The sequence below is a fragment of the Canis aureus genome, chromosome 13 (assembly GCF_053574225.1).
Source record: "Canis aureus isolate CA01 chromosome 13, VMU_Caureus_v.1.0, whole genome shotgun sequence".
NCBI lineage: Eukaryota > Metazoa > Chordata > Mammalia > Carnivora > Canidae > Canis > Canis aureus.
The window spans coordinates 7,558,621-8,470,292 of NC_135623.1; the positions used below are offsets into that span (position 1 = coordinate 7,558,621).

Below are 911,672 nucleotides of genomic sequence, written 5' to 3' on the forward strand. Positions count from 1 at the left end.
CCCTGGGTGTAAGGCAGGCACCAAACCGCTGAGCCACCCAGTGATCCCTAATTTTTAAGTAATTTCTACACCCAACATGAGGCTTGAACTCACAACCTCGGAGATCAAGAGTCACATGCTCCACTGACTGAGCCAACCAGGTGCCTCACATTAATGGTTCTTTTATTATTTTTTTAAAATATTTTATTTATTTATTCATGAGAGACACACGCACAGAGAGCGAGGCAGAGACACAGGCAGAGGGAGCAGGCTCCATGCAGGGAGCCTGATGTGGGACTGGATCCCGGGCCTCCAGGGTCAGGCCCTGGACTGAAGGTGGCACTAAACTGCTGAGCCACCTGGGCTGCTCTTAACAGCTCTTCTAAAACAGAACAGAGAGGGGTGCTTGGGGGGCTCAGTCAGTTAAATGTCTGCCTTTGGCTCAGGTCATGATCCAGGAGTCATGGGATCAAGCCCTGCATCGGGTTCCCTGCTCCATGAGGATCCTGCTTCTTCTTCTCCCTCCGCCTGCTGCTCCCCCTGCTTGTGTTGTGTCCCTAATTAATAAATAAAATCTTTTAAAATAAATAAAATAAAACAGAATGGAGAGTATCAGTAAAGAAGAAGTCAATTTATTTTATTTTATTTTTAAATATTTTATTTATTTGAGAAAGAGAGATAGAGAGAGTATGGGGGGTGCGGGGCGGGGTGTGGGGAGAGGGAGAAGCATACTACCCGCTGAAGCACCCCAGTGGAAGTCAATTTAAAAGGTGTTCACTGTTTCAGGAAATCAGTGGTTGTGGTGGCAAAGCACATCCTTTATAAGCCAACATGAGTTGTCTCTATTTAACTAAATTCGAGAAATGATTATTGGGAAACTCCATTAGGTACCATGTTAGGCATCACAGTTAAACACAAAGGTGAAACAAATAGTTCCTTGGGGGCCTGGCTGGCTCAGTCAGAAGAGCATGTGGCCCTTAATCTAGGGGTCATGAGCTTAAGCCCCATGTTGGGTATAGAATCTACTTCATAAAACAACAACAACAATGACCACGATGACAACAACCCTAAACCAAATAGTTCCTGCTTACAAATTATTTCCCAACCTAGCAGAGAGGTTAAGACCAAGTACATACATACATAATCATGATACAAAAAGAGTAAGACAGATGTCTAGGATGTATAAAAACTGTCACGGAGGGGAGGTGTAACTGGGGAAAAGGAGTGATCGAGAAAGGAGTCTTAGAGGTAGTTTCTGCAGTAAACTAAGTAAGGTGTTAGCATTGATGTCCATACCAGTCAGCCCCTTTAATTGCTCCATATCTGACAGTGATTGCCTTGAAAGCCAGAGAGCTATCTGCCCTGATTACCATTTCTTTCCTTGCTGGATCACACACAGATTCTCCCTCTCTGCCCAGCCCATTCAGATGAAAAGTCCACACCCTATTCCATGTAACATGTGATGTTACATGGCAAGGGAGAACAAGAATATGGAAATAGATTTGCTAATCAGCTGACCTTTAAATGGGGGAGATGATCCTGGATTCTCCTGATGGGCCCATGGGAATCACAACAGAGCTCAGAAGCAAAAGAGGGAAGCGGGAGAGTTAGTGCCAGAGGAATATGGCCTGAGAAAGACTTGACCAGTCATTGTTGGGTTTGAAGATGGAAGGTGGTCAGGAGCCAAAGAATGATGGCAGCCTCTACAGCTTCTAGGTTCTCCTAGAGCCTCCAGCAGAAAATGCAGCCTGCAGACAACTTGATTTTTGCCTAGTGGGTCCCACTTCAGACTTCATACCTGCAGGACTGTGAGAGAGTAAATAAATCTGTGTGATTTTAAGCCACCGGGTTTGTGGTCATTTGTTACAGCAGCAATGAGAAAATAACACACACACAAAAAATTAAAATAAATAAATAAAAAAGAAAATAACACAAAAGTTTAATAAAGTAAAACAGGAGAAAGAACAGATTTTGAAGGAAAGCTCATGGCTTTGTTATTGCCCAGCTAAGGAGCTGGTGGTTATTTGTGAAAGGGCCAGAAGGCCATTAGAAATATGGGTTTGGATCTCAGAAAAAAGGGCTGGGATTTGGGATCCTAGAATCATCTCATGGAGGAGACACTTGACACCTAAGGCATGGGTGAGATAGCTTAAAAGAGAAAATTTAGAGCAGTGTTGTGCAGTAGAAATAGAACACATTTGAGAAAACTCAAAAAAAAAAAAGAACACAAACCATAAATATGAGCCATATTTGCAATTTAAATTTTTCAGTAACCACATTAAATATATTAAGAAGGAACAGATAAAATTGAATTATAATGTCACATTTAGCTGTACTCAACATATCCAAATCATATCATTTCAACCTATAATGACTATAAACATTATTAATGAGATATTTTATATACTTTTTTGTTGTTATGAAGTCTTTAACATCTGGTATGGATTTTATACTCAGAGCACACTTCCGTTCAGCTTATCAATAATTAATTTCAAGGGCTCTATAACCATCACGTGGTTGGTGGCTTCTCTATCAGACAGTGCTGTCAGAGAAAGTACAGACACAAAGGATGGAGCCTTGAAAGATATCTGCATTTAGGAGACAGGAGGAGGAAAAGGACCCAGTGAATGAATAATCAGAAGTAGGAGGAGAATCCGGAGAGTGCAATGTTTCAAAATCCAAAGGAATTTTACTTAGGGAAATGTAGGGGGTGAGGAGTGGGAAGCATCACATGCTCTTTTGCTTCAGTGCTGTGGCTCATTCAACAATTACATTTTAGAGGGTTTCCTCCCGTCTGTAGTGAAGCTCTTTACTTCCTTTGCTCTGGCTTTAATAGTCTCATATATACATCTAGCCATAAATTTAGGTGCTCAGACATAGGTGGCTGGGGGCAACAGGGTGACTAGGGAAAAAAGAAAGGAGCACTGAGGTGGCATGAGGTTGTTGGAGGATGTGATGATTTGGAACAGGTGCCTGGTGGGAGTAAGATGGAGATCATGTTACCATGACAACTGATTATTTCATTGGTCCAATGACCAGTTGCCATGGTGACAAAATCTTTGTGTCAGTGTGACATGGATCCCAAGGGAGAAGATGCTTGTGCAAAGGACCCTTTGCTCATTGGTAAAGCTTTTATATTTGCAATAATTCCTGCATCGCTTGATGAAACCTCCCTCAGGAACTTCAATCAACATTGATGGCCCCCTCCTCCTTCCTGTTCATTTATAGCAATCAGTGCTTGCAAACTGCACACATTTTCATTGTTCATGTTCTATATAGTTTTTCTTATCTGATGGTCTTTAATTGCTTTAGCGATTTCTCTCTTGCTCCTACATAGATATAATCCTGCTGAAGGCAGGGATCGTTCTTATAATTCTGTTGTGTTTTCAAAGGATTGGGGGTTAGTGGGAAAAAGGAGACCTTTGGGCCTGACAGATCTGCATTTACATGCCACCTCTGCTTCTGCCATTTGCTGTGTGGCCTTAAGAAAGTCATTTTATCTCCTTGAAATTTAGTTTTCTTCTCTAAAATGAGGATAATAAAACTTAACATTGCATAGTGGCTGTGATGACTACATACCCTAAATAAAGTTTGGCTGGCCTGCAGTAGGGACTCAATAAATAGTTTGAATTATTATACTATGATTAGTGATTAGCATACCTGATGAATAATAGGACAATGATGACAGATAATAGGATAACAGTAGGATTAGATTTCATCTTCAGCAGACCTTACAGATCAGTTGTCCTGTGATGGCCCAGCTATACTTCAGCTGTAATTCTTTTTTTTTAAAATTTTTTAAAGATTTTATTTATTTATTTGAGAGAGAGAGCGAGTACAAGCAGGGGGAAGGGCAGAGGGAAAGGGAGAAGCAGACTCCCAGCTAAGCAGGGAACCTGATGCAGGGCTTGATCCCAAGATCTGGGATCAGGACCTGAGCCAAAGGCAGATGCTTAACCAACTGAGCCACCCAGATGCCCCTCAGCTGCAATTCTTAACTTACAATCCAAGTTATGCTGATTGTAACTTCTTGGGAGAAAAATTTTGTTAAGTATTTCATTGGAAAAAGGAAAGGAGAGATAACCAGATAGTTTGTGCCTCGTTAATAGAAGAACATACTACCAAAGAAGTAGTTGTGCTAAAAAAAAAAAAAAGTCACACATGAATATCTGATTCAGCCTAGAGACACAATTACTGATTTATAGGAAACACAAAGGGCAGGGCACATTAAAAAACCACAGAGAAGCAATCAGCAAGATCCAGATTGTGAGAAATACTACAGGAAAAACAGTGTAGTTTCTTCAGCAAACAAATTGGAAGAAAAAAGAGGGAGAAGGAACGTATAAATTAAAAAAGATCTAAGGGACAGATTATCCAATTTCCATTTGTGGATATTACTTGAGTCTTGATTCAAACAAACAAAACCTTAAGAAATTCATAAGGCGTTTGGAAATGTAAATACTGACCAGATGTATCAAAAATATATCTTAATAGGTCTGTATACATTTATTTTCCGACTTCAGAAATTCCCATTAATTTTTAGATGATGTATTAAAATAGCAGTTTTTGTCTTTTGGAGATTCAGTTTTAAGCTATGCATGTATTGAAGTATGGTATCTGGAATTTGCTTTAAAATAACACAGAAGGGGCAATGCGAGGGTGAGGGTGAGATCTAGATTGAAACAAGGGGGTACTACTTGATTACTGTTGAAGCCGGATGATGGGGAGGGTTCAGTGTATTCTTTGTTTGCATATGTTTTGAAGTTTTCCACTGAAAATAGTTTGAGGAGATTAAGGAATCATATTTAAAACATTAAGTGCAGGGGGGCCTGGGTGATGCAGTTGGCTGGGCATCTGACTTTTGGTTTTGGCTCAGGTCGTGATCTCAGGGTGGTGAGACTGAACCCTGTGTCGGGCTCCATGCTCAGTGCAGAGTCTGCTTGAGATTCCCTCTCCTTCTCCCCCTGCCCCTCCCACTCGTGCTCTCTCTCTCTAAAATAAATAAATCTTTAAAAAATAAAACAGTCCCTTTCTCCAAGACTGTATGCACATTAAAATGCTCAGATGTAAAGAAGTACAGAATATTCCTTACTACAGTGTTGGAAAAATGCATTGTGTTGGCTTAACAGATAAATTAATGTGTGCCTCTCCCAGCTGGCTCTCTGTAGTGAGGTTCCTACACTGTGCACATAAATAATATTTTTCTGTTTCAAATTATAATTAGTATCATTCATGATGTGGTAAGTTAAGCTCCTTGAAAAAACAGACTCTGATAGGGAGTTTGTGGGCAAGAAGTTTTTTGGGGGGTGAAGTGTGCTTGGGGAGTGAAGTGTGCTTTTGTGATCAGTTCTAGTGGGGGAGTGAAGTCAAGAGGAATGGGCAGAGGGACACCTGGGTGGCTTAGCGGTTAAAGCGTCTGCCTTCAGCCCAGGGCGTGATCCTGGGGACCCGGGATCAAGTCCCATGTCAGGCTCCTTGCATGGATGTGCTTTTCCCTCTGCCTGTGTCTCTGCCTCTCTCTTTGTCTGTGTCTCTCATGAACAAATAAATAAAATCTTTAAAAAAAAAAAAAGAGGAATGGGCAGAGAAAGGAGTTGACCTGTGATACAGTTGCTGAGCAGATGTCATCTGACCCAGCACCCATGCCCCGAGCTCCTAGGGAGCTCAGATGGAAGGCCCTTCAAATATGTACAGCCTGGAGCACTGGGGCCAGGCCTTTATACCTGGAATCACTCCCCTGCCTCCCTCACCCCAACAAGCTTGAACTAATCCTTCAAGGCCGATCTCAAATGTTTCTGTGTCTGCACACTTTTCTTAAAGCATCCACCCCCAGGTTGCTGTCCAGTTTTCCTAGCACCATTTGTTGAAGAGATATTCTTTTTCTCATTGGATATTCTTTCCTGCTCTGTTGGAGCTTAACTGACCATACAATTATGGATTCGTTTCCAGGTTTTCTATTCTGTTCCATTGATCTGTCTATTTTTGTGCCAGCTCCTTACTGTTTTGACCACTATAGCTTTGTAATATAACTTGGAAGTTCAGAATTGTGATGCCACCAGCTTTTTCTTTCTCAAGGTTGCTTTGGCTATTTGGGGTCTTTTGTGGTTCCATACAAATTTTAGGATTATTTGTTCTAGATCTGTAAAAATGCTATTGCTATTTTGGTAGGGTTTGCATTAAATGGGTAGACTGCTTTGGGTAGTATAGACATTTAAATCAGTTTCTTACACCATACACAAAAATAAATTCAAGATGGATTAAAGAGCTAACTGTGAGATCTAAAACCATGAAAATCCTAGAAGAGAACTCAGGCAGTAATCTCTTGACATCAGCTGTAGCAATTATTTCTAGATGGGTCTCCTTTTTTGTTGTTGTTTTAAGATTTTATTTTTAAGTAATCTCTACACTCAACGTGGGGCTCAAACTCACAACTCTGAGATCAAGGGTTGCACACTTACCAACCAAGCTGGCCAGGCACCCCTTTAGAATGTCTCCTGAGTCATGGGAAACAAAATAAAAAATAAACTATTGGGACTTCATCAAAATAAAAAGCTTCTGCACAGTAAAGGAAACAGTCAACAGCCTACAGAATGGGAGAAAATAATTTGCAAATGACATACCTGATAGAGTCAGTATCTAAAATTTATAAAGAAATTATAAAATTCAAAACTCCAAAAATGAATGATCCAATTTTAAAAATGGGCAGAAGAGGGCAGCCTGGATGGCTCAGCAGTTTGGCGCCTGCCTTCGGCCCAGGGCATGATGCTGGAGACCCAGAATCGAGTCCCACGTCGGGCTCCCTGTATGGAGCCTGCTTCTCCCTCTGCCTGTGTCTCTGCCTCTCTCTCTCTCTCTCTCTGTGTGGCTTTCATGAATGGATGAATGGAGTCTTTGGGGAAAAAAAATAAAAATGGGCAGAAGAAATGGATAGATATTTGTCTAAAGAAGACACAGAAAGGGTCAATAGACACATGAAAAGATGCTCAACATTACTCATCATCAGCGAAATACAAACCAAAACTACAATGAGAATCACCTCACACCTGTCAGAATGGCTAAAATTAACAACACAAGAAACAGCAGGTGTTGTCAAGAATGTGGAGAAAGGGGAACCCTCTTACACTGTTGGTGGGAATGCAAACTGGTGCAGCCACTCTGGAAAACAGTATGGAGGTTCCTCAAAGAGTTAAAGATAGAGCCACCCTACAACCCAGCAATTGCACTACTTGGTATTTACCCAAAGAATACAAAAATATCAAAGGGATACATGCATCCCATGTTTTGTTTTGAGATTTTATTTATTGAATTGGGAGAGAGAGAACAATTGGTGGGGAGGGACAGAGGGGAGAGAGAGGGAGAGAGAAGCAGATTCCCTGTTGAGCAGGAAGCCCGACATAGGCGGGGCCCCATCCCAGGACCTGGAGAGCACAACCTAAGCTGAAGGCAGACGCTCAACCAGCTGAGCCACCCAGGGGCCCCCATGCATCCCATCTTTATAGCAGCATTATTTACAACAGCCAAATGATGGAAACAATCCAAGTGTGCATTGATTGGTGAACGGATGAAGAAGATGTGCTATGTATGTACAATGGAATATTACTCAACCATAAAAAGGAATGAAATCTTGCCATTTTCAACAACATAGATGGAGAATATTATGCTAGAGAATATTACATAGAATACATAGCTAGAGAATACATAGCTAGAGAATATTATGCTAAATGGAATAAGCCAATCAGAGGAGATAAATACCATATGATTTCGCTCATATGTAGAATTTAAGAAATGAAACAAACAGGTAAACGGGAAGAAAAAGTGAGAGAGAGGCAAACCAAGAAATAGACTGAACGATAGAGAACAAACTGGTTACCAGATTGTGTGTGTGGGGGGGAAATGGGGGGAACAGGTGATGGGGATTAAGGAGTGCACTTGCTGCGATGAGCACCAGGTGATGTATGGAAGTGTGGAATCACTAAATTGTACACCTGAAACTAATAGAACACTGTATGCCAACTAATTGGAATTTATATAAAAAGTTAAAAATAAAATCCACCCCTAGTCCGATCAACTTTCTTCCTCCACTCTCCTTCTTCTATGAACCATGCAGGGAACTATGAAGAGCTCACATTTATAACACTTCTTAGGATCTAAGCACCATGCTAACCTCTCTACAAGTGCATTGTTTCAGTTAACTTACAACATAGTTATGCAGTAGGTACTATTATTATACCCATTTACAGATGAAGAAATTGAGGCTCAGAGAGGTTAAGCAATTTGCCCAGTTAAAGTCATTGAGATACTGAGTGGCTGGGCTGGGACTTCCCCCCCAGGCAAGGGAGCCCCTACTCACTTATCACTAGCTGCTCACTTATCACTACCGCATAGTCACTTAATCACTATTATGCTGTACTGCCCCCTAGCTATTGCTTTTATCTTTGTACTTCAATCCCTGAGCTCAGGACACAGCCCAGAAGTCAGCATTTAACAAATGTTTACTGAAGGAGTGGATAGCCATCACATCGGCATTTGAAATTTCATTTGGAAACAGATCAAATCCAGTTATAATTTACAGCACAAGATTGACAAATGTATTTCATAGTAGCAAGGAACAACAAACCCCCCTAGAAGGGATAAGGTTGGCTCTATGTAACATAGCCGAAAAAGCAGTTGGATAGACGTGGGCATAGCAGGTCACTCAGCAACTAAGTAGTTGAAAAGGAAAAACTGTCCTTAAGTACTTAACCATAAACTTTGTGTTTATGGGTGTATATGCATGTGCATGCAGGCATTGTGGCATCTCTTGCTTTGAGAATTATTGCCAAAAAAAAAAAAAAACAAACCCAACTAAACAAACAAGAAAACAAAACATCAAACATTCCAGGGTGCATGGGTGGCTCAGTTGGTTGAGTGGCTGCCTTTGACTTAGGTCATGATCCCAAGGTCCTGAAATCTAGCCCTGCACCACATCTGGCTCCCTGCATGGCGAGGAGTCTGCTTCTCCCTCTCTCTGAGCACCACCCCCAACTCCTGTTCTTCCTCTCTCTCTCAAACAAAATCCTAAAAATAAATAAATAAATAATAAATAAATAAATAAATAAATAAATAAATAAATAAATAAATAAAAATTCATGGGTGGTTGGGTGGCTCAGAGGTTAAGCGTTTGCCTTCAGTTCAGGTCATGATCCCAGAGTCCTGGGATCAGGCCTCACAACTGGCTCCCTGCTCAGCGGGGAGCCTGCTTCTCCCTGTGCTTCTGCCTGCTGCTCCCCCTGCTTGTGTTCTCTCTCTTGCTCACTCTCTCTCAAATAAATAAATAAAATCTTTTTTTTTAAGATTTTATTTATTTATTCATAGAGATGCAGAGAGAGAGAGAGAGGCAGTGACACAGGCAGAGGGAGAAGCAGGCTCCATGCAGAGAGCCGGACGCGGGACTCGATCCTGGGTCTCCAGGATCACGCCCTGGGCTGCAGGCGGCACTAAACCGCTGTGCCACCGGGGCTGCCCAATAAATAGAATCTTAAAAAAATAAAATAAAAGTTCCATATTCATTCTGTGCTGAATAGTGGGAGTCAACCATAGATAGATCATGAATCCAGATTAAATGAGATTAAAACAACTTCATGAGTCAGGAGGTATTTGAAAAAGCTGCTCAAAAGTGGAGATGAGGGAAGTGCCTGGCTGGCTCAGTTGGTAAAGCACCTGACTTTTGATCGTGGAGTCATGGGTTTGAGCCCCACCTTGGGTATAGATACTATTTCAAAAAAAGTGGAGATGAGAACCTATAATGAAAGGTGAAAGATACAGGAATTACAAATAACTTTCCATTATACAGAAAAATAACTCTTCTCCATTTCCAGTAAAATGTCAGAATCTGAGAAAACATATTTAGACAATCAATGTGGGATATTAGCAAAGGAAAGATTTCAAAGTCACAAGACTGAGGATCAAGTTCCTACATTGTCCAATTCAGTAGCAATGTGATCTCAATTTTCTTTGCCTGTAAAGTGGGGACAATGATCTCCAACTTAGCATCATTATAGTGATTTACTAACGCAAAATATTACTTCCTTTTTTCCACTCCTTATTCTTGACAGGGAGCCATCCCTCCTCTGAATTTCTATACGCATTAATATTTTGCCAGTCTTGTTTTATAGATCTCCCACACACATTTTTTTCCTGGAGTATTTAAAAGCAAATCCCAGACATTATTTAAATATTTCAGTTGCAAGAATTTCTGTTATTTTATTTTATTTTTTACCAAAAAAAACTCCAATGTAGTCTCCTGGTTGAAAAAAACAAAAAAACAGAATCTTGGGGCATCTGGGTGTTTCAGTAGGTTAAGGGTCCAACTCTTGATTTTAGCCCAGGTCATAGTCTCAGGCTCCATGTGGAGCCTGCTTAGGATTTCTCTCTCTCTGCCCCTCGCCCCTGCACTCTCTCTCCCTCAGAAAGAAAGAAGGAAGAAAGGAAGGAAGGATAAAAAGCTTCTGCACAGCAAAAGAAACAGTCAACAAAACTCAAAGACAACCTACAGAATGGGAGAAGATATTTGCAAATGACATATCAGATAAAGGGCTAGTTTCCAAGATCTATAAAGAACTTCTTAAACTCAACACCAAAGAAACAAACAATCCAATCATGAAATGGGCAAAAGACATGAAGAGAAATCTCACAGAGGAAGACATAGACATGGCCAACATGCACATGAGAAAATGCTCTGCATCACTTGCCATCAGGGAAATACAAATCAAAACCACAATGAGATCCCACCTCACACCAGTGAGAATGGGGAAAATTAACAAGGCAGGAAACCACAAATGTTGGAGAGGCTGCGGAGAAAAGGGAACCCTCTTGTACTTTTGGTGGGAATGTGAACTGGTGCAGCCACTCTGGAAAACTGTGTGGAGGTTCCTTAAAGAGTTAAAAATAGACCTGCCCTATGACCCAGCAATTGCACTGTTGGGGATTTACCCCAAAGATTCAGATGCAGTGAAACGCCGGGACACCTGCACCCCGATGTTTATAGCAGCAATGTCCACAATAGCCAAACTGTGGAAGGAGCCTCGGTGTCCATCGAGACATGAATGGATAAAGAAGATGTGGTTTATGTATACAATGGAATATTCCTCAGCCATTAGAAACGACAAATACCCACCATTTGCTTCAACGTGGATGGAACTGGAGGGTATTATGCTGAGTGAAGTAAGTCAATCGGAGAAGGACAAACATTATATGTTCTCATTCATTGGGGGAATATAAATAATAGTGAAAGGGAATAAGGGGAAAGGAGAGAAAATGAGTGAAAATATCAGTGAGGGAGACAGAACATGAGAGACTCCTAACTCTGGGAAACGAACAAGGGGTGGTGGAAGGGGAGGAGGGTAGGGGGTGGGGGTGACTGGGTGACGGGCACTGAGGGGGACACTTGACGGGATGAGCACTGGGTGATATGCGATATGTTGGCAAATTGAACTCCAATAAAAAATAAATTAAAGAAAAGGAAGAAAGGAAAAAAAAAGAAGAAAGAAAGAAAGAAAGAAAGAAAGAAAGAAAGAAAGAAAGAAAGAAAGAAAGAACGAACGGAAAGGCACCTGGCTGGCTCAGTGATTGAGTGTCTGCCTTTGGCTCAAGTCCTGATCCTGGGGTCCTGGAATCGAGTTCCGCAACAGGCTCCCCATGGGGAGCCTGCTTCTCCCTGCCTGTGTCTCTGCCTCTTTCTCTGTGCCTCTCACGAATAAATAAATAAAAGAAAGAAAGAATCTTTTTGTACATGTTATTCAATCTGGTTAATCTGCTAAGGTTAACCCAAATAGGTTCACTGGATAACTCTTCATTTCTCTGCTTTAAATTAGTCCTTTGAATATTCTAATTATGCCCAGGCACTGTTATACCTGAGAATTAGATGTATATCATCTTTGCAGTATTTTAACTTTTTAAGTGAATAGTATTAATAACAGATTGAATCTCTTCCTGGTTTTGAAGGACTGATCCACAGATTTGGGCAGTCCTAATTCATTTTCAGGACTTTTTTCAATGCTTTCTTTGAGGATGCTCCATGGAAAGCTTTTCAGTTACCACTCTGTACTCTTTGGAGATGCCTCAGGGCCCTGCACCTTTGTCTGAATTTGACTTTCACCTGCATATTCTCTTAGTCTGGTCCCATTAAAAGATTGATCCACAGTGCACTTCAAGCTAGATTTCTCATTGCCAAGTCCCCAAGTCCCCCGGGCTCTTCAAGGTTTTCTGGTCTTCGTAATTTACTCAGGCAGGTTTGTGTGCCTTTACTGAGGGCCTATGATTCTTCAGCCCTGCAGATGCTAATGTTCTAGACATTTTTTTTTAATTTCTGCAGCATTTCAAATAAAGGCAATGCATATAAATTGTAAGGTATTATACAAAAATTTGCTAATAATATTACCATACATATGACACCTAAAGCACAATCAATAAATAGACCAGTGAGATTACATCAAACTAAAATGCTTCTGCATAGCAAAAGAAACCATATAGGTAGAGGAATTGGAGGAAGATAGCCCAAAGGTACAAATTTCTAATTACATTTTAAATAAGTACCAGGGATATAATGTACAACATGGTAACTACAGTTAACACTGCTATATGATATATAGGATAGATCTTAAAAGAGTAAATCCTGACAGTTCCTATCATAAGGAACTTTTTTCCTTTTTCCTTTCATTGTGGCTATACGAGAAGATGAATGTTAGCTGAACCTATTGTAATAATTTCACAATATATGTAAATCGAACCACCATGCTACATACCTTAAACTTATACAATGATGTAACTGAAAAAAAAATATTACTATAGCCTTCTTTTCCAAGATCCCTTAACCCAGTGGGCAATACACAACATAGGAAGAGCCTTTGTGGAGAGTTAAGAGACATGAGTTATAATTCCAGATCATTCTACAGCATTAGTTCAACAAAAATTTGTAAAAATATATTGAGTGCCTTGTAAGTGCCAGGTTTTTTTTTTTTTTTTTTAAGTGCCAGGTTTAAAAATGAATGTGAGGATGGCCTTTGTCTCAAGTACAAAGACCATATTTTAATCTTTGTAACTTCCTCTGACACATGACATGGTCTATGGAACCTCTTATGAAGGCTTGTCTGGGCCCATAGGTCAAGACCAAGTTTCAAATCCTTTCTTTTATGGGGCACCTGGCTGGCTCAGTTGGTGGAGCAGTCTACTCTTGATCTTGGGGTTGTGAGTTCGAGCCCTGAGTTGGGTGTAGAAATTACCTAAAAAAATTAAAATCTTAAAAAAACCCTTCTATTTTAAAGATTTTATTTATTTGAGGGGGGCGGGGGGTGGAGAAGCAGAGGGAGAGGGAGAGAGAATATGAAGCAGACCCTGCCCTGAGTGCAGAACCTAATGAGGGCCTCAATCACACCACTGGGAGATCACAACCTGAGCCAAAAATAAGAGATCGACACTTAACTGACAGAGCCACCCAGGCCCTCCAAAAATCTTTTATTTAAAACCCTTTCACTACATTACAACAATCATTCCATTTCTTATATTTTCTCACACTTCCCAAGCAACTTTTTATACCTGGGGATGACACCAGAAATTTGGGTCACCAAAGGGAAAAAATTTAGCAGGAGTTTGCATTAGTCAGGATAGGCTCTGTTATACTATGGTAGTAAGTTCCAAAGTTCAGTGACTTAATGAGAAAAAAGTTGTTTTTCTCGTTTATGCTCTGTGTCCTTCCCAGGTCAGCTGTAGATTTGCTGCATGTTACCTTCACTCTGGGATCAGGCCGGTCCACTAGCCTCTGTCCCGAATGCTACTGGTCATCGGGGCAGCAGGAAAGGAAAACACAGTGAAGCACACTGACTCTTAAAGCTTCCATCTGAAAGTGGCTCATACAGCCCCTCACACTTTTCTTTGGCTAATGCAAGTCACGTAATCAAGCCTGCTGTCAAAGGAGTGAGGGAAGTACAACCCATCCCAAAGCTACCCCTGAGAAGCACAGTAAATGTTTTGGGACAATAAAATGGTCTACAACGAGTCTCCTGATCCTTTTGTTGTTATTGTTGTTGTTGTTGTTACAAAACAGATTTTCAGCTACCTGCCCCCTCAGGCAGCAGAAACTATTTGGGTTGTGTGTCTATAGAAAAAATGAAGAGGATTCTTTGGGACTTCGTGTGTTGGTCCCAACCCCAATTGTGTCTCTAACAAGGTTTGAAAGGTTTCCTGAAGTAGTACTTGGATGTAAATACACTGTCTTGCAGTGGCTAGCACCCAGAAGGTTACAATTCTCCTATCACTGTGCGTGGATGGTTTAGAGGGTCTTTGAAGATGAGCCTAGAGCCAGGCAGTTCTGGGTTCAAATTCTAACTACCACTCTCACTACAGAGCCTCTATTTCTCCTTCTGTAAAATGGGCATGACCGGGGTATCTGGCTGGCTCAGTAGGTAGAGTATGTGACTCTTGATCTTGGGATTGTGAGTTCGAGCCCCACGTTGGGTGTAGAGATTACTCAAAAAAAAAAAAAATCTTTAGAAAAATAAATACATAGAATGGGGATGACCATAGTCTTGCTACATGGATTAAATGAAAAAGTATGAAAGGGGCTGTCATGTTCCCAATCATACAAGGAACACTCAATAAATATTAGCCACTCTCTCATCATGCTAGAGTTTCTTGATTGTTCTTATTCAGCTCATTAGGCATGAAATAGGTCAATACTTCACAACTTGAAATCAAACAGTTGTTTCCTAACTGCCATGTTTGTACCTGGAGTTTCAGGCTCCTTTGAGCTGCAAACCTTGGCTTTCTTTTCCTGCTAACCAGGTTTTTCATTCAATCATTCCAAAAGATAGAGCTAACTAACTGGAGAGAGGAGATTTCCTCTAATCCTACTCTATTTGAACATCTCCTGACTCACTCATTCTCGTGCCACCCAAATTTCTTCTACACCATTGCTTACACACAATGTAAATACTTCAGTTAATCTATGTATTTGTTCATATTTGTTCAGCTGTCTCAATGCCCTTGTGTCTTTCGTTATGCTTTTAATTAGCTTGGTCAATCCTGAGTGAAGGCAAGCCAAGGTTTGAGCCAGGTGGTTACAAGGAAGACGGATGGGGGTTACAGAGCAGGGAAGGTAGATGGTGTGAGTGCACTTGTGCAAGTGCATTGCTAGAACTTGGAAAAAGTTTAGGCTGCTGCCTTCTACTAGGAAGAAATATTCTAAGCTATTCCTTTCTTCTGCCGTCCGGATCTAATCTGAAGTTAATACCAAGCTCCTAGAGAGCAGGAACTTAATTTACGGATGGTTAAGGCCATAGAGTGCTATGGCCTAGCTTTATGAGTTTGTTACTCCCATCAGTCACTAGTGTTTAAGGACCACCTACATGACTGTAATTTCCATGGCCTCTATTTTCTCATATTTACCCAACCTCTGACTTTATACAAGCTGTCCTCTGCTACCCCAGATTTTCTTCCTCTACTTCAGCCTTGCTTCTGTCTTTACATGGCAAACTCCTACTCATTTATTCAGACTTAGTCTTAACCTTACCATTAAGGGTGCAGCTTTTTTTGGTGACCCTGTCCCCATCTAATCTGAGTTAAGCCTTGTTTTTTTTTTCTCTGTTTCCGTGGCACAAGTACAAATCTCTACCAAATTGCATTGGGATTGTTTACATGTCTGCATCTCCAGCAGCCTAGGAGTTTGCTGAAAATAGAGAATTTATGTATTCCCTTTTGACTCACTAGTATTTAGCCCAATATACGGTCTAGAGTAGGGTCTCAATAAATGATTATCGAACGCTAGTCAAGTATGCATAGTGTCCAACACCCAACTGCTGAGTATCATCTTTAAATAGCATTTGTGGTGCTGAGAGCTTCCCAGTGGCCTTTGTATATAGGCTTTGTTGTTGTCACTATGCATTGAATATGTGAAATATAAAGTATCATCTAAAGATATCCAGGGAATCTGGAAGGATCCTTCAGGGCTGGGGAATAACAGGAGGGACTCTCTCATGGTTTTCTCTCTTCCTCTTGTAGGTCTTGGCTCATTTTAAATTCATTTCTCATTTTCTGCCTTCCTCTTACAATAAATGCAGAGAGAAAAGGAACAAGTAAAACCTCAAGTGTCTAAGTGGCTGTGGGTCACGTGAAGCACTGAACACCCTGCTGATGTACTGCCGGTGTGGCTGAATCAAGGTTTCTGTAGGGCAATTACAGCCTAGCTCAGGGCTGTTTCTTTCAGAGAATTTATAATCCACACGAGGCTGGGAAAAGATCACAAACAACACAAAACAATAAAATCTCTATCTCATTGCTGTCAGCAATCTATTTCCTCTTAAGGAGTTGCTCTCCTTTTTGAGGGCTCTCCTGCTCACCACAACTGTGAGCCAGCCTACCCCACCTCCCAAGACTGGATGAATTACTCTCTTCTGAGCTGACACTCTATCTTGTACATAATGCCTTTCAGGTCTCTATTTGTATTTATTTATTAATTATTATGATTATTATTTTTAAGATTTTATTTATTTATTCATGAGAGAGAGGGAGCAAGCCAGAGATAACAGGCAGCAGGAGAAGCAGGCTCCCTGTAGGGACCCTGATATGGAACTCGATCCTGGAACTCTGGGATCAGGACCTGAGCTGATGCTCAACTGCTGAGTCACCCAGGCACCCCTTAATTATTATTTTTAAAATAGATTTTTAAAAGATTTATTTATTTATTTGACGGGGTAAGGGGCCGAGGGAGAGGGAGAGAGAGAGAAACCCAAGCCGACTTCCTGCTCAGCACAGAGCTGGATGCTGGGCTTGATCTCATGACCCTGAGATCACAATCTGACCTGAAATCAAATCAGACACTCAACTGACTGTGCCACCCAGGCACCCTGGGGGAGCCTTTATTTTATGGCAGCCTGTACATGGGTCCCTTTTGCTAGGTAGCTATGGGTTCTTGTTTCCATTTAATAGGCAAGAAAATGAGACTAAGTGAAACTAAATTGCTTGATACACAGGCACACAAGAACTAAGCTATGGAACACGAGATTAAACGCAGGTTTACCTTCCCAGGCTGGGTTTAAAGATTTCATGCATTTATTTGAGAGAGAGAGAGCACGCACCAGCACACAAGCAGGGGGAGCTGCAGGCAGGAGGGGTAGCAGCAGGCTCCTGGCTGAGCAGGAAGCCCGATGTGGGGCTTATTCCAGGATACTCTTTCCCTTATCATAGTGTAATGTCATTGTCAGATCTATTTGCATCGAACAGTATACTGTGAATTTTTTTTTTAAGATTTTATTTATTTATTCATGAGAGACACACACAGAGAGAGGCAGAGACACAGGCAGAGGGAGAAGCAGGCTCCATGCGGGGAGCCTGATGTGGGACTCGATCCCGGGTCTCCAGGATCACACCCTGGGCTGAAGGCGGTGATAAACCGCTGAGCCACCTGGGCGTCCCAATACTGTGAGTTCTTATAGAGACTGTATCCTATTTTTCCTACTGATCCAAGTCATCATCTTGAACCAGGACAGTGGAGCCTCTGGCTTCCAATGGCCACTCACCATCTACTCTTAGCACCGTAGCTAGAGTGGTCTTTTGAAAGCATGAGCTGCATATTGCTCCTCTGTTCAAAGCCTGGTGGTGGATTTTTTTAATTTAAGATCCTTACAGCGGCCTACAAGACCCCACTGTGACCTTATCTGTCCATTCCTGCCTCTGTTGCTCACCTTGCTCTAGTTGTTCTGGATTCTTCCTGGTTTCTAACACTTTCAGGAATGCTTTCGCCTCCGGGCCTTTCCACTAGCTAGTCCTTCAGCCTGGGACACTCCCAGACAAAGGCACGGCTCACTCCCTCACCTCTTTCAAGTTTCTCATTAAAGTCACCTCATGAATTGGGCTCTCCCTGATGGCTGTTTAAGATCCCATCCTGTAAAACCAGAATTGGAATACTAATGAATCTCCCTTCATTTCTCTTCCACTAAATCCTCTTTGCTTACCCCTATTACCTTGCTCCACACGTCTAGATGTTTTGATAACTCCTCCCTCTCCTCCTCTAAATATTTTCTTTTTCTCCCTCCCTTTTGCCTCAATACTGGCCTAAGGCCATTCGCCTAGATTAACACATGAGTTTCCATGATGAAAGAAGTGAGGTATAATGAAACAGAAAAATATGAAATGCCTCAGCTGAAGCTAGAAAGGAAGCTGGACTATGAAGATGTCAGGTTTGAATTCCAGCTGGTTTTTCTCTCCTGAGCCTCAATTTCATCAGCTGCAAAGATGAGCATAAGAGTCCTTTCTCACAGACTTGCGAAAGCATTGCATGAGAGGACACGTGAAAGCACCTGGCATGTGGTCTCCACTAGCTGGACAGTCCACCAGGTCGGAGCTTTGGCTTGTTCTCCACTGAGGCCCCAGCACCTAACACATGGTTTGGCTTTGTTGAATAAACCTACTACTACTACTACTACTATTATTATTATTATTATTATTTTAAGATTTCATTTATTCACTAGAGAGAGAGCAGCACATGAGCAGGGGAGGCAGCAGAGGGAGAGGGAGAAGCAGGCTCCCCTCTGAGCAGGGAGCCCAACATGGAACGCAATCCCAGGACCCTGAGATTGTGACCTGAGCGGAATTCAGATGTATAACCAACTGTCTGGCATAACCCAGGTGCCCCAAATAAAACTAATATTGATAAATAAACTGCTATTGTTAAAAAAAAAAAAATCCCAAGCCCTACCGTCCTCCAGTTTTCTTCACATCTCTTACCCTGGTCTCTTTTCAGCCATAGCGCTGAATACCTTTTAACACACCAAATAATTTTCTTGTTAGGTTAATCGCCTTTCTCTCCACAATAAATGAAAGCTCCGAAAGGGAAGGATGCTTCCTCCTCCTCCTCTCTCTCTACTGTTTGCTGATGCATCCAAAGCACTAAAATAGTTTCTGACAACCTTAATAGTAATTGGCAAGTATTTGTTGGACAAATGCGTGAATGAACCTTTTTATTTTCAGAGACTTGCTAGCGTCTTAAATATAGAAAAGGAGGGCAGCCCGGGTGGCTCAGTGGTTTAGCGCCGCCTTCAGCCCGGGGCCTGATCCTGGAGACCCGGGATCGAGTCCCACGTCGGGCTCCCGGTGCATGCAGCCTGCTTCTCCCTCTGCCTGTGTCTCTGCATCTCTCTCTCTCCTGTGTATGCTCATGAATAAAAAATTAATTAATTAATTAAAATGGAATACAGGAGTACTTTGAATGCCCAGCGCCTAGAAATGTTTGGCCAATGGCAGGTGTTCAGTGTTTGCTGAAGGAGCTGGGTACTCAGCTCCTTAACTACCTGAGGTCTTTATCCGATTCCCTACCAGACCATTGTCAAAAAAAGGTTCCTAGGGCCAATTCTCATCGAACACTGAGCACCTACTGTGAGCTCAAATGCATGCTTGGTGCTCGCCTTTTAGAGACGTGACTGACCCAATGATGCAACAACAGCAGATTAGAGGTCTGAACGTAATCAAGCATGAAATTACAGGGCAGATCCGCAGGGCTAATAATCTAGAGAAGGAAACCGTGAAGATTGACGTAGAAGGAGATTCCGAGTTCACGTCTTCCGAGCTACCCTTGTGCAGGTTCCACCTGTTGGGAGCAAGGACCGTAACCGGGACAACAGGTGTCGCATCAGAAGGGCCTCGGTGCTGTGCTCTCAGCAGGAAGCTAAGGCTCGACCGGGGATGGGCTCGGTGGACGGGTCTAGAAGCCTGGGCTCGACGGCGCCAGCTGCCCGCGCCGTGCAAAGGTGGAAACGGGGTCCGGTTTCCCCGCGGAGGCGGAGGCGGAGGCGGAGGCGGAGGCGCTCGTCGCCACCGCGAGGGGGCGGGGGGGGCGGACAAGGTCACAGGGCGCCGTGGCTCCGGGGCCCGAGGAGTCCGGGAGCCGCGGGTCCCTGCCGTCCCCCACTACGGGGCCGCCCCCAGTCCCCAGCCGCCGCTCGGAGGCGCAGGGACCCCCGGAAGCGCTCGGAACCGCCAGACGCGAGCCCCCGGCGCCCCGGGGCACTACTTGTCCCCGCGGAGGGATCCCGCGCGCGCCGATCCCGCGGAGGGGAGGGGACGCCGCCGACGCCGGGCCGGTGACGCGCTGACGCAGCGACGTCGCGGGGGGCGGGGCGGGAGGGGAGCGGGCCGGGAAGTAGTTCCGGGTGCGCGGCCCCGGATGTTGGCTGCTCCCGCCGCCGCCGCCGCCGCCGCCGCCGCCGCCGCCGTCGCCGCCGCCGCCGCCGCCGCCGCAGCCGCTCTCGGCGCTGCTCGGGGCCTCGGCCGCTCGCACCAGGCGCCGTTGGGGCCTTTCCCGGGGGGCGGAGACGCACGCAGCGGCCGGGGGCTCGGCCGGGCCGTCCCGGCCTGCGCAGCCTGAGGTGAGTGCCCGCCGCCCGGGCGGCGGGGCCGAGGCGGCGGGCGGGGAGGCGGGGCTGGGGCATCTCCCGGGACGGAGGCAGGGGCTGCCCTCCGCGAGACGGCGGCTCCCCTCTCGGCCGCGGCCGTGCGGCGGGGCGGCGGCGGCTGGCGGGCGGCGAGCGCTGCGTCCCTCCCTCCCTCGCGGCGCTCGGCCTCAGCTGCTGCTGCCCCTCAGCCGGGAAGCGGCGGCTCCGCGCCTGCCGCCCCTCCCCCAGCGGGGCCCCGGGGCGCCGGACGGGCTTCCCGGGGGCGCCGAGCGCGCGGACAGCGGCCGTCCGCCCCTCCCCGGGGCCTGCCCGCCGCCCCGCCGGCCCCCGACCTCGGCACGAGGCAGCTGCTTCCCCTCCGGCCCGGGGCGGGGCGGGGCGGGGCGGGGGGGGGGGTCGGCCGCCGGGGGTGCCCTGCGGGTGCGGCCCGCGCACCCCGACGCCGCGTCCTCCGCGGGCACCGGGGCGAGCGGCCGCTCCGTGCGGACGTGTTGCTGTCCCGTGTGTGTTGCATCCTGCCCACGTGGTAGGGTGTCTCCCCCCTCCCCCCTCCATTTTTCGCAGCTGGCGAGGAGGGAGGTCTGCGCCGTGCTCCGTCCTCCGAGGCTGGTGGTGGGGTCAGTGCGCGTCGCCCCGGCCGACCTTAGGTTGGGGGGCGGCGGGAGAAGCCGGCGTCGTACTCTCGGAAACTGGAAGCCGCGGGGGACGCGGCAGGGCTTACTTTCCCAGACCTCTTCCCTTCTCCGCTTTTAGCTGTTTTCGTCCCCCCCCCCCCGCCCCATCCGTTGCCTGCGACTCCACCGGAGTGTGCTCTAGCTGCTGATGCACCGAGGTGTGCAGTTTGCACTTCTCCGTTCTACTTTCTGTGTGTCTGGTTGGCAGAGGTTTTTCTTTTTCCTTTTTTTTTTTCTTTTCTTTTTTCCTCCTGTGTCGCGCCAGTTTACGTCTCCGTCTCTAAGCGGATTCCCGAATGAGCGGAGTCGGGCTGGCCAGGGACCGAGCGATCGGTGGGCATCTGTTTTGTTTTTTCCAGACCCTCATTCATTCATTCATTCATTCATTTATTTTTATTTTTTGTATTTTCCTTTTTTGCTTCCCAGCGAGACGAGTGCGTGTTGTGGAAGTACTTACCTGCTTACCTGTATGGCTCTTGGAACGCGGCGCTCCGTAGTGTCCCTGAGTCCCAGAGGTCGTGGGAGCTCCTTTATATCACTTTTCCTGTTTTTTCTTTTTTTTTTTTTTTTCTGTTGAGTATCTTTGCGCTCCTCTGTTTTCTGAAACTGGTTTTGAAACGCGTTTTGGGGGTAGTTTGTTTTCCTTTAATGTCCGCGTCCCAGGTTGAGGGCTCCTTGCATCTTCCCGTGTCTCGCTCCTGTGTGACCACAGATTGCTCCCTTAACAGGGCGCAGGCTGCACTCGCAGTGAGAGAAGCCTTATTCCTCCTAGACCAGAGCAAATATTTATACAAAAGCAGCAGCTCCCTTCACTTTTCTGTTTGGATGGCATATATTCATGAGGTGGGATTGAATTCTTAAAGGTTTTCGTTTTTATGAGACACCTGAGGATTTTTGTTTTCTTTTAGTGTCTCGGAGTTGAGGTGAATCTCGTTACCGATATTTGTGATACTGGGAACTTTTCATGTATTTATGAGGTGTTTGTTGGCTGGGGTCAGGACATGTTTATTTTGGCTCTCTTTGGTTCATTAGTTTGGGCCAAATAAAAAAAATCCTTAATATTACGAAGTCACTTTTTAGATTCCAAGTTGGCTGGCATTCTCTTTCTTGATATATTTTTTTTTTTTTTGCGTTGTGCATTCTTTTTGAGTGTATATATATATTTCCTTTTATGTGGTACAATTGTTAGTGTATTCTATGCAAAATAAAAATATTTAAATACAGATTCTATCTGCTTTCATTATGCTAAGTATGGGTGGGGCAGTGGAAAATAGAGACTGTTTTTCTGATGTATTCTGAAGCATATTTTTTTTTAGCAAGTCAGCATTTGTGTCCTGAAAAATACTGTGCTGTGTGTGAAGTAGTCTGTGTGAAGAGACACGGGAATAAAATATGTCTCTATCTATAAATGCTTCAACTTCTATGGGGAAACAACACGTAACATACGTGTTCATAAACCACCAAGCAACATCAGACGCCTGATTGGGATAACAATGCCCAACCTCAAAAGTATAAGTGAGATTTGCAAAAGATAGGAATTTTCAGAGGGGAGGAGATGTATTCTAGGAGAGTGAAGGAGTATTTACAGAGATAGAGAAGTGACAATGTGTATAAAAGATACAGCAAGCGGTTGACCTGCACAAAGAGTCTGGATTGGTAAGTAGTCATAAATGAATTCAGGATTAGTGAGTGGGTATTGGTTGAGGACCTATCAAGAATGTAATGTTTAGTTTGTTGGGGTACCATATTGGATTCTAGACTAGAAGTAAGATAGTGCATATTGTTCCTGAGGAAGGTTTTGTATTATCGGAGTGTTCTGGAGTGAGGAGACTGACAAGAATGGTCTTGGAGAATTTGGGGAATAAGATGAGGGTCTGATACAAGGTAATGATTATTATGGAAATAAAATAATACCTAACATTTATTATTTCCTGTATGCCAGGGATTGTTCTAAGCTCATTACATGTATTTATCTCAGAATCTTCTTAAAGGTCTTACTATTTTTTTTTTTTTTTAAGATTTTATTTATTCATGAGAGACAGAGAGAGGCAGAGACACAGGCAGAGGGAGAAGCAGGCTCCATGCGGGAAGCCTGACATGGGACTTGATCCTGGGACTCCAGGATCACACACAGTGCTAGACCACTTAGCCACCCAGGCATCCCCGAGATCTTACTATTCTTATGAAGAAATTGAGTTACAGAGAGGTTAAGTAACCTGTCCCAAATCCTTGCAGAGCCAGGATTTGAACCCCGGCAGTCTCATCTTTGAGCTTTTGCACTTAATTGTTAAATGAAACTGTCCTAAGAAAGAAACATAGGATATGTAAGAAGATGTATGTGTGAGTAAAAATTAATTTGAACTTAGTGGTGATTGTGGACGAAGGGAAGATAGCAAATAAAACATTAAAAGATAAAAGCCTAGAGTCCTGGGGGGATGATTGATAATAGGAAATTAGGAAAGTATCACTGTGGGGCAACATTAATTGGGGTAAAATCAGTTTTTCAGTAGCAGGCTAGTTTCTTGCCAGTCCTGATGGTCTTTTCTCCTTGCTGGTCTGACTCTGGAAATGAAGACTAGTTTAAGCAAAACAATTAGAAAAACATCTTTTTTTTTTTTTTTTAAAGATTTTTATTTATTTATTTGTGAGAGGGAGAGAGTAGGAGAGCACAAGTATTGGAGAGAGAGAAGCAGGCTGCCCATCCAGTGAGGAGTCCAGGATTCTGGAATCATGACCTGGGCCAATGGCAGCTGCTTTACCAACTGAGCCACCCTAGCACCCTGAAGAACAGATACCTATTTGGAAGAAAAAAATGTACTCCACATTGCAAAGTCACATAGAAATAGGATAGAAATTATTTTAGTTGAGCCTCAGTACTGCTTCCCAGCCTTAGAAAAGACCATAAAGAATGACTAGAGTAACATTGAAATATTTGTGGTACATTACTATAGGATTAATAGAGATAAAAATATTGATTGTTCACTGACCAGGGCTGTAGATGGTAGTAAAAAACAGGTGAGTAGATGAGTGATAGGAAGTTAGTAGTATGATGGTGAAAGGCCTTTGAGGTTTGGAATTTTGGGTGACGTTATAGACTAACAGGTAAACATTCTGAGGAGAACCAGGAAGTACATCAGTGCTATATGGAAGCCAAGGATAGGAGAAGTAGTATGGTTGATAAGTGTCAGAGATAGTCTGAAAGTTCAAAAACAATCAGCATGGTGAAGACTATTATTCAAGTAGGCCTGGGAAGTAAATTTTAACCTTAGAATTTTGAAAGGAAAGAATAGGTGTTTGATTTGTTTTCCACAGAAGGATTTGTAGAGACATTATGGTCTGGTGTGGTAATTTTTTTAAAAAGATTTATTTATTTTAGGGGGTGGGGAGAGAGGGAGAGTCTAAAGCCGACTTTGTGCTGTGTGTGGAGCCTGACGCAGGGCTCTTCTTACAAGCCTGAGATCACAACCTGAGCCGAAACCAAGAGTCAGACTCTTAAGCTAATGTACCACCCAGGGGGCCCCGGTGTTGTAATTTTAAGGATTTTTTTCCTAATGCTTCCACCAGTCTCTTTCTTGTCCACATGTCAGAGCTACTCAAATATCAGAAAATTCACTTTTTTTTTCCTTAAAAAGAGAAACAAATGTATTCTAAAACCAGTGACTTTATACTTGAATGGTTCTCACAAACTTTTCTTACTCTTTTTTTTTAAAGTTTTATTGAGGTATAATTTACATAGTATATAGTTTGCTCATCCAAATTATACAGTTCAATGGTTTTTAGTATATTTAGTATATTAAGTTGTACGTCCATCACCACAGTCATCTTTAGTCATTTCATCAACCCATAAGAGAAAGTCTGTATTCTGTTCTGGACATTGCATATAAATGGAATCATAACAGCATAAGGTATCTGGGTTCTTTGACTTAGCATAATGTTTCAAGCGTTATCCATCTTGAGGTTTGTATCAGTATCTCATTCCTTTTTATTGCTGAATAATACTCCATTGTATGGCTATACTACCTTTTATTTATCCCTTCATTAGTTGGACATTTGGGTTTCTTATTCTTGTAAAAACCTTTCCCTTTCTTCATCTTAGCCCTTACTTGTCAATCTTATTCCTCCAGTGGCTTTTCTTTTAGATTGTAACCTCTGCTATGCATTCTAATAGGAATTGGGGATATAAAAATGAGTAAGACATGGCCCTTGAACACTTAACATATTTTCTCATACATCATCTCATTTCATATCACAACAGTCCTGTGATGTAGGCAAAGCATTTTTTTAAGATGAGTGATTCAAAGTTTAGGTGACTTGCTCAAGATTGTACATCTAAATCTGTAATAGAGCTGTGGGATCTTCTTAGTCCATGTTCATTGCCATTTCTGCTACTCTGTGCTATTGTCTAAGTTAAAGGATTCCTATGTGAATTTCTGGATAATTACAGGGGCTGGGAAATCTTCTTAGTAAATCAGTAATTTTTAATGATTAATCTTAAGACTTAAAATGAAGAAATCTGTATGTGTGTGTATTTTTTTTTTTAAACCAGATTCTGTCACTTGTTTGCTGTGTGATTTAGAGAAGTCATTTCATATTCCTGTCTTTTCTTCAGATCACCAGTGAGTATTTATGTGATGATAATAATAGTAGAGAACATTTTCTGAAGCCTTAGTATGGGTCCAAAACTTACTATGAGTACTTTACGTTTATTATTAATATAATCCTTATAACAACTCTAAAAGGTAGGTTTTATTTTTATTAATTTTATAGGCACAGAGAAGAAACAGGCACAGAGAGATTAAGTAGCTTGTCTGAGATTCTATAGCCAGGGATGGAAAGAGGCAGGATTTGAACGCCTGCAGTCTATTTTCAGAACTTAGTGGCTGTTAATCACTACATTGTACTGCTTACTGTGTTATGAGTTAATAGAGGGTAATATTTCAAGTAAGGGCATGATGAGAGTATGAAGATTGGATATTGAGTATGTTGGGGAAGCAAACAGCAAAATTAAAGCTGACATTGTGTCCACATTTTTTAAAACTACGAACCTGATTCTAGTGTACAGAGATACATGTTGTTTATGCTTACAGGCACCTTTTTTGTTTGTCCTTCCTAACAGCCTTTCAACTCAGAAATTGCATTATTTTCAGTGCTCTTCACCATTGGCTTTGGTAATCACTTAGCTTTTCACGTTGCAGCTGTTCAGAAACCTTGGCTTGGGACAGCTAAAGCTTACTTTTACCTCTCCTCAGCCTTTCTATAACTGAATTTTCGTTTTCCATTTTCAGCAGTTAGTGTTTCAGTCCTAGATAGAGGTACTCTACCCTCCTTCACTTGAAAACTCAGAAAACATCGCAGTGGCATTTTATAACAACTGTCAAAAAAATTTGATCATCTTAATTGGCATAATTGGATTTTAGTGCACAAATAACAAGAACCAAAGCACAGTGTTTTTGGTTAAAGAGATTGACTTACACTGAAATTGGAAAAGGCATCTGCTATACAGGATTTTGGATTTAATAGAATTTGTTATAACCAGATCAGCAAAGCATTATTACTGTGGGCCATCTGTTGGGATATGGAAATAGCTTTGTTATATGGAACCAGATGTTGTATTTATATTTATAACAATGGCATTCTACTTATTTTAAGTAACCTTTGTAGTTAGGTAGCTTCGGCTTCTATTCTACATGACATACTAACTGATAACCTGAGAATGTGATGTCTTTCAAACTGATTATTACTTTTTTATAGAATTAAGACAAAGCAACTGAAACAGAAAGCAAATGAGACTTATACATGTCAGACTTTTGTACTGTGACAAGGTAAAATATAGGATAAATAAGAATATGATTTTATTAGGACCGTATTCAAGAACTCTTTTTTTTTTTTTTTTTTTTTTTAGATTTTATTTATTTATTCATGAGAGACCAGAGAGAGAGAGAGAGAGAGAGAGAGGGGCAGAGACACAGGCAGAGGGAGAAGCAGGTTCCACGCAGGGAGCCTGATGTGGGACTCGATCCCAGGACTTCAGGATCATACCCTGGACTGAAGGCAGGCGCTAAACCGCTGAGCAACCCAGGGATCCCCAAGAACTCTTACTTTGACACATTTAATAAAGCGTAGAATCTAATAATTACTAAACCACTCTGGTTTCTTAAAAATTTTAGCATAAATGTGAAGTGATTTTGTTTTGGTATAATCAGACCTACATTGCCACTGTCCTGCCTGACTTTATTTCCTATCATCAATGGGTAATGGACTCCCACTTATGGAATGTAATAAGAGGAACTGACTGTTGTTGGAACATAATCTTAGAGGACTCTCTTTTGAGTTGAATGCTAATAGTTTAGGAGTGGGCAAAGTCCTTGTGTGGGAGTTTTTAGAGTCTCTATAAACTTTACATGTTGGCTTTCTTAGTCCATTTGGGCTACTACAACAAAATACCACAGCCTAAGTAGCTTGTAAGTAACAGAAGTTTATTGCTTATGTTCTGGAGGCTATAAAGTCTAAGATCAAAGCACCAGCATTGTTGCCTTTTGGTGAAGGCCCCCTTCCTGGTTCATAGCTGGCACCTTAACATAGTGGAACTCCAAGGGATCCCTCTGGAGTCTCTTACAGGTTTCTAATCTCATTCATGAAGGCTCTACTCTTAAGACCTAAGCACCTCCCAAAGACCTACTTAATATCATTTTGGGGGGTGAGGATTTCAACATGTGAATTTTAGAGGGGACAGAAACATTCAAACTCTAGCATAGCATTAACTATTTTTTCATTATCTTCATCTGTAGAGAGAGGGTCATGAAGAATTGGGTCACATATGGGAGAGGGTCACTGAAGAGTTGATCCATTATTCCAGGATGACCCTATATTTGAAGGATACTACCCAGTAAACTTTCAGCTAAACTTTTCACCTGGAGTACAAAGCTAAAAGCTGTAACTGAATTCACCTACTGGAGAGCATCCTGCCCAGTGGTACAATGATATCAAGGAAATAAGATTGATCTGATTGTTAGAGTGCTGATGTTATCCTATTTAAAGATCTCAGAAATTAGGATTAGAATTTTTCTTAAAGTTGAGACCTGTCTTTACTGTATATTGATACACAGATTTGTGAGGGGAATGGATGAGGGGTCAGACTACTAGAACTCGCTAATAATTTCAAATTCTGTTTGCTTACAGAGAGATGGGAGTACAATATGGTAAAAACAAGTTATTGTTGAGATCCTAGATTTTGGTTGGTGGCCACATGGATGCTTATTAAATTGTTAAAAATGACTAAAGGTTTTGTGCCTTGGCTGTAGAACTTTGGGAAGTACAGACATACAACAGTCAAATATGCTGTAATCAGGAGCAAGTTGACTGTCCTAGCAGGAGATGAATAATATATGGCATCATTTTCTGCTAGTGTGGTTGGGTCTGTGAATTTATAACATGCTTTACCTGTCTACCCTGTGTGTAAGGAGTTCTTAATGGTGTTGTCTCACCGTGTGTGTGTGTGTGTAGTTAGTATCACCATCGGAAAAGGCATTTTGCATATTTGGGGAAGTACTGTTTTATAATCTATATTATAGGGGATGTGTGTTTTGGAAAAATATCCATCTTACATTTGAATAATACTTTCTGAAAAGCATTTTCTCTGATCTGTTGGATTTTGGAACCTTGCAACAGCCCAGTAATAGTGGTAGGGCAAATAATACACCTATTATTGACAAATGGAGAAAATGATACAAGTTAAGACTTAGTGTTACTCAAGTCCTTTAATAGAGCAGAGACAGGAACAAAGATCTTGCATTCTGTTTCTGGTCTTGTACTCTTCATAGAAAACTGGCAAAATTTTTATAAAGAACATACTTTGGATTTTTGAGGTAGAAATTAGAGGTTATGGACCCCAAAGGACCTGGGCTATGTAGAGCAGAATTTGTCTTGTGATAATATCAGACTAGGGACTTAAAACTATTGAGAACAACTTCTTCCCTTGTTAAATTTGGGTCTATTTCCAGTTGTTGGATATATTTTTACTTGAGTCTGCTTTCTTTGTCTTTGTAGAATTTTGGAGGCAAGGAGGGAGATAGAATCAAAAGGGACACTTTCAAGAATTACAAAATAGCAGATTTGGTCTTATGGAAGTACATATCTATAACATGTAGACATTAAGAAAATGTTCCTGGAACATGAATCTGCTGAGGGAACTTAGGTTACTGTCATAATGTGAGTCTATTGTCTCTTGCCTAGGGGGTAGGAAGAGTAATAGTATATAAAGAAGTTACAACTGCATAGAAAAAAAATTTTGAAAGAAAGCATCACAATGAGTAGTCTTTATTTTCTCCTTTAACCTGTTTATATTTTCTCAGTTCTCTACTGTGAGCTTATATCATTTTTATAATCAGAACAATTAAACATGTATGAGAATTTAGAGGATTCAGAGAAATGTGAATCATAACACTTTTGAAAAGCAGTTTAAACACTTGGTGCTATCACAGTATTTTGCTTTCTAGACAGGTTCATAAATCAGTTTGATAATAAATTATTTCATTATAATCTATTGGTTAAGTTGTAGGTGTAATAAGTGTTTTGGGTTTTCTTCACATTAGAATTTGGTCATTTAGCTTTGCTGATTAAGGAATTAATTTTAGTTCCCTAGAAGCAACCAAGACTTTAGGTTTACTTACAGTAATTACTTATCAATAAGTGATCTTAAAATAGCACTGTGGTTTATAATGAAAACTAGACTTAAGATCTGCTTGTATGCTACCATATCACTGGCATGTTTCTAATAAGAAAAACCGCTTGTTAGTGCTTCTTTAAGGTACTGTTTTCTTTCTTTCTTTTTCTTTTTTAAGATTTTATTTATTTAAGAGAGAGAGAGTGAATGAGAGCACAAGCATGGGGGAGGGGGGGATCAGGGCAGAGGGAGAGGGAGAAGCTGGCTCTCTGCGGAGCAAGAAGCCTGATGTGGGGCTCAATCCCACGACTCCGGGATCATGACCTGAGCTGAAGGCAGGCTCTTAACCAACTAAGCCATCCAGGTGCCCCATAAGGTGCTGTTTTCATTCAGGGACATTGGACTCATTAATTTCTCTGACTTGTTGCTCATTTATTCACTGTGCTATGTCCTGGGCATTCTACTAAATGCTGGGGAAACAAGTAGAAGACAGGGTTCTTGCCAGCAAAGACTACAGCTTTTAGTTTGAGAGAGAGACTGCAGAGAAAACCTTTGTTATGTGGAGGTATCTTCTTTAGTTTTTTATTTTGTTTATTTTTTTTTCTCTAGTTTTTAACTAAAAAGCCAGAATGGCTACCTTTGGTTTTTGAAGAACTTAATGTATTTAGTGGTGTCTGTAGAGATCTTTAAGAGGAGCGAATGGCTTCATAGTTATTCCTCTGCCTGCAAAATATTCAGTCATCTGAAGAATTTCCTCATCTAAGGAGTATTTTTTTCCCCCCGCTAAAGAACAGTTTTTATTAAGGTAAATGATCTATGCTTTCAGATTAGCTTTGGGAGCAATGTTTTGCTTTTAGATTCTTTTAGAATAGAGACTGTGTCTCTATACTTAGCACTGTAAATGACATTAACAGGCATTATTATATATTCACTATAGTTGTAAGTGAAAGGGTACTTAATGTTTAAGTTTAATTTTAAGATTTGTTTTGGAAGGATTTTATTTGAGAGAGAAAGAGAGTGAGTGAGCGGGAGGACCAGAAAGCGAGGGAAAAAGAATCTGAAGCAGACTCTGCACTGAGTGGGGAGCTAACTTGGGGCTTGATCCCACAACCGCTATGAGATCGTGACCGGAGTCAAAACTAAGGGTCTGACCCTTTAACTGACTGAGCCACCCAGATGCCCCTGGAATTTTAAAATTGATACAAATCTATTTTATCAAAAGTTTTCTTTTGTCTAAAATAGAAGTAAAGTAGTTCCTAAATTTTAAGAGTTAATCCTTTATTTAGGCCAGTGAGATTTCCCTCTAAAGCTCTTCATACATACTTACTTGGCTACCCTTAGAACACCTATAGTCACTGAACACCTGTAAGGTAGGCTGCATTAGTTCTAATTGAGGCAGCATTTCCTTTAACTTCATCTCTTAGTCCTCTGTGGAACAGTAGAGACCTAGTTTGCGTTCTTTAACAAGATAATCCTTCAAGTATTTCAGTGATTATTCCACAAATATTTCTTGAACACCTGTGCATGCAAGACACTGTCTTGGGCATTATGAGAAATCTGAAGGTAATTAAGAGGCATAGTCTATTTGCAAGGAACTGATACAGAAAAAAAGCCATTGGCTTGTTGAAAAGTGAGTTTTTGCTTATGATCAGAAAAGCTTTGTGGAGGAGATGATATTTGAATTAAGATTAGTGATGGATGTTCTAGGCTGATAGCATAATAAAAAACCTAGAGATATGGGAGCACAATGCAAGTTAGAGGAGTAGCAAGAGGATCACTTGTCTTTTCACAAAGTATCATCCAGAATATTAAAAGTGTTCATTGTATCCCTAGCACTTAGAGAAATGTTTGGCAAATATTTGGGGCTTGGTGAATTTCTGTTGCATGAACAAATGGTTCCAATTGGAAATACTGAATGAATTTCCTTCCTGAAGAATCATAAAGCACTTGAGGATGTTGAACACTATGGTAAGTCTGTTAGAGAAAAAAAAGTTCATCTCAAACTTAACTTACCTGACAATGGAATCCTTATTAACTCTTGAAATCCTCTGGAAAATAATAACCTCAGGGTCTCTATGGTTGAGGTGACAAGGAAAGCAGGGAAATGTTTTCTTCTCCATATTAAACACACCCAGTTTTTTCGGACATTCTGCACTTACATTTGGCTTCTAAACTCCTCACTAGGTTGATATCTCTCCCTGCAAGCGTTCTAGCTTGTAAGTGTTCTTAAAATGTGACGCTCAAAACAGAGTATAATACTCCAGTTGTGAACCAACCAGGGAAGAGTGCTTGGGACCAGGGCCCTTCCTTGATCTGGATACTATTCTTTTAATGAAGTTTAAGATTGTATTTTGTTTCTTTTTAGCAGCTGAGTCACTCTCTTGGCTCATATTCAGTTCTCATATTAATTTACAAGAAGTTCTTTGAGTAGATTCAGAGAGATTTCCTATTAGTAGAGCTAACAAATGAATGCCGGTTTTCTTCTGATTGAGTCTAGGCTGTTTTCTTCAGAAGTACCAGTCATTCTTAAGCTTCCTGAAATCTGAGAAAGAAAAGAAAAAGAATTAATTGTACAGTGCTGGAGTTGACCAAGTAACAGGAAGGTCCACAAGTGCATTGCTGAGTATTTGCAAAAGTAGGTAAAGTATAATGAATCCTCATATACCCATCACAGGTCTGTCATTAAGCTATTTGCCACATATGCCTCAACAGCCTTTCTTTTCTTTTCTTTTCTTTTCTTTTCTTTTCTTTTCTTTTCTTTTCTTTTCTTTTCTTTTCTTTTCTTTTCTTTTTTCTTTTCTTTTCTTTCCTTTTCTTTTCTTTCTTCTTATTTTATTTATTTTTTTAAGTCTTAAAAATATTTTGAGAGAGAGAATGAGCCTGGGGGAAGGGTAGAGGGAGAGGGACAGACAGGTTCTCTGCTGAGCAGGGAGCCCCACTCGGTGCTTGATCCCAAGAACCCTGGGATCATGGTCTGAGCCACAGGCAGACACTTAACTGACTGAGCCACCCAGGTGCCCCCAGAAAGGTTAATTTGACATGTACCTGGACCACTAGTAGCCAGCAATCCAATGTTAGAGATAGATGGATACAAAACAATACAAAGCAGATTATTTGCCTTCCAGTGTCATGCGTTGATTATATATTTTTGTTTTTTTTCCTGGAAAATGCTGCCAGTGGAATCTTAACCATTACTTTAGTCATGTATTGATGAGGAACCCCCAGGTGATTCCCTCTTGAATCTATCTAAATTATACTGTTTTTGCTTGGTACTCAGTGTTCCCACTAGCTCCCACCTTTAACAGATGTGGAACTCAAGGCACAACCTCCTTTTTTTTTTTTTTAAAAACGAAATTTATATAATTGTGCAGAATTTTCATTTTTCAAACAAGATTATTGACATTTTGAGAGCAGAAACCTTGTTATTTTCTGTGTAATATTGGGAAGCTTATATTAATAAGTATTTATGGAGAGTATGGGTACCCATGCTAGTGGTCCTATTCTTGCTTCCTCTTACCCCCCCCCCACACACACACAAGAGTCAGCCAAAGCTTTTGCTAGTTAAAAGTAAATAATCCAGATCTTAGTCTCTTCTCTTAACCCCAGAAGCCTCCTTTAAAAATAAAAGCCCTTTCAGTGGTCTGAATCACAGATGATAGATACGTGGTTTGCATGTGGCCATTTCCCCATCACTTTGTCCATGGCAAACTACTAATTACTGGTTGTTTTTAGACATGACCTCCTCAGAGTAGCACTTCAGGTAGCTATTACCTATTGAACATAATTGGTAAATGATATGAAGCCTTTCTGCTAGCCATGTTGTAAACCAGTAGTTCCTGTGCATCAGAATCAGCTGATATACTTTTATTTAACAAATTCCCTAGGTTTCACCCTAGACTTGAGTCAGGGTTTTTAGTGATGGGATAAAATTTGTTCTTACAATGTTGGCAGTGGTTTGTGGACTGCCTTTGGACCAGACAGGTAATTTTTATTTTGTTAAACAGCTCTAGCAGTGGGAGACTGTAGCTTCCTATCTTTTTGGTTGCAGTACAGTATGACATTCCTCTGGTGATCAGTACATTCTGATGTGTTCAGTTTACTTTTCAGGGATATGGTAGGATCTCTTGCTTTGAATTACACCAGGCAAAGCACATGAATCAAATGCCCAAGATAAAGATACAGGATCCAGAGAGGTGGCATCTTGGCTTTCTAAATATAACTGAGTTTAAATTTAAAGCCTCAAAACCCTTCAGCCTTCTGAAAGCCTATTCTGTTTAGTGAATACCTTTAAAAGTTTAAAGTGGAAGAGTTCAACATTTTTGATTAAGTAAACAATCTTTTGAATTTTTCATATTTCAGTACATTCAATAAAAGTGACTTGAACATAATATTTAATTTCATATACTTTTGTCAGATTTTCCATTAAAAACAAATCTATAAATTGGGAACAAGTTCTTTATTAGACCACATAATAGGATTTTAGGACTGGAAATTGTGGTTAAGTTATTGAGCAGAGTAGAGAGACTGAAGCTTCAGGATTACCCAGTGAGTTAATGACAGACCCAGAAATAGAATCCTGTGTTATTTACTTGGGTTATGATTTAGTTTGAAGAGGGTGGCCTGTGATCTGTTTACATAAATTGCAGGAAGTAAGGTTTGGGGTTTGTAAAAACTATATAGTTCTGTGTTGTTTGGCCAAGAAGCTCCTCTCTCCCCCACATTTACCACCTGTTTGATTGACACCAGACCTAAACTATGGAGTTCAGGAAAGAGGCAGTTAGTTCAGACTCCTTAGTCTTAAAACAGTCTTAAAAAGCTAAAAGCTGATTGTTGCTTGGCATGCACTTTTTTTTTTTTTTTTAATCTTCCGTTATTAGAGAACAACAAGACTTGTCCTTGTTTTAGGAGGAGAGTGGCAGTTAACCTAAGTAGTTGATTTGTAGATACTAGTAGAATTTTCTCTAGAATTTTGTATAAAACTTTTTTTTGTGAACCGTAAGGGTATCTTCATTAAACATGTTTAACATTAATAGATGGTGCAGTTTGGAAATAGTGGAACTCACCAGAAAACAAACTTTCCTGAACCACTAATGATTCAGGGGTTATATATTTGAAAATATTGCTGTGGTAGCATTGCTTTCTGGTGAAGTCATTACTTTTTTACTCTACCTTTCCTGTTCCAGTTTGGGGGTGGGGGTGGGGGTGGCTCCTGTGGCACTAGCGAGGGAAGCAGGAACTTAAGAACATTTGTGTGATGGAGTTCTAAACTTCTCTCATTTTTTGAAGCTTTATTGAGATAGAATTCATATACAGTTCACCTGTTTAAAGTGTGAAATTCAGTGTTTTTAATGTATTCACAGGGTTGTGTAAGCATCACTGCAGTCTAATTTTAGAACATCTTCCTCTCTCTGAAAGAAACTCCATACCCAGTCAGTCCCCTTTAGTCCCCTACTCCTCAGACCCTAAGAAACTACTAATCTTATTAAATGTAACCAGTGATCCACAGTCTAACTACTAATATAAATTTGCCTGTTTTGGACATTTGATGTAAATAGAATCATGTAGTCTTGTGACTGCTTTCTTTCACATAGCATGTTTTCCAGGATCATGTTGTAGCATGTATCATTCCTTTTTATTACCAATTACTATTCCACTGTATGGATATAGCATATCTTACTTATCCATTCATCAACTAATGGGCATTTGGATTTTTACTTTTTTGCTGTTAAGATTTAATGCTGCTATGAACATTTGTGTATAGATTTTTCTATGCATGAATGTTTTCATTTCTTTGGTATATACCCTAGGAGTGGAGTGGCTGTGTCATATGGTAACTGTTTAACTTTTTAGTAAACTGCTCAACTGTTTGTGAAGTGGCTGTGCTCTTTTACATTTCCACTAGCAATATATAAGTTTCAGTTTCTCTACACCTTTGCAACACTTGTTATTGTCTATTTTTTTTTTATTATAGTTATCCTGGTGAGTATGAAGTGGTATCATTGTGGTTTTGATTTGCATTTCCCTGATGATTAATCTTTTCATGTGCTTAATGGACACTTACAGATCTTAGTAACTTTTATCTTTGCCCTTTTATTTTTGCAGTCAGATGCTCTACCCATGAGCTGTATCTCCAAATTTTTGCCCACTTTAAATTGTGTTACTTTTTTATTATTGTGTTTTAAGGGTTTTTCATATATTCTGGATACTTGTTTTTCTAACTGCAGATTGGTCCTAAATTATTTGCCTTGAAGTAGCGAGAGGTAGTTGATGGATGCAGATTTTATTTAAAAGGTCTAGTGAGTTTTCAGTCAGATTTTGTTCTTAGTTTACCTGGACTCTCTTTTTTCACTGCTTGTGGAACCTGTTCTATTCATTTATTGAACAAACATGACAGTTAACTATATACCAGGTTCTGGGGATGTAACAGAATGAAACAAACTTTTTCTCTGCTTTCCAGTGGGAGAGAAACACAGTAAAACAGGTCATATCTGTTGGTGATCAGCTGTAAAGAAAACAGGGTAATGGGGGATGCAGTGTGATGAATGTTGTAACATATTCACCTTCTCTGATTCCTTAATCTGTTCCTCTCTGACTGCTTGACCTTATTGCATTTCCCATTTATTTTCATTTTGTTCAATTTGTAGCTAAACCTGTATTTTAGCTACAAACCCAGTCTTAATTCTTAACCCTTTTGCAGTCTATTTTTTTTTTGTTTTCACTAGGACACAAAATCTACCCTCTTACTATTAATTCTCTTTTAATAAAAGCCAATATTCTGTTTTCAGTATGTGTCCATCTTAACATGTAGCATTATTGCTTTTTCTGTGCATTAAATAACTTGCAGCGATCTCCGGTACAATTTTCTTAAAAAAAAAATTTTTTTTTTTAACTAGTTCCTCTTCTCTTAATTATCAGAGCTCTCCAAAGTTATGTTTGGCCTCTCGTTTTCCTTTAATACTCCCGTGGTGAATTGATCATTCTCACATGATTTTTTTTTTTTTTTTTAAGTTTTATTTATTCATGAGAGACAGAGAGAGAGAGAGAGAGAGAGAGGCAGAGGGAGAAGGCAGGCTCCTTGCAGGGAGCCTGATGTGGGACTCAATCCCTGGACCTGGGATCACGCCCTGAGGTAGAGAGAGAGAGAGAGAGAGAGAGAGAGAGAGAGAGAGAGAGGCAGAGGGAGAAGGCAGGCTCCTTGCAGGGAGCCTGATGTGGGACTCAATCCCTGGACCTGGGATCACGCCCTGAGATGAAGGCAGACGCTCAACTCCTGAGCCACCCAGGCGTCCCAATTCTCACATGATTTTAATTGCTTTCTGGAGCATAGGACTCTGAGATCTCACTTTTTAGCTCAAGCTGCTCCAGTACCTTCAGGTGGAGGTGAGATGGGCAGCTTATGGCTACTCAGCAGGATTCTTTTCCCTTTACTCCATCCTCTGGCAGATTTCTTTTGTTCAGGCTGATTAAGATAGGTAATTTCTTTGACTGCAATAATAATTACCTGTGACTAATGGTATAACAAGTCACAATGCTCAGTTAAGTAATATGAGTCAAAGGGGTTATTCCTTCATGGATGCTAGTGAATTTTATACTTTCAAGTCTTTTATTAGACAGGCCTAAGTTCAGAAGTAGGAAAAAAAAAAAGGAATAGTCTCTTAACCTCTAGTGCTGTAGCATTTATTTTAAACAAACTTGTAGTTCTTTTTTCTAAGGTTACACTGATGCTTTCATTCAAGCTGTAGTCACTGAGAAACTGAGGCATGAATCTTCTCTTTTGTAGAATAGGAAATTAAGCCTTAGAGAAATTAATAGTACCTAAGGTCACTGTTGGTATTCCAATCTATGTCTTGACTCAAGGTCGTGAATGTTGAGTTCTTTGTAAACTTATAAAGCATTACATCTCTGTGTCAGTGGGAGAGGGAAAATTAGATAAGAATTAGGGAGCTTTTTAAAAATACTTCATCCCATTTCACCTCCTGCTCCTAAATAATGCGTTATTATACTACTGTTAGTCTGATAAACCTATTCCTAAATGTAAATACTTTATAACTCATATATATATATATTTTTTTTTTAACTCATATATTTTATTAAAAAATTTAAGTAATCTCTGTGCCTACTGTGGGGCTCAAACTCACAACTCTAAGATCAAGCTCGCATGCTCTACTGAGTTAGCCATGTGCCCCTGTAACTCAATTTAATATACACTTGAAGACTGCTTATCTTAAAAGGAATTCCATAATCTTGTGTTGGTGACGGTATAGAGTACAGTTGCTTCTATTGGAGCATACTCATCAGTGAATGATTCATCTTTACCACTCATTTTCTGGTTGCCATTCTATACAAACCTACTTGTATGTTGGTTTTTAAAGGGTTTGGAGAAAATTCTACTAGGTGCTTTTGATACTAGCTCAAACTGTATAAATTATGGATATAAATGAATGAATGAATATATTCAACTATAGCTGGCTTCAGAAATGTGAGTTTGTAATTCAGAGGACACTGGGACTTTCCTGACCGAACTGTAAACTTTAGCCTTCTTTTCTTTCCATGTTGCTGGTCATTTGCTGGGTAGAGAGAAGATTGGCAGATGTTTGTTCTTTCAGTTAACCAGCCTAGAGTTCACCATTTAGGAGGAGTAATCTAGATTAAAAATGAATTAAAATTCAGATTAAAAACTGAAACTAAGGCATTGAGGCTAAAGCAAATCAGAAAGATACCTGGGAGCTAGAGTTGGTAGTAAATGGTAACTAATTGGGGGTCCTAAGGTTGTTGATGTTTGGGGGACTCAAAATATAAGATCCTTTTCCCTGGCCTGAGGAGGGAATTTTGAACTGAGGAGTTTAACGAGAACCAACAGAAGAAAAAAAGTTATTTTTTATTTTTTTATTATTTTTTAAGATTTTATTTATTCATGAGAGACACAGACAGAGAGGCAGAGACACAGGCAGAGGGAGAAGCAGGCTCCATGCAGGGAGCCTGATGTGGGACTCGATCCTGGGGACTGCAGGATCACGCCCTGTGCCGAAGGCAGGTGCTAAACCACTGAGCCACCCAGGGATCCCAAAATTACTGTTTTTAAATATAGTTTTTTATTGAGCTACAAACTCACATACCATAAAGTTTCCATTTTAAGGCATATAATTGGGTGATTTTATACTGAAGGTTTTTTTTTTTTTTAGAGATTTTTATTTATATTTATTTGAGAGAGAAAAGAGGGAGAGAATTAGCACTAGTGGAGGGAGGAGCAGTGGGAGAGGGACAAGCAGACTGCCACTGAGCGTGGAACCCAATGTGGGGCTTGATCCCATGACTCTGAGATCATGACTGAGCTGAAACTAAGGGTCAGACACTCAGTTGACTGAGCACACAGGTGCCTCTATACTAAAGGTTTTTATTCACAAATTTGTACAATTGTCACTGCTATTGAGTGCCAGAACACTTTCATCATTCCAAAAAAAAAAAAGCCTGATAGAAGTGTCCCCCCCCCCCCCCCCCCCCAGTTCCCTCATCTTCTGGTCACTACTAATCTGTTTTCCAAATATGTGATCTATTGTGTCTGACTTCTTTCACTTAGCATAAGGCTCTCAAGGTCATCCATGTTGTATCTTGTAACAGGTCTTCATTCCTTTTTATGACTGAATAATATTGTATATTATATGAATATTGTATACCACAATATACCAAATGTGGTATACCACATTTCATTTATCCATTCATAAGTTGAACATTTGGTTTATTTCCACTTTTTGGCCATTATAAGTAATAACTGCTATGAAAATTTGTATGCAAGTTTTTGCACATATATGTTTTAAATTCTGTTGGGCATGCACACACATGTACCTGCGTGAGAGTGTCCATCTATCCATCCCCAAGAGGATTTCTTTTCTATAAACACATACATACATATGTGTGTAGGATTGAATTGCTGGGTCATATGGTAACTTTTGGAGGAGTTAACTTTGTTTTTGCTAAAGCTGATGTTGTAGAATATTACAGAATGTGATTTAGATTTTAAAGTCAAGTGGGCTGGCTCACTCTCCATTCTTTTATCCCTACCTACGAATCTAGACCATGGGACAGCCCATCTGATACGTAGATTGTTAGGGTCAACAGATCAGTGCATCCAGATCACTGCCTGTGGAGTCCTGATGTAGAGTCCCGAGTTAGCTCTACCCAGTAATCAAGTTACTTACCTCTTCGGTGGGGAGTGGGTTAAGAGCTCAAGAGTGTTTAGAGAAGTCATTTCTCATAGAAATCAAAAAATGGAAAGAGGTGTTCTGTTTTAACAAAGGCAAAGAAAGGAGTTAGGCTAAAAGGCCATTCTTAAGTAAAAGGACTTATGTCATTTTATGATAGGAACTTTATTAAAGAAAGATGATCATTTTTGCTTTGGAAAGACAGATTTGTTTTTTCCAGGATGGAATGTTGTTAGATATTTATGTTCGGAGATAGGAGATTGATCCCTGTTAGAGATACAGATTTGAGAGTCATACAGGTAATTGAAACAGAGGAGTAGTTAATCACTCATAAAGTAAAACAGAAAAAAAAAAAGGCTTTAGTAGGGTTGCCTGGGTGTCTTAGTGGTTGAGTGTCTGCTTTTAGCTCAGGTTGTGAACCCTGGGTCCTAGGATTGAGTCCGCATCAGGCTCCCTGAAGGGATCCTTCTTCCTGTGCCTTTGTCTCTGCCTCTCTCATTGAATAAGTAAATAAAATCTTTTTTTTTTTTTTTTTAAGGGTCTAGTAATTACCATATCTGGAGATCTTTGAGGTTTTGGTTCTGCAAACTGATACTTCAGCTTTATCTTACTCTAAGGTGGCTTGTTTCCTTTTGTGTTTTTTTTTTTTTTTTAATTTATTTATTCATGAGAGACATAGACAGGGATAAGCAGGCTCCCTGGAAGAGCCGGATGCAGGACTTGATCCCAGACTCTGGGATCACACCCTAAACCGAAGGCAGATGCTCAACTGCTGAGTCACCCAGGTGTCCCTCCTGGGTTTTGTGATACCCCCCTTCTGGGTTTTGTGATTTTTGATTGTGAATTTATTTATTTTGGTACCTTATCTGGGAGTTCTAGGCCTAGATCAAAGGCAGATTCCCCAGAGAGGATTTGCATTTGTTTTTCTCAAGGACAGGTGGGGAATAATACCATTCTAGGACTACTGTAAACAGAATTCTAAGTATGAAGCTTTTTAAACCGTGAGAGGGGAGAGTCAGCTTAGGTGAGAGTCAGCTTATGATTATCAGTATCAGGGGAGATACTGGTTTACTGCAATCATAGGCCCCCATCCCCTGGCTGGCACTCAGTGCCAAGGGTAAGCAAGCAAGTTTTCCTTGCTATCTCTTGGGTAATACCTGGACTTTGCCTCTTGTACCTTGGGCCCCATTAGGCCTTCTAAGTGCAAGCTGAAATTCATAGGGTTTGGCACAATGCCTTGAAGGCGAATGAAAGCTGGTTTCAGTTCCCTGCATACTTCTTTAGTTTCTCTGTTATATTTAGTTTTTAGGCCTTGATCAGATGTTATTTTCCTTCAGGATTATTGATTAATTTTTAAAGATTTTGGAAGATTTTATCCAATGTTTGTAATTTTCAGTGACATGTTGATTAAGCTATCTATTCTGTCATTTTGGCAGGAATAGAAGTGCCTTGTCTCTCTCTAGTGTATGCAAGAACAAATAGATGCAAGGAATTCATTCAGCCTCTAGCTTAAAGGTTATAACCTTGGGACAGAATCTAATGTTTTGTTTGGTCCACATTGTATTTAGAAAAGAAAAATCAGGAGAATGCAAATAAAATTTTGGATATCTTGCTTATCTTGAAAAATTAGTTCTTAGAATATTGGGTTTGCAATTAATTCTCCTTAGCAGCAATTGGCTGGAACTGGGAATAGCAGCTGATCCATCTCCTTCAGTGTGAACATGTTCTCTTTAGTTGTACACACTCTCCACTATTTGTGCAGTGTGTACATATGTTTATGCTTATGCCCATTCCAAGTTCTCTCATTCATGTTACCTGTAGACATTTGTGGATCATCCTTGTGCCCGGTAGTAGTACTAATAGACAATATTACATTTGTTCATTGATTTTAATTCTAACAACAAACCTGGAATTTATCCCTGATGAGTAAATAGAATTATGTAGGCAGTATTTATTCCCAAGTTACAGATGAAGAATCTTAGGTTCAGTGAGGTTACGTAAATTCTTTAAGGTCTTTTAGTGTCATAGTTAATTTTTTTTATAAGATTTTATTTATTCATGAGAGAGAGAGAGAGAGAGAGAGAGGCAGAGACACAGGCATAGGGAGGCAGAGGGAGAAGCAGGCTCCATGCAGGGAGCCCGAGCGGGACTTGATCCTGGGACTCCAGGCCCACTCCTTGGGCCAAAGGCAGGCACTAAACCGCTGAGCCACCCAGGGACCCCCATAGTTGATTTTGAACCTAGAGTTTCTTATTCAAAACTCCTGTTTGAGTGCTATTTTTAACTTTAAGTGATGGAACTGTTCTTTCTTCAGGTGAAGTCTTAAGTCCAGTATAAAAGAAATCAATAAAGATAACACTGTTTTGACTGAAGAGTAGATGGTATAGGGGACAATTATGTGAGGATGGGAACCTGCAATACTCATTATTATACTCTCTGTATAATATTTAGCATAACAAGTTGTTGAATTTTATGTTTTCAGCTCCTTTGGAGTTGGAATTATAGTGTGTTTTTCTTATGCTTCCTGGTATGTCTGTCTTCAGTATAATTCCTCTCATTGTTTAATAGCATTTTTGATTCATGAAAGTATATGTTCAGGTAGAGTTGAATATTTTAGCCTTCTATTTGTTTTCAGAGTGTTTTAATTAGAAATGAATCTTATTTATAGTTTAATATACTTTGGAGCTTCTGATAACTAACTTTTCTTTACTTTTCAGATTCTCTTTGTGGCCAGATGGGTTTGTATGGACAGGCTTGTCCATCTGTAACTTCATTAAGGTGAGTGCTCTTCTTTTCCTTACTGGAATGTGTAATATTTTAAAAGTTCATCTGGTCAGGTCATATTAGAATGAATTTCAAGGTAAGGTTCGTAATAAAATATTGTTTTGTCAGTGCTATTTGATGGGTTGGGAGATATTTTTGTGTATGGAGATATTTGTAGTAATGGGATTTGGATTTTAATTTTCAACTACTTAATTTACGTATGTTCTTATACATGGAATAACAAAATTTTTATACTTTTTTTAAAAAAATTATTCTGCTTTCTACTTGTTTTAATTAGAAAGTATACAGTAGAGTTTGATTGCTTTTGTAGCAGATTAAATAAGACTAGTTTTATCTATTTTTATCTCTTTCTAAATCATGATATAAATATACCGAGATTATCCTCACTTATAGTAAATAAGTAAGGCTTAAAAAGTAGAAACTAAGTTGTATATAATCCAGTAGTCTTAGGTTTTTTGAAGTTGCTAAATCCTTTTTACAAATTAAATCTTACGTGAAATCCTGTGAATAAAAGCATACAGGACTTTTTGTTTGCTTATTAGGTTTTCATGTTCTACCCTCACAATTGCCCCTGAGGTATTGTTGCAGTTCCCAGAGCACAGTTTGAAAAAATAACCTAAATCTAGTCTGTTAATTGAAATCTTTCAGACTAGAATGTGAACTGTTAATGGTAGCATGTCCTGGTTACAAGTAACTGCTGGAGCAGTATCATGTATTTCTTTGGTATATTGAGCACCTGGGTATGTTGTTGGGCACTATTCTAAATGCTGACTATAGCAGTGAACATAACAGATAAAAATCCTATAATCATGGAGCTGCATTCTGGTGAGGGGATAATTAATAAACAAGAAATATCTGTTAGTATATATAGTGCCAGAGCAAGCACAAGAAGCATGTTAGTGACAGTGATGAGGGCTAAGTGAAAAAATAGTGAAGGGGAATGGGAAATAATAGGGTTGTGTGTCATTTTAGTCAAGGAAAGCTTTACTGAAAATGTGATATTTGAAAACCTGAAAGAGTGATGGATTCTTCCATTTGGGGTATATGGAATATGAACATTCCAGGCAGAGGGAATCCAGGAACTGATAGGCTTGAGACTTGCCTTGTGTTTTGGAAGACTAATGAAGAAGTCAGCATGGCTAGAACAGAGTAAGTGATGAAGAGAGTTGGGAATGCCCAGTTTTGGAGGGCAGAAGGAGAGAGAGGAGAGATAAAAAGCTGTTAGAGCTATGAATGTGAAGTTAGGGAATCCTAAGGCTTGAAAGCAATTCTGGTGGTCTAGAATGCCACAGAAGAAAAATGAATTTGCATTTTTAAAAAAGATTTTCTGTATATTTGGCAGAGCAAGTGAGAGAGCAGGGGCCGGGGCAAAGGGAGTGGGAGGAGCAGGCTCCCCACTGAGCAGGGAGCCTGACACGGGGCTTAATCCCAGGACCCTGGGATCATGACCTGAGCTGAAGGCTGACACTTAATCGCTTAGCCTACTGAGCCACTTAGGTGCCCCTGAATTTGCATTTTTATGTACTTGAATTTTCAGCAGGCCAACGCTGGCTATCCTTTGCTTCAGTAGAAAAGCTTTACTCTGCCATTATGGCACTTCTTTCCCTGAGAATGCATCTCCAGCTTATCATGGAAATAGATGGAGAGGTTGCTTTTCTACTTTGCTAGAGTGTATGTGTCCTCTGTCCATACCTCCAGATGAGGGACACCTATATAGCTCTGAAAAGAACCTTTTAAAAAAAGAGACTATCATCATTTCTTTTTTTTTTTTTTTTTTTTTAAGATTTTAAAATTTCTTTATTCATAAGAGTCATAAAGAGAGGCAGAGACATGGCAGAGGGAGAAGCAGGCTCCTCGCAGGGAACCCAATGTGGGACTTGATCCCACGACCCTGGTGTCATGCCCTGAGCCAAAGGCAGACACTCAACCACTGAGCCACCCAGGTGCCCCTATCATCATTTCTTTGATTTCCAAAGCTGCTTTGGAACTAATTGACTTAATAGTGCTCAGAATGATGGGAGGAGTCATTTTACCCCCCTCCCCTTTTTAATATTTAAAACTTTGAATATGGTTATATTGGGATATTTTGGAGACTTTGATCTACTGATTAGACTTCCTAAAAGATATTTTAGTTGTGAGATATGCTGAAATAATCCTATACTAAAGTCATTGAGATTTTAAACCTCTTTGAGTATTTATGTGTAGGCTTAAGCCTATATGTGACATTGGGTTAGGAATAATGTATATCTAACTTCTGTGCTTGGTAGAATTATAGAATTGGAAGGAATGATGAAAGAAAAGAACTGTATGTTATTTGATCATTTGTAATATTGTATTATAATTCTTGTGCATAATATTCTAGAATCAAATTTTTTTTGTGCATATAGCTATACCTTTAGCATTTAATTAGTACTCTGTGGTGTCTGAGTTGGATTATTTAGTATCCTTATATACATCTTTCATTTTTGTAATATTCTGTATGGTCCACCTATGAAGCAGAGAGTTCCTATTCTTAAATGTGTTAGGGTAGAAAACTGTTGCTTGTCGTTGGTTTTTTTTTTTCTTTTTTTTTGGTAACTGGAAGCAAGTATAACTTAATGATATAAAGAAGAGGAGAAAAGAAAGACTATTTTTTTTGATGGTGGCGATAGGGGAGGAATCTGGATTACTGAAACCACAATGAACTTTAGTTTACTTTTGCATAGTCTTCTCCAAACCAGAAATGGCCTCCCTTGTTGCTTAACCAACTGAGCACCCAGGCACCCCTAAACAAGTTACTTTTGACACTTCTTTGCTTGTTATTATGGGTAGCATTGAATTTTAACAGAACTTACTGTAACAGTATTATATTCTATATAATGAGCCTTTTTTTTTCTTTTAAATCAGTCAGGTCCCAGTTAGAGGGCAGAAACCACACCGTTTGTTTGAACAGAGATTTTTCTTTTTGAAGATTTTATTTATTTATTTGACTGAGAGAGAGAGGGAGAGAAAGTGCACAAGTAGGCAGAGCAGCAGCCAGAAGGAAAGAGAGAAGGAGCAGGGAACCCGATGTGGGGCTTGATCCCAGGACTCTGGGATCATGACATGAACCAAAGGCAGACACTTGAGCCACCCAGGTGCCCCTGAATAGAGATATTTTAACAAAATGTTAAACAAAATGATTTAACAAAATCATTTACTAGATATAAAGTTGTTAAGTAGGTAACAAAGGATAAAAATAAAACTATCATGGAGAGAGACACTTCAAGAAGCATCTATCAGCACCAAGGGCTTAGAGACTAAAGGGAAAACCTAGAGACTTAGGAGGAAGGGTTCTGTAGAATCAAAGCTCAGACCTCTGAGGAAAAGACACTACATGGCTGGTGCTGGTGTCTGAGCTCAAAAGAAGGGTCCCACAGGTTTGAGCCTCAGACCTTTGAGGAGTGGGCATTGACTGGACTTGGTGTCTTTCACAAGTCTTGGGAGAACTATAACCTGGATTCACTTCTACTATGGGAGGATATGCTGTTATAGGAATGAGGAAATCTTTGCTGGGGTAAAGCCCAAAGAACAGACAGGAAGGCACCAGTATCTTTTTCCTACTCTGGGGTTTCAGTCCATCTTGAAATACTGGCTCTTGGCAGCCTGAGAGACAACCACCTGGCAAAGTGCAAACATGGTTTGCAGAATCCCAGTTTCAGCATCATTAAGGCAGATTGGAAAGAAGGGTGGGAGTTTGGAGCTGAGAGGCAATAACTTAATAACTTGTTCCAGCTAACTACTGAGAAGTAGGGTATAAAAAGATGCTTTTTCAGATCTGTTTTGCAGCCAGTGTTTATCTGATTTTAGTAGAATACTTACAAGTTGCTAAAAGAAAAAATCCTAATTTTGTAAATCATGTGAAATTATATTAAAATTTGATATAAGATTCACAGTGATTCTTTGCAATCTGAATCTATTGCATTCATATCCTGAGTTTGGATAGTAAGAGTCTAGATAGTGAATAGTGCATCCTCTCCATCTGTTCAATTCCTCAGTTTTGGATAACAAGAATGAGAATTCAGATGATGATTGATATGGTTTCTATTAAACAATAGAATCTTAAAAATTTAGCAGAATCTGCTTGGTTCCTGAGTTTGTATAAGATAGATTTAGGGCAGTCCGGGTGGCTCGGCAGTTTAGCGCTGCCTTCAGCGCAGGGCCTGATCCTGGAGACCTGGGATCGAGTCCCATGTCGGGCTCCCTGCATGGAGCCTGCTTCTCTCTGCCTGTGTCTGTGCCCCTCTCTCTCTCTCTGTGTTTCTCATGAATAAATAAATAAAATCTTTTGAAAAAAAGTATAGATTTGAGTCCTGAGATGTACCTGTATTTTATTTCTAATTACAGAGTAAGAACGAAAGCTTACCAAAAAAGTAGAAACTTTCCTTGACATTTCCTTTATGTAGACAAGTAAACACATATGTGTATATAACCTACTTCTTTTGCATGTTGTAACAATAGATTATTATAATTTGGTTTGATTAAAGCAAAATAAAATTTGATGTTTCTTTAGACTTGTTTAGTTGAGGCCCTTTATGTATTTCTGCATAGAGGATTGATTTTACAGTTCCCATGTATATAAATCTTGGGACACTGGTGGTTATCAGTAGCACTATAAGTAGTTTCTGGTGACACCACCTTCTACATGAGATCTCGTTTTTTCTTTTTTTTTTTTTTCCTATTTTTACCCGAATTTTTGCACTTTTTCCTTTTTGTTAGGCTTCTCCCTTAAAAATTATTTATTTTAGAGAGTGTGTGTGTACTTGCCTTTGTGACCTGGGGGAGGGACAGAGAGGGGGAGGGAATCCTCAGGCAGACTCTCCACTGAACACAGAGCCCAACATTGGGCTCCATCCCACGACCCTGAGATCATGACCCTGTCAAAATCAAGAGTTGGCCATTGAACTAACTGAGCCACCCAGGGTACCCTTTTATGCTTCTCCCTTAAAGATGCCTTTTATTATTGATCCAATCTGTCTGTTTAGGATATACTAGGAAACACATACGGATATTTTAGCACAGGAGAACCTCATGTGTTAGCGTCCCAGATAAATTTCCTGTCCATCTGTTTCCTCATTTCTCTTCTCTTGATATTGATGACCTTACTATTTATTTAGAATGACCAGAAAAGGGTGGATTTATTTTAAGACCTCTTATTGCCTTATTTCTAGTAACAGGCTTGGTATTAATAAGGCAGCTCTGGTATATAGTCTTAGAATTAGGTAAATACAGGCTTAAGTTTCTGCCACGAATTACCCATATGATCTTGGAAAGTTATTTCACTTTTCCCAATTTTGCGGTAACAGGGTTGTTAATGCTTATCTCACTGGTCCGTTAGGATTCGTGGGATTAAATATATACATAAGTCACCTGGCGTATTTTTTCTTTTCTCTTTTTCAATAGTAGAAAGCAAAAGGGATCATCATTTTTAGAATAAAAGAGGGCAGATTTGTATCCTTTGCTGTTAGCTCAAGAACATGGGAGATTTCCTCTATTTGCTCTGAATTCTTAGATTCTAAAGTAACTGCCAGTAGTGTTCAAGTTTGCAGCAGGCCTTCAGGCTAAGGATGTTGCTGACATTGAATATTATATGTTTATTATATTTATAATTTTACGCTATCAGGTCTCTCCCACACAGTGGCAAAAATAGCCATTGTTTATCCTTGTTACCACGTTTATCAAGCTTTTTGGGGGAATTGATAGAATCTATTAATTTGCGTGTTTAGGTGTGGCATATTCCAATTAAATAAAGAGTAATGAGAAACCCTCTCAATTTTGACAATTACAGAGACTTTTCTAAACCATATTTTGAATTTTTCTGGCTTATATTGTAAAGCTTCATTGTCTGATACAGTAGTCCTTAGCCTAATGTGACTATTTAAATTAAATAAAAATAAAAACAAAAAAATCAGTTTTTTAGTTACACTACATTTTAATTACCCAGTAGCTACACATGGCTAGTGGCTATCATACTGGATAGCACACATACATTTTCATTGTTGCAGAAAGTTCTTTTTTTTTTTTTTTTTTTTTTTAAGATTTATTTATTTATTGAGGGGGTGGGGAGAGACACAGGCAGAGGGAGAAGCAGGCTCCATGCAGGGAGCCCGACATGGGACTTGATCCCGGGTCTCCAGGATCACACCCCGAACTGTAGGTGGTGTTAAACCGCTGCTCCGCCGGGGCTGCCCTGTTGCAGAAAGTTCTATTGGACAGTTCTGGCCTTGAGCATCCTAAATGTAATTTTATCTTTGATCTTAGATGACAGAATGCCCCAGGGCTTCCATTTCTGATTATTAGGTATTGAAGAGTATCACTTGACTAGTCATTGACTTAAGGATATTATTAAAAGTTAACTTTTGCAACTAAATATTGACTTTGATATCTAGCATGTATGGTGTTCTCACTACTAGACCAGGCATTATTTAAGCATTTTAAAATATATTAATTATATCCCTCCAACAGCTCTGTTATAAGGCTGATACCATTGTTGTCTTCATTTCCTAAGTGAGGAATTAGAGATATAAAAGTTAAGCTAAATTGAAGGATATGCAGGGAATGAAGGGACAGAGCTGGGATTCTTATGTAGGCTTTGCTCCAGTGCCCATCCTCTTAATCATGAAGTTCTGCCTCTTGGCTGTCAGTATTCATCATAATTTGAGGCTTTTTCTTAAGATGAGGGATGTCAAAAATATTCTGCTTAATTGAGGATACTAGAAAAAATTATAAAAGGGAAATAGGGCAGCCTGGGTGGCTCAGCAGTTTAGCACCACCTTCGGCCCAGGGCGTGATCCTGGAGACCCAGGATTGAGTCCCATGTCAGGCTCCCAGCGTGGAGCCTACTTCTCCCTCTGCCTATGTCTCTGCCTCTTTTTCTCTCTGTGTCTCTCATGAATAAATAAATAAAATCTTTAAAATAAAAAGGAAATATCAATTCAGGAAACTGGAGAGAAAAGTAGAAAACTAGTGAATTTACGTTCTCTAAAATTGAAAAAAAAACTTGTTATGAAAGGCAGCAGGTTTTTTTTATAGGGAGATGGAGAAATTTGAGTTGTCACGAATTCATGTATGTGGGGGAAATGATATCAGAGGTAATAGGGAATAAAAAGCATCACTGGGTATGTTGGCAAAGTAAAAGAGTTAAGTATAAAATCTGTGCCTGTCAACAGTGTATAAGATAAAAAATAGTACTGAAAAATAAAAAAGTTTTATGATTTGATTTAGTAAGCTTAGTTTAGTCAAACTGCTTGGCTGCAAGTAAAGGAAACTGGCACTGGATATGTTAAACAAAATAGAAAAGAAATTTATTTGTGGAGAATATGGGAGTATTTCACAGAACCAAGGGGATAGTTGGATCTCTTGAGGGGCTAGAACTTAGGTTCTTAGGAACCTAGGCAGTATACTCTCTTCTCTCTTGCTTTTCTCAGACTGTAATTTGTTTCCTCATTTCTACAAACCAACTTTCTTTGCCCTTTTTGGCACATGGCCATCCCATACCTCTCAAGTTCATAGCTGCTTCATTCAGGAGGCCATCTCAAACCTAATTTCAGTCCTAATTCTGAGTTCCTAAGGAGGAAAATTCAGGTGAACAACTTAGGTCAGGTGTCAACCCTGGTTCTCCTCCTTTAATTTGTTGGTATAGATATGACTTTCAGGGCCCTGGGGATGCAGATAACTCTGAGAAAGGGCATGGTGAGCTAAGCAAACTACTGCAGGAAATATCTGATACAAAGCAGCACGTATCCAGTGTTGGGTGAGAAGAGTTAGGATTTCAAGAGAGGATTTTTTTTTAGGATTCAGACCCTTTTCTTGTAGTCATACGGGTAGTGAATGGGAGACTAGATTGCCACCTTCCTTTTAGAATTGTGCATTTGGAACTGGAATCTTGTTCCAGTTCTGTTGACTTTGACAGATACGTATTGAATACATACTCATTATGTGCTTACTATCATTCAAGATTCTCATAGAAACAATAAAAGAAAAGGACAACAGAAAGATTATTTTGCCTCATACTGATGCTTACTTGAGAATCTGAGGGATAGGTGCTTATGGACAGGTCCCTGTTAAAGGTTATGGTGCTGATTGGAGATTTTAAGCTGAGGGACCCCTTTCTTTGCAGTTAACCTTCTTTCTTTCCCTTTTTTTTTTTTTTAAAAGGTGTCTAATAGTTGTCATTTGTTGAGTGTCTACTGTGTGCCAGGCATTAACTGTATTCGCGTGTTCCATATATATTTTGTCATTTGCTACTCACAGGAAATCTATGAGACTTACAGGTTTGTTTGACTTATCTAAGGATGCAGTTAATAAGTGGGAGAGTGAGAATTCAATCTTTTTGAGTGACTGGAAAGCCCATACTGGAGGCGCCTATTTGGGTCAGTGGTTGAGCATCTGCCTTTGGCTCAGCGCCTGATCCTAGAGTTCCGGGATCAAGTCCCACACTGGGCTCTCTGCTTCTCCTTTTGCCTATGTCTCTAGCTCTCTCTCTCTCTGCATCCTTCATGAATAAATAAGTAAAATCTTAAAAAAAAAAAAAAAAAAGCCCCATGCTGTTTTCATTACATTGTACTATATTGGAAACTGTGATCTTCATGATGAGTTATAAAATTAAGGTTATATTAGCCATATAACATGGTTCTTAAATTTTTTGGTCTCTCAAAAATTATTTAGCATCCAAAGAGCTTTTGTTTATGTGTTATATCTGTAAAAATTTATTATATTAGGGCTTAAAACTAGGAAAAAATGAAAATACTTATTAATTTACATAAAATAACAGTAAACCCACGATATGCTAATATAGACAACATGTTTTATGAAACATTAACTGTATTTTACAAAACAAAAAAAATGAATAAGATTGGCATTGCTTTACATTTTTGCAAATTTAGAAACTGTTTTAATAGAGACAGCTGGATTCTCATCTCTGCCATTGCGTTCATTCTGATGTGATATCACCCATCACATAGCATCTGAAAAGCTCCATTGTACACTTACGAGAGATGAGAGTGGAAAACACAGATAACATCTCATTATGAAAATTGTTTTGATCCTTCAGATCCCCTGAAAGGGTGTCTGGACAACACTTTTAGGATCACTGAATCAGAGACATGACATATAGAAGTTGAAGCTGTTTCTTAACATTTTCTGTGCAACATATTTAACCCTAAAAGGTAAGATGGGATTACCTTCCACTATGTCAACCTCTGCCAGCACTGATGCCAAACTACTGGTATAATGTATGGTGAGTTGGAACAGTATGGTTGTAAGAGGTTAGGATAAACACTGAGACAGGATGAATTAGTGATATGTGTCACTCAGAGGACTTTTATTATATATACTACATATATATGTGTATATATATACACACACACACACACACACACGTATTTTAAAGTAAGTATAAGGAGTATTAATAGCAGATTCTGTATGGGTTTTTAACTTTTTTTAAGAGAGCTCCTATGCACAAGCTCACGAGTGGGGGAGAGGGAGAGAGAGAATCCTAAGCCAGGCGCCAAGCTCAGCACTGAGCCCTACATGAGGCTCTGTCCCAGGACCCTGAACCAAAATCAAGAATTGGACACTTACTGAGCCACCCAGGTGCTCCTGTGTGGGTTTTTTTTTTTTTAAGATTTTATTTATTTATTCATGATAGTCACAGAGAGAGAGAGAGAGAGGCAGAGACACAGGCAGAGGGAGAAGCAGGCTCCATGCACCGGGAGCCCGATGTGGGATTCGATCCCGGGTCTCCAGGATCTCTCCATCTCGCCAAACCGCTGCGCCACCCAGGGATCCCCTGTGTGGGTTTTTAAATAACAGCTAGAAAGGTGACTTCGAGTGTTCTTGTGTTAAAGGGACTAGTGTTCATCAGTCTTTCCAAACTACTCAGAGATTCTAGTAGGTGAGTGAGATTTAAATGTAAAATACAGTATTTACTTGATGACAATGTAGTTGAGTGGTTAATGTCCAAAAATGTTTATTTTTCCTTCTCACATTGTGGAGCAAAAGATACCTTAGATGATAATTATACATACAGTGTGAAAATATCTTTGACCACATGATCCCTAAGTTTGTACCTTAAATGGAGTTCTAAGAGTATGACTTGTATGAATTCAGAATACAGTTTTTTGAATCTAATATCATATGTGGGGTAACTTGGAGAGAATCTGGAAAAGAGCAATAAATATATTAGGGTTCCAAATTCAGATACTATTCGAGTAATTCTGGACTTTAAACTTAACAGAAAAAGGAACTCCAAGTTGTGTTAATACTGTACAATACGTGAAGTATCGTGAATAGAATTCTGACCAGTTCTCATTTTCCAAGAGAGAATTTAAAGAATTTTACTTCCCATAGCAAAGGGGATATATATTAGCCAGTTAATAATTTTAATTTTTAAAGGAATTTATTTTTAAAGTAGTCTTTATGCCAAGTGTGGGGTCAACTCATGACCCCAAGATCAAGAAATGCGTGCTCTTATCAACTGAGCCAGTAAAAAATTAAAAAAAAAACAACAACACTCATTGAGTTACATACCTTAGAACAGACTGAGTTAAGTTGTGAACTTTTCTTCCCTTGAAGATCTTAAAAGAATATTGTTGGTCTCCAAAATAGATAATAGCAGGATTTTAAAAAATGACCTACTGAGATTCTTTTTCATCTCTGATTTTATGATAATAGCTCTGAAATCATAGTAGTTTTACAAATGACAGTTGCCTGACTAAATCTCCCAGATTTTTGCTTGAGCTGTGTTGTGAAAATTCTTGGAATTTTAGGAGGGGAAATAGAAGTTGTGAAAGTCATGAGGTTTGAAGAGTGACCTTCTACTATTTGTGTATTGGATTCCTTCTCCTAAATTGATTCCTTCACCTCTATTTTCACTTCAAACCAGTGAGGATTTTTCAGCTTATTTTTTTTAAAAAGGTCATTGCTTATAGGAAGTTTAAAGGCTCAGTTATTCATACCTTGGTGGGGATTAGTTTGATGCTGTCCATTTATTTCCTAAATGGAGCAGAGACCAACTGTCTTGAAGAGGTGCGAGTTTTTACTGAAAGAGAAGATCAAGTAATTATGCATTATATGATACCAACATGGTGGCCAATATTAGAGGCTTAGGGCATGTGAGATGAGAGAACCAAGGTATAGAGGGTAATTAGAAGTATGCCAGATATAAACCATATTGAAATTTTGTCAAGAACAAGCTGATCTTGCACCAGGAAAATGGAAAAGCTTCTTTCTTTCTCCCCCGCCCCACATTACTCCTTTGTCTCTCTGCTCCAAGATATCCAACAGGGGCTTTTTTTTTTTTTAATTAATTAATTAATTTATGATAGTCAAAAACAGAGAGAGAGAGAGAGAGAGGCAGAGACACAGGCAGAGGGAGAAGCAGGCTCCATGCACCGGGAGCCCGACGTGGGATTCGATCCCGGGTCTCCAGGATTGCGCCCTGGGCCAAAGGCAGGCGCCAAACCGCTGCGCCACCCAGGGATCCCGAACAGGGGCTTTTATACTCTAAGAACTGTTGAGTTAGAATTCCTTTATGGAATAAATAGGATTTTGTGGTCTGCTTCAGAAATCATCGTCACATCATCTAATTTCTGTGGGGAAGAGTATGTTCTCAATTCTCATATGTAGTCCACAAACAAAAATTTAAAACCTTATCCTTTCTGGGTCAATTTAGTGTAAATAATTGAATGAGGGGCTCATTTCCATTGAGGTGGTTAAATGATTATTTTGTCAGTTAGGGCATGTAAGTCTAAAACTACTGAGTAAGAATGACAATCATTTAAAATTTAGAAAATTCTGGGGCACCTGACTGGTGCGGTAGAGTTCGGTAGAGTTTGCGATTCTTATTCTTGGGGTTGTCAGTTTGAGCCCCACATTGGGTATAGAGATTACTTAAAATCTTATTTAAAAAAATGAAATAAAATTTAGGAAATTCTGAAGAGTATGAATCTGATAATAAAATTGTATGTTAGAAGCTATTCTTAGTACTTTGTATGTATTAACTCATTTAGTCCTCATTTAATCCTCACAGCAATCCTTTGGGTTGGATGCTATTTTTATCCTCATCTTAACAAATGAGAGAACTGAAGACATTTACTTGTGTAAGGTCACATAGCTTAAAGCCAAAGAGTTTGGGTTCTAATCCAGGCAGACTTGCTCAAGAGTCTGTGTTCTTCATTGCTAAGTCATATCTAATGTAGGACGCTGTTACTTTGTTGAAATTAAACTAGGAAACTTTGAGTTTGCTGGTATATGAAAACTAAAGTAACACCAGCTACTTTTGCTTGGAAATAGCTTAAATTTTTACCTTTAAATTAGGTAAAAGTAGCTTTAAATTTTTACCTCATTTATAAGATAAAATTTTATTTTTTGTCTTGACTATAAAACATAAAGTCAATCTGTAGATTATTTTATTTCTTTTTAGATTTCTGCCATAAGCTGCCCCTGTGGGTACACAAATATTCATGTGTACTTTCTCCTATATATTGAACTTATTTGTTCTTTCCAAAGGGGAACAACCCAGAGTTTCATCCAGTTATTATAAATAACAAAATCTAAGCTCTTTAGGTACACAGTCTTTTTTTTTTTTCCTTTGGTACACAGTCTTTTTCATTAGATCGTAGTGTGGGTTTTTGTGGTTCAAAGTTCTGTAAACCAAAGATGAGTTATTGACGTTCTAACTAATACTAGTGGTAGGGAAGGAATTAGGATAACGGTGATTGAAGCTATTATTCAGAAAAGGGGATTATTAAGTGCATTATAAAATCTTACTGGTTAGGAGTGACAGTGACTCCCTGATAGTATAATACTTGATTTTGTTCTTTGATAGGGCCTCCATTGTCTCCTATGCCTTCTGAAAGTCTTAATCTTGTCCAGTGTCTTCCATAACCACACCTGAGATGGGTATTAGTGAAGATGCCCTTTCTGGGAAATGTACGGCTTTTATAGGTCACTTCTTCTTGATGAATTTGGTTATTATTTTGGAAACTTAAGAGGCTTTTGCAGTCTAGTCTCTTTATCTCTCCCCACCTCCCATACAATTATCTCAAAACACTTAGTTTCTAGATTTTTTGCTGCTTTGATCCAAAGTGCCTGCCCAGACAGAATTTTTCAGTGTGAAGATTGTGCCCTTTGTGCTCTGTTTACCCAGGAATTTCCAGTCTTGTTTTGGTGCTGTGGAACCCCTTCAACAGTCTGGTGAAACCTGTGGATCCATCTCAGAATGATGTCTCAAAATTCACAAAATAAAGTACTTAGGATTACAAAGGAAACCAGTTATATTGAAAGACGGTTAGCAAAATATTAACTTTGAAACATAGTAATATGTGCTTTTAACTTACTAAATAAAATATCTTTTGGCAAGTCTAATATAATAGCACAATTTTTAAGTAATTAAGTTTAAATTAAAAGTTGAGATTCTGCAACATTTGCATGTGAGAAGAATATATTGTGATTTTTATTGGTAGCAAAGTCATAAGTACTATGATTTGTCTAATTTCATAATTAAAAGAAATGCTAAATTTCACTTACAAGTTGGTGGAAATAAAGAGTATTTTTTCACCATCCAAGTTCATTGGCCTCTTCTGGCTTCTGAGGGAATGATGATTCTGATGAGGCCATTTGAAACAATGGTGGAAATCATGGGTGGAAAGACAACACCCTTACGACCTTAGTTTTGTGTGGTAAGGTACCAGTCTTCCCTACTGCCAAGGCTGTAGTTTTGTAGCTACCATTCAATTACTTCAGTTTGCTACTTCAGAAGCAGTTGGTGTTTTTTCAGCTATGCAAGACTTTGAATTATAGGACTATTAGCTTGAATTGCAGGCCATAGGCAGGGAGTTACCCCTCCCTTAGGAAATCTGCATTTTCTCCATCTCTGCTTGCAACTCTGAAGTTTATTTCTCTCTCAGGACTTTAAGTGATAAGAAGCCAGCACATGCCAACATTCTGATTTCTTTTTTCTAGATTTCTCTCCTTGCTATAGCATTAGTTGACATATGGTTTGTTCCAGTTTCTGTAGATGACCACAGTTGACCAAATCCTTCACTCTCTTTTAATAAGGTCACCGGTTTTCCAGCTAGCAATATCAGAATTAATGTTTGCTTCATCAACTCCCTTAAGGGTGCCTTATTTTAGTCTCTGTTACTTGTATCACCCCACTTCCATGTCCCAAATTTCATATTTGTTAAGAATTGAATTCATCTGCTGGTAGATATCTTTTTATAGTAGTTAGACACATAAGAAATCTGGAAGGTAGGCAGTTCAGGGTTTGGATGGCAGCTTCACAATTGTTTCTCAAAAAACTCAGGGACCCGGATTCCTTCTCTCTGTTCCCATATCCTCAGTGTTTGGCTTCCATTTTCAAAGATCACCTTATGATCTAAGATGACTGCTGGAGCAATAGCTCTTGTGTTCACATTGCAGAGAGCAGGCATGGCAAAGAGGTGCAATGCCATCCAGAATGAAATTGAGATTATATTCCTAAGGAAGAACATAAAAACAGATATTAGGTGGCAGTTGATGGTTTCTGCCATAGATCTTACTTCTTGTTGCCTTGAGTGCTAGGTTCTGTAATAGGAGTCATATATTTTAAGGTGTGTGTGTGTATATATGTGTGTATGTGTGTGTGTATGCACACATACCTTGATGGGTCAGTCGGTTAAGTGTCGCTTTGTTTTGACACATGTCATGTGAGATCAAGCCTGAGTCCATCGTGGTGCTGGGCATGGAGCCTACTTGATTCTCTCCCTCACTCCTTCCCCTCTTCCCTCTAAAAAAAAAAAGGAAAATATATATATTCCTTGAGATGCATGTGATCAGAATTATTGCTGTGGTAATTACAGAAATTTCTTTTGAGTTTTCAGTTGCTTAGTTTTTCTTAGAAGTTTTATGATAAATGGGTCTTGTGATTGTTCTTAAGTCTTTTTTTTTTTTTTTTAAGATTTTATTTATTTATTCATGAGAGGCAGAGACATAGGCAGAGGGAGAAGCAGGCTCCATGCAGGAAGCCCAATGTGGGACTCGATCCTGGGACTCCGGGATCATGCCCTGAACCAAAAGGCAGATGCTCAACTGCTGAGCCACCCAGGCGTCCCTTTCTTAAGTCTTTCAAGATGAAATGCCAAGTGCTAGGAATAGAGTGGGAGGATTCAAGAATATCTAGGTCATGACATCATTATCCTCATTATTATTATTTTCCTTGTTGTTGTCTTACCTTTATTTAGGAAGCCAACAATATCTCTACCTTTTCCCTCCCTTTTCCCCCCCTCCTTTTTGATACTGTTGAAAGCTTGAAAACTTCCTGAGTAATTATTGATTACTCCTTGGTAGTTAGGGAGGTTGCAGAGGGAGGCCAAGCAATATGTTAAAGTACCCAGAAAGCTTATTTGAGATATCAATGGCAGTGTTTCATAAAGTGGGATTAGAATCCCTTCCTCTCCCCCATCTCATGACTTAATGTTGAGTTGTTATATCTCAGTGCTGTTTACAGTCTCATTTTATGCAGAAAAGATTCCTCATGACTTTTTTTAGCAATAAATATTGTTACAGAGTTAAGAATTTAAGACTTCAATTTTCCATGCCCTGTTTTCTCCTATAAGTAACATTATCTTTTTATCTTTGCTTCCATCTTCCTATTTTTCTCTGCTATTCCAGAACTGTCTCTGTTCCTGTGTGGTGCTACTTGTCAGTCTGAGTCATACTTTTTTCCAATTCATAAAGTTCTTGAATCCTGTGATTATCCTTACCTCATGCTACTGAGTCCTTTTTTCGTTCACTGCTTCCTTTTAGCTTGTCATTGTGTATGATTTCACTTTTTTTGGGAAGGATCACATTCATACCTTCATTGGCTAGTCACTGTTCAATCATTTAACCATTTTTCATTAACCCTTCACTTATTATGTTCTTAGGCATTAGAGAGAGAAAAGAATAAGAAAGTTTCTTCTTCCAAGGAGCTCATGGTCTCTGGGGAGATAGATAAAGATAGTTATAATTCTATGTAAATCCTGGGATAGAGGTGTTGATATGCTACTATGAGAGTAGGTTCTAGTTCAGTTTAGGAGATGGAAGAAGAGTGGATTGACCAGGCTTTTGGGGGGGGGGGTTTAATCTGAGACTTGAAAAGAAGTAGAAACCAGCTAGGCAGTGTTAGAAGGAAAAGACATTCCAGAAAGGAATGTTTTTAATCCAAATTCTGTGTTATTTTTCAGATAACATGTACCTGGCATGGGTTAGTTAGTATCTGAAGTATGGGTACTCTTCTCAATGGGGAGGTAAGAGAAGAGGGAATGAGGGTGTAGTAAGCTTAGGTGTATGACGCAATTATATGTATGAAACAGCATGGTAAATGCCATATTGAGGTTATGATTGCTCTGGGAATTTAGAGAAGGATTAATAAAAGATTAATAAAAACTAAGGTAGTTGAAAATGAGTTTAGATTTAGTATAATAGGAGAAAGGGAACCATTAAAAGTTTTGGGGCACAAGGACGTGAAAATAGTGTTGCCAGATTTCTCTTGGAGTGTATGCATGGACTCTGGAGGTGATTAGCAGAGAGGAGTGGTAAGAAATCAGTCAGGGAGGCCAGCTAGGAAGCTTTTGGAATGAGGTGAGGTAATGAGGGCCTGACATTTCTTAACCAGATTTCCATAACCAGATTCCTCAGAGCCTCTCATGCTGTTTTTAAATTTACCACCATCTGTTCTCTTATACAAGTGGACTTCTGTCATCACCATTCCATTAAGAGGTTTCTTTCTAAAGTTACTGATGATCTGGCTAAATCTAATGGTCATTTTTTGTGTTCTTCATGCTTAATGGAGAACCATTGCGGCAACCAAGTGACACACAGCAGTGGAAGCACTTTTTACCTTACTACCAAGAATATATAAAATTTAAAAATTTGTGGGCGCCTGGGTGGCTCAGTTGGTTGAGCACCTGCCTTCCACTCAGGTTGTGATCCTAGGGTTCTGGGATTGAGCCCCATGTCAGCCTTCCTGTTTGGCGGGGAGCCTGTTTGTCCCTCTCCCATCTACCTGCTGCTCCTCCTGCTTGTGCATGCGCGCGTGCACTCTCTCTCTCTGTCAAATAAATAAATAAAATCTTTTAAAAATTTTAATAATTTGCAAACAGAAACCCCACTTTCTAAATTATCTTGTTTTCTTTATTTCTTAATTTTTATTTTTTTAAATAATTTATTTTTTTTTAAAGATTTTATTTATTTATTCATGAGAAACAGAGAGGTAGAGACACAGGCAGAGGGAGAAGCAGGCTCCATGCAGGGAGCCTGATGTGGGACTTGATCCTGGGACTCCAGGATCACACCCTGGGCCGAAGGCGGTGCTAAACCGCTGAGCTACCCAGGCTGCCCTATTTCTTAATTTTTAAGAAATGATTTTATTTGAGAGAGAGAGAGAGAGAACATGAGTTGGGGGAGGGGTAGAGGGAGAGGGAGAAAGCTCCCAGCTGAGCAAGGAGCCAACACATGGCTTAGTCTCAGGACCCTGGGAGCATGACTTGGGCCGAAGGCAGTCGCTTAACTGACTGAACCGCCCAGGCGCCCTTGCGTTTTCTTTATTCCCTAAGTTCCTATAACTTATTTCATCCTGGCAACGAGCATGTCATATAATGCTGAGATTATAGAGCAGGATGGTAAGTTGTTTTTGTTTTTATTTTTAATCTCTGAAGGTGCTGTGTAGAGAATTTAAAGTTCACATTTTTAGAGGAATATATAGAGTAGAGATGGAGGAAATTTGAGAAAGTGAAAAAGGTAAAACTGTGGATGAAAATATCCAAAGAGCAAGATAATAGGTCTCTACTGGCAGTACAGATAGACTCCTCAAGACTGTCTCTTGATTTATAATTACTGTTGCCTAATCTGGTTTACTTTATACTCCAGTAGTACCCTCGCCAGATAATCCTAGAGTAATATTATTATTAACTAATGCTTAACGGATGTTTCTTCTGTGTATATGCTACCACATTTAATTCTCAAAGTAATATTTTAATTTTTTAAAGATTTGAGAGAGAGAGAGAGAAAGTGCAGGTGAGCGTGCTCCAGCTGGGGCCAGGGTGGGGGACAGGGGTGTGTGACAGGGGAGAAGAAGAGGGAGCAGCAGACTCCCCACTGAGCAGAGAGCCCTGATGCAAGACTCCATCACAAGACTCTGAGATGATGACCTGAGTTGGAAGTCCATGCTTAACTGGGTGCAGGTGCCCCCTCAAAGTAATATTTTAACTGTAGGAACTATTACTGTTTCATTTTACAGATGAGAAAGCTGGAGTTTAGAGATGTTAATTTCCATTTCCTGGACCTAGTAACTAGTAGAATTAGTATGAACTCCGATCTCTCTGACTTGAGAGCCTGCATTCTTTATCAGTTCTGTATTGGCTCCCAGAAGTGCATATCCCAAGCACGTATGCCAGAGTCCCTTTTGCAGCCATTTGGGATGAGGGCCCGTATTGGATTTTATTTGCCACAAAATTTTTCCTTTCGGTGAGGTACTTTGTTTTTTCTTGTTACTTTGATAGCATTTAGAAGTCTGATTCTTCTCTATCACCACAGTCATTATTCCTGTTTCTTTAATCCCATGGTAGACAGGTTTTGTATCTTCTGCTGAAAGTTAGCAATTCCAGTGTGAAGTGTCAAGCTTTGTTTCTATGTTTTTATCCTCAATTCTACAAGCAGCCTTTTCCCTTCTCCGGAATATGTGTTAACCTGGCAGATTTTGTTTTTCTTTTCTTTCTTTGGGTTGTAATGGCCTGAATTTTTCAGCCTTGGAGAGAAATACATTACAGAATCCAGATCATTAGATGTTTGCATTAGACCGCCCTGAGTTTTTAATGCTTCTTGCTATCCATTTATATGATTTTATCTCATCTATCCTACACTCCCAGATCTTTAGTTTTCTTAAGCTTGTTCATTGATTTTTGTGGTGTTTTACTTATTTATTTTTTTTAGCTGCCTTGGTACTGCCTATCCTCCTCTTCTCTTGTTCATCAGTGTCCTTGAGTTTGCATTCCTCTTTTCGGTCAGCTCCCCCAGCTAGCTTGTCTGCTTACTATTCTTGTCTACGCTTCTTGCTTTTCCTACCTCCCACCTGCTCAGCTCTACCTTCTTTTCTCCTTGCAAATTCCTGTGCTTATTTCTCAGTCACTTTTCTGACTTCTTTACTTTGGATAGTCTTTTGTTTGTATGACTCCCCTAAAATTTGTGTAAAAGAAATGCCAAGTGTACAGTCTTAAGATTTTAAAGGGCCTGCGGTATTGGTGAGTAAAGAGCTGGACTGCAGACTTATTTTTCATACTATGATCCTGTTGCCCTATTTAAAGTGACAGTCTTTTTTAGAAACATTGGCATTGGGATCACTTTGTGTGTAGGTATTGTTCTGAATCTTAAACATTTTAAAACCAAATTTATTGTATTTTGGAGAGGAAAAAATTTAAAAAGATTGGAAATGTTGAGCCCTTAAATATTTGTTTTGGTCATTAACATACTCAATCTTTTTCCTCCAGATTTAACTCAGGCTTTCCCTCACTTTGGAACTCCTAGATTTGTGAATATTGGATATTTTGAGAAGCAGGGGTTCTTTCCTTGATATTGACTAAGGAGTCTATTTACCTTCAGGATGACATCTGAACTGGAGAGCAGCCTAACATCTATGGACTGGTTACCACAGCTCACCATGAGAGCAGCCATCCAAAAATCTGATGCTACACAAAATGCACATGGAACAGGAATTTCCAAGAAGAATGCACTCCTTGACCCAAATACAACACTGGACCAAGAAGAAGTCCAACAGCACAAAGATGGGAAACCTCCATACAGTTATGCCAGCCTCATTACATTTGCAATTAATAGCTCACCCAAAAAGAAAATGACTCTAAGTGAGATTTACCAGTGGATCTGTGATAACTTCCCATATTATAGAGAGGCTGGCAGTGGTTGGAAGGTAAGGATTTTATTTAAATTATTATTTTTATGCTATAAACATAAAAATGGCTCTATTGAAGATAAAGCTTTGTAGGGGCTTATATAATTAAAAAGTGAAATTCTGATGATTAGTCATTTTTAAGATGTCAGACAAGTAAAATTTTTTTATTAAGTGATTAATTTTACCTTTGATGGAATACCAATTCGTTAAAACTTTATTATGTTGCATGACTGAGAGAACATAAAGTAAGAACAGAGATAATTAGCATTTACTGGAAAACAATACTTACAGCTCAGGTAAGTGGATAGTGGGTCTTTAGTTTAAAAAAAAAGTATTGTAACTAGTATTGTTTTCCTCATCTAAGGTTTTTTTTTTAACTTTCATTTTGAAAGAGTTTTAGATTTATCGAAGAGTTACATAAATAGTCCAGAGAGTTCCCCTGTGTCCTTCAATCACTTCCTCTATGTTAACATCTTAGGTAATCATAGTACAGTGATAAAAACTGAGAAATTGATGTTAGTTCAGTACTTTCGAGTTTTTTCTTTTCCTTTATTCCTTCTCTATTAATTGGGATTCTTTTGTATTCAAGACTTCTACTTTCTCGTTTTATTTACTTATTCAGTCTTTTATTTTGCATAGTATGCATTCATGGACATTTATTTGTGCTGTCATTATTTGTCAATCAGATAGTTGAAGCTTTGGCCATAAAGAGCTCTTAGAAGTTGGCTCCTGTGCCCTTTTGATTTGGCCCTGTTATTTTGTTTGTTTAGCACTTTTTAACTTTCTGGCACAACAAGATGTTCCAGGCTCATCTTGTATTATTCCTGTCCACTCGTAGAATCAACCAGATTTTAAGAAGCCCTCGTTCCTCATCTAAGCTTTTTGATGAACTGTCAAATTGGTTTCCTACCTAATTTATGTTCTACAACAAATAATTCAATTTAACTTTCTTTTGTGTCTGCACATATTGTTTATATTCCCATATGAGAATTACCCAGTTGTATGCTATGTAGGGTATGTGTATATGCATGTGGAAAAAGGGAGTTTAGAGTTTTAGATGGTAATTACTCTTGTTTCTTTTAAGCCTTCCTGTCTCAACACTTTTGTCTTTTTTGTTTGACTAGATTTATTAAAGATATTTACTGATTTATTATGCATTGATGATGTGCTATGCACCATGTCAGATAATCAGGTGTCTCAAGGGAAGGGATTTTTAACATATCCACTTCTATTCCATGTCCTAGTACAGTGCTTCCATTTAGTAAGCCTAGGAAATGTGGTTCAAATGAAACCTTGAATCTTGGTCCCAGCCTTCTTTCATGGCTTTACTTTTTTCTAGTTCTTTCTCATGCATCTTTTTTCTTTTGCCTATTCCAGCCTGCTAGCTGTCCCTGGAAATAAAAGCTGTGATTTTTTTTTTTCCTTGCTTTCAATTTTCTCTTATTTGTCCTTGGACTTTCTGCCTTTTTTTCTAGTTGGCATTATCCTATTTTGTCTTTCAGCTTGTGTGTTACCTCTCTCCTCCCTATAGAACTAATCTCTTCTGTTTCCATATGCTTGATAAATAACAGCATCATAGACTTTTAGATTTTTGCTTAAATATCTTGTTTCATTAGTTTTTGTTTCTGTACCCAAATACTTAAGTGATAGTTGCTTTTATTTCTATGTGTCAGGTGCTTTACTCCCAAGTGCCTTCTGACATCTTTGTCTTTTTAAGTCACACAACAGTTTTAGGAAGTAAGTATTGTTACTGTCCAAATTTGCAAAGTAAGAAAACTGAGGCTTAGAGAACTAACTTTACAGTTTCTCAAAGAATGCAGGAACCCAAGATTTAGTAACAAACTTGGAGATTTGGAGATTTCAAATCTCATGCCTTAACCATTACACAAGGCCTATAATTTTGTAAACACTGTATAAATATTTATTGAATTTAATTTTCCAAGATGGTCTGTCTCTTAACTGGCCAACTCAGTATGAGCAGCAATTGTTAACAGTATAATATGAATAAGAGTCTACTCTTAACAATATTTCATTGGAGGAAATACATAAAAGTATTTGATCCATGAATAAAAAAAAAAACATCATTTTAACCAAGTAGTAGTGATCCATGTAAACTGTGTGCTCTGGCTTTAGGCACTACTATTCAGTAGAGTCCTTCTGTCAAGATTTCGGATGAGGGAAGGCAGATTTTGATAAACCTCTTTAATATTGGAAAAATATGGTGGCTAGGGAATAGACATGGCAAATTTGAATAAGTGGCTTTGGCTTAGAAAGCCCATCAGGGATTCATGGGTCTCTTTAACTGGTTGTAAACCTAAATATTTGCCGAAACCAGACAGGTGACATAAATGAGTAAAGCAAAAAAGATGCCTAACAGAAGAGTGCATGTCTAATGTAAGGCAGCTGTGCTCTAGGCACTTGTTGCATTTTAGAGAATATGACAGATCTTACATCCCCCCACCCCCTGAAAATTCAGAAATCTGGATTTTGTGTTTTTTCCCAATTCATTTATTTATTTATTTATTTATTTATTTATTTATTTTAATTTTATTTATTCATGAGAGACACAGACACACACACACACGGGGGGCGGGGGGGAGCACAGACACAGGCAGAGGGAGAAGCAGGCTCCATTCCCATGCAGGGAGCCTGACGTGGGACTCGATCCCTGGTCTTCAGGAACACACCCGGGACTGAAGGTGGAGCTAAGCCACTGAGCCACCTGGGCTGCCCTGTTTCCCAATTTTTAAATTTTAATTCCAGTTCTCTTTAATACAGTGCAGGCCAAACATAAGTCTGTTGGCTGAGTTCATTCTGTGGACTCTGGCCTAGATCATATCCTCTTATTTTCAGCTACTTTAGTCTTTAATTTGAAAAGGATTTACTTACTGTATACTCTTGTGAGTATGTTGAGTTTGGCAGTACTAAGAAACTTATTAACACAGGCCCCCTAAGGAAGCTTATAATCTTTATTGGATAAGGGGGATAATCTATAAACAAGTAAGTATGATGTTATGTAAACAGTTCTGTAATAGAGAAATACAGAATACTGTGCTGTGATGAATTGACTAATTGGGCACACCTACTGTGTGTAATACTATCCAGTATATGTGTGGCTTAGTAAAGAGTGTTAAATGAAGATTGAAGTTAAGAAGTGCTGTGAGAATTTAGAAGAGCTTATGGCAAGTGTGATGAGGTTCTTGAGTGGCAAAAAGACTAAGTGCTAGGAGCACACAGGAAGGGTGAATCAATAGAAAACTATTGAGGAAGTGTAATTGAGCATTATTTGGAAGACGAGGAAGATTTGGGTTTTTATTTAAAATATATATAAAAGGGGGATCCCTGGATGGCTCAGCAGTTTGGTGCCTGCCTACGGCCCAGGGCGTGGTCCTGGAGTCCCGGGATCAAGTTCCGCATCGGACTCCCTGCATGGAGCCTGCTTCTCCTTCTACCTGTGTCTCTGCCTCTCTCTCTCTGTGTCTCTCATGGATAAATAAATAAAATCTTAAAAAAAATATATATATATAAAACATTCAGGAAACAGTTGCTTATAGGGGTTCTTGAGAGAAAGCAGTAAGAGTTGGGATAGAGCCAGAATGCAGAGATTCCGTGAATATATGAATGCCAAGCTGAAGAGCTTGGTCCAAATTTTGAAGTGAATAGTACATGAAGATCAATTATGTACCTCATTTACTGTCTGACCTCAGCTTGGCTCAAGTGTAAGTCCACATGAGAGTGCCACATCCATTCTGCTGAATTTTGTGCTGCTGGCCAGCCCAACTCATGCCCTGACACTGGTTTGGAAGTAACTGATAGTTTTAGCTGGAAGATAATGGCTTAGTTATAGTGAGGAAAGAAGGGGAAAAGGAAGAAATGGGAATAGGTGGAGGAGTATGTTCCTCATAGAACCAAAGAGATTGGTCCAATCTCTTGCTTTAGGCAGATCTTTAATATTTCCAGGGATTGCTATCTTATAGTTTTTCTTTTAAAAAGTCTCTTCCCCCAATTTTAGGGTGCTTAGAACTTGCCAGGATTGTTGCCAATTTTATTTCTGTAGACAGAGAAATAATTTAAAATAAACATTGCAAATGGAGACAAATGGAAACTGGTTTACCACCTCCTTTGCTCAGGTCTTAACTCTATTTTCACATTTTACAATTTGCTCTCCTTAGATTTGTTTTGCACACTCCTACAGTCTGGTGCTCAGTATTTCTTGTCACCCAGAGGAGAAAATTGCCATGGTCATTTGAAAGGATTCAGATAGAACTTTAATATTTAGTTAGAATTCCCTTTCATTTCTGTGCTAGGGCATTGAAGGGAGGTTATATACTGAAAATAACTCTTTGAATATTCCAGAAGAGTTTAAAAAACACTATTTTAATTTCTATGATGGAATGATTTTGTAATCTGAACTAGAGTTTTTCCTCTAATTTAATTTTTATTTAAATTTTTGTGCTATTCGTTTACTAAATTTAAATTTTTGTGCTATTCGTTTTACTAAAGAAAACCTTTTAGCTTACTGGAGTTTAGGGTAATAAAAAGAAAAATACAAAAAAATGTTATGTGTATGTGGAGTGTATTCTTTTTATGTGGGCAGAGAAAGAAAAATCTATATTTGTTTATTGTTAAAAAGAAACAAATAATAAACTAGAAATGTAGTGAATATAGTTACTTATAAGGGGTTGGGTGGAACCTGGGTGGAACCTAGGTGGAAGGAGTATAGAAGAGAATAAGATTTTGAGTACACTTTATTTAGTTCTAAACCATGTGTTTTTACACTATATATATATATAGAGAGAGAGAGAGAGAGAGAGAAAGAGAGAGAGAACCAAAAAGGATGGAAAAAGGAAACTTTAGAATTGAATATAAGCAGAAACAGACAAGCCATACGTCTTACCAAATGAATAACACAATCACACAAAAAAAATTCAAGGAACTTTTGAAAAGAGTATTCTATTATTTCCATGGGATATATACTAAGATTGAAAAGAATTGCAAAGAAACTGTGATGTTTACTTAATAGCTCTGTTTAGTGGTTTTTCACTAGGGGCAGTCAGTCTCTACCTCCAGTAACCCCAAGAAGAGAAGTTGGGAGCAATTCTAAAACTATATAATATGCATGGTATGATAGAATACATGAGTACATATATTTGATGTTGGGAAACTAGGGCTCTCACAGTGAGGGGGAAAACGAGATACAGGTAGGAATGTGGTGGTTAATTTGAATTAGAGGTACCAGTTTAAACTTAAGTTTAAAATAAAAATCACTTAGAATGTTTTTAAAATTTAGATTCCTGGGTCACAACTCCAGAGATTTTGAATTAGTCATCTTGAATAGAGCCTAGGAATTGGCATTAAAAACCATTATAAGTGATTTTAGTCCAGATAAATTTTACTTTTGAGAAACCACTTTTGGGGCTGAGATTTTTAAGGCCAAGCAGTATGCTTTGATCAGTTATTTAACCTGGGCCATTTTTCTCCAGGTTAACCTAGACCATTTAAATTATATCTACCTCTATTCTCCTAACTTCTTTTCTTGGAATTATTATAGTTACAGTCTGGCCAAGATGTGAGGATCTTCATTGTGTGTGTGTGTGTGTGTATATATATATATATATATATATATATATATTCATGTCTTGACTTTCGTATCTCTCTGGGTATTTTAAAAACTTTTTTAAGGATTTATTTGAGAGGGGGTGGGGCATGCACATGCAGGGGGAAGGGGAGAGGGAAAGAGAGTCTTTTTTTTTTTTTTTAATTTTTATTTATTTATGATAGTTACAGAGAGAGAGAGGGAGGCAGAGACACAGGCAGAGGGAGAAGCAGGCTCCATGCACCGGGAGCCCGACGTGGGTTTCGATCCCGGGTCTCCGGGATCACGCCCTGGGCCAAAGGCAGGCGCCAAACCGCTGCGCCACCCAGGGATCCCGGGAAAGAGAGTCTTAAGCAGGCTCCACTTGGAGCCCAACTTGGGCCTTGACCCCACAACCCTGACATGATGATCTGAGCTGAAACCACGAGTCAGATGCTTAACCGACTGTGCCACTCAGACACCCCTTTCTCTGGGTATTTTATTTTATTTTATTTTATTTTATTTTATTTTATTTTATTTATTTTATTTTATTTTTTTTTTCTCTGGGTATTTTAACTTTCTAAATATGCTTTTGGTTTTTTTTTTTTTCAACTGATTTGTGATTACCATATGAAAAGCATTATATTCTAGGTTATGAGTTGATAGACAAGGTCCTTACCATCATGGAGCCTACATACATTTTGGTATAGGATGCAGTATGTGGGAAGAAGACCATTAAACAAATAATTATAAGTGTGATGAGAAGTCCAGGGTGAGAAGTTTATTACAGTGAGACCTAAACTATTGAGAAAAGTCAGAGAAGACTTCCCTAAAGAACTGATGTTTAGGGACTTCTGGGTGGCTCAGTGGTTAAGCATCTGCCTTTGGCTCAGGGCATGATCCTAGGGTTTGGGATTGAGTCCCGTACATCAGGCTCCCTGCAGGGAGTATCCTTCTGCCTGTGCCTGTGTCTTTGCCCCCCCACCCCCCTTCTCTCTCTGTCTCTCATGAATAAATAAATCTTTAAAAAAACAAACAACTGATGTTTAAGCCAAGAATGAATTGAAGTTGAATAGACTCAGGTGAAAGGGATAGAGTGAGTAATGCTGGGGGCAGTCCTCTTTGAGGGAGCAACAAATGGAAAGCCTAGAGGTGAGAAGGAACATTAGAGGGGATGAATATAGACAGTTGGGTAAGGAGGGTAGGGTCAGATGAAGGAGTTTGGAGGCTATAAGGTTATTGGATTTTATCCTAAGTGCAGTGGGAAGTCATTGAAAAGTTTTAAGTGAAGGAATAATACTGAATACCTTGTGGAGAACTGCCTGCAGAGTTGAGCATGGTGGGGGAGAGACAAAGAGAGAAAGGTGGAGGACGACACCACTTAGGAAGCCTTTGTACTATTTTTGGTGAGAATGGTGTCCTGGATTGAGATAGTGATGGGAGATGGAATAAAGTAGGTGGATCAAAGGTAGACTTAAGATCTGGTAACAGATTGGGATGCCTGCACGGCTCAGTGGTTGAATGACTGCCTTTGACTCAGGGCATGACTCCGGGGTCCCATATCAGGCTCCTTGCGGGGAGCCTTCTTCTCTCTTTGCCTATGTCTCTGCTTCTCTGTCTCTCTCATGAGTAAATAAATAAAATCTTTAAAAAAGAAAAAAGATCTGGTAACATTTATTTAGATGGTGAAGAAAAGAGAAGGGTTTTAATTTTAAGTATGTCTTAAAGCTTTCTTTTAAAATTTTTTTCAAAGATTTTATTTTTGAGAGAGAACGAACATGAGCTGAGGGGAGGGGCAGAGGGAGTCTGAACAGGGAGTCTGATGTGGGACTCAGATCATGACCTGAGCTTGAAGGCAGATGCTTAACCAGCTGATCCATCTAAGTGCCTATCTTAATGCTTTCTGATTAGAGCTGTTATGTGAATAACTAACTGTCTTTAACCTGAGAAGAGAAAACTGGAAGATCACTGTGGGGATAAAGATTGAGTTTAATTTTAATCATACTGAGTTTAAGGTGTTTCTGGAGATGTCTGGTAGATTGTTGAAAATATATGTTAGGAACTCAGGAGACAGGTGTAGTTTGGAGGTCCAGATCATCACAGATGGTCATTGAAGCCATGGCTGTAGATGAGATTTACGTAGGCAGCAAATGTAGAAATGAAAAAAGGACTTGGGGGGGAGTCTTGATGATTTCCAACATACATCTTAGCTTTTTGTAGAGGAGGAAGCCCTAAGTAGAGATGTGTCCTTCCCCTGAGGCCATATAGAAAAATTTTTTCACCCCCATCTTAAACTTTTAAGGTGGGTAGATGAACTCCAGTTTGTTTAAATTCGTTCCTTTTTTTTCTTGTCTTTTTTTAGATTTGGGCTATTTTTTATGATTCCATTTTATTTCTGCTATTATTTTATCAGTTATACCCCTTCTAAATTTTAGTGACTGTTCTAGTTTTACCATACGCATCTTTATGAAGGTTTGCTTTCAACTATATACCATTTTATGTATAGTGTAAGAACATTATAAACCTTATATTTCTAATTCTTTTGACCCATCCTTTGTGCTATTGTTGTCATACATTTTACTTTTATATTATAAACTTCATAATTGTTATATTTTCTCGAGATAGTTCTATTTTATTTTATTATTTTTTTAAAGATTTTATTTATTTATGAGAAACGGGGAAACATAGGCAGAGAGGGAGAAAAGGACTCCCTGCAGGGAGCCCAATGTAGGACTCCATCCTGGGACTTCGGGACCACACTCTGAGCCGAAGGCAGACGCTAAACCGATGAGCCATCCAGGAGTCCCTGGATAATTAATATTTTTAAAGTGTTATAAATAAGAAAAAGTGTTTTTAAAATTTACCTTCATTTTTACAATTTCTGGAACTTTTTTTTTTTTTTTAAGATTTTATTTATTTGACAAAGAGTGCACATGGGAGAGCACACAAGCAGAGGGAGAGGGAGAAGCAGTCTCCTGGGTGAGCAGGGAGCCTAATATGGCACTTGATTCTAGGACCCTGGGATCATGACCTGAGCCAAAGGCAGCTGCTTAACAAACTGAGCCATCCAGGTGCCCCTGGAACTCTTATTTCTTTTTGTAGATCCAAGTTCCTATTTGTTACATTTTTGCCTGAAGAACTTCCATATAGCATTACCAGCCAACTGGCACTATAAAAAATAAAATCTTTTAGCTTTTGCTTTTCTCAGTCTTTATCTTGTCTTCATTTTTGAGAGACATTTTCAGTGCATACAGAATATGTTTTTTTTTTCTTTTAGTATTTTGGAGATGTCACTCTGTTGCCTTCTAATTTGCAGTTTTTGAGATGTCTCAAAAACTTTGCACAGTTTTGAGATGTTATAATTTTTATCTTTATTCCTCTGTACATAATTTTCCCCCTCTTGCTGCCTTCACAATATTCTCTTCATTTTGATTTTCACCATTTTGACCTCTAATAAAAATAGGTGTGTGAATTTTTAATTTCTTCCGTTTGGCGTTCTCTGAAATTCTGCATCTGTGATTTGATGTCTTGAATTATTTTCAGAAGAGTCTTGTCTGTTCTTCACATTTTTCTTCTCCATACTTTTTTTTTTCCTCCTCTGGGACTCCCATTACATATATTGTTCCACAGTTTTTGAACGATCTTGTGTGTGTGTTTAAAGTTTGTACACGTGTGTGTCAATTTGGGTAATTTCTCTTGATCTAGCCTCAAATATCTGAGCTTTTCCCTGGTTGTGTCCAGTCTGCTGATGAATCTATTTAGGGAGTTCTTTATCTTTGATTATGTCCTTTAATTTTATTATTTACTTTTCACTCTTACAGTTTCCACATCTCTGTTGAAATTCCCCATCTCTCTTTTTTTTTTTTTTTTTTTTAAAGATTTTATTTATTTACTCAGAGACGCAGAGAGAGGCACGCTCCATGCAGGAAACATGATGTGGGACTCAATCGTGGGACTCAGTATCGTGCCTTGGGCCAAAGGCAGGTGCTCAACCGCTGAGCCACCCAGGTGTCCTTGAAATTCCCTATCTCTTTATGCAAGTTACCACCTTTTCTACTTGGTCCTTGAACATATCAGTTAGTTATTTTAAAGTTCTAGTCTGATAGTTCTAACACCTTTCATTTGAATATTGATAGTTTTATGTCTTGACAGTGGAGTTTCTTCCCTTGCATTTCTTACATGTCTTGCAGTGTTTGAGTGCCAGATAATATGTATAGAAGAATGGTCAAGATTGAGATAAATGGTATAGAGAGCAAGTGAGTGTGGTTGGTGGGGGCTGAGGAGAGAGGCAGAGGAAGAAGGGAGAGAGGGGATCTTAAGCAGGCTCCACACCCAGGGTGGATTTCATGACTCTGAGATCATGACCTGAGCCAAAATCAAGAGTCAAAGCTTAATCAGCCAAGCCACCCAGGCAACCCAAGGTAAATAATGTTTATACCTGTAGATGGACAAGTGTCTTTCTCCCCAGGCCATTTGTTTGGAGAGTTGAATCAATTTGTCAATAATTGAGTTGGATTTGGGTTTTGTTGTTGGTATCTTTACCTTCAGTATACCACAGACTTTACATTGCTGTAGCAATAGGCTTTTATTACCTGTGCTTGGAATGAGGTGCCTGGGTACTATAGAATTTTCTCAGTTTTCCTGTTTTCTCTTTAGATTTTTGTTGTCCCTGCCTACCTTGCTACAATTGGGGATCTCTCCATGTTCCTGCCTGTCCTCTATCAATAGGCTGTTCTCACTTGTTATTCACTGCTGGGCTTGGGATAGGGGCTTTGAGTTTTCTCTGCTTTCTTTCCTTCCTCCTTTTCCTTTCCTTTTTATTTTTTATTTAAAAAAATTTTTTTTAAATTTATTTATGATAGTCACACAGAGAGAGAGAGAGAGGCAGAGACATAGGCAGAAGGAGAAGCAGGCTCCATGCACTGGGAGCCCGATGTGGGATTCGATCCCGGGTCTCCAGGATCGTGCCCTGGGCCAAAGGCAGGCGCTAAACTGCTGCGCCACCCAGGGATCCCTCCTTTCCTTTTTAAAATAACTATGCCCAACTTGGGGCCCCTACTGTGACTCCAAGATCAAGAGTCACTTGCTCTACCCACTGAAGGAACCAGGTGTCCCTCTTTTCTTGATTCAGCCTCAGTCATACTTAGGCCCTTGGACTTGAGGTATGGCCTTTCAGTGTTTCTTCCCTTGAGCCATACTAGGGTATCTGTAGTTTCTTTTAATGTAGGGTCTCGGGTCCAAGGCACTTTCTGACAGTTTTCCCAGAGGTAAAGGGGGTTTGCTTCTACTCTTCCTTCCCAGCCATCAGTAGATCTTCGCTTGTGTCTTGAGAGGGTTTTCATTTCCATTCTTCCCTCAGAATCAGTCTTTGCCAGAGTCCTGTCGATGAGTTTTGCTGCTCCTGCCTCATAGTTAAAGTTGCTTTGTGAGATCTCTTGAAGGTGGTAGGGCCTTATTTCCCACTACAACTGTCTATTACCTCCTTCCTGCTTATGAACTACAAGGGAAACGTTCTTTGTTCTCCTTTCTTATTCCCATTCTTTCTTGTGAGCATGTAATAAAGGCTCATGGGGAAAGAGCTTTAAGAGTGAGTAGGAACTTCCCTTATGGTTGGGGCCCTTGCTACTTTAAACTGACACATAGGAGACGCCTGGGTGGCTCAGCAGTTGAGTCTCTGTCTTTGGCTCAGGGAGTGATCCTGGGGTCTGGGATCAAGTTCCGCATCAGGCTCCTTTTGGGGAACCTGTTTCTCCCTCTTCCTGTGTCTCTGCCTCTCTCTCTGTGTCTCATGAATAAATAAATAAAATCTTGAAAAAAAAAAAAAAACTGACACACCAGCCTATGCTTTACCTTACAAATTTTAGCTAGTTTCTTGGATGCTTGGATGGTGGCCACTTCTTTCTCCCATACTCTGCCAAAAGATGAGACAGTTTGTCTGCTTTCTCCTTGAATGGGCTTGTCCTTCTTAGGAATTTAATTTGTTGTGCTGCCTTGCAGCTTCATCTCTCTGATGTGACTCAAAAATAGGATTTTTTTGGTTTTGTTTTTTGGCTTTACCATTAAACGTTTTTTCATTGTTTGGGAGTGATCATTACTCTCTGTAGCTGTTTATATCCCAAGCAGAGGTGGAACTCCCATTCTTAAGTTTGAAATTGATGTTTGGTAATAAGATAGGCTTGAATTTATATTCGGTGGTCATTTTTAAAAGACTTTTGTAATCCTGATATTCCTCTACGAGGGGAAAGTTTTTCTCTCTTTTTTAAAGATTTTATTTATTCATGAGAGACACAGAGAGAGAGGCAGAGACATAGCAGAGGGAGAAGCAGGCTCCCTATGGGAAGCCCGATGTGGGACTCAATCCCAGGATCCTGGTATCACAACCTGAGCTGAAGGTATGTGCTCAACCACTGAGCCACTCAGGTGTCCTGAGAGGAAAGTTTTCATATAGGCATTGTTGTTAGAGTTCTGGATTTTATGTTTAAAATATGCCCTAAATGCTCTCCCCTAAAATTGGCTAAATGCTTTTGGAGCCCCCTCTCTATCTACTAAATACCTGGCCATGTTGGCACAGAAATTATGGAATGGATTTTGGAACACTGTATTAAAAAGAAATGGCCTTTGGGTATTTTTTGTAAAAATTGTGGCACAGTCCTTATTCAAGAGAAGATTTTCTGTTTCACAGATTCTTCAGGTCGCTGAGTGCATTTTCTTGCCATCCAAGATAGTTATTCTTTCTTGCTGCATTGATGGAGCTAGATGTTCTTGCTAGCCCTCTGTAGCCACTGTTTTATGTGTGTGTGTGTGTGTTTTAAGATTTTATTTATTTATTCATGAGAGACATAGGCAGAGGGAGAAGCAGGCTTCATGCAGGGAGCCCGATGTGGGACTCGATCCCGGGCCTCCAGGATCACACCCTGGGCTGTAGGCAGCGCTAAACCGCTGCGCCACCAGGGCTACCCTGTTTTATGTGTTTTCTTACAAATTGAAGTAAGAACCTAATTAGCTTCTATACATTCTTGTAATGGAACAGTGGAATTGTTTTTGCTTACACATTTTTTTAACTCATTAGAAAAATGATAATACTTGTGCATTATAGCTTATTTGAACATTGCAGGAAAGAAAAAAATTATCTCCTATAATTCAGGTAGAATAACTGAGCATTTTGCAATTCTGGGTAATTCTAAGAATGAGTGAATGGGGGTTGCCTGATTGGCTCAGTTGGTAGAACATGTAGCTCTTGATTTCAGGGTCATGGTTCTAGCTGCATGTTGGGCATGGAGCCTACTTTTAAAAAAATGAATGAATGAATACCACAGGTAAAGTCATAGTCATGGGGCAGCCCGGGTGGCTCAGCGGTTTAGCGCTGCCTTCAGCCCAGGCCGTGATCCTGGAGACCCGGGATCGAGTCCCACGTTGGGCTCCCTGCATGGAGCCTGCTTCTCCCTCTGCCTGTGTCTCTGCGCCTCTCTCTCTCTCGGTCTCTCATGAATAAATAAATCTTTAAAAAAAAAAAAAAGTCATAGTCATGATGTAATATACAATTTTATATTTCGTATTTAATATTTAACATTAATCATAGGCGCATCTTCCTATGATTAGATCTTCCTAAAAGGTCTTAATAAACGTTTAAAATGGGATACATATATACATATTTCATCATTTGGAGTTTTATAAAGTTTACTAGAAGCTGTCTTTCCCAGTAGTTACTTTGCAGCACTGATAATTTAAAAATTGGAAAGGTTTACATTTGAAGCTTGGAATTGTATTCTAGTGCACAGAGATATTTAGGCCTCTGATTCTGTTTTTAAGAGTAGATTTTGTCTCTTGGATTCCAATGACCCTGTGGCTTTTCTTTAATTTCAGAATTCCATACGACATAATTTGTCACTGAACAAGTGTTTCCTTAAAGTGCCTCGATCAAAGGATGATCCCGGAAAGGTAGGATTCATTATCTTAAGATAAAATAATTGGATTCTTCATTATTTATCTGTTGTCATGTTTGTATCTGAGTAATCTGTTACACATAGAGAAAGAGAATTGGAATGAGAGCACTCAAGAACCTGTCTAATTCATTGGTCAGGAACCTTCCTGATGCTCCTTCACTTTACCCTACTTCATCCCCATTTAGTTGATAATCTTCAAGGACCAACCAGGCACTTCTCTTTAAGCAGTGGGAAGTAACTTCTAGTGTAGAGCTGGTCCTCTGTAATAGGTTGCTGCTTCTAATCTAGTTTTGTTTATTTTCTTAAGTAGTGTCTATTTGGTTTTTGAATTGCTTGTCAGGAACCACAATTCATTATTTATTGCATATAAGAGGTATATTTGGTAGATCTTGACAGAAGTGCCAATAATTCTTACCCTGAAATAAAATTCTCTGTTTCCTTAATTTCTTAGTTGATGTTTTTTCCTTTTCATTCTATTTATCTCCTGCCACCATTATACTTCTAGTATTTTATCTACAGGGACTTCCCTTCTTTTTGGTTTTAATAGCCATATCAACTGCAGTGTGACCTGAACTTGGTACTAGTTACTTGGTTTCTAAAGCTCAGAGTACTTTCTTGGGCCATAATTTGGTTGTCAGGATGCATTATTAGATGATTTTGAGACAGTGTATTTATCTATTGGCAAATGCACTATTGTTTGGCTGGTTAAAAAGTCTAACCAGCCAAACAGTCTTTTTAAGTTAACTATCCCTGGAAGAATCTTTCTAAAATCTGTCTAAAACCTGGCTATGTTACCACCCCTACTTAAAAGTACTGCCTGGTCAGTATCTTGGAGATGTTTCCTTGTGTTATCAAATACCCTTTATGCTTTTCCTTGATCTACCTTTCTAGCTATGATTCATATTCAAACTGACTGTGAGGAACTGCTTGAAGTTTCCCAAACATGCTTTTCGTATGATTATCTTCTACGGCACAAACTCCCTTTCTCTACTTGTGTGGCCTACTCTTTGGGTCTTTTAAGGTTGATGAGCTACAGCATTTCTTCTCTGAAGCTTTTTTGTTTCCGTATACTTCATCTGAGTCTGTTATTCCCTCTTGATTTTCTGTTACTTGGTCATCACTGTAGTAGCTCCTAACCAGTCAGTCTATCCTTGGGTTTACTACTTCTTTATAGTAACTTTTACATAGTAGCCAATGCTGTCTTTCAAAAATGTTATCCTGTTATATTTTCTTTTCTTTTCTTTTTTTATTTTCTTTGTTTAAAATCTTCATGGACTATCTGCTGTCCTTAGGTTGAAGTCTAAACTTTAAGAGGGTAGGGATCATGTGTGTGTGTGTGTGTGTGTATATATCCACATATGTATGGATACACACACACACACACACACATATACTTTTTAGCTCCTGTTGCTTGCACAGTGGCTGGTTTCACGGATGAGATACTCTTGTTGAATGAATGAATGAATGAATGAATGGTATCCTCTGCTAGATAGATAACTTCTAGAGGTTAGAGATAAAAAGTTAATCATTTCCACTATAAAGAATGCACTCTTAATGTATATTTTATAGTACCTTCTGTGATGTGCCCCATCAAGTTGGTTCTAAGTAAGATCGAATAGATTATTATTATAGTCTTATTTGATTCAGTTATTTTCTGTGTTTATAATTCTCTAAGGTTGTGTTTCTTTTCTTTAAAGCAGGCTTATTATAAAAAAAGAAATGTTATATTTGCTTCATTACAATTTCTGATGGGCAGTGAGTATATATGAATCTGACTGAAAATGTTCCTACAAGAGTTTAGAGATTATTTTAGTAGAGTTCTTTGAGAGCACTGATTTAATACCATAAATAGTTGGTTCAGATATAATTTTTACATGACGTTTAAATCATTAAAAAAGCCCGGTACACCTGATTGCTTTACTGTGTTATGTACTAAGTCTTAACCAATTGGCGATCTATTTAAAAAGAACTTGTGCTGTCAGGTTTTCTTTTGTGCAGAACCTAAAACTTTCTCCACCTTTAATTAAATAGTATCATGGGATAAGGCGTATGTGGAAAACATGTTTTCTCAGAATCCTGATAATTTAACAAATTTCAACTTTTCCCATTAGTTTCCAGTTTTAAAGTCTTGTTTTAATCAAAGCACGTCATTGCTATAATTAATTTTGGTCATAATAGTGAATATCATACATTTAATCTTATAAAGTACATTATATTAATAAAGACATTTTTATTTTCAGTCTCAAGGTGAGATTTAAATATCCATTGTTCTTTCTTTGGTCAGAAGTACATTAAATTGGATCTTAATAAAATGCATTTATAGGAATAAAGTCATTTTAATTTTTGGTACCAAAATACAATTTTTTATTTAAAAATACTATTGCCTAAAAAACATTTTTGAAAAACCTCAGATCTAACCCATTTCATAGAAAAGAAAACTAAGGCTAATATATGAGGAATGACTTGTCCAGATTCAGTGTGGAATTAGAACTCAAGTGTATTGGCCAGACTTACCTGTAGTCACAGAAACCCATTACAGACCAACTAAGGGAGAAAATTTATATAGGAGGAACTGGAGCCTGGTTCTTAAATTGTGTCATTTTAGTCTACTAAAGTCCCTTAGTTCTACCGGCTTCTCTGATGGCTGCTTTTATCAGCCCAGTTAATGGCAATGATGACCATCCGCAGCTTCTGATTTACGTTCCACTAGTTTACTAACCTTTAGCAGGTGGGAGTTTTGGTGTCCTCCCCTACTGGAATGTAACAAACATCTTACTTAGAATGAAGGCTGCACAAGCAGAATACCCTTGGTTTCCTTGGTTCCTAGACTAAAGCTTTTTCTACTACACCAATCTTCCTTGAGAGGGAGGCCAAAATGTTAGTTAAGTTTTGGTACTTATGAATTGTTTTTTCTTTTTGTATTACAGTGTTGCCTGGCATTTGAGGAGCTTTTCCAAAACCACCCTCACCACAGTGGGAGAAAACCATTGAGCCAAGGTGGGGTGGGAGTAGTTTTTGATCTTGGGTATGGGGTGGACTTTAACCCCTTAGGATTTTACTAGTTGCTGCCGTGACTCATAAGGGTCCAAGAAATAGAGGTAGAAGTAGCGCATCCAGTATCATCTTCTTGTATTTTTATCTGTATAGCTTCCTGTTCAGTGTATCACCAGAGAAATATGAAGGCCAGCCTAAACCTAGAAGAGTATTGTTGAATTACAGATGTTTTTATATGGCTATTTATTCCTAACTCAATCCTTCATCTTCTAGAAGTCTTTGCCGTGAAATCCCTGAATATTTGAATCTCCCCCATATACATTAATGGGCTGAAATCAGTCTTCTTATGTTCCTTGAAACTAATTTCAAATAGCCACAATATTGCTTTCTTTAAAAAAGAAACACAAAATGAAATTATGTTTTGCATCAGTAACTCTGCTGCCTGTTTTAAGACAGATGTCTATTTTCTTTTATCTTCATTACAATCCTGTTTCTGCATCTTATAGTCCATCTCCATTTTTAATTATTTTTATCTTTTCTATTTTTATTAGTTTTCTGTTTGTTTTATGATCTAATTGTCTTTAAAGTCTTCTTATCCTGCCTTTTACTTACACATGCCTCTTAATTATCTTAAAGGAAGGTAAATGTTTTCACATTATGGGAAAAGAAATCCTATCTCTTTCTTTGCTTTCTGCCTTCATCTTTTCTCAACCTTTTTTCCTCTTCTCCAACTCAGAAAAATGAATCTTTGATTTTAAAGGAAATAAAAGATTACAGGAAGTGGTTTCAACAGTTGTATAATTAGCGGCAGTGAGTTCTAATAGAACTGAGGTAGTAGCTAAGAAGACACTATGAGGGCCACCTGCCTGTTCTGAGAGAGACTAACTTTAGTGGATTCATGCTAAGAAGAGCTTTTTAGGGCAGGGTGGGGCATGCTTTTCTTGCTTGGAAATAGGAAGGTCATAAAGGCTTGGTGGCTGTGAAAATCAGAGTGGTTTGTGAGGAAACAGCTGCTAGAGAATTTTCTGGAATTCTGAGACTAATTTTTTTCTATTGTCCACTGTCATAGTATGGGGACCATAGCATAGTTGACTGATCTCTTTTTTACAAAGAGTTTTCTTTTTTGGCCATGTTAGTATTGTGTTGTATTTATTTATAAATTATTTCTTATTCATAAGTATCCTATTTTGGTCACTTGATTTGTTAAAAGATGTAGAAGAACTAGAGAGGTTTGAAAGTATGTAAGATATAACATTAAGTGATTAACAGTGTTGTAGAAATCACAGGTATGTGGTATTTACTCTGAGGAAAGAAGATAAGAGTGTAATTTTAATACTAGTCTTAAAGTAGATGCATGATTTTTGTGAAGAGTTTGACCTCTTTGTATAAAACCAAATAGGAAGTGGGATTTAACGATAAAAGCAAAAGTTTGGTTAGACAAAAATAAGGACATGTTATTTATTTGATTGAAAAAACACTGGTAGGGTTCCCAGGAATATTTTAGAGTTTGCCACTTCTGAAGCACTTTAGGGATAGATCAAATTAATAACCTTTGTGGAAAAAAAAAAAAAAACAAAAAAAAACCTTTGTGGCTTTAATTCGTGGTAGGTAAGAGCCCCACTCGAAGGCTGAGAAGAGGACATGATCAAATTGAGCTAAGGGACCAGTGAGTATAAAGTTGAGATAGAATCAGGAATTAAGGGAATTAATGTAAGTACAGTAATCTGCCCTTATCTGCAGAGGATACATTGCAAGAACCCCAGTGGATGCCCAAAACCTTGGAAAGTACCAAACCCTATGCATGTCTTTTTCCTATACATATGTACCTATGATAAAATTTAATTCAGAAGTTAGGCATAGTGTAAGAGATAATAACTTATGATAAAATAGAACAGTGTTAATGTTATTCTGTAGGAAAAATGTGAATGTCATCCCCCCGAAATACATTATACTCTATTCCCACTTTGATGATATGAGATGATAAAGTACCTGCGTGATGAGATGAAGTGAGGTGAGTGATGGAGGATTGTGATGGCTCATTAGGCTACTCTTGACCTTCTGATGATATGTTAGAAGGACCATACTTTGTGACAAACTGCAGGATGTGAAACTGGGGTTAAAGAGGGGGCCACTGTACTCACATGAGATCCAAGAGTGAAGAAAAGGATGAGTACCAGGGAATACATGTTAAGGCAAAGGTGGATTTTGAATGTGAGACAGTTCAGTAGACAAAGCAAGGTTAGAAAGCCTAAAAGTAAATAAGCACTGGCATTTGAAGAGATTTGAAAGACTGAGTTGAATGAGATGAGGATCCTATTCAGAGAGAACATTGCAGAAATAAATGTGCTGCACAGAGCCCTAACAATATACTCAGGAAAGGCAGTTGAGTTAGAGTGGCCTTTTATTTCCACATGCCATATTCTCCATTATCTTTTAAGGATGGGAAGTCACAGTTTGTTCTTGTTGGCCTCCTCTATTTTTTTCCCATCTCTAAACTACTTTAAAAAAAAGTATTTTGTAAAAAAAATATATATATATATATATATTGTCAACAATTTTTTTTTAAGATTTTTATTTTATTTATTTATCCATGAGAGACAGACAGAGGCAGAGACACAGGCAGAGGGAGAAGCAGGATGCTCACAGGGAGCCCGACATGGGACTCGATCCTGTGACCGATATCATGCCCTGAGCTGAAGGCAGACGCTTGAACCACTGAGCCACCCAGGCGTGCCTTGTCAACAAATTAATTTAAAAAACTATATATGGTAAAATTCACTGGTGTATAATTCTATTTTTTTTTTTAAGATTTATTTATTTATGAGAGAGAGAGAGAGAGAGGCAGAGACACAGGAGGAGGGAGAAGCAGGCTCCATGCCGGGAGCCCGACGCGGGACTCAATCCCGGGACTCCAGGATCGCGCCCTGGGCCAAAAGCAGGCACTAAACCGCTGAGCCACCCAGGGACCCCCTGATTCTAGTTGTTTTGACAAAAGCATACAGTGTAACCAACACTGTGATCAAGATATGGAACATATATATATTTTTTAAGATTTTATTTATTCATTATTGAGAGAGAGAGAGAGAGGCAGAGACACAGGCAGAGGGAGAAGCAGGCTCCATGCAGGGAGCTGGATGTGGGACTCGATCCCGAGACTCCAGGATCATGCCCTGGGCTGAAGGCAGGCACTCAACCACTGAGCAACCCAGGGATCCCCAAGATATGGAACATTATTGTCCGTTGGTAGTCAGCCTCTTCCTCCACCCCCAGGCCACTACCGATCTGTTTTCAATCTATATTTTTGCTTTTTCCAGAAGTTCATGTAAGTGGGACTCATACAGTGGGTGGCCTTTTGGATCTGGCTTCTTTCAGTTAGCATAATGTATTTGAGATTCTATCTGTGTTGTTTTAGCAGTTCATTGTTTTTGTTTTATGTATTCTGTTGTATGGATTTACCACATTTAATCACCATTTGAAGAATATGTGGATTGTTGTCAGTTATAATTTCATCTGGCCATCAAAATCTTTTGGTCTTTGGGTCAATAATTAGTTTGACAAAATACTAAGGTACAAGACAGTGTTGAATTAACCTAACCTAATAACATAGTAGCCATACTAAACTGCTTTGTGGGTTATGTTAAACATAGGTGAGAATTCTGTCTCTTGGAAATCAGTTGTGATACATTAAAACTTTATTTTTCTCCAACTTAAAAAAAATTTCTACAAGGACTAAGCTAAGGCAATGGTGATTTAAAAACAAGATACGACCAACTATTGATCACTTAATCGGACATACTGTTTTTAAGTATCTTTAACATTTAAGGAACTGTTTACTATAATCAATATGTTTATTATGTATTATTTTTAATCCAGTGATGAAGAGTAAATTCCTTAACAGTCTTCTTTCCTGAATAACACTTAGCTTATATACAAAAACAAAAAACAAAAAAACCACGTAGCTTAATTTGGTAATCAATATATTTAAAAGTAAAAGTAATAAAAGCCTGTATTTGTTCAAGAAAAATGTTCCAAGGACCTGAGCTATCATTAAGATAGTTTTTGTCCAAACATTCAGCCAGCCAGCTAGCCAACCAAGCTGCCTGCCTTTGAGTATATTTGACTATTTACAGTCTATTTTTGTGGTCTGAGTAGAGTGACTATTTAACTTCTAGTCCAAACTAGAAACTTCTAAGAATGAAAGGGGGTGTTTCTTAATTATGCTTAGGCAATAGGTGTAAATCAAGACAAAAATTGGGAAGTATGTTTACTCTATATAGTACATGCAAATGCTGTACCATGGAGCTCTGGGCAATTACCAGCATCTTAAGATGTTGGAGGGAAAACAAACAGACTTTTAAAACTGGATTGGTAAATTTAAACTGGGAGAAAAATAAAACATTGAGACATGGTATGAAGCCAAAGAAAAAGTCAGGGACAGAAGGGATTCAGTATGTGTCGGAGGCCCTGATGATGGGCATTGAGAGTTAAGGATGAACACAGAATAGTCTCTGGTGATTCACTTTATCAGTGAATGTGTAACTTGTCAATAGGGTTAGTTGAAACCAAAAACATAAAATTCACAGATTTAGCCATTTGGAATGGTTAGTAATTTATGATAGGGACTGCTTTCCCCAGGAATATGAAATAAATAGTAACAACCTCTATTTATATTTAATCAGATAATGGCTTTATTTTTTAAAGATTTTTTTAAGTAGTCTGTGTACCCAACGTGGGGCTCAAATTACAACCCTGAGATTAAAAAACACATGCTTGGGCAGCCTGGGTAGCTCAGCGGTTTAACACCACCTTTAGCTCACGGCATGATCCAGGAGACCCGGGATTGAGTCCCAGGTCGGGCTCCCTGCATGGAGCCTGCTTCTCATTCTGCCTGTGTCTCTGCCTCTCTCTGTCTCCCTCTATGTGTCTTTCATGAATGAATGAATGAATGAATGAATCAAATAAAATCTTAAAAAAAAAAATTACATGCTCCAGCAACTGAGTTAGCAAAGTGTACCAGATAATGGCATTTTTATTAGGCTGCTTTTAATCTGAAGGCTGTTAAAGAAAGGTCAAATTAATGTGTGATAGAGCAGGGTACTTCTTATTGACATAAAATTTCAATCAGAAATAAATTATTAGGATAATTGTACTTTATTTTAAGTGATAAATATTTTGTAATGATGAAGTTAAAGGTATTTAAGTCCATTGTTGGTCTTTGGCACATTTTAATTTTTGATGCATTTTCTAGATTTTGATTACCTTAATTTTCCTGAAATTGATGAATTATCAGTATTGTTTGATCACTTCAGTTTAGGATTCCTACCTGGTTTTTAATTGGGTGCCACTTTCTTCCCCCTCTAAAATCAATTGGGTGCTATTTTTCCCCCCTCTAAAATCCATCTTTGTGTTAGGATGGATATATATAATCTTTTTTAATTGTTAGTATTGTTCTTCAGTAATCTCAACACCCAACATGGGGCTTGAATTCATGACCCCAAGATCAGGAGTTGCATGCTCTTCTAACAGAGCCAGATAAGACAGATAGAGGCACCATATTTTAGGATATCTCGAAGTTGGCAGTTGATTTGTTTTTAGAAGGTGTGTTCAAAGCTGTACAGTTCTTTTTTTTTTTTTTTTTAAGATTTTATTTATTCATGAGTGACACACACATAGGCAGAGACACAGGCACGGGGAGCAGCAGGCTCCCTGAAAGGAGTCTGATGTGGGACTCCAGCCTGGACCCCTGGGATCACGCCCTGAGCCAAAGGCAGATGCTCAACCGCTGAGCTACCCAGGCATCCCCAAAGCTATACAGTTCTAATTTGTGATCTTTGGGGTTTTGCACACTAGGTAGGCTGTTGGAGTCTCTCCTTCAGGAGAACATTAGTGTGCTGTACCAGAATTGTTGATACGAATTAATGTCTACATTTGTATACTGCATTGCAGATTAGGGAGTTATTTTATAGGTATTATCTCAATCTTTACAACAAACCCCAGTTTCAGATTGTGATATTTAAGTCCACAGTAGAGTTTTCCATAGTAGGTTAGTTTGTGTAAAACTCACATAATGTAACTTCACATAAATGGAATCATTCAGCGTACAATTGACCCTTGAATACAAGGTTTCTACTGCACAGGTGCACTTATACATGGAATTTTTCGATAAATACAGTACTTTAAATGTATTTTATAATTTTTTTAAACACTTTTTTCCTCTAGCTTACTCTATTGTAAGAATACAGGTAATAATACATATAAAAGAAAGTATGTGTTAATTGTTAATCAGTCAGGCTTCTGGTCAACAGTAGGCTATTAGTAGTTAAGGTTTGCGGGACTCAAAGGTAACATGTGGATTTTTAACCAGAGGTGGGGGGCTGTTAGTGCCCCCAAGCATGTTCTTGGATTACCTGTACCCTCTGTTTGTGTCTGACTTCTTTCAGCAGGATGTCTGTGATGCTATTGCACATGTCAGTTGTTTGTTTTTTATTATTGCTAAGTAGTATTCCATTTATTCATTGATTTGTTGGCGGACATTTGGGTTGTTTTCATTTTGGGACTATTAGGAACAAGCTACTAAGAAATTCTCATACATATATACCTTCATTTCTCTAACATAGTGTTTACTGTGTCAAAGGGTAGGTGGGAGATTAACTTTATAAGAAACTGCCAAATCTTTTCCCAGAGTAGTTGTGTATTTTAAATTTCCAATAGCAGTGCATGAGAATTCCAGTTGCTCTACATCCTGGTCAACAGGTGGTATCATGTATCTATCTTTGACTAAGTCATTTTAGTGGACATAGAGTGGTATCTCATTGTGTTTTAATATAGAATTTTCCACATTGAGCATTGAGTAAGTACATGGAAATGTACTTACTGGTCATATGTATATCCTCTTTTCTGGAGTTTCTTTTAAAGTCTTTTGGCCTTTTTTTCTTTTTAAAATTTGGTTGTCATTATTGAGTTGTAATTTTTTTTTTATTTTAATGAACCCAACAGGCTTGCTTTTTTTTTTTTTTTAGAGAGTGTGAGAGAGAGAGAGAGCAGAGCGAGAGCGGGGTTGAGGGAGAGGGAGAGAATCTTAAGCAGGCTCAACATTCAGTGTGGAACCTATGTGGCTCAATCTCATGACCCTGAGATCATGACCTGAGCCAAAGTCAAAAAGTCTGACATTTAAACTGACCAAGCCATCCATGCGCTCTGTAGGTTTTTCAAAAATATGTTCTGGATATGTTTTTTCCTAGATTTATTCTATATAAATATTTTTTCAGACTAGTTTGCCTTTTTCTTATTATAATAGTGTCTTTCATATTTTTATATCTTTGTTGCTGAATGTAATGATTTCTATTAATAGGTATTCTGGTTTTTTTTTTTTTTTTTTTTTTAGTTTCAGAAGTAGAATTTAGTGATTCATCAGTTGCATGTAACAGCCAGTGGGTGCTCAGTATTCACAGGCCCTCCTTAGTGCCCATCCCCCAATTATCCCTTCCCTCCAGCAACACTCAGTTTGTTTCCTAGAGTTCAGCGTCTGTTATGGTTTGTCTCCTTGTCAGGTTTCATCTTATTTTAATTTTCTTTCCCTTAGTTCATCTGTTTTGTTTCTTACATTATACAGATGAGTGAAATCATATGGTATTTGTCTTTCTCTGACTTAATTTGCTTAGCAAAATACCCTTTAGTTCCATCCACGTCATTGCAAGTGGCAAGATTTCATTCTTTCTGATGGCTGATTAATATTCCAGTATACATATATATAATATATGTAATATATAAATGTAACATATAGGTAATATACATTATATATATATATGTATATATATATCACATTATCTTTATCCATGCATCTGTTGTTGGACATCTGGGCTCTTTCCATATTTTGGCTCCATTGCTGCTATAAACATTGGGCTGCATGTACCCCATCAAATCACTGTTTATATCCTTTGGGTAAATATCTAGTAGTGCAGTTGCTGGGTTGTAGAGTAGTTTTATTTTAACTTTTTGAGGAACCTCCATTCTGTCTTCCAGAGTGACTGGACCAGTTTGCATTCCCATAAGTGTAAGAAGGTTCCCCTTTCTCTGTATCCTCACCAGCATCTCTTGTTTCCTGAGTTGTTAATTTTAGCCATTCTGACTGTTGTGAGGTGGTATCTCATTGTGGTTTTGATAAAATGGTGTCTTAAAAAGAGTAGACATTTTGGATTTTGATGAAGTCTAATTTACCAATTTTTAGTTTAACGATTAGTGACTTTTGTGTCCTGTCCAAGAAATCAACCAAGGTCATAATGATGTTTCTCCAATGATTTCTTCTGTAGATCTTATAATTTTATTTATTATTAAAAATAATATTTTAAAGTAATCTCTGTGTCCATTTTGGGACTTGAACTCTGGACCCTAAGATCAAGAGTTGCATGATCTACTGACTGAGCCAGCCAGGTGCCACAGATTTTATAGTTTTAAATTTCACATTTAGGTCTGTGACTCATTTAAAATTAATATTTGGGGCAGCCCGGGTGGCTCAGCGGTTTAGCACCACCTTCGGCCCAGGTGTGATCCTGGAAACCCGGGATTGAGTCCCACGTCGGGCTCCCTGCATGGAGCCTACGTCTCCCTCTCCCTCTCCCTCTCCCTCTCCCTCTCCCTCTCCCTCTGCCTCTGCCTCTGCCTCTGCCTCTGCCTCTGCCTCTGCCTGTCTCTGTCTCTCTCTCATGAATAAATAAATAAAAAAACTTAAATAAAATTAATATTTGTGTGTGATGTTTAATCTTCCTGTTTGTTTTTATATTTATGAAATACTCTTAAAATATTCTTTAAAACTTACTTTTTTCTTCTAATATAGCCACTACAGCTTTCTTAAGTAGCTTCACAACATATATCTTCTAGTATTTTGCTTTTAGTCTATATATGCTCTTGTATTTTATAAACAGTATATAGCCATTGGCTCATGCTTTTTAAATTCAATCTAACAGTTTCTGCCTTCTTAGGGTGCTTAGTCCATATTTAAAATGATTGTTCATATGATTACAATTTGTTTTTCTTTTGTTTCTTTGTTGCTTCATTTCTGCAAGTTTTGGGATTAATCAAATAGTTTATTATTTTTAATTTATTCATGAGAGACACAGAGAGAGAGAGAGGCAGAGACCCAGGCAGAGGGAGAAACAGGCTCCACGCAAGGAGCCCGATGTGGTACTTGATCCCGGGACTCTAGGATTACACCCTGAGCCAAAGGCAGACGCTCAACCTCTGAGCCACCCAGGCATCCCTCAAATTGTTTGTTTGTTTGTTTATTTAATAAAGATTTTTATTTATTCATGAGAGACGCAGAGAAGCAGAGACATAAGCAGAGACGTAGGCAGAGAGAGAAGCAGGCTCCATGCAGGGAGCCTGACATGGGACTGGATCCTGCGTCTACAGGATCACACCCTGGCCAAAGGCAGACACTCAACCGCTGAGCCACCCAGGTGTCCCCCTCAAATAGTTTAAAGTACTCTCTTCTTTTTTCTCTTTTGACTTCTTAGCTGTGCTCCTTTTATTTTTTAGTAGTCATGCTAGAGCTTAATATGTAATATTAAAAGTTTATTTAGAAGTAAATAAACCTTTTCACTTCCTATTTCATACTTCCTACTGCTTACCTTTTCCCACCCATTTCACAAATCTAGTAATCTTACAACAGTACAGTTTTATTTATCTGTGCATCCCTTTCTTTGTGCTGTTGTCATATCTTCTACTTGTATCACAAATCTCACTTTAGGATTGTTTTATTTGCTTTAGACAGTTGCGTTTTAAGGAAATTATGTTGGAGAAAGTGTTTTCCTAATTATTTACCTTCCAGTGTTCTTTTCTATAAATCCAAATTTCAGACTGATCTCTTTTTCCTTTAGCCCCTAAAGGATGTTTTCTTTGGCATTTCTTATAGTGTAGGTCTGCAGGCAACAAATTTTGTTGGCTCTTATTTATCTGAAAAGGTCTTTATTTCCTCCTCTTGAGTACTTTTTCTGGATGTGGAATCTTGAGTTTGCAGGGTTTTCCCTACCTTTCAGAATTTTGAAGATGTTCTTTTCCTTGGCCTCCATTATTTCTGGTGAAAAGTCAGCTGTCATTTATATGTGGTGGTGTGTCCTGTTGTGTCTCTCCCCTGCCTTAGAGTAGAACCTGTCTTATCTGTGGATTTATTTTCAGCAGTTTCAGTTACCAGTGGTCAACTGTGGTTGCAAAGCAGATGATCCTCCTTCTAACATACTGTCAGAAGGTCAGTCATAATAGTCTCATATTGTGTCACAATGCTTACGTCATTTACCTCACTTCATTTCATCACATAGGCATTTTATGATCTCACAAGCGTTTTTATCATCTCACATCATTACAGGAAGAAGGGTGAGTACAATAAGATATTTTGAGAGAGACCACATTCGTATAATTTTTTATAGTATGTTACAATTGTTCTGTTTTATTAGTCATTAACTCTTATTAAACCTATTTTTTTTCTTTTTTAAAAGATTTTATTTATTTGGGAGAGGGAGAGGAGGAGCAAGCATGAGTCGGAGGGAGAGGGAGAAACAGACTCCTCACTGAGCAGGGAGCTCGATGCAGGGCTTGATCCAGGAACCCTGTAATCATGATATGAGCCAAAGCCAGATGCTTAATGACTGAGCCACCCAGGCACCCCATGCCTTTTAAATTAAGCTTTATCAAAGGTATCAAAGGTATCAAAGGAAAAAAATAGTATGTATAAGGTTTGATACTATTCACAGTTTCAGGCATCCACTGTGGGGTCTTAGAATGTATGTCCAGTAGATTAGGAGGACTACTGTAATGTGCCTCTTAATCCTTGTCTCTTTTGGTTTTCAAGATTTTTCTCTCAATTTTTAGATTGAAGGTGTTTGTACCTCAGTGTAGTTTTCCTTGTATTCATTCTGCTTGGGATTTGCTAATCTTCTAGGATCTACAGAAGAGGCTTTCATCCAAATTTGGGATATTTTGGTCATTAGTTCTTTTAAAAAACATTAGGGCTTCATTTTCTCTTTTTAGTGTCCATTTAAAATATAGACTGTTTGACATTGTTTCACAGGTCATTGAGGCTTTATTTTCTCTTGTCTTTTTTTTTTTCCCCTTCATATTAGGTAATTTTTACTGATCTGTCTCCAGGATTTCTCTTTCACTCTGTCTTGTCATTAAGCACGAGATGAACTTTTTATTCCATCTATTGGATTTTTTATTTGTAGAATTTCCATTGGTCTTTTTTTCTGTATATTAAGAGATAATTGGTGAAATGAGTTCAACAAAGTGCTCTGATGCTGGAACGTTAGGATGTATAATAAGGTATATAGTATTGTCCCTGATCCATATAAGGTTTTGGAAGCTCATGAACATTATTTAATTTTAATTTTTAATTTTTAAAAAATTTCATTTATTTATTGATGAGAGACACACAGAGAGAGGCAGGCACATAGGCAGAGGGAGAAGCAGGTTCCCCGCAGGAAGCCTGATGCACGGAACTCGATCCCAGGACCCTGGGATCAGGACCTGAGCCAAAGGCAGATGCTCAACCACTGAGCCACCCAGGTGCCCTTCATTTTTTTTTTTTTTTAAGATTTTATTTATTTATTGAGAATGTGAGCATGAGAATGAGTGGGATGGGGAGAGGAGAAGTGAGAGGAAGAAGCAGGCTCCCTGCTAAGGACCCTGGGATCATGACCTGAGCCAAAGGCAAATGCTCAACTGACTGAGCCACCCAAGTGCCCCAAACCTAATTCACTCTTTCATCTGATTCCTTATATCATCACTGATGTTTTGAGATCCTGTGTTTTTACATCTAAAACAAAGTTATTAGAAGAAGTGAGATTTTTAAGAAATAAGTTGATTTTAATTAAGACAAGTTAGATTACTTGTCATCTCTAACTGGTCTCTTTCCTCTAATTTCTCTTTCCCTTTGCTCGATCTTCTTTAGTGTTGCCTTTTTTAGGTATGATAAACAGAACCACAAACCTGTCTCTCTTGCCACATTTTCATTTCTAGCCCGCAGCTTCATGCCCTAAACTGTATATTTAAGTTGTACTGCATTATTTTTCTTGCATTTATGACGCAGTTTTATATCTTCTTATTTTTGAGGATATCTTCATATCTCAAATATTATATCTTAGACTATTTAAGATAGTCTTTCTTTCCATCTTATTCATCCTTTGGTGGTCAGTTCAAATGTCAACATTACTCTGAAAGACAGTAACAGTTCTTTTTCTCTGTTTCACCTTTTTTTTCTTTCTTTTTCCCTGTTTTCACCTCTTTTCTTTTTATGACCATAACCTTTTGAGTGTACAGCTTTTATAGTTCTTAAATGATGTAGGCATCTGTGTTTTGACCTGTTCTAATCTGTTGTGTTTTTTTGTTGACCAAGATTGGATTTTTGAGGGGCATCTGGCTGGCTCAGTTGGAGGAGCATGTGACTTTTGATTTCAGGGTTATGAGTTCAAGCCCCACATTGGGTGTGGAGATTGCTTTAAATAAAACTTAAAAAAAATAAAGATTGGGTCTTTGACATCTTCATATCCCCATAGCACCTAGCATAGTATCTGTACATAATAGATGCTTAAACATTTATTGTAAGAATGATGTTTGTCTTTTCCTAGTTAAGAAGTAGCTGGTTTTATGTTTTGTTTTGTTTTGTTTTTAAGATTTACTTACTTTTGGAAAGAGAGATTGAGAGTGTATTTGAGCAGGGGGAGGGGCAGAGGGAAAGAATCTCAAGCAGATTCTCCACTGATGCAGAGCCTAGTAGTGGGGCTTAATCACACAGCCCTGAGATTGACCTGAGCCAAAAATTAAGAGTTGGACATTTAGCTGACTGAATCACTCAGGTCCCCCAGTGTTGGGTTCTTCTTAAGGAAACTTTTCTAATTATACATTAATTCTTTAGCTATTTTCAATTAAGGCTGGCTTTTAGATGTTTAGAAATTGTCACTTTGCATCTTTTTTACTCTTTTGGTCAGAAAGGCAGGGTCAAGACTATTTATTCCATTTTACACTAATTCACTTATACTTTGAATCCGAGAGAATCTGGAATTCTTAAAGTGGATGAACTACTTGGCTTTTTCTGACATTAATGACTGTTTAGAATATTTATCAAAGATTGACATGGTCCAAAGGAAAGCCAGGAAACAGCTACAAATCAAGGGAGTTGAGTTCTTTTTGGGCAATACCACTGACTTTGTTTTGTGAAAAGTGGCATTTGACTGTGTTGGGCATACCACTGTATTAAATCAGAGCTCCATGACTCCTGTTTTCCTTAATTAAAGTATTTTTAAAATTCACATACCATAAAATTCACCCTTTAAAAACATCATATGATTCAGTGGTTTTTAGCATATTTGCAAAGTTGTGGGACCATCACCACTATCTAATTTCAGGACATTTTTACTTTATCACCCCAAAAGAAACCTTGTCCTCATTAATAGTCATTCCCACTTCATTCTCCATTTCTATGGATTTATTTTGGACATTTTGTATAAATGGAGTCATGTAATTTTTGGCCTTTTGTGTCTTCTTTCAGTTAGCCTAAGTTTTTCAGGGCTACCTATGTTGTAGCATGTATCAGTATTTCATCCATTTTTTGTGACTGAATGATACTCCACCGTATGGATATATCACAATTATTTATCTGTTCATCAGTTGATGGACATTTGGGTTGTTTCTATTTTGGCTATTATGAAAATTCTGTTGTGATCAGTTTTGTACAAGCTTTTGTATAATATTTTCATTTTTGTAGGAGTGGAATTGCTGGGATCATATGTTTAATCTTTTGAGGAACTGCCATACAAAATTTTCCATAGGAGCTACACTATTTTATATTCTCACAATTATGAGGCTTCTAGTTTTTTCGTACCCTTACCAACCCTTTTTATTTATTTATTTATTTATTTATTTATTTATTTTTAATTTATTTATGATAGTCACAGAGAGAGAGAGAGAGGCAGAGACACAGGCAGAGGGAGAAGCAGGCTCCATACACCAGGAACCCGACGTGGGAATCGATCCAGGGTCTCCTGGATCGGGCCCTGGGCCAAAGGCAGGCGCCAAACCGCTGCGCCACCCGGGGACCCCCAACCCTTTTTATCACATCTTTTAAATTATAGCCATCCCAGTGGGTGTGAAGTGGTATCTCATTCTGTGACAAGTTTGATTTGCATTGCTCTATAATGGGACACGATAATGCTTGTTTTTTCATGTGTGTATTTGCTATTTGTGTATCTCTTTTGGAGAAATGTCTCTTTAGGTCCTTTGGCTATTTTTAAAACAGGATGTCTTTTTATTAGTGAATTTTACATGTTCATTATATATTTTAGATACAAATACTGTATTATATGTTTTGTGGATTTCCTTCCATTGTGCAGGCTGTGTTTTCACTTTCTTGATAGTGTCTGTTGATAAATTTATCAATTTTTCTTTGGTTGCTTATACTTTTGGTGTCATATCTAAGAAGTCAATCCAAAATCATGAGGATTTTCACTTCTTTCCCTAGAGTTTTATAGTTTTAGCCCTTACATTTAGATCTCTGATCCATTTTGGAATAATTTTTATGCATGATGGTAAGAGGCCCAAATTCATGCTTTTGCATGTTGATACCCAGTTTTCCCAGGACCATTTGTTGAAAAGACTATTCTTTCCCTGTTGCTTTATCTCATTCTTTGGAAAACCATTTGACCATAAAATACATTTATTTTTTTTCCTAGACTCTTAATTCAAATTACTATAGTTTCATAGTAAGTCATAAAATTAGGAGATATGAATCTTCCCAACTTTGTTTCTTTTCCCCAAGATTGTTTTGCCTGTTTTGGGTCACATACCTATTTATTTTTGGATCAGTTTGTCAGTTTCTGCAAATAAACTGACTGCAATTTTGATACGGATTGTGTTGAATTAGAGATCACTTTGGGGCATATTGCCATCTTAACAATATTAAATCTTTCAGTCTGTGAGCATCTTTTATTCCTCTTAACTTGAGTAAAATGCTGGGTATATATAAAAGCAAGTAGAGCTACAGAATGTAATAAGCCCTGTTTAGCTCCGGGATGTTCTGAATGTTTTAATTATTTTACAAATAAGACATTTTTTGGAGTTAAGTTTGGCAGTCACTTATTAAGTTACAGCTTTTGCTAGTTATTGTTTGGCTCTGGAGATCTAAGGATAAATAAGATCACTACCATTAAAATTTCTGGTCTGGTAAAATTTCTGGTAGGAAAATCACTTATAAACAGAATTTCATACAGTATATTAGATTTAGAGATAAAGATTTTTTTTTTTTAAGATTTTATTTATTTATTCATGAGAGACAGAGAGAGAGGCAGAGACACAGGCAGAGGGAGAAGCAGGCTCCCTACGGGGAGCCTGATGCGGGACTCAATCCCAGGACCCCAGGATCACAACCTGAGCCAAAGGCAGACACTTAACCACTGAGCCACCCAGGTGCCCCTAGAGATAAAGATTTCTTGAAGTTGTTGGCTAGTCTTTACTGTGTAAAGCTTTCACTATATAAAACAGTGAGTATAAATTGTATATTAGCATAACTTTTTAGTGTTGCCTGTTGTGACAGCTTATGGAGAATTTAAAAAGTAAGTACTTTAAAGACTATTAAGACTTAGAATTTTGGATGGGTTAATATAATACATTTTAAATGAAATTTTGGTGTTTATGAATTAGTAATTACAAGAAAACTTAAAATCAACATGCCACATAAATATTGAAGGAAATAAATAGTATTCAAATGGAGCAAAAGAAAAATTAAAAAAAGAACTCAGCTGTCTGGACCCCTCTCTTACTATGTCTTATGATTATTTTAACCTAGCCAAATGAACAGATTCTTTCTTATTCTCTCTCATAGATCTTTGACTTTAGTACCAGAATTCTCTCTACAGTTTATTTCATGGCTTCATTTGGCAGTTCTTTTGAAGCCTTGGAACCCCCTCTCAGAGTATTTTTAAATGCTTAAACTAGAATACAGGATTGAAAAGATAAACAGTTACATTAAAATAGTTATAAAAATATTATAACATTTATGATACAGTAATCTATATGCTCCCTTAGAAACATTAAATAATGAAATTGAATGTGGTAGCACATTGTTATTTTTGGAATATAGCATTAAATAACAAGTAGAAATGAGTAATGAGTAGTAATGACTGACATTTTGAAATAAAAACTATTAATGTGACAGGAATTAAACTGATTTTTAGGTATTTCTAATATTGTTTGTTTGTTTCTTACATTCATAATGGAAGAAAATGCCGAGTTTGTGTTTTCTCCTTACCCAGTTTCATGAAGTCCCTGAATCCTGTGCATAGACTGAGAGTTCATGAATGCCAGGTTAAAAATGCTAATTGAGCTCTTTTCTCTGCCTAAAATTGTTTTTATTCCCTTTTCCTTCTTCCACATATGAGCTTTTGATCATCCCGAGATGTAGCCCAGTTGTCTCATTTAGCACTTGCTGATTATTTATTTGCCTGCTGTGTGCTAGTCATTATTTTAGGTATTTTGAATACGTAAGGAAACAGAACAGACAAAAAATCCATGCCCGTGAGGAACTTACAGCCTTATGGGAGAGTAACAATAAACAAATACATAAATTATATAGAATGATATAGAATGTTAGATAATAAAGGTGCTGTAGATGGCACCTGGCTGGCTCAGTTGGTTAAGCGTCTGCATAGGTCATCATTTCAGGGTCCTGAGTTTGAATCCTCCGTCATTCTCTCTGCTCAATAGGGAGTCTTCTTCTCCCTCTGTGCTCATGCTCTCTCTTATTCTCCCCCTCAAATAAGTAAATAAAATCTTTTTTAAAATGCTGTAGAAAAATATGTAGGATAAAGTGGATTCAGTGTGGATTGCCATTTTCAAAAGAGTAATAAGCAAGCTAAGCCTATTGAGAAAGTGACTTTTGAACAGGGACATGAAAGTGGTGAGAGTTAATTACCCAGGTATCTTTTCTGTCCCTTTCACCACAGATGAGGACTGAGACTTTCTCTGTATTATATTCCTAGTGCTAGCATTGTGACTAGCACATGATCAACCCTTCATGAACTGTCATTAACAGAAAGGTTGTTTACCTTTCTGATATCTGCCCATAGTTTGAGAAGTTTATCCAGTTTGGGTGATTCAGCATGTGTCATTTTCCCAGTAGTGGATTAGATAAATATTTAGGTTTTGTACAGGTATGGCTTGTTCTTACATTTACTTTCTGATATTAAGCTTCACTAAATATATTTTGACTGTTATTATTAATTTGTTTTTCCTTGTGCATGTAGGAATAAAACAAATGTTAAATGAAAAAAGATGAGGGGCACCCCGGTGGTGGCTCAGTACACTGAGCATCCACTCTTGATTTCAGCTCGGGTTATGATTTAAGGGTTGTGTGAGAGATCAAACCCCAGGTCAGGCTTTGAGCTCAGTGGGAATCTGCTTTTCTCTCTCCCTCCCCTTGCTTGTGTGTGTGTGTGCACAAGCGTGTGCTCTCTCTCAAAGTCTTTTTTAAAAAAGAAAAGATAAATTTTTAGAATCATTTAACTTTTGTAGGCACAAGTCTCTTTGGCAATCAAATGAAAGTTGTAATAGTTGTAATAGGTCCTTTTCAGCCCTTAAAATGTAAGATTTGCCAAATATTTTTATGCTTCTACCTTAGAAATTGTAGGAGATGAGAAAAAGTACTAACTGATTAGTGCAAAACTATATGTGATCAAATACTAGAGGAGGAAATGTTTCGTATATATTTAACCCTTTGTATATCATCAGGGTCCATTGGACCCAATTCAGTTTTCAGGTATCTGTTTTGAGCAATTTTAATTTGTAAAGATGATTATTTTATGACTTTTATTCTTTCTTAGAAATCTTCTGAAGAACAAATAGGAAATTTATGTATTTTTTAAAAAGAGGGGCACCTGGGTGGTTCAGTCCATTGGGCATCTGCCCTCAGCTCAAGTCATGATCCTGGGGTTCTGGGATCCAGCCCCACTTCAGGCTTCCTGCTCAGTAGGGGATCTGCTTCTCTCCCTCCCTCTGCCCACCACCACCACTCCGCCCCCACATTTGTGCTCTCTCTTGCAAATAAAACCTTTTTTTAGGTTCTAAAGAATAGAACTTATGCTATCTTGCAATTACCATGTGATTCTTTTATAAATATAACATGCATTATAGATTTATTTATTTATTTATGATTTTATTTATTTATTCATGAGAGACAGGCAGAAACATGGGCAGAGGGAAAAACAGGGTCCCTGCGAGGAGCCCAATGGCGAACTCCATCCCAGGACTGGGATCATGCCCTGGGCTGAAGGCAGGCGCTCAACCACTCAGTTACCCAGGTGTCTCTGTAGAATTTTATTGATCTTAATTTTCCTAAATCTTGAAATGGTTACATCACCTTTATTATTTCATCATTGCCCATCAGTTTTTATCCATATGCCCAAACATTAAAATCAGAAGAATACAAAAGAATGATTGAATGACCTAGGATTCAGGTCATTCTCCTTACCCAGTTTCATGAAGTTTCATGTAGGATGAAACCTTCATGAAAGTTTCATGAAGGATGATGTAATAATGAAATTATCAGTTATACTTCAGTTTTCTTATTGAGTTGCCCAAACACTTTCAAGAATGTATAATAAAAGTCTATAGGTGCCATTTTAAGTTTATTTTTTTTCCCCCTTTTAACTTTTATTGAATATATATTGTGAGAGTTAGGGTTTTTTTTTTTTTTTTGTAAGGACAAAGATGAAAATTGACAAAAGAGGATGGTTTATTTTTATCTGTAGAATGAAAAAAATGAATACAAAGAGAGCAACACTTCAGACTCTAATTGTCATGTTTATAATCACCATCTAATAATATCTTAGATATATCTTCCCAAACTCAAAAGATACTGAGTTATTGATATATTTCTGAGGACAAAAACATAATGTAATATTCTCATCCCTTTAGTCATTCAACAAGAAAATCTTCATGTTGTATTTTGTGACTAGAATCAAAATCATCCTGTTTTTTTTCTATAAAGCAATGTGACAGATTTTTCATCTTTTATGGTATTTCTGCACCAAAACTCGGATAATTCGTAAGAGGACAAATCCTGAAGTTAGATGTGTATACAAAAGTGCTTGGGAGGAAATATATGATACAGGAAAAAATGTTAGAGTTCTCAATCTTTTTGGTGTTTATAAACCAAATAGAATGCTTTTTGTAATTTTGGGACAGATGGCTATCCTTCACCAAAATCCTGGGCCATCAAAAATCTCAAAAGTACTGCATTTTGAAAATATAAGAACAACCAGAAGTAATAATATGTTAAATCTATTCAATATATTTGAAATCTGAAATCAGTATTGCCTTTTGATAGTAAAATATAAGTTAAAGAACCAGAAGTAATAAAAAGTAGAGCGTATATATAGAGATTGGAAATTTGGAATGAGTATTTTTGGGTAGATGTTTTAGTTTTATGCACGACAGTTGATGAACAATTAGTTATATTCAGGACTATTTTGGTATATATATTTCCAAAACCAGAAAAACTTGGATATAATAAATATAGTATTATATGTTACAGAAAATCTGGATTTAGGGACACTTGGGTGGCCCAGTGGTTAAGTTTCTGCCTTTGTCTCAGGGCATAATCCCGGGGTTCTGGGATCAAGTCCCACATCAGGCTCCCTATGGGAAACCTGCTTCTCCCTCTATGTTCCTGCCTATCTCTCTGTGTGTCTCATAATAAATAAATAAAATCTTAAAAAAAAAAATAAAGGAAATCTGGGTTTACTATACTTAAATTTGTATTAAAAATCTCATAAATTTGTTTCCCACTCTCCTTGTTATTTATCTTAGAAGTTATTTCTAAAATGACCTAACTTCTCTGTCCCATGGACACTTCTTGTTCATAGTTAAATAGTAATAACTAGTTTTCCTAGTATATACTTTGGGCTAATTGTCATGATAACTCTATGAAATAGATAAGAGAAAAGTAGATCAAAGGTTTGCCATCTTGTTCAAAATTCTTGAACCACATCTGGGGTTTAAATCCACGTATGTGGATTGATAGATGTTCTCTTCAGGATATCATATGACCTTCTAAATATTATAGTACTTATTTTGGAATCCAGCATGATGCATTCATTATTCAGGGAAAAATTCATAGCCTAAAAGAGACTGGTGTCAGTATGGCACCGGAAAGTGTTGGGAGTTATCTCAGCTGACCTTCTAAATATTATAGTACTTATTTTGGAATCCAGCATGATGCATTCATTATTCAGGGAAAAATTCATAGCCTGAAAGAGACTGGTGTCAGTATGGCACCGGAAAGTGTTGGGAGTTATCTCAGCTCCTGAATCAGGTAAACAAGTGGCCCAGAATATGGATTTAGTAGACACAAATTTCAAAACAGATACTATAAACATGTTGAAAGAATAAAAATAATGTATATTCAAATAATGAATGAGTGAACAGATAGGGAATTTCATTACAAAGATGGAAACTAAAAAAAAAAATAAAAAAAAATAAAAAACAAAGATGGAAACTATGAAAAGAACCAATGAAGAATGTAGAGCTGAAAAGAACTATAACTAAATGGATGTCATTGAGTGACCCTAACAGCATATTATATAGGTAGCAGAAAATAAGACCTCTGCATCAGGAATATATAAGAATTATAAATGTGTGTGCCCCAAAAAACAGCTGCTTGGGGCTCCTGGCTGGGTCCATCGATGGAGCGTGGGCTCTTACTCTCTAGGTTGTGAGTTCAAGCCCTGCACTGGTTGGAGATTACTTAAAGATAATATCTTGGATAAAACAAGCTAGAGCTTCCAAAAACAAAAACAAAAAACCTGTCAGAACTAAAAAGAGAAAACAAAACAAAAAAACAGAACTAAAAAGGGAAACAGACAAATCCACAATTATAGGAAGATATTTTAACATATTTCTCTCAGCAAATAATAGAACAATTAGACAAAGTATTTAAGGCTCTAAATACTATATTCATCAAAAGCAGATTCTAGGGAAGGAAGCCTGGGTGGCTCAGCTGTTTAACACCTGTCTTCTGCCCAGGGTGTGATCCTGGAGCCTCAGGTTAGAATCCCACATCGGGATCCCTATGGGGAGCCAGTTTCTCCCTCTGCCTGTGTCTCTGCCTATGTCTCTCCCTCTCTCTCTCCCTCTCTCTCTCTCTCTCCCTCTCTCCCTCTCTCCCTCTCTCCCTCTCCCTCCCTCTCTCTCTCTCTCCCTCTCTCTCTCTGTCTCATGAATAAATAAAAATCTTGAAAAAAAAAAAAAGGCAGTATATTCTTTTCAAAGGCACAGTAAATATTCACCAAGATAGACCATAGGCTGGGCCAGAAAACAAGTTTTAGTAGATTACTAAGGGGTGAAATTTTAGAGTATGTTTTCTGACTGGTAGAATTAAATTAGAAATCTGTAACAAAAATATATTTAAAAAACCGCAAATGTCTAGAAATGAAATGGTACATTTCTAAAGTACCTCTGGGTTAAAGAAAAAAAATTATAAGAATGTTAGAAGTATTTTGAACGAATGATAATGAGAGCAGAATAAAAAAAAAAAATTTGTGACATGCAGCCAGTGCAGTGTTAAGGAAGAAGTTTATAGCTTTAAATTAGAAAAATCAGGAGGGTGTGAAATCAGTTATGCAAGTTTACCTTAAGAAGGTAGAAAAATAAGAGCAAATTCGAAAAGTAAGTGGAAGGAAACAGGAAAATTAGAAATCAAGAAAATGGAAAATGAACAAATAAAAGCAATGAAACCAGAAGCTAAAATATTTAAGGAAAAACCAATGCCAATCTTCCAGAAACTTTAAAAAAAAAATAGTGAAGGAGCAGTTTACAACTCATTTCATGAGTTTAGCATTACTGTGATACCAAAGTCAGGCAAAGAAATAAAACTACAGACCAATATCCTTTGTGAACACAGACCCAAAATCTTCACAAAATATTAGCGAATTAAATTCATTGATATATAAAAAGGAGAGTATGTCATGATCAAGTGGAATTTGTCCCAGGGATGTGTTGCAGGTTAAAATTAGAAAGCCAATTAATACATAAAACTCACTACATATTAGAAGAAAACAGAAAAATCATATCTCAAATGTAGAAAAAAATTTTGACACTCATTCAGCAAACTAGGAATAAAAAGGAATTTCCTTAATTTGATTAAGAAGGCATCTATCAAAAATTTACAATTTATATCATATTTAATGATAAGAAACTGAATGCTTTCCTTCTGAGATTGAGAACAAACAAGGATGTTTGCGTTCACTGTTATGCAACATTCTATTAGAAGTCCGAGCCAGTGGGCAGCCTGGGTGGCTTCAACAGTTTAGTGCCTGCCTTCAGTCCAGGGCGTGATCCTGGAGACCTGGGATCGAGTCCCACATCGGGCTCCCTGCATGGAGCCTGCTTCTCCCTCTGCCTGTGTCTCTGCCTCTCTGTCTCTCTCTCTGTGTCTCTCATGAATAAATAAATAAATAAAATCTTAAAAAAAAAGTCCAAGCCAGTGGAGTAAGGCAAGAAAAAGACATCCAAATTGTAAAATACTAAGTGAAAGTGTCTTTATTTGCAAGCAACATTATTGCATATGTAAAGAAGCTATGGAAAAACTGCTAGAACTATTAAGTGAATTTAGCAAAGTCACAAGATACAAGGTCAGTATTTTTTTAGATTACCAAGGAACAACGGCAAGTTAACAAAAGCAATTCCGTTTATAGTAGCCTGTAAAATCATGAAATACTTTAGGGATACATTTTAACAAAATAAATGCAGACCTGTTCACTAAACCCTGTAAAACATTATCAAGAGGAATAAAAGAAAACCTAGGTAAATGGAGAGCTATAACATGTTTATGAGTTTGTGGAATAGAGGACTTGTTAGATGTCAGTCTTTCCCCCATTGGTTTATAGAGTTTATGCAATCCCAATAAAAATCCTAATGGAATTTTTTTTTCTTAAACTGACAAACTGGTTCTCATAGTTATGTGGAAATGCGAAGGACCTAGAATAGGCAAAAACAATTTTGGAAAAATGGGAACTTTAGGACTTGCAGTGCCGGATTTCAAGATTTTTTGTACAGCTACAATAATTAAAAGACACAGAGGTATTGGTATAAGGATAGACATGTAGATCAGTGGAACAGGATAGAATTCAGAAATAGACCCATGTATATATTCAGCTGATTTTTGATAGAGGTGCCAATGTAATTCAGTGGGAAAAGGATGTAGTCTTTCCAAGGAGTGGTGTGGGTGGAAGGAAAATTTATATTGATCCTTGCCTCATACAGAGAGTTAACCCTCAGTGGATCAGAGACCTTAACATAAAGGTTAAAATTATCTTATGAAACATGTAGATGAAAACATGGGTGAAAATAGGGGTGCCTGGGTGGCTCAGTCAGTTGGACATCTGCCTTCCACTCAGGTCATGATCCCAGGGTCCTGAGATTGAACCTTACTTACTCCAGGCTCTCTGCTCAGCGGGAAAGTCTGCTGCTCCCATTCCCTCTGCCACTGTTTCAGTGCTCTCTTGCTCACTCTTTCAAATAGATAGATATCTTTATTTAAAAAAAAAAAAAGACATGGGTGCAAATATTTGTATGTTTTAGTAACCAAGTATATTTTTTTAAAAGAAACAATCAGTGCAAACCACAAAATGAAAATTGATAAATTGGACTTTTTTATTTTTAAGATTTTATTTATTCGTGAGAGACACAGGGAGGCAGAGCGATAAGCAGAGGGAGAAGCAGGCTCCCTACAGGGAGCCTGATGTGGGATTTGATCCCTGGACCCTGGGATTGGGACCTGAGCCAAAGGCTGAGCCACCCAGGTGCCCCGGTAAATTGGACTTTTGAACTTGAGATTTTTGTTCCTTAGATGATGCTGTTTCAAAAACGAGGAGACAACCACGGACTGGGAGAAAATATTAGATAGAATATATTATATCTTTTGTTAATCAAAAAGCATTTTAAAAACTCTTATAATGCAAATAATCCAGTCTTAAAACCCAAATAAAATATGGGCAAAATTTGGATGAAAAATGGATGGCAAGCACAAGCAAAGATGCTGCCTACTATCGTTTATTAGGGAAATAACATGAAAATCAGTGAGGTACAATTATAATATTCACTAGATGGGTTATAATTGTAAAAGACTTAAAATGCCAAGTGTGGGCAAGGACATAGAGCAGCTGACCTCATATATTGCTAGTGGGCATTGAAAACCGTTTGACAGGCTAATTTCATTTATGTGAAATTTTAGAAACGGCAAAACTAATTTATAATATTAGAAAACAGGTCATTGGTTGTATGGGATGGAGGTGGGGGCAAAGGAAAGAGAATTGCTTGCCAAGCCACACAAAGGTGCCTTTTAGGGTGATGGGAATGTTCTGTATCTTGCTTTTGGTGTTGCATGAATGTGTACATTTGCCAGAACTCCTTGAACTGTATACTTAAAATAGGTGTGCTCTATTTAAAAGAATACATGCTCCATTAAAGTTGTTTTTAAAAATAAAACCACATGAAAAAAACTGTTGTTTCCTTCTTGTCACACATGGGTCTAGAGTGCAACTTGCTGAGTGCAGGCCTTACTCTGAGAAGAAATTGAGTGGAATGTGTTTGTTGATAGCCTGTATCTGGGCAGTTCAGTTTCTGTGAGAAATATTTAATAAGGAAGAACAAAGGTAACCTTTGTGTGGCTTGGCAGAACATAAAATTTACCATTTAACCTTTTTAATTTTTTTTTAAAGATTTTATTTATTTATTCATAGAGACACACAGGCAGAGACACAGGCAGAGGGACAAGCAGGCTCCATGCCGAGAGCCTGACGTGGGACTCGATCCAGGGTCTCCCGGATCACGCCCTGGGCTGCAGGCGGCGCTAAACTGCTGCGCCACCGGGGCTGCCCCATTTTAACTATTTTTTAAGTATATATAGTACAGTGGAATTAAATATACTACCATTGTTATACAATCATCACCACCATCCATCTCTAAAACATTTTCATCTTTCCAAACTGAAACTATAACCATTAAGTGGTAATTCCTCATCTTCTCATCCCCCACCTAATGGCAGCCACCATTCTACTGTCTGTGTCTGTGGCTTTGTCTATTTTAAGTGAAATTATACAATATTTCTCTCTTTGTGATTGACTTACTTCACTTAGCATGCATGATGTCTTCATGGTTCACTCATGTTACAGCATACATATATCAGACTTTCTTTTTATCTATTTAAAAGACTTATTTTAGAGAATCAAAGGATTTAGAGAGTCAATTAGGAGAGGCAGAGGGGGAGAATCTTCAAGCAGACTCCTCTCTGAGTGCAGAGCTCCACATGGGGCTTGATCTCACAACACATGAAATCATGACTTGAGCTGAAACCAAGAGTTGGGCGTTTTCCCTATTGAGACACTCAGGTGCCCCAGAATTTCTTTCCTTTTAAAGACTGAATAATTTCCCATTGAAAAAAAAAATATATCACATTTTATTTATCCATCTATTGATGGACCTTTGAATTGCTTTACATTTTAGGTATTATGAATAATACTACTATGAACATGAGGATACAAATATCTGTTCAGGTCCTTGCTTTTGGTTCTTTTAGGTATCTACCTAGAAGTAGACTTGATGGATCATATTAATTTTTTGATGAGCTGCCACTTATTTTCCACCGTGGCTGCACCATTTTACATTCCGTTAGTGATGTGTAAGGGGTCCAGGGTGTCCACATCCTTGTCAACACTTGCTGTTTTCTGTTTTTTGTCTTTTTTTTCCTAATAGGCCTTCTAATGGGTGTGAAGTGGTATCTTGTGGTTTTGATCTGTGAAGGGAGATGTTGAGGTTATTTAATGCAAACCTGTGATTTCACAGATGAAATTCAGACAGTGGGTTAGTAAGAGCTACTTAAGGTGGAGGATTTTACAATTTCTTTTTCTCTTTCTTTTAAAGATTTTATTTGAGAGACAGTGAGTGAGAGAGAGCACACGAACAGGGACAGAGGGAGAGGGAGAAGAGTACTCCCTGCCAAGCAGGGAGTCAGTCCAGTGTGGGGCTCTGTCTGACACTCTGGGATCATGACCTGAGCCAAAGGCAAATGCTCAACCAACTGAGCTAAGCAGGTGTCCAGATTGTACAGTTTCTTTTGTGAATAATTTCAATGTTTGTGTTTGCATTTGGGCATTTAGGGTTTTTTAGTATATCCTGAATAGTTCAGATTATGAATAATTTTTTTGATATATTTGTGATAAATTATAGCCAATCATATTTTGTGTGGAAGTATATTTTTTTATGGTTTTATTAAAATGTTTAACAATAAGTCAGTCTGGTGTATGGACACTGAGTGGTTTCCCCAGGTTAATACATAAATCCCATGAAAAACAATACTAAACACTGGTAATTTGTCATTTCCATGAATAGTGGATTTTAAACTATTGTCCGATGAGCATTGGTATTTTTCTTCCTGCTTTATTTATCAACTTATGTAACAACTGAGTATAAAACTTTTTTCCTCCTTTGTTTATTTGGAAACTTGCTAGCTGAACTTAAAATCATTTTCATTTTTGGTGCTTAATTTCTGTAACATGTACATTTTATTTTATTTTATTTATTTATTTTTTTTTAATTTTTATTTATTTATGATAGTCACAGAGAGAGAAAGAGAGAGAGGCAGAGACATAGGCAGAGGGAGAAGCAGGCTCCATGCACCGGGAGCCTGATGTGGGATTCGATCCCGGGTCTCCAGGATCGCGCCCTGGGCCAAAGGCAGGCGCCAAACCGCTGCGCCACCCAGGGATCCCACATGTACATTTTATTACATGGTTGTTAGCAGGCTTATGTCAGGTCTGGTAGACTCATTAGCTGAAACTGCAGTGATTACTTTGAAAAGATATGGAAGAAATCTTCTGGTAATGGCTGGGTGATGAGTGCTAAGTTCAGGTACCAGCTTACGCTAGGATCTGGGAAGGCATAGTATGATGCCCTGTACTCTTAAAATTGTTGACACAGTTTGTTCACATGCTTTTCTTCCCATTTCAGCAAGTGTTTATTGAGTACTTACTATTGTCTGACATTGTGCCTGGCACAGTAGACATAGAAATGAGTTTCCACCATCAGGAACTCAGCCCGGAAAGGATATAAACCTATAAATAAGTTTATAAATGTTAATTGCAATCAGTTGTCTAAATGGTATGGAGATCTTACAGAGGGAGAGAGTCATGAGTTTTTAAGGGTAGTAGGAGGATCAGAGGAAGGATTCCTTTAGATAAGATCTGAGCTAAATTTTGAAGGTAGAATGTGAGGTTGTCGGTGGTAGGGTAGATATTATAGGCCGTGAGATCAGCATGTAGGGCAGGCAGAGCTGTGTGAAAGGACATGGTATGCTTAAAAAACTTTAAGCAGCTAATTGATGTTGGGCACAAAGTTTGAGGATTGGTAGGTGAGCGCTTTATTTCCCCTCATTGTCAAATACTGCCTGTAAAAGGAGCCTGGGAAGCTAAAATGCATCTCTCCCTTCTTTCCTTTTCTTACTCTCTCCTTCATTCCTTGCCCTCCTCCCTTAAGAGTGAGTGAGTGTGTGTGTGTGTGTGTGTGTGTAAACAAGTAACTGAGCAAGAAAGGAAGTTAAGACCTTGATTCTGGTCCTGGTTCTCAATACCCTTGGTTGAACAGACCATTTCTTTTTTTGAGCTTTGGTTTCTTCATCTGTATAATAATGTGCAAATGCTGGGATCCCTGGGTGGCTCAGCAGTTTGGTGCCTGCCTTCAGCCCAGGGCATGACCCTGGAGTCCCAGGATCAAGTCCTACATCGGGCTTCCTGCATGGAGCCTGCTTCTCCCTCTGCCTGTGTCTCTGTGCCTGCCTCTCTCTCTCTCTCTTTCTCTCTCTCTCTCTCTCTCTCTCATAAATAAAATAAAATCTTAAAAAAAAATAATGTGCAAATGGTATACTTTTCAAATATTTTTTTAAAGGAATCACAGTTTCTGAGTGCCTAGAACACAGTAGGTGCTAAATATGTATTTTCAAATGAGTAGTCTAAAAAGTTGTTTCTAAGAGAGGATAAATATTTAAAAAGTTGTGATAGAATAAGCAATAAAAGATTTATGTACAGACCATTGCTTCCCAGGATGCGTTTATTATATAAAATGTGTTCAGGCAGTTTGTCCTTATAAGTTGTTTAACTTACCATTTGGATTTGTGAGGTCCCAGAGTGTAGTCTCTTTATACATAAAACTCTGTTAGACTTGAATGTCATATGTTGTAGTTAACCATATTTGTGTCCAATTAAGAATCCGAATATATTTTAAAAGTGTGTTCATTGCACTGCACTTTGGCTGTGCCAGAAGTTCTCAGACCTTGATACTTCAGATTACGATTTTTTTCTCCTGCAATAATCTAGTTGTAAATGGACTGTTTTTTCTTCATATAACTTTACTTTTCTCGAAGCTAGTTTATCTTCTTATGCTACTTTTCCACTGTTGTATCTGCAGAATGTTTGCTTTTGGAGCAGAGGATTATAAAAATCCATTTTTAATGGTATGGGGTTGCTGTAATATACTGTTAATGTGATTTCTGTCTTTACCTTTAGGGGTCCTACTGGGCAATAGACACCAATCCGAAGGAAGATGCGCTGCCTACTCGGCCAAAGAAGAGAGCACGATCTGTAGAACGGGTAAAAAGCTCTTTATCACAAATTTAGTATGGTAGGGTTTATGTTAGTAGTACAGGTTTTTAAATTCATTTCCAGTATACCAAGTACAACCTTAATGAAGGTAATATGTTATTTGTATAGCAGTTCTGTTGTTTGAAAGCACTTTCAGACTCATTTTATTTGCTTTTAATAGCCCCTTGAGTGAGGTAGGCAGTTTAGGAATTACATAAAAAGTTTGTTTGTTTTTGTAATTAGGGCACAGCTAATGTGAGACTTGAATCCAGGTCTCTTGAATTTTAATTTGGTGTCCTTTCCTCTGTATCTACAACATTGTAGACTGCTTTTATGTAACAAAGTTACTGCCTTTCACTGCAGGCAATCAGTCTGATTATATTGAATTTTCCTGATCGTCTTCAAAATGCTTTTTCCTGCTTCCAACCATGTAGTAGTAATTTTGTGTACCAAATCCTGTTTGTATGTGTTGTTTGTATAAGATCACTCTTGTAAATTTGTGGTGGTTGTTTGTATAAGATCATTCTTGTAAATTTGTGGTTAAAATTAATTTGTAAGAGTAGAAGAGAAAAGGAGCTCTAGTTGATATCCTAAGTTATTTGTTGCAATATACTTTTAGTCCAGTTTGGCTGTCATCAGATACTAACTTTACCTTTCAGCTTTCACCAATCTGTATTTTCATCATCTCAACTAAAACACATATATGCACCATTCTACCTTACTATTCCTTAAGACTCATTTCAGATGTTAACTATCTTGTGAAACTTTTCCTCACTTCTTTGTGTTCTTGTAGAATTTTTACAGTTTTTTTATAGAATTTCCCACACTTTGTAGAAATAATTTGTCTCTGTATTTGTCTCCTTCACTGGACTGTGATCCCTTAAGAGCAGAGAAAATGTATTTGTATCTCCAGTGTTAGTATGGATCAGCTCATAATAAGATCGTAATGTTTGCAGAATAAATCGGGGCAAAGGGAATAAGATGAAGGAAACTGGGTAATAATCGGTCAGATAAATTTGTTTTATCACCATTCCTGGTAGAGAGAACTTCCCAATCTCAAAGATAAGGACCTTACGCTGGGTGTAAGTTGGGATCAGGTAAGCTCGTGAAGTATAGCAGCCGTGGGATATTTGGTAAGGCAGATTTATGGAGCCGGCGGTGGGAATTCAATATTCCAGTACTAATCTGTATTGAATTAGAGGTGAACTCTTAGGCCAGAATGGTTTTTGGTTTTATACATACCAATTTAAGAAATTAAAATTTAGTATTGGTGAGATGGTCTTCTGGTAAGTTTTAAGACTGAGATATTGATGAACCATGTATGTAATGGTTTGAGAAGGAATGAACCTCAGTTCCTGTCCTCCAAATTCTGCCTTTTAAAAGAGACTTAGTTATTTTTTTTTCTTTATTTATTTATGATAGTCACACACACACAGAGAGAGAGAGAGAGAGAGAGAGGCAGAGACACAGGCAGAGGGAGAAGCAGGCTCCATGCACCGGGAGCCCGATGTGGGATTCGATCCCGGGTCTCCAGGATCACGCCCTGGGCCAAAGGCAGGCGCCAAACCACTGCGCCACCCAGGGATCCCTTAAAAGAGACTTAGTACGTGGACTTTAATTGTGTGAGGACATGGGGTAGAAAACATTTAGCATCTATTGTAAGAATTTGAAGGAAGAGGAGAACTATCCACATTGTCAACCCATGGCATCAACAGCATGTGTATCTTGGAAAGCTGAGGAATCATGGTCTTCTCCCATTTGTTCTCTTCTTCTGAAGTTCCTGGAACTTGAATTATTTTTGGAAATTTGAATTGGTAGGTGGATTGACAACTGTGCATTCCTTTTGGATATCAACTCTGAATATTATTAGTTTCATAGTTCTTAGAGCAACCATTCTTTACTTTTGAGAGTAATTTTTTTTCCCCGAAGACCAAATTACCTGTTTTCCAGTGGAAATTCATAGAAATAAAGGATTCAGATTTCAGAAGTATGTTTTATATATACAAAGCATGTATTCTTGAATGTATATTTTGGACCTGTATTTTCTACTGTTTATCTTTTTATCTTCATTTTGAATTGAAAAGCATGTAAAAGTTTCAACAACTTACCTTTGTAGTGTAGTCTCATAAGATAGCCAGTCTTTTGGTTAGTACTATTGATAATTATTTTGGCCTGAGCTCTGTATTGGTTGCTACTGTAGGAGAGGAACTATATTAAAAGATTCTAGCTGTAAACAGACCACATATAATCAGGCAGACAGATATTGTTTAATATTCTGAAAGGCAGCCTTCTTACAAAATATCATTTCTTGCTCTGACAAACTAGTTACATTTGTATTTTTCATTTAGAGGGTTTTTTGGGGGGGAGTTGAAGGAAGGTAGTAGTTTTATTAGAACAGAGATTGTATTTTAAATGACCATTGGGATTTATCTAAGGAAATGCATATGACAGTCAAATAATGATGGTTCTGAATATATTTATAAGTTTAAAGTCTTCTTAAAAACTAAACATGAGCCATCAATTGAAACTTTTTAAAAAAAGATTTTATTTGAGAGAGTGTGTAAAAGAGCCATCACAAGTGGGGCGGGGTGGGGGGAGGAGTAGAGGGAGAAGCAGACTCCCCACTGAGCCAAGAGCCTGATGTAGGACTCTATCAGATCCTGGGATCATGACCTGAGCCAAAGTCAGATGCTTAACCGAGTCACCCAGACACCCCATAAGTTGAAACTTTAAAAAAAATTGCGTTTGTTTTAGAAAGAGCAAGTGAGCAAGGAGGGAGGGGGCAGAGAGAGAATCTTAAGCAGGGTCCTTGCCCAGGTGTGAGCCTGAGGGGGCTTGATTCACGACTCTGAGATCATGACCTGAGCTGAAATCAAGAGTCAGACATTTAATTAGCTGAGCCACACAGGTACCCCTATTTTTATTGTTTTAAGTAATTTCTATACCCAGCGTGCTGCTCAGACTCACAACCCTGAGATCAAGAGTTACAAGCTCTCTTAACCAGTCAGACACCCATAAACTTTTAAAAGTTTTAAAAATGCAGATGGTAAGTATGTTGACATCATTGAAAGTTTATTAAGTTTCTGAAATATTTTTCTCAATTCTATGTGAAAAATCAAAATATTTTACACATTTTTGAAGAGAGATGAGCTTTTAGTGGGACAGAATTGGCCTTCTAAACTGCTAAAGAGAAAGGATTTTTAAAAATGCAAGTAACCATATCTTTATGTCCTAAATGAAAAATAAAGAATGATAGTTATCTCCAACCTAGTATTTGTAATTCAGTTCTCTGGACCACCTCCTTGTCCCTTCCATTTACATGAACATAAGCCCATGTTCTGTCTTAATCATTACATGATTCCTTTCTTTTTTTCTTAATCCTTTCATATATAAATGTCTCTCAGTTTCCTTTTTCTTCTTCTAACTTCTTGCCACTTTTTCTTTACCTTAAAATGGACCTAGAGACCTTAAAAATATTATTGAATAAAATTTAGTTTGGTGACATGAATAGACTCCTTTAGAAGGAGTCCTTTGTTTCTCTTCTGGCTTTATAGTTTACTTGTTCTTGTGACTTTTGGCAAATTGGTTTTTGTTTTGTTTTGTTTTGTTTTTGAGTTTCGGTACTTCCATTTATAAAATAAGATGGAAGTCTCAACAGCTACTTTGAATTGAATGTTTGTGTTCCCCCAGAATTCATGTTTGAAACCCTAATTTTATTGTGATAGTATTTGGAGGTGGGCCCTTTGGGATTAGGTCAGAAGGATGTAGCCTTCATGAATGGGATTAGTGGCTTTATAAAAATGGGTCACAAAGCTAGCTAGCTCTCTTTGCACCATGTGAGAAACCAGTGAGGATACCTACTAACAAGGCTCTCACCAGAACCTGACCGTGTTGGCACCATGATCTTGAATTTTCTGCTTCTGGAACTGTGAGAAATACAGTTCAGTTGTTGATAAGCCACCAAGCTTATAGTTATTTTTTCTAGCAACCTGTGCTAAGACAACATTGTAAAATAATAGATAATTATATTGAGTTTATGTGCCAGATGCTTTTTATTTTTTTAAAGATTTTATTTATTAGAGAGTACGTACGCACATGAGTGGGCAGAGGGACAAGCAGACTCCCTGCTGAGCATAGACCCTGACGTGGATTTGAACCCGGGACTTGATCCCAGGGCTCTGAGATCGTGACCTGAGCCAAAATCAGACACTTAACCGACTGAATCACCCAGACACCCCTCAGATGCTTTTTAAATAATTTTAAATATACGAACTCTTGTAATTTTTAAAAAAATATTTTATTTATTTATTCATGAGAGACACAAAGAAAGAGAGGCAGAGACATAGGCAGAGGGAGAAGCAGGCTCCATGCAGGGAGCCTGACGTGGGACTCGACCCCAGGTCTCCAGGGTCACACCCTGGGCTGAAGGCAGCGCTAAACCTCTTGAGCCACCTGGGCTGCCCTAACTCTTGTAATTTTTATAGTAACTTCAAATAATGAAACTGATAGGTATGGATATTAAGTAAGTTATCAAAAGGTACTAAGGCCAGTAAGTACCAAGGCCAGGATTATGAACCTGGGTAGTCTGCCTTTAGAGTTTATGCTGTTTACAACTGTCCTTTCCTGGTGTTAGTGTTTGCTATGTTGAAGACTACAACAGTGAATCAAATTTCAGATTTCTTTTTATATATGCATATCTTGTGAGCTAATGGTCCATGATTTTAAAAGAGAATCCCTACATTTAACGTACGTATATATAAAATTTATATTATGTACATACATACAGAGACACGCATATACGATTAGGGGGCTTAAATATGATTATAAGTGACGAACAAGTATTAACTAATAAATCTATTAGACCAGGCAAGGATAGCTGAAGTGACTCAAAATAGATAGTGCTGCCCTGGAAAGGCCTCTGGGAAGAGGATTGAAGCTTAGCATGTAACTTTTTTTGCATAGAAATAGTAAAGGATGTTGTTCCACGTGAAGAAAACAGTGTGCATGATTGATGGGCAAGAAGTGCAGGTGGGCATAATTGAGAACCTTTTTAACTATCATGTAAAGTTTAGGCTAGGGTGTGGACATTTAGATAAGGAGTAGAAAGCCTAAAGCCTTGGGATTAAGGAAGTTACTTTGATTTGATAGCCTGTAGTGTTGAGAAATGAATCAAAACACTTAAGAAAGATATATCTCTTTATAAAATACTCTTTTAAGAGGAAGATGCTGTTTTTTCCACTGCCCTTCTAGGTTGCTGGCCCCCCTCCTCCTTATAGAAAAACAAATTTAATTACATAAGTACTTATGGGAGTCCCACAAAAATATGAGACTCAGGGCAGCCAGGCATTTGAGGTTTATAAACCATCCTGAGTTACGGAAAGACATAGGGGTTTGGGCCTTCACAGAAGAAGGCAATTCACAGGAAGATGGGAGAAGAGCAAATGTTTAGTAAATAAATGTTTGCCCTGTCATGCAGATAGGTATAAAAACTTATCTGTGGTAGTGACTTTCTTCCTGATACAGGCCCCTTTCTAATTTCTTTTGGGCAGTTAAGGAGGAGGAAGTAAAAAGTTTTTCCTGAGTCTCCTGGGTCTGGTTTGCCTTAAACTCAAAATAATCCACATTCCGAAATGGCTTGTTCTGAACCCCCTCAGTGCTGAGTAGATATCATTGTAAAATGACAATGGTCTGGGCTAGGGATATATGCATGAGTTAGTAAGTTCTCTAGAAGAGCAGCATAGTATCCAGTCTCTTACTATGTATTCATAATTGTGTGAAATGCTGCCATTTTACCAGTTTCATTTGATACAACTTTGTTTTCTAGATACTGTGTGTCAGGCATTGTGCTAAAATGTTATGTGGTATCCCAAGAACAATGAGACATGATAAGACACAATTCTAGCACAAGAACAAAGTATGTATAAAACATATTAGGAGAAAATACGACACATTGCTATATGCAAAGGAAGGAGACATTTTTTTATTGGGACTATCTGGGATGGCTTCTTACGTGGCTTGGCTTTCAGGTGGAGATTGCAGCAAGGCAGGGGAAAGGAGCATTCACTAGCACACAACTCTTGAGTGTTGAGTGTCTGCTCTGACCAGGCACTGTATTTAGGTGCTGGAGAAACATTATTTAACAAAACAGACATTTTCTGCATTCCTGAAGTTTATATTCTGATTGGAGAGGGTGCAGATAGGGAAATAAGAGATCCGTGATCAAAGAAGATAAGATATAGGGGTGGAATAGTATCAGGTTTGCGAGAGAACAGAGCAGTTCATTTTATCTGGATGAGGTTTTCCTCTTTTAAATTTATTTGCATTGGGGATCCCTGGGTGGCTCAGCACCTGCCTTTGGCCCAGCGTGATCCTGGAGTCCGGGGATTGAGTCCCGTGTCAGGCTCCCAGCATGGAGCCTGCTTCTCCCTCTGCCTGTGCCTCTGCCTCTTTCTCCCTCTCTATGTCTATCATGAATAAATGAATAAAAAAATGTTAAAAAAATAAATTTGCATTATTTTTGCCATTTATTGAGAGAGCACACCTTTTACATTGTAAGCATAGAGCTAAGTGTTGGGGGAATAGTGGTAAGCAAGACAGACTTTCCTTTGAAACTCTTAGTTAAGCAGGAAATCTAAACTGATAATTCATAATATTGCTTGTCTCAGCATAATTAATAGTTCCCTATTCATTCTCAAAATTGCATTTGGATGATAGATTGTGTGGTCACTATAAAAGATAAGGGTCTTGAGAACTTTGGACCTATAAAGCAGAGAACTGGTGTTTCCATGAGGCCTGGTAAATGGACAGAAATAAGGCAGATGAGGGTAGTTGGCAATGTGAAAGAGCAAGGGGAATTACATGTACAAGCCTAGTTGTTTAAAAAAAAAAAAAAAAAGTGCTCAAAGGGGCACCTGGGTAGCTCAGGCAGTTGAGCATCCAACTCTTAGTTTCATCTCAGGTCATGATCTCAGGAATCATGAGATCAAGACCCGCCTTCTGCCCAGGGTAGAATCAGCTTGTACCCCTCCCCCCCTCCCTCCCTCTTTCTTTGTGCCCCTCCCCCGCACCCCCCAATAAATAACTTCAATAAAAGAAGTGCCCAGAGTTTTAAGGAACTGGCTAGTCTGTATGGCTGGAGCATAGAGTCCAACGATAGTAATTTCTTTCATTTTTTCCTGTCCTATTAGTTTCTGTTTTTATATTGATTAACAAATATTCTCTTTAACCATTTGCATTTATTTTGTTTTTTTAATTTGGTTTTGCTTATTCTGTTCAACCAACGGATATATTGATGAAAAGTGCCCTGCCTACTAGAAGCTGCTTTAGGGTAGAAAAAGCAGAAATTGCTGGATATTACCTATGGTGATTTTCTTGAAGACTGGAAAACTGAAACTGTTCCAAGGGAACTGAATGTTAAGGAACAGAAAAGAGAACTCCTGTTCTAAGCAGTTCTTTGTTAAAAAAAAAAAAAGAGAGAGAGAGAGAATGAGTGCTTCAGATGAGTATAGTTCATCTCTTATCATGTTGATAATCACAGAAACATATTCTCTGTTCATTCTTTGATTGCCTTCCCCCCTCCTCAAATTTAAATCATGTGTCTTGGTCATTTGTAGTATTATTCTTTGCTTATAGGAATCTGTTATACTAAAGCTGTGTGAGGCACATTCAGGGGATCCAGGGGGTCAAAGCTGTGTTCATAATATTAGATGTTCTTTGCTTTTTTTACTTACAATTTTTCAGAGGCTGTATGACCTGTGATTTTGTAATAGATTGAATGCAGAAGACTTCTGTTAACCAAAGCATTAAAGCAACTTGTTTAAAAATGTAAGATAATGCCATTTTTCTAAGTTTTTTATTTTCTCACTATATTTTCATACAAAATATTTATGTTAACACGCAGTGTATCACTGTTTTAAATAAATTAATAAATTTTGTTTCAGTTTAAATTTCTAATAGGTAAATACAAATAGATATAAGTCACATAAATAAAAGCTCTTTGGGAACCTCAGTAACTTGTAATAGTGCAAAGGAGTCCTGAGATAAAAAAATTTGAGGACTGTTGTGCTAAAGGAAGATTTCCTGTCTCTCCCAGGAGACATTCCTTTTGAGAAAAGAAGATCCCTGTCAAGATTTGAGTTCTACTGTGAGTAGACAAGGAATTCAGTACAGGTAGTTTGAGGGGTGATACTAGGAAGGTGGGGTGATTAACAAGTCAGGTATCACTGTGAGCACTTAGAGCTCAGTCCAACTGGGAAACACTGGGAGTTCTGGACATTGAGCTGTCAGCTCTTCCACTTCATTGAGTGATGATGTTACTAGAGACATTACCTTTTTTGTACTTCTGGCCTGCCCTGCACAAAGCCAAATCATGTTCCCCAATTGGAAAAAATATGCTCAGGTAGAGAGGTATAGGTGTTTGTAGTAAACAGGCTAGAGATGAACACAGAGGAGAATGTGGTTGCTACATGTCTTCTTTTCTATTGGTTGAATATGTGTGTTTTCAGATCTATGTGCACTTTTGTTTTTCACAGCCTCTTGCATTTTCACAGCCCTTGACTTATTTCTTAAATTGGATCTAATCCAAAAAATCTTTTAAAAATCTTTTGTCTCTTCAAGGTGTATATGGGCACGACTGTTAAATTAGTAGACTGGGGGTGCATTTTTTTTAGTATATTGTTTCTTTTTTTTATTTATTTTAATTTATTTTTTAAAATTTTTTTATTTTTTATTTATTTATTTTTTTGAGTATATTGTTTCTTGTAATTGAAAGAGACTCTTCCTGGTCACTGGTTAGTGTTTGCCTGAGTGCCTCATTCAGGGTTTTAAAATAAGTGGGCATACTTAGTATTGTCATAGAAGAAGCTGAAATGGTTGTATGTAACTTGCTTATGGGTAACGAGGGCACATGTTTACTGTATTTCTGTTGTATGTTTGGCACTGGTAAGGTGCTTTGAGAGTTCTAAATAGGAGATAATGCCCCTGGGGTGCTGCCAGTGGTAGGAAATAGAAATTCTAAAGACAAAAACATCCCCCTCCCACCTCCCGTAGATTGTGTTATATTTTGGCAGCATTTAATCATCCAGAGTTGTTCTGTGTAAAAACATAATAAAATTATAAGTAAAATAAAGTCATGTTACAAAGTCATGGATTACAAGATTTAGGGGAAATAGAACTTAGCTAGAAGGTTAGGAGACCTAGTTTTAAAGTTACTGTATTTATAATTTAGAGGTTTAATTTTTCTGGCCATAGTTTCTTTATATATAAATGTAAATGACAAGCTTGTCAGCTGTCAGAGCCGATAAGCTCTTTGGGCCCTGGAAATCCCACAAGTGCAGAGACTCCAAGGTAGAAACATACCTGGAATCTTGAGAAACAACAAGATCGTCACTGTGGCTGTTCTAGCCTGTGGAGGAGGGAAGAGTAGTAGAACTTGACATCAAAGAAATAAATGGGAGTAGGAGGAAGATTGTGCAGGGCCTTGTATGCCTTTGTAAAGAGTTGGGTTTTAGGCCAAGGGAAGGGTAGGGTAGAAAGCCACTGGAGAGCTATAAGCAAAGTAGTGATATAATGTGACTTACATTGTAACATGAACACTGTTAGCTGCTCTAGGAGAACAGTGGTAGAAGCAGGAAGACAAGGAGGAAATTGCTATGGATAGTTCTGCTAAAATCTTACAATGCATTGTTGTGGAAATTACTTGGGAGTAAAGGCCAGATACATAGAAGTATTGTATAAACTCACTATCTTAAACGTGTTGGCCTCTGGGGTAAAAAAAAACATACAGTCTGCAATTATCCAGCTTTTATTGGAACAAAGATGGGGGCATACACATTACTTATTCTTAAGTTGTGTGTGACAGTTCAAAGGCGATTACAAGTTTAATCAAAAAGATGACTGGAATGGGACACCTGGGTGGCTCAGTGGTTGAAATGTCTGCCTTTGGCTCAGGTCTTGGGGTCCTGGGATTGAGTCCCGCATTGGGCTCCCCACTGGAAGCCTGCTTCTCCTTCTGCCTATGTCTCTGCCTCTCTCTGTCTCTCATGAATAAATAAAATCTTAAAAAAAAAAAAAAAGATGATGATGACTGGAAGATGGATGGATAAATAGAAAAGAGGACATTCTTCTAGGCAGGATATTCTACATTGGCTGCATATCTGAGATTGTTGTCATTTTGTGACTTAGTTTCTGTCATTGTTAGAGTGGTTTTGTTGGTTAGGTGATCCCCTTCTGTGTACCTTTTATCTCTGAGCCTGAGTAAGGGGGGATTCGGTTAAAGGTAGAAGTGAGCAGAAGGAATGCAATCTACATTCCTACTTTTAGAACTCCTAGAACTGAAAAAAAAATTTTTATTTCAATTGGTAAACATGTACTGAGTATACATCATGTGGGAGGAACTACATGTTGCCTCTAAAAGGTAGGTGTGAATAAAAGTTCCTGGGGATTATAAAGCCAAGAAATCCTGTCCAGTTAGAGATTATAGGCTAGAAGTGTTTTCATTAGTTCATTTGGATGAATGGGTAGGATGTAGTTTTCTGCTATTTTACAATACTATTGAGAGATTGTTTATATACAATTCATCAAATAAAGTTTATAGTTTAAGGAATTTGCACATGCGAAATTATCACCAGTGTCAAAAGAACATTTTAGTCACCACCAAAAATTTCCTCATTCCTCTTTGTCATTCATGCCTTCTTCCATTTTCCTTGCCAGGCAGTCCTGATGGTGGCGGGCGTGGGGTAGGGGTACCCTGGGAATTGAAATCTTAAGGATATTAATTATCCAAGTGTTCTGTTTCTTCATTCATTAGTTCTCTATCAGGAATGTTTTTTAAGTTTTCAGCGTAGGGGACCTGGATATTTCCAGTTAGATTTAATCCTGAATATTTTGGTTTTGAAAGCTATATATTTTTTTAGAATCAGTTTTCCAGTTGCTTGCTGCTAGTATATAAAATTAATTTTTAAAAAATATTTTGTTCATTTTTTAATGAGAGGCAGAGAGAGAGAGAGGCAGAGACACAGGCAGAGGGAGAAGCAGGCTCCGTGCAGGGAGCCAGATGTTGGGCTCAATCCCTGGTCTCCAGGATCACTCCCTGGGCTGAAGGTGGCGCTAAACCGCTGAGCCACCCAGACTGCCCATAAAATTAATTTTTATATATTAACTTTGCATCCTATGACCTTGATAGTTTTAGTAGTTATTTTTATGGTGCCTTGGGATTTTCCACTTTAACAGTTTCCTGTCCTTCTTACTCTTGTTCCTTCCCACCTTATTATAGTGACTAGAATCTCCAGTACAGTGTTGAATAGAAGTGATGAAAGTGGGCATCCTTTCCTTATTTCAATTTTTTTGGGGAAAGTGTTCAGTATTTCACCCCCATGTGTGACATATCTGTTGGGATTTTGTAGATACCCTTTATTAAATTGAGGAAGGTCTCCAGTAAGCCTAGTTTCAGAGAGTTTTTAATCATGAATGGGTGTAGGATTTCATCAGATTTTTTCTATACGACTTGAAATGGTATAGATCATACGGCTTTTCTTCATTTTGTTAGCATGTTTAATTACACTGGTTGCATTTTGGATGTGTTAAACCTTGTGTTCCTTGAATAAAGCCTACTGAGTCATGATATATTATTCCTTTCATATATTGTTGGGTTCAGTTTCCTCTACGTTGTTAAAGAATTTTGCATCTGTGTTCATGAAGGATTTGGATTTATAATTTTCTTTTGTAATGTCTTTCAGGTTTTGACGTTAGTATTATATTGGCCTTATATTGGGGATATTCTTTCCTCTATTTTCTAAAAAAAGTTTCTGTAGATTGGTATATCTTTCTTGAATATTGGAGAAAATTCATTAGTGGAAACCATCTGGCCCTGCAGGGTTTCTTGTGGGTAGGTTTTTGATGTTTAATTTATTTGATATGAGACTATTAGTATTTTTTCTTTTTAATGCCGCTTTTGGTAAGTTATATTCTTAAAGGCATTTGTTCCTTTGATCTAAGTTGTTGAATTTGTTGGTATAAAGTGGTTTATGATATTTTCTTTTAATATTTATAGAATCTGTAGTAATAACTCTTCTTTCATTCCTGAATTTGAGGATATGTATTTTCTCTTTTTTTTTTTCCAGGATAGCTCAGTGTTTCTCAATTTTGTTAGTCTTTTCAAAGAACCAGATTTTGTCTTTGTTAAATTTTGTTGTTGTCTGTTTTCTATTTTATTTCTGTATTTATCATTTACTTCCTTCTACTTACTGATATTTCTAGCTGTGTCCAGCTTAGGTTTACCTTTAAGATTGCTTTAACTGCATCTCACAAATTTTGGTATATGGCATCTTTTTTTATCATTTAGTTCAAAGTATTTAAAAAAATTCTCTGGTGAGTCTTACCTGACTCATGAATTACTTACATAAATGTGTTATTTCCAAGTATTCCAAATATTTGGATATTCCTAGATATCTTACTGCTTTATAATAAAGTTTTTTTTTTTCATTTCAGCTTTTACATATTTATTAAGACTTATTTTGTGGCTCAGCATGTGTTATAGTGAAATATCTGTGTGCACTTGAAAAGAATATGTATTCTACAGTTGGATATAGTGTTCTCTAATATCAATTAGATCAAGGCATTTTGCTAATGCATGCCAGTGTTTTTCTTACTGATTTTAATTGGTTTTTGCTTCATGTAATTTGAAGCTCTTTTATTAGTCACATTTACATTTTATTTTATTTTAATTACTTATTCATGAGAGAACACAGAGAGAGAGAGGCAGAGACATAGGCAGAGGGAGAAGCAGGCTCCATGCAGGAAGACCCAAGTGGGACTCCATCCCAGGACCCCGGCATCACACCCTGAGCCAAAGGCAGGCGCTCACCTGCTGAGCCACCCAGGCATACCTATCAAGTGTTTTTTAATCGTTTGGTATACTCTGTCATAAAGTCTGTTTAATCTGCTATTAATACAGTCATTTCATCCTTATGTTTACTGTTTACAGTGTATATATTTTTGAATGTATTACTTTCATCTCCTCTGTGTCTGTATGTTTGAAGTTGTGACTATTGTAGGCTGCAGTTAGCGGATTCTTTTTTAGTATCTTTGATAATCTTTTTAGTGGAGGTTTAGATTATTAACTTAAATGTAATTATTGATATTGTTAGATTTAGGTCTTCATTTTGTTTTCTGTTTGACCTCTATGTTTTTAGTTCCTTTCTTTCCCCCTTTCCTGCCTCCTTTTAGATTACTTAGATGTATTTTAGGTTTCTATTTAAATTTATCTATTGGCTTTTTAGCTATAGATTGGGACTTATATATTTGAATTCCAGTATATGTTCCTAACCTTTTGTAGTCTACTCAGACATAATAATTTACCATTTCATATAAAATGCAGAAATCTCTTCCAACCACATGGGTCCCTTTTGCCCCTATTCTCATCATTCCTTCTAGTTGTAATATGTATGACATCTGCATATATTGTGAGACAATGTTACAAATTTTGCCTTAAATAATCATACTGTTTTTAAAACCTAAGAGGAAAACAAGCTTTTATATTTACCCAGATGTTTACCATTTCTGGTGCTTTATTTAATTCACTTCTCAAGGTTCACATTTCCCTATGCTGTAATTTACCTTTAGCCTAATGAACTATCTTGCAATATATGCAGGTCTCTTGGCACCAGATTCTCTTAGTTTTTGTTTCTCTGAAAATGTCTTTCTTGTGCCTTCTTTCCTAAAGAATATTTTCCTATGATATACAGTCTAGATTGAAAGGTTTTTTCCTTCAGTACTTTAAAGATGTTTACTTTCTAATGACCTCCATCATTTTTAAATAAAAAAAGATTTATTTGAGAGAGAGAGAATGAGCAGGGCAAGGGGCAGTGGGAGAGGAAATCCACAAGCATACTCCGTACTGAGTGCTGAGCCCAACTTGGGGCTCCTTCCTAGGACTCTGAGATAATGACCTGAGCTGAAATAAAGAGCCAGCCACCTAACTGACTGAGCCACCCAAGTGCCCTGACCTCCATCATTTTTATGAGAAATCTGATCATTTCCAATCAGTATTCTTCTATATGTGATACGCCATTTTTCCTTTGCTGCTTTCTGTCTTTAATTTTCAGTAGTTCAGTGATGAAATATCCAAGTGGGATTTTTTTAAAAAAATAGGTCTTATGGAGGTTTACTATGAGATTCTCAAATATATACATTTGTCTCTAAGAGAATTTCTGAAGTGTTCAGTCATCAATCCTTGCATATTTTTTCTTTTTTTCTCTTTCCTCTCCTTCCTGATCTCTAAGTATGTTACACCATTGAGATCATCCCATAGCTTTCTGATGCTCTAATTTTTTTTAATCAATCTTTTTTCTTTTTGTCCTTTAATTTTTGTTGCTTCTGCCTTTGAGTTCACAGATTCTTTACTGTTTTATCTCCATTCTAATATTAAGCCTATCCTTCCTCTGACTGTCAAAATACAGATAATGTAGTTTTCTTTTGTAAATTTTGATTCTGTTCCTTTTTATATTTTTATTTTCTCCACTAAGATTTGCTTTATTATGTTTTCATTCAAGTGTGCTTCGTTTTTGTTTTTTACTTTATCTCATTGAGCATGATTACAATTAGCTAAAGTCTGTGTCTCATAATTTCAATATCTCAGTCTTCTTGTGGTAGGCTACCATAGATCATCTCTTCTCTTGACAGTAAGTTATCTTTTCCTGTTGCTTGTATGTCTTGTAATTTTGGATTGTATCTTGGACATTGTAAGTAATAATGTTTTATAGATTCTGGATTCTGTTACAATCTTCCATAGAATATTGGTATTTCTGTTTTAGCTGGCAGTTAACCATGTTAGTCTCAAACTGTTAAGTTCTCTTTTCTATGGACAGTGGTTCCAATTTCGATCTGATTCTGTAAGTCTGTCTGCTTTATTCTAGTCTGCATTTGCATAGTCACAGGTCAACCTTTTGTGACTTGTGTGGTGTCTCATACATAGTATTAGAGTATCCCTTTTGACATTCTACCCTGTTCAGATTTATTTACCTGGGTTCTTTTCCCTAGTTCCACCTGACAGAAAGACAACTTTAGCTACCTACCTCCACATCTACTGCCCAGCCTTGGGGCAAAGCTGCAAGAAACCAGGAAACTGAGGCTAGTGTCTCCAAGTTTTGACTTTTTTCTATATCTGCCTAATATATTTACTCCTTGGAATCCTCTGCTTGTTGTCATCTTATGCTCTGTGCCTCCTTCCCTCACCCCCCCTAGTTTGTAGTTGTTACCAGCTTGTTCTGTGGGATATCACATCACCATACTGGAAGTAGAACTTGAATGGGTAGGATTTTGATTTTGACAGGGAGTAAGAGGAAACGCCAGAAAGGATCTTTCATAAACTGACTGGTTCCCCCAGATTAGACTCACTGATACTTTCTTTGTCCAGATTTTGAGGTTTGGCTACAATAACAACAGTTATCAAGATACATTTTGGGATACCTAGATCCCCTGGCTTTATTAATCAGACTGTTTATTGTCTGTCAGTGTGCCTGTAAGTAAAAATATATACCACACTATTGAGCATATCAAAGCATGTTGTAAAGAGAGTGTTGTTTATTCTCCTGATTGAACCAGACTGAAGTGTCCATAAATAATATTTAATTAAAAGATTTTTAAAATTTACCATCTGATTTATAATAGCTGAAGCTATGAATCTAGCTTTGTAGGAAAACAGTGTCTCATATCAAATCTGTCCCTTTTCTCATTAATCACTATTAAATATCCCTCTTTCAAAGATCCTCAGCATCAATAGCAGATAGGTTCTAGTAGTCAACAGGCTGGCCCTTACTGTGTTTCAGGTATCATGCTGAGAGCTTTGCATAAATTATTTCATTAATGCTCTTAACAGACTTCTGGAGGAAATGACATAATCCTCCTTTTTATAGATGGGTGAAAGAGCATAAAGGTTGAATAATTTGCATGCCATCATACAGACACATGCTTGCTTCTTCCTACCAGTGGGGAGGAGTGGGGAGGAGTGAGAAATCGTGAACCAATAGTTGGATTGGAGATGACTCAGTTAAGTTAGAGGAACATGAGATACAGTGTTTTAAAGTAATCTTATATGTTAATTCAGGTTTAGCTAAATTGACTGGCACTAGAATTGAGGCATAGACAAAATCGTCTTTGTACTTCTTCCACTTGTATTTCTGAAGCCCTTTGCCACTTTTGCCTCACTCTCAATGTGTACCCATGTACCCAGCACAAAAGTGCTAGATTCTGTCTTCGCGTGGGGGGTGGGGGGGGCGGGGGCTTGCCTTTTATTTTTTTCATTTCAATCAAACTGCGTGTCCCTACCTTTTCTTCAGTTGTCTGAAGAAAAAAATTCATGATGAGGGATTAAGTGATAAGTAGATTAATCTTAGAAATATGTCTTGGTGAAACTGCCCTCTTTTTCATTTAGTGTGGTGTTTTAAAAATGCATCCTCACTTGGGACCATATATGGCTTTTGGGGGGGGGGCAGAAGAGGAATATACATAGAACTAGCATCATAGCCACAAATTGTTTATGTCTATCCTTCTTCAGCTTTGGCATTGACGTTGAACACTCTTGAGTACTCACCAAAGCCATAAATCATCTCTTACGAAAAAAAGAAGTTATCACCATTTATATCCTGGATTCTAAATGTAGAATTTTGACCTCCATGTTAGCTCTATAAACAATGTGTATGAAGTTGTGTTACTCAGATCTGTTCTATTGCACTAACAGGTAAAGGAAGAAAAATTAAGCAACTGAGAACCTTAAGTCAGAGATTTATTTCTTTCACATAATTAGAGCTGATAGATTAGACAGATAACCAACCAGCTGTGTTCTACAAGTTCATTCAGATGTTTTTGTTTCTTCTCATCTTTTCGATGTTCCCTAGGGTATTACCCTTGGCTTTTTGATTAAGCAAGTTTACCACCTCATGTCTGTGTCCCAGCCTACAATAAGAGGGAAAGACAGTGGAAGACAAGCAGGTTCTTCAAAAAGGTAGACAGAAGTTGCACATATCACTGTTGCTCACATCTGCTTTACACAAGTTAGTTACGTGGCCACTTGTACACCTTAGTCACATGGCCACAACTGGTTGCAAATGAGGCCTGGAAAGGTGGTAGTAGCAGAGCTGCCATAAGTCAATAACTATAGGGTTTTATTACTAAAAGGGAGAAGACGGAAAATGGATATTAGATGACCGCAAGCAGTCTCTACTACAGAAGTTTAGGATTTTTGCTCAGCTGTTCCACAGTCAGTTAAAAGAGCTGGTTCAAAGTAGCCAAACCAATGGACTTTGTGATATCAAGTCAGTACCATATTAAAATACAGTACAAGAGATTTCAGTAAGGATTTAAATTCATGTTTTCAGAAACAGCACAAAACTGGATGTTGGAGAATTTGATGAAATACCTTCAAATTGTGTTAAAGTTGCTGGATATATAAGCTAATGATTATTTATTTTGTTCTTGTATTTTAGGCCTCAACTCCATATAGCATAGATTCAGATTCTTTGGGAATGGAGTGTATTATTTCGGGAAGTGCCTCTCCAACTCTGGCAATCAACACTGTGACTAACAAAGTAATTCTGTTTTTTTTTAAACACTTTTGAAATGTCATTGAATAATACGTTTAATTTGCCTTTATAATAACAATAGAGTTCTATATGATTGCATTTAAAGATGATACAAATTTGGCTATCCTATACATGGGAGCTTGAAAGCTTGAATCCACAATGTTCTGAGGTATATGCAGTTAGAAGAAAATATTTCTCTAAAGAAGTTGGAGGATGCTTATTGGGAAGCTCTATTTAATTTAAATTCTTGCCACTGCCAGTTCCTATTGATAGAATTTTTTAGTCAGTAATTTGTTGAATCAATTTGTTTCAAAAACCATTAATTAACCCTCTAAATATGTGCTTGAAGAAAAGATTTTCAGATTCCCAAGGAGTTAACAGAATCCAGTAAAATGAATAATTTAGACAAACTCGTAGAGTTCTTTGAATGGTGGTCAACATGTTTCATGATACTCATATTCAAGTGTAGGTGCATATCCAGAGATAGTATGTAGTAGTCTGCTGTTTTTTCCTTCCTTCCTTTCCTTCTCTTTTTTTCTTTCTCCCTTTCCCTCTCCTCCCTTCCCCTTTCCTCCCCGCCTCTCCCCTCTCCTTCCCTGTCCTTTTGAAGCAAGAGTCAGAACTTCAAAATTTCATGCAAGTCATTAGATACTTAGTGAGATACAAATATCTCTTCTTTACAAAGTAATTTCTTAGGCTCATCTTTTAAAACCTAAAAAGTCTCTGGGAGGTTCATGAAGTAGCTAAGTTTTATGCATGTATTTCCTCCCTTACTAAACCATGAGCATCTTGAAGCCATATATGTCTCACAGTCATGCTCCTTCTCACTTTCATACCTTGCTTTTACCCTCCCTTCCTTTCCCCCTTACTTACACTGGTTTTTGGTTTATCTCTTCCACTTTATCATGCACACACATAAACATACACCTATGTATATACATAACTATACTGATACAGTATACATAGATTCTTTTTATTTGTGGAAGGATAATAAACCAATACAAGCAGATTATCATCTTAGTGGCTGATCGGATTTATAATTCAGAAAGGAAATTGGCAGCTGAGGTATAGAGTATTGATTTTTTCCAAATACCAATTCATGGAATGATTCTATCAGAATCACTTCGGGAAGGCGTGTGTATGTGTGTGTTTGGTGGGGCTGGTGGTAATTCTAAGGTTTTACTGAAGGCCTGCCAACTCATTTATTTTATACTTACGGATAGGGTTTAGAAATCTGTACTTTAAGAAATCATCCCTAATGGTGCCAACTAAACTTGAGAATTTCTGGTGGAGCACATGGGTTAGAATCAGAAATATCCAATACTATTCTTTGCAGTAGTACAAGTAGGAGATACTGAGGCCTAAACATAGATAGTGTGGTTATTAGGAAACAATCAGGAAATAGTAAAGCTCAGACTTCATTATGAAATAATACGGGGGTCAAAGGAGCTGGAGTTTTCAGACTTCTGCTTCTAGATATGATGGAATAGCTACTATTAGATTAGATTAATCCTTCTTTCTATCTACATAAAATACCACCATCCCCACTACCAATAAAAAAGAGGGGAAAGACACTAGAGAACAGAAAAGCCAGGACTTCAGGGGCGAAGATCCCAGGAAAAAGGGAAATACATTGAGATAAGCCATGCATATTTCCCTTGAGACATTTCTCCGTTCTCAATGCATGGCATAGAGGCTGAACAGAAAGCAGACACCTAGAGCAGTCGTTGGGCTAGGAAGATGAAAACTGGAGTTTGAAGCTATCAAACAGCCATGACTTGAGGACTGAGATCCTCGTGAATCTCAGTAGTGAGTTCAACTTCTTGCAAGTAATATTGACTTAAAGCATTTACTAATTCTAACTCATGTATTTGGGCTCAGGCATAGAAAAATGAAGTGGATTTTTCACTAAGATTTAAACAGTCTCAGAAGGAGGGAACAAAATTATTGTTCATGATCTTCAAGGAGGAGGGGATCTATGGTAAACCCTCCAGGCTTTCAAGTCAGTACCTCAAAAGGCTTCTGTGAGTAAGAGTAAACCAAAATAGACCAGCTTCAAATTGTTACTAGGGTGGTGGCTAATATTTTTCAACTTGCCAAAAGAAAACTAAATCCTTTATGGAAGAAATAACATCATCCTGAGTTTTTACAAATTTCCATAAGTAAGATTTCCCTTTCAGTCAAAAATTGTAGACATAATAGAAAACAGGACCAAATAAATAACAAGGGAATGGGTAAGGAAAGACAGCATAAACATATACAAGTGATCTACTAGATACTGATTTTGAAATAACTAAGAAAATAGTTGAATCATGGAAAATTTATCAGCGAATTGGAATCTGTATGGAAGAATCAAGAGGAAACTCTAGAACTGAGAACGATAATAATTGAAATTAAGAATTTGATACGTGGGTCTAATAGCAGATTAGGTACACTAGAGGAGAGAATAGTAAACTGGAAGAACTGTCAGAAAATATGTAGATTGAAACACAAAGAAAAGCAATGTAAACACAGGAAAGCTTAAGAGATCAGTGGGAGAGAGGGGAAAAGGTCTAACAAACTTGTTATTAGGTTCAATGGAGAGGAAAAAGGAATGAAGAAACAATATATTAAAATTTTTAAACTGATGAAAGATAACACAGTACAGATTCTAGAACTTCTGAAAACCTAAAGAAGGATTAATCAAAAGAAAACCTTATCAGTCAAAATCGAGTTGCTGAAAAACAGAGATTAAAAAAAGTCTTAAAATTAGAGGCAAAACCAGGCAACTTCAAACAACAGTAAGCCAGGCACTGATTTCTGAATAGAAATGATTAAATGTTTAATGTTTAAACATTAAACAAAGACATGAGAATGAAATCTGTATAGTGCTGAAAGAAAATACTGCTAACCCAAGTTTCTACAATTAAAATTTCTGTGAAAAATTAAGGTTAAATAGATTTTTACAAAAACAAAATCAGAGAGAATACGTTACTAGTACACTAGTATTAAACAGCTAAAGGGAATTAATTTTTCAGATAGTTGGAAATTATCCTGTGCTGAAAGAATGAAGGACACCAAAAAAGTATGTCTGTTTATAAAGCTAAGTATGTATTGACTGTTTACAATAGCAGTTCTGTTACATAGTACAATACCTTTGAGTCTAAAATAACTGTAGAAGTTAAAATACATGACAGTATTCAGGTAAGGCAGGAAGAAATATGATCGACCTTTGAACAATGTAGAGTTGAAGGATGCCAAGGCGCCCCCCACCCCCCGCACAGTTAAACACTTTCATAAAGCTTTTGACTTCCCCAAAACTTAACTAATAAATAGCCTACTGTTGACCAGAAGCCTTACTAATAACAAAATAGTTGATTAATACCTGTTTTGTATGTTATATACTGTTATTCTTACAATAAAGCTAAAGAAAGTGTTAAAATCTTAAGAGAAAAACATTTTTGCAGTACTGTCCTTTTTATTTATTTATTTTTAAAGATTTTAATTTATTCATTTGAGAGAGAGAGAGATAGCACCAGGATCCCAATCATGACCCAAGCCAAAGTCAGATACTCAACTGACTGAGCCACACAGGTACCCCTATTTATTTATATTTTTAAATCAAAGTCTTCACTCAACATGTGGCTTGAACTCACAACCCCAAGATCAAGAGTCGCGTGGTCTACCTACTGAGCCAGCCAGGTGCCCCAGTAACTGTGCTGTTTATTTTATTTTTATTTTTATTTTTATTTTTATTTTATTTTATTATTTTTTATTTTATTTTATTATTTTATTTTATTTATATATATTTTATTTTAAGGCAGGGAGGAGCAGGGGGAGAGGGAGAAAGAGTCTTAAGCACGCTCCATGTCCAACCCCGAGATCATGACCTGAACTGAAATTAAGAGTCAGACACTTAACCATCTGAGCTACCCAGGTTCCTCTGTACTATATTTATTGAAAAAATTCTGTATATACATGGACCCATGTGGTTCACATCCATGTTGTTAAGGATCAACTGTATACAGTTAAAGTCTCTGCATTGCATGGGAAGTACTAAAAGTATTAAGGCAAGAGCATGTTGTAATGTTTAGGGCAGTGGTTCATCAACATATGTCACAATAACTAGAAGGGCTTGTTAAAACCCAGATTGCTGAGCCTCACCTGAGAATTTTTGGTTTAGTACATTGGATTGGAGTCTGAAAATTTGAATTTATTTCTTTTTTTTTTTTTTTTTTTTTTTTTAATTTTTATTTATTTATCATAGTCACAGAGAGAGAGAGAGGCAGAGACACAGGCAGAGGGAGAAGCAGGCTCCATGCACCGGGAGCCTGATGTGGGATTCAATCCTGGGTCTCTAGGATCGCGCCCTGGGCCAAAGGCAGGCGCCAAACCGCTGCGCTACCCAGGGATCCCCTCTTTTTTTTTTTTTTTTTTAAAGATTTTATTTAAAGTAATCTCCACACCCTGTGTGGGGCTTGAACTCCCAACCCTGAGATTATGTTCCACTAACGAAGCCATCCAGGTGCCTCAAAGATTTTATTTTTTTAAGTAACTCTGCATCCAACATGGGGCTAGAATTCACAACCCTGAGATCAGGAGTCACATGCTTTACCACTTGATCCAGCCAGGTACCCCTGAAAATGTGAATTTCTAACAATACTCAGATATTCGTCATGTTATTGTTTGCTACAAGAATAGTAAGAGAATATAAGGAAAATAATAAATCCAAAAGGAGACAAGAAAGAAAAGAACAAAGAAGAGATAAGAAAACAGGAAAGCAAATATGTATTTAGATTGAACTATGTTAGGAAATAAATGTAAATGTATGAAATATTCCACTTAAAATTCAAAGATTGTCAGACTGTATATATATGTGTGTTTGTATGTGTTTATATATATATATATAGAGAGAGAGAGAGAGAGATAGTGCACACGAGCAAGATTTTATTTATTTATTTTAGAGAGAAAGAGAGTGTGAGTTGGGAGAGGGAGCTAGAAAGAATATCAGGCAGAGTCCACACTGGGCACAGAGCCTGACATGGGTCTCAGTCTCACAAACCTGGAACATGACTTGAGTGGAAACCAAGAGTCAGACACTTAACTGACTAAGCCACCCAGGTGCCTTGCAAGAGATACATCTTTTATTTTATTTTTTTAAGATTTTATTTATTCCTGAAAGATACAGAGAGAGAGAGAGGCAGAGACACAGGCAGAGGGAGAAGCAGGCTCCATGCAGGGAGCCCGATGTGGGACTCGATCCCAGGTCTCCAGGATCACGCCCTGGGCTGAAGGCGGCGCTAAACCACTGAGCCACCAGGGCTGTCCAAGATACGTCTTTTAAAGGACAAGATACACTCCTGAAAACAAAGATACTTTATTATGAAAAAGGATCATTTCAATAAGAATACTAAATTTATATATGCCTCAAAAGCTGACAAAACTAAAAGGAGAAATGGATAAGCCATTATTGACCAAAGAGGAAGATTTTAACATATGTCTCTATAACTTGTAGAAGAAGCAGATCAAAATTAAAACATAAACAAATTCCACTAAAGATATAGAAGATTTGAACCAGGAAATTAGGAAGTTTGACTCATTTGGTGAGTCTCACACACACACACACACACACACACACAATATTACACTTAACAATTGCAGAATATACTTTTTCTTAAAACATTTATTTATTTTAGAGAAAGAGCAAGAAAGTGTGGAGGGGAGGGACAGAGGAGAGTCTCAAGCATACTCTGTGCTGAGTGTGGAGCCTGACTTGGCTTGATCTTACAATCCTGAGATCATGACCTGAGCCGAAACCAAGAGTCAGACACTCAACTGACTGCCCCCAGAATATACATTTTTTTGTGCACATAGAATATATACCAAAATTGATCATGTAATACTGATTTATGCTAGAACATAAAAGCAGTCTCAGCAAGTTTCAGAAGACCAACACCTTATAGTGCATATTTTTCAGCAGAGTGTAATTAAGGTAGAAATAATAGCAAATAGATGATCAGAAAATCCTCCAAAGTTTACAAAATTAAGCAGTATAGTTTATAAATAAACCAAGGACAAAGAAAGAATCCTAATAGAAATTAGTGAATACTTTGAATTGATGACCAACAGAAATATGAAACCCTGTGGAAGGAATGCAGTCAAAAGTATTAGCCTTAAATTTGTGTACCAGAAGAGAAGAAAGATTGAATATTAATGATTTAAGCATCTAGATAAAGAGCAAAACAAATCTGAAGAAGACAAAGATAATAAAAAATAAGTCAACAAACAAGAAGTTGGTTCTTTGTAAAGATTAATAAAGTTTCTGGCCAAAGTGGAATAACAGGGCCTAAATTTACTCCACTACTTGAAACAACTGACAAAATATATGAAACAGTGGATTTTAAGAGATTGGGCCATAGGACAGTGATCTGTGAGAAATTGTAAACAAACAAGGTCAACCCTAAAATTGTCCTAGCTTCCTGTCCGGACAAAGTTTCCAAGGCTCAGAGGTTTCCCTGAGTGGAACAAGTGGAGCTGGGAGATCATGGCATCCCCAAAGTGGCTAAAGTTCCCAGGGCAGGAGGATATTAGAGAGGAGAAAGCTGTACCAAAAGAAAATTGCAGTGATAGACTGAGGGTGCCATCCGATTCTTCAGTTGGATATTTATCAGTGCAAGAGTAAGGAAGACTAGAGAAAGAATCACCTGCAAGTATTAGTGGGGAAAATTACTGCTACTCCTATAGGGCCAGGTATAGTGACTGTTCACACAGGAGTGAAATGCTTCATAATTCACAGGTCATTAAGTAAAGTATTCAAAGATTTTGCTTCAGTAGTAGAATAAAATTAGCCCTAGATTAAAATGCTGCTCTGGTCCTATCTACGTACCTTCAAAGCAAAACCCAGAAAGATTGATCTGTTTTTAGGTAATTCTACTTTTAAATTTTGATTTTAATTTTTTAGATGTAATTTAGAGACCATTGTAAAAAATACCCTTTTAAAGTTTATAATTAGTGGTTTTGTGTATATTCACCAGGGTGTGCAACCATTAACCAGCATATAATTCCAGAACATTTTCATCACCCCAGAAAGAGAAGCCTGTACCCATTACCATTGATCATTGATTCCCTTTTCTCTCCCATTTCCTGTGACTATTAATTTACTTTCTAACTTTGTGAATTTGCCTAATCTGGACATTTCATATAAATGGAATCATATACATAATTTGTTACATCTTCTTTCACTAAACACATTTTCCAGGTTACTTCTTTCACTAAACACTTTTTCCAGGTTCAGCCGTATTATAGCATGTATCAATACTTTATTCCTGTGGTCGGATAGTTTAACTGTGTTCCAGAATAAAGGTCAAGAATGTGGGGTGACTGGGTATCTCAGTTGGTTAAGCATCTGCCTTCGGCCCAGGTCATGATCAGATCAAGCCCCACACTGGGCTCCCTGCTCAGTATGGAGTCTGCTTCTCCCTTTCCCTCAGCCACTACTCTTTGCTTATGCTCTGTCAAATAAATTTACGCCTTAAAAAAAAAAAAAAAAAAAAAGCTCAAGAATGTTTATAGGAACACAAAAATATCCAGTGCTAAGCAATGTAAAATTCTCAGTGTTCTGGCATCCAATAAAAAATTACCAGGCTGGCAAAAAAGTAGTTAAAAAAATACATAATGAGAACATCAAAACTGACCCAGGAATAACACAGATGATAGAATTAGTATAAAACAGCAAACAATTACAAACCAAGATCTAGAAATAACCTATCAATGAATGAATGGGTGAGTAGATCTTAGATGTTCTCATCATAAAAAGGAAATGGCAATTATGTGAGGTGATGGAGGTGTTAAAGCTATGGTGGTATTTATTTTGCAGAATTCAAGTGTATCAAACAAACACATTGTATACCTTAAACTTATATGTTAATTATATCTCATAAAGCTGGAAAAAGCCCAGTTATTATAAATAATTGTGTTCCATGGAGGAGTAAAATGATAGGTTGAACATGTGTATAGACATTTGGAAGATATAATTTTTTAAATCCAAATCAGACTTCTTGGAGATAAAAATTATGTCTATTTGAAAAGTGAACTGGATGGAATTAACAGCAGATTAGACATTGTAGAAGGAAGGATTATTGAAGATTAGAGCAACAAAAGTTAGACAAAATAAAACATATGAAAAGACTAGAAAGTATATAGGATATTAGTATGCTGGGCTAACAACTAAGAAATCTGGATCTACAGAAAGGAATTAAGGACCAGAAATGGTAACTGTGGGCAAATATAAAGCTTTGGGTGTTTTGTTTGTTTGTCTGTTTGTTTTTAATTTAAAATCTCTTCATAAAAGACAATAAACTATTTAAAGCAAAAATACAAAAAATACATTGTGGGTGTAAAACATGTAGAAGTAAAATATAGGACAATAGTATTCAGGCAGGTAGAGGAGAAGGGAAGTGTTATGAAACAAATACTTTTTTTAAAGATTTTTTTTAAATTTATTTATGAGAGACACAGAGAGAGAAAGGCAGAGACACAGGCAGAGGAAGAAGCAGGCTCCACGCGGGGAGCCCAATGTGGGACTCGATCCCGGGTCTCCAGGATCATGCCCTGGGCTGAAGGCGGCACTAAACCGCTGAGCCACCCAGGCTGCCCCTGAAACAAATATTAAATAAACTTTGAAAAAGCAGGAACAAAGCTGTCATTCACAGATGACATGATTGTTTATATGGGAAATTCAAAAGAATATACAGATAAACTCTTAGAATTAATAAATGATTTAAACAAGTTACTAGTTTAACAGCGATTTCCTTGGTGAAGCAGGAAAAATAGTTTAAGTTGTGACCTTTGAGTACATGTCTTAATATTCTGTATGATGAAATGGAAAGTATTCATAAAACACATGCTGAAGTACAGTGTTTGCTTCAAGGAAGAGCAACCTTCTTGTGTGATTGTTTGAGTCGGATGTGGAGCTAGCTGCTTTTGTTCATGGATCATTGTACGTGAAAGAATAATAGACACTGATTATTCAGATTTCGGTATTTGGCAGATTTTTTTGATAATGAACAAAGTGAATTTGTTGCCTCAAGGAAAATAATTGACAGTATCCTTTGGCAATGATAAAATTTGAGCTTTTAAGCAAAAAATGGAAGTTTTAGAAAACTTTTATCCATCATAATGAGTCTAATAGACTTTAAAGACTTCTTTTTTTAAAGAAATCACTGGTAATGTTAGCAAGTGTGTTGTTTTAATGTTGTATAATGTTATATACAATGTATATTGTATATCCAATGTATAATGCATAATGTTATAAATTCATGCTTGGATGAATGATCCATTCAAAGTACAATGTAGAACAGATGATTTTAATGTAACAGGAAAAATTGATGCGTTTTCAGATCCACATTGTAACTAATCTTTAAAAAATTGTGACTTGGCATATTTTGGTGAAGACCATTCACAATAATCTGAAAGCCTGTTAAAATATTCTTCCCTTTTCCAAATATATATATGTGTGATACTGGTTTTTCTTTGTATAGTTCCACCTAAACAGCTCGTTGCAGCAAATGGAATACAAAGTGGATAAGAGAATTTAGCTGATCCTGTTGAAAGCCAGGCATTGAGATTTACAAAAAATGTAAAACAAGGAAACTCTAATATTGTTTATTGAGAGAAAATATTTCTTTCTTTTTTCTTTTTTTTGGTAAGATTTTATTTATTTATTTGAGAGAGAGAGAGAGAGAGAGAGAAAACACGACCACGGGGAGAGACTCAGGGAACCAGATTCCCCACTGAGCAGGGAGTCTGATGTGGGGCTTGATCCCAGGACTCTGGGACCATGATCTGAGCCAAAGCTCAACTGACTGTGAGTCACCCAGGCGCCCCAGAAAATATTTCTCATGTTAACATTTAGTTGGGTTTATAATTGTTATTTTTAATTAATAAATTAAAAATATGTTTTAATATATAATGTGCCAATTATTATTTTGGGGGGTATATAATATGCCAATAATTAATAGATGTAACAGCACAAACAAAAGCTCCTTGACTTCAATTTTTAAGACTGCAAAATGTTCTGGGATCGAAGTTTGAGAACTGTTCCATGCTTTGTTCTAGATGGTGATTGTACAAGTATGCCCATTTTGTAATAAATTAGTCATTTGTGCACTTTATTATGTACATGTTAAATTTTAATAAAGATGTTTATCCTCTTTGCAGATAAAAAATAAGCTATTAAGATTTTGTCCAAGATTTCTTACTTGAGTGGTAGATAACTAAGCATGGATAGGAGAGAGTGTGAGTGGCTAAGAAAATTACCATAGGGTGCTTGTAATTTTTTGAGCTAGGAGCCCATAAGCTTGATTTTTTTTTTTTTTTAATATTCTTTTCCCTAATTAGTTTGTAGGCATGTTATTCTAGCTGATGTGAATGGGGGACAGTTTCGTTTTGCCTTCAGTATAGCGGGATACATGCCTAGTTTTCTACATAGTTGGTCTCTTTTGGCAAATGTGACTCCATTTTTAGCACAAACGGTGATAGCTCAGTTGGTTAAGTCAGTAAATATTTATTAATTGTATACTGAATAGAAAGCACTGGTTGGTTATGATTACTTACTGGGGATTCGAACTAACAGTCTAGTAGTGGATAAAAATTAGTTATACCATAAAGCTAAATATATTGTACCCACGGAAATAGGAACATAGAAAGGAAAGTTGGTTGTACCATCTGAATTGAACCTTGAAGGATAAATAGGCTATCTGTTCTAAACTTTTGTTTGTTTCTAATTTAAGATTCTAATGTTAATACTGATAAAAATCTTCAGGAATGCCCAGCCTGCTTCTGGTTAACCATTGTTAACAGTTTGATTTATAGTTCTTGGCATCTGATATGTATGTTAGAATTTTTTTTTAAGGTTTATTTTAGAGTGAGAGCATGAGGGGGGGAGGGGCAAAGGGAGAGGAAGAGAGAGAATCTCAAGTAGACTCTGCACTGAGTATGGAGCCCGACATGGTGCTCAATCCCACAACCCTGAGATCATGACCTGAGCCCAAACTAAGTCAGATGCTTAACCAATGGAGCCACATTATTATTATCTATCTATGGTTTTGCAGGTATGTTGGATAGTTGAGTGTCCAGTTTTCAGTAATATAACTATAATGCCTATGATTCTTAAAAATTCCTTTTTTGTGTTCTTTTGTCAATGCCTTTTTTTTTTTTTTTAAAGATTTTATTTATTCATAAGACACACAGAGAGGTAGAGACAAGGCAGAGGGAGAAGCAGGCTCTCTGCATGGAGTCTGATGCAGGACTCCATCCCAGGACCCTGGGACCACACCCTGAGCTGAAGGCAGATGCTCAACCACTGAGCCACCCAGGCATCCCTCGATGCCTAAATATTTTAATAAAAGAGAATAACAGTGCTGCTTAATACCTGAGTAAAAATAAGTTTGTACATTGTAGAAATATTTAACAGTGAAAACCTTTAATCCCCTTATTAAATGTTGATGAACTAATTACACCTGGTAGTATATTGAGTTTATGTGCTTCTGGATAAGATATTTTTCAGTTTGAGAGTAATTATTTCATGGCGAACGTGGCATTAGCAGTGAAGGGCATGGAGTTGCAGTAGGTAAGCACCAAAGGAAAGACCACTAACGTTTTGTCTTCTTGCCATATACCATCCTAATTGGGTTTTTTTTGTGGAGTTGCTTAGAAAGAACTCTATACAGTGAGAACTACTTATGCAAATGTTTTTATTTTCTAGGTAACTTTGTACAACACCGATCAGGATGGTAGTGATAGCCCACGCAGTAGCCTTAACAACAGTCTCTCAGACCAGAGTTTGGCATCTGTTAATTTGAACAGTGTTGGCAGTGTGCATAGTTATACACCGGTAAGTCTTGGTGAAGTTAATAACTTCTTTGCTGAGAACTCCTTTAGTGCTTAAAAATAAGCCAAATGTTATTGAAGTATAAATGAAAAAGTGAAGATGTGTGTATTTTTCGCTAATCAGTTTATTTAGGTTGGATAAGTAAAGTAGATTCCTACCTTGATAATATTTTAATTGTACTTATATTTTACCAGATTAGATACAAATATGTGGTTATACTATGTTTTTGTTTTATCATTTTGGTTTACTTTATCTGTTCTGTGAGTGAAACACAGTGTTCTGTGAAAAGTAATTGGAATAGGAGAAAAGTTGTACTTTAGTCTAACAAAGCTATATTTGATGATACGTCATAGTCCTTGGTAAAAGAAATTAGAGAATGTTTATATTACCATGTTTTCCAGCTGTAGATGTGAGAAGGGAATTCTACAAACTTCAGAAGTTAGGACAACTTGGTACTCCATTGTTAACCAGCCGTATATTTTTAATTTTGGTCTGGAAAACAAAGCTATACTATAAAGGGATCTGTGTGTGCTGATTTTGTTACCTATTATAAGAACATGACCCTTGTGTTATCTGATACCTCTTTTCAAATCATCTGGCAACTGTCCTCCCTAGAAGATAGAACAGAGCTCAGGAGCCATACACTGCACTGTTCATTGGTTTCAATTTGATCTCACCAGTTCCCCCCCTGTTCCCGGATGAGTAAATAGATAAAACCTTACACAGGACAAAGATATATAGGGGACGGGAACCTTAAATAAGAAAGTAACACAAGGGAAACCAAAAAATGAGAGGGGAGAATTAAAATTCACATTGAATGTATGAAAAGAAAAGGTGGCTCAGCAAAACTGTTATCAGTGCTCTGGAGGAAAAAAACTAAAATATTCTACATTCTGAAAATATTCAGAATGTAGAAGTTACAGATAAAGGAATAACAGTTATGTACAAGAAGATAATAGATCTGGAGAATTGAGAATTACAGGTGTCCCTGAAGAAGAAGCTAGCTAGAATAGTTGGCGCAGAAGCAGTTTTCAGAAGAAATAGAGATTATAAAAGGGTTACTGAGTTGTAGGAAAAGTTAATGGAGGAAAACCTGTCCCTGGACACATCATGATAAATTTTAAAATTTCCAAAATTATCACCCATATAAATACTTAGATATAAGTTAGATACATTCAGGGAAACACAAATCATGCTTCTATGATGCTAAGTACCGGAGGATTAATGGAATAATACTTTATGTAGAATTTTGAGGGAATAGGTTTGGATTTATAAATATTATGTCCAGCCAAATTTGCATTCATATATGAAGAGAGATATTCTTTGATATGCAGAGCTTAAAAAGCTTCCTGCCTTTGCTTTCATGTGCCCTTCCTGAAAAACATTGCTGATCAGAAGGTAAACTAAATTAAAGCAGTCAGTAATGATGAAATCATAATATCAGAGGACTAGTTGGAGCATTGAAGCAAACTAAGCAAAGATTTAATAATTTTTAAAATGTTTTTTAAATAATATAAATGTGGAGAATCTTGACACCAAGAGTGTCCAGTATTACAAAATATAATAAAAAGAAAAAATTATATTTGTAGAACGAGGTGACACAAGAAAGAACAGGTCTATTATGCCAGTACACATAGGAAGGTTAAACTTTCCTGTGCAAAGCTAGGCATCATATACTGTGCATTTTCCTTTAACAAGACATCAAGTAGTCATCAAACGCTCTGTAAGCAACAGGACAGTGCCAGCTGCTGGTTGGGCTTGCCACATGTTTATGGATTGATCCTTTGAGGACACAGTGACCCCCAAGTGCACAGAGACAGTGTTACTACTTATGTATAAACCAGATTTGTATGGTGCCATCTCCCCACATCCCACAAGATGACACCAAACTGGAGGAACCAGATGACAAACTCCACAAGTGGTGGGTCCCTGTAAAGGAGGAATGGATTCCAAACTGCAGCTAAGCAGTTGTATGACTCACAGCTATACCTAGAAGTAAAGTAGAAAGTTCCCTGCCTCACTGGAAATAGGGAGGCACATGAGAAACTGTCTTTAATAAGAATTTGCTCCTCATAAGACCACTCACATTCCGTGTTCCAGGATAATCACCAAGGCTTAGGTCATCCTGCCATTTGAGCGTTGCTTCCAGTCGCCTCTGTGGAGACGTGTAAGGTCATCAGAATGCCAGTGGTGGAGTCATTCCCCTACTCAAAATTCATATTTTTTTCTGTTATTGCAGACTTCTTATGAGCATCATTTTGAATGGCTGCATAAATTTACAGTGACTGTTCATATTTTAATTTCTCAAAGCACTAAAACAAAACAAAAAAAAAAGGCAGTTTACCACCCCTTGATAAAATCTTTAAGAGATATAGCTGATCTTTTTTTATTTTTAGTTGTGCTACCTTTGGTGATAATTCTTATTTTTTTAGTTGTTAATGATGGTTTTTTTTTTCTTTGCATAGCTCAAAGCCATGCTATATTGTTTTTCTTAGAATCTTCTTTATATGTTACATTTCTCTTTACCTGTTACATTTTTCATTTCCCTTTAATTTCATTTGAAAAATGTTTTTCTCTAGAAATGAAAGTTAGGTGTGTTGAAGCTCCTTGCTGCTTTGGGCAGCACCATACTACCTGACTCACAGTAGTAACAGTATTTGAGCTTAAATACTAAAGATTACTTGAATAAATGAATGAAAATGTTAGTAATATCATAGTAGAGTTTGAGATGAAATTGCTTCAGTAGAAATGAAGATATAGATTGTACAGAAGCTGGAAGGGTTCCAGGCCTAGCCTATTATTTAGTTGTATGGTGTTGGGAAGGTCATTTAAATTCTTTGAACTCTTTCCTTTCTTCTCTGAAATGTGGGGGTTGGATTAGATTTCTGTGGATCTTCAAAATCCAGGGTAACGATTTTGTGGTCTTGTCCTTCATGTGTACCCAGCTTAACAGAGGATGGGAAAGTCAAAGATAGGGACATTATTTCCTTTGGATTCTAGAATCTATTCTGATATTTTCAGTTATTTATTTTATGTAACGGACCAATTCTTATATATATAGCTACTAAATTAGTAGTATTTTCTTTTAATGTTAGGTGACAAACCATCCAGAACCAGTCTCTCAGTCATTAACTCCTCAACAGCAACCACAGTACAACCTTCCAGAACGAGACAAACAACTACTTTTCTCAGAATATAATTTTGAAGATCTCAGTGCCTCATTTCGGAGCCTTTATAAGTCAGTTTTTGAGCAGTCACTTAGTCAACAAGGTGAGTTTTCTTGGGGGTGGGGGTTTTTGTTTTACTAAGGTATAATTGACATACATAACCTATTAATTTCAAGTGGAGTTTTTAAAATACTATTTGGTAAAGTATTTTTATTGAAAAATGTTAAGAATTATTTTCACATAGCAGTTGTTAAATTTCTTGAATCATGAACCGTATCATCATAGTCACAATTGAATATTCTTTGTGCCTTTACTATATCCTGTATATATTTGTACAATAGCACAAAAATGCATACACCTACTTCACTTACTAGTGGTATCCTGGAATAGCGCATGTTGAAGAATTCTGACACTGCATCTGTACCATGGTTAGATTAGTTAGCCTGGAAAGACTGCGATGGTTAATTAGTGATGTCTAGCATGTGAAGTGTTTGAGTGGTAAATGTTGCACCACGGAATAGACGTGCTTTTCTTGTCTTTACTGTTATTAGCACAGACATAGCTGGTGGTATGTGGTAGCACCAAATTTGCAATTTCATGTATGGCACTTACAAGTGAACTTACTGATTAGTGGTAAGCTGTGGGTCACTATTTTATACAACATCCTTAAATTTTATTTTAAAAACAGTTTGGAGGGGTAGCTGAATGGCTCAGTCAGTGAGTTATGTGACTCTTATTTTGGCTCAGGCCTTAATTCTCAGGGTTATGAATGCAGGCCCTGTATTGGCTCCATGTCCAGCATGGAGCCAACTTTAAAAAAAGAAAAAATTGGTATTGAAAATGTTGGTTTAGGTCATTTCTGAGTTCCTTTTTACAATGCTAGGACTTTATTAGACATGGATAATGAAATAACTGCTTTCTTTCATCTGACTTGTAAGAACCCTATAAATTCCCTTCAAATGATAGTTTTCCAGGGCCAAGACAAGAACTTTTATTAACTCTTCTACGTATAAAACCTTAATTTATTAGTTAAGATTATCTTACAATATACTTCAATATAACTTTACTGTTAATGGGCAATGTGAGAATAATATTTTCATTTAAAAGATTTGATTCTTTTATTAATGGTAACTGTGCTATAGGATTTTCTTTTTCATTTAATAAAATCCATTGTTTTGATTCAGTAAAACATTGTATGTGACATCCCTTTGGGATTTGAAAATAGCCTAGTTATGTTGGATCAAATATTCTAATAAGATTTATTAAAATGAGTGTCCACCTGCAAACCAAAAGTACATTTTTAACATTAGTCTCTTCTGGCCTAATCATCAGTATCATCCTAACAGCTAACATTTACTGAACTAATCCTCACCTTCCACTTGCACCATGGCATTTAATCCTCACAATAATTCTGTGAAATAGATATATCCATACCCATCTATAATTAAGGTAATTGTGACTTACAGAGGTTAATAACTTTCCAGCATTAGCAGGTGTGCAGATGGCAGTACAAAGACTTTAATCCTTACTTTCTGGTGTTATAAATTATGCATTCTTAACTCCTAAACTGTATGGTCTAAAGAATATTCCAGCTGAATGAAAAAGCACTGAAGATGGCTGTTTTGTTTTGCTTAGTCTTAAGAATTCTGGCCACCTTTGACTTAAAAGTTTTTGGAGTTGTCCAAGAAGGAGTTCAGAAATAACTGTGCCTTATTTCTCTCCTCTACCTCTCTCAAATTCTTGGTCTTCACTCCTGTAGAGAACTATCCTGAATGTGACCCAACACCTTTCCCACTTTCCCCCTAAATTTACTTAGTCTTTCAAGATTTCAGTTCACATACTGCCTTTGCTTTCTTCCTTTCTTTTCTATCTCTTCTTTCTTTCTTTTTTTCTATTTCTTTTTCTTTTTCGTCTTCTTTCTGAGAGGGAGAAGGAGGGGAGAGTGTCGACTCTTTCTTTCTGTCTTTTCTTTTCTTTTTTCTGATTTTATTTATTCATGATATATATATAGAGGGGGTGGGGTGGGGCAGAGACACAGGCAGAGGGAGAAGCAGGCTCCACACAGGGAGCCCGACGTGGGACTCGATCCCGGGTCTCCAGGATCGCGCCCTGGGCCAAAGCCCAGGCACCAAACCGCTGAGCCACCCAGGGATCCCCAGTGTCGACACTTCTTAAGCTGAGTCAGCATTGCTTCCTGATATGTATATCTTTGCTCTGTAAATAATTTTGTAAATGTCTGCCGTAAAATGTAACTGAAATCTGACTCAGAATGTTTTTGCTTTCTCTGTGTCTAGGTTTGATGACCATCCCTTCTGAATCTTCCCAGCAGTCCCACACCTCGTGTTCGTATCAGCACTCTCCTAGCAGCACAGTGAGCTCTCACCCACACAGCAACCAAAGCAGTCTGTCCAACAATCATGGCGGTGGCCTCAGCACCACGGGCAGTAATTCGGTTGCACAAGTCTCACTGCCCCACTCCCAGATGCACACACAGCCGTCTCCACATCCGTCCCATCGACCGCATGGTTTACCACAGCATCCACAGCGTCCCCAGCACCCAGCATCGCACCCGCAGCAGCACAGCCAGCTCCAGCCCCCTCACCCCCAGCACCCCTCTCCACATCAACACATACAGCACCATCCGAACCATCAGCATCAGACGTTAACACATCAGGCACCCCCAACCCCACAACAGGTATCCTGTAATTCTGGTAAGTTGGTGTCTCCTGACTCGTGTTTGACTGTGAATTAGGATCTGTTCTTTGTTATATGAGGCTTATGTATATTTACTCCTGAAATCCTTCTCATCTGTCTTCTTTTGTGCTTCCTTGTTGTAACCCTATAGTTGTAACTCATTCAGTCCTTACATTGATCTGGAGATTTTCTTGATTAAAATTTACCATGACAACATAGGCAAACTCACCAACCCTTGTAGGTTTTGGTTTAGACTCTCATTTGTCCTTCTGGAAAACCAGTGTTTTAGTGAGCATTTCAAAGAATGGGATACACAGTATATCTGCAATCTAGTATGATTCAGTGTGGTATAGAAGAAAGTATATAGGTTATGTCAGAAAAAACATATCTAAATTCTCATTATGACTCTTATGACCTTTCGTGCATTACCTCTTTTAGTCTCATTATTTCCTCATCTATAAAAATGGAACTAAAATACCACGGTATACAGTGTTGTTATGAGGATTGCATTGAGAATACAAATAGGAAATGCCTCTGCTGGTACCTTGCCTTTAAGTATTCAGAGAATGTTCCCACTCTTCCTTTCTTTGCTTATTGCTGCCAAGTATCTCATTTTAGAGATATAGATTGCAAAGGAAGAAAATATTCTTCATATCCTGGTTTTTAAAAACTCTGTTGCTCCTAAGATAGGTCTTGATGGTTTCTGGTGAGATGCTGAATTCACATTGCTCACAGCCCACGCATCTGCACTGCAGAACTCCCAGGGATGCCCCCGACATAGACTACAAGGTGAATGGGGCCCTTTGGAGTTGTACAGAGTACAGATCCTCCCCATAGCTTGCCTGGCTATCCATTTAGCAACCAAATCACTGATGAGATTTTTTATCTTGGAGGGACAATTTCTATATGCTAGATAGTGCTACTTCTTAACAATTAAAAATTGATCATTATTTCAGGCAATTAAACTACTGTCAGGGAAATGATCTTTAGATAGGGCACACTGTCTCTTATATTCTGACTTTGCTATAAAGCTTAAGTTTTTCTGAAACTGTTGCCCTTTTTTTTTTTTTTATTTTGAGGAAAATCATATAAGGTTCAAAAAATGCGTATCAGGGTACTTCAAATTTAGTAAATTCCTTTTCATAATTTATTTTGTTTTCCCAGTTAATAATTCTAAGGGAGAAAAATAATAATTCTAAGAAGGTTCTAGAATAAAGTTGAAAATTGGGTATAATTCTTGATAATGATGAGTCCCCAAAAACGGCTTGAAATTATTATAGGTCTATGCATAGAGAAAAGTATAAGTAGTGCCCTCTTTTCTTAGTGTTAGTCACTATTGTTGACTTAAAAAATTTTTTTTTTTTTTTTACTGAAGTATAGTTAACGCACAATGTTAGGTTAGTTTCAGATGTACAGCATAGTGATTCGGCAACTCTGTATGTTATGCTGTGTTCACAAGTGTAGCTACTATCTGTCACCATACAATACTATTAAAATACCACTGACTTTATTTCTTACGCTGTACCTTCCACATCTATGACTTACTCATTCCGTTGCTGGAATCCTGTACCTTCCACTCCATTTCACCCATTTTGCTCATCCTCCCTCCCCCCCCATCCACATGTTCTATGTATTTAAAAATGGAGCTGTTTCTTTTGTTTTGTTTTCAGATTCTACATGTAAATGAGATCATATGATACTTGGCTTTTTCTGATTTATTTCAGTTATACTACTGCCTCCTTTTTTAATGTCAGTACACTCTTCAAAAAGTTAAGTTTGTTCTTAATATGATTTTAAGGATTGACTAATGATTGTAAAGATTTGGTGTCAGTAGAAGTCTGTAATGCTCTGGTCATGGCTTCTATTAATTCTACTGATTGCCAGGGGAGAAAAAAGTACTATTACCACTGAAAACAATCCATCATCATGTGTTCTTAGTGGCCTGTTGCTATACCAGAGGTAGCTTGCCAGAGAAGGAAAATAGCCTTTCACCTGGAGGAGTTAGGAATTGTCTTTAATAGGGAAGGAATGGAAGAAACTAACAGTTGTTTGAGTTCCCATTGTGTGATAGGCAATTCAGATACATTATCTCCTATTGTCCTCTCAAAGCAACTATAAATTACCACATTTAATAGATAGGAAAAGTGTAACTCAAAGAAGTTTAACAGCTTGCCTTAAGATCAGAGCTAATAAGCATTAGAATTGGAATTTATATCTTGGCCTATCAGGACTTCAAAGACTATAACACCAGTAATTCCAAAAGGACTAAATCAGTAAACATTTACTGAGTGGGTCTTGCAGAGATTGCTTTGTGTTGCCATGTTAGCATTTATTATAGGTCATGGACATGAAAGTCTCATAGACTTGAATGTGGCATTACTTACTTTTCCCCAACAAAGTTCTAGTTATGAGTTGCCCTGGGGGCAGAGTCATGTTGTCTCTGGTTCATTGTTTATTTGAAAAAAATCCATAATTGGTTATTTTGTAAACCAAATAACCAGTAGTTGATACAGTTATCTGTGATGTAGCAAAAAATCCTTTTTATTAGTTCTTACCTTTATCCATCCAGTGGTGATTCTGATAACAGAATAATTTCTGATGCAGTGACTAAATGGAGGATTTTCTTCATCTACTCAGCACTGTCACTGAGTGCAGCTCTAGCCCCATGCCCCTGAGTGGTGACCACTTTGCTGACATATAGACTGTGGAGTCTTAACCCTCCTGATGATACTACAATCAGAGGATACTATTCCTGACTAGCCTTGGTTTGGATTCATCAACATTTCTTACAGATGTCTCAGTCCTTTCTTTGCTACTTTGCCAGGAAGACTGCTAAGGCATTTCTTTCTGTCAGGGTTGCCTTATAAGAAATTTGTCCTCTTGCTATACAATCTAATTTGCCTCTCTTAAGTCAGTGCTTTAATATACTGTGTGTTACTTCTAAATGTGAACTTGCCTCTGAGTTACAAAGAACATATTTCTTAATGTCATAACAAGACAGGAAAATGGACTTCATATAGTAAGGAGGGAGGATATATTGATTTGCCTGACTTGCCCTGCCTGTCATTCATTTGTACTGTACAAATGTAAAGAGCAGTAATCAAGTTTGACATTATAAGGTGATAGGGCAGTTTGTAAGCTGTCAGACTGGGGCTTAGAAGCACCAGGTTCAAGGTTTAGATTCATCATAGTAACCTTGCTAAGTTATGCCACCTCTCTTGGTTCAGTTTCTTTTTATTTATAAAATAAAGAGAAATAAGACTCCTCTGCCTGTTTCACAGAGATGATTGCCCCAACATATGACATCAACACATGATATGATGGATGTGAATCACTCATAAAACTGGATGGAATAAGCCCAGCTCATTGTCTTCCCCCTACCATATACTTCAGACTTTCACTACCCAAGATTTATGTAGTATTGTCAATATTATTTTTGTAGGTGTTTCAAATGACTGGTATGCAACACTTGACATGCTAAAAGAAAGTTGTCGAATTGCCAGCAGTGTTAATTGGTCAGATGTAGACCTTTCACAGTTCCAAGGTAAGTGTGGGTTCTTTCTGACATAGAACCAAAAATACATGATCCTGTTTACTCTCATAGGGATGGTTCTTTGTAGTAAAGTATCTCCTTATATAGTGTTTCTTTTGCAGTTGATAGTATGCTTAAAAAACAACACTGCAAAATTCATGATTAAGTCAGTCAGTAGATGTAGCAGAGGATCAGAGGTAAGAGTTCTGAAAGAAGTGTGGCCACATTTAGAAGTAATTAAGCTTTGAATAATTTTTAAATGTCATTCTTCATTGCACAGTTAATCATTACCAGTGGAAATTTTGAGGGCTGGAAAAAAAAATTGTGTCTTGTTATATTCCTTGCAATGCTTGCAGAACAAACTGTGCTATTTCTAATACTTTTCTCATAGGTTTGATGGAGAGTATGAGACAGGCAGATCTCAAGAACTGGTCTTTGGATCAGGTTCAATTTGCTGATCTCTGTTCTTCTCTTAATCAATTCTTTACACAAACTGGCCTTATCCACTCACAAAGTAATGTTCAGCAAAATGTTTGTCACGGTGCCATGCATCCAACAAAACCTTCCCAACACATTGGAACAGGTATGGGTTTAATTATCTTCCTGATTGTCTTTCTCATTTGTGTGAAATTTAGTGAGACAGCTTGGTATGTTGTTAGTATGATAGTGATCCATTTACATCTTTTCATTTCTAAGAAATGCAATGAAATAAAATAATTTATATATTAAAGATATGTTTAAAAAGTTGAGATAAGGAGACTTTTGTCATGAACTATATGATTATTGTTTACAGTTGACTGTGATCTTTAACCTTTTAAGTTCAAACAAGAATTAAGTGTTTTAAAGATATATACAATTTTATAAGAACATAGTCTTGAAGTTATATCTATTTAAACTTGTGGAGACTTGCAGTGAAAATCAGCATGTCTTATTTTATATATCTTCTAAGAATGTTAAGATTAAAATTCAAAGCTTCAAGTAAAGAGTACAGTAATGGTAAATTGTCTCGGTGTTTTACTCTGTACTTGAAATTCATGCTTTGTGTTTTTCACCTAACTTTCTTCTTTTTCTCTTTACCCTTGTAGCCATCTATTTTACTCTAATTGCAGCACCTTTTCATTCTGTAGATGTTTAATATTCAAGTGCTTTCTTTGTTTATTTTCTTGCAACCTTTTATCTCCAAGTTGACTTCTGTTCATTATTTTTGGTTTTACATTTGATGCATTTTTAAGTCTCTTTTCTATCCTGTGGCTTTCTTCAACCATTATCCTAGCTTATTTCACATATTTGGTCTTTCCATATTCTCAAGATCCCCAGCCATGCTATAGCATTCTTTTCATGTGAAATCTTTATTTCTGTGTCTTTTTTTTTTTTTTTTTTTTAAGATTTATTTATTCTAGAGAAAGCGAGAGTGCATGTGGGGGCGGGGGGGTGGGAGCAGAAGAAGAGGGAGAATCTGAAGCAGACTCTCTGCTGAGCATGGAGCCCAATCTGGGCCTCGATCCCACAACCCTGAGATCATGCCCTGAGCCGAAATCAAGAGTCGGGCATTGAACTGACGAAGGTACCTAGGCAGCTTTCTGTGTCTTTTGATAGAAATCTTCCATCATCTTTGCTTCTTCCATTTGAATAGTTTGCCTAACTTGAAACTCTCAGTGACTGATTTTGGTGGCTCATTCATTTTCGTAAATTACATCCACCCATGAGCCTCATTCAGTGCTTGGCATATACAAGGTACTTTAGTATTAGCTGAACTTGTTGAGTGCCCTCCAATGTGCCTGACAACTAAACTGTATTTTTTGATGGCTCATTTATCTCCTTTCTCCTTCTCTTTCTCCCTCCCTCTCCCCTCTCTTTTTGTCACTTCCTATTTGGTATCTTTTGGATGTATAAATACTCTTTGAAAAAAAATTTTTATTGTAAAATATAACATAAAATCACCATCCCAATCATCCTTAAGTGTATAGTTCAGTGGCTTTAAATATACTCATAGTGTGCAGTTGTCATCACAATCCATCTCCATAAATTTTCATCTTGTAAAGTGCATATTCTGTACTCATTAAACAGTACAGGCCCCCATTTTAACCCCTGTCCCTCTGACCCTCCACCAAGCCCCTGGCAGCCACCATTCTTTCTGTTTCTGATTTTTTACTATTTCTAAGTATCTAAGGTAAATGAAATCCTATAGATTTATCTTTTTGTGACTGACTTATTTCACTTAGCATTTCTTAATCCATGTTGTGGCATATATTAGGATTTCCTTCCTTTTTTATGGCTGGATTACTAGTCCATTGTATGTATATACCACATTTGCTTATCTACTCACTTGTCGAACACTTGGGATGCTTTCATATTTTAGCTGTTGTGAATAATAATGCTGTGAACAGGAGTGTACCAATATTATTTCAAGGCCCTGCTTTCAGTTCTTTTGGGTATATAGTCAGAAATGGAATTGCTGGATCATATGGTAATTATTTCATTCTTTGAGGAACCACCATACTGTTTTTTATGGGGGCTATACCATTTTACACCCTCCTAACAGTGCACAAGGGTTCCAGTTTTTCTACATCCTTGCCAACATTTGTTATATTTTTTAATCTCTTTTTTAAAAAATAGTAGCTATTTTACTGGGTGTGAGGTGGTATCTCATTGTAGTTTTGGTTTGCATTCTTTGATGATTATTGAATATCTTTTTATCTGCTTATTGGCCATTTTTGTATCTTCTTTGGAGAAGTATCTGTTCAGGTCCTTTGCCCATTTTAAAATCTGGTTTGGTTTATTGCTGAGTTTTAGGAATTCTCTATTCTTTTGGATATTAGCCCTTTATCAAATGATTTGTGATTATTCTTTTAAAAAAAAGATTTTATTTATTTATTTGCAAGAGATATATATAGAGAGAGAGGCAGAAACATAGGCAGAGGGAGGAGAAGCAGGCTCCATGCAGGAAGCCCAATGTGGGACTCGATTCTGGAAATCCAGGATCATGCCCTGAGCCAAAGGCAGATGCTCAACCACTGAGCCACCCAGGTGTCCCATGAATGTTTTCTTTCATTATTTTGTTTTCTTTTTTACTGTGTTGATAGTGTCTTTCAGTGCACAATTTTAAAATTTTTCAGGAGGTCCAACTCATCTTTTTTTTCTTTTATTGTCTATGAGTTTGGTATCCTATATAAGAAATCATCACCAAATCCAGTGTCATGAAGCTCATGCCCTATGTTTTTGTCTAAGAATTTTATGGTTTAGGTCTTAAATGTAAGTCTTTGACCCATCTTGAGTTATTTTTTGCATATGACGTTAGATCCAATTTCGTGCTTTTGCATATGGATATCCAGTTTTCCCAGCACCATTTTCTGAAAAGATGGTCCTTTCCCCCATAGAATGGTCTTGACACCCTTTTAAAAAAATCATTTAACCATATATGCAAGAGATCACGAGTTCATTCCTGGGTTCTCTGTTTGATTCCAGTGTTTGTAGTATATTTGCCTTTGTGCCATGACCACACTGTTTTCAACTATATTTTTGTAGCAGGTTTTAAAATCCGAAAGTATGAGTCCCCCTGCTTTGTTATTTTTGTTCAAGATAGTTTTGGCTATTCAGTGTCTCTTGAAATTCCCTATAATGTTTTAGGATGGGATTTTATATTTTTGTCAAAAAAAAAAAAAAAAAGGAGTTTTTGATACGGGTTACATTGAGTCTATAGATAGCTTTGGATAGCATTGACATCTCAACAATATTGTTTTCCAGTCCATGAACATGAAAAGTGTTTCCGTTTACTTATGTCATCTTAAATTTCTTTCAATGATATTTTTGTAGGTTTTTTTTTTTTTTTAAGATTTTATTTATTACTCATGAGAGACACAGTGAGGCAGAGACACAGGCAGAGGGAGAAACAGGCTCCCTGTGGGGAGCCAGATGCGGAACTTGATCTCAGGAGCGGGGATCACGCCCTGAGCCAAAGGCAGAGACGCTCAACCACTGAGCCACTTGGGTGCCCCTGCTGTTGTAGTTTTAATTGTACAAGTCTTTCATCTCTGATTAATTCCTAAGTATTTTTTATTGCCATTGTAGATGGAATTGTTCTGAAAATTTCCTTTTCAGGTTGTTCATTGTGTAAAAATGGAACTGATTTTTGCATGTTGACTTTGTCCTACTACTATGTTCAATTTACTTATTTTTGGATAGTTTCTACATATAAGATCTTTGGAGGTTTCTACATATAAGATCATATTTGTGAACAGAGATAAACATTTTCCTTTCCGATTTGGATGCCTTTTATTTCTTTCTTACCTAGTTGCTCTGGCTAGAACTTCTAGTAGTATGTTGACTAGAAGTGGACATCCTTGCTTTGTTCATGATCTTAGAAGTAAAGCTTTCAAGTCTTTCACCTTTGAACATGTTTGCCATGGGGTATTCATAGATGGCTTTTATTATGTTTAACTAGTTTTATTCTATTCTTAGTTTGTTAAGTGTTTATTATGAAAGGGTGATGACTTTTGTCAGTTACTTTTTCTACATCAGTTGAGATGAGCATGTAGGTTTTTTCCCTTTCATTCTGTTAATGCAGTGTATTACATTGATCACTTTTCATATGTTGAACTATCCTTTTCTATTCCAGGAATAAATCTCACTTGGTCATCATGTTTAATCCTTTTAATATGGTATTGAATTAATTTTGCTAGTACTTTGTTTAGGATTTTTGGATCAGTGTTCATAAGGGATATTAGTCTGTGGTTTCCTTATAGATGTCTTTGTCTCACTTTGGTATCAGGCTAATTTTGGCCTTATAGGGTGAGTTAGGAAGTGCTCTCTGTCTTTCAGTTTTGGGGAAAAGTTTGAAGTTTGAGAAGGATTGGTGTTATTTAAATGTTTGGTAGAATTCACCAGCAAAGCCGTCAGGTCCTGGGCTTTTGTCTTTATTGGGATATTTTTTATTACTGATTCAGTGTTACTAGTTTTAGGTGTATTCAGATTTTCTATTTTGTTGTAATTTAGTCTTGGTGGTTTTTATGTTTCTAGGAATTTGTTCATTTCATCTAGGTTATTCCAGTATGCTGGTATACAATAGCAAATGATGCTATTTCCTTCCCCCTTTTCTGGATCCTGTTCTCTTTATAATCAGTTGTAGTGTCCCCACTTTCATATCTAATTTTAGTTACTGTTTCATTTATCTCTGTTCTAATCTTTATTATTTCCTCCTTTCTGCTAGCTTTGGGTTTTTTCTGTTCTTCTTTCTGTAGGTCCTTAAGTTGTAAAGTTAGGTTGTTGATTGAGATCTTTCTTGTTTTTTAATGTGTTTGTAGTTACAATTTTCCCCCTTGACACTACTTTTGCTATTCATCCTCTTGTCAGAGAAGATGCTTAGTTATATCTATCATTTATAAACTACTGAGACCTAATTTGCAGCCTGACATATGGTCTATCCTGGGATATGTCCCATGTGCACTTGAGAAGAATGTGCATATTGTTGGGTAGAATGTTCTGTACTTGTTAGATCTAGTTGGTTCATTGTGTTACGTCCTCTGTTTCCTTATTTTCTTCTCTCTGGTTGTTCTTTCCATTTGAGTGTGGGGTATTTATATCACCAGTTATCATTTAGAGTAGTTAATTTCTTCTTTCAGTTTTGTCAGTTTTTGTTTCATTTGTTTTGCTGCAGTCTGTTATTAGGTGTGTAAGTGTTTATAATTTTTCTGTACTGAACCTTTGATACATAATGTCCTTCTTTGTCACCTTTTTGATTTAAAGTCTATTTCGGGGGCTCCTGGTAGCTCATTTGGTTAAGTGTCTGCCTTCGGCTCAGGTCATAAAGTCCTGGGATCGAGCCCCACATCAGGCTCGGTGGGGAGTCTGCTTCTCCTTCTGCCTCTGCCTTTCCCCCTGACTTATGCTCTCTCTCACTCACTCTGTCTTTCTCAAATGAATAAACAAAGTCTTAAAAAAAAAAAGTCTTATTTTGTCTGATATTAGTCTCTATTTCCTTTTGGTTGCCTTTTCCATCCTTTCACTTTTCATTCTATTTGTGTCTTTGGTCCTAAAATGAGGCTCTTATTCTTACTCATTCTGCCAATTTCTCTTGATTGGAGAATTTAACCCATTTATGTTTAAAATAGTTACCAATAAGGAGTGATTTGTCATTTTGCTCTTTATTTTATTTATATATATATATATATATTCTTTCTTGTCCCTTAATTTTTGCACTACTGTAGTCCTCTGTTTTGCTGATTTTTTGTAGTGAAATGTTTGAATTTTTTTGTATTCCTTTTGTGTTTATTGTATATAGCTCTTTGTAGTTACCATGGGGATTGGGGTTTACCATCCTAAAGTCATAACACTCTAATTTGAATTTATATCAGTGTAACTTTTATAACATAAAAAACTCAACTCCTTTATAGCTCCATCTCCATCCCTTTTGGTTGTTGATGTCACAAAGTCACATTTTTTACATAGTGTGCCCCAAAACCTATATTAATAATTCCTTTAAATGCATTAGTCTCTTAAATTATATAAAAAACATGTGGAGTTAACAAATGAAAGTTTTAATAATACTACTTTCTAGACTAACCGTATTTATTTATTTATTTATTTATTTATTTATTTATTTATTTATTTAAGATTTTATTTATTTGAGGAGGCAGTAGCTCCCCTTTAAAGCCTCTGGAAATCAGTTCAGGTGGAGGGGACAAGCTTGCAGCATTGGTGGAAGGTGCAACAGTGGCCACCCTCCTTTGTGTCTGCATCTCTGTGATCAGAGCACAGGTCCCCAGTAGTTGAAGCACAATGGCCTTTTAGCCCACATTGGCTCCTCCTGTAAGCTGTGTTAGTTGTTCCAGGAACATGTATACAGCTGCCTACCATGCGGTAGAGATGGATGGATAGGTGATGGCTGTTGGGCTAAGAGTTGAAATTGACCAAAACTAACTGCAATTTATCCTCTAAGCCATCCTCTACAAATTGTAAACTGTCAGCAGACTTCCAGGGTTCCAAAGTTCCAAAGGCTCTAGGGTTTTCTGTGGTACTGGACAAAGTCTACCAGTGTAGCTTTGTCTAGGTTGGAAGAGAGGTTCCTGGTGCTACCTACTCTACTGTCTTCTCAGAATCCCTATATTTGTTTTTAAGTATCAAGATCTGTATAACTTGCCATATATTTTCACTGATTTGCTTTCTTCCATTTCATCTTTTTATCTCTTCTTGTACATAGACGGCTTATCTTCTTTGATCATCTGATAGGTTTCAAACCTATAGTTTTCCCTTTCAGGATACTTTCACTTTTCCAACTTGTATTAAATCCCAGAGGTGTACCGTCCCTTCTGTCCTTTGTCCCTTGGTTGGTTTTCCTTTCCTCTTTTCTTTCCCTGTTCAACCAAAATAATGAAGTTAGTTCTAAGTGCTGCCATGTTCTCTGCAGATCATCTCAGATCATCTCAGCCAGCCTTAAAATGCTCACGGTGGGGGGTGGGTACCTATGTTGCTTACAGATTATTGCCTCCAGCAGATCAGGAAGTTCTAGGAAAGGATAGAAGGATGTGTGGGTCAGTCTTAAGATTATTTCAAGGGCCATGGTATATGTTAGCCAGTGGCTCCCCCTTTCTGGAATTGTAATGCTTTTCTTCAATTTTGTGACCTAAATTTTTAAGTAAGGTCCAGTGTACCTTTTGGTTTTGGAACTTGGCATTTGTGGTCATGGAAAAAGCACTAACCATCTGCTGTCCCGTGTGCGTGTGGCCAAGCACCTCTTCTGGATTCTTTCTAGACTGAGATATCATAGGTTACTTTTGTTTTGTTTTAAGATTTAAAAAAAATTTTTTTTTTCCTCTAAGAATATACTAGAGCTACAATTTAGTATAACTCTTCTCTCTTCCTAAATCTTATGTAAATTGATCAAAGAGCTTAGTTCTGACTGTAAACTTTACTACAAAAAGGCATGTCATCTTGGGAGGCAGTGGCTAGAATTCAGAAGTGCAGGGTTCTGTTCCTGGTTCTGTCACATTTTCTCTGTAGGTCTTAACGTCCTCATCTGCATGAATAGAGGGAGGCCTGAATTAGGCTGTCTCAGAGGCTATTTTAAGCCTGGACAGTCTGACATTCCACTGACAGGTAAAAACTTGTGAGCAGCCAAATAGAGTGTTCCTACCTTGAGTATCTTTTTACTTGCCTCTGGGAAATGGTTGCTGTTTTCTAGTTTGATTACAGCATTGCTAGAATGCAGTTGTAATATGTAATTCTAGACACAGTAGAATACCTAAGGGAGAAATAGCCTTTCCAGAATTCCAGATGTTCCATACAATGTGAGCCAGTGTTATGGTTCTTCTTCCCCAGGAGTAATGGGGGGCTGGGGGGAGCATATGATGTTTGCTCCCTTCCCTTTCTACTTTGCATTAGGATGCAGCATAATTGACATTTTAGAGCTGTTACACTTAATGGCTCCTGTCGATGAAAATATATTAAGAGCCTTCAGAAATGCCATTCAAATGAGATCTCTGTTTCCCATCTTCACACTTCTAAATAATACATTTTTCATCAGCTTTACTTGATGTAGCTCTTTTAAACTTGTGCAAGCCTTTCCTGTCACTCTGTGCCTCTACTCATTCATTTTGTTAATCAGCTAGGGCACACATATAGGTCTTCTTTGAAAGTGAAAAAGTAAGGAAGAGAGGGACAGTGGTTCTTAGAGCCCATGATCCAGGAGAACTGGATGTTCACGCTAGCCCTGTCAAACTGATGTGCCTTTGGGCATGTCAGCTTAGTCTTTCTTTCTGTGCCTCAGTTGCCTCATCCATAAAATGGGGATATGCCCTGTCTTGCCCTCATTTTGGACTGAATGGAAGGCTCAGATTCAGATGATAACGTAGATATGAAAATGCTTTTGAACTATTATGAAGTGTAACAGCAGCAGTAGAGATGACTTGCCTGCAGGCTTTCAGACACAAAGAGGCAATGCCATAATTAGCATTAGTGTACTAACACTCAGCCTGGCACCGCCTTTGGTATTAGCATCTGAAAGAAGTACTTTTTCTTTCTTCTTCCTTGCCTTACCTGCTTAGTTTAGTTTTAGGTAATAATTTTATTAAGGTCTTAATGCTTGACTTGTTTTATTTATGTAACTCTGTTTTCCTTCATTCTGCCTTTCAATCTGATTAGGAAATTTGTACATAGACTCCAGGCAAAATCTCCCTCCTTCAGTGATGCCGCCCCCTGGCTACCCTCACATCCCACAGGCACTCAGCACTCCAGGAACGACAATTGCAGGTAATTTGGGGTGTGTTGTGTTGCAGTTGGTACTCAGAGTGTAGTATGAAAAAAGATCTTAGCTGTCCCAGTGTGAGGCTGTTCAGGAGGGAGTGAACTCCCTGGTAAGGGAGGATGGGGTGACAGTGCACAGTTACTTGGTTTTAGTGCTGGGTGAGGGGAATTAAGTGACATTTGGTATTTGGACCATATGACCTGAAGTCTCTTTGATGTTATGATTTTAATTATATTGTCTTGCCTTTCTAAAGAGGTCCAGGGGCATAGGGCTTGTCCTGGGGTCTTAGGCATCTTTGAGGCTTTTTGACTTCGACAGGACTTGAACAGGCTTCAAGAACTTGTTTGATTAGCTCCTGTATATTCTGCTCCATTCATTCTCCTCATATCCCCCCCCTCCGCCCCCCCAGCTCTAGTTTCTAAGGATGTCTCTTACAGAGGAGGTAAGTTGCAAGAGTCACTAGTTCATAAGTGTTCCCCTGGGTTCCTGAATGCTGGATAAGTTACATTTATCAGGGCAGCAAAGGCAGGCATGAGGGTGGAGGTGGAAGGGAGCTTAAGGAGGATCTAGATGAGGAAATTAAGGCTCAGGAGTGGAGATAACTTACCCAGAGCCACCAGTTTTGCTAAAGGAACAAACCAGGACTCGAGTCTTGATAACTGGATTTAGAGTTCATTGTTTTCTCCACTTAGGCTGCTTGAGGAACAGAAAGGTCATTTGCAGGTGTGAATTTAAAACACCCTCACCTAAAAAAATAAAACCCCCAACAAGTGTGTGCCAGGCAGTAGTGAAGGAGGAGTTGGGGCCAAGTGACCTGTACTTTGATGAATGTGCAGGAATAAGTGCTCAGCGGGGTGAGCTCTCCTCAGCGCTCACCAGGAACCTGTAGGTGGCAAGATACTGTAGTTAAGACTCTGGAACTGGATTCCCAGAGTTTGTGTTCTGATGCTTTGCTGCTTGGTAGCTGCCTAATCCTCCTAGCTCAACCTCCTGGTCTGTTAAAAGGGAGCTCATAACACTGTCTAACTCCTAGGGTTGTTAAGAGAATTAAATGAGGATTATACATAAATCACTTAAATTAGTGCCTGGCACATAGTAAGAAATTAATAAGTCAAAAAATAAATACAGGCATTTCTGCTACACTGTGATATATTGAAAGTCTTAACATTTTATAAAATGGTGCATTAAAATATACAGGGCTTATAAATAAAATAAGATTAGCAGCAGACTACTTGAAACTTTGTAATCAGATCAAGCAAAATCAAAAACTGCAACAATCCAGTAAAAATTCCACAACATTAACAGCATATGTTTAATTCCTAATAAAATAATGAATTCTGCAAGTAAATAGAAATTACACTTAAGAGAAAAAGTCTGGCTTGGAATCGGGTTTGACAAAGCTGTGGAGACAAGGGCAGAATGCACCAAAATTGGGAGAGGACAAGCTGCACACAGCCACACTAATCTAAGAAGACTGAGTGTGGAGAGGGTGGGCATCCTATTTCTTCACTCTGGTCCACCATGGCTTCCTGCATTCAGCTGTGTTGATATCCTCTATGTTCACCCACTGTTACTTGGTGGCACAAAAGTTAACTTGCTGAGAATTCAGGATGACCCAGTGCGACATCACTGGTATGCTGGCATCATTCCCCTTTTACCATTCTCATGGGAGCCGGTTCATGTTACTGGAACATATATTGATGCAGGACAGACTAAGAGAGAGGGTTGTATCAGCATTTGGACACTCTAGTGTTCTTTTTATGCCCTCCTTGCTACCTCCTGGAGTAACCAAACAGGCATATGTATTTGGAGGTCAAGTGAACAAAGTTCAAATCTATTCGCCTTCCTAGTTGTATGACCTTGGGTAACTTGTTCCATTCTTTTGAATCCAAGCACTGCTATCTATAAAATGATCATAAGAGCCACCTCAGTGAGAGCTTCTGAGTGGACTAGGGAGTTAATGTGCACCAAGTGCCTGGCACAAAGGAAGCGCTCAGCTGACATTCATTAATTCCTTTTATCTCTACCCAAGTCACTACTGACGTTGCCTCCTTCCTTGCAGGCCATCACGGAGCCATGAACCAGCAGCACATGATGCCTTCCCAAGCCTTCCAGATGCGACGTTCTCTGCCTCCAGATGACATCCAGGATGACTTTGATTGGGATTCAATTGTGTAGAGCTTGTTTCTGCAAGGCACCAGACCCCAGCGTCACCTTTCTGTGCAGTGAAGGGAAAGGTTTAAGAGAATCCAGTTGAGAAAACAAAGTTGTTAATCACTTTACCGATGTTATCAAAATTTCTTTTGAAGACAATCAAAAAGATTTTGGCTGGATAACTTACTGCTTTTATCTGACCCAAACAAGTACTACATGTTTGTCTCCCTGCCAGCTGCCCTATGTAGCTCCTAACTGTTGTGTGATTTGAACAGCTTTTGCATATTTGTGTCAGTTTGATGTTGACCACAAGTGCCAGACTGATTTTTCAGACAGAGCCTATTTTGCTGCAAGCAGTTTATAGATACATATGTGTAAATATATGTACAAAAATTACTGAAAGGCTTCAATTTTTCTAATTGGATTATTACGTCTTGAAAAGAAAGTTACTGTGAGTTTTTATTCCTCATTAGGCTATTTTCTGCAGGATGCTTTTAACTGATGTAGGCAACTGAAAGGAAATAGATTTTTTCAAAACCCAATTCCCCTTATTTAATCTTTTTTCAGAGATGTGGGTATTGAGTTCAACTCAGCAAGTCAAAGAACCCAGAGTTTGATACTCTCCAAACAATCCAGAGGGGCATGTTGTTCCTGAGCAGCATAAAGAACTGACCAAATTTGTTTTGATGGTTGGGGGATTACAGAGTTTATGTCGTACCTTGTCAATGTCTGTTTTCTTAAATTTGCATTAGAACAGTTCTAAAATGTATTTGATCAGTTAGCAGCTGAGCATTGCTTGGCTCTTTAACAAAATCATTGCCTCCATAGTCACCCATGTATTTATTATTCAAAAGTGTTATTTTAATATTTATTGCTACCTTCTGTGAATGCTCAGCTCCTCTTGGGTTCATTAAGGAGAAGTGTGGTGTCTGAAAGCACAGAATTGTTTTTCTTAAGAGTTTACAGACAAGACAATCAGAGAGATTGTGTCATTCTCTTTATCATCGCTCATTTTACCATGTGAGTATATTTCTCTATCTTAGCATTCCTGCTGATTGAGACATATTAGCTAAATAGGATTTTTCTGGAATTCAAATCAGAGTTCATTTGGGCAATAGAACAGCAGGGCACTGTGTATAATGCAAGTTTCCTCACTTTCTGTTTAGGAAGCACTGAAAGGAGGATAGAGCCACACACAGATTTTATTTGCCTCAGTCTTCAGTGCAGAAACCCTTAAGTGGTCTGCTGTTTCTCTTGTCCCGTGTGTCTGTGTATGCATGACATTGGGTTACTTTCTTTGAAATGCAGTGTGCCTCATTGGGGTTTTTATTAGTTTTTTGTTTTGTTTCATATTGTATCATAGTTACTTTGCATGGATTGATTGTCTTAGTTTTATAATCAGTTTTATAAAAGTAACAGAAATGAGATTTTTTTTTAAATGAATAGGTTTTGAATTGGTTCTTTAGACCATAAAAAAAGGCAGAATTTCTTTCATTTATAATGGGGGAATGATACGTTCCATCAAATCAAGGAGTAATAACTGCTCACTGGTTGCTTTTTAGCATCTCTAGTCTCTTTATCAGCCATTCTTAAATCACTTTAATTAGCCTTAGTGATAATGTGGTTGAGTGTTCTCTACTTGAACTAAACAGACATCTTTGTTTCTGTATGTGTGTATGTGAGAGTGTTTGTCAACGTGTGTGTGGGTATTTTTTTTTTTTTTTTAATGGAGTGTTGCCTTTAATGAATCACTGGGAAGCCAGCCATAGTAAAGCTGGTGAGGTTGGGGAGAAAGGAAGGGCTTTATGTTCCTGTTGTTTGGACCCTGCTTGGCATGAAAATGGAAGCTCAGTTCCAGCCCCTTGGATCAGTGAAAATCGGAGGATTCTGGCAAGACCACCAACAGGCCCCTCTTACACGGATTAGAGGCCAGATGAGATAGCAGCCTGCAGAGAAAAAAACTTGAAAAAATGGGGTGTGGGGGGGTTCAATAGTCTGCTCAAGTCACTGTTTTCTAGATACCAAAATAGCTGTTTTGAAACTTTAAATTGCTTGGGTAGCAATGTGCACTTTAAACAATTTGGGTATTAGAATGCAGTCTCACATTGAATGATTTGAGTAGAAACCACTGATGAAGATTTTACAAATTCTGTGAAGCTAATTTCCCATTTGGCAATCATTTACTGATTTGCAGTGATCAATATTTTTATGAGAATTTAAACTTAACACAAATGGCCCTGGAGGCAGAGCCTCCACTCAGTCCCATTGCACTCTTGTGATTCAGGTGGCCCAGGAGCCCAGGACAGGCCTTCACAGCGGGCTCCAGCCAGCCAGAGCCACCTGGTGAGGTGCAGAGCATCCCCTCTAGTGGCTGTTTCAGTTGGTAGTTGTTAATACAGAGCAAGTTCTGTCTTGGGCTTAAATTGACTGAAGACTTTTGGGGAAAAGTATAATAAATGCATATAATCAAATGGGGGGGTACTCTGTCCAGGAGAATAATCCGACTGGCATTTGTGGCAGTTTTTGAAATGTAAATGTATTCATGTGTGTTCTTGTAAATACATGTCTCTCAGATGTCCTTTGAAGTGGGAGGGAATCAATCCGGGGATTATTTCAAATGGAATAGAGTATTTTGATATTGTTCATTCAGAGGGTGATGTGTACATATCTATATTGTATATATGTGATGAAAATGCATTGGCTTTTTGTGCAAACACAATCTGCTCTCTGTACTGCTGTTGGACAGTCAGTGTTTTAATGTTTCTACAGTTTTGCTATTGCACGATTTCATATTTTGCCTCTATGATGAACGGCACCCATTCTTTGTAACTGTTTAGTGCTGTAAAGAAATACCCCAAGTGTCATTAGGATTGTTGCTGCCAGAACTGATATGCATGAATGGCACTTAAAATAAATATATTATGTTAACTCTATTCTCAACACCAGTTGGCCTGTGTCATTCGCTATAATCGAGGGAGCAAGACTGGAGCCAGTCCCGATGCAGAAACTTGCAGACAGTCCTTACGGCCTTAGAGATCGTGTCCCATGCGTTGCTGCCTTTAGGAATATCTCACTAGCTCTGTGAATTTGGGGGACTGAGTTTTTCTGAGCCTCATTTTCCTCATTTGGAATGCCTTCAAAATGAGGGGATAGTAATACCTTTCTCCTAGAGTTGTAGTGGGATTAAATTAACTAATGCATTTCAACATTTCGAACAGTACCTGGGCCATGAAAAAGCACTCAGCATGTGCCAAGTGCTGTGCTAAGTAGATACTGTTATCCTCATCTCCCAGGATGGTTCCGACTCAGAAGTACAGTGGCTTACCCAGATCCTTTATTAGAAGTGATAAGAGCTGGGTTTGAATCCGGGTCACCTGATTCTTTTACACCATCCTCTTACTTTCAAGAAATTCCCCTACTCCCTGTGTCCTTGACCCCATTCCTGCCCCCAGATGTGCCTTCCCAGAGGGCTACCACCCAAAAGTGAAAGTGGAGCTTAACATTGGCTGAGCACACACACTCTGTCACCCTTCCCGTGAGAAAGCCACGACTCCTGCCTTTAGTGGGTGCAGACTTAACCCAGGACAGGCGACGGACACCAGCCCAGGGGAACGGCCCGGGGAAGCTGCCCCAAAGGTGCGCCCTGGCAAGGCAAGATTCTGGTGGTGAGGAGTTAGGTTATGGTGAGGGCTGAGGCAGCGGTCCAGGAAGGCCTCAGCCTAGCATGGGCTACTGGAGTTGAGTCCTCAGACGGTCCTGAACAGACAGGAGAAGGTTTTTCTATTTATACCACTGCTCTGAGCCAGGCATGGACGCTAGACTACCATGGGGGGAATGGAAGCTGAAGAAGGGACGGTTTGCTGGTAAAATTTTTTTTACCATTACCAAAAATTACCATTTTTACCATTATGGTCTCATCACCATAATGAGAGCATACCTCTCATATGAGCAGGGCAATCATATGAGATAAGTGGTGAGTTCTCAACTTGATTGATGTGGAAACAGGTTCAGAGGCTAACTCCTGGGCAGACCAACGGTACTGGTGGAAGTGGACCTGAAGCGTCACCCTGCCTAACTCAAGCAGAGGAGGGTTTCCTACCAATCCCATAATCCTGCCCAGGGCCTCTTGCTATCTCTAACTGAACCCATACATCACTGCCAGGAAAAGCTATTTGTTGCAACTTTACAGTTGGGGAAACTGAGGCTCAGAAAGGTTAACTTGCCCTAGTTGTCATAGCTAATAGAGAATCTGGGGTGATTCAGTCTGGGCCTGACTCCAAAGCTCATTTGTTTTTTACCCTATTGCCTTCCAAAAGGAAATTTTCCCAAGGCCAGAGGTAATGCCTACCCACCAGTGCATGTGTCTCTTGCAGTGAGGAACTGTCGTCCCCCCCCCCCCCCCACCTCACATTACAGGTAAATTTTGGTCATTAGCAGTGCCTCTGAAGGGCTGTGGAAGGGTCGACTGCATCTAAACTGCCTAGAATCATGACTATCTCGAAGGCTTCGGGCCAAAAGGGCTCTTTGAAATCCTCTCTTACAGCCCCTGCATCTTCCTGTGGAGAACACAGACCCAGAGAGGGAAGTGACTTGTTCAGTCACATGTCTAGGGGAAGATTTGGGGAAAGGGAGTCGTAGAGAGCATCATACATTTAACAGGAATTTAAAATTCCTTCACACGTTGTCTTACTTGACCTGCGCAGGAATCTTGCTGCAGCACTGTTACTGTCCCATTTTACAGAAGAGAGGCGGGCACATCACAGCTGCATCCGGCGTGCATTCAGAAGAGCTCTCCGGGGCAGTCGTACACACGTGGCCAAAGAGGGAGGACGGAGGTACTGAATAGCCACCTGAGGCCGGATGTCACTGGGGGCTGCCACCCTGTGCCGTGTGTGTGAGCACCTGTGTCACCGGGCGACCCCAGTGGATGAAGACACCCGTGTTCTACATAACATGGCCTTTGGCCCCAAGTCAGCTACTTCAAAGGCAGACTGTAACCCACATTTGGAAAAACTGGCCGTGTTGGCCTTATTGAGACACGGGGTCTTTGTCCCCAGCGTGGTTCCTTCCTAAAGGGTTTTCAAGAGTGATTCTGAACTGACCTCCCTGTGTGTCTCCCTCCCGTTGATGGTGACTAGTCAGCACGTGCAGAGCACACACCTGGCGGGCAGCTGCAGCAGGGCCCTCTCCAGCCTCCCACTCAGAGCAGCGTCCCTACGTGATGCTGACCCCAGAAGTACAGAACACAGCTACCCTTTATTAATATTACTTCTCCCAGCTGCGCCTTGTAGGTCGTATTTACTCTTCAAAACAGCTAGGTGCTAGATGGTATTCTCAAGCTCCGGTTGTAAATGAAGAATCTGAGCCGTACACTTGCCAGGGTCATCCTCCCAGTAGTAGCAATGATGGTGATGGTGGTGATGGTAGTGGTGGTGGTGGTGGTGACGGTGGTGGCAGTAGGGGTGGGGGTGGTGGCGGTGATGGGGGTGGGGGTGGCGGCGGCGGTGGTGGCGGTGGCAGTGCTGATGGCGGTGGCGGTGATGGTGATGGGGGTGGTGATGGTGGTGGCGGCGGTGGTGATGGTGATGATGATGATAGCAGGAGCCGCAGCAGACCTGGGATTTCAAACGGAGGCCGCCCAGCCCGACCGCCCGCCCGGTCACTGGATGTGCCGCCCACGGCTCTGCGCAGAGCCCGGGCCCTGAGACCAGAGCAGCGAGGCTGCAGTGAGCGGCAGCGGCCGGCAGAGGGCGCGTGGCCGCCAGCTGTGTGCCCTTCCAGTTACTGAAGGGCCTTCCCCACCGGGCCTTAGGGAGCCCAGCGGCCAGGCCCCAGAATCTTCTCTCCAATCAGAGCATGCTGGGGGAGCCAAGGAGCCCCCTGGGTGTCGTCAGGAAGCCTCCCGATGGGGCCCGCTCCGGAGCTGCCTCTGCGCCGCTGCCCCCCCTTCCCAGGGCAGGATGGCAGAGGTCACCCCACCAACCCCAACCCCTCCGAGCCCCCGAGGCCACCCGCCTCCCCCGGAGTCGCAGGTGCAGGTGCGGAGGCCCCAGCCCCCAGCGCGCCCTCCAGGCCTTGGTGACCCGCACACCCCCCCCGTAGAGTGACCCTTGCTGTCACTCGCCAGGACCTGCCCAGTGCGGGAGCCCGTGGGTTACCTGACCTAAGCCCCCGCTGCCCGGCAGGTCGCGTCATTGTCCCGCTCATCGCCGACAGTGCCAGTGCCAGGGCCGTGGAGAGGCGTGAGGGCCCCTGCCCGGGTCACAGCCAGCGGGTCACAGCCAGCGAGTGAGGCCGGACGACCCGCCCGGTGCCCTTGGCCTCCGTGGGGCCACCACGCCCGCCCCGCCCGGCCCGGAGCAGCCTGGGCTGACGTCACAGGGCGGGGCGATGCCCCTCTCTGCCCCGGCCCCCAGAGGGCCCCCAGAGGTCGGAGCGGCAACGTCCTGCCGCCGAGGGCGCCTCCCAGCCCTCCTGTGGGAACCGTCCCTGCCCGGACTAGGGGCCTGCAGCCGGCTGTGTGGGGGCAGGTGGCTCCGGCTCCAACTCAGCCTCCCTCCCCTTCCCGAGCCTTCTGGGCCCCCCACCCCCAGGGGCCCACAGCCTGGGGTCACTTGCCTGGGAGACAGCGGGCGTCCGGCCTCCGTTGGGGTCAGGCCTGCGTGGACCAAGGAATTCCTCCCCCTTCTCGTCCGGCCCGGCCCCTGGCCGCTCCTCCCTGCTGGTGTCAGCCCGTCCCACATCTGCCTCCACCTGGCCCGCCCCCCGGGGAGCGCCCCCCCACCGGTGCACCCGCGGCCTCGGCCCCCATCCCTGTGGGTCCAGACCGTGTCCCTCCATCGAGGCCCGGCTCGAGGCCCCGGCGGCGCCCCGCGTCCGGCAGGCATCCTCACCTGGCCCCAGCTCCCGGTGGGCGTCCCGCCGCGGCCTCCCCGGGCCTGGGGCCTCTGGGGTGAGGTCAAGGCCCCGAGCGCCTAGGGCTGCGGGAGGGAGCTCTGGCCACCTGCCCCGGCCGCCAGCCGCCAGCCGCCAGCCCAGCCCCGCCGGGTCAAGCCAATGGCCTTCGAGGTCCAACTCCATCCTCTTCTGGGTAGCGCTGGGCCCTCTCCTCCGAGAAGCTGTTTCCTCTCTGTAAAGTGGGCACCACGGAGCTACTTCATGGGGTGCGACTCAGCAGCTGCTCCCGTCTTCTTCCTTCCCTTCAAGATGCGGGGCCGGGGCCGGGGCCGGGAGGACATGTAGGGGGTATGGACCGAGTAAATGTGTCTTTGGAGTTCGTGAGAACTGGCTGCTTCTTTTTTTTAAAGGATTTTATTCATTTATTCACGAGAGACAGAGAGAGGCAGAGACACAGGCCGAGGAGGAAGCAGGCTCCCCGGGGAGAGCCCGATGCGGGCCTCGATCCCAGGACCCGGGTCACGCCGAGCGGAAGGCAGGCGCTCAACCGCTGAGCCCCCAGGCGTCCCGTGAGACCTGGTTCTGCTCTGGGACTTTCAGCTACTGCCAAGCACACCCGGCCATGAATGGGGAAAGTTGTGTCTTCCCCGAGGCCGGGTAGCCAGCCACCTCTCTGCCGTCCGGGTGCCCCGCGCTGTGCGCTACCAGGACAACCGTACCCGGCGCCCGCGCGTGCGCCGTTGGGAAAGTCCTGGCTTCTGTGAGCTTCCGTTTAGCCACCGATAAAATGGAGCTCTGCAGTTATTCCTCACAGATCCCCAGCTGGCTTGCAAGTCTTCCCCGGACAGTTCTGGGCTCTTGGAGGAACCAGAGCATGTCACACACCCTCCAGGACACGTTTACAAGCAGGATGGGGAGGCTGTGACCTGTGAGCCGCACCCTCCCTCTTCAAGGTCACGCAGATCAGCATGGAAGTCTCTAGACTCGTGCCTGCGTGGGCTCCGTTCTGGGCCTTTTGTCCTGCGGTCACCCGGGGCCTCTGGCCCGCCAGGAAGCAGAGCTGGGCCCGGGCCACTGGGCCACCTGCGATGGACCAGCAGCACCCACTGCAGGTGCCAGGCCCGTCGGAGTCGGGGTCGTGCCCACCGTGAGCCGGGCTCTGCTTTCAGGAGCTCAGAGGCAAGTGGGGAGACAGAGGTTGGGAGGTGCTGCAGCCGGAGGAGCCGGGGTGCTCTCCAGCCACCCTGCCGGCGCTGGGGCCGGAGGGGACGCTCCCTGATGGCCGGAAAGCCGCTCCTTGTCTACAGTTTTCAGACAGTAGAGACGGAGTGTGGGAAAGGCCACGCAGCGTTCCCTGGAGGGGCTGGGACTGTCACCGACACCAGGGGGGCCCTCCTTCCCCGGGCCGCTCCTCGGGGCGCTTCTGGGGATCCCGGTGAAGGAGTGAGCGGGGCCTGACCCTGAAGGGCCTTGAAGGCCAGGCCAGGGAGCCTGGGCTTTCTCCTGGAGGTGTGGGGCGGCCGGCCCCGAGGCGGCACCGCCTGCAAGGCTACAGAGGAGCCAGTTTGCCGGAAGAGGCGGCCGTGGATGTGGGAGGCCCAGCACCCCCACCCCACCTGCTGCCCACAGGGAGTGAAGAGGGGTGTGGAGGGGCTGGGCCAATGCCTCGGGGCTCAGATGTGGACACGGGGTTCTGGAAGGGCCCCAAGATCCAGCACCCAGGAGCGCGGGGAGGCCGCCCAAACTCACACCTGGGCCGGGGCTGGTACGGGAAGGGTAGCTGCTTCCCATTTCCCAGGCCGACGTCGGAGGTGGAGTTAGTAGGGCAGGGCCCAAAGGTGCGAGTCCTAGGAGCCGTTTCCTCTTTCCCACAGCGGGAACCACGTCACTCCCCAGCCCCTCCCCCAGGCTCCGGCTCCAGGTAGGCCTGGCTCCAGGTAGGGCTGGCTCGGGGGCTGCGGGCGCAGGCGTTAGGAGCCCAAGCCCCTCAGCCCCTCAGAGCCGGGGAGGGGAGGGACTGGAAGCCCGGGCAGGCCCCCTCCAGCCCACAGCAGCCGCCAAGCCCCATCCTTAATGTCAGTTATGTTTCAGTTCGCCTGAGCCCCACACCGACCCAACCCTGATCCCAAACCTGACCCTGACCAGCCTCCACAGCGCCTGCAATCCCGACATCAACCCAACCCCAGCAGCTCCCCAATTCCAAACCGAACCCTGACACCCACCAGCCCTTGGCTCCTATGCCCTGGACTCAAACCCCACTTGGAGTCCTGATTTGAACGCCTCCCACTAACTGTTCTTCCATGTTGCCCCGGCCGAGCCCCAACCCCAGCCCAGGACCTCAGGCTGACCCTCCCCAGCTCTCACCCTAACCCGGCTGGACTCCAGCCACCCCAGCTCAGTCCCAGGGCCAACCTCAGCTGTCCCCCAGATCTCTACATAGGGTTCACGTCCACCCCAATGACAGCAAACTCCACCCTTGTGCCAGTGTCTAGTCTCACCTTCCACCGGGCCCCATCCATAACCCTAACAGAGCCCATGCCATCCCCCCCTCCCCTGCTGCGTGCCCCCACCCAGCGCTCAGCTAGCAGAGGCCACCACGTGGCTGCACCCCCGCCCCCCACTTCAGGGTGCACGCGCGTGCGCACACACACACACACACACACACAGGGGAGGGAAGTGCCCCCTCGCTCTGAGCACTGGCCTAGGAGGGCAGATAGAGCAGGTGTTTCCTGCCCCTCCCTTGGACGTGACCCCATTTATCAGCCTCGGCTCCTCCAGCCCCTTCTTCAGTACTGACTCCCTCCACCCTGCCCCGTCCCCCTCCTTCAAGCTGGCCAGGCTTCTGGCCTGGTTTGTTTGCCCATCAGGACACTGGAGCTCCCAGGGCTTTCCTTCTTCTGTATCCTGGGGACCTTGCTCACAACAGAACACAAGGAACACACACTGAGCCCGAGGGTCAGAGTCTAGAGGGGCAGAAATACACAGCCGGGTAATCCTACGCAACAAGATCCCCAGTGGGGGAATGTATCTGGTTCTTCGGGAACGAAGAGATGTTATTTAGCTGGGCATGCAGTGGGGGTTATTTGGCCTGGGCCTTAAAGTTTGAGTAGGAGTTCAGCTAGTGACGAGGGTGGAAAGGACTTCCAGGCAGCTAAGACCGCCCGTTCAAAGGCAGGGAGGCATGTTCAGGAAGGGTGGGCGAGGTGAGCCTGGTAAGAAAGTCAGGGTTGGGGGATTACGCTGCTCTAGTAGGGGAAGAAGGGGAGCAGAAGGGGGAGCACACATGGGACGGGTAGTTGGAAGACAGAAACAAGGGAGGTTAGGGGAGCAGGGGCAAGGGTATTGGGAGGGAGAGGGGAGGAGTTCTTTCTAGGACAATCTGAGGCTGACGGGCAGGCAGGGTCGGCACAGGATGAGGACAGGCTGTGGCTCAGATGAGCAGGTGGTCATCAGCCAGGAGCTGCTGCTGCTAGTGATAAAAATAATAATAACGGGATGACCGTTTACTGAGTGCTTTCTGTGTGCCAGGGACTGAGTGAAGCATTTTTACATCATCTGATCTTCAGAATAAGGCCACAAGGTAGGTGTTATTAGTATTATTGACTAATAATAATTGACTAATACCCCCAAGGGGTGCTGGGGCTCAGAGAGGAGAAACAATTTGCCCAAGTGCACACACATTAAAATCATGCTGCGGGGGACACCTGGGTAGCTCAGTGGTTGAGCATCTGCCTTCGGCTCCGGGTGTGATCCCAGAGTCCCAGGATCGAGTCCCGAAGGCTGTTTGCAGGAGTCTCATGCGGGACTCGATCCTGGATTCTGGGATCACAACCTGAGCCGAAGGCAGCCGCCCAACCACTGAGCCACCCAGGCATCCCTAAATAAATAAAATCTAAAAAAAAAATCATGCAGCAGGTAGGACTTGAACCCAGGCCCACGGGACAGCAGAGCTGAGCCCTTCCTCGAAGTCATAGTGGCCCAACCTGGTAGCTACCTTGGCCTACAGCTCATCTCTCATCATGTGAAACCCTCTTGTAACCCCCTCTCCTCCCAAGGCTGAACTACTCACACTCTCCTGAATAATCCAGACCTGTTTCCCTCCTGGGTGTCCTACGTGGAGCATCCTCTGCAAGAAATGGCCTATCCCCCGCCCCTTTTCTAAGAAAATGCCACCCACTCTCCAGAACTCAGTGCTGACACAACCTCCTTTGGGAAATCATCCTGAACTCCCCAAGCCCTGGGCTGGATGAGGCGGCTCCCGCACCCACCACCACCCCCCTCTCACCTGATCACCCTGCATCGCCACTGTGTGGACCCCTCTCCCTCCTTAAGGGCTGGCCTGGGGCTGCAGGCCCACCCCAGTGCAGGCCTACCCCAGTGCGGGGCCTGGACCCCGGGAGCGGGGGTCAGTGAGTGTGTGTGCTTGGCGAACGAGTGCAGGACCTCGCCTGGCTGTGGGGAAAAGTGGGAGCCCAGGGCGGGGCTGGGACTCTGTCGGCCTCAGGGACTGATCTCTTATCTGCAAGGCTGTCTTAGCCTTATCTGATCAGGCCCCAGTTGATGGGAAAGCCCATGAGGTGCTGACGAGGCTCCCAGGTTACTCAGTAACCCAGCCCTCGTTAAAAAGCCCCACTGTTTCCCTCTGGCATCCAGAACCAACTGCTCCTCCCTCTTGGCCACTGCTGCCATGAACACCTTCCTGCTCTCTGCACTGTGCCTCCTTGGGGCCTGGGCTGTCCTGGCAGAGGGAGTCACCGTGCAGGTACATCCTCTGTCCCTCCCCGGGCCCCGCTGGCTCTCTGCGCCCAGGGCCCAGGGCCTGTCCCCTTGGGGATGGAGCAGAGGGTATGTCTCAAGTGTGGCTCTTTCTCAGGAACCTGTCCCGTCCACACCCCTTTCCCCTTTCACACTTGGAGGAGAGAGGAGAAATACCATTTAGGAAAGGCCGGGGGGGGGGGGGGGGGTGGTGATTAGCCAATTTCTTGAGCGGCTGCCACGAGCCAGGCTGCTCACGGGAAGCCTGATGGTCACCCTGGGAAAATGGGGATGCTCAGTCCCATTTTTCGGAGGAGGAAAACTGAGCCTCGGAGAAGGCCCTCCCTCGGCACACGGCTGGGAAGTGAAGGAGCTAGAACCCATTCTAGCCCTTACTCCCCAGCCCCGTTCTCGGCCAGAGCAGCGGCCTGGGTGTTGGGCGTCGGGCGGGTGCGGACGCCCCGGGGCAGGCTGGCAGGCTGCAGCCCGGCCCCACGCGCCGACACGTGTCTCTCAGGACGGAGACTTCTCCTTCCCTCTGGAGTCAGTGAAGAAGCTCAAGGCCCTCGGGGAGCTCCAGGAGCGCAGCATGCGGAGCGGCAGGAAGCGAGGCGGCCCCGCGCTCCCCGGAGCCTGCAGCCACCTCCAGTTTCCCGAAGAGCTCAGGCCGCTCTGCAAGGAGCCCAACGCCCCGGAGATCCTCGGCCGGCTGGGTGAGCCCGGGCGGGGGGCGGGGCGGAGCTCCCTGATTGGCCGCCCTGAGGGGGGCGCGCTCTGATTGGCGGGCCCGACGGACCTGCCGGAGGCCGTCCCGGGTTGTGATTGGCGGAGCTTACTTTTGCGCTCCTCGCTGCGCCCGGTGATTGGCCGGCTCTGCGCGGCCTCAGCGCTCCGGGCGGGGGGGCGGGCCTGGGTCCTCCCGGGGTCCCGGGGGCGGCCGTCCAGGCCCCGGCGCGCGGGGAGCGGGGCTCTGACCCCCTCGGCGCCGCGTGTCTCCTGCGCAGCGTCCATCGCCCAGGACCCGAGGTCGTGCGAGATCTGTGCCTTCGCCGCCTGCGCCGGGTGCTAGGACGGCCGGCTCGGAGCACCGGAGCACCGGGCCTGGGGAGCGCCCTGGGGAGCCCGGGCCCTGGCCCATCCGAGGAGCTGCCGGTGCCCCCCGAGGATCCCTCCAACCCGCCGCCAATAAACCAGTTCCCAGAGTCCTCCTGGTGTCGCTTCCTTCCTCCTCCGCCGGTGGGCTGGGCGCCGGCGTGGTGGGTGCCTGCCCTGCCCCGGGAGGCCCTGCACACCCCGCCCCCGGAGGCCCCTGCACCCCGCCCCGGGAGGGGGCTGCCACCCCGCGCAGGCCCAGAGGCCCCCAGCCTGCAGACCTTCTTCACTTTTGCATGTCCCGGGGCTGCCCCCCCCCCCCAGGTCAGCAGGTCAGCCCCTCCCGAGGCCCCAAGGCTGGGCTCCCTTGGCCTCATCACATGTCCCTCCCCTCCCAGGAGGGTCTTCTCGCTCCCGCCCTGTCCGGGGTGCTGGGAGGGCACCCTGACCGGCCGTGGCCCCGCAGGCCTCTGCCCTCTGCCCTACGGGGGCTTCGGGGCCTGGGCAAGCCTGTCGTGGGGAAACGCACGGCGCCCGTGGGTGCGGGAGGCTCTCACCCACGCGGGGAAAGCCGCAGCTCCGCAGGCCAGCCTCGGCGCTCCCACACTCCCACATCCCGTGCGGTGCTGGGAAAGCCGCTTGCCCTCTCTGTGCCTCAGTCCCCCCCCCCCCCCCCCCCCGCCGTAAACTCGGGAGTGCAACAGCACCTGCCCCGCGGAGGGGTGGGGTAGCCCGGGATCGGGGATGCTGTGCGGGCGCAGGTCAGGCCGGGGCTGAACAGAGTTCAATAAATGGTGAAAACAAAAAAAGCTGGAAACCAGGCTCAAGCCGAGGCCGTTAAGAGGGCTGCCTGTGAGCAAAGTTAGGGGGACCGGGAAAGAGGCATTTCTCAGGGAGTTGGGTGGTAGGGAAGTGCCTGGTGAGGCTCTTTAGGGTCAGGTCAGGGAGGCTTTGCAGGTGGGAGGGGAGGCGGGCCTTTGCACCACTGCTGTGGGCCTGGCATGGACATCACAAGCCAGTCTGGAGGGCAGGAGGCAGAGGGCGTTCTGGAAGGTGGAGTAGGTGCAGACACAGAGGCAGGAAGGCCCGAGGCCCTGGGGGGTCCGGTCTGGACGGGGTGGTCCCGGGAGGCACACAGGGCTGGGTTTGGACGTGGCCATGTCACTCACAAGTTGTGAAGCCCTCTGTGCCACTTGGTTTCATCTGACAATGGGGATCCTGACAGAGCCCAGCAGCGCCCTGGGCTGCAGGGGGTTTGGGGAGACGCAGGTGGGGCAGGGTCCTTTACTGCTCGCACTCTGGGGCTGGAGTCTGGGTGTGGATCCTGGCTCCGCACAGCCTGTCACCGGCTGCAGCCAGTCCTCAGCCTCCCTGTCTGTAAAACAGGGATGACAACAATCCCCACTTTGCAGGATTGAGCCAAGGTAACACAGGAGAAGCTCCTGGGGCCCTGTAGCGGGCGCTCTGCTGGTGCTGCTCTTACGCGTCCTGTGCCCCTGCTCCCCCTGAGCCTGGCGCCGAGCAGGTGCCCGTCAGAGGCAGTTCCCTTCACCGCCTCCTCCCCAGGCAGGTGGGGACCCAGCGCAGCTGAAGGGGGCAGTGGGAGCCGGGGCTCAATGGTGCGTGGGCTCAGTTTAGACTTGAGAGAAGGGCACTGGGGAGCCACAGAAGGGTAAGGGGCCCCCATCAGAGCAGCACTGTGGTGTTTCTTCGGCATGTTGGGCCTGAGAGACGCAGGAGGGACTGCAAAGGCCTCAGCCAGCCTTGCCTGTGGGGTGAGGGAGAGGAAGGAGCTAGAGCTCTGGGGCTTGTGGCCTGCGGGAGGGGGGTGCTGCAGGGCTCACCAGCAGAGCTGGGCAGTTGTAGGGGGACAGCTGGCCTGGGGGGGGTTCACTGTGGCCTTGGCCCTGGTGAGCTGAGTTCGGGGAGCACGGCCCCTTTGCGCCTGGCTCTCCTCTCTGGCTGCCCGGGACAGGGGCTGTGGACGAGCCCACCTCGCGGACAGGCCCAGGAGCTGGCCGCAGCTTCGAGAACCCGGAGCCCCCTCTGCTAGGCGTCCTCCATGGGGCTGGTGGTTCGGAGCGTGGGGGGCCCTGCCTGGGAGGAAGCCTGCTGTGGCTGAGCCCGTGGTCCTGGTCTAGTCCGTCCTCTCGCTCTCCCTGGGTCTCCTTGTTTGTTTGTGGAGTGGTTATTAGCAACACTTCTTTTTTTAAGATTTTATTTACTTATTCATGAGAATACACAGAGAAGAGAGAGCGAGAGGCAGAGACACAGGCAGAGGGAGAAGCAGGCTCCATGCAGGGAGCCCGACGTGGGACTCGATCCCGGGTCTCCAGGATCAGGCCCTGGGCTGAAGGCGGTGCTAAGCCGCTGAGTCCCCCAGGCTGCCCTATTAGCAACACTTCTAATGTAACTAGTTACTGGTAACTAGTAACTAGTCCCACTTCACCAGCCTGTTTCCAGGACTCCGTGAGCTTAGAACAGTGCCTCAGCTGTAGCCAATGCTCCCTAGATGTGGGCTCTATTATGATGCCCGGGCCTCCAGGCTGGGGGGCAGGGGCTCCCATCTGGAGCTGGACAGACGGTCCTGGGGGGCCTGAGAAGGGGGAGCTGATGAAGGTAAAGGGTGAAGGCCGAGGCCCCCGGGAGCCCCAGGGCAGAGGCAGCAGGCACCCACCCCGGGTTCTTCCCTGCACCCACCCAGCCCCGCGGCCCCACCCTCGGGGCAGCTTCCCGCCCTCCCTCCGCCCTGGGATTGGGGGGGGCTCATTCCACGCCCAGCTCCCCCCTCCTCTAGGAAATAGCCTGGGAAACTCCCGGCAGCCTCAGGGAATCAACCTTTCTCCCAGGCACCTGGGCCTCCCAGGCAGCTGTGCCCACGGCCGCCGGGCGGACAAACGGACGCCAGACTTGGGGCGTAGGTAGGTGGGGGATCTTTATTGGGCAGCAGGGCCTCCTCAGGGGCCAGACGCCCCTCCAGCCACGTGTCCCACGGCTCCGCATCCGGCCGCTCGGGCCTCGGCTGGGTGACGATGACCCCGGGAGCCCCGGGGGCGCGGGGTGCTCGGCTCGGGGCAGCGGCCCCCTCAGAGGCAGCCGGTGCAGGCAACGTTCACGCACAGCTCACAGTCGTCGCTGGCGATGGCCTCTGGGCGGGAGAGAGGAGCCGTCGGGAAGGGGGGCCTGAGGGGAGGCGTCTTCTCAACAGGCAGGGGGTCAGGTCCCGGGCCTCTCCTCCCTGGGGCGGGCAGGCCCGAGTTTTCCCGTGGGTTCTATGGACAGTATCAGCTGACGGGTGGTGAGGAGAGGAGGCACCTGGGGGTGCTCAGTCAGTGGCCACATTCGCTGGCCGGCTCTGCTCCCTCCCTCATGTTTCGGCTCAGATGTCACCTCCTCTTGGGAGCCTCCCAGACCCCGTGCCCCCCCCCGTGCCCCCCACTGTAGTGCAGTCCCTGCTTACAGGTCCGTTGCCCGGCGTCCCCTTCCCTCCCATCTGGGAAGTCTGCCAGGACCACCAAGGGTCTGGGGCGCTGGGGGCTGGGGTGGGGTGCGGTGCCCAAACAGGGCAGGCCAGGGGCTGAGCTTCGTGACCCTCCTTCCCCTGGGGGCTTACTAGAGAGCACGAGAAGTGGAGGAGCTGGAGTGTGGGGAGGACAGAGAGTGAGGGCCAGGACGCTGGTAGGGGTGGGGATACTCACTCAAGGCCTGGAAGATGCTGGCAGCTTCCCTGGTCGTGCAGATGGGCTGGAGGTCCGTTGGCAGGGCCGGGTGGTGACACTCGGGGGGCACGAGGTTCTGGGTCTGGAGGCGGGGGCTGGGCACCCACGTCCCCTGCAGGTCACTCAGCCTCTTCACTGATTCCAGCTGGACCTGGAAGCCTTGGTGCTAGGGGGCCGGAGGGGGGAGGAGATGAGATGGCATCCAGACCCGGGCCAGGACGCCGCGCACCCCACAGAGCCTTCCCTGTTCTTACGGAGGGTCCAGGCCACACTCAAAGGACAGCTGGGAGGTGGGAGCTGGTGCCTGGCACCTCGCACCCCAGTGCACCACAGGCCCCCGCCTGTAAACGAGGTCGCAGCGACGCTGCGGAGAGTGGGTCAAGGTATGGGCTTTGGAGACCCGTGGAACCCCCGTTCACATCCCAGCTCTTCCCAGCTGGCACCTGTATGTCCCACACTCTGAGTCTCATCTGACAAATGATGCCTCCCTAGCGCCTGGCACCCAGGCCACACTGGGTGATCGCCACTGGGTAACTGGGTGCCAGGGCTCCTGCCCGGGATGGCTGTGGTCCTCCTGCTGCTGCTGCTGCTGCAGGGCACACAGTCAGTCTACACTCAGTAACTGGGTGATCCCCCCTGAACTGACATGGTAAAATGCCCAACCCCAAGCTGGCCGGTTCCCAGGCCGGGGCTGCAGGGGAAGCTGACTCTCCTCCACCCCCGGCAGGGAGGCTTCACCCAGAGTCAGGAATAGGACGGACACCCAGGGCCACAGACTTCCCCATCCTCGCTGCCCAGGGGCATCCTGCCACCCTGCAGGCAGGCCCTGCTTCCGTGACTCCTTCCAGCTTCACATCGTCTTGGAAGGAGCCTCGGTACACGCTGTGCCCTCTGCCTGGAGCAGCCCACGTCCTCGGAGGCTGGCTCTCCTGCTCATCCTGCAACGTCAGCTCGGTTACCCGCCAGGGAAACTTTCTGGTGACTATCCCCCATCCACCCGTACATGGGGTGAATATAGAGAGCTGTGGGGAGACCCCTCTCCTTCGGGCTCCTCAAGGGCAGGGACTGCATCTTGTTCCACCTTCTGACCTCTGACCAGGACCTGCCTTCTGAGAGAGCAATGCTGACTAGCGGTGGTTTATTATCACTATCATCACCATCGTCATCACCATCAGCACTCTGGCTGCCCCCACCCACCCACTGTCTTGGTCCCTGGGGTGATTCGGTGTTGGGGTGAGCCCTGGGCCCTTGCTCCCCCATAGCCCATGAATTTCCTAGCATCCCCTCTCCACCCCAGCCTCTCACTTCAGGCAAAGGGCTCAGTGGCCAGAGGGACTCACCTGAATGTAGACTGACTGTGTGTCCTGCAGCAGCAGCAGCAGCAGCAGCAGCAGCAGGTGGACCACAGCCACCCGGGACAGGAGCCCTGACACCATCCTGCTGCGCATCTTGCTCTGTCTGTATCCCACAGCCACCGTCCACGGGCTCCCATCTGCCTTCCTGGTGAGGAGCTCTTTATAGGCCAGGCTCCAGTGCCCTGGTCACTCATTAACTGGCCAGCTGGGGTGGGGTTGATAGCTGACTGTCTCTCTGACAAGCCAGGAGCCCATTCCCAGGAAAGGGGCTGGGGGTGATAAGGGCGGGGAGGCCCAGCGCACCTAGGGATGGGACACTGTGTGGCAGGCACCTGTCGGGGGTGCTCTGTGGGAGGGCCTTGGACACGCCACTGCCCTTAGCTCCATAATACACCCATTCAAGTGGGATGATGGAGAGACCATTCAGACGGGGAAAGTGAGGCTCAAGAAGTGAAGAAACTTGGCCCCGGTCAGGAGAGTCACCCCAGGCTAGTCGGTGGCAGTGCAGGGACCCAAGTGTTGGCCCCTGTTTCACTCAGGCCGGCCCCTGTTCTTTCTCTGGCGGAAGGATGTAGACAGACAGGCTGGTCCGGGGCACGGTGGGCAGGCACAGGGCTGACCTCAGGGCTCTCTGTGTCTCTGGACCCTTGTGTCTCCTCCCCCGCCTCCCAGTTTAAGGCTCATCCCTCTGACGGGGCCCTACCCAGGCCTTCAGCCTGCCTCTCTGCCACTTCCAAATGGTGCTTGGGTACCCTCAGGCCGTGTTTGCCCCATCTCACCTGCCAGTCACCTAACCCAGCAGGCTATCGGCTTGGAGGAAGAGGAAAGCATGCCAGCCTTGGGGACAGATGGACCGAGGCTCAAATCCTGGTCCCACCGCGGCTGTGTGAGTTTGGACAAGTCACACCAACTCTCATGGAGCCTGTTTTGCTCTTCCATCAAATGGGCACAATGACAGCATCTCCCATAATGAGGTCAGTGTGGGGATGGTGGGGCCGGGCCCACTTTAGTTCCTGGGTAATAGGAGCTCCCGCCACTCCTTAACCCCTCTACCCCTTGGGGCCGAGCGTCAGTTAGTCGGAGAGAAGAGGGCAGAGTCCACAAGGGCGTTTCACCACTGCCACCAGGCAGCTGTAAACAGAGCTGGAGCCCGGGCTCACCTCTGCCGGACAGGGGGCCTGCTGTGTGACATCGGATTGAAGCCCAGGTGGCTCAGCTAGGCCCACTATTTGAGGCTCAGTCTCCAATTTGTCGCTAAAATGTGATGTTGTCACACGCCCTGATGCCCTCTTTGCCCATGCTTTTGCTGGGGCATTCCAGCGGCCTGACATGCCCATCTCCCCCTTTTCCGTATCTTAGGTTGGGATGGAAAAGGGCTTGGGTGAGCTCTGGCCTCTCCTGTGTCTTGCTGGAGGTCCAGACTTTAGCCTTTACTCTTTAGGATGTGAAGGAACCAATGGACTCTTACATGGGTTTTTCACTTGTAAACTGAAAATACTCATCAGTAACAATAATAGCTTTCATTTTGGGAACATTCACCAAGAGCCAGGCTCAGGGCTGGTTTGTGCGCGTCATTCCATCTAACCCTATATTGTCTCCCATTTTCCGGATGAGAAACCCAAGGCCTGAAAAGGTCAAGTGCTATATGCATACGAGGGGGCAGCAGGCTTTATCTCTGGAATTCTTGCATCTGCTGGGCTGACTGGGTTCTAGAAAAAGGAACACGGGCCCTGGAGGCAAGAAGATCTCAGCGCTTCTCAACCATGTGACTTTGGGTTCCTTACTCAGCTTCTCTGAGCTTCTGTTTTATCAGTAAGTAGAGGAAATAATGAACATTGTCATAGTGGCTGTTGTGAGGAGAGACTGGCCAGTCCCATCCCAGGGGCACCTGTGACTCTCCCTGGCCCCAAGCTGACCCCTTTCCAGCTGACGTCTGGTCCACGGTGGCCACGTAGTCAGTGGTGGTGCCTCTGCCTCTCCTCCGTGACAGGCCCCATCTCTGAACCCACAGCTGGATCAGTTCTGATCTTTGGCTCCCAAATCCTCGCTCTTTCAACCAGAGCGAGCTCAGCCCCACTCGCCCCACAGGAAGGGCGAGGAACAAATCTGGAGGCCCTTCCAGCTCTTCCAGCCAGGAAGCCATGTGTTACTCTTTTCCTGGGAACAAGTTGTGACTTCCCTATCTGTCTAACATGACTCAAATTCATATTTCAGCCCAGCTCCTCCCAATCGCTCTCTGAATGACCCACCATCCATCAAAACTAACTGGCACAGACGTAAACCCACGCTGCCACCCCCGTTCAGCTGGGGTCCCCTGACATTTCTCAGGGCACTTCCTTCTTCAGGGACATGGGAAGTGACTCTGGTCTCTGTGTAGAAGCTTCAAATGCCACGGCAGAGTGACAGTTCACCTGTGTGTGTGTGTTCGGGCGCTCCTCTCTCCAAACTGGGTTCCCCCGGCACCACTGGTGTCCCAGAACCTGTGACCCTCCCTGCCCCTAAATGGACCACCTCCCTAGCAGTATTTGTCACAGCCGACCACTCTGTCTCTCTGGGAACAAAGCATCTTCTCCACTTGCCTTCTGGGACGCATGCTCCCCGATCTCATTGGCTCATCTCCTGAGGCTCCTTTGTTGGTTGTTCCTTCCCTCTTTGAACTCTAGACTTCAGAATGCTCCAGGGCCTTCAGGGCTCAGTCCTGGGTCTGGTCACCAGAGATCTTATCCCATCTCAGGGACTTCAGTGCCCACTGGTTCTCGATTCTCCCCTTAACCTGACTTGTCTCCTCAGGTCCAGACTCCTTCATTCACCAGCCCAGTATCTCCCATTACAGTCGATGGTACTACCAGTCACCCAGTTGCTCAGGCCAAAAATCCGAGAGTCAACCTTGATGCCTTTTTTTTTTTTTTTAATTTGCCAAATTCAATTCATCAGCAAATCCAATTGGCTCTACCTTAAAAATATTTCTAGACTCTAACCATGACTTATCATTTTCACTGCTACCTATAGGTCCAAGTTCTCATCACTAATCATTAGTCTCACAAATTATTACAATAGCGTATTAGTCAGGATTTTCCAGAGAAACAGAACCAACATCTAATACATATATATATATATATATATATATATATCCTATCCTATTTTATGTATATATGATTCATATCTCATCCTTCCTTTCTTCCTTCTTTCTACCTACCTACCTATCATCTAGTTATCTATCAATCATCTAATCTATGCCTGTCTATCTAGATTTATTTTAATAAACTAGCTTATTTAATTGTGGGGCTGGCAAGCCTGAAGTCTGTGGGGCAGACTGCAGACCGCTGGTCTGGAACTTCAGATGTTGATGTTGGAGTCTTGAGTCGGAGACTGGTAAGGACAGGCCAGCAGGTGGCAAACGCAGACAGGGTCTCTATGTTGCAATCTTTGGGCAGATTTCTCTCTTCTTGGGAAACCTCAGTCTTTGCTCTTAAGGCCTGCACCCAACTGGATGAAGCCCATCCCCATGATTCACCCAAAGTCTGCTGATTGTAAATGTCAATCACATCTGAAAAGCTACCTTCACGGCAACATCCAGACCAAACAACGGGGCGCCATTGCCTGGCCAAGAGAAACTTTGAGCCTCATCTCTCTGTGTCCACTCTTGTCCCCTGTCCAGGCCCTTCTCCACACAGCAGCCAGAGTGATCCTATCACAGCCTAAGCCAGACTATGTCCTTCCTCTGCTCTAGTCTGCTAACAGCTTCCCACTTTACTTAGGGTAAAGCCAAAGGCTTCCACTGTCCTCCAAGGTCCCTTTGGCACCCCTCCAAAGATTTTGACCTAATCTCCAAAGAGTCTGCCCTTTACTTTCTGGGTTCCGGCCACACTAGCTTCCTTGCTGCCACCCAAACATGCCAAAGGTTGCTTATTTTGAGGTCTTTGCTCTTTTCCCACATATTTGTATGGCTCATCTGTCACTTCATTCCAGGTATCTGCTCAAATGCCATTTTCCCAAAGAGCTCTTTCTTTTTTTAAAAAAAATATTTTATTTATCTATTCATGAGAGACCCAGAGAGAGAGAGACAGAGAGAGGCAGAGACACAGGCAGAGCGAGAAGCAGGCTCCATGCAGGGAGCCCGACGTGGGACTCAATCCCAGGTGTCCAGGATCACGCCCTGGGCTGAAGGCAGGTGCTAAACCACTGAGCTACCCAGGGATCCCGCCAAAGATCTCTTTCCTGGCCATCCTACCTCAGAGAGCTTCCCCCATCACCCCTTGTTTCCTTGCTTTCTTGTAGCACTGGTCCTACATGTCCATTTTGTCTCTTGTGTTCCCTCCCTACTAGATTATAAACTCTGTTAGAGTAAGGAATCTGTCTATCTTCTTCTCCCAAAACAATATCTGCCAAATAGCTGGTGCCCAACCAAGAGCTGATGAGTTGAATAAATGAACGTGTTTGAAGTACCTACTCCAGGAACCACTAGATGTTTGGCCTTGGACAGTTTCCTACTTCTCTCATTCCTCGCATCTAGCACCTTCCTGACACATGTAAGGGGCCTGGCCCATGCTGTGTATTCAGAAAATGCTGAATTGTTATTATTATAATATATTTAATAATAATAATGTTATAATAATAATAATGTTATTATTATTCTCATCGTTGTGAAATCATTGGTTTATCAGGAAACACGATTCTTTCTGTGTCTTCAGGGCATAGCAAACTCTAAGGCATCCAATAACTTAATCAACAAATAGGGCAGCCCCAGTGGCTCAGCGGTTTAGCGCCGCCTTTGGCCCAGGGCGTGATCCTGGAGACCCAGGATCGCGTCCCACATGTGGCTCCCTGCATGGAGCCTGCTTCTCCCTCTGCCTGTGTCTCTGCCTCTCTCTTTCTCTGTGTCTCTCATGAATAAATAAATAAAATCTTTGAAAAAAAAATTAATCAACAAATACTTACTGATGGCCTACCATGTGACAAGCGCCATTCTAGGCACAAGAGATACAGCAGCCAACACAATGGACAAAGTCACTGCCCACCGAGCCATGCTGGTTGCTTGGACAAGGAGTTGGGATTAAGATGTGAGCAGGTGTTGGATCTAGACATTCTTTGAGGTTGGAACCACAGGATTATTTTCTGTTACCTTGGATGTCAGGGGTGAATGAAGAGAGGAGTCAAAAACAACTCTAAGTTTGTCCCAGGTCAAGTGGTGCTGCCATCGAGATGGGGAACAGAAGCGAGCAGGTCTAGTGAGGGTATCAGGAGCTCTGATTGGATGTGTTGAGATGCCTGTTTGACATCTGTAAAGATGAGGGCCACAGACATATATCTTGTCGTCATCAAGGAGTATATGATACAGTGAGTTCTGACCCTGGATTGAGGGAGCGTCTGGGAAAGAGGAGAGGTCCCATGACAGAACCGTAATAGGGCACTGCAACATTGGGAGGTAAGGCACAGAGTCAGGAGCCAGCAAAGCAGATGGAGAAGGAGCAGTCCTAGAGCCCAGTCTGAGTGTTGTGTCTTCAAAGCCAAATGAAGGAAGTTTCAGTAACCAGCGCGTGATTCTCTGGGTCAAAGGCTGTAGTTAGCTCTGGTAAGATGAAGACAAGAACTGCTCCTGGGTTTGGCAACGTGGAAGTGGCTGGTGACCTTGAGAAGATCTATTCTGGGAAAGGAGCAGATGTAAAGCTGAGCAGAGTGGGATGGGGAAAGGAGGACAGGGAGTGGACCTGGTGGGGTGCGCTATGGCTCTAGAGCTAGCGTTTTTAGCTATCACTTTAAAGTTATAGGCTAAAATGGAAAGAGGAAAAATTTATTATTTATTTTTAAAGATTTTATTTATTTATTCATGAGAGACACACTGAGAGAAGCAGGGACACAGGCAGAGGGAGAAGCAGGCCCCATGCAGGGAGCCTGACACGGGACTCGATCCCGGGTCTCCAGGGTCACGCCCTGGGCCAAAGGTGGTGCTTAAACCACTGAGCCACCCGGGCTCCCCGAAAGATGACAAATTTAAAGAAGGATCAGCATATTGGGTCCAACGCATGGGCAGAGTTGATCCCGAAGACCCTGAACCGAGAGCTGTATGAACCAAGGTGTGGTAGATTTCCCAGCAGCCCCTCAAATGAAATTTTGGCCTGTCTCTGGAGCAGTGGGTGACCTGGGGGGTGGTTCTGTGTGTGCTATGGCCAACAGGAAACTTAGAACCACATATGTACCCCAATATTAGCAACCACACTGAATCTCATTCAATCTCTGTCTTCCCCTTTGGCTCCTCCCAGCCTAGCCATATCCTACTGATGGTGCTCTCCACGCCCAACCTCCACCCACATAACCCCCTGCCCCCGGCTCCCCACATACACGCCCCCGCCCTCCCACACCCAGACATACAGGCCCACACTCCCCCACACACCCACTGCCCCACCCCAGGGCCTCCCACCTACCCACACCCATGCACACACCCACACATACATACCCACACTCCCACACACCCACACGCACTCACACCACTCCCCCACCCCACTTACGCACAGACACCCACACAGCCTCACATCCCCATCCCCCTCCTCATATCTCCTCTATTCCCTCCACCCCCTTTCTGGTTTGTTCATGTTCTCTCCAGCTTGAGGAAGAAGTGTTTAAACACAAATAAGCGGATCAGGGTTGCCCCCTGGTGTTGGGCAGCTGACACTGCAGGCAGAGAAAGCCAAAGCCCTTAATCCTCAGACTCCATCCATCCTTCTGAGGCAGTGCTTGAAGAGTGGTGGGTGAGCTCATTTACTGTCCCTGATTTGAGCCACAGTCCGGAGCCTCTGTCTCCACGTCTACGCCTGGGTGGGAGGTGGTCCCACCAGAGTGATCATGAGGGTCACCGTTGGTGATACTCCTTGGAGGTGCCAGAAGGGAAAAATGTGTGAGGTTGTTCCGGAAAAGTTCCTGCTAGCTGGCTGATGCCCAGGGCCTGGGCTCTCCAGATAGCGGATGCTGAGGTGAATGAGAAGGTTGAAATGGGGAGGAGAAGAAGGGGAAGTTCAGGCCATGGGGGTGGGGGGACCTGGCACTGGAATCGGGTCTTGGGGGCAGCCAAGGGGCAGCTGAGGCGGCAGGAGAAACAGAGGAGGACACGTGTAGGCTTCCAGAGACCAGAGCTGCTCTGGGAGGAGGAGGTGGTGTGTGCCTGCGACCCTGACTTCTGCTGGCATTTCTGACTTGCTTCCCCTGAGGTCAAAGGCAGGCGTGGCAAGGGGTGTGTGTGTGTGTGTCTGTGTGTGTGTGTGTGTGAGCATGTGTGCACACACCCACATGCCTGTAAGCATGTGTATGGGAACATGTGTGTGTGCATACATGTGAGTGGGTTTGTGTGCATCTGCATGCGTGGGGAGAGTGATGTGAGCGTGTGTGCGCTTGCATATATGAGAATAGTGTGTTGGTATGTGGGTGCTTCATGTGTCTGTATCTTTAGAGGTGAGAGCATGGGTGCATATGAGTGTGTGTGTACGAGCATGTGTAGGCATGTGCACACGACGGGAGGGTGAGCCGGCATGTGCGAGTGGTGCACAGGCGCATGTGCATGTGTGTATTTTTGTGTCGTGTGAGTGTCCCCCTCCTGCTCTCTGTCCCTCCTAGGGCTTAAAGGGAGCCATCGAGGGAGGAACGCGACCTCTCACGCCCCCTGTGAGCACTGCCTCCCTACAGAAGTCCCCGGACTCTTGGAATTCTGGTCGCTTTGAAGAGACCTGAATGTCGGTGGACGTAATGACACCACCGGCAACGTAACAGTCACACCCTGGGCGACAATGCGGTTGGGCGCCGCTCTGCAGTCGACAGGGAGATAGGGACCAGACACGGGACACCCACGAACACTGAATAGGCACCAGCCAGGGTCTGGAAATGCGTGAGACAGTCCCTGCCTGCAAAGGGCACCCGGTCCATTAGGACAGAGGGGGACAAGGCCACGCATCAGAATCAGGGAGCAGGGGCAGGAGCCCCAAGGAGCCTCCAGTGTGGAAGTGGAGTCGGGGAGCTGTCAGGCTCCCCCAGCCCCTTGCTCGCATCTCATGCCCGGGGTACCCCCTGCCCTGTCCCACCTGCCGGGGCACCAGCCCAGACCACGGCCCCCCTACCCTCCTGTCCTGCCCCTGTCCTGCCCTGCAGCCCCTGTGCCCCCACCGTGGAGCTGAGTGTCTGCTGCCTTTATGATCATGTTCTTAGTGCAAGGGACCCATCTCCCCAGTTAGACGGCGTCCCCTCCGGGGCCACAGGCTCGGTTTCACCTCCTCAGACGCCCGCGCCTAGGTGGCCTAGGCTGGGACGCACTGGTCCCTCCTGATGCCCGAGTCTAGGGGTTCTTTGTTTGCGGTCCCCGGGCTGAAGCGCGGAGGAAATCCTAAGTGCTGAGTCAGGGCCCAGCTTTGGCAAGCAGGACTGCGTCTCATTAAGTGGGGACAGGATGCAAAGTCCCCGCAGCATTCATGGGATCGATGTCCAAGGCGCAGCTGCCATCTATGTTTCAAAATTTGCAGTTGGGGATCATTGTGAAACTTGATTGCTCTGTCTTGGGGACTTCTTGAAGTCCAACTCCACAATAAAGCCAATCAGACTCAACCATCAAATGTCAAATAGGAGCTAATGAACCATTCACGGGCTTGGGAGAGAAATCAGGCAATCTCTTATTTCACGATCATCCCTTCCAAATATTGAATCTGAGCCGTAAGCAGAATTTGCTGTAATTGCGTTCCCCTCCTCTCGGGTGTGGGGGATCATTGGCATTCGAGGCATGTCTCGGCTTTCTGGAGAGAGGCTTGACGAGCCGCCCCACTGCTTTCCAGAGGCGTGAGCTCCTGGGCCATGGTTCGGAGAGGGGGCAGGCAGGGGGTGCTGGGATTCCTTCCGGCCCTGTGCTTGAGCCTGTCGCGCTGGATGGTGGCTGGGTGTCCCAAGCAGTCACGTGGCATCCTCTTTGTTGGGGAAGACATCTGTGTGGAGGGAGGGGGACCCCCTCCCAGAAGCCCCACCGGCGGCTTGGATGAACTTCAGGAGGGTAGCCCAGGGACGATGTCCCCTGTCTGGTCCCTTGCTCTCTGTCGGCTGCATTAAGGTCTGCAGATACTAGCATCTAGGCCCGGCTGAGCCCCGGTGCGTACATTGCTCCCTGCGCCCCCTGAAACATCTGGCTTGATGATGTGGGTTTGTCTTCACCTCTACCTGGGACAGTGCGAGGATACAGGACGTTGTTACTCTCATTCCCATTCCCGTAGGAATTTAGGGTAGCACGACGGTGAGTCACTTGCTGGGTCAGAGACGGCTGGTTGTCTGCTGCCATTCCCTCTCCCCTCCTGGACTATGCAGCCACGGCGGGAGAGCACCTGTCGAGCTGGGGACACGCAGCTAGGCTTGGTCACAGAACCAGCCCTCATCACTGGGATGTGTGAGGAAGTGATAGGGGCCGCTTGTTGTTCAAGGCAGCAGGCCTCCCTCCCCCATCCCCATTTTCCTCTTCTCCCTGACCAGTTGCCGATGATGACAAGGCTCTGGAAGACGACAGAGTCACAATACGGAAGGGGCCAGGGTCCTTCAACGGACACGATCGGGACGGGCCGTCGTAGAGTGCATCAGAGAGTTCCTCTTCTCGCTCCTCTGCGCGTCTGTCTTACTGTGATGTGAACGCACAGTTCCTCCCGTGAAGGTGGAGTATTTTGCTCACATCGGTGGAATCAGGCAAACGAGGCAACGATCCAAGCCCCAGCCTCATGAAATCGCGCAGGCTTCCATGTGTTTGCTTGCACCTGTGCCACCTGCGCATGAACACTCCCGCAGGGTCAAAAATCCATGTATAGGGCAGCCCGGGTGGCTCGGTGGTTTAGCGCCGCCTTCAGCCCAGGGCCTGATCCTGGAGACCCAGGATCGAGTCCCACATCGGGCTCCCTGCATGGAGCCTGCTTCTCCCTCTGCCTGTGTCTCTGCCTCTCTCTGTGTGTCTCTCATACATAAGTAAAATCTTGAAAAGAAAGAAGAAATAGAGGAAGAAAAGTCCCATTGACAATAGTATCAAAAACTATAAAATACCGAGGAAGGCCTAAGAATTACATGAAAACTATTAAATTTATGAAACCTTTATGGAAGGACCTAAAACTGAAAAAGGACCTGAATAAATGGAAATTAATCATAAGGAAAAACTAAGATAATTAAAAATATCAGGCCTCTCAAAATTAATATATGAATATAGTGCAATTCCGAACAGTGGGCTTTTTCTGAGGTTTTCTGAACCCAATAGAATTATTTTCAATCAGGCAGCCCGGGTGGCTCAGCAGTTTAGCTCCTTCTTCAGCCCAGGGCGTGATCCTGGAGACCCGGGATGGAGTCCCACCTCGGGCTCCCTGCATGGAGCCTGCTTCTCCCTCTGCCTGTGTCTCTGCCTCTCTCTCTCTCTCTCTGTGTCTCTCATGAATACATAAAATCTTAAAAATAAATAAATAAAAAATAAAATATACGCAATTATAGGAAATGCGAACAAACCCCAATGGACGGGAAGCAGGTGGCCGGGGGATGAGGGGCAAGGAGAGAAGGGGACATGGGGACATTTTAGGGTAGGTTTACCACCTGGCGTGGCAGGGGCTTCACAGGTGTATACGTTTCTCAAAAGTTACCCAGTCGCAGGCTTCAGATATCTTCGGTTTTGTCTGTTATACCTCAATAAAACTGGAAAAATGAGATTCCCATGTGAAGAGTGGAGGGTTTGAGAGTCTTGGAGGCCCTGAGTGGTTCAGCGCTGGCTCCCTCTAGCTTACTACTGCTTATTAAAACGACTTTTTATTTTTTATTTTTTTAATTTATTTTTATTGGTGTTCAATTTGCCAACATATAGAATAACACCCAGTGCTAATCCCTTCAAGTGCCCCCCTCAGTGCCCGTCACCCAGTCACCCCCACCTCCCGCCCACCTCCCCTTCCATCACCCCTAGTTCGTAAAACCATTTTTTATTTTTTTTAATTTTAATTTTAATTTTTTTTTTTTTAAATTTTTATTTATTTATGATAGTTACAGAGAGAGAGAGAGGCAGAGACACAGGCAGAGGGAGAAGCAGGCTCCATGCACCGGGAGCCCGATGTGGGATTCAATCCCGGGTCTCCAGGATCGCGCCCTGGGCCAAAGGCAGGCGCCAAACCGCTGCGCCACCCAGGGATCCCGTAAAACCATTTTTTAAACTTGCATCTCCAGGGGATCCCTGAGTGGCTCAGCGGTTTAGTGCCTGCCTTTGGCCCATGGTGCAATCCTGGAGTCCCGGGATCGAGTCCTGCGTCGGGCTCCCTGAATGGAGCCTGCTTCTCCCTCTGCCTGTGTCTCTGCCTCTCTCTCTCTCTATGTCTATCATAAATAAATAAAATAAATCTTAAAAAAAAACAAAAACCTTGCGTCTCCAGTGGAGGCCAGGCCCTGGACGAGGCACATCCACTTTGTGTTCTCGGGTTCTGAGAGGCTTTCCATTTTTCAGATGTGTTGTCCTGGCTTTTCCAGAAAGGGAGTTCCCTGGAGTGTTTCCCCAAAGCCCCTGCCAGGCACTGGGGGAAGGTGAAGGATCGGTGGGCTTCGGGGAGGCTGGCGGTCGGCCGGCCAGGGAAGGGGCGTCCTGGGGGGCAGGCCCTGGGCCTTGGCTCCGTGTGCTCTCATCTCCCAGCTCCTTGGGGACGTGGGGCTGGCTCGGGCGTATGGCAGCCTGGCTGCTGGGAGGGCGGACTCGGCTGAGACAATGCGTCTGTTCACGGTCTGGTGCTCCTGCCCTCCCTGCACCAACTCAAGTGAAGATTTTTAATGATGCTCAGAAATGGTTTGCAATGGAAATCACCACTGGATTCCACCCCCAGCCTCTTGGGGGGTATGTGTGTGTGTAGGATACAGACCCAAGGCAGATGCTACTTGGCTCCCTACCCTCCTCCGGGGGCAGCTGTGCCATTCCCCCCACCCGGCTTGCCAGTCCTCGGAAGTCCCCGCGGGACTGATGGAGAAAGGAGGGCTCAGCAGGAGCTGAGTTGTGAGTCTCCAGGTGGAACAGCCCATGGTGTAGACAGCAGAAGATCAGGCTCGGAAGGCAGGAGGGAACAATGAGCAGGCAATGAGCGTGCGTGAGTCCCAGAGTCCTTCCTCTAACCCTGCACACCCCTGCCAACCTCGCGTCAGGGGCTGTGCTGCGCAGTGTAGCACTTTTAGCACCTTCCGAAATGACCCCTCCAAAGTCATGACAAGCAAAACTGTCCCCAGGCATTGCCAAATGTCCCCTGGGGGAGAGAGCACCCTGGTTGAGAGCCACTGGACTAACTGCTTTAGACCTTAAGTGCATCACCCGTGAAATGGCCACACTGGACCTCCCTGGGGGCAGGAGCTGGACTAGGCCTCATGTCCAGTACGGCAGCCGCGAGCCACATGAGCCTATTGAGCACTTGAAACACGGCTTGTGTGACAGAGATGTCCTGTGTGTGTAAAGCACAGGCTGCATTTTGAAGACTTAGTAGGATAAAAATAATACAAAACATCTCACTGATAATTTTATATTGCCTACATGTGGAAATGATCTTTTAGGGACATGGTAAAATAAGCTGTTATTCAAATTAATTTCACTGGCTCCTTTTTACCTTTTTTTTTTTTTAAGATTTTATTTATTTATTTATGTGAGACAGAGAGAGAGAGAGAGGCAGACACAGGCAGAGGGAGAAGCAGGCTCCATGCAGGGAGCCCCATGAGGGACTCGATCCCAGGACCCCGGGGTCATGCCCTCAGCCAAAGGCTGATGCTCAACCGCTGAGCCACCCAGGGGCCCCTGATTTGCATTTTATTTATTTATTTATTTATTTATTTATTTATTTATTTAGATTTGCATTTTAAATACACACTCTATCTTTGCTGTTTTATCTCCTCTCCTAAGAGGTCGCAGAGGGTTCTGGAATCAGAGTGCTGCTCTAAATCTGAGCTCCATCGCTTGCTACCTCTGTAGTCTTGGGCAAGTGACTTAAACCCCAAGTGCCTCAGTTTCCACATCTGTAAGATGGGGATGACAATGGTAACATTTACTTCATAAGGTTGTTGGGATGTTTAAATGGATTATTAGATGGAGAAAGTAAGGAACAGGGTGGGAGGGCCACCGTACCTGCTTGCTGTCATTCGATATTAACTTTCTGACAGGGGACCCCTCGACCTTAGAGGTCTTGGCTTTCCTCTTTCTGAGCGTAATACAAATCTGCAGTATATTTTTATGTGTTTCTCTTTTCTATTAAATGTTTTCCTCTCCCAAGAGGAAGTCCCAGCCCCTTTGGGATTTTTGTCTTCTGTTCCATGGAGCTGGAGAACGTAAAGGAAGGAGTTGGGGGCAGACACGGGACACAGGGAGAGAACTCCACCAAAGACCGTGATCCCAAGTTCTCTCCCAGAGCAGGATTCCTTACAGTTCCTCCCGACACTGCTTCCTTTTAAAGCCAGTCTGAATAAGGAAGGAGGTGCCACCCCAGCAGGAAGGAGAAGAAAAATGAGTTTCCCTTGGCTCTTGCCTACTGTAGCGCCCCAGGCTACTGGGCCAAGGCAGGGAGAAGGCACAGCTTTCACCACTCCATGCACATATTTGGAAAATTCCTTCATTGTTAAGTTCTTTGACCACATTCCAAGAACCCAGCAGTACCTCCTCAGAGAGTGACCCCTGGGAGCCAAGACCGGTCTAGGATATGTTGCAAATTGCTCAAGGGTTTATAGCAACTTTGGTGGCATGACATGTATACATAAGAGCTCAAAATCTTGAAAATCTATCTGGGTACTGAGCTGGGTAAATAAAACCCAGTGCCTCTGCAGCTCTGCATGCTAATTCAAGCAGAAGTTTCCTAGCAGTGCTTAGCCGTGAGCCTGACTTGCCATAAGTGGACAGTTTTGGGCAACTCTCCATTAAACTTGTCTCTTGGGAGGATAAAGTTCATGCTGGATGTGCTAGTGGCAAGGGAAGAGGGGCTCCCGTCAGCCTCGACCCAGGGAGACGTGGACTTGTCCATTCATCTTCTTGCTTCCTATACAACCAAGGACTAAATTTGGTCTAGGCTTGCTTAGGAACTCTGCTATCCTTGGGATAGACCTTGGGAGCTGAAGCCTTTGGGGTCCCAAGGGATTCTGGATCAACTTCATGCTATCTAAAGGAGTGTTGTATGATCCAATGTGCTGGGGCAGCTCCAGGCATAGCCCTTCCTGTATGACAGTTTCCCAACCAGAAGGGAAGGGGCTGTGAAAAAGCCTCTTTGCATGCTGTGATACAATAAATATCTTTATCTTTGTCTCTGCTCCCAGTCACAGAGTCCCTAAATCTCTTGGAATTTCCTGAGGGGTAGGGGTGCTAGGTCTTTGACCCTGGGTCCTGACACAAGAGCTTCTAATACTCTTGGAATCTCTGGGGGTGATAAGAGTGTCTTTTTGTATGCTAATGAGATGACTGGTGGCTGGGGGCCCCTAGATGGCACCAGGAGGGGGGCTGGCCACCAGAAAGATCAAGCCCTGATTAGAAGCTGGGAATTTTCAGTTCTACCCCTAACCTCCGGGGAGGGACGAGGGGCTGCTGATTGAGTTAATAATTGGTTATGCCTACGTGTTGAGGGACCCATAAAAATCCCTGACCTATGGAGTTCAGAGAGCACCTGGGCTGGGGAACAGGTGAGGTGCAGGGAGGGCGGTGTGTCTGGACAGCAAATGGAAACTGGTGCCCCCTTCCCACACCTTGTCTTATGCGTCTCTTGGGCTGGCTGATCTCCTATATCCATTGTAATATTCTTCCGAATAGGTCAGCAAACACGGATAAATGCTTCCCTGCATTCTGTGAGCCATTCTAGCAAGTCATCACACCCAAGGAGGGATTCTAGAACTCTCGATTTATAGCCGGCCAGTCAAAAGAACAGGTGACAACCCGAGACTTGCAAGTGAGCCTGAGTGGGGGGCAGGCTTGTGAGACCGAGCTCCTAACCTGTGGTGTCTGCACTAACTCCAGGCAGGAAGTGTCAGATATTTTTTTTTTTTAGGAAGTGTCAGATTTGAGTTAAATTGTAGGATGCCCATCTCAATGCCCACTGAGAATTGCTTGATGCAGAGAAGCCCATGGGTCTGGTGTTGGGAGTGTTCTGAGAGCAGGAGAAAACAGCTTTCTTTTACACATTCTCTCTTATCAGAGAAGAACTTTCCCTAAAGTGCCCAGCAGCCCTCTTCTTGAGTCTGTGGGTCAAAACAGTGTCACCAGCATAACCCACAGCGATCCTGGTGTAGGATTGAGGTGCTGGGTGGGACCAGCCAGGACCCATGCATGCCCTGGGGCCAGCCAGGCTCTGGTGGCAAGGAAGAAGGGGAGAATGGATGCTGGTAGGAACTTCTTGTCCTGTGGAGCCTTTGTCCCAAGAGCAACGGGGAGCCATTGTAAGGCTTGAAGCAGCAGAATGACATGATCAGATTTGTGTTTTTAAAGGACACTTGGGCAAGAGAGTGGAGAATGAGTTGAAAGGAGGCAAGAACAGAAGCAGGGAGATTAGTTCCAAGCTGTCCAGGCTTTTATAACAATGAATAAAGTCAGATGGGATTTCATTCTTATGCTATAAATACTTTTGGTTAAGGCTTTACTGTATCGCAGGATAATGCTTTGAAGAACCTCCTGATAGATTTTCCCTTCTTAGCAATTTACTTTTCGCTCTCTCTCAGCCCTTAAGACTGGGCTAGGAGACCAAGCTCATTGCCCAGGAAAGAGGAAAGAGGCTACTACCTAAAGCAAAGAAATCATTGCTCACCCTAAGTTCCAAACTAGCCTTTCTAAATCCACGGAAAGACAATGGTCTAGAATAAGAGCCAACGATGGCACGCGGGTCAAATCTGGTGGCTGGTTTTGTAATAAAGTTTTATTGGAACACGGCTATGCTCATTCGCCTACAAATTGTGTATGCTGCTTTTGCACTGCCACAGCAGAGTTGAGTCGTGTCATCGGGACTGGGGACTCTATGGCCCGCAGAGCCTAGAAGATTTACCATCTGGCCCTTTATGGAAATGCGTTTGTCAGCCTAGTCTAGAAAGGCCGACTTTGGAGACAGGAGGCATTTTCCTGGAACATCTAAAGCTGACTCTTTCCTATCAAGATCCAACAGCTTGGAAGACTTCCCACACAGCAGGAGGGACAAGGATCTATCTCCAGGGAAGTTTGGCCACACAAGATTGGGGAATGTTCTAGAGCTGAGGCAGGCGAGGCAGGATGGGCTTTAGATGTGAATGTCTGGGCTTCCCCTTCCGAGTCCGAACTCCCAAACGTCCGTGGGCACGTATCTCGGGAAACTTCAAGGCACTCTTTCGCATTTTCATGGCGTGGCTCCAGTGTGGCTTAGAGACAGAGGAGGCAGGTGGCTGGGGGAGACCCCTTGGAAAGGTGGGCCTCACCTGGTCCCACACACTTTGGTCTCTGGACATCTTTGGCATTTCAGGAAGGCCTTGCCCGATCTGCCTTCCTCATTCCATGAAGTTAGCTCCCCCGATATATACTTACAAAGAACCCCAGCCTTCCCCTGTCATAATGCTCATCGCACCTGTAATTATTTAGTATCCATTTAGCCCAGCAGACCTTTATCCTATCAAGCAGGCACTGTAACTTGTTTGTGGCTTTATCCTTTTTCACAGAACTCAGTGATACCACTCACCGAAGTGGTGTGCAATGAATGAATGACTATCTGCAAAGACCACCCCTTAGTTTATCCCTATCTGTTTGGTATTTTATCATCTAATAGCTCTTGGCACTGTCACCAGGAAGGCAGGATCCCCATTTACTAGGGCAGAAGACAAAACCATTAACTGAGGGGCCGCATTTGCAGGCAGCACTCAGAAACCACAGAGGGCCCTAGAGCGAAGATGCATTCTTGACATTTAAGCGTCTACGTTGACAGATGCCCATTACCGGACTCTTCAGTAAGCCGTGGCTGGTATCTGCAGGGAATGAAGACTTTCCCCTGTCACTTCCTAAGTGGAAGAGGTGAAGCCAACTGGCCTTCAAGTAACTGACCCAATTAGCTTGAGGATGACCTCTGGCATGGACGGACAGAAACAATATGTTGTAGGGGGGATCATCTGGAGGAAGGGTCCTTGGACGAAGAGAGATGGGCTGGGGCTGTGGTCAAATAATTCAAATATTGTTGTACTTTTGTGCATGCCTGTTATACTTCAGTTACAAGTTAAAAGATGAAAAGGGAAAAGACAATTCTCTCAAGAAGTTTTTACCCAAAAGACAACATTTATTTCGTGTTTGGCGAAGGCCAGATGCTCTGCCAAACACTTGGCCTGCGTTTTCTTGTTTCATCTTGAGAACAGCCCTGTGAAGTGTTTATCATTGATTGGAAAGCTATTTAATGAACACCTACCTGTAGCAGGCGTTGTCCAGGCCCCGAGATACAGCAGCGAGCGAGGGAAACAACGGTCTGTCCCCAGGCAGCTCACATTCCAGTGGAGAGGTACCAATACCAGCCCCAAACTGTAATAAAAAAAATAAAAAACAAAAATAAAAACCAGAAAATGGAGGTTCCAGTTAAATTCTGTTTCTGGTAAGTGATCAAGCCAGATTCATTTCCAGAAGTCTCTGAGTCCCAAAACTCCTAACCACCCTGCCATGCTGTTTCCTTCGCATTGACTCTCTCAAATGGTTGTGTCGACAACCTTCTAAACCAGCTCAGAAGTTCTTCAGTATCTTGTAAAACGGATTCTTTTAATTTATTTTTAAGGCAGAAAAGTTTCGTGTCACTGAAAAGTGTGAGGGAGCGGGGATTAAGGAGCTCCAGCATTGCTACAAGGCCACCCCTCCGTGCTCCTCCCCTTGGTGTCAGCTTCCTTCTCCTGCAGGAGCTCCCCACGGCGGCCCCAGGCTTGCGTGGCCCCTGCAACTGGCTATCCTGAGATGGCTGTTGTATCTCTCTCCTGGACTCTGGCAAAAATCAACAAGTGTCTGGCTTGGGGCATAGTTCTCTTTCCAAAAACTAACTGCTCATAAGGCCAAGGGTATGGGTACTCTTTTTATAATTTTATTATTCTTTGAATATGTTATATATTCAAGTGGCACAAAATTCAAGGTAAAAAAGGAAAAGGCTATGATGGCAAGGTGCCCCTGCCACTCTTGCCCCTCAGCACCCAGCTTCCCTTCCTGGACTTCCTTGTTCTTTATGTACGTGGGTGGAGGACACTCGAAGACCAAGGGAGTGGAGGCATCGCTGGGTGGCCCTGCTCAATAGATAAAGAAAGATGACCAGGTTTAGCCGGAGGTGCCTAACACTGACCTGCTAAAATGTGATGGGTCCTGAGATACTTCCCCAATTCAGACTGAGGCCAGCCTTTCCATGAGTCACCTTCTATTCCAAGAAGCCTGTGTTCCAGGACCTCTGAGCAGCCAGGCTAGTGATTGGAAAGAGGAGTGTCCACAGGAGACAAATACCCTGGTGTTCTGGGTCAAGTCCTGGGGTCTCGTAATTTGGTTTACTGAGAGCCCACCATGGGGCTGGAGTGTCCCTCAGACAGGAGTGTCTCTAGCAGAGACAAGACCTAGAAATGGAACAGCCACTCTAACGTACCGTGTTCCCTCAGCACCCGTGGGTTATCCCTTACTCTTGGTGCCTGTTTCTCTCTAATGATTTTTCTTTTGCTTTTTTTCCCCAAAGATGTTATTTATTTATTTGAGGCAGAGAGAGAGAGAGCACAATCAAGGAGGAGGGTCCGAGGGAGAGGGAGAAGCAGACTCCCCGCAGGGCAGGGAGCCCGACGTAGGATCTGGCCCCAGGACCCAGAGATCGTGACCTGAGCCCCCAGGTGCCCCTCTGATGACTTTTCAAATGACTTTTCAAAACACCCTGAATCTCTCCTCTCCCGTTCCTGTGCAGGTAAGAGACATTGGAAACACTGAGCTCTTGGTTTTAACAGCCAGAATCTTTGACAATAGGAAACAGATCGATTCTGGTCACCAGGAATAGGCCGTGTTCTGGAGAGCGAGCGTGCTAGCGTGCGTTCCACAAGCTCACTACTAGGGGTTGACTGTAGTGTCATAGTTGGGCCATTTGGCAGGACAAGATAATTATTTCTAATGTCTGCTGAATTAATCTCTTCCCTCAGTTTCCAAAGGACCCAGACTATGTTAGAAATGGACATTCTTGACCATCCTTTGGAAATCATACATAGTATCTTTACTCCGAGGTTTAGTGCCATAAATATTCAAGTTCATAAAGTTGGCATGCTGCTTTGCTTTATCTTTCAGTTAACTGGATGTTTTCCTTTGCAACGAAACATTTTGTTTCCAAAGACCATTTGGCTCTGTTTCCATGCCCCCATCAAGTTCTCCAGACTCTTGCTAACCCAGGACCTATTTAAATAAATCATATGCATATTGGCATTCTGCGGGCACTGGGGTCACAAGAAAAGCTGTCCATTTGTTTTTTGTGTCAATCTTCCAAACACTCTCTAAATTCTCTACCCATGGCTACAAATTGTTGACAAAAGAGCGTGAGAGTTGGCACATAGCAAGAGTAGACGACAGGTCAAATACTGATCTTTCCAGCATTCACCAGGCAAGAACCAATGTCTGAGATCAGAATTCTTCAGAGACTGACCAGAGATCTGGGACTCTCGCAGGGTTGGCCGAAGAGTGCGGACAGTGGATGATAGAAAAAATTCAACATGCTCAGTTAAGAACAGAGCACAGAGGTGATTGAGATGTGGTCCCATTTTGGGGGACCCTGTAGTCTAGGATGGGAGATGGAGGTTCATTCAGGAAATACTTATTGCACATCTACTGTGTGCCAAGTACTGGGGAGACAGGGATAAGATGGGGGCCTGCTTGTTTATAGGGAGACAGAAATGTGAACAGAGATCTGTGACCTCAGATGGGAAGTGAATGCCAAGGGCTCTTGGGAAAATGGATGGGGACGTGAAAGATCAGAGATAGCTTCATGGAGGAGGTGACAGGAGCCTTGAAAGTTGAAAAGGAATTTGTCGGGCACATGAGATAGGAAGGACATTGGGGTAGAAGTCTCTGGAAGGGAAAAGCGTGGAGAAATAGGAAGTGGGACTGTCCAGAAATAGCAGAAATGGTAATAATACTAGCAAACATTGATGTAGCACCGACATCGGGCGCTGCTCTTTGATTTCAGGTACGCTGGCCCCCTTCATCCTTCTACCCAGATGAGATTGCCTATGACCACTTGCCTATGATCAGAGTTGATTAGTGGCGGACTGGGATTCCAACCCCGGCAGGCTGGCTCTGGTGTTCGTGCTCTTCCCCTCTACACTGTCACCATGTGCCCCACGCACATGGCATGGGGTGGAGGGAAGCCGTGGAGATGAGATGGGCACGTGTGTCGGGGCTGGATGGCGGAGAGCGTTGTCTGCCTTTTGCCAGCGCCGAGACTACCCTGTAGCAGAGAAGGATCCTGCGGAAGAGAGCTTGCAGCCAGAGCTGGGCTTTGGAAAAAATCCCCTTGGCGTCTATGATGATGACCTAGAGCAGAAGAACCTGCGGGTTGGCTTAAGGCGGCTGCAGGTGTTCAGGTCGGACCTGGTGACACCTGAAGGGCAGGAGCCGTGGCCTGCGAGGAGGGGAAACACTTAAGAGCTTTTTGAGGAATAATATGGCCAGGCTTAGGGGAACAAGTGGCTCGGCTGGAGGGGGGTGGTGACAGGAGATGTCAGAGACTGAGGCCTATAGCTTGGGTGCCATTTGCAGCTGCCGGCTCTGAGCTGCTTCTCTGGGCTGCTGCAGTGCGGATTCCCTGCCTCCATCAACAGGCTGCACCCTTCCTCCCCCTACTTCCCCAGGCTGCCCCAGTGTGGACTGGTTAACTCCCTTTAGTACCACAGACACCAGGCTGCAGAACTAACAAAGGAGCCAAGACCTACATACAGTGCAGAGGAATCACAGCACAGGATTCACTGTGTCCTCTCAGGGGGTCGAAGCTCTTCCCATTGCAGAGTCTGCTAAACCCAGATCCTCTTTCCCCCAAGTCTTGGGGCCCCAAGTCCTCATTTCCTCCCACCCAAGAAAGCAAAAATGTGGTTGGCATCATTATAACCCCAGCACTCCAGGAACACTGCACATTTTCTGGCAACGCAGGTATCTCCTCACTGTTTTGACCTCCCTTTCCAGACTAATTTCTTCGCCTCACCTCTGCATACTCAAGGGGCTCATTAAAGCATTTCCTAAACAGGAGAGCGAGAATCTCTCCCATAGATGAATTTTGCTGCCACCCCTAGCATGCAAAAACAGCCACAGGCATCTCTGAAAACTGCAATGTTTTCATTCCTCCCATAATATTAAATATTATTTCAAAAAGGCCAAGAATGGAGACCATTTGATTTATCTCATGTCTCAGTGAACAAACACGTACTGAGGGAGAATTTCCACCTTTAGTCAAAGAGGGTCAATCTTCTCGCTAAAGACAATGAGACAAGCTGGACCAAAAAATAGTCTATTGTATTGAGAGCTTAGCCAGCTCCTGTCCAGGCCACAGCCCAGCTTCAAACCGCCTTGGTGGCCTGGAAAATCTCAATTCTTGCAACTGGATTAAGATGGTCCTGGATTGCGGGTGTCCCCATCCCTCCACCTCCCCCTCCGCTGGGCACCCAGCAACAGCAAACATACATCTTCTCCAGAGGAAGGTATCATCATCTGAAGCCTCAGGTTACACCTACAAACAACTTTCCTAATGCAGCATCCACCATTTGCATCAAAGTAAACCAGGCATATCGTGGAGTAAACGTGATGCCATGACTGGCATCCGTCAGAAAAAAAAAGACAATAGATATACAGAAGTTTATATATAAAAATAATCAGACACAAATAAAATAGTTTATGAGGGGCGCCTGGGTGGCACAGCCGGTTAAGCATTCAACCCTTGGTTTCCATGCAGGTTGTGACCTCGGGGTTGTCGAGCTCTGAGCTCGGGATAGAGTCTGCTTGAGACTCTTTCTCCCTCTCCTTCTGCCTCCCTCCTCTCTCAAATAAATAAAAATAAATCTGAAAAAAATTTTAAAAGAAAAGAAAATGGTTTTTAAGTAAATGCAGTGCTAAGTAAATGCGTACTGTTTTTTAAGTATGATATATGAGGCTTTTGTGCTAGGCACTGAGGATAAAATAGGGAGCAAACAAAACATAATTCCCACCCTTCTAGGGCTTTAGAGTCTCCTTGGGGAGACAGACATTACTCAGATAAGTCACCCTGTGGTAGATTGATTGTAAAACTGGGTCCAGTCTTGAATGTACAGTGGTGCATATGGTTACTATGGAAAGCCATATGGAGGCTGCTCAAAAAATTAAAAATAGAAATACTATATGACCCAGCAATTCTACTTCTGGGGATAAACCCCAAATAATTGAAAGCAAAATCTCAAGGCAATATTTCTACAGCCACGTTCCAGCGGCTTTACTCACAATAGCTAAAACGTGGAAGCAATCCAACTGTCCGTCGACTGACCCACAAATAAGCAAAATGGGGTATGTACCCAAAGTGGGACACTATTCAGCCTTACAAAGGAAGGAAACTCTAACATGCTACAACGGGGATGAACCTCGAAGACATTTTGCTGAGTGAAATAAGGCAGTCACAAAAAGACAAACGCCTTATGATCCACTTACACGAGGTGCTCAGAGTCATCTAAAGAGTAAAGACAGAAGGTAGAAGGGTGGTTGCCAGGGGCAGCACGGAAGACGTGAGGACGTGTTGTTTAACAGGCGTAGGGTTTCTGCTTTACAAGATGAAGTGAGTTATGGAGGCAGATGGTAGCAATGGTTGCACAACAATATGAATATATTCAATACCACTGAACTATACAGTTAGAAATGGTTAAGATGGTAAATTTTATTTATATGTGGTTTTTTAAAAAAAGATTTTATTTACTTATTTGAGAGAGAGAAAGAGAATGAGCTGGGGGAGGAGCAGAGGGAGAGAGAGAAGTAGACTCCCCAATGAGCAGGAAGCCGACACGGGGTCCCTCCCAGAACCCTGAGATCATGACCAGAGCTGAAGGCAGATGCTTAACTGACTGAGCCACCCAGGTGCCCCATATGTTGTTATGTATGTTTTAATACACTAAAAAAGAAGAAAGAAGACAATGGACCCAGGTCCCGTTCTTCCCTATATCCATCCCCTCTGTGCTGTGAGTCTGCAGCCCTCCCTACAGGTGAAGGATTTTCCCTTCCTCCAATCGGAGCTAGTGCTGCATTTGCTTCAGCAATAGAACGAGGCAAAAATTCTTAAGAGTTTTCTGATCACTTCAATTCCAGCAGTATTTGTGGGTTTTGTTTTTTTCTAATTTGTGGGTTTTGTTCTGACGTCTGTGGTGTCTGCTGGTTTTACTCACTGATTTTTTTATGTGTGTGCTCTTGTTTTTCTGTGATTATATATTCCTCAATGTCCAAGCCACAGACAGAGATTGGCAAACTTTTTTCTGTAAAGAACAGTAGACTTATTTTAGGCTTTGCAGGCCATATACTGTCTCTGTCACTCCTTTTCCTTCTCTTCCTCCTCCTCCTCCTTCTCCTTGTGACAACCCTTAAACATGTGAAAACAATGTTAGCTTGTGGGTCTTACAAAAACAGGCTGCGGCTCAGATTGGCCTGTGGGCTATAGTTTGCTAATATCTGGCCTAGGATGACTTTCTTCAAAGAGTTTTGTGTTTCTTTCAAGTGTGTAGGGTTATTATCAGTCTGGAACTACTTTAATTAAATGTATGGCTTGTTTTTTTATTGGACCACTTAGGTGGTGTGAATAAGGACTTCCAGTACATGAGGGCAGTTTACCTTTTTTTTTTTTTTTAACCCCAGTATAGTTAATGTACAGTGTTATATTAGTTTTAGTTGTAAAATATAGTGATTCTACAATTCTGTACATTACTCAGTGCTCATCATAAGTGTAGTCTTTTTTTAAATTCTTTTTTTAAGTGTATTTTATTTATTCATTTTATTTTATTTATGTATATATTTATATTTATTCATTTTAGAGAGAGAGAAAGAATGTGAGCAGGAGGAGGAGCAGAGGGGGAGGGAGAGAATCCTAGCAGACTCTGCACTGAGCACAGAGCCCAATGTGGGCCTCGATCCCAGGACCCTGAGATCATAACCTGAGCTGAAACCAAGAGTTGGATGCTTAACCAACTGAGCCACCCAGGTGCCCCATGATAAGTGTACTCTTAATCCCCATCTCCTATTTCACTCATCCTCCCACCTCCCATCTTGTAACCATCAGTTTGTTCTCTGTGTCTAAGAATCTGCTTTGTCGTCTTTATTGTTTTATTTCTTAAATTCCACATATGAGTGAGATCATTCGGTAGTTATCTTTCTCTGTCTGACTTATTTCACTTAAGATTATATTTTCTAGGTCCATCCATGTTGTTGCAAATAGCAAGATCTTGTCCTTTTTTACGGCTGAGTAATATTCTGTCCTATATATGCTACATCTTCCTCATTCATTCATCTATGGACGGAAACTTAGGCTCCTTCCATATCTTAGCTATTGTAAAAATGCTGTAATAAGATAGGGGTGCATATATTTTTTGAATTAGCGTTTTCATTTTCTTTGCGCAAATACCCAGTAGTGGAATTACTGAATCACATGGTAGTTCTATTTTTATTTTTTATTTTATTTATTTTTTATTTTTTAATTAAAAATTTATTTTTAGGGATCCCTGGGTGGCGCAGCGGTTTGGCGCCTGCCTTTGGCCCAGGGCGCGATCCTGGAGACCCAGGATCGAATCCCACATCAGGCTCCCGGTGCATGGAGCCTGCTTCTCCCTCTGCCTATGTCTCTGCCTCTCTCTCTCTCTCTCTCTGTGACTATCATAAATAAATAAAAATTAAAAAAAAAAGATATGATTTAAAAAAAAAATTTATTTTTATTTTTATTTTTTTGAAGAACCTCCACACTGTTCTCCAGAATGGCAGCACCAGCTTGCATTCCCACTAACAGTGCACGAGGGTTCCCCTTTCTCCACATCCTCACCAACACTTGTTTCTGGTGTTTTTTATTTAAGTCATTCTGACAGGTGTGAGGTGATATCTCATTGAGGTTTTGATTTGCATTTCCCTGATGATAAGTGACGTTGAGTAACTTCTCATGTCTGTTGGCCATCTGCAGGTCTTCTTTGGAGAAACATCTATTTAGGTCCTTCAAGGGCAGTTTCCTTTGGCTCAGTCTTACCTTGAGGATGTAGTCCTTTGAGAGTCTTGCCAGGTATGTAAGAGGATCAGATTACCCTGCCCCAAATATGCTTTGGTTTCTGAGCTCTTGCCTACAAAGCCGTCAAAACCAAAGTTGGAGTTTGCCAGGATTTGAAAAAGTCTTTGAGGGACTTAATTACTTTCCTGGGTGCCTGCATTTGCTCTGGTTTTGGCCTGCTAATTCCTCAGTTTTCTTGCTGGCTCTATAATACTTTAAGGAAGTTTTTAGAAATATTTTACACATTACTTCTGTTTTTCTTTTGTTTTGTTTTGTTTTTGTTTTTGTTTTTGGAGTCAGGAGGACAGTCTAATAACCTAGCCTGCTATAATGGAAACAGAATTGTTGGATGAGAGAATTTTATTCTTCTAAAAATTACATCAGATATTCTTTATGTGAGAAGTGACCTAGGAGACTGTTTAAATTTGTTTCATTCAGTTATATTAGTAAGTCTTTTTTTTTTAAGATTTTATTTATTGGAGAGAGAGAGTGAATGAGAGAGAAAGAAAGAGAAACAGAGAGAGAGAGAGGGAGAGAGAGAGAGAGAGAGAGAGAGAGAGAGAGAAGGGACAGGGGAGGCGCAAAAAGAGAGGAAGAAGCAGATTACCCACTGAACAGGAAGTCTGACTTATGGCTCTATCCTGGGACCCGAGATCATGACCCAAGCGGAAGGCAGACACTTACCTGACTGAGCCACCCAGGCACCCCAGTTATGTTAGTAAGTCTTAGTGGTAAATGAAACATGCTGGCAATAGGAGAGGGGTGCACAAGGTTGAATGCCGAAAAAAAAAATCAATGTGAATTTATGACCTTAGAAAGAAATATCTTTCAAGCCCTGTTACTAAAAGTGACCCACCAGTAGCAGAAGCACGGGGCCATGAAATACGGTTTTGCATAGCTTAAAGCTGCTGAGAGAGTAGATTTTAGAAGTTCTCATCCTAAGGAAAAAAATTGTAACTATGAGCAATGGTGGATATGATCCAGACTTGTGATCATCTGGCCATATATCCAAATACCCAATCATTATGTCACATACCTGACACTGACATGCTGGTATATGTTTATCATACCTCAGTAAAACAGATAGACAAAAGAAATCTCAACCTAGGTCCAGATTTTGATAAATGAACATCATTCTCCACTTAAGTGGGAAAGATCAGAGTGATTCTGGAAAATTGTATTGTTTTCCAGAAGCAAGGATAATTTCTGATAATTTCTGAAACTTACAGAGGCTCCTACTCAACAAGTTGTGACAATCTGAGCACAGAGAATACAAGTAATTATGACTGTATTTGGAAAAACTTCGGTACCTGGAAGTCCGCAAGATCCTAATAACACTCAAAAGAGAAAAATTAATATAAAATGTACAAGAGAGTAGTTGTAGTACAACAGAAGGGATGGGTGTAATCAAATATGCTTAATTTTCATTCTTTTAAATGAGCATAGGGATCTTAATATTTAGAGTTTTTGGTGCTTTTTAAATACATGTTGGGCTATTAAACCAACACATTTAGTGTTTTAATCTATGTAAGCAAGAACGAATGAACACAAACATGCAAATGAGCCAAAAATCCTGGAAAAAATCAGAAAGGTACCAAGGACACGAAGGAATGTTTGCAATCATGGGTCAATCAAAAGAATCAAGCTGATGAGGGGTCAGCAATTATTCTGCATCAGCGGTCATTTCCAGTTAGGTCTGAAGAGAGTTCTAGGCTGATAAATTGGCCAAGTTTCCCAAAGAGGAGAAATGATTACACAGACAGACTCTCTCATTTAGATGTTCTTGCTAATTATAATGAGAATCTGACAAGGCCCACTTAAAAATTTCAATAATCCTAACAGACTAGGTCAATAGATCACAATGATAATCAATTAATTAGGTAATTCTGAATTTGTCAAACTTGAGTGCATCACATCTGGGAAAGAGGAAATGTCACAAATCTGAATTTTTCATGAAATCAATTCCCATTGATGTAACGAGTGAAATTTTATTCTGAAAGAAACCCAGGCCAATGACTGAGGACTTGGGTTTGAATTTCCTTGGGCCGTGCAGCCAGGCCTCCTATTTCAAGCAAGAGCTAATAGTTTGACACCCCAGATTGTGCAAATTTAGCTTTCTGAGGCAGTATTTGTTTCTTCGTTTGAGTCTAATAAAAGATAACTACAACCCAAAGAAGGTATAGATCAGCTGTATCCAAGTGAAATGTCTGCAGTGGTGGAAATATTCTACACCAATGCCCCCCACATACTAGCCACCAGCTACGCTGCTTACTGAACACTTGACATGTGGCTAATGAGAACTGAATTTTAAATTAAATTAATTTAAATTTAAATACCATATGCAGCTACTGACCACTATATTGGACAAAGCAGGTATAGATACTATACCTGGCAACATTTTTATAGTCATTGGAGGGAACCCCAGAAAAAGGGGCACATGATTAAAATTTAAATTTAATTATGAAATTTAAATTTGGTATTTTAAAATGCATTTCAATACAACAGCATAAAGTAGATTATGCACATGCTAAATTTGAGGGGTTTAAGATCTTTAAGAAAATCTGATATGAGAGCTACAATCTTCAACAGAAGAAAGATGAAATGAGTCAGTAATCAGATTTTTCATGTTTGTGGAATCTTCATTTTGGCAAATCCATCTGTTGTGATTTGTATCTTGTGCAAGTCCTGTGTGAGGAATGCTAATGTAGTAAACGATACTAAGTGCTCTGCAGAATTATGGATCAATAAGTTGGATATTAAGCAAAGTTCAAGGAGTAGGGAGTGTTTCTCTCAAAAGCTCCTGGACATGCTTCTTCCTTTGGATTCTCCTATCCTGGCTCCTTACGTTTTACATTTCTTTTTTTTTTAAATTTTTATTTATTTATGATAGTCACACAGAGAGAGAGAGAGAGAGAGAGGCAGAGACACAGGCAGAGGGAGAAGCAGGCTCCATGCACCGGGAGCCCGACGTGGGATTCGATTCCGGGTCTCCAGGATCGCGCCCTGGGCCAAAGGCAGGCGCTAAACCACTGCGCCACCCAGGGATCCCCGTTTTACGTTTCTAAATGCAGATGGGCCTCACCCTAGGATGGGGCTCGGTGACTTCCCGCCTGGACCAGTCCTATCCCTGGACTGTAAATGTCTTCAGGAAGGTCCAGTGTTCTTAAGAAGCCGGTGTCCTTCGATCCCTCTGCGTAGCCTTGGTAAGGGTACCTGGGTGGATCTCCCGGATTTGTCCACATGGGGCTCATCCTACTCGTAAATTCTGCCGAAGACTCAATTGCTGGTCCCAAGACGCCTGCTCCCTGTGCGGTTCCCCACTAACAGGCCGGAGGCACGCTCAGGAGCGAGGACTCTGGAGCCAGACAGATGGCAGGTTGCATCCCAGCCTCACCACTTAAATCTATGTGACCTACAGCTAATGATTCTGAGCTTGGTGATAATGATAAAAATAGCTACGTCTTAATGGGTTTTTGTTAGGATTAAATGACCTAGTTAATGTAGAGTGCTTGGCATTATTATTGATTTCTCACGACATATCTGAATTCTGGATACTCAGAGCATCAGCTCAGATCCTCCCTCCACCCACAAGGATCGTAGTTAGAGCCCCTCTTGTCTGACTCACCCGGGACCAGACACCAGGGTTCACGTGCACCAAGAGCATCCAACTCGGCCCTTCTTTTTTGCAAACTGGAAATGGCAAATTCGGACCGTTTCTTAAGCCTCCTATTTTCAGTTAGTGAGATGATTGGTGACTTCTCTGCTCCTTGTCCATGCTTCTTCTTCTGTCCTCCAGCCCCTGCACTGGTAGGTAAACCCACTGTCAGAGAAAACAAACCTCCAGAAGAAACTTCTGGGGACATCCTGCACTGCCGCCAGCACCTGCCAGCACCCGCCAGCACATGCAGCCCTGGCCTCTGCTCTCTCCCCTGCTCCCCATTCTGGGCGTTCAGGCTTGCTCTGCAGCGGGGATGGAGCCCAGCCTCCCCATCCACTTCTGGCTCCTAGGTTTATCCCCCTGTGTCCAGCATCCATCCCCTCTTCCCACTGCATCATTCTCAGGGGCCAGCAGACCACAGGGGCAGGTGTCCCTTCTCTGCCCCCCATTGTAGCAGAAGTCCATAAAGACTAGGATGTTGTCGGGGCACCTGGTTAAGCATCTGACTCTTGGTTTCAGCTCAGGTCATGATCTCAGGGTTGTGAGATTGAGCCCTGCCCAGGGCTCCACACTTGGAAGCGGGTCAGCTTGAGATCCTCTCTCCCTTGGGCCCTGCCCCTGCTGCTGCTCGCTCTTTCTCTCAAATAAATAAACACATAAAGAAAATCTTAAAGAAAAAAAAAGAGTAGGATGTTGTCTCTACTCCCTTTTCTCCCCTGAGCTCTCGAACCCCGAGATCAGGCTTTTGCCCCGAGTGGCTCTACTCTCACCGAGGTCGAGGTTGGCAGTGACCTCCCCGCTGCCCAGCAAAGGTCAATGCTCAGTACTGCCCTGCTTGACCCTTTGGCGGGTGTTGCTAAAGCACCCACCTCCGTTCTCGGCCGTGCTTCTCCCCCTGCCGTCCAGGACACTTGGCCCCCACCCCCACCGCAGCCTCCCTCTCGGGCCCTCTGCAGCTCCCAGCCTCTAAACACTGAGGTGTTCCAGGGCCCAGGCTTGGAGCTTTGCTTTCCTCCCCACTTGCTTGCTGGTCGCACCCAGTGAGGTTTGACATGCCTTCCGCACACGCTCTGGCCTCTCGCCCGGGTCTGTCTTGCGGACTCTGCCTTAGGGGCCCAGCTTCCTTCGAGACGTTTCCACGGGGCTGGCTGTTAGACATCGCAGATGTAGACTCCAGTCCCCAGTGAGCTCATGCTCCTGCCCCACCTGAGCGGGTGCTCGGCCGTCCCCTCGAGCCACGCTGCACACCCAGTGCCTCGGTCAATCCTATGGTCTCCACCTTCACACACCTGGACGTGGCCGCCCCTCTGCACCCACAGCCCCCCAGCCCGTGATCTCCCCTCGTGGCCCGGGTGGGTTCCCGGGTGAGCATCCGTCCAGCCTTGCTCCCTAGGCCAGGGGCGGGGGTCCTGGGGGGACCCGAGCCAGACCTCACGGCCTCTGCTCGGGCCTTGAGGCCTCTGCAGCCCTGCGCCCCGGCAGCTGCCCTCCGACCTCATCCCCTGCCCGACTGCGCCCCACCCTTCCTTCCTTCCTTCCTTCCTTCCTTCCTTTCTTCCTTCCTCCCTTCCTTCCTTTCCTCCTTTCTTCCTTCCTTCCTTCCTTCCTTCCTTCCTTCCTTCCTTCCTTTTTCCTCCTTCCTTCCTTTCCTCTTTCCTCCCTTCCTTCCTTTCTTCCTTCCTTTTTTTCCTCCTTCCTTCCTTTCCTCCTTCCTCCCTTCCTTCCTTTCTTCCTTCCTTTTTTTCCTCCTTCCTTCCTTTCCTCCTTCCTCCCTTCCTTCCTTTCCTCCTTTCTTCCTTCCTTCCTTCCTTCCTTCCTTCCTTCCTTCCTTCCTTCCTTCCTTCCTTTTTTTCCTCCTTCCTTCCTTTCCTCCTTCCTCCCTTCCTTCCTTCCTTCCTTCCTTCCTTCCTTCCTTCCTTCCTTCCTTTCCTTTCTTCCTTTCCTCCTTCCTTCCTTCCTTTCTCTCTCTCTCTCTCTCTCTCTCTCTCTCTCACTCTTTTTTAAGAGAATCACATGGTGGCTTTATTCTTTTTGCTACTTAAAAAAAAGGTGCCGTGCTGATGGTTTGGGTGGTTGCCATCATATGGGGAAGGCCAAGTCCACACTTCCTCCTGCATCGTGAGTTGCCACCTGAGTCTTCGCAGTCATCACTTGCATCCACAGAGACTTTTAGAACAGGCCCCTGGGTACGTGGCTACGTGGAGGCCCTTAGAGGTGTTCTCAGTAGGCTGGGCTGCCTCTAGCATATGCTCAGATGCTTGACAGATGCATCCAAGACCAGGAGTGTGTCTCCATTCTGCGCTTCCCGGTGCCCGAGCCCAAGGGCAGCTCCAGCCTCCCTCTGTGATCACCGTAGATATGGTTGCCCCTCTTTCCTTTCCCCTGGGAGGGTGTGAGGGGCTGGCTGCTGGCCAGGGGAAAGCACCTCCAACGGCCTCTGGCCTCCTTGCGGCTCTTGACTGTGTTGGAGGTGCTCCTTCTCGGGACTTGGCCCTCCGACTCATCACTCCGCTCCCTTCCCTGAGCCTCTGCTCGTCTGCGTTGGTGTGCTTCGTGGCTGTTTCTTCAATATGCCAGGCTCACTCCCACCTCAGGGCCTTTGCACTTACTATCCCACACGACTTGCTCTTGTACATTTGCCGTGTTTTTGGTCTCAGTGAGGCTTTACCTAAGCTCTGTATTTAAAATTAGAACTCCATTTCTGTCTTCCTTTACTGCATTATTTGTTTTTTTTTCCATGTCTCTCAACGCCCATCCTTGTTAGGATGTAAGCTCCACAAGGGTCAAGATTTTCAAAATCCCTGTATGTTTTAAAAGTAATCATCTCAAAAAAAAAAATAATCATCTCCAAAACCAAGGCACATAGCAGGCACTCAGAATACTCATTGAATGCACAAATGAATGAAGTTCACTGAACTTAGTTAGCTTTTGTGATAGGCAAGAAATCTTTGAAATATAATTTTTAAAAGATTTTATTTATTTATTTGAGTGAGAAAAAGCACAGGCTGGGAGTGAGGGGAGAGGGAGAAGCAGGCTCCCCCCTGATCCCAGGACCCCGGCATCATGACCTGAGCTGAAGGCAGGCGCTTAACCGACTGAGCCACCCAGGTGCCCTAAAATATAATTATTTTCAATTAATTGGTTAAAACCAGAGTTTTAAAAGCTGTTTCTTAGCGTTTGGTATAATTAGTGTTCCTTTTTGACAAGACCTTGAATAGTAGAAAAGGATCACATTTTGTGAGATTTAAAAAAGGTTAAAAAGAAACACTTTTAAGTTGATGAAATAAGACTTCTTCCTCTCTTCTCCAGTCCTGTATAGATTGCGAATTGTTTTAAGAGAAGAATCACAAAATTAGCATTTCTTTTGAATTCTTGAAGCCGGGCACATAGCAGCATAAAAAAAATTGCCGTAGCTTGGGTACATAGTGGCAAGTCCAAGCTTTCTCACAGTGGGGAGGTGGGTTGACCGAGGTGGTGCTTTGAGGCAAGACGGCTCAGTGGTGTGCATCACTGAGCCTCAGAGGTGGGCTGAGGGCAGGACAAGGAAACCAGGTTTGCAAAAGCACCCAGGCTGCTCCAGGATGGGGCCAGGCCTTTGGTGGTCTTCTTGAGCACCTTTGAGGTGGGTGCTTGGGGGAGGAGGGGGGGGTTCCCCTTTGACATATGGGAAAAACAAAGTTCAAAGGAGGTCACTGCCAAAGTCATCCGCTAGATGTGAAAGAGTCAGGATTCGAATACAGGCCTGAGCTTTTCCCAGGAGTCTCACACTCGCTTCCGGGCTTGTACAGACGAAGGAACCGAGGCCTGGAGAGGAGGGAAGACTTGTCCAGGGTCTGAGCAGAGAGCGAACCCAGCGATCCCATCCCTGGGGTCACCGTCCTCAGCAGCCTCTCCACCATCTGGCAGGGCTTCTCTGTCTTCCAACTTCCACACAGCCTTAACGTTTATTGCTTTTCATCCCTTTAAGCGCAAGAATACACTACCAGGGAGGCCAGAAATGTATTCCATCCAAAGTGACAGTTCCCCAAAATGTCCCTTCAGCGGTTTAGCGCCTGCCTTTGGCCCAGGGCACGATCCTGGAGACCCGGGATCGAGTCCCACGTCGGGCTCCTGGCATGAGGCCTGCTTCTCCCTCCTCCTGTGTCTCTGCCTCTCTCTCTCTGCCTATTTTAAATAAATAAATAAATAAATAAATAAATAAATCTTTAAAAAAATAAAATAAAAAAATAAAGAAAGCCACCGCCATTGGCTTAAAATTACCCCCCACATGTTCTTGCTTTAGACACACACGGACCCACACAGACATGAGTCACACCACGTATATCATTTGCTACCCTGCTGTTTGCCCTTTCTGGTATCTTCTGGGAATCTCTTCATGTCAATAAATGGTACAATTTCATTCTAACTGTGGCATGATATTCCGCATACGAATGTCCCGTGTGCCATATGCTTTGTGTAACTAACCCCCTCCTAATGGACATTTAGGTTGTATCTTTGGGACATTTCTCTAAACCGCCCTCCAAGGTATGGTCTCAATTTTCTGACCTCACCAACACGTAGACAGAGCCCATTTCCTCACCTTCTCACCAGCAATGTGTTTCAGTATCATTTCTTTCCAGGGGGAAGAGAATCAGGACCCCAGGATCAGTCTGGGGTCATGGACAGAGCACTGGATGATAGAAACACCACCAACTCGGCCCATCATCTAGTGGGCAGCAGGAGGAATCCCAGTTCTAGATTCTTCTCACATGGTAACTCACAGCTGTCCCCTGGGTGAGACCCTCCAGTGGCCTGTCGCTGTCTCTAAGGACACCTTCCTCAGCAAGGTGTACAAGGCCCTCTGGTGTGGCCTCAGCCCCTCCACCCTAAATGTGCACCACATCCCGCCACATGTTCCACATTTCTGTTTCTCAGATGGGTGCACCGGGCAGGTTTTACCGCTTCCCAGTCCCATCTCAGTGCAGTGAAGGGTCCTGCTTTCTCTTCGCCCCCCAGGCCCCTCTGTGAGTCAGGAACACCGCCTCCTGTTTGGAGATTATGCATGACTTGGATTGTTGACCAAGGGGCAGCTCCAATGACCCTCAGCATAACTTTGGGATCCAGAAGACTGTCCTACTTCTGTACATCATGGGCGACCTTCAGGAGCTGTCAGGGAAAGCTCCTTTCCAGAGAGTGGTGATGGCACTGTTTGTGTGGCCCAGGGCTGGCTCGATGACAGTCTAAGAGCGTGGCTCCCACTTGCCTTGCCCTTGCCCAGGACCCACTAGTGTCATCTATGGAGGAGGGCTCCCCCTCCAGCTCCCCTCCCCGCCTCAGTGCCCAGGGAAGCTGTGGACGATCTCTTCTCTCCTCTCTCCATCCCACAGCTAAGGTTTGAGTTCTGCATCCTTTCCTTTTGAAGTCTCAAGAGAGACTCTTTTTTTTTTTTTTTCTCCCAGTAAAACCCAACTCTTGAAAAAAATTTTTTAAAAAGTTGGCTCCCAGAACTGTTGTTTCTTACTGGGGGCTCAACACAGAAACTTATTTTAAGAAGTTGAAAAATAGAGCATTAAATATTTGTCTTTGCATTCTTGATATAAAAATCCTAATCAACTTTGCAGCAACCAGGATGCCTCTGATGGGTTTTTGAAACCTTTCCAGGTAAGGAGATATGGAAAAGAAAAGGACCAAGGTGGTTATGTCTATACATTATCATGTGCCAGACAACTTTGTTCTTACCACAGGGCCTTTGCACATGTTCCAGCCTCTGGCTTGATCACTTCTCTCCTCCCTCTGCATGATGATGCTCCAAAGCTTCCTTCAGATCTCAGTGCAGCAGTCACTGCCCCAGGCAAGCTGACGCTGTCTGTCCTCCCGCTCCAGGACCTCCTAGCACCATAAACTCCCCTTAACACTTCTCAGAGTTACAACTTTACATTTTTTTCATGGTTTTCTGATTGAATCTCACCACTAGACTGATCTGCAAGAGGATGAAGACCAGGTCTCTTTTCCCCTCCCATTTATCTCCAATATTTAGCACAATGCCTGGCTTACTCTTGGTATAAGAAAGAATAAGTGACTAAGAACAGTCACAGACGTACTGGTGCTACACCCAGTGCTGGGCTGGAGCTGGCTCATGCCTGGTGGTGGAGCTGTGGGTGTACGTCTTTCCGCAGCTCCACCTCCTGTGATGTCACAACTGCCAAGGAATCGGCCACAGTGGCAGTATTTACACCACAGAAAGCAGCAAGTGCCATGAGCCAGATCTCCTTTGCTCCTCCTCACCCTCCATCTGTTAAATGCTTACCAGTTCACCCCTGGGTACATCTGATTTCTGAAAGTTTTTCTCCTCAATGTCTATACTCGCTTCCACACTTATTTTTTTTTTAAAGATTTTATTTATTTATTCATGAAAGACACTGAGAGAGAGAGAGGCAGAGGCAGAGGCAGAGGCAGAGGCAGAGGCAGAGGCAGAGGCAGAGGGAGAAGTAGGCTCCATGCTGGGGACTCAATCCTGGATCCTGGGATCAGGACCTGAGCCAAAGGCAGGCGCTTGGCCGTTGAGCCACCCAGGCATCCCTCGCTGCCACACTTCTGATGCAATGTCACATAATCTCAATTTGCCCACAGTCAAGTCTTTGTCATATTTCCTTTGAATTCACACACATTCTTTATTCTATGTAAGCATAGAACAACATACAATCAAACCAGAATTGAAATGTGTGCTATTTGAACGCCCGCCATCCTAGAACCTAAGGACTTTGCTGCGGATCATTTTGCTGAAGTGTGTTAGGATTTCAGGGAGCACAAAGGCAGAAGGCAAATGCACAGTCTTTTTTGCCAAGACACTACAGGCATGCTTATCTGGTGGCAGCTTGATGACACAAGATGGGCAGTGAGCAGGGGGGCAGGAGAGCTCCCCTGCATGCCTCGTTCCATCGCACAAGCTCTGCCGCTCTGGGAAGTCATCTGGTCTCTCTGGTTCTGTTTCCCTACATAGGGTGGAGTTTATTTTTTATTTTATTTTAAAGATTTTATTTATTTATTCATGAGAGACACACACAGAGAGAGAGAGAGAGGCAGAGACACAGGCAGAGGGAGAAGCAGGCTCCATGCAGGGAGCCCGATGCGGGACTCGATCCCAGGTCTCCAGGATCACGCCCTGGGCTGAAGGGGGCACTAAACCGCTGAGTCACCCAGGCTGCCCTAGGGTGGAGTTTAATGATTCAATTAAAGGCTTTATTGAAGAAAGGTGTGGCCAAGGTTAACCATGTAGCCTCCAGGTAGCGGAGACCGTTGAAGTATGTGCTTGGCCCAGATGGATGGACTGGGGGACACTCTGCTTGGGGGAAACCAGAGCACAGGTGAGGAAGACACCCCTTTGCCAGGTTCCTCTGAGTCCCTGGGAGCAGGTGGTGGGGGTGGGGGCACCTGCCATGTGCCAAACTCTGAGCCAGGTGCTTTGCCTCTTAACTCCCCCGGAATGTTCCTACCCCTAAGAGGTCATTACCTCCAGGAGGGGAGTAGGAGAGGCAGGAGGGGGGATTCCAGCTTGATGTGAGGGTGACGGCCTGGTAAATTGGAAATTTAAAGGGATGCACCAAAATACATTTCATGGTGAGGGGTTCGTCCCAGATGCTCATTATCAAAGGTGATATGATAAAACAGGCTCGATGACTCTTACTGCCCTCGCCCATGTCAAGTGTACTAAAAGGCCAGACTGCAACCACTGGTGGAGAGGGCTTTTAGGGAGAGCTGCAGGTGTGCCATAAGGGGCCCCCCAAGACCAACACCAAGGGGAGAAGCGGGGGTAGCGGTGTACCAAGAGGTGTATGGGGAGTGGTCTGCCCCAGTGGGGAGAAGTATGTACAAGTATTGTGTAGCGTTGCCAAATCATGTTGGTGATAAAAATCAGACCAACCTTTGGTTGGTTTTATTATGATTTTGAAATTCTCTGTAATCAGTGCACCTCCTTGTTGACCAGGGTGTCAACACGGAGGAAGAAAGCTCCTACTACCCCTCCGCCTCCGTGTGCTGCTATGTGGGGAGAGGCGATTCCCCATTTTCCTTAAATCAAGAGAGAAGGGCAATTCTGGTAGTTAACTTATGCGCTTGCAGTCTGGGGAGGATGGTCAGCTGGGGTCTGATTCCCATCAGAGAAGTCTTCGGGGAAGGAGGAAGGGTAGGCTGGCCCAATGGGACGAGAGAGGCGCTCAGGGCCAAGGATGGCTGAGTGTTTTATACACACCAGCTTGGGGCCACGTGTGCAAGTGGCCGCAGATGGAGTGTGATACGTCCCATCTGATAGGGCTGCTGGAGGAACAGACACACCAGGGGTGCTTGACCAAGAGAATGGCAGCTGCTAGCCCCACCTTGGTGGGTCGGGGGCCATCCCAGAAGAAATGACAGAAACACTCATAAGAGGAAGGGTCAGCTGTAAACCCTTGGCTACTCCAGAGAGCCCAGAGGCCGCTTGCACAGTTGCCCATCAAATAAGAACTTTCCTGTCTCTTCTTAACCTCCTCCCTTCCCACTCACTGCAGATCTTGGGGGGAGGAGCAAGTGGGGGGCGGAGAAAGAGGAAAGAAGCCTGTCTGGGGCTTTCCACCAGGGGCCTAAGCTGGGCAGAGGGGGAGCAAGTGGTGTTGAATGGATTTGGAAGAGTTGATAACTGGATGCCCTCCTGACTGGACAGGCGATCCTGTGTTACCCAAGAGTGACCAGAACCTGAAAAGACAGTGGAAGACAAGAATACAGTTGCTTTGGGCCATAAGCCCTGCTTTGTTCAACACAATGTTATGTAAAGAACTTTCTAAAAGTGAGAACTCTCTACCCCACTAGGTCCCAAGTGTCAAGAGCATAGGGTTGGCTTTTGTCTTGCTCATCACCGCACCTTCAACCCCATGACACAGTGTCTGGCATAGACCACATACCAGTCCATCAATATCTGCCGAATGAATTGTAAGTATTAATAATGCCGATTGGGCTGCATCGTGAAGGGGTGGGTTTCTGGGGGTGAGCAGAATGGAAACAGGTGGTCCCTGTGGGGGGGGTCTTGCTTTGTTCAGGAGACGGGCCAGATGGTGCCTCCATTCCCTTTCTACATTCTGGTTTCTGGCCTGAGCTCTGGCACAGCTTCCTTACTTTACCAGTAAGGAGTTAACACCTAAACCCAGGATAAGGCCGGGGCTTAGAGACAGTGTGCTTTCTTGTTTCTGCTGTGTTTTTCTTTTTTAAGCAAAAATGAAATTATCGAGCAAAGCGCAAATCTTTGTGTTCACTGTTGATACCTTATCTCTTATCCTTGAAACAAACCTGAAAAGCAGGTATTATTTTTTAATCCTTAACCTCAGGAAGGTTAAGTGACTTACCCAAGGCCACTAACCCCGGCCAGGAAGTTGCCAAGATGGGATTCAAGGAGAGGATGATTCTCTTTAGGGTTTTGTGATAACCTCTCCTTATTAATGGGGTGGGAAACTTTCTCAGGCATGAGGGCCAAACGTTCAGATGGTTTGGGGGAAATCATGTGTGGTTTTTGGATTGGAGGAGGCAGGTTTTGAGAGGAAGGAGGGTATGCATTCAGAGTGCTTTGGGACCAAGGAAAGGAAAGGTGTGCGGGCACTCAAGCCTCTTATCTGCCGTGGCAGGTGGGCACTGGGGCATGCTGGGTGGCAGTAGATTCAGGAACAGGAGCTAAAGCCCAGGGTGTATTAGGTTCTCTGTAAATTTTGAGGAGTGGCCGGTGGGTTTCTCCAGGCCTGAGAATGCATGCCAGCGGATACCAGGGCCGCACCGCTGGGAGCGACTAGGGCTGTGGATGCCATCGCAGTTAAATAGATCTCCCTTTATTTGCCAAGCACATCGCATGAAAGCACAAATCATAAATGCATGGCTCAGTTACAATTGCAAGGTGGGTGCCCCAGTGTGGCTACCATCCAGGCCAAGAAACAGACCAGAATGAGCACTCCGGACCCCCTGTTTCTCCCGGGAGTCACTAATCCCCCCGAAGGTAACCACTATGCTACTTTCCAAGCATAGGTAGCTCTGCCTGGTTTTGAAATGCCAACAAATGGAATCATGCAGAATGTACTTTTTGTGTCTCGGACTTCTTTTGCTCAGCACTGCATCTCTGAGATCCACGGCTGCGGCCGCTTGCAGCCGGCTCGGTTTCATTGCTGTATGTTAGCTCACTGCAGGGCTTCACCACCCTTTATTTTTTCCATTCTACCAATAAACGTATTTTTTCCAGTTTGGTGCTATGACAAATTGCTAGAGACGTTCTTGTGCCCATCTTTCGGGTGCACATATGTTCATTTTCTATTGTATATACCTAGCAATGGAATTATCAGGTCTCAGCACAGGCATATACCCACCTTTACTAGATGCCCCTGAAAAGTTTTCTAAAGTGAGTATACCAATTTACACACCCACCAGGAGGATATGAAGGTTCTGGCTTATTCCCATCTTTGGCAATACTTGGTAATAGTCTATCTATCTATCTATCATCTATCTATCGTCTATCTATCTATTGCGTTCTGAGAGTTTTTACCATAAAGAACATTGGATTTTGTCAAATGCCCTTTCTGTGTCAATTGAGATGATTGTGTGGGTTTTTTCCTCTTTGTTTTATTAATGTTACATTGATTAATTTTCTTAGGTTGCACCATCCTTGCCTTCTTGGGATAAAACCCTCTTGGTCCCAGTTAATAATCCTTTTAATGCTGTTGGAGTGGATCTGCTAATTTGTGTCGAGGATTTTGCATAGTCATAAGTAGCAACGGTCTGTAACTTCCTTTTTTTTTTTTTTTTTTTCATGTTTGGGCTTTGGTATCAGAGTCATGCTCACTTCATCGAATGAGTTAGGAAGTGTTTCCTCCTCTTCAATTTTTTGAAAGAGTTTGAGAAGGAATGGCATTAATTCTTTAAATGTTTGGTGGATTTAACCAGTAAATTATTTTGGGGGCTGTGCTTTTCTCTGTGGGAAGTTGTCTTTTTAAAAAAATATATTATTACTAATTTCATATCTTTACTTGTTACACAATTACTCAGATATATTGTTTCTTTTTAAGTTGATTTTGGTAGTTTGTGTTTTTCTAGGAATTTGCCCATTTTATATGGATTATCCCAAAACTTAGTGTTATTCAGCCATTTAAAATGAGCCTACAAACCAATATTTAATGATAGGGAAAAATGTTCACAGTATATTATTAAGTGAAAAAACTAGGTTTCAAAACATTATTCTGATTTCAGGTTTGTAGAACTCATAGTTTATGTGTATATGCTTAGAAATGAACAGTCCAGAAGAACATGTTTAGGGAGATTAGTAAGGGGTGATGGGATTACTGGTGTTGTGTTTTGCTTTTTTACAGGATGATATTTATAATCTTCTTTAGGCTTCTCTGTATTTTCTAAAATTTCTCAATTAAATACGCCACATCTGTAATATGAAATAAACGACAAAATTTTGTTTTTAAATTTATTTCAACTGAAGTACATTCATTTGGGTTAAGATTCTGTATCTTCAGTGTAACCCATGATTCCAACCCATTTTCAGGCTGTGATCCCTTGGTAGAGCTCTAGTCTGTTAGATAACTAATTTGTTATCTCGGAAAGATGCGAGTGGGGCAACATGGTCCTAAGAGAACCAGACAGGCTAGATTGCGATTGTTGTTTTCTGTTTGTTTGTTTGTTTGTTTAGAGTGGGGAGGGGCAGAGAGAGAGAGAGAGAGAATCTCCAGCAGACACCCCACTGAGCATGGAGCCAGACTTGAGGCTCCATTTCATGACCCTGAGATTATGACCTGAGCTGAAACCAAGAGTCGGTTACTCAGTGACTGAGCCACTCGGGTCCCCCTGTGTTTGTTTGTTTTTGTAAAGTAATCTCTACACCCAATGTAGGACTTGAACTCATGATTCTGAGATAAGGAGTCCCTCTCTCCACCGACTGAGCCAGCACCCCTTGGATTGGTTTTGAGGAGGGAGTTGGAAAGGATGGTGGGGTATAGCTGAAGAGGCAGGGTTGAGCTTGACCTTGGCAAGGCCTGGGAGTTAGAAGCCAGGGCGGGGGAGGGGAGGGTGGAGGAAGGACTTTTCAACGTCATTTACAACCTGTCCTAATATCGGTGCATGTCCAGGATTTGTGGGTCTGAAGATTGTGTAATCCAGGGTGCCTGTTTTCAGAAAAATGACTATGAATATAAAGTTAGGTACTAATGTGTTTTCTTAGAAGGAAAAAAAGGGAAATCACAGCAAATTGCTAGGTCCAGAAGCTCTAGGACCCTTTCTTCTGGGAGTTCTTTCAGCCACCAACCAGAAATGCCTGTTGTTTCTGATTACCACGTGGCTTCCCCTCTCCTTCTGGAACCCTCCATCACTCTCAGCACCTCCAGTGGACACAAGGATTTACCTGCCGGAGGGGCCTTGAAATACTAGTCTCAGTAGCTTCATGGGAACTCTTGCTTCTGATGGGCTTTCTCACCGCCAGCCCTTTGAAGCCTTCTCCCAGTTAACACTTGTAGGTAGTGATACTACAGGACAGCAGCGACTATGAATTCATTCTTTTCTTTCTTTCTTTCTTTCTCTCTCTCTCTTTCTTTCTTTCTTTCTTTCTTTCTTTCTTTCTTTCTTTCTTTCTTCTCTTTCTTTCTTCTCTTTCTTTCTTTCTTTCTCTTTCTTTCTTTCTTTCTCTTTCTTTCTTTCTTTCTGATAGTCACACAGAGAGAGAGAGGCAGAGACACAGGCAGAGGGAGAAGCAGGCTCCATGCACCGGGAGCCCGATGTGGGATTCGATCCCGGGTCTCCAGGATCGCGCCCTGGGCCAAAGGCAGGCGCTAAACCGCTGCGCCACCCAGGGATCCCACGACTATGAATTCTTGTAGGCTTGTCCTGTGAGCTGCTCACACCTCAAGCTGTTCCCTTCTCTTAAAGCAGAGGCTCTTATTTCTTTCCTGTTCTTCCTGGAAGAAGAAGGGAAACTGAAACTAGGATTTGCTGAAGAGGAATTCTATGGTTCGGTCCAAATCAAAGGCTGTGGAAACTATGTAAATGGTTTTAATTCCTTTTTTCTCCCTCTCTGATATGACAGTGGGCGATTCAGAACTTGTTCCAAGTGTCAAATCTCGATTTCTTAAGTGGGGAAATTGTAGGTTGAGGGGTCACACAGATAGGCCCAGATTTCGCTTTAATATTTAGGTAAAATATGCAGCCGAGCCTTCCGAGTGCGTAGGGAAGGTGTTGCTAGAAAATATATTTCCCTGGATGATAGACTTCCAAGTAATACTGAATATCACATGTCTTTTTTTTTTTTTTTTCTGATCTGAGAAATTCAACATGCAGAGCAAACATTTATTACTTAAGCCTCATATCTCTTCTGGGGAGAAGGTTCAGCAAACATTATCTTTGTTGCACGGGTGGGGAAAACTGAAGCATGAGGCGGTTTACAGGGATATATGTCAGGCTTGTACAGCAAAGCTGAGATACCAAAGAGGCTCCATGACTGGCAAGTCATGCCCTCTTCTCCCTTCCCTGTTCAGTTTCTCTGGAGAGAAAGAGTGAGGTTGGTTGTATAACCAGTGATCTTGTCCAGTTAAGTCAAGATGCCTGCAACCTTCTGCTCTTGCTCTGCACAGGCTGGAAAAGTCAGTGGCACTCTTTTGGTTGTGAGGAACAGAAATCCAGTTGAGTAAACATTACCTGGGCAGGGGGACTTTGCTGTAAAGACTTAGGGGTGTCTCCTGGACCTCCAGAGTGGGAACGTAGAATGTGCCCCTCTGTGGTTTCAGGAAGGGCGGAAACCTTTCCCTCCATCCCTCACCTCTGGTTTGGTCTTTATCACTGGTGACAAATGTTCTCTATCTCTTCCATTCATGGGAGAGAACGTGGCTTCTGACTTGTAGCTAAGGCAGGGACTGATTTGCTGGGGTCCTCTGTGCCAGGCAGAGGGAACCTGAGGGCCCCAGGGACAGGTGATCTCCCAGGTCCAATTGTAGGCCATCAAACGGTCCAAATGGGGTTGCTGGCAGCCTGCTCTGGGGGGATCAGAGGCAGTTCCAAGAAGAAGGGGAGGGGTTATTAGGAGCTGGGCCAATCATCCCTAAAATGCTTATTTTAGGTGGTAATTTTATGAAAGCATTGAAGGCCTCCTCAAGGTCTGCCTCAGTGACATCAAAATAGCACAGCAGGATCCTCCCTTGGAAGACTGCCCAGTCCTTATACCACTTTCTAAACACTCACGATGTGTGAATAGCATTGGTGGCAGCTGTACCTTTAAGGTGCTTTGACAGGTGCATGGGGTGGGGGTGGAGAGGTGGGTGGGGGCTCATCAGTTAAGCATCTGCCTTTGGTTCAGGTCCTGGTCCCAGGGTTCTGGGATCGAGCCCCACAGGGGTGGGTGTGGGGTGGGGTTGGGCCTTCCTGCTCAGTGGGGAGACTGCTTCTCCCATTGCTTCTTCCCCTCCCCCTGCTTGTACTCTCTCATGCTTTCAAATAAATAAGTAAATAAATAAATAAATAAATAAATAAATAAATAAATAAATCTTTTCTTTTTTTTTAAAAGATGCTTGGACAGCCTTTAAAGGAGGTTGTTTCAATCCCTCAAAGTGCAAGATGAAACTGCCTTCAGCAGTAGTGGCCTGGAGGGGCTGGGCAAGGTTCTTTGAAGAACTTCTTAAGGAAAGCAGAATTTAATTATTAATTCTTCTAATAAATACTGCTGCGGCATGGGAATGCAATAATGGATAAGATATCATCCCTGCCATCAAGGAACACAGTCAATTGGGGCTAAAACAGATGCACAGACAGGCTATTACCATGCAGTGTGACAGGTGCCAGGACAGAAGGGTGTGCGTAGGGAAGGGGAGGGTGGAAGGGGACCGTGGGAACCACAGAGGGGCACCGCATCAGACTTGGGCTGAGGGACATGACTCGGAGGGGCGGTGGTAGTGGTTATGGGACAGTTTCTGGGAAGTAAGGATATCTGAACTGAGTCTTGAGTCCACGGCAGAGGACTTCCGAGCTATTGAAGAGAGTGAAGAGAATGGCTTGGAGAGTAAGTCAGAGAAATGGGACTAACCCTACAAAAAGGCACATGCAGGTAGCTTTTAGCATAGGTAAGTCCAGCCCGTATGCTCAGGAAATTTGCTAATAGACATACTGTCAAGTGTACACACACACACACACACACACACACACAGAGCCAAGTCGGTGAAGGAAATTAGGATCCAAGCCAGACCTTAAGAACCTTGAATACTGTTTGTGCTCTGATTATATCTTCTAATGTAACTTGAGAGAAAGTGTGATCATCTCATGGAGTTCACTTGAAAATTGTAAGGAAAACGGTCTTGATGTTTCTGAGAGTTTGGTCAGCGTGATGGTTCATTTTGTATGTCAACTTGCCTACTTACCCATGGTATCCGGGTGTTTGGTCCGCTACCAGTCTGGATGTACTGTGAACATTTTCTTTTCTTTTCTTTTTTTTTTTCTTTTCTTTTTTTTTTTTACTGTGAACATTTTCTAGGTGAGATTAACATTTAAGTAGACTTTGAGTCTACTTAAGACTCAAAGAGATTAACACTCAGTAGACTTTGAGTGAAGCAGGCGACCCTCCGTGATGTGGCCTCCAATCAGTTGAAGGCCTTTAGAGAAAAAGACTGAGGTCCCCCAAGGAAGAAGCAACTCTGTCTCTAGGCAGCTTCCAAACTGAAGCTGCAGCATCCACTCTTCCCTTGGCCTCCAGCCTGTTGGCTTGCTCTGCAGAGTTTGCACTTGCCACTCGTCAGTCCCTGTTCCTTAAAATCGGTCTCTATCCTGTTGCTTCTGCTTCTTTAGTGAGCTCTTTTTGTTTGTTTGTTTGTTTCTTGTTTTTTTTTGTTTTTAGTGAGCTCTTGACTCATACATACCGCGTGTCTACCTTTATCCTGTAAGGTTTTATTTTTATTTATGCATCTTAAAGAACTCCATGCTGTTTGCTGTACCATCTTAGGTACAAGGAGAGAAAGAGGCTATAAAGTGGAATTTGATGTCAGTCTCTAACAGGAGTGGCCGGTAAGGGACGTAAGGCCAGGAGTCACTCTGGGGAAGTTTTGAACTGAGCTGCTCACACTTGTTTGAGTGACATTTCTTCTTCTTGCTTCTTTTACTGCTCATTCACAGTTTCACGTAAATGCTTGCTCACCTTTGTCTGTAGGAAAGGAGTCTTTCTTTTCTTGTTCCTTCTTCCCTCTTTCTTCCTCCCTCCTATGCACAGATACCCTATGTTAATGACATGATCCTATACAGTTGTACATACCCACATACTATTTTTGTTTTTATGATGTAATCTTTATTTTTTAAAAAAGACTTTATTTATTTATTCATGAGAGACACACAGAGAGAGGCAGAGACATAGGCAGAGGGAGAAGCAGGCTCCCTGTGGGGAGCCCGATGTGGGACTTGATCCCAGGACCCTGATCACAACCTGAGCCGAAGACAGACGCTCAACCACTGAACCACCCAGGTGTCCCGTGATATAATCTCTAGATCTTGCTTCCCCGCTTAGTAATACTGCCTGGAAATCTCTCCAACGATGTGGGCAGACATGAAGGCTCCATTTTATTTGCTGCATCACATTCCATAACATGCATGTGACAACACTTCTTTAACCAGTTCCCAGTGACAGCCTTTCATTCTGTTTTGAGGTTTTTTTGCCTCCACAGTGCTGCAAAGAACATCCTTGTACATATGTCCCTGCAAGTTTTACCACCACTTAATTACTTCCAAAATATGCCTCAATTAACCTGCTTTGGTAGAAAAAACAAAATGTGCTGTGATTTTAAATTAAATACCATTTAATTAATCACCCTGAGAACAGATTGAGCTTTCAATATCTTTATTTATATTTAATTTTTCATATTTTGGCATCTCTCAATATGTTCTTCTTGTACTTAAGGAAAGATACAAACCCCCCCAGCACAGAGTTTTTAAAAACTCAACTTTCAAGAAGTTTATTTATAACAATTTAGATTAAAAAAATAACATGTTTCTCCTTGCCCCACCCTCCCCATTTTTGAACAGAGTTTTAAGATGTGCAAATTCAAGGGTAGGACTGACACAAGTTATTTCTAATTATATACAAATTATATATTTGATAGGCCATTGTCTCAGATTATCATTTTATTTATTATTTTATTATCTTTATTAAAGCACAGCTGACATATAGCATTATATTAGTTTCAGGTGTATGGCGTATTGATAGAACAATTCTGTACATCACTCAGTGCTCACCATGATGTGTGGTCACCATCCGTCACCATTCAACACTATTACCATATTATCGACTATATTCCTTTTTTTTTAAAAAAGATTTTATTTATTTATTCATGAGAGATACACACAGAGGGAGGCAGAGACACAGGCAGAGGGAGAAGCAAGTTCCCTGCAGGAAGTCTGATGTGGGACTTGATCCTGGGACCCTGGGATCACAACCTGGGCTGAAGGCAGGCGCTCAACTGCTGAGCCCCCCAGGTGTCCCTATTGACTATATTCCTGATGCTATAGTCTCAGGTCATCTTTTAGAAAGTTTTATAAACAGTGCAGAACAGGGACGTGTCAACTGTCTTCTTGCAACAGTCACAAAGATTGTAAAGACAATCTTTTAGAAAAAAAGTAGGATTTGGTGATTATTGCTACAGAATTGCAACTTTGGAGTCCAGAGCCACAGTGAGGCACTCAGTGCTGTCAAACACCGCTGGGGGCAAGGAACAGCAAGGTCAGTTTGGGGAAGCAATTCATGGAAAGATTCGTGTTCCGAAACTAGATATCCTAGCTCTCAAATCATTCAAAATACAAAAAATATATTTTCACAAAGTTTTTGTCTTGGATTTTTATTTCTATGAATGTGGATTGAGAGAAACCTCGCTGTCAAGGGTGACAAAACATGAGAGACACCTAACTCTGGGAAATGAACTAGGGGTAGTGGAAGGGGAGGTGGGGGGGGTTGAGGTGACTGGGTGACGGGCACTGAAGGGGGCACTTGGTGGGATGAGCACTGGGTGTTATGCTATAACACCCAGTTGGCAAATTGAACTCCAATAAAAAAAAATTAAAAAAGAATAAAAATAAATAAAAACAAACTTCATGAAAAAAAAGAAACCTCACTGTCCAATAATAGAAGAAAGGTTAAATAATTGTAGAAAGGTGGGCTGGACTATTACACAGACAGTAAAGAGACATAAGAGAGATGAGGAAGAGCAGGGAGGGGGCACCAGGGGGGCTCAGCGGTTGAGCATCTGCCTTTGGCTCAGGTCATGACCCCAGGGTTCCAGGATTGAGTCCCACATAGGCTCCCTGCAAGAACCCTGCCTCTCTCTCTGCCTGTGTCTCCGCCTCTCTCTGTGTGTCTTTCATGAATAAATAAATATAATCTTAAAAAAAATAGGAAGAGCAAGGAGACCACAGGGCAATACTGACTTAACAAAACAACACAGGCTACAGAGTTAAGTGTGCAAATTGGTTACAAGTGCACTGACCCATACACAAGCATGAGAGGATAGAATAGTTGAGTAAATAGCATTTTGGGGAGAGGAGAATTTTAAGCGATTGCTATTTCCCAAATTTTCTATGATTGTGTTATACACTACTTCTATACTCTGTTTTGCCAATTAGTATCTATGAAGAGCTCAGTAAGTGGTCAGACCCTCTTCGATGTGGCTTCGTCTCCACATTTAGTCCTGGGGTTTATCCCGCCAGTCTTTGGGTCGTTTGCTGGAGTATTTACACTGATGTGAGTGTTCTCTAGTTGTTTCCAAGGGACAAGGAGAGCCTAGGGTCCTCCTACTCTTTCATCTTTCCTGGAAATCTTTTACTTACTTCTGTACTTTTTTTTTAAGATTTTATTTATTTATTTATTTATTTGAGAGACACAGAGAGAGCACGAGTGATGGAGCAGAGGGAGAGGGACAAGCAGACTCCATGCTGAGCTTGTCAGGACACAGGACTCGATCTCATGACCCTGAGACCATGACCAGAGCTAAAATTGAGGGTTGGATGCTGAATGGACTGAACCACCCAGGTGCCCCTATACTTTTTTTTTTTTAAGAGAACCAACTAAAAATATAGATTTCTGATGAGATTACAAATTCACCCTTATGAACCAGTGAGAATTATCTGTACTGGAGTGACATAAATGAGGCAACCATACAGGTTTTCAAAGCAAAAGCATCTATTGAAGACAAAGAATATTTGAGAACCGATAATACAAGAAAGATTTTGCTTGTTTTGTTTAGGTCTTTCAATTTATTAATACAGAAGTAATTCAATCACATGGTATCACAATCCAGAAATAAACAGAAAGTGGAAGAGGATGGGGTTAACACATCTCTGTGCTGAAGAAATTATTATTTTTTTTAAAAGATTTTATTTATTGGGACACTTGAGTGGCTCAGCAGTTGAGCATTTGCCTTCGGCTCAGACTCAGGTCATGATCCTGGAGTCCTGGGATCGAGTCCCACATCGGGCTCCCTGCATGGAGCCTGCTTCTCCTTCTGCCTGTGTCTCTGCCTCTCTCTCTCTCTGTCATGAATAAATAAATAAAATCTTTAAAAAATAGAAGCTATAGATCTTCTATAGAAGATCTAGCTAAGATCATTTTAAAAAGATTTTATTTATTTATTTGAGGGAGAGAGAACATAAGTGGAAAGGAGGGGCAGAGGAAGAGGGAGAAGCAGACTCCCTGCTGAGCAGGAAGCCTGATGTGGGGTTTCACCCCAGGACCTTGGGATCATGACCTGAGGCTGAAGGCAGATGCTTCACCAACTGAGCCACCCAGGCTCCTCTGTGCTGAAGAAATTGTGATGAAATGCAGAAAAACATGGAGAGTGACAGCAAACACCTGTGTACCCTGCACTCAGCTCTGGAAAGACCTTGTATTTCCCTTTTTTTCTCTTATGACAAAAAAATTTAAAGATTGAGTTGAAGCCACTGAGAACTTGTCCTTATCCCATTTCTCCTTTTCCTTGCCCAGAGATAATCAACTATTTTGGTTTTATCATTCCTGTGCCTGTTTTAATATAATTACTACATTTGTGTGTATGCAAATTACGGATGGCATAATTTTCAAGTTTCCAAACTTATTGCCACTATTATTGTCCCAAGCATATTATTATGCAACTTGCTTCTGGATTCAGTGTCATGTCTTAATATTTATGGACATAGGTAGCTTTCGTTGATCTATTTGCCTGTTATGGAGTCATCCACTGAAGAAGCATGCCACAATTCATTTGTCCTTTCTTCTATTTATGGCCATTTAGGTTCTTTCCATTTTATGCTTTCATTACAATGCTGCAGTGAACATTCTTTTTTTAAATTGGGGTTATTATTATTATTACTATTATTATTTTAATTCCAGCATAGTTAACATACAGTGTTATAGTAGTTTCAGGTATACAACATAGTGATTTGACAGTTTCATACAACACCCAGTGCTCATCGTGACAAGTGTACTCTTTTTTTTTTTTTTTAATTTATTCATGAGATACACAGAAAGAGAGGCAGAGACACAGGCAGAGGGAGAAGCAGAGGGAGCCCGACGTGGGACTCGATCCTGAGCCTCCAGGATCACGCCCTGGGCTTAAGCCTGTGCTAAACCACTAAGCCACCAGGGCTGCCCAACAAGTGTGCTCTTAATCCCTGTCACCTATTTCCCCCAACCGCCTGCTCCTCTACCCTTTGGTAACCATCACCTTATTCTCTATAGTTAAGAGTGTTTTTGGTTTGTCTCCTTTTCTCTTCGTTCATTTGTTTTGTTTCTTAAGTTCCACATATGTGTGAAATCATATGGTATTTGTCTTTCTCTGACTAATTTCGCTAAGCAGTACACTCTCTAGAGCCATGCATGTCATTGCAAATGGCAAGAGTTCGTTCTTTTTTATGGCTGAGCATATTCCATTATGTATGTTATATAATAGTATATATTACATATGTTATATCATATGTATTATACATTAGATATATTTTTGTGATATATATATATTTATATATATTTATATATATTTATATATATATATATATTTATTCATGAGAGACACAGAGAGAGAGAGGCAGAGACACAGGCAGAGGGAGAAGCAGGCTCCATGCAGGGAGCCCGATGTGGGACTCGATCCCGGGACTGCAGAATCACACCCTGGGCCGAAGGCAGGCGCTAAACCGCTGAGCCACCCTGTGATCCCCCAACAGTTAATTTTAATGACAAATATACCAGTCTTTCACATTATGGTTGGTCCTTTTTGCTTCTCATTTAAGAAATCTTGTTTTAAATACTTCTTTCCTCACAACCTTAAATGTATTCTATATATTTTTTGAAAATTTAAAGTTCTTTAAAAAAAGATTTTATTTTTTATTTATTCATGAGAGACACAGAGAGAGGCAGAGACATAGGCAGTGGGAGAAGCAGGCTTTCTGCGAGGATCCTGTTGCAGGACTTGATCCCAGGACCCTGGGATCACAACCTGAGTCAAAGGCAGATGCTCGGCCACAGAGCCACCCAGGTGACCCTGAAATTTTAAAGTTTTAATTGTAAATCTTTACCTGGAATTTATCTTATAGAATGTGAATGGATGATTACATCTTAATTTTTTCTTTTGGATGTGTCACAGTGTAAATTCTCAAACAACCCTTCCTTTCTGCATTGATTACAGTGCTACCTCTGCCCTAGGTGGTTTTCATATGTGTGCCAGTCTGTTCCTACATTCTCTCTGGCTGCATTGATATGGTTGTGCATTCTTGAGCCAATTCCACTTGTCTTAGTTGTTATGGCTTCAGATAAATCTAGCTTTCTGGTAGAGAAGCCCCCCATCCTTCTTCTTTTTCAAAATTATCCGAGTTACTCAGATCTTCTTACTCTGCCAAATGAATTTCAGGGTAGATATATTTCTGTTGCAATTTTGATTGGAATTATATTCAATATCAGAGTATTTTAGAGAGAACTGCCACCTTTACCATATGAAATCGTCATCATCCTTAAACATGGTATGCCTCTCCATTTATTCTGGTCTTCCTTTATATCTTTTACAATATTTTTTTTAAATCTTTTTTTTAAAAATTTTATTTATTTATGATAGTCACAGAGAGAGAGAGAGAGAGGCAGAGACACAGGCAGAGGGAGAAGCAGGCTCCATGCACCGGGAGCCCGACGTGGGATTCGATCCCGGGTCTCCAGGATCGCGCCCTGGGCCAAAGGCAGGCGCCAAACCGCTGTGCCACCCAGGGATCCCTATCTTTTACAATATTTTATAGTGTTCTTTATAAGGCCATGCACATCTTTCACCAGATTCATTCCTTGGTGATTTATGTTTTTGTTGCTATTATGAATGGTAACTTTTGTCTATTACATTTAATAATTGATCATTACTGGTATTTAAGAAAATTATTTTTTAAAGATTTGTTGATTTTAGAGAGAGAGAGAGAGAGAGTAGGGGGAGGGCCAAAGGGGAGAGAGAGGGGGAAAGAATCTTAAGCAGACTCCCAACTGAGCATGGAGCCCTATTGTGGGGCTCTGTCTCCTGACCCGGAGATCATGACCTGAGCCAAAATCAGGAGTTGGATGCTTACCCGACTGAGCCACCTGGGTGCCCCTAGGCATTAAATTATTAATGTTTGTTATTCTTGTGTTAACCTTGTTATGTTATCCTTGTGTTAACCTTGTTGACCTCTCTTATTACTACTAAGTTTGTAGATTCTCTTATGTTTTCTACCAGATAATAAAATCAGCTGCAATTTGTCTTACTCAATCTTTCAAACTCATATCCTCTTGATTCCTTCCCCCCCCCATCGTGAATTGACTTTAATCTCCAGTACAATGTAGAATAGAAGTGTTTACAGCAAATATCCTTGCTTGTTCCAGCTTGTATGCTTCTGTGGACTCACCATTGTAGATACTATTTACTGCAGGTTGAAAAGAAGGTTTGTTACTTGTTGGAGGCATAGCTGAATATATTTATAAGATCTGTGTTTTGTAAATTAAAGGTCACAATCCATTCTTGGGTTGTGAAATCATTTTAGTTGGTTGCAACTCACGTTTTTTAACAAATGAAATAGAATGGAACGAAATAAATTGTATCAGAATGTATCACTTGTATTAAAGATGAACATGGTTTATAGAATTATTTATTTGTCATCTATCATCTATCTGTGTATGTGTCCATTTGTATACTAGGTTTTGCTATAAAATATATTTCTTAAAGGGACCACATAAAAAACATTTGGAAAATTCTATATTATACCATGGTTTTACATTTTGTTCTTCATATTTACTATATATAGTCTTACTAATTTTTTTCTTACTTGATCTATGTGTGTTTGATAGAAGTGTTTCAAAAATTTTGAACTCTGATTATGGATTTATCTGTTTCCCTGTAATTCTGTTTTGCTTTATGTATTTGGAAACTACGTTTTAGATGCATGTAAATTGACAATTTTTCTATCTTCCTGGTAGATTGCTTGTTATTGTTATGCAATACCCCCTAATTCCCATTAACTTTGTGCAGTAAATTAACATCATCTTACTAGCTTTATTTGGAGATAGACATATATAAGTTTTTCCATCTCTTTTTTTCAATCCATACAATCCTATATGTTGACCTCTGTTTTGTACTAAATGAATTTAGTGCAGTTGGATTTATGGTGATTTCTGATATACTTTAACTTATTTGTATTTTCTCTTTATTGGCATTTTCCTTGTGTTCCTCCTCACCCCCTCTCTGTTCCTTTTTAATTATTTATTAGGTTGGCAAATTGATTTTTAAATGTTCCTTTTATTTTTCCTCTGTTGATTGTTAATCTTTTAATTTTCCTAAAATTTTAACATATATTATTTGAATAAAAAATATTCTAAAAAACACATTGTTCTTTGGCATTTCTATCCTTCTATTCATAGTGTATGCACATTCGATATTTAATTAGGCATAAAAACATATTTTGTGAATTTTTTCTCACTGTTATTTCATTGTTCTTTCTATCTTCAACTTCTGCTGTAGTTTCACATTTCTTTTGACTGAAATTCATCCTTCACTAAGTATGTAGATGTGGAGCTGTCTGTGGGAGGACTCATTTAGTCTTCATGTTTTTGAAGCATCTTTTTTTGTCTCTAGTCTTAAATAATAATTTAGCGGAATATAAAATTTTAGGCTGACAGCTAGTTTCTTTTAGCATATTAAGGATGTTACTGTATTGTCTTGTGGCCACAATTGTTACTGAAAATAAATCACTGTCAACCTCTTGGTTACTTCTGGGTATTTTTTTTTTTTTGGGGGGGTCTTTTCTCTTTGGTAGCTTTAAGGGTTTTCTTCTTAGCAACAGTGATCTGCACTTTCACTGTCATGTGTCATGCTCTGTCCACAGAGTGTCCTTCCCATCAAAGGACACGTGTCTTTTGCAGTTATGAAAATTCTCAGGTCTAATCTCTTCAAATATTATCTTTCCCTCATTCTCTCCATCCTCTTCTCTTTGAACATCTCTCAGATATAGGGTGGAGCCTCTCAAGGCATCGTTCATATCTGTCAACTACTATAATAAAAAATCAGCTTGTTGTCACTCAGGACGAAGTTCTGTGTGTGTGTGGCTCGCAGCTATTTCTCAATTCAGTACTCTCTGGATCTAACCTAGAGTTTCTCTTTTCTTTTGAAAAAATTTTTTTTTTAAATTTTGGTAACCACATTCTTTTAGCTCCACAAATACATGTTTGTGGTTTCTTAATGCCTGCTTGGATTTATTTCATTCATGTCTCTTGTGTGCTTCAGATTTCTTACTCCTTAGTATTGAATGTATTACCTTGGCTTATGGCTTTGAACATTTTAGACATACTTATTTTATTTTATATTTTAGACATACTTATTTTAAAGCCTTTGTAAGACTGTTGCATAAAAGTAATTTTATCTCTAGACATTTCATGTTTCAGTGAATGATTTTGATGGTTCTGCAGGCTTCCTTCTTTGGTATTAGATTTCTTCATTTGCTATGACAGTCACATTTTGAATGTGTGTCTGAGAGAGAGAGAATGTGTGTGTGTTTCTCTCATCCTGTTTGTCTAGCGGTTTTGGGATTTACAGTTGCCTCCATCTGACCCTCCTGCACGTCCCCAGTACAGCACCAGGTGGAATTTGCTCTGCAGTGATGTTGGGGCTATCACAGATCCAGTCATGGGGCAGCAGGTGGCTGGCTCAGTTCCTGGCCAGGAAGTTGTATCTACAGCCCACTTTTCTAAGCCAAGAATCCTCTATAAAATTGTAGTCTCAGGAAGTAAGTTGATAATTGCTTTTTCTTAACAGACTCCTTTAGAAGGAGGAGCCCAATCTAGCCTCTGGCTTCGAGCAGTGAGCATAGCTCTGTTCCACTGTTGTGCGGGAAGCACTGTTAGTTCCCATTATGCGGTAGAAGCCAAAATTTGAGCTGCCGCTATGTACTTGCAGACTTGGAACATAACAGACTTGTGCCTTCAAACCTACTCACCACTTTGTAATTCACTGCCAGCTCTGCTCAGTGGAGATGTTTATCTTTTTTCCTGCCTTCTTATATTTTATCAATCATTGCATGTGTTTGGAGCAAAGGGGGTGGATCAAAGCATTCATCTTTAGTGCTTCCTCTTGATTGGAAGTCCAGTCTACCTTGTAAAGATAGACATTACAAATATCCACTTTGTTCAAATATCCATTTAATTTTAGTTTCTGAATGCTACATATTATAGCCATATAATACACATGTATATATAGCCATATAATTACACATTGAAAATACTATTTTTATTAAATACTTTTACTTTTGTTTATTATAAGATATTCCCAAAATTTATAAGATTTTTTATGGTTTTTTTTAAAATTTATTTATGATAGTCACAGAGAGAGAGAGAGAGAGAGAGAGAGAGAGAGAGGCAGAGACACAGGCAGAGGGAGAAGCAGGCTCCATGCACCGGGAGCCTGATGTGGGATTCGATCCCGGGTCTCCAGGATCGCACCCTGGGCCAAAGGCAGGCGCCAAACCGCTGCGCCACCCAGGGATCCCGAGTTTTTATGGTTTTAATGAAAATAAGGCAACTTAAAAAATTCTGTTGGTCTTTTTTTAAAAAAGATTTTATTTATTCATGAGAAACATGGAGAGAGAGGCAGAGGCATAGGCAGAGGGAGAAGCAGGGTCCACACAGGGAGCCTGATGTGGGACTCGATTCGGGGACCCTGGGATCACACCTTGATCCGAAGGCAGATGCTCAACCACTAAGCCACCCAGGCATCCCCCAAATCTGTTGTTTTTGATGGGGATTTTTGTGTTCTTCATGTAAGCATGGTACCGCCCCCAGCAAAGCCAACTCAAAAATTCTATAATTCAACTGTAAGACTGGATGGAAAAAGTGCACAATTGATTTGTTGATAGAAGTCAGCCCGCTGTGGTGGCTAAGAGGATTGGGAATCCCTGGGAATCCCTCAGTCTTGGCTTAAAGTCCCAGAAGCCACTGATTACTAGTTGTGTGACTCTGGGCAGTGTACACACCTTTTAAGCATCATTTCCCTCATCTTTGATGTGTTGATAATAATAGAAACAAAGAGGATTGCTTGAGGATCAAAAGGCATAATACATCTGATGTATTTACATGCAGCACCTGGCACATGGTAAGTGCCCAATAAATGTTAAGCATTGTTATCTTCATGATTAAATCATGAGTATATGTGTCAATTAGCCTTGATAGATAAAACAACCAAACCATGAAGTTAGGACAGAGCTAGAAAGCTCATCTGAAAAAAATAATAGCAAAATAAACTCACAACGTATCATGTGTCGTTCAAATGATGAACACATCAGTCTCCTCTACCACAGAACAATATAGTTATATCAAACCACAGCAATGAAGAAAATTTGGTGAAATTGAGTTTTCCAGACTAGTCATTTTAATAAAATTTGCCCCAGCTTCCACTGGTCAAAATATCACCTTCAAATTTTCCATATCACCGTCAAAACTTGCCAGGAGAGAATCTGCCTTTCTCACCACTCACAAGTTAGCATCTCGACATCTTTCCACTCTTCTGTTTTTATCAGTAGTTTCTATTAATGAAATCACAGTTCATTTCTTCCCTCCTGAGTTAAAAAAAAAATCCCAACAAACTGAAGGATGATCTCAAGCTGAGAAGAACAGTTCAACTCTGCAATGATGCAATGCCTATAAATATTGTCCTATTAGACAAGGGCTCAGTGGCTTAAGTGGCCTAGTTAAACAATTAAAGCTAACCTGCTTGGTCCCTTGGGATCACAAAACCAAGAACTTAGGGACTCAATACAATCCCAGAGGACTCAACTTTAAAAGCACCTGATTTAACTTGTTTTTAAAAATAGTGCACTGTGTGTTCGTGTGTTTTACTTAGCAGACTCACTGACGGTGGGTGTAGGGGGTTGGTCTGTCTGCCTGGTTTCACATCAGTGCAACACCTTTCGTTAATGGATGTGGGATGGAAGGGTGCTAAAACAAGGCATTGATGCATGTGCGAAAGCTTGTCACCTGTTCACAGAGTAATGAACAAACCGTAGGAGAAAGGAGAGGTCAAAGCAGGATTTCTGCTGAACAGAGAAAAAGCAGTGTCTCTAGGGCTGAATTCACACCATATTTAGAACAAGTGTCAATGTTGGAACACATGACACCTTTTTCTTTGGAAGCTGGATAGGACCCTTGACATGCTAGGACTTCAAGGACACATTCAAAGGCTTGTAGGTTTACCTTTCACACCAGCTAGCATGGTTACCAGTTCACTGTTGCTTGTGTCTTCCAGGTGAACTCCTTTGAAGAATAGGTATATTTATACTGGAGGACGGAGGAGTTCGCCTCACCCTGCCATCAAGTGGAGAAGGACTGTGCCAGGCACCATGGTAAGCGGGAGACTGGAAGTATCCATGTTCTGGTCTTGTTATTGCCAAGGAAGAACATCAAGAGAAAAATAGAGACACAGACTATGTTTTCAAATACCTGTTGGCATTTGTATGTTGTTTTTGGAGAAATGTCCATCCGAGTCCTCAGTCCGTTTTAAAAATCAAGTTATTGTTTTTGCTACCTAATTGTAGGAGTTCTTTATATACTTTGGAAATTAGCCCCTTATTGGTTCTTTGATCTTCAAATATTTTCTCTTGTTCTGTAGGTTACCTTTTCACACTGTTGGTTGTTTCTTTTCTGAAAAAAAAAAAAAATGCAGATCACTAGTCACCAGGGAAATGTAAATCAAAACCATCAAAACCACAGTAAGAAGTCACTTCACACATGTCAGGATGGCTATTGTATTAAAAAAAGACAGCAAGTGTTGGTGGGTATGTTGAGAACTTGGTACCCTTGTGTACTACTGGTGGGATTGTAAGATGGTGCAACCGCTATGGAAAACACTATACAAATTCCTCAAAAAATTAAATGTAGAATCATCATATGATCCAGCAATACCACTTCCGGATATTTATCAAAACAAAAATCAGAATCTCAGAGATATTAGCATGCCCGTGTTCATTGCAACATGATTCACAATGGCCAAGATGTGGAAAGACCCTAAATGTACACTGACAGGGGATCCCTGGGTGGTTCAACGGTTTAGCACCTGCCTTTGGCCCAGGGCATGATCCTGGGACCCCGGGATCGAGTCCCACGTCGGGCTCCCTGCATGGAGCCTGCTTCTCCCTCTGCCTGTGTCTCTGCCTCTCTCTCTCTCTCTCTCTGTCTCTCACGAGTAAATAAATAAAATCTTAAAAAAAAAAAATGTGCACTGACAGATGAATGGATAAGGAAAATGTGATACATCCTATATACATACATATATATACATGCATACACACATGCGGTCATACACACATGCATTCAATGAAATACCATTCAGCCTTTAGAAAGCAGGAAATTCTGCAACGTGTAACAACATGGATGAACCTTGAGGACATCCTGCCAAGTGCAATAAACCAGTCCACAGAAAAACAACTACTGCATGATTCCCCTTACGTGAGGTATCTAGAATAGTCAAATCCGCTCACTCATAGAATCAAAGAGTGGAGTGGGGTTGCCAGGGGCTGGGCGGGGGAGGGGGATATGGGGAGTCATTAATCAATGAACATAAAGTTCCAGTTAAGCAAGATCAATCAGCCCTAGAGACCTGCTGTACAACATTGTACCCAGAGTCAGCAATACTGATTGTGCACTTAAAAACTTAAGAGGGAAAAAAAAAAAACTTAAGAGGGTAAATCTCATGTTAAATGTTCCTAACATACTACATTAAAACAAAATGAAAAAGAAAATTGAGAAGGCAGCCAAGGAAAGAACCTTGGAGAACGACAGAAGTTTGTAAATGTGCAAACTGAATCTCTCTGTGGTCTGGCATTCCTAATTTTGATGTCTTTGCTCAGACTCTTACCTTATGTTTGGATTCCCTTCCGCCATCTGGGTCTGAACTCTTCCAATGCCTCAAATGGAAGTAATCCCTCTCAATATGATGTCTGCTCCTCTTTACTGGCACCGATCACTCTCTCCTTCATGTCCTAGTTATTTGTATAGACGCATATATATGCTTCAGGGTCTGTGTTTTCAGGAGACCAAGAATCTCGGCTTCCTGATCTTGTGGTCTAGTTCCTCACTGAGCTTCCTGAAGAAGAAGAAAATGAGGATGATGATGATGATGATGATAGTGAGGAGGAAGATGAAGAAGAGCATCGTGATGGCAGCACATTATAGTGGAACAAATATAGCTTTGCAAGCAGGCTGTCCTTCTGTCCTTGGTTTGAACTTAACCCTGCCATTTGCTAATTGTGTAGCAATTGGCAAGTTCCTCAACATAGCTGCGCAAAGTTATTTTGAGGAGTAAATAAATTAACCTACATTTATATGTGCTCTATTCTGGATCACACAACAGATGCTCCAGAAATAGTAAATTCTTTTTTCTTCTCTGTCTGCCCCCTCCCCAGTCCATGATAGTTTATACGGAGCTTCCATCTTCTGTGCACTGGAACAAGCTTAAGGTGCAAGCGACAGGAACCCAGCTTAAGTAAATGTAACAAACGAACATTTGCTCACGTAAGTGCAAAGGCAACACAAGGCTTGGTTCTGGGCTCAAGTGAGATGATTGGAACCCAGATTTTCCCTCTTCCTCTCTTAGCTCTGCTTCCACCGTGATTGGTCACTTCTCAAGCAGGCTCTGTACCTCAAGGCACATGGGCACCAAAACTTCAGGTTATGTCCTCAGCAACATCAGAGGAAGGAAAGCACCTTTTTCCTAGCTGCCCTAGCCAAAGTCTGAGAATTTCATCCAAGTGGTTTTTATTGGCCTGGCTTATATCACATGCTTATCCCTGAACCAACACTGTGGTTTGGGGGAACGTGGTGTACTGAGTGGCAGCGTTGGGTCTCACGTTTCCTCACAGCTGAGGGAGAGAATAGCCCTCCCTAAACCACATGCACCAAGAGCAGGGAAGAGATGGCTCCTCAAGGGAAATCAGGGGGCGGTGACCAGAAGAAGGTGACTAAGGCAAAATCTCTTCATGACTTCCATGAGATTAGCCATGCCTAGGGAAAACTCCTCTTCTGCTTGGTGGAATTTCTAAAAACTCTGTACAGACATAAAGGCACCTCTATACTTCAGTGGTTTTGGGTTTCCTTATCACTTTCCCAGGGCTATGGAACGTGTGCGTGTGTGTGCACGCGTGTGTGTGTGGGGAGGTATCTAGTGAACCAAGTGACGTCCTAGGAATATGGTGGTTCTGTCAGTGTGTTGGAAGGCAAAGGCACACTCAGAAAGGCTGAACATAAAGGCCTATTTATATAGATGTGGGCAGGGTTAGCCCACAGCAGGTAGCGAAGCTTGCAGGGCCTAGCCTGGAGTCGCAAAAGGAAGGAAGGGGGTTCCCAGAGGCCAGTGGGAGCTGGAATTGCAGAAAAAGGTGACCATAGAGGAGCTGTGGCCTAGGAGGAGTACAGCCGCCTTCTGAGCCTTGGCAAACAGGGAGGGAGCAGGGAAGTAAATACCCCAGCCTGCCTCTACTCTCACCTCCATTCCACGCTGCTGACTCCCATTGGCCAAACCCAAGCAGAAGCCAGACAGCAAGGGAGCCCAGGTGAGAGAGTGCACAGAGCAGGGCAGAGAAGGGCAAAGAATAGAGAGTAGCCAGCAAGATCCTACTGTTCTGCAAGGTTTATTCTCCGGGAGGAAAGCACAGCGTGTTAGCCACTTGGCCCGTGATCAGTGCAGTTGGGGGAAGGGGGTGTTTAGTCAGCGTCTGGCTAAATTCTGATTTATTCTCTTTGCTTTTGGAAATGTAATAATCTCTCCATCAAAGCTCCATCTATCTGCCAAAATAATGCATGTCCTTTTGTACAAATGAAAGAATTACTGCTATTATGCAAACACTGAAAGGGGAGCACATTTGCATGCAAAGGGGAAGAAAGAAAAATCCTATTTGCAATAAAATTAATTATACCAGTGTGGCAAAGAGACACATGAGTATCCATTTAACACTTGGACAGGAGCAGAACCAACTTTCCTTGCCAACCCTGATGAAATAATGGAAGCCAAAAAGAAAAGGCCTAGATAGAATAAATAGGAATTGGGAATTTCTGGCCATTTTAAGACTCCCCCCTCCCCGTGCCCACAACAGAAACAAAAGATTGAAATGAAGGTTTTTACAAATATTAACCATGAATATTAATGTTCTACGGCTGATGCCTGAACCAAGTTCCTCATTAACATGGCCTTAGCATGCAGGGTTTGTGACTGGTATCAGGTGCCGTGGAGAATGTGCTTCGCATCTGAAACCAGAAGGAAGGTAGATGCTTTAGGGTTAGAACTTGTCAGGTGTTTCTTATCCTGCTGTATTTGGTCACTAGGAAATAGGAACTTTGAAAGAAAAAAAAAAGCGAAGGAATCACTTCTTTCTGGGGAAGAGAAAGTTGAACTGTCACCAAGGGACATTCAATTTATAAAATGCCCCCTTGCATCCCAGGCCCTCCATGGTAATATAGGTACTGGTGGTTTGCTTGTTGGCCTCCCCAAACCAGATTGAGAGCTTCGAGGGGCAGGGACTGTCTACCTGTCTTATCACCCTGGATCTCCAGTCTTGGCACAGAGGAGGCACTCCATAAATGTGGAATTGAGAAATATATTAATGAATGAACCCCAGAATTTTACTTTGAGCTCCAAGTAGTCTCAGAAATCACTAATTTCAATGGCTCTGAAAGAATAAGTGCACTTGGGATGAGGGGTTGGGCAGTGGTGGGTGGGAGGTGAGGTTAAGAAGATGAGATATGTATGGGAGAGACTTTTTGGAGACACATCCCCCCCGGATCCACCTGCTGCTCCAGCCTCCACATGGATATCAGCATCCAGTGAACACGAGCATTTATTTTGAAAAGCTCCGTTAGGTGACCCCTAACCAGGCTGAGAACCACCGGCCAACACATACCCACCCAGCCACCCCTCCAACCCTCCCTGTTTCCAGGACTCAGCTCTGTGTTTGCCACAGAACAGGTGCCACCATTGGTTTCTGAACAAATGGATGTCGCAGGGGAGACTATTCAGAAGTGGTAATCATTTGCCCAAGACCATGTAGAGTGAAGTCTTGGTGGTCCAGGCACTTGACACAAAGGATCATCGCAGAAGAAATATTGACTGTATTTTTTTTTAAGATTATTCATCTATTTATTTGAGAGAGAGTGAGGGGGAGAGAGAGAAAGAGTGAAGAGCAGAGGGAGAGGGAGAAGCAGCTTCCCCAGTGGGCAGGGAGCCGGATGTAGGACTTGATCCCAGGACCCTGAGATCATGACCTGAACCGAAGGCAGGCACTTAACTGACTGAGCCACCCAGGTGACTCACTGACCATATTTTTTCGACATCTTCCCCACTGCTCCCAAAATAAGGGTTAGAGTTGCAAGCTCTCCTATGTGAAAGAGGATGCACGGCAGGACTTTCTGGAGAAATGGGATCCCATGAAACGGTGGAACCAACCCTCAGGAGAGGAGTGGGATGCCCTTGCTAGATCCTCCACGGAAGTGTTAAAACGTGATAGACACTCACCTTTCTGGGTTGGTGAAGATTAAATGCAGCCTTTGTGGAGGCAAGGAGCGGACTATTCCAGCTATTTAATAGCATGAATCGCACCATAATCCCATCATCCTCACTGGGAAATTACATTGCTACTGCCTTGCTCGGGGGAGTAGACGGGAGACACGAGTGCTCCATGGAATACTGGCTCTGTCACCTACTAGCTATGTGACCTTAGGCAAGTTACCTAACCTCTCTGTGCTTCTGCTTCGTCCTTTGTAACAGGGGATAACAGTAGCACTTCATGGGGTTGTTTACTGGGATTCAATGAACTAGTATGTGCAACACTCTTAGAGCAGCGTCTGGAATGCAGTAAGTGCTCGCCACACAGGAGCTCTCATTAGTAGTGCTACTGCAGATGGCCCACCCCAAGGGGAGAGGACGCTGATATTACCGTTTGTTGCTTGTCTACAAGGCTGTGCATTATTTAATAGATGAAGTAAAGACAATTGAAGTCGTCTTAGTGGCATGACACTGAATCAGAAGGAGCCTCTTTGTGAGGGAGGACAGTTGGTTTTCCTAGGCTCAGTGCTGACATCAATGATTTCCTTTGCATTTCCCGAATCCCAGAACCTTAAGTGGTGGGAAGGGGCTCACAGTTCATCTCAGCCGGAAAGGAGAGGACACTGACTTGCCCAAGGTTGCACAACTAGCGTGGCCCGGTCTTCTAATTGCTAGAACAGTGCTCTTTCTGCCCGTCACCATAGTTACAGTAGGTTGGTCCATGGACATGCAGTTTGTTTTCACATCTGTAATGTTTAAAGTGACACACACACACACACACACACACACACACAAGAATCAAGGTGCAGACAGCACTTCAGTTTTGCAAGGAGCCATCAGCCTTAAGTAGGAAGGCACCATGTTTTCCGTTTTGAAGGGAGGGTGAGGCTGCATCAAAGTGCCAGGGGCCCTAGTTATAAGCAACAGAAAGAAGCCCTGGGTAACTCGAACAGTCAAGGAGTTTATTGGGAGGTTGTCAGGTAGCTTGTGACCCGAAGGGAGGCTGGCAAATCGGGCTCAGAAGATGATCAGAGCAAGAGGCCCAGCGGCTGCCACAGCCAAGGTCACCCCTCAGGGTCTGTGGTGAAGATGCTGCCAGGTGCAGCTGCCCCCAGACACCAAGGCCAAAGCCCCACACTCCACCCTCTGTTGTCGCCAGTGGACACTCATCCTGGGCCTCAACTCTCCCGAGCACTCTCTGGCTGCCTCTGTCGTGGCATCACTCTCTGTGACTCGAAGTCCCAGGAGGAGTACTCTGCTAGCTGAGCCAGATGCTGGCGGCTGGGGGTGCGGGGCCGGGGGAGAGCCTCTGGCCTTCCCACACTCAGTCCTGGGAGGAAGGCCCCTCCTCATCACCAAGGTTTACAAAGGAGGATACCCCCTCACTTGGAATTCTCCCAATAAGAAGGTGATCGAATGCTGAGTAATCACAAACAAACGAACAAAAACAACAGAAAATCCATGATCTCAAAAAAATAAAAAATAAAAAAATCCAGGAAAGATGTGTGGCCCAGACGCCTGCCCTTCTCCTTCTCTGGAGCTAGCATCCTCCACTTGGCCTGCTCTCTCCCTGCTCCTGTTCACCCCATCACTTCCCCAGGCTGAAGGAATCAGATGCTCCGAGAAGGAGTTCAAGGTCACGTGATTCTCCTAGAGCTTCGTTTACTTCAGTCACAGCCAGACTCATGCTGGACACCTTGAGCATCTTGTCTCCTATGAACATAAAACCCAATGACCTGGTTTTTTCTTTTTTTATTATTGTGATAAAATTCTCGTAACATGAGAGTCACCGTTTTAGTCATTTTTAAAATATACAATCTGGTGGCATTGGGTACGTTCACAGGGGTGTGCAACCATCACCAGCAGCTAGTTCCAGGACATTTTCATCACCCTGAAAGGAAGCCTCCTACTCATTAAGCAGGCATTCCTCATCCTGCTTCCCCCGAGTCCCTGGAAACCATCAGTCTGCATTCTGTCTCTATAGATTGGCTTGTTCTGGAAATGTCATATAAATGGGATCATATGCTAGGTAACCGCCTTCCTATTAATCCTCTGCCTCATCCTGCTACAGGTTCTCTGTCTCCTCCCTCCCTCCAAAACCTCATCTCAGCACATAACGGGGAATCATCACTGGCCACTCAACCCTTCCCTGATGAAGCCACAGAAGGGAGAGGAAAGTCGATGCATCTCGGGACCCATCACAGAGATCGTGAGAATCCCTTGGGGAGACAGAGCATAGCTGGCTGTCTCTGTACGATGAACGATGACACAGAACAGAAGAGGGCTGGGTAGGAGGTGGGGGGGTAAGGCCAGGCGAAAGCTGCTGAGTTGAGTCGAAGTCTTTCTCTTTCCCTAGGCTGGTTCATCTCTTCAAGGCAAAGAAACAGCAGGGCCATGTCAGTGCTGGCTGGGATGATGACATATGGCAGGGCAGTGATGGCCTCGATGGGGGCAGGGAGTGGGTCAAAGCAGGTTCAAACAGTCCTACCAGCCTGAGCGTTCCCTCTTCCCCCACTCTCCCATCCATCGTCGAGGGAGAACACCTGAGCAAGAGCAGTCCCTGCAACTGAAATACAGGGTGGGTTTCTGAGGCACAGGTTTGTCCACTGGGGCAGGTGCAATAAATAGGTATTTTTGAGCCCCAGTGATAGGGCTAGAGGCTCTCTTCTCTCTCTGTTCTCCACCCCAACCCCCCTCTTGGCAGCCTCACTGGAAAGAGCATCACTTATGGTTGTGCTAAAAGCCACAATTGCGGTCTTTGGGTAATGTTTACAATCAAAGAGATCCCATTAGAGAATGGCTTAAAGAATACAGGTGTGCATTTCTCTCATATATAACAATTCTGAAATCTACTGGAAGCTCTGCTCTGTGTTGTCATCCAGGGCTAAAGACATTGTTTCTGTGATATTCAACGGGGCTTCTGAGAGGTCTAAGATGAAGGCTCAGTAGGCCAGCTGGGCTACAACACCACGTAAGGCCTGAGCTCACCCGTGGGACAGAGCATCGTGCTCTCATCCAGCTGTCAATATCTTTTTTTTTTTTTTAAGATTTTATTTATTTATTCATGAGAGACAGAGGCAGAGACACAGGCAGAGGGAGAAGCAGGCTCCATGCAGGGAGCCTGATGTGGGACTTAATCCTGGGCCTCCAGGATCACACCCTGGGCAGAAGGCAGACACCAAACCGCTGAGCCACCCAGGCACCCGCCCCTGCCCCCGGCTGTCAATATCTGATGATGTCTCCATAGTGAGAACATGTGGGTAGGAACCAAAGGTAACCTCGGGAGGGGTCCTTCTTTTTTTTTTTTTTTTTTTTTTTGGGGAGGGGTCCTTCTAATTATTGCAATGGCTTAATGCTGTGTTGTGTCCATCACTATGATCTTGGGCCTGACAGATTTGGGGTGTTGATATTCCTGAAGAAGAATGTTCTCCCCCCCCTCTGCCCCCTCAGAGAAACATGGCCATAGTTTTGATGAAATGGAAGCTGAGCTCATCCCTGGCCATTTTGGGACTCCTCATGCCATTGAATGACAGGAAGAGAAGGGGGTCACTGTCCTGGCTGTCAGAGAGAAATGGGGTTGCTGCAGTGCAGTAGTGCTGAGAAGACTCAGCACTCAGCACTACCGAGTCTTCAGGACCAGGGGATTCATGGAGCCACTTAGAACCTCCATTCTAATAATGAGGTTCAGAGGAAGACTTGGCAACCCAACACAGAGAAGATGAGTAAGGTCTCAATTATCCTGACGTGAAGACGTGGGAGGTGCTCCCCACCTGTGGAGGTGCTATAGAGGGTAAGGTAAACACAAACTAGATAATGAAAGAAGGAAGCCGTGGTTATCAGCTTCGGCCCCATGACAGGCTACAGAAGGGGAACTAGCAGCCATACGTATTTTATGGATTCTTTTTTTTTTCTTAAGATTTTATTTATTTATTCATGAGAGACACAGAGAGAGGCAGAGACACAGGCAGAGGGAGAAGCAGGCTCCATGCAGGGAGCCCGACATGGGACTCAATCCCGGGTCTCCAGGATCAGGCCCTGGGCCGAAGGCGGCGCTAAACCACTGAGCCACTGGGGCTGCCCTGGATTCTTCTTTTTTCCCATAATTGATTCCCACCCCCCCACCCCTTTCCTACTACTTGAATGAAGAATACCCAGGTAGCTAACCTCCCACCAGGGAGGACACTTGAAATGACATCACCAGTAATACTAGAGTGCCTTATGACACATTTCTCCTTGTGTTTGAGATGAGATTTTCGTCACTCAAATGAAGGGGAAACTAGAGGCTGGATGGCCAATGGGGTGTAGTGGACCGATTCTCTGTTGATGCTGCTGGATTCATTCTCCACCCTTCTCAGTTCTATTCTTTCCCCGGGAAGCTGTGCCCTCTGGACGACATCATCTGGACCCCCTTCCTTGCTGGCGGGTTTTCTGCTCAGGTCAGCCGATGACAGGCACTTGCAGATTAGAGGATGAGAGGCAGCCAAGAGTTCAAGATGCCTCTTCCCTTCTGGCTCCGTTCTGAAGCCATTCCTCTGGCAGGATCTCTGCCCGACTGTACAGCTCCTGCTCGGCAGCCTCTCCTCCACATTCCCACTCTCCTGTTTCCTCTGCTTGTTCTTCGCTCTCAGGGGTGGTAATGGTTTCCTGCTGTTGTTGGGATCTGGGTGCCTCCCCCGACCCCAAACAGTCCTTTCACTGAAATCTTCACTTGAGCCATCTGGGGCGAGCTCTGTTTCCTGCTGTGACCTGACTGATCCAGTGTCCGTTTCCTCCCCGGGTCCTGAGCTCTTGAAGAATAGGAACATTGTCTTCGTCATCTCTGTATGCAAAGGTTATCTGGTCGTAAAATGTTAAATGAATCAATCAAAGCTGTGCTGAAGATCTGTCTTTTCCCATGAATTTCGCGAAGCCAGAACAAAGAACAAACTTAATCAGCAGCATGTTTTTAACTTCTATTTCCAGGAAAGCAGCCCCGGTTCTGTCCACATCACCTCTTCCTGATGTTCCCAGCGCCTGGTGTCCCAGTGCAATATTGGACAGGGACCCAGGCAGTGCCTTTTCACATCAGGATGTTGATAACAACTGCATGTCCAGATACGTTATTCTAAATGGGCTGCGTATCCCTGCGTGAAGCCTTTGCACATAATTGCTCGTGCAGTAAAACAGACAGTTTGTTCGACCCTTCAGGCTTCTACAGGTGCTTAATCTCTTTTATTAAGTGACTCTCCTTACTGAATAGCCATCCCTGTCTCCTTCCTCTAGGCCTTGTTGCTATGGATAAACGAACCTGTGCTCCAGAGTTGTTGGCTAATAATACATCATCACGTCCAACTGATTGAAGTTGGTCAGTGCTGGGAATGCAGACGTGAGGTGGGGAGTGGGGGGCGGTAGGGGGGTGGCCAGCAAGTAAAATGTATGAATCAGAAATCAGATCCCGGGAGAGAGAGAAGGTACAGAGGAGTGGGGCTCAGGTCAAAGGGTTTGGTAGAAGAGATCAGAATCTGAACAAAGAGTCTAGGCCACAGGCACCATCCTAAGAATCCAGTCTTCTAAAGCAGAGCTTCCTTATATGCTTCCTTCCCAGACCACCCTTCCCTCTCTTACTAATTTCAGAGCCTAGAAACAAGTGGCTGAAGTATGAGGGGGGCGGGTAGAAATCTGGGTAACTCCTGATAGAGGCAAATATTAAGGATTTCTGTTTATCTTTCTAGTTTCAGCTATCTTTTGTTGGGTTATGTTGGAGAGTCTTATTTTCCTTGGTGCTTACTAGCAAATGATAATGTGCTTACATTTTTATGAATACATTTACCCTTCAGAGACTTATAGGATGTGAAAGCTGGCAGGATTCTTCAAGATTATTCATATTATCTTTATTTTATTTATGAGAAGATAGAGGCTTATTTTCATTTGTTTTGTAGGTTGTGAAGTGTTATTATTATTAGGACTACGCATGTTATACATGGAAAACTAAACTCTAACCATGAAGGGAATTTATTGGCTCATGTAACTGGAAAGTATGGAGTAACAGTTTCAGGTGTGGCTTGATCTGGTCACTCACTGCTCAGCAATGTAACCAAGGTTCTGTTTTATTTTCTATTCTCCCATTCTGCCTTCCTCAGGATTCACACAATGTCTGGCATCTGGTATCTATTCTTGTGGTCACATGTGCCTGTATTAAATCTAGACTTTATAGCATTGACAAGAGCTATGGCAGGGACAGCAATCTTTGTCAGAAGTCCAAGAAAATGTTTTTATGGATCTCATTGTCTTGACTGGGCTCCACGTCTTCCTTTGAACCGATTTCTGTAACCAAAGAGATGGGATAGAATGACGGCTTTAAGCCAACTAGGCCTAATTCCTAAAGTTTGGAGTCAGGTTAAGAAAGACAACTTGGGTTAGAGTGGAGTAAAACTGAGTTTCCAAAGAAATGTTGTGGTTCAGATGATGGTGCAAAAAAGGAGTGGGTACTGGGGAGGCTGACTGCAAGGATCCAAGGGCAGGGACTCATCCAAGGTCAAGCAACTGGTCATGGCCAGAGTGGGACTAGAACCCAGCTCTCCTCAGCATTTGCATATGATTGGCTACATAAGCTCACTGGAGGTAGTACGTGCTACACAATAGACATCCAAATGAAACTATGGGTTTGCTTGTTACATGCAGTTTATTCTGTGGCTATGATTATAAGCAAAGACAAAAACATACCTCGCCAGGTAGTCACAATAATGAGTACAATTGTCTGAGTTACTTAATTTTGCATCTCATTAAGCCACGAAGGTTTTCAGGAGACATTGGGTAGATTTTTTTTTTAATTTTTTAATTTATTTATGATAGTTACAGAGAGAGAGAGAGAGGCAGAGACACAGACAGAGGGAGAAGCAGGCTCCATGCACCGGGAGCCCGATGTGGGATTCGATCCCGGGTCTCCAGGATCGCGCCCTGGGCCAAAGGCAGGCGCCAAACCGCTGCGCCACCCAGGGATCCCAACATTGGGTAGATTTTAAAGATGAGAGCCACATCATTTAAATAAGTGCCTCTCAGTATTACTGAGGGTTTAGCCATCTTCTGGAACATTTTTTGGAATTGGAATACAGTTTCGGACGACCTGTATGAGATGCCTTAGGCCTGAATTTCTGCTTCTTATCCTTCTGGGGGAAAAGGCTTGTTAATGTTCCTCAGTGAGATCTCTTTCTCTTATTCAGTAATTATACAAGCAAAGAAGAAGAACGGAAGGTTCTGAGCACTTGCCATGTGCCAGGTGTTAAGCTCTAACAATATAGGAAGGAAGCCCCCAAGGAACTCCAAGTTTAGTGGGAGAGGCAGATAATTAAATGGATAAGTAAGATACCACAGCAGTAAGTGTGGTAACAGGTGGAAGAACAGGGTGCTTTAAGAACACAGAGGAGGACAGAATGTTGGTAGCAGGGAGAGCCAGGAAGGGTTTTCAGGAGGAGAAGTCCTTAAGCGATGGTTGGAGTTAGCTGGGGAGAACAGGGAAGGGCACTCTACACAGAGGGGACTCCTGAACACAGAGGCGTGAAACCTTAGTGTGTTGCCATGAATGCCCAAGTAATTCATAAGGGCAGAAATGCAAGGGCAAGGCAGACAGTGGGGAGGAAAGGCATGGGAGAGGCAGGTGGGAGCTGGGACTCAGCTTGGAGGCTTTCCAATGGGTGATGGGATGCTTCGAAACAATTGTAGTAGGTAAAGACATGGTTGGTGTCTTAGACATATTTCTTTATCGAATAGGTTCTAGGGTTGCAGGCAACTCTGCTTAATTTCCGAAGCAGGAATACTCTGGAGAGAGATAGGGTCATTCAGGAAGGAAAAACTGCAGCACCCAGGCTCTGAATGGAGCTCCCAGGGCACAGGTAGCAGGAATTGACTGGGAGTCTCCTTGGTTGGGAACAATCAGTTCCAACCACTTTCAGTTTTTATGTGGCTCTGCCTGGGATTCAAATTCCGGTTGGAGACTGTCTCATTGCTTCAGCTCGAGGGCACACCGAACCTGGGTCAGGTAAGGTCAGCACCTTTTTTTTTTTTTTTTTTTTTAAGGATTTTATTTACCTATTATTCATGAGACACACACATACACACAGAGGCAGAGACACAGGCAGAAGGAGAAGCAGGCTCCCCACAGGGAGCCCGACGTGGGACTGGATCCCGGGACTCCAGGATCACACCCTGGGCCAAAGGCAGGCATTAAACCGCTGAGCCACCCAGGGATCCCGTAAGGTCAGCATCTTGATGGACAGTCTCACCAAGCCTATATCTCATGGGGGAGGGTGGCTTCCCAAAGCAAGATCTGGGTGTTGCCATCATGAGAAAGAGGAATGCCAGCTATGTCAGCTAAAGCAATGGGTGTCCCCTTCTCAGCTGTTTGGAAGCTGGATTTGAAGGGGGACAAAAGATGAAGGGAATTAGAAGGCAAAAGATGATGGGGGTGTAGATTAGGGCTGGGGTAGTACCACCAATAGAGAAAGATTGTGGGATTTAAGAATACTTATGGGATAAAAATTGGTGGCTGAGTCTAGAAGCAGAAGGAAGGAAGCATCAAGGATAACTTCCAGGTCCCAGCATGCAGCAATAGATATCCCTCCTGCAGAGAAGTTAGAGCAGGGGGACAGAAGATGACAAATTGTTTAGGACACACTACATTTGAGAAACCCGTGGCACATCAGGTGGATGCTGGAATTTGAAGTATAACCGAACTCATAGACATGGACAATAGAACCTAGGAAAGATTTTGGAAGAAGCCACAGGAAACATCAATATTAAAATAGGAAAGCTCAAAAGACAGAAAGAATGGAGAGGAAGAGGAAAACCAGGAATTTTCAGGGTCACAGAAAGCTTCAGGATCCAGGGAGAGAAGAGATTTCAGCTCTGGTACCAGCAGAAGCCACATTCTAGGGAACAAATATATAAATGGGAGATGAGGAGGGAGGGGTGAAAACATGTTGCAAGAATCCTGGATAAGAAGGGCTGAGAAAATGCGAAGTAGCTGGAAAGGGTAGAGCCTCAAGGGAGTTAGCGGATCTTTGTTTTCAAGTATTTGGTAGGTTGATTAAAAAAGAGAGAGAGAGAGAGAGAGAGAGAGAGAGATAATTCACATGCCATACAATCCACTCTTCTAAAGTTTATTATTCAGTGGTTTTGGTGTATTCACAAAAGTTGTACAATCATCACTCGTCTCTAGTTCCAGAACATTTTCATCACCCCAGAAAGAAACCCCATGCCCATTAGCAGTCACTCCCCATTTTCTCTTACTCCCAGCCCCTGGCGACCACTCATCTACTTTCTGTAGATGTGCTGATCCCAGACATGTCACAAAAATGGAACTCCTATGCTATGGGGTCATTCACATCTGCCCTTCCTCATGTAGTTTCCAAAATTTCATCCCTATTACCCCATTCCTTTTTACGGCCCAGTAATGTTCCATCGTATGGAAAAGCCATAGTTTATCCTTTCATCAAATGATGGACCTTCTAATTGTTTCCACTTTGGGCCATTACGAATAGGCGTCCGTGTACAAGTTCTTGCATAGATACGTTTCCAGTTTCCTTGAGTACATGCTCAGGAGTGGAAATTGCTGGGTCTCCATTCTGGCTGGGAGAGGCTCGGTCTGGTTTACAGGCTGAGGGCGCAGGAATCGGCGCAGAGGGGCGCAGGGGGCGGGGGGGGGGGGTAGGTGCTGGGGAAGGCCACCGCCTTCAGCATCACTCGCCACCCTAACGCCCCAACCTCGCTTCTCCACTACTGGGCCCTCTGCACGCACATCCCTCCCGCTGCCCAGGCAGCCAATGTAGCGCGCGGATAAAGCACCCCTGGGACTCGCCGCACGTGCATGGGGCTGGGGGCTGGTTTTCCGCAGCAGGTCACATCTTGGGGTCTCCTCTGGGTAGAGCCTGGCCCACTCCGGTTTGGTTGCCTCCCGTCGACTCGTTTCCAGGTGACTGCGGACCATGCACCCCGTAGTGTGGGCCTGACTCCCGGCTCCTCGGGCCACCCGGGGCTCCCGGCCGCCCCGGACCGGCGAGGACGCCCGGCCGGCGCCCGCCGCGGGGGACCCAGCCCGCCAGCACCGCGCATGCGCCGCTCCGGGCCGCGGAGGGGGCGGGGAGTGGGCGGGGCGGGCGTCCCTCGGGCCAATCGGAAGCGAGCGCCCCCGCCCGCCCGGCTGGTGGACCGAGCCTGACCCCGCGGAGGGCGGAGGGGGCGGGGCCAGCCGCGCGGCCGCGGGGGGCGGGGCCCGGGGCCCGGGGGCGGGGCCTGGGGCTGTCAGTCCCGCGCCCGCCGCCGCCGCCGCCGCCGCCGCCGCCGCCGTTCCGCACCCGCCGTGGCCCGGTGGCCGCCCGCGCTGCCGCCCGCCGCCCGCCGCCCCGGCATCCCGAGCCGCGTCCCGCCGTGCCGGCCCGGGCGCAGGTAAGGCCGGCCGCCTGCCGAGCCCCGGCGCCCCCTCCTCCGCTCGCTCCGCCGCGCGGGCGCCCCCTCCGGGCCGTGTCAGCGCCGCGGCTCCCCGCCGGCCGGGGGCGGTCCCGGGGGGCGGTCCGACGCCCCCCCCGCGGCCCGGGCTGCGCGCTGCAGCGGGTGCCGGGGCCGCGCTCCGCAGCCGGGCGTGGGGCGGGGGCGGGGCCGTGCGCGCCCCCCGGCCGGTTACACAATCGCAGGGGCGGCGGGCGGGGGTCCCCACCTGTCCCCGCGACGCGCCCGCGGGGGCCGGCAAAGTTTCACTCTGTGGCCGGCGCCCGTGCACATCCCCCGGGGCTGCGCGGAGACCGAGGCCGGGCCGCGAGGATGCGCCCGGCGCGCGGCGTCGCCTTTCCCGGGGCGGCTCCGGCCCAGGTCGCCCTCCCCGAAGTCCTGCCGGGAGCCCGGCCCCGGGGCTGCAGCGGCCCGGGCGGCTCAGCCTCCGCTCCCGCTCGGCGCTGCTCCCGTTCCTAATTTAGCATTGACATTCAGACCAGGTAGGCGAACGGCCTTAGCGTTTCCCCGACAGTTGATACCTGGCCAGGTGCTTTGCAAAACAGATCCTGAAGCGCGTGGCTAATGCCTCGGGTCTAGCAACTCTGCAAGAGCCCCCCCCCCCTCCCCGAGAGCTTGAGGCTGCTTGCAGGGGGATGCTCTGGGCCGAGGTGCAGGCGGGAGAGCTGCTCAGGTCCTCTGGTGGCCCGGGAAGGGGTCGCTTTCCTGTGCTTCTCCTCGCTCACGCCGTGTGTTGAGGGTCCCCGATCGTCTTCACGCAGGCAGAGGAGGTTTCAGAAGTGTTGCCGAGGCAGTGGCTCAGGGAAAACCAACCAACCTGAGACTCAGGCAAGTTTGGATACTTGTCTGCTTCACCAGGTGACCCCTCCTGTGCAGGGAACCTTGGCTCTTCCTGTCCCGTCCCCATCTTCCCCGTATAGGACTGTGTCCACCGGGGTTGGCAAGGCGGCTCCTCCTCTAGTCCCTAGACCTCTTGCTACCTGTGGTTTCCACACCTGCCTGGAGACATCCTCCACGAGTGGGCTTAAGAATTAGCACTTTTATCTGCCCATTAAGCAATACAGCCCGAAACTTCTGTAATGAGGCACTGTCCTAGCGTTGAATCTTTAATAATGTCTAATTCATGTTAATAGTGTTCCTACAATGATCATTCTATTAGCATGCCAGTTCTGCAACACCAGTACGTTTAGTATAGAAGCAGCAAGGCACTAGAAATATTATCACGGCAAAAACAGTTCTCCAACAGATTTGCAGCCCACTTTACTTGGATAATGACTGTTAAAGGCTGTTAAGGTTTTTTTTTTTTTTTTTTTTTTTTTTTTTTTTTTTTTTTTAATTCTTCGGTGCAGTAGGTGTTACTGATCTCTGAGGTCATTCCTCCCTGGAGTAGTCACTGGGTTGCAGTCACTGGGTCACTTAGATATTTTTTCGAGTTGTATCATCTGAGTTTCTCCCCCATGCTGATTTCTTTTGGGACAAGGTATGGAGCTAACAAGATGTGGTTTTGATTTGCCGGCCTACATTTTAAGAAGGGTGACATTTATTGTGTTTCGGGGCTTCTGTGAGAGCTGTTGATGCTGATTTTATGAGCACACGTACCAGACACTGTTTTGGGTGCTTTCCCGTTCTCACAGTGACCTTGTAAGGGAAGTACTGTCATGACCTCATGTTTCAGATGCTGAAATTGAGGTCCCGTTGATGGACTCAGGTGGCACAGTGGGGTAGATGACAGCTGGAGTCTAACCTAGACAGCCCGAGTTCAGAGTCCAAGTACTTAACCAACCACTGTGCTATCCTGCCTCCGTAGATTATTCTTTCAACAGGTATTTATTTCTGCCTTCTGTCTGTAGGACATTGCATTCTGTAGCGTGGGTGAAGAGTGCTTTATGGTGCAGCAGCAGACACTGGGTTACGGGTTCTTGTGGTCTTTTTTATTTTTATTTTTATTTATTTTTATTTTTTTGTCTTCTTATTTTTTTTTTTTTTCTTGTTGTGGTCTTAACTCTGCTGCAGCTCATGTGTGATTTCCAGCAGGATGCACACTCTCCTGCTTTGTATTCCCTCATTGGTGGAACAGCAGCAGTCGAAGCAGATGAACTAACTAGACTTAACCTCATGGGGTGCTGGAGAGATGAGTGAGTGCACGTCAGAATTAAATGTCCTCCTCCCTAAGGCACTGTGTAAGATCAAGTTTCAAACTAGTGTTGTGTGTGTGTGTGTGCGCGTGTGATGGGGAAGGAACAGGGGCATACCCAGCACTCTGGGCTGCTAGGGGCTCTTATGGGAGTGTAATGGTTGAGAGATTTCATCTTAAATACTCCTCTATTATTTTATTCTGTTGCCACCAGCATCATTCCTTTTGTAATGAGGAGAATGAAAGCCGACCAGGAAAGAAGTCATCCTGTAGAAGTGAGGTAGCCAGGTCCCGTCCTGTGTGAGGGGCATTTGTGGGGGACAGTGTGGCATTACTTTGCAGGAGGCTTGGGGTCCGATGATGGGAGGCTCTGAGTGGTGGACCCAGGAGTTCTCAGAATCACAAGAAGTCAGGATTGAAAGGGAACTTTAGGGTCATTGAGTATGACACCCTCCTCCCTCCTCTCTTTTCCCCTTCCATCTGCCCATAAATCCAGTAGGTAAATCCCTCCCACTCAGTGCTTATCCTGCTCCTACTCGGACACCTTGTGGGTCAGACATTGGATGGGCTTCACAAATCTGTGCACCAAAGAAGTTGGAATTGTATCCAGTGACAGGGAATGGGAACCCACAGAAGGATTCTGGGCCCTTCTGGCTTGTGCTCTTGATGGATCATCATTGGCATAAAACCTGGATTAGAAGGGAAGTGTGAAACCAGGGAGATAGGTAGGAAGCCTTGGTCAGAATCTAGGATTGGGGTGGTCCAGACTGAGACAGGCAGTGACTTTGGGGTAACAGAGGGAGGAATGGACCCCAAAAGAAGGAATCCACCCCCTCTCCCTCCCAGTGCTTGACTGTCCACAAGCGTCAGAGGGGGAGAACAAGTCAGTGTCTCCCTGGGGTGGGGTGGGGTGGGGGCATTGGAGAACCCCCGAATGGAGCTGGGGAGTGTGATGGGGTGGGCAGGGGAGACAGCTACCTTTGTTCCCCAAAGCTGGATAATAGACTGGGGCTTAATGGGAAGGCCCCTGTAGACTGGAAACAGATTTTCTTTCTTCTCTAGAAGGGAGTGTCCCATTTAAATACAGTGGGAAACTCCCTCTGCCTAATGAAGAAATGTAACAGTATTTCCCTGTGGGGGTTGGAGTCCCTGTGGGAGTTGCAGACTCCTTGGGCTCCGCCAGTGGTGTCTGGTGCTTCTTGGTCACGGTGGGAATCAGGTGTTATCTGGAGTTGTACCTGACCTGTTGGTGATGCTGTCTTTGTCATTTCGTTAGGAAACCTTCTTTGGGGGGATTCTGTTTTCCCATGACACCTGTAAAATAAGTGCTGGAGAGCCAGCCCACCTTGGGGAGTGCTCAGGGTCATTAGAAATTTTTCCTTCTAAGGCAGATGATGGGGCACTTCAGAGGAGGCCTGGGTGAAATGATTACCACATTGACAGGCAAACAGAATAATTTGGAGGAACCAAGATTTACGCAGGAAACCACAAAGACAGGAAAAGTAGTCAGGAGTATTATAAGTTGAATTTTCTCTTGTTAATTTATGTGTTTCCGGCTTAGGATGCAGCATGTCTTGAATATTCATATTTACCAATTTATATGTTGACATATATTATCTAATAGTGCCTGTGGAAATAAATTGTATAACCTCAATTTTTTTTTCCCAGGACAATAATTGGTCTTGGGTTTTCAATATCTTTTAAACCTGTGATTCTCAAACAGGGGCAGTTTTGCTCCCTAGGGAACGTGGGGGCAATGTCTGGGACATTCTGCGTTGTCACAACTGGGGTATGAGCTCCTGGCATTTAGTGGGTGGGGGCTAGGGATGCTGCTGAGCATCCTACAGTGCACAGGATGCCCCGCCCCCCCCCAGACCGGGAATTAGTAACCCCAAATGCCAATCTCAACAGTGTTGAGATTGACAAAATCCACTTTAGATCATAAAAACAATTTCTTATGAGGAGCAAGTTGAAGTTACAGGAAAAGAAGAAGAAGAAAGAGAAGGAGAAGGGAGAAAGAAAGGAGAAAGGAAGGAGAAAGGAAGGAGAAAGGAGAAGAAGGAGGTTATACGAAGTGTTCCTTGACTTCCTGAAAGTGATAATGGTACCCTGGCTTCTGGCCCCCAGGAAGGAGAATCAGCTAAACGAGCTGCTGGAACACAGGCATTTGTCTGCCACCCAGGAGCTATTTCAATAGCTAGATTGCTCAACACACTAGTTTGGAACAGGAAGTAGAGGCCCTTATAGTGGGATGAGGCTGTAGGGGTGATTTCTGGAGGCAGAAGGTTTGCAGGCCAAGAAGGGAAGCTGGGTCGTGCCAGAATCATTTTGAAAAGTTCTAGGGAGTTTTTCAAAGGTGATTTTGTTGAGGACAGCGAGTGTGATGTGTGGTGCTTTAGAAGTTGCTGTCTCTGCCCTGGGAGTGCATGAACCCTCCGGCCTGTGGATCTGAGAGGCTGAGGACTTCCCAGATTTTTCTGTGTTCAAACACAGGGTGGAGAGCAAAGGACACTTGGTTTTGTTTTCAGGTTGTAACTAGTGTCCTCTCGCCACACCCCTTTAACAACTTGTTTATTATGGTACATTTTAAACATAGATGCAAATGGAGAAAAGAGGACCCCTGTTCACCCGATGCCCAGCTTCAAGGATTGTCAGCCCCTGGCAGAGCTTCAATTTTACTCCACCCGTCTTAGACTCCCGACCCCCCCACCTTTTTTTTTTTTTTTTTTTTTATTTAATCTAGAAAATGGCTTATGTAATTCCTGATCACCTGCCTCCTAGGAGAGGCTTGGCAGTGAAGGAGGGAAGTGATTTTCCGGTGCTTGGGTCTCCCTGGAGCACAGTGGATCCTGGACATGTAGGATTCTGAGAGCCCTAGGACCTAGGAATAGGCCTGGGTGCATCTGGGGTGGAAGAGCTCAGCGCCTCTTGGCGGGAGAGTACAGGCGATTAGGGACAAGTTTTTTTTTAAGCCTCATGGGTGGACAAGCCTGCTTTGAGTCTCTGCTGGTAGAAATGTTTCTGGATTTCGCAGTTGAGGCTCCCCTCGGTTCCTGGAGGGCACTTCTTCATAGGATGACCCCTTCTTTCATGACTCACTTGCTGGGTGCTGTGTGGTATGAAGTCAAGTGTTCTGTGTGGGCATCTGGTTCTGGCCTGGGGCAGGGGTGGTCTTCACTGCCTGCCCCCTCCCTGGAAAGCACAGGGCAGGGTAGGGGTGGGAGAAGGAGGCAGGATTGCCAGTGGTTGCAGATCCTTGTTTGCAGTGGCTGCTTCCCCGTGTTTGTTGGTAGATGGAGGGCTGTCCCAGTGTAGTCACTGGCAGTCCACACCAGATGGGGATGGCATTAAGGTTTACCCTTTGCAAACAGGGCTTTCTTTTCTAAGTTGTGTCTCCCAGAGCTATAGAATTAAAGTTTTGATTTTTTAATTAAAAAAAATCTTTTTAGGCCGTTGGAGAAGTGGCATGTGTTTACTTGACTTGGGTGTTGTGTTGAAATATGCATACAAAGAATGACTTTAAAAGTTGAGAGAGTTCTTGGATAATCAGATAATTGATGTCTACGAATTTTAATTAGTGCTGGCTTCTGTAAATGTAGATGCTCTGGACGAGGTTCACAAGCAGCTACTTTAGTGTGAGCTTCTGGAGTCCTGAAGGGCTGTATTTCCCATCCTTATTTGCCTTGCTAAATACATTTTTTTTTTTTTATTCCACATAGAAGTTTAGGTGGCATCAGCTTATTATGAATATCCTGTACCTGCAGTTGTGGATTTTCCCCACCTTTCTGTGGGGAAAGCAGCTCCTAATCTGTTACCAGGGGTCATTTACTCTGTGCCTCTGTTAGGTTGCAGGCACTTTGCTTACATTAACTCTGTTCCTTAGGACCCTGCCATGTGGGACTTAGTATTCCCACTTTGCAGAGGAAGAAACTGAGGCCTAGACAAGGTTAAGGAATGTCAGGAGGTAGCCCCGGCTTTGAATCCAGGTTTGCTTGATTCTGAAGCCGAGTGGTTTCCACTAGACCCTGTCTCTCCCAGTGAGAAGTTGGTGGGAGTTTGTAGGAGCGTTGGTGGAGAGGCCGGGGCAGGTGCTGTGAAGGGGGCTGAGAGGCCTGGTTACTCCAGCTAATGAAATCCTCACTCTGAATCCCCCTGGGAAACATTGCTTTTGAGTGTGATAAATTACTTGTGTCCTATTTTTGAGCTGACTGTATAAAACAGAATCACACACTGGTAGCCCTGAGCCAGATTTGGTCAGCAGATGTGTTTTATTTGGTCTGCACAGTGTTTTATTTTTTAAAAACTGGATTAATTGTCATCATTTAGAAAGTAGTAGATTTCACACTGAGATTCCCCAATTTCTTGGCTTCTCGGGAACCCTCAGAAGACGGGGCACCACCAGGCCTGCATTCCTCCCTGGCAATAGTCAGGAACAGCGGCTGCTCCCAGCTTGCCGTCTTGCCACCCTGCCCTCTTCACTCATTTGTGTTGCTCGCCAGGACTCGGAGGGCATTTGAGTTAGAGGCACCCTTATGGAAGTTAGGCACATGTTCTCTGCTGGTGGCAGGGATGCTTTAGTGGAGGCTTGTTCTGTATGTAAATTAATGATCCCCAGCAATTTTTCCCCTTTGCAGGGTGCCTAGAGAGGGTGGCTCTACTTGGCATGTGAACAGACACATCCACCCTCTCCTTCTGCCCCCCAGCAATGGCTAATTGGATTCTGGATGGGTTCTTGGACTAAGGGGGACCAATTAGATATCTGGGATTTGGACACTGAATCGGTTGAGCTGAGGATCCTCAGGCAGGAAGGACTTCTAGATTCGGGCTGACAGCAGTGACAGCAGAAAGATAGATGAGTGAGCAAAGAAGCTGGATGGCAGGCAGGTGAGAGAGCGCCTGGCAGCAGAGAGGGCGGCGGAGTTGCCTGGTCTCTACTTTCCCTATCCTTCCTGCAGTGGGTTCCTCTGTAGCCACTGCATTCACTCAGTGGTATTTATTGAGTGTTTGCTATAGGGCCAGGCACCATTCTAGATTCTTGTGATAGATCAGTGAATAAAACCAGACAATGGCCTTGTTCTCATAGAGCTTATATTTGGGTGTGGGGAAAAAACAACTCCGAACAAAAAAGGAAGTAACGTAAAGTATATAAGGTGGTGATAAGTGCAAGGAAGAAATATAAACTGAGTAGGGAAACAGAGTGGATGTTGGAGGTAATGCTGTTATGGTAGAGAGGGTGTTCAAGGAAGACCTCTTGATGCAGTGATATTTGAGCAGAGATGTGAATGAGGAGAGGTGTAAGCCATGAGGAGACCCAGGGGTGCTGCGTTCCCTGCGGAGCGTTCAGCAAGTACAAAGGCCCTGAGGTAGGAGTATGCTTGACTTATTTGAAGATTAGCAAGGAGGGTATATTGTGGCTGGAATGCAATGAATACTGGGAGAGAATGTAGGGCCTCATATCTCTATTAAAGACTGATTTTATTCTACTGAGATAGGAAGCCATTGGAAGATTTTTGAGCACAGGTGGCATGATCTGGCTTCTGTCTTGAAAAATGTAAATACTGTATAGACAATAGACAGTAAGGCAGCTAAGGTGAATCCAGGACAACTAATTAGGAGGCAGTGCGATAGTCCAGATAAAATACAATGGTGGTTTCGACTTGGGTGGAGGTGGAGGTGGTGAGAAGTGGACAAGTTCTGAATATATTTTGAAGGTAGAATTGACCGGACTCGAGGACGTATTTGGTATTAGATGTGAGAGAAAGAGAGGAGTCAAGATGAGTCCAACCTTTGAATAAAAACATTGCTGTGTTAGTTGGCATTTCCCCTTCTTTTCCTGAAAAACATTCAAAAGCAACAAAGGAAGGTGAAAAAATAATAATGAAAACCTTGCAAACTATTCTACTTTTGGCAAAATTAGGAGAGAAATTTAATTCATAGGCTTCAAAATGTGTGTGAAGAATATCCTGAATTGATGAGGTCAGGTGGCAGCCATGTGGGAGGAAATGAAGAGAGGCAGCATGGAGATGGTGAGAGAGCCCTGTAGCTACAGATCTCAGAAAGTTCTAGAAAATCATGCTCTTTAAGGTAAAAAGTGCAACCTGATGTGAAAAAGCTATATCCCTTGCTTGTAGCAACTGTTGGGAACTGGGTGTAGCTGAAGGAATATACCTTCCTAGTTTGGGTCAAAGAAGCCAAAGAAATGGGGTTACCTGGAGAACCACACCTGTGAGCTACCATGTTTATGGGGACTGTTCTGTCTCTGTGGGAGGCAGGGAGGAAGACAGCCTTTGGATTGCAAAAAAATAGCTCATTTGAAAGAGTATCGTGGTCATCCTCCCCTCCCCTGGCTAGAGGAACCTCATGCAAATACTGTAACTGCCAAGGAAAACTAACTCCTTCAATGGTAACAAAGAAGGAAATGGTAGCCTTTTTTTTTTTTCTTCTGATAATGGTAGGCAGGGTTATGTGGACCAAAGTTCCCGCTGAAAACTATTAAAATATTTGGGTATATTTTTTAAATTAGAAAAAATTAAATTTCCTTAAAAGCACTAAAGAACTGAGAAGAGAAAAAGGGGCAATCAAGTGGAAATCTATGGTCTGATGGGAACCGAGAGGGATGTGCAGGTCACTAGAAGGCTTCAGTCGCTTTTGCCCTGAGAATGTTTGTTGATTCTAATAAAATAGGGCTTTGGTTTTGGCAGCCTCGCAGGGCAAGGAGGTTAGAAGTCAAAGTCTGTAGCTTGCCCAAGGTGGAGAGTCTCATAGGAGACTATTTCCATATAAAGCTGGAACTACTCAGGGTAAAGGTGAACCAGAAGTAAAACCATCTCTAAGTGGTTTTACTTAGAGATAGTAGAGGTTTCCCAAGACAAAAAGAAGAGCAAGACAAAAAGGAAGAGGTGGGTTGTGATCACTGGCCAGCCTTTGCATAGATTTTGAGGACTGTTTTTTTTTACCACCTTGATTTTACAGAACTGCAGCCATGAATTTGGTTTGAGGTGGTTCCAGATTGCTATTGTGACCCCTCCTCTTGTTGTGGGACCCCCGCCTTGTCATTATTACATGAAACCAACTACAAAGCCACCATGTTGGAAAGCATAGCAGAGAAACTGCATCCAAGTGACACTATTAGAGCCATCCCCGGTTTTTCTTTCATGGCCTAAGCTTATTGGAGTTGGATTGTTTGTTGGAATTGAAGGACTCAAAACTGATACAAGGATTGACAGAAAGATCAGGAAAGAAGAGTATTAAATTCAGAAACACACACATATGGAGATTTCACCTCATTGGATTGGATGCTCCTCAGTCATCTTTGCTGCGGATTCTCTCTTCCCAGTTTTTTTTTTTTTGTTGTTGTTTTTTTTTTTTTATCTTTCCAGTTTTTAAAGTTGGGAGTATTGCAGGCTCAGGCCTTGGACTCTTCTCCATTCTTAGATGAATTTATCCTGTTTTATGGTATCAAATATCTATTTGTACATGACTCCTAAATTTATATCTCCGGTTTTCATCATTCTTCTGAAGTTTAGACCCATGTATTCATTTGCCCACTTTGATTCTATACTGGAGCATTTGACAAGATCTGAAACTTAACATGTCTTATACCAAAGTCCTGATTTTGAACTCCCTACTCCGAACCTTTTCCTTTATTCTCAGGCTTGTAAAAGGGCACCGCCATCTACCCAGTTGTTCAGACCCCAAACCTTGAAGTTATCCTTGAATCTTCTCTTTCCTATGACTCCCACATTTAGGCCAATAGGAAGTCCTGTCACCTCTGCCTTCAAAACATGGACTGCATCTGAGCACTTAGCCTGGCCTCAGCTGTTCCCACCATCATCCAAGTCATGACCATCCTTTGCTTGGATTATTACAATAGCCTCCCTCATTCTATTCTACACACATGGTTAGAGGAGTCTTTTTAGAAAATTTAATAAAATTAAATTTTATACATAAAGTATATTTATATAAAATTTTATAAATTTTATATAAATTTTTTCCCTCTTCCTTTTTTAGAGGGGCAGAAGGGGAGGGAGAGAGATAATCTAAGGCAGGTTCTACACCCAGTGCTGGAGCTCAGTGTGGGGCTGGATCTCACAATCCTGAGGTCATGATCTGGGCTTAAATTAAAAGCTGGATGCTTCACTGATGGAGCCACCTAGGCGCCCCTAGAGAAGTCTTTTAAAACATAAAAGATATCACGTTACATGCCTGCTTAAAACCAGTGTTTTCTCATTACATTTAGAATACCCCAAATCATTATCAGAGTCTATAGGACTGTGTACAATCTGGCTCCTACCTAGGTTTCTAAATTTATCTTATGCTTCTTTCTCTCTCACTTACTCTGCTACGGTTACACTGGCCTCTTTGCTCTTTCTGGACCTTCCCAAGTACATTACTACCATAGGGCCTTTGCCGTTCTTCCTTCTGATCTTGTTATGGCTCATTCCATCATGTCATTCAGGTCTATGACAGATATAACCTCTTCAAAGAGACCTCCTCTGATTCTTGCATGTAAATAGTCCTTGCCTTCCCCCTCCTCACAACCTTATCCTGCTCTGTTCCTCAGAATACTTGTCATGATCTTGTTTGTTGTCTGTTTTCTTCACTAAGTTTAAACTTTGTATAGTAGGAATGTTGTCTTATTTAATGCTTATTCCCAGCACTGGAATAATGTCTGGGTCATGATTTGAGCTGATACATATTTTTGAATGGCTTATTAAATGAAATTCATGAATGATAGAGGTGGCATATCATAGTTTCTAAGAGACATATTATTTAACAAGTGGTTTTGAGAAAGTGATTAGGCATTTAAAGATAAAATAGATTGTTATTACTATTTTCTTAAGTAGGCTCCATGCCCAACATGGGGCTTGAACTCATGACCTTGAGATCGAGAGATGCATGCTCTACCAACTGAGCCAGACAGACACCCCTGAAATAGATTATTAATAAGGGGATGTTATGAACAATTTTATGTGAACATATTTGACAATTTAGATGAAAAAACAAATTTCTTTAAAGCCTGACATATCAAAACCAACACAAGAAGAAATTGAAAATCTGAATGGAACTAGATCTATTAAAGAATTGAATTCGTTATTAAAGACATTACTACCAACCAACCAACCAACCAACCAAAGAGGCTCTGTAGGTCTATATGGTCTCTCTGGTAAAGTCTTCCCAATGTTTAAATGAAGTAATAACACCAATCTTACACATTTCCCCAGAGAATAGAAAAAAAGTGTAACATGTGCTCACTCATTCTTAAGAAAAATCTTTGTATCAAAACCTGATGAAGACATCACAAGAAAAGGAAATTAAAGACTGAACCCTCTCATGGACATTGATACAGAAATCCTAAACAAAATATAATCAAAATGAATTCAATAATGTATAAAAAGGATAATATGCCATAACCAATGGGACAGGTTTCAGGAATTTACAAGTAGTTTAATATTTGAAAATGAGGATAATTCACAATAACAGAATAAGGAGAAAATACATACAGTAATCTCAATAAATGCGGAAAAAGATTAGATAAAATTCAGCATTGATTCATGATAAAAAGAATAAGTCTTAGCAAGGGAAATTCTTTATCTGATAATGAGTGCCTACAAATAACTTAAACATCATACTTAATGGTGGAATGTTGAAAGCCTTCTTTCTCTCTGGGATGTCTGCTAGCATGACTTCTATTTATTATTGCATTAGAACCGCTAGCCGTGGCAGCAAGGGCAGAGAAAGTAATAAAATTGTCACAATTAGGATGTAACATGATTGTGTATCCAGAAAATCCAAAAGAATCTTTAGATAAACTCTTGGAATTAATAAGAAAATTTAGCAAGGCTGATGGATACAAGATCAACATATAAAAATCAGTTGTATTTCTGTATACTAGTAACGAAGAATAGTAAACAAATTTTAAAAAATGATACCATTTACAATAGCCTCAAAAACACCAAATTTATAGGTATAAATGTAATAGAGATGTACAATATCTCTACACTGAAAATAAGAATATATATTGAGAGAAATTAAATAAGACTTTAGTAGATGGGGAGATATACTATGTTCATAGACTGGATGACTCAATGTGGTAAAGATGTCAGTTCCCCCAAATTTATGTAAACCATTCAAAATTATAAAAGACTTTTAAAGGGACATTATCTGAACTGTGAAATTTGTATGGAAAGGAAAAGAGGCAAAATTAGCTAAGACAATCATGAGGAATAAGAACAAAGCTGAGAGAACTTCCACTACCAGACATCTAGACATTTTTTTTTTTAAGATTTCCTTTATTTACTCATGAGAGGAACACAGAGAGAGAGAGGCAGAGAAACAGGCAGAGGGAGAAGCAGGCTCCATGAAGGGAGCTCGACCTGGGACTCGATCCCAGGACCCCAGGATCAGGCCCTGGACTGAAGGCAGCGCTAAACCGCTGAGCCACCCGGGCTGCCCAAGACATCTAGACTTATTATAAAGCTATAGTAATTAAAGCTGTGGTATTTGTGCCAGAATACACAAAGGGCCCAATGGAACATATTAGGAAATTTAGGAAGAGATCCTTATATGATCACCTGATTTGCAACAAAGGTAATCCTGAAATGTAGAAGAGAAAGAGTGTCTTTTCAATAAATGGTGCTGGTTCAATTTAATGTCCATATGGAAAAAGTGAATCTTGATCTCTTCTTCAAACCATTCACAAAATTAATTCCAGCTGCATTGTAGATCTAACTATGACAGGTAAGACAATAAAGGTCTTAGGAGGAAACATAAGAGAATATCTGTGTAACCTTGGGATAGCAAACATCTTTTAAAGAAGACACAAAAGCACTAACTATAGAGGGAAATATTGATAAACTAGATTAGATTGAAATAAAAAATTAATGATCAGGGGCAGCCCGGGTGCCGCCTTCGGCCCGGGGTGTGATCCTGGAGTTCCGGGATCGAGTCCCACATCGGGCTCCCTGCATGGAGCCTGCTTCTCCCTCTGCCTGTGTCTCTGCCTCTCTGTGTGTGTGTCTCTCATGAATAAATAAATAAAATCTTAAAAAAAACCCACACATAACAAAACAAAACAAAAAATCTTCTGATCATCAAAAGACACTGTGAAGAAAGTGAAAGGGCAATCCATAGGGCAGAAATGTTGTAAAGAACTAAAAACCAGTAAGAGAAAAGCAAGTAGCTCAGTACAAAAATAGATAAAAAAGGACAAAGTAAGTAAACAGCTTGCACAGAGGATTTTCATATGGTCAATTAGTACATTAAAAGGTACTCAACTGGGCAGCCCCAATGGCATAGCGGTTTAGCGCCGCCTTCAGCCCAGGGCGTGATCCTGGAGACCCGGGATCGAGTCCCATGTCAGGCTCCTTGTGTGGAGCCTGCTTCTCCCTCTGCCTGTGTCTCTGCCTCTCTCTCTCTGTCTCTAATAAATAAATAAAACCTTAAAAAAAAAAAAGGTACTCAACTTCATTTGTTCTCAGAGAAATGCAAATTAAAGCCACAATAAGTATCTCTACATATCTATTCGAATGGACAAAATGAAAAAGGTAAAATCAAGTATTGACAAGAACATGAAGAATTTGACTCATATATTATTGGTGGGAGTGTACAACTACTTTGGAAAACTGGTAATATCTACTGAAGCTGAACACACATACCCCATACTCCAAATTACACGCCTCAGTATGTACCCGAGAGATGTGTATATATGGTTATAAACAGTCATTTAAGAATGTTCATGGCACTCCTATTATGTTATTAATAGCCTCAAAGTAGAAATAACCCAAATGTCCAAAGGCAGTAGAATGGATAAATAAATCATAGTGTATTCATACATTCCATTGTATGAATTCTTATTCCTGTGTAAGAATAAGTTATCCATAACTACATATGGAGACATGGATGAATTTTACAAGCATGATGCAGAGATAAAAAGAAACCAGATACCAAAACAGACAGAATTACTTTTTGGTGATATAAATCAAGATAGTGCTTGCCTAGGGGGGGTAGTGACTGGAAGGGGAAATTTACGGGGTTTCTTGGATATGGGTTATGTTCAGTTTTCTGCACTGGACGATGTAGCTCAGGGTGTGGCATGCAGGGGTGTGGTGCATGGAACGCATGAAATTTACTTTTGAAAATTCAGCGACCTGGACATTTATGCTCTGTGCACTTCGCTGTATGTATCTTATGCTTCATTAAATTTTTGATTTAAAAAAATTGGATTGGATCCAATTTTAAAGATCCAATATTGGATCTTTACTTCTGTTCTTAAACCCAAGCAAGTTACAGCTAGATTCAATATTTAAATATAAGATGAAAGTTCCACAATTAAATATGGGTCAACATTTTGAAAGTCTTGGTGTACCCTAAATTGTACTGCATAAAACGAAAAATTCATTCAAAAGGCACAATTAAAATTATAATTAAACCAAAGGTAAATGTCAAGCTAAGGGAAATATTTGTAAAATAACATATTATGTCTGCCAGTCATGTCATCAAATATTAAAAACTGGATAATGCCAGGTGTTGCTAAGGTTTTTTAGAAGAGTACTCTCATACCCTGTTGTTGGAACTATTTCTACAGCATTTTTAGAGGTGTTTGGCAATGTCCTTTAAAATTTAAAACATACATCCTATTTGACCTCACAATCAATTTCCAGGAATTTTATCTCAGAAAATATTTGTATAAGTGTGTGAAATTATATATATCAGGATCAAATATTCATTAAAGGAGTTTTTGTGATAAAACTGGAAATATCTTAAGTGTCTATTAATATAGCACTAGTTAAAAGGTATGATAGGTATGATCTATATAATAAAATATTCTATGTCCCATAGAAAGGATGATATTGCTTTGTATCAAGTGAAAAAAATCAGATGGCTAGGAGAGACTGGTGAATAAAAAGAGTAAGTTGATGAGCATTTATTATCTCCTTTAAAGAAATATACATTTTATTGGAAAATATACACCAAACTATTAACCATGGATATTAGGAGAAATACCCTTTCTTGAGGTGTCTGAATTTTTTTTTTTTACAACAATGGGCATATTACTCTAGCAGGCAGAAAAAGTGTCAAAAATTACACAAAAGCAAAATGAAATTTCTTGCACAGAATGATCCCATATAAGTGAAAATATTCATGGGACATGTGTTAAGTTTGGTAAAAAGTAGACCAGAGTGTCCACACTGGCTGTCTCCTGGGGATGAGATTACTCATGATTTTCATTTTTATATTTCGTTGCATTTTCCAAATTTCCTACAAGTTTGTGTTGCTTTATTAATTGAAAGATAACTAATAAGGACTATGAAATTCTGTCTGTATTTTACCAGCTTCATGACATGGATGAAACCCCTAACGAAGGCATTTTTTCCCATCCTTCTTGCCTATTTCCCTGTATCTGCTGGTTCTTTTCCACAGGCACCCTACCTTTCATTTTTCTACAGAACACAGATACGTTTGCTTTGGAAATAATTGAAACAATATAAGGCATAGAGGGAAAAAGGGGGAAGTTCTTTTCCCTGTTTCACTTCTCTCCCACGGTTCTTTCTTTCTTTCTTTTTCTTTCTTTCCTTTTTTTTTTTTTAAAAGATTTTATTTATTTATTCATGAAAGACACACAGAGAGAGGCAGAGACACAGGCAGAGGGAGAAGCAGGCTCCCTGTGGGGAGCCCGACGTGGGACTTGATCCCAGGACTCCGGGGTCATGACCTCAGCTGAAGGCAAATGCTCAACCACTGGGCCACCCAGGTGCCCCCCCCGCCACGATTTTTTTCCTGTACATTTTGCTCAAGTATGTACATCCAGATACAAAGTCTTTTTTTTCAACACAAATGGAATGCTTGCCCAGTACTTCCTATCACATTCTACTGGCTGCTGTTCTTGGACTTTTCATGCGGTTTCACCCCTATGTGCCCAAAGCCCCTTTTGCTCTTTCCTCCAGTCCCTGGGCAAGCAGCAATTACAGCATGTGATCATTTGATGTTTTCACTAAGGGCTTTGGAAGGGGACAGTTCCAAAGGGACAAAGCACAACAGGAAAGCCAACATCACCATAGCTGTGAGGCTGCTGGAGGACGATGGGCAGCATGGCAGGATACCGTTTCCAGTTGCTCACTGGGTTTTCGGCCCTCTGGTTCCATTTACTTATGGCACACCCCCCTGCCTAGGCAGCCAGGGCATTCCACGTTCATTGCCTTGGGGGTGGACAAGTGCCATCGCAGATTCCAGAAATCAATGCCTGGCTTTTGATTTTCCAAAGCCCAGTCCTGAGGGGGGCACCAAAGGGCTCAGTGCATAGACAGTAGATTTAGAAGGATGCCTGCTGAGCAAGAGAAGGCTTTTCTAGCCCCCCTCAATCTCCCTGCCCCTTTCCCAGGGCGGTAATAGTGCCCTTGGAGGGGGAATGGGAGGAGGGCGACAGGACCAGGTCAGTGGCCCCTGACAAGGCTGGCTGCACCTGTGTCTAGGCTGAATCCCCAGGGGCTGTGACCACATAAACCCATAAATCCTCATGAGTCTGGGGATCCAGATATCGGAGGAAGGCTGTGCTCCTGTATTTAGGCAAAGCCCAGGACTATGGTGTGACCCTGCTTCCCAATGCCTGGAGCATCCATGCAGAGGTGGCTTCTTCCTCGGTGGAGGCAGAGAAGCCCCCCACCCCCTACCCCCAGCATTTCCCAGAGTCCTTGAGCAGCAGGGGGCAGGGAACGTGCTCCTGGGAGGTGCAAGGGCCTTGGAGGTTGGCTTAGAGAAGGCTGAGGAGGCCTGTGCTTGGGAGGGCCCTGCGGTCCTCTGAGTGGACCAGTCAGGGATCCAAGGGGAGAGAGGAGGTGTGGGCAGGGGCCAGGGGGGTGGGGGCGGCTTGGGGGACCAGGTGCCCCTCTGCCTCTGGCTCCTTGGCGCTCACTGAGTAAGGCCCAGGAATTTAGATCTAACCCTGTGGAGGTGAGGCTGGGGAGAGACTTGGAATTGGGTGCAATTGCCACATGGAGGGTTTAAGTAAATATTAGCCGATTAGAGAGCAGTGAAGGCGCATGCTTTGCACACCTGAGTTTGAGAACTGAGGATTGTCTCCATTACAATCAGGAAAGGAGGTTCGCTTTTAAAAAATTTTTTTTTAAATTAAAAAAAAATTTTTTTTTTAAAGGAGGTTCGCTTTTATTTCTTTGCCCTGATTGTGGTGCCGTGGGGCTTGGTGTGACGGCCAGGAGCCCAGGGATTTCCTGAAGTATGATCTGCAGGAGGCATCTCACCTTCCCCCCTGCTTGGCTGCTCAGGGTGGGGCAGGTGGGGGTCGCCACGGGCCCTTGGGGACCAGCAGGTCCGGCAGCCACAGCTGTATGGGAGTATGGCTGTATGGCTGTATGTCCGGCAGCCCTTGCAGCTGTATGGGAGTAGAGTAGGGAAGGATGAAAGCAGCAGAGAGGGACCTTTCTGGACAAGGTTATACAGCGCCCTCAGAGCTGATGCCCAACAATCCAAGAGATGCAAATGAAAACCAACAAGGAACCATGTTTGTTTGTTTGTTTGTTTTAAACATAATCTCTGTGCCCACCATGGGGCTCGAACTCACGGCACAGAGATCAAGAGTTGTGTGCTCTGCTGACTCAGCCAACAGGGCACCCCAAGGAATTGTTTTTCAGCTCATTAAATTTGGGGGTGAGGGGAAGATGCTTGTCACTGACTTGCATTAATTCAAGGGTGGGTTAAGTGATTTTCAGACCTATGTTTATCAGTGGTTCATAGAATTTGGAGTTAGTTCTGGAAACCACCTGGCAACTTTAGCTCCATTGGTGCCCAGAAGCTTTGCTTCAGTGGACATCACAAGACAACAAGCTAGTGGCAAGGAGAGGACAGAATGAGAGGACAGCACTGGGCTGTTTGAGAGGAAGTTTCTTTGGAGCCGCTTGAGGGATTCTGTGAAGCTCAGGATGTAGGTCCTTTCGGTGGCCCAGTTTTATTTGTGCTCTGCTGTCTCCCCATTATTTCAGACTTTGCTGATCTTTGCCACAAATCCTAATCTGCTCATCTGCTCTGTCCCCCTTTCTCTTCCTGCCTTCCTGCTCCTGCTTTGCACACTCTGCTAACCTCTTTGCTCTATGCCATTGGCTGTTGGTTTTTCTTCTTCTCCCTGAACTCTGACCCCACTTGCCCCTGGCCTTTTTCTTTCCTGTGATGTGCACATCCTTGCTCAAGTACGGCTCCATTGTTAACTTTGTGGCATGCCTTTTTCTTTTCACCTCGCGGACTCTCCACCAGCTGGGAAGGAACATGTATCTGCTCTTCAGGAAATGCTGTCCTTTGGGTGGAAAAGGACCGGTTTCCTGGCAGTGCCAGAATGAAGATCTTTCTCTACTGGAAACAAACAAAACCCCTTTATCTGTGGAACTTCCTGTTTCCTCCAGTGAAAGCTGTGCTTCTCAAACATGGGGCGTTATGCCAGGGGCACATGAAATCATAGGACAAACTGGGCACATCTTCCTGGATGTGACTTGGAACTTTGGGGGAAAGTCATTTTGAGTTTTTCTTCCTCATCAAAAATGCTGCCACATATGGGCTGAAGAATAAAATTCACATGGCATTTAAAGATTAAACAGGAGGTATAAAAATTTCATGCTTCTAGTAAGCTGCTTTGGGTTATGTCTTCAGAATTCCTGGGGTGTCTTTCTGCTGCTCTGCTGTACTTCAGTGGAGAATTTTGAGAAGCCTATCAAGCATTCCCTGGAAGTGGCAGATGGCTGCAAGTTTGACCCAGTGAATTTAGCACCTTGGGCTGATTTAATGAAGTTGGAAAAAACTTTGAAATATTCATAGAGATTTCTTTCCTCCCCATCCCTTAAAGTTTCCCAGTCCTCCTACTTATTGCTATTAATTCATTGCCTGAGGAGCATTTGGATTGTTAATAGCAGAAATGTAAAGATAATAAAACAGGGTTTCTATCGAGATTTTACATTCAATCGGGATTGTGTGTGTGTGTGTGTGTGTGTGTGTGTGTGCATAGCAGAGACCAGCAAGCTTTCTGACTTGTCAAAGTTGGTTAATGAACATCAAATGTAAATCTCTTGGAAGGAATCAATGTACTCTGAGTTGAAGTGTGTTTTCCCCATGATTTGTATGTTGAAAATCCCCAAAACCTGAGAATGTGACCTTGTTTGGAGGTAGGGAGTACAGAGGTAGTCAACTTAAAATGAGGTCTTTAGGATGGGGTCTAGTCCAGTGTGCCTGGCGTCCTTGTAAAAGAGGAGAAGAAAAATGGACACAGCTATGCATAGAGGAAAGGTTACATGATCCATAGTGCAAGAAGAGGGGCCAGGAATAGATCCTCTGCTAAGCCTTCAGAAGGAACTGACCTTGCCAATACCTTGATCTAGAACTTCCGCCTCCAGATGTGTAGGCAATAAATTTCTGGGTTTTTTAAAGTTTACAGCAGCCTTAGTAAACTAATAGACAAAGGATAAGGTTATGCCATAAACCACAGATTGGAAATATCATGTTTCCTTAAATCTAAGATGTTATGAGTTTTAAGGTACACTCCAATTTAAGAGATATCTATGCGTAAGGAAATGTCTATCTTAGAATCAATAAATATGGCAGTGTAGACGAGAAACAAAAGTACCTTGTTCTGCAAACCAACTAAACATGGTATAAAGCAGGAATGCGGAACAACCAGAGGAGATGTGCTGCAGCTTCTATGGCCATGGATTCATGGAAAGAGATCCAGTGTCCTATCTTTATGCCATGGGCTGATCCTTGCAGGTGGGGCGAGGTGAATCCAAGAGCAGCATCATTACCTCACTCTTATTTCCGCTGTTTCACAGGGTGAAGCCTTGTAGAGAAGTTCTTTGTGTCATCATGGTGCAGCACCAGCAAAAGTGCAAAAGGTCAGGGTGACATGTTTGAGATTGACATTAGAGAGCAGCACAGCATAGTGTCCCAAACTCCTGGTCTTCAAGTTAGTTTTGAAGTAAAAAAGAAAAGTGGGAGAAGACTTTGAGAATGAGTGAGCCAGTGAACCCAAAGGAGTGTGTGGATGAGATTGAAAGGATGCAGATGACCCTTCTAGATCTGATGCTTGAAGGCCAGCATGAGAACCAAGGACCTCAGTGAAGGATTTGGTGGGGGTAGAGACCAATGACCAAAGATTGAATGGGACAAGGACAGTGCGATAGAAGCCAGGGTAGGCACCAGGTGCCCAAATGTCCGAGCCATGTTTGACAGAATCTTGGCAAGAGGGATGATAGTAGTGTGATATTTTTGAATTCACCAATTTTTAACTTGAAATGATTGCTTTCAGTCAGAAGTGACTGTGTTTACCTGGAAATAACCGAGATTGAATTTCTGGCTTTGGAGGGAATTGGGGGCAGGGGCTGTCAGGACAGAAATTAATTCTGGTTAAAGTTAATATGAGAAAAATGTATCTGACTTTGTACCTTTGTTTTGATTTAGTTTTTCTTTCTTTTTTTTTTTTTTTTTTACTTAGTACACCAATTTTTTACTTCTAAGCTGTTGCCCACTTCCCTCCCCCCATGTTTTATGGATTTCACTTGCACCAAGAACATTCAGTTGTTTGTCTTATCCATTTCCCCTTAGTTTCCTAACCTGCTTTGGGTTACAGACCACTTGAGCATGTGATGAAAACTATATTTCTGTAGAAATATGCATGTGGATGCACATACATATCGAATTTGGCATTGAATTTCAGGGAATTCCCAGACACTCCAAAACCCCTCATGTTGTCAAAAATGGAAATAAAAAGTTGGTTTGTGTTAATAGAAATGTATTAAGAATTCTGGTTCAAGATAAAAGAGTTGTGTATATTCACTTGCCTCCCCAGCCTTCCTAGAAACCACTGAAATGAGAGTTGAAGATACGTAGAAAACAACGAATCCATGACAGCTCTGAAAACAAGGAGTGCTATGGGGTAGACAAGAGATTTCATCAACTTTTTGGAAGATGGAGATTAGATGGGCTTGAATTTTATTATTTCAAGTTCAATATATAATTGGAAATATGTTTAATAGTAAACCATGGCCTAGAACTCAAATGGGGGGCAGTTCCAAGGAGCGAAACTTTCTTCAGAGAGGCTCTAAGCTTGGGATTGGTACATATAGAGGATCAAAGTGAGCTCCAAGGCAGCAGTCTGGGTTGTTCAGTGGAAAGATGTCCTCAGGACATTTTGGATTAAGTAACTCCTTCCTTTCTTTGATGTGTATAGAGCAGTTTGAATTCTAAGAACTGTTTTTTGTGAACTTCTGAAAGATTTGCTGAAGGAAAGCTCAGGGTGTGAGTTAGAGCAAGACAGAATAATATTTGAAGCAGACCCAGTGGATAAAATGGAAATCCTAGGAGTTGAGCCAGAGAGTGAAAAGGAAAGCCATCTCAGACTAGGAGGAAAATACTTTTAAGTGCCCCCCCCCCCTTTTGCTTGACAGTGGTGGGAGTTCCAAATCCATTTGCCTGCTTTCCATCCAGGTATTCCAAAGAGAAGGATCTCTCCCACAAACGCTACAGCCTGCTTCCATATTCAGAGCAGATAGATCTCCTTAGTTGCAAAGGAAACTTGCACTGAGCTGCCTATCCTTTCTATGAAGTCCTTCATCAATAAACATAAATGGTCAACTAAGGAGAACCTGACATCCGAGAGAAATCAACATTATGAAAGACAAAGACCAAGGTAAACAAAACAAGAAGTCACCTGAAAGGTTCTGGAAATATTAAAAGCAATTCAGAGATTTTCACCTGACCAAAAGAATGACACATTGCTATGAAAAAGATGTAGTTTTAGAAGAAAGAAGTTCCCCAGAAATTAAAAATATGATTGTTGAAATTTAAAAAAATGATGTAAGATGTTGGGAGGACAGAAAGGACACTGATAAATTACAAATGATCACACAGGAAGATGAAGTTGAAAGAAATCTTTCTGAACCTAGTACAAGAAGATAGTATATAAGAGATATGTAAAAAGACCATAAAAATGGTTTGAGAAGGTCCAGTATCTGTATAATAGATACAAAGGAAATCATCAAAGAAATAGCAGAATTAACTTTCTCTGGGGCAAAGCTTCAAATTCTTGAATTAAAAGGAGTCCATTGTGTGTTAAGCAGAATAAGTGAGAAAAGACCCAAACTAAGTAAGCTCTTATGGAGTCCTGCTATTCTGGAAATGAAGATAGATACTATGAGAGCTCTCAGCAAGAGGAAAAATCAGATTATTCACAAGGAAATGGGGGAATAGATTCACGTCACTTCAGTAATCGACATTAGATGCTAGCAGACAATGGAATAATGCTTTCAAATTTCTAAAGGGCAATGAACCAAGAATTCTATACCCTGCTGTATTAATTAGGGTGCTCTTGATGGAAAGGAACAGAAAACCAACCTCAAATGGCTTATATAAGAAGGAAATGTATTATCTCACACCTATGAAATTCATAGGTAGGGCATCTCAAGGCTTGGTGAATTCACTGGTTTAATAATGAAAAATGACAAAAAAAAAAAAAAACCCTTTCCTGATTCTTCTGCCATTCTGCAGCATCATCCTCAGCGTTTTGGCTTTGTACTCAGGCTGGTTCTTCTCTGGTGACAAGGTATCCACTGTAGTTCCAGGCACCACATCCAGAAACAACAATCTCCAGAGGAAAGACAAGAATGTCTCTTATTCAGAAGCTAACCTGCTTTTCTTCATGTTTTGTTCACTAACATTTTTATAACATGTTTATTCCTCAGCCAATCATTGGAACGATAATAGGGTGACCGTATTGATCTAGACAGGTCAGGAATTAGCCTGCGTGGACACGTGGAGAGGGAAAATACCTGCACCAAACAAGATCCCATAATGAGGTGGGAGCAGATGAATGTTATGACATGTAGCAGTGTCTGCTCTACCAGCCACATGAATAATTAAATGTGAGAGTCAAGGAAATATTTTCATATGTGTAGGGACTCAGGAAACTTGCCTTCCACGTAGTCTCTCCAAAAAAAGAACAATTACTGGAGCCTATTTCCTAGCCAAACAATAAATCAAGAAATGATGAAAATATTGGATCTGGAAACCATAATAATCCAGTAGGGCAATGAAAAGAAATCCTAGTCTAACAACTGGAAGCAGATCTAGAAAGCAACTAGCAATAATCAAAGTCAAGAATATCTTCGAGAAGAGAGTGGATTCCATTACTTGTACTGTAGAATTGAGAACTTTTAGGGACTCAGGCTGGCATATGGTCTCCCCTTTCTTCTTTTTAGAAACTCTGGGCTACAGTGGAGTCTGGAGTGGGAAAAATACTTTTCTGCTTTGCATTTTCTACTCTTTCTTGCTACCTTTTTTTTTTTTATTTTTTAAGTGCACGTATTGCTTTTACAATAAACGTTTTAGTAGAGTACAGGTACTGGCGTCTTGTGGAGTAGGCTGCCTTCTGGTAGCCATCAGCACTAGAAAAGTTGAGAGCCCTGGAATGTGTGGCAGTGCTGTGTAGTGTCTGGTAAGCAATGCCCACTGGCTCCCGCTCTCCTGGCACCCCCCGGGCCTCTGCTCTCGCGGGAAGCATCCTGGTCACCACGATGTTGCTCCTCTGTAAGGAGACTTGCCACTGTGTGAGGGTGAAGTTTCAGAGACGGTAGAAGGTCAGTATCACATAGAAAGTCCTCGAATTGCCCATCAAATACTCTATTTACCTGCAGGGCTGGAGATTGTGCTTTCTCACAAGCTTTTCAATAAAACTGCCTTTTCTCCACACAAGTGCTGTTTTTTGACTAGGCACTCAAAGACGCTCTTGGATTGTGTTTATGAGCCACACTCTACCAAACCACACCACACCACAGACGACACCACACCTCATATCATACCTCACTACACGCCACACATCACACCATACCACACATCACAGCATACCACATACCACACACCACACCACACCACACGTCATACCACATACCACACCACATGTTATATACCACACCACGCCACACACCACACTATACACACCATATATCATGCCACACCACACACCACAGCATACACCCCACACCACACTATACACACCACATCTCGCCACATACCACACCACACACACATCACAGCATACCACACCACACATTACACCATGTATCACACCACACCACACACTTCTCCATATACCACACCATACCACATATCACATCACACCTCACCACACACTATACCACAGTACATGCCGCACCACACCACACCATGCACCACCTCTCCACACACAATGCTACACCATTGATCACATCACACCTCACCACACTCTATACCACACTACATGCCGCACCACACCACACCATGCACCACCTCTCCACACACAATACCACACCATAGATCACATCATACCTCACCACATACCACATTTCACCACACACTGTACTGCATATACACCATACCACACCACACCACGTCACACACTACACCATACCACCCTACACATTGCACCACGGCACACACCACCTCTCCACACGTGACACCGCACCACACCTCACACCACACCTTACCACACACCGTACCACACCACACCAAGCCAAAGTATATTAATCTCCGGAATCCCACTCAAGGTGATGAAGTGCGTTACACTTGGAGAGAACTGCGCTACCTGAGCTGGGAGGAGGAACAGGGATTCACATCCCTACCTCATGACCCTGTGAGGCCACAAGCTTTTGGAAAGAAACGGAGCATGCAGGGGCTCAGGCTCTAAAAATCTGTCTTCTCTCTGTGTTGTGGGGATGGTGAGGAGCGGGGTGCCTGAACTTATGTCCATGTAGGTTGGGTACTTGATGGACTCCACGCCACTATATTTTACAAGTGTACTTACTACTCAGAAAAACTCAGATTCGGCAGAAACTACTGTGCACACCATCTTTTCTAGTGATGAGCTTTCACATACTTTGTGGTGACCTTAAAGCTCTCTGGGTAGAGCCGTTTTATAGAAAAAGAATATTTAAAACTGGAAATTCCCAGGAATATCATAAAAAGAAGCTAGTTATGAAAGACTGGACGGCCTCCTTCCAGATCATTCCTGTTGAAAGATCATAGGCATTTGGCAGTTTCACATTTCCCACTTTAAACTTGATGTGGAAGCATTGAATCTGAGTTGACTCTGATGGTTGTGCAATTTAATTATAGTCTTTATTTTATTTTTTAAGGATTTTATTTATTTGACAGAGAGAGAGAGAGAGAGAAAGAGCACAAGAGGGGGAGTGGGGGAGAGGGAGAACTAGACCCCCCCCCACAACTGCAGGGAGCCTAATGTGGGGCTCAATCCCGGGACCCTGAGATCATGACCTGAGCGGAAGGCAGACGCTTAACCGACTGAGCCACCCGGGTGCTCCTAGGGTTTATTTGGGAAAAGATATTGTCAGATAAATGGAACATTTGATTGATGGCTAAGATTTCCACGCTCAGCACTTTCACTGCTGGTTCCTAGAGTGGTTCTAGCAATGCTCTCTTTCCTTGGTGTTGGTTGCAAAACATTATCTATCAGCCGCTCCCTTATCTTCAGAAGCCTTTGCTGTGGGCACCGACACGGGGTCTTTTTTTTTGTTTTTTAAGATTTTATTTATTCATGAGAGACACACAGAGATAGAGAGAGGCAGAGACACAGGCAGAGGGAGAAGCAGGCTCCATGCAGGGAGCCTGACGTGGGACTCGATCCCGGGTCTCCAGGATCATGCCCTGGGCTGAAGGCGGCGCTAAACCGCTGCGCCACCCGGGCTGCCTCTGACATGGGGTCTTTAGGCGAGGTACATGCTAGATCAATTGTCCACTGGCCTTCCGTGGGAGATGGAAGCTTCTCGAGTTCATCAAGGGAGGCCCTCATTGGCGTCTTTACAGGATAAAGGAAGGCCGTACCCCCTGCTCCCAGACGTTGGTGCTGGAGTTTGTCTGATTCCTTTAATACATTCAACAAATACATATGAGTGCCTACTATGTGCTGGGCGCTATTCCGGGCTCTCTTAACAGGCAAAGCAGCTCACTGTCAGGCACCTTATACTTCCTCCTACAGGGAGACACACAGGGAAACCCCATATATTAATAAGGAAATTGTAGGTTCTTTAGAAGGAGATAAGAACCTTGGGAAAAATAGAGCAGGGTAAGAGGAACCATGGGCAAAGGGTAAGCCTCATTCAGAGGGTGACGTTGGCGCTGGGTCCTGAATGGGATAGGAATGGAAGGGTCAGGGCAAGGGTCCTAAGGAGAGGGTGGCCAGGACAGCGAGGAGGGTTCCCTTCCTCTCTCCTGGAGACACTGACTGTTTGAAGTCAGGTCTCTAGAACCCCGGAAAAGTCATGCATGCAGAGATTTCTGATATTTGGAACAAATACATTAGAAGCTATTTTGTTTATGAAATGAGTCACTAGGGCAGTGCATCAGGGAACCCAGATTGCCGGTGCCCACCCCCAGAGTTTCTGAGTCACTAGATCTGGGTTGGGGCTCGAGAATTTTACCTTCCTAACAAGTTCCCAGGTGATGCTGTTGCCACTTCTTTGATTACCATTATTGGAGAACTGCTGCTCCATAGACAATGAGATTTCTCTCTCTCTCTTTTTTTTTTTTAAATAAAGATTTTATTTATTTGAGAGAGAGAGATAGTGAGAGAGAGTGAGAGAGAGCACAAGTGGGAGGGAGGAGCAGGCTCCCCACTGACCCCAGGACACTGGGATCATGACCTAAGCTGAAGGCAGCTGCTTAACCAACTGAGCCACCTAGGCGCCCTGACAATAGGATTTCTCTGATGGGAAGTCAGTGGTGCATTTTAGATACAATTTAGTGACAACTAGTTTAGGAATGTATCTTTAACATAGATAACTTCTTTTCCTCAGGAGTTTATACAGTCATATGTTGTGAGGCTCAAGTGGCCATCTGGGCCAACCCTTTACCTTTTTACCATTCTAGCCCCATTTTGACTAATGAGAAATTGACACCCAAAGAGGCTGTGGCTGGCCCAAGTCACATACTTAAGGTTTCGAAAAGACACTGGGATTGCAAAAGTAATGCAAGTAAAGCTTCCTCCGCTTCCTTGTTTCCAAACCGCTGGATGTACAAACTTAAATCTGTACTTTTTAATTGGAAGGGCTTCCATTTTAGTTTTAAAAGAGAATTAGAGGGCAGCCTGGGTGGCTCAGCAGTTTAGCGCCACCTTCGGCCCAGGGCCTGATCTGGAGACCCGGGATCGAGTCCCACGTCGGGCTCCCTGCATGGAGCCTGCTTCTCTCTCTGCCTGTGTCTCTGCCTCTCTCTCTCTCTCTCTCTCTCTCTCTCTGTCTCTCTGTGTCTCTCATGAATAAATAAATAAAACCTTAAAAAAATAAAAAAAATATTAAAAAAAATAAAAGAGAATCAGAACTCCCAAGTCCCCTTTATATCTTTGCTACATTTTTAGGCCTGGAATGCCCATTGGGCTCTGCTTGTCTTGAACTAGTGTGCTCCTCATTTCTTCCTCAGGCCCCTGGTGTGCTGCTGTGGTTTGCTTTCCTCTCCTGTCTCCTCACCTGGCGGCCCTCCTGTCCATGAGGGCGGCTTGCCAGGAGGGGCGGTGTGCAGGGGCCTCCAACACGACGTGTCTCATCATTCTGCCAGGGGTTAGTACCTAGCCTGCGACATCTGTATTGACTTGATTCCTTTTTGGTGGCAGGATTTGTGAGAAGAAAAAAAAACTACACGTTTAACAGCAGGCAGCTTCATGTCACTGGTATCTCAAGTTTATGTCTCCCCAAAGGCATGTCTGAGGTTTTTCTCTTTACTGTACCCTTGAGATGATGAAAGTGACATTTTTTTTTTTTTTGCCCTAAAAAGACATTTGCCCATTGAATTGGTCCCTTCACCTCCCCACACCTTAGTTTCCTTGTCAGCAGAGCAGGAAATGTGATCCTTCTTTAGAAAGGAGACCTTTAGAGGTTCTGGGGCTTGAAGGCTTGGTTCCCTGCCAGTCTGAGCAGCCACCTGGGAGGCACAAGATTTCAGGATCTGTGCCAGGAAGGAGTGCCTGAAGGACTTTCTTCCTAAAGCAATTTGTCTTTGGTCATCCCTGCCTTCCCTGTGGCCCCATTGACATTAGTGTGTGTGGACAGGACCCCTTTGCTGAATTAAGGACAGGGTACTTTGCAGAGGGGCTCAGAAGGTAAGAGGGAATCATTTTCATTGTATTTTTGTATGTTATCTTTGAAAAGCCAGGTTTGAAATTGTAATTTCTACATAGGTCACTAATATTTAAGAAAAAAAAAAATTAGCAGTGAGAAAATACCCCAGAAATCCCTGGAAGGCAATAATGAATGATACTGTTAAAATTTGTAACCTCATGTGAGGGTTTGAATCAAGGTCTTCCTTGTTCTCACTGTCTAGTCATCATGTGTAGGCAAAATGCTAGAACAGTTTACCCTCTGGGCCTTGCCCTAGGCAGAAGCGGGACACCACTCATGGCTCAGTCTGCTGTAGAAGCACATGGCAGGGTGGGTGGGAGAGCCTGGAGCCAGAATGACATCCAGACATTCTCCTTCTGGGCTGTAGACTGTATATAGGAAAGTGGAACCTTCCAGTCTGACTGGTCCATGAAGGCAGTTCACAGACCTGGAGCCCCCTACACCATGGCAGGCCCCATGGGATAAGTGGTCAGCACTGCTGGTGCCTGGCTAGGGCCTGGCATCTATATTTAAAAGCACTTGTTGGTGGGCGGGGGAGGCACCTGGGTAGCTCGACTGGTTAAGCATCTGCCTTCGAGCCAGGTGGGTCCTGGAATGGAGGCCCACATGAGGCTCTCTGCTCAGTGGGGAGCCTGCTTCTCCCTCTCCCTCTGCAGCTCCCTCTGCTTGTGCACTCTCACTCTCTCTCTCTCAAATAAATAAATAAAATCTTAAAAAAACACAAAGGCACCCTTGGGTGATTCTCAGGGGTTGAGAACACAGTGTTAACAGGCAACTCGGCTGCTCTGAGCCTGCTTTTGCACATCTGAGCCAGTCTTAATCTCTCCTAGCCCCTGGGCAGGTAGAGAGATTTCCCAGTGAGGAAGGCTGTCATGTGAGTGGGTGGGTGACACTCTGATGGGGGTTATTTGCCACTCCTTCCCGAGTGACAGCCAGCAGGAGCCTGGGCCTGCAAGAGGTCCCTCTGGTTACCGTGGTTGCCCGGCCCTCTGGGTCTGTCTCACTGAGGCCTCTATTCTGAAGGTGCCTGTTGAAAGGCCCTGCAGTGGGTGGCAGGGGAGGAGAAGGTAATTTGGTCCCATCTTGGCAAGATGTCCTCTGCGTCAACGGTTAGTGCTCAGACAGTTGCTGATTGTCACATTGTGTGTCGGATGCTTTTCCTTTTTTATAAAATAAAGACCTACTGTTTCTAAAGAGAACTGGCATCAACCAGAAAAGTGCGAGGCTAAAGCTTGTTTAGAGAGGGAAGACACTTTTTACAATTTGGCTGCATTTAGTGCATATGGAGAGGGGCACAGGCACCCAGCATCAGAACAGATGCAGCCCATGTGGGGTCCTGGAGTGGGGTCCTGGAGACCCCTCCTGCACCTGCATTATCCCTCTAGCTGATGGATGTAGGGACATCCCAGGGGTCCTGGGAGAGGGGCCAGGGCAAGGTGGGCATTGGTCACAGGTCCAATGATCTACAGTCAGGAGACTTAGTCGGTGGCTATTTACTGAACATATTTTACCAACCAATATGCCTGTAGGGGTGCTTACTGTCTAGATACCAGATCTGCTTGTAAAAGATGTAAAAAATTCTGGTTGACTTCCACCAGAGTACGGGACAAGCCAGAGCTGGGTGGACAAGCCATGAGCACTGAGTCGTGTCTGTCTGGTTGGGAATGTCTTCAGGGCCTAGCCACCCACCTAGAAGGTGCTCAGTAAATACTTGATCACTGAACCTAGTCTTTCAAACTTTATGAGTCTCCTAAGAACAGGGAGCCAGAGTTGCCTGAAAATTCAAGAAACACCGTTGCTGATGCTGCATCAGGTCCTGGGTAGAAGGGTTATCCCCAGACACCATGCCTTTGTGCGCCCACCATCTTCAGGAGGGAGAGGATGTTTTCCTACTGTGAGCGTGTGAGGAGCCCTTAGCCTGGATTAGTTAAACTAGGTCACTCATAGCCTAGTTAGCCAGTGTGTTCTGGTGTCCCGGCCAGTGTTGAGGCTACACTGACAGGTGCGTGCCTCTGAGCCGATCATTCAGTGTCTAGATTATGTTATTGTATCTGCTTTTTCTGGTGTTCTCTTGCAGATTACTTTGTTTCAGTGTGGTGTTCATCACTGTCACTTTTTTTCCTGTTTTGTTCTCCATTTTTACACTATGATCTATCTTGAGTGGAGGCACTGAGTCTAACTTTGGGGCTAGGAGCATGGCTCTGGAGCTGGACCACCTGGGTTGTGACCTCTCTGTGCTTTGGCTTTCTCATCCATAGGAGACATAAGAATAGGTGCTGCCTCGTGGGGTTGTTGCGAGTATTACTATATGTGATGTACTTAGAACAGTACCCGGCAAATCCTAACTGCTGTATGAATGGTTGCTCTGCAGACGATTTGATTTCAATGGCCAGATTTCAGATATGCTGACATAAGCCCTGAGAGCTGAACTAGGTGGCTCTTATTCTGGGGGTGTGTGGTTGGGGGAGTGATTGGATTTTCTGATTGTCTGTCTTGGGAATTCAAAATAGAATTTGGTGAAGACTTTTGACCGTGAAGAGAGTCTTTTAGGTGCTAAGTTGAATGTCTTTAGTGTAGTTATCATCAGTGTGTGTTGTAGGAGAATTGTCATCCACTTGCAGGCCTTCCCAGGTGACTGGATAATTGTGATAATGGATCCCCACTGTTGGGGTAGAAGACCCCACCCCCCCCAAATATCTGAAAGATAAATGGTGATGGTTACCATAATCTCCCATCCTCCTCCTCTTCCTGCAGGAAGCTGTTCTCCTACCCCATGTGGTCTTGGTGCTGCTGTTTATCTGTTGTGGTGACTGGTACCACCTTGTGCCCTCAGGTGGACCTGTGACCAATGCCAGGCCAACCCTAGGACTACTACATCCTTCCAGTCACAGTGGTTGATTTACAGATGGGCATTTACCCAATCCAGACCACAGAGATACTACCTGGAGGGTTTTCTACTAGATCTTGTGGGGACAACTGCATTCTTCACTTACGTTGGCGAGTTGCAAGGATGTTGGCCTGGGACTACCAGAAGCTGTCTTCTCGTGATATGAGAAGAATCTGTCTACTGTAGGAAAGAATGAAGCTGACATTCAAAGAGAAGCAGATACGAGTAGACTAGAGAAAGAGAAGCAGAGACAGTAACAAACACATCCTTTGAGCACCTAGATCCAGCTTTACCTGAATTGGTCTATACCAATTCTAAGCTTGTGATTTTAAATAAAATCTTTAAAACAAACAAACAAACAAACAAACAAAGTGATTCCTGCTTATATAGATGGGCTCAAAATAGAAGTAGCAGAATCAGATGAGGGAAGTGCTAAGCCAGCTAGTTTTATCTCTAGCAATCTTCTTGTACTATCAAAGAGGCGAGCAGACCATTTGTTAACTAATGCTTGACCATTTCACATGATTTCGAATGGTTAAGTTTTGAATAATCAGATCTCAACTCAGATTTTATGGTCAGATTTTCAACAATTAGCTTGGGCATCCAACAACTGTCTAGTGTACATGTTTAATTTTACATTTGACGGAACTAAGCTATCCCCAAACCCTCAGGATATTAAATATATGCTGGGTGGTGTACAAACATCCATTGAAGATAGAAGAAAGAGGCCTGTCTGAAATGCTCAGTATTCTTAAAGAATATATAAAATTGAGCAAAAACCATGGCATTGCATGGGTATACATTTCTTAAGCCCCCACCCCCTTCCCCACTTAATAAAATGTGCCAGATACCCAGGATCAGAGGTGGGTAGAAACAAATAACAACGGTCAGTTTAATTGGGCAAAATTCGATGTCCAGTTGCCCGAATGCACGACAGTAAGACAAAAATGGTTTGATGTAAAACTTAATTCAGAGCAAATCAAGACCGAAGACAGACTCTTTTTGACATGAAATGTGAAGTGTTCATTTTTTACAATAGATTGGCTTTACTTTTTGATATTAATCTTATATTTACCCCTTTGCTACTCCTTGTCTTTTTAACAGACAAGCTTTTAACTCTCTAGGGCTGGTTTTGTTCATTGATGTGAAGCCAGAGACCTTGGGATATTTTACCAACACATCTGTTGAAATTGCTGACTTCTCCAGTTTTGACAATTTACTAAACTGATATAACAGGTAGTTCGATTGAGCCGCTGTATGGAGAGCAATTGTTTAGCACAGTTTGATATTTAACACTGCAGCTTAACCATAAAAAATACAATTTATGCTAATATGTTCTATTCAGGCCTGTTTCCAGTGAAGCCTACAATTTAGCCACTTCGAGTTCTTACAACTGCTGTTTACTAATAATGCCTGATTTCAACAGAAGAAACATTCCTTCAATGCCAACAGCATGGGAAACTTGTATTTTGAGGGAAGTTAATCATCTGGTGATTCTTTAATCCTTATGCTAAAAGTTGAATGTGATTTTCACATCTCGCCTGCTTTCTTTCCTTGCGTTGTGTTGTATTTTGGATCCTTACAAAATTCAACCAGGTACAGGGTGGTCGCAGTTTATGCAAGGATGCATTCCTGAAATACTCACATGATTCAAAACTTATACAGTTCATGTCTACTTTTTCCCAAGAACTAAGTAAGAGGTAGGATTTGCTTGACTCAGCTGTGCCTAGTGAGAGGACGTATTGTTTCATACAACTTTATTTATTTATTTTGGAGAGTCGGGGGAAGGGTGGAGGGAGAGGGAGAGAGAGAGAATCTTAAGCAGGCTCCGTGCTGAGTGTGGAGCCTGACACAAGGCTTGATCTCACGACCCTAAGATGATGACCTGAGCTGAAATCAAGAGTCAGACACTTAACCAATTGAGCCAGCCAGGTGCCCTATGTGACATAATTTAAGTTGGCAAGAAAAATGTGACTGCACCATGTATCTTTTGCCTTTAATCATGCCTGTGGAATCATCAGACTGTCTCTTTGTGTCCGCGTGCTGCTGAGTCAAGAGTGAGAGTGGAGCCCCTCCCTGAATAGTAGGCATGGGGCAGCCACGCAGCGATGGTGGTGGGACAGTTTTAACAACATGATCACAAATTCATTGACACTCCTTCCATTGGGAGGTTGGTCTGTGCCCCTTCCTCTGGACTCGGGGCTGGCCGTGATTGTTTTGACCAATAGTGTGCGGTGGAAGTGATGTTGTATGACTTTCACAGTATAGCAGGTGGAATAACATCCTCCCCTTGCCCCTCTATAGATGACCACATCCTAATCTCTAGAATCTGTGAGTATGTTACCTTCCATGGCAAAATGGACTTTGCTGGTGTGATTAAGTTAAGGATCTTGAGATGGAAAGATTATCCAGTGGGCCCAGTGGAACCACAAGGGTCCTTATAGAAAGTAGGCAAGGGTGTTAGAGGAAAAAAGAGATTTGAAGATGCTGTGCTGCTGGCTTTGAGGATGGGGGAAGGGGCCACGGCCAAGGAATGCGGGTGGCCTCTAGAAATTGGAAAAGGTAAGGGAACAAATTCTCTTTTAGAGGCTCCAGAAGAAATGTGACCCTGCTAACACCTCAATTTTAGCCTAGGGAAACCCGTTTGGGGCTTCTGACCTCCACACTGTAAAATAATGAATTTGTATTGTTTGAAAGCACTATGTTTGTGGTACTTGTTATAGCAGCAGGGGGAATCTAATACATAAGGCTAGGAAGGCCTGATTTCTCCTGGAACATCCTCTGCCCTGACGCTCCCTTGCAGGACATGCCACTCTGAGCAACCCAAGCTGCATGGAGAAGCCAGGTGTGAATGCTCTGGTCAGCAGCTGCGAGGGGCCAGTCCTTGGGTCATCCCAACCCGGGCATCAGATTATAAGTGAAAATATCTCCGTATGGTCCTAGCCTGCAGCTTTTCGGGTTACCCCCAGCAGTTTGAATCTTTCCAGGAGAGACCCCAGACATAGTGGCCAGAGACAAGCTATCTCTGTTGCCCTCTGCCCAAATTCCTGACCCACAGAATCCATGAGTTTAATAAAATGGCTCTCATTTATACCAGTAAGTTGGGGGTGATGTGTTGGGGGTGAAGGAGGTCTGGATATGGGAACCAAGGCAAAATATCTCATTTATTGTCTGAATGCCAGCGTGGGTTGGTCTGTGGTCAGAGGTGAATGTTACATGCTGGCTTGCCCTGATGCTGTGATGGGGCTGAAGGAGAAACATGAATCCAAGAAGTCTGAACCCTCAGGTGGTTCGATTAAGGACCTTGTGTCCCAGATGTGAGGCCTTTTTGCTGAGACCGAGGGGGTGGGATACTCAGTCACATGGCATCAGTTAGGATGATCCTGGCAGCAAGCAGGGGACACGCTGGACACCAGCTTTTGAAAATATGAAGATGTTTCCTGTTCACGCACAAGAGGTCAAGAGGGAAAGGAAGCCAAGAGAGGGTGGGTTTAGCAGGTTAACAAGATTCTTCTCCTTTACCATCCCCAGCTTGTTGGTTTGTCCGCAGGCTTGTCCCTGTGTGGCCATATGCCCCAAAGGACAAGGCTGGAGAAGAACATGGAGCCACTTTAAATGTATGACCACGACGCTCAGGTGGACCCTTGTGCTGCCTGGCAGGTGTGCCCTATTTACTCACCATTCACTCACGTGGCCAATGGTGACGGAGCTCCTACATCGGTGCTCATTTCTCAAGTCCTGTCCCTCTGAACATTTCCACAGAACCTCTCTGCCCTCATTCTCCATGATGACCCTGTTTCCTATTTTTTTTTTTTTTTTGAGAGCATGCAAGTGGTCAGAAGAGAAGCCTCTCACCGCCACATCTTAGGGCACCAGCACCCATAGCACCCAGCCACGCCTTCCTGCCCGACTGTGGACAACCCCTGGCCATGTTCTGGCCCGCTCCAGAACATCAGGTCCTTTCCATCCTGCATCCCTAGTTTTACTTCTCCTGCTGGATCATTTTCCTGAGCATGGGAGCATGCTCTCCTCTCTCCCATGGTAGTCTCTCTTCATCTTTCCTTGAGCTCACCTCCCTCCTTACTAGCACCTTTGATGCACTCATGAGAATGAAAATATTTTGTAGGATCTATAGGTAAGTGTGTATATAGTATGCATGTTAGAGATTTATGTCCAGTTCTGACACCTCTGTCAACTTTCTTTTGGCATTTGCGTTATGTACCTTTCCCAGCTTTCTGTAGCTTTCTGTTTTACACGGGTCTTCTGCCAATTGCATATATATACAGCAGGATGGAGGTTTTTTTTTTTAAGATTTTATTTATTTATAAGAGAGAGAGAGAGAGAGAGAGAGAGAGGCAGAGACACAGGCAGAGGGAGAAGCAGGCTCCATTCAGGGAGCCCGACACGGGACTCGATCCTGGGTCTCCAGGATCACACCCTGGGCTGAAGGCGGTGCTAAACCGCTGAGCCACCGGGGCTGCCCTGGATGGAGTTTTCTATTCAGTCCAAAGATCAGACTTTTAGCTGGAATATTTAGTTCATGTTTAATGTTAACTTTTGAGCTCTTTGGGTTTACATTGCCTATTAGGGCTTGTTTTTTTTTTTTTTTTAAGATTTTATTGATTTATTCATGAGAGACACACAGAGAGAGACAGAGACATAGGCAGAAGGAAGAGCAGGCTCCCTGTGAGGAGCCCGATGCGGGACTTGATCCTGGGACTCCAGGATCATGTCGTGGGTGGAAGGCAGACACTCAACTGCTGAGCCACCCAGGCATCCCTATTAGGGCTTGTTATTCATTCTGCTGGTGTCTGTGTTTTCTTTCCTTTCTTGCCTTGTTTGCATTTATCTCCTGCCATCATTTCCCCTTTCCTAGTTCTGAATTTATACATTCTATTTATGTTCTTTTCGTGGTTACTCTGGAAGATAACAACATGCATAGTTTATTCATCAAAGTCTAAAATTAATAAATATTTTTACCCTCCTTCTAATGGTACAGTGACCTCAGAACACTTTCACTCTGTTTACCTCCCTCCAGGTTATGAATTATTGTCATGCCTTTTATTCCTACTTTATATAAAAAATAACTCACAAGGCATTTTTGCTGTTTTATACAAATCATGTTAATTTGGTTCTGTTCACCTGTTGGTTACTTTCTCTGCTCTTTTCCTTTCTTGCAGCTCAGATTTTTTATCTGGGATTACCTTTCTTTTGCCCAAAGAACATTCTTTTAGATTCGCTTTTAATGAGTATCTCCTGATAGCAAATTCTCTGTTTTTTGTTTGAAAATGATTTTATTTTGCTCCCATTTAAAAAAGATATTTTCATGGAGACTATAATTCTAGGCAGTTGTTTTATTACAGTGAAGATATTCCATTGTCTTTGGCTTTCACTGTTGCCTTTGGGAAGACAGCTGCCAGTCTTTGAAGGTAATCTGTAGCCTCTGTCCCCCACCTGGCTGCTTGCGAGATGTTTTCTTGTCTTAATTTTATGAAATTTTACTGCACAATGTGTCTGGAGGTAGGTTTCTTTTCTCTTGTGATTGGGTTTCACTGGGCTTTTTGAATCTGCGATTGGCATCTGGAAAGCTCTCAGTGATGGGGAGTTAGGGGTGCACTTGTGATGAGCACTGGGTGTTGTATGGAAGTGTTGAATCACTATACTGTACACCCGAAACTAATATAACACTGTGTTAACTAACTGGCATTAAACTAAAAACTTAAAAAAAATAGAAATCATCACACATACACATAGGCACAAAATATCACTTCTGTCCCATTCTCTCTCTTTTTGTTCTGGGGCTGAATAAATGTATGTTAGACATCATCTTCTCTGAATCTTAATTTCTCTTTTGTATTTTTTTTCCTAGTATTGTCTCTCTTTGCAATATCTTGGGTAATGTCTTTGGACCTTTTCACTAATTCTCTCTTCAACAACATCTAATCTGTCGTTAAACATAGCTGCTGATCTCTTATGCTTTTTTTTTTTTTTTTTTTTAATTCTGGGGGGTTTTTTGGTGATTTTTTTTTCAAATCTTTGATGTCATTTTCAAATTCTTGTTCCTGGCAAATATTGTCAGGGTGGTACTTTATTTCTTTCAACAAAGTCAGCGTGATTGTTGTATGATTTGCATTTCATATTTTTAATGCTGCACATCTTGTCTGCTTCTGCTCATGCTGTTTCCTAGGGTGCATGGGTATTTTTTTTTTTTTTTGTAATTTGTGGGGAATTCTTTGAGGCCCAAGATGAACATGCTTTGCTCCAGAGAGGATTCCTTTTCCTTCTGCCAGGTGCATAGGGTCTCTGTTATCCTGGCGCTCTCTGTCCTGTGGCTTGCAGTGGACTTTCCACCTAATAGCTACCCATTAGCAAAACCAGGTCTTTCTGTTAGAAGTGAATGTACCCGTTCAGCTTCTCTGCCCTCTGTCCTCCATGCTTTCTCTTTATCCTTCCCTTTGGCCTCCTAGATGACTTCTCCTTCTCCTCTTAAGTCAGGACTCCTTACCATCATAGCTTATGTTTTCTGGAATGTTAATTTTGCTTCTGGACTTTGCTCAGGCGGTTTCCAGTTCTGAGTTGGTGTTGCTTTTCTCCTCATTTCTCCCTTGGCTCTGTTATATCGACTTTGATCAGACAGCTTCAATCTCTTTGTTTTTCTTTTCCATACAGGTGATAGATATTTTTTTTTAAGTTTCCCAAAGAGAACAGAACGTTTGAATTCTTCTGCGCATTTTTTCCTTCTCGTTGTTGAAGAGTCCTTATTTGTTGTCTGCTTGCTCTTTTTTTTTTTTTTTTTGTTTAACCAAGGACAGTTCTCATCTAGGACTATTATTTGATAAAAAGAGCATTAGAAAGAATTTTTCTTGATTCCTCTACTTCTTTATCTGGCTACCCTTGAATCCTCCCCTTTGTGCGTAAGAGTCTGTCCTTTTTTTTTTTTTTTTTTTTTTTTGAGAGTCTGTACTTTTGTTAAGTCCTTCTAGAAGGTGGGCCATGGACTGAGGCTTTCAGTAGGATAGCCATCAGCAGGAAACTTTCTTTTTCTTTTTCTTTCTACTTCAAAATGCAGCTAAACAAAACCTGTAGGAGCTACTTGGCTGCTCAGAGGAAGATGGGTCTGCTGTCCTAAGGAGTCCTTCTGGCTTTGGTGTCCTGTCCTGTCCTGCTTGGGGGTAAGCCAGCCACTTTCGAGTGTAGAACCTGTGGCTCCAGGGGCTGGCTTAGGTGTGACTGTCTTTCTTCACCAGCTGCACCTTTGTTTGCTGTTGCTGTTCTCTGCTAAGACTGTTACTGTTTGGTGCTTATTCTCCTATACTTTTCCTACCTTCTCATTCACAACTGGGGCAGGAGAGGGGGTGAGGGGAATTATCTGCCAACACTCTCTCTCTCTGTCTGACTGTAATTAAGGAAAAGAATTGCAAAGCATGTACTATGGTTTAAACTATTGTGCGTTCCCTCTATAACATTGGCTCTTGCCAGCCAAATTAGATTCATGTGCATTATTGATATGTTGATCTTGCTTTAGGTGAGTTTTGGCTATGTTGTTACAAGAAATTTTAGATTCATTTAAAATTCATAGGAGGCATCAGTGAAAACTTGCTGATGGGTACCTTTTCCTTCTTCAGGGAATCGCGTATGCTGAGCTTCTGTCTTGTTGCCATTTATTTGGTCCAGCCAGCATTTATTGAGCACCTGTTTTGAACCAAGCAGAGCCCTGAAAATACCAAATGGTTTCTCTCCGTCTTCCAGTTTGTCAAGACTTGTTTGTACTTTATTTTTTTTTCTAAATTGGCAGCTTTAATGATACACTACTAATTCTCTCACCTATTCTGTGAGCAAGTAATTAATGAAAATGTTAAATAGTACTGGGCAAGAACTGACCCTGGTGGAACTACATGTATTGAACCCCCCAAATTGACATTTATACTGACCTGTTAATCAATTTTGCATTTACTGGATACATAAATTATGGTTTCCCAGGCTCATGATGGGCAGGTCATGCAAGATAAAACCTGCAGTGTTAAGTAAATTCCTCTTGTTAAAGGATGAGAATTGTCAGATTTATCAAAACCATGTTGCTTTTTACCCTGGCTGTAGCTTGTTTATTAAAATAAGCAAGGGTGGCTTTCATGTTTTCTAGAGGCTTTGAGCTCCACAGTAGGTTGAGGACTTTGCTCCATCAATGCTGTTAGCTGTTTTGTTTGTAAGGTAGAAGAAAAGCAAAGTGTAAGAAGAATCTTGTTATCTTCAAATTCCTTTTTGTATGTCCATTCCTGAAACTCTAGAAGTGGCTGTCGCTCAAGTAGATCCTGACCTTCCTGGTCCCTTTGCTTGAATGACAGGTACGGCACCAGTTTCAATACCGTATGTTTGTTGTTAAATGAAAAGCAAGCAAACCAGGAAAGCCTATCAAATGCCATCGTGAAGAAATCCACTTTGAAAGTAGCATATCCTTCAGCATACGGATAGGGGTACTCACAGGCGGGGTCAGGATACTGCTACCCCCTCATCCTTTCATGCCCTCAGATCCTTGTTTTCAAGAAGAAAGCATTTCTTTATTTTCTTTATTTTTTTAAAGATTTTATTTATTTATGAGAGAGAGAGAGAGAGAGAGAGAGAGAGGCAGAGACACAGGCAGAGGGAGAAGCAGGCTCCAGGCAGGGAGCCCGACGTGGGACTCGATCCCGGACTCCGGGGTCACACCCTCGGCTGAAGGTGGCGCTAAACCACTGAGCCACCCAGGCTGCCCTAAAAGTTTTTTTTTTCTTTCTATATAGTAGATACTTTTTCCCTGTAAAGAAGGGAAGTGGGGCACCTGATGGTTCAGTGGTTGAGCGTCTGTCTGCCTGTCAAAATGCAGATACTGCTAAGCTGTAGAAGGGTGAGCTGAGCCTGGTTAGGCCAGGTGAGATCTGACTGGGCCTAAAAAAGAAAAAAAGAAAGAGAGGGAGAGTAATTGGAAGAGAAAAGGAGACAGTGAGGGTCTGAAGAAGAGCATGCAGTCTGGCCTTCAGTATCTGGATCCTGTGATGAGCAGGACCCTGGGATCATGCCTTGAGCCGAAGACAGACACTCAACCACTGAGCCACCCAGGTGCCCCTTTCTTTTTCTTTTTTTTAAAGAAAAATTTTATTTAAAAAAAAAGAAGAAAGATTTTATTTATTTATGTACTCCCTGAATTTATGATCCGGGAGGTCAGGGTGGGGCCTGAGAATGTGCATTTCTTTTTTTTTTTAATTTTTTAAAAAATTTATTTATGATAGTCATACAGAGAGAGAGAGAGAGAGAGAGAGGCAGAGACATAGGCAGAGGGAGAAGCAGGCTCCATGCACCGGGAGCCTGATGTGGGATTCGATCCCGGGTCTCCAGGATCGCGCCCTGGGCCAAAGGCAGGCGCCAAACCGCTGCGCCACCCAGGGATCCCAGAATGTGCATTTCTAACAAGTTCCTGGTGCCACTTTGAGAGCCGCAGACATAGGAGGGAGGAACTGCTGGGGAGGGCACAGGGGCCAGTGTCCCATGCTTCTAAAATTTTGTGAGGGCTCCCCGCCTCCCCTCCCCATGGTTTTTATTTATTGCTCTATTCTGGGTGACCAGAAGAGTGCCTGGCACAGAGTAGGTGCTCAATAAATATTTGCTGACTGCGTAAAAGCTGAGACAGCATTTCTGTTCATTTGCTAGGGCTGCCACAGTCAAGTATCACAGACTGGGTGGCATAAACAAGTATATTTTCTTTCAGCTCTGGAAGCTGAAAGCTTCCTCTAAGAGCAAGGTGCTAGTAAGTTTGGACTCTCCTGAGGCCAATCTCCTCTGCTTGCAGTCAGCCACCTTCTGGCTGTGTCCTCACGCGGCCTTCCCTCTGCACACATGCATCCTCGGTGTCTGTTCATCATCTTCTTTTTTTTAATAATAAATTTATTTTTTATTGGTGTTCAATTTGCCAACATACAGAATAACACCCAGTGCTCATCCCGTCAAGTGCCCCCCTCAGTGCCTGTCACCCATTCACCCCCACCCCCGCCCTCCTCCCCTTCCACCACCCCTAGATCGTTTCCCAGAGTTAGGAGTCTTCATGTTCTGTCTCCCTTTCTGATATTCCCTACCCATTTCTTCTAGGGATGTCGCTCCTATTGGATTAGGGCCCCAGTCCCTGTGACTTCATTTAACCTTAGGTATCTCTTTCAAAGCGCTGTCTTCTAATACAGTCACATTAAGGCTAGGACATCAGCATATGAGTTTTGGGGGAATACAGTTTAGCCCATAACACCACTGGGATGTATCCTGGCTGCTGACCAGGGAGTGGGGCGGGTCATATTTCTCAGCTTGGGATGCCATAAAGGTTGAGAACCCCCCATCTAATAGACTCCTTTGTGCCTTACTGAAAGGCTGAGTTAAGACATAGCATGAGTCGTAATGGGGAAAAAAAATGGAATTAAAATATCACCAGTTTTTTTTTTAATTAAAATTTTTAAAAATTTAAGTTCAATTTGCCAACATATAGTATAACACCCAGTGCTCATCCCATCAAGTGCCCTCCTCAGTGCCTGCCACCCAGTCACCCCAACCCCCCTGCCCGCCTCCCCTTCCACAACCTTTTGTCTGTTTCCCAGAGTCAGGAGTCTTATGGTTTGTCTCCCTCTCTAATTTTTCCCACTCAGTTCCTCTCCTTTCCCTTATAATCCCTTTTACTTTTTCTTATATTCTTCATGTGAGCAAAACCATATGATGATTGTCCTTCTCTGATTGACTTATTTCACTTAGCATAATACCTCCAGTTCCATCCACGTCGAAGCAAATGGTGGGTATTCATCTCTTCTGATGGCTGAGCCATATCCCATTGTATACAGAGACCACATCTTCTTTATCCATCATCTGTCGAAGGACATCTTGGCTCCTTCCACAGCTTGGCTATTGTGGACATTGCTGCTGTGAACATTGGGGTGCAGGTGCCTCTTTGTGTCACTGCATCCGTATCTTTGGGGTAAATCCCCAGCAGTGCAACTGCTGGGCCATAGGGCAGGTCTATTTTTAAGTCCTTGAGGAACCTCCACACAGTTTTCCAGAGTGGCTGCACCAGTTCACATTCCCACCAACAGTGCAGGAGGGTTCCCCTTTCTCCACATCCTCTCCAACATTTGTGGTTTCCTGCCTTGTTAATTTTCCCCATTCTCACTGGTGTGAGGTGGTATCTCATGGTGGTTTTGATTTGTATTTTCCTGAAGGCGAGTGATGTGGAGCGTTTTTCATGTGCTTGTTGGCCACGTGTAGGTCTTCTTAGGAGAAATGCATCAGACACAGTGTTGAGAAGGAGCTGTTCATCTCCTTTACTACAGAGCCATTCCTACTGATGGTACAATGAGGTTTTTTTTTTTTTTTTCTTCTTGAGTCCCTGGTGTGCTACTGCGTGTGATTATTCATCAGTTACATGTTGCTCATAACCCCAAATCTTCCCATGCTTCTAAAATTTGACTCTAGAGCTAAAGCATCCGCGTGAGATGTCCGGCCCAGAATGGGGTCAGGAAAGCCGGATTGCTGGAGGAAGCAGACAATGGGACAGGCACAGCAGGGCGTCCCACTGTTTTCCCTCACTGGTGGGAGGAATTATGGAATTTGTCCCTTATGCTTTGAGATTGACAGCATCTGGTCCCCCCCACGATGCAGTCTCTGGACATTGTAGGTTCTTAACAAATACATGACCCCAGAGACCTGTCTTTTATTTGCACATGGTATGATGAGTGGGTTGGGTATCACTTGGTTTCCTGAACTGCCTGGTCTGACTCCTCTGTTCCTGCTCAGCCTGGGAGCTGCAGGAGAGCTGTGCTCACCGCCTGGCCTGCGCCTGCTTCCTCCCCCTGCTGGCAGGCAGGGACCACCTGAGGCTGAGAGAGGAAGGCAGGAAGGCAGCCGAAGCGATGGTGGCTTGGCGGGAAGTCACAGCAGGTGGCAGCTCACACAAAGCTGGGAAGACCCAGCTGTAGCCTCTGCCTTGTGGAGTCCCCTGGGAGGGGCTCCTTCTCACTCGGTCCCTGCCTGGTCCTGCCCTGAGCTCCCTGTCTCATTTTCGTGCTCTCTCCCTCTCCCCTCTCCCTCCTCACGCTGCCTAGTTTAACACACCCTATGCCCATCTCCTTCCCACTGCTCAGCTCCCCTATCCCCTGTCCCCTGTGGTTGTGAGCAGATGGGCTGTGAGCAATAAGGGTTCGGAAGCCATGAACTTGGGCGCTATTCGTTTGCTAGGGCTGCTGTAACAAAGCGCCACAATGTGGGTGGCTCAGCTTAGAACGACAACGACAAGACCTTGTCTCTCGGTTCTGGGGTCAGAAGTCCAAAATCGAGGAGTTTGTAGGGTCAGTGCTTCCTCTGAAGGCACTAGGCCTCCCTCCTACTTCCGGCAGTTCCTTGGCTGTGCCAACAAGCTCCTGTCTTCACGTGGCCTTGTCCCTGTGCGACCATCTGTGTTCAGATTTCCCCCTTTTGTAGGGACACCAGTCATACGGGCTCCAGGGCCCACCCTCTGCCGGCATAATCTCATCTTAATTTTACTAATTACATCTTAAGTAAGCCTCTGTCCCTACCAGTAGTTTTGCATTACCGTGAGAAATAACTTAAGATACAGTCTGAATTGGAGTTTCTAAGAAATGCTTGTAAACAAATACTTTCCCGTACATTTTGATGACCTTGCTTACCTGCAAGAGAGCAAGAGGTGGAAATGACACTTGTGGGAGGATGCAAGGAAAGAGGTAGTAACATGCACAGGTGAGAATTCTTAGAATGAGAATGAGAACAAACCAGAGGTTTAGCGGGCCCTTGGCTGCCTGGTTTGGGGGTAGCATTCTGGAACCGGCAGGCCCTGCCAGGCAGGCTGAGGTGGGATTGCCCAGTTGGGTTCCTGGTATCCCTTGGCTTCACTGAAGCCAGTGACTTGCCTTCTTGGGCCTTAGGTTTCTCCATCTGGGGAGGGTGAACTGTCATGCCTTAGAGGGGAGTGGTGGGCATGAATGAATTACGCTGTAAACGTTCAGAGATCCTCAGATGGAAGGTGCGCTTTCAGTCACCACTTGGTCTGGACACACACAAAACATGACCTTCCCCTTCCTTTTCCATTTCTCTCCATGGGTCATAGCTGCGATCACAGGGGTAGAGGTGAGAGCATTATTGATACAGAGGTGAGCATGGCTGACCTCAAAGAGAGAATCAACCAGGTGGCTGAATTCACTGCTCTCGACCTGGAATTCCGAGGGTGGCACCTGCTGATTCCAGCAGGAGGACAGGTCACCCTCCGGTGAGGGCTGGCCAGGTCCGCCTGGGCTTCTGATGGTCTCTGAACCCTTCGCCACTTTGGAAGCCCGCAGTAGGGCCCCTTCCTCTCCGAACACGGCCTTGTGGGTTCATCCACTTCCAACGGGTCAGTTCTTGCCGAAGCATGATTCTCACTGGACATTTGGCATCACAGAGCGTCTGTGTTGGCAGCAGGTCCTGGTCTGCGTGCTCGCTGCTTGGGGACTCTCGGCCTCCAGTTTGGACTCACTTGGTCTAAAGACACATTGTGGGAAAACAAGCCCTGGCAATCCGCTTTCCCTTCTAGCAGTAGCTAGCCGCGGCGTTCACTTACGCTGGCTCGGATGGACGTGTTGTAACGGACCAGCTGGAAAAATGATGAAAATTCTTTAAATCGATTTTTCTCACTTCCAAAGAAATATAGTCATGGGAATCACTCACCAGAGGTGTGGGGAGAGTCACCAGAAGAATTCAAGGACCAAACAACCACATTGATTCATTCAGTCGGTGTCTACCTGTGCCACCGGAGAGGCCTAGAAATACTATAGCAGGAGACTTGTGTTGGGGAGTGGTTCGGCCAAAATTCATTTCTGTTTATCCACTTGTCTCAGGGAGATTCACAGGCATGAGGCATATTTAGGAATGTTTTCTGGGGGATGCCTGGGTGGCTCAGCGGTTGAGCATCTGCCTTTGGCTCAGGTTGTGATCCCGGGGTCCTGGGATCGAGTCCCACATTGGGCTCCTTACAGGGAGCCTGCTTCTCCCTCTACTTGTGTCTCTGTCTCTCTCTGTGTGTCACTCATGAATAAATAAATATTATCTTTAAAAAAAAAAAAAAAGAAATGTTCTCTGGATCCACCGCAGTGGGAGAATGAGGGAGGCAGGACTGGGTGGAGGGGGAATCTGAGCTGGGATGGAGTCCCAACTGAGGCTGTGGCTGATCTCACGGGAAGCTCGGGGACCAGGATGGCCTCTCAGAGTAGAGATAAGGGGACGGGCCTTTATCCCCCTGTATCTACTAGTCAGTGGGCACCAGGACTGCCCCCGGGAATGTGGTGGAGGCAGCCCTTGCAGTCCAGAGCAGTGCCTAGAAGTGGAGTCAGCCGAGAGCCATCAGCAGTGGTGGGAAGGTGGGCCTCAATCCTGTTTGGCAGGCTGTGTGGAGATAATGACAGATGTCCTAGGGCTTCCTTTTAGGGTAGTGATACCAAGTGTCTAATACTGAGGCCATGGTAAATAACACAGGCATGGCCTCTGCTCTCGAAGGACTGCCAATCCTGTAGAAGGGCAACGAGAAAGGAGGCGATTACAGTACAGAGTTTATGGTCCTATGGGATTACATGGGTGCCACGAGGGCATCCTGGAGGAAATCACGTCTCAGCTGAAATCTGAAGAATAAGGAGTTGGTCATGTTAAGACGGGGTGTGAGAAGAGTATTCCAAGCAGAGAACACAGCATACAGGACACCCCAAGGGCCAGAGGGGAGAGCATCATATCTTTGAGGAAAGAACAAGGTTCAGAATGGCCAGAGGGTACAGTACGTGTAGGGGTGAGGTGGGGTGGGGTGGGCTCAGGTGTGACAGCACCCTGAAACCGAGTGTGCAAACTGGCCTAGAGGAGGTTTAGGAAGGGAAGGGGAGGGATGAAGTGGAGCCATTGGTCATGAGATGGGCTTAGAGGAGCAGGTGGCAGTAACTGAGGAGTCGGGAATAGGAAATCCCAATGGTTTCTGTTCCTTCTAGTCTGAAATCCTGTCAGTATGTTTATGTTTGCCTGAGCCCGTGGGAATCTCACACTACAAATGGGCATCGTCCTTTCTTTTCTCTTGTACTTGGACTTTCTTCCAGTGCCCCATCCCCAACCTCATCCCCTGCTGTAGCCTTGCTCAGGGCTGTCCTCTGTCCCCTTCTCCAGTGGTTACCCTAGGCCACTCTTGCCTTTGCTGCCCATTTCCCTGAAGACACTCATTTTTGGTCTGTCCACACCTCACATGCCTTCATTCCTGAGCCGTGATCTAGTTTCCACCCTCTTCTGTGGAGGTTCCTTCAGGTGGCATGGATGATTTTCTCAGTGACCTCCTCTGTCACTGTCTTCCAGGCTCACAACTGCATTTCGTTCTGGTGGCCCACTTTTCCCTTGGAGTCTTCTTTTTCAGGGTTTCCTGAAACTGGGGCTTCTTGATTCTCTTCTTAATCTCCCCACTTTTGCCTCCTGTCCTTCCTACTCTTACTTCTCTAGAAGTAGGAAGTCCCATGACTTTGTCCCTTGCCCTCTCTTCCTTCTCTCTTTTCTAGAAATTCCGTGCACTCTCATGGCTTCAATTGACATTCCCATGTGGACATTCCCCTCACCCCAACTCCGGATTGGCATTTCCAAGGGATGCACCTTTGTCAACCTGGTTGTTTCCTCAGTGCTACAGACTCCCAAGTTCCATTATCCTTCGTCCTGTGTCCATACCGATGCTGCTTCCTGCCTTTTGATTTTGGTGAACCACATTCTTCCTATTTATCCTTGTTGGAAAAGTTGAAGCTTTGACAAGTCCTTCTTTTTCTTCTCCCTCTGCACCCCAACCCTGCCCCACAGCCTGACAGTTGCCAAGCATTAACAGACTCTTCCTTTGCATTCTGGCCTTCTTTTCAATATTGGTTAACAGGTTGTTTAACCTCAAACCCTTAATTTCCTTACCTATGAAATGGGGACAGTTGACAGTAGGTGACTTGATTAGCTCATGAGGTTTTTGTATTTATAACATATGATGTATGTTAAAGGTAGGTAGTGCTTTAGGCCTTCACTATCTAGAGTGTTGGCCTCCTAGTTGGTTTCCCCAACTCCAGTCACACTCTCTGCTTCCAATCCATCATCCACAGCATTGTGTAATCTATGAAAATGATCTTCCTGTGGAGAATCTCTGGTCATGTCACTTCTGTGCCCCTAAACTTTCACTGACATCCTACGACCTGGTAAAATACAAGTTCCCTTCACTGCATTCAAGACCCTACACGGTATGGCACTGTGTTCGACATACTTCTAAGATGACCCCCAATGACCTTCACTCCCTCTTATTCCTTATGCGTGGGCTGGACCTAATGACTCGTTTCCAATGAATGGAATAGGGCAAAAGTGATGGGATATCCCTTCCATTATTAGGTTACAAAAGACTATGGCTTCTGTTTTGTCTGCAATCTCTCTCTCTCTTCTCTCTTCTCTCTCTCTCTCATGGCCTTTGAGGAAGCCAGCTGCCATACTACAGAGGCCCACATGGCAAGGAACTGAGTATGGCCTCTAGCCAACAGTCAGCAGGGAACTGAGTCTTTCAGTCCAACAGTCCATGAGGAAATGAATCCTATGAGTGCTGAAAACCAGCGGATGATCTTGGAAGCAATTCCTGTCTCAGTTGAGCCTTGAGATGACTATGACCCCAGGAGATACCTTGATTGCAGTCTGTGAGAGACCCTGAAACTAGTGAAGAAGACTCAGCTAATAAGCCTTGCCTAGATTCCTGACCCACAGAGCCTGTGACATAATAAATGTGTGTTGTTGTAACCTCTCAGCTTTGGGGATAATTTCTTATTCAGCAATTGATAACAAATACCTCAATCTCTTTATCCCTTACTAAGGCCTCTTGCTTCTTTTGAACTAAGTTCCACATTCTTTCCAGACCACACTGTGGGCTCTCTAGCCTCCATGATTTTCCTGGGGTCTCTACTTTGCTTATAACACTTTCTTCTGGGGGATCCCTGGGTGGCCTAGCGGTTTAGCGCCGCCTTCGTCCCAGGGCCTGATCCTGGAGTCTCGGGATTGAGTCCCACATTGGGCTCCCTACATGGAGCCTGCTTCTCCCTCTGCCTCTGTCTCTGCCTCTCTCTGTGTGTCTCTCATGAATAAATGAATAAAATCTTTAAAAAAAAAAAACAACACAACACTTTCTTCTGTCTCCTTCACCTGGGAAAGTCTTGTTTGTCTTTTTGTCTTGAGTGCTTAGATACTTGCATATAATTATGTTTCAATAAATATATTTGAATTATTGAAAAGGATTTTTAAATTATTATTTGGAGGAATTCATTTAGGAACAAAGTGGTTAAGGTACTCAGAACTTAAAAACAATTTAATTCAATAAACATTTACTTAGGGTCTCCCTGGATGACAGATCCTATGGATGTGATCTCAGACCAGAATGCTTGGTTTGGAACATGGAATGCTCCTTTCCCACACATTTAACCCTTCACTTAGTTGATTCCTATGTATATCTCAGGGCTTATCTGTTATGTGTCATCCCTTGAAGGCAGTTTTCCCTGACTCTCAAAATAGATCAGATCCACTTATTATATGCATTCATTGATGCCTGTACTTTTCTTTTGAGACATGCCCTACCATTGTAATTAAATAATGAATTGTGTGAGTGGTGGTTGAATGTCCATTAATCCCACTGGCCTGTGAGCTCCAGGAGGCCAAAGACCCTCCCTTGTCCTTGGTCACCCTTGGATCCTTACAACTGGTCCAGTGCTTTATCTCTAATAGGAGGCCGATAAATATCTGTTGAATCAGTGTAGACTTATTTTGTTGCTAGTAGTCCCTGGACCCCCCCCCGCCCCCCCCCCCCCCCCCGCCCGGCCGGAAGATCGCATTGTGGGTGGAGCTGCTGCAATGGCAATCCAGCATGATGGCAAGGGCCACGACACAGGGCTGTACTGAGTGCAGCGCGAGTATAGCAGAGGAGAGATGGGAACGAAATCACAGATGACATGGTGAGTGAGCTGGGTTTTGAAGGATAAATAACAGCTTGGGAGGTGGAGGAGTGGTGAACTGGAGAGGCAGGGCTTTGTGGTGTGAAAACAAAGGCAGGAAGGATCGTAGTGAATTAAAGCAGAACTTCCGAATGGAGTAGGGTGCTGTGGTGTCCTGGGGTGCCTTGAATAGGTGCAGGTTTGCCAGTTTGTTGATCTTTGTCTCTTTACCCTGGTGAAGCCTCAAACATGATTATTTTCTCCGTATCCCTGGGAGGCCTTGGATCAGCTCCACATGGAACAGGACAGGTGTGATAGGATTTGGCAAAGATGAGCCTGGGAGAAGGGCTGTGACCAGGTTGTAAAGGGCTTCTGTGCTCTGCTTAAGGGTTTTGGATTTTGCCCTGTGGGAAGTGATGAGCCATTTGTAGTTGGACTACCTTTATATACATTTTTATTGATTCCGAATTAATGTGGTCCAAATGAATGACTTTTATAAGTTCTACCTCTAATTTTTCAGAGATCCAAAGCGGAATATCCTGTGCTGTGGCAGTTTTCACTGTTGTGTTGTGACTCATTGGTGCCTTGGATCAGTTGTGATCACATTATAGGTAATTTACTACAAGTTAGTAGAATGTGGGTGTTTTCAGATTACTATTTTTTTTTTTTAAGAGCACTTTTAGGTTTACAACAAAATTGAGAGGAAGGTATGGAGATTTCTCATATATCCCTGTCCCCATTATCAGTATCCCTCACCAGAGTGGTACATTTGTGACCAAGGATGAACCAACACTGACACATTTTAATCACCCAAACTATAGTAGTTTACCTTAGGGCTCACACTCGGTGTTGTAGTTCTGTGGGTTTGGACAAATGTACAATGACCTACTCATCATTATCGTATCATACAGAGTATTTTCACTGCCCTGAAAATCCTGTGTGCCCCACCTGTTCATCTCCCCTCTCTCCGCTCCAGGTGACCACTGATCTTCTTAATGTCTCCATAGTTTTGCCTTTTCCAGAATGTTGGAATCATACAGTGTATGGCCTTTATAGATTGGCTTCTTTCACCGAGTAATATGCATTTAATGTTCTTCTATGTCTTTTTGTAACGTTTCTTTTTATTTCATTTCTTATTTATTTCCTTTTATTTTTTTATTTAAATTCAACTTGCCAACGTATAGTAGAACACCCAGTGCTCATCCTATCAAGTGCCCTCCTTAGTGCCTGTCACCCAGTTACCCTATCCTCCCACCCACCTCCCCGTCCGCAACCTTTATTTCATTTCTTTTTAATATTTGATTGCATTCTGTTGTCTGGATGTCCCACAGTTTATCCATTTACTTACTGAAGGACATTTTGATGACTTCCATAAGTTTTGGCAGTTATGAATAAAGCTATAAACATCTGTATGCAGATTTTTGTATGGAACTCAGTAGTTTGTTGGTGTCTTTTTTTTTTTTTTTTTTTTTGAGAGAGAGGGAGGGAGGGAGGGAGAGAGAGAGAGAGAGAGAGAGAGAGCTTGACTGGGGAAGTAGGGTAGAGGCAGAGGGAGGAGAGAGGGAAAATCTTAAGCAATCTCCATGCCCAACACAGAGCCTTATGCAGGGCTTAATCTCACGACCCTGAGATCACGACCTGAGTCAAAACCAAGAGTCGGATGCTTAACTGACTGAGCCACGTAGGTGCCCTGGAACTTACTAGTTTTTAAAAATAAAATAAATTTAGTAAGTTTTCCTAGTTTAAATCTATTAATTGCCTAGGGCTGCTGTAGTAAAGGACCACAAACCAGGTGGCCTAGAACAACAGAAATGTATTGTCTCATAGTTCTGGGGGCTAACAGTTCAAAATCAAGTAGTCCAGAGGGCCATGTTCCCTCTAAAGTCTGTAGAAGAGGACACTTCCTTACCTTTTTCAGCCTCTAGTAGTTCCAGATGTTAACTTGGCTTGTGGTAGCACCATTCCACTCTTTCCACAGCCCTCCCTTGGTGCATGTCTCTATGTCCAAATGTCTCCTTTTTAAAAAAAATTTTTAGGAGTGAGAGAGAGCAAAAGAATATGCAAGTGGGGGGAGGGGAGGGGCAGAGTGAGAGGGAGAGAGAGAATCTTAAGAGGTTCCATGCCCACTGTGGAACCTGACATAGGGCTCTATCTCAGGACCCTGAGATTATGACCTGACCTGAAATAAAGAGTTGGATACTTAACCAGTTGAGCTACCCAGGTGCCCCCAATGTCTTCTTTTTATAAAGATGTCAGCCATATTGGATTAGTCTCCACCTTGATGATCTTATCTCAATTTGATGAAATTCCCAAAGACTTTATTTCCAAATAAGGTCACATTATGAGGTACCAGAGGTTAGGCCTTCACCATATCTTTCTTTTTAGGTGGGGAGAGGAGACCACCATTCAGTCCATAACAATAATCCATAATTTTCAGTCATGTGCACTTCAGTATTCTTTCTTGGGTCAGAATAAACTGGTGGAGTTTTGCATTTAACCTATAGTCATATTATGTCAGAATCTGAATATGTCTATGGCAGTGCCATGCTTATGAACTTGAATCTACCAGATAGAAGGAAAATATGAGAACCCTTGATATAATATAACCTTGTCACATTGACTTTTGTTTCTCAAAGACTTTGTTTCTCTTTCATCCTTCAGGAGCTGGCCCTTTAAGACTAGACTGCGATAGTGCATGGTTGTCAACTAAGAGTGATTTTGCCACCCAGGGAACATTTGGCAATGTTTGGAGATGTTTTTGGTTATGACAACTGAGGTGGTGGTGGCAGGATTTTCCTGGCATCTTGATGGTACATGCCAGGAATGCTGCTAAATAAACATCTTGCTGTGCTCAGGACAGGTGCCCACAATGAAGAGCTGTCTGACTCAACATGTCAACTGTGCTGTTGTTGAGAAACCCTGCAACAATGGGTTTTGTGTGCTTCAATGTCTAGGGTGGTAGTAATAAAATACTTGAGTTAGACTGAACTCAAGTTCATCTTTCTCTGAGTAGACTTAAAAAAAAAAAAGATTTTATTTATTTATGAGAGACACACAGAGAGAGGCAGAGACCTAGGCAGAGGGAGAAGCAGGTTCCCTACAGAGGAGGACTCCGGGATCACTACCGGAGCCAAGGGAAGATGCTCAACCATTGAGCCACCCAGGTGCCCCTCTCTTAGAAGATTTTTAATGTTGTCTAAGATGTTTTGATATTCTTAATACCTTTGCCAGTCTGGTTAGTGTGATGAAATAAGTTTGAATATAGACTCATCAGTCTCCCTAATGCCATTCAAAGTTGAATAAGAATTCCAGTATCCCATTTTGGGATACTGGAATACCTTATGGCCCAGAGAAAGATGCATAACTTTCATATACTCAGTGTCTAGTGAAGCCCCAGGGGGTACTTAGTAAGGACAGTTTTCACAAATGACAAGTGTTTTGTGAGATTAACATTAAAATCAAAAGATGATTCATTGAGTAGTTTGGTATGAAATTTCCTTTCCCAATCAAATTAAAAAAGGCACTAGGTAATAATTATTCCTCATATACTGTCAGTTATTTTCAAACATTCTTTTGTATCGTTGGACCCAGGAAAGCCCAGCCCTTTTGGCCAAGAGCAACCCTCAATAAGGCCTGGCCTTGAAGTTTGATTGGATCTGGAGAACTGGGCCTTGGCTCCTCTGTCTTTTTCATGGCTTCTCACTGTGGTCCTGAGTGTCTGTGGGTAAATATCTATTGTTTTTATTCTTTTGGATTAAAGTTTATTTTCTATATTCCTGGCTTAAATGGATCTCTTGATGCCTTTTTACTTATAACCCTAATACACTGTTTGGATGGATTACTACCCATTCCCTTTTTGATAAGATTCTTGATCTCTTATCTCAAGGGACTTATAAACTAATTCTTGGCTTCTGGTGCTTCTCATTCTAGCTGAGAATTGCTGGGAAGATTTTCTATCTATCCATTGTCTTCTTTTTGAGTCATGCAAGGCACGTGACAGCATTTCGTTCTGTAGAGGCTGATTAATTAAAGCCCATGAGGTCATTTGTCATATGTCTTTAGGGCCTCAGAAAAAGGAACAGTATCACTAATTGGGCTTAAGAAAGAAGAGAGAAGAATATTAAAATTTCAGGATAAAGATGTTATTGGATAATGCTGCTGTTTTCATTATTTTTATTGATAATAATCATAAAGCCTCCTTAATTACAAATTATGAAATATCCTATCTTCGGGCACAGGGAATGCTTTCATCTTTCCTCTTGGGTCAGTTATTGCCATAATGCTACATAACAACAACAACAACAACAACAACAACAAAAATCCCACAAAATCTTGGTGACATGCAGCTATAAGCATTTATTTCTCATTCATTCATCTTGAAAGTCAGTTTGACGAAGGTTTGCTGATCTGGGCTGGCCGCAGGTTTTCTTGCTACACACGTCTTTTACTTTTCCTGCATGAGTGGTGTGCTTATACCTAAGACATGCTCTTCTCATGATGATGGCAAACGTACAGGATACAAATTCCATTGGCAAAGCTCAACATCACAGTAGATGTCCTGGTTACCATTGCCATGGCAAAAGTTTTCCTGAAACTTAGTGGCTTAAAACAATAACAATTATTTTATGGTCTCTCACGGTTTCTCTGGGTCAGGTGCTCAGGAAGGGCTCAGATGGGCAGTCGCGCATCAGGTCTTTTGTGAAGTTACAGTCAGGTGAGTGTTGGAGCTGGCATCGCAGGAGGCTGACCAGTGTTTCCAGGACTCCCCACTGTTCTCTCACTTCTCCAGTGGTCACTCTGTGTGGGCTTGTTTGGGCTTTCACTCAGCATGGTGGCTCTAGGGTTGTCAGCATACAAGGTGGTTGAGAACTCTAGTATAGTTGTTTCAGAGAACCAAGTGGAAGCTACATTGTCTTTTATGACCAGCTTTGGAAATTACATAGCATCACTTCACCACTCTTGATTGAAGCAGTCGCAAAAGCCACTTTCAAGGGAAGAGACACAGATCCCAACACTCTATGAGAGGGGTGTTAAGGTCACTTCGAGAGAAGTGCATGAGGGATGGGAAATAGTGTGGTAGCCCTTTTTGAAAAATACAGTTGGTTGCAGTGAGGCATGGAAGGATTTTCTGCTCACAGTGGAAGGGGAGGAGAGTGGGTATTTGCTGAACAAAAACTCAAGCTCTCATACCTTTAGCATATTATATGGGGTTGTAAACACAGTGGATGCATAAAAATGTATCCTGGGTAAGTGGATTAAGTTGGGTATTTAGAAACATGGCCTGGATGTGAGTATATGCAAAATATTCATTGAGGAACTGATTTTATGGAAAACCCCTAATGGAGTAAGAGCAACAACACAGGACAGGGAGAAACTAGGTAAAGGTGTGGTCTTGGAAGTCTGGCTTCAGCCAGTGTTACCCAATGAATGTTTGTTTCCCCTTCAGAATTCGTACGTTGAAATTCTAACCCTTAATGTGATTCTATTAGGAGCTGAGGCCTTTGGGAGGTAATTAAATCATCAGGGTGGAGCCCTCATGAATGAGAATGGCCTTATAAAAGAGGCCCGGAGAGATCTGCAGTCGTCCTCACCATGCAAACCCACCATGCAAGGGTCCAAGAAGACAGCCCTCTGTGATTCAGAAGACAGCTCTCATCAGAACTCAACCATGCTGGCACCCTGCTCTCAAACTTCAGAACTGGGAGCAATAAACTTCTGTTGTTTATAGGCTGTGTGGTCTATGATGTTTTGTTATAGCAGCCTGAGCAGATTAAGACCACTTAATCCCATAAGGAACTGGACAGGGGGGATTGTACCACAAAGGTTTTCCTGCCTGGAGGCAAGGGGGTTGACCTTTTATCCCCCTGCATTAGCAGGTTACAGGTACCCCTGGGGGGAGGTGGAGACACATCTCTAGATTAGACTGCTCTCTTAGGAGGCTAAGAAGAATCCTCCAGAGAGGAGTGCAGGTGTGAGCCACAGCAGCCAACACCTGCAGCAGTTAAGAGGAGGATGGGTACACCTGCCCGGTAAATGGGGACCTGAGTGGAATGCCAATAACATCTGCTGCAGTTCACCCCCTGTACTTCTCAGATCCACTTATTTCTTGCTTTAAACTTCCTCCATCCTCCCACAACTTCTTTAGGATTCTTCTTGGTCAGGATTTCAGTGTTAATGGGACAAACTACAGTCCCACTGTTACAGCTGGTTCCGAGGCCATAACTGCTACACATCATGTCCCTTGTTGGCTGCTGTTTCTAGAATCTCCTTCCTTGGCTCTCACTTCTGTTAGGACTGAGTCAGACTTGCATCCCTGAGGGGTCTGCGTCCCCGGTTACCACGTCCTTACCAGGCTGTGGTTGTTGCATTTGCCAGTTTACAGTTAAAACTGGGCACTGAAATACCAAGACACACCCCAGAGGATCACCTGTCAAATCAGTGACATGTCATCTGTATTCTTTCCTGCCTGTTATATGGCAGGACCCCCACTTCCCCATGATGGTAATGGTCAAACCCACCTGCCCAGAAGACTAGCTCTACTTCTTTGCTTGCTATGAGGATGAGGAACTTACAGTAACTAGGCAGGCAGCAGCTACATCTTTAATTTTAACAAAATCTATGCCCTAAGTTGGAAGCATCTCTAGACCTACAGAGCCTAAGGTATCAAGTGTAAGAAACACAAATTTCTCCAGTGACACTGGGATTAATAGTGAGTGAGGCCACTCCCAGGCCCCCTGCCCGCTTGTTCCCAGACCTATGTATTCTATTTATTGGGAATGAGCCTCATATAAAGCTCTTGATTTTACATCAGGAGTCTATGCTGCTACTCAGAGGACTGCATTGCACCTGTGCGAGGTGTTCTGTCCATACTCACTCCCTAGCTGTGCTTTCAAAAGGTCCTTCCAATGTTTTGTCAAGCCAGCAGCTTCTTCATCCTTTTTTTTTTTTTTAGATTTATTTATTTATTTATTCGTGAGAGACACGGGGGTGGGGAGGGGAGAGGCAGAGACACAGGCAGAGGGAGAAGCAGGCTCCATGCAGGGAGCCCGATGTGGGACTCGATCCTGGGTCTCCAGGATCACGCCCTGGTCTGAAGGCAAAGCCAGCAGCTTCTGAGTGGTCTGTTAAGTCGTAGGACCGCTGGGTTGCACGGTCCTTGCCCATGTGCACCTTCTTTGCTGCAAAATGGATTTCTTAGTCCAAAGTGAATTGATTGGAATTTCAGCAGTAGCAGCCAAGTGAAGACTTTGTGAGTCCTGGTGGCCGAGGCCCACAGGCAAGACAGACAGATCTACACCCCAAATATTTGTCAGTCCTAATCGAGATGAAACACTGCCCTTTATAGGGTGGAAGGGAATCAACTCATGGCCAGCTAGCTCGCCGGTCTCCTCTAAGGATGTATCGTAGCAGGGGCTCAGTAGTGGCCTTTGCAGCCGGCAGCTTGAATGCCCAGCAGGTGCAGAGGCTGGAGAAGCTGTGGATTGCGAGAGCTTATGGGGCCTCCATCCTGCCATTTAGGCTGCTCCATTTATGAACCAGCTGCATTCTTGCTCTGGGCCCCCCTCGAAGCCGGCAGCCTTCTATGCCACCCATTCTCCAGACGAGAGATGTTAAGTTCACAGGGGTTAACATTTTTTTCAAGGGCTCAGAGCTAGTAAGTGGTGGTTGCGGAGTTTGTACCTGCCATTCCCGTGGCACCGTGTTGCCTCCTCTGTGTTTGCAGACCTATTTCTAGGATATCTATGAATAGAAGAAAAATCCACCTGTGGTCGATTGCATGTGGGTGAATTGGCTTGCCCTTGAAATGCCAGATGTAGATCAGTTTTAGCTTTTCAAAATAGGCTCTGACTCAGGTAACGTACCGTTCAAGGACAGGAGCCGGCGTGTTGTCCTGTCCTGACTCAGGGAGTGATTCACACTCAGCTGGCAAAATCTGGGAGGCTTTTGCATTGCATTATAACCTTTTAGGTATTCATCTTATTCCTTAGCTAAGAATAGATCTGGACCATGAACAAACCCTTCTGAAGTCATCCTCCTCCACTGGAGTTCTAAGTTTTCTTTTTGTGTCCAACCTGGACAATAGGGATCATTGCATTTTGAACTTTTGCTCTCCTCTGCCCAATTTGTCCTTGGATGATGGAGCTCTCCCAGATGCCTTTGCGTTGAGTGGGACATCAAGGACGCAGTTAGCTCGAGAAGTTAATTCACTTGCCTAAGCTCTATATGTGGGAGCCAGGACCTGACCCTAAGTGGCTTGGCCCCAGAGCCCACACTCTGTTCGGCTGTCTCTGACTAAGGCTGAATTTGTTTCTATTTATTGACAACTCGTGATGAGAAACTCATACCTACGTATTTAGCAGTGTTTGGGGACTGGGTCAGGACTAACATAGTCACAATTTTAGATTGTATTCCACTTTATTTGACAAAATGTACTTCTACTCATTTGCATAAAGATTATTCTGGCAAAACTAAGTCTTCTTCGGGCACAGGGTGGTTCTTTGAACTTTTGTTTATAGTGGCTTACAGATTAGTGGGAGGTAGATTTTTAGCAAGTATGGTAAAAAACATAAATAATTCTCGTTTTGTTGAGTAAAGATGAAAAATAAATCATTGAATTCTTTTACGCTAATATCATTAATTTCGTATATGAATTTTCCTTTTAAGTTGTACGTGTGTGTGTTTCTTTTATAAAATTAAACATACAGTTTTGACTAGAAGAAAGTTTTAGGTGCCTTCTCCACCGCTTGTAAGACTGCTTAGGCCACCCAAGTGATTCACTCCTCATCAGCCTGCAGCGTGGAGAAAGGAGTTGGGAAAATTTATGTCTGTGAATAAGACCCCAAAGCAGAAGCAGCTTCAGTTCCCTCTTCTTCATGGTTCATGTCGTCACTTCCATGATTTTTTCCAGTGCTGTTCAAAACCTACATATTATATATTCCTATAGTCAACAAAACCCGAAAATGAATTCAAACTCCATACATAATGTTTGGGCCCACACCTCTTTCTGCTTCCATTGGCGGAAATACTTTGGGGTTGTTCGTGTCTCTCCACGTTGCCAAAGTAATTGCCTCTGTATTCTGGGGGGAGAGATAAGATAGCCTTGGCCCTCTTGAAGCAGAAAGCACACTTGTATGGAAACAAGACAGTTGATATTTGGCATAAATTTGTACCGCTGGTCCATTAGCATGGCTGACCCGGAGTGGCTGTAGTTATGGAAACTCCCAGAATGGATTCATTGGCAGAGTGTCCTTACTCTTGCTGTTGTTTTACAGAGATCCCGACCCAGGGAGTATTGTATTTCTTGATTAGGATCAGCCTGCATTTCTCCTAAGAACTCAGAGCCCCCTGGACTGTTTCATTTCTAATTCTGACCACACACAAATGGGTAATCGGCTGCAGGTTGGCGTGTGGACTTCTGTGAACCATAACAGCCCAGCCTTCCTCCCCTGAAGGCCGCACACGCTTGTCTTCCTTACTGCCTCTCCCCAGCCAAGCAAAATATTTCCTGGGTTTGGGCTAAAGAGTGAAAATCCAGCGTGATGCTACCTTTTTTTCACCTTCTCCTGTTATAATCTGCAGGAGACTTATCTCCACCAGGGAGGTTATTGACATTAAAGCCTTGTGGTGTTAGCATTGGAAGGGTAATGAGTCCCTTGATGACTTCAGCCTTAGCTGTTGTTCAGCTTCTGCTGGGAGTGAGTCCTGGCCACCAGTCTAGATCATTCAGGGAGGGAGAGGGAGAGGTCCAGGCAGCCTACCTCTTCTGACTGTGAAAGGATTCCAGAATTTTCCTTCAAGTTCCAGATCACCTCCAGAAATAATTTAAGTCCCAGAGGCCCTTTCCTAAGCACCCGGAGCCCTGAGTCATTCCTGTGTGCTCCCCCCTACCACCACCCCCCCCCACAGTGATTGTATTCCTCTGTCCATTCACAGTTTTAATTATGCGCTTACTCAATGGGCTTCCCTTCTGGTTAACTTCTCCTGGTAACTCATTAAACCTCTGAGTCACACGTTCCTTATTAAAGAGAGGGAAAAAAGGGAAAGAGCGAGAAGGAGCTGTGCCCTGGGAGGAACCTGGGGGTGGATCACTGTGGTTAAGCGGAGCTGGATCTCTGCAGGCCTCGGTTAGCTCTTCCCCTGACTAGAGGTGTGCCCTGTGGTGCAGGCCGCCATGCTTTCCGCCTTGAGGGCCTTCACCTGGGCTTTCACAGGAGTTTCTGCTGTTGGGGGAGACCGGCTTCCAATTCTGGTACTTCCCTCCTGTGCCCTGTGAACTTCGGTGGTCTCCTAACAATGGAGCTACTAATTAAAAAGGAATTCCAATTGTAACTTTTGTCTCTGAGAGAACATTAGAGGGAACCAATTCATAACCCACAGAGACGCCTACTCTTTCCTGTCCTTTCCTCCTCAGTTTTTCCCAGACCCCCTCCTCCCCTCCCCTGTCTCCCCGTGCCCCCACCGCCCCTTGCTCCTCAGCCCACCAGGCTATTTCTTTTCTTCCTCACCCCTTCCCCAAGGTAAGGGAACTTCTTTGGGCCTTGTACACCCCTCTCTAAAACGAGGTTCATGGTAGTGTACGTATGTTGAGAGGATTAACTGGATAAAATCCGTAAATACCACCCATACAGTGCCTGGAACATCCTAAAGGTTAGCTGTTATTCTAAATTTTGTGCAGCATCCTCAGCCTCAGCTTTGACTTTCTCTCAGTGGAAATGCTGCAGAACAAAATCGGGAAGCAGAGAAAGTGATCCCTAAATAATGGTAATAATAAGCTATCACAGACTGAGCATGACTTGTGTACCAAGTACTATCCTGACTCCTTATTGTGCATTATCTGCACACTTTCCATTTTTTCCCCTTTGGGTATTTAATGGCCTCCCACAGCCCTGAAGGGTAGATGCTATTATTATTCCCACTTCACAAATGAGGAAAGTCAGATTTAGAGGGATGAGCAACTTGCCCTTGGCCACATAGCTAGTAAGTGCTGCAGCTGGAATTCAAACTCAGGCCTAACTGATTTCCCAGTTCATGATTTAATCACTTTGCAAAAATCTGCAGGCCCGTGATGCTGCCAGCCACTAGGAAGGCGTGTGTTCTCTGTGTGGGATTTGACTCACGAGGGCCATGATCCTCCACTCCGAGACTTGGGGCCTCTGCTGATGAGTGAACTGCCCTTGGAAACAGCTGTGGGGGTGGAGCTGGCCCCCACGGCTGGGGTGAAACCACCAGGCCTTTCCCGAGGTGAAGGCCCCAGAGGCCTCCTTCGTATTCAGAGACAGAGAAAAATGTGTTTTTCTGCAAAGGTTGGCATTTATTTCTTAATAATCAGTTAAAAATTTATGTAGGTTCCCTAATCAGCAAAACAAAGGCTTTCTGTACTTTTATGTGTGCTAGGAACCACTAATGAGTTCTTGGGGATTTATCACTGACTCTAGAATAGAAGTAGAAGCCAGTATATCTAGAGTCAGTAGACACAGGTTTTGCCAAGATGCCTCAGCTACAAGGGAACCTTGAAATATTCCGCTCATGCAGGGCTACATCTGTCCTGGAGAATTGGGGGATGAGACGATGCCTATCTTCCTCCTCAGATGACCTGGGTTGGCCCTGTACAGTCCTTGTCTCCTAAGGTCACCTTCGGGGGTCTACTTGGGGGTACTCTATCAGGGACCTGTCTGGGACTGTCTCTGAGCAGTGACAAATCAGTTGTCCCAGGAGCCCGAATGTAATGTTGAACTTTGCATCAAGTGTAAGGACCAACATCTTCCTGGACTCCAAAGCATCAGCAGCAGGAGAGGCCATCACAGGCTGGGGTGCTGTGATTGATGCCTGTTTTCTGGGCACACAAGTGTCAAATAACCATTATTAACAATGACAGTCCATTACTATTTTCTTCTTCTTCCTCCTCTGCTTCCTCTTCCTTCCTCCTCCTTCTCTTATATCTCCTTTATTCTTCTCTTTCTCCCCATCTTCCTGGTCCTTTTTTTGATTTCTCACCATGAAGGTATATGTATAGCAAGAGAACATGTCAAGACTTGGCAGGTCATTCATTCATCCTTCAAACATTCATAAAGCACTTTAAACTGAGCATGGGGTCAGGGGTACACAGATAAAAAAAAGGAATCTGTCCTGGGGGACGTGCAGAGTCCAGGGGGAAGAGACAGACATCTGACAATCATAATAAGCCACACGTTCCCTGAACTTACTATGTGCCTGGCATTGTGCTAGATTCTTTGACCTTTGACAGGGTCATCTTATTTAATCTTTTTATTTTTTTTATTTTTATTTTTTTTCATCTTATTTAATCTTCACACAGATATTATGTGGGGAATTCTAGCATTTTCCCCCCTATTACACATGAGAATGAGGCAAAGACAGATGAAATAAGTGGCCCAAGTCACACGGCTAGGAAGTCACAGATCTGACTTGAACCCAGGTGCTTTCATTCCAGGGTCAATATTCTTGACAGCTCTGCTACCTTCCCCACAACCACAGTACCTTGTGACAGGTGTCAGAGTACGGCCTAGCAGAAGTAAAGTTTGAAACTGGCCACGGCAGATGAGTGGGAGTTTTTGAGGCTGGAGAGGTGAAGGAAGAGCACTGTAGGCATAGGGAATGGTGCAAGCAGAGACGGGATGCCACAGGACACCTGACATCCGCAGCCCGTGACCACTGTCTCACAGGCAACAGACTAATTCGGTTCCTCCTGGGAAGAGAGGGTAGTGATCAGACTTGTACACTAAAAAGACAGTCATCATTTAAAAATGATAAAGAAAATAGTCATGTGATTAAAAATCTTTGAGTGTTAAGAATATGAATGATAGGGTCTATTTTTATTATTTTACATCGTTTCCAAAATTTCCTTTAATGAGCTTGTCTTGCTTAGATAAAGTGTAAAGGGCACGTGTGTTGGAGAAAGGAGTTGTGAGTTGGTGACAGGGCAGAATGGGGAGCAAAGTGGGGAGGGAAACTTGTTGGTGAGACAGTGCAAGAAGTCTCATCTGCATAGGAAGCACTTGGAGGTGAAAGTCTAGGGCTTTGGTTGTCAGAGACCCTATCTGACTTGCCTCCACCCTCCTCAGCCCCTCTCATAGGACCTAGCAGGCACTAACCACTGCACAAATACACATTAGATTAATGTAAGAACGAATGAGTGAATAAAAGAGGACAAATGAAAGCAACGTGGCTGGAGAAGAGGGCTTGGACCTGAGGAAGAGTTCTGAGATGGAAGCTCCAGGAACTAGCTACACAGTGGTGGCTCAGGGGTGAGGTCTCACCTTAAGCAGCAGGAAGCTGAGCATCCTCTTACCTCTGATAGGGAACCCGGGAAGAAATGCCTTAAGGGAGAAGCAAGAGCTGGTGAAGAGTTTGATCTTGGATATGTTGACTTGGGGATTAAATTGATAAAACAACTGTAACCACTTGCTGTAAAATCCACATTGGTTGTGGAAGGTGGATGGGCTAACGAGAGAGTGGGGAGACAGCCCTGAAGGACAGCTGCTGCTCGGTGCAAGGACCAGTGCGTCACAGGTAAAAGCTGTCTTCGGAACCTTCCAGTTCAGGGTCCCTCTGCCTCCACTGACAGGGAATGTTTAGTTGCCCAAACTAACATGTATTTCTGACTCCATGTTTTGGTTACTTTTTATTTGAGTATATCACATATACACCAAAATGCACAAATCTTAAGTGTAGAGTTTGTAGAATTTTCGCAAAATGAACACACTTTTCTAATCTCCACTCAGAACTAGAATAGAACATTAGCAGCACATCAGAAGTCTGACTTGTGCCTCCCTTGATCATTATCTGCTCTATTGCCATAGGCTACTTTTACTTAGTTTTTATCATTACATAAGTAGAATCATTCAGCATGTTCTCTCTTTTTCTTTCTTTTCTTCCCCCAGTATTATGTTTATGACCTTTATGATCATGGGTCATGTGGATGAGGTTTGTTCTTGTTCATTGTCTCATATTATTGGATGAATATGCTACCTTGGGATATACCATTGTTAATGGACATTTGGGCTACTTATAATTTGCGCTGTTATAAATACAATTTTTGTGAATCTTCTTGGCTTTTATCTTTTGGCTGACATAAATGTTCGTTTTCATTATGTACATACCCTGGAGTGGAACTACAGAGTCATAAGGTATATGTATGTTTAATTTTTGTAATTTACACAAAACAGTTTTCCAACATGTTTGCGTCTATTTACATTTATACCAGCAATTTATAAAGTACAAATTGTTCTATCTCTTTACCAACATTTAATATTTTAATTTTTTTAACCATTCTGGAAGATTTGTAGTGTTACCTCGTTGTGGCTTTAATTTTCATTCCCTTTTAAAATAAATATTTTATTTATTTATTCATGAGAAACACAGAGAGAGAGGCAGAGTCACAGGCAGAGGGAGAAGCAGTCTCCTTGTAGGGAGCCTGATGCGGGACTTGATCCTGGATCCCAGGATCACTCCCTGAGCCAAAGGCAGATGCTCAACCACTGAGCCACCCAGGCATCCCTGCATTTCTGATGATTAATGACTTGGAGTTTTTTTTCATATACTTCTTGGCCACTTAGTTATTCTTCTTTTCTTGTGAAGTGTTGTTGGTTTAAGTATTTTGTTAGCTGTTAAGTTGAAAGCCCATGTGTGTTAACTCCAGATCATTTGTGGATCTGTTTCTACTGTCTGTTTTTCTCTTGGTTTTCTATTATTTGGTTCTGTTTTCTGGACTGTTTGGCATTTTCCATTAAATGCTGAACATTATATTTGAAAAATTATAGAGCCTCTGGATGATATTTCCCTTCAGAGAGGATTTAATTTTCCCAGATAGAGCAAGGAGAGATCACTTTGATCCAGGTTAGGCAGATCTATTTCTAGTTTGTTCTTTCTTTCTTTGTTAATTTAAAGATATATTTGTTTTTTTTTTTTTTTTTTTTTGAGAAGCAGGGAGGGGCAGAGGGAGAGAGAAAATCCCAAGCAGACTCCCAGCTGAGTGTAGAGCCTGATTTGGGGCCTGATCCCATGACCATGAGATCATGACCTGAGCTGAAATCAAAAGTCAGACACTTAACCAACTGTGCCACCCAGGCACCCCTGTTTCTGAATCCTGTTTCTAGTTTCTTCTTAATCACAGGTCATGGATCTCCCAGAGTCTCAGTTGAAAGCCTGGTGTTTAGTGAACCCCTCCTCCTAGTGGTCCTTGAATCTCAGTTTTTATATCTCCAGCCCACTGAGACTGCTGATTACTATTTGGCTCTGCATTGTATATCAATAAATGTCCCCATGGGAAAATGTGATCCTGCCAGAGGGTTTGCTTCAGGAAACACTTAATGTTCTTTGGGATCTTAGTTCCTCAAATTGTTTCGGTTGTTCTCCAATGTCATCAAGCAGCTGGTGAGTATGTGTGTGTATGTGTGTATGTGTGTGTGTGTGTATGTATGTGTATGTGTATATTGTTTTGGCCAGCTTTTGTAGATGTTTTTAGCAGCAGAATTAGTCTGATACCAGCTACTCCATCATAGCTTGAGGTATAAGCTTGTTATTTCCATTTTAAGTAATGTTGAGAAGAACGTTTAAAAAAATCTCCTCCTTTTTCCAATATTTAACTGTCTTTATGGACAAGGGCCTTAGTGTGTCTATGTGTGCTTGTCTCAGTGGTACAAGAGAAGGAAAGCCATGTGTTAAAAATGTGGGGTTTTCAATGTAACCAGGAGCAGAAACTAGGGGCTTATAATACATACAGATTGCATCTAATGATGTTTCCTTTTTTCCTTCCCCAATGTTCAAGTATGGTTGGAATGGTGACTAGCTCACAAAATATCCTTAAATTTATGGCCAGATTTATTGCATGCTTAAATGAGACTATATTTCCTTAATAAGAAAGCATCATTTATACTTATAATAAACAAGTAAATCAATACAAATAGACCAGTAAGACTGAATGCTACACCAACAACTCAAAGAATTTAAGATGCAGAGTTTTAATTTTTTAATTAATAGACATTATTATTATTATTATTATTATTTTAGCAGTTTTAGGTTTATAGCAGATCAGTCAAGAGTACAGAGAGTTCCCATATACTCTCTCTCCTCTCCTTCCTGCACAGTTTCTCCTGTTATTTACATCTTGTATTAATGTTGGACAAGATGCAGAGTTTTACCTTGGGAAGGTAAATCCTTCCCAAGTGGCTTCTCAACCTCAGTAGTAGCTCACAGTGCAGCAATTTTTCCTGTGGGAATGGAGGGGAAGGATAGAACTTTCCACTCAGGAGCATTTTGGTCAGAAGCATAAAAGCAGATATTATGGATCAGTGCCCATACAAAGCTCTGATTAGAAACAACCATCAGAATCTTAGAAAAATCTTTTAAATTAATCTGCTATGTGTAACAAACCCCAAGGGACAAAGTAATCCTAGGGTAGACAGTTTTTGTTAGAAATACCCTTTTGGGGAGAGTGCGGTACCATATTTTAAGCAAAAAGTCAAATCTCTCTTTCCTAAGTGATCCCCAATGGTCTTGGAGAAGATAGCCCTGGTTAAAACTGTGTTCATATTAATAAAAGATATTAAAACATCCAGCATTAAAAGATATTCCTATGGCTAATTTTTTTGCTTAATTTTTTTTCAAATTGTAGTAAAATATACATAACATAAAATTTGCCATCTTAACCATTTTTTAAAGATGCATTTCTTATTTAATTTTTAAAAGATTTTATTTATTGCGAGAGAGAGAGCACTAGTAGGGGAAGTAGCAGAGAGAGAGAGGGAAAAGCAGACTCCTTGCTGATCAGGGAGCCCAATATGAGGCTTGATCCCAGAACCCTGGGATCATGATGTGAGCGGAAGGCAGATGCTTAACCAACTGAGTCACCCAGATGCCCCAAGACTTATTTATTTGAGAGAGAGAGAGAGAGAGAGAGAGAGAGAGAGAAGAGGGAGAAGAGAGAGTTGGGGAAGGGACAGAGGGAGAGAATCTTTAAGCAGACTCCCTGCTGAGTGCAGAGCCCAATGTGGGGCTCAGTCCCATGACCCATAAGATCATGATCTGAGCTGAAACCAAAAGTTAGACACTTAACTGACTGAGCCACCCAGGCAACCCATTTCTACCATTTTTAAGACTACAGTTCAGTGGCACTAAGCACATTCACATTGTTATACAACCATCACTACCATCCATCTGCAGAACTTTTCTCATCTTGGAAAACTGTAACTCTATACCCACTAAACAATAACTCCCTACTCCTCCCTACCTTTGGCCCCTGGAAACTACCATTTTACTTTCTGTTTCTATGAATTTAACTCTTTTTAGGAATCTCATATAAGTGTAATCATACCGTATTTGTCCTTTTTAGACTGACTTTTAGACTGACATATTTTGCTTATTGTCTCCCTTCTCTCTTCTCTGCAAATCTCTTACCCTCCTTCCTTATTCTCAGATGACATCCTCCCTTACATTATATGTAGAAAAAAAATCCAGGTGATGATAATTCCCTCACATTTTCACCACCAAATTTATCACCATGCTGGTACACCCATCTTTTCCTACCTCTCTGCAGTGTGATAGCAGAAGTGTCCCTCCTTCAATCAGAGACTGCCCTTGTGTATTCCATTCCCCTCCTCTAGTATTTGACTCCTTTGGCCATCTTCCTTTAACACAATCAATGGATCATTCCCTTTAGTAGACAAACTTGAATTGATATCAGTGGGTTTTTTTTTCAATTTTTAAATTGTGACAAAATATACATAACATGTAATTTATCATAACTACCTTTAAGTATACAGTATACATTTATAATGTTGTACAGCCATCACCACCATCCATCTCCGTAAGTCTTTTCATTTGGTAAAACTGAAACTCATACCCATTAAACAATAACTCACCGTTCCCCCTTCCCTCCCATCCCTGGCAACTACCATCCTACTTTATGTCTCTATGTGTTGACTACTTTAGATATCTCATATAAGTGGAATTGTATAGTATTTGTATTTTTCACTTATCGTAAAGTGCTCTAGATTCATCCATGTTGTGGCATATGTCAGTGTCCTAAGTTTTTAAGGATGAATAGTATTTTATTGTATGTATATACCGTATTTTGCTTATTCATTCATCAGTGGGCACTTGGGTTGCTTCTGTGTTTTGGCTATTGTAAATAATGCTGCGAAGAATGAGTGTACAGACAGCTCTTTGAGACCCTGCTTTCAATTCTTTTGGGTGTATCCCCAGAAGTGAAATGACTAGATCAGATGATAATTGTATTTTTAATTTTTTGAAGAACCACCATACTGTTTCCCACAGTGCACTAACAGTGCACAAGAGTCTCAATTTCTCCACATATTTGCCAAAATTTACTTTCTGTTTTTTTTTTTAAATAGCAGCTATCCTAAAGGTGGTATTTCAATGTAGTTTTGATTTCAATTTCCCTTATGATTAGTGATGTTGAACATCTTTTTATGTGCTTATTGGCATTTGTTGGTACCAACTGCCTTTCAAAAAAACCACCTCTTCCATGACTGCTTGTTCCACTCTTTTTTTTCCCCACTCTTACTACTGCCCAATTTCTTTGTTTCCTTCAGAGTAAAACTTATTGGAAGGGTTGTCTTCAAGCAATGTCTCTTTCTCTGCCTTCCATCCACTTTTCAGTATACTGCAGCCTGGCCTCTGACTCTACTACACTGCTGAAACTGCTCTTGTCGAGGCTACCAGTCAGTGACCTCAGTTTTGTCAAATCCAATAGATAGTTTCAGCAAAATTTGACACTGTTGACCATCTTCTCTATCTTGAAACACTTACTCCTTGTGAGTCTTGGGACACTGTGCTCTCCTGGGTTTTCTTTTATCACCCTGGTCTCTACCTGACCTCTCAGTGTGGAAGTCCTGGAGTTCCTCAAGGCTCAGTCCTGGTACTTTCCCCTTCTCTCCCCTCCCTTCCCCTTCCTCTTCTTCCCTCCCTCTGTACTCTCCCCTTCCTCATCTTTCTCCTCCGCCCCCAACCTTTCTCCCTCTTTCTCCTCTCTCCTTTTTCTTCTCTCTCCAGCCTTCTCTTATCTTCCTTTCTCCTTCCTCTCCCTCCTCCCTTTTCACCATCTCCTCTTATTCCCTTTCTCTCTACTGTATCTTTATCCCTTCTTGCTTTCTCCTCTTTCTTCATGCTCTCCTCTCTTGTGTTTTCTCTCTTACTTTTTTCTCCCTGCCCTTCTCACAGCTTCTAACTTCTCTTTCTCCATCCTTTCTCTTAAAACAAAGAATAAAATTCTTTTAGAGGGACCATTTGTTTTATATTTTGCATTTCCTGTTGCCTAACACTCACCTTGTTTCATGCATGATATCATCTGCCTGGCCTCTGTGGACATTTGAGTTCGTGATCACTCTCATAGGTCATATATTGTAGATGTTTATACAAACATTTTCCTTTATTTCTTCATTATATATTCTCTAAGGGATGGGTCTGCATCTGCTTTATTCCCAACAGTACCTAGTAAAGTGCTCTGAGAATAACAGAAATATAATCAATTGAATAAAATAAACAAGCAAACAAATACAAGTATTCTTGAAAATATAAAATTGAAAACTTTTTTTTATCTTGAATAAGACACATTTTTGACCAATTCCAACAGTATTGGTCACCTAATGGGCATTCAGGGTTTTTGGTTAACCAATTGAATAGTAGCAACCTATGGGTTGCTGATATGACAGAGAACTCAATGAGTATCACTTCCACCATTTAGAATTATGCTGAAGCATTTATATTTTTAAAGATTCAGCTCAATTATATACTTTATTAGAAGTAGAAATAAGAGGCAAAGAATCTCAGGGTATCAGAAAAGTGTGATAGATTATTTAATGACTTGATTGAAAGCAGAAATGCTGTTATGAATAAAATAGTGTTTTTTTATTGAGATGAAAATGTATTTTCTTTTTATGTGTGGCTCAAAAATCATTTTTGTTAATATTGCTAAATGAAAATACTAATTAATACTCTAGGTCAGGCCAGGTGCTTCAGACTAAAGTAAAATATGATCAATAGTGTGATTTAATTATCAATAATGAAAATCTATCAATAATGGGAATTGAATAATAGGAAACAAAAATAATGATTTGGAGACTGAAGCATGTATTTAGCCAAATGATCTTGTATAAATACTATGCCATGGTTTTCTCAGCTCTAAAACAAGGAGATTGGATTTAATTATCACTGAGGTATTTTCCAGCTATCAAATTTCTGTATTTCTATAATACATCAGTGGTTGCCAGTTCTATGATCCCAATGTTTGCTTTTCCAGTGCATGCCTGATTCTGTTAAAGAAAAATACCTAGTAAGCCCTAATGGAAGCCATCTGTTAGAAAAGGCAGGAGACAGAATTTCAGGGCTCTGTACCTGCTTTCTGGCTTTCTGTATAGGTAATCTTCCCCAGTCCTTCTAAGAGAAAGAGAGGAAATGTTGACAATTTAGAGAGAGAGAGAGAGAGAGAGAGAGAAAGGCTGTCCACCTTTCTCAAGACTCGTCAGCACCTGCCCGGTGGACAGCACCACAGTTCCTCTAAGGTTCACTCCCCTCTAAGCCCAGGTTGCCGGAGTTCACTAATCAAGTGGTTTGCATTCTTTAAAAAAAAATAAAAATAAAAAAATAAACAAGCCATGAAACCAGAGAGGGCCACACAGAAGGCTTCAAGGATAATATTCTAGATCTTAAGTTGGAGCTTGGTTCAAGGATGTCATTTTTTATTTTGTTCTTTATATCATAATAAACACAGTTTGAATTCTTTTATATCTATCAACGTCTCCGTGATAAAATTAATGAGCTAAAAATATGTACCACATTTATTTTTTAAAAGACTTTATTTGTTTATTTGAGAGAGAGAGTGAGCAAGAGAGAGAGCACAAATGGGGGAGGGGCAGAGGGAGAGCGAAAAGCAGACTCCCCTGCTGAGCAGGGAGCCTGACTCATGGCTTGATCTCAGGACCCTGGGATCATGTCCTGAGCTGAAGTCAGACACTTAAGAGGTTGAGCTACCCAGGCGCCCCATATGTATCACATTTAACCAAAACAGAGAGACATTCTCATTTAAAGAGAGGCTTCACATCCAGAGGAATAATTAAGAGACTATATGTATCAGTCCTAAAGAGTTTCAGTCATAAAATTTCCTTCCTCAAAGTATAAAGTAAAAAGAGTAAAGCCAGCATGGTAGACCCCATGTGAGAATAAGAATGTATATAAGGAAATAACAGCTATTCTTCACTTTGAAGGAGTCCACAAAGGCTGGCTGGCCTATAACTGGGGTGAACCAGGTTCATGAGAAGTTCCATAAAGTAGAAGTCAAGAGTGTGATCTTGTCTTAGAGCAGAGTCAGAGCCCAGGTCCTCCCATATTATTGTGTTAAGGTTATAAGAATGAGTCTAAGAACCATGTTGTCACTAACAGAAAACAAAATCTGAGGCAGACTGTTTATTGTGTGAAGTTCAGGAATTCTTGAACTGCAGACTTCACCATTTGTGTCTCTGATCATTTACTTTATGCCTAGGGGAAAATCCAGGGAACCACTGACTTTCAAATCCTTCAAGACCTGCTGTTCATTTGTCAGTTCTCACCCTTACTTTCCTTATGGTTCTGATAAACAGCATTAACCAACCCCTTTCTGTGGCTTGGTTACATGGATTATCTGGATTCCCTTACCATACTACTTCACCTTCTGGGCCTTCCTCTTTCTCCTGTCCCCTTTTACATTCATTCTTGGCATTCAGCAGATGTTATGGAGCACTTATGTAGGGTACTATGCCACATGCTGAGAATAAAAGGCTGAACCACATACCCATGGTCTACACTAATGCTGTTTATAGTGTAGTGGGAAGGAGTAAGATAGACATTAAACAGACATCTAGAGAAATTGATATAAAGTTGACCCTTAAAAACATGAATTTGAACTGTGTGGGTCCACTTATATGTGGATTTTTTTCTGGACAAATACAGCATAGTACTGTAAAGGTATTTTCTGTTTCTTATGATTTTCTTATCTCTAGCTTATTTTATAATAAGAATAAATATGTAGTACATATAACCTATAAAATAGGTGCTAATCCACTGTGTTATTGGTAAGGCTTCCATTCAACAGTAAGCTATTAAGTAGTTAAGTTTCTGGGGAGTCAGAAGTAATACATGGATTTTCAACTTCTCAGAGGGTTGGTGCCCATAGCCTCATGTTGTTCAAGGATCAATGATATATTTTGGTTCACACATATAGAGTAGATGAGGTGCTATGAGAGGCAATAATAGGAAGACCTACTCTAAACTGAGTAATAAGAGAACTCAGCTTTGAGGATGTGGCATTTAAGTTGTGATGTGAGGGATCAGACAAATGCAAAGAGAAGACAAAGTTCCAGCAGAAGTAAGTGTGTACAAAGGCCTGAGACAAAAAAGAGTGTTGATACCAGAGGTCCTGAAAGCAAGCTGGTGCCATATCCTGGACACAGCAGTATAAACAGAAAAGAAGTATGTGATTTGTCCACATACGGAATTCTTTGCGCAAATCTGGCCTCACTACTTTTAAGGGTATCTTCATGGATAAATGCCCATGATCTGTTGTTCAGTGAAAAGAGTAGTATCTTGAATATGTAGTATCATTCTACATTTGACTATACATTATATTAATTAGGACTTTCAGGTGCAGGTCCTAGGAAGCCCAGTCAGAATTTGTTTTAGCAAAATAGGCATTTATTAGTTCAGATACCTGAAAAATCCACGGGTAGGGCTAAAATCAGGTCTGGCTTTATCAAGGTTTCAAATGTTCAAATGTTCTAGACCAGTGCTGTCCAGTAGAGATAGGATATGAGTCACATGCATCATCACTTCAACATGTAATCAGTACAAAAATTTTGAGTGAGATATTTTACATTCCTTTTTCTTAATTTTTGAATCTGGGGTGAATTTTACATCGTGTCTCAATTTGTACTAGTCACATTTCAAATACTCAACAGCTACATGTGGTTAGTGGCTACCATCTTGGACAATGCTGTCAAGGCCTTAGATCCTCTCAATTTCAATACACACGAGAGTGAACCAGATTGTCTTCTGGAAGGCTGACCTTCCAGAAGCTTCTTTGGAAGCTTCTTTGCATCTCACTGGTGCTTTAAAAAATCAGGTGACTATGTTGAATTAGCATTGTGACTAGGAAGAAAGTGATTTACTCCATGATTTAGGCCCAAATTATATGCTGTACCTCAGGAGTGCAGGAAAGGGGTAAACCCCACCTGACCTCCGTGTATGGGATAGATATTTGTTATTTTGGTCACTTGGTATTCAGTTATCTAGTTTTGGGTAATAGTGTTTGGGGAGTCTGTCCTCCCTATATGGAGGACTGAAAAGCTGATTGTTAGTAGAAATTATTTCTAGGAAATGAGATTCCTAGGGTTGCAAAGAGAACTACTTTTCTTTTTCTGTTTTATATATTTCAGGTTTTAGTTTCTTGATACTAGCATGTACTGTGTTATTTTTGTTTTTAAAGAAGAGGATAGGTAACTAAGGTTTTCTTGTTCTAAAATGGTTAGTACCAGGGGGCCTGGTAGCTCAGTCAGTTAAGCATCTACTTTTGGCTCAGGTTATGACCTTGGGGTCCTGGAATTGAGCCCCATGTCCAGCTCCCTGCTCAGCAGGGAGTTTGCTTCTCCCTCTCCCTCTGCCTCTCCCAACCCCCACTCGTGTTCTTTCTCTATCTCTCTCAAGGAAATAAATAAAAGTCTTTTAAAAATTGGTTAAGAACAAATGGGGGGAATAGTATAATACTAAGGTAACCAAATGTTTTGGTTTGGCTAAGAAAGTCATGGATTTAAAGCATTATGTATATTGATAAGGTTAATTCAGAGTTTAAAACAATATCTTAAGAGTAATTGGGCAATTTGATGGAAACTTTGAAGCCCAATGAATTGCAGAGCATTCACGTTTTGTATTTCTGTATCCTCAGGAAGCAAGGCATTCCAAGAGTTAATTTTTCTAATAACTGAAGCTTACCCTTTAAGCATCAAAATGTTTTAATATTAACCACTTCTGATGAACATATTGCTCTGATGTATTGCATATTTTCCCAACTTCTTAAGTAGAGTAAATCAAACATAATTGAACTACTTTTGGACACAGGTTATTGCAGAGTTTTCCACCTGGTGGGCAGCCACTCACTGGTGTGTTGTGAATGGATTTCAGGTGTGTGGAAATATGATCCACCTCTTATGGAAGCCAGGAGGGGTTTGGGGTGACAGAGGCCCCTGGGTCAGGTAATTGCCTCTATCTTCCCCAGTGTCTCATGTAAATGGAATCATTTTCTATGTATATCTTGACTTGGAAAAGGTAGGAAAGCACTAGTTATTGCTTTGGGTTAAAATTCGAGATCCTGGCAGGGCCACCTCGGTTGGTACTTCATCTTGGGGTGATTTCAAGGGTGCTTTACATTCACCCTTGAACTGAATTTCTCCAGATGACTACTGCCCTTTGCTCTTTGTGGCAATCTTTAATTGCTGGCAATTGCCATTGCTTCTTATTGTTTTTGCTGTCTTTTTTTTTTTTTTTTAAGCTACCAGTTCTTTTTTTTTTTTTCTTTTGATATTTTATTTATTTATTCAGGAGAGACACAGAGAAAGAGGCAGAGACACAGGCAGAGGGAGAAGCAGGCTCCATCCAGGAAGCCTGAATGTGGGACTCGATCCCGTGACTCCAGGATCACACCTTGGGCCGAAGGCAGGCGCTAAACCGCTGAGCCACCCAGGGTACCCTGTTTTTGCTATCTTATTTTACACAGTTGTTTAGGTAAAGTGAACTATGCTTGAGTGTAGCTTGTCTCTCCCACCTGTAGATTTAGTAGTGACTATACACCATATATTTAAGATAAGCTTAGAAGGTCATGTTATGAGTCTCTTTATCAGAGATAGTAGATACGTTACAGAGTTCTTTATTATTTAGTTTTATTTTTAAATTAATTTTAAGTTGAAAAAATTATATCTTTTATTTGTATTTGAATTTGAGTTCCCTATTCTTAAGAATTGTGATATATGTGTACGTTATATGTATTATACCATATGTAATTTCAGGCAGACTACAAATAAATTACTGGATGACAGCATCATAATGTAGTGTTTTAAGGAAGAAAAGAATATTTGGTATGTACACATATATGTATACAGAGAGAGAGGGAGAAATTCAGAAAATATGGAGGGCAGTTATACCCTTTTTTCAAACCAACCTCATAAAGGTCAGTTGTCATGCTCTCAACAAATGGTCTCTTGTTACCATTCTGAAACCAAATGTCTTTCTGGTCAGACAACTGGTGTTAGCCAATAAGGCATTTCTGATGCTTTTGTGTTCTTATGCAAGGGTGGACCTCTTCCAGCATTGTAAATGACAGAAGGAAATACTCAATGGGCAACACAAAATCTTAATTAACATTATTCTGGGGCACTCAAGGTCAGCAGTTAAAAGTAAGATCTTAGTAGTCTAACCTGGGGTTTAATTCTGGTTGTACCACATACTAGCTCTGTATATTGGACAAGTTTTGTAATCCCTCTGAGTCCCAGTTTTCTCACTGAGTTTTTATCTGATGAAATGAGAAAATATTTGTATTGTCTCTGGCTTGTAGTAAGCGATCACTAAATGGTATTGTTCCATTTTCATTATTGATGATGATGATGATAAATGAAGTAGTTACTGGTTAATGGCAAGACTTACCTTTGGAAAAAACATCATAAATAGTAAAACATAAGTATGACATTTTTCTCATTGGCCTAATTTTGAGTAGTCAGTCACCTGTTGTATTTCTCACTAAATAGTGACATGTATGAAAATTCTGAAATTGACTTAAATGGGTTAGAAATTCTCTAGAGTTAATTTATTCTTAGCTAGCCATAATGTTTGCTGTGTAGCATCATATTCTTTGCCAGGCAATTGCAGACTGGTAGGTACTTTCAGCCAGACAATTGTCCTGGATTATAGCTGACTGATAGTCAGTTCATATAGGTTCCACCTTCTACTTTATGAAAATTGCTGTACATCATTTATATTTTACTTAAACTCCTATGGGACTTTCCCCCATATCTTATATTTCTCAAAAAACAACAGATAGAGGTGTTTCTGGGACATCTGTCATTGCTAAGGCCCTTAGAGAAATTTCCAAGAAGGCAATGATTATTCTGACCACCTGCCATATCTTCTCCTGATTGCTATTGCAAAAGATGCATAAGAGCCACATTAAAAGAAGTAGGGTTCTCGTTTCTACTCACAGATGTAGAGAGCTTGAAAGAGAATTACTCCTGAACTTACAGTGAAAGAAGTCTTGACAAACAGCAAATTCACTTTTCTTGAGCCCACTGGAGTACTGAGGTTCTTGGGAAACTATCAGTGTCAGAATATAGGAAGAGACAGGATCTGCAGGGAGAAATGAGACATAAGCACTTACTTACCTGGGCAGGAGGCAGCCAGACACCTGTAAAAATTCAGCCAGGGTGATTGATGAATAGGTGGAGTCTGGCTGAGTGCACACTAGCAAAAGAGGGTGAAACTAGGGTCCACAAATAAGATCTATGCCTTCTGGCAGGCATTTCTCCATGAACCCACCATGAGCTCACAGAAATGGTTGGGAGAGACTGCAGAAAGTCTCCGTTGTGGTACATTGCTGAAGAAGAACAGAAGTTGCTGTGGGAGGGGTAAGAAGTTCCACTAGGACCCTTTTTTCCCTATGAATAAAAGCCTTAATTTGTGTAGTATGTGTGTAAGGATGAGCACTATCATCCTTAGGATACTGGTGAAATCCTACTATACCTAGAGAAAGGGAACAGGAAAAAACTCTTAACTCCTAGGGAAATGAAGGTACATGTACTAGATTCAGAAGTAACCCAGAGGTGGGGTAAGATTACTGAGAAGACTACACCTCCAGGACTCAGTGATGCAGTGCTTGTCTAAGACTGAGGCTTAATCAGAACAACAGAGAACGCTTCCTTCTTTCCATTCCCAAACCAGGTTAACAACAACAACAAATTAAATTAAAAAAAGAAAGAAAAGATGGAACAAATATGAAAACAGCTAGCAAGATAGTAGATTTTAATTCAGTCATCTCAATAACCACATTAAATGTGAATGGTCTAACCACACCAATTAAAAGATAGAGATTGTCAGATTGGATTAAAAAAAGCGAGACCAAACTATACAAAACCCACTTCAGATATAAAGATAGATGGGTTAAAAGTAAGAGGATAGAAAAAGATACCTATGCAAACACTAATCAAAATAAAACTGGAGTCTTTATATTAATATCAGACAAAATAGACTTTAGAGCAAAGGCTTTCTCAGGGATAAAGAGTGATTAAATAATTATAAAAAGCTCAATTCTCCAAGAAGTAACAATCCCAAGTAGGTGTGTACTTAACAACCAAGTTCTTAAATACATAATGCAAAAACTGTTAGAATTAAAAAATGAAATAGACAACTTCATAATTAGAGTTGAAAACATCAATGTTTTTTTCTCTATAAGTGTTAAGTAGGAAGAATGTTAAGAATATAATGACCTGAACAATGATGTCAACCAACTTGACCTAATTTATATTTATAGAATACTCCTCTTTACAACATATCCTTCTGTAGTGCATGTGAAACATTCACCACAAGATGCTATATTTTTGCCATAAAACAAATCCTAACTTTAAAAGAATACAAATTATACAGAGTATGTTTATGAACCACGATGGGATTAAACCAGAAATCAGTACAGAAATATACCCAGAAAACTCCCAAATATATGGAAAATATACAACATACATCTAAATAACCTATATGTCAAAGAGGAAGAATTTGAAAATATTTTTAACTGAATGAAAAGGAAGCAACATGTCAAATTTGTGAGATGCAGCCAAAGCAGTGCTCAGGGGGAAAATTGTAGGTTAAATGATTTATATTAGAAAAGAAGAGGGATCCCTGGGTGGCGCAGCGGTTTAGCGCCTGCATTTGGCCCAGGGCGCGATCCTGGAGACCCGGGATTGGATCCCACGTCGGGCTCCCAGTGCATGGAGCCTGCTTCTCTCTCTGCCTGTATCTCTGTCTCTCTCTATCTCTCTGTGTGACTATCATAAATAAAAAAAAAAAAAAAAGAAAGAAAAGAAGAGGGCCACCTGTTTGGCTCAATGGTTAAGTGTCTGCCTTTGGCTCAGGTTGTGATCCCAGGGTACTGGGATCGAGTCCTGCATCAGGCTCCCTGCAGGAAGCCTACTTCTCCCTCTGCCTGTGTCTCTGCCTCTCTCTGTGTCTCTCATGAATAAATAAATAAAATCTTAAAAAAAAGAAAAGAAGAAAGATCTCCAGCCACTAATAGAAGCATCAACCTTAAAAATAACTAGAGAAAGAAGAGCAAATTAAAACTAAAACAAACAGAAGGAAGGAAATAATTAAAATAAGAGCAAAAGTCAATGAATTGGAAACAGAAAAGCAATTCGGAAGTATCAAACCAAAAGCTGGTTCTTTGAAAAGATCAATGAAATTAATAAACCTCCAGCCAGACGGACCAACCACTGGGATTGCCTAGAAACTGCACCCTAGTAGTAATGAGCACATTCAGTGCCCAGAACTCAGTTTCGAAAAGCCAATTACAGGAACCAGAGACTTTGAGACTGAGAAGGGGAAATACAAGGTGATCCTGGAGCATCTGTGGTGCCACAAATAAGGAAGTGCTAATCAACAACAACAACAACAACAAAACAACAACTAAAACAACAGGATTATGTGAAATACAGGAGCTCTTGTGAAAGAGGTCTCAATGGTCAAAGCTGGAGCAATTTTAGCCAAACAACAATAGCAACAACAACAACCCAATATATTAGGCTATAACTCAAAAAACAAAATAAATATCCATGAGTTCATATTGGTAAAAACCAAAGTAGAATAATCTGGTTATTTAATGGGGAGAAAGGATAATTCTTCTCATAGAAGAATTCCAGTTAACAAATGTAGAGAATAAGGGAAATAGAAAGTCACCATTGGAATACCACAGCCATAATTGCTGACAGTTCACATAATGAATCCTAAAATTAGTGAGTGAAAGTCTGAAGAGAAACAGACATTTGCATGGATTCAAAGTACTCTCCTCCAATTTTTGTCAACTGCAAAGGGAAAAATAGTAGCTTTATAGTGGAGAAATCTCGAAGACATTACCTTAACCAAGGGATCAAGGTTCATATCACCACACATACTGACATTATGACCCCTGCCCTGATTGGATGTATGAAGGCACATCATTTCTGTGGTATTGTTGCCGAAAACTATAATTCCATTCTAATCACGAGGGAACATCAGACAAACCCAAATTAAGGGACAGTCTACAAAATACCTGACTAATGCTCTGTTAAAGTGTCAAGGGCATAAAAAACAAGGAAAGACTGAGGAATAGCCACAGATCAGAGGAGACCCAAGAGAAAAGACAACTCAATGCAATGTGCAATCCTGGATTGAAACCTAGAGCGGAAAAAGAACATTAGTGGAAAAACTGACAAAATTAGAGGAAAATTTATAGTTAATAGCATTGTACCAATGTCAGTTTCCTGGTTTTGATAATTGTACAATGGTTATATGAGATATTAATTACCCTCAGGGAAAGCTGGGTGAAAGATATGTGGGAGTTCTTTGTGTAATCTTTACAACCTTTTTATTAGTCTAAAATTATTTAAAAATAAAAAGAAAACAAAAAATTGGGAGAACTTTTGATAAAATAGCTCCAAGGAAAGAAATAAAAGCTCTTTTGTACTATCAGGGAGTAGTATGGACACCCTTAGACTGTAAATGAGACTTGTTTAGAAGAGCATCCTGCACACTACCTTGGCCCCCTGTGATTCACTGTGCTCTTGGAACTCCAGCCTGAGAATTACTGATGGGACGATCTGACCAATTTATTTGAAGACATCCTCTTTTTAGAGGCATTCCTTAACTCTTTCTAGATCTTACTTTGGCTTTTTATCCTGTCTCAACTAGGTCTTGGAGGTGATGATGACTTTAAAATACTTTTTTAAAGTTAATTATTTTTATCTAAGAAAGGATGAAAGTTTTTTTCCTCTACTCTTATGGATTAATCACTGGGGCCAGGGGGTACAAATTGGCAGTTCATCTTCTGATTTAAACTGTTTCTAGCCAACACAGCTTTTGTTTGTTTGTTTGTTTGTTTGTTTATTAGATTTGCAAGGAAGCATGATCGCTATAGCTCTCTTCTGCATATACCATGCGGTTTCATACTCTTATGTTATTTGTATGGTCCCCGAAGGCATGTGAGTTTTGATCCCAGGTGAATGTAATAAATTACATATAATTTGTGGTGTTTATTCATGATCTTTACTAGTCAGAGCCCTTTTCCAGTCTGAGATTTCTGATCCTGCTCCTATCATTTTTTAAGATTCCTCTCTGGAGTTGTGGCCTTAAATCTGCTTTTTATTATGACTTCCCCATGTTTATCCTTGCAGCATTTTTGGGTGGGCTGTGAGTTGCCAGAAGGGAAACTTCCCCCTTCCCATACATCATACACACATGGAGTTTATTTAGCATGGATATGCAAGCTGCCCAGAAGCCAGGTGGTCATATGGAGTGGGATTCATGTGGCCGGTCAGTACAGGAACTGGTAGGCACCCAGAGTCCCCATTTAGGGCACATGACCGCCATGTCACTGGCTACCCAATGTAAGATTTTACAAGGTCTGAGAAGCTTGTTTTGTGCTACATCATACTCCTTTTGCTCCAGAAGCTTCCAACACGGGAGGAACTTCTCCAATCACGTGGCTTAATGCTTCCTTAGAAGAGAATTCTTATCATCATTGGGTTCTCCTGGTTCTTGAATTCAAACTCAATCTGGCAAGGCCATGTCATCATCTGGGAGAAAAAGTAGAATCAGACTTCAGGAGCTGGTTATCTGAGCAGTCTCTGCCTCCAACTTTCTGGCATATCAGAAAGCCCTTGTCCCTATACCTTCCAACTCCATTTCTTATCCTGACTTTAGCCAATGGTATTTATGTAATACTGTTAATAGACTGAGTCTATGGATGTGATTTTTAGACTCCTTCATCTGTTAGAATGTCTCTATATCACATTTATTCTATTGGTATCTGGACTTGGCAAAATTTGATAAGACCATAGCTTTCTTTCTTTCTTTCTTTCTTTTTTTAAAAGATTTTAATTATTTATTCATGAGAGACACACAGAGAGAGGCAGAGACACAGGCAGAGGGAGAAGCAGGCTCCCTGTGGGGAGCCTGATGTGGGACTCAATCCCAGGACCCGAGGATCATGACCTGAGCCAAAGGCAGATGCTCAAACACTGAGCCACCTAGGAGTCCCAAGACCATAGATTTCTACAGCAGAAGCCAGCAGTAATTCTTCACTAGGATTTTTGGAATTATCTATGGAACTTTAAAGATGTACATTTACCAAGGCCCTCCTGTAGAAACTTGGGAGATCTTATATTTTTCCAAAAGTCTACAGGAATCTTGATATACAGTCACAAACAGGATCCTCAGGCTGCCAGGAACTTTAGCTCACATATTTTCTTAATTTATCTTAATATACTTTAAAAATTTTTTTTCAAAAAAAAAATAAATAAAATTTTCCAGTCATAAAAACACTCCTGCTAGAGAATCTGTGTACTTCCTGGTGATACTTAACATCTGCCATGGGTCCCTGGGGTCCCTGATGGACTTCCTCACATATTAAGGTTTAAGTCCTCCAAAGTTTTATTGTGAGTGTATGTGCTTGTGTGTACATGTGTGTGACTTTAGATACCAAATTATTTACTTTTAGGTAAGCAAAAGCAAGAAGGGGGATACATCTTGGCCTTGGCTGTTTTTTTTCTGGCATTGGAAACCACCCCACCAAGGCCTCCAGACAAGCTGAAGCATGTGGAAAGAAGGACTTGAGCCATCCTGGGGTATTGTTCCACTCTAACCAGTGACATCTTCTCTAAGGAATTTGAAAGAAAACCACCATTAACTTCATTTCACTGTCATCTTAGGCTTCACATGAAGAGTCATCTGACCTTACCTCTCTGGTGGGCAGATCACCATTTTTGGCATGATATGGTAACTTATTTTCTGCCTTTATCATCATATCTTCCTTTATTTTTGGAAGAGGAAAGAGCATGAGGTGGGAATCAAATGAACCTAGGGTTGAATCCTCATCTGATGGTCACTGTGTCTGCCCTCAGACAAAGAACAAAAGCCTCACATTCATCATCTGCAAGCTAGGTGGGAAATCTAGCTTAGATGGTTGTGGTAAGGCTAATATAACCCTAATTTACAAATAAGGAAATTAAACAAGAAAGGATTAGACAATTGACTCAAGGTCCACAGAGTTTGAATCCAGATGGTCTGACACCACTCAGAAGCCACCTGCTCCGTCCTGCTGTGCAGTTCTACAGAGGGCCAACATGAACTTCTTTTCTGTCTCAAGATGACCCAGTGTAGTAGAGGTTTATGGAAATACTGTCTAGTGTTCTACATTGGACAATTCTTAGACAAGTGCTTGGAGTATTTTCATCTTTGGCTGTGAACCTGGCAAGGAATGCTGGTAGCCAAAGGAGGGTGGGTGTGCACATGGACTCAGGCTAAGAGGGATTTGAATAAGCTGTGGTTTTCTGCCCCAGCAGGAGGTGTTTGTAGTTACCACTTCAGAAAATTAAAATTACAACTTTCAAAATGAATGAATGAGTGAATGGAATATTTAATAAATGACATAATAATGGAGGAATTCCCAACAGAGTGCCTGGAATGTAGTAAGCGCTTCATAACTGCTTATCTCCATCTTCTTCTCTTCCTCCTTCATCTGAATTTAGCTTAATCTGTTATTTCTTTCCCCATAAACTGAGGTCACTCTCCTTTTCCTTACATCATTCTTAATCTTGATCAGGTGTTGATGAGCACTGGCTTTAGGGTGCTAAAACTAAAGTGCCTTTTGAAGAGTGATGTGAGATGAGAAAGGATGGAAGCTACTTGGGATGATGGAATTGGGTCCCAGATGTCAGGGTAAAATGATGGACTGATTCTCATGCTATGAAATATAATGGAGCTAAATGTAAGGTGTTGTGATGGGGCCTAGAAAATGACTGCATGAGTGCAGAATGGGAGAGATGTGTGGTTGGCATGCACAAATGTGAAAAATACCTGGGAGATGAAATTGATAGGTGTATTGGTTAGGGCACAGACTCAGTTGCTATCATAGACCTAAAATAACAATGGTATAAATAAATGAAAAGTGTATTTGTCTCTGATAAACTGAGAATAAGCAGTATAGGGTGGAATGATGACAGGACCAGAAACCCAGGCTCCTTGTATCTTGTTGCTCTGCTACCCTTTGTACACAAGGCTATCAGGTTCAAGTTTCCAGTCACTGGGAAAGGCAAGAGAGGAGAGAGGGCACGATCCTTCCCTTTAAGAGCAGGAGTAGGAAATTTTACAGTTTACCTCTGCTTATATCCCACTGGCTAGAACCTAGCCTCCTGGCCATACCTTCCTACAAGGCAAGGGTAGGAAACATAGTCTTTAACTAGTAGCCATGGACCTAGCTAAAACACTATTGCTAGGTAAGGAGAGGAGAATGGATACTGATTGAACAATTTGGAGTCTTATAATTAAATCATATGATACAATAATGCAATCTGTTTGCCAAAAAAAAAAAAAAAAAAAAAAAAGTCTTGGGCAATGTTACATTGTGTTGATAGAAGTATAGTATCTTCTAGAACTGGAGTTGGCAAACTTTTTCTAAAAAGAGCCAAATAGTAAATATTTTAGACCCTGCAGGTCATGTATGGTTGCAAATTGTTTTTTCTTTTTTTTCTAAAATTTTATTTATTTGAGAAAGAGAGAGAGCACAAGTGAGGGGAGGGACAGTGGGAGAGGGCTCTCTGCTCATTATCATTATTGTCATTGCTGGGCGATCCCAGGACGCTGGGATCATGACCTGAACTTAAAGGCAGATGCTCAACTGACTGAACCACCCAGGCGCCCCTGCTTTTTTTTTTTTTATTTTTTTTAATAATCCATTAAACATGTTAAAACCATTCTTAGCTCACAGATTATAAACAAAAAGTAGCCTGCACGAAGGGCTATTGTTTGCCAACTCCTATTCCAAAACGATGATGGTGATGAGTCTGGGACCAAACCCTAAGATGTACAAGAACATGTTTAGGGTTGGTGATCAGGATGGAAGCGGACTCTGGATGAATTTTCAGGAGTGGTTATTGAAGGAATTGGTTACTTTTAGTTTGGAGAAGCTCACATTCTTGACGGCATTGTCTGCAGAGATTTGAATGTTAGGTACTGTGTATCCAAAGGGAAGAACTAGAATCAGAGAGAAGATTACTAGAGACAGGCTGTAGCCCAGCATAAAGGACTATTTATGGAGATCCTATCACCAGGCACTGTACTGAGCACTTTACTTAGATGATTGTACTTTGTTTTCAACAATCACATCAGGTAGGTGTCATTCTTACCTTGACCTTCCAGGTGATATAAAGCAGCATTAGAAGGTTTGATAACTTGCCCGGGCATGCGTGCTACTAAGTGCTAGGGTCATGGTAACTACAACTCTCCCATGCAAATTAGATGAAATTAGGTATGTATATAATTTAGTAGCACCAGACATAGAGTGAGTGTTCTTGCAGGCCCTAATCACTATAGATCCCATAGGAAGTACTCTGTCTCATCATGGTGCCCGTATTGGTTTCTTATGGCCACTGTACCAGATGACCACAAACTTGGTAGCTTAACACAAGGTATTTATTTGCTTAGTGTTCTGGAGGCCAGAAATCTGAAATCAGTTTCACTGGCTAAACTCAAGAGATCAGAAGGGCTGTGCTCCTTCCAGAGCCTCTAGGAGAAGACTCTGTCCCTTGCCTCTTCTGGGTTTATGGTGGCTTCCCAGTTTCCTTGGCTTGTGGCCACATCGCCCCAGTCTTAGCCTCTCTGCTCACATTGCCTCCTCCTCTCTGCCCTCCGCCTCCCTCTTACAAGGTTACTTTGATTACACTTAGGGCCCTCCCTGATAATTCCAGATAATCTCCCTGTCTCAAAATCCTTAAATTAACCACACTTTTTTTGCCATGTAAGATAATAGTCAGGTTTTCCAGAGATGAAGAAGTATAGATATCCTTGGGGCCCTACCATATGGTAGTTAAGCAGAGAGTAGATAGCCACATTATTTTCTTAACACTATTAGGAAAACAAAACCCAACTTTATAACACTCTATGATTTATTGATCAATCATAACATCTACTTTTTCTTGTGTTTTTTTTTTTTGTGAAGATAGAATATATTTTGTATAAGGTATGATTGAAAAGTAATATTTTTTTAAATAGGCACAGTCTGACATTTATTGAGTAATATGTTCTTTGCCCTATTGATTTAAAATGCAGTTTTCAGCAAATGTTACACTTGAATCTGTTACTTGACTTTATTCATTTCTATTAGTCCATTTTGTAGGTTTCCAGATCTGTTCTATATACTGTTTTATTTACTATAGCATTAGAGTGTATATTTATAGTTGGTAAAATGAATCCCCTCACCCCAATTCTTATTTTTCAATTTTCTTTTCTTTTTTTTAAAGATTTTATTTATTCATGGGAGACAGAGAGAGAGAGAGAGAGAGAGGCAGAGACACAGGCAGAGGGAGAAGCAGGCTCCATGCAGGGAGCGGGATGCGGGACGCGGGACTCGATCCAGGGACTCCAGGACCACGCCCTGGGCGGAAGTCCGCGCTAAACCACTGAGCCACCCAAGGATCCCTTCTTTTTCAATTTTCTTGGCTAATGGCTCTTCTCCTGTTTTCTGTATTATTGTGTATTTTGACTTGAAAAAACTTCCTTATTATCATTTTAATATGGCTGTGGGAAGAGGGGAGATAGATGGAATTCTAACTGCCTCCCATAATGATCCTCTCCTCCTGTTTTTTATTCTAGTGATTTTACTTACTCCTCTCTATTGAGATTTTCCTTTTGTTGTTGTTGTTGAGATCATATGAATGTTTAATTCCAAATATCTCTCTTTCTGCCTCATATTTCAAAACTTCTAGCAATTAAACTTTAGAACTGCATTATTAATTGTTTTTATATGTAACCATACCTTTTATTGACTTTATTCCTCATTACATTTCTTATATAACTTATCTTCTCCTTTCTTGAGTCCATTATTCTGGCTTATTTTTTTTTTCTTGGCCAGAATAGACCTTCAAGTAATTTTTTAAAAATGTAGTAAAGGGTATTGGGGTGATATAATTTCTGTGTCTTTGAACATGTCTTTCTTTTGTCATCACATATGAGAGAAATTGTAGTTTGGCAGCTGAGAGAATTCTTGAGTTACAATAATACTCTCTTAGAAGTCTGTTAAAATCGTGCCACTGTCTTCTAGCAGAACATTGAAGATGAGAAATATGATATCAGTCTGATTTTCTTTTCTTTTAAGCAGCCTGATTTTTCTCCCTTATCAGGAAGCTTGTAGTTGTTTCTCTTTGTTCTTGGAGTATCGGCCTACATCTAGAATTGTGTATTTTTTAAAAAGGTTTTTTTATTTATTTGAGAGACAGAGAGAGAGAGACAGAGATAGCGAGCGAGAGAGTATAAACAGGTAGGAGAGGGAGAAGCAGGCTCCTCTCTGAGGGACCCCGATGTGGGACTCGATCCTAGAACCCTAGGATCATGACCCGAGCTGAAGGCAGATGCTCAACCGACTGAACCACCCAGGGGCCCTAGAACTGTGTATTCTTTCAGGCATATCCCTGCATAGCACTCACACTTATATGCTCTAAGGCCTAAAGTCTTTCTTCAACTCAAAGAAATAGTCTTTTTTAAAAAAGATTTATTTATTTATTCATGAGACACACACACACACACACACACACACACACACACAGAGGCAGAGACACAGGCAGAGGGAGAAGCAGGCTCACTGCAGGGAGCCCTATGCGGGACTTGATCCTGGATCCTGGGATCGTGACCTGGGCTGAAGGCAGGTGCCCAACCACTGAGCCACCCAGACATCCCTCTTCTTTTTCTTCTTTGATTATTGCTTTCTCCTTCATAAACAATGTTGTCTCTTTCTGGAACTCCTGTCAGACTAACTTTGGATGTTTGGGAACTCTCTGTTACATCTTGTCTCTCATCGGATGACTTAAATAACCTCCTCCTCCTCCTTCTCCTCATTCCCTAATGAGCTGGGGTCTTGCCCCAATCCAGCCTTTGACTTCTACCCATATTAGGGACAAACTTCCCATTTTCCAAAGATGCTGTGAACTGACTGCCATTCTGTGTGGACAGAATCAGCTTAGTTCCCAATGTCCTGTAATTTGCTTCTGAACCAATGCCCATGACCCTCATTGACTCTCTGATCCTCTGAGCTTGGGATTTTCCCGGACTTTTTCTGGAAACCTGTGCACTTTCTTCTTAGGAGGTCTATGCAGAACGATGACTTTTATCAGGACTAATCAGCTCTTGCTAACCCACATTCCATCTACTTTACATCTTCCTCATATTTTCCAAAATGCTGGCCTTATTGATGGCATCTTTCTCTGGCTCCCAGCACTGCCACTCATATATTGGTTATATAATTTTTTCCCCAGAGGAGTGGGAATAAATGTATGTGTCCAATTTATTATCCCAGAGACAAAAAGCCCCAGAGTGGAAATAGAGGGGAGCATCATTTGGTTTCTGGACCAAATGACCTTTCAGCCTAGCTCTAGGAAGCTTTTCTTTAAAGACTAAAGAATAAAGCAGCATAATTAAAGGTTTGAGAATCAACTTTCACAAAAAGGTCCAGAGAGGTAGGGTTTAATTTGGTCAAGGAGAACAGAATAAGGTGAGACAAATGGCAAGACACATTAAACCTACTGAAGACAGGACAAGAGGGACCAAGCTTACATTACAGCCACGGTGATGCGAGTTGGTCACTGCGAAGACCATTTAACTCTTAAAAACTTGTGGGGTATCACGAGGCATTGCCAAGCCAAGTGAAGATGCTTCCTTCCTTCCTTCTCTGGTTGTTTTCTGGAGGGTCAGGGCTGTTCTGTGCAAGGAAAGAGGATGGACTGAGCCACCTCCTGGGTTCCCTGTCAGCCTTGGGATATCATGATTATGACACCTTGGTGCATGTGATGTTGGATGTGGAATGAAGAACGGCAGCAGATAAACTCCCAAGGGTAAAAAAAAAAAAAATCTTAAAAAAAAAAATCTTGTCTTCACCCCAGCCTTACTGATCATTGTATTTTTTTTAAATGTGAGAGACTGTTTTTTGTCGGGAACACTTTTTCCAAATCTTTAAAACCGAGTGGAGAAATCTTCAGTTTCTTCCCCAACATGCTAGGAAGAACAGGAATTTGAGCAGCTCCCTCTCCCAGCAGCTGGAGGCAGCCCTGGCTCCCAGCACTGCTGGAGATTCCATCCACATCCCCTGGCAGTCCCCTCCCCCCAGGGCTGGGTACATAGAGAAGCTGGGAGAGGGCACCGGGCCAGGCCAGGGAGAGGAGTGCCGGGCCGCCTGTGGTAGGTCTGAGCCTTGTCACATTGCCTCCTGGGCTCAGGTCGCTGGTGGCCGTGGGAGAGCCAGTTGCAACCTGTGTGGCTGGTGACATTTCCGGCTGCCAGTGCCCAGCCAATCGGTGACGGGCCCAGCTAGCTAGAGCGATGACACATGAAATATGATAATTTTCTGCTAAGGAGCCCTGGAAGAGAGGAGAGAAGAGAGTGTGTGTGTGGCTGGGAGAGCTCAGCATAGGCAGTGCCTGCCACGAGGTGGGAGGGGACAGCCCATTGGTTTTAGTGGTTTGCCAAAGGAAGGAATGGGCTCTGATACTAGGGCTAGAGGGACATGCCCCAGGGAGTGGCTGTAGGAACACCAGGGTTGCTCTTCAGGTAAGCTGCTGCTGTGCTGCTGCTGCTGCTGCTGCTGGGTGGGAACCAGAGAGAGAAGTAGCCAGTGCCATTCTGGAGCTCTGGGGCTCCCAGGGTGAAAAAGAAACTATAAGGAGCGATTTCCTTCCTTTCAGGCATAAGTGAGGTTAGGAGTTTTGGTTCCTTTTCGGTGCTAACCTCTTTATTTTTTTTTTTATTTCTATTTTTATTTTTTTACCTCTTTAAAAGCTAAAACAAAATTGGAACAAATACCACCTGGGTGGCTGAAATACTTAATGAATAATTTTTTTTTAAATTTGGGCTAGGGGTTATCTCCCCCTCCCCCACTGCATTTTGCTACCTCGATGCTCAGCCTTGCCCAGAAAAAGAAAAAAAGTGTCGTTAACACAGTCTTGAAGAAGGGCCTAAGTCTGAATCTTAGAGACTCTAAAGGTTCCGGTGGTAGTTTTGATTCCAGACTCTGGTTGGAGGAAGAAAATGTCTTGGAATAAGATCTGGTCCTAGATTACATTATACTTTTGAAATAGTGCCAGCATGATTCTTTAGTTTGAGGACATGGCACCTGAAGTGTGGGGCAAGATTCGGAAAGAGCACCCTGGGGTTAACTGTTAAGGTGGCGAAGCCCACACTTCCTCCAGCCCCTTTGGCAGGCTTCCTGGTCCTATGACAGCAGTTGGGGCTTGCGAGGGGCGCCCTCTGTGCTGACAGTCGTCTCCCTGCATTGTCTGACCCTGTGAGTATGTGTGTTCAGAAGTGAAGGATCATAGCGTTTACATAACATGCTGATTAGTCACTGAGAAGCCCATCACTGCAATAGATGTGTGTCTCTAGCTTTACACCTTGCGTTTGCATTCCCTCTCTCTCTCTCTCTCTCTCTCTCTCTCTCTATATATATATATATATATATATATATATATATTTTTTTTTTTTTTTTTGTTAAAAAGCCACAGATAAATGAAATCACGACCACTCTGTCATGATTTCACAGCCGGCCCTGTGGCTGTAGGCGTGGGACTAAGCTTCCTGCGCTCGGAGGAGTAGCTATTCAGAAGTGATAATTGGTGCACTGTATCTTTAAAGGTTAAAACCCCTTTCAAAAAAGGTCTGGACTCATAGTGGCAAAGACGAGCGAGGCATGGGTTGGCTCCGGCTTCAGCAAACAGCTGCTGATTAGATTCCGTGTCTGCGGGCTGAATTTATTCCGTGCCTTTCAGCAGCAGGAATCCAAGAGGGATGCTACTGTTTGGGTTTCTGATCGTGATTTATATTTATTCAGAGGAATAACAGAGGGTGGATCTGTTCCGGCGCGAGCATGCTCACAAGCAGCCGACTCTCCCATTATCCGGCCGCCTAGTTTGGGGCTCCAATGCCCGTGCACACTCCGTGTGCTTATGTGTGTGTACAAACACGCGTGCATGCCTGGATGGACAGAGGCACGCACAGTGCCCTCAATGAGGTCTCTACCCCTTACTTGAAACAGGTGTTCAGGAAAAAACCGCCCCAAGCCCCGACTGGCCGGAGTATTTCATGAAGAAGGGGCTGTGGATCGGTGGGGTCCGAGGACGCGGGAGCAGCGTGCCACCCCGAGGCCGAAGGTAGGGGACTCGGGACTTGTATGCGGCGGATGGATCCCTGGCGCCTGGGTTTATTGATTGTGCTTTTTTGCCTGCGGCCGCCACGGGCGAGCGGCGCGCTGCGTTTCCATCTCGTCGTTGCCTTTCTCGGGCACCGCGTCCGGGGCTGAGCGGCTGCTCTGCGGGGCGGGGGGGGGGGGGGGGGGGGGGCGGACGCCCCGAGCGGCCCCGAGCTGCCCCGAGCGGCCCGGCGGGCGCCGCGCACCGACGCGCAGCCCTCCCCGCCCCCGCCCCCGCCCCCGCCCACCGCGACCCTGAAGCGGGACCGCGCGCTGCCTCCCCGGCCGCGGAACCAAACGGAAACCAAACTCCAGCCCCGCTGGGAGCCTCGCCTCGCCTCGCCTCGCCTCGCCTCGCCCCGCGCCCGCCCCCGCCCGCCCAGCCGGGCCGCACCCGTTACCGTCTCTTCACAGTAGAGACCCTGGTGGTGCCACCTGGCACCTGTCCGTCGGCGGCGCGGGGCGGGACGCAGGTGGCCGCGAGGCCCGGCTCTCCCGGCGCCCGGCGCCTTGGGCTGGTTGGTGCGGCCGCTTCCGTGGCTCGGCCCTCCCTTGAACTTTGGGGGCGGGGTGCAGCGGCCTTCGGGTTCTGGCGGCAGCAGCCAGGTGCGCCCCCGGCCCCCGCTCCCCGCTGCCCTCCGCTGCCCTCCGCCGCCGCGAGCCACAGCGTGTGCGCGCGCTCTGGGCCTTGGGGGTGGCGGAGAATGGGGTGCGCTGAGCTGGTCTCCATGGACGTCCTCCAGCGCTCGTCTGGGTGATTATGTAACCCCCACTAATGATCAGCCCGTGCGCCCCAGCGGCGCCCCCTGGTCTCCCGGTCCTCCCCCGGACCCAGGGAGCTGGGTCCCATGTTTAAGATGTTTTTATGTAACTATGTGTCTGCTGGGGGAGGGGGGCAGGGAGAGTGTGGGGAGACGTGGAAGGACCGGAGCAACTTCTCTGAAAAACAGGGGCAGAGAGCACGTGTGTACTGGGGACAGGGTGGGATGGACTTGGGGTTGCTGTTGATCTGAAGACCCTCCCACAGCCCTTTCCGCTGGTCATTGCTTGTCTGAATTTTCCCTTCGGTCATCCGACCCCTGTTGAACCCTGTTGAACCCTGTAGAAGGTGTGAACCACTCCTGCGGAGCCCCTAGGATCCTAACTGAAGGGGGAGGGCGGTCCCCAGTGCAGGGTGACCGCCCAGGCTCACTTGCTTTAGGTCCCAGCTGTCCGTCATGCCTCCCGGAGGGGAAGAGTTCCTGCCCTGCTAGGGTTTCAGTTTTGCTCTGGGGTTAGGCTGCCCTGTGGGGCCTGAGAAAACCTGAGGCCAGCTAAGATGTTTGGCATTTGCTCTTTAAAACTGTGATGACTTTTGCAGAGGCCGGAGACCTTGGGCATTCTTGCATTAAAATGTTGTGGGGTTTTTTTTGGGGGGGGGGTGGACGGGGGGAAGTAGGAGAGTAGCCATCCTGCAGCAGCATCTGCAGGCAGGAGAGGAAGATGTATATGACACTTTACTCTCCGTTCTTCCTCCCCATTCTGTTTGGTGAAGGCACCCAGAAGACACAGGATTGTCACATGGGGCTCCTTTATCACACCCCTTAGCACCTCAGTCCGGGGCCGCTGGGTAGACTTGTTAAATTTGATGGGAAAGTCTGGCCTCTTCAGGCTAAAATTGTTTTCTTCTCCCCCCAGCACCCTGGTGGGTCTCCTTTAAGAGCCAGCTACTAAAGTGTACACAATGCAGCAGGGCAAGATGTGTTCAGCTGGCACCGTTGTTGGCTTGTCTCCACCAATTGTGTTTCAGAGGCAGCCACCCTCCTCGGAGTGGAGAAGGGTGTGCTGCCTTCAGGGTCCTTGCCAAGTGGGCCTTTGAGGCGTTGAGTGTGTGAAAGGGACCAGCAAGTAGAAGATGCATTTAGTCTGAAGTCCTGGCAGGTTCCAGGCCCCAGCTTGACGGGGAGATGATGTGGGGAAAGCTGTGTGACAACTGGATGGCCTTGAACTTGTCTCTCACTTCCTGCTCTGTGAGTTCCTGATGTCTCTCAGGTTCTTTCTGTCTCCACACTGTCCACCAGGGAGATCCTGACATGCTGTCCTTCGTTCCATTTCTGGTGGGATCACAGCATGTTTGCAAAGCTACAGACACACAGGGAAGGCAGGGCAGGGCACACTGGCTGGGTGAAGAGGCAGCTGGTGTTTCAGGCCAGGCTTGGCCACATGTTGACCAATGTTGTGTTTCATCTGTGAAGTAGGTATCATGAGCATAGCCTTACCGAGCCCACAGAAATGTCTTGAGCAGAAAATGACGTGAACATGGGCTCTGTAGCTAGCCGGCATGAGGATAACACCACAAGGATCTGAAGCTCACATTTTCACAATTTCACTTACCCTGTTGGGACCTTCGTGGTATAAACCAAGAGAGATGTCCTGAGGTCCATGAGCTACAGTTCATGTATTTCGGCCACTGCAGAACATTTCATACTTTCTTTCAGGCGTCTTCGTTTATGTAAAGCTCTAAGCGGCTTGGTTTTAATTTGCCAAGTACCCCTAACAGATTGGAAGAGATTGACATAGTACTTACTGTACAGGGGTTATCAAAGTTCTTTTTGTTAAGTGCCAGTAAGAAGTACTAGTAATGTAAGAAACGAGAAAAAGAAAACAGATGAAATGAAATTTAAAAGGCACGGGAATTAAAAGCATAGAGTTTTAGGGCATCTAATAAAAGTACTTAATGTAAGCAGTACAGTGAAATTTTATGTATTTTGATAGGTCCTCAGAACTCTGTTTTGTAGCCAAGTAACTGATGCTTAAGATGACCTTTATGCATCAAGAACAGTTTTTTAAAAATTTTTATTTATTTATGATAGTCACACACACACACACACACACAGAGAGAGAGAGAGAGAGAGAGGCAGAGACACAGGCGGAGGGAAAAGCAGGCTCCATGCACCAGGAGCCCGACGTGGGATTCGATCCCCGGTCTCCAGGATCGCACCCTGGGCCAAAGGCAGGCGCTAAACCGCTGTGCTACCCAGGGATCCCCCATCAAGAACAGTTTGAATGACATTTTGTGTGTCCAATGTAAGAAGGCATGAGATTTTGCAGTAAACCCCAAAGGATTTTTTAAAAAAGATTTTATTTATTTATTCATGAGAGACACACACACACAGAGAAGCAGAGACCCAGGCAGGGGGAGAAGCAGGCTCCTTGCAGGGAGCCTGATGTGGGACTCAATCACGGCACTCTGGGATCACGCCCCGGGCTAAAGGCAGACGCCCAATCGCTGAGCCACCCAGATGTCCCTCAAAGGATTTTTTTTTTCTTTTTTTAGCATGATGTTTAAAGGAAAAAGTGCATTTGTGAAGGATAACAGAATCCTTGAAGTTTCTTGACAACCAGGGGCTTTCTGATCAAAATTATAACTGTAAAGCACTCCGGTTGAAATTAATTAAGAATTTTCTGACCTTTTGCTGAAATTTAGCAGAGAACTATTATGCTGGTATTAGTACTGCTTATGTTCTAACATTTGATGCTACAGAAGATACTAAGAGGGAAACACGGGAACCTCAGCCTGTCTTCTTGTGACCAGAGACACACTTAAGAGCCTTCCTGCTTGGTGACTTTAGTGCTGGAATTAATTGGAAGAGACCCCATGATAGAAAAGACGAAGCAGGAGAGGACAACCCTAGTGGCGTGTGTCTCTAACGTCAGGGTGGGCAATGTGGACTCCCCACTACTAGTGTGCTGTTGAAAAGCGAATCAGAAAAATGAATCCAGGCTGTCATGGCAACACTCTCATGCTGCACTGTGGTGTTGATGCAACTCCGACACCGTGCTCGAAACTGGAGGGGTATCTGAGTTACCCCAGCAGTACTACACTTTGCCTGACCCAGTGCCCGTGTTCTTAGTTAACAATTTATTCCAAAAACAAAAGCAGAGGACAGTGAATTGAATGCTGACACTTCTTAAAGAGTATTTTTGAATCTGACGCATATATCAGAAATGTGAAGACACCAATTTAAAGTAGCAGAAGAGTACTTGTTCAATTTCTAGATGCACATAAATTCATCGTTTTGGTAGATCATTTTTGAACTCACTAAAAAAAAACCGACAACAATAGCTGTCAATAGCAGGCCATTGAATATGATCAGAAGTGTTCAGAACTGTCCAGAAGTTCCATATGTATAAGCCAAAGGGTTACTGATGTAATAAGGTAGAGTAAAGGGTGTTCTCCAAAATCAGGGGGCTTGGAAGGCAGAGGAAGTAATGTGGGGGGGTGACAGAACCCCACTCAGGGGTCACACTTGGGAATATGTGCTTGGGCCATAGATCCAGCTTGTTGATGAAAGCCATGCATGGTAGTGAGGTGATACTTCCCCTCATTACTAAGTGTTACAAAATATCAGGTGTGGCGGGCATTCTTGTGAGAAAAAGGCCAAGAGTGGGGCTTTATATCTGCACAGAGGTGCAGTGGAGATGAACTGAGAATGCCCCTCAGATCTGGGGAGGGAAGTCAGGGTAGAAGCACAGGGAAGTTTGTCTCAGGCATCTTGGAAACTCTGAACACACATGGGTCCTTGGATTGGGGTTCAGGGCCATCTTTTAAAAAAAGTGAGGAATGTGTGCGTACCTGGTAAGCAAATAATAGCCACGAAGAAAAATAAAAGTAGTGTCATAAATACATGACATGCTCTGCTGACCCTCTGTCACCAACGTGAGTCTGTTCAGCCATTCATGGGAGTTTCAGGCTTGGCATTAGAGGCTGAAGCTATCTTGAGATCAGAGGAGCCCTGATAAAAAGGAACTGATTTAGTTTTGATAGAGGAAGAATTCTGAAAACCCTCTCCATCAAGAGTCAATACAGCAGACCCTTGACGTTTTCTTTTTCTTTTTTTTTCCTTGACGTTTTCTATGGATAGATCTCAACCTGTTGGCAAATCCCCAGATTTGCAAATGCAGAAGTATTTGCGTAGGCTCTCGATTTGCTTCTGAATCAGATTTCTGGCGGGAGAGGAGAGGTCCCCATGATTATTCACAGCCCACCGATGATGAGGGCCTTTTCAATGTGCCCTCAAGGAAATAAAGTTTCTCTCACTTCCAGAGGGTTTCTGTTTCCCTGGCCGGGAGCTTTGACGAGGCTCCCTCTCTAGCTAAGGGAGGATGCCCTGTAGCTTTATGATGCATCGTTAACACGTGTGCTTCGGGAGGAGGAAGATTGCCATTAGGGGTTGTTCACGAATAGCTGAAAAAGTGAAAGTTGAAGCTGCCAACACCAGGCATGGCTGGAGTTGCTTAAAAAAAAAAAAAATCACACGTGTGCAACCTCCCTGCACTCCCTGCACTCCCTGGTGCTCAATATATACTTAATACACTCTTAGAAACTTCCCCTGACTGGCAGCAAATCTCCGTGAAGAGAATTGGGGCATCACACAGCTGAAGCATATGGTAAAGGACTTAAAAATGAGAGCATCACCACCGAAATCTAGGCAAGAGAGACAGGACCTAGTCGTTTGTTCCATGCCCTCATTTTAAAAGATTTCAAAATTTGAGAAGATTCCAGGAGATTTAAAAAACAGCCAGCATTGTGATTGTGATTACATTAAATAAAAGAGTCAGAGCAAATGGACTCTGGAGGCCGGGCCTTGCTGCACCTTACCAGAGAGGTTCTTGCAAGGATGTTTCTGGAGTGATTTGGGTGGAAGCTCCTAGAATTTTAAGTGAGTTTAAGAGCTCTGCCGATTACAGTTGAGGAGATCGTCTTTGCCAAGCAACTAGAAACAGCAATTTGTTTTAAGAGTGTCTTATTAAATGTTTCTCTATGAACTTAAAAAAATTTTTATTATTATTTTTTTATGAACTTCTTTTTAAATAACATTAATAAAATAGCCTAAATTCAAAACAACGCTTACAAACTGTATATAATGGTGTAAAGTTACTTACCAGTCCTCTTACAAGAAATGTTACTCTTACCTGTGAAGAACGGTACCCCTATCCATCCTGTCCCATCTCTTTACTTTTGGGATCACCATTTTCTGGACATTTCTCTTTTCCCCCACGCTTTTCTTTATTGTCTTACCCTCTTCTGTTTCACATCCCTAAACAGTACGTCTAGCTGTGTATGTCTGTGAGCTTTATATAAATGGAATCGTACTCTTGGTATTCCTTGTTCTCATGTTCCCGTTAGCCCATGCAGGCCAGAATGCTGTACTGGTTGGCAAACAAGTGGGATATTTCCAAATCTGTTGGTGGTAAGTTGCCATCCCTCTGCAACCCGCCCCCCCACCCCTGGTGCTCTCCTGACCCCTCTTCAAGTCCCTTCACCTTGGAAGGGATCACACCTGGCATGGCAAGGGAGCCTTGGGCCCACTATGCTGAGAATCCCTTCTGTCTGACTGTGGTGACTAGTTGTTCAGTGTTTCATTCTTGGATTTGTTTGTGCTGTTGAGTGTAGCTGAAATTTTTTCACTTTGCTGAACTGTGATGTTCTACTAGAAACACTAAAGTTATTTCCAGTTTTTTTGCTATTTTAAATATTGCTGCTGGGAATATTCTTGTTCAAGCCACCGCTGTCCCCTATGGTGAACACGTATGTAGGTTTTCTTAGGGAACATACATAGGAGTAGAATTACAGGTCAGAGACTGTGGACATTTTCAGGGCTACTAGACTGGTTCAAAATCAATTAAAAAAAATCAATTTCCATTGTGTTATGTGAATCTCACCTCAGTAAAAAAAAGAAAAAAAAAAGCTAATTTCCATTGTGTTTGGCCAGTTTCTATACCCAGCTGCAGTGTATAATTGTTCCTTTTGCTCAATATCCTTGCTAGTACTTTATGTATTGTTGGATATTGTCAGAAATTTTTGCCAGTCTTGTGGGTGTATAATAGTATCATACCTGCTTTTAATTTGTATACATTTGATTATTCAAGAGTTTCAGCATCTCTTCATATGCTTGTTGACCGTGTGTGTGTGTGTGTGTGTGTGTGTGTGTGTGAGGTGCCTTTCAGATCTCTTGTCTATTTATTTAAAATTTGGATAGTTTGTGTTTTTCTTATTTATTTGTAGAGGTTATTTATGTATGCTGGAAACTATTTCTTAGTGTTGAAAATACGTTCTAATTTGTGGAATATTGCTGGATCCTTTTTTAGTATTTTTAGAGTGGCGGAAATTCTGAATTTTAACGTAATAAAATTTTATCTTTCTTTTAAAACCGAACTTTTTGTGTCCTTTTAATGATGTTTTCCCTACAGCAAAGTCATAAAGTAGTCTCTTGTATTGCCTTTTAAAAGTTTTAGTTTTGCCTTTCATATTTAGTTATTTTCCCTTGAGAATGATTTTTTCTATGGATTTGATATTCTTTATCAGGATAAGGAATTACCGTTCTTCAATAGTTTACAAAGTTTTTTTTAAATTCATAAATGGATATTTATAAAATACTTTTCTTGTATTTTTGGAGAGAATTTATGTAATTTTTTTCTTCCTTTAATTTGTTAATGTCTGGTCAACTATTTTCTAATGTAAAATTAATTTTGTTTTCCTAGAATAAACCTGATTTGGTCATGATGGATTCATTTTGTTATGTGTTGCTAGATTTGTTTTACTTTTATTTTGTTTAAGAGTTGTGCATCTGTGTTCCTTCATGAGTGTATTGGACTGTGATTTTCATTTCTCATATTATCCTTGTCAGGCTTTTGTATCCAATTCTGCTAGACTTGTGAAGTGTGAGCTGTAGAATGTGTTCTCCTTATCTCTTCTCAAAACGAGTTATGTGGGGCTGGGATTCTTTTTTCCCTCAAGATTATTAACCTCTGATTCAGTTTCTTCAGGAGTTATTGGCCTATTTTCAGGTTTAATTTTTTTTCTTTGTAAGTTAGATTTTTAAAAAAGAATTTATCCATTTGTCTGAGTTTTAAAAATTTTTACCATAAAGTTATTTATGATATGCTTTTGTATGCTTTTAAGCTCTGTAGCATTTATGGTGATAATATCTCCTTTTCATTTATAATACTGTTGTGCTTTCTATGAACCTTTGTTGAATACCCTTTTCAGAATTTTGTCTATCTTATCAATCTTTTAAAGAACGAGTTATTAACTTTGTGAACCTCTCTGTCATTTATTTTGTTTTCTAGTCTGTTAATTTCTACATTAATTTTTATTATCTTCTCTCTTTAACTTATTTAGGTCTGACCTGTTGTTCTTTCTGAACTTCTTAAGTTGAATGTTTGACCTTTTTCCTATTATGAACATTACAGGTTGTGTATTTCCATTCTAACTTCATTGCACATTTTTTGATATGTAATATTTTTGTGTCATTTGGTTCTAAGTATTTTAAGATTTCCACTGTTATTTATTCTTTGACTCATAATTTATGTGTACCTGTGTTTCTTCATGTCCAGATCTCTCTTTGTTTTTCTTTGTTATTACCTTTTTGATACTGATTTCTAACTTAATTGTATCATGGTTGGTAAATGTTGTTTATAAATTTTACTCAAGGAATCCCTGGGTGGCTCAGCGGTTTAGCGCCTGCCTTTGGCCCAGGGCATGATCCTGGAGTCCCGGGATTGAGTCCCGCGTCGGGCTCCCTGCATGGAGCCTGCTTCTCCCTCTGCCTGTGTCTCTGCTTCTCTCTCTCTCTCTGTGTCTCTCATGAATAAATAAATAAAATCTTAAAAAAATTTTTTTACTCAACCTTTTGTATTTACATTTGTTGAGGTTTATTGTGTGAGACTTAGTATGTGGTCAGTTTTCACAGCGTTGAATGGATTCTGTCATTGTTAAATATAGTGTTTGGTGTAACTCTATTGGATGAAGCTTCTTAACTGTACTGTTCAAATCTTTTCTGTCATCACTGATTTTTGTTTGATCATTGAAGGAAGTGCATTATAATCTCCCACTGTGATTGTGGATTTTTCTTTCTTTTTATGGTTCTGCCAGTTTTTTGTTTTATATATTTTGGGTCTTTGTTGATATGTACCTACAAGTTTAGAATTGTTTTATCTTTCTGGTGAATTGGATCTTTTATAATGGGGTGGTATTTGTATCTTTAGTGATTCTTTTAGGCTTAAAGTCTATTCTGACTGATATTAATAGAGCTCTACCTATTTTGCTTTGTTTAATATTATCTGAGGTGTCTGAAACACATTCTTTAGAATTTTCTTATGTGAGGGTCTGCTGGTGACAAGCTCTCTGTTGTTCTTTGCTAGAAAATACAATAAATTTTCCCTTGTTTTTGAGAGCTCTCTTTTCAGGGTAGAATTCTAGGTTGACAGTTATCTTCTCTCCAATACAATGAAAATAGTATTCAAACATCTACTGTTTTCCACCATCATCTTTGAAATCTGCCATCAGTCTTGTGTTTCCTATGAGAATAATCTTTCTTTTTCTCTACTTTTGGATGTTTATTTTTTTTGTCTTTGGTGTTCAATATTTTCACAAAGATGCACCTGGGTGCATATTTCTTTTAATTTCTTAAACTTCATACTCATTAGACTTCTATAATCCATGTGAGAGTATCATTTATGGGAAATTCTTAGCCTGTCTCCTCAGGCCACAAAAGATGAACCTCAAGGTCACTTTGTTTGGCAGGTATCCTCAAACTGGCTTTAGGGCTTGGCTCCCATTCTGAGTTCTAGCTTTTACTTGCTTTTCACTTGAATATATCTTATAAACTTCCCAGCTCAGTAGTCATTCAAAATGTTTTTCTTTAGTATCCAGTTTTCTTTGTTGTTTTCAGCAGAATTGCCTACATATCTAGTCCATGGGGCTTATAAGTAAAAGTCTACATAGTTTTCTTCAATACCACAATAAGCCTTAATACTTGTTAAACATGAAAGACTATGCTGAGTCTACTGACAGGATATGTGTATTTATACACATTTATTTCAATGGTTGGTCCATTCCATGGTTCATTCAGTTTGAATGAACATACATATTTATATATATTTATACATATTTATATTTCATACAGTTCATTCATGGTTGTTCTTAGCAATGTAACTCGCACAGGTTTCTTCCAGGCTAAGATAGAAGACTAACTGGTGCTAATGGTTGGAATATGTATGTTTTAAACCTGTCAGTAAGAGTCTTACCAGAATAGAAATGAGTGACATTGAGTGGTTAACAGTTTAGCCTTTGTTTTTTTTTTAATGTTTTTAAAGATTTTATTTATTTATTCATGAGAGACACACAGAGAGAGGCAGAGACATAGGAAGAGGGAGAAGCAGGCTCCCTGTGGGGAGCCTGATGTGAGACTCAATCCCAGGGCCCCGGATCACAACCTGAGTCAAAGGCAGATGCTCAACCACTGAGCCACTGAGGTGGCCTCAACAGCTTAGTCTTTAAATGGAGTTCATCCACTGCTAGGGGGTTAATTCTTCTTTTTTGGTAAATTGGGACAACTGATGGATTTTTAGCTGATCTTCAGCTCCACACATTGGCTGTCCTGTTTTGACAAGGCATTTCTTCTGGATGTAGCTTTTTTTTCCAAACCTGGAATAAGAGGTAATTAAGATTAGAGATAGTCTTTTTGCTTTTCTGCTCACTAAAGGCTAAATTCTCAGAATTGCTACCTTTTCTCTTGTGGATAGCTGTTTTTTTGGTTTTGTTTTGTTTTTCCCTGTTTTTTTTTTTTTTTTTTTTTTTTTATGATAGTTACAGAGAGAGAGAGAGGCAGAGACACAGGCAGAAGGAGAAGCAGGCTCCATGCACCGGGAGCCCGATGTGGGATTCGATCCCGGGTCTCCAGGATCACGCCCTGGGCCAAAGGCAGGCGCCAAACCGCTGCGCCACCAGGGATCCCCTGTTTTTCCCTGTTTTGGTCCAGAGTCCCACCTTCCATGTTACCCTTATCTCTTCATTCTTTGTTATTGAATGATAGGCCTTCCCACCTAGGGACCAACTCTCTTTTGGGGGTAAAAATAAAGGAGTGCAAGTATCCAGTTCTCTAAAACTGGCTCTCTCAACTTTCAGCAAGCAGGACGTGGGGACAGCTGGCATCCCCAGACCCTCCCACTGCCCATGTGGCTGGGTTGCGCTTGGCTGAACTCAACTTGCATTCTTTTTGGCTGAGGGACTTTATAACTCACTGTTGCTAGGAGGGGTTTGTCCAAGAGAGTCCTGACTGGTGAGTCTCATGTGGTTTACTCCTGGGCAGGTGGGCCCTGCTGCTCACTTCCTGGTGTATTTCTGAGTGAGGGGCTGCTGGGTTGTCATTGTCCCCTTCCCTTCCTGTGAGCCTACTAGTGGTGGGGCATAGCAGATGGACATTCCGGCTGCCACGGACCCCCTGCAGGCCCAGTGAAGGGAACCGTGCCAGTCTCCTGTTCTGTCCCCATTCCTACTGCCTGCCTGCCCTGTTAACTTCTCTGCTCACCTCTCATCCGGCTAGGGCAGGGACGCCCCAAGCGTTAGAGAGCCAGGCAGAAAGTAGTTGGGTGAAGGCTTCCTCTCTCTCTCCATCCTTTCCAGGGTTTATGATGATAGGAGCTCCTCTTGCTGCTACCCCAGAGCAGCGTGGCAGTTGCTTTCCTTGTTCTCTCCACCTCTTTTTCTCCCCTGCTGCAGCCCCTCACCCCATTGCCAAAGAGTTTGGAGAGAACAATTCAAGGGTGAATGATATTTTTCTTGGACAGAGACAAATGACCGCCCTTCTTCCCAAGGCCAAGTAATTCTTGGAAAGATGTTTCCTCTTTTTCATCTAATACATGCATACTTTCTATCTGGGAGGCAGAAGCCACAGAGGAGCCCAATGAGAGAGCCTCATGGGCTTGCCAGCCTTCTCTGTGGGTCACTGGCCAGTTTTGCTGAACATCTGCCCCTCTGAAGTAGGCTGAGAATCAGTCTCCCTGGATGTCTGAGCATTTCCACTAATTTGTAATGGCAGTGCTGGAAATGCTTGGGGCTCAGGGGCCTGCCACTAGCTTGGCAAGGACAGGGAGAGAGTAGACTTTCAGGAGAGAGTGGAGAGAGGGATGGAAAGAAGGAGGGAGAAAGGAAGGTAGGAGGGAGCAAGGAAGGAGGGAAGGATGGGAGGAAAGAAGGAAAGGGGGAAGGAAAGAGGGAGAGAAAGAAAAGGAAAAAAAAAAAAGAAAGAAGCAAAGGAAGCAGAATGTATATAACTCACTCCTGAGCCCAGAACCTCCCAGGTGGGACTGTATGACATCAAGTCTCTTTTTGAAATTGTGCACAATGGACGTATAACAAAATTCACCCCTGTAAGTATACAATTCAGTGAGTCTTGACAAACATCTCTACCCATGTAGCCACACCACTCTCAAGATACAGGACATTTCCATCATCCCCTAGAAGTTCCCTTGTGCCTCTTTGTAGTCGAATCTTTCCTTCCACCCCCTTCCCTTCCCAATCCATCACCGCTCGGTTTCCTGAAGCCAGAGTCCTGCCTCTTCCAGAACTCCGTATAGATGGAATCTTAAAACAAGGGCTTTTATGGCTCCTGAACTTCTTTTACTCAGGACAGTGCTTTGGCAACTCCCTTGTGTCGTGAGCATCAGCAGCTCATTCCCGCATGGCCCCGGTACATTCCTTCACTCGGATGTAGTGTATCCGCTCACCTGTTGATAGATATTTGGGTTCTTTTCTGTTTCGGGCTGCTATAAATAAAGCTACCATGCACATCCACATACGGGCTCTTGTGGGTACCTATCTTTTCCTTCCTCTTGGGTAAATACTTAGTCAAGTTTCTTTTCTTATTTGTTGCTCCAGCAATTGGAAAGGCCATTTTATCTCTCTGGGCCTATCAGCCTGTCCCCCGGGGGTGCCTTCTATTTCCCTTCTTATGGATGAGCATGGAAATAATGAAGGGATGTGGACACCACCACTGGTGCCAGCACCTAGTGTATCCCTCAGACATTGCGTTCTGTTTGTCCACCTGTTTGATACCCTTGCTAGACTAGAGACAACGTGGCACAGGGATAGAGAGCACTGGCATTGGAGCCAGACTCCCAGAATTCATATTCCAACTCTGTCACATGCTAACTGTGTGACTATGGACAAGCTCCTTTTTCCTTAACTTCCAGGTGCCTCAGTTTCTTTATCTGCAAAATGGGGATAAAAAGAGTACCTACTGAATGAGGTTGTAAAATCTTGATAATAGATATGCTTAACCCATGATAAATACTATGCTGTTGCCGGGTAGGGATATCAGGGTCTGGAACACACATGGTCAGAGCTCTTCTTAGCGGCTCATGATGGGACCAGAGCAGTTCCCATCGACTGCTGTGTTGCCTGGCACCCCCACACTGGAGCTCCCATGGGGTAACAGGCACTGCCTTCACACTGGGCAGATAACACTTTTTTTTCCCTCTTGTCTCTATCAGCTCTTCTCACTTGGGCTCTAGCTGCTTCCTTTTAATTCTTAAATTAAAATTCTGTCTTGGCTCTCTTGTGTGGTTATTATGCTTTGAAACCCATAACTGCAAGTTGCAAGGGAGTCCCACTTGTTTGCTTTGTCCCAGATCCTTCCCTCAGTTCTGGGTCCACACACATCAATCATAGAGGAAGCAAGGCCTGGAAAGGTCCCTCCCACACTCTGGGGTCCTCACACCCTGGTTTGCGTGAATCTTCGCATATCACAGGGCTTGAGGCCTAGGTTGATTAGAGATATGGCAAGGGGGGCATAGGCCCAGGTAGATTTTCCTATAGTTCCATCAAGGATGTAACTGTCAGGGCCTTGATCGTAGCCAGGGTTGTGGATGCCCATCCCTGACCCTGTCACCTCTGCAAGGTAACAACTGAAGCTCTCCTTGGGGGGTGACTCTCTTAGTGGAGTGAGGGATATGGGGCCCACTGAGTACATAATTGGAAACGAGGACTTAGCCTAACAGCCCTACATTCCAGGAAACACTCTGTGGGTGTGACCTTTTTCTCTCCAAGAATAAGATGATTCTGGGCCAGGATGATGAAAAGAACTAGAGAAATCAGAATGTGGGATTGATCTTTGATATTTGCCAAAGCGAGAATAATGCATCCAAAGTACAGTGTTCTGTGGGTCTGTGGGGAGGCTGGGAGCTCTGAGCAAGACAAGGTGGTGACCACTCTGGGCACTCTGGGTAAAGCATGGCATTAAACGGTTTCCATGGGGGGCATCTCTGGGTGGCTCAGTGGTTTAGCGCCTGCCTTCAGCCCAGGTGTGATCCTGGGGTCATGGGATCGAGTCCCGCATCGGGCTCCCTGCATGGAGCCTGCTTCTCCCTCTGCCTGTGTCTCTGCCTCTCTTTCTCTGTGTCTCTCATGAATACATAAATAAAAATCTTTTTAAAAAAAAAAAAAAAAACAACAACCCTCCCCTCCCCCGGTTTCCGTGGTTAATCTCAGTTAATGCACTCCAGTGAGTTAGAAGATAGCAGCCATGTGCTCTTAGAGCAGTGGTTCCCACCTTGGGGTGCCCTGATTTTATTGGTCTGGGGTGAGTCCTGGGCACCTGGAATTCTAAACACTGCTCCAGCGATTTTAACATATAACCAAGACCAGGAACTATTTTCGAGACAAAAAGAATTGGGCTTTCAGAGGTCAAAGTCACTGGCTCAAGGTCATACATCTGTGAGTGGAGGTGGAGGATAGGAGCGCAGGCCTGCATGACGGCAGCACTTGGACAGGGCGCCCCATTCTGTGTGCTGATCCGAAAGGTGTCAGCATCTGCCCCTGGTGCTGGGCAGGAAATGGTCCACAGGGACACAAAGATGCTGATGGCTTTCCTAGCGCTTCCTTGCTGACCCAACACTCTTTAGAGACTGAGCACATGCGTGCTCTGAGCCTGATGAAAGGCTTCCAGGACAGAAAGTCACTGGCCTCGGCTCCTGGCCCACTCGGGAGAGCAACATGCCATCTGCCCGCAACTCTTGGTCTATCCTTGGTTGGTCACATCTGGATCCAAGAAAGCAAGGGTGGATTTTCTTGTTTTTATTTTATTTTATTTTTTAATTTTTAAAAATTTTTTCCTAGTGTGACTCCATAGCCAGGCATTGGGGTCTTGGTCCTTCCTGAGCAGGGCAGGATGGGGGAGACAAGTGCGGTGAGTAGTGATCTTTGCCATCCCCTGCCTCCCCTAATAACTGCGGCAATGGGACTCCCAGGAGCTCGGTGCTTGCTGTATGCACCAGGCACTGCTCTAAGGGCCTGACACATATTAGCTCCTTTTATCCTCACAGGAGTCCTGTGCAGTAAGTGCTATTATTATTATTCCATTTTTCAGATGGGGAATGTGAAGCACTGAGAGTCCGGTGGCAAAAATGGGCACAATCCCAGGCGGTCGGAGTCTGGGGCTCACTCTTAATCCATCAAACTAAACTGCCTCCCAGGGATCCTATTTTGCCTTGTGTTTTAATTGTTCCAGGACTGTCATCTGGTGATAGATTAACTTTTAGCACAGGGGCATCTCTCCATCTCCCCGTCTCTGGCACAGAGCTGGATTCATAGCAGGTATTCAGCAAATATTAGCTGGTTGATGGATTCTATTTTATTTAAATTGATTTTGTTTCGGAGGGGTCTGCTATATCCCGAGACTGTGATCATCGTGAGTGTGTTCCAGGAGCGTAGTACAGGTTACTCCATTTTTCTACTTCTTGACTTGTAAGTATTTCTAAATACTCCAAGTACCTTTTCAGAGGTGCGCACCGCATTCAGTATTGGTAGCTGCCCTAAATTCTCACCCATATCGGTTTTCCGAGAGGAACACTTTTGTGCACTTTAGGAGCAGATCTGCCTTTGAAGGATTCTTTTCCAGAACAGAAAGGATTCTAAATAGTAACGGTCCCTCCACCATCCAGGCCCTGGAAATGAAGTCGTTTGTATGTTGGGCTCTTCCAGGACAATCCGCTCAAAACTCTGTCCCGATTGAGTGGCAAACATCATTGGCGCTCTGCCCAGACACCGTTGGATCCCGTTGACAGGTTCTGTGCATCTCTGGGTCCCCCGCAGCTTCTGTGGCTTTTGCCCCGTCCCCTTCTCCAAAGCACTGTCCTCCTGCCAAGCGAGCTGGAGCATCGGTGGCCAGTATTAACCGGTGCAGGACTATGAAAGCTCAGCTGCCTTGCCGTGGGGAGGAGATGCCAAACTCTGGACGAGGCACAATGTATACTCCAGAAGTCTCCTGGGATCAGGGCAGAGGCTGGGACTTCACCTGGGGTCAGACCCCAGCCTGGCCTCTCCCCTTCTCTGTAGGGCTCTCCCATTCCTTTCCCCACTTCCTGGGGACATTTCTTTGATGAATCCCCTGCCCTGGGATCCCTGTCTCAGGGCTTGCTTTGGGGGCGTGTGCCCTAAGTTCTGGACAGTGGGTTGGATGTCATTTAAACCAGAAAATATCCGGCAGCCTGGGTGGCTCAGCAGTTTAGCACCACCTTCAGCCCGAGGTGTGATCCTGGAGACCCGGGATCGAGTCCCATGTTGGCTCCCTGCTTCTCCCTCTGCCTGTGTCTCTGCCCCTCTCTCTCTCTGTGTCTCTCATGAATAAATACATAAAATCGTAAAAAAACAAACAGAAAATATCCCCTCAGTCTCTCTTTTAAGCTTTTGTGCCAGTGTCCCACACCTGCCCCACTGCTCTCTCTTCTTGGGGCATCCATTCTCACCCCCAGCACATCCCTATCCATAGCTTCTGCTGGCAGCCCAGCCCCTTCCCTGCGCCCCTCCCCCCCCACGTAGTAACCCAGCTTGTTTCTACCCTCTGATTCTGTTTCATTCGCTCAGTATTCGACAGGTATTTCTTGAGTCTCTGTTCTGTGCCAGGCGTTCTGCTGAGTATGGGACGTACCGTGTGCATCGCGGAGGCGAGGCACTTGCCCTGGCGGCCCTTACACTTCCAGGGAGGGAGGAAGACAGTAAATCGGCAAACAGATGAATAAGCAGGGTGATCGTACGTTGAGGTGACGGCTGGGCAGGACATGCCGGGTGATGTGCCAGAGGACAGGCTTGGGGGCAGCCAGTGAGATCCAGGCCCACGTCGCACCTCCCGCTTGCTCTTCAGGCCTCGCGTGTTGGTTCCCAGCCACACCTGCTCCTAGTGAGAACACCTGTGACCTGCGGCTCTCGGTGTGGATGACCTCATTCAGGCTGCATCTTCCTTGCCCTCCAAGTAGCATTTTATGAAGTTTAATTAAAATTCTAAAAATCTTCTTTTCTTCTCTTGGCTTCAGAGGCACGACCCTCTGCTGATTTTCTTCCTCCTTTTCTGGCTGGTCCTGTGTGGCCACCTTTCCTCCACCCCCTGCTTGGCCATTAAGGGTGGGAGTACCCCCCCCTCCAGAAAACTCTTCTTCCTGGGGCCTCTCCCCAGGGGGCACACTTCATCTCCACGGTTTCTGTTTCCATGCATCCCGTCTGGACTACTCTTTGGAACACCTGACTTTCAATTCAGCCGTCTTCTCAGCATCTCCACCTGGATGACTTAACACAGGTACAGCTTGGCTCAGTGTCTGCTCACCCCCCACCCCCCTCACCCAGCCGCTGCCTCCTGCCTTTGAGTCTCTCCTCTTCAGATATCCTCTGTCTCAGTAAGGGGCACCCCTGTTCCCCCAGGTGCTTAAGCCAGAAAATAGACGACTTTACCCTCCCTCCTTCCCATTGCCCATCACACCTGAGCTTTCTATCACCAAGGGCCATCCATTCCTCTTCCCAAGGACATGGTTCTGAGTGCGCCCACTTGTCCATTCTCACTTCCACTCCTCTTGTCCAGGTGCTGCTCCCCTACACACCTGCCTTGACCCTTCCAGGCTATTCTTTGTGCTGGCCCCGATCATGTCAGAGGCTGAATGAAAGAACTGAACCGTCTTAACACAGCCTGTTCACCTCCCCGCCTCTTCTCTGCCACTCGCCACCCCCCCCCCTCCTGAACAGCGTGTTCTTTCCCAGGTATGAGCTTTGCTTGCGCATCTCCTTTTCCCTGGAAAGTGTCTGTGGCCAGGCCCACGTTGTTTGTGAAGGAGCTCCTTGCTTTTTCCTTGAAGTGTTGCAGTCGTGATGGGGATGGGGTGGGGTGAGATGGTGGGAGAGACCACTGCCATCTCTCTTTTCCCTCTCTTTTGGGAAATTTGGTAGAGATCAAGGAGGCTGTGGCATGCTGGGGGTAGGGAGGAGGGAGTGGGTGATGTCTAACACGGGTGCAGGCAAGAAGGGGGTCCATTGTCTATAGAGAATTTAAATGCAATAATAAAACCAGTGAAAAGTCTATCTGCTTTTTACTGTCACCATGGATGAGAAATTTTTAAAAAATACTGATGATGAGATAATTTTTCCCACAGAGGAAGACTGTTCTCCTCCTCTTCCCTGGGTCTAGGAGTAACTCCTGGAGTCCACCGAGAAATAGTAGCAGGAACCCTGGCTTATTGACCACCATGTGCCAGGCGCTTGTTAGATGCATTAGGATTCTAATCACGTGACCTCATAGTAGTCCTAAAGGACAGGCAGGATTGTATCCATTTTAAAGGTTAGGAAACTTTAACTTTAACTTTAAGGATACCAAAGAGACAAAGTCAGTCCACATCCTGAACTGCTGGTGGGGAAGCCCTGAACGTGGGCAGCTGGTCCTGAAGCAGGTGGCTGTGTTTGGCCTGGTGCAAAGCGAGCTTTGTGATCTGGTTCTGTTTTTCCCTCATGAGGCCTGTGCTTCCAAAGACTTCGCTTTAGGAGAGGCCTTTGGAATTCAAACCTAACCCCCAAACACTCCTGACAAGGTCTGGCTTCACCAGAATGCCAAGGTCCTGCCGATAGGGGAGGAGACTGGGGCCTGCAAGCGGTCGGTGCAGAGACAAGAATGTAGATTTGGAGAAAAGTCGGGCTGGATTTGAATCCTAGACCTATCACTTATGTGACCTTGGGAATCTTATTGTCAGGGAGCCCATTTCTTCATTGTAAAACTGGGATTTTGGTAGAAACTGACTTGAGAGAACCCTTGGGAGGGCGTCGTGATTGGAGGGCTGTGATGCCACCATCATTGTGCTCATTCACATTAAGCATCAGACCCTACAGTGGATGGTGAGCTCCTGGAAGAGGAAATGATGTGTAATAGACATGTGACAAACGTTTTCTTCCACACGGAGGTCCTCAGGAGCAGTGTCAACATCAGTAGTTTTAGGGGCACACCCCACTCCTCAGTGGGGTCCATGGAACAGACAAGAGGGTGCTGAAAGCTCCTGACCAACACGGAAACCACGTTATTTGGGAAACCAAATTTCTGGTTGAAGCCATTTCCTGGTGGTGCCGGGGTCCCCCCCCCCTTTTTTTTACAATCAGTAAAATGGATATTTTCCCTCGACATAACACCTTGTTCCAAAAGGAACGTATTGATATAATTCGAGACATCACAGCAGATGTTTGATTTTTAACAGTTTTATTTGTATTGGCTCACTGAGGCTACAAGGGAACGTGCACAATGGTGGTAGCTGTGCGTTTCCCCTTCAGCATCTGGTTGGTGCCTCTGTGGCAAGGATGCCAGCCCATGGGAGTGCAGGCGCTGCACTTCCTCTTTGCAAAGAGCCGGTGGAGTGGTTGGTGTATTAATTAAGCAGTGGGTTTTTAATGCTTGCTGAATGAATAGATCTGCTCTGTCTTCTAGCCTGGGAACCAGAGCGCTTAGATTTTATGTAATTTCCCCCAAACAATCAATTCTTACAACACTCCAGTGAGAAAATAAAGCCTCTGTTTGCTTCAGCTGGAAGGAAGCTTGATTTGTCTCTCTTCCTACCTGTAGAGACGTTGTTGCTTTCAGAAAGTCTGACTTAGATGCGGCCCTGTGCTCCCCTGCCCTCAAATTCTGAGAGAGGAAACCTTTCTATCTCCCGTTGTCTCTCCAGCGTGCAAGGCTGTGGGTGTGTGCATGTGCACATGTGTGCCGCACATGCGTGTGTGTGGCCCATCACCTGCGGGCAGGCTGACCTGAAGATGCAGCTCAGCCCCGAGGCCCTGAGAGAGCCCTCCTCTGAGCCAGGGCAGGGATGTGGGCTGGAGGCGCAGAAGCTCTGCAGACAGGAGTTCTGGGCCCTTCCTCCTGGGCTGTGGGAGAGCGCGAAGTCAAGCCTGCTCTAGGACAATGCTTTTTCACGGTGTGGCGTTGGCACTTCTTCTGGGGTTGGACCCCAGATGACTTCCTTCCTCTCTCACCCCATCCCACCTCCGAGAAAGAATGGCTGGGAAGGACAGGCCTCCCCTTCTGTCGTCTTGGCTTTGTGCCCAGGAACGGTTGTTTACTGGAAACTAAGTTTTTCTTTCTTAGGTGGATAGAAAGAGCCGGACTTAGTTTGATATTGATGTGGAAAGAACTTGGGTTCCAAGTTTTGTACCCAGACATTGAGCGACAAATAAACAAGACAGGTGAAACCAATGTTTTAGGGATGACCAGGGCTGCGTTACCACGTAGAGAGGCCGAGGCTGTAAGACAAAGATGTCATTGGTTACCCAAGGGAGTGAGCACTTGGGCTTCTGTCCTCCTCCCTGCACCTCCTTCCTTCCCTCTCTCTCTGCCCCGTTTTTTGGCCTCCCTGTCCTCCCCCCAGCACAGAAGAAGTAGGTCATTCAAGGAACCACCTTACCTGAAGAGTTTGGGTGTCACCCACAAATGTGCTGTCCCAGAGGTTGAGCCCAACAAAGTATCTCTCCAAGACCAAACCCTAGCGAGACTCTTCTGAGCCCTTTATCTACTGGGATTCGACTTCTAAGCTTCTGTGTTGTCCAATTTCAGCAAGAACCCTGCTAATTTTAAATTTCTGAATGTCTTGGTATAGTCGCATGTTTTGAGAATGGAGGTGTTTGAACATTTGCCATTTTCTGGGTGTTGGAGGGGAAAGAGAAAAAGCCGGTGGCATGATCCTTCATCTCAGGGTTCAAGGTTAGTGCAGATAACTAGGGTTAATGCCAAACGAAGGCCAAGAAGCCACATTCGCTGCACACCTTTATAGCAGGGGCTAAGTTAGGTATTTTTTTTTAAAAAAAGATTTTATTTATTAATTCATGAGAGACACACAGAGAGAGGTAGAGACACAGGGAGAGGTAGAAGCAGGCTCCTTGCATGGAACCTGATGTGGGACTTGATCCCAGGACCCCAGGATCATGACTTGAGCCGAAGGTAGATGCCCAACCGCTGAGCCATCCAGGTGCCCCAGTACACAGTGATTTGAATAGTGCCTGGCACTTAGGAGCTGCTATGTCAGTTTTGTTAAAGATGTGCAAGGTACGTGCTCTGAGGAGTAAGTCACTTGTATGAGGCCCTTGAGCTAGTAGGTAGTAGGTTGGGATTTGAACCCAGTGCTCTCTGGAGCGAGGTTTCTCAACATTGGCCACTGCTGGCATCTTGGGCCAGATGATTCTCTGTTGTGGGGGGCATCCTGTGCCTTGTAGGGTGTGTAGCAGCATCTCTGGCCTGTGCCCACTAGGTGCCGGGAGCGACAGCCCAGCTCCAGTTGTGGCAACCCAAACATCTCCAGACATCCCCAGATGGCCCCTGGGTGCAAAACCACTCCTGGTCGAGAACCACTGGGCTGCAGGGACTCCCCCTGGGAGGGTGTAACAACGGGCTCATTTTTCAGTTCTAAGGCAAAAAGCTCAATTTCCAGTTATCACCTTTCTTCTTTATAGACCAGCCGTCGGAGAAGGCTGGGCCCCGGGTGGCTGCTGTCTACACACGCAGCAGCCGAGAAGTCTCTGCATCAGGGCCCAGGCCGGCGGCCGCTCAGCCACAGTTGTGACATCTTTTCTTTTCCTCCTCTGGGGAGGCACGAGGGAGCCCATCAGGGAGGCAGGCCCAGCCTGGGCTGCTTGGAGTTTCCGTCCACAGCAGGCAGCGCTGGTGGTGTTGCAGCCAGACCCATGGGGCCGGCTTTCCCTGGAAGCACAGCTGCTGGCTTTCACTGGAGGTGGGTCGTGAAGGTCCCAGAGCAGAGGGTCCGCAGACACCAGGACGACTCATGCCCGTGGCTGCTCTGTCACGGTGCCGCCTCACCGAGCGCCTCCTCTCTCGTGGGCCTATTTCCCGGGCTGGTGTTCACCTTGTGGACTTTCCTGTGCTTTCAGCAGTGCAGAGGCTGCCTCCTGACTGTGACGGGCTGTGGCTCGGTGTTGGGCAGATGTGGGATGTGTGCAGAGCACCCAGCTGAGCTGAGCCATGCTCCCTTTGCAGGAACTATGCTGGCCAGCCGCTCGGTGTCTGCCCAGGTGGTCAGAAAACTGAGTTAGCAGCACCTGTTGCTCTGGATGGGGGTGGGAGTGGGGGGGTAGGGGAGGTAAGGGGCAGAGGATAGTTTTCTTTTCTCTAAGGTAAAGCTGTAGTGTTTGGGCCAATGTAAAGAGGGTCCTATGCAGATGATTGTTTTTTGTAGGTCAATGGTTTTATTTTATTTTATTTTATTTTATTTTATTTTATTTTATTTATTTTATTTTTTAAAAGATTTTATTTATTTATTCATGAGAGACACAGGCAGAGGGAGAAGCAGGCTCCATGCAGGGAGCCCAATGTGGGACTCGATCCAGGGTCTCCAGGATCACGCCCTGGGCTGAAGGCGGCGCTAACCGCTGAGCCACCCGGGCTGCCCGGTTAATGGTTTTAAATCAGTGCTCATGGCTTGGGTGTCCCAGATGTTTGGTTCTGGTCCAGATCTTGCTCTTCCCACGTTCTGGTGCAAGCTCTTTTCCCAACATGCTCGATTCCTGTCCAACCGAAAGGTGGTATTTGGCCTCATGTTGAATTGAGGCTGCGGAACAGACAGTTCTCCAGTGTGGACAGGTCTGGAGGTGCCATTCACATGAAAATCCCTCGCAGAATTTCTCTTTCGTGAGTTCAACTCTCCCCTCTTTCCGTTGGAAGGCCTTGGCTTTGTATAAACTGTAAAGTCAGGATGCGGGAAGACGGGTTTGTAGGGTATGTGGTGGAAGACAGCTCCTCAGTGAACACAGTTGAGCCCTGGTCCCCTCTGAGGGCTGTGTCTCAAGTGAGCTTGGGCCCTAAAGCAGCCCGAATGGCCACTCAGAACAGAGAGAGGAAGGGGATTGCCAAGGACTTGGGACCGTGCAGTGAGGAAGCCTCATTTGTTCAGCTACTATTTATGGATGCTAGCCGGGCACTGTGCCAGGGATCCAGCGATGCCCGGGGAGGTCCTGGTCCAGCGGACCCAAGTCGACTAGATACCCAGAGCAGGAGGGGGCGACCCCTCAGTGAGCATGGCCCTCGGTGCAGTAATGCATGCTGTCATCCCTGCCACTGCCCCGATGCCACTGCCTTACGGTGGGGAAGCACACTGAGGGGAAATGAGTTTGTGTTTTTGGCCAAGTTAAATGAAATCTCCGAATCCCTCCATTTGGATACCAGCTGTCTTCTGCAAGTAAAAATAAATGTGAGACCCAAGGTGGGGAGGTAGGTTTGGGGCTTTTGTGTGATCTGCCTACTGCTCCCATGGTTTTGTCTGTGATCCCGCACCTCTACTGGAATGCTTGCCCCTCTAACCCCGGGGTCGAAGAGGAAGACCAGCAAGTTTGGACACATAAATCCAACAGCAGACAAGGTCCCCAGAAAGGACCAGGTTGTGTCTAAGGCAGAGGTACTCCCTCCAGCTGAGAGCTTCAGTGCAATCAGATGGCGGTGGCAGTCCGGGGACCCTGGAGCCCCTGGGTCAAGACAGCGTACTGGTCAGCCCAGCTTGCCTGCTCACTTCAGGGCTCCCATGTGGTGAGAGCGGGACTGCCGGGAAGCAGTAGGCCTCCCAGGCAGGCTAACGATCCAGACCTCTTCTTTACAGATTATCTGATCATTTATACGGGGAGGCCCACGAGTGGTGCCTGCGCCAGGTATTTATTTCCAGGTGAGGGCACTATCCTCTTGGGCCCAGGTCAGGCCCATTGACTTTTTGCAGGGTTATGTAAGGAACCTTGTACAGAGACCAGAGTTAACTGCCTCACATTTCTCATTCCCCTGAGCTGGTCTACAGCCTCTTAGAGGGTTGTGTTCCAGGCAGGTGCCTGGCCAGCGCACACCTTGCTGGGACTTGGAGTCAGGATGCTGGAATCAGGCACATGAGGGCTTGAAGTCTGGCTCTATCAACTTACCAGTCAGGTGATGGGTGAGGGTGTTCCTTCAGTTCTCTGAACCTCAGGCTCCCCATTTGTAAGATGGCCAAGGATTAAATGAGAAACTCTATCATAAGGGCCTATATGGGGTTCCCTGGGTGGCTCAGTCAGTTAAGCATCTGACTCTTGATTTCGGATGGAGTCATGATCTCAGGGTCGTGAGAGGGAGCCCCCATCAAGCTCTACTCTCAGCACAGAGTCGACTGGAGATTCTCTCCCTCTGCTCCTCTCCCTGCTCTTTTCCTCTCTCTCAAAATAAATCTTTTTTTTTAAGGGGCCCATAACAGTGCCTGTCCTATGGTTCTTCAAGACGTTAGTTGTCACTTGCCCAGGCCCTTTCTGGCTTCAGGGTCCCCCCTGTGTGCCCCAAGCATGCTCTACAACTTGTTCACTTTTCTGTTCTCCCATTAAGCTGGAAGTTTCTTGAAGGCAGGGGCTGGGTTTAGTTTTCTTTATGGACCTGGTGTCTGGAACAAGGCAGTCAACACAGAATGCTTGCCACATTCCAGGCTCAGTTCTGAGTACTTCACGTGTATAAATGTATTTAATGCACACAGTGACCCATGGGTAGGTGCACTCTTATTATCCCCATTTTACAGACAAGGAAACTGAGGCATGGAGTGCCTGAGTAACATGCCCGGAGGCACAGAGCTAGTAATTGGCAGAGCCAGGATTCAAGCCCAGCGAGGCTGCTCCAGAACCCGGGCTCTTGCCAGCTCCGCAGGCTGTCTCCTAGGAGTTGTTCGAGGGGGTGGTGAATGGATCGGGCAGTGTTATTATTAGCAGTTAATGCTGGGCAAGTCGCTTATCTCTACTAGGGCTGTTACTTTGTTAGTAGTGAGTGTAGGTCAGGGTTCTTAGGAGGGTGAGATGGGAGTGATGAATGTGGAGGGCGCTGCGGTGTCAGCAAGGTCCCCATCGTTATAGTCCTTTCTTCCTCCTGGAGCTCCATGTGAGAGTGGCTGTGGGCTGTGCACTTCCATACCCTCCTTTCTCTGGGGCTCCCCACCTTCCCAACTTTGGGCACCAAAATGTAGGAGAAACGTGGGTCCCTCACTCTGCCGGGCCTTCTTCTTCTAGGACTCACGGAACGTGTGCCCTTGGCAGCCCCTGAAAGGAGCTAGAAACGTCCACTCTACCCTTTAATCTCAGAACATGGGAGGTTGGGGATATGATCTATTTCTGAAGCCAGAAGGAGAGCGGAGGCCAAGGGTCCCTTCAGCCCCCCCCCCCCCAGAGAAAGGGGGTGCCACCCTTGACATCTCTGCAGGGTCTGGACTTGGCAGTGGCACTTCGGGGAGTGGGGTGGCAGTGGAGGGAGAGGCATGATGCAGCGGGAACTCTGCACTTGGTGTCTGTAGACACCCTGCTGTGCACAGCTGTGACTAAGGCTCCCAAGCAAAGCACATGTTAGAGAGAGAGAGAGAGAGAGAGAGAGAGAGAGAGAGAGAAAGTGTGTAAAGACACAAATAATCAGGATTTTGGAGCTAATATTTCTACTCCTTATTCTTTCCTGGGTGTGATTTTTTTTAAAAGATTTATTTATTTGGGGTGGGAGCAGAGGAAGAGAGGGAGTCCTCAAGCAGACTCCTTGTTGAGTGCAGAGCCCATCCCAGGACCCTGAGATTGCAACCTGAGCTGAAATCAAGTCGGATGCCTAACTGACTGAGCCACCCAGGCACCCCCCTCGGGTGTGATTTGAATCATTTCCTTGGCTTATGTGTCTAACAATGTCCTTGTTCTCTGTGAGGCTCCCCACGTCAGCCAGCTGGGGTTGTACTTCCTCTTTGGCGTTCCCTTGGCTCTTCTGTGTCACCACGATGCTCCACTTTGCTTTTCTTTCTGGACAGGCCTGTCTTTCTGCTACTTCTCCTCCTGTCCTCACATGTCTGCCATACTCACCTGAAAATGCCCTCTGTTTGGGGGAGAAGAGCGTAGATATGTCTTATTAATGAATATTTAAACCAGTTGAGCTGAGCAATAGAACTTCTGGGGATGATGGAAACATTCTATATTTGCACTGTCTGGGGCAGTAACCACCAGCCACACGAGGCTGTTGCATACTTGAAATGTCACTAGTGCAAATAAGGAACTGCATTTTTTTTATTCTGTGTCATTTAAACTGAGTATAAATAGCCACATACGGCTAGTGCCTGCCTCGTTAGACAGGGCAAGTCTAGGGAATATGGCACCTGGAAGCATCAAATCAGGGCCAGTTACGTTGTGTGGGGATGTGGGATGATCTGTCCTTAATCTGGGCACTTGATTATTAATAGGGTCAAGTTTGTCAGTGTCAGGTCCTCAAAATGCCTCCTGCCTGCCTACCCAGGTGAGGTAGAAGATGAATTAATGCATTGGCTGTGGTGATAGAGCCTGTGGCTAATTTATGACCCTACACCCTTCTGTGTTCCAACCCAGAGCGCCCAATGACTGGGTGCACGTGGGGTGAGTTGCAGGGAATCCTGAACTCAGGGCGCCAAGTCTTGCAGTCTGGGGTCTGCTACTTCCTGGCTGGAGCACTATTTCACCTTCAGGGATGGATGGAGATTTTGGTAGGGCTTGAAGCTTATGCAAATTTTGGGCACCTGTTTAAGAGAAAAAAATATATATATAAAATCACAAATACAGAATGAGGTCCAATTGTGAAAATTTACTTAGAATGATAAAAGAAATCACATCCAACATAAGTTTTAAAAGCCCGACATGTATCACAAACTTCACAAAATCCAGAAAAATCACCACATGTTTTTTATGAATTATTTGCCTACCAAACCTCTATACTTCTTTCCCTTCACATCCTTTGGCTGAATACTCTTTGATCACCTCTTCATATGATAATGACTTTGTACTTTTTGTAAAGGGAGATTGAAAAGATCATTTAGTTTTTCTCCTAGCATGGTTGACGAAACTTGTTTTTTATTATTGATAGTCGCAATGCATAAAATATGACTTCATCAACAGACATCCACTTTTTGCTGTATGGCTACAGGTTTGGGTCCTGCTGTGCAGGAATCTTCTATTTTGCATAATTCCCATCCAAAAAGGGGAAGAGGATTGGTGGGGCTGTGTTCAATGTTTCATCAAATGCATTTCTGACGGGAGAAAACTTCCCTTTTGGAGTAGCTATTATTGTGAACGAAATGACCCTCCTACAATTCCACATGGCTCGTGACTGGAAGAAATGTTCAAAGACAAGCTTCTGGCTCCGGGTATTTTAAACCTTGTTTTTCCTCCCCTGCCCACATATCTGAGGTGCCAGATGTTGCACCTTTGAGTCTCAATGACAGTGAGCTGGCCCAGTGGGCGGTAGGCTTGTTCCTGGAAGCCCGGGGGATAGCTGAGGAGGCAGCGAGCAATAGCCTTGCTCTGGATGGAAGGGGCCAGAGCCACACAGAGAGATCCCACTACACCTAAACTAAATTTATCTGCAAGTCAGCTTCCCCTTAGCTGGCTCCCCAAATGCCTGTAGCGACTCTAAGTGCATTTGACACAAAGGGAGATGCAACAAGAAGAGATGGAAGAGTGGAAAGAGGCACTGTTTCTAACCAATTGCAACTAAAATAGCTTGATTTTGTACATCCCCCCCCCCCCCAAATTATATGATTCTGTAAATACATTGCTAGAGCCTCGAAAGGGACCCATGCAAAGGCTTTGAAGCTTTCTTCATTAGTTTCATGGTCAGTCTTCACCTGTTCTTTGCTCAGAACCTCAGGATCTTCATCTGTAAAATGGGAATAATAAGGGATGCCTGGGTGGCTTGGTCGGGTGAGCACCGGATTCTCTTCTCTTCTCTTCTCTTCTCTTCTCTTCTCTTCTCTTCTCTTCTCTTCTCTTCTCTTCTCTTCTCTTCTCTTCTCTTCTCCTCTCCTCTCCTCTCCTCTCCTCTCCTCTCCTCTCCTCTCCTCTCCTCTCCTCTCCTCTCCTCTCCTCTCCTCTCCTCTCCTCTCCTCTCCTCTCCTCTCCTCTCTTCTCTTCTCTTCTCTTCTCTTCTCTTCTCTTCTTCTTTCTCCTCTCCTCTCCTCTCCTCTCCTCTCCTCTCCTCTCCTCTCCTCTCCTCTCCTCTCCTCTCCTCTCCTCTCCTCTCCTCTCTTCTTTTCTTTCTTTTCCTTCTTTTCTTTCTTTCTAGCACTGGGTTCTTAATTTTGGCTAAGGTCATGATCTCAGGGTCCTGGGATCGAGCCCCGAGTCAGACTCCATAGAATCTGCTTGAGATTCTCTCTCCCTTTGCCCCCCACCCCCACCCACTGTTTTCTTTCTCTCTCTCTCTAAATACTTTTTTTTTTTAAAGAATGAACAAATGAATGAACAGATCAGTGATAGAATTTATGTTTGCTAGCCATCTGCTTACATCCAGTGGCCTGCTCTGACCTTGCAGTGTGTCCCAGGCGGCTGAGGAACCCCAAGGGAGGCTCCCTCCGCAGGTCAGAAAGGGGAGCCGAGAGCCAGAAACTGAAACCCCGCTCGCAGGAGTGGGAAGACTCTGGACAGCGTTTGTTAAGTTTTCCTCCACCCAGTCCTGCTGCTCACGACTCTTTCCCATGCTCTGATTCAGGGGGACTGTGCCTGAATTACATTAAGGCCAGAGTTGATTCTTGGGTGGTGTAAGACTGGAACACGGTTCTCAGCTGCTTCAAAGCTTCCCCGTAACAGAGGCTGCTCTGTGGTGAGTGTAGGGGAGCGATGCCTTTGGACACCCCCCGCCCCAAATTCCACAGCCAGACTGAGATGCCCTGGATCTGAAAATGGGTTGTTGGGCCAAGAGCTGTGATGGTGATGGTGGTGAGTGATCCCTGGGATTTGGAACATGTGTCCTGAGCCCCTGGGCCCCGCCTGGGCCTGTCCTATGTGGCTGCTGCCTTCTTTCAAACACAGCAGGTCGCTGGGGGCCGGTGAGCCGGTGAGCAGAGTTGGGGCACAGACCACAAACCCCAAGGGCTCTTGGCCTGCTGTGGAAACACCTTGAGACTCCAGCAAAGGCCAAATCTGTCTCAACTCTGCTTTTGTCATTTACAAGTAGGGGCACTGGCCCTGGTCACTTTTACAATTCCTTCCATTCCTAACCTTTTAGGATTGAGAACTATGGGCCAGGTTGGAATCAACACCTCCAGGTAGTAACCTTCTGAGGGTGGGGAGATGGGTAGTGTCAGCAGAGACACAAGTTTTCAAACCCTCGGTGTCCTGATTTCAGTTCCCCACCCTTCTGCATCGGCACCACTTGGCCTTAGCCCCATGCGTGGTCAGCATGGCCACAGAGAACTGTCCATCGATGGCACTGCAGGCACGCCCGTGCATCCTTCCAGATGGCAGGGTTGCATGTGTTCATGCTCAGCCGAGCGGGAGAAGCACGCCTCTAAACAGTCTGGCATAATACCATTTTTTTAAAAAAACAGAAAAACTGTATCTGTGTCTGTGTTCATAGAAAAATACTGGAAGGAATTAATCCAAAATGTGAACAGTGTTTCTCTCTACTTGGTAAAACCACAGGTCACTTAATTTTTAAAAAATTCTTTAAATTCTATTATTAAGAAAAAAAAAGTTTTTTTCTTAATTCTTAATTCTTTTAAACCCCCTCCCAAATTTTTTATCTTAAGTATGGGCTCTTTCCATTTTGGAGCTGGGGGAGGGATGGTGGTGTTCATAGGGAGGGGTTTGGGAGCCCCTGTCTCCCTGGGAGATTAGCTGGCATAATGATCATGCAGGGAACTTGTTAAAACTGTAGGCTCCTGGGCCCCACTCCAGAGATCCTGACCCTGTGGATCTGGGGTGGGGCCTGGAATCTGCTGGTTTGCACACACGTCTCGGTGACCACCCTCTTGGGAACACTGGCCTGGGGACTCTTTCTTTGTCTGGAGCTGGGCTAACAGGAGTGGCAGGAGAGATAGATCTAGCATGAAGGAGGCAGGTGAGATGAACATCCGGCAGGGCAAGGTGAGGCTCTGACAAGATGTCTCCAGATGGAGGTGGCTCTGGGACAGAGGTCGGGGAGAGGCAGGGTGAAGCCAGCAGGCAGTGAGTTGTGGAAGTAACCCGCAAAGCTCTCAGAAGATCAAGCTGTGCCAACAGCAGCTTGCTGTCAGATTCTCTGGCCCACCAGGCTGCCTGGGACAGGCACAGGAGGGCGGGCTGGGTCCTGTGGGGCCAGAGTTCTGGGTCTTCGGGCCCCAAATTCAAGTTCTGGTTCTACTTCTTACCATTGTGTGATTGTAGGTTGAGTTACAGCTCTCAGGTACAGTTTTGGGTAATGCAAACGATGTCACCAGCCTCATACACATTTCGTGGCGAATGAGGTGGTCCATGGCAGGAGGTCGAGAGCAGTCCTTGCCCACTTCTCACTCCTCGGCCAGCTTCGGAGAAGGCAGCCTGAGAGACCTTAGCTGGGGGGAAGGACACCCCGGCTCACAGCACTGCAGTTTGATTGCTGCCTAGGTCGTTTTCACAGCTTCTTCCCTGCAAGGCACAGTTTTCCTGGAGGATGTTTACTGCCAGGACCTCCAAGGAACTGGCCCAGCCTGACCCACTGCTTCCTTCCAACCCCATTGTAGCCAGCCTGCGTCTGTGAGTCCTCAGAGCTCCTGTGACCCCTTGGATGATGTCCCTCAGACTCTGTCCATTAGGACTTTGCTTTAACCTTCACGCTCCCTAAGCAGCCAGCTGGCTCTCTTCTCCTAGATGGTCCCTCATTTTAATCTGGAATGTCCAGCAGACAGTTCAGTCTTGCTCCTTTTGATATATATATTTTAATTGCCTCTTTAGCCCTGCTTACAACACAACAAACCAAAGCTATAATATAGTGAGTGGATCCTATTCCAGCCACTGAACTCTAATGCCACGCATTTAGCAAGAGACTTTCCAAGTGAAAGTCATATTTTTCCATTCTTTCCACTCTTCCATTCATTCAATGGATATTTCTTGAGCACATGTGGTGGCAACAACAATTCTCCTGTGTTGGGTGCTCATGATGTGCCTGGGGTGTCTAGTCCCTTAGTCCCTGACTTCAGGAGCTCCCAGTCTACTGGGGATACAGACGGGCAGGTGGTTATTTACAGTGTGATGAGTGATGTGAGAGGGAAGGTATGGGGAGCCTTGGGAGCAAGTAAAGATGGACACCCCACCCCCCATTCCTGAGCCTACCTATTGCATCATACAGCCAACTGCATAATGATCTCTTTTTTATGTGAAATCTGCTTCTCCCAAAGCTCTTAGTTCAGCCATCCTTTTCTGTGCCTACCTGGAAGACAGAAGATCTGCCGAGGCCTCTGTCCAGAGCTGGGGCTTAGAAACCTCCAGCCCATATAGGGCCTGGGGTTGGCCCAGCTACATACAGAGTAGTGTGTATAGGTGTGCACTGCCATCTTCCTTTTCAAATTGAACAGAAAAACAGAAGTGCCAGCCAAGCATAGGGACAGTCCTTTGGTTCCTTTTTCCTCCTTAGTGTAGCAGGCAGCTGTTTATCTGAGAGAAACAGGTTTGCCCAGTGGGACGTTAATTTGGTTTCTTTGGCCGATCATGGGAACACACCTGCCACTTTGCCACTTCCTGCAAGTCAAGCAGTTTCTTAGAAAAGGGACATATTCCTTAAAATATATTGTGTGGTTTGGGGGTGAGATCTGGTTTCTTGGATTTTTATGATTTAACATGTCTGCAAAAACATTGAGCCACAAGGTAAAAATATATTGAGTGCCCCTTACGGGAAACTGGACTTTCCTTAGGGTTAGGGGCTAGTCATTTTAGTGTCTGTGCTCAGTTTTCTTGCTTTTAAGTTTTCATTTGCTCCTCTTCCTGTTTCTTAGCACATCCCTTATACATCTCTCTAAATACATCGTGGGCGGGCTGTAACGGGTCTGGTTCACTCCAGTAAAATGTCTACCTGTCAACCAAAATAGTTTAACTGAAGCTGTACAAGAAAAAGACAAATAATAAATTTTCTTAGCTCTTATTTTTTAAATACCCCTAACCAGGGTGTGTTCTGAAAGTGGAGTATTAAAAAATATATAAATTATAAAAAATAAGATGTAATATAAATTGTAAGAATATAAATATTACAGTATAAATAGGATATAAATATAAAAAAGATTAAATTGTAATATAAATTATAAAGAAGACATGTCGCCTATATATGTTATATATAATATAGTACATATATCTTAAGTATGATATGTATACACAGACACAGTGGGCTTTTCTGTATTAATACGGTCATCTTCAATTTCTCTATCTATATCTGAAATACTGTACGATCAGACCTCATGGGCATGGCACATAGCTAGGACATATTTAGTAAACTATACTTACTAAGACAGGAAAGAGGACCACGAACATTTAGGACAGTTTTCAGATGAGGATTTGGAAATGACTGCATATGTACTTACCAGGAATTTTGAGTGATCAGCACACCTTGTTTCTAGAGCTTTCTGTAAGATTTGTTTGTAAGAAGAGACAAGCACTGGGTGAAGAGTGTGAAGTTGTGGAATCAGATTGGCCCAGGTTCATATCGGATCCCAACCGGGATGCCTTGACCCAGGTACTTGGCCTCTCTCACCGGATTCCTCTTCATTAAAGTGGGTGTTGAGATGGCTCTGACCTGTCACAGCAGGTGTGGGGATTAGATAAGATGGAGCGTGCAGAGCACCCCACAGGGGCCCTGACCCGTAGTAGATGGTGCGTGAGCTGCCGTTGGCCTCTCCACCTGCATCGTGGTCACCACCTTAGGGGCTGGCCCCTCCCTGGCAGGGCCCTGCTGCAGTCAGCTCTCTACTGCAAAGGGGCTTGAGTTTGAGGACCTGAAATCGTGGGATGCTGTGATTCAGTGTTTCTGGGAAGTTAGGCCAGGATCACAAAGGGAGTTCTTGAGTTTTACATTGGAACTTCTAGAAGTAATGACCTTTTATGTTTTAATTTGGTTATCAATAAAATTAGGTGAATGCCACTGTGTTAGCACTAGAGAATCTGCTTACACAACCCGATTAAGCCTGTTGGTACCAATACCTGATCCAAGATGACGGAGATTTTGGCTCCTGGGACACCACTGTCCTGTTCGCTGGCAACCCCGCAACCAGCACCATGAGAGCTAGGAGGCCGCACAGAGGTCAGACTCTTGTCATGCCTCCCCGTTCAGATGACTTCCTCATGTCTGGAGACCTTGAAAACTGATCTTGAAATCCAGGGTTTAGTCTCTTCTCTCTCTCTCTCTCTCTCTCTTTTTTAGAAATTAAAATAGAATCTCTCAAGGGCAGAAGTCTCCTCTCCCCCTCCTTCTCCTTGTCCCCACAAACCTTCTTTCTGAAGGTGACAGGTGAACATGGGCTTGAACGTGGTATACACGTGTGGTGTATCTGCAGGGCTTGTGGGGGTCCGCAGAGTGAGTGCTGCATTGAAGGGGGCACCGAGGTGCCTCGGTTGTCCTGCTGAGAGCGTCCCCCTCCTGGTGGGCAGTTCCACTGAGTCTGAGGACTTAGGTTCAAACCCCGGCCCTACCACTTATTCATGTCACGACCCTAGGCAAGTTTAATGGGCCTCTTCAGGCCTCACTTTTATTATCTGTAAAATGAGGGTAATAATACCTACAGCCTAGAGCTGTGGTGGGGTTTGGTATAAAGCGTTTGAAACTGTACCAGGTGCACAATCAGAGCTGCAGGGCAGTTTACTGCTGGAGTTAGCTTTGCCTTTTACCTTTATCAAGTCACTCCCTGGGCCACAAAGTTCCCTCACTTTTCTGCAAAATGAATGAAAAGCTCAGATGTTCCTCAAGTACAAGAAATAGAAGCAGAGGTTTCATAGTGCGGTGCCCCTGGGTCTGAAGTATGTGAAGTCGGGTATATACTTTCCCAGGTGAAGGAAACCAGAATTGGAGCAGGTGTAGGGGGGCTGGGGAGCCTGGGGAGGGGGCCGGGTACTGGGGTCCCAGGAACCAGGGGAAGTTGGCCTGAAATGCTGTGATCCTGAGACTCAGAGGTGCTGTGGAATGTTCCAGAACATGTCAACGCAGAACTGGTTTCGTTCTACTTCGCTCAAGAAGCTCATGGTATCTTCGGGAAGAGGGGAAGAGAAGGCAGCCTGAAACAAACAGGGTAATCCCAACTTGGAAAGTTGGGATCTGCATGTGTGACATGTAGAGAGGAGGCCAAGTCTTGCAGGGCTGGAGTGTCTTCCTTGAGATCTGCCCCAGTGATGGGAAGGGATGCTTGGGATTCCTGTGGCGAGTCGCACATCCTGTTCTCTTAGGAGAGGCAGCCCTTGATGTAGCGGTGACTGTGCCGGGAGGGGGGGCTCCTCTAGGCGGCTCCAGACACGAGGCACATGTCGTGTGGGCCAGCTGGGATCCCAGGTGAGTCCAGGAACACTTTCTGTCCCACTGGGCTGCCTTCTCCCTGAGGATGTGAGGGCAAACAGGGGCTGGGCCTTTTGCATCTCCAGGTTTCCAGGAAAGGCTCAAGAAATGCTTAGATGCCTGTATTCGTGGATTACAGATCTGGGTAACTTAGGAAGTAAAATTTTAAAATTGAGCAAGTGGGGACACCTGAGTGGCTCAGCAGTTGAGCATCTGCCTTTGCTCAGGTCATGATCCTAGGGTCCTGGGATCAAGTCCCATATTGGGCTCCCTGCATGGAGCCTGCTTCTCCCTCTGCCTATGTCTCTGCCTCTCTCTGTGTGTCTCTCATGAATAAATAAACAAAATCTTAAAAAAATTAAAATTAAAATTGGGCAGGTGCTGAAGGAGACAGGCCCAAGCTTGGCAGGGCCACGTCCTTGCTTTCTCTCACAAACCACCCCTTGTTCTTTGACGCAAGGTGAGAGTGTGAGGTGTTCCTGCGGGCACTTGGCTTTGTTGATGGAATAGGGAAGGTAGGGCAAGGAGGAGATGGAGGGAAGGAAGGAAAGAGGAAGGAAGGGAGAGAGGGAAGGAGGGGGGAGAGTGAGTCTTTTTTTGTATCCAGCTTAGACCAGTTCTGCTTTCACCTCTGCTTGGTGAACTTGGGTCCTGTGGTGTGTGTGTGTGTGTGTTGGTTTCCTTTCCCACCCTCTCCCCAACATCAAGTTAAATGCTATCACTTGTGAAAGTGGCTGTAAACGAACACAAAATGACCAAATATCACACATCCAGATTGATGTTAATGAAGTGATTGTTAAGAGATAGTCTCACCCCCTTTTCCCTGTGAAATTATTTCCTTCTGAGCTTTAAGGGGTTTGGTTCCATTGAAGCACAGCAGGACCGTTTTGCAGAGGGTGAAGAGGAGGCCCTGCAGAATAGGGCATCCTTAAAATCGGTAGGGAGGGGCAGGGTCCTCGTGGGTCTTAGAGGAAGCCTTCCAGATTGCCTGAGCTGTGGCTGCAGAGACCTGAATCCTCCACAGGGTCAGCTAACTCGGGGGTACTTAATTCCTATTTATGGATTTCTAGATGTGCCGTTAATTAAAAACCACTCTTAGCTGGACGGTTCCACGGAAACTTGCTAGGATTCCCTGGTGTTCTTTACAAATAAAATTAGGCTTTGTGGGAATTGTAAAATTATATATGTATGTATATTTCTTTAAACCTCAAATGTAAGAATGTTCCTGAATCTAGTTTTGCTTCTTGTCTTTAATGTATGCTTTCATCCTTTCTCTACATCTAGAGCAGAGCTCTTTATTTGTGAATAGACTCCAGGACCAGTTTAGGAATCAGATAATTTTGTAGACCCTAGAGTCAGAAAATGCATTGGCTTTGGTTTCTGGGTTCTAGATAGTGAGCAACATCAGAAAGATAAGAATTTCTTTGAATATTTCACCATCTTTCATTCTTAGCCTTATTAACATCAACTTAATACTGTTATTATTTTTTAAAGATCTTATTTATTTATTCATGAGACAGTGAGAGAGAGAGAGAGAGAGAGAGGCAGACACAGGCAGGGAGAGAAGCAAGCTCCCTGTGAGGAGCCCGATGCAGGACTCGATCCCAGGACCTCGGGATCACGAGGTCCTGGGCCAAAGGCAGACGCTCAACCACTGAGCCACGCAGGCGTCCCTAAAAGATTTTATTTTTATGTAATCTCTACACCCAACGTGGGGCTCAAATCCACAACCCTGAGATCAAGAGATGCACGCTTGACCACTGAGCCAGCCTTCCCTATTAATTCTTCTCCTGGAAACTTACTCTACTCCCCAGAAAAATCCACTTTATTTTCCCAGGGAAAATTTGCAAAATGATTTATTAACACGAAAAATCATTATTCCTAAATGTAAAATTCAGAATGGCTGGATCAATCATTGTCATCTACTAAATGGAATAAACAGGTCAAAGCGATAGTTACAAAAACCAGGTTGCCTAATACCATCCTCCAGTCCAAGACTCTCTAAGGCTGGGGCAGAAAAAAAGTTAAGATGAGCTTGGAGCATCTCACAATGCTGTAAGGAAGTGCAAAAAAATAAAAATAAATGAATACTGTAATATAATATGAATCGCCTTTCACATGGACCATGTGCTATATGACCCATATCCCTTGGTGTTTTGGGGTGTGGGTGTATGATGTTGCTGGTGTGGGGAGAATGGTTCTAGCCTCAGAAAGGTGACACCCACTTGGGTTAGAGCACGGAATTTGGTGGAATTGGCTTTCCAAGTAAAATGCTAGAATTTGTTCACATGTCCAATGTCTGCATCTTCAGAAAGGCTTCTGTTGAAGGGAACTAGGGTTCAGTTACAATTGCTTGAATCAGGGTGTGAAGGGCTGTGAGGAAGAATGGTGTCTTTGTCCAAGACCCAACAGAAATACCACGACTTCAAAGCCTGTCCTGCCTCAGGAGCAGCCTGAGGGGTCAGTTGCTCTGTTGGCCACATGAACGCCCCCAGGAAGGAGCTCCCCCCATCAGAGTTCCTGAGGTGTTAACCCCACTGTCTTCTGGGTGGGGGCTTGGGGTTTTGGCTGCGTTGGGGAAGGGGGAAGTTTACCTGGAACCTAAGTTAGGGCAGACTCCTGAGTGAATTATTAACCCAAAAAAGGATAGGAAGCATTAGGAAGCAAGCATGGTGTGTGCACTTGGCTCATTAGGACCAAATGAACCTCTCTCTGCAGGTGACCTCCCCCCTTATCTTCTCTGCAGAGGAGGAAGGCAGAGCTGGGGTGAGGGTGTTGAGCGCCTTGCAGGACAGAGCAGAGAGGCTCCAGCCCAGGAGAGCCTTAGACCTGCAGGATTTTCCAGGCTCCACAGCACCATCTGATAACAACCGCCCCCCCCCCCCCAATCAGAGTTGGCTGAGAATCAGGAAAGGACATATTTTCCTCACATTTGTATCCAGCATGAATCCCTTTTATCAGGGTGGGTGCCTGGCTATGAGGAAATGTGGTTGGCTGGAGGAGGAGAGTTTTCAAGTGCTGAAACTCTTCAAAGTGAAGTTTGGAGGGAGGGGTGACCAGGTGATGCTGGGAGATAACATTTGAAAGAGGAAGGAGTCCTGGGCAGGGATTTAGGAGACCTGGGTTTGGTAGGACGAACAGTAGTAAGAACCCTAACCTTTGTTCAGCGTAACATGTGTGCTGGACCCTGTTCCAAGAACCTAACAGTATTCATTCATTTAGTTCTCACAAAACCCCCCTGATGTAGAACCTGGCATTATCCTTATTTTATAGATAGGGAAACTGAGGCACAGCGGTTAAGTCATTTGCTGGGAGTTTCTCAGCTACCAAGCAGCAGAGCTGGGGCTGGAACTCTTGTCTGACCACAGAGCCTGCCCCTGCTCTGTGACTCAGTTTGCTTCCCTTGGGCTCCACACTGTGACCCTGGAAACAAGTGCTGCATCAAGGGATATCTGTCATAGACTCAAAGTTTCAAAAACAGTTTGGAGAGCTGCCAAAGGTTGCCGTCTAAAAATTTTGGCAGCTCCCATTTACTCTTACTGTAATTTTATGAAAGGAAGGAGAATATGAATACCGCCCCCCCCCCAACAAAGGAAGGACACAATTTCAGATTAAAGAATGGTCCTTCCTGAGAAAGGAAAGTTGTCAACGTTATCTGAACAAACACCTAGTCATTCATTTGGCAAATGTGCCTTGAACGTGCCTACTGTGCTAAGGGACAGGTTTACAAAATAGACCAAGTTCCCACTTAGGTTGGAACTGGCATTCCAGTGGGGGAGACGATAATTTAAAAAAGCAAACACAAAATTGTATAATAGCAAATTTGTTAAGGATATGAGCTCAGCTCAGGGGTAGAGAATAAAAATGGGAGGGAGCAGGTGCACTGCTCAGGAAGGCCTCTCCCAGGAGGCCAGGAGACAGCGTGTGTGTGTGTGTGTGTGTGTGTGTGTGTGTGTGTGTGTGTGTTGGGGGAGGATGCAAAGGAACCAGCCAGTGCACATGAGGTCAGTACAGGACTAGGAAGGGTGGGGGGCAGGAGGAAGGCAGGGGGCCAGGTGGCTGCCCCAGCTAGCTCAGGGCCCAAGAGGGGGCTACAAAGAACAGCCCAGCTCCGGTGCCCTCTCAAGAGCCAGGTTAGGAGTTTTGATGCTTTAAAAGTTTTTATGTAAAAAAAAAGAATAAATAAATAAAATAAAAGTCTTTATGTAAATTCCAGTTGATCGACAGTGTAATATTAGTTTCAGGTATATAATGTAGTGATTTAACATGTGGGAAAACTGGGTGGCAATATGCAGAAGAATGAAGCTGGACCACTTTTTTTTCTTAAAGATTTTATTTATTTATTTATGAGAGATGGGGGTGGGGCAGACATAGGTAGAGAGAAGCAGGCTCCCTGTAGGGAGCCCATTGTGGGACTCGATCCCGGGACTCCAGGATTATGCCCTGGGCTGAAGGCAGGCGCTAAACTGCTGAGCCACCCGGGCATCCCTGGACCACTTTCTTATACCAGACCCAGAAATAAATTCAAAATGGATGGAAGACCTAAATGTGAGACCTGAAACCATAAAAATCCTAGAAGAGAGCACAGGCAATCACTTCTTTGACTTTGGCAGTAGCGGCATTTTTCTAGATATGTCTCCTGAGGCCAGGGAAACAAAAGCAAAGATAAACTATTGGGACTTCATCAAGATAAAAAGCTTCTAAAAGAAAAAAAAAAAGATAAAAAGCTTCTGCACAGCAAACGAAACAGTCACAGAACTAAAGGGCAACCTACGGAATGAGAGAAGATATTTGCACATGACATATCTGATAAAGGGTTAGCATCCAAAATACATAAAGAACTTAAAAAGCTCAACACCCCCAAAACGAATAATCCAGTTAAAAAATAGGCAGAAGACATGAAGAAACGTTTTTCCAAAGAAGACCTACAGATGGCCAACAGACACACGAACAAAAAGGCTCAACATCACTCATCATCCGGGGAATGCAAATCAAAACCACAAGGAGATCCCACCTCACACCGTTCAAAATGGTTAAAGTCAACAATGCTGGAAACAATAGGTGTTGGCAAGGATGTGGAGAAAGGGGAGCCCTTGTGCACTGTTGGTGGGAAGGCCAGCTGGGGCAGCCACTCTGAGAATGTATGGAGGTGCCTGGAAAAGGAGCTCTGATTTTACTGGGGTGCAGTGGAAACCATTGCACGGTCTTAAGCAGAGGCGTGACGTGATGGGATTTACATTTCGTGGCCTAGCTCTGTCTGCAGCCAGGGAGAGCAGATGAGAAGGGGCCAGAAGGAAAGCCAGGGCCCAGTCTGGATGCTTTTGCAACTGTGGGGGGGCCAGAGGGGCTGAGGGTAGGATGCAGGTAGACGGGGACGTGGAGGGGCAGTGGTAGCAGGAGTCAGTGCTTACCCCAGTCAGGGTCAGAACAGGAAAGACAATCTCATATTAGGACAACTCGGGAGGGGCCGTTTACACAGGCAGGGGTGGAGCTGGGGCTCAGGGCAGCGGAGCTGAGGGTGGGAGGACGTTATGAAACCCATGAAGGGAGCGGGAACCTCCAGTGAGGGTCAAGCCGGGCTGGTATTCAGGCTCTTTCCCCTGCGGGGAGGCGGGGAGCTGGGGCTGGGGCACGAATCCCTGACGTCTCCACCTCCCTCCTCGCTCCTGTGATCTCGTGCCTGCTGCCCTGCTGGCTGGACACGGCACACAGGGTGCCCATTGCTGTGGGCCTTCCAGGTCAGCCGCTGCGCGGAGGGCGGTGCAGGGGGTGGGGGCAGATGTGGTGGGGAACAGGACACAGTGGGCTGCACCAGGGCGATCCCCGGATCTGGGTGTGAGCAGCTGGGTGGAGGTGGAAAGGCCGAGAGAGAGAGAGAGAGAGAGAGAGAGAGAGAGAGAGAGACAGAGAGAGAGACAGAGAGACAGAGAGACAGAGACAGACAGAGACAGAGAGAGAGAGACAGAGGAAAAGGTGGCTGGGGAAGAGGGTCAGGAGTTTCCTGTCCCTGTGGACCCACATTTGGGAACCACTGACTGAATCCGTCTGGGGCTCTGAGTTTTCATGGGCAAAATCAGTAGTCGGAGGGAATGGCCTCTGCGATTCCTTGCAGCTGGTTTCCTTAGAGGATCCTCTGGAGGGCCCTGTCCGAGTCTTCTAGAACGCTGGCCTCCTTGCCACTGCCCAGATGCCGAGACAGAGGCCCAGGGGAGCGATCGCGGCCAGGGCGCCCCGTCTCGGGTGTGCGTTGCCCTGCGTGCAGCGGAGGAGGCCCGGCTCGCAGACGCACCCTGGGGAGCAAGGGGCATGCTCTTCTCTTTACGGACGGACGGACGGACGGACGTGTGTTCTCGCCCGCCAAGCCCAACAGCAGCCGAACCCTCTAAGTGGAAGGGAACGGGTGGGCAATCTTCAGGCCTTTATTCTCCTCTCCAGATGAACATCCCAAGTGAAATCCCAGCAAATAAATATGTTCCCTCTTCCCTCTCTTGACTACTCTTTAAAAACCCAGTTGGATGAGAATAATTAAAAAAAAAATACAAATAGGCTTGTGTGATCTGCTCATATCTGTGATAAGGAAACTTTGAGGCATAGTAACTATATTCCAGATCGCTTTTGCAGGCAAGAAAGGATGGTTTCAGGGAAGCCAGGGAAAGTCTGCTGTCCCCTGAGTCACCACAGGCTCAGGCTGGCAGCGCTGGGTCATAGGGTGATCGCTGTCCGGGCAGGTGTGGAGGGGCGGGGAGGAGGGAATGGGGTTCCCGACCCCGGGGTGAGGCCCACCAAAGGCTTGGGGCTGGAAGCTCTGGGAATCTTCCCTGTGTTCTGAGGACTCCTCGTTTCCTGTGCACCCCACAGTTTGGTCTCTCATCGCTTGGCACCAGACTCCTGAACCCCTGTAAGGCTTCTGAGTCCTGAGATTCCCTGTCTTTGAGAAATCACAGTCCCCCTTCTTCTCTTTGTCCTCTTCCCCTCCTTTCTTCCATTCTGAAGGTGATGGGGAATTCTGGAAGGATTTTCAGGGGAGTTTATTGCCTTTCAGAAAACAAGATAAGGCCCTTGTGAAATATATGTCAGTGAGAATACAGAAAATCGAAATTCATAAAATTTCAATTTGATGTCTTAGGAAGTTATCTTGTATAAAAGAATGAACAGCCCTGAAACAATGTAGGTGTGTGTCATCCTGGTAGTGTTTTTATAACACAACATCGCATGAGGCGTTTCGCGGCCTAGGTGAGGACAGGATGTGAGGACCCCCCCACCATGTTCTGAGGAGAGGTGCTGGGTTCTGGGCAGGGCTGGCTAAGGTGTGGCCCACGCTTTCCCCCCCGCCCCCCTCCCGCCCCCCGACAGGCAGAGGGGTGTGCTGGAGTCGCTACCATGAGCCTTGCCTGGCTCCTCTCAGAGGGGAGAGAGGGAGATGCCCCCCCCACCCCATAGGCCAAGGGAAGGGCTCCATGGCCCTGATGCTGCCATAGATCCAGGGCCCTGTCCCCTGGATCTGAGGCCCCTCCAAGTCCAGGCTCTTCTAGAGAAGTCTGCGGGTGATGGGCCAATCAGCACTGCCCCCAAAGACAGAGTGAGCAGAGTACCACTGAGGGGAGGGCACACCTCCTCTGAGGTGGGACAAAGGTGACCTTTTCCCCGGGTGACGTGGACACAGGGGAGGTAGCCAGCTGGACCTGTCCTGATAGGACCCTGGGCCGGGGAGCACCTGCTGGCTCCCTCATCAAAGCAGCCCCAACGTGTTTCTGGATACATGTGCCTCCTTCCCTACTCTGCTTTCCTTTCTTATTTTCTTTTTAAAGATTTTATTTATTTATTCATGAGAGACACACAGAGAGAGGCAGAGACACAGGCAGAGGGAGAAGCAGGCTCCATGCAGGGAGCCCGATGTGGGACTCGATCCCGGGACTCCAGGATCATGCCCTGGGCCGAAGGCAGGTGCTAAACCACTGAGCCACCTGGGCTGCCCTCCTTTCTTATTTTAAAAATCTCTCTAATAAGCACTTTGAGAGGGAGTCTATATTGATGACTTCTATTACCTAGGATAAGTTTGGTATTTTCTTACGAAGCTAAACATACATGCACATGACGCAGCAAATTTACTTCTAAACGTTTACCGAGAGAAATGAACATTTATACTGGCAAAAAGATTGGTGGGTACACGGATATTCACAACAGCTTTATTTGTAATAGTCCCAAACTGGAATGAATGCAAACCCAAGTACCCATCAACTAGGGCACGTATAAATGACTTGCGGCCCAATACTTGCATTCCGGAATACAACTCAGTAATAAAAAGGAGCATGTGGCAGATACAGGCGGTGTTGGGTGGGTGTGAGTTCTCTGCATGTTACGTGGAGAGAAGCCAGATGTAGAAGTGCACACTGCATGCTTATATAAATCCTAGAATCGTCAAGACTAACCTACTGCCCTGTGATGGGGTTGGGGGATGTAGGACCAGGGGTGCACCAGGAGGAGGAGGTATAAGGGAACATTCTGGCGTTACAGAAATTTCTGTCTTGATTCGGGGGTAATGGTTACCTGGGTATATACAATACCCAACTGTTCCTCTGAAATGTGTGTGTGTTAATACATATAACTTACACTTCAGGAAAGTCGATTTTTATGAAGGAACCTAATAAATGGAACATAAAAGTTTTCTCTAAAAAAGGTAGCACAGAGGGATTTGCTTGTGGACAGCCTGGACTCCTCGATTTGCCAGTTTTTGGCTTATTCGCCGTAGAGGGTTCTGGGCTCCTTGAAGTAGTCCCCTTGTCTGTTACCAGCAGCCCGTTGAAGCTCTCTGCGAAGTTGTTGATAAGACCATCATTTTATTGATTTCGTTGTCAGATACAAATACACGCTCTGGAATAGCATGTCGCAGAGACAGTGCAGTGGCCCCACTCTCTGGGCATTTGCGCAGATCGGCCTGCCCCTGGCCTCTGGGGAAGCGCATTCATCATCTGATTTGTTATCGGGAGGACTCTGCGTCCACTTTTTCATTGTCCACTTAATGTGAGGGGGGTCTCAGCGGTAATTGTCACTTTCCGTGTCATCAAGCGACTCCTCCTCACTTTTGCCATCCGTTCTCCTGGGGCTTGGTACCTATGCTGAACAGTAAGATGTGTAGACTTTGGAATGTAGACACTTTGCTCGGCCTTATTTCTTATAGAGTAATCAAGTGAGCATTTTCTAGGCTTTAAACGTGTGCTTGTCACCACGTTGGGCACCGTGGGATGTGTGAAATCAAATCTTAGACTCTAGGCCCGGGGAAGCCTCGACGGGTCGTTTGGTCCAGCTCTTAATTGCAGGTGGGTAAGGTAACCGTCACTCCTTCGTGGCTAAAGCATCCTTGTCCCTCCTCCACCTCCGAGGCGGAGGTTGGTACCCTACCCTCCACTGTGGCTGGATGCAGAGGTTGGGCCTTGGAAGAGGTAGCTGAAGTCAAATGAGGTCATAAAGGTGGAGCCCTCATGCCAGAGGGTTGGTGTGTTTGTGAGAAAGGGAGGCAGTACCCGGGATGCACGCACAGAGGAAAGGCCATGTGAGGACAGACACCGTGAGCGGTGGCCATCTGCAAGCCGAGGAGGGAGGTCTCAGGAGAAACCGAACCTGCCTGCACCTCAATACCAGAGTGGCAGCCTCTAGAACTGTGAGAAAATCAGTGTCTACTGTGTAAGCCCCCAGTCTGTGGAATTCAGTTATGGGAGTGCCGACACACGTACAGCAACACGCGTACAGATGCTTGAGGTGGGCAAATCATCCTGAGCGTGTGCAAGGCCCTGTTCTGAGTTGTTCATATGTACAAACTCATTTAATTATACATGTGATCATCTGAAGTTAATATTCTTTTTTTTAAGTTTTTATTCCAATCCCAGTTAACATCCAGTGTAATATTATGATATAGTGATTCCACTTCCATGCATCACCCGGTGCTCATTGTGACAGGTGCATCCTTAATCTCTGTCCCTGTTTCCCCCATTCCCTCCCCTCTGCCCCAGCCACCTCCCCTAGTTACTATTCTTATTATTCCCAGTTTGCAGCTTTGAAAACTGGAGGACAGAGAGGTTAAGTAGCTTGCCCAGAGTCGCACAGCTCGCACTGACTCCTGGTGGGGTCAAGACCCTAAGCCAGGCAATCTGTCTTCATCCGCCTGGCTCTTAACCAGTACCCCTTACCCCTTCTGCCAATCCCAGGAGAACACACCCACAGGCCTGTTCTCTATCTGTACCGTAGAGCTGCCTCTGGGGAAAGGAACTTTCGGCTTTTTGCCTGACATCTTAGTGTTTTCCTTTATTAATAAATTTATAAATGAATTAATAAATCTCCTTTATGTTTATTTTTTAAAGATTTTATTTATTTACTCATGAGAGACACGGAGAGAGAGGCAGAGACACAGGCAGAGGGAAAAGCAGGCTCCATGCAGGGAGCCTGATGTGGGACTTGATCCCAGGACTCCAAGATCATAACCTGAGCCAAAGGCAAATGCTTAACCGCTGAGCCACCCACATGTCCCTATTTTAATTGTTTTAAAAATATTTTATTTATTTATTCATGAGAGGCAGAGACACAGGCAGAGGGAGAAACAGGCTCCCTGTGGTGAGCCCGATGTGGGACTCAATCCCAGGGCCCTGGGATCACAACCTGAGCCAAAGGCAGATGCTCAACCACTGAGCTACCCAGCTGCCCAATAAGTCTCCTTTATGAAATTTAGAAGTCTTGTTGATTGTGACATCATATTACAGCTGTGTGAGGTAGACAGCAGGGTATATTTTGAAATTTTGGAATGTGAGTGGAGTTTTTAAATGCTTTGACTGACACGTTTGTATATCCGTTCAGCAGATACTTACAGAACACCTGAGGTGTCCCAGGGACTGTGTCGGGTGCTGGGGATGAACGAACAAATGAATCAGATATGATCTCTGTCTTTATGGAACTCAGGAGGGAGAGGGAAAGTAACTCAGAGTCTTGTACATGTAAATATTTAGTTAAAAAGTGAAAATAGACAGTAATAAGGAGACATTGACCCATTGTGGGAGCTCAGTAATCATTGTTGAGTGAATGAGTCAAAGAAGGAAGAAAGGAAGGAAGGCAGGCAGGCCGGCCCAGTCATTCTTTGAAGAAGGGACATTTTGGCTGAGGTCTGAGGTGAGAGCAGGCTCAGCCAGGTGAGGGTGGCAGGATGGCCAGTGATCATCAGGACTGCAGCACCCCCCTTCTCCGAGCAGCAGGGGCTCTGAGTTTGGGCCACCAATGACCTCAGGTCCTTGACTTGGACTCACATCCCGAGAGAAGCTTTTTCCTCTTGCGGCCACACACATTCACATTCTGTTTCTTTTCAAATCTGTTTAGACACTGTTTGGGCTGTCTCCTTGTTATTTGTCCTCTAAATGTGTCACCTAAAAGGTTTGTTCCTTAATAATTTACATTTTTATAATGTCTGAGGTCTGTTTTTTTTTTCCTCCAGGAGGAACACATTTTCGACTTGATGATGAAAGCTAACGGAGAGAGCACTTTGTACAAAAACTTGCTCCATGGATAGGATTACTGAATGCATGAGCTGCATAAAGAACATTACTTGTGCATGAAAGACTGTTCCTTTCTGTGGAAGCTTTTGGGTTGAATGTGGCTTTTGTGCTTTGGCATTGGATCTCGGGGATGCTTGGGTTGGGTTCTGCTGTTTGCGTGGGGGATGCTGGTCTTGGGGTTCCCTGGCTCACCCCACTCATACTGAGGGTGGTTTCTCTTCCTCTGTTGGAAAAAGGGAAGCAGTCCCCTTCCATTTGTATATCTTAGGGACAATTAGCAACCGGGGCAGCTGAGTTCTTTTAGCTTTTTGATCCCTTGGGACAATCAGATTTCTCAATGTTGAGATGTGACCCTTCCCCCCACCCAATGTGGTGTCATGTAGTGAAGCCAGAAGGCCCTGTTCCAAGGTCTTCAACAAGCAGGTTGATGGAGGGCCAACACTTGCTTCCATCCTCCCGACGTAAGCAGCGTGGAACGTGTGGAATGTAAACAGACGGGAGGCTGGATGCTAGGAAAAATGTACACCACCGGTTTGAGCCCCATCTTTCTGTGGAGCAAGCCCTCGGGCCTCAGGCAAGTCACCTGATATTCTGAATTTTAGCTTCTCTTTACTAAAGGGGAGATGTTAGTGTTTATGGAGTCATTAGGCTGAGAGCTGTTTTTCTTTTTCTTTTTTTTTTTTTAATAATTCACATAGGCCTTTCATCAACCTTAGAGAATAAGTATTAGCATCTCCATTTGACAGACGAGGAAGCTGAGGTGTAGAGCACTTGGTACCGTGCCCAGAATCAGTCTGCTTGTAAAGGCATCACTAGGATTTGAAACCCAGACCTGTTGCTGAAGACCAAGCTTTTTCCCCCTTTCCCTCCCTCTGTGCCTGTGGAGGGGCTTGGGGTGAGCGCCAAAGAGCCATGAGCAGGGATGTTCTAAACCTTTAGAGCAATCCCTTCCCCCCCCCCCCCCCCCCCCCCCGCTGCCTCCCCATCGGTAATTGGTTAGTTTGGCTGAAATCTGAGGATGCTCTAGGGTTGAGTATAAACAACTTGAGACTGTTGGCTTCAGAGGTATATCTTTTTTCATTGTTTGCTAGTCCATCTGGCCACCCGAGGGGGCTTAAGAGCGAGATGTTTCTTTGCATAAAGGTATCCCAGTGCAAATGGACAGCCTGTCCCTGCAATGCTGCCATCTCTCACCAGTCAGCAGGGGACCCTCTCCCTGTGTATTCTAGATATCTGTGCATCTGCAGGGCACTTACTCTGTGCTGAACATTGGAGAAGTCAAACCGCCATCTGATGGAGCTTATTATATTCTAGTGAGAAAAACCAAAAACAAGACCAAAAGAAAAAAAGAACCCATGAAAAATCGCATCAACTATTGGTGATCAGGGCTAAGGGGACAAAGAGAGCTGGGCAAAGGAAAGAGGCCAGTGTGGCTAGAGTTAGAGCATCAGCCAGGATAGAGAGGTGGGAGGGGAGCCTGGCAAGTGGCCAGCACAGACCCTGGGGGCGGGGGGTGGGGTTTACTGGGCCAAAGGAAGCATCTTGATGCTGGATTTGTTTTACTGTTTAGAGACATTGGCTTCCACTTTGCATGCGCTGGGCAGCCTCTGGGGCCTTTGGGCAAAGGAGAGGGAGAAGGCAGAGATGGAAGCAGGGAGGCTTGATGAGGGGCTGTGGCAGCGGTCCACGGAGACGTGTGGCCTGGGTGACAGCAGTGGAGGGGTGGGAGGTGACTGGGTCCTGGCTGTGCTTTGAGGTGAGACTGATGGGATTTGCCATGGCCTTGGTCGGCCTGCCCTGTACTGCATAGGTGACAGGGTGGGAGGAACCCAAGGTAGGCCACTGACCAATTGGTGTGCCCCTGGCGGGGACATGGGTGGTATGGCTGCATGAGTACGGTCAGATGAGATGTCATGGTGGGAGTGGGGCCATCTGGACCTTGGGCATCTCACGTTAGGCACAAGGAAGACAGAATGGCTCACCATGTGCATACACGCTGAAAGAAATGAAATGCATGGTGTAGATGGGCCATCCCAAGGGAAGCAGGGGCCTGCCCTGAGGCTGAGTGCAGCTAGAGCCTGTCAGGGGCAGTCCTTGGGCCTGGGGGAGGCTCTGAAGGAGTCAGGGCAGGGAGGGAGGTGGCAAGGGGCTGCTTGGTTGGGGGGGGGGTAATAAAAAATGCTGCAGTTTCTTTCTTTATGCTGGAGAGTCTGAAACTGCAGCCAGCCTGTGAGCCAGATCTGCCTGCCACCTGTTTTTGCCCAACCCCTCAAGTTAAGAATGGTTCTTATGTTTCCAAATGTTTGTAAAAGAGAGAAAAAAAAAAAGGTCAAAGCAAACTAGAATATACAACAGAGACATATGTGACCTTCCAGAGCCTAAAATAGTTCCTCTCTGGCTCTTTATAGGGAAAGCTTGCAGTAGGCAGATGATGGCTTAGAGAAACTGGGACCAAGATGAGGCCACCCCATCCACCCCACTTTGTGCCACTCTCTGGAAGATTGTGCCCCAGGTGGATACCTGGTGCGGGACAGCACACTTCCTGGAGTCCCTGCCGAGCACCCCTGTCTAGGAGGGACGGTCCTCCGTAGCCAGTTACCACCTGGATGATTGGAAGGGCCTGCCCTGGCTCCCATCATGGTGCCTGGGGGGAGGGTCCTGGAGGATGAGAGAATCATGGATTTTATACACTTCAAAGATGATGGTTTTGCCTATTGTGCCTGAAATACTCAGAGGTTGCCCTTTCTGTTATGGGTGCCCTGGCATCGAGCACCCTTGAGACAGAGTCTGGGTTTAAGGCAGGTTGTGTATGGTGAGTTGGGACATTGAGAGTCTTGTCTAGCTCTTCAGTGACCTGTGAACAGCCTTTAGCGTCTCAGGGACCGTGCTCTGACACTGCTGACTGAACGGGGTGGTTTGCTGGGGGAACAGACTAGCCTCATGTCCTCTGAAGGCCTGATGGGCCAGCTGTGCTCCTTGGAAAAACACCCAGTATGCCAGAGATCAGCCAAGGTCAGGGAGAAACCGATCCAGGAGAAGACTGAGTTGGAGAAGGGAAGGTAGCCAAGGAGGAGGGCAAGAAGGAAGAGGTAGCAGGCAGGGGTCACCTTGTCGAACATATTTGACCTTCTGGTCCAGGCTCGCCAGGCCAGTTCTGGGTCCAGACCCAGGAAATCCCACAGGGAGCAGCCAAGTTCACTGTGAATCCTTGGCAAGTAGCCTGCCACGGAGAGTAGGCTGGCTCCAGAGGGAGGCCAGGAGGCAGGCCAGGCAGTGGCCAGCCTGGGGTTGACTCCGAGCTGCAGGTCAGCCTGACCTCTTTGGCTTCCAGCTCTGGCTGAAGGACAAGGGCCTTGGCATCTACTTTTGCCAGTGCAGTGGCACCAGGGGTTTCCACTCTGTCCCCATCCCTGGGGTAAGTGAAGACCCAGGCTCTGGGAGCAGTGGGGCAGAGGGGTTGGGCCCGGCCCCCACCCTACAGACATGTCCATCCCCCCGTGCTGAGCCCACAGACTGAGGGCCCCTGCACCCCACACTTTGAGAACTGCCTGTGTCAAGGGCACTGAAGATTCCTAGAATGTCAGCCCGGATCTGCCTCCAATGGTGAACTTCAGCTCGGCGGGGTGGTTATCCCTCTCTGTCCTTGGAGAGCCAGGGCTAGGACACCAGTTGCAGTCACAGGAGGGGAGATAAGGGACAGAGGGGCTCCGATTCTGACGTTCTTTTCCATCATAAGAGCCTTGTTAGTTGACTGGTCAACTCCTTTGGGCCTGTTTGGGAACTCGAAGCTCCAGGTTATGTTTTTTGGTTTTTAGTTTGTTTTTTGTTTTGTTTCCAAATCCTGAAGTACCTGTAAGAGACATATGGTGTTAACCTGGGTACTAGCCATAGATGAAACTGCTGCCACTGCTCATCCTCCTTCTTGCCATAGCTGTACATTTTAATTCTTGTGTCTTTTTCTTACAGCAAATGTACGGGCCCTACCTGATTTTACTAAACCTGATTTTACTCCTAACCAATAATTGACAAACTGAATTCAAATCCCAAGTGCCCTGGTCATGTCTTACTTTGCTATAAGATAATTCCCATCTCTCCAGGGTATAATGCAGACAGTTTCCCCAGGTCATTCCTTTTTTTTTTTTTTTTTTTTTTTAAGATGTATTTATTTATTTGTTCATAAGAGACACACAGAGAGAGGCAGAGACACCGGGAGAGGGAGAAGCAGGCTCCATGCAGGGAGCCCAATGTGGGACCTGATCCCGGGTCCCCAGGATCACGCCCTGGGCTGAAGGCTGCACCAAACCGCTGAGCCACTCGGGCTGCCCCCCCAGGTCATTCCTAACAGGGGGCGGCAACATGCAGAGCTGCCCCTCTTTAACAGTTGGAAGACAAGAGAAGGCTGAGACCAGAGCTCATCCCTGCAGTGAGGGAGGTGGCAACTCTGTGGAGCATCCTTTGAGGGCAGGGGCCGGGTGGCAGGTGCTGGTTGTGCCTCCATGAGCCTCAGGATTGGGGAGCCCAGTCCCCAGCTTCCCCTCCCACCACCACCTAAAGGCTTATAGGCAGAGGGCATTTAACAGGAGGGCTGCATGCAGGTCTGGCTCACTGGTGGTGCCCCTTGGCAGTGCCAGGCCTCCTGTCTGTGCCTGTAATTCCTAGCCCTGTGCCCCTAATCTGTGTTTAGCTCCAGATGCTGTTCAGGCTCTGACTAAAAGCTGGCATCAAGGAGGATATAGGCAAGGGCTTTAAATTTCCTGGATACTGAGGAGAAAGTGGATTTAAAAAGAGAGAGAGAGAGAGAGATCCGAGTATCAAAATGGAAAAGATGCCTGAGTTAACCCCTAGTGGGGTCAAGGCCAGTGATGCGAAAGTTGGTACGCCTTATGACAGGTCCCTTCACTTTTGCAGTTGAACTGCTCCAGCCTCAAACACCGGCAGGAAGTGCAGTGCTCTCATTAATCTCTGCAAGACTTCTCTGGAAACCCAGATTAAGTAGCTCTGTGAAGGGAATCTGCTTATCAAAATACTGATGAATAGGCTGGGTCAAGGGTGAGAGCCAGAGGCAGCCAGTGCCGAAGCATAAACCCCTTGGATTAGAGCGAGTCGTTCAATCTTTATGCCTGTTTTAGCTGCTAAAGCAATTTGCAGTCTGGATCTGATGTTCCTTTGAGAGTCTTCCTTATCCAGAGTTTTTCCCTGGGCCAGCCACCACTCAGCTGTGTCACTGGGTAGCTGCCATCAAGACATCTTCTGTGAGTTCCCTTCTGTCCTGGTGGCGGCAGTCGCTCCGTTCTGTATAACCAGAGGTCCTCACCATGGCTCAGGGCCCCTCTGAGAAGAGAAGCAGGTGAGCCAGACCAATCACCAGGTATGCTTCGGGGCCTGGTTGTGGTAGATCCAGTCCTTCTGTCCCAAAGTCACCCATCAGAGGCCTTCTGTAGAACAAGCAGGTGCGCTTCAGTGCGAGAGGACCAGCCTAAAGATAGGCATGGGCAGCTTCATTGTTCTTTTGGGGGTGGGGGTGGGGGTGGGGGAGCTTCAGAAATAGTGAGAAGTTCCACCACTTTTCTGGATCTTCATTTTTTTCTCATCTGAGGGCCTCTGAGTCTTTGCAGCATCCAGCTGTCTGCACACGGCAGGCCCTCTGTGTGAACCATTTCTCCCCTCACCTGCCCCTCTGAGAAGAGTCCTGCTCCTGCTGCAGGACCTGGATGCCAAAGATGCGAGGGGAGTTTGGAAGGAAGGAAAGAAAGCTGCATGCCCCCATCTTGAGGCCACTGGGGGATCTCAGGCGGAAGAGCTCGGGGGACCTGACGGGGCAGGCAGTACTGCAAAGGGAACAGTTGTTTTCCACTGTGATGTAGAGGATGGCATCTTCACTTCTTTCCAAAATTTTGTTTTTCCAGGATGGATGATTTGAGGGGGGGCGGTTTCTGCAGACAGCTAATCCCATTCAGAAATTCTTCTTCGCTTCGATCATGGCCCTTCTTAACCTGGATGTACTGCCCATTTCCGACCACAATCAGCCCTTACAATTGTAAATTCCGGTTTCAGCTTGGCAGACAGGGAACCCTGGGCTACCAAATGCCCAGGGACTCGTCCAAGATCCCACAATCAATTGATTGGGAGAGCCAGAATTACTGGCGTCTAATTTATATACAGGAAAATGCACGGATCCGTTTTGACAAATTCTTGCAGCTGTATAACCCACATCCCCATCCAGTGACCCAGAATTAGAGTCATTCTCTTGGCCACAAATGCGAGATTATGGGAAGCGCAGAGCTTGATGGGATTTCGGCTCCCATTAAGAAGACCTTCGTGTCCCCTGCTGGCCCCATTCCCTGAAGTGGCACACGGCATTGACCCCTTGCCTCTCCTCTTTTGTCCCATTCCCAGGGCCTGTGTTATTCTTCGGGATGGACTTCAGATTTCTACCTGTTTTAGACAGGGTTGTCTAGGAAACTAGAAATAACTGCAGATTCCGGGCTGTGCGGGTTGGGTGATCTTCAGCTACTGCATTAGAGCCCCATGATACCGACCTTCTCTGCCTTTCCCCTACACTCTCCTGCCCTCAGGTCACTGGAAGCATCCCTACATGGCCCCATTTGCCTTCAGCTCCCCTGCCGGAGCAGAGCTGAGCCTCCAGCTTAACTTACAAGGAGGGGGTGGCTGGTAGCTCTAGATGCTGGGTGACACAGGGACGGATGATTCTGTGTCTGGGAATGTGTGTGACAAGTGGAGGAGGAATGCCTCTGAAATTAAGCTTCTGTTTGACTCATCTTTGTCTTCCAGGAACTGGAGGAGGTGTGTGTTTCACACTGTTCAAGTCCATTCCACCTTAAGCATTTGCCTTTTTTTTTTTTTTTTTTTTTTGCACTCATTGTTTCCTTCCCTCCCTCCCACTGTCATTCAGAGTAACTGCAGCTGTGAGCATGCACTTGGGGTTACCTCTCTGAAAGGGAACTGCTTATCTGCCATCTGTATCTGTGGAGTGAGAACACTTGTGTCTACGTCAGCAAAGCTGGGGAATCATGAGACCCCCTTGTCTCTAAGGATCTCTATCTGATTCCCTTGCCTGACTCTGAAAATCCAAGGCTCCTGACTAGCCTTCAGTGCTCCTTTCACAACTAGCTGCCTGTCTTTGTTGAAATCTGTGGTCCTCTGTCCCCTGCATCTGTAGGTCACCTCCTTGGACTCCCAGCATTTCTAAAGAGGTAGGAGGCAGGCCTGGAGGGAAGAGGAAATGTGGAGAGTCGCACAGTAATGTGATGGAGAAAATGCAGGCCGGGATGTTGGCAGGGGTTAAGGGGGTGGAGGAGGAGGAGGAGGAGCTGATGGGAGGAGGAGGGGATAGGAGAGGATGAGGGACAAGGGAGGGGAAGGGGAAAGAAATGACTCAGTACTTGAGCACCGAGCTATGAGCATGTGCTTAAGCGTGAGAATCACTAAGTCCTTCTGTGCTTCAGTAGAAGAGAGAATTTGAAATCTGGGCTCCTGAGTGTCCCTGTTCCTGTTCTCTATGGCTGATCGCAACCTGGGGTCTGACAGACTGGCAGGGGAGAATCAAGAGCGGAAGAGGTGGGGACCGACTGGCTGTTTGGACGGCCAGCTGTTTAGGCACCGCTGGCTAGAACTTCAGCTGTGTCTGTAATTCCCTTTCACGGAATTACGGGGCCTGGTCCGTGGCCTCCTGTTCCTAGTTGATGCCCTGCCTTTTGGATGTTTGGGCCCTTTCAGGTTCTTGCAAAACTGTCTGAACACTCCTTACCCCCTCAGCTCCAGCCTGCCTCTTTACGCTTGACAAAGCCATCTCCACCTCCCGGCCACCAGCCACCGAGCTGTGCATTGCCAGATTCATCCATAAGCCCTCTTACTGCATCCCTCCCCGGGCCCCTTAGGCCTTTGCTCCACGGCATCTTTCCGGTGTCTTTCTCTCCTATGGCCAACACCTGGCTGCTGCCAGCCTGGGCCATTGTAGAAGCTGTCTAATGTTCTTGTCACCTCTAGCCTAGGTAGTGTCCCCACAAAAAGCTCAAGTCTTTAAGATTCTCCTTTAATTATGCTAATCTGCTGTTCACACGTCTCCACTCCAACTGCTCCCTACTGCTTATTGGATAAAGCCCAGACTTCTCTGTGTGGGATTCAGACCTCTCTGAAATCTGGCCTCCTTCCTCCCTATCAAATTCTCTTCGTCTCTGCCTCCCTTACAGCACCCCCCCACCCCGGGGGGCCGACAGCACAGGCAGCGTGGGCTGCCCTCAGAGCCTCCCAGGCTGCTGTCAGTCTCCCCTGCCCCCGCCTGCCAGCTCCCTTCTTCTCTACCTGCCCAAACTTTCCCTGCCCTGCAGCATTGGACACAACCCCTTTTCCCATCAAGGTGGGCTCGTCTCCCCCTGACTATGCCAGCTGCCCTCTGGGGCTTCTAGTGGCGCTGGCTGCCGTCTCCTGATGTCCTATATCGCCAGCTGCTACTGTGACTCTCATCTCCTCGGCTGAATCACAAGCCCTCGGTGGGAGCAACGAGGTTTGGCATTGATCGGCCCCAGCTCTTGGCCCGGTGCAGCATGCTCGCAGGTTCTTTTGGAGGGAGGGAGGTGTAGTGCTCGAGCAAGGTTCAGAGTGACTCTACACTAGGCTGCAGCAGGATCCCCAGACGAGGATGGAGAGAGACTTTTGTTTGACATCAGGAGCCAATCAGTCCTCGACTGAGGGTCGCATGCTGAGCTCCAGGGCTCAGAGGCCTCCCCACACCCACTCCCCATCCGAGGGGTGGGCCTGGGGGCTGGCAGTAAGGACTCCCTTCCCTCTTAGTTTGGAGTTTCACTCATGTTGCCAAGAACCTAGTCCTGGCTCTGCCTCAATCTGATTCCGCCTCCCTCCTGGAGGATGTTCTGCTTTGGGCTTTATTTTGGCTGCCGGCTTTACTGTTCTGCTGCTTCAGGTTTGTATGTTGAAGGTGTGCCCACGGGAAAATCTGCCAGGTTCTCACCCCACATGTGACTTCTTCCCCAGACTAGTAATTTAAGAGATGTGAGCGTTGTGTTTGCCACTGCCGTTATGCCTGCAGGGCCAAACCCAGCAAGAAGCTTCAGCTGTGACCGCCAAAGCAGGGCAGATTTTAGGGAGGGGAAAAAAAAAAAAACCCTTAGTGAAAATGTAGAAGGTCCTCTGACAACACTGCAGCATTCTGCCTAAGGATGCGGATACATTCAGACCGATTTCTAATCCAAGCACAGCTCCGTAAGAGCGGACAGCCAGCAAGTCTGAAGCCAGGTGTCTGCTTACTACGAACACAGTAGTGCACAGTGGGCATTCTCCAAGTCCTCACAGGCTTTCTACCAGCTCGGGAGAAAACTGCAGTGTGAATACTTGTGGATGAGTGGGGTGAGGGGAACGTTCCCTGTCCAGTGATTGTACCAAAGGCGAATGCAGAGCCAGGAAGAAAGTCCTACAAATGTGGCTGCGTAAACAGGCTGCTGGCCGCACCTTGTAAGCCTTTGTGCTATGTTGTCTTTGAGTGGGAAGGTGTTGGTGTAGCAGGATTTAGTCTGTGGCCCCCTCCAAAAGTTTCTCATCTTGTCAAGGGAAGACTTAAGGAATTCCCTGCTCTCATCTACTAGAATTATCTACTAGAGGCCTAGCCTTGTCACTTTGACTTCTCTTAAACAACCCAGGTGTCCTTATGCAGAGGCTCAGGAGGGATGTCGAGATACGAATTTCATCTTGGGAAAACATGGAGGCCACTGATATTGGTGGGTCCCCAGAGTCCAGCTGTTGATCTGCAGGCCTTCTTTTCTGTCAGATTTGCTTGCTTCCTTTGCTGGTCTGGACCAGAGTTAAATAATCCCAGTGTTAGAAAGAACCTCAGAGCTCACATCAATCCACTTTCCACAAGGTAAAAAGATGCCCAGTTCCACAACTTGTGTCCATCGAGCCCTGTTTGACCCTTCTCAGCAGTGGGGGTTTTGCTTCGAGCTGTCTGCGTTGCTGCTTCTAATTACTAAAAGGGACTTCCTTTTTTAAATAAGAAAGGGCAGTTCACAGGAGAGGCAATACAAATGAAAAACTGTTCAATATCCCTGGTAATTAAAGAAAGGCAAATTAAAACAATGAGATGTTCTTTCCCCTAACAAATTGGCAAAGATTTTCTCAAAGGTTCGTTCTCGGTGTAGACGAAGATTTAAGGAAATGGGTCAACACTTGGTATGTGTTAAAAGCCTTAAAATCCATACATCCTTCGATTTGGCAACGCCCTTTCTAGTGCTTTCTCTAAAGGAAAATAATCCTGTTTGTGGGGCGGGGTTTGGCTGTGAGGATGCACCTAGTGGTGATGCTTCTAATAAGACCTGAGGAGTAGCCAAGTGTCTAACAATTGGGGCTTGGTTAAGTCAGTAGTGCCACATCCTAAGCATTTCTTGGGCATTTTGTATTCATTAACTCACTTAAGCCTCACGATACCACTACAAAGTAGGCCTGTTATTTTGGCAATTTTACAGATAAAATAACAGCTGCGAAGAAGGCAGGTAACTTCAGCAAGATGATCTGGATGGCTACTAGTGGTGGCAGGATGTCCACCAGGGTGGTCGCTCTCTCCAGAGCCCATACATCCTTAACGCATGCGCCCCGCTGCCTCTCATAACAGACACGTGAAGCAGAAAGTCTGTACTAAGTGGAATGTGGGTACTCTCCCATTTCTGTTTAAAATACTGAAGACCCGAAGATACATGGCATTAATTTGGTAACTGGAAACATTTTGCTTAAAAACAATCTATTTTTTTTTATATTTAGCCAAACTCGGATTTTCTGTAGCCTTTACCCATCTCATTCATTTACCAAATTTTCATTGAGCTCTTCCAATAAGCCAGGCATGGTGACAGCTGTTCTAGATCAGCAAGGTCGAAAACTGGCCAGGCCTAGCTGGTATAGAACTTGTGTGCCAGAGGGGAGACCAGTGAGAAACAAGTGAACAGCCATCAAGGGCTGCCACTTATTGATGCCAGCTGTATGCTAGGCATCCTTCCAAATGAGATTGATATCTCATGTATGTAGTCCTTTACATGGTTCCTTTTGTAACCCTGGGCAGCATGTGGTTTAATCCTCAAGGTCACCCAGTCCATAGGCAGTGGGGCCTGGATTCATCTCTGGCAGGGACTCCCTAGCCTAAGCTTCTTACTTTTCCAGCGTCTCCTCCTAACTCGTTACAGTCCAGCCACAGAGGCCCTCCTTGCTTCAGGGCCTTTGCACTTGACATTCTCACTCTCCCATTAGATCTGTGTATGGTGGCCTCCTCATCATGCAGCTCAGAGAGGCCTTCACTGAGCTCCCTGTCTAGGGTGGCTTGTCTCGTCACCTTGTAGGCATTCTTCATCACTTCTATCACATCACCTTATTTTTTTTTTCTTTGTGCAGTTTTCACTATCTGGTATTATTTGGCGTTGTTTCACCTGCTAGATTGTAGGCTCCATGGAAAATGTGTTCCTTGTCCTTTTGTTCGCTTTGCTATCCCCAGTACCTAACACAGTCCCCAGCCTAATGGGTGCTACTGGAGATGGGGGGAAATGAATCAGTGAAGGTGTGATGAGCACCTCCCCTAGAATGGTGGTCTCCAAAGTGCGACATGCATATTGGAAGCCATGGAAGGTGAGATGATCCACTGTGGGGCAGGAAGAAAATAATGACAGACAGATGGACACATAGATACATAGGTAGGCACACATGCATATATCATTCTTTCTATTTTTATGAATAATTTCATAAATCGTTGAATGAAGTATGAATATAATTTACAAATAAATATAACCCATATGCAGATATACTCAAATGTTTGCTGCTAGGGCACATTACCAAAAAACTTGGGGGACCATTGGCCTAGAAGGAAAGACATATGAGGAAATAGGCCATTCCCATGTGGTATCATAAATGCTCTCGACAGAGTGAGTGCAGAATGCCATCGGAGCATATAGAGGGTTATCTAACGTGCTTTAGGGGGTTGAAAAATTGTGAAAACTTAACATCTGTTTCTTACTGTTTTGTTAATATTACTAATTATTGTTTTTAAAACTATCTAGAAATACACAAAGTTTTATTTTTAGGCCATTAAAGCCATGTAAGTGACCGTAGCCTTTATGGGAATTTTCTTAATAAATGGTGAAAGAGAGAGCACTTCAGATTTCACAGTTGACTGGTTAGAGAGGTTAATTTCTGAAGAGTTCAAATCTGACTATTTATGACCTGTGGTTAAATATCCAACTTGCCCTTGCTTTCTGAGCTGCAAAATTAATCTGAAAAATAGAAAAATAAACATGTCTTTAGACTCGGTCTTCTAGCTAGAGAGGCCATAAGGCATTGCAGTGGAAGAACTTGGACGCTAGAGTCTGGTGAATTTTGGCTTGAGTCTCCTTCTTGCCTCTTTCTGCATGACTTTGAGCAAGTCCCTTTTCTTGGCTCCCTCATCTACAGAATGGGCAGACCTGCTTCAGGGCTGTGATGTTGTGAAGATGAAACAGAACAATGAACGTGAAAGGCCCAGCTCTTGGCGCCTGGTGGGTCTTTCCCAATGTCAGACCCTCCCGAAGTCCTCTGTTTAGAGAGAAAACTCCATGTGGTCAGAAAGCACGTAAGCATACATCCATCAGAATACCATCAAGACATGCTTTCTCTTTTATGTACTTGATTAAACGGAGTCATGCTCCGACAAATTCTTCTTTAAGTCATTGAAATTGATTTCACGTAGACCACAGCCATCCTTCCTGAGCTTGTCTTGACCCTTGACATTTTGCTGGCGATACTATCAGGCTGGATGGAACCCTCCTTTCCCTTCTGGGCTCGAGCTGGAACGATGCTGCAGCTGGATTTCTGCGCTACAAATAACTCTTGTCTTCGGAGCACCGAGGGTTGCAGTTGGGTTGAAGCAGAGTAAACAGAGAGAAGCCGGGACCTTGGCCTGGGAACCTCCTGTGTCCTGGGAGTGAGGCCTCTTGTGGAGTGGGGGAGGAGGGGCGGGTGGCCTGTCTGAGGGAGAGGAATTGGACGGGGAAGGCAGAGCACAGCAGACTCCTTGGCATGCGCTGCAGAAGGATTCCCTGAAGGGCTGCACAGAAGAGAAATGTGCTGTGTGCTTGGCAGGCCAGAAACCACAGAGAACCTGGCAATGCTTTTTGAGGATTTGGGAGCAGAAAAGCAGACTCCCTAGGTGGTTATTTATAGAGCCGGCAGCAGTAATGATCAGTTAGAAAAAATAAATTATAACTCAGTTGAACCTGAAATAACTTTTCTTTTGCAACCCCAGGCATTCCACACAGGCTGCTTGCACACCACTCCCTCCTCATAGTGTTCCTGGAGGCCGAGGGTCCGCGCCAGGCTTGCTTGTGCCTTCCCTGAAGCTTCAGAGCGCACAATGAGGCAGCAGAGAGAGAGAGAGAGAGAGAGTGTGTGTGTTTCTGGCCAGAAACAAAGAGTTCTGGCTGGATGATTCCTTTCTTTTCCCCCTGCACCCCCAAATTGCAAAACCATCCTTTCTCTCCTCCCTCAACACGTCTGTAACATGCAGCAGAAGGTGGGTCTTGCTGGGAATGTGGAATCCGTGGCACGCTGTGCCTCCACTTTCGCACGCCTCGTTCACGCGAGCGTGTGCGCATCAGCTGGGTTTCGGCGTCTGTGTTTGGGCTGCAGCAAGAGCTTCTTTAGTAGAGTGCCTTCCGAGAAGCTGGCTGCCGGCTCGGAGTTCACGAGGCCCCCAGGTTTTCATCCCCGCTCAGCCAGCAAGCAAGACCACCATGATGTTCACGCTGACAGCTTGGCAGTGGGGTCACTGTGAGCTGCCCGACCTGCCACTTGGCATCTTGACACTTGGGCACCATCCTGCTTTCCCTCTCTCACCCATCTGCTCCTTCTTTTCTCTTCATTCATTCACTCCTTCAGTTGCTTTTCAACCAGCAAGCATTTGCTGAGTATCTACGATGCAGAAATAAATCCAGAGACTACAAACTGGTGGCACTTGAGCCAGTCTGGCCTGCAGATGCATTTGATTTGGCTCTCAGCGTGGTGTCTTAAATTTGAATTTGCTGCTGACACATGACGATGGGGTGATTTCACATGAGAATGCTGATACCAGGCTTCTCCCCCCCAAATCTGAAGTTCTGGCAGTATGGGCTCACATTTCCACGTGGTAGTATTTTCCATAAGGGCAGCTGCCTCCTTTGGGTAAGGCCAGCCCATCTGATTCAGCACAGATCCTGAGGCTCCCAATTGTCTGATCACCACCAAGACAGCTACCATCTAGGTCCCATACATGAGCTGTTTCACCCATTTATGTGACCTGTGTGATCCTATGTGCGTTTGAATCGGTGACCCCTGGTGCAGACCCTAATCTGAGGGATTTTATGGTCCAGTGGGAGAGACAGACAGGTGATGTTAGTCCCTAAGGAGGACTGCTATGAGAGCAGTATACTTTGGGAGCACGAGGAGGAGAAGATTGATATTGATGAAAAGAGTCAGGTGTTGATGGAGGTGTTTGGAACCAGGTGTTGAGAAGGCAGTTCAATGCCAAGATGAAGCTGGGAAGGGCACCTCAGACAAAGAGCTCATGTAGGAGCTCAGAGCGGTGAACGGGCAGGAGAGTGCAGTGTGACAGGGTGAGCAAACCTGAACGGGTTGGGAGTGAGGCTCTTCTCTCTTCGGTGGGATGCTGCATGGCCAGCTCTGCCCAACCCCAAACCAGAGACCATGGGGCCCTTCACACCCACTTCCAGCTGGTGGAGGCCCCTCCTCCAGTGTCTGCCCCGATGGCAGGGTGGGCCCGTGAGCAAGTCCCAGACCTGTCTGCCAGGATTTACCTTGAATAGCAGAGTCCTGCTGTCCCTCCCCACCCTAACCCAGAACCCAGGGAGATTGGGAGGACAGAAGGAGATGGAGAGGATAAAGTGGGTCTGTGTCCTCCATCAGAGGGCAATGGGTGGCCCTCAACACAAACGCAGTGAGTGGACAGGCTGAAGAAGTCTCCATGGTCCTCCTCCCTCTCCTAGCATCTTTGTCTCTGCATTCCTTGAAAGCCAGCAGTCCTCAGCACATGAATTCCCCTGGTCCTCTCCCTGGCACACTCACGCTTTCATTATTTTTTATAGGCTGGTATCTCCCCAACTGGCATCGTCAGCCAACCCAGAGCTGAGGGGTTGCAGCGGGGGTGGGGGAGGGATCTTGTAGCTTCTGGACGATTCTCCCTGGAGAGTTCATACGTACCTCAAACACTACCAGCCTCCATCCCTTTCATCCCAGGAACTCCCTTTCTTGCCCTTTCTGCACCTTGATATCCTTCCATTCATGAAGCCCCTTGATGCATGACGTAGCCCCTGAAGCTTTTCAGATTCAAGCAGCTACCAGCACCCATCACATCATAACACTGCCAGAAATGAAAGCACTTGCCTGTGACCCAGACACCCTGATGGGTGCAGCATTTAGGAGCCAGAAGAGAACTTAGCTACTGAAGGTGACCTTAGTGCAGCCCCTAACCTTGGTCCCCACATACTGCACCCTGTGTGTCTGGCAGGACCAAGGACTTCTCGGTGGTTGTGATGAATTCTGTGCCCCCCCGCCAGACTCTCAAGGGCGGGAACTGGCTGCTGTGCTTGTCTTTCCCCAGATGGGCCGCTGCGTAAAGCCTATGCCCAGTTGTATGTGGTTAGTAGCCAGTTACCCGACTGAATCGAACTCTTGTAGAAGGGATGAGGGGTTACTCTTTGCACGCAGATTTGTCATTAAGGTTATCACTTAATGAAGAGTAGAGACAGTGTCCAGTGGAGACTGGAGTGACTGGGTCAGAGGAGGTGACATCTGTAACGTCAAGGCACCCTATGGCCAAGGGCCTCTTTGCCTGGAGCATTAAAATTTGATTAATGGGAACCTGGTTGCTGCTGGGGTGGTGAGGAGACCTTCGGGAAAGGAAGGAGTGCACCCCTACCCCCAGCCCCTGCTGGGACCTCAAGAAGCCAGAGCCTGGTGATGAGATGGAAATTTGGCTTCTCTGAAGTCCCCATCTCTGGGACTCTGGGTTATCCAGAGAATTTTGGCCAGAAGTTGAGGGATGTCAGCCAGTTTTCTGCCACTTGCCCTGGTTCAGTTCCACTGACGGTTTTCCCCGTGCTCTTCTGCGGCTTCCCACAGTGGTCTTCTCCTGGGCCTCCTTCTGCCTGCACCATCTGTGGCTGTCGCTCTGACTGCGACACCGCAGGGCAGCTCCAAGTGGCCCATGCCAGGGCCCCAGGGCCGCAGTCACGGGCCTGGGGGCCTCCGCACAGCAGCCTGGGAGTTGCCCTCAGTGGGTAGAACTAAGAGAGGTGGCCACGCAGGACTGGGTGGAGATGCACACCCTGAGAAATTTTGCAGATTTGGATCCCTCCAGAGACTGCATGGTCTGATTACTAATAATTCAATAGCAAGTTATAGTCTTTTACCAAGTACCCTGAGCCTGGAGCATTTGCCATCCCCATTTTACAGATGAGGAAACTGAGGCTCAGAGAGACTTAAATGACTTGTCTAGGGTTTGAAGCCAAATCTTGACTCTAAAACGTCTCATCATCTCACTGTAGGGTTTGCCTCTCTCACCCTGCAACCAGGTAGACCCGACCCAACAGCACCCTCTCTGTGTGAAAGGGCACCAGAGCAGGGGACAGATTCAGCAGTAACCCCAATCCCTGGAACTTCCTGTCTGCTCTCTTCTGTCATTGAGGACGCCAGCCTAAGGCTTCATTTCCTCTTCCTACATTGTGTTAAAGCACAAGGAGTCCAACTCCTACTGTTGGGAGGGTGAGAAATTCGAAGCAAAGTCTCAAATTTCAACTTTGGGAGCCACGTTGGAAGAAGATGCTCTGTTTGATTCCTCTGTACATTCATTTCTTCGTCCACCAGGTGTGTGTAGAGAGCCTGCTACGTGCCAGGCACTGTTCTAGATGCAGGAGTTACAGTGGTGAACAAGACAGGCTAAGTCCTGTCCTCTTGGAGCTCACATCCTAATGCCAGGTGGTGATAAGCAAGGCATGATGAAACAAAATGTTTCAGGTGGTGTTGGGGGCTGTACAGAAAATGCAGAAGGGTGATGGGATAGAAAGTCACCGCATACGTGGGGAGTGGGATCTGCTTGGGTTGGTGCTCACGAGAGACTCTTGAGGAGGACGCACCCAAGGTAAGGTGTGGGTGACAGAAGGAGCCTGACACGAGAAAAGTGGAGACAGCAGTTTTCCAGGAAGAGGGACCGGGAAGGGCAGAGGACCAAGTGGAAACCCAGAAGGAGATTTTAAGGAAATAATATGCACAATGGTGTTTGATTTCGTGGACTGTCATCACTGTGGTCCGGCGACACTGTGCCTGGTGGGAGGACTTACCCTGGGACCCTACATACGCAGAATGGGATTTCTGCAAGAAAAACAGTTCTGACTTCTAGGCAGCAGATTCACAGTTGAACTTGGAGAATCAGGAACGGCTTCCATCACAGGCCTGCTAAGAACTGACCGTGGCATAGGATGAGTGCTCTGGCGTGAAGGACAGACAGGAAGAAAAAGCCTAAATTCACCACCAATTGCAGAAACTCCTGACCCTTGTGACTCTCGTAATGGCAAAAGTCAGGAGGTTTTGTAAGATCCCATATACATGATCTGGAATAGTGCTGTTGAGGTTTCTAGTCCGGGTTCTGCTATTGATTATCTGTGTTTCATTGTCTCTTGGAACGAGTCAACCTTCCTAAACTTGGTGATACTGCATGAAGTGAGCGGGTTAGATCATCAGATGGATTCTAGGGGGCTTCTTATTCTTTTTCTGTTAATGCCTTCAAATGCCTGCATTGATGATCAGCAGTGAGTTTTCTTTGTGTTGTAGCCTTTTCTGAGCCTCTGCTGTGGGTGAGGTTTGAATGCTAAGTGAAAGTGAGTCATTCGTAATGGTAGCGGATCCTTAACATGCTAGGTGCTACTATGAACCTCTCTTGGCGTAGACCAGCTGTTCCCAAACTATAGTCTCCAGACGGGCACTAGCAGCAGCACCTGGGAACTCGTTAGAAATGCAAATTCACAGCCTCTACCCCAGAAACCTTGGGGATGTCACCAAGAAAATCTATGTTTCATCCGGAAGACTTTCTACACACTGAAGTTTGGGAACCACTGGTGTAGAGTAGGTGCTTTAGGATTTGGGGACTACCAGTGATGGGCTCTTATATTTCAGTCATTCTTGTGGTCACAAGAAATGGTTATATTTGTAAGATGTTTATCCAGCTTGGCTCGGTGAGCACTCTTGTGGCCGTAAAGCAGAAGGAAAGCTCCCGGCCCGTGCTGGGATCTTTGGGTTGGCATCATGTCCCCAGCCACTACCCCAGGGGAGCAGCTTGGAGGAGAGCCTTAGCAAGGGGGTGTGCTCATCCTAGAGGAAGCCTCGAGTGAGGGCACCCCTGCATGTGCTTCCGCGGAGTCTGGCTTGATCAGAGCAGGTTGTTGATTATGATTAGTGTTCACACTTTTTGAGAATACGGAGCTGTTCTGACGGTAGACGTGTTCGGCGGGTAGATCTGCGTGCACCTGTGTTTGTGAAGATCAGTGGTGCCGAAAGGTCTTGGGTCCCAAATAAAAAGTAATCTGGTGACCGTGCTGTATGGTGAACTTAGACTTCGGATCCAGTTTGGTCTCTTGCCTAAATGTCCACTTATAAATCTAGGATGAGGTGACCAGATGGTCCAAATCACCCAGGACTGTCCCGTGTTTCCCCTTCCTGTCCCTCTCAGTCTGGTGTCTCGGATTTGGCTCTGCGTTGCCCACTCCTGCTGGATCTTGTCCAGTCGAGGGACATAAACATCCTGGCACCTTCCTGAAGAATGGGAAGAAAGGAGATTCTGGAAGCACAGAGTGAGCCGCCGTGCCGGAGGCCGAGGAAGCGGACGCCGGAAGGGAACGCTCCCACACCCCCAGGATCCCCGAGGAGAGCCGGTGCTGGAGGCGTGCAGGCCCAAGAAGGGGAGAAGTAAGTCTGTTTCTCTGGCAGGGCTTAGAGGAGGGTTAGTAGTAGGTGGGGGTCGGGAGGTGGGGCTGGGATGGCGAAGGCTGGGAGGCAGATGGGCCACGCAGGAGGTGACAAGGGCACGGCGAGGAACATGAGTGCTTCAGCCCAAGCTGGCCTGGCCTCTCTGCTCACGCCTTCTGCCCCCTTCCCGAACTCTTTCATCTCTGCTCCTCCCTGGTCCTTCCTGTCATTCTCTCGGCCCCACCTCCCTCGTTAACCCCTGCCCAAGCCCCTGCTGTGTCCTGCCTGCTGTCCACTCCGTCCTGCTTGCCTCGTTTCTGTCCGTTGTTGACATGATGACAGCAGGAGAATGGTAGAGTCCAATCGTGATAAGTGCTCTCCCTGTTCACAGATGCCAGCCGTGACCACGAGCCACCCCCAGCAGTTCCCGAGCAGTCCGCCCAGGGCCAGCGCGTGGAGGACGCACAGCGGCTCGCTCGCAGTTTGCAATGGCCAAAGCTGGAACGGAGGCCACAGAGGCCGAAGAAGCAGCGGGGGTCCACAATTTTCAGAATAGCCCTGAGAAAACCATCTCCCGAATTACAGCCAGTTTTGCCAACAAATGTTGTGAGAAGAAGGCCCCGCTGGGTCCCATCGTGCCCGGATGCCATTCCTCATGGACCGTGAAGATCTCGCCTCTGCCTTTCTAAGCAGGTTGCTCTCGTTTCAGCTCTGGTAGTCCTGGGTGACCTTCTCCAGGAGGAAGTGTGAACTTTGTTTCTCTCTGAGTCCTGGATTAAACTGTCTCACCCGAAACTGGCTCATTTTAGGCTAGAAGCACCTCTAAACGTTGCTGTTTCTCAGAAGTTGCCAAGTTGATGGCACACTTGTGTCATATGTGAGCGGGGGTCCTCTTCTGGCCTGGTCAGCATGCCTCCTGGTAGGCTCCTTGGTGCTTTGCTGCCCTGTCCTCCCTGCCCCACCCCATCCTATCCCAGGGGAGACCCACCCAGCAGGGGGGCCCTGCCTCTCCTGGTGAGGACCGTGTCTGTAGTGGATATGCTGTGGCCCGATGTGTGAAAGAAAGTCTGGTCTGGTGGAACCAATGTCTTTTTAAGTTTGAGGGGAGACGGGGACAGGGCTCCATCCCTGGTAGCTTTCAAGGAGGCCATGCCCTCACCTCAGCCGTTCCTCTTCCAGCCTCACGCTGTTACTCTCACCTTCTCCAGGACAGTGTTCTTGTCTTTATTCAGTTAAAAGTAACGTTGGTTGTTTTTTTTTTTGTTGGTTTGTTTTGTTATTGAAAAGCAGCATGTCCTTATTATAAAAACATCAGACATGTGGACAAAAAAGAAAGAAAAAATACGAGCTCCAAATCCCGCTTACCCCGGAGACAACCATGGTGATTCTGTTGAGGAGCTGTGCATAGATGTGATGCCACACACATGCCTGCACATACGCGTGTGCATACAGATATATATACACTCATGTGTATAATTATATATATAAATGCAACTGCAATGTCACGATGCCACGTATGTCCTTTGATAACATACATTGTCATTTAATGCCTTATGAGCATTAGCTTTCTAGATCAAGCTTTTTTTTTTAATGATTAAGTAATGCCTTTAATTACAGAAGAGACAACTGAGACCAGAAATATAGAGTAATTTTCAAAAAATGAGGGCGTTAAGTCATTTAGTATGAGGGAACAAAGCCAAGCAGATACAACTCAAAGAATACACGTCTCATGGCTTTTGTTTTTGCCATGAATTGCAGGAGTCTATAGCCATGGTAATGTTAAAGTATTCAATTATGGAGACAGACCATCATTTATTTACCTAATTTCATATGGCTTGAAGTTTAGGTGGTTTCCGATTTTCCTCTGTTTTAGGCAGCATTAATAATAATGAACATGGTTCTAGTTAATTTTCATACAATTATTTCCTTAAGGTAAATCCCAAGAAGGAGATCAAAGGACAATTGATGAAGGTTACAAAGACCTTGGAGTATGGAGCCTGCATTAATTGCTTGGCACCTAAGCGCATTAGGGCCTGGGCCACTGGGAAGGCTGCATGTGCCCTTTCTTTGATGACTTTATATATCCACCCTTGGGTAGCTCTGGCCTCCTTTCCCTTGGCCACAACAGAGCATACCCATGAGTGACAGCTAAGCTAAGCAGATGACGGATGAGGGAGTGGCGTCTCTCCGGGTTTCGTATTGGGGTATATCTCATGGTTCCTTACTGGATGCTGCGAAGTAGTCATTCCTTCATGACCCATTTATGGAGCAGTCACTGTTGCAAGGCGCCAAGCTGAGGGTGAGAAGGCAAGGGTGAATGAAACAGGGGCTCCATCCTCTGGAAGATCCAGTACCTAGAGAGGCCAATGACTAATCACACACACTTACGCCATAGCATAGTAAGAGGAGAAACTTGATTGTATACCTCAGGGCAGAAAAATCTGGAACAATCCAAAAGTCTCAAAGGAAAAAACATGAAACCACACCTGATCCACTGGCCTATTCATGACAGCTGTCATCTTTGAGTGTGTCCTTTAGGCGGTGACACGTGCTTGTGGTCGTCCTCACTGGATAGCACCTCCTTGAAGGCATTGTCTGTGTGCCTCCGGAGACCCTGGCACCGCTTACCCAACGTATTCTGAAATCTGTTAAGTCTGAAATCCAAATGGGAGGAAACAAAATTAAAGGTAAAGGGATTCATGACTTAAACAAAGTCTCAATGTTTTATGTATGTAGGGAAACTTGCATTAATTCATGTCCTTCTGCTTGATGGAAACGTTTTCAAATATTTCATTATGAAAGTAACGATCTCGTTTAAGAAAATATGGGAACCAGAGAAAAAGGAGAACTGTTCTCCCATTTCAGCATCCTACCCCAGGGCTGGTAGCATTGTAGACCTTCACCCAGAAAAATCTGTATTAAGATGGTGTTGAGGACAAGAGCAGAGGCATATGGGAGGGTTTTTTTTTCCAATTTTTATTTTTAATTAAATACGTTTAATGTTTAATTATATTCGCTTTGTTCCAAATTTAAATAGTACAAAAGCATAGAGACTGGAAGTCTCTACGGCTCAGCCTTCTAGTTCCCTGGAGATGCCCAGTGGCATCAGCTTCTTGTGAGTCCTTCTAGAGTTTTTCATACGTATAAAGCCATGTATGTACGTAAAATATGAATTTTTAATGGGGATCTTGGCAGTATTATTACTGAATGTTCTAAGTTTAGCCTAAACTATCCTTGATATTAGCAGCAGGCCTGGGGTACAGGTGGAGAAGAGACAAAAGGGCAGAATGGTGTGTGTGCGTGCGCGTGTGCGAGCGTTCGTGAAGGGGAGTAGGTGGTTGTTGCTAGCGGAGGTAGTACAGGGAGGATGAGAAACAAAGGAAGAGAGCTACCGTCCATTCATGTCTCCAACCAGTATTTAGTGAGCATCTACTATGTGCCAGGTTACTGTTCCAGACCCTGGAGACTCAGGAGTGAACCACGTTAAAATTCCTTGTCGTCATGGATATTGTTTAAAAATAGAAGGTGCTAGACCATGAACATAAACATAAACATAATAGTAATAAGTAAATTATAGTCTGTTAGAATGTGGTAAGTACTATGGAAACAAGGAGGTAGAATGTAGGAGATAGGGAGTTTCAGGAAATGATTTTAAAGTGAGTGGCCAGGGTAGGCTTCGTTGAGAAGGGGGCATATGAGGAAAGACTTGGAGGGGATAAGAGAGCGAACCCTGTGGATATCTGGGGAAGGAGCATCCTCAGAGGAAGAAGGCAGTGCAAAGGCCCTGTGGCAGAAGTGTGAGGCCTGAAGGCTGCCAGCGGCCACCCCTCTGCCCCTCACCCTTGCCCGGGCTACTCCTGGTGACCCCTTCACTAAGGCTGGCTTCCCTTGGGGCCTGAAGAAGCTGGTGTGGGGGATGATGTGGCGTTGAGATTATTCTACACTAACATTATAGTGTTTTTCCTTTCTCTGAATTTTGATCCTAATGTTTTATTTTGCTCCTTCCAAGGATAATTCTGTGGTTTGGATATTCATTTAGCCAAACTTAGGAAAGGCGTGTCTGTGGGGTGGGGGCAGTGGGGAGAGGTAGCATGGCTGTAATAGCAAAAAGCAAGATTGAGGAGCTCAAGAGGTCCTCAATCTGAAACCAGTCCTGCCCCCTTTGAGTTCTGGCCTTTTGTATTGGGCACATTATTCATCCTCTCTGGTCCTCAGTTTCCTTACTTAGAAATTGAAGGGGGCGGGGTGTACTCAGGTGGCTTTAGGGCTGTTCTCGGACTGTGTCACCAGCCAAGATAAGAAGTGGTGTCGGGGGATGTTGAGGAGCCCTGCGAGGGGGGCAGGGGCGATTCTCCCCGCACACGACTGCGCACATGCTGATACGTGCCACCACCTGATTTTCCCTCTTGGACTAGGAGCTCAGCTTGGCCCTTAAAATAGAATATTCCATCTGAGTGAGTCCCCGGTCCCTGATGGTAGCAGAGGAGACACGGCCGCACTGCTAATTGCATTCCTCTCCCCGTTTCCTTTGAGCTCTTGAAGGGCTGGTTTCCTCCCTGTCCCCGAGCCACCAGCCTGTGTGGACAGGGCAGTGCTGGCGTCTGGGGCTCCTTCCTTTGTTCTTTTTTTTTTTTTTTTTTTTTTGGCCTCAGTGTGTCCCTCCCCTCGTTGCCTCCATCCGTGCATGTGCCTGGAGTCTTTCGTCTGCCCTGGTGAGCTAGGCAGTGGGGAGGAGGAGGAGCGGGCCATTGGCATCACCAGTGCTCCACGTGGAGCAAAATCACTGTGAATTTAAAAATCGGATTGCGCGTAAGAGGTTGTGGGGGCAGAGCTGGGGCCTTGAGCAAGTCCCTGGAGGAGCTAAACACAGTAAAAGGCTTTTTCTCTTTCACTCTCAGTGCGAGGCACCTTGGTGGTAGCGACAGGCTTGCCCATCGCTCAGCGTTGCCCCTGGTTCGTCCTCACCCACCCATCTCTAGCATCCTTCGCTCAGCAGGGCGCTGGAGGCCTGGAGGCTTCTCCCCTTCCCGGAGTTCTGTTGCTTAGGTTTTCTGTTGGGGGCGTTGTGTCCCCTCAACACGGAGGGGGACGTAGCCATCCTCGGGCACCTGCAGCCGAAAATGGATTCTGAGAGGCTTAATTTGCTGAGCTCGACTTCTGACTGACGTGATCGTCCCAATCCCCTTTTAATAGATGCATACTGTATACAAAACCCCCTTCTATTACTTTTTACATTTCATGTGATGCCCTTTGTCTCCATCAACTGTTGGGGAGAGAAATTTTATTTGGAATATTCATAACAAGTCTATCGCTAATTATCACTTTAACAATGTGTTATGGAGTGTATCCATGCAGTCATCTGGAAAGGCACATATGCCACGAAATTTGGGATTTGCTGTGTACTGTGTGTGCCCACTCTTAGTGTTTCACCAGATCTTTGCTCCGGGAGGAAGTAGAGGTGCTTTGTAGGGGAGAAGGGAGGACTGACGTTGCAGCTGAAGGTACGCATCCTGCATGCATTCAGTCCTGCCCTCGTAGCAAGGATTTCCAGGCTTGATCGCTTTTGAGTGTCAGAAAACCCTTCATGCGAAACAAAACTGGGTGGCACAGCGAAGCCCGGTTCTGGAAAGCTGCAGAGATGGGATCTGAGGTCACCCCCCGGCCCGCGCCAGGTGGACCGATTCCAGAGAGATCTAATCACAGGCAAAGAAGAGGCCGTTGGCCTTCGTGCCTTCCTGATGCTGGCAAGAAGGGCAGGGCTCCAGGTGGGATCTGCACACCTGAGAAGCAAACACAGAGGAACTTCAGCATCTCCCCAGGAGACAAGAAAATGCCCTGCCCATTTCTCCCCGCTCTCTTTTCTCCTGGGAAGGGGAATGAACCCGTGCGAGTTCCCTCTTCGGGATGCTCAGTGGGTCTGAGCCTGGGGAGCATGGGATTACATCCTGGGGGGGGTGGGTGCAGAGGAACAGAGGGGGATGGAGTCGAGCTCCTGGACCCACAGCCCCTGTCCTGGTGCAGTAAGAAGTCAGGTGGCCTGCAGGAGGGGCTAGCGATGGCTCAGCCCCTAAGCACCTGCCAACCCTGGCTCCAGGCGGCTTTGTGGATCTCTGTGGGGCCTTGCTTGTAGCTCTGGTGGGAGACGGGGGCTCAGTCGTTTCTGGGTATCCTGGGAGCACGCTGAAGGAGGTACTTTGGGCAGCTGCAGAGTTGAATCTGTTCTAATGAGCTTTTTATAAAAAGTTTTTATTGCATTTGGAGTCTGGTTTGCTAGATGTCCCTCCAGAAATGATAACCGTGATTATTATTTATTGAGTACTTACTATGTGCTAGGCGCCTAATTCATCAACAAGCTACATTAACGAGGAACATTAATGGAGAGTTTATGATGCACCAAACTCTCAAGCCCTTTAGAGACTCACCTCGCAGGTGGAGGAGAAAGCTCCCACTGGAGTCGTCATTTGCATGGGAAGAAACTGAGGCTCAGAGCGCTAGCTAAGCTGTGCTAAGTGGCTCTGCCCGGAAGCTGCATGAGGGAAGGCAGCAGTTTTAGGCCTGTCTTGCCACAGCAGTGTTCTTTCCCATTTTGAAGATTTTCATTTATTTATTCATGAGAGGCACATAGAGGCAGAGACATAGGCAGAGGGAGAAGCGGACTCCCTGGGGGAGCCCGATGTGGGACTCGATCCTGGGACCCTGGGATCACACCCTGAGCCAAAGGGAGGTGCTCAACTACTGAGCCACCCAGGTGCCCAACCACTGAGCCACCCAGGTGCCCCTTCTTTCCCATTTTAAAGCAGCAGAAGAGACAGTACCTAGAACAGCCCCAAGAAAGTGGGGTAAATGTCAAAAAAATAGGGTGTTTCCTGGCTCTGTGTGGTGGGACGATGATGCTGGCTCTGGACGGGGTTTATCGGTGCTGTGCAGCGTTTGGTTCTAGGGGCTTTGCACGTGTTGAGGATACACTATAAAAACTCGATGCTGGCCGCTTCCTTAAAGAACAGGTTTAATAAACCTTGGATTTCTGACTGGTTTGGTTTATTTGTTTTTGTTTGACGTTGTGGCAGGATCCTGGAGTTGAGTAGGACTGTATGTGAGAGGGATAATTCTGGGCGTACTTAAAAAGCAAGCCACCACAAACAGGTTCTGATGCAGCCGTCATCCACTGGCAGGTGGCTATGGGCAGGTGGGCTGTGTGGAGCCCGGATGGGCGGAAGAGGTGGTAGGGTCTGTAGGTGGACAGGCCGGCTGGCTTTGTTGTGGTCCAGCCTGGGCCCAGCCAGGCCACGACCATTAACTGCACCAGCACCACCCTAATAGGTGGGTGATTCAGCTCCTTCCTGCTTTTTATTACCGGACAGAGACTATAACAGCCCTTTGATTTAGCTAGTTAATAAAGTAAGCTATCAGGCTCCACTGTTTAACTACTGACTGGATCGCCTGGGGCTTGTTGCTTTCTGGGAAGCTTCTGATATTGTTTTAGAATTGAAGAGAGAGAAAGTGTGGGATTTGCAGGCTCCCTGCAGGCCTCCCACTCCTTCCTGGGCAGCCCCACCAGCCGAGCGTGCAAGCACCCCTCCCATGCCAGGCCTCCTCACTGTTACCTCGTCCAGTGACTGGCTGGCTGGCATGGCCGGGGATCTGATTGGCTCTTGGGTGTCATGTCTAGGGGTTTACTTTTTGAGATGCCTGAGAGGGAGGGAGAGAGGGGGTTGTATGAGAATGTTGGGGTCTTCAGGTGGGGCCCTATATTTGTCTCCTAGAACTGCTTTAACAAATTGCCATGAACTGGGTGGGTTAAAATGACAAGTTATTCTGCTCCAGTTCTGGAGGCCGAAAGCCCAAGGCCAAGGCGTCAGTAGGGCCATGCTTCCATCAAAGGCACTAAGAACCCATCCTTGCCTCTTCCTAGCTGCTGGCAAAGCCTAGTGTTCCTTGGCGCGTAGATGTGTCATTCCGATCTCTGCCTCTGTCATTATATGGCATTCTCCATATGTGAGTCTTTGTGCCTTCTTCTTGTCTTAAAGGACACCAGTCATGTTGGACGTGGGGGCCACTCTAATCCAGGATGGCCTCATCTTAACTAATTACCTGTGCAATGATCCTATTTCCAATAAGGTCATAGTCTGAGGTCTGGATGGACACCCAAGTTGGCAGGGGGTCATGATTCACTCCAGCCTGGGCCCTTTGGGAACAAGTGAAGAAGATACGGGGAGCATGGTGAGCTGATTCTCAGAAGGAGGTGTGGAGAGAGCTGGGCTCAGGTGTTCCAGACAGTTCTGGGCAGCACAGTCCAGTCGAACTTTCTGTGATGCTGGAAATGTCCTGGAGCCGTGCTGCCCACTACACTAGCCACCTGAAATGTGGTTAGTGCCACGGTGGAACTAGATTTTAAATTGGATTGAAATTCAGTTTCAATACTCAGGTGTGACAAGTGGCTACCATATTGGCCAATGTAGCCCCAGACCCTCCGGACACTGGATTAAGAGAAGAGGGGATGTGAATATTTTCAGAGTTTGAGCCCGTTCATTTGCATCCAGGGTGGTTATCAGGTGTTTACAAACCTGAGCAAGGTCGACCGTTGCTCCATTTTCCCTCCTTGACCAGGAGAAGGATGTCACATGAAATCCTCTGCTGTTAACTGTGCTTCGCGAAGTGAGCCATGCTGCAAGCCACTTGGGGTCCTCACACCTCCAGGGGGTGCCCATGAGTTAGGGCTGAGTCAGCGCCCGTCCTCACCCAAGGGCATCCACACAAACGGAGCACAGGGTGAGGAAACCACAGGCCAAGGCTGCCTCCCCTCTGACAGACCGAGAGGAAGAGGTCCAGAAAGGTAGAGAAATCTGACAAGGGCACGCAGCCAGTTGTGTGATGAATACCACTGATTGGCAGATTTCCTGAGCCCTCCCCAAATCCCTGACGCCTTTTTTTGACAGACAATAGTTTGATTCGATTATCAGCTGTTACGAGCAAACTGTGGGATTTCTGTTCTAGGATCAGATGCCCTTTCTGACTTTAATCCCACTAGGAAATGGTGTTTTGTTTCGTTGCTATTTTTATTTTGCACACTGGCCGAGGTTTATAGGTGATCCTAAGTTATGCACGGTTCCCCCTCCCTGCTGGTGTGCATCAAATACCCACCCCGTGCCAGGTACCCAGGCAGAGTCACCTCACCGTGTCACTTAATCTCCTCGGCTTGGGCTGGGGCTTACTGACCCCTTCTATAGACGAGAAAACTGAGGCCCAGAGAAGTGGAGACAAGAGTCCAAGCCCATGCTCTTTGCACAGGGAGACGCCACCCCCTTAGGAAGCGGGGAATAAATGTAAATACCCTGCATGAATCAGAAGGGCCTAAAAAAATCAGAGTGTCACTTCAGGGCAATGATCAGATGATGCGCCTCCACAGGGAAGGGGAGGCCAGCGTGGAGGCCGAGCGCAAGCAGATGCGAGGGAAGCAAGCACCTGACGGCCACGCTGTGGGGTCTGAAAGTGTGGAAGGAAAGCAAGGGGCAAAAGGACCGAATTGTGGAAAGGGAGAAGAGCTTGTGGTTGTCAGTGTTAGGGAGGGCAGGGTGGCCAGTCCAGGACACCGGGAGGGCTCCTTGTGCTCATGCAAATGTTCTGTATCGATGCCAATGCCGGGGTTCGATGCTCTCACATTATAATATAGTTTTGTGGGATGTTATCACTGGGGGAAACCGAGAGGAAGGTTCGTGGGGTCTCTCTGTATTATTTCGTACAACTCTGTGTCAACCTACCATGATCCCAACATGTTTAATAAAGTGTAAATATATATTTATTTATATATTTATTAATTAATTTATTAACATATATTTACACTTTATTAAAGTGTATACACATATATATATATGCTATATATGTACATAAACCCTAGGAGGGGGACGAAGAAAGGGGGAGTTGGGGGTCATTTGAGTCAAAGAGGTGGAATTTGGTTCCTTTCGTGCTCCGCAAGGAGTGCTCGGGCATTGTCCCCTGCAGCCCAGGTATATCACGTCCGCTCCAGGGACGTTCATGCAGAGGCCACAAGGCCGCCCCTGCCTGGGAGCCACTGTGCTGGACGACAGTACGAGAGACAGAGAGGACAGAGGCCAGTCAGGATCCCCAGAGGGGTGATGTGCGATAGATGCTGGTCGGGCAGGCATCCTTCCAGGGCTGGGGACACAGGGAAGAAAACCACTTGCCTATCCCGAATTCTTGTGTTGTACAGTGGGAGCCAGACAATAAACACGGGGCAAGAAGGCGAAGGGGGCATGTTGGATGCTGACGGGTGCTGTGGAGAAGACCGAAGCTCAAAGTGGGACAGAGGGGCTGAGCGGGGCTGCTTTTGCTGGAGTGGTCAGGCGAGGCTTCTCTGAGGAGGTGACATTTGAGGAAGCCCTGAATGACGAGGAGGAGAGGGCTGTGTAGGAAGAGCAGGTACAGAGTCTTTGAGACAGGGGGCCTCCGGGTGGCTCAGCGGTTGAGCACCTGCCTTCAGCCCAGGGTGTGATCCTGGAGACCCGGGATCGAGTCCCACATCGGGCTCCCGGCATGGAGCCTGCTTCTCCCTCTGCCTGTGTCTCTGCCTCTCTCTCTCTGTATCTCTCTCATGAATAAATAAATAAAATCTTAAAAAAAAAAACAAAGTCTCTGAGACAGAATGAGCTTCTTGTGTTTGAGGCAACATGAAAGCCATCGCATGTGAGGAGTGGGGTTGGAGTAGAGGGGCAGAGGGGAGGCGGGAGAGATGGCCAAGGGCCAGATCCTATAGGCTCTTGGAAGCTTTGCTAAGGAGTTGGTATTGAGAAGCCCATGGAAAGTTCTAAGTGGGGGAGGGACATAATCTTCTGTGTGGGAGATGAACTTCAGAGGGGCAAGAGTGGAAAAGTAGAGGGCATGCTGTGCTATTGCAGCAGTCCAGGCAAAATGGCGGCTAGGACTTTGGTGGTGGAGATGGAAAGGTTGTTGCACTTGGGGAGACTCTGGAAGTAGAGCCAGCGGTAGTCAGAACATAGGTTGGCAGAAAGAACAAAAGCCAGGGTGGCCCTTACGTTTGTCGGTCACGTCTTACCACAGGGCACTGGTCACACTGTTCTGGGTCCTTGTGACACTGGGGATACGTGCGGATTGGCTGGGACCCAGGAACTTGGGTGGTACGGGAGTTTCTGCTGCCGTTTTCACTCACCTGGGGTCTTAGGCTCATTCTGGCTTCGGAAAGCAAAGAACGTGCTCAGATTGTCTTGTTGATATCAGCACATCAGCTTGGTGAGAAAGTTCCAGAAACCACCCTGGCAGCTGCCCCTTGCGCCCCAAGGAGAACTGCAGTGTGTCCCTCACCATCTGGGGGCCACAGGCAGCCCTCAAGGCTGGGGCATCTCTGGACACTGGTGACTTGTCCGTGGGCCTGGCCCAGCTGTTTTTGTTCTCCAGAAGCCACCCTGGCCTTGCGTTCTGCTCTGTGGAGCTCACGCGTCCAGCTCCCAGCAAGGAGACTTTGCCCAGATTGGCTGGTCCTCCACAGGGCGTGTCCGTGGGGCAGAGGCCTCAGGCCCGGCCCAGGCCCAGGCAGCTGGAGTCCTTCATGTCTCTCCTGAAGGTCACTGTCTCTGGCTTGTGCATCTGTTGTTGACCTCGTCATGGCTAGAAGACTGGGGAAACTCAGGTACTGAGGCCTGGCCGTGGCCCCACGGTCACGGAGGCACCAGGGTTTATGGACTCACTGGTTCAGGGATGCTCCTGCACATAAAAGTCATGTCATCTAGAAAGAAAGTGTCAGCTGGACAGGAGCAGGACAGTGGGGGTCTCAGCGAAGGTGTCCCTGTGTCTGCAGAGAACAGAACAGGGGGCGATAGGCTCTGGGTGGAAGGGGAGGTTCTGATAGTACCTAAAATTCCCATGGGGGTGCCTGCACAGCCACCAGCCAGCCTGTTCTCTGTGTCTTCGTGCTTCTCCGGCCCAGCTGTGAGGAGGGTCGAATGAGGGCATGGTACGCGAGGTCCAGCCACAGGCCCGGAGGGAGCGGGGCCAGCTGGTCCCAGGAGGCCCTTCCAGCTCTGGGCCCTTCTCATTCTGTGGCTCAGCTGGGGCCTCCTGGCTGCGCTGTGACACACAGGAGAGCAGACCCTGGAGAGGGAGGTCCTTTCTGGGGTCACAGCACCGCTCCCCTCTCCCGCCGTTGCCTCCCCATCCGGGGGGCCCTGCTGGTCCACAAGCTGAGGCTCCCGTGCTGGGGGCGCCGGGCTGCATCTCCTCAGGGGCAGCCTCCTATGAGAGTTTATCAGCGCTTGGCTTTCCCCCCTGGCCGGCTTGTGTCCAGCAGTGTCCAGACGAGCTGGACGCCACCCGCAGCAGGGCTCGTGAAGGGGAGGCCCCTCTCTGCTGTGGCCTCAGGTGAGGTGCTCGTGTCCACCGTGATGCTTGATGCCAGCCGTGCTCAGCTGAGGCTCCGGAGCACCTCTCCGCTCGTTCCTGGGGTGCAGGGTCCTGTCTCTCTTTGCAGGAGTGGTGATTACGAATACGGGAGGTGGAGGGAAGGGTGCAGATTTCAGTCAGGTGGCCCTGGGTTCAAGCCTTGCCTCTCCCATTCATTCGTACCTCTGTGCTTTGGACAAAACTCCTGAGCCCCTCTGGGCCTCACCTCCCGCTGTCTAAGCTAGAGATGATGCCATGCTCTCACTACAGATTCTTTCCTTCATCTTCCCTTGTCTGAGCCATTGGGCCTCAAATGGAATTGGTCCGTGGACAGAAGACTCCACACACCAGCCTCCGCAGGTGGCCCTGCACCGCGTGGGAAGCCGGCAGCTGCAGCTGTAAAGCCGTGTCGAGGACAAAGCATTGTGGTCCGCAGGGCCCTCTGGAGACCCTGCTGGACCCCACCTTGGGAACCATTGCTCTTCTTTTGTTTCTTTTTTTCCTTCTTTTGGAAGGAAATCAACTAACTTTATTTATTTTTTAGGTATTAAGTTTTTAATTTTCATTCCAGTATGGTTAACACGCTCCTTTTGACAGTCTGGATGCTTGCTGGCTTTGGGGCCCCTGAAAGTAGGATGCCCCTGACCTTGGTTCTCATTGCAGAACACTTGAAGAGTTTATTTGAGCCGGATTATTGTTTCTGCACTTCCTCCTGCCCCTGAAATGACAAGCCTCAGCTTGCATTTGTAAGATCCATCCCCAGACCGGAGCCCACAGTTCAGAGGCCCCATTTATTCAAAAGAGGGGTTGGACGCCCAGTGTCCATGTGACAGGCACAGAAGCACAACCTGTGTCCAGGCCTGTCAGCTGGAGGAACAATGCGGATAAAGGGTGCAAACCAGACAGATCTTGGTTTGAATCCAGGTCCCAGCATTTACTGCTTGGGTGGTCTGGGGTGTGGTAGGTAATGTCTCAGTTTCCTTATCTGTAAAATGGGAAGCAGAGATTGCTTTGAAGATTAAAGCAAATAATATTTGAAGTGCTTGGCACTTTGACTGAACACCTAACTAGTTACCTGCTATGTGCTAGGCAAGGCACTGGAGACCCCTCCAAGACCCTTACCCCTACCCTGGAGGGCCCCAGACCAGTGGACAAGCAAATTCCTGCCCCCTCCCTTATGAGTTTTCTGGTTAATGAGGTACTTTCACACACACCCTGTGATTTAACCACCATGATCATCCTAGGCGGTGGGTATAAAGGCGGGGCCATCTCCATATTATGGACAAAGACACCGCATCCAGAGAGGTGAGAAGGAACCTGGCTGTGGCTTTGTCACCAGGGTTCGCCAGGGTTAGACCAGAGGCTGGTCTCTGACTTTTAGCAGGAGTTCCTTCCCCTGTACCTTTGCCTCTCAAAGCCTGATCCAGGGGCCGGCAGCACATGAAAACATTAGAAATGCAGATCTCAGGCCCGACCCTGGATCTTCGGAATCAGAATCTGCATTTTAAGAAGATGGCTCAGGTGTACGCACAATATAGTTTGAGAAGCTTGGCTGCAGGTCAGGCACATCGCTTCTAGTTGAGAGTCAAATGATGACTTGTCTGCAAGCCAGGATTCCCAGCTCTAAACAGGAGCATATAACTGTTGGGTGGCCGCATAGTGTCATAGCTGTGTGGCCAAGCTTTGGACCTGTTCCTTCAAACTCTGCCTCTACTGCTTGTCAGCTCTTTGACTCCGCGGTACCTTGTGTCATCTCTTCAGGCTTCACTCTACAACCCCAAGGCGCATAATACCTCAAAATGGCTGTTGTTTGCATTAAAAGTGGCCAACGTTCCTTGAGGGCTTGCTCAGGTCAGGCAAGTCCCATGGGCCACATGGGCAGCCCCAACCAGTGTTTGGTTTTATCATGACCTCATAGGACTTGAGAAAGAGGCTTAACACATGGCATAGTATTTATGGACAGAGAAGAATGGTTATTTCATAGTGCCCTAAGGCTTGGCTGACCCCCCATGCTAAACATATCCCTAGATACAAAGTTTTTCTAGCACTCACATAACCGTGAAATCGGCATCTGAATGTCCATACCCATCAGACACTGCAAAATGCTCCGAGAAGCTCCTTTCCAGCCTAGAAATTCTATGATACCCATGTAGTTGATAGACTAGCTCTGAGCTGCCCAACCATGTAAGATGATAGCATGCTAGGGATGTCAAAACCCTAGCAGTCACCACACTGGCCACCTCATTCTGCAGATGAGAAAAGGGAGGCTCAGAAAGGTCAAGGGACTTGCCTGAGGTCACACAGCTGGTCAATAGCAGAAACAGAGCAAGATGAGGGCTCCCCACCCTCAGCCCAGTGCTTTCCCCTTAAGAATATTCCTTAAGGGCTTGCATTGTGTAGGGTGATGCTTAGAAGCTGGGCATATAGGCAGTGAGCAGCGTAGCACGTATCTGTTCCCTGGAGCTTACATCCTGGTGGGGGGAGGGGGGGCGGGGGGAGACCACAAACAGGTAAGGAAGCTAAGAACAAGACAATTTCAGATGTTGATGACTGCACCGAAGGAGGTCCAGTGGGGGTAACATGCTAGCAATTGTTTTGTACGGGGAGGCATTGGGACTGTCAGAGAAGTCCTCTCTGAGATGCATTTGAGGTGAACTCTGAATAAAGCGAGGGGTGAGTTGTGCAGGTATGAGGATGAGAAGCTCTCAGGAGGAGCCAACCTGTTCCTACGTGGTGGTTCTTAATCCTGGCACGACCTGTCGCAGGTCAGGTTCCTCTAGGTGTCCCCTGGAGTGGAGACCTGTGTGCAGGGGGCTTGCCAGGGAGGGCATTGTCCCACGTGGAGGCAAAGGGGCCAGTCCTTTGTCTCCATGCCACTGATCAATCATTGGTGCAGGCTGCTTTTAGGGAGCGTGTGTGGCTCCTTTTGGTAATGCAGTTTGGGTAATGCAGTGCCCTTTGTTGAAGGCAGTGCTAGGGAGGGATCCAACTGTGAGCCAGCAACATTCCCAGCAGCTGGGACAATGAGGGCCACATTCTGGGCAGCATCATAGCATCCACCACAGCCTGTCACTAGGACACCAAAGAATTTTTGCTGGTAGGGCTGTACCACTGAAGGAGATAGGAGGACATCTTTATCTTGATTTATTTTTCCTTTGTCTGAATATTCATTTATTTATCACATTCGTTGATGATGTTTAACTGCCTTCCAAACTAAGGGGCCAAAGGGGCAGTAACGAGTTGGGCACAGTTCCCATCCTGGACTTTACAGGTCTTTGGGTAGAGAGAAAAGTTGACAGAGAGACAGTTAAGTATCTCCATGTAGCTCTTCCAATCCGTGAATTGCACAAAAATACTTCTGTAATAGATCCTGCAGTCACTTAAACATTCAAATCCGTCAACGAGAGCTTTACGTAATGTGTCACATCTGAATAAGTTCATCCTTATTTAATGGACAGAGGTCACGGGGATTTCATAAACCCATTTGATTAGCTTCTTTTGGGAGAAGGAAGGAGGGAAGGGAGAGATAAATAGCCCTGTACAACTGAATAATAATAAATATAGCAAATATTTGTTGAGTTCCTTACGCTGTGCCGGGTGCTGCTCTGAGCCCCACATGTGAATTGGCTCTCGGTCCTCCTGACTTCTTGGTAAGACGTATATTATTGTCACTTCATTTTATAGATGAGGAAATTGCAAGAAATTTAAGAATTCTTGAGTCATTTTTTAAAAATTAGGAATATAAAGGCAAAAAAGGAAAGGAATTAAAAAAGGAAGCCAATTAATAAAACTAAAATTAGGCAGACCCCCCAGATTTCCTTCTGACCTTTGTTGAATGTATAAAATATATTTCATAGTTTCTATCTATTCCAAATGTACTAGATTGCATTGTCCCTTTGTAGTTTTATTACATGTTGGGATCACATTTTTCCTCTTAATCCTACATCTATGAGGATCATTTTGGAAAGCAATAGGAAAAATGGCTTCCTGTGCTCAGAGTTTTCTGTTTGGATTGACCTCTGGCCACTGATCTGGACTTATATCCAGGCCATATTCAGGACCTGGGACAAGCAGCAGGGTTAGAGTAGGAACAGAGAAGAAAAGCCTTTGGATTAAAGTGCATGAAAGCATTTGAGAGTGATAAAGCACTGTGTCAACATGATATTTTTGTTCTGTCATTATCATTTGGATTTCTGTAATTATGTATCAGGTCTGACTCCAGTTTCTTTAGATAAAAGCAAAGACTGGTGTTTCCTGCAAGCCTGATAGATGGCATTCCCATTTAGTAAGACTTTACTTCTGTTCATGGTGTAACGCAGGGGTCACAAAAACAGATGTGACATGGCCAGGCAGGTCAAGTCAACAACCCATGCAGTTGGGAAGGGGTGGCCCCTAGAGAGCCTACAGGTCCAAGGGAGGGCATGGGCTGAGCCAGCTTCAGGTGAGCCCTGCCTGTGGGAGTGTCGCACAGCATTAGCCAGAAATACAGGTCTTTAATGTAAAGTTTCTAATTCTTCGCCAACTAACTCAGAATTTTATAAAAGACCATGTATGCCAGAGAAAAACATACCCACAGACGAGATTGAAGGGCTGCACTAGATACAAGCTCTGGCACAGTGGGAGAGATTCTGGGTGGGTAATTAGGTTGACGAGGCCACATGATGCTCAACAAATCTCATTAAAGGAGCTTGAGTTGGTACTTTGAGCTCTAAGATCTTGGGCAAGCCATGTGTTCTTGATCAGCGTCAGGTTCTTCAACTATACAATGAAGCCTTTGCAGATTTACAAAATTGACCATGTTCATGTACGCACCTACCACTACTGGAGTGCAGTGCCCACTGCATGTGTTTATGGTCCCAGTGATTCCATCAGCAGTTAGCAGGGGTGCTCCACCTTGGAGGGACAGTAGAATCACCTGGGCAGCAAAAATATCCCCATCAGGCTACACTTTAGACTTCTCACACCAGAATCTCTGAGAGTGAGATCTAAGTCTGTATTTTGTTTTCAGTCCTCCCAGTGGGTTCCAATGCTGGCCAAGGTGGAGAACCATTGCCTTAATGTATCTCAGAAATGTCTTCAGAGAGACATTTGGTCCATTACTAGAGTTCCCCAAGAAAGATCAGTCTTCATTGTTTAAGGAGGGGTCACCCTTTGGAAATAATTGAAAAACAAAAGTCCATCAAATCAAATCCAGCAATGCCATTTGGATTGTTTCAAAAAGTGAGTTAGGATCTCTTCTAAATAAGGAGGTTAAACCCATGATGTGGTTAGGAATTGGCGCTTGAAGTCTAGAGGAGATGCTGATAATAACTACCCAATGTCATGACCTCCAGAGGACCCTCTGAGCTCCAAAACATGCCAGAGTCCAGGGTGCGCTTGAAAGAATTAAAATCATTATTTCCTATAATACACAGCTGGATGTGAGGTCTGGATTTAGACATATTTTGTGATGTGGAAAGAACTTTATGAAAAGGGAACCTGTGATCTCAGGTAGTGTATTGTGTGCACAGCATGGATTTTGGGTAGGGATTGCCCCCTTTATGTTGCTCCATCCCCTTCCCGTTATTTCTCACCAGCTTTATAGCCCTGGACCTTTGTCTCTCCAGGCCTGAGCAGTCTTGCAAGATGGTTGGGATGTGCCAGATCCATCTTCTGGTAAGGGCTGCCCATCTTCCCCCTGCTTCTCTGGTTAACACAACTGCCATGAGGGCACACATAGCCCAGTAGATGCAGGAATTGGCCAGGTGATGGTGGTTGAGGAAATTGTGAGACTGAAGAATGCTACTCATGAGGATCACTTATTTTATTTTATTTTATTTTATTTTATTTTATTTTATTTTATTTTATTTTATTTTATTATTTTATTTTATTTTATTTATTTTAGTAAGAACATGGCATGAGGTCTACCCTTAAAAAAAAGATTTATTTCTTTACGAGAGAGAGAGAGAGAGAGAGAATGAGCAGAAGGGGCGGAGGGAGAAGGAAACTGAGTCTCAAGCAGACTCCACACTGAGTGTGGAGCTGTGATATGGGGCTCGTCTTATGACCCTGAGATCACGACCTGAGCTGAAACCAAGAGTCAGATGCTGAACCAACTGCACCACCCAGGCACCCTAAGATCTACCCTTTCTTTTAACAATTTTTTCAGTGTACAATATGTATTGTTAACTGTAGGCAAAATGTATAGCAGGCCTTATTCATCTTCCTTAACTGAAGATTTGTGCCCATTGAACAGCAACTCCCCATTTCCCCTCCTCCCACTCAGCCCCTGGAAACTACCATTCTTTGATGATGAATCTCTTTGACTCAATGAATTGGACTATTTCAGATAGCTCGAATGGTAAAATCATGCAGTAGTTGCCCATCCATGACTGGTTTATTTCTCTTAGCAGAATATTCTCAAGGTTCATCCACATTGTTGCATTTGGCAAGACTTCCCCCCCCCTTTTTTTTACAGTTGAATAATATTCCATTGTATGTATTTATCAGATTTTTCTTATCAGTTCATCTATGGATGGACACTTCAGTTGTTTCCACATAGGCCATTATGAATAATACTGCAGTAAGCACAGAGTGCTGATGTTTCTTCAAGGTCCTCTCCAATCCTTTTGGGCAAATACCCAGAAGTGGGATACTGGGTCATATGGTAGGGACTCCCATGCATGGTGGCTGCGCCAATTCACAACCCTTCCAACAGTATACAAGGGTCCACTTTCACGTGGGTCACTTTTAATTGTTCTGCTGACTTCCTCCTCAGTCTTCTGATGACAGCTTCTGTGGGGGAGGCCCAGGGTCACTGGCTAGAACTCTCTGTCCTTTGTGAATACAGCCACTGGGTCAGGCGCTGCTTGAGGGGCTGTCCACGTATCTATTCAGTCAATTCATTCATGCCACGATATTTACGGAGAGTGTACCAGGTGGCAGTCCTTGTCCCATGACCTCTCACGTTTGGAGAACTTGCATTTTTTTTTTTTAAACTGGAGTTCAATTTGCCAACATATAGCATAACACCCAGTGCTCATCCCGTCAAGTGCCCCCTCTTTGAGCTTCCTCAAAGAGTTAAAAAGAGAGCTTACATTCTTGTGAGGGAAGGCAGGCAATAAAGAAACAAGTTAATGTATAATTTTTCAGATAGTTATGGGTATTGTGGAGACAAAGGCAAGGAGGGAGGAGGACAGCCAGTTTTTTCAACCACTCTTGGAGGGGTGGCATTATACTCATATTATGTGAGGCTCTGGAGGGGGTTAAGTAACTTTCCAAGGTCCTGCAGCTCGAGTGATGGAGTCCAGCCTTAAACCCAGGGCTACCTGACTCCGTGAAAAGGACTTACAGTCAATGTCAGGCCCAGAGTTGGGACCGGAGTGCAGAGGTGACAAGGGGGTCTCATGTCCTCAGGTAGCATTCAGCTCGGGATGGGAAAGGACAAGGAGGGGACATCCAGCTACTCATGACTGTGACCGCTTCCACTGCGGTTTGCACAGGGAGCTGGGCATTATCTCAGGAGCGCCGGTACTGCCTGTGGCTTCCAGAGGGAGTTGCGGGATCCCGGGTGACACTGGGGAGTTTGCTGGTTGTACAAGTACAGGAAGGGCTTTTAGGGTCAAGGAAGTAACACTTGCAAAGGTGGAGAGACCAGAGTCTTGGCTTGTTGGCAAACAAGATGTAAAATCACCGATACTTCTCAAAGGTGTTCTTTGATGCCAGTGTTTGAAGGAGCCAAAGAGGTGTCTTAGGGGTCCTAGGCCCGTGCCTCCCCTGCCCACCTTCTCCCTCTTTTCCTCTCTTTCCCCCCTGTCCCTCCCCCTCCAGCACCTCTGTCTCCCTTCCTGTCCCCCTACACTCTCTCTTAGTAAGCCTTTAGAAAAAGCAGGCCCTGCTGAAATGGCCCAGTGAATTAGAATCAATGAGATGTAAGTTCAGCCTTAAAAAGAGCCATCCTCATGTTCTACACTGTGGCTTGGTTCTACAGGAATAATTTAATTACCGGAGTGTTTAATGTGTTTATTAATGATCTAGATCTGTGGCCTCCAATCACTTGGGTCTCTTCTTCAAACAGAGCCTGGGATTAACCCAAAGATGAAAAGAGCTGCTGTGTTTGGAAGGGGCAGAGGAGGGAGGGCGTAGGCCTGGCCTGGCCCAGTGCTCACTGTCCCCTGCCCACCTGTTGCCAGTAGCACCTCGAAGGTCTTACCTGAAGCCTCTATAGTCCCCAGAAATGATGTAAAGTCAGCTGGCTCATCTAGAAGGAGGCATAAGAGGAGCAGTAGTTTGTAGGTGATGGTGAATTGGCAAAGCTGGCAAGTAGCGTCTGGGAAGAGGTGTCACAAAGTCAACCAATAGTGTGAAGGGTGGAAACTGATGCAGGAACAAAAATGAAGTGTTTTGAGGTTTTAAGTGTTGCCACTGGGGACATTGAACAGATTCTCTTGGCGATCAGAGGAAGAAGAGAATGTAGAGTGGGTTTGTGGCACAACCAGAAGGCACCTCTCCCTCCATCCAGGCCCAGGTCCCTTGACTGTTTCAGGAAGAAATCCCTGATCCTTGTGTCAGCAGTGCCCAGAGCTTTGGGGCAGCCTGGTCACCACCTTCTCTGGGCAGCAGTTGGCCCAGGTAGGGAATGGCTTCAGGAAGAGGAAAGAGCTGGGACCTTGGAGGCAGACACATGTGGGTTCCGTGTGACCTGGGAAGAAATCACACCTCTCTGAGCTCCACTTTCTCCTGTGGTATGGAGGTCTCAAGTTCTCCACCGAAGAAGGAATGGGGTGATACGGGCCGCTGGTGCCAGGTGCGTGGAGGCTCGGCGGCACTGGTCATCAACTCTGCTGCTGTGAACAGATTTCAGAGTCACCGATGCTTCTTCCCATTAAAGTAATATGTGTTCATTATAGAATATTCGAAAAGGACACCAAAGTATATAGAAGAAAAGGAAATCACCCATTATCCCACCACCTGGTGACTTTAATGTTTTAATGTGTATAATGTAACCATACATTAAATTAATATCCTGCTAATGTTTTGATATATTTCCTTCGTCTTTTTTTTTCTGTGTGTATATAACATATTCTCACAAATGGTTTTTACTATACATGTAATTTTGTATTCTCTTATTTTTCTCGAACCTTTCACCAACATTTTCCTATTTAATAATTTACAGTTATTTCAAAAACCTGATTATTAGCTGCATGATGTTCTATCATTTGGATCCATCATAACCTATGTATTCATTTCCCCCGTGATCATTTAAGGTCTTCCCAGTTTTTGCTAGTCTTAATTATAATGAAGAATATCGATTAGCAATGTCGAACGTCCGTCTACACATTCTTCCGGCCTGATCAATTCATTGGGTTAAATTCCTAGGAATATGTTACTGGGTCCTGACATTTATTGCTAAACAGAAAGGATGTATCAGTTTACACCCCCTGAGCTGGGTTTTGGAAAGAGGGACAATGTCTGAGTGTCTGAGGTTACATTTCCTCTCCTGTAAAATGTAGATAGTAGTTTGAACTTGGCAGTGTTCTTAGTTTTGAATGGGGTTGTGTACATGGAGTAAAGCCCCTGACCTAGTGTCTGGTGCCCTTCTTCCTTTATTGTCTCTGTTGTTCAGCCTAATTGTTTTATGAGATAAACCACATTGTCATTACCTGATCCTTAAAAGCCTCGGGCACCTCACACCCAAGCACACATATTTAAAACCCTGAGTTACTGCCACTGCCACCAATCCAAGTCCATGCACCCCGTTTAGAATCTCCCAGCTACTAGAATGCCTCCATCCCTCACACAGCTTCCCCCAGCAGCAGGACAGTTCTCAGTCCCTCGCCTCTGTGACAGTGACCTGGGGAAGCAACTGTAGGAAAGAGAAGTAAACCTTTTACAAAATGTTGATTAATGAGTGATAACATATGCAGCGAGCTCACAGATTCTGGAAAAGAAAGGGGCAGCCCCATTTGGGAGAGAGAAGACCTCAAGTAAGTCCTGTACCAGCACAAGGAAGTAATGATGGCTTAGCCGAGCAGGGCTGCCATGTCTGATTGTACAGGTCACGCACTGCACAATTTTGGGTGCACGTCATTCACAGGATGGGTTGTCACTCAGGACTGCGGGGAGGTGGAGCTGTTTATGGGACCAAGTGTCTCTGGAGGTTAAGGTCAAATGTAGTGAGAGGTAAATGTAGTTATTGCATATAAAGAACATTTAGAACAGGGTTTGGAATTGGTGATCACTACTAAAGGTTAACTCTGATTCTTATTCATGTGAGTTAATGTTCCTTGTGTTCGTGGGAAGGACTAGCTTGTCACAAACAGCATAGCCCAGACACCAAAAATATCTTTCTAGTTGCTTAGGCATGACGTGAAGACAAAGCTAGATTGGTATAAACGTGCTCTGAACGCTGAAAAGTCCTGTGCAGATTAAATCTGTTACTTGAGTCCACAAACCAGCTTCTTTGCTTCTGTTGACTCCTTGGAAATAGCAAGTAACCAGACTTTTATGTGCCAAGAGAGAAATAAATGAATTTTTAAAATATTTTGTCTCAGTGCCTTTGAGCTACTGGCAGGAGTGTGCTGGTGTCCCAGTGCTCTTGGGGAATGAGCAGGGCCTAGAGACAGAGTTGTGTGTACTCCCAGGGACACCAGAAGGACAGACAAAAGCCGCTGTCTCCCCACCCACCTACACACTGGGTGTTCATTGGGTTTCTTTGTTGCCCTCCCCAAAGCCTGGGAAGGAATGTGCAACTGATGCAGAATTCCTCTTCTGTCCGTCCCCCCCACCCCACCCCGAGGTCACCACTCTGGGGTGGCTGGTGCCTAAGGAGGGTGTTGAATGAGGTGGAGGGCAGAGCCAGGAGCACCCAGCCACCAGCTGCGAAGGAGTCCGGGATGGTGCCTCCTCTCTGAAACTACAAATCAAAAGGGAAGGTACCAGAGGCCTCACAGCACGGGACGTAGAGCATGGGCCTTGCCGCCAGGCCTACTGGGCTCCAATCTGTCACTCGCGGTGTGACCTTGGTCAGGTTACTCTAACCAAAGAAGGGTTAGGGTTTCAACATATGAATTTTGGGAGACACAGTTTGGTCCTTAGGATTGGGGAGAGTAGAACTGTACAAAATCATCAAAAGGAAGTAAAAATGCCAAAGAATAGGACCTGGATGCTTAAAGTAGGGACAGGTCTCAGCCAATCCTACAGGCATTAGTAGGTCTCTTCCAGATTCAGAGCAACACAGACCAAACGGCAGGCAGATGTTTGGGGTTGATGGAGAGCTCCCCTTTTTTTGGAAAAAGATGTATTGTGTGGTAGAAAGAGACTGCAGGGAGTTTTGAGGAACCACACGGATACCCCCCAGTCTGGAGACTTCAGGGGTGTGGTTGGACTGGGAGAGATGCAGAGCAGCCTCCTCAGAGCTCCTCCCCTCCCTCTCCTGGTAAGTACTAGCTCCAGAGATGAAGGCCACACGAACCTCTAACTGCTCAGCTATTCTTTCTTTGTCCCCATGAAAAGGATGGAGCACGATCTCTCAGGAATTAGCATGGAATACGAGCAGACCAAAGAAGGACAGTGGTAGTGCTTCTAGATGGCTGTCAACAATTCCTCCCACCCCTCGATACACCCACTGCTCCTCCCACCCAGAAGCGAGTCCCTTGAATCTGATTGGCCTTATGACTTGTGACTCACTTTGTTCAATATGATGTGGTAACAGTGACACTGGTCAGCTCCAGCCCTGGACCTTTGGAGACCTGGGAGCTTCCACTTTTGTTCCCTCAGAACCCAAATGCAACGCAAAGAAATCTAGGCGATCTTGCTGGTGAGAGAAGCCGTGGAGGACAAAAGACCACGTGAAGAAAGGGAGAGGCCACATGGAGGAGAACCTAGGCCAACAGACTGAGGGAGGCCATCTCGGGCCCTTCATCGCCAGTCAAGCTGCCCAGTTACTGAGCCCTACACGGATCTCTGACCCACAAAACTGGGAGCAGTAAAATGGTGGTTATTTGAAGCCACTCCATTTTGGAATCACTTGTTAGGTGGCAATAGGGGGACTTTCCCATCAGAATGGCCTGTGTACTTGAAGCCAGCTCTTCACAGAGGCTGGAGGTGCACCTGACCCAAGGGAATGCCCTGGTTTGGAACTAGGAACAGAGTTAAAGTGAGTGAGTGCCCAGAGGCAGTGGTGTGGACTGAGACTGCCCGAGGCCCAACCCCACCCTCCTCTTCTCCATCTTCCTTAGGCAACCAAAGGACTAAGCAAATCATGGCACTCATCTCTCTAGTTCCTGTTCCAAGGAGAGGAATCAACCAGTGCCCTGGAAATAGGAAAGCGGAGCCTAAGGTGAATCTACCAATATCATTTGGAGAATAACAGGCCCAGACAGAAATGAGATGAACCAAAGGTAAGGAACCAAGGAGAAAAATGAGACCTAAGCAAAAATTCTGCTTCCTCATCTTTGTCTTCTCTAAAAGGAAGAAATAGAACATGACAGAAAGAATGATGAAGGAAGAGCTCATTTTGGAAGAACGTTCACTCCAATAAACAGAAAAGGATTGTCTTAGCCAATTGCTTTTGTGGAAATCACGAGAAATGGACTTTATGAAACGAGGAAAAATAAGAGAAAGCCAACAGGGAGGTAAATAGAGAACTGGCACAATTAAGGCAGGAAGTTGATGATAATAGTACCACAGAACTTTGGAAATAGCAAGTAGAACCATCACTGCAAAAAATTAGTGACCTGGCTTGGCAAAATTGCATAAAATAAAGAAGGAAAGGGCGAAGGGCAAAATGCGCGAACAAAATAGTTATAGAGAGGAGGCAAAATGCAAAAAAATACTATTGTTTGTGATTTTCATATAGACAATGGAACAAATGAAAGAGAAAAATTACTAAAACACATGTTAAATGTATCTGAAATCAGTTTGCAGAAAGGGCTCACCAGCAGGGAATGAGAAGTTACATTCCATTCAACAGACTTTTATTTGAGCTCTGATTTCATTTTCAGGCCCTGTGCTAGGAACTAGGGATACCAAGAAACACAATTTAGAAATAAAGCCTATCTTGATAAAGTTCACGATTACTGGAGAAGACTGATATTAAGCACACAATTACGATAACCACTGAGTGTTATTATGGGAAATGAAAAGTATGCTCTGAGGACCACTGTGGGGAGGGATTTGAGGGCCACTAGCCACATCTCCAGGTCAGGGGACATTTCATTCCCCTCCCCCCTCATAACAACCCTCTAGTCCATCTGCAGTCAATCTCTGTTCTTGCCTCCAGCCCCGGACAACCCCTAATCTACTTTCTTCCTCTATACATTTATCTTTTTTGGACATTTTATTTCAATGGGCCCATATAGTATGTGGTCTCATGTCTGAATTCTTTTACTTAGCATAATGGTTTTGGGTCATCTTCATTCTTGAAGAATATTTTCACTCAATATAGAGTTCTGGATTTAATTTTTTTCCTTTCAGCACTTTAAGGATATTGTTCCACTGTCTCCTGGCTGCCATTACATTTTTTTTTTCCTAATGAGCAGTTACTTGAAATTTGATGCTCTGTATGTGATGTGTCAATGTTCTTTGACTATTTTCAAGATTTTCTATCTTTAGTTTCCAGCAGTTGTTCTGTGAGATATCTAGGCAGCGTTTTCCACATATTTGTCTGAAGGTCACGGAGATTCCTGAATCTATAATTTATGTCTTTTACAAAATTTGGGAAAATTGGAGCCATGATTTCTTCAAATGTTTTTTCTACCCCCATTTTTCTCTTTCCTCTCCTTCCTGGACTCCCAACTGTGTATGCTAAATCTTTTTGAATTGTCCCTCTACTCCTGAGTTTCTTTTCATTCTTAAAAATCTTTTTTCTCAGGGCACATGGGTGGCTCAGTCGTCGAGCGTCCAACTCTTTTTGGTTGAGCATTTTGGCTCAGGTCATGATTTCAGGGTTCTGGGATCGAGCTCTGCATTGGGCTTCCTGCTCAATACAGTGTCTGCTTGAGATTCTCTCTCTCTCCCTTTGTCCCTCCACCCCCATGCACACACACACTCTCTCTCAAATAAATAAATAACATTTTTTTTAAAAAAATCTTTTTTCTCTCTGTTCTGGATATTGGACAATGTCTATTGATCTGTCTTTGAGTTCACTGTCTCTTTCTTCTTTCATCTCCATTATGCTTTCAAACTTGTCCAGCAAATTTTTATTGCAGGTATTGTATTTTATAGTTTTAGAATTTTCTTTTGGTCTTTCTTTTATAATTCATGTTTCTCTGGTGGTGTTTCCTATTTTCACATTCATTGTAAGTATATTTTCTTTTACATCATTAAGTGTAGTGATGACAATGGCTTTAAAATTCTTGTCTGCTAAATTTAATATATGGGTTATCTTGGTGTTGATCTCTGTTGATTATCTTTTTTCTGATAAATAGATCATGTTTTCCTCTTTTCCTGTATCAAGCAATTTTGGACAAGTATGTGAAGAATCCTGGACGTTGCTAATGTTTTGTAGTACAGACTCTGGATTCTTATATATTCTTCCAAAAAGCCTGTTGACTTTATTTGTTTGCTCACTTATTTTAGCAGGCAATTAACTTGATTGGATCCAAGTTGAAAACTCAAACTCTTGGCTAACAATTTAAAAGTCAGTCTATTTCTTTGTCCTTGCCAAGACTTCTCAGAGTCTAATATGCACATGCATGGTTAATGGATCCAGAGATTTGGGTGAAAATTTTAATTTGAGACTACATTTCTGGATCTCTCTTTTCTTGGATTCTCCAATCACTTCCTATTATTGCCAGTATGGGTGTTTTAGCCACCTCCAAGGTGGTATGGCCTGCCATGAGTCTAAAAGCTACAAAAGTGTAAAACTTACCCCCGACGGTCAATTCCCCTCCAGACTCTGTCTATTTCGTGTTTTCACTCTCCAATGCTTTTGGGTCACTGTTTGTTGTTGTTTTGATTATATTGCTATCTAAAGGAGAGTCAGTCTAACAGGGACTTACTCAGCTATACCAGAAGCTTAGTTAGTGCTTTTACATCTGGGTATAGTTACTGATTTTAAACATCAGTAGATGGATTAAGCATCTCATACGACACAGAAGAAAAATGTATTAGGAAACTAGAAGGGGGACCCAGGGAATAACCACATTTTCAAAATGTAGCACAGAGAGATGAAAATATGAAAGTTATGAAGGAGGGGAGAAAGCCCAAAGTATGTCTCAGAAGAATTCTAAAAGGAGAGATTAGTGAGAATGGAGAAGAAGCAATAAACAAATGAATAATGGTGAGAACTTTTAGTAACTGAAGATGTAAATCTGTAGCTAAAGGAATCACAATGATTTCCCAGCAGGAAAAATGAAACTAATACTATCCTGTGCATATTGTGGTAGAGCTGTAGAACACCAGTGACAAAATGAGATTGCAAAATAACTGGAAAAGAACACATCCTCTACAAAAGAAAAAATGATTTGATTTAGATAACACAATAACAATGGAAGCCCCATCCCACCACTCCCATGGAATGATACTTCAATTTCTGAGAGAAAAGAACTAGGGGAGAATATTATACCTTGCTAACCTATCATTCAAGATTAGGATAACAGAAGACCTACTACAGAATAAACCTTGGGAAGATAGAAGCTGAACCTAGGTGGGAGGAAAAGAGAATAACATTGGGCGCAGAAACTGGTAAACATGTGAATTCATAGAAATAAGCATTCACTTTTTAAAACAACAATAACCACAAATTAGAGGGTATAAAAGCCAGCTAGAACTAAAATATTGAACAATAATAATTTTAAGGCAAACAGCTTTTCAGGGACATTTAAACATTCTAAAGTTCTGTAAGATTCAGCAGATGAATAGAGCTAACTTCAGACTTTGTGTGCGTTTAGAAATTTTAACTGTAAACCACAAAGGGAAGCATTAGGATGTACAACTAAAACAAGTTGTTAAATGGAAGTTTTGACAGGGGCACCCAGAGGCAATTATACACTACTTTCAAAATAGGTGCTCGATCAAAATGCAGAACTTCCATAGGAAATATTTGACCATGACTCCATTTTCTTACATGACTCAGACCCATCAGCAATATCCAGTATGTTAAAAAGGGATCCGGGTGAGGATTTTGAAGAAAGGATTTTGTGGGAGGACTTTGGGAGAGTCCCTGAAGTCAGGTCCCCTCAGGAAGGAGAGGTGAGGGTGCCTACCTTCTTAATTCACCCTAAGTGTGAACGGTGCTGTGGTGTATGGGGGGAAACTCTGCAACTGGACTGATCAGAAAGCCTGATTTTGTTTCCAGCATCTGCTCTGATGTTTGGCATGGGACTGAGATGCTAAAGTGGCCTTTGGCAGGGAAGAGAGAGTACAAGATTGCATTTGGGAAGTAGCTACATTCCCCCTGCAGCAGGGCAAAGAATACATGACTGGTTTCCGTGGACCAGATGGGGATCATGCAGACAGGGTCACATGGGAGCCTTAATATCTTGCACTTGCCTGGGAAGATAGGGCAGTTCTCTGTGATTTGGACCTCTGGAGGCCTGGAGCTAAAGAGTGAGGCAGCTAGAAAGATAGGATGCTGTCTTCACCTTAAGAGATTTGCAGCCAGAGGAGTCCACTGGGGAATTCTCTGAGGCTGGAATCAACCATAACTTCTGCTTGGCCCAGAGAATGCAAAGCCAGTAGAATTAGCCAGTAGCCCAGAAAGTTCTTTACTGTCCTTGCTTCTCCTCCCTCTGTACTCTACCTCCCTCAGAAGAGCCCAAAGCTCTGCTCAATAAACTAGGGACCAAAGGGTGAAAGGAAAAAGCAGCTCACCATACCTCCCTTCCCTCACCTCAAGTTGCACCTGCCACAGGCCCTAGCTGGGGAGGAGAGACACCACTCACATCCTGCCTCTTTAGGGACAGAAGATGTCTTACCTTGAAGGGTCAAGTGTTCATTCACACGATAAGGATGTTTTGAGTGTCTGTTCTATGCCATGCATCGCTCCACATTGGGGATTTAGCAGTGAACAAAAAGCGTAAGAATATCTTCCCTTGTGGAGCTAACATTTTAATGGATTAATATTGAGAACTAGACATTTTTAAATTGATATTTTATGTTGTGTCTTAAGTGACCACAGGACTGTTACCTTAAAAAAAATAAAAGAGTAGAAGATTGAGGGGATAAGTAAATATAAAATAAATATTGCAAACATTTGCATTTTAATAGATGGCTTTTTGCCAGGCAAATACTAACAAAAGAAAGCTGACATAACTTTATTATCAGAAAACAGCCTGTTAACAAAGAACATTAAGGATTTTTAAAAAAGGGTTCATGAAGCCGTAATACTTTGGAACTAATTTTTACCTAATAACAGAACTCCAAAATACATAAAGCAAAGATTGGCAAAATGACAAGGAGAAATGGACAGGTCTATTATTATAAAGGGAGAAACATAACTCTCTCTCTCGACAACTGATGAGCAAAAAAAAAATTCAGGATATAGACTATTTTAACAGCACAATTAACAAGTTTAATCTAAGGTACAAATCGGCAAACTATGAGCCGTGGGCTGTTTCTAACCCACAGCCTCTTCCTGTAAATAAAGTTTTATTGGAACACAGACATATTAATTTATTTAGTATAGTCTATGGCTGCTTTTGTGCTGCAAAGTTAGCATTGAATAGCTATGTCAGACTGTATCTGTAAAGTTGCAAAAATTTACCATCTGGCCTTTATAGACCATTGGCTGACCAGTGATCTAAAGCATTTATGCAAAAAGATAATAATAATAAAAAATTAAAATAAAAAAATAAAGCATTTATGCAAAGCCTTCCTCTAACAATCACATGACCATGAACATTTGTAAAACCTGATAATGTAGCATATCTCAACTAATAAAAGTAACCAATATCCATATCTAACCACAGAAAGAAAAACAATATCCTGTCTATTTCTGACCACAAAACAATTAAAACAGAAATCAGTAATTGAAAGATAACCAACCAATCCATCCATAAGGTAGAAATTAGGGAAAAAAAAAAAACAAAAACCTTTGGGACACCTGGGTGGCTCATTTAGTTGTGTCTGCCTTCAGCTCAGGTCATGATCCCAGGAGCCCCTGATCGGTGGAAAGCCTGCTTCTCCTTCTCCCTCTGCTTCTCCTCCTGCTTGTGCTCCCTCTTTCTTTCCCTCTTCGTTAAATAAATAAAATCGTCACAAAAAAAAAAAAAAGCTTCTTAAATAATGACTCAAAGGAGAAATCTTGATGGCTTAGAACAACTCAGAGGAAAATGTTGAGCAGCAAATGGAGCTTAAACTGGAAGAGCTTAAACTGGAAAAGAAGAATCAAAGGCAAAAGTAAGAAAAAGAACCAAAGAGTAGACTCAAAGAAAGGAGAAGGAAACGCTAAAGACTGAATTAATGAAATAGGAAATAAACAACCAATAGAAAAGACCCACTAGCCCAGAACACAGAAGAGACAGAGAATCCTTTGGCAAGACACACCAAGGAAAAAAAAAAGACAAAGGGAACAAATAAACATTATTGACAATGAAACTGCTTTGTGGTTAAATGGCAAAGGGCTGGATAGAGCGGGTGATGGGCACAATGTATTCTTTTTTCTTCCTCTGTGTACATTTCTGTATGTTTGAAAGAGCCCCTCACACGCATACACATGCACGTGCAATAAAACGTGCAAACAAACAAAAAAGAGCGTGGGCTCTGGATTCGAACTGCCTGAGTTTTAAGACCAGTTTTCCAATTTATTAGTGAGTGCCCCGAGGCGAGTTACTTAGATTCTCTGCTTCTGGTCCTTTCGGTATGATGGAAATAATAATAAGAGCATCCGGCTCCTTGGCTCCACGCTCCCTCCTTCACCAGACACTGGGGTTTCAGGCCAAGGTTTCACTGACACTGATGCTTAAAACTCTTTCTCCAGACTTCAGCTTGCCCCAGGATCATGTAAACCATCTCCATCACCTTTGGATGGGAAGATTGAAACTACCCTGGGGACCATGGGAAACTCCCGGGTGCTCTAAAATGCCCCCGTGGGACAGTCAGGGAAAGGTATAGAAAGAGGGGTGGAGCTGGAAGGACACGAGGAAAAAGAACCAAGATTTATTAACTCCCCAGAGTGCATCAGCAAGGGCACGACATGTGAACACCTGTGTCCTCCCATGGAAGGTGATAAGCGTGTCACCCACCCCCGGCTGTTTTCACTCAGTGTTCCGTGTCAGGGTAGCTCCGGGCTGTGGTACATCTTGGCTCCTAGTGGGTGGAGGTATTGAGTGGTGCACCGAGTCTGGCCGAAACCTCAGCCTTTCCCCTAGTCTTGGACGCTGGCATTGCTTTCAGTCCCTGGTCACAAGAAACAGGACTTCAGAATGTGTTCACAAGTGGTCCCTTACACAACCCGGTGGACATCTCTCTAGGATTTATCGCTGAGGATAGACTTTCTGGGTCACAGGGAAGATAAACATCTTTTTATTTTAACTAAATCCTGATGCCAGGTTGTTTTCCAGAATGGCTGCACCTGTTTGCACGCCTTCCAACAGGGCATGAAGATTCCCATTTCCCTCTATACTTAACCAACACAGATATTACCAATATTGACAACATAACAGCTTAATAGTATTGCATTTATTTGGACATTTTTCTTATTTATAGGTTTGGAGGCCTCCTAAAACACTGTTATCCATTTGGATTTCCCTTTCTGTGGGTTTCCCCTTTGGTCTCCTATGCTTTGCCATTTTTTTCTTTTTTTGCCATTTTTTTTCTATTGAATTTCTTGCCTTTTTTTTCTAATGGGTTCTCAGGAGTTCCTGTGTATTCTAGAAATTTACCTTCTGTAGAATTTAGACATCACAGATACCTTCTCCTGGTCTCTCCATGTGTCTGCAACTTTGTCCTGGTATCCTTCCTTGGACGGAAGAGCTGGCCTATAGTCACTCAGCTTAGGAGAGCAGAGTCAGGCTTGGAAGCCAGATCTGTCTCCCTCCAGAGTCTGTGCTTTCCAAAGCCCTCTCCCCCACACTGCTCTCCCCAGAGAGGACAGTTCTACACTTGGCCACCAAGGTGGCATTTGGGTGTCTAGAAAGGAAGGTGGTAGTTCCTCCCAGAATGCCACTAATGCTGCAGAAGCCCTGTTGATGTTTAAAAGATGAGGTTGCATGGTTTTTTTTTTCCCATTTTTTTTTATTGGTGTTCAATTTGCCAACATATCGCGTAACACCCAGTGCTCATCCCATCAAGTGCCCCCCTCAGTGCCCGTCATCCAGTCACCCCCACCCCCTGCCCACCTCCATTTCTACCACCCCTTGTTCGTTTCCCAGAGTTAGGGGGCTCTCATGTTCTGTCTCCCTCTCTGATATTTCCCACACATTTTTCTCCTTTCCCCTTTATTCCCTTTCACTATTTTTTATATTCCCCAAATGAATGAGACCATATAATGTTTGTCCTTTTCCGATTGACTTGTTTCACTCAGCATAATACCCTCCAGATCCATCCATGTTGAAGCAAATGTCATTTCTAATGGTTGTCATTAGAAATTTGTCATTTCTAATGGTTGAGGAATCGTCTATTGTATACATAAACCACATTTTCTTCATTCATTCATCTTTCGATGGACACCAAGGCTCCTTCCACAGTTTGGCTATTGTGGACATTGCTGCTAGAAACATCGGGGTGCAGGTGTTCTGGCGTTTCGCTGCATCTGTATCTTTGGGGTAAATCCCCAGCAGTGCAATTGCTGGGTCGTAGGGCAGGTCTATTTTTAACTCTTTGAGGAACCTCCACACAGTTTTCCAGAGTGGCTGCACCAGTTCACATTCCCACCAACAGTGCAAGAGGGTTCCCTTTTCTCCGCATCCTCTCCAACATTTGTTGTTTCCTGCCTTGTTAATTTTCCCCATTCTCACTGGTGTGAGGTGGGATCTCATTGTGGTTTTGATTTGTATTTCCCTGATGGCAAGTGATGCAGAGCATTTTCTCATGTGCGTGTTGGCCATGTCTATGTCTTCCTCTGTGAGATTTCTCTTCATGTCTTTTGCCCATTTCATGATTGGATTGTTTCTTTGGTGTTGAGTTTAATGAGTTCCTTATAGATCTTGGAAACTAGCCCTTTATCTGATACGTCATTTGCAAATATCCTCTCCCATGCTGTAGGTTGTCTTTTACTTTTGTTGACTGTATCCTTTGCTGTGCAAAAGCTTCTGATCTTGATGAAGTCCCAATAGTTCATTTTTGCTTTTGTTTCTCTTGCCTTAGTGGATGTATCTTGCAAGAAGTTACTGTGGCCGAGTTCAAAAAGGGTGTTGCCTGTGTTCTCCTCTAGGATTTTGATGGACTCTTGTCTCACATTTAGATCTTTCATCCATTTTGAGTTGATCTTTGTGTCTGGTGCAAGAGAGTGGTCCGAGGTTGCATGGTTTTAAAAAGGCCTTTCTGCCCCTGCTGGGAGCTCTTCATGGTCTTTGCCTGCCTTAGCATAACTGGCACCTTCCTGGCTGTCATTATCAAGTACTAAGCATATGTCTAAATGCAGCCTCGAACCACAGGTCCTCTCGGTGGTGTAGGGTCACATGGACAGGCCAAGCTGAATATGCAGAGCTTTCCCAGACTCCCCATGTCCCCTGCTCGGCCTCACATCCCAGCAGGCTGTGTCCTCCTTTCCCGTGGAACCGTAATTCACCTCTGATTCAGGTCTGCCCTCTTTTCTCCAACTCCCGTCCCTCCCTGCCCATCCTTGCCTCCTCGTTACTCTGAGCTTCTTTACTGTTCCTCTGATCCAGCCTCCTCTCTCCAGCATCACTTCCTCCACGGTCCCTTTCACGTCTCCATCGCCTCTGTCCAGACCTCCTGGTACAGGGCAGGTACTTCTCACGGCTGAAATGTGGTCTGACACCTGGACGTGGGTCTCAGCTTGGCCGTTCATCAGCGCCTCCTGGAAAACCTTCCTCGGCCAGCAGCAGACTCATCGACAGGCATTCCACAAACGTCGACTCTGTGTTCAGTGCTGTGATGGGCACCAGCAGCTCAACATAATCCTGCCTCAATATGTTCACAGCGTGAAGGGGGTGGACATAATAAGCCATCGGATACATGCGGTGTATGTCTGGTGAGTGTGATGATTAATTAGGCCTGCAAGGAGATGGAGATGTTCAGGGCAGACCTGTTGGAGGAGCTGGCACTTGACCCAAGGTTGGGGATGGACTTTCCAGGTGGGCAGCAGCACCTCAAGATGAAACAAGTTGGGGGACGCCTGGGTGGCTCAGTGGTTGAGCGTCTCCCTTCGGCTCAGGGCATGCTCACGGGGTCCTGGGATCAAGTTCCGCATCGGGCTCCCTGCTCAGTGGAGAGTCTGCTTCTCCCTCTCACTCTCTCACTGTACTCTCTCTCTCTCTGTCTCAAATAAATAAGTAAAATATTTGTTTTTAAAGGGAATTCAGCTTTCTATCGCATTCTTCTCACGGGGTGATGAGACCCGCATGTGAAACCACATATTGTGACTTGCCAACAGGTGCTGTACAGATGCTATTAGCTGTTTTAAAATTTGTCTTCTGGATTTGTTCTGAAATAAGAGAAATGCCGGGCTTCCTGTCTCAGTAGGTTTGAGTGGTCTCCTCCTGGGACTGTGTTCCAGGTACCCACCCCCGGTTGCGCACAAGGGAAGCACTGCCCAAGACTATGCTTTCTACTAAATGTTGGGATTCATCTTTCTTCCTTGCTACCTTTATGTAGGTTCTGTGTCTGAGCTTTACGTGGGAGCTCCTGAGAGGCTGGAGTGGAGAAAGACTCAGGATTGTGGAATCAGGCTGATCTTGGTTCAGATGCTCGGTCTGCCACCTTCTACTTGCTAATTCTGGCTCTGCCTCTGAGACCACCTCAGTTAGTCTGGGGTGCTTCATGGTTCTTGGGTACTCACTCCGGGAACCAACAGGAGGCTAGTTACATCAACAATGTGTGGGGTTTAGTGGTTTAATTCTGCAGGCAATTTGAGTCCTAAGTTCTGGGGGCACGTTTGACATATAACTCAAATAACACCCAAACCTCTCTGCTTGGCCTGGGAGGTCTTGTGTGAATCAGCCCATCTCGTCTTCCGCTATATTCATGGGGCTCTTGAAGTCTCTTGATGCTAGCCAAGATCATTGCCACCTCAGGGCCTTTGCACTTGCTGTTTCTTCCGCCTGAGTTTCACATGACTGGCTCCTTCTGACTTATCAGGTATCAGTTCACATGTTGCCTCTCAGTGCTCCAGCAATTAGTCACCTGTTCTATTTTCTTTATAACACTTATTACCTGAAATTATCTTATTTATTTACTACTTCACTGTCTGTCTCCTCTACTAAAAATGTAAGCTCCGTCTTCGTTGGGGCCTTATCTGTCATGACCACTGTTGTATCCCCAGACCCTACAACAGGGCTGTGTATACAATATACACTCAATAAATGTGTTAGTCAGTGGGCAATTGAATAAATGGATTTACTGAAATAAGAAGCAATTCTCCACTTAAAGAGGGAAACTAACTTCTTTGGTTCCTATAAATACCAGTGGAATTGAAACATAAATATTTGTGGAACTAAAACATATTAATGCATAATAAAGCTTTTGGTTGAGAGCACCATGGAGAGTGATCATAAGTGAGTAATAATTACAAGATTAGCATGCTGTGGGAGGCACCGGGGATTGAGCCTAGCGTATTTTAGGCCAAGTCTTGATTCTGAAATAGAGTTTGAAAAAGTTTCCACCCAGGTTATATAAGCTCAGTGGCTTTAATGCAGAGGGGAGGTACAGGCCTTGGAGAAGCAAGGCCTGCGTCCAAGTTCTGGTTCTGCATCCTCTCGGCTGTGTGACTTTGGGCATCTCCCTGGATCGTTTTGGGCCTGTGTTTCCTCGTCTGCGAAGTGAAGAGCACTAACTGCCCTAAGAGCTGTGAAGATTAACTGAGGTGATGGATGCGGTACACGTGAAACAATCACTGGCTTGATGTGGGATGGGGAGGGAGTGGGGATGGCCAGCCTGTGACCCCGCTACTCTCCAGGCGGCTCCAGCCCTGCCAGCGCAGGCTCAGAGGTCATGCAGATAAATGTCTGCTGAGCGCTGGCTGAGGCACATACACCCTTCTCCAACTTCTGTGGTCAGAAGCCAGCTTTCCACAAGCCTCACAGACATGACATCCTGGGGCTTGAATTTCATCCATGACCCAAAAAAGCCCCTGTCTTCTTGGCTCTTCCTATTCAAGTGTCTTCTGGTGATTTCCTTCAGATAGCAGAATTAACAGCACTCAAGGTCAAGGAGGTCGAGAGCTTCTTGGGGGCTGGGCTGTGCAAGGGTCAGCAGGGGGCTTTCACTGTGGGAAATTGCAGGAAGGTGGCCCTTAAGTGGGGAGGACCAGGCTGCCAGGCTGAATGGTTGGGGAAGAATCTGCTGCCTCGGTGACGAGGTGTGCTGAGTCTGTGAGGCACATAGTGTCATGGAGGGACTTTTGTGGGAGGGACTGACTGGGAAGGACCCAGCATTCAGGTCCCGCTTCTCTGATCTGGAATTAAAGGAAAGGGGTTGTGTGGCATGGTTGGGATGCCTCAGCTCTCCTGTTTTAACAATCTCTCGTATGTGTTAGAATTACATTTTGAACAACTGAGCATCATACACAGGGTCAGAGGGCACCTAGTCACTCAATGACCTCTGGTAGTCCTTCCTGTTTGCTGGCTCCCTGACTCTAAGGCTTCTACTCTTGGGCTCTAAGATACAGTCCCTTTGGCCGGTGGTAGATTTCCACAGCAGTGTCTGCTCAACTGTGGTCCTGGAGAGAGAAAGAGCCTGGAGAGAGAAAGACAACCGGAAGACAGCATGTGGTCTCATAGTCTCTCAGGCTCCCTTATGTCACTGGGTCTTACCCAGTGTGTGTGGGAGGAAGAACAGCTGGTGATAATTGCTTGGCAGATGTGTGTGTCACTGTTTGGAGGCTGTCATGCCAGTGCTGCCTCTGGGTCACCGGAGAGACATGGCGTGTCTGATGGCAGCGGCGCCGTCTGCTGGTGGAGGTTGCAGGCCAAGTGGAAAGAGTGCTAGATGGGGACCCAGATGACTTCGGCCTGGGGATCTGGGACGGCAAAGTGCTAATCTCTGCAACAAAGGCATTGCACGAGGACCTGGAGACAGCCAGGACTCCTGCTTGCCCTAAGAGGCCTCCAAGGCCTCAAGAGCACAGGCTCGTGGGGCCCGGCTGGGTTCACCCAGGTCCAGAAAATTGCTGTGCTCTGAGCCAGGTGGAGTGGAGCCCTGGCCCATCCTAACAGGCAGCATCTGTAGGACAGAGAACCTTCACGGCTGTGTCTCATCTGTCTTGGGGCGGGGGCGGAGCGGGGGCTTCTCACTTTACAGATGGAGAAACTGAGTGGTGGGGTTCTCAGCAGCCGTGGTCTCGCTTCTCTGGGCCCGGGACCCCCAGGTCCTCCCCCACAATCTCGGTATTTGCTAGTTTCCCTTCCCAGGACAGACTTGTCGCTGTCATTGGTAAAATGGTGTGTGCATTTGGGAGCACGACACAGAGGTAACCTAGCTGTTGCAGAGGGGGTGCTCGAAAGCTGCTGAGCAGTATCTAGAACTCAGCCATTTCCCCAGCTGGACTTATCCTCTGTTCCAAATCTATGGCATCCTGTTAGACATCTGTGCATCTCAAGCCAAGATAGAGTTGTACGCTTGTGTTGTGTTTGTGGGTGTGAAGCAAGACAAGGACTGTCTCTGGCTCCCCCTTGAGGACAGCTCGCTGTGATTAGGCACCTCGCGTACCCGGGTGGCTGCGTGCTACTGGGTCTGTCTCAGGGCAGCAGATATTGAATGACCACGGTTGTTCTGTTTAGTAAAATATCATCTTGGGGGTTCTTTATACCCTTGTACAAAAGATTTGACCAAGTTCCTATCTGTCTTTTTAAGCAAGTGCCTCTGGGCACTCTTGTTTATAACTTGGGCACTTGGGGGCTTCTCGAGGCCTCTGCTTGCTCATCTTTAAAATAAGGCGATTTTTCTAGCTCTGAATTATGTGATTCTTTGGGAGGTAGGACCTATCCTTACAATGACAGCAGGGATAGCTGCTATTTTTGTGAGTATTGCTGCTCTTTGTGGAATCTATTGAGGCCCTAAATAAAAGAACTCACCCTTTTCCTAGTTTTATGCCTCACCTTCCTGTTTCTTCCTGAAGCATCAACATTCTCCTGATGTTTTGCTATTCCTCACCCCCTGAAGACACTGTGAGTTCGGCAGGAAACGGCATCACACAATGGTTAATGGCAATGTCTCTGGGGGGGCGCAGCCTGGGTGTGTGGCCCGGGGTCTTCACTGACCAGACAGGTGACCTTGGGCGAGTCACATAATGGCTCCATGTCTGCTATGTTGTCTGTAAAAAGGGGACAATGTCAGCACTTGTGTTATAGACAAATGCAAGTAAAATGCTTAGAATAGTGCAAAATAGTGTACAAAAAAAAAAAAACATTCTTTGTTACTGTTGTGTTTTGATGGGGTGAGGTGGCAAATGTAACCCAGAGTCACCACCAGACTTGTTTCCTCTAGGAAATACAGCAAACAAGTGAGCAAACAAACAGGAGACATGGATCTTGAAGTTTCCAGTGATATCTGTTCTGGAGACTGGCACAGGCCACTAGCCGCTGACCCCCACCCCAGCATCCGGAGGAGACCCCAGCTTGCCGGCCAGCAGAATGGGCCACAGAGAGCAGGTCAGGCCAAGGGTTTAAGAGATGGGATTGTAGCCAGGGGATTATTCATTATGTATCCAGTAGGCAGTAAAGACTAACTGAGGCCCCTGAGGGCCGCACATTGCAGCAGGCATAAAAAGGATCCAGTCATTGGAAGACTGAGATAAGTGGGAGACATAGACCGGTCAACAAACAGTCGGATGGCCCTGTAGAGACTGGCAGGGAGCATCCTAGGAGTCTGGAGCTGCTGGGGAGGGGTTGGGACGTACCCGAGGTCAAGATACAGAACAGGCGAGATCCAAGCAAGTGAGAACCTGGTAAAATCAAAGGTTCAGGGCCATCGTAGACAAACTCATGGCCCGTGCGCCACCTAGGTCTCCTGGCTTCTCAAAAGCACCCCCATTATAAATGAGGGGTAAAAAGTCAGAAAGCCACTTCTCTAAGTGATAGGAATATAGATATAGGTATGCTTCTATGAGACGCAAATAGTACAATGAAGCTTACTGTATTCTGACTCGATTCCTCTTTTAAGGAATGTAGTCCTATATTTAACCTCTGAATAAGCCCTGCTCACCACCTCACTTTTTTAGGGGCCCAGCGGGGAATGAGGGTCAGTACCTTGGAGAGCTCCCAGGGGGTTCCAAGTAGCCGAGGCGGCTCCTCCAGGACCAGCAGGTGCCAGCCCCCATCTGCTGTGGGCAACCTTGCGAGGGCTGGTGCTTCTTTGAGCCGGAGGCCCAGGGAGGGGGTGGTGGCAGATGGGGAGCAAGAGCCCGGGATGGAGACGGGACATCTGCCCTCTGCCTGGATGCACTCTTCCCCGCACCCAGGAGAGATCATTGCGCCGCTTGAGGGTCAGCCAGGCCCTACCACTGGGCAGCCTGTGGAGTTTTGCTGCCTTAATGGTGATTGGTGACATTTGTCTTCTTGTGGAGGTGACTTGGTTGTTTGAGATAAGAAATTGAAGGGGTTGTTGCTGCCCGAAGGCAGAAGCAAAAAACTGGGACAAGCTGAGCAGCAGTTGTGCTGTTTTGGCCTCACGGATGTGCGGATTTCTCCGATGACCCAATCCATCCAGCGCTTTTGGGTTGCCAGGGGGCTCTCTAGGAGACATAGGGTGAGCCCAGGATTTGAAATGTTTGTGGTTGGCTTTTGGTCCTGAACAGCAGAGCCTGATGAAGTTTGGTATAAAACCTGACTGACTGCACTTTGGGGAGATGCACCCACATGCATCTGGTGTGTGCGTGTACGCTGTTCTCTCCCATCACATGGGGCATATGGTTTGGCTATGTCTCTTCTGGAACAGGGCATTTAAAAAAATAATTGGTAGGTTTAGGAAAGGCCCCAGCCAGGGGTGGACTCGGGTGTGATTTGATTTGCATGTAGGAAATATGGTCACCGTATGTCAAAGACCGAGAGAGGAAATCATTTCCATCTCCTGGGCCGGTTCAATCCACTGGAGGAGTCAGCTGTGTTGAGAATGAGCCTGAGGCTGTACTGGGTTCTGTGGGAAAGAGGGTCCCGAGTGATTCGTGATGTCTGCCATGAGCATCATGGGGCCAGTGGTGGCGTGTGGCCTGCCTTTGGCACCAGCCAATTCTGTTTCAAGGTCCTACCGTCCTCATGCTGTCTCATGTCTCTCTTGTCAACATAAAAAGCTGCCTCAGTCATCGATGGTGAAGGATTATTACTCTGATGTGATGATCATCCCAGAGACTAGAAGAGACCCATTCCTCAACTGGGCCTTCAGGGATAGGCCAGGGAAAAGGAATATGTGGGGACTTTTCAGTACTCCTTGCATGGCATGTAGCAAGCCCTGTTCCAGTTCTCAAACTACGTTTCTTGGCTTGAGACCACTTGGTTTGACAGGAAGAACCCAGAGAGACTTGGCTATACTTCCTGAATGTTCTAGGTGTACTGTGTGACCCTGGGAAGGTCACTTAACTACTCTGATTCTCAGCTTGTTCCTTTATAAAACAGAAATAATAATACCTCCTCCTCAGGCTTATTATTATAAGGATCAAATTGCATAACACGTTTAAAGCACCTGTATTGGTGCCTGGCACACACGGAGGTAATCCATAGGTGGGAGCCCTTGTAACAATTTATAAGGACTGAGGATGGTGTTGCCTGCTCCAGGTTGGCTATTTGAATACATCTATTTTAAATAGTGGATGTCATTTGTACTTTGGGCAATATTCCACCCCACTTCTACTCCCAAATCCGAAAAATAAATAAAGGAAGTGACCTTTACTAAGTGATTTGGAATTTCAGTGGAAGGTTCTATAATTGCTGGTTAACAGGCCCGGGAAACCAGCTCTTGTGCAGTAATTGGAGGTGTGCGGGTCAGGACATTTAATTACAGCCCGGCCACCTGGAATAGAATCCTCACCACCATGACAACACCTTTCTGCATTGGCCTGATTAAGTCAACAAATTGTTGGTTCCCAGCCCAAACTGGATAGCGACTAGGACTTTTCCCCTTCAGGTCTTCATGTGCCAGTCAAGTCCTTTTACTTGGTGAGGTGTGGCAGGCGGATGCCCAGGGGGAGGATAAGGCCCAGTGCCTGCTTGGAGGTGCCTGCAGTCTGGTGGGTGAGGTGAGCAGAGATGGACCTTTTAGGGGGAGGAAGGCAGGTCTGCAGAGACAGCAGAGTGGAGCGGTCGGTGGAGCATTCCCCCCGGAGCCCGGCTGCCAGGTTTGGATCCAGCCCCAGCACTTACATTGCTGTGTGCTTTGGACAAGTTACTTAACCTCTTTGGGCCAGTTTCCTCGTGTATAAATGGGGATAATCAGAGGACTTACCTTCTAGGGTCGCTGTGAGGATTAAACAGGTTAATGTTTATTGAGTGCTTAGAACAATGTCTTGGTGTCTGGTATTTATGGGGTTATGACTCTACTTTTCTGGGAACAGAGTGACTTCTGAGATCTAAGTTATCCGGAAAGGTAGCAGGGGCCATTGGGTGCCTCCTCCACAATTCCAACCTCGGCTGGAGCCTCCTGACTCATGCCGTCTGCCCCCACCCCACTCCCCCAGTGCTGGACACCTCTGTGCCTTTCCTCTTTGCTCTCTTGACCTCCTGACCTATTCCCACACACTCACCATTTGAGATACAGGCCAAGCATCATGACCATCACTAAATCCTTCCTGGTCCTCAGCACCCCCAGGTCAGACTGTCTCTTGACCTCCCAGAGCATCTTTTGCCTGGTAACATTGGCCATTTTCACCTGTGCCCCAGTGATTTGGCTTCTTGTGTGTCTCCATCATCTGCCATATGGGAGACAGGCAGATCTGGGTGTGCATTCTGGCCCCTAGCTCTCTAGAGGTGAAACCCTAGGGAAATAGCCTCCCCTTACTTCTTGTCCTTACAAATGGGCACCTCCATCTGGCAGGGTTGTATGGAGACTGTATACCTGGCCCATCAGTGAGTGAGTCTCTATGCAGGTCACAGTGTTCCCTTCTGCCCTCTCTTCTCTCCTCTGTCTCCTTGACCTGGCATGAGGTCTGGCACTCCAGAGAGGTCACATGTGCTAGGTTCTGAGTGCCCTTCCTCTCCTGTCCTTTGGGTTCCCAGGATCTACCACAAGGCCTAACGCATGATGAGAGTCAACGTCTGTCTGAATCTCCCTTTCTCCCATCTCCCCTCCTCATTTCCTATCTCCATGCTCTAGCACAGGGCTGTCTGATAGTGGGGAGGGCCCCTCAGGATGAGCCCGAAGAGCAGGAGTAAATTGGGCTCAAAGCAGCATGGGAGAAGTTTCTGGGGCTGGGCCCAGGGCCCGCTGCTTGGCTCAGCCTTACTCTGCCGCAGGAGAGACTAAATGTGCTCTACTTTTAATTTGGAAATGTATCAATGGCACTCTCCCTCCCACATCAGAGCACAGGAAAGGGGCAGGGGTCGAGAGTGGGAGGGACGTGGGGGTGGGATAAGTCTAGAGGAAGAGAGGAAATTAGGCCCCCGGCAGCCCCAGCTGCTGGCTCAGTGACTGAATGACCTGAGGATGAGTCACCCTACCCTCCTGAGGGCTGTAGGGTGTGTGTGGGTAGGTGGGGGTGAGGGTGGAGGTGGTGCGCACGTCACATCTGGGTCCTATTGGGTTGACCTTTCTTTGGAAAAGCAGGAAAGGCATTGAGGCTGGGAGTCCCCAGCTAACTGAAGTCCTCCTGAGATGCCCTCCCCAGCCCCCCGCCCCCCGGTATCTGAGTGAGGCTCTTCCCAGCTGCCACCTTCACTGAAGTGCTGTGGAAGGAAAGCCCATAGGTGGTCCTTCCGGCCCAGCATTTAGTCATAAGGCCACTGTGGCAGAAACCACCCTCGCTGGCCCCTGGCTCCGTGCGGGCGAGGGATGGGCCCTTCGCCCTCTCACCATGACCTTCAGAGGCACGTGCTGCTCTTACCCCATTCCACATTACAAGGAAAGGGGTTCGCAGAGGTAGAGTTGTGTGCCCAAGGTCTGAAAGAATGTGAGTGGCATAGTGGGGACCCACTCCCAATCTGTGGGCCCCCAACGCAGTCAGTTACCATGACATTCTCTCAGGGGGTGTAGGGAGCAGAGCAAAAGACAATGCCAAGATCTTTGGATCATCTGTTCCCCTCTATGTGGTCAACTTGGTCACCCTTGGCTGAGTGTCCTGAGGTTATGGCACCATTGCTGCCAACAAGGGGAGAGGAGACGTGAGGGGGCAGCTCTGGGGGATGCAGCTAGTCTAGGCTGAAAGGAGCCCTGGTGGGACAGTACAGGTTTTGGCCCAGAGAACAGAAGAAAGCAGCCGGAGGCCCTAGAACCTTCAGGAATGGAGGCAGAGGGCAGGCTCCAGAGGCCTTATCAGGCAGGGAGGACGGAGAGGACTGGTATCTTAGGAATATCTACCGTGTGCCAAGACTTATGCTAGGAACTAGGGGGCCCAGATGGGGATAAGTCTGAATTTCTGCCTGGAGGAAGCCCAGGGCAGTGGGGGCAGGCAGGTGAACAGAGCCGCACTGGCCGTATGATGCCGTCCTGCTGCTGGAGATGGACGTGTCCGGTGCTCTGGTGGAACAGACAGTGGCTCTGGACTCAAGAGTATGTGGGGGTGGTGAGCACAAGGATGCCCATTTGGGCTGACTCTTGAGTGGTGAGCCATCGTCCACCAGGCAGCCCGAGGGAGGCAGTGTGGACAAGTGCGCTAGGGGGCTGGGTCAGCACCACAGGCCGACGCAGGGACAGGGAAGACAGATGGGCCGGCCTCTGGAAGAAGCAGCTGGAGGGGTAGGCAGGGTCTGGTTGAGAAGCTCTCTGGGGTTTGGCCAGGGGCTTCTGGACCACCGGGAGGTGAGGCCGAGAGTGAGCTGGGTACTTAGATCCGTATTCATCTAAGTGAGTCCGCAGCCAGCAAGGAAGAGGGACAAGGTGGGCGTGGGGCTAAGGAGCCTGGGACATGGTGCCAGGAGGGTGCGTGTGGAGAGTCCTGCTAACAGCCACAGCTGAAGCCCACCTGCCACACCAAATCTGGGAAGCCGGAGCGCAGCAGGTGGCCCCAGCCTCCTCTCTATCCCTGGGAAGGGGGGAAGCAGCACGGACCAGGGGCCTGCGGACAGAGGCAGGGACAGGGAGACATAGGATGGAACCTGTCGCGTGACTGTCCTGTGCCAGACCCTAGGCCGGGTGCTGTGCCTTCCAGACACATGTCTCGTGCTCAAACTTGAGATGGAAAAATGGGAGCTCGGCGGCAATAAGCCAGTTACCTGGGTCATGTGGCTGGTGGACGGCTGAGCTGGAATTGCTCCGTGGGTCTGCCCACGGCCATGAGGGGCCAGGGTCTTGGACTCCCACAGACTCATTTTCACCAGCTCTGAGATAGCTGCTGCTCCTGCCCTCACTTACTCATCCAACAAACACCAATCTCAGCCACACATACCACACCCGGGGGGAGCCCTGGGGTGCATTAGGCATAGCAGGTCGGTGCAGGGAATGTGCAGCACTGCAGAGGGGACACACACACACACACACACACACTCCCAGAACACAGCCCCCCAAGAGGGAAACCAGACCCTCTGACAGGATGATCTCTGTTGCTCTATGGAAAAGTGGCTCAGAAAACCTTTTCCTATAAAAAATAAAAGAAAAGGAAAGAAAAGAAAAAAAAACAAAAGGAAGGAAAGAAAGAAAGAAAGAAAACATTTTCCTTCCCTTCTACTAACATCTTATGCCTTCTTCCCTTATCTCCTCAACTCTTGCTTTCATTTTAAAGTGAGGGAGCACAAGGTCTAGAAAGGGGGGCTTGGCTCTTGCTTGGAATGTGGTGATTGAATGAGCATTGTCCTGGACCAGCCTGTCCTCACTGCCATCCTAGAGTCATCCCCTAGGTACACAGGGGGTAAACTGAGGCATGGGAGGTGGCCCAGACTTGCCCAAGATCACTTGGTCCCAGACCCAGGCGGCCCTCTGTCTTTCTGCCTCCCTCGTTGAATGGAAATGCACTGGTGTGTGTCCAGAAGGCATTTTAATTTAAAGGCATCAGACCAGTTAGGTTCCCAAATAGAACATTAAATATTTAAAATCCTTTCATGTAGTTTCGTGGTCTGGGCGCTACAGGGCTGGGGGATGAATGGCCTCGTGGTTCATGTGCACTTGCTCACCAGGAAATTGGAAAGTTGGGTTCACTTGGTTCTGGAAGCTTCTTGCAGAATTAGCTCTTGTCTTCTGTTGCATTTTATGCTGTAACCACTTCCCAAGATTTAAAAATGTGTGTGTGTGTGTGTGTGTGTGTGTGGTGGGGGGAGAACGGGAGCGCTCTAAGTGATTAGTTAAATTCTCTAAGGGGAGGGTAAGCATGAGAGAACCCCGGTTAAATGCATGTCAACTTTTTAAGACCGTTGTAGAGAATGGATTTTTATAAACCAAGCCATATGATAAATGCTTCAAATGGTGTGGATGAGTCTGACGTCCACAGTACATTATTTAATAATCTAAGGAAACCTAACTTTCTTCCCCCTTTCTCCTTTTCTCTCTGTCTCTTTCACATAAAAAACTCTTTCTCATATGTTGGGTCATCTTAGGGAAACGAGGCCAAGGGTAGGTTAGGACCCGAGGCTTTGGTGTCGGTCCTGCTACTTAATGGCCCATGACCTTGGATAAGCATCTAATGTTGCTAACCCTTAGTTTGTTCAGCTGTAAAACGGGCAGAGTCATCCTTACCTGGCAGGTGTGTCTGTCTTGAGGATGAAACAGGCTGATGTGTGTGGGGCAGTGGGTACGAATCTCAGCAGAGGGTGGGCTCTTTGGCTTCGCCCGAGAACTTTGTAACGTGACGGTGGAAAGAACCATGAAAACACGCCAAGTACGGTGCTGTGGATAAGTGCTCATCCAGGGCGGTGGGCACCGGCCTGTGGGACCACCGGGGAGGGAAAGGCCGCCCCCACGGAGGCTCCGGGGGAGACAGGTGGGCACGTTCAGAGTAGGTTTTGCAGACTTGAGTGAGAGTCGTTTGCTCTACTCGTCACATACACCCCACTGGACTCCCAGGAAAGATTTGAAATGGTTTACAGGTTCTGCGTGAAGGTGAGAGAAAGCAAAGGAAGACATGAGGCATAAGGCAAATAAGGGGAAGAAACTCAAATAAAGCTGATGGAGGGGATGAACATGTTGGCCATTAAGCCAGGCGGGGAACAGTGTTCTTGGCAGAGGGAATAGCATGAGCCCAGCTCCCAGTCTGTATCAGGGGTTCAGTGAGGGAAATGTCTGCAGCAGGGCCCTTGGATGAGGGTGACCCACGGGGGCTTCTGGGCTCCTGTGGAAGCAGTCAGGGCGACTGGCGCTGCGCAGGGTGGGGATCCACGAGGAGGGCGACGCTGGGGTGTGGGAGACCTGTTGAGAGTTGAGGTGAGACAGAGGTCAGGGCTTCTGTGGCCCTTGTGGTTGGGCCGTTTGTAGCTGGTGGGAGACTGAGAAGGCGGGCCCTCGGGAGCCCCAGGAGCCTCATTGGCCGCACTGCCTCCTGGCCCTGGCCCCCAGAGGCTGATCACTTTTGTAAACACTTGCAAGACATGTTCTCGGATGAAATTCAGAAAAAAAACAAAAACAACAACAGCACACACACACACACACACAAAAAAAAAACAACCAAAAAACCCCTCATACTCTGCAGGCTGTCAGGAAGCAATGTGAGAAACCTGAGCTGCCCCACTGTCAGAGCCTCATATTTTGGGGTTTTTGTCTGTTCTATTTTTGAGGCTGGTAAACTGGTTTCCTGTTTGTTGCAAAATGGGTGGTTGTCGCTGTCTGTGCCCGGCCTGAAGGGAGGTGGCCTCGCCAGCTGAGGCCTGTTGTTGTGCCTCGGGCCCGCTCTCTGCTGTGCAGGGGCCAGAGAGGAACCCGGGAGCACCGGGCAAGGAGCAGGGGCACCGGGCGCCCTGCCAGCCGCCTCCCAGGGTGCCTGCATGTTCGAGGAACACTTGCTTCTGCAGGGCCACTCCGGGAAGGCCAGCCCCCCCCCCCCCCCCCCCCCCCCGTCACAGAGAGGGGACGCATCGTCCCCAAGGGTCCAATTAGAGGCTCGGTAGGAAGGCGGGACTCGGGAGGAAGAGCCACCTGTCGCTGGAAGGTTGAGAAGAGAGGAGAGCTAAGGGTAATTGGCACTTGCTCTGTGGCTGCCACTTTCACAACTGTCACCTCGTTTGTTGCAGAGTGCTCCCATTTCACAGAGGAGGAGCCCGAGGCTCGGAAACTGTCCCCTAGAGTCACTCGCCCCAGGACCTTGGGGCTTTGATGATGCTTCTCGCCGCTCCTCGTCCACACCCCCCCTCCGCCACTAGCTCCTTATCCTTCAGAAGCTCACACAGCTAGTTAGCAGGAGGACCAAAAAGTTAGGTAACTAGTGGTTTCTGGGCTCCTGGCTTTCCAGACGGCCTTGGGTACCTTCTGAACTGGCAGGGAGATGAGGCCTGTGAGGCCAAGGACAGAGTCAGAACCCCTGGCCTGGCCCAGCTGGCCCAGCCAGCCGTGAGGCCTCTCTGGGTCCCCCTGCCTGGTGGTGGCCTCCAGGTCACAGAACTCTGTGACCTCCCCACCCCTTCCCTGCACCCCTTCCCACACCATTCTAGAACCTACAACCCCACTCCCACCTCCGCCAAAGTCATTTGGGGTTCAGACTGTGAAGGCCTTTCTGAAGAGTCGGTCTCATTTATTAGTGGGCGACCCCTGTGGGCCTCATGGTAAGGAGGACCAAAGTCTATTTTTTTCCTTTTTTTTTTTTTTTAAGATTTTATTTATTTATTCTTGAGAGACATAGACAGAGAGGCAGAGACACAGGCAGAGGGAGAAGCAGGCTCCATGGAGGGAGCCCGACATGGGACTTGATCCTGGGACCTGGGATCATGCCCTGGGTAGAAGGCAGACGCTCAACCTCTGAGCCCCCCCCCCCAAAAAAAATCTATTTTCCCAGGTGGATTTTCTCAATCAACAGATACTAAAAGTTGTTACTAATTTCTTGCAGGAGTCCTTAAATTCCCAAGGCCCGAACCATGACCTGGGGGCACCCTCGGGTCTTAGTAGGTCTTCTCAAAGGATTAATTTCCCAGAGCAAGCCAACCCAGGGCTGGGCACAAGGTCGGGGAGAGGGATAGGAAAAGCCCTGAGCCTAGATGGCAAGCCCTGAGGGACCTGGGGAGGGGTGGGGAGTGGGGGGGCTTTTGCTCTCTGAGTGTCCCGTCCCTTGTTGCCTCCTTCCCATTTCCTGCCCCCCTTCCTGCTGAGGCCTCCCGCCCTCGGATCAGATGGCCCTCCGCCAAGATCTGCCTCCTCCCTCCAGTCTCTACTGGGCCTTGGCTTCTGCTTGTCTTCTGAGCCGCCTTCATCCTGCCACTTGTGATTGATTTAACTTGACGTGGCTCTTGTAGCCCCTTGTGCATGAACACAGCATGAGTTATAGTCTGCTCCGCCCACCGGGGCCTGCCGGCGTAGAAGAACGGGTGGCGGAGGTTAGGCAGGTGCCCATTCCTTTCCTGGTCTCGGGCTGGGTCCCGGCCGGAGCACAGCAGGAGGGGCAGGGAAGGTGCCCCCACCCAGGCCCGCCCTGTCACCCTGGGCCCGTGAGCTCCCCACGCAGGAGCCTCCTTGTCACCTGGGTTCCTGATTCCTCGATACTTTGCAGATTTTGTGAAGGGGGGTCCGGCCCTGCTTTGGCATCTTCTCCCCCTTCCCTGGCCACACTGGGCCTCCCGCCTTAGCTCTGAGCCTTTCCTTCTGTTTTTGCCTCCTGCTGCTGCATAGTAAACTACCCCAAAACTTAGTAGCTTAAACCAGTGATAACCAGTGATATTTTTTCTTTTTTTTTTAATTTTTAAAAGATTTTATTTTATTTTTTTTATTAGAAAGAGAGTGAGCACAAGGGGGAGGGAGGGGCAGGCTCCCCACTGAGCAGAGAGCCCCACGTGGGGCTCAATCCCAGGACCCTGGGATCACGACCTGAGCCAGAGGCAGATGCTTAGCCAACTGAGCCATCCAGGCGCCCCTCTTCCTCCTACTTCTGTCTGGGTGGCTCTGTGCGTGTGTGGTGTGGCTGGGCTCGCTCCTGTAGCTGCTCTGAGCTTGCTCAGGCTGAGCCGGGAGCCCCAGGGGAGCGGGGTCCCACGCCTCAGCTCTGGATCCTGGTGATTCTCCAGTAGGCCCGACCCAGCTAGGACACAGCACAGCCTTCTCTGGGTCCTGAGAGCGTGAAGGTGAAGCTGCCAGGTCTCCCGAGGCCTGGGCCAGCTCTGGCACGGCATCACATTTGCCACATCCTTTGAGCTAAAGCAAAAATGAAAGGCAGCCAGATTCAAGGGGAGGGGAGGTGGACCCCACGCCTTGATGAAAGGAATGACAAAGTCACACTGCAAAGGGCTTAGGCCTCTTTAGAAATGACCCACTACCCCCTTCTTCATTTGCTTTGGAGGATAAAATACTCTTTTTGGAGACCTTTGTGAAATGGCTTCTGAGGAAGTATCCTGCCCAGGGGCGCAGTCAAGGGGTTTAGGGATTGGCGCCCTGGTCCCAGCCAGACCCAAAGCTCTGGGAGAGGCTGTTTGCAGAGTGGGGCTGCTGATGGCTGCTTCCAAGGACTGTGGACACCCACCTTCTTGATTAACGTGAACATCTTAGGGGGGACACAGTCCTTGAATTTCACAAAGGTCTTTCTTAGCATCCAAGTCCCGATGTGCGTGCAAAGCCTCAGACACCACTCAGATCTTGCTGATTTTTTTTCCTGGAGTTTTCTGAGCATTAATCCCCCTATGAAAACAGATCTGATTTTTTTTTTTTTCATTTTCAACCTGTGTTTCTTGAGCTAGAAATGTTCTTTTGGTGGTGGTTGTTGTTTTAAGATTTTATTTATTCATGAAAGACACAGAGAGAGAGGCAGAGGGAGAAGCAGGCTCCATGCAGAGAGCCCGATGCAGAACTCGATCCCGGGTCTCCAGGATCACGCCCTGGGCCCAAGGCAGATGCTAAACAAACCGCTGAGCCACCCAGGTGTCCTGAGCCAGAAATGTTCTAAAGCATTTTTTGTTTTAGGTTTTGGGTGTAGAAAGTAGGAATTTTGTTTTAGGTGTAGAAATTAGTATTGTTTTGATTCATAAACAATAGAAATGAATCCTTGCTAATTTTTTTTTAAAAGAAGAAATGTATTAATTGGGAAATAAGACAATTTTGTTTAGGGGCCTGCAGGAAGTTCAAATATGAGTGGCAGGAGAAGAAAGGGAAGGAGGAAAGCAGAAAATGAGCCTGGAAAGGGAGCCATATACCAGACAATGGAAGGCCCTGAGTGCATCTGAGGAGTTGGGGTTAGAGCTGGAGAAAAAATGAGTGGGAAATATCAGAAAGGGAGACAGAACATGAGAGACTCCTAACTCTGAGAAATGAACTAGGGGTGGTAGAAGGGGAGGTGGGTGGGGGGTGGGGGTGACTGGGTGATGGGCACTGAGGTGGACACTTGATGGGATGAGCACTGGGTGTTATCCTATATGTTGGCAAATTGAACACCAATAAAAAATAAAAATATATATAAGAGCTTATAAATCAGTGTTTTCCAAACTGGGTTACCGGAACCCAGTGGCCTAGGAAATGTTGATAGATGTCTTTTAAGTAAAGGATTCCATGACCACATAAGTTTGGGAAATCTATCATCTATCCATCCATGTATCTATCATCTATCTATCATCATATAGTTGTCTCTTGGAAGATCATCAGGACATTAAAGGCTCTGAGAAGTTCTGCAGTAAAGAAAACAAGGAAGTAGACCAATTGGGTAGGTGAAATGATGCTCCAGGTGAGAAATGCCCAGTGCTCTCTGTCCATGGGCTAGAAAGGGAGGATTTTCCCCATACCAACCCCAGAGCAGACATAACCTAGCCAGCCCTACAGGGTATTCCAAGAATAAAGCACTTTAATACTGTGAAAAAGGCATACTCCAAAGAGAGGGGCTTGGTTGTAAAGACACTAGAAAGGAATGTAGCTTGTATAGCAAGTAAGCTCTCTGACAAAATGCTAATTTTTAAAAAATAAGCTCAGTATTTCCAGAGCCCTTAGTTCCCTTTGGCTTTTGCTGAAAATAATCAGTTTTTCCAGAATGTGACTTTTGCTGCCATGATTGAACATGCTTGCACTCTTAGTTCTAGAAGGGCAAAATAATCCCCCTCCTCCTCACTGGTTCTCTTTAATTCTTTTAAATGAAATGAAGTGTCTCAATGAAAACCTCTCTCTCTTTCTGCCTCCTAGAAGAAGGGAAAGGGGAAAGTCTCCCAGAGGAATTCATCTTGGATAGAAACACAGAGTGTAGGCTGGGGCCCCTGAGATGGAGACTTGGGGCCTGGAGAGAGGGTGTTTGGCTCTGCTCGCCGTGAAGCTGCAAAGCCTATCACCTGTGGGCTTCCGGAGCCAGTCCTGAAAGTTCTGGGGAGTGACTGCAGCCAAGCTCTGGTTAGAAATGAGCAGAGGAGTCTGGAGCCTCAGCTGGGGCCTCCCGCTGGTGAGGACAGCCTTGCCCAGGTGTGGGCTTTGGTACTGGGTGCCCCGTGTTCCTCAAGAATGTTCCGGCAAAGACACCTCCACCTCAGGAGGAGCCTAGGTAGGGAGGACTCTGGGTGACAAAGAAGGGTCTCATTTGATGATGACTTTTTTGCCATGGCCACCCTGGCTCCCACTAGGGGAGAGAAAGGGAGAGGAAGACTCCCCCCCCCGCCCCCATCAATTCCACAACATAGCTTCTGGACGGATCAGAGAGAGAAAAGTAGGAGCATGGAGGCCAACACCTATTAGGTACCTACTTTATGCCAAAAACTTGCAGCGTGCGTGTGTTTTGATCCACATTGGGCCTCCGTGTGAGCCTATGAAGTACTTACTAATTTTAGGGAAGAGTACATACCGTTGTTTTAAAAACTCATTTCATTTTATTAATGATGCAATAACATGTTTATTTTAGAAAATTTAGAAAATATAGAAAGTGTGGAGGAGAGACCTGGTAAGGGCCAGGCTAGTAAGTTGTGGTGTGTATATTTGAGCCGGAGAAGGGTCCCGGCGCGTGCTGGCCCTCCGTCCTCAGCCGGCATTCACTCACTCGGCCAGCACTGGGGAGCGCTTTCTGTACATCATCGATTACATCAGCTGATTTAATTTTCCGGGGAAAGAATCTATCAGGAGGCAAGCTTAGTGGCAGGACTGGGCTGTATTTCCAATATACTTACAGAGAGGTGCGGACGTGCGTACAGATGGGTGTTCACACGAGGGTGAGGATGCACACATGGATTTCCTAGCCGTACCCACCAGCAGTGACACTCTGGTACAAATGAGCGCACCCAGTGCCAGATCGTAGTTTCCAAGCACCATTTTCCAGTAAAAGGAACCAGAACTGCTTGGAGAAATGGCTGATTCTGGGGGCTGGGCAGGGAATATACAAAATGAGCCTGAAACACCTTGTATGTAGTTCCAGAAGGTAGGGAAGTGCTTCAGAACAGAAACAAACACAAAGCAGAAGATCGAGATTTGCCTAAAGGACACAAGGACACAAGGGCCAATTTGATTGGCCAAAGCCAGAATCATGAAAGCAGCAAAAGTACATCATGATTGTTTGGGATTATAATCCAAAGGATGCATGAATACATTTATCATGAATAATCGAATGAGTGAGTAAATATGGAAGAAGGCTCAGATCTCCTTTACAGAATTGCATCTCATGTGTGCTGCTCCCAGCAGATGGAGCTTAAATCTCCTTCCCTTGATGGGGATGGGGCGGGGGGATGGGGGGCAGCTAGACTCAGTGACTCGCTTCAAAAGTGGAGAGGGCGGTGGGGAGAACAGCATCGTCATAGTTAACCTACCAGAAACCATCCTAACTAAGTGATCAAAGTTGACATCACCAGTTCTTACGCATGGTGCTCTCATGTGACCCCAGAAATAGGGCAAGGGGAAGAGCACTTCAGCCCTGTGGTGTTCTTCCCGAAAGCCTATCACCCAAGACTAATCATGAGAAAACATCAGACAGACCCAAATTGAGAGACAGCCTGCAACAGACTCAACCTGTACTCTCCAAAAATATCGTGGGTGAGAAGCAAGGGATGAATGAAGACTCACAGATTAGAGGTTAGGGAGGAGACGTGACAGCCAAGTGCGATGTGGGATCCTGGTTTAGATCCCGGAACTGAAGAAGGACGCTAGTGGAAGAACCAGTGAAAGCCAAACGAAGTCTAGGTGTCAGTTAATAGTTCATCGTTTTAGTTTTGGCAAACGTACCCTGGTTAGGGGAGATGGTGACGTGGATGGAAGCTGGGCGAAGGGTCTACGGGAACTCTGTACTATTTTTGCCATTTTCCTGTGAATGTAAAATTATTCCAAAGTAAGATTTTGCAAATAGGCAATGCGCCAAAGAAATACGAAACCCCAGTGAACGTGGGAAAGGTTCAGCTTGCCTAATCATAAAAAAGGGGCAAGTTACAATAATGAGATGCCATTTTGACCCGTCAGCTTGCCAAGCTTTTGACTATAAATCCTAAAACTCGTAGAGTTGTGCCAGGCACGGGTCTCAAACACTCTAAACAACCCCTTTTATTTTATTTTATTATTATTTTTTTAACAACCCCTTTTAAAAGTAAAAGTTGCTACAAATATCCTGGAAGCAGCATGGAGGTTTATAGGTAATAATTGTGCTTGTTTACCTGTTAATTTCGCCTCTCGGGAATTTATACTACTAAAATAATCACTGAGATGGATAGAATTGCCTAGAAAGATGCTCTCCACACCGTTGTTTGCAACAGTAAAACAATCCAAACATACAAGAAGGTGGGAATTGGTCCTGTACATTCCGATGCATAGACAGTGACCTGCCAACGTAGCAAATAAAAATGGTATCGTATAATACCGTTGAACAAATGGGAAGATAGTCATGATATGATAAGTGAGAAAAGATGCATATGCAGGATGATAGAAATTTAGGGGAAAATATATTACGTGTGTGTAAACATATTTAAAAATATCAAAATGCTTGTAAGAGCAATTTCTGAGTGGTGGGATTACCAGTGGTTTCTATTTTCTTCGTTGCGGTTTTCTATGTTTTCAAATTTTTTTGCGCCTCAAAGGGCCTGCATGCTGAGCCCCTCTTGGGGGTGGGGGTCACAGTGCCCCTGTTACCATAGGAAAGGTTCTGAGTCGTACGGGACAGAAGTCTTTCCGCTTCAGTAGCTCAGTCTTCCCTGGATTTATTTGATCACGTTAATTTTTCTCGTGGCTTTATTCCCAGAACTGGGCCTAGCACGTAGTTGGTGTCCATTATATGTTTTGAGAATAAATGAGTGAATATATGCTTTTCACTGATGGGAGATGCACAGCACAGCGTCCTCCCACCTGCTCTAGTGGCCTCTCCAGGGGGCAGCTTCTCTGCCTCTCTGTGCGTGACCTGCGGAGATCAGTCATGGGACACCGAGACCAAGCCATGGGCAGAGACGGGAAGGACCAGGGAAGTGGCCAGATTTAAGGAAAGGACCTTCAGAACCGACCGAGCAGGGCAGCCCCGGTGGCCCAGCCTTTTAGCACCTGCCTTCAGCCCAGGGTGTGATCCTGGGGTCCCAGGATCGAGTCCCACGTCGGGCTCCCTGCATGGAGCCTGCTTCTCCCTCTGCCTGTGTCTCTGCCTCTCTCTCTGTCTCTCATGAATAAATAAATAAAATCTTTAAAAAATAAAAAAATAAAATAAAATAAAGAGCTGTCTGAGCCTCAGACTCAAGCCATGAGTAGGGTTACTCTGCAAATAGGGAGCCTCCCAGATGAAGCAGAGGAAGCCCAGAAAACTGGTCAAGGTGTCAGGAGGGATGAGCATTCCTGGGAACAGACTGCACGGATGTGCTAGGAAGGCCCGGGGGAGGGTGACAGGGCCCACGTTCCCAGAACCCGAGCTCTCTGTGGTGGCCCGTGATTCAGAGTATGCCCGCAGGCTTCATGGCACACAGGGCAGGAGCCGTGCGGGCCGCCCACTCCTGTGTGGGCCAGTACTGAGGCTGGGGAAGTTCTTCCTTAGGTTGAACTGAGATTCTCCTCCCTGTAACCTCGGGGGGTTGTCCAGCCATCCTGCCATATATGGTGGCCATCCATGTCCGGAAGAACGGAATGCAGAGTCCCTGAGCCTTCTCCTCTCCTGCGGGTCATCTCCCTGTCCTCTAGGGACACACTCTGTCATCGCAGGGTGCTGGGGGTGGCAGTAAATGCACTCAGGCTACCTGGCACTTCCTGGAATGGTGCTGCTAGTTCTTCCGTTGTCCGTCCGGCTGTCTTCGGCACCTGCACGGAGCTTGAGCTGAGCTGCCGTGGTGTACATCTGAATCGCCTGGAAGCTGTCCTCTCTCTACATCAGAGTTATGGTGGAAGGGAAGACCTAGGCCTGATTTCTGCAAGGCTGCCCACCTCCCCCCAGCTCCCTGTCCTTGCAACAGCTGTTTCCCTGCTCTCGGCACTTGGTGGCCACCAGAAGGATAGGTTTCAGGATGGCAGCGGCTGGGTGTTTTCCTCTTTGCTTCATGTGAGCCTCCTGTCTTGGGGCTTGAGCACCTGCTCCTACAGCCTGGAAGGGAGCTGGGGAGGGGTAGGTGGCCACAGGCAGGGCCATGGTGGGCAGAAGTTACAGCCCTAGAGAAGGTTTCCATGAGCACTAGGGAGGCTGGAAGGGAGGTGGGATTGCACATTCATTCATGCACTCAGAAGACATTTCCTGGGACATGTATTGAGGAGATAGTGTGCCCAAGAGCAGCCCCGTTGCTTTGCGGGAGCCCTCATCCTCTCCCAAGGACATGGGAGATGAAGCTGTCTCAGAGGAGGTTCCCTGACAACTTTTATGCCCAGATGCCAGAGACCGAGATGAATGACATAGCTCCTGCCTCCAGCCACCCAGGACCTAAGAGGTGCAGGCGGACAAGTAAATGATGACATGATGGAAGTGCCCTGGTAGATATTTGGGAGCACACAGTACCGAAAAAATGGTCACTTTTTTCTGGTGAGGGGGGTGGAGAGTGTGTCTGGAAGGGCTTACTGGAGGCGGTGTCCTTTGAGCAGGGTCTGGAAAGCAGAGAGGTATTCCCAGGCAGTCTGTGGAGGGGCACTGAGGAGAGGGCAGAGGGTGTGATGTCTGAGAAAAGCATGATGCTTGAGGAAATTGAAAATAAATAAGCAGGTTTGGAGGCAGGGTTTGGGAGTGGGGAAAGGAAATGTGTGTGGGGGGAGATGAGCAGGAGACAAATTAGGAGATGGCTTGTATGTCTGCTGTATTGGACAGCATTAGATTTTCTACACATAACAACAAATTAGAATAACAGTGGCATAAAATGAAATAAAATAAAATAAATAAAAAATAAAATAAAATAATAAAATAAAATAAAATATACAGTGGCTTAGACTCATAAGGATTTATTTTCTTTCGTCATAGAGCACCCAAAGTAGCCAGCCTAGACTTGGTAAATGGTGATTCCCACCATATAAGCAATATCCCAAACTCCTGCCCTCCAGTCCCTCCATCCACAGGGCATGGCAAAGTCACCTCAAAGTCACCTCATGTTCCAAGATAGCTACTAGGGTGCCAGCCATCACATCCGTTTTACGTAAAGGGACAAGAGAAAGGCAGAAGGGCATGCAGCGCTCTGTGCCTCTTTCAAAGAGCCTCCTTGGTGGTTCCACCCTAGTGATTTGCACCTACGTCTCATGGGCCAAGGCACAGCTCCCTAGCTGCAAGGAAAGAGGGGAGGTGGGAGCTTGCAAAACAAAATGCCTCATTTCAGCAAGGCTTTCTTTCAAAGGTCAAAAGGGATTTTTCTGTCACAGAAAGGGACTAGGGCGTTCCAGGGAAAAGCAGCAGGTGCAAAGGTGAGCGGCTAGGAAGGACCATGGGCTGTCGGGGGAACAGAGAGTGGATCTGAGTAGCTGTGTGTTTAGCACACAGTGTACACAGTGTAGCCTGTGTGTGTGTGTGTGCGTGTGTGTGTGTGCGTGTGCACGGATACCCGGCTGGGTGATGGGAAGGGGGTTGGGCTGGGTTCTGGGAGGGGGGACGGGGCTGGACCCTAGGGACTGGAACACGCGGAGTTTGGACTGCGTTCTGCAGGGAAGAGTGACTCATGCAGACGTTCAGGCAGTAAGTCCATCAGATACAGGTTTTTCGCAGATGCGTCTGAATGCTGCTGACCGAGACCGCGGGCTGGGAGCGCTGGGGTCGGCATGGGTGCATCTCGTCATTGGCGGGGTGGGGAGGGAGCATGCGGCACCCTGGGGTGGGCGTGGGGACCAGGGGGATGAAGCTGCCTTGGTGTGGAGGGGCCTGGAGACGTGCCATGGTAAGAAACAGGGAGTCCCGAAGATTTTGTAGACGGGCTTCCCAAATACGGATTTTTCCACGGCCGGTGGGTGCCTGTTTCCCACAAGGGAGCTCGGTCTTGCTTTTTGGAGGAGGAAAAAAAAAAAGGAAACTCCTTTTACAGAGTACTTCCACAAACTTCATATCTCATTTTGCAGATCGGAAGACAGAAGCACAGAGAGGTTAGGCTACATGTCCCCAGTCACACAGCTAGGAAGTGCAGATCCAGTGAAACCAGTTCCACCAGTCACGTCTGACACTGGAGGCAGAAGACAGCACCTGACCCTGTTTCACCGAAGGCTTGTTTTCATTCCAAGGGATTTAAAAAAAATTTTATTGGCCTTATGTTACCTCGGATTTGACCTGAGTGTCATATGTCAAACTGTCCAGTGACAAGTCAAGTGTTCCTAAGACTTTTTTTTTAATTTTTATTTATTTATTCATGAGAGACACAGAGAGAGAGGCAGAGACACAGGCAGAGGGAGAAGCAGGCTCCTTGTGGGGAGCCCGATGCGGGATTCGATTCCAGGACCCCAGGATCACACCCTGGGCCGAAGTGGATGCTCAATGGCTGAGCCACCCAGGTTCCTAACATCTTTTCAATGTACTTATTCAAATGAAGCCCTGAGTCTCCCATGAGGCAGCCTGACAGGAGGGAAGACTGCGGGCAGGGCTGTGAGCCCTGGGTGGTCTGCTCCCAACCCTGCTAACTGCACAGGTGGCCCATGGGCCAGCCCTTCGCGTCCTGTTCAGAGTTCCCTCCCCAGTAACCCAGAGGGTTGGGACCGGATCCGTGTTTCCAGCCTGTGGGCTCCACCTTCACAGCGCCTGCCACGCTGGCCCATCCTTCGTCCTGAAGCTTATTTACATTCTTCTAAATATATTCACGTCAGGTTTGTTTTGTTTTGTTTAACTCCGCTTTGACATAAGCAATAACCTCCGCAGAGGTCACGGGTTTGATTTGCCCTGACTTTCTCTGACTCGCGTTAAAATAAACTGGTAGCTCCAAGTAAAAGACTCCCATTTGTGTTTGTAACAACGATGTCGAACAGAACAGCCGTCAAGCTGAGCACTTCCCTGAGCTGCGTGCAGGTGTGGGCTCCTCCACCTTCCCAGTAGCCTCACGTGGTAGGTACCTGGCTGTCCCCGTTTTTGCAGATGGGGAAATCGAGGCACGGAGTGGTTCGGTAACACACCCAAGATCACACAGCTAGGTCCACCTAGAAGTAGCCTTACGATCCGCCAGCTTTGGGAAGCTCAGGGCAAGTCCCCGTCCAAGGCGCTGCAGTTCCACGACTGGCTTCAGGGCCGCAGGTGTGGCACCCTGGGGTTTTTGGGGAGGGCACCTGCAGGGGCCACCAGGCTGGGGCTGGCTCACCGAGTACCTGGAGGGACAGCGAGCAGGAGACCTGGGAGTTGGGAGGTTGGGAGGGGATGTGGGGGGCTGCGTGAGAGGGAAGAAGGCCGGGAGGGAGGAAGGGCCGCTGGCCGGCGTGCCCTCTTGTCCGAGGGCGAGTTTACAGACACCCGTTTAGAGTTTTCCTTACTCCATTCGGCGTTCACCTCTAGCAGGCTGGTTGCACCCTTCCCGGCTTCCGCAGATTTCCCTCCTGGGCATGGGACACAGGATCGAGAAACTCGTGCCCAGGGCACTAACTACCTGGACCGCATCCCGGGCCGCCTGCAGACTCACCTGCACTTCCCTGTGACAAATGGACTTGGCAGGGCCTGGGACACATCAGAACAGAGGATCCACTGTGCTTCGTTCCCTCCTGGGAAGGGGAACAGCCCTGTCCCTTCTCCTTGCCTGGGCCTCTCTCTCTCCCCTCCTCCCTGACGGGGTGCTGGCTCCTGACCTTTGGTTAGGGGTTACTGGCTGGGCGGCCTTGGGCGGCCACTTAGCCTGTCTGGGGCCCCGACTGGGTCTGTGCTCATCTCGATGAAGCCCAAACTGTCTCCTGGGACTTCGAGGAATCCTCCAAGGGGTCCCCGGTATCCAGCCCCACATGCCAGCTGCGGTCACCTCCCTCCCTTCCTGCTCTGGCTCCTGCTTGTGCACATCTGCTGTCCCAGAAGCTGCTTGGCGAGGCCCTGTTCCTGCCTCCACCCCTCTGGGGACTGGAGACTGTGTCTAGATGGTCCCGAGCCCCCCAGGACTCACACACAGGAGGGTCTGGACTCTGAACAGAGATGGCTGGCACTTTGTTACTGGAGCCCCAGATCAGCTTCACTTGGGCCCAAAGTCTCATGAACCGCTTCTTGAGTGGTCCCCTGAGCATCTATCTCTGGTCTCTCTCTCTCTGCCGGGGCTCAGAACCATCAGTGCTCCTAGGGACATCCGCTACCCCCTCTCTTTCCTTGTTTCCCTCACTACCTCTGCCCCGCTCCTCACCAAAAATTCTTCTCTCCCAGCTTGAAAATCACCTTGCGTGTGAAAGAAGCCACAAAGTGGCCTGCCCTCTGTGTGTGTGTGTGTGTGTGTGTGTGTGTGTGTGTGTGTGTTTAGGAGAAATGGCACAGTATATGTAGGGACGGGGTGATGGCCTAGGTCTGCACCGTCCAACATAGTGGTCACTTGAAATGTAACCAGTGCGACAGAGAAACTGGATTTGCAATTTTCATTTAAAGGTGGATTTAAAAACGAAAGCACTATGGAACGTTTTCCCAGTAACCCCACTTTATGGCTTAGTTCCTACTGCAGCTCACCTTAACCTTGACACTACCGGAGTATCATCGTGCAGGTGGCGGTTGCTGGCACCGTTTCCAGTAACTCACTCAAAATTTTTTTTGATATTTGTTGCTCAATGCAGTGATGGTATTTTGGCTATATGGAGTTAAATGAGCTACTTTACTAAAATTAAGCTCACCGTGTTTTTCTTTTTCCTGTTTTTTTTTGTTTTGTTTTCTTTTTTTTTTGTTTTTTTTAACGAGGCTACTAGAAAATTATAAATACTGCTCGTATTCTATCTTATGGGACAGTGTTGGTCTAGAGCAGAAGCAGAGACCTTTTCCTGTTAAGAGGACCAGATAGCAAATATTTTAGGCCGCGTGGATCGTACGGTCTGTGTCACGGCCACTCAGCGTAAAGCCAAAGCAGCCACGAATAGTGCAGAAATGACTGTGCGGATCCGTGTGCCAATGAAACTTTATTTACAAAAGCGGGTGGCGGACGAGACTCACCCTGTGAGTCGCTGTGCAGGCTCCTGGTCTGGAGGAACAGCAGGCCGCAGGAAGCAGATGAGGATGGGATGAGCAGCCCCGGGCACTGGGCAGATGATGGAGGAAGGAAGGTGTTCCAGAGAGGTAGCTGGGACAGAGGAAGTTCACGCTGCCCCAGTGCCTAGCATGTGCCCGGCATTTTTCACGTATTTCACTTGTGCTGACTCCTTGAATCCTCTCAACAACTTGTTGAGCATGTGACCCAAGTGATTAACCCTGGTTTCTAGATGAGGAGCCGGGATTCCCGCCCAGGCAGGCGGGCCCAGAGCCTGCACGCTCTGCTGCCTCTCCCTGCTGCCTGCTTTTCTCTCTGCCTCTCCCTCCCCTCGAACGAGGTGGGTGGTCGTAACCTAATCTCCCAGGGGGGCACATGGGGCTTGCAGGGACAGGAGCTTGCCCAAGCCTACATCCCCTCCCTGAGCCTGCCCTTCAGCCCAGGTCACCCACCCCACAGGCGCCTTCTCTTTCTACTGTGCGTGTTCCCTTTCTTGCAAGGGATGCTCTTGTGTGCCAGCCCGGGTCTCGATGGCCTCCCTGTGTTGAGTCCCTGGCACGTGTGACAGAGGCCATGCCTTTTGGCATGGGCCCAGGTGCTCTCGGCTCCTCCTGGATGTGCCGGCGGCTGCAGCCCCAGGGAGTTGGGGACTGAGCTGGGCCAGATTCCATGCTGTGTCCTCTCCTCATTGCAGGCCACAGAAAAGGAGGAGGCACCTTGAGAAAGTTCCGTGACTTTGTGCTCGCTAGGTGCCTTCTCCTGGGTTCTTAGTGATCCAAGGAGGCTGGAAAAAGCCTGGAGTGGGGACATCAGAGAAGCACTTTTCTATGTACGTATGCAACTTGGAACAACATTGGCATCATAGTCTGTGTACAGCTTTGTGTTCTGTTTTCCTTGTTGTTTCCCTTAATGTTATCATGGGCAATTTCCCCCATTAATAAGTATTTTCAGAAACAGAAATTTTTGTTCCTTGCCCACATTCCATTTTATAGCATCATGATTTATTTCACCACCAATCCTTGTCGCTTGGATGTTTAGGTTGTGTCCAATTTATCTGCTGTTGCAAACAGTGCTCTGATAAAACATCTGTGTAGGTAAATCTCTGGTCTGTTGCTCTACTGATGTATTCTAGATTCCTAGCAGCGGACTTCGGTGCTCGAAGAATGTGAAAGTCTGGGTGTAGATGCTCCCTTCCCCTACTCCTTACCCACGCAGTCAGTTTCGGGCTTCTCAGGTTGGTCTGACCACCTGGGCGGGCAGACGGGAGGACGGAAGGCAGGGAGAGGAGCTGAAGTGATCTTATCAGAAGGTTCTGGAGGGATGGGGGGAAGGGAAGGCAGCCACAGGGAGATGGGCCGAGAAGAGCTTGGCCAGGGGGGAGAGGAGTCTGAAGGTGGGTGGCAGGGCAGGTTTGAGAAAGGGGAAAGGAGGAGGATGGGAACAGCTGGCCTCGCACAACCCGTGTTAGAGAGAGAATTATGGCCAAGGGTAGTAAGGAAGCTCGGCTCTGGCGCGTGCCAGGTCGTCTCCTTGGCTGCCTCCTCGGGAGACCTTACTCGAGAATTCATAGTGTTTCTCAAAACTCAGGGGAAACTCCGTTTGGGTTTCTTTGGATGCGTCACCACGCCGGGACAGGCATCAAGGCCCAGTTTCGTCTGGGCTACAGGATTTTGAGATTATTAAATGCGGATCATTAAATCACCTGCTAGAAAAAGAAATTGTAAAAACTTACGCTCTAACCAGGACCCTATTTTGTGGCTCTCTCACTAAAATGACTCACAGTTTCAAAAGAGGGTTTTGCTGGGATGTGATGCTCGGAAGATCAGGCTAGAATTCATGAGGCTTGAGCCTAAGCCAGGATCTTATTCACTGGCTTGAGCAAGTCGTGGAAACACTCAGGTCTCCCCATCCCGTTATTTATGTAACCAGCGGGCCTGACCCTTCCCCTCTCCGTCTGGGGTGTTGCTGCCGTCCCTCAGCACATCCCGGAATGTGTGAGTGGAAGCCTCCCCCCCATACCCTCCATACCGCCACCCGTAGACGTAAGGGCGCATAAGTCAGGAGCAAAGGCTTTTCCTGTTCCCAGTGCAGGGCTTCCCCCGCTGAGCAGCGCCTTCCCATAGAAATATGATGCGAACCACAAATGTGAATCATGTGTGTCTTCGAAATTTTCTGGGTAGTCACATTTAAAAAAAGACGAGAAGAAACAATTGAAATGAATAGTAATGATACGTTTTCCTTAACACGACATATCCAAAATGTTGTATTTTCAACATGTAATCGATATAAAAAAGTTAATAGCAGATGTGATTTTTTTTTCATACTGTGTCTTCAAAATCCAGTGTATTTCACCCTTACAGCATATCTCAAGGTGGACGAGCCACATTTCAGCAGCCGCAGGTGGCTGCTGCCTCCCATCTCCCAGCCAGGCATGGCCCTGAGCCTGGAGCCCACCTCCCCCAGGAGCACCCCGGGGACACAGCCCTGAGCCTGGAGCCCACCTCCCCCAAGAGCACCCCGGGGACGCAGCCCTGAGCCTGGAACCCACCTCTCCCAGGAGCACCCCGGGGGCACAGCCCTGAGCCTGGAGCCCACCTCTCCCAGGAGCACCCCAGGGGCACAGCCCTGAGCCTGGAGCCCACCTCCCCCAAGAGCACCCCGGGGACGCAGCCCTGAGCCTGGAACCCACCTCTCCCAGGAGCACCCCGGGGGCACAGCCCTGAGCCTGGAACCCACCTCTCCCAGGAGCACCCCGGGGGCACAGCCCTGAGCCTGGAGCCCACCTCTCCCAGGAGCACCCCAGGGGCACAGCCCTGAGCCTGGAGCCCACCTCCCCCAAGAGCACCCCGGGGACGCAGCCCTGAGCCTGGAACCCACCTCTCCCAGGAGCACCCCGGGGGCACAGCCCTGAGCCTGGAGCCCACCTCTCCCAGGAGCACCCCAGGGGCACAGCCCTGAGCCTGGAGCCCACCTCCCCCAAGAGCACCCCGGGGACGCAGCCCTGAGCCTGGAGCCCCCTTCCCCAGGAGCACCCCGGGGGCAGGAGGGCAGGGGAGGCAGGGCCTGGGCTGTTCCAGGAAAGATGCTCTCGGCAAACAGGGCCCCCTCCAGAGGCAGCAGGTTTCCTGGACTAACTCAGCCTGGTTTGGTCCGTGTCCATCTGCCTCCCTGCAGACCCAGAATCCCCTCCTTTCTGCGTGGTCCCCGCAGGGCCAGGCAGCTTCACTTTGAAGCTCTGGAAGCCCAAAGGATCAGATTCTATATCCTTCCCCGGGTAACGGGCTACTTGCCCAGCCCCACACCTCTTTCAGAAAGAACCTCCTGCCACGGTTCTGACCTCGGTCACCCGCCCTGACTCACCGTTGCAAGGACAGTGCCTTTCATCAGCCCCAAGGGGCCTTATGTTTTCCCTTTCTGAGGGACTCTGCCCTCTGTGGGCTGTGGGTGACTTTCTGGCCTCTTCGTTCTGAAAAACACGCACAGATGTCCTCTCCAGCAAGGCAGCCTGCTCCTCTTATCCACGAGGGGTGAGGCGGATGACCTTGAAGCCCTTTCTGCAGCTCTAACTATCCTTCTGCTGTCATCCTCATGACTCAGCGCTTTCGGGAGGTGGGGGGGAAAGATGATCTTGGTGGTTCTTTTGTTTTTTTTTTTGCACTGAGGAGGAGAGTACCCCCGTGACTGGGGAGCGTCCCGAGAGCACCCCGTCTCCTCGCCAAGGGCTTTGCGAGCCCCTCCGGCCGGTGTCGCCCAGCTTCCCTCCTTCCCGCCCTCCCTTCGTTAAGTGGCACGCGGAGAAGGTATTTATTGTAGCATTCTGACAAATAGAAACCATTCCGATGATTTACGACCCTGCAACCTCCTCCCTTTGAGTCAGTGTGTGATTCATCTCTTTGATGCGAGACTTCCGAAGTGTGGCTCACTTGGGGGGGAATGAACCTGGAGGTGAGCCCTTTCTGCCGGCCTGTTCCCCTGCCCCCTCCCCACACCTGACCCACGACACCCACACCTGACCCACGCCTCGTCCACGGCAGCGTCCTCGGCTGAAGGCTTCACTTTTACTCCTGGGGTTCTGTCCAGGGGCTGATTCTCTACCTGGTTCCCAGGAAAAGATGTAGGACCCCGGCTGGGGAGTGGGGGAGGTGGTGGGGGGGCAAACGCTGACTCAGAGCCAGCTGTAGCCCCAAAGATTTGGCTTGGTGCCGGGAGGTCTGGGTTGGAAAATTCTGGCCCAGCAAGAGCCTACAATACAGGTCACAGTGGACCAGAGGAGGTGCATAGCTCCCCCCACCCCAAGATGCCAGCACAGGAGGCCTGAAAGCAGCAGGAAGGGACAACGGAGCCGACCTCTGATGGATGACAAGGGACAGACGGACGTTGCAGCAAAAGGAACAGCATGTGCCATTCTCAGAGGCCAGAGCATCTCGGTTCCCCCCTCCAAACATGCCAGTGCCGGGGCCTGGCTTCGGGCGAGGAGGCGTGTTGGGGTGCAGCAGAGGCAGGTGGGGTGGGAGCAGGGCCCGGCCTTAGGGCTGACACCGCTTCTCTAGCCCACTGACCCTGGGGAGCACACAGGGGTTTTAAAGAGCCCTTGCAAGGTGGAAAAGCTCACCCTGGGGGTGGGGTTGGGGGTGGGGGCGACCGTCTCAGAGTGAGGGTGACACTAGCAGGCTGGAGGCGAGACAAGGGAGGCCGGAGAGGCGATGGCCTCCGTGGTCCTAGTGGGACACGCCGTTGAACTGAGGCCGTTGTGTGGAAAAGAGGCAGCAGCTTCCAGAGCTCTTTAGGAGGGTAGAGAAGACAGACGGAGGGACCATTTGGATTTGGCAGGTTCATGTCGTTCCAAGCACCATTTATTGAGGGGGGTAAGGAGATCATTAAGAAATGACATTTATTGGGGCGCCTGGGTGGCTCAGAGGGGTTGAGTGTCTGCCTTCGGCTCAGGTTGTGATCCCGGCGTCCTGGGATCGAGCCCTGCATGGAGCCTGCATCTCCCTCTGCCTGTGTCTCTGCCTCTCTCTCTGTGTCTCTCATAAATAAATACATAAAATCTTTAAAAAAAAAAAAAAAAAAAGGGAGGGCCACCTGGGTGTCTCCATGGGTTAAGCAGCCGACTCTTGATTTCGGCTCAGGTTGTGATCTCAGGGTCCTGGGATGGAGCCCCGCGTTGGGCTCTGCGCTCAGCAGGGAGTCTGCTCCAGGGTCCTCTCCCCACCCGCCGTGCCCCTGCTCACACATATATGTGTGTGTGTGTCCATGTGCTCTCTCTCTCTCTGTCTAAAATAAATAAATAAGCCTTTCTTTTTCTTTCTTTTTTTAAAAGGCATTTCTGGTTTAGTGTGGAATGAGCCGGAGGGAGGAATTACAAGCGTCCTTGGGGTTTCTTTTTTTTTTTTTTAATAATAAATTTATTTTTTATTGGTGTTCAATTTGCCAACTTACAGAATAACACCCAGTGCTCATCCCGTCACGTGCCCCCCTCAGTGCCCGTCACCCAGTCACCCCCACCCCCCGCCCTCCTCCCCTTCCATCACCCCTAGTTCGTTTCCCAGAGTTAGGAGTCTTTATGTTCTCTCTCCCTTTCTGATATTTCCCACACACTTCTTCTCCCTTCCCTTATATTCCCTGGGGTTTCTAACTTGGACAGTGTCGCACAGTAACTTTCCTGATAGTACTTTCCCTGCCTGGTGGCGCAGACTCACCAGCTCTCAGGGCCCTTAGATGGTCTGCTCCAAAGGCCTGATTTGAACAGAAAGAGGAAGAGAAGCTCAGAGAGGGGCTCGGTCTACCCAAAGGCACACAGCCAGCTCCTCTCCTTCCACAGGTTGGCTGTAAAACCGAAGGAAATTTTCTCTCCCGCCCTTCGTCACTTTAGGAGATTTTTATTCTGTCACCACTGGGAGATCCAGAGACGTTAACCAAATCACGAACAATGGGAAGCAAGAACTTGTAATTAAAATTCTCAGTTTTTGTCCTTGCTCTTCATTCAGATGTTGGTGGAGCCAAGCCAGCCGGCATACTTTTCCTTCTGATACGCTTGGCTGGGGCGTCTCTGGGGAGCGCGCTGCTGCTCCTGCCTTCTGCATCAGCCCCATGCGGCCTTCCTCGCCTGGCTCACCACTGGGCCCCTTCTCACTCGGAAGCCCCCCCCCCCCACGTACGTTTGTGGGACTACCCTGGTTGCTGATCTGGGCTCCTCCCACTGCCGGCGCCCCGGACACAGTCAGGTCAGCCTCCCTGGGGTTAGGTGGGGCCTCCAGGCCCTTTCTGTGTCTGCTTTGAGTCTCTGCTCTGGTTTGAGCTCCATGTGGGGGAGGAAGGGCTCCCCCGTCTTGCTCCGGAGCTTCCTGCTGGGGTGTCAAAGGGACCTGCCCTGTTCAGGAGGATCAGGAGGTGGCCCCTGACCACCGGACCACAGCCACTGTAAGACAGATGTGGAGCAGCCTCAGAGCCAGTCGCAGTACTGTCCCTGCCTCCTGCCCCTCACCTGCTCGGCCTCGACCTGGCTCGAGTCTGGCTTGCGGGATTCCTCCATAGGTGCCCTGACTCTCCTCCCCGGCATGCTCAAGGGCTGGCGGTCCCCCCTTGGCACCGGCACCTGGTACCCGCTTTGGCAGAGGCCCCCCAGCTGGCCCGTGGTGGCCTGGCCAGGCCCCTTTACCCGAGTGCCACTCCAGGTCCTGGGACAGCCCCAGCTGTGTCTGCGGCGCCGTGGGGTGGGCCTCTCTGGTTGCCCCCTCCTTCGGCCCCTCCTCCGAGACCCTGGGCCTCTGCGTCTGGGTCTTCTTGTCTCTCCCGTGTGCTTCCTCTGGTCCTGATCATCCATCTCAAACCTCATCCCTGGCTCCACGGAAGGGCTGATCCCACTCGTCAGGGAAACTGCTTCTCCTGCGCCACCTCTGGGTCCCCTTACATCACTTCATCGACTCTTTCCCGAACGCTGTGAGATGGACACCATCTCCGTATGAAGGTGAGGAAAGTGAGGTTTAGAAAGGGCAGCTCATTTGTGTGAGAGCGCCCGGCTGGGGCTCAAATCCACATCTGTCTGACCTCAAAGCCTGTGCCCTTTTACTCTCTCCCCGTGCAGCTCGCACCCATCCTTGGCCGCCTTTACCTGGCGAGAAGGGTAGGAGAAAGGACTTCTGATCCTTCATATTTTCCCACTAATGTTTGCTGAGCATCGTTCCCTATGCACTTTGCATGCATCATGCATTTGCTCTCGCTACAGCCCCCAGACTTCCATTTTCCAGTTGAAGAAACTGAGTCACAAGGCTTGTCCAGGCAACAGAGATGACTGACTGGGACGTCCTCCTCACCATCCCTCCTACACATCCAGCATACTCGTGCCTCACGGCCATACGCATAGTCTATTCCGTCTGCTGGTGATGCTCTTCCCGCTGACCTACACCTGGCTTGGCTCTCTCACTCTTCCTTCCCCTGTCTGCTCAGGTGTCTCCTTCTCCAATAGCTCTCCCTTACCACCCTATTTAACATAGCACCCCTGTCAGGTCCCATCCCCTTGCCCTATTTTGCTTTTCTTCTTACCACTTACCAGCAGTTGGCATATGTATTAACATGTCTCCTCCACTAGAATATAAAGTCTGTAAGAGCAGGGATGTGGCCTGTTTTACTCTCTGGGGTACATACCCAGCCCCTAGGACAGTGCCTGTCTTGTAGTCCTGCTCCTGCTCAATCAGCATTGCTTGTACAAGTGAATGAATGAATGAATGAATGAATGAATGAATGAATAGGCAAGGGCCCAGTCCCTAGAACAGAGATCCAGTGTCAGGGCAGGACCATCCGTCACACTGACCGGCCCTTCCCCCACCAGTGTGATTGGCTGGCTGCCTGGGGCAGGGCTGAGCCCATAGCTGGGGACTACAGGGTCCTCACTGCATATTCAGAGATTCATTGTCATTTCAGGTACCCTCATCAGAGGGCAGGGTGTGCTCCTGGGGCAGGGTGGGGATGTCCGGGTCTCTGCTTCTGAGGCCTGTGGGTCCCCAGCACCACCCTGAGTGCCCGGACCACTGGGCCAGGGAAGCGAGTTCCCCTGTCCGTAGGGCTGAGAAGGGGCACTCCAGGGGCCCAGGGTGGGAGGCGGGACAGAGCAGACCCCGTTCACCCCAACTCCAGGGAATGACAAACACCTCCCTTGGCTTGTCTCCTCTACCTGCCCTGGTTACTGACGGTGGGGAAAAGTCAACTATTGTGTCAGCGCCTGACTAACAGCGTCACCTGCGGTCTTTGCACCCTTGCTGAATGTACTAGAATGGAAGTTCCGGGTGGACAGGGATTTTGTCAGTTGTGCACAGGGACTGGCGCAGGTGGCCGATCCAGAGCCATCTGTTGGATGAGCGGGCTTGTCGGATGTCTGTACCTGCTGCATGTTATGCCCTTCCTGGTGATTCCACGCCCATTGTCCCCCCGTGTTTTCGGGCCCAGCCCCAGCAGGGGTCTGTCATGAGGGTCACCCATGCAACGCATGCAGTACACGGGAAATGCCTGATCTCAAGGGGCCCCCAGCAGACATCAGCACTTACGGTGAATCACACCTGTTCCCGTGTGGCGCATGATGACACCGAGCCACCGTGAGGTCTAGCCAATGACCTACCTTGACCTTTAGCCTGGAGCTGTGTCCCCCGCACGGCCAGCAAAGGCACGCATCAGAACTGTAATCTCTTGTTTGAACTCACTCGATCAGATTGAGGGAGGGAGCACACCTCCCCGGTGGGGTGTTAGGCTTCATCCTAGATAAATATCGGGGAGCATGGATTTGGCTTCAAGGGCTGATGGGTTTGGGATCTGCAGGAGGGCCCGAGGCTCCACGGCCCGCCCCATGCGGCCTGGAACCCCAGGCACACAGCCGTGGTCCTGGAGGCTGACAGACGCCCAGTGTTCCCGCAGACAGGCCGGGGAGATGGGGCCGCGCGGCCAGAACAGCTGGGTGGAGGCTGGTGGCAGGAGGTAGCAAGAGGCCCTGCTTTGTTCCTGGATGGTCACAGGGTCAGTCAGAAACACAGAGAAGCCCCTTTCCTTTCCTCTGGACCACAGCCCAGGCTCAGAGCTTCCTGCTTGCCGGCCAAGGAGAGCCACGGGGAGAGCCCTGGGTGGGCCTCCGCGCCGACGCTGGCAGGCCACCAGCACCCAGGGCTGTGTTCCGGGGTGTTCTGGGGCCTCTCGGCTCCCGCAGCCCTCCGCTCACTCCAGGCGCCGCCCGGGGACCCAGAGCCCGAACCAGGAGCCCGCATCCCGACTGGCCCCAGTGCTGCCACACCATGCCTGTGTGGCCTTGGGCAGGTCACCTTCCTCCTGGCCTCTCTTCCTCACAACTGCCTGGGAGCTCAGATGAAGACTTAGTTCTCTGCCAACCACCTAGGGTATGTGCTGCACACAGTCAAGGGTGCAAGAAAGAAGGAAGGGGGGGGTGCAATACTCAGGTATTCCCTGAGTCTTGTTTTTTTAAAAGGTTTATTTATTTATTTATTTATTTATTTATTTATTTATTTATTTATGATAGACATAGAGAGAGAGAGGCAGAGACACAGGAGGAGGGAGAAGCAGGCTCCATGCAGGGAGCCCAATGTGGGACTCGATCCCGGGACTCCAGGATTGTGCCTTGGGCCAAAGGCAGACACTAAACCGCTGAGCCATCCAGGGATCCCCCTTTATTTTTTTTTTAAAGACTTTATTTATTCACGAGAGACACAGAGAGAGAGGCAGAGACACAGGCAGAGGGAGAAGCAGGCTCCATGCAGGGAGCCCGATGCGGCACTCGATCCCGGGACTCCAGGATCATGACTTGAGCTGAAGACAGGTGCTTAACCATTGAGCCACCCAGGCATTCCCATTCCTTGAGTCTTTAAGGAGGCCAAAGGGGTTTCCAGAAAGGCAGCAGTGGGTGCGTGTTCCCAGAACTCCCTTCTCTGAAGCCCTCTTAACAATCAAGAGTCCCCAAATGAAGAGGGGAACACGTTCCTTACTGGAAGCAGCCGGTAGCCACAACCTCATGCCCCAACCCTGAAGACTGTCACCGAGCAATGGAATCTGGGTGAAACAGAGGGCTCACCTAAGAGCCAGCACCCCCACCCCCCGAAGTGCATCACAGCCTCATCGGCAAGGTCATCTTCACCCGCTTAAGGACAGGGCCACCTCTCGTCAACAGACGGGCAGAGTGACCCACAGACAGACCCAGGGTCCCCAGGGCTGGCAGTGGAAGGAGGCTCCCTCAGGTGCCAGGTCAGGCTGACCGTGTCCCCTGGAGCATGCTCACACGCTCACACACCCACACCGTATGCCATTGACCTAAAGACGGGCTCAAGTGTGGACATGGCCTGGAGGTGCTTGACACTAGGGTGTGCTCAGGAGATGTCTGTGCTGCTGAGCTCACAACCTCTTCCAAGAAAGGCTCGCTCATATTTCTCCAAGGATACATGGCCGGTGTTCTGGGGCCCCTCCTGGTTCTCAACCAAGAGAACAGGTTTCTTGCTTTTGTAAAACTCTGGAGTCCATTAGATTTTCTTTTGTGGACTACATGGGCAGGGCCTGAGCAAGCAGCCTCTTTCCTTTTGTCCACATTCTGACTGAGGGCTTTGTTTAAATGCCAAGGAGCTCATTCTTTTATCATTATTGTTATTTCAGTGGCAGGAAGCCCAAACATTTGTAGATTTCCCCTTGCGCTAGATCTTCTGTGATCTATTCATCACTGACAGTGAACACATAGAAATTGGGTGCAGAGGCATATGACTGTGTCCACATTTAACTTCTGGGACAGTTCCAGGAACTCTCCAGAGCTGAGCAAGCAGAGCCCTGGGACATCGGGTTATCTGCCAGAGTAACCTGCTGACCCTTCTGGTGGCTTAATGTCAGGAGCAACGTGGCTTATTTTGCCACACAGTGAATCCATAAAATCATGGAGTCTCCATGTCGGAAACTCAAGTATCGAACCACTCCTACCTACCATCCTCCTAGAGCCATGAGGTGATCTGGAAGATACCAGAGTTGTTTGGGTAAACTGAGTCTTTCATTTTAGATTCTGAAGCCAACAACTACTGGAAAGAACAGTATGTCTGAAGCTCTTCTTAAGGAAATATGTTTTGATTCAAGTTACATGCTCCACAGTAATTTCTTCTCCCATAATGACTACTAAAAGGGAGACTTTTGACGTTTGTCAAAAGAGAGATGTGTATCAAGAACATGAAGGATGGATGGGTGGATGATGGATAGATGGATGGGTGGACAAATAGATGAGTGGATGGATGGATGGGTGGATAGATAGGTAGATGGATGGGTGGATGGATGAATAGATGAGTGGATGGATGGGTGGGTGGATGGGTGGATGGGTAGAAGAGTAGAAAGAGAGAAATGGAATGAGTATATGAGCAAGTTTGTTTCAAAGTTTTCATGCTTCAATCCCCAAAACAGAATTTGATTCAGATATTCTAGTACCAAAAATAGTAGTTGTGAAATCTTAAGTGAAAATCCACTTAAGATCTGAGTTGGATGTGATGCTCCTAAGAGTCCACACTTTATTTTTTTTAAAGATTTTATTTATTTATTCATGAGAGACCAGAGAGAGAGAGACAGAGAGAGACAGAGAGGCAGAGAGACAGACAGAGAGGCAGAAACACAGGCAGAGGGAGAAGCAGGCCCCATGCAGGAACTCGATCCCGGGACCCCAGGATCACACCCTGGGCCGAAGGTGGCACTAAACCGCTGAGCCACCAGGGCTGCCCTGAGAGTCCATCCTTTAAATGCATTATTTAATCATCCTCTGAAGTAGCTCCTTGTATTGGGCAAGATGTGATTTTTTTTTCCATTTCTGAATAACCTATACAGAAACCCTGGGAGTTCCAGTATACATACAGTCCATGGGTTATTGATTGCAAGCCTTTTTGAAAAGTTTGTGTCAAAGTATTTCTGAAAAATCCAAATATCTACTAAGTACATGCTCATTCGGTACCCAGGTTCTGTCTCAAAAAAGATATTTACGTAGAAGTAGCAGCCCCGGTGGCGCAGCGGTTTGGTGCTGCCTGCAGCCTGGGGTGTGATCCTGAAGATCCAGGATCGAGTCCCACGTCGGGTTCCCTGCGTGGAGCCTGCTTCTCCCTCTGCCTGTGTCTCTGCCTCTCTCTCTCTCTCTCTGTCTTAATAAATAAATAAAAGCTTAAAAAAGTAGCAGACCTTTAAAATACCTAAAACCGAATTCATTTTTATTCTTAAAATTTTCAAAGCGTCTTTTGCTCCCAGTGTATCAGTCCCCTTATGCTGCAGGGACAAATAACCCAATGTACTAATGACTTATGAGACTAAACATTTATTTCATGCTCCCTTTACATGAGGACCGTGGCATCTCTGAGCCCTAAAGCCTTCCACATGTCTTGTTATTCTGGGCCCCGAGCTGAAGGAGCAGTGGAATCTAGAACACGCTGTTTTCTTGCTGCGGAGGGCAGGCTCAAGAGAGGCCGAGGTGGACCTGACAATCAAAAAGAACTTCTGCTCAGACGTGGCAAACGTCATCCCCACGCATCTCATTGAGAAAGCATCCCAAGACCAAGCCTAAAGACAACAAGGCAGAAACATGTGATCCCACGACACTCAGGCAGGTGACATGACACGGAGTAGGGCTGTTGAACCCAACTGCAAGGAGAGAGTAGATAGCGAGGAATTCAATCCACCACACATCTAATACGTTCATGGATCTTTTGGTTAAGTCTCAGATCTACTGAATCTTTGCAAATAGCGTCAAATTTGTTTTTAACTAGCAAGTCTCTTTTGTGAACGCTCATCCTTGCTCTGTAATCTTCTCTAATTTAACCTGCCTTAAAGATCTTAGCACTGCATGGTGTAAAATTTTCTTTCTTTCTTTTTTTTTCTTTTCTTTTTTTTTCCTACTAAGCAATTGAGTTTATTGTAATGTGCAATATGTGCATATATGTATATTTATATAAAATATAGTACATGTGTATATGGATATACATACTTGCACATATACCTACATATATAGTAGATTTTCATTTCCATGTAATTAGCATTATTACATAAATACAGTTCTTTATTTTATTTGGTATTTTTTAATTTGGAGTTCCAGTTACCAACATATAACATTTTCTATCTGAGTGATTAAAGGCCATATACAGTGGGAGGAACTGAATGAAAGTCCGAGGGCTTAGGCTCAGGCCTGGCGCAGATCTTAACTAGCCATGCAGTCTTCTTGGGGCCTCACTTTCTCATCTGTGCATGTCAGAGGTAATAGCCACATGAGTATTTGGGAAGGAGGAAGCACTAAAGAAACATGTTCGTTAGAGACCGCGTTCTAAGAGTTGGACAATTGGCCAAGGCCGATGCAGGCCGTGGCACCAGAGCAGCACTGTGGAGGCCCCAGGTCCCTCTTTAGGCGCTGGATTGCTGGGGGTGTCTGGACAGGAGGAGGCAGGGTGGCATTTGAAGATGCCCAGAGCCGTGGCTGGGTACCGACTGGCACAGGTAGTTCAGCATCTTAGCGACCCATATAGTCATTTCAGTGTATCCCAGCTACAGATAGGTCCTGTGTGATATTTTTTCCCTTATTCCTGCAGTTGAAAAAGGCAGAGTTGCCAAGCAGAAAGAGTATTAAACTAGAAATCCCAAGACATGAGTTCTAGACTTAGTGCTACTGGTCACTTTGCAAGTTACAAAACCCCTATGTGCCCGTTTCTCTATCCATGGGATGCAGGAAATGGCCTCCATCCTACAGAGCTGGCTGGCATACAGAGATAATGGGGTGATGGGAAGAAAGCCCCCTGCCCAGTGTCTGGCTTACTGGTAGCTGTTTCCTGAATCCACATCCAAACCTGATCATATCTTGGCCTGAGTTTGGGTCCCAGTTCTATCACCCTCTAATTCCGTGAACATGTTTCCTAGAAACTTCCTAAAATGGATTGATCTGTGGGACAAATAAGAGGAGTGGATAGATGCGCTGCACTGTTCAGAGAAGTGCTTGTATGTCGTGAGAACACGATGCAATCTTATTTGGACTCCCCGTTGTCACTGATCTCGGTACTGGTTTGCTGTTGTTGCTCCTACCCTCCTTCTCTGTCACTTCTGATGACTGTCATCTTCGTGGTTCTTCTTCATTTCCTTTATTTTCTGTCCTTCATTTGTTTCCTCCCTTTCAACTCCCCCCATCCCCACATCAGGGGCTTGGATTTGAGAGCTCTGATGCGTTTGGGGGCAAGTAACAGAAAGCCCTGTTGCGCTGGCTTAGCCGCTGTCACAGAAGAGGTGGAGCGGTGCAGAGCTTTAGGGCCCAACCAGCCGTGCAGACCCGGTTCCATCGCCTCTCTCCCCTCCTGCCAGGGGGATCGCCCTTGTAATTAGAAGCAAGAGGATGCCATTTAGCAACTGGGGCTAAATGTTTTCTTGTTCGTGCCCAGGGTTGGAGAGATACTGGCAGAGAGGGAATGCCACATGCCCGGGCAATTTTTAATACCTTCCCCCAAGAGTGCAGTCTGGAGGCGGGGGCACTGAGAACTGTGAGGTCACACATGACCTGCCTGAGATGGCATCACTAATGCAGGGAGCATTGGCAAGAGTCCCCCAGTGACCGGTGGGGGTCTCTGAAGAACCCAAACTGGCCCAAGACAGGAAGAATCAGCTTGAATGTCTGCCAAGCTCAGAGAAAGACACCATGAGCCCCCAAGAACATCAGACAGACACAACCTCTCCTGCCCCTTCCCTTGTCCAGTCACACCCCCCCCCCCAAACCATGAAGGAGCCAGGGACAGTCCAGCAGGGATGGGTAGACACTTGGACAGCAAGGAGACAAGATGACACCCAAAATGCTCTCGCAGGGCTGGTGCCAGCCCCAGCTGCAAAGGGGGAAATGCTCTAATTTGGTTAAAGCTTAACTTTCTCCCCCTATTATTATTATGCCAGGCTGGCCTTACTAATTACTTAAGTGAAACTATTTTATGAAGACAAGTGACCAGAGGATTTTATTGTTTTATTTAAATACTTCTGCATTGGGCACCCCGGGTGGTTCAGTGATTTAGCGCCACCTTCAGCCCAGGGCGTGATCCTGAAGACCTGGGATCGAGTCCCGCATCGGGCTCCCTGCATGGAGCCTGCTTCTCCCTCTGCCTGTGTCTCTGCCTCCCTCCCCCTCTCTCTCTCTCACTCTGTGTGTGTGTGTCTCTCATGAATAAATAAATAACATCTTTAAAAAAATACTCTTGCATTATTGACAGAAGTGCTGCACAGGGCTGGGCCCCCTCTAGAGCATTTCTCAACCTCCTTTTTCATTATTGCCCCACCCCCACGCCAGGAGCCTTTTTTAGGCTTTTCGTTTCTATCATTGATCCCCCCCCCCGAAATCTTAATACCACAGATATGCTATGTCTGTATTTATGTCCCATGGCCACGAACCATCGTCATAGCTACAACTTTTTTCCACCCAACTACCAACTCTTGCCCCTTGGGGGTAACATCTCATTGACAGCGCATGCTCTAGAGAGTTCTGGTCACCCCACACCCAGCCTCCCCCGATGTTAGCATCCTGCCCAACCGTGGCACGTTCGTCAAACCTAAGAAATGAACATTGGCACACAGACCATGTGTTTTGGCTTCTCCGGTTTTCCCACCAACATCCTTTCCTCATGCCAGTGTCCCGTCCAGGGTCCCAGACTGCATTTACTTGTCGTGCCTTCCTGGGTGCCTCCATTCCGTGACACTTTCTCAGGCTTTTCTTGTTCTTTGTGACCCCAACACTTTGGAAGCATGCCCGTCTGGTATATCGTAGGATGTTTCTCACTTGGGGCTTGTCCGAAGTCTTCTTGGCACTAGACTGAGAATGTGAATTTTAGGGGAAAATACCGTAGAGGTGCTGTCCCCCTCTCATTGCATCATTTCGGGGGTGCACATCTCAGCATAACTTATTGCTCCGATCCCTCGGTCAGGTGGTGCCTGCCAGCTGTCCCCACGGTGCAGTTACTGTCTTCCCCTTTCCATACGCTGTGAGTTAGGAGCCAGTCACATCCGGCCCACGTGCTGGGAGGGGAGGACACTAAGCCCCCCTCCGGGAGGGAGGAATAGCAGGGACTTTGTGGAACTCCTGTTAAAATCACCACAATAGGGGTCCCTGGGTGGCTCAGTCGGTGAAGCGTCTGCCTTTGACTAGGTCATGATCTTGGGGTCCTGGGATTAGACCCCGCAATGGGCTCGCTGTTCAGTGGGGAGTCTGCTTCTCCCTCTCCCTTCCCCCAATGACTCTCTCTCTCTCAAATAAATAATAAATAAAATCTTAAAAAAAATTTTTTTTTAAATCACAATAATTACAATTTGGGGAGAGATACTTTGAGGCTATGCAAATATCCTGTTTGTCCTTGAAGTTTTACCCCCCAGTTTCAGCACGCACCAGCGGATATGGCTTGTAGCAACTGTTACTGTGGTGTCTGGTAGTGATTTTGTACTCTCCTCGCTTGCCTATTTGCTGTTTGGAATTCTTCTGAAAGAAAGAGTTATCCCTTCCCTCCACTGATTTCTTTATTCAGTAAGTTATTTGTATCAGTAGGTACTTGTGGGTATTTATTTTATTCTTTGCATTATAATACAATACTACTGTTATTTGTTTTGTTCCTTACGTGGTCCCACTTTTGGTCATTGGGAGCTTTTTCTGGTTGGCTTTTGAGTTCTTCTGACATGCCCCCATCCTTCCCTCCCTCCTTCCTTTCCTTTCTTTTTTAAATGCTTTCTTACTTTCTGGTAGTGCAAGATGCTCCAGGCTCAACTTGTAACTTTCTGCACCCCAGTGCTAGATTCAGCCATTTCTCCAAGGTTCTTAGAAACTTTTAATTACCTGAGAGCGACCAGGAACCAGGAAGGTCATGGGATGTACACTGAATTCTTCCAAAGGGCAGAGGAGAACCAGCTCTTCAGCACAGACTTAATGGGCCAGGGGCAGACGAAAATGAAGTTGCTTTTTGACTGTCTGCTGTGTGGCCCCTTGCTCAATTTGATGGTAACCCCAAGTCACTGCCCCCTCATAGGGTTGACCAGATAGGCTGAGGCATGTGAAATGCTTTGGGAAGTGGATCCTGCTTTCCATGTGCAAAGGCTGATTCCTGTGGCCGGCTTTGGATACTCTGTTGTTTCAGGGCCAGAGGTCCCTGAAAGTCAGTTGTGGAAGAAATGATTGTTGCTGCAAGAAAGAACCATTTAGTGTGTGATTTTTCAGCCTCCCAGGGCCGTGATGTTGAGAGAGACTGGTCAGAAAGGACTTGGCATTGCAACACCTTGGCCAAGTGCTTCCGCAGCAGAATGGACATGAGGTCAATGGGACTTCCGAACATCACAAAGCCGTTCTTTCCTGTAACGGCTGCAACGAGGAGTCTGTGGGGAGACCAGCTGGATGCCTGAGCATGCCGCTGGCCCAAGGCCCTGAGGAGAAGCCCTGAGCTCAGAGATCAGATTTCACTGGAACCTTTCTGGTTGGGCCCAGAAAAGCCAACAGGGCAGGTTTTAGACTTCTAGTGAACTATTGAAGTTACATTTGGAATAGCCTAGGTCAAAACCCTGCAGCTTCCTCTCTGCCAACTCCCAGAAGCAGCAGCTCTTCAGTGTGGATGAGACAAAGGCAGTTCCTTCTTCTGGACTGGTGGGTTTCCTCCTGGCCCCCCAAAGGAGTTCCTCTCATCCCCAAGAAGGCAGCTTTCACTTTGCAAGAAGGGAAGCTGGCTAACAAGGGTTAGTACATCCAAGGAGCTGGGTGCTTTGCGTGTTAAGATCAATTCCAGCACCAATGGTTTATAATTCTGCAAATTTGCAAATTGGTAGAAGCGCCTGATTGGTTTCCATGGGAGGTTTGCATGAGAGTTTACAAGTTAGCCTGAGGGAACAAGGAGCAGCATGGCTCAGAGCCAAGCTTGGGAGGCAAGTTTTTTTTTTAACCTCAGTTTCTCCATCTTTAAAGTGAGACTGGATGATGTTTGCTATTTTCTACTCCAAATGATATGAAAGGATAAACTCTAGGCTAAGAAGAATAAGGTAACAATGAATCCTGAGCAAACTCAGCCTAAAATTTCGTGTTCTTCACCTGACAAATGCAATCTAGTGGGAAGAGACGCCACCGAGAATGGAAAAGTTAAGGCCAGATGATCAAAAATGTTGCCAGCTGAGAATCTGTGCTCTTGGTTATTCTTGGGTTCCTGACATACACCAGACCAAGCCCAGCTAGAGGTGAGGGCAGGAGCAAACTGTCACCAGTCCAAGAGGTGTATCTCAGCCAATGTGGGCTGTGCAGGCTCAGAGGGACACTTGGGAAGAGAGAAGGAGCAAAGTATTGTCTAGGCAAAGGCACTCCCTCAAAGGAAATGCCATGCCATGAAGCCCTCACTGCCAAACAAATGGAGAAAAGCAAAGGGATGGGAAGGAGGAAGGGGATTGCTATTATTTAGCACCTACTATATACCAGGCTTTGTAACAGGCACTTTACAAGTATTATCTCACTGGCTTTCCAAGTAACCCTATGGTGGTCATTCATTTATTCAGTCACCAGTAAATGCTTTCTGAGTGTCTGTGATGTGTAAAGAACTGTCCAAGGTTCTGAGTCTGTAGCGGGGAACAAAACAGACAAATCCCTGCCCTCATGGAGCTTACATTCTAGGGGGATAGACTGAGACAGTACACAGAAAACAATGAGATTGATGTATAGCTTGTCATGCATGGTAAATGCCATGGGGAAGGTGGAAAAGGGGACTGGGAAGGTGTGGGGTCATAATTGTGCACAGAATGTCCAGCAAGAGGCTTGCTCTGGTCTAGAGCTAAGAGTCTGATTTGAGTTTGCTTCTTGCCCCAATTTTACCAACATATTATTTGTGACACAGATTATAAAATGAATCAACTAAAGGTCAACCTGCCAACAAAGAATATGGTGGCGAACCATATTGCTCGTAAGAGTACAAGGCTCAGAGAGACTTTCCCAGAAATACTCAGCTAGTAGGTGTAGGAGCCAAGCACTAACTGACATCTGGCTGACTGGAAGGCTTGTGCCATTTCCACGGGGCTCAGTTTCAGGACGTGTCATGGTTAAGCAACAGGAGATGAGTCTGGGGCTGGATGGTGGGGAACCTCCCTCCCTGGGGAAGACCTTACAAAGGAGAACTAAGAGTGAGAAAGGAACAGGGTTGTAGACTGGGGGAAGAAGGGTTTATAAATAGTTGGGGGGAGGAGGAAGGCGGAAAAAGGAACAAGGCTGACAGGACCAGGGAGGGAAAGAATTAATTAAAGTTAGTCAGACTGCTCAGTTAGGCTTTTCCAGCACTCCGAAGGCTGGAACCCTTCACCCTACAAATTTCTGGGAGCTCCCCAAATCCAGAAATACATGAAAGGACATGCAAGAAGCCTGAAAGATAAGAGTGGGAGGGGTTGCAAAATCCAAAAGCCACGTGCTGCACACTCTGAGGTTAGCTGGCTTGGCAGAGGGTGACACAATGGATGCCGTGCCTTCTCCAAAAATGCGAGGTCACGGGCACCCAGCGCCCATGCCAAACCAGTCACTGTTCCATGCTACCCACGCCGCGATGATGGCTAAAAGCTGATTATTACGATGACCTTGAGTCATGAAGAGAGGTTGGCTTTGCTCTCGGGACACTCCTGTCTACTGAGCCAGGAGCAAGTGTAAAAGGTCACCTCTGTGAAGCCTCTTCTGGGCTCCCGTTGGAGCCCTCAGCTGACAGATTGTCAAAACCTTATCCATGGGGCTGTCTCCCTATTGGACCGGAGACCCCTGAGGACAGGGACGGAATTTTCTTCCCTCCCGAGGTCGCCAGTGTCTGGCATGATGCTTTTCCCATAGAAGGCATGCAAAAATATTGGTAGAATGAACATGGAGACCTATTTCCATCAAAAAGATTCCAACCAAAAGCTTTAGCCCTTGGAGAATTCATCTTTTTCTGCAAACCACTAACCCAGCAACCCAGACCCTCTAAGCTTCAGATCTTTGTTCTAGACAGTGGCATTCCCTTTCCCGGGGCCCTTCCTGCTGCCCCCCTCAGGGGGCTGGGCAGTGAAGGGTGAGCCTCCCTTGCCTCTCCTGTCCTCAGCTTGTCCCTGCCTTTCCGTCATATAGCTTTCAGGTGACGCAGCCTCTCTGGTGTTCTTGAGCTGGATGTGACGGTCACCTTGGATCTTCCCAACTGGCCAGCCAGTTGCCCAACCAGTCTCACACTCCCCTCCCACATTCAGATTCCCAAACCCAGGTGGGCTGCACCTCTTCCCTCCTCCAAGGAGCTTGCTCACTTTGTTATCCCTTTCTCCCGTGCATTCCCTGAATGTCCCTTGCATGTTCAGAGCTCCTTCTCTATCATCTGCTCCCAGCTCACCCTTCCCATCTCATCCCCTACTGCTCTTCCAGCACGTAAGCCCGACCTGGGGTCCCCAGGCCTGGTGCCTGCCCTGGGCTTCCCAGCCCTGGCACCTTGGCCCTTTTAGTCCTCCCCTCCCGGGGCCACAGGCTACATCCTGTCCTTCAACGCTCAGCCCCAAAGCCACCCCTTCTAGGGAGACGTCCCTGACTCTCCTCCCTCCTTCTCTTGGTGATAATCACATGCTTTCTGAACTTGGGCTGCATTGAACCTTCATCTTTATCTTGGCATTTGTCACCCAACATAGAATTACATTTATCACTCTATGTGTCTTACCTCCCCTAGAGTGGTTTCCAAACTTTATTGGTTTCATACACCTCTAGAAAAGTGTTTTTGACAACACACACCAGCATTTACATTTTTTATTTACTTATGAATTGAACTGCTGCGCTAATGTATCTTGTGCACACTAAAACATGTTAAAACTAGGAACTAGAGAAGGATGTGACGAAAACAATGAGAATAGCAGCTCTGGTGTTTATTCCTGTGCCCATGAGAACGGTCACGTGTGCCTCACTTGGGAGACCACGGGTCTAACGAGTGAAGGGTGCTCAGGCTGCAGGGGACACAGAACTGGGGCTGATTGTGGGGTGGGGCACCCAGCTGGAAATGGAGGCAGGTGACAGAGCTGAGCAGGAGTGGGAGAGGAGGAGCGCTCCCTGGAAGGGGCCTAGCAAGCCAGATTGAGTGTGGCGGTTGGGGGACAGATTCCCGGAGCCCCAAGCAGGAGGGGAGCAGCAGCTGGGCAGGACGGCTGCGCCAGGGTTCCAGGCTGTGTCCTTGGGGAACAGACGCCTCGGGATGGGGCAAGCTGTCAGCAGTGCATCCCCTGAGCGTGCATCTCAGTCCCCAGTGGCAGCTCAGAGCAGAGGTGATAAAGAAGTGTGAAGAGAGGTCCCCTGACTCCCAGGAGATTTGATGGGCAGGAAGCTGAAGCCCGAGGGAAGGTGCCCAAGGTGACTGTGGCACCGTTGATGTGTGAACTCCCCTCGAACTTGGCCTCTAGTTAGCATGTCAGCGTTCACATTCTCAGGCACCCTGTCACCATCGGCAGGCATGCAGCCCCTGCTGCCCAGACTAGGCTGCTTCTGCACGATTGAGCTGGCTGGGCTCTGGGAGGGAGGGGCAGCTTCCACTACACATGTGCACACACACACACACACACACACGCACATGCACGTGTGCATACACATACCAGGCAGGACCCCTCTCTGTTAGGATCCCTTCACCAGCAGTGTTTTTGCCAAGGGTCCCGATCACCTGCACGACCAGAGTGGTAGCCCCGGTGCCTCCACGTCTGGCCACACACACTTTGTCCCGGGGCATCTTTGATTTTCAAAGGAGAACATGGCCTGCGCTTGAGGGGGGAGATGAAGCAGGGCACAGATGGGGCAGGGTTGAAGGCCAGTGCAGGAGGACCCGTGTCTGCTCTCACCACCTTCTGAAACGCAAGAGTGTCGAGGAAGGTTGGAGGGACCAGGTGGCTGGGCCTTGTCGCTGCTCTGCTCTGCTTGCTCCTGGATCCTGACATGGCCTCTGACTACTGCTTGCCAGATTGAGGGGCTGGGGAAAGGTATTGTGGTAGGATTCCAGCATATTCCTGCTCCAGTGATGCGAAGGGACCCCAAAGGCCCAAGTCCCTATGCCACGATCAGCTCCAGGGCCAGTGCCCCGGTGGAAAAGAAATTCATTCTTTCATTTATTCAGTCAACAAGCATTTATTGAGTACCTACTGTATAATAGGCCCTAGAGAAGATGCACAAAAAAAAAAAGAAAAAAGGCTGGAGGCTACACTCAAGTCGAAGGTAATAAAGTTTGCACAAAGGGGCATGGAGCGCAGAGGAAGGATTAATCCCGAGGTCAGTCGTGCATGGACCTGTCCATATGAGAGAGAAGCAGAGAAAGTGAGGAGGGGCGGCATGAATGGGGTGCAAGCTGTAAGCAAGCACGTGCCCCTTGCCACCAGGATTGCTAAGAGGCAGCAGCATTTCATGGCAGTAGCTAAGTCACCATGGCTTTGCAGTGACTGATTGACTGATGTAATATAGTGGTCCCCTGGGGCAGGTGCTCGTAATCGCCCCATTGCATAGATGATGAGACTGAGAGGCTCTCCGAGAGGCTTTGTAACTGCCCAGAGTTTGTGATCATTGAGTGATGGGGCCAGGCCGAGCCCTGACCCCCCCACTACTCTGCTACTCTCATCCTTAGTCTCGGTTAATGTCTGGCTCAAGATTCAGGACACCCTTTGAGATCCTTACAAGGAAGCCAAGGTACTATGCTGTGGGTGACCAGAGCATGGCCTCACAGCTTGGAGGGGTCACAGTCACACCTGTGACCAAGTCTCCTGACCCCCAGATCTCTTAACTTGGGCATAATCTCCCAAGATACCAGGGCACAGGCTGGGATGACGGGTGCCTCATAAGAGTGAGGGACGGTGGAAAAGTTTGGAGGATCCTGAGTAAGTTCAACCTGGAGTTACTGTGTGACCTCCTGGGTATATACCCCCAAGATTGGAAAGCGGGTGTTCAAGCCAAAGCTTGCACACCAGTGTTCATAGCAGCACTATTTACAGTAGCCAAAAGGTGGAAACACCCCAAAGTATCCATCAGCAGATGAGCAGATAAACAAAATGTGATATATCCATCCAATGGCACATTATTCAGCCACCAAAGGGGTGAAATTCTTCACAATCGACAGCATGGATGAACCTTGAAGACATGCTAAGTGGAAGAAGCCAGAAAGACACAGGATCCTGGGTTGTATGATTCCAGTTACACAGAACACCCAGAATAGATAGATCCCTGGAGATAGAAAGCAGATGCTGGATGCCAGGGGCTGGGGGGAAGGGGAAGATAGGGAGTTACTGCTAATGATTACAGCGTTTCCATTTGGGGGTGATGAAAAAGTTCTGGAACTACACAGTGGCGATGGTTGCATGATACTGTGTATGTACTTAACGGCACTGAATTATACACTGAAATGGTTAAAACTTTTATGTCACACATACTGTACCACAATAAATACACAGGGATGAGGGGTCCCTGGGGAAGTGACTTCTTTTTTGGGAAAGCAGAGGGTCACAGTACTCTAATGAGAAGCATCGGGGACCATTCCCCTGGTTCTCTTAAAGGAGATGTGTCTAAGATTCTAGGAACGTCCTTAAAATTCCCTGAACTCTGCAGAAAAGGCTTCTCACAAAGCAGTAATCATCAGGTCTTACATCACTTCATCACAAACGGCAAAACAACTAATTTGTTCGTCCAGCATGATACTGTTTTGGATTTCTGCCTCCAGCGTGGAGTTTCCCAACTTTTCCATACAACACCATCGCTCCGGAAGTTTTGTAAAATGACGCATCCCTGGGCCTCATCCCCAGAGATTCAGGTTCCGTGGGCTGAGGTCAGGAACCCTATATTTTACGAAGCTTCCTGGAAATTGTGATGTGGCCTCTCTTCAGACCGGTCTGTAGGAGCTGTGCTCTGGCCCACTGCAGTGTTGAAAGCCACACGTGAGACTCTGGTGGATAGAGACGCGCTTGCAGATTTCCGTCCTGCACCTGCCCTCAGCTTGAGTCTAGGGCAGATTTTGCCCCGGGGTTGACCCCAGGGTTGATATGTGCCCTCCCGTTCCCCGGGGACCCCACATCCAGCACTGCTCCTGCTCTGAATGTCAGCCTGTCAATTCTCTGGTTCTTTTGGGGCCTCACTGTTCCCCAGATCTCTTGCAAGAGTTCTTTTCAACATGGTGTCCCTCAGACCAAAGTCTGGGAACCTGAGTCCTTGGGGATGGCCTGGGGGGTACCTCACAAAACCTGTCCATTCTGGGGTAGACAGCCTTGGTTGGGCATGACCCAACTGTATCGACTCCAGATTTGTCCAGTTCGGATTGGAGGGCACCACAAAACATCCTACACTTTGTTTGTGATTGTTGCCTTTTAAAAAAAATAGATTCTATGAATGACACATAATTATCATCACTAAAGAGTAGAAAATACTAATCAGCTGAAGGGAATGTGACTAATTAACCCAAATCCCTCTACACTCAAGATAACCTTTACTAATATCATGTTTTAGAACTCTCTAGACTTTTTCCTCTTTTTCCTGTGCAAATATGTGTGTCTTATGTGTTTATTCAACAAATATTTTTGAGTGCCTACTCTGTGTCATGTGCTTTCCTGGGAGCTAGGAACCCTGAAGTTCATGATGCAGACAAAAATCCCTGCCCTTGTGGAGATTGAACCTGATAAAGTTGCATAAACTTTGGGGGGAAAAAACCCTCAAAAACCATGTTCTTCTTTTAAGCAGCCTTTTCCTCTTAATAATAATATATTGTGAACGTCTCTACAAATCAATGAATGTAGATCTACATCATGATTTTAAAGGTTAGGTGCTATTCCATTGGGCATGTATATAATAATCTATTTAACCAACTCTGGCACAAAGTGTTTTTGGTCTGATTTTTCACTGTTATAAACGAGGTTGAGATGAGCATCTTTATCCAGTGGTCTTTGATGCCTTTTTGATATTACCTTAGGATAAATCCGTAAAAGTGGAGTTTTGCGTCTGCCTGTCTGTCGCCGAAACACAACGTGTCAGCAAAAGTGGAGTTTTGAAGTCAAAGGGCATGTGCTTCCTTTTCTGTTTTTAGGATAGTTCCTATTTCTTTTTTAAGGATTTTGAAATATAAATACAGGTTCACTGGAAGGTGCAAAGATAGTAAGTATCTAGAGGTCCCACATACCCTGCATCCAGTTTTCCCCAATGGTTGCATCTTACGTAACCAGGAATAGACATTATTACAACGTGTGCCTATGGTTCTATGTCATTTTGTCGGACGTTAGATTCATGGAACAGCCACCCAAATTAAGATACAGAGCTATTCCATCACCCCAAAGATCTCCGTCTGGCTAACTCTTCCTAGTCATTGCCATCCTCTCCTCCAAACATTTCCAATTGCTGGCAACCACCAATCTGTTCTCCATCTCTACAATTCAGTCATTTTGAGAATGTTACGTAAACCAAATTATACATTATATGACTTTTGTGAATGTTTTTACTCAGCATATTACCCTTGAGATCCATCCAGGTGGTTGTGGGCATTGATAGTCTATTCCTTTTATAAAATTGCTGAATGGTATTTTATGTAACCATGGTTTAACTGTTCACCTTTTGAAGAGTAGCACTGTTTTTTTTTTTTTTTTTACTGGTTTGCCTGCTGTGAATCCTAACAGGTATGTGGGTATGTGGGTCAAAGTTTGTATCTTTTGTTGGATCATATGCTAAGTGTGCATTCAGGTTTTTAAGAAGCTGCCCAACTGCCTTTTAGAGTGGGTGTAACCATTTTACATTCCCACCAGCCATATATGAAAGACCAGTTTCTCTACATCCTTGCCAGCATTTGATATTGTCACTACTTTTAACTTTAGTTGTTTTTAATACCCCTGTCATGATTTTGATGTATTGTTTTACTTTGCATCTGGCTAGTGGCTAATGAGATTGAATACTTCTCCATGTGCTTATTTGTCTTCTGCACATCCTCATTGGTGAAGTGTTTGTTCATGTCTTTTGCCCATTTTCTAATTGGATTACCGTTTTCACCGTTCCGTTTTGAGAGGTCTTTATATATTCTTGATACTAATGGTTTGCCAGATAAGGTAGTTTGCAAATATTTCCTCCCAGGCTATAGCTAGTCTTTTCATCCCATCTTAGGGTCTTTTGCAGAGGAAAAGGTTTTCACTGTGATGAGGTCCCATTTATTGATGTTTTTTCTTTTCTAGATGATACTTTTGATGTCATGTCTGGGAACTTTTCGTTGAGCTCAGGGTCTAGAATATTTTCTTCCATGTTATTTCTAAAAGTTTATGGCTTTACATTTTATGTGTAAATCTCTGACCCATTTGGAGCTAAATCCTATATGAAGTACTGTATATGGTTTGGGCAGAGCCCCGTTGCTTTTTCCTGTGGGTAGTCAGTTATTCCATCCTGACTTGTTGAAAAGACTATCTTTACTTTGTGGAATTGGTTTTGCTCCTTTGTCAGGTCTTTTCTTGTGCAGAGCCACGACTGGGTCTGCTGTTCTGTTCTAGTAATGTACGTATGTATCCTTCTGCCAATACTCCCAAGTTTTAATTACTCTAATTATATAATCAGCCTCAAAATCAGGTAGCGTGGCTACTCTCACTTTGTTTTTCCTTTTCAACATCAACTTAGCTGTTTTAGCTCCTTTGGCAAGAACTTTTGAGAGGCCTTTGATGATATGTTACCCAAGTGCCCCCCAAAGGTGGTACTAACGTAAACTTCCGCTAGCAGTGTAGGGGAGTGCTGTTTCCACACTCCCACACCAGCACTGGCTCTTATCATTCTTGTTAAATCTTTGCCTATCTGATAACTGAAAAATTATATCACATCCTTATTCTGAATTGCCTAAATTAAGGCATCTTTTGGTTGCCTTAAAATCTAGGTAGGCAGGCAACCAGAGCTCTCAGATGATAGGTATAAAAGTTGGGTAGGCTCGTGACATGAAGCTTCAGGTTTCAGATTTTAGAAATGTCCAACAGAGACAGCAGACAGGTCTGTGTGGCATCCAATGATGACTCCTGTTCCTCCACCAACCACACTGCACATATTGCACACCCTCTTCCTTGCTGGTTCTTGTTCTCAGCTTCTAGAGATGATATCATCTGTTCAGCCAGCCACACGTGTTCATCTCCAGGCAGACATCCCTCCACAGAAAAGCCCAGATGTACCTTCAAAACACATTCAGAAGTTGACTACGCGTCACCTCCATTGTCACTGTGCACTGGTTCGCATGCTGCTGTCTCTCGCGTGGATTATCACAGTAGCCTTCTAACGGAGTCTTGGCTTCCGTGCTGGTCCCCTGGGATCTGTTCTCAAGCCCGAAGCTAGAGGGTTGTCTGACACACAAGTCAGTCAGAGTCTCTTCTATGCTTCAAATCCTCCCTTCTCACCCAGAGTCAAAGCCAGAGTTCCTAAGTGGCCTCTACTGTCCTCAGGCCCACGTCCCCACAGTCTCTGCTTTAGCCATGTGGCATCCTTGCCCTTCCTCAAACACATCCAGAAAGTGGCACAACCTTGGTCTCTTTTGCTGTTTCCATCAGTCTGATGAAAGTTCCCTTTGCCAGCAGTGGGTCCCCAGACATCCACACAGCTGGCTCCCTCACCTCTTGTCCCAAATTGGAGCACCCGCCCCAGCATTGCCTTCACTGCCCTGTTTCCTCATGGCCCATCAGCCACTGACACATTGTGTGTGTTATACTTGCCTTTTTGTTAATTGATTGCCTTCCTTCCTAGAAGGACAAAGATTTTGTTCCTACTGTTCTGTCACCAGGATTGATACACTGCCGGGCATATAGTGGAGTGCTCAGTAAATATCTGATGAATGAATGAATGAATGAATGAATGAGTGACACCTTGCAATCAACTCTTTATTTTAAACATTTAGGTTATTTCCAGTTTTTGTACCAAACAATACTAACGTGAATATCCTTGAAGTGAAATGCTTAAGCACAGTTATGAATGTTTCCTTAGGATTAATTTCTAAATTTGAATTGCTGGGTCAGGGGATGTACATTTTTAAAAGCTTTTGGCAGTTATTTCTCCAGAAAGGCAGTATCAATTTCCATGCTTACCAGAAACGTGTGAGTGTGTCTTTTCCCCACACACTCACCAACACTATGGGTGTTGTCATTTTTAGAAAGCCTTGGCCAAGACGTTACTTGCCACTGTATACTCCATGTGAGTTTTATAGAAGGAGCTTTATGTAACTGGATCAAAACCAATCGTTCTATAGCAGCCCAGACACAGTCTTCCTATGCTTGTTTCTTGTCACCATCCTCCATAACAGCCCCAGGCAGAGCCCAGATATGTAACCAACAGTGACATGGCAAGATGTCCAGACACAGAGCTTTCTAGAAGTCTAACGCAACCTCCTGTAAAGGGGGCAGTTAGGTTGCCTGGTGGAGAGAATGGGGGACAGATTTTTTAGACTACTTTCCTGAATTGTTAATTTTCCCAGCCAAGCTCTGAGTAGGACCCAGGGAGCCAACAGTTCAAGGTTTTGCTATCTTCCAAAGGTCCCCCCTGAGCCGATGGCTCTCAAACTCAGAGAGTCTCAGGATCACCTGCAGGGCTTGTGCATGCACTGCTGATTCAGTAGGTCTGGGATGGTGGGGCCCCCAAATTTGCATTTTTAACAAGTTACCAGATGATGCTGATGTGGGAACCATACTTTGAGAACTGCTGGCCTAGATTATGGATGTTTATTTTGTCTTTTTCCTACTGGTCCTTTCCCCCATCCCCTTTAGCCTGGGTCAGGCCCAAGCCTCTGTGCCCTGTGGGGGCTCCCTTACTGCACTGGACTCCATAACAACACTATGCAATCTTTTCCTGGGGTTTTCACCCCTATTTGGAGGTGGACTCTGGTGTGGGGCCACATTTTATCTCAATCCCTATAGGGTGTGTTGAACCGCTTGGCACGGAGGCCTTCCATGAAAGTTCCCCAGAAGAATGAGGAGCAGTGAGCGCCCCCTTCCCGCCCCCCTGGGACCTGCATCAGACTCATGTGTGCTGACTAGCACAGAAGCAAAGGGTAGAGGTCACCCCATGGCTTGAAAGTTGGAGAATTATCCCAGGTTTTGCTCTCACTTCCTCTGGCCCTCAGATTCTGGCCTTCTGATGTCATCAAGAAGACATTCGGGAATGAGACCAATCCAGACCAGTAGGTTTGTTTTACAGGCAAGGAATTGAGGACCCAGGAAGAGGAGTCACTAACTCAAGATCACACCCTTGACTGATGCTGCGGGTGAGACTTGAACCCCTGGGCTCCTGACAGCCTCCTGTACAGGACATACAGGGACAAGATGGGTATAGTGTGGGCTCAGGGCAGGGACCTGGCAACCAGCCTGGGTTCTCCACTCTCAGGCTTCCAGCACCCCTCTCCACCTGTAGCCTGAGTAGGAAGTCATGGAGCCATGCTGTTGTATGAGTTGAACCAGGTGACCTGTGGGAAGGGGCTTAGCACAGTGCCTGGAGCATGAAGGGCCTTTGTCATTCCTTGCCTTTTGTGACTTCTGCTGGACTTCCCAGGGGTCCCCGACCCCCTCTGCAGTCAGGGCTGTCATTCCAAAGGGCACACTCTGGCCAGATGAGTCTTCTACTCCCAGAGGAAGAAAGGGCGAGAAGCTGAAGAACCTTTCTGAGTCTTCCAGGAAGAGCCCACACCTGAAGGCGCAGATGGTACCTCATGTGATGTCAGCCCCTGATCACATTTTGTGAACTTCCCTTCTCTCCTCACCACATCCTCCTGGGGTTTTCAGTGTCAGAACTCTAGTGGAAGGTGCAGGCTGCAGTTAAATATAGAAAGGCACCTACTCATGGTGAAATGCGTGGGCTGAGCCTTGGGTGAGGGGGCGTAAGCACCTGCTAAATTTAGCCACCTTACTTCCTCTCCTGTCCCCTTACATGCCATTATGCAAACAACAGTGCTTGTCTGTTTCCCTCTGAAGAAAACTTCAGGGGGTACAGAGAACTTGGAAATGAAGCCACCCCCCTCCAGGTAATCATAGCCCCTCACCCCTGGACAATCCCATCGGTTGTCACTTTTTGACCCCTTCAGCTGTTCTGAGAGCCGCCAAGGAGGGTGTTGCTGGACTCACTTTAAAAATGAAGACACTGAGCCCCAGAGAGGCTGAGGGACTTGCCCACCATCATCTCGGGGTAGAGCCTAAACATAAGCTCAGGGTTTCTCACTAACTCCATACCAGTTCCTGAGAACTCAGCCAACAGTGCTCTGGACTGAGCAAATTGTGAACTGCAGACAGACAGAAAGCCTGCACTCGAAAGACTGACTGCCAATGGACCCAAGGCTTGCAACTCAGAGTGTGGCCGCAGCCCTGTTAGCACTGGGGCCTCATCTGGGAGCCTGGGAATGCTGAGGCCCAGCGCCCTCTGAGACCTGCTGAATCAGATTCTGATTATAATAAGGTTCCTAGGTGACTCGTGTGCAAATTTAAGCTTACAAAGCACCGGACTAGTATTGTGAGTGGTGCTCACTTAAAGAGTCAATTCATGGAATTTTGGTCTCTGGAAATTTGTTTCTTCACCCCCTCATTTATTCAACTGCCATTTATCAAATGGCTTCCACATTTGAGGCCTCGTGCTTGAATCTGAGGCAGAAAATGGTTGCTCACATTTATAAGCACTTTCTGTGTGTCTAGCAAGATGACTTAGATTTATTGGTTTATTTTTCATTGAGATATAATTGACATATAGCATTATGTTAGTTTGGGATATGCCACGTAATGATTCACTATTTGTGTGCGTGGTGAAGTGATCACCACAGTGAGTCTAGTTAAAATTCGTCACTGCATATGGCTACACATTTCTTTTCTTATGATGAGATCTGTGGGGATCTATGAGATCTTGAGATCTATTCTCTTCGCAACTTTCAAATAAGCAACCTGGTCTTAGTAACTATAGTCCCCATGCCATACATCACACTCCCAGGATTTATTTATTTTATAACTAGAAGTTTCTACCTTTTGACCACCCCCACCCATTCTGTCCATCCCCTGCCTCTGATCACCACCGGTCTGTTCTCTGTATCCGAGTTCAGTTTTTGTGTTTTGTTTAGATTCCACGCATAAGTGAGATCATATGGTATTTGTCTTTCTCTGTCAGATTTTACTTATCACAATGCCCTCAAGGTTCACCCGTTTCATTGAAATAGCAAAATTTCCTTCTTTTTAAATGGCTAAATAGTATTTCACCATATAACCATACCACACATCTTTATCCATTCATCCACTGATGGACACTTAGGTTGGTTCCATGTCTTGATTTTTGTAAATAATCCTGCACCAAGCATCAGGATGCGTCTATCTTTTTGAGCTAGTGTTTTCATTTTTTTGCAGATAAATACACAAGAGTAGAATTGCTGGATCATATGAAAATTCTATTTTTAGTTTTTTTGGGGACCTCCATAACTGTTTTCCATAGTGGCTGCACCAATTTACATTCTCACCAATAGTGCTCTAGGGCTCCCTTTAGCCACATCTTCACCAACGCTTGATATTTCTTGTATTAGTTTGTCCAGTGATTGCAATGATCTGATGAGGTAGGTGTGTGTAGTTTATAGATGGCAAAGCAGACTTTAGGCAACATACTTAAAGTCATGGTGCCTAGTAAGTGGCAGAGCCAGTATCTACCCAGACACCTGGTACTTAACCAGGTGGCTTTGCCACCTCTAAGGATTAAAGACAAGCCAGAGCAGCTTGGTTCAGGCCAGAGCCCAGGCTCCAAGCTAGAAAGGACTGGAGCGTTCAGTTGTGCCAGGACTTTGGTTTAATTTTGGCTTTAAGCTGCAGAGACATTGACTCAAATAACACCTTTTGGAGGCTCTATGAGAGCCAAGGCTACTCTGGTTGGACAGGAATGTCGCCCTTGCCCCGTCCCAAACCACCACTCTTCCCTGTCCTCTGGAGCTCCATGGGCACAGGCTGAAAGCCACTCACAAACTTCTTCATTTCGTAGATGGGGAACAGGAGCCAGAGAGATGAGATGCCTTGTCCAAGGTCATGTAGCTAAAGTGGGCTACGGCTGTGTGGGACAGAAGGGAGCTGTGTTCCATGCGGGCCATCCCATCCCAGAGAGCACACGACTGACTTCTATAATGACATTCCATGGGGGAAATCACTGCATCGTAGCATTGGATTGACAGCTACAGCCGCTCTTTCCAAAATTTACCTCTGTCTCTGTCTCTCTCTCTCACACACACAGACACACATGTGTGTCATAAGGTTTCATAGAAAGCCCCTGGAGCCCAGCAGAAACCTGAAACCCTTGGGTGGGAATCCTTATACGGGTTTTCACCTTTGCTGAAACATACCAGGTGGAAGAGAGAAGGGCTCAGACGGGGGTTGGGTGAATGGCCATCCATGGATGACCCACCATGACTGGAAGGGTGGAATGGGAAGTCACACATTTCAACAAACCTCTCTTTACACCCACACCTTTCCAGTGGGGGATAGTCCCTGTCCAGAACTTGCTGGAAGGCAGGAAGGTAGGAGGAGACTCCTCATTCTGCCGGTGGCCTGAGGAGGGAAGAGAAGGGCAAGCGTGTGTGTTGGCTGAGGGCACATCACCTTGCAAGCAGCATCAGCCCTCGTTGATTGCTCCTGCCTCTGGTTCTCTGCCCAGAGAAGAACTGCCGTGCTCTGAGCTGGGTTGGGGGGCTAGGCACCATGCTCTCAGATGCCCCAGTGTGCATCAGGCTATAGAGATTGCTTGACAGCCAGTATCCCCATATTACAGCTTAGGAAACGCAAGTCTCAGAGAGGCTAAACAAACAGCTCAAAGGACCCAGCAGTTGGGGCAGAGGCCATGTGGCGTTTGGATTAGGAGCCCTGGTTCAGTAGGAGGCTACTGGACCCCAACAATGTAGCAGACCAGCTGTGGGGCCAGCTGCATGATCTCTCAGCTTCTCATCTCTGTCATATGGTCGTGATTGTGATGGCATCAATGCCATAGAGCCAGTATGAAGGTGAACATAACTGAAGCACTTAGGATAGGACCTGGCCGGTAACAAATGCTCAGTGAATGTTAACTACCTTTCTCACAGTTGCTGTGGGGCTGCTTCTCCTGCTGGTGTTTCTTTAAAGTCTATATTCAAATGTTACCTTCCGGATGGATTTTTGCAGGGGGTGGACCACCGTTTCCCGTTCAACAGCTGAAGGAAATGAGACAGAGAGAAGGGAGGATGGTCATGATCAGGGACAAAGCAAGGATACATTCAGCTCTGGTGTGTTGTTTTTCCATAAAACCAGGCCTTCTGGCCACCTACCTGGCCCTGGTATCTTCATTTGCTTTCCCTGACACTGAAGGCCCCTTGGCCTCACCCAGAGGAATGCAAGACCAGTATGCTGGGGTCTTAGCCTCCAGCCAGCTTTTGCAAAGATTCTGACTTCTAACCAGATTCCCACCTTGCATTTGAGACCAATATCACCTTTCATTCTGCATTTGTTAAGTGCCAACTCCATGCCAGGCACTCAGGACAAAAAGATAAATAACATTTACATAGAAACCATGCTCCTGCCCTGACCCCAACCTCAACAATGGAATGTCTTTCCATTACTGCCTTAGTCTTTGTGTTGATAACATGCTTGGTCCTCCGGGTCCTGCCCCTCCTCTGTGTCCTCCTCACCAGTGGCCTTTTCTTTTCTTTCTTTCTTTTTTTAAATCTGATTACTGCCTTAAGATGAACGAATGCTTCAGGGTGGAACCTCTGGGTCAGAGGAAATGGTACCTTTCTAAGACTCTTGGTTCATGATCTTAGTTGGCCCTTAGAAAGATGTCATCTTAGGGGCACCTGGGTGGCTCAGTTGGTTAAGTGGCTGGCTCTTGATTTCAGCTCAAGTCATGATCTCAGGGTCTTGGGATCAAGGCCCATGTCAGTTCTGCATTTAGTGAGATGTCTGCTTGAGGATTCTTTCTCTCCCTGTGACCCTGTCTCTGCTCACAGTCTCTATCTTTAAAATAAATAAGTAAATCTTAAAAAAAAAAAAAAGGAAAGATGCCACTTTAAAGATGTTCACTCCAGCATTGTTTACTGTATATCCAACTGGTCTATCAGTAAGGGATGGTTTATTTATTTATTTTTTTTTTTAAAGATTTATTTATTTATTCATGATAGACATAGAGAGAGAGAAAGAGGCAGAGACACAGGAGGAGGGAGAAGCAGGCTCCATGCACCGGGAGCCTGACGTGGGATTCGATCCCGGGTCTCCAGGATCGCGCCCTGGGCCAAAGGCAGGCGCCAAACCGCTGCGCCACCCAGGGATCCCTAAGGGATGGTTTATATAAAATGTGTTCAATCTACAGAATGCAGTACCACGTGGCTATTAAAAGTGGTGACATATGTGAACATCCAAAGACTCGAAAAGGCTCTGATAATATATGGATAAATGAAAAATGCTGCACATCTAATAGACATTTAATATGAAACCAAATTGTGTATGTGCGTAGAAAAGGGTCTACCAGGGAGGACGACAAGTGTGAGCAATGGAAATTTCTGGGGTGGGGTTATAAGTCATTTTTACTTTCTTTTTATACATTCTGAAATATTCACAATAGCTACTATCTTAATAATCAGAAAAAAAAATCAATGCCTTCTTCATCCCCCTGCCGGAAATGTGGGTGGGGGTTGCCAGTAGCCTTGGAGGTAGGCAGCTGCCAGACTAGGTCCTGGGCACCTGGCACCCATGTGATGCATGGTGAAGGCTGGTGGGCCCAGGTCTGGGGTGGGGGAACGCCTCTCGATCCGGCTGGCCCAGCACATTCTTAGGATCGGAAGTCTTGCTGGCCTGCCCCCCACCCCCTTCTTTGGCCCTGGTTCTCATGAGCAGGCCTGGCAGCTCAGGATGGAGAGAGGAGCTTCCTCATCTGTTATCTCCACCCTCTCTCCTCTTCCTAACCCTGTGGTCTGCACATCACAGTTGAGCTACTTCTCTTATTCCTTTCCCTTCTCTTCTTCTGTGGCCAGTGCTGGGCCTTTAAATAGGACAGACCTGAGCTCACATCTTGTTATAGCCACAGTCCTCAGTTTCCTCATCTGTAAAATGGGAGTCATAGTGCCTATTTTGTAGAGTCAAGGTGTAATTTAGTGTTTAGCATGCTCCTTGACCCATGGCTCCCCTGGCCCCTGCGTGCTGGCCCTGCCTGACTTTCTCATTTCCTGGTCTGGGTGTCTGTGATGGAGGCAGGGTATGAATACTGTTAGTTAGGATTGGTCCGTGGTTGGGGACACATGATTCCCAGGCACCTCCGGCTGTCTCTATACTCAGACCATGAGCTCCAGGGGCTTAGACGCAGTGCTGGCTCTGGAGGTCAGGCTGGCCTGCTATGACAAGGGGATGGGTGGGTGCGCAGGGCACAGACAGCGTCTGTTGCCGACCTGGCTGACTTGGCTTAGCTAAGTGCCATCACCCCCCAGGGGATGTGGCTCCCCACAACAGACCATTCGTGAGTCACAGCAACCTAGGGACAGATGCCCTGAGTCAGGAGCCACCGCAGACCATTTGGGACCTACCACCATGTACATGGTCATAAATAACACTAAGTCCCTTCGACTCTTTTTATTGGGAGGAGTGTGACGGGGAGGTCGGGATGGGTAGGGGAGCGAGTCCCATTGCCCTTGCCTCCCACTGCCAAGCAGAGAACAGAGTGAGGACTTCAGAGCCACTATCCGGGGCCCATTTCCTCAGCAAATATGTCACCATGAGAAGTCCTTGGTTTCTAATCTGAACACAGGGTTGATGGAAAGTTGGCGTGAGAAGTAAATGGATAATGGATGTGAGGTGATTAGTAGAGGCCCAGGCATTTGGTACTCATTATTACTGTTGTTTTTATGGGAGATAATTTTTGTCTAAATACAATTAGTGGTTTATAATCTATGGCTCTTTTTACTGCATTCGCCACAGAGAGAAACCATGGAGCCAGAAGGCAGTACATCAAGTTATTTATTTAGAATGGGAACAGAATGGGTGGTGTAGCCACCTCAAATATGCTACTTAGGGCCAAAAAGGGCCTTAGAATCATCTAGGCGGAGGCGAGGGAGCTCTCAGTAGTTCTTGGTGACTTATCCATCTGTTTATTCACCATTCATTCTTTTATGCCTTCAACAAATCGTGATTGAGGATTATTATGTGCCAGGCACTGTACTAGGCACCCGAGACCCTGGAAGCTACTGGCACTTATTAAAACTCTGGCGTGGAGGCCTGCATTGCCACATCCTCCTTCTCGGGGAGTTTTTTTTTTTTTTTTTTTTCGGGGAGTTTGTTGTATTCTTTCCAGTGAAGAGGGGAGAGCCTCTGGCTAGAACATTCTTCCCACATCCCCATGCCTGCACACCCAGCCCAGTTCTGGCTTTTAGCTACCCACATCGTCCTGCCCTTCACTAGTGTCTTCAGAGACCTGAGCCGCCCAGCACGGTGGGACCAAGAACCACAGGGGCCCCTCCCTGTGTTTGAGGAAAGACACGTGGCCTGTCCACAGCTAATTGTAGATTGGAACCCCGGGCCAGGGGTTTCCTCTGCTTCTCGAATGTGGTGCCCATGTCCATGTAGAGTGCCAGAGGCCTAGGGCACCACAGCATAGGTTTGACTCGTCTTTCAGCTGAAGAATTGAACACATGTCTATTTTATCCCACGGATGGATACATGCAGAGTTCGCAGAGCAGAATTTTACATGTGCATGGATTTTAAAGATATAACAGGAGACTAAGGAGGGCTTTAGTCCCCCTTAGGGGGACTTGTGGGAACGGCTTTGGGTGATGTCCCTGGACCTCCCTGAGAGAGACCTTTCAGTGTCCTCCCCCTTGGGACTGCCTTAGTGGAAAAGTTCAAGAACTTTACCACAGTGATATCCAGAGGATGGCATCGCCCTGTGCTTTACCTCCTCAGTGGAGGGAGTATGGAGAGGGGCTGAATGGCCTCATGCCAGACATAAGTCAGACTTATGGGAGGTTATTTTTTACTCATGAGGTTGTGAGAGGATCAAAGGAAATCACTGTGTCTGGGTCATTCGGGCTGGAAGTCCACAGACAGGAGAAACTAAGGAAAGGAACCATCTTCCTCTTTTGGTGGTGCTGGGGCCCCAGCTTTTGTCCAGAACCCAGCACTTTCCAGAATCATGATTTACGCAACTCTGGCTGCTGTTGAAGCTCTTCTGAGAGCCACCCTGCAGGCTCCTTCCTTTAGGCCTCTGCTCGCATGGCACCTGATTGGAGAGACCCCTCTCCCCCCTGCACCCTGCCTTTCACCCCATTATCCTCAAACAAAGCTTGCCTTGCTTCAGCACTTGGCAGCACCTGACAGGTTAGATATGTATGTGTTGGAAGGTAAACTCTACTTCTCCTTGCTTCTCGAAGGAACACACCCTATGAAACCACGCTTAACCAGAATCTTCCTGACCAGTACCACCTATGGAACAGAATTTGCAGGAAAACAAATTTAAAAAAAAATCAAACAAACAGGAAGACCCAGCTAAATTCAAGAACATAAGCTCCTACTGGGGATTTAACCCTCAAAACAGCTTCTGAAGAGTGTCGGTAACTCAGCTACATTTGACATAATCTAAAGTTTCTACATCCTGCCCTTCTGGCCAGCACCCCCGGATCATGGTCTTACTTGGTATATGGCTATCTCCCCAAAGACTGGAGCCTCCAGCATCAGGGACCTGATTGGATTTATTCTTCCCCGGCATGCTGTAGGCACTTAGCAAAGGTTTAGTGACATAATTTCAAAACTCTGAGCCAGAAGGATTCTATGTGTTACCAAGGAGGAGAGGAAACCAAGGAGGGGAAAACGTTGGCTAAGAGTCGGAATAGAGTGTTCTGGTTAATTCATTATTGCTTGGAGCATTCAGGAAGTCCCTCCCTTCACCTGTTTCCCTTTTCATTTCCCAAACACTCCGCTTGATCAGGTGTGTCCTCAATAAACATGAAGATGCCTGACTGCATCCATGCAAAGAAAGGTGTGGAATGCACTCCAATATCTGCCAGGCCCTGCTGAGGGCCAGAACCCCGTGTTTCCAGGAACAGAACGAGACAGGAGGAGGACCCTCCCCACATTGTGATAAGGGAGCAGAGAAAAGCCTTTGTGAACAGATAGTGTTCACCAGTGAAGGACAGCTATGAGCCCCCAGGGGTCGTCCCCATCGGGCTCAGGAAGGACGGAGCGGGACCTGCAGAGAGGGGCAGCTGTGCCTGCAGCATCTCCCCTTATCCTTGGTATGGAGCTGCTCAGGAAACACTGATTGTAATTGCAATTGGTGTTTTTGCCAAACGCCTCCTCACCAATCATGGACTGAACGCATAGCATTGATTCACTCTCTGGTCCGTTCATCCAGTGCCTGCCATGTGTTGGGCCCTGTCCTAGGTGCTGGAGACTTGGCAGCGCTGAACAAGACAGGCTCAGTCCCTCCCTGCTCTTGTGGAGCTTACGTGGCCGGGGACGGCAAACAAGTCACAGTTCATATATGGTGGACACCGCCCATGTGCCAGGCCATGATGTGGCCCTTTCCATGCAGAGATCCGGCTTAGGGGTGCATTTTCAGGGGCACTTCTCTGCCGTACAGGATGGATGGCATGTTGCAAGATGTAGTATCTCTGGTTCCTGCACCCTACGGTCGTGGCACCCTTCCCCGTGGCCTTTTCCAGGCACCAGAACACCCTCAAATACCCACTCACAGTTAAAAATGTCCCATCAGGCTGCGGCACTGCCCTCCCCATTAGAAACATGCCATGATCTGATTTAATCCACACAACAACTCATGAAATTGGCTCTGCTCCTCATCCCCATTTTACAGATAGTGAAGGTGAGCCACAGAGGTGTTGGGCAACTTCTTCAAGGTTGCACAGTCGGACTGATGGATTTGAACCCCAGGAGCCTGGCTTCAGGGACTGCACTCTTCACTCTTCTACCCTGCAGCCTCTCAGGCAAACACAGTTAACTGGAAACTCTAGGCAGCGAGAGATGCTGTGCTGAAAATAAATCAAGATGATATGATAGAGGGAGGAAATGTTTCCTCTGCGTAAAACATCCTACTGACCCAACAGGGAGAAAAGAGAGCGTAACAAGAATCAACTGCAGGGCACCCTCCCCCCAGCCCCTGGTGCTTGGCACACAAGCAGTCTGGACACAATATTAAAACGGGGAGGGCAGTACGTGTGTGTGCACATGAGTGAGGTGGACTTTAGTGAAACCCTCCGCCATGATGTTGTGAAAGCCACTAGCATGCAACAGAGGAAAGGCAAAGTCAAGCAAGCCAGACTCTGGGAAGGAAGGCAGCCCTTTTTCTCTCTCATGTCCAACCAGTGGAAAAGTAAGTTAGTTGCCTGTGGTGTGGGTCTGAGCTGACAGCAGTGGGGTATGTGGAACTTTGAAACCGACATTTAGATCCTCACTTGTTTGGCATACAGTAGGTATTCAAACATTGGACAGGTGGATGGATGGATAGATGGGTGGATGGGTGGATGGTTGGGTAGATGGGTGGATTGATAGATGGATGGATGGTTGAATGGATGGGTAGGTGGATGGATGGATGGGTAGATGGATGGGTGGATGGATAGATGGATGGATGGATGGATAGGTGGATAGATGGATGGGTGGTTGGATGGATAGATGGATGGATGAATGGGTAGGTGGATGGATGGATGGGTAGGTGGATGGGTGGATGGATAGATGGATGGATGGATGGATGGATGGATGGATGGATGGATGGATGGATGGATAGGTGGATAGATGGATGGGTGGTTGGATGGATAGATGGATGGATGGATGGGTAGGTGGATGGATGGATGGATGGATGGATGGATGGATGGATGGACAGATAGGATTTGGTGCCAGCCCCACATGGAACTTCTGGTTGCAGAGGCCAGACATATTCCGGGACCAAACTAAAATGGTGTAGACTTAAGGGCTAAATTACCAGTCAAGATCAATTCCAGGAAGCACTTGTTCATCTTTACTCAAATCGAGTCAAGAATAAGGAGGGGATTTTCTGTCATTTTTCTTGGCCGACTACTGTACACAAGTGCCCTGACGCTCAGTCTTCACAGTACATCCTAGATAGTTGGGCACCTACCATGAGTCTGCCCTTCAACAGACATTATGACTTTTAGTTTTCAAACTAGCCATGCACAAGTCAAGGAGGCAGAGCAATGCAGTTGGTGGTCGAGCAAAAAATCAAAACCAGGACTGTCATTTCTCTGGGCCCCCCCCACCCCCACTGGAAAGCAGTTCTGAGTGGCTGTACCCTCAGTGTGACTCACGTAAGTTGTGGGTTATCTTGAGGTACGACGAAGGGTTTGGCAAGAGTCCCCAGGTCAAAGAGACGGGAGTGAGGACTAAAGAGAAAGGAGCCTGGGTTTGTTTCTAGCGGGGAGCCCAGGGAGGGCGGCGTGGTCAGCAGCGGGGCCTGTTAGTCACTGAGAACGGAGAGGAGCGTGAGGGTGGGTTGAGGGTGTGGTGTGGAAAGGTAGCTCGGGACCTGGGATCTGCTGGGGAATGCAGGGGTGGGGAAACAGGTCTGTTCCCCTTCTCCTCCACTTCTGTCTACCACATTTTAGCTGTGGGGAGTTGGAGGGGGAGGATGCTGCGGGGAGGGGGGGCAGCAAGGAAGGAGAGAGAAGAGATGGCTCCCTCGCTTTCTTTACCGGCAAACAGACCTTCGTCCCTGCTGCAGCTCCTCGTGTCCCAGCGTGTGATCTGGGCCGGGCCACCTACTCTCTCCAAGCCTCAGTTTTTATCTCACGGGGTTATCTTAGGAATTAGACAGGAAACCGTATGTGAATAGGTGTGGCCAGGGCCAGGGGTAGGTGCCTGGGAATTGGCTCCTCCCTACTCCCTCGTCCCTTCCCCGGGTGAGTCTGATGAGAGCAGAGCAAAGAGCCAGCCTCCGGCCAGGCAGGCACAGGGGGACAGAGCCTTCGCCTGCTGCTCCCACCCCTTTCTGCTTCCCCGGGGACCTGGCTGCCTCAGCAGGGGTGCTACTTTGAGTCACACCACAATCATGCCAGGTGGCATCTCGGAGGGGCCTCAAAGTGGACCCACCAGATGCTTCAGAAAGGTGGGGACCAGGGCCCCATGCGCCACAAGGGTTAGCTGGTCACCCAGCTGGGAACAAATGGCGCTGCCAGGACTGTGGCCTCCTTGTGCGGTGCTCGGGTCCCGGGTCCCCTGCCTCTCCGCCTCCTCGGCGTCTTCGGTGTGGGGCACAGGGCGTGGGCTTCCCAAGTGTTGGCTGTAGGACTCAATGACGGAGGAGATGCGAGCGCTCCCAGCCCAGGCCCGTGTGACGAGGGGGTGTGGATTCATCCTTGTAGAACCAACAAATGAATAAGAGCACTTCCCTCGGAGCCAGGCTCTCTGTGCGTGTTCGTTTTCTGACTCTTCTCCACCACGTCTCTCATCCAAGGATGCCGTCCTGGGCTCACCCTACCGGGACCTGAGAAAGAAGTGGGTGGTGCCGTTCCAGAACTTTGCTGAGCACCCCAAGGCCTGTCCACTAAGTGCACCCCTCTGATCCCTGGCTGCCTGTCCCTGTAGCCCTTGCGGTGGCTGCTTTCTGGATGGCCTCGGACGCACGGGCTCAGGGCCGTGGGGCTGCAGCATCCCGGTGCCCGTGTCTTCATCCCATCTACCAGGTGGCCATATGGTTCGATGGACAGAGCCCCGGGGAGGCGGAGGACCTCAGCGAGTCATGGACCTGCCACTTCTTAGCTGCATGACCTTAGGCAGGTTACGCCAATTCCCTGGTCCCCCTTTGTCATCTCTAGAATGAGGATAGGCTCACGCCGTGGTTTGGGTGGGGAAGGGCTGTCGATGACTGGAGGCTGGGTAGCTGGGAGAACACTCTGGAAGCATTCGAGACGCGGTCTGTGGGAACACCTGTCGCTGCCACTGCGTCATGGCCAGGGCTCCCTCTTCTGAAGGAACCTGGGGAGGTGGATGAGAGAGCCTGGACTTGGCCTTAAGCAAGTCCTGTGGTCTGTGAGAACCTTCTCGGGTTTTCCCATCTGCAGAGTGGGCAGGACTAGCCTGTCTGCCTCTCCGGGGTCATCTGTGAGCGCCTGAGACAAGACTGGGAGCCTGTGGTTGAGAGGAGCCATGTACATAGGTGGATTTGGGGGCAGTTGGGTAGAGTCGGGGAAGGTATAAAGAAGCCCAGACTTCCTTCCAAGAGAGGCAGATGGGGGTGGAGGGATCCCCAAGTCTCCTGTGAGGTGGGTGACTACTGAGGGCTTGTTACTCACCTTCCCGGGCCTCACCATTCTCATCTGAAGAGCTCCCGTGCCCAGAGCTCAGGGGACAGTCACTAGGACAGCACTGTCATGCGGTTGCCTCCAAATGGTCTGCGGGAACTAGGCCTCCCTCTCTGGGCCACCACCCCCCTAGGACAACAGAGCCTCTCTGACCTCACTTGGCTCCTGCCAAAGTGCTCCCCCGGCTCCAAGTGCTTCTCCGAAACTGCCTGGCTTGCCGGGGTGCCCCGCTTGCCGCCGGCTGCTCCGTGCATGTGATCTCCAGCTCCAGATGTCGAAATCCTGCTCTGGGCTGCCCGGAAAGCCCCGGCTGGCTGCGGCGGCAGGGGGGCTCCTTGGCTAGCCCCACGGAGCAGCTATTTGGGTTCTGTTTGCAGACGTCCCCGTTTCCTCTCTAAGGAGCAGTGGGCCGTCGAGGGAATTTGGGCTTCCGGTGCTTGGAGATGATTCCAAGCCCCATATCATCATAGGGACGGTGAGTTTGGGGAACCGTGTGAAATGCTGTGGTTTAGTGACACCACGGTCCACTACAAACGGAGACCAGATGCTGGAATCCACTGTCTCGGGTGTGCGGGTGCCGATGCGGAGGTTTTCCGCTCACAGGTCTCTTGACACTGTTTCTGGGGCCGGAGGGGCAGGGAGGCTGGCTGTGCGTCAGGACAGACGCAGGGTGATGTGCCTGCGGCGCTTGCAGCATCAGCTCACATTCTGCCAAGACGGCTGCCCCATTTTATTAGTAAGGAAACTGAGTCCTAGGGAAGTGAGTTGACCAACCCCGGGCAGGACGGTGCGTGGGCGGCAGACCTTCCCGGGAACCCAGGATCCTCTGACCACAAAGCCGCTGCTCTCAGCCTGGGCTTTTTGGTGCTTCTCTTCTGAGCCAAGTGCCAGGCTGTGTGACCTTGAGCCAGTCACCTGATGTCTCAGGCTCCGGTTTCTCCCTCTGCTTTGTGAGAGGGGGAGGCTAGCTCAGTATTTCTCAAGCTTTTCCCCAGAAAAGAGTAAATGAATTTCTTGGGAGTTTTGTTTTTCCTTAAACATTCTCATGGCATTTTATATTCTGCTCCATGATTTTTATCAGTGTTTGTTTTAAACTTTAAAAAAATTTTTTTTCTCCCCTAAATTCTCCCAGTCGACGGGATGCTCTGAGATGTACTGTGTATCCCAGGTGCAATGCCAAAGGTCCCCACCTGGGCTGAAACCTGGGGCATGAATGATTCCTGAGGGCTGTGATTTCTGTGTACCTGATGCGTGGCCGAGGTCTGCGAGGTCACGCAGTGCGTTCGTGTGCCTCTGGGGACACCGTGACAGTGTTGGAAGGCCCTCCTCCCGCCCTACACCTGCCTGTGATTCTTGCCCTTCCTGGCCCGTCCTTGCTGGGGCAAAGGCCTGGGGCCAGGCCTGCTCCAAATTGGTCATCCTTCCATTGGCAGCCGATGACGCAGGCCAGGGCCAGAGCAAGGTGGAAGAGGACCCCTGCTCTCCCAACAGCTGGCCAGGGCTAAATTTAAGTCTCTGTATTACCAGCTGTGGCCCTGGGCAAATCACATGCCTGAGCTTTCTGGTTCTTTATGAACACGGGTGTGGACTTGGAGCCTTCATCACAGGATTACGGTGACACAGAAGAGAGCAGGGGTAGGAGAGATTCCCAGCATGGGGCCCAGTGGCAGGAGGGATGTGCCAGGACAGATAAAAGATACCTGCTGTATCTTAGGACCCCAGAGCCACAAAAATCTGTAATCCATTTTGCAATAAAAGGCTCCTTTTCCAAAAATATCTCCCTCCCCAGTATTGTTTCCAGCCTGAGGTCCTCATGGTCACTGAGGCTTTGAGTTAAGGCGTGGTCGGTCAGCCCTTATTAAAATGCAGTTGTTACACAGAAATGCTGGGCTCAATTCCACACCCCACTTTCTGTTTAATTGGCCACGTGACCTTGGCAAGTCATTTATCTTCCCTGAGCCTCTGTTTCTTCATCTGCAAGCCAAAGATGCTAAAGCAAGTGAGTTGCTGTAAACAAGAGATTTTTACGGTACTCAGAGGCTAGTGAGACAACAACAGATGACTCAGTGGGCCCGCTGTAGCCTGAGACATCAGGTCCAACACAGGCTATGTCACAGGCCATCTGGGGACACAGAGGTGCCAGGCTCGGACAGTCAGGGACCCTTCATGGCAGAGATCAAGGTCTCATCTGAGATATGAAAGATACTGGAATCACCCAAGAAAAATGAGGCTGTGGGCTCCTCGCAGGCAGTGGAGATGGCAGGAGTGTAGGCCAAGGCCCCGTCCTGGGCCCCCGGTGCCCCACGCAGACAGTGTACTCCAGGCTACCCTCCAGGCATTGCAGCTCACCCCACTTCACAGATGAGGAAACTGGGCTGAGCACGTCAAGCAGCTTGCGTGAGAGGCCACGTGGCCTTTAGTGGCTCAGCCAGGCTTCAAACAGACCCAGAGTCTGTCTTCCTCGGTGGCACCCCTCCCTCCCCGCACTGGTGAGTGGGAACCAGGGGCCACGTTTCCCAGTGGATAAAGGAAAGGGCGGAGGCGGCCTCGCTCTGGGGCTGGAGCCTGGGGGAGTCAGCCCTGGGGACAGAGGGCCTCAGCCACCACGCCACTTCTCTGTAGAGTGTCCTGTTGAAGGAGCCAGACTCCCTCTGCTCCTTGGGCGCCTCCTCCAAGGCCCCACCTTTCTGACGGGCCCATCCGGTACCCCAATCCTGCACAGGGCCGTTGCTTTCTGTTTGTTCCTCTCTTCAGACTCCGAGTCGCTGAGGCCACACGTGTGGTCTTCTCTGCGTCTTACCCTCTGGGCATCCAGCAGAGTCAATGAATGTTTGCTGGAAGGAAGCCAAAAACCCACGCCCCGGGCCCAAGTCCTGCCTCTGCCCATAGTAAATGCTGCCAGTGTGTCTGGGGTGCGCAAGGGTGGCGTGCGGTTCAGCCTGGAGAAAGCCGGGGTCCAGAGAAACGGATTTTCTCCAGGCCTCAGAAACTACACGGCGTCCCCTGGATAGCCCTGTTTCTCTGGCAGAGAAGGAGTTGGTGAGCAGTGGGCCCACCTCCCTCGTCCTGCAGCCAGGGAGCCTTGCCATCCCCAGGATCCTACCCTTGCTTGGGCCGTCCTCCCCTTCTAGGGGGTTCCGAGCCTCTGCTGTTTGCCAGAAGAGCTCGGCCTGTAATCTCATCCACAGGAGACGCACCCTCTGAGGTTGCACAAGAGGGAGAGGCTCTGGGGACACCACGGAGGGGGGCAAGGGGGGGCACCCAGCTGCAGATGGAGAGCAGACTCCCATCTGGTTCCCTGAAACGGCTGCGGCGGAGGCCCTAAGCCTGACCACTGCTTGCTTCTGAGCCTGGCGGCACCAGAGTTCTGGAACACCCAGTTTGCCCCCTTAAGTGGGAGCAGCCGGGCTGTTGTGAAAACCAAGGCCTCCCAGACACCCTGGGCGGGCACCGGCTGCGGATGCTGCCTCATTGAACGGGAAAGGTGGCTCTTCAGAGGCAGCTGTCTCCCCCGCACAGCCGACAAATCATTGTTTTAATGAGTTGTCACTTGGACAATGGGGCTAAGTCTTGGCCCTGATTCAGTGCTCTTGCCTTCTCCCCACCCGCACCCCCTCCTTCTATGCACCCCCCTCCCCGGCTTGCTTGCTTCTCTCTCTAGCCTCCACTTACTGGAAATGAAATCTCTCAGCGCTTGAATGGCAGGGAGGGAGGGAGGCGCCCAGACAAAGAGAAGGCTTTGTCTGGCGGTGAATTTGGATGGCAGGTGGGTGGCGGGGAGCACACAGACTTCCTCCATCCGCCTGTCACGGAGCTCGCCTAGTGTCGGAGGAGGGGAGCTGGGTTCAGTCCTCTGGCAACGCCTGGCTTCCAAATGATGGGTTTGCAGAGAGAGCCCCAGGCTGCCAGCCCCTGGTAGGAGGAGGCCAGAGCCGTGGCAGGTCGCTCGGTGGGGGCAGGGGTGTGAGTGGGGCTGCAAGCTCCCACTCGAGGGCAGCCAGGGAGCCAGATGAGGCTGGCCCGTGGGACCCGGCTCGGCATCTCGGGACCCGCCCCCCCGGCCGGCGCCCCCGCTGCATCCCCGGGCAAGGGGGCCCCCGCCCCCTCCTCCCCACGTGGCCAAATGGATGAAACAAATTGGAGAACCAAATCGTCAGCCCCAGCCTCATGGGCTCTGCCCTCTTCCTCACCATCATCCTCGCCGCCTCACGGGGGGCATTTACGCATCACACAGGGCGACACCAGGTGCCTGTAGGTAGGAGGGCCGCCCCGTGCACCAGCTGGCCCGTGGAGGTGACTTGCCGCTGACTCCTGTTTCTGCTTTGTCGATAACTTCTTGGGCAAGGTGGCGTCACCCTCTGGGCCTCAGGCTTCCGACCTGTGACACGGAGATAGCAGTAGCTCTTTCTGCAAAGGGTTCTTGGAGGTTTAGGGGTGCTGGGGCACCGAGGGTGCAAGGAAGGGGTCCCGGTGCTGGCCGATTTCTGAGTGGCACCGGGGCAGCATCTTGGTAAGGGATGGGTAAGGATGCATTCGGTGTCACAAATGCTGCACCCACAGTGACTTGCCCCCAATGCCCTGTAGACACCCCCTCAACGCTCCAACGACCGGTTGCATCATTTTATCATCTTTATTGTCCACGGCCCTCGAGTGGCTTGGCCTCCGCATCTCAGCTGTGGCAGCAGCAGGCACCTCGTCAGTGGCTGGTACCCTCTGTTCTTCTCCCCATTCTCCATGCTCCTCCCAGTCTGGGGGGACCAGATGCCACCACTTCTGTGTCTCTCGCTAGGCTCCCTGCTGCCCAGCCCCCTGCCCACCACGCGCCGGGCCTGCTCTCTTCTTCTGCGAAGCGATGCTGCTGCCTCCTGCCTGGTCCCTTGGTTTCTGGCTCGTTCCCCAGGGTGCCCTCCCCCGACTAGCCCGAGGAGCCTTTCCGGGTCCCAGACTCCCCTTACTGGGTCCCTTACTCCCCTCCTGAGCACCCTGCTGTGGCAAGAGGTGGTCAGTCATTGGAGTGTTTGGTGGCCGTTGTTTGTGTCCCTGTCCCACACCAGCGTGGGCCCCGAGCACAGAGGGGGACGGCTGGGAACGTCTGCCAAGAACCCGCTCTTGGTAGGTCCACCGAGTGAACGTTTGTCCTGCACCTTCTCTGGGCCAAGTGTCGTGCCCTGCACACGCCAGGCAGCTCGTCAGTCCTGCCTGTGAAGGAGGGGTCACTGCTCCGACTAAAGCCTGGAGAGGTTCGCCGGCTGGCCAGGGCCACCAGCAAGCACGCGTGGTGGGGCCTCGATTCTGACGCCACGGTCTCTGCGGCCAAAGGCACTGTCCCCTCTCTCCCGCGGGCAACACGGGTGAGCCACGGAGACGCAGCGGGCCTGGCAGCCACAGCCTCTGCTCCCCGTCTATAAAGGGAATAAGGGGTGACCCGGCAGCTGTGGCAGGGTGGGACGTGAAGAAGATAGCTCGGAGCAGGTGGCAGGGTGGCTCAGCCAGCTGCGAGGCAGGGAAGCACGGGGCCAGGGCCGGAGTGTGACTGGGGGGTGCTGTGGGGTGAGTCCTGCAGGCCCTGAGAGCCTTAGGCCCTGCTAAGCTGATGGAGAGAGGGCCGGGGGCAGGATGGAGGGGGCATCAGGAGGAGACTGGGGGCAGGGTGAGCCTGGGGAATGGGGCAGTGGCCTGCAAGGGCCATGACCCTGGAGGGGGCGTAGGAGGTCAAGAGGACATCAGGGGGACAAAGTGAGGAACCAGGGAGGCCTGCCTCAACCCTTGCCACCCATCCTCCCGCTGGCACTGTGCTGCTGCACCTTCATCTCCACAGGCATTGCTGGTGCCCCGGGGTGCCCAGACTCTCTGGGCACAGGCCTGTCCCCAGCGCAGGGGCCGAGGAGGGGTCCCCGAGTCCTAGCACGATCCACATTAGCTGAGACTTGAAGGAAGAGCAGATGGGAACTCCGGCTTCCAGTGCTCACTCCACACCAACTCTCGCTGACCTTTGGGAACCTCTGCCCCCCGCTGGGCCTCAGTTTCCTCTTGGGTACTGAGAGGGCTGGATGGCCACTGAGGGCGCCGCCTACAGACAGCGAGGCCTATGATGTCTGTGGGGGACACAGAGGAAGGAAGGCCTGGGACAGAATCGCCACTCCGCACTGTCAGGCTCTTGGCTTTTTATAGTAATTACCACTTAGTACTTGGGCGTTGGGCAGTTGTCAACACTGGGGTTTTCGGAATCCAAGGACATCCCAGCCCTTGGCCGTCCCTCGCTTGTGTCCTCGTCCTCAGCCCCGCCCGCACCACAGTGTCTCAGCCCAACTCCGTGTGGCCCGGTGCCCAGTGCAGCCAGGAAGATACGAGTAGTCCCTGGGGGCGATGACAGTAAAGACTGGGATTATCCGGGACCCACATGAAAATTCATTGTCACACTGCCTCTGCGTGATCTCCCAGAAAGCCCCGAACGGCTTTGTGTCTGCAGGATGGAGCTTCGCCTCTGCCAGTTCATTTATTCTGCGAACATGTCTTGCACACACGCTCTGCACCAGGCCCGGGGCAGCCTGCGGTGACTCTGGGGGCCAGGCGGGCCGGGGGTGCTCTTGCCTCCTGTGGGGGCTGGGCCCCGGGTACCCTGTGCCCTCCTGCCCGCCCCAGGCCCCGTCTCGTCCCAGCAGGGGCTCTCTGGACAGGGTAGCTTGCCGTGCCGGGAGTCGTGTGGAGGGGCAGCCAGGCCGGAGCAGGGGGGCTAGGCCCGGGGGTGGCGTGTGATGATGGCACCTGGGCAGAGCTGCCGGAGAGAATTGTTCAGCCAGACAAGCATCTCAGCGGGGGCAAATGGTGAGCAGTGAGCGGCTTGTGGAGACGCAGGGCTCAGGCAGGGGTCAGGCGTGTGTGCGGACAAAGCCACGCGGTCCCCGATTCCCAGTGTGGCCTTTCCTTACCCCCCACATGCAAGGCTGCTTTGCTCGGCTCCCCTCTGCCCCGAGGCCCGGGCCCCACGTCTGCGGCGGCGCCCCCAGGCCTGGTGTGCCAGCGTGGGCTGGGCCCTCGCTGCTTCCTGAGCTGGGCATCTCCCCGGGCCGCTCGAGCGTCCTCATGGTGTGGCAGTTGGCTCCCCTAAGGGACAGTGGTCCAGGAGAGAGCAAGGGGGAAGCACATGTCTAGGACGGGGCCTCGGAGGGCACACGGCTGTTCCCAGCCATCCGATCGGTTCTGCGGGTCAGCTGCACCCGGTGCGGGGGGACGAGGACCACAGGGGGGACGCTGGAGCTGGCTCCCGGGCTCCCGGGGCCTGGGCGGGGTTTTGCCCCCGTGGGAGATGGGCAAGCTGGTCAGGTGGACGGCCTGGAGCTGCTGGAGGACAAAGGGGACCCTCAGCACCCTCGTCTCCCACATCAGCTTCTTTCCCCGGCTTCCTCACCCCATGCTCAGTGGCTCTCCTCCCTGGGCCGCTGCTACAGCCGCATCTGCTCCCCGCGGTCCCACCTGCGTAGAGACAGGCTGTGTGTCATTCTAAGGGGTCGTAGTGCCCTTGCCCTAGGGGTGTGCGGGCACCGGCTGCACAGCCCCGGGGGGCGAGATTCTGATCGGCCTCCCCTCAGCCCTGTGTTTCTAAGACTCCCCCACTTTATGACCTGTCCGCAGGGGCTTGGCCCTTGCTCCTCCTCACAGACACACCAGCCCCCTGCAGGAGGCCTCAGCTCGCCCCATACGATCCCCTGAACAGGGCTCCGGTCTGTGGAAGCTGTCCTCTTGCCCCCCGCCCCCAGCCTCCTACCTGTAGGGTCTAAGTGCCCGGAATCCTGGCTTCCCGCCACGCTGCCCACATCCCATTGGGAGCCTTCCCCAGATCATCAGGCCCATTAGAGGCCTCCTAATGCCACCTGACCTCAGGCCTGTGATGGGCCGTGCGCCGGCTCCCCATGCATTATTAACGCACAGAGAGCATGAGAGAAGCGCTCAGATGTATTACACCCCGGCGTCCCCCGTGCATTAGTTTGCAGCAGTCGGAGTAGCCCTCTGGTGGCTCAGTGATGTCCCCCTAAGGTCTGCCCCGGGAGTCAGCACTGATGGGGTTGCTGGCTCCCCGGGTACCGCGCACATGCAGCAGAGGGCACCTGGCAGCGCCGGCCCCGGGGACGCTGGGCTGGGCAGGCCTGGCACGTTGGGGTGGGGGTGGGGAGGAGGCTGAGGGGTCAGCTCATCTACTCCTCACCTCCGCTGAGCGGGCGGCCAGAGCTGGAGGAGGGAAGCAGCCTGTTCAAGGTCAGGGCGAGGTGGGGCCCAGGCCTGGGCCCCTGTGCTGCTCCCACCACCACCCACCCACTGAGAACTCCCTTGAACTGAGTCTTGTCAGCTTAGACAGGCCTCCCCAAGGGGACAGAGGAGAATTCTGGGCAGATGAGGGTCTTCTTCATCTCCCGCTCCCGTGAGAAAGTCAGATGAAAGCCCCCAGCTGCGTTGCCTCGGGTTAAAAATGCTCAGCTCCCATTGAGTGTGGGAGCCAGGCCTCGTCACTTGTCCTCTCGGCCTTACTGTCCTCATCTGGAAAACAGGCACAGTAATCTCTGCCTCCCTGCCTCCCTCCCCAGGCTAGTGAGGCTCAAGAGAGGTAGTGGATGAGAGAAATGAGAGAAACTCACGGAATGTAAGATTACATGGGAAGTGCAGGCACACGTCTTCCCCTTCCTGGACTCTAGAACTTTGCACCTTTCAACGCAGGATCAAATACTGGGCCGTCTGACATTGGGTTAAGTTGAAATAATCAGAGGAATGGGACAGTGGCTGTGAGGCCCCAATGACCATAACTAATTCAGGAGACCCTGCTACTTATGAGCTAATGACCTCATCAGGACCCCTTAGTCTCCTGCTCTTCTTGCTTTTTCTTTCTGTAATATGGGTAGGGAGTTGGGAGGGAAGCGATCTGAACCTCGTAGAGAACATTCCAGCTCTAAAGTCAGTGGGGGCTCATTCAGACTAAAAGATAAATGACTTATTTCGGTCCTCTTTTTTAAAAAAGATTTTATTTATTTATTTGAGAGAGAAAGAGAACGCACAGTGGGGGAAGGGGCTGAGGGAGAAGCAGACTCCCTGCAGAGTAGGGAGCCCAATGTGGGGCTCGATCCCAGGATCCCAGGATCCAATGGCAGAACTTAACCGACTGAGTCACCCTGTGCCCCATTCAGGTCCTTTTCTTTCTTTCTTTCTTTCTTTCTTTCTTTCTTTCTTTCTTTCTTTCTTTCTTTCTTTCTTTCTTTTTTTTTTTTTTTTTGTTACAAACCCTTGTGTCAAGGGCTGACTTTCAATGATTCAGGTCCTTTTCTAACAGCAAGTTTGGGAAGGGGGTTCAGAGTCCTGGGAAGCCCATGGTACCTAGAGGTAAAAGGGTGTGGATGAGGGTAGTGCGGATGAGTGTTGCCAACTGCCTTTTTTTCCCCCAAAGGACACACACTCACTCGATTTCTTCCCCATTTTGCAGATGAGTGAGCTGATATATAGAGAAAGGAGTGAGTTGTCTCAAGTCATAGAGCCAGAGCGCAGGATAAAGCAGGCCTGGGTCTGCCCTGGCCCCTGTAGTGGACCAATTAGCAAGGAAAGGAGAGGCGCTGCCAGTGATGGATCACCTCTGTGGATTTGCTGCAAAGTGCATCCCGTCCAGGGTCTCATTTCATCCCCACAAGCTCCTGGGAGGTGGGTGTGGGTAGTGTCTCCATTTTGCAGATGGAGACCCTGATGCTTGGGCAAGTGAGCAGGAGCCCTGCTGTGATGGCGCCAGTGGCCTGACTTCTGCTTGCCCCTGGATGGCCTAGTGGGGGCCACGTGGCTGCGGCAGCCTGGGTAACCCCCAGTCAGTGTGGGAGGTGGCTGGGACTGACTGGTCTGCAGCCACGCAGAGGCAGGTGATGTGCAAGAGCAGCAGCTGCCCTCTATGCAAACGAGGCCGAGCTCCGAGCAAACACATGGTGGAGAAACCCCCTCCTTCCCCTCCCTGTGCCCCCAGCCTGTGCCTTGTGACACCTTCACCACTGCAGCTGCCTCACTCTAGCTGTGCGTCCCAGGCCAGGCCAGTTCTCATGCACATCCCCCGGGGGAGTTCCTGGAGCCCATCTGGAGGCGGTTACGGCCCGAGCAAGTTGGCCGAGGGAGCCAGCCCTGCAGCCAGAGGTTGACGGAGCATCCCCGGTGACATGCCCATGTCACTTCCAGGGCCAGTGTGACCACGTGGATCAGAGAGCTCCTCAACCTATAAGGACAAGTCTGGCCTCCTCCATCCCCCAGTGCCCGAACTCATCCCCCTCCTCCCTGCCTCTGTGCCTTTGCTCCTGCTGTTCCCTTGGGATTGTGCTTCATGCCTTGTCCTCTCCGCCCAGTCTGACACGGTGGCAGAGCCAGTCCCACATCCCTGCCCTGGTCCCTCATGCTCCCTGCCGGTACAGTGCCACTCAGACCATTGCCGCGTCCAGCTCCCTGTCAGGCTGGGTGCTGCCTGGGCTGAGGCTGGTGGACGTGTGCGCCTGGCCCTGGATGGGGCGTTTTGTGCACACAGTCCCCCTGAACCCTCACAACTGAGAGGGCAGGCATGCCTCTCATTCTTGCTTTACAGATGAAGAAGGGTGCTCAGAGGGGTCAGGGTGCTTGCCCGAGGTAACGCAGCCACCAGGTGGGAGAGGTGGGATAAGGAGCTGGGAATCTGTCTGCAAAGCCTGTAATTAAAAATAAGACCGAAACTTCTTCAGCCTTGGGCCAACTGGGCACAGAGGGATTAAGGATCACTAAGCCTCAGATAAATGTTTTAAGTGATGAGACTGGACCCTCCTGCCAGGTGTGCACCCCCAGGCCTGTCCAGGGTGCGTCCTGCAGCTCTGGGCACTACCCTTCACTTCCTGCCTGCTTCCCCCGGCACGGGCGAGGGCTTCCCAGGAGGTCCTCCCACCGGTACTGTGGGCTCGGGATGGTTAGACCCATCTTGTAGGGCGGAAATTGGAAACTGAGGCCCAGGGAGATCTGGTCAAGGTGGCCGAGGCACCCGGCAGGTAGGTGTCGTGCCAGCCTCCGGCCCCGGGCTCCGAGCTCTGTGACGCGCTCCTTCCCTGGGCCACAGGAGGAAGCCTCCCAAACCAAAGCCACTCGGCTGCCTCTGGCCCCGAAGTGACGAGAAGTGACGAATGACAACGGGTGGCGCAGATGGTCAGCTGGTCCCCCACCCCCAGTCTCTGAGAAGAAAGGAAATACCAGGCTGCGGGGGATTCCTTTGGTGGCGCCGCGCCCCTTGGCCACTTCCTCTGGATACTCTCGTTTTCTTTGTCACTTGTTTTAGTTTCTGCTTTTCTTCCCTTGTTCCTTTTTTTCAAGGTCACTTTCATTTCCATCCCTCACTGTCTCCCCCATCGCACCCCCACCTGTCCTTTCTGTGCCCCCATTTCCCTCCTACAACCTTGAGATCCCCAGGGGCCGGGCTGTCTAGGCCTCGGAGTCCCGGCTGGGGGTGTCAGGGATGGGGAGAGGCCGTCACCCCGTCCCTTCCCCCACAGCGCGACAGGGAAGGTGGCTCTCAGATTGCCCCAAGAGGCCAGGCAGCGGTTACCCGTCCCCAGGCTCTCGGCTGAGCTGCTCTGGGCCTCAGGCTCCTCATCTGTGCAATGAGAGTAAGAACACCAACCCCAGAGGATGTGAGGAGAAAATGAGATGACACATGTAAAGCTCAAATAACTAGTATTTAGAAAAACTCAATAAATACCAGTTCTGTGTCGCCAGGAAATGCCTCTCAGTTCAGCCTCCTACATCTGTGGTCATCTCCCCCCCTCCAGCCCGTCTGGACCCACATCTGGCCAGAGGCAGGAATTGCTCCTGAGCCACCGAGGCCTGCACGGGCTAGGCCTGAGGAAGGAAGAGAGCATCACCACTGGTGCCTTCCACATTCACACAGCTCCCCGGCCAGAGCGGGAATCCCGGCCAGCGTGCCCAGCGCCCGGCCTCCGCCTTGCACACCCACCACCCGCTGTGCTCCCCAGGGCGGCCCAGGCACCGGCGGCCAGCTCTGCTCGGTGCACGGCTCTTCCCTCTGGTGAGCTGAGACCTGCCTGCCTTCGCTGCCACCTTCCCCCCTGGGGCCACCCGCAGAGGGACCGCTCTGCTCCCCTGCGTTGTTCCAGATGTTGGAGTATTGCCGCTCGGCCGCTCCGGGCCGCCAGGATCCCTCTGCGCCGTGAGAGACGCGCTGCTCCACAGTGGTTAGGACCTTGGACTCCAGGGCCCGACTTCCCACTTCACCTGCTGACGCCACCTCTTGCTGCCTGAGGTGACCTTGTGCCCTCTAGGCCCCAAATTGGGTAACTCTGGGGCTCCCGTGAGCAGATGTATAACGTGCCGGCATATTGTGAGCACCCAGTGACCTCACCTCCCACCACTCTGCTTGTTCAACACCAAACATCCACGATTCTTTTTAATTAAAAATTTAAATCTAAATAAAATAATGATTAAAATGATTATTAATTTACAATCTTATTTAAATAAGGTTTAAAAAAAAAAAAAAGAGTCTATGTATGGGGCGCCCGGGTGGCTCAGGGGTTGAGCATCTGCCCTCGGCTCAGGTCGTGATCCCGGAGTCCCGGGATCGAGTCCCACATCGGGCTCCCTGCATGGAGCCTGCTTCTCCCTCTGTCTGTCTCTGCCTCTCTCTCTGTCTCTCATGAATAAATTAATAAAATCTTTAAAAATTAATAATAATTGACATAACGTTGTATTAATTTTAGGCGTACACCATAATGATTCAGTATTTATATATGTTGTGAAATGACCACTGACTGCAATAAGTCTAGATAGCATCTGTCATTACACCTAGTTTAAAAAAATTTTTTTTGGTGATGAGAACTTTTAAGGTCTAGTCTCTCAGTGGCTTTCAAATATACAATACCATGCTGTCAACTATGGTCACCGGGCTGTACATTTACACCCCCAGGACTGACTGATTGATTGATTTTAGGCCCTACTTATTTTTTAACTGGAGTTTTGTACCTTTTGACTCCCTTTCACCCATTCCCCCCACTGCCCACCCCCTACAATTCCTAGCAGCCACTCAGAGGACATCATTCCCAGCCCCCCTCCACGCCACGTAGTCTGCTGGTGTCCACCTGGCGGTCTCCCTCCTATAACCTAGAGGAGGAGCCTTGACCCGTGGGTGCAGCTCCCAGGTCAGGAAAGAACCTGTTTTTTTTTTTTTTTCAAAGGTTTTATTTATTTATTCATGAGAGACACACTCAGAGAGAGGGAGAGGCAGAGACACAGGCAGAGGGAGAAGCAGGGTCCATGCAGGGAGCCCGACGTGGGACTTGATCCCAGGTCTCTAGGATCACACTCAGGGCTGAAGGCAGCGTTAAACCGCTGAGCCACCCGGGCTGCCCAAGAACCTGGTTTTGGGATGACACCTGTGCTCACATCCCAGCTCCCCACTGGCATCCGATTTACCCAGGTAGCATCATGGGCCATCCAGGGCTTACAAAAACATTTGAGACATGGAAAAAAAAAAAGTTGGGGCCCCAAGATACGATAACGACTGATCAGAATGAATGTTTAGTTAATATATTCAAACATGATTAATTGTTTGGTTTTGGTTTTATAAAAACAGCCCTCTCTTTCGCGGCCGTGCCTCGCCTTTGCCAAGGTGCCTTATTATAGATGATGATTGCTAAGAAGGCAGAGCTGATTGTTAATCTTATTAGTTACTGCCTGCAAATAATTTCAAAAGCAAAATTATTTTTAAAAATCAGCGTTGTTTTTCTTTTCTTTTCTTTTCTTTCTTTTCTTCTTTTCTTTTCTTTTTTTTCTTTTTTTCTTTCTTTTTTCTTTTTTTTTTTTTGTCAGCCAAAGAAAACATGCAGAATGAGATGTGTCTTATATGATGTGGGCGAGGCCTCCAAAAGCAATAGCACCTGGGTCTTAAATTGGCCCTGGGACGGGTCGCTTTGCCTCTGAGTCACTAGCTCCTCATCGGCAATACGGGGACAGTACACCTGCTTCCCGGAGTGGCTGAGCCTCGCCTGGATCTCTGGTGGTGTCTTTTGAGGACCATTGGGAGAAGGGACAGAGGATGGGGGACCCTGGCTCCCTGTGCAGTTTCCATACAGACACTGGCTTAATAGCTTGATTTACGGATCCTACGGATCTTCAGTCCAGGCCACCAAGCATCCTGTTTGGGATGAAGCAGGACCATCAGCAGCAGGTAATAGTTGGGCTCTGGACATACGCATTAATCAAAGACAGGGATTTGTTAAACCAGAGACGGACTTTGAAGTGATCCCACGTAACCCAGCCTTTGTTGCCCGTGTAGATTTGCTGACTGAAACCAGGGATGTTGAGTGACTTGCCCCAGTTTGTGCTGGGCGTGTGTGTGTGTGTGTGTGTGCACGCGCGCGCTCGCGTGCGAGCTGGGACTGGGGCTCAGACCTCCAGTTCTTTTTTTTTTTTTTTTTTTAAGATTTATTTTTATTTATTTATGATAGACATAGAGAGAGAGGCAGAGAGAGAAGCAGACTCCACGTCGGGAGCCCGACACGGGACTCGATCCCGGGACTCCAGGATTGCGCCCTGGGCCAAAGGCAGGCACGAAACCGCTGAACCACCCAGGGATATTCCAGACTTCCAGTTCTTTACAGGGCACCAGACTTGCACCTTAGCATCACACCTCACTACGGAGGCTCCGCCCCCTTCACAATTACCTGCTCCCAGACTGACATCAGCTCAGAGCTGGATGCTTCCAGTCTCCCTTGTGTGTGTCAAAGGATCTGGGAGGGTGGTGTGGCCAGATGTTCAGGAACCTCTTGAGTGTGTGATCTGAGCCACGTCTCTTCGCTGGTCCTCAGTTTTCCCATCTGCGGAATGGTGTTCTTGGATAAGCATTTTTACCCACGTGCTTTGGCAGCAGTAGTGCCTCGTGAAACAAAGCCCATCCTGCGCTGGTTCAGTACTAGGCGTCGCATGTGAAGGCGGCCTCTTCTCTTGGGGGTACCCAGTCTCACCAGCTGCTCTCGGAGGGGTTCACGGGCAGCACTGTGGCAGGGGTGAGCGTACCGGAGACTCATATTAAAGCTGCCTTTGCAGAGTCAGCACACTTTTTACTTAGGTTCTGTGCTTGGGCTACAGACTGACTGCGTGTGCCCCCCAGATGCACACGTTGGAAGCTCACAAATGTGATGGTATCGGGAGGCAGGGCCTTTGGGAGATAATTAGGTGGTGAGGGATTGGGATCAGCACCCTTGGAAAAGATCCAGAGAGTTCCCTGGTCCCTTCCACCATGTGAGGACACAGCAAGAAGATCCATCTGTGAACGAGGAAGCAGATCCTCACCAGACACTGAAACCACAGATGCCTTGGGATCTGGGATCTTGGGCTTCCCAGCCTCCAGAAGTGTGGGAAATAACTTCCCGTTGTTTTCGAGCCACCTTGCCGGTGGATTTCTGAACTTAACTGGTTTGCTTATTTAGAGTGGCTTTGGAAGGTGACATGGGTGGTGGTAGGAGGGATCGAGAAGGCTCATCCCGAGACACGACCTGATGCTTGCCCCTGCAAACTTGCAGAAGATGAGCCACGTTTAGGCAGCCCCGAGGCTGTGGTGATCCCTGGAGACACTCCAGGCTGTGCTGTCTGGGTGTCCAGGTGGACGATGACATTGGGAGGCAGTGGGGGGAAAGCTCCTTGCTCTCCATTCCTCGAGCCAAGCTGCTAGCAGCTCTAGGGGCGGTCGGGGTACCCTGTTGCCGTTCACTCTTTAGCATGAATAAGCTAATCAGATGGCTCTCCAGCCTCGACCAGGAGAAACCTTCAGGAGCGCTTCACCCCTCGTCTGAAACCTGTGCTGCTTTCCATTCCACTGCTGAACTATATTGATACCTCCCTCCCCCCAGTTTGTAGTCAAGAACAAAATTATTACTTAGGAATTTTCTCACTTTTACTTTTTTCTCCCATTGGCCTTTCTTTAGCTCCTGGCCCCTGGTACTGCTTGCCTGCGGCTGAGTGCACGCGGACGGTGAATGAAGCAAATAGTGACAGGAATGATCAAAATTGGCCAGTTCTGCTGAGCCCCACAGCATCTTTTATTGTGGGGCAGATGTGCATGCGTGTGGGTTGTGATTTTATGGTGGGGACACATTTTCTGCTGGTAAAATGGCTCCCAGGTCATGGAATGGAGCCAGAAGTAGAGTATTTCATGGAGACACCCACCCCACCCCCACCCCCGCCCCCAAATTCCTTGGCTCCCAGTTGTGACAGTGGGATGAGGATGGAGATGGTGTGGAGAGAGGAGGGGCTCGGGAAGGACTGGGATGCCCCAGGCCCAGGCTTCCTCTAGGACCTGCCTCCCTCCCCCCACCCCACCCCACCAAGCAATCAAGTCAGGTGTCCCCCCCGCCCCCGCCACCCCGCTTCCAGTAACTGTCTTACTCAGAGCCTGTAGCTGGATTTGACCCCCACCATGCGCCCCTCCAGTCTCTTCTCCACGGTGCACCAGGGGGGAGCTTTCAAAAACACAAATCAGGTCACATCATCCTTTGCATAAAATCCGTTAATAGCTCCCTGTGGCCTCCAGTGTTAAATGCCAAGTTCCTTTCAGAGTGGCTTGCAAGGGGCCTGGGGATCACGCCCAGCTCCTTCTCCTGCCCCCACCCCGTGCACATCTGTGCCACAGCGTCCTGGACTGTGGTGCAGTTCTGTGCCCCCGGGCCTTTGCAAATGTGCTTCCCTCTTCCTAGAAAGCTCTGGGCCTAACCTGCCTCCCCGTAGCTGGCAGGCATATGCATGTACACACACGCGCGCACACACATGCACACGCACACATAGGTGTGACACTGATTCCTCCTCGGTACTCAGGGTGCAGTTTAGATGCCGCTTCTGGGAAGCCTTCCCTGACTGCCCCTCCGCACCTGAGCCATCCGTCCAATGTACTTCTGCGCCCGTGGACTCACCCCCACACCAGGAGTTGTCACTCTGCAATTGTCTTTTTGCTCATCTCTGTCCCCTATTCTGGGCTGCAAGATAGGGGCTGTCCTGTCATATCTGTCATATCCCAGCTGTTGCATACAATGAATTCTTGCTGAATAGCTGTTGAAAGTGAAAGGAAGGAGAGAGGAGAGGAGGGAGGGAGGAGGGAGGGATGGGGGGGCAAGAAAGAGTGGGCCAAATTTATTTTGCCGATCTCATGGTTCCATCAGGGCCAGCCCTGGTGTCTATGGGAAATTCATATGAATCCCTGCCTGGATTCCAGTTCCAGCTCTGTCCTCAGGAGCAGAGCTATTGCAGTCATGGTGGGCAAGTCACTCAACCTCTCTATACCTCAGTTTACCCCTCAGTCAGGTGGAGATGATTATGGGACACCCTCCATAGTATCGTCGCCGGTGTTCAATGAATTGATATACGCAAAACCTCGGGATAGGAGTCCTATAAATGTTCGCTATTAGCATTATTAGTTAACCTGGGCCCCATCTCCATTTCTTGGTCTAGCTTATGAGCTTTAATTTTTATTTTTTTTTTATCGTCGTGATGACATTTAGCATGCAGTGTACCCTTTCAACAAGATCATAAGCGGGCGATACAGTGTCTGTTAACTACAGGCATGATGTAGTTAGCGGAGCCCTAGACCTTTTTCATCTCGTGTACCTGAAACTTCATACCTGCTGAACGGCACCCTCCCCAATTCTCTCTTCCGCCAGCCCCTGGAAACCCTACTCTCTGTCTCTGTGAACTTGACTCTTTTCCTACCCCATCTAGGTGGAATCAAACAAGATTTGCCCTTCTGCGACTGGCTTCGTTCACTTAGCATAATGTCTCCCAGGTTCACCCGTGCTGCTGCATACTGCAGGATTTCCTTTCTTTTTAAGGCGAAATAATATCCCACTTGTACGTACATGCGGCATTTTCTCTCTGCGCGCACCCGTCAGTGAACACTTGGGTTGTATGCCCATCTTGGATTGTAAATAATGCTGCAGGGGTAGGGGAGTGCTGATAGCTCTTCAAGATTCTAATTTCAATTTTTTTTTTTTTGGATAAATACCCAGAAGTGAAATTGTTGGATCATATGGCGATTCTATTTTTAATTTTTCGATGAACTACCATCCTGTTTCCCCCAGTGGCTGTGCTATTTTACATCCCCTCCAACAGTGCCCAAGGATTCCAGTTTCTCTGCTTCTTGATCATCAGAGCCTGGCTCTGGTCCTACCTGTTTTACCTGTAACTCCTTCAACACCTTGCCTAGGAATTGTACATAATAGGGTTGGAAAAGGTGGGATGATGATGCGGGATATTCAGTGCCTGAGGTGGGGGAGCCAGGACCAGATGAGTGCATTTCTCTAGCGGGACCCAGAACTATTCCAGGGGTGTCCAAACAGAATCAACCTATGAAGGAGCCGTTCTGTTTGTGGGGTGTGCCCCACAACTGCCGGAAGTGGAGAAAGGGGTAGCATTTTTCTCCCTTAGTCTCTTCGAGAGTTGCACTCTGGGGCCTGAGAACAGCCCCGGGGCCGGCTTGGAGGTGCTATAGCGAGCACATCTGGTTCAGTGTACCGATCATGGGGTTCCCTGGCTGCCCTGAGGATGGTTCAATATCTGGGACCCAGATGGAGGCCTGAGAGGATGTTTAAGGCTGGGCAGGGGAGCCATAGGAAGGGCCAAGGTGGCTTGGAAAGGACACTTGGCTGAAAGGAAAGCCATAGCCTGCTGTCTCCAAGAGGCTGGGCCCCTGGAGTAGCAGATGTGGCCGGGCCCCTGTGACCCTCCAGTCTGAGTCCTCGTAGGACCAGATCTTGCTCCCCATCTGGGCTTCCATTCTTGGCCTGTGTGACTTAGGGGTGAGAGACTTAGGGGTGAGAGAGCTCCGATGGAAGGGAGCTCCACTGTCCTGGTTCCAGACCCTGGCTCTGCCACTTAACCAGGTGTAGGACTCAGGCCAGGCACTGCACTGTTCCGAGGTTCGGTTCCCCGCCGTGGTGCACATGGCCCATCATCCCACTGGGGGTGCCACGTGGTTGAGGGGAGGCTGAGGAACTGCTCTGGCTGTGTCCCTGTCCTGAGCCCGGTCACTGCATCATCCACCTGATACCGTGGCTTTTGCCCCACCAGGACGGGTGTCCCAGGAAATGCGAGGCTTTCGGAGGAGCCTGGGGCTTCTTGATGGGCACGGGGAGATGGGCCCTGGGTCTCTTGAGCAGTTGGGCGCAGCCAGTGACCCCCTGCTGGTCAGGAATATCTGTTCTGGAGCTGTCTCCCTCCCACGTCAGGGCCACACTCAGTCTGGGAGACGGAACAATTCAGTTGCAGGAAGGGACGATGTCCTGCTGCCCCGGCTCTTTTTAGGTGAGTGAGTTATTTGCATGAATGGAAGAATTATTGTTTCCTCCCTTCTCACTTCCAACTTAGAAGAAGCCCACATGGCCGCTGGAAGCTTGCTGTTGCTCTCCACCCTAGAAGCCCCAACCTGTGTGCTTTTGTGCTTTGTTTAGTTTTCTGCCTGCAGTGCTGTTCTTGTACTGAGCAACGAAGTCCATTTGGCCAAATCCTCCTCGTCCTTCGAAGCTCAAATGAAACCCTCCTCTCCCTCCTCCTCCTCTCAAAAGTCCTTTTGCACACCTGCCGTGCATGGCTGCTGTGGTACACATGCTGAGCCCCCGCTCTGGCCATTGGGCCCTGGGCTCTTGCCATATCAATGCTGTATTTCTTACCAGCCCCTCCTGACCACAGGCCCTTAGCCTCCTGATGTCAGAACCGGCCCAACCCCTATCAGGGTTAGTCTCAGCCCCACCAAGAGGGTGGGTTAAAACATGTGCCTCCACTCCAAGCTAGACTCTTCTAGAAACTTCTCTGCTTCCCTTTGGTCTTGGCTCCCACTTCCTGTGGTGGGTTAAAGTCTTGCGGTCTTAACTGCAGCATGTGCCTCTGTGTGTGTGTGTGTGTGTGTGTGTGTGTGTGTGTGTGTGTCTGTGGGTGTGAGAGAGACAGAGACAGAGACAGAGAAGAGGGTGGAAAAAAGGAGAGAGGGTCGCCTGGGTGGCTTAGTGGTTGAGCGCCTGCCTTCAGCTCAGGGCGTGACCCCAGGGTCCTGGGATCGAGTCCCGCCTTGGGCTCCCTGCGTGGAGCCTGCTTCTCCCTCTGCCTGTGTCTCTGCCTCTCTCTGTCTCTCATGAATAAATAAATAAAATCTTAAAAAAAAAAAAAGGAAAAAAGGGGAGGGAGGAATGGCGAGGATGCAGGGCAGGCCGCACACACGCCGTTTCTGTTTCGAGGCGGGAGTGAAACGACCCTCATTCTCCATCAGCTAACACCCGGGCAGACCCTCTGTGGGATACTCAGCCTGCCAGCTGGGGCCTGTCCGCTGTTCAGAGCCCCCAGAGTCCCATCTCTGTCACCTTCAAAAAGAGATACTAGTGTCCTTGAAGTTTCACTAACAATTATAACAACAAGTGCGAGCAGTTGGGGCATTTACCACGCCTAGCCCTGTACATATGTTTTCGTAATTTTTCACAGGAACTTTGGAGACAGATGCCATCTTAGTCCCATTTTTCAGATGAGGAAGGTGAGGCTCACGAGCACTCCACACCACAGCCGGTGCGAGGTGCGGGCACGCAGCCAGTCTGTCTGGCTCCCAAGCGCTTGCTCATCATCTCCATCGCCCACACGCCTCCCACTCGGCTGGGAGCCTGGAGGGGCGTGAGGTCCTGGCTCCGCCACTGGCTGCCACGCGTGGGGCCTTCAGCGCACCAGGCCTCAATCCCTCTGTCTTTAAAATGGACCAAGTGCTGCGGAAGGGCCCTGCCAGCTGCCCTGGGCCGCGAACCTGTGCCTGAGTGATCCTGAATCCTCTGAGGCTCCGACGCGGTCACGTTCATTCTGGGACCCCCGGATTCTGGGCTGTTCTGCAGCCGTGATTGGGACGTCAGCTCCACGATGGCCCAGGCTTCCGTCGTGTGACCCCTGCTGTATGTCGGGGCCCCGCACAGCCAGCGCCTGGCAGGTGGTAGGTGCTCGGTTAGTGTCTGTTGACCGAGTGACCGTCTTACCCGGCGGAGCCCTCTCGCCGACAGTCGGCAGCCAGCACCCACACTCCAGCTGGAGCCCACGCCCTGAAATGTGGCCAGGTGCCCATGGGACCAACAGGCAGCAAACTTGTCCCCCCACCCTGCTTGGCCGCTAATCAACAGTATGACTCTGGGCAAGACGCCTGACCTCTCAGTCTGTTTTTCCCCCCAAGAGCACTGGATGAGGAGTCCGAGAAACACACCAAACTCATTCCTGCCTCAAGTCTTTGCATGTACCATTCCTCCCACCTAAAATCCTCTTCCCCCAAAATACTCTTTCCATGGCCGCCTGGCTTCATTCAGGCCTCTGCTGAAATGTCACCCCCTTAGGATTCCACCGCCTTAGGGAGGCCTTCCCGGCCCACCTTCACTCGAACACCTCTGGCCACTTTCCTTCCCCTTAGGTTGTTCTTTTTTTTTTTTTTAAGATTTTATTTATTTATTCATAAGAGACACACACAGAGAGAGGCAGAGACCCAGGCAGAGGGAGAAGCAGGCTCCATGCAGGGAGCCCGACATGGGACTCGATCCCGGGACTCCAGGATCACGCCCTGGGCCAAAGGCAGCGCTAAACCGCTGAGCCACCTGGGCTGCCCCAAGTTGCTCTTTCACAGGACTCATTACTACCTCATGATGCTTATTTGTTGACTGTTGACTGTTTCCCCAGTAGAATTGAAGCTCCAAGTTTCCAGGGACCTTTGTTTGGTTCAATGCCCCTGGAGCAGTGCCTGACACATAATAGATGCTCCATAAATATTTGTCGAAGGAGGAGAAAAGGCAAGAGCCAAGCTTCATGGGGCGGCCCTGGCCCAGCAGCCTCCACCCAGGTTCTGGTCCCCCAGATGCTGAGCCTCGTTGGGGCCACTCTCTGCCCCTGTGCTGACCCTGCCTGAACTCCGTGAGGCCCAGACCCTCTCCCAAACACACCCTGGGCACCTCCCTCATGGGAAAGGAAGCCCAGGCACCTAGCTGTCCCTGCAACGGGAAACAGGAAGGCCGAGGCTTGGTGTTGGGGGTGGGGGGCTGGTGTCTTCTGTTGAAATAAGAATAGTGGTTGAGTGAACATCCCCATTCTCCGTGACGTGCCGCTGGAGGTCTGGTGCCAGCACTCAGACAGCGGGGAAAGGAGGGCAGAGGAGCGAGGTGCTGGTGTCCGACCCCGCTCGGCTTCCTCAAGCTGCCTAGCTCGCATCTCCCACCCTCCTGGGCCCCTCCTGGTTCCCCACAGGCCTTCACTGCCCGCAGGAGTTGCAGCCCCTCAGCCTGCAGCGCCGGATCTCCATGACCCAGCCCTGCCCAGGTCACCGAACTGCCCCCTTCCACCTCTCCGACGGGGCCTCCCTGCGGCAGGGCCCAGGAGCTGTGTCCCCAGGGCACTATGACCAGTCCCCCACCAGGCTCTACTCGTGCTGCACCTGTCTTCCCAAAGTGCCCTCTGCTGCTCCTCTCCCAGGAAGCCCTCCACGACCACACCCCCCCATGAGACCTCCCCGTCGCTGCCCCTGCAGCTCTCCTGGACCCGCCCCTTCTAGAGGGTGGGCGATCTATACAGGGGAGGTACCTCTTGCCTCTGGGAGGCCCTGGAAGCAAGAGTGGGAGAGAGCTGGGGTTGGGCAGTACCGTCTGTCCATCCGGGGAGGTAACAGGCATGCATGCACCTGATGAACCGTAAAACCTCGCCGCGCCTTAGCCCGGCTTCCTTTATCCGGCCTGCACGCCTGCACCAGCGTGCCCATGGGCCACCCTGCCTCCCGCTCGCAAACCCACAGAGCTGTTTCTGAGATGCAGATCTGGTCACTTCCCTTCTGCAGCGACCCCTCCTTGGAGGTTCTGGCCCAGTGAGCCTGACCGCTGCTCTCAGACCCTCCCTGGGCTTTCCCGCCTCCCTGCCTTTGCTCACATCATTCCCTCTGCCTGGAATGTCTCTCCCTCCCTCTTCTTCTTCCTTTGGAATTCCAGACCCCCCCCCCCCCCCGCAGGAACATTTGGCCACTCTGGGTCCCCAGCTGCGTGTCCTCCCTCACTTATTTGCCTAGAAATATTAGCCTCTTAGAACGTCACCTCCTCAAAGAAGCCTTCCCAGATTACCTCCACTCAAACATCTCCTCTGGCCACTCTCCCTTCTCCTTCCCAAAGTCCCCAGGCACTTCTGTGGCCTTCAGGGTGGCCTGACACGGAGACATGCTAAGGTAAAGCTTTCTCCTGGTGGATGGTGCCATCCATGGAGGACATTACACATTAGTTTATCAAGGCCAAGCCACACTCCTTAAAAAAAAAAAAAAAGTCATTGTCTTTCTACCACTATGATAGGACCAAGGCTCAGAGATGCTAAGGGCCTTGCTCGAGGTCACACAGCAGCGTGTGGCACAGCTGGCCTCGGCCCCCAGTTGGGCTGATTTCACAGCTTTCTTCCATGTTGTTTGACTGTGACAAAGGTAACGATGACAAAGCTCTTCCCGAAACATGACTGTCGATGAGCTGCCCTGGGGGGGGCTCTGTTTGTCTGTTGTTGCCGTCCAGTTCTGTGTGTCCCACGAGAGCTTCCATCCCGGCCCCGACAAGTGGCCAGCTGGTGTCCAAGGGGCCACAGTCCCCATCCACCTTCTCGTCCCTCATGGGGCCTGCTGGTGGGTCCCTTCCGAGCCCCGGGGACCCAGGCTCCAGACCTAGGTCAGACCTCGTGCTTCTCTCCAGGACCCCTCTGAGAGCCCGGGCCACCCTGTGCCCATGTCTGCCCCAAGCCACCTCCCACCCTGACACCCCGGCTGTAGATCAATAAATCCACCTCCTGCTCTTGTCTCCCAACCATCTGTGTTCCCTGGTGGTCCCCGGGGAGCCTGCCAGGCTGGATGCAAGCTCCCAGGTCGGGAAGAAGAAGTTATTTTGGGGCCGTGTGTTGGAGACGTGCCTCTGGCTGGGGTTCCGCAGCTGAGGGGAGTGGGGGGCTGCCCGGAGGGGACCACAGGGAGGGAGAGGAGGGAGCCACCTTTATCTTTAGGCTTGGGGCCAGGACGTGCCAGCCCGCCCGCCCTACCCGGGCAGCCCGGTGAGATCCCAGGCCCGGCTACATCTTGGATATGTCCCTGGGGCAGATGGTACCAGAGGGAGTGGGGAAGACAGTCTGAACCTCACCCCCCCCCCACTTCTTTTAAAACACATACACACACCCTTAAAATTGGGTTGCCAGTGACAACCTGGCATATCATCTTCTTTTTATATTATTCTTAGGCCCTCTGTTGCCTTAGCAACGGAACAATGCTTTTAAATATAGCAGTTAATTTTTTCAGCTCCAGCAACAAAGTTCTGGTGCCGTCCAGAAGGCCAATGGCTGGTTTCTCTCCCAGGGCAAAGCCCCACGAACTCCGCTGGCCACACGTGGGGCCCGGCGTGTGAGCCCGGGCTGGGTGTCCTGACGCTGGCGGGGACCCTCCGTGTTCCCTGGCCTGGCTGCACTCCAGAGTCAGGGCGCAGTAGGAAGAACCTGGCTTCTGGAATCTCTGGGCCTGGGTCTGTTCCCGCCCCACCCCGCCCTGCCCCACCACCCTGAAACCCTGGCTTTTCTTCTCTGAGACTCAGTTTCTGAACCCGGTGACAGGGTGGCCGTTCATGGGGGTGATGCTGTGCAGATGGCAGAGGGGCTTGGAGGAGCTGAGGGAGGCGGAAGTAGCACGTGGGGAGCACTCCCCGAACGCGTCTGTGCTTCTGTCCCTCCCCCACCCTCCCTGGCCCCTCTCCCTCCTTCCTAACCTCCCTCTCTCTTCCTCATTTTTCTCAACCCCTCCTCCCCACTGCCTTGAATTATTGATGTTAAATTCCCAGCCAGCAACATCAGAGGGTTAAAATCCATAACCAGCCTTCCTCTGGCCTCCCCTCGGATTGCCCTCCCTCCACGGGCTGGTGAGCTCATCAGAGTCATTAATCATACATCAGGCCTTGAGAACCCAGGCCCCCATGGTCCCGCCGCTGAGCAGCCCCGGGCAGGAGGCAGCCCAGGCAGGATGCCTTCTGGAAGGGCTGGGCTACAGCACAGCTCACACCTGGAGTGGGAGCTTCTCTGGGAAGGGGGTGCTGACAGCCCGTGAGGGGCTCCATCCGGAGTGCTCCCTGGTGCTCCTCTCAGCTCCTGCACCCCCCTTCCACCCTCCTGCACCTCTCCCCAGACCCTCCCCGCCCCCGGCTGGCTCACCACCCACTCTCTCCATCCCAGAGCTCAGCATGGCAGGTCTTGGAGCCACAGACAGTTCCTAACTGCTCAGAAGCAGTCAAAACATGGGATGGCTGCTCAGCAGGTAGTGAGCTCCCTGTCAGCGGCAGGTTCGCTGAGAGGAGGGCACGGTGGGGCAGGACCTTGTGGGAAGGATCGTAGAACCAGGTTACAAATTGAATACTCTCTCCTCTACCTGTGATTGTTTCACAGAAACAATGATATTAAAATCACCATATAATTTTGCAAGAACCTTAGGCACCGGTTATTATCCTCATTTACAAAAAAAAAAAAAAAATTAACTTGTCCGGGGTCATTAGGCTGTTAAAGAAGCTGACTCGGAACCTGCAGTTTTGCCTGATTTTTCAAGGCTCAGCTTTTCCGGGCTGGGAGCAGAAAGGGGCACGTTCGTGAAGCGCTGGTTGGGGGGGACTCTGCTGGTCCAGGGCTGGCTCCCTGGGGGCTGGCAGCCTCGTCCAGGGCCTAGTGGCGGTCGCCGCGAGAGGACACGGGGGCCGTCTGAGCCCGGGCACCCAGGAGAGGGAGTGATGCTCTGGGCTGGCACCCAGGCGGGGGGACGACGTGGGGAGGGGAGGCTCCCGCCGTGGGCCGCAGACCCTCGGGGGCTCCCGCACCCTCCTTGGCTTAATCCTCTCGCGGATCCGTGGCAGCCGCACCACATCCAGTCTTGACAGATGCTCGTCAAGGCCGCAGAGCTCAGAAGGGGGAACCACAGGCCCCAGCGACGTCCACGGGAGGTGGCGAGGGCGGGGGGCCTGCGGCACCTGCAGGGCCTGAGGAGCAGCTGCGGGGCCTGGCTCCAGCCCCCACCAAGCCGGGGAAGATGAGCGGAAGGGGAGGCTCGGGGGGTGCAGAGGGGTGTCATGCTGTGCAGGGAATCGGCTCTAATTTACCAGGCAGGAGCCCCAGGGCGGTTTCTGACTCTGCTGCGGGTTTTCTGTGACCCCCCAGGTGGGTCATCTTGGGCCTTGGTTCCCCTCTTTACTGGAGCCTAGAACATTCGTCGCCCTGCCCACCTCATGTGCTAACATTAGTTGGCCATCGTTGGCATCCCCCTGCCCATCTACCTAAAACGTCAGTCGGCGGCAGGTGCCTGCTGTCCCCTTGTGCTGCTGTATTTTTCTAGAGCGTCACATGCCCCCATGTTTTGTCACTTGTCTCTTCATTCATGTGTGACCACCTCCCTCCGCCCTGAGACTGGAACTTACTGAGGGCTGCGTCGATGGCACCGAGGCCGTGCCTGGCACATGCGAGCACGAGCACATCGGTGAGTGAATGAATGAAGGAGTGGATTCAGGACCCACGTGATTCGTGTGGCGTGCCTTTGTGCTCCCGCAGCCCCGGCCTGGCTCCTTCTGGCAGTTGTCACCAGGCCCCGTGATTGTGTGGGTGCCATCTGTGTCCCCACACGCTGTGAGATCCCTGAGGCTGAGCACGGAGCCCAGCCTGGAGAAGGTGCTTGATGAGCGTTTGTCAAAGCCTTGAGTCAAAGCGCTCGCCGCCCTGAGCCTCAGTTTCCCCACTTGTCCACTCCAAGTGTGGTCACCCTAGAGCCTTGTTAAGCAGCCGCCCTGGGTGACATTCTGGGATCTGGAACCTGTTGGCTGGCATTTCCGCACCCGCAGCTTGGTGTATTTGCCGCCCCAGTGCTTGTCCTGACTCTCCAGTGCTGGTCACTGCCCAGAGCCTGCCTTCCCCTTGATGAGCAATTAAAACCTCAGAATAGTCCATTGTTTAGAGTCAGGTGCCTGGACCCTGTATTTATCTCCAGCGTGCTGAGTGTGCTCGCGCCCCTGCCAACCACATGCTGGGCATCGTGGGGACGGCTCAGGCGTCTCAGCCCTGAGAGGCCATCGCCCTGGCCACGGTGCAGGACACAAGGAGGGAAAGGTGTGGATGGGAACCAGTCTTCACTGGGGCCCAGGCACGTGACCTGGGTGTTCCGTATATCCTCATGAAGGCCACCCACCGTGGGTGTCATCGGCCCCATTTCACAGCCCGGGAGTCGGAGGCCAGGAGAGCTACCCTTCACCTGGAACTGCCTCAAGTTCGTAGAATTTGTGAGGGACAGAGCTGGGATCCAAACACAGGACCGTCAGACTTTCTCAGCTTCCCCCAGAGGGTGGGTGTGATGGTCGGCAGCCGCCAGCCCCTAAAGCTGCAGCCCAGTGACTCCCAGTGAGTGAGTGAGACAGGGAGCGAGCCTCATGGGTGCTATTATGGGGTCTGTTTGCAGATAACCAGGCTTGATTTCTGGCTTCTTCTTCACCCCCCTATACCCCGCTTGTTCTTCTAGGGCCATTAAATCTCGCATCCTCCCTGGAGGACGACGTAGCAGAAGCCTGAAGAGCTAGAGAGAGATAGGCCGGGAGGTGAACCTACCATGGCCACAGAGCAGAGTGGGCACTCAAGGCCAGAGGGTGGCAGTGGGAGGAATCCAGTCCAGGCCTGCAGCAAAGTCCAGGGAAACAGAGTCCAGCCAACCAGCTGACTGTCAGGGGGACACCCCGGCACTGCCACTTCTTAGTCAGTGACCTCTGGCAAGCTGGCCTTGACCTCCCTTATCTGTAAAATGGGAGTAGTGATAGTCGCTGCCTGACAGCCCTCTTTGGGGATTTGATCAAGGAATTCATACAAAAGTCTCACCCAGCAGGAAGCACCTGCTTCATAAGCTGCCGTTGGCCACCATCCTATCCCCACCGTGCTGCACAGGCCCAGCTCGGGGGGCCAGGGTGTGGGCTGTGGGGTACAGCTGGGCACTGGACCACAGCTAGCAGTAAGGCGGGTGCTAGGCCTTGGGAACAGGAGAGTGACACAGTTTCCGGAAACAGGCACAATATTAGAGCAGGCAAGTCTGAACCAGAGATTCCTGAGATGCTTGTGATGATCATAAGAGGGAGAAGAGTTGGTTCGAGAACAAGTGGTAGGGGACCAGCTGTTGGAAGAGGAGACATGAGGGAGAGGAGAGCCAGACCCTCACTGGGGGCTTAGGACTAGCACCATTCTGTGTGACTCGGAAACATCAATTTACAATTTTGCAAGTTCATCCTGTTGAAGCAGAACCAGGGAATGTCAGAGGTGGTGTGACCTCAGATGATGCTGACTGCCCAGGGTCACAGCAGGGGGGGAGCACACCCCTGCCCATCTCCGTGCCTCTGTTTCCCTTTTGATCACATGAGAATGGTACCTTAGATGACCTTTTAGGATCTTGCCAACCCCGAAAATGACCCCTAGGGATTATTTCTGGGGCATGTTCAGTGTCAGGCAAGGGCTTATGGGTACTCTGAACAGGTGTGAATGTAGCAGGAGGAACCTGACCCCCCGTGACTGATGCATGAAGAGTGGGATGGAGGGAGGAGCATTGGTCTTGCTGCTATCCCTTTAGTCTCAAGCAGGGCTGTCTCTCTGAGGCACTAGGGTCATTTGCACACCATGGGACTCAAATTAGCAGAAGCTGGAAATCTTGCTGGAGGTCTCCCAACTCCGGATGGAGATTGCTTCCTGACCTAAGCCTGCTAGCCCCCGACTGCCCTGCCCTGCTCCGGGCACTGTCCCTCCAGTGCAGCTGTCCAGCATCCGAGCCACAGTGGTCAGAAGCTCATCTGTGCCCAGGCCTGGCAGGGGCTGGAGTTGGCCTGGTTGCCTTGAACTGTGCATCTGGCATTCCCGTGGTTGCTGGCAGTCGATGGGGGGGTGGGGGGGTGGGGTACTGCCTGCTGAGCTGTAGCCTCCCTTAAACCCCGCTGTGTTGGTGACTCTGAGGAACTGGTTTGCTTCTTTCTGCCTTTTTCCCTGCCTTAGACTCCAGTTCTCTACAAGGGTCAGAGCTGCACATGAACCCCAGACCCAGAGACCCCAACTGGCTATTACCATTCCACCCGGACCCCACTTTGGGCTAGATTCTGTTTCCCATGATCCTCAAGCTGCTGGCTGTGTTCTTGACTTAAACACATTGCCTCTGCCATTCTTTGAGCTTTAGAGATTGCCACTGCTAGAAGCTGCCTGTGTCCCACCATGAATGGCCCTGCTGGGCCACCTCGCAGGCTTGCCCCCCACCCCCGGGCTCCCCTCTCCGGGCTTCCTCCTGCCACTGGCCCTGATGCTGCGGCCCCCGCCTGCTGTTGGGGCACACATTCCCAGGTCTGGAATCAGGATGCTTTGGGCAGCAGATAACAGAAACTGAGGCCAGGAAAGAATCGATGACTTTCCCATGGGCACAGCCAGAAGTGACACAGCAGGATTCAAATCTGATCCGGAGCACCTGTTTCAGTCACTTCCCTACACTGTTCCACACCTGCTTCGACTAGAAATGGGATGGTTCACACATTTGTCCCCACCAGAGACCCTCTTCACCTTGGACTTCAACCTACCACCTGTCAGAGCCTTCGGACTGTGCTAGAACTGCAGTCCTGGAGAGGTCAAGCCCTTCCTTACGTCACCCAGGGCCATGGAAGGCCATGCAAGCATGATCATGAGGTCCACTTTTTTTTTTAAGATTTATTTATTTATGATAGACAGAGAGAGAGAGAGAGAGAGAGAGAGAGGCAGAGACACAGGCAGAGGGAGAAGCAAGCTCCATGCAGGGAGCCCGATGCAGGACTCGATCCCAGGACTCCAGGATCGCGCCCTGGGCCAAAGGCAGGCGCCAAACCGCTGAGCCACCCAGGGATCCCCAAGGTCAACTTTTTGATCTTGAAACCTTGTCTTTGTCCTCAGAGGTGTGTCTCTGGAGGATATGGCTCTGCCTTGTGTGAGTGCAGAGCATCCTTTCTGCTGCTCTTGTCAGTGCCCTCAACCTGTCGAAAGACCAGAGACAGGTCCCCGGGGAGATGGGTCCAATGGAGCTGTTTGCCAACTGGGCTCCAGAAAGCCCTGGAAGCTCTGCAGAACCCCTTCAGAGGCTGCACCACTCAGCTGCTGCCAGAGCACCTTGTCTTTCTCTGTTTCTCATCATAGTCTTCAATGTCAGTTTTATTCTCTTAAGACTGTCTGTCAAAAACTCATGGGTCCATTGGAGACGTGGATGCTTTTCTTCCACAAGATTCCACGAGGTTTTCCTTGCATGCAAATTCCTATCACTGGGGCCCCTGAGACAGGTTCCTCTACAGAACCAAAGCTTAATGTTCTCTCTTGGGCACCATTTGAGGGCCAATAACCAGGAATAGCCATGTATGCAGGAAACAGTTAAGCATATTGGTAAAAAAAATAGAGAAAGTTGTTCACTGTTTTTGCTTGGCTCTCTTGAAACAAAGACGGTGGTCACCAAGCCCTCGCAGAAATCCGGCCTGGGAGAGTTTGACCTTCCTCGTCCCCTGTCACCGTCCTACTATTGATAATAGAACCCCGCTTGTTTGACTCTTTGCTTGGCTACGAGGATGCCCAGAGCTAAGATCCTCAGCCAGGCAGCTGTCTTTTCAAAACATGTGTATATTTTTCCATTATATAGTATTTGCATATTTCTTAAGAATTAAAAAATAAAAACAAGTACAAGGAAGCAAAAAAAATTTTTTTTTACTCATTGTGAATCTACTAAAAAACAAAAAACCCCGTAAATAGTTTCATCTATTTCTTTCTTTTTATGTTCTTGTTGTTGTTCTGTTTATGTACAGTTTCCTGTGATTTTGTTTGCAGGGTTATTGGGGTTTTTTTTTCTTTTTACGTAAGGGAAATCAGCCAGTCTAGAAAACTTTGTAGCTTGCTTTTCTCAACCTCACATCATCTTCTTAAAGGATGCATAATATTCCACCAAGGAGATCAGAGGTCAGCAAGCTCGTTCTGTAGAGGGCCGGAGAGTAAATATTTGAGGGTTTTGAGCCATAGTATTTTGGTCCCCACTCTTCCATTCCGTCACTGTGGCACAAAGGCAGCCATGGGCATCGTGTGCCTGAGTGAGTGTGGTCGTGTTCCAATAAAACTTTATTTATAAAACAGGCTGCCGATGGGATTTAGCCTCCACTATAGATGTACTCTGGTTTTCAGAGACCTGTTAGCCATTTTCACGTGTCAGCACTTAGGTTTGCTTCCAGTAGTCAGTGTTTCGGTCTCAGAAATGAGGCTACGAGGAATTTGCAGAAATTTTTTTTTTCCTTAGACTATACTCCTGGAAGCTGGGATGACTCTGCCCCAAACTATGGATGTTTGTGAGGCAGAGCTCTTGGTGCAAGCTGTGAAATCGCTTCCCAAAACAACTCTGCTAACTTCCACTACCAGCAGTGATGTGAAAGTGCCCGTTTCCCTAAACCCTGTGTGCATGGGGCATCATCCTTCAAGGCGCTTACTTCCACCCGGCCCTGCCCCTTTGCAAGTGGACTCTGCTTTCATCTGATGTATAGCCCTAGTCTATACTTTTATTCTTTAAGCTTACTCATTTTTTTTTGAAGTAGGCAAGATATAAGCAACCAGGGGACACCAGGTAGGCACAGAAGGCCCAGTGTGGGTGGCACTGGCCAGTAGGGCTGATAGCTGCCCTTCTCTGCAGGGGAGGGACCATGAGGACAGGAGCTTACAGAGCCTGTGGGCCAGGTGGGGGTTGGGAGAGAAAGGAGCAACATGCTGGGAAGGAAAGAGAGTGGATTTGCAGGGCAGATGATTCAGGCTTCCCTCAGGCTCCACATTTGTGAGTGTGGGCAGGTTCTTTGCCTCCCTGAATTGCTCATGTTGTCATCTGTCAAGGGGGTAAAACAGTCAACTGCACAGGGTTGTCATGAGAATTCCACATGATCCTCAATAGCAGAACCTCGCACGGTGCCGGGCACATAGGAAGGGCTGCGGGTGTCTTGGCTAACGTGGAATCGACTTGACGGTTGGGTCTTAGGAGTGATGGTTATATGAATATGTTATATGAACCTATATTCATAGGTTATATGAATGTATTTTTAAAAAGAGGGAGAGTATGGCTCCAGTGCTTACCACATGGTGGGCTTTCGAGATGTAATCATTGGGTGAATGAATGAATGGAGCTTTGAAGCCAAACAGCTCCAGCTTTGTCACTTGGTTGCACGATCCTGGATGGTGCACCTCCCCTTCTATGCCTCTGCTTCCTTTGCTGCGGGATGGGTTTAATAGATAGAGATATTTATGTAGTGTTCACAGATGAGGAAACTGAGCCATGGGGTGGCTAGAGCTACAGCTGCCACATGGAGAGACCAGGGTGCCCACCCGCAGGCTGCTGCAAGGGTGAATGAAACAAGGAATGGAAAGTTTCTGACTCAGTAAATGTTTGTTCCTTTCCATAAGCAGGATGCGCTGCCAGCCTCGGGTCGTGGCCAGAGGAAACTGAGCACGAGGGTTTGCAGCCCCCATGGGAACAGGGACTGCCTTGGAGGCAGCTGCACGCCGGCTGTGGGTTGCTGGCACTGGCGCTTAGGAGGGACTCTCCAAGAGGGTTCTCTGGAGACCACCCTTCCCAGGGGGCCGCTTCCCAAGCAGCTGTCTCGCCTCTGCAGGGCCCACCTGCACTGGGGCCAAGTAGAGAATGTGCCTTTTCGCAGCAGTGTTTTGGCCTCAAGAGTGGATCCCAGGCTGCTCTGACAAGCCATCTCCCGGGCAGAGGCATCCAAAGCCCACATGGAGGAGAGTGTGGTGGAAGCAACACCTGGCACAGGACAGTCCCTAGGAAGAGCCCTGTCACAGTTACCTGCTGTTGACCTTGTGAGGCTCTTTATCATTGTCACTATGGACTGGGACCAGGTACAGGAGGCTTTACCTCCTCCATATGACATTTCATCCACCCAGCATCCCTTCAGGATAGGTGTGAGTATCCCCACTTTACAGATAAGGAAACTGAGGCAGGTACAGGGAGGTAAGCACATAACTAGTGAGTGACAGGGTGACAAGTGAGAACTTGAATTTAATTATCTGACTCGAGAGACCATGTTCTTTAGCACCATTCATATTTACTGCCCTTCATTGGGCATAAAACCTCTTGGAGAAGTAGAAGGGTCTTTGAGTCCTAGAACAACCAATCTCTTTCCTCCTGGATTTGGCTGTGACCCAGGAACTGGGGGACCCTAGATGCCTTGGGGTCAGAGCTCCAGCTACTCTTTTGACTCGCTCATCCACACTTGACTTCTTTCCAGGGAGTATTTCATCCATTCAATGGTCCAACAAACGGTTATTGGGGATCTTCCATGTGCCAAGCCTTGTTCTAGGTACAGGGATGCACCATGAACAATAATTATAGCCAGTCCTTACTATGTACAGGTACTACTCTAGACACGGTGCCTGGATTAGCTCATTTAATACTCACAAGAACTCATAGATAGCTCTTACCTTTCTTGACAGATGAAGAAACTGAAGTACAGAGAGGCTGAGTAATTTGTTCAAGATCGCACAGCTAATGAGTGTCAGAGGCAAGATTTGAACCCAGGCAGTCTGGGGTCAGCATCAAAATGTGTGACTGCCCCCATACTGTTGTGGCTTTTGTACTTCCTGCCTTCATCGAACTTAGAGTCCTTCTTTTCTAGCAGGCATGATAGCTCCAAAATAATTTAATTCAGTTTTGTTTGTCAAGAAGTGTACTGGACAATGAGAATAAATGATCCTGGGTGTGTAAAGTACTTGACATCCCACGGCCACTGGGGAGAAGTCAAGGTCATGAGAGGGACCTTGTCCCACTCCCCACCATGGCTTTGACTGCTATGTGCCTTTGGCAAGTTTTGTCACCTCTCTGAGCCTCCATTTCTTCATTGTTAGTATCAATTCTACATGCTTCCAAGTACTTTTGTGAAGACTAGATGACATGGCAGATGGAAACAAGATTTCATAATAGAAAAAAAAAAAGCAAAGCACCAGGCAAGGATTTGTTATTAGACCAAAGTGAAAATGTGATCAGTTTGATGAATGAATGAATGAATGAATGAATGTTCCTGACAGGCTTACAGATTGGCTTGGGTAACAGATGGCTCTCTTCAGGAGATCTGTTGAAGTTTTTAAGGATCCCATCAGGCCTCTGTCCGTGGCCATGTCCCAGCCTCCTGTCCCTTGAGTTCTTTTGTGTCTGATTTTTTGTGAGCCTTTAGCAAACACTTATTAATATCTGTTGGGAGACAGGCCTTGTGCTAGACTCTATGGGGAGACCAAGATGGATTTGGAATGGTCTCTGCCCTCCGGCATTCACAGGCTAGGAAGAGAAATGATAATCCTATTAACTACTACTAATACCACCACAAGCAATGATGACCAACGATTATCAAGCATTTACCACATGCTGGATATTGTGCTGAGTTTTTATATACATCATTTCATCTAATCACTATAACAGTTCCGTGAATTTGCTAAAATTACTGTCCCACTTTACATGTAAGTCCACACAACTCTGAGGTTATAGAGGTGGGCATGAACCCGAGAAAGATGTGAATGCAAGTAATCTATTATAAGATAGAAACCACTGTGTATCCTACTAAAGGGTCAAGGACAAGCCTCTCAGGGATCAGAAGGAGAAGGAAGAAGGATGACGGTGGTGGTGGTTGGTGGTGATGGTGATGCTGCTGCTGTTGATGGTAACAATGATATTTATGTGGCAGTGATGGTTATGATGATGACGATGGTGTTGCTGCTGCTATAGATGGTAATGATGATGATATTTATGATGATGATGGTGATAGTGATGATGGTGGTGATGGTGATGATGATACTGCTATGGTTGATGGTAATGAAGATGGCATTTATGATGATGATGATGATGATGGTAGTGATGATCATGGTGGTGGTGATCATGGTGGTGGTGATGCTGCTGCTATTGATGGTAATGATGATATTTATGATGATGATAGTGATGGTGATGATGGTGATGGTGGTGACGGTGATGATGATACTGCTATGGTTGATGGTAATGACGATGGCATTTATGATGATGGTAGTGATGATGATGAGGTGGTGATCATGGTGGTGGTGATCATGGTGATGGTGTTGCTGCTGCTGTAGATGGTAATGATGATATTTACGACGATGATGGTGGCGGTGATGATGGTGAGATGGTGATGGGTGCTATTCGTGGTAATGACGAAATTTATGATGATGATGATGGTGATGGTCGTGATGGTGGTGATGGTGATGATGATGGTGATGGTGATGGTGATGATGATGATGATGCTGTGTAATGATGATATTTATGATGATGGTAATGATGTGATGGTGCTGCTGTTGCTATTGATGGTAGTGATGGCCATATTTATGATGATGGTGGCAGTAGTGGCAATGGGAATTATGGGGATGAGGATGATGGCAACAATGATGATAATCCTCTGGTGTCCAGTTCTTGAGCTTCTGCTTTACACCAGGCCCTGACCCGGTTGCTTTCTACTGTTTCATTTCATCCTCACAACAACTTTACAGTGTCAGGATCTCATCTCTATTTTACTCATGAGGACTCTGAGCTGGAGAAAGGCTGAGTGGGTTGCCCACAGGCAGACATCCAGTCAGCTGGACTCAAACTTGAGCATGCCTCATTGTAGAGCCACCACTCTCTGCCATACTAGGGTCCTTAACCTATGGGCCATGGGTCCAGCCATCTCAGAGATGTTCCATGAATATCTGTTGAACAGATATTGACTGGATGGATTCTTAAAGGATCAACACCTTAAACCCAGAAGGCATAAATACCATGTCTTGAATGAGCATGTGTAACCATTATTTAAATACACGTGGTAATGCTGTGATGACTAACATACAAGTTAATTGTAAAGCATTATGTTCATTGTGGCTTTTGTATTATTCTTTTTTTTTTTTGCCCAGTGAAAAGATGCTAAGTGAATAGCTACGGGGAGTTTTGAGAAATGTTTTCATAGAAAAAGGAGTCCTAGTGCTGAAAATGGTGGGAAGCATCATGCCGCCCTACATGGCACGTGCAGGATGCTTTGCCTGCTGTCTGGCACAGAGATCCCTCAGAGGAGGGAGGAAATCCACCAGGATGGGGATTGGGAGCCTGTGGCATTTGTCCTGCATGTCTAAGTCCTGAGCTGTCATTCTCAGTGGCTCTCTCTCTATAAGAGCTGACACCAGCATCTAATAGCTTTCCCAAATGGCTATCAGATTCTCACATGAATGAATGAATAATGAAAGCAAGAATGAGTGAATTACAACGAACGGTGCTCAGGGAGCCCGTGAGGGGATGTTTTCCCCAAGGAGTGCTTGAAAGTGAGAGTTCCTCAGCCTGAGAGCAGAAACAGAATGCAGGGCTGCTGGCTGGACTTGCAGCTCTGTGAGTGGGGTCATGAGGCCAGGGCTGCGTCCCTGGGGGAGTCTGACCTTGACCCTGTGCTGACCATGTTGGAGGAGTGGAGGTGACTGGAACTTGGCTGTGAGGCCATTCTCAGCAGGGCTGTGCTCACCATTTTTGGATGCATTTTTCCAACTCAAGTGTAAGCTGACAGATGGTAGTAGAATAATATTCTCACTTTCTCTACTTCCCACAGGCCTCCCTCCAACACAGTCCTCCAAGCTCTTAGAAATCTCTGACACATCTCCACCATGAGACCACGGCTGGCTTTTGGCAGGTAAGCTCCCTCCATCTCTCCCCTGCACCCCAGGACACAGAGCAATTTCAGCACAGCCCAAACGCCGCTGGGCTGTGCTTGCGGCCAGGAGATAGGTGGGAATGACTTCAGCCTTGGCAGGAGGATGGAGCCCCACACTCTACGGAGACGTAGGCAAAAAGCTACCAAATGTCCAGAGTCCCGCAGCTGGCATTTCTGCAAATGGCAGCATATGGTGGTGGGAACGTATCCTGGGATGAAAGCCAGGGAACCGGTTCTGACCCCAGGTCTGCCTTTATGGCTCAGAAAAATCTCAAGGAAGCACCTCCCTTTGTGGGTCTCCATTCTCCTGTCTGAAAAATGAGAGAATGAGACTCAGTGAACTGGGCAGGCCATAAGCCAGCTGCTCTAGGCCCCAGCCAAGGCCATGGGGCGGCAGAGAGAGGCAGTGGAGATGCCACTGTAGCTGTCCACCACTTCCCTGCTTGTTTGCTCTCTGGACCTCGCAGCCACAGAAAACCTGGGCTGGGCTGTGTGTGTGCTGTGTGTGTGCATGTATGCATGTGGGGGCAGGACCCGTGTCCCGTCTAGCACACTCTGCTGGAACTCACACTCAGACCTGGACGGAACAGGGGTGAGGACAGGGCCAAAGCTCATGGGCAGAACTGCAGGGCAGGCTGGGACAGCCGCTTGGAAGACGAGGCCGGCAGGGTACTGAGAGCCAGAGATGAATAAGGCACGTCACCAGCCTCAAAAAGTGTTGCATCCTAAGGGGGAGATGCTATGCAAATAGTGACAGTGTGGGGAACCCGGGAAAGGCAGGAGGGTTCCATTCTGTCTGGGTTTGGTGATAGAGATGGTTTACAGAAGACCATTTGAAGGTAACACTTGAACTGGGCTTTGAAGGATGAACAGAAGTTCACCAGATTGAAAAAAAAAAAAAAACTGGAAGAAGGGCATTGTGGGCTGAGGAGACAGCAAGTGCAAAGGAGCAGCGGCTGAGATGTAGGCACAGGGCAGGAGGGGGTCGGCTTTTGGCTGTATGCCAAAGGGCTTGGGTTGGGCCCTGTATGATCAAGGAAAGGAGGTAATTCGGCTCCGTGGGGCCAGGAGAGGCCTCTGGGCCCCAGGGAGAGGCTGAGCTAAGAGGAGGTGGTCCGTTAGAACTCACTAAACCGAACCAATGGGGGCCAGGGCAGGTCACCCCTTGCTGAAGTGCTGGGGCCCTTCAGGTCTTCCCGTGCAGGGCATCAGGCCTCCCGTCCCGTGGTGGAGACCTCTCTGGTCGGGGGATGCTGGGATTGCCATCGGAACCCCCTAGCCCCCCCACTAGCTCTCCCTGCCCCCCTCCCCCATCCCTGAAGACCATGCCCCCCCACCACACCCCTTTAAGGACCCAATGCTGTTATTTAGGCCCTTTCCAGCCCTCTGCTGTCCATGAATAACAGGTGGCCCTACCCCAGAGTCATTTTCTGTGTGGTAGGTAATTCTGCACAATTTTGTACTTTTACAGTTTCCTCTCTTGGCAGAACTCAGAATGCTCTCACATCTGTCATCCCCTGGGAGAGTAGAAAGAGTAGGCTCTGGGGCCCAGCAGCGCTGGATTCCAGCCCTGTCGTGTCACCCCCTTGGGGAGCGGTGTGACCGGTCTGAGCCTCAGGATCTGCATCTCTGAAACACCTACCACCTCAGGTGGTTCCAAAACCTCCTGCCCAAGCAGGTGAAAGTCTGGCTCTCTGTCCACTCTGCATCCTTGAATGCTTCTCCATTAGCTCACATGCCTGCAATGGAGCGGGTCTTACAGGCAGGGGGACATAGACAGGCCTGGGGATTTGGGGCTCAAAAGGTGACATACGCGGTGAGCACCTGTGCCTTAACAGGCAGGCAGGTCAGTTAACGTGATTTTCCTTTAAAAAGTTCATGCAGCAGAACTTCCCTGACACCCCTTCTGTTCCAGGCTCTGGTGGACACTGGGGATCCAGACAGGGATAAGATGGTCCCTTCTCCCTTCACTGTAAGAAAGGGAAAGCACTGTGGAGGAGGGGCATGTGAGCCGGCCGGAGGGATCAGGAGATGGGAGGGGACGGAGGGGGTTCCAGGCAGAGGGACCAGTGTGTGCCACGCAGAGCCCATAGGAAACATCTCGGTGGGGTGGGGCATCGGTGTTGGTGTTTATGATCACCCACCCTACAGAGCTCCCCGTCACAGAGAAGCATTCTTGGGAGCCTAGCACCCTGCCCCCTTGTCAGCTCCGGAGGGTCACATCCAGGGCCAGTCTCCACGGTTTAAGATTAGCATCAACAAGCTCCACGAGAAGGCCAGATATGCAACCCCAGTGCCCAGCAGCGAGGAGCTTCTGAGGCTCTCCTTGGCTAGCGTTGAGGGCGTACGTTGCCTACAGCTCTGAAGGGGTCTGGGGATGATGTTGCTGTGTCTGCGCTGGGAGCAGGTCAGAGATGAGTGACACTTGGTCCCTGCCCCAAGTGCAGAGAGGGAGGTGGAGCGGCCTGCATAAGCCCACACTGCATAGCTACTGATGCTCTTATGGGGGGCGTTCAAAGAGCTATGGGACCACAGGGGAGGGGAAGCCAGAGGGCAGGAGCAGGGGGCATGCTAAGGAGGGAATCTTAGCCAGATGGTAGTGAATAAAAACAGTTCTGATAATTAACAATTACTTAGCCCTTACTACATGCCAGGCACTGTTCTTAGAGCTTTATATGGCTTTACACTTGACTTGCTCAAGTCCACAAAGCAGGCGCTGTTATTATCCTCTTGTACGGATGAGGATGACTCATGCACAGAGAGGCTGAGTAAGTGTCCCAAGCACTCACAGCTGGGAAGTAGCCTAGCCGGGCTGAATCCCGGCGGGCTGGTCTCAGAGTCCATGCTGGAATGACCCAGGGCAGCCTAAACACTAAGCCCTCTCTGAGAACTCCAGGCACCGACAGGCCTGGGACTCTGCTGTCCTCCAGCACATAGTAGGTACTCCGTAAAAACGTGCTCACTGACTAGAACGCACAAACGCATGGATGAAATGGCCCTGGGAGAGGTGGGGTGGAAAACGGGGTTGGGGACAGGCACTGCGGGCAGAGGTTGCAGCTAGAGCAAGGGCCTCGGGTCCCAGCTGGGGCTGCCTCCAGTCACTGGCAGGTCTGGAGCATGGGGCCAGATACAAGAGAATTTGAATGGCAGCCTCCCTGGCCGACCGTCCCTGCCCAGAAGACCTGGCACCTTCCCCTGAATCCTCCCCACCTGCCCCGACCCACATCGGGGAAGGGCAGGCGCTGTGCTCTTCATGTCCCTGCACCACTCTCTGTCACCCAGACTCCAGGGCTCCCGGGGACAGGACCCCAAGCTGCCCCACACACACCCCCAGGCAGGGGAGGCATACACCACCCAAGAGGGGCCCAGGAGAGACAGCTCAAAACTTGTTCCTGTAAGAAGTTGCTTCCGCACCGAGATTTCAAAGAGCAGGTGATTTTCAAAGACCCCTTTCTTCAAGCTCTGGGGGCCTCGAATGGAAACCCAGGCTTGGGACCGTGCTCTCTGGCTTCCTAGCTGGGCACCCTTGGGTGATGAGTTCGCTTCTCTGTACCCCAGTGTCCAGCTCCATAAAGCGGGGATAGAAACAACTGCAGAATTAGAGGGGGGCAAGGTGGGGGCATAACTCCTATACAGGACCGGACTCCGTGAAGTTTCTCGGCTTCCTGCCCTGTTGCCGGGGCCTTGGTGTCCTCCATAAAATGTAAAATGAAGACGGGAAGACATCCGGCTAGCTCTGACATCCTAGGCTTCCAAGTTGCCAACACCAGTCGACTAGATACATAAACACATTTACACACACAGAGACACTATCTGCCTTGGAACTAGACCATGTAATCATTTTTTATAAATTTAAAATATATATTAAGTTACGTCTAGCGTGAATACACTGCTTATCGTGTCTTTTCTCGTGCTTTCTTCCGGTTATGAGAGTAATGCGTAGTAATGGGTAGTTTATCGAGAACGTTTTGGAAAGTTCGAGAACATTTTGGAAAGTATAAGAGGAAAAAAAATGCACCCGCTATTTCACGTTGAAGACCGAGATGCGGCCTCTTAGGGGTTTAGTGAACTCCTCTCGCGCATGTGTTCTATGCACAGATTTCTTAAAAATCTATTTGGGATTCTAGTCTGTTCTATTTTTTAACTCAAGCCGAGCTGCTGGAGCAGGTCCCTGGGCAGGGCTGCGCCCCCGAGCCGAGCAAGGGAGCCGCAGGCGGCAGCTGCCACAGCTGATCTGGGCCGGGGGCCCCCCCAGCCCCTCCCGGCGGCCCGCTGGAGACATCTGACCCTCGGATGTTCTGTGTCACTGGCGGGGGCACATTCTACACTAATTTTAGCTTAGCCTCTTAGGCCTGCTGGCCTGGGGGCCTGCACATAATGGACGCCTTATGTAGACAGCTGCCAACGGTGCAGGAAGGAGCGTCCCACCTTAAAATGTTCCCCGTCCCCGGCCAGTCCTCTGCTCTAGGAGAACAAGCCGGCTCCCTGTTCCTCCTCCCACCAGGAAGGGGCCTTGTTGATGTTCATGGCCCAGCAGGCTGGACCTGGCGGGCAGGTGGCCCACCAAACACACGGGTGATTGCTTCTGTGGACGGGGCCGTGTTTTTATAGGACGGGCTTTGATTTGAGCTGGAACAGCTGAGAAACTTCCCGAGAAATTGCTGGGTGGTGTGTTTGCAGCAGGGCAGCAGGGTGTCTGAAATGGCCCTGGGTGCGTAGGTAGAGCCTTCTGGAGCCTCACCTTGATGCTGTAACTCTATCAAGTATGAACAAATGTACAGTGTCCTTTGACATCCCGTTTGACCCTGATGATGTGGGTCTTGGGTGACAGTGCTCCCCTGTTACAGGCAAGGGAGCTGCGGTTGGGATGAGGCGGTCATTCGCTCAAGGTCACCCAGCAAGTCTGTGGCAGAGACTTGAGCATGAGTGTGGGTCTCCCCTGTTCCAAGTCTGGGGCTCTCTTTCCACTCATCCGCACCATCTAGGTGAGCCGCTCAACCAAGTCCGTATCCATCTGCTCCGTGTTTCCTTAGGTTTGGTGTTGTTTATCGCAAGGAGATCTTTTCGTTTTTCGCCTTAAAAGTCATACCTGTTTATTGAAAATACCTATACCTAGCTGGTCTGTATCTGTTTCCACGGCACAGATCTGATCATGGAAGACTCTTGCTTCAAAATGCAGGACGTCTCTCTTTGGCCCCCATGCCTTCGCCTGACACCCCACCTCCACTGGTTGCTCCCCGCTGGACCCCCTGAATCTGGGCTCCTGCAGCACTTAGATTTCTCTCTCAGGGCACCTGGGTAGAGTTGGGAAATTTTCCTTATGATCTGGTTCCCGGCCAGAATGGAGCTCCCCGGGCAGGAAACCTGCAAGCTGCTCATCTGCATGTCCCTGGGGTCTGCACTGGGCCAACCTGTCAAGCCCAGTAAATGTATTGGGCCCCCAGCCCACAGGCTTTCATGAGAAACCGGATCTTTAATCCAGGCTTAGAAATGAGCCGAGGCCTGCCCAGCACCTGCCAGCCCAATAAGGAAGTGGCTGTTGGCTGGGTTCCCAGGGGGACCTGCAGGGCCACATAGCCCCCAGCCCTGTGCAGACTGGGGAGAAGAAGACAGAAGGGTGTCCCCAGATGTGTGCTGGAGACCAACCCCTGTCCCTGTGGCAGATCCTCTACCTCCCCCATCCCTCCACTCCCCCGTCCCCTGGCAACAATACAGCCTGTGTCATGTGGTCCTCAGCCTGGACAGTGGCTCTTTGACCAAGTCTGATGCTCTTCAGGAATGATCCACAGGCATCACATGCTGCTCTGGGGGAAGAAAAGTATTCTAGGGACTATGCTGGCTTCATCAAGGCAGGACCTTTGCTCTCTGACTCCACGTGGTACTCTTCTCTGGGCCATGGGCCCTCAGCCTCCCAGATCTGGGTGCTCTAGATGTGGTTATGGGAGAGGCAGGGCCGTCCTGAGTCCCAAGGCCTCAGTTCCAGCTAGTCCTACCACTTAGGAGTTCTGGGCTCCACTTCGATGGACTTGAGTCTCTCCTTCTGCAAAATGAGGCTGGTGATAGCAGCCTTACAGGGTTGTTGTATTTCATAGGAAAGTGCTTTTAAAAAGTGTAGCAGAACAGCAAGCACACCATGAATGCCTGCATTCCTTCTTCTGGAGGGCTCTCAAGAGCTCGAGAGCCTCCCCTGAAAAGTGCCCAGGCTGCTCGGCGATGGTGGTGGCCTCAGGGAGAAGTAGCGTGAAGGGCTGCATGTGGCACTGTGGGCTAACTGTGACCATTTCTTTGATTCTGACATGGTCTTCGGGGTTTAGCCAAAGACAAGAAAGAGGGAGAAAAACCCCTCTTGTTTTCTGATGGAAGTCTGTGGACAAGTGAGTTTTTGTAATAGAGTCCTTTCACTTTCCTTTTAGCTTTCTAGAAAAGTGTCTTTCATTCATTTGTCTCTTGGTTTATTCATTCATCCTACAGATATCTCCATGGCCCCGACCACATGCCATATGTGGGCAAGGGATGTGCTAATAGGTGGATTGGGGACCCTGCCTTTAGAGAGCCCAGCGTGTAACTGATAATTGTAATTTGGGGTGACAAGTGACATAGGAAAGGCACGGTGTTGGGTGAGGGAGTGGTCATTTCCTGCAGGGCTGGTTAGAAACGTTTCCACTGAAGATTGTGGCAGCAAAAGAAATAGAAGCATAAAAGACCCAAGAATAAACTTAAGAAAGTACTGTGGATTGGTCTGTAAATTAAATAAAATCCCCAAAATTTTATTTCATAAAATTATTAGAAAATACCTCTGGAAAAATAAACATGACTGAATAGCTTAGAAAAAAGTCAGTGTTATCATAATAATTAAAAAAAAAGAAAAAGAAAAAAGTCAGTGTTGGTAAAAGAGTAAGCCTTTGGCTCAATGGACAGAACTGAACACCTAGAAGTAGCCGTAAGTGAGCGCAGCACTTAGCATTAGAGAAAAAAAAGCGAGAAGATTCCTAACAAACTCTCAGGACAACCTGCTGGCTACTTGCAGAAGAGAAACAAAACAAAGCTGGATTCATACCTCAGTCCTGGTGCCAAAATAAATTTCTGGGTGATTAAAAAAAAAAAAAGGTATGAAGCCGTAAAGCTATTAGAAGAAAAACGGTGAGGGAATTTCTGTATTGTATTGAGATGGAGAGTGCGTCCTGAACTGTAAAACAAATCCAGAAGTAATGGAAGGAAATAATTAAAGACTCCGTGAATCAAAACCACAATAATCGAGGTCGAAGGGTGATAACCAATTAAGGGAAATGTCTCAAGATACATATGATGGGTACAAGGTTACTACCACCAGTATCGGAAGAGCTCATAAATTAAGTGAAGGCAGATTGTCAGTAGAAAAACAATCAGGCACCTTGCAAATAGGCAATTTGCATGAGACAAAATACAGGGTATAGTAAGCATAGGAAAAGTGTAGTCCCCAGGAGTCAAAGCACATTAAAGAATTGAGATGTACTTCTGGGGGCCTATTTCAAAGAGTAAGAATCCTTGGAGAGATGAGGAAGGGGGTCCCAGGGATACTTGGGCACTCCTCACGGGCTGTGAATTGATAGACGTTTTCTGGGGTGGGTGGTGGATTTAACAGTGTGTACCCACATTTTCAAATGTGTATACCTTCCCCTTGGCAGTCCACTTCTGAACAGGAGGTCCAAGGAAACCATCAAAAAGTGCCTGCACTGAGGGGGGCACTTGATGGGATGACCACTGGGTGTTATTCTATATGTTGGCAAATTGAACACTAATAAATAAATTTATAAAAAAATAATAATAATAAAATTTTTTTTAAAGTGCCTGCAAAAAAAAAAAAAAAAAAAGTGCCTGCAATGGTATATGGAGGAAGACAGCCAGAGCACGATGGTTAAGAGTGAAGCATCAGAGGTCAGAGAGACCTAACTTTAAGCCTGGAGGAGTTACTTAACCTCCCTGAGCACCAGAGCCCTCTTCTGTAAAGTGGGATCATCATGACATCACCACCATAGGCTTGTAGTGCACCTCATCCAAGATAATACTTATAAAACTTAAAATGAAGGCTGCGCCCCCAGTAAGGTCAACATTAGCTACTTTATTACTGCCAATGAGGATGTTCATCATAGTGTTGCTTATAACAGTGAGTAACAGGAAATGACCAAATTGGCCATCAGTAGGGAACTACTGGTTAATAATTGAAGAAATGCTCACAGAGAGGCAGCTGTCTGGAGACCTGTATTTATGGACACAGAAAGGTACCTTTGACATATTCATGCGTGACTTTCGTTTTTAAAAAGTTATCAAAAGCATATGGAGGATATGTTCCAAGAAGCATAAAAGTATGCATCTGTGTATCTAGAAAAGCACCGTCGATTCCTGTCATTCCCAGTAGTTAATGTTCTATGAGGTTCCCACAAACCCTGAATTAGTGAACACTGAGCCGTTGTTCCTACGGGGAATATAGTATTCGGTTCCTGCGAGCCTCTGGTCACAACATTCTTATCAAAGGATCAATGTATAATGTTATTTTACGTGTGTTTCTGTCAAAAACACCTCATGTAATAGATATTGTTGGTTCATTAACGTTGAGTTCGTGGCCAGCAGTAATGTAACTCATACCTGAGGGCGGCTTATCTAACACACGTACTTTCTCTGGAAGGCACATCACAGCAAAATCACCGACGAAAAGCATAAAAATTCCAAAAAAAAAAAAAATTGACACTAAAGAGATTGTTAAAGGAACAGTCGTTGACATAGGAGAGCTGAAATGAGAAGGTGGCATTGTGTTTCTCCACCTCAGCTAGAAAGATGCGTGTAGGGTGGCTCACGTTTTTCACCGTCCTGCTCAGGTCTGCAAATGACCGTGAAGTACCCTGAACATTGATTTTGGGGGTTACAAGTAAGTTTTAGCAAGTAGGTGAATTTGCAGATACAGACTCTGTGAATAATGAGGTTTGACCGTATCTAGAAATGTGGTTGTTATCCAAGGGCCAGCATTTTCCCCCTTCTTCCTTGTGCTTAAAACTCTAGATAGTGGACATGTATGAGTATCAGTCAAAGCAGTAAGTTTTCTTTTTCTTTTTCTATTTTTTTGGGGGGCGGGGGGAGGAAAAAATTGTCATCAGTGGTAATTCCATTGTCAAGACAAAAGCCAGAATTGTTAGGATAACGAACACAGCTATTACTTTTATCTATTGCTTCTGACGGGCCACACACACTTCTAAGCCCTTTACGTCTATTAATTCGTGTACTTCTCACCAGAAGGGGCAGGTGCTATAAATATCTTCACTTTGCAGGTGTGAAAATGGAGACAAAGAGAGGTCTGTTAACTTGCCCAAGATCTCACTTCATAAGAGGCAGAGTCTAGATTGGGACCCAGGCAGTCTGGCTCCAGAAGCCATATTTTCAACCAGAATTCTGACTGGTGCTGGGTTGCAGAGATCCCCCGGAGCCTCTGACCAGGTCCTTGTCCCAAGAGACCTCCGGTCTAGATTGTGAGCAGTGATGGGGGCACATCAGGCATTGCAGGTTCATGGAGGGGGAGGCCTTCCCAGCCCAGCCTGAGGGCTTAGAGAAGGTGACACTGGCCAGCACTTCACAGTCTGGCTCCCTTTCCTGTCTCTGCTCCTTACAGGCATGCCCTCCCTCCCACTGGAGCATTCCACCAGCAGACACACCCAGCCATCTCCCTGTCCTCGAGCCTGCTGTGCCTTCTCACACTAGTGGGCCATCTGCCCATCCCCTAAGGCTCAGCTCACACATCGTCTTTCTCAAGCCATCAGGAAGAAGCGAGGGCTCCTTCTCCCAGCCGCTCATCTATTTTTGACCTATATGGCCCTTATCTCTACTCACCCAACCATCTACCGGTCTCTCATGAACTTGTCCTGGAGATCTTTGGGCGCCCCATACCCAGTATGCTCCTCGTGCATTTCATCTATCCCTACGAGTGTGTTGAGTGAACAGGTAAACAAGCAGATGGAAATGCCCAAGACCCTCCCTGCAAAGATCTAGGCAAGCTGAGTTGTAATGTGGTTGTCGTTGAAGGCCGCCAAGGCTCTGGAGGGTTCTGGAGGCCTGAGCTGTGTGACCAGGAGCCTCTGTGACCACAGACTCAAGAGCCAGAGCTGACAGGGCTGCGAGGCCAACATTAGCTATGGTGTCGTTTCTGTGGCTTCTGAAAAACCCCCACCCCAGTGGGAAAGACTAAGAAAGGTCCCATTCAGCTTCTCTTGGCATTTCCAAGGGAAAGGATGGGGTTTGGATTGGCTGGGCCACGGACATCTTTTCTAAAATAGCTTCATGCATATTCAACTGCTCCCTGAAATAGTCGAGTGGCTATTTTAAGCAGCTTCTACTCAGATGCCCACACATAATGGCATCTACCTTGAGCATGTAAACCAGTAAGAAGCAAAGAAAAGGGTACGAGAGGACAATGTTAGGAGGCCTTTGACGGATTCCGACCCCTCCTCCCCCACCCCTCGGTGTTTTCTTCTCAGGGACTCTCTTGCATGAAATTGAAAGTCATGGTTACTATGACAACTCCCTAGAGGACTTTTCCCATCCAGTGACCTCACCAACCCCGCTCCCAGAAAGCTCAGCCGCATGGGGGGCAGCAGGGTAACTCGAAGCCTGGGTAGGAGGTGAGAGGAGTCCTGCGGGAAGTCAGGTCGCGGCCTCAAGAGAGAGCTCCTCGCTGCCCATTTCCTCCTGCTTTATGCACGATTCAAACAGGTTCCAGCAGGTTGGAGGTGGAGGCCGGGTGGGGAGAGGTGGGACCCGACCGCAGCGGGTTGAGGTTACAACAAAAAATCCAGCCACAGGGGTGAAAAGAGAACAGCTCCACAAAGGCAATATTTATTAAGAAGGGTGTACTGGAGCATCAGGGTACCCGGTGCTGTTTGCTGGGGAAATAAAGGTAAATAAGCCACAGGTCAGGAGATGGACAAGTACATAAACAATTGTGTGTGTATTTATCCAAGCTTTGACTGTTTCCGTCCACCCCTCACCCCAAAAATAAGGTTCAGAGGAGAAGCTGGGAATATAACGTAGTAGGTGGCACCGTTGAGGTGAGGACACGGGATTCACCGAGGAAGGAAGCGGGTCTGGTGAGGTGTGGGGTGAGGTGTGGGCAGAGCCGTGGGAGCTTCCTTGTAGGACAAGCAGGGTGGCCCCTGTTCCTGGTGGCAGGCTCTGCACACACCAGAGGCACAGAGGAGGAAGGCGGGGTCGGCCCGGGGAAGGCCCAGCCCAGGTGGCTGGAGCGTGGCACCAAGGAGGAGGTGACATGCTGAGAAGGGGCAGCAGAGGCCGAGCAGCCAGGTCCCTGGGGCTGTGGGGACTCTGCTCTATCACTTCGCGTGTGGTCAGAGGCCCCAAACCCCCCGGTCACCTCTGCAGGTCTCCCTGCATCGCAACGTTGAACAACGATTGGAAGAAAATGAGATTGGGTAAAAAAAAAAAAGAAAAAAAAAGAGAAAAAAAAAAAAAAAAGCTTCCCAGTGAGAGATGTGGTGATGAGCCATGGGACAAGGAAGTGACCCAAGCCTGGGTCCGAGGAGGGCTGAGAGCCGGGGGGGATGACCCGGGAGCGGCTGCTCAGCCCGTGTCCGTGGAAGAGCCGGCTTGCTTCTACACGGCTGGGCCTACACTCCCACGGTCGCCCTGTGGTCACCCAGGAAAGGTTCTGTTTGGTGTTGTTCAGGGCACCCTGAGACAGGCAGGAAAGTGCGTGATGCCTTCCAGGAGGCTGGGCACCCAGAGGGTTTGGGTGAGAGGCACCCATGGAGCTCAAGGAGGGGAGCTCCGGCTCTGCCCAGGACACCGGGCCGGGGGGGCCACACGTCGCTCCTGGGGGGCTTCCTCGAAGGCTTCAGGAATGATCGGCAAGCGGCCTGGTGCCCAGAGGTGGCGGTCTCTGGCTGTCCTATCCATCCCCTGCCATTCCCCTACTCGCATGCGGATTCTTTACCCTCCATTCATTCGTTTGCTCGCTCATTCATTCCTTCAGTTGGAACAACAGAACAGGAAGTCGTGGCACAGGTGACGGCTTCTTCGCTGAACGTTCAGGGATCCGTGATATCCCTGAAATTATAAGAGAATGAACACATCTCCTGTGTTCATCATCTGGAGAGACAGTGCATGGCTTTTAACAGATTCTCAAAGGGCCCGATGACCCCCTAGAGTGGTTATGAACCACTGATAGGGATAGGAATGGTTTTATTCATTTTTTTAAAGATTTATTTATTCATTTATTCTTATATTCATGAGACACACAGAGAGAGAGGCAGAGACACAGGCAGAGGGAGAAGCAGGCTCCATGCAGGGGGCCTGATGTGGGACTCGATCCCAGGACCCAGGATCACGCCCTGGGCCGAAGGCAGATGCTCAACTGCGGAGCCACCCAGGCGCCCCAAGAATTGTTTCATTTGAAAACAAATGGCTTTGCCTTTTGATAGGCAAGCAAGCTGGGTGAAATCTCTGCTTCTGGTCGAGCTGTCCCAGATGACGAAGCATGACTGGGGACGCTGCCGGGGTCCTGGGCATTGCCGTACACCTAGCGTGTGTGCACGCGGCAGCCGAGCTGGACGCCGAGGCCTTCTGGGCGTCGGGGGAGGCCAGGATCCTCCACCTAAGGCTCCTCTCTGTGTCTCTCCCCTCCCGACCACGGTCTCTCTGCAAGGCCTCTTTCCAGCCTGTACTTGACAGAACGTGAGGAGGCCCTTCTGGTTTGGATAGAATTAGAAAGCTGGAAGAAAGCTGAGGAAGGAGAAAGCATCTGAGCTGGAGGTGCAGAGGCCTGGGTATTGAATAAAGGCTTTGAAGGGAAGGAGAAGCTGAAGCTTATTGATCAGTGTAATAAAAGTCAGGTTATCTCAGACCCTGTCTGGAAAGCCTCCAGTGGCTCCCTGTGTCTGAGTAAAAGCCAGAGGTCTTATAAATGCCTTCACAGCCCCCGTGATGTGGCCGCCAATGACGTCTTATCTATCCCCCATCCTCTGGCCTTCATACTGTTCCTCAAACTCTGGCCTCAGGGCCTTTGCATGTGCTTTTCCCCTGTGAGGAAAAATATAGTAAACATAGTTTCCTCTCTTACTTCCTTCAGGCCTTCCTTTAAATGCCTCCTCCTTGATGAAAACCTTCTCTGGGCCCTATTTAAAATGGCAAAACCTCCTCCTGCCACTACGCCATCTCCTACTTTGCTCTTCTTGATCACCATCTAACATGACATTGTTAAGTACTGTTCCCGGTGCCCGAGACCATGCTTGGCCCACGGTTGGTGCTAAATTAATATTTGTGGAATGGATGAATCGCCTCTCTTCATGCTCTGAGTTGGCTGTTGTAACAAACTCTAATCTGCCGATCCTGTAGTAACTCTGCAGGACAAGTTTTATTCTCCCTTTCTCAGACGAGAACCAGAGACTCAGCAGCTAGAACCACTTCCTGGGTTCTAGGGGCTCAGATACTCCAGCTGTCTTTTTTTTTTTTTTTTTAAGATTTAATTATTTATGAGAGAGCGAGCGAGAGAGAGAGAGAGAGAGAGAGTAGGGGCGGGGTAGAGGGAGAAGGAGGAGGAGACTCCCGGCTGACGTAGGGCCTGATCCCAGGACCCTAGAGTCTGGACCCGAGCTAAAGGCAGTTGCTTAACTGAGCCACCCAGGCATCCCTTCCGCTGTCTTTTTTTTTTTTTTTTTAAGATTTTATTTATTTATGCATGAGAAACAGAGAGAAAGAGAGGCAGAGGGAGAAGCAGACTCCATGCAGGAAGCCCGATGTGGGACTCGATCCCCGGACTCCAGGATCAGGCCCTGGGCTGAAGACAGGTGCTTAAACCACTGAGCCACCCAGGCTGCCCATGTTTTGGGTTTTTAAAAAGATTTTATTTACTTATTCATGAGACACACACACACACACACACAGAGGCAGAGACACAGGCAGAGGGAGAAGCAGGCTCCATGCAGGGAGCCCGACGTGGGACTAGATCCCCGGTCTCCAGGATCAGGCCCTGGGCTGAAGGCAGGTGCTAAACTGCTGAGCCACCCAGGCTGCCCCCTTCTACTGTTTTTTGTTTGCACATCCCTGTCCTGCAAGCCTTTGACGCTGCCTTTACCAAGGCTCCTTGCACCAGGCAACAGGCTGGGTGTGTACATGGTCCAGCCATGTCCGGGTCACATGGTGTTTGATATGTCCTGGAAGTGTGAGCCGCATGCACTCATCAGAAGCAAAGTAAAGGTGAAAAGAAGATAAGTTCATGGAGCTTTTGATGGATTCCTAGTCCTCGGTGCCACCCCACGAAGTATCTTAAACAGCAGCTCACTTTTCTGGAAGAGATTACAGAAATGAGGACTTTGCTCTTTGATAATAGAGGCCCGAACCCAGACAGAAGCCCAGAATGCGTCCGATAGCCCCAACATACGTCAGCCGGGTCCTTTGCCTAGAGTAGAATCCACCGGGTGGTCCTCTGCCCCTGTCCTTCACTGTTACACACAATTGTAACACACGCTAGGGGTGTGAGAAGTTGGTGAGACGGGATGGGGAGAGAAATGCGCTACAACCACCGCCCCCCACAGGTGGTCCAGTCACTGAGAATTATGAAGATGGATACACACAGCATGTATCTTTAGGGAACTTACTGTCCAGCGAGAGAAACAGATGGAAAACAGTTAAGTTGAAGTGTATTCATTTATGCAAACCCTCACCCTATTCCGACAAGGCTTCAAGAGAGATTTGGGGACGATGATATGGTGATATTCTGTGGTTGAGGCGGGGATACCGGCTCCCGAAGGGGGAATGGTCTCTTCTTCCTGGGGAGTCAGGGTCTCTGAGGTGGTGGTGCTGGTGCTGGGAGGAGGGGAGGCAGCTGGCCTGCTTGGTGACCCAGCAGGAGGCCCCATGGCTGGAGTCGGGGGCGCACAACCATCCCCAGGTGCTGGGAGCGGGTCGTGCCCCTTGAGGAACTTCTAGGCCAGTGAAGCAGAGCCTCGTACCTACAGCCCCTCTCTCCTCACTCTCAGAGGCCTGTGCTCAGCATATGGAAAGCCCCAGGCTAACGGGGCCTGTGACATTTCCTGTGGTGGCTGAGGGAGACGCTGCTCCGGGCTTGACCCCCACATCTGGCCACACAGATCACGATCCATAGTCGTTGGGGTCACAGGAGCAACACCTGGCAGCGCCTGGCCTCCAGACAGCACAGTCCCGTTTGCAGAGCTGCAGTGCACCCCTCACCCCCTTCGTTCTGCTCCCAGGAAGGCCGGGGGCGGGGGCATTCTCCAGTGTGTGGATGGGACCAGAGAGGCACAGAGACTCCAAGCCTCCCTCCCAGGAAGTGGCAGGGACAGTTCTGGAACGCGGGTGGAGGGGACAGGAGCCCTGCCCGCACAGACACGGGCAGAGGACCACCCAGCAGCAAGAACTGGTGGGAAATGGCTGGGGCTTCGCCATCAGGTTGGACCAGGTGCAGAGCCTGCCTCTCCCAGCCACAGGCTGTGTGCCCTCACCTCCCTGAGCTTTGGGCGTCTCGCCAGTTAAATGAGAATAATTGTATCTCCTCTGTGGGTTTGTCATAAGAATTAAATGAGGTGAGCTGTGTACGTCCACCCAGCGAAGCGCACAAGGGCTAGAGCCATGCACGGCTCAGTTTGTGGCGGGCTTTCCGTGAATTATTCCATCCCATTCTCCATGCACCCCACAGACTGGGTCCTCTCACCTCATTTTATGGACTTACAAAGACACCGAGTTCACCAAAGCTCCCCTGCCAGCCGGTGAGGGAAACTGAACACTGGCTCGAGAGTCCCGGTCATTAAACACGACGCTGCTGTTACGCACCTTGTCTCGTTTCTTTTAGGAACCTTTGGCCCACACGGGCTTGGCCCCTCACCAAGCTTGTGGAGGTGACCCCCTGACCCAGCAGGAGGGAAGCACCAGGGGACGGTGTGGCAGGGAGTCCCTGGAGACGCTGGACAGGCCGAGGGAGCTTGACCCTGGAGGAAACAGTCAGCAGCTGGGGCTTTGGGAAGGAAGGGCTGCAAGGTCACGGGCATGAGGCAGAGCCGCATGGCCAAGGTGGTTGGTGGCTTTGGACAAGCAAAGTGGTGACCTGGAATCCAGCGGGCTGGGTTTCCCTTCCCACTTCCTTCCTGTGCGACTGTCTCGCTGAGTCACCTCCAGGAAGTGGGGGTGGTGAGGTGGAGAGTGAGGAGCCCTGGGTCCTCCCTCCCCCTCCCCCTCCCCTCGCCGCGTGACCCTCCACCAACCACTTCCCCTTGCTGGGGCTCAGTTTCCACATCTGTCATACAAGAGGCCTGGCGAGATCTCCGAGGTCAGTCAGAGGGCCTTAGCAGAGGGAAGCACCTCCTAGAAGACAGTCTAGGACAGAGGACCTCTCAGCTGGTCATCAGTTAGGGATTTAATGGGCCCGGGGCCCCACAGAAGCACCCCTGCATCCCCACAACTTGCTGGGCCTCTCCATGAGCCGTGAGTGTCACCACCAGGTGGTGGGACCAGGAGGGCAGCACAGGGCAGGGCCTCCAAATTCTGGGATGATGATGATGGTCACAAGGGGCCTGACTCCAGGCCCTACGGTTCTTCTAAGTTGGCTCTGTCCTCTGCCAGTCTCCTGTGATTCCTGTTTCTGACTTTTTACTGTGTCCTGGGCCCTGGCAAGGGTCCGAGTAGATGCTCCAGGATTCTCAGCGCAGGTACATACAGTCTTGTGGGCAAACGCCCAGCCAACACGGGCCTCTCTCAGCTCCCTGCAGCGTCCAGCTGCAGCCCTGGGCGTGCATGAGCCGTTCCGCGCACCAGGCCCAGGAGAAGCTGCCTTGGCCATCCAGAGTTCCAAAGCTGTTTACAAGACTTCTCCCTCGAGACAGCATGTCCTGACGTCAACGTGGACTCAGTTTGTGCAAGTGTCAGTTCCTAACATATCACAGCCCCAGCTCTAGGATATAAGGACATCTGTGGCTAGGAGGAGCCGGGAAGGGCGTGTAACTCCTCTACCGACTGCCTCGGTAGGTGAGAGAGAGGGTATGGCATCTGTCTGAGTGTCTTGCCGCTCTGGGGATGGTGGGAGGACAGAGGAAGGGGCATGGACTCCAACTATAAGGTTCTTTACCCACGAGCCGGAGTCCCGTGGGGTTAGCATGGCTCTCAAGCTCATCCTGACGTGGCCGGGGCCTCTCAGGCCAGCCTCAAAGCGCGGGTCCCCTCCTGTCCTCCGGGCTTCAGCCTCACCGCTGGGCCTGGGCAATGCCCCATCTTGCTGGATCGCTCCACGTTTCTGTGTCCTTTAATGGGACCATCACTTCCTCTCGTCTCACCCCCTCGCCCCCTCCAGCTTCATCCTTCTCACCGGCTCTCCTCGGAGACCCCATTTGATATCACTTCTTCCAAGATGCCTCCTCTGACCTCTTCCATCGCCCTGGGTGTCACATCTGTGACTTGTCACCCCACCTTACAGCTCTTGGGGTACATGTCTGCACGGCTCCTTGAGCACCGGGACTGGGTCTTGGTAGCATTTGTCTCAGGCTGGGCCCAAGGCTCAGAAGGTGATGGATTCATTTCTGGGGAAAAGAATGCCCCAGAGTGGGTTACCAAGGTTCAGGGGCAGCAAGAGAACAGAGAGAGGCCTGGGCAAGCTCGGTTGAGTCCCTGGCTCTGCCGCTTGTCCCCAGCTGGGTTTCAGTTTCCCCTCTGAACATTGGATTCATTTCACGGGTCTTTCAGGAGCTGACTTTTTGTGGTGCTTCTGGTTAATCTGCACATAAGGCTGCTTTTGCAGACCTGCCCAGGTCACCAACCACAGGGCTTTCGCTAAGATCTTTCCTTTAATTCACTGGCCCGTTTCATGAGCCCTCCCAGTGTCCGCTCAGGGCCAGCCGAGCTGGGTGCTGGAGGCACAGGGGGCAGTCGGACGCAGCCCCCTCCTTGGAGGGGTCCTAGCCCAGTTAAGCAGCCGGATGCATCCCCAGCAGCATGGTAAACACAGAGGGCTCTGGGAGCCTGAAAGAGGCAGCCCTAAGCCAGCTGTGGTGGTGCCCAGAGGGACGTCCTGGTGGGGGCAGACCCCAGGGCAGCATAATTCACAGTGAGCACAAAGCATGTAAGCCCCTGGACGTGGCCAATGGCATGAACAGAAGATGTGTCCTCGGCTGCCCCACTAGGCTGGGGTGTGCAAATATGTGTGCCGGGGCATGTCTGTGTGTGAGACACAGAGAGACCAGAGGGGCCGAGAGGTAAAAGGGCCTCGGCCGACATAGCCAGGTCCCCAAGGCCCTTGGGAGAGAGCTCTCCAATTAAAGTCCTGGCTGCTGGGAGCTGGGCTTCCTTGATTATGTAATAGCCAGGAAGTGTCATCTGGGAGAGCCTCAGAGGGGGACAGATGTGTCTGAGCCGTGCTCCATTCCCAGAGGTGAGCCGGGAGCAGATTTGTAAATGAACCAATTTGCAGACAGAAGGAACATCAGAGCCGGAGCAGCCGGTCCGCCTCAGGAGGAGCCGGCACCATGGTCCCCAAGCTGTGGCAGTGGATCCACGTGCAAGGGGACCCAAGGCCTCCTGGCTCCTCCCTCCCTCGGGTCTCACCAGCCAGGACCCCCGTGAGGGAGGTGTCTGGCGCTGGGTGGATGGGGACAGGCCAGCTCCACACGGCGCTGGCGCAGAGGACGTGCACCGGGCCCACTGTGTCCATGGAAGATTACAGCACCGGGGGGCCTTGTGTCCTGTGGCCCCTAAACCGACCCCAGAGTCAGCCAGGCAGGGGCCCTGAAGCCGCGCTCAGCACTTTTGTGCTGCCGGCTGGGGACACAGCACAGGACATTTTAGTTCAGCTGTGAATTGTCCCTGGGCCCCCAAGAAACAGCCCTGGAAGCCCATTGACAAGACACATGACAGGTCTCAGCTTCCGGGGGATGAGCAGGGCTTCTGAGCGAGTCAGACCTTGAGCCTTGTTTTCCTCATCTGTGAAATGGGGGTAATATTTGCACCACAACTCGGATTTTATTGTGAGGATTACCTACACCTGAAACGTGAAGCATTTGTTAAATGCTGGCTAATGGGTAGTTATGATTATTTCCATAAGAGGTGAACTTCCACGAGGAGTTTGTCCTCTTTGACTTGACACTCCACGTGCTGTTTTAAAAGGTTTGGGGCGCCCTGCCCGGGGTAAGTAGCCCACATGGGAACAGGGTGGCACAGAGCCATTTCTGGGCAGGAGGCGAGTGGTGGCTGCAACACCAGCAGAGAAGACACCCCTTTGCCCAGCTTGGGACAGAGACGGCCCAGCAGTTAGCTCAAGGAGAAGCGGATGGACTATAGCGTTGGGTCTGTATGGGGAGCCAGGCCGCGCTGGGCTCTGTGACTGGGCTGGGAACCTGGAAATTGCATGCCTGCGTGTAGCTTAGTGCCACCAGCCCTCCCCACTGTCCCTGGCACTTCGAGTGACACCCTGCTGGAGGTGGAGCTTGGCGGGAGGGAATCTGAGTATATGCAGCCAAGGCCAGAGTGACCCCTTTGTGGAGTGACTCCCTGGGGGGCTCAGCAGCTTGGCCTGAGAGAAGTGGCCCAGCCTCAGGCCTGCCCCCCACCTGGCCCCCAGAGAAATGGCTAGTGCGGTGTCCTAGCTGTGGCTGTAGGGACCTCTGTGTGTGGCCTGCCTGTGACAGCCAGTGTCTCTTAGATGGGGTGGGGTGGGGGGGCTCAGTGGTCCTGGCCCATCTTACTTCGTGGCATGGTCCAGACATAGTAGCCGTGCATGTGAGGCATAGGGCCCAGCCCGTGCAGAGAGTGGCTGTGAAATCAGGCATGCGCCAGACTCTCAGTGAAGTGAGCTGGGCCTGAAGTTCTGATGAGGACAGCAAGACCGGCCTCAGGTCAGACCCCCAGAGAGATGCCCTGACCCCCCTAGGACACTACAATAACATCATGGTGGGTGAGCCTGGGCAAGCCCAGGGCACCCATACTGTATGTGGTTTATGATGAGAAGATTGATTCTAGCCCTAGATGGACCTGGGTTTCCCACATCCTCCCAGGCCTGTGCAAGATGAGCTCAGTGATGAGCAGGGCTAAGCCCTCGGGTGCTGAGCCCAGAGCGCGGAGCTGAGTGGAGCTGGGGGTAAGGACTGGCTCACCTGGTCTGCCCAACAGCGGTGGAACCACAGCCGCACGTCACTGCCTCTGGGTGGTCAGCTCCCTTCCGTCTTAGGGTGCAGACTGTCCTCCTGGCCCCTTCCCAAATGCGTGCAGCTGGTCTCTGGACCACAGCGTGGGGACAGACTGGCTGCTTCCACTACAGGTAGCTCCCAGGCAAAAGAGCCCCTGGGCACTTTCTGTGTTCAGCAGCAGTCGTGGTGCTATGGAAGGAGTGTGGGACTTGGGTCCTGACAAATGAGTCCAAATCAGGCTCCGCCTCACCCTGCTCCGTGACCCTGGGCATGGACCTTGGCCTCCAGAAGCTTCTGTTCCCTCATTCCACAAAGTGGGGTGGGGTCCCAGAAGGCCCTCATCATGGTAACTGGTGGGTCCTAACCCACCAGAATGGGATGCATGTCGAGCGAGTGGGTGGGGGGTGGCTTCGGGGAGGTGAAAAAGATAGAAGAAAGAACAATATTCACACCACCGCGAGGCCCCCCTCCACGACAAGGGTCTTTAACATTCCAGATGCTCAGGCACAATGTGAGGTCCCCTGGCCAGGATCCCTGTGGTCCATCCCTGGCGGGCCGTCTCCTCCCTGGGCCACGGGTCCCACGCTGCAAACACCTGCCCCCATGCCTGGAAACACCACTCCCTCCGGTCCTTTCTCTGTCTTGATTGACAGACCCTGATCGTATGAATCCATCTTTCCCTGGAAATCTGGCCATGGCAGTGGGGAGCGGGGAGCAGGGAAGGCTCTCGGGTGAGCTGGCTCGGAAGCGTGATGCCCCCACCTCTACCTACCTCGTCTTTGAGATTAAGGATGGGCTCTTGGCTGGCCAAGGGTTGTCACAATCTGAGCAAGCACGAAGCCTGGCATCCAGAGCCTTGGCAGCCCTCGGAACCTGGCCTCGAAGGGGTGGGGCAGCAGTCACAGTCACCGTAACCAAGAAACATGCTATGCTCAGGCCCCTGGGGCTAGGGTTTCTCTCCAGAGGGTGCTTGGATGGGGCGGGGGGGGGGGATGGGTGGGAGACAGTGGTCTGGCTCCGACTGCACAGGGCCTGCTGTGTGGTTGTGGCTTCAGGGAGAGGTGAGTGGGTGGAAAGGAGCAGGAGCAGGGGGCCACCCTGGGAAGAGGAAATGGACAAGGCCACATCTCTAGGCCCACAGGAATTCCAAGCCCCTGGCCTAGAGCAGCTCAGCTAATTACAGTTTCCCCTAGTTGGTGGGAATGAGGTTCCTAAGAGAGTGCCAGGCTTGGCGGGGACTGGCCAAGGAGGGCAACGTTGAGCTGGGGAGTGAGGGCTCCGGTGGCCAGCTGCCTAATGCATCGTCACCATCAGGCCCCCATGAAGGGCCGCCGGCCCAGCCTCTCCAGAGCAGAGCATCCAGGTCCCAATGGCCCAGGAGTGCAGCAGACACAGATGCCTGCCAGGAACAGGCTGTGGGGATCGCAGGGAGTAAACAACAGAGGAGAATCGCCTTGCAAACCACACTCAATGGAAATCTCCCCCACAGCCACATCGCAAAATGCAACCAAAATATTTATTCTGAGTAGCAGTTTTCAGAATTGCTCTTTGGAAGGCAACATAGTCTGTCCGACTTCCCAGGCCGGCCAGCGCAGAGGGGCACACCCTGCCCTCACCCCGGCGAAGCCAAGAACACATTAGACGGGGACTCGGGTCAAGTTCAGCCTTTGGGGAGTCCTGGCCCATCCTTTCAACACTGTCCAGGGGAGAGTAGAAGCGTCTTAGGCCCTTCTGGGAACCCTAAACAGGCTCCTCGCTTGGTGACCTGTCACCACTCAGATGGAGCTGCCATCCCTGGGAACGCACCTGACTGCCAACATGTGGGGAAGCAAACCCGTCAGCCAACCTCATGTCACTGCTGACCTGGAACCAATAGCCAATGTCACGTGCCCGGAGGTTCTCACACATTTCTCTCCTTTTGTACCCATGGGCAGCACCCATTCTTAGAAATAAGACCCATGGACTATCTAGAAAGGACTTCTAGATCTGACAGGCTCAGCAGATGATTATCAAGGCTTTCGTAGCCCGGAACAGCAGTCTAGGCTCTTTTGCTTGGTTCGTCTCATGATTCCTCATGGCAACCTTTGAGGTAGACATCGCCAGCCCATTTTATAGAGGAGGGTAAGCCCAGAGAAGCTAAGAAACCAGCTCAACATCACACAGCTAGTGTATGGCCGAGCCTGGATTCGAACGCAGGTCATTAACACCCTACCGTAGTGTTCCTTATCTTCCATCACTCCAATGTCTTTCTCTATCATTGGCTACTCTTGTCACGAGGATTAGCAGGACACACCGTGAGGCATGTTTGAGTAAGCAGGGATCCCCATGGATGCTTGTTTTTCTTACTACTCCCTTCCAAGAGATTGTCTATGTAGTACTATGGGATAACTTTGGACATGGATGGAGTGGACAGCATTCTTTCAAATACAGGGGACAGAAACTGAATTCTATCTGGTTTGAGAAAAGAGAGGGTGAGGGCGAGGAGGAGCGATTGAGCTTTGTCTTATGGCCTCGTTTTACTGGGATGGATGAGTGGGTGGACGTCAGGCATGGCTAAATCCAGGAAGTGATACAATGTCATCAAGTCATCAGACTCTTACTTTCCGTACGTGTTTTATTTTTACACTTTCTTGTTGACCTTGGTCTCACAAGACTGGGACAGAACAGATACAGGCAAAAGAGCCCCTGGGCTCTTTTGGGCTTTTTCTGCCGTACAACGTGACACAGTAGCTGTAGGGAGTGGAGAAAGGTCATGGGCCCCTGATGGCTCCTGGCCTTCACCATCCCGGCTAGTAAAGCAACCTTTCCTTTCAGCTGTTAAAGTGAGCAGAAGCCCAGGGAGGTTCTCCGCTGAGCCCATCATAGATCCCATGATGGCTCCTGGCCCAGTGGACTACAGTGTTTAGCCAAACAGGTGGCCACAGGCAGGTTAAAGGGGGTCCTATGATGGAAACCTGTGCCATAATCATGATTGGAGCTGGGGACGACAGTCTCCAAGGAACTCTTACCAGAAGAAAGGGAAGAGAGGATCCTGGATAGATAGAAAGCAGTTCTGCCCAGACTCTAGGACTAGAAGAAATAGTTTGGTCTATAATAAATCAAAATGTAAGTCATTCTATATTGGCACATCCTTTCAATCTTACAGATTCAGAAACTGAGGCTCAGCAGCATTATGTGACCTTGTCATGCTCTTACAATGAATTCTGGAGACACCTGAGCCTGGAGTCTGAGTGCCGTGTTTTTCCACCTCACCCTGGTGGGGGAGGAGATTGAGATCACAGTGACACCCGCAGCCATCTTCTGCCTCACTCCAGGTATCCTGGGGAGTGCAGAGAAAAGCCTGGGGGCCAGCAGCCACTGTGGCAGGATCTGGGGATTCAGTGGTGAGGGAGACATACAGGTCACCCTAATCATGGGGTTTCTATTTCAGTGAGGAAGCTAGTCCTCAGACAAAAACAGCACACAAATGAAAAGAACTTACAAATGTTGATACTTTGGGGGGCCTAAAGATGAAGTATGTGGTATAGAGACAGTGTCCACAGGTATACAGAGTGTGCAGAGGGAATGTGCACAGGTATACAGAGTGTGTGCAGAGAGAGTCTTCACAGGCATACAGAGAGTGTGCAGAGGGAGTGTGCACAGCACAGAGAGAGTGTCCACAGGTATACAGAGAGTGTGCGGAGGGAATGTGCACAGGTATACAGAGAGTGTGCAGAGAGTGTGTTCACAGGTATAGAGTGTGCAGAGTGTTCACAGGTATACAGAGAGTGTGCGGAGGGAATGTGCACAGGTATACAGAGAGTGTGCAGAGGGAGTGTGCACAGCATGGAGAGAGCGTCCACAGGTATACAGAGAGTGTGCAGCGGGAGTGTGCACAGCATGCAGAGAGTGTACACAGGTATGCAGAGACTGTATGCACAGGTATACAGAAAGTATGCAGAGTACGTACATATATATGCAAAGAGAGTATATGCACATGTATACAGAGTGCACGGGCATACAGAGAGTGTGCAGAGGGAGTGTACAGGTATTTGGAGAGTGTACAGGGAGAGTGTGTACAGGTATACAGAGTGTATACAGAGAGTGTATACAGGTATAAGAGGATATACAGACTGTGTACAGAGAATGTGCAGTGAGTGTACAGTGTGCAGAGACGGTGTATACAGGTGTACAGAGAGTATGCAGAGTGTGTTCAGGTTTAACCAGGGGCCAGGGAGAGCTTCCTTGAGGAGGCGACATGCAAAATGAAATGAAAGTTTGGAGAGGAATTAACTAGGAAAGAGGAGTTGTCCAGAAAAAGAATTCCCAGCAAAGGACACGGCGTGTGCAAAGGCCCTGGGGCAAAGAAGGCTGAAAATATACCCTTGTGCCCCAGGTGGAGCGGTGCGGACATGAGACGGGGCGCGGTGTGGGGGGCACTGTGGCCATGGGGACCACTCGAGGTCTCTGTCTCAAGAGCGGAAGGAAGTCACTGAGAAGACTTAAGTGGGACAGCCTGAGGCTTGTGGGCACGCGGATGAAAGCCGAGACTAGGGATCACTTGGGGTGCTCATGAGGGAGCAGGGGCGCCGGGGGGCAGTGGGTTCTGTGCATGAGAAGTCTCACAGGGGGTCCCAGGCTACTCAGCCCCCGAACTGCAAGAAGCCGGTGTGCTAGAGGAGGGGGCGCCGGGGGCGGGGGGCCTCTGCACGGCCGGGCGGTCCGACCCTGAGGGAGGCGGCGGGCCAGGGCGCTGCTCGGCGGGGCTGGGGCTGGGCCCAGGGGCAGGTCTCTACCCCGGGCCGGCCGACTGCAGGACGTCAAGAGGCTGTCTCGAGAAGCCCGTCAGCATCGGATCTGCTGCCACCTTTTGGAGGGGGCGTGGGTCCAGCTTAGGGAGGAGGCTCCTGCCCTCTCTGCAGCCCCCTCCCCCCACTCCCCAACCCCCCCACCCCCCGCCTGATACCGGTTTTCCTTTCCTGCCCTGGGAGTTCCATGTCCTTAGGATACCCCGGCCTCAAACTCAGCCTCCCCGGAGTCCGCACGGGCTGTGAGCATGTGTCCCCTCGGACCGTCAGCCTCAAGGCCTCCCCTTGTGTCCTGCATCCTTGTGTCCTGCGTGAGGAACGGAGCACGGGGCGGGGGGTGCCCCCTTCCTCCACCCACCCATCTGTTTACCGATCGTTGAACCCACTGAACCCACGTCTGGCCCTGCACTGGCCGCAGGGGACAGACACGGTGGCCGCCCCCCTGATGCCGAGCTGGGCCTATACCTGGGGGCCTTCAGTGCTCCTGGAGGGCCTGCTTCTGCTTAAGCCGGGGCCAGCTTTGGGGAACGTCTGGGGGGTCCCGGTGTCGGAGGGGCCTGGATCGGGATGCAGCTGTGTGTCTGTGGGGATGTTGCATCTGCTGCCCACCCCTGGGTGTCCTTCTCTGCAGAGGAGAAGCAAAGCCACCTTCTGCAGGGGCCAGGTGAGGGTGCCATGCCCCTGCCCCCCCCCCATGTTCCTGTCTCCTCTCCTCCGCACCAGGATTTGACCAGGTGGCTTCTGATAGTTTACCTTTTCCAGAACCAACCACTATATACCCTCCCCTCTGACCCAGCGCCACATGCAATTTGCAGCCGCGACCAAACCCGATTTACTGGGATGTAGGGAGTCCTCAAAAACACTGTGCCAGATACACCAGCTTTGAGGAGCTAACCCAGCCTTTTTTTTTAAATATTTTTTTTTTTTTTTTTAATGCTCAGTTAAACTGGACGTGGACTCACGGTTTTGGTTTGCTTCAAAGCATGGAGGTGCAGTGTGAGCAGCCCCGGGTGAGTGAGTGACAGGGAGCCCAGGCTGTGGTCTGGTGCCTTGTCTGCTAGCCATCCAGGGCTCCCAGCCCCCACCCCCACCCCAAGCCTCGGTTTCCCCTCCTGTGAAGTGGGGGTGATGACTCTTTCCCACCACGGTTGCCAGAAGAATTGAGCGAGGTACAGAAGCAATTAGGAACCGAAAGCACTACACCTGGAACGCCTGCCTCCCCACAGTGTCTCAGCGTCTCCTCTTAGAGCCCTTCCAGGCCTCTGGGACATTCCCAGTGGCTCCCTCCACCTGCAACCACCACCCCATCTCCACCTGCGACCACCACCCCGTCTGGCCCCCGGGGAAACCCCAGCCATTCCCGACCCAGATGTTTGGCTCCAGTGGTCCTGTGGTTAGAGCATCAGGCCTGCTGTTCTGGGAAGTCTCTTTCTCAGGCTGGGTCCCTGGGGTGGGAGCTGAGCCCTGTTTGGTGTGGGGAGAAGACAGGGCCTGGGGAGGGGAGGGGAGAGGAGGGCCAGCCTGGGAGAAGCTGGGTGAATGCTGTGTCGTGTTTTTCAAATAACTCCATGTCCACAAAGCTAGAAATGTGGTCTGGCCTTACATATTTTATACGTGTATGTGTTCCCAGTACATTTCCTTCTAATTTTTAAAACCATACGTAACGTCAGGGACATTTAATCCATATGGTTCTGATTCCTTAACACTTAAATCATCCAAATGTTGTTTTGTAGGATCTATTTGCAAATCTCTTTACATAAGCTTTTAACTCCTTCTTTCTGGAGGGCGTCAAGGTAGGGATCCCGGGTGAGGGCTGTCTCGCCCTCCAGGTCTCCCCGACCCACCACAACTGGCCAGAGGGCTTGACCGCCTGCCTCTGCTCTGGACCAGCTGTTCAGGCCCCGCCCTCAGGGGTAGGGGGAGAGGAAGAAAGACAGACAGATGGGGGTCCATCCCCCAGCTCCACCACTTCCTGCTGGGTGACCAGCCTCCAGTTAACCTCAGCAAACTCCTGATCTGTCACCTGTAGAAAGGGATAAATGATAAACATCGCAAAGAGGCGCTGGAGGACCCAAGCAAGGGGATGTAGAAAGACCATAACCTCGAGAGCTCACCTTCCACAAGCCAGAACCTTCCTGGTCACCACAGGGCGGTGCCGAGGGAGGAAGAGGAGGCCAAGGTGGACCGTGGGGTCATTCTCAAGGGCTCTTGAGTTGGCGGCACCAGCTGGAAAGGTTGAGTCCAGAGTAGTGAAGGATCCTGCCCGTGGGACTGGGAACTGAGGCAAGGATGGAGCAGTGACCCCAGTGGCCAGGAGGGTGGGTGTGACGTCAGGAGACGCGTGGCCCGGTGCTCAGGTGGGGGTCTGGGAGGGGGCCCTGTGGTTGGTACTGCCCTGAGTGTGCCAGGGAAGTGGAGGCGGGCCCCGCGGGGCCAGATGGGACACGGACAGAGGGGACAAGGAAGATGGTTCCCCCGGATTTGAGGGGCCTGGATTTTGTACCTGGGAGCCCCCATACTTACCCATAGGGGGAGTGCGCTCCAAAGCCCGTCACAGGCTCTCCCACTGGGGGCATAAGCCCAAGTCTGGCTCAGAGTTAGGGCCCAACAACACTGACACACAGATGGCTCACCCCCTTGCACCTCCCTCCCCCGCTTGCCTTCAGGCATTCCCAAACATCCAGAGCTCTTGCGGGCTTTTGTTCCTTCAGGTTTCCTCCACCCCAGTGGCCCTTTCCACTAATAAACACCTACCCAGCCTTCAAAGTCCAACTCAAAAAGTCACCTGCACTGGGGAGACTTGGGGACAGCAGACCCTTCCTGGGTGCCTTCCTAGGCCTGGTCCTCCTGGGCTCTACTCCTCTGGGGTGAGAGCTGGGCGCGCGGGGATGGCCAAGAGCCATTCCCATCCAATGGGCCCTCCCGTGCTGGTGGAGGCAGACCCACATTTGCTCCCCCAGCTTTGGGGGAAGCAGAATGGAAACCAAAGCTGGCACCCCCAGGAACCCACGGCCGTTGGATGTGAGACAGGAGCCCCGTGAGGAGGAGGCAGATGTCCTGCTGTAGCACAGCTCCTAGGGGCCTCCCCGTGGCGGGGGCCCCGGGGCCAGCTCTGTTGTGGGTACCGCCAGGGCCTGCACCCGTGGAACAGGATTGGTTTCTCTGGCAGTTGCAGACGGAGTGAATCCCAGACAGAGCCGAGTCTCTGGGACGGAAGAGCAGATGCCCAGTCTAAAATTAGGCTGCTGACTGCAACTTCATCTAGGCTGCGGAACGGATCTGCTTCTTACACCTGCCGTTGTGTGGCAGAGGCAGAGGGGGCCCTTGCCTCCCCGCAGAGGCCCAGCGGAGGTGCCCGCGCTCCTCCACGGTCTACCTGTAGCGCTTTCCAGCTCCTTCTCTGATTCATTCCTGCAAATCCCCCGAGAGCCCCCACCCCACCCAACTCCAGCCTCCACCCAGCCCTCAAGAGCTGGGTCTGTAGGCATTGAAGGCTTCCCGTGGAAGGTTAAACAACCCGTCCAGCATCATCCCCAGCAGCGAGCGTCCCAGCAGGTGTGCAGCCCACCTCCGAAGTCAGGCAGCAAGGAGGCTGGTCCCCGGGAATGATACAGGTGGGAGTTTCGGGGTGTCCAGCAGAAGCTGAGGAGGGTGGTAATCAAGGAAAATCTCTCGTTGCCTCTTCTCTGTCTGCTGCCCTCTCCTGCGCCGGGGATCCTCTGCCCCTCTCGTCGCTTGCCCAAGCTGGAGCCTGCTCTCCGAGAAGAGGGAGGGTGTGCCTCCGAGGCCTGCTGCGGGGGCCAGGCCCACGGCCCTCACCTTCATTTAGTTCTCCTGGGCTGCACTGCTCACAATGGCCTGTGAGGCGCCGAGTAATTAAAATGCCCGACGCAGTCTCGCCCCAGGGCCTTTGCTCTGACTGTTCCTTTTGCCCGCGAAGGTTCCCCCCACCGCAGTAGCTGCACGACTCAGTACTTCACCTGCTCCAAGCCATCGCTCAAGTGCCACCTTCTCCACACAGCTTCCTCTAACTCCCCTGTTTAAATTTGTGACCCGCCTCCCACCCCTGGTTCCTGATCTCCCTCCTCTGTTCTTTCTGTGCTTTCTGCAAGCATATACTTCCGGCTGACATGTTATATAACTCACTTATTTATTCCATGTCTGGTTTATTGTTTGTCTTTTCCTTCTAGAGTGTAAGGTCCAGGGGAGCAGGCATTCTTGTCCATTTTGTTCACTAATGTACTTACTCCGAGTCCCCAGAACAGGACCTGGCCTGTAGTAGGTGCTCACTGAACGTTCACGTGAGATTGTATGGATTTGGGCAAGGCAGAGGCCCCTGGACCCAGGGCGGCATCCTTCCTCAGCCCTTCCAGAGGAGGGTCCCTGCTGTCAGGACTGGCTCTAGGTCCTCTTTGGACCACCTGCTCATGTGGCACCGGGGCTGCTGGCCCTGTCCTGCCTATCTCAGAGCCTTGGAAATGAGGCTGAGATTGTGCCCCATACTATATAGGGCTACCCAGATAAGTATGAGGTATTTATTTGTTCAGTCAGCATTACTGAGCACCTGTTGGGTGCTGGGGGCCCATGGAGGGGCGACAGGTAGCGTCTATCTGCAGTGAGCTTCTCCAGGTGAGTGCGGTCAACTCCAGATGCCAGGAGATGGGGAATGTCTACCCATTCTGGAGAGCCGCTGCACCAGTAGGCCTCTGAATAAGGACTGTGGGCCCCTCCTGAGGTCCATGGAATTTGTACGCCAGTTGTCTGTAACGAGGCAGGGTTCTCTAGAGGAACAGAACCAGCGGGAAAAAGGGCTGAGAACCAGTGGAGCCAATGGTACAAGTTCCAGGCTGGAAGCCAGCAGCCTTGCAACTCAGAGACAGTTGGTGTTTCAGTCTGAGACCAAAGGCTGGAAGAAAACCAGTGTCTCAGCATTGTCACGCTAAGGAGTTACCTCTTACTTTGCCTTTTTGTTCTATTCAGGTCTTCTATGGACTGGGTGAGGCCCATCACTGCTTGACTCAGTCTACAGATTTGAATGCTAATCTCATCCAGAAATACCCTCAGAGACACACCCAGAAAAATGTGTGGCCAAATATCTGAGCCTCCTGTGCCCCAGCCAATCTGACACATAAAATTAACCATCACACCCTCCTCCCCACCCCCAGACTGCTGTTGATCCTTTACCTCCAAGCTCAGAGCCAGCTACTGAATCCATGTGCCTGCCTTTCCCTCCCCAGGTCCCTGGGGCTCTTTCAGCCCACCACCCTTGAGGACACGGCCACTTATCCCTAGCTCCTCTGACCCAGCCCTCTCTAAGTGGTGCCCACCAGGTGCCCCAGGACATAGCCGGGATTCTCGTCTCATCAGATTCAGGGCAGGGTTGAGGGGCAGGTTGGAAATCAGCAGGAAGGCTTGGGGGCAGATTTCCAGGATGGAGGGAGCACGACAATGTTAAGTGCCTGGAGCTCTGAAGGGATCACTGAGGACTTTATCTGCAATTCTGGGCAGAGTGACAGAGGCTGCTATACTCCTCAGCTGTGGGAAATACAGGAGAAGGCCTTCCAGGTGCCCTGGATGTGGAGCAACTACTAGGTGTCAGGCACAGAGCCTCGGTGCTCTCCCAACCTAGTGGGGGCATCAGACACGGATACCCTACTATACCATGCTAAGGGCTCTGGTGACGTATGCAAAGCAAGGAACATTGGAAAGGGAGCTTTTAATTCTACTGAGAGGGTGGGTTGGTTGGGAAAAAGTAAGAAAAACAAGGCATTTGAAGGAGAGTTTGCAGGGTGAGTTCACGACATAGTCAAGGAGAGTTAATAGGGGAGCTGAAGGGAAGGGTGGGTGCAGGAAGAGGAGACGTGAGAGCACAGAAGGTAGAGGGTGCAGCATGAGCAAAGGCGTGGAACGTGAAAATTCATACTGTGTGTAGGGAACTTGGTGGCCGTCACTCAGGCCGGGCCCACCCTGCAGGAGGACGTCAAGGCTGAAGGATGGAGGTTGGAGGCCTCACCTAGGGCCCTGGGAGGTCAGAAAGGCTGCGGGGGAGGGGGGCGGGGGGGTAGTGAACCTAAAGTAGTGAGCCTTGCTTCCGAGGGCTGAAGCAAGACCATTTCCAGATTTCTTTGTTGGTGTTGGATGATGGAGGCTTTAAAAGGCCTTCTACCCCGTCCCACATTCATGTCCCCTTCTGGTATGTTCTGTGCTGTGTGTTATTGTAGTTATCTCCCAAGGGTTCGGATCCTCTCTGGAACCAGACTGTGAGGGGCACAGGCTCCATCGTGCCTCACCGGTCCGGCTTTGGGATCTCTTCCCGACTGCCCACTGCCCGCCCCGCCACCCCTTGCACCAGGCTGGCCTCAGGGGCGGCCGCAGTCACTGTTGGATACAAGTCACACAAGGGGAGAGGGCTTTCAGGCCGTCCCAGAATTCCCCTCTCCCCCTCGCTGCTCCCAAAACTCTCTCTTGTCTTACCGGTTACTGTTTACCTTGTCTCTGTGTTTATGGGGCTATGGTGAAATTCTCTCCCCCAACTTTATGAGCTACTGCCAAAGACTAAGTTTTATGCATCAAAGTATCCCCCAAAGAGCCTGAGTGGAAGGGGGGGTTCCTTTACTGAGTGTCTGCTGCCAGCTTCTGCTCTTGATACTTAAAATGTATTTTCTCCTGTAATTTCATCAGCTCCCATTTCATCTTTGCAATCCTTCCCTGAGAGCTGTTCTCCTCCCATTTTATAGCTGTGAAAACTGAGGCTAAGCAGGGTTCAGTGGCTAGTCAGCGTCAGAGTCAGGACCTGCACCCAGACTGTCTCTATCCAGGCCTTAGAAGTTGATGCACTACTTCGGCACCTCCCGTTGGCAAGTCAAAGCCATGTGCAGAGTAAATATTTATTGTTATTGATGATCTTGCAAGTCAGTCCCTTGGCTTGGGGAAAACCTGTTCTCATAGCTGCCAGGAGAGTGTGTGACTTGACTAATCTTCTGATTTCCTGGAACCAAAGGCCCCGCCCTCCCCACCTGGGCCCCACGGAGTCCCCCGAAATGCTGCTGAAAAGCCAGAATGAGGCAGATGCAGGGCTCAGGCTGGGCCAAAGGGTCAGTCTGAAGTGTAGGAAAAGAGGATGCTTTTGTCATTTGGGGAAAACAAAGTCGATGGGCTTGAGGGTGGCTGCCCTCTATAGTCATTTACTGGATAGGATGGCCAGAGGGGTCCTTGGCCTGCCCTGAATACCCGTGACATTCCTGGCCCTGAGTAAAATGTGGTTGGGGACAGAGCTGCAGAACATAAAAGGGGCGACAGAGAGAGCAACAAGATGACTACATGTCATTGGGCACGTGCCAGACAGTGTGTACCAAGTGCTGGAGGTTCACTGAGAGGGAAGTAGCCACTGCCACCTGGAGAACAGAAAGGCCTCCGTAAGGGAAGTGGCCTCTGAGCTGACCTGGAAGGCTGAATGGGAGCCAGCCAAGCAGATAGGAGTGACGGGAATAGCACAGGGAGCTGCATGTGCAAAATGCACTTGGCAGGTTCAGAAGCAATGAGCAATTCTGTATGGTGGGAGCAGAGGGCAGACAGGGATGGTACAGAGGGCGGGAGGCTGGGACAGGTAAACTGAGGTGCAGTTATAAAAGGCATTAATACACAGGGTAGTTCGGCTGGGCAGGGACCCACTTGACTTTGTCCTAGGGAGTTCCACCTGTGTGGAGAGTGGACTGGTGGGAGGGGTGGGCAGGGCACCAGGGAGAAGGCTGCCGTAACCGGGAGATGGTGGTGACCTGGCGTGGACAGTAGGCATGGGGAAGGGATTCTGGCTTCAATCTTGGGGTGCTGGGTGCCCCTGTTGGTGAAGGCAAACAGTATGGGAGGAGCAGGATTCTAGGTCACAGTGTGCAAACAGAATAACTATTACTGTTGTTTATTGAGCACCTACTGGGTGCTGGATACTCCATCAAGGGCTCTACTGCAGTCGCTTTTCAAAGCTTTACTGCAGCCCTTTGAGATGAAGAAGTCAAGGTCAGTGACATACGTACTATGCCCAAGGTCACAGAGGAAGCATAGGGCCGGGATCTGAACCCAGGTCCGCGTAGCTCTAAGGGCCCCTCTGTTACCCACAGCATCAGGTCAGGGATGACGTGAGTGCCCCCACTGAGGCAGGAAGCTGGAAACACAGCCCCCAGGCTGGGGAGAGAGGTGGAGGCTGGGACCTCAGCCTGGGACCCCAGAGGGTGATCTTTGTGAACTGTAAGAGTCCGTAGGTCTCTTTACTAGGAGAGAGGTGGCTGCCTCCGTGAGAAGTGAGGACTGATGTTTCGTGTGACCTATGGAGAGAGCACCCGCCGCCTGTGCACACTGTGCACACACAAACAGTAGAATGACTCAAAGCATCTGAGTCCAGAAGAGTGTAGCCACAGGGGACAGGGTGTCGGAGAGGGGATGGCTGGTAAGTAGGTATAAGACTTAAGCATCAGTCACCTGGAGGGCCCACAGGGCGGATTGCTCAACCCCACCTGGAAAGCTTTCCCAAGAACACCATGGCAGTCCCCGGCTCCTTAGCAATGACAGGTGCTCTCAAACCGTGTCTGTAATTTGGTTGTTAGGAGCTGGAAACGACCTTTCGCAGAGAGACAGCCTCCTAGAGGACAGATCAGATGCCAAGCCTGCCCTCTGCTATAATCTCTTCTAGCTTGTGAAGTCTCTACAGAGTGATGTTGACTTTACAGCAGAACCAAGCCCAGGGTGTGTGTGTGTGTGTGTGTGTGTGTGTGTGTGTGTGTGTGTAGCACTTCCATGGAAACAAGCAGTCAGCGATCTAACCTGGGATACCTGGGCCACAGCCTCCCTGAATTATAGCCCCAGACGTGGAATGAATCTTATCTCCCACCTTGTGTGCCCCCCACCTCGGCCCCGGCTTGGCAAATAGCAATGTAGCATTTAGCAAGTTCTTATGGGGACGATCCATCTACCCGCCAGTCTCCATCCTTGGATGGAACTCCTACAACACAGGTTTGTGAGTTGTATGTTCCCATAACAGGGAAGGGGCCTGATTCATGTGTGAGGAATGAAGGAATGTGAGAAGGCCCCCAGGGCCAAGCTCTGGAAATTTCTCAAGACCTGGCCCAGTTAGATGCTGGGGATAGGCTGATAGGAAGAAACTGGCACCTGGTACCACCTGCCTTCTAACCTGGGATCCATCCAGCTACAGGATGGGAAAGGTGCCCCAGGCCCCAGGGGAGGTGTGGTGGCTCACAGAGAGGAGTTGGGCTCAGTTGCTAGCTTTGAAGCAGGGCTGTCTGCCCCCATCCTGCATCCTGAGCCCTGTGGCTAGAGGCCTGAACACCTTTTTGGTCTCTGGTGAGAATTTACCAGAACTGGGATGGGAGCTAAGTCTCCAGGTGGGGGTAGGTGGCTTTAGTTGTGGGAGAAGCTGGATGAGGATTTCCAGGCTGGAGAATGGCCACAGATGGATGGAGCCAGTGTGACTATGTCTGGCACTGTGAAAGTGCTCCTTACATGACACCTTCCTGCCTCCCTTCTCCACCTTGCTAAGGCCAGCTCAGGATGGCATGTTGGGGGACTGGGGTAGGGACATCCCAGGCTGCCTGGATGGGGCTGCACAGGAATGAGTCTGGAGTGGGGAGACAAATCCCAAGCCACAGAAAGTTGGAACAAAGGAGCAATCCAAGGAAAGAGCTCCAGCAGGGCAGCCACTCTATTGATGGCACCCTGGCTCGGCCTCCAGAGCAGCCAGTCCAGTCTGGCCACGAAGCCCACCCTCTACCCCAGCCCCTAGCCTGCACCCCTGCACCTCAGCTACAATTCTTTGTTGGATCATCCTGCCCCTTCTCATATTTTTGTCTTTCAATCTGCCCCGGAAGACCTTTCATTCATTTAACAAACATTTGTGAACTTGTCAGTCTTGGCAGGAGAGAAGAACCAAGATGGAAGTTCTTTGTTGTTCCCAAGCTGGAGAGAGGAGAGAGCGCTCCCAGCAGACTGCTGTTTGGGGAGATGGGTGCATCTCTAGAGGCAGGAAGCATTGAGCTGCCTGTGGCCGCACAGGAAGGTGACTGAATCCACTGGGAGGTTCCAGTGGGGCAGGGCCACTCCTCAGAGCCGGGGGAGGGCGCTCATCACGGCGGCGCGCAGGAGCAAGGCTGTCATCTGAGCCTTTGCACAAGTGACGAAAAGTCACCCCTCGGGGCATATGAATCATGACAGGACATCCACTTTCTCCCACCTGGAGTTGTTCCCACCAGAAATGCAGGAGTGAAAAGCAGGGCAGTGGAGACTGGGCAGGAGTGGAGTGATGGACAGGGACCTGACCCAGGGGGCACCGTGTCCCTGTTGCCCTAATCAAGGGAGGAGGGAGGGACCTGTATGGAGGGCAGACTCGATTCAGGGTGTGAAGGGCAGCAGGAGGAGGGGAGACCACATCTCGGGCAGAAGGAAAGTCTGTGCAGACCCCAAGGACTGAAAACTGGTGCAAGGTTGGAGAGCGGGTGGGTGGGGGCGGGGCACTGGGCAAGTCACGGCGCTGAGCTGCTGGGCCTTACATTCCAGGTTGGGGAGTGCGGTCCTTCCCTGTGGGAAGAGGGGAGAACCCAATTACAGCTGAGATCAGGCTCTGGGAGCTGATGGAAGATGGGGAACACTGGGGTGGTGGTGCACACCAGCACAGCTGGGAGGCTTGGCGACTGGCGGCAGGTGTGCAGTTGTGCATGTGACTGTGTCCAGCCGCCATCCCCCCTCCCTTCTCACCCTGCGAGCCCTGGAGCTATGGCTTCCCCGCTGCCCCCCAGCTCCCCCACCCCTGCCAGAACCTAGGAGTGTGGTGCCCCTTTGGGAGTCGGGGCTCCCTCCAGTGAAGCTGGTGGTCTGGAAGGGGTTTGCTTGCTCAAGCTGCCTTTGGAAGGAGGGTGGAACCTCTGCTGGGTGCTGTTGTATGGAGAAGGCACAGAAATCCCCCGGGGTCACTATGTCCCCTGGACCCAGGTGGCCTCTGGGCAGGGGGAACCCACTCCCTTTGATGGGCAGGGCCTCCTGGGGCCTTCTTGCAGGCCTCCCTGGTCAGAGTAATGGCCTGTCACCTTGTGGGTCCTTGAGCTGTCAGGACCTGAGGATGCCTCCCTCAGGTGGCACCCTGGGCACTGAGGTCGCCCTGCTGTAGTCCTGGCTTAGGCCCCAGTCCCTGGGCCCTCCTGAGGCTGTTCCTGGCCCGAAGCAGCTTGGCTAGAGGCAGCCAGACCAGGGGTCCGCGCGGCGGGCAGATCACCTGACTCGGCTGAGCCTCAGGGGGCGCATGTGGCAAACGCGGCTCCCGAGGGGTGTCCAGGCGCCCCCCTTCCAGCCACTGTGCTCCCTGGGGGGTGGGGGGGCCGAGTGGGGCTGGCCAGAGCCTGGATCCGAGTGATTGAGGGCAAAGTCAGGGTCGGGAAGCCCGGGGTGCCCCGCACCGGCTCCCCAGGGCTGGAGCCCCGCGCGCGTGTTCCCGCCTCGGGAGGGCAGCGGGCGGCCCCGGGGCGCCGGGCGGGGAGCGCGCACCTCGGGGACGGCGATGGGCGCCCGCCGGGCGGGGTGCGGCCGAGGGTCCGCGGGGCTTCCCTGGCGCCCTCCCGGAGGGCCCGGGAGGAAATGACAGCGCGGGCCGGGGCGGGCGCGGAGGGAGGGGCGGCGCCCGAGGGCACGGCCTGTCCGCAGACCCCGCGCCGCCCGGCCCGGGGATTCCCCGCGCAGACCCGCCCCCCCCCCCCCCCCGCCCCGGCCCGCGGGACCCCGAGCGGCGCGGGACCGGGCAGCGGGGCGCCCCGAGGGCGGGCGCCGGGGTCCCCCGGGCCGGGCGGCAGGAAACTCTGGGGAGTGAATGGAAAGAAGTGGGTGGTCCGGGCGCTGCGACTTCCCCTGACATCACTGCCCAAATAAGGAGCTTCCAAGCGGCCGCGGGGCGGCCCGGAGCCGCGCCCGCCCGCCAGCCCGCCCCGCGCCCACCCCGCGCCGCGTGGGCCGCCTGCGAGCGCCCGGGGCACCGCCGGGCGGAGCCGAGCCGGGCGGAGCCGAGCGAGCGGGCGCTGCCGAGCCGCGGAGGCCGGGCGCAGCCCCGCGCAGCCCAGCCCGGAGCAGCGGAGGGCGGCCCCCGCCCGGCAGGTAAGCAGCGAGCCCCCTCCCCGGGCGCCTCCGCGGGCGCCTCCCCGGCCCCCTCCCCGGGCGCCTCCGCGGGCGCCTCCCCGGGCGCCTCCCCGGGCGCCGCTGGCACGGGGCTGGGCGCGGGGCGGGCGCCTCCGGGACCGCGGGGACTCCGAGCGCCGCTGCACGCGCTCCCGCCTGCGCCTCCCGGACGCTACTTCTCCGACCGCCCTGGGGTGACACAGGCGTTCCCGCCTTCCCGCGTCCCTCGCACACTCGCGCCTGGCACAGCGCCCCCCAGCCCGGGGCAGCCCCTCACCCCGCCACGCCTCTCGGGCCGGGCGCTCCCGGGGGACCCGGCGCCGGGGAGGGGGGCCTGCGGAGGGGCTTTGGCAGCCCGGCCGCCCTCCCCCTGGAGGCGGTGGCAGTTTCAGCCGGTGCCCCCGGGCTTCTGGGGAGTGAGTTAAACAACGTAGCTCTGGCTCTGCCCGCCCCCCCCCCCCCCCGCTCCCTTCACCCTGCAGAATGGCACCTGGCACAAGGGGTACAGCCGGGGGGGCGGGGGTGTCCCTGGCATGGTGGGGAGGGTGTGGTGACTGGCAGGGAGCTACTCCCAGCCTCACAGCCGGGGTGTTTCCAGAGCAGCTCCTACTCCACGGGCATCTCTCTGAGCACCCTCCCCTCCCCTCCCCGCCGCCAGTGCAGGGTGCCCGGAGTGCCGGCGGCGGCGGCGGCTGCAGAACAGGTGCAGGTGGGGTCAGCCGCTGCATCTTGCAGGGGGCTCCGCTCAGTGGCTACAATGGCTTATCCATAAAAAAAAAAAAAAAAAAAAAAAAAAAAAAAAAAAAAAAAGCCCATAATGTCTTCATTGATGGTTTTTGATCAAGGACACAGTGCAAACGGGTCAAGTCAAGTTCTGAGCCCATCACTTAGTGGCTCTGGGCAGGTTCTTTCATTTCTTTCAGCTGCATTTTATCATTTGCAAACTGGGGAGGGGTAGGAAGGTCCACACGTGAATATTGTCGGGGAGAACTGAGATCATGTAAATAAAAATGTTTTGTAGATCTAAAAGCCCTGTGCACATGCCGCTTGCCATGGTTTGGATGATTCTGGGCTGGCATTTGCCATGGCTCTGCTCTGTGATTTAGGGAGATGGAGTGCCATTTCTGTTCAGTCATCTGCAAGAAAGGGGGCTCTAATAAGTGTCCTGTGTGCCTGCTATCGGAGCCCCCAAAGCATGTTCTGTGGAACATTAGTTCTGAAAGCTGTGTGGTGAGTAAAGGTTTCTGTGTTCTAACAAGTCTGGCAGATTCTGCAAGCTCTTGGTCCCCCGCTGGCCAATTACCATCCATATTGGCAAATTAAAGGTTCTGAGAAGTACTGCAATAAAAGAACCTGGTTGACATTGTCAAGGCCAGCATTTCCCCTGTTGACCCCAGAGCCCTTTCAAGTTTCACGTGCTTCCTGTCCTAGGAAACAGTGCTTCTGGGGCTACCAGCGGTGATGCTGTGGTGCTGCAGACCTGCAACCAAACTTCGAGAGCTAAGTTGTAATTGCCTTCTTGAATGAAGAGTAGATAGAAGCTCAGAGAAGTTCAGTGGCCCCTCTGAGGTCACACAACTTAAACAGCATCCCAAGATAGTGGTAAAACAGGGACCAGAACCCAGACTCCTCATCCAGTGCTCTCACCCCCCTTCAGTTATATCCAGAAGTTGATCATTCTCTTCTGGAGCCAGTTTTGTTGCTTTGTGTGGACACTCTGCAGGATGTACTTGACAAACATAAAGATTTAAATGATTTATTGTTGAATGAATCAAATGGTCATTGGGTCGCTACTGTGTGTCATTTGTTTTGGGGACTTTAGTGTGTAAAGGTGTAGAACCTTTGGTAAAGAGTCATGGAAGCAGAGACCTCGTAGACACACACACACACACACACACACACTCCTACACACTCACATATCAATTTATAAACACAAATCCCTCTCTCCCTGTGCACAAATGTGCTCACACTCGACCCGGTGTGCTCATTCACACTCATATCCCACACCTACACACATGCTCCTCCATATGCACACTCTCACTCACCTGCTTCTGTACACACACACCTCCACCGTTATACACACTTTCACACACATCCATCCTGTGGTGCTCCAGGCTGCAGCTCAGAGGCACCTGTAGCAATGGGCATGTCCCCTGGTCCCCACCTCCCCAGAGCTGGTGGGAGTGCCTGGCACCAGCTCCCCGGGAGGAGTACTGAGCATATAGGAAGCCCTTGCAGAGCCCATCTGATGTTTGCATTTCCCCAGAGTTGTTTCATTTTTCCCATCTTTGCCATACTGATCCCCCCACCTTTTTTCTCTTTTTTCTGGTCAGCTATCATTTGGTCACATGTGACGTGACTGACAGCTCTGGCTTCTGTCTTGTTTGTTTTAATCAACCATCACAGCTCTGTTAGGGCAAGGATTTTGTGTCATTTGTTTGATTGGAATCCCCAGCTCCCAGCAGAATGCCTGGCACCGAGGAGGGGATTCAATAAGCATTTATTGAATGAGGGAGCGAGCAAGGGACTGCTGGCTGCTAGGGTGGCTGTGACCCAGACCAACATCCAGGGGGACTCATGAGCGTGTTTGCTAAGTGCCTGCTGGGTCTCGGGCACCTTTCTAGGGATTACAGCACGGAAAACCACTGAATCCTCTGTTCCTGGAGCCCACATTCCACCGGGGGTGGGTTGGGGGGTGGGTGAGAGAATGAATAGTAATGGACAAGAGAAGGCTAAACAGTGACACACACCATGGAAGTGTGATGGTTAGGGAGCAATGGGTGAAGCTAAAGATGGGGCCCAGGGAGTCCGCTGGTGAGGAGTTGACATTTATGCCGAGATCTGAATGATGAAAAGGTGACAGCCATGCAGAGATTTGGGGAAGGAGTATTCGGAGCATAAGAACAGCAGGTTCAAGGCCCTGCAGCATGAAGGAGCTGGGCTCAGGGCCCGTGGGGATGCCGCACTTGCAGCTCATGCCGTGTCCCTTACCGACACCCCTTGGAGAGGGTGGTGGCTGGTGCCTGATTTCAGTGGCTCCATCACTAAAGCCAAACTTGGCGAGTCCTGGGCTATGGGGGCAGGGCTGCCTCTGGGCTCTCGGGGAGCTGCCCTCCCTTCTTGTCTACCTCTAAACCCTATAAATGAGGAGAGGGTTGGACTCCTAAGGCCCCTGCCAGCTCTACCGTGATAAAATTTGATGCTCTGTTTGCAGGAGGTTCACAACAATTCAGGTGGTCCATCTGGAGGGATCGTGAATTAGTTGCGCCGCTTCCATTATTAATAACCATGATGTCATACATCTGTGCAGTTCCTGATCGGCTGCAGAGCACTCTCTCCTATTATCCCGCGCACTCTGTGGGCTAATCTGCCAAGGGGGGGAGGGCCGGCCGAGGGGGGTGTGCTAGGGTGGGGAGAAAGCTCTGTCACCACCACACGGCCACTGCAGGCTCATCCAAGCCGCTGACCCGGCCCCTGAATCTCTGCTTCCTCAGCTGCAAAGCAGAATATAGGAGACCCTGCCTCCTGAGGCCCTTGGGAGAGTGAAGAGAGAACCAGAGGGTCCAGGGCCTCACATGTTGTCATAGGCACTTAGTACCTGTTGGTTCCCATTTTTACAGATGAGGAACTGTGAGCTAAGAGAGATTGTGGTGGCTTTTCTGGTCCACTTGTATCTTCACTCTTCCCGGCCCAGAGCTGATGGCTGCATGACTATTTTGTTGAATGCATTTGCCTGGAGTTGCACAGCTAGTAAAGGGCAGACCTAAGACTCAAAGTCAGGACTTTGGGCTCCAAAGTCCTTTTCATAAACAGCACACTGTTTGGGAGCAGTTGTCATGGTGAATAAAGACACACCTTTACACCTCACTTGTGGATGATCAGAATTATTGTCGCTCTCTTGAAAATCTGAGAATTATAAGGTCTCAGCTTCTGAACTACTCTTTGTAAACCATGAAATTCTTTGGATTTCATAAGAAACATTTTGGAACCCTCTGGAAGAGGGTACAGATGTGAGAAAATGCTCCACTCACCCCCCGCCGCCCCCGAGGACTGAGAACAGGGTTCTTCACCAAGGGCATCCTTTGCTGTCACCTGACAGTTTTTAAAGGAAGACTTCCAGGTCCCACCCCAAATGATTCAGAGCGTCTCAGGATGGCATGTGGGCATGTGGAGAAGCCCTGGTGCTCGAAGTTCAGCCTGGGGATGAGGAGCCCAGCCACCTGAGTGCCCCGGAAGTCTGGCAGGCACAGCCTCTAGTTCCTACGTCCTTAGCTGTGACTCTAACCTCCCTGTCCCAGGCCCACACCAGCTGCATGGTGGGAGGGTGACAGACCCAAGTCTGTGTCTCCTCCTATCTGGCATGTTCTTCAGCCAAGTCCCTTTACCTCTCCTAAGCCTCAGTTTCCTATTCTGTAATATGAGAACACTAACACTGACCTACAGGGTGGCCGCATGGAGGATAGGAATCCACCTGCGTCAGGCATCTTAGGAGATGTGTGTATCTGGCATGTAGCAGGTGCACAGCAACCAGTAGTGTCGGTGGTTAATATAAAACATGCATGATAATGATAAAACAACTACAGTATTTGTGAATTGGCTACTACATGGCTCAATAAAAAATGGGCCAGTTTGCTCCAAACAGCAGACTTTTGAAAAGAGGGTACACTCCAGGTCGTAAACACCAGTCCTTGGGCTGAAGCATCCCCGGCTCGGCCCTCTTTCCGCTCCTCTGCATTGCGGAGCTCCAGCTCTGGGGGAGAGCTGAGGGCCGAGTGGGGACCAGGGACAGCAGCACTTTCCATGCCTCTGACAGATCCATTGGCTCAGAGAGGGGGAGTGAGGTTTGTGCTCCCTCCACATCAGCGGGCCCTCCCATCCCCGACGCCCGTGTACGGGGCAGCTGGGGGGAAACACCTGGCTTGTGGGAGATGCAGGAGGTGCGCTTCTAACCTACTCTATCATTCACGCGTTTGTTCACCACCAGTGGATTGTGTCCTTCTGTGGGCTCAGCTCTGGGCAGAGCACTAGGAGAGAGGCTGCTTCCTCAAGAATCTCGGAGCCTGGTGGATCCCACCGCTCACTAGCCACGTGGGCACAGACAAGTTGCATTTCCTCTCTAGATACTGTTTTCCGCATCTCCAGAACGGGATTATTCTGGCTACTTTTCCAGAAGAATAGTCTGTTGTTTTAAGGACCTACCTGTCTCTGGAGTGCTAAGTGTGAGGGTCTCTACTAGAACCGCTGGGGAGAGCGCAAGGGCTTAGGAACCAGGAGGAACTCCACTCTGCCGCTGGCTCTGCTACGCACTTGCTGTGTGATTTGCTGTATTTTTAAACTTCTCTGTTTCCTTTCCCTCACTGTATAATGTGGTTATGACACCTTTGTTGCAGGGCACTATGAGTGTTAGGTGAAATGATGAAAGAGTATCTGGCTCTCAACAAATGTGACCCCCATTTCCTCTCCATTTGGCTCTACTGTCCTCTGTGTTGCTGCTTTTGAAGATTCACCTCCACCTATTGCCACCCAAACTCATCAGGTACCCAAGAATGGGCACAGGTGGGCAGACAGCCAGATAGGAACTCAAGGAAATAAGCGCATGCTCCTTGGTGAAAGTGGGCATGGGAGAGTGGGTCCAGCCCAAGAAGGATCGGGAACCAGGGGGCAGAGCCGGCAATCCTGGATTCTGTCCGGGACCCGCCGCTAGGCCACCGTGTGTCATTTGCCAGTTCCGTCTCCCTTCTCTGGACCTCAGTGTCCTCCCCAAGGCCAGTCTGCAGGATCCCCTGGCTTTCTTCCTGCTCTGAGAGGTCTGCAGGCCTTTGATGTACAAGTGCTGAGTGGCCACAGTAATGGAGTAGGTTGGCTGGGTGTGAGGATTTCACCAACTTTTTCCAGCCTGGGCTCTGCTGGAACTGATTGTGCAGAGAAGCCAGCAGACCGACTCTGGATGAGGAGGAGACTGTGGGTTCTAACTGCCAGAGCTGCTCATGGGACAGGAGGCAAGTGAAGGGGTATTAATGGCATTAAATTAAATTAAAAAGAAAGGCATTATCCCCCCCCCTTTTTTTAAAGAAGGCTTAGAAGCCTCAAAGCCATCTGCTTCCCAAGTGGCTTTTCTCTTATTTGAATTAAATGGTACATTTGGATTAGAAGAGTTTGTTTTCAGGTTATCAGGATGGATGCAAGAGATGCAGCGTAAAACTGAGCATCCAGTTGTTCATGTACCAAATATCTGTTGAACACTTTCCAAGTATCAGGCACTGTTCTAGGCCCAAAGATACAGCAGTGGCCAAAACAGATAGCAGCCAGTGCTCTCCTGGAGCTTATAAACCAGCAGAGGGAGGCATACAGTGAACAAAGGAGCACATAAATGTGTAATAATGCCAAATGGGGTAAGTGCCATAGAGGAAAACAAGGTAGGGTTAGAAGCCAGAGAATGCCAGGGAGAGGGATCAGGGGACTTTGTAGGAGGCTCAGGGAAATTATCACTGAGAAGGTGACACGTGAGCAAAGCCACGCAGGAAATGTGGAACTGAACAGACTAATTTAAGAAGAATTTTGTTTCTCTGTGGTATACGTGGGGGCCTTATGGAAAGATCTTCTTTGAAGCTCAGGTGGTCAGCTCAGCCAGGCAGCTCAGACTCAGAGCTATCCCCCTTTAGATACAGGATACCGAATTTAATTCGTGATTGTTGTTATAGCAACGCTAATAATAAGAATAACAGTGAGCCGGCTGGGGCTCTCAGTGAATTGGGCTTTAGGCCTTCGAAATGCCTGTCCGCATAGACTGCCTCAGAATGCCTTCCTTCAAGGTAGAAGGAATCACTTCCGTGTTGCAGATGGGGCCTCGGAAGACTCTTGTATATGAAGTGACAAACCCAGGACCATATTCCAAGTGAGGGGTAGAGTGGACACCCAAACCCGGACTCCACTGCCCATCAGATGCCATGGGTCTCCTTACAGGGCAGCTTGGCACCCAGCATCCCACCTTGCATGCAGTAGAGGACACTGTTTCTTGCAAACTAAATAAATCCAGAGACGGAGAAGATATAGATGGCTAAAATGCAGTATGGGATCCTGGGTTGGATCCTGGAACAGAAAATGGACATCAGTGGAAGAGCTGGTGAAAGCTGAATAAAGCCTGTAGTTTAGTTAATGGTGGTGTGCTGATAGCACTGTCTGCGCTTTGACAGATGTGCCTCGGTTATGTAAGATGTCAACATTAAAGAACAGTGGGTGAAGGGTATATGCGAACTCTCCCCTATCTTTGCAACTTTTCTGTCAATATGACATTATTCCAAAGCAAAAATAAATGAATAAATCCACGTATGTTCCGGCTAGCTGGCCTCCTCAAGGTTATTGAGGAAAAACCTCAAAGGTCATTAAGTAATTGAGTCCCTGCTGTTATTCGTACCCCAGGTGTGCTACCTAGAGTGGCCTGTGCGAGAAGAGGTGAAAGTATAACCCGAGGTGTGGCATCATGTTCTCTTGGAGGCATCTCCGCTGGAGACTGCCCCCAAATGAGTTTCTAGTACACAGTATGACCTATATTTTAGGCTCTACCAAGCGTGCCCTTTACACGTGATGAAAGTTCACCGGCTCATTTTCACTTGATGCTATAGCAGACAGATGGAAACCTAGTTTTATCTGTAGAGCTGTATCATGTGACTGTATGAATCGTAGTGAGTAATGGCTGGGAAGAAGTGGTGCCAGGTAGTGAGAACAGAATCAGAGAATGGGAAGGGCCTATTATTGCGAATCTGGTTTTCTTTTAGGGTGGAAAACATTTACGGCCAGGGAAGGGTGTCTTCTGGATTGAAGGGAAGAGCCTGGGGCCAAGGGATTCTGAGGTTTGCTCCCTTCTGGCTGGGATTCCCCATTCACAAAACAAGTGAGCTAGTTTAGGTGGGTCTTCGGTGGCCCCCCTGGCTGAGAACCTCTGAGCCCAGAGCAGGTGACTGGTCCAGGCTCACCGCGCAACTGCAGAGCGACATAACTTCGCCTGCCTGGGCCACTTGGTCTCTTCGGGGTTTCCAGAAGGCTCAAGTCACTCCACATGTCGCCTTGGCATGTGAGCATTTGGTGTTACCCTGAAATAGAGGAGGAGCCAGAGATGTTCAGGCAGACAGGAAACCATCATCACGAGTCTGTTAGAAAGCATTTAATGTTTATGAGAGCAGGATGGCCCTCCAAGATGGGCTCCTTTCTTTTTTTTTTTTTTTTAGATTTTATTTATTTATTCATGAGAGACACACACAGAGAGAGGCAGAGACATAGGCAGAAGGAGAAGCAGGCTCGATCCCAGGATTCTGGGATCACACCCTGATCCAAAGACAGACGCTCAACCACTGAGCCACCCAGGGGCCCCCAAGATGGGCCCTTTTATTTCACTTGGCTCTGATCATGTGAAATAAAGAAGTCTAGCACTTCCCAAGGTGTGTGCCAGAGAACACGGGGCAGAGAGATGGAAAGATGTGTTACAGGGAGGAAATAAATGTGCTACAGCCATGTACCAAAAGGGCCATATGCTGTAGGAGTTGGGGGTCTTTATCAGGGAAGATGTGCATTGGAAATCTCCAAAAAAGTGTGTGTAGGAGAATGGGGTGCACATGTGTAGAGGTAGGTAGGTATTATGTGCGGTTTTGCATGCTTGGTGGATCAGAGAACTCATATATGTCTCATGTGGATGTACGTGTAAGACCTGGGATACACACACACACGAGGGTATGCGTCAGGAATGTGTGTATATGTCAAAGGAGTGGCGGGACTGGAGTTCCACGTGAAAATGTGGGGAAATGCTAAAGTCATCTGAGGTCAAAGCTGAAAAAAACAACATGAATGTTAAACTGTGGCTCTAAAAGTTGGTTCTGCATATTAGTTTCAGCATGTCAGTTTCACACATTTTTCCGATTTTGTTAACTTAATTTCTTTCTTCTCAGAAGAAAAGTGGCAAATGGCATGCAAATGATCCTTCCTCCCACCCCACCCCCCGCCCGGCCGTGTGCTGTGTTCATGGGAGACAGCAGTAATGTCACTGAGATGAGGGTAACCGAGCCCATGCGGTGGGTCTCTAACCCAGAAACCCACTTGTGACACGGCTCTTTGGGGAGCTGAAAAAGAACCACATTAAAAAAATGCCACTAAAGGCCCAAATCGGGTCTTCGTCGAGTATGGCTTTTTGCAAATAGCATCTGCGCTTCCACGTACCCAGGTGTGTTTTTCACACCGAAAGGAGGGCATTGTTAGGGTCCGTGTGCCCGTCAGTGGACATGCCCGGGGAGGTGAGGACACCCTTTGATTCGATGATGATTTCCAGTGAGGCTGATCTTCACAGCACTCCTGGGTCCCAGCCTTTCCCAGGTCCATGTGGCCCACAGGGGAGGGTCCCGTAGACCACCTGCCTGCTTGTCAAGCCCTAACTGCTGGGCCTCAGCTGCCACGTTCCCTGACTCCTGTCCCCACACACCAATCCTGCCCCCACCAAAGCCTACTCAGGCTCCTCCAGGCATATCCCTGAGGATGGCTGTGTCCCATCTAACCTGCAGGGTCCAATTCCATTTTGTGATTGCCTCTGTCAGAAACTGAACTTCAGTTTCCTGACCTGGTATTATGAGAACAATTCGCTCTTAAAAGACTCCACAAATACAATCAAGGAGAAATAACAGAAAGAGGGAAAATTTAAGTGGGAGGGGGGGAAGGTTTCTTTCTCGATGCCTTAGATGGGGTGGAGGGTGGGGGGTGGGGTGGGAAGCTTTGCAAACATCTCATTTGAGGATGACATGGTTGGTTCAGCTCATCTCTTAGACTCCGGCCTGTCCTGCATCTGAAATGTGTGACCAGAGACGTCATATGGAGTCTATGGACTCCATATGGACTCCAAAGGAGGAGGAAGCCTCTCTTCCTTTGGCTGTAAACGTGGGCTGATGCTGTCACCTCTGTCTTAGGGTTTTGAGTCAATGCTGTGAGCTTGTGGGGAACCTAGAGCAGTTCCTGGTACTCAGAAAGCTACCTGTTAGTCGTCATCACTCTTTTTTTTTTTTTTTTAGTCATCACTCTTAATGAGCAATCCATCACCTTAAAAAAAAAAAGCAAGTTTTCAAAAGTGTGCAAAAGATATAAACAGGTAGTTCTCCGAATGGCCGTTAAACACAGGACCAATGCTAGCCACCAACACCCAAAAGATTATAAATTAGAAGGCGTACAGATGGCAACAGTGAGAAAACAGATAGAGACGTGGTGCTGGCAAGGGTCAAAGGGAACTTGCAAGTCTAAATTGGTATCAATGAAAATGATAAATGCCTCTAATGGTAGTTAGAGCATTGGTCCTGTGCCTGCTTCAATCCGGCAATTCCCCAGCTGTAGGAAAATGCAGACGCACAAAGCTGTGTTACGTATGAGGACGTGCCCTTCGGCCTTGCTTGCCTTATGGACAAACTGGAAATGACCTCAACGTCCAGCAGTGGCGATGCTTAGAAAGGCGACGGAGACTTTGTACCGTGGACTATGTCGTGGCCACTTAAAAAGAAAGAAGTGAACATCTAAGTCCCAACCCGGGGAGACATTTCCAACGTGCTCTTAACCAGGAAAAGGTTTCCGTGTGATATATTTAATGCAATCCCATTCTTATACAGAGAAAGTGAAATAATTCTGCATGTGTCTGCACGTTTAAATACATTTCTGTGCTCGTGGAAGCAGAATGGGAACATATACCAGGGAAGCCGTGTGAGTGGTCGCTTCATCTGGGCAGCACAAGGGACGTTTGTCCCCTTTTTGCATTAAGTAGTTTACGTTAAATACGTCTGTGGGGTTTAAAAAAAGATTAAAAAATTAAAAAAAATTTTTTAATTTAATTTAAAAAATTTATTTTTAATTTAAAAAATTTAATTTAAAATTTTAGAAATTTAAAAAATTTAATTGTTCAACAAAGAACACAAAAAAGGAAGCCCAAAAGAAAAAAGAGAGAAAGAAGAGCAGAGGCTAATGTCTGCAGTACAGGATCATTGAGAGGTGATGCTTGACGAACATGCAATACTGTGCCTGAGCTTAGTACGTGTCCCTTCTCCCCTCCTGCCTAGACCCCGTGGCACCCCCCCGCCCCCCATCCATCCCTGAGTTCTCCCCCGCCCGCCCCAACCACAAGCTCATAAGTGGTTACAGCCCTGCTGCCACACTGAGTGCCTGCCCTCCAGGAGAGCCCGGGCTGGGGAGCCCACCCTGTCTCCTTTCCAGCAGTCCCCCGGGGCCTCTCTTCTTGGCCCCCACACCTCCTGTCTCCCTGCAGGTGCCCCTCCTCACCTTGCAGCGTGGGGCCACCTTTGGCACCTGCTCATTCTGAGGGCGAATCTTCTCGCTTGGGTCAGGTCCACTCACCAGTTTGGTTCTCTCCAGTGTCCGTCCGCGGCCAGGCCTTCCTACCCCTGGGCATGTGGGCTTTCCTGGGTCCCTTCCCCCCACTGGCTTCCACCTGGCCCTCATGAATGCCATCATGTCTGCTTAAAATCACTTTACTTCCAATTTGCTAATTTAATTCTAAGTCTTACAGAATTTTGGCAACCCTGCCAAATTGAGTGCCAGATGCAGATTTAATGAGCATTTTTCAGCTCTTTCTTTCTTTCCTGTCGGCATGAAGATGCTGAAGGGAGCAGGGTTTGGAACGGGTCCCCAGGGGGCTCCCTGGAATATCCCTCCCTGGGTTTGACCCCGAGCCGCTGGGCACTGACCCTCTCGCCAGGTGTCTCCCCATCGTCGTCGGGCAGGAAGAGCTCGTGGGTTCTGCTCCTCAGGGAGGGGAGGGCTTGCATCATCCTCCCCTTCCTAGAAGCCCCAACCCAATTCCCATCATTTGGACTTCACAGGAAGTGTATTTGGAGAAAATTGCTTATTTCCTCCGGCCCATGCCTTCCAGAAGCCATGTGCAGCTCAACAGATGTTCAAGGATTCGTCTCTTCTGTTGAACAAACACATATTGAGGGCTTTCTGGAGTGATTTCTCCATGTGGTCCGTTGACTACCTGGGATAGCGTGATGGTGGGGGAAGAGGGGCTTGGGAAAATGCAGGATTCCTAGGCCCTGCCCCTCAGCTATGGAGTCAGATGGTGTGTAGGGTGGAGGCTGGGATTCCCTCATCCAGGGGCTGCTCGAGCCTCCAGCATTTCCCTGCGTTACTTCATTTCAAATTCATCCCGATCCCTCATGGAGACAATTTTATCTCCAAGAGTAAGACTCCCAGCAGTCAAGTGGGTGGCTGAAGGCACGTAGTGGTGAGTATCAAAGCTGGGGCTTTGCTAGAGGCTTTTGATTCTAAGTATAGGGCTCTTTCCCTCACCCTGTCACCGCGCTCAGGACTCGTGATCATGACGCACGGCTCAGGCTTGACACACGGCCTGTCTGTGCCTGCTCTCGCCTAACCCACACGGGCCCTACGGTACAGGCGAGGAAACGGAGACTCTGCTGCCCTCACTGCCAGGCCGCCAGGCATTCAGCACGGCGAAAGCAAGCCAGGATTCACACCACGTCTGATTCTAAATTCTGTGCCAAGCGGTGCGGAGGGCTTGAATGGAGAATAAGCGGAGGCTCCTTCAGGAGCAGGAGAAACAAGCAAAGCTCTCTGGCTTCGGCAGCGAAGGCCTTGCCTTTGAGCAAGACACGTCTGCTTCTGGGCCTTGGCCTTGTCCCCAGCGCAAGGATGGGGTTGGTGACTGCCGAACCTTTTAAATAGTGGAACCTCCCCCTCTCCTCACTTCTTTTTCGCTCAAAATCTTACAAGGAATCGTAGTATATACAAAGACACAAAACTGAAGACACTTGCATGGCTCTGGGCTTTTTTAGGAGGCAATTTGGAAACACAGCATTTAGCATTTAGTGTGAGCCTCCTCCCTCCACCTCCACCCCCAACCTGCTCCCCCGCCACCCAAAGTGACACAGTAGCTATAGTAGCCTCAGCTTTGGGATCTGGGACGTGGGGGTCCAGTCTGGGCTCTACCACTGTCTGGCTGTGTGACCTTGAGCAAGTTGTTTGCTTTCTTGGAGTCTCCGCTTCTCCGTAAAATGGGACTGATAAGGGTTGAGTCCAGGTGAGGAGCCAGTGAACTAAGTGCATGCAAAATGCTCAGCCCACGACCCAGCACGTAGAAGCTGTGCTCACTCTTGTTTGCCTCTGACGGGTAAAACATGAGAAGGCCATGGCGAGTATTTCCCAGGGTCCCAAGGACACCATGTCATACGTGTCATGTGGATAGCACGGCCTAGATATTTGTTGGCCTCCTCTATACTTCAGCACATCTTTTAGCCCCCACAGGGGATGAGATCTTGTTCTTAGAGGAAACCTCCCTAGAGGGTTAGGGGAACCTTGGGAGGAGATAGAGTTTAGAGCCAGCTCCCTTATGGGTCTCCCAGGGCAGACATGCAAAAGGCGGGTGGGCTTGCCACCCCTCCCCCAATGGCAGAGCAGGGGACCACCTGGGCTCATGAGAGTGGTCGCTTCCCTGCTTGGGCCCGCATCCCAGGCAGGATCCAGTCGCATCCTGGAAGCCCGAGGAGGGGCAAGGGCTGAGCAGCACGTGTGTCGGGGCCAAAGGCGTACCCAGCGCATCCCAGTGTTTGGTGGCCAGACGTCAGAGAAGGAAGGGCTGCGATGCTGTAGGGCCCTCCAGCTCAGCGGTGGTGAGCCCAAGAAGGAGGGTAGACAGCTCTCCAGGGCGCATGAGGAGGCGAGGGTGCCAGCCCAGCCTCAGGGCGCACTCAGATCCCTGGGGGCGAGTCCACACTGCGCCCGTCCCCCTAAGTGGCCACCAAGCCCTGGAAGGGCCTCTTGCACCTGCAAGACCACAGCGACAAGGGAGAGTAAGTGTCTGAGAGCCAGTGGAGCACCAAGGAAGGGATGTTTTCCACCTCAGCGAGGTTATTTCTGGCTCTGCTCCTGCAGTCACTGTGGAAACTGCACATGCCTGGTTCGGTGTGGAAACATGACGAGTTTTCTAAGGGCAATGTGCACCAAGCAGGCGACCAGGAAGCTGCCACGGCAGCTGCTGGTAGGATGTGAGTGCGTGTAGGCCTGCCCTGCACCCCCCCCCCCCACACCACCACCTCGTCTCATCTCTCCCTCCCTCTGTCTGCCTGCACTTCTGTCTCCTGCAGCTAAATTTGGGGGAGATGAGTTCCGTCCGTGCAGCATGATAGGCAGAATCAAGGCTCCAAAAGGTGTCCACGTCCTGAATCCCAGAACCTGTCACTAAGTTACTTTGCATGACGAAGAAGAATGAGGGCAGCAGAGAGGAGGATGGCTGCACACCAGCTGACTGTAGAATAGGGGGATGCTCCTGGATGATGTGCTGTCACCAGGCCCTTTACATGTGGAAGAGGAAGAGGAGAATCCGTGTCAGATGTGAGGAAGGCTCCGCCAGCCGGGGCTGGCCCTGAAGATGGAGGGGGCCAGCAACCAAGGCATTCAGGCAGCTTCCAGAACCTGGAAATGTCAACACACAAGGGCTTCTCCCCAGAGCTTCCAGAAGAAACAGAGCCCTGTGAGCCCCTTGGATGTAGCCCGGTGAAACCCCTGGATTTCTGACCTCCAGACTCTAAGATAATAGATTGGTGTTGTTTTAAGCCACTGAGTTTGGTGGCAGTTTGCTGGCGTGACAGCAGGTCATACACGGGGGAAACTGAGGCTGGACTGGTGGGAGTTCCTCAGAGGGGAACGTGCTCCTCTGTTTCCCCAGGGTCTGATCACAGGTGCCCGCCGGCCAGCTCGCTGTCCGGGTGGGGAAGTGACTTCCCCCAGGGGGCGTGCAGCTCTTTAGACCCCTGTGCAGGGTCCCCTGCAACCACACCGTGCAGATGTTGTCTCCCCAGCCCACGACGCCAGCCCCATCCCCTCCATCAGCCCTCAGGTCCTCAAGCCCCCCCTGTCCTGTCCCTTCTATGTAACTTCTTCCTCTGACGCCCAGTGCCACCCCTGGGGAACCTGTCACTCTGGTGACTTGTATTGTCTGGGTTTTAACCAACAGCGTGCTGCTGCCCCTCCCCACACACCCAGACACCCACCCACCCACCAGCCGCACCCCAGAAGGCTGAGTGGATTCTGCTGGTTGGAACCGGTTGTGCCCAGGCTGAGAGGAGCCACGCTGTGTTGAGGGTCTAGACTTGCCCACAGGACGCTCAGGGTCAGTCCTGGCTGCAGCACTGGCTAACTCTGACCTCGGGGAGATCACTTCCCTCCTTCCTCATGCCAAGGCTGGAGGTGAGCAAGATTGACGTGAAGGCCCTTGAGCAGGCCGTGGTCCTGGGTCAGGTCACTGTCGGTGTCATTTTTCTTGTCCCCAACATGTGGCCCAGGAGTGACCTTTTTTTTAAAAAAGATTTTATTTATTCATGAGAGACACACAGAGAGAGGCAGAGACACAGGCAGAGGGAGAAGCAGGCTCCATGCAGGGAGCCCGACGCGGGACTCGATCCCAGGACCCCAGGATCAGGCCCTGGGCCAAAGGCAGCGCTCAACTGCTGAGCCACCCAGGGATCCCCACCAAGTACTCTCCCAACTGGGGCATATGCCACCCCCTGCCTGGGAGTCCTTCTCTCCTTGCTTTCCTGGGCCCCTCCCATATGCCGGGATGTGGACAAAACCTAGAGAAACCATGGGACACCAGGGTCGGGACGTGGGTGAGGCCGGTGAGGTGCCCGGGACCAGAGTCAAGGCGGTACGCTCCTCAGCATCACACGAATGTGGCACAGAAGATGTGACCCCGTAGTCCATGTGATAGATGAGGGAAGCGGGCTGGAGAGTGGAAATGCTTTGCTCAAGGGCATGGGGGAAGCTCGGGGCAGAGCTGGGACCAGCACAGCCCGCCTGTCTCCTTCAGCCCAGGCGAGTCCCTTCCTCCTCCAAGTCAATGCCTGAGTGAGTAGCTCAATGAGTTTATCACGCCAGCACGTATTTCTTGAGTGCCTATTCTGGTTGATACTATGCTAGGGGCTGGGCTACAGCTTGGGAATGAGACAAATGGCCTGGTTCTTCCCTGAGAACTTATATTCTTTAAGGAGAGAGTGAGTAATCATGCATTAGCTCCTTAATTACAGTGGCGATGAGTGCTGTGCGGGGATGGTGAGACGTCATGGGCTGTGCACGGTCGTGCGGGTTATACACTGAGCGAGTCCACGCAGAGGGCCTTAAGTGAGCCCCCATTTAAGCATTTGTAGTATAATTTGGAAGTCGGGACCCGGATGTCCTCAAAGGAATGGCACAAGGCCATGGGTAACAAGTGAGAGAGCCAGACCCAGAAGAAGGGCCCAGAATCACGGCCCTAAATCCTTACCCTGTCTCTCACATGCAGTCAGCCCTCACTGGGGGTGCTAGAGGAGGGAGCCAGAAGGGCCTGGGAGACCAGCAGGAAGAGCAAGGCATTGCCCTGTGTCACGGGTGCAGTTTCTGTTGTCCTGGATTGGGCGTCTGCGATGGCAAAGGGCGCCGGAATCCAGGCCTCTCAGCTGAGACAACATCGGGTTCTCAGCATTGCCTACTGTCTGGAATGTTGGGCCTGGAAGGAGCCGGCTTCTAGGATCTAGGCATCTCCCGGCCAGCAGCTCACTGTGGGGCTTTGTGCCCTCACCTCTCGGGGTGTTTCTGCCTGCGCGAAGAAAGCTCACGGAACAGCACAGAGGGAGGTGTGTGCTGTTGTTTTGTCAAGGTCCCTGCCTGTCTGTCGGGTGAGGCCCCAGGCAGCTGTGGGGTGATGACCTGGGGGCCGCTCCCCTCCCCGAGCCTCACTGCATCTGTGAAATGAAAGTGAGAAAGGCCGATCTCACCCAGTTGTGAAAATTGAAAAAAAAGAAAGAAAGGAAGGAAGGGAGGGAGGGAGGAAGGGAGGGAGGGAGGGAGGGAGGGAGGAAGGAAGGAAGGAAGGAAGGAAGGAAGGAAGGAAGGAGAAAGAAAGAAAGAAAGAAAGAAAGAAAGAAAGAAAGAAAGAAAGAAAGAAAGAAAGAAAGGGAACAGATATGCATCAGTGTTTTAAATCCTTGGCTCACGAGGACATAGACGTTGCCTCCTACGGAGAGCATCCCATTGAGGATCCATAGGGCACCTGGCATATTTGCAGAGCTAGAGATGCATCTGGGCTTTCTGGAGGAGCAGAGGAGGAGGCCTGGTTCTCTCTGTTTGTTTTCCTTTGATGGGGGAGAGTTATTCGGGCTGGTAAATGATACCAACTCCTCAGCAGGGAGGTAGAACAGAAGGGGTTCTGTAGAGATGGGCATGTTCCGTCTTTGGTTTGACAGAAGGGGGACGTGGAGTCCCGGAGAGAGACCAAGGCAAGGGGAGAGCTGCTAGGGGCCCGGGGGCCGCAGCGCAGAGAGATGGCAGATTCCCCGGGGATGTCCCCGGGGTCGTTCAGGTGGGCCGTGGACCTGCCAGGTTGGCAGCATCACCTGTTGCTGGTCCTGGAAGGTGAGCTTCTGGGTGTGGTGATGTCAGGGGCAACGTGGGGGAGGGGGCAGGCCGGTGCAGGTGTGCTTGGTCCTCACGCTCTTCCTGCCCTTGAGCCTGCTGTCTGTGGGGCGGCAGATGGGGGAGGGCAGCCTGCACGGGCTGCATGGTTGGTGTGTTGCAGCAGAGCCCCAGACGGAGGGCCAGAGCATGAGAGATGGGGCTTCTAGAAAGTTCCCAGACAGCAGTGGGGCTGGTGCAGAAGGAGGCTTCGCCAGAGCCAAACCTTCAGGGGATGGGTGGGAGCCTGCTTGTGGAGAAGGGGAGGGGAGGATCCTCTTAAGGGTGGGGGGTCCCTCCTCAGAGTTGGGATGATGCAAACAAGGGTTCAAAGACTGGGGAGGAGGCTCCAGTGTTTTCAGATGGCTGAGAGGCCAGGGGTGGGAGAGCATGGCAGGGGAAGGGGGAGGCTGGGTGCTTATGGTCCTTCCTGTGGGGAAGAGGCTCTGACCCCTTCCAGAGGGATCTGATTCCTGACGGCAGTCAGCAGGCCTCAGGAATGGTCAGGGGGCACCGTCGCGCGTGCCTCTTCTGTGATGCGTGGAGGGTGGCCCCGGGGCCAGTGCGGTGGAGAGGAGCTGACAGGCTGAAGGCGCTTCAGGAGCCAGTTCTCTGAGAACCCGGTGGCACATGGGATGTGGGGGGTGAGGGAGAGGGTCATGATGGCCCCTGGACTTTAGGGTGCTTGACTGACCTTCAAGACCTCCGTGCTGAGGCTTAGAATCTGACCCTGGGCTCGGGGCTGCTGGCCTGGGATTCAGCATTGGAGACCGGGTTAGGGTGGGGCTGTGAGCCCCTTGTGGTCCCAGTGCCTGGATGACACCCCCATCTGCTGGTTCCCTCAAGACGAACCAAAAAAAAAGTGTGTGGATGCTGTCGGGATGTTGATTCATCTTCACCAACCCACCTACAGATATTTTCCCCTGTTACCCAGGGGTAGTAAATTGAGATAACTCAGTGTTTATTCACTCATTTATTGTCACCAATTATGTTCAAGGCTTTGTGAGTGATACAGAGATGAATCACACACATCCCAGTCCTGTCCTCAAAGCTCGTGTGGTTTGTCTGTGATGCCGACAAGAATGTGTGTGTATTTTATTGCACACGCAGGGGTAGAGGAGGTAAATGCCACAATAAAGAGACCAAATGCTGTAAATAAGAGACCGTTTCTGGCCCGGGAGGGTAGGTCAGGGAGGGCTTCGTGGAGGAGGTGGCATGTGAGCTGGGCTCACACGGGCGGATGTGGTTGGATTAGGCCATGGGGGAATGGAGAAAAGCATTCGGGACAGAGATGTGCTTGAAAGGGGAACATGAACACTCGGAGCAGACGTTGTGGCTCCAGGGGCAGGGTTTGGTATGGGAACGTTGATGTCAGGGGCGTCTTGGCATTTTTGTGAAGCTGATCCCAAGTGTAGCCTGCACTCTCCAGCAGGGACCACCGGAGGATTTGGGACAGGAGAGGGCAGGGAGAGAGCTGGATATCAGGGCGGTTTTGTGGGCCTTATAGAGAGGGTGAGCTTAGGACAGCTCAGACCCTGTTACGTCTCGGCCCAGATCGGGAGACGGCCACTGGGTCTTAGCAAGGGTGCCATGAGAAAGAACCGCACCCACACTTATTGACACTTCTTGAGGCTGTAGGCCGGGCACTCTTCTAAGCCTTCTAAGTGCGTTACCTGGTTGAGGCTCCCCACCATCCAGCCAGGTAGGTGCTCCTTTTAGTCCCATTTTACAGACTGGTTCACCGAGGCCCAGAGATCTGACCCTGGGAAGCAGAGGTAGGGGAAGGATTCAAACCCAGGAGCTCGTGCCCTTAAATCCCACCGTGGAAATGTCTTCACAAAGGGAGAGCAGACAAGAGGTGGCCCTGCCAGGGGAGGGGCCCTCCCTCCCACCCGCCGTTCACCCCACTATAGTGGCTCTGAGGGCCAATCCAGGCCTTCCAACTCCCCCACCACCACCACCAGTAAATGGTGAAGGGCCCCACGGGCCTGATCCGGTTCACCAGCCCTGACAACCTACATAGACGTGGTGGCGATGTCGATAACTGATGGAGTGGAAACTCTATGGAAAAAGGTACCCACTCAATCAGCCACAGGGTCCAAAAAAAGGAAGAAGAGCAGAGCAGACCCAGAGAGCTCTGTAGCAAACAGTTTCCTCTGGCACCACCTCTTCTGCCTGAGTAGGCCCTCGACCTGGGGGCGGTGGGGGAGGGCCGGCAGCGGGCAGGTCTGGGGGCAGGTTGGGACCAGAAGCTTGGCTGGGCCCCTGGGGGGTCCTGGGTCACCAGGCTTCCCCTCTTGGCGCTAGGAAGGCAGTCACTGTGGGGACACAAGGCAATTGTCCCTCCAAACACACACACCCTGCTTCCTTCCTCCCGGCGGGCCTCGATCACTAACCTCCTCCCGAAGGTGGCCTGGCGGTTGAGGTTCCGCTTTCCGTGGGGGTCTCCCGGGATCGCCACCTGCTCATTTCTCTGTGTGCCTCCTGTGATGGGATCTGGAAACTTCTTTTAGCAAACAAAATCCTCGTAAGTGTAAGTAAAGCTAAACTGATCAGAAATAACCAGAAGAGGTCACGTTCTGGAAAGTCAGCTCCGTATACTTGAAGTCTTGCATGGTCCGTTTTAGTGATGGGAAAACTAAGACCCGAAGGGTTAAGTGCCACCTGAGGCCACGTGGTGGCAGAGATCGGGGGTGCCCGGTTTCGTCTGCACCCAAAGCCTGGGGCTGTCCTACTGTGCAAGGCTGCCCACCCATATCTCTCTGGTTTCTAAAGCTCCGCACCCTGGGCTGTCGCACGGTGGAGAGGGGAGCCTGCCCGTGGCATCAGTGCGACAGTGGGAGTGCAGGGGCAGCTTGGGAGCATGGCAGGCTCTCAACAAACGTTGGTTTCCTTCCCGACCCCTCCCTTCTGTCTCTACAAACAGGGGAAGGTAATTATGAGCCTTTTTTGGGAGGAAGCCACCCAAGTTCGGGGTTCTTTGGGAGAAAGAGCCATGATCACTGATTTTCTGGCCCACCTTCCCCACCCGATCCATGACACCTGAGGCAGGGGCCAGGCCTCTTCGCCTTGGCACCTTGCGGCCTAGCGCAGGGACAGGGAGTACCTTGCAGAGGGTCACTCGGCTGGATGCAGCGGGACCCCACGTCTGGGCCAATCCGGTGGGCTTTCTACTGTACCAGCGAGGGGACTTCCAGTGCAAGAGCCCCCCCCTCCCCACCAAGGCGTGGACCGGTATGGCAGGAAACGACTCCTGTGCTCTGCGCCTGGGCCCTGGCAGCTCGCATCTTCCTGCCTCTCTGGTCTCCGGGACTCTACGTGCCCTTCCCTGAGTGCCTGAAAACGGAATATCGGGCCCCAATACAGGCAATGGGCCCCCATATGCCTGCCTATCATGAAACAGAATCTGTTATCCTGCACTTGACGTTCCTCTTTCTCTATCCTCAGTACAAATGGAAATGCATCCCCGTCCTCTATTTTTTAAACACTTTTTAAAATTTTTTATTTATTTATTCATGAGAGACAGGGAGAGGTGGGGCGGGGGGGCAGAGACACAGGCAGAGGGAGAAGCAGGCTCCATGCAGGGAGCCCAATGTGGGACTCGATCCTGGGACCCTGGGATCACGCCCTGGACCGAAGGCAGATGCTCAACCCAGGCGTCCCGTCATCCTCTATTTTTAAAAACCCCGCTTTTTTTACTGGAAAACATTTCCCAAGTATTCTCAGAGTACGTCTTATCCATGTCAAAGGCTCTGAGAGCCCCTGCCTTTCTCCTCGCCCTCTTCCTTTGTCTGGGCCACCTCACTACTCCACAGGAGGGAGCAGCCTCTGGTCTGGGGAACGCAACCAGGAGCCAGGAAGGAGCCAAGGTGAGCACCCCAGGAAAGTGAGAGCCCCAAGCCTGGCCACGGGGAAGGTGGCAGGGAACCTTGCAGAGACAGTCCTCAAACAGGAGCTATAGGCGGAGAGATGGGCCGAAGAAGGGCAGGTTTTCCCACCGTAACGAGAAGGGTGTGGGTATTGGTTGAGTGCCCCACGTACGCCGAGGCTGTGCCACATCTCACATGTGTTGTCTCATCTGATCTGCACCACAAACCCAAGGAAGGGTGTTTTTCCTTTTTTACTCAACGAAGAAAGTGAAGCTCAGAGAAGTTAAGTAATTCAGCTGAGGCCACACAGCTAGTAATGGGTAAAACCAGGGTCTGAAGCCAGGGCCTGCTGATGTCTGGGACAATACTCTGCACTGCGCGTGCTCTATGGGGTCGGGTACATGAGGCATGCCAGCAGTTCTCCTCGTCTCCCCTCCCAGTTGCTAAGTAGACAGCATGACCCACCAAGATTATTCCGTGTGATCCTGCCATGTGTGTCCCGGGGTCCTGGATGTGCACGTTTTCTTATTGACCCTCAGAACAGGATAGCAGAAATGAAAAAAAAAATAGAAAGATTGGTCCCACAGTTCCCCACCCCAAGCACATCAAACTCCGCGTAGCCACGTGCCAGCCCCGTCTGCAGATGTCCCGCTCATGGTGGAGGGACAGGTGGGATGTCTGGAGGGCAGCCAGGGCCTTCCCTGGGGTCAGGGTGTGAGGTCCAGTCCTGGAGTCCTAGCCCCCTGGCTGCCTCGCCAGCCCTCCTCTCTTGCGGCAGGGTGGCCGGCCCCTGCAGGCATCTGGGGGTTTTCTTTAACTCTTTCACCGCTGAACTTCCCCTACAGCGATGCCAACCTCAGTGCCCACACCGGATGTGGGGCGCCTTCCACCTGCCAGCAGAGGCCGTGCTGCACTGCTTTGGTTCCTCAGGGAGGGTGGGGAGTGGGGAGGACAGCCCTCCCTCCCTCCCTGAGGTTTTGGGTGGGGCCTGCACCTCTTGCCCTAATAGGGCTTCCCTGTTCAGCTCTTTTCTAAAAAGAAGACATTCTGAAATCATCTTGAAATTACAATCTTTAAATCCTAGAAGTGATAACATGCTTGTTTTTTTTTTTAACTTACTGTTTTTTATGATAGTCACACACACACAGAGAGAGAGAGAGAGAGAGAGGCAGAGACCGAAGCAGACTCCATGCACCGGGAGCCCGACGTGGGATTCGATCCAGGGTCTCCAGGATTGCGCCCTGGGCCAAAGGCAGGCGCCAAACCACTGCGCCACCCAGGGATCCCTGTTTTTTTTTTTTTTTTTTTTTAATGAACATATAGAAATGTAAGGAAGAAATATAAGAAAGAAAATAGGAATGGGTAAGGAAGAAAACGTGTGCTCCAAAGCCCATCACTCCCCAGTCCCGTCCACAGCACTCACAGCTACGCGGACGGGTGTGTGTCTGTGACGCTGCCCTTCCCCGTTTCTCACACCCTTCCACACACTGACAGGAAGCTTGTGCGGTAGCTAAGAGTGGAGGTTCCTGGGTCAGACACCCCGGAGTCCACCTCTTGTCGGGTCTGTTAGCCTTGCTAAGCCTCGTGTGAAAAAACGGGGTCCCGGTCCTGCCTTCCATCCCGCAGGCTGTTGGGGGGAGAAGGGCTGAACCCCACCTTCAACACACAGGTAAAGCCATGAAGAATCTCTGTTATTGGTAGGAGTATCTGATTATTTTTAATCAAGAAAAAAGTTATTGTCCCACTACTATTCCATTGGATGGAGTGACCATCACTTACTTCTTAAATCACTTCCCTGGTGATGGGTATTCAGGTTTCTGCGTTCACTGGTAAAAATGTTGCTGCGGTGATCACACACACGCGTGTGTCTGTGTGCAGGTTTGTGTAAGATGACGTGCATTTGTGTGCGCGCTTGGGAAGCTAGCTGCTGGGTTGACATAAATTTTGGCCACTTCTCGCCAACACTGATGGTGGCAGTCGTTTCCCCCTTTGCCAACCAAATGGAGAGTCGATATGGACCTTAACTTATATAGCCCTTTAAAAAAAAAAAAAGATTTATTTGTTTATTCATGAGAGACACAGGCAGAGGGAGAAGCAGGGTCCATGCAGGGAGCCCGACGTGGGACTCAATCTGGGGACTCCAGGATCAAGCCTTGGGCCGAAAGCAGGTGCTAAACCACTGAGGATCCCTATATAGCTAAACCCAGGGATCCCTATAAAGCCCTTTAATTATTAGTGAGGCCAAGCATCTTTGCAGATCTTTAGTAGGCATTTCCATTTTTCTTCTTTTTTTTTTAGAGAGGGTGGGAAGAGGGGCAAAAGAAGAGGGAGAGAGAGAATCTTAAGCAGGCTCCATGCCCAGTGCTTTATTATCTTTTTATTAGCCTCTCGTATTATTTAGTGAGTACTTATCATAAATATTAACCTTTTTTTTTTTTGGTATGTTACAAATACTTATAGGTAGGCTGTTATTTGCTTTGTAACTGTTGCTGGGGCCTTTTGCTATATATGGTGCTTAATATTTTTATGTAGTTGCATTCATCTCCTCCTTTAAGGACGCTGAGGTCCAGTTCAGGCTCTGAAAGTCATTTTCTGACACTACGTCACACAAATATCGTAATAGTTCTGGTATTTTGTGGATTCGCTGCTGTGTTTTATTTCTTTAATCCAAATACATGTGTGTGGGTATGGTGCCCGTACCCTATTTAAAATAGGATCCTCCACCCTCCCTCACTTGGAATCATCCCATTTTGCTGTCGTACCGTTGATTTGACCTGTTGAAGGTTTAGGGACCGTCTTCCCTGGCAACAGCCTCAACTCCAGAAAGGCCTTTCTTTTCTGCTTTGTTCGCCGCTGGATCTCCAGGGCCTGGAACAGCGGCCACCACGTCGTCGTGGACACTTCGCCATTGCCTGTTGAAGGGAGAGGCAGCCAGTTGTCCCAGCTTTCTCATTTAAGGGATGCATCCCTCCTCCACTGTCGTTCCACCTTTGACAGATGCTTCTGTCTCTCCTAACATTCCTGCGATGTCAGGTTTTCTCCCCTTTCTTCACTTTTACAATTTATAATTTTCTAGAAAATGATCAGTTTTCAAGTTCACTGACATCAAGTGACGTATTAATTTCTCTCGATTTTTAAAAGTGTTCGGATACGTGTTGCCGTCGCCCTTCTTGGTGGTGGCTCTGTCCTCTCGCTCTTGGCTGCTGCTCAGATTAGCCAGCGGTTGATTTATCCCTGTCGTTGGTCTCGGAGAACCGTGTCTCTTGTGGTGGTCGCTGCACGCTTCTCGTTCTCATACTGACGGATCGTTTTGCCTATTTTACCCCTTTCTCACTTTTCTTGGGTTAGATGCTTCATCGATTGGTTTTGAGCTTTCTTATTTTATCATCAAAGCATTTAAAGTCTGAATCTCCCTCCTAATGCTGTTCGGTTATGTTCCCCAGCTTTTTAAAAGCAGGGTTCTCGGTGTTGCACATTTATAAATATGCTGCAATTGTAATCTTGTGCCTCTTTGACTCCAGTTATTTAGAAAAGTGTTTTTAAATTGCCATGTCCGTAGTTTACGTTTTTTTTTTATATTATATATATTTTGCCGTTTCTTGATTTCTAATTCTGTTGCGTTGGGAACGGAGACTGTGGTATACATGTTGGAATTTGAGATTTTCTTGTAGTCTAGTACGAGGACATTTGAGAAAAATATGTTTTCTCTGCTTCTTGCATATAGATGAAGTTAAGCTCACGAACTGTATCTTCAAATCCTCCATTCCTTTCTTTGGCAGTTATTTATACCATCAGACTAAGAGTAATGTGTTCAAGATCTATACTGTTCTGCATTTGTCTTCTCCTTATGGTTCTAAAACTGGGTGATGGGCACTGAGGGGGGCACTTGACGGGATGAGCACTAGGTGTTATACTATATGTTGGCAAATTGAACTCCAATAAAAAAACACACAAAAAAACTATATTATTTTATATATTTTATGGTTCTGTAGTTCAGGGCGAAGGCAAGGTTCATGATTCTTGTGTCTTCTTGGAAAAACAGATCCATTAGCCATCGAAAATGCCCCCCTTTTTATCCTATTTAACATTTTTGCATTTTGTCTGATTTTTTAAAAAAGATTTTATTTATTTATTCATGAGAGACAATGAGAGAGGCAGAGACACGGGCAGAGGGAGAAGCAGGCTCCATGCAGGGAGCCCGACGTGGGACTCGATCCCAGATCCCGGGATTATGCCCTGAGCTGAAGGCAGACGCTCAACTGCTGAGCCACCCAGGTGTCCCTGTCTGATTTTAATATTAACTTTCCTACATTGTTTTCATTACCATTTTGCTTGTTATGTCTCCTTGCCATTTCTTTTGAGTTCAACTTTTGTCAATTTGTTCTAAGTGTATCACTTCCAAACAGCATATGGCTGGATTTTTGTTTTGTTTTTTTTTTCACTCAACCTAATGTCTTATCTTAAAATAGAGTAATTTAATTTAGTCACATTCTTACATTTATTGATATGTTTGGGCTTATTTTATGTCTTCAGGTTAAGATACTTTTTTCTTTCCTGTCTAGCTGTCCCTTTCCTGATGCTTAATTAATTGAATTAATTCATGGAACTTTTTGTTTGTTCCTCCCTCTCACACATAGTGATTAAAAGGTCCGCATCTCAGGGATCCCTGGGTGGCGCAGCGGTTTGGCACCTGCCTTTGGCCCAGGGTGCGATCCTGGAGTCCCGGGATTGAGTTCCGCGTCCGGCTCCCTGCATGGAGCCTGCTTCTCCCTCTGCCTGTGTCTCTGCCTCTCTCTCTCTCTCTCTCTCTCTCTCTCTCTGTGTGTGTGTGTCTACCATAAATAAATAAAAATTAAAATTAAAAAAAGGTCCGCATCTCATTTTTTTTTCTAGAAATGGTTACCCTTAAATTAAAAACCTAAAACCCATGCTTCTCTCTTAACGTCCAGAATTAAATGGTATCTGATTCCCAATGAGATGAGACCATTGTTATCCACATGGGCTTAGATCTGACTGTACATTTTTCTACTTTATTATTCATCAGTGTTTCTTGTGTACCCAGTCTTGCCCTTTCTCAAATTACTTATTCTGATACAGTTTTTATTTTGTTGTAGTAAATTCCTTGAGTAATTGTTTTAAGAAAAGATAAGTGGGTAGCAGACTATTTTTAGTACTTCTCTCTTTGGCTTTGAGAGGGGACGGAGTAACGGATCTTTTAACCCATTTTTTTCAGAGCTCCGCAGTCTCTGTTGCCCTCTGGCAATTAATGGTGGGGATGTCAAGTCCAATGTCAATTTGATTCTCAGGATTTGGGGACAGGCAGAGACAAAGCTGCTCACCTGGCTAAGGAGTAACATCACCCCCATGGAGCTTTGGCATCTCCAGAGAAGGCAGGCAAGGTCGGGATTTGCTGAGGATTGAAAGTCTCCTATAAAATAGATACACCAGGGATGCCTGGGTGGCTCAGTGGTTGAGCATCTGCCTTCGGCTCAGGTCATGATCCCAGGGTCCTGGGATCGAGTCCCAAACTGGGCTCCCTGCCTGAGCCTGCTTCTCCCTCTGCCTGTGTCTCTGCCTCTCTCTTGAATAAATAAATAAAATCTTTAATAAAATAAAATGAAATGGTTACACCGATGTGGGGCTTCATCAGGATGATGCAAAGAAAACAATACAGCAGTCTGGGACTGAGGGAAATAGGGGGAATTTTGAGGCAAGGCAAGGGACTCAAAGAATCTTCAGGCACACACCGTTGATGGAAGAGCTGAAGGATCCTTCAGGAGTTTCTGTCGTGAGCAATCAAGCCACCTGTCAGGGCTAGCGCCTCCTGGAAGAAGAGTCATGCTAATGAAGACAGGAAGGGGTAGGGCAGGTGGTATTTGTTCGCCTCTCCTTCCTGCTCTAGTCTCTTTGGAAACCCAAAAGATTTCACTCATTATCCTTAGTTTTCAGAAATTCCAGCCAGCCGGCCCTGCCGCAGCTCCCACTGTCTCCGACAGGATCCCCTGGGGATTTGGCAGGTGGGCCTTCCCCTGCCCCTGGTGGGCGAGGCTGGTGTAGCTTTGATTTGATTTTTCTGTCATTCCTCCTTGTCTGCTTTCCCTCAGACTTGCTGGCCAGCTGGTGCTACCGTGGAGCTGTTCTCACTTGCACATTTCTCTTTTTATTTCACTGGTGTTTAGCGGGGAAGAGGTGAGCTCATGGGCTCCGTTTGCCATGTAGCACCTCAGGTGTGTGTGACATTTCCTGGTGACCCGGATGCAGGTGCGTCTCCCCAGCTCCCCCACCTGCTGCCAGAGGCCAGGAGTGGTGCTCGAGTGGTTCCGGCCCCACTGGTGGGTGGGAGCGCAGTGGCTCGCTTCCTCCACTTGATCCCGTCTTCCCCCCTCCAGTCACACCTTCTGGTCCTGACCGCATTACCTCACTGATGAGAATGATTCAGTGACCTCACTCCACCGCAAGATCAAGTCCAGGCTGTTCCATATGCCAGCTTCTCCCCCTGCCGAGCTCTCGCCTCGTGAGCTCTCACTGCCCCTCATCCCCAGCCACATGGACAGCATTCAACGTGTCGAACATTCGGCCAGTGTGGGCTCTCCTGTCTGTGAACACTTCTTACCGTTTGAAACACTGTCTCTTGGGATCCCCAGGTGGCTCAGCAGTTTAGTGCCTGCCTTCAACCCAGGGCCTGATCCTGGAGTCCCGGGATCGAGTCCCACATCAGGCTCCCTGCATGGAGCCTGCTTCTCCCTCTGCCTGTGTCTCTGCTTCTCTCTATCTCTGTGTCTCTCATGAATGAATGAATAAAATCTTAAAAAAAAATACTATCTCTTTCTCTCTCATCCATTCAGACACTGTCATTTTTTTAAAGATTTTATTTATTTGTTCATGAGTGACACAGAGAGGGAGGCAGAGACACAGGCAGAGGGAGAAGCAGGCTCCCTGCAGGGAGCTCAATGTGGGGCTCCATCCTGGGACCCCGGGATCACGCCCTGAGCGGAAGGCAGACGCTCAACCATTTAGCCACCCAGGGACCCCAGATGCTGTCATTTGGACCACTCTTTTCTTTACACCTTCAAGGTGTAGTAACTTTGAACTGGTGACTCTCTGTGTTCCTGCATTCCTTCCTTCCTGGCCCCCCACATATGTGATCCCCTTGAAGGCAGAGACTGAATCTTTACTGCATGCCAAGCACTTACCGTTGGGCTTGATCCCAAATAGCTGTTGAATGCGTATCTGTTCAATGAATGAGCCACCCAGTTAAGTTCTACAGAGAATTATTCTACACCAACTGCGTGAGAGACCCTGTCCCAGTCCCTCAGGTGGGCAGTGGGTCAGGCTGGCCCTGCCCAGGTGTGTGCAGTCAAGGCCTACAAGACTCCGAGAGTCTCTGTGCAGTGGGCTCTGTTATTTATCTTAAGAGGCACAACATGGGATCCCTGGGTGGCGCAGCGGTTTGGCGCCTGCCTTTGGCCCAGGACGCGATACTGGAGACCTGGGATCAAATCCCACGTCGGGCTCCCGGTGCATGGAGCCTGCTTCTCCCTCTGCCTGTGTCTCTGCCTCTCTCTCTCTCTCTCTCTCTGTGACTATCATAAATCAATAAAAAATTAAAAAAAAAAAAAGAGGCACAACAAATGCACTTAGGGTATTCTGGGGAGGCAGGACTTATGTCTGGTTTTCGGGGGGCAGGCTGAGCCTTTTGAGGGAAGATGGGCCGGATTTGGCCAGGTAGGCACGCTTGTGATGGGGAGGGCAGCAGCATTTGAGCCAAGGCTCAGAGGTGGGGAATTGTGGACTGTGTTCATAGGATAGCGTATTCTAAGAAATCAGTGTTTCCACACTGGGAGGGTTGGAGCACAGCTGTTTGTATTAATAAGTGAGATCTGCCAAAGGGCCTGGGGTCAGATCTGGGGCCGATAAACACCGAGGAGTGGTGTCCAGCTTGGGTGGTTTGGACAACAGCATCATGAAATGATAGATGGAGGCCACTGTGCGGTGGTGTGATGCTGCCCTGGGGTGTGGTGTGGCTGGACTCTGGAGCAGCGAGGGGACCGCACAGTGGCTTCGGTTGCCTGCACGCTCCGTGGCAATCAGCAGAGGGGTGTAGTTGCCAGAACACAGACTCTTCCAAGGCTGTGCCAGTACAACAGCACGGTGCCCATGACAGGGAAGGTGACAGTACCCCAGGCCTGTGTGCAGGCTGCTCCAGACCGAGGTCCCCAGGCACTCTGTGGCCCAAGGAACGCCCAGAGCAGAGCCAGCCACCGGTGTAGCCGAATCATTAAAACCCCTGGGAGGTACTTGCCGTTCTTAGCAAGCTGATTAATAAAAACTGGTGCTCACTCCATTCATCCGCTGACCTGGAATCACTGTTGAGCCCCTGCCCTGAACCAGACCTCCTTTGGCCTTGAATGTGCTCTTCTGGTTAGTGAGTTGGGGAGTACAGTATGCTCTTAGGTCTCATCGTTGGATTTAATTTTCACCCAGGCCTGAATCTAAATCACTTGTGCTGTTGTATTTGTCCCCCACCCCCCGCCGTGTAACAAAGCATCTCAAACTGAGTGGCACTCATTTGTTAGCTCATGGTTCTGGGGGTCAGAAGTCTGGTTATAGAGAGGCTGGATTTTCTGCTCAGAGATGAAATCAAGGTACCTGCGGGCTGAGCTCTTGTCCTGAGGCTCTGGGGAAAGCTCTGCATTTCCAGCCTCCTTTGCTTGTTGTTGGAATCCAGGCACGATCTGTTGGTTGTAGGACTCAGGTCCTATTTTCCTGCTGGTTGTTAGTGGGGTAGGGGGCTGCTCTCATCCCCTAAAGGCAGTCCTCAATCCTTTCCACCTCTCCCTCCATCTTCAAGGCAGCAGACTTGAGAGTCAAATTCTCCTGATTCTAATCTCCATGACTTTCTCCTCTGCCACCAGCCAGAGAAAAATTCTGCTTTTAAAGGACTTTCTTGGTTAGGTCAAGCCCGTGGAGCAACCTGTTTTGAGATCAGCCGTGCCATGTAACATAAGCTAATCACAAGAGTGGAGTCCACCATATTCACAGTCCTGGGGCTCAGGCAGCGTGTGTGCTCCAGGGGGACGGGAGACCTTGGAATTCTACTTACTTCTGGTGGAGAAATAGGGATAGGGGCTCTGAGATGTTAGGTGCCAGGTGCAAGGTACAACGGGGCGCCTGGGCCACCACGCTGCACTGTCTCCCCAGGGCACATGGGGACCCAGCCCCAGGCAAGCAGCTTGGGGACCTGGGCCTCCTGGCACCAGGCAGAGATCGTTCTGTGTCTGAAGAAGTGGACCAAGCAAACCCTTTGACTGTACTTTCCGATCGTCCCCTGCAGGATTCAAGGCACGAACCCAGCAGCCTCTAACTAGTTCATGGCGGAGCTTCAAGAAATACTGGCCAGGCAAGCTCTCCCTTCCGGAGGGAAGAGCAGAGCGTGAGAGGAAGGCCACGCAGTGGAAGTGGACATGAACGCTGGTTTCCAAAGAGAGCAGTGTTTTAGTTTTGGTCATCGAAAGTGGTGTCTTCAGCACAGGTGAGAAACGGGCCATCGTTGAGTTTGCTTGCTGGGGGCACCATTTTGGTCTTTCTTGCATGAGCTTGTGACTCTTCTTCCTCTTTCAAGTGTACTATTATTATTATCATCATCATCATTATTATTACTATTACTATTGCCTTCCTTGAACCTCTGTGGAAACTGGAAGTCCCCAGGACTTCCTTGTCCAGGAGTAGAGACCTTGAGGGCCACCACTCTTTCCCTGCCCCCACCTCATCTCCCCCAAAATGCAGTTGTCTTCCCAATTCCTCAGTTTCCATTCTGTCCCTGGCAACAACTCCTCTCAAAGGATCACAGCCTCCCCACACGCCAGAGCTCCACCAGTTTCTCTGCTCCCCTCTCCACCTGCCCCTGCGATGGCTCTTGCCTCAGGAACCCCTGGCCACCCCCTCCCTACTCAGAGGAGCACAGTGGGTGTTGAAGACTGAGCTGCATCTCTTCAGGGCCCTCCCTGTGGTGAAGAATTGAAAGGATGTTGAGTTCTCAGCCCTGGCTGCACATTAGAATCATCCAGAAAGTTTTTAAGCATTCCAGTAGCAGGACCCGGCCTGCAGAGATGCTGATCCAGTTAGCCCGGGGAGGGGCCTAGCATCGGTATAGGTATCTGTGTATATATATTTAGCCCTTCAGGTATGTGCTGTGGTTCCAGGTTAGGTTCAGGTGAGGTGTGTGGTGTTAGAGCTTTTCAGGCTGGGAATATGGAGGTTTTGTCCGGCTTTGGGGGTATATTAGAATCACCTAAGTAGGTTGTGGGGGGTGCCTGGTTTAAAAAAAAAAAAAGTAGATTCCCTGGCCCACCCATGTTCCCTGAATCAGACTCTTGGGAGCCGGGCTACAGGAATCTACATTTTGATTCAGATCCAGCCAATGTTTGGGTGCTCCAGGGCCTCTTCCTTGGGACTCTGGTGATGCTCACCCTGTGTTTGAGTCTGTGGGCTTCCAGTGCCAGGGGGGCATGCCAGCCTGAGTGCCGAGAGCAGTGCCCCATCCCCTTTCTCCAAGTGCTCTCTCACTTACAGAGAAGAGGATGGGGCCTCGGCAGCCCTCAAAGATGGCATCCCTGTGGCCACCTGAACCATGGAGTGGCTGGGCCCGGGCCTCTGCCCACAGGTCAGACGTGGGTGTGCGAGACACAGGCCGTGACCAGGGTTTTCTAGCGCAGCTGGAGGAATCACCCTCTGGACTCTGAGGGAGAAGGACTGAGCATTTGTGCCTCCTTCTGAGAGGAGAGGTTTGATGCAGTGCTTCCTATTGGAGACTCTGGATCTTTCTGAGTTCAAATCCCAGCTCTAGTACTTACCGGTTTTGTGAGGCATTCACTGTTGAGGAGGCAAGTTGCTTGGTCACCTTGCCTCATCTTTCTCGCTTGTAAAATGGGAAAGTCATGGTATCTACCTCACAGATCACTGTGCAGATTCAGGGAAGGCCCCTAAATGTTGCTGGACACATAGTAAGGGCTCCCCATACACGAGGCAGCCCTCCTGACCCATGCGGGCAGGTTGGCCACCTCTCTGCCTTCCTGGCTGCTGCACTGTGACATGTCTGCCATGCGCTGCCATCCGGTCCCCAAGCATCAGAGTGAAGTAAAGCGACCAACACTGCACACGGGGCCTGGCACTTTATAGACGAACCTGAGTGCCGCACAGACCCCAGGAGTCTTGGTTCTATCACCCTTCGTGTAGAGATAAGGAAACTGAGGACAGAGAGGCTCAGCAACTTAAAGACGGTCACACCGCAAGCAGGAGAAGAGCCTCTGGCTGCAAAATTGGCCTGGCCCTGTCTTCTCCACCAGGATGCTTCCTGAAGAAAAGCAGCAACAGCTTCAAGAATGAGCCTTCCCCGAGAATATCCCTATTTTAGTAGGAATCAGTAGCACCATAATGAATGGGTCCCTTTCCCTGGCATCCTGGGGCATCTCATGCCTCCGTTTAACGCTTGTTTCCTTCTGCCTGTGTGGGTCTCCTCCACCAGCGGTCTCAGGGCAGTAACTGGGTTTATTCAGCTAGGTGTGCAGAAATCCTGGAACTGAGCTGGAAACAGAAACCTCGAAGGGATGCAAGGAGAGATATGAGAGGACCATAAGGGAGGGTGCAGGGGGGATCCTCTCCAGACCTGGCATGTGCCCTCTCCTCCTTCACTGCTAAATTCTCTTTTTGTCCATGTGGGCTGTGCCAGCTGTGTAGAAGAATCCATAAAGGATGGGACTGGCCTAGAAGGAAATGAGCCGTCAGTTCCAGCAAGAGATCTGGTCCCCGCCCCTTCCTGTGCTCTCCCTGGGGAATAAAAGCCTCTGTGATTAATGGGGTGCTGACTCAGGGCTTCTGGAGTGTCCAGGTGCTCATGGCCCCACTGCTGGCACAGCCCCCCACCCCACCCCGGCCAAAACGGAGGAGTCTGTTATATATGACACCTGAGGAAGGTAGAAGGCTTGGACCTGGGCAGGTGGGTGTGCCCAGGCAGGAGCCAGCTGCCTGCGGGCCTCCGGGGGCTCTGCAGACTCTCCTTTGCTGGGGAGGCCCATTCGCACCCTGTGAGTTGGGAATGGCTATGTTTGAGATTATTTGAGGGCAGGGAGATGTAGGGTCAGGCCCCCCCACACCCCACCCCTGTTACTAGTGACCTGGACTGGGGCTCTCTCCAGAGTACATGTGATTTCTGAATAAGTCGGGATGAACCTAATTTGAAAACAGGCACTAAAGCGTTTTCTCAGCAGCAAAGGTCTCTGCCAGTCGTCTGCAAACTTCTGTGGCCTTAGAAGCTGTTTTTAAAAGTCAAATCCTGCATGGGACGCCAATAATATGAAACAGATTCCAGTGGTAGTTTATTAATAAACATTTCTCATTTCAATTCAAAATTTTGACATCTCATAGCGAAAGCCCATCGATAACCACACTGAGACCTCAGAGTCTAGGTCAGAGATTGACAAACTACTGCCCACGGGCCTAATCCAGGCCATTGCCTGGTTTTTGTAAATAAAATTTTATTGGGACATGGTCATGCTATCCATTTATACATTATTTATGGCTGCTGTCCTACTGCAAGGGTGGAGTTAATTATGACAGACATCCTCTCCCACAAAGCCAAAGATATTTAGTATTTGGTCCTCTATAGATTTTGCTGGCTTCTGTGCTAGATAATCATTTTATCGCTTACCAACTATAGCATCTACTATTGCTTTTTTATTTTTGCTTTGGGTTGGTTGTGCAGTATTAAGAAAACCCTCGTTCATATCTATCCGGTGACGTGAATGGTGACAGACTTCTAACAACTTACCTTCAACCCAGAATGATTTTCCGTTCAGTTTTATATGGACTTTGGGGAAGGAGCAGAAGGGACTTCTGGTTTGCATCCCTGACACTATCAAGACGCTGCTTGAATCCCTTCTTATTACAACACACTCAGACAGGAAGCCCACAATCAGTGATGACGTTTTTGGGATAATCCACATACTATGTTCTCAGATCGTGGGAAGTTTTAGAGTGTACTTGTTTGTGTGGTTTTATGGAAGCGTATGTAGTCCTGAATTTGGGAAGCAACAACATAAAGATGCCCAGTAAAGAGCTCTGATATTTCCAGTTGAAGATATATTTTATTTTTATTTTTTTAAAGATTTTCTTTATTTATTTATGGGGAGGGGGCAGAGGCATAGGCAGAGGGAGAGGCAGAGGGAGCCCGATGTGGGACTTGATCCTGGGACTGTGGGATCACACCCTGAGCTGAAGGCAGATGCTCACCCGCTGAGCCACCTGGTGTCCCGAAGATATATTTTAACACTGAAGTTCGAGATCTACCCAGGCTTAAGTCTGAGTTCTGCACAAACCAGGTTAAGGTGGCCACGTCTATTGTGTGTCATTGGTGTGTCACTGAGATGTGCCATAGAATGTGTTTGAATGTGCAGGCCCAATTTCCATGCCAGTTTTAGGTAAGAGTCATACTATATTTTTGGAATAAATCTCTCGAGTGACATTTGAAGAACCTCTGAAACACCTCTGTGGAACATGATTTGAAAGTCACCCCGTCAGCAAATATTGGTGGTTCTCATTTCTGTGCTTTACAGAGCCGGGGATGCTGGGGCTGAAAGGCAGAGGGGCAAGTCGTGGAGGATGGGGATGGAGTGATGCTAATTTTTTGCTTTTTTTTATTTTTTTATTTTTTTTTTAATGAGAGACACAGAGAGAGGGGTAGAGACACAGGCAGAGGGAGAAGCAGGTTCCCTGCGGGGAGCCCAATGTGGGGCTCAATCCCAGGACCCCGAGATCACAACCTGAGGCAAAGGTAGATGCTCAACCACTGAGCCACCCAGGCGTCCCTGGAGTGATGCTGTTGATGGCAGGAGAGGGTCACAGGCGGGGTGTGGGGGGGTCAGTGGTAGAAGAAGTTCTTGGGAAACCGTGAAGCCTCCTGGGCTCCTGCTGAAACAAGGGTGTCTCCTAAGGATTGTTGACCTAGACGCAGCTCCCAGGACCGCTCTAATGACTTCCGGCCATCAGCTTTGGAAGAAGAGGTCTGGAAAAATGTGGGGAGAGTAAATCCGAGGCATGGGGCCGAGGGAGATGGAGTGGGGAGGACACAGATGGCTTCTAAGCAGCGTGCAGAGCCCCTTGCAGCCGCTCAGCAGATCCAGGTGTGGGCCAGGGTAGAGGGAGCAGGTGGGTCGGCATGCCAAGCAGGTCTGTGTGGGAGAAGGGTCTTATAGGTGCCCGGAATGGGGACCGATGCCCGCGGGAGGTGGTGGCCGGGGTTGGGCAGTAGCTTTGGGCATCCAAGGCGAAGCCACAGAGGCAGGCTGCCTGCCTCCCCCGGTGGGTGCGAGGAAGGGAGGGGTGGGCCTGGTGTCTTGGGAGACCGTGGGCCGGAGACGGCTTCTCGGGGATAAAAAAGCACCAGTTCTTTCTGAGGTTTTGCTGCTCACCCCATAGGAGAAGAACATTTTTAGATTTTAAAAAGATGACCTCATTTTTTTTCTTATTTACATAGCCCTGTTTGTTTATATAGTCCTTTAAAAATAGCGAACGTGTGCTAAGCTTAGTGCTCTCTCCGACCACCAGCGGCAGAGCCACCGGGTGGGGAGAAACACCTTCGTATCTGAGAGAGGGGCAGCCTTGTTTCTGAAGACAGATGGGAGCAAAACGGGACAGGTAGGAAGTTTCGTGGTTTCTCGTGTCGCTTTTCCAAAATAACCATGCTCCTGCCTCCCACTTCCTGCCTGACTCGCCTGGGAGAAGATTTTCTCCTGCAGAGGACTTATGTTCTGTGAATTCTCAGGGAAGCTCCAAGGGCTCTGTCAACAAGCAGACACGCTTGACCCCGAAGACCTCGGGCTTGGCGCTGGGTGTGCGTCCTGGCTCCGCTGCGTCTCCGCTGTGTGGCCTTGGGCAAGTGGCTTCACCTCTCTGTGCCTTCTCTGTGACCCAGCGAGAACCACACTAGCTGGGTGGCTGTGCAGGGGAGACGAGGCCTCAGCCCAGGGCAGGCACACAGGGACTCTTTACCGATCTCTTGATAAACAGCAGCAGGGGGGTCCTGTCCACCCCCCACCTGGACGCCTGTATACTAACCTCCCAGCCTCCTTCCCCTCCCTTCTCACCGGCTTGTCTAACTCCAGCCCATCCCTACATTGTCCCCGAGTGATTAGAAAACACAAATCTGACCGTGCTGTCCCCTGCCTAAAATCCACCAGCATCTTCCCACATGCCTGGCAGGGAGCAGCATCACTTTTTTTTTTCCTCGAAATGGCCAGATAGTAACTATTTTAAGCTTTGCGAGCCCCACGGTCTCTCTTGCACCTGCTCACCTCTACCGAGGTGTGTAAAGGGATGCGTGTGGCTGTAAAACGTGATGTACGCAAATAGGCAGCAGGCTGGATCTGCCAACCCCTGACCTGCAGGGTGACCCGTCGCCTCGGCTCAGCTTCCCGGGCCCAGCCCACTCCTGTTCTCCATCCCATTGCCTCTCCCTCCTCCTCCTCCCCACCTGCGGGGCCAAAGGGGTTCCTCCCACTTTAATCCTTTCCCCTGAGTCCCTTCCTTCTGGAGTCTCCTTCTCCAGGCCTCCCCCCTCGTCACCCCCCTCCACCCCCATGCTGTTAGGAGCCTCTGCTCTGGGACCCTGTGGTACCCCCTCTGCATGTCTACTCCAGGCAGGTCTGCAAGTGTCCTCTGTCTTTGCTTTGCAAAGGGACCCCCGACGCAGGAATCCTACCCTTCCTCCTTTGTGTGCCGCTGGGTGTGTATTTAAGCACTTGTAGATGCTCAGTAAGCGTTGCTAGTGAACACGGAGGTCTGTAAGGCAGGCCGGCTGCCCTCAGGGAGATCACAGTCTGGATAGGAAGCTCAGATGTGAGCTGGTGAGAAGCCAGCCAGCATCTCAGGAGGGAACTGACAGTGAATGTGTCCACCGGGGTCCCCATGACGAGGTGCTTCTGACCTTCATGGAGGAAGGAGAAGTCATTTAAGTTGGACCTCGCAGGGTGAGGAAAGAGACTTCCAGAGGGAGGGAGGTCAGGAAGGTTTTCTGTGCTGGGGAAATGGCAAGAGAGGGATTCTGGGTTCAGGCCAATGAGTGGACGGACCAGCTTGGTGACCTCGGAGAGCCGTCCTGCAAGAGACTGGGACCTGTGCCTGGAAAGCAGGGTGGGGTTTGCTCGGGGGGCTGGGGGGATGGAGAGAGAGTTTGAACTCTGTCTCGTGAACCAGAATTTCTCCAGGTGTGGTTCACCAACCACCCGTCTCCTACTACAGAATCGCCTGGGATATTTCTTTAACATGCGGAGTCTATAGCCCAATCTCTGGGGCCTGGGAGGGTGAAGGGGGTTAAGGCCATGGTCTGGAGGAGGAGGAAGTCCGCAGTCTGGTTGAAGGCAATGATCATAAGCGTTCCCTAGATTGACACCACCTGGGGATGTCAGCGCCAGGCTAGGGAGAGAAGCAGGAACCGATGATCTTTTCCCAGAGCAGATAAGGACACCCAAGCTCAGACGTGGCAAGTGACGTAGCCAAGATCACTCTGTGACTCACTTGCAGATGTGGGACTGGCTAGTTTGGAATAGGCTTCTTCTCACAATTTCAGGGCCTGGGGTGGTCCTGGAGGTTCCACAGAGGGAAGAGGGACAGGCATGGTGAAGGTCCCCCGACCCCAGGACAGCCTGGTATGCAGGGTACATGGTCATAAGTGTTGAACCAGTGAGAGAATGGGTGGGGTGGACGGGTGAATGGCTGATATGGGGGTAGAAGAGTGGGGTTCTGGGATCCTTCTGATGCTGCAAGCCCAGAAGTGTAGGGGAGAGCAAGAGGGGAAGCCATGAGGTGGGTGGTAAGCATATGGAATTTAAGAAGCCAGCGTGTTGTCCAAGCCGAACCATCACCGCTGGAAATGCAGGCCTGGGGAGTTCCAGGGACAGGGCAGGTGACGTGTGCAGCTGCCGAAGCTGCTCATCAGACAAGGTGGGGAAATGCAAGAGACACATGCAGGGGATTAAGGGCCAGAGCCTGAGGGATGCGCACAGGCCTCTAGAAGAGAAGGCTCAAGTGAAAGAGCCTGAGAAGTATGCGGAGAGCGGAGTCAGGATGGGCTGGGGCCGGCTGAGAAAAAGAGGTGTCAACAGCTAGTCACCCGGGAACATAGTTTGGGCCCTTCTTTAGGATAAAACCAGCCAACCTCAAAGAAATTGTGCCATGGGTAAATAAAAAGGTCAATCAAAATAAAACTGAAATCACAAGTTTCTGTTTGCTTGAGATTTGTGCTTCCGACCAGCGTAGCTGCAGGTGTGGGAGAGCAAGTGGGAGCCGCAGCCGCCCGTCCCACCTGTCCGGACAGGCCATTGTGTCTCTGCTGGGGCTGGCTGGCAGGCTGCCTTGCGATCGTTGTGTTGCTCTGAGCCTTCGTCTCCTCTCCTGGGTCTGTCTTAGCTCCTTCCCCTTCCCTTCCGTCTCTCTCTTGATTCACTCAGCAGATATTTATTACCGGGAATAAAGCTCTGTGCAGAGCTGCTCAGCTGAGGTCCCCCCGGCCTGGCGGGGCCTGTGAGGCTCCCACTGGAGAACTTTTAAAGTGATAGAGAGATTTTTGGACTTGTAGGTTCAAGATACCTGAAAGCAGGGAGGGGCGAGGCATGCCTCGGTGGCATCTCTCTGTGGCTGCCTCTGGGAATTGGCTGTTCTGCAGGAAGCACTGGCGCCGGGGTCTGGTGTCTCCCCATCATGTCCTAAACATACAGCCTCTTGGCCTCTCTGGAGCTTTCAGAGCTTCTCCTTCCGTCGATCCTGCCTGTGCCACCAAACCTGTCCCCTGTGCCCACTCCTAACTCATGTGCACAATGGCACAGTGATGTGAGGAGCACCATCACCGTCATCCATCCTTAGAGGGGGACCTTCCTTAAAAATCAACCATGCCAGGCAGCCTGGGTGGCTCAGCAGTTTAGCGCCTGCCTGCAGCCCAGGGCGTGATCCTGGAGTCCCGGGATGGAGTCCCACATCGGGCTCCCTGCATGGAGCCTGCTTCTCCCTGTGCCTGTGTCTCTGCCTCTGTGTGTGCCTCTCTCTCCTCTTAAAACCTTTAAAAAAATCAGCTTTGCCTAAATAGAAGGTGCCACATACCCTTCTAGGTGACAAAGAGCAGCATCCTACCTCTTAGAGTTGCATTGTAGTAGAGGAAATAGGCACCTGCATAGTTACCTTGCCACAGACTATTTATCTTATATTATCTGTAAAATAAGTATGCAGATATTATCTTTTTAAGAGATTTTATTTATTTATTCATGAGAGACACAGAGGGAGAGGCAGAGACACAGGCAGAGGGAGAAGCAGGAGGAGGAGGCCTAGGAGGAGAGGCCCACCGTGGCTGTGTGTGGACAGTGCGCTGTGGGAGGCCAGCACAGACGGGAGGCCTGTCGCCATCCGGAGGTGATGGTGTCGCAGACCAGGCCGGCGGCGGAGGTGGTGGGAAGTGGTCGGGTTCTGGGAAAGGTCTGAAGGCCGAGCCAACGTGAGCTGCTGACAGATGGGATGTGAGGTGTGAGGGAGTCCGGGCAGGAGCACCCTGCTGACATGGCACTCCGGCCCACTCTGTCTGCGCTCAGGCCCATCAGCCCCCCTCAGCCTCGGTTTCCTCATCTGGAAAATGGAGCATTTGGATAGATGACATCCAAGATCTCCTTTGTTTTGAAAACTAAGTCCCTGAGCTCTGGGATCGACGGCTGGGGTGGTCAGCAGAGGCTTTGTGGACATGGGGAAGAACGTGTGCTTGAGGACGAGGGGGGCTCCACCAGCACCCCTGGCGGAGGAGGGAGGGTGACAGGGGTGCCGGCTACTGGGACAGGCCCTGGGGCCTGTGAGCGGTGCCTGAGGGGCAGTGGCCAGTCACCGTGGCTGGGGCCCCGGGCCTCGGTAGGAAGGTGCCAGATGGACTCGAGACACCCTTTGGAAGAAACCAGCAGTTTCAGGGCCCGAGCGTTTTTTGCAGACACGGAGGCCCTCGATGGTGAGCGTTTTTGGATGGCCACGCTCAGGCAGGAAGAAGCAAGGCCTGGCTCTCGTCTGGGGAGAGTTAACCTTCCGGCCCAGCATTGCATAACCACAGAGTCTGCTGAGTGCAAGGAGACTCTTCTGTGTGGCAGCCGGAGTGGCAAGCCTGGTGGCTCCGGGCTCTGGCACCGTCCCGAAGCGGAACAAACAGCCCTCCCTTCCCAGATAATGGCCCTCATTGAGCATTGTGTCCATGGCCAGCACCCAGCACAGGGCCGCTCAGCCTGGGTAAGTTTCCCCTCTTGGCTCCTTAGCAAAATATTTACACTGTGCCTTTCTAGTAAAACGGTTCCTAGGGACCAGCAGGCCGAGGGAGCTGGAGCAAAGCACCCCCCGGTGACCCTGCTCCCAGCTCCCACACCCCACGTGTGAACCTGGCCTGGTCGTGGCCCTCCAGGGCTCGGTTTGTAAAATAAGGCATTGAGCTAGAAGATGCTTGAAGGTCTGTCCGGCTCTCGAGTCATCAGTGTTTGCCCCAATCGAAGAATGAGCTCCAGTCTGTTGGGTGGGGGTCGCATCTGTTGGGTGGTTGGTCTTTTTCTCAGCAAGGCATGAGTGTGTCTGGCGGGGAGCTGAAGATAAGGACTCAGAGCCCTACCTGCTTGGACCCCTGCACCACTGACATCAGAAAAGATTCTGGCCCTCTCCATGTGTCCTTCAAGGGGGACGAGGTCACCCCAGAGGGCACTCGACTTAAAGAAGTGTCTGGATCAGCCACAGGGGACACACAACCATGTTATCAGGAACGTTTGAGGAAACGAGGGAAGAGAAGACTGTCCTCAACCATCCCAGGGATTGTCCTGGAGACGAGAGGTCCGAGGTGTGTCTTCAGGACAGAGTCAAAACCAGTGAGTGAAAATCACATGGCTCGTTCTTAGGAAGATGCAGCAAACAATAGGCCCCATAACTGTTCCCATGCAAAATACACATACCCTTTGACCCGTGGTCCCATTTCTGGGAACCCGGCCTCTGGAACAATAGCACCGTCTATAAAGATATGTGTACAGAGGATGTTTATTACGAAATCCCACTGGCAAAAAAAAAAAAAAAAAAAAAAATCAGAAAAAAAGTATGAAAAGTGAATAGTAGGGAAGTCTGAAGGTGTTATATCCAAACCGTGGCCTGTCATACAGCTATTAAAAAGAATGAGACAGACCCTGAATCTATTTAGGAAGGCAGTAAAGAGTAGTGACTAGGAACCCAGGGTCTAGAGACAGATTGCCAGGGTTTGAATCTGGTTCCCACTACTTACAGACTGTTACACGACCTCTCTGACCATCAGTCTCCTCTTCGGTAGAGGAGGGATTATAATAGTGCTTGCCCTATAGGGTTGATGCATGTGAGGTGCTTATAACTGTGCCTGGTGCCTGGTGTATACTAACTACTCAAAAAATGTTGGCCTTTGACCTAGAAAGATTGTCCATGAGAAAAGCTAGATGCAGGGAAATATGCACGGGTGATTCCATTTTTACAAACAAACAGGACAAAAAAAAAAAAAAAAGGACAATTACTGTTGCCCCTGGTCATGAGTGGTCTCCTTAGAGCAGCCCCTAAGGGAGGCTTGCAGCTTGTATGGGGGCTAGTCCCAATGCCCTAGAAAGTCCCTTCCAGCCTCCACACTCTGAGACTTTGCGGGTCCACTTTGGCAATCTCAAAGTATGTCCTTGTCTGGCATTTGACCCCCCAAATAGTCCATTGTTCACAAAATATATGTATGCCAAGACTCGTCCTTTTGCAGCTGGGGGAGAAAGATGCTGGTTGGTGGCTTGGTTTTACAGAAACAGTCGTTGCCCCGATGGGGCCCTCATCCACGGAGCCCTGGGGGTTCTCCAGGTGTCTTCTCAGATCACTTGGGTTTGTGTGAGCCATACCAGTGACACCATGGCCAGGTATGCGATGCAACCTCTGCCTTGGTTGGCCTCATTCATGCTCAGGTTCACCGCCCAAGCGGGATAGGCTTTGGAAGTGGAAGGAGAGGTGACCAGCTGGGGAGATCTGCAAGGGTCTCCGTGGAAATCCGAGTCATTTCTTCCACTTTGGTTAAAGCCACTTGAGCTGCAGCTCATGTGTTACGTGAGCAGAGAAAACACACACACACACACACACACACACACACACACACACACTTATTAAAGTGATACTAGATTCATTCCTGTATTTAACAAATATATTTAAATTTTAAAAAATATTTCAACCAAATAGTAACAACAAAATAGGCAATAGCGTAGCCAATAGCAGAAAATCTGCTGCCCTCTTGAAAAAGACTTGAGCAGATACAGTTGGAAGCCAGTGCACAATCCAGGGCCCTCCCTCTCTCCACGAGTGATCATCATTCTGAACCTGGCAGTAACGGCCCACTCGTGTTTTCTGAGCACCTGCTGTATGGCAGGCTGAGTTCTGGGTGCTGGATTTATCCTGGTGAAAAAAAATAGAAATGTTTCCTACCCTCACGGGGATTGCCATGGAGTTAAGTGAGACCCCATCCCTCTATTAGCCAGCCTCCTTCAGGGAGTCCCAGTCATCAGTTTATGTAAGTGTTTGCCCATCCATGGGAGCAGTAGTGAAGGCAGGACCGGGAGGCTCCTGACACCAACACTGTCATTGGTCTTGTGACTTGAGACAAGTCCCTTCTGCTGCCTGAGCCCTGAGCATCTTCATCTATCCCTTGCTAGAGTTTGATGAGACATCCTGAACCAGGGCTGGCACATGGACCGTCTCCATCACTCCATCAGGTGGAGGGTGTGAGGGAGAGCGTTGCTGTCCATGAAGGGAGGTGTGCGAGGGTATCAAGAGTGAGGAGTGGGGGCGTATTTCTCAAGTGCAGGACACAGACCACAAGTAGAACATGAGGTGATTTTCAGGGAACAAGGGTGAAATTCTCTATGTTCAGAGTAATTCTTTTAGTTCAGTAAAATCCTGGAGTTATACCTGTGATCCCTATTGCTTAGGGGAGCCTGTGTTTTAACAAGTCAAAATTCAAGTCAATGTAAATGAAAATATCACATAAATAATAGAACAGATGGTAATTGTTTCTGGCAAAACTTGAAATGATGGTCACCAAGAGGCACAGTGTTTCCCAAACAAGAGCTAATGATGTAAAGGGTGGGGCCCACCTGGCATCTTAGATGCCAGGTGACCCAGCCCAGTCCTGGCCCATGGGAGCCCACATAGTTCTGGAGGAATAACTTCATGGATGGCTCCCTGTTGAAAACAGCATGAGACAAATTCCCTTCAGATCTTAGCACCAAGAAGAGCCGAGCTTTTTCTAAGCAACTGGTGTTTTTACCATCATGACACTGAGAATGAACAGCTGTGTTGTCCTTTCTTCTTACTGCCAGGAAGCTGCCCCCTGAGTCTGGGGCCCAGACACAGCCACGCTGTGGGGTCTTCTACTCTGCTTATCCATGTTCTTCTATCCCTCTAATCTAGACCTTGTATCTTCCATTTTCCCTGCATTGATTCATCATTTTTAATTCACGCTCCTATTTTGTTTTCGTAAACCACATCAGATGCCCTGTGGAATAAAGCAAGTTAAGATTGCAAACAAACAAAAACACAAAAAGGGAATTAACGGTTAATTAAGTCATCAGTTCATGGACAAACTACCTAAGACCAAAGTGTTCTTGGCTCCACTCAGCCTATTGGGATTTCCTGCCAGGACTGACTTCCCAGCTAAAAGGATGCCCAGGTTAGAGAGGGTGGTAAAGCAGTTAGGATGGCCACTGTCCATTCTGCACCTCAAGATCTGAACCGGCAAGCCCTGGGGACCCACACCTGCTATTGAGCTCTGAGGCCATCTTAGAAATGGGACTCTCCCTTCAAACTCAGAATAGCAGGCCCAGGACTGGTGGCATTGACACATTGCCCTCCCCACCAGAGAGTGGGATTTGCAGGCAGCTATTCCCTTGGGCTTCCCTGAGTACACCAGAGGGGTCCCACCCTACCCCCAAGGAACATTCCCCATGCCTGACTGGTTCCTAACCACTGGTTCTGTTGCCAGCCCCAGACTGTGCTGTGACAACCATCCAACTCCCACACCACCTGGTCCCATACATCCGCTACCAGACCCCATGCCATCCTGAGGCTCACGGTGGCTACTTTTGACCTGCATGTCACATAGGCATTATGGTCTTAGAACCCCTGAGGCCCAGAGTGCTGAGAAACACCATGAAATAGTGATAATGTTAAAACAAATGACTAAAAACATTAGGCTAAGTGAAAGAAGCCAGATACCGAAGATCAAAGATTGTATGATTCCATTTATATAAAATGTCCAGAATAGGCAAATTCCTAGAGATAGATAAATTAATAGTTGCCAGAGACCAGGGCGGGGGGCAGCAAGGAGAGGAATGTGGAGTGATGGCTAGTGGGTACAGGGTTTCTTTTTGGAGTGATGAAATGTTCTGGAATTAGATAGTGATGATGATTGCACAATCTTATGAATACCCTAAAACCCACATCATGGTACATTTAAAAGGGTGAAATTTGTAGTATGTGGATTATACTAGACACTATGTAATACAGCAGGTTGCAAAAGTTATGTTTATGAGAGCAACACTCAACATTTAGAAAATTCTGTTCATTAACAGATTGATCTACTCTCCAGTTTCAGAGATGAAAATACCCCTTTTCACCAGAAAGGAATTAAGATAATTTCTGTGAACTACTCACTGGCTAGAATTTTCCCCACAATTATAATTCTGCTCATTCATTCATTCATTCATTCATTCATTGGTTCATTCACAAGCACCTGTGTGTCCCTGTGGGGTGGGCGCAATGGACATAAAGGTGATTAAACATAGTCTCTGCTTCTAAAATCTGCCGCTAAAGATATGACACATGAGACTCTTAGCTCAGTGAGGGGACACGATATAAATCCCCTCGAGCCCAGCCCCCCGCATGTAGTAAGCAATCGAGAAGGGGTCACAGGAGAGGGGAGTTGTGTATGCCCAGTGTAGGAGGGCAGGGCTGTGATCCTGTTTGGGAAAGAGAAACACTCACTGGGGTCAAACTTACTGGGAAACCTGTTTGAAGAGGACTGTCCTGTGTTAGAGGGATTGGAAGTTCTGGGAAGGGAGTGGGCAGTCCCTACAGGTGAGTGAGCAGGGCTGGCACTTCGGGGACATGACTCAACACCCAGCAGTCCTGGCTGCCTTCCACCACTCCCTCCCCAGGCCACCTCAGCCCCCCTTCTAGATGCCCCCGAGCCTCCAAGGCTGTGTCCTGCTGCATTAACCCCATCAGACTGGTGCTGGCCTGTAACTGGTAGAGGCTGCCCCACTTCTGCAGGATAAACAAGAAACGCTATTGGGTCTTCTGAGGTTCTGGACAAAGGAAAAAGACACCAGGGCTCCGTGGTCTCTGCCCATCTTCTCAGGTGTAAAGATGAAAGGTGGGGGCAGGGCCTGGAATTGTTGGATTCTGGAGGGAGGCACTTGGGTGATTCTAGGCTCTGGTGAATTCATTTTTCATGTCAATGAACCCCTCCTTGTTCTTGAGTTCAGGACACTATACTTGTCAGGGCTAAGGCCAGGAGGCAGAAAGGGTGGGTGTACTCTGGGTGAAGGGGAAGGGAGAGATTGGGAGGCTGGGGAGGTGTGGGGCATGGGGAATGAACATCACAACCAAGTAGGAGGGCAAGACGAAGTCCTCCAGGAATGGCAAGGAATGGGAGTCTATACCCACAAAGGCCTAGTTGGAAGGTTTGGGGTAGGCTAGTATGAGGCCTTCTGGGGTGATTGGGCCTTGGGGCAACTGGTAGGCCCAGCAGAGAGCATCCAGAGTACCAGGGTGGATAAAGTCCCCAGAACCCAACTAAGGTCAATACCCTTTTTTTTTTTTTTTCAAATATGGAAGCAGGCAACACAGATCAGGGATGAGTAGCCTCAGACACACAGAGGGTAGGGGCAGAGCCAAGTGTCTAGGTCCCTAGACCTGGCTCCATCCCCTATACCTTGAGCCAAATCCAGGTTTTTCCTTGTTTCCTTGACCACATGCTGCCAGTGCCACAGGTGGAGGTTATAAGGGGAGGTGGTTAGGAGCCCATACTCCAGAGCCACCTGCCAGCCTTGACTCCCAGCCCAACCCTGTATTGAATGAGTGCCCCTGGGCAGGTCATGTGATTTTCTTCACCTGACTTGCCTCATCTGTAAAATGGACTTAAAGATACTCCCTGCCTCATGGGGCTGCTTTGGGGGCTCGATGCATTTCAGGTACTCAGTGGAGCACTTGGCACATAACACTCAGTAATGCTAGCCCCCCACCCCCACTCCGCCCCATAATTATCCTAGTTGATTCTCAGTTTGTCCTCTTGTCACAAGATGTGATTCATCTTTCTTAAACTGCCAGTCCCTTTGTCTGTCTGTAGCTTATCTTTTCCTCTGACTCTTTTCCTTTTTCCTGAATTAAAGGCAGTTGGGGGATCCCTGGGTGGCGCAGCGGTTTGGCGCCTGCCTTTGGCCCAGGGCGCGATCCTGGAGACCCGGGATCGAATCCCACATCGGGCTCCCGGTGCATGGAGCCTGCTTCTCCCTCTGCCTGTGTCTCTGCCTCTCTCTCTCTCTCTGTGACTATCATAAGTAAATAAAAATTAAAAAATAAAATCTTTAAAGGCAGTTGGTCCTAGTTTGTTCTGCAAGGAAGAACTTAGGATGTGTTATAACCCGTCCAGTTTAACATTTGTCTGTTCACTCCCTTATTTGCTCACAGTGCACTGGGCAACCAGAGACCTGTGCTTGGAGCTCTGGGAAATAAAAGGGGTCCACCTCTCGCCCTGCATCCCCCCAAGGCCATGCCTTCTGCCGGGGTGGGAGTTTTAAAATCACCTGGTCTGGTTTCAGTTGAGATGGAGAAAAGGATCTGTGTGGATTACAAAGAGCCTTTTTTTTTTTCAATTCGGCCTCAGAAAAATTAGACTTGACAACATCTTCTTGCTTGATGAAGACTGAACTAGAGAGATTTGGAGAACAGTCGACAAGTCCAAAAACACAGAAAACTGCTCCCTTCAAGGTCACAGACAGTGCATTCCTCAAGTGTTTCTGGAGCTTAGGTGTCATCAGAAAAGGAAGACCCAAAGTGAGAATTCCTGACAACAAACTGTGGCCGGGATCCACTAGGTATTGAATTAAACTGAGCTCCTGGGTGGAGCCCAAGAAGCTGTACTGGTGACAGGCTGACCCTTGGGGTCCTCCCCTAGATTGAACAGCCCTTTGCTAACTTGTATTTCCAAATAGCTCTATGAGCCTGGTTTCTGGGAAGTAGTTATCTTGTCCCCCTCTGGCCCACCTTACAGGATCCCTTTCAAAAGTTTGACCTGGCTCCCTCTAGCCAGTGAGAACCACCCCCCACCTCAGACCACCTGCTTTAGTCTTCTCTTGTTCTCAGTAATTCGCCTACCCTTGGACGAGCATTAGTTATGAAGCACCATTTATCTGTGTGTCTAATGCTGCGCTAGGTGCGAGGGATTTTGTGGTGAATGGGAGGCTCCTTGGCCTAAAAGCCTGTCTCTCTGGAGGAGAAAAGCCTGTAAACAAATTACAGCACAGTGTGAGACATACAGAGATATTGAATGTTAGAGGGGCACCCAAAGCTAGCTGAAGAACTGGATGTCTGGGGTGGTATACACTCAGGGCTCTCCGGAGAAGCAGAACCAACAGGATGTAAATACATATAGTTATTTATATAGTTAGATTTATTTTAAGGAATTGGCTAACACGACTATGGAAGCTTAACAAGTCCCAAATCTGCAGGGTGGGCCGGCAGGCTGCAGACCCAGGGGAATCACAGTTCAAGTCCAAAGGCTGTCCATCTGCTGGCAAAACTCCTTCCTGCTCCGGGGAGGTCAGTCTTTGTTCTACTCAGGCCTTCCACTTGTTGGATGGGGTTCACCCCTATTCTGGAAAGCGTTTGCTTTACTCAAAGTCTTCTGTGGGTTTATATATATATATATATATATATATATATATATATATATATATATATATAAATGTTAATCTCATCTACAAAATACCTATCTGGGGGCATCTCGAATAATGTTTGACCAAAGGTCTAGGTACCATTGCCTAGCCAAGTAGGCACATAATATTGACCATCACAAGTGGGTTTGAAGGACACTGAGGAGTTTGCCACATGTCTAGGAAGGACAGAGCATTTTGGTCAGTGGGAACCATGGGCATTCTGAGAAGTCTACAGCTCCCTGTGGTGAGAACACACAGGCTGGAAGGAGAAGGGGTGAGATGAGTCTGGAGATGCAAGCAGGAGCCCCTCAAGAGACCTTCGGAACCATGCCATGGAGCCTGTACTATGTGGGAAGAAGGCCAAGGGGTCTTAGGAAGGAGAGCCGTTATGAACCAGAGACAGCCTCTGGGAAGCCCCCAGGGGATGGGATGGAGCCCCTTTCTCCCAACAGTTGATGCAGACAACTACATGACTCTCAGCTCTGCGGATGGCAAGGTACAGAGGGTTGGGTGATCAGCTACCTCCAAAGGCTCTTCCCAGAAGCTGAAAGAGGACAAAACCAGTAAGCCAGGTGCCCATACCATGGCTTTCAGGCCTCTTTGGCAGTCCAGTCACTGACTACTACTGCCTGGTGGACCACAGGCTGCCCAGGCAAGCAGGACGAGCTGTTCCTGCCCTTCATGGAAGTGGGTAGGCTTTGCTGCCTCAGTGTTGGGACCATCAAGTGCATTCTCTATGGAGGTGGACACTGTGGGGTTCTAAGCTGATGGACTGACATTCCTCCTAATGCAACAGGATCCTGGAAAAGGCATCAGTGACTCAGTGAACCACAATGCATAGTTTCCTAACCACCAGCACACAAGTGTCCAGATCCAGATCCTGGAATTATCAGAAGATAAAGCCATTTTTGAGAGGAGGACATCTTAATATTAGAAAACAAGATAGAATGCCATTCATGGACCAAAATGTTGATAGCTCTTAGGAAGATAAGAAACCCACAAGATTGCATAAACAGAGAAATCAGAGCAGAAGATACTACAGATAAGACCCCAAAGGACTGAGTGATTTTTTTTTTTTTACTCCAGAAAAGCCAAGCATTGTTCAAGCCAGAAGCCAACAAAATGAAGAATAGGAATGGGCTGCCAGAGTTGAAGAGTCCCTTAAAGAACTTTTTAGAAGAGCAAATACAGCTCAACCCCTTTCACTTTCTATGTGTGGAGGCAGGTGGCCGGTGGTAGGCCAAGCCCAAGAGATACTCTCTAAGGAAAGTGATGGGGCCACGGTCTAACAGAAGCCCAGCTGAGAGAATCCAGTCTCCCTACCAACCTGGTGTGGGGGCAGGGAGCACACAGGGGGCATAGGCACCCTGCCTCCAGTGGAGTCTACCTCCATGCCCACTGCAAAGTCAACCCCTTCTTTCAGTGATTGCTAGACTCACCATCATAATCCTCTTCCCTCTTATATAGAGCGCCTTTCCCCCAATAGGATGGGCTCATGATTCTACCCTCATATTCAAGGACAAACCTGTCAGGAAAGAGACCAGAAACTTCACAAGAAGCCCTATGCAGTTAATTATTTCATCAATAGCCTCTTCCTCTTCTTCTGTGGTGAAGGATATTTGATCAGGGTACATGGCCACCCAGCTAGAGACTATGTTACCAAGGCTTTGGTAGTGTGACCTGAAATAACATGTACAATTTCCAGTCTTGCCATGCCCTTTTTCCCTTTTCTGCTGACCAGTGTGTGGACATGATGGTGGATAATGGCAGCCAAATGCCGTGGGTGGAAGAAGAGCAAGTTCAAAGATACCCACACTGGGAAGCCACATATCAACCCATGGCCACTTAGACTGTTACATGAGATGGAAGCAAACCCCTGTCTTGTCTAAGCCACTCTTCAGTTGGGTCCTTGTAGCAGGAACTGGAACCTATATCCTAGCACATATACCAAATTCACAATGCAGTCCTACATTCACAAATAGGATCAGATGTTAGAAGAAAGCCAATAGCAGAAAGAGAAGGCCTGAAATGAAAATAAAAGAAAAAGAAAAAGAAAAAAGGAGAGCTCACTCCAAGAGAAATAGTTCAAATATAAGAGAACCCTAGAATCAATAATCATTAGTATCTTTGGCAATAATTGATATTATATTTCATTTACTAGAAAGGAACCAGTGGCTATAAAGGAGGAACCAGTGGCTATAAAGGAGGAACCAGAGAAAAGGAAACAATTATTGAAAATTTAAAATATAACTCCTGAAAAAAAATCAGTGGGTGAACTGAATGACATAATTGATATGGATGAAGACCAAGTTGGTGACCTAGAAGTTAAAACTAATATCCAAAAATGCAAAGCAAAACATCAAGGAGAAAGAATTCAGATCCATAGAGGCCATATCTAGGAGGTTCATAATCCATCAAAGAGGAGATCTAGAAGCAGAGACCACAGACAATGGCCGAGGGAGAGGGAGGGGTAGAAATAGTCAAAGATATAAGAAGAGAAATTTTCCAAGTTGAAGAAACACAGAGAGTTTAAAATTAAAACAGCACACTGAATTCGGGACAGGAATTAGTGGAAAGAACATGTAGACCCATCTTGCTGAAATGTCAGAACAATGGTGAAAAACAAAATGCTTCCAGAGAGAATAAAATCTTACATCAGCATTTCTCATCAGTAAAACAAGATGCCCAAGGACAGTGGAGCAGTGCTCTCAAAAGTGTGGAAGACATTGATTTTGAACTAAAAATTCTATCCTGATTTTGAAATCAAAATAAAGATTTTTGTTTGTTTGTAAGAGCTCAGGAAGTTTATTACTCAGTCGTCTATATTTTTCTGAGAAAAAAAAACAGGAATAATAATGAAAACCTCCTGGAGTTATTTCTGTCAATCAAAAATGGAATCCAAATAGGTGATGATGTGGGATTCAAGAAGTGAAGGAAGCCATAAATACTTTATAGGAATATGTGTTGGCTCTTAAATTATGGTAGGCTTTTCTTGTGATGAAGTTTCAGTCCTATGGAATTAAATTTCTTTTTCTCAAGTCTATTCATACTAAGTGGTTCCCCAGGGAGTGAGATCTTCACAAGCATATTGTTGATTAGCTTCAGTTTTAAAAATCAACCTAAGTCTATAGACTAGAAATGTGTTATGAAACTTAGGAAATGTAGGAGTAATAATACATAACTCACAAAAATTTGAAGGTGGATGCAAGAAAGGAGGTGGAAAGAAGAGTGTGTGCACATTTCTTCATTGTTCATAACAGAAAGTGGATAGTGTCTAAAGTTGATGGACAAGGAAACAGCAATTAAAATATATTATTTGAAGATGTCAGAGGCAACTGCCACGACAACCAATATGTAACTATCAAAAATGGCAAGATGGGGGATCCCTGGGTGGCGCAGCGGTTTAGCGCCTGCCTTTGGCCCAGGGCGTGATCCTGGAGACCCAGGATCGAATCCCACATCGGGCTCTTGGTGCATGGAGCCTGCTTCTCCCTCTGCCTATGTCTCTGCCTCTCTCTCTCTTTCTCTCTCTCTCTCTCTCTGTGACTATCATAAAAAAAAATTTTTTTTTAAATGGCAAGATGGTTGGAAGGAAGGTGGGGAGAGGGCACATACAGAAAATTACTCAGCTTTCAGAGCAGAGGGTCAGTTCCATAACTGAGTGAGGATGGTTTTAAAATCTGGGGCCTGGAAGACATCAGACTTTGGGGAAATTAATAACTTTAGAAGAAAGGGACTCCACGACCACACCAGCACTGCATCTCATCAGTACTTGCTGCCACACCAACACACCTGCTCTGCAACTCCAGGCATCTGATGTGTCATGACTGTGGGAAGGCCCATTCATTCATTCATTCATTCAACGAATGTTTATGGGGAACTCATTGAAATAAACATATCAGAAGCCTGTTCAATTCATGTCCTTGGCTGCTTCTCCGCCCTACTGTGCACTGTACACCTACCTGGTCTTCTAATGCTGGACTGGCCACCACCTCCCACACTCAGGGTTACCCTAGCATCATCCTGTCTTTGCCCACGCTAATCCCCTTTCCTGCCTGATGAAATCCCTTTGTCCTTCAGAGCCCAGTGTACCTTCTCTATAGCCTACCCTCATGATCCCTCTCTCCACCACCAACCTGTACTCAGAACCTATCGCTGTCATGGTGTCTACTACACCTTATTACCTGGTTTTGTTTGTGTCTCTTTCCTTAAAGGCTTTGTATCTTTCAAGTGCAAAGACTATGTCTTTTTTTTATTTTTATTTTTATTTATTTTTAATTTTTATTTATTTATGATAGTCACACAGAGAGAGAGAGAGAGAGAGAGAGAGAGAGGCAGAGACACAGGCAGAGGAAGAAGCAGGCTCCATGCACCAGGAGCCCGACGTGGGACTCGATCCCGGGTCTCCAGGATCACGCCCTGGGCCAAAGGCAGGTGCCAAACTGCTGCGCCACCCAGGGATCCCCTATGTCTTTTTTTTAAATTGAGACGTAACATACATACAGTTACTTACACATATCATAAGTATACAGCACAGAGTTTTTACATATATACAAATATGTAACATATATGTAACCAGATCCATATGTTTTCTATCATAATCTTCTAGTCAATATCCACCTGCCCCACCAATGCTATTCACTATTCCAATTTCTTATTTTATTTTATTTTATTTTATTTTATTTTATTTTATTATTTATTTATTCATGAGAGACACACACAGAGAGAGGCAGAGACACAGGCAGAGGGAGAAGCAGGCTCCATGCAGGGAGCCCGATGTGGGACTCGATCCTGGGACTCCAGGATCACTCCCTGAGCCAAAGGCAGATGCTCAACCACTGAGCCACTCAGGCATCCCCATTATTCTAATGCCTAATACCATAAAATTAGTCTTGCCTATTCTTAAACTTCAGTTAAGTGGGATTATACAGTATATAGTCTATTGTGTCTGAATTCCTTGCTTATTATTATAGCTGTCAGATCCATCCATATTCTTTCTATAGCAGTACTTGTACTTTTTTATTATTATGTAATAATTCTTGTATGAATATATGGCAATTTATTTATCTGTTCTATTCGTTGTTGGCATTTAGGTTTCTTTCAGGTTTTTGCTATCCTGGATAAGCCTAATGTGAACGTTCTTGTTTGTGTTTTGTGACAGACAGATGTATGCACTTACGTGAGATGTCTTCTTAGAAGTTGAATTTGGGGGTCATAGGGCAGGTGTGTGTTCGGCTCGGAAGATTTTTGCCAGTTAGTTGTCCCAAGGTTGTGTCTATTTACCTTCCCACCAACAGTGTACAAGAAGAGTTCCAGTTGCTTTATGTCCTTGCCAATATTTGGTAACATTTTGTTTGTTTCACGTTAGTCATTCTGGTGAATGGGTGGTAGATTTAATTTATATTTCCCTAATGGGAAATGGTGCTGACAACTTTTCATACATTTATGGATCATTTAGGCAATCCGTTATTTAAAATACCTGTTCGAATATTTTGCCATTTAAAAAAATTATGGTAAAATACATATAAAATTTACCATCTTAACTGTTTTGATGTTCAGTAGTGTTAAGTATTTTCGCATTGTTGTGCAATGTGAATGCATCTCCAGCTTGCAAAACTGAAACCCTATACTCATTAAGCAACAGTTTTTAACCCTCCCCGCCCCTCAGCCCGTCAACCACCATTCTTTCTATCTTTGTGAACTTGACTGTTGTAGGTATCTCACGTAAGTGGAATCATACAGTATTTTTTTTTTTTGTGGCTGACTTATTTCACTTAGTATAATATTTTCAAGGTTCATCTGTGTTGTAGACTGTGTCAGAATTTCCTTCTATTTTAAGGCAGACAGGTTAATATTCCATTGCATGTATACACCACATTTTGTTTGTCCATTCATCCATTGACGGATACTTGGGTTACTTCCAATTTTTGCATGTTATGAATAATGCCACTATGAACATGAGTGGACAGGTGTCTCTTTGAGACTCTGGTTTCAATTTTTTGGAGTTTATACCCAGAAGTAGAATTTCTAGATCATATGGTAATTCAATTTTTAATTTTTTTGAGGAATCACCACACTGTTTTACAGAGGCTTTACTATTTTGCATTCCCATCAGCAGTGCACAATGGTTCTAATTTTTCCACATTTTCACCAACACTTGTTATTGTTGCTATTTATATATATAATGTATTATATTATATATTATATATAAATAGTTGTATATATTTTTTCTGGGTTTTTATAAAAATAATAGGCATCCCAGTGTCTGTGAAGTGATATCTCATGGTTTTGATTTGCATTTCCCTAATGATCGGTGATATTGAACATCTTTTCACATGCTTGTTGGCCATTTGTATGTCTCCTTTGGAGAAATGTCTACTCAAGTCCTTTGTTCATTTTTTAATCTGGTTGTTTGGTTTTTGTTTTTGAGTTGTAGGAGTTATTTACGTATTCTGGATATTAACCCCTTCTCATATATATGTTTTGCAAATGGTCTCTCCCATTTTGTAGGTTGCCTTTTTATTCTGTTGATTATGTTCTGTGGTGCACAGAAGTTTTATTTTTTTTTTCTTCATTTATTTATGATAGTCACACAGAGAGAGGGAGAGAGAGAGGCAGAGACACAGGCAGAGGGAGAAGCAGGCTCCATGCACCGGGAGCCCGACGTGGGATTTGATCCCGGGTCTCCAGGATCGCGCCCTGGGCCAAAGGCAGGCGCTAAACCGCTGCGCCACCCAGGGATCCCCACAGAAGTTTTAAATTTTGATTAAGTCCAGTTTATCTATTTTTGCTTTGGGTGCCTGTGCTTTTAGTGGCATATCCAGGAAATCATCACTAAATCCAATACCATGAAGTTTTCCCTCTATGTTTCCTTCTAAGAGTTTTACAGTTTTAGCTTTTATCTTAGATCTTTGATCCATTTTGAGTTAATTTGGGCCATTTTCAATTGGGTTGTCTGCCTTTTTGCATTCATTTTTAGGACTTTTCTATATTCTGGATGAGTCCTTTGTTGAATATGTATCGCAAATATCTTCTCCCAGTCTCTGGCTTGTATTTTTGTTCTATTGTTGGTATCTTCTGATGAACAGAAGTCGTGTGTCTGGCTTTGAAGATTTTGCCAATATTTAGAAAGTTTTCCATTTTAATGAAGCCCAGTTTATCAGTACTTTCCTTTATGATGATGTGATTGTGCGTTTTATAAACCGTGTAAGAAATCTTTGCTGGCCCCAAATTCATATGTTCTTCTATTTTCTTCTGTAAGCTTTGTTATTTAATCTTTTGCATCCAGGCTTCACATTAATTTGTGTATGTGGTAGGGGTAGGGCCCAAGGTTTATTTTTTTATCCACATGGATACTCAGTTGCTTCAGCACCATTTATTGAAAAGATTATCATTTCCTTCACCAAGTACAATAGTACCTTAGTTACAAATCAGGTAATTTTGTAGAGGGGATCTGTTTCATTACTCTGTTGTTTCCATTGATGATTTCTTTTTTTTTTTTTTTTTTTTTTTTTTTGGTGCCACACTGTCTTGATTACTGTAGCTTTATAGTAAGAGCTATAATTTATATCTGTTTTCACATTACTGGCCTGGCATTGAAAAGGCCCATGTAATGCTTGCAGACTGAGTGAATAAATGAACGAATGAGTTGTTAAGTAATCATTATAACTGCCATCTCATTACCAGTATACTTCTATGCATCCTGCCACATGGGCAAGAATGGTGGAGACCACAGGTAATACCTACTTTTGTCATTGTCCAACTTTGGAACAAACTATATATGTCACCCAGTCGCCCTAGTCATTCTTCTTTATGTGGTTTATTCTATAATGTGTGTGTGCGTGTTATAGTATATTGTGTATATTGCCCTTTTTAGTAGACCTAAGAACCTTAGCTACCCAGGAGGTTTGTAGATCGGTGTGTCTTTTTTTTTTTTTTGAAAGATTTTATTTATTTATTCATGAGAGACAGAGAGAGAGAGGCAGAGACACAGGCAGAGGGAGAAGCAGGCTCCATGCAGGGAGCCTGACATGGGATTCGATCCTGGGTCCCCAGGATCAGGCCCTGGGCTGAAGGAGGCGCTAAACCCCTGAGCCACTGGGGCTGCCCTAGGTGTGCCTTTTATACCACAGTCATTTGCATAAAAACAAAAGCCATCAAAGGAACAGCTAGAGACCTGCTGGAAACCGAGAGAACAGGCCGTGGCATCAAATGTGTGGGTCTTTCTTAGGCAGTGTTGATGAGAGACTGGAAGAATGAAATGGCCAACAAGTATACCCACCCTGGCCCAGCTCACTTCAGACTTTGTTCTTCCCTAAGTCTTTTGACCTGCAAGTACTTCCTGAACCACTTAGATAAGCAGGTTGAGTTAAATTCAGAAGCTCACCAGTTCTCCTGAATATCCAGAAGCCTCCTTTAATCTTGACTAAACAAGGTGGATATATATAAATGATGAGATAGGTGAATAGATAACTAGATTTTTTTTGATAACTAGATTTATAACAATGGAGAACTTAGTAAATTAATCAACTACAAGCATCTGGGGTTCACCAAGCCCTTGCTGAGGCGAGACCACAGTCCCTGACTACAGTTCATTTTCAATCTCAACGAAACAAGACTTTAAAATTGTACTTTTCTACATGGAGGGGGGCAACAAAGCTCTTAATAAGGCCAGTCCAACTACTAGGAATGAGGTTTAATTCCCCAAGTGTTAGGACTGTGACTCGAACCTGAGTTCTGTCTGCCAGGATTCTACTGCCTTAAGGGTCTCTACTGCAGGTTGTGGCTGTGCCATTACCAGCTTCATGATTCTGTGCCCCAGCTTCCTCATCCACAACATGAGGATGATGGTAGTGCCAGCCTGACACTGAACACTGACACTAGAACACTAGGAACAGCCCCAGCACGTGTTAAGAGTTCGGTTGTCAATCTAGACAAAAGACATAGGTTAGGACTTTCTTTGCCTGAGCTGTCACAACCACATGTACTCAGGACCAAGTCTGGGCTTCCATGGGTTTGGCAGAGTACAGTTCTGTCTGCATTATTTCTTGATCTTGACTGTGAAACAGGTTCCTGCATTCCTCGGGGCTGTTGCTGGAGACCTGGTCTGCCCGGCAGTGTCAATTCCACCTTGGTCCCTGTGCTCTCTGACAGGAAGACAAACACCAGCCTGGTGTAACTCACCCAGGATTGTCTAGTTTCCCCTTTGTTCTGAAGAAACTTGGCTTTTTGACCACTGTGCAGAAATTCCAAGCCCTGTCTGGGTCTTGGGGTTAGGAAGGAGGAGAAGGAAAACTAGAAATGCAGAGACCACAGTCATCCAAGGGAAATGACTTGGGAACCTCCCAGACAGTGAATAATCTACTACTCACTGCGGGGAGGGAAACATTTATCAAGAAACTCAGTCCTGAGGTTAGTAGGGTCATGAAAAGGGATTTACACACAGGGAGGAGAATTTGGTGCAAGTGGAGGTGGCTGTAGTTAACCAGGAAGACTTCCTGGAGGATCTGGGGTACTGGGAAGGAAGAGAAAATCCACCTGGGCCTTTGTGATCAAAGTCAGTGCTCTTGGGGGTTTGTTAGGTGGCAGTCTGCTCTTGGGGTTCAAATTCTACCTCTGCCCTTTCTTGTGTCATCTGAAGCAATTGGTGTCACTTCACTGAGCCTTGGTTCTCTCCTCTACAAAAAGGGAACCTGTGTGAGAATCAACATGTTAATCTTTAGTATAGTTTGGGGACATGATAGGTGCTCATTTAAGTATTTTGAAAATATTTTCAATATTTTACTTAGCACTGGGTCCAGTGCCAGGGACTGGAAATGTGAAGATAAATCCCAGTCTCTGTCCAGTCCAAGGAGACATAGGTTTGCTGGGAAGATGCTGATGAATTGGTTAAGCCACAGACCTGACATGTTGAGCTTCTTAAGGAAGCACCCCTATTTGACCTATTGGATTAATGGAAAACTTCATCTTGGCACAGGTAATCCAGCAGACCCTGGTAGTGCCTATTTTCCATGAGTGAATCCAGGCCAGACCGTGTGTGGGTCTAGTCGCCCTGAAAACATTATCCAGCCATCAGTCTGCCCCTGACTATCTCATGGGATAGACTCTGCCTTCCACCTGCTTTCCAAGGCGCAATACGAACCCCAGCTCAGTTAGAAGATGTGTGGTACAACTGAGCCTTCACAGTTTGGGGCTTTTTCTTTTGTTTTGTTTTGCTTTGTTATTCTAGGGCCTAGGAGGGAATGTGCGGAAGCTCCTGCCTATGCCCTGAACTCACCCCAGCACAGTGTGGGATCCTTGCCCAGACACTCTGGGCTCAGGAGCCCCAAAGCCTTGGCTAGGGTAGAGGCCACAAACTCAACATTCCCTGTGGCCACATTCCAGCCTCCTGTGCTCTGCATATGCTGTACCTCCCACCTAGACTAGAATCCCTTCCTTCCAAATCTCACCATCAGTATTTTCCCCATCTTTCAAGGCCTAACTCAAACACATCTTCCTTCTGCAAAGCATTCCCTAACTCCTCTGTGGGATCAGTCTTCAGATTCCTTTCGCTGCTTGTTCCCTTGGCAACAGCAGTGTGTAAACAGAGAGAGGTCAAGAGCATGCCAGTTAGAGGGCGATGCATGGTGAAAGTGCAGAGTGGAGAGAGGAAGCTGGGAAGGCTGTGCAGGGCTTGTTATGAGAGCTGAAATGTCATTGGCTGAATCTCCCTGCAGTGGGGCGCTCCTGAGCATTCTTGACAGAGGGAGAGGCTGGGTGAGGTTCACAATTGAAGAGATTTCTCTTTCCACAATGGATGGTGGGTGGGATGGGAAATGTTGGGAACCTAGGGACAAGGTGATTAGTTACAGAAAGCACTTAAAAGAGTTTCATAAGTTTTCCCAAATGCCAGGCTGTGGAAAAGAAAATTGTATGTTAGATTTACATGGAGAAATTTGTAAAAAATATGGCTCCTGTGGCCCTTGCCTCAGTGATTCTTTTTTGGTGGATCTGGAATGGGACTAGAGCCTTTGCTTTCGGAAAATGTCCCAGGGCATTTCAGGAGAGTGGAGGTGGTCTCAATAATGATGTTAGGAAAACTGGATAAGTGTATTGGAAAAAATTAAGCTTTATCCCTACTTCATTCCTTACACAAAAATAAATGTCAAATGGAGCCAAGATCCAATGGAAAGGAAAGAAGCAGGAGAGGGAAGGATGGAGGAAGTAAAGAATGGATGAACAAAGGGGTGGAGGAGCAGAGGGAGGAAGGGAAAAAATTAATTAATAAAGGAACTAGAAGAAATTGGGTGACATTCTAGAAAATTATCTTGGACATGAAATCTAGAAGTCCAAAAGGGAAAGATTGATGATGCATTTGACCACATAAAAACAAAATTTTTCTGTTCAGAAAAACAAAATTTTTCTGTTAGAAGAGGTAAAGATTACTGACAAATAGGAATATTTGCAGTTCATACAAAAAAGGATTAATATGCGCAAAATCAAAAGAAAACCAACAAGAAACCAATAAGAAAAATATAATTTACTAGAAACATAAACAAAGGATATGAAACATAATTCCCTGAATGAAATAATGGGTTAATAAGTTGTTCCAGAGTTATAAGCCTCACTAGAGATCAAGAAACACAGATTTAAGAAAAAATAAGATATCACTGTGCAGAATAATGGTCCCTACACGTCTTAATCCCTGGAACCTGTGACTATGTTGCCTCTTGTGGGAAAATGAATTTTGCATATGTGGTTGAATTAAGAATCTGGTGGTAGGAGATGATCCTGGATTATCCAGGTGGGCCCAATGTCATTACAAGAGTCCTTACAAGAGAAAAAGGGAGGCAGGGCAGTCGGTGTTCATGATTCAATGTGAGAAGGATGTGGCTGGCCATTGGTTTTGAAGAAGGAGGGGGCCATGTGCCAAGGAAGCCGGCAGCCTCTAAAAAGTAGGAAAAACTGGAGGGTATTATGCTGAGTGAAATAAATCAATCGGAGGAGGACAAACATTATATGGTCCTATTCATTTGGGGAATATAAATAATAGTGAAAGGGAATAGAGGGGAAGGGAGAAGAAATGGGTAGGAAATATCAGAAAGGGAGACAACACAAAGACTCCTCTAACTCTGGGAAACGAACTAGGGGTGGTGGAAGGGGAGGAGGGTGGGGGGTGGGGGTGACTGGGTGGCGGGCACTGAGGGGGGCACTTGACGGGATGAGCACTGGGTGTTATTCTGTATGTTGGCAAATTGAACACCAATAAAAAATAAATTTATAAAAAAATAAATAATTAATTAAAAGTAGGAAAAGACAAGAAAATAGATTCTTCCCTAGAGGCTCCTGAAAGAAGGTTGGGAACCTAGCTCTAACTTGATTTTAGCCTAGTGGGACCCACTTCAGGTTTCTGACCTCTAGAACTGTACAATGGTAAGTTGTGTTGTTTTAAGCCCCTGTCTGTGACAGCTTGTGACAGTGGCAGGTGGAAACTAATTCAGCCATTTTGCCTCTTATTTTAGTAAATATGAAAAAAGAGATCAGTTATATTCTAGGTAGTAAGGAGTGTGGAGAAATAGTCCTCACACGTAACCGGTGGGTCTGCAGATTGGTGCTTCTTGGAAACCTCTTTGTCAAGACCCATCAGAAGCTTCAAGGTGCCTTCCCTTTAGCCAAGTATCCCTCCTTCTAGGAATTGATCCTGTTGTTACACTCACACGAGCATGCAGAGGGTACTCTAACACTCTGTGGGTCTCTGGCCCCAGCACCCTGCCCCCTTCCCTGTTGGGCTATCCTGACAGCTAGACCTATGAAGCTTCCAGAAGTAGAAGCTGAGTTGTCTGATGTGTTAACCAACTGGCTCTTGAAGCTCAGTTTCTCCTTGTTGTTCTAAGCCGGTTTCTAAGCCAGAGCTTCTGAAGGCTGTGGCCTGAGTGGCACACAACATGGAGCCCGGGGTCATTCTCCCACCATCAGCAGATGGTGTCCGTCCTCCCTCTGGCCTGAGGCTCAGGCCCCCGTTGGTCCGGCTCCTGGGCCCTGTCAGGGAGACCCTCTACCTCTGACCTCATGTCACTGGCGACTTTTACAGGTGCCCTTACCAAGTCTCTGGAGAAGCAGCTTTGTCCTCTGTGACTTCAAGTTTATATGAAAATCATACCCATACCCTCAGAAGCACAGAAGGTAGAAAAAAACCACTCTCTGGGTGTCACTTGGTCACAGTGATTAGAAATCGTCCTTCTAAAGGAGTTAAAAAGTAAGAAAGCGTTTATACCAGTGTGCACCGCAATCCATTCCGAGGATGAGGCCTTCATTGTTCTCGTAGGTTTGCCCCATGTCTGCACCCACAGTTCTGGCTGCCTCTTGTATTAAGAACCTCGGCCCAGTCACGAGGTGTAGAGCAGGAGAGAAGAGAGTACTGTCCCAGGAATCTGAGGACGAGTATGGCCCTGGACTAGTCACTGCCCACCATGGCTCAGGTGCCTTCTGTGCAGAACGAGGGCGTGGGCCTTCCGGCTCACAGGCCTCACTGACTCCATGGTGTGGACGGATCCTGGTCGCTCCTCCCTCAGAGGGTTCAGGAAGGAGGGCCCTCCCTATAAGAGCACCAGGCACAGCCCACGGGGGCGAAGGCCAGATGCTGACCCTAGGCACGTGGTGCTGGCCCAGTGAGTCACCTGATGACACAACAGTTACCTGACTGTCTTCCTCATCCACCCACCCCTCCTTCCTGGCCTGTGAACTGCTCCAAACCTCAGCCACTGGGTGCTTCCCCACCTGCCCCTGGAAAGCCTGTGGCTGGGTAAAGGGACAACCACAGGACCCAACAATGTAGAGTTGGCCAACTGACTCCTACTCAGATTCAGTCATGTCTCAGGGTCCCATCCATCCATTGGAAGGAGCAGAGCTTACCACTAGCTAGAATTTGGGGGGTGCTTTGAGATCCTTGAATGAAAGGGTCAATAGAAACTGTAAGTACAGTAAACCCCTTATTATTCATACATGGCACCCAAGGGCCCCCACCAGGAGTTCTGGACCAGCCCAGAGAACAGTTCTCTCCCTGCACTGCGAATGACCCCTGCCTTGTCCCACCTTAGCAAGGCCTGGGGGTGATGCCACCATCATGGTCTCTTCAACCTTAGCTGGGACCCCCATTTCTCCTGTCCAGAAGTCACAGCAAGTCTAGAATGTAAGTTGAAAGGCCTCCTTTGCTGTCACGCCTCTAGACACCTGCAGATGCTTTCCAGGGATACGGCCATGCCCCTTGGGGCCAAGCCAGTGCTTTGGTAGAACATGGAGCTGCAGACTGCAGCACCCATTGAGCCACAGAAGGCCTAGAGGACATCTCTTCATTGAGGCAGGGGATGCGCCCTGGCCAGGGGTCGGGACGCACTGGGTGGTCTGACCATGCCACCATCACAGTGGAAGTTTGAGGGAAAATCACATCATCCTTCTAGCTTCAACCTCCTCATCTGTCAAGTGAGGGGATTAGATGAGACACTCCATCTCTAAGAATCCCCTAGGAGGCCGGGGTGTAATTTAAGTCCCCAGAGCAAAGATGAAAAGTTTTCACCAGACGCCCAGAGACAGCACTTGTGCCTGGTTTGGGTCACAAGGTAAATATTCATTGTAAGGAAACCATTTGTTCCAGCTTGCCTGGGACAGCCCTGGTTTATTCCTTTTGCTCTTCCATAATTATTAGTACTGCCTCTTTCACTCTCAAAAGTGCCCCAGTTCAGATAATATGATCTGGTGTCCACCCTACGGACAGGAATACGGGGAATGAGATTCCTCAGCCTTCCCCACCCTTGGCCTGCTTTGTGAGGATGCCTTCTCTGCCTGCGTTAAAGGAGGCCTTTGACTTGCTCAAAGAATAGCCGAGTTCTGACCTTCTGTCGACAAAAGTCAGTTGCTGCATTTGCTGGAGGACTGTCATTTGAAGACGTGGGTGACCTCGTGCACCATTGACTGCCCCGTGTGAAGTGCCACATGAAAAGGTTCTCTGCAAGCAATACTTTGCTTCCTGCAAAGAACTTAGATATTTCCTCCTCTCTGGCTCTAAGGGCTCTGTGATGGACCACATCTCCCTCTCCTCTTTGGCTGCCAGGAAAAGCTGGAGGAACCTTCCAGAATGATCCTCCCAGCTCTTGTTTGGCAGAGTAGCCACGGCTGTGTTAGACTGTGAGTTTGCACAGGCTGGGGTGGTGGTTTTAGCTTTTCCATGAAACATGGGCTTGGGTTAGCAAGGAGAATAAAACCATGAATGGTGCCCCTCATGGCTACCTTCAGAGCCCAGGGCCAGAGAAAGAAGAAGAGTCACCTGAAAATAATCTATCCCTTGGAAAGCTCATCCCTGAATAACACCTCCGCACCTCCTCCTGCACCAGCTGTAGGACCAGCCCACATCTGTCCAGTGACATCCATGGCCATTGTCCTGCTGGATTCCATTGAAGCCCCAAGGCACAGTTGAGGCAGGACTTGATGTTACCCCATTGTATAGATTGGGCAACTGAGCCTTCGGGAGCTGAACCTACCTCAGGGCAGAGCTGAGGCCTCCCATCCCCAAGTGTCCTGCAGTTTCCAGAGCCTTCCCCTCCCCTTCCACTCCTACCACCCCACACAGCCACAGTCCTCAGAACCGCAGGTGGCACTCTGGGCACCCAACACCCCTGTGAATGCAGGTGAGGGAGGTTCGGGCCATGATCAGGTGCAGAGAGTGGGGGGCTGTGACTTTCGGTCGAGTCTCCCTGGTTAATCTTCCAGGGACATCACTGTGTGTCACAGAGTCTGAGTTGCACGGGTCATGGACAAATCGCAGTAACTCTCTCTTCTCTTGTGTGTGTGTGTGTGTGTGTGTGTGTGTGTGTCTGCGTGTGTGCTTTCATCAAGTAGAAGAGCGTGAATTTCCCTCGGCGGCCGCTGTTCTCCATCCCGGGACCAAAGGGGAGAAGGGACCCGACAGAGCTGCCCAAGGCTCCAGCGTGGCTTCTTGAGAGCTGGGACCAGGGATGATTGGGCCGTGCATACAGATGTCTCTAGCCTCCAACCGTTCGCATAGCACACAGGGGACTCGTGGGTGGCCACTTGCCACTGCCAACTGAAACAGTATGATGGCGACATCGACGTCCTTCATGACGTTTCCACGACAGACATTCAGGCAGAAAGTGCCGGTGCGTTTTCTGTCTTCAAAGTAGAGGGCCATGCCTCACCAATGTGAATAGTTTGGGCCCCGATGACCTGCTCTGAGTCCACTCGCAGCCAGTGACACTTGCAAAAAAAAAAAAAAAAAAAAAAAAAAACCACCTCCCAAAGCCCATCTTGGGTTTGGTTTCCGTAACTCTTGACCAATGTGGCCAAAGCCAGACGCCTCCTTGGGACACTTGGATTATTCATAAATGCAGCCTGCCCCAACCCTCCCTGAATAGCATCTGAAGTCTCTGTGGAGGTCATGGATCCTGAACAAAGTGTCAAGGGCACCAAGAAGGCTGAGGGAAGTCCCCGGAAGCGGCTGACCAAAGGAGAGGCCGTGCAGGCCAGCGTTGCGTCCAGCACCCCATACCCAGGCAGCAGCACAGCCGCCACCCAAGAGGGCCCCCTCCAAGAGCTCCTAGCCCCGCAGCCCTTCCCGGGCCCCCCGTCGGTTCTTAGGGAAGGCTCTCAGGAGAAAACCGGCCAGCAGCAGAAGCCCTCCAAGAGGTCCTCCATTGACACCTCCGTCCCCATCTCGCAGCTTCCGCAGCACCCTCTGACACCAGCATTCATGTCGCCTGGCAAACCGGAGCATCTCCTGGAGGGGTCCACGTGGCAGCTGGTGGACCCCATGAGACCCGGACCCTCAAGCTCCTTCGTGACCCCTGGGCTCCATCCACCAAGCCAGCTCCTCCCCTCCCATGCTTCCATCATCCCCCCCGAGGACCTGCCTGGCATCCCCAAAGTCTTCGTGCCCCGTCCCTCCCAGGTGTCCCTGAAGCCCCCAGAAGAGGCGCACAAGAAGGAGAGGAAACCGCAGAAGCCGGGCAAGTACATATGCCAGTACTGCAGCCGGCCCTGCGCCAAGCCCAGTGTGCTCCAGAAGCATATCCGCTCGCACACGGGCGAGCGGCCCTACCCCTGCGGCCCCTGCGGCTTCTCCTTCAAGACCAAGAGTAACCTGTACAAGCACAGGAAGTCCCATGCTCACCGCATCAAGGCCGGCCTGGCCTCGGGAGTGGGTGGCGAGATGTACCCCCCGGGGCTGGAGATGGAGAGGATCCCCGGGGAGGAGTTCGAGGAGCCCACCGAGGGGGAAAGCACAGACTCGGAGGACGAAACAGGCACCGCGTCCGCCCACCCCGCAGAGCTCTCCCCCAGGCCCAAGCACCCGCTCCTGTCCAGCGGATTGTACAGCTCCGGGAGCCAGGGCTCCAGCCACGATCGCTGCTCCCTGTCCCAGTCCAGCTCGGCCCCGTCGCTCGAGGACCCCGCTCCATTCACGGAACCCTCATCCGAACACCCCCTGAGCCAGAAACCCGAAGACACCCACACCATAAAGCAGAAGCTGGCCCTCCGCCTGAGTGAGAGGAAGAAGGTGATGGACGAGCAGGCGTTTCTGAGCCCGGGCAGCAAAGGGAGCACAGAATCTGGGTATTTCTCCCGCTCTGAGAGCGCCGAGCAGCAGGTCAGCCCCCCGAACACCAACGCCAGGTCCTACGCCGAGATCATCTTTGGCAAGTGCGGGCGGATCGGGCAGCGGACGGCCATGCTGACGGCCACCTCCACCCAGCCCCTCCTGCCCCTGTCCTCCGAAGACAAGCCCAGCCTGGTGCCTTTGTCTGTGCCCCGGACGCAGGTCATTGAGCACATCACCAAGCTCATCACCATCAACGAGGCCGTGGTGGACACCAGCGAGATCGACAGCGTGAAGCCAAGGAGGAGCTCGCTGTCCAGGCGCAGCAGCATGGAGTCCCCCAAATCCAGCCTCTACCGGGAGCCCCTGTCGTCCCACGGCGACAAGACAAGCAAGCCCGAACAATCACTGCTGAGCCTCCAGCACCCGCCCAGCACCACCCCCCCTGTGCCTCTGCTGAGAAGCCACTCAATGCCTTCTGCCACCTGCACCCTCAGTACCCCCCACCACACCTTCCGAGGTAGCTACTCCTTCGACGACCACATCACCGACTCTGAAGCCCTGAGCCGCAGCAGTCACGTGTTTACCTCCCACCCCCGGATGCTCAAGCGCCAGCCGGCCATCGAACTACCTTTGGGAGGGGAGTACAGTTCCGAGGAGCCGGGGCCCAGTAGCAAAGACGCGGCCTCCAAAGCCTCAGACGAGCCAGAAACCAAGGAAAGCGAACTCACCAAAAAGACCAAGAAGGGTTTGAAAACGAAAGGGGTGATCTATGAATGTAACATATGTGGTGCTCGGTACAAGAAACGGGACAACTACGAGGCCCATAGGAAGTACTACTGCTCGGAGCTTCAGATCACGAAGCCCATCCCTGCGGGTGCTCACACGTCCCCAGAAGCTGAAAAGAGTCAGGCCGAGCACGAGCCCTGGCCCCAGATGATGCATTATAAACTGGGGACCACCTTGGAGCTCACTCCGCTGAGGAAGAGGAGGAAAGAGAAGAGCCTTGGGGATGAGGAGGAGCCACCTGCCTTTGAGTCCACCAAAAGTCAGTTTGGCGGCCCCGGACCGTCCGAGGCTGCTCGGAACCTTCCCCTGGAGTCCACCAAGTCACCAGCAGAACCGAGTAAGTCAGTGCCCTCCCTGGAGGGACCCACGGGCTTCCAGCCAAGGACTCCCAAGCCAGGGTCTGGTCTAGAGTCTGGGAAGGAGAGGAGAACCATATCCAAAGAAATTTCTGTCATCCAGCACACCAGCTCCTTCGAGAAGTCCGACTCTCTGGAGCAGCCCAGTGGCTTGGAAGGGGAAGACAAGCCCCCAGGCCCATTCTCCTCTCCCCCACCCGCCCCGCACGGACGCTCGGCCCACTCCCTACAGCCCAGGCTGGTCCGCCAGCCCAACATTCAGGTCCCCGAGATCCTGGTGACCGAGGAGCCCGACCGGCCAGACACGGAGCCCGAGCCGCCCCCTAAGGAACCCGAGAAGACGGAGGAATTCCAGTGGCCCCAGCGCAGCCAGACACTTGCCCAGCTCCCGGCCGAGAAGCTGCCGCCCAAGAAGAAGAGGCTGCGCCTGGCGGAGATGGCCCAGTCGTCGGGGGAGTCCAGCTTTGAGTCTTCTGCACCCCTGTCTCGCAGCCCTAGCCAGGAGAGCAGTGTCTCTCTGAGCGGGTCCAGCCGCTCTGCCTCCTTCGAGAGGGATGACCACGGAAAAGCTGAGGCCCCCGGGCTCTCGTCTGACCCACGCCCCAAACCCTTGGGCACCCACATGCTGACCGTCCCCAGCCACCACCCGCATGCCCGAGAGATGCGGAGGTCAGCCTCAGAGCAGAGCCCCAACATTTCCCATTCTGCCCATATGACCGAGACACGCAGCAAATCATTCGACTACGGCAGCTTGTCCTTGACAGGCCCTTCCGGGCCAGCCCCGGCGGCTCCAGCAGCCCCGGCCACCCCGGCCGCCCCGCCAGAGAGAAGGAAGTGCTTTTTGGTGAGACAGGCCTCTCTGAGCAGGCCTCCAGAGACCGAGCCGGAGGGCACCCCCAAGGGAAGACAGGAGAGCGAGGAACCAAAGCCCTCATGCAGTAAGCCTTCCACCAAGAGCTCTTTGCCCCAGATTTCCTCAGCGGCCACCTCGCACAGCGGGCACCCGGGAGGCAAGAGCCAGGTGCAGGACAGACCCCCACTGGGGTCCACTCCGCCCTACACAGAAGCCCTGCAGGTGTTCCATCACCCCATTGCCCAGCTCCCCTTGCACGAGAAGCCGTACCTGCCCCCACCCGTCTCTCTTTTCTCCTTCCAGCACCTCTTGCAGCATGAGCCAGGACAGTCTTCAGAATTCTTCTCCACCCAGGCCATGTCCAGCCTCCTCTCTGCACCGTACTCCATGCCCCCGCTTCCCCCTACCCTATTTCAAGCCCCGCCACTTCCTCTCCAGCCTACGGTTCTGCACCCAGGCCAGCTCCACCTCCCCCAGCTCATGCCTCACCCAGCCAGCATCCCCTTCCGGCAGCCCCCTTCATTTCTCCCTGTGCCGTACCCTGCCTCGTCGGCGCTCTCTTCTGGATTTTTCCTGCCTCTGCAATCCCAATTCCCACTTCCGCTCCCTGGCGATGTGGAAAGCCATCTGCCCCAGATCAAAACCAGCGTAGCCCCGCTGGCGACAGGAACCACCGGCCTCTCCCCCAGCACAGAGTACAGCAGTGACATCCCACTTCCCCCCGTGGCTCCCCCAGCCAGCTGCTCGGCACCCACCTCAGCCCCTCCGCTGACCCTGCCTGCCTGTCCAGACACCATGGTGTCCCTGGTTGTGCCCGTCCGCATTCAGACCAACATGCCATCCTATGGGAGTGCCATGTACACCACCCTCTCCCAGATCCTGGTCACCCAGTCCCAAGGCAGCTCAGCAACTGTGACTCTTCCTAAGTACGAGGAGCCCCCATGCAAAGGGACGACTGTGTGTGGGACAGATGTGTACGAGGCTGGGCCTGGATTGGCCAGGGTAAGTGAAGAGCAGAGCAGAGGTTTCCCGACTCCATACTTGAGAGTGCCTGTGACATTTCCTGAAAGAAAAGGCACTTCCCTATCATCGGAGAGTGTCTTGAGCCTGGAGGGGAGCTCTTCAACGGTGGGGGGGAGCAAACGCGTCCTTTCACCAGCTGGCAGCCTTGAACTCACCATGGAGACCCAGCAGCAAAAAAGGGTGAAGGAAGAGGAGGCTTCCAAGGCAGATGAAAAACTCGAGCTGGTAAAGCCGTGCAGTGTGGTGCTGACCAGCACGGAGGATGGCAAGAGGCCAGAGAAATCCCACTTGGGCAGCCAGGGCCAGGGCAGGAGGGAGCTGGAAATGGTGTCCAGCCTATCCTCAGATCCATCGGACCCCAAGGAAATGACTCCCCTTCCTCACTCCTCACTGCCCCATGTGACGGCCCCAGGCTCAGAGGCTTTGAAGGAATACGCCCAGCCATCTGGTAAGCCTCACCGGAGAGGGCTGCCCCCACTGAGTGTGAAGAAAGAAGATTCCAAGGAACAACCTGACCTCCCTCCACTGGCACCTTCCAGCTCGCTGCCTCTGTCAGAAACGTCCCCAAGACCAGCCAAGCCGCAAGAAGGTACGGACTCAAAGAAGGTACTGCAGTTCCCCAGCCTTCACACGACCACTAATGTCAGTTGGTGCTATTTAAACTACATTAAGCCAAATCACATCCAGCATGCAGATAGGAGGTCCTCTGTTTACGCTGGTTGGTGCATAAGTTTGTACAACCCCAACCTTCCGGGGGTTTCCACTAAAGCTGCTTTGTCCCTCCTGAGGTCTAAGCAGAAGGTGAGCAAAGAAACATACACCATGGCCACAGCTCCGCATCCTGAGACAGGAAGGCTTGTGCCATCCAGCTCCCGCAAGCCCCGCATGACAGAGGTAAGTCAGCCTTGTTCTTCCCGCTGATTTGGCAAGCCTCTGCTGAGCTTTTAAGGCCACGTCCCCCTCAGGGTCCGTTTACGTAACTAGAGCCAGATGACTGTGCAGATTTCCTCTCCGTCCACTGTGACTGGCCACCTCAGAAGGAAAAATGTATTTATTGGGTTTCTTTGTCGGTGTGTTCCTCACATCACTAGACTAGATACATCTCAGTAAAGTGAGCTTTGAGGTGATCCTGCATCCCCATTAGCTGCTATCATAAAATCAAAGACGCCATCTGAGCCATGAAAAAAAACTCTCCAAAAGACTGTGTAGGAAAATTTGGCTGATAGGAAAGCCTGCAGCAATTTCAGAATTTTATGCCACCCCACAAGTTCTGTTAGCCTTTTCTTGCTTTTCTTATTCTCCACACCCACTATTTCCATTCTCTGGTACCACTCAAAATCTTCTCGTACCCGAGTTTCTAGAATGTGACACAAGAAGCTCCCAAAATACCCACTCTTTCCCTCCTATGAGTGGGATAGCCCACAGAGCTCGACTGCCATGTTCCTCATCACCAGTAGGGGTAAGAGCACTCACAGCCTGACCCATCTGTGCTGTGTGGGAACACCTGGCCCTGACTGAGGGCTTGTCACATGCACCCTCCAGGGCCTCTAGCCCGAGGCTGCTCTGGGAGCCATAGAGTAACTGACCCCTGCAAGTTCAGGAAGTTTGAAATTTGATCATTCCAGCTTTGCTTCAGATACATGACACCCCCGTACCCTGAGAAGGCTGGCCTGGGCATCCAGGCCATGCGATGTTATGCCGACTTGGTGTTTGTGGAGTAAGAGTTGAGCTTGTTGCTTGAGTACCCTCAGTGTGCCAAGTACTGTGCCAAATCCATTAAGTGCTTGTCCCTACCTGCAAGGCAGCAGTACCATCTCCCATTTATAGAGGAGAGACCCAAGGGTCAGAGGGTGAGAGATGTCAAGGTCACACAGCAGGTAACGGGCACACCGAGAATTTGAACTTAGACCTGTCTGACTCCAGATGATTGATTTTTCTTCTTGCAATTATTTGAGGAAAGAAAACCGTAAAAGTGACTGCAGATTTTTAAATGTTCAACAATGTGTTTTCAGACCAGACACTTTGATCAAATCAGGCATAAATCCACTAAACTAAATTCATATCTCAGATACATGAACAAAGCTGTGTTCAGGGGCACCTCCTATATTCGTTTCCTCCCTTTTATCACCGAGTGCCTTTTGTGCTCAGAATTTGTCCTTGGCTCAGCTGACTCTTCACAGGATCGTTTCCCACATATGTTCTCTGAATATCCTTGTCAGTCTACAGGCATCCCTAGACGAGATGTCCACTTTTGCTGTAAACATCATGACCAATGTGCTCTCCATTGTGTCCTACTGGTGATGCCCACGATACTGTTGTAATTATATTCACACTTATGACTTCTTGTGCCCCTGCTGTGGGCCAAGTAGTGTGGAACTTTACTTTCATCCTCACAACCACCTTGAAAGGGTACTATATCACCATTTTATGGAGGAGAAGGCCAATTCACAGAGATGTTAGGTAGCCTGTACACGGGTGCGCAGTTAATAAATGGCAGAGCCCGGATTCAAACCTAGACCTCGCCTTGAAGCCCTTTCAAATGATCTGGACTGCCTCTCTGTTTTAATGACTATACACTAAAAGGCCATTTTTAAAAAAGGAAGAGTTAATTTAGCTTAATCGAGTTGGGGAATCTTTTGTTTAAAATACTGCTTTCAAAATAAAATAAAATACTGCTTTCATAAAATGAGCTGAAACCTACAAACTTTTCCTTGGAATAATTCATTTGATTCACTGGCCTGTTTCCTACCAGAAGTGCACCAATCCAGTGCCTTAACATAACTGCATGGCCCATGGCTTTATGCCTTCCCACATTCATGCCTCTATCTCTGGCCTCTGCTTGCATATCTCCAGTGATGGGGAGCTCACTACCTCTTGGTACAACACAACCCATCTTTGGGCAGTGCCTTTAAAAAGTTCTTTACTGAGTTTGTCATCTTGTAGCTTCCATTGTTTGTTAGTAGCTCTGAAAAGGCCCTTTAGGCTATCTTAGCATTTTAAAAATCTTCCAAACTGTCTTCATGTAGTTCTAGGCTACTCTATCAGGATTGAGTTGGGTCACAGGTAGTTTTTTCCCATATATAAGGCCTGAAGAGGGCAGCCCCAGTTGCGCAGCGGTTTAGCGCTGCCTGCAGCCCGGGGTGTGATCCTGGAGACCCGGGATCGAGTCCCACATCAGGCTTGTTGCATGGAGCCTACTTCTCCCTCTGCCTGTGTCTCTGCCTCTCTCTCTCTCTCTCTCTCTGTGTGTGTCTCTATGAATAAATAAATAAAATCTTTAAAAAAATATATAAGGCCTGAAGAAACCGAAGCTTATTACAAACATCACTTTGAAGCCACATTACATTCCTCAATTTCTCCTGCTTTTTTTTTCTCCTTGGGGATCATTTTTGACAACCACATACTGCAAACAGATTGAAAACTAGGACTCCAGTGCCAAATTACCCCGATTTGAATCCCACTACCTCACTTACTAGCAGTGTGACCTTGGGCCAGTTACCTCTTCCATCTGTGCCTTGGTTTCCTCATCTATAAACTGGAGATATTAAAAATAGCTCACAGGGCTGTGAAGATAACTGAGTTAAAATATACAAAGTGTGTTTAGAATAGTGCTTGGCACGCTGGCACTCAATAATCATTTTTACAATTCAAAGACAATCATATTATTGTCTTTAAAAGCCAACATGGATTCCTGGTCCCCCACCCTGCCCCCCACTCAGTTCCAACAGCGTTTCCTGATAGAGTAGTGTGTTGCTGCCCAAACCAGCCTCATCTAGCTTTGCCCAGACATTACAGCTGGTGGTGAGAGAGAAGTCATCCATCAGCCTATGGAAGGCCCCTTGGTCATTCCACAGATGGCCCAGATGAGATAGTAAAAACAGCATGCTCTGGAAATCCATGGGCATTGCACAAAGTCCATTGCCTCCTGCCAAGGCAGCAATCCGTGGCCTCACTTGGTTTGCACTCCTCATCTCCAATTCTGAAGAAACTGTGTGAGTGGGGTGGGAGGGCACTGAGTCATAGTTGTTGGCCCTGGAATGGATCTTCAAGATAATCTAAATCCCCTCAGAGATGAACTAATCCCAGAGAGAGAAACAATCCACCCAAGGGTGGCTCAGCACGCAGTGGTGGCCTATGTGGTGCTAAGAATCAGATCCCCTGATTCCCAACCAGCTACCTTTCTGCTCAGCTCAACCCACCTGCATAGGGACAGACATGACGGCTGGCACAGGAACCGGTGGTTTAGATTATCTCTGCACCGGGAGACGTGGTTGCTTTCTCCCACTGGCTGTAAACGTGACCTTAATTGGCAGTGGTGTGAAGTAGGATGTAGGATGAGAATCTCACTCTGGGCACTGTTGGCCCCAGCCCCCAGCCCTGCATCACAGCTCCCTATTCAAAGGTGGGCCCACTTGCTGCTGCCATCAGAGGGTCTAGATGGCAGCATGAGCCAGCTCTCCTGAGCCAGCTCTCACCACTGAGGCCCATAGCTCTGTAGAGCATGGGTTCCCTTAGACTACCAGCCAGAGCCTGCACACCCCCGTCCAGGTGCGTGGCCATCAGTGAGACGCACAGCCTTGGTCAGGGCCCTCAGGAGACCCGCACTCTGCTCCAGGCAGTGCCCTTCACTTGCAGAGTGACCTTGATTTCCTGATCTATAAGACAGAATTGGAGCAGTTAATCTCCGGGGTAGAGTCTTCATTTATGTGCGCAACATCACTCACGCTAGCTTCTCTGAGGCAGGCTCTGCTTTGGGTGCTGGTGTGACCAAGGACACCCAAGATGAGGACCTGTCCCCGGAAGGTTCTAGGCTAGTGTGAAAGGGAAAGCAACAAAGCTTTTGTGGGAAGGCCTGGTCCTCCCAGGAGAAAGTCCTGGTGGGAGCCCCCATTTCGACACAGCTAACCAGGTGGCCTTGCAGGAGGGTCTTCACCTGTCCGGGGGTCCATTTCCTTCCTTCCGCAAACCGCAGCTTCTAGCCCCTCTTCACAGGGTAGAGGGAAGTGTACGTGAGCCAGGCACAGCGGAGAGTAAGCATGCAATGCCATCGAGGGCGCCGTCCCATTGCTCCCGTTTAACAGCAGTGATTTTGTCGTTCCTGCGGTGGGCCAGGTTCACCTCCCTTCGCTGGTTTCCTCGGAAGGCCAGAAAGATCTAGCTAGAGTGCAGAAGGAAGAAGAGAAGCGAGGCAAGCCGGAGGAGGATGCTCCTGCCTCCAAAAGAGGGGAGCCAGCGAGGATCAAAATCTTCGAAGGAGGGTAAGAATCATGTTTGGTTTGCAATGTTTGCTTCTGCTTCCTGTGGAGTGAGAGCCAGTCCCGTCTGCGCCGAGGCGGGCAGCGCCTCCCCGGGCAGGGCCCGCAGGTGCTTTCCGGCAGATGCCACCTTCGTGGGACTCGCAGGCCATCTGTGTTCGGAGCACCGGGCTCCCTGGCAGGGGATGGGAAGCTGAGGCCTGCAGCAGTCTGGGTCTTTCTTCAGCCTCTCCTTGCCTCAGACGTTGGCCGCGGGTTTCTAGTCGCTGCATTGGGGCGGATAGTGCGTCCCCTCGGTCCTGTCCGGACTGCCACCTACCTTGGTGCACGTTTCCCAAAGAATCACCTCTGTCCTGCCCAAGCGGCCATGTGGACGTGCCTGGTGGCCCACAGGGGACTCGGGCCCTGCCCACAGGCTGTCTGCAGGGCTCATGATGAACGCGCTGCCCACTCCAGCTGTCTACACCGGTCCCAGGCTCGTTGGTAACTATTTGGAATATCATCCCTGGATTTTTACCGTTGGCACTTATCTTTGAAAACTTAATGATCTGAACATCTGACACCTCACTCTGGGGGGCCCTCTGGGCTTCAGCAGGGTGCCTTGTTTCAGACTTGCTTTGTGGAAGTTTTGTGCAAGCTGTGTTCTGTGTGACCACGTGTTTGCTCCCTGAGATGTGGGTGTCTGTAAGCAGAGCCTGTGGTGTCTGTCTCAGGGTCCTGTGTCTGTGTCCCCAGTGTGATCAATGCAGCCCTCATCCTACCCGGTCCCAAGGGACGATAGCATGAGGGGAAACCTCCCTCCCGTGGAGGATAGTCCTCGTGAGCACCAGCCAACATGGGGTGTCACTGGGGGGGGCCTGCCATCCTCTAGCGCCTGCGGGTGCCTGACTCACAAGGTCAAAGCAGGAGGTGCTGAGTTCCTCTGTTAGTTGGGGACAGCAGAGGTGGCCAAGCTCCCCAGAGCCACCAGAGGGCATCTTCTGGGGGCAGTGAGGAGCTTGGGCTCTCAGGAGCGGGGGCATTTGGCAACAAAACTTGGGGAGTTGGGTTGTCACAGTGACGTGGGAGGGAGTCAGAATGGCAAAAAAAAATGCAATGGTGGGGATACCACCGTCTAGGGGAGAAGCATCCCCTACAGGGGAGTTCCAGTAGCGGCTCCATTGAGAACCACTAGACCAAAGGTTTTTCAAAATACCCTCTTTCCAACTGGAGAAGGACCAGTTTGTCTCCTGCTATTTGAACGGAGCGCCCTCTTGTGTCTCCGTGTTCTCACATCACTGGCTACGTAAGAGGCCCCCTAAGACTTCGTCCAAGGATTGATGCGTCTGGTCACAGCAACTTGCGTCCTCTCCTCGTGCTTCCAGAACTGTCTGTGAGGCCCCGAGGGGCTGCTGAGAGATAGCTGGTGTGCAGGAAGAGGTTTGCTTCTTCCCTGAGAAGCCGCTGCCTGCAGACTGAGATCGGGTCCCCCAGGCGGCCCTCTGCTGCCCTGGTTTCCCCGGGAGGCCTGAGTGGGGGCAGGGAAGCTGGCAGGAGCCTCTACCCCCGCCCCCCCGAGAGTTCACAGCTCCAGGCACCTGCTAGAAGCTCTGCCTCATGATCTGCCTTCAGCTGCAATGCCAAAGGTTACACCTGAGTCCCCTTCTCTTCCTACAGCCTGGGCGTTGTGCTTGCGCACATACACACACACACACACCTGCCGCCCCACTGTCCCGCCCAGGTTGCCGCTTAGTCAGTCCCACCTGCTCTGTTCCAGAATCTCTGCTTGCCATTGCCAGTTGGAACACTTCAGGGCCGTGTAATGTCACCCATCAGATTCTCTTCTCCTGCAGCCCAGCTGTCCCATCTGGGCTCCTGCTGCACCTCCCACCCCAGCTTCTGACGACCCCTCTCTAGTCGTGGTCACCTGGGGGCTGGTATCTGTCACCAGGAGTGCTTGGAAACTTGGAGGAGAATTATGTTTGGTTGTCACGTAACTAGAGGCACCGCCAGCCTTTCATGGATGGGGCCAAGAATGCGACCATCCAGTCAACCAACCACGAAACCCCTTATCCCCCTCAAACCGCTGAGGGTGTCCCCCACCCAGAACTGAATATACCCTTCAAGCACACCCATCTGAGGCCTCTTTGTCTTAGACTCATTTACTCCTTTTTTCTTTCTTCTTTTTTTTTAACACAGCAAGCAGGCATAGCACTCCAGGACACGTTTGGCAAGGGTCTGCAGTCGGCTCCTGTTCCTAGGAGTCACTAAGAGATCTAAGGCGACAGAGACTGAGAAAGATGAAAAATTGTCAGTTGTGCAACGGCTCATATAGCTTCCACCCAGAAGTTTCTACTTCCATTATACTGGCCAGGGCAAGCCCTGCAGCCTCACCAACCCCAGTGAGAGTGGAAGACTGCAGGCCTACTGGTCCTACTGTGCACATGGGGGGCCAGATATTTGGGTTGAGAGGTGCACATGGGCGGGGCACAGAGATATTTTGTAGACAGCGCTGACTATTCTGGTGGATTTAACATATGTCTGCAACTTGTTTTTACTCAACAGTATTGTTGAGATGTCCCCTTGTTGATCCGTGTAGATCTCATTCATAGCCATAAATCGAGAAGCCAGACACAAGCAGTAGATGCCATGAGCCCCACGCTCATGAGTCTTTTTGTCACTAGTCAAGCTACTCACTAGTCTCGCTACCTTTCGTCCTGACCTCCAACCCAGCAATCAATCAAGTAATCAATCCATCAAGCAGGAGCCATTTATTCAATGCCTTCTGGGTGCTCTGTGCCAGAAGACACCCAGAGTCAAGGGGGTAAACCGCAGGTCTGCCCTCAAGGTGCTTGGAGATTGTTTCACTTGCCATCAGAGGCCCGGTGCTGAGGTTGGGCTGCTAGTGTTGAGATGCTCCCAGCGGGTGAGGACCTCTGGGGCTGGACAGCCACAAGGGGCTTCCCGGACAAGGTGGGGCTCGGCCTGCAAAGATGGGTGACACTGGGGCAGGTGGAGAGGGACGGTAGCTCGGTCGCTGGGTGTAATGGTGACACACGTACCTGGTCAGTCGGACTGATTTCTTTTGGCCTTAAGAGTTCTCTCTCATCAACATCACCTCTCTCTTCTTCAAACCTTGTCCCTGCGCCAGCAACGCTAAATCTGGGTCTCCATCTATATCCCCTTGCTTCTGAGGCTTCCTGGTCCCCTCGATTTCAGCATCATGCTAACCAAGCGGCCAACAGAATCTTCTTCTATGTCCAGACCTCAGATGGTGTACCCAGACCTTCACGCTCAAAACCTTAGCATCATTTTGGGTGCCTTTGCTCCTGATCCCCACCTTCCAGTGAGCCCACAAATTCTGGTGTCCACACGAAGTGGTTCATGGCTCGGGTGTGATCTCCCTTATTCCCTGTGCCCTGTCTCTGGTCTCCCTCTCTCCAGACTCCCATGTGGGAGCCATTGAGTGTCTTTGATTGTGGTTCTTCAGCCCCAGGGCTTCCTATGGTGGCCTGAGCCCCAGAATCCAGTTAAAACACAGGCTGGTCTTCCTGGACCTGCTGTCTGACTTGCCCCTGCTGTACGTCACCCTCTGTGCCTGGCTGAGCTCTGCCCACTGCCAAGTCCTCTCTGGCCTTCAGAGGCGGTACTCAACCCTCTCTTTTAACTAACCTCCCAGCTGCCCCCACACTCCCTAGTTCTCCATGTTACTTCTGGAATAACATTGGCCCTAAAGTTCATTCCAGGACCCCTCTTGACTTGGGTCCTGGGCCCTTGCTTTGTGCACACTCTGCATCAGTCCCCCCCATTTATTGCATTCATTTCCTGGCACACAGCCCCCTCCCTTCATTCCCCATCACTTCCACACCCAAACAAAGCCTGCATTTTCCAGCCAGGCTCTGGGAGTGCCCATCAGGAATGTGTTGGCACTCTCACCCAGCACCTATGCATTTGCCCTGGTTGTTTTAGAAGGGCTCCTTTGTTAGGGAATGTTGTTTTCACACATACAAAGTTATATTGTTCATTGAGGGTAATGCCTATATTGTCCTAACTCAAGTTCACTTGTTGCAAGGAAAGCTGGGAGCTTAGCCCCAAGGGCTGGTGTGGAAGAAGGAGAGACTGGAATGAGTAAGAACCACCCGGCTGCAGAAAGTGGTCATTCGAGCCTTGAGGGTTGGGGAGGTTGGTGCTCAGGTCTGCAGGGAATGATGAGCTCAGACACAAGAGCCAGGGATGCCAGGCCCAGCCAGGGTGGGGATGCAGACAGCTGGCCATGGGCAGGGAGCAAGGGATTGGGGGAGGGGGCAGTGTTTAGAGGGGAGCCCAGCCTCAGCTCGGAACTGGAATCCAGGGCAGGGGAACAGCAGCTCCGCTCTGGGTGAGCCAGTGAGGTCCATCGGGTGACTCATGGACGCGGGGTTCCCCAGGGCTGTCCCCTGAGACCTTCAGGCTTTCAGCAGGACTCTGTCCCAGACCCTGCCAACTGCATCACTCAGCTGCTGAGCTGAAAGCAGCTGGGCTCCTGTCGGACGGTGCTGGGTCCCATCCATCCTCGCCTACCCAGTGTACCCCAACCCCTCACTGCCGCCGTTACCCCCCTCCTGGCCCATTCAGTTCAGCATATCCAAACTCAAAGTTTCCCACCCTAAAAACACTCCTTTGACTGAAGGGCCTACATCTCCAGATTTTTCTGCTGCCCTTTAAGGAAAAACTCTAGAAGCTGTTAACTACCCTCGCTCACCTTCCTGTCTCTCCTCCCATTCTCTCTGAGTCCATTCCAGGTGGGCCTTTGGGCTCCTCACGCCTCAGAACTACTCTTATCAAGCTCAATGGTGCCGTCCACCCTGTAGAATTCTGTGGTCAGTTCTCACTTCTGCTCCTCCCTAACCTGCTGGCAGCATTCGACACAGTGGATCCCTCCTCCTTCCCCCTTCCTTGTAACCCTTTGGTTTCCAGAGCACCATCTTTGTTGGTCTTCCTTTGCCAGTGGTGCTTTCTCATCGTCTTTGGTGATTTCCCATCATCTCCTTATTTCTAAACATTAGGGTTCCTAGGGCTCGGTCTCCAGGACACCCCTTTTCTCTCTCTAAACTCCCAAGGTGACTCGATATACTGTCTGAAGGCTGATGACTCCCAGACTCATATGTCCAGCTGGACCTCTCGCCGGGGCGTTGTGTCAGGTCTCCGGCCATCTGTGTAATGTCCACTGCGCCCGGTGAACTCATCCTTAGAACAACACACGCAGATGCTGAGGACCACGGTTACTCATCAGGTTCTTGGTACAATTGTCAGAATTTATTTTAAAAGTCGACTTAATCCAATGTTGCTCCATTTGAGAGAGTTTTATTTTGAACATATGTGCTTTTCTATCTCATGTATTTTCATTTCTAATAGCTGAATTTATTTTATTCAATTCTGAGAGATCATGCGGCGTACGCAGCACGTTTTATGGTGCACTCCTATTTTTTAAAGCTTCTGTGTGTGTGTGTGCATGTGTGTGTGTGCTTATGAAATAGTCGCTTGGAGAGAATATGTTTTCATTTAAAAAAAATTAAAGGTGATTCTCTTTCTCAGTAATTTTTCAGAAACCCATTTCTTCTTGGACTTTGGGGCCTACAAGTGTATCATTATTTTTCATCCTAAAGTTCCGAATTTCTGCCTTGCCTAGCCCCACCGACCTGTGAACTCCAGATTAAGGACGATGTTGAATTATGTTTTTGGCAATATTTGTTATCTCTAAAAAAAATTATAATATTTGTTATCTCTGTAATATGTGTTGAGGAACAAATTGATTAAATTATGAATCAAATAAATAGTGATAAGTTGAAGCTTTGGGGATAAGATGTAAGCAAAATCTCATCCAGTAAACCACTCTAAAAATCCACAATGGAATGGAAAATGCATACCACTGCAGAGTTGGTAATGTGCAGGTTGTGGTGTATGGGTAGAGAAACTATGTCCATCACTGCACACTTGCTGAATGTCCTTCTGGAAGTCGTGTAAGTGACCAGGGGTGGAAGGAGTGTCTTTTGAAAGAGAGAAGCAAAGTCACTTGTTCAGATTCTGCACAGGCAACCGTATTTTTCCAGATGTTCAGCCCCAGACTGCTGTGTCTCGTGTCCATTAGTGAATCTTGTCAACTCAGCCTTTGAAACCATATCCAGAATCTTCCTATTTGTTTCCCTCACCTCCTGGGTCAAGCCACTGCCATTTCTCACCTGGATTATCACAGTGTCCTCCTATAATCGCCTGCTTCCCCCCTTTCCCACCACACTGTGTTCTCAACCCAGCAACCATTGGGATCTTGTTTCCTGTTTAATGTCAACAGACCCTGTCAGTGCTGTCCTGCACCCTCCACAGCCCTCGAGTGGCCTGTGTGTGCTGGCCTCAGCTCCTCCTTGGCCACTGGCTGCCACTCTACCCCTGCTCTCTCACCTACAGCTAGTGGCCTCTTTGTTGTTTGTCGGACATGCTTCTGCCTCAGGGCCTTTGCACTTGTTGTGCCCTGTGCCTGGAGCACTTTTCTCAGGAGTCTCATGGCTCCCTCACTTCTTTTAGTTACCCTTCAGTGAAGCCTCCCCAGACTACCTACCCACTTGTACCCTTTTCTGGCATTTCTTATTCCCCTTCCCTGTTTTATTTTTTTCCCATGTATCTACTAGTTTGTTTCTATTTCCTCCACCAGAATGCAAGCTCTGTGAGAAGGCAGGAGTTGTATTTTAGTCATTGCCGTATCCCTGACACTGAGAAAGGTGCCTGGCACATACGGGAGTGCTAGAGCATGTTTATTAAATGAAGGAATCTCCCTCCAGCCTGGTCAGGAGACTGTAGGTGAGACTGCACGTCCCTGGTCTCAGCAGCTCTTTGAACCTGTGAGTAGGATCAAGGCTCTGGGTCTCAGGAAGGAGCAAGGACAAGAGTCAGGGCTGAACCAGGCTGGGCACCTGGAGTCAGGCTTGATCCGGGGCAGGGAAAGTCAGATGGTGTCAGTGATGGGGCCAGCGTCTGGGTTGGGCAGCCAAGGTCATTTGCTTGCTCACCTGTCCTGCAACCATTAAAGGTCAAGATGAAACATGTGATGCCAAAAAGGGCTGGCTCTCGGGATGCCAGCTCCCAGGCTGAGCAGACCCCCTGTGTCTTAGGGGCTGGAGAGAAGTGGCCCTGGGGGACCCTGGGGGGCCCAGATGAGTCCAGGCTGCTGGCGCCCTGCCTTCTTCCTAGACTCTCCTCATTCTCAGACTTCTCTCTCAAATAATAAGTGTGGATGGGCAGCTCTGAGTGTGGCCCCAGAGGGCTGGGGAGTCAAATGTCGAGCCCCATCACATGTGCCCACACTGGGCCTTGTTCTCTTTCTCCTCCTCCCCAAATCCTGTTGCCCCATCTCTCCTAAGGAATGTGACCTGGACTTTGGGAGGGGGTAGGAGTGGGGCACAGAAGGGCAGGCTACTGCAGAGTCCACGTGAGACATCCAGTGCCTGTGATGGGGAATGTGGCTGTAGGCCTTCCGGTGCATTAAGTATGGAGGGTGAGAAAGAGAAGCTTGGAATCAAAAAAGACCACCCTGCTTCCGGCTCGAGGGACAGTGGATGGATGGTGGTATCATTGACTGAGATGCGCAGGGAGGGCTGAGGAGTGAGAAGGAGGTTTGGGGGAGGGAGATCAAGACTTGGTAGACATGGTAATTTCGAGACGCCAGTCACACATCCGGGTGTTCAGGGGGGTGTTTGGCAGTCCCGACAGGTGAGCCTGGCATTCAGAGGCCAGGCCCGAGCTGGAAACACACTGGGATATGTATTTGTCAATGCATGGATGCTACTTAAGGAGTGGGTCCCCTAAGAAGGTCCCCTGGGGAGATAGAATGAGAGAAAAGGAAAGGACATCCAGGACCCAGCCCGGGATCCACCAGCAGTTGGAGGCTGATCAAGACAAAGGTGCAATGAGTTTGAGAAGGAAAAGCCAGAGGAGCAGGACACCCCGCAGAGTGAGAGGTCCTAGAAGCCAAGAGGAGACGGTGTTTAAGGAGGGGGTGGTCAGCTGTGCTGAGTGCTGCTCAGAGGCCCGGGAAGGTGAGGACAGGTAGTGTCCCTGGGAGGTGGCCACCGGGGGGGTCTCTGGTGGCCTTGATGGGAACTGTTTGGGTCAGGGCCGAATCCCAGTGGCATGGGCTGAGATGAAGAGTGGAGGCATCGAGTAGGGAAACCTCCATCCCAAGAGGTTGGCTGTGGAGGGAAGCAGAGAAAATGGGAAGAGGGACTAGAAAGAGTGGAAGGTGAGTGTTTAAACGAAGGGGTCCTGGTGCTTCGAGGCATGACTTCTGGCAAGGGGCAGGGTGCAGGAGAAGGTTCGAGCAGGTGGGGCCAAAGCAGTGTTGAGAAGGGGACACTTCCTCTGGGGCAGCAGGAGGGAAGATGCTGGCTGGCGTGGGAGCAGGATTGATGGTTGGGCTGGGGAGCAGGGAGGGACCCAATCCCGGCTCTGGGTCTTGGCCAACAATCAGAATGGCTATTCTGAAAACAAGGGCGGGAAATTTCTGTTCCCGGGAAACCACTGAGGTTCCCGGGAAGGCTATTCCTTTGTGAAAATTATCCCCTCCAATAAAAATACAGGCACACCTCGTTTCTCTTGCGGAGAGTCGTTTTTTGAGACGTTAGAGGTTCACGACTTGAGTGGAGGACGTAGCTGCAGACGAGGTGGAAAGAGCAAGAGAACTAGAATGACAAGGGGAGCCTGAAGTTGTGGCTGAGTCGCTGCGATCTCGTGACCAAACCTGAACGGGCGAGGAGCTGCTGCTATGGGTGGACAAAGAAAGTGGTTTCCTGAGATCGGATCTCCTCCCCGGGGAGGATGCCGTGAAGATTGTGGCAATGACAGCGAAGGATTTAGGACATTCCATGCACCGAGTTGATAAAGCAGCAGCAGAGTCTGGGAGGACTGACTCCGATTTGGGAAGAAGTCCTCCTGTGGGTGACTTGCTGTCAAACAGTGTCACGTGCTACGGGGAAATCGTGAAAGGAAGAGTCCATGGAGGAAGCAACCTTCATTACTGTCTTCTTTTACGAAGTCGCCACAGCACAGCCTTCAGCCCCCGCCACCCTGACTGGCCAGCAGCCACCAGCACTGATGAGAAGGATGATGAGTCGCTGAAAGCTCAGATGATGGTTTGCATTTCTGTAGCAATACAGTGTTTGTAAACTAAGGTCTGTGCACCTTCCAGACCTAACACTATTACACACTTACTAGACTCCGCACTGCGTAGGGTCAACACTTGGAAACCCCAAAATCCGTCTGTCTTGCTTTATTGCGAGGTCTAGAAGTGAACCTGGGATATCTCCAGGGTGTGCCTGGCTATGGCTCTGAGGGAGGTCGACGCTCAGGTACTGGCCTGGCGTCTGTCTTTCTCCTAAGTCCTCACAGGGCTTCCCAGGGAACACTCACTCCAGGCATTAGAGAGAGCCGATCATGTCACTACAAAACCCAAGTCATGGACAGGAAAAAAAGAAAAAAAAAAACAGCATGAAAGCAAAATGGAAAAGAGAAAAGCCATATTGATCATGGGGCAGACTGAGTGTCTGAGTGGGCTGGGGCCAGAGTCCCCGGGGCCTGGAGCACTGTCAGAGAAGACCTAAATGCATCCTATTAAAATTTAAAGGAGAATCCATTTCTCAAGCAGCCGCTGCACCCGCCCCCCCAACCCCAGGTTCCAGCAGGGGATCTGAGGAGGCACGGAGCTCAGCCTGAGGGGGAGAGGGATGTGGGAAGTGGGATCCTCACCCCAACGCGCTGCGGCCCCTCAGAGCTGAGGACTCTGCACCTGCGAGGCCTGGACCGTGTCTGCCCGGGTCCAGGCTGCTCCTGTCCCGGGGGATCTGGCCCAGCGCCTCGGATGATGCTGGCTTCTCCCCATCTCTTCTGTGGGAGCCGAGGCTTCTCAGGGACACGGTGGCAGGTGCACACCCTCTCTCATTCTTTCTGGCTGTAATTTTATCGAAGTTGCACAGGCGCAGAGTTTAAAGAATGAAATATTTCTGTAAATTGTGTTATGGGAAAGAGCAGCACCCTTCCTCTCTGTTTACCCTTCTACCTCTGACAGGTGGGCCCGGCGGCTACCACCGTAGGCATTGAACTAGTGGGCCGAGAGCCACCCCACATGCCCCCCAGGTCCCTGGGTCCCCGTCCTCTCATCAGAGTGGCGCTCACATACTTCACAGCCAAGTCATATAATGACTTGTGGTTCCTATTTCTTTCCTGTAAGACTTTTCTATCTTTTCTGTGCATAAAAATGGATGTGTGTGTGTGTTCACTTATTTTGAGGGTTGATTCAACCCTCAAATTCTGACCTCACCCGAAGCTGTTCCAGACCCTTGGCTGCCCAGGCTCCTATTGGAACTCCGTGTGCTGACACAGGCCCCTCCCCGGGTCACACAGCGGCTCCCTCGGCCTGGTGCCCAGCTGCCACCCCGGGGCCTCCCTTCACCCTCTACGCCCGGGGATTCTCTTCCTCCCCTATTAGATGTCCTCTCTCTGCAAACTTATAATCTTCCTTTTCTTCATTTGCTTCCTCATTTTCCCAGAGACCATCCTTCAGAATGGTCTTCCGGAGAGAAGGGGTCTCTGCTGGGCGAAGTGTTTTAGCCCTTGACCGGAAATGATGGGATGTCTTTCTTCTGTTTCTTGGTTGCTGAAGTGCAGAACTCCAGGTTGGAAATCATGTTTCCAGAACCTTCGGAGTCCTAAAGGTGCTGTCCAGTTGCCTTGTTGCTATGAAGAGTTCCAAATCTGGGGACCCCTGGGTGGTTCAGTTGTTTAGCACCTGCCTTCAGCCCAGGGTGTGATCCCAGGGTCCCGGGATCGAGTCCCACATCGGGCTCTCTGCATGGAGCCTGCTTCTCCCTCTGCCTGTGTCTCGGCTTCTCTCTGTGTGTCTCTCATGAATAAATAAAATCTTAAAAAAAAGAGCTCCCAGTCCGTGCTGGCTCTGATTGCGTTCTCTGCGACAGTCTCTGGATCGTCCCCTCCCTGTCAGAGCTGTGGGATGTCCCCGGCATGGCTCCTGGTGCAGGATTCTCCGCCCCTGGCAGTGCCTCTTCCAGTCTGATGACATGGGGACTCGGGCTCTAGGAGATGGTGTCCCAGTGCTTCCTTGGCGACTTGTCTCCCTTCCCTCTGGACGTCCTGTGGTCCAGGCCTTGGACCTCTTGGCTTGCTTCTCCGATTTTCCAGCCTCTCTGTCACGTTTCCCATCTTGTCGCCCTTTTGCTCTACCTTCTGCGTACTTCTTCCCATTTTGTCTTCCAGCCGTTTTGTTCCTTTCTCTGCCATCCAGTCTTTAATTTTCAAGAGCTCCTTTCTTCTCCTGGATGTTTCTTTTTAACAGTATCCTGCTCTTATCTGGTAGATCCCAGCACCCTCTCTTAGCTCTCAGAGGTCATTTTTGGTTTTAGTTTTCTTTTCTACCTGGTTTCTGTCTCCCTTGGATCCTTGATTGGTCCCTTTTCTCAGGTGTCTGCTGACCTCTGGTGTCTTCACTTGTTTAAGAGTGGGAGGCCCACAGGTGATTGGCAGCTCCTGGTGTGATAGAGACGCATCAATGGTGCGTGTCCTTCCTCTGGGGTCCCTGCCGTGGCAGTGTCTCCAGGTCTTTCTGCTCATCCAGAACCCCTATGAAGACTCCAGTTTCTTGACAGAAGGGTGTAGGGTTTCAATTTTGGGAGCCACAGAAAGGGAAAAGGTGGGAGGGGGAGGGGCGAGGAGCGCTGGCACCCAGTTATGCATCCGCTTCAACCCTCATTTCCTTAGGGTGCCCCTGCCTGCCCTCAGCTTGCCTGATGCCTTCCTCAAAGGCCTCCCATTTCATCCCTTGCCGAGAAACTTCCAGACTTTCTCTGGGGCACAGGAGGGGTAGTCTCCTGGCTGCTGGAGTTGAGGAAGGGATGGGGGGTCTAAAAGCAATCATCTGGGGGGAGCTTGGCAGGCTCAGCTGGTGGAGTATGTGACTCTTGATCTTGGTGTTTTGAGTTCAAGCCCTGTGTTGGATGTAGACATTACCTTAAAATTTAAAAAATTAAGAATAAGTGAAAATAAAAGCAGTCATCCTGGGGGTGCCTGGCTCTTGATCTCAGACTTGTGAGTTCGAGTCCCATGTTTGGAGTAGAGTTTACTATCAATCAATCAATCAATCAATCACCAGTTCCTGTCAGTCTTCATTGCTGTCCCTGAATGAATAGTTAGCAGTCGTCCTTCCCTTGATTCCCTTCACCCCGTCTCTAGCTTCCTTGACGGAGCCTATGGTGGAAGTGGGGACGGTTCTCGTATTCCCCACTGTCAATGCAGGATTCTGTTTTCTTGAGTCTACATAGTCTTTTCCACCCATTCATTTCTGTCCAGCTTCTGCAAGCTTATTGGCAGCATCCTCTCCTATCTTTCTGTTCTTTGTGGGTTTATTATGCCAAAGGAAAAAGAGAGAGAGAGAGAAAAGGGCAAAGAGAGACAGGAGGCAAAGCGGGTGTGGGGAGTGGTGGGGGAGACAGAAAAGCAGAGAGAAAGGAAAGAATGCTTTCCCCACCTCTTTATTTTTTTGTTTTTTGTTTTAATTTTTTTTAATTTATTTTTTATTGGTGTTCAATTTACTAACATACAGAATAACCCCCAGTGCCCGTCACCCATTCACTCCCACCCCCCGCCCTCCTCCCCTTCTACCACCCCTAGTTCGTTTCCCAGAGTTAGCAGTCTTTACGTTCTGTCTCCCTTTCTGATATTTCCCACACATTTCTTCCCCCTTCCCTTATATTCCCTTTCACTATTATTTATATTCCCCAAATGAATGAGAACATATAGTGTTTGTCCTTCTCCGACTGACTTACTTCACTCAGCATAATACCCTCCAGTTCCATCCACGTTGAAGCAAATGGTGGGTATTTGTCATTTCTAATAGCTGAGTAATATTCCATTGTATACATAAACCACATCTCCCCACCTCTTTAATATCAGACTCCTAGTAGGGTTGTTTTTAAAAATGTCTTAGCCATGGAACTTATTCTTCTGAAGAATCCCAGGGAAATCCACCCTCTCAGGCTCCCCTGTAGGCCCCAGGAGCCCCTCTGGCACCTCCCTCAACTTCCAGGAGTCAGAGGAGTACGGGGCAAAGTGCCACTTCCAGGAAGTCTAGAGAGTCTTCAGGCTCTGGACTGAGACAGAATCAGATTCCAGCCCAACCTCCAGCAGTTACAAGCCAGTCCCTAAAAATAGGGTCAGGAGCATCTGCCTCACAGGCTGCTTATGAGAAATGAATGGCCAGATAGTGTGGGCTGCTCCCCGCCGGCCTGGCACCCAGGAAGTGCTCGACAAAGGCGCCCCTTCCTTCCTTCTTCCTTCCTTCTTTCTGGTTCTTTCCTCCCTCCCATCTTCCTCTCTTCCTTCCCGCCTTCCTCTCCCCCAGCATGACTCTGATCTTCCCCAGGCCGAGGTCCTCTCTGCCCAGTGGGTAGAGCCTCTGAGGCCCGTAAGCCAGGGTGTCTTTGCCGGCCGGGCCGCGTGTGGACCGCACAGCAGAAGGGTGAGGATGGGAGGTCTGCTCCAGTTCTGTGTCTGGTCGATCCAGATGGTAAAAATGAAAAAAATTTTATTTTATTTATTTTTTTATTTTTTGAAAAAAAATTTTAAATGACACAATGGCTGTGGGGGAGATGGAGTGTGTGACTCTGGGGTTGAGCATAGGCCCACCTGGATTTTATTCACTGCAAATCACAGGAGACTTACCTTTTCCACCTTTGGGCACTGTTGGAAACGAGGTCCCTACAGGAAGGAGGTAACACAGTGTGAGCCCAGCTATGGCACGTTGAGGTCAGTCTGTCCACCTCTCTGGATCGCAGCTTCCTCATTGGTAATTAGTTGGACGATGTGGGAGGGGGCTTGAATCCTGGAGTCGGGCTGGGGTCCGAGTGCTGGCTCTGCAGTCACTGGCTCTGAGATCCTGCTCGGTGCCTTTGCTCTTTCAAACCTCAGTTCTTATCCGTAGAACGAATGACTGCCACCTGGCCTGGGTGAACGATCTCTGGCTGTCATGATGCGACGTGTAAGATCTTTCCAGCTCTTGTCAGAGGATGAGCTCATTGAGCTCCGCACTCGATGCTGAGAGTAGCTGTTGCTCAGATACAGTCTTCAGGGAGAGGCCTGGCCCAGGGAGCTGTGCCGGCTACTGCGAGCCCTAGTCTCTTCCTGAGGAGAGTCTGGCCTTTTCGAGCTGTCAGAGAGTCGAATCCCAGCTCATCTGCAGGGTGCCCCTTCCTGGACAGAGGCCTCTGGCTGTACGCCCCAGCCTGAGATGAGACATCTGTCGGGAAGAATTTCTTTTGGAGCCCAGAGCTGGGTACTGGGTATTGCTTGCCTGAGCACACATGGGTAAAGGGACGAGGAGGGCAAAAGAGAGGCTAAATCTCCAGGGTTCTCTGGCCCCACAGCTTAGAACAATGGGAAGGGAGTTGCTCTTTCTCCATGGTCTGGAGTCTCTTGGAGCAGGGTTCCAGCTACAGGGTCTCCCCCTCCAGCGTCAGCGGCCCCTTGCTGTCCTCGGGGTGGAGGCCCAGCCCCAGGAGACACTGATGCCTCCTGCCAGCCACACGCTGCTGCCCGACGTTTGCCTACTTCGGTCTGTGGTGCTCCTGGGGTGCCTTTCTCCACTCTGGAGGCTGTTGGGAAACTCTTGCCCGAAGCTTGGCACCCTCCTCCCGAGCTCACTGCCAATCAGAGGGAATGGGGGGCATCCTTCACTCCCCATGCTCTGCGCAGAGCACCCATCTCAGGTCGGCAGTAGACCACGGTGGCAACAGCACGGCTTTGGCACCGGCTAGACCCGGTTCAAATCCTGGCTCTGCCACTGGTTGGAAAGACCTAACCTCTCCACGGCTCAGCCCCCTCAGCTGGAAAAGTGAAAATCGTAATAGTCCGTATTTATCAGTTATTAAGAGTAAAGGGAAACAATGTTTGTAAGTACCTGGCACAGTGCCTCCACCCAGTAAGTTGACCTCGAAGTCTGCCATGAATTTATCAATATTTACTTTATACGATTGCCTCTTCAGGTAAAGGGTAAATTCCTGGTACCTTCTGCCTTCTGCAAGCACTTTGTGGTAAAATGTACGGAAGCCAGGGATCCCTAGGTGGCGCAGCGGTTTGGCGCCTGCCTTCCGCCTAGGGCGCAATCCTGGAGACCCAGGATCGAATCCCACATCGGGCTCCCAGTGCATGGAGCCTGCTTCTCCCTCTGCCTGTGTCTCTGCCTCTCTCTCTCTCTCTCTCTCTCTCTGTGACTATCATAAATAAATAAAAATTAAAAAAAAAAAAAAAAAAAAACGTACGGAAGCCGAATGCCCTGCATGGGAATCCTGGTTCTATCAGGGTGTCCTTCTGATGTTAAGTAAGCTAGGTAACGCCTCTGTGCCTCGGTTTCCCCATCTATAAGATGAAAATGATAACAGTAATTCCATCTGAAAGGGTTTGCATGAGGATTAAGATGCTCCATGTAAAAAAAAAAAAAAAAAAAGATGCTCCATGTAAAGAATGTCCAGTGCTTGGTGCGTAATAAGTACTCAGTGAAAGTCTACTATGTTTCATATTATGGAAGAGCCCCCAGAAATCATTTCACCCAGATTCCTCACTTTGCCAATGAGGAAACTATGGCCCAGGGAGACATTAATACAGCATGCTAGTGACAGAGGCCGTCCTGTTGAGCCCCACTCCAAAGGAGCCAATGGGAGGAAGGGAGGAAGGATGTTGTGGTCCATGTGTAGGAGGATAGGGGCCATCTTGCTGTCGCTGCGCTGATGGCAGGGAGGCGGTTCTTGTGTGCTACTGAGTTGGAGATCTGCAGTGCCTTCAGCTCCCATGAAGAGAGATGATCAATCCCAGAAGATTCCTTTGGTTCTAGAGAGAACAGAGGGTGGCCTGGTTGGGGGAGAGGGAGCATGACCCACACAGGTTGAGGATGGCATTGCCCGCCACCCAAGGGGATAGGCTGTGACTGGAGAGACAGAGCCTGACCAGGCTGGTGAGGCCCAGCGGCGTGGCCTTAGATGGAGGAAACGTGCACTAAAGAACTCAGGGAGGATAGGACTTGGCAGTTTGCTCTCCACTGCTTTGGGGAGAAAGTGGTTTTTCTCATGATACTTCTAACTTTTTTGTGTGTTTGCAATAGTTTCAGAATAAAAGCATAAAAGAAGAGAACCATTTTGGCTCAGAAGAAAGGAGACTGAGGAAGCCAGAAATCGAGGAAAGGGTTGAAAGGGGCTGTCCGGCAGATTCCTGGACGTGTGGAGTCAACCAAGGGCAAGAGGGGGAGCTAAAGGCATCAGACCAAAGGACAAATGGGGCCCCAACTCCAGGCAGAATTTTGGACCTGTGCTGTAGACAGGTGTCATCTGTCACCGTGGGTGGCTTACAGACCAAAGAGGGACGGCCCAGCTGGCAGGAGGGTTGAGGGAAGTGTGTCCTGGGGCGCAGCAGCCAGCAGGAGACAGATCGGGCCAGAGCAGGGCAGCAGGGGGTGGGTGTGCCAGGCAGGCAGGTTCCCAGGAACATGGTGGCAACAGACCGGGCAGGACACAGGAGCCAAAATGAGCCTAAGGCAGCCAGGGAGAAGCCAGGCTGTGAGCGAGGCCTTATGACCCTTTGGCAAGTGCAGCCGGCAGACTGGGGCCAGGAGGCGGCCAGCCAGGGGCCGGGCCAGGCTTCCAGGGACTGGAGCCAGGAGCAGGGAGGGCACCTCCCCAGGGACAGTGGCAAGGAGTGGAGGCAGCTGGCAGGGTCCAGAGGGCCAGGGAGGCTTGTCCGCAGCCTGTGCCCTTCGGCCGGGAGCAGGGTGTCTAGGGGTCAGCAGAAAAGCGTGTTCACCCGGTGGGGCCAGGTGGGCCGCAGGCTGATTCAGAAGGAAGGAGAGCCATCCCCTCACAAAGAGGAGGAAGCCAGACTTTCAAAACGTCAGCAGATCTAGCAGCTGGGCCGCCTCAGATCCGTCTCTCGGAAGGTTCTGGGACTGCTTAGCTTGCGAGCTCGGGAGCAGACTCCAAGAACCATGATTTTCCTGAGGTTTGTAACCCACTGGCGGTGGCATTCTGTGGACTCTGGGTTTCCAGCGTCGCAGGGAGTGGCAGGCCCTTCCAGCAAGGAAGGCAGCTGCAGACCGGCATCCTCCTCTGTGATCAGCCGTGATGAGGGAGCCCCCTCGGGGCCCAGCAGGACACGGTGGCTTGAACGGGTCTGGGACCTGGGGAGCCCAGTGTCCCCTGAGGAGCCGGCCGCAGGCTGAGCAGTGCCCCAGGAGCTCCCACCAGGGATGGAAGGAGGCAGCGGAGGCAGGACTAGGGCCCAGCTGCGGCCCCCGCCAGGCAGAGGGACATGCCCTGCCCAGACTCCAGCAGGACGTCCGGGGTCTGGCTGCCGCGGGGAGGAGCAGAGCAAGCACCCTTGGGTGTCCCCACACTGGTCTGGGCTCCCTCCCTTCCCCTTTGTAGGGCCCTTCATCTGCCCCCTTCCTCTAAAGGGTCTCTGAAGGTCAGCCCTCACCCGGGGCAGGGGAGGGGCTGCTATGAGTGTAGCAAGGCTCTCTCTGGGGTCCTGACGGTCCCTGCATCCCCGGCACAGTGATGGGATGGGGGTCAAGCGCTGGTCTCTGCAGGGAGGCCCAAGGAAGCAGTCGGGGTCCTCGCAGTTCTATAGACAGGCCAGGCCGTCCGCCACGGGGCCCCGGGCACGCTCTCCACACCCAGCTGCCGGCTGCACGGAGGCCACACTGTCGCTCTCCCTCTGAAGAATCGTGGTGCAAGCGTGCCACACTCGGAGCGCTGCTCCCATCCTTCCAGGAACTGCTCACCCGCCACGTCCCCTCCCTGGACGCCTGGGCACCTGGCTCCTGCCAGTGTCGGCTCCTTCCTAGCAGGTTCTTTGTGTTCACGGCTGCCTGGGCAAGAGCCCCAGACCCTGATGGGAACCGTCCGGGGGATTTTAGGTGGCACCAGGACAAATGCTCCTTCTTTCAACCGTCACGTCTTATTTTAACGTGTGTTGGAAAAATGTAAGCAACACGTGAGACCTGCGGGTCCGTGACTGTGAGTCCCTAGGATGAAGCTGCGGCGGGGTGGGCCCAGAAGCAGGTGGTCAGGAGGCCTGTATCCCAGCTCGGATGCCCGAGCCCGAGCTGTGGGGCCTTGGGACCAGCCCCCAGGAGCGTCACCACAGGCCTTTACCACGGCCACGGAAGAGCCCTTCCGGTGGGTCAGGCAGTGACAATAGTGGGAGGGAGGCAGCACCCTGGCTGGAGCTTGGGCCCTCCGCTCTGGGCCCTGTTCTATGATTTCGGGGGAAATCACTGCCTCCAGAGCCCAGAGACCTGGGGGTGGCCTTGGCTGGGCCCTGATGGGCCATGTGATTTGGGGCAAGCTGTTAGGCCATCTGCACCAGTGGTTCCTCATCCAGAGGGTGACAGGCTGCATCCTGGGCTGAGGTGAGGATTAAATAAACAGATAATAAGATTAAATAAGGAAACACCCCCACCCCCTTCCCCCAAAGCTCTGCAGCATCCTGTTTGCCAAGGAGAGCATCCCTGGGCAGGGCAAAGGCAGGATTGGGAGGTCTCGGGGAGCAGGGCCTCGAGTTTGAGTCCTGGCTCTGTCACCTGCTGGGCATTAACCTCTCTGTGCCTCCCTGTGTCCCCTGGAGAGTCCTCGTGACCCCTCAAGGTCTGTCCTAGGACTGAGCATGTGACCACACGTGCACGCACCGAGTGTCAGCTTGCAGGAACCCTGGACGGATGGCCCAGCGCTGGCAGCCGTTGAGCGGGAGGCCTGGGCAGTGCTCTGGAAGCACCTCTGAGGACTAGCGGCAGTTGGCAAAGGTGTGAGGGGAGGGGCGGCGGAGGGAGAATTGTTCCAGAGGAACCAAGGGGCAGAGGCAGAGGCCTGGGGCTGCAGGAACAGGGCTCGGGCGAGGGTGGAATGAGGCCAGTAGTGGCCGCGAGTTGGAGGTGACAGGACAGGACAGGATGGGTGGGGCTGCGGGCAGGGGCCTGGGATCCTGGCCCAGGTGAGGGTCATGGCTGGGGCAGGTCCCCTGTGCCTTTTTATTCACCTCATTTTTGTGAGAGGAGAGTGGGGACGAGCAAATGGGACTTACGTGGGTTGTAAGCGCATGGTGCATTCGGAGCTATTTTTAAATCCCCAAAGCTTGGTATTTATGTGACTCGACCACACCATTGGCCCTAAAGCCTGGCTCAGAAAGTCTCTGCCGGTGCCCCAGTCCCCTCCCAAGCACCACCTCCTCAGTCTCCGCTCCCCGTCCCCGGCCTCTGTGTGGCCCCTGCATCTCAGCCTCTGTGCCTGTTCCCTTGTGCTGTTCCCTCCGCTTGGAGGCCCTCCCCCCGGCTGCATCTCCACGTCCTCACAGCTGTCCTCCCGAGCCCAGGTCAAGTACCCCCCCCCCCCCCCACGGCGCCTCCCTGACCTCCCCCTGCCACACCCCGTCTCCCCCTCCGAACCCCCAGGACCTGTTATCTTACCTTCGCTCGACGTTTCTATCTCCTGCTTGCGCCAGACGAAGGACGTTCCCCCTGATGGCCAGCCTTAAAGCCCACAGGCAGGGGCAATCCCTTAAATGAACTCCATGTATGGTTTAAACCTGTGAGTTTATACCTGTGTAGGCATCGGGCACAGTAAGGATGACCTTTGGTGTGACATGGTGCCACCGAGTTGCCGTGCGGCCGAGGGCAGGTCCCCGTGCCTCTCTGAGCTCCGTCTCGCTGTCCCTGCTACCCCTAGTTCGCAGGCTCTTGTCAAATCCGGGTCTGCAGGAAACGTTAGCGGGATCTACTCTCTTTCAACCATTCCCAGCTGACTCTGCATCTCCTCTGGACTTAGTTCTGGCCACAGGGTCACTCTGAAAAGCACCCCGGGCCGTAAATAGCAGGCGTAAGTGACACTTGGTCCAGGCCAGGCCAGTGCTGCTGGACGGCTGCCCAGGGCTTTCTGGAGACACTGTGTGTTGACTCAGTTCTCTACTGGGCACCGGGCCTAGTGCAGGGAAGCGTGTGGGGAGCGACCGGTCATCTGTGACGAGGGCACGCCCAGTCCCATCAGCCCTGCCTCAGGAGGCTGGAGTCTCCGGTCCATTGCGGTCCTGGCTCTGTTGGCAGTGTCTATGCGAGCTTGGGTGAGGCCCAGGCCCTCATACGCCCGGGGTCTCCTTACTTAAGACCTGTCTGGTGTATCTATTCTGGGAGTGTCGCTAGACCCTCTTGAGAGCTCCTGTTCTGTCGCTGGAACTCTTCTCTGTTGTCTCCTGGCCTGCTGAGAAGAACACTCGTTGCTTTTTCATGCCTGGGATTTACCGTTCCTCAGCCAGGTTCTCCCACGGAGAGGTGGCTTCAGCTCCAGCCGCCTGGTCCCCAGTAGCCCTCACTGTGCACACTCAGGACAGACCCCAGGTAGCCGACTTAAGCTCTGGTGGCCACCGGTTGAGGTTCAGCGCGCGGTGCCCTGTCCCAGTCACCTGCCCTGTTGCCCACCCTTCACCTGCCGTAACAGCGGCCCCTGTCTGTTGACGGCCTGCCGTGCCCCCGTACGGAACTGAGCACTAAGCACTTCACACACATAATCCCTAACCCTCATCACTACCCGCTAAGGTGTGTTTATATACGTACACACATGCACACCCATGACCATTCTGCAGATGAAGGGGTCAAGGCTCAGAGCAGCAAAGGGACTTACCTACAGCTCAGGTGGGAGGAGCAGAGCCAGAATTCAAAGCCAGCCCTATTCGCTCCAAATCTGCGTTCTTTCCCCCACAGCCCCCCGCACTGGGGTGCCCTACTTTCTGCGTCCTCTAACTCTCGGTCACCTGCATGGCAAGCTCGGGGTGAGACTCTGTGGCTGCCCCTCCATGTGCCCAGGGCCAGGCCCCAAGGGGACCCCCTGCAAATGCTTATGCACAGAGCTGCTGCTGTTGGTGCTGCTTCCCTAGGGCTCATGGTGAGGGCTGGACATCTCTCCCCATTCCCTCCATCCTTCCATGCTCTGGAGAATGGCCGCCCCATCAGCAGCATCTCCTCCAGCCCTGAGAACTAGAAGGGTGTGGGAGCCAGAGAGGAGCGTTGAGGGTTGGATGCTCTCCCTCTGCTGCTCACTGGTTGTGCGACCTTGGGCAAGTCATGTTACCTCTCTGAACCTCCACCGCCATATCTGAAAAGAGGCACAACATGCTGCACCTCCCTGATCTCTAGGAAGGAATAAATGAGTCCCCGGAACGAGGCAGGTGTCTTGTTGGTGCTAAAGGATCACAGATACTCAGTCTGTATTATTGTAGCTGTTGCGGCCCATCCGATGCAGGAAATGACTCGGCGACTCCGTCAGACTGGAGGCCTTCCCCTTCACCTCGACCACAAGGGTGACCTAAGGCTTCCCCACCGGAAGGTGAGGCTGTGTCAGAAGCTGGGATCTGTTGAGGCTTGCAGACCCAGGGTGAGACTGGGGGTCCCGGCTCTGGGAGAGGAAGGCTGTGAGCTGTCAGGAGAAGGGAGCGTGGCCACAGCTTTGTCTGAGGTGCAGAGCTCAGCCAGTGAGAAACTTCTCCGGGGGGTTAAGAAGCTTCTACATCCCTTTCATGTACATTTGAGGATTTCAAAAGAACCGAGTCCGTCGCAGCCTATGCCTTATTTTGTACCCTGGGTCTGCTTTCTCGCATCCAGCACCTGGTCACACTCAGCTTCACTGTGCTGGGGACAGATGTAGTGTCCTCTGCTAACTGGTCCATGTGCTTTTTAGGGTCTGATGAGGTTTCATAGAAACAGCATTTTTGAAGGCCACCTGAGCCAGTGGCAGTAGTTCCCAGGCTGATCATAATGGATGAGCTCTGGATTACCACGTGTCCCACCCTCCCCGCCTCTATGCAGTGTCTCTTCTATCATGCTAAGGACTGTCCAAAGCATTGGAAATTTTAACAGAAGGGAAGATGAGATGCAGATTGTCCGTGACGGGACCATCCTGCTCATAGCTGTGCCACTACCCCGTCCTCCTCACACTCCCCTAGTGAGGACACTAATTAGGCCGCAGTGTTGAATGGCCACAGGGTTAAGGTGAAGCATTGGAGAAAGGCTGCATGTACAGTCAAAGCCCGTCTGGTCTCACGTACTAGGGGAGTCACAAGTTTGTGGTTTTCAAATGCAAATAAGCAAATCCCTGTATTCTGAAGCTTGGAATTCCTTTGAAAGCAGTTGCCCATTTTGCACCTGTATTACCCTAGTATAGTTTGGTTAACTTCACTGAGGCTCCTAGGCCGGAAGGACACTGCATTCTCTTTATCTGGACCTTGATCCTTGTCCTACTGATTTCCATTTCAAAAGTAGTCTCCCGTGGGTGGACCACTGGGGTCTGAGACTGGTCAAGCTCCCCGTCACACAGATCGCGTGCCCTGTATTATTCAACATCAAAGTTCGGATGCTGGAATGCTTCACATTCCAAGTCAGCTGTTCCGTCTTCAACACTGGAACTTGTCTCTCACCACCATCACCTTGGCGGTGGTCTTGGGGGGCTTCCCAGGGCACCAGCATCCCCATCAGCGTGTTTTGGATTCCTTTGCAAAACTGGCCATGGCGAGGGAGGAGGAGAAGATGGCAGGGGTCTGGCATAACTGCTTATTGCTCTATCAGCTGGTCCATGTGTGGTCACCGATGGACGGTTCTACTGGCGTCCTAGCACCAAGCCATTGGCTTCCTTTCTCATCTGGATGAGCGGCTTCTCATCTCCAGGCTTCGCAGTCTATGGACAATGGGGCCTTTTGGTTTTCCTTACATTGTTGAAGAATAAATTCAACTGTAATGAGTGCTGTCAAGGCCAAGGGCTAGAGAGACGGGGCAAGTACTGACCGAGCCCTTGGTACATGCTGTTCTAAGCATGTAACTTGTATTAACGAAGTTAACCTCACAGTAGCTCTGTGAGTGCGTAATATTATTGTTCAGAAATGTTTAAATGGAAACTATCATACATACAAAAAGCAACCCAAGTCACAAGTACACAGGCCACGAGCTATTCCGCAGGGAATACACCCATGTAACTATGCTCAGTTATCTACAGGTCAAGAAACAGGACATGACCTCGGCTTTACAGATGAAGAAACTGAGGCACAGAGAGGTTATATAACCTGCCCACAGTTACACAGCTAATTAGGATCAGAGCCTGGTTTCAGCCTTGGCAATTCTGGCTCCTAAGCCCAATCCTCTTGACTGCTGCACTTCTCTGCCCCTAGGAAAGCTATTACCAGGGGACAGGACCAGGATGAGGCCTTGCAGTCATGACATTTGAATACACGTCACCGCTTTTTATCTTATTTGCACCTCGATGCATATGCAGGCATCTGCGCTGCCTGAACACTGACGCTGCACAGATCACGGTGGCACGGCAGTTCATCGCCGCTGGCTCACAGGCATTGGTGGGACACTTAGTGTATACACGTAGTTCAGCACCTGCTGCGGTAAGACGGCCCTGGTCGGTGTCCCTCCTAGCTGCAGCAGCCTACAGCCCCAGCGTGTGCTTCCAGAACGCAGCTCCCCACGCCCGCGAGACACAGTCCCAGCCTTTGTGCTGGCATCTGAGACTTTTCCAAGCCAGCCTCAACACGACCTTCCCACCACAGTTCCTGCCACTAGTCATACAGAATTGTGCCGTGGCTTCCACAGCAGAATTCCTGGAAAAAGCACCTATCACAGAGTGAGCGCTCAACAAATGACAGCCCTTTCTTTTTCTGTGATAAAAGATTACCCTTCTGACCCTGGCTGACTTTATTCTGGTGCTCTTGGGTAAAGAATAGGCAGGTATTCAATCTCCAGGATCTGGTCCTGTCCCCATTCTGGGCCTGCTTCCTGTCTGGAGAACAAGGAAGTGAGGCTGGAAGGACTAAGAGACCACAGCCTGGCTTCAGTTGGGCTGGGTCCAGCCCCACCAGAGGGCCCTGGGTGCCGTGAGCCATTTGGTCTTACTAAGGACAACCTGGAGGGGCCTGGCACAGTCCAGGGAGGCATCTGGCATCCATCCTGAGTGGAGTAGCTGGGGTTTGGAAGTGATAAGCCTGGAGAGAAGTAGTCTTGAGTGCAGTGCCACCTTTTAGGAGACTGTCCCGTGGAAGAAGAGTGGCAGGAGCCAGAGCTCAGACCACAGGTGGGAGCACAGGTTGACACCTTCAACTTCAGAGAAGAGCTGCCCAGAGGTGGGAGGTGCTGCCCAGAAACCCTGAGACCCCAGGTGCCCAGGCGTGTGCATGCCCGGGAGGGTGCGGAATGGGATCCGCCTGACGATGACCACGTCAGAGGATGCACAAGGCCTCTCCTCCCTGGAAGTCAGGGGTTTTAAGGTCCTCCCAAGCTTGGATGTTCCTTAACAGTAATGTTCCAGTTGTTTTCAAATTCACAGAACCCTTTGCTACAGGGTTCAGTTTACACAGATGCCTACTCTGAAAAACAGCCTGATGTGGTGGGGGAGGAGGGGATGCAGAACCCCGCTGCTCCTCAGCCTCCCCACCCCTGGAGTCCCGGGCATGGTTTGAAAGCCATTGTTCTAGAACCCTGCGGGTCAGGGCCTGCTGAAAGCTGGAGCAGCTCCACATAATGTGCACGTCTAGGGAGTGCGCGCCTCTTTGGCAGTTTCACTTCTCTGAACGCGAGAGGCCCGGCTTCTGGCTTCCTGCCTCTCTCCCTAATCTCCCTGTCTGGTCGGAAACAGGGCCTTTGGCTGCATTCTTTTGACCCCAGCTGGCATCAGCCCAGGCGTGGTGCCTCCTCCGTGGTTCTGGGTGTCTGCGCTTGGTGGTTCACTCCACAGCATCTCCACTAATGGTACCGATGTCCTTAGAATAAAAGGCACCTCCTGTTCTTAGAGGTGTGCCCGGTCAGCGCCCGGAGCTGCTGCTGTCTCCTGGGCACCTGGTGCTGTCTGCTGATGTGCCCCTAAAATGGAAAATCATTCCGGCAAAACCAGGGCAACGGCCCAAAGACACAAATGCAAGCCGGCAAAATGGACAAGGACTTGCTCTAGTGGTGCGCGTCCTTCTAGAAGGTGGAAAAGAAGGGTCTTTGACCTGTTTCCCTCCTGCCTCTGGAATCTGCATCTTCTTTCCTCTTGCCTCTGCCCTGGCTTGTACTCCGTATAGTCAGCAGATGAAAAGCATTTCGTCTGAGAAAACCACCTAATACCCACTCCGCTGGTCCTCCTCTGATCATCCATAGCACTTTACCCATTGTCTGGGTTGCTGTTTGTCTTTATTTTATGATCTTGTAAGTACATGTTATTCACACTTGAGACCAAGGACAAAGTCTTATTTAGCTTTGTATTTCTGGTCCTGGCCCAGCCTCGGGCTCAGACCAGGCCATTGTAGGTATTGTTGAGTAAATACACGGAGTACTGCTTAAAATAGACACCCCGCAGGTGGGCTCTGCACCTGCGCTTGTCTTACAGATGTGCTGTGGAATTCCTGGCCCAGCAGGCCTGTCCCTGGACCTCGCACTAAGTGCCCCCCACCCCAGATGTTGTGATGTCATGTCCTCTGCAGAACCCTGCAAAAGGACAACAATCTAGGATGTACCCAGAACCCTGTAGGAATGCCCCCGCCACTAGCCCCATCCCATGGCCCACAGCTCAGCCTCCCTAGTTTATTTTTCACCGAAGGGTGTGTCCCCTACCTCTTGGCAGCTGAGCATTTGTAACAGATACACAGCTCAGTAGGCTGTGCCACCTGGCACTTGCCCCTCTTCCCACATCCTTTCCCTTTGGGTTTCACTGGGAGAGCAGTGTCCCACTGCGGACCAGCTGATGGGCTCGCTGTGGCTGGACCTTCCAGGGAACTGTGACCTCTGGGAACTGGCTCTAACCTCACTTCCGGGGACACAGGCTTCCTGCAAAAGTGGAACTCAGAGCGACAGTGTGCGCCTCTCCGATCACATCTTCCTCTTGCCTGGTGTGATTATATGCAAATTTGGAGGATTGTTGAGAATTTAATGATAAAATATTAATAGTATAGGGAAAAGTCAGTAACATATCTGCAGAATAGCCTCATAGGAGCTCCGATTAAGGAGGTAACTGGGAGGCCACAGAGTTTACCCCCTCATTAAAGAGAAAAATGCAGCTTGGTGGAGAGAAAAGTCATGGGCTTGAAGGTCAGACAGGCCCCTACTGGCTTCATGACCTTGGGGAAGTTCCTTGGAGCCAGAAGTTTAGCTGTGGGCTGGATCTGCCTCTCCTATTTTATTTGCCTTGAAATGTGTCTTTTAAAACAGGTGATTTCAAGTGTTAGTCAGAACGGCTTGGCCTCTAAGCACCTGAACTTTATAACATGTGGCCTGGGATCAAATTCTGGCTCTGTTGACTTACTGGCTGTGTGGCCTTGAGCAGGTTACTCAACCTCTCTGGGACTCTATTTTCTCATGTGTAAATAAGGATGATTAGAGAGCCCCTGCCATGAGGTTTAAATGAGGGAATGCGTAGGAAGCATTTAAAATAGTGCTCAGTCTGAGGGGGGCACCTGACAGGATGAGTACCGGGTGTTATGCTGTATGTTGGCAAATTGAACTCCATAAAAAAAAATAAAAATAAAAATGGTGCTCGGCACCCAGGAAGGGCTATGGAAGAGTAGACTAATATTGTCAGTTTTTTGAAAATCTGTATTTGTGGTTTTCTTGAAAACCTGGAAGATCTGACATCATGCAACATGGGCTGGAAAGGTGTAGCCACTGTCCCTTTAGAGAGGGACTGTGTCCTCCCCGCATACCTCAGTGCCCCCCCCCCATGCCTCGTCCACTTGCGTCATGTTGGCACCCTCCCCATAGAGCACCCTGGGCCTCCGTTTGGCCAGGAATGGGTATATCTATTTCTTTTTGTGGGACTAAATCTGAACCACTTAATGGATAAATGTGTCCATTTTACAGCACTGTCACAGGAGTGGGCCAGCCATCCCCCTTCTGTCCCTGTGTGGGGACCAGGAATTTCCTCCTGCTGCAGGCTCTCCCAGCCTGCTCCTCTGGCCTCTAAGGGTGTCACAGTGCCAGTGACAGGGAGCTCACTACTTCACAGAGCAGCTTCACTGCTGAATCTTTGTCAGAGGTGGAGCCAAGGACAAGTCCCCCATCACCATGACTAAAATGCCGTCTATTCTCGACCCCTTCCCTCTTCCGGCGTCTGGAGCGGAGCGGGGGGCGCCGTGCACGCCGTGTTCCACTGTGTTCGGTAGAAGCTGTGGGCTTCAGAGAGGCCTCTGAAGAGTCTAGAACCACAACCCAAGGTGTCACGTGCTGACTGCTCACCGTCAGGCGGCTCGGCATCCCCGGGTTGCAGGACTGGAGGAGAAGCGGCTGATGTCAGATGTGGGACCCCTGGGGTCAGGACCAGGCTCCGGGTTCTGCTTCACCACTTCGTAGTTGTCTTGTAACTTTGGCGAGCCAGCCGACCTCTCTGTTCCGGTTTTCTTCTGTATCAGGGGAGTATTAGAAGACCCCCTCGATCGAGGAAGGGGTTGCTTGAGACTCTTCCTCTTTTCCTTTGAGTCCTCGAATCTTAACTGCTGCAGCATAAGAACAAAAACAGGGCAGCCCAGGTGGCTCAGCAGTTTCGTGCCTGCCTTCAGCCCAGGTCGGGATCCTGGAGACCCGGGATCGAATCCCACGTCAGGCTCCCGGTGCATGGAGCCTGCTTCTCCCTCTGCCTGGGTCTCTGCCTCTCTCTCTCTCTCTCTCTCTCTCTCTCTCTGTCTCTCTCTGTCTCTCATGAATAAATAAATAAAATCTTAAAAAAAAAAAAAAACAGACCTGGAGGATTCTGGGGGCTCCGCACCCCTCCTGGCAGCCTTGCTCTTGGCTCCACCTGAGGCCGCAGAACCGAAAGCCACATCCAGGCAGGGGGCTGGGACCCCTGGAGCTGCGGCCAGGGTCAGACCAGCCTGCCCCTTGCTGCATGGCCAACCTGAGTCTGGGCCTCGGGTCGTCGGGCTGCCGGGTCTCAAGGTCCCTCTAAGACATTCTGGAATCCACAGAAACAGCTATTTTTTCTTTAAGAACAAAACTAAACATTTCCCAGACTGGCTGACACCTCTGGCTTGTCAGGGCAGCAGAAGGCAGGCAGGTGATGGGGCTCAGAGCAATGGCTCCCTGTTCTGGGAGTGTGAGTCAGCAGCACCCCAGCCTGCCAGTGGGGACTGTCTTGTGGCCTCAGAACTGAGAGGGGGTCGGTCACTTCTCCCCCCGGGGAGAGTAGCCTGGGGGGGATAGGGAGGAGCCAGCAGACCTGGGAGGCAGCACTGTGCCCCTAGGGGCCCCACCATGGTTTTCTGGTTTCCTGCTCTGGCTTTCTGCAGGGCATTTTTCTGTAGCTGTCAACACCTGCGGGTCCCACCCAGAGCTGGCGGCCCTTTCAGGAAGGGCTGGGTGGAGAATGATGCTGTTCTTGTTTGTCTGCAGTGTTACAGGCCCCTGGGAATCCTGGAGAAGGAAAGTGCTAAGGAAACCTTGGTCCACATCATCTGAAAGTATTTGTGCAGCAAGTCTGTGCAGGGATGGGGAGCTGGGTGGAAAGATCGCTGACTGGCTGGTCTTGGCCACGTCACTCAAACTCCTCGGGCCTTAGTTCTCTTTTCTGTAAAATGAGGATGGTGGTAAAAGGGGGATGGCAGACCGGTGGAGGTCAGGCATGTGATGGTGCTTGTTGCCTCGGGGCAACAACTGTTTGCAAGGGACAGGAAGTCACTTACCCAAGGTCACCGAGCAAGGTCAAGCAGGAGCCAGAACTGGGCCCCAGGTCTCATGCTGACCTACGAGCCGAATAGTTCCTACCAGGGAGTGGGGAGCGTTCGGCCAGCCAGTCCCTCCTGGCTAGGAGGGCCTGGCTCTGTGCCGTGCCCAGGGGGAGGCCACAGCGTCGTGTTGGGATGTCCAGGCCAAGAGTCGGATTATAGCAGACCAGGAAAGAAGGCCTCGGTTTGGCTCTGTGCAGCCGAGGAGCGTGAGCGCTTGCTGGGTGGCAGGCACTGTGCTAGGCCCTGGGGATATACCAACAGCTGAGGCCCACCTGGCCCCTCCTTCGGGGGGATAACGGGGACTCCGCTGGTTGAGAAGACTGTCACCGCGCACACAACTTAGTGCTGTGAAGGGGAGCACGTGGGACCCCAGGCTCGGCGGGCTCAGGGCTCCAAGGGAAGGGACCTTGCGGCAAAGCCCTGAAGGAGCAGAGGAGCTGGTCAGGGGGAGGGGGGTGGTGCTGGGGAGGCTGGAAGGCTGGAGGAAGGAACTCTGAGGCCCCCAGGGATGTTTGGCACAGGGGGTGAGGCCCTGGAGAGGTCGCTGGGCCGGGTGGGGTCCTGGGCCTCTGTGCCATCCTGTCCCCCGAGTGCAGGGACAGGGCCTTATCCTGCAGGGGGTGAGGGAGCATTGCCCCCAGGCTGGGAGGAGCAGCTGGGCTGCATGTGGTAGGGCTCGCTCCCTCTGGCTGTTCTGTGAAGAAAGGCTACAGGGAGGATGGTGGCCCTGGCTGCCTCCTCGGCCACACTCGGGCAGTGGGGGGACAGCATGGACAGGCTGTGGCGACAGGCTGAGCACGGAGAGGGATGGCAGTGGAGGCACTAGGAGGAAGCCCCGGCGTGTTCCATTTATGGAGACGGGTACCCAGGAGGACGTGGTACTGCACGGGGGACCGGAAACATGGTTCTGGGCGTGCAGGCTGTGAGGTGCCTGAGAACCACTAGGAGGGGTACTGAGGGGGGCATTTGGAGGTTCAGCAGGGAGGTCAGACCTGGAGAGAACAGGAGACCCATTGGCGTCCAGGTGGAAGGTCAGGCCTGGGAGGGGTGAGGGGAGGAGAGCGCAGGCTGGGGCCTGGGGACTGACAGCATGGGACAGGGGCAAGGAAGGAGCCTGCAGAGAAGGGTCACCAAGCCAAGCAAGAGCCCCTGGAAGGTGGGCGCGAGGGCAGACAGGAAAAGACAGCCGTCCTTTGGATTTAGCAACGTGTGACCTTGGCAAGGACAGATGGCCAGGGAAGCTGAGTCGAGGGGCTCAGGAGTGGGGGTGGTGAGGAGGCATGGACAGCAGGTGTGGGCTGCCCTTTCCTGGCTTGGGCTGAGAAAGGAAGAGCAGAGCGAGCAGGAGCTGGAGTGGGTTGGGGTCCAGCGAGCCTTTGAGGTTGGCTGTTGACTGGTGACAAGCTTGAACTGAGCGTGTGGCCCATGATGGCGGAATGTACCAGAAGGCAGAGGCTGTGGAGCTGCTGGGGAAGGAGAGGCTGATCCTGAGCTGGTGTGGGGGGATGGCCCCACGCAGGAGGATGACCCAGCCCACACTGGACGGCTGGCCCATGCCTGTCCTTGGGCTGGGCCCTTTGGGGACCACAAAGCCGTCGAGCTGTATGAATCCCAGTCTCGGCCTTCAAGGGGCAGAGGACTCACAGGCTCTGGGCTGCTCCACCAGGACTGCTCTCTCTTCAAGTCCTGGGGCCCCCCAGGAACCAGCGTCCTCCATGACGTGGGACCAGCTGGCTGCTGCCCACCCCAGCCCCGTTCTCTCTGCTTCCAAACCTCCTGAGCTCCCAGGAAGTCGCTGCTCGGGGGTAGGTGTTGGGACCGGCTTTCTGGTCACCCTCACACTGCCCCCTTCTTGTTTTCAATCCTCTCCTGGGCAGTCGCCTTCCTCCTCACAAATCCGCCTGTCCCATCGTGAGTCCCGAGGACTTCTGGCCGTGTCCTGGGCATCTCTTCACGGCTTCCTCTCGGGCATCTCACACTCAGCAAAGCCCTAGGGGCCTGCATCGCTTCCCTCCAAGCCCACGGATGGAATCGCTTGAGCCAGCCAACTTGAAAACGTTGGTCTTTGTTTCTGCCTCCTTGTGATCCCCGCCCGGTCCAGACGACCGCCTGTCCTAGAACACGCACCTCTGGCAGGGACCCCAGGTCTCTCATCCTCCAGACCATTCCCCCGTGGTGCCAGGGAAGCATCTTCTCTCTGAGACTTTATCTTTAGGACAACTTTGACCAAGTCTAAACTTCTTAGCACGCATCGAAGGCTGATGGGGATGGTGATCCAGTCCGAGCTGCCCATCCCACCTCGTCTGCTTTCACCCACCAAATCCGTCCAGCCTCTTAACACCTCTTGCCTTTGCTCCTGGTCCCTGCCTGGAGTATCCTGCCTCCATCTCTCACCGCCCTCCCCAGCCCCTCCAACCCCTCCCCGGCAGGTTCCACACACCTTCCATGGTCAAGACACCCAACTCAAGGCACAACCCTTGAAGGTTCAAACGGTTTTTCTGTGTTTTCTGCACATAAGTGTGAGCCTGGGAAGACCACTTGTCATCTGAGCTTGCTATAGAGGAGGAAATGAGGGATCTGAGAGCAGCCACAGGAGACCGACTCTAGCACCTGACTCTGAGTTGACTTGAGCATAGGGTGGAGCCCAAATACAGGGGCAGTCAGAGTGGCAGTGGGCCTCGCTCGCAGTGGCCACCCCAGCGGGGTGGAGGGAAGGGGAAGGAATGCCGAGGGACACCTTTGTCGTTGGAAGTTGGAGGGGAGGGAGTGTCAACGGACCCGCCGAGCAGGGCCGAATGGAGGCCCCTGTCCAGGTGGAGGCCGAGCCTCGTGCAAAGAAGAGACCAAGGCATTCTCGCTTCTTTCTTCTCTGGCTGGGAAAAGGGTGCTCCATCTCAGAGTGGGTCCTGGGGGCCACAGAGGGACACAGGAATTAACATCCGGGTGTGGGTCGCTGGTTTGGGTCCAGGAGTCCCGCTGCGTGAGGGTGAACTCCTGTCACCGGGAGACAGACATCCCCAGTTTGCCCATAGGGTGCTCTTCATAAGCGCGACAAGAGTCACTTCTTCCTACCAGCCCCACAGCCTTCATTTCCTCCCCTTGAACACAAGATGTCACTTTGCCCTGGTTCAGATGGAAGTTGGCTCCTAACCTGAGAACAGGGTGCCTGCAACTGGCCGGTCAGGGCCTCTTAAGGAGAAGAAAAGGTGGTTTTAGACAACATGAGGCCAAAACTGAGGTGACAAAAACCAGGACCCGTAGGGACTTGTGGACAGCAGCCCCACGTGTGAGAGAACATGCGTGTATGAGTGTGTGTATACGGGTGTGAGTGTGTGCTTGAGTGTAAGAGTGGGGAGGTGGTGTGTGTGTGAGTGTGTGATGTGATCACTCTGTCACCACCAGCTGGCCCCCTCTCTTAGAGTCCCCTCTTTCAAGTCATCCTGTGACATCCTCTCATCCATAAGCTGATGGCCATGCAGAGTAGGACTGAGCCCCAGCTGCTGTCCCACCTGCTCCCAGCCACCTCCCTGCCCCTCTGCACCTGCTCCGAGTTTGAGTGCCAGGCACCTGGGCTGGGACATGTTGTACAGCATGAGTGTGGGGCACAGGCAGGCCTCCTGCTGGGTGTTGGGGGCACGCTTAGCTGGCCGAGAGGCCACACCGCCCCTGAGGCACCCGTGCCCTCAGACGCCCCTGGCCTCGTGAGTCAGAAGACACTTCCCCTGGAACCATACCAGGAACCCCTCCCCTGCTGGCCCCATCATAGACTTTTCAGGGGGGAGATGTGCTCATCTATGGCATTAGGCCAACAAGGCATTTTGATGAGGATCGTATGGAGTGAGACTCGTGGGCTTCCTTCTAGGTGGAAATCACAGCCTTCTGGTTCGGGTCCAAGAGCATTAGTGGCCCTGACGCCCGGCAGGTGGGCTGGCTACCCTAGGAAAGCTCTTGGCCCTGGTGCTCTGAGCCCAGGTGTTCCCTGGGAGCAAGGTGGCTAGAACCTGGGTCCCCAGGGCTTCACGGCTCATCCGGAGATGCGGTCGGGGAGAGAGCGCAGGGCTCCTGGTTTCTGACTCTGAGAACAGGGAAATGATGGCTGTGCCTCAGACCTCCTCCCAGCAGTGTCCGGGTGGCTTCCTAGCCGACCATTTTAGCGATCGTTACCCTTCCCGGGAGGTGGACAGGCTTTGGAGCAGGCAGGTTCGGATGGATCTTAGTTCTAGATCTTTCTGGCTGCAGGAGTTTGAGCCTCAGGCTGGCTCTTAAGGGCTCGTGCTCAGGATCGTGATTTAATTTGTGTAAAGTGCCCGGCGCAGAGTGAGCACCTGGCAAATGGTAGCCGCTAGAGCGTGGTCGTTCCCTTCTCTCACTCGCGTTGCTGCTCCAGTGGCCCAGCGTGGCTGTCCTGTGTGGGGACAGGCTGGCTCTGGAGCCCAGGCCCTGCATGGCTTCACTTCCCGGCAGGAGGCGCGGGGTCTGCTGCGGCCGGATGGAAGAGAGGGGGCAGCCGTGCCTGGTCGAGGGCAGGGCAGGTGCAAGGGGTCCCTGGTGGATCCCCAGGGCGACTCCCCCACCCCCGCCCCACGTGGTTCTCTCTGGGTCGCGTCCTCCTCGCCCAACACACCAAGGGCTGGATGCGGCCAGGAAGCCTGTGCATCTTCTGAGGTGGGAACCAGCCTCTTCTCCTCCTTTTTTTTCCTTTACCATGACGCCTGTTGCTCATAGGTACAAATCAAACGAAGAGTATGTATATGTGCGAGGCCGCGGCCGAGGGAAATATGTTTGTGAGGAGTGTGGAATTCGCTGCAAGAAGCCCAGCATGCTGAAGAAACACATCCGCACCCACACTGACGTCCGGCCCTATGTGTGCAAGCACTGTCACTTTGCTTTTAAAACCAAAGGTAAGAGACAGTCAGCTGGGGCGCTGCCCCTGCCCACCGTAGGGAGCTCCCCTCTGGGAGCCCTAGCACAGAGCGCAGGGGCCCGGACCTCTCCGCCTGGGGCCTGGGCCACCCCCACGGCCTGGGCTCCCCAGTGGCAGAGCAGCGCCTCCAGACTGGGCAGTGGCACCCCCTGGCTGCCCAGCCTGTCCTCTTGGATCCCACACAGCTCCTCCACCTGCGCGCCTGCCCCGCCGCCCGGAGGCGCTCTTGCACACCGTTCCCAGTTTTGATTTTTCTCTCCTCCACCCCGTCCTTCTGCATGTCTCCTCGGCCCCTTGCCCACTGATCTGGTGAGCTCCAGCATCCGCACCTGTCACCACCACTCTTGCGTTTGGAAATCCATTCCACTCCGAGCCACTCGGCACACTCACATGGTCACTCCTCATGGCAGACTCGCCCTGCCTCCACCCGCCTCACCACTCAGACCATGTTCCTGCCCACCCGGCTCCTCTGCAGCTCTCGGCACAGCCCGCTCGCCCCCCGCCCTGCCCAGGCTGGCAGCCCCGACAGTCCGGCCCCAAGGCAGGGGCAGCAGGCTCTGGCGGCCACCTGAGCGAGGAGGAAGGGCAGCCGGTAGAGGCTGGCGTGGCCTGGCCTGCTGCAGGCCCCCCGTGTGAGCAAGTGGGGCCGAGTCCGTGAGACTTGGAGCAAGCTGCTCCCTGCACACTGCGTGGACTGTTCCTGCAGGCCGGGCGGGGAGGACGTGGGCACTCGCGCATTGCTTCCTGGTAGCTGAGCAGAGGGACAGGGGGACGGAGGTGAAGCAGAGGAAGGCCCGGGGCTCTCAGTGCCCCTGATAGCTTCAGCCTCTTGTGCTCTGCAGGTTCTTGGGTCAGGGTTTCAGGGTTTGGACGTGAGGGTCCCGCCTTCTCCTTTGAGCAAGTGGGGGGCCTCCACGCTGGCCCCCGCTGGAGCCATGTGCTGTTTCCGCGGACAGAGCCCGAGAGCAGGTTCAGTTTTGCCTCTTGTTGACCTTCCTTCTGGTGGGGAAGCTGCTCCCAGGCAGAGAGGCTGGGCCGAACCCTGTGGAGTTCGCCAGCTTTCCTCACTTTCTCCTCCTCTTGCCCCCCCACCCCACCTCCGTGCTCTCTGTACCGGGTCCGGGGGGCAGTTTACCACGTTTACCAGTTTACCACTTCCGGCCCCTGTCTGACCAAGTTCCATCTTGGCCGTCCTAACCCCGTTCACCGACCCCTGCCCTCCTCTGTCCTCCGGCCATCGTTCTCGCTGGTCCTTTCCCACCTAGGTTTTGGGTAGCATAGAGGCGCTTCTTCTCTCTTGGCATCTCATAAACAGTGTTCTGGAGGATCCCCAAAGAGGACAGACGGGCCTGGAGCTCAGCCCCCTGTGTCATGGGTGCATCCAGCCCCAGGGCCCTGCCTTGGCCCCGGATGTGGGCCCCGTCCCTACTCTGTCCCCTACAACCCCACTCCCTCTGGCCTTAGGTGGCCAGTGGAACTTTATGGAAGAAGAGAGATGGGAATGATTGACTTATGTCTTAAACAACAGAGTAAAAAAAAAAAAAGAAAAAGAAAAAACCTCTTGTTGAAGGTAAAGAAAGTGGGTAAAGAAAGTGGGTCCCCCAAAAGCCAAGTGACTGTTAGTGCTAGAGCTGTACCTAGAACCCAGGACCCCTCCATCAGGGCATCTCCCCCATCACCTTCCTCGCTGTGAGCAGATCTCCGTTTCCCTGGAAGGACTGGCTAAATCAGGTGGCCGATCGGGTGGCCTCCGGAGCGGGTCACAACCGCTGCCCCTGTTTCCAGGCGGCATCAGGGGACCACCCCGTTCTGCTCTCAGCGTGAGGAGCCCAGTCCTGAGAGTACGTCCCAGCCCGGGGCCATCTGGAGCACACCCGTGCCCGGCACACAGAGAACCATCTTGGGGAGACTAGAAAAACCCATCTGGCTAAGTTCCCAGCCAGAGCATCCTCTCCAAAGAGGGGGCCCTATTCTGTTCCCCTTGTCTTTCTGGCGAGAAAGGGCCTGGTCCCGGGCAGGAACGCCTCGTTTCCAGAGCTCTTGTCATTGTTTCATTGGAAGCCACGCCAGGCCTGCCCGCAGTGCCTCTGGGGTGTCTCTGAGCCGGCATGGAGCCCCGGGGGGGTGCCCAGAGGGCATTACGGGAGCAGAGGGACTGAGTCCCGGCTGTGCAGGCCTGCCCAACCTGCCCCGAAGGCCAGGCCCAGCAGCCTGTTCCCAGCCAGTGATCAAGGAGCGTGCTGAGCTCCCTTCAAAAGCTCATAGAAGCTTCCAGAAGACAACATCTTCAAAGCCGAAGCAGTGAGCGAGTCTGAAATGATGGAACCTGGACCTTTGTGACTGCGGAGAGGGGCCGGTCGGGGGTGGGTGGCGGCAAGTGGCAGCAGAGGAGGCTTGCACGCTGGGCGTGAGGGAAGCAGCGGGACACTGAGGCTCCTGTTTCTCGGGGTGCCCGCGTCTTCCCGGAGGGGTGGGCCTTCAGCCGTCCCTCAGGAACCTCCGGCGCCTCCTCATCCCCGCCCTGCCCTCTCCCGCTGGGGCTCCGGCTGGGCCTGGCGGTCCTCAGGACCCTCCATCTGCACCCCCTGGCTGCGCCCAGGCCCGGGGAGCCCTTCCTGTCCGTCTCTGTCTGCTCGTCTGTGTCTCCGTCTCCGTGTTAGACATTGTGGCACAGCTGGGGCCCCGGGGCGCTAGCCGAGGCGTCTCGGGGGCCGTGCGGGGAAGGCCGCCAGGACGGCCCTGTGGCGAGCGGTCTGGGGGGTCCTCTTTCCTCTTCCCAGATGGTCCCCAGAGGCCAGCGGGGTGGCTGTGCCGCGTAGGGGCCCCTGCACCAGTCGCCGCGGGGTCAGCGACGAGAGCAGCGGGCAGGCCTCAGGTGGCAGGGCCTGCAGGGGCGGGCGGGAGGAGGGCGGCCGGCCGGGGAAACCGAGGCAGAGTCCTGGGCCGGTGCTCTCAGCAGAGGCCCCACCTCTCCTCCAGACACTCCTCCTCTTCCATCCGCCTGCCTTTCCTCCTGCATCCCAGGACTGTGGGGCTTCGGGTGGGGGCCGGCAAGGCTGTGAGAAGCTGCCGGCTGCCCCGCAGGCCTCCGAGCCTCTGTCCCTTGCCAGAGGAGTGGCTTCTGAGCCGAAAGAGACGCCTGCGCCCTTTGGTCCCCCTCCCTCGATTCACAGAAGAGGCCCGGGGAGGGCAAGCCAGGGAGGGTACCCCATAGGCCCCAGGGCGGCTCAGCCAGCCTGGCCTCCTGAGAGCCACCCGGCCTGTCCCAGCAGAGCCCCTCAGACGCCCCGAGTGCCCCCTGCAGCCTCCAGGGCCCACGGGCGCCTTCTCCTGGGAGCCCCCGAGCCCACCCTGGAGGGGAAGCCATGCCTCTGTCCTCCACACCCAGCACGTCGGCGCGTGGCAGGGTCTCGGCACTCGGTGACGGTGACGAGTGGTGGTCACGGGGCTAAGGGTGGGGTCCCAGCAAGGGAAGGAGGAACATCCCAATGTGCTGAGCGTCTGCTGTCTGCCAGGCTGCCACTCGCCTGCGCTCCCTCCTCAGCTTCTCCCAGCGCCCCCGAGAGGTAGGTATCACTTCAGAGTTGCAGAAATTGGGGCTCAGAAGGTTAAGAAACTCGCCCCAGAGCACACAGGTAGCAGGCAGCAGAGGCCAAACCCAAACCCGAAGCCGGCGAGCTCCTAGAGCAGCCTGGGTGCATTGTGCAGGCAGGCGTGGAGTGAGCAAGACCCCTGGAGCCCCAAAACCTGGGTCTCAATGGGGCTCTGTGCTAATAAGGGGCCTTGGCTGGTTCAGCGTGCTGGTCAACGGGAGCCCGCCCATGCCCAGCAGCTGAGACAGTCAGTAATCGGATCTAATGGCATCACCAGCTCCAGAGCCCAGAGTTAGAGCAGAAGCAAGAACCCCACACACCCACCACCCCGGGCCTGGTGGCGCTTGGATTACAGGGTCTGTGAGGCTCCTTCCAACGCTTTGCTTCTGCGATGAGGACAGCGTTGCCCATGTGTGGTTATTGTGACCTACTGTGTGCTCGGCACCTAACTTGGTTGAAAAGAGACCTAAACCTTCCTGGCAGGACACGTACAACAAATAATGTCAAAGCCAGAATGAGCGGTGTTCACAGTCCTCTGTGGTCAGGGGCTCAGGGGACAGTGGGCTGATCCCAGAACCTCAGGGGACCATTGATCTGTCTGGCCCATGGAAGGCCCCAGCGGCCTGTCCCACCCCTTGACGTCCCACTCAAGCTCTACTTGCTCATGGCAATGAGGGCAGAAGCCCCCAATATTAGGTAGGGACCTTTAGGGACCCTCTGGCCTCAGTTATGGCTCTGCTTTCCCTTGGGCCAGCAAAAGATCCAGGTTTCTGTCTGGTGATAGGAAAATCTGAGTTATAGGATATAGTCACAGACTAGGAGCAAAGAGAAGGAAGAGTAAAGAAACAAGTCACCTTCCACCCCTGCTGCCCTTGACCTGTGTACCTCAGGGAATCCCAGGTTAAGGTTCCCATCACGCTCTCAGCAAAACCCTGCAAATTCCTTAAAATTCTCAGAATGATTGGAAAGCACCCTTTGGTGCACCCACGGGCTCTCTCCTACTTGCCCACCCATCCACCCATCATCTATCCACCCATCTATCCATTTCTCCCATCTACTGTTGGTCTTCCTGGCCATCTCCCTTTCCATTTATTTTCTCATCCTGTTCCTCCTCTTCTCACATCTGTCCTCCCACCAGTCCGTCCTTCTATCCACCTGTCCAGTCTGCCCCGCTGCAAGTTGATGTGCAACCCAACCGGCCGCTGCCCCAGTCGGCCCTGTCTCTCTCCTCCTCTCCAGCTCCCCATCTGTGTATTAGCCCGTTTTCCAACTAGCCTGCCATTTACTGTTTTCATCTAACCATCTCCTCCCGCCTCTGTCTATCCATCTGTCTGCTTATCTAACCATCCAGTGTCCCATCCATCTCTCCCTATTCTTCCTGTTGTACTGTCACCCCATTTTTGCCCTTAGCCCCCTACCCATCTACCCATCAGTCCATCCATCCATCCATTCACCCACCAGTCTCTCTATGTATCTGCTCAAGTGTCCATTCTTCCCTCTTCCGTCCATCTACTCAGACTTGCCGAGGACCACGCTCAGTGAGACAGAGCACCTAACTCGGGGCACTGAGGATTATTATGTGAACGATCATATGGAAGTGTAGCAACCTGCAGGCCCACAGTGAGAACATCACAACTTGGAGGTAGCTGCTGAGCCGGAAGGAGCATCCTGAGGCACCTGGCCTGCATCCTCCTAGAGCAGGCTGGGGTCTCTGCCTCCCCTTCCCAGAGTGTTCCTGCCCATAGAGGCTCCCGGCCTGGGATGTGCTGTGCACGCATGGGAGAGACTGAAGGCGTCATTACCTTCCCGCCCCCCGCCCCGATTGTGAAGACCTGCTGCCCCTACTCATGAGCCGTGGGGCTGGGCTGGCCGCTTAGGGCAGGGGCAGGGATGGAGTGGGTGGAGCCTTTGCCCAGCCCTCCCTGTGCATACCCTACCTGTGTCTGCACCGCATGGTGACCTGGGGGATACTGAGGCCCAGGACGTGACTTCTCTAAGGAAGGCTCGCAGGTCCCTGTCCGGCAGACTGCCCTAAGCCTTCAGCCCCTTCTCCATTTCTAACAGTAACTTTGTCCTGGTTCCTCTTCCCAAACCCACTGGGCTGCCCCACACGTGGCCTCACCTGGAAGGGCATCGTCAGTACCCACCCACCGCGTCGGTGAACAGGAGCCCTCTGGGCATCCCAGCATCTGAGAAGGTCACAAATCCTGCTCCATGAGCGTCCCCGGCAACTGGGCCCCGGAGTTAAATCAAATGCAGGAGAAACCTATTGCACATGAGTTGTCTTTTTAATTTCTTTTTTTGTTTGTTTTTTTAACCAGCATCTCACTTCCTCATTATACCCTCTGCCCTCCCCCACCCGCCCCCCGACCTCCTCCCCCAGCTCCTGAGTACTGTCCTGAATGCCCAGCCCCTCCGCAGCAGCAGCAGCTGGCAGGGCCCTGACTGGTCTTCGAAGCCCACTGCCTCTGCGAGCCCCAGGCATGCCCAGGCCCCCCCGCCCAGCGGCCCCGCCTGAGTCTCTTCTCATTTCTTTCTAGGGAATCTGACTAAGCACATGAAGTCGAAGGCTCACAGCAAAAAGTGCCAAGAGACAGGGGTGCTGGAGGAGCTGGAGGCCGAAGAAGGTAAGGAACCGCCAACGCCCCCCTCCCACCTCTTCCCTCCTCACCATCTCCCCCTCTTCCTCTGCCCCGCTCCTGCACCTGTCCCCCTCGCCCTCCCTCCCCTTCCGTGTCCCCCCCACCTCCTCTCCCCGTCCCAAGCCCTCCCTGCCAGTTCTCCCACCTACTGGGAGATAAAGGTTAAATTCACAGAGAGATGGCCCCCTCCCCTCCATACACTTACAGTATGTGCTGTGCAGCCATAGAGAGTGCGCATTACCGTCTACCAGGGAGGTGGGGTGCCTGGCACCTTGCAGGTGCTCAGTGAATGTGTGCTGAATAAACTAACACAGGAGTAATTGGAGTCAGCATTGACTGATCACCCACTACGGGTCAGGCGTGTTCTAAACACACGCTGTGAGTTGTCTCCTAAATCCTCATGGTGATGCTGCGAGGGATGTACTCTTACACACTCCACACCCACACTCTCACACCTACATACTCTGGGCAGGAGCATGACACCTTTTAGAATTTGGGAGGCTTTCAAGAGAGCCAGAGTCAGACCTGACAGCCTCTTGCCACCTGCCGATTTCATCCCACATCCCAGCACCGCACCCTGGCCAAAGCCCTCCATCAGCAAAAGGCACATGAGAGCCTACTTCTGAGACAGCCCAGCAGAGCAGAAGGTGAGTCAAAGGCCCCGGCCAGCCGCAGCATCCAGGGAGGAGGCCAGAGGGACTCTGGCAGGTGCATAGGCAGTGTCCCCCCACCCCGCCAGCCACCCCAGCAAAGGGAGGTCAGGGCAGCCAGAGGCATTCCCCTTGTACCCAGCAACCCTTTGACCAGATTCCTAAAATCAGAATCAGGATTTAGAGTGTGACAAAGAAAGGTGTATGTGTGTGTGTGCGTCTGCGTTTTTCTGATTTCAGGATCTATTTGCAGTCTTACAAAAGAATTAAAACACATTTCCTTTTAGGTGGAATAAATCCCCTTTACTGCACTCAACACAAAGAAGTTGGGGCTGTTCCCCCCAAGATGAGAATGTGGGGTTAGTGTCCCTTAGGCCATTCACACTCGTTGTCTCACCACGTCCTCATAACTAGGGCCAGAAACTTGTGTTGCCCATTTTAAGTTGAGGAAAGTAAAGCTCAGACAGGTAAAGGCAGTTGCTCAAGGTCACACAGAAATGCTGGCCACACACCACCCCGGTGCCTGGTGGGCTGGACCTGCGGCACCTGGAGCCCGAACCAGAGCCCAGAGCCCTCCCTGGGTCAGAGTCAAGAGGTGGCTCACCCCACACTGAGGGCCTGCTGAGGGACCCTGGGCTGCTCCCTGCCCCTCTCTCAATCTCTTTTTCCCAATGAAACATAAAAGGATAACCATACCCACCTCATCTGCGGAGATGAGTGGTGCATTTCTTCTAGAAATAATTACTGAGCACCAGCCCTATTCCAGGCCCTCTTCTAGATGCTGGAGATTCCACAGTGAATAAAACATAGTTCCTGTCCCCTGGAAGCTTACATCCTGCAAGGGAGCAGGGCAATGAACAAATGTGGAATAGGGTAGGGGCGGGGGTTCAGTCTGTGAGGTGTGAGCAGAGAATGGGAAGGGAAAGCTGGGAAGCCAGATGGGGTCTGGAGAAGGGCTCTCCCTGCAGAGGGAGCAGAAGGTACAGAGCTCCCGAGGACCAGAGTGGGGGGACATGAGCTCAGGGAACAGAAGCCATGAAGGTCAAGGGGTGGGCTTGGCAGGGCCCTGGAGTGATGTCCCACAACTCTCAGTGACTGTGTGCGGAGGACGGTGGAGAAGGGGTGCAGGACAGTGGAGAAGGGGTGCAGCTGGAGGCAGTTATCAGGCCCAGGGCATGTTGGCCCGGATGGGGTGGAGGTGGGGAGAAGCCGTAGGGCCCTGGGAACGTTCTGTAGGTGGAGCCCACAGGATTGGCTACCACACAGGGCGGGGGGGTGGGGGGGTGGGATAAGGATAGGTGATGGCGTGAGGGAAAAAAGGAGCCAAGGATGAGGCCCAGGTTTATGGCCTAAGACACTGGAAGGACGGAATTGCCACTTCCCGTGATGATGAGGAAGATTCAGGGAGGAGGAGCGAGTCTGCTAGACACCAAGTGGCGCTGGGGACACGGCCTGGGAACGACTGCCTCCCGGTGGCCAGGCCCCTCCGGCAGCGGCAGCGAGGAGGTTGAGGAGGTTGGGCAGCAGCGCCACCGTGTGTCCAGCCCCCTCGGCGCCGTCGCAGGCTTCCTTCTGCGTCTCCTCAGTCCCTTGGCGGGTGGAGCCTGGGCGGTGATCCCAGCAGTGGACCAGCAGCGCCTTGAGGGGTGTGGGGAATGGGCCGCCAGGGCAAGGCAGGAGCCCAGCTGTGGGGGGCCTGGAGCACCCTGTTCAGGCAGGGGCCCCTTGGCTCCCATCATCCCTGCCCTGGGAGCCTAGGGCAGGCCACTCTGGGCCTCTGCGTCCTCATCCCTAAAGAGGCTGTTTAGGAGGACTGTCTTGACTCCCTCACCGGTAGTACTACCCCTCTGACCATCAACTGTGAGATGCTTGCAACGGTGCTGGGGCACTGGAGATACTTGCTAAGTGTTACTGGGGCCTAACTAGGTGTCAGACCCTCACGATCCTCCCAACAGCTTCAGGAAGTGGCTTTTATTGCTCTTACCCCCATTTTACAGATGAGAAAACTGAAGGAGAGAAAAAGCCGATTAGACAGCATCATACAGCAAGGAAGGGTAATAATGCTGGGATCCAAACCCAGACCATTTCCTGCTTCTTGGCGCATAACATCATTTTTATGCTGGCAGTGTAATAACGCAAGAGTTGTAAACCTGAGTCCTGACTCAGCCACTACTCCCTGGTGATCTTGGAGAGGAAGCCCTTGCCCCCTCTGGGCCTGGATTTCCCCATATGTAAATGAGGGGTGAGGCCCGGTGACCTGCTGGGTCTGAAATAGGTCTAAGGCAAAGCCTGGGTGCTGTGTGTTTTGCATATTCACCCCCACATCCCTCCTGCCTTCCCCTCTGCTCCCAGCTGCCAGGAGACCTTGGCCCCTTGGTCCTTTGGCCCACCCTTCACCTGCCAACCCCAGTTCCACCCCATGGTTTTTGACCCACTGTTGTCCACTTCATGCATCTCACGGCTGCCTGCTGAGCTATGTGGAAGCATGAAGGCTTAGGCTCTCCAGCCCCAGGGCTGCTGGGCCTGATAGAGTTTGGAAGCCCAGCTGCACCCACCGTCCGAGTCAGCTTGTGTGTCTAGCTCTCTTGGTTGGCAGTGGAATGGGTGCTGGTGTGTCCAAGGGAAGTGCTGGGTGATGAGCCCAGAGAGGGGCCGGCAGGACCCAAATCCTCAGGAGCCTGATCGGTAGGCCAGACATTAGCAGGGCTCTCTCAAGAGTCCTGATTGCCGCCCATTTTCAGGGGTGCCCAAACTAGACTGCTGTCAGGTTAAAAGTGGCCCAGATGCTTGGGGCTGCCCCGCCAGAAGCCAGACCAGGAGGTGCTGCAGAGCCCTACTCCTCGCTGGCTGGGAGCAGCAGGAGCTCTGCAAGGGGAGCACGTCCTCTGGACAGGAGCAGCTGGGCCAGGACCCTGCTCTGCAATCTAAGGCCACCTTAGTCCTCCCCCCACCCCGCCCCTCAGAGACCAGGACCTGCCACCTGCCAGATGCTCTTGCACCAGCCGGCAGCAGCCTGGCCATGATGGCAGATGCATGTTTAGACTGACCACAGCCAGTGCCGCTGGACCGGCCTGCATGGCTGCTGTACCCCAGAATAGGATAGATTTCTTCTTGAACGTACGGAGTGGCCATAGTTACTTGAGCCATTTCTCTGTGCCAGGTGTGCATTTCCTCCTCCCAGTGCACCCCATGAGGGAGGTGAGACTATCACACGCTCGTCTGACAAAGTGGGGGGACAGCACAGCAAGGTGACTTCCCGGGCTCCTGGGGGAGCCAGCACTGAAATCCTAGTGAAGGGAAGACGAACTAAGAAAAAAGGCCTGTCTCGTTTGCTGGGGTTCAGTCCCAGCCCTACTACTTATCTTTCCTGAGCAAGCTACTTAATCTTGCTTACCTTGGTTCCCTGGTCTGTAACGTGAAGATACGAACAGTGGCGACCTCACGGGATCACTTGAGGACTAGATGCATTAACAACACGAAGGTCCTAGAACTGACCCTGGCCCGGGGTAGACACAAGGCCCCTCTTGCTCACCGTGATTATTTACCAAATGTTCCCGCACCTATCACGGCCCCCATCCTCTCAGCCCGCTCTCAGGCCCAGCCTGCAAACAAGGACGGGGGCGCAGAGGGCGGCGGGGTCGGGGCCGGCAGTGACCCCAGGGTCTCCTGTGTCCACCCCTCAGGAACCAGTGATGACCTGTTCCAGGACTCAGAAGGGCGAGAGGGCTCGGAGGCGGTGGCGGAGCACCAGTTTTCAGACCTGGAGGACTCGGACTCGGACTCGGACCTGGACGAAGACGAGGATGAGGACGAAGAGGAGAGCCAGGACGAGCCATCGGGACCGGCCTCGGAGGCACCCCCGCCCGGCCCGCCGGCCTCGCTGCCGGCAGACTCCTCACCCAGTCCGGGCCCTCAGCCCCCAGATGCCACCTCCGGCGGCCAGGCCACACGGGGCAGCTCGGTCCTGGACGCCGAGCGCCTGGCAGCCGGCAGCTGCTCCACGTCCAGCCAAAGCGCACTGTGCCTCCCCCCGCTGGGACCGGCCCCCTCGGGCCCCGTGGAGAAGGACACAGGCTCAGCCCCGAGCGCCAAGGCTGTGTCCCCGAGAAGGCCGTGGTCCCCCAGCAGAGAAGCAGGCAGCCGCCCACCACCGACCCACAAACACTCACTAACCAAAAGCGACTCGTCTCCCCAGCGACACTCACCGGCCGGAGGGCCACAGGCCTCAGCCCCAAGCCCGCCGGACCCCCCGCCAGGCCCTCTCCCCTGTGGGTCTCCAAGACTCGAGCTCTCTCCTCTCACCCCCCGCCCCCTGGGGAGGGAACTGCCCTCCCGAGTGCATCCGCCCCCTGAACGCAAGGGGGCCCCAGACCCGGGCCCCCCCAGACACTCCCCCACCAGGAGACGGTCCCCGGGCCAGGCCGAGTCACCGCCACGGTCAGCGCTGCCGGGGAAGTGGGCCTGGGCTGGGCCGGGCAGCCCCTCAGCAGGCGAACGCGGCCCAGGCTCGGGGCCGGCCCCGCGGGCTCTCCACCCGCCCGCGCCTCTACCTCACAAGCTTCTCGGCAGAAGCCCCGAGACCTGCGCCTCCACGTGGGTGAGTTCCTGCCCCTGAGCGGCCGGGGTGCTCCTGATGGTGGGGGGACACCGTGCACTCGTCCCCGAGGTGTCAGACCTGTAGCTTCACAGCCCGGCCAGCCCGGCGATTGCTGATAACGTAGCAAGTGTTTGTGGGGTGCACCCAGTGCCAGGCAGCACGCGGGGTGCCCCGGAGGCAGCCAGTGTAGACTCAGAAGCAGCCGAGCGTGGACGCTGAGGCTGGCCTTGGATGCAGGCCTAAATGCTCGTGCCCTTCCCCTCCCAGGCCCCCACACCCCACACCTCCGGCACCACTGTCACCAGCGGCCTCAGAGATACCACCTCCAACACCATCCCTGCCAAACCACCAGAACCGTCCCTGCCCCGTCCTCCACGCCATGTCCGCCGTCACTGCACTAGCAAGCCCCTGCCACCACCGGTCAGCTGCCCCAGTGTCGCCACATCAGCAGCCCAGTAGCATCCTGTCCCCACCACCGCCATGCTGCACCATCACTGTCAACCTACCTTTACCTCCCAGTGCCTCCCCTGTCAACGTATTGTCACAAACCAACCCCCCCCCCCACCCATCCACTACCAGCAGGACAGATGATGTCACTCAGAGACTCAAGCTCCTGGAGGGGCACAGACTGGGAATCTTGGTTTTTAATTTTGGGGTCACATGACAATTCTTGATGGTGGGAGGAGGTAAAGAGCCTAGAATGGGAGCTCACGTCCAAGGGGAGAACAGGGTCAGGCCCGAGTCTAGGAACAGGAGAGGCAGCAGAACCAAGATAGCGGGGGAGGCCCACGGCACACAGGCACGTGGGGGGCGGCGAGGACCGGGGGCCTCGTGGGCTGCCTGCCTCAGTGCTCCAGCACGGAGCTCAGCCCCCACCCCAGCCCCCCCGGGACGTGCCGGGGATCCCGGGCCAGCCCCCGCCTCGTGTCTAGGCCTCGGGGGTGTCCGGGAGCCAGCACGGAGCCCTCGCCTGACCCCGTCTTGTTTTCTGACCCCAGCAGAAGGCCGCACCCCGGAGTCCCTCCTGCTCGCCCGGCCCCGCTCCCCCGCCCTCCTCCCGACCCTTCTCGGCCCCCCACGACTTCCACGGCCACACCCCAGCGCGGACAGAGGAGAACATCTTCAGCCACCTCCCCCTGCACTCCCAGCACCTGCCCCGGGCCCCGTGCCCCCTGATCCCCATCGGCGGGATCCAGATGGTGCAGGCCCGGCCGGGCGCCTGGGTGGGCGGCTTCTCGGGCGGCGGCAGCGACCTGACGGGGGCCCGGGAGGCCCAGGAGCGAGGCCGCTGGAGTCCCTCCGAGAGCTCGCCGGCCTCCGTGTCCCCCGTGGCTAAGGTATCCAAGTTCACGCTGTCGTCGGAGCTGGAGGGCAGGGAGCGCCCCGAGGACCCGGGGAGGACGAGCGGGGGCCCGGGCCGGCCCCCTGACCGGGAGCCCCGCGCCGCCCAGGTGCCCGCACAGCCCGGCCCCCGCGCCCCGCCCGAGGCCCGGCCGCCCCCTGCCCGCAGGCCCGAGCCCTGGAGCCCCCGCGGGGAGCCCGCCCCCCCCGCGGCCTGCGCCCCCGCCCTGGACCGCAGCAGCTCCGTGGGCTGCCTGGCCGAGGCCTCCGCTCGCTTCCCGGCCCGGAGGAGGCACCTGTCCGGGGAGCCCAGGACCAGTCGGGGCTCCCCCGAGCCCTCAGGAAGTGGGGGGCCCGGGGCGCTTCCACGCCAGCCCGAGGACAGGGGCCCCCCGAGCGCTTAGCCTCTCTCCGGCTGCTTCAGCATCTGGCTTCCGGTGTTCGGCAACAGCAGACGTTTCCAGGCCGCCTCCTCGAAGTCATCTCGCTCTCATGGGCTCCGTCTCCTGTCTGTCCGTCTGTCCAAGCAGCTTCTGCTCCGCCCCCACCTGTTCTATCTTCCCACGTATGCAGTTACCTGTGCCTTTTTCTATACCTTTTGTTGCTTGAAAAGAAACAAAACACACGCACACATTAAAACACACACACACACAACCAACAACAACCCGTGAGGAGTTTGAGGCTGTGAATATTTTGTGCTTTTGTGAGAAAGGGTGTAGGTGGGGCCTCACCCTGGGCCACTGCAGTCTGCCGGCCACCCGCCCCCTCCATCCCCCCAAGGCTGGCCAGAGGTAACCATTGGCTGAGGGACAGGGGGATGAACTGAAGGAGAAAAAAGCAAAAGCAAGAAGCTTTGAAAAACATATAATTAAATGTAAAAGCAAGCACTCCTGTGTACAGGTGTTTATGGTTCCTATTTATTGCCGCTTTATTCCACCCCAGCCATGGCCACCCTCGCTGCCGGGAGAAGGGCCAGAGGCCCGAGGCAGAGGGACACGGGCAGGGGGACCCCACTCAGCCTCCACGGGCAGGCCCAGAAAACCCCGGCTTGCTTTTTTCCCCCGAGGAAAAGAAAATGCCACCTTTCCTAGGATTTCAACACAAGTAGGAGGAGGCGAGAGAAGGTAGGAGCTTGCTGGTCCCCCCGGGCTCCCTGATACCCAGGTGGTGTGAGCTGTGGGCCCATCCTCGTATCCTGACAAACTCCCCCAGCTCCCCACCCTCAACTGCTACCCTCCACCCCCCACCCCTAGCCCCTCAGCTGCGAAAGGAGCCCTGAATGTTCACCTCCTGGTTCCTGAGCGCCTGACAAAGGCCTGGCTTCAGGGCTGAGCTAACAGGCTGCCTCCCTTGTTCTAGAAACTACCCACGAGGCCGAAGTGACAGGGCCCAACCCATAGGGGTCAAGATCCAAGGTGCACTGCCTCACCGTTCCTGAGGCTGGGGCTTGGGTTTCATTGTATGTTTGGTCCCTGGGGTTCAAAGGGCCCTATTTCTTCCATGGCGGGGCTTTTCCAGGGCTGAGCCCCAAACATTTATAGGGACCTGTTTCTGGGCCTCTTTTTGGTGAGATGGGAAACCCGCCCCCCACCGCCATCCCCACCCCACGCACCGTCAGGCCTCCACAACCCCCAGGAAGTACCCAAAACCATGACTGGTGGGAAGTGCCCAGGCCTGTTTGTTGTGTTGGCTTAAATCTCTTTTAAAAATTACACACACACACACACACACACACGCGCGCGCGCGCATAAAAAGAGAGGATGGTGTTTGGTACTCTCCCAGCCTCCTCAGATTCTCTTGACCTAGAAGAATTGTCCCTGAGTCAATTGAATAATTCTCCCAAGTAATCAGTACTAGCCAGTGTCTCCTTCCTCATCCCCGTCCTCTCCCTCAAGAAGCTGCCCTGGACCCCCTGAGGCAAAAACCTGCTTTGTAAGAAAAATAATATGACCAGAAATTAAAATCCCAAGTTGAAATATAGAACTCATGTTTGCCCTGCCCTGGGAGAGGCGAGTTTTCTCCCAACCTTCTAGAATTTATTTTCTTTAGTTTCTACAAGGAGGAGAAAGCACAGGGACCATGGTCCTGGCCCACCGGGGCCAGGTGCTGAAGCCACCTTACAGAGCAGAGACTCCCTGACCATCCCCAGTCCTCAGCCAGGCCATGTGAATCCTGAGCCTGGGGCCTCCTGAGCCGTTGTGTAGACAGGACACCGGTTGAGGCCCTAATTCCCTCCTGTGCCAGTTCAGGGCCTTTCCCTGCCTGGCCTCTGCTGAGCAGATGGGCCAGCCCCAGGTTCAGCTAAGACACAAACCAGACAATAGGGAAGGGCCTCCCTGGGGATGTGCTGGGCTCCAGGGTGCTGGGGGTGAGGTTAGCCGGAGGTCTCAGCTGCCCGGCCCGGAGTCCTGGGCTCCTGTGCGCCCTGAGACAAGGCCAGCAAGCCCAGCCTTGACTGTTTGGGCCTCACAGGAAGTGGGAAGGTGCCCAGCCCCGGTTCCGGCCCCGGCTTCCCTCACCCTCACCTCTCAGCCCTACCAGTGGACACTTGTAACACTGGAGCCTGGGAGCTAGATAAAGAGCATCGCTCCAGCCCAGGTTTGAAACTCTCTTGGGCAAGATCGTCCAGCCCAGAAGGGGTTTCTGCTAGCCGAGCCCAGCCCCAACCTTTGGGGGTGGCCACGCCCCTCTCCCCAGCCATGCACCACCCCCCAACTCTCCTCCGTGTCATTTCCCTGTTGAAGAACCTGGCCACTGAGCTTTCCTTCCTGGGAGACCCAGTCATGGACAACGTGGCCAGCAGGGGACAGTCCTCTCAGCCACTCCGGCCCACAGGCACGGGCAGAGAGGACAGGCACCGGGAGTCACCAGAGACCCATTTCTCAATGACAAGGACACGATGCACAAATAGAATCTGGCCAAAGGGCTGTTGCTCCACACCGATCCTCAGAGGGATGGAATCGATGCCACCAGCCTGGGACGTATGTCCCTGGGCACAGTGCTAACCCCTTTTGCCAGACTCTCCCCCTGCTCCCCCGAGCACAGGGCCCCAGCCCACACACACCCCTCCATAATGTGGAAAGGACTTCACTGCATGCCCTCCCCCCGTCCCACTCTCAACCACTCCACGTGTGCAATTTGCGTGTGCTGCTCGCTACTGTCCCTGTTAAGGGGGACGGGGCCGAAACGGTGCTGGGTTTCGCCATAGACACCTGCTGGTGCTCGGTCGAAGTGTGCGGGCCGGCGGCTCCTCGGTCCAGGCTCACTCGGGTCCTTGGGTGTTGGCAGTGTGGCAGGAGCCAGATTGCAGAGGGCTCACAGCCAGCCCTCGCCTTCTGTTGGGGATCCTGAGACACTTAGCTCCCAGGCCGGCCCTCCAGGATGCCCTTACTGTCGTCACACTCTGGGGGTTCTGGATACTGACCCCGTTCTTCTCCAAGTCACCTTTCCCCAGGCTCAGCCCCAGACTCCCACCCAGGGCTTACACTCTGCCCACCCACGGACACCCTCCAGGACCCTGACAGCAACAAGCTGCCCCTCACTCCCTTTCCCATCACCTCCAACTTGCAAACCCAGAGGTCCCTCTGCTTCCCTCTTTCGGAAAAAGTCCGAAAGAATCAACTCCCCGATTCCTGTAGCCCCATTTCATTCTCACCCTGCACTTCTGAATAGGAACCAGCAGTATATCTGAGCTGAACGTGCTCTCTAGTCCTTTCTCCAGAAAGAAAAAAAAATCCTCCTGAAAGGAAAAGTCCTGCCTTGGAGACAGATCTGCAGCATTGACCAGGGAAAGTTCCCGAAGGCCTGTCCTACAAATTCTGCTTCCGTGTAGTGGCTCCAGTCTGCTTTCCATTAGAAAACCGCTTCGGCACTTATGATCACTTTACTAAACCTAGTGTTTAAAAAGAAAGAGAGAGAGAGAGAGAGAAGAGAAAAAAGAAACGTGTAGGCAAATGTAAGATATACGCTCTCTGTAAGATAAATATTTGCCTTTTTTTTTCTAAAAGGTGTATGTATTCTGTATGTGAAATCGTCTGTAGAGAATTTCTATGTTCTTAAATGGCAATACATTCCAAAAATCGTCCTGTAGATATGTACAGCAGCCACACTGGGATGGGGTAGTTTTGCCTGTAATTTTATTTAAACTCCAGTTTCTACACTTGCATCTTGCAATGTTGGTATGGTATATATCAGTGAAAAAGAAAAACAAAAAAACAAAAAACAAAAAACCCATGCAGGTCTAAAGCACAGAGTCTGATATACAAAAGGAAAAAAATGCTCAGTATTGATGTGTGTGACCTTTGTTGTAAATTACATCTGTACTGTGAATGAGAGGTTTTTACAAGTATAATAATTGCCTTTATTACAGCTCTGGCTGGGTGTTCAGCCTGAGGATATTTTTTAAAAAAAAGACACAGCACGTTGGAATAAATTTGAAAATCCCAACATAGCCCTGTCGCCTGGCTCGTGGTTTTTCTTGAACGCTGTAGAATGTCAGGGTTGGAGGGACACTCGGTGTATCGAGTGCTGCTTTCACTACAGAGACATCAGGCCCAGGGGAGGCAGGTGACCAGGCCAGCAGGACACAGCGGGTGACCCTTGTGCCCCTCGCTTCTGGGCCTGACGAGGAGCACCAGAGAGCACACGGTGTGGTCTGCGGTCTGGGTTTCCCGGGGCTGCCGTAACAACTTACTGCAGAATAGGTGGCTAGAAACAAAGAAATCTATTCCGTCACAGTTCTGGAGACCAGAGTCTGGAGTCTGGGTGTTGGCAAGGTTGGCTCCTTCTGGAAGCTCTGAGGGAAAGTCCGTCCCCACGCCTCTCTCCCAGCTTCTGTGGTCGCAAGCGAGCCTTGGTGTGCCTTGGTGTGTAGCCATGTCACCGGATCTCTTCTTCCCGCCTTCTCTGTAGGGTCCCCCCACCCCCAGGCCTTCTCTTCTAAAGACACTGGTCATGGGATTTGGGGCCTACCCTAATCCAAGGTGATCTTATCTCCTGATCCTTCACGAATACATCTACAAAGATCCTTTTTCCAACTTAACGTCCCGCTCTGGTTCTGGGGACTGGGGCACGGGCTGCACTTTGGAGGGCCATCATCAAACTCACTACAGAGTAAGACCTGGAATCGGACCATGACACAGCTTCTCATTGCCCGTGTGACCTTGGGCAAAGTACACAACCTCTCTGGGCCTCCTCCATTGCCCAACCGTAATGTGGAGGGTGGTTGTGGGGATTAAGTGAGATGGCGTACTCAGGGTGGCTAATGGAGCCTCGAACATAGTAAGCCTTCAAATATCTCTGAGCAGGTGGCTGTGGGGGCTGCTGGGGACACCAGGGAGAAAAGGCAGGCATGGATCCCCCCACCTTTTGCATTCCATCATAATTTGCTGAGCGCCAGTGAGGGGTGAAGGTTGGATACAGCAGTGACCAGACAGTCCCACCCTCGAAGAGCTTACATTCTAACACGTCATTGCATGTACATTACCTCCTCGTGACGTTATTGCCTGTACATTACCTCCTCGTGACATCATTGCCTGTAAATTGCCTCCTTGTGATGTCATTGCCTATACATTGCCTCTTCATGATGTCATTGCCTGCAAATTGCCTCCCATGACATCATTGTGTGTATATTACCTCCTTTGTGATGTCACTGCATGTACATTACCTCCTCATGACATCATTGCGTGTACATTATCTCCTGGTGACGTCATTAATGACCCAATCACGTGGCCATAATTGCTGTGACAGGAGAGAACAAAAGCTCTCATCCAGACTGGGTCTGAGTCGTCCTGGAGACCTTTCTTGGAAAACACCTAAGGGTCAGAGGAGGAAGAGGAAGCCATGAGAAGGAGCAGCCCAGAAGTTCAGCACTGAGAAGCTAAGAAGCTGTTTCAGCACTGAGGGGATCACTGCGGACTTAAGGAAAGCCTGGCCTAGTACGGGGCCTGGTGCATAGCGAGCCCTTCGCAGGTACTGCTGCGTGTCGAATAGCGGACAGGAAGCGGGGATGACAGATGTGACACTTTCCCAGGGGAGATTGGGGCTCCAGGGGGCATGCAGCCCAGGGAAGACTTGCAAGTGCTGCAGAGGGCAGGGTAGGGGGGTGCTGATGGGAAGGAGATGGTGAGAACGAAGCCGACATCTGTCCCCCACCCACTGCCCCGCACTGCTGTGACCCTGTGAAGAGGTGCAGGGGACGTCAGTGTGTCTGCTGGGGGAGAGGAAGTTGGGGGCGGCCCTGCGGAGAATGAAGTGAAGCCACCTAAAGATTACAGACTTGAGAAGGGGTGAACGACCTCGGAGGCGGGGAGGAGAAAGCTGGCCAGGGGACCGCCGAGGCCCGGGGTGCTGCACTGCGTGGTTTCTCCCGAGGCGCTCAGCAGCCGTGGTGCGGTGCGGGCAGCCAGGCTGATGTCCAGCCCAGGGACAGAGGGATAGTGGGGTGCAGGACGTGAGAATATTGGCAAACAAAGAGGTGAGTTTGCCAGGGCAGGGAAGCAGATGGGTGGCTGACACAGAGAGAGGCCAGTGGTCAAGGGACAGGGCATCTGGACGAAGACAGAAAAGGCTGTGAGCTGTCCTAGCTCATTATTTCAGAGGCGAGCCAGGTGGGCAGAGGACGGTCGGCCTCTGACGTGGCTGCTGAGGCGCAGGGAGGGAGGAGGCCGCTGCAGAGGAACAGGCCAGGAGACGACTGGCCAAAGTGTGGAGGTCACCTCTGGTCACTGCAGGGCTCGGGGGGAGATCAGGGAGTAAGCAGCAGTCAAGAGAGGGAGAGACAAGCAGCCCTGAAACTCAGGGGCTAACTCAGCAAAAGCTTATTTTTTCCCTTGGCCACACTCTCAATGGGGGTCAGCAGAGGAATGCTACTGACCCCCCCCCCACTTAGAGACCCAGGCTGATGGAGGGCATCTCCACGCCCCCATGACCTCAGAGGCAGATGAAAAGAGCACTGCGCTCCCTTGCCCATAAATGTGTCCAGCTGGAAACGAGCCTCCCGCCCCTCACATTTCAGTGGCCAAAGCAAGTCACGCGGCCAGGCCTAAGGGAAGAGACCAAGATTACCTGGAAGCAGTCCTCGTGATGGTCACACAGCTAGGACTTCCCAGAATCAGAAGTGCCCAGGAGATGAGCAGCTGTCGGGCCTGGCACGGGGCAGGGCAGGGCCTGATGACATCGGCCTCAAAGATGCTGGATTTTTCCAGGTGATGAGAAAAACAAAGGTCTAAAAGAGACCCCAGAGAGTGAAGATGGCAGCTGGCATTAGAATCGTGGGGGTGTGCGTGAGAGCGAGTCCTTGTGAAGACCCTGGGCCTCAACCTAGGCGACTGGGAAAAGTCCCAAACAGCCCCAAAGAAAGAACGGCATTAGCATGTGCCTAGCATTTTGCAAACCTGACTTGTAGTCCTTCCGACAACCCAGAATGACGAGTTACTGTCCCCGTTTTTAGAGGAGAAAAGACCCCGACCTGCCGCAGGTGCACCACTAGTCAGAGGCAGCTCCTCATGGAAGTCCAGGTTCCTTCCTTCTCTCCAACCTGATCTGTGGCCCGAGGGGAGCCCTGGGTCTCAGACAGCTCCCCTCCTCCGCCCAGGAAGCAGTGGGACCAGGCAGGCCCACCCAGGCTGGGGCTTCTTCCCAGCAGCTTCCCGGCTTGTCAGCAGTGCCACCTGGTAGCCACTTGGCTTCCCCGTGCCTGAGGCCGCAGGCCCCGGGATCAACCGGCAGGTGCCCAGGTATGGCTTCCCATCCTCCAGAGCATGAACACTGCATGTGAATTCTCTGCGGGACCTGCCACCTGCCCTCGCCCACCTGCCACAAGGCCCAAGGCCTCCCAGCCATTTACACTGCCACCAGGCCTCCCACAGCTGCTCTCTAGAGGTCACGAAGCACGTTCCCTTTTGAAGTAAGGCAGGATGGGGCCCACGCCCCCATTCCCCACATGAAGGGTCGAGCCCCAAATCACACCCTGGCCCATGGCAGGGCCGCTGATCTAGTAAGACCTGCCCCAGAGCCTCAGGAGGGCTTAGGCTGCCGTCTGTGGCCATGGAGGCCTTAGCCAAGCTGTGCCTGGCTCCCCATCCAGGGTTGGGCTGATCCTGCCCTCACCCCAAAGCCTGGACCGTCTCTGGGCTCAGGACCTGGAGACTCCTGGGGCCAGGCCACTGTAGGCCGGACAGCTTCAGAAGGCAGGCCAGCCTGAGATGGGCATGAATGCAGAGAACCAGGAAGAAGTAGGGTCAGGGGAGGACAGAGGGTAGCTGAGAAAGAGCAGGCGGGGGCTGACCCCATGGGCTCATCACAAGGTGGGGGGCTCGTACCCCATCCCATTCATAGAGGAGGAAGACTGGGGCTTGGACAGGTGCTGCTGCCTTCCAAGGTCATAGTGGCCAGCGGCAGAGCCAGGATTTAAAACCAGGCCCTTATATTCAGGAAGTGGTTGGCTTCCTATGGAGGGGGGATCTGCCTCTTTGCTACTGAGCAGCCCTCGAATCTGGGTTGGGTTTGGGGGACCCTCGCATACGTTTCCCCTGATCCCATCAAAGCCTCGGCTGCTTTAGGGAGACCCTTTTATTCATGAGAAAATTGATGTCCAGAGCCAAGGAGGGCTTGGCCCGGGGCCAGGGCTAGGATTCCCAAACCCTCAGCACAGCCACCTGCACAGCCTGCCCACCCTGCCCACCCCTCCTCTACCCCAGGCCCAGGTTCACCTGCCTGGCTCTCCTGCCCAGCTCTGCCTTTTTAGGAAAGGAAAAGAGCAGCCCCAGTGGCAGGCAGGCCAGTGGGCAGGTGGCCACGCTAATCCATCAGCTCCTGGCGGCTCTGGTTACCGTGGTTTGGGGCCCCGGCGGCCCGGGCTGGGAGTGCCAGCCCAGCCAATGGGTGCCGCCAGCTGAGCTACCCTGCCAGAGCCATACAAGGCCTTGCTGCGGCCCAGTCTCAAGCCAGCATAGGGCAGCCCCAGCGCCAGCACCCGCCCCGCCCGCAAGCCTGCCAGCCCAGCACGTCCTCGGACTCCTTCTAATCCAGCCTGGGAGTAGGCAAGGCTAGGGTGCACGTGCACCAGGCCCAGAGCTCCCCAGGGTCAGGAAGGTGGCACCATGAGGGCAGAGGCCAGGAGTGGGGCAGGGGCCTAGCTGGCAGTAGAGATCCCAGCTGGGGTCAGGAGGATGGAGTCCGACCTGGCCCAGGCTGAGCCATCTCTGGACAAGATGCCCTTCTGTCCCCGTCATCCCTTTGGCCTGACTGGCCACCTGTCCGGCCCTGTCTGGGAAGCGTCTCAGCAAAGTTAGTATCTGGTTCTTTCCGGGGTCTTCCCAGGGTCCAGGCCCCAAGTTACCTAATCCATCCTGAATGTAAGCCTCTCAGAAGTGGGGGTGTCCGATGGTGTGTGCATGTTGTGAGAGTCACGTACCTGTACGTCCCCTTGTGGACCTTGTGTGGCTCCCGGTCACTGCGATGGGTCTGGGCCTGGGAGGGTGGAAGCAGGTAGGGACAGGAAGCCATCCCCCTCACCCAGCAGAGCTCAGCCCATCTGTCAGCCCCTAGTGGCTTCAACCTAATGCTCACGAGATCCCTGGCAAATACAACATCTTGGCCCCGTTTGGCAAATGAGCAAACTGAGTCACAGAGAGGTTCTTTGTCCAAGGTCAGGGTGCCAGGATTCAACCCCAGAGCAGTCCGACTCTAAATCACTGGATACATAGAGTTCCTCCTCTGGGAATTTCAGATCTTGGAGGGACAGGGGCTACCACTTGGACCAAAGTGCATATGGAGGGATGAAGATGACTTTCTGAGACAAGGGGACCTTTTGATCCTGTGTGGGGCAGGGTTTTCCAGACCCGGGAGGCACTACCGTTCCCCAGGCCGCCCAGATGTTCAGAGGCCCGGGTGGGGCCTCCTTGACCACCACTGGCAACTAGATTCCTCATGGAAGCCACCAGGTTTGAGCATCCCCATGTGTCCTACATGGACCAAGGTGAGCTTAGAGCCAAGACTGTGGTACTCTCCAGGGCGACCTGGCAGGTGAGGGAAACGTGCTGCCATGGGGGGGGGGGGGGCGGGCCAGGCTGGCATTGGGCTCTGTTTGCTCACCCAAGAAAGGAGGAGATAAATATAGACACAGGATTACTCAGACACGGCCTGGGAAAACCGGCTCCACACCTTGACTTCAGCCCTGGACCAGTCTCACCTTTACCTGCCTGCCCACTCCGTGCCTGCTGCCAGGCCTGCCCCGCCTCCTCCCAGGACTCCCCACCTGGAAACTCTGGGACAGCCCTTCCTACCTGCTCTCTGGGGGCGGGACAGAAACCGAGGCCCAGAGAGAGCAGGGCGCTTGCCTCAAGTCCCCCAGCATGTCAGGAGAGGGCAAAGCTAGGGCTGCACCTGGCATTCGAGGTCATCTTTTCGGGCCCAGGCACTACATCTGCCCGGACTCAGTCTCCCCAGTCTCCCCCGCTGAGAGACAGGGGCCTGGCACACCCAGTCCTCAATTGCCTTGGGCCTGCACATCGGATGGAGCTGGACACCAGCCAGCAGGAAGGGGCCTGGTGCGGGCCTGAGCGGGACGTGGGCGCTCGGACGCTGGAGCCAGACTGCGTGGGCTCAAATCCCGGCTGTCCATTTGTCAGCGGTGGGACTTCAGTCAAGTTACTTAACATATTTGTGCCTCAGTTTCCTCGCCTCTAAAATGAGAATGATAAGAATAGCTATTATTATATATTATGATCTACTATATTTATAAAATGGTATAAATGTATAAATAAATTTATATTTATTAAATGTTAATATTGTGTACATGCGATGTAATAATAATAATAGCCCAATAACGGCACCAGCCTTCTGGAGTGTCAGGGAGGTTTAGATGCAAAGCACTTACACGAGGCCTCGGCGCAGAGCAACTGCTCCATGCAGGTTTGCTACGATCACCCCACAGAGGCAGGTGGGGGCTGTGACACAGGGGCCCTGGAGGGTGGCTCTGAGGCTCCCGCCCGCCCAGGCCAGGGCTGTACAGCGCCTAGGCCTCTGCTGTGCTGTGGCCCCTGCAGCAGCCCCCTCCCTCCCGGCCCTGCCTGCAGCTTCTAGAGTCAGGCAGACGAGGGGCGAATCTGGGCCCGTGTGCGGCCCCCTCCAGGCCTCAAATCCTGCTCTGTCCGCCCTGGGATTGGTGGGAGGCTTACCTAGGGAAATGTGTGGGAAACGTGGAGCTCAGCGAGGCAAATGGGCGCTCCACACCTGATCCATCCCAACCCCCTTTCTCTTGCGTCCCCCAGCTGCCTCCAGGCCACCTGCCCAGCCTGAGAGAAGGGGTACCTAGCTACGTGACCCTCACGCATGCAAGGGTGCTCAGGTATGGGAAACACGCACCACCTCTGACACTGTGCATGGGCCCCTGCCCACAGGCCTGCGGGACCCCCAGGGATCCTTAAGTTCCCTCCTGCACCCTTCATGCACTCATGAGCGTACGCACGGGTGTCCGTGCTCTCCCCCGTGCGCACCTGCAAACACACACGTCCGTGAACGCATGGGCTCCCAGGGCACAGCCGTGCACACATATGCACACCCATGTATGGGCACAGAGAAGCAGGTGCCTGCAGGTGCGTCCCTGCCCATCCTCCCCAGCACGCACGCTCTCACACTCAGGGGTGTCCCAGCCAGGCCCGGCCCTAAGGTGGCCGTCTTCACAGCAGAGGAATGCAGACAGCTGGGGATACTCTGCCAGCGGACGTGAGGGAGAGGCCCAGGGGAAACCACACGGGCAGGAATCCAGGCAGGCATGCCAGGCTGAGGCGGGGCCCTTGGGTGCCAGGAACTGTGCTGGGGTGGGGGCGCATGTGCAGATATCTGCTCACTCCCATCTCTCCTGTCCCCCAGCGTCCTCGGAGTCTCTGGGACCTACAGGCCAAGGGGTCTCACATACCATCGTCCTCTCCTCGACATGGCAAGCAGGTGCTCCCCGCCCAGCCCTGTTGTGTGGCAGGGCCCCGTCACTCCCCGGGTTGCAGTGGCTGGTCTGAGCTGTGAGGGGCTACACCAGGAGGTTTTCCTCACGGGGGCCCCAAGAGCACCTATGACCACAGAGATCTACAGGAGAAGTGTAGTCACTGACTCAACTCAAGGGAGGTGATGGACACCATGTGGAAGGCACCAGAACTCCTTGGGTAGGGCTCACGTTGACCCAGCAGCCACTGTGTGCGGAGGCACTTGTGTCTACCAAGTCTCCAAGTGTTCGCAAAACAGGCCCTGTTTCCATTTACAGATGCGGAATCCGAGGCGCCGTGACCTACCCAGGTGGGACCTACCCAGGTCCCAGCCCAGCACGGTGCACGTGTGTGGCCTCCGCCACCGGGCACATTTCACGCAGCAGGTGAACAGGTCTGCAGGTGAGGCCCAAACACGGTGGGCAGCATAAGAAGCACGGACCCAGATGCAGGGATCCCTGGCCCCAGGTGGCGCCAAGGCCTGCCAAGACCCTCACCACATCTCCCTTCTCCAGGTCACAGCTGTGCTACCCGTGGGTGGGACCACACGGGGCGGGGGTGGGGGGGGACAGGGCCACCTGGGGGCTTCGGCCTCTTTTGCCAGCACCCAGCATGGGGGACTAGCTGAGGCTGGGTGGTGGACCAGTATGCCATGCTGGTGTACCCAGAGAGAGCAGGCACTAAGATGGGGACAAGGCCTCTGCATTGTTGGCCCCGGGGTGGGGGAGGTCATCCCCTATCTCCCCCATAAAGAACACATGGCCTCAGTGGAACAGAAGCCAACAAATTCCAGAACAGACTGAGCAGGGACAGGGGCTGGTGAGGACCTCAGCGAGGTCCTACCCAGTTGCAGAGTCCCGGAGACCAGAGCTGATGCCCGCAGACCCCTGTGAAAGGTCCCCAAGCCAACTGGGTCCCCCATGTTCCAGCCCCGGGTGGGACAACATGCACTCCGCCCTGGTGTGTAGGAGCCTGTGGAGGAAGGAAGGGGGAAGGAGGGAGTACATGACCAAAATCCCATCCAGAGAACCCCCGCTAGACTGGCCACCCTGCGTGCCCCCTGCAGGCTCTACCCACAGGCTTGGCCACTCAGCTCCTAGGGAAGCTAAAATGCCAGTGGGGTCAGGGTAGGACCCAGCAGGCCGGTGACAAGCCCGAAGCCATCCAGGGCAGGAAGGATTCTAACTCCAGCCACCAGCGCTGCTCCTGAGGAGAGCCCGAAGTAGAGCCTCAGGCCTGGTCACGGCCGCAGCCCTCGGCAGCCTGGGGTGCCCAGCCTGCCCCTCCAGCCCAGGAGGAGGGCCCATCCCCTTGAAGAAGGGGCCCCCTCTCACTGCGCCAGGCTCCCACTCGCTCCCCCGGGGACCAGAGTGTGGTCCAGGCCGATGACTCCTCCTCTCTGAGCCTCAATGTCCGCCAGCAGCAGCAGCAGCAGTGCCCACCACTCAGGGTGGTTCTCATCATTAGAGGGCACCACGTCTAGAAAGATCCAGGCGTAGGCTTGCCCGCAAAAGGTCTCACCGTTCGCCATGTGTGGTTCCCAAAGACCTCGAGGCCCTTGCACTCCCAGGCTTGACACATTACCCAGCAAGGGACTCTGGAGAAGAGCAAGACAATGTCACCCCACTCTTGGGCTTCCCAGGCCCAGACACGGCGGGGGGCAGGGAGTGACTCGGGGAAACACACAGGCAGGGCTTGGAGGGCTCGTGCGTGCCCTGCGCGATGTGGGCAAGAGAGCGCGGGCTCCCGCAGGGTCCAGGGCAGCTCTCTGCGCCCTCGAGGTGCCACCGTGGCGCTTCCAGAGCACAGGCCTTCCTCCTTCTGGGCACCCCCACCGTGCAGGTGCTGTTTCCCTGGGACCCACGCAGGGGGCGCGGGCTGCCAGGACCCCCCTAGGCCGGGCCCCCGTGGGGTGTCCCCAGGCCCCGAGGCGCGCGCACAGCCGGGCGCGGCGGGGGGCGCACGTGGGGCGCTGCCCGCGGTGATGTCAGGCCCCGCCGCGCCCCGGTCCCAGCACGTTCGGCCCAGAGCAGCGGGAACAAAGCGTCCTGCGCATTCCTGCGCGCTGACTCACCGCCCGCACGTAGCGCCGCCGCCGCCGCTTTGCCCAAAATTGGTCGCGAGCGAGGGCGGGCCGAGCGCTGCGCGGCGGGAGCGCGGGGCGGGGAGCGCGGGGCGGGGAGCCCCCCCAGGATTTCCCAAAACGGCAAGAGAGGGGGCAGCGACCCGGGCGGCGGGGATGCCCGCGGGTCAGGCGGGGGGGGGGGGGGTGGGCACCGCATGCGGCTGGGAGGGGGCGCAGCCGCCCCGCGAGCACTGCCTGTCTCTGAGCCTCAGTTTCCCCGTCTGCCAAATGGGGATGCATGCGCAGGGCACGGTCGTAAGCGCTCCCGGTATGAGCTGGCTCAACGAATTCTTACACCAACCCGACGAGAAACGTGTAGGATCATCACCATTTTACAAATAGGGAAACTGAGGCACGGGCACTGATTGGCGTGAGGTCCCCTACTAGTGAGTGGCAGGACTGGGATTCGAACCCAGGTTGGGGTCTGCAATGATTCCCCCCTCCCCATAGGCTGAAGTAGGCAGAGCAGCGTCTCGGCCACGGTGGGTGGAGTGGGGGGTGTCGTCCCTGCCCCCCCCCCGCCCCCGCCCCTCTAGGTGTTGCAGCCAGGCCCCGCCTCACTTCACTAACCCTCAGGTCCCTCACCTGTAAAGTGGATGCCTGCCGAAGGGCGCCCTCCGGGGGCGGTCCGGGAAATGACAAGTGGGGATCCCAGTGTGATTGGGGGCGCCGAGGCCCGTTTGATTGTCCCAGGTGCTCCTCCGCGGTGCCAACACCAGAGTACAGACAGGAGCCAAGCTAAGCCCGGGGCCACCTGCCAGGCAAGGCCAGGCTGGCGTGAGCCTCCAAAGGGCAACCAGGAGGCTGAAGAGCACTGAGCCACCCCCTGAGAAAATATTGAGGTGGCAGGAGGGTCCTTGCCCCCTGGCTCTGCCAGCCTGGCCTCTTTCCCCCATTGCAGTCTGATGTCAGGGCAGGTGGGGCTCTGTGCAACTGTGAGGTGCCCGGGTCGGAGGCCTGCCCTGAGTTTACGGGACTGAGATGGCCAGCAGGTGGCCTGCCTTGCCCTCCCCAGGCTAAAGTGTCACCCACCTGGGGCTCATCTGAGAGTCACAGAAGGCCCTGGAAGGAAACTCCAACCCCAGCCGGCACTGGTTTGGGTCCCACGGCGTGGACCTCCACGGCACAGATGTGAGCTGACTCCACTTTGACCCCAGGGGAAGGTCAGCTCCTGGCCGGACCTTCAAGGCCTGTGGACGGGCCTCCAAGCTGCTGTCCCATCACCGGGTCCCTCCCACTGTTCGCTGCAGCTCCTTTAGGACAAGCCGGACCTTTTCAGGCCCACCAGCCTGCACCCACGCGGCTTCCCCAACTACCTGGGATGCTTTCTCCGCCTTCAGAGCCCCGTTCTCGTGTGTCTTCTGCTGGAAAGCTCTCCTGACCCTTCACCAGCTCTCCTGACCCTGCAGGCAGAGGCAGCACTCACTCCTCCGGGGTCCTTGGGCACCGTGTCTATCCTTCCTTTTCGAGCAGCCCCGAGCTGGGCACAGGGCACTGTGGTCCTTAGGCCCAGAGCCTTTATCACAAGGCCTCCACGCTCCTAGGTCCCCCTCCCAGGCAGGTAGGGGTCTCCCCAGATCTCAGTTGGGCCAGAGACCCAAAGACCCAGCCCGGGGCTGACACAGAACAGGCTCAGCAAGCTTGCTGCGGGGCAGCGGAAGGCACGGCCCTGGGCCCTGGGGACCCTTCTCTTCTGGCTCGGGCTGCGTGACCCTGGGCAGCCCACGCAGGCCTGTCCCACCAGCCTCCTAGGCCCGCTGGGAAGATCGTTTGAAGGAAAGTGGAGAGAGTGCTTGGCACGTGGGCACAGCTCCCCGCACGGCTGTCATCATCACCGGGTCATTAGGACGGACCTGCCTTGCGCCCCGGGCCTGGGTGCCGAGGCTGGGCGGCGGGAGCCGATGAACTCAGAGGCAGCCCCGGTCCCGGGCTGACTCAGGCGGAGAAGGCTCTGGGAGCAGCGGCTGCTTTACGGTCAGCCCGAGCCAGCCCGGCTCCGGCCCCCCCTCCCCACCGGACTCACCCAAACCCGAGGCCATTCCGGGGCCTCTTATCTGGGGAGATAAAGGCCCCCTGCCCCTGAATGATAGATCTATTCAGCTGGCTTCTGTGTGACCTTGGCACCCCTCACCCTCTCTGGACCAGCCTTGGGGAGCGCCTGGGGTGGGGGGACAGGCAGTGACTTCACAAACCTCCCCGGCATGCCTTCCATGGGGGCATGGTTGGGGGCAGAGGGACTCCCTCACTGCTTCTGGGCCCCTGGGGAGAAGGTCCTGCTCTCTTGCTCCTCAGTATCCGCCCTGAGGGGCTATTAGGAGATTCCAGCAACCCTGTGACATCATCCTTCTGAGAGCCTGCGGTTATTATTTTTATGTGACACTTAGGGAAACTGAGGCGCAGAGCTCAGAAGGCCTTCACCCCAAGCCACACAGCCAACCGCCGGGACACTGGTGTGGGCGTCAGCCAGCACAGTCAGAGCCCATTTGCTCTAGCCCCCCATTTTCTATGGGTTCATGGCTGGTAGCAGCAGCCTCCCTCTCTCCACCCCTAGGACACCAGCTGCGTGCCAGGGCTTGGACCAGAATCAGCTTCTGAGGTCCTCACCTGAATCCGTGGGACAGAGGAGGTGGTCAAAGCTCAGAGAGCCGGGATGGCTTGGCCGAGGTCACGCAGCAGAAGAGGTAGAGGGAGAAGCTGTCCCCCAACCCCCTGCCTGCTGTGTGCCCTCCACCAGCTACCTCCCCAATCTGTTGGGGTTTCAGGGCTCTGCCAGCACCAGGCCTCAGGGAGCCTGCAGAGACCCTCTGGCCTCACAGACACCCCCTGGCAATGGGTGGCCAGAGAAGGTGTGTGCCCAGCCTGCCAGGGTGGGCCCACCAGGCCTGCCTGGGCCCGAGGCTCCTTGCCAGACTCACATGAAAGCGTGAGGTCATTGGCCATCCCAGCTCCCTGTCCCATCTCGCTGCCGTGACTCAGCCCTGCCATACCCAGACCTCTTCCTCCAGGGGACCCCAGCAATGGCCTGGCCTGGCCTGGGCTGCCCCCGCTCCCTGCCCGCCCACTCGGGGCCTCCCACCCTGAGTCACCGCTCACCTCACCACCCAGCACACGGCTCACTGCATAAACAGCCTCCTCCTCCCCTCTCCAAGCTCCCAGAGTTCCCACTGCTGACACCCCAACAGCCAGGCTGACCAATGGGGGACTCTTCCCAATGCCCTCAGGCTCAGACCCCAAGGCTCACCCCCAGGACCAGCTTTTGGGGATTGATAGGAAAATCTGGAATTGAGCATCAGAGCTCAGACCAAGGGGACAGGCTGACCTGGGTTCAGATCTTGGCTCCTTCTGTGCTAGAATGGGTGACCTTGGACCAGATACCTCAGGTTCCCTATCTGGAAAAGGAGGGTACTGATAATCAGCTGCAATCCCATGAGGATTCTGTATGGCATCGCATATACCAGCGTAGCCCTTCAGGGTGCGGGCCTGAGGCAGGCACGTCTCAATTTTAATGGCTGTGTGACCTCGTGCGAACCACTTCCTCACAGCTCTGAGCCTCAGACTCTTCATCTGTAAAATGGGGGTAATGAAGAGAATATCCCCTGCTGTGGTGATAACTGTGCCAACACGTGCAAAAGGTCTGTGCGTGGTCTGACCCCTGGAACCAGATGTGGGTAAATGCCTACAGGGGCAAACAGTGGCGATGATTTTAATTCTTAAAGTGCCAGCCACTTAATAAGCCCAGGCTGGTTTCAGGGTGAATGATGGGGAGATGGAGAGTACACGGTCCCCGATGTTACTCCAGGGAAGGGCTCCCCGGATGCTGAAGCTCCAGAATACCCTTTGCAGGCTGGGCACTATACTTCCCAAGGGGGATCCCAGAAGGCTCTCTGAAGAAGTCTACACGCTCTACAGCCCCCGGGTACTCAGGGAGCACCTCATTCAGCCAGAAGAAGGGGATTGCCTGCAGCGACCCAGCCACCCGAGCCTGCCACTCCTCCGCGCCCCCCTCCCCAGACACCTCCCTGGACCCAGGACACCCTCACCTGCCAGGGTCAGAGACAGCCCCTGGAGGAGTCACAGAGCTCATCTGCCCACTGGAAGCTCTCGGAAGCCCTGCTGGAAACCCAATTTCCCAAACTCCTTTGGCAATGGAATCCCACCGGCTACCTGCATCTTTCCTTGGAACATCCTACAGGAAACGCTGGGCTAGGCCGCATCAACCCAAGAGGACTTTGTCTTTGTCTTGTCCCATGAAGCTCAAAAGGCAGCTCCCCAAGCTGGGGCTCCCACATGGGAACCCAGAGAGCCTGGGCTGAGGCCAGTGGAGGAAGAGAGGGCCCAGGAGAAACATCCCTGACTCCCCCACTTCTGATTCAAGAAGTCCTTACTGAGTATCTGGTCTGGACAAGGGCACAGAGGCCGGGGAGGTCACATGGGCAGAGAACAGAGGGAAGAGAAACGTCACCGGCCCCGGGGTCCGCAGACCTGGGCTTGAACCCCTGACCGTAACAGGGCAAGCTACCCACGCTCCCGGAGTGTGAGGTCTCATCTGAAGATCGAAGCACTGGCACCGCTCAGAGGGTTATGTTGTAAAGATTGCGTGAGAGCAAGAACGTGACTCTGCTCTGGGATTAGGTGTGATCCACAGCGACCACCGGTGGGGCCCTTTCTCACCTAACCCTTCCCACAGCCACCATGCTGTGATGATGGCCATTTATAGAGGAGGAGACGGGCTCCGAGAAAGAGGGAAGGGGGGCACAGGTAATGAGAGGTGGCCCTCTGATGCAAACCCGGCTCGGCCTGACCCCAGAGGCAGAGCCCTTAGCGCAGCCTCGGACACAAGGGGTAAGGCCTCGCCAGAGACTTCGGAGCCTAGCAAAGCTGTAAATGAGAACCACACAGGCATTCAGCGATGGTTAGCTCTCCTATGTTAGATGGAATTGGGAAGGCTTCCTGGAGGAGGTGACATTCGTGGTGAGCTTTAAGGATGGCCAGCATAAGTCAGGTAAGAATGGAAAGAGGCCAGAGGCCCCAGCCTGCACAGAGGGCCAGGAGGCATGAAAGTCTGTGGTGTATCCAGGGAATGACAAGCCCTGTGGTCTGGTGGGCTAAAGCTTTGGGCATCCAGGTCAGCGTCGACGGGATGGAGATAGTTCAGGGTCAGACCCCAAGCAGGCCGGATGCCAGGGTGGGCATGTGGGCTTGGCGAGTGGCTGCACCCTGACACCAGGCTGGGTCCCGGCTGCAGGCTTCCAGCAGCAGCCTGGTTTTCATAAGGCAGCATTGGCCCAGGTGTGCAAACACTCCTTGTCTGGCGTGGCATTGTATGGTGTGCCAAAGCAGAGGTGAGTGAGTGGAGCGAGCCAGGTGGCCAAGTGCTCTTGGAGGGACTATGTGACCCGGAGTAACAGAGGGGCAACTCATGGGGGAACTCGCCCATGGCATGCAGATTGTGCAATGTCTAGTACCCAGCACGCGTGCACACACACACACACACACACACACACACACACACACACACCCTGCTCCTCCTTAGGAGCAGGTCTACACTGAGAAGCCCACATGCACCTAACAGGCCAGGGGGACAAAGGGGAGGATGGAGCCTGGCTCAGAGCCCTCCTGTGCCCGGCAAGGGGCCAGACCTGCCATGGGCTCTGCCACAAAGCCTCCCAGTAGCTGTGAGGTAGGATTTTCCTTCTTGGATGCCTTTGACGGATGCGGCCTCTGACACTCTAGAAGGTGAAACTGTGGTGTGCCCTGGGTCACATGGCCAGTGAGCAAGAGAACCAGCTGCAAACCACGGAGCCCCTGCCCTACCCTACCCATATCCTGGCACGGCACTGAGCACTTGTCCATAGGGGTCTGGGGGTGGAGTGGGGGGCGGAGAGCAAGGGGGTTCAAGCCTGAGTCACAGGGCTTTGAAGTTGACAGCTCGATCTGCCAAGCCACAGAGGTTCCAGGGGTGGGCTGGCCCCTGACTCACCCCCACACCCGGAGCCAGCCCCAGGCAGAGGCTTCAGCTCCTGACCGCCCTCTTTCCTGCCAGAGCCCAGCTGTGCCTCTCCTGGGTCATTCATGGCTCAGGATTCCCAGGAGCTGGGCAGGGAGGCCAAGGCCTTCAGGCAAGGAAGTATCCCGGGCACACCTCTGCTCAGGAATTTCAGCCTGGAATCACAGGGGGAACCCAAGCTTTGCCTGCCTGCTGGGCACCAAGCTACCCTGATGATATAGGCACCAGGCACTTATTTTTAGCTGACGCTTAATTCTAGAACCACGTACTGTATTTCTGGTGGCCCGACCTCCTGGTGGCTCACCCCTTCCCCGAGGGGAAAGGCGTCCTCCTGGTGGGGCACTGGGTGCGCCTTGGAAAACCTGGGTTCTAGGCAACAGAGTGGGTGTGACTCTGAAAAACCGCCAGCTGCATGTCCTGGCTGGTGGTAGCAGTGGGATGGGGGAGAAGGTGGGGGCTCCAGCCCCTCCAAGTACAAGAGCATAGGTCTCAGGAAAGAGTCCAGGCATTCTGGGTTTCCTCATCCAGGCCTGGCAGGGTGACCTCTGGCGGGCTGCTCCTCTACCCGGACCTTGGCTTCCTCATCTAGGTATAGGCCAAGGGCCCTTCTGTCTTTGGATGCTTGTCTGATTTTTTTTTCTTACACATTATCTCAAGTCTTCATCATTAGAAGATTTTGAAGATGGTACCGGGCAGGAAAAAGGGCCTAGATCTCCCTCATCAGGAAGATGTGTGTGCAAAGCCAGGCTTTGTCTGGTGGGGCAAGGCCATCTTGTTGCATTTCACTGTAGTGTCGGGCATCATAAACCAACAGTGCCCTGGCCTGTGGTAAGCCCTGGGGTTGGTGATTTCAGAGAAGACCACGTCTCGGTGAGCTCATGGGCTCAGTGAGGAGACACACCACTCCCCAGGAAATAACCAGATAGTTTCAGGACAGGTATGTGCTATTCCAAGCTTCTCAAGGTTTGACCCTTCTAATCTCTCTAACCACATCTCTTACACAAGAGGTGGATGAATGGGAGACTGGTTGTGTAGACGTATGGATAGAAGGAAGGTGAAAGGTTAGATGATGGATGGATGAGTGGATGGATGGATGAGTGGGTGGATGGGTGAAAGGAGCATTGGATATACATGTTATAGGTTGTTGAGCCAAAGCTCCAACCCTGCCTTTTATTCAGTGTGTGACCCTGAGTAAATTATTCACTTATCTATAAAATGAGAATCTTATCTGGAAAGACCTCATCTGTAAAGTGAGAATTACGAGCCGAGCTTGCCTCCTGGGTCTATTGTGGGTATCCTGTGAAATAAGAATGGACAGTCCGTGTCTACCTAACAGCTGTGACGAGGCCTCGGACACTGACCTTGTACACATGGGCTGAGTGCTGTGTTTTTACTAAGGGGTGAGCCCCCCCCCCCACCGTGGACACAGGTGGGAGGCTCCTTCAGCTCTCGGGGACCCCACTCTCCCAGCCTGCATGGGGTTCCCTGCCTCATCAGGGAGGACAACCCCTGGAGAAGAGTTGCTGCGGGAGAGCCCCCTGTGGGCTGCAGAGCCAGGAAAGTGCACGGAGGGCACACAGAGTTCAGGGTTAGGGCTTGGAAGTCACACAGCCCCACTCTGTAATCTTGGCTCTGCCACTTGCCAGCCGTCTGACATTGGGCCAGTCGTGAGGCTTTTACACAATTTCCTCAAATAGGGACTAATTACAGTCCCACCTCTTAGGTATATCGTGTCTGTTAACGGAGCTGAGGCCTGTGAATCAGTTAGCACGATGCTAAGAATACATTACATATTCAGTACGTGTGTGTTTACCCCACACCTGAAAGGCTGGGGGGTCGGGGGGGTGCTGGGCCCTTAGCACTTGGAAGGTAACTCAAAGCTTTGCATCCAGAGATTTCCATCCTGGATGCTGCTGAGTCCTGAGTTGGTTTCCTTATTTTGGCAAGTCCAGCAGGACTTACACAGCCTCTCGACAAGGGTGCCTTGACTGAACAAAATCTACTTTCAGCTGAAATTCCAGCAGTTCCGTGGGCCTCGCTGACCCTGGCCTGATTAATAACAAGCAGGGCACATGAATTATTCCTTTAAAAGTACAGTTTATATGGGAGATATAAATCTCTCCAAATGGGCTGAGGCAGAGGGAGGAGGAGAACTGGCAATGGGTTGTCCTCCCAGGGAAGCCGTGGACACCGGGGGAGCTGGTCCTGCAGCTGGTCCTCCTGCCCTTGCGGAGACCCAGCGTGGGGACGATGGTGTGGGTGGTGGCAGGCCCTGCTGGCTCAGGGTGAGCTGTGGCTGATGGCAGGAGGCCCAGACCACCCACCAGAAAGAGGCCATGAGGCTGAGTGGCCCCAGGCCTGGACGGGGGCAGCCCCGACCTGCAGCCTTGGGGACAGATGATGATGGGAATGTCTGAACCTCCTCAGTCCCTAAATCCCCAGCCTGGGCTGGCTCCGGGGCCAAAAGCTCCCCAACCCCTCATGCCCTGCAGACTCCAGACATCACCCCCTGGCCAGCCCCATCTTCCCAGCTGCTCGCTCCGCTAAGCCGCCTGCACGGTATGTGCTTGCACCCAAGACGCTGTGTCCCTTCCACTGGGGCTGCAAACAGAACTTTCTGAAACCTAGCGGGGCCAGGGTGGCGGCAACAGGGAAGCAACCGGTTTTCCAGAAGTGAGGGTGCAGACGGTCCCAGGCTGGGAGCAAGAGGTTGCAGGGCTGCCCAGGGAGCTCTAAACTCTGGTCAGGTTGGTTTGGAATGCCATAGGCCGTCAGAGCTGAGAGCACCCCGCTCCGTCAGTGGGAAAGCTCACGAGCTTTTCGGGGAAGCCGGGGAAGGGGCAGGACTTGTCCAAGGCCACACAGTGTGCACAGCTGAGCTGGGCCGGAGCTGGTTGGTCCTGCAACCATACCAGGCCCCTGCTCCCGCCCCTGGCTGCCGGGTTGGACATTTAATCATCCCTGCTGTGCGCTCTCAGTCCCACACTGTGGCTTCGGCTGCTGGACGGCCTAAGATACTTACTCTTGGTGCAGAGGGTGGAGAGGGAGCTGGGAAGATGGCCCAGCCCCGTGCCAGTGCCCTGGCCTTCCTGCCACCGGGTCCTTCCTAGTGGCCCTTCCCACACAGACCCAGGGGCTCACCTTGGACCCCTGGCCGCTTCCTGGGTGTACTGGAAAGAATTGGGCTGGATCAATAGCCAAGAGGACATGTCTGGCCCCATCACCGTCTTGAGCAAGTTGCTCCTCCTCTTGGACCTTGGTTATCCCATCCGGCAAATGGGAGCAGAGGCTGGAGAGAATTTCTGAAGGGCAGTTTCTGGCGCCATGTCCCACCCAGAATATGCCTCAACTTCACTCTTCTGCCAACCTGCCCTCCCCACAAACCTCTCCTTGGGTCGGGCCGGGGCCAACCCTGAGTGGAGCACATCATGTGTGCCAAACAACTCCCTCCACATCCTGACAATGGGGGGTTATTTCGATGAATCCCTGCTGCCTTTAGCAGCCCAGGCTGGTAACAGGGCCAGGTCGGGTTGGGGCAGCTGGCAGGGGCCGTTGATGGGAGCCAGAACAGTAGGGTCGGGGCCATGTCGCCAGGCCAGCCAGGAGGGGCAGCTGGTCAGGGCCCGGCTGGGGAGCTGTGGGGCCGGGGCTGGCTTTTTTTTTTAAATCAGCTTAATTTTCTCTACCTGGAAACCAACTGTTGCCAGTGGGGTAGCCGTGTTCCGGGAAGGCTTTCACCCCCTAGGACCTGGGCTCACTCAGGTTCCGGGCCCAGGCCTCTCCATTTCACAGGAGCCCTGTTTGTGGTGCGCGGGGAAGGAGGGGCACCGGAGCCGGGCACGGCTCCCCACACTGACCCTGCGGGGCCCGGGCAGCGGCCCCTGCCCTGTCGTCATCCTCTTTTCACACCAGAGAGGGATCCTGTCTCCTGGTCTGTTTAATTCTTCTATTATGTTTCCCAGACTCAGAGCCTCTGGTTCCCTATTGTCCTCAGCAGCACTTTGCATTTGTGTAAAGATTAGACGCAGTAGAACCTTCGCTCTCCTTCCAAATGGTCTTTCTCTTTTACTTTCTCAAATCCGAGTTCTTTCTCTGGCGCTGGGCTCTGCTTCCTTGTCCTCCCTCTCTCCCTACCTGTCTTTATCTGCCTCCCTGTTTGGGTTCCTCCCCACCCGGACCCCCTCCTGCTCCCGGCTGACCTGCTTGTTCTTCTCTCTTTTCTTCATGGTTCAGTAGTTTGACTTCTCTCTCCGCCCCTTCCCCCACCCTGACCCTGCTTCATTCCGTATTTATATTCTCTGCGAGGCTAATAGAAATGACTAGGAGTATTGCTCACCTCATTCCAGAAATACTCTTCTAAATTCTTAGAGAGGTGCCTCGCGGGGGAGGGCGGTGAGCACTGTGTGGGGAGTCTGGGTTTTTTGGTTTTGTTTTTTTTTTTTTTTTTTTTTTTTTGCAGGAGGGACGGAGATCCGAGTCCCAGTGCCAGCTCGGTGGCATCTAACAGCTGTGTGACCTTGGCCAGGCCAGGCTCCTCTCTGAGCGTCCCGGGCAGTAGTGGTGCCAATCCCCGGACCGTGACAGCTGCCTCGCATCCCAGGGCCACGACAGAGAGCGGCTGAAAATGCTCCGAGCACACAGTAGGTGCTCAGACGTGTTTGTTCCTGCTTCCACTGCAGCCCGACCCAGCCCCGGGGAAGGAAGAGAAGGCTGCCCTTCTGTCCCGGCATGGCACACACGCACACGCTCACATGCACACACACACACATGCACGCTCTAGTCACGCCCTAGGAAGAAGCAAGCTTGCCCGTCTCCGTGGTCATGTTTCCCCCTTGGGAAACGTCCGATGACAAAATCGCTGCTGAACACAGGAGCTGACAGTTGAACAGCCTGGGTTCCTGGGGGACCCGATCTCCACAGTTCAGAGCCAGGCGTGTGTTCATGCAGTCCCTCCTCCCTCTGCGAGCGTGCACTCAGGGGCGCCTACTGTGTGCGGGGCAGGCTCCAGGCCTGGCGCTCTCTGGAGTTCTGGGCCTCGAGATTGCAGGGGAGATAAGCCCGGCGTCATGAGTCAGGCAGGCTGGAGAGCCAGGCTCTGGGAGTTCCGAGAAACAAGAGGGCTTTCCAGGTGTACCCGGAGACAGGGTCCCCGAAGACGTCGCAGGAGGTGGACTCTGAGCCAGGCCTGGGCAGGAACAGAGGGCGACTGCCGGTTGTGCAGGCTGCTTAGCTCAGCACCGGTGCAACCCCACGCTGTGCCCAGAAAAGCCCGGCTTCTGAGCTGGCAGGAGGCAGGAGCAGAATGCCGGCCCCCGGGGTGCACCACCCCCAACACTGCCTCGCCTTTCCTGAAGACAGTGGCCGCAGGTGAGCCAAGCACCCTGTCACGTCCAAGGCGGGAGACCTTTCGAGGGGTGTTTTGTGTGGTTCCCACGAAGGCCATAGGTTCTGGAAGGGACCAGAGCTCCTGTCCCAACGCCCTGGGGAGGGGGCAACTCCAGGCCCGTCCGACGTCAGGGGTGAGCTGTGTCCTTCATGGCCCAGAAACGGCTCTGATTTGCCCAAACCACACAGCCTTGAGCACCCCCATTCCCCTCCCACACAGCAGAGAAGGGGCGTCCTCAGCCTGGGTGGCAGTGGCAGGCGGGATGACCGGGTGTCCCCCCAAGGAGAGGGAGGGGTTTGCTCATGGATCCCCCCTTCCCACTCTTAGCCCCGGGCACGCCCCGTGGAGCAGCCGTGCACACGGAGAGTGGGGAAGGGGGACGGGGCGCCTGGGGATGACTGGAGGAAGGCCAGCAGAGCTGGGAGGGGCCGGTACTCCAGGAGGTGCTCCAGGCACAGAGGGCGGAGCGGGGCCTCCCCTCCCGCCTCCACCCTCCCCTGTCCCCCCCACCGGGAGGCTGGGGCGGGCGGCACCCCGGGAGGAGGCGGCGTCCCGGCGGGCAGGGCCGGCGGGCAGGGGCGGGCCGCGGCTGGGGTTATAAGAAGCGGCCAGGGCACTGAGGCAGTGAGCTGTGGGCTCGGCTTGGCAGCAGGACGCCGGCAGACAGGCGCGCTCCGTCCTCCTGGGCTCCGTCCTCCGCCCAGCCCGTGGCCCGCCGCTATGGTCGCCCTGCCCTCTGCCTGGTGCTCCGTGGCGCTGGCCCTGCTCCTGGCGCTGCACGAAGGTGAGCTGCCCTAGCCTCACCTGCTACAGCGGCCCCCCACCCCCAGGTCTGCTTTGGGGGGTCTCCCTCCCCAGGGCTCGGTCCTCGCAGGTCCGCCGGGGGACTGCTGGGGGGGCGCCCGCAGGGGGGCGGCTGCAAGGAGCTCTGCAGGTACGGAGGCCCTTCCCGCCGCGGCTGCTGGGGCTTCCCCAGGCTGGCCCGGAGCTCGGGGGCCGGGACGATGCCAACTTCCTCGATTATGCAAGAGGAGGAGCCCCGCGGGTCCCCCTCCGCCTGCGGTGCCAGGCACCCCGACCCACCTGTCCGCCTCTGTCCCCCTGTTGCGCACGCAGGCAAGGGCCAGGTGGCCGCTGCCCCGGAGCATCCAGCACCCTCAGCCCGGGCCCGAGGCTCCCACCTGCGGCCTCGGCGTTGCTCCTGCAGCTCCTGGCTCGACAAGGAGTGCGTCTACTTCTGCCACCTGGACATCATCTGGGTGAACACTCCCGGGTGAGCTCCCGCGGGGACCCAGGCGGGGCTGCTAGAGGCGGGGCAGGGGGTGGGGAACCTGTAGCTAGCACAGCTCTCCCTGGGCCTCCAGACGGATCGCTGAGCTGACATGAAGAGCGGCTGGGTGTTGTCCCTACTCCCACGTGGGGGCTGCCTCGGTAACCCCGGGCCGGCTCCTGAGAACTCTCACGACAGCCTGGTGTCGGCCCCATTTTCCAGATCAGGGTACTGAGGCCGGGAGAGGCTGGGGGCCTCCCCCAGGATTGCACAGGAAGGAGTAAGCGAGTGGTAGGTGGAGGCTTCATCCCAGGCCCCCGGATGCCAGAGCTCACACCCACTCTCCATGCCGCCTCTGCATGATCTTCCAAGAATAATACGATTAATGACAGCACCCATGTCTTGACTGTGCCAGGCTCTACGCCAAGCCCTGCTTGCAGGTTATCGGCTCACGCATCCCCCATCCTCCCCACGAGGCAGGCACCGCTGTCGTCCCCAGTGACAAGATGAGAAGCCTGCCCCATGTCACCTGGCAGGGCGAGGGTGGGAGCCCAGTGCCGTCGGTTCTGTCTGCACCCGCACTGCCTCCGGGCCACTGCATACTTCAAGTTGAAGTTTCTCTGTGTGTTTGTGTTTTTTTTTTTTTTTTCCTCCCTTCCCCAAATTGCAAAAGGCAAGAGAAGCCCTGCACGTAAGCGTGTGTGGAGCTAATCCGCATCCAAACACTCGCTCAGGGCGGGAACCCTGCCAGTCCCTGCGTGCTGGGTCTACCTGGAGTCATTACAACTTCAACCACATTGTCTAAAATTAGCTCTGGCACCCGAAGGTGCTGGTCTAACCGGCCACAGGGCCCCTGCCCGGCCCCCAGCCTGCCTTGGCCAGATTTTGAGTCCGAAATCAATCCCACCTGATCTCACACACACGCACACACACACACACAGGCACTTGCACACACCATTTTTTAAGTCAAAGCTCCAAGACACATTTATCACCCCTCCAGGCAAGGGGTGACCAGGTGAGGGCAGCTTAGCCGGGAGCCTGTATGTTTACTTCTGTGAGATGGCATTTCCTCCCCTCCTCCAGGGGGACCAGCCTGGCTCTATCCATCAGCTCAAGTTCCTGTCTGGGAGGGAGGGGAGGAGCTGGGAGGACTCCCCACTTCCTGACTTAGGGAGGGAGCACGGGTCCGCTCCCTCCTTCTCCACGCTGGGAGTCTGACGGAGCAGGGGCCAGAGGTGTGGGAGCAAGCAGAGGCCCAGAAGTGGGAGGGCCCTTGTGCAGGACCACCTGGCACCCAGGGAGGAGCCTGTGCTGGGGCTTCTGGAGGTCAGGGGCTGGTAACCCTTTGCTTCCACCCTGGCGGCACGGGTGGCCATTCCAGCGTGCACCGTGGACAGTGTCTGCTTGCCAGTGGTCGTAGTTTATCTAATCCTCTCTCCCTCTCCCTCTCCCCTCCTCTCTCTCCACCCTACACCACTACCTTGCTGGCTGCCTGCCCACAGACAGACAGCTCCTTACGGCCTGGGAAACCCGCCAAGACGCCGGCGCCGCTCCCTGCCAAAGCGCTGCGAATGCTCCAGTGGCGGGGACCCCGCCTGTGCCACCTTCTGCCATCGACGGCCCTGGTAAGTGGGCACCCAGCCTGCAGGGGCCAGGGAAGCAGGGTGTCTGGAAGACCAGCGGAGGAGCAGAGTGGCTAACGGTGGGGGCGGGCAAGGCTCCTGGGGGCCCACAGGCTGCCTGGAGGCCACGGGCAGTGACCCTTTCTGTGGGGAACCAGTCACTCCAAGTGCCTCCCACTTTCCAGCTCTGGGGGCTTCTGAGAACATGCCACCCTCACTCCTGGGCAGGAGGGAGTCTCCCCAGGTGACAGCTGAAGTAGCTCAGGCCCAGAAAGGGGATAGGACTTGTCCTGTGGGGCCGCCCAGCAGGTCAGAGGGAGAGCTGGGCCTTCAACCTGGGTCTGACCAAGTGCACTGGGCTGTGGCTTCTGACCGTGACATGCAGGGCTTCGGAGCTTTCTGGTGGAGAAGTAACATCTGGGCTTAGGAGGCTGTGGCACTATCCCAAGGTTGTCACAGAGTTGTTGGGGGTGGGAGGGTGTGTGTGGGGGGGTGGAGTTCGGCCAAATATCTTAACTCTCTGGGTCTCAGTTTCCCATCTGTAAAAGGAGCGGGTGGGAGACTTTGTTCCTTCGCTTGGCCACTCGGAGCATTCGGAGAAAGCAGAAACTGGCCTCCCAGTCCCAAACCTGCCATTCCCGTGGTGATGGTTTATGCGAAACTCCTCCTCTGAGACTCAGGCGGTGGCTTTACCCCTGCCTCAGTTTCCCCTGCAAAGGGCCGTGCTCAGCTGCAGGTGGCTGGATTCTGGGAAGGCCGGGCACCCAGCTGCGTCTTACTGAGGCTAAGAACGCATTCCCGGCAGCTCAGTTTTCCTCAGCTCCCACCCCGCCTGGGAAAGGAAGGATGCCAGGTGCACAGGGGTGGAAATGGATCTGCTTGGGGCGGGAGGGGGCACTGGGCCCACAGCCAGGTGTTCTCAGCGCCCTGGGCAGCCCCTCACTTGGGTCCTAATACTGTTCATTCAGGGCCGAAGCTGTGGTCGTCCCAAGCAGCAGGTCCCCCGCAGACGTGTTCCAGGCTGGCAAGACGTGGACCTCCGCAGGAGAGCTCCTCCGGCAGCTGCGGTAAGCGGTGCTTGCACTGACTGAGCACCTACTGTATGCCTTGCACATTGCCCTCAGTCTCCATATGAGGCCAGACTGGGTCCTTACTGGGCAGCCACAGGGACTGAGGCTCAGAGAGGTAAAGGCACTTGCCCGAGGTCACAGCAGTCGGTGGCAGGCATCCGGCTGGCTCCAGAGATTGGGATTGTGACTGCGGAAGGCCGTCGGTTGTGAGCATCTCCTACGTGCTAGGTCCAGAGGGGTCAGCTGTCTATTCTGTCCCCTCCTCCCTGGCCCAGACGGGATCCCCTTCCCGGCAGCCTCAGCATGACTCAGCTCGAGGCTTGGCATACAGGACATGCCCATGAACGTTTGTCCAACCAAACTGGCTTGAGATTAGAGAGCCCACATCTTGGTTGTGCAGCCAAGTGGCTAAAGGGGCAGCTCCTGAGCCGGGGCTGCCCTGTGTGAACCCCAGATCTGCCACAAACAAGCCTTTGTGACCTCGGACTTGTCACTTAACTTCTCTGTGCTTCGGGGTCCAATTTGAACCAGGCCCATCAGCGCAATCCATCTCTGGGAGGGTCGTGAGGTTGGATGAGCTGATGCATGTGGAGCGCCTCAAACACGGCCTGGCACCCCGTGGGAAGTCTGGAGGTGTTAACCATTTAGACCTCCCTCCCCGAGGCTCCTCGGAGCTGACCTCCTGAGAGGTTTCCTGTCTGTTGGCTACAAACCAGCTGCAGCCCCCAGGGACTCCCCTGTCTGGTGAGAGACTGAAATACAGAAGACAGGGCAGGATGGTGGGGCTAGGGAAGACCCAGTATATACTTAGGAACTATCTGAGGATGAGAAAAAGTCAAGATTAAGACTTTTAAGTATGCGGTACCTCATGATGGGCGAAGAGCTTGCTCTGCTGACTTGTCCTCATCGTCACTCCAGCTAGGCCTGCGTTTATTTTGCAGACTAAAAAAGGGGCTCAGAGAGATTCCCACACTTGCCTCGGGTCCCATGGCTGGGAACAGAAGCCAGCCTCCTAGCTCCAGGCTAGAGCACTTGGAGCCAGGACGAGGCCACTTGGGTGATGCTGGAGTCCCCACCAGGGTCTCATCCCAGTTCAGAGAGCAACTGGGACCCCATATTCGTCTGGCCTGAGCCACCTGGAGCTGGACTGTGAAGAATGGGAATTTTAGTCAATGGAATTTGAGTGAGGGGAGGTAAAGAGCTTAGAAGGAACGGCAGGAGCAAAGCTGTGGAGGTGGGAAGGCAGGTCATGGGAGACACTCTGGTCGTTCCGGCAGCATTCGATGTCAAGCATCAGCTTCTCCAAAGTCCCTGTGGGCAGAGAAGCTTCTGGGCCTGGTGAGGCCCATCCATGCAGTGCAGACTGTGTTTGTGGGGTCAGCTGCGGCTGCCCCCTGGGCCCAGGGCGGCTATGGTCAAGGAGGCCAGGTCCTATAGCTCGGCCTCTCCTAGGGAGCTCTCAGGCAGCCCGCCTCTCCCGGGATGCTGAATTGACCCTTCTGGATTCCAGGAACATTTCTGCCGCCAAGATCCGCTTTCCTAGGCGACCCCAGGAGGCAGGGAGGCAGCTGAGGCCCACACACCCAAGGCGGAGGAAGAGATAGCGCCGGTTGCCAGGGACCGCTGGCAAGGAGCCTGTGTGGAGCCTCGAGCAGAGGAGCAGCCCCGGGCCAGGGACCCTGCCCGCCGGGGTGGCATAAGCTCTGGCCTCCCTGCAGGGCGACCTCATGCTGCCCAGGAAAACCTTCAGCCCCCAGGCTGCAGAGTGGCCTCCCCGGCCGGCCCCAGCCCCACCGCCCCGCTGGAAGGAACCGCGTGAGGAGTGTGCTCACCTGGAGGCCACGTCCGGAGAGGTTTCCTGTCTGTTGGCTACAAACCAGGATCGACGAGCAGTGGTGGACACGCAGACCGAAGCCGGCCCTGGGGCCCGGACGGCCCTGGGGTCCCGGGTGGCCCCCGTCTGTCCCCTCCCCAGAGTCCTCCTACCCTCCTGCCCTGGGGACACTCCAGGTGAGAAGGGCCTGCTCTGTCTGTATATAACTTATTTGCTCTAAGAACTTTGAGAATCCCAGTTATTTATTTTAATGTATTTTTTTAGACTCAGTTATTTACCTGCGAACTTGTGTTTGTAATAAACAGTGAAATGGTGCGCTGCTGGTATGGTGTCTTGGCTGAAGCAGAGGGAGGAGACACCTCTCAGGAGCGGGGCAGCTTAGAAGTTAGGGGGACACAGGAAGGAGAGAGCAAGGGTCCGGGGCAGGTGGCCGGAGCCCTGGGTCCCACCCCTGGGCCCCTGCTGGGCACCTCTAGCTGCTAACCCAGCCTCTCTAGGCTTTTGCCTGTCATGTGCCTGGACAGCCATTTGCAGCTTTGACACCCAGGATTCCAGGACCTGTGTCCCCATCAGGCCAGTCACCTATGGCCAGGCCTTTCCCAAGAGCATGTCTGGAAGGAGTCAAGACCTGCTTCTATGCCAGCAGCCCAGGAATCGTCCGTGAGGCCCACAGTCCATCTGTCCAGTGAGGGCCGGGGCCAGATGGATTCCACGACTGTGCTCAGCCCTAGTGGCCAGTGACGGGTGCTTTGTGGAGCTGCGACCTGGCCCTGGCTCGTCCCTTGCCCTGGACCTTGTGAGTGAACCAGAAGTAAGCTTTGGCCGAAGAAGCCCAGGGATCCGGGACTGGGTCGCCCAATCCTGCCAAGGCCCAAGAAGCAGCCCCCCTGAGTTCCAGGGATGGCCGGCAAGTCGCAGTCACCCCTGTCGGCAGCTGCCTGCACCCACAGCCTCCATTTCTGCCAAATCCTCCCTCGACAAGCTGTCCGCTTTGCCCCCGGCCTCCCTGTGCTGGGAGTGGCAGGCGGCCTGAGCTGGCATTGAAAAATAATTATTTACACACTGCTCTAATCCTGCCTTGTCCACGAAGCCAGCCCTGACCCCCTCACCAAAGAATGTCATGCCACACATGGGGAAACCCTGCTGTCTACCGGCACTTCAGCGATGTCAACTCATTTTCTCCACCTCAATCAGCCACCCTGTGACAGAGGGAGTTTTATTACCTCTGTTTTACAGATGAGGAAATTAAGTGCACAGGGAAGGCAATTTACTCGCCCAAGGCCACACAGTAAGTGGTGGCATCAGGATTTGAACCCAGAGTCCAGAGTAGATATGTATGTATATATGGATGTATTTAATAAATATTATTGACTGAATGTATGGATCATCACTGCCGCATGACCTGGATTCATGTCTTTCTCTTTCTGGGCCTCAGTTTCTTTTAATCTACACAATGGGAAACAATAGTCTCCAGCTTGTAGGGCAGGTATGCTCTCGCAACAGACTGCTGGGCTCGGCCCTGGGCCTGATAAGAGGCAGAGGCTGCTCGTCAGGCCACCAAGAGGGATCCTGTGATGAGCAGAACGGCCCCATCGCTGGACCTGCGGCGGGGCAGCCGGGGTAAAGAGGAAAGGTCAGAAAAAGACTCTGGACAAAAGGGGCTGCTCCCGTAGCCTCCAAAGATGAGTTAGGAAGAAATTTGAGAGGGAATTCCAGGCAGAGGGAAGAGGGAGGGTGAAGGCGTGGCAGCAGGAGTGACAAAGGACGCCCCAGGGAGGACCCTGTGCAGCTGGAGCATGGGAAGGGAAACACAGCAGATGATGCCAGAGAGACCTCGAGGCCAAAACCAAGAGGCTGGGCCTTCTCTCATGGGCCGCAAAGGGTCTGTGAGTCGCAGGGGACCTGGTCAGAGCTGGGCTTTGGAACTATGCCACCGGAAGCAAGAGTAAACAGGGAAGCAAGCTCACCCTCGGCCCTCAGGGGTCCACAGTGCATCCTGGGGGGTGAGGGTTGGGGTTAGGGGGCCCAGGGGAGGGGCCCACCTCTCAAATCTCAGCAGAGCCTGATGCCAGGGGAGTCTCACTCCCTGGCAGCCCAGCATTGCATGCAAGACGGCCCTGCCCCCTGGGACGCCCCAAATCAATAACCAGTGGCCAGTGGGGTGGGCAGCTGAGTAGGGCAACCCCAGGATAGCAGGTGTGATGGAGGCCTGGTGGAGGGAGGACGAGATCCTGGCTGAGGGTGTGTCAGAGGCCCAGGGAAGCAGGCATTCAGTGCCCTTGGCACAGGCCCCTGTGGCCCTGGCCAGAGTTCAGAGATCAGAGACCTAAATGATTAAGTCATGGAGATGATTAAAGGGAGGGGAGGAGGCCCAGGAGGGTGACGGTGCAGTCTCTTGGATCCTTATTCCCGGGAAACGGGGACCTCCGGCTTGGACCCTGCCCTTTAGGGGGGGCCTCTCTGGCCTTCCTGGGTCACCTCTGTCTCCATAGGATGAGAAGTTTGCAAGGCCGAGGGGGTCACATGTGCCCCAAGTCTGCGCCTGCTACTGGACCACACCGCAGCTAGCTGGGGCCCCAGAAATAGGCCAGAAGGGGGACCACGTAGGGAAGGAGCAGGGGGAGATCTGGGGGGAGCAGCTGCCAAGTCAAAGCAAACCTCAGGAAGCCAAGATGTCAGCCCTTTAGGAAGCTTGTCTGGAGTTCGTAGGACAGAAATCTCCCCTTTTCCTGCCTCTTTCTGCCTTTGCCATAAATACTTAACTGGTTTTGTCAAGGCTTTGAGTCAAATTTATGTTCCTTTGGGCTGGAAGACCAGGCAGGGTTAGGCCAGAAGGGGGCACAGGATGACCCAGATTTGCTCAGGTTGCATGTACAGATGGAAGCCAAGGCGGACGGACGGGAGCGTGGTCCCCCATCCAGGACTACACAGCCAGGCCCGGCGGGTCCTCGGGCTGCCCTCCCCGCACAGGTCAGAAGAGTCATCTGCTTATGAATAATCACCTCTCAGGAGACTCTAGTGAGCAAGACAGACACAGCTCCTGGCCTCACAGGCCAAGGTTCTCACCCTCCAGAAAAACCCTGCTAAATATTAAGATAATAATAATAATAATAATAATAATAATAATAATAATAATAACAGCTAGCACTTACAGAGCATGCATTAAGCGCTCTCTGCACGTGATTCAGCAAAGCAGCCCCTGCAGCAGGTTCTAGCATTAGTGTTCCCATTGCAGTAGAAGAGGTAACTGTGAGGTTGAGTCACTTGCTCAAAGTCACACAGCTAGTGTGTGGCCGAGCCGGGATTAAGACCTGCCTCTCTGATAGGACATCGGCTCGGTGATGGAGTCCATGGGGTGGGGGAGCCCGGGGTGGCTTCCTGAAGGAGGTGACAGCTAGGCCAAGCTTAAGGGAATCAATCAAGTGAAGGAGGAGAGTAGACAAGAGTGTTCCAGGCAGGGCAGCCTGGGTGGCTCAACGCCTTTGGCCCAGGCCTGATCCTGGAGACCCGGGATCGAGTTCCACGTCAGACTCCCTGCGGGAAGCCTGCGTCTCCCTCTGCCTGTGTCTCTGCCTCTCCCTCTCTCTCTGTCTCTGTGTCTCATAAATAAATAAATAAAATCTTAAAAAAAAAAAAAAAAGAGTGTTCTGGGCAGATGGGCCAGCAGAGGTATAGGCCCAGTGGGGAAGGGAGCTAGTCTCAGCCCCTTTCAGGGAGCCAGAGAAGAAGGGAGCCCGGGGAAGGCTGGAGACAGGGAAACAGCAATGGGCAGGGCCCTCCTGAGCCCCAGGTCAAGCCGGAGCACCTGGCGTGGGAGAAGGGGCTCCGCGCAGGGCTGCAGCAGCTGTGACTCCCCCGTCACGGCCTCGGACAGTGTCTCCCAGGAGTATATTTCCGTGCCTGAAAGGCTCTCCACTCGCGCTTCATGCCTTTGGATCAACCCACACTCGCTCCACTCAAGGGTCTCCCAGGCTGGCAGGGAAGACAATCAAGGCAAAGTGAAGCGACAGGAGGTGGGACATGTTCCAGATTGCCCTTCCAGCTGGTGCGGTGGTCGGGAGAGTTTGGAGAAAGGCTAGGATTTGCACAAGCTGGAGTGAGGGAAAGGGCATCGCCGCTAGGGGAAGGGTGTGAGGTACGTCTGGCCAGAGCTTGGAAGAATCTGGAGAGAGGCAGCCGGCCTGCTCAGCAGGGGCCAGGCGGGGAATGGCATCCAAGGCCAGGAATCTGAGCTTGAGTGATGGGAACCAGAGAAGGTGGCTAAGCAGGGGAAAGCCAGGGCAGGAGCAGGCCTGGGGCTGCTGGCTTGTCGTTGTCCCCTCCCTAGCCACTGATGCCGCTCACCGAGGCCCTCCCAGCCCCTCTCAGGGGAGAGCAGAGGATGGGCCTCGCCTCGGCCTGCCAGGGACCTGAGCCAAGAGCCCTCAGCAGCTCGGAAAGGGGCTGTGTGCAGGCCCGCCCCAGGAGCCCTGGAAGAGGAATGTGGCCTAATTAATTCTCCAAAGCTCAGAGGGCCTCGCCTTGTGGGAGCAGCTGCCAGGACAGGCCTGCCAGGCCGCCACTGGCCCGGCCTGTCGATCACTCAGTGCTGGAGAGAGTGAGGGGGACAGCGGGCAGGGAGGCGGGAGCCAGGGGCTCAGGGGGCTAGCCCCTTGCCTCCGGGCACACACGTGTCCTCCGACCCCTTCCCAGCTAAAAATACAGTGGTAGTAGCCAACAGGCCTCCAGGGCTCACGGGGGGGGGGGGGGGGGGGGGGCAGCCCCTGAGCTAAGCAGGTTGCAAGCACTCTCGTCTGCGCATCACGAGGCCCCGTGAGGTGGGGGCCGTTATCTGCAGCCTGCTGACGAGCTCATGCTCACGGAGGCTGGGAGAGGTAAACTTTCCTGCCCGGATCATGCATTCAGAAAGCATAAGCAGGGAAACTGGGATTTGGACTCAGGCAGTCAGGGTCCCCAGAGCGCGTTGTCATAGCCACCATGCTGGGCGGCTCAGCAGGGGAAACCAGGCCCAGGGAGGTAGGATTCTGTTCCCAAGGACAGCCGCCTCCGAAGGGCCCCAGGATAGAAAATGCAGTAAGAACCTCGAGCAGGCGAGGCCGTGCCCCTGGCCTCTGCTTCAGGTGCCTCCTCCACAGGTTTCCCATGGGGCTTCTCCTCCCATGCCCACCAGTGACCCCCAGGGATGCGCTGCTCACTACTCCAGGCAGGTGGGGGGGGCACAGAAGTGATCCTGCCCCCCTAGAGTCTCCAGCAATTTGGTGCCAGGTCTGCCACCTGGGCCTGTCCCAGAGGCCCTGTCACAGCACCACCAGCTGGACCCGCACCCTGAGACCCCTCCCAGTGACCCTATGCCCCAACACAGGGGAGACACTGAGGCCAAGGGGGGTTTGAAGGGGTCAGGGAGGGGCTGGACCAGGGCCTTGTGGCTAAAAAGTGGCAGAGGTGGAACAGGCGCCCACACTGGCCTGAAGCAGACCAGAAGGAGGGCGGTGTGGCCATGTCGCATCCCACCTCCCAGCCCCTGCTTCCCCAGCTGCCAGGCAGGGAGGAGGGGGCGGCTGCATAGGCTTGTCCTGGGGAACCTGAGTAACAGCCCACACCAACAGCACTCCATGTGTCAGGCACCATCCTAAATGTTTTATTTAATTTTAAAATTTTTTCCAGGGGCGCCTGGGTGGCTCAGGTAAGCATCTGCCTTCGGCTCAGGTCATGATCCCAAGGTCCAGGGATTGAGGCCCACATCAGGCTCCCTGTTCCGCTGAAAGTCTGCCTCTCCCTCTGCCTCCTCCCCCCTGCTCATGCTCTCTCTCTGTCTCTGTCTCTCCCTCAAATGAATGGATAGAAGCTTAAAAAAAAAATCTTTTTCCAAAATAAGACTTTATTCCTAACTACATGATATATCATCATAAGGCTGTACCATAACATATTTGCCAACTCATAGGTGTGCATTTAGGTTTGTCCAATCTCCCACCAATAAAATAGTCCTGTGTGCCATGTTCGTACATAAATTTGATATTCATTCCTAATTCTTTTTTTGCTACATATTTTTTTATTGAGGCATAATTCACACACCATAAAATTCACTCTTTTAAAGGGTATACTTCACTGGGTTTTAGTATATTCACAAAGTTATACAACCCATCACCACCATCTAGTTCCAGAACATTTTTATCGCCCCACAAAGGAATAGCCTTTGGCAGTCATTCCCCACATCCCGGGGGTGGGGGGCAGCTTCTGGAAATGATTGATCTACTCTCTGTCCCTACGGCTTCTCCTACTCTGGACATCTCATATAAATGAAATCAAACACTACGTGGCCTTTTGTGTCTTCTTTCACTTAGCACTAGGTTTTCAAGGCTCATCCATGGCCTGGCGCGCGTCCGTACTTCATTCCTTTCCATGTTGTAGGGAATGGATTACTTTGGGTTTATCTGTTCATTCTCTGATGGACATTTGGGTTGCTTCCACTTTTTGGCCTAAGCCCTGTTTAGCCTTCATGACCCCTATGGGGAGGTGCTAATATGTCCTCATAGACAAAGAGACAATGGAGTGTCCCTTCCCAGGTCACTTAGCAAGTGAGCAGAACCCGGTGGGGCGGGGGGGGGGGTGCTTTGTCTCAGGAGTCTGAGTCCATAGGCGATGGCTTTGGCCATTGGGCAATGTTGCCTCCTCAGGCAAATAAGATAGTGTAGGTCGGTGCCCACTGTAAACAGTACTGGACGTGGCACCCATTGGGCCTTTAGCAAAGGGTGGCATTGTTTCTGCAGTGTTTCTGAAGGCAGCAGAGCCAGGGGCTGCCAAGCAAGGCCCCAAGCTAGAACAGGGGGGACGTCAGAACACCCAGGGATAAAGAATTGCCATCTTGGCACACAGATATTTCTTTTAGGAATCGGGACATCTCTTCTCGCCCGAGGGGGCCTGCTCCCTGCTGAGCATCTCTGATCTGCAACCCCGAACCCGTTTCTCCGCCCATCCCCACCTCGGAAGTCATGGTTCCCCTGCCCCTGGGCAGCACAGGAAGGAGGTCAAGGTCACAAGTACAGCCAAGGCCATAGGTGACCTTGGGTGGGTCTCTGACTCTGCCAGGCTTCCTCCTATTAAATCACAGGACAAGAAACCTTAATGCTTTCTTTTATATTTTTTTCATTACAAAGTAAGACAATACATAGATAACAGCTGGTGGCTATAGACACATATACAGAGAGAGAGAGAGAATGAGAATAGGGGAGCATCTAGAATAAGTAGATTAAGAAGTAAGTCTCCCCTAACTCTGGGAAACGAACTAGGGGTGGTGGAAGGGGAGGTGGGTGGGGGGCGGGGGTGACTGGGTGACGGGCACCGAGGTGGGCACTTGACGGGATGAGCACTCGGTGTTATTCTGTATGTTGGCAAATTGAACACCAATAAAAAATAAATTTATAAAAAAAAGAAAAAGAAGTAAGTCTCCTCCCTGATTCTTACCCCAAGGTAACCACTCTGAGAATGAGGTATGAAGCCTTTTCCTACGGATTCAGATACAGGCTTTATATCTACCTTCTTAGAAGTATTTTTTTAATATTTTATTTATTTATTCATGAGAGAGAGAGAGAGGCAGAGACCCAGGCAGAGGGAGAAGCAGGCTCCCTGCAGGGAGCCCGACACGGGACTCGATCCCGGGTCTCCAGGATCACACCCTGGGCCGAAGGCGGCGTTAAACCGCTGAGCCACCCAGGCTGCCCTTAGATGTATTTAAAATAACGAGCGGAGACCTAAGTCTCCCCATTCCACAGCCTGCCTTCCTCACTCCAGAGGCATCTTTCCAGACTACACGTGGATCCATCCTAGTCTTAATTTTCACAGCTCCACGGTGGCCCCTGGGACAGCCGGACGGACCGCAGTCTGTTTAACCATTCACCTGCTGACACCTTTGGGCGGCCTCCATTTATCACTTTTATAAACACGCTGCAGTGAACAGCTTATTTATATGATTTGTCCACGAAGAACAGATTTTTAGACATGGAAATAGACGGGTCAAAGGACATGCACATTTGAAGTATTGTGCCAAGAACGATGCACTCACCGGGCACGAGCGTCCCTTCCCTAACATCCCTTCCAGCACTGGCAACTCTGATGCAGAAACCACTTCTTCACCCGGAATCTGACGTCCAAGAGCCATGCCTCTCGCCCCCTGGGTTGAGGAGGGTGAGGGGCCTGGTGGTGCCCTGATGGCCCACCCCTCCCAGCGGGTACAGAGGGCCCGTCAGCGTCTCCCAGGGCTGGTATCTAGGATCGCATTTGGCTGTAAGCCTGTCCCCCTGTAAGTCCCAGCTGGTACCCCAGGGAGCTTGGGGGTGGAGCGGAGGCTGGCCAGGCTCCTTCCTCTGCTGACCCCACTGTCCCCTGGTAAGTGTACCTTGGAGACACACTCCGGGGACATCTTCACCAGAAAATCTGTGGAATTGGAGACTTCAGGCACCTGAACCTGCAGGGTCTTTTGAAGAGGGGGAGCCTGGGGCTCCCTAGTTCGCTCTCAGACTGTGAGCCAAAGTGGTCTCTTTGAAAAGACTGGGTCCTGCTCTGGCCTCTATCAGGCCTTGCTGTGCGGACCCAGGCGGGCCACTGACCCTTCTGAGCACCAGGCTCCCAGCTCCCAGATGCCTCCCAGGGAGGAGGTGCAGAATCTGCTCCCTGCAGAGGCTCCACGCTGGCCATGTGTATCGATTACCTCCAGGGTGGAAGGAGAGCTCCTGGGAGGTGGCAGCCGGGAGACAAGGGACCGGCAGGGAGAACAGAGGAGGGGAGCTGCCCACACCCCCTCAGGGCCAGGCCCCCGAGGCTCCCTCCTTGTGACTGAAGCAGCATGTTACGAGCCTGGCACAGTGGAGTCCCGCCCAGCTACTACGAGACCGTGCCTGAGCACATGCCCACGAGGGTGCATCTGAGTGTGAAATGTCCTCTCGTGTGCAGAGCTGGCCATACTGCTGCATGTCTACAGGCACTCGGGTTTGTGTCTCACGAGACAGGTATTTGGTATTTGTGCACAATTCACACGTGTACACATTCCCGTGCATGCTGACATGGACAAGTCTACGTGACTACGAGTGCCCCTGAGTGTGTAAGTCGGTGCACATGTGTGCTACATCTGCGTGCCTGAGGGAGGATGTGAGTGCGCCTGCATGATGTGGGTACAAGTCCACAAGGATAGGTCATGGGTGTGTGGGCGCCAGAGTGACATAAGCACACACCCAGGTGCACGTGTCTATATCTGGGTACGTGTAAGAACACGCACATGAAGTATTCATAAGTGTTGACTGAGTGTGTGCCTGAGTGTGCACACACGAGTGTGGATCTAGGCGTATCTCAGTACGCGTGTGGGCATAACTAGGTGTGGAAACGGGACTCCTCTGGGACCCACCCCACCTTGCTGGGACCTCCCGGCCCGCCTCACTAGTAAGTCATTATAAGCTGTATTGATTTTAAGAACAAACATAGATATATCAGAGATGTAAATACAGAATTTGAACAAAAAGCATGGAAGTGGAGGGTTTCTCACCCCCAATCTCCAGGGAGCTGTTGGGGGGTCTGGGCTAGCCGGGCTGGGGAAGTGCACACAACAGAGGCCCCTGCCTCAGTTTCCAAGGCTGGCCAGCCCTGAGCTCCATCCCCACCCTACACCAGAAAGCCCAGCGTCCCGGACCCAGGGGCCTCCAGCTGTGGTTCAGGTGGGGGTGGGGACCCTGGCCAGCCCCTGCTCTGACACAGCCCCCTCGGCCCCCGTGTCCTCCTCTGTAACCAAGGGTACCTCGAATTACAAGCCGCTGTACCTGCCTGCCTTTCTTGGCTCACCTCCCTCCTCCCCTAGAACAATCTCTGCGCCTCCACCCCAGCACCTCTGGCTCCACCCTCTGCCTGCAGTCCCTCCTCACCTCTGACCTGACCCACAAACTTCTACCTCCCTGTCAAAGCCCCCACCCAGGTCACCTCCTAGCCACATATTGTGTCTCGCCGACTGGACTGTGAACTCCCAGGGCAAGGACAGGCTCAGGGCATTCCTGGGTCCCCAGAGCCTACCCCAACACGGCATGGCTTAGATAACAGTCACTATTTGACTTCAAAAATAGAAGATAAAGAGCAAAGGGGAGGGAGAGGACAGGCTCTAGGAGTAGCAGTGTTTCCTGCACGCGGCGGCAGGTCCCGGTGCCGGGCACCGTGGGTGAGTCATCTGATCTTTGCCCTGGAGGAGGGATGAAAAAGCATCGTTTATCACTCCCCACCCGGTGCCAGCACCACTCCCGGCCACTTACAGAGCTTATCGCATTGGATTCCCCACCACACACCTGGGAGGTAAGCAGTATTTTTATTCCCATTTCATAGATGCAACGACTGACCCTCAGAGATGACTCAGCAGCAGCCGCAGCTCTGGGACTCAGGCCCTCCTGACCCTGGAGCCTTGGGGCTCTTTCCACCCACGTCCCTTCTCTCCCCTGCAAGCTCCTTCCCTGCCTGTCCACAAGCTTGACAAAGCATCTGTGGGTCCTGGGGACAGGGGGCGGGGGGGTGCCCAAGGTGCCTGCAGCTCACGCCCTCAGGAGCAAGCTCTGAGCAAGAAGAACAGGGTCGATGAACAGCTGCCCCCCACTCCCTGGTGCCTCAGGGGGGACAACTCTGAGCCTGGCTCTCCACCCACTGCTGGAGGTCCCACGGGGGCTGAGCCCCAGCCCCACCTGCTGCTTGGTAACTTGCCCATATGTTGGCTTCCCTCCCTGTTCCCATTTCCCGCACCCTTTATGGCTTCCCAGAATCACCTTGCAAGTCAACTCTAGGCCCTCAAATTCTAGTGTCCCGAGTCCCCGGCCCAGAACAGAGGGGCAGGAGCTGTGCGGCTGTGAGGGGCTGGGCGGCCAGAAGGCCTTCCCCCCAAGGGGCTCCTGTCTCAGAGGCCGTGAGGCTTGTGTGGGTCCACAGCAGCTCAGGGGAGGTCCTAGGCGATCTGAGGAGGCCTAGCAGGCAGGAGCCCAGCCCAGCGGCAGGCCAGGGCTGTGTGCAGTGTCAGGTCGGGGCGTGGGGCTCCATGTGTTCTGGGGGACAGAGGATGTGCATGTGAGCTCAGCGACTGACTAATCTCGGGGCCTGAGATAGCACCCAGGCCTTCCACCCGTCCGTGGAAGCACACCTCGGACACCTAGGCCTGCAGGCCTCGGGGTGGCCCCTGCGAAAAGCCCCAGGGCCCCCAACCAGCCCTTTCCCATTCAGCCCCCCTGGCTGGGGGGGGCTAGGCCCTGGGTGCGAGTCCCAACAACCCGGTGCCCTCCCTGGGCCTCAGCTTTCCGGTCATCAAATGGTGGGAGCGAGGAAGTGAGTGAGGGGATCATAGTGCACCACTTCGGGGGACCCTGGTCTCCCATCTTGCCAGGCAATTGTTTACACTCAAACCATTAGATGCGGCAAGTCTCACCCCTCATCTCTACGAGCTTTCAGAATTGCTTTACCCAGAGGAATCCCATTCTAACGGTGGAAACTCAAGCCCTGGGCGAGGCGTAGCCTGACTTTGGGGGCGTAGGCCCCTCAGATCACACCATGTCAGCCCCCCAGGCAGGCAGCCACATCAGGTCAGGAAAGTACAGGCTTTAAAACCAAACGGGGGATGCCTGGGGTGCTCAGCGGTTGGGTGTCTGCCTTCGGCTCAGGTCGTGATCCTGGGATCCAAGATCGAGTCCCGCATCGGGCTCCTGCGAGGAGCCTGCTTCTTTCTCCCTCTGCCTATGCCTCTGCCCCCGCCCTCCCCCTGTGTCTCTCATGAATAAGTAAATAAATCTTAAAAGAAGAAAACCAAGAACCCTTTAAAATATGTATTAATTAAAAAAAAAAAAACAGACTTGGGCTCAAATCCTGTGTGACTCAGAGAAACCCTCTAACCTCTCGGAGCCTCAGCTTCTGCGGCTGTGAAATGGGCCGACAATGTCCCAGGGGCCCCAGGGAAGCGTCTTCAATCTCCTTTCATCCTTGAGCTGCCGAGGAGGCAACTCTGAGCAGAAGTTGACAGAAGAGGGAAGAGAGGCCCAGAGAAGAGGAGGCAGGCACTAAGGAGGTCCAGGACCTGCTCAGGGGTGCACAGAGCGGTCTGGGATCTGCTTGTGCCTCCCTGCCCGGCAGCCACCAGGCCTGGGCTGTGCCCTGTCCATTCCAGCTTCCGCTGTCTGACCTGGCCCTGACCCAGCCCTGACCTGACGCTCACCCACTGCCCTATTCCTGCACCTGGCCGGTGGAGCTGCTAAGGCTCGGCCCGCAGCATCCGCCCTCCCCTGGGATACCTTTGGCCTCAAGAATGCCAGGAGCTGGGCCAGTAGGTCCAAGGGCCCATGACCTGATCCTACTCCCTGGAGAAGCTCTTAGAGCCTCATGGCACCTGGGGGAGGCAAGCATGCTCCAGCCACAGAGGGAAACTGAGGCCCTGTGACTTCAGCCAGCAGGGGAAATCAGAGGCCTCTTTGGTTACCCTAAGTGAATCAGGGCAGCAGAAGAAATGAAAGCAAAATAATTCCACTAATAGGTGTATACCCTAAAAAAAGTTCACCGAATTATTCATGTAGTGGTGCATCTGTGACTTGAACACTTTTCTGTGTGAATATTATGCTCTTGAACTTCATGTAAGTTAAATATGACAGAAGGTACTTCTGCACTTGGCCTCTTTTGGACAACGTTGGGTTTCTGACATTCATCAGTGCTGTCACGTGTGACAAAATTTCTCCTTTTTCAGTGCTCTGTAGTATCCCATTGTGTGACTCGACCCATTTGTTTATTCATTCGACCGTTGATGGAAAGTGGGCAGTTTCCAGTTTGCAAACCATTACAAATAGTGTGGCTTTGAGCCCTTTGGCACCTCACTTCTGGTGAACATCTGTATGTGTTTCTGCTGGGGTAGCAGAATTTCTGGGGCACCCAGGCGTGGGATTGCGGAGTCATAGGATACCCATGTCTTTTAGCTTTCTCGGACTCCAGCAGACAGTGTCCCAAAATGGTTTACCACTTCACGCTTCCATCAGATGTTACGTGACTGCTTCACATTCTCTGGTAGGGCCAAATTTTCTCCTTTTAGCCATTCCTACAGCCATGGAATGGTGTCACACTGTGGTTTTATTTTGCATTTCCCCAATACCTGATGAAGTGGATCACATGCCTGAGTTTGCTTTCCCTGGGAGTCGAGCCTGAGACACGGATTCAAGCAAGTTGGTTAGCTGGCAAATGTATGCCTCTCCTCGGGTTGCCATAATAGAACATCACACACCATGTGGTCCAAGGAACATTTATTTTCTTTCGGTTCTGGAAGCTAGAAGCTCAGGATCGAGGGGCCATCAGGGTGCATTTCTGGCAAGGCCTCTCTTTCTGTCTTACAGGAGCCCTTGTGCCATGTCCTCACATGGCCTCTTCTCTGCATGCGTGGAAAGAGATCTCTGCTGTGTCTCTTCCTCTTCTTATAAGGAGATACCAATTCTATCATATTGTGACCTCACTCTTTTTATTTTTTTAAAGATTTTATTTATTTATTCATGAGAGATACAGAGAGAGAGAGAGGCAGAGACACAGGCAGAGGGAGAAGCAGGCTCCATGCAGGGAGCCCGACGTGGGACTTGATCCCGGGACCCCAGGATCAAGCCCTGAGCCGAAGGCAGGCGCTCAACCACTGAGCCCCCCAGGCATCCTTATGGTCTCATTCTTATGGCCTCACTTAACCTTAATTATCTCCCTAGAGGCCTTGTCTCCAAATACAGTTACAGGGGGAGCTGGGGGGCACAATTTAGTGCCATACTTTATCCCATACTGGCGGGTGATGCTAGAAAACTCATGTGGGAGTTCAGAAGCCAGAGAGACCAAGGAGGAGGCCACTGAAGTGTATGTCAACAAGCAAGCTACCACCCAGGGCACCTGGACTTTCATCCCGCAGGGAGACTCTGGGAAACTGTGTAAACCACACCTCGGAGTTATCCCACTCAGGGAGCGAGGGCGCTGGGCCAGTAGGTCATTGGCTGGGGGCTGGTTCAGGTGTGGGAGGACGTTGACTCTCTGGAGCTTGTACAGCACAGCCTCTCCAGGCTGCACAGAAGCCCTGCGGCTCGAGCCGGAGGCGCTGGCTGTTGGAAGGAGCACATGCTGCGACGCGTCTTCACATACTAGGAACGGCCATAGATCAAATTCCCACTTGTGTGCAGTGGCTACTTGAGTGAGTGCGATTTCGAAGGATGCCTACTGATCGGTGGGCAGGAGAGGGCATGCCAGGAGGGGGAACAGCATAGACAAAGGCCTAGAGGAAGGAACAGTATTGTCCAGCCTGGGGCCATGAGGGAAGGGGAGGCAGGTGAGACCGAGGTGGGCTCCAGCAGAGGCCCCACCACGCAGGTCAGATGGGAGGGTTGCCCCCTTGGAGGCTTTGGGAAGGACAGACTCCCCATCTCTCTGCCTATCTGCCCAGAAACCCAATCTGGGATAAGACCATCCCCAGATGCTGCCTTCCAGCACACCCCTGTCCTCTGACTCTCTCTGATCCAGTCCTCAGCACAGCAAGCACCCCCAAATCTCAAGCATGCCCCCCGTAGCCAAGAGATGCCACTCTCAGCAGAGAGGCTGCAAGCCAGGCCTGGGACCTGGCCAGAGAGTGAGGACAAAGGAACTAGGCTTTTCCCAGGGCGGTAGAGGCCCAGGCCACTATATGGGAATTAGGGGAGTCAGGGGCTGTGCAAGGATGGCCTGAACAAAGGACGTTGAGGGCATCCCGAAATGCTGACAAGGGCCACTTAGTATTTAATCTCAAGCCACCTGCACTGGGACGGGGCTGCTCCACTGGGGTCTCCTCCCAGGTCAGGGCTGTTTGCACTGCACGACAGTCAGGGAAAGCCTGGGCCCCGGGTGCAGGCTTGGATGGCAACCGCCCACTCGCCACCACCTTAGCCTGAGGGCGACTAGACCGTAGGAGCCTCACACAGGCCGGAGCAGGGCCCAACCGCCCTGCGTGGCTATCAGTTTGGAGTCCAGCCGTAGCCAATTCTGTATTCAAATAACAAGCATCTTCTCTACAGACGGAGGTGCAACCCTGATGAAGGCCAGGCGTTGGGGACACCTGTCTGTCAGGCCAGACTGCTTTTGGCAGACGTCGTCTCCCCCCATTAATCCTACTCCGTCCGTGTGGCTCAGGCGGGGCGCTCTCCCCACAGGCCCAGGCAGGGCAGCTCCAGAACCGGGCCTGGCCAACCAGAGCATCCACCCCGCAGGCACGGCACTTGGCTCGAGGATAAACTCATGACCCAAGCCAGGCCAATAGGAGTCTTCCCTGAGACTTTTGCCAGAACTCTCTGGAAACTCTCTCTTCTGAGGCTATGAACATAAAGATGAGGCAGTAGCAGCTGGTGGACATCTTGCATCACATAGTGAAAATCTGCCTGGAAAAAAACAAAGGCGGGCAAGCCTGAGAGATGGAGAGATAGTCTTAATGGCATCAATTAAACACCTGGATGCAGCATGTCTGAAGTTCCTCAGACTTGTCATTTGCATGAGACAACACATTTCCTGCTCTGCTTACATTTCATCAGGGTTTCTGTCACTTGGAGTCTAAAGGGTTCTGATTAAAACACCAGGTGAGAAAACAGCCAAGCCCTTTCTGCACCTTTATATCCCAGGAATACACAGAGATATGCAGGGAGTTTCTTGCTGTTGTTGTTAGGTTTTGTGTGTGTGTGTGTGTGTGTGTGTGTGTGTGTGTGTGTGTTTTAAAGGCCGTTGCAATTAGAATGTTGCAATGAGGCAAAGATCCATGTCCTGCTGCCCTTCTTTGAGAAATGACAATTGACTAACAAGGTAGAGCAAATGCTGCCAGCAGGTTATGTTCAAGAGTTCAGAGTGTTACTCACACTGGAAGGGACGTGTCTTGGCAAGCTGCCTTGCACCTGACTTCCCAGAGTGCTCTGGAAGGTGGCCATGGCTGTGGTGCACTTTTCTGACCAATGGGTCCTGGAGCCATGTCATTACTCTTTCATCTGCTGAAATGTGAGGGTCAGAGCTACACTGCTTTTGGAGAAAGGGAAGAAAATATTGCCATTTTTGCAACCGCAACATGAAGGGGCATTGCTGCACATTGCTCAACTGGTTCACTTGTTAATTCCAATAAATTCAACAAACCACCCGAATGGCCACCCGTAGGGGTCTGGTTAAATAAATGATAGTGTGTAGATTTAGAAAGAAGTCAGGTAGCTCTGAGATAGACTGTCATAGAAATATGTCTATAATGTATGAGGTATTAAAAGCAATTTGCACAACTGTACTTCAATAAAGTAGTATTTTAAAAAAAGCAATTTGCAGAACAAGATGTGTAGCATAAGCACATTAAAAAAACTGGCAATCCCATCATTTGCAGGAGGCTTATAATGGATATACTTAGAGGTGGAGAAGAAAGAAAAATAAACTGTTTGCAATTAAAGGTAACTCATTCTCTTTGGGGGATTCGGTCGCTGCAAACTTGAGCTCCCTGTCAGAGCTATCTCCTCATCACATAGGGTCTCCCTCCTAAGGTGGGGTCTGAGGACTGGAAGCTTCGGTGTACTCACAGCTTCAGGGAAAGGCCTCTCTTGGCCTCATGTCACCCCCCTCTGTCGGAGTGTCTCATTCTGATGGTTCCGAGCCTCGGTTTCTGTCCCCTTACCTATGCAGCCGGTGGAACCAGGGTCATTCTGACTTGGGCAAGGATTGGTTTGGAAGCTCCAGAGAAGCGAGGCTCACCAAGATCCACAACAGTGAATCCCTTGAGGTCTGGCTGGAAGTGGAGGGTCATTGCATCCCTGTCCAGGGTCCTGACTGGCAAGTGACTGGCCAGAGCTCTCAGTGGCCTTCTGCATCCTCCCTTTATCAGGGTGCTGGGAAGTTGGGGCATCCCTTCTGCACCACACAGGAGATGAGCATCACGGCAGGGTGGGGAGGCACTATCCACGGTCTTCTCTCTGTGTGAACACATTGTAGTGGGCAAAATGCTGGCTCCCAGAAAGACATGTCCACATCCTAACCCTCAAAGCTTGTGAGTGTGATTTGACCAAGGGAAAGAAAGAAGAAAGAAAGAAAGAAAGAAAGAAAGAAAGAAAGAAAGAAAGAAAGAAAGAAAGAGAAAAAGAAAAGAAAAGAAAGAAGAAAAAAATTTTTTGTAAATTTATTTTTTGTTGGTGTTCAATTTGCCAACATATAGAATAACACCCGGGAAGAAGAAAAAAAGAAAAGAAAAGAAAAGAAAAGGAAAGGAAAGGAAAGGAAAGGAAAGGAAAGGAAAGGAAAGGAAAGGAAGAAAAGAAAAGAAAAGAAAAGAAGAAAAGAAAAGAAAGAAAGAGAGAAAGAGAAAGAAAGAAAAGAAAGAAAGAAAGAAAGAAAGAAAGAAAGAAAGAAAGAAAGAAAGAAAGAAAGAAAGAAAGAAAGAAAGAAAGAAAGAAAGAAAGAAAGAAAGGAAAGGAAAGGAAAGGAAAGAAGAGGGAGGGAGGGAGGGAGGGAGGGAGGGAGGAAGAAAAGATCTTTGCAGACACAATTAAGGATCTCAAGATAAGATCACCCTGGATAATCTGGTTGGCCCTAAATCCAATGACATGTGACTTTATTAAAAAAAAAAAAAAAAAAAAAAAAAAGAAGAGGGCGATTTGACACAGAAAGAAGTCTCACAGAAACAGAGAAAAGAAAAAGCTGTTGAAGGCAGAGGCAGGGACTGGGGTGACCCAGCCACAGGAATGCCAGCAGCCACCAGAAGCTGGAAGAGGCAAGGAACCAACTAGAGCCCTACTGCTACCATGATTTCAGACATCTGGCCTCCAGAACTATCAAAGAATAAATTTCTGTTGTTTTAAGACACCAAGTTTATGGTCATTTGTCCAAGAAACTAATATCCACGCCTTACTGCCCTTTCTGTTCCACTGTGGGTGTGGACCAAACATCCTTCGTGACAGCTCCAGCAGGGCCCTGGAGTTCTAGAAGTGGGCAGAGGCCTCCGTCTGAGGCTTCTAGCTTCGCCACAGCCCCTCGCCAGGCTGGGGCTCAGAGAGAAAGGTGGGGCACTGGATCCCTCGGGCAGCTCTTCAGCTCACCCTTGCCTCCCCCAAATATGCTTTTCTGACTCTCTAGTGGCTCTTCTGCAAAGTGGAAACACTGCCCACTTCCTCTCAAGCTGGACAGGAATTTCCCTACATCTCTCTACCTGTGCCTTAGAGTAAGACTGCACGCGAGTCCACCAAGACTGACTCTTGATGTCTGCAGAAGGGACGTAGGAGCGGAGAAATCTGCTTTCTCTCTCGTAGTCGATGGTGGTGATCCTCTGCCCATCTTCTATTTCCCTGCTCCTCTTCTTGAAACCATCCGTTTTCGTTCTGAAACCCATCTTGCCTTCTCATGACCTTCGTGCTATCCCCCCAACCTCGCTCCAGGGATGGTTCTGACCGGTATCATGGAATCCCATCCCATTTGCCGGGGAGATGGTCCAAAAACCCTAAGGCCTAAGTACCAGTGCAGGGGTGCACCCCCCAGCCATAGGCATCAGTATGTGACTCTGGCCACGATGCAAGGGGAGACTTCTGGGAGCTTCTAAGAGAGGTGCATCCTTGCTCTTAAGAAGGATCTAACAGAAGAGACATGCTGTCCCTTTCTCTAAGTATCATGGTGATGAATGGGTAGCCTAGCCATTTGGCTTTTTGAGGGAAGCCAGCCAGCCCATGGATGAAGCCATCAGATAGAGGAAAGCCCAGCCAAGGGACTGCAGAGAGATGGTTCGGAGCTGCTGGATTAAGCCAGACCTGAAGCACACCCAGTCTCAGGAGTCTGGCTGCCTGAGCTGGTACATCTCATTGTTGAAGCCATTTGTGTTGCACTTCCTGTTATCTGCAGCCCAAAGCACCCTAACCAACCTGTCACTCACCAAAGACTATTGAGCCTATTTTGGGGAGTTGAAAGCTAACTAAGCATTGTTCTTTGTTCCATTTTGCATGACTATTGTATTTTAACCCTCCCTGAGGGGAATGGATGCCTCCGGCTGAATAGCAGGAGAATGTCACAAAGGGAAGTATGAGGCAAAAAATACACATGATTGGATTTCAAAGGAATTATCCACATTACACGGACATTCGCACAAAAATCTGGGGGAGGACCCCCTAAACTGTTAACAGTGGTCATCTCTGGGGATGGGGATTTGAGGGAAGGGGACCTCCCCTTCTAGGTTGGGGTTACTGTGATGTTTGAATCTTAGAGTAAGGATAAATTACATCTATAAATTAAAATCCTGATGATTTAAAGTAATCCAAGGCACCCAGAGTTCCCTTAAGTGCCTGTTAAGGCTCAGCTGCCAATTATGCAGGGGGTGCATCTGGACCAAGCAACACCTCGAGAAGCCCGGCTGGGCTGTGATGCAGAAGTGAAGTCAGTCCCTGACCTCGACAGGTGGCTCGGGTTCCCAGCTGGGATCTGTGGGGACACCCTCACCAGAGGCTCAGGCCCCTGGTTCGGGCTCTTGGAAGCACACATTGCCTTGCTTTTCGGTTGCCTGCCTTCCCCACGCTGCAGTGTAAGCTCTTTGAGGGCAGGGTGTCCGTGTGGTCCTTGTGTCCCCAGTCCCGAGGGCGCTGCCTGCATCCAGCAGGCACTGACTGTGTGTGTAGGTTCAGTATCTGGATGGGGGGTGGCGGTTGGGTGCAGTTCTCATCCCTCCCTCTCCCTCACCAGTCACCTTGCACACGGTTCCCAGTTCCCGACTGCTACAGAGAGGACCTCGTCCCTTGCTCTGTCACCTTGCCTCTCCCCCTCCCCAAGACTCTAAGTCCCACCCCCCAGCCTCCCTTGGCATTTCTTTTAAAGATTTTATGTTGAGGGGGCCCTGGGTGGCTCCGTCGGTTAAGCGTCTGCCTTCAGCTCAGGTCATGACTCCGAGGTCCTGGGATCGAGCCCCACATCAGGCTCCCTGCTTCTCCCTCTCCCTCTGCCTCTTTCATTTTATTCATTTATTTGAGAAGGAGTGAGCGATAGAGAGGACGAGCGGGGTTGGGGGCACCCTGGCGCCCCTGGGACAGCCCGGCCCCACCACTGCTCCTGAGTGCACGGTCTCCCGAGCTGGGCAGGGCGTCCGCAGCTCCCCAGAGAGCAGGACCGGGTATAGCACAGAGCTCGGGAGAGGTTGCTCATACGACAGAGGGTGAAGAAGTGAATGGGTGAGCCCCCGTTAGTGAATGGGTGCTTGAAGAAGCAGGCATATGCATGAATGAACGAGACAAGGAGTTATGGGGTGAATGAGTCAGGGACTGCGGGAAGGAGGGGAGGGAATGGTGAAGGAGAGTGAGCCCAGGCAGTTTCCAGCCTTCTCCGGAGGCCCTGGCATCAGAAAGTCCCCACCACCCCTGGGCCTGAGCTCTGTGCCAACCAGACCTCACGATGCCTCCTCCCCAAGCCAGCTCACGTCAGTGCTGCTTAGCACACGCTCCCTGATGCTGGCCAGACCCTGGCTGGGCCATGAATCAGACAGGGTCCTGCCCTGGGGCTCCCGGGACCGGGGGCAGACAGACAGCCTCATAAATAAACCCAATGCCATGCTGGGCAGACGTGTGTTCCTGCAGAGTGGTGAGCTCAGGGCTGGCTCTGGAGCCTGGAGCGGAGCAGAGCCTGACGGAGGGATTTGGGAGAGCCTCCGGGGGAGGGACCTCAGAGCTGCCCCTGGAGGGACAAGGAAGGGTCCACAAAGGGCACTCGGGGCCGGAGGGACAGCGCCAACGAAAGCAGAACGCCTGGAGGCCGGAGAGCACTGGGGAAGACCAAGGGGTGGGCCTGGCGGGACAGGAGCTCTGGACAAGCTGGAGCCCAGCTTGGGATGGGGACATAGCAGATCCAGAAGGAGGGTGGGGGAGAGGCCACAGCCAACACCGAGGAGTTTCCAGGTGCTCGGGGCTCGAGCCTGCTGCAGGTTTTGCACGATGTGGCTGGTGGTTTCTCTCCATGAACAAGCAGCCATCACCCTCCCAGCCCTGAGACTCCCCACCAGCAGCACGAGGCACTTAGGGGATCCCAGACTGTGGAGGGGTTTGTTTTTTGTTTTTTTGTTTTGGACCGGGGCCGGGGGCGGAGTAAGACTTCCAAGCTGGTGTTCGTAAGTCAGGGTTGTATCCCAATGGTTCCCAGCATGGGGGAGGTTCTGGGGATCCCGAGGCACATCAGAGAATTTCACCATTTGACAGGGAACCTCGACACTGGGCCAGCGGAAGCCGGGGAAGCTGCTGAACAAACATCCTACGGGGCACCAGATGGCCTTCCGCAACAAAGAACGTTCTAGTCCCAATCATCAGTCATGCTGAGGCTAAGCGAGCCTGAGAGGGCTGAGGATGCTGGGTCAGTAGGTGGGTCCCCAATAATGACAGTCGCTCCTCACATGCACCAGGAGCTGCACCTGGGACCCACCCCTATAGGTTCATGGGACCTATTCCTGCTTCGGGGACTGAGGAGGTGGGTGCTGGAGGCAGGGCTCCCACCCGGGCAGGCTGGCCCCAGAGGCCATGCTCCCTGTCTTGACATCTCATGGCCTTCCAGTCACGCAAGAGTTGGGACAGAGCTGGTGCCAGGGCCCCACCCTCCAGGACAAATGCTCCTTCCGCTGTGCTCCATGCCAGGGTCCCGGGCTCCTCCGCTACAGGAGGGCCGCTTGGCCGCCGGGGCCTCGGTGTGTCAGGGAGGCGGTGGGCGGGCAGGAGGCAGAGCCCAAGGACAGAGGGCCTTTGTCTGCCTGCAGATGGGCAGGCAGGCCTGGGCTGTGCGGCCCGGCCCAGGGGCCAGTCGGGTGCAAACTCATTAGCCGGCGGCCGTGGCTGCCAAGGAGCCGGGAACAATTACAGGGCCGAGCTCCAGCCGGGAAGGGGGGCTGAGTTGTCTGCCCCCCGCCGGGGGCCGGGTTCCCTGGGAGGCCGTTGCAGAGTCCGCCTTCGGGATGGCCACAGCGGCTCCTCCCTCCCTGCTGACCCAACCCACCGCTGCGGGCTGGAAGCATGTGGCCCCTAGTGTCCTTTCACCTCTGAACACACTTGGGGTTGGAATGATTGACTCGGTTGCATTCACTTACCTGTTCCCCCCCATTCACCAAATATTTGTTGAGTGCCTACTACGCGCCAGCACTGAGCTCGAGCCGGGAGCAACAGCGAGGAACCAAACAGGACAAGGTCCTTGACACCCAGGAGGGGGGAGAGAGACAACAGAGAAGGAAAGAACAAGGTAACCGCAAGGGACCTGCAACTGCAGAGCTCAGCGCCTCAGCTTATCCGAGGGCCCAGGTGGGAGGTAGGCTGGGGAGGGGCCCGTGGGACCAAGGGTCAGGGAAGGTCCCTCTGAGGAGGCAGCAGAGGAGGACCTGAGGTGCCCGGAGGAGAGGGGACTTGTCGCAGGCCACACAGCCAGTGAGTGGAGGAGCTGGGGCCTGCCCGCCTCCGCACCTGACCCAGGCTCCTGTCCCCTCGCAGCCCCTCCCCGCCGGGCTGTCACCACCAGCGCACTGGTACGTGTCATGGGCACAGTGTCTCTGATCCCTCCGGCCACCACCCTCAGGAGGCAGGTGGGCCTCCCAAGGTGCAGCGAGGCAGGAACAGACAGGGGACGTCAACTGGAGTCTTCTGATCCCCAAACCTGTGTTCCGTCCGCCACACCTACCTCTTGGCCAAGCCCTCGGCCTGTGCGGAGCACCCAGGAGGCCTGTAGGACACAGAGTGATGGACGCCTGTGGGGCCTGGGGCAAAGCTCATCTCCCTCTGGGGCTTCCATTTCTCCATTAAAAAAAAACATGAAGTTGGGCCAGACCAGCTCTGAGATGCCCATGTTCATTCTACTCCATCTTCGTTCCTTGAGGAGCGCTCTGCCCCAGGGAGATGGAGAGGCAGGAGCCTCCCGGCCATCACAGTCCTATGGCAGAGACAGGGGCCGGGCGGCCCAAGGCAGCTTGGCTGGGAAGAGCACTCCGGGCGGAGCGAGTGCGCAGCAAAAGCAGGAGGTGGACAGCAAGAGAGCCAAGGGTCAGCAGGCATCGCTTAGGGCACGGGGAGCCATCCGGGACTCGTATCCAATGCCTCCCTCCTGTCCTCCTGTTCCCAAGGCCTGCGACCCGCATAAGGACTCAGGTCACCACTGCTCCTGCCCCTTCTCGTTCCAGCCCTGGCGTGGGCCCCCTCCCAGAGGAGGGGCTGGGACAGGTCCCAAACACGTCCGGGCCACCAACTGTACAGACCGTGTGACCTTGGTCATGCAGCCATTCCCATTCCTCGGCTTGAGTTTTCCCCTCGGTCAATGGAAGAAGGGTGATCCGAACAAGTGGGTAGCGTAGTAAAAGATAGGGTTTCTGGGCACTTCCTTCCTGTCAGGCAGCAATCCCTTGAGACAGGTAATGTTACAGATTTACAGATAGGACATCTGAGGCCGAGAGACGGGAGGTCACTCGCCCAAGGCTGTGTGCTGGGAAACGACCCAGTGGGGATCCACACGCAGGTCCATCGGACTCCAGAGCTCCGCTCATCACAAAAAGCTACGCACTTGCATGTCTCTGCACCTTGACCCAGGCCTTTACCGGTAGGAAATAATCCTTGAGAGCCAAGAGATACTCGTGCAACCGTGCTTGCAATATGGCGGGTAATTGGAAGCCAACTGAGGGCCCGCGGCAGAGCCCTGCTCACGTTAGAAACCAGGCAGCTCCGGTACACGCCCTAACCCCCACCCCAACCCTGTGACGAGGGTGCTGCCTGCCTCACCCCTGGACAAGGCCTCGAAGTTCAGAGGATGAGGGACTTGCTGAGGACACACAGCCGGTGGCGGTGCAGGCCCTCGTGGTGTGCAGGCCTGTCCACAGTCACCCCAGGGGAGGAAAGGGTAGCTCTGTTCCGCAAGAAAGGAAGGAAGCCAACCCTTCAAAGCCCCACAGCTGAGTAGCAGGGAACTGGGGTTCGACCCAGTGGTCTGGGAGCACAGCCCCCCACGCTGCCCCCAACTGACCCGGAAACCGCGGGTGAATCATTCAGAACATGGCCCTGGCCTCTCTAGGCCTCAGTTTTGTCACCTATCAAATGGGGGAAAGGTGTTGAAGACATTTCCCACTCCTTTGGTCTCTGAGGCAGGGAATCCTGTGCACCCCTAACCTGGGGCACTGCCGGCCCGTCCTTGTCACAGGCTGGGCTGGGGGCACGACGTGGGTCTGGGCCTGAGGGTGCTGAGGACACACCCCGGAGGACGGGAGGCCCGGGGGCAAGGTCAGCAAGGGTGAGCCGGGGGCCCTGCGCCAGGTCCACCAGCACAGCCCACGGCTCGTGGCCTGGGGCTTACCTCAGAGAGGTGTTCTGGCTCCTTCCACACCCTGGGTCATGGGCAGTGCCTCGGCCGCCCTCAGAGGAGATCCTGAGCCTCTGAGAAGAGGCAGCAGAGGAGGGCAAGCCGAGCGATGTGCATGAGGACAGCAGGAAGGGTCAGAAGCCCGCAGGAGAGCAAACCCCAGGTGGGGTGATGGGGGTGGGACGTGGGCCTGCTGTAGACACAAGGCCCCTCGCTAGCCCGCGTGGACGCTGCCTGCTGGGGCCTGGGGACCGGCCACACGGGCCCCGAGGACGCCTGCCGCGGTGGCCCCAGCCCCAGCACAGGCTGGCCACGCGCGGGGCCCGGGGCTGTGCGCCCCGGGAGAGGCTCTCAGAGTTGAGGGGGTGTGAGCCGCACCGGCCTGCCCTGACCCCTGCCGGCCCGACGAGGGGAAGGGTGTGCTCGAGGTCAAGGACGACGGCGGCTCAGGCCTCTGTCCAGCCAGATGCTGCAGCGTCCCTCGGCCCCGAGTGGTGGCCGCAGGAGCTCTGGGCCCGGTTCCCGCTTTCCAACCACCCGGAGACCCGGCTCAGCTGGAGGAGGAGGTCCCGTAACAGAGGTAAAGTGCTTGGGAGGAAAAGCAGTAGAAGGGTGGGGTGCGGGGCGGGCCCCAGTGATGCTCTGACTGCGGGGTGGGTGAGGGCGGTGGCCGGGACCGCAGTGCTGTAACGTGGGGGGCGCACGGGAGGTGCCCGGAGGCTGAACCCAGGCCCCCGACGGTGGGTGGCAGGGAGACCGCAGGGCCTCAGAGCCGAGGCTCAGCAACACGCGGAGGGGAGGCCAGTGACCCATCAGGGCACCCGAGGGCAGCAGGACGAGGGGCGCAGTGAGGCCAGGCCAGCTGCGGGTTAGGGCTTTCGCAAACACCGAGCTGCAGCCAAAGGCGGGAGATCAGTTTATACACAGACAACAAAATCCCACAGAGAAAACACCCTCAGACGTGTTGCAACCACCTCAGCGCTGGGCTCAGACTCCCCGCCCCTCCCGGGAGTGGGCCGCCAGCCCTGGGCCCCAGCGGCCAGCCCTTCTGCCCTCTCCCCACTCAGATCCTGCAAGTCCCCTCGGGATTATTGCTCGCCCTCCTTCCCTGCTGGACCCCAGCTTCGTCCCCACCTGTCTCGTGTGGATCCCGCTCCTTCCATGGCTCCCCTTGTCTGCAGGCTCCAGCTCAGACCCTTGACTTGGCCTCAGCATCTCCATGATGGGGTCTCTGGCCTCGGTCCCCACTACCTCCCCCGCGCCCCAACGACGACCCTCAGCCTTGGGATGCTGCCTCCACGTGGCCTGCTCACCCCAATTCCGGATCTGGCCTATTAGGCCTCGTTTGGCCCTTGCCCCTTGCACAGCCTTATGGCCGAAGGAGGGACCCCAGCTCATGGGCGTGCTTTCCTCGGAAGAACAAGCGGAGGGGAGCTTGCTCCCCTGTCAGAGGAGCCGTGGCGGAGGGGAGTCCCAACCCCGCCACTTTCGAGACGTACGACCCGGGACAAGTGAGCTTTGGTTTTCTCATCCATAAAATGGGCACGATGATCCCTCCACAGGCTCCAGAGCCCTCAGCAGTGCCGATCCCACAGATGAAACACACTTCAGCCAAGACTCCCACGATCAGTGCCGTTAGCATTTGATGCCCTAAACGTATCGAGCACCAAGCCACCCGCAGGTAGGGAGGCCCTCAAAGCCCTCCACGTGAAAATATCAGAGGCACCACCAGCTCGACTTAAATATGGGAGACCGAGTCCCGGGGCCCCACAGCCAGTCGGTGGCAGGGCTGGACGGGAAGCCAGATCCCTGTTTCCCCAGCCGGAACCCTTCCGCTACAAGCTGCTGCTGCTACGAGTCAAGTTCAAACACCAAACCTTAAACATGATCTCAAAGTCCCCGGAGAAAGCCTCAGCCGCATATAAGGATCTTTATTACTTGTCCACACTTTTAACTTTCCCCGGTTTAGTGCTCCTGGGTGCCTCTAGAGAATGCCCCCCCTTCCCAGGCAAAGCTCACTTCTCCAGCTGCTTTTTCTCCCCCTCACTTCCTTCCCCTCTCCGTCCCCGTCCCCGGGGAGGCCTTTCTCTGACCTTCCCTGGCAGAGCCATAGGGCAATTGCTGGCTTGCCTTTTTGCGACTCAGCTAAAAAGCTAATTCCATTTCTCCCAGGGCCCTTCTGGATGCTGTTGTTGCCGTTCTTAGCCTCGAGGGTCTACTCTGTGAAGGAAACCAGAGCCTTCCTCCCCCCAGCCCTCAAACCTCCCCAGCTCCTCCTATCCTAAAAACCAACCACCAAGCAGACAAAGCCAACCTTCTGCCCTCTTCTGCTGCGGCCCCTGTCCTGGTGGTGACCTGCTATCTCAGGGGCATCTCTTCTTGGCTCCACCCCTGCTCCCCACCCCGGGGGGCTGCCCCTCGCCCCTCTACCCTCCACACAGACTGCTTCTGCTCAAGGCACCGGTGACTCCGTTCCCCAAACCCAGCAGGCTCTGTGTGGTCCTCCACCTGCCTGACGTTCCCACACCAGTGTCCCAGCCGACCACGCCCTGCTGGGGGCTGGCTGTCGCCCCTTTCTCCCCTCACCCCCCTCTGCTCTGCCAACAACTTCTCAATCCCTTTGTCGTCACCTCCTCATCCCAAGCATTGCTGTTCTGTCTTGAGGCCCCTCTTCTTTCCGAGCTCTCTCCCTTGGTGCTCCCATGGATTGAACTGCCAGCTCTAGCCAATAAGTCCCAGGGCCACATCCCAGCCCGCACCTGTCACCTGAGCTCTGGGCCTGGGCGCCCAAATGCCTCCACTGGGCAACCCCAGGGCAACTCGAACCTCGCACCTCAGAACCATCTCATGACTCCATCCCTCAAATCCGCCTCCCCTCCCAAGACCCCACGGCCATAAACAGCCCCATCGCCCACCCTGTTGTTCAAGCAGAAGACCCGGGAGTCCCTGACCCTTCCCTGGCTCACCCCACACACGGTCACCAGGCCTTGTAGAGTCCACCTTCCAAATGCCTGTGCACTTTATCCAGAGCTCCTGATCCAGCTACTGCCACCTAAACCCAGGGCTCCCCACCTGTGCCCCGGAGAGGCACTCTCCTTACAGCAGCCAGAGGAATCCTTCTAGAACACACATCTGTGTCATTTGCCTGCTTAACGTTCATCACCATCTCCCAACTGTTCTCCAGTGACACCCCCGAGGATGCGGCACCCTGGGCCGTCCGCCCCCCAGCTCTCTGAGCACCAGCCTCCCCGGCCCTTTTGCTTTCCTTCAATTCACCACGCTTCTCCTTTCCTCCGAGGCTTTGCCCTTGCTGTCTTCTCTTCCCAGAATGCTTTTCTGTCTCCCATTGACCCATCCCCAAGAGATCAGGCCAAGGGCTGCTTCTCACATTTCCCACCAGCCCACAATCCCGCCCGGGGCCCCTGGGGTTCATCTGCCGCCAGGTTGTTTGCACTCACCCATAGGTGCCTGTGGTTGCTTGATTCATGTCTGTCTCGGCTCCTGCCCTGAAAATTCCATGAAGGCCAGGGGCCATGTCTGTCTTGCTCATCCTACAGCCACACTGTGCCTGGCACAGAGCATCCCGGAGCCCCACCTGCCTGGGCCATCCCTGTCTACACAGTCAGCGCTGATGACCCCAGAGATAAATGCGAGTCTGGAATTCAAGGACTCGCCTTCCCAATGCTCACTGTCCTTAACCCTGCACAGGTACCTTCCCCACCCATGCTGGGGAGCCTTCCCTTCCCCTCCTCGCCTTGCTCCCACTATTTCCCCCAGGTCCCACAATGGCCAGCTCAAGCCCACCATCCCCAGTGATGCTTTCCATCCCCAGGACGCTTTTGTTCCCTGACCACACAGCCCATGGCCCTCTGGCTTGGGAGGTGTCCCTCACTCACTCCGGGATGAAACCATGAGGCACTCGGGGCCCCTCACGATCCAGCCCGGCCTTCACTCTCAGCTCTCCCCCGTGCACGGGCCCGGCAGCCTGGAGTCCAGCACAAGGGGACCTGGCCCTTCAAGCCACGCTTCCTGGACTCATGTCCTGCCTCCTTCTCTTACAAGCTTCAGGACCTTGGACAAGTTGCTGACCTTTGTTAAGCCTCTGTTCTCTCACCCATGAAATGGGACCAGTAATAGGAACTGGTCCCTATTAGGAACTCAACAGGAAGGGCTGAGCCCAAGGATTTAGCTTGGCACCTACTGTGTGCTACCATGAGGCCCTGGGCGTCTTGCCTCTGTTGTGGCCATGGGTGGTTAAGGACCCTGTCCTCCCCACTGGTCCTGTGCTAAGAAGGGAGGCTGGGTCCCTTTCTTCTATGTATCCTCCTTGCTCAGCCCAGTGCCTGGTCCCAAGAAGACTCAATAAATGCTTATTAATGAGTAGATAGACCACACACTTGGCACAAACCATCTTATTATTACTTCACTTTGGTGTGTATAAATCTTATCTCTCCTAACACAATTTGAGCTCCAGGGCATGGAGGAGGGGGAGCGAGGCAGGAGGGAAGAAGAGCTGGGGTGTCTTCATGTCAGAGCATTCAGACCTGGGAGGGCTCGCTGAGCTCCTGACATCCTGTACCCCCCACGGTGCCCAGCCCAGAGAGAAGAGTCAAGGCGGCCTTGTTGACAGATGGGCCCACCATCTTCCCCCAAGAAGGCATGCTTCCCCCTTGGAGATATCGCCCTAATTACTCCGTGGGCCCTCCCCTCCACACACACATCTGCTTTCTTAGGCAAGAGCCTGCTTGACTTACGTGGAGTTCTTTTGGCTGGCGGTTCTGAGCCAGCTTGGCCAGTTTCTTCAGAAACTACAGCAGGAAGAGAAAAAAAAAAAGGTTTCTTAAAGCCACAAAGCACAAAACAAGAACCAGGGATGGGGCAACCCTCATCAGCAAAAGACCAGTGATAAAGGAGCACTGGCTAGATAATGTGACACTACCCAAAAGGCAGACCTAGATGGCTTAGCAGATGGGTTAAGTGTGTCGACCTCTGCACTCGGAGAGTCCCGGGTTTGAATCCAGGCTTTGCCCCTAACCCGTGAGTGACCTTGGGCTATTTACTTACTCTAAGGTTCAGTTTCTTTATCTGTAAAGTAGGGATGATGTTAGTACCAGCTCAGGATGATTTAATTAGATAAGTACTCAAAAGCTTGGCTGTTGGGCAGCCCGGGTGGCTCAGCGGTTTAGCGCCGCCTTCAGCCCAGGACGTAATCCTGGAGACCTGGGATCGAGTCCCACGTCGGGCTCCCTGCATGGAGCCTGCTCCTTCTGCCTGTGTCTCTGCCTCTCTCTCTCTCTGTGTGTGTCTCTCATGAATAAATAAATAGAATCTTAAAAAAGAAAGAAAAAACCCCACATATTTAAAAAAAAAAAAAAAAGCTTGGCTGTTATTACTATACATCGATGTCATCCGATGTCAGATCTGGAAGGGAGCTCAAAGGTCATTCGGGAGGAGAGGGCCCTGCAGCCCACAGGGGTGGCCCAGCTCCGCTAGGACGCCTTTCAGAGACCCAAGAGGACTTTGCTCACCTACCCCCTGGATTCAGAGGTTCCCCACCTGGATGCAAGGAGCTCAGATTTGGGGTTCTTGAAGGAGCACGTGCAGGGGTGTCCATGCCAACATCGGACTAGTTATCAGGAGCCCATGTGTTCATGGGTGAGCCCCCTATAGTTGAGGGGGGAGTAGCCCTGCCCGCCTCTGACGCCATGGCTGGGAGGTACAGCATGGCCTTCACTTGCCGTCCATCTGAGAGGCGGGGCTGTGGCTCGGTGTGCCCTGGACACCGCCTGGACCTTGCAGGGATGGGGACCTTAATGCCAGGTCGGCAAGGTACCTCCTCTCCCCCTTCCTTGGCTGGGCTCAGCAATCTGGCGGCCCACCTGCCTACCAGATGGAACGCCTGCTTCTCCCCCCAGGTGCACCTTCCCTGCTGCCCTTCCCTCTCCCTGATGCTGCAGAAGACCTGGCTAGTCCATCTGGAAAGGTCCAGGCGAGCACTGGGCAGGGGGCAGGGGCCAGGGCCTCTGAACCTCGGCTCAGGGAGGCGCTGAGGCAGCTCTTTCCTCAATCCATGGAGAGGGCTGCACTGGGTCCAGAAGGCAGGTCCCAAGCAATCTTTAAGTGAGGGAGGGGCCTAAGATGTGTTTTCATTGCTGAAGGGAAACCCAGACTGGACTCAGCACCTGTAATAACAGCACCTGTCCTTCCTTAAGCAGCCACTCTCTTCTTGGCCCAAACCATACACCATTCCCTTCGATCCTCAGAGCACCACCTTCTGCACCGGCTGGTTTGGGAGGATGAAGTGGGGGGGATGCATCGGTACCAGGTCACCTGGGAAGAGGCAGTTCCCTCGGGTTGTGCCCCTAGTTGTCTGTGGAAGTACACACACGCGTGCCCCTTGAACAGGCAAGTGTCGCCGGCCAGGGTAGATAGAGGAAGCTCTCCAAACACAGAGCCGGGGATGGGGGTGTCGGGGCGCATCCTGGAGAGGGTGGGGCCGGGCTCCCTGGGGCCTGACAAAGGGATCTCCCGCTCCAGATCCCCTTGCGGACCCGGTGTCAGAGACGCTGGTGGGCAAGTCCGCATAGAGCCCAGGAATCCTCCGCGTTCAGTGTTACATCCGAAAGATGGCGATAACCCACGGCCCAGGAAAGACCCCCAGGACCAGCCCCACTCTCCATGAGTAAGGGGAGCGCCTGAAATGATGACCAGGTCGCCACAGGGTGTGGGGGACTGGTAGGACGGCTGGTGCTGGGTTCCCATGAGGCCGAGGCTAGAAGCCCTTCCTCACCTGGCAGGTGGCTTGCTTTGGGGCCAACGGCTGAGCGTGTGGATGTGAGCCTAAGATAGCTATAACCCTGGGGCCGGTCTGTGGTGATCACAGAATCACAGGCTCCATCACAAGGGGGACAAGGGTCCATGAGGCTGGCAGGACACATCTTCGACTGCGGCCCCAGGTGGTAGCCACCGAAGCCATAATACCAGCGGCCTGATGGGAACTGGCTTCTCCCTGGCCTTGGAAGCAGAAGTCCCCTCTTTTTGATTGTTTTTTGTTTGGTTGGTTGATTTTGGGGGGGGGGGTAGATTTTTTTTTATTTATTCATGAGAGCCACAGAGAGATGCAGAGACACAGGCAGAGGGAGAAGCAGGCTCCTTGCAGGGAGCCTGATGCGAGATTTGATCCCAGGACCCCTGGGCCAAAGACAGACACTCAACCACTGAGCCACCCAGGCATCTCAGGAGTCCCCTCCCCTCTTTGGACAGGGACAATTCGTGGGTTCATTTGGACAGACAAGGGCAAGCAAAGGCTTCAATCAGGAGATACTAGACTCCTGCTAAGCTGTACAAGCAGGCATTTGAGCAATTAGCCAGAAAATTAAGAAACTTGTGAATAATCTCTCCAAACCAGGGAGGTGGGTGATTCTGGTCACAGCAGGGAATTTAACTATCCCGTAGGTTCCTTCTAGCAGCCCTCTGAGTAGGCATAACTGGGCACATAAATATAGGAGGAGGACACAGAGTCTCCAAGATGTCCAAGCCGTGTGCACATTCGCCCGGCTGTTAAGGGCTGGACCCAGAACCAGAAATTTCTCTTTTTGGGGCTGCACGAGAAGAGAGCAGTGGCCTGAGGCTACACAAAGTCAGCTCTTCTCAGAGCAGCTCTTCTTTATCCTTCTGACCGCAGCCGCAAGGTCCCCTTTATCAGAGGCCTCTGAGCCGCAGGACGTACTGTGGGGTCCCCCTCACCATTTCCTACACACCGGGACATTGTTTCTTTCTTAGAATATAATCATAATGATCACAACATCATTTTTTCATTTGTATTTTAAAATCCCCCATGGTCTGTCTGTGTCAGGAGAGCATAGGCCCCACGAGGCAGCACACTATGTGCTATGCTCGCCAGAGGCCCAATAGTAGGAGCCCAGGCGCTACTGGTCAGATCAAAAATTGTTGGATGAATAATGGGAACTTGGAAGCATGTCCTCTTTGGATGAAGTGAAAGTCCCGTTCACAGGGAAATGGGAAGATTCAGGGATGGACAGGCCCTGCCTTGGAATTCTAAAGGGCTGTCCTGTAGCAACAGGGACAGGTGGGGAGGGAGTCACCTGAAAGCAGGACCCTCCATGGTCAGGGGAACAGGGACCCTTGGGAGGTGGTGAACTCCCTGCCCCCTGGAGGTACAAGCAGGCCCTGACGACCCTTCCCTAATCTTCCCTAGGAAGGTGCAGAGAGGACTCCGGCCATAGGTACAAGAGGCCTGTCAGGCCTGAGTCACGGCTGCTCAGGGACTCCAAGCAAAGCAGGTAAGGGGGCTCCAAGGAGGAGGTGAGGTTGCAGGGTTTCCTGGGGGATTATCAGGAGCAGCGATCTCTAGGCAGAGACATGGGTTTGTCTGCCGAAACTTGCTCACAGCAGCTTCTGGGCTTCCTGGCCAGATAATTGCAAACCGAATAGACTGGGGCCTGGGCAGCCCTACAAGCCCTTTCTCCAGAGGGGCCTGGGACGGGGCACGCAGGAGCAGGCACCGGGGCCCTGAGTCATAGGGAGAACCCGCAGGTTCGGAGCAGCTACGATTCTGGCCTTGGAACGTCTCTGCGTAAGAGTGGACGAGGCCCTGCCTCTCTCTGGCGACAAGTTTCCCCTCGGCAGGCTGGCAACCCACTGGGCACACGCATCGTGCCTGGCCAGCCCCGAGGAGAGGAGCCAGAGACACTGCCTTCCAGGCAGCGGGAGGGAGCACCTACTCTGTCCCCAGGGCACTGATGGATATGCACCAACATATCCAGGCAGCAGGGAGGGAGACCAGCAGGGACCCTCCCAGAGGAAGGCGAGGGGATCCAAGCTCCGAGCTCTTTCTCTGCCCTGGTTGGGGCGACACTGACCGCCTGGAGGGGACAGGAAAGTGGTGGGAAAGAGCTTTAGCCTGAAGCGCTGCGGGACTACCGCGTGACACCTGTCATTCTGCCGACTGCCTGAGTTTCCTGGAGGAAATGTGTGTGCGTGTGCATTTGTGTCATGCGCTTGTGTCTGCATGCACACACACGTGGGTCACGTGTTCGTGTGTGCACGAGAATCTCTACATCCGCTTGCCTGTGTGTTCCCACTCTAATTATACCTCATATACGCCTACTTACGTCCTTGTGTGTGTGTGCACGTGTGCATGCTTCGAGGTACACCTGGGAGTGCAAGTGATGCCTGAGTTAGGTTCATTGGTGGAGCGCCTAACATGTGCCACACGTCGTCCTCTGGGCTGTGAATACAGAGACGAACAACAAGACATTCGAGGTCTCTTTCTTCGTGAGATTCGCACAGCGTTAAGAGACAGGTAGCAAATGAGTGTGCAAATAAATGAATAAATAACCTCAGGTAACGATCACTGCCGCTCAGGGGAAAAAAGCAAGATGATGACAAAGATGGTGACTTGGGAAGAATCACTTTATATAAAGAGGTCAGGAAAGGTTGCTTAGAAATGCAGAGTCTCTGGCCTCCACCTGGATCTCCTCATTCAGAATCTGCATTTTAACAAGATTCTCCAGACAACTGCAGGTGTGTTAGAGATGAGGAACCAGTAAATTAAAATATATTAGCACATATACGACAAGAAGGGGAAAAGGGAAATATAGGCAAACGCTCCACATTTCCCTCTACTTCTCAGCATTAGCCACTACTTGGTGTGTGTCGGTTTCCTCCTGCCTTGGGAGGCCCCAGTAAGGTCACCCCAACAGTCATTCCCATGGAGCTAAGACCTTGAAAGGCCACCCAGGGTTGGCCTTTTAGCCTAGGACAGTTTCCATCCCTGCTGCCCCTGAGTATCAGAAAGCTAATTTCCTTGTGATAGAATCATTAACCCCTCAAACCATAATTCCCTTTTCTGCTTCTTTGCCCAGTGACACAAGGAGTTTCCCATGGCCAGCTGGCATTCTCAACTCCCACTCGAGTGCGAATATTCTTACATCCTCTACTGGAAGCATTCCTTTTTTGGGGGGTACTAACAGTTTTAAACCTCAAGTTTGGGGCGAAGGTCATTAGGTGGAACTATGAGCCATGCCACCCCTGCTCCGTTCCTTGGTCCTAGAAAGCCATGCATTCTGGCTTTCGGAGAAATAACACCATGTATAGGTGGCTGGTTAAGAGTGTATATGGCATCCTATAGCATGACCCCCTGGCATCATCGTCTTTTTTAATTCCATTTGGCTCTAGACCTAAATTTTCATTAGATCATCCCATAATTCTATAGGTCCATCTGCTTCTGGGCAATGGAGTATCTGGTACAACCAATGGATCCAATTAGCTTTGGTCCATTGACTTACTCCTCTCTATAAAATGAAGTCCTTGGTCCATAGCGATGATGTATGGGATACCATACAGTGGATGAGGTGTTCAGTGGGTCTGCAGATGGTGCTGCTGGTAGAATTATGGCAGGCAGGGAAAGCAAATCTGAATCCAGAATAAATGGCTATTCCAATGACGGAAAATTGCTGTTCCCTCCCATGAAGAAAGAAATTCAATGTTGTTTACCACCACCAGGTGACATCCATGGCTTTTGTCACTGAACCCATTGAGCGAGCACTGGGGTGACCAGGGAAAGAGACTAACTGGCACCACAAGGAGATCATCTTGTCCACCTGCTTATGAAGGCCCTCCCTTCCAGGGTCTTCAGGAACCTCTGGTGAGTTGTTCTCAGAGGACATAAGTATGCGTATGGTGCCGGGCCCATTCTGAGAGTCCAATCACCTGCCTCTTTCCCAAGCTCCCCTTTCACTGATCCTTCAGCCTTCTCTCCTCCAGGTCCCAGTCCATCTGGAAGAATCATTACCACTTACCGTGAATCATTGTAGAACGTAGGTCTTCTGTTCTTCCAGTCCGAGAGATAGACCAAAGTGCTGCCCTAGAAGGATCTCCCTCTTCTGTCCTTCTGGGATACCTCTAAACAGGCTGCAATATCGCAGCATCCCACTTCCAGCTGGTGCCAGCAGACCATGCAGAGCCATGTGTTAACAAGTTCAGAATGTTTTCTCCTCAATAAGCTGCCATAGGGAATTCCCATGAGAAAGAAGTGCAGGCCGAGAAAGACAGAGCGTGCTGCAAGGTGGAGCCCCCAGCTTATGCAATGTACTTGTGTTTTCAGGACCTGCTTGGGTCCAGACCCGTTTATACCATTCCCCCATTTATATCAATGCCCCAATGAAGGAGCAATTTAATGGCTAGGTGGACCAGATGACATGGCAGGGTTTTTTGAACTGACGATTGCTTCATAGTTTACGGTCAGGTGTTTAGCCTCCATGCCAAGGGGCAAGCCAAGAGCTGTTTCTCAAAAGGTGGATCGTTATTTGCCAGAGAAGGCATGGCCTCACTCCAAAAATGAAGAGTCTCCCATTAACTGTGATTCTCCTATCTGGTCTTGCCAAAGACTCCACAGAGCATCGCAGTCAGCCACAGACACTTCAAGCACCACTGAATCAAATGTATCAGAAGGACTTGGCTAGAAGTCTTAACCACCTCTGACCCCATTTATAGCCAGAAGCTTTTTTGATCACTCAGGGAATGGCTTGAAGTAGTAGTATACACAAATGCAGTACGTGCTGCCTCTAAAATTCAAAGTAGCCCACCAGATGATGTGCCTCTTTCTTAACCATCAGGGATGCAAAGTTTCACAACCTAGCCTTCGTTTTGAAGTGGATATTCTGAATTTCCCAGATTACTATTTTCCCAGCAGCTTAGCTGGGTTCCATTTATTTTTTTCTCAGGCAATTCTTCCCCCCTCCCACCCTCCAAGACACAACTGTACTCCAAGATACTTGCCATGTTATGATCTCTTGGTCCTATCAGTACAGTATCACCAACATGCTAGACTAGTGGGGTACCCTGTGGAAGGATGAAGTGTGAACCAACTGTGAACTAATGTGTTGATTAGACATAAAGTCAGACCGCTTGCACTAAGGCAAGATGGAAAGTGTACTGCTGTCCCTGCCACGAGAAATCAAAGTGCTTCTCCTGTCCCCATAACAAAGACAGAGAGGGAAAATCTCTCAATATCAGATTTGCGTTCATTTGTTCCAGTCAGGGACCACATTTGGAACATCGTGGAACTGTAATTGGAATCACCACCTGATTAATTATAATAATCCATTTTGATTTTTTTAAGACTCATCCATCTTAGGCATTTTTTAAGATTCATCCACCTTATGCAAACTAGGAGGGTAAATGGCATCACTACCCCTGTGTCTTTCACTGACAGTAGCTTTAATCTTTGTGATTTCACCAAAGAAGTATTATTGCTCTGACTTACTATTTTGATGTGGTTTGGGAACCTATGGTAACTTTCGTTTGGCCTGTCCATGCTCCATGGTCAGGGAGCCAGTGTAGTAAATCTGCCAATTGTGAGGTTATCTATTCTAACGATACACTTCGAGCATGAGTAAGCAGCCATAGATAGAGCTGCTGTCTGCCAAGGAGCAGTCTCAAATCAACATTCTGTTTATCATCAGATAACCCATTAGATAATCCATTAGAACAATAAACCCGGGCCCTAATCAGCAAGTCTCAGGGGTAATCTGAGTCTTTAGGAATTAGCATTAGTTTAGGGCCAGGGTCTATAACTCCTGAAAGATCTAGGATCTTTGCCAGTACTCTGCTACCCTGAAATATGGCCATAGATCGCTTTGGGGAAGGACAAGAGAAGCTTTAAGGAATTAAATTATTATTACCCTTATTATTATTGCTGAGTATTTCCTCGGGGGGGGGGGTGGCCCACTCTGTTCAATAGACTCTGGTTTTACATATTGACTGGGTTAGGCTCCGAAAATTTTTTATTATAATGGCTCAAGTCATTTTCCATCCATGGGATATACATCTTTTTTATTGTATGAATCAATACGGACCATAGTGGGCTCCCCATCTCTTTCAGCCTTAAATGCATGATCATTAACCACGTTAAAAAAACAACAACAACTTTTAGTTCAGACCTTTCTGATTACCATGAGGCTCTGGTCCTTATAATGGTCACCTTGTCCACCCAACCTCTGACCTTTGAGTGCCACCCATGGTCTCTGTCACACCAGGATCCTCCTATTCCCATGAAAATCAAGGGTCCACTTAACCATGGCAACTTCCACCAGCGTTCCTGGCCCACAGAGCAGCCACTGAAGGGTTTTTCAAAAAGGTTGGCACTTCCCCCCCATTGGAGATTCTTTTCCAAGGTCTTGGGGAAAGGAGTCTCTTCTGCGCTCTCGTAGGGGCCAGAGTTTGAGATGCGAGGACTCTCCTTTCTTCTGAATTTTCACATCAAGGAAATTCTTTCAGCCCCTCAAACCAGAGCATCGAATCCAGATCTCAGACAGGTTCATCAACATCGAGAAATTCCTCCAGATTTAAAATGATACTCCTTTCGAGAATTCACCCCCACACATATTCCTTAGAATTTTGCCAAGATACATTAGCAGAGTCTTGTAATTCTGTCAATGAATAAACTTTCTCCTCCAAGGTTTGACTTTATAATTGGTCCCCAGGAACCTGCTGGAATCTGATCTAGCCATGAGCCTGGAGGGACATTGAGAAATGCTGGTTTCCCTTCACGAGATAGCACTCTTAGGCAAGGAGAATTTAGCGAAAGCAGGGCAGCCCCGTCTAGGAGGGGAGCAGGGCCAGTTTGGCCAACAGGGCACGCTCCAACGGGGCTTGGGGGCCTGCGTCTGTCATCCGCATTCTGCTTCTCTGGGCGAATTCCTTAAATTGTGTGTAAGAACCCTGCGAAGGTTGAGAATTCAACAAATACTCTAATTCAGCAACCCACCAGAACGGATCCGGCATCTGGCGTTGGGTTGTTTCAGCCCTGCGTCGGTGAGAGATGAAATCCTTTTTCTCCAGTCAGAGAGTTCCTGAGTTTTGGTCCATGCCTTGCACTAAGGCTCTAGGGATTTCTGTTCATTATTTTCTTTCTTTAAGCTATCCAGTGCCATTAAGAGCAGACATTCCAGCCCCCAGTCCTTGAATCCCTCCTGCCCTTCATGCTGCTCTATGGCAGGCCTCTAACATCTTGGCTTCAGTGGGTACTTCATTTTCAATAACCCAAGGGACACTTTAATTAGCTGTTTCAGCACTGGAGTCCATGAGCTTCCAGACCCCACCCCTTAACACTAGCTGTTATTTCCCTGCCTTCAGCCCTAACTAGGGCAGTAACCAATCCCAGATTCCCGAGATTCCCTCAGGGTCTCTGCCTGCACCCCAATTATGGCACCGATATCCGTACTCATCAGGGTTCTGGTTTGCAAACAACAGAAATAAACTCTGGTTGACTCATGCTGAAAATAAATTTATCGGACAGGCATCCAGCAGTTCATAGACTTTGTATGGAAGCCAGAGGATGAGCCGGGGGCCAGGGAGACACAGGCGAGCCCCTACCGCAGGAATGACGGGCTTGGGACCTGCTCCCATGCTACTGCCACCAGCCTTCCCGGTCCACCACGGCAGCCCTCGCCGACCCTGTGCCTTGGGTCACTCTGCCATGAAGCCCATCTGTGCATGTGTGGATGTGTGTGCAGGGACGAGGCAAGGGAAGTCCGGTGAGTAGCGCTCTTACGGGTGTCGCGGGGTAATGGCACCAGCTCTGAGTTAGACGTGACCTTCCCCGGCTGGAGCCCCACCTGACTTCAGCCAGCTGTGTGACCTTGAGCGAGTCACTGAAATCCTCCGAGTGGGGCTCAGGTTCATCATCCGGTTTTCCAGACAATATCCATTCTTCCGGCCTCACTGGGGTGTGGCGCTCCCATGGCGCCCTTCCCTTCCCGGATAGGACCTAGCCCAACGTGTCAGGAGACGCGAAAGTGTGAGTGGCACCAACAGGCTCTGCTCCACCCGCCGACCACAAGCTCTGTGCTGTCAGGACTTCATCGAGCTGCTCAGTGCTGTTTCCCTAGTACCCTGAAACAGTGCAGGAACTATATGCTCTGGGCCCGACAAATATTTGTTGAATGGAAGAATGAACGAGCTAGGGGATTAAGGAGGGCTTTGTAGGGACGCGTGGGTGGCTCAGCGGTTGAGCACCTGCCTTTGGCTCAGGGCGTGATCCCGGAGTCCTGGGATCGAGTCCCGCTTCGGGCTCCCTGCATGGAGCCTGCTCCTCCTTCTACCTGTGTCTCTCATGAATAAATAGATAAAATCTTTTAAAAAAAGAAAAAAAAGAAAGAAGAAAGAAAGAAAGAAAGAAAAAGAAAGAAAGAAAGAGAAAGAAAGAAAGAAAGAAAGAAAGAAAGAAAGAAAGAAAGAAAGAAAGAAAAAGAAAGAAAGAAAGAAAGAAAGAAAAAGAAAGAAAGGGCTTTGTAAACTCTAAGGGCTGTGCACATCTAAGTGCTGGTGCTTTGAAGCCAGAGAGACCTCCGTTCCATCCCACTGTCTTTCTTGCTGGGCCAGCGCCTGACTAAAGACCTTGTTTCTGTGTCTGTGACCGGGGTGCCACTGTCCCCTGCGATGAGGGGCTGTGGTGAGGCTTCAGTGAGAGAGTTGGTGGAAGGCCCTGGGGCATGGAGGCAGCATGGGGGGCAGCCAGGAGGCTGGGCTCTGGTGCCAGCTCGGCCCTCTCCTCTCTGGGAGGAAGGGCATGGCCAGTGATCATGAGGTTCCTCCCAGGACAGATGTTGAGGTCTCTCAAATGCCTCTGCTAACCGTCCTCCAAAAACGAAGCTCTTGTGTCTGCTTGTGCTCAATGACAGGGACAGCAGAGCCTGCCATCAGACTCTCAGCCTCATGCCTGACGGCCACAGAGGAGGCTCTAGCCCTCGCGGGAGCCGGGCACACAGGGGCCCCAACAGACTTGTGACCCGGACAGCTCTTTCCCTTCTCTGGGCCTCAGTTTCCCCTACTGTAAAATTAAGATGGAGACACAGAAAGCATTGTGTGTAAAGTGTACACCCAGTAAACAGTAACTATCGCCATTACTAGTACTGCAGGTAAGACCAGCCAAGAAGGGGGCGCTGTCCCCCTTCCTTCCCACACTTGAGCCACCTGGGCCTCCATTTGGTTTCTGCGTGATCCCCCTGCCTCAGGGCCTTTGCACTTGCTGTTTCCTCTACCTATTTACCCTGCTCTTTGAATGACTGGGTTCTTCGTTTCAGATTTGAGCTCACACCCCATTTCCTCAGAGAGGCCTTCCCCGACCATGCCACCCCGGTCATTCTGCACCATGACACCCAGTTTTCATCACCGTGTCCCCTGAGTTACATACGCTCCGATGACCTGAACTAATCTTTAGTGCAATAAATACGACACTCTCCTCTCTCTCTGTTTGTCTCTGCTTTCTCTTTCTCTCTCCCAACTCTGTGTGTTCAGTGTCCTCCCTCTCCTTCCGGGTCCAACTCAGGGGAAGTCACTCAGTGTCACCTGTGAGCCCCCACCCCCACCGCGTCACCTGCACAAGGGTCTCAGCGCTGACTGTGCTATGACCACCCAGGAGCAGAGTGGAGAGAGAAGCTGAGCAGGAGTGAGGTGGTCAGGGGAGCGGGCCTGCCCGGGCGGGGAGCGCCTTTCCTGCTGGGCCGGTCACCACCATTACCAGCCTCCGGGTGTCCACTCAGCTCCTATGACCCCCTGCTCCTCTCCACGGGTCCCCATCTCAGGGGGCTGTGACTCTGCAGAGATGGCAGTCGGGAGACACGCTTACAAAAGAGGGCCACTCACGAACGAAGAAAGAGCTTCTGATGGCGACTGTCTAATAACAGGACAGCCTGGCGCAGCAGGTAAGAAACTCCCTGGCGGGGGATCTGCACACAGACTTGGCGAGCTCGTCATCATGATGCTCGCACACCAGGGGGGAGCCCAGGGGAGCCTCCTCCCCTGTCCACGTGGGCTGGGCATTGAAGTCATTTTCTCAGGGAAAAGCTGAGATTTGGAAAAAAAAAAAAAAGGCAAATTGCCTTGAATTTAAGGCCCAGGACATGAGGGCCCCAATATTTATTGAGCACAGACCGTGTGCCAGATACTAGGCTAGAGCCTGGGAAGACACTGCACACACAGTCTCTGCTCTCATAGAATTTGTAATCTGTGGGAGACAAATAAGAAACAGCTAACGAAGTGAGGGCAATCTTTTCAGACCCCCACGGGTGCCGTAAAGAATAAAACCGGGTGTCATGGTGCAGAATGACCGGGGTGGCGTGGTTGGGGAAGGCCTCTCTGAGGAAATGGGGTGTGAGCTCAAATCTGAAACGAAGAACCCAGTCATTCAAAGAGCAGGGTAAATAGGTAGAGGGAACAGCAAGTGCAAAGGCCCTGAGGCAGGGGGATCACGTAGAAACCAAATGGAGGCCCAGGTGGCTCAAGTGTGGGAAGGAAGGGGGACAGTGCCCCCTTCTTGGCTGGTCTTACCTGCCTCAATCTCTCATCTTTGCCTGGAAGCTGGGCCTCCTGGGCAGGCAGAGTGTTCAAGGGAGACTCTCACTCCCTACTCCCCAGACTCCACTGCTTGGAGGATCCTGGGTCTTTCTGGCAGCGAGTTCCAGCTCATCTCACTCAGCTCTGCAAACAGCCCGCTGCATCCTGCACATGCACCTGGGCCTCTCAGCCCATCCCCCAGCCCAGAGCCCAGCACCCACCCAAACCTCGGCTCTAGCCCCGGCCCTTTAGAACCCAACAGCCTGAGGAGCCAGCTGGGAGGCGGGGGGGGGGGGGGGGCAGTGTGTGGGGCCAAGGGTGGCCGGGGTGGGGGCAGGGCAGGGAGGCACAGGGCAGGAGATGGCAGAGCCAGACACGAGATCCTAGACTAGATAGGGCTGCTGGGAACAGGGGGGGTCCGGGCACCACGTTCCTGAGCAGTGATGCCATCGCCCCGGCCTGGAGGGCGGCAGGCAGGAGCCTCCGAATCCCCCAGGGGACTCGCCGCTGAGGATGCGAGAGGTTCCAGGGAGGCAGGACTGTTAACAGGACAGCTCCGGGGACCAGGAAACGCACCCACCCCAACCCCAGGCGGAGGCGCAATTAGGGCCCCAGCTCTAAGGGAAGGGACCAAAGACCCTACTCGGTGGGGGCCCCAGAGGACTTTGGGGGGCGGGATCCGTCCCTGCTCCCCACACTGCCTTTTCCTCCTCTCCTTTCTGCTTCCTCCTGGCGCCCTGGCCCCACCCCCACCCTCTGTCCAGCCCCACCTGTGATTCAGGGCCGGGCTCCCTCCCACCTGGAATGCCTTCCTGCTGGGCTCCTCCTCCCCCTTCCCGCTCCCCCATCCGGCTCCTCCTGGACCAGCCCCGTGGGAAGGTACCATCGGGCCTATGTGAACACAGCCTCTTCGGGTTTGGGGGAAGGAAACACTCAGAGAGGGCAACCATCTGCCCCGTGCTACACAGCAGAACCAGGCCTAGAGCTTGAGATTCTTAATTCTTGGGCTAAGTACCTAAGTCTCTTCCTTTTTTTACATGTTTACATTTTTTTAAAAGATTTTATTTATTTATTCATGAGAGACAGAGAGAGGCAGAGACACACACAGAGAGAGGCAGAGACACAGGCAGAGGGAGAAGCAGGCTCCATGCAGGGGCCCAACGTGGGACTCGATCCCAGGTCTCCAGGATCAGGCCCCGGGCTGAAGGCAGCGCTAAACCGCTGAGCCATTCAATTTGCCAACATAGAGTGTGCCTCCTAGTGCTCATCCCCTCAGTGCCCGTCACCCAGTTAGATGCGGGCACCTCCTCTGTCCCTCTGCCCAGCCTCCTCCTCTTCCTTGCCCCTCTGTGTGTTTCCCAGAGTCAGGAGCCTCTCATGGTTTGTCTCCCTCAGTTCCCCTCCTTTCCCACGTAAGTCTCTCCCCAGCACACTGAACTCAGTGACAGCCGATGTCCAAAACCTGGGGCGCGGACCAAGGGCCACAGAGGGTTCAAGGATCCACTGTCGTGTTTATCCAGCATCTGCTTCATTCTGGGTTCTGTAGTGGGGACCAGGGGGCCGTGGCAAAGCAGACACAGACCCAGCCCTGCCCACAGGGGGCTGGCGGGCTGTTGGGGCGGAGGGCTCTGCCCAGGGTCACCCAGACGTATGCTCAGTGATAAACCAAGAAAAGGCCCAAGGAAGAGGCCGCAGGCTGGCGAGAGCTTGAAGCAGAGGCATTTAAGCCCACCCGGGGCCCGGGGCAGGCATCTCCGCGTCTGGGCTGTGATCTGGGAGGCGGGAGGGCGATGGTGGGCCAGGGAAGAGCTTTCCAAAAAGGGGGAATGGCACGTACCAAGGATGGCAGAGGTTGCCCAAGGTGGCTGGAGCTCAGAGGGAGCGCAGAGCGGCCGAGGTCCAGCACGGAGGGCTGGGAGGCCCAGACAATGCAGAGCCTCCAGCTGGGACACTTGACCCTTATCCTAAAAGCACTGAGAAGCCACTGCAGGCCCTTCAGCTGTGCGAGGGGAAAGGGTAGGATGGGAGCCCGGGAAAGTGTGACCTACTGGGGGGGGGGTGCTCCGGAGCTGGGGTGGGGTTGGGGGGCCGCAGGAGGGCAGCAAGGACAGGCTGGGGAAGAGGAGTGAGGGTGAGGGAGGAGTCGGGGTCCAGGATTCTGGTTTGCAGGGGGCGGGCAGGGGGACAGGGCCGCTGCCGAGAGGGGGGCTCCCCTCCCCTCCGTGCGGAAGAGGCTGAGCTCCAGGGGCTGGTGAGAGACGGCGGCAGCTCAGAGGAGTGGAGACCCAGAAGTGAGGCGGCCTCTGGGCTGGGTTGGGCCTCGGGGCCTGGCGTGAGTCACCCCTTTGCTGCAGCTCCCTTAGATGGCAGGTGTCACCGCTCTCATCTTCCAGATGAGGAAACTGGGGCTCTGGCGGGGAAGACAGCTTCCCTGGAGTTCCACCATGAGGCCTTGGCGGGACCAGGGTTGGAACCCTATCTGCCCTCCCTGAGCTCTTCCCACTTCAGGCTGCCTCCAGGAAGCCTCCCTGGCTTGAGCTTGGCCCCCAGAAACAGAGCCACCCACACGTGCATGCAGAGGGGGCTGCAGGGAGAGGGTCCGCATCGATCAGATGGGCACTTGGTGGGACCTAGCCCTGCAGGGGTGCCCTGCAGGGGTACCCTGCAGAGGAGACGAGGGCGAGGAGGACCGCCTGGGGACCCGCAGGGCTCCGGCCCCTCGCAGCCACGGCCACTGAGCCAGCCCTCCATGCACTGCACAGACACGTACAGACACCAGCTTTGTGCTAAGCCCTCCTCTGGGCCCCCTACGCCCAAGAAGAGGTGCTACTGCCCCCGCCCCAGGCTGCAGTTGAGGAAAAGAGGTGTGAAGAGAGGACAGTCACAAGGCGAGTTAGTGGCAGCCTGCAGAAAGGGCCCAGGCATAGCTGACTCCAGCTCACGCTTTCCAAGAGCTGGGGGCGCTCGCTGAGTGGCTGGTTGGGGCAGCCAAGGAGAGGCCCTAGGCTCAGAGGCCACCTGATGCCCCATCTCCCTCCCTATCACCCCCTCAGTGCGCCTGGGGCCCTGGGGCCCAGGCAGTGGAGGCTTACGGGAGGTAAGCCAAGGAAGGAGGCTTACGGGAACCTCCTGCCCCTGTCTCCTCACTTCTTCAGTCGGGCCCACTGGAGGCAGTCCAAGCAGGAGCGGCAGCCTCGTCAGGTAGGGAGGGAACAGGGACTCCTGCGACCCCAGCTTGGGGACGCCAAGCTCAGGAGAGGGCCCGCGCTGTCCTGTGACTCCTTGGACTTGCAGGTGCAGCAGGAAGGTCTGGCTGTGCGCAAGCCAAGGCGAGGCAGGGAGGCGACAGGGCTGGGAAGGCCCAACTGGGGGCTGGGGGCGGGAGGGTGCTGGGGACAGGGACCCAGTGACAGCGGTCATGGCCAGCAGGGGGTGCTGGCGCAGAAGAAATCAAGCCGGGTGACCTGGAGGGAGTGGGTCGCCCTGACCTAGGTCTGGAGGCTACCTAGGCTAAAACAGGACCCAGGCACAGGGAGCGAGGGGACGGGGGAGGCACCTGCCTGTCAGACCTGGTGGTTGAGACACAACCCGGACACAGGAGACCCGGGACGGTGTCAGGAATAAGCACGCAGGCTTCACGGTCCACAGGGACCGACTCGTTGGAGCCCTGCTTGCTACGCCCTGTGTGACCTTGGCCAAGGCTTTTCTCCTCTGCTCTTCACACCATAAAAATGAAGATGCTCATGGCACTTCCTCCACCGCGTTGACGTCGTGGGGCATAAATGAGAGAATGCAGGAGGGGCAGGGCACTTGGCAAGTAGTAAATGCTCAATAAACGGACAAAGTCCTTACAAGGAACAAAGAACACGTTCAGACATAAGGACCAGCTTGGCAGATGTCCCCACGCCCTGGAGCCACTGGCCCGGGGTCCTTCACCTTCCTTGGGCAGCCCCTCAACGGAGGCCAGCGCGGAGCCTTCTCCCAGGGAGAGAAGGGCTGCAGGGACAAGGAGCTCGAAAAAGCAGCAGGGACGGCGCTGGGACCTCAGTCACTTGCCAGGTTTGCTTCACTTGCCCAGCAGATGTTTCAAGCACCTGCCGCCTGTCGGGCTGTGCGTCAGGCACACACTTGTCCTGCCCTCCATGCAGGGGACGCCGCCTGCCGGGCCCAGGTGCGGCCTGTCCCTAGGTAACACTGGTTGCGCTCCTCCCAGGGCCCATTCCAGTGCTCAGCCTGGCAAGGCCCCGTGACGGCCACAGGTGAGGTCAACTGTGACTCAGCAAGTGCAGGCTATGGAGGGTCCGAGGTCCGGGCGTGCGCTGGTGGCCGAGCCAGGCCAGCCCCCGCTGTCACGCTGTCTCCCCCGCAAAGGCCTCTGCTCTCAGAGATTCTGGAGCTCATATAACACCTGGGTTCACATCCGGGATTTGCTACTTGGTACCCGGAGACCCCGGGTCTTTCCTACCCTCACACAACGGACCTCCCTCGGTCGGTTAGGAGAATGCCAGGAATACTTTTAGTAATTTGTTATATGATTTCCCTTTCTTTTTCGTAACGAAAGCTCCCCTGCTACCAACTGTTAGTACCCAGCAAAGGAAAGACTCAGAGAGGTTAAGCGACTTGCCCAGGGTCACACAGCATAAGCCAGGTCTATCTGACTCTATGCTTTTTTTTAGAGCACAGACCACTGAGAACGAATTGACTGTTCCTACTGCGCAATGGGCCCGTCTGAGACTAAACGAGTTGGTAAGAACAGTTCACAGGGAGCTGTCAGTGGTGAGGGGCCATTCTGGGGGTCCTGACCCCTTCCTTGGGAAGCCTAATATCTTGGGTAATAATCCTGGCTCTGCTGAGACTAGATGGCCTTGGATAAGTCTCTTACCTCAAACCTCAGTCTCCCCCCTCCTTAAAATGGGGGCAGGAGTTACCTAAGTGTAGGAACAGGGTCTTCTGTGCCCTTCTTCGCTTCTCATCTCCACCTACTGTATGCCAGAGACCCATCCCCAAGCTCGCCTCCACAGGGAACCCCAGGATTAGCCCACTGAAGAGTGCTCCAGCTTCTTGGAAGCATGGTTCCCTCTGGGGTTGGGGCTGCAGGGGCCCAGCTCAGATGCCCTCCTGGTGCACCGGGTTTTCCCTGAAGATCTCCCGCAGGACCGTGGAGCACACAGCCCAGCTGAGGAGTCTGCACCTGGGGGCACTAGAGACCCAGGAGCAGGCTGGGGAGGCCGAGGCCAGGGGCTGAGGGCCCGCCCTGGCCTGCTCTGCGCTCCTGCCTGGGCCTCTGGCACTTCTGGGTTCTCCTGTCTGGAGGGGATGGTGGAGGCCCAGCCTGACTCAGAAGGAGCCCCCGGACCTGGGGGTGCCCAAATTATAAATCCCGCAGCCAGGCCATCAAACAGACTGCATCGTCGGCACACGAGCATGGACCTCAGCCAGCTAGGACACCGCACCCATGGCCCCCCGCCCCCGGCCCACAAGGGAGACCCTGGGGGGGGAATGCAGGGTCATGGAGGAGGGTTGTGCACTTTGGAGGGAACGAGGAAGAGTGGAGGGAACGGCCAAGACGCCTCCCGGCCATTGCGAGCTAAGACAGCAGGGATCATAGGAATGGGTTTCGGGCAAGACTGGCACCTCATATTTAACCAAGGCTCCCAGGGTTCCTCAAGGAAGGGACTGGACCTCACTGCCTGGTGGGCCCCGGCAGCGGGGAACCCGTGCCCTCCTGGACCTGGGCATCCATGCCCTCCCTGGATCTGGGCACCCGGGGCCCTCCCTGGACCTGGGCATCCATGCCCTCCTGGACCTGGGCATCTGTGCCCTCCTGGACCTGGGCATCCGTGCCCTCCTGGACCTGAGCATCTGTGCCCTCCCTGGACCTGGGCACCCGGGGCCCTCCCTGGACCTGGGCATCCGTGCCCTCTTGGACCTGGGCATCTGTGCCCTCCCTGGACCTGGGCATCCGTGCCCTCCTGGACCTGAGCATCTGTGCCCTCCCTGGACCTGGGCACCCAGGGCCCTCCCTGGACCTGGGCATCCGTGCCCTCCTGGACCTGGGCATCCGTGCCCTCCTGTACCTGAGCATCTGTGCCCTCCCTGGACCTGGGCACCCGGGGCCCTCCCTGGACCTGGGCACCTGGGCCCCTCCTGGACCTGGGCACCCGGGGCCCTCCCTAGACCTGGGCACCCGGGGCCCTCCCTGGACCTGGGCACCTGGGCCCCTCCTGGACCTGGGCATCTGTGCCCTCCCTGGACCTGGGCACCCGGGGCCCTCCCTGGATCTGGGCATCTGTGCCCTCCCTGGATCTGGTGTCCAGAAGCAATCTAGTTGTACGAAGGGAAGGTCTCTCTGTGTGAACATATCCCCCGCCGCCCGCTAGACAATAAGCACTCATTAAATCAGTCTGGAAAATACAACAAGCAGAAAGCGCACGGGAGCAAAACCACACCGCCCGTCTCACCACGAGCCCGCTTGTCATTCTGGTGACTTCCTTTTGTCCCTGGGGGGTGCTGTCCCCTTGGCTCAGGTAAGACCTCCTGCACGTGTCCCTTTGGCTCTGAGTCTGTCCTTTGCCCAGAGGCGGCCCCTGGCTCCCTTCAGGCTGTTCGCAGGCACTGCTCTCCTGAACAAGCCTTGCTGCGCAGGTGTGTGCCAGAACTTTCCCCGGAGTCTGGAACAGCAACCTGGGATGGGTGTCGGAGCAGGTGGCTGGCCAGAGAGCACAAAAGTGTGGAAGGTCTGCATCCCCAGGCCCATCCTACAGACGGATTCTTGGTGTCCGGGAGCCGGAGTCCGTGCCCTTGGCCTAGGAGCCCAGCACATTCTCTGTCCTCAAAATGGCCAGAGGATAGCCCTGGGGAGACACCCTCTTCTGCTCACGGCCTACAGGATGTGAGTGGCCCCTCGGTGGCCCTGGAAGGAGGACCGGTGCCCCTGAGAATACGGAGATTCACGTTTGTCTCATCCACGAAGCAGCAGCCCACCGGCTGGAGGTCTCTCGCAGTGTCATGCTGTCCCTGCTACCGACTAGCTGGGTGACTCTGGGCAAGTGACTTCACCTCTCTGAGTCGGCTTCCTCCCCTGGAGAATGGAGATGGTCATGGCACCTGCTGTCCCTGGGGGCTGTAAACATTGTGTGAAATGACGTCCGTATGGCCCTTAGCCCAGCGGTGGCCGCGGCTCGGCAAGCAGCCGGGACACTAGAACCGTCGTGACGGGCATATCCCGTGGGGTCCTTGAAAGGCTTCCTCGACTTCTCTGAGTGTTCATTTCTTCGGGGGTGAATGAGACTGAGCCCGATTCCTGCCAGAAGGTGAGAACTGCTTTCCTCTGAATGTCGTTGGCATCCTCCCAGCGGGGAGCTCACCACCTTTGGATTAGGCCTCAGGGGCAGCTCTGGGTGAGAGAGCCTCTTCCTCCAGGAAGCCAAAGCCTTTCTCTCTGGAGCTGCCTCTCAAGGGGGCCGGCTCTACACACCTAGCTCCAACTTCCCCAGAACCCGTCCAGTTCTCACGCCCAGGATCTGGGCTCGCAGAGCACTGACATCAGGCCAGACTCACCTTTCCCAGTTGTGTGCCTGGACACTGGCTTCTCTGAACTGCAGGCTCCTTATCAGTAAAGTGGGGGCTCCGATCATGCCCCGCCTTGGGAGTTGTTAGAAATGCTGGGAGCTCACTGGGCACACAGGTGATGCTCGTGGTCTGCGAATGTCCCGGTGCCGGCAGCCCCTGGTGGGCGCCATGGATGACGGAGAGTCTATCCTCATGAGAGTGCAAGAAAGACCCTCAATTCTGGGGGACCCTGGGAACTGGGTCTGGGCTCTGGTGGATCTGTCTCCAGAGGCCAGACCCGGAGCCACATGCCACCCCAGAGGCCAGGCACAGCGCTGCGGTGACGGGACAGGACTCTGTCGTTGAGCCTCCTGAGGACCAGGCCCCAGGAGAGCCTCCAGGATGGAGGATGGAGTCCTTCACCCAAGGGCCTGCGTTCCAGGGGGATTTGGGAATAAAGACTACGAGTTAAGGAGTCCAGCGGGCTGAGGGGGCTTGACTGAATAGGGCAGGGCGGCTGAGTGCAGCTGAAGCGGAGACCGTTGTGTGGATATCTGAGGGCTGAGAAGGAGCCCTGGGGCCTGGGGGCAAATAGCAGAGAGTGGGGTGAAACAGGATACCCCAGGGGAACAGCAAGCGGGGCGGGGCTATGGCAACCCAGGCAGGTGGGCGGACCCCCTCTCCATCCTCAGCCTGGAGCAGCGGGGGTTTCAAGGAATGGATGTTGCACTCTGCATTCCTCGAAGGGGAAGGACAGCAGATCTATTCTGTGCGGCTCAGGGGGACCGAGAGGCCCCTCCAGGGGCAGCTGCAGAGAGGCGGCTCCTTCTTTACCATCAGGGCAGAGTTCTGGACCAGTAGAGCCATCTGAAGATGAAGTGGAGCCTTCATAAGGGAGTGAGCCTCCCGTGGCGGGAGGCATGCAAGTGGGGGGGTGCAGATGGCTTGAAAGGGTGCTTCAGGTTGTATCGATGTGTAGACCTTCATTCAGCCACTTAGTGGAAGTGGGCAGTCACGGGTGCCTCTGCGACCAGCCCTGAGCTGGGTGCAGGGGTGGCTGAGTCTGCCGTGGGCACTGCTCTCGCGCAGGCACGTCCCCAGGTGTGTGAACAGAGTGGGGAGGACAGAGAAATGGTGAGGTCAGCAGAGGAGGGAGGGAAGGGGGAAGGGAGACTTGTGGCTAGACGGGGAGGAGGGCTTCACGGTGGAAGGACTGACATCAGGGTCGGGGAACCGGGCAGAAGGAAGGGCAGGACCAGGAACCTTACCCGACGAGGAAGCTCTACATGCGCACTGTCCGGTGCCACAGCCAGCACACACCGAAGGTGGAATTTCTAGCTTTATTTCATTTTAATGAGATTTAAAGCACCAGGCGTGGCTCGTGGCTGCCACGCAAGCAGCACAGGCCTAGAGGCGGGAACGCGTGGTCTGTGATCCGGGTTGGGAGTGCGGCGAGCCGAGGGTGGAGGGGTGAGGGGAAGCTGGCCGGTTCCCCGAGACCCCACCCTGAGCCGGAGGAGTCACTGCCGTGTGCTTGGGGGAAGGAGGGAGCTAGAAGCAGAGAGACGTGTGTGACCCCCCCAGGGAGCAGGTGGGTGAGCAGAGGCCGCAGTGGGGAGGTGTGAACGGGCCAGCCTGGGACGCAGGCCCCACGGGAGGGGGACGCGGCTGGATGTCAGGAGACTTCATGCGGTGGCCCCCGTCCTTGGAGAGCACGGTTGTGGGGGGTGATGAGTGGGGGAGTCCAGTCGAAGGGAAGTCAGGGGTGTGAAATGACTCCGAATAAGTCACTGACCCTCAGTCTCAGGTGACCCATCCGTCGAATGGGCACTAACCCACTGCAAATGAGAGGGGGTCTTTGAAGGGTTTGGAGAACTGCCTCCTGGGGTGTTTGCAGGAGGTGTACCCATTGGGGGGGTGCGGAGTGAGAGGTCGGAGGAGGCTGGGGCCTAAAGGGACAAAGGCAGGGGGAGGCTGGCATCTGTCCATGCGCCAAGCCAGGGGCTGCATCCTGTATACAGTAGGAGCTTCCTCATTGCAGCACAGAGTTGGCCCAGGAGCACTGGACAGAGAGTCAGGAGTCCTGGGTTTGCGTCCCGGGGCTGCTCCCGAGGAGGAACAGAAGCGAAAGGATGCGTGCTGACCACCTACTGTGTGCCTGCTGTGCCTTGTCGCTGTGGGCAAGTGGCATCCTGGTGCCTCCCTGGGCTTGAGCTTCTCCCTGCAGAGGGAGGCAGAGGTGCGCCCACCTTCTGTAAGCACCTACTACGTGCTTCACCCGCAACCTCCTTTCTTACTTTCCCCCGGGGGGATACGACTGCGGCTCACGCTTGACAAGTGAGAGGGACTCAGAGAGGCGGTCACTTGCCAGAGGTCACACAGCCCACACATTGGCTGCTTCCCGAGGGCCCCTGGGCAGGCTGTGAGGGTGAGAGGACTTGGGGGCCCCTGGGGAGGGAAGAGCAGGTGGGGGACCCAGCTGTGTGCCCGCGTGCAGTGCCCACCCAGGGTCAAGGTAGAGCACAGCACCGCCGGCCCCTCGTGCCCCCTGCCCTGGCTCAGGTGCCCAGGTCTCTGCTGTGCTACGAGTGCTCTCCTGGGGGACGGTGGGGTGTGTGCGTGCACGTGTGTGCGTGCACAGGGCTGCCAGGGACGTGCGAGTGTGTGTGTACATATGCGCTGTGCCTACGTGAGTGCTCGTGTGCGTGATTGCAAAGCCGTCTGCAGCGAGAGTGTTTAGGGGTGGGGGGGCCCTGTGACAGGTGCAGGCAGGAGCCTCTGAGGAGCAGGGTGGGAAGGCAGGGCTGCGCTCAGGACGGTGCTGCCGGGGCGCTGTGAGCACCTGTGCCTTCCTGAGCCCTGAGAGGCCCCCACCGACCTCCCCCTTGGTCATGGCCGCGCGGCCCCCACCCGGAGCTAGAGACCTGCAGGGGAGGCCTCCTCCATCACAGTCGCAGCAGGTGGCACTGCCCGGGGATCCCCTCACGGGGGGCACACTCAGCATTGGCCAGCTCCTGCCTCACCTCCTGCGGCCACCAGCCACCCCCCCAGCCCAGGCAGGGCCTAGAGCGCCCCCACTCGCAGCCAGGGGCCATGGGGAGACCCCAGGTGAGGTCCAAGCAGGTGGGCACGCCCGAAGCTGTGGGACACCGGCAGCTGGGTGGTGCTACTCACCGCACCGCCCGGCCCAGCAGCCCCCCAGTGAGGCCTCACAGCACCCTCCCAAGTGGGATCCTCGCCACCCATCTGCAGAAGAGGAAGCCGAGGCCCAGAGAAGCCACGGAAGCTGTTCCTCCAAGCACCGGCCGGTCCAGGGGCCGCAGCACACAGGGGGCATTGAGGGGCGCCCCCCTCCCCCGCTCGCCGGTGGGTCTGGCAGCGTAACCAGGAGCAGGACTCCAGGCGCACATCCTTCCCCAGCGGAGCCGGCTCCGGCAGGCCAGGCGGGGCCCCAGCGCTCCCACTGCTGTTCCAGATTCGCAGGAATGTGGGAAAAGTCACCCGTGTCCCCTCCCCGCCGCCCCCTGCACGGAGAGCTGGGGTGGCCTGGGAGAGGCCCGGGGTCCGCACTGGGGAGTCTCAGCTGCGACCCCAAGCAGGGGGTCACCCTGCCCCTTCCCGACCAGGGTGAGGACCTACCAGCAGGTGCCCGGCCGAGGCAGCCCGCAGCCTGGCGCGGAGGGAGAGGCCCGGCCCCCTGGCGCTTCCAGGGCTGCGGGCGCCGGGCGGGGGCGGGGGCTGGGGCCTGGCACCTATCACGGCCCACCGCCAGTCGCTCAGGAGTCCGCCCTCCACAGTCTCTCCAAAATAACTTAATTAGCCTGGAAGAGCCGCTGGCAGGCGGCCAGGGAGGGGCCCCAGAGGAGGGGCCCACAGCCTCCTGAGGAGCGGCCCCCCACACTGCAGGGAGGGGCCCTTCACGACGCCCCCCCTGCACACACTCTGAGGAATGTGCCTTCTCCCCGTCCTAGGGACCTGCCCGGCCACGGCTCTGCAGGTCCCAGCGATCTAACCCCATTGGACAGCTGAGGAAACTGAGGCTCACAGGGGCAGCCCAGCCGCAGGTGGGACCGGCTCTGCGGTACTCGCAAGGGACACCCACTTGGAAAGTGGCGGGGAAGGTGCTCAGCCTCCGGAAAAGCCGGCAAGGGTCTCACAGGGGGAGAAACTGAGGACCCAGCAGCCAGAGGGACTCAGGTTAGCAGCAGGAGGGGCTTTCAGCTGCTGGAAAGGACCTGAGCCAAAGGCCGGAAGGAGAAAGCGGGTGGCACGAGGTCTAGGGGAGGTGGGCACCCATCACCTCCAGGAGGTTCAGACCACCAGGCCCAGCGCCAGACGCCCCGGCCCCTCAGGGAGCCTGGCCCGAGCCAAGTGTCTGGTGGGATGGCGTCTAGAACCCTCTCCCCCACAGCCCACAGGGACGCTGGGAGCCCAGGCCTGGAGCTGGCCGGCCTCCAGACTGTTCTCCGTCAGTGCCGGGCTGGGTGCTGGCCTGGGACCCTGGGGGAAGACGTGTGTGCGCGTGTGTGTGTGCACGCGTGTCTGTGACAGCTCAGAGAGGCCCACAGGACACCCGGTGAGCAGGAGCTCTGCCCTGCTCTACCCCCGCGTCGGGTCCGAGGCCGAGCTCACCCCACCCCCGTCTGCTCCTCTGTCCCAGCCCCGAGAATACCCGCACCGTCACCCAGTTCCCAAACCGGACCCTCACCCCTCCTGCTCCCCACTCACGTCCAGTCTCCCAGCAGGTCCTGTCTGAGCCCCTCCTGTACCCTCCCATCTCTGCCTCGTGCCCCCGTCGCACGGATTCCAGGCCACTAACATCACCCCTCTGGATTGCTGCTAATCCTTGTCACCCGTTTCCCTGCCCTGCACACCCCTGCCGCCGCCACCACATGCACACGCACACACACACACACTCAAAGCCCCATCAGCTGTCAAGGGGCTCTCCCCAGAACCCCAATCTGACCAGGTCCCCCGCTTCCACTGCCCTCATAGCCTGGCCCTGAGGCCACCAGGACCGCCTGCCCCCCTCACGGAGGCCTGAGTTGCAGAGCAACTTAAAACACAAGCTCCGGACCAGCGAGACGGGGGTCTGACTCCCAGGTGGGCCTTTCGGGGACTGTGGTCTAGGACATTTCAAACCACCTCTCGGAGCTCTTTCCTCACGCGGAAACAAGGCTGCCTCACCCCGAGGACTAATGAAGCACGGGGTGGGGCCGTAGCAGGAGCCCAGTTGGCCTGGCTAACCCCCACCGGCCTCACCACCCACCTGCGATGCCCCCAGCCTGTCCGACCCTGCGGCTGCTCCCCCCTCCAGGCTCCAAGGACCCCAGCAGCACCCAGTGCCCTCTACATCTGGCCTCTCTACCTGTGAGCATCTCTGCCCCTGAGCAGGACTAGGGCCTGGGACAGATTCCAGTTATGTCTGATGGATGGATGGATGGATGGATGGATGGATGGATGGATGGATGGATGGAAAAATATGGATCCCTCGAGATGGACACGGTCACATGGAGAAGCACACACAGACGCACGGCAGCCTCTTTGCCATCTACGACCCAGGTTGGCTAAGGGGCAGAAGGGAGCCCCTGGGTCGGGCCATCTTCACCTGGGAGCTTTGTCCACACCCCCTGAGCGTAGCCCAGCTGAGCCTGAGCATAACAAGGTCAGGACCTGTTTTCCAAGATGCCCAGAGAGTGTGCCTCCTGCCAGGATCACACAGCCCCCGGGCCGGGCCTAAGACCCTCGGGCCTACAGCGGGCAGCCCAGCACCCTCCCCCAGGCCGAGACTGGGGCACCTGAATGGGAGTTGCAGTCACAGGCTGCCAGCTGCCTTGTGCCTGGGGGCCCCCGGTGCCCCCAAACACCCACCTGCATCGATCCTTAATTTCCAGGGCCTCCCCAGGAGCTAGCGGACCTGCTGGGCCCCGTGACCCTAGAGTGTCCTGCCAGGAGAGTGGCAGCGGACAGAGGGCAGGGAGGGGCACCTCACATCCTCCACCTCTGTCTCCCCAACCCCCTCCAAGGCTCCCAAAGTGAGGACTTGAGGCCGGAGGCCAGGGCCACCCTCAACTTGCAGGGTGGCCTGGGTCAAGTCACAGCGCTCTCAGGGCTTCGGGTGCCTCCTCTGCAAGGCAAGGGGTGGGGGTCTTGATTGAGGGACTTGGGGCAAGGTGGGGCTTGAGGGACTCAGGGTGAGGCGAGGGGGCTCCCAGGGCTCTGGGGCAAGGGGAGGGGGCTCCTGGAGGAGGGGAGGGGGCTCCCAGGGTTGCAGGACGAGGGGAGGGAGCTTCCAGGGCCCCCTGCACGTGGACCAGCCCCCCCAGATTCGGTCCCGGGGAGGGGCGGTGCGGGGTGCGCTGGAGCCACAGGAGGGCGCCCGCGCCTCACCTGCCAGAGCGCCTGGGGTGTGGTGCTGCCCCAGGGGACCTCCCAGCGGGAGCTGGATCCTGGGGGGGGTTCCCTGTGTCCCCCCCAGGCAAGGCCTTTACCGGTGCTTTTCATCCAACGGCCACGCGGCCCCAGCCCAGCAAAAGTTTGCTGAATAAGCACATGAATAAATTAAATGACCGAGGTGTTAGTCATTGTAAGGGACTTCACACCATGGCCCCGAGGTTCAGGGATTTGCCTGGGTCACACAGCACGGAGCAGGTTATTTCCCCTAACTCCCAGAGTTTTGAAGAAAGTGCTAGAATCCACCCCCTTGGGGGGTGGCCAGCACTCAAGCCCTCAGGACAGGGATGAACTCCGGTCCTGGCATCTCCTAGGCCCCCCTCGACCACGGAGACCCGGCCCTTCCCTGGGCGGCATCAAGTCACAATAATAATTCAGAAGAAGGGAGGTGACTCCTGAGCTGAGTCTCGAAGGAAAAGGCAGAGGAGAAGGAAGGAGCAGTGGGCCACCCTGAGGGGAACCCACGTGTGCAAAGGCCCTGAGGCAGAGCGGGGTGGTGCAGCCGAGGTGGCCGGACACCTTGAGGATCTGAGAGGAGCCTTTGCCCCTAGTGGGGACCCCAGGGCTCCTTCCACCCCGTCCTCCGCTCCTGGCCTCCCTGGGGCACCTCATGAGTTGCTGGAGGCGGGACTTGAACCAAGACAGCCACTTCCCTGCACCAGCATCCCCTGGGTGGGGTACAAAGGGGGCCTGGGGGGTCCGGGGGGAGGCGGGAAGGCGCCGCAGGTTGGGTAAGTGGCCCCACTTCGGATCCCAACTCTCCCTCCCCGAGACTCCCAGGCCCGTCACTGTCACCGCCTCCACCCCCACCCGAGGGGTCTGGCTGTCTGCCACCTGCCGTTCCCAGTTCTGGGGTCCCTGATCACCAACAGCCCTCCCAGCCCTCTGCACTCTCTCAGCCATCCCCCCCCCCTCCCCCGCCCCAGGACACTGTCCTCACCACCCACCGTTGGTGCTCAGTAAGTGGCCCCGGAAAGGGGAGCTGCTGTCACCACGGCAGCCTCCTGTACAAGGCGGGGAGGTTGGGGGGCATCCAGGGCCTCGGCCACGCAGCGCGCTGGCCTTCCCGCACTTAATCAGAACGGCATGCATTTATAATCCTGCATGTTTGGCATAAAGGCACAATTTTTCAAAAAGCCAAAATAAAACTCCAAGAAGCTGTAAAAGCCCAGGAGTTTGAAAGGTTCCCTGCAGGGTCAATTAGGGTGAATTAGAACCTGCGGGTGGGAATCTCCCCCAACCACATAATGGCAACCGAGGTGGGTGCGCTCTGCAGGGCTAATGCAGGCCCCTGAGGAGGGGGGAGCCAGAGGCCCTGGGGAGGGAAAGCCGGTGGGGTGAGGAGGGGCAGGACCTCGGTGTGATTCGGGCTGAGCCGCACCCCCACCCCGGCCCCTCAGCTGTGGGGCTTCCCCTGGGCGTGGGGTTACTATGCACTTAGGAGACTAAGTTCAAGGCCTTGGGTGGGGACATCAATGATGTGTGCAGCCATTCGCATCCCTCGGGCACAGATCTCAGGATCTATAATAGTGACTGCAGGAAAAATTCACCAATTTAGGGTTGACGTCCCCCATATTTGCTGCATGAGGGTCTCCACAAGGCGGAGTCATGCTCTACCTCAACCCCAGAGTCCTTCCTGCTTTGGGCAGGGCAGTGTGTGCAAGGCCAGATTCAGTCCCACACTCTGTCCCTCTTACCTAGTCTGTCCCCACTCACCACCACCCCTAGGGATGCTTGTCGCTGGCCTCTTCCTACAGATGAGGAAACCGAGGCCTGACTCCCAAACCCAGGATCTTAACTTCCGTACACACGTGTGGGACCAGGTCCCAGCCTCGCCCACCCCCCTGCCCACGGCCCTGCTCCGGGCGCTGCTGCCTGGCAGAGCACACCTCTCGGAGCCCCAGAGCCCAGCTCTACACTTGCAGCTGGACAACCAGGACCAGGCCTCCCCCGAGCCTCAGCGCCCTGTCTGTACGTTGGGGCCGACGACAATAAAGACGATAAAGCCCTCGCACTGGGCCTGGCACGGAGGAGGTGCTCAACCCACGGTAGATGGTCTGAAGGCCTTCACCACCCTTTCGTGAGATGGGATCCATCCACCTTTGCAGGTAAGTAAGCTGAGACTCAGAGAGGTTTACCATCGTGTCCAGGCTCACAGAGCTCAGGAGCCGGGGGTGAGGCCAGGGGCAGGCAGTTGTCCCAGGAGGAGTGAGTGGGGGCGGTGCCCAGGCTAGGGGTGGGTGCCCTCACCCTCACTCTTCTCCCACCAGCGGTGACCTTAGTGGCTCAGCCTGTGCCACTGACGTCCTCTTGAGGCCCGTAGGCAGGGCTTCAGGGATGGCGCTCAACAGAGCCTCCATCACTAGGCCGGAGCCAGGCTGCCGTCCCCTCCCCTGGTGGCCACCAACACCCCCCTGGGCCACAGGGGCAGCAGGTGGGCCTAAGCCCTGAGTGCCTGATGGCCCAAGATGACCTCTGAGACCCGGGCCCCTGCAGGCTGGGTGAGGTCCCCCACGGACCTTGGGCCTCACCCATCTCTCCCAGAGGCCCCTGAGGCTGGGAGTTCCTGTCGCCTGACCAAGTCAGCCTCTCTGGCCCCAGGAACCTGGCCTGGCAGGCCAGACGCAGTGAGGTTAGGGCTCTGGCTGGGGGTGCCTGTGAGGCCATCGCTGGGACTCAGCTTCTCCAGGCGACACGAGGCCTGAGCCACAGCCCAAAGGACCTTCCTACCCAGGGAATCTCAGGGTCTGGAATCACAGGCGCCGAGGGCTGGAGAGTCCCTCAGGCTGTGAGCTCCCGGTACTGGTCTGCAGCCTGTCAGAGTCAGGGTCACCTGCGGAGCCTGTGAGCATGTAGGTGTGGGGGCTCCCTTGCACCCCTAGCAGATGAGGGGATGGGGGCCTGGGTAGATTTAACCAGTGTCCTCGCTCCATGCTCTCCGTGGGCTTCCTGCCCCCTCTGACTTCTGGGGGGTGGGGGAGGGTAGGGGGAGAGGAAGGCTCTCCCAGAGACCCGATGCCCAGGGATCCCTGAGCCTCCCAAAATCGTTGAAGCTTCACCCCCTGCCCAGACTGCCTGCCCAGAGCAGGATCCCAGCATTCGCAACCCGCCCCCATAGAATTCTCCATCCAGGCCCTTCCAGCCTTCCCACATCCAGGGCAGAAAGTCTGTCTAATTTCTATCTTCTCGTTCTGAAGTTTACAAAAAGTTGGCTTTTTCTAGGTGTGCAGCTCAAGGCTCCGCTCGCCATGTGCACTGTGGGTGCCCACCGCCCTGTTGGCGCCGGGATGTCCCTCACCCGGGGAGCTCCGGGCAAGCCCCCACCCCACCGCCACAGACGACACGTCAGGGGCCCCTTCGATTGTGCTCAGCCGGCTGGCTCTCAGGGTCCCCTGGCAACACGGGGCACAGGCAGAGCGGGAGCCCAGGGAAGCTGGCAGGAGCAAGCCGAGAAGGCTGGGGTGGCGCCCCCACTACAGCCGCCGCCCTGACCAGGCCGGGCCCCTGGCTGGCTCTGGGGGCTGACCCGCAGGACACCTGCCACACGGGCCCGCAGGTGCAAGCACCCCACCCGCCCCCACCAGGCCCGTATCCACGCTCCGACACCTGTCTCCTGCCCCCGGACACTGGCTCTGGGAATTCGAGACTCACCTGGGGTCCGGGAGCTGCCCCTTCCTCTGCAGGGCCTCCGGGCTCACCCGCTGGGGACTCGTTTGTCCCCAAAGGCTGCCCTGTCTTCTCTGCCTGTCACACGCTGCCTCGGCCCACGTGGTGGCTGAGCAGTGAACTGAGCACGGAAGGCCAGCTCGCCCACAAACACACACTCACCCGTGTGGCCTGGGGACGGTCACTGTCCCTCTCTGGGCCTGTTTTCCCATCTGAGAAATGGTGTAGTCAGACTGCGTGGATTCTATGGGCGCCTCTGGCCCTGACGCTTCCCGCAGGGCACTGCCCACCGCAGGTATACATAGACATTTGTCAGACAAGTAAGTAGCCCCGAAGAGGGGCACCTGGGTGGCTCAGCCAGTTAGGCGTCTGCCCACAGCTCAGGTCCTGACCCCAGGATCCTGGGATCGTGCCCGGGCAGTGGGGTGTCGGGCTCGCTGCTCAGCTGGGGCGTCTGCTGCTCCCTCTCCCTCTGTCCCTCCCCTTGCTGTCTCTCTCTCAAATAAAGAAAATATTAAAAAAGAATTTTTTTAAAAAGGTGACCCCAAAGAACGAAGTCATCACCGACGGTGGAATTTTAGGCATCGGCTGCAGACCCTTCAGAGGCAGGGTTCCGAGTGAGGTGGTCAAGCCCGCGGTCACACTGCCTGGCTTCGAAATGCTCACCTCCACTTTCTCATCTGCAAGACGGAGCGAATCCCGAATCCCGGGGCAGGGAGAGGATAAAGGCAGATAGAGCACAGAAGCATCTGGAAGACGGCTAAGCCGGCTGTGACGGCGGCAGAAGTGTCTACCTGCTGCCACCAGAGGGCGCCACGACGCAGCCAAAGCTGCCCAGGTGTGCGGCGGCCTCCGGGGCTGCTCCCCTGGGGCAGGAGCTGGGGAGAGGAAGGCAGCGCCAGCCAGAGGCCAGCGGCTGGGGGTGCCAGGGCAGAGGCCCCATAGCCGTGCGTCCTTCTCCACGAGACGCTCCCCACCACCTTGGTCTGATATTCGGTCCGTGTCTATCGCAGGCTGGGACCAACAAGAATCCAGAAGCATCTAGACCTTCCCACCAGTGAGTGCCCTTAGACCCATTTCACAGAAGGGAAACCTGAGGCCGGAGAGTAGGAGAGGCCAGGTCCCGGCCATGAGGTGAAGTCTGGCCTCCTTGCTCAGATGGACCTTCCGGCACATCCCATTAAACATCCCATGGGGTGACCCCCCTCAACCAAGTCTGGGGAGCTAGCACACCCCCCCACACCTGGTGCCCATGTCTGACACTCCTTGGCCAGAGATGGCTGGGGAAGAAGCGTATGTGCGATGGAGGGGAGACCTCAGGGAGAGGGGGCCGGTGGGGAGAGCTGTGGGCTGCGTGGAGAGAGACAGGGAGACAAAACAAACGTGGGGGGCAGCAAGATGGGGGGCCTGGGAGGGATGGAGATGTGGGAGAGATATTCGGAAGAGACAAAGGCAGGGAGAAAGTGCATAGGAGAGAGGGAGAGAGAAGGGAGAGAGGGAGGAAGGGAGGGAGGGAAGGAGTGAGAGAGGGAGGGAAAGTGGAGGGAGGGAGGGAGGAGGGGGAGAGGGAGGGAGGGAGGGAGGCAGGTGGGGCACAGGCACAGAGGGAGGATGGAAGTGGAGGGAGAAGGGAGACTGCTCCCCAAGAGCCTGGTGCAGGTGACAGGGACACCTGGAGGGAGACAGGGAGACCTGGGTACAAACATACAAAGAGCTGGGGAGAAGGGCAGCCCACCCCCCAAGGCCACCCTACAGCAGCTTTGCCCCCCTGGTGCCTCCCAAGCCCCCCCATACCCCCTCCACCCAGCAGGCTTGCCAGCCAGACGGCCCCTCCTGGGGGTGGTGGTTGAGCGGAGCTCCCTGGGGCGCCTAAGGCAGATGGGCAGGGGCCCCTCCAGGGCCAGGTTGCTAGGAGACCCGCCCAGGGCCCCAGCCTATCTCCCGAGCCTCTCCTGGGCAGGGCTTGGGGCTCACCGGGGGGCTCACCTGGGGGTCACCTGGGGGCTCAGGGCCGGATCCCCCCCGGGTCTCCCCAGCTCCCACCAGCCCCTAGCCCCGGTTTCTGCACGGCCACCTGTGGGCCCCGGCGGAGTGAGAGGCAGTGAAGACAGGGAACTCGCGCCCGGTGAGCACCTACTGTAGGCCAGGGCTCCTGCCCCAGCGGGTGGGGACCCATGTGAGGAGCACGGAGCTCCCAGGATCCACCGGCCTTTTACCAGCTGCGCGCCCTTGGGCAAGTCCTGTGCCCGAGCTCGGAGCTCGGCACCACTTCTTTAAACAAAGGTATCAGTAATATCTGTTTCCAAGGGTCCTCCAGAGGAAGCAAGGCCCTAAAGGGGTCACAGAGAAGGGATGGGAGGCTGCTTGGAAGCCTGTGCCTGCACCTGGGAGCGCCTCCCAGGGGGCCCTGGCCTGGCCCCACTTTGAGGCTGCTGAGCAAGCACCCCTCGGATGCACAGCAGCCTCTCGGAAGGGCTGCCCTGAGCCCTCCCAGGCCCACAGACACCTGAGGCAGAAGCCCGGGGTCACAGGCCAAGCCAGATTTGGCCCTGGGGCCTCAGGCCAGAGCGACTTACTTCTCAGGCCCTGTTCTTAGCACTTTAGCAAACCCACTGAACCCTCACAAGGGCCCAGGAGCAGGTATGAGCATTATCCCCATTTTACAGCTGAAGAAACCTGGGGCTTGGCCCCAGCTCCCACCCCAGGCGCGGGGACACTGGTGTGGGGACCCACGTAAGGGTCTTCCAGAGCCCAGCTCTTCACGTCCAGCCTCAGTGTCAGTAACCAGACTGGCCCCGGGGAGGTGGAGGGCGGAGGGCCGGTGCTCCCCGCTGGTGCCCTCGCCCTGCTCCGGCCTGGCCTGGGCAGCACGCGAGAGGAGCCTGAAGCCCGAGTGGAGGCCCAGCCTGAGAGGCCGCGGCTCCGGCCTCCCGCAGGCTGGCGCTCACCTCCCCGCGAACCCCTGGCTGCGGGCTGGCCAGCCTGGGGGCCCCGGGCAGGCTGCGGGGGGCAGCTCCAGGGAGCTCCAGAGCCTGCCAGCGTGCCAGCCCTTCCCAGCCTGCCCCGGAGCTGCCTCTGCGGGGAGATCTAAGAACCAACCGGCCCCCCAGCTAAGGCCTGGCATCCCCTGGATCCTCTGGGTGCAAGGACCCTGGCCATGCCCGAGACCGCCAGCCCGAAGCCTTACCCCCAGCCTGCTCATGCGTGGCCTTCTCGTGGCCTCGGGCCTCGGCGGGGGCAGCCAGAGACAGTGCGCAGATTGGGGGCTCGCCCTCTCCCACCCTGGCCCCTTGAACCCTGACCGCCCCCTGACCTTTAAAATGTGATGAGATGAAAGAGGCCGGCATCCCACAGGCACCCAGCAGCCACCCCTCCACAGGCGCCAGCCCCTTTCCACCCCCCTTTATCTGGCCTGTGGACACTCAGCACAGAGTCAGGCTGGCCAGAGCCTTCTGGATAATTTTCCAGGTGCACCGGCCAGAAGCACCCTGCCTGGGCCTCAGGAGATGGGCCCAGGGAGTTAAAAGGAAAACCAGAGGGGACATCAGGCAGGATGGGGCAGGGGGCACCCGGGAAGTGTGTCTGGGCAGTTCCCCAGAGGGTGTGCGGTCTGTCACCCATCCTCCCCCTCCCGGGGTGCAGGGGCGTGGCCCTTGAGGGGCTCCTAGATCCGCCCCCACTACTTGGTCTCCCTGCACCCTTTAGAAGCACACGCACACACTAAAAGGAGTTCAAATCCTGGCCCCAGCTCTTTCGAGCTATGCGACATTGCAAGTCACAGGCGTCTGTGTGACTGAGGTGGGACAGAGGGAGGCCTGTGGGCCTTCGGGGGAGCCTGTGCATGAGGTACTGACTGTGGGGGAGCACGGGAGGGCATGACTGGGGGGACTTGAGTACATCTCCATGTGCATGTGTGCTCATGTATGTCTGTGCACACGCTGTGTGCTTATGTCACGTGTGCAGGCACGTATGTAGTGTATACACTGCCCTGTGCGTGCTGTGCACTCACGTGTGTGTGTGTGCATGCTCATGTGCACACCGTATGTGCTTTGTGTCCGTGTGCACGCACAGTGCATGTGTGTGCACAGGTACACCCGCATGTGCTATGTGCACTGTGTGTGTGTGTGTGCGCGCCTGCATGCACTAAGGTAGGGGTGCAGCAGGTGGGTCTCCTTGGCTCTTCTGAATCCCTCCCCCTGACTCCTTGCCTCCTCCCCTCTCTGCTCCCCTTCTTCAGCCTCTGGCACTGTCTGCTTCCTTTCTACCCAGCCTGGCGTGGAGCAGCCGTGTGTGTGTGTGTGTGTGTGTGTGTGTGTGTGTGTGTGTCCGCCACTGATCACTCTGTGCTGCTCACGAGGACCCTCTAATCCTCTTAGCTCCCACTTAACCCCACAACCCCCCCGCGGAAGCACCCCCTGCCCACACTCAGCTGGCCTGGGGGCACCCCAGCTGAGGGCTAACGAGAGCCCAGGCCAGCCCTTACCGGCTTCCTTGCGAACAACGAACCCCAGATCCTCACTGGGGGTTGAGAGGGATGCTTCTCAGTCAATAAGACCCTTTCTTACCCATGATCCTTCTGATCTGAGCTGTGTCCTGTGGGGGGGATTGTCACCGCAATCCCACAGGGAAGGGCTCGCCTCCTGGACAGAGTGATGAGTCTTCTCGAGCAGGTGAGGGACAGAACCCGCCCAGCTCACCGTGCTCCCCCGGCAAGGCCACCCAGAGGCACTCCCCCAGGGAGCCCCCGAAACCCCAGGCTCTGGCCCCCGAGGGGGGTCTCCTCCCTGCCAGAGCTCTGCTCAGCTCTCGGGTCCCCAAGGGCCCCCAGCAGGCTGCCCTCCTTGCTCTGGCCTCCGCAGCCCCCTCGAGCCTCCTGTCAGGTGGCCTCGCCTCCCTCCTCCACAGCTCGGCCTGTCCGTCTTCTGGGGCCGCGGGTCCTGCTCAGGACCACCTTGGTGACAGTCCAGCCTTCCTGCCAGTCCCCACGTTTTGCATCTCCAGAGCCACACTGGCTCGTTTGTCACACAGCAGCCACAACCATCTAGTCCCGTCTCGCGGTTGCAGTCACAGGGAGAGCCCGGACCGCCAGCCCCACCTGCCCTGCCCTCTCACCCCCTCCGCATCCTCTCCCTTCTCCTCACGGGTGGCACTCAGGCCCCCCTGAATTCTCAGCATGCCCGCAGTTTCCCCTCCTGGCAGGCTTTGGTCCCCACACCTTAGACTCTTTGCCTGCCTTGACCCCTTGTTCTAGACCTAAATGTCCCCTCCTCGGAGAATCTTTCCTGACAACCTTATTCAAACTAGGTGTCCTGCTAATCTCCTCCAAGACAGGTTTCACAATCTGTATGAATAACTCCCTTTATGTCTTTATTTGCTTTACATCTGTCTCCCCCACTAGACCATAAGCTTCACGCACAAGGTCAGGGGAACCCATATGGCCACGTATGTTCAACGTGGGTCATAGAAATGCCAGGCGCATGGCAGGGTTTTGACAAATCTTTGTTGGCTGAATAAATGAAAGGTAGAGGGAGGAACAAGCACACGTGCCCCCCGTACACCTGCATGAATGGAGCGGGATGGGGGTGGGGTAGGAGGTGGGGAGAGCCTGCCCAGGTCCGGCAGGAGCAGCCCTGCTTTATGGCTCCCGCTCCAGGGGAGGTTGAGGAGGGAGGTTCCCCCCTCCAGCCAGCTCTTGGAGAGGTTGGCCAGTCCTTCAGCCTCCTCTCCCCACCCCCTGCTGGTGCTGGGTGCCTGGCTTCTGCCTCTTGAGGGCCTCTCTGCCCACCTTCAGGCCTCCCAGAGGACACTGGGCCTATGTAGACGAGGCTTCCAGCCCAGGCCCTCGCCCAAACTTGCTGTGTGGTCCTGGGCAAGTCCCTGCCTGTGTCTGCCTCCACTTCCTCCCCCACAGAACAAGGGAGTGGAAAAGGGTGGCCTCTCTCTCTCTGCTAGCCAGCTTCCAAGAGCTCCCCAGGTGTCATGTCCTGGCATGGACATGACATTTTTTAAAAGTTATTTTTTTAAAGTGAATGCTACCCCAAATGTGAGACTTGAACTCAAAACCCTGAGATCGAGAGTTGCATGCCCTACTGACTGAGCCAGCCAGGTGCCCCCCACCCCTTTGCAATGATTGAAGAGGTCCGATGTGTGTAAACCATAGGAGGTCATGGAGATGACCTGGCTCCTGAAGCCAGGTCACAGAAAGACAACGAGGCTTCTGCCCTGCGTGTTCCTGAATCCCGGCGCCCCCCACCCCCACCCCCGGGAGTTGGTGTGAGACACAGACAGCCCGATGGAGAGGCCCTGGGGCTTCCTGCCAACAACCAGCACCCACTAGCCAGGTGTGCGAGCAAAGTCACCTTAGAAGCAGACCCTTCAGCGCCGGGTGAGCCTGCAAGCAACCCCAGCCCTGGCCGAGATCTTGGCAGCACAGGAACCCTGGGCCAGAACCACCCAGCAAAGCCAGTCCCGATTCCTGATCCCCTGAAACTTAAGTCTCCAAAGTCGAGCTCAACCCCAAAGTCGAGTTCAACCAAATTCAGTGGGGAGCTCATCATGATCCCCCCAGGTGCCCCCTTCCACCCTGAGCCGTGGCCACCCTGCGGCCTTCCGAGCCAAAGATTAGACACATGGGTGGGCCTCCACCCCTCCCTCCTCCCCAGCACCCAGTCACTGGCAGAACCAGAACCGGTCCATTTTCTCTCCTGCGCCTCCCGGGGACCCGGAACCCTCCCCTGCTGGCCCTGTCCCCACTTGGGCCATCCCCTCTCTGTTCTGCAGCCTCCCACCCCCACCCCCAGGCCTTCCTGGCCCCCACCCTTTGCCCCCACCTTTTGGCGCCTGCCTCCCCTCCGCACCCCACACTGGCTGCTGGAAGGGGAGACCTTCTAAGATGTCCATCCGACCATGCTGCTCACCTGCCCTGTAACCTTCTCTGGCTCCCCTGTGGCTCACAGGATAAGGTCCAAACTCCTTAGGCTGCCATTTAAGGCTTTTATTTTATTTTTTTTTAAGATTTTATTTATTTATTCATGAGAGACACAGAGAGAGAGAGGGAGAGAGAGAGAGAGAGAGAGAGAGAGAGAGAGAGAGAGGCAGCGACACAGGCGGAGGGAGAAGCAGGCTCCATGCCAGGAGCCTGATGTGGGACTCGATCCCGGGACTCCAGGATCACGCCCTGGGCCAAAGGCAGGTCCTAACCGCTGAGCCCCCCAGGGATCCCCTAACACCCACTTTGGATGGAAATATCTCTACAAGGTGTTACGGACCTCTCTGTCTTTTAAAATGGTAAGTGGGGGGTGCCTGGGTGGCTCAGTGGTTGAGTGTCTGCCTTTGGCTCAGGTTGTGATCCCAGGGTCCAGGGGTCGAGTCCTGTATTGGGCTCCCTGCATGGAGCCTGCTTCTCCCTCTGCTTGTGTCTCTGCCCCTCTCTCTCTGTCTCTCATGAATAAATAAATTTTAAAAAATTAAAATGGTAAATGGGGCCTGACCAAACCTTGCTTGAGGGGCTGTATGATTTGTGCCCGTGCAGGTGCAGAGTTTTTCAGCAAGAACCTTGGAGATCATCAGTAGATGAGGAACCTCAGGTCTGGAGAGATCATGCAACTTGCCCACATCAAGCAGCTTGTGTGATAAACATTAATTAATGTCTGGGCTGCAGGATGGTGACCTTCCCGCTTTATAGGACGACTTACAGCCCTCACCCTGCAATAAATGACCCCAAAGTCTGTGCCCTTGGAGTTTTGCACGTTTTCATATCTTCCCTTCCCAGCATGTTACATGGCAGTGTACCCATTCCCTACCTTACCCCTCTAATTTGCTACACCAGATCCACTGGAGGCAGGAAAATCAGGCTGCCAAGCTTGGTGGAGCCACGTGGAAAGGAAGAGCTCCCATCCCTGACTGAGACCTGGGAGCCCCTTGGCCCCAGAGAGCGTGGCGGGAGCTCCGTGCAGGTGCTTTGCGATGCCCTCCTGTCTCTGCCGCGCTCCAGATACGACAGTTACCGAGAGATAAGACATTGAAAAGGCTGGGCTGGCTCTGGCTGGCTGAAATGTCCTTGTCACAGAGAGATCCTGCAGGTGACTCCCCCCGTGGCCAGGTTAACTCCATGGGGGAGGAGGAAGAAGCAGACCCTGGAACCGTGGGCTCCACCTGAAGGAAATCCCCCTTCCCACAGCCTGGGGACGGCGATAGCTCTGGCTGCTTTATCCTAGGAGCAAATGGTCAGGGGACAGGATGGGGAAGTGAACAAAAGACGTGGGTTCTAGTCCCGGCTCCAGTACTAATGGGCTGCGTGTCAAGAGGCAACTCAACCAACCTCTCCAGGTGTCATTTCCAGAATCTGTAAAATGGGGATTCTGACTACATCGTGGGGCTACGGTGAGATAAATGTGTGTGTGTGCGTGTAAGAGCTTAGTGAGTTCTAAAGGAACATGATCTTAGTTCATTCATCAAATACTTAGTGATCACCTACTACGTGATCCTAGGTAATGTCCTAGGAGCTGGGAATAGGGGCAGTGAATGTGACACGAAGCCCTTGTTCCCATGATGCTGACACTATAGGGACAGAGACCCATAGAGGAGCAATGATGTATCCAGAGAGACGTCAACCACAATAGGCAAGGTCCTGTCGCCACCGGCGGCTTAAAGCCACTAAGAATTCTTTCTCACCCATACCGTATGTTCTTGGAGGTCCCTCCAAGGGGCTCTGCTCCGTGCTCTCCTCATCAGGGGCCCAGGCTGAAGGAGGCGCCCTCTCCAACTTTCACAACGGAGAACGTGGCCAAGGGTGCAGTACGTACAAAGCCCCCAGCCGCAGCCCTGGGGATGATACATGACAGTTTTTTCCTATTTCACTTCCCACCAGCAAGTCGCATGGCTACATTCATCTTCTCTCAGGGGCAGGGACGTACAGGCCCGTCTCTGACCCAGAAGATGGAAATGGGGAGTCCTTGGTGGAAAGCACTGATGCCCGCCATGGATAGATTCCTGGGTAAGCGTCATGAAGAAAAACACAGTGTTTGCAAGGAGATGGAGTGAGTGGGTAAGAGAGAAAGGGGGAGGCCTTCTGAGGAGGGGTGAAGCCTGAGAGCAATCTTGGAGGGAGAGAGCACATGCTTAGAAGGGAGGAGCAAATGCCCTGGGGCAGCAAGACCAGTGGGCTGGAGCAATGAGCCAGAGGCAGAGTAGGGGGAGAGAAGGGGACCATATGGACACTATTGGCCACGGCAGGGCTTGGCCTCTCCCGAGTGAGACGGGACATTTTCACAGGGTGGCTGTGGGCAAGTGAATCAACACTTGCAGTCCCTAGAGCCAGAATATCTGAGGCCAAGGCCCAACTGTACCCTCTACTGGCCGTATGACCTTGGGCAAATCTCTTGACCTCTCGGAGCCCCAGCTAGGGGTAATAAGAGGGCCTAGCTCTCAGGGTTACTGTGATGACGAGGTACTTAGAACAGCACCTGGCATTCCGTAGGCACCATAGAAGCACCAGCTGTCATTGCCAGGGAGGTCCCTCCCCTGCACTCCTGTCCTCCTCCCTGTCACCACCAGACCCCTCCCTGAGACTTCACTTCCGGATCACCCCTCTCTAAAGCCCCAGAGCCCCCCTCTCCTCCTCTGGGCTTCGGCCTCTGCTAAGTGGGACCAGTCCTCCCCACCTGTCTAGGCTGCAGGGCACCTGAACTCCCAGGTGAGCACAGCCTCTCCCTGAGCAGGCCCCCTGCAGGTGGGTGCTCCCTGCTTGGCCACCAGGTGGATTCCTAGCCGCCTGTGCTCTCCAGTCCCCCTTCCCCCGGGGCTGAGGAGACTGCTGGTCCCTCCCCTACAGTCGCCCCCCACCCCAGCTCTGGCTGCCAAGCTCCCTCTCTCTGGCAGGAGCTGGCACCTCACCCAGGAGGGGAAAGCAGCTGCGGAGATGGTGGGGGAGTTCCTCCCGCTGCTGGATTTGTAAAACAATTGATTAAAGACAATGCAATTAATTATTCCTTGATGAAATAGTGGAAATTACCCAAGAAAATGAAGATTTCAGCAGCAGAACATTAAATCCCTCTAATTATGTCATTTCTAAAAAAGGGAGGAGGGGGATGAAAAGGATGGAAATGGTGGGACAGAGGGAGGACAGGGAGTGGAAACATGGATGGAGTGACCCCGGGGCTCCTCGCAGGGTGAGCCGGGGAGCAGGGGAGCAGGGGAGACTGCTGTCCTGGCCTTCACCGTACTGTTCAAGGGGGAAGCCAGAGGTACCAGGGCGCCGCGGGCCCAGGAAGCAGCCTGGCAGGCCAGACACTGGATGCGTGCCTTGGGTGCATTAGCTCATTGTCCTCGTACCGAGTGTCCGTGCCTTATTCCCTTTTCACAAATGAGAGGATGAGGTGCAGAGAAGTCCTGTGATTTGCCCAAGGATGCACAACTAGTAATCAATGGAGACGGGACTTGAACTCGGGTCGGACTCCAGAACCTGTCCTGCCCACCCACCTGCGGAGTCTCAGCACTGCGCAGGAGGCACGGCTGATGCAGAAGCCGCTCTGACCCTAGCTCCCTGAGGGTCCGGTGGCCCACACAACCTCAGGGCTGGGTGTGGGGGGAGATGAGCAGGTGTTGACGTCTCTGCCAGCCTGAACTGGGCCTGTGAGCCTCTGGAAAGGAACCTTTCTAGCCTTCCATCCTCTCTGATCCTTCTGGTTTGCAGGCCAGAGAGGGGTGGCAAGTGGGACCTGGCATGGCCCTGGCGAGCCACCTGTCCCTGGGAACCCTGGGTGCTCCACTGCGCCCAGAACTAGGGAGCTGACTCCTAGATTCTAAAGCTGCCTCTGTCAAGGATTGCTGTATGGCCTGCGGCACGTTCGCCTGCTTTCCCAGCCCTCAGTTTCTCTATCTGTAACAGCGGCTATCGGACCAGCGGATATATTGGTCCACTTGAGGATAGGGACCCAGCCCCGCCCCAGGTACAATGGTGAACTCCGTTCTAAGGAGCCAAAATGGGCTCTAGGGAGGGCAGGGAGAGGGGAGGAATGAGCAGCGGGTTCTTGCTCTGGGGGCCAGACTGACAGGAGCAAGGAACCCTACAGGGATAGGGACTGGGAAGAGACAACCTCAGGGTATCCCTCCCAGGGTCCGTTGAGGCCAGGCCAGCAGTGGAGGGCCGTGTTGGCGGGAGGAAGGAGGAGGCCTTGGAAGGCAGCCACGCCACCCCCACCTCCGAAGAAAAATCCAAGGTCCATCCAGTTGACTGGAATGGCCGGGCTGCTCCGGCTTAAAGCGGAAGTTTAATTCTTTCTCAGCACTACTGACATTCTTTTCCAGAGCTTGCTCTGGTATTTCCATGACCCTGGACCGTATCTGGAGAATATCCCATTAATTTTTCTGGATCCTCTCTGGCACTACTGGTCTCATTTTTAGGAGTTAAAATTTCCAATCTAACCTAACATCAAAACTTCAATTTCTCATTCAATCTAAACATCTCTTCCTTACGTTTCCTACCTCAAGCCTGACCCAGGCTAAGAAACCTAAGGAAGGGAGGCCCGGTCCTCCAGGGGGAGTGGGGCTTACAGGTCCTCTCCGCAGAGATTTCTCGTGGGTCTTTGGAGTCCCCCCTCGCTGGCAACCTTCAACTAGTAGGTGCCGCAGCTGAATCTCATGACGGTCCCCAGCTCATTTCTTGGGCTTCACCCTACTCAGACTCCAAGAGGTCACCTACTCTTGGCAGGCAGACCCTTCGTGCCGCGTGCCCTGCTATGGCCACTCAGACTCACAGGAGAAACCGGGCTCGCTGGACTCTCTCCTCCACCACCACGGATGGTTCTGAGTCACTCTAGACTCTTTTCAAGCCAGGGTCAGCCCTTGGCCGCTGTGCCCCCCCCAAATCCTAGGGGACGCATGTCAGCTTGTTCATATGTTTCTCCTGAAGCATCATCCCTTCACCCAACTAAGGTGAGAGTAGGGGGGCACCCCTCATCCCTGCAAAGGAATCCTCAGGGCCCATCTCCCCCTGCCTCGCCGACATCATTCTCTCTCCTTCCCTTGCGCAGCACGGAGGTGGGGACCACGGGTCCCAGAAGCAGCTGGGGGTCACCAACCTTGTAAGGCCTGAAGAAATGAACATTTCTATCTAGAACATGGGGGTTCTTGGTGCCAGTGACCCTCAGAGGCATTCTGAGTCAGCATGTCCCATATGGAAAGCCAGCCCCTGCTCCTCCAGCGAGGTCTGAGTCCTTTGGCCACATCCCCCTCCTTGTCACCAATCCCAGGCTGGGCCCCATCCCTCTCCGTGGGTCTGCCGTAGAGCAGCGCCTTTACTCCAGCCATTCTGTAGGGCCTTGGACACAGGGACTGTGGCCCCGAGGGGGCCAGCCCTCAGAGCCAGGCCCCAGAGCCAGGCAACAACTCACCTGCTGGTGCTCCCTCCACCGGCTCAGTGCCAGCCATCACCTCTCTGCCTGCTGGAGAGCTGGGGCAGGGGAGATCCCGCCACCCCCACTCGGAGGCTACAGCAGGGGTTCCTGCAAGAGCCAGGCTGGGAACCAGAAGGACCTAGGTTTGAAGCCTGGGGCTCCCACTTTCCAGCTGGCCCATTTGTGGCAAGTCGCCTCACGTTTCTGAACCTCAGTTCTCCTCTCTGTAAAATGGGCATAATAGGAAGCTCACAGGGGCCGTGGGAAGAGTGGTTGAGGTGAGGGCCTAGCCAGGCGCTGGCACAAAGCCAGCCAGGTCCCTCAGGACCCCTCCCTTGCAACCAGGCCCCGGGGTTCTGCTCCAAGCCCTGAGACCAATTTTTCTGGCTGAACTGGGTCTTGAATTTGACATCTGGGCCCAGGAGAGGAGGGAAGGCCGCGGTGCGGCTGAGCAGACGGCGGTGGCCTGCGGGGCTCAGGAGGGCACCCTGGAAAAGAGTCTTTGGAACCTGGGGGTGGTGGAGGTAGAGCCCAGATGGGAAGGGCTGTTCCTCCCGCCCATCTGCTCCCAGACCCCTCCTACCAGGGATGGCACTCTAGCCCCTCCCCCAGCTCCCAGCACAGATGGCAGGAAGGAAATGCCAAGGCACAGAGGCAGGGAGGGGCCGCCCAGCCCCCGAGGCTCCAGCCCTTGCCAAGCCCCCCCCCCCCAGGAGGAGGAAGCAAGGCCCCTCCTTGCCCGTGGCACTGCCCCTCCAGGAGCCACAGCCCACTGATGCCCTGGTGCCTTGCATCCTGTTGTCATGGTAACCAGGACTAGCTGACGTGCCGACAGGCAGACCAGGAGCTGCTGCCACATGAATCACTTGAACTTGATGTGACAGACACAGGCGGGCAGCCTGCACAAGGGCGGAGGGAGGTGGTGCCCCCATGGGCAGGGGGGGCTCAGGCCGGGTCCGGCCGGCCATGGCGCGTGTAGGGGCCCCCAGAGCCCAGGAAACCCTGGGGGTCCGTACTGCAGGTGACGCTCCTTGGACCAGCCTTGAGCCCATCTCCAAGCCTCCATCCTCTCGTTTATCAAATTGAGAGAATGGACTGGGTTGTAAAGATCAAATGAAAATAATCAGCATGGGCTTGCTTTGTAAATTCAATCATGACACAAATGTTGGCTGTTTGGGAAAGCTCGAAGCCTCCGTCCTCACAGGCTTGGCCTTCAGCCCCCATCCTGCCACTCCCTGGCTCCGCGCCAGCCCCAGCTTGCTGCTCTGTAGAATGGGCTGATACCGCAGCCCTCGCTGGATTCAACTTTTCGCTCATTTAGTTAATACTCACCAAACCCATCTGTGCACCAAGCACTATGTTAGATCCCAGGGACACAAGCGGGCAAGAGGCGGGCGCATTTCCTGCCCCCTCTGAGCTGACATCCTAGGGAGAGGCAGACCCCAAATAAAGATGCAGAGGAGGGCAGCCCGGGGGGCCTAGCAGTTTAGCACCACCTTCAGCCCAGGGCCTGATCCTGGAGACCTTGGATCGAGTCCCGCATCAGGCTCCCTGCATGGGGCCTGCTTCTCCCTCTGCCTGTGTCTCTGCCTCTGTGTGTGTGTGTGTGTCTCTCGTGAATAAATAAATAAAATCTTAAAAAAAAAAAAAAAAGAGATGCAGACGAACAAAATGTCTCAGGTTGCCACGGTCCTGTGAAGAACACAAGCAAGGGACGGGGGCGGAGAGTACCTGGCCAAAGGCTGATTTTAGGAAGGTGATCGGGATGGACTGAAGTGACATCTCAGCTGAGAAGGAGCTGGGCTCTTAAGTGACCCTGAGAACTCCAGGTCCCGGGAGCCACAGAGCAAGCATCCCGAGGCGAGTCAGCAAGACAGGACCACTGTGGCAGCAGCGGGGCAAACAGGCACGGGTGAGCCGGTGATTTTATTCCAAATGCGATGAGCAATGGAAAGCCAGGGAGCTTTACAGAAGCCATGGGATTTGATAACCATGCACATGCTAAGAATGTTTTTGCTGCCACGTAGAGAATGCCCTTCTGGGGCCAGCTCAGGTAAAGTCAGTCGCAGAGACCCAGAGCAGAAAGAAGGATGCTGCGACCCCAGACGTAGCCATGGGGTCAGATCATCGTAGTGATGGCGAGAAGGGGTCAGATTTGGGATCTTTGGGGCACCGGAGTGGCTCAGAGGTTGAGCATCTGCCTTCAGCCCAGGGCGTGATCCTGGGGTCCTGGGATCGAGTCCCACATCGGGCTCCTCTAGAGAGCCTGCTTCTCCCTCTGCCTGTGTCTCTGTCTCTTTATGTCTCTCATGAATAAATAAATAAAATCTTAAAAAAAAAAAAAGATTTGGGATCATTAGGGGAGTGAGAACTGTGAGAACCCTTTCATGGTCTAGATATGGGGGTTAAGGGAAAGGGAAGAAAGAAAGGTAATGTCTGGGTCTCGGGTCTGGCATATAGGGGATTGGTGATGCCAATTTTGAAAATCAGGAAAACCCATTCACTTGTGAGTCACCTATGAAGATGAGACTTAAGTCCATGGCACTGGTTATTCCTCCAGGGGAGAAATCACACTTGGAACAGAGCAACTCCTCAGGCCACGGCGCCTCCCCTTCCCCCGTCCCCCGGGGCCTGGAAGGGGCTGTGCGGCCAGAAGCCCAAGTCAGAACTCTCGCTTTTTAAGCTTTTTAAGTAACAGAAACGTAACTCCAACTCCTAAAAGTACAAAGAAGGATTTAGTGGCTTGAGGAATCCAAGGAATTAACCCACAGGAATGGCCCTGAGCAGTGGATCTGCTCTGCTCTCCATTTGTCCCAGGGCCAGCTCATCCACTCCATCAGCCACAAGAGCCACTTCTTCCCCAAGGCAGGAAACACTGGATCTTTGATGATTAAAAAAAAAAAAGAAAGAAAAAAAGAAAGAATCAAGCATTATTTTTAATTTTTTTTCTCTTCGATAGGACCCGCTTGGCTACCTTTGACCTAAAATAAGAAGAAACGTGATTATGAAGTTTGTGAGGAGGGAAAAGATTACTCCAAAAGCACCTATATTAAAAAAAAAAAATGGGTCGCCTGAGTGGCTCAGCCGTTGAGCATCTGCCTTTGGCTCAGGGTGTGATCCCAGGGTCCTGAGATCGAGTCCTACATTGGGCTCCTTGCAAGGAGGCTGCTTCTCCGTCTGCCTGTGTCTCTGCCTCCCTCTCTGTGTCTCTCATGAATAAGTAAATAAAATCTTTTTAAAAATCACTATTCTGGGAATCCCTGGGTGGCTCAGCGGTTTAACGCCTGCCTTCAGCCCAGGGTGAGATCCTGGGGTCCCGGGATCAAGTCCCACATTGGGCTCCCTCCATGGAGCCTGCTTCTCCCTCTACCTGTGTCTCTGCCTCTCTCTCTCTCATGAATAAATAAATAAATAAAATATTTTAAAAAATAAAAAATCACTATTCTAAAAAGTATTCCCATACAAAAGCAATGTTGTTTAAAATACGACAAATAAAATATGGAAAATACACACTATCATCGTTTCCATTTTTACATCCTGTAACTTCCAAGGACTGACTCTTTCACTTGCAGTTGAAAAACTTGGAGAACTTTACCTGGCGAGACTTGAGTCCTACGCCACAGCCAGAGGATGGTTCCTGTAAGAACCAGGAGGCCCCCCACTCTGGGTGCAGGGCCAGTGGGGCCGGGTAGGGGCTGTGACTCCCCAGAGAGGGGGAAGGTGCTGGGCCAATAGGCTCCCAGTATCTCTTCCGTGGTGTGAACGTCTGCTGAATTCCTGACCAGAGAGATGGAAAGCAACTGTGAGAACAAAGAAAACTTGGCCAAAGTTTAGAAAACGGAGCAGACATTTGGAGGCCCAGGAGGGCAGTGGGGGTGGGGGGAGGTGGGGAGTCTGTGGCCCTAAAAGCCACCCACTGAGAACAGAGGATAACAAAGCATTATCCGGACAGGGAAAAGGATAGGCTTCCGACAGATGCTGTCCACACGTGAGAGAGGCCAAGGGAGCAGCGTCCACGCTCCTGCAGCGGCCGGATGAGCGGCTACCTGAGCCTAACCGTTATATCTGGTGAAGGTCCCAGAAAGATCTTTTTATCCCCCCAGAGACCAGGGCTGCCCAGAAAGGGCCAGCAGATGGGAGCTGAACTGGCTGAGCAGACAAAAGTGGAGGGTGGTCAATTGATTTCTCTCAAGCCACTCACAGGCTGTGTGCCCCACCCCACCCTCGTAAATTAGATTTATTAGATTTCACATCTCCAAGCCTCAGTTTGCGTGGATTTAAACTGGTGACTGTGGGGCGGCCCCGGTGGCTCAGTGGTTTAGTGCCTTCAGCCCAGGGCCTGATCCTGGAGACCCGGGATCGAGTCCCATGTCAGGCTCCATGCGTGGAGCCTGCTGCTCCATCTGCCTGTGTTTCTGCCTCTCTCTGTGTGTCTCTCGTGAATAAATAAAATCTTTTTAAAAGGGGGGAGAGGGGGCGGCCCCGGTGGCGCAGCGGTTTAGCGCCGCCTGCATGCAACCCAGGGCGTGATCCTGGAGACCCTGGATCGAGTCCCACGTCAGGCTCTCTGTATGATGCCTGCTTCTCCCTCTGCCTGTGTCTCTGCCTCTCTGTATCTATGAATAAATAAATAAAATCTTTAAAAAAACAAAACAAAAAAAGGGGGGGAGAGGGGTAGGTCCAGGAGGGCTCCCTTAACTTGAGTGTCTATGAGAGAATAGTATGAAATGCAAAAGGCTCTGCTTCCTGGTCCATGACTCCCCGCCACCGCACCCCCAGCCACAATAATAAAAGCTCTACTTTCTGATCACCTGACGTGCTGAGCGTTCCACCACGCATTTGAAGTACGTTAGCTCAGTTTTTTTTTTAATTTTTTTAAATATTTTATTTATTTATTCATGAGAGACCCACAGAGAGAGAGAGACACACACAGGCAGAGGGAGAAGCAGGCCCTATGCAGGGAGCCCGATGTGGGACTCCATACCTGGTCTCCAGGATCAGGCCCTGGGCTGAAGGCAGCGCTAAACCGCTGAGCCACCCGGGCTGCCCCGTTAGCTCAGTTTTATCCACACAGCAATGGTTCGAGATAGTGTACCAGTTAGCTTTTGCTGCGTAATAAGGAAACCCACCCAACTTCCCATTTAGGGCTGAAAACAACCACCGCTTATGAAGCTCACGAATTCACGGTTCGGAAATGCAGCCAGGCCATTACTCTGGCCTTGGCTGGACTCATGCGTGTGCGGTCAGCTCCCTGTCAGTTTGATGGCTCCGCTTCTGGGAGTTGCCCGGCTGTCATCTGGGTGACAGGGGTGACTGAGCCATGTGTCTCTCTTCATCCAGCAGGAGAGCCCAGGCTTTTTCACACAGCAGTTGGGCAGGGTGCCAAGGGAACAAGTGAAAGCGTGCAAGGCCTCTTGAGGCTTGGGCTCAGAAGTCACGCTGGCACTTCCAGCACATTCTTTTGGCCAAAGTCTCAGGACCAGCCCAGATTTAAAGGGATGCGAGAAGCTGCAGAGTTATATTGCCATGGGGGCTCGGAGAAGAGGGGAGGGTTGTGGCCACTTTTACGACCCACGGCGGTAGGTACTGATACAACTGCCATTTGTACCTGAGAACCTTGAGACTCATCTTGTCCAAATGAGGCCACGAGGAAGCCGAAGAGCCAGGACTGGAACTCAGAGGTCTCCACGCTCCATTGCATTGGGGTCCAAGCGCCATCCTCTCAGGGGATGCTCACAGGGCCCTCATCTGGCACAATCCCAAGCAGCCCAATCTTTTTTTTTTTTTAAGATTTTATTTATTTATTCATGATAGACACGTGGGGGGCGGTGGGCAGAGACACGAGCAGAGGGAGAAGCAGGCTCCACGCGGGGAGCCCGACGCGGGACTCGATCCCAGGACTCCAGAATCACGCCCTGGGCCAAAGGCAGGCGCTAAACCACTGAGCCACCCAGGGATGCCAAGCAGCCCAATCTAACAGGCACCAGGGAGTGTGGCTGAGATGACAGTGGGGCAGGCTCAGATAAAACATTGAGTCTGAGACGGGTCAGGACCAGGGGACACAGATGGGGCCTGCAGCCCCGACAAGGTTGCCAGTTCTGTGACACGGGCTTCAGCCCGCCTCACAAAGCCGCAGAACTCAACTGGATGGATCAGAGCGGAGCCTCTTCCAGGCAGAAACCTCGCCTGGGCCCCTGGCTGGCAGGAGCCCACGGTGAGCCCGTGCTGAGAGGCGGCCTCTGATTTCGGCTACTGAGCTCCCAGACCACGGGTGGCGACAGCGCAGGCCAAAAAGATCAAAGAGGTGTCACAAGGTGAAAGGAAAGCTCTGTCGTCTGGAAAGCACTGGGCAATCATCTCTGCAGTCCGGGGGTGCACAGAGGGGGGCTCCGGGCCGGCCAGGAGCGCCCCACCTCCTCACCTCGGCGGTGACCGGCCCTCCCCCCACCGAGACACCAGCGCCAGGAGCACAGCTGTGCCCAGCCAAGCTGCCGGGTGCCAAGACGGGCCTGGCGGGCTCGCTCTCATCTGTCTCTCTTTAGCAGGAACAAATGGGAATGAGGGAATCAATTAACAAGGCTCCTTAGCCAAATGACTGCTGCTCCCGCCTTCCCCAGCCGGTTAACCCTTTGCTTCCGGGGCTGGGCAGGGCCGCCCTGGCTTGCCCACCAACGCTAGGCCCCCGGAGCCCCCGGCTGGATGCTGAGCTCCTGCCTCGTCTGTGCCAAATGCCGGTGGCAGCTGCCAAGCTGAGGAACCGGAGCCAGAGACGCGGACACCTCTGTTCCGCCTCGGCAGAATTTGGGGGCAGTCTCAAAGGATCCTCAGGGGCGCTGGGCCCCTCTCTCTCTCCAGGGACCTGAGGCCCTCCCCTGGACCAAAAAGCCCTGAACAGAAGCCCCAGGCCTCCCAGTGGCCTTCAAACTGGGAGAGTGGGTCCCTGGCAAGCCCCACCTGGGGCCCACGTGGGTCAAGACAGGATTCACCAAGCCACATTCAGTGAGTCCCGACAACTCCAACTTCAGAAGCAAATGGCCAGTGCCGGAAATTCTCAATGAGGAGTTCAGAAAGCCACACTGGGGGCTGTGAAGGCCTGGGTTGCAGGGAGCCCTGGGTTTGAGGCCCAGCTCAACAGCTGACAGGGGACCTGATGACATTTTGCATGATTAATCGATAGGCCACTCTTGGGCAGCCTGGTGGCTCAGCGGTTTAGCACCACCTGGAGACGTGGGATCGAGTCCCACATCGTCGGGCTCCCTGCATGGGGCCCGCTTCTCCCTCTACCTATGTCTCTGCCTCTCTCTGTGTATCTCTCATGAATAAATAAATTTTAAAAAAATAGGCCACTCTTTCCCCCACCCACTCTCACCAAAGGTCTCGACTTGTTCTCCGAAGGTCTTTCCTCCCGGCCCCCACAGTGAGCTTCAGTCCTGAGCCACCACATTCCATCACGGGGAGTTGGGGGTGGCCCTCAGAGCCTGCCTCACCATATAGGGTGACACTGGGGTGGCTCCTGCACCAGAAGCAAGAAACAAAGGTGTATAGTCTCAGCTTTTACATTCAAAAGATACTCTTCTAAGTTAAGACCAAAAACAACTGGCTGCTGCTTTCCTCCAGCCCCACTCCCCTGGACTAGATGAAAGACTCAAAGGCTGGGAAGGGGGGCCGCAAAAGGGACCGGAGGGGACTGGCTGGTCAGCAGGGAGGACCACCTGCGGAGCCCCGCACTGGTGAACGAAGTCTGTGCCCAGCCAAGGCCCGAGACATATGTCAATTGACTCAGCCATTCATTCATTTCACAAATAGACAGCGGAGGCCTTCTGTGTGCCAGACACGGTTTGGGGGCACAGCGAACACGGGACCGGGGCCCTGGCTTCGGGCAGTGTGGGGGTGAGGACCCCTCAGTGACCCCAGGCAGCCACTCAGCCACAAACTGTCGGCAGGAGTGAGGCCGTCCTGTGCCCTGAGCCTTGCCCCAGCCCTCCGCTGGGCCCTCCAATGGGCACAGCCACCTCATGCCTGGCTCCAGTCCCCAGGAGCCCCCTGGGTGATGATGGTGGGCGCTAGAAGAGCAGAGGGGTGACGGAGGGGTGGAGGGGAGACTCGGACAAGGTGGAGCCAGCTGGCGGCCGCCCAGTGAGCTGAGGGCACGCTGAGGGCACACCGACTGGCCCCATTCCAGGAGGTGGTGGCCACACCTCCTCCCTTCCCTTCAGCGCACTTGCAGCTTCCCTCCTCTCACTGCACAAGGGGGTCCGCGCTGCTGCAAACTCCAAAGCCTGGACCACAGGCCCCAAGGTGAAAACTCTCAAGTGAGGGCACCGATTGGCTCACTTTGAATCACGTGTCTGTCACTGACACCCCCCCATCAACCCTGCACAGGAGGGTGGGGCCCTAAGAGATGGCACCTCCCATCCCAGAAGCAGGGGCAGCATGGTTCCCCACAGACTAAACCACAGGTGTCCACCCACTGCCCCCCACCATGAGGAGATACACTGAGCCTCACTTTTCTGACCTGTCAGATGAAGCTAGAAAGTGGGCGAGCCTGAAGAATAAAGGGGATCAGTCAGGTGAGGGCTTGGCACACAGCGGGTATTAAAGACATGGGGGTCAGTTTGACTTGGGACCTCTCTGGCCTCAGGCACCCCCTCCCTATAATGGCAGGGGGAGTGCCCTTCCTGGTCATGCCCCCACCCTTGACGCCCTGGGTCCTCACGGCCCCAGCTTCCATGACAGGTGTAAGTGAGCAAGGCCACCCCCTTAGAAGTTGAGCCCCCTTCTATTCCTCAGGGCTCGGGAACTCCTCCCAAGGCTCTTCCCCTCCCCTACTTCTGTCTCCCCACTGCAGGTGACTGCCCCCCACCCTCCGAGTGGTCCTGGGGAAGAGCCCACGCAGGGCTGTCCAGGGCCAGACACGCAGAGTTCAGGTGCCAGCTTGGCTTGTCACTTAGAGGCAGGACGATCGCCACCAGGCTCCTTAATCGCTCTGCGCCCCGGTTTCCTCATCTAACAAGGGGGTTGTTAACAGGCCCCCCACCATGGGGTCGCTGTGTGTGGCCCAGCACACAGCAAGTACCAGGTATTAGCCGTTCGCGTTATTAGCCCTGCCGGCTCCTGCTCCAGCCTGTTGCAGAAACGGCGCGGGTGGGTCGGGGTGAGCGGAGCACTGGAGACAGAGCAGCGCATCAGACTGACGCCACCCAGTCCTCCTCCTCCTCCTCCTCCTGCTCCTCCTCCTCAGGCTTCCTGCCTGGTGCTGGCAGACACATCAGCAGGCCAGTCACAGTGCAGTGTGACCAGGGCCACTCCCGGGGAAGCCCAACCCCACAAAGGGCAGGCCAAGGGCAGGCTGCTGGGGCAGGATGGGGGTGCAAGTGGGCGGAAAGAAGGAGACTGGGGTGGGGGGTCCAGGCAGAGGGGGCGAAGGCCTGGGAAAGGCAAGCCTGAGGGCGGGGCCAGGAGACTGGGGCGGGTCTCTGTCAATGCCAGTGGGAGGAACAGGGCCTGGGTGGGGTGCGGCCTCCTACCTGCCTCCCACTGCACCTGGCCTGGGTGTGACCTGGGGTGAGGTGATGGCCGAGCTGTGCCTGTGGCTGTATGTGTGTGGGGGGGGGGGTTGGGGGGGACAGTGTGGCTATGGGCATAGTCCCTGGGTGGGACTATGCATAGTCTGGAAGGAGCGGGGAGCTGGAGCCAGGTGTGCCTGCCTGGGACAGCTCGCGGTGTGACCCACTGTGGGGAAAGTTGGGTGTCGGTGATTGATTGTCCACGGGTGTCCCTAGGCTGTAAAATGTGGCTGACGGGCTGCAACCCGGAGTGCCGGTCCGCCTGGCGTGCACTTGTATACACTGATCATATTTGTGCACGATGGGTGTATGTGTCTTTGTGTAGGTGTGTGGATAGAAGTGTGTGTGACGCACACATGTACTGCTGTGAGTCCAGGGCCGGGAGAGCTGCTCTCCCCCCTTCCAGACCCTGCTGCAGATCTCTCTGCACACACACACACACACACACACACACACACAGGGGCGGGAGGCTGGGAGGGTGGCTGCCCGTCGCTGCCATAGCCAGTCAGAACTTGCTAATTTGCATGTTAATGAAGCTCGGGGAGCTCTCCAGCTCGAGACTGACAGGAGCCCCCGGCGCCCCCCCACATCCTCCCCTGACAAGCCTGGGAGGGGGAGAGGGGAGGGCTGAGAACCCGCAGAGGGAAGAAGAGGTGGAGGCGGCTCTGGGCTGGGCTCCCCCCCCTCCCTCCCACCCAAGCGGGGGGCCAGGCTGCCCCTCCGTCCCTGGCACTTGCCCTCCGGCCTAGCTAAGGGAGCAGGGCTGGGCCAGAGCCCTGGGGGGCAGGCAGGGGTTCCCTCCCTTGGGGGAGGCTGCTCAGGGTTCCCTAGGCGTCAACACGGGGCTGCCACCCCTGCCCCTACACGGAGCACCCTCCTACCCCAGGGGTGGATGCCCTGGGATGTGCACCCAGAAGCAGGTTAGTGCCACCAGTCGGGAGTCCCTCCCTGCCAGCTTCCATGGCACAAGGGGCCACTGTGAGCTCTTTGGCCTGCACCCCAAGGTAGGGGGCTCTGCTTGTATGGGATCAGGGCTCCCACCGCCACCCACTGCCATTGGCCTGGCCCCGAAGAGAGATAGGGGGACGGGGTGGGAGGCTCCAGAGATATGATCTGGAGGGAGACCGCAGCAGGACTGGCGCTTGTCTGACCCCCTGAGGGCTGTGCTGCCAGGGAGGGGTGGGTGGGCAGCTGGTGGAAGAGCCGTGGGCAACAGGTCAGCCCCGCACTGTGTCTGTGCCACGCTCAGTCCTGTCCCACCAGTCCAGTCCGTCCCCATCTGCATGCTCGTCTGGTTTCTGGATCCTTCACCTTTCCCAGCCCCCTCCCCACCTATGCCCCATCCCCTCCTCTCCCACCTTCCTTTCTTCATCAGCCACATCCCACCCACCAGAGGCTGGCTCTCTGGGGAGCCCTCAGCAGCCCGCTCCTAAAAACACTGTCTGGTTTTGTCTCAGAGGTGTGTCCCCTGCCTTGGCAGAGAGACAGTCTGGGCTCGGCTGAGGGCGGGGGGTGGAGGGGCTGGCTGCTGCTTCCTCGGCCTGACCCCCACCAGGCGTTCCCTTGTCCCCCATCTCTCTCTGCCCTGGGTCTGTGTCGTACTGACCCCACTGCCCCCTGCAGCTCCCTGGACCCTGGAACGGGGGTCTCCATCTGGCCCCTTCTTCTTTCCCCCAAATGCCCAAGCATTCGTATTCTCTCCACCCCCTCCCCCCACCACACCTTGTCCTGTAGGTGCTTCCTGGGGCACCTGCACCTGCCCCGTCCCCCTTGCGGCCAGGCCTGGCCCCCAGATGTGCCCTCACCAGAGCTGGGAGGCAGAGAGGTGAGGGCCCCTGGGGCCCTGGGGCTCTGCAGGTGAGAGGGGAGCCAGGCAGTTGCTGGTGTTAATTGCAGGGAGGATGTCTGGCAGAAATAAGGTGGTTTTTCTGCTTCAGTGACGACTGTTACAATCAAATTGTCCACAGACAATTAGCGGAGTGGGAGAAATAAGAATTAGATTTCTAATTATTTCCCCAGTAAAAGCCGCCCTGGCCCCCATGGGTGAGGGGGAAGGGCTTTTCGGTGGAGCCAACAGGCACTTCCGTGGGCCAGCTTCCCTGGGCAGGGCCCCCCACCCCAGTAGGAGTTCCCAAGGGGGTTGGGGGGGAGCTTGTTGAGCCTCGAGCGGGCCCCCGAAAGAGCCGGGAATCTGGGCGCTTGGGTCCCAGAACTAGCCTTGGAGCTAACTTGCTGTCACTTCTCATTTTTGAGACTGAGTGCTCACCCCAAAATGAGGGTAAAACCATTGCCAGGGAGCAGAGTCATCGTGAGGACTCAAGGGGGTAAAGAGGAAACCCCAGACTCTAGCCCAGGGTGGGGCGTCCCGCCGGGGCCCAGCCCCGAGCTCACACACGCCTGCAGGGACGTGTGAGCCCACACACGTGAGTGAGCACATGAGTGTGTGCGCAAGGCCCGTCCCTCCACATCCCTCCACGTCCCTCCGCGTCCCTCTGCCTCCCCGGATGGCTGGGACTGGGTCAGCGACAGAGGGAGGGAGGACTGACCCCACATGGACTCTCAACGAGATGCCTCTCCCGGATCCGAGTGAGCCTCAGTTTCCACAGCTGTCACACGAGGCTGACGATGGTGCCTCCTGCCTGGGCTCCAAGTGAGGGTTCAGTGACACACGTGGCTCATGCCCGGCGACCGCCGCCAACGGTGGCAGTACGATACTGTGTCCAGCCCAGGCCTGCGAGGCCGAAGGGGGAGCCGAGGGGGGTGTTTCTGGAAGGAACCCATTTAGAAAACGGAAGGAAGGGATGAGTGAGTTCTTTCCAGCCCCGACTAACCGCAGGACTCCGTGCCTTCGTCGGGAGCCCCGGACACCCGGAGCCACCAGCAGAAAACCCGGCAGAGGAGGGCGGCCAGGGACAGTCCTGGGCTCACGTCCGGGCTGTGTCCCCTCCGGCTGGCATACCTCTCCCCCCAAACCTCAGTTTGCTTCTCTATAAAGAGGAAAGAATGGCAGCAGCCTTCCCCCCGGAGTCGCTCTGAGGCTGTCACAATGCTCGGCACCCGGGGCAGGCTGCTGGGGGCCGGAGGGGCTGGTGGCGCGATGGCTCTGACGGGAACCCCAGGACCCCACCGTGCGCCCTGCACACGGACTCGGGTCTGCCGGTGGCAGCCTCCAGGCTGCCCCAGCCCTTCAGGTGGGAGGGAGGACCCATCCACTGCCGTCCCCGAGCGTCAGGCCTGGTGACGGCCAGTCCCCCTGGCACAGGACATCCCATGCAGGTGCCACACGTGGTCGCGTTCTCTCTGTCCCTTTTGCACACACATCACACACACACACCCTTCCGGGGCAGCCAGAATGTCCCCAAGTGAACTGAGGGGAAGCTCACAGCCGCACCCACCGCCCGGCTGTGCTGAGGGAGAGGCAGCTGCAGCCCAGCTGTGAGGTCTGGGTGGAACAGAGGAGCTGCCCGGGGACCCAGCTGGGAGCAGGCCGAGGGGGCCTCAGCTGCATCGTGGGCGCCAGGCCACCTTCCTACCTCTGGGGCCGGCGGGCTGGGCCTGCCGGGGTCCACCTGGGTTGCTCTCTCCCCTCCCCCACTGCCCTTGGCTCAGTTCAGCGACAGCGACCTGGACCCTGGATATGGTGCCTCTGCGCACCTTCCCCCACCTCCCCGCCCGTCTCTTTCTTGCTCCCCTACCCCCGTCTCTCTGTCTCTGTGTCTCTGACTCCCTCTGTCTCTGCCTGGGTCCCTGGATCTCTGTCTCCGGCCCTGGGTCCCCCTGCCCTGGGTCCCCAGGCCCTGGGTCCCCCAGCCCGGAGCGGGGCTATGTAAATGTGGTATTTCCCATCTCATCAGCGGGGCTGCCTGCTTGGCTCACATTTAATTTGATCCGTGGCGGCGCCTCTGCGGAGCCACTCATCAAAGCGGGAAGACAATTAGGTGAATGTCAGGGTGGCCTAGGCTCCACCGGGCGACCGACAGGGACCTGGGCCTGGGGCCATGAGGGGTGAAAGGCAGGGGGCTGGCGGCTACTGTCCTCTCCCTCCGGGCCTGACCGTACCAGATGTGGGGTCCAATGCCTGTTGGGTGGCCAGAGGCCCGGACCGCACCCCCTTCTGTGAAGACCCGGCCCCCCCTCTGCCCAGGATCCGCAGCACCGAGGGGCCTGGCCGGTGCTCCCGTGACAGAGGAAAGGCTTGGCAGGTCCCCCACCCCCCTACACCCCCACCTCCACCCCCACCATGGAAGCAAGGGCCCTGGCTCTGGGGGGCTCCGGTCAGGTGGATTTCTGGATTGGGCCCCAGTAGGTCCTGGGAGAGGGTCTGAACTCTGGGCTGGCCCAGGGGGCCTGAGAAGAGCGCACACCCCTTCCACAGGCCCTCCCCGCCCTGCCCACCCTCCAGTCCCTCCTGAGGGGCCTCTCCTGAGCCTCAGCTCAGCCTTTTATCCTCCCCTCCCTGGCGCTCTTCTCTTCTCTTTATTTCTCTGATTACCTTTGTGTGTGCATCTCTTACCTCTCACTGCTATTTTCAGCTTCCTGTCTCTGCGCCCACTTTCCCGGTGTCTTACACCCGCATCGCCCCCTCCCACCGCCCCCCACCGCACCCCCTCCCCCTCCCCGGCCTCCCCCCGGAGCCTCCGTGATTCTCCACGGCTTCCTCACAGCAGACCTTCCAGGTGAATCCCCATCTCCCAGCCCAGCCCTGGATTCCTCCCACCGCCCCCAACTCCTCAAGGAGCCCCCTGAATCCAACATCTTCCTCCCTACCAGCTCCTTCCCCTCAGCTATCAACATACTCAAATCTCTCCCTTGTTGCCGGGGTGGCTCAGTGGTGAAGCACAGCCTTCGGCTCAGGTCATGATCCCAGGGGCCTGGGGTCGAGCCCCCTCCCCTGCCCACCCTGCTCAGGGGGGAGCCTGCTTCTCCCTCTCCCTCTGGCCCTCCCCCTGCTGTGCCCTCTCATTCTCTCAAATAAAGAAATAAAATCTTTATGTTTTTTTTAAGATTTTATTTATTTATTCATGAGAGACAGAGAGAGAGAGAGAGAGAGAGAGAGAGGCAGAGACACAGGCAGAGGGAGAAGCAGGCTCCATGCAGGGAGCCCAACGTGGGACTTGATCCCGGGTCTCCAGGATCGCGCCCTGGGCCGAAGGCAGTGCTAAACCACTGAACCACCCGGGCTGCCCAGAAATAAAATCTTTAAAAAAAAAAAATCTCTCCCTTCTTAAAAGAAAAATAATAGTAATAAAATACTTTTTCAGGAATAGCCTCCCTTGACAGGCTGTCTCTCTCCTTACCCTCCAGGGAAGCTTCTGAGACAGTTGTCCACACTTGATCACTCCAATCTGGCTTCTCTACCCATCATGCCCCAGCAACAATCCCTGCCAAGGTCACCAGCCACCGTCTTGTCACTAAGTCCCCTGGTCATTCCTCATCTGGACGCCGGGACGACGTCAGACACGACAAACAGCTCCTCTCTTCTTGGCTCTCCCCTGCTCCCATGACATCTCCTGGCTTTGCCCCCATCCCTCCGGCTTGCACCTCCTTGGACTCCTCCTCTGGCCTCACTTTACAAGGCTGCTCCCCAGAACTCTGTCTGGGCCCCCCTTCTCCTTTCACCCTTCCGGTGACGCCATCTGTGTGCCTACCCCTCTGCCCTTCACTCGGGCCCAGCTCCTCCTGAGCTCAGAACCCAACTGTCCCCTGCCTCCTGACCCCCTCCCTGGAGGGGGTGCCCATCTCAAACCCCACATGGCCCTAACCAAGCTTTCTCTCTGACCCCACACCAGACTCCTTCTCTCGGGGTCTCTGATTCGATGACAGTGGCACCTTCACCTCCCAGTTTCCCAAGCCAAAAAACTGGAAGTCAAACCAGTATCGCCTTCTCCCCCCACACCCACACAGGGGCTGGTGATGGGCTCCTGATTCATCAGCTCTGCCTCCCAAATATTTCTCTCTCTAAGGCCTGAAAGGCCACCCTTTGCTTCGTCACCCTCCCGAGACAGACCTGCTCAAGCCAGAATGTTCTTCTTTTTCCCCAGAGGCATCTTCTGCTCTCCTACCTGCAGGCGTCTGCTCGTTCTCTGGGCCCACATGGCACACGTCCTCCTTCCCCTCTTTGCCTTCCGACCCCGCCTTGCCTCTCTTCCTCAAAGCCTCCAGCCCCCTCCAAGGAAGCCTCTCCTCTCTGCCCCATCTGCCCCGGCTGGCCGGACGTCCTCCTGCCCGAAGCTCCGGGGCCCTTCTTGCCTGGTCCACGCCTGGACGCAAGGAACCACCTGCGCCCTTCTCCCTCCCGCACACCCGGCCTCCTGCGTCTCCCGGGCTCCTGACTGTAAGTGGGTCCCAGGACTTCTCCCGGCCAGTGAGCTGGGGACAGAGGTGAAAGGGTCACTCCCTGGCCAAGAGCTCATGCCTGACCTGCTAGCCGCTGTGGCAACCAAGAAAGCCTTTTTTCAAAATGATGGATCCTCCAGATGAAAGCAGCACCGAGCCGAGTCACCCGGTGAGGACCACAGCCGTGAGAGATGCCAGGACCTGCAGTGCGCTTAGCAGCAGCCAACAAGAAGCCTCTGTTGGGTTGGGAATCTCACCCACTGAGATTCCAGGGCTGCCGGTCACCACGGCCTGGCCTCTCCCAGCCTGACGAGGCAGGCCTCTCTAGGCTCAGTTTCTCCATCCCTAGTCCGGAGGCCACCATCTGCTCCTCACCGGGTGACCGTGAGGGTTGATTACTGCAGGGGGGTCCACCGTCAGTTCCTGAGCGCCTCCTGCGTACCACCAGGCCCACTGTGAAGTGCCTGACTGTGTGAGATGGCCTGGTGGGGCAGGGTTGGGACAGAGACGTTTCTGTCAACCCCAAATCCATACGTTGGCTCCAGTGGGTTGGTCTTTGGAGGTGGGGGCTTCTGGGGGCCTTAGGATTAGATGAGGTCATAGGATGGAGCCCCCGTGATCAGTGCCCTCATGGTGTGAGGAAGAAACCAGAGCTCCCTCTCCTGCTCTCTTCTGCCATGGAAGGAAACAGTGAGACGGTGGCCATGTGTGAGCCGGAAGGGGTCTCACTGGGAGCCAAATCTACCAGCACTTTGATCTTAGGCCTCCTAACCTTCAGATCTGTGAGAAATGAGTGTTGGTTAAGCCACCTCGTCTATCGTATTTTGTCATAGCAGCTTGAACAGACTAAGACAGCAGGGATCCCTGTATGTTATGTTCAGTTGCTCAGGTTGGGTACTGAACAACTGGGGCACTGGCAACTCTTGGAATTGGACGTCACCCCCCGGAGTTGTGAGCTGTAGTAACCTGTCATAGTTCCACTGTCAGTTCTGTTTTGAACCCACTGATACATATGGAGACTGCCTCTGTTGCTACAAGAGGAAGAAGGGAGGAGTGTCTAGAAAGGGCACAGGAGAAAGCGGAATGATGGCTATACTATCATAATATGCTCAAAATGATATCAGGAAACATTCACATCGTGCTGCACATACGCTGGGTATCGCTCCAGGCACCTCACTTACATTTATTCGTTTATCTTTCACAACAGCCCTAGGAGGTAAATGTCATCAACTCCATTTTACAGATGAGAAACTGAGGCAGAGATAGGTAGGTACGTTACCCAACATCATGCGGCTTAGAAACGGCAAAGCCAGAATTTGAATCTGAGCAGTCTGGCCTCAGAATTGCCCCTCGGCCCCGTGCCACCCGTAGGGGCTGTGGGAGGAGGGCAGTGCGGGCCCGTCCCCAGCCCCATGCCCGGCCTAGAGCGGAGCTTCCGGGATTAGGGTGAGGGCAGAAGCCAAAGAGGCCGATTTCCTGAGAGTGTCGGAGAGGTGATATGCACACGCACGGCTCTTTGGGGCGCAGGGGACAGAAGCGCGGGGCGGAACAGAACACGGCCACCTCTGCCCTTCACCCCCTCACCTCTTCACCCCTTCCACCCCCCACTCCCACCCCCACCCGCCACCTTGGCTTTGATGCAGAGCCAGAACTGCTCTGGCATCCAAGGGGACTTGGAGCACATCCAGAGGACACCCCCCTGGCCTGGCGTTGACACCGCATGGCGGGAGGGACGTGGGGAGGATTCCCTCAACGTGTTTAAGGCGGGCAGATGGGCATCAACAGGACTTTTGGGCAGAACCAGGGTGGAATAAGAGGTAGGCCTCTCTCATGAAAGACAGGTGTGTGGGTCCCTGGGAGACCCCACCTCCGGAGCCTCCCAGAAACGGTGGGGACCACGAGGAGGGGTCTGAGCCCCTGCCGTGAGCATGTGGGGACTCAGCCTGAATCCCTTGGGCCTCACAATAAATGCAGATGTGACCTCACTTGGGCTCATAGGCTCCTCAGCTCGGTGACACATCATGCCACAGCCAGGGACTCATCCAATTCTTACATCAACCCACTTTACAGATGACAACACCGAGGGCCTGGGAAGCTGATGGCCCAAAGTGGCTCAGCCAGGAGGGAGGTAGCAGAGTGTGGCCCAGCCCAGAGCCCAGGCCCCGTCCCCATATCCAGCTGCCCCCAGAAGTGCCAGCCTTCCGGGGGGAAGCCCCCGCGTCCCCAGGGAGACCTCCTACCAGGAACCAGGTTACACAGCCCCCCACCAACCCCGCAGCATAGCAGAGGTCCCTCTACCAGGGTGAGCCTCTGCCTCACCCGCCCACCCGTGTGCTAGGGACAGAAGGGGGACTTTATGTGCAATCTGCCCGACTCTCCAGAAAGCACTTAGGTTTACGATGTGCATGAAATTGATCGCCAGTTGGCGCAGCCCCCGCGCACTCCGTGCCAGCCCAGCACTGGCAGGAGGCTGCCCCTCACCCCCCCGCTTTCAAGGAGCATCAGAGCCGCCTGCCAAGGCCCCTCGTGAGGGTCCTTCTCCACTAACAAGTACAGAGTGGAGGGGGAGCTCTGCCCAAAGGCCTTTCCACGGCTCACCCCCCCCCCACCCCACGGTAGTTAAATAGCTCCGTGTTTTATGCCAATTCCAGCCTCTTCTGCTTCCCCTCTAACGAGCTGATGCTTTCAAAGGCCCCACTAATTGGTGTTTGCGCCTCACACACCACGACACTTTGATAGTCACTTAGGACGTGGGTCCGTCCATCACACCCGCGGTACGGGAGGCTGCTCACCTCGCTGCACCGGAGTGCCCGGCCTGTGCTTCTGTTCCTGTGTGCACATGTGAGAGGACCCGTGTGCCCTGTTTCGTACGTGGAGGACACGTCTGCATGGGCCCACGTGTCTGTATAAGCGTTCCTTTGAGGATATTTATTGTGTACCCGTGTGTTTGTACGTCAGTGCGTGTGCACGGGTAAATACCACCAAGTGTGCACACGGGGGCGTGCATCGGTGTGCGGGCACACCTTCCTGGGGGGTGTGTCTGCATGCATATGCAACAGAGTTTGTGTGTGTTTATGCATGCATTCATGTGCTTTGCATGTTTGCGTGTGCACATCTCTTTGCAGGCAGGCACGGACAGGTGAATTTTTGCAAATCTACCAATAAAGTCCATATATGTGTCTCATTGCAGCTGTGGGTGTGCCGGTCTGTACGCCTAAGCCCGGAGGAGGCCTGACATGGGCAGATATGTGTGTTGGTGTGCGTGCAGGAAGGGGGTGGAGATGGACCCCCTGGGTGGGCTCTAGATGTGCAGGTGACATGCATGCACTTGGGCATTTGTGTCTGACCTGTTGAGGCAAGGTGCGACACAGCAGTGAAGGGACCACAGGCCTGGGTTTGAGGCCTGGCGCTGTCCTTTCTAGCTCTGTGACTTTGGGATAATCACTTAACTGCTCCAACCATCAGTTTTCTCATCACTAAAATGGAGGCGATAAAAGCATTGACCTCATACTGCTGTCATGCGGGGCAAATGGGAAAATACACTCAAAGGGCGAGCAGGAATGTGCAAGATGCAGCGGTGTGTGCCTATGTGCAGATGGAGAGGCCCTTCCCACCCTCCCGATCCTTTGCTCCTCCCTGGGAACACCCCTGGTGCACACACTCCCCACACCCCACACCCGCCCCAGCATGGAGCTCACTGCCTGGAAGAGACCCTGTGGCCACCTGAGGGGAGACCTGGCCAGGACCGGGTCACAGAGTAGCAGCAACAACCTCCGAGATCTTTGTCACATCCAAAGTGAGTTCACACTTCTATTACCTACCTTTGACAGGTGGGAAACCTCGATGCAGTAGACGGGAGGGAGTCGGTGGCAGCGCGGGAACCCGCTGTCAGGACCTGTCAGGGCCGTGGGAAGCCAGGATGTCCCTCTTATTCCTGAGGGAGGGGGAGCAGCTTCAAAAGGCCCGAGTAATGCACATCTTGGTGCACCTCGAGCATAAATATGCACGTACAGAGGGGATTCCTCACCTGTCCCCGGGCCTGGGCTGCCTGCCTCGGGAGAAGGTCCCTGCTGGGGCTCGGGCTGAGGACAACTCTGGGGAGCCCCACCTGACCCCTTCTGTACACACAGCCCCAGTCCAACCCTGTCATTTACTCCCCGAGAAACTGAGGCCCAGAGAAAGGGGCTTGCTCAAAGCCACAGGCAAGGAAAAAGCTAGAACAGGTGGATCCAGACCACCCCGGGTCACCTCGCTTGCTCTCCTCATTTGAGCTGCTCGGTTGGCACTGACCTGGCTGGGGAACCCCGGGTGGGGCACCCCCCGGCGGGCAGGTCACAGGGCCCTTCCAACCCACCTGCTTTGGAGCCTGAAGGGCCGGCCCGTGGTGTCCCCAGGGGGAAGAGGCCTGGGTTCCTGAACAGCCCTCGCCTAGGACTGCAAGCTGCCCGCGTCACTTTTTTTTCTTCCTATTTCGCAGGTGGTATTTTATGTTCCTTTTTTAATTTAAAAAAAAAAAAATCAAAACTTTCGAAATCATCACCAGCAGCGTCGCCACCTCGCCATTAGCACTGCCAGCCCCCAGGGTCCTCACCGTCTATCTCCAGCATCTCGAATGATGACTGTGCCCCCCACTGCCACCAATCCCCACCCCTTAAGCTCCACTGATGTGACTCCCAGCCCTCAAACTCCTAAGGCCCGGACCCTGCAGAAATGCTCTCCTCCCCTCCCCAGCATTTATGTTCCATTTCTCCTGCCCCGGTCCCACCCCCCCCGCCCCCCCCAGGCCGGGCCAGTGCTCTCTCCCATCATCTGCTTTCCATTTTTCCTACTCCCTCTGCCCCCCGCTGCAGCAGGCTCCTGCCAGGACCCTGTGACCCAAAGCCCCCCCCTCCCCCATCTGCACCTCTCCCTGCTTCTGGAGCCCTCCCAGCCTAGCCAGCTCTGCGAGGCCCGCTGGGCTGGGCCCAAGGCCCTCCTAGGCCCCCTCCTCAGGCCTGGCGCCCCACCCACCCAGCCGGCGGCCTGTCTGCCTTCCTGAGCTCATTAACTGCAGGTCACCGTTCAGCAGGAAAGACAAGGCGTGGGTTCTGCGGGCGTTCATTAGCCGTGAGAGGAACAGTGTGTGTGAAATTAGCAGTCACCTGAGGACCTCGATAATTTCATAATTAGGAGGCCTAATGGCTCCAGCTCTGGATGCCAAATGACTTAACCCCTTGCCTGCTGGGCACCTAACCCCCAGCCCCGGGCTGCTGGAGGGGCCTGCACTCCCCTCTCTGCCCCCTGCCCCTCCCTATGGCCCGATTGTGTTCATCTCGGCCACCCCAGTGCCCAGGCCCTCGTTTAAAGAGTGGTAAGGTTTAAAGGGTGAATGAATGAATGAATGAATGAACGAACAAATGAATGAGCAAACAGGTACCTGAATGGGGAAAGAGTTTCCAGCCCCCGCTGCAGGTGCTCAGGGGAGGAATGACTCTCCTTCTGCATGAGTAGGTGTGTAGCTGTGTGCATGCCTGTGCGTGTGCACGTGCGAGTATGGGGGCACCACACACACACACACACACGTGGATCTGTGATGTCTGCTTCCAAGAAACTTGCATGTGTCTGCATCCACGCTCACATCTGTGATACTCATCCTGCTGCCTCCTGTCTGGACAGAGGGTACTCTGCGACGGGACCCCAAGTGCCTCCCTTGATGCCAGCGTCTCCTGGCACCCCCCGAAAGGTGGTGGCTCCAGAATTTCTATAGGTGGCACTTGGTCGGGGAGGGGGACAGGGCCTCCGGAGTTTGCCAAGAATCTGCATTGGCACAGCAAGTGCACTGCCTTTTAGACCGAAGGTTTCTTGGGGGGGCTGGGGCGACTCAGCCTTTAGCAGCGGGGAGCTGGCTCGGACAGCCTCTGAACTATCCCAGCCTGCTCTCTCTCCTCCCCACCTTGCCCTAGTCCTGAAGAGGTGAAGGCTCAGGTGGAGGGAGGGGAGCCCTGGGCTCCAGGCCGGCTCCCCCAACCTGGGATAACTGGTTCTGAGGCTCCTTAGCCCTGCCCAGCTCCCCTAATTGTGGAGCAGATGAGTGGGGTGGAGGCAGAAGGAAGAACTGGGAGCAGAGTTGAGCAGAACAATAAAGGGATAGGAAGGGAGCTGAGGGAAGCGGGGAGAAAGGATGGGAAGTCCCAAGAAGGTGAGAGAGGAGGAGAGAGACAGGAGGTGGGGGGCGGAGAGGCAAGGAGGCCCAGAGCATTATCACCACTTAAAAAGCAGCGGCTCGGTTCTTTGGCACAAATAATGGCTTTTTATGAATAAATCATGTGTCAGCCGCCTCCCAGGGAGTGGGCATGGAGGGGGGCGCGTCTGCTGGGCTCCAAGGCTGGCAGGGAAGGGCCAGCTGCAGCCCCCCAGCTGTAGGGGTGTTGTCCCCTTTCTCCTGATGGGGTCCAGCGAGACAGACGCCGTCTCTGGAACTACCACTGGCCTGAGCCTAGCAGAGCTGTCTCTACGCTGAGGTGGTCTCGCTGCTCCCGGCTCGGAGCCTGGCCCGGGCCCAGGGCTGGGAGTGTCCCTCTGCTTCCCTGCTCCCGCTCCCCCCGCAGAGCGGCCCAGCAGCCACTCCTGGCAGGGGAACACCAGCTCTGGTGCACCCAGAGAGAGGTGTGCGCCAAGACAGCAGACACACCCAGAGAGGAAGCATGCAGTGCACACAACTCACACAGGCACAGACTCCCCAGCCCCGGGCGCACATGTGGGCACACTCGGAGGTGGATACGCTATTATTCCCAACACACACACACACACACACACACACATGCTCACTCAGGCATGTGCACAGACAGGGAGACCCCAACCATCATCCAGCAGGCCCCCTTCCCAGTGCTCACGCACATGGGGCCACACAGACAGATGCATATGGGGCTACATGGACACACACAGACCTGCACACGCATACCGACAGCCCACCCTCCATCAGCTCAGGGTGGGGGCAGCTTTGCAGCCCATATGGAGCCCAGACCCAGCTGGGCTGTCCTGGAGTCTGGCTGTGGGGTGGGGCTGGGGCATCTGTCCCAGGGGATAGTCCATCAGTCTCTATATGCTCCCCACCCAGCACCACACCCCACAGTGAGGTCCTCCCTCCCACCGCTGAGCCCAGGACCTGTGTGGGTCCTGCTGGCTCCAGGCTCCTTTGCTGCCCTGCTCACAGCCACGTCCCCAGAGGCAGCGGGGCCCACGGGAGAGCCTGGGCATTGGAGGTACACAGTCTGGGCAAGAACCTCGGCTCCGCCCCTGGCCAGAAGTGTGACCTCCGAGAATAATTCCGATCCCGTTCACTCCTCAAAACAGATCTGAGACAGGTGCTACTACTGCCCCCAACTTCCAGCCCAAGAAAGGGAGGCTCCGAAAGGTAAAAGCACTAGGTGTTATTTCTAGGACCGCGTTCTTTTCACAACCTCTTAAGAGCTCAGTGTTCTGGTTTTCCTCCTCCTCACCCTTCGGCTGCTCCTTCTCAGCCAGTGGGTTCCTCTTCCTGTGTTCTTAGGTGTTCACCGGAGCAGACCCAGGTCGCCCTGCTCTTCCCACTCAGCACGCTCCCTAAGCCACTCCTAACACCTCCATGACAACCTCTGTGCCCCCGATTCTTGAACTTCCCTCTCCAGGGCTTCTGACTGCGTGATCCGGCTGGGCTTCTCCAGGCCACCGCGCTGCCAAGTGCCAGGGACTGCCATCCACACCGTAGACATACCGCTGAGCAGCCCTCCGAAATCCCAAGGGTTCCATAAAATCTAACTCAAATGGAGCCTGTCTGAGGCTGAGCGTCCCATTGTCCCCAGGGCTCCTCCTGCCTCGATGTTCTCCTTCCTTCTCAGGGAATGGCCCTGTCCATCCAGGCGCCCAACTAGAAACCAGGCATCACTTCATTCTTCCCTGTCCCTCACCCTATGTCTAACCCCAAAGCAGTCCCAGTGATTCTGTATCCAAAATCTATGGGAACTCATCCTTTCCCCTCCTGCCCCACTGCCCTCCCCAACCCCTCCTGGTTTGAGTCACCACCGACACCTCTGGCCTGGCCGCTGACCCTCTCCTGCTTCCGGCCCATTTGCCTCCCTGTCATCAGTAATCTCTCCAGCTCTTTGCTCTGGCCACACTAAACTGCTTTTGGTTCTTGGAACCCACAGGATCTCCACCCTGGGCCTCTCAACATGCCATTCCCTCTCTGTCTGAATCTCTCCCCTTCCCAAACCCAACTCACCCTTCAAAGCTAAGACAGCACCCCCTCCAGGTACCTTCCCTGACTCCTGGAGCCTGGAATGGGCGCGGCATGTCATTCATTCCCACAGCAGCCTGTCTCCTCCGTGACAGCTCTGATAGATCATCACCGGTTTACTCACCTGTGTCCCCCTCGAGCCTCTAAGTTCCTTGAGGCAGAGATCGTGCCTCTGATGCTCTCTCTGGCAGCCCCATGCTTGGTACGAGACCTTGGCACTTAAAGGTGCCCACTAAACCTTTCCTGGGTGAATGAATGAATGAATGAGTGCAGGGGTGAGCACTTTGCACACCTCTGTTCATTTACTCCTCAGCAGAGGTCCATGCAATGGGCGCTACTATCCTGTGGTCTAGACCAGGAAAGTGAAGAGGTTGAAAACTTGCCCATGGTCACAGAGCTAGCAAATGGCAGGGAATGGAGTCAAAGAGAAGTCTGTGTGCCTTCGAAGGCCTCCCTTCCATTACCACCACCACCATCCCACCTTCCCAAGCCATTTTCTGTCTCTGACCCTGTTTTCTCATCTGTACAATGGGAACAAAACTCATACCTAACGCAGGCCCTGCCGCTAGCGGGTTCCCAGTGAGTATCTGTGCCTCCTCTCCCAACCTGAGGCTTATGTATTCAGGACAGAATTTCCCCCAAACCAGAAACTTCCTGCATGCATATGTTCCCAGAAACAGGTGCAGAGCTCCACACAGGCACATCGCCAGCGTCCAGAACCCGGTGGGCGCTTAACCAGCGTGTGTTGAGCAGACAGGCATCGCATCAGGCAACGCCGACGTATACTCAGACACAAAAGCCACAATAGGGGCTCAGGCCCCGGGAACACCCACCCACCCTCCCACCACGCTGTCCCCGCCAATGCCCCTCCTCTGCCAACCACCGGCCCCCCACCCCCCAGCCCAAGGCGCGGGAAATATTTAAAACAATTTTATTCATGAAAATATGCTGTACAATGCACTCTACACGGCCTCGACACGGCACACACGCACACGCACACGCTGACGGCACGGCCACGGTACACTGCCTACGATATGCGCCGGGGACGCCGCGCCCACAGCCCGCCCCGACCGGACACTTATAAATACGGGGGAGGAGGCAGGACTGGGGCGGAGACAGGGGTGTTGCTGGGGGGGGGGGGGGTCCGGAGCTGAGGCCTGCTGGAGAGGCTGAGACCAGTACTGGGGTGGGGGGGCGGGGATGGGAAGGGGGATTGCCTCCAACCTGAGAGGAGAGGGGCAGCTGGGGCCTGCAGGGCTGGGAAGTGGGGGGGGCTGAGCCCTGGGAGTGGGGACCCTAAGGGTGGTTTCAGGGCTGAAGGGAAACAGCTGGGGGTGAACAGCCAACAGGTAGGTGTGAGTGCTTCCAGGGACGGGAGGCGGTTCCTGGCTCCGGGGGGTGAGGCTGGGAGGGCGGGAAGGGGTCAGCTGGGGATGGGCGGGCGGTGGGCCGCGGCGAGGGCGCGCAGATGAAGCCTGGAGGCTCGGAGGCGCCCCAGCCCCGTGCCGCCCCTCCTGGTCGGGGCCCACCTGGCTCGTCCCCACCGCCACCGGCCCCAAGCCCGCGGGGCCCGGGTCTCAGGAGTGGGCGGGAGCGGCAGGTGCCCCAGCGCCCTCCTCCAGCGCCCCCCCCAGGGGCCTCCCGCGGGGCGGGGCGGGGCGGGGCCGAGGTCGGGGTGGGGCGCAGGGGGTCGGGACGGGAAGACGAGCCCTCGACGGGGGCGGGGCGGGGGGGGGGCGCCCGGGGGCGCGGAGGCCGCTCAGCCCGGCACCCAGCTCTGGTTGGGGGGCGGGGCCCCGGCCAGGCCGGGCGGCGGCGGGGGCAGGGCCGAGTCGAAGTTGAAGTCCATCTCGTCGCTGTCCATGAAGTCGTTGAGGATGATGGACTCGACGTCGCACTCGAGGCTCCCGCTGAACATGTCGAGGTCCAGGTCGGCCGGGAAGCGGTCGGGCGCGGCCCCCAGCGGCCCGGCGGCCGCCGCGTAGGGCCCGGGCAGCGCGTCCAGCAGGAGGCCGGCGGGCGGGGCCCCGAAGGCGGCGGCGTGGCTCGGGGGCGCCAGGCCCGCGGCGCCCGCCTCGCCGGGCAGCGTCATAAGGCTGATGGGGTGGGCTAAGGCACTGCGCGAGGGCGCCGGCGGCGCGTACGGGGCGGCGCCCTTGCCGGGGCCGGGGTAGGCGGCCGCGCCCGCCAGCGCCAGCTCCCCGGGCGCGCCGAGCACCGGGCCGGGCCTGGGCGCGGGCGGCGGCAGCAGCGCGGGCAGCGCCCCCGGGCGGAAGGGCGCGGCGGCGGGCGCGAAGCTGGCCTGCTTGTTCTCCTGGATGGTCTGCATGGGCAGGCGGCGCAGCGCGCCCAGCGCCGGCGGCCCGAAGGCCCCGCCCGCGCCCCCGCCCGCGCCCGCGCCCGCGCCCCCGCCCGCGCCCCCGTAGGCGCCGCCCTTGCAGCCGCCGAAGTAGGCGGGCGTCCCGGCCCGGGCCCGCGGCCCGTACGCGTCCTGCGCGCCGTCCAGCAGGGCCTCGGGCAGCCCCGCGCCGCCGCCGTGCAGCCCCAGCGCGCCCCCCAGCTCGGCCAGGCGCGGCAGCTCCCCGGGGCAGCGCGCCCCCAGCGCGGGCGACAGCGCGCTCGCCGGGCTCGGGTACATGAGCGGCGACGACGGCGCCAGGGCCTCCAGGGCCTCGTCGTCCTCCAGCTCGGCCGCCTCCCCGAGCAGGGGCCTCCCGCCGCCGCGGAAGTCGGCCCACGCCTCGTAGTCGTCGCTGGCGTGCGAGGCCGGGCTGGTGGCCCACTTGGCGGCGGCGGGCACGGGCCCCGGGGCCGGCGCGCCCGGGGGGCTGTCCTCGGGGCTCCTCTCCGGCGCCTGCAGCTGCTTCTTCTTGCTCGCCTTGCCCTTGATGCGCAGGAACTTGGCCCCGTTGTCCATGGACACGGCCCGCCGGCGCGGGGTCTTGCCCGTCTTTCCGCCCTCGGGGTTCAGCATCCACCAGGAGCTCTTGCCCGTGCCCTCGTTCTGCACGCGGATGAACCGGGTGTGCAGCGACAGGTTGTGCCGGATGGAGTTCTGTGGCCAGAGACAAGGACACGGGGGGGGGGGGGGGGGGGGCGAGGAGGCCAGGAGGAAAGAAGAGGAAGCGATGGAAGGACGAGGGGCAGAAAACAGAGAAAAAAAAGAGAAGAGGAAGGAGAAGGGGCAATGGGAGGAAACATACGATGGAGGGTGAATGGGGTGAAGAGGGGGAGGACAGGTGTAAGTAAAGGTTGGACAGGAATACCCACCTTCTACCCCAGCACCGCTCCACTCTTCACACACACACACACACACACACACACACACACACACACACGCACGCGGCCCAGAGGGTGGGGCTGCAGCTTTGGGCCTGGCCTGTCCCCAGAAGGCGTGGCACAACGGGAGGGCTACTCCCCAGGAGCTGCAGCAGGGCCCCCTCTCCCCAGCCCAGCCCCGCCTGAGGCTAGCCAGGCTGCCAGGGCCCCCCAGCAGATTATGTAAGGGCTCCTGCCGCCGCGGCTCATTTGTCTGCCCCCCTCCCTCCCCAGCCTGGCATGGCGCCAGGAGCCCGAAAACCCAGGGCTCCAGAAATCAATCTCGCGGTGACTGATTAAGCCCTGTTTAGAACTAATTGCTCTTTCGTGTGTGGGGAGAATAAATTACCTGCTTTAATTTCGTGTCTTTAAAATGCAACTGCAGGTAGAGAAGACTGTTAACCCTTTGCTGGGAGGGCCTGGCCGGGGAAAGCAGAAAAGGCTGGGGGTCCCCAAGGTGGGGACAGGCCCGAAACTCTTCTGAAATTTCCCCCAAGTCTTGTGAGCGCCTGTCAGAACTATAGAAGCCTAGATTCCCAGCAAGCCCCTCAAAGCACATCCATCAGCCACGGGGACCTCAGGCCCCACCTCTGCTCAGTGCCCACCTTCAGGCCCGCCCAGCTCCCAGCCTGTGCTCCCCCTAACCACCTGAAGCGGAGGAGCTTTGCCCCCAAAGCCTCCTTCTGATAGAAGCTTCACAAAGTCCCCATCAGGTGGCATAATCCCCATTTACAACCAGAAGACCAAGGCTCAGAGGGGTGAAGTGGCTTGCCCAGGGCTACGTGCGGCCCCTTCTGCTGTTGCTCGTCCCTCCCTGGGCCCCACCTCTCCCAGTCCTGTCCACGCTTTCTAAATTTCTGCTGCTCCAGTCTCTAATGCTCCCCGTGTCGAAGCCTGCTTTTGCCAAGAAGGCGGGGTTAGGGGAGCAGGGGGGAGGGGGCCATAGCTCCTGCAACCTGGCTCCCCACAAGCACCTCAATGACGACTTGGGGGCTGCACCTGCCCTGCCCCATCTCTGGGGCCTGCCGCCTGGGGGCCTTGACCTCCCGACTCAGATACTGCTGTGGAAGGAGCATGGGCTGGGCTATCGGAAGGGCTGGGCGGGATGCCTGGCTCTTTGCAGCCACCCAGCTATGTGACCATGGCCATTGACTCCATCTCCGTGAGCCTGTGCCTCAGTGAACGACGCTGACCAAAACAGGCACCATTCAGTAACGGCCTCAGAAGGCTGTTAGATCACTGCCTGGGGTGATGTGTGTGGGCACCTGTTAGGTGGATGCACCAGGTGCTCATAAACACCGGTTAAAGGCCTCACTCTGGCCAGAAGACCACACTGTTAGATCACCCAGCAGACCTGCTCTGTCTCTACCTCCTTAATGTCGTGACCCGAGTATAACTGTGCTAGGCACCAGCAAGTCTGGGAAGCTGGCATCACCCCATCTCACTGTACCGGGGAACAGAGGCCCAGAGGCATGATGTAATTTGCCCAGGGTCCCACAGGCAGCGATGCCAGGTACCACTCCAGATCCACCCAGCTCTCGGACCTACTCTTAACCTGTTTGTCCACCAAGCCCCATAACCACTGACCAGTGAGGGCCCTCCCTCCTGCCTCCTTCCACCAAGTCACCAGAAGGAGGGCTCCTTCCCCACTCACGCTCCCAGCTCCTGGGACCTGATTCTTCAGGCACCACTCCCTCCCTCCCTATCGCTGGCACTTTCTGGTCTTGGGAGGTGACAGCTCCAAGGCCCCTCCCAGCATTGCCCTGCCTGGCTTCTCCTGGGACCCTGTGAAGAGGGGGAGAGGAAGCCCCAGGGAGTGGTGCTCCCTCCAGTGGATACCCCCTTCCCACTCCTGCCCCTGCACCTGGCTCCCTAGCCCCTCCTGCACACCTGTGTTCAGAGGCCTCGGGGGCCTCCGTTCTCCTCATGGGACTGTCTGGCTTCACAGAGGCTCCACCTCCCAGCTTCTCCAGCTGGAGGTCGGGCAGGCAACACCTCTTCATCAGTGTCACTATGTGCCAGCCTGAGTGCTGGGGGGCGCGGGGCGAGCGGGGGAGAGAGAGGGAAGGACATCGCCAAGTGCCAGCACCCACTCAGTACCTGCTTGTTCGGCCCTAGGTGTTAGAAGTACTTTATCTCCCGCATTCTATCAAACTCCATACAAGTCAGGGATTGCGATCCCCATCTCAAGATGAGGAGAGTAAGGCTCAGAGAGGTTAAGCAAGCTGCCAGTCCCACAGTTCAAATGGCAGGGCCACGTACTGATTTCAGGTGACTCTCACCCAAGTCTACAGGACGTCACATACTGCCACGGGAGAGAGAAACGAGTCCGGGAATTTCCAAAGAATCTTAGGAAGCCAGTACCCTAGTGCTTCTCAAACTTTCCATGTAAACTATCCCTAGAAGTTGGCAGCATGAGAAGACCAGGGGCATGGTGCAAGGGCAAAATTTCCTATTAAGTCTTGGGCTTCATTTTTAGCATTCAGGGGGATTTCGCATTGTACCTCTTAGCGCATCTAAGCTTTCTGAATATACAAATACTGTTTTAGATGATTTGTACCAAGAGCGCATGCTCTGCACCTATGAGGGTTTGCACTCTTCCCCACTGTGTTCCTGCCTGGTCGGGTACCCCTGGGAGCTGGAGCCCCAGCCTGGAACCACGGCAGGTCACTCAGAAGAAAGGACTCCCCCAAGGTTGCCCAGGACCTGGAAGCAGAGCAGGGATTTGAGCACGGGCCACCTGACCCCTGGTGTGGTGCTCTTCTCACCCCACCAAGCCTCACCTGAGCCTGTTTCCTCACCTGGACACTGATGAGATGTGCCAACTGTACTCTGTGACTTTTTCACATATGACACTGAAAGTTCTTGAACTCATTCAGTCCACAGGTTTTCAAACTTTTCTCTTTTTTTTTTAAGATTTTTATTTGATTGCTTCTTGGCCTTTTGGGTAAGATCAAGTGTAAAGATTTTTATTTGAGAGAGAGGGAGAGAGCATGACTTGGGGGGGGCAGGAAGGGGCAGAGAAAGAGAAGGACAAGCAGACTCCCCACTGAGTAGGGAGCCGGATGCCTCCTGCCCAGGCTCAATCCCAGGACCCTGGAATCATGACCTGAGCCAAACAAAGGTAGAAGCTTAACGGACTGAGCCATCCAGACCCCCAAACTTTTTTTTTTTTTTTTTTTTAAGGTAGTGGAAGTCTGTTCACAAATGGAATCTAATGCAAAATGGAGTGTCACACTCAAGCCATCAGGGAGCGGGGGCAGGGTGCCTGGAGCTGGGCTGGCTCGGCACCCCTGGCGCTCTCACAGGAAACCAGGCCCCCGTGGAGGGAGGCTGCAGGCCAGATGGATGGGCAGTCAAGGCCTAGAAGGCTGCCGTCACCCAGGGAGGGAGCCCAGAGTTGGATAAAGACCTAGGCCCCTGACTGTGGAGCCCAGGCTGAGCACCAGGTGTGCACCAAGGCTGTGGCCCCTGAGGGAAGTCCTGGCCCTGCAGCCCAGTCAGGCTCCTTGGGGCCCAGCCACCTGGTACCAATCAGAGCTCCCAGCCAAGAACCCAGTGGCAAGCACAGATCACAACTCACCCACGAGGCCTCCTGGGAGGCCAGAGGCCACGGAGGAGGTGAGGGAGGCAGAGAAGGGAGCCGCCTCTGCCAGGCAGCAGTAACCAGGGCTCCCTCTTAGAGTCGCCTAGCAACCCGCCACCACAGCCACAGCCCCGGCATGCCCGGGCTCCCCTGTGCCCAGAGCTGGGCCTGGCTTCTGGAGCCTCATACCTCCCACACCTCCCCGCAGGCCTGGAGCAGGTTAACAGCGGGGGGGGGGGACACGGACCTCGCTGATTTGGGAGGGGGACCATCACGGAGCAGAGGGAAGGCACAGCAGTGGACATCCGTGCCCACCCCGCTCTCGCTCAGAACCCGGGGCTAGGGAGGCTGGGCCCGTGGGGCTCAGCCACCGGGGGAGAGGAGGCTGGTGCAGGGTAAAGTGCATGGGCTCTGGGTTGGATCTGGATTCCGGTTTTGGCTCCAGCACCCCATGAGCAGCTCAACTCTGGGGCAGGATGCTTTGAACCTCTATTTCCTCAAACAGCTACCTGCTTCCACTCTTGTGTCTCCACAGCCCTCCACCACCCAGCAGTCAGAGTGGCCCTTTAAATAACTTGGATAGAGTCTAGTCTTGCCGGACCCCTCTGATGCTCCCCATCTCGGAGTAAAGAAGGAAGGCCTTGCCCTAACCCACAAGCCCCTCCACGACCTCTCAGACTCCTCCCCTAACGCTGTCCCGCTTGATTCCTCCCTCTAGTTCCTTGACCCTGCTGGGCGCGGTCCCACCCTGGGGCCTCTGCCTCAGGGGAACACTGTTCACCCAGATACCCAATCAATCTCTCATCACTCTCCAGGCTGTGTTCAGATGGGATCCTTTACCCATCCCAACCACTCTCACCATTTGCTCCTCCTCCCTGCCATTTCTTGGCCCCCTTACCTGCTCTCCACTTTTCTAAAGCAATGATCACTTTCTTAATTAACAGATCGCTTGTATATATATATATATTAAGAAATTAATATAGAGTTATATATAAATATGTAATTTTATTTAGTTTTGTGAGGGATTTTTGTCCACTTTTGACTGTACCCCAGGTGTTCGATACACACGAGGCATCTAATAAATGTTCACTGATTGACTGAAACAGAGAGAGAAGGGGGGTGAGACTGGGTGCAGGGACAATTAAAGAAAACTGGGCCGACTAGCTTCCCCACACTGGGCTGAGAGAAGCGAACACAGAATGAGAGCCGGGCATGGGGTGGAAGGAAGTGGGGAGCAGCCCGATCCACAGACAGCAGCGCAGAGGAGGCTCCGGGGTTCCGTGAGAGGTGAGCAAGGCCTCACGGGGGGAATGTGCACCTGCACACCTGCACACCCCGCCCGGCTCCTCCCGCTGCCCAGATAGGCTTGGGCGATCCAGGGCTCGTTGGGGCCAAGGTTTCCGAGAGCCCGTCCTGCCGGGGCCAGGGGGGAGCCCTGGCGGGGAGACAGCCACCTCCTCCTTGCTGACGGTGCCTCCCTCACGGACAGGGTCTGATCCATTTGGTGGTGGCAGCTCATCTATCCAGCAGGACGCTCTCATTTATTCCCAGGACACCCTTCGCCCACGAGCAGTAATGCATTCATCTGACAGCACAACCCCATTTATCCAGCACCCCAGTCCCATTTATCCAGCAAGTACAACCTCATTTGCTAACAGCACTCCATTCACCTGACGGGCCCCCTCATCTATCCAGCAGGACACCCTCATTTATCCTCCAAGTCGGAGTCTCTCCTTCTGCCGGTGGTGGGCTGTGTTCTCTGACGGTGTAACCCGGCCGGTCCGGCAGGACGTCATCTCTCCTACAAGTACTCTTCATCCCCTGACAGGACAACCTCATCTATCTAATAATGCAGCCTCACCTTGCCTCCAAGTACCACCTCATTCCCTGACAGTACAACCTCGTTTATCTTCCACTACAACCTCATTTCTCCTCCTCGCACAGCTCCATTCCCTGATAGCTCGCCCTCCTCCAGGCCAGAGCCCGCCGGAGTCCCAGGGGCTGGCGGGGGGGGGGGGGGGGGGGGGGGGGGGGGGGTGCAGGGGGGAGACGGGGAGGGGAGGGAAGACCTAGAGAGAAGAGTGGTCTCACCGCTCCTTCCCCCTGCCTACAGAGGGCTGCCTGGCGCTAAGGCTGTATCTGATCTCCGCCCGCCCCGCAAGGGCCCAGGGACCCCGAGTTCTAGTCCCGCAAGGGCCCAGGGACCCCGAGTCCTAGGTTGTTCAGCACAGCCAGTGCCCGACCATTACTCCACTTCCCATTCTGTCCCCTCTAAGGCTCAGAAGGGCCCACAGGACTGATTTCCTCCAGCTCTCCAGGAGGGAAAAGATCCCACCTGATTTGATCTGTAGCTTTTGCTGATTTCTGCGGCATGGATACTCCCATCGCAGCCAATTTTTAGCTGCCAGCATGACGTCACCGAGTACAGAACTGGGAAGAAGTGTGCAGGACCGGCTCTTCCGAGCCAAGGCAGCCAGCTCTAGCACACCGCGGGCACGGGCTTCAAATACCAAGGCAGCAGAAGGGCACCACCTACCACACGCCAGGCCCCGCCGGCTGGGTCCTTCAGACACATTTCTTCTTTCAGTCCCGATGACCACCCTGCAAAGCAGCGCTGCTATTTGACAAAGTGGGGAAGTGGGCTTGGGAGGGTAGAAGGACTACCAAGGTGATGAAGCTGGGAAGTCCTGGAGGCAGGTCGGGGTCTCCAAGCTGTCGGGTTCCAAAGCCAGGGCGCTCCCCACCCGCTCCACCTGGGTGGCAGGGGACCCGATCCCGCCCACCTCAGCGGCCATCCTTGCCTTGGTTCTCAAGCCCAAGCTTCCTGGCTTTCAGCAGAGACAGGAGACCCAAGTCTTGTGTCCCCCACCCACCACGAGTCCTATGCTACCTCCTGGCCTTCCTGACATCCGGGGAATCCCAGGACCTTACAGTTCAGTCCTAGGACTTGCACGCATCCAAGCCCAGAGCTGGGTATGGGAACCTCTCCAGGTTCCATCATTATCTGAGGTTTGGCTCAGCCCCTCCCCTAGGAAGCTGACCTTGCCTTCCCAAGGGTGGTGATGATCCCTGGGCAGAGACCACCTCTGGGCCTATGTGAGTTCTCTGATCTCCTCCATGGCTCCTGTTTGCCCTCTCCCTCCCTCTGTTCCTCTCTCCCTGCATGAAGAAAGGTTGAGAGCTGGGCTGGAATCCCAACTTCATTCATGTGACCTTGGGCCTCCCCTGTAAAAGAGGGTAACAATATTCATGGGGAGGGCTGGGACCCAGATGGGATCCTGCATGTCATGAATCTCATCCTCTCCCTGACTCAGAGCCCCGGGAGCAGCCCCTGTCCCACCCCGTACCCCACACCCCACGCTGGAGTCCCAGGCTGGCCAGACAGACACGCCTGTCTCAGAGCCACGGTCTCTCTGAGGGTCCCTTGCTCTGCCACCTGGGCTAAAGCTGGGATGCTCAGTCCAGGCAGGCTTCCTGGCAGAAGGGGGTGACCTGGAGAGGCCTGAGGCCATGTGCAAATCCTTGGCACCAGGGTCTGTAGTGGAGGAGGAGCAGAAGGGCAGGCGGGGGCATCAGGCAACAGGTGTCCATAGGTGACTGGGCTTGGGGTCAGCAGTGGAACAGAAGCAGGCAGCCAGGGACCAAGAGGAACCAAATGTCCAAAGCAAGGCATGAGGTCAAGGACAGGCCCTGACATCCCACACCGCCACCCCAGAGAGAGCAGAGCCCGCACACCTCGGCTGGGTACAGGCAAAGCAGCAGCAGAAGTCGAAGCTCACCTCTACTCAAACCCCATGGCTCCTCGTCTCCTGGGGGCTCAGGTCCAACTCCAGACTGACACAGAGGAGCCCTGAGGCTCTACGGCCTCATCAGCCCCATGCCCTTCAGCTCCCTCCCTGGGCTCCAGCCACCCGGGGGGGTCTTACACTGCCTGCCTTCCGCACTCTGCTCCCGCTGCCCCCCACTTCTCAGCTTGACCAGTTCCTGCTGCTCCACCGAGGCAAACTCTGTGATGTCTCTCTACTTCCCTCTCCAAGTCCCAAAGGTGGTGGCTCCCACCTCAGCGCTGCTGCAGAAACATATCCACGACCCAGAGCGACACGGGGTGCGACACCGGGTATGACACTGGGTACGAGTGGGCCTCCGCACTTGAACTCGGCGGGGCAGCCCTTGGAGCACAGGCTGGGGCTCCGGGCAGCCCTGAGCCACGTGGGCCCGGTGCGGTTCCTGGTCCCCAAAACCTCAGGCCAGAGCTCCCGGCCTCGCCTCCTGCCTCGGGCTCCCAATCCTGCTGCCTCGGCCACCTCCCTGCTGCTCCTCAGCACTTCCAGGCTCCCGGGGAGAATTCAGTAAAGGAAGGAAAAGTACCAACTACCATTTACTGAACACTCCCTACGTGCTATGCGCTGCGCTGGCACGACGACACTTCAAATCTTACCGTCTTTTTAACAATTCTCTGAGTTGGCTTAGTGTGCCTATTTCACTGCTGGGAAACTGAGGCTCCAGGAGACAGATGGAGCTGCCCCAGGCTGCATGATGTAAGTTAGTGGTGGGGAAAGGGAGTCACACCCAAGGCCTTTCCTCTGCCTCCCACCCGGAGATGCCTCTGAGGAGGAGCCAGGCCTGACAGCAGCTCTAGGGGGTGGGAGGGGGGTGAGGCTGTCCACCCTGGCTCATCGAGTCCTCCAAAGATTCTTTCCTCCCTCATCCAAGATTAAAGGGGATCCCTAAATGCAAAGCCATTCTGGCCTCTCCCTATCTCTCCTCAGTGTGAACCCCGTCCTTCCCTCCGCATGCAGCACCTCCCTAACACCCCTGCCCCAGGCCCTGGGAGCAGCTGCGGTGACCTCACCCAGCCCTGCCCTGGGCCCAGCTCTGGGGAGGGCCCAGCAGCTGTGCCCCAGCCCTGTAGGCTGGCTCCTGGGGGAAAGAGGAAGAGTGGGCACAGCGCCAAGAGAACCATCTGCTCTCCCGGGGGCATGGCCACCAGCACAGACACTGGCCTCACCCCCAGGGGCTGCCCTTGGCCCTCTATCCCCATGCCAAGGGGCTCCAGGAGCCCAAGGCAGCCCACCCAGACCGGGGCACCAGCCCTCATCTGCCATCTGTCTTCTGGATACTGAGAGGTCCTTGCAGGACATGTTGGAGCGTGAACGTCCGCTGAAAAATGAACAAGTGCTCAGGGTAAGCTCTGGGTGTAGAGGCCAGAGGCCAGGGCTGGGTGTGCGGAGCCCTGCATGCCCAAGCCCCAGCCTAGCTGCGCTAAGAGCCTGAGATCCCCTGGGGGGAGGGGGCCTCCATCCCCTCACATCTGCTCAGCTGGCAGGTGCCTCTGGCAGAGGGCAAGCCCCCTTCCCCCACAGCCCCAGCTCAGGTTACAGAGCCGGCAAGGCCAGCAGAGGACAGGGGGAGGGGACAGACGGGGTGGAGGAGGCAACACTGCTTCCCAGAGTGTTGGGGGAGGGGATCTCTAGATGGGACTCAGAGCCAGAGAGGGAAGGGCCATGTCCAAGGTCACACAGCCTCCTCGTGGGCAAAGAGACGCCCGCGTCCAGGAGCAGGTGGCCCTGGGTTCAAGGGTGACCTTGAGCAAACCACTGCCTTCATCTGTGAAAATAGTGAGTCTTAAACCTGCCTGCTGGCCTCCCAAGGCCACGAGGAAGGCTCTGGAGGCCAGAAAACAGTGGGCCAAGCTAGAGGCAGGTGGAAGCTTGGACATCCTGAAGAGCCGCCACCTTGGGGAGGGTAAGGGAGGCATTAGAGGAAGGACACCCTCCCCCAACACACACACACACACACACACACACACACACACACACGCCTGTGTCTCTCAAGGATCAGGACCCAGGATCCCCACCCTACACCCCAACAGGGAAGGGATTCCTTTCCTTTCCCAGAGCAACCTATAGCCCTAAGGGTGTCTGCCAGGATTTCTTGGGGACCTTATTACACGGATCTCTCCTGTTTTACTCTCACAACAAAGCCTGGGCATGAGAACTATTATTATCCCATTTTGTAGAGGAGAAGACAGGCTCAGTGGCCAAAGGCCACGTAGATGGTGAGTGGCAGAGCTAGGTTTGCTCCTCCCTGCTGCCTCCAGGACTCCTCACCACACCACCGTCTCACCTCTGAGATCCCCTAGGTACCAAAGGTTCCTGCAGGGCACCTCAGGCCTGCTTCTTGGACTCTTTGGGCCTCTACCCCCTCAGACCCACCTTCTTCCCTGGTCCCCAGCATCTGGGTGGCCAAAGCCACTCTTTCCCCTTTGTCCACACCAGGCCTGAATGATCTGTCTGCCTCTGTCATTCCCCAGCTAGTAGTGCCACTCCCCTGGCTGGATATTCAAGACCATTCCTCTCTGGCCCCAGCCTCAGGTCCTGCTGTGCTCTGACCAACAGAACCAGACCCCAGGGGGCTCCTAAAGAGTCCTGAGGCTCTGACCTCCTTTGTCTGGTTCCCCTCCCCACCTCCACATACCCAGAGCTCATTATTTGGCCTCCCCTCATGACCCTGAGCAATCTTTATCCCGAATCAAATTCACGAGGCCTCATCTTATCTCCCCCGCTTGACCTGTGGGTCACTCGAGAGGTCAGGGAGCCAGACTGGTTCCTCTGAGCAGCAGTGCAGTGGGGGGTTAACAGGTGTAAGCCTGGATGGAAGTGCATGGGGGAAGTTGTCATCAGCCTTGGGCCTGCAGAGGGGGGTGCAGAAGAGGGGAGTATACCACAGAACACCACGGCATAGCACCCAAGCATGCCGGTCTGAGCCAGGTACCCCTGGAGCATCCCCCAGGCTGGAAGCCTCAGGGCCACATTCTTAAGAGGGAGCAGAGAGAGACAATGATGGGGATGGTGGGATGGGGTGGGGGGGACATGGTGTAGGGGGGGTGAGGGGTGTGTGTGTGTGTGTGTGTGTGTGTGTGTGTGAGCTTGGATTGGCCTGGCCTGAACACTGGGCTAGGGAGGAGTAGCCCGGGGAGTTTTATTTCTGTCACTTACAGCAGGATACAACGAAAGCCACTTTCTCCAGCCTTATTTCTTCCTAAAACAGAGGAATCACAGTAGCAGCCTCACAGGGTGCCGCGAGAGTTCGATGAAAGCATGTGTGTAACGGCACGTGGCGGCTGAATCCTGAGCTAGAACCGTTCAGGGTGGCTAATTCGAGGGTCAGAAGAGCAAGGAGTGGAGTGATCCGCTGGGACCAGGGAGCCAAGCGCTTGAGTGTCATGCTAAGGTCCCTGGAGGGGGCCCTGTCGGGACAGCACCACACTGTACACACACTGTACACACCAAACTGTGCACATCAGAGAACAGGGGCTGTGACTTGCAGGCCCTTCCTGGTCCAGTTCCAGAGGCTCGCTGAGTATTTACACCAGCACGCGTCCTCCTGCAGCCACAGGCTCCCAGTGGCAGGGGGCATCAGCCCTGGCTGCTGGCGCTAGCCCCTCCAGCTGTGTTCATACCTAAGACAGGAGGGTGAAGGTGTTGGGGCTGGGGAGTCCACCCCTTGGCCCTCAATTCTCTGGAGGGCCCAAAAAGAGTGAGAGGGAGGGGAGGGGGGCTCCACCTGGACAGCCTGCTTAGAGAAGAAGCTGGTCTACACTGGGAGTAGAAGGGAGGGACACACAGGAGCCCGGGACACTGCCATCTGAGTCATTGGCTCAGAATCTGGTCCATCGGTAGACAGTCCTATTAAAATCAGACCCTCGGAGGATCTGGTATGGAAACTGGAAACCTGTATTATTTAAAAGCTTCTAGGTGACTCTGAACATCAACCAGGTTTGCCAACAACGAAGGATTTAAGGCAGGAATTCTCAGAGATGTAGTAGGTTCCAGAATCACCTGGGAGGTGGGCCTGTATTTAGTCTCCCCAGCCTAGTTTCTGACGGGTGGCCCAAGGGCTCAGTCCAGGAGTCAGGAGCCACCTTGATGAGCATCTGTCAACGGCAGGGGGTATGGGGTGGAAAGGTGGCAGTGTGAGGGGGTCCTGAGGTTACAGGCAGCAGGGAAAACAGGAAGGAGGGCAGTTCAAGCTCGGCTGGCTCCCAGGGGAAACTGAGGAGCCCCAGAGGGTTCTGGAGCATGAGGGATCCTTGGGGCAGGCGGGCTGGGGTGCTTGGGGCTGAGACTGCACAGCGCTGGGAGAAACATGGGAAAGACCGGCCGGTGTCTAAATCCAGCCTCAGCCTCGTCCCAGCCATGCTGCCCCGGCCAAGTGACTTCACCTTTCTTGGCCTCCATTTCCTTAACTGAAAAATGGGGCTATTAACACATACCTGGCAGGGTCCAGGGAGGATGTAAAACAAGAACGTACGCATGTGAAGTGCCCAACAGCCTAGCACCCAGACGTTAATTCTCTTAATTCCTGTTCCCCTTCCCACAACAGGCAACGCCCCCCCAGAGACCAGAAAGGTTTCTCTGCAAAGAGGGAGGCCCTGGGGGGGGGGAGGGTGTGGGAGGCCCCTCCCCCACACGCCACCTGGCCCCCCTCCCACCTCCACATATGGGTTGGGGGGTGGGGAGAGGCAGCAAACAGCCAAACCCTCCCAAACAGGAGTTGGTTTCCATGGTAACCAGGGTGCCAGGAGGAAGGGGGGGCACTCCAGATCCAGCTGTCCCCCTGAGCGCCCTACCCAGGCCCCAGAGCCTTAGTCAATGCCCACCCAACACCCTGCACTCCCATCTGTCTGCTCTGGGGGCCCACCCCAGAGACTGCCACGAGCACACCCTTCATAGTGTCCAAAGTATGTTTGCACCAGGGTATTGCCAAGGTCAGGGTAGGCCTCCCCAAGCAGGACCCAAGTTCTGGTCCATCCACACCTGTATTCACAGGCCCGCACCCCTGAGAAGTCCTATTAGTACTTCGTGCCTAGGTCCCAACTAACCGACCCCCCTGGCTTCTCGAACCAGAGGGCTTGTCAGCCGGAGGCCTGAAAGAACCAGGGATCCCGCGAAGGGCCTTTGGGTGCTGATGAGGACCTCAAGGATCAGAATGAGAGAGAGCCTTGCTCCAGCTCACACACTGGATCAGAACCCTGATGGGCGCTCTGTGGGCACTCTGTGCACCCCTCCACCGCTCGGGATCCCACCGCTCCAGCTGACCCAAACCCTGAACTAATACACCGGGACAGGGGACAGACAGGGGACAGAAGCGATGCCCTGGGGGACTGGGCCGCTGCCAGGGAGAAGGAAGGAAGTGCTCACAACTTTGAGGCCTAATAGAAAGGGCACTCCTGCTGCAGCACTCAGTCACCAGGGGTGTGTGAGCCAGGAACTGGGCCCGGAAGGTCATGCATGGTCCCATGACTCCCCACCCTAGAGCCCTCCAAAGCCTGATCCACAGGTGGAAAGGGAGGGGGGCAGTATGTGACCTGTTTCCCAGGTACCCACCCCCAAGCTGGGAGGCAGGCTTCCAGGCTGCAAATTGGGAGGGGCTGCTGGTGAGCCTCCCACCAGGTAAGGGAGGCAGTGAGGTAAGGAGGGGGCTCCCCCTGCTATATACCCAGTAGGTCCGTACCCCAGAAGCTTGTACCCACACCCCCTTGCCCCTCAGACGACGGGGACAGAGAGGCTTCCGCGGCCCCGTGTGGCGGCCACCACCAGCTGCCACTCAAAGACAAGACCCTGGGTTGCCAGGAACAGGCCTGTGCCCTCTCAAATCCAAACACAAGCCCTCTCCTCCAGCCCCGGTGGCGCGGAAAAAGTTGGAGTCAAGGGGTCAGAAAGGCGTTCAGTTCCCAGGCCAGACGCTTCCTAGGGACGGGACCTCGGGGCAAGTCACTTCTCCAACTGGAGGACAGGGATGCTCCTACACCCCCCGGAGAGCCGGTGGCCAGGATGTGAAGGGATCTGCGGGGGGCCAGGGGGCGCCCCTCTCCTGACCCTCTCAGCCCTCCGGGTCCCTGGCAGAGGCCCCCAACTCCAGGGGGTCCTGGAGCTGGAGTCCTCGGGGTGTGCAGAGAGGGGGGCCCCAACCCGCAGAAAGTGGGGGTTGGGGGGCGCTGAACTTTCGAACCCGCAAACCCCCCGCGCCGTTCATTACCTTAACACGAGTTAAAAATAACCGTCTCATCTCTTTAAATTAGTCTGTCTGCAATTACCGCCTGGCACGGCGCTGCCCGCCATCGGCCCGCTGGAGCGGCGCCAGGTGGCAGGCGGGGCCCTCACCCTGTCTGTCCGTCTGTCTGTCTGCCTCTGGGCCCTCCTTCTCCCGCAGCTACCCCAGGGGCCTCTCCCGAGGCCCAGACTCCGGAGCTCCCCAAGTTGCGCAGGGAGGGGGCCGGCCTGGCTGCGGCGAGGGGGCCCCGGGGTGGGGGGGGCGCCCCGGGGAGCAGGGGACGGGGTGGGGGCTCCCGAGCGGGCGGCGGGGGAGGGGGAGGGGCGCCGGGAGGCCCGGGAAGCCGGAAGGGCCCGCAGCGCGCCAGCGCTCGTGGGTGGGTGTGAGCAGGTGGCCGTGGGAGTCTGCCGGGCGTGCCAGCAACTGTGCCAGGAGCGGCTGGCACGGGCTCGTGCCCAGGAGGCGGGCAGCTGCCAGCCCCCCGCTCGTGCAGTGCGGGGGGGTGAGGACACCCCCCAACCGGGGCTCACACCGCCTCCTCCCGCACCCCCACCAGCCCTTGGGGCTGGGGATCCCCGGAGGACAAAGGAGGAGGAGGGAGCCCTGCTGGAGCAAGCTGGAGGGAGGAGGGAAGGGGGAGCCCTCTGCACCCGCAGCCACTGCTCCGCCTGCCTGTAACAGGACCCTCCTACTGGCCTCTGGATCCGGGGCGGCCCCCCCCCCCTCCACCCCACCTAAGACCCACCGGCCAGCCAGTCCGGGCCACATGGGGGTAGCACCAGCCCTCCCCACCCCATCCCCCAACCGCGGGGCTGCTCCAGGCCCGGAGGGAGAAGGGAAGTCCCCATCCACTGAGCTCCTCCCCCATCAGGCCTGGGGACAGGAATGGGAGGTGCCCAGGCCTGGCCTGGGAGCTCTCAGGGGAGCTGGCAGCCAGGAAACACAAAAGCAGACAGAACAACTCCAGGGGCGCTAAGTGGAAGGAGCACCAGGACCCAGAGCAGCCCGGAAGGCTTCCTGGAGGAGTCCTGTGCAAGGGAAGGTGGGGCTGGAGCCTCAGGGAGGAGCCCGGAGGCTCCACCTGGATGCACTTTGAGGACACTGGCGAGTGAGGGCAAGTCTCCTGTCCAAGCCCTCACCCGGGGCCTGGAGACCCTGTGTCCTGAGGGAAGCAGGCCAGCCCCTTTGGTGGAGCGCCCCCCACCAAGGCGGGCCTCTCTACAGGCTGCAGCCTCTTGGGGGCCCTGCACCTGCGGCCATCCTACCCACCGCACCTCTACCTCCCCACGTCACGGGTGGGACCACAGGGCAAAAGCCGAGCACACGGGCCCTTCCGGCCGGGCCCGCTCTGCCCTCCCCATGCCACCTCCCTGCCGTCCCTAGAAGCTGCTGCTTCCGGCCTGGCCGCCCAGCCCTCTACCCCCTTGCCTTTGCGTCTACAGTCAACATCCCTTGAGAGACTTTCTCCCAAATTCTACCCCCCAGCGAAGACAGCCCAGATCAAGTGCCACTTTCTCTGTGAGCATTTGCCCGGGCTCCCGGGGGGGGGGGGGGGGGGGGGGGGGCATGTAACCTGCCTTCCTTGCCCCCCGGCCCCCACCTCCCGCCCTTCCCGCCTGTAGAATACACAGCCTGGGTGTGGAGCCCTGATGCATCCTGAAGGCAGGCCCCATGCCTTCCCCTTTGGTCCTCCACCCTCCATCTGACACAGGGTTTGCTAAGCCCCAGGGATTCGGGTGCAACACTTGTGTGGGGGAGGGGAGGGAGGAAGGAACAATGGGCCCCAGCCTCCGCCCTGGCACCTGAGCTGTACCACAGCCTCTGCTAAAGCACAGGCTGGCTGGGAGTTGGGGATGGTCCCTCCTCCACCAGGTTCCCCAGAGGGACTGAATGCTGAATGGGAATGCAGTGGGGTGGCGTGGGGGGGGTGGGGTGGGAGAAGGGGAGGCAGGAATGAGAGGAGAAAAAGGATGGGGGGTGGGGTAGAAGGAGGACAGCCACTGACCACATGAGATGGGGAAGGCCAGGGACCCCTCCAACAGCCCTCATCCAGTGCCTGGGTGGTCTCGGCCAGGGCCCAGGTCAGGAGCCTCAGGCTCCCTCTCCCATGCCCCAGCCCACTAGGGCGTCTTCCTTCTTGAGCCAGGTGCAGGGAGAACCAGTGTGTCCCCAGCAGCGTGGGGCCGTGGGAAGCACTGCCAACACGCAGGCAGGAGACCTGGGCCATCGTCCAGCACCTGCCGCTCACCAACAACCTGAGAAGTTCCCTCCCCTTCGCGGCCTCAGTCTCATCGTCCCAGAAATGAACTCAGGGGACCAAATTATCTCCCAGCACATTCCCAGCCACCTTCTAGGATTTAGATCTGCACCCCACAGCCCGTTCTAAAGCCATCTGTGTCCCCCTCCCACACCCAGTGCCAGCAGGACACTATGGCAGAGGCTCCGTGGGGCCTCGGAAGGAGACACACCTGGACTGGAGTCCAGCCTTCCCATCCGCTGACTGTGTGACCTTGGGCAGTTCACTCCTCCGCTCTGCCCCTCAGCGCCCAGCTCTGTAAATGGTGACAGTGACAGCCACCTCGGGGACTGCTGAGAGCGTTAAGGAGACACCTGGCACCGACGCCTGAAGGTGACTGGCACCTGCCACCCAGCAGCCCCTGGAAGCCCTGCCTTGGCCCTGAGACCCTCAGTGAACTCCAGCTCATGTCTCCTCTTGCCATCCTCCCCCACCACTCCTGATCCCTCAAGCTCAGGTGGGGCTCCACCTCCTGCAGGAAGCCCTCCCTGGATTACTCTGGCCCACGGCACCCTCCCCAGCCTCGGCATCCTCTGCACCAGCCACCCGTTTCTTCACACTCTCACCAGACAGGCACCGCGGCTTCTCAGTGCCAGGCTCTATGCTGGGTGCTGTGGGCACAGAGATTGCTCCGCCACTGCCACTGTCTTCTGACGGGTAGGTGGGGAGGGGAAATGTAACAGGACACAAAAGACTGAGCCTTATGACAGGCAGGAGAGGGCCAGGGAAGAGGGAAGTCCTTAGTCAGCTCAAGAGGGCCAAGGAAGGCTTCCTGGAAGAGGCATCGGAACTCTGTGCTCTTGAGGACAACAGCGACTGAAAGGTGGGACAGTGCTTGGGGACAGGGAGGCAGGGGAGCACCAAATCCCAAGGGCAGTACCCACTTAGGAGGAGCAAGTGTTCTCGTGGGGGCTGAGCTCAAGGAGGCTGGAGAGATGATGTGGGAGGAAACTCATGGGGCCGCCTCCAACCTGTGCCTCCACCCCATGGTGGCCAGAGAGAGACACAGAAGATGCCAGCATGAAGCCTGAGAGCCACGGGACCTGGCGGAGCACCGAGGCCCCTACAACGCAGCCCCCGGGGGGGCGACCAGAGCATCTGGGTTCACAAGGCTCGCCTCCTCCCAGGCACACCTCCTTCCTCTGACCCTGGCCGCAGCCACCCCTCCCTCCAGGCCTGCCTCCCTCGCAGAGACCCCCCCCCCAGGAAGCCTACCAGCTCACAGGCCCAAGGCACAGCACCCCCCCCCCAAACCTCCTCCTCCTTCTCCTGCAAAGGCATCGACCATCCCCACTCCCCCAACAAGATGGCCAGAGGAGGGTCTGGAGGCCACAATCCAGTCAGGCCCTTGCACTCTCCCAAGATGGCTCCCCCCTTTCCACTGGATGGCACTGAGGCCTCCCTAGGGTGCCCCTGCCCCTGCCCCTCCCCTCCCCTCCCCCCGCCAATGCATCTGGGCTCAGGAAGCCAGCCTGGGGTGGGCAGGGGCAGGTCCCCAGCCCTCAGCACCCTGCCCTCACACCAGCAGAGGTCATCACCCGGCCGCCCACCGTGCTGATCCAGGCAGGGGGGAGACAGCAGCTGCCCCACGGAGAACTCAGATTCCAGGTCACCTGACCGGTTCCCCACCCCAGGCTGGCGGGTGCCCTAGGGTGAACTCTTGGCACCACACGCAGGGCTGCGGGGGCCCGGGGGCTCACTCCTTACCCTGGGGCCAGCTCCAGGGAGGGCAGTGGGAGAGATCTGGGGAGAAAGCAGACACTGGCCCCAGGCCATTATTCCAGCTCTTTAAGGAGGGTGCCCTGGCGGAGAGGGTAAAACAAGAGTAACGCACAAAGCAAACTCGCGGGGGGCTTAAGCGGGGGCCCCCACACATCAGAAGCCTGGGAATGGGTTCCTCTGCTCTGCAGCCACGCACGGGGTGGCGGCGTCCCGGGGGTGGGTGGGCCTCAAAGTGGCGGTCCCCGGTCACCTCACCAGACCTCCCGCCCTGCACCCAGAGCACGCACACAGCTGCTCGCAGCGCGCCCCCGCCCGCCGGCCCCTTGCTCCCGGGCGCACACTCCGTGACCCCGAGGGGTGCCCCAGGGCCTCCCTCCCCTCGGCGCCCCCGGAGGCCCCGGCGGCGCCCCCGGCCCCCCTCCGCGGCCGGACGCTCCCACCTTCCAGCCGGCCGAGCTGTTGCTGTCGCCTTTATCCTTGAAGTAGGGCACGTAGCGGACCATCCAGTCGTAGATCTGCGAGAGCGTGAGGCGCTTGTCCGGGGCGCTCTCGATGGCTTTGGTGATGAGGTCGGCGTAGGACAGGTTCCCCCACGCGTTCCGCCGCGAGCTCTTGGCTTTCCGCAGCGGCCCGACCTCCGCGCCCAGCGGCGCCGCCGGGGCCATGGCCGGGGCCGTCGCCCTGCGCTCCGGCCCGCAGTCCTCGGCGCCCTCGGCGCCCCCCGCGCCCGGCGCTCCGTCCTCGTCGCCCGCCAGGTCGGGCTGCGGCAGCGGCCAGGTGCACGAGCGCGGCCGGCTCTGCGGCGCGAAGTCCGGGTCCACGTCCACCTGATGCGCTCGCAGCTTCGCAGCCATGGTCCCGCCCGGCTCGGGCGAGGAGGGGAGGGAGACTCCGCGGAGGGCGGGCGGGCGGCTCCGGGAGCGGCGCGCCCCGGGGAGGCCCGCGGGAGGGGTCCCTGGCGGCGCCGGCTCAGCCGCGGGGCGCCATGGGCCGGGACGCCGAGACGGGGGGCTGCGCGCGCTGGGAATCCCGAGGCGAGGGGAGGAAGGGGGCGGCGAGGCAGCGGCGGCCCCGGGGCCCGGCGGGCACACAGCTCGCCCCGCTCCGCTCCTAGCACCTGCCGCCTGCTTGCGCCTGCAGCCGCCGCCGCCACCGTCGCTGCCGCCGCTCCCCCGGCGCCCGCCCCGCGCGCGGGCCCCGCTCTCCCGGGACGAGGCCGGATTGCACCATGCCGGAGCCCGCGCCGCCGCCGCCGCCGCCGCCGCCCCGGGAACGCCGCCGCCGCCGCCGCCGCCGCCGCTCCGGCTCCAGCGCCAGCTCCCGCGCCCGCCGCGCTCAGCGCCGGCTGCACCTCGGGACGGGCGGGGGCCGGGGAGGGGGCGGGCCCGGCGCGGGAGGGGGCGGGGCGTGCCCGCCCGCGGCCCCGGCCCTCCGCCCGCCCGGGCGCCCCGCCCGCGGCCCGGGGGTGGGGGCGCGGCGCTCCCGGCTCGGGGCGACCCCGCCGCGGCCCCCGCGCGCCACAGCGCCGCCTACGGAGCGGGGGAGGCGCGGCGGGAGCGACCCCGCCCCCCGCTCGGCGCGGGGGGGCGCGCGGGGGCGGGGCCCGAGCCCTCTCGTTGGTCCGCGGCCGAGCCGCCCCGCCCACGGGCTCGGCGGGATCCCTCCCGGCGGCGCGTCAGCGGGTTATTGTTACAACCCGGGGTTTCCCGGGGCAACGGGGAAGGGGCGGGGCTCGGGGCGCTTGGCTCCGCCTCCTACTCCCGCGGGGAGTGCCCCGCCCCCCTGGCTCCCGACCCCGGTTTCCAACCTTGGAAACCCGATAGGGCGCGGGATGGAGCTGTCCTTTGTGCCCTGGACTGCGCTGGGGACAGGGGAGGGGGATCCAGAATATCTGAGTTTGGGGCACACTGGGCCACAGTTGCAGCTTCCGCATCTGCACACGGGTTCCTCACGGGCTCCTTCTTAGGGGACCTGTGCCCGAAGTTTAAGAGCCCCGCTTCTCAAAGTTTGACCCGCAGCAGAATCACCCTCACCCTGGAAAGCTCGTTAAAGCACTGCGGGGCCCCAGCCCAGCAGGCCTGCGTTGGGGCGCGAGACTTTGCGTTTCTCCAAGTTCCCCGGTGATGCACCCGGATCGCAGTTCACAAACCGCTGGTTTATAGCCTCTGGGAGGCTCCTGCGGGGGCTGTTGAACACATACTTGCCCCAAAGTTCGTCCTGTTTGGGGAGAAACTTCTCTTTGATTTAACAGACATTTACTGAGCACCTTTAATGCACCAGGCACTGTTCGGGCCACTCCGGCCAGAGTGGCAGGTGACGGACACAGATGAGGTCCCCACTGCACAGGCTAGCCGAGGAGTCCGAGGTTGACTGGATCATCATCCCACAGGGTCCTGGGCTACGTTTCCAGCCACCGCTCCACCTGCCAGCCTCTGCCCCCCCCCTCGCCTGGGACACCCTTTCCCCTCCTCAGCGCCCTCATCGGAGATGGTCCCATTCCTCAAAGCTCAGCTCAAGCGTCAGTTCATCCTGACACCCTCTCTAGCCCCAGCTCCCACCACTAGCTCTGTTACCTGCCTGCCCACCCCCCTCCACTTGTGGCTCTGCCAGCAACACCTTGCGGCCCTTAAGTATATCATTTCTCTTTTGCCCGCCAGGATACAGAGGTAAGGGGCCAGGACCAGGATCCCAGGCTCTCCAGCCAGGGTGGTACTGCATCTGGAGAGGCTGGAGACCAGCCTGGAGGCTGCAGCTTACCTCTTTCTCTGGGCATTCAGGGGCCAGACTCCACCACGGGAGACAGCCAACTCTCAAAAATTCCTTCCTTCCAGCTTAAGCCTTGAGGAGTAGGGCCAAGGGTGATGGTGGGGGCAGGGTTGGAGGGCTCCTCCTTGCTCTCCCCCCACCCCCCGTGGAAGTAGGCCCAGCTTGCAAATGCCTGGCATGGCATCTGCCTGAGTCACATCCCGAAGGCAGGGGTGGGCATGGGAACTGTTGGCTGCCCCCACTCTGCACACACACACACACACACACACACATACACACACCCTCCAGGTGGTTCTGTTTAGAGTCACGAGGGGCCTGAAATCACTGCTGGACCCCCTCCCACACTTTCTCCTATGCCCTGCCTGCCTGGGGAGCCCACACTGGGGGCAGCCCCCCGGGTACCCTAGGGGCCACGCAGGCCTCTTGCCAGTCTCCAGCCTTGGCCCAGCCCGCTGTGTGAGACGGGGGCCTGCTGGGGGCCATACCAGAGCTGGGAGGATCCCTTAGCTGGGGGGCCTGGCACAGGCTGCCACTGCAGGGCTGGGAAGTCAGATTGGCAGCGATGCCGTGGAGGCTGACTCAGGCTCTGCTCGGGCCCCTGCCCCGCCCAGTGTCCACAGCTGCTGCTGGGACTCTCCTCTGGGACCCACGTGTGGCACACTCAGCCTCCCACACACACACACTCAAACTCACACCTACCACAAATACAGACGCTCATTCTTTACTCACTACTTGGCCCCTCCTCACACATTCATTACGAGGCAGGATAACACAGTGATGAAGAGTATGGGCGAGGTACTTAGCTGTGCAAAGCCACTATTTCCTGATCTACAAATGAGTATCATCACAGCACTAACTTCGTAGGATATGTAAAAAATTCAACAAGATCACAAATGCCAGCACCAGGCTCAGAGTAAGTGCTCAGTAAATGCTAGCTGTTTTTATTACGGTTACTGGGGCTCCTACACATCTTCCCTTCCTCCTTGCTCCGCTTCACACCGTCCCCCCTGCTCTCACCACGCACATACTGGCCTCCACTGGTGCACACTGGTTCGCTCACACACACATGCACCTGCCTACATCCCTTGACTTGTGTCCCTAAAGCACACCCTCCCGAGGGTTCCCTTGGCCTCGGGGTCTCTCACACCCCGCCCCCCTCCCCCACGCTTGCTCTCCCCTGTATGCCCTCCTCACCTCTCCCACGTTCATTCCTGCACAAACAAGCCCCCACTTGTTTACCCTTGCGTGCCTCCCCGTTCTACACACAGGCTCGTTTGCTTCTGCTCACACCTTCCCATGCACTCGAACACGCTCGCATTCCAATGCCTGTACACTCGCTGGCTCGTGCACCTACAGCTGCGGGCTTTACCCACTCAACTCGAACTTGGATCACAAAGCTCATACCTGGACACCCAAGCAATCCCAGTGCGTGCCTCACTACCCCAGTGGTTCTGTCCCCTCCCCGTGACCAGTGCACGTTACACAGCTCTCCCTGCCATGAATGCGGACACGGCCTTTGGCGGACACCCCCTCACCGGGCCCTAGGGACACTCCCCTCACCCTCACAGGACTGTCCTCTCCTGGGCTCTCCCCTCCTCCCGTGTCGCTCCCCAGCCCGGCCCAACTCTCAGAATAGCCCGTGCCACCTCGGCCACTGCCACCTCCGCGCTGCCACTGCTGAGCTGTCAGAGCCCTCCAGAGCCCGCGTCCCCAGTGCTTGGTGCCAGCTGTCCCGGCTCACTCGGGGCAAGTGAGGACAGGAAGACTGGCTTCTCTAAGGTTTGCTGGGCGTAGCCACTCCGCACCCAAAGAACCCTCTTCCAGAGCTCACCTAGAAGGAAGTCACTCTCGGGGGAGTCCACTGCCACTTGCCCAGCACTCTCTGAGCCCTACAGGGTACTGCCTGTGTCCCCTGATTCTCATACCACCAGGTGAGGGCAGAGAAGCCTGCCTCCCCTTCGTGGCTCAGACAAACCGAGGACTGAGGAGGCAGCACAGTGATCTGGGAGCAGAGCCAGACCAGGGCCATTCCTAGCCCCTCACGGGGAAGGAGGGGAGCAGGGGCTCAAGAGGACCCTCCCCTAAACCACACAATTATCAAGAACCAGCCCCCCTGCCCCAACCTTCTGGTGCTGAGCAGAGCCTGGTTGACATTTGATGCCACAGTTGTCAGGAAAAAAGAATAGCACAGGAGTGATGTCTGGGGACGCCTCTGGAGGGGAGGGGCTGGTGCCCAGACGAGGCCTCCAGGGGTGGAAATGGGGAGCGTCTGCAGAAGCCAGAGGGGACATCAGGACAGCTGGGAGAGCCTCCAGAGCAGGCTCAGGCCTGGCCCAGGGACAGTGTCAGGGAGTGGGTGGGGCTGAGCTGAGGCTGTGTAGTGGCGGAGGGGGACGGAGCGGCAAGGAGGGGGGCCCTCCTGACGACCCAAGCCTCCTTTGAGCTGCCTCCACAGTCCCTGCCCGGGGCAGAGAGTTCTGCTGGCTCTGGGCAAGCAGCGCAGACAGGGACTGCTGGGTGCCCAGGCGTTCCCCTGGGCCCGGGGGCCCTGCCGCAGCGGCTCTCCAGGCCAAGCCTGCACACCGCCCCATTCACACCCCTGTACGTTTCCCGGGGCGCTTCCGGTCAGCCCCTGCAGGGCACCTGCAGCCATGATCCAGAAGAATCTGCCTCCTTGGGAGCAAGACCTTTGCCCGTCCTGGTCACTGCTGTGTCCCTAGGACCTAGAGTAGGGGCCCACACAGGGACCTTCAGCACGTTTGCTGAATGACAGAGTGAGCCCGTTTTGTTCTCCCAACCACCCTCACGGGGCAGCTGCACTGACCCCCAGGCCAGGCGGGATCACATGGGTAAGGCATCTGGCCCAGAGCACAGGTCAGACCGACGCATGCCCCTCTCTGTCCTTCTCCACCATACGTTTGCCCTGATATTCTTAACATCTCAACAAAACCACACCCGGGGGCCGTGAGGCCTGTACGTCACCCCTCTTTCTGCACAACAGGAAGGAGGCATATGTGTTTGCTGGGGGCTGCTGCAACAGAGCACCGCGGGGGCTTCAAAGGACAGTCTGAAATCAAGGTGTCGGCAGGGCCAAGCTCTCTGAAGGCTCTAGAGGAAAATCCCTGGTCACCTCTTCCCGTTTCTGGTCACCACCCGCCAGCCTGGGGTTCCTGGCCTTGTGGACACATCGCTTCAGTGTCTGCCTCCTTCTCCAAGTGGAGCTCTCGCCTGTCTCTTCCCCGGGTCTCCGTGGGGCACTCTCTCAGCACCTCTCTTCTCCTAAAGCCAGCCACCCTGGATTGAGGGTTCACCCTTCTCCACTATGACCTAATCTTAACGAACTGCATCGGCAACGCCTTTGTTTCTAAAGCAGGTCACATTTTTGAGGCTCTAGAAAGAGAATGACTTTTTAGGGGGTGCCCTGGGGGGCATGTTTCAACCTAGTACAGAGGCGTAATGGAAAAGCCGTAGGAGTTGGAGACAGGCGGCACCAGGTTTGCGTTCTGCCTCCCTCACTAAGAAGCTGTTTGACTTTGGACTTCTCTGCGTCTTGTTTCTTAGCCTGTGAAGTGAGGACAACAGCCCTGACCTCCCAGAGATGTGCAAAGGAAATGACACAGTGAGGACTTGACAGCAGAGCCCAGCAGAGGAATACCTAGCGTCTCACTGTGGCCTCGTGCCCTGCCCAGCCCGGCCCTGCCCGGTCCTGTCCTGCCCTGTCCTGCCCATGTGACCTCTCCTCTGGAATGTCCTGACCCCGGCCTGTCATCTCCCCGATCCAGTGACGCTCTCAGAATGTTGGGCGGCAAGCTTCTGCCACTGGCCCTGCTCTCAGCTAAGTCACTTCTCCATTCCTCAGGGGCTCCGTCTGCTGATTAGGCAAATGGATGGGAGGCTTGGAGCAGATGATCTCGAAGATTCAGTCTGAGGCTGACGTTCACAGAGCCCTGAGACCTCCTTGCAAAATACTAAAGTCGTTTGGAATTCCAGAGCCATGACTCTTAGGGGAAGGAGTCCTGCAAAAGGGAGTGAGGTGTCTAGGAGAAGGCTGCCTCTTCCAGTCCCCTACCCCCAGCGCTCCCCACCCTATGGCCCAGCAGGCCCCAGAGGCAGCAGGCTATCCCGAGCTGGTGAGCCTGGGTCTGTGAGGACCCAACGCCCAGGGGTTGCTGCTTCTCCCCTCGGCAGTCCCAGCCCCAGTACTGGTGAGGGAGGCAGCCAATACCAGCCCCATCAAGGACATGCTTTGCGACCCCGGACTGGTCACCAACCTCAGTTTCCCCATGTGCAAAATGGAGATCTCCACACCTAACCCCAGAGCAGGCAGGACAATGAAGGAAGAGAAGTTGGGGAGAAGGAGTGGTGCAGCCTCCAAGGAATTTCTCAGGGCGTGCTTTCTCCAAGGCTCACAGCTTCGCCTGCCCCTGTGTCTGCTCTTGGTCTCCAGACCCCACAGCCTGAGGGCCTGGGGTAGGAGGGGCAGTGGGCTTCTGGCCAATGAGGACCATTGGAGCATCTGGGAAGGGGTGAGGAGGCTCTTCGTGATGGGGGGCCTGCCCTGCACCAGCGCTTGTTCCATCCCCAAAGGCACCCTCAGAATCTCAACATAGTCCCATTCTGCAGGTGAGGAAACAAGGCATCTGCCAAGGAAACTGAGGCAGGATCTGCTGAAGAAGGCTCACAGGGCTGCGGTGAGATCGATGACAATAATAAATACAATAATAATACTCATGGAGTGGCTCCTAAGTGCAGCCCTTATGCTAGATGATTCCATGGTCCTCCGTGATCCTTAACTGACTGTGAGAGGTTGGCGTTACTTTAGAGGGGGCAGCAGAGGCTCACAGAAGTCAACTAACTTCCCCAAGTCACTGAGCTCCAGGGTTTTCTGACCCCAAAGCCGGTGCCTTTACGCTGCAACTGCTTTATCACACCTGGGTGCTGCCTGCACAGGTGGGTGAGGCCAAATAAGGGTGGGGTGGGGAAGACACGGAGCGCACCAGCCAAGTGCGGCTGACAGGAGAGCAGGGGTGGGGCGTGCCCTCCTCTCCCCTCCACGTTTTGTGAAACCTGCTCAGCCCACACCCTTAAACTCGAATTTCAATCCTTGCAGTTTAATAGCTAGGCCAGACTAAGTGAGGACAGGCCAAAACTGCGGTCCATGCAAATGACACCATCCCACCCTCCTAAGCTCTCAGCACCCAGATGTCAAGAGATGGCCCCTTCTTAGGTGGCCGGGCCCTTTCAAGTGCCCTGGGACCTGGGCCCAGCCTACTTTGCAGCCGCTTCTCTACGCTCCTCTGGGGACTGTGTGTGGCCCAGGCATGGCCCCACCACAGTGACGGCAGCTCCAGTTGCTGGGCCCAGGCCAGCCACCCGTGCCAGAGCTCTCCCTGCAGCTGCCCTTTGGAGGCCCCCTCACCCAAGTGGGGCCTGACACCGTTAAGCACTCACCCAAGCCTGGCTGCCTTCCGCATGGCTGTCCTGGGCCTTCATTTTACCTCCTGGGCTCACCTCTCAGCGTGGAGACAGCGCGGAAATTGAGCCCAACAGGCTTCCTGCTCCAGCTCTGTGACCTTGGGCACTTCCCTTCCCGGAGCCTCAGTTTCTCAGTCGTAAGGCAGCATTGGCAATCCCTACCTCACGGGACTGTTGTGAGGTTGATCATCTTAATGACAAACATAATAACAAGAATGCTTATCGATACACTTAGCTAGCTCTCTGCCAAGTGCTTCCATGGCTCTCCCTTGATCCTTAATCTACCCAGGAGGCTGCCAGTATTTTACCCCCTTTCCCAGATGCAGATGAGATCTGGAGAAGGTAGCAGAAGTTCCTGGCACATAGTGGGCACTTGACAAGGGCTGGTTCTTTCTTCTGGCGTCTGGTTTTTCAACAGTCTAAACTCCTAGATGAAACCAGCTGAGCTCACGCCAAGCCAAGGCGCACAGCGGTCGTGGCCACCCGGACATCCACAGGGGTCCAGCCCGTTCGGTGACACCAGCTTGGCAAACTGGACGCCCAGGCTGGTTCCCATCCCCGGCTCCCTCCTGCTGAACTGGTAATGAGGGAGGGCTGGGGTCAGGAGATGGGGGCCCAGGGACAGCCTGGCCCACCTTTCCACTAACTCCTCTGAGCCTCGGCTTCTTCTCCGTCTGTGTCTCGGAGTGAAGCGGTTATCAAGGAGTGGCACATAGTAGGTGCTCCGGGGCTGTGGGATGCACAGCTCATCTATTCCTCTCAGTCACGTGAACGGGTCAGAATTAACGATCCATTCCAAATACCCGCCCAGAACCCAAGGGAGCCATAAGCACAGGGAATAAACCAGGGGTCAAGTGTGGGGTGGAGGGGACATGACTCTGCAGATGGGACTGGGTGGGCCTTTGTCCCCAGAGTGCAGCGGCTGTGGCCCTTTCTGGCCGCGGGGAGCGGAGAGGTCTGCTTTGTGTTCCATCGCAGGAACTAGCCTCAGTCTAGGATGAGGGTCATTCTCTTCTCCCAGTTTATTACAAAACACTTACTCCTTTTCCTCACTCAGTGGTCCTATTGTTATTATGTATGTGATTTTATAAAAATCAGAATCCATCTCAATCCTTTTTTTTTTTTTTTTTCGGAAGCAGATGAAGCATGAGTGGTGATGAGGGTGAGAAGCACAGATGCAGGAAGCCAGTCCCATGGAAGGTAGACAGAACCGAGGCAGGGCCCTGCATACCTGCCACACCCCTTCCCAGGCTCAGCTGTCCCCTCCTCCAAGAGCATCCCTGCCTCCTGCCCCTGCCCCCCAAACCTGCAGGGACACCAGTCCTTCCTCTTCTGTCCTTCTCTCCACGTCTGGCTGCTAGTCTGTGAGGTCCCCTGGCACCGAGTCTGAGTCTTGCTCATTTCTGGGGCCCAGTACAGAACCTGAGGGGGTTCGCAGGGCGCAGGGGAGGTCTTCTGATAGTTTCTCGAGCACCTAGTAGATGCCAGGCAAGGTATACAAGAATGAGAATGACTTACCATAAAAATGTGTCTGTAAAAATGTGTATGTAATGGGCCTGCTGCAGTGACAGGCACGAGCTAGGTGTCCCAGAAGTGACAGTGCCGTCGTAGCAGGAAAACACTGGAGGCCATCTGGAGGCCATTATGTGAGGACACAACCACACAGAGGACGACCATGCAGCTCTTGACAAATAAATGGACCTGGGGCGCCTGGCTGGCTCAGTGGGAAGAGCGTTCAATACTTGATCTCTGGGTCGTGGGTTCACGCCCCACATGGGGTACAGAGATTACTAAAAAACAAAACGAAGAAAAACAACTTAAAAAATATTTTATTTATTTATTTGACACAGAGAAAGAGAGAGAGAGAGCACAAGCAGGGGGAGCGGCAGAGGGAGAACAGGGAGCAGGCTCCCCGTGGAGCTCCATCCCAGGACCCTGAGATCATGACCTGAGTCCAAGGCAGATGCTTCACCGACTGAGCCACCCAGGCGCCCCAAGAAAAACAACTTTAATAAATAAATAAATACTAAAAAAAAAAATAGACCTCCATGTGCTAACACAGGAAGCTGGCCATGATATAGCATTAAAGGAAAGAAAAGTCACAGAAAAGTAGTAGGCACCGACTCCGTGCCCGGCCCTGTGTAATATTATTCCCTTTCTGTCAATACTACACACTGAATATGTATATACGTACATATACGGAAAGTTATATATACATACACGAAGGATTGTCCCAAACTGTTAAGAACAGTTAGTTCTTCTTCTTCTTTTTTTTTTTTTTTTTTTTTTTTAAGATTTTATTTATTTGGGATCCCTGGGTGGCTCAGCAGTTTGGCACCTGCCTTTGGCCCAGGACAAGATCCTGGAGTCCCGGGATCAAGTCCCACATCGGGCTCCAGGCATGGAGCTTCTCCCTCTGCCTGTGTCTCTGCCTCTCTCTCTCTCTCTGTTTATCATAAATAAATAAATCTTTAAAAAAAAAAAGATTTTATTTATTTATTCATGAGAGACACAAGCAGAGGGAGAAGCAGGCTCCATGCCTGGAGCCCGATGCGGGACTTGATCCCGGGTCTCCAGGATCCTGCCCTGGGCTGAAGGCAGATGCTTCATCACTGAGCCACCCCGGTGTCCCAAGAACAGTTAGACCAATCAAGAGTGATGTGGGGGGTTAGCGAGAGCCTTCTGTCTTCGTTTATATCGTTTTGTGTTGTTGGATTTTTTTTTTTTTCAACAAATTAAGGGTAATGAAAGAAGAAAGAAGAGAGTTGTTAGAATTCCTGTCCTTGGGTACATACTTTAATGGATCAGTACCCCAAAAAGAGTCCAGCGGCAAAGCCCAGTGACTTGGCTTAGTGGCTCCAGCAGCCTCATCACCTTGCCTCCATTGCCTCGGACGAGACAGGCTTGATGAGTGCAGATGGTGAGAGGCTGATGGGGAGGGCCTTGGGGAAGGTTCCAGGAATGCAGAGGAACCACAGTTAGGTGAGTTGGCCTCCACTGAGGAGGGTTGAGGCTGGAGACACAGGGGTGGCCCCAGCTGCCTGGGTATCGGCCATGAGGTCAGGAGGCTGGTCTCCTGCCAGGGCTCGGCCCTGTTCCCCCCGTGGAATTCGAGGCAGAGCCATGAGGACAGGACCCCGTGCTCTCAGATCTAGGAGGAGACTTAGAAATCACCAAGCCCGTTGCCGGAATGGGAGCTGAGTCCCTTGGATGGTATGAGGCGCCCAGGTAGGGGTAGAGTGGCCAGAATTTGGGCATCACGATTCTAAGTGGGGGATTTTTCTGGGCTCCCCCGAGACCTCCAGGTGGGAAGGGTGCGGTGAGTAGAGAGGACATGGGTCTTAGAGACAGACCGACCTGCTTTTGGACCTTGCTGCCCACCCTGTGGCACCCTAGAGACTCAAATCCTCGGGGAAATGGAGACCACGCTGCCTACCCTGAGGGCAATTGTGAGAATTGTGACAAAGTACAGAAATGGCCAAAGAGTGAGAGCGAGACCAGACCCATGGTGCTGGGTAGGGTGGTGATGGCTTTACGAAGAGGAGGGAGTTAAGAATGAGGGCGAGAGGAGCTGGAGGTAGGGAGTCTGGTGCTCGGGGCTCACGGCCTGGTACCCCTCAGAGGGGGGAGTCTACGCAACCCAGGGTAGTAGTTGGAAACTCAGGTCCAGAGTCAGTCCCTGATGCAAATTCCAGTGTCCAGCTTCCTCGCTTCTAATCACGCGACCTGTTTGGGGCTCCCAGCCTTCATCGTTAAAATGGGGATGATCATGGCTCCTGCCTCTCAGGCTTGTCACGAGGATTGAACAAGTAAGGCATGTAAAGTGTGCTTAGTGCAGTGGCTGGCACAATCAGGGGTGATAAGACAGAAGGCCTTGAGTCCTTCCGCCCTGAGAGACAGGGACCAGGGGTTCCTAGGTTAGGGCCTTAGGCTGTGGCTGGGGGGCTGTGCAGAGGGGAAAGCGTGTGGTCCCGGCAAGCACACCACGGAGCGAGTGGTGCAGAGCTAGGCAGGGTGAGCAGAATGCCAGGCCATGGAACTCCAAACAAAGTACGACACTTCTGTAGCCTCAGTTTCCCTCCCTGCCCAGAAAAAGGGATTGTTGTGCCTGGTCACCCAAGGCTCCCTCCTGCTTCTTCCCCAGCACCTGTTCCTGGCCACTGTCTCATGGGGAATGGAGCACTGGGCTTGGAGTCTCAGAGGCTCGCCTTTCCATCCCAGAGCATCATGGCCTGTCACCCGGGTGACGTGGAGCAAACCCGGGTACTGCTTTGGTGGAATCCCTGTTTCCGTGTCTGGGATCGGAGGACACCCCCGCCTTCCTCACAAGGTCGGTGGGAGCCACAACTGAAACAATACAGGTGCATGTGCCTCACCCAGGACTTTGAGTAAATACTCCCTGAGCCCAAACTTCAGCCTTTTTCTAGGGGGATCCCTACATCTTACAGGTTATTTCGAGAAGAATTTAGCCTTCCTCTCCTAATGGGAACAATCACCTTGAAACCACACATCGAAGAAGACACACACCGAGTCCCGCAGGCCCAGCGTGGGTCCTGGCCTAGCTGTGTGGACTTGGGCAGGTCACTTCAGCTCCGGGGCCCCAACTATGTTAGCTACATAGGGGCGCTGCTAGTACCTGCTTCACGGGCTGTCTTGGGGATGATGATGGTGATGACAGGAATCATGATTATAACTGTAACAAGGACAACTGACATGCAGGGGGCCAGTACCCGGCCTCATGCCCCCTCGCCATGGTGGGACAGTTCTGGAAGGCAGATGCCTCGGCAGATAGAGGAGACCCCTCGCGGATCACCACCTGCAGACACACCTGGAAACGCTGCCATCACATGACCTGTGGCTTTACCTGGGGAGGGGACAGCTTCCTGGATGACTCTCTTTGCACAGCAGCTGCCTCTTGGGGCAAGGAGCTCAGCAGGAGGGAGCCAGGGATGGGATACCTCAGGACAAGGAACCAGCCTGGGTGTCCAGTTTGCCAAGCTGGCGTCACCGAACGGGCTGGACCCCTGTGGATGTCCGGGTGGCCACGACCGCTGTGCGCCTTGGCTTGGCGTGAGCTCAGCTGGTTTCATCTAGGAGTTTAGACTGTTGAAAAACCAGACGCCAGAAGAATGAACCAGCCCTTGTCAAGTGCCCACTATGTGCCAGGAACTTCTGCTACCTTCTCCAGATCTCATCTGCATCTGGGAAATGGGGATGATGATAAAATACTGGCAACTTCCCGGGTTAAGAGCAAGTGAGAGCCATGGAAGCACTTAGCATGAGTCTCTACAAGCCCTTGAGAAATAGCAGCCATATTATCATAAAGGCTGAGAGAGTCAAGAGGGGGTCACGGAAGGGAGTGGGAGCCTCAGGTAGGGGGATGGACTCGGTCTGGGGTGCAGAGTTGGAGGTGCCAGGGAAGGCGTGCATCCTGTGTACAGCCTGGCGCTCTGGGAAGAGGGCTGCACAGGACCTGTGAATCTGGGAATCCGCGGCACAGAGACGGTGAAGTCATGGTGTTAGCCCCGGCTAAGACCCTGGGGGTGATGTGGAGCAAGATGTGGGGAAAGCAGAGAGCTAAAGTGGGTGCTGAAGGGTGCCGGCACATGAAGGGGAGCAGAGCCAGGTCAACAGCGAAGGAATCTGGGAAACACAGCCCAAGAGCTAAGAAACAAACAGGGGCTCGTGAAAGCCAAGAGAAGAACGTGTGACAGAAGCAGGAACTGGGGGACAGTGCAGGTGGCTCAGCCAGGTCAAGGAAAGGCTTGAAGCCTGTGCCACAGGATTGCCTTTCTCAGCCCAGCGGGGCCCACAAGCAAGGCAGCAGCTGCCCCCTGTATATGCCGCCAGCCCCCAGCAAGGGCAAGGCCAACCTCTAAGGCTCACGTAAGGACTCCTAGTCAGTCAGGGGCCCTAGAAGAAGAGCCTGAAGGCCATTGAGAGGCCACGCTCAGGAAGTGGGGTAGGACTGGGTCTCTCTGCAGGGATGCCCTGCCAAGTGTCTACACAGCTCTGGGCCTCAGCTTCTTCCCACCATGAGAAGCCGTGATATCCAACCTCTACATCGGGGTCATGTAAAAACTGGATGGTGCCATTGCAAGGGATTGGTGTGCAGAGAACGCTCAATGGGAGTGGGTGCTCTTACTCCTATTGTAATAGAAAAACATCTCCCTGTGATGATGATCCTGAATCAAGAAAAACTTACATTCACATCAATTATCCTCTTTTGGGGGACACAGGGAAGGGTGCAATATATGTTAGAATGTTTCACAACAGAAGTCACATCTTGGGGCTCCTGGGTGGCTCAGTTGGTTAAGCGTCTGACTCTTGTATCTTGGCTCAGGTCTTGATCTCATGGTTGTGGGTTTGAGTCCAGAGTTGGGCTGCAAGCTGGGCATGAAGTCTACTTAAAAAAAAAAAAAAAAAAAAGTCACTTCTGTCTTATTTTTGAAGATGGTTGGTCTTAGTGATGAGGTGCCCCAGGTATGACCGCCAAGACCCCCCATCCCCATCACCCATGCTCTCACCAAAGAGAGTGGTCATCTGTGGGTGATCACGCCACTCAGAGGACGGTGGGGAGCCTTCCTGCCAGGCAAAGAAGGCTGGCTGGCTAGGGAAAGGGAACAAAGCTGTGCAGAGCACTGTAGAGTAGAGCCTGCAAGGTCCAGTTTGGAAGAGTACAGCTAAGTCGCTCTTAAAATGACAAGTCAATATTCAGTCACAACTAACATTTACGTAAAGTACCCAGCGAGGCACGTTCACATATGTTGACTTGGTTGCCTCTCTCATCAACCTTGTGAAGAAGGGGAGATTCTCGCCTATCTCAGACGTGGAAGTGAAAAGAGTCTGTCCAATAAGGTGATTCACTTGAAGTCACATAGGTGACAGGTGACGGCTCTGGAATCAGAAGACAAGGCTGTGGTCAGGAAGGAGGAGTCAGCTGGACTCAAGAAATAAGGGAAGAAGCAGATGGAGGGAAGGAGCCTTGAGTGAGATGATGTCTGGGTTTTACTCTGATACATCCTGGTGGAACAGAAACAAACAGGGAAGGGCCAGGACCTGACCTCAGGCCCCCGCTGTGGCAGGACAGCTATGGAGAGTCAGAGCAGATACCTGAGCAGATGGAGGCGTTGTCTTCCAGCAGATCTTCACCCTCACACGCTGTATACACCTGCATATGATGCCATCACCTGCCCTTTGTCTGGTCCTTAGGGGAGGAATCACAATAAGGAAGGGGACAAGACTGAGGGCTGCCTGCCCGATACAGCCCCAGCGGTATCCATGGTGGCAGCGAGGCAGACGCAACCAGCCCAGCAGCTGGGTGAATCCACAGCCCCTAATGGGAGGAAGAGGTCAGATCTCCCTGAGCTCCCATTTCCCCACTTGGTAAACAGAGACAAGAAAACCCACATTGTGGGGCTTTCCTGAGAAATACATACGAGCACATATAAGGAGCACGTCAGCGAGTTCCTCATATTTGTCAAATGAGGAATCTGGGGTCTGGAGAAGAGCAGTGACTTATCCACAGTCACATACAGACTGAGCTGGTCACAGAACCCACACTGGGGGCCAGACCTCCCAGATGCCCTAACTCCCAGGCCTGGATTCCTTTTTCCTCCTGAATCAGAGTGATGTGTCAGCCGCAACACCCAAGCCAATTCCGACCACATTAGTAGAGCTGGAGTCTAGGAGTACGTCCCCCTGGCCAAGATACTGTACGAAAAAAAAAAGTTTAGGGTTACTCATTAATGATTTTTATATTATGTGTTGAAATGACCCTATTTCAGATATATCGGGTCAAAGACAATATAGCTTTAAGTTAATGTTGCCTGCTTTTTTGTTTTTGTGAATAAAAGACTACTAGGAAATGTAAACACACACAGGGCTGGCATTATATTGCTATTAGGGCAGGTCTCAGATGTAGGGGGTAGGGCAGGGAGGAGCATATGTAGAGAGAGGGGGGACAGTAGGGAGGGGACTCAGAGGCAGGCCATCGCATTGCAGGACTCCAGGGGCACCGCTGCCATCACAGGCCACCTGAGCCGCATCCGCTGACCCCACGAACTATGTCACGGAAGGGACCTGCGAAGGACACAGACTGGTTCCACCTGGAGAGAGGCATGGTCGCTGTCTCCAAAGAGCAAGGGGACAGTCCAGCCCCAGGGGCCAGGGAGCAGACACTTTCTGGGTGGCCTGAGGGAGAGCTCCGGGCAGGCAGGTGCCCACTCAAGGGCAGGCCCGCTCTGTCTGTCCCCTTCTGAGGGCGCAGAGGGTGGACGGAGCCAGATCCGCCTTAGAAGGGGTGGCTGGGAAGGAAGAAGTGTTGTTAGATTATCTGCAGGGGAGCTGTCCTCACTCCTGGAGCCTCGGGACCTCCTTTGGGCTGGGTGGCTGCCCCAGGGGGGTCAGGACAGAGGGGTTCCCTCGGGTTCCAGCCTCATAACCACACTACAATACCCACTTACTGAGCATCTATTATGCACCAGGGGACTTGAGACACATTACTACTCTTCCTCCCACCCACTCTGATGAGGTCTCTACTATTTCCTCCGTGGGCTGGGCGGGGAAACTGAGGCTCAGAAAGGCAGAGTGGACGAGGAGCCTTGTCCAAGGCTCCACAGCCAGGACGGGCTGGGATTTGAACCCAGCCGGGCTGATACCAGTGGCCACAGGAGTGGGGTGGCCTCCTCGGGGAGCCGGAGGGGCAAGGGCCAGCTGGAGCCCTGGGGACTGGCTTGTTCTTCCCGGGAAGCCAGGGCCCCACTGGGCTCTCCAATTAGCGGGAGCAGACAAATCAGAGGCAGCAACAAGCTCTGCTAATGAGCTGCCACATTAAACAATGAGTCACACTTCCATACGGTGCCGCTCCAGCCCTAACCCGGAACAAACAAGCTGTGAGAAACAGTTTACAAAACAGCGAGGTGTGACTGTCTCCCTGCTGCCGCCCGCCGCTGCCACCACCGCCACCACCGCCACCGCCACCGGCACTGCAGCCACGAGCGCGCCTGCCACCCACGGGCAGACACAGGCGCAGGGGCCGCCCGGGGGCTCAGAGCCAGCCCCGGCTGCTTGCCAGCTGGGGGGGCCGCCGCCACCCCCGGGGATGACCCCTCCATGCCGCTCCCTCCACCGTTCTAGCCATCTCCTGGGACTGGGGTGCAGGGGTCTGTCATCGGGTCACTCTGTGACCCAGAGCGAATGACTTAAATTCTCTGAGTCCCAGTCCCCTTGTCTGTATCACAGGGAGAAGAAGAACATGTAGCTCATGCTTCAGTTGTGAGGACTCAACGGGATGGTCCTGCGCAGCGCCTGGCACCCAGTAGGGGTGTATCCTGGGCCCCTTCCTCTGCCTCCCCCATAGAGGGTCCAGCCAGGCCTGTAGAAGCTGCCATGAACGGCAACTGCTTTCCTTCTCCAGTCCTCTCTTACACTTGTTGGTGCCCCTGGCCTACCCCTCCACTGGGGGGAGGAACCAGCTTACTCATTTCCATACTTCCAGGCCCTGCATGGGGAGGCTGCATGGTGAAGGGGGGACAGAGCAACAGATTTCGGGGACAGATCATGCCTCGGGCCATTATTAGCAGCGGGACCCTGGGCAGTAAGAACCATTTCTTGGACCCTGTGCTAGACAGCATGCCAAGTGCTTCATGGGTATTATTTCATCCAATGAAGGGTATTATTATCCCTTCTCGCAGATGAGGAACTACATTCCCAGAGCAGATAATTGATGTGGTGTGATGGCTCCGTGATGTTGGCACCTGGGTTCCACTGCACTACATTTCCCAGAATTCCCTTTCCTGCACAGTTCTGGTCAGAATCTCCTAGTTGTTCCGTGTCTCTAGCTGAACCTTGACTAATACACGTATCTTGTGTAACTTGGTAAGAAGTTCACGATGGAGCTGGAATCCCAAATGAGTTTGCCCGCCACTCAGCTCTGGGTCTAACTACTCTACCTTGATAATAACAACTAATACTTACACAGTGACTGCATGGCAGTTACATAGTAAGTCATTTAATTCTCATAATCCCATCAGCTGTTCTTATTATTATCATTCTATTTGTACAGGTGAGGAAACTGAGGCACAGAGAGGTTAAACAATTTGTCCAAGGTCACACAGCTAATGAATGGGGAATCTGAGTCAAACCCAGAGGTCTGGCTACGCAATCCATCTTTTTAATCTGTTACATTCTTCTGCCTTCCAATGCTACTGTAACTCACTCTTTAAGCCTCAATCTTCCTCATCTCTAAAATGGGGATAATCATTCCTAATATATAAGATTATAATTATGATTAAATACAAAAACGCAGCTATAAGGCTTCTGGGAAGAGGAAAATAACAGGGAGTCAATTTGCCCTCTGTTCTGAGCAACTGAAAACCCACATAAAATACACGAAACAACAGTTTTCAGACATTGAACATCAGGCAGCACAAAATAGCAACCCCTGAGAGAGGAGAAACTAATGAGGTGAGCCCTCTGATTGCTAGCTTCTGCCTGGGGAGAATTTCCAGGCTGCAGCACAGGGAGCAGGGTCCCAGCTGCCTCTCTGCATAGAGAACACGGAGCAGAGTCTAGGGAGGCCAAAGCAACTAGCGTTCACAGGGCAGAGCACTGCAAAGAAGAGAGCCTTACAGAGAGAGAGCTTCAAAGATCTACAGAGAGTTCACCTCAAGCCTTCAACTGAATATTGAACAGCACTTGTATGTGAGGAAACTATCTGGGTTTGAGGGAAGAACATCCCAAAGGAGCAGAGGAGACAATCTGCAAAGCACACATAAGACCTAGAATGGTTTGCATCCCTGCCAATCAGAGTGAAAAACCTCATAAGTCATGGGGCATCAAATTGATTCCTTAGAAGGGTATTTCTTCAGCAATGGGGAAAAAAGGTCACGGTCCTGCCTAATAAAGTTGAAAAGCAAATCTCAACAGAATCAAACTCTTTTTCAAGTACCTCGACTGCATCCTAGTACAAAGCTCAAGAATATTTATAGGAATATTAAAATGATCAGCACACAAGGTAACGTTCACAATGTCTGGAATCCAACCAAAAACCAACATGCATGAAAAAAAAGCAGGAAAATAAAACCCTGATGATAAGGAGAAAAGTTCATCAATAGGAACAGACTCCAAAATAACACAGACGATAGGCTTGGTATATAAGAATATTAAAACAATATAGCTATATTCTATATGCTCAAGAAGCTAACATAGAGACTGATCATGTTAAGTGGAGAATGGGGAAGGGGAAGGCCAAATTTAACTTCTAGAGATGAAAAAATACAGCATCTGAGATGAAAAATACACTGAATGGGATTAACAATGTATTTGATGATACAGAAGAAAGGATTCAAAAAAAAAAAAGAGAAAGAATTCATAAATTTGAAGACATAGCAATAGAAAGATCTCAAATGAAATAGAAAAAAAAATTTTAAATATGGACAGATCATCAATGAGCTGTGGGACAACTCTAAGAGGCCTAATATATATGTAATTGGAGTCCTCAAAATCCAATTACATTTGAGGGGAGCAGAAATATTTGAAGAAATAGCCAAAAATTTCCAAACTTGACAAAAATTAAATCAGGGGTTCAAAAATCTCAAAGAACATCAAGCACAAGAAATATGAATAAAACTTCACCAAGGCAAGTTTATTATTATAAGCTCATAATAACAAAATTGCTTAAAACCAGTAATAGAAAATCAGAAAAACAGCCAGGGAATAAGAGACACATGACATACAAAGAAATAAAGTAAGAATTACAGCAGGCTTCTCATCAGAAACAATTCAAGTCAGAAGACAGTGGAACAACACCTTTAAAGTACAGACTATAAAAAATAAAACAAAAAACCCCCATCAATCTAGAATTCTATACCCACTGAAAATATATTTCAAAACAGGGTGACATAAAGACCTCTTCCAAGATAATTTTTTTAAAAAGCTAAAGTAACTAATCACTATCAAAACTGCACTATAAGAGGGGAACCTAGGAGGCTCAGTCAGTTAAGCACCTGACTTGGGCTCAGTTCATGAACCCAGAATCCTAGGACAGAGTCCCATGTCAGGCTCCCTGCTCAACAGGGAACTTGCCTCTCCCTCTCCTTCTGCCTCTCCCCCCTGCTTGTGCTCTCTCTCTCTCTCTGTCAAATAAATTAAAAAAAATCTTTTTAAAAACTTGCACTATAAGAAATGCTACAAAAGTCCTTGAGACAGAAGGAAAATTATACCAGATAGCAATCTGGATCTACACACAAACAAATGGTAACTATGTGGAAAAATATTGAATACTTTTTTTCTTATTTAAAAATTGTGGGAGAGCGGGACCTGAGCAGGGAAAAGAAACAATAAGAACAAAGACACACATAAATGGCAACAGCTTTATGAGTGTGGCAAAACCCAATTATTCCTGCCATCAGTCCCTACTGAAAACAGTACGTGCTGAAAACAGCAATGATGTTGGATAGACTGTCAGGCCTGCTGAGGTCAGATCTCCCATCCCCGCAGCCCCCTAGTTAATGCTCATCCAAGACCCATGCGGATAGTCATGTACGCAGTTCCCTGCTGGCCCTCTCAAGATCGGTTTCTTGAGTTGTTTTTCCTTCCTTGTTTCCGCATACTTTACATTCTATGATAATGAAACCAAGAACCAACCCAGACTCGGCTTCACCTCAGCACCTGCACTGCTTGGTGATGCTTGGTGATGCTTGGTAGCCCCTTCGGGCCTCTCTTTGTTCTAAGGTATTGGACTCTGAGTAATCATTTCATCTCTCATCAGAACACACCATGTGGCACAAAATATATTTAAAAGATAATTTATTGGTTAAAGCAAATAAAAAGATAACAAGTATTCTGGGTTCATAACACACATAGAAGTAAAATGTGTTACAACAACAGCGTAAAGGCTGGGGGATGGGGAAATGAAAGCATTTAATTTATTGTAAGATTCTTATTCCATACATGAAATAGTATAATATTACATGAAGATAGATGGGGTTAAATTAGAGATGTATACTATAAACCCCAAAGTAACCACTAAAAATATATATAGCTAATTAAAATAATAAAGGAGATAAAATGAAATTGGAAAAAAAATCAGAAAAATAGGAAAAAGGGAGCAAAGATCACATGGAACAAAGAAAAAACAAATAGCAAGAAGGTAGATTTAAACTCATTCATATTAATAATCACATTAACTGTAGATGGTCTAAAAACCACAATTTGAAGGCCAAGATTGTCAAGTTGTTTATCCAAAGCAAGATCTGACTACACGTTGCCTACAAGAAACCCACTTTAAATATAAATTTAAATACTATCAAAAACTGATAAAATTGCAAGGATACATGAGAAAATCCACAATTATAGTTGGGGATATTTCAATATCCCTTTCTTCATAGTAGATAGAACAAGCAGGCAGAAAATCAGCAAGAATATGGTAGATTTAAACACTATCAACCAACTTGGCCTAATTGACATTTATAAAACACCTCACCCAATAACAGTGGAGTACACATTATTAATATCCACATAAAACATTTACCAAGACCATAAAACAAGTTTTAATAAATGTAGTATTAGATAAAGTATGTCCTCTGAGTATAATGAAATTAAATTCAAAATCAATAATAAAAAGATATCTAGACAATCCCCTAAATAATTTGGAAACTCATTAAGAGACTCCTAAATATCCCATTGGTTAAAGAAGAAATTCTAAAGAATGTTAAAAAGTATCTTGAACTGAATGAAAATGAAAATACGATATATCAGAGTTTGTGGAATGACACTAAAAACATACTTAGGAAAAAATTTATAGGGCCAAATACGTAAATTAGAAAGGAAGAAAGAAAAAAAAAGAAAAGAAAGGAAGAAAGGTCTCAAATCAGTGTCATTAGCTTCTACCTTAAGAACTAGAGAAAGAAGAGTAAATTAAGCCCAAGTCAGCAGAAAAGAAGACATAACAAAGATGAAAGTATAAACCAATGACATAGAAAACAGAAAAATAAGAGGGAAAATCAATGCAACAAAAGTTCCTGTTGCTGTTTTTAGAAGATCAAATGACTATTGGAAAAATACCAGATGAATAGGATGCAGCATAGCGCGAGCTTTGGAGCCTGACAGTCCTGATTTCAGTTGCATCTTGGATATTATTTATTGTGTGATATTGGACTGTCCATGCCTGTTTTCTTTTTTTTTTTTTTTTAAGATTTTAGTTATTTATTTGACACACACAGAGAGAACACAAGCAGGTGGAACAGGAGAGGGAGAAGCAGGCTCCCCACTGAACAGGAAGCCTGATTTGGGGCTCAATCACAGGACCTCAGGATCATGAACTAAGCCAAAGGCAGATGCTTAATCGACTGAGCCACCCAGGGGCCCCCATGCCTCAGTTTTCTGTATAAAATAGAGATAATAGTACCTGCCTTGCAGGTATATAGTACCTGCCTATATATGAAGATATACTTCATATATCACTAGCAGGAGTGAAAAATGTGAGAAATATGTCATATTTCTCAAATATGTTATATTTGCCATAGCCAAATATGTCAATATTTATCAAATTTTAAATGCATTTACCCTTTTGCACAACAGTTGCAGTCCTAAGACTCTATTATGCCAACAGTTCTATTGAGATATAATTCTGATGCTGCACAATTCACCCATTTAACCTGTAAAATATAATGACTTCAGTTTATTCACAGAATGGTACAATCTATTTTAAAAGATTTCCATCTTCCCCAAAAGAAACTCCAAATCTATTAGCAGTCCCTCTCCTTTCCTACCAACTCCTTCAGCCCCAGACATCAATGAATCTAATTTCTGTCTCCACAGATTTGCCTTTTCTGGAAATTTCGTATAAATGGAATTCATATAATATGTGATCCTTTGTGACTGGCTTCCTTCACGTAGCATAATACTTCCAAGTTTCATCTATATTGTAGTATGGACCAGTACTTCATTGCTTTTATGGCTGAATAATATTCCATTATATGGACGTACTACATGTTTACCCATTCATCAATTGAGGGACATGTAGGTTGTTTCTATCTTTTTGATAGAAAAATCAAAAAGATATTTTGAATAATGCTATTATGAATAATACTGCTCTGAACACACACTTGCCAGTTTTTGTGTGAACGTATGTTTTCATTTCTCTTGGGTGTGTACCTAGGAATAGAATTTCTGGGTCAAATGATAGTTTCATGTTTAGCATTTTGAATTAACTTCCAAACTGTTTTCCAAAGTGGTTGCACTATTTTGCATTCCCACCGACAAGGTAGGAGAGTTCCAATTTCTCCACGTTCTCACCAACTGTTGTGGACTGAATGTTCTTGTGCCTCCCAAATTCCTATGTTGAAGTCCTCACCCCCAGTGTGACTATATTTGGAGATGGCCCTGTGAGGAGGTGAAAGGTTAAATGAAGTCATAAGGGTGGAGCTCTAATCTGATCACTGCCCTCCTAGGAAGAAGAGACCTCAGAGCTCTCTGCACTGCACAAAACCATTGAGTACACGGTGACGGGGAAGCCACCTACAAGCCAGAAAGAGAAGTCTCACAAGAAACCAAATTGGCCAACACCTTGATCTTAGACCATAGACGGGTTGGTTTCAACACCAGAAACTTATTTCTCAGCATTCAGACTATGAGAAATAAATTTCCCTTGTTGAAACCAACCCATCTATGGTATTTTTGTTATAGTAACCTGAGCAGACTAAGACACGGACACTTCTTATTGTCTGTCTTTTTGATTATAGCCATCCTGGTGGCTGTGAAGTGGTATCTCCATATGCTTTGGATTTGCATTTCCCTAATAGCTGATGACGGTGAGTATCTTTTCATGTGTTCATCAGCCATTTGTATACCTTTTATTCAACTACTTTGCCCAGTTTTTTCGATTATCATTTTATTATTAAGCCTACGCATACTCTTGTACTCACATAAAATGATACATACAAAGCCTATTTAGTGCAACAGATTGGAAATAAGCCTAGGAAAAAAAAAAAAAAGGAAATAAGCCCAGGGTATGTCAATACGAACTGGGTAGTTCATGACCACATTGGAATATTAGGTAGCTGTAAAAAAGAAAGACAAAAGCCAGGGTATTTTATGGAAAGTACACCAGAAATATATTGTTAAAGGAAAATAGACAAGGCGTAGAACTATATCTATTATAACACTATATAATATTGTGTGTGTGTGTGTATGGTATTCTTTTTTTTTTTAAGAAAGAGGGGGGGAATAATAATATATATATTATTGTTATTTGCTTATATTGCCATAAAGAACCATTGGAAGGATCCACAGGAAATATTTTAAAGTGATTATCCAGGGGCACCTGGGTGGCTTAGTCAGTTAAACGTCTGACTCTTGATTTCATCTCAGGTCATGATCTCAGGGTTGTGAGATGAAGCCCGACCTCAGGCCCTGCCCAGTGCAGAGCCTGCTGAAATTTCTCTCTCTCTCTCTCTGCCCCTCTCTCCATCTCTCCTTCTCTAAAACAAACAAAGTGATTATCCATGTCGTGAGAGGTGGGTAATGGGCTTGACAGGAGCAGGTATAAAACTGAGCCTTCTTATTGTGTGGCTTTATATATAATATGTTAAGATTTTATTTATTATTTATTTGAGAGAGAAAGCATGAGCAGAAGAGAGAGAAGAGGCAGAGAGGCAGTGAGAGAAGGAGAAGCAGACTCCCCGCTGAGCAGGGAGCCTAATGCAGGGCTTGGTCCCGGGACTCCAGGATCATGTCCTGAGCCGAAGGCAGATGCTTAACCCACGGAGCCACCCAGGCACCCCTTTATACATTATTTTGATTTTTGCACGATTTAACTGGGTTACCTATCCAAAACACTAGAAATTGAAATATGAAAAGTCAAAAATTTCAGTAAAGAATCTGGCCCATAGTAGGTGTTTTCTCTGGACCTAAGCCTCCCTCTGCCCCTTGCAGAATGGAGGCCCTTCACAGTGGGAGTTGAGGGAGGCAAGGCCACGCAAAGCTCCAGACTTACATCATTCTGGATTCCCCGAGGAAACAGAAGAGTCTTCTCACCCAGCACTCGTGGATGAAAAGCTCCAGGAAGGACTCTCATTGGAGTCATATGCTCATCCTGGTGGCAAGAAGCGGGAACCACGATCTGATGCCCCATTTTGCATTCCCACCACCAACCTAGGAGAGGCCCAATTTCTCCACATTCTCACTGACCGTCACAGACTGAATGTTTGTGTCTCCCTCACACCCATTCATACCTTGAAGCCCTAACTCCCCGTGTGATGTATTTGGAGATGGGCCCTGTGAGGAGGTGGAAGGTTAAATGAGGCCATAAGGGTGGGGAGGTAGAGCAGAACGTCCTTTCTTCCCTGTGAGGAAGATGTTACTATCAGAGGGACAGGGATGGTGTGCAGATCAAAACAACAGGCATCTAGGTGAGCAGGGGAGACCGGAAATATGAGAAGTCGAGTCTTAGGGGCACCTGGGTGGTGTAGTCAGTTGAGCGACCGACTCTTGATTTCCACTCCGGTCATGGTCTCATGGTCATGAGATCGAACCTTGTATCAGGTTTCATGTTCAGTGGGGAGTCTGCTTGAGATCCTCTCTTCTTCTCCCTCAGCCCCTCCCCCCAAGTCCCTCTCTAAATAAATAAATAAATAAATAAATAAACAAACAAATTTTTTTCTAAAAAAAAGAAAAGACAATTCTTCGAGAGCATGACATGGTGCATGACAAAGTATGGGTAGGCACGGTGTGCTGTGGGAGACCAGCAGAGGCAGCAGTCTAGCCAGGAAGGCTTCTTGGGGGTGGTGACGCTCGGGCTGAGTTTTAGATGATGAGCAGGAGGTGCTCGGGGGAGGGGGAGGAGAGAAGGTGGACAGTGTTCCGGGCAGAGAGAAAGGCAACATGAGCCGACACCCAGGGAAGGAAGGCAGTATTATTATTAGGTGACTTGTGTCCCCTGTGAAATTTGTATGGGAGACCTCTAAGCCCCGACCCCTTGGAAAGTGGCCTTAGAAAGTGGCCTTATTTGGAGACAGGGCATCTGAAGAGGTTAGTAAGGTTGGAGGAGGTCCTATGGGAGGAGCTCAGCCAATCTGACTGGTTCCTCTGTAAGAAGAAGGAATTTGGACACCCCCCGCCCCCCCCCCCCCCCCCCCCCCCCCCCCCCCGCCCCAGAGAGACAGGGAGCGTTCTGAGGGGACAGGCCTCAGAGAAACCAAATCTGCCAGCACGATTTATTGATCTCCGCCTTCCAGGCCTCCAGAACTGTGAAGAAATAAACTCCCATTGTTTAAGCCCCCGGCCTGTGGCCTTGGCTCTGGCAGCCCTAGAGACCGACAGGTGCAGGGACCTCAGTGTTCTGGAATTTCTGGCCAGTCTGCCTTTTGCTCCTCTGCAAGGTATGAGGCAGGAGTGACCGGTTGGGGTATCAGCACAGCATGTGGTTGAGCGGAAATAAAAATAGTTCCTGTTCCCTGTTGTGCCAAACATGGTGCTTTCACCGCTTAGAGTTTCACCACAATCCTCTCAGGGCCACCTTCATTCCCTCAGTAGAGGAAACTGAGGCACAGAGAGGTTGAGTGACTTCCCCAAGACCACACAGCTGCCAAGTGAGGGAGCATGACTGAAGCCAGGCCTGCCTGACTCCGGACCTGAGGAGGAAGCGTACCCCGAATCTGGCACCTGCTGGAGGTGGTGCTGGAGGGGTGATGATGAGGCTCTGAGCCCGAGGGCTGGGCAAGGCCTGGTCCACAGCTTCAGGGACCCGGCAGGGGCGGGCCTGGGACTTGGGCAGCAGTAACCAGGAGCCGGTCAGTACCTGAGTCTTGAAGCCAAAGCCTGAGTTCAAATCCCTCCATGTGGCCTCGGGCAAAGGCCTTCCTTTGCCTTTTTAAACCTAGATCTCCTCGCACAGGAATAATAATGTATTTCTCTGAAAATAACCCAACAAACGATAGCAAATATTAGTATTTTTCTGGAAAGCACAATCGTTACAACCCCAGGGAGGGGGTGGGAGTTGATGGCTCTTTTGGTTGCATCTGACCTCCAGACATGCTTGCTGGCCCTTCCCGGAGCTCCTCCCTACTGTGCTTCGGGGCTCACCCGCTTCCTCCTGGAAGCCCTCCCTGCTTGGGGTCCTCTGAACCGGCTCTAACTCACCTCTGAGTAACTGCCCTGCCCCCATGGGGTGGTTGATGCAGGGGGCAGGGACACTCCATTACCTGCATGGTTTCCCTCCCTCTTCCCTTCCTCCTCCGTCCCTCCTCTTTCCTTGTCACTTTTCCTCTAGAAATCCCTGGCGTTCTTGCCCTGCGTCCCCGCAGGGTTACCACCTGGGTGCCAAGTGACCGCAGTCCTCACCTGCAAGCACCTTCTCTTACCTAAACCCCAGCAGCAAACGGGCGTCTGGAGTGGGCCCCTGAGGCCTCGGATGGGGTGCGGGCTCCCCGTTTGCCCTTGGCCTCAGCTCAGACAGCTTCGCCATGGCTCCCTCGTTTCTGGGACCTGGCTTCTGACCCAGGGGGTTCTCCTTCCCTCATGTGACATCTACAGAGCGAGGGCCAGGGCGGACCAACGTAGGGACCTTCCCAGGGTCCGCCTCACCCTCTGCTAAAGAACGCGCAGTTAAGCCCCTGCTGAGTTGGGCCCCGTGCTAATAGGGTGGGAGAGAAGTCTTGTCCCAGGAGGGAGTCAGGCCCTCCCCGGGGGGTGGGAGTGGGGGTGGGGATGGGGGGGCCCAGCAGGGCAGGGAGCCGGGCTGGACCCCGGGGAGTGGCCTCTTCCCTCCTCTGCCAGTGTCCATGCGGGAGGGGCTGAGAGGTCGCTCCCCCACTCAGGCATGGTTCAGAGGTGCCTGAGGGGCCCTGCTGGGGTGCTCGGGTGCTGGGGTGCGGTGTGGGAGTGCTCCCGGCCAGCCACCCCCACCCCCACCCTCTCACACGCTGTCACACTTATTAAATGAGATAATCTGAGCGGAGCACTTAGCGTCCTGTCTGGCTCACAGTGGGCGCTTGATAAATGTGAGCTTGTACTCGCACCCCCCTCCCGGGGCACTTTCACACACGGTCTGTCTTGCACACATCTCACGTCAGCGCTGCCGGTGGACATGCCATTTGCTCACAGACTCACCTGCCATCCTTCACCTCACACAGACACATGGACGGGTGCTCTCGGGGTACCCTCAGACACCCCCTCTCACCCTACCCACTTTTTCCTGTGCTGAACTCCCCCTGGCAGGTTCCTGGACCTGGGCCAGAGGCCAAGTGACCCCTGTAAGGCACCACGGGGGAAGCTGGCTCTCCCTGACCCAGCTCCTCCGCAGAGGCCTGACTCTGGAGAAGCCTGGAGGAGGGCCCTGCAGGCGGGAGAGAGGAGGGAGAGGGGAGGGGGGATGGGGAAGAGAAGAGGAGGAGGAGGAGGAGGAGGGGAGGAGGAGGAGGGGAGAAGGGAGGGGAAGGGAAGGGCGGAAGGGAGGGGAGACGTGACCTCCATTGGCTCACAGGGACAGCGAGCAGTCTGGAGCCCACGACCACTGTCCCTGAGGGAGACACTGGGGTGGGGGGACAGCGAGGTTGCAGAGAAGCAAACGGACCGGACCAGGCTGGGAGCAGGGCTCAGGAAGGGCCACCCCTGACCCATGGGCCCACGCATGGTCATGACCAGGCCTCTAGCCCCATCTCGATAGGAGAGGAGAGGGCACCGGGTCAAGAATTTGCCCTCCCCCAGCTCCACCTGCAAGTGTCGTGTGCAAGAAATAGCCTCGAACTATGTAGGGTGCAAGTGTGCAAGCACGGAGACACACACGATCTCAGGGACACACGCGCACATACACACTGGTGCCCAGATGTGCGGACGCTGCCCTCCCGGATGGTCCTGGGCTTCTTCCTTTTCTCTCCCCGCTGCCCTCCCCGGTTTCCCTCTCTGCCCTGCGAGTCTCCTCAAGGCTCATTAGGCCAGGACCCTTCAGTCCTTAATGCTCCCCTCTTCCAGGCCTCCTTTCTCCACCTAGGATTCCTGCCCACGTGCCCCGGATGCATGCACACCCCCATCCTCCCTCCGGGGCAGAGCCCTGGGATGCCCTGGGGAGCGGTCTCAGGCAGGAGGGACTTCTGCTGTCACCAGGGCACCTGAAGGGCCGAGGGTAGGAATTTCAGAAGACCACCCCATCCCGATCCCAGGACTTGGCCTCCTGGTTCCTTGTTCAGGTGTGTCCCACCCCCACCCCCCCAGCTCCCCCCAGCTACTCTTGCTGCTTGTCTGCGGTTCCAGAGCACACTGCACTTTTCCCTGTACCTTTGTGCTTGCACGCACCCCCCCTCTGCCAAGAAGGCCCTCTCCACTCCCAGCTGTCAGAGATCCTCGTTTTTTTTTTTTAAATGAACTAGATTTTATTTATTTATTTATTTATTTATTTATTTATTTATTTATTCATGATAGAGAGAGAGAGAGAGAGAGAGGCAGGAGACACAGGAAGAGGGAGAAGCAGGCTCCATGCAGGGAGCCCGATGAGGGACTTGATCCTAGGAATCCAGGATCACGCCCTGGGCCAAAGGCAGGCGCTTAGCTGCTGAGCCACCCAGGGATCCCCGAGATTCTCTTTTTTTTTTTTTTTTTTCAAATTTCATTAACCAGTTAAAAACTTCAAAAGGAAGTTTGGAGAATGACAGAAGGTTGCCAAGTTTTCACTTCGTTAGTAAGGATATCTAAAACATCACCGCCAGCCTGTCTCCACCACCGCTTCATAAGAAGAATGCTGTGATACCCACAACGTAGGGAGGACACAATCTCAGGAGGAGGGGTCATCCTTTACATTGAATGCATCTGGCTACGTAAACCCCACTGCAGGGTCCTGTTTCTCATTTCACCCATGAGCCACTGGAAACTTCATCACAGACCAGTGTTTGGAATCGCGGAGGTCTGGGCTCACGCTGCATGTCCTCCAGGAAGCCTGTCGAGCCCCCCACAGCCTCCCCCAGCAGTGGCCTCGCTTCCCCCGGGGACTCCACAGTCAAGGTTGGTTATCAAGGGCACTACTCGGTCAAGTGCAACCAGGTGCTTAACACAGATTATCTCATTTTATCCTCATAACCCTGAAAGGTGAGTATCTACAGATGAGAAACAATGAAGTGCTGCCCCCAGTCCTACACCCCCTGCTGGGGGCATTGGCAGAAGGTAGCAGCATGGGGTTTTAGAAAGAAATGCCAAGCTGGGTCCGGCTGAAAATCCAGGCTCTCGGCTCCCTGTCATGACTGGGGCAAGTCATTTCATCAATCCGAACCTCATGAACAGTGATACCCACTTCACAATGTCCTGAGACCGTGCACGTGAAGGTCCCAAGACAGCGCCTGGCACATGGAAGACACCAGGAGTGTGAGTTACTCCCCTCCCACTTCGCCCTACTGCTTTTCTTCCCTCTACAGGTGAGAGTGCTCCAGGCAATAACCTTTGGCCCTCCCTCCTCTTCCTCCTATCTACTTCCCTAGGCTAGGTGATCTCATCCAGTCCCATGGCTTTGTGTATCATCTCTACGCTGACTCCAGAATTTGTACTTCAAGTCCTTGATCTCTTCCTTGGAATCTAAACCTACATATTTAAGAGCCATAGGGGCCTCCTGGGTCTCTTAAACTTAATACGTATGGAACAGAGACTTGACACTTCTCCTAATCCATTTCTCCACCAATTTTCCCATCTCATTGAGTCACGCCAGTAGTTCCCAGTTGCTCAAGTCAAAAATCACATTTGGTTCTTCCCTGTCACCCCTCACCTCTAATCATCTACAAATATCACTGCCTTGATCTCCAAACTATGACTCAAATTTTTCATTCCTCTCCATCTCCTTTATTCTCACCAGAGTCTGATTTCCCATCTTTTCTCATCTGGTTCACACCAATAACCAAAAGTGGGTGCAGAGAGAACACACCATCCAGTCTCTTCTGTTCCTTTAAAGGACTGCGTTTAAAGTACTGCTTTAGGGGACCCCTGGGTGGCTTGGCGGTTTAGTGCCTGACATTGGCTCAGGGTGTGATCCTGGGGTCCCGGGATCAAGTCCTGCATCCGGCTCCCTGCATGGAGCCTGCTTCTCCCTCTGCCTGTGTCTCTGCCTCTCTCTCTCTGTGTCTCTCATGAATAAATAAATAATAAATAAATAAATAAATAAATAAATAAATAAATAAATAAAATATTTTAAAAAATAAAGTATTTCTTTAGATCAGCTAGGGTGAGTCCTTAAACTTGGTTCTTTTTCAAAATTATCTTGGCTATTTAATTCCTTTGAATATTCCCATAAATTTTAGAATGATCTTGTTATTGTAACAGCAACAACACACAAAAAAAAAACTTTATGGGCTTTGATTGTGATTGCTTTGAATCTAAAGATCAATTTAGGTACAACAGACATCTTAACAATCTTGAGTTTTCCAATCTATAAACATAGTCTATCAGTCCATTCATTTTCAACACTGATTTATATTATTTTTTTAATTTTTTAATTTATTTATGATAGTCACAGAGAGAGAGAGAGAGAGAGAGAGAGGCAGAGACACAGGCAGAGGGAGAAGCAAGCTCCATGCACCGGGAGCCCAACGTGGGATTCGATCCCAGGTCTTCAGGATCGCGCCCTGGGCCAAAGGCAGGCGCCAAACCGCTGCGCCACCCAGGGATCCCTGATTTATTTTATTAAGTACAAAGATTTTTGCCTTTTTTCCTAAATATTTTTAAGTGTTTTGCGCTTTTTATGCTATTATAAATAAGTTTTCAAAATTTCCATTTTCCAATTGCTTACTGTTAATATACAGAAATACAATTAATTTCCTTATATCCAGCAAATATGTCAAATTCTCTCATTAGTTTGGTGGCTGTTTTAAGGATTCCTTAAGGTCCACAAATAAAAGCAGTTTTACTTCTTCCTTCCCAGTTTTTATTTCTTTTCTTGCCTTATTGCACTGGCTAGGATTTCCAGTACAATGTTGAATAGAAGAGATGAAAGCAAGTATCTTTGCCTTATTCCTGAAGTGGAGAAAAACATTCATTCTTTTTCGGCTAGTAAGTATAGTATTAACTGTAGGTCCATCACAGATGTCCTCTATCCCTTCTGTTCCTGGTTTGCTGAGGCGTTTTTTTATTTTTTATTTTTTATTTTTTTTAATTTTTTTTTTAATTTTTTTTTTATTTATTCATGATAGTCACACATAGAGAGAGAGGCAGAGACACAAGCAGAAGGAGAAGCAGGCTCCATGCACTGGAAGCCCAATGTGGGATTCGATCCTGGGTCTCCAGGATCGCGCCCTGGGCCAAAGGCAGGCACCAAACCGCTGCGGCGCCCAGGGATCCCTGAGGCGTTTTTTTAAAAAAATCATAAATAGGTGTTGGATTTTTCAAACGTACCTTTACTGCATCTATTCAGATTATGTTATTATTTTTCTTGATTCTGTTAATGTGATTAATTAAAATGATTGTTTTTTTAATGTTAAAATTTGCATTTCTAGAATAAACCATACTTGGTAATGATGTTTTTTTCACTTTTTTATATGTTGTTGCACTTGATTTGATAATATTCTCTTAAGGAGTTTGACATCTTTGTTTATGAGTGATATTAAACTATAATTTCCTTCTCTTGTAATGTCTTTGTCAGGTTTTGGCCTCAGAGGTGTGTTAGATTAAAGACAGCCACAAATTCTTTGCTACTTTCCATTGAGAAGTAGAGTCTCATTTGTTTCTTTTTGAATTTGTGCTGCCTTAATGACTTACTTGACCAACAGATGTGCCTTCCAAAGCTAGATGGTAAGAAGCTTTGAGCTTCCTCCCAGGCCTCTTGGACTGCTCACACTTAGAGCCCCAATCTGGCATGCAGGAAATGAGGCCACTGTGTTGTGAGGGAACCTACAACAACCAAGAAGCCATGTGGAGAGGGAGAGAAAGATTGCTCAGCCGGCTTCCAATTGTTAAAGCCCCCAGGCATTTGAGTCACCCCAGCCCAGCTGAGGCCCCCGATATTACAGAGCACAGGTAAGCCAACCCCACTGTGGCCTAAATCATGACATATAAAAATAATAGATTATTGTTTTAAGCCACTACATTTTGGGATAGTTGTACAAAAATAAATAACAGTAGAAGAATCAGGGTATGTTCCTTTTTCTTCTAGTTTCTGAAAGAGTTTGTGTACAATTAGTATTATTTATTTCTTAAATATTTGATAGAATTTACCAGCGAAACCATCTGGGTGGGAAATTTTTATATTATAAATTCAATTTCTTTAATAGATATAGAGCTATCCAGATTTTCTATTTTTTCTTACAGAGTAATCTATTAAAATGTCAATAAATCATATCATTTCCCTTATGAACACATCCAATGGCTGCTCCTTGCACTAAGAATAAAATCCAAAGTCTCCTCCATAACGTATAAGGCTTTTTGTGATTTGGCTCCTGCCTACTTTTCAGATCTTACCTGGAACCACATTCCTGATGTTTACAAGAAAGATGTCTTTCTTTCTTTCCAATTTTATTTGTTTGTTTTTTGTTTAAAGTAATCTCTGCACCCAATGCGGGGTTTGAAGTCACAACCCTGAAATCAAGAGTCTCGCACTCCCTGCAACTGAGCCAGCCAGGCGCCCCACAAGGATGATTTCTTAATGTCATTTGGATTTTAGCCCAAGTACCACCTTTCTTACAAGGTCTTTTTGTCTAACAAGTCGAAATCATCTCAATTGCTCTATATCTTATTATCCACTAAAAAATTTTATAGCATTTATCACTCTCTGACATTATTGTTTAGTTGACTCATTATTTCTAGATGGTTGCCACACTTTTCTAGAATTCCAGATCTTTGTGGCAGGATCTTATTTTTTTTTTTAAGATTTTATTTATTTATTCATGACAGACACACACAGAGAGAGAGGCAGAGACACAGGCAGAGGGAGAAGCAGGCTCCATGCAGGGAGCCCAATGCGGGACTCGATCCTGGGACTCCAGGACCATGCTCTAGGCTGAAGGCAGGAGCCAAACTGCGGAGCCACCCAGGAATCCCCTTGTTGGTCTTATTCACAGTTGTGTCCCTAGAGCCTGTGTAATACCTTGTCATAGAGGGTGATGAATACATATTTACTAAACTGGTGACTTGTCGTCCTGGAATCTCCAGTCCTGACCTGGCGTATGTGTTGAGAAAATGCTGGGAAGAGGGCTTGAAGAGTCTTGGCCTCTGTTCTGATTGGTCCCTGAAAATGGCCAGCATCAGGTTCAAGAATAGTTTCCAGTGTCCACACCTGGCCACAGGTTTTGTTTCTCCTACGAGGATCTGACTCCAGCCTGGTTGGTCTCCTCCATCACAGCAGCCACGAGGCAGCTTAGAGTCCATTTAGGAGAAAGGATCCAGGTATAGCCCCTGGGAGCAAAGACGTGGCTACGCTACATAGTTTTGGTTCACAAGTCCCTCCGTCTATATGTGTCTTGGAGAAAAACGACTTTCCTCTGCCTCTCATCTGACGCACCGCAGATGCTCCATCATTCCTGAATGAGGGTCCATTCCATGCCTCCGTTTCTATGGTTCGATCTTACCCCCATACCGTTGTTACAGATGAGGAAACTGAGACACAGAGACGCGAAATGACTCCACCAGTGTCACAGAGTAAGTTAGTGGAGACGCTGGAGCTCATAGATTTTGCCCTCGATTTATGATCCTACCAACGAGGGCATCAATTTCAGAGATTAACAGCTGCAAATGATGGCTTCAAGTCGGCTGCCCCAGCGGCTCTCCAAAGTGCATCTCCAATTCAGGTTTATCTTCATTAAGCAAGTAATTCATTACCGGGTGGTAAGCATTCACATCAGAGCAAGAATATTAAAAAAGTAATTATATTTTTCACAGTGCAGCTTTCTGGGTAAATTGTATGCAAATTGCTGTCTAAATCAGGTTGGCAGATCCCATGCAGGTCTTGGCGCTATTCCGGGGGGATATTTTGGAGGCTGGACTGTCCCCTTCCGCTCATCGCCGTGGGTGCCCAGCTCAGGGTCTTGCCAAAGAAGCCAAGGAAGGCTCGAAAAATATGAGCAATTATTATCTCTTAACTCCTTGGAGCCTCAGTTTTCTCATCTGTAAAATGGGCTCCTGCTGGGACTAAGTAAGGGAATGGAGAGAACAAGCTGTGATACCTGCCTGGAATGGACATGGGAGGCACAGGCCTTCAGGAAGTGGCAAGATAGCTTCAGGGAGGCCCGTGGGGTTGTATCAGTAAGTCCCTGGTACCTACAAGACCCAGAGAGAGGGTGAGAGCAGCTCTGGGGTGGCATGGTGGGGCACTGGTGAGGAATCAGGAGGCCTGGCTTCCTTCTCCTCCTAATACTGCCAGCAATTCACTGTGTGACCCCAAGTTCACAACTGTCCCCTTGGGCTTTGCTTCATACTCAGCCATAATTAAGCCCTGAAATAATGATCACCCAACAGGTGCACACACACACCCCCCACTCACATTGTACTGACCTCCCACCTCTAGGACTGAGAAGGTCCACGCTGGAGCAGGGCACTTAAAAAGGAAACACATCAATTCTCTCGGTTTACAGGTGAGAAAAGGCTCAGAGAAGGGTGTGAAGGATCCAAGGTCACATATCAGGTGAGTGATGGAGTCAGGACCAGAGTTCCAGGCCAGGGCAGCTCCAATACCTCCTCTGAATACCCAGCTGACAAATGGGCACTGTTAAGGCCTGTGTTGGAAACCGTCAAATGTAGTTTGCACATTTGGTATCATTTGTTTTTTCTCAGGGTTGGAATATACCCCTGGGATTTGATCTGGGGCAGGTGACTTCCTGTCTGAACTTCAGTGTCTCCATTTGTCCAATGAGGCCATTGGAGGAGATGCTTCATGAAGCCCCCCCGCATGAGACCTAGTAGGGAGGGCTTTAGTGACATCTTTGCCCTTCCCTCCATCTGAGAGAAGCCCTGGGAGTGCCCAGGGACCTAGAGGCAGAGTATCTGGGCCTGCCCAGGGGGTCTTGGTGCTAGGTCCCAGACTACCTGCCCGCACACTGGAAACGAACTGACGATGATGGTTTAGGAAGACAGAGGGTGCCCCTTGTTTTGGAGGAGCTGCTTAGGTACAGAGCCCTGGCAGCTCAGAGCCCCAGACCATAGGGCCAAGGTTACCCCAGAGACAGTCAAATGGGGCCACATAATCCCCCACAAATGTGGCTCCGAGGGGGCACAGAGCTCTGTTAGGGGCCATGGCCATGCCCAGAGCTACGTCCACTAAACACACAGCTGTATCCAAGTACACACCCAGGCTAGCACACACACCTGCACCCACCCGATGCTCAGACAGGAACAGGTGTCCACCCCGGCCTGGCCGGATATGGCTGCACCTGGTCACACCTGGTCACACCTTCGCACAGACCATAACTAAGCCCTGGGTAGTGGTCACCTAGCAGGGCGCACCAAGACATTTGGTGGCACCACAGCCACACTAGAGTACCAGTGACATCCAGGCACGGACCCCTCTGGGAGAACACATGCCTTCCCTCTGACCCAGCTCCTGTTCTCAGCCCTCCCCTGTGCAGACCCCGGATTCCACACTTGCGGGGCTCCTGAGGAGTCTTACCACGACCCCCCGACAGCAGGTTCTGGGCAGCATGCGCGAGTACCTGCTTTTGTCCCTGCCGAGACACACGCGCTGCTGCTCCACTCACACCTGTGAGGTCCTTCTGTTCTTACGTCTTCCTCAAGCATCATTTCAGAGCATCCGGGGCATCCAGGATTTTAGAGAACAGCCAAACCATAGCTCCTACCTTTTCTCCACCTAGACATCTCTGAGACACAGCCCAGCCCACCTCAGACTGAGCCAGTCAGGCCTTCTGCATCCTTCGCAGAGGCTGGGATGGGTGGGTTTAGGGCTGGTCATGGACTTCCCGAGCTTTCTCCAGGATGCAAAAATCCTCTCAGGCTTTGGGAAGCCTCTCAGCAGCTTTCCTCTGCTGTCAGCCTTTCTTCGACACACCTTTCTAGAAGAAGCTCAAGACTCCCCCTGAAGCCTTTCATGGCCGGGCCTGGCAGTAGGTCCCCCACTGGGTGCAGACACGGTCAGGCATTGACCCAGGAGCCCACGTTCACAATCTTGACTCCTGGGCCTGTCTCTTCTCTCAAGGCCTCGGTTTCTCCTTCTGCACCATGAGGGAAAGGGGCGGGGTAGGATGGGGAGCATAGTATTGAAGTGAGCTCGAAAGGCCACTCCAGTCCCATACTTCTTGTTCTCTGCTTTTCCCAAACCAGGGCTGGTGACTAAGGCACCCTGCACTGGGCCCCAGACACCTGTTCTAGCCTTTCTCCCCCGCTCCCGGCTGCCACCCCCAAGCCCCCAGCAAGGGCAGAGCAAAGCAGTGGAAAGAGCAGGGCCCTCTGAAGGAGAGGGAGGTGTGGGCAGCCGTTGTGCTTCTTGAGGACAGAGCTTGCAATTTGGATCTGCAGCTTCTTCTCCAAGGTGGGCCACGCAGGTCGCATAACAAGCATCTGCTAAAGCCACGTCAATGGACTCCCTCCTCCTTCCCAGGCAGGTAGACTTCTCTGAGCTTCCATGTCCTCTCCTGTGAGGCGGGGACAACCTGGTCACAGTGGGCTCGAGGACCCTGTGAGGCTGCGAGGAGGGCCTGGCCCAGCCCCTGGCCCCAGGAGTGTCCGGCAAGGGGCAGCCCACCCTCTTCCCCTCACTGGGGCGTGGGACTGCCCAGCTTGGGGAGGAAGGACGGGCCGCAGGAGCAGGACGGGGAGAGCACCAGAGAACTCTGGGCTGAGAGCTTGCTTCTTGGTCTCACTGGCCACCTCCAGCGCACCGCAAAGCCCTGAGCCTGCAGCCGGCTCGGTGGGGGGAGCAGAGGGTGGGGAGAGCAAGGAGAGAAACCCACTCAGTGGCTCGCCCACCGATACAAGGCCTCCGGGCCCCAAAGGCCCTTAGTCATGCAGCGGGCACCAGGGGAAGGGGTGCCCCCTGTTCAGCCCAGGCGGCCTTGGCAGGTACGAGCTGCCCACCGCCTCCCAGGGCGGCCTGAGCTGAGCTAAGCCCGTCTCCCTGGAGATCCCCTCCCTGGGTCCCCCTTGGCACCTGCTCCTTCTGCTTCCTGACAGCTCCAGGACCCACGGACCTACCTACCCCCAGCCTCCACCTCCTAGAGCTTCTTTACAGGCCACACGGCCACTCAGCTGTTGCTTCTACAGCCTGGACCCGAGTCTCCTCACCTGCTCAGACACATCCCTATGCATCTAGGCACATGCTCACCTGTGCGCACACACGCACGCACTCACACCGGGCCCCCTCCCAGGACCCAGGCCATCCCCGAAGGGCACACCAACCCTCACCCCCACAGAAGCTGCTGCCCTCCTCTCCCATCCTGCTGGCGCTGCCCTGGAAGACGAGCAGGGAAAGGTGGAGGGACCTAAGAGGACTCATCTCCCACTGGGAGCCCTTCCTCTTCCCCACCCCCTGCCTTCTGCCACTTTCCTATGTCAGGGCCATGCTGATGACACCAGAGAATCCATCAAATGCCACCCCCGTGTCAGGTCATGTCACAACATAATTAAAGCATTAGATCTTCGTGATGAAGCCGTTGCCATCAATTCTGAGAGTGACTGATCCAATCTACAGAAAGGGGAAATTTCTCTCCGCCCGCCACAACTGCCACAGCTGCCTTCCCCTCCCCGAGAAGGGAGCCAGCATTGCTTGTGAGAGTTAGGGCTCTGGACTCCAGGCTGAGCCACAGGGGAGGAGGGCCTGGCCTTGGGGTGCGTGCCCTTCCTGCCTCTGCGTGGGCTGGGGCTACTTCCGGCCCAGCCTCTGCACCTGCGATCTTGGGAATAGTGCTCCCACTTCTGCATTTCAGTGCTCCCTTCTATGAATGGGATGTGGGGCAGGCGACAGAGGGAAGGGAGGATGGGGACTCAACCTCTGAGGACCCACAGGAGCAGAAGAAGCAGGAGCACTGGGGTCAGAAGACTGATAGGCCTGAATCTTGACTAGCGGTGGAGCTGTGGTCAAGTGAGTTCTCACTTCTCCTGGCCCTCCCCTGGAGGAAGGGGAAAGTATTCCTGCCTCTGGAAGTTACAGTGAGGATTAAAGATGTTCCAACCTCTCAGTGACCCCTTTGGACCAAGGCATTGGTGAAGGAACTGGATTGAAGCCTGGTCTTCTTTGCTCTGGACCCCAAAGCGTGGGCGCAAAGAATATGGGGCTTGAGGTGATGGAGGGGGATCACAGGCGCCAGCTCTGTTGCTTCTCAGATAACATCACCATCCGGAAGTTGGAACAGGAGCCAGGTTCTTGGAAACAGAGGGTCGGGGATGACACAAGGGAGAGGGAGAGTGAGAGGTGTGGAGGGATGGAGGCCATCACTTGACGGTTGGCACGTCGGGAGAAGGGTAGGTAAGAACCAAGCAAGGGGCCAAAGCCTTGGGTAGGGGCAAGGGTAGAAGCAGGGAGACCAGTGTGAGGCCACTGCAGTGATCTGGGCAAGACATGAGGGTGGCTCTACCTAGTCTGAGCAGGAGTTGAGGGGTGATTCCAAAGTCTCGGGGCTGAGCAACTGGAAGAGTTACCACTGGTGGAGATCTTCCCCATGGACCAAGTTTGAGTAGACGATGGGAGCAGAAGGGTGGAGGTGGCAATCAGGAGTTTGTTTAAAGCCCTAACTGACATCCCGGTGGAAATGTTGAGCAAGCAGGTGGATACGCCTATCTGGAGTTCAGGGCAAAGATTCTGACCAAGGATTTGAGGCTTGGGGGACACCTGGGTGGCTCAGTGGTTCAGCATCTGCCTTTGGCTCAGGTCATGATCCTGGGGTCCTGGGATTGAGTCCCACATCGGGCTTCCCACAGGGAGCCTGCTTCTCCCTCTACCTGTGTCTCTGCCTCTCTCTGTGTGTCTCGTGAATAAATAAATAAAATCTTAAAAAGGAAAAAAAAAGATTTGAGACTTGAGAGTGGTCAGCAAGTAAGTGGCGTCTAACGCCTGGAGCTTGGAGGAGGTCTCTTGGGAAATGAGGTTGGGCGAAAAGAAGAGGTATAAGGATGAAGCCCGGAGCACTGCAACACGAAGAAGCTGGGGAGATGGGGGAAACCAACACTGGAGACAGAGCAGGGGAGGTCAGGAAGGGGAGGGAAAAGCCAAGCCAGGATGGTACCCAAGAAGATGAATGAAGAAAGTGTCTTAGAAGGATTATGTGATCATTGGCATCAGAGTTACATCAGCTCCAGGGAGATGAAGACCCAGGAGTGGCCAATGGCAATGTAGAGGGAATGTTTGTTGGATGAATAAACAGGGAATAAGCCAAAATTCCATCAATAGAACCATGAAGTCCAACGGGTTCTGGAATGGGACCTGACCTCGTGAACAGCAAATGAGACGATACCAGCTAAGCCCAGCCAGCACAATTGGGGTCAAGCATCAAAAGGCCAGGTGGGATTGGTCCTGGGAACTGGAAGGAGACCCACTTCAGGTGGAACCCAGGTTCTATTAGACCCCATGAAAAGAAGATCTCCTTACTTCTGAAGGGCTCCTCTGGGCCATCTGGGTTTTGAGTTTCTGGTTTCTGACCTCAGGTCTTAATTCTCTTGTTTTGGGTATCACCCTGTGGATATGACCCTTGAGGTCTGCTTAAACTGACTCTTCAAGGCAGCCATCCATACAGGTTCCTACAGGGGGGCTGCAGACTCCCATGGAGCTCCTGGGCAGGATCCCAGACACCTCTGCCTTGTTCTGAACCTGCTCCCAGCCAGTCCTATTCTACTCCTTATTCCTTTGTTTGAGGTCTGTCTGGGCCACATAACAAACTCCTCTACTTTAAACAACTTTACCCAACAGACCCAGTGTAGCCAGCCCCTTCAGACTCCGTCCCCAGGCTCCAAATCACACCATAGTTGAATCTGAGAGTCGTTTTCCCAACTACGCCCTTGGCTCAACTTGATGAGGAGCTAGTTTCCCTCTTGGCTGCTAGGCCTGTCCTCTCAGTTCTGGGGCCCTCCTGTCCCCACCCCTTGAGCGGCATGAGCACTCAGCTGAACCCCACCCCTGGAGCAGAAGACAGATGGTACTTGTTCTAACGGGGGAAAAACAATAACAGTGGGAGGAAGAATGGGGGAAGGATTGATTCTAGCCCAGGGCCTCTGAGGCCACATGGTCCAGGCAGGTTTTGTGGGTGGGTTTTGGACAAATGCTGGTATCGCTGGGGACAAGGGGAAGCCAGATGGAGGGGTCTGCATGGGCAAAAAGCACATGGAGGGGTTAGCATGGGCAAAAGCACAAGATCTGAGGGAATGGTCCACTTGGGGGAAAAGATATAATGAGATGCCCCCCATAGTGGAGATGGGTGCCCAGGGAGAGGAGGCTGGAAGAGCAGTGGGTTATCACACCAGCTCCAGTCTGGTGTGAGTCCTCAGATGCTTCCAAAGCCTGCCCTGGGACTGATCAAATGCCTCCTAAACATCCTGCTAGCTGCTCAGCTCTGATGACCTAGCACCTTCCATCCAGGAGACACCCAGGTCAGTCTCCAAAGGCCCTGCCAGGTCTCTTGGAATCAGAGTGGAAGTTGAGTCTCTGAATAACTGCTAACTTACCATGCCAGCATCTTCCCTTGAGCCTAGAGTTGGGGTCTCAGAGGTTTAAAGAAAGAGATTGAAAGCATCATCTTAAAGATGATCTTGGAAGAAAAGTCGTGTAGAGGGAGAAGTAGAAAGTCAAGACACCTGGATTCTCCTGTCTGAAGACTGGAGTGAGGAAGGGGAGTCATTAATGGGCCCGGACTTGAGGGGAAAGGACACAAAGGACTATGGGTCACAGAATCGGGATTGGGATGGACCTTCCTGGCACCTAGTCCACTGCTGTGCAAGGCAGGAGGCCCTCCTCATCACCCTTGCCCAGGGGCTGTCCAGCCTCCATGTGGGCACCTCCTCTGATGGAGCTCTCACTCCTTCCTAAGGTAGCCATTCATCCTGGCACAGCTCTGAGTTTTCCTAAGTCTTCTGCAGTTCCACTCAAGGTCAAGTTCCACACTCTGAGACTCCACAGAAACAGCTCCATTTCCCCCTTTGTGAGACAGCATTGCAGCAATTGGAAAATGGAGAGCCCGATGCCTGCCTCCTGAGGACTTTCTTTCTCAAGAGGTCTCTGAGCCAGCTCCGGGGCCATCCCTTGGGCTTGCAGTAGAGTCCTGCCTCTTGGGTCACTCTCTGGAGGGATGTACAGAGCTGTGTCTGTGGCAGTGCGTGTGCCCAGATGCTCTTGTGAATTGTACTGCATGCACACTTGTGGCTGAGGGTTTGCAGGGATGCAGACCGGCTCTGTGTCTGTGTGTGAGGAAAAGCATCACTTCCTCCATGCCTGGGCTGTGGCCACGGGTAAGCACATGAACATGCATGCGTGTCTCTGACTGTGGTTGCGTGTGGGTAGGAGTGCTCCCGATGGTCTGTCAGTGAAGGCTGCGTGTATGTGACTAACTGTGATCACAAGTGTGAATCTGCACATGAAGGGCTTGCTAGGGCTGTACATGGACGTGACCCGCCAGGAATGCGTAGGTCCTGTTACTCTGGTTAGGTTGTTTCTGAGTATCTGGTTGTGACTGAAGAGCATGTGTGTGCAGGTCGTGATCTCAGGCATACACGAGACTGTATTTGTGACAGATTGTAATTTATTGTAAGAGACGGGCCAAGGCTGTGAGTGTGCAAGAAGTGGTTCCCCGGGTGCCTGTGTAACTGTGCCTGAGGATGTGGTTATGTTTGCATGCTTGGATGCACCAGTGTGGCTGTGTGTCAGCGTTGATGGCTGTGTGTGTGGCTGTGGCTCTGTGTGTGATGCAATGTGTGTTTGTGACTCTATTCTGTGTGTGTGTGTGTGTGTGTGTGTGTGTGTGTGAATGGCTGCGGCTAAGTATAAATGAAGGTGCCTGTGTGTGGAGGTGGAGGTGGAAAGGGTGAGGACAATGCAGGATAAAAAGGGGACTTGCTCGAAAAGGTCTCCCCAACCCCATTTTAATCAGAAACGGAGCAGCTGTTAGTCTGAATAGACACTGCACAACGGCAGACGTCTTAATCTCTTCTGCATTGTGATTCACTCGGCGAAGCCCTATTACTCAGCTTTTGATAGGAGCTTACTTGTCTCAAGTGTTTTCATTATTGCCCTAATACTATCTATTAACATACTGGAGGGAGCTCGCTGCTGTCTGGAGCTGGCATCACTGGGCTTTTAAAGATTATGGGCCTTGCAAATACATAACATTTTACTGCCTTGCAGACGTAATTCATTGGGAGAAAAAAAAAGGCTCACGTAAATAGATAGGTAAATAGATAACTGAGTAGGGGAGAGAGGGCGCTGGAGGGAGAAGGAGAATCTATGATCCAAACACGGCTGTCATCTCCAGCTCAAATAATTGTCTTCTGGGAGGAAGGGCCAGACAGACATTGTCTCATTTGGGGCAACTGTAGCCTCAAATCCTTCATCTCTGGGTATCCTGGGGTGGGGGTATGCCTGGGGCCCTGGCACACAGTAAGACCCTGGGCTTCTCTGAGGGATGCCCCATGGTTGTGGTACAGACTGGGGCAAGATGCAGGGAAGCGCATGATGGGAAGATCCTGGGATTCGGTGTCAGGCGGTATAGGGTCAAACCCCAGTAGTGCTGCTGATTTGCAGGATGACCTTTGTTCCCATCTCCATGCCTTGTTTCTGAAGCTGCAAAGCGAGAAGTCTGAACTAGATTCAAAGCCAGTTTCAAAGGTCTCCATCCTAGACTCAGCTGGTGCTTGAACAAAAACGGTCAGCATTAACTCATCAACCTGGATTCCTGAGGAAGAAGAGCGCCAGCACCGGCACCATCTCAGAAATGGCAAACAGCAAAACGATCGTCTGGTCCAACCACCACTTCTCTTCCACATTCCCGCCATGTGAGTGCACACCTACGGGATAAGAATCCCACTACTTTCTTTTTCTTTTTATTAAATGAACATACTTTCAACTCTGGCTTTTTTGTGTAGTTCAAGACAATGTTTGAAGTACATATGAACCCTTCCCTTCGTCAAATTTCACTGAAATAATAGAAAAACACATAAAAAGAACACATTCATATCTGCTGAAGAAAATGAGAAATTATGCCTCCAGTAGAACAGAAAAATTTGAAGACCTTCTAGAAGACAAAAAGCAGATAGAATCCAATTTATGGAGAAAACCAGAATTGTTAGGGGTGTATTGATGGCCTAGTCAGTTAAGTGGCTGCCTTCAGCTCAGGTTGTGATCCCAGGGTCCACGTTGGGCTCCCTGCTCAGTGGGGAGCCTACTTCACCCTCTCCCTTTACCCCTCCCCCTGCTTGTACTCTCTTGTTCTCTCTCAAATTAATAAATAAAATCTTAAGAAAGAAATAAAAAACTAGCATGGTTAAATCAACACAGAAGGAATGACTAAAAAGATGTAAGCTGTTCTTTCCAACAAAACCTTAGGAAGACTCCTAGCATAGGGAGTGGGGGGGGGGGGTAAGCAACAGTGCAAGCAACAGGCAAAGAGCTGTTGAGTAAACAAACAACCAGCAGCTCCTTTCTCTCCCAGTGTATACAGAATGATTGGCTGTGGCTTTTGCTTCTGGTGGATTGCCTCCTAAACAAAATGAAAGATCTACCTTAGGAGGTATGATAAACTGACACATTGGTGTCCATGAACCACGCCTCTTGGTATTCACATCCTTGTGGAGTTCCCTACACATTGGCTTTGGACTTGGCAATGTAACCTGCTTTGGTCTATGGGACATTAGCAAGCCCACTGCAATCACTGGGGCTTGTCTGCTTAGAATACTCCCCTGTTGGAATGGCACCACCATTCTGTAAGAAAGTCCACTCTATTCTGGAGAAAGGGGAATAAAAATCCATGTGGAGACACAGCCCACCTGGTGGAGAAACTAGGTGTTTTAGCAGACAGCCAGCACCAAGATTCCAGACATGAAAGTGAAGCCTTCTTGGGCCTTCCAACACAGCCCAGCAGCCTGCTGAATGTAACAACATGAGTGGGTCTAGCCAATGCCATATGGACTAAAAGAACGAACCCAGGAAACCCATACAATCACAAGAAATAACAAATTATTCTTTTAAGACATTAAGTCATGGAGTGTTTTGTTAGGCAGCACTAAATAACTGATACAGGAGAAATGACTATGTACGTTTTGAGACCAGTGGAGAACAGAACTAAATGTTTGCACTGGACGTAGTAAGGGGAAAAGAAGGAAAAGCCAATGCAGCAGTCCTGCTCAGCAAAGAAATATATTAAAGTACTTCACACACACAATAAAGTCTTTCTTGCTTCAGTAATCATGACAGTCCCCCAGCCTGCCTATGTGTGGTTCCCTCATTCTTTCTAAAAGGACTCCTACAGTGAGCAGCCCCTCCTGCTCTTTCATTGACACAAAGCTGCAGACAGCCTCTTTTCCGGGAGAAAGTCTGTCCTGAGAGCATGCCTACACAGCCATGAAAGAAACTCATGGCAGAGTCCTGAATACATTTGTCAACCTAATTTTAAATTTATAAATCTGAAATGATCATCTTGGATCATCTTTGAAGCAAACCAAGAGAATGAGAAAGAACAAGATGAAAAACCAAAATAATTCATCCTAGAGGAAATAGAGACAATGTAGAAACAGAGAGGAACTTTAAAAGAATTCTAGGTTGAATCTTCAGAGAGATCCAAAAGAAATTTGCTCTTATAAAATAAGATTACTAGGAACAAACTGAGGGTCACTGGAGGGGAAGTGGGTGGGAGGATAGGGTAACTGGGTGATGGGCATTCAGGAGGGCATGTGATGTGATGAGCACTGGGTGTTATATGCAGCTGATAAATAATTGAACTCCACATCTGAAACTAATGCTGTACTATATGTTGGCTAACTGCATTTAAAAAAAATAAATTAAATAGAGAATATTTCTATGGAAAAGAAGCAATCAAATAAAAGGACATTATCCTTGAAAATTAAAAACATGGGATGCTTGGGTGGCTCAAGTCATGATCCCAGGCTCCTGGGATCAAGTCCCACACTGGGCTCCCTGCATGGACCCTGCTTCTCCCTCTGCCTGTGTCTCTGCCTCTGTGTGTGTGTGTCTCATGAATAAATAAAGAAAATCTTTTAAAAAAAGAAAGTTAAAAATATAAAAATAAAATCAAGGAAATCCCCTAGAAAATGGAATGAAAACATGAAGACATACAAAATATGAGAAAATAAATGACCTAGTACTTATAAACTTTCTAGACCAAGATAACAGAGACTGGAGGTGTTGAAATAATTAAAGATGTAATTTTAAAATATTTTCTAGAGCTACAGAAAGAGCTGAGTCCTCAAACTAGAAAAAGACTCACCAAGTAGTAAGCAGAAAACACTAAAAAGATACACATCCTGGTGGCATTTCTAAATCACAAAATGAAAAAAAAATACTCAATGTTTCTGGATTATCTTTCTGGAACCTAAAATTCCATACCAGCCAAATTATCAAGCATGAAAATAAATCCAAGATATTTTCTGATAATAAAAGAACAAAGAAAATGTACTATTCATTCACTCCTTATGAAGAAATAATGATGTACTACAGAAAGACAAGGAATTCAAAAAGGAGAATGTCATGGATTTTTAAATGTTTTAAAGAAAGGAAACCAGTAAATGCCAAGAAGCTAAAAAATTAATGAAAACAAATCTATAAAACTTCAATTTTAAAGAAATGATTTATTTTAAAAGTGTCAAAATAAAGTAAAATAATAATAGCTGGAACTAAAGTTTCAACAAAATATGAAAGATAGGAGGAGGTCTAAGAGACTTGAATGAAAAAGCACTTAAATAAGTTTATAAAAAATTAAGAGGACAAAAAAAAAAATAGAAATAGTACATATAACTTTCCAAAAAATAGAAATAAGAAAACTTAATCAAACAAACAGAAAGTGGGGAGACATCCAAACATACCAAAATCACAATAATTGTGAATGGGCTAAACTATCTTATTTAATGACAGAGACTTTCAGAATGGGTGAAAGAAATCTCAACAACATAATACACATAAATGTGTATACACACATATCCACACATCATACAATTATTTTAAAGAACTGCATTTAAAACAATACAATACAAAAAGATTAAAAGTAGAATGAAAATGAATATATGCTAACAAAACAAAACAAAAGCATAAAATATTAGTATTAGATTTAATAGAATTCAAAATAAAACAGCTATAAAAGGTACAACCTACCAAGAAGGTATGACAATCAAATAAATTTTGTACTTAAACAACTGAGTACCGAAATTTAGAAAGAAAAGTTAAAACTACAAAGAGAAATTGTTGAACTTGTAAGGATATTTGATTTTTACATGCCTCTTCAAAAGCTGATAGATCCGGTAAACAAAAGAAGTAAAGCTATAGGAGAATTGGAACAATATAATTTAAAAGTTTGATTTGAGATTTATATAAGAAATTTGCCAAACTGAGAATACACTTTTACATGTTCTTTTTTAATATCTGTGGTACACACAAAAATTGGCTATCCATTAAAGTTGGCAAGAAGAAAAATCTTAATTCCAAAAAACGGAAATCATATAGGCTACATTTTCTGACTACAATGTTAAAAAAAAAATTAGCATCAAAGACAAAAGAGTACCAAAACAATGTAATAAAAGCTCAGCAACTTAGAAACTTTAAAACACTATTCTGTGTAATTCTCAGGTTAGAGACAAACTCAAAATTGAAATTATTTATAAATTAATGGCACACCATATAATGAAATCAATTGTTAAGGCCAATGCAGTATTTATGGAAAAATGTATAGCCTTGAACACATTTATAAGAAAATCGGAAAGAGAATTGAATGCAAGCAGTTGGGAAAAAGAACATGGGGGGTGGGGAACTCTATAAAAATACGGAATTAATAGAGATAAAAGCAGAAATTAATGAAATGAGAAGCAAATGTAGACTTGGTAAATAAAACCAAATGCTGTTTCTTTAATTTATTTATTCCCTTAATGGCTCAAGAAGAGGTTAAAAAATGCTAATTAATATACGTAGAAGAAATTAGATGATCAAAGAGACACTTCTAAAAACAGCATCAGGCCCAGAACAGATTTAACAGTGAGTTATAGCAAACCTTCAAGAACAAATAACTTGTGCTATTTAAATGGTTAGAAAACAAAGATGGAAAACTTCCCAATCCATTCTGTTAGGCTAGCACTCGAAGAGGCATCTGCTGTTTTTGCTCCTCGGTGTTCATTCATCCTTCCAGTAACCGCACCCCGATTATCCTCAGAGGGACCCTCTCCACCCTACTCCGTGTCTGTGTACTTCTAGGGAAGGTTCCAGGCTGGGCCTACGCACCAGCTTTGCTCTCTCCCAACCACTGCGATGGTTGGGGGATAGGCATGTGATCCTGTCATGAACAATGAAATGCAAGAGATTTTTCAGTGACTTTTGGGCTATAGACCCTGGAGCAGCCACTTGCCTGCCATGTGGAGCCCGAGAAGGAAGCAGATAGGAGGGGAAAAAAGGGGATGGAGAGAAAATGAGCATCGAATACAGTATCTGAGCCCTGGATGCAACCATGCCTCCAGGTACGCCCTCCCCTCCAGACCCTTCAGCTCCCTGAACCACTGTTTGAATCAGCAAAGCCTGAACTTGCTGTCATTTTCAACCGAAGCCACTGACCCCAGCATACCAATGCCGAACGAGGACAACACACGCAAGAACGTGGCCCAATCACACTTACACAGATGCAAAACTCATAAATAAAATGGTAGCAAATTTAATCTAGCCATGTATTATAAGACCAATAATTCATGAGCAAATAGGTCTTATCCCAGGAATCCAGCCTAGATGCTAACATTCCAAACGAATCTTTATTTCTAGACTCACTACAGTGACACATTAAAGAAAGAAAACCAAATGACTATCTCTAATAAAATGATAAGAATTTGTAATACACTTCCTTAACCCGATAAAGAGTCCTGCACTGGTCAGTTTTATGTGTCTCCCTGGTGAGGCTCCAGTCCCCAGTTAAGCAGCCAAACACTAATCTAGGCGTAGCCGTGACCGTATTTTGTAGTATGATTAAAGTCCATAATCAGGTGACTTTAGTTAAGGGAGATTATCCTAGATAATCTGGGTGTGCCCTGATTCAATGAGATGAAAGGCTTTAAGAACAGGACTGAGACTTTGCAAAGAAGAAATTCCACCTGTGGGCCACAGCTTCGGCTCCTGCCTGAGAGTTCCAGCCGGCCCTTCCTGAGAGCCTGCCCTGTGGATTTGGGACCTGCCTGGCCAAGCCCCAATCGCCATATATCTGTTCCTATATACTTCCTAGCAGTCCCACTTCAATGGTAGAGCCTTGACTGATACAGGTCTCTAACTGCAGCAAACATCACACATACCTGTGAGTCACACGAAGCACCCCCCCGCCCCAGGCAGGGACAAGACAAGATGCCCACTACGCCAACATTTTAAAAGGATGTTATTCTGTATGTTGGCAAATTGAACACCAATAAAAAATAAATTTATTATTAAAAAAATAAAAATAAAAATAAAAGGATGTTAGGGGAGGGTGTTACCAGGTAGATACAGTAGGGGGAAGAATGCCCCTTCCCCCTAAAGATATCGGCATCCTAATCCCAGAACCTGTGAAGGTGTTAGGTTATAGGGCAAAAGGGACTGAGCTGGTGTGCTGAAGTTCAGAGTCTTGAGGGAGGAAATGATTCCATGCGGGTCCGATGAATCACAGGGGGCTTTATGGGCAGATTCAGAGTCCGAGGAGAGGTGAGTGATGCAGCCATGAGCCAGAACACATGGGTGGCCCCTGGAAACAGGAAAAGGCCAGGAAAACAGATTGTCTGCCTTCAGAAGGAATGCAGCCCTGCCAACCCATTCTGGAATTCTGATCTGTGTAAGAGTAGGATAATAAATCTGTGTTGTTTTAAGCCAGTAAGTACGTTTGTGGTCACTTGTTATAGTCACAATAGGTCGTGCATATAGAAGGTCAGACCCGAATAATAACCTGAGGGAAAGAGAGGGTGTAAAACAAGCATGTGCCTGGGAGAATTGAGTTTTGGATAGAACAGAAAGCCAGAGCAAAGGCCCTGTGGTAGGAACGCCGGAGTAGGAGCAAAAAAGCCAGGCTGTGTTGAGCAGTAAGCCCCAGAGGGAGGGGCCAGCAGATGGGGTCAGGGAGGAGTGGTGGGGCCCTGGAAGCAATTGTAAGGATTTGGTTTCTCGGGCCAAATGAGACAGAGCCTCTGAGCACCTAGAGCAGAGGGGACCACAATTCACCCTATACTTTATAAGGACCGTTCTGCGGGCTGTGGGTGACCACCAGCTCTATCATAAAGAAGCCTGCACTTGCCTGGGCCCCTTCCAAACCCCAGCCGTGCGCTCACGCAGTCACACACTTCATAAAAACTTACAAAAGTCAGATATTGTAATCACAATGGGTTAGGACCCCCTGATCTCTTTCTTGATTTTTCTCCCATATCAATGGCCACAGGCATTTTGGGGAGTCCAGCTGGGGACAATTGAGCTGTGATACCCCTCGTTTGAGTTCAGTAGGATATATTTGTGCAGTTCACGGTTCTTTCTATGTTTTTAGAAGTTACCGCCAGCTGTCCCGGAGCAAGAATGCTTTTAGGAATCCGCCTACCACCCACTGTGTGGTTGCCCAGGACTGTGATGAGAGAGTTTTAACTGAGTGCTGTCAGCTGACAGAATTTTTAAAAATTAGTCACTTCACAAGAAAATTTGAAAGGCCCAGAAATCTTACAGTTCACATATAAAAGAAACTTGACAGAGCTTCCCCAAACTTGACAGTTCTAAAAATTTACCATAACAAGTTGTGTAAATGGAGGAAGCTTTTTTAAACTACTAATTAAAAAAATTAATCAAGTGCAGCAAAGAAGACTTCTGTATTCTTTCTGCAAAACGCCTTTGTCATGTGAGAAGGTATGACAAAGGAAATGAAGCCAAAAAATATAGGGGAGAAAGTAACGTACAGGTATGGCAGGCAATTGATTAAAAAACAAAATACGATTTTTTCGTTTTTCTGATTGGTGTCATATGTTTGTGGTACATATCGGCCTGTTAAAAATTTGTGATTTGCTACGATTTATTTTTTCATCTAAATATTTCATTTCATTCCTAATTCAGTATTTCTCATCTTTATTTTTTTCTTTTTCTAACAAGGGTCCCTTAAATTGCATATGCCTTAGGCCTCACAGTACCTGGGTCTGTCCTGGGGGTGAATGGACAATGGGGGCGGGAGTGAGCTAGTTCTTGGCATCTTTGCCGCAGACCCATTTCTCGCTGCCCCCTGCTCTGCTGCAGGGGAGTGACTCTGCAGGCTCCTTCCAGGGATCCTGTGTCAGCGCCTCCCAGGAGGACCCAGCCAATGAGAAGGCTCAGTGGGAGATGAGAGGCCTGGAAGGAGGCAGAAGCCAGCCCCTTCCTCCTGCCTTTGGAGGCATCACTAACCTCTGCTCTGTGTTCCTAGCTCCTGCCAAACAGGCCTGCCTCGCTTGCAGCTTTTTTCAAGGTTCCTCTGGCCCCTGGTGTGGGGACCACCATCTTTTCCTGTTGCCCCTACAGTCTCCAGATGGTCACAGCTCCCTGCTGCTGGTAATCTCAGGGCTGCTTCCTGGTCCTACTTGCCTTCTCAGTTCTTTGTCACCTGTATAACCAGTTTCTAGTATTATCTTCCTTCATGGAATGGTTTCTGTTGTCCTGGGCAGAGCCTGCCTAAAAGAAAGAGATAAAGAAGGAAACAAGGAGGCCTGTTAGAGGGCTTGTGGATCCCCAGATGAGGAATGATGGTAGCTGGCTCCGGACTCTTAGCTCTGGAGGTAATGAAAAGTGATGGAGATGAGTGATTTGCTTATCGACAGATTGGGGGAAGTGAGAGAAGGAGAGAAATCAATGATCGCTGCAAGATATGGGGCCCGAGCACTTGGAAGAATAGGCCATCCCTTGGTGAGGAGGTGCAGATTGATGGGGGAGGCGAGGAGACACGTTAAGTTTGAGACTCCCATTAAACATCCAAGTGAATATATCGAGTTGGCAGTTGGCTGGATGGGGCCTCTCACGAGAGAGATGGAGGATGCAGATAAATTTGGGAGTCATGAATGTATAGGAAGAAAAAACTGAGAAACTCGTCTACATACCAGTGGAGTTCATACCATACTTGAACTAAACCCTGGAGCACCTCAGTGCTTACAGAGAGATGAGGGGCTGGCAAAGGTGTCTGAAATGAGTGAGCAGAGAGGTCAGAGAACTGGAAGAGTGGTATCCCAGGAGTCAGCTGAAGAAATTGTGCCTAAGAGGAGGGTTGTACGTGTCAAATTCAGCTGACAGATCAAATACAATGAGGTCTGAGATGGACCACAGGATTTTGCAATATGAATATCACTGGTGACGCTAACAAGAGCAATTGCAGAATGTTGAGGATGGAAAAACTTTGAGATCATAATGATAAACTTTCTTTTTTTTAGTTTGTTGTGAAATGAAGAAGAGAAATGGTGTACAGCTGAAAATGAAAGTCAGGTCAAGAGAGGAATACCAATATATGTATTTATATGTATTTATCTACACGTATGTATGTACACACACACATACGTATGTAATAACTTTCCATTCAAGTATAACATACATGGAAAGGAGTGCACAAATCAAGAGCTTAAACTCAGTAGGTTTTCTTTCTTTCTTTTTTTTTTTTTTGCTTTTCAAAATTTTATTTCATAATAGTCTTTCTAACATATTAACAGATATCAGGGTGATATCTCATTGTGGCTTTGGTTTACATTTCTCTGATGATTAGTGAGTGATGTTGAGCACCTTTCATATATCTGTTGGCCATTTCAATGACCTCTTTTGAGATATTTCTATTTTGTACTTATTCCATTTTAATTGGTTGATTGATTTGCCTTTATTTATTTATTTATTTATTTAGTATATTTTTTTATTGGAGTTCGATTTGCCAACATATAGCATAACACCCAGTGCTCATTCAATAGGTTTTCACAAGTTCATTTATCCAGGTAACTCCCACCTAGAACAGGAAAGAAAACACTGCCCTAGAAGGTCCCTCGCGCCCAGTCATTACCTGCTTCTTCCTCCACAGGGAAGCCACTATTCTAAACCATAAATTAATTCTGCTGGTTGTGAAACCCATATGTAGAATCATAGTATGACTTCTTTGACTCAACGTCACTTGTAAGATGTTGACTGTAGTGACAGTCTATTCATTTTCATTGACGTACAGGATGCCCTTTATGGCTAGTCCACAAATTCTTATCCATTCTGTTCTTGTGGACAGGCTTTTAGATTGTTTACTGTTTGTGCTATTATATTTCATGTTACCATAAATATGCTTGAGCATGTCTTTTGGTGCACAAGTATATGCATTTATGTTTGGCATATACAATAGGTGTGGAACTGCTGGATACTAGGGTAGGCCTATCTTCAGTTTTAGTAGACATTATCCAGTAGCTTTCCAAAGTGGTTGTACCAATCTACACCACCAGCAGCAAGGCAATCAGTAGTTCTGCATCTTTGTCGATACCTGGCCCCGGCATAGGTCTTGTCCATGTGAGCCATTCTGATGCATGTGTCATCGTGCCCCACCAAGCTTTTAATTTCCATTCTCTTGATGACTGATAAGGCTGAGTACCTTTTCATATATTCCATGCCCATTTGGATATTTTCTTTTATGAAGTGGCTGTTCAGGTCTTTTGAGGAGGGATGAGAAAGTGTTAAATGAGAGTAGGAGAACAAATGGTTTAGGATACTTGCCTTTACCTGCAACACCAAGAGTCCACTTGAGTTTAGTGGCCATGAAACTAAAATGAGATCGGTCAGCATGTCACATTTTTCCAGACCCAGGAGCATATGGAGAATGGGACCAAGTCAGAGTGAATAGCTGCCCAGGTGAGTAAGGGACAGGAAGTTGAGGGAGTTATTACAGAGATGAACCATGGGCTCTGGACTGGGCAGGGGGCAGAATAAGGTCAGTGAGAATATAGAAGGGTCAACAGATTGTATAGGCCCTGAGGGCTGAAGAATTTTTGGAGCAGAAGAACAAGAGGAATGAGCTGGAAAGGTTAGAAAGAGAGATGAATTGCTTAGACTGGGTCATGGGGATGTCAGATAGTTATCTGTCATGATTAGGTCTGTGGCACAAGCATGGCCATGAGTGGATGAGAAACTAGATCATAATAGAAATCAAGGAACTGAGAGATCAGGGTAAAGGGAAAGTGACCTATTTGAATGTTGACATCATCAAGAATTATGATGGGATTGTTGTCCGAGAGAAGCTATTCTAATTTCACCAGTATTAGCAATCTATAGATAGAAAGAGAGAGAGTGCCCGCACAAAGGGCCCAATTAAAATTGAGTAACAGAGCTCTTTGTACATGGGAGCTTACTATTTAGATCAGATGATAATTTCAAATTAGTGCCAAAGGACAGGTCATGCCATAAATAGTGTTAGGACAATTGTCTATCCACTGGGAAAGTAGTATCGTTTTACCCCTGCCTCACACCATCTATAAGAGTAACATTTAAGTGGATTAAAAGACCTAAACATCCAAAACTATAAAATTATTAGAAGAAATTAAAGGAAAATATTATAATATTGCGATAGAGATTTTCCTAAAAAGATCTTGAGATCCCAAGCAGTGATAATAGCTAATATTTATTGTGCAATGCCCTGTGGTGGTTACCATTCTAAGAACTTTTCATGTGTGTTAATCCATTTAAGCCTCACAACATAGACAACCCTATGCACTAGGTACTCTCGGCCTCCTTTCACATATTAAAACTGAAGCACAGAAAGGTTAGCTTGCCCAAGTCACACAGCTAAGATAACTCCAGAAGCAAAAATAGTAGACAAGTAAAACTTCTATATGACAAAAAGCAAATGAAATTTAAAGAAAAAGACAAGTGGGAGCAAAGATATTACTAACTGTGTAACTTTCTCTTTTAAACAGCTTTATCGAGGTATGATTGACATACAATAAACTGCACATATTTAAAGTGTCCAATTTGATGAGTTTTGACATAAGTATACACCTGTGAAACCATCACCACAATCAAGAATGAACATATCCATCACCCCCAAAAGTTATTTATAACTTCAGAACTGATTATTTCCATATCATACATACTCAAGGAGTTCCTACAAATCAATTAAGACAAACACATACAACCCCATAAAAATGGGCAAAGGATAAAACCAGGAATTCACAGTGTAAGACATAATACAAATGGCTGATAATCACATGAAAATATGCACAGCCTCAGTAATAATGCAGGCAATGCAAATTTAAATGATGAGATAGCATTTTAGCCTGAGTGGTGAAAATTGGCAAGGTTGATGCTATCCAGAATTGGTGAGGGTGTGGACACATGGGCTCTCTCAGAGTGTGGTGACAGTATGAATTTGCATACATCTTTTTGGAATAGGGTAGATATTCTCTACATCTAAAATACATATAACTTCTTTCCCAACAGCTCAAATTTCTAGAAATCCATCCTTCAGCAATACTCACACATATGTGCCTATGTATAATGCAGCATTTTTAAATAAGGAAACATGGAAACATGGGGGGAGGGGGAATCCCTAAATGGCCATTAATGATTAAATAATGTTAAAAATGGTATGACTATGCTCTGGAATATTACATAGCTATTAAAAAGAATGAGTGAGATTTCTGCGTCCCAACAGGGCAAGGCGGAACCTTATTTTTACTTTTAAAATCTGTGTGTGTAAGACTTTTTACCTTGTACTCTGTGTACTTTCAAATCATTTCAATTCTTAACAAGTAGTTTAAAAATACCCAAAAATGAAAAAAGTGACGCATGCATGTAAAAAAAAGGGGGAAAAAAACCACACTCGTGCAGTACGGAACTCTAGAGGGAGATGCGCACATCTTCCCCATGTTTATTAATTCACGGAATGAACCAAGTGCTAATTATGCAGCGATGAACAAAACGTCGCCCCTGTCCTCGTGGAGCTTATTTTCTACCGAAGAAGGAAGAACTAGTAAAAGGCGATGCCGAATTTAGATGGGAGAGGGGGAGAAAAGTCCCTTTAGGACTTGAGAGTTAGCTGGAAGCCTGAAGGGCAAGTAAGAGCCCTCCAGGGGATGCGTGGGGAGAAGGGTGACCCCAGAGAAGAGGTGCAGAGGTGGGAGGTGGGGGGGGTGTAGGGCACAGGTGCACTGGGAACCAGAACAGCCCCCAGCAGGGCTCAGTGACTGGTACCCCAGGGAGCATGCAGGAGAAAGAGGAGTCTCTCCCTTTCCAAGCTGGTAGCCTCAAGATTGTGTGATGTGTGTTGAGGAAAATCTACCCTTTTTAGGGACAGTTGGACAGATTCTGACAAACACGCCCAGTGGTGTCACCACCACCACAGTCAAGTCAGATCACGTCTGTCATTCCACAAAGCTCCCTCGTGCCCCTTTGGACTCGACCCCTTCCCCTGCTGCCAGCCCCTGGCAAGCACCGATCTGCGTTGTCACCATAGCTTTGCTTTTCCACATTATCATAATGGAATCATCCAGTGCATAGCCTTTCCCGCAGCATAATGCTGTTGAGATGCATCCATGACGTTGTGTGTATCAGCGATTCAGCCTGTTTTATTACTGAATGTATGGATGTGCCACTATTAGTTTATTCAATCACTAAATGATGAACATTTGGGTTTGGGTTTGTTTTTTTTGGGTGTGTGTGTGTGTGTGTGTGGGTGTGGGTGTGTGTGTGTGTTTCCCTGGCCGTTATGGAGAAATCTTCTAGGAACATTGACCTCCACAGGTCTGCGTGGAGGTATCTTTTTATTTCTCTAGAGTAAATACCTGAGAGTGGAGCTGCTGGATTCATAGCAATGTCTGAACTTCATAAGAAACTGCCAGATTCTCTGCCAAAGTGTCTGTAGCGTTTTGCATTCCCACCAGCAATGTGTGTGAATTCTAGTTCTTCTCGTTCGTGCCAGAGTTTGATACTATCAGGGTTTTGTTTTTTTTTTTTTTTTGAATTATTATTACTTTAGCCATCCTGCTAGGTGGATAGTAATATCTGAAGGTGACTTTTGTGCATTTTCCTAATGATTAACGTTGCTGATCGGATTTTCATATGTTTATTTGACATCCGTATCACTTCTTTGGTGATGTGAGCCTCAGAGCTTTTAATTATCATTACATTCTTTGTGCAAGTCCAAAATATTAACTAATAAATAAATATCAAATAATAAAATTGGGGGGCTTCAGCAGTTTCACTGCTGCCCGGTCTCCCAAACTCTGAACTTTGAGAGGGCTCCTCTGAACACATTGGAGTGTTCCAATCCAGACTAGGATCTTGCTAGCTAGTCTCCAAAGACGGCTCCCACACAAGCCAGGCCTTCCAACAGCCAGGGCCTCGTGCACTCCCCTTCCACATCAAATCTGGGCCGGCCCTGTAACCAACAAAACGTGACAAAAGTGATCCCTCCTGACTTCTCTGGCTAGATCAGAGGAAGCCATAAAGCTCCCCCCTCGGTCCTTTAGAATGCTTACTCTGGGAGAAGCCAGCTGCCATGTAAGATGGCTAAATACGCCCAAACCCCTACACTATGAGAAAGCCCAAGGTAGCCATGCAGAGAGACTGCATGGAGAGAGAGATGCCCGGCCAGCCCCCAGCTATTTCAGCCGCTCCAATCCAGGCACCAGACGCACGAGTAAAGAAGCCATTTCAGATGTTTTGTCCAGGCAAGCCTTTGGGTGACTCCTGCTGCAGCCGCCCTCTGACTACAAGCCTACCAGAGTCCATGAGTTGGGACTACCTACGCAAGTCAACGCTCAGAACCATGGAAGATGACAACACATTGCTACTCTCTTTTTAAAAAAATTATTATTTAGAGATGGGGGGAGAGAATCTTAAGCAGGCTCCATGCCCAGCACGGAGCCTCATGTGGGGCTTGATCCCACGACTCTGAGATCATGACCTGAGCCGAAGTCAAGAGTTAGTCACTTAACTGATTGAGCCACCCGGGCACCCCAATACATTGCTATTTTAAGTCACTAAGTATTGGAGTGGTTTGTTATACAGCAACAGCGAACCAGAACATGAATGATGCCCAGGTTTGGGGTCTGGGGAAGGTGGTGGGGTCATCCTCAAGTAGGGGAACAAGAGAGAGGGCTGCTGGTTGTTGTCACGTTCCTTCCTTTTTCTTCTACATTCTCATTCCCTGTATGTCATCTTATATCCTTATGCTGTCAGTGCCAGAAACGTGGGTGGCTACAAGAAAACGGAGACTGAGCAAGAAACAGGAACTGGGAAAGTCGGAGCAGATGCCAGGCCCAGGAATGAGCCCAACTCCAACGAAATAATAAGAACAGTGATTCCTTACAGTCCTTTACAGCTTCTAAAGCACTCTTTAAAATGTGTTATCTTATTTGACCCTCATGCCAGCTGGGTGAGGGGGGCACTTACTCCCGTTAAACTGGGAGAAGAAACAGAAGCTCAGAAAGGTTAAGTGTGGGCAGCCCCGGTGGCTCAGCGGTTTAGCACCGCCTTCAGCCTAGGGCATGATCTTGGAGACCTAGGATCGAGTCCCATGTCGGGCTCCCTACATGGAGCCTGTTTCTCCCTCTGCCTGTGTCTCTGCCTCTCTCTCTCTCTGTGTGTCTCTCATGAATGAATAAATAAATAAAATTTATTAAAAAAAAAAAAAAAAAGAAAGGTTAAGCGTGGTAGAGAGTACAGCCCTGGTGCAGCCACACTGGTAGAGAGTTCTTGTTGGGATGAGAAAGAGAACCAGGACTAATTCAGAACTGGCTTGGGATGAGGAACGGGGGCAAGAAACCATTTAGCATTAGAAGTTGGTAAGGGCAAAGTCAAGGCTTAGTTATTTGCTGAGCACCTACTGACAGTAGACTAAGTTCTTGACATGCTTCATCTCATTTACTCTTCCTGCTGGTAAGTAAAATTACCATTCTCAGGGGCGCCTGGGTGGCTTAGTTGGTTGGGCATCATGATCTCGGGGTCCTGGGCTAGAGCTCCATGTTGGGCTCCCCATTCAAGGGACAGTCTGCCTCTTCCTCTCCCTCTGCCCCCGCCCCCTGCCACTCATGCTCTCTCTCTCTCTCTCTCAAATAAATAAAATCTTTTTAAAAATACCATTCTTATTTTGCACCAGGGACTCCTCTTGTTTCTATAATATCACTGCCAGTTCACAAGACATGGTTCTGTAACTAGAACCTTGTACCTGGTTGATGATGAGCACAGGGTCCTGATTGACCTCCTTACCCATCCTGTGCACATTGGTGTCCTCACTGCCCTTGAGCCTATGGTGGACTTGCCATTTCTGTGCTTAGAAACCATCAAGGGCTGCCAGTAGACCAGGCTCCTCATCAATCCCCTACCCATTTGTCCTGGCCCAAAGGTAGGTCCACGTCTGTTCCTAGTTGTAGGGATTCATTTATTCATTTATTCAAAAAATATTTATCAAATGCCTACTAAGTGCCAAGCCCTGGGTTAGAGAGGAGACACCTTCCTTGACTATAAGGAGCCTGTAATCTAGTAGGGCAAATAGACAAGTTCCCTAAGGGTACCAAAGGGATTTGTAGAGAACTATGGGAGTATGTTGAAGAGGAATGACCTAACTGAGGAGTGAAGGGAAGAAGTAGGTGAATGAAATGGGAAAAGTTGAGGGAGAGCAGTATGTGCATAGACCCTGAGGTAGAAAGGAACACAGAATATGAAAGGAAAGGAGAGGAACTCCAAACGGAACTTAAAAAGTAGACTAGATCATGTAGGGCTTTGTAGACTTTGGGAGGGATTCTGGTTCTTGAAGTGGGCATGGGATATGTTGGAGCAGAAACAGTGATAATAGGTTTGTGATTAGTAGCTTGACCTGTCTGCTGAGTCCACCTGGACACAGGGCCTCATCTCAAATAACTCGTTCCTAGATTGGGTGTTCCAAAGTGTGGAGCTCCTGCCTCAAAACCTTCCTGCACATCTGCCTTGCACTCATCTCTCCGGCACTGGTGGAGGCCTGGTGGAACTGAGATCATTTGTTGTCTATCCAACATCCGCCCCTTATTCCTCACAGAAGCCTGGTTGTATTGTGGGGTCCTCCTTCCTATCGGACCTGTGCTTCAGAGCAGCAGCCCCAGCCCCAGCCCCAGGGAGAATCCTAACTGGCACGAGAGAGTCAGTATTGGCAATCCCCAACTCCGGCCAGAGACCAGCTTGGGCACAGGTATGCAAGGAGGAGCCCAAGCCGGGGCTTCTAGGAAAGGATTCTCACTCAAACACACCCAGAGGAAGAGGGTCTTTTCCTTCCACTGGACACTGTGGAGTCAGGATAGAGGGGCTGAATCTGGAGCAGCCCTTTGGTGACCATGAGAGGAGCCATTCTGAGGACAAAATCAAAGCACTCAAGAAAGCTGCAAAGGACAGAAAGAACCTGGGTCTTTAATGACATCATTGAGCCACCACATGGGAGCCTACCCTCCCTCTGCAGGAGGAGGTCCTGTTGTGTGAGAGGATGCATTCTTTCTCAGTATCTAAGGCTGCTGAGTTTGAGGTCTTCTTTTTTATTTTTTTTTAAGATTTTATCTGTTTATTCATGAGAGACACAGAGAGAGAGAGAGGCAGAGACACAGGCAGAGGGAGAAGCAGGCTCCATGCAGGGAGCCCGACGTAGGACTCGATCCCGGGTCTCCAGGATCAGGCCCTGGGCTGAAGGCAGCGCTAAACCACTGAGCCACCCCGGCTGCCCAAGTTAGAGGTCTTCTGGTCTCAGGCACCTCCCCACCCCCCACCACGTGCACCCCCACCCTTACCCCCACCCCCCACCTCTGTTTATATATACCTATGCCGACCCCAGGCTTTCAGGGTCCCTGTGGCAGCTCCCCTTTTACCTGTCAGGACCACCCACCTTGTTGATGATCCAGTTTTGGCACCATAGGCCGCTTTCCCTCTAGCCCCCAGCAGGCCTGTTTTAGACCTCTTACCACACCTTGGGCCTTGGATCCCTCAAACATAACTTGTACCTTTTGCATCTATGCCCTTATAACTGAGAATAAACACAACCTTCCCAAGTTCCAGGTGCTCTCTAGCTGAACTGCTCTTTGGTTCCTTGGCATATTCAGCAAGCGCTCAGACAGAAGCTGCTCCACATGTACAGCTTGGCTAAGGCTGTAACAGGAAACTGAGTCAAGGTCAGAGCTTGGATAAAAAAATAAAAAAAATAAAAAAATAAAAAAATAAAAAATAAATAAAAAATAAAAAAAATAAAAAAATAATAAAAAATAAAAAAATAAAAAAATAAAAATAATAAAAAATAAAAAAAATAAAAAATAAAATAAAAAAAAATAATAAAAAAATAAAAACAAAAGGGATCCCTGGGTGGCGCAGCGGTTTGGCGCCTGCCTTTGGCCCAGGGCGCGATCCTGGAGACCTGGGATCGAATCCCACATCGGGCTCCCGGTGCATGGAGCCTGCTTCTCCCTCTGCCTGTGTCTCTGCCTCTCTCTCTCTCTCTCTCTCTCTGTGACTATCATAAATAAAAAAAAAAAAAAAAAAAAAAAAGGTCAGAGCTTGGGAAGATCAAGAAGCAACAAGGAAGGGGAATGCAAGATGGCGGTTTAGGACCAAGAGCTCTAGAGGCAAGTCAGGGATGAAGCGAGTGTATAGAGGCCTATCTGGATTAAAAACTGGTCCGTGATGGGGCAGCTCGGCCAGGTTGAAGGAGTTGGGCAGGGCCGAATAGCCCCTGTGTGGAGCTAACATCCCAGCCCCACCCCATCAGTCCCTACCCAGTGTCTTGTGTCAATTTCAAAGTTCCCCTTCAGTAAACTACCTGGATTCTCTTGAGTTAAAGTGGTTCAGATGTTGACTCAAGTCAACTCAATATACAGACCACCTGCTCCTGGGCAAGGTGCTGGAAATGCTGTGATGAGGACACCATGGCCCCTTCGGTCTAGGGGCTCACTGTCATCAGAATTGTTGGCTACCCCCACCCCTCGTGTTCTAGAACCTGTCCCTATCCTCCCAGCCCTAATGCCACAGCACTACTCCTCTTCCATCTGCATCCTCTTTTCCTTCTGATTCCACTGAATATCCACCTCTGCCAGGAAGTTTTCCCTGACTGTCACTATTGGGCACAATTTATGCCATTCCAACACCCTTGGAAATTTCCTATTGAATGCTGTCCAGCTAGGATGAACACAGCACATATCCTTTCAGCCTTCAGGGGTGTGTGTGTGTCCGTGTTTGCCTCATTCTAGCCAAATGCCACATCATGCATTGTCATCTGAACGTATTTGGAAGGCAGCCCAAGCCAGGGCCCTCCTGTCCTTCGCTCTCCCCTAAGCCCCAGTCCCTGCTTTTCTAGATGT

At 49.2% G+C, this 911,672-nt stretch overlaps 7 protein-coding genes and 8 long non-coding RNA genes across 34 annotated transcripts; 5 read left to right on the plus strand and 10 right to left on the minus strand.

Annotated features, from left to right (window-relative positions):
* Positions 1-19,420: 19,420 nt before the first annotated feature.
* Positions 19,421-161,008, plus strand: FOXJ3 (forkhead box J3). Of its 5 annotated transcripts, XM_077844475.1 has the most exons (14): positions 31,568-31,703; positions 32,233-32,370; positions 42,652-42,712; positions 62,357-62,681; positions 76,102-76,176; positions 107,771-107,854; positions 125,326-125,427; positions 137,165-137,293; positions 140,386-140,560; positions 142,752-143,168; positions 146,594-146,695; positions 147,075-147,266; positions 155,819-155,926; positions 157,984-161,008. In XM_077844475.1, the coding sequence occupies exons 3-14, from the start codon at positions 42,669-42,671 to the stop codon at positions 158,097-158,099; spliced, it is 1,869 nt and encodes a 622-aa protein (XP_077700601.1). In that variant the 5' UTR covers positions 31,568-31,703; positions 32,233-32,370; positions 42,652-42,668; the 3' UTR covers positions 158,100-161,008. The 5 variants fall into 5 exon arrangements, with proteins under 5 accessions (XP_077700597.1, XP_077700599.1, XP_077700598.1 ...); XM_077844471.1 differs by lacking the exons at positions 31,568-31,703; positions 32,233-32,370 and adding an exon at positions 19,421-19,754; XM_077844473.1 differs by lacking the exons at positions 31,568-31,703; positions 32,233-32,370 and adding an exon at positions 19,421-19,628.
* LOC144281762 (uncharacterized) lies at positions 31,796-89,421 on the minus strand. The gene is made up of 5 exons (XR_013350158.1): positions 89,203-89,421; positions 57,379-57,506; positions 56,267-57,217; positions 53,695-53,777; positions 31,796-32,277 (listed from the first exon to the last, which is right to left on the minus strand). It is a non-coding gene; the product is annotated as an uncharacterized LOC144281762 (long non-coding RNA).
* A 1,498-nt stretch (positions 161,009-162,506) lies between the features above and the next one.
* LOC144281529 (uncharacterized) lies at positions 162,507-164,423 on the minus strand. Its single transcript, XM_077844364.1, has 2 exons — positions 164,239-164,423; positions 162,507-163,776 (listed from the first exon to the last, which is right to left on the minus strand). Exons 1-2 carry the CDS (start codon positions 164,280-164,282, stop codon positions 163,458-163,460), a joined length of 363 nt encoding a protein of 120 aa, XP_077700490.1. The 5' UTR covers positions 164,283-164,423; the 3' UTR covers positions 162,507-163,457.
* Positions 164,424-169,576: 5,153 nt separating this feature from the next.
* GUCA2A (guanylate cyclase activator 2A) lies at positions 169,577-170,932 on the plus strand. Its single transcript, XM_077844365.1, has 3 exons — positions 169,577-169,734; positions 170,245-170,440; positions 170,732-170,932. Exons 1-3 carry the CDS (start codon positions 169,660-169,662, stop codon positions 170,794-170,796), a joined length of 336 nt encoding a protein of 111 aa, XP_077700491.1. The 5' UTR covers positions 169,577-169,659; the 3' UTR covers positions 170,797-170,932.
* Positions 170,933-173,737: 2,805 nt separating this feature from the next.
* On the minus strand, positions 173,738-176,033 carry GUCA2B (guanylate cyclase activator 2B). The gene is made up of 3 exons (XM_077844367.1): positions 175,879-176,033; positions 174,518-174,704; positions 173,738-173,967 (listed from the first exon to the last, which is right to left on the minus strand). The coding sequence occupies exons 1-3, from the start codon at positions 175,984-175,986 to the stop codon at positions 173,906-173,908; spliced, it is 357 nt and encodes a 118-aa protein (XP_077700493.1). The 5' UTR covers positions 175,987-176,033; the 3' UTR covers positions 173,738-173,905.
* A 72,077-nt stretch (positions 176,034-248,110) lies between these two features.
* Positions 248,111-705,342, plus strand: HIVEP3 (HIVEP zinc finger 3). 10 transcript variants are annotated; one of them, XM_077844477.1, is made up of 13 exons: positions 248,119-248,210; positions 337,804-337,918; positions 402,624-402,859; positions 403,251-403,778; positions 542,918-542,998; positions 610,806-611,003; positions 644,371-649,999; positions 654,218-654,363; positions 687,871-688,046; positions 694,203-694,289; positions 696,952-697,008; positions 698,638-699,551; positions 700,550-705,342. In XM_077844477.1, exons 7-13 carry the CDS (start codon positions 644,927-644,929, stop codon positions 701,294-701,296), a joined length of 7,200 nt encoding a protein of 2,399 aa, XP_077700603.1. In that variant the 5' UTR covers positions 248,119-248,210; positions 337,804-337,918; positions 402,624-402,859; positions 403,251-403,778; positions 542,918-542,998; positions 610,806-611,003; positions 644,371-644,926; the 3' UTR covers positions 701,297-705,342. The 10 variants fall into 10 exon arrangements, with proteins under 10 accessions (XP_077700607.1, XP_077700603.1, XP_077700604.1 ...); XM_077844476.1 differs by lacking the exon at positions 248,119-248,210 and adding an exon at positions 336,153-336,323; XM_077844478.1 differs by lacking the exon at positions 337,804-337,918 and having other exon boundaries at positions 248,120-248,210.
* On the minus strand, positions 290,779-299,727 carry LOC144281770 (uncharacterized). Its single transcript, XR_013350167.1, has 3 exons — positions 299,649-299,727; positions 299,353-299,458; positions 290,779-293,086 (listed from the first exon to the last, which is right to left on the minus strand). It is a non-coding gene; the product is annotated as an uncharacterized LOC144281770 (long non-coding RNA).
* Positions 304,380-338,803, minus strand: LOC144281766 (uncharacterized). Of its 5 annotated transcripts, XR_013350163.1 has the most exons (7): positions 338,358-338,803; positions 328,165-328,306; positions 323,733-323,837; positions 316,746-316,923; positions 314,985-315,111; positions 310,718-310,777; positions 304,380-310,146 (listed from the first exon to the last, which is right to left on the minus strand). It is a non-coding gene; the product is annotated as an uncharacterized LOC144281766 (long non-coding RNA). The 5 variants fall into 5 exon arrangements; XR_013350160.1 differs by lacking the exon at positions 328,165-328,306 and having other exon boundaries at positions 308,734-310,146; positions 314,985-315,085; positions 338,358-338,792; XR_013350161.1 differs by lacking the exon at positions 328,165-328,306 and having other exon boundaries at positions 308,734-310,146; positions 310,750-310,777; positions 338,358-338,792.
* Positions 622,703-642,131, minus strand: LOC144281767 (uncharacterized). Its single transcript, XR_013350164.1, has 3 exons — positions 641,753-642,131; positions 623,832-624,059; positions 622,703-622,960 (listed from the first exon to the last, which is right to left on the minus strand). It is a non-coding gene; the product is annotated as an uncharacterized LOC144281767 (long non-coding RNA).
* LOC144281768 (uncharacterized) lies at positions 705,028-726,869 on the minus strand. Of its 2 annotated transcripts, none has more exons than XR_013350166.1 (4): positions 725,205-726,869; positions 707,958-708,117; positions 706,558-706,705; positions 705,028-706,437 (listed from the first exon to the last, which is right to left on the minus strand). It is a non-coding gene; the product is annotated as an uncharacterized LOC144281768 (long non-coding RNA). The 2 variants fall into 2 exon arrangements; XR_013350165.1 differs by having other exon boundaries at positions 705,028-706,377; positions 706,408-706,705.
* A 138-nt stretch (positions 726,870-727,007) lies between these two features.
* On the plus strand, positions 727,008-733,563 carry EDN2 (endothelin 2). The gene is made up of 5 exons (XM_077844487.1): positions 727,008-727,175; positions 727,508-727,664; positions 729,164-729,286; positions 730,252-730,350; positions 731,864-733,563. The coding sequence occupies exons 1-5, from the start codon at positions 727,112-727,114 to the stop codon at positions 731,955-731,957; spliced, it is 537 nt and encodes a 178-aa protein (XP_077700613.1). The 5' UTR covers positions 727,008-727,111; the 3' UTR covers positions 731,958-733,563.
* Positions 733,564-829,741: 96,178 nt separating this feature from the next.
* Positions 829,742-850,055, minus strand: FOXO6 (forkhead box O6). The gene is made up of 2 exons (XM_077844489.1): positions 849,509-850,055; positions 829,742-831,145 (listed from the first exon to the last, which is right to left on the minus strand). Exons 1-2 carry the CDS (start codon positions 849,920-849,922, stop codon positions 829,850-829,852), a joined length of 1,710 nt encoding a protein of 569 aa, XP_077700615.1. The 5' UTR covers positions 849,923-850,055; the 3' UTR covers positions 829,742-829,849.
* On the minus strand, positions 842,419-848,521 carry LOC144281772 (uncharacterized). Its single transcript, XR_013350168.1, has 3 exons — positions 847,519-848,521; positions 842,836-842,930; positions 842,419-842,456 (listed from the first exon to the last, which is right to left on the minus strand). It is a non-coding gene; the product is annotated as an uncharacterized LOC144281772 (long non-coding RNA).
* Positions 850,056-880,808: 30,753 nt separating the features above from the next.
* On the minus strand, positions 880,809-889,640 carry LOC144281774 (uncharacterized). The gene is made up of 3 exons (XR_013350171.1): positions 888,392-889,640; positions 884,766-886,855; positions 880,809-884,402 (listed from the first exon to the last, which is right to left on the minus strand). It is a non-coding gene; the product is annotated as an uncharacterized LOC144281774 (long non-coding RNA).
* On the plus strand, positions 888,598-893,268 carry LOC144281773 (uncharacterized). 2 transcript variants are annotated; one of them, XR_013350170.1, is made up of 2 exons: positions 888,598-888,684; positions 892,981-893,268. It is a non-coding gene; the product is annotated as an uncharacterized LOC144281773 (long non-coding RNA). The 2 variants fall into 2 exon arrangements; XR_013350169.1 differs by lacking the exon at positions 888,598-888,684 and adding an exon at positions 889,190-889,767.
* The last annotated feature ends 18,404 nt before the right edge of the window (positions 893,269-911,672 follow it).

Coding starts and splice junctions, on each gene's coding strand:
- FOXJ3 (XM_077844471.1), top strand. CDS start 19,436: ATGATGCAACAACAGCAGATTAGAGGTCTGAACGTAATCAAGCATGAA. Junction 62,682..76,101: donor AGGCTGGCAGTGGTTGGAAG/GTAAGGATTTTA, acceptor CTTTAATTTCAG/AATTCCATACGACATAATTT. Junction 143,169..146,593: donor ACAGGTATCCTGTAATTCTG/GTAAGTTGGTGT, acceptor TTATTTTTGTAG/GTGTTTCAAATGACTGGTAT.
- LOC144281529 (XM_077844364.1), bottom strand. CDS start 164,282: ATGAGCGGGACAATGACGCGACCTGCCGGGCAGCGGGGGCTTAG. Junction 163,777..164,238: donor GCCGGGCAGCGGGGGCTTAG/GTCAGGTAACCC, acceptor CTCTGGTCTCAG/GGCCCGGGCTCTGCGCAGAG.
- GUCA2A (XM_077844365.1), top strand. CDS start 169,660: ATGAACACCTTCCTGCTCTCTGCACTGTGCCTCCTTGGGGCCTGGGCT. Junction 169,735..170,244: donor CAGAGGGAGTCACCGTGCAG/GTACATCCTCTG, acceptor CGTGTCTCTCAG/GACGGAGACTTCTCCTTCCC. Junction 170,441..170,731: donor GGAGATCCTCGGCCGGCTGG/GTGAGCCCGGGC, acceptor TCTCCTGCGCAG/CGTCCATCGCCCAGGACCCG.
- GUCA2B (XM_077844367.1), bottom strand. CDS start 175,986: ATGCGCAGCAGGATGGTGTCAGGGCTCCTGTCCCGGGTGGCTGTGGTC. Junction 174,705..175,878: donor CACAGTCAGTCTACATTCAG/GTGAGTCCCTCT, acceptor CCGGCCCCCTAG/CACCAAGGCTTCCAGGTCCA. Junction 173,968..174,517: donor CAGCATCTTCCAGGCCTTGA/GTGAGTATCCCC, acceptor TCTCCCGCCCAG/AGGCCATCGCCAGCGACGAC.
- HIVEP3 (XM_077844481.1), top strand. CDS start 644,927: ATGGATCCTGAACAAAGTGTCAAGGGCACCAAGAAGGCTGAGGGAAGT. Junction 688,047..694,202: donor CTTTGCTTTTAAAACCAAAG/GTAAGAGACAGT, acceptor ATTTCTTTCTAG/GGAATCTGACTAAGCACATG. Junction 697,009..698,637: donor GCATCATACAGCAAGGAAGG/GTAATAATGCTG, acceptor TCCACCCCTCAG/GAACCAGTGATGACCTGTTC.
- EDN2 (XM_077844487.1), top strand. CDS start 727,112: ATGGTCGCCCTGCCCTCTGCCTGGTGCTCCGTGGCGCTGGCCCTGCTC. Junction 727,176..727,507: donor GCTCCTGGCGCTGCACGAAG/GTGAGCTGCCCT, acceptor TTGCGCACGCAG/GCAAGGGCCAGGTGGCCGCT. Junction 727,665..729,163: donor ATCTGGGTGAACACTCCCGG/GTGAGCTCCCGC, acceptor GCCTGCCCACAG/ACAGACAGCTCCTTACGGCC.
- FOXO6 (XM_077844489.1), bottom strand. CDS start 849,922: ATGGCTGCGAAGCTGCGAGCGCATCAGGTGGACGTGGACCCGGACTTC. Junction 831,146..849,508: donor ACAGCTCGGCCGGCTGGAAG/GTGGGAGCGTCC, acceptor CTCTGGCCACAG/AACTCCATCCGGCACAACCT.